The following is a 1,153,433-nucleotide window of genomic DNA, read 5'->3' on the forward strand; positions in this document are numbered from 1 at the left end:
ATGAAAGGACACAAACCAACAGCCAGCTGAAGAAACGCAAAGGGTAAAATTCTGAACAAAGGTGCTTCCGTCTTGGTGGAGTCTGGGACCCAGCACAGGGACACATGGAAGCATTCTGGTCCACCAACCTGGAGGCTCTCAGAAACCCACCCTTTTTGGGGTTCATTACAATAGGCATTTTTTTTATTAAATCATTGACCATGGGTGACTGATTCAACCTCCACCTCCTTACCCCTCCTCGGAGGTCAGGAGGTAGGACAGTTCTAACCCTCTAATGACAGGGTTGGTTCTCCTGGCAACCAGTCCCCATCCTTAGATTAGTTCCAAAAGTTACCCTATTAACATAACAAAAAACCACCTTTGTGCCTCTTATCACTTGGGAAATTCAAGTTTTAGGAGCTCTGTGCCAGGAAAACTGGGAGAAGACCAAATATATATATATTTTATTGTAAATCGCAATACACAATGGCCCCCACTTGGTTGCCAACAGGCAGTAATATAAAGGAGTAAAATGAAGGTGCAGTAAAGTACCAATATCTTCACACTGTCCAGTGCTCAAGCCAATATTTTAAATTCATGATCAGGTTTTTCATGCATCATATTTTCAGATCCTGTCAGCATATGCCAAATAAAGTTAAGTTGAGAATGGTACACAATAAAACCAAAAGAATAAATTTAGTGGAGGTAATGAATTCAGATGTCTACTTACCAGCTATAGACTAATAATTTGAGATTTCCATCCCCAAATGGTATTTTTGTCAAGTCTCTTGACCAATAAAAAAGAAAGAAAAACCCCCACAAACACTACATTTTAGAAGTTTGCCTCCTTTAGCATTTCATTTTAAATCATTTCCATGAAGGATAGGATACTTAACATTCAGTTGAAACTTAACATTTTTCATGAAATATGACATTATGGAAAACAGAGAAGCAATAAAACATTTTGGATGATGATTCATACCCTTAGGATTTATGTAAATACAGCATTTCTTATTATCCACCATAAGTGCTAGGTGTGACATAATTTGCTAGGAATACAGCCCCAGAGAGCTATTATTTCTTAGGCTAGTTACAAAGGTTGTGCCAGTTACTCATGAGCCTATACAGGTAAAATTGAGTTGTGCGTTGCTTTTCTAGTCCCAAATGACAAGCTTTGCAAGCTGCTGCTTTAGGCACAACGAATAGAGCAAAAACCAAATAAAAAATAATCTGACTTTCGCTGCTCTGGGGAGAAACCAGAACTTCTGCTGGTTTTTAAAATGGAATTTTTAATGTAAAGTAGAATAATAGAAGAGAATATAAATTAGAGTCTAGCTGAATGGGACCCCAGAGATAGGCCAGTTCAACCTCCTTATCTTACACATGAAGAAACAGAGGCTCTGAGAAATCTGACCTCTTCAAGGCCACACAACATAGTTAAGGTGAAAATGAAGAGGAAAGAAGTAGTTTTCGACTAGAAGTCAAATTCCAACAAAATAAATATTGATGAAACTAAAGCTGTAGCTCCTAAACAATATATAAATCCTAGAAAATGGTTTCTTTACTTCAAGTTATATTGATACAATTTAATTTTAATACAACATAAAATTATAGGTTCTCTTATAGGTAAACAGCATTTTAGCTGTGTAGGTTGGTGTGGTAGAACGAATAATACCCCCTAAAGATGTTTGGATCCTCAAACCAGAACTTGCAAAGATATTACATTACATGGGAAAGGGGAGTTTGTAAGTGTTAAGAATCTTGATATGGGGAGGTTATCCTGGGTAATTCTTATCTGCATGGGCCAGAAGGGTGAAGTCAAAAGAGAAGATATGGCAACGGTAGCAGAGGAGGGAGGGAGAGAATGAAAGAGAGAGAGAGAGAGAGAGAGAGAGAGAGAGAGAGAGAGACAGAGAGAGAGAGACAGAGAGAGACACAGAGAGAGAGAGAGACTACAGACTACACTTCTGGCTACAAGCCAAGGCACGTAGGGGGCCTCTGGGGGCTGGAGAAAGCAAGGAAACCAATTCTCCCCAAGGACCTCCAGAAAGAGTGCAGTCCTGCCCACCCCGTGTTAGGCTCTCTTGTCAAACTTGGGAAGAGGGGTCTTTATTGAAGCTCAGAGCATTGGGCCTGATGTGCACCTCCTTGGACACACTTATCTCCTCATCTGGAGCCCTGCTGCTCTCCAAAGCACCTCACGGAACTGGATCGAAGCGCTTTCCTTGTGAGAGCCATATAACCCCTCTCCCAGTCCCCTTTTCAGCCGCAGAGGAAGCTGTCAACTGTTCTCTTCCTCCGGTGGCCTTTTCTCTCCTTTTTCAGCCTTGGAGACCAAGTGTGCAAATCGTGAGAGGGCAACGTGAGCTTTTCCTCGCCCTCACCTGTGTATTTTGAAGAGGAGAACATGTGACATTAAGCAGCCCAGGAAGGATTTTATTTTGAACATTTTAAAAATTGGTATCAAATCAATCCATTCAACACTAATTTCTTATATCAACTGTGGTGGTCATTGAGCCAGGAACTGGGGGTTTAGACCTTCTCTCAGGGTCTACCATCCTTTACTTCTCAGCTGCCACTTCCCTGCTCCAGCGTTCAATAGTCTAGCCTCCTGGACTTTTGACATAACGTCCCTTAGGGCTTTCTCTACATAGGTCATCTCTGCAATCTATCCTACAATATGGCCAAGGTGGATCTTTCAGAAACTGCACTGCCCAGTACGATAGCCCCTAGCCACATGTGGTTATGCACATACATTTAATCACAATTACAACCTTTTTCTAAGTCTAACTAGTCTGGTTTTAAGCATTCAACAGCCACATTGAGTTGAGTGGCCACCATATTAAGCAGTGCAGATTTAGAACAATTTCATCATTACAGAAAGTTTTATTGGACAGAAAGTTCTTCACTGGAAATCTGGTCATGCCACTGCTTCTCAGTTTAATGTTCTTATTTGGCTAAAAGACAGTATATATACTTGTGTGCTGGCCCTTAAACCACTTTGTTTAGTGTCACCCTCCCTCAAACACACTGCTCAGTTTCTGGACACCGTCCTCTCTGTCCTTCCCCTGCCCTGTCACTTGTCATTCAAGTCTCAGCTCACTTTGCATGCTCTGTGAAGCCTTTCCTAAAGTTAACTTTAATGTCTACTCTTCCTCTTTTACTGGGAATTATACAGTAATTAACTTTAAATAACATTTTTAGTCTAATCTTTTGTGTGTACGTTTGTCTCTCAATAGCCTGTAAGGTCCTTGCTGACAGGAACATGTCTTATTTGTACGTGTCTTATGTGTATGTATATATAATATATATAGCATAAGATGATATATAATAACATATGTTATAGACATATATACAGAATGGGACAACAGTAGGTTTACAGTTGTTTGAATAGAAAATAAGACAATAATTAATAAATGATAACAAATGATAAACTTTGTGTTTCACATACACACAACTATAAACCTACTTTTGTCCCACCCTGTATTTGTTTACATGCGTACACACACACACACACACACACACACACACACACATAACTTTTTTAAATTGAATGAACAAATTGACTAGTCAAATACCTTAAGGTATTGAGAAATATTCTAAATCTCTTTCTTTAGAATTAAATGCTTTTTAAATGGATTGCTGTATCTTTGGAATTTTTAAATGTAATTCTTCCAAAAACCTGGAATATTGAGCTTGGATTCTAAAGAAAGTGTAGAATTATAGTTATATATAGGAAGGTTACATTGACATAGAGTCACTGGCTAGATCACTAGGTTTCCAACTACATAGAGACAAAAGTTTTATGCCATTAACATAATTTTATATAGCAGTCATGCATAAGAACCTGTCAGGAAAAGGTTCCAGATAAAAATAATAGGGTTCAATTTTCTGTTCTAATTTATTTAATAAAATTGCTCTGCTGTGTATGAAGAACCCCAGAGTTTAACTTACTAATAATGCAAATATCAGCTTTGCTCACCGAGAAATCTTGGGTAAAGCCCTGGTCTCCAAGGAATGATATTTTCATGATTAACTTTTAGGAGAAACAAGAAGCTGTGTACAATGGAGAAAAATGGAGAAGCTTAGCTAATTTTCTTTATAGCCAAGGAATCTAACTTGAACATATCCAGGATTTAGAACTAAGTGCCTGCATGATTGAACCATGTTGGATGTCACGTTTTATGCTAGATTAATTTGCTATTTGCCTTAATTTAAAATAAATGGAATTGTATAAAAATAATACCTGCCTTTTATTAGAGGCCTCCCATATGTTCAGCACTCTGCTAGTTGCCTCATTTATACTTACCACTTAATCTCCACAAACCATTTTCAACATAGGTCTTAGTATCTCCATGTTCACATGGTGGAACCAAGGCTCAGAAGAGAAAAGTAACACAGAGAAGAGCTTGGCGTGGATTGCAATGCAGTAGGAGCACTCACAGTTTCTAAGCAGGGCAGTGACATGGTTTTCATTTCCAGACTCTCACTGGGGCTGTTTTATGGTGACTTTCTTACTGGAGGCAAGAGTAGAAGCAGAGAGGTGTGAGGGTGGCTCCTGCATAGACCAGGCCAGAGGTAACAGCCTAGACCAGGGCAGTGGTAGAGGAGCATGGGAGGACCGAAGGGGATAAAATGCAAGTACCTCTGGCGCAGATGCAAATCTGGGGGGAGATGCTAGAATTGTTATGGAGCCAAATTGACAGGCTTCATCACAAGTTGACTAGGGAGTGTGAATGATAGAATGATTGAGGGTGACTTCCTCGCTTCTTGTTTGAACAACTTAATGGATAGGGTGCCACTGCTAAGATGGAGACAAATGTGTGAGCAGGGGCCTTTGGAGGAAAAAAACAACCCTGTGAATATACTATTATTTCCAAGAATAATATATTATTATTTTTCTACATTATGGATGAAAACTGGAATTTTACAGAGATTGTTCAAAGTCACACAGGTAGATAAAGAGCAGTTCAGTGAGATTAAGCCCAGAGAGGTGGGCTCCACAGCCGCCCTCCCAACCGCTGTTTCACTGGCTCATCACTGCCACCCCAGTCCTACTCATCTGGACAGAGACTTGGTCATAGCAGCAAGACCTAGTGACAATTCTTGGTGCTTATAAGAAGTACATACATGTTCCAGAAAAGGAGAGAGAACCTGGGAATTCTAACAAAGGAGATATGAATCCTTTCCCTGTGAATAATTTCCCAACAGTAGTCGGGCTATAACACTGCTGATATTAATGGCAGCTGCCTCCCAGCCATCTCTTTCTTTCTTTTTATTCTATGAGAAACAACATTGACCAAATAAGTTGAGTTTCCTGATTCTCTATCAAAGAATCCCAGGAAAACAACCGAAGGGGAATGAAAACCACAAACTGTCTGCTTTGTTATTAAATTCAAGTGCTGGTTTTCTGGCTGGACAGTCTTATTTCCATGCGGCCAATGCTTTTTTCCAACGTGATCCTTGCCCTGGACTTTCCCCTTTACAGGATATTAAACATGACAACCACACCTGTCCTTCTGCGATAACAGAAGCAGGTGAGAGGCTCAAATCAATCACGCTTTCCCAGAGCTTTGTGCAGGGGAGCTCTGAGGATTGAGGATTATCATGGGCTGCCCTGAAGATTACGGACATTCACGCAGGGCAGGAAGTGATTGCTTCTCTTGCTCATTGAGACCCCACGCCATGGCTTGCAGCTCTGAAGGGATTGCTCTGTGTGACCACATGGGCTGCCACTAGCAGCTCCTTTCACTGGCTGTGGGGGTGGCACTCAGCGTAGGAACACTTTGCAGAGCAAGAGAAAGTTAACAGCACAATTATCAAACCCCGTCGCCCTTTTAAAAGAGTCTATTTTTACATTTATACCTGAGTTGTGAAAAGTTCCTTGTTTGAGATGTTACTGTTTTCACTGGTAAAAGACTAAAATCGAATTGCCTGCTTCTGGGGACACATTTCTCGTATTCTCCTTGGCGATCTAGCCTGCCTTTCAGAGTCCAGTCTGTGCAGCAGAGCCTCGATGAGCAATGCTAACACGTTCCTGGTGTGGCGTAAACGCGGGATCAGAGGAGTTGGTAGTACTTGGCCCATTGAAGAGCCTCCCTTTTGGCAAATCCTGAGCGTGCTGGACTTCAGCTCTCTTTCCTGCTTCTAAAAGTCCACACGAAAAGTGGGGAGTTTGGCAGGGATCACCAGAAAGTGAGCTTTGCCCTGATCTGTACCCGCATAAATCCAGAATAGCTTTTTGCTACTTGGAGCTGTGAATGGCCATCTTTTTGCAAAGACATTAAGTCCCAAATACCCGGGGGAGTTTTCTGACTCTGGAAAGATTGCTTTGCCACCCTGTCCTGGAGTCACTGGGTTAAGTGTTTGTTGTAGATCTGGTCATTTTTAGCTAAAATAAGTCCTTTTCTTTATTTTCTCTGTAATCTTTAGAGAATCTGTGGTGAAAGATAATTACCTTTCTTATCTTTTAAAATTCAACCTTGACATGGATGCCTTCAAAGAGCCTGATGTCCCTAAAATGGGTCTTGCCAGTGGCGCTGTCTGGGGGACTCCGGTCCTGTCCGCCTTGCTCTGCAAGGAAGAGGCAGAGCCGAGGGAGAAGCCATGTGGAGCGAAGGGCGCAGCAGCTGCCCCAGCCGCAGCCAGGCCGGCAGCGCACAGGAGCGGCTGTGCTGCTGCGGTTTCTCTCACAGGCACAGCTTGGTGTCCAGCATCGGAAACACAAGTGGCTCCGCTGAGCTGTGTAGGCAGGGCGACGAGGAGAAATGCCCTGAAGACTCCACAGACGTCACTGCGGCAAGAATGGCGCCTCGGGAGTGGAAAGATAAATATCTCATGAATAGACGGTCTGTCCCGGAAACCCTTCCACCACGGTTGCGGGGGGTTCTATTTTGAACACAAGATATTTTCTCGTGGCCCTTTCCCTGGACGGTCTCGGCGTACATCCCCACAGATGCAGTGACACTTGTCACCAAAGGGGTTTACAGCCGCCCCAGTAGGAAGACACCACAGCAGGAGTGGCTTCTGACCTACAGGAGCAGCAACCGGGCCGCCTTCAGCACGAATGAGCTGGCCCTGAGTGCGGTCAGAGGGTGGGGAAGATGAGGACTGTGCTGGGGTTCAAAGGTGGCGTAAGCACGGAGCTTCCCAAGTCAGAAGGCAGAAGGTGAAATCAGTCATTTGAAAAATGGTTCTTTTTGGGTAATGGCTTTAGGAAGTCCATAGTCTGGAAGGTGATAGGTGGTCTCAACCCCTAGGCTGGAGATAGGGGGACATCTCCGTGTCCAGTAGGGGTGCCTTTTGTAAAAATCTCCAAGGCTGCCCTGACCGGTTTGGCTCAGTGGATAAAGCGTCGGGCTGCGGACTGAAGGTTGCGGGCACATCCCCAGTGGGAGGTGTGCAGGAGGCAGCTGATCCATGTTTCTCTCTCATCGATGTTTCTGACTCTCTGTCCCTCTCCCTTCCTCTCTGTAAAAAATCAATAAAATATATTTTTAAAAAAAATCTCCAAGGCTGTCTTTCCAGAGTCAGTTGCGTTGACGGGATGCTGAAAATGCCACCTGCCACCTAGCAATGGAACGTGAGCTTAGGCTGAATAAGGCCTGGCTTCCGAACTCCTTGTTTGTGACATTTTGCTGGTGCCAATTGTCAGATCTCTCCTGATCATTTCATTGACAGCAATCCACAGAAAGAAAAAGAGATACAATCTATATAGGCCTTGGTTCACCTTAACTACAGGGCACACAACATGGTCTCAAAGTAGACTTACCATAATTTTTCTTTTGCAAAACTTGGCAAAAATGGGACTGCCAGGAGCCGGTCCATGCTTGCTGTTTCAAGGGACCTGGCATATATGGCATACTGTTCTTAAAATGTTTGCTCACCTTCTTGGCACTATGTGTTTTAACCAAGGTCTCCTCTCTGAGAAAGGTTGTTTCCCCAGGTAGGGATTTTCCCCTGAAGTTAGGGAGGGAATAAAACCCCTCAACTAAGTGCCAGGCGGGTAATTAATCACTTTAACTATGAACAATCATGCTTAAGCTACATAATCTTTACTCCCTGGAATGGAGATAAGAAACGCCCTAACCTTTGTAATAGAGATTGATAGGATTGAATCAACTGGTATAAATACAGATGTAACTAGACAGCAAGACACAGAACTTAGGAGACAAGACTTAGAAGACAGGACCAAGAGAGACAGAACCTAGGCACAGAACCTACACAGAACGTTCTCTAGAGACAGAAGGACTTTGCTGGAGAGAACATGGCAAAAGATCCTGGACTGAACCTGACTACAGAAATTGCCAAGAGAACCTGACTAGAACCTGGTGACCGAACCTGGCTGGAGATCTCAGACAGAACTTGGCTGGAGAACCTGGCCACAGAACCTGGCTGGAGATCCGAAGTAGAACCTCTCTGGAGATCCAGACCAGAACTTGGCTGGAGATCCTGGCTGGAGATCCTGGCTAGGCTGCTGATCAACTGAACACTGTCTCCGTGTCCTTCCTTCTTCGCCGACTCCGTCCACACCTTTGGGAACCCCTGGACCTGCTGGGGTTGGACCCTGGCATGGGACGATAACAGTCACTTGATTAGTGGCCAGGAATGCCACTAAACATTCTACAATGCACAGGGCAGATCCCATAACAAAAACATCTATGGCCCCAAATGTCAACAGTGCTAAGGTTAAGAGACCCTGCAGTGGAAGAACACAGAAACTGCCAGAACAATGGCTGGGCAGTGAAAGAGAATAGATGACCGGTTTCCTTCTCCAACTATATTTTGATCTCCTGCCAGTACCTCTATTGGTTGGACCTGCTGGGAAGCCAGGTAGCTAGGGGTCCCAGATGATGTGGTCCATAGCAAGCAGTGTCTGGGGCATTGAAAGGGTAGAGAATGGTTCTAAAGAGACACATGGAAAATAACCACACAGCTTTTGGTTAGCTTCTAAGTATTAACCCCTAAAAATGAGAAGAGAGGCAAGGCTATAAAACAAACAGAAAACAACTATCATCAATATTCCCTGAGTGCTAAGAGAATATGTTTCATTCCAAGAATCTTACTAAAATGCTTATAAATAAAAGAGAAAATTTGAACAACAACAAAAAGATGCTTGGAAATTAAAAATGTAATAGCAGAAATGAAAATATTTTTATGAGTGGTTTTATTTTTGGCCTTGATTGGCTAAATGTTGACTTTCATTGTCAACATTTCAATGTCTAGGTAGAGCAAAATATACAGCACACAGAACACACCAGACTCAGATGCTGGAAGGCAGAGGGGCCACAAGAGCATTATCCCCATTAACAAAATATTGAGCGAGAACATTGGATTAATTCAAGTCATGCAAATGGAAGACTGAAGCAATTTTATCTTCTTCATCAAACCCTAGTGTCCTCACTTCATAAATGGCTAAAGTCTATTCTTGTTTTGTGCATGTCTTTTTTCCCTTTATTTACTTTGTCTCTAAAATCTTATGAAAGTATATAGTGAGTCTCCTAGAGCAGAGGGCTACACTACATATTCCTTTCAATTTCAACACCTTTAAGAATCCTCTTACAGCTGGTATATAAGGAGGGAAAAGATTTTCATCGCCTGAGTACCTCATGAACTTCCTGGGAGAGAAAATGACTAGACGGGTTGAGATATCTGACTCCATGGACTAATATCCTCAATAATGGGGTAGGGAAAGGGGGGAAGAGCCAGTAGCTTCCTTCCCATGGACAGTATATAAGGGGACAAAGTTGAATTAAACAGCTGAACTTACTCAGATTTTCTCTTTATTTGGCCCTACAGAACATATTTCAGTTTCTTAAGGAGATAGAGCTATAATAAATGCACTGACCAAGAGAAAGAGAAGATAAGCCACAGACTGGATAAAAATATTTGCTGAAGACATATCTGATAAAGAACTGTTACCCCAAATATACAAAGAGCTCTTAGAATTCAATAATAAGAAAAACAACAACTCAGTTAATAAATGGGCCACAGACTTTAACAGACATCTCACCAAAGAAAATATACACATGGCAAACAAGCATATGAAAAGATGCTCCACATCATACCTCATTAGGGAACTGCAAATTGAAATAACAATGAGATACCACTACATATCTATTAAAACTGCCAAAATCCAAAACACTGACAACACCAAATGCTGATGAGGATGTGGAGCAACAAACATTCTCATTCACTGATGGTGGGAATGCAAAATGGTACAGCCACTTTGGAAGATAATTTGGCAGTTTCTTAAAAAAATATATGCACTGATCCTACACCACCAAAGAGCTACATCCTTTGAAACTATACCTGATATCTAGGATGTAGGTTAGCTCTGCCGTGTATTCTTTAAAAAGCACACACTAGGAACTGTGGGGGATTTGTTCTTCGATACCTTTAGCATGGAAGCTATTGACATTGAGTAGGAGAGCAGCTCTGCCCGGCACAGTGGGACACAACAGGAATAGGTTTCACAGGGATGGTCACCATCACAGGTCACCCAGCATTGAGGCCTAAGAGAGAGGAGAAGGTTGAATGAAGGAGTGAGTTAGCAGGGCTGCCACCTACAGATGTGCTGGCAATTCACTGCACAAGGACATCCAGACAAGGGAATTAGGGCCGAGGTGAAATCCAGCCAGTCCCATTCTTTAAGCTGGGCTTCCTCCCCCGGAGGAAGGGTGCCTTTTCCTAATCGGCACAAAGATGCTGCATGGGATAGGGGCACTGACCTTTCATGAGCACCTTTCCATCCGAAGTATGGGATCTGGGGACTGGTGTTCCAGCGGATGGGGAGAAACTAAATCTCAAACCAGAGACTTGGGGTTTGATAACTGTTCCTGTTACTCTAGTATAAAGAAAGCCTGACGGAGGCGGCCTGGGGGAATGTAGTACACATATATTCCATTTAAATTTAGACATCTTTTTAAAAAATTGATATGAGAGAGAGAGAAACATCCATTTGTTGTTCCACTTATTTATGCAGTCATTGGTTGATTCTTGTATGTGCCCTGACTAAGGATTGAACCCACAACTTGGCAGATTAGGATGATGCTCTAACCAACTGAGCTACCTGGCCAGGGATAGAAGTCTTTATTTACGCTTTTACAAAAGGATTTCAATATGTACACAACCTAGCCTTTTTTTTAGGGTAAAGATTATTTAAGGTGACTTTCCAGATAAGAATGTACATTTTGTAATACTTTAAGCAATAAAACAATTAAAAAAGAGAAAAAATGTACATTTTTATTTCCCATCCTTAGCCCCCTCACCTTTTTTTTAAAAGAGTACCATGGTATTAACTGTATGTGGGAGATTATTTAATCTACCTCCAATGAGCATTTATAATTTTGTTTTGAAGAGTGGAACAATACACTTTATTTAAAATGTTCAGGACATTATGTAACTGTAGGAGAAGAAAAGAAATTTTTTTAAAAGCAAAGGTGCTAAATACAGCAATTTACTTTCAATGACATTACATGCCACCTATTCTGACTATTTTTGTAAAAACCACATACTTTAAATGTTATGGGTTAACCAGCCCCTGTTCAATATGAAAATGATTAGGGCATAAACATTTCACAAAAGGAAGTTATGATTGAAAACTGAGAATGATATCTCCTGACTTGCTCTGTGGAACAGATAATCAAGTTGTCTTTCAAAGACGGAAACTTCAGTGAATGTTTTACTTGGGAAATAAATGAAATTGATCATATATTCTAGGCAAAAATCCCCACCCCACCGTAATTACTTTCAATCTCCCCATATAATATTTTTCCACTAGTGGAGATTTCAAACGTGTTAGAAAAATACAAGAGGGTGAGAGCAAGAGCACGTTAATCATAAGAATTAGAAGTGGAAGAGACCTCTTGAGTCAGTCCACCCCATTTGTCATCAAGATGGTGCCTCATCTGCTCTGCCCCCATCCAGCTTAAAGGCACCTAAATGATGGGCTCCCCACTTTCCTCAAGACAGCCAGGCACTGTTTTCTCCACTGGGCTTCAGATGAGAATAGGGGCTTTAAGCAAGACTTGCAAATCATTCTCTAAAATTGCCCGTCTTCAAAACATTTCTTTGGCCTGAAAATCATGTTGATCCAGTTTTTTTTAACAATACTGACCCATCTCCATCACTGACCTTCTTCCATTGCCCTCTCCGTCACTAGACCAAAATGCAAGTATCTGCTTGTGTCAAGCACTGCCTACAGAAAACATGTCAAACTCTCAGCCCGCGGGCCACATGCCTCATTTATTTGGCCGTGTTAGCCTTTGAGTTTGACATGCTTCGCCTACAGGATGAGCCAAACCTGGCAGTCCTGCAGCCAGACTGAAGTGCTATGTACTCTAGTGCTGCTCTCTCTACTTCACCCCAAGAAACAATCCACACAACAAGCCAGTCAGGCCACCCATCTTCTTCTTTGCCTTCCAGCCCCTCACTGCTCTGCCAATCTACATCTCATTGCTAGCCTCTTTCAAAACCTGAATGCTTTGGAAGCAAATTCTCTGTCCCCTCAAAGTCATTTGTAACCCACCTCCATGAATTTTGCTATATCTTCATGCCATTTGTGTTAAAAGGGGACTCTGGCCCTAGCCTGTTTTGCTCAGTGGATAGAGCAGTGGTCGGCAAACCGCGGCTTGCGAGCCACACGCGGCTCTTTGGCCCCTTGAGTGTGGCTCTTCCACAAAATACCACATGTGGGCATGCATGTACAGTGCGATTGAAACTTCATGGCCCATGCGCAGAAGTCGGTTTTCGGAAAGGAGACAGACGAAACAAGTATACAAGACGAGTGTAGGTGGGAGAGTTGGAAGGGGTCGACCTCAGCGTACGTACCTCAATCAGATTGAGGACGTTTTTAGCAAAGGCCAGCTTAGGAGTACCCTAATTAGGTTAATAACAATGTACCTACCTATATAGTTTAAGTTTAAAAAATTTGGCTCTCAAAAGAAATTTCAATCATTGTACTGTTGATATTTGGCTCTGTTGACTAATGAGTTTGCTGACCACTGGGATAGAGCATCGGCCTGCGGACCAAAGGGTCCTGGGTTTGATTCCCATCAAGTGCACACACCATGATTGCAGATTCCTCCCCAGCCTGGGCCCTGGGTGGGGCACATGCAGGAAACAACCAATTAATGTGTTTTTCCTCACATTGATGTTTCTTTCTGTCTTTCCATCTCTCTTGCACTCTCTCTAAAAGAACAGTGGAAAAATATCCTCAGGTGAGGTTTAAAAAAAAAATAGGGAGGGACTGTCTGATGAGCTGAGACAGAAAGAGTCCCATTTTAATAAAGGGAATAAAGCAATAAGTGCCGAGAACTTATATCTCAAAGTGAGGTGCTGCCTAAGACATGATAGGATATTTTGAAACTACTTTATCCATACTTCATCTTCAGCCTCTTCAAGTATATAAATGGGTAGAACCAAATGGAATAAGAGATAATTTTTTCTCCCCTCCCTTAGCTTCCATGGGAAGGGCAGGTGGAAAGAGATGGAAGATGTACTATTAGAAGCACAAACTTCTTGTGGATTGGGAGAGAAGCCTGGATTTGTTTATCTGTTAGTCATGAGGGAAAGAACTGGTCAAGTTTTGTGCTGGAGTCCTCTGAGAGGTAGGTGTGTGTTAGCTCTTCCTACAACTGTAAATGTTTCTTCTATATGGGATCTGGATCCACAAAAGAAATGTTATAAAATCTTCTATATTAAAAAAAAAATCCTTTCTGACTCTACTTCCACTTCTTTTCTCCATACCACTTCACAGCAAAATGGCGGGAAAGAGTTGACCATTCCTATTTTTACTACCGAGAGTTCCCTCTACTAGCTCACCTTCTGCTGAGTCACCTGTCACCTCCATGTGACGAAATCTATGTTGTGATTTTGGGTCCCCTCTTACTCAATTTCCCAGTAGTGTCTGATGTAATTTCTACTCTTGTCTGTTTCACTTCTTTGCCTGATCTCTCCCCCTTTCTCTCCTTCGCTAGATCCTTCTCTCCCAGTGCTCCCAAATACCTCAATGTCAGACATGGAATCCCTTCTCCAAGTATATGAGCTCCCAGGTGATCTTATCTTTAAAATATCATTACCATACCTTACCATAAACACCATCTGATGGTAATTGCCCCATCCCACCAACACTCCACTCTTGGCCTAATGTGTCTGATGTGTTATGTACAATCTGACATACCTGACCTCTCTGCAAATTCTCATCCACACGTCTACAATCTGTACTCCTATATTTATAAGACTGTAATATCTTGTATTCCTTTCTCCTGTCTTCTCTTTAAAACTCAATACCAAAATATATTTTTCATTTATGTCTCTTAATTTCCTTCCTTCACAAGTAGAATGAATACTTTAATTTATCACATGCCTAAAAACATTTTCTATAATTATTCCCAGTGTTTCCGATTGCTTATTTTTTCTGAATTTCTTTGAGATAAACTGATATAAAAGATGATATAATTTTATATGGATGAAGATAACCTTGAAATATGAAGCAAATGGCAATGAAAGAATCTTTTCAGCAATTAAAAGTATAGATATATAAGTATATATAAAAATAGATATGTACATATATATATACATATATCTGAAAGCCAAAACATCAATGCAGGCTTCAATTAGAAATATTTTTATCCTGAAATTTGAGAGCCCAAGTTTGATCATTTAAAACTAAACTCAATTGTCTCTTTCAAAAGAGTCATCTTTTTACATGTAGCTGAGATTATACACATGTGTATGAGTGATGAACAACCATTAATGTCTATTTGAAATATTCACCAATGTAACAGCTATTTCAGATCACATTCACAGAATTTCCTAGACTTTACAGCTTGAGGCTCCAGATAACTTTTTAAATCTAATCCAGGTTTTGTAGTGTTGACCCACAAACTAGTCTACAGTAACACTAGTCAAATCTACATTGGATTCCATTACTGTCTTCAGAATTTCCTAGTATGTGAAACAGGTCAAGAAATATTTACCAAATACCCTATGGTCAGTGCATAACTCACAGAAAAATAACTCACAGTGCATAACCAACGGTCTCATTTGTTTTTCTTTCTTATCTTAGGTGCCAATTTCTGGTCTCTGAGAAATGAGGCAAGTCATAAAGCAAAGAGGGTACAGATGTATGGCCAGGTGGGTTCCAAGAACTGACAAGGAGAAGGCAGTAGAATACAGGAGAAACAACACAGGATTTTGTGAAAGAGGCAGCCAGGATTTCAATCTCGTCTCTGTCGCTTATTGGCTGGGTTAATTTTATAATTTTATTTAACTTTGAACTTCACCTGAAAAATAGAAAAAATATTTATTTCATAAGGTGTGTAAAAATGGAATGATAATTTCTGTAAAAATTCTTTGTAAAGGGCTATATCTATACCCACACCCATATCAAGCATCTATCCATTTACCTAGCCTTCTAGAATCACTCTGACAGTATAAACTCTTAAGCTTTGTGCACACTGAGTACATGTACTGTAAATATAAAGGTAAACTAACAGATAAGCAAAAACCTACTTAAGTAGCTATAGATACTTTAATCCTTTCTCAAGAATACTTTCCTACCATGTCATCTTTGATTCTTTTTTGGGCAAAGCCACATAAAAGCTAACAATTTTTCCTTATGCTGTAAATAATAAAACAAAGCCAATTTCACAGTGGAGTTTTTCTGGTTAGAATTTTTTACAAATCAAGTCTCCATATTTTTCTCTGAGTTTCTTAAATCCCACTAATTGTGCAAGTCAAGGGAAAAAATAAATAGAATAAGATATACTGAGAACTAGTTAGCAGAAGAAAATCTCCAAGTTTCAAAGGCTTATGAGGTCACATTTACACCCATATGCACACTTCAGTGTATTCGGGGCCCCACCTAACACACCGAGAGTTCAGACACTTGTGGGATTTGCCTTCCTCGGGTATTTTGGGATATTTACAGAGTGACGGTCTCTCTCATATACTTAGAAACAATTTCAGTCCTGCCTTCTTCTTCAGACTTCTGGTCAATGCACTTTGCTCCTGGTACCGCTGCTTGTGACCTGTGGAGCCGGGGGAAAGGAGACCGGAAGGAGAAATGCTCAGTCAAGCTCTGGCTCACCGGATCTTTTGTTCTTAGTCTGCATTACTCTGTTCTCTTTCTTCTCCCTCTGTCCAAACAGGAATCTCTGATGCATACAGATTCAGACCAAATAGTCTGTTACTCAAAGAAAAGATAAATATATGACCATGCTATTAGAATTGAAAAAATAGTCAAATCCCCAGAAAAGAGAGCGAGGGAGCGCCACTGAGGCAGGGAAGGAGGAAAAGCCAACGTTGGGTCCATTATTGAGCTGGACCACCGGGACTCCTTCCCCGGGGGGAACTGGAGTGAAGCATGTGGAAGCACCTAAGAATCATCCCTTCGAAGAACAGGAGGTTGGGGCCTCTATCCACTGACTCTTGTCCTCTCTGGTTGAGGGTTGCCCTCAGGAGTGTTAACTAACTCCCTGACGCTCTGACTGCTCTGCACTCAGTGAGCTTCGGTGGCTTTGGAGAAAGCCCTGAGGTGAACAGTGGAATTACAGAAGTGCAGGATGCTGACAGAGAGAGCTCGGGAACATAGGAGTAACCAGGTTACACTTGAAATCAGAGGTGGGCTGAGAAGATGTAACGCAGAGCACAAAATGAATTCGTTAAAACTGTTGGTGTTAGAGAAATTCATCCCAATGCTTATGCCTATAACTTCCAACCAGAATAAGGACAGATGACCAGAATGATAAATATCAGTAGACAGTGCCTACAGCACCAAATACTTCTTCTACTTCCAGTGCTGGAAGACAAGGAAGGGCAGTGTAGTACAATGTACAGATCATACATTTTGCACCAGACAGATTGGAGTTAATGGGCATACATTTATCTACCATTTATTGGCTGTATGCCCTTCAAACAAGTTGTTCAATTTGAGCTCATTTTTTTCATCTATAAAATAGGAATATTAATAGCTTCTTCATAAAATGCTAACAGAAGGCAAATTAAATAACAGTATAAGTATCTAGACCAGTGTCTAGCACAGTGCAGCTGGCCAATGAACATTAGTTCTTTCTCCCACTTTATAAAACAGAACTTTTTCTCACAAATACTCATTCAGATGAAACACTGTCTGTGTCTTCCAAGGTACTACAGGGTGAAAGTAATTTAAACCCTTTAAAAAATATTCTTAGGACTGTTTAGTTTATCTTGTTAATCACAACATTCCAGTATATCTTTAGTTCATAAAATATAAAACTGCCCTAAGTTGATCTAAATAAGTTTCTGTGCAAGATCTGACACACTCAAGTCTACTCAGCGATGCCCAGCAATCAGTCAGCTTTGGAGTCTCAAAGTTTCAAAGATGACCAGGATTTATAACAGAGCGAGGAGGAAACTGAATAATAAGAAAACTCATTCCAGGGCTCCAGTGCAAGATGGGGCTCAGGGTCTAGGATTTTTTTACAAAATTATTCTGAATCACAGCCACTTTGGGAGCTTCGGCTCCACAAGCTACTTAATAAGCCCCCAAACACTAAGATTTAAAAGAATCTTAAACACAAATGTTTGGGGCTGAACATTGCTTGGATTGCGCTACTTTATTCCCTTTGCTGCCCTTCTCCCCCTAACCCCTGACTCCCACCAGAATCCCAGGATTGCAAGAAAACAAGACAGGTTTTAGGTACCACCCAACCTTCATAGCATTTCCTATATACACTTTATCATTGGATTTTCTAACTAATCCTGTGGGGTTATGATGGGAAACTGTGGCTCAGAAGCATCAGCTACCTGATTAGTGTCCATACCAAGTGGCACAGCCAGGAACTTAAAAAAGAGATCCTCTGTCAGGGTTTTCTTACTATATTTCTGCTGAATCACATGGGTTTCACCCGTGTTTAGGTTTTAAAGGCTTTTTTCTCTTCCTCTCCTACATCCAGAAAGACCTTGTCAAACATTTCAGCACAAAATAGGAGGGGCAGAATGCTGACACTGAGACAAAATAACATGATTCTTATCTACTTATTCATTAAAAAATGTAAAGCAGACTCATATCAAATGGGTAAAAAAGTAATCATTCTGCCAGCACATGTGATTTAGGTGGAAAATATTTGCTTTGCTGAATGGCTCATTAATCACATCAAATAATTGCAGCATTAAAATAATAATTTATTTTAAAAGGGGTTGCAGACCTCAAACAGATATAATCTATTGCTTCTCATTAAGTTTCACATTAATACAATTCATTTTATTGAGTGAGCTGAAATTTATTACTTATGCTAATTTGTGTTTATCTGAGCTTGTAGTTAGTTCAGCATGTATTTTAAATCACTGTTTTAAATATTTCAAATCAATCTTCTATATTGCTGGCCTTCTAGTCTATGACTACCTAATGAGATTAGACTTCATTTTTATATCCAAAATATCATGACCTGAACCCTCAATGTCTTTCTGGCAGAAATTCAGTGGTCACATCCTTACTATTTTCCAGAAGTTTCCCAGGGCAATACTTTAAAAGTCCCCCATTCTCCTCTGTTCTGGTTTCACTAGCTGCCAGGACTCTTCTCGGGGGGCAGATGATTCTGGTGTTGTCAACTCACTTTAGGTCCATCTGTCTTCCCTGATAGCACTCCTGATCATTCCAATTCCCCTGAATTAACATACAACTGAGACTAAACGAGACTGTTCATAAGTTTACTGAAAACATGAAGACCAAAAAAACTCAGCTTAAGACTGCTGGGAAAGTCTTTATTCTCCAAGGCCATGAGCCTCCCTGCTGGTTTCTGGCAGCCTCTGTGTGGTGGGCCTGTCGGCTCTACTCCACCAAAAGGAAGCTTTAGGAATTTCACCTGAGAGTCTAGGCCCATCTGCTTCCTACGCAGATAGAAGCAGAAAGTCATTTGTTCTTAAGACTCGGTTTATTTCCTGTCCTAGGACGATTGACACTGGGAATATTCCTTCCCTTCAGGGAAAATATTCCAAACCCATGAATAAGGTGTTGTCCGGCCCCATGTCTAGGGCAAATTGTCATGGCCTAGGGTACATTTCCCAAATTGTGGCTCATTCAACCTTAAATTAGAAGAATAGACACCAACAGTCCAGAGTAAGTGGTTCCACCCTGGGTGAGACCCATGCCTTTGCCCAGTGCTCTCTGCAGCCCAAGCTGAAGAGAAGAGAAGAACCGCCGATCCTGTCTGCTAGAATAAAGTCTCTGCTCCTGGGAGAAAACACTTGTACAGAATGATTCACATCTCCCAAGAACACACGATGCATTTCAGGCTCAGGGCGATTTCTGATTCTGTATGGGCTCATTTTTACTATCAACTCAACTTCAGCACTAACAGAATACTGAATGCAGCATCTGCTTTTAGGTGAATCCCAGGAACATTGGATAGGTACTTTTTTATGTCGGCATGACTAGAAGGGCTTGGCAATGAAGGATTTCTCAGAGGATGAATTCAGTATTGAGTCTATAATAATTAAATAGACTGTACTCCCTTCAAGGTCAGTTTTCCATCATCAAATCTCTTAAGATATAACCTTTATGTAAGTAGATGTGTTATTTCAGTCATAGTTTCAATGCTGCTACTTTATATAATTTGTCTAATTTATTCAATAGTTATTTAAAATGAGATGGAAACCCTTTTATGCTATCAAGAAAAAATTAACATAAGGCCACATGAGTCAGTAGAGAGAAATACCAACTATCCTTTTTATAGGTTAAAATAAGAACAGAGAACAGATAACTTTATCAGATATAAATAAAACGTACTTCAGGTCTATATTGTGGTCAAAGAAGAGAGGGCAATGTGAAATAAAGTGAAAGTAAATACCGAGAGAAAAATGTAAAAGGTAGTGAAATTATTAAATAGAGATTGAAGCATAAGACAGGAGAACCTTCCCTCCCATACATGTTACACATGAGAATACACCACACATTCTAGGACTCCCACACAAGTAAAATAAAATGTGGAAAAGGACACATTAAGACCAAGAAATACACATCATGGATACAGGAGACCATGGATACCATGATGGGGTTCTTGTATATGTGCACTATAGATTTATGGAACTCCCATTTGATCCAGTGATCCCATTTCTAGGAATATACCCCAAGAAATCCGAAACACCCATCAGAAAGGACATATGCACCCCTATGTTATAGCAGCACAATTTATAATAGGTAAGATTTGGAAACAGCCTAAGTGCCCATCAACAGATGAGTAGATTAAAAAAACAGTGGTACATGCCCTGACTGGTTTGACCCAATGGATAGAGCGTCAGCCTGCGGACTGAAGGGATCTGGGTTCGATTCCAGTAAAGGGCACATGCCCAGGTTGTGGGGGCTTGTTTCCAGTGGGGGACATGCAGTAGGCAGCCAATCAATGATTCTCTCTCATCATTGATGTTTCTATCTCTCCCTCTCCTTTCCGCTCTGAAATCAATAAAGATATGTTTAAAACAAAACAAAAATCCAGTGGTACACCTACACAATGAAATACTATGCTGTTATAAAAAAGGAGCTCTTACTATTCACAACAGCATGGATGGACATGGAGAGCATTATGCTAAGCGAAATAAGCCAGTCAGAGAAAGATAAATATTACATGATCTCTTTCATTTGTGTAATATAATGAACAACATAAACTGATGAACAAAAATAGATCCCAAATCTAAAACCATTACTCATTCTATTTATAAACATTTCTTTAAAACCGAAATTGTATTCTAAATCCATACTGTAGACTGCTATCTGCCTCAATAAAAAAAGATAAGATTTCACAATATCCTGCAATGGAAACTACTCTTTTCTCCAGAGAGATAATCTACTTATTTTGGGAAACCAAATTAGGTATTCCACAGCCACTTTAACATTTTTAGCACAGAACCTTATAGCTGAACATTTTCTAAACTTCAATTTTCTCTAAGTAGTTCTTCACTTAAACCATTCCAACAAAACAGACTTTGGAATCTGACAAGGCCAGATTTGAAATCTGGCTCTGTCATTTACTATGAGTGGGAATTTACCTGTACTTAACTTAAGATTATTTTTTTGTCTCTTAACCTAAGAGACAGAGAAGCATCAAACAGACCATCAAACTTCAGAGGGAAGGTGTGTGTGTGTGTGTGGGGGAGGGTGTTAAGAGATCAATTAAAGGACTTATATGCATGCATATGAACATAATCAATGGACACAGACAGTACGGGGATGAGGGCATGTGCTGGGGGTGGGGATAGCTGGGGAGAGGTCAATGTGGGAAAAAGGAGACATATGTAATACTTTAAACAATAAAGAATTTTTTAAAAAAGAATCTGAGAGAAAAAAACACAAAGAAAACAGAAAACAACAAAAAACTATAGACACAAATAAAAACAGTAAGCTGTATTAATTTAAATCACCATTGTTATGTTTTCCAGACCCCAAACCATTACTCATTCTATTTATAAAAATTTCTTTAAAACCGAAATTGTATTCTAAATCCATACTGTAGACTGCTATCTGCCTCAATAAAAAAAGATAAGATTTCACAATATCCTGCAATGGAAACTACTCTTTTCTCCAGAGAGATAATCTACTTATTTTGGGAAACCAAATTAGGTATTCCACAGCCACTTTAACATTTTTAGCACAGAACCCTATAGCTGAACATTTTCTAAACTTCAATTTTCTTTAAGTAGTTCTTCACTTAAACCATTCCAACAAAACAGACTTTAGAATTTGACAAGGCCAGATTTGAAATCTGGCTCTGTCATTTACTATGAGTGGGAATTTACCTGTACTTAACCTAAGATTATTTTTTTTTGTTTTGGTTTTGCTCTTGTTTTGCAAATGGAGATAATGAGAAGATTAAATGAGATCATGTATATAAAATGCCTAGCACTAGAATGTGCTTTATGAGGTCCTCTGTCCTCTGCCTCTCACGTGATATGCCATTGAGTACCCCAGTTCCTTTGACAAGTGCATTCTCATTGAATATTAAGCAAAAGACTCCTCAATATATTACATTAACAATAACTGACACTTGCATTACTCTTCTGTGTGCCAAACTCTGTTCTAAGTGCTTTACATATGCAGCTCATTTAATTCTCACAGCATACGATGAGGCAGGCATTATTATGATCTGTGTATTATAACTGATGAAACCCAATAAGACAGGCTAAACATCTTGCCAAAACCCTATACGATAAGCAAATGGGTAGCTATAATTTCAACGCAGTTGTCTGGATTCAGAATCTGTGCTCTGATTTTATAAGCAAAATATGTAAAATCTAGTCCAAAGAGCTTACCATCTGCTGATTTTATACATTCTTGAAAAATAAGGCTAGAATTACTATAGAATTTATTTTACAAAAACCTGCTCAATTCAATACAAAAGATAGTATTGGCCTCTACTTATATTACATGGAAACATGTATGGAGAAACAGAGATATAATTATAGAAAGCCTGATTCTTCTCAGGGCTTATCTTTATCCTTCTTTTGCTTTGGAAAAGTGTGGCAGGTTCTGTTGTTGGAAAATATTATATAAACCAAACATCTTAAAGGCTCTGTGTCTATGCTTTTGAGCAGAAATATACATGAAAATAGCCCAGGAAGTTAAGCAAGACAGAAGCAAATGACGCTCAGAAAGAATTCTCATGTTTATTTCTTCATACCTCATTTATTCATTCAACAAATATGTATTGGTTGCATCTGCTAGTGCTGCAGTCATGAACCTGGGAGAGTTGTCTCCTCTGGTAGAACTTACATTCTAGTTGGAAGAGACAAACAATCAAGGATTTGTTGTTGGGTTATACGTTGACGTTTCTATCTTTTTAAAAACACTGCATATTTACTCCTGTCCCATCTCCTCTCTCATGGCACCACAAATCTGATTTTCTTTCTCCCAGCCACGAGAAAGCAGAAACCAAAGCAGAAGAAATCCCTGACCTACTAGCTAGATGAAGATCCTTAGATCCTCCTAGAAATCAGATAAGTCTGAACCTTTGGGATGGAGAATGAGAAGATCCACTGGCTACTTAAATGAGAGAGGGTAAAGAAGGCCTTCAATGGGAAGGGAAAGGGTAACCTTTGGACATGAGATCCACATGGAAGAAAGATCATAGAGGATATGTAAGTCCCTGCAAAGCCCTCTGAGGACATGTATGCACAGTCCTATATGCCTGGCACATAGTAGGTGTGCAATAATAATTAGCTAGTATAATTATTACCTTGTTATTTTAGTTATGACCAGTTCCTTTCACACCAGCAGTCTGTGCCAAAAACCCTTCTCCATGGCTGAATCCATACTGGCAACCGCATGCCCCTAGACCTCTTCCAATTGTCTCACTCTTCTGTCTTGCCTACCACCTTGCTAGTACTCACTCCGCCAAGTTTCTAGGACAGCTTGCCATGTCCTAGTCAGTTTATCTTGTCTTTTGGGTTCAGTAAGGCCCTCCCTGATCTTCTTTGTCCTACTGTCAACAGAGTTTTTTATCTCTTCTCATCATATGAATGATCTATGCTCATTTCTATACAATAGTAGGTAGTGCATCTTCAGTAGGAATAAGAAGCCTCCATTTTAATACTGTGTCTACACAAATTTTAAACCTACTTGTATCAAGTCAACCTATTATAGGCATGAAACCCACCACAAAGGTAAGGACTGCATGATTCACAGATCTGAACTCCGTGTTATAAATGCATTGAATGTATCCTTGGTGAAAGCACTTGGTGTTCTTTGCTGTACTGTGTAGGGGAGAAGCATGCAAATTCTTGAGAAAATGGTCTAATTCTCTGATTATTATCTAAGTGGGTGTTATGAGCTGAATTGTGTACCCCTCCAAACTCATATATTAACCCTGAACTCCTAGTATCTCAGAATTTACTGTACTTAGAGATAAGACCCATAAAGATGTAATTAAGTTGAAATAAGGCCATAAGAGTAGGCCGTAATCCCATCTGACTGGTGATCCTACAAGGAGAGAAAATTTGGGCACGGCACACCAGGGATGTGCTTGCACAGGGAAAAGACCATATGAGGATACAACAAGGAGGCCACCATGTGCAAATTAAGGAGTAAGGCCTCAGAAGAAATCAAACCTGCCATCACCTGTCAACTTTGTACTTCTAACCTTCAGAACTGTGAGAAAACAAGCTTTTGTTGTTTAAGCCGTCTAGTCTATGGCATTTTGTATGGCAGCTCTAGCAAACTAATCCAATGGGTTAGGTGGTGAGTCTGACAAGGGCTATAGAAGTTTCTATGGATGTATAGAAGTTTTTGGAAAAGCCATTCAGAAAGGAAGCATGATAAAGTAAAACTAAAGTAAATTTTGGCAGACCTGAGCTCAAGGGATGGATCTTCCAATTTTCAGCTATAGGGTGGAGGATAATTTATTTTAACTTTCATAAATTTCCCTTCCCGCCTTTTTAAATGGACATCAAACCTCACAGGGAATTTTATACCTGTGGGAATTAAGTCAGATATAAAAGTGCCATTCACATTGTTCTACATTTATTGGGCACTCAATGAGTGGTTCTCCTGCCTTTTCCTTAGGAGAAGAGGCTCAGATATACTTGGACAATGCCTAAGCCACGACTGACATTGTCCACATGGATTTTGTGGCTGTAAACTAACTTGAAATGAGTTCATTGTGTTCTCTTTCAACCCGTGATAGCTGTTGGAGTCAGAAGTTTTGTCTCCAAGACTTATAAAAGACAAAATATTCAAAGTTAGGAAAACATGTAATGTATCAAAGATGGCTCTGGTTTCCCTGAGTCACTGAAGGGACAGATGCAAATCTCTTTTTATTTGTGCTGGGAATTCTTCCAAATCGCATTAGCGCTCAATCTCAGCCACTTGGAAGCTAATGCACAGCCCGAAGGCATTTGTTTTTGAGTCAATCACACAGCTCTCCATTAGGAGCCAATCAATTGGCTCATCCTTATTTTTTAACTTCTGTCATGGTCTACAGTGGGCAATATCCTATATACCAACCAATTATTGTGGTTTCTACTTAAAATACAAATTCCTTCTTCTTCCAATTTATAGAAAAGGTGAGAAAAATATTTCAAGTGTGATGGCTCTTTGGATTTAAAGTTAATGTACTTTGGGTTTGGAGAGAGTACTTGTCAGGGAGTTCTTACTGTGCTGAAGTTGACTCACACATCTATTTCTGTCCTAATCTCCCATCAGAGAACAAAATAGTCTTATCCTTAGAATGCCAATCAGCCTACCCACCCCCCTCTCCCAAATCCATCAGTCGGGTATCATTTTTCACTTATATCTTTATATGGGATTTCCTGTCACCACTGTATGATGGAACCCTAAATTACTGTCTAGAACAGTGATGGCGAACCTCTGACACGCGTGTCAGAGGTGACATGTGAACTCATTTTTTTGGTTGATTTTTCTTTGTTAAATGGCATTTAAATATATAAAATAAATATCAAAAATATAAATCTTTGTTTTACTATGGTTGCAAATATCAAAAAATTTCTATATGTGACACGGCACCAGAGTTAAGTTAGGGTTTTTCAAAATGCTGACACGCCGAGCTCAAAAGGTTTGCCATCACTGGTCTAGAAATACGTGTCTATATATATTGCTTTACGTCACTTTGATCATTGACGAAAAATTGATCTTCAAGAAAAAAGAACCACAAACATCTGACTAAACGAAAACTATTTTAATTATATATTAAAGGATATGCATTTTAAAAAATAAGTTTGTGGCTCACATTCTCAGGCTATCCCAAGCCTGGAAAAAGCTTAAACAATAACTTTAATTAAACAAACTAATGGAGGCAATAAATATAAGACAAAAAAACCCCACATTTCTTGTTCTTCCAAGTTCTAAATCATCAAAATGATGATCATTTAAACATCTGAAATTTTGCATGTATAAATGTCTGTGGCCTTAAGAAATCTTCCCAGAGTCCTTAATTGAACTTGTGCTAGGGAAGTGAAAATTAAGTAGAAGGGGTAAATATAACACTCAAGCTGGAGCTTTGTGGAAAGTAGGATGCTGATAAGATATAAAAATGCAGTATGACAGAAAGACTCGTTTAAAAGATGGCCACCAAGCCCTGGCTGGTTTGGCTCAGCAGGTGGAGCATCAGCCTGTGGACCAAATGGTCCTGGGTTCGATTCCAGTCAAGGGCACATACCTTGGTTGCAGGCTCCTCCCCAGTCCTGGGCCTACTCAGCGCACATTCAGGAGACAACCAATCCATATGTTTCTCTCACATCGATATTTCTCTCTGTCTTTCCCTCTCTCTTCCACTCTTACAAAAAAAAATCAATGGAAAAATATCCTCAGGTGAGGATTAACAAAAAACAAAACAAAAGATGGCCACCAGGATGCCATTGACCTAGAAGATTGAAATAGGCAGTATCATGGAAGGACAAGATAGCGCTCTAATTAAGGAATACTTTGACTAGCTAATTAAAGTATTCTTTTAAACGTGCAAAGAACCAATTATTTACATGACATCAGAATTGGGTGAGACTCCCTTATGTGAACACTTTACAGAAGAAGTCTGCAAAGTAAAACAAAGTTTGGTCACGCTGGGGAAGAGGATCCAATCTTAGAGGATTGGGAAAACACCCTCAAGCCTGACTCCTGCTCATTGTGTGTTCGCTGTGCGCACTGGAGGTGTGTATTCATAAACGAGGAAGGTGTGCCTTAGTGCACAGGATCCAAGGATACATGCACAGCCAAACAGACACTCCTACTCATAGGCAGGGATATTATCTTTGTGAATATAAAGCCACTTATTTTCATTCTTCCTGTACATTTTTGTCCATTTGAAGTTTTATAACTCTAAAGTTTTATGTCCTCAGGCAAAAGGCATTGTGGGGAGAGACAGACAATGAATTTGCTAAATTTCTTTAAAACCCTCTTTGGCAGATTAAGGTCCAGGACTCAGCTTAAAATTTTTGCCCAGCTCAGATTGTGGAGAAAATTGACCTTTAAGCTATAAAACTGACTTCTCACTGATGAAAAGGACATATGACCTGGAGTGAGAGAACAAGAATAATTTTTTTCTATTCCTGGTAGTTTGAGGGAAGTTAGAAAAAGAGGATGAGAGAAGAGATACGACACAATCAGAGAAGACGAGGTGAGATAAAATGAGAAAATGACTTGACAATCCTCAGAAGTGAAGAAAACTGAGGGCAGTGGGGACCTCTTATCCAGGTTTGCCCTATGAAATTTTTAAATTTAATCTTATTTTGTCTATCACCATTTATCCCTTCTATCCCCTCTGAAATGTAAGGATGCGTCTGTCAATCAGGATCAAAGCAAATCAAAGTAAACCAGGTGGTACAGTATCATTTGACAGAAAATAAGATGCCCTGATATTTGGCTTTCCTGCCCCATTCATGGTTTGTGGGTGGCAGGGATGGGACCCGAAAGTCCTGCAGGACCAGGGTGGAAGCAGGAGGCAGTGGAGTTGAGAGCCAGGAGCCTGTCATGGAGTGCCCCACAGTGAAGATGTCACAGAACGAGGGGCAATCTATAACACCAGTGAGAGCTGAGGGAGGCTGGGCAGGCAAGGGAGAGCCACATATATCAACTGCAAATGTGAGCAGCACCAATTCTTGCCAGGTAGACAGAAGACATGGTCATACCGAGGCCCCAAGATGACAGAGGACACTACCCCTAAAAACCCAAACTCCTTATCTCCACTATTAGGTTACATTACCACACTCACTCACATTTACCAAATATTACCTGGAAAGAAGCCGCAGAAGTGAAAGTAAAAATCAGTATCATTTTTTGTTGTTCTTTTTTAGTGAAAATGAGCATATCCTAAATTAATAGTTTAAATGATTTAAACTTAGAGGACTAATTAGTCTGCTCGGGCTGCCTTAGCAAAATACCACAGATTGTGTGGCTTTAACAAGAGGAACTAATTTCTTACAGTTCCGGCGGCTGGGGAGTTCAAGATCAAGGTGCTGGCCTATTTGGTTTCTGGGGAGAGCTCTCCTCCTGGCTTGCAGATGCTTCCTTCCTACTGGGGACTCACATGACACAGAGAAAGAGCTCGATTTCTCTTTAGCTTCTTATCAGGTCATCAAACCAACTGGATTTGGGTCCCACCCTTACGACCTTATTTATCCTTTATCACCTCCTTACAGGCTCTATCTCCAAATGTAGCCTCATTGGGGGTTATGGCTTCAACATATGAATTTGGGAGGGCACAATACAGTCCACAGAAAGGACTACGTATTTGGTGTCTCTCTTCTACACAGTGGACTGAAGATGGTGAGGAAACAAAATTAATTATAGGCAAAATAAAGAAGTCATATCTTCTCTGTGCATCAGTGTAAAAACAGTTGAAGGTGTGACTGTTGTTTTTGTGAGATCCAAACACAGACATAACAATAGGCTGTTCCCTGAAAACAGGACAGGCCCTGGGTCCATAGTGGCTGGGGGTAGCCTGAGACCGACACACTGAAAACAGCACTGGGCTTACTGCGGTTCATTTTCTGCATCCCCCATGCTTTCAAAATGTCAGTCCTGCCCTTCCTGTGTTCATGTGTGTATTATAGATTTCTCAATAGATTTGATTGACTGGACAATTTTAGCAAATGAGTTGCTACTTTATAGAAGTGTGTTTGCATCTCAAGAAAATGATTCAGGCATTTTCCAAGTTCAAGGTTAAAGAAAAAAAACTGCATGATACAATGGAAGAGCAGGCAGAAAAAAAAATTCCTCTATTTCAGACTAAATATACATGTCCTACAACCCAATTCTTATTTTTCTGTTCCCTTTTAAAGAAATCCTAGCTGCCCCAAAACATTTTGTCAAAGCTAGTCTATAAATAAATCATTGCTCTCTGCAAGAGGATAAATAAAACCAAGGGCATTATCAGCATGGCTTTGTTTTTGCCTCAGGACATTGTGGGAAGGGGGAAGGGAATGCTTATGGATATCATAGAAAATGTGAGGCAGAAGTCAGACTTACTGTGATTCCTCAGATGGAAAATTTGAGGATTTTGTTAAAAATATATTCTCTCTAGATAGTTTGCTACATTGATGAGAAATGAATTAGAAAGTGCCACCTTTTCAAGTTCAGCAATATTAAGAGGTTTTTTCCCCTTCAAAATCATCCCAGGTATCATTATGTATTTATCAGCAGAGATCCTGAGTCCTTGAAGGAGGCTTCGTGTCATATGGGAAAATATACTGTAGTGGGAACAAAGAGACTTATGTTCAAAGCCATCTTTCCACTACTTTCCAGTCACTCTGTTAAGCCTCCTTAATTGTAAATAGGTTATTCTGAGGCTCTAAAGGCAAATGAGAACTCAGACACAAATCTAAGTATCTGTTTGGTATCTCTCAGGCTTTCAAAGGTACTTTTTTAAAAGGAAGAACACATATAGATCGAGCTGAATATGTTTAAACTTTTCTCCATCCCTACACTAACAGCTTTCAAAAAGATCATTCCCTTTTGTACTACCTGTATGTATACAGCAAAGCATAGAATAAAAAAATGTGAAAAATATGAGCAAATGGGAATATCTAGGAAGAGAGAGAAAAAGAAATTATCTATTCAGAAGCAATGACATTTTCAATTCTTTAAGAGTGATCTTGACCTTGCCACTGTCTCAAATATTCTGAGAATCTTGACTAGAGTTAACAGTCTTATTTAGTTGAGTTTTACTTGGCTCAAATTGCTTTGCTTGACTTCTTGCTCAGCAGCTGCTCATCTAATCCAGAAAAAAAGCCAAAACTCAGCCATTTCCTTGCTTCTTTTCATTCCTGTGATACTGACAATTGTATTACATTTTCAAAATATTTCATGCGCAGGAAAATTTAGAACGCTCAATAAAGCCAGCTGCAGAAGACAGAAAGTCAGCTCATTGCTGTATCAAGGCACAAAGATTTATTTTGCTTGCAGTGGTCACCTATGACAACAGCACTTTCTTGCTGACCTGTCCCTCATTGTTCCTTCTGTAAGTAAGTAAATGTGACGTTCTGAGCAAAGCCACGGAATTTCTCCTAGGATTGGGGCCACCAGAAATTACTACCACTCCAGTGATTTAGACAGGCTTCAAAGGACTGCCTATCCACAGGAGTGGTGGATATACTTGCCTAGATGAGAACAGAATCTTGTCTACTTAATTTTCAACTCAGTTCTGCCAAAGATGTAGTAGTGAGCAAACATGGCAGGGTTTCCTCATCTGGAGTCTCTAGAATAGGAAATACGTGTATGTACACATTGCACAACTCCAGGGGGCGTCAATCATATTCTTATCTTCATATATTCTTATATTCATATGCCATTCTTGTAGTGGACTTAGGATGGTGCATTTTTCGTATGAAGAGGGTCCACAGCTTTCACCAGACTTATAAAACAGCCCTAGACCCACCAAAGTAAAAGATATTCATCAGGTTTCAAAAATAGAATAGAAAGCATCTTGTCTTTATATCTGATTTCTATTTTTTTCTACATTATGCAAAAGAGCCAACCATGCAAAGTGGCTTCCTTGCATTTAAGTCAAAAGCTTTGATTTTTAGTTAACTGATGATGATTCATAGGCAAATTATCCACATCCTTTACTCGTCAGTCTTCTCTGCCTATTACATTTCTGACTATTTTCACTAATTGATGATAAGCTTGTCCACAGGAGGGCAATGAGGTGAATTTATTACTTATTCATTCTGCTAAAAAGCTGGATGAAGAAGATATATTAATGTAATCTATTGATTTTCAATGGGAAACTGTTCTATTCCTTGACACTTTTAATTCTCTGTGTGTTATTCACATCTCCTTTACCACTGATAACTGGACGTCAGCCTTACCCCATACAAGCCATGTGCTTTTTCTCTTGCTTACCAAACAATGTGGTCTTTCTAAAACTTTTTGGAAAAGAAACTAGCTATCAAATGTACAGAAATGGTTATAGAATGACATTCCATAAAATCAAGTTCTAAAACAAATAGGTTGCCTGTGTGTGTTTGGAATAGAGGTCAAAAGACATCAAACATTCAGCCTAGAGAGCAAGGGTTATTCTATAGTAACCATCTTCCTGATGAGCACCGAGTGGCCTCCTCTCCACATTCTGATACGAAGGAAATAGACTTGCTCAGTCACACCAGACAGATGCAGCCTGGCACTCACACACAGTGCTGGTTTCTGCTGCAGCAACTGAAAATAGAATCTTGCTGCTCAGGCAGAAGGAATCAAATCACCTAGTAGAGATAATGAAAGAGCTTCACACTTTTAATCAGATATTGATTGATTAAGTAATATTCTCCTGTAGCAATAGCTGTGGGCATGAGAAATAGGGGGAGAATGGGAGAGATTTTCAGGAGGATATCAAGTAAATAAGTGTTTGAGACTTGAAAACTCTGCAAAACAACACCAACTGATACTTTAAAAGCTTGGCTTCACTTTTGCAGCCTATAATAAAGTCCACTCTTATTGATCGTTGGGTAGCCGCAGAGAATGAGCATTTGTGGATAGTTCTCCAGTGTTAATTGTCCTTGTTTACTGGATTTCCTGCCATCCAACCCAACCAATTGGAATTATCAGTGTCTCAAACAGTAAAGTCCTAAAACTACAGATTCTGTTTTATTTTATTCTAGGCTGTCTGGATTGTCATATAATTGTGTTGCTGGATTTTTTATGAAACCTACATTTTTTTGTTTTATAGAACATGCAGCACAATGTTTATGAACTGGTAATGGTTGTTCTAGATGAAGAATAAAACCAGGAATGGTCTTCCACATCTCGGGATTCTGTCTTTGCTAGGTGGTTCTGTATGACTCACACTGGTGAACCAGCATGGCTGTGTTGATAATAAGAGGACAATTCCATATGCAAACATTCATAGAAATCCTACCCTCTGAACAGCACTGTGCCAGGTGCTAGAAGGGATGATAGATGCATTTACTGTTCTTGAAATAATCACTGTGAGCCAAGAAAGAAGAAAACATTCTTTAAAGGAGTAAAAATGGACACAGGAAATTCAGTACGAAGAGATTAATTCAACAAATAGGCACAAAAGCATAAACCTGTTAAGGAATTTTGAATTTGAGTAGAAACAGAGGGTAGCAGAATTAGTGCAAAGGAGAAGGCAATCAATGAACTAGGATATTTAGCCTTACAGGAGAAAATATACCAGCCATTGGGGTGTAATCAAGCATCCCCTTTTTATAACACACTGAAATTAAAACCATAAAGTACTGCTCCAACTGCTGTCCATAGTATTTTCTGATAGCCCAGTGTGCCCAAAGATATAGGTTAAGTGCATGGTGGAAATTTATTGTGTCATACCCAAACATCTAAGTGGAATAAAGAATCACATTATTGGGCTCACTGGAGTTGGCTTTTCCAAGAGTTCATGATCATTACAGCTCTGAAATAGTTAGGACTCCGCCATAAAATGCCAGTATTACTCTCTAACTTGAAGATCTCCATCTTTCACTGCTAAAAGATATTTTACTCTATCTTTGGAATGCCTTTAGCATGCTTCTGAGAAGATAAATATTGTAGTAGTTTTTAAAAAATTATAAGTTAGTCTGTGGGATCACTCAATTTAAGTTTCAGATGTACATATATAATTCCTCATTCCTCACCATAAATATTTTAGAATATGGATGTCACCTTGAGATGCTCAAGGGGCTGTCCTCATGGGCTATAAAGATAGAGTCAAGTTAGTGGTACAAGATATAGCCTTTATAGTGACTTAAGGGCTCTAGCCTTTCCCACATATCTCTCCGCTGGTCTCACATGTAGGTCGGCACCATTCCAGTCACTCATTCTTTTAGAGAAATCTCATAAAATAGCACACAAATATTTTGATATGAAGTAGGACTAGGTTGTGATGTCAGCCAGATAGCAGAATAGAAAGTACTGGAAGTCCTACCCAGAGCAATTAGGCAAGAAAAAGATATAAAAGTCACCCAAACTGGAAAAAAAGAAATAAGATCATCTCTGTTCAGAGATCACATAATCCTATGTAGAAACATCTAAGGATTCTGTTTAAAAAATCTTTCAGAACTAATAAATGAATTCAGTAAAGGTGCAGGATATAAAATCAAAATACAAAAAGCAGTTGAACTTTTATACACTCAAACAGTACTAGAAGGAAATCAAGAAAACAATACCATTAACAACAACATCAAAAAGAACAAAATACTTAGGAATAAACCTAGCCCAGAAGGCAGGACTTGTACACTAAGAACTACAAAATACTGTTGAAAGAAATTAAAGACAAGTAAATGGAAAGACATTCCATGTTCATGAATTGTAAGATTTAATATTACTAAAATGTCCATAAACCCAATCCCTATCAAAATCCCAATTGCATTATGAAAGAAGCAGATGAAAAAAATCCTAAAATTCATGTGAAATCACAAAGGACACCAAATAGCCAAAACAATCTTGGGAAAGAATAACGAAGCTGGAAGCATCACACTTACATTTACACTTTGTAAATGACATTACAAAGATATGGTGATAAAAAACAGTGTGGTACTGGCATAAAGACAGAGAGAATAAGTGGAACAGAAGAGAGAGCCCAGGAGTAAACCCACATTATACAGCCAACTGATCTTCAACAAGAAAGCCATGAATACACAAAAGGGAAAAGAGCGTCCCCAACAGATAGTGGTGGGAAAATTCGATATTCATATGCCAAAGAATGAAATAGGATTCCTACCTTACACTATACACAAAAACAAACTCAAAATGGATTAAAGACTTAAACAGAAGACCTGAAACTGTACAATTCCTAGAAGAAACCATAGGGGGAAAGCTTCATGATGTTGATCTTAACAATGATTTCTTGGCTATGGCATCACAAAGACAGGCAACAAAAGCAAGACAAATGGGACTGCATCAAACTAAAAAATTTCTGCACAGCAAAGAAAACAACAGAGTTAAAAGACAATCAACAGAAAAGGAGAAAATATTTGCAAACCATATATAACTGATACAACTCAATAGAAAATAAAATCCCCAAATAACTCAATTTTAAAATGGACAAAGGATTTTAATAGATTTCTTCAAAGAAGACATACAAATGGCCCACAGATATATGAAAAGATGCTCAACATCACAAGTCAAAATCACAATGAGATATGACCTCACATCTGTCAGGGTGGCCATTATCAATACAACAAACAACAACAAAACAAAACAGAAAATAACAAGCGTTGTCATGGACATATTAAAAGGCAGAGCAAAAAGCAAGTGTGGCAAAATTTTAACAATTGGTGAATCATTTAAAGAGTTGTTGTTATTTTTTGTACAATTTTAAAAATCTTTCCAGAGGTTTGAAGATTTATAAATTAAGAAATTGGAAGAATTTATTAAAAACGCATGACTTAGCTTTACTAGAAACTGCTATTGTTTTTCTTTTAAAACTTGTTTCCACTTCATTTCCCCACAGAAATTTTTCTTAAAGTATACTTCTATAATGGAAAATATCTAGTTGACCACTTGTCATATTTCTCTCCTAAACATGTTTATATACCGAAGTAGGATTTTTTTTCTGTGGTCAAAAAATTTCCTTAAATGGTAACATATTCTTCCAGATTCACTTATCACTGAAATTATCATTAGATAGTAAATCGAAACTAAACAACTTAAAAATTTTCCAGAAATGGTTTATTTAATGAGATTAGGCTATTCTTTTTTCCCCCCATTTAGCTCCTGCGTCCATGGATGAATATAATTTATTGTCAGAATGATACAGAGTTCAACACCAACTGTTTCTATTTCTGTTTTTATAAATAAGTTAAGAAATCTTGTTAGTAGATGAGAATGGAAAATGTCTTTTTCTTCTTAAAGTCTTGTTACAGCAATGTTATTCAAGTAAGTGAATTCCCTTTGAGTTCAATGATAAAAATCGCACAGTGATTCACCCTATTAGAAACAATTTAGTCCCATCCTCCCTCAGTTTTATTGAAAGCAAAGTATTAAGAGCCACCTGACTTTCAAAAGGATCCTGTTACTCAGTGATTTGAGTCATTCATTTTCTCAGTTTCTGGGAAGAGTACCAAAAAGACTCTTCTAAGACTTATGAAATGATCATCAATTATACGTTTTAAAAAAATTTAGAGGCAAGCCAGTCTTCATGGTCAAGGCAGTTAGCCAAATCGGACTTAATTCCTCTCAGAAAAAGTCTGACCTGAATATATGCTTCAAGGAATGTGATAAACTATACTAGGAAATAAATTATAAAAAGTTCAGTATTTGTTTGGTTGTCTCTTACTACATACCAAATCACCTTAAAGCTTAGTGGTTTGAAATAACAATAATATAATATTTTCTATGATTCTGTGAGTTAATTGGGTGGTTCTTTTGCTTCAGGCACTGGGAGAGCTGAAAGGTCTACAGTGGCCTCATCCATGTGCCTTGCAGTTGGCACTGCCCACAGGCGGGGGGCGGGGGGGGGCGCAGATGGGGCTGTGGGCCAGGTGCCTCATTTCTTGATGTGGGCCTCTCCATGTGTCTGGTTGGCCTTCTCACAGCAAAGCTGTTTCCAGAAGAATCTTCAGGACAATAAATCCCAGTGTGCAAGCATTGATCAAGCCTTGTATTATGCCAACTAATGTTTCACCGGCTAAAACTAGTCACTAAAACCTAAGCACCACTTCAAAACATCACTAAAACCAGTGGCCAAGCCCAGAGCCAATGAGGAAGGGAACCGTGAAACAGAATACTGGGGAGCATGACTTAACTAGCGGCCCCCAGAGGTACAGTGTACAACGCAACTTTTAAGATAGAAAAAGTAGTCAAGAAAGTTTAAAATGATGGAGAAGTAGTATTCTTTAACGCTTGAAATATTTCACTCCATTCTCTCTTTGCTTGCTTGGTTTCTGAAGAGAAGTCTGATGTCATTCTTAACCTTGTTCTGGGAAGGTGTTTTTCCCCCTTGTTTTTGTCTTTGATTTTTTGAAGTTTGAATATGATCTGAGTAGGCGTAGATTTCTTTTGGGGGGGGGCATTATTTACCTTGCTTGGTGTTCTCTGAGCTTGCTGATATCTGTGGTTTGTGTCTATCATAAATTTTAGAAAATTCTCAGCCTTTATTACTTCAAATATTTCTTCTCCTTTCTCTGTCTTCTCTTTCTGATACTCACATTGCACATATGTTGCACCTTGTATAGTTGCCTCACAGTTCTTGGATATTCTGGGGGTTTTTTAAATGTCTGTTTTCTCTTTGATTTTTGGTTTTGGAAATTTCTCTTGAGATATCCTCAAGCTCAAAAATTGTTTCATCAACTGTGTCTACTCACAAGCCCATCAAAGACATTCTTCATTTCTGTTATTAACAGCACAAGCAAACTAATATACTCATAACTTTTATGACTTTGGAAAATTCAAACCCTCATAGACAGATACTACAAAATAACCGCCCCCAAATGCTTTATCTGATTATGACAAACATGTTATAATTCAAATTGCATGTTCATCTCAATGAATAAGCTGTCATTTATTTCTCCTAAATAAACCAGTCTAAATTAGAGCATGCCATAAGGATACCAAAGTCATACACTGAAATTTCAAAGCACACTGAAATAGAAAAATAGCTCCTGCAATAAATGTTCTCAGGATTGGGCTCCTTCTATTTTTGTAGACTTACAAAATACTAACAACAGTTAGATTTCACATCTCTGATATCCCTTGAAGTCAGAATTTCCCTAGCAAATGTGTTATTAGTTAATCACATCTCAAGGAAAACACATTATTTATAAATAATTCAGATAGAGCACATGACTTCGTGGTGAAGAGCATGGACTCTGCCGCCTGCGGTCAAATCCTAGGCTTCGGTGGGACTTTGAACAAATTACTATTAAAGCCTATGGCCCAGTTTTCTCACTTTTAAAACGAGAATAACAACAGGGTTATGTGAGTATTTCGTAAGATAGAGACACATAAAATGATTAAAATGGGGCCCGACTCTTAGCAAATACCACTGACATGCCTCCTTTTATTATATCCTAAAATTGCACCTATACCGGAAAACACTTAGAATTCATGACAGTCAGTCATCTGTGCTATTAATCAAATGAAATCCTGCTTCCTTCTAGCACAGGGCACTCCCATCATTGAGGTTGGGGCGGGGGGTGGGGGGGACTGTTTCTATTTCTGGCCAATGAACTAGTCAAATGAATTAGAGTGTTTAAATGGCTATGAGATTCTCCAGAGCACTTTTCCCTCTGGTATGGCAACTCGGAATGCTTGACGAGGTGGAGCCTGGAGGATGGAGTGATGAAAGCAAGCAGAGCTGCTGCTGCCCTGAGATAGTTATCTTACATGAGCAAAACATAGACCTTTGTTGTCTTAAGCCACTGGCATTTTTTTTGGGGGGGGGGGTGTTTGTCATACAGCATAATAACCTTGTCTATCCTGAGTAATGCAGAAAGCAAGGCAAGTATCTGGATATTTCAATTAAATAATGTCCTTTAGCCTAGCCAGGGTGTTTCAGTAGTTGAGCGTTGGCCTATGAACCAGGAGGTCACGGTTAGATTCCTGGTCAGGGCAAATGCCCAGGTTGCAGGCTTGATCTCCAGTATGCGATGTGCAGGAGGCAGCCAATCCATGATTCTCTCTCATCATTGATATTTCTATCTCTCCCTCTCCCTTCCTCTCTGAAATCAATAAAAAATATATTTTAAAAAATATCCTTTATTCCAGTGAATGACATCTTCAGGAATACCCCAAATGGGACAATACCAGTAAAAAATAATTTTCAGAATGCTGGCCATGATGTTCCAAGTATCTGACTTGTATCAACCTTTCCTTTGGTGCCTGAAATTTCATCCTGGATATATTTTGGGAGTCCTTCACAAGTTATCCCTTTAAATAAGGCACAAAATCCTGGAATAAGTAATACATAAATCATCAAATCTTTACACATCCAAGTGAGTGTGTTTATCCAATTCATTTCAAGAAAGAATCTGGGCAGTGGGGGAGTTATATTCGAAGATAAACTTGGGAGGTCTTCCTGATATATAACTCAGAACAAAATTGTGTGTATGGGGGAAATTATGGAAATAATAATCTTAAGATCTGTGCTCACTTAACAGTAAACAGACGAAGCCAACTACAAGGTCTATTGTAAGTTCAGCCTCAGTGACCTATTCAGGCCACTTGACAAGTTATTGCAAAGGTCATGTGTGACTCCCATATCAGGACTTTAACCACTATATCTTGCTATTTTACCAGTTCCATTGAAGAGAAAGAAGCCACAAAGCAGACACAGAAAAAGGAGAAGAAAGGAGAACCAAAGAGGTAGAGAGTGAATCCCTTTCAGAGATCCAATTTCATTTATATCAGTGGGTTGCATCAGGGGAACTTTTCCTTTTTTAAAAATAAGTTTATTGTTTAAGTAGATGTAGGTTTATTTCTTTTACTTACCACTGGGAGTGTCCTACTTAATTTACATGTTTCATTCCTAGCTCCACCACTTACTAGCTCTGTCAATTTGGAATTTACTCAACACCTTTGTACCTTGCTTTTTCCGCTCTGCAAAATTATAATAGGGGTAACTGTTAGAATTAAATGACAATGGATGCTAAGTGCTTAGCCCATGGCGTACAGCATGCACACAATAACTGTAAACTGCTTTCAGTATTTTTATCATCTCATTTTTTTTTTTTACTCCAAATGGGTCTTTTTGCCAGAGTACCCTAAAAGCAGTGGTTGCATTGTCTCTGGAGGGTAAAAAAATGGGTCATGGAAGATTTTTCAAGTAAAGGAGGGCAAGTCTCCATGCTTCTCAGAATGCTATTGGAAATGCCAAGGTAGCATATCAGATTTTTAGATTTTCTAACTTCAGACTCCTCTGACAATTGAAGACTGCATTTAGCTGGGCCCAGCACAGACGAACACCTTAGCATGCTTCCAATGAGTCTAGAAAACTTGGGTTGTTTCACTCTTTACATTGAAAAGAAATGTTTTACCAACCTCTTCCTACTGCAAGAAAGTCCCCATATCCCTTCATTATTACAACAGTGCTTTTGGTTGTTGTTATTGGTAAGGAATGAATTTGGATTATGCTATATCCACAAGTGGACCAGAGAGCAGTGTCAAGTGGGTAGAAGGTGATTTTTGAACCAGGAGAAATTTGAAGCCAGACTTGATAATCATCAAAAGACAGAATGCACCCTCTCTTCCTCAGGAATCCTCAAATCCCTGAGAGCAGATCCAGTGCCCTGCAATTACTTGCAATTGGGACTCAAATCACTTTATTTGGACAAAGAAGGAGAGAGTGAGTTCATAAACTAGATTTTTAATGAACTAAATCTAGTTCATAAACAAGATTTTTATGAGGGTCTCATGTGCTGTCATTTCCCCTGGGGAAGCCATGCAAACAACAGAGTTTTACCCTAAAATGAATGAAACTGTAGCTCAGGCTCTTACATCTGTGCAGGTGAGTTCAAGACTCTGGGAGAGGTCCTTTCAATGGATTTGTATAGTCACATGTTTCTGTGAATTCAGCAACAGTGAGATATTGTAACTGCCTTTTGTTAAGACTGCTGTCCTTTTCCATTCTAAGTTTTTTGTTTTGTTTTTTAGAGCAGAGGAGAAGGGGCAAGACAGAGAAACATCTATGTGAGAGAGACACATCTATTGGTTGCCTCGCACATGCTCCCCAACAGGAACCAGTGGTTGAGCTTACAACTGAAATTGAACCCATAACCCTTCAGTCCGCAGGCCGACACTCTAACCACTGAGCACCCACCCAGGACCTGGCTCAGTTTTGAGTCCCACTTCCTTTAGTGTCATGTGGCATTGAAGTGGTGATGGGGCTCAGCAAATGCTACCCCAAAATATGGCACTGTGGCATGGTGAATATTTTAAGCTGAAGGAGTTTGAGCAAATGGCAGAAGCACAGAGGTTACTCTGACTTTCCTTTGCCCGTGTTCCCTAAAATTTGTCATAAAACCCTCATGTGGGAGATGCCTCCCTATATCTGGAAGGAAGGAGCATCCTTATCTCCAAAAACAAAGGGAAAACCAATAAGGATTCTAAGAAACAGACCTTGCTCATTTACCACCAATTCACTACAATCACCTCATATTCCAGCTCTCATACTCTTCCATGACTGCCCATTCTTCTTCAAACCTAGCATAAAATACTCAGGTTTAATGGTCTCCTTGGTCTTCATTTCCTTATGAAGACTCCCATGTCACATAAAGCTTATCTATAATAATAAAAGCATAATATGCTAATTAGATCAGATGTCCTTTGAGACAACCTTCCGGATGAAGCCGTGGTTGCGGGGGCTGAACCCCTTGCACAAATTTCGTGCATCGGGCCTCTAGTATTAAATAAATTTGTATGTTTTTCTCCTCTTAATCTGTCTTTGCCAGTTTAATTTTCAGATACAGCCTGGGACCCAAAGAGAGCTGAGGAAAATGTTTCCTTCCCTGCATGGGCAATGGGCACTTTGGGGGTCCAGCTGGGGATACATGTAGTTTGTCTGTGGTGGGACGTGTTTCACAATTGCTTCCACACAGAGAGGAGTCATTGCTTTCAGAAACACTTCTACCTGCCTCCTTACTCGGCATCAGGTAACAGAAATGAGGGGTTAGGTCATATGGGGACCATAACGCTACCACAGTATCCAGAGTACATAATAGGGAGAAGAAACAAGGTGTAACGCATTGGAGTTAGATGTTAATCTATGGAAAATTCATCCAATAATCACACATGGAAAATTGTAAACAGAGTGTCCTTGATAGAATAGAAATTATTTCCAATTAGGAATATACACAGTAATGTAGCACAAACATGCAAGATTTTTTAATAGAAATTTCAGAACATAGAATTGACCAGCATTCCTTTCTTTAGAATAAGGCACAACCTATAGCAGCCCTATGAAAAGTGAGTATATCTGAGTGGAGTCACATGTCTCTGCATCTCAACCTTCAATAATTAAAAAACAAACTTAGATCAACCCTATAAAGAAAAGATTGAATTATATTTATATTCTCTCTGAAAAAAATTACAGGGTTATTTTCATAAAACAAAGTGATCAAAAAAAATATTGGGGCAGTATAGAGAAATATCAAGAAGTTAATATTTGGGGGGTTTTAGTCTGTTGTTTTCATTGTTGTAGTATTTATCAGCTTTTTAAAAATTGTATTTTGTTGTGATTTCTTTTATCATTCTACATATTCATGTTTAAGTCTAATTTTGTATTAATTTCCTTAAAGAAGATACTTCAGATTGTATGAGCTTCAGGTCCTACAAAGCCTAAGTCAGCCCTTGAATAGGAGATAAAAACACAAGTTAAGAGACTTACCTTCTTTTCTCCAAGTACAATTTGAGACTGTTTCCTATTCTGTGCTTGGTATAAATGCCTAACTGATGGCTTTTTTCTTTCAAATGTGTTGCTGTTGAAGAAAATGAAATTAATAAAATTAAATCAAAAGGAAAGTCTAAGACTCCTGCTTGAATTGAAAATCAATTACTGATCTTGAAACAGAACCATAAGAAGTCTTGTGTGTATGTGGATTATTTAGTGCAAAGGGTAATTTTTAAGAACACAAATTACTCATAGATGTAGATAGAGAAATGTATATTTATGATTGCTCGTGGTTCTGTTTTGAAGCCAGTAATTAGTTTTAATTTCATATTCAAAATAATGAATGGCAGTGTGTTTGAAATGTACCTGGCCTGTTCCCACCATACACACTGGAATGATAGGCAGCGCATTCTGCTAGTTCTGATCAGCCATGTTTGTCATTTTTATCAGTTTATTCTTCAAGTATGTACCAATGAATGGGTGGCTTTTAAGAGACATAAAATAAAAGGAAACCTACATGTCGTAGTTAAAGAAATCAAATCATTAATCCTATTATTCATTCTAGGAAACATGTCATTATCATTTACTTGATAAAGATACCTGAGCTTCCGGAAATAATATTTTCACACTGCACTGACACAATTTCAAGCCAGAATGAAGACTTTTAATAGCTTATTCAGATGATCCCTAAGTAAGCACCATTTGTTCAAAATATTACAAAAATAGAAAAGGTTCTTTTGAAGCTCCAGGGATACAACAAGGTCCAAGGCATTCATTCACTCTTGAACAGTACCTCTCACCCCGTAGGTGCTCAATAAACACCATGTGGTTGTACAACAGCAATGAAGTACATTTTCATTTATGTGAATCATATCCCCTAAAACTATGTTGTATTCAACCTATGTGACCAAACTTGGTAGCCCTAAAAATTATTTGTTGAATGAATGAATGAAATATGGTGAGAGCCTTCCATTTGTCACCCTAGTACCAAGCAAAGGAATAAGACTGTTTCCCAATTCAAAGTACTCCCCAATTCATAAGAGGCTGATCTTGTGAATATTATCTATACTAATAAAAGGGTAATATTCTAATTAGACTGGGAGACCTTCCGGACATTCTTCTGGACAAAGCCATGGTGGTGGGGCCGAGGTAGAAGCGGTTAGAGGCCAAGAGGGGAGGGCAGTTGTGAGTGATCAGGCTGGTGGGGGGGGGCATTGGGGGTAAGCAGACCAGCAAGGGGGCCAGTTGGGGGCAAGCAGGCTGTCACTGTGGGTCAGTTGGAGGTGATCAGGACAGTGGGAGGGGTAGTTTGGAGTGGGAGGGGGGCAATTGGGGGCGAGCAGGCCAGCAGGCAGAGTGGTTAGAAGCAATCAGGCAGGCAGGCAGACAAGTGAGCGGTTAGCAGCCAGCAGTCCCGGATTGCGAAAGGGATGTCTGACTGCCGGTTTAAGCCCAATCCCTGTAAACCGGCAGTAGGACATCCTTTGAGGGGTCCCAGATTGGAGAGGGTGCAGGCCAGACTGAGGAACACCCCCTCTCCCTGTGCACGAATTTTGTGCACCGGGCCACTAGTAGACTATAATACTGTTACCCCTGCTAATACAGATATGAAAAATTTCATGGTAGTGATTTAGTCTGCCTAAGGAGGTTGAGGAATCTTCTCAGAGGCAGTGATATTTGAGTTGGGTAAAGGATTTTGCTAGGCAAAAAGAGGGATGCATTTTCAAAGAGAGAACAAGCCTGCAGCTCTAAACAGATGGACATATTGGGAATCAGTGTACAGTGAGTGTGATGTGGTTTAGGTGTATATATTATCAGAAGTGCCAGGAGATACAGCTAGAAAGGGTGGTTCTGAAATGTAAAGAGCCTGTAATCTTATTCATCTCTGAATTCCCCAAAGCACCAAATACAGTACCTAATACAGAATCAGTGCTCAGAGATGGATGTATGGATGCAAAACCTGAACTAGCTTGTTCAGTCTGGATCAACATCGCTACAATAAGTAAAAACCTTAAATCTCTCCACAGTGTTAAGGAATTGCTTTCTGTAAATGCCCAGACAATAATGTGCCCACCAATACTCTGAAATACAAACATCTTTGATTTGCATGTCAGGACCTGACTTGCTGGAAGAGTCTGCCACTCCTAAATGAATAATAAATGCTCACTGAAACTAGAGCAAAATTCATAATACCTCCCTTGTGAGAATTTCTATGTGATCTTTTCCTTGTTAATGTCTAAAAAGGAATGTTTTCTCCAGTTTAAAATCTTGTTAATCATAAAAAATAAATTCTTAGATTCCTTCTGATGTCTGTTATGCTAACTAGTTCATTAACATATTACACAGCTCATGTTAAAACTCAAATGCAGTGTGAGATTTTGGTAATAAAATGTGAAGGCTATGACAAAACAGAAGTTTGCCTAAGTTGAAACTGGAAGAAAAAAAAAAAGGAAAGAAAATAGAAGGGGCAACTGCAAGGGAAGTCAAACCACATTTTAAATTGCTAGTCCATTAACACCCTTTCCAGATGAGCTCTATCTCTGCTAATTTGTGTTGGATTCCCAGTCTGCTCTGAGACCACTCAACTACCAGGAAATACCAAGCCCCTTTTTTCCCCGAATTACCCTGTCTGCCAAAAGGATAATAGGGTAGTTGTGGGTACTGAAAACAAAAACATGAGTTCTGAAAAGAGAGGCAAAATCAAACTGTGGTCTTTATACTACATTAAGCGACCCCTTGAGGCATACAGGCCTTGTCAGTGTATCTGTCGGGTCACTTCCTTCTTGGATTCTCATTGTCAGAACAAAAACAGTCTTAGCTCAGATTGAAGTTGGATGACAGCCACCTGTGTTAAGTGGGATGGAAGAAAAATGCTATTTCATTACTGCCTGTTGTGTGTCTTAGTCCCACAGTTAGCATGCCTGGCTTCTGCTGTTGACTTCTTTTAAAAATACACTAAATTATTTCAGATAACCATCCAGCAGCTGCTCTGTGTCTGCAGGGAATGAGTGAGAGCAAGCTGGCCACTGGTTGGATTCTACTGCTGCTTCCGCTCAAATCCCTGTTATGGTGTAGGTGGATTGGGCACAGCTCCAGAAGGCCAGGGCAGAGAACTTAGAACATGAAACAAAACAAAAAAAGAGGCAGAGGAAAGGAAAAGGGGGAAAAGATAGATGACTTCAACCCTGCATGATTCACATCACCTCATGATATATTAATGATAAACCTACTCAGATAGCAACATACTTTCATGTTTCATTGGTATAATGCTCCCAAACATTTTACTGCCCATATGGTCTTTATTATTTTCCTCAAGAGTCTCAAGTGTTAAAAGATTATTTCCCAATTAAAGAAACTGCATTGATTGGATAACAATTCTTCCAGTCTCCATTTTGAATTAAACAACACCATATAATTGCAAGCTATTTCAGGTCAGCACCAGTGTTAATAAATAAAATTCCTATAGAAAGAAATGTGTTACTTTGTTCACCTCTGCTGTATTATCACAGGTAAATATAAAATGTCCATGGTTTTTTTTAAAAAAATAATGAAACTACTACGAGTACCACAGGTTAAAAAACACAGGGTTCTTCCAGAAATGTTATTTTGGCACAGGACACTCACAATAATAAATTCACAGTTTTCAAAGAGCCCAGCTCAGAGCCGTGGGTATAAGATGCTTAATATGAGCACTTCTGGAGTATTCAAAATAGTTTATTCATATTAGTTCAGATCCCAGACTCACTATTTATCTCTTGTGTCACCAAGGGACTTATCCTCTGTAATCTTAATTTCCTAATCTACAAAACCAGAACAGTTATATCTGTGTCTTATAATAGATGCTCAAAAATTACAGTTAAGCCTACTGTTAGAGATCAAGAATATAAATAACAAATGAGACCCCAAAATATATATATCTAGGTGGGATTAATACCTGGTTGTTCAGCTTCTCCACAAATTCTGGGGTTTACCCAGTGGCCGTCCAATCTATTTCTACCACCACTGCCCATTTTGTCTTCTTAGGATAGCCAGAGTATTTTCTTTCTTCCTTGAATAAACAAGTTTGGGAGAAAGAAGAAGGAATAAAACTTGCAGAATTCTGCCTTATGTGACTGAATCTAATTATCCTTTAAAAAAATAGAAAAACAGATAGCTTAGAATTCTTAGAAATGTTAGTGGATTTTGAAATTAGCTTACCTGGACAGCCAATTCATTGTTGTTGTTGGTTTTACCATTTATTATTATTATTGTTGTTATTATTATTATTATTATTCAATTGACCTAGTTGGTTTCTTCTAGAATTTATATAACTAAGTGTCTTCTCTCTGGAGCCTTAAAAGCCTGTTGTAATCCAATGTATTAAAATCATTGCTCCAATATGGTTAATGACACTGTTTATAAAGATGTAATAACCCAAAGCATAAATTCAAGTATATAATTATATTGGAAGCATTAAAAAAAACTGTCTATTTGCATTTTGTGATGCTTCAGCATATAAATGTCAATTCTCTTGAGTAAATTTATATAAGCAGTATCTCCATTTTATCTGTGAAGAAAACCCATTTGAAAGGCAATTACTTCATACTCTGTTAAGTCACAGTATGACTATAGCTAACAACCCTCCAGGTCATGACCTCCCAGGAAAAAAAAATTATAAGTAGAATCCAGCTTCCAATCATCTACAGTCAAAACTGCCTTCTGATCTGAAATCCTGGCACCGACACCACCCTAAGCTGTCCCAGGAATCTCTTGGGGATCCTGTAAATGTCAGTGGACACAAAAGCCGCCTGGTGTTATAAAATGTGAAAAGACTCTGACGCCACCCTAAGGTCTGGGGCAGAAACCAAAAATCTAAATGTTTACAAGCACACCATGGCATTCTGTTGCAAATATCAGTGTTTAAACCCTGATTCTGTGGGCACTCTTTTAAAAAATGGGTAAGAGGTGACAATATCACAAAAGCTGCCTATAGTGGTGTATGTGTGTGTGTGTGTGTGTGTGTGTGTGTGTGTGTGTGTGTGTGTGTGAGAGAGAGAGAGAGAGAGAGAGAGAGAGAGAGAGAGAGAGAGAGAGAATTCACATTAACCCCTAAAACAGATTTCATATATAATCTTTTAACCTTGGAAAGTCTCCTCATTGGCAAACATGAACAAAACATATGTTACCTCACTCAAGTGTTCTAAAATTTTGTGAGGTAATAGATGTGAAAATACTCTGAAATCAAGAAAGTATCTTACCTTTGTTTTATTATTTAAAAATTATAGATAAGAGTTTTGTGAGGAACAGATCTTGCTCCTGTCTGCTGACACTTGTGGCCAGGAGGCAGGGGTGAAGGGATGGGCTCATTTTCACCCTTGACCCTCTCCTCCTAACTCTCTTCTTTTGAGTACAACACCTCTAATTTCCTTTCTCTGGTGCCTGCCAAAGGAAAATTGAACTTTTCTATTATTTTACAGACTGATCTGATGCTCCTGCCTTCATTTCAGATAAGCATGACTCTACATAAATAGTCATTAAAGTGTTTTTCCAGAACACAAGAAGCTTTGTCTTGAGAGAGTATTTTGTTAGCTAATCCCAGATGAATACATTTGGTAGAGTTTCTTTCGCTACCAAGATTCTCTATAAGAAAGAGAGCTCACAAGGAATTTATTCTTCTCTATTCCCAGAACAAGGTTTGTTTTGTTTGGAAATGTATATCATGTTAAAGTTACAAGATTAGGGCCAGCATGGCGCCGTTCATGCTAACCCCTCATCAGCAAACCAAAACGTAAGTGTCTTTGCTTGGTTCTCCCTGAAAAGTAGGCCTGAGTCAAGCATTCAATGCTCAGCACAAGTCACCTAACCCGGCTGCAATACCTCTCTTTGCTACATGTAAGAAAAGTAACTTCGCTTTAACCAATCTGCAAATGCCCAGTATGGCTTCCTTGTTCCTGCTCACTTGGGTCTGTAAAAATCTCAGGCCATGTACAGCTCTTTGTAGCTACTTTCTATTTTCTAGACTAGATACTTCCTGATTCATGAATCATTAAGTAAAAGCCTATTAGATCATTAAATTATCTATGGACAATTTTTTTAACAGCCATGAGTTCAAATTTCATGATCATATTGTCCACAAGCCTTGGTATGCTATATTGATATTAATATAGATATATCATAAAGTGTATATATGTATCATATCTATAGCTCTATCATGCCAGAGTTTATGGACTATATGATGGTGAAACTTTACATATATATAAAATTTAGTGCATATTTTAAATGTATTTCTACTCTAAATTATATATATACAACTTCATAGTCATACCTTGTACATATCACAATTATATATAATCATATTTATATTCATATATGCATATTTCTGTAAATATTTCTATCTGATTATTTTTGGCTTAAGCTCTCTCCTATGTAATGTAGGAATGTGAATGTAGTTGCTTCTAGGTGAGCTCCATCACTGTCTGGGCAGCCAATTTGGGGCATAGGCTGGAAGGCTGGCTGCTCCCCACCCCAAGGGAATCCCAAGCCTATCTTGGGGCTGTATGACCATCCCCGTGCTCTCGGCTCTGCCCCTTCCACCACAGTTAGGTGGAGGCAGAGAGTCAGAGCGCAGACTGAAATCTGAACCCCCCTTCTCCTCCCCAGCCCTTGGAATTTTTGTCCAATCTGGAGACGGAGGTATGAGGTGGAGCAAAAGCTTCTAACTGCTGACATGATTTTGTCAAGCTCCCTGTGTTCAAGGATTACAAAGCATTTTTAGACTCTGTTTCTTTTGATGGTAATCCCTAAATAGAGAAATGTCACTGGATAAGCATAGAGTATGAGGAGGAACATATCAAATAATAATATTTGACATATTAAGCCACTATAAGTATATATATATATGTGTGTGTACTCCTAAATACGTCTGTGTGTATTATATTATTACATGATATAGAAACTGTAATTCTACTTTAATAAAAAATAATGTAGCCCCAGCTGATTTGGCTCAGTGGATAGAGCGTCGGCCTGCGGACTGAAGGGTCCCAGATTTGATTCCAGTCAAGGGCATATGACCAGGTTGCAGGCTCAATCCCCAGTGTGGGGTGTGCAGGAGGCGGCTAATCAATTTCTCTCTCTCTTCATTGATGTTTCTCTCTCTCTTCCTCTCTGAAATCAATAAAAATATATTTAAAAATAATGTAATAAATTAGGATGTAAGTCTAATTTAACAAATAGACATGCATAGAGAAATGTTTGTTACCAGGAAATGCACCTAAATGTTAGCCACTGTGTAATGATTTTTATTTTCTTCTTTATGCTTCTTTAAAGTTCCTAAATTCTCTTCTCAGAGTAGATATTCCTTTATAACCATAAAATAAGTAAATAATAATAGTTTTAAAAGTTCATTTGTTGGACATAGAAAAAGACCACTATATTTATATAAAATGATGTTTGTTTGCCTTTATAATAAAAATTGAAAGAATAACTAAGTAATAAAAATGTAGGGCTATATTAAGCAATTTCTTCTGAAAAAAACAAAAACAACCCACACACATTAGTTTCTTTCTGACATAGCAAACAGAAACTACTTGGGTTACAAGCACAGATTGTTTTTATATAACATTTTGAGGTATTCATGACACAGGCTTATATTGCAATTCTATTTGGGAATTCAGGCAAATTAGCTACTAGTACAGTATGATGGGTTTGTTCTGTGTTTTATTTTTACAGAGTACTTTCTGAATTCAGTAAATGTCCTGTTCCTGTAAATGAAAGCCTTCACATTAACTATGACTATATACGTTCTGACCCACTCTTCATTGTGAGCAGAAAGGGTGCCAAGGAGACCTTCTTATCAGGCAGGGACTGGTTACAAATGAAACAAGAGGAGCCAGGCACCCAGGATGTCATGGGGAGACAGGCGACAGGGTCAGGGTACCTTCCCCCTGGTCAGAATGCTTCTCCACCCACCTGCCCTTCGTGTCTTGGCTCATATTGTTTTTGGTAAAAAATTAAGAGAAAATAAAAGCTGTTACATTTAAATGAAAAATTTCCTGGTAGGCTGAAGTTGGAAAACAAAACAGCAATCTGGTCATTTGGCAAGAGCCTGGGGTAAGCATTGGATTGAGCCCAGGAAGCTTATCTTTGTGTACAAAAGACTGGTTAACTGCTGGGGACTAGTAGTCAACTGATCGATTTTAGTCCGGGGCCTCCACAGACCTTCTGACAGGGGAAGAATAAGGAGTTTACATCTTATTCCAAATGAGGTTTCTGACAGGGATCCTGGTTGTAAAAGGAAGTCTTCCTTTCCAGGCTTTTTTTTTTTTAAATAAATCTTTATTGTTGAAAGTGTTACATAGGTCCCTTTTATTCCCCCATTGCTCTCTCCAATCCCCCTCCACCCCAAGCCTTCACCACCCACTGTCTGTGTCTTTGGATTATGCATATATGCAGATGAGTTCATTGGCTGATCTCTCTCTCCCCCCTCCCCTCTTTACCCTCCCCTGCCTTCCCTCTGAGGTTTGACAGTCTGTTCCTTGTTTTTCTGTCTCTGGGTCTATTTTTGTTCATCAGTTTATGCTGGTCATTAGATTCCACATATGAGTGAGATCATGTGATATTTATCTTTCTCTGACTGGCTTATTTTGCTTATCATAATGCTCTCCAGGTCCATCCATGCTGTTGCAAATAGTAAAAGTTCTTTTTTTTTTTTACAACTGCATAGTATTCCATTGTGTAGATGTACCACAGTTTTTTAATCACTCATCTGCTGATGGGCACTTAGGCTGTTTCCAAATCTTAGCTATGGTGAATTGTGCTGCTATGAACATAGGGGTATGTATATTCTTTCTGATGGGTGTTTCTGGTTTCTTGGGATAGATTCCTAGAAGTGGGATCACTGGGTCAAATGGCAGTTCCATTTTTAAAATTTTTGAGGAAACTCCAAACTGTTTTCCACAGTGGCTGCACCAGTCCGCATTCCCACCAGCAGTGCACAAGGGTTCCTTTTTCTCCACATCTTCACCAACACTTGTCATTTGTTGATGATAGCCATTCTTACAAGTGTGGGGTGGTATCTCATTGTTGTTTTGATTGGCATCTCTCAGATGATCAGTGACTTTGAGCACTTTTTCATATGCCTTTTGGCCTTCTGTATGTCCATTTTGGAGAAGTTTCTATTGAGGTTCTTTGCCCATTTTTTAATTGGGTTATCTTCCTTTTGTTAAGTTGTATGAGTTCCATGTAGATTTTGGAGATTAACCCCTTATCGGGTGTTTCATCATTGGTAAATATGTTCTCCCATGGAATGGCAACTCTTTATATTTTATTGATGGTTTCTTTTGCTGTGCAGAAGCTCTTTATTTTGACATAGTCCCATTTGTTTATTTTTTCCTTAATTTCCATTATCCTAGGAGATGCATCTGTAAACATGTTGCTATGAGAGATGTCTGAGATTTTTCAGCCAATGGTTTTTCTAGAATTTTTATGGTTTCTCGTCTTATGTTTAAGTCCTTTATCCGTTTTGAGTTTATTTTTGTGTATGGTGTAAGTTCATAGTCTAATTTCATTTTTTTTGCATGTATCTGTCCAATTTTCCCAAAACTATTTATTGAAGAGACTGTTTTGACTCCATGGTATGCTCTTGCCTCCTTTGTCAAATATTAAATGAGCATAATGACGTGGGTGGATTTCTGGGTTCTCTGTTCTGTTCCATTGGTCTATCCTTGTTCTTGTGCCAGTACCAGGCTGTTTTGAGTACAGTGGCTTTATAGTACAACTTGAAATCTGGTATTGTGATGCCTCCAACTTGCTTTTTCTTTCTCAAGATTGCTGCAGCTATTCTGGGTCTTTTTTTTTTTTTATCCCATATACATTTTTGGAGAATTTGTTCTAGCTCTGTGAAATATGCTGTTGGTATTTTAATAGCGATTGCATTGAATATGTAGATTGGGTAGTATGGACATTTTAATGATGTTGATTCTACCAATCCATGAGCACAGTATATTCTTCCACATGTGTATATCTTCCTCTATCTCTTTTTTCAATGTTTTATAGTTTTTCAGATACAGGTCTTTTACCTCCTTGTTTAAGTTTATTCCTAAGTATCTAAATTTTTTGGTGCAATGGTAAATGGGGGTGTTTATTTGGTTTCCCTTTCTGAGAGTTCACTAATGGTGTATAAAAATGCCATAGATTTCTGGGTATTATTTTAGATCTTGCTACGTTGCCAAATTCATTTATTAAATCTAGTAGTTTTCTGATGGAGTCTTTAGGGCTTCCTATGTACAGTATCATGTCATCTGTGAATAGAGATAGTTCCTTTCCAGGTTTTATTGTTGATCTTGGTACACAAAATCCATGATATTTTGGGTGGCAGAACATCAGTATACTATCATGTCTTAGTCTGTTCAAGCTGCTATAACAACATAGCACAGAACAGGTGCCTTAAAAACAACAGGAATTTGTTTCTCACAGTTCTGGGCAGTCTAAGATCAGGTGCTGGCAGACTCAGTGGGTGTGGAGGCACTGCTTCCTCACCGATGGCTGGCTTCTCACTGTAACCTCACATGACAAGAGGGACAAGCAAGCTCCCTGGTGTTTTTTAAAATAAAGGCATTAATTCCATCCAGTGGGTTCAGCCCTTATGACTTACTCATCTCCCCAAGGCCCCACATTCTAATACCATTGGATTTCAACACATTAATTTTGAAGAGACACAAACATTCAGACCATAACACATGGCAAGTTAAGATGAGAAAGTGACCAGTGGTAGCAGGATCAGCTTAGCCCCTGTTGGGTAGAGAATAGGCTAACTGCATTGAGCATGAGTACAGCACAATCAGTATTCTGCAGGTGGTTCCAACAGAGGAGGGAAGATGTTGAGGTAAATGCCCGAACTATATATTTATCCATAAGCAACTCTAACTCCTGCCTGCTAAAATTTACCAGGTTGATATGTTGATACAGTGAGTGCATATAGCTTAACACCATTTCAGCATAGACAGCACAATATATTGGTGAACGAGTAAATTTTGTAATTGTGGACAGTCAGTTACCCTTTGAGGTGTCCTAAGCATAAACTCACACACCAGAGGTGGGTAACCGGCCTTTGAAATGCCCTCATCAGAAGTCCTAACCCAACTACGATTAGTGCTTCAAATAATGCTTCCTGGGTTCTCTTTGCCAACTTTGTAAAATAATATAAATTAGAGGATTAATATTTCATTGGTGAAATGGACTCTGTTTAAGGTATATAGGTTTGTTTAAAATACTGTACTGATACTTCCACTGTCGCATGAAAGTAGCATGCAATGGTGAAGTCCGCCGACCCTCTAAGTTAGGAGTAACCCTGTAGGTCCAGAATTCCATTTGGTCTTATAACAATTGTTATGAACTCTGTACCTAGTAGTTTGCTTGTCTCCATTTTTGTTTAGTTCTTTTTCTGGAGTTCTGTTCTGTTCTTTCATTTGGGATATGTTTCTTTATCTCCTCATTTTATCTCCTTGTGTTTGTTTCTATGAATTAGGTAGAGTTGCTATGTCTTCTGGGCTTGGTAGAGTGGCCTTATATCGTGGGTATTCTGTAGAGTCCAGTGGCACAGCCTTCCCAATCACCCAAACTGGGCACTCCAGGTTCACCCCTCCTGTGTAGGCTGTGCAACCCTCCTGTTGTAGTTGAGGCTTGATTGCTGTTGGCACATCAATGGGAGGAATTTATCCCCAGACCAATTGATCTGCTGCAAGGACTGCCTATGACCACCAACCACTGTGGAGGATCAGCTGTAGAGGGCCCATCCCACAGAGCAGGACTTACTTAGGCCGGTCTCTGGTGCCTGCCGAGTTTGGCCCTTGAATGTGTCACTTGCGGAGGTGGTTGGGTGGTGATTCAACATGGTCTGAAGCTGTCCACGAGTGCACTGGCTCTGGGGCCTGCTGGGAGGTGCAGGCCAAGGTCAGTCACTGCCTGTGTTCTGCCAAGGGCCATCCAGCATGAGCTGCAAAGCCATCTGCAGATGGCTGATATTTGTTCTGGTCTTGGAGGTGCCCCTGGGAGGCCAAGCTGCACACCAAGGCTGGCTGCTACTAGTGCTAGGACTGGGGCCACTTAGCAAGAGACAGTACATAGTATACTGAGACCAGATGATACTTGTTTGAAAGATTTTTAGAAAAGTCTGAAGCATGAACCAAGACAGGCCATCTGTATGGAAAAGGCATTGGAAACAGCTTGGGTGGGCCCAGAAGTTAGATGGAGTGGGGTCTCAGGGAATCACCAGAGTGGGGCGAACAATGTGAGCTAGGCTTATGATGACTCAGGTATGGTACCTGCCTGCCAGCTTCAATGTGTGTGTGTTGGGGGGGGGGGGGGAGGCTTGTCTCAGAAAAGGAACAATGGCCTCTGCCAGCACTTCTGTCTGGCAATAAGCTGCCTCCCCCCACACACAATAGAGCTGATGCCAGAAAATTCAGTTCCTCCAGGTATGCCCCAGCACTGGAGGTCCTAAGGAGGGAGTCTGCAGTAAGCCCATGTGCGGACGCTTTAAGAGAAACTGGCTGGGACTCCAGCAGCCCTCTGTCTCACTCAGCCACAATCCCCACTCGGTTTTACAGCCAGAAGTTATGGGACTTTTCTTCCTGGCGCTGAGATCCTAGGCTGGGGGGCCCGGTATGGGGGTGGGAACCCTCACTCCTCATAGGGGACCTCGCAGCTGAGATATCCTTCCCGATTTTTCTCCACCAAACATGAGTGTGGGACGAGCTCACTCCGTGTCTCCACCCTTCCTACCAGTCTCTATGTAGCTTCTGTTTTAAATCTCTAATTGTAGGACTTCCATTCAGCCAGATTTCAGGTAGTTCTGAATGATGGTTGCTGTATAGTTTAGGTGTAATTTTGATGTGATTGTGGGAGGATTTGAATACCACATTTGACACAGTACTTTCTATGATTTACATTCAAATCCATTAGAGAATCATTTCTTCCATAGTCTATTTCTCCCGGGGGAATTTTTTTTCAATTTATACTTTTTTGTGTGTGATATCCATTGATACTTTGTATTTCATTTGCTATTTTGTACTAAAAAGTGATTAAAGTACAGTGGGGCCTTGACTTATGAGTTTGATTCGTTCCGTGACGGAGCTCGTAACTCAAATTACTCGTATGTCAAATCAAAAAGTGAACAAGTGAGACATGTGATGCTGGGCTGATGTTGTGGCGTTCACTGTGACGTTCGCTGCACCAACTAGCGGTGGGGTATCTGAAGCTGGCTCGTAACCTGAATTTTAGCTCGCAACTCAAAGCAAAAAATCGGCCAAGGGACAGCTCATATCTCGAAAAACTCGTTAGTCGGGACACTCGTAAGTCAAGGCCCCACTGTATTCATTTATATTGTAACTTTGAAGAAAACACCTGGCCTATTTCCTAATTCCCCTTGCACAGGACATTTCTCTTTATTTTTATTTTTATTGTTTAAATATATTTTATTGATTTTTTTACAGAGAGGAAGGGAGAGGGATAGAGAGTTAGAAACATTGATGAGAGAGAAACATCGATCAGCTGCCTCTTGCACACCTCCTCCTGGGGATGTGACCACAACCAAGGTACATGCCCTTGACCGGAATCGAACCTGGGACCTTTCAGTTCACAGGCTGACACTCTATCCACTGAGCCAAACCAGTTAGGGCAGGACATTTCTCTTTTAAAAAGTCACAATGATCATCTCTCCCGCCAACTGCCCCACCCCACCCCAGCCTTTTTGGTCTTCCATATGATTTACACTTCACGTGTTCTCAGTCCATTGGATTCATTTTAGAATATGACATAGGACCATGTGATTCCAAATGCATAATAAATTCTGCCTTTGTTATTAATTTCTTTCATGTGTTTATACTTTCTCTTCTCAAGTAGATGGTAAACTCCTTGTCTGCTAATTCATGGTTCTGCAAATTCAAGTAGGGACTGTGTCCCTGTGCATTTTACTTATCAAAAACTCTGAAGTTGAATTGCCCCTGCTCAGTGATGTTTAATTGCCATTGATTTTGCAAGTAAACAGAGAAAAAGGAGTCATTATCTGAACTCACTACTTAAAAGCATAAAAATTTCAGCTTTTTGCCAGGTATGAAAAGTTGCTGCATGCATCCTATCACTTCCAAGAAGCGTGTTTATAAAACTACAGCTGACTTATTCTGTACCCACTTAAATAAAATCAAACCTCTCAACGATGTGCTGTTGTTTGAAGTACACTTTCACAAGTCCTGGGAAAACTCCACTTTAGAGTGATCTCTAAAACCCCTCACTGGAACATTTTGAGAAGTGCTCTTTCAAGATGATTGATTCCATTAGGAACTTGGTGACTTAGTTCTTTGTGTGGTTAATCACAAATAATGCAGCATCAATCAACTGCATAGATTTATGATGTTCTTTTTCCTTGGGATTTTTAAAAGGCATTTTATTGTTTCATTTGGGACTTCTATGTGAATGTTTCCCTTGGGAGGAAAGTTACATAATTGCATGTGTCTGGAAAGGATTTTCTGAAACCCAATGAGTTGATGACTCAAGCATTTTGTTTTATCTGCACTCTCCACCCCATGTAGATAAACTTCAATAAATTCTAGATAATAAGTAGAAAAAGCACCCTTTACTTAAAAAATATCTATAATAATAAAAGCATAATAATGCAAATTAGACTGGACAGCTGAACAACCTTCCCAATGTCATTCCAGACGTCCTTCCCAATGAAGCTGCAGAGGGAGGGCTGAGGCAGAGGCAGTTAGGGGCAATCAGGCAGGCAGGTGAGCAGTTAAGGGTGATCAGGCAGGCAGGCAGAGTGGTTAGGGGCGATCAGGCAGGCAGGCAAGCAGTTAGGAGCATCAGGCAGGCATGCAGAGTGGTTAGGGGCGATCAGGCAGGCAGGCAGGATGGTTAGGGGTGATCAGGCAGGCGGGCAGGCAGGTGAGCAGTTAGGAGACAGTGGTTGGGGATTGCAAGAGGGATCGGGCCTAAACCTGCAGGTGGACATCCCCTGAGGGGTCCCAGATTGTGAGAGGGTGTAGGCCAGGCTGAGGGGACCCCCCCCCTTCCCATGCATGAGTTTTGTGCACCAGGCCACTAGTTGTTATATAAAAAGGGAAGGAATAAATTGGTTAACAGTTAGTAGAATGTACCATTTCAGTGAATGCTGCATTTTTTGTAAAAACTATTAGGGTTTAAAATAAAAAAAATTAGGTGTTAATTGAGCTTCTCAGGGAAATATTTATGGAAATATTTATTTTCTGGAGAATAATACAAAAATGTGGTACCTGCTGAAGAGAACCAATAAAGAGAATTACATTCTCAAACTATGGGATTTTATATCTCTCCTGATCATCCAATGATTTCATAGTCACTTTAAGGAAACTGGATTAGATACTTTGAAACAGGCACAGACTTCCTTCTGCAGAGTTATCAATGACAGGGACAATGTTAGACAGAAATTGCAGAAGAGCTCTCATCAGCTACAATACGCTCAATTTAAAACTCTGCACTAACATACTGTAACCATGACAGCAAAGAGGCCCTTCCTCCAGTTGTACAATAGACAGATAGGATCGCTTCACATGATATCTATAGAAACAATTAAGTAATGAAACAGGACACGTTTCTGTCACTTCTATATCAGCCTGCTGTGCAAGTACATGGAGAAAGAAGCCATCCATTTGAGCAGCATTTTCCAATCTGGAAGCTTTTAGGAAAATTACAGGGTGCTGAACAATTATAGTTCACATTAGAACTCATTGGTGTCAGAGTCAAAAGGGGAAACGATTTCTTGTCCTTTTGCAATAGGGATTTGTCTTCTATGAGCAAAGATAATCACCTCCTGTGCTCACAAAGCTAATGTTATCGCTAATCAAAGAAATCATCCATAGAGGCGAAGGCCTCAGGGGCTCTTGAGTTAGAAATATTTGGTTTTCATGAATGGCAGGCATCTTTGTGTTGTCAACATCTGCACAAGTAATAATGCTGCTGGACCGAGGTTAGAACCTGGACAGATGTTGGACTCTTGTTAATATTGGTAGATGCTCTCATTCCAAGTAAAGTATAATTTTTCATTATCCAGAGAAGCATCATTAGGATGATCATATTAAACAGGATTGAATTCCCGTCTTTCCCAGTCAAGAAAGAAATGTTTGACAACAGCAGCCTCTTCACTTGGAACCACTAATCACAGTTCTTGGCATTTCTTCCTTCTGAATTTTAGCTCAGAGCTAACAGAACACTACAAACACAACTGTTATTCAGCAAAAGAAAGAGAAAAGAAAGCGATTGGGCAATTTACTATTTTAACAGTATCTGAATTGATTTTTTACTGAGTATAAGAGGCTTTAAACAGGGCAAATTCATTCAAGAAAGATTTGAGGAAATCTGACCAACCTAGAAAAGGTAGACTTATACCTAACAAACACATTTAAGAAAGTCCAGTGCCACCTGTTAGTTTGAAATAAATAAAAAAATGCTGGTGTAGCTGTCAAACTATGCAGCCAAAATTTTACGAAAGTGCTAAACGATAAGTACATAAACCAACAGGGCTTCTTGGATCACAGAACTGAGTTCCTTATTACATTGGTAAAGGAAGAGAAAGAAAAAAAGTCAAGGTGCAATTAAAACAGCCCAAAGAGCTGTACAAAATATATTTGAATGATTAACTTGAATTCCTTTTAATATTGGAGGTCTCTTTATTGTTCTAAAGATATCCTCAAAACGAGTAAAAATAAAATGTCTATAGGAAGTCTATGTAAATTACTTGATGGAAAATGGTCAAATGATAGCAACTGGAAAAGCTGTTTTCAGATGTTTCACCTAACTAATTCTGTCTTGGTTGCTGTAATATTAGTAAGGTTGTACGCAATTGCAAATACTGCAGAAAGACCAGGGTGGATCTGTCTTGGAAGGAAACAGCATTTCATTCCAATGAAGTAATTCAAGAGACTCACTTCCGATTTAAAGACACTGATGGTGAAGGAAAGAAAAAACATATCCTATGCAAATACAAGTGAAAAGAAAACTGGGGTAGCAATACTCATGCCACACAAAATAGACTTTAAACCAAAGACTGTAAAAGAAATAAAGAGGAGATTACATAAGGATGAAAGGGTGAATCCAAGAAGAGGATATAAAATTCATAAATATTTACATGCCCAACATAGGCACACCTATATATATTAAGCAAATATGAATGACATAAAGGGAGAAATTGACACTATCTATATATATAAAAAGCCAATGTCCATGAAGACCAGGACAACCAAATGACTGGTCACCATGAGGTGCCTCTAGTACAATAATAAAAGGAGATTTTAATACCCTACTTCCATATATGAATCCCAGATAGAAAATCAATACGGAAACATTGGCCTTAAATGAGCATTATACCAAATAGATTTAATAGATATTTACAGAACATTTTATTCAAAAACCACAGAATACTATTTCTTTTCAAGGGCACATGGAACATTCTCCAGGATAGAAAATAAGACAAATCTCAATAAATTCAAAATCATATATATTATATTTTTCAACCACAATAGTGTGAGACTAGGGATCAATTATAGAAAAAAAAAACTGGAGAGAACATAGACACATGGAGAAATCAGTATGCTACCACCCAACCAGTGGGAGCAATCAAAGAGAAAATAAAAAAATTCTTGAGACAATGAAAATGGAAACACAACTCGCCAAAATCTGTGGGCTTCAGCAAAAGCAATTCTAAGAGGGAAGTGTTGGTGAGGATGTAGAGAAATGGGAACTGTCATGAGCTGTTGGTGGGATTGTAAATTGGTGCCACCACTATAGAAAACCTATGGAACTTCCACATGATCTCACTCATTATAACCTGATGAACAAAAAGATAGATACAGAGGCAGAGAAGCATTGAACAGACTGTCAAATTACAGTGGGAAGGCCTGGGAGTGTTGGGGGGTGGGGAGAGGTAAGAGATCAACCGAAGGACTTGTATGCATGCATATAAGCATAACCAATGGACACAAGACACTGAGGGGTGGGGTGAGGGCATGTGCCAGGTGGTAGGGGAGGCCGGGGGAAGGTCAATGGGGGGGAAAAAAGGAGACATATGTACTACTATCTGTAATACTTTAAACAGTAAAATAAAATTTAAAAAATAAATAAATAAATAAAATTTAAAAACGACATCATGGTGATCATATAGTAAGGTATATTAATGTACAATCACTACGTTGTACACATGAAATTAATATAATATTTCATGTTAACTATCCTATATAATAAGAGAGGGATATGCTAATTAGCCTGGATATGCTAATTAGTCATGACTGGATATGCTAATTAGTCATGACCAGTAAGCAATTTGACCATCACTCCAACACACAAGATGGTTGCCCCCATGTGGCCACAAGGTGGTCACCACAAGATGGCTGGCAGGTGAGGGCAGTTGTGGGGAACCAGGCCTGCCAGGGCAGGCAGTGGGGGTGTGACCAGGCCAGCAGGGAAGGGCAGTTGTGGGCAACCAGGCCTGCAGTGGAGGGCCATTGTGGGGGACCAGGCCGGCAGGGAAGGGCCATTGGGGGTGACCAGGCCTGCAGGGGAAGGCAGTTGGGGGCAATTGGGCTGGCAGGGGAACACTTAGGCATTGATCAGGCTGGCCGGGGAGTGGTTAGGGGGTGATCAGGCTGGCAGGCAGAAGCAGTTAGGGGCAATCAGGTAGGCAGGCAGGCGAGTGGGTGGGAGCCAGCAGTCCTGGATTGTGAGAGGGATGTCTGACTGCCCATTTAGGCCCAATCCCACAGTGGTCCCAGATTGGAGAGGGTACAGGCTGGGCTGAGGGTCACCCTCCCCCCAGTGCATGAATTTTGTGCACCGGGCCACTAGTACTTTAATAAAAATTAAAAATTAAGTAAAATAAAATGATAAATGACAAACTGAGAAAAGTATTTGTAATATCTATCACAAAAATTGATATTCTTAAACTATAAAGCGCGCTTAAAAATTAAGAGACAAAATACAAATAATGGAAATATAGGTTAGAGAAATGAACAAATACTGCACACACAAAAAAAGACATAAATACCTTTTAACTATATAAGAAGAGACTCAAATTTGTTTATAATAAGAAAAATGCCAATTAAAACTGCACTGTGAATACACTGTGATTGCCTCAGTATTTTAATCATGGTAGTTTTCAAAGAAAAAGGAGATTCAGAAGAAGGAAGGAGAAATACAGCTTTTAAGGGTTGTCATAAAAACCAATTAAACCATATAAGCTGCTGCTATATAATTAGCAGATTTGAGAATTTCTCTGGTTTTCTCTTTCTTTGCTGTTCCTGATGGAAGGATGAAAAGAAGGAAAGAAGATTGGGTAGAGGGAAGAGGGTAAGGAAGGAAGGAGGGAAGGAAGGAAGGATTAAAATATGGAAGTTGGACTAGAGGTTCTCTGAGGACTCTCTCAGTTCTGACACATTATGTGTTGATGATGCAATAACCCTAAACTTTTAAATTCTCCTTTAGCACAACCCTTGGAATGACAGAGGAACAGACATCACTTTCTGATGAAGTAATTTGCTTGTCATGTGGAAGTGAGGCTGTGTGGTTTGCCATCTGGGCTGAGGCCTATGAGTTCAGTTGTTATATATAAATCTTCTCTGTGCAGAAGTGTCATTTATGTTCCTGATATGTGTGATTACTTTTTCTTGGCCTTTAAATCCCAGATCATTTGGTTTCTGTTGTGTTTTTTCCTGAACAAATGATTCAAACCAGTCATCTTTTCAAACTCACATACAGACAAGTAAAAGTGCTTAACATAAGCATTTAATGTTCTTGCTAAAAGAGAACTATACTAAAAAAGAACAAATAAATTAATTTCTCAGTTGTAGCATTCCATGACATCAACTATAACTTAGCTTTAGGATTCAAGGGTATAAGACATTAAAGAATTTTTGATGCTAGTTTCACTTAAAGTTTTTATAATTATATTAGACACCCAAATTTCACCTCCATTTAATATTGGTTCAAATTACATATACATATGCTATTGGGCCTTCCTAAGTGCTCAAAGGCAAAGACGTTTTTCCTTTAAAATACAAAATAGAGCTTTAAAGAAGCATAGGCCAAAGAGCTTCTGAAGCCATCAGCTGCATAGTATTCCATATAGCTCAATCTCTCTTTTAGATTGTGTTCAAATGTCTCTGTTGATTTTCAAATGACTAGGATGCCCTGCCCTCTATAGAGGCTGGCAGCAATCTAATCCCAATGGCAGATGGCCAAAACACATCCACGGTGGCCAGGTGCTGGGAGTGCCTCAGGGACCTGGGCATACTGGCTGACAGAGTCCTTGAAAGGTGCTCTCCTATGCTTGGGGGCGGGGGGGGGGGGGGGCGCGGGGGAGGGGGGGTGTTCCATTCACACCAATCACTTCAAACTCAATGCCTTCCCATGCCTCTATGATTCCATTCACCCTAGCATTCCACGCTCTAAGGAAGTCACTGGAAATACAGTTACCTCCTAACTTCTTCCTCATTCTCCTTTGAATACTTCCTTCAATTTCACAAAGCAAAACTAACCATGGTTCACATTGCCTCATCTTTAACACTTAAATGCCACTTAGAAGGCAGGGTTCATGGATTAAGCGAACTAAATATAATTACTTTGTAGGTTTCCTTTGATGAAGCAAATATTTTACTTATGTAATACACTAGACACCTTTCTATTTAGTTTAATGTGTTAGTCTATTAGTGCTTAAAATATGAAGATTTTGTGGGAAATTACTCTACTTTCACTGCCAACATTCTCTATATTCAATTGCATTATAGTCCAAATTGGCAGGGTTTCCTTCCTCCCATATATATAACATTTGTCTTGTGGTTACAAAAGTGACACCTGCTATTCCCAGACGGTTTGGCTTCATGGATAAAGCGTTAGGAGTGAGTGCAGGAGGCAACCAATTGTGAGAGAGACACATGGATGTTTCTCTCTGTGTGTCCCTCCTGCCACTCTCTCTAAAAACCAATGGAAAAATGTCCTCAGGGGAGGATTAACAACAACAACAAAAAGTGGCACCTGCTTATTGTAGGACATTTGGAAAATACAGAAAAGACAAGAAAAAAATTTTGAAAAGTGCTTATAATTCCTCTGCCAAGAGATAGTAAATTTTGACATTTTAGTGTATTTCTTACTTCAATAGCCTATCATTTTACAAAGTTCCATATACATTCTTTAGAGCAATCATGGTTTCCAAAACCTCCCTCATCAGTTCTCAAGTTTGTACCAGGAGACAATACATTTTCCTTGGCTGAAGTGGTCTAAGGAGTTGAGGCATAAAGAATGAGAGGAGAGAAAAAAACAGAGCTCAGAATCTCATTTTCAGTTATGAGCTTACTACAGTATGGAATTAAATGGCTCTCTTCAAAGTCATCCCCAGGTATCATGGCCTCATTACTGCCTGGATCTTCTCTTTAATCATAAGAGTTCAACTATTAATACCATTGTGGAAGTTTAGCACAGTGGTTCTTTTGTCTAGCATTTGAATTAAATGCCACCTTCTATTTTATTATGTGGTACCCTGAGTAACCTCTTATTACTTTCCCTGACTCTGAGCCCTCTGGGCATCCTCTCCTTGCCACTGGAATCTCCTATCACATTAGTGATTAATATTTCAGCCGTGGGCAGCCCAGGAGGCACGGGATAATATGGATTGATTCTTGCTAAAAGAATAATTGAATACAAAATATACTCCAGGTTGAGACTACTCTCAACTATAAAAATATAGTTTTAAAGAGTGTAACGCTAGCATAGTTATACATGTTTTATGGAATCCATATTTTCAAGAAGAATTAAAGGACAAGCTGTATAACAAATATCATAGTAGATTTCACTATATTAAGCAAACTAATTCTGATTGTCTTTACGTTTAACTTGATGGTGAGTTATTTGAGTAATAGACAAATTTTCACCTGCCAATGGGCATAACATCAGCGATTGTCAATTGGATCATGACAAATACTCAAAGAGTCTGCCAAAATATAGAAAAATGTGAACGATGCAGTAAGGTTTTATTTCAATAAAGGCTTGGTATAAAAATGTCTTTTATTTTAAGAACTCAATTTAATAGTAAATGATAGTAGTTATTTGATATTTTTATCTTCTAATATAAATAAATGAAGAGTTGCCTATTCTATGTCAGTCTCTCTCTTTTTTTTTCCTGAAAATTTACTGGCCCATGAAATCCCAAATCCTGACATTTCCTGGGGCCAGGAGAACAGAGAGGCCTGATGTTGCCCGGGCCAGCTCCGGCCAGAACTCGGCCAGAGCGAAGGCCTGGGCTCCGGGTGCCGGAGGCAAACTAATGCCAGCAGCCAGGGGAAAGGAAGGCCTATTGCACGAATCTCTTTGTGCAACAGGCCTCTAGTCTTAAATAAAAGTTAAACTTATAGAAACAGAGAATAGAATGGAGTTACTAGGGGAGGTGGGAGGTGGGGGAAATGGAGAGATGCTGGTCAAAGAGTATAAGCCTTCAGTTATAAGATGATTAAGTTCCAGAGACATAATGTAAAGCATGGTATCTATAGTTAATAATACTGTATTGTATACTTGAAATTTACTAAGTCAGTAAATCTTTAACATTCTCATCTCCTCACACATGAGGGTAACTATGAGAGGTGATATGTTAACTAACCTGATTGTGGTAATTAGTTCACAAAATATATGTATATCATCACATTACACACTTTACATATATACAATTTTGTCAATGATACTTCAATAAGGCTGAAAAAGAACGTTATTTGCTTCCACAGGTAGTCAAAATATTTACCCTGCAATCTGGTTTATCCTACTAATTTGTTTAAAAGACTAACTGGATTAAAATTGGCTTTATAACTAGATTGTTTAAGTTTTTTGAGCCACATCACTGAAAAGCAATACTTCTGTTTATATAGCAGACTGTGATATGTGTTTTATATATTATTTATTTAACCTTATGCTATAAGTTGGACATTAGTACCTTTTAGGAATCAGGGCCTTGGAGAGGTTAAATAATTTTTGAAGTTTATTGCAGCCTCCCCAGACGATTCCCATGGTTCTGTCATATGTAAGAGTCTATTAATTTTAATATTTGTAATGCATTCCATTTTGTTTAATTTTTGCATAATGGATTTAAACTATAATACTTGTACAGAGGAATTCTTTCAATGTGGAATAAAATACTCATTAAAGTGATCTTTTGTTTCTGTTTAGATATGGTTTTTCATTTGTATTCTTCCCATTCAAAACTGGGCTTTCCCTCATGGCTCATTTAACTACAAAATATTTATGATAAAATATATTGCAGAACAAGGAAGTTATAACACAATGTACCTTCTGCTTCATAAACATTATAAATCTAAAAAACTTACTCCTTCTTTAATAGCTTTCAAATACCAAAATATTACAAATAACTACAATTGAGGCATGCATTTATTTTATCCCATTAACTTTGGTGTATTTTTATAGTCTAACTAGAGGCCCGGTGCACAAAAATTTGTGCACTCGGGGTTGGGAGAGGAGGTCCCTCAGCCTGGCCTGTGCCCTCTCACAGTCTGGGACCCATCAGGAGATAAGGACCTGCTGGTTTAGGCCTGCTCCCGGGTGGCAGAGGGCAGGCCTAATCCTAGGTGTAACCCCTGGTCGGGCTCAGAGCAGGGCCCATTGGGGAGTTGGGGCCCCGCCTCCTGTCATGCACAGAGCAGGGCGGATTGGGAGGTTGCCATGCCACCCTCAGTCATGCTCAGGGTAGGGCCGATTGGGGGGTTGGGGCACCACCCCCTGTCACACTCAAGGCAGGGTCCATAGGGAGGTTGCAGCGCCACTCCTGTCATGCACAGAGCAGGGCCGATCAGAGGGTTGGGGCTCCACACCCTGTCACACTGATCCCGGTGCTGGGAAGCCTCGCTGCTCCGCTGATCCCAGGGCCAGGACGCCTCTTGGCTCCCCTGATCCCTGGCCCGGAGGCCTCTCGGCTCCGCTGATCACCGGGGCGGGAGGCCTCTCTGCTCCGCTGATCGCGGGGCCTCCGACTCCGCTGATCACCAGGGCCGGGAGGCCTCTGGACTCCGCTGATCACCGGGGCAGGGAGGCCTCTCGGCTCCGCTGATCCCAGGCCCTGAGGCCTTTCTGCCCTGCTGCTTCAGGGCTGTTTGGCTTCGCTCTGCTTGGAGCCTGAGTATGCAAATTAACCGCCATCTTTTAGCTTCTATAATTGAAACATTGTATCTTTTGGAGTTGTTGCTTCAGGAGCTCAGAGCCCCGAAGCTGCTGGGATCCTTGACTTTCTCCATCGCTGGGGCAACCAAGCCTCCTATTCTCAGCTGCCTGGCTGCCAGCCGCCATCTTGGCTGACAGTTAATTTGCATATCTCGCTGATTAGCCAATGAAAAAGGTATCGGTTGTACGCCAATTACCATTTTTCTCTTTTATTAGTATAGGATAATCTAAATTAAGTTCTCAAGTTGGTGAGAAACAGTTTTATTTTCTTTATGAACTGATGCATACTTCAAATTGCATAATCATCTCTTCCATGAAAACTCCCCAGGCTTCTGACCACCTGGATACTCTTTCTAACCTCTTCTGCTCTCCTCTCCTCTCCTTTCCCTCTGCAAGTCAGCCCGCTGGCTCCTCCACTCCACCAAGCTCATTCCTGACTCAGCACCTTTGCCCATGCTGTTCCTTCTTTGTGGAAAGCTCTTCCTTCAGATCTTTGTATTGGACCGGCTTTTTCTCATCATTCAGAGCTCAACTTCCTCAGATAGGCCTTTTTTGGAACATCCTCACATCACCACTCTCTATCAAACTATATTTTATTTTCTTACACAGCCTTTTCTTTATCACTGTCTGAAATTGCTCGTTTATTGATTTGCTAATTGGCTTATTAACAGTCTCTCCGGCTAAATGAATGGAAATTTCATTCACCATTTTATCTTTCTTCAGTGCCTGGAAGAGGCAGAGCCTAATATGACTTTCATGGGAAGTCCCTTTGGCCTTCCTTGGCCCTTTCCTCCATAAAAAATATTAAAAATTGTATTTTATGACTGTATTGATATAAAGACAAATATATTAATATCATATTTTAAAACTTTTCTTTGACCTAAAATTTATTTATTTTTCTTCTTGTTTAGAACAAATTAAAACTTGTTATGGGTCCTCGACACTGAACCTCCTAATGGAGAAGTCACCCTGAGAACAGCGTCCAACCAAGATAGGTGCTGGGTATTGAGTGGGTGGCCTGGGGGTTAGGACAGTTGGACCCTGCCTCTCGGTCACATAACTGGTTAATAATCGCTCTGGAGTGCTGTATTTGTGAAGCAAGAGGGTAAAATCTGATGGCCTTCCTTCTGTTTTCTCAACTTCTCTGAAGTTCACTGACAGTTACAGTCTGTGCCATGTCACTTCCTCTTTTATTACACACACTTACTATCTTCTATTGCTTTTGTGATTATTTGAAGTGTTAGTCTTATCTCTGTAACTAGATTATAGACTCATTCAGGACTGGAATTTTATTGTATTCTTCCTTTTAATGTTCCCAGATTCTGTAGCACATGATATAGGATTAATATTTGCTGCTTATTTGTCTTTTGCACTTTTAGACTATTATAAACATAAAACACATAGGAAAAGATAAACTTTAGCAAATATGCAGTTGGACACTGACTCATGAGAGAAATGCCTTGAAAGGAGACAGTGGGTATCCTAAAGCAGTGCTTTCTCATGTCACCTCATGGCACAATAGGAAAGGGTCCCCTGTGCACATCAGACACAGCTAAATGAATGAGGCTGCATGAAGCCGAGGTGACTGGTTGAGGGCTCTGGATGTCCAGGGCCCTGCCACACCATGAGTGAGATCAACATCTCTGCACAATGGCATCGCACTTGTGGTGTGGGGGAGGAAACACAGTTTTCCCTCTACCCTTCTAGGTTCCTGACAGATACCACCCCACCCCACCTCATGATAAAAGACACACAAACAGGAGAAAAACAACCAGAAGTTTAACATGTACACCTCCTAGACCCACAGAAAAGATACAGGAAAAATTAGTAACTCTCTGAAATGGTCCAAGACACTACCTTCAATGTCATTTCCAGCTAAAGACAAAATATGTTGGGGGTGGGGCAGGCCAGTTATGGGAGGTTACCAGGTAAAGCACAATAAACAAAAATAAGGGTGTTATACAGATTTAAGTCACTTGCTTTCTCTTTTGATAAGAGTTTCCAGAGATTTAGTCATCCCTCTCTTCCTGGTACAGTGAGGGGGAGACACCCTGACATGGAGATTTCCCTGATAAATGTAACTGTCTCTTACACAAGAGTAACTTCTACTCAGTTTTCAGAATGTTTCTTCTGTCTGCTGTTTATTAAAAATAATTAGCCTAAAATAATCCTTGTGCCAAAGAGACATGCTTTGGGGTGTCAGATCCTGCTCCCCTTCAGTGCCCTAACTGCTGGAAAGCCTTCTCTGAGGTCTGCTGTAACTGCTTCTGTGGAACTACTAACCACCCTCCAGGGATGTACTGGGTACGTCTTCCATCAGCTGGGGAGAGCCAATTGCTAAATTTTTCGGATTTTGCCAGATCATTGTCAAATACAGCCATTATTAAAAATTACATATTTGTAAATATTAAAATGAAGCTAATATACTCTCAACACAGCATATTTTGATATTGTACATTTCTTTTATTGTTAACTATACTTTGAGGTTCTTCCCACCTATTGCATTTGTCTGATGGAAACAGTATACTGGAGTGTGACTGCTACTCAGCACTTCCCAGCTCTGTGATCAGGGATGTCACTCTGGCAGCTTGAAATTAGCCAGGGTGGGAGTATTTACCCCACAGAAACCAGAAAATGCTATAAATCAGGACTTTTTTCCTCCTAAAGGGCTGGGTACTAAATATTTACCACCACATTACTCTTTGTTTTCCTTCCTTCTTACACACACACACACACACACAGAGCAGGTCCTAGTGTGTGGACATTCTGAGCGGCTGTGCACCTTGGGAATTAACAGGGAGTTTTGGTAAATGTACTGGGATCTATGAAACTGGAGGGATCCTCTGAGCAAATGAGCAGTGGTGAAGAAGGAATACTTTCTTACTTTCCTTGCTCTCTCTAATCCCCACAAACATGGGACCAGCCACAGAGTCAACCTGAGCTTTCTAGAAAGAGTCTGAAGATAGGGTTTTAGTCTGGAATCTTTCAGAGACCTCGGTTAGTCATGTTACCTCTCTAAAAGGTTTTTAATTTAAAGAGAGATGATTTAACCACATGACATTTAAAATCCCTTTCTAATCTGTATTTCTAGCCCATTTTCTTCCATTATTTTAGAAAAAGCCAATAATAGTGATGTGGTGGGATGTTCCGAAAAAAGCCTTTCTGAGGATGTTGAGCTCTGAATGGTGAGAGAAAGCTAGTCCAATATAAAGATCTGAAGGAAGAGCTTTCTGGGCAGAAGGAACCACATGGGCAAAGGTGCCAAGGATAGCTGATGAAGTTGGACAGTTACACATCAGACATTTTCTAAAATGTCTTTTTATTGATTTCAGAGAGGGAGAGGGAGAGATAGAAACATCAATGAAGAGAGAGAATCACTGATTGGCTGCCTCTTGCATACCCCACACTGGGGATCGAGCCCACAACCCTGGCATATGCCCTGACTGGGAATCGAACTGTTGACCTCCTGCTTCATTGGTTGGCATTCAACCACTGAGCCACACCAGCTGGGCACACATAAAACATTTTTTAACAGATACAGAGCCCAAATTATGTAAAGACATGTACAAGGATGATCATTGTGGCACTGATTTTTATACAGTACCTACATAGTGGAAGCATTCAATATATATATCTTAATAAGGATATGGTTAAACTATTATGATTTAGCCATGTGATGTAATGCTTTGTATCTTTTAAAAAGAATAAGGGAGAGCTGTATATGCTAATGGTAATATCTCCAAGGTATGTTATTCAATAAAAAAGCAAGCTGCCAGCATTAAAATGACATATAATTGACTTGTGTTTGTGGAATAGTGTGTTTATGTAAGAATACACATGATGGTATTCATATGGAAAATTACTGGAAGCATACACAAAAACGGGCAACAGGGGTGATTTTGTGGAATGGAGTAGGAATGAAGGATGTGCAGAGGGGATTTTTTTTTTTTTTACTTTAATTTCTTCACCCTTTTGTACTGCTTGAATTTTTTTTTAAAAGTATAAACATGTATTACTTTTGTAGTAAAAAATAAATAAAAATGGTCTTTAAAAGCCATTTAGCAGAGAGAGGGGGAGAAAGGAAAAAAACAGCCCAGCGGGAGCAAGAGTTAGTTAAGAAATTTAAATTCCCCGGGGCATTTACACTCACATTTGCTGCCAAGGGTTCTTAGGACATATTAACATTTGTACCGAATGCAGACAGAAAACAGGATAACAAAAATTATGTAAATGACCTGGAGGAGCCCACAGGTAAGATGTTTAGAGAAAATGTCTTGATGTCTGTTCATACCTACGTGTTGGCCAATAGATGAATGGATAAAGAAAATATGCTATAAACATGCAGTGGAATATTACCCAGCCATAAGAAAGACAGAAATCCTGCCATTTGCAACAACATGGATGGACCATGAAAGCATTATACTAAATGAAATAAGCCAGTCAGAGAAAGACTAATACTGAAGACCTTGCTTATGTGTGGAATCTAAAAAAGCCCAACTCAGAGAAGCAGAGAGGGAGTAGAATGATGGTTTCCAGGGGCTGGAGGTGGAGAAAATGGGAAGGTGTTGGCCAAAGAGTACAAACTCTTGGTTATAAAATGAATAAATTCTGGGGATCTAATGCACAGCAAGGTGGTTATAGTTAACAATGCTGTGTTATATACTTGAAAGTAGCCAAAAGAGTAAATCTTCAATGTTTTCACCACAAAAGAAGAAATGGTGATTATGTATTTGGACAACAATGGGTCCAGGCTGCCTGTCACTACTTGAGCCAGTTAAGCAGAGACAGGGTTGAATCATAGATGAGTGTTGATTCCCATATTGCCGGCAGTATTGGAGACCAGCATATTATCCATAAAAATCTGCTCTGCTCCCCACCATAAGCCAGCTGCTTATATTGGGTAGAAGGACATTTGTAATACTTTAAGCAACAAAACTAACTAACTAAATAAATAAAATAAAATAAATGTGCATTAAAATTTATTAGATCTAAAAAAAAAAGACTACATGGGTAACTAGGCAAGAGGGTATGCCAAATGGGCAATTTACAGGTAATGCAGGCTGGAGATTTGCAAAGGCCTACGGGTATACAAAGACTAGGGATCTTCAAAGGGCTGGCAGTATGCAAAGGGATGGGGGTTTTCAAAGGGCTGGTAGCTCTGGTTTCCACAACAAGGTTGTTAATCTTTCCATGATAACAGGCAGCTCTGGGATAGGGAGAAGGGGCCACATTCCAAGTAAGCTCCTAGGTCCCACATGCAACTCCCAGCCAGATTAATCAGAATAAAACAATCATGGTTAATAGAGCATGATTAAGATTTCTTAAAATTATAGCTGGCCCCCAGTATTCCATTTCTGCCCCTATCAATTATGTGACATGATGAAGGTGTTATCTGAGGCTACAGTGGTAATAATTTTGCAATCTAAAAGTGTATCAAGTCAACACATTGTACATCTTAAACTTACACAATGTTACATGTCCATTAGATTTCAATAAAGCTGGACAAATAAACAAATCTCCACCCCCCCAAAAAAAAAAAATTTAGGCCAAATGACAAGGATATATGTATTTGGTATTTTTTCATCTTTATGTCACTGTGTAATTTGTGGATGACACATGAAAAATTAATTTTAAAATAAAGAGTGGTATGTAAAATAATATGTATTCTGTTTTCATTAGAAGATAACTGAAACTACCTTCTCCATGATGACAATTACCTGACGAGCTTGCCTAGTACCCGAACCACTTCATCACAGTGTGGTCCATGGGCAGGGACATTATCATTATCTCCGGGAGCTTGTTGGAAATGTAGAATATGCAACTCCAGGCAAACCTACTAAACCAGAATCAACATCAAACAAGCTCTCTGGGTCAATTCATAGGCACATTGAAGATTGAGAAGCTCCTAGAAGTGGGATCACTGGGTCAAATGGGAGTTCCATTTTTAGTTTTTTGAGAAAACTCCACACTGTTCTCCACAGTGGCTGCACCAGTCTGAATTCCCACTAGAAGTGCATGAGAATTCCTTTTTCTCCTCATCCTCGCCAGCACTTGTCATTTGTTGATGATAGCCATTCTGACAGGTGTGAGATGGTACCGCATTGTCATTTTGATTTGCATCTCTCGGATGATTAGTGACTTTGAGCATGTTTTCATATGTCTCTTGGCCTTCCTTATGTCCTCTTTCAAAAAGTATCTATTTAGGACCGTTTCCCACTTTTGATTGGGTTATTTATCTTCCTTTTGTTAAGTTGTATGAGTTCCCTTTGACCCAGTGATCCCACTTCTAGGAAAATATCCCAATCAGAAAGGATATATGCATCCCTATGTTCATAGCAGCACAATTCACCATAGCTAAAATTTGGAAACAGCCTAAGTGCCTATCAGCAGATGAGTGGATTAAAAAACTGTGGTGCATCTATACAATGGAACACTACGCTGCAGTAAAAAAAGGAATATTTAACATTTGCAACAGCATGGATGGAACTGGAGAGCATTATGCTAAGTGAAATAAGCCAGTCAGAGAAAGATAAATATCACATGATCTCACTCATTTGTGGAATATAATGAATAACATCAACTGATGAACAAAAACAGATCCAGAGACAGAGAAGCATCAATTGGACCATCAAACCTCAGAGGGAAGGTAGGGGAGGGTGGGGGTAAGGGGGAGAGATCAACCAAAGGACTTGTATGCATACATATAAGCCTAACCCATGGACACAGACATCAGGGGGGTGAGGGCATGAGTGGGGGGGACAGTGGGGGGATAAAGACACATATGTAATACCTTAATCAATAAAGAAAAAAATAAAAATAAAAGGAGAAACATCAGAACTGATAAAAAATAATATTGAGAAGCTCTGTGTATTAAAAGGACTTAAAATCTTAGACCCTTTTGTCCAACTCCTGTTTAACTGACATTAACTACAGATTTGGTTCTTCTGAAATTGAATGACTTGCTTTACAGAGATTCATTAATGGTTTACATCCCAACCACTTTATAACAGCATTAATATATTTCAGGGTTTTTTTTTTAGCAGTTACAATATTCTGGGCACAATAGATAACTTATAAATACTATTTTCAGAAAAACTGTAAAGACATATGCATCATTGTTTTCCCTATGTATTGATGTCATTGGAGATTCAGAGAGATTAAAGTTTCATAGCTGATAAATGACACAAGTAAAATTTAAATCTAGATCTGATTAAAAACTTGGTTGTTCCAATATGTTCCACACTGCTCCACAATGCTTATCTGAATTGTGATACCATGGTAGAATATTTACTATACTTCGAATAACTCATTTAAAAAGAGATTGAAATAATCCTTAATTAATTTAAAGTTATAGTCATTGCAGAACTATGTACTAATGAAAATAAAAGGGGGGAAAAATTAGGTCATAATCTTGAGTCATCCAATCATGTATTATGTTTTGCTTTCAAACACACCACACACACACACACACACACACACACACACACACACACACACACACGGTTTTAGTTTGCATAGTAAATGTGATCAGTATATTAAAAAACCTTGCAGTGAAAATTTTCAGGCCCTGAAATGCAGCCAACAGGAACATTTGTTCAAATTGCAATTAAACATTAATAAAATAGGTTTATATAAAACAGAGAGTGTGCAAATGTACATAGACAAGGTTCTAAGTGGATCTTATCTTTCCTGAAAAAAAAAATGCCAATGTAGAAAATCAGTCTGAGATTAAAAAAAAATCGTTTCATCATCTATCATAAGAAGATGACTTTTAATCCATTTCTTACTTTGAACACTGATTAAACTTCAGATGAAATTTAGTTAATAAATGCATATGAGCAAAACACATTCCCAAGGCATATCTTTCCCAATTTCAAAGCTTTCCCCCACTGATCTGTGTGAGATTCTACCTTGAAGTTCAGACTTGCATCCTAACAATTTTTATTGGGAACAATTGTTCTTTTGGCCAATTTCTGCCTTTCCTTATTGCTCCTAAAAGAAGCAATAGAAGACTGCCCACTGACCACAGAAACTTTGTGTTTTCAGGATGGATATACATATGTCCAGTCATGCTGAAAATATTAAAATTGGGAACTATATGAATGTGAATATGAAGAATCTATACTAATTAAAGGGTAATATGCTAATTAGACCAGAGGTCTTCCAGACATTCTTCCAGACAAAGCCACAGTGGTGGGGGCCAAGGCAGAGGCAGTTAGGGGTGATCAGGCCAGCAGGGGAGGGCAGTTAGGGGGCAATCAGGCTGGCAGGCAGAGGCGGTTAGGGGCGATCAAGCAGGCAGGCAGGTGAGCTGTTAGGAGGGCCCCCCCACCCTGTGCAAGAATTTTGTGCATCAGGCCTCTAGTTTAATATAATATTGGGTCTCTACTGCCTATCTTAAACTCTGCTCCTGTGGTTCAAGGTACAGAGTTGATGGAATTTCACATTTGTGTTCAACCAGTGGCCACATCTTTTTAGTTCTGTGTGTGGTTGAGCATACAAATTAATTAAAAATTGAAGAATAAGAAAAAGTGTTAAAAAATAAGTAGATTTATCTGATAAGGGAGGTTTTAAAAGAAGGCCAAATGCATGACCATCCCATTGGCTACTAAAAACATTATTCATCCTAAGTGTATAAGCTGTCAGAATGTCATCTAATATTAACATTCCCCTGCAGATAAACACAGAAAACTTAAATTTCAGATAACTGAGAAAGACCTGATATTCTATTTAAAAATAAGGGTGAAATTAGCAAGTAACTGACATGGGTTCGCTGGGGAAATAGAATAAAAAACAAGACCTTCTCCCAACTCAGGAAACCTTCCCACAGAGGAAGTAGAGAAAGAAAACACTTCTATTCCTGAATAAGCATTAAACCAGAGTGGATGAGCTTCACTAAGAGATTGCGAGAACAGAAAGGAATCTCACCTTCATATGGAGCCAAGCAGATACAGCCCCTCCCATACATGTTTTCAAGATAAACAATAACTAGTCCTCAAATAAGATGACCTGATAGCATCAATGTCACAAACAGACCATCCTAACTTTACTGGTCATTGTGTTAGCTTATTGGCTTTATCCAGAGGAAGAACAAACTCAGATAGTTATGACAGGAGATTGTTTTGCAACTTGGAGCAAAGGGCCCATGAAGATAGGCTCCTAAGTCGTCCCCCCCCCCACCCCCAGAAACTGGGAGCTAGAGATGCTATCTCCCTGAATGTTCACATTTCAAAGATCACTCCCAGGTCCTTACCAAGACATTGCTGGGTAATAAAGCTGATAAAAGACCCATTTAGCCTTCGAAAGGATTTATATACATTTCAAAGACAGGAGAAAATACAGACAGCCATGTGTTTTCTAAAGCATTTTTAAAGTAAATGCTCAAAAAAAAAGGACAGGGAAATCTCTTCCTTCCTGCTCAACAATGAGAATTAAGCCTCTTACTTTTAAATGTAGGTGTCCTTATAGGTAGCATAGTATATCCAGAAAGTGTACATTTCCCATCTGCCCAAAGGAATAGTAAGAACATCTAATTAGGAGCTGAACAGCCTCTGTGAGGTCAGGATGAAGTGCTGGCTTTGTAACTTGGACCAAACCACTTAAACGTTTTGGGCCTCAATTTCCTCATCAATAAACTGAGGAAACTGATGCTTATCTCACAGGACTGTTACAGAGATTAAGTGAAATATTAGCCATTACATACATTGGAAGCAGTTTATAAGCCCTTTGTCCTTATAAATTCTGAAATTCGAGTTCATTAAGGAGAGGCACGATTATAACATCATGTATGAGAGGTAAACCTACCCTCTCAGTCCTTACAAGAAGGGGAGCAAGGTCCTGAAAAAAGGAGGACTTGGTGGAATACCACTATTTCCTCCGCTTTTGGTCTCTGCACCGTTCACAGGGCTTCTTCTGACAGCGCTCTATGTAGGGATAGCATTGGGAGGCTCACAAGCTCTGAGGTGCATAGGGGCACTCTGATTGGAGCCCTGGAAGACTTGGCCATTTTCGGTGGAAAACAAGTGGCGGTTACTAGCTATGATGACTTTGTACTTTGGATCTGGATTCACCACACCTTTCTTCATAGTAAGATAGCAACTGCTTAAGAAATAAGGATGATTTAGTTGATCCATGAAACAGATATGAAGAGGAGCATTTTAGGAGGTGCAGTCTTTTTGAAAAATGGATCAAACTGTTGAACTCAACATACTAGATGTGTTTGTAAATAAACTTATGGCATGAAAAAAAGGTGAACCTAGGCTTATCCAATGCTCAAGATAAGCAATGTTGCTGTTTTATGAGGCTCAAGAGAACATATATTGTTTTCACAGACGTGTGACTTAATGAGATTCTGTTTACCAGAAAGGCTAAAAAACTCTGTGCACCACAGTTGGGGTTTTCTTTGAAAGTGCTGGATATCCCCCATAAAAGTAAAGCCCCAGCCTGAAGCCTAACAGCTTATGATGGGAGGGAAATTTAGAGCGAGGCGGATCTGGCATAGAGCTCTGTTGCAAAACACACTAGGAGGTTTGCCAACATGTGGAAAACTTGCTGTCATAAGAAAACAGAGACAACTACTCAATGACGCTGTAATCCAATTTCTGTAGGTTTTATTCATAAGGGGCTGTCAGGATCAGGCCCTGCTAATATGACTCACTGGATTGTCCTGCCTAATTTGGAATGTACATGTGTACTAATTCCTAAGGTGGTGAAGAGAAAACTGTAAATCCATTTATATTTAATTAGGGGCCGGGTGCACAAAGATTCATGCACTGGGGGTGTGTCCCTCAGCCCGACCTGCACCCTCTCCAATCTGGGAGCCCTCAGGGGAGCCCTCTCCAATCTGGGAGTTTCTGTCTGTCTTTGCAATCATATGAGCGAATTGTCTGAGACCCCAACCCAGTTTGGTTTTGTGCTCACAGAATAGTAGAGGTCTTTCCTTTTCTTTGCTCCATTGGTGGAGATTTCCTAGAAGTTGCAGGATATCTTCCTTTTAATTTTTCCTCGACACTCTGACTTTACTTATGTCTCTCACCTTTGCTTTCCCTCCATCTCCCACCCACAACAGTAACTTGCTCCAGGCTCACTTTGCTCTAGTGCAGTGGTTCTGAACCTTAGCTGCACATTAGAATCACCTGGGAATCTTTTTAAAATCCTGATTTCTGGGCCTCATCCTCCGGAAATTCTGTTTTTTTGTTACTAATGTTGTGGCCCCACCCCATAACAAAGAAACAGAATTTCTGGAGCATGAGGCCCAGAAATCAGGATTTTAAAAAGAGTCCCAGGTGATTCTAATGTGCAGCCAAGGTTCAGAACCACTGCTCTAGTGTCACAGTGGTTCTCAACCTTCTGGCCCTTTAAATACAGTTCCTCATGTTGTGACCCAACCATAAAATTATTTTCACTGCTACTTTATAACTGTAATGTTGCTACTGTTATGAATTATAATGTAAACATCTGATATGCAGGATGGTCTTAGGCGACCCCTGTGAAAGGGTCATTCGACCGCCAAAGGGGTCGCGACCCACAGGTTGAGAACTGCTGGTCTAGGAGATCCCACAACACATCTGCCACCAGAACTACGATTCCCAGCATTCCTGGTGCTCCCGCACTCTTGGTTTTTGCTTCCAGTCCAGGGGCTGAAATGAAAAGGACTGGGAACTTCAGTTGCCCCCGGGCCAGGCTGACAGGACTGGACACTCCAGTGGCATCCCCAGGACCCAAGCTACTCGGTGCCTGTGCAGGTAGGCCCGGAGCAGCAAGGGGGGCAGGAATGCAACCCTGACCACTTGGTGCATGCACGCTGCCCACAGGCCCACCATGGCAACACAGAGGGTGTTTCTGCCCCGCCCCCAGCTGCTGGGAGCCTGAGAGCGTAGGCCCAGAGTGGCCGGGGGCATTCCGGGACTCCGGCTGCTCCAGGCCTACAGGCTCAGAGTGGCCTGGCTCTTGAGGACACCCAACCCCAGTACCCAGGCTGCTTGGCGCTGGTGCGCACGCACACACAAGCAGCCACCCTGCTCCCCAGACTCTCAGCGCCTGCGTATGCAAGTTAACCTGCCATCTTTGTCAGGTTAATTTGCATACTCACCCCTGTTTGGCTGGTGGGTGTCACGGAGGGATGGTCAATTGGCATCTTTCTTTTTTATTAGTGTAGATACTAATTGGGAACCTATAAAGAGAAAGAATTGCCTGTGTCTGGACTTAAAAATAACAAGTTGACAGCAATAGCTGACATTTATACATACATAAAGGATCAGGCATATTATTAATTCATTCATTCATTACAGCACTCTTGTAAGGTAGATACTATTATAACTTCCTTTAAAAGAGGAGGAAACTAACATGAGAGAAGTCAAGTATTTTCCTAAGATCACACAGCCAGGAGGGAAAGAGTTGGGATTCAAACTTAGGCAGTCTGGCTCCAGAGTCCAGGGTTCTTTTTTCTTTCTTTAAATATATTTTTACTGATTTCAGAGAGGAAGGAGAGGGGGAGAGAGATGGAAACATCAACGATGAGAGGGAATCATTGATCGGCTGCCTCCTGCATGCCCTATGCTAGGGATTGAGCCCATAACTCAAGCATGTGCCCTGACCAGGAATTGAACCAGGACCTCCTGGTTCATAGGTCAATGCTCAACCACTGAGCCATGCTGGCTGGGCAGTCCAGGATTATTACCACTCCAATGTATTTCTTTGTAGAGATCTTATAAGTAGACGGTTACAAATTTAGTACTTACATTTCAATTCAGTTTTCATTTTCTGCTTTGGGTGGTTCAGAGCATAGGCCTTTTCTGTTCCACAGTATGGGAAGATCTGTGTTCCCCAGCTCCCAGTGGGGTACTGGTGTCCATATAGAGCCTGTTCACACAGGTAAAAATACACATACAATCAGTAAGATATTTTATCAGCACAGAATACAAGACAAATTTCACTTTTTTTGTTATCTAACTAAAGTTATTAATTGACCCTATGATAGTTTTTGTAATTTTGTCTTAATGGGCTTTGGAAATGCCAAAATATCACCACGTTGATTTAAACAAATTTACTAGATTAATTAATTAGGTTCAGGACAATTCTTTCTCTCCTATCAAATTAGCTAGGTCCTAAATGAAGCTAAGATCAAGTAAGAGTTAAAATTGTACTGACTGCAGCATCAATAATGTTGCGCTTATTTTAAATGTTTTATATTAAATATCATTTAAAGTAAAACATGTACATTACAACCTCTTCCACCCTGCATCTCAATTCCCTAATCTATTCCTGAGCCAATACAATACTGTTTTAACAGTTTATAGAGAAAAGGAACATATTCACATATGAATGGAGATTTACAAGTCTCTATTTAGCCAAATTCAAAACTCATGATAAAATATATTAAGTCGGGAATATGAGGAGTTATCTTTAGCCAGATGAGAAGCATATCCTCTTCAAGTCAGAAGCTAAGCAGGGATGCCTACTACTGCGATCACTCTTCAATGTAATACTGGAGCTCAAAGCAATTGGGTAAGACAAGGAAAACTAATAAGTGAGATAATTCCTGGAGAGGAAAAGATAAAACTCACTACTTTCCAATGATATTAGTTTCTTCTTATATAATCTGAGACTATCAATTTTCCTATTTTTCATTACTTTGTTGGTGATGCTACTGTTTCTATTTTCTTGGAGATTTCCTCATTTATATCTGTTACCACAGTTTTAATTTCCAGGAGCTGTGCTTCTTCTCTGAATGTTCCCCTTTTCATCTTACCCCGTTCCTCTTTCCTAAATGCAATCTTCTTATCTCTTTGGCAATATTAGGTTTTCTCCTCCTAATGCTTTCTTAAGCTGCTTGCATTTTTCTATTTCCTATGAATTTCCCTCTCCCCAGTTCCTCCCACTTTGCTTTGGCCTGTGTTTTTCATGCCAGAGTCATTGATCATAGGCCCGGTGATTCTTGGTAAATCCATTTATATTTAAAAATCATGATTGGAAGCCCCTGGGTGGAGGCAGAGTTTGTTGAATGGTGGGCTTTACTGCAGGCCAACCAAGCAAGAAGCTGACCATTTCTCTGGGTCATCCACAAGGAAGACTCTCAACATCTTTCTCTTGGACTCATTTCTCACATCTTCTGTTTCAGAGGTGTCAATCTGACTCCTAGAGATGCTGATACTAAGCAGGAGAGAGGGACTAAGGCATTCCTCATTCTGTAGGCAGACCTTGACTTAACCATGGGTTTTCTGGATGTGCTCCCCACCCGCTTTGTTCTCAGGGTGCCAGATCACCTTGAGATCATATCCTGCGTGATTCAACTTCTGCAGCGTAGAAGAAGAGTTATCTGGCTGTTCAGGGTGGGAGAGGTTCTTATATACTTTTCATCTTCCAGAATTCTCTAGACATCTCTCATTTGCTCTTTTCTACTCCCATTTTAATCAGATCTGGCTTTAAGGAGGCAGTGGGATAAATGACTTTGTCAATCTGCCATGTTTAGCCAGAAGCCCAGGCTTAAATATTAGTCCAAGGGGCCAGTTTCCGGCTCTATCCTTGGAGCAGTTGCTCAGTATGAATGGATGATAAGTTTTCAAATACCAGAAGCTCAAATCCACAATGTTGTGAAGGGACTAAGAACAAAAGATTGCACCAGCAAGTGTTAAATTCTGAGAAGCCACTGCAGCTACTGCAAAAACTCTGGCATCTCTCAACTTAAGCAGTAACAAGCCTGCTCGACAACCCTGGGAAACAGGCCAAGAAAGGGAATTTCAAGGTCAGGTGTTCTTGAATTCTTACACCTAAACAGCAAGGGGCCACTTTAAGGAAATCTCCTTAATTTGTCCCTAGTTCGTTTAATTATGGATCCTTCCCCTGAAGATAAGAAACCGGGAAGAGTCATCTTACAGAAAAGGAAAAGTAACCCAATGCTTTTCTTTAAATCCATTATAATATCAGATCTGTTCGATGACATGAAAGGCTCTCTGCTTAGTCTATCTGCTTCAGACCAACTTGAAGGATTTTTAAATTGAGGTCCAGAGATAAACCTAATTCCAGATAGGCACAATTGAATGAGAGGGACTGCTTTAATTATCAGAGACCATGGAGGGCAAAGTAGCAAATGAGAGAAGTTACCAGGTGGTGCAAAACTTACAACTCGGACACAGAGAATCAGACATTCCCTGCGGTCATTTGATTGTACTATTGGAACTGATGCTGGGCCTTCAGCTCTTACAGTGGAAGAAATGGCTAGGACTCCAAGATGGTTCTACCTAAATCTCTAGAGGTAAAGAGGGGAGAATTCGGACAATATGTAGTTTGCACTAAATTGGTTATTTGTTTGCAGTACATCTAAAATCAAATTCCCTGGCTGACGAAATTCAGACTGCGCAAAAAAAAAAAAAAAAAGACTAATTGCTACCCACTCACACGAAAACAAACAAATCCTGGGAGCTGCTTGTTTAATTCAATAGATATTTTATAAATAAAACTCACGGCAGGGTTTCTTTAAATATCAAAATACTCTAGAGTAAATAGGAAAGAATTCAGATTATAGACCTGGAAGCAAACATGATTCACAGTAATCATCTATTTCACAAGAGTGAATGAGACACTCCTGGAGTGTGTTCTGCGGGGAGTTTGGAAAGAAAAAGAAAACAGTCCTCCAGGCAACACGACAGATGGAGCGGAATGAAGCAGAACAGCAACAAGCCACAACTGAAAGAAACATAGAGTTTAAGCGAATAAATACTAGCATACACGCCATATCAATTCTACATGTAAGAAGAGGTATTAAAAAGGATAATGGCTTCTAGGATGATGAAATGTGTGCATTGTAGCCCTCCTCCTTCATTATTAAGGCCTGAAATTGAGAGCATTCCTCTTCTGTATCCCCATCCCTTATTAAGGGATCCATCTAGACGTGATTCCTTAGAGTAATTCAATCTCAACCATGACATTTTGGCCTCTTGAATCACATTTCTCTTTTCCCCGTTGCTAACAAGAGCTGGAGCCTCCCTAATGTTCAGTCCGCTGCATGACTGCTCCGTAAGCCCCGGGAAGCAATGCAGGCAACTCCCGTTACTATGGTGGTTCCTGCCATGGCTGTGTGGGCAATTGCAGCCGCCGCACAGACCAATTTTAAATGGATTATTGGCAGGATATATAAAGATTATCCTGTCAAAAGTCAACAGACGTTACATTTGTGTTATTTGTTCAACGAGAAAGGTCATCTTTTTGTATCTCCTTGAGCTCATGTGCTTTCAACTCTAATGTAACCTGGGAAAAAAACCTAATGTGGTGCTTAATCAAGATGGGAAGTAGGATATATTCATCCCCTGAAATCTACTATTCTTTTAGGTACACTCAGTGGCATTGCTATCATTCTTTTGATTTATTTTCACAGAGTAGCAGACATAAGCAGAATTATAATTCTGACTTTTATAACAGCTTATCTTGCTAAAAAATCAAACATCACTTCTTTTACTTTCTCGCAAACAAAGGGGATGGTGGTGGGCTGTTTCTTCCAGTTTGTGTGGTAATGATAGCTTAAATCGGGTTCTCCCTTGAGCAGACCCTGAGCCGGGGATTTGGATACAAGTGATTTATTAAGGCTGTGTGATCCAAAGAGAGCAGCGAGGATTAGAAGGAGCAGGACTGGGAAGGGGGCCAAAGCAGGCAAAGGTGCATTTCAGAGAGGAAGTTCTAGGCCCAGCCTGAGCTTAAGGGAAGCTGGAGAGCGGAAATGACACCTCACAGTTTCCAAGCTGTAGTTCTCTCCCACATCGTTCAGTTGTTGGATGCAGGATGCCCAGAAAGAAGGAGGAAGGACTCATTCAGGCTCCTCCAGCTCTTACCTCTGGCCCCATGGACAATCCTCTGAGGGTCACAGGAATGAGTTATGAGTAGTGACCAACCTGGAAGCTGGGGGATGGAGCCAAAGGCTCCTGGGCACCACTGTATCTGCTGTAATGGTTATTCATGTTGTCATTTTAACCTGGACCAGAAAGGTTCCCTTCGTTCCACATCACTGCCTATGATCCATCTCCTACTTATAATCTCCTTTTGAGGACCACCCGCTTTTGAGATCTGCTACTTGACCATCTCTAAGCGCCAAGTCTTTCTTCCACAGTGAACCATCTCTGACCCTGCAGCACGTACAGCATAAAGCATTTTTTGTTATCAGCCTGTGTCAAAGGACACCCACCAAAGCATTCCCCAATCCAAGGGAGAAGGGCTAGTTGTGCAACCTGAAGATGAAAGCTCTTTAGTCATTTTACTGGAGGTAGGACTGAGAGGGAAGAAGACGATTGAGTTCTTGGGGCCTTCGACCAGATGTACCACACCTAGTACTGCTGCATTTGGAGAGCATCCAGACGGCTCTCACAGGGACTTCCCTGCATCAATCCCCGTGCCTCAACTTAGTGCCTGCATGGTTCAGGCTCAGAATAGAAGATGGGACAAAAGGTGGAGTGAGTCTTCTTTCCTCACTGTCAAGAACCACAGTTCCATCATGAATGGAGAAGTTCAAGGGATGCTGGCTTCTGGGTCACAGTTTGACATTTCATGTCCATATCACATTCTTTGTTTTGTTAAATAGTGAGTCAACTTATAAAAACCAAATTCTACACATTTTACTTATACCAAGCAGAAAGATCATCCCAACCTGCCCTATTTCTCATCTGAAAAGACTGAAAGGAAGGTAATGGTTATTGTGCCATGATGTGTTTTCAAAATCCAGGAAAAACTCAAAGATGAAGATAACACTTAGGAATAATGAATTATTTATTAGATTTTTGCTTGAACTCTGAAATCTGATGAAAGAGAAACTCCTGATACTTATTCTATTAATTATGAATGGCAAGCCTTCATGCTTTCTGCCGAGTGTTATAAAACCAGCCCAATTCCCTTGATCCTTCCCTCTGCATAGTAGTGGGCAGGGAAGCTCTCCTCCTCTGAGCTCGGCTCATGCAACTCACAAGACTACCTGCGAGCTTCCACCTGCCCCCAATTTTCCCACCCTTCAGGTTTCTCCCATTAAAATTAATCTTTCCTTCCCACAAGTCACCAGCATCTCCCTGATCTCACTTTTGTACTCTGATCTGCATAGTTGTTTTCCTAACTCTCAAAATAGATTTTAAATTCTTATTCATTTTACCATGTTGCATTGCAGCTAGAGAATGGCTTTACATAGAGATCTCAATAGATGGTGTTGACTTGAATTGCCCTATTTAGAACATGTTTTGAAGTCCCTGCAGTGTGCTTGCATTGTAATAGATACTGCGAGGATGTACACAAAATGATGAAAATAACAGTTCTTGAACTTCAAGTCAATGTTTAAAGAAAACCACACTTAAAAAATTACACCAGATTTACTAAATACCATACCAGAGATGAGCACACAGTACCAAGGGCATATATGCCACCACTGCCTGTGAGAAGGCCAAGAGGTATCATCTCCATTAAAAAGATGAGGAAGATGGGGTTGATGGATGCCATTTGGTAGCCAGGGTGAGTCAGGACATGAATGGTGCTAGTCAGGCCCCCAGGTCAGTGCTCCTTCTACTCTGTGTGGGAACCCCACCTTAGGCAAGGGTCAGAGGGCTTGCCCCTGGAAGAGAGGACACAACATACTATTTTCATGCAGTTTATCCATTAAGTGTTTAAGAAAATGAACCAAGTCTCTGGATGTAGCCAAGTTTAACTCAGAATGTGGGAAGAACATTCAGTCTTGAAAAATCCCATGAAACTAATTCAGGGGCCAAAATACATGAAATGCCACCAATATTGATTGCTGTGAATTCCTTTTAAGATGGTTACCTTTAAAAAAGCAAATGTTATTAATATTTTAACATATTACCCTTGCTCATATTTGACTGTTTTAAGATGCTTTTCTTCCTATGGAGGAACCATGGTCTTGGTGAAAGCACTGGGTGGAAGTTTTAGTGTTTCAAGACCTGTGTGAGCAATTAAAGGAGTGAAAAAATAATGGGTGACTGGTCCCATCGAGAACAATAAACACAGACCCTAAAGATATTAAGAAAAGCAAATGCTGGAGTTTTCTGGAAAACAGACAGACATGTGATAACTTTTGGGACTCCACATCAAAGAAAAGCAAAGAAAATTCTATTAGAAAATGAAAAATAACACAAAAACTAAGATCCACATCTCCCCCCCCCCACCCCCCCGCTTGCTCCTTACATTAGCTTGGTGAGAAGGGAGTAGTGGAAGAAAAACAAAAATAACTGGAAAGGACAGATTTGGTCACTATCACTGAGTAGTTTTCCATGAATTCACCTTCAGTAAATGAAGCCCTGTTCTTTCTCTTTGGAATTGCTACAGAGCTCACAGCACCAAAGCACCCGTGTTTTTCTCCCAGAATCCCTTCCATGACATTTCATTCCACAAACCCTAAGAGGGCTCTTCCTCATGTTTAAATGGCGGGTTGTGATTCCGTACCCCTCCAGGGGCAGCTTGAGAGAAAAGAGAAAGCCGTCCCACACCACAGCCTCATGCCAGCACTGACATATTTCAACCTCCTGGTGAGCCTGAAGAATTAGTCACCGTGGACTCTTCATTACAACACAGCTAATGAGTAAATAAAATCAAGAGGGAAAAAGATAACTCAGTTAAATATGCACTAGGGATGGAAAAACAGACAGGGACATTAATTCTACTTACAGCAGAGTTGGGCTTCCAATCAAGTCACAGCATGACTAGGTACGAGCAGCTGTTAAACATAACCAGCAAGGTTTCACAATAAAATTCTCCATTTGAGAAGGTGCTGAGAGAACCAATCCACAAGGGCGTTTATGTATCATCGGCACCAATTTTTTATAAAATTTTCATTAGAGGGAAGTCCTTTATAGGTTTCTCCTTAGGTCTCTATCTAAATGGAATTCAACAATTAGAGTCAGCAAAGATGGGTTGACCCACACTGCCCACTTCAAAGCCTTCAATGGGCCTTCTGCAGGCATGCCCTCCTCCCTGATCTAAGCTCAAAGGCCACTTTCTCAGGGCAAGTATGTTCAGTGAGAAAAGAGCTATATGGCCCACACAGAATGGACTTTTCAGCAGCATAAAATTCAGTGCGTTATGACCCTGAAGTGTCATTGAAGGCATTCTAGTCAGTGAAGGAACCGCATATTTGGAGTTTCTTTAAAAAATATGAGACCTATAAACATTTGAAAATACTAGACCAAATCAACATGTACCTTTCAAATCCATCTATAACTGGGTTGCTATAGACACAAGCTGTCTTGGTGCTGGGCTGGCCCCAGGAGGAGCAGGCAGCCACCTGGGAAAAGGCAAAATGGGAGTGCTGGCATGTGTCCACAAAAGGCACAGCGTCTCAGTCCTCTCTCCTCTCCTCAAACCTCTTATCTCACTTCCATCTTCCTTAATCTCAGCAGATGATCTTGCCTCTGACTTCATAAAGGAAACAAAAGACATTAAATAGCCCTAACTTCCTACCCAAAAAGAAGCCCTCTGAATCTACCTGCATCTGCATTAACTTCCCCCTCCTTTCCTCTTTCATATTGGCAAATGGCCTTCTCCCGTGTTCTCTGGATCCCCCATTCTCAGCAAAGCCTCCCCATTTCTGCTTACTTCTAAGGTGAGTCCATCTAATCCCATGACTTCCAGCAAATCTGTGTCTCCATACATGACTCTTCTGGAGTCCTTGATTACTTAGCTCCCCATGGACGTCCCCCCTCCCCCCCCCTCAACAGGAGCTAAAAGTGCGAGCTCACTACCTGAACACTACTTCCCCTTAGTAAAATGCACAGCCCTTCAGTCAGTTGCTCGAGCCAGGAACCCAGAGAATGTCACATTTCCCTGGCTCTTGCCTCCATGTCCAATAAATTACCAAGTTCCAAATTATGCCTCAGCTACACTCTCTTTGATTCCATTATCATCCCATAGAACCATTCACAATCATTGCTCATCTGGACTATTGCAATGGCTTCCTAACATGTCCTGCATTCATTTAGGCTAATCTTCCCCTACCAGTCCATTCTCCATATAGCAGCTTATCTGTTTATTGGTCCTTCTTGAAAGAAAACATTTTCCATTATTCCTCACCTTAAACCTGCTCAGTGGTGTTTCACTGGGCACGTGTTGGCATAATGCACGTTGTTCTGGAGCTGAAGCCATGTACCACTCCTGCACCAATTCCTTCAGTGGCCTTCACTCTGGTCTTTGAACAGGCCTGATTTTTTCTTCTCACATCAAGCACTCGAGGGAAGATTTCGTCCTCACTGTTGGCCTAATTTCCTATTCATCTTCAGGATCAAAGCTTAAACGTCTCTACATCAGGGAATCCTCAAAAAAATACTCCCCCGTGTTCATTTTTTCACTCTACACCCCACCTTCTACGTTAGAGCCTACTCTTGGAATATTTTCTATTTTTTATTCTATATAGCCATCAAAATTACATTGTCATGTTTGTTCATGGTGTTTTTCTAGCACATTGTTTGATTCAATAAATATTTGAATATGAATGAATGAATGGATGGATGGATAAAAAGCATTATGTTCCTAAGTACCATTTTTGTAGTCAAGTTGCAATACATCAAAAAAAAACCAACAAAGAAACAAATGAAAACACCACCAACCAAAAACTCAAATAGCAATTTGGATATTAGGGCTAAAGTTAAAAAATGTGTATCATTTTTCTTAAGAATCTTTCCTTTTATTAAGCATGAAGCCACGTTCCACAAGGAATTGGTGATGTGAACAGCAAAGTAAAATCTTTGTTTCTTACTAAGGCCAATAAGATTGGGGCATCCTACCAGGTGACAAACCATTGGAAGTTTCCCTTAGTCAGGAACTAAATGTCTCACGCCAGTCCTTGTGAGATACCAAACAATGCCTAGTATCACTCTTGGGAAGCTGCTTTTTTCCTCCGTTGATTAGTTTTTTGATCAATCGGAAATGGAGACAAGTCTCAATCATATAGTTTTCTGCCTTAAACACTAGAAAGAGCAATGGTGGATTTCTCTAACTCGTCATAGTAATTTATCTCAATATGTGGCCCCCAGAACACCTGCATCAAAATATCAAGGAAACTTAACACAGGCACACCTCAAAGATACTACAGGTTCAATTCCAGGCCACCACAATATCACAAGTACCCCAAAAAAGTGAGTGGAAATCTTTTTGCTGGTGGAGGACCATGACTTCAGCTTGTAAATACCCGCATCTGTGAAGTGCTATAAAGCAAAGCACAATAAAATGAGGTATGCCTGTATAAAAGAAAGACCTCACATCCCACCCACACCTTGAAGCCAGTTAACAAACTCTCAGATGATCCTTGTGTCTTCAAAAATCTGAGCGAAAGTGACCAAAGATTATCAGTCTCTGCAGAAGGAGAAATAAAAGTTGTTGTATCATTTGGGCAGCTTCTGAATTCAATTTCTTTTGTCCCGTCAAAAGAAAATCAATTCAGAGCTGCAGAGCTACAAAAAACAACTAAATTTAGGTTTTATTTTGGGTTTTATAGAAAGAGAAATATACCATTTTTCTCCTGTCATGAGCAGACCTAATCCTATTGATTATAGTGTTGAGATGAAAGATTGGGAGAAGCTGGGACATGGGGTTGGACACATACCTGGAGGAGGAAACTCAATTGTAGGGCAGGAAGGAAGTGGAGTTCAGCAGGCAGGATATAGAACCTATCAGGAAGGGTAGTAATAGTACATTAAGCAACAGGAAGTAATACAGAAGAGCTTCGGGTCTCAATAGATAGTAAAGCCCAGTGACAGGAAATGGCAAATAGGAACTATCTGGAGATGGAGATGCACAAATGTGCAGGGAATCACATGGAAGGTCATGGTATCACATATTTATTAGAGAATCTACCACAGCCCTTGATCTCTAGCAGTCCTCAGAAGGCCTGACGAAAGTAATGAAAAGCTCTCTCTAACAAGCTAACCTACATGATCTTTATAGAGTAGTGGCTAGTCAACTTACATAAAATAGGTGGGTTCACCAATGGAGTTTTGGATTCATTACTACAGGGTGGTGTATTTATGGCTTAAGTAAAAAAAAAATATTTATCTACAATACAGTCTATGGATTGTTCAAGGATACACAATTAATTATAACAAAAATGTCTACAAGACTAGTATTTATGGCAACCTTATAGTTAAAGGTTACATTCCTGTGGGATTAAACATCAATGAGTCAACATGAAAGAGAAGAAATAATTCACAATAACAGGAAACAGACCATGAATAGACTTAAACCTGAAGACCCTGCCCCACCCCTCTCCTAAGATGCTCTTTGCTGATGTGCTTTTGAGGCCACTGCTTTAGTGTCACACCTGCCCGGTCCTTACTTTACTAAGAGTGCACATGGCTTTCCTAAGGACAACATCACTACCACAGGGAAAGGGCAATCACCAGGAAAGCAGAAGTGGTGTCTGAACCATTCAGTCTAAACCAACTCTCTGCTCCATTGGGTTGAATGCCAGCTATTGTCCTAGGTCATTTCTGTAGTTGCCAAAACATGAACATGCTGTAGTCTCCTCTTCTTCATTTTAACAATCTCCCCTTCATTTTTTCCAGTGTGTCCCTTGAAGTCAGTGAACATAGCCTACATTTCCCCCTCCTGATATGATAGATGACCTTCTAGTCCAGCCGTGGGTAAACTACGGCCCGCGGGCCGGATTCGGCCCGTTTGAAATGAATAAAACTATTGAAAAAAAAGACTGTACCCTTTTATGTAATGATGTTTACTTTGAATTTATATTAGTTCACACAAACACTCCATCCATGCTTTTGTTCCGGCCCTCCGGTCCAGTTTAAGAACCCATTGTGGCCCTCAAGTCAAAAAGTTTGCCCACCCCTGTTCTAGTCTCTACCTCTCAACAGGTAGCATATGTAAAAGCCACAAGGTAAAACAGCGTTTGGCTTTCTAGGATCTGGAAAGGTCACCGTGTCCAGTGGACGATGAGACTAGAGAGAGTGGTGGGTGCACATACTGACCAGGCTTAGAGATCACATTAAGAATTCTGCATATTGCCCTGGCCAGGTGGCTCAATTGGTTGAAGAGTCATCCCATACACCAAACCGCTGCAGGTTTGATCCTTGGTCAGGATGTCTACAGGAGGCAATTGATAGATGTTTCTCTCAGATTAAGGTTTCTCTCTCTCTCTCCTACCCTCCCTCTCTCTCTAAAGTCAATAAGAAAACATGTCCTTGGGTAAGGATTAAAATCAACTGAAGGACTTATATGCATGCATATAAGCATAACCAATGGACACAAGACACTGGGGGGTAGGGGAGGCCAGAGGAATGTCAAGGTGGGGGAGGGAAGGAGACATATGTAATACTCTTTGTAATACTTTAAGCAATAAAAAAATATGTATGTATTTTTTTAATTTTAAAAAAGAATTCTGCATATTATCCTATGCCAATAGGAAGCCATTAAATAAAGGTTGTCAAACAGGGAATGAGACAAACAAACTTGCCTTTTTTAAAAAAATCACTGATACAGTTCTTCTGCTAAACGAAAAACCAACCAGGGTTTGTTTCCTGTGAGCTCCTCTGAGACATGATACATACTAGTAACTTACACACACCAAAGCGAGGAGTGCAGGTCCAGAAATGGGAAGATGTTCCTTACAGCTTTGAAAAGTCGAAAAGTGAAGAGTATACTTTATTTTTCAGGGAAAAAACAGTTCTGTTTGGTAGCTTTGTGGGGAACATCGCCACAAAAGACCCAAAGTTCCTCTGCAGTTTTACAACCAGTACAGGCACCGATCTTTCCATTCCTGGTCCTTGTCCCGTGACAAGTAACAGTAAGTAGAGGATAAGATCGAGTGGACAAATCAGAACTTGCCGCGCACATCTTGAAGCAAAGGTCAAGCATATGTCATTTTCCATGGGTAGGATAGTCCTAGACTTAAGGAAGTTCAATTTAATCCAAGCATTATTTTCTAAATGTCACTTTTCATTGTCTAGTCCATTTTATTGCTACAGGCACAAATCATTTTTAATAATGAGTAATATACAGGGTAAAGGACAATTAGAGTCCAGAGGTCTTACAAATCAAAGGAATTACACAGATAAAATCCCTGAAGCAAGTCCACGAATCCATAAGATATGAAATTCAATTTGCTTAAAATGTCACCAATTCATCATCTCCATTGTCTGAGCTAAGCCGGAGCAGCTCCGAGAGCGTGATTCTGACCCAGGCACCCGTCCACCCAGCATGTGATGCTGAGACCTTTCCCCTCCAAGTTACATTTCACTGACCTACCAAGTTCTAGGTCCCAGTTAAATGTGTTAGTAACAAGCCAACAATTCCCCCCAAACAAAGCCTTGTTTGAAGTGCAATAGACTTTGTTACTTCAAAGTCTTAAACCAATTTTATTTAATTTCTGGGCCATAACATAGAAGGTAGCAAATTCTGATTGAGGCACTTTTCCACTGACTAGCAGCCCTATTCAGGGAGTCTAATGTATCCAACCGCAGCCCTTTAGATTCATGTAGATCCATTACTGTACTTCAAAATGACAGAGACCATCCACGGAATCATCATTAAAATGCCTCCTTTTGAAGAAGATTACTGAAATCCATTACCATAATATGTTTTCTACTACTACTCTCCTGGTAGAGATTGCTGTCCCGTGGGTCAGAATTGAAGATTATTGCATTAAAAATTCTGACTTAATGAATTAATCTTCCTTTTTAAAGGAAAATTGTTAATGCCATGATTTTTTTTAAAAAAAACAAATGAATTTTATGCCTTACCAGTTATATACAGTAGGTTTTAGAAGTAAATGTTTTCCTATTTCCTAAAACAAGGACATCCACAAATCCATTGAGGACTAGAGTCAACTGTTGCTGATATTTTCCACTGGTCTGTAGCCTCACAGGATGCCAATGTGCCAGATGTGCTAACAAGAGGCACATCTGTTAAGGAAAAACACATCTCTATTTTGTGTGCTGGTAGTTATTTCCCTGTTTTGGAGACACGGACCTCATTATTACTTTACTTGATGTCAATCTACAGAATACAGGCATACATTGGAGATATTGTGTGTTTCGTTACAGACCACATGACTATAGCGAGCATCATAACAAAGTGAGCTGCAATCTTTCTACTGGTGGAGGGAGGGTCTTGCCTTCAGTTTGTAAAATACATAACATCTGTGAAGCACAATAAAGCAAGGTGTGCCAGTGCATCCTAGGATTTACCCAAAGTTGCAATAAGATACTATTTGAACAGTAGCATAAAACAATACCATCAACATTAGAAGGAAAAAATGTTATGCTCCATAGAAAACATAACTTTAAAAGCAACCAGGCACCATCTACCCCACACAGCAAGCATCTGTCTATTGCACACCAAGGGTAGTGGGCCTTGTATTTGTACTACTGCAAATACAGAGACAAATACAGTCTCTACGTCCAGGGAGTTTACAGTCTAACAGGGAAGGAAGACAGACATATAAGCCATTGATCTAATGCAAGATAACATAACATAACTGATAAACAGGAGTGGAAACAGCATGCTATGGAGTTGAATTAAAGAAGCAGCCTGAGGCCTCCCTTGGCAAACAGCCTCTACTATAACTAACTCACACTGGTCTAGGTCAGCCCCTCACCTGCACCAGCTCCAGAATTGGATTTTACCAATCCTCAGAGTTGATCAGATTCAGAGATGATGATTCACACTCACCAACTCTCAAAAGTCTAAAGAATATAAATCAAAATGCTAATTTATAAATTTACAATAAGAATTGTAACTGCTGGGAAGAGCAGATGTCCATGTTGCCCAACCAGCACACATCTCTCCCCATCGACAAGCTGTGTATTCTCAGGTGAGTCCCTAAAGTGAGAGAGGTGATTGGGACGGATACAAGAAGCCAGGAAAAGGGCAGTGAGTGATATGGTTAGAATGTTTTTAGAAAGTGTTCATTTTGCTAACTTGATGTGTCCAGCATGAACTTTTTGTGGTATCAGAATTTTATGACACCTATTCTGGCTTATAAGGATTTTTGCTTTGTTTTTAATTTTTTCCAGATAGTAAAAATGACTGCATAGCAGATCTTTAATAAACAAGATGTTGCCATTATTATTCAGCAAAATAATCTTTATCATTTTTTATTACCCTATTTTAAGATGCTAAGTCTGTTACTCATTGTAAACTGCCAGAAATACTCTGGTGATGTATGTTGGGTATATATATTAATGAGAGTTAGTCATTCACATTTCAGAGTGATATATCCTAATAAGCAAAGAGGAAGTTGTTAAACACGATTCCCAAGAAGTGATTTGTTCTAGTTAATTTACTTTAATTTATATAATACGCTCGGCATTTTCTTACTATAATAAACAGAGCAGACTGGGGAAAACAACTTTGATGCCCAAAGATGTTTTATTGGAAACATCTGCTTCATGACGCAGGTCAGTTGCCATAGATGAAAGAGGATTAGGAGGTGGGGCTGGAGGTGTATCAGCATCATATCTCCAGGAGGCCATAAAGAATGTTAAAATAAGTCCCTTCCAACAGATGGTTTATTAATAATCTTTTTCATAGGAGGAATTTGCCCATTCTGGTTTTTGTTTCTGTTATTTTAGTTTAGGCAAATCAAGGTTTTACTGTAACAGAAAACAAGCCAGTACACTCTCTAGGTCCCATGAAAGGCAGAGTGAATCCTGTTGCTAGACACAAACTAAAGTAAAACAAAGTCTGCTTTTGTGCACTAATTTGATAGAGAATAGGGGTTTATGGAGGAGGGGAAGTTATTCACACTACCAATAAATTCTCTATTATCTACACAGTAAGTTGACAGAATATGATTATATCAGTGTCCCCAGATTTTTTTCAGCCAGAGAATCAAAGTTAATAATGTTCTGCTGTAACTGTTAACATGGAAAATTGTATGCACAGATATTTTAATACTAGAGGCCCAGTGCACAAATTTGTGCACGGGTGGGGTCCGGTTGGCCCGCCCTGATGAGGGCCCATCGGGCCGGGCTGGTTGGGGGGGAGGGGCCACAGGCAGTTGGCCGGCCAGCCCCATCCCCAATTGGGGAGGGGGGGCAATCAGGCCAGGGGGAGGGGCCGCAGGCAGTTGGGCGGGGCAATGCCCCCCCCCCATCTGGCTGGTTGGCTGCCACAGTGTGCGTCATAGCGACCAGTCATTCTGGTCACTTGGCTTTTATATATATAGATTAATCACCTTTGATTTCCTTGATCATAATGTATTTTTAAATAATTGGCTAGTTTCTATGTGCTACAGTGGAATTAAGACTTTTGCAATTATGTTCATAAGTGGTATTGACCTGCAATATTATTTTCTTGTATCTTTTTTTGTTTCAACATATAAGATTCTAGTCTCATAAAATTAATTGGGGAATCACCCCACTTTTGTTATTCTTTGTAGCAGTTGCAGAAGATAGAAATTCTCTGTTCCTTAAATATTTATATAAATCACCTATAAAACTATTTAGGTTGTTTTTTACGTTGGTAATACATTTTTAACTCATAATTTAATTTCTTTAATGGTTATAGGTCTAATAGGATGTTTTCTTTCTTGGGTTAGTTCTTGTGAATTTTGCTCAGAAAAAGTCCATTTTGTCTAAATTTTCAAATTTATGTGCATAAAATTTTTCATAGCATTCTTTTATTATTTCTGTCTCTGTTGAGTAATTTTGCCAGTTCTAATTATTCTTTATTCTTTCAATTAACCAACAGTTGGCTATATTATCTCTTGACCTTTATGTTGTTCACAGTTTCCTTTTTGTTGTCATTATCTTAATTAAATCTTTATTTTCGCTCTTATTTCTTTCAGACATTAATATAACTACATCAACCTTTTCTGGTTATTGTGTGCCTCGTTTATCCTTTCTCATTTAAAAAATAAAATAAAACTTTTTGCCCTTATATTTTGGGGATTTTTCTAGTTTTTTATTTGATTTCTGTTTACATTATTTTCTTTTACATTTTTTTACCTTTCCAAAATTCTTCCAGCTTAATCATTTCTTTAATCTTACTCATCCCTCTCTACTGGCTAATACAAATCGTATTTTTATTTTTTTGGTGATTACTCTTAAACTTCTTATGTATAACTACAGAGTCTACATTTTATCAATATCTTTACTCTCATTAAAAATCATATTTTTAAAAAACATAAAGACCTAAGTCTTTAACTTAGATCATCTCTTTGTGTATTATGTTATTACTAGAGGCCCAGTGCACAAATTTGTGCACCAGTAGGGTCCCTCGGCCGGCCTGCGGGATCGGGCCAAAACTGGCTCTCTGACATCCCCTAAGGGGTCCTGGATTGCAAAAGGGCACAGGCCAGGCTGAGGGACCCCACTGGTGCAGGATTGGGGGTAGGGGACACAGGAGGTTGGCCAGCAGGGGAGGGACCACAGGAGCATATCCGGCTCATCTCACTCAGTCCCAATCGGCCAAACCCCAGCAGCAAGCTAACCTACTGGTTGGAGCGTCTGCCCCCTGGTGGTCAGTGCAGGTCATAGCAAGTGGCCTCAGCATATCCTATCTAATAAAAGAGAAAAATGGTAATTGGTGTACGACGATACCCTTTTCATTGGCTAATCAGGGCTATATGCAAATTAACTGCCAACTAAGATTGGCAGTTAACTGCCAACTAAGATCGGCAGTTAACTGCCAACAAGATGGCGGTTAATTTGCATATGTAGGCACAATGCAGGGAGGCGAAAGGGAAAGCAGGAAGAAGCCCCCTGCCACTGACAGTGATTGGAAACCCAGGGGGGAGCTAAGAGCTGGGGGGCAGGGCAAAGGCAGCCCTGGGGCCGCCTTTGCCCTGCCCCCCAGCCATGATCAGAGAATCAGGTGCCTTTGCCGCCCTGGCCAGTGATAGCAGGAAGTAGGGGTGGAGCCAGCGATGGGAGCTGGGCACGGTCGAAGCTGGCAGTCCCGGGAGCTAGGGGTCCCTTGCCTGGGCCTAAAGCGAAGCCCACGATCGCGGGGCCGCTGCAGCTGCGGGTCCCCGCTGCCCGGGCCGGATGCCTAGGCCAGAGGTGTTAGGCCTGGGCAGGGGCGGAGCCTGCAACCATGGGGAGCTGGGGGTCCCCTGCCCAGGCCTGACACCTCTGCCAGAGGCCTCAGGCCTGGTCAAGGGGCCGATCCGGTGATTGGTGATCGGAGGGTGATGAGGGTCAACTCCTCTGGCCGAGGCATCAGGCCTGGGTTGGGGGCGGAGCCGGGGACTGGGGGGATATGATGGTCCCCTTGCCCAGGCCTGAAGCCTGGGTCAGAGGTGTCAGGCTTGGGCAGGGGGTGGAGCAAGTGATCAGAGGGAGATGGGGGTCCCCTGCCCAGGCATGATTCCTGAGCCAGAGGCCTCAGGCCTGGGCGGGGGCCAGAGCCAGTGATCAGGGGGAAATGGGGGTCCCCTGTCCAAGCCTGACACCTCTGTCAGAGGCGTCAGGCCTGGGCAAGGGGCCGATCAGGCGATCGGAGGGTGATGGGGGTCTATGCCTCTGGCCGAGGCATCAGGCCTGGGCTGAGGGCAGAACCAGTGATGGGGGGAAATGAGGGTCCCCTGCCCAGGCCTGATGCCTCTGTCAGAGGCATCAGGCCTGGGCAAGGGGCCGATCCTGCGATTGGAGGGTGATGGGGGTCAACGCCTGAGGGCTCCCAGTATGTGAGAGGGGGCAGGCTGGGCTGAGGGACACTCCCCCCCCCCACTCACACCCAGTGCACGAATTTCGTGCACCAGGCCCCTAGTAACAAATATATTTCTAGACAAAAACAGGGTTTGGCAATTGCATACTTTACTAAAGGCAAAACTGGAGAAGAAGGATTAAAACAAGGATTGAATGCAAGAAGGAATGTTAAGAAAATAAATTGGTGTGTCTGAGTAAACAAGCTCTAGTTGAATGAAATAGCAATAGTAATAATGGATAATTATAGGAATATCAAACAGGGTAGAACTAAAACAGAGCAACCCTATATAATAAAAGCCTAATATGTTAAGTGCTTGGTTGACCAGTCGGCCGTTCAATCAATCAAAGCATAATATGCTAATGACTAGAGCTTGTTTACTCAGACACACCAATTTATTTTCTTAACATTCCTTCTTGCATTCAATCCTTGTTTTAATCCTTCTTCTCCAGTTTTGCCTTTAGTAAAGTATGCAATTGCCAAACCCTGTTTTTGTCTAGAAATATATTTGTTACTAGGGGCCTGGTGCACGAAATTCGTGCACTGGGTGTGAGTGGGGGGGGGAGTGTCCCTCAGCCCAGCCTGCCCCCTCTCACATACTGGGAGCCCTCAGGCGTTGACTCCCATCACCCTCCAATCGCAGGATCGGCCCCTTGCCCAGGCCTGATGCCTCTGACAGAGGTGTCAGGCTTGGACAGGGGACCCCCATCTCCCTCTGATCGCTTGCTCCACCCCCCGCCCAAGCCTAACGCTTCTGACCCAGGCTTCAGGCCTGGGCAAGGGGACCATCATATCCCCCCAGTCCCCGGCTCCGCCCCCAACCCAGGCCTGATGCCTCGGCCAGAGGAGTTGACCCTCATCACCCTCCGATCACCAATCACCGGATCGGCCCCTTGACCAGGCCTGAGGCCTCTGGCAGAGGTGTCAGGCCTGGGCAGGGGACCCCCAGCTCCCCATGGTTGCAGGCTCTGCCCCTGCCCAGGCCTAACACCTCTGGCCTAGGCATCCGGCCCGGGCAGCGGGGACCCGCAGCTGCAGCGGCCCCGCGATCGTGGGCTTCGCTTTAGGCCCAGGCAAGGGACCCCTAGCTCCCGGGACTGCCAGCTTCGACCGTGCCCAGCTCCCATCGCTGGCTCCACCCCTACTTCCTGCTATCACTGGCCAGGGCGGCAAAGGCACCTGATTCTCTGATCATGGCTGGGGGGCAGGGCAAAGGCGGCCCCAGGGCCGCCTTTGCCCTGCCCCCCAGCTCTTAGCTCCCCCCTGGGTTTCCAATCACTGTCAGTGGCAGGGGGCTTCTTCCTGCTTTCCCTTTCGCCTCCCTGCATTGTGCCTACATATGCAAATTAACCGCCATCTTGTTGGCAGTTAACTGCCGATCTTAGTTGGCAGTTAACTGCCAATCTTAGTTGGCAGTTAATTTGCATATAGCCCTGATTAGCCAATGAAAAGGGTATCGTCGTACACCAATTACCATTTTTCTCTTTTATTAGATAGGATGCCTATATCCTATAATAATATTTTAGCTGTGTATAGAATTTTAGCTTGACATTTTTTTTTCTGACTGCTATTTTTGTGAACAAGTTACATACATTGGTAAAACATAAGGAATACGGGGGTGGGGAAAAGTAGATTCATAGTTGTAATAAAAATAAATAATACAATAATTAATAAGTAATAATACATGAATAAACTGTGTTTCATGTACTCACAACTATAAATCAACTTTTGACCATATGTATATTTCCCTTAAAATCAGGCAGAGGAAGGATACTTGCTGCACAACTTTTATTCAACATTTTTCTGGTTTAGTAGCATCAGAAAAATAAATAAAAGATTTCAGAATTTGAGAAAAGAGCCCAAACTTTATTTCTTAGAAATAAGATAACTTCTGGGGGAAAATGTTTTTGTTTTTTTTTAAGTTAAAAGTTCTGAGTAAATCATGGACCTAAATATAAAAATTTAACTTTAATATTTTTAAAAGATAACACTGGGTGATAAATTAATGACCTCAGGACAGAGATCTTTTTCTAGAACAAAACATAATGAGCACAAACCACAAAGGAAAAGTATTTAGACTGCAGTACAATTTTATACTTTTAACAAGAAAAATATCATAAACAGTGAAAAGATAAGACACATACTGAAAAAATACTTTTGTGCTCTTATATTAGGTAAAAATAAGAATTTGCATTATATAAAGACTATCTACAGTCCTGGCCTGGTAGCTCAGTTGGTTGGAGTGATGGCCTGATATGCCAAAGTTGTGGGTTTGATCCTCAGTCAGGGCACATGCAAGAATGAACCAACAAATGCATAAATGTGTGGAGCAGTGAATAACTCTGTCTCTCTCTCTCTTCATTTCCCCTCTCTCTAAAATCAATAAATAAAAAGAAGCCCCAAACAGTTTGGCTCAGTGGATAGAGCGTCGGCCTGCGGACTGAAGGATCCCGGGTTTGATTCTGGTCAAGGGCATGTACCTTGGTTGCAGGCACATCCCCAGTAGGGGGTGTGCAGGAGGCAGCTGATCAATGTTTCTCTCTCATCGATGTTTCTAACTCTCTATCCCTCTCTCTTCCTCTCTGTAAAAAATCAATAAAATATATTTAAAAAAAATAATAATAATAAAAAGAAGAATATCTACAATGCAATAGGCAAAAGGCAAGCAATCCAAGATAAAATGAGCAAAAACTATGAAATAGCAATTCACAGAAAATGAAACCAAACCACCAATCAATGTGTTATGGTTGATTAAATAATTGGTGATAATTCTTCCCTCCTCTGTAGCAGTTCTATGCTTTCATGCCTGTAACATAGTCTCAGAGGGTGGAGTCTTTTCCTGCTTTATGGATGTCCAACTCAGCGAAGTGCCTTGGGACCTAAGCAGAAGGAGGGACCTGAAATGTCCTAGAGTACTGGGGCTTGGGCGCTGCCCCTGCGTTTGCTGCAAGAAGAGACTCACTAGCTGGCCCACTGACCCAAGGAAGGTAAGAGACACGAAGAACAGACATAGAGCCACAGGCCTGAATCTTGAAGCAGAATAATACCAGTCGGCCTGCAAAGCCATAAAAATAAATGATTGCCTTTAAGTGTTCGGTGGTTGGTTACCCAGTATTATTGTAGCAATAATTAATGTATACATATGGAAAGATAATCAACTTTATTATTAATAAAGAAATACTGATGAAGCCACAGTGATGAGCCACCCTTTATCCTTCAGATTGGCATTACGTAACTGCAGTACAACACCTTGGGGAGCAATTTGACAATAATGTATAATGTTACAACTTCTAAGTATGTAGCCAAGAAATTCTTGCACAAGGAGACACATATAAAGAATGTTTATTAAAGCATTGTTTGCAATAAAAAAAATTTTAAATCTAAATATTTATAGGAAATCTAAATGTTCATAGGAAATTTAATAAATACAGTGTAAAATGTTTTCAATATGGAAAGCAGTAAAAATGAATAAACCATAGCTATGTACTTCATCATTTAAAAAATCTCAAAAACTATGTTGAGCAATAAAAAGCAAATTTCCGAAGGATACATAAGATATGATTCTACTGATATACTATTCTAAACCATGTAAAACAATGCCATATATTGTACAGATAGAGACTATTTATGCATCTTCACATAACAGTAATAAATGTGGAAGGCAACATAAGAAGTATTATCAGGAGCTTTATACAAGGAGTTTTATTGAATCTGTTTTATTTCTTTAAAAAAATAAAGGACACATACATAAGAAAATGATAAGCTGGGTGGTGGATGCAACAGCTGTTCGTCATTTTATTCTCTGGACTTTTCACTATGACTTAACATTTCAATATTTAAAAAATAAAGAGACTTGAAATATGAAATAAAAGACCTTTTTCTGATACCAGCTCTGCCATTAACTGTCTACGTGACCCTTGGCTAAACCTAAGGGCTTTCTGGACCTTTGTTTTCTCATCTGCAAAATAAATGTGTTGAACTAAGGGACCTTTAAATTTCCTTGCACCATTAAAATTGCAGATTACATAAATTTTTTAAGCCTTGAATTAATTGCCTATTTTGATCCATTACTCTGGGTAGAATTCAGAATGCCCACTTGTACAAGTAAAACCTTTAGCAGAGCCCTGTGACCTCAGACAATCAGCTCGGCTCCAGGAATACAAAATATCCCGGGGTGGGTCTGTGCTTCATTCCAAGATCATAAACACTTGGAAAGTAAGAACGTCCTAAAAGATCTTCATGACTAGCAAACTGTTTATATTGTTCTAAAAGTTAAAGATCCACAAAATTATAAAAGGAAAAGAATCATCATCCTACAGAAAAGAATGAGAGCAATATCCTTATGAAAGTTTTATAGAAATCTGTCTAGATCCTTAACAGAACCCAACCAACAGCTCAGTTTTCCATGCTACCTTTACACGATGATGGACAGCTGTGATAATTCGAAAAACGTGACAAGCGGGGGCTGGCAAAGTAGAGAACTATATTGTTGTAATCTTTCTATGGTACACACAAAGAAAAGTCTCACTCGATAAAAAAGAAAACAAAGGGATCTTAAATCTAAAGATTAAATGAGTTTTCCTAACAGATTCATGAATTCAGTCGCAATAAAGTATTCCTTTTCCCTCGGGTGCATTTTGTGTTCTTAACTCTTTTGTTTCAAGTTATTGGGAGAAAACAGAGTTCTTTGTCTACAGAATGTATTAAGCCTAAATGTTCCCATAGACAGCATATAAATCACAAATCTATTTTTACTAATCTCTTGGCTTTTCAGACCTTCTGACATGCAGGACTCCTGTTCTCAAATGTGTTTTATGCTCCTAATTCCCTGCAAATTAGTCTCTCAAGCCAAGGTTTCTGGGTTCTTTGGAATTAACTTTTAGTGATTTCCTGGAAACAACTACCTACAGATATCTACATATGGGCACTTTATAAAATAGCATAGTTGTGTAGTAAAATTTTTTTCATGGTTAATAAATATGTTTTTAAGACATGAGAGACTTAAAACAATATTTAATGAGGGCATAACTTAGTCTCATCTCAGTCACAGGGTCTGAAAATTTTGAGAGTATTTAATGAGTGGCACTCTCCCTATACACTTAGTTTAAGGCCCTTCTGCTCTGAGAGTAGATATTATCCATGCATCTCAGCTTGGGACTGCACTTACGAGAGGAACTCCCTGTGGTGAGGACCACTATGCTCTGCCCTTCTGGCCAGGGCCATCCTATTCCATTAAACTTTTACTCAGTGGGAAATGCAAATATACAGTATCATACAGCATCTGATTAGAATGTTAGGGGAAAAGAAGAGTGAATAGCTGACGTGCCCAACTTCCTTCAGTTGGGAGGTCATTTGTAATTGTCTGCCCAACATTCTGTATGTTCAGAGTGAAGCAGATATAGCGCAACAGTTAAATTAAGCATGGATTGCATAGTTGGCTACCTGGGCTTACAGCCTGCCTTCACTACTTACTAACTCTGTAGTTCATCTTGGATAACTCACCTAAGGTTTTTAAGTCTCAGTTTTCTCAACTGTTACCTCAACAGTTCCCAACCTTAACTTCTCACTACACAATATTATTATCAACTGTTTCTATAGTTGATGATATACTTAAAATACATTCATATCTATTCTTTTCATTTCTAAAATTATACTCTAAAATTGATCATACCCATTGCTTCCATTAGTATGCCATAGTTAACCTCAAGATTCTGACTCCTGTCCCAGGCCAAACTCCTCACACTTCTATGGGAAGGGTCAGAGGAAAAGGTTTCCACCACCCAACACCTCACTGCTGTGGGTTTTAGGGAAGAGAAATGCCTAAGGTGAATTCAATTTTTCTCTGAACGTGTAATATAAACACTCTGCTTTGGTTCCTCTATGGAATCCTGGCAAATACCTTTTTAATTAATGAATTGTTCATCATGATAAAAAACACATAAATTAAATTTGCCAGAGTGACCATATTTAAGGGTGCAGTGCAGCAGTGTTAAGCATATCTATATTGTTGTGAAACAGAGCTCCAGAACTTTTTCATCTTGTAGAACTGAAAATCAATACCCATTAAACAGCAGCTCCCCCAACCCCTAGTAACCACCATTCAACTTTTCATTTCTGTGTACTTGACTACTTTAGATACCTCATAAAGTGGAATCATATAACATTTGTCATTTTGTGACTCAATTGTCTGCTTTTTTAAACTGTCAAGAGTGTTAATAGTTACCAGTTTCTTTTTTTATCCTCACTCAAGGATATGTTTTTATCAATTTTTAATTTTTAAAGAGAAAGGGGGGGCAGAGAAAGAGAGAACAAAGAAACATGGATCAATTACCTCCCATACACACCTTAACTAGGGATTGAAACTACAACCTAGGTATGTGCCCTGACTGGGAATCAACCCACAATCTTTTCAGTGTATGGGATGATGCTCCAACCAACTTAGCCATCCAGCCAGAGTACCAGTTTCTTTTTTTAAAAAAGTGGTATATGAGGTTATTCAGAATTAAAATAAAGCAACTTGAAATATCAATAGTATCATTAATGCATGATCATCATTAATGCAAGATCAATTAAAATACATAATTTGAAGTTTATCCATATCGAAAAACATATCCCTACAATTTAATCTTTTTGTTGGGTTGGATGGCACAGAAATAACCCATGGTACACATCTAATATTAAACTTTCTCTGTACCTTCATTTGTTTTCTCTTAGAAGCAGCAGTTCCACGCATAACTCCTCACCACTCAGTCACAGGCTGGTGTGGAAACGATGACCTCAGCAGAACCAGGTTGCCTCAACACTTCTTTCCACAACCTGCTTCTCACCACTCTCTTCCATCTCATACCTTCCTTCTCCTCCCCGACTGCATTCCACATAGTACCCCATATCCTTCCTCCACAGTGTCCCTGGGTGAACTCTCTTCATGTCTCTGGTATGTCTTTTGCATGTGGCATTTTCCATAATTGACTGGCATGTTAAGCTCCACTCTTAGATTATAAGGTACAAGAGGACTGACACAATAGATCTAATATCCCCAGAACATCCAGCATTGACTCTGCTGAACTGTATCACCCCTATGAATAAAGCCTCATGAAGGAAGAAGGTTTTTCCAAGCACCTCAGGTCAAACCACACAGGATGCCTCCCACTCTAGCTTTGCATAAACCCCCTGAGGATTCAGGTGTTTGTGGAACTGACAGCCAGACTCCCTGGCCTCTCTCTTTCCTCCACTAGCAGTGTTGACACCTGTGGTGCCGGGAGCCGGTCCATGCTTGCTGTTTCAAGGGACCTGGCATATATGGCATACTGTTCTTAATATGTTTGCTCACCTTCTTGGCACTATGTGTTTTAACCAAGGTCTCTGAGAAAGGTTGTTTTCCCCAGGTAGGGATTTTCCCCTGAAGTTAGGGAGGGAATAAAACCCCTCAACTAAGTGCCAGGCGGGTAATTAATCCTTTTAACTACGAACAATCATGCTTAAACTACATAATCTTTTCTCCCTGGAATGGAGATAAGAAACGCCCTAACCTTTGTAATAGAGATTGATAGGATTAAATCAACTGGTATAAATACAGTTGTAACAAGACAGAGACTCTCAGAACTTAGAACAGAATCAAGACAGAACTCAGAATCTAGAGACAGAGACAGAACTCAGAACACAGAACCAGACAGCAAGAGACAGAACTTCAGACACAGAACTGAGAACACAGGGCTTGGAAGACAGGACCAAGAGAGACAGAGCCTAGGCACAGAACCTACACAGAACGTTCTCTACGGACAGAAGAACTTCGCTGGCGAGAGCATGCTGGAGGATCCTGGACAGGGACTGGCCTCGGAGCCTGGAGGCAAAGCCTGGTGAGAGAGCATGGCAGGGGATCCTGGACTGAACCTGACTACAGAAATTGGCAAGAGAACCTGACTAGAACCTGGCTATTGAACCTGGCTAGAGGAACCTGGCTATGATGATCACCCGAAGGCTGCCTCCGTGTCATTCCTTCTTCGCCGACTCCGTCCACACCTTTGGGGACCCCTGGACCCGCTGGGGTTGGACCCCGGCACTGTGGGTGTGATGCTTCTCTTCTCCATCCAGTAGTCAGGCTAGTCAGTGTTGGGTGACATGAGGGAAAATGGTGAGGAGGGAAGATGTGCAGGAGATAGCAAGGTCATCTACAAGAGAAGATTTCAGGAAAACGCCATAGACTCAAGTGGAAAAACAAGGGCTATCAAAAGTACCAAATCATTCCTCATCATTCTTTTATTATTTAGCAAGACCATGTCCCAGAGGCTACTGAGTCATGGTTTTCCTAGTTGTGAAAAATAACATTGTCAGAAATTACTCCCACAGAGCTGGTCAGTCACGTAACTTGGGAAAATAAAATTCACAGGGTTCTAACAGCATGGCAAATCATATCATGTTAATAATATATGCAGAAGGAACTGCAGAAGTAAGATGGTATGCTGATTAAATTTCAGAAAATCCCATTATTAAGAGATATATTTCTTTCCGTTCAGACAACTATCTTCAGAGGACATATTTCCATTCTAAATTTAAAGCTACCAGATCCATTGGTAAGGTACAGGTAGTTAATTGAACAAAGAAGAAAGAAGAGAATGAGGGGAGTGGGGGCAAGGAGAAGAAAAGAGGAGAGAATGGAGGAAAGACACTAGAGAATCTTCAAGCATTTAAAATATTTCTAGGACCAAGAATTCTTATGTTTTAGGCACATCCGTCACAATAATTATTTTGAACTGACAAGTCTTCCTAGAAAATGCTATGAACTTTTAAAATATAATCTGCACCTGTATTGAAGACAATCCTCCTGCTTTGAAAATGCTGAAAAGGTGGTCAGCTTTCCTACTTGGCTCCTAAGTGCATCAAGGAAACACTGAAAAGATACTGCTCACCCCATAGAAAGCTAGCATTCCAGAAAACTTGCAAGTAGGACACGTAAAAAGAGATGTCAGCAGAGCTCTATGCTCCAAAGGCAATTAAGTAGAACTTGACATTCTAAATAAACAATCAATCTAGAGATTGGGGGAGAACCAACTATCAGGGAATTTACTCATTCATCTATTCATCCATGTCAACAACTATTTGTTGAAAGCCCTCTACAAGCCAGGTCCTAGAAATACTGTACTGCATAAAGCAAACACAGTCTCATAGTATATGTTTTTCATTCGATACTAGAGTTTTGCTTTTGCTCGAAGAAATATTATGCAGAAATACTATATTTTGGTCTTGTCATTAAATGACAAAGTATAGCAGACATTTGATAAACCCCTCAGGGACGCTAATTGGATTTGGTGTCACTAGGAATAAATAAATTGATGTTGTAATAGAGTGTACTGCCATAAATTATAACTGGCCTCCCTCATAAATATTTCAGAATACATTCTTTAGCTAAAAAGAAAAAACAAGAAATAGAATTTTGAAAACAAAATGTCTTAAACTGATATATAAAGGAGATTCATCTCCTAGACAGTCTCAAGCAGATCATTCACTCGAATGTCAATGAGAGCAAAGAATTACCAAACCTTGTTCTCTGTCTCTACGGATTTGACATTTTAAATGTTGAGTTTCAAAATAAGTGGAAACCTGAGAAACTTTAAAAAATCTTAAGTAAGCAAAAACAAGAATATGTTCTACAAACATTCGGGTTATCATGACCCCCTTACATAGTGCATTCTAGCTGCACTGCCTTTTAAACGTTTTTAATTTTATTTTTTTATTGTTTAAGACATATATATATATATATATATATATATATATATATATATATAAAGTTATATATATGTCTCCTTTTTTTCCCATTGACCTCCCCCCCTATTCTCCCCTACCCCCTGGTACTTGCCCTCCCCCCACCCAGTGTCTTGCATCCATTGGTTGTGCTTATATGCCTGCATACAAGTCCTTCGGTTGACCTCTTACCACCCTCCAACCCTCCCCTGACTTCCTGCTGTAATTTGACAGTCTGTTCGATACTTCTTTGACTCTATTTTTGTTCAACAGTTTATAATGCTTTTTATATCCCAAAAGTGAGTGAGATCATGTGGTATTTATCTTTCACTGACTGGCTTATTTCACTTAGCATAATGCTCTCTAGTTCCATCCATGCTGTTGCAAATGGTAAGAGTTCCTTCTTTTTTACAGCAGTGTAGTATTCCATTGTGTAGATGTACCACACTTTTCTAATCTACTCATCAACTGATGGGCATTTAGGCTGCTTCCAAATCCTACTTATTGTAAATTGTGCTGCTATGAACATAGGAGTGCATATATCCTTTCTGATTGGTGTTTCTGTTTTCTTGGGATATATTCCTAGAAGTGGTATTACTGGGTCAAATGGCAGTTCCATTTTTAATTTTTTGAGGAAATGCCATGCTGTTTTCCACAGTGGCTTCACCAGTCTGCATTCCTACCAGCAGTGAAGGAGAGTTCCTTTTTCTCTGCATCCTCTCCAGCACTTGTCATTTTAACTGATTTTAAACCTCATTTCACTTATAGTTTCATTGAGAATTTGTTATCATAAAATTCATTGTATTTAACCCTCAGATCATGTCTGTCTACTACGTAAAGCTTAAAATCTAAGGCCGAAAAGTGCTCATTGATGCATCTTTAATCAAAAATTCAAGCAGTGAAAACAAACATGATATCTCTGAAAACACCCTCCCTCCTAGCTTTAGTTGGTTTCCAGTCACCTATACTGCCACTCTTCTCATAGTCCTAACATGGTGTCTTGCCATCCTTGCATACGCTTTCCTTATTCCTACGTCTCCATCTTGTCCTGCAGTCCTCCCCGATTTGGAGTGATCTTTTCCTCCCTCTCCATACATCCAATTTCTTCCTTCAAGGTCTAACTCAACTAGTACTGCCCATAGACCCATGTTATGGGGCCTGACCAGGTTAACAATGATTCCTCTATTATCTTTGAATTCCTTCAACGTTTGTATTTGTACTCTACACTTGGGTACTTGGCCAACTATCAACAGCCTCTGTACTTGTTTGTTTTATTTTTTTTATAATCCTCACCATAGGATTTTTTCCCCCATTGATTTTTAGAGAGTAGAAAAGAGGGAGGAGGGGAGGGGAGGAGAGGAAAAAAAGAGAGCGAGAGAGAGAAACATCAATGTGAGAAAAACACATTGATTGGTTCCTCTGGCATGGACCCCCACCGGGCCAGGAATTGAACCTGCAACACAGGTACATGCCCTTGACTGGAAATCGAGTCCATGAGCTTTGGTGCAAGGGCCAACACTCTAACCACTGAGCACACCAGTCAGGGCACAGCCTCTGTTCTTTGAAGAGGAAGAACTGTTTCAATCCATTAATGAAATATTATAACAGAGAAATACTTGACCCAATACTTATGCTTAGGTTTTAAGAAGGAAAGTAAGAAGTCCTCATATTTACAATAAATGTCTGACTTCTCTCTACCATTCACCTTTTCAAAAATCTGACTCCAGAACACAACAGGAAATACTGAACCTAAAGGGGAAAATGTTCTCTGTTTTTTCTTGTTCCAAGTAATTTGTCCTTGTTCCAAGTATGATCTAACTTAGTCATTGGATTATTCAAACTAAACTTGCCCTAGGAAATTATGAAATAAGCGAAGTTTGCTCATAGTGCATCTCACCTTTTCTTTTTAGCCTAGTCTCCAAATCACTTTCTTCCCAGCAATCTCAAAGTGGAACAAATATCTGCCATCAAGATCAGGTGAACTAATCCACTCTACCAAATGCAGTTTTGAGCCAAGCACCAGGGAGAATCCCTTCTCTTTGCCAGACCCAAGTTAATTAGTAAACAATGAGTAAATATTTAGATCTCTACTAAAGTGACATAAGGCAGAAAGAGTTTTCAATAAAGTCACTATTGGCTATTGAAAATAGCATTAAGGAACAATAATAGCTAAAACTATTTGAAAACTTGCATATCTTAGCTCATTTAAGCCTCTCAACTGTTTAATGCAGGTCCTACTTTTAATGCTTATCCTATGAACTTTTAAAATATAATCTGCACCTGTATTAAAGGCAATCCCCCTGCTTTGAACATGCTGAAAAGGTGGTCACAACCCCAGTCTAGTCACAATGCACCAGTCAGTGACTTTTTAATACTCTAAGTTGGATTATGTCACTGCTCTGTCAAAAAACTCTCCGTGGTATCCAGTCTCTGAGTAAAAGCCAAAGATCCTCCAGGATCTTCATTCTCTCTCTGACTCGATTTTCCGTTACTCTTTCCTTCCCTGCTCCCCTCCAGCCATCCTGGTCTTCTTGCTGTGCTTCGATCAACAGCAGGTACCCCCGCTTCACCCCAGGTCCTTACACTAGCTATTTCATATGCTCCAATGACATCTTCTCGAAGAGATCATTTGAAAATTGCCAACACCCATCTTTGTCCCCACAGTATTCCCTGTTCCCTTTATTTTGCTCTATCTTCTCTAACAGTTGTCATCTTCTTAGATGCTATAGTACTTTTGTTTGTTTGGTTGTGGGCTTGTTTCTTTATTAGGTTTTATTTATTGTTTTTTCCCCACTCCAGACTGTAAGCTCCACCAGGACCTGGATTTTTGTGTTTTGTTCACTCGAATTTCTAGTATTAGAACAATGCCTGGAACATAGTAGGCATTCAGTAAATATTCACTGAATGATGATTGTATGGAAGAAACTGAGTTACAGAGAGTTTAAGAAATTTGTCCAAGAACACACAGCTGAGAAGAGGCTGCAGTGGGATTTAAGCCCTCCCTGTACAACCCAACCTCTAAGCCAGTGGTTCTCAGCCTTGGCTGCACATTAGAATCACCTGGGAATCTTTTTAAAATCCTGATTTCTGGGCCTCATCCTCCAGAAATTCTGTTTCTTTGTTATGGGGTGGGGCCACAACATTAGTAACAAAGAAACAGAATTTCTGGAGGATGAGGCCCAAAAATCCGGATTGTAAAAAGATTTCCAGGTGATTCTAATGTGCAGCCAAGGCTGAGAACCACTGCTCTAAGTAATAGCAGTGATTAAGGCTGAATTCCTCAGAAGCAGAGCCTGATGCCAGGATGCATGTACAGGTGGTTTATTAGGAAAATGCTCCCAGAAGGAACGTATAAAAGATTGGGGGAAATAGGCAGAGAAGGAGAGGGAGTCAACAATAGTGAGATCTGAGGTGAAGTCCTAGAGTGTAGCTTCTGCCTGATCCCACAGGTAGAGTGTCTTTGGAGTATAAATCACACCGCAACTCGGAGGAGTCCTAGTCTGACCTAAAGTAAGGGAGCTGGGCTTCAGTGACCCCTCACTTGGTAGTCACTGGCCAAGAGCTGGAGATGGACAAGGCAAGTCCTCCCAGTTCTCAGTGCTTATGGACAAAGTTGTTCCATTGGCCTGACAGCAGTTAAGGGTTAGAAGCTGGGTGTAGGAAGGCAAAGCAACCACAAGGAAGGGATAGAAACTGGGTTCGAGGGAGGGAGCCATGAGGGGGACACGACACTAACATGTCTGCTGCAGTCGTCCTTCCAAGTCTTTCATAAGGCCTAAAGTCATGTCATGGACAAGCCCCCACGTCATCCAGCCCCTCTCACCCATTCAAGCCATATGTTACGCCACTATTCTGTGGCATATTGACCACAGAATCTGTGCACCTTCTGTCCTCTCCTTCTAGAATATTTCTCATCTCACTTTACTAGTACATGACAGTCTGCTTTTGATTTTGCATAGGCCAGCCACATATCCTCAAAAAAAGAGGAACCTTTCTTAAGCAATGAGCCACCACACTTTTTATTTCCTAAGAAGTACTTATCTCAATCTATAATCATTTTTTTTTGTTTCATTAGTGTATCTATTGTGTTTTTTTTTTTTTGTCTGCTCTCTGTTTCTCCACTAAAACATTAATCCAATCAAGGTACGGGCAATGTCTGTCCACTTCCAATACCCCTAGTGCCTAGTACATTACAGGGGATCAAAATATCTCTTGAATGAAAAGAAATCACTAACCATGCAAAATCACAGCTGCATCTGTTTGCGTAGATCTCCGAAAGTTAAATTTATCCAATAGAGCATGAGGTTGGAAGGATGAAGGACATGCTAGCTTGGTTAGTTGCCACTTTTTACCTGGTAATTTCAGTATTAGATAAACCCAGCCTCTCTTCACCCTCAGAGAAAACAACACTCTTAGATACACTAAGCTAGACTACAGGCCAAGACTGACAGCTAACAACAGAAAGGCTTCACTAGCCTGTAATTTTGCTAGATTGGTCAAAATTGCCCAGGGACTTGAAGCAGAGGCAGCCCAGAGGAAGCATAGAAAACTCTGTACTCTCTAGCAACCATTAACTTTCCCATTTCTCTCTTTTGTGAATTGGAAGATAGTACTAGTACACCAAATGGAATGAGAAGTAGGATGCTTATCTTTGTTTCAACGGTAGAATAAAAGCAACTCTTCTCCCAAAACTAATAGTAATTTCTCTTCTCTTTAAAAAAACACACTGCTTCCACAAACATGGATTTTACAACAGACACAGACAAAAACATGGATTTCATCTTAAGAATTCTTTGAAGTCAAAAGAAACTTCCAGTTTGTTGTTTTGACTGTAGCAGCTTCAAAGATTTATTACTGTGTCATCTGATCCTCCACCAATGACAAAGGCTCCCAATGTATGTAGAAAATTTCCAATTTTCCAGTTTTAAATATTTCTGGTAAGGCACACCTCGTTTGATTGCAGTTCACTTTCTTGTGATTCACAGGTGCTGCATATTTTACAAACAAAAGGCAGGACCCTCCACCAGCAAACAGATTACTACTCATTTTATTGCCATAGGCACTTTATTTTGGTAAGCTGGAGCCGCTCACAATATTTCTGAGGTAGGCCTGTAATTTCTTGGGAAGAAATACGTATCATCTAATAACAACTAAGAATTCTTATTTGTACTTAAATCTAAAGTTCACTCTATCCCAATAATGGGATACATAAGCACACACCAATAGGACTTCTGTCCTTCTATTACATATATAAAATAAACTTAGGATAGGTTTAAATCCTACCCTTTCTTCAGGGCCAAGCTCAACCAGTATCTCTTCTAGACAAATCTGCCCAGCCCCACGGTTCTAAGTAATCCACAATACCTCCTTAAAGTTCCCCAAATACTTCTCCATCTGTTTTCTGGTAGTTACCTCTGTCCATGTTAAAGCGAGTCAGCCTCTGCTCCTCAGGGCAGTGGAGTGGTGTTTGGTGATGAGCAGTGCTTGAACCGCACTGCCTGGCCCCAGCTCCTGCCTCCGCCACTGACCAGCCTCACATAAATGTATAAATGCAATTGTCTTTAAGTCAACTTCCTCTCTATTTCGATTCCTCATTCCATGTGCTACAAAAGCAGATATTTAATTGATTCCAGGTTTTCTCAATCAACTCAAGGGTCTCTCCTACCCCCAATCAGAAAATAACTGCTTCCTGGTGTTGCATCTGAGCAAAAGGTGCCTGCAGGTGCCACCAGTGCACTGGCGCTGAGGAACAACTCCCCTCACCAGCATGCTGCTCCTGGCACCGTTGGCCTGGCCTCGCTGAGCTCTCAGCTGCTGCTATTCCTCATTACAACATCTCTAGGTATGCTGGCCCTCGCGGTTGTTGCTTGTCCCTCTGCCTATCTATAGTCAGAGTGGCATTTTCCTGGTTATTTTAGTATTATAATTTAAAAATCGACAAGCTTCTCTTCTTCTGCCTACTTAAACATACTCCATCTTTCTGAGCCCATATAAACATGTAAAAATCTGAATAACCCAATGCACCCTCACACACACACACACACACACACACACACACTGCCAGAAGGACTTAAAGGAATATAATGAGACAGTATTTTCTATAACAGTTCTTTTTCTTCTTTTTCTTTTTAAAATGTATTTTATTGATTTTTTTTTTACAGAGAGAAAGGGATAGAGATAGAGAGTTAGAAACATCGATGAGAGAGAAACATCGGTCAGCTGCCTCCTGCACACCTCCTACTAGGGATGTGCCCGCAACCAAGGTACATGCCCTTGACTGGAATTGAACCTGGGACCTTTCAGTCCGCAGGCCGACGCTCTATCCACTGAGCCAAACCAGTTAGGGCTATAACAGTTCTTTTTCTTTTTTAAAAAAATTCTTTATTAGTTAAGGTATTACAAATGTGTCCTCATCCCCCCCCCATTAAATCCCCATCTTCCCCCCCCCCACTCATGCTCTCATCCCCCCTGTTGTCCGTGTCCATTGGTCTGGCTTATATGCATGCATACAAGTCCTTTGGTTGATCTCTTCCCCTTGCCCCCTCCCTCCCCTACTTTCCCTCTGGGGATTAATAGTCTGATCTCTGTATAACAGTTCTTTTTCAATACTAACTTCTAATACTTGTTTATCAAGTCATAAATGTAGCCATGCTAGTTGCAGCTAGCTGTCCCCAGCCCCGGTTCTTCTGCCACCACAACTCAGCCCTTCGCCGTTTGTTCCTGGGCTCCTGGTGTCTCTATAAACCAGGGATTTATACTCCGCCATAAAAGAAACGAAAGCTCACCAGCATGGGTGGACCTGGAGATTATTATGCTAAGTGAAATAAGCCAGTCAGAGAAAGATGAGTATCACATGATCTCACTTATATGTGGAATCTAATGAACAAAATAAACTGACAAACAAAATAGAAACAGAGGCATGGATATGTGGAACAGACTGACAGCTCTCAGAGGGCAGGAGGGTTGAGAGACTGGATAAAAGAAGGTGAAGGGATTAAGAAAAAAAAACAGAGAGACAGACAACAGTGAGGTGATCGCCAGAGGGAAAATCAGGCAAGGGGAGCTGGAAGAGAGCAAAGCGGGGGAGGTAAATGAGGATGGGAAAGACTGTGCTTTGGGCGATGGGGGCACGATGCAGTGTGCAGATGAAGTTTTGTGGCGGTGTACACTTGAAACCTCTATGATTTTGTGAACCAAAGTCACCCCAAGAAATTCAATAAGAATAAATAAATTAAATTTAAAAAATTCGTATGGAGAATTTCTTTTCTTTCTTAGGAAATACTATTCACAGGCTAATTGGGTAATAAAAGTTACTTTTAAAGCTTTGGCAGTGTTGCACTTTTTTGGCTATTTTTTCTTTCAGCTGCATTGAGATACAATGGGTATATAGCACTGTATATGTCTAAGGTGTATAGGATAATGACTTCCATTTTATGAGTATTGCTTTTTAGAGTGTTTATTTTCAATCATCACCAAATCCCAGGGGCTTAGAATTCAATACCACTATTGTAATCTTTCCTCTGTTTCTTGGGTCTGTCCAAATAGGAACACATCAAGTAGATGGCTGGGACTTGGCCATGAGCAAGACCTGTTGACTGTGTTTGCATTAGTCATGCTCCATAATGAGAACAAGAGAACATACTCTTGACTTTGAAGCTGAAAAGTATCAGTTGGGCTAAAACCCCAACTAGGAATTTGAAGATGGAGAGATGTGAACTTGTTTAAAAAATGAGGTAATCGTATAACTATACATCCATGGTTTACCCTGTACAGAGTTACTACTCACTAGTAAAGACGGCAATAAACACAGCACATTGTTTATTTCTATTCTCTCAATTTTCCAACTGTCTGGCAAGTGCGTAAAAATCAAAGGAGACTCACAACCTGGATTATGCTTGCTCACCTGCCTTGCTCTGCTTTCTCTGCAACCTCATCTGATGAACCTGATCAGACAGGTTTTGATCTGGCTGAGATGGAGAAATTCGATGAACTGAAATTGAAAAGGCTGAAATGCAAGAGGAAAATTCACAGCCTCCCAAAGAAATGACTGAAATGGAGAAGCAAACAGGTGAATCCTAATGAGCTGTGGTGCCAATATGTGCTGTGTATATTCCACAAGCATTGCCTTCTTATTTCAACTTGTAGCTGTTTAATTTTGTTAAGATGCAAAGAGGTTGGATCAGATTTCAATGACTGTGCTGCTCTGTTTCACAGCAAAGAATCACAAGCTACTGACAGACAAGAAAGACACAGGCAGGGCTGAATAGCAGGGAAGGAAAGGTACCTGGATGTTGGGTGTTGGGAACAAAGTGAATTTCTAGTAGAAACCAAGCTGGTCCAAGGTGTCCTGCAGGCGGTAAAATGCAGTTTAATCAGAGTCCCATTTTTGTTGTTGTTCCAATGATTTTAATATTGGAATGCACACGTTTTAAAAGTATGCAAATAAAAAGTTTGAACATGTTGAAAAAAATGCCAAAGGACCCAGCTTCACACCCATGCATCACTTCTTCGTGATTCTACATTCTCAGAGACAAGAAATGATGTTGATGCAAAGATAAATCATGACTGACAATATAACAGTACAGTTTTGCTGTAGTCCCAGAGTCTGGGAAGGTGGTGTCTTGTAGAGCATCTAATGTCCCTAAACAGATCCTGTCTCCTTCATCTAGTCTCTTTGTGAGCTCAGATCAAATTAATTTCTCAATGCTTCAGTTGCCTTGGCAATAGACTTAGAGAATAATATTCATGCTATAGGGTACTGCAATAATTAAATAAGACAGCATAGACCTGGTGATTTGTAAGCACTCAATAAAAATAACTATTATTGTCACTATTCTTGATATTCTTATATGGCCCAGCTTCTTTGGGCAGTTGATACTGTTGCTTCCTACATCCCAGTTTGTTTAAAGTGAACTATACCTTAATTATGTTATCTAAACTTAGAAAGCCTGTATTCATAAAATATAGGCCAGTACTGCAAGCTTATATATGTAATAAGAAAATTAAAGGTACATTGAATATGCTTTACAGAAATTTAGTTTTGAGTAAGCGAATTTCATCCCTGGCAATATCCTCCTTACCAAGGTCTGTCTCTCAGTGAAGTATTACAATTCCCTCAAAACACTTGAATACTACATTTAGAGTGAATAACAATGTTATAATCATGATTGCAATTTACTGCCTATCATTTTCAAGGCTAATTACTATGTGTGTTATATGATTTCACATTAGCATCATAAAAACCTTACAATGTAGGTATATTAAGTACACACACACACACACACACACACACACACACAATCTGATGTTAAGTTATATTCCCAAGATCAAGCAGTTAGTATATGACTTTAAAAAGCCTATAAACCAGGTCCCTGTTACTGAAGCATCTGTGTTTCATTCCACTATCTATATTCTTACAACCTCTAATTGATGCTAAGTACATATGTATTAGTCACCTATGAATCTCAAAGTTTTAAAACGCCTATGCATTGTAGGCTAAAAATAGCAATAGCCCATTAAACCAGAATTGATAGAGTAATTGAAGTGATTTTTCTTCTGTATGCTTAGTACATACTTAAGAGATGTTTGTAGAACAAGTTGAATGGAACAAATTTTAAAGACCGGACATAACTGGACTTCCTGCTCCCAGAAGTCTTCTTCTAATTGATACCCTAGAAAGATGATAGAAGAATCCAAAATGAAGTAAATGGAAGAGACTGGCAATAAACTTTTAAATGTTTCTCTGAATTCCTAGTTACTGGTAATGCCATTTGCCTATTTCAGACAAATCAATGCCAGGTCTCTTGAATTCAGTTGGACCTTTACTTATATTACTTCCTTATGATTAAAAATCCATTTACCCATAATTCTATTGATTCTTCTTATGCCTAACACAAATGTAGAATAATAAGTTATTATTTTATATAAATTATCACTCCAACTAATTGCATCCAGGATAACCCTATGACTTGGGTAGCTTTATGACTGATTTTTATACATCTCTAACAGCAATTCATGAACTATATACATCAAGCAGAGTGGAAGGCTGCACAGTTTCTTACTTCCTGTTTATAGAATAAGCATCAAAACTGAAATACCAGACTTCTCCATGGCTTATGCATTAGTGGCTTCAGTTTTCCCTTAAACTTTGAAGATGATCACAAACATATAATACTAGATATTCTCCGAGATAAGAACTGATTTCTTTTAAATTCTGTTACAGGCTATGAAAACCATTATCAAGGTTTAGGGAAGTCTCCCAGGCTTTCTCCCAACTTATAAATCAGGTCTTGGGCAAAACTTCCCACTAACAACTTTTAATCATGCCTCCCTCTCTCTTCATTCCCATTTTTACTGAAATTTACACCAGTTATTTTACCAGAGTATCTTGGCATACTTTTCTTCATGTACTCCTTGCTATTGTTCCTTTCAGAGATTGATTGAGTCTTAAGATTTCACAACTCATAAATTAATTAATTCACCTTATTTAATGTGCTCCTAGCACATTAAAATTGTCAGTATAAAAACTGACATATGATTATAAAGCAATTAAACATTTCTGGAATCTTCCCATGAAATTGTTCTGATCAACTCTGCAATCCTTAATGGTAAAGTTTGTTTCCTCTTCTGTCTAAATGGGAAGATCAGGGTAGAAGCTCAAGAAGCATTGATAATGATATTTCATTACTAAAAATATATCGTATTAGGGAATTTATATGTATGCTAAACATTTATCTATATATGTATTTCTTATTGTTTTTAAAGTTTACTGTTTCCCTATTATTAATAAGAAAATTATCTCTAAGAAATACGGTTTGATTTTATTGTATGGCTTTGACTAAAGAATCTTCATAGTTTCCCTTTTTCTATCAGTTATTTTATAAAGGAAGCATTCCTCTGGACTTCCACTTTATTCTCCCCAGGTAAATGCACTGTCACAGCAACTCAAGACAAAAAAGGCGACACAAGGACTACTGTGTGAAATCCATTCATGAAACTAGATTAAATGGCAAAGAGGGTTCCACAAGGGCAGGTCACAGGAAGGGTATTCTCATCTCAGCACGATGAGGAAAGACAGGAGAAAATTCACTTCAGCTCATGTTTCTGGCCAGAGCATCTAGGTTAACCATAGGTAGTCAAGTTGGACTAAGTTACACTTTTCAAAGATGAAGATCAGAGGGAGGAAAGTCTAAAAAGTTAGGTTGAGTCCATATTAGGGAATTAATAGTATTAGTCTGGCTTATTGTTTTAAGACTGCAGAGTCATGTTGAATAAAGAGATTACCTTCAGTCTTTTGGCAAATACATACAATGTGAACTCCTTAGTGGCATGCAGAAGCAATGCAAGGAAATTACATTTAATAAGTAATGAGCTAAGGAGGTTATATTTGTTTTAGTGAAAAATAGGAAATTACTGAAGTTTTGAAGAGCAGAATATTGTAATCAGAGTTGTGCTCTAAACTGCATTGCATTGGGTAAGTTAGAGATATGTTAGAAGTCAGGGAAAATTTTTAATAAATTATTAAAATCACATAGAAACAGATAATAAAGACTTGGTCCAGGGTTGTTAGTATTAGAAATGGTAAGACATGTAAACTCAATAGGTCTTTCAGTTGGAGAGAGATATACATACATATAATTTGAGGCTGTTTATAATAAATAAATATAAATGATACAAAATAATTTTAAATATTTCAACATTAGAAAAGCCCAAGCCAGGTAGCTCAGTTGGTTGAAATGTTGTCCCATATACCAAAAGGTTGCAGGTTCAATTCCTGGTTAGGGCACATACCTAGGTTGAGAGTTCAATCCCCAGTCAGGGTGCACATATGGGAGGCAACCTATCAATGTTTCCCTTTCACATCAATATTCCCCTCCTCCCCCCGATCCCTTCTTCCCCTCTAAAATCAATTTAAAAAAACATATCCTCTGATGAGGATTTTTAAAAATTAAAAAGCATTAAAAAAGCCAAATTTTAAAGGAAAATGTTGAATAATTGGACTAGACTAGAAAGTTAGCACAACTGAATCTAAAAATTAGCTTAGTTCTTTGACAGTCAAGATAAGTAAAATGAAAATTAGGGAAAGAGGTGAAAATGATGGATTATATAGCTCCCAGCTGATATAAGGAGATTTATCAGTGTTGCAGGGGAGATACACTGAATTATAAAAGAAATAAATCTCATAGTATTATATTTTATTTTTTAATATATTTTTATTGCTTTTAGAAAGGAAGGGAGAGGGAGAGAGATATATAAACATCAATGATGAGAGAGAATCATTAATTGGCTACCTCCTGCATGCTCCACACTGGGGATCGAAACGGAAACCTGGGCATGTGCCCTGACCAGGAATCGAACCATGACCTCCTAGTTCATAGGTTGACCCTCAATCACTGAGCCAGGCCGGCCAGGCAAATCTCATAGTATTTTATGTAAGGAACACTAAGATCACAATAAACTACATACCATACTAGTTATTTGATAAAAATGTATATAGTACTCATAAGCAATGTCTTATATTAAAAACATATTTCATACCCAAACTCCCAATTAAAGTTGAAGTCATTATACCGTATACCTGTGATGAAATTTTTACAGAAAATAGGAGCAATAAAACACAAATAATGAATTTTATAATGACTTGATTTGATTCTGATAATAAGACTTAGAAAATAGGAATAGATGGTTAGTTCCCTTAGACACCTCCTACCCAAACACTCAGCACATTCATGATATCAACTCTACAGCCATACAGATAACATGATGGGTAAGAGCTAGTGGCATGGACCCTGGGTGCAGATAGTCTAAGCTCAAAACCCATTTATTACAGATATTAATGAAAGCATTGTCAGCAGAGGGGCTGTTGATGACAAATGGCAAAGTGTTCACAGGCCTGAGGTAATCAGGAAGGAAAGGGTCCAGTATAGACTACACTTTCAGCTGGCAAAGAGTTCAAAGTCAATTGCCTGATACATTAACTATTTAAACTACTGCCTAGAGGAAAAAATGAATAAGGTATGGCTCCACAACTGGCTTTCTCAGTTTGACTTTGAAATATATACTTCCCTATTTTAGGGTATCAGATGAATCTAAATGTGAACATTCTCATCATTAATCTAGTCTAAATGATTTATTACTTGATTTTTAACTGGTGTTCCTATGACGTGTTACAAACTTGGCATTTTGTTAAAACAATTGGACTGACTGTACCTAATTTTAATTGGATTTTTGACCTTTCAGGGTCCAGTTTAGCCGAACTGATATTTGATTAGGAGTATTTTCAGTAGACTTATTAGTCTGACTTATTGTTTTAGGACTGCAGAGTCATGTTGAATAAGGAGATTAATTTCAGTCTTTTGGCAAATATATACAATGTGAATACTTTAATTGCTACTCAGATGCAATGGAAGGAAAACATTTAATAAAATATTTTTAAAGGCTGTTATCTTGACTATACATAAGTAGTTCAAAACCCACCAAACTAATTCTTTGATTCAAGAACACCAGGGACTAAATGAAAAACAATAGCTGTGAGCTTTTCTTTTCTTTCAGATCAAGTTATTTTTGCTTGCTAATAGGATTTGCTGATGTTTAGTATATGTGCTGCCTAAGCAAGCACAGAATTTACTGATGTTTCGACTGAAAAAACAGTTGATATCAGTTGACTTAATTTTGTTTTACACCACCCAGTCCCTGTCCCTTCCAACATTTACCACCTTGGTTCCAGTTTCTTCAGTGGATAGCAGTGTATATCTGTACCTCTTTGCCTTTGCTTAAGCAGTTCCCTCTCCCTGGAATGCCTCCTATGCCACCACTTCTCATCTAGGGAAATCTCATTCCATGCTCCCATAATACAATGTTCACTCCTCTGTAATAGCATGTATTATATGTCATTCATCTCCGTATTCCCATACCTATATTTGCTTGGCAAATAGCAAGCATTAGATTAGAAACAGCAAGATACAGAATAGACAAAAATGAATTACTGACATGAAGAGAAAGAGTTAAAAGGGCAAAAAATTAAAGCAACTTGGAAGAATATTATGGACATAAGATATACATATTACAATATTTATGTATATATGGGAAAATATATTATTATTCAAAGAAAAAGACCATAATTTTCTTGAAGTGGAATTTCTACTCCAAAGAAATGTTTAAAGACATAATACAGAGGAGAAACCAAGATGGCAGCATAGGTAAACACCGGAGATTGCTGCCTCACACAACCACTTCAAAAATACAACTAAAAGATGGAACGGACTTCACCCAGAACTACAGGAAGGCTGGCTGAGTGGAAATTCTACAACAAGAAGGAAAGAGAAAAGCATACTGAGACTCAGAGGAGGCGCAGTGCGGAAGTAAAATACTAAGGTGCAGAGGTGAGTGCGGAGTGGGCTGGCGGCTGAGGGCGAGGTTGTCGTTCTCAGGCTCTGAGCTCCAGTTCTGGGCGAGTCTCTAGGGACCCAGACTCATACGGGAGAAGCAGGACTGTCTGGCAGCAGTTGGAGCTCGAGGGCAGCTTTCTCTCCGAGGGGCTTGCAGCGATTACCAGGACATTGAGCAGCAAAGCCTCTGAGGGCAGGACTGAGAGCAGCCATAACTGCTAGCCCAGCCCTGTTGATCCCATAGGACCCGCCCCGCCCAAGCCCTGTAGGGAGGCTTTTGCTGGATAGCCTCAGGCAAAGGCTAGATTAGCACCTCCCTAGAGATCCAGGAGCCAGGAAGCCCAGAGGTCAGAGTGGGACCACCCAGTTTGCAGCTCCATGGAACCATAAAGGACACACTCAGGGGGCAGACCCAGTGAGCACCAAAGCCCCATTGAAGCAAGTCTAGCCCCACAGGGGTGTCTCCAGCACAGAAGTTCTCCCACTGTAGACACAGCTGAATCTCACAGCCAATTGGCCTGGAGGCCAATTCCTCCCAGTGATACCTACAACAATCAAGGCTTAACTACAACAAGACTGTGCACAAAGACCACAGGGGGTGCACCAAGAGTGTCCTCCTCAGGTAATTGGGGAGGCTGAACCACTGGGCCCTAGAGGACACTTAGCACAGAAAACCACTGTATCAACACAGGGAAGCATAACAAATGCAGAGACAAAGAAAAAGGACACAAATGACAGAAATGGAGGAAAGCAAACTACTGGATATAGAGTTCAAAAACCACACTTTTAAGGTCTTTCAATAATTTTCTAGAAGCTGCCTATAAACTTAATGAGATCTACAAGAAATCTAATGAGACCCTTGATGTTGTGATAAAGAACCAACTAGAAATTAAGCATACAGTGACTGAAATTAAGAATATTATACAGACTCCCAACAGCAGACTAGAGGATTGCAAGAATCAAGTCAACAATTTGAAATACGAAGAAGCAAAAAACACCCAACCAGAAAAGCAAAATGAAAAAAGAATCCAAAAATACGAAGATAGTGTAAGGAGACTCTGGGACAGCTTCAAGCATACCAACATCAGAATTATAGGGGTGCCAGAAGAAGAGAGAGAGCAAGATATTGAAAACCTATTTGAAGAAATAATGACAGAAAACTTCCCCTACCTGGTGAAAGAAATAGACTTACAAGTCCAGGAAGCGCAGAGAACCCCACACAAAAGGAATCCAAAGAGGACCACACCAAGACACATCATAATTAAAATGCCAAGAGCAAAAGACAAAGAGAGAATCTTAAAAGCAGCAAGAGAAAGAAAGTCAGTTACCTACAAGGGAGTACCCATACGAATGTCAGGTGATTTCTCAACAGAAACTTTGCAGGCCAGAAGGGAGTGGCAAGAAATATTCAAAGTGATGAATGCCAAGAACCTACAACCAAGATTACTTTATCCAGCAAAGCTATCATTCAGAATTGAAGGCCAGATAAAGAGCTTCACAGATAAGGAAAAGCTAAAGGAGTTCATCACCACCAAACCAGTATTATATGAAATGCTGAAAGGTATCCTTTAAGAAGAGGAAGAAGAAGAAAAAGGTAGATACAAATTATGAACAACAAATATGCATCTATCAACAAGTGAATCTAAGAATCAAGTGAATAAATCATCTGATGAACAGAATGAACTGGTGATTATAATAGAATCAGGGGCATGGAAAGGGAGTGGACTGACTATTCTTGGTGGGGAAAAGGGTGTGGGGGATGCGGGAAGAGACTGGACAAAAATCGTGCACCTATGGATGAGGACAGTGGGTGGGGAGTGAGGGAGGAGGGTGGGGTGGGAACTGGGTGGAGGGGAGTTATGGGGGGGGGAAAGAGGAACAAATGTAATAATCTGAACAATAAAGATTTAATAAAAATAAAAAGCAAAAAAAAGACATAATACAATAAAACTTCCCTAAAATGAAGAAACAAAACAAAAACAGTTCATGACACTCCAAGAAAATTAGATAAAGAATGATCAGCAAGACATATCCTAATTAAACTACTGAATGTCAAGAATAAAGAAAGAATTCCTCAGATATACAAGTACAGGGAAAAATTGTCCCATCTCAGAATTCTCCATAACACTCAATTCCACAGACAATGGAGCAATGTCCATAATGTCCTGAGAAAAATGAAATTTAATTTTAAAATATAACTATCCTAGACGTCTCTTGAGCTTAGAAGTCTTTGACAGATGTTCACAAGCATGAAAGAACTCAGAGAACACAATACAATTTCCTCTAAAGGGAAAAAAATGTGCTTACAATGCCATCTAGACAAATAAAAGATAACTAAAAATAAACTCAAGAATGGAAAAGCTAAGTTAACGAACTTGTAGTGAGCAATACATCTGTTTAAATAGTAAACAACTAATGAAAGCATGGCAGCAAAACTAAATGTCAGCCCGAGCCAATATGGCTCAGTGGATAGAGCGTCAGCCTGTGGACTGAAGGGTCCTGGGTTCAATTCTGATCAAGGGCATATATGCTCGGCTTGATCCCCAGTGGAGGGCATGCAGGAGGCAGCTGATCAATGATTCTCTCTCATCATTGATGTTTCTATCTCTCCCTCTTCCTTCCTCTCTGAAATCAATAAAATATATATATATTTTAAAAACTAAATATGAGTATTATAACCCACATAATGTTAAAACAATCACATAACTACAAGGAGGTAGTGAGGGAAGGATAGCTGGAAGGAAGTTTGAGTGCTCATTTTCCTAAACTTTGAATGCATTATGTTTTGAGCATTTGAGCTTAGAACCATGTATTTTACATAATTATAAATTTAAATTAATGTTAAAAAGCAATCCCCAAAATTTGAGAGCAAAATAAGCAAATAAACCTGTGCATCTAAGACTTGGAAGCATAACCATGCAGAGAAGAACTTTTAAAGAGACTTTAAAACATAGTAAATTGACTAAACATACCAAGTGTGGCATATCTTAAAAACAAAAAACTTGCAAACAAAATAATAATAATAATAATTCTGTTTCTAATAATAATATTGTTGGTCAAATTGGCATTGTGATAAAACAAGTGAATAATCATGTTAATGTCACTGGGAACCAGAATTTTTTGGCACGTTAGAAAAAGATGCAAAACAGAAGAGGTCAAGGAAAACCCCTATAGTGTCCAGATTTGAGTAGAAACGGTCAGTATACATTCATCATTTTACACACACACACACACACACACACACACATTTTCAGCTCTATTCATTGGTCTTGAAACAAAGAACTCAGTAGCAATGTGCACCCACAAGGCCCAGATTATAATCTATAATTATCATTTCTAATTCAAAGGGAATGAGAGCTCCTTAAGTATAAACTGCAGGTTTGAGACAGAAAGTACACAGCTTAAACCTGGAATATCTTGTCCTGTCCTACCAAAAAACAAGAAAGCCTTTAAAGCCTATCTAAAGCATATCAAAGTCTCAGGAGCCAATTGAAATGCCACCCACTGGCCAAGAAATGGGGTAACTGGAGCATCGGTCAGAAGACCTGTTTCTATCTTCCTTTGAAGTATTGAAATACTTCAAATATGTTTAAATCCATGAGGTCATAATAATCCTAAAATTGGGGAGCAGGGGAGGAGAAGAAGGCAGGACCATATTTGAATGTGTTAATTTACTAACCTATTTTTAAAATCAGTAAAGGGAAGTAATCAAGCATATATTCCATCTTTCTTATATGTGTCATGTCTTGAAATAATTAAATAGTTGTTGGGGAAAAAAAAAGTTTCTCTTTATATGCAAGAAATAGTCCACCTAACAAATAAAATCAGGATAACATTATTTTGAAAGTACTAATGAATTCATTAATGGATCTAGAAAATGATCATCAATCTCAAAGGGAGAAACAACCAGGTATCATGTGCTTGCTAATGACACATGTAAACTAGCCTTGTCAGCAAAGTTGAACTCACATGGGGTGAAGCTTTCCATGTTCCATATACCAATTACCAGGAAATAGGACAGAGGAACAAGTTAAAAGAAACCATTAGGAGGCAATCAGCAAACTCCAGAATGTAGTACATTTTACTGAGTAGTTTTAGCCATAAACTGTAAGGGGCAATAGGGAGGGAGGGTGGGACAGAGAAAAAATATAGATTAGGGGAGATTTTAGAGATATATGAGCCAAGGGCAGGGTATGGACTTCATTACAATTCAGATTTCTTCTAGTAAACTGTGTGGGGTAGGGGTTTATGAAACAAGGAATATTTGAACATTGGATATTTAATGTAAGGAATTATATTATGTTGCTTTAGGTGGAATAATGACATGGTTCTGCGTGTGTGTGTTTAAAGAAATCCTTATCATTTATATAGACATGCTGAAATATTTATAGCATGAAATGATGTGTGGGATTTTCTTCAAAATAACCTGAGTGGAGGGGAAATATGAAGCGTTTGCAAGTGAAATTCACAAACTGTTTCAAGTGAATGATTCTCTCTACTTTTGTATGTTTATAATCCTATCTAATAAAAGAGAAAAATGGTAATTGGCGTACGACGATACCCTTTTCATTGGCTAATCAGGGCTACATGCAAATTAACTGCCAACTATGATTGGCAGTTAACTGCCAACTATGATTGGCAGTTAACTGCCAACTATGATTGGCAGTTAACTGCCAACTAAGATTGGCAGTTAACTGCCAACAAGATGGCGGTTAATTTGCATATGTAGGCACAATGCAGGGAGGCGAAAGGGAAAGCAGGAAGAAGCCCCCTGCCACTGACAGTGATCAGAAACCCAGGGGGGAGCTAAGAGCTGGGGGGCAGGGCAAAGGCGGCCCTGGGGCCGCCTTTGCCCTGCCCCCCAGCCATGATCAGAGAAAAAGGTGCCTTTTCCGCCCTGGCCAGTGATAGCAGGAAGTAGGGGTGGAGCCAGAGATGGGAGCTGGGCACAGTCGAAGCTGGCAGTCCCGGGAGCTAGGGGTCCCTTGCCTGGGCCTAAAGCGGAGCTCACGATCGTGGGGCCGCTGCAGCTGCGGGTCCCCGCTGCCCGGGCCGGACGCCTCAGCCAGAGGCATTAGGCCTGGGCAGGGGCGGAGCCTGCAACCATGGGGAGCTGGGGGTCCCCTGCCCAGGCCTGACACCTCTGCCAGAGGCCTCAGGCCTGGTCAAGGGGCCGATCCGGTGATTGGTGATCGGAGGGTGATGAGGGTCAACTCCTCTGGCCGAGGCATCTGGCCTGGGCGGGGGGCTGAGCCGGGGATTGGGGGGATATGATGGTCCCCTTGCCCAGGCCTGAAGCCTGGGTAAGAGGCATCAGGCTTGGGCGGGGGGTGGAGCAAGCAATCAGAGGGAGATGGGGGTCCCCTGCCCAGGCATGATTCCTGGGCCAGAGGCCTCAGGCCTGGGCGGGGGCCAGAGCCAGTGATCAGGGGGAAATGGGGGTCCCCTGTCCAAGCCTGACACCTCTGGCGGAGGCGTCAGGCCTGGGCAAGGGGCCGATCAGGCGATCGGAGGGTGATGGGGGGTCTACGCCTCTGGCCGAGGCATCAGGCCTGGGCAAGGGGCCGATCCTGCGATTGGAGGGTGATGGGGGTCAACGCCTGAGGGTTCCCAGTATGTGAGAGGGAGCAGGCTGGGCTGAGGGACACTCCCCTCCCCACACACACCCAGTGCACGAATTTTGTGCACTGGGCCCCTAGTCTATATATATAAAAAGCTAAGTGACTGACCGTACGTCCATCTGACCGTCCAACCAACCAATTGGCTGGAACATATGACACACACTGGTGATTTAAAAATAAATGTTGACTCACGCATGCGAGATACGTATAAAACTCTAGCTGGGCACCAATGACTTGCGTGTGTTTCAATCTGTCATTGTTGATCATGAATTTGGTTGGCACTTCTATTATAGAGAAAGGGCAAGTAGCAATATTACAATATTTCTTCTAATACATTTCCTTTCAATGTGCACGAATCCATGCCCTGGGGCACTAGTTTTCCATATAAAAAGTTACGAAAACAAAAATTAGAATGCCTCTGGTTGTGAAGCTAGGCCTCAAAAAAGAAATAGATACATGGGAATTTCCAAATGCAGGGTTATTTAAGAAAGAACAACCGTATTAGAGGGGAAAACTACTGGTTTATATAAGTTGCAAAATTTTTTTCTTTCATGCATTATACTAAAAACATCACAATTAATTAAAAAATATAATACTAAGTAAAGAGGAGAAAAGAACTCCACCCAAGAAACAAATGTCACTTAATTCATTTAGAGATGAAAGACAGGTGTCTGCAAGGAAAGCTGTGATTTCTGTATAGATGTTATTAGGCTAATAGTCTCATGTGGTTAATGACCACCTGATTAGCATCTTCATGTCCTGTGTTTTCATAGACAAAGAAGTCTATGAATGATCTATGGAGTCCTTAAGTGAGTGATCTGTAGAGCCCTTTAGTGGTACCCAGTAAAAACCTTGTACCATCTTGCTGGTTTCTTAGTCTTAGCAAGAAAGGGTAGGAGAGAAGCGCAAACATATCCTCTTCCAGCCGCTGATCCTGGATGTGTCAAGAAAGAGGTCTTGGCTACCTTGGAACAAAAGAGATCCTAAAATGGCACCAACATAAAAGTTCTACGTGCAATGGCACGCTTACATTCTCCATTCTCCAAAATGGAAAATAAATCTGCTTCCACCGTCTGAATACTATGGCACTAGAAATCCTTTTGTGATGCTGAAGAACTGCAGGTATGCTAGCTGAAGTGGGAGTAGGGAGAGAGATGCAGCTGAGAAACACTTAAGACACTCTGCATGCAGGTGGAAATAGAAAACAAGGACCTCCCCCTCCCTATCTGAAGTGCTCCTTTCTTAGCACGATTTCCAACGACAATATCTTAGTGCCGGAAGTTACTTGGCCATCCTTAAAAGTACATCTTATCCTGACATCTCAAGAGACGGAAAAGTTGCCGCGGAAGTCCGAGAAATGAGTCACGGTGCTCAATTTTGATGAGTAATTTCAGGTGTCATGAAACCCTGTGCGGAAGAAGGGGAGAGGAGGGGGCGTCAGATCTGCAGAGGGAGGAAGACTGGCAGCTGGGGATTGGATGGCGAGATCTCGATTTTCCTGAAATTGCGTCATTTCGAACCCAATTGGGTCCAGATATTATGGGCACCGACGGGTTACCGTCTCGGAAACTCTCCATCAGACGCAAGCGCAAGGAGAGGAGGCGGCTAATTAAATATTGAGCAGAAAGTCGCGTGGGGAGCGGGTCACGTGGGTCTCGAGGCGCGTCAAGCCGCGGATAAATACTGCGAGGCTCCAGGCGGGCGGAAAGCGCATCCGACCTCCTCCTCCTCCACCGTCGCGGCACCGAGAGTGCGGAGCGCCGGGTGTGCGCTCAGACCGGCCAGAGGGTCCCTGCGGGTCTGCGGGTCTGCCCGCCGCGGTAAGTGCCTGCGCCCCGCCAGGGGGCTCGCCGCGCCGCGCAAAGCGCCGAAGTGGGCCGGCTGGGGCGAGGGGCAGTGGGGGGACAGCGGAGGGACGCGGGCCCGATTGCCAATGTCCTTCATGTCTCCCACCTGCGGAGCCTCCTGGCTTGGAAGTGTGGATTGGGGGCTGGTGGGGTTGGGGTCCGGGGAGAAGGAGACTTGAGAAGCTTGGGGCTGATTCTCTTTCCTAAATGGTACAGGCTTTTTATCTTGGTTCCGTTGTGGGGCAGACAGTGTTGCTGCCCCTTCTTAGGTAGCCGCCCCCAATGTCTGTCATTTTCCCCTCCACGATCTCTTCTCCCTGCCCTTCCCAGAAATCCAGCATGAAAATCCTCCTGGCCTTGGCCGTCTTATTTCTCGTCTCCACGCAACTGTTGGCAGAAGAAATCGGAGCCGACGATGGTTTGAATTATTGGTCCGACTGGTCCGACAGCGACCACCTCAAGGTGAGTCCCGGACCCAGCTGGTCCTCGTGGTTCCTCCCGAGCTCGGGAGCTGTCAGTCCCTCGAGGGAGCGCCCCGGTTGGCCTGGCGGGCGCGGCGACCGCGACCAGTGAGACCAGTGGCTGCGGGAGGATGCATAGGACGCCACCCTTAGGTCCCGGGCGAGGTGTGCCCACCGCCAACTTTCCTCCCGAGGGCAGCACGCCGGTCTCAGGAACTCGCTGGAGCAATAATGCCCTCGGTGATGAGCCCGGGGTCCTCACCAGGCTGGGCACCCCACAAGGTTTCACCCCCGGGTAATGGGGATTTCGGGGACTCTCGTCCAGCTGAGAGGACCAGGCGTTTGGAAACGCTGGGCAGGGGCAGAGGAGGGCACGCTGGACCCTGGCAGAAGCCGGGGTAAGGGGCGAGCTGCTGGGGACAGAGGTGGATGGAAAGCTAACTTCCTGCCGTGACATGTACTTTGTGGACCTGAGAAGGTAGCCGCAGGTTTGCCCGTCCCTGGCTCGCAGGATGTTGGCGCAAGGTAGCGCGCCTCCCGGGAACAGTGCAAGTCGCGCCAGGCAGGTGGCTCGCAAAGCGCGGTCAGCCTGCCCCGCCCCGGCAACACCTGTGTGCCTTTCGGGTGACGAGGAGTCTCCTAATCCGCTGGAGAGGAGACTGAGTCAGGTGGCCAAGAGGCAGATGAGTGAGGGTCCCCAGGCTGCGAGCAAAGAGCGGAAAGCGCGGGGCTCGGAGACTTCACCTCCTGGTAACGCGCAGGGACTGGGGGAGGCGGCGGCGCTGGACAGGAGCGCCGCGGGGTGGGGTGGAGGTAGGGAGCGACCTGCCCGGGACCCCACAGCCCCAGCGCCGGGGAAGCCCGGCCTGCTCTCCTCTCCCTGCGGAGCTGGCTTCCCAGCCCTGGCTGGCGGGGTCCTGCCGCTGAGGTTCGCCCAAGGCTGGAGCGCGCCGCGGGAATGACTCGGGTTTTGGGGAGCCTCGCACTGACTGCTACACCCGGGTTTGTCCGTATGTCTGTCCCCCAGGAGGAGCTGCCTGAGCCCTTTGAGCATCTTCTACAGAGAATCGCCCGGAGACCCAAGCCTCAGCAGTTCTTCGGCTTGATGGGCAAACGGGATGCTGGTGAGATGGGCAGCCACCCTCTCTCTGTCTCTGCGGGCCCCCCACCCGGTCTGCTCACTCATTCTCAGAGCGCCCAGAGTTTCTTTTGCTCTTTGAGTAGAGATTTCCAGCCTAGGAGGGGTAAATCTCCCTCACCCACTCACACGCGCAAGGCCACGTGCCCGCAGAGGGAGGGAGGCATCCAGGTCTGGCACGCCTCAGGGTTAGACCCAAACCACCAAGGACAGGACCCAACCTTAGCTCCCTGGACTAAAGATCCGAACTGGCAAAGCAGGAGTGGGCACGGGGCCTCCAAGGGGTAGTACTGGGGATGCTCTAGTGCATATGGAAGCTGAGCATAAACTGCTCCTCGTCTCCTGATAGAAATATTCAGTTTCCTTGAATTCATCTATCATCAGTGGACCCTGTAAAAAATTAGTTGTTTCTAATTAGATCCCTCAATTGTAAGACCAGTGGCCCTGTTAATGGCTCTTTATGGTAAACGTTTCTAGACATCTTTATTTTACTATTGTGAATGCACATTTAGGAAAGTGAAAAAAGTCTTTTATGGGCTGAAACACAGATTCTTGATTATGCCTGTTTAATGAAGAGATGTATATGCATCTCTCTTCCTCTTCTGAGCATCAATGGGTGGCCCTCCTTGAATATTTGCTTTTTTAAAAAAGATTCTTTATTGTTGAAAGTATTACACATGTCTCCTTTTTTCTCCCATTGACCTCTCCCCCGCCATTCCCACCTCCCCAGCACATGCCCTCACCCCCCTACTGTCTGTGTCTATTGGTTATGCTTATATGCATGCATACAAGTCCTTTGGTTGATCTCTTACCCCCCTCCCTCCCCTGCCTTCCCTCTGAGGCGTGAAGGTATGTTCGATGCTTCTGTGTCTCTGGATCTATTTTTCTTCATCAGTTTATGTTGTTGAAAATGTGCTTCTTATAGGGAAACAGATGTGGCATTCCTAACAGTTACTACCAGGCCTCGGGAGTCCCAGTCCTGGATTTGGAATCTGTGACCCATAAAAAGCACTTAAAAATTGTTTTTTATTTATTAACATTTTGTTTATATTATCAATAATTTGTGCTTCTGCTATGTTCCTCAGGTAGTATATGAATAGGAAATGTTACATATTTTAAACGTCAATTTATATTTTCCCTTATAAGGTAAGGCATTTCCTATTGTTGTCTTTCTTACAGGACATGCCCATTTCTCCAATAAAAAAAGTAAGTTCAAAATTATTTTGACATTTATCAAATACAAATGTTGATTGAATTCCACTTTATATAATACCTTATCATTTTTCCTGTTGTAAGTTTGGGATTAATGTGTTTAATTAAGACAATATACGAATGGAAGAGACACATTATATTTCATCCAGAACATGACTGTTTAAAGTTCTATGGTTTAGACATATCATACTTTCCAAAATGATACATTAGGTTAAAAATCCTTTAACTCCCAGCTAAACTGCTGAATTTCTGACCCATAGACAGTGTGAGATAATAAATATTCGTTGTTGTTTTAAGCTGCCCCCCAAAACCCCTTTAACTCCTACAAATTGTTAGTTTAGCTAAGAATTTCAATCCTTGGGTAAAAATCCACCACACACTATCCCTCGACACCCCACAAGCACCACTTCCACTGCAAAACAAAACCAAAACCAAATACTTATAGATATCTTCTAACTCAGTTGAGTATGCTGGATGCCATAATGATGTCACTGATAATGGTAACTCAGCAGCCAAGGGGCTCCAGTGAATGTCTGAGTAGATAATCCTTACTAAAGGTAAAGATAGAAACGCTGGTTTTTTATCCCATAACTGCATGGGAAACTTCAATCTATCAAAGCGCAGTGGACATTTCTTAGGGCAGTGACGATGGTAAAAATGGTGACACTCGATGGCCATTAGGTCCCAGTTTCCCAGTTAATGGAACCAGAGTTGACAGGCAGTCCCAGGGGTCCATCTTAATTGTACTGTGCACTTAGTTGCTAGCTTGGATTTCGGTTCCCTGGGTGGCAGAGTAGGCCACATTAAGAGAGCAGCCCTATTCTCAACTAGCAAACCAAGGGACATTCTCTCACTCCAGTGAACGTCATCTTTTCCAGAGGCTCCATCTTGACACTAAATAAATCATTCATATTTACTTTCTAAGGAGTTGACTTTCAAGGGAATTATATACAGCAGAATTCTGTGTAATGAAAATAAATTCACTCTATTAATGTCAAAACTGACATACTTTTCCAAAGGAGTATTATTTAAAATCTAATAAAATAGAAAGAGTAACCTTTGAGAAGTTTGTGATTATCAGGTGTAGGGATCTGACTTAACTAAGGTTCAGTTCCTGAGAAATACAACATATTCAGTAACAAGAGGAAATAGGTTTGGATATTTCCCTGTCACACAAATGTGAAATCAACTTCCTAAAAATCAAAGCTAGCTTCAATAGCAACAGTATTTAAAAGTTTGTATATGTAAACAGATAGAATATAATATGAATAAACGGTACTTGCTAATATTTAGATATAGAATTGAGAAAAGTGCTTTCATTTAGTGTTTTAGTGTCATTTATAAGACTTACTAAGAATCCTATTTTTTTCTGTCTCACCAAAACTTGAAATAGACACATATTTATTATATGAGAATATATTTAGAAGCTTGCTTTTTTTGATACTAGTTATAATAGTTTATTTACTCAACGATATACATGTTAAAATACCCCTAAATGTATTTTTCCAGGACATAGAACAGATGCCTTTATTGGACTAATGGGCAAAAGAGCTTTAAATTCTGGTATGTATAAAATCATAACTGAAAATAGACAGTATTTTAAATCTACTTATTTTCTTTCTAAGGCATAGTTTTCAAATTATTAAAAAGGAATAATGAACTTAAAATAAGTATTTATGGTGAACAAAAATTCTAATTTTCATAAATAAGTCTGAGAATGGATTTATAGCTGACTAAGCTAATATCACCACAATATCAATCTCTCTCAAACCACCAGCCTTACCAGTGTCTGCCCCACTTAATTATTACCTATCCTGAATCTTTGGGCAAGTATAATACTCTTTCCCTTATAGCTGTCATATAAACCACATTTAACCTTACTGAACTAAGGGTGTGGGGAATGCAGGAAATAAGGCCAATTTTCACTTGTTACCAAGGTAATTTATAAGTCTTATAAGGCATCACAACAACAAAGAAACAAAATAAATTTATTTATACAAATTACTTGCTCTTCATGAAGTTATAGAAACTCAAACTCTAAAACATCCCAATGGATGTTTGAGAGTTTTATAGTCCATTCCCGTGCCTTCACAAAGGAACATAACCAAATCATCCTAGAGATACACACGATCAGTCCTGCCTACAAAGCCCTCAGAAAGAAGGAATGCCACAATCCTCCTCAAAACCCATTTTAATTCTGGACAACTCTTTCACTTGCTGTAAAGACTGTATGCTTCCTTTCTTTTGTTTTTATTTTCTATATAAATGCCACATGCTTATATCTGAAAACTCACTCATCACCGTATTTCCAAGGTCAAATAACCCCTATGGCATTTCCATAACACTGATTTGTTGTTAGGCACATGCAGGCCTTACAATCCCTAGTTTAGGTTCCTTGGGAAAACTATTCAAATTCTCTTCATTGTACATAGAATAAAAGTGGAATTAAAATACTAATCATATAATGAATTAGAAAGTAATCAGCAGCTGTCTTATCCATCTAGAATATTTCAAATTTCTAGAAAATCTGTAACTAAGGAGTGCTGGTTTAATTCTTATTTTTCTGGAGAGTCATGCAAAAATGGTGTCTGCTAGTATTTATATTGGTTCTCTACCTTCCAAATTTAGACGACTATGTTTGTATTTCTTCATCAGTAGTGTGGGGTTGGCTCAAGGTTAAATTTTAAAGATACTACCAATCCGCCTAATAAAAAAAGTTAAAACTGTTTTATTAATATACACTATCTCCTGGCTTTTAGAAATGGAATGTAAATTTAAGCCACTAGAATGTGTATCAGTAGTCCTTATATAGCTGTGGTTTTCATGATAATCATATTAGACTTCAACTCTCCATTTCCAGAATTGATACAAGTTTTAGAACATGCTTAACTGCACAAATAATATAGGTACTATACAATTTAGAACAGATTAAATGCACCAAAAGTAATAATGTACTATAAATAATAAATAGAATCACTGTAATGAATCAGAATTAATTTATGAATAAATCTTTGTTCCTCCACTTTAGTTAAGAAACATAAAAGGAAAAAAATGGGCAAAAAAGTCATCCACACTCAATCAGAGATCTTTTCATGTACTCAGTTGAAGTAAAGTTATTATAGGCTTCTACAGCCTTTTATGGTCACAAACCCCTTTGACAAGCTAGAAAAATCTAGAAACCCCCTTCCCAGAGAAACCCTCCTCATCTCAGACACACAAACATTTGCCTAGGGCTTCAGAGGGTGCAAGGACCTGGTAAGAAACTCTGCCTGAAGTTAGGAGATTGTTACGTTCCAGCTAACCCACTGACCTGTCTTTGGTTAGTTCATGTTAGCATTCACCTCACTTCTCTGAGGAACAGAGTCATGTCACCTGAAGCTGGCCAGGAAGTGAGCCTGTGTCAGTTATCCGCCTCCTCATATGAGCATGCCAGGGTGAGACATGAACTGTTTCCTTCCTGCAGAACTGCCCAGTTTGGGGCTCAGCCTATTCTACCCCAGAAATGCATACATGACTGACTTAAAACCATCCGTGTGTTGCTAACCTCACTTATAGGACAGTGGGCTGCAAAAGCTCTTTTGCCCCGTGTTGAAGGGGAAGTGATGACTAGAAACTGGACTTCCCTTCTCTCTCCACAGATCCTTCTCACTGGGAAAAGTGTTTGCAGTAACACCCAGGGCTTCTACATATCTTTCCCAGTGATTTCTGCTATTTCTATTTAAACGTAATATTTGAAACAGGGCATACTGAATTTTTAAAAGTATAGTAGTTCTCTATGATGTAAATCTAAGGGTATAGAGTGTTAGTTAAAATGATGAAAGGTATACTTAAGTATTTTGATCGTATCAGTCTGATCTTTACCCTTTTGTGGTTACAGACCCCTTTGAAATTGTACTAGTATACAATATATCATATTACATCATTTATATGTTATGTTATGTTATGTTATGTTATGTTATGTTATGTTATGTTATGTTATGTTATGTTATGATGTGTTATATTTAATTTTGGCCTTTTTAAGTCCAGATAGTCAGTGTACTTAAATTACTTGTTAGGTATAGGGTAAATCCTTTTAAAAGCAGTGATTAATCTTTCACAGGACATTAGGGTGCTAGGAGGTAAGTTAAACTGTGTTGTATTTAGATGGCACATAAGCCCTACCTATAGACGATGAGGCTGTTTTTAGTCTCAAGGACATTGGGAGGCACCCAAGACAGGAAGAGACCCTCACAACCTAAGTTATCCCTGTATCAAGAACCAGTAAACTTTTTCTGTAAAGAGCTACACAGTAAATATTTTAGACTTTGTGAGTCATGCAATCTCTGTAACAACTACTCAAATCTGCCATTGTGATGCTAAAGTGGCCATAGACAATATATAAATGAATGGCTGGCGCCATGTTCTAGTAAAATGTTATTTACAAGAAAAGGTGGTGGGCTGGATTTAGCCCAGGGCTTATAGTTTGTTGATTCTGTCCTAGAATAAGTTTCACATTTTGCTTTCATCCTATGACTATTCCTGGTTAATTTAGGCACTGTCCTTTCTATAAATCACCCGGGGTGTCTGCCACTGTTTGAGGACACTGCTGAGAATCAACACTGCAATGTATTGTGAAAGTTTGCTTTTGGGGAACCAAGTATTTGACAGACCACCAAAGTTACCATTAATTCTGTGGTTAGGTCACTTCCAGTCAGGATAGAAACTGAGGCAACATTGGCAGATGTGCAAATAAACCTCTTGGAAATATTTCAATGGAGGGAAGTAGTCATTATGAGTTTTGAAAAAGTCATTATGTGTGCCTTGAACTTTAATTCCCTCAGTGAATCCTCTTAACCCTTTCTCTTCTCTTTGTTCTCAGTGGCTTATGAAAGGGATGCGATGCAGAATTATGAAAGAAGACGTAAATAAACTACCTAATGTGTTTACTGAGCTTCATTTGTGTCAATAGTCAATAAAAGGTAAAAAAATGAGAAATGCACTATGCGGAATAATTATTTATTTAATAATAATAATAATTGTTTTGAGTTAAAAACTCAACAAAGTGTTTATTTTTCATATTGTGCCAAAATGTGTTGTAAAAGTGTGTTATAATTCTAATATGATGATTCCCTCAGAAATAGAAACAGTAGTAATTTCTCAACAAAGCACAGTGTTCAATGAAATTGTAAAGACCTGTCAACAATATAGTCTCTGAAGAAAGAAATCGTTTTTGTTTCTTGGAAGTAATCACATCAGCTCCTGCTGAAAGAAAGGACGTTCACAGATAGGCCTGTGCTTCTCTGTTGTTTTTATGGTGAAAATGTAAAAATTATATTTGTATTCCTGAAGCATGTTTTATGCTTTGTGACTATATAGAAATGTTTTAAAACATTTTAATGTGATTCTAAGGTCATCATTTCATTGTGTAATGTGTTGTGATAGTTGACATTTTAAATAAAAAAAATATCTTGAGAAATGGCTATTCTTTCATTAACATTTAGGTCAAATCAAATAACCATTCTTTTAGTAGATGAAATATGTGCAAAGCTTCCTGGCTGACAAATAATGAAACATCAGGTTACTAAAAAAAATTTTTTTTTGGTTAACCAGAGAATATTTTTTTCATTGATTTATAGAGAGAGAGAAAGGGAGAGGGAGAGACAGAAAGAGAGAAACATTGATGTGAGAGAGACACATCGACTGGTTGCCTCCAGCATATGCCCTGACCAGGGCTGGAGATCAGACCCATGACCATTCAGCCCAAAGGCCTACACTCTATCCACTGAGCCAAACCAGCTAGAGCTAAAATTTTTTCTTAAAGAAAATTACTAAAATGTAATCTCTCTCTCTCTCTCTCTCTCTCTCTCTCTCTCTCTCTCTCTCTCTCTCTCTCTCTCTCTCACACACACACACACACACACACACACACATGAGATGTTTCTTTTCTTTTATAAAAAAATATATTTTATTGATTTTTTTACAGAGAGGAAGGGAGAGGGATAGAGAGTTAGAAACATCGATGAGAGAGAGACATTGATCAGCTGCCCCCTGTACACACCCCACTGGGTATGTGCCCGCAACCAAGGTACATGCCCCTGACCAGAATCAAACCTGATACCCTTGCATCCACAGGCCGACGCTCTATCCACTGAGCCAAATGGGTTAGGGCTGTGTGTGTTTCTTTATGGCTCAGTCATTTGGCCTATCATTCATAGAGAAAACAATTCCATTTTGGAATCCAAAGAGTAAAGGTTAAGTCCTGTTTATACATGCCTATGATTCCCTTTTACAAAGAGGCTACTGATCTACTTAGAAGATGCATTTCCCTGGTTATTTCCTTGTTGGGTGACACAGCAGTGCACACTACCATTACAGCCCTGCTTGGGCCCCAGGTATGAGTTCCCCAGTGTGTGAATCTCACTAGAATGAAAACATCCAATGAAACTCTCACAAAGGTCATCAGAAGATGGTAGAACGATGCGGGGAGGGGCTGATAACATGATATCACTGCATAACAAAGGCAAAAACCCCTTCCCAGCATGTCTAAGGAGAGCCTGGGAATTGCTAACACCCACAGCACTCTCCAGCAAAAACACAGGCATTGGGAATATATACAGAGGGGGAGCTCTCATGTATTTATTTAAGGAGAAGTATTGATAAGTGTCTTTGGAACTATTTTCTAATTGCACAGAGAATGTAAAATATTGACATGTGGTAAAAATAGCTCAGTACAAGCATGGTTCAGTAAAAACAAACTCCAAGAGGTTAGCCTGGATCAATGTTAAAACCACCTGTGGGACTGGGAAGCTAAAACATATTTTAACCTTTCTGTCCTTAAATGAATAACTTGTTTTAAATTTAAAAAACTCCAACAAGTTCATTGTCCTTATTACACAACTAGAGGCCTGGTGCACGAATCTGTGCACCAGTGGGGCCCCTCGGCCTGGCCTGCAGGATCGGGCTGAAACCGGTTCTCTGACATCCCCCAAGGGGTCCCAGATTGTGAGAGGGTGCAGGCCAGGCCAAGGGACTCCACCGGTGCATGATTGGGGCCGGGGAGGGACGCGGGAGGTTGGCCAGCCAGGGAGGGACTACAGGAGGCTCCAGGGCATGTCCATCCCATCTCATTCAGTCCTGATCAGCCAGACCCCAGCAGCAAGCTAACCTACTGGTCGAAGCATCTGCCCCCTGGTGGTCAGTGCACATCATAGTGAGTGGTTGAGTGGCCTTAGCATATCATTAGCATATTACAATTTGATTGTTTGAACAGCCAACTGGTCGACCAGACACTTAGCATATTAGGATTTTAGTATATAGGGTATATTTAAATATTACAAAGTACAGTATAAGAAAAATGGAGAAAGTAAGTCATCTAGAGCCCCATTCCCCAACAGTATTGTTAAATGTTCTATTTAACAATAACAATAATTATAATATATAATCATCATCATCATAATAGCTTTTATTATGCATATAATGATGTGTTGGTCAACAGTGGACTGCATAAACCATGGTGGTCCCATAAAATCATGATGGAGCTAAAACATTCCTATCACCTAGTGACATCATAGCTGTCATAACATACTGCATTGCCTTACTCACCTGCTCAGGTGATTCTGGTGTAAACAAGCCTGCGCTGCCAGTAGTATAAAAGTATAGCACATACAATTATATACAGTACATGATCTTGGTAATGATTAGAAACAACTATGCTACTGGTTTATGTGCTTACTCTACTATGCCTTTTATCCTTACTTTAGAGCAGCGGTTCTCAACCTATGAGTCGCGACCCCTTTGGGGGTTGAACGACCCTTTCACAGGGGTCGCCTAAGACCATCGGGAAACACATATATAATTACATATTGTGTTTGTGATTAATCACTATACTTTAATTATGTTCAATTTGTAACAATGAAATTGGGGGTCACCACAACATGAGGAACTGTATTAAAGGGTCGCAGCATTAGGAAGGTTGAGAACCATTGCTTTAGAGTGTACTCTTTCTACTTATAAAAATGTTTGCTATAAAACCATATGCTGTGTTACACCAGCAGCAGCCTCATAATCTTGTGTATACCATGTCTGTTGATTACATCATTTTCTCTTGTGCTTGATTTAATCCCATGGTGCTTTGCACAGTAACATGCTGTCCAGGCATGTACTTTCAGAACAGCTCTACCATAGAGTCTATTGGGCTATACCATCTAGGCTTGTATAAGTGGCACTCTATGGCATTTGAACAACAATGAAATCTAATAATGCATTTCTCAGAACATAGCCCCATTATTAAGTGCCACATAATTGTACATATTTAATCACTCAATAAAAGAAGCATTACTATTAGCAACATCATAATTTTACAGGTGAGGATATGAAGTTCAAGGAAATATTTAGGCCAGACCTTATACTATGAGAGGAGTCAAGATTAGAAAAAAATATTAAGGGTATTATAGCAAGGCAAATTAATATCTAACAAGGAGATTGATTAAGCAAACTGGCATATTGATACAACTGAATATTATGCCATCATTTAAAATGACATGGTGTATTTAGTGAAATGAAACAACATATGTGGTCTGTTGTTAGGCACCAAGCAATATTTCTGCATTCTATATGCATATACTAGTATATTTCTGCATATATATTATAACAAGAAGGAACAATGTCATGGATAGGAGTGTGGGATTCAGAGTGAAACTGCTCAGATCTGAATGCCGGCTCATCACCTAATAACTTGATGATGGGCAAGTCTCTAATTTATCTTCCTCATCAGTAAAGTTGGACAATGATAGTATTGTATCAATGACTATCACACACTACCATACACAGTGAAGATTGCCCACTGGAGCCCAGCTGAGGGTGTGGGCGCCTGGAAAGCTCACAGCAAGTGTTCAGTGAAGGGAAAAGGGACCCTATCACCATTGTTAGCCACTCTCCAAAATGCCAGGGAGGAAATCAGCACTATATTTTTGCCACTAAAATGTTCTTGTTTATAGGCACACTGAAGCAGCAGCAGTGCAGGGGTGGTTTTTAAATCATTGCCACACAAAATAAATCTAGCGCTTTATTACAAATCGGGCAGCACTTCGTACCATTCATCGGTGCCCTGGACAGGCCCCACTCCCCTTTGGTCTCTGCGGCTCTATAAACCCTGCAGCAGGGCCCACAATGCTGGCTAAGGATCTGCATCAGCGAGACCTCACTCAGGCCTGCAGTCCCTCCACCCGAATCCCAGCAACAGCATGAGTACAGAGCAGGAGAGAAATGTCAGCCTTACGTTTGGACTCATGAAATGTTTACTGTTACTTTCCCTCTGGGGCATGTTTCCTTTAACTTGGGTAAGTTTTCTTCACCTATATTCTCTCTTCAATATTTTATTCTGTTATGAACCAGCAAAAATACCAATTTATATAATAAAGTGACCTGAACACTTTATTGTTTGGGGTTGTTGTGTTTTTTTTTTTTTTGTTTGGTTTGGTTTGGTCGGGGTCCAGGGCAAAAACAAATGACACTCCAAGTGAGCCATCTGAGGAGAATTTAATAAAGGGACCAGTTACATAGGAGTGGATAGGGCAGGGAAGGCGGCAATGGGAATGGTTCTCTGAGCTCGCACCCTCGGGAGCCACTGCTACCCCTGCCTGAAGGATCAAGATGAGCACGTGAGCCATAAGGTATAGAAATGTCTACTCACTATGTTGTACACCTGAAATTAATATAGTATTTTATGTCAACTGTAATTGAAAAATAATTTTAAAAAAAGATGAAATGGCCCTAGCCAGTTTGGCTCAATGGGTAGAGCATCAGCCCATGGACTGAAGGGTCCCAAGTTCGATTCTGGCCAAGGCCACATACCTCGATTGCATACCTGGTTAGGCCAGGTTCGGGAGGGAGGCAAACAATCGATGTGTCTCTCTCACATCAATGTTTCTCTCTGTGTCTCTCCCCCTCCCTTCCATACTCTCTAAAAATCAATGGAAAAAGATCCTCAGGTGAGGATCAACAACAGCAACAAAAACATGAAATGAGGGTGCAAATGGCCAGGTGGAGCTGTTGTCTTCAGTCAGGGGCAAGACAACACAGGGTGATCAGGTACGTGTGGAGGGGACAGGCTGGGAGGCCACAGAATAAATACCCCATCGCACTCTCCTCCTGCTGTCTGGTTTCCTGCCAGGGCCTCCCATTGGGAAAACCCAACCAGAAAACATGGGGCTCAGAGCTCCTAATGCTGTCCACACAGGCAAGCAGCACAGACAAGGCACCAGAGCAGGCGGAGAGAGCTGCTGGGCCGTCTGGAGGTGGAAAAGGAAGCTGTCCAGTACATCATGTACGCCACTGGTTTTTAATCAAAAGAAAACCAATGAGCAAAAATTCAAATAAAGAAATGCATAAAGTAAAAATAAGCGTCTTCCTCTGGACACCCAAAGCTATTATTCCCCAGGGATACAGTTTGATCTGAACGCATCCAACAAACACACAAAAAGAGCAATCTGAGCACATGCTGAAATCTTCCTTTTTAACACCAAATCATCATATATTATTGTTAAGTTATATTTTTTAAAAAATAATAAGCACAGTGGGATTTATTTATTTTTTAAAGGCAGAGTAAGGACTTTTGATGGACCAGAAATTATGTGGGTCCCTAAATAAGATAGCACCCCGGAAGCCACAGCGGTCAGGGTGGACCTGGCAGGAAACTGCTGGAGGCTGCAGAAGAAGGTGGGAACCTGGGAAGGGAAATGACCACTGCAGAACAGATAGACTTAGCAGCAACCCTGAGTGCCATGAGGTAAGGAAAACAAAACCTAAAAATTCTTAGGGAAAATAATATTTAGCCAAACTATCATTTAGCAATGAGGATGAATTTGTGAAAGAAAAACCAGCTAAAAGCTGTTAGCTTAAACCTTTACTAAGACCATCACAACATACAGCGCAAGATAGCTGTCCCACTACAGAGCAGACAGCCTACGGAATTCATATGTTAAACCGATGAAGGTCAAAGTTCCACCATATTCTGAAAATTTTTCACTGTTCCAGTTCTCGGAGTCGATGGGAAACTGAGGCTGTATTAGTCATGGGGCACGTTTTGGGGACTGGAGCCATGGTTTCAGCAGCTATTAGATAATCAATTTGGATTTAGTAGGATTGGTGAGGAGGCCCAAATCTTGCCATCAGTGGAATAAATTCAGCCATTCAGCTTCTTTCACAAATTAAGGGTGTTTTCAAACATGTAAGGCCTCCGAAAGTTTACCATCCATCTACTTTGAAAGAATTACTAGATTATGTATTTCAGCAAGAAGAAAAATAAATCTGGGAGGAAGTAATGAACAAGAAACATGGTACGAAAGTAATAAAAGAGATCACTAAATTCAAATCAGTTGGTGTGTGTCTATGTTAAATAAACAAACTGGAAATAAATTCCATAAGATGTCATCATGGGAGTTAGTTAGAGAAGGAAGACGAGTGTAAAAGGGAAGACATACATGCTAAATTTCTTGTCCTGTTGAGAGAAAGGGTAGACTATAAATGTATTTCACTCTTTCCTCAAAGCTAGTTTACATACACGTAAGAAAACTATTTTCTAAAGTAAACCAAAGTATAGAGATAATTTCTAATCTATGCTTCATTAAGTCATTATTTGGCATAAAGAAGTATTTAGGGAAGTTAAAAAACTTCCTCTACCACTATTACATAAGATGATATTCTTTCCTAATATCCATTAATGGTCTCTTCTTAATAGGTATTAAGTCTATTCAGTAAATACATCATCCTGCATTTGCAGTCATTTTTTCAATCCCGATTCAATTATGAGAGGTTATAAAAATATATTCTATTATTCCACATAAATACTTTTGAATGTTTTGTTTTTTAAATTCCATTGCAATGGCTTCCTCAGTGCCCAAGTATCTTATGTGACTCCAACCCATAATGATGGAGGTTGGGTTGCAATTTCAGAAAGGTAAAAAAATTGTTACATAACTCAGGCACAATAGGTCAGAAAAGATTGGTTCATTCACTCATTTATTCACTCACTGGTCCATTCATTTATTCATCATATATCATTGTCCTTTAGTTGTAAAACATTGTGATATGATACTGACATCAAACACTCACTGTCTTATAGGAGAATGTGATATGCCCAAATAACCAAATTGCCATAAGAGAAATATAGAGTCTGATTAGCCATCTAATGGCAGAGACCATATCCTCCTGGCTCTCTGGTAATTCCTTGTGCGTGGAGCAGTGCTGGCTCATAGCAAAGGCTCATAGTTACTGAATGGGAGGAAGAGGGGTAAAAGGAATGAATGAATGAGTAAATAAATAAAAGAAGAGGTGGCCTGTCATCTAGGCTTTGATGATGAAAGGATCTGGTTATGGGGAGATAAAGAAGCAGGTTTCAAGAAGCAAGGTCATGCTTCTGACTCTTATGTTGATCACTCTAATTCAGTTCTTTTTCCAGCAGAGCAAATAGATGCCTCAGCATGGTCCCAAACCTCCCTCTCTACTGTCTTGTCACAACCATTTGAGAAATCAGCCATGAACATAAAGGCAAATACAATCCCAGAAATCAGGGGAAATTTGTCCATCCATCAAGTGAGTACCGTCCTTTCCAAAGGAGTCACCTTGAGGTTTATACACTTAGTTCCATGATGTTGACATTATTCATTACATGCTTAGAACTCTGAAAACTGCCTCCAAAATCTGCATCAACTCTCTTTAAACATCCACAATGGTTACGTTTTTATCGCTTAAGAGCAGCTTTGCTATTTGGGAGTCCTGATATTTCCTCTATTTAAATGTGCAAATACTATCAATTTAGCAATGCTATTATTGACTATTTTAAAGAGGCACCACAATTATATCCTCAGAATATTTTCTCTATGGGATTTGGATGTAAAGTGAAAAGGAGACTGGTTTAGATGGTTACATCACCATTTCATTTCAATAAACTCTCAACTACCCACTGTATTATAATGGCATATTTTTTCAGCAATAAAACATTAGTTTTCCTTTAATAATTTAATTTTTAAAATTTTATTTTATTATCATAAGAACACTTAACAAGAAATCTACTCTGTTACCAAATTCTTAAGTGTACAATACATTATTGTTGATTATAGGTATGATGTACTGCAGATCTCTATAGTTTATTCATCTCACCTGAAACTTTATGTCCATTGTTAGTAGCTCCCCATTTCTCCCTCCCTCTAGCCCCTAGCAACTACCTTTCCACTATTTGTTCCCATGAATTTTTCTTTCTGTGGTTGGCTTATTTCACTTAGCTTATTTCACTTGTCCTCAAGGTTTATCCATGTTGTTGCATATTGCAGAATATCCTCCTTTTGTAAGGCTTAATAGTATTTCAATGTGTATCTATACTACATTTTCATATATATATATATATAAAATCACTTTGCATTTCTACCAACAGTGTACCAACATTCTGTAATGGCATATTTTCAAAAAGCTCAATGGAATTGAAGTACAAACTAACATGTATTGGAACATCAGAGTTGCTGACAATTCAGTAAGATCTTGAAGATCAAACTAATAACTTAAAAGTTTAGAGTATCATTTTAAAGAATTATTTCATAGCAAATATGTATATCAAGAGGACTAGAATTTTTTATTAGTGAAAAACTTGCCAGTACTTCTGAGCCACAGAAACAGCCTTACAAAAACTGCAAAAACTTCAAAGAGTGAGCATCTTTGATGTAATACCCAGCAGTATATGTTATCATGGAACAAAGAAACACCTTATTTTAAAAATGGTATGATTTCTCAGAAAAGGGTCTTATCTATGCTCCTAGATGGTGAATATACTTTTCCTTGTATCATCATTATGACATATTATAAATGCCATGTCTTAAATGCCTGACACTAGCGAAGATATGCCAATGTCTTTCCCATCATGTCCAGAATAGTCTATATTTTGTGTATACCATCTGTCTATGTTAATGGTAGATTTCTTCCATTATTCAGTAATAGTCAAAGACACCCTGTCCTCTTTACACTTGACCTAACAATGGAGAATCTTTCTCAGGTTCAATCTGTCTCATGCTTCAAATTTCCCAGGCTTTAAATCCCTCTCTAATGAAGAGCATCCTTCCTTTTAAGGGCTCACCTGACTGGGTCAGGTCACCCAGAATAACTTCCCCTTTATAAAGCCATGTAACATAAGCTAGTCAGGAGAGTGATAACCCACCCTATTTACCGGTCCCTCAAACACTCAAGGGTTGGAGGTCATCTTATAATTCTGCCTACCATAGAAGCCACCCAATTCAGCAGTCTCCCAAAACACTGGCCCTGCTGTGAGCTCCATCAAGCTGGACAGCAGGCGTATCAGGATTCTAGCGCATTTCTGAGGGCAATGCTACTGATTGTGGGCACAGAGACTAATGAGCCACAAAAGTTGTGCCCTCTCACCAAATGTCAAACAAAAATTTTAGAGGCTTACATCTTTAAGTAAAGAGAGGTACCCACCTAAATAACATAAGATTATTGAAGAAAACAAGAACACTTTAAATGTCTGGTTTGAGATTACCAATACCAACTATTCAAAATTATGTTCTTCCTGTAAAAGAGCTGTGTTCTGATTCTCCCCTTCATCATGAAAATGAAAGTGATGACGAGTGATGGCTTTACAAGACTATGCTCCACCTATGATGATCTTGAGCCTCTTTGTTGAGCTAACTCAGTAAAAGATGCACTCATTATGTACACTGAAGTATGTGGCAGGCTGACGCAGCTGTCCCATCTGTCTGTTTCCATGCCTACAGCTCTATTTCAGATCTTCCCTGTCTTTCTCCTAGACCCTGCATTAGCCCCTCACTAGTGCCTAGGGTTCATTAGCATGGCTTTTTTTTTTCTTAATAACCAGACATGATGCATTGGGTAAAAGGAACCGCTAGAAGTGGGCCCGAACTCCCTGTAATCACCTATCTGTCTCTTCAGTCTTGGAGGCAATGGTTTGCTCTGTCTCCTCCCTTCTCTTACAGATCAAGAAAAATTGTTTTATTCGTAAAGCTGTATGTACCCCTATGTTCATTGTAGCATTATTCATGGTGGCCAAGCCATGGAAACACTGAACATGTCCTTCCATAGATGATAGATAAAGATGTGGTTCATATATACTATGGAATACTACTCTGCCGTAAGAAAAGGTGAAATATGCCATTTGTGACAACATGGATGGGTCTTAAGAATATTATGCTAAGCAAAATAAGTCAGACAGAAAAAGTAAAGAACCATATGATTTCACTCATATACGAGATATAAAACTGAAAACAACAAATGAACAAACAAGACAAACAAAAAGTCATAGATCCAGACAACAGTATGGGGGTTTCCAAAGGGAAGGAGGCTCAGAGGAAGGCAGTAAGGGGTAGAGGGGATCAAATACAAGGTGATGGAAGGAGACTTGACTTTGGGTGGTAATTACACAGTGCAATTTACAGATGATGTATTATACATTGTGCACTTAAAACCTATATAATGTTATTAACTAATGTCATCCCAATAAATTATATATATATATATATATATATATATATATATATATACACACATAGGGGTGATATATATATATACATATATATATATAATAGTGTGTGTGTGTGTGTGTGTGTAATTGCTTGACTATTGCCTGTCTCTCATGTTAGACTCTAAGTTTCATAAAAATTAGGGGTTTTTTTTGCTCAAAATTGTATATGCAAGATCTTGGTAAGCACTGGGATATATATGTATATGTATATGCTCAACACATATCTGTTGAATACAATAATGAATGAGTGATATGACTGTATAGCATCTTTATCCAAAGTCCTGTGAATAAAATATATGGCTTGGGGAAAAGAAGTTTTTTAGGAAGATAAAATAACTGGTTAACAGTTTTTTAAAATACTCTATATTATATGTATATGCGATGTTCAGAATAGGCAAATCCACGGAGACAGAAAGTAGATCTTTGGTCTCCAGAGACTGAGCAGGTTGGGGAGTGAGGAATGACTGCTAAAGGCTAAAGGGGTGATGAAAATGTGCTAAAATTGACTGTGGTGATGGTTGCACAGTTCTGTGAATATTCTCAAAACCATTGGCTTGCACACTTTAAAAGGGTGGATTTTATGGTATGTATATTGTATCAAAAAAGGCCATTTCTTAAGGGGAAAAAGTTATTGACTTTTTCAGACTCTTTAGCTGATTTTTTTAAAATATATTTTTATTTATTTCAGAGAGGGAGAGAGATAGAAACAATGATGAGAAAGAATCATCGGTTGGCCTCCTGCATGCCCCATACTGGGGATCGAGCCCGCAGCCTGAGCATGTGCCCTGACCGAGAATCAAACCATGACCTTCTGGTTCGTAGGTCAATGCTCAACCACTGAACCACGCAATCGGGCCTCTTCAGCTTTTTAGTTGTTAGAACAGAGTAGCGACTTCCAAGAGAACCCCATAGTCAGGATGTTTTGAACCCATGTACTCATCCAAATCCTAATATCCAGGATGTCATTAATGTCCAACTTCAATTCTATTAAACAAAAAATGTAATACTGCTTCCTTTTATTCCTGTGACCAAACCACTGCTTACATAATATTCAGAAATTTCTCCCCAAACCTATAGTAAATAACCAAGAAAAAAGTCTGTTCACAACATGCATTTAAACAGCATTTGATCCAACAAATGGATTTTGTCTGAACCGTGTATTCTCGGACTGACTTTCCACAAGCTGGACAAAGCTTCAGTTGTTTTTCTGTGTACCACAGAGAGTGCAAGTTTTATTTTAAAATTTCTCAATATTTAAAAGTTGTTAAAGGAACATTCTTGTACCAACTCTGACCACTTACAACTGACACCAAACCATTTGCCATTTATTATATGTTAGTTACATCATATACTGATCATATGATAAATATACTAATTAAAGTGATGAGATTATATAATACCATTTCCTATATTTATACACAATTGTAATAAAACTGGTATTGTTCCCTAACAGAGCTCCCAAGAGAAAACCAGTAGTTGTCTGATGATTTCTACCTCTTCCCCATGGCGCGGACCAGCAGGAAGAAACCCGTGTCCTAACTGTCTCTCAAAAAGCACCTATTAAACATTTCCATGGTGTTCAGCATGATTCTTAGGACTGGAGTGTGATAAGGAATTCACTAGCAAACATGGAGTAAGGACATAGCCAATGTCAAAAACAAAATTGTCTTTCCAAAGTACTTTAGGCATGATACATTTCACATACACACTAAAACTTTTACTATGACATTGACATTTTAGAAGAGAAGTAGCTGCCACCTGAATTTTATTAAGAAATCACAATATACAGACACATTTTCAGTTTGGAGTCCTCATGCCTACTGTCATCCCTTCCATATTCTCCTCCCTTGTCCATCCACCAAAATTTGTTCTACTTAAGGATCTGGTATCAGTAATGGAGGCCTTAGTTTAAATTTAAATCATTTTGCTATATTCTCCCAGGGAAACTTGACTTTAAACCTCAACTCCAAAGGTAGAATGAGTGGATTGTCCACTGTCAAAGATATTCACAGTATCAACCAACAGATGGGGAAAGATTTAGTAAACCATGATAATGACAAAACGTATGCAACCTATGAGACTAGCCCATCATAAACTTGGCCTTCAGAACTTAGACTTGTTCTTAAAACACGGAAAAAAAACCCCTCATGTTTTTCTTTGGTTAAAATTTTCAGTGGCCAAGTTTCCAAACATGTTATTTTATTTATAGTTTTATTGTCATTTCCTCTTTGATTTAAAAATGGATGACTTTCCCAACATCTTCATCTTCCATCAAAAATCAGAAAAACAGGAATATAATGAACAACATAAACTGATGAACAAAAGTAGATCCAGAGACAGAGAAGCATCAAACAAACTGTCAAACTTCAGAGGGAAGGCAGGGGAGGGGGGTGGATGGGTAAGAGACCAACCGAAGGACTTGTATATACGTATACGTATATACATGCATATACACCTACCAATGGACACAGACACTAGGGGGAGGGGGGGGAGGGCATGTGCTGGGGAGATGGGGGGCAGCCGGAGAGAGGTCAATGGGGGGAAAAGGAGACATATGTAATACTATATGTAATGCTTTAAACAATAAAGAATTTTTTAAAAATCAGAAAAACATTGCATAACATCATTAAACTATACTATGCTCAAATGTTTTCTCCAAGACTGGTTCCTATTATCACCTGTTTACATATTTCTGTTCAAAGGAACAACTATTGAAACAGAAGAGAGATGGTACTGTTGTGTTTGTTCTATAGTACACAAACCCCAGCAACTCCTAGCAGCAATATAAAGGATATATATCTAAGATGACAGCCTGCATTTGAAATATGCTATAAAGCATTTCTCTTAAATTATACTATGTAGGTGGGATGCTATGAAAATGTTTTTCTTTTTGTACAATGTATGTTGTGCAATGTGCAATGTTACAGTATTTTTAATATTCAAAAAGGCCTTTTTGAGAAGGAAACAACCAAAATATTAAGTATTTGTCATTTTTCTCACATGTTATCATCAGTTTACAAGTTAGGATTTCAGAGTCTGAGGCTCTGAGAAATATAAGCCACCCCTCATAGAAAAATAAGACAGCAAGACAAATTCGGTTCACTGTGAGCATATATATATATATATATATATATAGAGAGAGAGAGAGAGAGAGAGAGAGAGAGAGAGAATTGGTTGCCTCCTGCACGAGCCCCAACCTGAATTGAGCTCAGGACCCTTGGGTCCGCAGGCCAAAGCTCTAGCCCCTGAGCCAAACTGGCTAGGGCTGAGCAGCTATATTTAAATAGTTGGTTCAATCCTGGTGCTGAAACCGTGTTAGCCAAATTAATCAATAATTATTTGGCCATATAAAATGAAAGATTGTCTGTGAATTTCCAGATATAAATGCCAGCTCTCTGTCCCTTCCAGAACGAATTTTGGATTGAATAGACATATTTTAAATATGCAAAACAATGCTATGTCATGTGCATAAATACCTGCGTGTCATAGAAAGAGGAGCACCTTAGTAGCGATGATAAACATGGAAATTCAGGAGAGTGCTTACCCCGGTGATGGGCCTCCACAGTCCGGGTACAGCTGATCCTTGAACAACAGGGGTTTGCACTGCAGGGTCCACTTATATGTGGATATTTTTTCAGTAAATACTGTGAGCTCTTCCTACCCACAGGTTTCACAACCGCGGGTGGAAAACACTATTTTTGCGTTCCCAACCGCAGATTCCCAACCACAATCGAAAACAGTATTTTCCTGTTGCAAACTGGTTTCCCAACTGCAGATTCTCAACCATGGACATGGCATCGGGGAGTCGGGGAGTCCAAGGGCTGACTGCAGAGTCAGAAGTTATACCAGGACGTGGGGGAGAGTTGTTGGGCTCAGGTTTTCTACTGCTCAAGGGTCTATCCCCAACCCCCGCCATGTTCAGCGTCACTGTTGTGTTATTAAGCTGAGCGATGCATACATAGGTGGTCATTAGCTTCTCAATCCCTTGTAGTGTGTCGGAAATATTTCACAAGTAATGTAATTAAAGGTGGAAGGTTTTTTTTGTTTGTTTTGTTTTGTTTTTAAGGAGCACCTAAAATAGAGTGCTGCGAGCAGGCTGGGCCTTCTGATGAAAAGACTTTTCTTAAAGACCCAGGTAAGGTCCCTACACTGTGCCCCTGCCTTCCAGTGAAGCCTTGACCTCCGGACCTAGAGCCCTGCTGCTCCATCCTCACATTTGCCCACAGAAACTGCCCCTCCCAGTGCTCCCTGCCCTCACTCAGCCACTCCCACCTCACGGCATCTTCTCGGGGCCCAGCCTCTGCCCTAAGAGGCCCACACAACCCGCTCGAGCTAGTGCCACTTTTCTCTGGCACCTCTCAATTGCACCGAATGCTTCAAGGAGCCATTTTTTAAAGTCATTTTTGAAACGACTGGTAACATGGCTTTAATAAGACAATCCTCCCAGCACAGGCATCTACTGACTGTTCTCATTACTAAACCTCAGATGGTCTGCAGAGTGGCTAGTTTTCCTGAAGAGCCCGTGTTCATATGTACACAGCTGGCTTCCTCGTTTGATATTCTGCTTAAATGTTTACAACTCTGCTTAATAGTTAAAGTGCAAAGTGCTCCGCGTTTTAGTGCCACCATTGGAACTATTTTCCCATGCTCCCTACTCATGATGCCCAAAGTTGAACTAGCATTTGGTGAAATGATGCCACAATATATCGTCTTTAAGAAGTTTTTTGCTGCAAACACTCCATTATTGTTAACGGACAGTTAGGCTTTTGAAAAAGTATGAATTTTCTAAAAATTGCCAAGGACGTTTTACAGGAAAATTTTTGGTCCCAGTGACTCAAATTGCGCGATGTTGTCACACCCAATGTGCACAGAGAAAGTCAGGGCACCCCAAAACTACAAAAAAATTATTATTTAAAATACTGTTTAAAAAGTTAGTGGAGAAAATTCAAAATGAAGCTCAACAACTGAAAAAAAATATTAGTCAAAGGGTTAGGACCCTGAAAGGTTTAAGGTAACTTGCAAGTCAGGTTTTAATATGTCACCAACCCTCTCACTCTGACCTCACCCTCACCTCCCTTTCTGTGCCTCTTCTCATAGCCAGTACCTCCCTGAGTCCCTGTGTCCTCATTCTGCCTTGTGCTAAAATGAATTACCACAGCTGTGCCCACCTGGCCTACCTCTTCCTGAGCAGTTCTTAATACCCAGAACCTGCCCTTCCCTTCCACACCACCATCAAAAACCACCTGTTCTGTGGCTCATCCACAAGGGCTCATTCCATTTTCACAATGAAATCCATGTTCTCTTAAAGTACTGTTGGAAGGTTATGGCTACCATTATACCTTTACAGACATTTACATGAGCTCTAATCCAAATAAATGCATCTCTGACATGCCCTAAAAGGTAGCTAGGAGGAGACATTTAGGAAAGGAGGGGTGTGGGGGGAGGTGGTTGTTGCTAATGGTGTTTTTTGTTTCCCTAAATTACAACCCCTGAGTAACTGATAACTCCATCTGCCCTGAAGCTATGTAGTGCTGTTGGCCCTGCAGGAGTAGGAGTTGGTCTTGCTTCTTTGTCTTTTGTGTGTGCGGTTGTTACCCCCAAGAAATCCCATGGCGCCTTGACTGTGCCATGTCCTACAGGACAAGATGGGACAAGCAGATGGAGTTGGTCCCAACACCCTGCTTTTAACTCAGTCAGGCCCAGAAAGACAGCTCCAAGCTCTCAGGGGTCCTGGGCTCTGAGTCCTCATCAGTGGCCACACTGCAACTCACTTCCAGGTCCGCCCTTGGGGTCTACCAGCTCTGCACTTGCTTGGCTTTCTGTTTGAGACTTAGTGCTTTGGGTCTGGTGTTCTGCTCTCAAATCCATCTCATATCTGGTCCAGCCTCACCCACTTACACTATATCTAGTTTGTCCCACCTGATTCAAGCCTGACCCTGAGACTACCCCAGTGACAGCCTGTCTGGCTAGTGCTTCCCTCTGGCATTTCAGCTTCCACTTCAGCTCTTCTGTCTCTTTTTACTGGTCAGGATGAGCAAAGCCAGCCTTAGATGTGGGTGCAGGAAATGGTTAGCTGCACAGTGATGATCTGTGTTGTATAATTTGAGGTTGGGAGCCTAAACCCTGGAGTTGGACCACATGAGTTCAAATCCCACATCCTTTACTCATTAGCTGTTGACGATTGGGAAACTTCCTTAACCTCTCCAAGCCTTGCTTTGTGGGAACAATCAAGAGACGTATGGCATAAGCTGATAGTTGAAAATAAATGAGACATACAAATGCTATGCCTAGCCTGGTAACTGGCATGGAATGAGTGGTCAATGCATTAGCTAGTGCTGGAATCATTACTGTGGCCGGGTGCGACAGGGACTCTTGGTTCCACTATTAGAGATTCAATCCTTTACCAGCCCTTCCTAAAACCCCTTGTACTAATGCAGTGGACTTTTGGTGACAGCCAGAGAACTTGGTTCTTGACAGGAGGGCAGTGAACTCCAGGAAACCTGAGGGCGGAAGTGGGTGGGAAAAGTTGTCCAAAGCTAGAGGTATAGACAGAGAAGCAGCACTAACGATGAGCTTCACCTAATTCACAGGTGGTGCGGGCTGACTCCCATGACAGGATGGGGCATGGATGTGTGAGTACGGGTGGAAAGGGAGAATGTATATTACTTAGATAACTATCATGGTATTTCTGTTTTAAACAACTCAAAGAGTACCATGCACAGGGGAGATGTGCTAGGGGTGCCATTAAATAAAACACAACGCAAAGAGTGCTCTCTGGAGTTGCGTGGCAGGGTGGCTCTGAAGTGCCACACTCCTCAGCATGCATTTCACCCCACTCCACCGCACCTCCCCCACTGTGCAAAATCTCTGCTCCCGGGTGAAAAAGGATTGATCTAAGCCAGTGCTTTTCAGCTGGGATCAGTTCTAACACCCAGGGGACGTTTAGTTATCACAACTGGTCAAAAGAGGGGGTTGCCACTCGCAATCTCTCAGGTAGAGGTCCATGATGTTGCTAAACATCCTACAAAGCATAGGGCACACGTATATCATAGACTGACTCCACTCTTTGATGCATGCTGACAACTTTTAAGCACCCTCCCCCCCCCCCCCCCCCCCGCCGTGTGTCCAACGTCTGGGCAAGCTGATAAGAAACCCTGGTGCTCCGTCCTTTGGCTGGACTGAAAAAGCTAAGTACGCAAGCTCCTGATTGCCTGGGGAAACACTCGCCCACCCCAGAAGCATCATAGAGACCCCACGCTGGTCTCCATTTTTTGCTTTTGCAAGCCCTGCTCTATCCAGAAAGCCTCACGATGAATTTAATAAACCTTTCATACCCTGTGTGTGGGGGGCATCATCCATTTTAACATCAAAACTAAATTGTATGTGGGTAGTTTCTTCTGCTTCTGCAGAGTAATAACACACAGTAGACGGGAATAGAAGAGACATTTGTGAAGGAGCAGGCAGGCCCCTCCTGCAGCAATAGGGCAAAGGGAAGTCGCGGAAATTCCTCCAAAGTGTACTGGTGAGACTAGAGAAGACATAATTTGCTCAAAGTGTATCTGTGCTCTCTGCCATGCACGGGTCTGTGACATTAACACGTTTGCTCTGATGCTGAGGACCAGCCCCTGAGTCTGGCCAGTTTGCTTAAAGGAAAATCTAAGAAGAGCAAAATGTACCTCCCTTCCTCATTGTTGCCACACAAGGCAGGAGAAAGCCAGCCGGAAGTGCACGTTTGAGAAACATGCTACAGGCAGGGATCATTTCCTCAAAGCAGAAAATGTTCACGTTGCCGGTAGTCTAAGGTTATTTTTGCCCCAAACTCACACGAAATTATTCATCTCTAAGGAAAGGTAGAATACTGCTTGCCTGCAATATTCCCATCCTATTGACTAGTTTGGCTAGATGAACACTGTAGGCCTTGACGTCAAGCTGAGATTAAAATCCAATTTGCCAACAGAGAGAGAATTTTTCATCAATTTGGTGAATATGCAAAATAGAAAAATCAGCTTGTTGCCCCAAAATATATGGGACACTACATTTGATAAATAAGAAACAAATGTTGTCAACATCCTTCTCTGAAAAAAACCAAAAACAAAAAAAAGCTTTAAAAAACCCATTTCCTTTCCACTCTGAAATGCTTTAGGAGCAATGCATTCTTCAGAGCAGTGAAGAAATGTTTCCCTTCCTTCTTTCCCAGGATTTAGTATCCTTACTCCCTCTGCATCCTAGAAACTGAATGGAAGAGCTCTGAAAGATGGGACTTCAGGGAATTATGTCTGTCTGTGCTTTGTAATTTCACAAGCCACTCGACATCAGTTATTCATTTCCTGCCAGTGACTAAATGGATGTCTTTAAGGACTCTTTCTAGATGAGAGCCCAGGAGACAGGTAAGCAAAGCTTCTGTCACTGATCACCCTCAGTCAGTGATGACTGAGCAGCATCTATAGTCGTGACGAGATAGACAACTAAACAGGTTGGATTAATTCAAAAAATGTTACCGTCTCTGCAAAGCTGGAACTTGCCTCCTGGGACAGATATGCATGTAAGAGCAGAGATAGGCATTTTTGAGTACTTTTTTAAAAACTTACATTAATTTCCACTAACTATTTTGTCTTATTCACCCCAGCACTAATATACCCTTACACATAGTAGGCACATAATAAATGTAACAGAAAATGAATGAGTGCATTAGAATGAATAGGGTTTTTACTGACCATCAAAGTTTATTTTTATTCGCATACATTGATGATTAAATATGGAGATAGCTAATTCGTTCTAATTTAAAAATTAGTATGATCTGCAATGTCTAAATTATGCTAACAAAACACTGCCTATTGTAAAGGACTGTAAGGAACGTTTGTGTACATTCTCAGCATTAGAGAAGCTTGGTTGGGGGTGGGGAGGTGTCTTATTTTAAACTTTACTAGATATTGCCAATCTGCTCTCCCAAATGGCTAAACCAATTCATACTTCTTCAAGCTGAGTAAAAAGGGTGTTTATCAATCCACATCTCTGCTAGCACTCAGGCTCATCACCTGTTATTAAGTTTTACAGTGTGATGTATGTAGTTATTGTAGTTTTCACTTGCATTTTTCTTGATTTGTAGTGAGATGGAGCATGTTTTTTGGTTACTTGGGTTTAGTCTTCGGCTGTCTGTAAATTGTCTCATAACTTTTCCCCATTTTTCAATGGAGCTTTTATCTTCTTTCTATTGATTTGTAAGAATTGTTATGCATCCTGAGTATCAACCTCCTGTTGGTTATATGCAGTGAAAATATATTCAATGCATTGTCTCTTCTGCTTCCTTAAAATGTTTTTGATGTAGTGCTTATTTTAATATAATTAAATCCATCGATCCTTTCTTTCATAACCACAGCAGCACTATTTGCAATAATGGGGGAGGGGCGGGGATGGAAACATCCAATAAAACATCAGCAGGAAAATGGAAAAATAAATAAATAAATCCAGGTATATCCAGACCATGAAATGCTATGCAACCGTGAAGGAATTGCAGCTTCATATATCAGCATAGGTAGATCTCACAGATAAAAACACTGAGCAAGAAACACAAGTTGATGAAGACGATAAGCAATACAAATACACACCAACTTTAAAAACCTTTAAAGTGATTTGACATCACGCATAAAGAAATATATGAAAAGACAAATTCCCAAGTCAGGTTTATAATCTAGCTCTTTGTGTTTTCATATTTTTATACTTTGAAATAAGTATATTGACTGCAGTAGCAGCTCTTGGGTCTAAGTCATTCTCGAATGAGCCACATCAATCCTCCCCAAAAGCCCCGTTAAAGAAACACGCAACGGGCACTGATTCTACATCATAAATTCCTAAGACAGTGTCTTCCAGGATGAGAATACGGGATCATCACCAGTGCTCAGAGAAAGACGATCATCCAAGCTCTGTCACTTTTATAGACCTAAAGTGATTGACCACAGATACTACAGACAATCAAGGTGCAACAAACTCACAACATGATTTTTTATGCCAAATATACAATTGCACATAGATTTGATCACTCAAGTCTCCAGAAAGATAAGCAAGCCCAATATCTAGGTGGAATACAAGAAGACTAAAAACTTCTACTTAAAGTTTGGTTAGAAGATGAACAAAATCATAGGGGCTTACTTTGGAAAGCTGTCATGTCACTACAGCAGAGTTTTAATGACTCCCAGTGCCAGGGCACAAACACTTCTAGAAACATTACTGATCTCAGGACTGTCAGTGAGCCAACTACCACTGCTTATGGCTTGGACAAGATAGTGCTGTCAAATGAAACATGTTGATCTTTGACAGAGGAAGCAGTGTTTTTGATGTATTAATCCTCCCTTTTGAAGATGGAATCCTTGAGGTCTAGTCTCCAACTAGGAACTAGGGACATCTGCTTGGGTGGAGAAAACTTCTTAACCGAAAGTCAACTATTTCAATGTCAAGGCCAAGAGGAATATATTAAGGAGATTAGTAAGAACAAGAGGCTATCTGATGCCTCTCTGATGTTTGTGAACATTTTAAACACATACTCTTTCAGCATCCTGGGAACAATTTAAATTGATTTCATCTATATCTACCTTACCCCTGTCTGTTTTGATAACTGAATGCTGGCATGTTTTGTAGCATGCTGGACCATGTGGTGAAAGTCCTTCATAGAGTCAGTGAAGACAAATAACGTGTCCATAGCTCTTTGGTCAGTGGTTCTGCTTATATCCCCAAGATTCAGAGGCTCCTGCAAAATTTCCTCAGTGATAAGAATTTAAATTGGACTATAAACACTGATAAGGCTGTTGCTTATGGTATAAATGTCCAGGCAACCATTTGGTTGCAGAAAAATCTGACTATATCTAGAATTTGCTGCTCATTGTGACTCCCCTGGTTCCTTGGAGCTATAGCTACTGATTGCCATGACTAAGTAGGAACAAACTGTCATTCCCTACTATAATGATCAGCCTGGTGCGTTCAATCAGGTCTATGAAGTTGAGTGTGTGGTAACCAACAATAACCATATACTAGCCAAGTGTGAGCTCACAGATGTTTCTCAGATTGAAGAAACATTTATATAGATGTCTCCAGCACCCTCAATACATTTTCTGTACATAAGAATACACAAAAAGAGGACAAGATCATGACAAATACCATTTGGGCAAGGAAGATATTAAGCTATAGTCCAGGGAGTAGGAAAATACAAAGATGAAGAAAGAAGCAAAGACTCTCACTGTGGCATTCTGAGGTTTCTCTATGGATCTCAACCTTCCTTAGTGCTTACTTTGCCCTCTCAACTCTCTACCGACAGATTGCCTTCGTTATCCTCCATTTCCACTTACCACATCTAACAAAGTTACCTTTGACTGATCAGTCTCACTCCTAGAAATCTATCTCAAAGTCATGCTGGCAAAATTACAGAATTCTATCTACAGAAGGCTATTCATTGCAGCATCATTATATGAACACAAAGCTGAAAACAACCCAATTCCCAACTTCCTTCAAAAAGGGACTGATTACATAGGCTATCATAATCCATTCAATGGACTCTGTAGCCATAAAGAGCAATGAGAACAAGTTCTGTATACTGCTATGGAATGCTCTCCAGGTTATATCATAAAGTGAAATAAGCAATGAATAGTATTCTAATTATGGTATGTTATACTTGGGTAAAATATATATATATTACCCAAAATATACATATTTATTTCTACTTTCACAAAGAAACAATGGAAGCATAAGCCCAAAATTAATAAAAGTGCTTCTCTATAGTGGGAGGGAGAAAAGAGGATAGAAGAACCGGAGACAGAAGCAAACCTCCCTAAATGTAACTTATTTTACAGTTTTGGCAGGTTTCCCAGGGTGTAGGCCTATAACTGGCAGAGTGACATTCTATTGGCCAAGCAGGGCACAGGAGTCAACCCAGATTCAAGGAAGGGGGAAGAGCTTCCACTTGTCCAGGGAAGGTATTTCTAAAAGTGATGCAATAAAACCACCCACCATCATCTGTTTCACAATATGATGCAATAAAGAGGATACAACCATAGCAGTAAAGTAATCTCGCCTAAAAAATTAAATTTGAACATCTAATCAGGCCTCTAACTCTCAGTTTCCACTTATGTAATGGATAGAAGAAAAAGTTAAACAGCGCCCTAAAGAAGCAATCAGCCAAATCTAGAATGTGGGGCATTCTCTAGGACAAATCACCAGAATGGGGCTGTTGTAGAATAACTAAATGTATTTGAAGGTTTTGTTTGGATTATGAATCACACAAACTAACTGTAAACTGACATCTTTGAGACAATTGGAGAAATTTGAAATTAGACTATCTACAGAAGGAAAAATAATATTCCCTCTACCCTTCTAGGTTCTTGGCTGAAACTCCCCTGTAATAAAGACAGATTAACATAGAGAGGGAAAATAAGCTTTAATTATATATGTATGTGCTTATAGAGGGAGTTCTACAAAAATATGAGACTCAAAGGGTGGCCAGACAGCTGAGGCTTATATACCATCCTGAGCTAAGGGAAGAGAGAGGGGTCTGGACTTCAGGTGGGGGAGAAGGCAATTCACAGGAAAGGAAGAAGAGGAAATGCTTGGTAAACAAAGACTGCCCTGCCATGCAGATAAGTAAGTCTCTCAGATGACAGAGTTATCTGTGATAATAGCTTCTTCCTGGTACAGGCTCCCTGTAGTTTCCCTTATAACTTCTAACATAAATTTCCCTTACAGAAGGGTAACTTCTACTCTGTTTTCAGAGCTTCTCCTGTGTCTGAGTTACAAACAAAATAAAAAAATAGCTCAATACCATGGCCAGTTGTGGCTCAGTTGGTTGAGCATCGTCCGTGTACCAAATGCCACTGGTTCAATTCCTGTCAGGCCACACGCCCAGGTGGTAGGGTTTGGTCCCCATCAGAGTGCTTTGTATAGGAAGCAACTGATCAGAGGCAACCAATAGATGTTTCTCTCTCTCTCTTTCCTCACCCTTCCTCTTTCTCTAAAATCAATAAAAACTATTTTTTAAATTAGCTCAAAATAATCCTTATGCCAAAAAGGCATACTTTTGGGTGATAAATTCCACTGCCCTCCAACTGAGTATTAGATGATATTGAAGGATAGCATATTATGGCACCCCAAAATATACCACTTTGGTACATGGATTATTTTGAACTGAGGCACTTGAAAAATAGCAAATGCAGAAATAGACTTTCTCTGAACTTCCCTTATCTACCTAAAGACAAATCTTCCAACAGGAACTCAAATGTCATAGACACCCTGTGGAGAGTTTTATCAACAAGAGAAGATTGACTCTTATCACAGGAGAGGAGTCTAGAAGTCTACACCATATGCAGACAAACTTTGTCATAAACACTCGCACACCTCCCATCTACTCTTCTAAGGGCTCATTCATCTTTTCTAAAAATCATTTGCTCTCCCCTAGGAAGCTTACATCCCTTCTGTGCTTTCCCAAGAAAGATGATATTTAAGACAGAATTCTAAGCCACCTCCAGAGATACCCGCTTTTTGCTGTATATCCCCCATATATACTTGAGTTATGCATGTAAGAACTTATAAGAACTTTACTATGTTAAACGCACCCAACACTTGAATTTTTGCAGCTTGAGCCTTGTAATTGTTTACAAGGCTTACCTTTGCCCTTTTGGGCTCTGAAACCACCTGCAAAGTAAGCAGTGCCCTGTGCTGATTGAACTGTTTCATAAGTTGTGGCTCCTGTGTGGTTGATAAGCAATACCCTGTAGTGGAACTGCTCAACCAGATGCCTTTGTTCTGTGAGTCTGAACTGCAACTAGGATGTTGATAAATGCTTAATCGTATATTACCCATTGTTCTTATCACTGAAAGTTCAGTTGTCCCCACACATCAGGAAATGAATGATGTAAGTTTATAACCTTGTTTCCTAGCAACCCTTCTCTCAAAAACCCTGTTCTCCAGCCACCACCCACCCCTCTTCAGAGAGTGTCTTTGATTCATATTGAGGGCTATATAGTTCTCTGATTTGCAAAACATAAGGAAAAAAAACTTTAATTTATTTTGGAATTTTTGTTAATACATGTTAATGAATTTATGTTTGATTTTCTGTCTTTTATTACAGGGAGTCTCAGCCAGGAACTTTGAAGATAAGGGACAATTATTTTTCCTTTATAACATTATTAATTCTGTTAAAATTTTTTAAAAATATATAACTGTTAAGAACACAATGAAGTATTCAGAGTTGGTTAAAAGACAAATCAAGGCATATTAAATTTTAAGACTTATTTTGATGACTAAAATGGAATGATATGCCAGACGGATATGGAATAAGAATGAGAACCTCAAAAAGGAGACATATGGAATACTCTTTGTAATACTTTAAGAAATAAAACAAAATTTTAAAAAAATGAATGAGAACCTCAATGGAAGGAAGGCAGCCACTTAGTCTCTGATCAGTAAGAGCTGAAAGTAAGCAGGGTAAGAAAGACATCTGCCAAACTCTACATATTTTATGCATTCTCCAATTCCTTTATAACCATTTACTGAATTGTGGAAAAGATGGAATTCGGACTATTGAGACCATTTTCACTCCTTTGAGAAGATAATTCTGAGCCCAGAAAATTAATATTGAAGTTAATTTATTAATACTTCAGAGAGTTATACACTGGATGGGCTGAGAGTTGAAGTTATCTATAAAGCAATTTAATCATTTTTGCACTTTCTTCACACCACTGAGTCTAAAAGTTTCACTAATATCTAAAAATCTTAGCCATGGGAAATTCAATATGATTTTTTTTACTTTAAATTATATTCATTGTGAAATGTTTTCATTACCCATGGATAAAATTCAACTGACAAGGAGAGTCATTCATTCCCAGGTTGACATGAGCAAGTTTGACAATCAAGTGATGACCATAGCTAATGCTATTGCTTTCAGAGAAAGCAATCTAATTTCATCTGGAAGCCAATGCACCATATTCCAGGATGAGTATATTAAAACAGTGATAACCAAGTGAATTGTAGGTTATTTCCCAAGAGAAATGGCTCTAAAGGGACACCTAGTTCTCCAATTTTGTAAACACATATATCTTGTTGCAATTTGACCATACTCTAAAATTTAACTCCTTAAAGTTAAGAATGGGTTGTTTTCTAACCCCATAGCTTTTAATCTTGGCTGCACATTGGACTCACATGAAAAACTTAAAAAAAACACACCCACATATTGATATCTAGGTCCCGCCCCTCCTCCATGCTAATTTAATTGTTATGGAGTGTGGGCGGAAGAACAAGAGTTTTAGATGGGCCCCAGGTGATCCTAATGTACAGACACAGTGGAGAATGTCTGCTGTTTTCTTAATGATTCTTTGAAAGCTCAGATTTCTTTTCACTTTTTTAACAATTTCCTGAATTCATAAAAACTTTATTAGAATATATCACTGATGTAAGGAAAAAAAAATACCAGAGGGACTAAAAACAAACAATGCAAGGACAAAAAACAAAAATAAAGTGGTTTTATCTAGGTAGTTGGAGAGCACTTTAGGGAGAAAATTGTTACTTAGAGCAGAACCAATAACTACTTTGTGTGAGAAACGTTGAGTCTAAAGGAGTTTGGAATTACTCAGAATACAGTAAAAAGATGTCTCCCTTTGGTAGATAAGCTATTTCCTATTGTTTTTGTTGTTTGGTTGGCCAATAGGTTTGGTTTTCTTAACTAAGTATTTTGCTGAATTTTCTGGAAGCTGAAAAAAATGTTTTGGTTGGTTGGTTGGTTGTTGGTTGGTTTGGGGAGGAGAGAGAAGATTGGAAGATGGCCTTATATGGCCTCTATGTATATACGAATAGGCCAGATCCTAAGATCTAGAGAGAAATGACCATGGAGTGACTTCTGTTGTAGGGTTTGGTTGCTGGAACTTTCAAATAGCAATATCAAGTATCTTCCTTTTCCATATGTAACCCCTCCCCCTTTGATTGTCCACCTAGGTCTTCTGTAATGCTTTTCTAATCATCAGTACCACCCATTTTCTATCTTGTGTCAGTGTGGTCTTAAAAAATGAAGGGAGCTGTGTTCATGTTTATAGTGAAATGGGACAACTGGCTATGGCAGAAAGGAAACAGAAGTTGGGAATAAAGCTATTAGATCATAAGTAAAAAGCAGAAATCCTATAGGAACTTCACTGCAATTTTCTGCAGTTATACTGGAAGAAATCCTGAGATGCTTTATTTAGAGATCAAATGAGTCAATAACTTCAGAAAATTTAAGAAAATGAGGAATATATGCCTTCATTAAAGGCAGCCTAATTCCAGATAATTCTAAATTTACTACAGTAGAGAATGCTGGTATCACTGAATATCCACGTTTTTCTCCTCTTCCTGAGACCACTTCTAAACAACATTTCCTGCCCCCCTTATTTTAGGGCCATATGATTAGCCTCCTGATATTAGAAAGTGAGCAAATACAATTTAAAGTATTTCCACGCTTGACTTCTAGAACGTCTCATATGGTCTTGCATGTTCTTTCTCTTTATTCATTGAGCATCTGAAGGCAGAGTTTCTAGTGTAGAAAATGAAGAATATGCTAAAGCAGCGGTTCTCAACCTGTGGGTCGCGACCCCTTTGGGGGCCGAATGACCCTTTCACAGGGGTCGCCTAAGACCATCGGAAAACACATATATAATTACATATTGTTTTGTGATTAATCACTGTGCTTTAATTATGGTCAATTTGTAACAATGAAATTGGGGGTCACCACAACATGAGGAACTGTATTAAAGGGTCGCGGCATTAGGAAGGTTGAGAACCACTGCTCTAAAGGATAAGGGAGCCACTAAATGAAGGAATCTAGGTACCTGAATCATCACAGGAAAAGCTACCCATCACACACTCTTTGGACTATGAAAAGGATAGAAACATTTATTATGTTAAACCCCTGAAATTTGGGGTTTGTTACAGCAAGTACTAGCAGCTACTTTTACTTGGCTTGTCAATACACTAAGTGACTATTCAAATCCAAAGAGTGTCATTCTATACAGTCATTCACCAAAAGACAGAAAGAAAAGAAAAACCCTCAAATTTAAAATTTAAAAGGACTCAAATCATACAAAGTATGCTTTCTGACCACAATGGAATTAAACTAGGAAATGGGCAACAGAAAAAATATGAAAATGTTGTAACGTACCCCGCGAATCACAGAAGGACGCCTCAAGAAGTCGAATTAAAGAGTCACATTTATTGCAATCCGTGACTATGAGGGGTCATTCCCAAATCTCATAGTGATAAGATGGTGGCAAAACCAGACTTATATAGGCAAAGATCACAAAGGTATTGATTACATCTCAAGGTTTGGAATGAGGAACCGGGTTTGCAAAAAAGCAGTTTACAGAAGCAGAATTAAGCATGTTAATTACAGTTTTGGGTCTGGGGTCACTGAATTGACAGAAACACCTTATCTAGAGCCCTCGGGTCTTGAGACCACTGGGTTGCCAGGAACTCATTATCCAGAGCCATCGAGGTAATTTAGAGTAATTGCGCTGTCCTGGTCTTGGGACCACTGAGTCAACTGAAACACATTATCTGTGGCCACTAAACAATTTAGGATGATGTAGACTCCCGAAGAGAACCAAGATGGCGGCATAGGTTAACGCCGGAGTTTGCTGCTTTGAACAACTACTTCAAAAGTGAAACCAAAAAACGGAAGGGACATCACCCAGAACCACAGGAACGCTGGCTGAGTGGAAGTCCTACAACTAGGAGGAAAGAGAAACGCACACGGACACTCAGAGGAGGCGCAGTGCTGAAGTCAAATTCTGAGGTGCGGAGTGCGCGGAGCGGGCTGGCGGCGGAGGGCGCGGTTGGCGTTTTCAATCGGGAGGGAGTCGCAGATTCTGAGCTCCAGATCCGGGCGAGTCTTTAGGGACCCAGACTCAAATGGGAGAAGCGGGACTGTCTGGCTTCGGTCAGAGCGAGTGCGGCTTTCTCTCCCAGCTTTGCAGCGGGTGCTGGGACTCAGAGAGGCAGAGCCCCTGGGGACAGGACTGAGAGCCGCCATAACTGCTCTCTCCGGCCCACCCTGTTGATCCTGTGCGACCCGCCCCGCCCAAGCCCTGCACAGAGGCATTTGCCGGATAGCCTCAGGCAAAGGCTAGATTAGCACCTCCCTAGAGGACAGAAGTTCTCTCACTGCTGACACAGCTGATTCTCATAGCCACTTGGCCTGGAGGTCAAACCCTCCCTGGAATTAGCTACAACAATCAAGATTTCACTATAAGACTGCGAACAAAGACCACTAGGGGGTGCACCAAGGAAGCATAACAAAATGCGGAGACAAAGAAACAGGACAAAATTGTCAATGGAAGATATAGAGTTCAGAACCACACTTTTAAGGTCTCTCAAGAACTGTTTAGAAGCTGCCGATAAACTTAATGAGATCTACACGAAAACTAATAAGACCCTCGATCTTATATTGGGGAACCAACTAGAAATTAAGCATACACGGACTGAAATAACGAATATTATACAGACGCCCGACAGCTGACCAGAGGAGCACAAGAATCAAGTCAATGATTTGAAATGCGAGGAAGCAAAAAACATCCAACCGGAAAAGCAAAATGAAAAAAGAATCCAAAAATGCGAGGATAGTGTAAGGAGCCTCTGGGACAGCTTCAAGCGTACCGACATCAGAATTATAGGGGTGCCAGAAGATGAGAGAGACCAAGATATTGAAAACCTATTTGAAGAAATAATGACAGAAAACTTCCCCCACCTGGTGAAAGAAATGGACTTACAGGTCCAAGAAGCGCGGAGAACCCCAAACAAAAGGAATCCAAAGAGGACCACACCAAGACACATCATAATTAAAATGCCAAGAGCAAAAGATAAAGAGAGAATCTTAAAAACAGCAAGAGAAAGAAACTCAGTTACCTACAAGGGAATACCCATACGACTGTCAGCTGATTTCTCAACAGAAACTTTGCAGGCCAGAAGGGAGTGGCAAGAAATATTCAAAGTGATGAATAGCAAGAACCTACAACCAAGATTACTTTATCCAGCAAAGCTATCATTCAGAATTGAAGGTCAGATAAAGAGCTTCACAGATAAGGAAAAGCTAAAGGAGTTCATCACCACCAAACCAGGATTATATGAAATGCTGAAAGGTATCCTTTAAGAAGAGGAAGAGGAAGAAAAAGGTAAAGATACAAATTATGAACAACAAATATGCATCTATCAACAAGTGAATCTAAGAATCAAGTGAATAAATAATCTGATGAACAGAATGAACTGTTGATTATAATAGAATCAGGGACATAGAAAGGGAATGGACTGACTATTCTTGGGGGGGAAAGGGGTGTGGGAGATGTGGGGAGAGACTGGACAAAAATCGTGCACCTATGGATGAGGACAGTGGGTGGGGAGTGAGGGCGGAGGGTGGGGCGGGAACTGGGAGGAGGGGAGTTATGGAGGGGAAAAAAAAGAGGAACAAATGTAATAATCTGAACAATAAAGATTTAATTAAAAAAAAAAACAATTTAGGATAATTGTGCTGTCCTGTTTCCCAGGTACAGAAGAATGTGCTTCGATAACCAGTAAGATCACAGTCAATGGGATAGTCACGTTACAATCAATAAGGCATTCAATGGAATGGGATGATTTATACAATTCAGAAAATCAAAGTAACTTTTCTATTGTTAAGCCAAACAACAGGGTTAGAGTTAAACTACAGTTTCAATCTGAAATGATTGCTACCATACTTCAAAAAATCTCCAAATGTTTAAAAACTAAACAACACACATCTATGAAACCCATGGGTCAAAGAAGAAAAATCAAAAGGTAAATTAGAAACTATTTTGAATAGAACAAAAATGAAAACACAATATTTTAGAGTTTGTGAGATGATAATAGTTGTACTTAGGAAAATGTATACCTCATTATATTATAATTATTTTTAGTAGATCTATATCCCATCTCTTCAGTTCTGTTCCTCTTTCATTATTTTATATCTGCCCATATGAGGATGGAAACTATGACTTTATTTTCTTTGGCTTACTACTAATTATCATAATTTACCCACTAAATAATCATGTACCAAGAGACTACTGTTGGCTTACAACACCAGCTCAGAGTAGGAGCTTGATAAATATCTTCTGAATCCATAATGAGAAAATGTTGGCTCAGAGAGAGGGAAACAAAGGAAATGAAGAGAGTTAGCAGCTCCATTGCCCAGATAGCTATGCTAAATCAAAACATTTCATGTTCAGGTTCAATCCACTCATATCTTGATCTTCATTTCCTCTCTTTTAAAAGAGCAAGTCATAGAATTACAAATCTAATCTGGTCCCATCTAATATGCAAATCACTGGCATTTCCATCAAGGTCTTGTCCTGCCTCCTCTCAGTGCATCCAGTGCGACTATCCAATATATCTGTGAATTTTCTAGATTCACGATAGAGCAATGCTTTAGATTTACCTTTGACTGAGTTGTAATTCAGTTAAAGGTAGTGTGAGCATTGGCACTGAGTGGTCTGCCTCCATAGCCAAGAGTTTATAGGGAGGCAAAGCTGTCTTCACTCAGTTACTTCAGTCTCAGAAGAGCACAGGGCATCCCCAAAACTTCCATTTTGTTCCCTTTGTAACTCATTTGGAAACAATGTATCTGGATACACGACTTTCTACATGCCCTTGGTCAGCAGACTCCACGAATGTGCACACCACAAGCAGTCCTTCTCAGCATATGCCCACATTAACCACTTTCAAAGGTAAAGCAATGCCCATTGACCATGAAAAAGTAATTCAGATCACATTCCCGCTCCTCCTTTATTGCCTTGATGAGCACCCGCCATTTGAGTCAACCTGCATACGATTCCTACTCATTTCCCTTAACCATTTTAGTGGACTCTGCTCAGACTTTTGCAGTTCCATTATACCTCCCTCCTGACTTTAGAATTGCACACATTATCCAAGGGCATATGGAAGAGGAAGATGGTGTTTTGTTTCCATTGCCTTCTGATTACTCCTTCCACGTGGACGGCATTTTTGTCTGCATTCCAGATTGAATCTTGCCAAGGTTTTTGAGGAACCATCAACTATTACTGTTACATCCTATTGTGGAAACTTAAAGGAAAATGTTGATTATGATTTAAGTATATTTTGGAATCTAATTTTCTAAGACATATTACTTGAGTTGGACCACAATCATCAAACCCTGCTCTCAAACTCTTTTGTCAGTATTCGATGTTTTGCACAATCAGGTGAAGTATGTTTATTTACTAAGACTTTTGTGTTCCATGTCTAGCTACCTAATATTTTAAATGACATAATGTGAAGCATATAAGTTCAGCCCTCTTCTTCAAAGGCAGCGTGTGAATCTTGCTAGTTTTCATTAGAATACAATAAACCCTGCCATTAATATAACACTTTAGAACTCTGGTGTAAAACCAACACCTTATATTTAGAATGACAAGTTAATAATCACTGCCATCTGCAGGCAACAACAAAAAATCTCTGGTTTATACCAACTTGTTTGATCAAAGGCAATTTCAAATGAACAAAATAATTGTATTTCCAGAAAACAATGCACTCACAGATAAAAACAGACTTGGTTATTTCCTGTTCTCCACATTTGCATTGGAACAAACAGCATCCAGAGCAAACAGAAGAATAATATTGAGCTAAAGCAGTTGTGTTGGCAACACTGAGGTCACAATCTCTACTGGAGAGTCCTATATACTAAAAGCATAGTATGCAAAATGTCCCCTCGACCAGGAGTGCATCTAAGAGTTTGACCAGGGGGTGGGGCCAGCTGGGTGAAGGGAGGGAGTACCTGCCCAGCAGCCGTCAGCTGCTAGGGACCCTACCAGTGCACGAATTTCATGCACTGGGCCTCTACTATAGAATAAAAGGCAAGATGCAGATGGGGAAATAGATGTGTCCCCCAATAGAATTAGAATTATTTTGGAGCATCGCTCCTCTGTTGACAAATACAATTTATTTATTTCAGCTTTTTCTGAACAAATGAGTAACAAAACTTATTGATAAGCCAAACTGATAACTATTCACATGCTGAATATCTGTCTGGTATCCATACTCAACTCAAGTATGTTAACTCTTATTAGAGCAAGAAATTGATGTGCTCCAGTTCATTAAGGTTGCATATGTAAAAACAGTATGGAGAAAATACTACCATGTGTCAACTGAAAAAAAAAACATGTTTGGTATAATGTTTTCAAGAAATAGTACTTTTTGCCCTAGCCAGTTTTGCTCAGTGGATAGAGCATCGGCCTGAGGACTGAAGGGTCAAGGGCACATTCTGAGTTGCAGGCTTGATCCCTAGTAAGGGGCATGCAGGAGGCAGCCAATCAATGATTCTCTCTCACCATTGATGTTCTCTCTCTCTCTTTCCCTTCCTCTCTGAAATCAATATATATATATTTAAAAAGAAATAGTACTTTTTAGATATCCTTGGAAGACAGTCTAAGTGTTTCTCAATGGCAGCTATTATTAGCATTCGGGAGGAATAATTCCTCACTATTTTGTACATTGTAGATATTTAGTGTTCCTGAACCCCACCCACTAGGTGTCAGGAGAATCCCCGAGTATTATGGCAATAAAAACTACTCCCATATATTTCAAAATGGTCTCTAAGGCAATAATTCTTCCTTCTCTTCCAATAAAGAACCTTTTTGAAAGATTTCCCACTAGGAGAAGGATTTAAAAAGTAATTTCCCTGTTGTATGGCCCATGACTCTTTGGACAAATTCTAAACCAAAGGTGCAAAGGAGAACTTAATCTAGAGAATAATTTGTACAGAACCATAAATATATTTTTCTCTTCTTCTACCTTTTACTCAATGATGCCTAAATTAGGGTCAAAAGTTAGAAACCTAAAAATGTTAAATTCTGTATGACCATAAATAAATAAATAATAAATTACAACCTAGAAACATTCATAGGGGTTAATAACTTTAATGTATAAAGAATCTCTATGGCCGAGACCGGTTTGGCTCAGTGGATGGAGCGTCGACCTGTGGACTGAGGGGTCCCGGGTTCGATTCCGGGCAAGGGCATGTGCCTGGGTTGCGGGCACATCCCCAGTGGGAGATGTGCAGGAGGCAGCTGATCGATGTTTCTCTCTCGTCGATGTTTCTGACTCTCTCCCTTCCTCTCTGTGGAAAATCAATAAAATATATTAAAAAAAAATTTTAAAAAAAAGAATCTCTATGTATCATTAAGAAAGAAACCAATACCCAATAGGAAACTGGACAGAGGAAATCAGCAAACAACTGCAAAATAAGAAAAATTATTAATAAACATAAGAAAACATATTCAACCTCATTAATAATCCAATGAGCATAAATCATATAAATTAAAACAATAAAGAAGTAATTTTTTGCCTATAGAATTAAAGCTATATTTACAGCCCTAACCGGTTTGGCTCAGTGGATAGAGCATCAGCCTGCGGACTGAAAGGTCCCAGGTTCGATTCCGGTCAAGGGCATGTACCTGGATTGCGGGCACATCCCCAGTGGTGGGTGTGCAGGAGGCAGCTAATCGATGTTTCTCTCTCATCGATGTTTCTAACTCTCTATACCTCTCTCTTCCTCTCTGTAAAAAATCAATAAAATATATTTTTTAAAAAACCCTGTATTTACAGAAAAACTCAGTTTTGGTGAGAATTCAAAGAAGTGGGTGAATAGAGACAAAAATAACCATGGTCCTTATAGAAAAAATGTAACCATGGATAGCTATCAAAGACTTAAAATTTTGGAATTCATCTAATCCAGGGGTGGGCAAACTTTCTGACTCAAGGGCCACAATGGGTTCTTAAACTGGACCGGAGGGCCGGAACAAAAGCATGGACGGAGTGTTTGTGTGAACTAATATAAATTCAAAGTAAACATCCTATCTAATAAAAGAGAAACATGGTAATTGGTGTACGACCGATACCCTTTTCATTGGCTAATCAGCGAGATATGCAAATTAACTGTCAGCCAAGATGGCAGCCGGCAGCCAGGCAGCTTGAAACTAACATGAGGCTTGGTTGCCTCAGTGACGGGGGAAACCAACGTTCCCCGCCTGCCGCTGCAGGCCTCTGAGCTGGCAGTTTAAGAAACATTGTAACAAATACGCCCAACTTCAGCCAGCAGATTCGCAACATTGTAAGCAAAGGCCAGAAACCTACTTTCAGCCGGAGGCCTAAGAGCTGGAGCCAAGCCTCAAGCTAAAGCTGGCCCAGAATTAAAAAAAGAAAAAAGGAAAAAAAGGAAAAAAGGAGCGTTTGGGAGTTCAGTCACCCCCAGCCTGAAAACAGCCCTCAGCCCCTCACCCAGGCTGGCCAGGCACCCCAGTGGGGACCCCCACCCTGATCCAGGACACCCTTTAGGGCAAACCAGCCGGCCCCACCCGTGCACCAGGCCTCTACCCTATATAGTAAAAGGGTAATATGCCTCCCAGCACCGGGATCAGCGGAGCCGTGAGGCCTCCCGGCACTGGAATCAGCGTGACAGGGGGCAGCACCCAAACCCCCTGATCGCCCTGCGGCTCTGTGTGTGACAGGGGGCGGGGCCACAACCTCCCTATCAGCCCTGCTCTGTGCCTGATAGGGGGGAGCTCCCCCCCCCCACGGGCCCTGCTCTGTGTGTGACGGGGTAGAGCCATAACCTCCCCATCAGCCCTGCCCTGAGTGTGAGAGTGGCGGCGCCCCAACCCCCTGATCCGCCCTGCTCTGTGGGTGATAGAGGGCAGCACCCCAACCCCCTGATGGGCCCTGCTCTGTGTGTGACAGGGTACAGAGCCCCAACCCCCCTGATGGGCCCTGCTCTGTGTGTGACAGGGGGTTGCTCCACAACCTCCCCATCGACCCTGCCTTGTGTGTGACAGGGGGCGGCACCCCAACTCCCCAATCAGCCCTGCTCTGAGCCCGACCAGGGGCTGCACCTAGGGATTGGGCCTGCCCTCTGCCACCCGGGAGCAGGCCTAAGCCAGCAGGTCGTTATCTCCCGAGGGGTCCCAGACTGCGAGAGGGCACAGGCCAGGCTGAGGGACCCCCCCTCCCCCCCCGAGTGCACAAATTTTTGTGCACCGGGCCTCTAGTCATTACATAAAAGGGTATGGTCTTTTTTTTCAATAGTTTTATTCATTTCAAACGGGCCGGATCCGGCCTGTGGGCCATAGTTTGCCCATGGCTGATCCATCAACCCTACCTTTGGGAATTCAGACCGGAAATATAATTGTGATTGTGAGCAAAAATTTGGTTACAACATTGTTAGTAAATCATTATGTTTAGCCCTGGCCGGTATCCTCAGTGGTTAGAGTGTCAGCCTGCCCACTGAAGGGTCTCCAGTTTCCCAAACGAGGGCACATACCTTGTTTGCCGGTCCAATCACGGTGCATACGGGAGGCAACAAATTAATGTATCTCTTTCACTTTAATGTTACTCTGTCTCTGTCTCTCTGTCTCTCCTTTTCTCCCTTCCCTTCTCTCTAAAAATCAATGGAAAAAGTATCCTTGGGAGAGGATTAATAAAACAAAGAAACCGCATAAAAGTCATGTTTAAGTCATTATTTTTATAGTAACAAAGTAGATACAACTTACATTTTTCAAGAGTATGAAAATTAGATTAATATCTAGAAAATAAACGATTATGAATTAAAAAAAATGCCTGTGTAGAATGGACTATCATTAAGGGAACAAAGCAGGATGCATATGTTTTTGAGAGAGACAGAGAGATGCAGAGAGAAAGAGAGACTGATTATCTCTTGCTGAGAGAGACTATCTTGGTTTTTCTTTCAAACTCAAAACCAGCATGGTGCCTAGAACATAAGAGTGTGTAGCAGGAATGTACCAAGTCAATCACATATAAAAATGAATTATTCATATTGCTTATTGGGACTAAGATTAATGTTTTTTGTTGTTTTTCTCTTTGTCTTTTTTTCTGGGTTTTATTCAATGAATATGTATTACTTTTGCGCTTAAAAAAAGTAGAAGTCATAGAGAAAGCTGTCTCTTAGACATGATTTGAACTAATGTAAGTGCCTACTCACCTGCTTTGGGGGGCGGAGGGGGGGGGCGGAGAGGGGAGAGGGGAAGGTTGTCTCCCTTTCCCCAACCCCCCATATTTCAGAAGTAAGACAGTAGCCTCTGAATCACACCGCCTTACATGGGAAGCAGGGACAGGTAACTGGGCTGAAGAGCCCTGGGGAATGAGGACAAAATTCTAGTACTCCAATTCTGAAGTGGCAAAAACAATGTAGACAAGTTGTCAGGCTCTTTGATTTTTATGTTTGCTTTGGTTCACATTTGAAGGTTAATTTTATAGCTATAATTTGAGGAACAGTTTAGTTGCTTTAAAAAAGTTGTAACATTTCCATCTTCATTACACGTATTTCCCTTGTCTAGAAAGGCAGTGACCTAGTACGACAAACAAGCAAGAGTGCCACCTTGTGGCAGCTAACTTACCATGCGCATGGTTCTAGGGTACTGGAAGGAACTTCATTGAGAAAGAGTAGAAGCATTTCCTCTCTGACCCACCATCCCTTACCAGCTTCAGGGCACAGAATTGCAGACTCCTTCCTACTTAGGAGTTTAGATTTCTGAAATGTGAGGGCTCAGGTCAGCCCAGGAAAGATATCATCCTGGATTGCTATTATCGCTACCATATACTACCAAATATAAGGCACATCTGGAAATTGTTCATCAACAGCATTCATTGCACTCTCTCTCTCTCTCTCTCTCTCTCTCTCTCTCTCTCTCTCTCTCGCAAAGTGCCCCCTCGGGAGTTTGACCGGCAGTCAGGAAAGGGAGGCCTTGGTCAGCAGCCAGCAGCCAGCAGGGACCTTACCCATGCACGAATTTCATGCACTAGGCCTCTAGTTATTTATAAAAGCCAAGATATGGAAACAACCTGAGTGTCCATTGATCTTTTCTGTTGTCTTTTTAGTCTCTGTTTCATGTATTTCTGCTCTGATCTTTGTTACTTCCTTCCTTCTACTACCTTGGACTTAGTTTGTTCTTTTTTAAGTTCCTGGAGGTATAAAGTTTGAGCTCTTTATATGGATTTATTGTTATGAACTCCTGTCTTAGAACTACTTTCATTGCATCCCATAATTTTAGTTTTAATTTCCTTTTGATTTCTTCTTTGACCCAATGGTTGTTTAGTACCATGCTGTTTAATCTCCAAATATTTGTGAATTTTCCATTTTTCTTCCCCAAATTGATTTCTAGTTTCATACAATTGTGATTGGAAAATGCTTGATATTATTTCAATCTTATTAAATTTATTGAGATGCCTTTCTGTGACCTAACATATGATATATACTGGAGAATAGTCCATGTGCTTGAGAAAAATATGTATTTGCTGCTTTTGGATGGAATCAACACTAATAAAAGAGAAAAATGGTAATTGGCGTACGAGCTACCCTTTTCATTGGCTAATCAGGGCTATATGCAAATTAACTGCCAACTAAGATTAGCAGTTAACTGCCAACAAGATGGCGGTTAATTTGCATATGTAGGCACAATGCAGGGAGGCTAAAGGGAAAGCAGGAAGAAGCCCCCTGCCACTGACAGTGATCGGAAACCCAGCAGGGAGCTAAGAGCTGGGGGGCAGGGCAAAGGCGGCCGCCTTTGCCCTGCCCCCCAGCCATGATCAGAGAATCAGGTGCCTTTGCCGCCCTGGCCAGTGATAGCAGGAAGTAGGGGTGGAGCCAGCTATGGGAGCTGGGCACGGTTGAAGCTGGCAGTCCCAGGAGCTAGGGGCCCCTTGCCTGGGTCTAAAGCGAAGCCCACGATTGTGGGGCCGCTGCAGCTGCGGGTCCCCGCTGCCCGGGCCGGACGCCTCAGCCAGAGGTGTCAGGCCTGGGCAAGGGGCCGATCCTGCGATTGGAGGGTGATGGGGGTCAACGCCTGAGGGCTCCAGTATGTGAGAGGGGGCAGGCTGGGCTGAGGGACACTCCCCCCCACACACACCCAGTGCACGAATTTCGTGCACCGGGCCCCTAGTGTTATATAAATGTCTCTTAAGGTCATTTGGTCTAATGTGTCCTTTAAGTCTACTTTTTTATTGATTTTCTATCTGGATGACTTATCGATTGTTAAAAATGGGGTATTCAAGTCTCCTACTAGTATTGTATTGCTGTCTTTTCTTCAGATCTGTTAATATTTGTTTTATATATTTAAGTGCTTTTATGTCAGGTGTATAAATATTTATAAATGTTATCTCCTCTTGTTGAATTGACACCTTTTTCATTATATAGGACCTTCTTTGTCTCTTATTAAAGTCTGACTCAAACTCTATTTTGTCTAAGTATATCTATCACTGTTTTTGTGGGGGAGTTCTGTTTACATAGAATATTTTTTTCTATCCCTTCACTTTCGGTCTGTGTATGCCCTTAAAGCTGAAGTGAGTCTCTTGTAGGCAGCATGTAGGTGGGCCATTTTAAAAAAAAAAAACAAAAACCATTCAGCCACTCTATGTCTTCATTGAAGAATTTAGTCCATTTACATTTTAAACAATTACTGATAGGTATGGACTTACTATTGTAATTTTGTTAATTGTTTTCTCCATCTTTTATATATCTACTGGTACATGAAATTCGTGCACTGGGGGGGGGGAGTGTCCCTCAGCCCAGCCTGAGCCCTCTCGCAGTACAGGAGCTCTCAGGGGATGTCTGACATCCTTGGCACTGCCGCAGAGCCAGGAGAGGCTCCCGCCACGGCCGCTACGCTCGCCAGACCTGAGCCCAGCTTCTGGCTGAGTGGCGCTCCCACCATGGGAGTGCACTAACCATCAGGGGGCAGCTCCTACATTGAGCATCTGCCCCCTGGTGGTCAGTGCGTGTCATAGTGACCGGTTGTTCCACCATTTGTTCGATTTGCATTTTAATCTTTTAACATATAGGATTATAGGTTTTTGCTTTGTGGTTACCCTGAGGTTTCCTTACATACAACAACTTATACTTGTAACAATCCATTGTAAGTCATAACAACTAAGTTTGAATGTATACGAAAGCTCTGTTTTTACACCCCTCCCTCACATTTTATATTTTTGATGTCTCATTTACACATTTTACCTTGTTTACCCATTAACAACTTATTGTAGTTATAATTATTTTTATTTACTTTTGTCTTTTAACCTTTATAATAGATTTATAAGTGATTTAGCCACTACAATGATAAGATTATTCTGAATTAACTATATATTTATCTTTACCAGTGAGACTTATGCTTTCATATGTTTTCCTGATACAATTAGCATCCTTTCATTTCAGCTTGAAGGAGTCCCTTTAACATATTTTGTAAGGCAGATCTAATGGTGATAATTTCCTTCAGATTGTGCTTGCCTGGAAAACTTGATCTTTTTAATACTGAAGGACAGTTTTGCTGGTAAGAGTATTCTTATTTGGCAGTTGTTTTTCCTTTCAGTTTACTTTGAACATATGCCAGTACCTTCTGGTCTACAAAATTTCTGATAGTTCAAAAATCTGCTGAGAGTTCTATGGAAGTTCCCTTGTACTTAGAGCTCTCTCTCTCTCTCTCTCTCTCTCTCTCTCTCTCTCTCTCTCTCTCCCATTGCTCTTAAGATTCTCTTCTTTTTTTGGAATTCTCTGGGCTTCCTGGATATGGATGTCTGTTTTTTCTCCAGGTTAAAGAAGTCTTCAGCCATAATTCATTTGAATAAGTTTTTTGCCCCTTTCTGTCTCTCTTCTCCTTCTGGAACTCCTGTAAATCCACTGGATTGTGTCCCTTAAGACCCTCACTATCTCCACTCTTTTTTAAAATTCTTTTTTCTTTTTACTCCTCTGATTGGATGAATTTCACTGCTCTGTCTTCCAAGTTTGCTTTTCTAGTCTTCACTTGACTTAGCCTGTTGCTGAATTCACATTAAAATGTTCAGTGCAGTTAATTGCATTTTTCACCTCTATGATTTCTGTTTGCTGCCTTGGCATATTTTTTATCTCTTTGTTGACATTCTCATTTTGTTCATGCACTGCTCTCGACCTTGGTGAGCGTCTGTATGACCATTACCTTTAGCTCTTTGACAAGAAAATGATTTATCCCCATTTCATTAAGTCTTTTTCTGGAGTTTTATATAGTTTTTCTGTTTGGAGTATAGTTCTCTATTTTTTTATTGTCTTGATTCTATGCATTGGTTGCTGTGCATTCAATACAAGTCACCTCTCCCTGTCTTGACAGAGTGGTCTCATATAAGAGATGAAGCTTAGTGATCAGCCTGGCTTGAACTCTTGGTTGTCTCTCAAACCTGCTTTGTGATTGTCCAAGCCGCCTTTTTGTTCTCTGTAGTCCCCAATAGGTGGGGGTATGCCAAGGCCTGTCAGTGTCCCCAAAGGAAGGATCTCAGTCTGCATCTGCACGCAGGCTGGTTGGAAGCTGGACCTCAAGCAGCAGCGTTTAAAGTATGCAGGTAGGCAGGTCTCTTTCAAGGAAAGATGGGGACATGGGCTTTTCTGAGGAGCAGCTGTGCCTTATACACAGGTCTGGCCTTTCTTTGCCATTGACCACAGCACCCACTCCTTGCCCATGCTGGCTTCACCATTAACACTGGCCTGGCCCCTCTCAGCTGTTGTCTGTGGTTTCAAACTATGTTCACAAAAAAAGTGCTAGACTACAAATGTGTGTGCATGCATACACACACACACACACACACACACACACACACACACACACACACACTTCAGGTGTTAAGACTGACAGAAAAATTTCCCCCCAAAACTTTGTGGAACATATTTGACTGAATATCATCTTGCTCCATCTTGTGGTCATTTTAGAACCACACAGACTATTCCCACACCAAACACAACAGAATGTGGCTTTGTCAGGGGATAATGTGAAACAAGCATGTCAAACTCAAAGGCTAACACAGGCCAAATAGGCTAACACGGCCAAATAAACAAGCTTTAAGTTGATGTGGGCCGCAAAAAAACACAAAAGCTTCAATTTTCATAGAAACATAGGTTTATTTCAATAGAGACATGCTGAATACAAAGGGATGAAATAAATGAGTAATCATTAACATAAAATAATAAAACATTTTAATAAAAATTAGTATTTTTTTGAACATTAACTTACCAGACACTGAATAACTATACAAATTAATAAGTGTAACGCAAATAAGCCTATTTTTCTTGTTCTCTGAAAGCGAAATATTTCCTGTTGCACACACCAAACAAGTCAGTCCAAGACTAATGACGTGACAATTGGCTGCTAAAATATTCGCTGCTGGTATTAGTGGAGAAAAATGGTGCACCTGCATGTAAGGTGCATAAGGAAAATGAATGCAACACGATTATAGTAATCAGTCATTAGCAAATGTTGTAATTCATTATTAATCATTATGTATAACAGGATATTGTAAAAATTAAGTTATGAAATTTTTATTAAAATGTTTCTTTCATACCATTATATTGGCTGGGCCGCAAAAATATTCATTGTGGGCCGCATGTGGCCTGTGGGCCGCAAGTCTGACATGCTTGATGTAAAAGGATTTATATAATGTGTTCAGTACATTTTAGGAAAGATTCTAAGAGAGTAGAGCATAAAATTTAATCTGATAAAAATGTGTGCAACCAGATATCAAGCTATATTACAAAGCTACTGTTCTCAAAACTGCTTGGTACTGGCACAAGGACAGACATATAGACCAATGGAAAAGAACAGAGAACCCAGAAATTGACCCAAACCATTATGCTCAATTAATATTTGACAAAGGAGGCAAGAGCATACAATGGAGTCAAGACAGTCTCTTCAATAAATGGTGCTGGGAAAATTGGACAGATACATACCAAAAAAAAAAATGAACTTAGACCACCAACTTACACCACACACAAAAATAAACTCAACATGGATAAAAGACTTAAACATAAGATGGGAAACCATAAAACTCTTAGAAGAATCCATAGGCAACAAAATAGCAGACATACGTTGTAGCAATATCTTTACCGATAGACCTCCTAGGACAATGGAAACTAAGGAGAAAATAAACAAATGGGACTACATCAAAATAAAAAGCTTCTGCACAGCAAAAGAAACTATCAACAAAACAAGAAAGTCCACTGCATTGAAGAACATATTTGCCAATGTTATCACCGATAAAGGTTTAATCTCCAAAGTTTATAGGGAACTCATACAACTTAACAAAAGGCAGGTAAACAGTCCAATAAAAAAATGGGCAAAGGACCAAATAGACACTTTTCAAAAGTGGACATACAGAAGGCCAAAAGACATATGAAAACATGCTCAAAGTCACTAATCATCCGAGAGATGCAAATCAAAACAACAATGAGGTACCATCTCACACCTGTCAGAATGGCTAGCATCAACAAATCAACAAATGACAAGTGCTGGTGAGGATGCAGAGAAAAAGGAACCGTCGTGCACTGCTGGTGGGAATGCAGACTGGTGCAGCCACTGTGGAGAACAGTTTCCTCAAAAAGTTAAAAATGGAACTCCCATTTAACCCAGTAATCCCACTTCTAGGACTATATCCCAAGAAATCAGAAGCACCAATCAGAAAGGATATGTGCATCTCTATGTTCATAGCAGCACAATTGACAATATCTAAGATTTGGAAACAGCCTAAGTGCCCACGAGCAGATGAGTGGATTAAAAAACTTTGGTACATATACATAATGGAATACTATGCTGCTGTAAAAAGGAAAGAACACTTACCATTTGCAACAGCATGGATGGACCTGAAGAGCATTATGCTAAGCGAAATAAGCCAGTCAGAGAAAGATAAGTATCACATGATCTCACTCATTTGTGGAATATAATGAAAATAAACTGATGAACAAAAATAGAACCAGAGACATAGGAACATCAAACAGCCCATCAAACCTCGGAGGGAAGGCAGGGGAGGGTGTGTGGTGGTGGGGGTAAGTGATCAACCAAAGGACTTGTATGCATGCATATAAGCCTAACCAATGGGCACAGACAGTAGGGGGGTGAGGGCATGTGCTGAGGGATGGGAATGGCCAGGGAGAGGTTAATGGGGGGAAAGGAGACATATGTAATACTTTAAACAATAAAGGATTAAAAAAAATTGTGCAGAGCCCCAGAAACCCCTGTCACTTTACCCAATAATGAACCATTTTTTTCAATCCTGTTTTCTTCTCATTCCTTGAAACAGAACAAACAGATACAGGGTTTTCCCTGCCCCTTCACCTTCCTGCTCCAGAACTTCTAGCATTGCCATAAAAATCTTCACTGGTGAGCTCAACCTGACAAAATATAAATTTGATGGATAGAAGTTACAACTTCGTTAGTAAGGACTAAAGAAGGCATTTCTTATACAAGGTAATGGTCATTGTAATTGGAGCTGAGCAAATTTCTATAGGTTATCTACCTGCAAATAAAAATCACCTTGCTAATATAGAACTCTTTTTTGTGGTACCCATTGTAATCAATAGACAATTCCACTGGCCACAAGTTGAGCTTCTCTTTCACTATTTAGGTTGCTTGTACATTCCATTTCTTCCATAAAATTGGGATGACAACAATAGTGGGTACCTTTCAGAATTGATATAGCAACCTATGGTCTTGGATCAGTGAGTCGTCACAATACATGTTAGCTGTTTTTATGCGTAAACAAAGTGCTCAGTACAAGAGTCTATCTTGTTGGTGGATTAGAAGAAGTTGAAATGAGTCAGGGCTAGCTAGAGTGGGTAATTATAAAAATGACAGCTTATGTATATATTTTATTGCATTTGAAAGGCAAATAAAAACGGATTTGGGGGTATCCCTATTCCTTCTTACCTTTCAGAATGTAAGAGATCTTAACTTTTAAGGACACACTTTGTACATGTATATTTATGATGGTGGATCAAAGAGGGACATACTAGTACAAAGCCCAGCCAGCATGGCTCAGTGGTTGAGTGTGGACCTATGAACTAGGAGGTCACAGTTCAATTCCCCATCAGGGCACATGCTGGGGTTGTGGGCTTGATCCCCAGTGTGGGGTGTGCAGAAGGCAGTCAATCAATGATTCTCTCTCATTATTGATGTTTCGATCTCTCTCTCCCTCTCCCTTCCTCTCTGAAATCAATACAAATATATTAAAAAGAAAAAGAAAAGAAAAAAGAGGGGAGATAAAAGGTTCAGGGGAAAAAAATACAAGCCATATATCTTAGCAAGTAAAAAATACTTACTAATCATCAGACTTATTTTATGAAATGAACAAAACATCTCTGCAATTTGGCATAAAATAGTTTGTTCACACCACTGTTTTGAGAAATGCATAAAATTGCCAAAAGACACAATCATGTGTCATGACTGCCACCTTGTGGTTTTATGTATATTAGCCTTCAGACATCAAATAAATATTTTACATTGCAACAACCAAGTTCTAAAATACACCAACAGTTTGTGTATGACTTTTCCCCCTAGCATTGTTAAAAATTCTCCAAGTTGCAAAAAGGACTATGAATTAATTTCTTTGCATCCACTTACTGGCTAGCAAGGGCCTGAAATACGGTAAAAATTCAAAAAAGATCTCAATCACATAAACTCTAAGTCACATCTGTCTAAATTGTACAAGTGATGTGTGCTTATGTGTTTGTTACAAATTTTAAAAACTGAAAAAAATTATGCTTAATTAAACATGCTAAATAACTTATGAATTACCTATAAAATGGAATATATGTTCTTATTAAAAATATAGAATTTGAAATTATTTTGATTATTTTTTAATGCACATAATTATATTCTAATCCTTTGAAGGGTAACAGGATAAGAATTAAGTACAAAGCCTCTAAATGCCTGTTACCTGGGATCAAATATCCTACTCTGATTACTTACTTCCTAGTTATAGGAACTTGCGCATGCAACATAATACCGTTATGCCACTTGCCTCGTTCATAAAATGTGGATGAGCTCAATAGTACAGATCTCACAGGGCTGTTGTGAAAGTCAGTTATAGTTTTCAGAGCAGTCTTCGGTACTTTGGAGAGGTGACCAATGAATGACAGCTCTTATTCTGGGTAACCAACATCGTGATGGCATGATTCCAGCTAGCTGTATTGTTAGAAATCAGACTTCCCCGTTCGAAGTGTTCCCGATTTCTCCCACAGGCCGTTCACTTCTGCCAACATACGGGTGTCTTGTCTGTCGGTGAACCTAGAAAGACAATTTTCTGCTGGACACCCACAGTGAGGGCCCTCAAAATGACTAGTGAGCAAGGTGTCAGAATTGCTACCAGCTAGTGTTTGCTAGATGTCTCTCCTTCTATCCTTTTCAAATAGGAGCACATATATGATTTTGTGGTTGTAATGATCCTATTCTTGCCCTGCTGTTATACATATTGAACAGGTGGGGGAGAAGAGAACTTTCCCTCTTAGTTCATGGAGAGGTGTCACCACCAGACTTCCACATCAGTACATCATCCAGAAATACTGAACTCTGGGCTTGTGGCCATGACACAATGGAATCATTGGGTTGCACTCTTGAAAAGGAGGTGAGTATAGTTTGTGTAGGAGAGTGAACTATTTGGTGAATGAAGGGTGGATTTGGGCAGTTATTAGAACAGTTCTCCAAATATTTTCTTTCTCTTTCTGGCACAGGCACCCTCAGAGTCAGGAGTGGTCATGTGACTAGCGTTGGCCCATAAAAAGTGAGAAAAGGTGATGTGTCACTTCAGGGTGGAAGCTCTAAGTTTTGGTACATGATTCATTTTCTCTGTGCCCTGCCTTGCTGATCATGAAGGTATGTGTCAAGATTGTGCCTCAGCCTGTCCTGGAGCGATTATAAACTCCTCAACAATGAGCAGAGCCCCTTGGAGACCCAGATGGACATAGAGTTTGAGCAAGAAATAACATTTGTTGTGGTTAAGCTCTGAAAATGTGAAATTGTTTTCTCATCACCACCCAACCTACCCTATTATAGAAAATGGCCACAGTCACTACAATCCCCTGGGAGGTAACTCTACTGTTCCTGTCCCTATCCCAAACTCAACCCCAGAGGCCCTTTCCCTTGGTCTCCAACTCTCAGCATAGACCCAGGCTGGAGTGTTATGCTGATGATGGGAAGATAGTCAGGAAAGAGCAGTAAGGCTCTGGAGCCAATCTCTCTGGCTAACTTGGGGGTCCCACCACTTAGTAATTAACTGAATGACTTGGGTTTGCCCAAGTGACTTGTGTAACATAGGGGTAATAGTGCTTACTTGTTCCAGTTACTATGTCAAACTGTAGCTATTACAGTTTGACCCCCAACCATAATAGTGTCAACCATTTGTTACGTTCATGGATTTATGAGTCAGGAATGTGGACAGAGCAGAGTAGGGATGGCTTATCTCTCCTTCCCATGACTGAGCTGGAAGACTCAGACTAGGAAGGAGCTCAAATAACCTGGAGGGTCACTCACTCACATACCTGGTGGTTGATAGCTGTTGACCAAAATGTTGGCTGGGGCCTCTTCGTGTGGGCTGGGCTTCCTGACAACATGCACCGAGAGAAAGCTGAAGCCCAGTCACCTTCTGTGCCTAGCCTTGGAAGTTGGTGTTCTTCTCCTGGGCTCTGCCAGTCAAGGCAATCATAAAACGCTGCCCAGGCTCGAGGACGGGGGAGAAGAGCTGGCCTCCTCAGGAGTGGCAAGGCTCTAGAAGTCTGTGGAGCCAGAAGTATTGCTGTAGCCACTTTTAGAAAATAAAATCTGCCACACTTCCTCAAATGAGGGTAAACTCACTGACTAGCAAGCAAATGAAGTTTGGGTAGGTAGATGCTGGGTGTGATTGGTCCACTGTACAGGTTTGGAGTCATGGAACTGCCTCCCTGGGGACCCGCCCACTCCAAGGATCTGTTACCTCAGGCTCCAAACCAAGCTAAGGTAACCCCGAGACAGGAGGGGCAAGCTCTGACTCTGCAGCCTCAACCAGGTATTTACGCGAGTCTGACTCCAGTAGCCTCGGGGTTAGTTCTTTCACATACTTCCCCAGTGAAGGGTTTCCGAAGCTTCGAGAACTTATCTAACCAAGATCATATACTTGCATATGTACAATTGCGCCTTTACAGTAAGGGATCTGCAAGAAAACGTTAACATTGCTTAAAGCAATGGTAGGATTTAGGTGGTTTTTTTAAGTTTAATTTTTTATTTATATTTTTTTAACAAACTCCTGAGTATTTTAAAATTCCCATTCCCCTCCCGCCCGCCGCCCCCCCCCCTACTCGACCCCATCCCCTTTGGCAACCATCAGCTTGTTCTCTGTATCTATGGGTCTGTTTCTATTTTTATTTTTATATTCCACATGTGAGTGAAAGCATATGGTATTCGTCTTTCTCTGACTTATTTAACATACCCTCTATGTCTACTCATGTTGTCACAGATGGCAAGGTTTCATTTTCTTTTATTGTTGAAATATATATATATATATATATATATATATATATATATATATATATATATATTTATCCATTCATCTAGGAATCGCCATCTAGGTTGCGTCCATATCTTATCTATTACTAGTAGTAATGCTGCAATGAACATAGCAGTGCTTATATCTTTTCAAATGAGTGGGGCTTTTTAATGGTGTGTTTTTCTTTTTTCTTTTTTTATAAATAACCAGAAGTGGAATTGCTGGATCATATGGCAGCTCTATTTTTACATTTGGGGGAATCTCCATACAGTTGGAAGTATATCATCCTGTCAAAAACTATCAAGTACCCTTTTTCATCAGTGTTAAGGCAAAGTGGACAAAAGCCTCTTAAGGGGCACATCATCCACTCGGCACAGTTTGGGTGAGGCTGAAAAGGCAGGGCGATGTCCGCTACTCACCCTTAGTTTGTGCTGAGAGGACTGGGTTATCTGCTGTTAGCAGGGAAACCACATACCTCTTTAGCACTGAGTCACCAAGGTCAGACTGGCCCTGGAAACAGGCTTGGCCAGGGAAGCTATTGCGTCATCCACACATGCTCCAGTGGCAGTTTCTTCAAACCTTCCATGTTCGTTGCAAAAGAAAAGGCTAACGTTATACCACATGCCAAAAACTTCGTGTGGCTCTCACGTGCAGCTTACGCGCAGTGAGTTGCTGCAGTTACGGTTGGCCTGTAGGACGGAGTTCACTGCTAGGAAATTGGCTGGAATGAGTATCTCCACTGTCAAACAGGTGGGTGGTATCTAAAGATGCCAGATTCCACAGTCACTAAAGTTTAAAACCTGGAGCCAAATTAGCATCCTCAAACACTGCCAGTTTGTGGTGTACGGCACACCTTCGTCTTGCAGAGCACAGCTGACCATTGAACATGCGTTTGAATTGCACAGGTCCACGTATATATGGATTTCTTTCTTTCTTTTCAAAAAATAGTTTAAGTGTATTTTTTCTTCTTTAGGATTTTAGTGTTTTCTTTTCCCTAGCTTACTTTATTGTAAGAATACAGTATATAATACATATAATATGCATATAAAATATTTTTCAGTCAGTTGTTTATGTTATCGGTAAGGCTTCCAGTCAACAGTAGCCTATTAGTAATTAAACTTGGGGAGAGGGGGAGTCAAAAGTTCAACGTAGATTTTCAACTGTGCAGGGGCTTGTCACCCCTAACCGCTAGCATTGTTCGAGGGTCATCTGTACACTGGACAACTGATGTTGGGTGACATCCGGAGAGGCCACGGGAGGCCTCATCCAATCCAGGTTCTTGTCACAGAATAAAAAAGGATTCAAGGGCATGACAGGATTTAGCAAAGCACAGTAAATTTACTAAAGCGATGGAATGCACTGGAGAAGTGAGAGCAGGCAACCTCAGAGAACTGGGTGCCCTGATGGGATCTGTGTGGAAGGTGTTTATTAAACGTGGGCAGTCACCCCCTTCCCAATGCCCACTGGTGGGGTGACTGCCGATGCCACTCATCCTTGTCTTCTCTCTGGATAGCAATTTATTTTTTTCGGTCCTTCTGATTATAGGAGAGTGAGGAGGGGGAACAGGTGGTCAGTGAAGATAGCGCCTGTGAAGTCCCAGCTAGGAGAGAGAAGGGGAGGGAGGGAGCTCTAGGCCTTTGTTCTCTAGCCTAACTTTCCTGCCTCCGAACCATGACCAGCCAAGTTTCCCAAGCATTGTTGGGGTCACTTAGCTTGGCTGGGTGGGGTTGTACCACGGATACACCTGGAACCAAATCATGCTAGCTTTAAGCCAGTCAAGCACCTGCAAATACAAGATTACCATTAAGAGCCAGCCAATATTAGTGACATTTCGTCAGCTTCCTAGAGGCATTTTGAAATTTTAAGTAAAGGTCTATAGCTAGCCTCAGACTCTGTCCTCCAACTTACCAGAGAAGTCCCTGGTCTCTTCGCTCTTCCCATCAAGCATGCTCATATTTACCTGTGTGCCACCAGTTTCCTCTTCAAATTTCAAATAACTAAGTTCATCTTTAATGTATTTCAAAATATTGTCCCTACACAACCGATGAGCATTCCAATGAAAATCTTCTACCTGTTCATTGGACGTGAAGGGGAGCAGAATTTGCTACCCCAAAATATGCCTCTTTGGGAATGTTGATTATTTTAGGTTAATTTTAATCAAGAGCAGACTTGGGAGAAAGCTCTGAAAACCAACTAGAAGCTCCTCTTTGTCAAAGGACATTTATATGTGTAAGGGCGTCTCCCTCACTGCACAGGCCTGCCCCTTCACCATCAAAGGAGACTTATTTATATACCAATCTTACCCGGGTTTGGGGTGCTTTTCCTGGTAACCTCCTGTACTCTCCACCCCCAACATCTTTTGTCTTCAGTGGAGGCTGGTATTTACGGTGATGGCTTCGGAAATGCCACATTACTCAATTGTCCTGGGCCTCTCCCTTGTATATAAGAGGTACGTTTTTAAACTTTGTTTTTTCTTCTCCTAACCTCTCATGTTCATTTGATTATTAAAAAGGTAGAGGATAATTTTTTCTCCCCAAAATGTTTCCTTCTTATACTTTCTTTCCCCACCTGGGTTCGGAACTCTTTTTCCTTTTGTGGGAAATGCTTGGCTTGGGTTATTCCTCTAGCACAGAGCTTGGCAAACTGTGGCCCATGAATACTACCCACCTATTGTTATAGTTTTAATGAACCCTTTTCTTTGCACACTGCCTATGGATGCTCCTGCACTACAATGGCTAAGTTAAACAGCTCCAACTGACTAAAAGATTGACTGTCTGATCCTTTGCAGAAAAAGCTTGCTGACCTTTGATCAAGAACAAGAGTCCTGACATAGTAGTCAGAAAGACATGAGTGGAGTGGGAATGATAAGCCAGGTATGGAAGGTCACCAGGATGGAAAACCCCTGGTACTTGGCAATGGGCAGAACAGAGAGGACAAGCATTGTAGGGTGGGACCTCGCTCCCAGGGTGACTTTTCCTTCCCTAGCGTGTTGCTGGTCACGTGGTTTAGACCCCCTGATCTTTCATATTGTTGGTCATGCAGTTCAGACCCTTCCCTAACCTTTCCTCCCCTTGCATGTCACCAGTCATGCACCAGAGCCCCTTAGAGGAGAAGCAAGGAGGCCGAAGAAAAGCCTCAGACACTTCCCATCCAAGCCCTTGCATAGCCACTCCCTTCAGCATTAAGCACTCAAGGCAATGAGGTTCGGACCCGTATCAAATAATCTCAGGAGCAAAGCTTCAGGTCTGTTGACCGCTCAGAGAGTTTTGGTCAAACTAGAGATAACATCTAAGCCTCAGTTCTGTTTCAGCTCCAGGCCCAGAAAAGCATGTAGGTCGGGGGAGGGGGGGGGAGCGCGACACCATGGCTGAATCAAGACCAGCTGCAATGACTAATGATCCCCTACACGAGCACCGACCCATCAGTAGAGACCACAACACTTGAAGGACACACCTGGAACTTCGATGAATATTCTATTGAGAGCCTCCCCTGAAATCTCCCCTAAAGTCCCCCAATTTGGAAAACAGATAAAATCCCTTAAGACAAACTATCCAGTGCGCTCCTTCCTTTGCTCCACCCCCCCTCTCAAGCCCACACCTAGCTTTCCCTTTCTTCCCTCAAGGCACATGCCTTTGCTTTCTTTATACTAAGCAATCAGTGCCCTTCTTCTGCCTCTGTAACTGGTTTCCTGAGCTTACGTAGCCCCAGCTGGCTCACTTCTACCTTTGTGACTTTCTAAATAAACATTTGCTTGTATTTGAGACTTGGCTCTGAATTCTTTCTTAGCCGAACTTAAGGACCAAGGTCTAACATCGGGTGCTGTTCAGCATCAACAGTTCCAGAAGACACATTGCATTGGCTCAACAACAACAATATTACTATCTTAACAAAACAGAGCTGTCCTGAACTCTTGCAAAGGACTAATTCCTCCGGAGTCGGCCTAGCCCCGTGGTCGGCAAACTGTGGCTCGCGAGCCACATGCGGCTCTTTGGCCCCTTGAGTGTGGCTCTTCCTAAGCCTTAGGAGTGCCCTAATTAAGTTAATAACAATGTATCTACCTATATAGTTTAAGTTTAAAAAAGTTGGCTCTCAAAAGAAATTTCAATCGTTGTACTGTTGATATTTGGCTCTGTTGACTAATGAGTTTGCCGACCACTGGCCTAGCCAGTTGTCAGGATGCACAAAGAACTGAGAGAGGGAAGTCAGAGAGACCACTCTGACCAGGCGAGGACTGGAAGGAGGCCCCGTGGGCAAGAGACAAAGCAACCCTGCCAGGAGGGTCCTTGTGCATTCTCGCAGCAAACACCAGGCTGTCCCCGCCCTTTCCTCATCCACTCTCTCCCTTACTGTGACATAATAAACGCTGCTCAGTTCCTAGTCACCGCTAACGAAAGAACAGTATGAATATAAATGACTGTGGCAATGTTTTAGATTTAAGACTTTTATTTTTTTCACCACCTGGGTAGATGAAGCTCAGTGCAACCCCTAGAGCCCCCAAGTCCTCTACCCTTCACAATAAGAACATGTACTCTATGTAAATGTTCTTAGAAAGTGCCTACGCTTTGGTGTCTGACTTGTAATGGGTCAGAGTGCGTGCAGAAGGGTCGGTGGCGTTAATCCACCTGGGCATCCAGTAGTGGGTTAGCCAGTCAGCCCGGCCTGGGTAGTGGCGTTCAAAGATTTGACGGTAGTAGTAGCCTTCTTTCGTTTTAGGAGTGTTGAAGGGAAACTTCTGGGCTGCCGCTGCCATCATTGCATCATCAACCTGTAAGAATGAGAGTATAAAACCAGAATGGTTTTTTTTTTTAAATGGCATAGAAATACATGTATTTAATCTAGCTTCATAAAACCAAATGAGAAAAGAAAGTTATGAAAAGGCTTGACTGTAAATATAGCCGGAGACCTCCTCCATCACCCATCACTTTAGAAAGTGTTAAAGACCACAAAATGCACAGCTGTGAAACTTTTAAAGAACATTGGTTAAGTCTCTTCTCTCTTAACATGAGATGCTACTTTATAATCCTGCGTGCTAGTTAATTCTTAAAAAAGAGGAAATCTCTCCTACAGATACAAAACATTGAAACTAAGCACAAAATAAACTCTATACCCAAATTGTTCTATTCCAGAAAATACTTTTAAAAGCATCATACCTGATGCTCAATATGTTCCTGTAAAATCCTAAACCAGGAATTCTTAATGGAGGTTATGCCATCACTGAAGGCTTCTTTCGGTCGCCAGAGAATCTCTTTCGGTAGCAGATTGGAGTCCTCAAATGTCTCTCTCAGGAGATGTTTTTCTATCCCGTTCTGAAGACAAAAGGAGCATCAGGAAAAGCTACAGATACAACCAACACCAATGGCCAGTTTTTATCCTGAACCGATGCACCTACCTTGGGGATTCTCATATCAGGCGGCAGAGACAAGTAATAGGAACAAAACCGATGGTCCAGGAATGGGACCCTCAATTCCAGGCTTAAAGGGGGAGAGAAGAGATCCAAATCAAGATGGGTATTTAGCGCCTGTCCATTTAGATCCTGGTTTAGAGTTTCCTAGCAATTCAACCAGCCTCTAAGTATTGTTAAGATTATAATGTCATTTTTTTCAATCCTCCGAACTGATAGCGCTGTAAGAACCCATGAATACATATGTACTACCTCAAATAGGGAGTGAAACAAGCAGTTTGAGAAGAATTACTTTTACTTTCCCTTCTGGGAACAAGTGAACACCTATCTCAAAAAGCAGAGAAAGAATCACGAGTGGCATGGATGATTAAGAACGTCCTTTGCCTTTGCCTTTCAGACTCAAAGATTTTTCTGGGTGGGACCATCTCTTGTCCTATTAAAAGCTGTAATGATAATTCAAAATTTTCTGCTCGACTGATTGAAAATTTACATATAAGATTCAGTATAAACCAATGTTCCGGTTTCCTCACAGGGGCATCATTTGCATCCTGAATCCTGATGACTAATTAGGACAAGGGATAGGACCATAACCACGGATTCCATTCACTGCCACCCCCATAATTTATTACTCTCTAATCTAAGTGTGGTTGGTGGAAGCAACAGAAACATTTAATGTTGGTTATTTATCATGTATAGCAAGTATCTACAACTCTCCAACATGACCAGCTAAAAAGTGAAACTTTATAACATATACTTATCTAATCCTCACTCCGGGACATGCTTTTTATTGATTTTAGAGAGAGAGGAAAGGGGAGAGACATCGATGTGAGAGAGAAACATCTATCAGTTACCTCCTGCATGCACCCCAACAGGAGATCGAAACCGCAACCTAGGTATGTGCCCTGACCGGGAATCGAACCTGAAACCTTTTGGTGTACAGAATGATGCTCCAACCAACTGAGCCAACCAACCAGGACAAAATGAAAACTTTAGCCAACAGAAATGATGCCATAGAAACCTGGTTTTATAATCTTATCAAACCTCTCGCATCTTCTTATCCCTACGCAGGATCACCACAGCATCAAGCAGGCAGGTGCTCAGCACCTGTGACAAGGAGGTGTAGAATTTTTACTTCCCTTCGAGACTTAGAAAGAGCTGCAACTGCCTTCCCTCGCAGTTGTTCAGATATGCGCGAAATGTTGTTATGCTGTGAAGGAGGAAACTTGGTCTAGAACTACCTGTGAAAGTCCTCTCACATTCCCACAGCAGCACTTTGAATTTAGCCTAATTTCTTTGGGGCTAAGTAACAAGCTTATTTTCTCTATAAAAGTCATACTCGACGCCGAGACCGGTTTGGCTCAGTGGATGGAGCGTCGGCCTGCGGACTGAGGGGTCCCGGGTTCGATTCCGGTCGGGGGCATGTGCCTGGGTTGCGGGCACGTCCCCGGTGGGGGATGTGCAGGAGGCGGCTGGTCGATGTTTCTCTCTCATCGATGTTTCTGACTCTCTATCTCTCTCCCTTCCTCTCTGTGAAAAATCAATAAAATATATTTTAAAAACAAAAACAAAAAAACAAAACAACAAAAAAAAGTCATACTTGACAACATATAACCAATTGGAAAGAAAAAAAAAGTCGGCCACTGCACTTTCGGTGCTTGAGGTTAATTTTTACCGTCGCCTCTCAAAACACTGAGTTACCCGTGGGCAGCAGTGGTTCGATCTGCGCGGAGGACATCGAACAGATAGAGCTCCTTCAGCAGCCTCTCGCTCTCCTCCTGGGCCTGTTCCGGAGAAGGAGCCTAGCGTACCAACAAACAGCCGACAGTCAGAAATACACAGAAAGATGTGCTGTGAGCAAACAGAAGTTTTTGCTTCTTACTCCTACACATACTCCAACTCTAAAGGTGGGTGAGGCAAAAAGCCACAGAGTTTAGGGAAGGGAGGGATGCTGTATAAAATATGTCTTCCCTCACACCAGAGAACAAATACAATGGACACACTGTGCAATAACCATAATATCACAGGGGATTAAGGAACATGATTCCCATGCTTAAAGAATAGAGATTATCGACATTATTAAGACTTCTTTCTCCCTCCAAGAAAACACAAAGCAGACAGTCTCAGATTTCCTCATATACCTCCCAAGGTACTCAGAAGTGTTACTGCTATACCGAAAATAGTGAAATAATTCATACTTCCCCCTTTTTTTCATTTTTCGTGCTTTTCTTAATCTAACACCAATATCCTTCCATTTCTGAATGCTTACCTTGTGAAAATATATGTAACCCTGCGTAAGTTCATCTGAGCCTTCTCCAGAGAAGATCACTACACTATCTGTGTTCTTCCGAATGTACTTAGAAATTAAGTACATACCTTAAAGAAGAGACAGAAATTACTATTAATGTCGACATAACTCTTCACCAAAAATGTCTTTTATTTTTAAATGTCTTTTATTTTAAGAACAACTACAAGTTTTGTTCTTAGATTAGACTCTTACCATTTTTTTGTATGGTGATACTGGTATGAAACGTATGAAATTTAAGATATTTGCATCATTGTCCAGTTTAGCAAAATTTTAAGGTGGACATTCTTGGTCTAAAAGCATTAACATTTTAAAACCTATATATGAAATTGTGGAATGGTTTTGGGCTATTGCACTGCAAAAGCACGAGTTTTAGATTAAGTATACAAAAAATAGTAAGAGAGTTAAGGTTTTGGTAGTTTGGTTTTAATTTTTTTTAATACTATCCATCCACCAATTTTCACATATAGTTAAAGATACTACATAAGTTATTAAAAGATGCCCATTGGTTCCTGCTCCACATCCCTGTAAACCAGTATTTGTTCTTAACGCTTCCCTAGGCAGACTTTTTAGACATTTTTACTAATTGCTTCCGCCCCAATGAAATATTAACACCAGATATACTATATATAAAGTATATATACTCAAAGTCTTATCAGATTCTGAGTCTCTTAAAAGAGGCATATCTAAGCCAGTACATATTAGAGGCTCAACAACATTGGATCAGTCTGATATTGGAATGTATCCACCAGATAAAACTAGTATTGCCTGTTACTGATTGATAAGTTGTATGATAATTTATCAGAATATATCTAAAATGAGTACTTCTTACAGAAAATTAGTTACCACCCAGACCTATTTCCCTATATAGCCCAAGAAACATTATACAGAGAAATTGGGGGAAGAGGTTGCAGAATATATATATCTACTTTTTAGAGAAATATCAACAGTGATACTATAAATGTGGAAGTTTAACTACATATTTGTTGTCCCTCTCACTCCAAGAAATTCAGGGAATTCTTAAATGATCTTGTCTTAGATAATTGGTGACTATTTACATTTATTCTGGAGTATGCTTTTTAAACTGTTGCTTGAAATAATATTCTTACAACTTATAGTTTTTCAGAATTAAAAGCCTTTTTGATATAAAATACCTTACCCACTGAAGCGCGAACTGTTGTAATGTCATAAGTTTCCAAGGAAAATATGACTTCATCCAGGGCCTGAATACCTTCCTCAGAGTTAAAGAGGACTTCATGGTGTTCACTCCCAATATGATTTGCCACCTGATTATATAAAGAAATACCCACGCACTTGTTATTTAAAGAAAAGAACTGCCCTTGGAAATGAAACTTGACTCTATTTCACAATGTCTTATGAACTAACAATAGTGGAAAACTAGGCAAAATAAGGGGAAATGGTTCAGTAGGCCCCTACAATATGGGGACATGATTCTCCAGGCCACCACATAGAAGTCCCACCTAGTCAAGTTCCCTTGTCTCCCCCCAGTCCCTCCCCTCCACTCAACCACCAAGAGGTAGAACTCCCATCAGCCTTTCACTGCAAGACTTCAACCTAACTGTAAGAGGCTTCCATTTAGCATACTACCCCACCCCCAAAACACACATCTACTTTACCTAACCTACCCCATCTCTCTCTAGTCCAGCATGGTCTTGCTCTAACCTTGGCCATCTTTCCACCCTCCTGCAATGCCTCATTTTATACCTGGGATGTTATGCCTAAATGCAATGGCCCCTCCCCTTATTCTATCTTCTGGGGCTATTTTGGATTCTTTCATCATTAATCAACTTGCTTTGGGACTGCTCTCTAGCTCTTTATCATCATTCTATGTCAGTTTTTCCAGATTAGGAATGAAGTCTCCTGCACACTGAATGTGTACTACATCACCTTTTCCCATAGTCCTAAACATACTGCTTCATAAAAACAAACAAAAAACTCAAGCCCTGGCTAGTGTGGCTTAATTGGTTGAGTGTCATATCATGCACCAAAAGATTGCTGGTTTGATTCCCAGTCACGGCACATGCCCAGATTGTAGGTTTAATCCCCAGTAGGGGGCTTGCAGGAGGCAGCCAATCAATATTCTGTTCTCACATCAATGTTTCCCTCTCTCTCTCTCTCTCTCTCTCTCTCTCTCTCTCTCTCTCTCTCTCTCCCTCCCTCCCTCCCTCTCTCTCCCCCCCCCTTTCCTCTAAGAATCAATTTTTTAAAATCTTAAAAAAATAAAATAACAGCTAACATTCACCAAGTACTTACTACATGCTAGGCTCTACCCTGTGCACTTTTTGTGAATTATATAATTTTCACCTCAAAACTATTCTGTAGTAGATACTATTACTTCCTCATAAGTGAGGAACCGCAAGGTGGAGCTAGGATTTGAAATGAGCCATCAGGCTCCTAAGCCCGAAGGCCTAACCACTTTCGAAATGAGAATGATTGTCATAGGGTTTTTGTGAGAACTGCATTGACCACAGTAGATAAAAGTACCCAGAATACAGTGTACAACAGAGTTGAAACCGGCATTTCATTACATTTTAACACAGTTCATGTTAAAACAATTACCAGAGTCAATATAGCAGAAGTACAGAATCATCATTACTGGCTTTATTTTCATTCTAGGAACAGGCAGAGATGGTGTCTTACCTTTCTGGCAGCTAGTAAATCAGGACTGTCTTCCATGCCAATGGCGAATGTCTGGAAAGGGTACTGGACTTGGGCTTCCTTTAGCTGCCTCATCAGGGTGGCAGCAACCAAACTGGAATCCAAGCCCCCTACGAGCAAGACGACAGGTGTACTGGTCATGTGCTGTGCACAGACTGGGACAGATGACCTGCGTTCGTATTAAGCACCAAGACTGGAGTTTTATCATTTTAAATCCCCAACTTTTATAAACTGAAAGTCAACTTTAATAAGAGAAAAATCTAACATAGCCAGTGATCATGGTAACGGCATTTGAATGGGTTCAACAATCACTACACACAACTCTAAAAAATGTTTACTCACTCATCCCAACAATAATTATAGTGTAACTTTAACTTGCTAAATTACCATAAATATGAAATGCAGCTTAGAGAAAACTGTTTCATCCTATAATGGAGAAAAGATTAAGTCATAAAGTAAATATTTTATGGGCAAAACCTCAGGGATAGCTACAAATCCTTTAACTTAAACAAATAGATGATAAATATAACTAGTTGTTTTTTTAACAGTCTTCACCTGATAGAAGACAGCCAATCCTTCTGTCTGTCATCAAACGTTTCCTAATGGCATTGTCAAAAAGGATGCGAAGGTTGCTCTTCACGGTTTCTATCTCAAAACCTGTGAACACATAAAGTAGGTGAAACAGCGCCAGACATGCTCAGGCTGAGTTACTTGCTGCGAAGAGGGATAGAATCATTAACATCTATCCTGACGGCATTTGCTCAACAGTGGAGTTTGTCAGATCCCACTGTGCCACCTCCAAATTTAATAGGAAACAGATCATCAATAGGAAATCATTCCAATGATGCGTGAGTCTAATCCTCCTTTGGGAGAGAGGTGGGGAATGGGTAGGTGGGCGTTTGCTTTATTACCTGGGGATAGCTTCTCGACGCTGTCATAGAGGGCGTGTAGAGGCTCATCTCTGCAGTGATGATATTTGACCATTTCCACTGATGCAACTTTGCCATTTGGCTTTAAATCCAAAACCTCATAATGTCCTGGGAGAAAAGGCTCCACTTTTAAAAAAGGAGCTGTGGAGTGCTTCAAGTTAACAAGACCTACAAATTCAAAAAGATAACTTTATTCGAATGAGCACACTTCACAGTAACTTTCATGATCAGTTAATATCCTTTAAATTCCTATTTATTTTCCCTTTTTAATACAAATGCATATCCACTGCAGGAGCAAAATAAAATGAGTTTTTGGTAAGTCATTCTAAAAGCAATGAGAAAGAAAAACTGTTGCAGTACCCTGGCTGAGATCATTCGGTCTGGAAAAGGGCAGTGTTATGAAGGATGCAAAATGTGAGTCAAGAAATTTCAAGGGGTAAATTGAATTTAAAGTTATAATTCTATATCATATCAAATTATCAGGCCCAAAGGAGACACAGGGGAGGTCTGCTTTTCCCTGTGTTCTCCCTACAGGGGTTTCCTAATAGTGCTTAACGGGTATACTTCTTCTGTGCCATTTGAAATGCCTGAAAATAGACCAATTCAGACATCTCTTAGTACCCACACTGTGACTCGTATTCTAAGGACCCTTTTATTGATCTCATTATTCTTGCTTCAGCCAATATTAAATCTAGAAAATAAGTGAGAAAAGACTTGAAATAAAGCAAAAAGAGACATGCAGATAGACCAGATTTTAGGATGCTACCACTGTCTAGGTAAGAGATAAAAGATGAATGTTGCCCTGGCTGGTGTGGCTCAAAGGTTAGAGCATTGGCCCTAAGACCCAAGGGTCTTGGGTTCGATTCCTGGTCAAAGGCACGTACTTCGGTTGCAGTTTCTCCAGCCCCGGTGGGGGTGCTTGCAGGAGGTAACCAATTGATGTGTCTCTCTCATGTTGATGTTTCTCTCTCTCTCTCCCCCTCCTCCTTCCCTTCCATTCTCTCCAGAAATCAATGGGAAAAAATAACCTCACTTTTGCATATTGATCATGTATTCTGTAACCTTGATGAACATAATGGAAGGAATATATAGGGTGGGGCAAAAGTAGGTTTACAGTTGTTCATATGGAAAATAATATAATAATTAATAAAGAAAAATACAAGAATAAACTGTTTCATGTACTCATAACTGTAAACCTACTTTAGCCCCACCCTGTATGGGAACTCTACTTTCTGTTCAATTTTCCTGAAATGTAAAAATGCTCTAAAAAGCAGTCTGTTAATTTTTTAAAATATTAAAAAATCAAATGATCCTCGGCAGGAAAAAGGATCAAAGAACTAAACAGACATTTCTCTAACGAAGATATACAAATGGCACACAGACAAGAAATGATGCTTGACATCCCTGTCCACAGGAGAATGCAAATTGAAAGGACAATGAAGTAGTACTTCCTAAGTAGCAGGATGGCTAGAATCAAAAAGTTAGGGAAAAAGTCTGTGAGGATGTGGAGAAACTGAAACCCTCATACACTGCTGATGGAGATATAAAATGGCACAGCCACTTTGGAAAACAGTCTGGCAATTCCTCCAACAATTAAACACAGAGTTACCACATGATCCAGCAAGCCCACCCTAGGGATATGCCCAAGAGAAATGAAAACGTATGTCCACACAAAAACTTGCACACAAATATTTATAGTAGCATTATTCAAAATAGCCAAAAGGGAGAAACAACCCACATGTCTACCCACTGGCAAATGGATAAACAAAATGTGGTATATCCAAGTAACAGAATATCTTTTGGCTGTAAAAAGTAAAAAAAAAAAAAAAAAGTAAGTACAATTCATGCTACAAGACAAACAAATCTTGAAAACATTATGCAAGTGAAAGAAGCCCATCACAAAAGACCACATGACTTGATCCCGTTCATATGAAATGTCTCCAGAGAGGTTCAACAATTGATGGATATAGAGGGATGGGGAGTGACAATTAAAGAGTACAGGGTTTCTTTTTTAGGTGATGAAAAATTTTCTAAAACTCACAGGAGTTTTAGTAGCAGATATCTGTGAATATACTAAAAACCGCTGAATTATATACATTAAATGGGTGAATTGTAAGGTATGTGAATTATCAATAAAGCTGTTTTCAGAATGCTAAATAAATATTTGCTATAGCTATGACCTGGTTCCACAGTACAACAACTGCAGGACCAAACCTAATATTATAATACCAGAGGCCCAGTGCACGCATTCATGCACCAGTGGGGCCCCTCGTCGTGGCCTGTGGGGATTGGGCCGAAACCAGCAGTCCAATGCTACCTGCTGCTCCTGCCTGCCATTCCCACTCATCTTGGCCCCACTGTACCTGCCGTGGGCTTGTGCCCAGTCAGTCCCGATCAGGAGAGGCTCATGCCTCCACAGCTGCGCTCACCAGCCATGAGCCCTGTGTCTGGCGCCCATCGGTCAGCTGAGCAGCGCTCCCGCTGTGGGAGCCCACTGACCACCAGGGAGCAGCTCCTACATTGAGTGTCTGCCTCCTGATGGTCAGTGTGCATCATAGCGACCAGTCATTCAGTCGTTTAGGCTTTTATATATGTAGATAGATGATAGAGGTAAACTTGCCAAGACATACGGGATCAAACTATATGCAAAGCATATCAGCACAACAAAAATTAAATGAATTTACTACATAGATTTATACTTCAAGGATTACAGAATTTAAGTGCTAACAGGAGAATCCAACTACTTGGTTTAAAAAACACAAAGCCAGAGGGTCCGTGACTTACTTAGTCAATTGTAAAATTCTGGATTGCCCCCTATGGGAGTTGTAAACATGACCTAGGGGGGGAAAAACATAAAATCCAGGATAATAATGAAAATCTGTAGAAAAAAACATATCATTACCTTTAGCTTCTGAACACACAGCCAAAAATCCATCTTCTGTCATGGCTCTAAACAATGGTCTGACTCCATAGGTATCCCTGCCCAGGAACACCTTCTTATTCGCTGTATCCAGTAAAATAAACGCAAATACCCCATCCAACAGACTAGCAGTTTGCTCAATTCCTCCTTTGTTATAAAGATGAAGGATTATCTCACCATCCACTTTGGTTTGATATTCAAATGCAAAATGGTGTTGCAGCTTAAGGAAGCAATAGCAAAATTAAAGTGTTAGAATCCTTGCATTCACTAATAATTTTATTTATTTATTTATTTACTAGAGGCCCAGCACATGAAATTCATGTGTGGGTATGGCCTGGCCTGGCCTGCAATCAGGGCCATCTTCCCTGGCTGTCCGCAGCCGGCTCCAGCCCCCGCTGCCACCCACCCCTGGTTCCCCATCCGCCATCGGGCGATCAGAACCTGCCAGCCGAGGAAAAGAATCAAGAGAGGGTCAGTGCACCTCATAGTGACTGTGACCAGTCGTTCTGGTCGTTTTGTCGTTAGGGTCAATTTGCATATTATCCTTTTATTATATAGGCTTTTTTCTTTAGTGATTAAGGTTTTACATATGTGTCCTTATCCCCCATTGCCTCTTCTCCCCTCTCTCATGCCCTCACCCCCCTGGTGTCTCTGTCCATTGGTTAGGCTTATATGCATGCATACAAGTCCTTTGGTTGATCTCACTAATAATTTTTTATTGCCAAGTTCTTTCAATATTTCTACGCTCAATAATCATTTCATGCACTTGAGTGGTTTAGAAGAATCATGGCATTCTGTGAAAATTTTAGTTGCATTCTCATAAACAGAATGTGAAGATAATGCACCAGAGCAGGAATGCGTGGAGGTATGGAGGGGGCGGGCAAAAGTAGGTTTATCGTTGTTTGTATGGAAAATAATACAATGAATAATACATAATACAAGAACAAACTCTGTTTCGCATACTCACAACTGCAAACCCACTTTTGCCCACCCCTGTATATATGTAAGTTAAGCAAATGGGTTGCCCAGTTGCCATGACCCTACAAGTGTATCTTCTAATATTGTGAAATTTTGATTTCAGAATATAGTACTGACTGAGTTTCTTCTAGGTCAGCCTAAAAGACCCACCTATGAAAATAGAAAGCAAAAGCACAAACATATTTGGCACTATTCTCCGGCAAATAAATGATTCCATCACAATAATAGAGACACGTGGTCCAAAACAAAGCTGCAGGTCCCTGGGGAGGACATACAGTCCTCCCCTCTGCAGTGGAAGTACAGGGACCTCTCACAGATGGATAGACTGACAGTGGAGCTGATCAGAGCACATGATCCAAAGGAGCAGCAAAGGGACTGTCACTATCACTGCAGAGTCAGGGAGTTTAAGTTATGCTCCCAAGCCCTGAGGATCTCCATCATCACTGGCAAACTGTACTTAATTCATGATTTCTGGCTGACAAGGGAGAGAAAAAGGTTCCTATAAAATCAGGTGGAAATTCTAGATAAGTTTAAACATTTAAAACACGTTTTTAATTTTCAAAAAGTAAGTCTACCCTGGCTGGTGTGGCTTGGTGGTTAAGCGTCGACCTGTGAACCAGGTGCATGGTCAGGGCACATGCTCAGGTTGCAGGCTCGATCCCCAGTGTGAAGTGTACAGGAGGTAGTTTTTCAATGATTCTCTCTCATCACTGATGTTTCTATCTCTCTCTCCCTTCCTCTCTGAAATCAATAAAAATATATATATATATTTTAAAATTTACATGTTTGTATACATACAGCCTATGAAACATGCTTCATATAAACTTGTGGACCTTCTGTCTCTAAGCCCTCACAGAACAAAGCCCAAAAATGGGGGTTGGCCGCCTCCAGTGTCTACAAAGCCACCTTCTGGTTGCCTCTCCCTGCTCTAAGAGACCATCAGAGATGATCTGTCACTGGCAGGTGAGGTGTGGGAACGGTCTTCTGCTGACCCGTCTGGACTTAAGTACCTGAGGGATAAGTGACCCTGAAGTATCCAATGATTTTAGCAAGCAGCAGCTTCCCAAACTTTCCCTCTACTACCATGTCATCACTGCTCTTGGGCGTAAACTTTGCAGGTAATTTATGGGTTAATAATTCACAGGTACCACCTCCTGCTCTGCTGAGAGAGAAGCTCCCATATCTTGCTACTATCTGGAAATCACAGTGCCCTTGGACTTGGCTGCAAGGCCCTGCTGCTCCCTGCAGGGAGAGAGCCTCCTCTATGCCCCAGCCTTTACTCAGATTCCTCCTCTCCTTGCCTTATTCTCCCTCCACTCCCCATACACCTCAGGCTGCATTTTAGTGGTAGTAGTAAATTTATTTTCATCAACAACAGGAGGGCTTTGGAGCTTCTGTTGCAGAATACTTTACAAGAGCCTAAAATGTCCATTCTTTAGACAGATTTCTACTCACACTGGATTACCACAGATGACAGACAGAAGCAATGGAACCTCTCTGCTTTTGACAATACAACATACTTTGCTGATTTACAATAGAAATATTTTTAAAATACTTAACTTTTTATAACTATTAACAAAACACACAAAAGAAGCAATGCTGTTCAAGTAAAGAAGGAATTTCCTGTCTTGTTTAAGGTGAAAGTCAGGCTAATAGAACCATTAATACAACCTAGCACTCTTGTGTATTTGGTACTAATCTGGCTTAGTAAGAACGGAGTTTTAATAGCTCCCCTCCTGGACTCCACTAGCATGAAACTCCATTCTTACCTTCCCTGTTCACCATTTTGTCTTCAAACACCTAGACAAATGATGCCTGATGTATATATTCTAGGCCCTTAATAAATGTGAAAAACATTTGATGAATAACTATAAAAACTTTTCAAATGAGAAGTCTGTAATGGAGTGTTCCTATAAGCAGACAACAAACAATGGCAAAAGCTACGGTTTAGAGATAAAAACTAAAAGTCCAAAGGGTGGTTAGAATATAAAACCCTACCCATGAATAGGTGTGTATCAAGAAGGCTCAAAAAATACCCAGAGATATGAACCTTGAATGAAATCTGGCTCAAAACCAATAAACAAACTAACAATAAAAAAACCCAGCCATAAATATATTCCTGGGAAACTTGGGGAAATACAAACTAGATATTAGAAGGTATTATGGATTCTTAGTTTTTTGTTTTTTAAAAAAATATATTTTATTGATTTTTTACAGAGAGGAAGGGAAAGGGATAGAGAGTTAGAAACATCGATGAAAGAGAAACATCGGTCAGCTGCCTCCTGCACACTCCCTACGGGGTATGTGCCTGCAACCCAGGTACATGCCCTTGACCGGAATCAAACCTGGGACCCTTCAGCCCGCAGGCCGACGCTCTATCCACTGAGCCAAACTGGTTAGGGCTGTATTCTTAGTTTTAATAACAGTATTGGTATTAGGTTGGAGAATGTCCTTATTCTTAAGAGATATATTCTTCCATTTTAGAAGTCATAGTATGTGTAATATACTCTAAATATAACAAAAAATAAATGTATATGTGTATAAATATAGAGAAACAGAGATAAAGCAAATATGGCAAAACATTAGCAGTTATTCAATTGGTTTTCATTGTTCTGTTCCTTTTAAAATTAAAAGTTGGAAAGAAGGATGACAAAAAACCCTGCAAATTTTAGATTTAAATTTTCTTATAAAACATTAGCCAAATAATTCCACATTGGAAGGTTCTTAGTAAGTTTACCGTAGCTTCCTCAGGTCAGAATTTCCATCCCCTCACCCATTCTCATCCTAAGAGTAAACTTTTACCAGATTATAAAGCTGTTCCAATTTTAATGCTGCTAAAAGTCCTACTTCTTGCACTTAATTGCATCTGGCCACCTTTCTGTCCTTTGTTCTGATTAAGTGGAAGAATGCAGTCACCATAAATATCTTAAGGACAACATTATAGAAAAACTACAAATATGATCACCTCCAAACTATTAAATCTCAAATCTCTGTGCTCTTAGAATGATATTCCAACTCCATACTATACCAAGTCCTACTTGATCTGGTCCTGCCTGCCTTCCCAACCCTAACTTGTTTTCTTAAGACAATCTGAGGACTGCTTCCCGCCTCAGGGCTTCTACACCTGCCAGTCCCTCTACAGGAAATGCTCTTCCCAGTGCTGGCTGATGCTTGTCCATTGCCTCTCAGTTCCAGTGTCAATTTCTCAAGCGACCCCCTCTGACTACCCTTCCCAAAACTGGATCTCCCATATCCACCAGCTCCATATTCATGTTGTCAGGATGATGTTATATGTACAATGACTTTTTTTGTCTGCCCCCTAAATAGAATAAGCTTCTTTACAGTGCAGACCTATCTCTCTTATTTACTACTGAATCCCCAGCACCTAACACCGAGCCTAGCATAGGCTCTAATTAACCTTTAAATTCATGATGGGGGGTGGGGGGAGGACACTAAGAGTTAAAGAACCTGAATTGTAATTCCCATTTTATTTTTTATCTTTTTTTGTGTGACCAAGTCATTTTACCCTTTTGCTCATCAGTGCCCTGTCTATATAACTGGAACAAATGAGATCATGAACATGGAAAGTGCTCTGAAAAGTAAAAACCATTTTATAAGATATGTAAAAATGATTATACCCAATGAGCTCTAAGGCTTAATCACATCAAGATATCCTCTGGTTTCATTTTGTTTACCTTCCGGTGGTTGTAGATTTCTCCATTGTAACATAGCCACAAATAAGGATATTTCTTTACTCGAATTGGCTGCATTCCAAACAGCTGGTCAACCACCGCCAACCGGTGAAATCCAAAGCAGCAGTTGGTATATCCGTTGACATTCTCAAAGCGAAATGCATCCGGACCCCTGTGTGCAATCTTCATCGCACTCAGGCACTGAACAGAAAGGCAGTCATCGCTGCCAAAGAGGGCCCAAATGCCACACATGGTGCGGTGAAGCGACGTGTTCTCTATGGAGGGAAAAGCAGACCCGTTAAAGACTCAGTATCCAATCCGAGTTTGTATTAAATCTTGATTCCAAAAACTTGCATAAACCATTTCAAAGACTGAAATATAAACTATCTTATCTACTGCATAGGATGGCAGGCCAACAGGAGTAGAAAATAACTTAATTTACTTACAAGTATTCAGGAAAGATGGGTGGCCTTTTTGTCCAGCCAGCTATAGCGGCTTAGCACCCGAAGCCTGCATCTCTCTCACCTTGGGGTTTGGTCGGCTAGAGCTGGCAGTGTTCAGGCCACATTCTATTCTGCATGCGAGGTTCACTCCCAAAATACAGATGACATGTAGGCTGGCTTCCGCCCAGAGACCCCACCCTACTCTCTCCAGCCCAGAATCTCAAAAGTCCATGAGACTCTCTAGATTACTACAGTATCCTCAGGGGTCTCCTAGACAATTAAATGTACTCTCTTTACCTGTACTAACCGCACATAGAAGATAGCAGGTAGAATGGAAGATGATACATGCTGCTAAAGTGTAATATGAAGATATACAGCTGTTATAAGCGTTTCACAACTCCTAGTTTACCACTAAGTGATTTATTCAAATGTGATAAAAGAAATTATAAAGAGAAAAGGAAAGCAATATTATCTGATACAGATATTCTGGCTTTATAACAACAACAAAAATTACATTGGCAGAAATACACAATGTTCACCATCAAATTGCCCTAAAGGATGTTCTCAAATATTTTTGTCTCAAAACTGCTCTGGTCAGTAAAAAAGCAGAGTAGATGGGCCATAGACAGTGATGACATCTCTGAAAAACAGCTGGGTTCATCCCGTAGGCCAATAAGTAAATAGATAATTCCTACGAATGTTAATTATCTGGCAATTTCAAATTTTCAACTGTGAAATAAAGGGCTGTTTTATTTGGATGCTGCCAGCTCAAAACAGTTATTTTATCAAAATAGTAATTTGGAAATGACTGATTTTGGTATTTTTTAAAAATGTAAATTTGCAGCAAATGCCTAGATAATTTGGGACAAAGATCATAAAGAAAAAATACATACTTAGGTTCTATCAATCATTTTGAGCAATCTTCTAAGGGTATTTCATTTGTATCTAAATGAACCACAGAGCTTCATTTGGCCTCTTAATGAGACTAGAACAAATTAATTGATTATGGTATTAACACAGGCAACTGGGAAATACAGTATATGTCTTATGCCAGTCCCTTCCACACACTGGGCCAAATACCCAACAATGTGATTTAGTGGGAAAATTCACTGAGATTTAAGTATGACTATTGATAATTCACCTACTTTTCACTCCATTTATATATATATATATATATATATATATATATATATATATATACACACACACACACACATATACATACAATGGAATGTTACTAAGCCATAAAAAAGTTCGTCATCTACAACAAATTATATGGACCTTGAGGTTATAATGCTAAGTGAAATAATTCAAAAGAAGATAAATACTATATGATTTAACTTATACGTGGAATCTAAAAAATAAAACAAAAACTCATAGATATAGAGAACAACAAGTCAGTGACTACCAAAGGAGAAGGGGGTTGGAGGATTGGCAAAAGGTGCGAAGGGGGTCAATTGTGTGGCAGTGGATAATAACTAGACTTTTGGTAGTGATCATTTTGTAGTGAACACAGCTATCAAATTACAATGCTGTTCAACTGAAACTTACATTTTACAAAAAGTGGGCTGGAAAAATGCTTTGAAAATCACGAGGTCATTAGCCAATCACTTATTTACCTAGGTCCTACTAATGTTGCTTAGAGAATCCCATTATTAAGCCTGCTAAAGATAAATACTAACCACTAACTTGGAAGGGAAAAAGGAGGTCCAAGTTTGTGAAGCACATTTACTTCTCCAGCAGAAAAAAAGCAGATTAAAACCATCACCTATTGTATTTATTGGAATCAGTCTCATTAGAGGGCAAAGGTCCTACTGCTGTTACTTGTTCCCGGTAATTATCCATATTTCCTCATAAACTTCTAGATCAGTGCTGTCCAACACAAATAGCCACATATGTAACTTTAAACATACTAGTAGCACCATTTAAAAAAAGAGAGAAAATGTGAAGTTAACAATAAATATATTTTATTTAGCACATTTTACCAAAAATAGAATCATTTAAACATTTAATCAGTATTAACAATTATCGAGGAGGCATTTCTCAATTGGAACTAGCACATCTCAACTAGGACTAGCCAGCATTTCAAGTTCTCAATACAGTCACATATGGCTAGTCCCTGCGGAATTGGATAGTGGTTTTGGTGTGTTACACTCTAATTACCAACTACTTAAACTTCATGTCACTTTATTTTTACATTAAGATCTGAGCAGCCAACTCCTGGTCAGGTTCAAGACCAGTTATTGCTTCTTCTTCTTCTTTTTTTAATTCTCACCCAAGGATATTTTTCCCATTGATCTTTAGAGCGTGAGTGTGGGAGGGAAGGAGAGAAGAAGGGAAGAGAGAGACATACACATGGACTGGTTGCCTCCCGCACACCCCCTGATCTGGGCCGGGATCGAACCAGCAACTGAGGTATGTGCCCTTGACCGGCAATCGGACCCTCGACCCTTCGGTCCACAGGCGATGCTCTAACCACTGAACAACCGATCAGGACAAGACTAAATTGCTTCTAATTAATCTGATTGCAATGCGATCAATCAATGAAAAAAAGAGTTCTCGGTGCTTTTAAATTATTATTAGTCAAGCTCCCAGAGCAACAGATCCTGGGTCTGTGGGCCACGGGAGGAGAAGAAAACTGGTCTTTTATTCAAAATAGTAACATTAATATGAAGTTAGTTCAATTGAGCAGATAATCCACTGAAAACGAGTAAGCCAGTTCTTCTGCCTTTTTCTGTACCACGCCGCCTGTCGCCCTCAACATTCTCTCTTTCCGTAGGTTGTGTTCAGCAAGTCACCTGGGTCGGGGGGAGGGGGTGTTTAGGTAAAAGAGGCGCAGCCAGAGGTGAGAGGGAAAGTGCGGATCCCCGAGGCCGAGACCCACAACCCCGACACCCCGACACCGCCCCCTTCTGGACCAGGACCAGGCAACCAAATCCCCCTGGGACTCAACAGCACCCGGCCACGTGCACCCTCCAGCCGGTGCCCGGGAAGGTCTCGGGACTGCGACAATTTCCACAGGCCTCCACGCAATAAAAAATAATAAAATTCACAGGGGGCAACTTAGGCTGCCGCTGCCTCCCCTCTACGCTCACGGACCCCGCCCTCCGCGGACCACAACCCCGGTCTTTCCCCTCCCGGGGCTCCCGGCTGCGCCTCAATAGGCCCCGCCCTCCTCACCCGGCAGGAGCCGCAGCATCCGCTGAGCCCGGAGCCGCATCTGCCCTCCCGTCTGCGGGGCCAGGCAGCATCCTCCTCCCGCCCCCGGGGCAGCCCCGAGGCTAGCGGGGAGAGGCGCTGCGCTGGGCGCGGGAGCCGGGCTTACCTGGGCGCGAGCGGGGCGGGTGAGCAGGTGGCACGGGGAGCACAGACCTGGGCAGCGGGCAGTGGGCAGCAGGCGGGCGGGGCGGCGCGGCCGGCCTCCTTTCACTTTATACCGCCGGCCTCCTGTAATGCGTGCGGGAAGTTTCATCATGCCCGCGGGAGCCAACCAGCGCGCAGGGGCGTGGCCGTGGGAGTGGGCGTGGCCGTGGGAGTGGGCGTGGCGGGCGGGAGGGCGGGACAGGGCGGGGAGCCAGGGGTGCGAGGAGCTGGGAGGAACTCCTTTTTCCAGCTCCTTAATGTGTTACTGCACTTGCTGAAGTATAGCTTCCGAGGTCAGTCCAGGGACCCACTGACACCTGGGGTTACCTTGCCTGCTGTTCTGACAATTAGGGGAACTTTTGCACTGGGTTCTTAGGGAAGGTTATTTTGCGTTGTAATGAGATGGATAGCATTGTGGAGATGAAAAAAAAATAATTTCCCTTCTTGAGTGCTGTGGCTCTACAGAGTTCTCATCACTTTAGTACAGTGATGGCGAACCTTTTGAGCTCGGCGTGTCAGCATTTTGAAAAACCCTAACTTAACTCTGGTGCCGTGTCACATATAGAAATTTTTTAATATTTGCAACCATAGTAAAACAAAGATTTATATTTTTGATATTTATTTTATATATTTAAATGCCATTTAACAAAGAAAAATCAGCCAAAAAAATGAGTTCGCGTGTCAGAGGTTCGCCATCACTGCTAGTACTTAGAATTTCAGGATGGCAGGAACCGCAGCCATCTCTCTTTTCCTTATTTTAAAAAATAGAAACATAAGGAGGTTATAAGACATATCTATGGTCATATAAGCAGTTAGTGGTAAAATTTTCCAAATTGCAGTAGCCCCTCAGCATCAGAGCTCCCTCATATCCTTAATTGCGAGGTAATCGGGAGGACTAGCTCCTCCTCACTCTTAAGAGAGTGTCTGATACACAGATGCGGACACACAAATAGTTGCTAAACTAATGAACAGTGGGGCAGATAGGAATAGCTGGTATGAAAAGAGGGCATCCTCTTTTCATTAAATACAAACTAGATTTCATTATGCTCTCCCTCAGCAGAGTTAAATTTCCCCTTCTTTGGATATGCAGCCCAGTGTATTTGGATTTTGTGATGGATCACCTTTAAACTTGTGAGGTGGTTGTACTGTATGTGTTCCACCAGATTGTCACCTTCTTGGTTGTGTTGAGGTCTTCACCTTTTGAGTCCCAGGGTCAGCTCAGTGGATACTACTAGGTAGATCCTCAAACATGTATTCAATTTGATTCCTCATTACATTTGGTTGCTGACAAATTTCATTTTCAGGAAGAGACTGAACTCCAGTCTGAATTTTACCACTAACTGCTTATATGTCCATAGCTATGTCTTAAAACCTCCTTATGTTTCTATCTTTAAAATCTTTAAAATCAAATCAGGGCGTTTCTTCTCCTGACTCCCTTACCACAAAATTCCTCTCCTGTAGTCCACAGTGCCTGCCACCTGGCCCTCTCCATATCACCTTCTCTTCAGATTCCAGGAACTGCTCTCTCCTCTCCCCTTCAGTCCCAGCCCTTGGGTGCTGAACTCTCTTGCTTTTCCTAAACTTGCCCAACACTTCTGTAATTAGTCCCCACTGGACTTCCTATCAGAACCCTACCAGATACACTGATCTAAGATATAACTGAGGGTGTGGTGGACTTAGCTACAGTGGGAGATGATTCATATACTCTCTTAATTTTTAGACACAAATGAAAACTAAATTACCTTGGCCTATTTTCCCACATCTTATCCTACCCCCACATTAAAACCTCCTTCTAAAAGTAGCCTTGGAACATTTAAAATTCTTTGACCTGAGTCACTGAGGAATCAGAATAAAATCCTCCTCTACCAAATGAAACCTTTAGGCTACCTTATAATAGACTGCACTTGTTCAGCCCTGAGAGCATTAATTAAAATGAAGTAAAATAAAATAATTTCAAAGTTCTTTTAAATAACAACTAAATTGGTTTTTCTTAATTATTTTTTGTAGGTGGATCCATCTTCTAGAATTTTTTTTGATGTAGTAATTATACTATACCACATGATGGTAGTAGCTATCCTTTGATATTCATTGACTAAAAATACGTACACAATAAAAAGCTTCATTCATGTTAATAACACTTAAACTAAAGTTGCATTTTATTCAACCCAATATATCTTTGTAAAATTAATATTTGTTAAAGAGTAAGACATATTTATTAAGTCTTTACAAAATGCTATAAAATCATTCGGATTTGCCAGCCTCTGTCAATAAGTCCAGAGCTACTAGGAGCCTATGTCCCACATGTTAAATAACACTGAATGAGAGTTTCAATTAGTTTATAAGCCCACCTCAGCCCCCCAAAATAGAACATGCTTCTAGAACAGGCCACATTGTTAGCACTTTCCTAAACACTAGATGGGTTTACAGCAATAGAGCCACCTTTGGATCGCAATTACCAGAGCGCTTGACCTAGGACCCACACTTGAGCTTTTTGCTAACTATGAATTTGCTCATTCAGAGCAGAATTCAGGATGCCACCTGTGTGGGTGAGCTCTCGTGATACAGGATGGAGTCACAGAGTGCGATAAAATGGAGCTGGAGCCTCCAAACTCTTGCCCTGCCCAGCAAATGTTAGCTGCAGACCTTCTCAGCAGCCTGTGCTGCTGTTTCTCTGCTGTTTGATCTAATTTTTAACGATGCTTTTTACCAGGTGTTAAAATGCAATTTGAAATAGGACTTCTGACCTTCAGTTCTGTGTCCCCTACTTCTCTTCTGATTTCATAGAAATTCCCTGTGATGCCTACATTTAAATCAGCAGGTCAACTAATAATATGAAAATTTCCAAAGTTCCAAGAAGAATTAGTCTATCATGACACTCTTTGACTTGTCACTCCAGGATCTGTTACTTAGCCTCAGTAAAACAAAAAGGGGAATATTAACACAGGTTGTGTTCATATGCATTTTGTAGTAGCACAGAGTTCATAAAACTGGGAACCATCTACTCTTCCAACAAAATGTTTATGTAGTCCCAAATATAAGACTAGTGGATAAAAAGGGAGTAAGAATGGGGTGGGGAAGAGATTAACTAAAGAATTTATATGCATATATGCATAATCCATGGACACAGACAATAGGGTGTTGAAGGCCTAGGGGAGAGTGGGAGGGAGGGGGTCAATGAGAAAAAGTGGGGGGGGAACATCTGTAATACTTTCAACGATAAAGATAAATTCTTTTAAAGGAATAAGAAAACCCTGGGGAAAGGCAAGTGGATGACAGGAAGGGACAAAAATAGGAGGAAAGTATTAAAGCTACATCTTTGAGCCATACAGTAAGAAATTACTTGGGGGGGGGGGGTGTTTGTTTGACTGGGCTCTTTATTTCTCAGGGTGGGGAAGGAACTTCATACCTAGCTATTTGGAGGTTTCCCAGTTTGCTGTTAGGTAAAAGAAGGTACTTCAATATTTATTTGCATCAATCACTATGTTTTAAAACAATTCACTATTAAAGCTTTTCTGAAAGAAAAGGTTTATTTAGCCAAATGCTAGCCAGAAAAGGAACAGGACCTGGGAATGAAGTCTGAACCACCAATACCAACTCTAGTTGGTGAAGACAGCACACCTGTCATCCTGAGTCAAAAGCTCTTTTATACATTATGTTTTGGGGAAGAAAGATTTTAGGTTGTTCTGAAAGAGTTTACATGGTTACAGGGAAGGGGGATCCAGAAAAGATGGAGTGGGGATGGTTTTATGATAGCTGCAGTCTGTAAGGAGAAATATTTCCTACTTTTGATTGGTTGCAGCCAACAATCCTGCAAGTTCTTGCATAAGCAGGATGGGGTGACATCTAGTGGGCTGGTTGGCTAATAGATGCCTGGAGGTTGGCTGAAATCTCCAACATAACATTCGGGCCCACAGCTATTAACTGGTGAACTACTTCTGTCCCTTTCTCTCTCTCTGGCCATTGTAATTCAATTTATGACATCTCATAATTTTTCTCTTGTCAACCACTTGCTATAACTATCCTCTTCTATATTTTCTTTCCCCCTCATCCTTTAATTGTAATTCTTAGCCTTTTCAGATCAACTCAAATTCTACCTGGAATACTTATTACTGCATAAATACTAGCTGAATTATCAAATGGCTAGTTGGAGTGGAATAATTAGAAGAGCAGGATGTTCTCTCTTCACTGTGGCTGGGACTGCTATACCATTAATCGAACAGTTTCCCATCGTCCTGGTGTAGTCAGCTACCTGTATTCCAACGATTAACCTATGTGTATTCCAGTCTTGGGTGACACAGTTCAAATGCAGCCATGTAAGCTGCATCTTATTCACAGCTCATCAACAGCCAGCTGGTTAGGGGCATCCACTGATAGTCTCACTACCCCTCCAGCCTCCATAGAGTCTTCCCAGAGCAAGTCACTGTTCCTCTCTCTGTTCAGACCACTCAGTACCAATCCCCCAGTTCCCCATTTCTCCTGGACACAGTGACCCTCTGGCAGCCACCCCAATTTAAGCCCTCTCAAAATAACCTCCTGGTACTCCAAAGAATGAAAATAAAGACCATGTTCAGTAAGGGCCCTGGCAATCAGAGTAGGAGACACTGCCTGTCTTCCCCCCCAATGTATACTTTGGAGCATAATAAGCCTTTATCCCAGCAAAGCTGAGGAAGCCACAGTTGTGCCCTGTCCAGGGCTGGGTATTCAAACTGAACAGGTAAAGGCCCAGCAACTATAACCTCCTGTCTCTGGCGCTGCTATTGGCTAGCTAGCCACTCCCTCCCTCCAAGCTCAGAACTAGGGTGTTAACTAACCCATGTTTCCCTGGCTTGGTTCTCAGCAAGCTCTCTTGGCAGAGAAGCCATATTGTATGGGTGAGAGGATGCAGGTTTAAATAAGTTACTTCATCTCTCATCTGTAAAATACCTATTTGAAGAGAATTAAAAATAATGTTTGTGACGTACTAAACACAATCCTCAGAATCCGGCAGGGGGGTGATAAATGGCAGTTATTATAGAATATGATTTGGTACCTGCCCTCTGAATGTGTACACACATCAGCTGCACATCAGAGTCCTTGCATCTAGATCTCAAAGATTAAGAGACCGCTAGCCTGCCTCCCCTCCCCACTTAAGATTAGAGACCACTTCGGACCAGACACTCCCCTGCTCTCCACATAGGTCATCCTCTGTTCTGCCTCACAGGACTGTATGTGAAAGGGGGATGTAAAATTAAAGGGATGGCCCTAACTGGTTGGCTCAGTGGATAAGCGTCAGCCTGCAGACTGAAGGGTCCTGGGTTCGATTCTGGTCCAAGGCACACGCCCAGGTTATGGGCTTGATCCCCAGTAGGGGGCATGCAGGAGGCAGCTGATCAATGATTCTCTCTCATCATTGATGTTTCTATCTCTCTCTCCCTCTCACTTCCTCTCTAGAATTAATAAAAATATATTTTTAAAAAATAAAAATAAATGGATGGATACTGAAAAGATTATAAAAACAAATTTTGAAAATGTTTCTAACAAATCTCACCAATATAGATGATCATTACTTGTAAGTTTTAGGTAATGGATTTACAAATTGAAAGTCAAAGAAAAAAGATCTATATTCTCTTGTGGTTCACAGTCCTGGCTGTGAACCAGTATCACAATGAAATCCCAGAACAGCAGATTCTGGGACGTTACCCCAGAGACAATGAATACATAATTCTGGAGAGGAGCCCAGACATGGTTATATTTCAAATTATCCCTGCTGATACATATGGGTATTGGAAGGGAAAATCACTGACCTAAGCTCACATTTAGGAATATGGGCTTGGAAAGCACCAGGAAAATGACAGCAATTGCTTAAGATGATGGAGTTCTGCACATTTTGGGGGGCAGGGAGGGCGTGGTTCCAAATGTTTTATTACAATACTCTTTGAATACTAAATTTAGAAAATATTAATTATAATTGTTTACAGAAAAAAGTGCGGTCTGAATAGAGAGCAGGTAGCAAGAGAAAGGGCGCCTGGACAGGGAAATGGAGAGGGAGTTGTGTGGATATGGACAAAGAAATATCATCCCCAGGAAGCCTTCTGTCCTGCCACCACCTCCTCCAACTCTTCCCAGGCCCAGCCCATAGCCAAGCATTCACCTTGATACCTGTGTGAGGCAGAGCCATGGGGGTGTGAATGCTGCAAGGTCAAGGGTGTCCCTGGTTGACACAAGTGCTGAGAAATCTAGATGAGAGGGAGCTATAGGGACGGCTGCGAAGTGCTTTCCCTTTCAAAACTCCCATCTCAGTTAAGCCACTCAACAACCTTGCAAAGTCAATTAAGACAAGGATGTGGAAAAATTGGAACCCTCATACATTGGTGGGAATGTAAAATGGTTCAGCCACTGCAGAAAACATTTTGGCAATTCATCAAAAAGTTAAATATAAAGCTACCATATGACTCAGCAATATACTCAAAAGAATTGAAAAAAATTACTCAAAGAAGTTCATATACAAGAATGTTTATGCAACATGTTTATGAATGTTTATGCAACAAGTAGTGTTAATGCAACACTAGTCACAATAGCCAAATTGACCAAATGGCCTTTGATGGATGAATGAATGAACAATCTGTGGTAAATGCATTCAGTAGAATATACATATGTAGGTACAAATGTAGGCACAACAAGGGATGAATGAGCCTCAGAAGCATTACCCTAACTGAAAGAAGCCAGACACAAGGGTCACATATTGTATCATCCCATTTATATGAAATACCCTGAATAGACAATTCCATACCGACAAATGCCAAGAATTTTATGAATTTAATATATTTTTAAGGAATCAATATTTATTTTATAAATAAAATCAGTAAATTTTCTATAGCGTTAAAATGGAATTTCAACTGTTATGCTGGTTTCTGGACAAAACTGTACTCATCTCTCACCTTAATCCTCTGTTTGACAAAATAAGAGGATATTAAACCCAGAAGATGGCTCAATAAAAATGGGAAACATCTGGGGGAAATATTTTTCTACCCATTTTACAAGAATAAAAAGCAATTTATGTTCGAGAGAAATCAAGTGATTTTCCAAGGACACATAACCAGAAAAAGTTCATTAAAGATTTCAATTTAGGTTTGTCCAAATCTGGAGCCCATTATCTTTCTACCACAAGAACTTCCTAGGATGTAGAAGGCTTGAGCTCTACTATAGCATTGCTCACCTACAGAATGGCTTTCACTAGGATAAACAAAAAACACAAAAAACAATAAGTACCCTCTCTTAAAATGAAACACAAAATGAAAGGAAATTATATATGCACATTCCTAAACTCCATTCACAATTTAGAGACCCACTGTAAAGGCTGGAAGAATTTATAATTCTTTTAACTGAGTCATTGGAGATTCAGAACAAAATCCTCCCCTTCTAACTAAAGACCAGGTGAGTCATCTCTCTGAATTACCATATGATACATGTGTGCCCTTGACCTAAACGAACACATCCTGGCTCAGCCCAGAGAGTGTCAGTTATACTAATAACTAAGATTTTTAAAAAATGTTGATATGGTTGCTATGTAAATCTACTAAATCAATGCTTCTCAGCCATTCCAGTTTATGGATGACTTTTCTAACATCACAAAATTATGTGGACCTTTTCCAGACATGCATCATAGAAGCTATCTCTTGGTAGTCACTGGTGAGAATATATATGAAAGAATGTCTTTAGAAACCCTTTAAAATAAATTCCTATCTTATCCATCACTAAGGTGCACCTAATTCTTTTTCAGAGATTATTATTCAGCCTACAAAAAAATATACAAAAACAATAACTGTGAGTCCATGAGCCACAGATGAGAAAACACTGAACTAAATGCCCAGCTTAGAGTCCCCAGCCATAGGGCAATGTCATGACTTCAAGGATCTGTAAGCACTTTGCCTTGTGGATTCTTCCCTCTATTAAAAAAAACAAACCCCAAAATTTATATTTTATAATTGTTAGAGTGCACGGGCAAATATTATTGATATGTTAAAATATTTTTTTAACTTAAAAGTTCATTTTTTCCTTCTGATTTTAAAAGAAATGAAAATATTTTCACTATGGGTCCTCAACACTGTGCCTAATGGAGATGCCAGCCCTGCCCAGGTGTAAGCACCTTCAGGGCAGTGTGTATAGCAAGAACTCACTAACTATTATTTGGGTTATTAGTCAATAATCATAGTCATATTTTTCTCATTGCTTCAATACAGGGCCTAAAAGGACTTCTTGATTGGAACAGACTGTTGAATCTCAGAGGTAAGGCAGGGGAGGGTGGGTGGGTGGGAAGAGATCAACCAAAGAACTTGTATGCACATATGCATAACCCCTGGACACAGACAATAGAATGGTGAAGGCCTGGGGCAGGGACAGGACAGGCTAGAAGGGGTCAATGGAGGGAAACGGGGGATGAATTTAATACTTTCAACAATAAAGATTTTAAAAACTATAAAACAAACAGCCCGGCTGGCATGGCTCAGTGGTTGAGCATCAACCTATGAACCAGGAGGTCACGGTTCAATTCCCAGTCAGGGCACATGCCCGGGTTGTGGGCTCATTCCCCAGTGTGGGGCATACAGGAGGCAGCCGATCAATGGTTCTCTCTCATCATTGATGTTTCTCTCTCTCTCTCCCTCTCCTTTCCTCTCTGACATCAATAAAAATGTATTTTTTAAAAAAATAAAACAAACTAAAGGACTTCTTTTTTGGTATTTAAAATGCAGGCTTGAGAAAGTAAACTTCTGATCTTTAATTCTCCACTCCATCGGTTATCTCTCACAATACCTTTAGTGTATGACTGCTTCTAAACCATAATTCACCAGATTAAAAAACAGGATAGAAAATTCAAGAAGAGAATTTCTCATTTACAGATATAGTTTTGTATTGCCATACTCATTTGCTGTCCTTTTAGACCAGCTGGTACTACACCTCTTGGTTTCACATGCAACCCGTGTTAAGTTCACAGAGGAATTATTAACATCGTCCATCAATACAAGCATTTTTGACTTTAAGAACAACGTCTCTGGAAGCAATGGTAAGGAGAGCTGGAATGTGAACTACTAAGAAGCCGGAGACCAGTAAGGACACAGAAGATGGTGATGCAGCTGTGGAGAAGCCCAGACATTTCCATGGCAAGCTCTGTAGGGCATGGTACCAACTGGACCAGAAAGACGAGGAGGGGGAGAAGTACCAGTTAGTCACTGATGGCCACTCAGCTCCAAATTCACCCAAAGCCTACTCTGTGAAGCAAACCAGGGCCTTTCAATGTTTTCCCTTTGCCAGTCGTTACAAGGTTAAAGTTTGTCAGTAGACAGCACAGGAGGAAGGGTTCTGGAGAAGTGCGTGTCTTTTTCCAGCACCTTCCCCATCACTCCCCACCCACCCCCTCCCGCCACTGAAGGTTTTGTAGTGGAATGCCTCCAGTGAGACACCTCCCTGTGAACAGCTTTCCTTGTCACCTTAGAGGGCTCATTTCTGGCAAGTTCCACCAGCATTGCACCACAGCGACTTCTCTGCAACCCAGTGAGCTGCTCTGCCCCCTCCAGCAAGGTCTGGCCTTAGCCTGGAAGGGGTGGGTGCACACAATCTCAGCCCTGGGGGAAGTGGCTGCTCCTTTTATCTCTTATTCCTAGATTCATCTTTTGACCTTTTACCAGCCATCTCTTGTTACATTACTTCTATTCCCTTTAATAGTTAATAGTTTTTTATATTAAACTTTCCCATTACTGTGTGGTTTCTGTCCCCTGGAGGGGCCAGAGTAATACATGGTCATAAGAATGGTAGTTGCCGAAACCGGTTTGGCTCAGTGGATAGAGCGTCGGCCTGCGGACTGAAGGGTCCCAGGTTCGATTCCGGTCAAGGGCATGTGCCTGGGTTGCGGGCACATCCCCAGTGGGAGATGTGCAGGAGGCGGCTGATCGATGTTTCTCTCCCATCGATGTTTCTGACTCTCTGTCTCTCTCCCTTCCTCTCTGTAAGAAATCAATAAAATATATTTTTTAAAAAAAGAATGGTAGTTTTATTAATAAATATGAAAAAGAGGGAGAGGAGGAGGTTCAGAAAGAAAAAAAATTGTTCTGTTTTGTACATGTTAAACTAAGGTACTTGACAGAAATTCAGGAGACAACCAAGAACAGGATTTTACATTACCTGGTACTTAACCAAAATACACAGTCCTAACTCTTCCAACTGAGATGTTTATTGAGATGTAGTATTAGATTAAAGCATAGACACCTGTGCTTTTAAAAAACATCTCCACAGATGGTTCTCATGTGCATTTGCAATATTTGGAAGTACAGTGTGCTGATTAAGAGAAGTTTTATAGTTGGATTATCTGGACTTAAATCTCGTTTTACCTTTTATTAGTGCTATTGGTGACTTTGGACAATGATGAGCCTCTTCTGAAAAACGTGGCTGGTAATATTTAGCTGTTTACATTGAAAGGATTAAATTAGATGAAGACATGTAAATAGATCTTGGCACATATTTTAGTAAATGATAGGAGGGATTATTTTTCTCATATGTTCTGAATCTGCTTTATTTTTCTACATTCCCCCAAATGATATATTATACATTTATGCCCTTGTTTTGAAATTCACCTCTCTAGAAAGTAAACTCCAAGAAAGTTTGCTCCATAGGGCTTGGGACCAACGTAGGCACTCAACAAGTATTAGTTGAGTGAATACATTATATAGATCTGAGCGGCAGCATAATATTTAGGGGACAGAATCAGTTGCTGAAAGAGCAAGAGATGGTTTAATTTTTATAAAATAAAGAAAAAAATGTTAGAATTTGCACATAATAAATGTAAATCAAACCACTGAAAAAATAAAATAAAACAGAGGCAATATTTTACAAGTAGGAAGAAGATAAGTAAAGACATGTAAGGGTGGAAAAAACATTTCCTCTATCTTCTTAGGTTCTTTAGATAGGATTTCTGATTAAACTGACAAAGGACAGATTAACAGGAGAAAAGGCATACACATTTTATTTGATGTTTATTTTGGCATGTACACAGAGGTCTTCATAGGAAATGAGTGAAGATCCAAAACAGCATTTAGACCCAAGGGCTTATATATCATTTTAACGAAGGGTGATAAATGGTGGAGACCAAACTAGATAAATGAGAGGAGTTTGGGCAGTAAACTGTGGGGAGATAAATATATGGGGAAATTAATGGCAGATATGGGTTACTTATTAAAGTTTTATTTATTTAGACTCATCTTGGTGCTATCTCCACCTGCAGTGATAAAGACTGTTCTTCCCTTCCTGGTATGAGAAAGGGAGACACCTTCACAAAGTGAAATGAATGTCCAGTTTTAGAGTGCTAGAAAGGTAGAGAGCTTTTCTTGCTTCTGCTGTTTCTCAATTGCCTGCTGCTAAGATAATTTAAGGCTTAGAGGCATATTCTGATCCCCTTCAACACTAAGGAGGACAAGTCAGAGAGGCAAGAAGAGAATCAGAAGAAGGTAGAGCAAGAAGCCAATGGAATAATGTGATAGAACAACCAGAGGGTAGTTAACATCTTTAAGGAGGATTGGGAGTGAATCTGTCCCCTGGATTTGGCGATGAGGAAATCCCTGGTGACCTGCTGTAGTGAGGGTAGAGATCGTATATCTCTGGGACTCCGAAAGCCTGATTGGTAAAATCAGTACATAATTCTAATAAGGACAGCATAGTGGAAACTAAGTAAGAAGAGAAGATTTCATTCTAGCTCATTGATGGTCCTAATGTATTTATAGGAAGATTAAATGGTTCACATGGGAACCACAAATCTGCCAAAGACACAAAATTTATTTGTACTGCGCAAGTCTGGGACTCTGAGGACTTTGAACTACAAACACAGGTATCCAAGACCTCCAAATATCAGTATTCTAAAAATAGTTACCTCCATGTGTGACCAGTTGAAACCATGAACCACTAAAATACCAACCTCTTAAGTCAGTCAAGCTCATTGCTTAAATAAAATGCTGACTCACAAATGACTTTATATAATTTGACTTCTTGTGTAATTTTACTACTAGGAATGAATTCTTGTCCCCAGGGTAGAAATATTTCTCACTTTTAAAAGTAGTATGTTGGATTCTGGTTTAATGTCAGGTCACTGTGAGTTTGATCACCATAATTCTATCCGTCTCAGATCTGACCACTTCTGGGACACTTCTTGGAAATGTTCGCTGTGGAGGCAAAATCTGAGGTTCAAAGCTCAGATTGTGATGATTTAGGAAATGACACATTCCCATGAGATCATTTGATGGCCAGCCTGTCTGCCAGTCTAGTCACCACCTCCTCCCCCCCCCCCCCCCCCCCCCCGCCCCATGTTGTATATTATAGCAGTGATACCAGCTGAAGAAGAACACAGCATTCAAAGACTTTTCTTTCTGAAAGTCCACTGGGCAAGGATAGGAAAGACACAGGATGGTAGCTTACTGTGAGGTTATGGTCAAAGGCAGGCTTAGAGGAAGGGCCATGTAAAAAGCAACAGTTTCTTGTTATGAGGCAGAGGGAACAATGCAAGAAGTACCTTTAGGAAGAATAGTGGGGGGAAAAAGAAGGAAGAAGGAAGAAGGGAGAAGGGAGAAGAAGAAAGAGGAGGAGGAGGAGGAGGAGGAGGAGGAGGAGGAGGAGGAGGAGGAGGAGGAGGAGGAGGAGGAGGAGGAAGAGGAGGAGACTATATAATTCAGTATCCAGAAGAAGGGACTGATCTCTGAGAGAAGGGTCCTCTGTTCTCTCCCAATAGGAGAGAAAGGGTAGGAATGAATTAATCAGTTATATGTAAGCCCAGAGAAAAGTACAAGAGAAGTTGGAAGAGCTTGTACTTCAAGGATTCCATTTTCTCCAAGAGTGCAGGGTTAGGGAAAGGGCATGCAGGTATTGGTGAAAGTATAGAATACCTGAGAAAGCAAACGGGAGAGGAGATGACTGGGGGGAAATGAGAGGGAAAATGGACATCACTGAGGTCACCCAGAGGCTGGAAATCACTCATTTCTCGTGGTACAACCACTTGGCAGCCAGTATCAGAACTGAAGAAAGCAGATGGCTGGTGAATACAGATTAATTTGCTCCAATTGGAGCAAACATAAAAGGATGAAAGGCCAAGGAAAGTAAGACTTTTGATGAAAGAGGCATTAATGTGATGGAATTTGGGTTTGGGGCTGCGAATGGAAGGATGTGAAACCATAAACAGATCTGCAGAGAAGGAGAATATAGAGACACTAAAGAAGTCGGCATATTAATAAATTGGACTTATTGGGAGTGATAACACAAGGAAGGGGTATAAAAATGGAAGATGATGCTAGAAGTGGGGATTATAACATTAGGGGGATTGACAGAACCCAGGTTTGGTTCTCTGTCAGAGAGTCTACTAAAAACTTCCCAAATGAGACTGCTAAGTGGTGTGAAATACCAAGCTCCCCAGGAAATTCTGGGCCAGGGTGTTCACAAATTCCTGATGCCTGGTCATGAACCCTGTGTTGAAAGACCCTTGTGATGCAGACATCCAGTGATGCCTAAGGCTTGTTAAATGATACCATCAAAGCCTGACTTCTCTGTCCTAACTACCCCGACAAGGATCTGCACACTGAGTTGGATTCCAGCCCTAAGAGCGGCTCCCGGGCAGCCCACGCCTCTATTCACGTTTGCCCAAATTCTGACCCTCCAAGACAGGGACAGAGGCATACACTTTAAACCCAATGGAGGCTGGCATATTTCAGCAGGATGTAGTATTTGGGATCTCCACCCCTTTACCTACAGGCCAAGGAAGCTGGGAACAAGAATTATTATTAGCTAAAGCTGCTGTTAAGCCCTAGAGGCAGTGCCTTCAGAAAACTACCCAGAGGTGATGGCTTTACCCAGTCAACTGTCAAATGCTGACTGCTCAACTATCAGCAAATCAACCTGTTGATAACACTAAGCTGAGTTTATTGTTTACTATGGTAAGAGAGATGAGACCACCAGCTTCCTTAGAGCTTTGGCAGTGTCTCAGGGAGGGGGGAAGGGAATGAATAGCAAGATTAGAATCTATTGGAAACTAGAAGTTTGACTTAAAGTGGTTCTTTCAAAGAAGAAGGGAGCGGTCAATTAGGTGTGGGTAGGGATCACGGTGCAAGTCCAGGATTAGTGAAAATAGCAAGACATTGATTTTGAGGCAAGGGATTAAAAGAACTTTGGTGCAAACTCTCTGTTGATGCTTTCCTTTGAGGAGTTGGTGGGTCTGCATTAGTTTCCTATTGCTACTACAGCAAATCACCACAAAATGTAAACAGCACACAGTTATTATAGTACAGCCCTGGAGGTCAGAAGTCCCAAAATCAAAGTGTTGACAGGGTTGCATTGTTTCTGAGGGCTCACGGGGATGAGCTATTTCCTTACACTTTACAGCTTGGCTCATGGCCTTGTCCTCACATCACCCTGACCTCTGCTTCCAGCCTCATCTCCTCTCGTTCTCTGAATCTGACTCTGACTCTCCTGGGAGAAAGGAAAGAGGGAGGTGGGCCTGTGGTGCTAGGTCTGTGAGCCAGGCTGTCAGGAAAGACATGCAACTCTGAATTGTGGAGGAGGCTTTGGTTGCTGGTTTCTCATTTCCACAGAGAAAGAATACGAAGGGGCTGCCTATTTCTAGCATTTGGTGATTGCCTGGTTTTAACGTTCTGTACATGCCAGTATCTTTTATATGTGTTTGTATCTTTTTTGAAGAAGTTCATTCATTCAAAAATATTTATTTATTCAGACCTTCCCATGTGTCAAGACCTATCCTAAACCCTGGTAACACAATGAACAAAACCGATAAAGACAACTCTACCCACTGGAACTGACATGCTGATGAAATTATCACCACTGTAGTAATTATTCTCCTTATCTCCCCTGCCCCATACCCACACACACTGTGTTATAAATTGTTTAGCACATTTATTTACCTTTAGTTCTCCTGCCCAAATGAAACACAATGTGGAAAAGACTTGTTTCTTAAACATTTGTAGAACTGCTGAATGGTGATTACAAAGAAAATGGCTAGAATAATAGATTGCCTTCATTATGCCTGTATCAGATTTAGAGGAGTGTTCCCTTTTGTCCACAGGCAAAATTAATACCTGCCTCCCTCTGTAGTCTTAAGCTTCTATTTCAGCCCAACGGCAGCAGGTTTGGTTGAGTTGACATCTTTTTCTCCACCATATTGGGAGTACCTTTGATACTGAAACTAACTGAAGTACAACTACATTCGCCGGCACTAAGAAGACTCAAATATTTATCCAGTTCACATCAATGTTGATTTTTCATTATATTTAATTACTAGGTAATCTCTCATATCAAAGAGTTAAAACTACAGCTAAGATATGACTTGGGGCTTAAGCCCCAGTCATATAATTGAGTTAGGATGTGACCATAAGCAACTTGCATTCCCTCCTGAGGTTTCTACGCCTGTTAAACAATGAGTGCTAGTGAATACACTCTCAGATTCCTTGTAGTTCTAGAATTCTAAGCATTAAATAGATGTGAATTAGTAAAATATGGCACACTTAAGTAGTGAAAATACTATTGATTGATCTTCAAAAATCAAACTTATCTCATATAAAACTCATAATATTTTAAAGTATTTTATTCCTTTGTAAAATTATTTATAGTGATGGACTGGAGTTTCAAAGACACAACCCTGTCAAGATCAAATGGTTGCTCAGTGTTTGTCCAGCATTTGAACCCAAATGTATTTGATTTGAAGTCCAATGCATTGCTCATGTAGTATGAGGCTGCCTCGGATGGGTGGCTTCGCCAGGATAGAAACCAGTCCCTTTGTACTTTGTTATTACAGGATATAAAAGAAAACAAATTGTCATGGATTAACAGTATAAAATCATCACTATAATATTATCACTAGGTAATTTTGCTGATTCCTGCTCCATTCACTTATTGGAATTTATAAGTGCTAGAGGTATTAAAACTTCTTTGAAATGCACTATTAAGAATGAACTCAGTTTCTACTAAGCAAAAGCACTTAAGCTATCATTACTTCCTTCCCCATCCAATGCCTCCATAGACTCCCACACAAACCCAAATTATTATACAAAAGATATGCCTTTGGCCTCAGGACCCACAGTCATGAGATACTGCTGGCTGAGTAGGTTCTCTAAGCTCTGAAACAAAAGAGGGTTTTTATAAAAAGTTTTGATTTGGTTGACATATAGATTTCAAATATGAAATCCTTTTTAAAGATCAAACAATTTCAAGCACCATAAATTATACTTTCAGTAAGCCTTTGATTGTGGAAATAGATAATAAAAGGCTACCAAGATTTAAGTAACTCTTTAGATAAACTTGAATTTCCTTCAGCATAATAGCATCTATGTGTATCTAAAAAATAACATATGCATGTGGGCAAAAGATCTTGCCTCAGAGTCAGCTAGATTGATATAATTTTTAAGTCCTCTTTCAACTTCCATTGCTTATTCATGTTAAGTAACTTTTCTTGAGGCAGGGTCATTCTAAGGACATAGACTTTGAGAACAATAGTGTATCTGGGCTGAAAAATAAGTTTGATTTTGTATTAGTGTATACATGTGTGTAAGTAGTGTGGGTAACAGTAGGTGGTACAAAGGAGATTAGCCCAGGGCTTATATAAATAGGGCAGGATGTTATATTTTATTTTCAGTAATTCAATTAAAATAACTCTGGCTCCCCTGGTAGGCTTCAATAAGGGGATTGGAATAAAAGCACCTCGATATAAAACAGTACAATTTACAGTAAAATTTAGGCTTTCAAAGTGTCCTATAATAAAAAGGGAAGATACAAACAGTGTCCCACCCTACTAAAGCCATTAACTTCAGCCATCACCAGGACACCGGCTTGTTTTGGACAGTCTCTCAATACAGAATCTGGATGTGGTAACTGAAGGAAGTGAACTCTGGATTCAAATGGATTTGGGTTCAAGTCCTGGGAACACTATTTCTTGGTAACTGTGATCTTGAACAAGTCACTTCTCTGAATCTCAGTTTCTTCATTTATAACATGAGTAACACACACATTGTACAATATTATGACTTTAAATGAAATTAAGTTGTTTTTGTGGGTATTAATGCATTTTTTTTTCTCTTTTCCTGTTACTATTACTAAAATTACCATGCTCCAAAATACCTCATATATGTTTAAGGCTTCAAGCTTTGTATCTGGAAGGATCCTAGAGCTTGTTTAGAACACCTTACTTAGTTTCCAGATTTGGAAACCAAAAGAGGTTGGGCAGGATACCTATCATTATGTCATGAAGTGGTAATATTTGGAATAACCACAAAGGCAAATGAGGCAGGGGGAATCTTCAAGGTTAGCAGAGGTTAAAAAAAACAAAACAAAACTTACAAATGTGCATTAGGGAGGGGGTTTTCTAAAAAAATACTTGACAGACCCAGAAATGAAGAAAGCAGACACGAAAGGCCCCCCTGCTGTTGGGAGAGAATTATCCAGAGGTCCCACATGTTTCGGCATGTCTGGCAAGCAGAGGCACTGACAGGTACCAAACTATCTTTTCAAGAATGTCCGTATAGTGAACAGTTTTAAAAAACAAAAAGTGCCTCCCTCTGGAGCAAAGGGAAATTCAGTTGACTGTCCATTATAAAAGATTGAGGTCCTCTAAGCTCAGGGCTCCTCTCTGTAATGCAACCCACTCACTGCAGCAGCGCAGCAGCAGCTGTCACACAGCCCTATTTACAATGCCCTGTGGGAATCTGGGTTCAGGAAAACATTGCAAAAAATTGCTGATACTCTGGCTACTGCTCATACTGTAATTAAACCCTTTGCCTCTGACTCAGGGCTCTCACCTCTTCTACCAGCATGCATGAAACTCTCAGGCTAACTTGTATTTTGAAATTGCAGTTTTCTTAGCCATTTATAATATTTAAGCTTAACACTTCAGTATGTGAAAGGAGCTGACTTTCCCTAAAGGCAGCTCACAGAAGTAACTTTTTGATGAAAACTCTATACAAAGTTGAATAGACTCCTGTGATTCTCAGACTTGATCTCTAACCAAAGAGTTCCAACTTCTGTGATGCAGAAATACATGCAGCCTTGGACCAGCTTGCTCTCTGCCTGCCGCCCCCATGTTCTGCTGGTCTAGATATGCTAGTGCAGACTGGACACTATCTCATTCCTGTGGGGTCACCACAGGCCTTCTAAGGAGTGGCGCCTCTGCTGACCGTAGGCAGATGCTACCTCAGGCCAGAACATGAGAGGGAAAGGAAACGGGTAGGAGGGAGTTGTGTATAGAATGGGAGAAAGAGCAGAGAAGCAGGAAGAAGGCAGGAAGTAAGCCTGTATCTATGCCTCTGGCTGTCAGAAAAGAAATAACAGAGGGGTTACCGCAGAGAACAAAGAGCCCCATCCCAGCTCTTCTAGCCTGGTTTGATTCACAGTAAAAAATGTTGCGTCTGCTTCTGTTCATATCTCTTTTAGAGAAAATTATTGCCTAGCACTGTTGTTATTTTCCTCTGTGTGTTATTTCTGTCCCCCCTCTATGACTGTACATTATTCAGTTATTACTCCTCCTATTCTCAGGTCTGGTCGCACAGTATAGTGGTTACCTGACACAGATTTGTCACCCCACCAATTTTTGTTGCCCCACACTGAATTAATGCGTGGTGAGCCCGGAGACTGGCCTCCCACACACAGTGCCGAGGACTTTAGGTGTCAATCTATTGTCCTCAGGTAGAACACAGCCTTCCTTCCTCTGGGTCTGCTGCGGTTAATCCAGACTAACCTGACCTACAGATCTTGGGTTAGGTCTGCGTCTCCACCAGGCGGTGAGCACCTGGGTTAAAAGGACAGTTTATCCACCAGCTCACGGCACAGCACTGGCATTGGAAAGGCTCTTGAATATTTGCGACACGCAAACCAATGTTCTTTCTCAGTATTACTAGACAGGTGTCTGATTTCTTCATCACTAAGAATAAAATCAATGGTAGGAAGGGAAAAACACAGGGTCCTGGTCAGCCAGCTCCTTTCTGATGTAACTGCAGACAACCTATAAGGCCTCTTCGAGTTTCTGTATCTGTAAAGCAAGTGGACCACATCAGCTGTAAGGACACTTCCAGTCAGAGATGGAAGCACTAAAGATACAGAAGGTATTTGGAAGGGTGACACTATGGAAAAGCAAATGCGCCTGTAGCTGGTATGTCTCCTTCAGATCAACCTTACTTCATGTGAACCTCACCATAACTTTGAAATGTGCATCGTATTCCCACTTGAAGAACAAAAAATAAAGTTTCAGAGCTCTGATTTGCTCAAAGTCAGATAGTATGCCTAGGACTTCAACCCAAACATGTTTGTTTGAACCCATTGCCCACTGTCTCTAACCTCACATGCTCTTCTCTACGGGAAGACTGACCACACAAGACGGTGTCCTGAGGGATGCTGCTGAGGAACCAGAGGCTTCTTTAAAGTGGAAATAGTTTTCATCCTCCCTTTAAAAAAAACACTATTTTTGTATTGATTTCAGAGAAGGGAGAGGAAGCGAGAGATTGAAATACCAATGATGAGAGAGAATCATCAATCGACGGTCTCCTGCGCGCCCCCTACTGGGGATCGAGCCTGCAACCCAGACATGTGCCCTGACTGGGAACAGAACCATAACCTACTGGTTCATAGGTCGAAGCTCATCCACTGAGCCACACCGGCTGGGCTCTTCCTTCTTTTGATCACAAGTCATAAGAGAAGACAGAGTTTCATAGCATGACCTTACAGCATTACTAAATGACATCTTTTTCCTTACTGTCTTTATTCCTTCATTGGAGTTTATTAGAAGAGCCAAAAGCATTTAAAATTTATTTTATTTGAATTATTGAGAAAGAACAAAAATGTCCCTGCTTTTTATGGACCTTAAGGTTAGTATCCTTTTACCAACCTACCATACAATCCTCCCATTCCTCCCCCAAATATAAATGTAAAACCAAATTTATCAATCTAGGTATACCTTTGAACTTTGAGTCCATACCCTTCTAACAGCTTTGGCTAACAAAGTTACTTGAAATAATTAAAATCTAAAATCTGGAAGAAATATTTAATGAAAATCTAGTTGGTTCCCAATATTTACAAGAATCCCTTTCCTACCAAACATAAAAATTCACCTCCACATGATGACAGTTGTGCTATTTTTAGTATCCATAATGATTGAGAAAATATGTGATAAAAGTCAAGTTTTGAAATGTTTGTAATTTCTGTATCTCTGAGGCACCTGTATCCTTGTATGTCTAAAAAATAACGGACTTCAAGATAGGCTAGACCAATTGTCAAGGGTTTTGGGTTGGCATACCAAGGAGATTAAAATTTATTCTATAGGCAAAATGAAGTCGAGAGGTTTTAAAGCAAACTGACAGAACCAGATTGATTTTTTTCCTCTGAAGATAATTTTGGCAGCTGTGTAGAGAGCCCATTGTACAATGAAGAGAACATTGGCAGGAGTTCAGCAAGGAAGCAGGAGACTATATCAGAAACCACAGTGATGCAGGGATACCCCTGGCCCCAACACTGGAGGCCTTGGCGAACAACCAAGTGCAGTGCAGGAGATGGAGTGCCCAAAGATGTTCTAAATTTGGAAACTTTTGAAGACTGTTACCTTGGAAAGAATGAGGAATAGCAGAGGAGGAGTGTATATTTTGGATGAGGTTGGCGGTTGCAGTGGTAGAATAATTGGTCAGATTAATAATGCTGATATGGATCTATATGTATGAAGTTTGAAATGATGTCTCTTTTCAACCTGCCATTGGATATTTGAGTGAGAATGAAATCTGAGCTGGATCTGTAGTCAGCAGTAAACTATAGCTGTTATGACAACGCTTACAAGTCCAACAGACCTTGGTTCAAATCCACTGACTACTGGCTCAAGGAAAATCCTGAACTTTACCAAGCATTAGTTTCCTCATTTGAAAAATGGGATAAATCATACCTCCATCAAGGGTTTCTTACTAAAGATTAGAGTGGGTTTTTTTTATTTAAATGCTATACATATTAGTAAAGTAGATGGCATATGGTAGTTGCTCAAAAAATAGCAGGTGCTATTATGTAGATTGCAAGCCACCACTCCCTGGTAGTGGTACCATCCCCTGAGATAGTGGAATTTATCATTCTTGGAAAACAAAAGAGAGAAAAATAAAAGGTCAGTTGGGGTGTCCTGCTGCAGTTCACTTATATCACTTATACTAGAAGCTCGGTGCACGAATTCGTGCACGGGTGGGGTCCCTCGGCCTGGCCAGTGATCGAGGCTTATGGGGGGGTGCTGGTTGGCAGTGGGGAGTGACCACGGGAGGTTGGCCAGCCAGGGGGAGGGACTGCGGGAGGTTGGCTGGGTGGGGGGTGGGGGGGCGGGCCGTGGGAGGTTGGCCAGCCAGCTGGGAGGAGAGGGGCCGTGGGAAGTTGGCTGTGGGAATGCACTGACCACCAGGGGACAGCTCCTGCGTTGAGCGTCATAGTGACTGGTCTACCAGTTGTTCCAGTCATTCGGTTGTCAAGGTCGCTTAGGCTTTTATATATATAGATTGTTGGCTCACCTTGTTGGAGTGGGGCATGAAGCTCCTCCAACTCCCTCCATATGCTGGGTCAGGTACTGGGGGTGGGGTGAGGAGGGAGGTAGGTCATGTGCATCATAAAATTGAAGGCATTGAGAAACAGACCTGGTTCCAATTTGTTCCCACTCTCTTCTGCTTGAAATTTAGCTTTTCTTCCCAACTCCTAGACCTGTTGACTACAGCAACCACAGACCTACCATCAGACACAGAGGCAATAGCTTTCTGTAGACTTTTTCATCACCACCCACAATTGTGTAAGGTTTAAATCCTACAATAAATCCAATATTTCATATCATTTTTAGTGGTTGTTTCCCTGAGTGAATCCTAACTGATACAGAAATTGATACTATAAGTGATTCAGGGGTAACAGAATCTTAGGAATGGTTCTCTAAATTAGTTTTGGGCTATCTGGAATTGATTTTCTGATAGAATTAAGAGAGGCAACAGCAAAGGAGATGCTGGTAGTTCATGTCATGCAAAAGAGGTACTTGAAATATCACCTGTAGACATCTGTAATCAAGTGCCAATAAAAGGCAAGAATTTGAGTGAACCAACTCAAATGCAGATGACCAAGGAAGATTTTAGTGAAAATAAGTAGGTTGGGAATGAATGGTTGCTTCCAAGTGCACTGAAGAATGTGAGGAAAGAAACTGATAAGCTCCAGGATTTATGACTGTCCTGAAAGATAAGGATATCCTGAACCACAGGGCCAAGATTTCTGAAAATCAAATGTGAAATTTAATCCTGTGGGTGGCTGAATTACAAGTTGAATCCTCAGCTTTGCAGGGTTTCTTATGTTAAGGTTAGGACATAGATGGAGAAAAAATTGGACTTAAATTTTGGAATGGGAATATGTGAGCAGATTCCAATGAAACTGGGGACCTTGAACCCCTAAATTCTACTGAGTCTCCTTTGCCAGTAGACAGCCCTTCCATGCCTGATTGAAGAAGTTAGTCTTCCCCAGCCTGAAGACATAATATGTCATCCCTCGAGGCAATTGCCTCCCAGGAACAGCTGATCTTCAGGAGCTACCCTCATGCCGCTCATTACTTCTAGACCTATAACCAGACTCTGATGCTCAGGAGTGTGTGAGTAATCCACATTTTAAGAGGACCACATGGCAGGAGCAAGGGAAAAGGTAAAGCTATTACAGTGGCTTTCTAAGAGAGACATAGTGGTGGCTTCAAGGCAGGAGGTGGGAGCAGCAGAAGAGAGAGATAAGAGTTGGAGTTGGGGTTGATTTCTGGAATGCAGTTGCCAATGAGTTGGATTTGGTAAGTGAAAGAGAACTGATTTACATTTAAACAAAATTTTCTTTTAGTTTCTTAAAATGGCTAATTATATTCTTTTTTTCATTTTTAATCCAGATAGCTTTCTCTCTTGCAGTTATATAATGTTTTGGATAATTAAACTTTCAGAGCTCTAGGAGTGCCTGAATGCTGTGCTCACATCCTCTTCAGTCTGTGCTGTGACTCTGGTTTATTAGACATGTGAAATCCAACCTCAATGTTTAGTCCTGGTCCTCCTGAATCACCAAAAATTCTGAGGATGTTGACTTGCTTTCTGCTTGTTGAAACTCAGTGGTCACAGGCCTCTTGGAAAAAGCAAGGTTTGTCAAACTAGCACACTTTAAAAAAAAAAAAATTCTCACCAGAGGATGTGTTGTTTTTTTATTGATTTTTAGAGAGAATGGAAGGGAGAGAGTGAGAGAGAAACATCAATTGGTTGCCCTCCGTGCACACTCAGACTGGGGATCAAATCTGCCACGTAAGCTATGTGCCCTGACGGGGAATCAAACCCCCAACCTTTTGATGTATGAAATGACCCTCCAACTGAGCCACAGGGCAACCTTAGCACTTGTGGCATTTTGGGCCAGGGTATATAATATGAAATTGGGATATTTTTCCTACCTTGAAGGGAAGCCCAGAGATATGAGGAAAGAAAACATTGATCTGCCGGGGTCCTGCCCCAGCGGGTCCAGGGGTTCCCCAAAGGTGTGGACGGAGTTGGCGAAGAAGGAAGGACACGGAGACAGCGTTCAGTTGATCAGCAGCCTAGCCAGGATCTCCAGCCAAGTTCTGGTCTTGATCTCCAGAGAGGCTCTGCTTCGGATCTCCAGCGAGGTTCTGTAGCCATGTTCCCTCGCTAGGTTCTCCAGCCAGGTTCTGTCCAGGCTCTCCAGTCAGGTTCAGTGTCCAGGTTCCAGTCAGGTTCTCCTGCCAATCTCTGTAGTCAGGTTCAGTCCAGGATCCCTTGCCATGTTCTCCCGCTAGGCTCTGTCTCTAGGCTCCGAGGCCAGTCCCGGTCCAGGATCCTCTGGCATGCTCTCGCCAGCGAAGTTCTTCTGTCTCTAGGCTCCGTGTAGGTTCTGTCTTCTGAATTCTGTCTCCTGAGTTCTGTCTCTTGCTGTCTTATGAGTTCTGTGTTCTGAGTTCTGTGTCTTTCTGTCTTGTTACAACTGTATTTATACCAGTTGATTCAATCCTATCAATCTCTATTACAAAGGTTAGGGCGTTTCTTATCTCCATTCCAGGGAGAAAAGATTATGTAGTTTAAGCATGATTGTTCGTAGTTAAAGGGATTAATTACCCGCCTGGCACTTAGTTGAGGGGTTTTATTCCCTCCCTAACTTCAGGGGGAAATCCCTACCTGGGGAAAACAACCTTTCTCAGAGACCTTGGTTAAAACACATAGTGCCAAGAAGGTGAGCAAAACATATTAAGAACAGTATGCCATATATGCCAGGTCCCTTGAAACAGCAAGCATGGACCGGCTCCCGGCATTGATCCAGTTTTGCTCTCCTGGATAGGAAGGTCTCCTTTTCCTTGCTTTCAGGGCTGTCATGAGAGTTGGGACAATTAGAAGTTTAGACACCCAGAAGAGAGCCTGGCTCCCACTTGAGGCCTCTCTAATGAGTGACTTGCCTACAAAGATAGTTGCCCTGGTGATGCTGGTGGCTTTCCTGGGAGGGAAAATAGTTTCCATCCTCCTTTTTTTTTTTTTTTTTTAAATTTCAGGATGTAACTGACAACCAAATTGTATCATATCACAGTACAGACTTATTACTATGGAATTATTATTTTTTTTCCTGATTTCAACCCCTTCCTATAATGGATCCTACCATCAGGGCCAAAGGCCTCTTCAGATTCTACTGCATAAGGGTACATCTTTTAAATATTTAGTATTTCAACAAATAAAAAATGTAGTATTCTATAAATAAGTAATTTTTAGCCATTTTCATCAATTAAGCTTTATTTCATGCAAAGGAGAAGGGTAATGGCTTATGATTTTCTTACTAAACCAGCATATAAAATGAAATGTTAAATTAAAATTCTATCAAAAGTACATTTGATATTGTCATGGGTCCAAGACCTGATGGGTCCTCAGAATTACCTGTAGAACATCTTAAAGATGCCTGTTTGAGGCCATAACAAATGTGCTTCTAAGAACATCTTATACTTGTCTTTGGGGGCACATATATATCCATCTCTGTGGAGTGTATATCTGAGACTAGAATTGCTAAGTCATAGGCTACGCATGTGCTCAACTATTGTAGATACTCCCAAAGAGTGTCTCCAAGTGACTGTACAAATTAATACCCACATCTCTGGTGTATGAGAATCCCCCTTGTTCCATATTCTTATTGCTCGGTATTCTCTGTCCTTTTATACTAATCATTCTGATGACCCTTTTAATTTGCTGAGATATCCTGAACCACTAACGAACCACCCTAGTCCAAGCTTCCCTCATCGGTGTCCCTGGCAACTGCAATGACTATAACTGGTCTCCCTGTTTCCTCTCTCGCTTCTCCAGATCTCCTCCCCACCCCTACCCTCTTCCCAGCAGCCCCAGAGATCTCTTACTTAGCATGTAAATCAATCACAGTAGTCTCCTGCTCCAAACCCTCCAGTGACTTCTCACAACTAGCAAATAATCCAAACCACCATCTTGGTGAGCAAAGCCCCGCTGTACGGTCCTTGCTTTCCCATACTGTCCAGCACCGTAGCCACTAGCCACAGGTGGCTATTGCGTATTTGAGATGCTAGTAATAGTAAAAATATATTTTTAAATATTTCCATTCATGGAGCCACATGTGACAAGTGTGATTGAAAAGCTGGATTTTAGACTTTATTTTCTTTATGTTAAGTTTAAACAGCTAGTGGTTATCACAGGGAATAGCACAGATGTAGACTATCTCCATCATCACAGAAAGTTCTACTGGACACACGGCTCTGGCTGACCTCCTGCTGTCCCCCTGCTTACTGGACGTGGGCGCCACTGGCTGACCTTCTGCTCCTCACCCACATCAAGCGCCTTCTCCCTAAGGGTTTCTGCACAGAATGTTCTCTCTTCCTGGACTTTGTTGCCTGTTGATCTTCACAGGATAGCCTTGTCTCAGCTTCAATGTTACTGCCTCAGAAAGACCTTCCCTTTCCACCCAAATGAAAGTCTCCCTATTGTATTATCTTCAAAGCACTTCTGGTAGGTAAAAGTACTTTCTAGGTGGAATTGTTTATTGTTTATTGCCAGTACCTGCATTTTGGCATGATATTGACTCTAGCGTGGGTGGAGGACTTGGGCTTGGAGAGGCAGAATTTCCACTTCTGTGAATAAGAGAGCAGGAAGTGAGCACAGGTGCTTTTCTTGGAAGGAGAAAAAATGCAGCAAAGCTTATACCTCATGATTTATATTTTCTTAAAAGGAAGGAAGGGAGGGAGGGAGGGAGGGAGGGAGGGAGGGAGGGAGGGAGGGAGGGAGGGAGAAAGGAAGGAAGGAAGGAAGGAAGGAAGGAAGGAAGGAAGGAAGGAAGGAAGGAAGGAAGGAAGGAAGGGAGGGAGGGAGGGAGGGAAGGAGGGAGGGAGGAAGGGAGAGGTTGTCTGCCAAATGTGAGCCTGCTGGGGATACGGTGATTTGAGAATAAAGAGAACCTAGTAGAGAACTGCTGAAAAGGCTGTGGCTGGCTACAACTAAGGGGGCGACTGAGGATCTAGAAGGGAGTGGAGGTCATAAATGGCTTGTGGCACAATCTGTAGTGTGATTTTTCTCCAGAAAGAGAAGCAGCCCAGATCTGCTTATCACATTTAATTCTTGTAACAGCCTCTGATATGTATGCTAAAGTGTCCCCACTATACAGGTAATTTAACTAAAAGGAAGAGATGTGAAATGACACACCTAAGACAAGGAAGCTAATAAGTGAAGGAGCTAGAATCTGAACCCTGGCACTTGGAAACCAGAGCCAGAGTTCTGCGCCACATCTCCATACAGCCCTCCCGCCTTATCAGCATCACGCATAGTCGGCATGTCATTAAAAATGTGACACATGTCCATTGCAGAACTTCCCATTCCTTCCAAAATGGCAAACAATGCGTAAGAAACAAGATGGATATGTAACTTAATAACATTGGCATAAAGTTACATTAATCAAAACCTTTGCACACAAATAATACATAGTATGCAAGGATGCATACAAAAAGACAGTAATTACTTTGGTTGTATATGGGGGATTTAGGGATAAACAGGGAATAGACAAAATATGAGAGGGGCCCTAGCCGGTTTGGCTCAATGGATAGAGCGTTGGCCTGCAGACTGAAGGGTCCCAGGTTCAGTTCCGCCAAGGGCACATGCCTGGGTTGTGGGCTCGATCCCCAGTAGGGGGTGTGCAGGAGGCAGCCGATCAATGATTCTCTCTCATCATTGATGTTTCTATCTCCCTCTCCCTTCCTCTCTAAAATCAATAAAATATATATTTTTTAAAAGTATCTTTTAAAAAAAATATGGGAGGGGCCTTGCACGATCATCTGGGGGTAATGGCCATGACTGAGAAATCTAAGTCAGTACTCTGCACCTGGGGTCAGGTAAACCAGGGCTGCCCAGCCCAACTCTCAAGATGTGAAGACCAGGGACAGAAGCTTCCCTCCTCCCCACAGAGGTCTCACACTGCTCCAACCTCACAGGGCTTAGGGTGGAATGGGGAAGATTTAATTCATTCACAACTGCTTATAAATATTTTTTAAAATGTTACTAGCATTTGTCATTCAAAAATATGAATAGTTATCAAGTTTAGGTGAGGCAAAAAAAAAATGGACCTTCAAAGCAAAAGCCTAATAAATAAAAAATGTTATATATTTAATGGTTCTCATCCTTGGAAGTGACTCTCAAATACACTTCCATATGTTAGAAATCCACAGCTCTGCAGCATGACCTAGGGATCTGAAGAGTGTGTGTGTGTGTGTGTGTGTGTGTGTGTGTGTGTGTGTGTGTATGCATGTGTTTTGAAAACAGCCCCCAGATCATTTTCATGCTTGAGAAGAAGTGCACTGACACTCAATGAGTACCAGTTTCCTAGTCAGACACAGAAGGGAGGGACATTTCAGGCAAGAATAATAACAATGCGGCATGGAAAGTCCTGATGGGCTCAGGTGTGCGGAGATCAGTGGTGGAAGCAGATGCAGTGGGTCAGACACCAACGTCCAGGGAGGCAAGGCTGTGAGCACCGCACCTCACTCTGGAGCTCGCAGGGGTTAGCCCAGGTTTTTAAGCAGGAGGTGGCATGATCACATGTGGCGGTTGGACACATAACTCGGGCGGACAGCCACACAGACTGGACTACAGGGCTGCAGGGATTGGTGTACAGGCTAAGTAAAAATGGAAGACGGAAGGCAGCCGCATCCACTTTCTACCTAATAGATGAGGGAGGTCCCGGATGATTCTGTTGTTTCCATTGTTAGAGACTCAGATGATTTTGATGTTTCCATTGTTAGAGGCTCGGTAGAAGGTGGCTCTAGGAACATCAAGCCTCCTACTTAATTTATAAATTGTGCAGAGACAAGATCAGGAGAAAGCAGGCAGCTGAGCCACCCTAGAAATAAATCAACCTCTTCCTTTTTTGAGTAATGTAAACCAGAATGGTTATGTTTAAACTGTTGTGTTCATTTCATCCGGCCCTCCCCCTAGGGTGGACGCCTGGTAGGAGTAACTATTGCAGTTTTTTGTTCCAGATACGAATGCTGTGCACGAGGAGCTCAGCTTCCGTGGTATCTTATGTTGGATCATCTGATTTAGCTTTCTCACTCCCTGGGGCTGTCTGGGCTGAGTGTAATTGCTCAGCAAATCTGCCAGCACCTTAAGCCTTAAATCAGCTTGTAAATATCACTGACCCACCAGAGTGCATTGTTTGTCATTCTGGTCTTGAGCATCTGTATCTCTTTATGCTTTATTTTTAGTACCTTCTCCCTCCTACCCAGACCATTCCCTTCTCACCCACATTGTTAGACTCTTTTTCTCCCTGCTTCAGTCTTGGTGGATGATTATAAAAGCAACAGTTTTAAGTCCTTGTATAAAGTACTGTTCTAATAAGCATGTTGCAGTTCAGCTCAGAATCCTCCACAGCGGCAGCTGAGAAGTCCCGCTGAGAAACGGTGCAATAAACCAACAAACAGATGTGGAGGCCATGGACAAGAGAACGTCGGGAGATGAGAAAAAGGGAAGAGCCCAATGAATTCACATGGAGACAGCAAATACATTTATTGAGGAGAGAGACGAAAGATATTTAAAAAGTGAGGGATCACTATTCAGGAGAGAAGTGACAAAACAAATGATTAAAAAATAATCGCCAGGAGCAGAGAGGTGGGTAAGGCAGATATTTTCACCCAAGTCTAGTACAACAGAAAGAGGCAACATCTCTGAAAACTTGACAAGATCGAAAAGAAATAACTTCTTACAGTAGCAATTCAGTCTATGTTAACTTCTGTAAGGAATTTCATCCAGTTCGGTGACACACACAGCAAACTAGATAAGTTGCTCCTTGCTCTTATGTTTAGAATCCCAAACTGTCAGACATCTACTTCCTTGATTCTTCATTGAATGCCTTATGATGTCCAAACGCTACCCACCTACCATTTATACCCTCAAACTTACTTATTTATGTATTTATGTATGTATGTATGTATGTATTTAATTTTTATTCTCATGGAGGATAATGCTTAGAGAGAAAAAGGAAGAGAGGGAAGGAGGGAGGGAGGGAAGGAGGAAGATGTAGAGGGAAACATGTATTGCTAGCATTCCGTATGTGCCCCAACTGGGGACTGAAACCAAAACCCAGGTATGTGCCCTGTTCAGGAATCGAACCGGCAACTTTTCCATGCACAGGACAATGCTCAACCAGCTAAGTTAAACTTATTTATAATTGAACTTAGATAAGTTTTTCAGAATACTATATCACACTAACTCACTTTTGAGAGTTTACCATGTGTTGAGCAAAGCACCAAAGATGTGACAGAACTTTTCTTGTGATTTATCACAACTTAGGGAGATAGACTGTTCTCTCTGCTTCATCAAGATGGGACCATTCCCATGATTAATACTTAGCAAAGGTATATGCCCACCATTGGAGAGGGATTTGAACAGTCATGGAGTCTGGATGCTTTATTTATAAGCCTTGATTTATAAGTCTTTCAAATATCAGATAGGATCTGAATTTTTCAGGAATGTAGTCACAAATTTTGCCATTAGAGGTTCACAGGAAAACATGAGTTTCCTGAAGGAAGTTAAGTGACTAAACAGTGACAGAAGAGATAAAAGAACAAGTCAACCAGAAAGTCGTGGACAGGACTTTTGGAAAATGCACCAATTGATCACAATGATGTGAGTTTCAGACCACTTCCTAGCTTTCCTAGAGCTAACTTTGAGGCAGGATAGTAAGACGCTAGCATTCCTTGGCAAGTGGCATAAGGAAAACTGAGACAAAAATCATTAAAGAAGGCCTGCCGGGGTCAAACCCCAGCAGGTCCAGGGGTCCCCAAAGGTGTGGACGGAGTCGGCGAAGAAGGAAGGGCACGGAGACAGCGTTCAGTTGATCAGCAGCCTAGCCAGGATCTCTAGCCCGGATCTCCAGCCAAGTTCTGGTCTGGATCTCCAGAGAGGTTCTGCTTAGGCTCTCCAGAGAGGTTCTGTCCAGGTACTCCAGTCAGGTTCAGTGTCCAGGTTCCAGTCAGGTTCTCCTGCCAATCTCTGTAGTCAGGTTCAGTCCAGGATCCCTTGCCATGTTCTCCCGCTAGGCTCTGTCTCTAGGCTCCGAGGCCAGTCCCTCTCCAGGATCCTCCGGCATGCTCTCTCCAGCAAAGTTCTTCTGTCTCTAGGCTCCGTGTAGATTCTGTCTTCTTGATTCTGTTCTAAGTTCTGAGTTCTGAATTCTGTCTCATGATTTCTGTGTTCTGAGTTCTGAGTGTTTCTGTCTTGTTACAACTGTATTTATACCAGTTGATTCAATCCTATCAATCTCTATTACAAAGGTTAGGGCGTTTCTTATCTCCATTCCAGGGAGAAAAGATTATGTAGTTTAAGCATGATTGTTCGTAGTTAAAGGGATTAATTACCCGCCTGGCACTTAGTTGAGGGGTTTTATTCCCTCCCTAACTTCAGGGGAAAATCCCTACCTGGGGATTCAACCTTTCTCGGAGAGGTGACCTTGGTTAAAACACAGCGCCAAGAAGGTGAGCAAACATATTAAGAAAAGTATGCCATATATGCCAGGTCCCTTGAAACAGCAAGGATGGACCGGCTCCCGGCAAAGGCCAAACAATTGGAGCAATTTACAGCCAGCTAATGAAAATCACAAGGTTTTGTCTTCCCTAACCATGAGCACTTAGGAGCAAGTGGTTTACACTTTTTAGAGTAAGCATGTCAAACTCATAGGCATAAGTCACGGGCCAAATAAACAGGTTTAAGTTTATGTGGGCCGCAAAAAAACAAAAGCTTCAATTTTCATAGAAACGTAGGTTTATTTTGATAGAGACATGCTGAATTCAAAGGGCTCAAATAAATGAGTAATCATTAATATAAAATAATAGAACCTTTTAATACAAATTTATATTTTTTTCTTGAACATTAAATTACCAGACACAGATTAATAAGTGTAACACAAATAAACCTATTTTTCTTGTTCTCCAAAAGCGAAATATTTCCTGTTGCGCACACCAAACAAGTCAGTCCAAGACCAATGACATAGCAGTTGGCTGCTAAAATATTTGCTGGTAATATTAGTGGAGAGAAATGATGCACCTGCGCATGAGGGAAATGAATGCAACACAATTATAGTAATCAGGCATTAGCGAATGTTGTAGTTCGTTATTAATAACTTAATTTTTACAATATCCTGTTATTCATAATTATTAATAACGAACTATATTCGTGTTGCATTCATTTCCCTTATGTGCCTTACGTGCAGGTGCACCGTTTCTCTCCACTAATACTAACAGCAAATATTTTAGCAGCTGATTACCACGTCATTAGTCTTGGACTGACTTGTTTGGCGTTCGCAACAAGAAATATTTCATTTTCAGAGAATAGAAAAATCGATTTGTGTTACGCGTATTGATTTGTGCAGTTATTCAGTGTCTGGTAATCTTCAAGAAAAAATATTAATTTTTATTAAAATGTTGTATTATTTTATGTTAATGATTACTCATTTCAGCCCTTTGTATTGACCATATATCTATGGTTCTATGAAAATTGAAGCTTTTGTTTTTTTTGCAGCCCACATAAACTTAAGCCTTGTTTATTTGGCCCGAGTTAGCCTTTGAGTTTGACATGCTTGCTCTACAGCATGCCCAGGGCTTTTTTTCTTAGGCATGTGTCTCTGCTCTCTTTCTCCTCATCTCCAAGGGTCCAACTGGCAGGTCATTTGCCCATGAGATGCTTATGTGGAAAGATACGGGTTTTAGCTTTTAACAGCTTTTAATCGAGGGGACAAATGCCAGCCTTTGGGTATGACTCATGCCTAAGATATGCAGAGGGGGCCCAGAGGCATGCAGGCCTCCTTCTCAGCTGTTTTTTAAACAATGATGAGGAGTCCCTCTTCAGAAGCAACAGCTGAGGAGTAGTGCTGACTCAGTTTCTGTTTCTGAGGCTCCAGATACAAGGGCATGGCCCAGCCCTGGATGCTGGCATTTTCAGCCTTACCTCCTTTTGTCCCTCTCCCTAAGGGCCAGCTCCCACTTGATGCTAAAAGCAAAGCTCCAATTTCTGGGAGAAAAAAAAAGGGGGCTTATTAAATTGAACCAGAATGGTTAAAACAATGCTGTAAAAACTAAATAAGCTTCACATAGTAAATTTGTCTTCTTTCATTAAGCCCGTTATTATAATTCTCTTTGGACACTTCTCAGAATCTTCGGACACTTCTCGGAATCCTCCACCTGAAAGTCCTGGTCCCAGGCCTGTCTCAGACAGAGCTGGGAGAAGGGTGGTCACTCACTGTTCACAACTCACACTGTCCTCGACATGAGATTCCAAATGGATTCTGCCACAGCCCAGTTCTTACTGCCCCTCGAGGGTGTGCCAACATCATTTAAGAAGACTCCTGGCTCTTCTCCAGGGACACATTTGGACAGATGGGATTGCCTGTCTACTGGCTGGTGAAAGAGAGAGGAGATAGGACATCCATCATTGAACTTGAACTATTCTATCCAACTTGAATAGAAGGAGAGACAAGCAAAAAGAAGCAGGCAGGCAGAGAAGCCTGACCTAGTCTTTATTGACAGGACTATGTCATAGAAGAACAAGAGAAAACTCACAGCAAGGCTTGCAGGCATTAAGGAGAGGGTTAGCATAGCAGCAGACTCCTCTTATCTTGAACAACAGGCCCCAGCCAGCCTTGTCTGTGGAGATAGTGATGGACTGGTCTCCTTAGCAACCAAAGTGTGCTTGCTCAGCAGGGCCACCAGGCAGGCATCTGCAGAGCCTGGAAAGAGGGCTATTGCTCCTGCCTCTTCCATTAATGCTCATGCCAAGCAGATATCCATCCTCCACTCCTCCTCTTCATTCCTGTCATCCACTAGTCATACCCTTCAGGCCACTCTCCATCACTGAGCAAAATCCCCTCCACTCCAAATCCTGAGAGATTTCAACCGTTATGGAGATAGCCTGTGAGCAATTTTACTTCAGGATTCCCGAGTCTCCTTTGCTGCATGCATTTCAGTCCCTTATCCTGGATCTTAATATCCTGGAAATGTCCCAACTCAGAAATTCTAAATTCCAATGGTCTATTCTCAGATCACCTTCTATCCTTTCTGCTTTCTCTACCATCATATCCACTGTGTGAGATGTGGTAGAAAGGTTTATTTGCATGAAATTATATCCCTCTGTAACCAAAGCTCCATTTCCCTTAATCCAGTCCTGGAAAATGTGTAGCTAGGGTTTTTGTAGAGCTGGAAGCAAAACCAATGTCCAGAGTTTCCGTTCTATGGTGTAGCTGGGTTCCATTGTGTCGAGTCCACATGGCTGTGGGCTATGTGGACAAGTGCAGAGCACCAGATCCCTGCAAGGCAGGAGTCAGGTGGGAGCAGCAAGAGAGAGAGAACTTCCTTTGTCTAGGAGCTAAGTGTCTCAGATTTCACACCCTTGCAGTGGCCATACCTATTCTGGCCAATGACCTGCAGGTGTGACTGACAAGTGCCTTCCCATGTCACCCAGACCTTATAGGGCATGTGTCTTAATTGTACCTTCCCTTTGCTCCTTTCCAGTAATTAATTAATAACCAGGTTATTTCAACAGTGTCAATGTTATTTCACAGTATGTGGGGTATTATTAACATAACATTTTAGTATTTTCTCAGAAAAAGTGTTACTTTCCCTTAATTGTGATTTTATTTTTAAAAAAATATATTTTTGTTGATTTCAGGGAGGAAGGGAGAGGAAAGAAATAAAAACATCAATGATGATAGAGAATCACTGATTGGCTGCCTCCTGCATGGCCCCCACCAGGTACTGAGCCTGAAACCTGGGCATGTGCTCCGACCGGAAATCAAACTGTGACCTCTGGGCTCATAGATCGACATTCAACCACTGAGCCATGCTGGTTGGGCTAATTGTGATTTTAGAAAGCATTTTTTTTCATGCCAAAGTAAAACTTTATTTCATCCAGCAATAAAAACTAGAAAAATGTAATAGAAGTCAATGAACAAAACGTTTGTGGAGTAAATACATCATTAAGTGAAACATAGTGAGAACACATCTCTTCTAGTAAGTGTAAGATTTACTGAGAGAATTTACTACCATTCAGAATAGAAAAATTAGTTTCTGGATCTTAAAATCTTGTTATGTGAAATTATAGTTAACAGTAAAACAACAAAAGTTTCTCTCAAGCAAACGTAGAGCACAACGACTTCAGCTTTCTGGAGGGACCTGGGATGCCCTATCATGTGTTTGATTTTGTGGCATACTTTTAGAAATTCTATGAGCCATGTCCCTGAAGAGAAGTTGTGGGAGGTGAGGCAGGATGGCAATTTTGAATTAACATCCATTTTATTTTCATCCATGGTTAAGTGCCTGGGGGTCTCTATAATTAAGACTTGCGAATAAATCATTGAGTTAAAGTTCTCTTTTTTAACCAATAGGTGTCAGTATTGCTTTGGGATGAACAATAACAATGACACCTTAGAGCAGTGGTTCTCAACCTTCCTAATGCCAGGACCCTTTAACCCCTCGAGTGCCGGGGAGCGCGATCTCCCTCCTCCTGTCTTTCGCCAAAAGTGCCGGAAGCGCTATCAAAGCTTCAAAATGGCGTCCAGTTCTAAGTCTGCTTTTATTAGTGATGGTGATATTGCTAAATATGTCAATGTAGTAAAGATTTCCTTAAGTTTTTGATTATGTAACTTCATTTACTTTGCGATTCATAATTTTTTTTCCTAAACTGCTGTAAAATCAGCAAAAATGCCTTGGCAATTTTAGCATGGTTCCTAGGATACTGGTTGGCACTCAAAGGGATAATACAGTTCCTCATGTTGTGGTGACCCCCAACCATAAAATTATTTTTGTTGCTACTTCAAAACTGTAATTTTGCTACTGTTATGAATCATAATGTAAATATCTGATATGCAGGGTGTATTTTCATTGTTACAAATTGAACATAATTAAAGCATAGTGATTAATCACAAAAACAATATATAATTATGTATGTGTTTTCTGATGGTCTTAGGCGACCCCTGTGAAAGGGTCGTTCGACCCCCAAAGGGTCGTGACCCACAGGTTGGTGACCCACAGGTTGAGAACCGCTGCCTTAGAGTTTGTCAAGTTTTAAATGTCTAGATCTGTTTTTAACTTTATTTCATTTTTAAACTGTAGGCCTCAAAGTGCCCAATACAAATAGCAATGGAATAAACAAGGCACGAAGATGGCACTGAAGAAAATTGAAGAGTGCTCATCAATATCACACCTTAATTCAGAGCCTTGCCTTAGGAAGAAATGAACATTGCTTTCTCTCCCTCCAGCAAGGATTCTTTCCCACCAAATAAACCCAGAGTGATGATTAAGGCATAAAAATACACCCTATGTTGCAAGGTGTATATTTGCTTCTCTGAGAAGCTCCAGATTGGGTTACATCCAATTCACTAATTGCAATGATTATGATTTAGATACAACGTGGGCAAACTATGGCCCGCGGGCCGGATCCGGCCTGTTTGAAATGAATAAAACTTAAAAAAAAAAAAAAAAAAGACCGTACCCTTTTATGTAATGATGTTTACTTTGAATTTATATTAGTTCACACAAACACTCCATCCATGCTTTTGTTCCGGCCCTCCGGTCCAGTTTAAGAACCCATTGTGGACCTCGAGTCAAAAAGTTTGCCCACCCGATTTAGAAGATATTTGGTCTTTATCTACAGTTTCTGGCTTACAGCTCCCAAAACCCTTGGAATTTCCTACGTGACCAGAGTGCTAAAGGTGTCTTTTGTTTTGTTAAGCGATTTTTTTTTTTTTTTACCCCACCCAAGGGTTGTCAAGAGAACCATACAAGTGATTACAGGTTTGAAATTTTCAGGTCCAGCCCACACCCCTACTGAAGATTGAGTTCCATTGCCAATGGCCACTTATTACATATTCACTATGATTTATGGAATATTGACTATGTAATGACTATGTCCTCTTCATAAAAACCTAGAGGACAGCTCACTGGCCCTTACTTCCATGTGAGGAAACCGAACGCTCCCAAGTGCCACCATGCTGGGCCCCAAGCTCCATGAGGACAGAGCTCTTCTGTTCGGGACTTCATCCTATGTATCTCTTCATTTGGCTGTTTAATATTCTTTGTAATAAATCAGTAAACTGGTAAGCAATACTTCTGTGAGCCATTTTAGCAAATGAAGCAAACCCAAGAAGCTATTTGTGGGAAGCTCTGAATATAGCCAGTTGGTCAGAAGTACAGATAACAACCTGAACTTGCGATTGGCATTCTGAGTTGGAGGAGGTTGTTGAAACCTCCAATCTATAGCTGGTTGGTCAGAAACACAGGTAAGTGCCTGGACTTGCTACTGGAGTCTGAAGTTTGGTGAGTGGATCGGGGGGAGGTGGGCACAGGAGGTAGTCTTATAGGACTGAACACTTAACCCACCCCATATGCAAGCACCACTATGGTTTTTAAAAAATATATTTTTATTGATTTCAGAGAGGAAGGGACAGGGAGAGATAGAAACATCAACGATGAGAGAGAATCATTAATCAGGTGCCTCCTGCACATCCCCTCCTGGGGATTGAGCCCAAACCCAGGCATGTGCCACGGCTGGGAATCGAACCGTGACCTCCTGGTTCATAGGTTGATGCTCAACTACTGAGCCACACTGGCCGGGCTCTCTGCCCCACCCACTATTTTATCTGCTGTGTCAAAGTCTAGATCTAGAACATGCCTGGGGCTCTGCCAGTCAGCTTCATGGTGTGTTCTTGCCATGGCTTCCTCTGCTCTGCTTCATTAATCAACACTCATTAATCTGTTTTGCATTTTGCAGAAATTTGTTGAAATCTCTTATGAACCAAAGACCCTTCCCAATACTTTCACTGTGTTAATTTAGTTTTCATCCTTTATGTATTTTTTCTTAAGCATGTCCTCAATCAGCCATCCTGAACCAGAATTCTTCAGACAATTTAACATTAATTTTAATCTGCAATTCATTACTCAAGTAAACAAACATCCTTTCCTACTTTTTTTTGTTGCATGCAGTGAGTCCTTCAGCTTTTCAACACTCCATATTCTCTAAAGCTTTCTCAGATCACTATAGATTACACTGAATTCTCAGGCCTCAGTATTTTTTGTCATACTATTTATTTGGTCACTTTGTCAAGCTATATTATTGAATTACTAGAGGCCTGTTGCACGAAAAGATTCATACAATAGGCCTTCCCTTCCCTTGGCTGCTGGCACCAGTTTGCCTCTGGCACCCAGGACTCAGGCCTTCGCTCTGGCCGGGCTCCGGCTGGAACTGGCCCCGGAGCTGTCTGGCTTCGCTCTGCCGGCTCTGGGGCCACCCAGCTTTGTTGCTCTGGCCCTGGGGCCTCTGGCTTCGCTGCTCCGGCCCCCGGGCCATCCGGCTTCACTCCACCACTTGGAGCCTATGTATGCAAATTAACCGTCATCTTTGTTAGGTTAATTTGCATACTCTCCTGATTGGCTGGTTAGTGTAGCAAAGTTACAATCAATTTACATGTTTGTCTATTATTAGGTAAGATTTCATGTGCATTATCCTCTATCGCTTCACTTTATAGATTTGGGCTTGCTAAGGCCAAACCCAATTTACTGCCTTTTTATGCTTTTTCTAAAGTAAGACTATGCCCAGAAGAACAAGGAAGCCCAACAAATCAGCTAGGTATCTGCCCCACATGGCAGCCAATCCTCTGGTTGATCACAGACCTTTAATTGGTGTGGCTTGACTAGAACAGTTGATCTGGACTAATCAGATTCCCTCCATTGTGAATTCAAACTATAAAACACAAAGATTGTGACCAGTCATTGGAATGGCAAAGTCCTGTGAGCTCAGTGGCTGAGGCAGCCATTTGCAAGATGGTAAGTAAGCAAATGGAACTGATCTTCAGAGAGATGAAAATGGTATATACATGGAAAAGAAGCTGAGATTAAGTGAGAAAGAGAGGGAGGATCTATCTTGGTTCTAAACAGCTTTCCAGTTTGTGTAAGGTCCAAATGCACAGAATTCTGTGAAATATATGTAACAATTAAAGGACTCTTCTTTTGTAATGACCAAGCTAGTTTGAGTGGGTATCTATATCTTGCAACAAACACAATAAAAATCCTTAGCTTTTGTATTTTCATTCCTGGTGTTTTGTTTTTTTAATAGAAAGAATTCTTTATTAGCAAGGCTGTGTATAAAAATTAACATCTATATCAATGAGTACACAAATTAAAATATTAGCGAATTGGGGGGTTGCTCTTTTTAAAAGTCCTCTGACAGAATGTAGAGTCCTCCTCATAATCCTGACTGTTTTTAGTCATTTTAATCTAATCCAACCACTAGAGTAAAAATGTATTCTGAGGAAATTAACTTTTGTTGTTTCAAGAGTCAAGAATTAGGCATGAATTTTCCATTGTAAGTTCTCCTACTGGAGTTCCTGCCAACAACTGGTTAAGAAAACCCAATGTCCCTCTGCTTCCTTCATTTGTCCTTTTTCTTTTTCTCCAGAAACAATAGGAGAAATACCCAATGCTTTCAATGTGTTTTCCTATTTGCTTGTGTGAAACTGTCTTAGTGTAGGTCTAATTTCTATATACATCTTGACCTGTGAAGCTAGTTTCTTCTTGTTTTTATATCAAATATATCATGGGTTTTGGAAAGAATGTATAGACTTACAAGATTATCCAAACAAAATAAAATTATTTAAACACACTTAAATCCTAATTTTGAAGGAGTTATAAAATATTTTTATAATAGTCCCCCAAAATGAGTTCCCAAATGCAGAAACTATGTCTTTTAATTCCTTTCTACATTCCCTTCAAAAAGAAAAGAAAAAAAAAATAGATTCAGAGCCATGTAACCTTCAACTGCCCAATAAATGCAGTTGAATTGAATTATTTTAATTACTAGAAGAAAATTTTGTTCAATGTTTGAGCCAAGTTTCAAAATACAAAAGTGTTGAAAGCAAAGTTAGAAAATGACATTAAAATGTTTGAGTTGCAAAAGTCAGCAATTAAGAGCAATTTTCTAAAACAAGCACTGCCCATCTCCTGTGAACAAGCAGTTTACTTTGGCAACTGCAGACGCTTGTCCTGGGTGGATTCCTCATGATCCCAGACCATTGCTGTTCTCTTCCAGACCAGTGAGAGATTTCTTTCCGATTCAACTAACTAACTGCAAAAGCTACAACAAATGTTTCAGATAATCTTCAAACAATGATTTTTCTACTTTAACATGATTTATGTTAATAAAAGAAAATTCTGAAAGAATGACAAAGTTGGAAAAATAAATGATCCAGAGTTCCATCTAAACATGTTCACTCTTAATATATTCTTCTAGCTACTTTCTTTTCAGATACCAAAAAATGTATTAGTTGCTTTTTGCATTGGATAGAAAGCTAATGTGCATAAAATGCTGAGTATGATCTAAACTTTAATGTACCATATATCCATGAATTCTCCCACACTTACTTCTGCCCGCTAGGTCAAAGTTGCCCTGCTGAAGGCAACACTTTGGCCCCACAGTGTTCATGTACATGTGTATGGAGGAAGGAGGGGAAAACATTTGAAAATGCTTCTCAAACTTGACTCTGCATTAGAATCTTGTTAAAATGTAGAGTAGGCATTTTAAACAAGCCCCCGGGTGATGCAGAAGTCATTACTTCCATGAACCCACTTAGTAGCAAGATCCTAACATAACCTGGAACATAAGAGAATTGATGGAAGACATTTTTGCCTTCACACATCTATCCACCAGTAAGCCATTGCCACATCCCCGACCCATTTCTGGGAACACAAGGGACTATTCTCCGAAAGATGCCTACAAGCTGAGGGTGGAGTAAGGACTTATTACAAAATACAAGTGAAAATATTGAGCAACATTAGTGCGCCTCTCCTCTGCTCAGGAAGCCTTGCCGAGTTCACAAAGTATCTTCATCTCTTCTCCTTTGGTAGTAATGTCTATGATATCTGGGCACAAGGTTTCCTAGAATAATGACATTTCCCAGCCTCCCCTGCAGCAGAATGTGGCCATGTTACCAACTTTCAGTCAATGGGGATCTAAGCAGAAGTACGTGTAAGCCATGCTTTGAGAATGGCAATTTAATTAAGATATTTTATTTATCCTAGTTAGGATAAGCTGCGATCCAGGTGTGGTCAGCTAAAATTTTATTTGAAAGGGCATACTCCAGAGGTTGTTGCTGAAGTTTCAGTAAAATACCTCCCCCCATCCTAAAAGTGACTACTGTAAATATTTCTGTCATCAATTCCTGATCAACACCAGACTCTGCTAATGTTCTCAGTAAATTTCAGAAATATTTGATTTTTTTAGGGTAAAATTAGCAGCTTACTAACTAGTACAACAAATGCTAGAATGGAGCTCGCATTGGTTAACTTAAAGATATTTAAGAGATAAGGTTGGCAAAAATCTTTTAGAGAGTCTCCCCACCCTTGCACAACTAAAGTAAAAGAATTCAGTGAGGCCTGCAGCCTAAACCTTTAGGAATGATGCCTGAGACTTGATCTCTAAATAGTCCTGGGTCAAGCCTTTGGGTTTAGGCTGACTCATATAATAGATAACAGATTCCTGCTCCTGGAATGTTGTCATACCTACCAAGACTGGAATTGAGATTTCAATGAATTGAACAAACAGAAAACAGAACTATTCTTATGCTTGCTTATAAATCAATGTTTTGTTAAAAAATGTTTGCTTTTAAAATAGAGACAGACTCATAGGTAGAGAGCAGGCTGACAGCTCTGGGGAGGGGGCTGGAGGTGAATGGATTGAGCCAAAAAAGAGAAAAAGAGAGACATAACTCATGGACACAGACCACAGTGTGACGATTATGGAGGTGGGTGGAGGTGGAAGAGGTAGAGGGAGGATAAATGGTGATGGGGAAAAAAAGAAAAAGAAATACTAAATAAATGTCTGCTTTTGTGGTAGAATTTGTTCTGAGACTTGCTTTTCACGTCACCTGGTAGGAAAGTTGGGGAGGCACCTCTAATCTACTGTTCTTTACCAAAAATCCCCGAGGAATTGTGTGAGACCCAATTGGTTTGTGCCGGTTCACAGCCCAGAGCGAGAGGGATAGGAAGAGCTGGATTCCCTGCAGTCCATGGAGCTGCCACAGAGCACCTGCCCTCTCTCCTCCAGACGTGATTTTATGTCAGACAGAACTACATTTCCAAGTTGTGTCAGGTGCTTTCCTCTCACTTCTGCTGGTCACAGCAGAACTTATCCTGATGGGCCTACTGTGTGGCCCAGTCACCATCCCAGGGAAACCGGTCCCATAGACAGCTTTCCTGATTGAACCCTCTCCTCGTGCTTGCTCTCTTCTGTATTTAAAACTCTCCCTCCACCCCCCAACCGCCCTCTACTTTCAGATCCTTGGTACTCTCCTCCAAGCCCTTCTGAGAGAAATCAGATATATTTACCTCTCAGAGAAGGAACCTCTACCTTGCTGCCTTGGTTAGGACTTTACTTTTTCAAGGAAAAGTGTTTTTAATCTTAACTATTTCCAATGACAGATATACCACAAGTCAGGCATTTTGCCCTTAAACTCCACATCCTAACATACATGATTTTAAAAATAAAAATGATCAATTGTGCAGATTCAAATATAACCCAAAGCTCATACAAATGGTATGAGACCGCTCTCCATTTTCAGTTATTTTCTTTCTCTTACCCTTTGCATTAATTTCACAGATTTTTTTAAAGCAGTTTTTCAAGAATACAAATGCTCAAGACTACATAATAATCAAGATTTTATAACATGGCTTTGCCATTAGCATGCCTTTTAGGTCTATTACTATCCTTTGCCATTTCTTCATGCTTCCCTTCCCACTTCAACAAAATAGGAAAAATAACTAAACAAATGGCTTCACATGTCTTAAGACCTCTCTAAATTTTTGCACAGCACAGTACCATAATTTGGATTCTCTGGATATTTCCTCTTCATGCAAAGTCCAGCCCACAATGAAATCAGTAGAGTAGGATAATTTGGTGTAGGTTCTAAAGTCAGTCTGAGTTCAAATTCTGGCACTAACTATGTACCCTTAGGCAAATAACTTCACCAATCTGTGCCGTTTTCTCATGAACAATGGGAATTATAATGCCTACCTCACAATGTTGTTGTAAGTATTAAGCAAGATAATAAATTTAAAGATTTTTATTTTATTTGAGAGAGAGAGAGAGGGAGAGATAGAGTGAAACATTGATGTGAGAGCATAACATCTATCGGCTGCCTCCTGCACGCCCCCTACCAGGTATTGAGCCTGCAACCCGGGCATGTGCCCTGTCACCCTGAGGCTCTGGCCAGGAATCAAACTGGCAACTTTTATGCCCAGGACTATGCCCAACCAATTGAGCCACACCAGTCAGAGTGATAATAAATTTAAAGAGCTAAGTATAGTGCTTGGCATGTAGCACAATTATTAATAGCATCCATTTACTCAACAAATAATTATTCAATGCTTGCTATACTAAGCAAAGTACTGTTTAACATTGTAGCAAATTGAAAACAGAGACAGACTGGTTCCTACCCTTAAAAGAAATTTGCAGTCCAGTGGGAGAGATAAAACATGCAAAGTAGATAGCTGTAATGGAAATGGATATATGTTAAGAAATTCAGATACATTATTTATTACAATATGTTCAAGAACAACAATTTCTTTGTTATTCCTACTATTGGGTCTAATTCCCTCCGCCTGGAATCTAGTTGGCTTTAGTAACTTGCTTAACTGACAATGTGACAGCAGTGATGTCCTAGGACTTCTCCTGGGTCTCTTAGAATGTCTGCTTGGAGGGAAGCCATCCAGCCTGTAAGAATCCAAGGGTGGCTCACCATGGCTAGACTGTACAAAAAGTATGGCTTTCGCTGAACATCTGTTTTCCGTCCGGGACTCTGGAATTTGGGTATGTGGTAGGCAGAGGGTGCCTGTTTGATCGGCCTTCTATAACATAAGACTACTGTGCTGGGAGGAAGCCCAAGATATCAGTCTTGTGAATGAATCTGCTCCCAGAAACCAGACATGAGTAAAGAGACATGAGTAAAGAAGCTGTCCTGGCAGTAGCTAGACAGCCCCAGGAAATGCCAAGTGCAGAAGAACTGAGAACCCAACTAACCTGTGGCCTCAGTTAAGTTATCCCAGCCAACTAACTACTTTATATCACTTGAGATAAGCCATTTAAACTGTCCTTGCTGGAGAACACTTATTTCAAATGGGTTATGATACTTGGATTTCTGATGTCTCTAAGCATGCTAAAATTAAAAAAAAAAAAAAAAAAGTGTGTGCAGGAAAGAGCTGGCTTGGTAGGCCTGACACTGCTGTCCCTAGAAAGGTCTACTTACTTGCAAGATTAGCCCTTGCCCTTGCCAGTGTAGCTCAGTTGGTTGGGCATCGTCTGGTACACCAGGAGGTTGACGGTTCTATTCCCGGTCAAGGGCACATGCCTAAGTTGCAGGCTTGATCCCTGGTAGGAGGCATGCCGGAGACAGTCAATCCATGTTACACTCTCATCTCTCTCTCTCTCTCTCTCTCTCTCTCTCAAAATCAATAATCTATCCTTAAAAAAAAAAGAAAGACTGGCTTTTGGCTGGCATCTGGGAACTTGGGTGCAAAATAGTTCCCTACACCAACATAAACCTATCCCTAAGTGCAACTGATAAGTGCAAGTGACAAGGGTGGCTCACTATGGCTAGACTGTTTGTACAAAAACTATGGCTTACACTGAACATGTGCTTTCCTTCTGGGACTCTGGAGTTTGGGTATGTGGTAGGCAGAGGGTGCCTGTTTGACCAGCCCTCTATAAAAACCTTGGGCACCAAGTCACTAATGAGCTGCCCCAGTAGACAACATTGTGCACGTAATGCCACAACTTCTTGCTGAAGGAATTATGCCACCACAAAGGGACTCCTAGAAGCTATCAGACCCTTTCCTCCCAACTCTGCTCCATGCACCTTTTTCTTCTGATTTTGTTTTGTATCTTTTCATGTAATAAATCTTAGTCATGAGTAAAAAGAGATGTTGAGTTCTGCACCTTCTGTCAAGTCACTGGACTTGGGCGTGGGGGGTCAACTTGGGGATCCCTGATAAATAGCATTTTAAGAATTGTGAGAGAAATATTGGAGAGCACTTCAACTTTGTTTTGATGAAAGGAGAAATCCCTCCTAACTTTCTCATGCTCTCTTCCCCTTCTCCCTTTCCCCCAGGACATGCATCTGGAACTTCCTTCCCACCTAAGTCCAAGGTGGCACATGCACATGAACACACTATTGGAGATGACACTTTTGGTTTTTCAGCCTTGGAGAAGCTGTGTGACTGCTACCTTGTATTTATATATACATACAACAGTGGTTTCCTGCATTTTATGGGGGGGGGGTGGTGTAAAAGCTTCCATCTCATTGGGATGAAGATAACATTGAAATTTCTTTTTAAAGTATTTACCCGGAGACTAAACTGGTGACACAAAGTACTTTCTTTGTGATTATATAGCAAGACTTCATAAATGTATGGCTAGTCACTAAAGAACTGTCACCACAGCATCAGTGGGAATTTATATCCTCCACATAAAACCTATGCAGCATGCCCTGCTCTGCAGCATATTCACCTCACTCTGTGTAATATGCAGGACTATTTTCAGATGTTTTTCCTGATAAACTTTGAGATTATTATATTTTGACAGGGCTGAATATCTTCTTTTTAATTTCAGAGACTGACAAGAGCTTACTCACTGTGACAAGCAAAGTCCTTGGATTTGGCTCTGGAAATCAACTGAGCAAAGTATATTTTAAGAATTCACACAATAAGCCAGAGAACGGCTGAATACTGTGTGCTAAGCACTTTAAATATTATGTGGTAAGCACTTTAAATCATGTTGTAGACACCAGTCTGAGAGTCAGGAGACCAAGTTCTAACCTAGTCTATGTTCTAAAGATACGACCTTGACAAATAATGTTTCCTCACTGCACCTCTATCACAACCAGCTGTAAGATGAATGGGTTCACGTGAGCCATTTTTTCTGTCTCAAACATTCTATGGTTCAGTGATAGTATGAAGCCTGGGATAAGTGCCAAGGGAGAGGATACAAATGTATTTTGTAGGAGGGAGAGGTTCCTGGAGGCTAACATGGAAACATTCAATTGGCAAGAAAAGAAAGAGCCACTTCTCTTGGGAGAGAAGCTGGAGTGAAAACAGAAAGCCTGGCCCACTCTCAGGGATGTTAGGGAAACTTCAAGATGAAATAACAATGGTAGTAACAGTAGCTAACCAATTCAGTGTTTATGTTCTAAGGTAATATGTTTCATCTCATTTAATTTCCATTAAAATCCTAGGTATTGTTATTTTTCTTGTTTACAGAAAAGAAAACTGAGGCGTAGAAAAATTAAGACATTTCATAAGGCCGCATAGCCAGGGGCAGAACCCAGATATGACCTAAGCAATCTGACATTCCCGAGAGTAGCTTCTGGTTGTTGTTATGGCATTCACATGTGAAAGTCAGCAGTAAAATTCTCCACAGAAGCACTGGAGTTCAGATGCCATTGACTGGAAAACCAGCATAAGCAGAAAATGATACGCTATCATCAAGAAGAAGAATGATAGTTCCCGTTCATGAAGTACCATTTGTATGCTTTTCATTTATTAGCTCAAAAGGTCATATATCTTTTTGTCTTTGTTTTAAATACCATTTTACAGCTGAGAAATCTGGACTCAGCAAGTTCAACTTGAAATAAGTAGAGAGCTGTTAGGTGGGAGGGATGGGATTCAGTCCTGAGTTTGTCTAATTTCAAAAATCCTTCTTATTCCACTATGCCATGCTGGCTTCTTGGCAAGAAAAAACTATTTGCAAATATTAAAAGCAGCTGTATCCTTCTGTATGCTTTCATTTGTATGAAATTCTAGAACAGGGAAAACTAATCTGGAGAGACAGAAAAGCAGATCAGAGTTGCTTGAGGGCAGGGGAAACAAGGGGACTGACTGCAAAGGGACACGAGGACATTTTTGGAATGACGGCAAGATTTTATATCTTGATTATGACATTGGTTATATTTGTCAAAACTCATTGAACTGTATAATTGAAATATAAATAAACTTGCATTTATTATGTGCAAGATATACCTCAAAAAAGTTGATATTTAAGAACTCAGGCTGAGTCCAGTATTCGGCCAGAAGCTGGGGCCACTGGCATCATGTGTCTCCTCATGTACATGGGATCATCACGGTGCACATAAAACTAGGTCTTGCCTGGCCAGCATGGCTCAGTGGTTGAGCGTCGACCTATGAACCAGGAGGTCAGGGTTTGATTCCAGGTTGGGGCACATGCCTGGGTTGTGGGCTCGATCACCACTGTGGAGTGTACTGAAAGCAGTGATCAATGATTCTTTTTTTTTTTTTTTAATATATTTTATTGATTTTTTACAGAGAGGAAGGGAGAGAGATAGTTAGAAACATCGATGAGAGAGAAACATCGATCAGCTGCCTCCTGCACATCTCCCACTGGGGATATGCCCGCAACCAAGGTACATGCCCTTGACCGGAATCGAACCTGGGACCTTTCAGTCCGCAGGCCGACGCTCTATCCACTGAGCCAAACCGGTTTTGGCAATGATTCTTTCTCATCTTTGATGTTTCTATCTCTCTCTCCCTCTCCCTTCCTCTCTGAAATCAATAAAAATATATTAAAAAACAAAAAAACACTAGGTCTTAGCATGCATTCCAACCACCTTCTATGTCACCTTCTTGCATTGCAAAAGCGAAAATTACATTTCTCTGACTCCTTTACAGCTAATGTTCAGATTGTGAGTGAAATGCACTGGGGAGACTTGAAAAGCAGGAGAGACACCAGGGCCTGCTCTGATGTTTGTTGCTCCTGGCAAGTAGGGTCAGGCAGGCATGGGTTTTCCTGCAACAGCATTTCAATGGCCAGTGTCCAGCTTCACGAGTGTTCGGAGTTAGTGACTCTAAGAATGACAGTGGCCTCATGATGCTCAGATCGGCAGTGTGTGCAAGAATTGAAATGTTTTCCCAACAGACTCTTGACTTCCCACATTTATGACTGTGGCAGGAGCAATCGCTTCCCTAGCAACTCTGTTTAATAGTTATCTCCTAGGAATTGCTTCTCAGTTTAGAGACTGCCCCTCTAGCTCTCCAATTATTTTGCAAGCATCTAATTACCTGTGTTAAACCCCTAGCTACTTATAATTGCTTGAATAATTTGTTTTCCCTGGAACTATACACTGACATCATGAATGATGGTGTGGGCTTCAGTCATAATGGCAACTAAAATAATTACCAGCATCACCAGATTAATAGCAACACTTATTGAGTACTGACTTGCTGCCAGGATAAACTCAATGGGGTACATGCAGAGGACATCTTTATTCTTTCCTACTCAAACTCTGTGAGTAGATTTGACCCCTACTCCCCGAGTGAAATGAGGTAGGTCTCCTCATTTCTTCAGTCACTCTCAGATCATTAAAAAGTCTCCAATTCATTTCAGCCCCCCAGTGCTCTCATTCCAGTCATTAAAATGCCCATCCCATTAGCATATCCCCCAACGTTCTCATCGGTGAAAAGCTACTTATACCTCCAGCTTTCCTTGGGCTGGAAAGCCTGTCATTCTGAGGAAGAGGACAGGCTTGGCTTCTGCTCCCTTTCTCTGGAAGATGTTTCCCCATGTCCCTTCTCTTTCCCCTTCTCCTTCACTAGGCTGCCCTGGGGTCCTCTGGTTGAAATGAGGTAGGGAAGGGGTAAAGCTGGGTTTGGTAGATCCCCAGCATTGATTTTTGCTCTGCTGTCCAGGGGGAGCATCAGGCCCCTGGAGCCACCAGACTGGCAACTTCAGCCACAGCCTTCCTCATGTAATCTCCAAGGCCGGGTCAAACATCAATCCCTACTTCCCTCGAGCTCTCTGAAGGGTCCCTGTTACCTGACTTGAGGTGAAAGGGAAGCACTCCTCTCCCCTCCCACATGAGGAGCAGGAGAAAAACTCTCTCCAAAACAATACCCTCTTCCCTTTTTGGCCTAATCAGCCTTGTCTGCTTTATCAGCAAAAGAGGGGTGACTCGTCCTCTGTGAGCATGTCTTACATATGTGGGGTAGCAGCTCACTTTAGAATGTGGAGGTAATTGGCAGTTACTTATTTTGTTTTTGGTCTTTGAATCCTGTAATTTTGGCCTCCATGGTTAAAATTGAGACAGGATGTTATTAATTATCACAACGCTATAAGGTGATGATGAGTCATGCTCCCGTTTTAGCGACAAACTGAGGTTCAAATGCCAGAAAAGGGAATTCCAAGATGAATAAGTAGGACTCTAAGGCCTTTTAACCATTATGATTATCCGGGAAGGGCGGAGGGCGGGCAGGGGCGCAAAAGTTGTTTTGCAGTTGCATTGTGATTTGCTTTTGCATTAATAAAGCTATGTAATCATCATAACCTGAATAACTGTAAACCTATTTTTACCCACCCCCAAATGTTTGACACTACAAACATTGATGACATGAATTGAATTATGTCCCTTGAAGTTCATATGTTGAAGTCCTAACCCCCAGTACCGCCCATTGTGACCTCACTTGGAAATGGGATGCTTGCAGATATAATCAGTTAAGATACAGTCATATTGGAGAAGGGAAGGTCTCTACTCCAACATGATTGGTGTCCTTATAACAAGGGGTAAATCTGAACACAGACATGTACACAGAGAGAAAGCCACGTAACTACTGGGGTTAAGCTGCCACAAACCAAGGAACCACCAGAAGTTAGGAGAGAGGCCTACAACAGGTCTTTCTCTAGTGTCTTCAAGGGGAGCATGGCCCTGCAGACGCCTTAATCTTGGGCTGTGAGCCTCCAGGCTATGAGACAATACATTTCTGGTTTTCAAGACATTCAGTTTGTGGTACATGGTTATGGCAGTCCTAGAAAATAAATAAACAATGACATGACAGCCATGGAAGTGTGACTGAAGTTCCAATGAAACAAGTACTGTGTGAGAGAACATTTGAGCTACTAAGAGAAGAAAAGGGATTGCGACAGCCAGAGTGGGCCTGGAATTTGTCCTTGCTGGAAGACAGAAAACTGAGCTGGTCATTAGGAACCTTTGGACTGGCTGTTAAGCAGAAAGCTTCTACATTAATTTTACTTCCCTAAGAAGAAAGGATTACTAACTGTACCTTGAAAATCTTTAAGAAAGAAAACATCCCACACCAGAACTTTGTATAGTTGTTTCTGGGAAAGTCTAAAGATATTTAGAGTGGGCCTAACAGGAAGTTGTATTTGTAACTTAATTCACAGAACTAGGAGTAAATGAAAGGGCAACACAGTATAAGCTTATATTTAATATTTAATGTTCTTAATGGCTTTGAGAATAGGAATGTTAAGATACAGGAAAATTTTAATAAAATTCACTATACATTCATAGGACCTCCAAACATAGATTTTAAAATTGTAATTCATGTAGAATGTGGAGACACATTTACATGTCCTAAACAAGACACACACACACACACACACACACACACACATTGTTTTAGAGATTCTAGGTTTTAATTTCCAAAACTATTGACTCAAGTAGCAAAGATATGCAATGAAATATTAATAAAAAATATCTCAAAATCTCAGTGGCTTCTCACAATAAACTTTTTTCACTCACATCTGTCCAGCATGGATCAGATGGCCCTCCTGCAGCCTGTAGCTATGCCATCTGGAAAGTTTGGCTTCCAGGGAGGGGAAGGGAGGGATGGAGAAGGCACACTGGCTCTTAATTGCCTCAGTCCAGGAGACACTCACACCACTTGTGATCATAGATCATTGGCCTGCGCAAGTTAAATGGCCCCACTGAACTGCAAGTGAGGCTGGGTAATGTAGGAAAACACCTGGAATATGCGGGGCGTACTAATGATCTCTGCCATGAAATTATACAGGGAGTAAGTGTATAAAATGCAGTGAGTCCAAAAGTAAGATGCTTGTTGGATGAAAAATCCAAGGAGAATCTGACCTCATTTAGCTTAAAAAGGGCACACTGATGCCTTCTCATCTATATGCAAATTATTACAGCATGACTAATCCCTAAAGTGATGCTCAAGAGCCCCCCCACCCCCTCCATTACTTCTGGTAGTTCCCAGAGGAGTGCCCCACATGTGATCCCTCCCATAAAACTATACAAAATAAAAAGGAAGTAGGAGTTTTCAGGGGCAGTGAGAGTTCCAGGACTTGGCAGAGAAGTAAAAAGCATGAGGAGAGGGTCTCAACAGTCAGACAGCAGCTGGCAGGGGCCCTGGAAACAAGAGTGGCTAGTGACACACCCCCCATGTCAGATATCTAATATTCAAGTTTAAGTCATGCTCAATTCTTTCCTGAGCTGTAGTCCTGTCTCTCAGTCTAAGTAATACTAAAAGTTTGCTATTCCAGAGAAAGGGCCTGGCCTTCAGAATTAAAGAAGGTTGGTCCCATATTTTACAAAAATTCACTTCTCAAACCATGTGTTCCAATTCTGCTCCCCCCCCCCCAAAAAAAATAAAAATAAAAAAGGATTGTCACTGTGCAAGCCATCCCTGTGAGAAAACAGAAAAGAAAGAATTTTTCTGGACAAGGGGGAAAGGCCCTGTGGAGAGCAGGTGACAGCACAGATGTGAGAGCAGGTACAGCAGCATATTTTTCATAGCTCCTGCCAGCAATGTCCAACTGAAAGAAAAAAAAACTTTCCATATTTTCATTGTATTGTATTTGCATAAATAAATCCAAGAGGGATACTAAAGAAACTAATAAAATAGCTATTTGGGATGGGGGGAAGGGGGTGAGGAAGGCAGACAAGGGTAGAAGTAGGAGTGAGAATTTTCACTATGCACCCTTTTATATTATTTGATTTTCAAACTATATGAATATATTATCAGTTTGGAATTATCTATTTAACAATAATTATCTAATTATCTATTTAACGATAATTATCTAATTATCTATTCCAAACTGTTTAAGCAATTAGGAAAAAAAAAAGTCTTCCAACTGCCACAGCTACTTTGGGAGAACAAAAGAATCGAAGCAGAATCAAGAGTAAAGCAGTGTAGAAAGTGGACAGGAACTACAGGAAAATCAATCTATCACCACAAGCAGGAAATGGGAGCAAGAGGTGGTGAAGGGAACTGGGAGCCCCTGACTCAACTCCTCACTCTTTAAAGCTCCAGATTTATTTGGAAGAGAACCCAAGGAAGAGTATAGTGATGTTGAGCTCTCCGCACAACATGGAGAAGTTGGAATCTTTGGAAATTTGGATATAAGAGGAAAGGGTGGTCCTAGAAGAATGAGAGGACTTGAGGACAACCAGGTGACAGGCACTTGGGTTAAACCACCATGACATTCAAGGCTCCTGACAATCTGACCTGATCCTTTTTTGGTCTCACTTCTCTCCTTTACTGGAGAATTTATCTTATTAAGCACCAGTCCAGGGGACACTAGATGAATAAAGAATTAAGAAGCTCACAGTCTGATTGATAAACTGGTTTACAAACAACAAGGTGTTACTAATGCTCTACTAAGAAAGTGTACAGTTTCAGTGGGGGCACAAGTGAGGGGTGGTCAACTGAGCCTCAGGGAGACCAGGTTCAGGCTTCATAGTCAAGGTAAAGCTTAAGCTAAGTCCTGGAACATGAATGTATGTACCAGAAGGTGGGGGAGGTAAGGAAAGCAATCTGTGCATAGGCTAGGAGGGCTGACAAAACAAATCTGTGTTGTGCAGGTGACTCCACATGGTAAAAAGATAAATAAAGGAGGTGCTGAGATGGAGAAGCAAGAAGGGAAGTTTTGCACACGATGTACTTTATCCAATAGACAGTGGGGTATTATAAGTGAGTCAAAAACCCTATAGACATTTGATTTGATAACATGAACTTTAGTAGTGAGAATTGATGGGATCTACTGAAGGGCTGTGAGACTGGAAGTTGGTGAGACGAGTTAGAAGACCATTGCCATAGAGCAGGGGTGGGCAAACTTTTTGACTCGAGGGCCACAATGGGTTCTTAAACTGGACCAGAGGGCCAGAACAAAAGCATGGATGGAGTGTTTGTGTGAACTAATATAAATTCAAAGTAAACATCATTACATAAAAGGGTACGGTCTTTTTTTTTTTTTAGTTTTATTCATTTCAAACGGGCCGGATCCGGCCCGTGGGCTGTAGTTTGCCCACGGCTGCCATAGAGGAAAGAAAGTTGGAGAGAGCCTGAAATGAGGCATTGACATCACACCTCACCATTTTGCTGAGGCCTTGAGCAAATTACTTAACCTCTCCAAAGTTCAGATTTTTCATTTGCCAGATTACCTGCTTTATAGGGCTAAACAAAACAACATACATAAAGTACCAGGCACAGAGAAAGTACTTGATTAATGATAAAACTATTACGCCCCAAACACATCATAAGCCGATACTCTCACTTTTTGTGGGCAGCCATGTACACTGTGGGTGTTTCAGTTACCTATTGCTGCATAGTAATAAATTACCCCAAAATACAATGGCTTAAAAACAACCATGATTCTATCGTTTGTCTGGGTGGTTCTTTTGCTCATTGCGTGGGGCACCCTCATACAGCTGCATTCAGCTGGTGGCTAGGCTGTGTTAGCAGGTCTAAGGCGGTGGCTTTACCCACATATCCGAGGCCTTGGCAGAGATGGTTGGAAGGCCGGGACTTACATGATCTCTCATTGTTCCATTGTCTAATCCAAGCTTTATGTGTGGTGGCTGACTTCCCAGACAGTGTAAAGGGAAGCTGCAAGGAACTCTAATCTTTCAGGATTTATTGCTATGAAACAAACCACCCCCCCCCCCCCCCATAACAGAACCATTTATTTGCTTATGATTCTGCAACTTAACAGGAATTGGCTAAGGCATTTCAACAAAAGCTATAGGATTTAGGGTGCTAGGCTTACTCACATGACTGACACCCCTGCTGGGGTGACTGAAATGGTGGAAGACTGGCTGGGTTTTTCTCTCTCCAGTCCCACTCTGATCATTCAGTAATCTGGCCTCAACTTCTTTACATGGAGGTCAGATCCTAAGAGGGCAACAAGGGAATCTGCAAGGCCTCTTAGGGTCTAGAACTGTGTCATGCTCCTCATTTTCACCACATTCTGTTGGGCAAAGCAAATCCCAAGGCTATTCCAAATTCAAGGTAAAGGAAATAAACACCACCTCTTGACGGGAGGACTGGAAAAGACATGATGCAAAAGGGCAAGTGGAATGGGAAGGGTTAGCTGGCTCTGGAAATGATCCACTTCATTGGAAAGCTCTAGTTTGGGAGGTCTGCATACTTGGCTACAGATTCTTATTCCAGCACTCATTATCCATTTGATCCAAAATTTAGTGAACTTAGATTGACCACCCCATATCTGGACTGAGTATGGGGTTTATCCCCTTGTGAGCATAATCTTTTATGATTCACCAATAGATTTGAACACCTTAAGGGAAAGATACTGTGGCAATCATCTTTCTATATTTGGAATTTAGCAGAATGCCTGGAAGTTAGTAACACAGTAAAGCATTCAGTAAGTACATGAGTTGAATTATCAAAAAGTAGGAAATAAATCTATATATATAAAAGCCTAAGCAACCGAACGACCAACCAACCAACCAACCAACCAGTCAACTGGTTGCTATGATGCACACCGACCACCAGGAGGCAGACGCTCAATGCAGGAGCTTCCCCCTGGTGGTCAGTGTGCTCCCACAGCCAACCTCTCGCAGTCCCTCCCCGCAGTGGGACCCCCATTGGCCCTGGTCAGGGGGGGCTGGCTGGCCAACCTCCTGCAGTCCCCCCCCACCCCCTCCACCGGCCAACCTCCCACGGTTCCTCCCGCCCCCTCGCCTGCCAACCTCCCATGGTCCCTCCCCCTGGCCAGCCAACCTCCTGCTGTCCCTCCTTCTGGCCAGCCGCCCCACCCTCCACCCCCCGATCGGCGGCCAGGCAGAGGGACTCCACCCATGCACAAATTCGTGCACTGGGTCTCTGGTAAATAAACAAATAAATAAATAAAAGTGCCATTTCCTAGGCACTTCCCATATACCAGGAACTGTTCTAAACACCGTAGACATATTAAGGATTCATTTAAGTATCACAACCCTATGAGGTATGCACTGATATTCCCCACATTCAGATTAGGAATCTGAGACACAAAAGTCTAAATAGTTTGCCCCAAATTACACAGTTAGTATGTGGTGGCCCTGGATTTGGCTACACTTGATCTGGCTCCAGAGCCTTACCTGGAACCACCAGGCTTTACTGCCTTCATGAAAGTGTAAATAAATATAGTAAAGACAGAATTGAAAATTGAAGAAATACTGGACTTGGAAAGGGATAATTATCCCAGGCATGGATCTTCTAGAAATATTATAGTATACTGGTAAGCATTTTGAGTTTGACATATTGATTTAAAGTTCAGCTCCTCCTAGTATTATGCTATTCCTTTGACTGGGATGCTCTCCAAGTCTCAGTGTTCTTATTTAAAAAATAAATATAAAAATAGTCCCTATCTCACAGGATTGTGGTGAGGCTCAAAAGAGATAGGGAAAGTACAATCCTTATCTCAGTGTGAATACATAATGAAGGCTCGGTGAATAGTTACCATTGATCACACAGATAAGAATTGGGAAAGGCAATGCTTAAAAGAAAAAAAATATCAGGGTCAGATGCAGGTATGTGTGCATTCTACATGATAAAATTTCCCCTAAAAGAGTTTTTTTGTTTTGTTTTTTGTACTTTTCTTATACAAATAAATCTAAGAAGTTGGAAAAAGAAAAACATTAAAACTCTTCATTAGAAAGCCAAGAGAAGTTTGAGCATTAACTATATCATTTAAATATTAAAAATGTCATTCTTTTCTCAAGAATGCTGCCTTGATCTTTTGGAAGAGGTAGATTATATCAACAAAGTTTTTTGAAGGACTACCACAAGCAGAAAAAAAGAGAGACTAGGTAAAATAGTAAAGCATTACAGATCTCAAGAGTCAAGAAGACTACCCAAAGGGCAAAACACAGAAGAATGATTGTCTCTATAAGAAAGGAACAAAAAAGAAAACTCCAGCATGTTAAAAAGCTAATGTCAGTTTTCAAATTAAGGTTCAAGAACACTATAAAGAAAATCAATTCGTAAACACCAAGTGATGAAAGGATTGAAACTTATTGACACAGGTTTTATTAAAAGGAGATCATGCTAGCTAAGTTGAATAAGCCCATGATTTATATTTGATGAAAGAAAAGTCACAGAGATGGCCACTCGGATTGTCTGAATAATTTTGGGGGCACATCAATGAAGTCTTTATTAGAATATTAACAAACAACTGCTATAGAAATAAGAAATGACGCATCTTTAAATTTCATTGGCAAAGATGACAGTTGAGAGAATTCTCCTGTAATCTTGCCCTCAGCCTACTGTGGCTTACCCTTCTCCTTTTCCTGCCCTTACTTCCTTCCCTTGGGTGAGGAAGGGCAGTGGGGAAGCGAAAAATCTGAGTGACAACAGCAGTGGTGGGGAGAAGGTGGGTGGAAACTTCTGAGGCTACTGCTTCCTGGTTTCTATCATATATATAATAGCTACCAAAAAAGGGTTTGTTTTTCATGGAGGGGAAATATATATATATATATAGCTTCAAATTATAAACACAAATTGAAGTAGAATATTATACAACTGCATAGATCTTTCCTACGAGGACTTTCATAAAAGAATTGGCTCTACAAGGCTCGAGAAGACTAGAGTCTACAAGATATACAGTGTTTCTTTTTTACCTCAGATGTTCATTATGCAGCTCTATAGACTATAAATGATGTAGAAGACTATAAATGATGCAGCATTATAAGCACTTTTTGGAAAACAGGCATAAGAGGCAAAATTTATTTTATGTATAAAAAATATAAGACTATTTTAGAAAGAGAAGATCAAGTAATATACAAGACTACTTGGCTTTCATTGTCTAAAACAATGGGATTCATTCATTCATTCAGCAAGTATTTGTGAAACACATAATAGCATGTGCCAGAAACTGGGGAGACAGCAATAAACAAGACAAAGTTCCCGCCTTGGATTCTAATGGGGCAAAACAGACACTCAACAAGGAGACAGATAATAAATGATTGAGTTCTATGAAGAAAGCTAAGTCAGGATAAAGAATGGAGGGAAGAAGCTATGAACCTCTTTAAGCTTTATCCTCCCTGTTTCAAAGATCTAATCCCAGACCAAGAACTTGGCATATATAAAGAACTCAATAAACCTTTGCTGAATGACTACCCTAGCTGTCAGCAGTTCTCGGTCAGCATTAGCCTCCAGGGTGTTTGCTGGTGAGCTTGCCAGAGTGTGACAGGTAACAGGGACCAATGGAATCAAAGAACCTACAAAGGAAACATAAAACTTCTGGGGTCCTCCTCATTCGGTTCCTGCCTGATGAAGATGTCCTTCTAGTGCAGCGGTTCTCAACCTGTGGGTCGCGACCCCTTTGGCCGTTGAACGACCTTTTCACAGGGGTCGCCTAAGACCATCCTGCATATCAGATATTTACATTATGATTCATAACAGTAGCAACATTACAGTTATGAAGTAGCAACGAAAATAATTTTATGGTTGGGTCACAACATGAGGAACTGTATTTAAAGGGCCAGAAGGTTGAGAACCACTGCTCAAATGCCATATGTAGCATAACTCCAGGAACACAGGGCTGGACCACCACATGGGACATAAAGCAATACTCATAGAAGTGATTTTTATTCTGCACAAATCCTGACACTTCTTGGGCCGTAACTAATTTCTAGGACTCCACATCCCCTTTCTTGTAGGCCCTTAGGCACAAAGGACCTCCTATTTCTCTGCAAATAGAATTTTCAGGTTTAAGAAAGAGCTCACAACTTAGAAAAGCCAGTTTATCCTCCCTGGGAGAAGAGGAATGGTAAAAGGGCTCAGAATTTAGAAACACTGAAGGACAAAGACCTTTTATCCTTTCTCAGTACTGTGTGTGTGTGTGTGTGTGTGTGTGTGTGTGTGTGTGTGTGCCTACCAATTCCTCTCCTAGAGTTACCTGTTACTCCCTTCTTCAATGGGCCAATACATTGCTAATCCTGTTACTTGAACATTGGAGGAAATTGACATGGTCCTAGAAGTCAAAATGATATAATTGAATTGGATTTTTTAATATAAACAATAATGAGAGAATGAGAAGTCTTGTGACAGATCCAACTTATAAAATCAGCGAATAGTGGTACTGAGATTTGAACCCAGGTCTACCTAATTCCCAAGCCCTTATTTATTTCATTCCATGACCCAGTCTCTTTTATGAACCCAATTAAATAGGCCCTGGTAAGTGAGATTCAGGCAAACATTATGGAAACCTGGGTGTGGAGTGGAACAGAATTGAACTTTGGGCTGCAGAGCCAAGAGCCAAGGATATCAAATAACAACAACAATGTTACATAATACAATGATAATAATACATTGAATGAGAGTAGAGCTACTGCTACTCTATTAGTTAGTGTATGTTTTAGGAAAGGATTGGAGAAATTAAAAAACTATGCATCATGATCTTGCCCTAAGTCAAGATAGGCTTATTTTTAAATCATGAACCTATCAAGCAGGGTAACACTACCTAATTCTGCATTACTCCATTGTCTTGACTGGCTTCTACAATTATGACTTCCAATACAGTTTCCATTCAACTTAGTTAAGTGTTTCTTAGCTTCCCTAAAGATACGCTTTTGTTGTTGTTAAGCCTCATCTGAGTATATTTTTTCCATTGATTTTTAGGGGGCGTGGAAGAGAGGAGGGGATGCGGGGAGAAAGAGAGAGAAAAACATCAATGCGAGAAAGACATCAGTTTGTTGCCTCTCACACACACCCGACTGGGACAGGGATTGAACCTGCAACCCAGGTATGTGCCGTTCACCAGGAATCGAAAGAGCGACTATTCGGTGTGCTGGCTAACGCTCCAACCCCTGAGGAACACTGGTCAGGCCAAAGATTTACTTTTGAAGTATAACCAGCCTTTCTACCTGAGAGTTGCTTGCATTTCTTCAGCAACTCTCTTCACATTATAGCTTCCTTCGTTAGCTAGCCTCAGAGTATGTGCATATAATTCTGAACAATTCCTTTAAAATCAGTCTTCATTTGAGAACCTCCTTAGGTTAAAATTGCTGCATTTTCTTCCTAGGCATGTTTCAAATTGTATATTTCAGAAGCCTCAGTCAAAATGCGTTCTTTAATGTTCAGAGGACTCACTAAATCAAAAATGGTTTCCTCAAGTTAATATTGCATTAACTTTGCAGTACACTCATTCCTAATGAAAACCGGCATATTCAAGCCTGCTACCCTCTCAGTATGCTAGACCTGACATAGTTCTCTGATGAGTAAAGTAAAATTATTGTATTTCTCTGCAATTCTGGAGCGTTTCCTCTCCTCTTCAGAACTGGCTAGAATGCCCCCTCTTTTCTCTAAAGAAATGAAATTAAATGGGGGTGGGTGGGTAGATGAGGGTGGGAGTGGTAGTTTCCAGTGATCTACTGCAGGACTCTGTACTTGACTCTGTTTGGTTTAATTCAATCGATATTCCAACCTTCTATGAGTGCCTCAGATGTGCTTAGTTTCGTGTTGAGTAGAAAAGATGAGAAATCAACCTCTGAAGGGGCATTAGAATTAGATGTTGGTGTGAATTCTAATCTATCATTTACTAGCAGGTGACTTGAGTTAGCTATTTGATTTCTCTGAGGCTCAATTTCCATATCTGAGTATAATTCCTACATGTTATAGTTATTATGAAAATTATATTTATAGTACTTAATATATTATCTATACATATTTGTTTGCCTACAAAAATATACAATACATACACAAATGTATACATATGTAAATATTTTTATATATGCATACATATAAATACACATATACAAATATAATTTTTACAACAGCTATATTATGTAGGAATTTCATATATAGGTATGTGTGTAGTAGGTGATGCTCCATAAATGTTTGTTCCTTTTGGATAATGTTACAATCTACTTATGATTTGATAACATTTCTTTCTCTTTTACCTCTCCAACCACACCAAATGGCTGTTAAATATCCTATTGATTTTCTTACCTAAATGAATTCAAATTGATCATGTCTCAAGATATTCCGCCTATCTCAAAAATTATGTGACATTTGTGAAATGTATTGAGACAACCAGCAGGATTGTTTATCTGAGATCATAAATTCCTTAGGGGTTCAGGGACTTTTTGAACCTTCTGAAATTGTACGGGAATCAGGTAGGTTTGTAACTTAGGCCTTTAGATTTTTAACGGCATGGAGAAACCAACAAAAAAGTCAGAATCATAAGGGTGTTATAAAATCACAGCTGGGTCTCACAATAGATTTTATACTTTAGAAGTCAGACACTGTCTATGTCATTTCCTTTTTATAATAGTTGTTAGCACAGAGCCAGAAAGAGTTAAGAACTTAAAAAAAGAAAAAGAAAGTAATAATGGCATTCTTTTTTCTACTGGCAGGGACAGGTATAGAAACAATAACTAAAAATAAAGAGATGGAAAGGAGGCAGGCGAAATACTGAGTGCAGTTAAAGACCAGGAAGCAAAGAAAAAGAAGAGAAAAGCAAACACCCTCCCCACATACACATACACCCTGCCCACAACACACACAAACACACCCCACACACAGAGGAAGAGGAGGGGGGTGACAAAAATCACTTGGGAGAGAAATAGAGTTCCAAAGCAAGAGGGAAAAGAAGGAGGGAGGGAGGGAGGGAGGGAGGGAGGGAGGGAGGGAGGGAGAGAGAGAGAGAGAGAGAGAGAGAGATATTAGTTTGTTGGACTATGGTAGTTTGTTCCCTTCCTCTTATCCCCTTTCCTAATAATCTTTTCAAGGCAAAGAAGGCTCTTTAGAGATCCAATAGAAAAAGGAGTTTTAGAGACTGAACAAAGGTATGTGAAATGACAACAATTTGAACTTAATTTCATCGTAATGCCCTCCTCAAGTCACTTTTTTATCACCTGAATTTTCTTTATCTGCAACATCTAAATGGTTAATGTTAGTAAGCTAAACAAAGTTACCTGTCTCCTTGTGAGCTGTATTCCAAAAATTCATTGAAGTGACAATGTTTTTTTCCAGCCCAGCCTGTGTGGCTCAGTGGTTGAGCATCAACCTATGAACCAGGAGGTCACGGTACCATTCCTGGTCAGAGTACATGCCCGGGTTGGGGCTCTATCCCCAGTGCGGGGTGTGCAGGAAGCAACTGATCAATGATTATCTCTCATCATTGATGTTTCTATCTCTCTCCTCCTCCCTTCCTCTCTGAAATCAATAAAACATATAGTATTTTCATACAGAAACAGTGTTTAAAACAGTATCAAAACAATCTATAAACACACATTTAACCTGTAATGGAAGAAAAGGAAACTGGCTTTGGGTCATTAGCTGGGAGCTTGATAAACCGGAACATAGCTTATCTTCTCATTTCCTTTCTCACACCCAAAGAGCTTTGTACTCACCAGTGTTGATAATTTGGGGATGTGTCTGTACTTCAAAGATAAAATACAGCAATAGCATAAATGGCTACTTGTATGTGAGATCCTTATTCCTTCCTTCAACTCTTTCCTGCCCCACATGTATGCCCTTCTTGCCCCTAGTTATCACTCCACTTTCTGTCTAGATCGTTCAGGCTTCAACTATAAAGCCTTACTTCCTTGCTCATCAGTCTCTGCTTTCTACCCTCCACCCCTAGCCTCTGCCATTCCCATTCATCATTTATATCCTTGATAAAAGTCTAATGTATAGGGGTATACATAATGTTGTCTTGACTGGCAATGCTCTATTTCAGCCCAATTTCATAAACTGAAATTTTCACAAAATGAAAAAAAAGTTTGTTGTACATATTTGTAGTAGAGAGAAGGGAATAGCATATTCATGAGGTGCACATAAGACACAAGCAGGGGAAATTAAAGTGAAAAAGTTTCAAGAAGGAAGTGAAATGCAGGAAGAAAGAGTACAGAAAGTCATTACTACTATACTTTTTCCTCAGTTCTTTCCTGGAGAAATTTCTTTCTTGAGGAAAAAAAAAAAAAGAATGTTTATAAGCATCTACTGTGTGCCAGGCACAGTATTAGGTGCTTTCATGTTATCTCACTTACTAATAACAATCCTGTGGAAGAAATATTATTGCCATTTTCCAATGAGAGAAATTCTGACTCAACGAGAATAATTCAGTTTTCTAAGACCACACAGTAAATTATGGAGCTGGGGAGAGAGTGTAGCATGGGTTTAGAGTCAGAAACCATTGGGTTCAATGCCCATCAGCAGGTGAATGGATACACAAATTGTAATGGAATACTGCTAGCAACAAAAAGGAATGAACCATTCATAAACTCAACAACATGGTTTAATTTCAATGTAATTATGCTGAGTGATAAAGCAGGATAAAAGGGAGAACACATGGTATGATTCCATTCATATAATGCCAAAATATGCAAACTAATCTATAGTGATAAAAAGCGGGTAAGTGGTTTCTTGGAGATGGGGTGGAGAGTGGCAGGAGAAAACTTTTGGGGGTGACAGATATGTTTATTATCTTGATTGTGGTAATGGTTTCATGGGTATACACATGTCCAAACATCAACCTTACATATGTATAGTTAGTTACTGCATGCTAATTATACCTCAGTGAAGCAATTTTTAAAAAACTGGGTTGAAATCCATATTATACTATTTACAAGTGCCTAATCTCTAAGACTAGTTTATTTATCAGTTAATAGGGTTGATAACACCTACTTCAGAGGGTTGGTGTGAAGTTTAAAATAAATCAGTGACGTAAGTGTATTGTGGAGTGCCTAAAACATAACATAGTGTCTAATACATAGTAAGGAATCAGCTGCAGAAATCATTTATGAAGTCCTAGACTCTGAGTTCTTCCTTCTTAGAGCTTTCTCCACTTGAATTAGTAATGCTGGTCATTGTTATTTTTATGTATAGCTATCATTTACACACATCAATCTTACTCTGAAGCCCAAGATCTTTACACTAAACTGTGATAAATTTTATGATTTAAGGGGCACCATCCCCCAGTGGGGGAACAAGGCTCAGCGTCTTCTGCATAAAACCTGTCTTAGAGCCAACAGTTTGTCGAAGTTGTGGCTATTGTACGCTTCAGCTCCAGAGTTCCACTTAGTTCCTTTTATTTCCTTCTCTTTATTGGTATCCTCTTTCGTTCATACATTATTTTCCTCATTTCCTTTAGTTTATTGCTCATGTTTTCCATTAGTTTTTTGAGCATAAGACAGTTATTTTAACATCTTTGTCTGGTAATGCCAATGTCTGGACTTCCTCAGAGATGGTTTCTACCAATTTATTTTGGGGTTTTTTTTTGAATGAGCCATATATGCTTGTAACTTCTTAAAATGAAAAATGGAAATTGGACTAGTATAAGATGGTAACTGGAAGTCAGATTCTTTGTATGCCTTGTAATTTTTTTTATAAAAATTGGACATTGAATTAATATAATGTGGTCAGTGGAAGTCAGATTCTCCCCTTTTCACAGGGTTTGCTGTTTGGGGGTTGTTAGGAGGCTGTAGTCATCAGTTTATTTATTTCCCCAACTATTATTGCAAAGACAGTATTCCTTGTCAATGGGGTCACTGATGTCTGTATTCCTTAGCTTGTGTGCAGCTAGTGTTTTGATAGAAATTTCCTTGAATGCAGGAACCTTCCCGTCTTTGTAAATTGTCTCTGAGCTAGGGCTTTCCTTCAATTTGTCAGGTTTGCACTGTACCAAGCAAGGGCTCAGCCCAGGTGAAAGCTTAGGGTCGTCTAAGATTTTTTTCTGAGCATGTATCTTGCCATGGGTATACATATGGCTTTATAAATTCCCCTGTCTCAATGGTTGCTTTTGAATGTCCTAATTTCTAAAGAAATTCGCATTTTTTGCCTTAGATGGTCTACTGTATGTTTCACTGTATTCTCTGACCCAGATGCCTGAGGGTTATTGATTCGGCTTGCCGTGTTTTCAAGCTCTTTCAGCCGAGCTCTGAGCTAGGTAAAACGTAGAACACCTTGCCACAGTCCTTCAGATTGCCCCCTGTATTAGTATGCTTGGGCTGCCATAACAAAATACCACAGTCTGGATGACTCAGACAACAGAAATTTATTTCTCATAAGTCTGGAGAATAGAAAGCCCAAAATCAAGCCTTCAGCCAATTCAGTTTCTGGCGAGGATTCTTTCCCTGGCTTACAGACAGCTGCCTTCTCACTGTGTCCACACTTGATGGACAGAGAGAGCTCTTGTATTTCTGCTTCGTATAAGGGCACTAGCCTTATCAGATGAGGATCTCACCCTTATGAACTCACTTAACTTTTAACACATCATTATAGGCCCTACAGTCACACAGTAGGTTAGGACTGCAACATATAAATTTTGGAGGACACAATTCAGTCCCTAGCGCTCCCCAGACACATCAGAACATCACAATAGTCTGTGAGCAAGGTCAACTTTGCTCCTTCCAGAATTGAGGGGCAGTCCCACACCAGGAACACAGGCTGCTGCCACTGTAAGACTGTGTTTTTTTTGTTATGATTGCAGCAACTTTATGACTACTGCTGCTTTAAGACTGTTGCCACTCTAAGACTACTGACATTATAAGACTGTTCCCATGCAGGGGAGGAGGGAGCGGAAAAGCAAGTAAAATCACCACAACATTTTCCTACTGCTTTGAAGTGCCTTTTTCTTGATTCAGTGCTCACTTGGTTGCTATAAACTTTTAAGTGTTTTCCAGAGTTCTCACAAAATTGGTTCTGACAGTGGCTTGCTCCTTGTTTTTCTGTTTCTGTGAAAGAACAGAACTTAGAGCTTCCTACTTTGCCCTTTTGATCTCTATACAAAAGATTATAAATTTTGCATGTTTTTTTATAAGCCTTAGGTTATTCCTCAGATCAAAGTTTTCAAAATGCTTTTTACTTCTTACAAATGAAAAGAACGATCTAGATCTCTCTTAAATGAAGTGATGAAATGTTTTTTAAAGAATGGGAAAATTACCCATTCAAACTAACTTGACAAAAAACGTGTAATTTAATATATGAATACAGTATAGGGATTCATGGAACTCAAGAGCAGGAAGGCCAACTGAGGGAAGGGGGCCATGGGAAATATGTGAAAGCTAGAAAGTGACTCTCTCCCTGCTCTTTCTCTCTCAGGGAGCACACAGCTCAGGGTCATTACACTTCTCAGATAGTCTGCTTCATTCCTGACTCTCCCTGCAGAATGGGTTCCCTTATCTTGGGTTTACATGTTTGGGTTATAATCCCATATTTGGAGTACAGTTTCAGGGTTCAAAAGAGAGTAACTAAGGCTTCTTTCTCCCAATTCCAAATTCCCAGAAGACAGAATCTGATTGAGTCATATTTCTTAAAGGATCAAAACCTATTGAATCAGCTGTGGCAGGAAAGGAGAAGGGTCCTCTCATATAAACATGGCTATGGGGACCCAAGCTGTAGGAGGAATATAGGGATGAGGAAGGGGAAGCTTCTCTATGAAGAATGGACAGAAAGCCAACAAAGTATCTGTCCCAATCCATTTTTACATTTAAATACATTTAGATACAACTTAAAAGAAAAAAAAATGTTCCACATAACTGCGCTAAATTTGTCAGTTCTTTACAATAACAGAGGTAGCATACATATTTATAAATCATTTACTGCTTAGGGATTTTAAACTAAAGGCAGCTTTACCTATTCCATTTATAACAAATGCTCCCTGCCGAAACCGGTTTGGCTCAGTGGATAGAGCGTCGGCCTGTGGACTGAAAGGTCCCAGGTTCGATTCCGGTCAAGGGCATGTACCTGGGTTGTGGGCACATCCCCAGTGGGAGATGTGCAGGAGGCAGCTGATCGATGTTTCTCTCTCATCGATGTTTCTAATTCTCTCTCTCTCTCTCCCTTCCTCTCTGTAAAAAATCAATAAAATATATTTAAAAAACAAAACAAAACAAAAAAACACAAATGCTCCCTGCTTTTGTGGAGCCACTAGGAAAACATCCTGAATCTTATTCCAGGAACTAGAGAAACCCCAAGTAACCCCAGGGAGCCCAATCTCATAAGTTGAGAATATTTCTCTAGACGACAACATTCCTCAGCACACACGTTGCCGTCTCGGCTTTTAAGCTTAGTATGTTGTGAGTCATGCTGAGTCCTCTTCCCTGGAGGTTAAAAGTATTTCCGAGACTTTCTTTTTTTCTTTATCTCCTCTTTGGCTACGTTCTCCACCTTAATCCACTTCACGTGTCAGTCAATTCAGAAAATAACACTAACCTTTGTAACTATCTCAAAATCTTGGTAGATTTTTGTGAAGATGTAGCAGCAAGGAATAAACACTGTTTGAAAAATGCTCTCTCAGGTTGCGTAGGGTGAAAATACTTTCTCCTGGCAGGTATTTCAATATGGAATGAGCTCAGTTGGAAAGCATATACTCGCCAGATAAGGAAGCTCTGTCGGTGTTTTTGTTTTTTTAGTAGGGTCTTACTACTCAAGTAAATAAAAATGGTAGGTAGCAGGGGTCATCTACAACCACAAATAAACTGTCTAATTAAACAAGTAATTTCAACCAATTTGGAGTCAGCAGAATAGCAGAAAGCAAGACAGAACAACAATACCTGAAACAAAATCAGGGAGTTTGGATAATTCACCCACTACATAATTGGGACTTGCATCTTACACTAAGGCCCCATCTTACTCATCCTCACATATTTACCTCTGGGGTTAGCCATACCACCAAATTGTGCATCGTCAATAACTATCTCTATCTCTGATGTTCCATTGTCCTCCTCTCTGAAAGAGAAAGACATGTATTCTACCATTTATTTTCTTGCTGCTGGGTGCAATTTTGCTCTAGGATAAACTCTTAGATTCAGACCAAATTATTGGTTAAATGTATGTTTATTACTAAGCATGTTTAACGACCACTGTTACCATAAAGAGGGGCACACACCCGACCACAATGACAAATTAGTTCATGAAGAGAAAAAGAAGCCAGTTATAATTAGGTATTCTTTTAAAAGTGCAATAAATTTTCACCAGGCTTATAAAATGACATCTGACATGTAATAACCCACCATCCTGCCATATTATTAAACCCTAACTGCTTACTATGAATGATGCTAATATTTTACAAAGGAACCAAGTACAACCAGTTATCACCTCTTGAAAGAAAAGTCTAAAACACACCATCTAATATATTTAATGTTTAACCGTAGTTTGACTTTGGATATAAGAGTGCAGCAAAAACTGATGAAAGGTGTGAGAATCAATTGGCTATATGGAAATTCAATAAAAAGTATTTGATATTTGATATTTTGTTATTCTTTATAAAATTGTGAGTTACACAACATTTATATCAGTGAGATTCATTATAAATTAACTAGAGGTCCAGTGTATGAAATTCGTGGATGGGTATGGTCCCTAGGCCTGGCCTGCAATCAGGGCCATCTTCCCCAGGTGCCTGCAGCGATTTGCCATCGGGTGATCAGTGCCTGATGGCCAGGGGGAAGGGACCAAGAGGTCGGCTGTTGCCGCCCCCACCGCGGGTGGCCATCAGACGATCAGAGCCTGCCAGCCGGGGAAAGGAACCAAGAGGTGGTCAGTGCACCTCATAGTGACTGGTGCAGTGGTTGTTCTGGTCATTCTGCTGTTAGGATCAATTTGCATATTACCCTTTTATTATATAGGATGTGCATTAATAGATATGTATACATACATGTATATATTTTTTAGAGAGTTAGTTGTTAAACATTTGCCAGCAGACCATGTATAAAGCTCTATTTCTAGCTTTTCCTATTCATGTACACATTCAAATTAAAATGAATCTATACTCTTAAAAAATAAAATATTTATTGCTTAAAAATACAGTAGGATAGTGCTGGCCAGATGTTGCTCAATGCTTAGAGTGCAGGCCCACACACCAAAGGGTCATGGATTTGATTCCTGGCCCTAGTCGGGGCTCGTGAGGGAGGCAAGCAATCAATGTGTCTCTCTCACATTGATGTTTCTCTCTCTCTCTCTCTCTCTCCTTCCCTTCCACTCTCTAAAAATCAATGGAAAAAAATATTCTCTGGCAAAGATTAACAAAAATAACCACACAGTAGGACAGGCCTCATGAGCCTAATGTAATTAACACGTTAAGCCCCATGTCAGTCACTGGTGACTGAAATGGAAAGGAAGACAAAACAGGCTTGGCGCTTAAGATGTTAAGAGAATGCTAATGCTTTATAATTACACTGTCACATATAATCTCATTGACCACCTTTTGAAGCATGTTAGGATTACTTCCCCCAATTTGTGGATAGGAGAATTGAGATTTGGAGGTCTTAAGTGACTTGCCGTAGGCCACTTGGCTATTCAGTGATAAAACTGGGAGCATTATTCAAGACTCTAGGATTCCAATACTCTATTCACCTTACGTTTCTTTCAGAAATGTCAATGTTTAGGTCTCAGCAAGATTCACAGTTGATTTCCCTGTGATCATATCAGAAAACCCTTGTATAATACAGGTGTCAGGAATCAAAGATAATACCAGCATTGTTTGTTACCGTTTAAAGCAGTGGTTCTCAACCTTGTTGCACATTAGAATCACCTGGGAATCTTTTTAAAATCCTGATTTCTGGGCCCCATCCTCCGGAAATTCTGTTTCTTTGTTATGGGGTGAGGCCCAGAAATCAGGATTTTAAAAAAATTCCCAGGTGATTCTAATGTGCAGCCAAGGTTGAGAACCACTGGCTTAAAGTGAAAAACAAGTACAGGCCCCACTGTATCTTACTTCATTCAATTGTGTATTCATTCAAACAACAAATAATTAAACACTGAAATACGTGCCAGGCATTGTGCTAGGCTCTATTATACCTAACTCTATCAGTTATCTTTATGGCGTAACAAATTATCCCCAATTAAATGGCTTAAGACAACAAAACATTTTTTAACTCACAGTTTCTCTGGGCCAGGAATTCAGGAGCACTTTAGCTGAGTGGTTCTGGGTCAGGTTCTCTCTTGAGGTTCAGTAAAGATGATCAGGAAGGCAGTCACCTGAAAGCTTGACCAGGGCTGGAGGATCTGCTTCCAAATTCACTCACATTGCTGTTGTCATGAGTCCTCAGTTCCTCACTAGCTTTTAGCTGGAAGCCTTAATTACTCATAATGTGGGCCTCTCTATATATTCAAATGTCCCCCCGCCTCCCTAAGAAATCACATTATGTCATTTCTACAATGAGAACAAGTCTATTCATGAGAACGAGTCATTAAATATAGTTCAAACTCAAGGTAAGGGGAATTCAGGTCCACCTTTTGAAGGAAGAAGTATCAAAGCTTGTGAACATATTTTTTTAAAAAATATATTTGTATTGATTTCAGAGAGGAAGGGAGAGGAGAGAGAAGAGAGAGAGAGAGAGAGAGAGAGAGAGAGAGAGAGAGAGAGAAACATCAATGATGAGAGAGAATCATTAATCAGCTGCCTCCTGCATGCCCCACACTGGGGATCAAGCCCACAACTCGGGCATGTGCCATGACCGGGAATCGAACTGTGACCCCCTGGTTCATAGGTCAACATTCAACCACTGAGCCACACCAGCTGGGCCATATTTTAAAACTATTATACCAGTGAATATAATTTACTTTACAGAACTTAATCAAGTCATCACAAAACGATTTGTTAATCTAACTGTAACATTTGGGTATTGAAAGGAAAACTAAGTTTATCAGAGAAGAGAGTGGTGTTTTGTTGTTATTTCTTGTTTCCATTTTGTGTTCCCCCTGTTTATTAAAAATTCTATATACAGTGCTAAATAAATGGTGACTTGTTCTATGTTAATATATCAATTAGGAATTGCATTCAGTGTTTATAACAGAAAATCCAAACAACAAAACCTTAAATAGGAGGGATTTATTTTCCCCTACTCAAGTTCAGAAATGGGCAGTCCAGAGCTGGCAAGCTGTGCCTCCAGAGCAGTCATGAACCAGGCATCTTTGACTTCTCACACTATTAATGGTGTGTGGGGCTTTTGTTATTGTGGTTGAAATATGGCTGCTCCACCTCCAGCATCATGCCATTGCTCAGATAAAGAATGGATACAGGTCCAATGGCTAAATGAACATTGCTTCCATAAAGCTTCGAGCCCGTCCTAGGAACATCTCCTTTAATTTTGTAGGCCACATGGCCAACCATGGCTTTGAAGAGTCTGGGGAAGTGAAAATTTTTAACTGGACACATTGTCACCCTGAAAAAAAATCAGAATTCTGCTAGTAAAGAAAAAAAGATTTTGGCTTAAACAACTAGCAGTGTCAACCACCCTGCTCCAAGGAGCCTCAACACACATTATTCTGCCCCAGGGAGCTCTGACAGATTATTGAAACACCAGATTGACAACAACTGTCTGAGGTTTAACTGTTTTAAATGGGAGAATTTGGTTGTATTGAGTCTCACATATAAAGTATATTTTTCAAAGTAGGCACACTTTATTTTTTCTAGTTGATAATGTTTCAGAATTGGCTGACAAAAATGTCACTTCCAGGAATTTGTCCCAAAAGATAACTAACTACACAGTTGTGCAAAGGGGCATACATAAGGAAGTTCATCAAAGAACTGTTTAAAATAGGAAACATTTGGGGGAAAATACAAAAATGTCAATAAATAGAAAACTGATTAAATGATGATAAATGTCCACTTAATGGACACTGTAACTTTTTAAAATGATGTTATTGGTGACATGCTGTTCAGTGGGAAAAGAACTGTGCACATAAGATCCAATTTATGAAGTACTGTATTTGTCTGTTTTTTTTATTCTTAGAGATGTATAGAAGACTATAACATGAATATTTTAAATGGTTATCTCTATGAGATTTGGGGGAAAAGAACACCTGTATTTGTTTGAGTAGTATATATTGTTTTCATCAAAATAGTAGCTATTTAAAAAATACCCAAGAGTGGGAGGGGCTAACTTCATCCAGTATTCTTCATATCAACATTACTTGTTGCCACTAATTTTCTTAGACATCCTGTGGCTGAACTTATCCTTGGATAAGTTTCTTATTTTTGCTCATTGGAAAAATGTCATTCTTTATTCATTATAAATTTCACTAAAACTAAAATGAGGTGAGAAATCATGAACTTTTTTGCTTTGTTTTCCTTTCTATTTGGAGCACTGTGACATCCTGTTTTACGGCAGCTGTGGAAAGAAAGGCTGAGGAAGAGCGAAGAAGATGTAGGCAAAGCTGTAAGAGGGAGAAGTCTGGAGGCATGGGTCTGGGAAAGAGCACTCACCTGAACATCAGACTGTTGTCAGTCTGGTATTGCACTTCTTGCTTGAGCCTACCAGTTTATCTTTCTGACCTGTTTTCTCATCTGAAAAATGGGAGGTTTGGATAAGAATCACTAGGTGTTTTAAAATTCTTTTGGGAGATTCTTTTGGATCTATTAATGGCATATCCTGGGAAACTACCATAGGGCTAAATCTAAACAAATTAAAGAAAAAAAATGACGACAACAATAACCTACACACGCTGTTTCATATTTCTCCCAGGCATGTTGTTAAGTAAGTTGCCAAGATTACACAATAGGTGGAGGGACCAAGATTCCAGCCCAGAGCCTACAATCCTTACAGCTACGCTGCAAGTCACTGAAGAACTATCTGAGGGCCTTTAAAGGAAACAAGAGAGCTCTCTCACCTTCAAGGTAGGCCCAATAAAGCCAAGACCTTACCCCCACCTCCTGACTGCGTTGAGGTTGCCTCCATGGCTCGCAGGCTCCCCCTTCTCAATTCAAAGATAGGTTTCTGATTCAATGTCCTTTTGCCAACTAAAGGAGGTAAGTTTTGCAAAGCCCCGAGGAAGTTCTTCCTGCCATTTGCCTGACAGCACTGAAGTCATGGCAGAACCGAAGTCCCCGAGTGCCTACAGAAGGCCTTATGGTATTACCATCAACTGAATTTTCAGCCCTTCCTACTTCACAGAACTGGTTACCCAGCACCCGTTTGCATATCTTATCTTGCCGTATTTCCTGTCATTAAGGCAGAGAGATACTGGGAAAAGAGTGTGTGTGTGTGTGTGGGGGGGGGGGGGGGGTTGCGGGTGAGGTGGGGGAATCGGAGAATAACAAGGTAAGAGCAGGCTCCAGGTCAAAAGACTCCTGCAGGGCCAGATCCTGCCCTCAGACCAAGGTCCACAAGGCGCCCCCAGTTTCAGTCCCTGCTGTCTCACTGCTTCAGTCCCGCTCCCGGCCCGGAAGCTAGTGCACGACCCCGCAGCATCGGAAGGAAGGCGAAAGCCAGCAGAGAGGGGCGGCCAGTGGGCTTCCACTCCTGCTCCCTGAAGACCCAACTTCCCAGACGACCTTCGCCCGAGGGCGGGGCGTGCGCTCGGCGGCCAATCCCCGCGTCCGCACGTCGCCGTAGCCCCGCCCACTTCGCCCCCACTAGCTCGGCTCTTCCCTGGGGCCGGGGCCGCCGCGGCGACGTCACCGCTAGGAGACCCCTGGGTGGCGCCTGCGCCGTTGGCGGGCCGCGGCCTGGACCGGCTGCGGGGAGGGGCGGTGCGAGAGGGCGGGAGCGGGCGCCGGGCCCCCCTCGGCCGCAGCCGCCGCCGCCGCCGCTGCTGCCGGGGAGAAATCTAGGCGGCAGCGGGCGGCCCCGGCTAGCGGCCACGAGCACTTCTGCGGCTGCCGAGTGGAGCGAAGGTCGCCGGTCTCGTGTCGTTCTCCTCTCCGCCCCCCAGGAGGGGCGAGAGGGAGTCGCCGCGGATGTCAGGTACGGCCGGCGGAGGCGCCCTCAGGCTGCGAGTCCGAGGTCTGGCTTCCCCGCGTCCTTCCCGGGCTCGGAGTGTTGGCGGGGGGAGCCTGGAGGGTGGCACCCGAGCGCGGGTGCCGCTAAACAGGTGTCTGGGAGTCGCCGCCGGCGCTGGGGGCGTGCGGGCTTCTGAGGGCGGCGCGGGCACTTCCTGCGCCCGGCGCCTCTGCGAACCGCGCCTGGGTCCGCCTGCCCTGCCGGCCGCTATTTTGTTCAGTTGTTGCTTCCTCTTCGCCGCGGGTCCTTCCCTGTCGCCCTCGCGCGCCTCTCTCCTCGCGCGCTGCCCTGCAGTCGAGCGGCGGCGGCGGCGGCGGGTTCCGGCGGGACCCTGTAGCGGTCCTGCCCCTCCGCCCGCGGGTCGAGCGGGACCAGCGGCTCAGGTGTGGGCACCTTCCCCGGGAGCCGCTGGACTGCCGCGCCAGCCGGGCGCCCAGCGAGCGGGCGGCTTCCTCCGGGCTGCGGCGGATCTTCAGGTTTGTCGGGGACACATGCCCCTTTTCAAGTCCCCCTGGCTTGGCGGGATGACCGAGCCCGGTGTGCTCTGGGCACTTGCCCGCGGGGACAAGGAGGAGGAAAAGGTTTCCTTCTTCTCTTCCCCTTCCCCAGGTGCGAGTTGCTTAGTAGATGCTGCCAAGGTGGCCAGACAGCTGGGGTTTGGGTAAATTATATTCTCTTAAAAGATGTCCGTAATTTAGGGGTGGGGACTTATTTTTCCCTAGCGCTTACCCTAACGCCTGCGTGTACCACACGCGCTGGAAATGGTGACTAGATTCATGATCTGGGTCTCTAAACTCTATTATAGATATTGTGGCATATCCTTTTTACGTTTTCGGGTTGGGAACTGTTATGCTAAACCATGGATTGATTCCATTATGAAATTTAAAAGTTAGTTGTAAAAGTTGGAACTTGAATGCGTTAGAGTGGGTGATTAGGCCGAGGTGTAAGGGGCGGAAATAGGTTCATGTGCGACCAGCTGGGCTTAGAACAGAGAGCCAGCTGTGCTGGGCACCGGGAGCAAGCGTCGTGCCTGACTTCAGGTGGTTTAATTCCGGTGTAAGTGTAGACGGTGGGAATCTTGAGTTTCTTGTGTCTTTTTTTTTTAAATTTCTTTATTGATTAAGTTATTACATATGTGTCCTTATCCCCATATTCCTTGAGTTTTTAAGAGGGGTTTAGACAGCTTTTTACACCTTTATCAGATGAATGTCAGGTGAGCCTTGTGCGTGATGCCGTGTGCTTCTGAGTATTGTGTATAGTAAACTAGATGCATTTTCGGCCTGCCTTATTGTGTATTGATGATGTGCAATTTAAGTGAATGTAAAGTTTCAAGTTACCAAACAGGTAACTCTTTTTTACCATATGTTCAGGAAAATAATGATTTAGTCAGGAAAGGGTGACTCATTAAAGTTCTTTACAGGAAAAGAGTATGGTTTTTTAGTACTAGTGGAGAACTATTAAATGTGTCTCTCAAATTTGGTTGGAAGGTTTCAATGGATCTTTTTACTTAGGACTCAGCATTTAAAAAATATTTTGTGGTTACTACCCATTTAAAGATAGGTATGGTTTGTTTTTTTAAAAAAAGATGCTTTTTGGTATAGATTATATATTGCTGAGTATATTTAGTATTCAGAAATTCTTGAAATTCTTAGAATTTTATCACAGACTTATTTAGGAGTACATATAATGAATTAATGTTCACTTAGTCATGGCAATACACAAGTTTGTCAATAGACATATGCCTTTTACTGTATATTTGTATACTGATTTGTGCTCACTAAGGTAAAAATTGCATCATATATAGCTTATGAACTTTACAAACCATGGCAATATAAAATAGTCTTTGTGTGGTAAAATCATTGATTGGAATTCTTGTGACAGTACAGGCATAAACAATCATTAGATGGAAATGGACAATCATGCTGAACTTCAGTTCAGATTCACTTACAACTTTAAGCTTACAAGTATAATAAGTGTGAGACTTTTAGAAGATTTGTTGAGATTTGAGTAAAAAGGTTAGTATACAAACTAACAAGATTGAAAGAAAGGCATGACAAAATTCTTTTACTGAAAATTCAGTGGGATTAAGGTCATTCTTTTAAAAGAAGCAAGAAGAAAAAATGGGGAGTTGTTCCATAAAAAGAGAAGTAGCATTTTATCCTAAAATCTAAATGTGTATCTAATGTGTACTTAAATTTTCACTTTGTGCTTAAATTTGTACATAAATGCCAAAATCTGTAATGTGTGAAAATAGGAAATGTGTCCCACCTTTTGAGAAAAAAACTCCTGTGTCACAACTAGGGGGAGTGCTACTGGCATCTTGTGAGTATAGGCTCCAGATGTTGCTAAACATCTGACAGTAAACAACAGCCCCCACAACAGAGAATTTATTCAGCTCAAGATGTCAATTGTGCCAAGTTAAGAAACTTTGGCTTACCGGGGCTTACGAAGTTGGGGCATAGATGGTGGAGGGAAGAGGGTGTTTGTTATGTAGACAGAGAAGACAATAGGAATAGCGGAGCTAATTGCACTGGGGTATTTAGCAAACTGGAGTTCAGGTTTGCTGAAGCATAAATTATAAGGCATGGAGTATTAACATATGAGGCTGGAAACCTGGACAGAGTCTAGGTCAAGGAGGGGCCTTATCATGTCCTTAGTTTTTGTCTTGTAGGCAGCGGGGTCCCATGGACTGATAGAGTTCAACTTTTCATTTTAGATAGGTCATTCTGATAACAGAATGGGAATAAATTGAGGAGAGATAGCCTTGAGTCGGGCAGATTGGTGAGCTATTGCAGGATCTTAGGGGAGAGAGGAGGGTCTAAAATAGGACAAGTAGTAAAAATGGAGAGGAGAGGATGGATTAGAAAAATATTTAGGAAATAAAATTGGCAAGATTTGGTAATTGGATATGGGGTAAAGTAAGGAGAGTGTTAACAATGTCTCCCTAATTTTTACTTTAAATAATCCAATGGCCCCTGGTGAAATAGGAACCCATTGGTCAGTAATTTAGGTAATTACCAGTAAATTAGGTAAGATGAGCAGGTTTAAGGGAGGAAGGCAGTGAGTCACTTTTGGACATGTTGAATTTAACATGCCTGTGGTCCAGGTGGAAATGCTTTGTGTGTATATAAATCTGAAAGTTGGAGGAACTCTGGAAAGGATCAAGAGATCTTTTCGTGTAACAAGTGTGGGAAATAAGTGCAATTTAGTTTTTCTTATATTATTTCATTCCCTATATAAACTATCTTCCTTTATTTAAGTTTTGTCACAAAAGTAATAGGTATGTACTTGATTTTAAAAAGTAAAACATTAAAAAGTTAAAATGCCAATAAATTTGTCCTTGCTGCCCATGCCACCCAGTCTTAATTCCCAGAGGTATCCCTTGTTAAATATTTTGTATTCAGTAGTTCCTCCTTATCCATGGGGGATATGGTCTAGGAACTCCAGAAGATGCCTGAAATTGTGGATAGTACCAAACCCTGTTATACATACATACTTCAGAGATATTATGAATTCAGTTCCAGATCATTGCAATAAAGCAAGTCATAATCTTTTAGTTGGTGGAGGGTTTTGCCTTTAATTTGTTTTATAAAAAACAAAAGGCAACATCTGTGAAGCACAATAAAGCAAAGTGCAATAAAATGAGGTATGCCTGTATATACTGTTTTTTCCCCCTCAGCATACATACACATATACATAATTTCTTATGGTTTCTCTTTGAAAGCAACACTACTCTTGTGCTTTGGGGCCATTATTAAGTTATAAGGATTACTTCAATATAATCACTTTCATACCAGTACTAGCTCATCTGATAACCTAACTACTAAATGCCTAACATGAGGGGGAAACATTTACAGCTTAGATGTGTACAAAGGGATGATTCATGTCCTGGGTGGGACAGAGCTGGATGGTGTGAGATTTCATCATGCTACTTAGAACAGTAGGCATTTTAAAACTTATGAATTGTTTATTCTGGAATTTTCATTTAACATTTTCGGACTACAGGTAACTGAAATAATGGAAAGTGAAACTGCAGATAAAGTGGGGGGGCTATTGTACATCATTCTAGAATTTTTTATATATACAGAAGCATTTAAAAAGCCAAATGCAATCATACTATACAAACTGTAGAGCTTTGTCTTAAAAAATAAATCTTTTATCTTACATGGGTGTTATGAGAGAAAATAAGTGAAAAGTGTAAAGTGGAGATTAATGGTTATAGAGCATGATCTCTTTGATATAAATTAAAGGATGTACATACATTTATGCTTATACAGGCATTACTTTTTTTCCATGGATACATAAGAAGCAGTAGTAGTTACCTTTGGGGAGAGCTAGGTGTAGAGATGAAAATAAAATGTTATTATTTTCTGTATAAACTAATTCCTTGTCAGTAAATAAACATTGCTGTGGCTACCAAGAACATCTTTCAGGTTATGTCCCTAAGAGAAATTTCTGGTTATGAAATGATAGGACAAGGCATATTAATTTCAAAAATTTAAAAGATATTGCCAGCCCTTGCCAGGTTGCTCAGTTGGTTGGAGCGTTGGTCCATACACCAAAAGTTTTTGGATTTGATTTCTGGTCAGGGCACATTACTAGTACATAGGTTGCTTGTTCGATCTTCAGTCGAACAAGGCAATCTTCAGGCAATGTGTCAATGTTTCTCTCACATCGATGTTTTCCTTTCTGTCCCACAACCTTTCTAAAATCAGTAAACGTATACCTCAGGTGAGTATAAAAAAAATATTGCCTAATTGCCCTTCCAAAAGACAGTAAATATTGTGAGAAAGAATGTATGAGTGCCAGTTTTCTCTCACATCTATGTCAATATTGGGTGTTACTAAATTTAAATTTTTTTTCCAGTATGACAGGTTAAAAATAGTATCTCCATTTACTTTACCTTCCTTTAATATGACTGAAATTTGAACATCCTTGACCATTGTATTTTCTTATTAGGTACATCCTTTTTTAAGTATCTGTTTTTATATTAGGTTGATCTTTTGTTTTTCTCTTTATGATACTTTTTGCTTATTTTGTTTGTTTTGCTGCACATTTTTTTTTAACATTTAATATAGAAACATACCTTTGAACCAGCAGTTTCACTGCCAGAAATTTATCCAATGAATAACCTCATACAATTTAGTCATAGCTTTTGAGTTTGGGGACGATCTCAGTTCTTTATATAAAAATATAAAAATGGGTTTTCTCCTAATTTTGTTTTTATTTTATTTTTTAAATAGTGAAATCTTAGAATCATTTGGAATTTGAAAGAGAAATTCCATCTGTGCTTTTTACTTTTTCCCATATGATTAATTCAATATATTTCTTGAATGAGCCATCTTTATTTGAAATGCTATGTGGCTTATGTATTAAATTTCCATATGTGCTTGTTTTTCTAATAGATTATTTTGATCTGATAAAAACCAACAGGGCTATCTTTGGGCTTACAAAGGTAGGTTAATTAACTTGCTATGAGAGACTAAACACCAGAGGAACTGCCAGCATTTCACTAAATAAAGAAGGGACAGGGCTAATATAGGGTTTTGAACAGTGGGTTTAGATACAATTTAAATGAATCAATATTTGATAGGTTTAAAGCACAGGGAGACTGTGTGTCAAGGAGTTAATTAACATCTGGCATAAGCTAAGAAGCCCAGTCAGAGTCCTGTTGCCTTGGAGACTACAAATTTAAGATAAATGTGGAATGTTGTGTCTGAGAAATCCTTATCTGACTGATTTGGAAATTGAGGCTGCTTCTGTTAAATTAATGATTCATCATCCATGCAAGAGTGGGATATTGTAATATCATTGATACACTTTGTGACAGTCTGGTTATAGAGAGAAAAAGTTTCTCAGTGCTATGTCTTTTAAATTAAAAATTTTTTTTTACAGATTCACGGATACATTGATATGCCTGTTTGACCTGAATATAAAATTATTTTTATTACTATACCACCATTTATTGTAGGTAATATATTTTAATATTTGGCAGGCCTAATCTACCCTCCAACCCCCAGTGTGTCCCTTTCAAGAATTTTCCAGTATACTCATGCTTATTTTTCCAAACAGCATTTAGAATAATTTCATCATTATTAGATTTTTAAAATCTTGTATTTAACTGGGTCTGGTAGGGTTAGTTCACCCCCATATCCCTTTCCAGAATTTCTCATGTTCACATGTTTATTTTTCCATACTATGTGAATACTTTATACCAAGTTGTTTAACTTTAAAAAATCTTATATTTTTGTTGGGGTGCATTACATATATAGGTTAATTTGGAGAAAATCAACATCTTTATTGTTGATTTGTTTTTCCATTATTTTTTATTATGGTAAAAGACACATAAAATTTACCATCTTAACCATTTTAAGTGTAAGTTTCAGTGGTATTAGGTACATTTATATTGTGGTGCAACTGAAATGACATACCCATCCTATCTAATAAAAGAGAAACATGGTAATTAGCCGTACGACCGCTACCCTTCCCGTTGGCTAATCAGGGCAATATGCAAATTAACTGCCAGCTAAGATGGCGGCCGGCAGCCAGGCTGCTGACACGAACAGGAGGCTTGCTTGCTTCAGTGACGGAGGACTCCAACGTTCCCTGCCTGCCGCTGCTGGGCTCTGAGCTGCTAAGAAACATTGTTACAAATATAGAAGCTAAACAAAACCCCAGAAACCTGTTTTCAGTCAGCCGGGATCGCAGACCTGGAATCGCAACAAAGTTTCAAATACAGAAAGTTAACAAAGCCAGAAACCTGCTTTCAGCTGCGACGTCTCACAGCTAAAGCCAGCTCTCAGCTCCAGTGACAGCCATAAATCCAAGAATAAAAAAAAAAAATAAGGAAAAAAGGAGCAGTTGGGAGCTTCAGTCACACACCAGCCTGAAAACGGCCCTCAGCGCCTCAGCCAGACTGGCCAGGCACCCCAGTGGGGACCCCCACCCTGAAGGGGGTGTGACCAAATGCAAACAGCCATCATTGCCTCATCCAAGCTAGCCAGGCACCCAAGCGGGACCCCCACCCTGATCCAGGACACCCTTCAGGGCAAACCAGCCAACCCCCACCCATGCACCAGGCCTCTATCCTATATAGTAAAAGGCTAATATGCTTCCCAGCACCGGGATCAGCGGAGCTGAGAGGCCTCCCGGCACCGGGATCAGCATGACGGGGGCAGCACCCAAACCCCCTGATCGCCCTGCGGCTCTGTGTGTCACAGGGGGCGAGGCCACAACCTCCCTATCCGCCCTGCTCTGTTCGTGACAGGGTGCGACGCCCCAACCCCCTGATCGACCCTGCTCTGTGTGTGATAGGGGGGAGCTCCCCAACCCCCTGATCGCCCTGCGGCTCTGTGTGTGACAGGGTGCGGCGCCCCAACCCCCTGATCGGCCCTGCTCTGTTCGTGACAGGGGAAGGTGCCCCAACCCTCTCATGGGCCCTGCTCTGTGTGTGACAGGGTAGAGCTGCAACCTCCCCATCGGCCCTGCCCTGAGTGTGACAGGGAGGAGTGCCCCAACCCCCTGATCCGCCCTGCTCTGTGCATGACGGGGGCGGTGCCCCAACTCCCCAATCGGCCCTGCTCTGAACCCGTCCAGGGGCTGCAGGACAGGCACCTAGGGATTGGGCCTGCCCTCTGCCACCCTGGAGCAGGCCTAAGCCAGCAGGTCGTTATCTCCCGAGGGGTCCCAGACTGCTAGAGGGCACAGCCCCCCCCCCCCCCCCCCGCCAGTGCACAAATTTTTGTGCACCGGGCCTCTAGTTATACAATAACTCCCTGTTGCTCTCCCCCTCCCCCCTAAGTCCCTAGCAACCTATTCTACTTTCTCTCTGCATGATTTAAAAAAATACACGTTTTTATTGATTTCAGAGAGGAAAGAAGTGGGAGAGAGAGGTAGAAACATCACTGATGAGAGGGAATCATTGATTGGAGCTCTTTCCATCAGCAGGCAGACGCCCTACCCACTGAGCCAAACCAGCTAGGCTTAAGAATTCTTTATATATTCTAAATACTAGTTCTTTGGTTAAATATGTAGTTTGCAAATATTTTCTTCCAGTTTATCTTTTTTTAAAAAAAATGTATTTTATTGATTTTTTACAGAGAGGAAGGGAGAGGTATAGAGAATTAGAAACATCGATGAGAGAGAAACATCGATCAGCTGCCTTCCTGCACACTCCCCACCTGGGATGTGCCCGCAACCAAGGTACATGCCCTTGACCGGAATCGAACCTGGGACCCTTGAGTCCGCAGGCCGACGCTTTAGCCACTGAGCCAAACCGGTTAGGGCTAGCTTGTCTTTTTAGTCTCTCAGTAGTGTCTTTTGTGGAGCACAAGTTTAATTTTAATGAAGTCCAACTTACTAATCTTTCCCTTTTTTGGATTGTGCTTTTGCTGTCAAGTCTAAGGATTCTTTGCCAAGTTCTAGATCAATATTTTCTTTTGTGGGTTTTTTCCCCCTAAAAGTTTTATAGTTGCATGTTTTATATTTAAGTCCAAGGTTCATTTGGAGTTAATTTTTGTATAAGATGTGAGATTTAGGTCAAGATTTTTTTTTTAATTTTTTAAAATTTATTTATTTACTTACTTACTTATTTTTGGCCTAGAGTTCCCAGCAACATTTATTGAAAAGTCTTATCTTTCCTCCACTCAGTTGCTTTTATACAAATATCAGTTGATATTTGACATTGTACAGTTATCAAATATCTATTTTTCAGTTGTCTATTCTGTTCTATTGGCCCATGAGCCTTGTACTCCAGTACTATATAGTCTTGATTTCAGTCACTATAAGATATCTTAAATTCACATAGACTGATTTCTCCTGCTTTATTCTTCTTTTTAAAAAAATTGTCAAGCTATTCTAGTTCATTCACCTTAACATATACGTTTTAGAATAATCTTGTCTATACAAGAAATCTTGAAAGAATTTTCATAGAAATTGAATTAAATCTGTGTATGCAGTTAGGGAGAATTGACATGTTTACTATGTTGAGTCTTCTATTTCATGAACATAGTCTGTCTCCCCAGTTTTTTTAGTTAAGTCTTGATTTCTTTAAAAAATCAGCATTATTTAATTTTTAGTCATACAGGGTATGTACATGCTTCCAATTGTTTTATGTTTTTCATAATGTTTATCTTCAAAGGGATCATTGAAAAGAGGGCAGTCATGTCAAAAATGTTTAGCTAACATTCAAAGTTTGTTTAGATTTATTTAATTTCTCTTTTTTCATAAATTCAAGTAAATCTAACTTAATATGTTAAGTATTTAAAATAGCAGGACTATTTTGTAAATATACAAATTTACAAGCCAAATTTTGTAAAACTATAGCAAAATGGTGAAGAGTTTGAACTTTTTTTTTTTTAATCTCACCCAAGGATATGTTTATTGATTTTAGAGAGAGGAAGGGAAAAAGAGAGAAACATTGATGTGAGAGAAACATTGATCAGTTGCCTCTCCTACCTGTCCCAAGTGGAATTTAAACCTATAACCTACAGATGTGCCTTGACCAGGAATTGAACTTGAAACCTTTTGGTGTACAGGATGATAGTCCAATCAATTGAGTCACCTGGCCGGGGCAAGAGTCTGAACTCCTGATTTAGATTGCTAATGTGATCCTGGAAAGGTTACTAACCTCTCTGTCTGAATTCATCTATGAAATGGGATCAGTGGTCTTTAGTTTATGGTTTAAGGCAGTGGTCGGCAAACTGCGGCTCGCGAGCCACATGTGGCTCTTTGGCTCCTTGAGTGTGGCTCTTCCACAAAATACCGACTTCTGCGCATGGGCCACAAAGTTTCAATCGCCCTGTACATGCACACCCGCACGTGGTATTTTGTGGAAGAGCCACACTGAAGGGGCCAAAGAGCCGCATGTGGCTCACGAGCCACAGTTTGCTGACCACTGGTTTAAGGTAATCCATGTAAAGCTCTTAGTACAAGAATCAAATGTTAGCTATAATTATCCCTCCTTCTATCTCTGTCTCTGTTATTCATAAAGACTAGAGGCCTGGTGCACGAAATTCGTTGCACGGGTGCGATCCCTAGGCCTGGCTGGCGATCAAAGTTTGAGCATCTGGTGTGGAAGGGCAGGTCCCAGCTGACCTCTGAGCCCTGGGCAGCACCTAGACCCCTGCACGGCCCCCTCCACCTGAGTCACGGCACCCCAGTCCCCATGTGGAAATGCAGTGAGCGCAGCCGGACACCACGGGTCGGGGCGCAGCGTGGGCCTCTGGGCCGCCGAGCGGTGCCACACCAAAGCCGGGCGGGCAGCATGCTCTCTCCCAGCTGGCCTCACAGACTGGCTCCTGCGCAAACCCACAGAGAGCCCTACCAGCCCCTGTGGTCCCAGCGGCTGCGGCCCAGCTCACCCGGAAGAGGCTGTGTGGGTGTGAGGCGAGCTCCTCATGGGCACCTGGCACCTGAGCACAGGGTCTTCCCTGGCACACGAGCCCTGGTTTTCTGGAAGAGGGTAGCAGGAGGAGTGAGAGCTCAGCACATTCTCACTGCACCTCCATCCCCATCACCCCCACCTTTAGGTAGCCAGCAAGAGGTTGCAGCCCCTGCCCGGGCACTGCAGGAGGTTGGTCCGCCACCTACTCCCAGTTCCCCGTCCCAGCCCCAATTGGGTAATCAGGGCCTGCCAGCCACTGGTTGCCATCTGCGGGCAGTGGGTTGGGGCCAGCCCCCTTCCCCCCCAACTCTCTCAGAACCTTAGAGCCCCGCACCCTGCCACTGTTACTGGTCGCCATCTGTGGGTCCTGCCTTGGCCTGGTGCTGCCAGCTCACCTGCTCCACCAGCCCACCACGGCCCCACTCTCGTCGGGGCCGATCAGGGCCAGCAGCGCCTCCAATGCTCTGTTGCCAATGCCCGCCATGTTCTGTGCCACCCCCTGGTGGTCAGTACATGTCATAGTGAGTGGTCGAACTCCTAGTCGAGGGAACAATTTGCATATTAGGCTTTTATTATATAGGACTAGAGGCCTGGTGCATGAAAATTCATGCACTGGAGGGGGGCGTCCCTCAGCCCAGCCTGCCCCCTCTCACAGTCCGGGAACTCTCAGGGGATGTTCACCTGCTGGCTTAGGCCTGCTCCCCGGGGGATTGGGCCTAAGATGGCAATCAGACATCCCTCTGGCAGCCCGGCAGCCCTCGGGGGATGTCCACTTGCCAGCAGGGAGCAGACCTAAGCTGCAGTCGGACATCCTTAGTGCTGCTGAGGAGGCAGGAGAGGCTCCCACCACCACCGCTGTGCTCGCAGCCATCAGCCTGGCTTGTGGCTGAGCAGAGCTCCCCCATGTGGGAGCGCACTTACCACCAGAGGGCAGCTCCTGCATTGAGCGTCTGCCACCTGGTGGTCAGTGTGTGTCATAGTGACCAGTTATTCCCAGTCTTTCTGCTGTTAGGGTCAGTTTGCATATTACCCTTTTACTATATAGGATAGAGGCCTGGTGTATGGGTGGGGGTCGGCTGGTTTGCCCTGAAGGGTGTCCCGGATCAGGGTTGGGGACCCTCTTGGGTGCCTGGCCAGCCTGGGTGAGGGGCTGATGGCTGTTTTCAGGCTGACCACACCCCCTTTAGGATGGGGGTCCCCACTGGGGTGCCTGGCCAGTCTGGGTGAGGGGCTGAGGGCCGTTTTCAGGCTGTCTGGCGACTGAAGCTCCCAGCCTCTCCTTTTTTTCTTTTTTTTTTATTCTGGGACTTATTTACCTTCTATAATTGAAACTTTGTTGCTGTCACTGGAGCTGAGAGCCAGCTTCTGCTCGCTCCAGCTCTGAGGCCACAGCCTGCTAAAAGCAGGTATATGGGGTTTGTTTAGCTTCTGTAATTGAAACTTTGTTGCTTTCGAAGCTCAGAGCCGGGCCACGGCAGACAGGGAACCTTGGCTTCCTCCATCACTGGAGCAAGCAAGTCTCCTGTTCACTTCGGCTGCGTGGCGGCCGGCCACCATCTTGGTTGGGTTAATTTGCATATCATGCTGATTAGCCAGTGGGAGGTGTAGTGAAGGTACAGTCAATTACCATGTTTGTCTATTATTAGATAGGATGTTATTCATCTCTAATGATATTCATCAAAAGTTATTTTTAGGATTTAGAGTGATTTCTTTCTTCATGCAGTGCTTTATTGCTTGCTTATTTTTGTTGTTGTTGTTTTTTTAAACAAAGAATAATACAAACCTTTTCCTTAAAAAATAAAGTAAAAATATAAATTTTAGTTGTCTCAGCACTTTGCATCTGAAATTTCAGTTGTTGAGCCAGGAAATCTGTATTTTTAAAATGTTCCTCAAATGATTTTGATTGAATCATATTTTCCCATACTCGTATTTACCCATGTCCCATCTCAACAATGATTATTCATTTTTTGACTTGTCCATAATGTGCTGTTTTAGCAGTAAATTCATCCTTTTATCTCCTGTGCATAGGTAAAAGTTAAATATTCTTAGATATGTTCTCTTATATGAAAGGAACTAACTTTCCAGTGTAACTAAAAGTTATCAGACTTTTTACTTTTGGTATGTATAATGCTCTATAGTTTATAATAACATCCTATTAATTTTTTTTCTTACAGACATACACTTTTGGGAAATGGCCTCTAAAACTTGGCTGAATTTTTTAATCTTCCTCTGTGGATCAGCAGTTGGATTTGTTTTATGTTCTCAGCTATTTAGTATTTTGTTGGGAGAACAGGGTGACACCCAACCTAAGATTCTTCATAATGATCCTCATGCTAGGCATTCAGATGATAATGGACAGAATCATCTAGAAGGACAGATGAACTTCAATGCAGATGCTAGCCAACATAAAGGTATGGATTACTTTATTAGGGAGTATTTTTCAGTATTAAACAGTATTTTTTAGTCTATGTAAGTATTGAAAGAATTGCAAAGAGTTATATGAATTTTGTTACATCACAGTATATCTTTTGATAAAAGTGATCTTAATTTTAGATGTTAAATGACAATTCTCGGTTTGCCTCAGAAGAAGGAAATTGCCAGACGAACTTAGGTAGTAAAATATTAATTTTGAATTTATTTTTTAGTAGAAATAGTTCAGAAACTGTAATTTGGCAAAAGGCAAAACTTTTAAGTCTAGATTTATTTCTGAAAATTTTTAGTTAGTCTGATTGTGTTATAATGGTTTATATCTGCATCTTTGTTTTTTGCTATCATCTTGTTTTGGTCTTTGTTTTTGCTTAGTTGTGTTTTCTTAGAGAAACACAAGAGGTATACATAAATTTTAATTTATAATTTTATAAATAGTTAATATCACTTATCTTTTTTTCCTTTTTAGAAGCATAAAGAACTAGGGAATTAAAAAACTAAGGGTGTTATAATGACTTCATTTTCTCCTTGCCTCATATCTCTAACTAGGCTTTCTCAATTGAGCCCTCTGTGTGCCCGTTAAATGTAGGCTTTCTCCAAGTCTCTTTGGCTCTTCTTTGCCTGTGTGATGTCATCAACCCCCATAGTTTTAATTCCCATCTCTCACTTATTGTCTTTATCTTTAAAAACAAAATTACATATATATATATTATTGATTTCAGAGAGGAAGGGAGAGGGAGAGAGACAGAAACATTCAGTGAGAGAGAATCATTGATTGGCTGCCTCCTGCTCGCCCCCCACTGGGGATCGAGCCCGCAACCTGGGCATGTGCCCTTGACCACAATCGAACTCAGGACCCTTCAGTCCGAAGGCCAACGCTTTATCTACTGAGCCAAACCGGCTAGGGCTATTATCTTTATCTTTAACCCAGTTCTAGACACTATAAAAAGGCATTAACATAATTCAAAGATCGCTGCAAAATTTGTGGTTTATTTGACAGAAAAAAATGCAACCAGCTTGAAAACAATTAGAATTCTAGTATGCAGAGGGTCCTCATTAACAGTTGTTTCTGTTATCTTTCTGGCAGTAAATTATTTCTTTCCTACCTCTCAAGTGGTGGTTGTAGGGCAAGGTATCAGATCTTGGTTGAGTTTTGTGAACTAGCAAGTACATTACAACTTATTTTATGTTGTGTGAATGTTTATATAACAGTGATTCAACTCTGAGCAGGTATGCTTATTGTAAAGCAGTTTAATCACTGTGCATTTGCTCTGTAGCATTGCTCTAAGTCTTGAAATGATCAATTGGATTGAGGCTCCTCTACTACTAGTAAGCTGTGCTAGGTTGACCTTACTGCAGGCACATATATTAGGTACCTAACTTGTCCTCCTCCAAGGCCCATAAAATGTAGGGTATGCTAAAAGTTCTGTTCCTCTCAAATTTAACATGCAAATGAACTCCTTTTCTTTACTACTTCTGAAACTTTAACTTCTGGATCCCATATTTTATATATCTTACTACCATCTGCCCAAGTCAGAAACGTCACAGTCATGGTAGATGCTTTTCTTTGCTTACCAGTCAATCACATTTGTCACTTAAATCTAGCAGTTCACTTTCTTTACCATTTTTCAGATTTCTTCTCAATCTATAGTGCTTTTCCCCTGATCAGGCCTTGAGTTATACCCATCTACCTGCACTCAACCAAACTTTACCATGCCTTTTTTCCTTTCTTTTGGTGAGCATCTACTCATTTAAAGATGTATTTTCTGCATTACCCCTGATTTTTGCTGATATTGCTTTATCCCAGCTTCTTTGTTCTAGCCAACTTCCCATTGCACTGCTCCATAGGATTTGCCAGCCACTGCTTTCTTTTCCCACAGCACATCAAACCCTTTGTACATACCTCAGAAATTATAGCATCTCTTAGTATGTGGCAAGTATTGGTTTGCAAATGTATCTTATTCATCCTGTTATCTCCTGTGCTAGTACATGCTTACTACAAAGTAATTAATGAGTGAGTAATTGAAAGAATGAGAAAAAATATCTACCAACAGTGGAGAGAAAGTTCTCTTGCTCTTAGTGAAACATATTGCAGATTCCTGCCTCCACCATCATCTTCCCTTTCCATTTAGGATTTGGTATGTCTATATAGCTAGGAAATTGGGCTCCCAAGTATAAGAACCATGAATTTTCTCTGATTGAAAATAGGGTGATTTTGCCCATTTTTAGATTGTGAATTCTTGCTATTTAGTGGGCATAAGTATATTTTCATGTCCTTTCCCAACCTTGCCTTCTATTCCCTCTCAATTAGTTACCTAGAAATTTATGTCTGTAGTTGTTACTTTTTCATAGGTGTTAGCCTTCTTAACTCACTGGTTGACCTTAACTTTAAGGATGTGCTTTCTGAGGATTATGCCTAGAGCATTGCTATACAAGTGTGGTTTTGCAAACTCATGCTGGTCCGCAACTAAATAAGTATTGAAATCACGATTAAAAGACATTTATGGTAATTTGACAATAATTTTGTCTAAATCTAACTATAACAACTTACTGGGTCTTGGATTTTATATATGATTTTTAATTTTTATTTTTCAGTATTTCATTTTTAGCATGTTTGTAAAAGTATAGATCTCAAATTATTGTATATAAAAATTGGTCCTTCACAAAGCACTGATTTAGAATCTTATAGTTGAAGTCTTCCTCTGCATATTGTTACTCAAAATGTGGTTTTGACATGACAGCCAGTGAATTGTTTGTTACTTACCTGCATCCAGATAAGGAGCTTGCACCAGGATATAAATCATTTCAGCTCACTGCTTAGGACTTTTTTAGAGGTGGAGGGAGAAGCAAAACTTCTTCAATGAAAAAATTAATATGCTGCTTTATATTCTGGCATATGCTCCTTACACATTTCTTTGCAAACCCATACTTTGAAAAACACTACTCTAGATGATCTTGGAAATACTACCTCTTCCTATTCATATGTTCTTTTTCTGACTGGTGGTTTTGCATTTTGAAATGAGATATAGTACTATTGGAAGTAATCTCAACTCTGTATTAATGCCTCTTCATGGAACTAGGGTAGTTAGGAAAACTTTTTTTTAAAAGCCACCTTAGGGTACTTATATAAATTCATAACAGTGGACTCTTGTGAGCTTCAAAATAAACTGCCACTTCAGCAGCATGTCTTTCCTGCCTTTCAGAGTTTATTCAGAGCAATGAAAAATTATTGAAAATTTGAAGTCATAGTGACAACTCTTGTTAGCTCCACTGATCTCCTGGATAAGATTGACATGAAACCAATAGATCAGAATGACAGTTCATATTAGGTTGAGTTTTGTTTTCTTTCAGGTAAATCACTAATGGTAGCTAGGTAAATAGAAACAGGGACGGGGGTAGGGTGGTTCTTTGATACTGTTTAAGAAAATGTCTTCTTCAACATAATTTATTTGGATTTCACATTATATGTAAATGAAACTTTGAAATTTTCTGTTTAATAGATGAGAACACTGACATCGCTGAAAACCTCTATCAGAAGGTTAAAATTCTTTGCTGGGTTATGACAGGACCTCAAAATCTAGAGAAAAAGGCTAAACATGTCAAAGCTACATGGGCCCAGCGCTGTAATAAAGTGTTGTTTATGAGTTCAGAAGAAAACAAAGACTTCCCTGCTGTGGGATTAGAAACCAGAGAAGGCAGAGACCAGCTATACTGGAAAACAATTAAAGCTTTTCAGTATGTTCATGATCACTATCTAGAAGATGCTGATTGGTTTATGAAAGCTGATGACGATACATATGTTATACTAGACAATTTGAGATGGCTTCTCTCAAAACACAGCCCTGAAGAACCCATTTACTTTGGGAGAAGATTTAAGCCCTATGTTAAGCAGGGCTACATGAGTGGAGGAGCAGGATATGTACTGAGCAAAGAAGCCTTGAAGAGATTTGTTGATGCGTTTAAAACAGAGAAATGTACACATAGTTCCTCCATTGAAGATTTAGCACTGGGAAGATGCATGGAAATTATAAATGTAGAAGCGGGAGATTCCAGAGACACCATTGGAAAAGAAACTTTTCATCCCTTTGTACCAGAGCACCACTTAATCAAGGGTTATCTACCTAAAACATTTTGGTACTGGAATTATAACTATTATCCTCCTGTAGAGGTAAGTTTAGAGATTTTATTACAATATAAATACTTAGGCTGACTTTTGCTTACTTTAAAAAAACCCAACTAATATGTGTATGTTTCTTTAGTAACACTGAGAACTCCTTTAGTCTTTTTATCTAGAGTGACAGTATAACACAGTAAATAACAATGTGAGTGTCAGCAATACTCAGTCATTCAACGAATATTAGTACTACTATATGCCAGGCACTGGGACTATAGCAATAAATATGGCCAAGTTCCAGTTCTCATTAACTTTATATTCTAGATGAGGAGACATACAATAAACACACAGACTAATTAAGATATAATGTGATTCTAGGTTGTGGTTAGTGTCCTGAAGAAAAAGCCATGCAAGGGGATGCAGAGTGACTCAGAGTAGAGTTGGGTTACTCTAGTTTGGGTGGTTAAGAAACAATACATCAAAAGACTCTGAGGTTCAGAAAGACCTACTTATTAGTTGAATGCTCTCCCACTTAATAGTTGAATGACCTGGTATGGACAGAATTTGTCTAACTTCCTAGCATCATTTTTCTCATTTGTAAAATGGATATAATCTACCTTTCTCATCTAGTTGTAATTACAGTGCAGTGTCTATCACACAGTAAGTACCTAATAAGTCTTAGCTCTCATTTGACACCTTAATTTATAAATTCTTGAGAATTTTAAATTACATTATTTTATTAAATTTTTCAGATGTACAAATATATGAGAAAAGTATAATGTCTTGTACCAACAAACCAGGTTTACCAAATATTAATCTTTTGCTATATTTGCTTCAGATTTTTTTAAAAGAAAAAGGTTATAGATATAGTTGAGGCCTGTGTATCCTCCCAAATCCATTTCTCCTACTTCCTTCTTCAAATAATATCATGAATTTAATATTTATCATTGCCAGACTTGTTTTCATATTTTTCCTACATGTTTATGTGTCCATAAATAATATATAGTATTATTTTACAGATTTTTAAATAAATGGAATTATATCATATAGTAAAACTTATCAACATTAATCTATGTATCTGCTTCACTAATTTAGACTTCTGTGTAATAATCTAATATATGAATGTACTGTAATTTATCCATTCTCCTGCATGTGAACATTTAATAGACTGTTGCTGGGTTTTCACTATTATGACCAATTACAGCAGTGAGTGACTGAAAGAGTCCAGGCATCACAAAACCCAGCTTTTATACTCAGTTCTGTTATCTATCCTATATAATAAAAGCCTAATATGCTAAGTGCCTGGTCACTGGTCGGCCGTTCAATCAGAGCATAATATGCTAATCATATGCTAAGGCCGCTCAACTGCTCGCTATGACGTGCACTGACCACCAGGTAACAGACAGTTGACGGAATCAACCAGTCACTATGACATGCATGGACCACCAGGGGCAGATGCTCCGACTGGTAGGTTAGCTTGCTGCGGGGGTCCGGTCAATCGGGACTGAACAAGATGGGCCAGACACACCCTGGAGCCCTCCTGCGGTCCCTCTCCGGCCCTGATCATGCACCGGTGGCCTGCGCCCTCTCGCAGTCTGGGACCTCTTGGGGGATGTCTGAGAGCCGGTTTTGGCCCAATCCCGCAGGTCAGACCGAGGGACTCCACTGGTGCACGAATTTGTGCATCAGGCCTCTGGTCTATGTATATAAAAGCCTAAGCAACTGGATGACCGGACAACCAGCCCATAGCTATGATGTGCACTGACCACCAGGGGTACAGATACTCAACGCAGGAGCTGCCTCCTGGTGGTCAGTGCACCCCACAGTGGGAGCACTGCTTAGCTGACCAATGGGCACCAGACGCCAGGCTCACAGATGGTGAACATAGCTGCAGCAGCGCGAACCTCTCCTGCCTCTGCAGCAGTGCCACCGAGTGGCAGCAGGCTCAGCAGGGCCAGGATGAGTGGGAGCAGCACCCCAGCCGCCTGCTGCTTCGCACACTTTTACATCCCTCAGGGCCGAAACCAGTAGTCCGACATCCCCCAAGGGGTCCCAGATTGTGAGAGGACGCAGGCCAGGCCTCTAGTTAATTGATAATGCCTCTAGGCAAGTTACTAGAATCCTGTGCCTTCTTTTCTCTGGCCCTATGATAAAAATAAGATACGTCATGCCATCATTCTCTTCACAGACTAGAACTTTTCTTTTAATCCTCGCCTGAGGATATTTTTTTCATTGATTTTTAGAGAGAGGGAAAAACAGAACTATCAGTGTGAGAGACACATTGATTGGTTGCCTATTGCATGAACCTTGACCAGGGCCTGGGCCCAGAAGGAGCCTGCAACTGAGGTATATGACCTTGACTGGAATCAAACCCAGGACCCTTCAGTCCACAAGAAAGGCCAGCACTTTCAAATCATCACCAAAATAGTAGTTCTTGACAGGGGGCTTTTTTGTTTGTTTTCCATCCAGAGCAACCTGAAGTTTAGGTATCCTAACCAGTAATCAAACCTGCAACCTTTTGGTGTACAGAGCGATGCTCCAGCCGAGCCACCTGGCCAGGGCTTATAGTGCACCTTTTATTTAAATTGTAGTCATTTTTAAAATGGATGGCAAAAACTAGTTTTTTATGTAAAAATTTATTCAGTTATATTGAAAACTATAAAATAGATTTGGGAGTGCCAGTACTGACCCAGACTTCCAATGTTGCCTCTTCTCTCTTAGATTCTATATAAACCCAATGTGAAATCAAACTTCTAGTACTCATCCATTATTTATTACTTTTCCTCCCTGATTTACTATTTTAAAGCCATCCTAAATATCATACATACATTCTCTTTAGTAATCACTAAAAATACAGTGTAGAAAAATTTTATATAGCAAGTGAGAGTGTAAAATATTCTAGTTGATCGGAGTTTATGGTCTTAAGTTGGTTGTTCAGAACTTTACTTTTCATACAGTTCCCTTCTCATTCCACCTTCTTAATTCCCTACAAGTGAGTCTGTTCTCTAGAAATAGACTTGTCACCAGAGAATTTTCAGTCATAATACAGTGGATTTAAAATAGATGTGTGTGTATATTTATATTTATATGTAAATACACACACACACACAAAAGGGGTAGGCAAAAATAGGTTTACAGTTTAGAGTATCTGAAACAGTTTATCCTTGTATTATTTTATTTTTCCACTAGAGGCCTGGTGCACAAAAATTTGTGCACTCGGGGGAGGGGGGAGTCCCTCAGCCCGGCCTGTGCCCTCTCGAAGTCTGGGGCCCCTTGGGGGATGTTCACCTGCTGGCTTAGGCCCACGCCCCGGGGGGATCGGGCCTAAGCTGGCAGTCAGACATCCCTCTGGCAGCCCGGCAGCCCTTGGGGGATGTCCACTTGCCAGGGGGCAGCAGGCCTAAGCTGCAGTCGGACATCCTTAGTGCTGCTGAGGAGGCAGGAGAGGCTCCCGCCACCACCGCTGTGCTGGCAGCCGCCAGCCTGGCTTGTGGCTGAGCAGAGCTGCCCCTGTGGGAGCGCGCACTGACCACCAGAAGGCAGCTCCTGCATTGAGCGTCTGCCCCCTGGTGGTCAGTATGTGTCATAGTGACCAGTCATTCCCAGTCTTTCTGCTGTTAGGGTCAATTTGCACATTACCCTTTTATTATGTAGGATAGAGGCCTGGTGCATGGGTGGGGGTCAGCTGGTTTGCCCTGAAGGGTGTCCCAGATCAGGGTGGGGGTCCCGCTGGGGTGCCTGGCCAGCCTGGGTGAGGGGCTGATGGCTGTTTGCAGGCTGGCCAAGCCCCCCAGCGGGGACCCTCACCCCATGGGGGTGTGGCCAGCCTGGGTGAGGGGCTGAGGGTCATTTTCAGGCTGCCCACAGCCCCTTCAGGGTGGAGAAGTCCTGCTGGGGTGCCTGGCCAGCCTGGGTGAGGGGCTGATGGTCGTTTTCAGGCTGGCCAAGCCCCCCAGCGACCCAAGCTCCCAGCCTCTCCTTTTTTCTTTCTTTTTTCCCCCTGGGATTTATTTATCTTCTATAATTGAAACTTTGTAGCCTTGAGCAGAGCCAAGGGCTGGCCAGAGCAGGTGGGAAGCTTGGCTTCCTCCATCGCTGGGGGCAACCCAAGCCTCCTGCTGGCTCCAGCTCTGTGGCCACTGCCATCTTAGTTGGGTTAATTTGCATACTTGCTCTTGATTGGCTTGTGGGTGTGGCTTGAGCATAGCAGAGGGATGGTTAATTTGCATGTTTCTCTTTTATTATATAGGCTATGAACAACTGTAAACCTACTTTTGCATATATATATATATTTCCTACATAGGAAATTGCCTCTTTCATAGGTCAGAAATGATTAAATATGACTTATTCTATTATTTTGTCAGTTTTATTTACATTAATTAATTCATCTGAAACTTACTAGCATATGATGAGGTAGAGAGCTCCTGATTTTTTAAAAAATTGTTAACTAATTATTTCAATACCATTTTTTCATTACTGATTTAAAATACCTCCTTTATCATACACTATGGTATAGTGTAAGATCAGTGTCTGAATTTCAAGTTCTGTTCCATTGTTCTATTTGGTTTGGCTCAGCACCATATGTTTATAACCTTGTAGCTTTACAAAATATTTAAGTTATTAATCTAAGACTGTTCTGGCAACTCTTAATGTTTTTTTCCTTGAGTATAAATTTATTAATTTAAGGACAGTGGACATAATTGCCCAGGATTTTTTAGTTTGCCTTTTAGGTCCCCTAGTGAAGTTTTATAGTTTTCTTCAGAATTTTATTCCTTCTTAAGTATTTCCCTAGGTATCTAATATTTTTGTTACTATTCTACTTAGACGCTTCCTTAAAACTTCTTAGCCTATATATATGAAAGCTTTTGGTTTTTTAAAGCATCTTTAAAATCTGGCTCTGTTCTTAGATTCCTTATTTTGGATGATTTTTCACTTGACTCTTGAGTTTTTTAAATAACCATAATAATATGCAAAGAACTTTTTTATTTTTAATAATTATGGATGTTTTATTATATTTTGTTGCTTATAGTGCTTTATAATAACAGTATCCTGACCATCCATTAAAAAGCAATAATACAATAGAGTGTAACATAATTAATGCAGTAAATCTTGTAAAAATATTATTACAATATTTCAGAGTCAAATAAAATTGCTTCCATAGAGGATCAGCAATTTAAAACTAACTACTATTGTTCTGGTTTTTTAGTTCAGTATGTACTGGCCAGCATATAGCCACTAACATTAAACCATTGAGCGCTTGAAATGTGACAAGTCCACATTGAGATGTGCTTTAATTATAAAATTAATAACTGATTTCAAGGTATTAGCACAACTGAAAAGAATGATTTCATTAGCAATTTAAAAAATATTACAAAATATTTTTAAAAATAATATGGATTTATTCAGTAAGATTAAATTACATTAAATTAATTTCACCTACTTTTACTTTTTAAATGTGGCTATTAGAAAATATTAAACTACAGTATGTGGTTCATATATACTTATTGTACAGAGGTAATCACAAGTTGACTTACAGTTTACTTTTCATATTTGTTTCTATTATGTTCCCTCAAGCTTTAAAAAGTAGGCACCAGATAATATTTCAGTGCCTTCATAGTTGTCCAAGATTTCACAGTATTTCAAAGGAAAAGTTGAGAATCAGGCCAGAGAAAATACAATGAATAATTTCTTGATAATTTTTAAGCATTGTAAGCTGCATACTTCCAAACATAAATTATTAAATGTTCAATTTAGTAGGTCAATATGAATCTTCTGTGCTAACTTACCAGACTGTCTTTCTCCTTGGGTCCTTGCAAAGACATTAGATAGGATCCCAATTTTGTTGGAGTCACCAGAAACATTCTCCAGATACAAGTTCTGATCCCCAAGTGACCTGTGATTGTTTAATTCTATGACCAGGTGTTTTTTTTTTTCCAGTTTTCTATATTTTTATGTGTTTTCATTCTTGTTTGTTGTATTTTTATTTTGTTTTGTTTTAAACTTGTTCTCATACCAACTGTATTAGGAATGTATGAGAATTACGTAAGTGTGAATGAAGGTTTAAACTCTGACTTACTGAGGGCCACCTGAATGTGATTGTTCTATCAATAATAGCTGACATTTATTGAGCATATATTATAGGCAAAGCATAGTCCTAAGCATTTCATGCACATTATCTCCTTTAACCATCTTTTGCAGATGGGGAAATTGATGCTTATAAAGATTTAATAACTTGCCAATGTCATACACCAGTAGGCAAAATTTGGATTCAAACCTAGGTTTGACTCAAAACTTCCTCTCCTACTATTTGGGTTAATGTGTAGATGAAGTATTAGATTGCAGACACATAATAGGCAAGGCTTTCTAGTTACTGAATGTTCTGAAGGCACCTTTCTGGAGCTCAGCCAAACGAAAATTGATAGTGAGAAAATTATGAAGAGAAAGCAAAACTTGAAGAAATAGAGCTTTATCCTTTGTATTGAAAAAAGTCTCAGGATTTTTTTTCTGCTGAAACACTATAGAGTAAGAGAATATTATTTCAATTTGAAATGCTTTAGCAATTTCATATTTGGTTTTAAATCATTAGGAACTTTAAAAAATCCTTTCTTCCAGGTCTAATAAATTAGATGCCTCTTTAAACCTTGCCAGCTTTAATTACTGGATTCTGTTAAAATTAGTGTTTCCTTTATCACTTTGTGCGTACTGTATTTTAACAATGTGCTACTTATTTAATAATGTCTGTTTCCTTTACTTTTTTAGGGTCCTGGTTGCTGTTCTGATCTTGCAGTTTCTTTTCACTATGTTGATCCTACAACCATGTATGAGTTAGAATACCTCGTTTATCATCTTCGTCCATATGGGTATTTATACAGATATCAACCTGCCTTACCTGAAAATATACGGAAGGAAATAAGTCAAGCATACAAAAATGAAGATCCAAAGTAAAATTTGGGAAACCTTGAAAGAAAAGCATAAATGAACAGAGGTAAAATGTCTAACATTGCACTGAAGAAGAACTTCTGCATTTCTGATGTAGAACACTGGAAGCCCAGTGAAGAATTCTAAACGAACATTCCGTATTAGAAATCTTTCATATGAATGCCTATAAACTGAAGCTTTAATAAGCTGTGAAGTCTGTTAAAATGTGTTTTGATACAGTAATATATATATATGAAAAACTTGTGTTTTTATAATGTTGGTAAGGCGGAGGGGCTAAAAAGATTTTGTTGCCTGTTTCTGACCACATGTATTATTTTCACTGGGAAGTTAAAACAGTTGCTAAAACTACACTGTACCATATTAATAACACACACATGATGCTAAACAGATCTGCCTTAAAATTTTAGAAGGAAGTATTGTTGTTCAGTGTTGTTTATAAACTCAAGACATGAATTTATATTCACAGTATGGTATAAATGAACCCCTCCTATCCCAATACATACCTGTGTATAGTTTGGGCTAATCTAAATTTTGCTGTGACTATTTAAAATTGGCAATATTTCAGAAGAAGAAGGTAGAATAAGAATGGCACTCATCCTAATGCGCATTAATAAAACCACATTTTGAAATGATCATGGACCTTGATTATAATATATATATATACTTGGTTCTAATTAATAGTTAACCGTATAGGCATACCTCGTTTTATTGCTTTATGTGCTTCACAGATGTTGCGCCTTTTACAAGGCAAGAAAAAATTTTCTCTCAAGAAAAAAAAAAGATAACGACTCGCTTTATTGCGACACTTTATCGTGGTGGTCTGGAACTGAAACCGCAATATATCTAAGGTACTATGCTGAGTCGCCATTGTCTCTTCTAAATATGTTTAACCATTCTTGGATACCATTTTCAACTATTAATATTTACTCAAAGCTTTAAAGCATTTGATTAAATATTTTGTTCCCATATTTACCCATTGTTAATTATGGGTAACTAATAAATAGTAACTTTAATGCTGCTTGGGGAATGTTTTTTGATATCACTGCCACTCAGGAATTACTAAGCTACACTTTTAATTGATCATTTAAAACTCTTTCCAACTACATAATTATAGTTTTTTTCATTCTTATCCTGTTGAGAGATAAGAACTTGTTTTGTGCCTTTCATAACTTCTTTAAAGCCGTTTTAAAATTCATTTTTAGGATCTAAGGTGGTTATTAATTACACTGGCAAAATAATTTGAATGCAAGATTTTGACCAGAATTAATTAAAAACATTAGAAAATGCACAATGCTTAAACAAGCTGAAATATGTCAGGTATTAAAAGACAAAATACTTATTTTATGAATCAATATCTAAATTTGATGCTGATTTATGTACAGGGTGGGGCAAAAGTAGGTATACAGGTGTTCATATAGAAAATAATACAATAATTAATAAATAATACAAGAATAAATGCTATTTTGTCCCATCCTCTATTTGGGGATGATTGTATTGCCGATAGATAATTCCAGTTGAGCAGAATACCCATTTAAGACTGTCATCAAAAACACATTCATGAATATTTTGTTCTTATTTTAGTGACCCTCTATTTAAAGAGTTTCTGGAAGGGAAAAAAAAATTGGTTTTTGTTATCTTTAGCATATTACCTGAGTGTATCATAACAATATTTTACAGACTTTCTGTAAGATTATCGTAAATGGTACAACTGATTTATATTTCTCTTATGTTTATCATGCTAATTTCACATGGCTGTCACACCATTGACTCTGCTGTTTAGCTAAATAGTTTATATTTATTGTGCCAAAACATGTCAAAACTATGACCTCTTTAGATGGTATATTTGAGAGAATGTTCATCTTAGTGGCCAATTATGGATACTATGTCTATGTAGTGAAAACTCACACCAATTTTTACCTATTAAATTGTTTTTTATTGTTTTCATGATGGTCATCTGCCAAAATTTTAAGGCATTCACTCTGTTCTTGAACAGCTCTTCACTTTGGTGTGGATATGAATTTATCTGAGTCCATATTTGCTACTTTTCTGTACTAGAAGTATAGTTTATTATAAACATCCAAAAACCTTAAAATTTACTCAAAGGAAATGAACATTGTGATAAATCCTGGGGTCCTGAGTTAGACTACCTGGGTTTAAATTCTTGCTTCATCACTTACTAGTTTTGTAACCTTGAGCAATTTCCTTAATCTCTCTGTGCCTCAATTTCCTCATCTGTAAATTAGGGACAATAACACTACCTACCTCACAGGAATTTTATGAGGATTAAATGAGTGAATATATGTATGGCTTTTAGAATACTGTCTGGCCCAGAGTATGAAGCAATAAATATAAGGTTTTAGTCTGTTAACTTGGAGTGTAAATATTTGTTTCAAATGAATGAAAAATTGCTTTAATCAAATCAGATATTGAAGGAAATATTTTATTCATTTCTTTTAATAGCTAGTTTTTATCTGATGCATATTATATCAATTACTGTGCTTAGATACTCTTTGTACATTAGTGTTAATCCTCACAAATTGGATGCTATTCCCATATTATGGATGTGAAAACTGAGGCTCAGAGTTAAAGTACATTTTCCACTGTCACAAAGCTAATAAGTAATAGCTGGGATTTCTACTCAAAGCCTATGTGTTCTTTGTACCATATCAGCCCAGAGGCTAGTCATTTAGCATTTTTTCCATTTTTACTTACTGACATGTGATACATTGGCCAATAATAGTAAAATTAACCAACTTGTCTTGATGCTTCTCAGATTGTGGTTTTTATATTCTTACCTGGGAGCTTGTTAAAACACCCGTTTCAAGACCCCAAGCCCAGAAATTCTGAATCTAGCATGGGGCCCAGGACTATTTTTCATTCTTACTAGATACCCTTAGACTGTGGTTCTTAAAGTGTGGTCTAAATCTACAATGTATCAGTATCATTTGGGAAATTGTTGGAAATGCCATCTCCTGGACCTTGCTCATACCTACTGGAGGCTAGAGTTATGTTTAACCAAGCCCTCCGGGTGAGGCTTATTCATCCCAGTTTGAGAACCTAATAAGCTCTATGTGATTCTGATGCAGGTGATCCTTGGGACATACTAAGGATTGACTGCAGTGCAAGTAAAGTATCTTTCAAAGATTTAGATAAGGCATTTTTAAAGTAAGTGTAGTCCAATATTACACTATATTAAATGTAAAAGACTTTAAAGCTGATTTAAAGGGTCAGTGGATCATTTATTTTGGCAAAATTCTTTAGTTTCTTCAGAGTGACTAACATCAGGACCTACACAGTAAAATCTATAATTCTTTGAGTTTAGGAATTTCACATTAGTGCAGGAAGGATTCATTAAGTAGTACTAATTCATTAAAAACATCCTAAATGAGTGTCATCCCAAATGCCCACTGTTGTTAATAAAAATGTTTAAATAGAGATAGCAAAATACTTTACAATATTCATAATGGGTTGGGGTTTTTTTTGCTAATTTTGACACTATCAAAATTTCATTACTTTTAAGAATCAGTTGACTGTCCTACATGACCTTAAAAATGATAAAAGTACATAAAAACAGATTTCATGATAATACTGACTTATATTTTAAATTAAGATCTCTGTCATTTGGATAAATGATTTTAATGTGGCCTCTCCATAACAGTATGCTTATATTTTCAATTGGGAAGTTCATAGATGATGCGAAGCAGATTGTTGTCCCAGAGTTAAATTAATTGTTTTTAGATACCTTAAATTTCAGAGGAGCATTTGTTACTATAAGAAGATTAGAAAATAAGTCACTGACCAGTTTTGAATATTTTTTGAAATATGGTTATTGGATTTGGGCATTTAATTTGCTAACTGATTATTTTCATAATTGTTTTTGAGTGTTAATTTTTCACTTCCTTGAGCCTCTCAAACTGCAGTGTCCCCAAAAAATGTATACACACTTTTTTGGAATTAGTAATTATTACATTTTTGGGGGGACATCCTATATATTACCAGCTTGAAGATTGAAAATCCCTCACTTGATTGATTCGATAAAATCTGTCCTTTTATTCTCCATTTAAATTTTCAGTTTAGAGTATTATGTCTTTGACAGTTTCTGCTTCTTTGTATTGATTGCCCTTTCTTTATTTTCTAAAACTATTCTCCATTTTCTAACTACTCTTCCTCCCACCCCGCCAACTACTCTTAATATTGCCTTCACAAGGTTAATTAGCTGTTATTAGTGATTAGAATTTGCATTGCTTATTGATAATTTATACCTATTAACTTTAAGTTTCCCTATGAGTTTAGAAGTAAAAATCTGTCTAAGAATAATGTCTGCTGGCTCTCAGAATATTGCCCTACTTAAAAGTCTACAATTTTAAACTAATTCTAGATATATAATTATTAAATGAAGTAAAGTTATTTATATTCCACCTCACCCCTTTCTCAAAACAAACCAAAAAACTCATTTGCCTGATTTCTCTACTTTATAGTAGGCCTGACAGAAACATACTTAATAAATCTGGGGGATAACCTGTGGTTTAATTTATGCTAAATGTAACTTTTCTTTAAAATTACTTATGTTTATATAATTACTTATGTTGAAATAGAAATTTTAATACAGATTAGACTAAGAAATTTTACCGATTCTCTATAGAGAAACCAACCTAAAACTAGTGTTCTATTTCAACTTCTTTACCTCTCTAGTTTTCAGTTTATATCAGTTCAGTTTAAATAACTTTGCAGGGTCCTGCAAATTAATAATTCATATAAGGTATGTTATTAGAGGGAAACTAATCTTACTGCTAAGCAGTGTGCTATATTACACAGTGAATGTTTGTGTTTTGGAATTTAAAAACAATGTAAGGTAATAGTGTCATGAATGGTTTAACAATGTCTGGTGACTTGCTTATTTTAAGTGATCACCGATAAGTCAGAGAAATGTATTTTTAAATATGTTTTTTAAAGTGCCTTCTGAACATTTTTAAATAATGGATTTAAACAATTGAGTAAAATAAATTACCATGTTTAAAGCTGTTTCATCTGATTATTTTTAACTTATGTAAAAGTTGCAGGAGAAACTCGTCCTCTGGGTAATTTGGGAGTTATTTTATAGAAAATATTAATTTAAATTGTGATAGGGATCCTGGGATGCGAAGGCCAACTCTCTGATCACTGGGCCAGGGCTGAATGAGACATTTTACATATGGCAAAAGGCATATGAAGTTCTTTGCTCCTACTATGTAAAAACATCTTTCCACCTTTGCTTATTCTATGTATGTGAAGGCTCCCTGAAATGTAATCTATAGTCCAAAAACTTGTGTTTTGAGGAACATTTCATCCAGAGCTCAGGTCTATTGATTTAAGTCAGTCTGGGACTTTTAAAATAGGAATAAAAATTGACGTGCCTCTTCCTAAGCAAATGATTACAAATGTTCATAAGGCCCTTGAGTCTAGCCTATCTGCTTCCATTTTCAGTAACCTGCTACCCTATATGTTCGTTATTAGTGCATATGTGCATATGTGTACATTTGGATTAAACAGCTTTAGAAAAGCTAAGTAGTTTCCCAGTTAGTTATATTTAGTTGTGTCACTAATTGATAAGTCATTAGAGAAGGGGTTTATTTATCTAAACATGCAGATTTACCACCTATTTCAAGTTTTCCTAAGGTATAGTCCAGCGATACGAGATTATTACTGAGTTTATCTTCTTGCTAAACATATTTTCTATCTCAAACATATTTTACATCAGATTTTATAACACGGACAATATAGATTATCCAAATAGAAATTGCTTTAGTGTTTAAGACTGAATGAACATTTAACAACTACCGTTAAGTTCAGCGACATTGACACTCTCCAAATAAATCTGTCACTATTAATAACACATGGAAGTAAACTTCGTTTTGCTGTGAGTTTGACTTGTTACTAATAAATGAATTTAGTATTGCTGCCTAGAATTTTACTATTATTTATGAAAAGCTGACATAAGTGGAACCATTTTAAAATAGAGCTAGGGTAGCCATTCCAGAGGAACTGCTCTGTATGTCTTACTACTCAACATTTGGAATGTTTGAGCTGGGAAAAACAACCTTTGGACTGGGCCAAACCAGCATTGTATTTCAAACAACTGTTTGCAAAGTTAACAGGAAAGCAGACATCCTGATTATCCACTAAAAATTAAAGACATATTTTAGAATTAGCACCACCATGTATATCTATTGAATAACTTTTGCACCTATAGAAATTCCTTCCTTCTACTCATGTAGTTATTTCCCTTTCCTTTCTCAAGAAAAAACAAAAAACAAAACAAAAAACACGCTTGCCTTCACTCCTCATCAGTATACCACTTGTTTGGGCTTCTGCCAGTATCAGTGCTTCTGCCTGTATCAGTGCTTCTTCCCAGACAGGTATTCTTTTTTATCTCAAATTAACACTTGTTGCCTCTCTCTTTGACCTTTTATTTTTAATGAACAGATTCTTAAAATTATCTTTGTGTTGAATCATTTCTTCTGCCAAAAGAACCACCAATTGTTTGTGCTGGTGTTACTCGTATTCTGTTATTGATGCTTGTTTTTACAGGACTGAAAATTTGTCCAGGTTCTTTATACTCTCTGATATATTGCCTCTGGATAGTGCAGTTGAATACAGCTGCTTACTTTGCAATAATGAAATACTCATTGTCTCTTTTTAGGCAGTTCCTTAGGATATAAGCTATTTGGGCTCTTTATTGAATGTCTAATGGAAGATTAACAGTACTTCCAAGTTCTGACTTTTGTTAGCTTCAAATCTTTCTTCATAGAACTTACTCTAAACTGCATTGTCTTTCCTCCTTCTATACCTGTAACACTACAAACATACTCCTGGTAGCATTTAAGTTAAATTCACTTTCCATTAATTTTGCTGTTGTTAGATTGTAGAGGAATGGTGATAATATCCAGAAAGTAGTTTAAAGAGAAGCAATGATTCAACTTTTTGTTTAGTTCTATACAAGGCTGTCTTTCTGTATTTGTACTATTCAGTGGTGTATGTGTGTCAGAAATAGATAGGAGTAGAAAGCTATGGTTATTTTAATCATTAGATTTATCTTTAATTAAAACGATTGCTTTTTTATACTAATTAGGTTTATATAATAAGTAATTGTATTTGATGAGGTGACAGTAACTATGTGTTTAGAATAATTTGGCATAGATTGTTTATAAAAAAGTAATTTTTACAAACCTACTTGCCTGGTTGAATTTCCCCTCACTTTTTGCCTTTGAGTTTCTAGCTCTTTCTGAATTCCCTATTCTTGTATTCTTTCATCCCATGTTTTTCCTTTCTTCTCATTGGCAGTAATTCTTATTTAAGATTTTTTATTGCCCCACTTTCTATCAGATGTTTCGAAGACTTTAAAGAATTACTTATCTTTTAAGAATTTTAATTCCCTCTCATCAGCTGAACAAACTTTCTTGGAATTAACTGAAAGGAGAAGGAAGAGACAGGACTTCAAGAATGCACGCCAGTATAATCCTAGAATCTCCTCTTCCTTTGGAAATGTTTCTTTCTAGAACTTACCCAACGAAAATATGGGTACATTTTTAAATACTTGAAAACCAGTAGGAATCTGCCTTACTATTATTAACCCTAAATTGATGTCATCTTGTTTGGCAAAAGTGGTGAGTGAAGTTTTGAATGGCACTCCTTGTGGCTGAGGATAGCTCTTAGGAACAGAATCACAAATATTTTTCTACTTTGTGAAAAGTAAGGCAGAGGATTCTCCTGTGCTTTGCTGTTGCCTCCTGGTACATAATTGTGCACTGGGTACTGCCATCTTCTGCTGTGACGTGTATATGGCTTTGGAGGAGGGGCTTCTCTTCTCTAATTACCACAGCACAACAGAGACCAGACTTCAGGAGTGTTCCAGAATAACAGAAGGAAAGTTCCATAGAATAATTAATGAGAGCTGCCCAGACACAGTGGGATTCTCTTGCCTCTCACCAAGCTGTTTTTTCTTTAGCATCTGTTTCCAAGGCACCAGAAGTAGCTGACCTACCCCCGACTAGAAGCATTCTGGGTACCACCACATGTTTAGAGTCTGAGCTAAATTGACATATTCCCTAAGAAAAATGAAGATCTCCCTTCACCCAGTCTGAAGCTGTTACTCCTCACTTCCTTCTGGAAAACTGACCCTTCCCCTGGGAAACTGACAGTGGAAATATGTACTCTCTTCAGAGAAGTGTGGTCTGGATTTGTGGCCCCAATAAGAAAATCGCCCAAAAAGTCTGACATCAGTATATTTCAGGAAGTCTGAATTGTTTGTGCTTAAGTAGATCACACACGGAGCAGCACCAGCCCAAAGCAGGTGAGGCTGCACCAGACTCACTGCTGTGCCTGTTCCATCTTACTGCATTAGGGTTTCAGACATAGCAGAGGCTCCAGCTTCAGCCATGGTCACCTCGCTACAACACTAGTCAGCTTTGAAACTTAACAGAAGGATACTTTATAATATCATTTTTTATTATGTTCTTTTTTTAAAATTAGCTACTTTTAAATCAGTCACCACCCTCTTTAACATTTTGAAAGTGCGAGCAGAAAAAGAGTTTGGAAATAAGTGAATGACCTCTATTTTCTTAGTTATCCTAAATTAGAATTGTGACCACCTATTTCTTAGATCCTTAAGTAATCATGATAGTTGGTATTATTTTTCCATCTGAAAGTCTCCTAATCTTTACCAGGTTAGACCTTCATTTCATGTTTTATTGTCCTTAGACCCTCTTAGACTACTAAATCCTCACATTTACCAAATGGAAAACTATTCAGAGGTCGAGTGACTCAGTGAGGATAAGTGAAGCGGAACTGAGTGGTGAAATTTAACCTGAATCTGAAGTTTCAAAACATGTCCATATCCAGTGTTCTTTATCATACACTGTTGACTTAGAGGGTGGATAGGGATGAAAAACAGCTGTGTGCTCAAATTTTAATTTAAGATCACAAATGACCTCATTTGGGTCAATTGACCTCATAATGTAAATTAGTGCCTTAATATAAAATTTTTGCTACATATTAAGCAATAGAAATTTATTTGGCCTCTTACTAATTCAGTAGGCTTTACCAATCCTAAACTTAACAATATTTTCTAAATGTGCTCTTTGATAACTCTAGATCACTGCATAGAATTATTTGAAACTTGCTTGTCAGGATGTCTTAAAGAATTTTCCTTTTTTCTCTTTACATCTAATTATACATAATTAGATGAGTAATTACTCAAACTTTCTGTTGTTACTGAAACTGAAATAAGTAGAGCAAGAGAGATGGATGCTGTAAAGATGTGAAGCAGTGACTTTACCCAAAAGAACAGTTAATAATATCAGTGGGATTAATTATTCTTTTAAATTACATTAAAGAACAGCTCTGTGCTGTTCTTGTAGATTGGTTTCCTTTGAACTGGTACCATTATTCTCCAGAATCCACCTTATGTGACAGGATGGTAGTGGTATCCTCTCTAAAGTACTGTACTTCTCACACCTAAGATTTCAAAATTAGCCTCACCCTATGGCATATCATGTTAAAATTTGGAGTTGTCATGGTTATTTCCTCTTTCACCTCTCCTACAGTTATTCCTCCCAAGATTCAACCCAGGCTATTCTGTATACGCAAGGTCAGCAAATATTTAATTTATTTTGTTAGCTTTTATATAAATCAACATCACACCCAGGAGGCTGGGGTGTGGTAACATAAGACATCAAATCTCCTAATACCCTGATTCTAAACCAGTCAGTCTACACCCTCTTTCATATGAAAAAGAATTGCAGAAAGTCTGACAAGTAACAATCTGGCTTCTAGAGCCAAGGACAATGTAGTTTAATTAAATCTTAACTGTTCCTGACATTTCAGAACTGTCTTTTAGGAACAGTAGCCCTCTCCCATGAACAAAGCTGGGAACAAAACTCATTCCACAGGGGCCTCGCTCTTTATTTAGTTCAGCGGTTTGGATGGAGAAGGGAGATATAGAGACGACACAAATACAGTTCACCACTTTTTTTCTTGGTTCACCACTTTTCTCCTGCTTTAGTATTCTAGTCTTGAGTCAAGGTGACTAAAGAGTAACTTCAGTATCATATTGTGATCCTCACAGTTTCCATCCCATTGGATGATATTTATCTGTACCTTTGAGCTCTCTGCTAAACATGTGAGATGAGAGAAATATTACTATTAGAGAAGTGGAAACAGGTGAGACCTCTGTTCCATCTCCAGCAGTCAGGATTTATGTGCAGTCTTCTATTTTTTAAGACTCTCAGAGAGAATAAACATGATATCTTTTAGTAACAAGAAGAGGATCACACTTCTATCAATCAGATGGAGGGTGGGGATGAGCAGCTAGGAAAAACACAGCAGAAGAAACTGCCTTGAGATGAGAAGCAACTTCCAAGTGTCCTGTAGGTCAGGCCTACGGTTTGTTTCTTCAGTCTTTCTCATTAACCCTTCCCTCACTTGCCTTCTACACTTTTAAAAACAATCTTTATTGTTGAAAGTATTACAGATGTCCCCTTTTTTTTCCCTCCCTCTACTCTTAAAGTCCCATTCTTGTATTCATGTGAATGACTGTTTTTGTCCCCAGGTGCTTTGCTGGTCCTGGCGTTGCAGAGAGGAACTCGGTGTCTAGAGAAGGCTACCACAACTTAACTGGAACAGAGCCAATGGTAGTCTTCAAATATGTCAAAATAAAATGAGCAGTGAAGGCAAGAAGTGAGTCAAACACTCCAGATGCCTATTTACCTGAGATAAAGCCTCTCCAGGACAAATGAGGTTGCCTTTGAAGGCTCAGCTTTTTATGAGATTAGAGTTTGAAGGAGGTCAACCAGAAACTTGTTATGAAAAGTTTTGTTGGTAGTTTGTGTCCACTAGCAAGCCATTGAGTTCTTGGTTTCATTTATCAAATATTTCAATTCTAGAATTTCCATTTTGTATTATTTTTAAATTCCCAGGACTCTTCCAGTGTTCTCAATCTATTTTTTTTAATGTCTTTAAACATATTAAGCACAGGCATAAGATCCATGTCTGCTGCCTGGTCAGCATGGCTCAGTGGTTGAGCATCGACCTATGAACCAGGTCACAGTTCAGTTCCCAGTCAGGGCACATGCCCAGGTTGTGGGCTCAATCCCCAGTGTGGGGCATGCAGGAGGCAGCCGATCAGTGATTCTCTCTCATCATTTATGTTTCTATCTCCCTCCCTCTCCCTTTCCCTCTGAAATCAATCAAAACATATTTTTAAAAAATAAATAAAATCCATGTCTGCTAGTCCCATTATTTGGACCCTGCCCCATGGATCTATTTCTATTGCCTATTATTTTTTTGGTATTCAGTTACATTTTCTTGTCTTGTTATTTTTGAGTATCACATTTCTCAGTATTCTTTAGAATAGGAAAAATGGATTTGTCTCTCCTAATGAAAACCATAAAATTTATGCTACCCAAAATCTTCAGTGGCAGTGAAGATCTCAACCCAAGAACCCCACTCACCTGCTGACTGACCTACTGAAGTGAAGATGTTACACAGGGAGCTCAGCAAAGGATTGACCTCAGAGAACCAAATGAGAGAGGAGCACACTCTGATTCCTATGATGTGTATAATACTTACATTGTACTGATTAGTGTTCAATCTACTAAAGTCCCGTTCATTTTAGACAATCAAGGATGAGCAGATCCACGTGGTCTTCAGAGGGAGGATAAGCTAGAATTTAATGCCTTTGCAGTCACTTCGATGGGGGGCTCCACAAACTCAAATTTAAAGAACAAGGATTGAGGCAGTATCTTGCATTCCTTCAGCGTTTTTGAGTCTTAGAAGCCAGCTACGCACTGTATATTAGCTTGACCTAAATTCATTAAAAGCTACATTTGAGAGAAATTTCCTGGTCTTCATCTAGATAGTAAAGGCTAAGGGTTGGACCTTGTGCACTTCTGAATAAGTACTACTTTAGTCTCTAAAGGAATTTCTAAAGTTGAATATATTCTGCAAGTTTTCAAGTTTGAAAGTCAAGTCTTAAAATACAGCATAGACTCCAGGTCTGGGCTTTTTTGCTGTAGTTAGAACCTTAATGTTGTACAACCAAGAACTCCTTGAAACAGTGAATGGACTGGGTCATGCTCACACCAACAAATTAATAGTAGTGTTGCAAATTGCATTCAGAGACTAAGCACAGACATCGTGAATATTATTAATTTGATTTTGTCTTTTAAAGCCACATGCCTGTCTCTTAAAGTTTTATAGCAGAATAGATTGGAATTACTGCTATTCACCAGCTCACCCATCCACCACATTGGTATTGATCTTAGAATGGGGAAATAAATGGAGAGGATAAAATAAAATTATTTTGGAATTTTATGAGCATTATATTAAATGTCTTCTAAGAGACAATCTTACATGAAAAGATGTAAGAATAAAAACAGAATTGAGGAAAGTTTGAATTACATATTTAGTTGAAAATTAGAAAGATGACTTTTTAGAGTTACAAAGAACAAGAATTATGTCTCATTCATCTTTATGTCTCCCGGAGAGTTGGTTGTCCATAAATATTTGTTCAAGTAAAAGGATCTCAGACCCTGACTTCATTACTTAAACCTTGTATTGTAACATACCTGTGTGCTTTGGTCACAATCTACGGGGTTTAGGCTAGATTTATCTTTGAAGACTCCTCTGGCCCTAAAGCTAGTCATCATATTATGCCAGTTTTTCTTACATTTTTGTGTGCCCAGGAATCACCTGGTATGCTAGTTATTGTGCAGAATCCTAGACTAAGTATGTCTGGAGTGGTGCCGGAATCTGAAATTTTTTAAAAATATATTTTATTGATTTTTTACAGAGAGGAAGGGAGAAGGATAGAGAGTTAGAAACATTGATGAGAGAAACATCGATCAGCTGCCTCCTGCACACCCCCTACTGGGGACATGCCCGCAACCAAGGTACATGCCCTTGACTGGAATCGAACCTGGGACCCTTCAGTCCGCAGGCCAATGCTCTATCCACTGAGCCAAACAGGTTAGGGCCGGAATCTGAATTTTTTAAATCATTTCAGGTGATTCTAACGCAGGTAATATGGAACCTCACTTCAGAAGCATTGCATTATGCTGTATACTCTTGCTTCAAGTGTTTGCTTAAAATGTAGCAATGTATATAGTACTTATCACTCTAAAGAAGGTAACTTTTTTTAACCCAAAATGATTTCCTGTAAAAATATGTATTTTACATTTTTAAAAACCTTTTGAAGCCAAACTTTTACCCAAGATCAATATCACAGGAAGCCAGGCTCTGTCACACACCTCTCGCCTACATCGGGCCTTGACTTCCCACCACATTTCAGAGTACCTTGAGCCCTAACTGTTTATGATTGGCTGAAGAAATATTCTTTTCAAACTATCCCAATTTCCTCAAAAACAACGACATCAAAAGACCTAGAAAATGTCTACAGAACCGTCTACTTTGAGGCATGAAATAGGTATTTACATATATGAATTCATGTTTTAATATCCAAACTGATTCCACCTTACCATATTCTTAGACACTATCTGTTGGTCTCTGTGGAAGTTTGCAGATACTAGCTTAGCTTCGGCATGTCAGTTCCAGCCAAATTAGCACTTTAACAGGTCTGGTCTGGCGGTCAGTGAGTCCGGTCTCTTGCTCTATAGTAGGACCAGCCACATCCTAAGAAGCAACACTTCCATCAGGCTACCTTTGCAGGCCCTGTGCTCACTGGCCCCTGCTGACCACTCTACAAAAGAACTAAGATAATGGGGGGTGAAGGGGGTGGGGAGGGTTGGGAGAGGGAAAATTTCCTTGAGTTATTTTTCTGTCTTCCATTTTTTCCAAAGATGGTGGAGCATTTTTTTTTTTTTAATGCTCACCTGAGGATATTTTTTCCATTGATCTTTAAAGAGAGAGTGGAAGGGAGGAAGGAAGAGAGACAGAGAGAGAAACATTGATATGAGAGAGACACATTGACTGGTTGCCTCCCAAACTTGCCTCTGACCGGAGCCAGATACATGCCCTTGACCGGGAATTGAACCCTTGACCTTTGGTTCTGGGTCCAATAATCTAACCACTAAGCCAAAAAGCATCCTTAAATGTTAACTTGAACTTTGAAATGGCTTTATTCTTTTGTAAACACCATATCTTAGATAGCTAACTGTGGTTGACAATCTCTACCCTCTTGTCTCAACTGTGTCCAAATCATGATAAGTCTAGTGCATCATTGAAAGAAATGAATTTGATTGCTTAATGCCTCTCTGAATATTTCACCTTTCCATTGTTGCCTTTTGTAACTCGTTTTGGCAGAGGAAATTGAGACTTTTAAAAAGAAAAATTCGGGGAGTGTTCAGGGGCAGGAGGGAGGGGGGTAAAAGATCAACCGAAGAACTTGTATGCATGCATATAAGCATAACCAATGGACATAAGACACTGGGGGATAGGGGAGGCCAGGGGATTGTCAAGGGCGGGGGGGGAAAAAGGACACATATGTAATACCCTTTGTAATACTTTAAGCAATAAAAAAAAGTAGTCAAAAAAAATAAAAATAAAAAAAGAAAAGAAAAATTGAAGGTCACAATGGAAATTTTAAAAACCAATAAATTTATTTGCCAGTCCTATTTTAGACTGCTAGGTGATTTCCCCATTCTTATTTTCACAAATTACACACAAGAACACACATGTATGCCTGTACATATGTGCACGCACACACCACTTTGGAGGCCTCTGGTGAACAATCTGTCCTCAGGGCTGATGGGATTTGTTAGAATCTGTTGCCAGCTAGAGATGAACATGCAAGAAGGTGTTTGGGATTCACACCTATAGGGAAGCAGGAGAAACAGGTTTGTGCAGGTTTGTTAAAGCTGTTTTAACAAAGACCTAAGCCAGTCCCTCACGGGAAACTCTGGAACTGGAATGACCTTTCAGTCTACTTAGGGCAAGGCTGCCTGGCCTTTATTCAGCCGTATGTACCCATCCCTGGGCGAGGACTGCCCAGGGAGTGGGCATGATCTTGGGCAACGCAGCTCTCTTTAGCTGAGGGTAATCCTCTGAGACAAACTCAGCCAAGAGCCAAGAGCTGCCAACTCTCCCAGCAGCTGGAGAATGGGTGCCTCAAACTTAAAGGGGGGACTGGACCACAGTGTCCAGTATAGAATCACTGTAGATGAGTGCCCATGACAATCCATGACTTCTGTCTTTAGACCTTTATTGTTTTGTTATGATTTTTCAAGATTAGCCAGACTTTTCCACTCTCTGTACTTTGATATTCAATATTTAAAAATTTTCCCAATATAAAGACTGAAAATCAGGCTAAAACCATACTTGTCTGAAAACTTCTAAAAAATACACTGGACAGATATGCTTTGCTCCAAAATTTTCGGTACCATTTTGGTGTGTGTGTGTGTAGGGGGGGAGTGATATTTTCTTTAACCATTTATTTGCCAATGGACACTTAGGTTGTTTCTATGTCTTGGCTATTGTGAATAATACTGCAATGAACACAGGTGAGCAGATATCTCTTCCAGATAGTGATTTCAATTCCTTCCAATAGATACCCAGGTGTGAGATTGCTAGATCATATGGTAGTTCAGTTTTTAATTTTTTGAGGAACTACCATGCTGTTTTCCATAATGGCTCTACTATTTACATTCCCACCAACAGTGTATAATGGTTTCCTTTTCTCCACATCCTCGCCAACATTTGTTAGCTCTTTTTGAGAATAGCCTTCCTAACAAGTGTGAGGTGGATCTTTGATTTGCATTCACCTGATGATTAGTGATGTTGTACCTTTTCATGTACCTGTTGCCTATTTGTATGTCTTCTTTAGAAATATATCTATTCAGTTCCTTTGCTCATTTTTAATTGGATTATTTTCTATTGAGTTGTAAATCCAATTTTATAGAGAAAATAGAATCTGGATCTGGGGGAGGGGGAAGTGGGGTATTGTAGAACAAAGGGTGTTTTGTACCTTCATCACTATCCCTTAGAGTTGGCTCTAATATTTCCCACTTGGAAATGATTCCATGCATAGAAAACTGTATGTGAATTCCCTTTTGTTCACTGTCCTATCCATTACCTGAGGCGCAATGCTTTGAACATAGTAGAACGTGTTCATCCAATGTCAACTGCAAGGTCCCAAAAGACCCAGAAGACAGACAGCTTCTTGGGAACTGCTATTTGTGAGGCACGTGGAAAATATCATTAGCTCATTCTTCCAGAGGGGGCCCAAAACACAGAAAAGCAGAGTCCTGTTCTAAAGGTCACGGAGCTAAGCCGTTGCAGAGCCCGCTCTCTGTGTTTATGAGCTCTTTCTCCCAGGTTCATGCCTCACAAAGCCCAACTCCACCTTCTTTAAAGCCAACACCAAACATACCTTCCCTATAAAGGTCACATGGAACAGGAAGGTAACTATTTACCCTCAGCAAATAACATGCTGCCATTTCAAAGAAAAAAAATGTACATTGTAAGTTTCTCGAGTATAATTGGCGCTTAATGTCCCTGAGACAGAGATGCATACCTCTGGTATTGTACATGATAAGCAGCAGAATGTCTAGGGTATGGAAATTTAGTCTGCATTCACCATGTTCATGCATCAAAGCACAAGTTTTTAGGTCCTTTCCTTTCACCTCACCCTCTTCGTATCCCTATTCAGTGATTGCAGCAAGAACCAGTTTCTCACTAAATGTACAAAGAAATGTCTGGCCATTTCCTGTCCAGTTCTGGGCGTATCAGGAATTCTGGTCCACAATAGGTAAATATCAAGAGAAAGACTTGCAGAAATTTCCTTTAAATGAGAAAACATTCAGGGAAAGCAAAAGTTAATAATATACTCTGTGTGTGCTTCAATGCCTAGTTCTAGATGCCTGAAACGTCCCAGCTATTTATTTATTTAGTAATTATTCTACAAGTAGCTTTAATTATCCCTATCTACTAATGAGGCCAAGCTCAAGTAATTTTCTTGGGTGTGAATACCAGCTCTGCCTCTTAGCAGCTAGGGAATCTTAAGTTTATGGAATTTTGAACTTCACTTTTCTCATGTATAAAATAGAGAAAATCAATGTCATGAGCATGTATGTAAGTTCTTTAGCATAGTCTCTTGGACATGTAAGTACATAGTAATTCTTTTACTAGTATAAAGTAATATACTTGAACCAGTTCATCAGATCAGATCTGTGCTGGAAAACAGCAAATTAGGACCTCTGTTCTAGTTTCTTATATTCTTCTCAAGATTTAACTCAAAGCTAGGGCATCTCTATCTTCACTCTATATAACCTGAGTTTTATTTCCCAGGAGGGAAGATGGGGCCTAAGAATCTCATTTGCCAATATAAGTGATTATAAGTCATTAACATTTTGCTCGGTCTCCATGAATCATGACAAGTTACAAAGACATCTACTTATATTACCAAAAAAAATAAAAATAAAGGAAGGAAGAGAGGGAGGGAGGAGGGTGAGAGACAGGAAGAGAAAGAAAGAAGAAAGAAAGAAAGAAAGAAAGAAAGAAAGAAAGAAAGAAAGAAAGAAAGAAAGGAAGGAAGGAAGGAAGGAAGGAAGGAAGGAAGGAAGGAAGGAAGGAAGGAAGGAAGGAAGGAAGGAAGGGAGGAAGGGAGGGAGGAAGGGAAAGGAGAAGAGGAAAGGAAAGGGAAAGGGAAAAGAAAAGAAGACGAAGGCCCTCCATTTCCATTTCGTATGTGTGGTTCCCTGATTCTATGACTGTATGAGCCTCACATTCCTCCATGTTCTCCATAGTCTCATGGAATATCAGTTAAATGAGTTTCTAGTCTTCTGTGGTTCACTACATTTTTTTTTCTCTCTCAATAAACCCTTTTAAACCCATAGGTAGAGGAGAAAACTTTTCTAGCTAGGGTCTAGATTTTTTTCAAAGCCAGATTAAGGAGAAGGTCTACTGGGCATCTATCTGACAGAGTCACCTATAAGGGGCACCAAAACATTTCTGAAGACATAATAAGATGAAGAACCAGAACTCAGCTCAAGGAGAGTACTCTATGTACAAGGAACACTTTGCTAGACTGCAGAAGATGAGAGCCAAGGCCTCCAGGAGCATTCTGAAGTAACATCAAATGTTTGCTGAAATACCGAGTATTGGTTCAGTCAACTGAATGCTTGCTGTTTTGCTCTTGGGACATGAAGGATTGAGACTTGAGCTGGGTACTGCTACCAGCATCCCACTCTTTCTCAAACAGTCACACCCTCAGAACCCAAACTGTCCAAGTGAGGTACGTGAGCTTACTCTTGGGAGCAAAGTTGTTTGGACTTCTTCCAGATTGCCCCAGCTGCTGTAGGTGACAGAGGGGTTCTTATATGCTGGCTTTATGCTTCTATTTCTGTATGTATCTGAGTGAGTTTGGCTGCCCACTTCAGCATCTCAGCCACCCACCTCTTCCTCCCTCCAGCACATGCTCACAGCAGATTCATTACTTGATGTATACTAGTATACTCTCTTTTCATAGTTTCATCAGTAAATCAGCAAAGTATTGCAATGTGTTTACAAATGCTGCAAAGGCAGCCTTGGCTGGATAGTTCAGTTGGTTAGAGAGTCATTCAGATATACCAAAGTTGCCGGTTTGATCCCTATAAGGCACATATGAGAATCAACCAATGGATGCATAGATGAGTGGAACAATAAATATCTCTACCTCCCTCCCTCCCTCCCCCTCTCTAAAAATCAATAATTTTTTAAGTTAAAAAATAAGGCTACAAAGGCAAATATTTTCCAATCTCCACACAGCCTTGCTCCTGCCAGAGTCTGAGACTCTCCACTTAGACCTTCATGATTTTGACTAAGACTCTGCCTCTTTGACACAATAATGTATCTTTGTGTCATCTGAGCTCATACCCTTCAATCAATAACCAAAGACATACCTGAGTGCTGCCTCCCTTGTCAGAAAACTCACACTAATATTATAGATGTATAATTTTATAGATTAAAAGATATCTGAGTCATGTCTGATATTTAATGAGAGACTTAGAAGAGGATAAATATTAAATTATTTATGGGTATGTTTTAGCTAACAAAAGGATTTTAAATCAGGAGTAGCTTTTGTTAGGGGTACTCAAAAAAAAGGGGTGGAAGGAACAAAGTAATTGTCATAGACAAAAGAAGGCAGAGAGAGTTGGCAGGAAAAGAATATAAATTTTTGAAGCAGAATACTGGAATGCTAAGAGAAGAATATTGAAAGTTATGTAGGGCCTAAGAACCGAAGCCTGAGGGAGTGTATGACTAGAGAAACGGAAGAGCTGAGAAAATGGGAAGTAGGCGATGGAAGTCAACCATCCCATAGTTACACATGCAGAATGATATTTGTAGCAAATATAAGTAGCTATCTACTGGATTCCATTATCTTTTTCTGAACTAACAAAATGCTCATTTGTTTAAGGGAGAAATATCATCAGTTAAAAATTGTTGCCTTCTTACATTCCTTTCAGCTAAGGGTGTGATGGGACATCAGTGAGATGTATGTGAATATCCTACAGGCTTTCCTTCCTCAATAAATGGCCTCCAGGAGAAATGCATGTTGCTCTTATCTTACAACCATGAGGAAGAAAATCTCACGAGTAAGGCTAGAAGGAGCTAAGAGGTGGAAGGTCCAAGGTTCCTAATGAAGGCCTTGAGCAACTGCCTCTTTTGTTTTGTTTCATTTGTGAGTTTTTTTGGAAACATTTCTAACAGGTAGAGTGAGGTATCCTATATAATAGAGGTAATATGCAAATTGACCATCACACTCTTGCACAAAGATGGCTGCCCCCATGTGGGTACCAGATGGCCACCACAAGATGGCCAGCAATGGAGAGCAGTTGTGGGAGACCAGGCCTGCAGGGGAGGGCAGTTAGGGGTGACCAGGCTGGCAGGGGAGGGCAGTTAGGGGTGACCAGGCTGGCAGGGGAGGGCAGTTGGGGCGACTGGGCTAGCAGGGGAGGGCAGTTAGGGGTGACCAGGCTGGCAGGGGAGGGCAGTTGGGGCAACCGGGAGGCAGGGGAGGGCAGTTGGGGCCACCGGGCTGGCAGGGGAGGGCAGTTGGGGCAACTGGGCCGGCAGGGGAAGGCAGTTGGGGGCAACCAGGCCTGCAGGGGAGGGAAGGCAGTTGGGGGCGACCAGGCCTGCAGGGGAGGGAGGGCCGTTGGGGGTGTCGGTCCTGCAGGGATGGGAGGGCAGTTGGGGGGGACCAGGCCTGCAGGAGAGGGCAGTTGGGGGCTATTGGGCTGGCAGGGGAGCAGTTAGGCATCAATCAGGCTAGCAGGGGAGTGGTTAGGGAGTGATCAGGCTGGTAGGCAGAAGCAGTTAGGGGCAATCAGGCAAGCAGTTGGGAGCCAGCAGTCCCAGATTGTCAGAGGAATGTCCGACTGCCGGCAGTCGGACATACCCCTAGGGGTCCCAGATTGGAGAGGGCACAGGCTGGGCTGAGGGACACCCTGCCCCACTGCCCCCAGTGCACAAATTTTGTGCACCGGGTCTCTAGTATTTAATAAGAATCCCACCCACATGAAAAAAAAGACACTCCTTTTGAAGATATGTATAACAAAATAAAACTAATTAGATGCCTCTAATGCTGAAATGGTGAGAGAGGAATAGCCAGTTAAAATTCCAGTGAACAAAGAATGATAAATGGAAATTGATTTGTACATTACTCATATTATTTATGTAAAACAAGGAAAATAATTTGAACATTATTTCTATTTCAGGTTCTGCCTTTGTTGGTATATTTTAGTAACCCTAAGAATACAGGTGCTTTCCTAAGTGTTTGTGCAACCTGAGTCTGCCAAGGTTTCCTGTTTATTCTGTATTAGGTTTTAAGTTCTTCCACCACAAATAGTGCTTCCTTGCGTGGTTTTAAGGAACCTAAATCTGCATGGGAAAGAATTGCTGTTTTAATCCTTTAGGACTTTGAACCCAGGGATATAAGCACCCCAGCAATCATAGTCTTACAGGCGCTGGTTCCATTTTTGCAGCTGTTGGAGTTTGGGTGTGCCCTCTCAGAAATGAAGTTATTAGCTGGATAAGAACCAAACACCTCCCATGTTGCTATTCACCCTGCAGGTTCCTTAAATTCTTTGTTGTCCAGACAAATCCTACTGATATATGTGCACCCAAGATGAGTTATGGAGAATTAATTACAGACTCCTGAGAATCTAAGAATGGGATGGCAGCCCAGTAGTTCTGACCCCTGAATCATACTATTTCATAGAGTCAGCCTACCTTAGGTAAACTTAATATTCATTTTTGATAATGCAACAAGTATGAACATAAGACACATTTCCAGGTGACTTCCTTTAGGAAGTTTGAATATATATCTGTTAACATTAATATGTAGTAAAAAGAATATGCCTCTAAAATTTGGACAACAAATTGAAAAAGTGATGTTTCTGTTCTTTGAAAAAGAAAAGCAGCCCAGCCAGTGGCTCAGTGTTTAAGCATTGACCTATGAACCAGGGGGTCACAGTTAGATTCCAGGTCAGAGCACATGCCCTGGTTGTGGGCTCAATTCCCAGTGTGTGGCCTGCAGGAGACAGCCAATCAATGACTCTCTCTCACTGATGTTAATCTCTCTCTCTCTCTCTCTCTCTCTCTCTCTCTCTCTCTCTCTCTCTCTCCCTTTCCCTTCCTCTCTGAAATAAATAAAAATATTTTTAAAATATTTAGAAAAGAAACAATATCAATATTAAGATAAAAAAGAAAAGCAAGTGTACTTAAAGTATATACATAATGTATAATTGAGTAAAATAAATTCAGCAGTTCTGTTTAAATTGTTTTTTTTAGGATTGTCTTACTCTCTTATTCAGAAATGTATTAGATCAACTTAAGTACTATTTATTACGTGAGAAGTACTTTGTTATCCAGTTTGAAAGAACATGGATCAGGTGTCAGTTACTCCTTAAATAAATAAGTAATTTCCTTCCATTTTAAGAGTTAAAGAGTTAAGAAAGAAAATGGGCCATATGGGGATATGACGTGTTCCAAATGGCAGGGTAGTTCCAAGGAGACCTTTAGGGTTTTTTATTCCAATACTTCATTATGCAGAAAGTGTGTTTGATCAGGCAAGACCTTCAAATGTGAGCTCCTCTGAGGTCAGGGGAATGCTAATGCCCGTCTGACAGCTTGTCACAGACATTGGATTTTTCCCCAGCATCCCTGCCCAGTCTTCCTTTTATTTGGCGGCTGAGGTGGTGCTGACTGCCAGCAGGCACCATACCCACTCTATCGGGAGGATGTGTTTCCAGCAAGCCTTTTTTTACTGTCATCTCTATCAGTGCATCTCTATTCCAGGCCCTTCTAGAATTTATAGCCCTATGATTTGCATTTGCATTTGTTGGTTGTATTGCTTTACAGGACTTCTTTTTCTGCTTTATGCATCTGTATCTCATCTCCCCAAGACCTCAAAGTGCCTGGAGGATCGGATTTCTCTTGACACCGAGAAGCTCACCAGAGGCCATGCCTTTGATTTAGTTTCTAGCTCTATTTAGGACAGTGTTTCTGTCATCAACTCTCCTGCAGACTAGCAAATGACCTACATTATTGAGAGGGGAAGAGAAGGAAGGGAGTGGGAAGAAGTGAGACCCAAGATAAGCCACGCTACCTGTCCCCTGAAGAAGGGGAGGGCACTAGACAGAAAACCTTGGCTTCTTAGGTGTTGCCATCCGTTAGGGAGGGCTACACAGAGGTGGTCATCAACCAACACCAACCACTTACTTTCCCTCAGGGTAAAATTATCTTGTATGTAGACAGTAATGATGCCTAAACAACATCCTCAGATAATAACAAATCAGAAGTGTTACCGGGAAGTGCTTCACATATGTCCCAGCTCAGACTTGTTCCAGTAGGTTCATGCCCAAGCGCAGAGGCTGGGGCTTCCACTGCCACCCTCACCCTTCTTGGGGAGTCTAGGCCCAGGACCCAGAGAGCTGGTTATTCTGGTTTTTTAAAAGTGCAGTTGTCCATAAGAATGGGTCCAGCAGGGCTGAGGGATGTCTTGGGCAAGGTGGACAGACATTGCCCCTGCTGAGGCCTGCAGGTATAGTACAGCCACCCGGCCAAGGGAAGGAGGACAGATACTGTTGTTTCTCAGCACAGGCAGGTGTGTTAGGCACTAGGGTGGTGAGTGTGTTGGGAGTCATCTATTGGTCAGTCGTGACAGCTGGTGCAGAGAAGAGTATATACGTAAGTGAACGCTGGGAGTGGCACATACAAAAGCTGAGAGATTGTAACAAACCAAGGACTAAGCAGGTGGTGTAGTAGTGCCAGGAAGTCCATCAAAATGGAAAGTGGGGAGTGGAACCTCAGGCCTTGGGTCCTGGTTAAATCCTACAAACTGCTCATTGTGCTTCTGTTGTAGACAAGGCATATGAGTGGATGTGGCAGAAAGTAAAACATGAGAGTGAATAGGATGAGGGAGAAAAGCGTGGAGTCAAGAATGAGTGCCTTGTTGTCATGCCAACGGTCCTATGTAGGCAGAGCCTGTGGATGGGAGGCCAAGGACATGCAAACATGTAAAATGGTGAGTCCTTGGGTCAAGGGCACTGGGTGACCAGTGCTACAGGGATGCTACTTGTTTACTCTTTGGATGTTTATCCCCCACCCACCCACCCAGAATATGAGCTCCTTGAGTTCTTCATTTCTGTTTTTCCAGCCCCTGGAACCACCTGGCACATAGCAGGTGTGCAAGAAATATTTATTGAATGCAGATTTAAACTGGCTGGTATCCCTCAATCATTATTAGACAAATGAAGAGCCAACCAGCATACAAAACCCATTCTTGATTTAAAAGCAAGAAATCATGCGTTCCAGTGAGAGCAGAGAACCACTGTTATGTTTCTTCCCTTCTCAACCTTTCCCAACACTACTTCTCTGCCCCAAACCTGCAGAAGGTCTGTTCTGTTGATTTTGATTCCCAGCACCAGCCCTCAACATGATTTCCCCTCCCACCCCATCACGACTCTGTTATACCAGCATGCAGGGGCGTCACTCTGCTCCTCCAGGCAGGGAACTCAGCATCACTAAGTTTGCTGGTAACTGAGAGTAATTCTTCCCAATACAGATGAGGCCTAGATGAAAAGCAGAGACATGGGCTAGGGGTGGATGGAGCCTTCCTGGAGGGCACGTATATCTTACTGAATTTCATCCATTATGAAACCATAAACCAGCCTTCAGAATGACACAGAATGACTTCGTGCATCAATACTCAGCTTTTTCCCCTGGGCAGATGTAGTCTTGGCACACCATCTGGTTATGTAGGATTCATTATTGTAATTGCTCAGGTCTCCCTTATTCAATTCATACCTGGGACCCTTAGCTGCTAGCTCTCACCCTCTTTGAAATTAGGCAGTGCTAAATAAGATAACTCCCTATAGGTAGCTTTATCCAAAAAATAGAATTAGCAAATATGGAGAATTCATAGTACGCATGCTTATGGTTTCCTGAGGTCCCTTAGGTAATATGAAATTCTTTAAAAATGTGGAAAGATTTTGATAACATTGCAATCAAGATTCTGTTAATTCACTGGTATCCACCAGACTGTAAATTTTTCAAGCTAGTCTCTCTCCCTCAAGCCCCAGGCTGGCATAGTGACTTGGTTACAGTCCTCACCAGAGATACTGGCTAGAGGAATGAAAGCATTCACTAATCACTGTGACAGGAAGAAGTTGTGTAAATGATTCCTATTTCCTTAGTTTAATAAGAGGGAAACAGCTTGATAAGTACATGTGTAGGTTTGATCGAATTCGTGAAGTCTCCTGAATAGTTGCAAATCTGTGATTTTATTTCTCAGATACATGGAGTTTATTATGGTTTAGCATTGAACTTTTTGCAGTTAGGTACTTCTGTGCATTTTCTTTATTAACCCGTTGGAGTTCTTTCTGTGCTGTCACTATAGTATTCATGAATCCTGTTACTATTTTAAAAAGTGAAGGAAATAAGTCACTCCCATGGGAAGGCTGGGATGGTGCTAGAACTGGAGGGGAGGAGAGATTCCTAGATCTGACTACTTATGCTGTGATTTGCAAGAGAGCTCTCTTGAATGTGACTATCTCTCCTCCACTCCGCTTTTGTTGGCAGAAGGTATTCAGAGCAATATGCTAATGGAAAATTCAGAGTTGAATGTACCAGAAGAAGAAAAGAGACACTTGGATGTTGGTTTTACACTTTTTCAGTGAAGATCTGATCCCTTTGCTTTACATGGTCTCACTCTACTAGTTCTGGATTTGGCTGAGGACTTGCCCCTAATTATAAGATTCTGTATGTGGAAGCTACTGTTTGTGCCTAAACAACTACTCAGAAATCACTGTAATTATATGTCTTCCTTTCTGAGTTCTTCTAAAATAGGAGCATGACTTGGATGTTTGGAAAAGGTTTAAAAAGTGCTTAGTGCTAAAAGAAAAAATAAAAAGAGCTAAAACCTTGCCAGTATTTCATCATAGTTCTTTATTGCAGTAATAAAATCTTGAATTTATAAAATTCTATAATGGTTTAAGTCTGGTATTGCATTCTTTCCCCCCTGGAAATATGATATACCCTCTATGATTCTCATTATACCTCATGAGAAGGTAGGAAAATAGAAGACAAGTAACTTGTCTTGCTCTGTCTGCTCTTTGTGTCCAGTCTCTGCGGGCCTCTCTGTCACTGTGGATTCAATTTCCTCTTACGTGTGTGTGGAAGATTACCCTCCCTTCCAAGCTCTCGCCCCACATTTCCTCCTGGAGGTTGTCCGCAGATGTCCCACAAGTACCTTGAAATGAGTATTTGAAAACTGGGCTCATCTTCAAACTCTGATCTTGTCCTTCACTTGTCCTGGCAAATGGCTCTCGTCCCCAACATGTCACCCCTTCACCTCCACATTTTCTCTTCCACTTTTCATATCTTCTTTATCCTACTCTTTCTGCCGCTGCTTAGTTCAGCTCTTTGTAATCTCTTCCATGGACTTCCAACATCATGTTCTGATTGTTCTTCCTGCTGCCAACCTAGATTACTCCAGCACGTAGCTGCCAGAGTGAGCTCTTTGAATCACATTGTTAATTTCTAATTAATGATTAGAAACTAATCCGTAAACAGCTTTCCATGGCCTATGGAACAATATCTAATTTATTGCATTCAGCATATATGAGGCCCTTGTCCACTCTTTTGCTTCATAGCCTTCAAGCCTCTAATATATGCTCCACCCATATTTCTAGCTCACTGAGAGACCATCTATGTCAGTGGTTCTCAACCTTCTGGCCCTTTAAATACAGTTCCTCATGTTGTGACCCAACCATAAAATTATTTTCGTTGCTACTTCATAACTGTAATGTTGCTACTGTTATGAATCATAATGTAAATATCTGATACGCAGGATGGTCTTAGGCGACCCCTGTGAAAGGGTCGTTCAACAGCCAAAGGGGTTGCGACTCACAGGTTGAGAACCGCTGAATCCTATGTACTAGTATGCTTTGACTGTCATCTACTATAGTCTGAAGCAACAAGAAACCCATATGATCCCATTTATATAATGTTCCTGAGATGACAACATTAGAAAATGGAGAATAGGTTCATGGTTGCCAGGGGTTAAGGTGAGATGCAGGCAGGAGGGAAGTGGGTGTGGCTGTAAAATGGCAACATGAAGGATTGTTCTGGTGATGGAAATGTTTTGCTGCATCAACATGAATATCCTGGTGGTGATTCTGTGCTGTACAGTTTTGCAAGTTGTTATCACTGGGGGGAAATGGGTAAAGGGTACATGGGATCTCTCTCTTGCTCTCTGTATTATTTCTTACTAGGGGCCCGGTGCACGAAATTCGTGCACTGGGTGTGTGTGTGTGTGGAGGGGGGAGTGTCCCTCAGACCAGCCTGCCCCCTCTCACATACTGGGAGCCCTCAGGCGTTGACCCCCATCACCCTCCAATCGCAGGATCGGCCCCTTGCCCAGGCCTGACGCCTCCGCCAGAGGTGTCAGGCTTGGACAGGGGACCCCCATCTCCCCCTGATCACTGGCTCTGGCCCCCGCCCAGGCCTGAGGCCTCTGGCCCAGGAATCATGCCTGGGCAGGGGACCCCCATCTCCCTCTGATCGCTGGCTCCACCCCCCTCCCAAGCCTGACGCCTCTGACCCAGGCTTCAGGCCTGGGCAAGGGGACCATCATATCCCCCCAATCCCCGGTTCCGCCCCCCACCCAGGCCTGATGCCTCGGCCAGAGGAGTTGACCCTCATCACCCTCTGATCACCAATCACCGGATCGGCCCCTTGACCAGGCCTGACGCCTCCGGCAGAGGTTGCAGGCTCCCCGTGGTTGCAGGCTCCGCCCCTTCCCAGGCCTAACGCCTCTGGCTGAGGCATCTGGCTTGGGCAGCGGGGACCCGCAGCTGCAGCGGCCCCGCGATCGTGGGCTCCGCTTTGGGCCCAGGCAAGGGACCCCTAGCTCCCGGGACTGCCAGCTTCGACCGTGTCCAGCTCCCATCGCTGGCTCCACCCCTACTTCCTGCTATCACTGGCCAGGGCGGCAAAGGCGCCTGATTCTCCGATCATGGCTGGGGGGCAGGGCAAAGGCGGCCCCAGGGCCGCCTTTGCCCTGCCCCCCAGCTCTTAGCTCCCCCCTGGGTTTCTGATCACTGTCAGTGGCAGGGGGCTTCTTCCTGCTTTCCCTTTCACCTCCCTGCATTGTGCCTACATATGCAAATTAACCGCCATCTTGTTGGCAGTTAACTGCCAATGTTAGTTGGCAGTTAATTTGCATATAGCCCTGATTAGCCAATGAAAAGGGTATTGTCGTATGCCAATTACCATTTTTCTCTTTTATTAGATAGGATAACTGCATATAAATCTACAATTGCCTCAAAGTGAAAATTTTAATGAAAAATAACTGACACAAATATTACAATAAACATGTATTGGTTTGAGTAAATATTTCCAGGATTATTGAAGACTAAGTCTCAGTACCACTCTTTATTTGCCATATCACCAGTGTTTATCAGGTACTTAGGAATTAGCACTGAATTCCAGGCTGCAACTTCCCTCCTATGTATTAGGTGGGACTATTATTTTATAGAAAAACTTCCAATTGATGTTCTGGGACTCCCTAGTATGCATACCAAATGTAGGGGAGGAAAATTATTTTTCCTTTACTCTTCTAGGATATTGGCTGAAACCCCTGTGTAAAAGACAGATTCATGGAAGAAGGAATCATTTTAATTGTATTTAATTAATCACGTTAATTAATTTAAATTTAAAATGTGAATTAACTTAATTGATTATGGGAGCCCACAAAGATGTGAGATTTAAAAGGCAGCCAGACGATTGAGGCTTGTACACCATCCTGAGCTAAGGTCTGGACTTAAAAGGGGGAAGGCAATTCCTAGGAAGGTAAGAAGAGGAAATATTTGGTGATCTGAGCTTGCCCTGTAGGTAGGTCTCTCAGGTGAAAAATTCTCTCTGATAATTGCTCTTCCTGTTATAGACACACATCTAATGTAAATTTCCCTTATAAAAGGGTAACTTCTACCTATTTTCAGAGCTTCTCCGGTGTCTGCAGTTTCTCAAAATATTCAGCTCAAAAGAATCCTTATGCTAAAGAAGCATGTTTTGGGGTGCTGCCCCCCCTTCACAAATATGTTCTAAGGATGTCAAGATATTGGCCAGAGCCCTGCACTGCTCACCTTTAGCTTTTGGCAGCCTCACCTGTTTGCCCCAGTCTAATCATTTTGGGTCATGAAAAAGATCATAGGTGAAAAGCCAGCCTAGGATCTAGACTACAGAAGGCATGAAAAGCATGTTACTTACTGTTTTGTAAGTTATGTCTCCATATGTGTTTGGCATTTACCATGCATCAGGCACTTTATGTAATATACCTTATCTCATCTAAACCTCACAGTGATTTTATGAGCTAAATAGTATCATCCTCAAAGAAACAAAGCTCAGAGAAGTTTATTAACTTGCTCAATATTTAATAGTCTGTGATTGGTTAAACCAGGGGTTTTCATGCCAAAGCTCAAGTTCTTAACATGGCATAATCTCATTTTACCTGAGGGTCCCCACAGTCAGCAAAATCTAGTATTACAGGTGAATGAGAAGCCAGTCTCAATACAAATAGGAGAGTTTGAAGGGTGTGTCTCAGGATAGGTCAGAGACCCACAAGTGCTTCGTTTCTATTGGGAAATAAATACAGTACAAATACCTGTGAGAAGTAACACTTTAGATATTATTAGCAAATAGTCTTTGGTCTGAAGGAATATTCTGTATTCTTTGGGGAAGGAACTCAAGTAACCTGAGCCCCAAGACCTCCATAAGGAAGGCAGGTCGGTGCTTTCTGCAGCCTCACAGCAGACAGAAACAGCAGAGGGCAAAGACAGGACTCAGAAAGAGGAAACCTCATCTAGTTGGCATCACTGCTTCCCAGCACAGGCAGAATTCTCATTTTGTATCAAATGGGACCAGGGAGATGTGAGTGAGCATTTATAAATATTTAGTCAAAGCAGTTACCTTTTCTTTCCAGTCCCTCTCAATAGTCCTCAATGCCTGATGCAGACTAACTGGCAGTTTTCTACGAGGTGGTGACAAAGAAGATTCTAGCTGAGTTAATAGACAATATGCCAAAAGGGGGTGGGGAGCCCTGCGTGTGCAGCCTTAAAGTGATAACAGCTAAATTAAATATAGTCATCAACTTCACGATGAAGACTTTTTAAAATTGCCATGCAAAGTGAGCAGTTTCCACATAATTAATGGTTGCTTTGGATGTGGAGTGACTAAGTCAGCAGGGCTTTGGTTTCCCTATAGGCAGAGAACATATTGCCATGCAGATGTCTCACTGGCTATCAGTGGCTTGATTCTAAATCCTTTCATTTGCAGTGAATTCAGTGCAGTCCACTTCAAAACAACAGATCCTTTTTGGGTACCCAGTATATGCAAAGCAATCTAGAAGGCCTGGGAAGAGAGACAAAAAAAGTCTCAATACTTTCTCTCAAGAAGACAATAAAGATAAACTGATATGCATGCATACATTGCAGTCATCTATGATAGACTGAGTGAACACATCTGGTCCAGGTGGAAAAGCTTTGTCTTGCATTTGAGATGATAAGGCAAGACTTAGAAGAATGAGATAGAAGGAGAAATTTCTAAGAATAGGGAACAGTGCCTATCAAGATAGGAGGCAAATAACCTTGGAGTATTTTCAGGGAAGAGCAAGTATTGTGGTTGATAGAAATTTAAGGGGTCAAGGTCTGATAGAACTAGTCTATGCTTTCCAATACATTAGCCACTAGCCACACGTGGTTACTGAGCATTTGAAATGTGTCTAGTCCAAATAGAAATTTGCTGTAAATGTCAAATTGCTGCAAATGTCAAAGTACACACCAGATTTGAACACTCAATTTAAAAACACAATATCTTATTAACATTTGTATTGTGTTTATGTGTTAAAATCATATTTGGATTGTAGGAAAGAAGAAAAAATTCTTTTTTCTCTGCCTACCTTAGGTTCATTGGCTGAGGCCCTGAAAATTAGACTGACCAACGGCAGATTCACAAGAGAAAAACAAACAGATTTTTAGTAATGCATTCATTGCTCATAAACACAGGAGTACTCAGTGATGGGTAACTCAAAGGGGTGGTTAGAACGTGGGCTTATAGAGAATCTTAACAAAGAACAATAAATATGTAGAGAAGTAATGAGACAAAGGAAAGGGTCTTTGAGCTTCTAGGGGCAACAAATTGTGGGAAGACAAATACATGGATGGAGAAACTAGTGGAAGGGAAGGGCTGCTTTAGCAAGCTTTGTTTGTGTATATTGCTCCAATGCCATCTCTGAGCTGAAAGAGTCTAGAGTTGCCTCTGGTGGTTAAGAACCGTGTTGCCCATCCTAGGAGAATGGGAGAAGGCAGCGCGTTTTTCTGGTGTCTGCTTCTTTTCAATTGCCTTCAGCCAAAATAATACTTCTACCAGCCTGGCATATTTTGGCATGGCAGACTCTGAACCCCTCTGGCATATATTGGATTAAATAAAACATCTTACTAAAATTAACTCTCTTTCCTTTTACTATGTTCAGGATACTACTAGAAATTTTAAGTTACCCACGTGGCTGATATTATTTTTCTACAGGATGGTGCTGGGTCAAATTATGGCACACCTTGACTATCAGACAAAGACATTCTTTCTCAGAATTTGATTTTAACAACTCAAGGTAAACGTGATACCGCCAATGAGGTAGGGCTCATGCTGCTATTGCCAAATCGTAATTGGGACCCAGGACCAAGGGTTGGAGTAGGTAATTAGGATTTTACTGATAGAAATAAATGACAAAGGCATGAATGATAGTGCTGCTGTGGTAAGCAAAAGGAGAGGCAGTAACTAGCAAGAAAAACCAGAGGTAATCCAGTTCTGGGTTTGCTCTCTTTGGATTTTATAGCAATACTAGAGGCCTGTTGCATGAAGAGATTCGTGCAATAGGCCTTCCCTTCCTCTGGCTGCCGGCACCGGTTTTCCTCCAGCACCCGGGACCCAGGTCTTCAGTCTTTGCTCCGCCACTTCATGCCTACATATGCAAATTTACTGCCATCTTTGTTGGGTTAATTTGCATACTCTCCTGATTGGCTGGTGAGCCTAGCAGAGGGTCGGTCCGTTTACATGTTTGTCTATTATTAAGTAAGATATTATGAAAGGAAATACTTTATCCTTGGAATTTCTGTAGGAAAACTATCTGTTACTACCAGTCTGAACCTCTCTTGCTTAGAACTTCTTTTTCCTTTGAAATGATAGTTTTTAATGGAATTTTTAAAAGCTTAAGGTGGCTTGGACGGCATGGTTAAGTGATTGAGCGTAGACCTATGAACCAGGAGGTCACGATTCCATTCCCGGTCAGGGCACACGCCAGGGTCATGGGCTCAATCCATAGTGTGGGGTGTGCAGGAGGCAGGTGATCAATGATTCTCTCTCATCATTGATGTTTCTATCTCTCTCTCTATCTCTCTCTCCCCTCCTTCTTCTGTGAAATAAATAAAAATAAAAACTGAAAGCTGCTTAGGGACATAGTTACTGAACTTTGTGTACCGTCTGAAATTTACTTGTAAGTACTTCAGCATAGATGGTGTGATATGCAGGTATCTGTTTAAAAGAGTTTCAGTCTATCCCCAAGGAGATGTTTGCTAACACCTGGAGATTTTGTACATGCTTGAAAGCTAGGTAACACATGTAAGATGCCTTAACCTGGATGACATTTCTGCAGGAGCTTCAAAAGTTGCTATTCTATCTGCACTTCAGGGGATTTTAAAGGGATAGTATGAGACCTTTTCAGTGGTGACATAACTGTACCATCTGAGGAGCCTGGCAGCCAAAGACCTTGGGAAAGACACCCAGATTTATTTTCTGCCCCGACTTTCTTCTCTTACTTACGAGGATTCTCTCGTCTGATTCAATTAGAAACTTAGCTGCTCTGCAGTCAGAACATTTTCTCATTTTGTCTGAAAAATAGCTTCTCAGGCAAAGTGCTGGTTGTAGTCCCCACATGAGCAGGGAGAAAAAATGTCACTGAACTTATAGGGCAAGGAGAATGAGTGTTTGAGAGCCAGTTTGTAATAGATATTTGCAAACGTGTCTGGCTCTGAGATTTATCTTCACGAGAGGTTGTGGGAAGACCGATAGCTCAGTGACCATACATCCTGCTTTGCTCAGGAAAGACCCAGTTTACACTTACTGCCCAGACTTGATTGTGAACAACACCATCTTTTACTCTTAAAGTGTCTGAGCTTGAACGATAAATCATATGGTTACTTTTTTTGTCGTGGTTTTCAAATATGTCCACAAGTTCTTTGCTATTCCTCCCTTCAAGAGGTTAAAACCTAGTTTCCTGCCCCTTGGCTATGGACTGGATTAGTGACTGGCTCCTAGGGAGTAGAGTAAGGCAGAAGTGATGGTATGTGACCTTAGTGTAGGTCACTGAAGGCACTTGCTCTCCTTTGGATCACTCACTGCAGGGGAAGCTAGATGCCACACGGTGAGCATTTTGTGATCAAGGATCTGAGATCTGGGTAAAGCAGCTTAGAATTCCCACAGCCCGGTGGTGGTGATGCCAGCTCTCAACCTGTGTCAGTCTGACTCCAAACCCACACTCTTAAAGGGACAAAAGTAGGCTCTACTGCCTTGAAGAAAAGAATCCAGAAAAATGATACAACAGAAATTTTGATAAAAGGCCATGAGCAAATGCAGAAAAACTTTGTCTGAAAGAGAGAGTAAATGTAAGATTTTATATGCTGTTTTGAAGCCATATTTCTTCAGATTATATAATACATTCACATGGTTCAAAAGACATGAAATATATAGGGTGCCCCCCAAATGTATACACGCACTTTGAATAATTATAAAGGCAGTGTTTAATAAAATACATTTCATTTCCAGAATTGAGCTATCAGCTGTTAAAGTGTGCATAAATTTTTTGGGGACACCTGTGTTTCAGTGAAATATCTCTCATTTCTGCCGCTAGCCATTTAGTGTCCCTTCCTGAAGATAATCATTATTACTAGTTTCTTGCATAACTTTCCAGAAATATTTGTGCTGTACATGACCATGCATATGGTCTCACCACAAGTGTTTTTTATATAAATAATAGCATAGAATAGACTGTTTGATTGACAGTGCCAATATTTTACCTAACAATCAGTTGTGGATATCATTATGTATCACTACATTAAAAAGTATTATTTTGTAGCCCTGGCCAGATGACTCAGTTGGTTGGAGCATCTTCCAGTACACCAAAAAGTTGCAGGTTTGATTTCCGGTTAGGGCACATACCTAGATTGTTGGTTCCATCCACAGTTGGAATGTGAAAGGGAGGCAACCGATCAATGTTTCTCTCTCACATCTATGTCTCTCTCTCTCTCTCTCTCTCTCTCTCTCTCTCTCTCTCTCTCTCTCTCTCTCTCCAAATCAGTAAAAACATATCCTCAGGTGAGGATTTTTAAAAGGGAGGATGATGAGAGTTTTTAAAAAGTATTTTTTATAGTTGCATTATATTCCAGTGAATTGTGTGACATAATTTATGTAATGACTACCCTTGTGGTAATCACTTTAGTTATTTTCAATCATTTTTTTGAAAAATGCTGTGATGAATAACCTTGTCCACATGTCATTTCTGAATGCAGGTTTTTAGCACCATAGCTCACCCCACTGCCCTGACCTACTGAGGGTCAGCTCCAGGGCATCATGGACTAAACTAGTGACTGGCTCTGAGTTAAAACTCTGAAGGCTACTGAAATTATTGGTTTCCCTTTCTATTATTCTGTGAGTGGGATGAGGCAAAATAGCAGATTTTTAAAAAAATCTCTTAAATAAATTCATAGGTATTTATTTTGTGATCCATTTTGTCAGAAAATAGCTGATGAAATTATTTCAGCTTGGCAGGTATTCAACACATTCTCATTTCTCTGTGCACCGAGGAAACAGTGGATGCTTTTTTATGTAAGTACTCTTTAGTCTTTTCCTTCAACTTTGCTCTCCCTCTGCATTCACCTTCTACCTGCTTCTTTCCTCCTCCTCCTTTAGATATCCAGTTGTGCTGGCCTGAAACCTGGATTTATCCCTGCTTCTTCCTTCTTTCTCACCTGGATAATGACACAGGGGTCAGAAGAGTTGGAAGTGACCTCACACGTGTATTCTTGGCGCCAGGACAGTGAGCCCACCTGGATGGGGGCTCCTTCTTAGTAGAGGAGGCTATGCTCACTCCCACTGCTCAAGAGGGGGTAGTCCCCTCCTCCCACTCCTTCCTCCCAACCCGTATAACTTTCCAGGTCCCATGGTTTTCATGTGCTGGACAACTGGCATTCCCAGGCAAGTTCTGTAAACATCAGCCTCCCACAGTGTGTCTCCCCTCACTGCAACAGGTTGCTTCCTCACATCTACCCTGTAGGAAGGATATGGATGGGATTCAGGACATGCTACCCCAAAATATGGCACCTTGGCACATTGAGGTGTTTGTGTTTTTTAAGTTGAAGGAGTTTGAGAAAACAGCAGAAGCAGGACGGTCCCTCGGACCTCCCCATCCCCTTCCTTCTCCCCTCATTAAGAAGTGCCCTCCTTATACCCACAGGGAATGAGCATTCTTATCTCCCAAGACCAAGTGACATTAAGAAGAATCCTAACAAGCAGGTCTTGCTTAGTTTCCCCCACTTTACTACACTTACCCCATACTCCTTATTCTATCCTATTTCTGCATGACTGCCCACTTGCCTCAAACCTAGAATAAAAATACACCGGACTGTTTCTTTGGATCTTCATTTCCTTATGAAAGCTTCCATGTCACATTAAATGCATGTTGAATAAATTTGTATTTTGTTCATTTGTCTTTGTTAGTTTAATTTTCAGACCCAACCAGGGACCCTGAGAGGGTGGAGAAGAGCTTTCTCCTCCCCTGCAACATCAAGGGGGCAGTTCCTTTCTTCAGAAGGTAGACCCTCAATGCATATCCAGCAGAGGCCCTGCCCAGGACTCCTCTCTGTGGGTGATTGAAGAAGGCAGCCCCCTGCTCTCTCTTCCTTTGATGACCCAGCCCAGTAAGTCTCTCTCTGAACCCATGCTGTGTGGTGCTGTGGAATTTGTCCTGAACCTTGACATGAGATAAATGGTGACGACAAAGACACCATCTTGTTTGACAGCTGACCACTCAGTTCTCAAATCCTCCTGATCCTCTAGTAGCTGGTTTATTGAAAGAGCTAGGGTTTGTAGATGCAAGCAAAGTGCAGTGTTTTTGCTTCTCACTTCTCCCTCTCCAACCTTCCCTTTGGATCCATTCCAGACCAGCTCTGAAAGAAATCTCAGGCAAGTCTGTCACCTCTCTGGCCACTCTCACATAATAAAACATCCATTCCAGTTGAAAAAAGACATAGAGGAAGACATAAACAGATGGAAGAACATACCGTGTTCATGGATTGGTAGAATCAACATCATTAAAATGTCCATACTACCCAAAGCAATCTATAAATTCAACGCACTTCCCATTAAAATACCAACGGCATACTTCAGAGATCTAGAACGAACTTTCCAAAAATTCATCTGGAATAAAAGAAGACCCCGAATAGCTGCAGCAATCCTGAAAAAGAACAAAGTAGGTGGGATCTCAATACCAGATATCAAGTTGTATTACAAAGCCACTGTTCTCAAAACTTCCTGGTACTGGCACAAGAATAGGCATATAGATCAATGGAATAGAATAGAGAGCCCAGAAATCGGCCCGAACCAATATGCTCAATTAATATTTGACAAAGGAGGCAAGAACATACAATGGAGCCAAGATAGTCTCTTCAATAAATGGTGTTGGGAAAATTGGACAGATATATGCAAGAAAATGAAACTAGACCACCATCTTACACCATACACAAAAATAAACTCAAAATGGATAAAGGACTTAAATGTATGACAGGAAACCATAAAAATTCTAGAAGAATCCAAAGCCAACAAAATCTCAGACATATGCCGAAGCAATTTCTTCACTGATACAGCTCCTAGAGCACTTGAAACTAAAGAAAAAATGAACAAATGGGACTACATCAAAATAAAAAGCTTCTGCACAGCAAAAGAAACCATCAACAAAACAACGAGAAAACCCACTGTGTGGGAAAACATATTTGCCAATGACATATCTGATAAGGGCCTAATCTCCAAAATTTATAGGGAACTCATACAACTTAACAAAAGGAAGATAAACAATCCAATCAAAAAATGGGCAAAGGACCTAAATAGACACCTTTCAAAAGAGGACATTCAGAAAGCCAAGAGACATATGAAAACATGCTCAAAGTCACTAATCATCCGAGAGATGCAAATCAAAACAGCAATGAGGTACCATCCCACACCGGTCAGACTGGCTATCATCAACAAATCAATAAACGACAAGTGCTGGAGAGGATGTGGAGAAAAAGGAACACTTGTGCACTGCTGGTGGGAATGCAGACTGGTGCAGCCACTATGGAAGACAGTATGGAGTTTCCTTAAAAAACTGAAAATGGAACTCCCATTTGACCCTGTGATCCCACTTCTAGGAATATATCCCAAGAAACCAGAAACACCAATCAGAAAGGATATATGCACCCCTATGTTCATAGCAGCACAATTCACCATAGCTAAGATCTGGAAACAGCCTAAGTGCCCATCAGTAGATGAATGGATTAGAAAACTGTGGTACATCTACACGATGGAATACTATGCTGCTCTAAAAAGGAAGGAACTCTTACCATTTGCAATGGCATGGATGGAACTGGAGAGCATTATACTAAGTGAAATAAGCCAGTCAATAAAGGAAAAATACCACATGATCTCACTCATTCATGGACAATAGAGACCATTATAAACTTTTGAACAATAATAGATACAGAGGCAGAGCTGCCTCAAACAGATTGTCAAACTGCAGCGGGAAGGCCGGGGAGGGTTGGGGGGCAGGAGGTAGGGGGCTAAGAGATCAACTAAAGGACTTGTATGCATGCATATAAGCATAACCAATGGACATAAGGCACTGGGGGATAGGGGAGGCTAGGGGACTGTCTAGGGCGGGGGGATAAAATGGATACATATGTAATACCCTTTGTAATACTTTAAGCAATAAAAAAATAAAAATAAAATAAAATAAAATAAAACATCCATTCCAGCTGACCCAGCCGTGGAGCTGGAGGGGCACAGTGGAAGTCACCACTGCCTGAGCCACAGCAGCCACCATCTACCAACCTTCCATCAGCCCACTCTCCCTCTCCCTGTGGTGGGAAAAGACTCAAACAGCTTCACATCTTCAATAAGAGTAGAAGGTGACTGACTGATCCAAGAAAAGCATCCTACCAAAAGCCCAGGGTTAATAGAAAGACATAAGGATGAGAAGCAGCTCCCTGGATAAAATTAAGCTCCTGGGACCAGACAATGTCATCATGAGTAATTAATTAAAAGAATTCAAAAGGCGTACAGCTGAATGCTAATCAAATCTTCTTCCTGTTGGTGAAGGCACACTGAATGGTGAGCGTTTCCATGGTGATTTCTCATGTAGGAAAGTGAGAATGATGAAGCTGGATTCCTGCATATGGTATAGCCTCACAGGAGACATTCAGAATGAAAATGCCCACATAAGACAAACTCCATATAGTCCAGAATTTTTTAAATCCTCACCAAGGATAACAGGGATGCTACCAACTGGGACTGATCAATTGCCTGATCTCAGGTCACTGAAGCAGTAGTTACATTCAAGCAAAAAAAACTGAGCTTCAAATGAGCACATTCAGCTTTGGGAAAATTACATTATTTAACCTAGGCTCTCCTTTTCAAATGTTATAAATTTAACAATAAAATACTTTGTGTCTTAAGTTGCCAATAAAATAGACCTTGGAGTTCCTTTAATACTCCCTCCCCCACCCCCAATAGGAACTTACAATTCAAGCAGTAACTTAAAGGAGCTCAAAGAGACATTGTCTTTGGGTTCAAGAAGCTGCTGGCTTTTTAGAGTAGCGTGTCTATTCAACTTGCGAAATCATCCTAAGAGGCTCTTTAAACATAAGTTGCCAGGCATAACCCTCCAGAACTCATTTGCTATAGTACTTGGTACAAAGCACAAATCATAGGGGTGTGTTTTTATTGAAAATCCTGACTTTGGCTGTTCAAGGTTGCTGATTCCTTATAACAATTATACCAACGTTAACTTTCTTACAGTGTTAGCAGGTTCTTATTTGATTTATTCTTTGACACATATACACAAGCACTACTTCATAGGAGCCATGAAAAATGTATAATTTGGGGCTAGCTTCTAAAAAGTCCTCAGAGGAAAAAAGGAGCAGCATTTCTTCTGTTGTGGGGTTTTCTCTAAGAACTCAGGCTAGTGCTTGATTTTGTAAATAAGCAAGCAGCTGTATCCGTTTCATTCAATTTACGGTTGAAACCATCCTATCTAATAAAACAGAAACATGGTAATTGGCGTACGACCGCTACCCTTTTCATTGGCTAATCAGCGAGATATGCAAATTAGTCAACAGCCAAGATGGCGGCTAATTTGCATATGTCAGCCCCAAGCCTCAGACTGAGGCTTTAGGCTGGGGCCTGGGCGGAGCCATCCAGTAATCATTGATGGTGGCAGCGGCTGGGAACCAGGCGGAGCCAGCCAGCTATGATGGCGGCAGCGGCAGGAAGCTGGGGGTGCTCCGGCCCAAGCCTAAAGCCTCCGCCAGAGGCTTTAGGCTTGGGCCGGTCCAGCCAGCCAGGGATCCTTGATGGCAGTTGCAGCAGGGAACTGGGCTGGAGCCAGCCAGCCATCCGTGGCGGCGGGGAGCTGGGGGTGCCCCAGTCCAGGCCTAAAGCCTTGGCCAGAGGCTTTAGGCTTGGGCCGGGGAGGAGCCAGCCAGCGATTGTTGATGGCGGGGAGCATGGGGAGGGTCCGGCCCAGGCCTAACACCTCAGCCAGAGGCTTTGGCGGGGAACCGGGGCGGAGCCAGCCAGCGATTGGCGGCGGGGAGCTGGTGGTGCCCAGGTCCAGGCCTAAAGCCTCGGCTTGAGGCTTTAGGCCAGGGCCGGGGCGGAGCCAGCCAGCGATCATTGATGGCAGAGGTGGCGGTGGGGAGCTGGGGGTGCCCCGGCCCAGGCCTAAAACCTCAGCCTGAAGCTTTAGGTTTGGGCCGGGGAGGAGCCAGCCAGCGATCATTGAGCCAGCGATCATTGATGACGGCCCAGGCCTAACACCTCAGCCTGAGGCTTTAAGCTTGGGCCAAGGAGGAGCCAGCCAGCAATCGTTGATGGTGGCAGCGGTGGGGAGCTGGGGGTGACCTGGCCCAGGGCTAATAACTCGCCAGAGGCTTTAGGCCCCAGCCCGGGCCATACCGGCAATTGGTGTGAACTACAGAGGAAACACCTTTTCTGACTGCTGATTGGCTAAGCTCCCTGTGTGTCACTGGTAATATTCTTAGTAACTTGGATAATGAGAGTCCAAATAGGTGATCTAGGGTTTTTTTTACTACACTCCTGGAGAAAAAAAGGAAGGTCTGCTGCTGGAGGGTTAAGAAATGTCATATCCTGCCCTAGCTGGTTTGACTCAGTGGATAATGCCTCGGCCTGCCCAACGCAGATTCTGGGTTCAATTCTGACTAAGGGCATGTACCTAGGTTGCAGGCTCCTCCCTGGCCCGGGCCCAGGTCAGGTTTGATGCAGGAGGCAACCAATCAAAGTGTTCCTCTCACTTTGATGTTTCTCTCTGTCTTTCCCTTTCCCTTCCACATTCTCTAAAAATCAATGGAAACATATCCTCAGGTGAGGGGAAGGAAGGAGGAAGGAAGGAAGGAAGGAAGGAAGGAAGGAAGGAAGGAAGGAAGGAAGGAAGGAAGGAAGGAAGGAAGAAAGGAAGGAAGGAAGGAAGGAAGATGGAAGGATGGAAGGATGGATTTTTTCATGGTAAAGGGACTGGAGTCCATGTTGATGAAAACATCTTGGTGGCTGCCATGACTGGCAGTGGCTGCAACAGTGCGGTGATGGGGCTGTGGCCTTCCCCTGATCAACCTGGTTGACTCCCACAAAGGGAGGCCAGACTGTGGCTTAGGCCCACTCCCCAAGGGGAGCAGGGAGCAGGTAGTAGGACATCCCCTAGGGCTCCCAGTATGTGATAGGGGGCAAGCTGGGCTGAGGGACCCCCCGCCCCCCGCCAGTGCACAAATTTTTGTGCACCGGGCCTCTAGTAAATTATAAAAGCTAAACTCATTACAATCCCAGTGTACTCCCTTCTCTCTTTTGGTTTAAAGTTACATTTTAAGTGAATAACTAAAATATGTTATTAAAATGTTCTTACATGTTAGAGTACTTCAGTTATCACTATTACATGAAACAACCATCAAAATTCCCCCATTTGAAGTGCATGTCAATTGTGCAGTAAATGTAGTCAAGGAGACTTATGCTCTTTACAAGTATTAACTCCAAGAATGAACAACTTGATGCCTCCTGCTACCTGCATGGGATTTATTCTCAGTTGTTTTCATTGGAGTCTCACAGAAAATTCCCAGTAACGTCATGTATACATAGTAGGCCAAACTCATCCTTGTGTATTTAGGTGTGTGTAGAATACCTGTGTCTGTTAGTAGTGACACTTAGTTACTGGAATGGAGGGAAAAAGGCAGTTTCACTGTGCATAAGCACTCAACCGATCATAAAGGAACCCCCAACTTCCTGTCACATACTCTTCTTACTCCATGCATCTGTCCACATGCTAATGTTTAGCATGTATGTTTTTTACATTATATACAATTTTAATCAGCCTGTCTTCTTTAGATTGCATATATCATTAAATCTGACATTCTTATAACTACTATGTGATCAATAAGATTCCTATAAGAAATCTTATAGGAAAGATTAGAAAAATACCACACGGAGAAGGGTAACCTATATCCTACCTAAGTTGGTAGTCACTTTATTTATAGGATCTTTAAAATAAGTACATTTTCTTTGAGCTTTTATTTTTCTGCTTAATCCCTTCACCTTTTTTTAACCCCCATCCCCTCCCCTCTGACAGCTATGAGTCTGTTTCTATTTTGTTTAAAACATGTACAGTTTTTATGAACTAAGGTGAATAACGACTAAAAATTTGTCCAAAAAAAACCAATGTCCAGTCCAGAGTAATAGTGAAACTTAAAAGCCCCTTCTGTGGAGGTGGGTGGGTGGGAAGAGATCAACCAAAGAACTGGTGGATATGTGTATATGCATAACCCATGGACACAGATAATAGTGTTGAAGGCTTGGGGCAGGGGACAGGGGCAGGCTAGAAGGGGTCAATGGCGGGTGGGGGAAGGAACATATGTAATATCTTCAACAATGTTTAATTAAAAATAAAAATAAAAGCCCCTTCTAATTTAAAACTTCCCTTTTCCTGGGTCAGGCATACTTCAGGCTGAGAAATATGCAGACAGGGGCATACTTTAGTTTTAGGTTATTTCTTCAGTGTTTGTTCTACCTCTCCCCACCATTTGGATATTGTTTGGGGCTCTCTGTGGACAGAGCACTGGAGAAGGAAGGCACAGAATAGTTAACTTGAAGGGCGCGGCTGTAATCATTATCCGTGCCCCTGGGGCAGGATGAAAGCCAGGGCCAGTCTGCTCTCCTGGGGGTTCTGTGGAGATCCCCCATCACTGACGAGTCTCTCACCTGACAGTTTTTGGTAACAAGTGATACCTTTTTCAGCGGTCTGCTTGTGAGTTCCCATTTAGCTCTGGGTTCCCAGAAAGAGGCTCATTTAATTGTTAGAATCATTCCCCAGCCCCCAGCCCCCAGCCTTCCACCAGGTTGCCTTTTTGGATGGGGGTTCCTCTCAGAATGAGCAAACCCAGCTGCTGTTCCGTGGTCCCCAGCCCACAGTCCTTCCTGTCCTGCCAGACTGAAAGGCTGTTCCTAGGCAACCATCTCCCTGGCTGCTGCAGCTCTTCCAGGCAGGGCCAGCTCCCACCACCCCCCGCTGGCTTTGGCTTCCCAGGCAGGAGGCAGAGGATGGTTCCATTGACTCTCAAACATCCAGACAAGTTCAAATCTCCAAATGTGGTTTTCCCTAAGCTCCTCTCATTAGCTTAAAGTAAGGAGGAAGCACCCATTTTGAGGAACACACCCATCCCTCCCTGCAAAGAAACCCTCACAGGAGGCTCTTCAACCTCCCCATGGTTCTCACCTTCTCTTAGTCTGGAGGTGGGTGATTGGCCGATGCTGGCCAAACCATTTCACATTCTCTTGACCCGCTCTGCGTAGGCAACACACAAACCAGAGGGACCACTTGGCTCTTCCTCTTTGGTCCTCACAACTGGGGGCCTCTGCTAAAGTTTCAAGACACCTTGTTGCACTGACTAATGCCCAATCAACTGAGCCACACTGAACCAGCCTGCATCTGGCTTTTTTGATGTAATGTTTAACAGATATTTTTCTACATTATTATTGTCTTGGTAAATATTTTGTATCTTAAAGCTACACTACCTCCTCCTCCTTCTTCATTTCACTTCCTTGTCCCTTCTAAAGGAAAAAGGCCGATCAAAATAAAACATTCAGAGTGATATTGACCTCCCAGTATTTCCTGCTCAACCAGAAATTCAAGTACTGGAAATCTCGATGTCTCTGATTCTCTTGTTCCTCATTCATTAAACTTTTTTTTTTTAATTGATAGAGGCCCTTAACAGACACCTCTCCCAAGAAGACAGAACATTAAAAAGAAAATGAAAAAGAACTTTAAAAAAAGTGACTTTTTACATAATTTTGAGGAAGCATATACCATCACCTAACATGAAATGTTTTGTAGTGGGGTTGATTTTCATATGGATGGGGGAGTTAGGGATTTTACTGTCACCTGGCAGAGGTCTGGAATCAAAAGCTCCAGTTCATTTTTTTGTCCTGTGTTTCTCTAAGATCAAACAATTATGCAGTCTTCTTTCAGCCTCTGTTTCCTTTTTAATTTAGCAGAACAAGTAGCAGTAATAGTAACTGAAGCAATCAACATTTATTGAGTTCTGACCATATGCAGACATGCTCATTAGCGATTTGCAGGTATTATCTTATTTAGTTTTACTGAGAATCCTATGACGCAGATACTAGTATTTATTTTACAGTGAAAGGGTACTGGGAGGTTAAGTCACTTGCTCTCAGGGAAGTGGTCGAGTTGGACCACGATAAGGCTACCTGACCCCAGAGTGCACCCTTCTGCCCTCTGTGCCCTACTCCCGCAGTCATCTGAGCTCACATATTCTTTTTTTCTTTAATTTATCTTTATTGTTGAAAATATTACAGATGTCCCCCTTTTTTTGTCAAACCTACTTTTTAATGTGATTCTGAGGATTAAATGAGATAATCTGCAGTACATTGCTACACATTCCTACAGATGGCTGCCACTCAAACTGAGTAAATTTCCTCCCTTTCTCTATAACCTCTACATTCAAGGGGACAGCCAGGTCAGTCCCAGGGCAGTCATGGGTCAGTGAATGAATGAGGGTCCCCCTATGTCCACATTCTCACTTGTCAAAGCCTTGCTCAGAGCTCCATGGTTTAGCAGAGTAACAAAACAGGAAGCCACTTCTTTTTCAAACTGTTTCTCCTCTTAACTGATATTTAAATTTAAAATAAACAAAACTTATCAGTCATTCAGACATTCACAGTTGAGAACTTTATGAAGAAGTGCTTAATGAGTATGTATTGTATTATTCCTGGAATGACAAATTAGTTTATGCTTACACAAAACTTTGTATTGGGTATTGCAGAAAGCAGGGAACAAGTGAAATAGAATGTAATATAATCCCAGACTAAATCCTTTCTCCTCTCCTCCCTGCCTCTCCCCTTCCCTCCGATTCCCTCCCCTTTTCTTCCCTTCCCTTCTTTCCCCTCCCCCCCCCCTTTCCCATCTCCCTCCTCCTTTCAGAGGCTGTGATATTTGGATTTCTACTACTGTTAGGAAATTATGGAGTGGTCTGTTCTGTGTCAGCTAGGGGAAAGACTTGGTCAGGAGGATCCAGGTTGAAAGTGAAAAGGGCCACTCTTTGCCAAGTCATTCTGGCTTATTCCAGGCCCTGTGCCAACTTTCGTTTGAACGTTTGTGAGGTTGATGGAGAGGGTAAACAGCAACCGCATACCCTAGCCTATCTGAGTGTGTACCCAGGAACTGGCCTGGAATCTGAAGTCCAGGATAGAAACTGAAAGGCAGCTATTGTGCCTTTCAGAGTCACCTTAAAAGACAAATGACATGTTCCTGGTGGCCTGGATAATTGTGCTTCTTCCAGAGAGGTGCCCTGGGAATCCAGAGCACAAAGGGGAACTGGCCTCGGAAGAAGGCCATGCATGCTGGGGGCAGAACCCAGTCGGAGCCACCACATCTCTCAGAGCCTCTGTTCCCTCACCTCTACAAAGACTCTTCTTGGACTTTTCCCTCTCTTAGCTCAAGCAGTTTCAAGGAACAAATTGTTAAAGTAGTTGTCTTTAAAAGATGGGGGTTAATGCACAACTGGGGGGACTGGAGGTGGAAGTCCAGAGAGTGCAGGCAACTTTAGAAACCATCCTGAGCATTCTGGGAGCTCCATCCCCTCTGTGGCTGCTCCAGTCTCCTCGCTCTCCTCCAGTTCCCTCAGCCTCCAACTTGCCTCTGTTCTGCTCCGAATAACTCCTGTTTGTACATAGCTTTTGGCTGCCATGACCCTGATTCATGCTCATCATGGTGTTTTACTTTGAACTTCACTATCAACTGGTTAGTCCTGCTAGTTCACAGTCCCAAGATAAAAACTGTGATTTGCCCAGTGTTTGGGGGTTGAATTGTGTCCCAAAAGGATATATTCAAGTCTTGACTCCCAGTACCTGTGGATGTGACCTTACCCTATATAATAAAGAACTAATATGCTAATTAGAACAGCAGAATGACCATCTGGATGACCTTCCAGACGACCGTCCAGATGACATTCTGGATGAAGCTGGGGCTGCGAGGGCCGAGCCTCTTGCATGAATTTTGTGCATCAGGCCTCTAGTTTGTAAATAGAATATTTGCAGATGTAATCAAGTTAAGATGAGGTCATACTCTATTAGAGTGGCCCGAAATCCAATATGACTGATGTCCTTAAAAGAAGAGGTCAAATTTGGACACAGACAAAAAGATGCACAGGGAGAAAGCCATGTGACAACAGAGGCAGAGATTGGAGTTTTGCAACTAGAAAGCAAGGAGCAACACAGATTGTTGGCAACCACCAGACACAGCAAAAGGAAGGGATCTTCTCTAGAGCCTTTGGAGTCTGATTTCAGACCCCTGACCTCAGAATAAATTTCTGTTTTATTTAAGCCACTCTTTTTGGTAATTTGCTATGACAGCCTTTGAAAATGAATACACTCAACTTATCATTTGGGGCCTGGCCAACCTTGGAATGAGGCTCAGGTGGGACATTCACTCTTTGCCAGTCAGCCATGACCAAGAGAGTAGGGCAAAGTCATCCAATCATGGCCACTTAAGAAGCAAGGCTGTGGGCAAAGCAACTTCTTATTGAAGGAGACAATAATGTGTATAGGTATTTGCTGGTGTGACTTTTCCATTACCAACTAGGTGGTTTTTAAATTCATTTCCTTTCCAAAGATGAACACTGCCCAGGATTGCATGCCATCTCTGGTTGTATTCTAGCCCAAGGAATATTTTTGTTGTTTGCCAAAGCAATATTTTTGGTATGAATTGTTTGCCCATCTGCAATTCCCAAGGGACAGTTTCTTCAAACAAAAGATATGTTGGTTACTGCCCAGATGTCTCTTGTTCACAAGGAGCCCAGTGGCAGTGCCACCCACATTGCCCAGCACCGAGGAAGAATACATGTTTACCTGGCACAGCCAGAGGCAATTACCATCTTAAGAACTAATGATCTTACCCAGAAAGTTGAATACAGCCACAGTCACATCAAGAGAAATAGAGAGGGAAAAAGGAAGCAATTTCTATGGCCTAAGGTATTGAAAGCTTGATGGACCAAGGTGACAGGAATGAGAAAGAAAGCAGTTTAAAACCAAGACCATGAATGATGAGTGTGGGCAGGATTTTTTCTTTCCTGTCCAAACTGTGTGCCTCCAGGGTGACAGAGGAGACAGCCTAAGACTCTCTATTCCTAAAAAAAATGTTGGGGGTTTTATTTGGTGGAATTTACTTTTGGCTTAATAAAATGTTAATACTCTATATTTATGATGGTAGCCTTGAGTATTTGCTCAAAAAACTGATTCTTAACTTAGGAACAAAATTAGAGACTGTAAGTTACTGACAGGTTAGGTTAGGGTTTAGCTTTGGCACTTATCTGAATATTAGAAGCCTGATGCACAAAATTCATGCCAGAGTAGGCCTTCCTTCCCCCAGCTACTGGCACTGGCTTCCCTCTGGCACCCGGGACCTGGGCCTCCCTCCGGCCACTGGCAGGCACCCAGGACCCGGGCTTCCCTCGCAGCCCCGGCTTTGTCCAGTAGGTCGCCCAGAAGGATGTCTGGTCTAATTAGCATATTATGCTTTTATTATTATAGGAGATACTCTGCTTTCTTCTGAGTTTTAAATAACTTATTTTCATGAATGTAAACATACCTATTCACTGTAGAGATTTAGGATAAAAACTTATTTTAAAAATGTTTAGGGTCTGATGCCAATAGTGGTTTTGAAATGGTTCTTTGAATCAGATCTCTGCTTGCGATCTGTCCCTGTTATAGCATTTCTTTTTTTCCTCTCTGAAACTCTAGCTTTGTATTTACTCATCCTGTGTCCTCCATTAAGGCAACTCTTTGCAAAATCTGTCAGTTTGTAGGAATATCTTACATTGCCCATGCACACACCATTATGAAAACCCTTCAGAAAGATCCCTCTATGGAGTCAGAGACTCCTTGACCCAACTTTTAGCAATCTTCTTTTTCTCTGGGAAATAGATGGCATTAGCTGATTATTGTCTACTAGAGGCCCAGTGCATAGATTCATGCACATTGAAAGGAAATTGATTAGAATGTGGCCTGCAGGGCAAGACTGGGCAAGACAGTCTGGACATGTCCTAGAGCCAACCTCCTACAGTCCCTTCCCAGCTGGACACACCTGGGGCGGCACCAGGGCACGAAGGGCCTCTGTGGAGTGAGCGGGGTCCCTCTATCAGTTGGGGTCCCTCAGCCTGGCCTGCAAGGATCAGGCCAAAACCAGCTCTCCGACACCTCCCGAGGGGTCCCGGATTGCAAGAGGGCAGTTCTTGGGTGACACACCCTGGAGTCAGGCTCCCTCCTCTCTGGTTCCAGGTGCATCACCCGAGAACTGCATCTGCCAAGTCACCGCAGCTCCGCAGCTCCGCAGCTCCTGCGTGAGCGTCTGCCCCCTTGTGGTCTTTGCATGTCATAGCTACTGGTCGGTCAAATGGTCAGACGGTCATTTAGGTTTTTATATATATAGATTGTTCATAAGCAAGGTACAAGCCTCTTAGAGGCAACCACATTTCTACTAAAGACAGGAGATGTCATGTCTGCAAATTTCCTATCAGAAATCCCTCTTTGTTTAAAAATAGTCCTTGGTTCGCTTTAATGTTTTCATTTTAAAAATGTTTTCATTTAAAAAAAAAAAAGCTGTCTATATAATGCCTCATATGAGGTGAGAGATGTGTATTATCATGGCTGTGGGAAAGATAATAAAAAGGGTTGCAGTATTTCTACTTCAACCTTTACCTTCTGTGTAAAGGGTCTCTTAGTAACACTCACAGAGGCATAGCTACATGTGGCACTTGGAGTTTTGAAAATTTATTGCTGACCCTTGGCCTTCAGTCACTAGTGTGAGCCCACATGTTGGCTCCAGCCCACCAGTCTTCTAACTATAATTCTTCTTCCAGTCTACAGCACAGGAAGGTGGGAGTTGGTGGCAACTGTTCTTTTCTTGTGTGCTTGCCACCATGGCACTAGAACCGTGGTAGGCAAACTGCAGCTCACGAGCCACATGCGGCTCTTTGGCCCCTTGAGTGTGGCTCTTCCTAAGCCTTAGGAGTACCCTAATTAATAACAATGTACCTACCTATATAGTTTAAGTTTTAAAAATTTGGCTCTCAAAAGAAATTTCAATCATTGTACTGTTGATATTTGACTCTGTTGACTAATGAGTTTGCCAACCACTGATCTAGATGAGTCTCAACTGGGCTGACTGGGCACTTCAAGTCTCTGCCATGTATCTGTTCCGTGCCAGTATGCTACCTCAGGAATGTCCTCATGGAGATGACAGAAACACAAGAAAGAGCAAGGCCTCTCGAGATGTAGACTTAGAAGCACCATACTTGCACTTCTGCTTCATTCTATTACCCAAAGCTGGGCACACGGTCAAGTCCAGAGACAGAGGCAGAGGACACTTCAAAGTTAAATGCCCAAGGGGGTGGATGCAGAGAGGGTAAACGATCATTCAACCCATCAGCAAGACCTATCAATTCTACCTTAGAAATACTTTCCACACCTGTCCAATACTCCTTCTATCTTATTGCTACCACCACTTCAGTTCCCCATGATCTCTCTTACCTATCACCACCTGACTGCTCTGTCCAAATCTTTCTTGTCCATTCCTTCTCAGACCATTCTCAATGCCTCAACGAGAATAAACTTAAAAAGAAAACCTGCTCTGACCACTCATTTAATTAAGTCTGCCAAATGGTTTACTATTTGGCAGGATACAGGTGAAAATCCTGACTAAGGCCTGACTTGTTTTCGATTTTCAATTCAGGGGTTATTTTAAAGCAAATAGGTGAACCTGGTGAAAGGGAGAAAGAGAGTGAAGAGGGAGCATGGGAAAGAGAGGCTTTGTAATGACTTCCATGTGAGGACAGCCTGGGACCCCTTTCTCCAACTTAAAGTCCTTCCATCATTTCTTTCACGTTATGATTGGAACACATCATAATTCCCCAACTTGTACACTATTTCAAGCCTCTGGGTTTTACTTGGACTGCTCTGTGTCCAAGTAGAGAAGTGGAGTTCTTTATCCCTCCTTTTGGTACGGCTGGAAAACCCTCTGCCTTATGCCCTAAAAAAAGAGAGAGAGGGAGGGAGGAGAAGAGCGTAGATTGGTTTGGCTCCTTTTGGGCCAGGAGGAGGGGGAGAGGAGGATGAGGGCGAGATGAAGATGAGGGCAAGAGGATGATGAGGGTGAGAGGAAGTAGAGCGGATGTTTTTAGCAAAGGCCATCTTAGGAATACCCTAATCTGCACTAATAAAAGACAAAGATGCTAATTGACCGTACCTTTGCCATGCCCTAAGACATGCCCACCAGCCAATCAGAGCAACTATATGCAAATTAACCGAACCAAGATGGTGGCTGGCAGCCATGGAGCTGGAGCAAGCAGGAGGCTTGGTTGCTGGGACGATGGAGGAAGCCAAGCTTCCCGCCTGCTCTGAGCCGGCTGTGGCCTCCAATCATGGCAACAAAGTTTCAATTATAGAAGCTAAATAAATCCCAGATACCTGCTCCCAGCCAGCCTCCACTGGGAGCTTGGGTGGCTGGGGGTTGTGGCCACCCTGCAAACAACCATCACCCCCTCACCCAGGCTGACCACACCCTCATGGTGTGAGGGTCTCCACTGGGGGGCTTAGCCAGCCTGAAAACGGCCCTCAGCCCCTCACACAGACTGGCCAGGCACCCCGGCAGGACCCCCCACCCTGAAGGGGCTGTGGCCAGCCTGCAAACAGCCATCAGCCCCTCACCAAGGAAGATGAGGGGGCGAGGAAGATGAGAGGGAGAGGAAAATGAGGGGGAGAGAGATCACATTCTAGAAATGCAGTGATTATAGCCTAAAGAGTTCAAGAGAAGACATGGTTGGAAGACAGGTTCTACATTTATGCTATAAAATACCAAATGATAAATTTAACATGGCCAGAAAAAATGACCATGTTGGGTTGTCATCATCATCAAAAAAACATGCTCACAAACTTTGAGCGAGCCATTGGAAGACAACATTCATGGACAGCATAATGGATGGTGCCATATCATGAGTAATTATGCAACAAGCATCAATAAGTCAATGGTATTAAGGAACCATTCTTCACCAATAGAATTGGTTAATAGTACTGATCTTGCAAGGCCAGAATCTATATTGTTTCAATACTAACAGGTTCTGAAGAGCTATAGCATTATAGGAAATTGGCCAGGAATGGTACATTTGACAACAGAGAGCCCAAAGAGATGGTTCCTGGATCTGAACAGGGAGAGATATTACAAAGGATCTTCATGGTGCTGATTGGATAACAAACAAACAAAGAGAAACTTCTTCTCTGACATTATTGTAAATAAATATTCATTGATAGATTAATAATGATACCTCACATGAGCCCATGGATTTTGTAAGACATTTTAAAATCAATTTGTTTATATAGAAAGGGACCTTGCAGAAAATGTTTGCCCAAGGCCTCACATACCCTATCTTGACCCTATCTTCACTCATCTTTCTTGGGAGAAAGAGGTGAAACATCCACTTTGTAAGAATAATTATTAAGTCTATGACCTTGATTTCATCTTAATACTTTATAGTCATTCTTCATCTTTTTTGTATGCTTGGTCTCTCCCTCTTCATTGCTTCTTTCACTCTACTAATTACACAATCAAGTTCTCCTCTTCCTAGTGCAATCCTTCCTCTCTATGACATTTCTTTCCCAGTGAACCACCTTACCAATGCACTTGCTTTTCATCATCACACTTTTTCAAAGGATAACTCACAACTTCTTCACCCACATGCATTAATTTCTTGTAATCTAGCTTCTACTCCTGTTATTGTTCCCGTTCCCTCTTTATGCTCTATGTGTGTGTGTTTTTTTAATTTATTCATAATTAAGTCAGCATTGATTCCTCTTATGAGCTTCAGATATGCATTTCTACCTGCCTGTTAATCATCTCTTCCCTATTCAAGCTAGACAAATTTAAAACAAAACCTATGGTTAAACCCCATACCTTACTACTTCCACTTTCCACGATCAGCAAAAATGCTTTCCTATTTTGATGGTGGTTCTGGTTATTTTTTCCTCCTCCCTATTCCTGAGTTTATAAATCCCTCATCTCTGAAAGGTTGCTAATATTTTAGTACTCATTTCCTTTGCAATTGTTTTTTAGCCAGTATTTTCACTTCTAGTCTTTCTGCTTTTGCTCTATTCTTCACCAATAATATTGGTCATACATATAAGCATTCCTCCAGAGGTTATTTTGAGGAGGTAAACTCATAGGGGAAAATTGAATTTCTCAAATTTAAGGGATAAATATTCTGTGTCTTTGAATTATGGGTACTTAAAAAAAAAGTGCCCTTATTTAATAGCCCCAGGCATGTGAAGACTGGGAAATATTAGCTACACACTGTGTTCTCAGTAATCATTGTCTACATTACCCAGGGCATCAGTGGAGTCAGAGTATTAGCTGCTCCTTTCAAATTAAAAGCAATCAGATAAAATGACATCACACAAGTGTTCTCTTTCCCAAGGTTAATATTTGCATTTTTAAAAGGACACATTAGCTATCCCAGATGGGTCACTAATAGAATTTCAGATAGCAATGACAGGTCAATAGAGAAAAAAAAATTGTTCTTTGGGGTGAAAGTTTTGAACTCCTGAGGTCACACAAACAGATGATGCTATAAACAGCCTATTCATAAATAAGTCCCATCCTGAACCAGTGGCATCTAGCCAGGCAAGCTGAAAAGAAAGCGTAAAAGAAACACTGAAGCCCCATTACCTGTGCACTTAATCAATGCATGCCTAATTATTTTATTATTGGATGCCTGTGCATCCAACCAAAGAGAAAGCTTCAAACTAGATAGATTAGTAGATTAATTCACAGACCTCAGGAGTAAAGAGGGGTTATTTAAAAGAAGGTTTCCTTCTTACCATCCTGCTTGGAACTTTATTAACACTGAGATTGACATCTAAGACCACCTTGTGTGAGAGCACATGCCAGCATTTCGTACTTCCTAGGAAATGTGCCTTGATGTCACATTATAAGGGAGCACCCTACTGGTTAAGCACTGAGAAAACAGAGCAGAACAAGACTTGGTTGGAAATATTTTGGTGAGTTAATTCTATAATTTTTATTCTCGCCATAATTTTCTTTTTTTCTTATCTTCTCCACCGCATCCCTGCTCATAACAGGTTCTGTGCTCCATTGTCTCTAAGGGGACATGTAGAAGGGTGGAAAGCTGAGGTTTGTGGAAGCTTAGAGACTTCTTAGATTTCTTTTCCTGGGAGCTTTCATCATTAAGATTAGGGCTTGAGAAGGGGGGGTAAGGCAATGGCAGGAAGAGAGACTGAGAAGTGATGTCCTTTGACTAAATTAGAGCGGGGGGGCAGCGGGGAGAGAGAGAAACATCGATGTGAGAGAGACACATGGATTGGTTGTCTCCTGCATGTGCCCTGACCAGGGCAGGTATCAAACCTGCAACCTTCGGTGTGCAGGCCAACACTCTAATCACTGAGCACACCAGCCAGGGCAACAGGAATCTTTTGTAACTTTTCTCCTAGCACTTTCCACTTACACTTAAGCATTTTTTTTCACTGTCATTTTTTTTCACTGACATGCTATGGATTACTGACCTTTCTGAAACGATGCACATCAGGCTAATTGCTCTTTTTTGTCACTTGGCCACATGCATATACTGATTCCCACTCTATATGTGTACCCTTCTTACAATCACCTGGTATCTCCATTCAAGAAGCAACTTGGTCAGAAAGCCCATGGTATCCTTATCCCTCCTGCTTGAGGGGGTCTGATGTTAGGAAGCCAGTCAGTTCCTAATATTTGAGATCAACAGCAGCCTCTGTGGATTAGAACAGGATCCTTTCTCATGTTTCTTGGGCTCATACTTGTGTTAATTTTCTCTGCCATTTGGAAGATAGAGCAACACCTTTACATTCCTTTTTTCAGAATTTCCATTTCCCACTGGATAGGGATTATATTGTTGGAAGTCAGCAGTGGTTATTATAAGAAGGAAGGAATTTGTATTAACATAAATAGGCCACATTATGTCTTTCATCAGAGGATTCTTATTAGGTTATTGCCAACTTGATCCACCTGTCACTTGGAATTTCTATGTAGGCTAAAGAATAATGTTCTAAAGCCCATATAAGCCTCCCTAACAAAGACTCAAAAGCCATATTATGGCTGTGTCTCCTAAAGGGTTGGGTTATTTCCCCCTAATATGAATTAATTCATTCACTCAACGAATCTTTACTGAGTATCTAATCTTAGCCAGTTCACGCTGCTAGAACAAATTACCATAGACGGAGTGGTTTGAACAATAAACATTTATTTTTCACAGTTCTGAGGCTAGGAGTCTAAGGTCAGGGTGCCAACCTGCTTCCTGGTTCACACTATCTTCTTGTATCCTCACCTGGCTGAAAGAGGTTAAGAGATGCCAATCCCATTCAGGAAAGCTTTACCCTCATGACCTAATTATACCCAAAGGCCCCCCATTCTAATACTATTACTGAGTGTTACCATATGATATTGGCGTGGGGGTGGGCACAGATATTCCATTCATTGCAATCTACTACAGAAGCAAGCATTGAGGATAAAGTAGTGTTGTACAAAACTAAATCCTCATGGAGAAGACAGACAAATAATATATAAATCAATATATACTGTAATACTAGGCAGTAATAGGTGCTATGAAAATAAAATAAGGACTGTTAAGAGGGTGAATGATAAGGACCAGTCTAGCAGGGATGACCTCACTGAAGAAACCACATTGGAGCAGAGATCTGAATCAATTGGACAAATGACCATATGGAGGTCTGAGGGCAAAGCATTTCAAGAATAGGGAACAGCTAGTGCAAAGGCTTTGCAGCAGCATGTGCTCAGTGTGTGTAATAAACAGCAAGCTGGCCGATGTGACTGGAGAAAAATGAGTGAGGGAAAGAATAGAGATGTGGTGAGAGACTATAAGCCATTGGCTAGTTTTGAGCAAAAGGATATAGCCTGATTTATATTTTAAAGGCTCACTCTGGCTGCAGTGTGAAGAACTGACTATGGAAAAGAAGGAATGAATATATGCACCCTTATGTTCCTAACAGTGTTATTTACAATAGCTAAGATCTGGAAACAGCCCAAGTGCACATCAGTAGATGAGTGGATTAAACACCATGGTACATTTACACAATGGCATACTATGCAGCTATAAAAAAGAAGGATCTATATTACCCTTTGAGACAACATGGAGGGACCTAGAGAGTTTTATACTAAGTGAAGTAAGTAAATCAGCGAAATACATGATCTCACTTATATGTGGAATCTAATGAACAAAATAAACTGACAAACAAAAATAGAGCCAGAGACATGGAATTATGCAATAGACTGAGGATTTTCAGAGGGAAAGGCTCGGGGGGGGGGGGGGGCAGAGAGAAGAGATTAACCAAAGAATTTATATGCAGAACTTATATTGAGACAGACAATAGTGCAGTGAAGGCCTGGGGAGGGGCCAGGAGTGAGGAAGAGGGGGTCAGTGAGGGGAAAAGGGGGCAATAACTGTAAAACTTTCATCAATAAAGATTTTTTTTTAAAAAAAGGAAGGAATGAAAGCAAGGTGTATTAATCTGGGTTCTTCAGAGAAACAGAACCAATAGAATTTATGATTTATTTATTTATGAATTATAAGGAACTGGCTTGCATGGTTATGGAAGCTGAGAAGTGACAGATTCATAGTTGCAAGCTGGAGAGTCCAAAGTCAGGAGAAGACCGATGCCCCAGCTCAAAGACCATGAGGCCCAGAGAGTGAATTCTCCCTCATTCAGCCTTCTGTATTCTATTCAGGGTCCAGTGAACTGGATGAAATCCACCCACATTGGGAAGGGAAATCTGCTGTATTCAGCCTATCAATCAAACGTCACTCTCATCTAGAAACACCCTCATGGACACACCCAGGAAATGTTTAACCGAATGTCTGGGCATCCCCATCACCTAGTCAAGTGGACACATAAGATTACCCATCACACAAGGAGTTCAGTTAAGAGGCAATTGCATGGACCTGGCAGGAGCTGATCTAATAGTGGTTCGGACTGGGAATGCAGCCTGGCCTTGGGGAGAGGTGGTTAGATTCCAGAAGCAATGCGAAGGTTTGGCATTGGGTTGAGAGGAGGTGAGGATGACACTGAGTCTTTGGGCATGGTGTTATTAGGGAGATGGAGAACACTGGGGGAGAAACCAGTTTTGGGGGCTGAATACAAAAGTTTGCTTTGGACCTGTTAGTCTTGAGAGGCCTCTTAAACATCTCCATGGAGATTTCAGGCAGACAGATGAGACTAGAAGGTTGAGGACAGGGCTAGAGATAAAAACTGGGGAGTCCTTAGCATAGAAAGAATATATAATGTCAGAGGCTGGCTGAGACCTCCAGGGAGAAGACTAGATTGCAAAGTCATCTGTGGCCTGAGCCCCAGGTCTCTCCTATAATTAGAGGCCAAGGCCAGTTTCAGAGGAGGAAAACAGCATATGAATTCCTGGAAGCCAAAGAAAAGCTAGGGCCTTACCAAGGAAAGAGTGCCTAGAGATCAAGTAAAATGAGGCCTGAAGGATTTCCCCTGCATGTGGCTGCTTCGTCCTTGTATCTTCCCATGTGACAGAATAGGAAGGATCCCGGGGGGCACCTGGCACCACCTCTCCCCATTTAGGAAGGCTGCTGGTTTGCCCATTGAAGATGTTTTCCTCTCTCTTACTCACAGAACCTCATTATTATCCAGGGTGGTAATGTGTCTACCTCCTCTGAAGCCAGAAATAATCATATGGCCCAAGTCCAGTCAATTAAGGACAAACAGAAGGCATGGAATAAGGATTTGGGGAAAGTTTTTAAAGTGGACTAACTCTATGGCATGTATTAATATATTTCAGATAGTTTTTCTTAACATATTAATGTTGATTGCATGTAACATTATTATATTTTAAATAATTTTTCTTAAAATAAAAAATGTTCCCATTTGAAAAATAAATAAATAAAAAATAAATAAAGTGGACTAACTCAGCTGGCTTCAGTGTCTGTTCCCATGGCTCTCCCTGCCAAAGCAGTCCTAGTATCCTACCCAGTGGAAATAATGTGGCGCTGGAGGCACAGGCCATGGTTCTAGGTCAGTGATGGCGAACCTTTTGAGCTCGGCATGTCAGCATTTTGAAAAACCCTAACTTAACTCTGGTGCCGTTTCACATATAGAAATTTTTTTATATTTGCAACTATAGTAAAACAAAGACTTATATTTTTGATATTTATTTTATATATTTAAATGCCATTTAACAAAGAAAAATCAACAAAAAAAATTGAGTTCATAGGTTCGCCATCATTGTTCTAGGTCCATCTTGCTAGCCCTGTGCCTTTGGCCAAATCAACTGAGCAGTCTTCAGACTTCCCTTTCCTTATCTGTAAAATGGGTGTGTTAGAAAGGTCAACCTCCACCCCTTTTTTCTATCTCTATATTTTTTCTTCAGAATTAATTTCTTCTTAGGTATCAGAGAGCTGTACTGATCCTGCTACTTGAAGCAAATGTGAATGCAGTGCCTCTCTGGGACCAGGACTAGATCAAGGCTGTGGGAAAGAATGCAGGGGAAACAATAAAAATAAACTCTGACAGACCTTTATGAAAATAGAAAGCATCATGTCTTTTAGTGGCTTGAAATCCAAGCCCTGTAAAGCAAGAAAAACAAGAGGAAAATGTTCAGGTATAAATGAAAACTAAACCTGATGCCTTTCAAGACCTAGATTTGCATTCAAAGTCAAAATACCTGTGTCAAAAGGCTGGGTGATTTGCACAGGTGTGGTTTAGTAAGACTGCTAGGGGTGCCGGCAGAAGCCACCACGCTCCCAGACAGTGGGCAGTTTTGTGTTGGTGGACTTGGATTGGAACTGGCTTCCTGCTCAAGACCCATGCTGCTGCCTCAGGTCAGTGGGGCCGACTTTGTAACCCATGGGGAGAGAGAGAGAGAAAGAGGTGGGTGGGGCAAGGGAGAGATGAGAAGCCTGAGAACAGGAGGGGAAAAGTGTTACCTCTCAAAACAATCATTTTCCAAGTGTCCTCTATAAACACGGACACCTGAAATGCCAGCATACCAAGTGCTGTTCCAAGAGTGCTGTGCATCCTGGGGGTTTTCTTTTTTAAAATTAATTTATTTTTATTGAATTTATTGGGGTGATATTGGTTAATAACATTATATAGGTTTCAGGTGTACAATTCTCTAATGCATTATCCGTACATTGTATTGTGTGTTCACTACCCCAAGTCAAGCCTCCTTCCGTCACCATTTAGCCCCCTTAACCCTCGCCTACCTCCTCCCGCTCCCCTTTCCCTCAGGTAATCACCATACTGTTATCTATGAGGTTTTTTGGTTTTTTTCTTAATCCCTTCCCTTTTTCACCCAGTCCCTCTCCCCACCCCTCGCCCCCCCGACATCTGTCAGTCTGTTCTCTGTATCTATGAGTCTGTTTCTATTTTGTTTATTAGTTTATTTTGTTTATTAGATTCCACATATGAGTGAAATCATATGGTACTTGTCTTTCTCTGACTAGCTTATTTCACTTAGCATAATACTCTCCAGGTCCATCCATGCTGTTGCAAAGGGTAAGATATTCTATTTTTTCCAGCTGAGTAGTAGCCCATTGTGTAAATGTGCCAGTTTTTTAACCACTCATCTGATGGACACTCAGGCTGCTTCTAAATCTTGGCTATTATAAATAAATAATGTTGCAATGAACATAGGGGGTGCATATATTCTTTAGAATTAGTGTTTTGGGTGTCTTTGGATATATTTCCAGAAGTGGAATCGCTGGGTCATAAAGCAGTTTCGTTTTTAATCTTTGAGGAAACTCCATAATGCTTTCCACAGTGGCTACACCAGACTGCATTCCCATCAATGATGCACAAGGGTTCCATTTTCTCCACATCCTCACCAACACTTGTCAATTGATGATTTATTGATGATAGCTGTTCTGAGAAGTGTGAGGTGATATCTCACTGTGGTTTTAGTTTGCATTTCTCTGATAATTAGTGATGTTGAGTGTCTTTTCATATGTCGTTTGGCCATCTGTATGTCCTCTTTGAAGGAGTGTCTATTCAGGTCCCTTGCCCATTTTTAATTGGATTATTTGTTTGTTTGTTTGTTTGTTTGTTTGTTTATATGGTGTTGATTTTTATAAGTCCTTTACAAATTTTGGATATTAACTCCTTATCAGATGTATCATTGGCAAATACATTCTCCCATTCAGTGGGTTGTCTTTTCATTTTGTTGATGCTAAAACTTTTCAAAGTAATTTGAGAGGCAGAGGAAGGAACAGTCCCTGAGCAGAACTGCTGAGGTCAATGTCAAGGCATATAATTGCATAACTCAGGAAAGATTACATCCTTTATCTCTGTCCATCTTGGTTATTCCCCTGTGAGGCAGGTTGGGCAGGTTCAGGGCTAATATCCGATCTAATCCTGTAGTTCCCACACCTGTGGAGGAGGAAGCTCCTCTCCACAGGCGAAGGCAGATGAGGCTAACCCGTAAAGTTGGCTGGCAGCTTGGACGCGAGTTTGGGGCCCAGTCAGCCTAATCTGGAGTTGAGCTGGGCTGGGCATCATTTGCATTCTATTCACCACTTGCTTCAGCTGTTTTGTTTGTGAGGGATGATTTTGTACCTCATCAGTCTCATTCTTGTTTTAGGGTAGGAGTGGTGCCTCTTGGAACTGTCCATTTCAGGCAAAGTGGAGTCACCTGGCTCTGCTTCGGTCCCAGGCAGGATCACGCGGCCCCTGGGAGCCAGCAGCTGACAGTGCTCTGTGCAGTTAATGGCAGGGAGCTGGTGGCAATTTTTGTGTCCCCCTGCCCAGAGCTGTTTACATGTTTTCCTGTTTGGAAAAAGGAGGCAGTGAGTTAACTGAAAGGCATGACCGCACATGGAAGGATTTCAGACAATGTGATGTCAATTGTTTCTCAATTTTTTTTTAAAAAAAAAGACACTGTGGCAAGTAGATGGAATAGGTATTTTAGAGTCGGGGAGCAGTTTCCAGTTCCTTCATATCGCAGCACCTTGAGACCTGCTCCATCTGTGCTGGAAGCTGGCACCTGCAGCTGCTGCTGCCTCTTCTGGTACCTCAAGTGGCTCCAATAATAGAAAAAGGGCCTAGAGCAGTGATGGCGAACCTATGACACGCATGTCAGAGGTGACACGCGAACTCATTTTTTTGGTTGATTTTTCCTTGTTAAATGGCATTTAAATATATAAAATAAATATCAAAAATATAAGTCTTTGTTTTACTATGGTTGCAAATATCAAAAAAATTCTATATGTGACACGGCACCAGAGTTAAGTTAGTGTTTTTCAAAATGCTGACACGCCGAGCTCCAAAGGTTCGCCATCCCTGACCTAGAGCCAAGGAGCAAAGTTGGGTATAGCAAAAGGGATGAAGAATGAGGTGGTGATGACTCAGAATCCCTTCACAAAGCATAGACCTGCTCTTTCTTCCACCCCCCACCTCCTAATTAAGAATTCTTTCATGAATCCATTCGACTTATACAAATATATTGTGGTGCCAATACATTTGCACAAGACACTATGCTGGATTCTGGTACTTTCCCTCAGAAGAGATCCTAGGAAGCAAACAAATAAACATTGTGAGTGTCAGAAAGTCCCTGGGGGAAGGGTGACTGACAGGGAGGTCAGGGAAGAGCACTGGTGCTGAAATCGGGGCCCTGAGGACTGAACCAGCCATGCAAAGAGCTAGAGGAAGGACCTTAGGTTGAGGGAACAGCAAGAACAGATGCTCCGAGATGGGAAAGAGCCTTGCTGTGGAGAGACAGAAAGGGCAGTGAGGCTGGAGTGCATGGGAACTGACCAGGAAGAGGTGGGAAAGGCTGAGCTTGGCAGGCAGGAGCCAGAGCCCTCCTGTTGTGTAGGTTGTGAGAAACCACAGGTTTTCATGGTAGGAGAGCAGCTTGATGTAATTTATATACATGATCAAAGCCCACAGTGGCAGCTGTAGGACAATGTATTGTGTTGGATCTGGACGGGAGAGAATGGAGAGTGATTGCAGGAGACTGAGGAATCCCTCCCTCAGCCTCTTCTGTGGTGTGGCAAAAACCACATTTTCGGGGGGGGGGGGGAAATCAGGGCTGTGGGGAGCATGCATTGATTTCATCCCCACCCAGAAGGTACTTGATTTCTCTCAGTGGCCATTGTGTCTTTCGTGCTGAGGGTATGTTATTGTCATTGTTAATGACCACCCAGCAGCACCTGGTGTCATCTCTCTACTCCTAATTCCCCTTCTCACGTTTGCCGCTTGTTGTCTTGCTGCTGCAAAGACTATCTGGGAACAAGGAGTGCTGGGGAATTTCCCTCATGATTAGAGAAATTTTACTTGGCAAGAATGTCCTAGAATCCAGGCCAGAGAGCATTTGAAGGTCATTACCAGAAGCCACATAGAGCATAGCTTTCTGTGTTGTGCTCTGATTTCTTTGAGTGGCACCTTCTACTTTCCCCTCTAACAGCTGATACCCTGGAGTTACAGCAGCAATTATCCTCACTTATTCCCTTCCTGTTTTCAATTTGATTTACTGTGATTCTAACCCTAGACTCTGTGGACTTGACTGTTATCCTTGATAATGACCATTTGTGGATGTTGTTTCTGTCTTTTGACCCTCAGCTTTTCCTAATGACCTCTGACCTCTCCTTCCCCATCTCTGCTGTTTAACTGGCCCCTGGATCCCTGTGAGAAAGACTTGGAGACTGCCTGGGATGCATTCTCTGCCCAGTTGAGTCACCCCACCCACAGGAATCCAACCACCAGACCTAAAGTTGCTTCTGCCTTTTCTCCCAGGAGTCTGAGTATGTCCTCATGCAAACTGGACTCGCAGCTGGCCTTGATATTCTAGAATTCCCAAGGCAGGCATGAAAAGTAGTTCTAAGCTGTGACCTTCATTTCACACATGTAAAAAGAATGTGTGAGGACCCATGGCCTGTGAAAGCAGCCTCATTTCTTCACAGTCACTCTTCAAATACCACTAAATGTTTTATGATTTCAACTTGAACAAAAGCATACTCAAACAGCCATTGAAATAGGTGAGGAGATAGCATAACCTCTGAATCACCAGCACAACATCTGTATCTCGAATGGCAAGGTCTCTGTTCTCCCTCCTGCTTTCTGGACATCCTGGCCTCAGAAGTGCTGAGATTGGAACAGACCGTTGTCTGAATCACACCTGAGAGCTTCTTCTATGCTATCTGATAGAGCCTAACTAATAATAGAATTAAAGAGAAACATCTTCAGCAGAAGCAAGCATGGCTGTCTTGCTCTTTACAAGGCTAGGAGCCAAGCCAGCGGGTGGTTGATAGACCACTTCCCTGTGTATAGGGAGAGAAGGGAGATTATGACTCAGAGATAGGTCTTTTCTGTAGGATGCAAGAGGAAGCAGGGATTCCAAGCTGGTAGTGTTTGGGTTTTGTGTTTTGTTTTTTTCTGAGAAGAATTGGAGAAGACTTAAGTATATGCCCTTATAATAGGAGGGAATAGGCGGGAACTGGGAATAGGAAGCCACATGGATAAAATTTTTAAAAATCCAAACTCCACCACAGAAGCACAAATGTCCTTTTGTGATGAGAGAATGGGTGTAATAAGCATTTCAGTGTATTGACTATATATGATATTGTGAAACAAATGTTTTGATGGCTCTGGTTCCTGCTTGCCAAGCTCAGGAGTCGTTTTATTCTCTTCTCATTTGGGTCACTGAAGTAACTGTGAATGGCAGCGTGGTGCATAGAGGCAGTGTGGAAAGGGCACTGGGCTGAGAGCTAAAGAGCTGGATTCTGGGTCATGTGAGGACAAAAGGCCCTCATAGACCTCTGTACAGGGGGCCTCCCTGGTGGAAGACAAAGACCCAGGGCCCGAGCAGTGCTCTGAGCAGTGAGTAGATCAATACAATCAGTGCTGGACTCACTTGAAGACCAGCCCCACACCGAACAGAGACAAACACTGGTAATGAGTTTGTGAATTACAGGGGATTAGACCTGCTCTGTTCTATGGTAACCCCCTGTCTCTGATAGGACGTGCCTTCTCAGGGAACACTCAACATACCCCATACAAAAAGGCTGAAAAATTTGGCCCCCTACTCTGTAGCCTGGTGGAAGGTGCAAAATGCTTAGTGGGCGTGAAAAGTTGACATAAGTAGAGCCATTTTAAATAGGAACTTCCTTGCACATCTTATCCTCACACCTTTGGAATGTTTGAACTGAGCAAAATAACCTTTGGTGGGGGCCAGAACAGCATTGCATTGTTTGAAATACAATTAAAGAGAAACAGAGACACGTTGCTGCTTTGGCCCAGTCCGAAGGAAAGCAGACATCCTGATTATCCAACTGAAAATTAAAGACATTCTTTAGAAGTGGCACTGCCATGAATAGCTAAAGAATAGCTGAGCTTATCTGCACCTGTAGAAAGTACTTTCTTGACATATTAACCCCAATAGGAATTCTTTCGTTTTATTCACGTAATTATTCCCTTTCCCTTTCTCATAAAAATTCCTGCCTTCACCCCCTAATCGGAACACTATTTGGGTTTCTGCCTGAATCAGTGCTTTCTGAATAGCTGTCTTTTTAAAATCTCAAATAAATGCCTTTTGCCTCCTACTTTGGCTTTTTATTTTTAGGTTAACATGGGCCACCCTTGCCCACCCTCGCCAACTATGCTAATACATACTAAGGCCTTTGGATTCCCGAAGTATCAGTATCAGTTTCCCTCCCTGGCACTGGAGTGCAGACCTCTAGGCTAATTCTAAGGTTCCTGGGGTTACTGCTGAATTAGTAAAAGGCGAAAGATTTATGCGATCTGAAGAGAAACCAGAGTATTGAATTAGAAGAAATTGTGCTATAAAAATTGCAGGTGAGATTTGGTATTAATGCAAAGAGGAGTTGGCATTTTACAAGTAATAGTGGTAATTGTAAATTAGTGCTTATAGCATTATGCATGGACATGGGTATAAATTCTACTGAAACTTGTTTTGGATTCTTCTTAAATTACAGTCTGCCGCTAGAGCACAGAGGACTGGCGAGGGCCTATCTGGAGATTATGGAGAAGGAAGGTAGAAGTTTGGTCAATTCTAGGTTTAAAATTCGAAGACACTTGGGTTGAGAACTCCTTGAATAGCTCTTCAGTTTCAACTCAACTTTAAGAGACACTCTATTAATAGTCCATAAACAGTTCTGCAAGTAGCTACTGCTGACTGACTCACTATTGCTAATGTATTTCTTATATGCCCTGTGCGGAAAAGAGGCTGAGTTTCTGTGATAGTAACTGGGCTGTCCAGAGTCAACCAAATGCACAGATCTGACCCATAGCTGGCCCACCCTTCTGAATACCTGTGACCTAGGAATGACCCCAAGCCAGAAAGGCTGACAAGTTACTGTTACTTCACAGTTAGATTCAGAGGCCTTAACATACCACAGAATGAACAGATAGCACCACGAATTGGACCAGACCTGGATCAGCCTTTTGAAGTGGGCTGTGTGCCAAGGACTCCTCACAGGCCAGCTACCCCATTTCTAGACACCCTGAGCAACAACTTGGGGATGGTTAGAGCAATAGCAACACATTCCTTGAAGTTAAAATAACTGGTTTTGAGTAGTAACTTTACTATATAACTAGCCATGGGACTAGCCAGAGTAACTAGCTAAAGTAGCTATCCTAAGTAACTGGGAGCAAATCATTCCACATCCAGGAACTGAGTTCTGGCATTTGTAAAATGAAGGCCTTGGACTCAGTTATGACTAGTAAATGATAAACTTCTATTAAGATTTATGAAAAGAAACATGAACTTTTAGGATGTAAGTCTTAAGACTAGAAGTCTAGGTCTGGTTCATCTGCCACTCCCTAAGGTATTTCCCAAATGGTTCAAATAAGTCAACCTTATAAAAAGATGCATAAAAGTTATAAATAAAGATGCATAAAACTAGGATTTTAATAAGAAATTTTTTTGGATTTTCTTAATAAGAAACCTTTATAAAAACTCCAATTTTTAAGGTTAGAATAAAATTTTAGTATTGGATGAAAAAGTTTACATTATAAGAAAAGTTCTTTTAGGTAACATCTGACATTCCCGCACAATGATAGTTTTAGGTAATATTATTGTAATTGATTTGCTGCCCATATGTGAACTTAAACTTACTCCTTTAGTAAATAGGTTCAGTGGGGAAACAATCTTTCTTTTACTTATTTTTTAGCCCTAACCACACCAAATTCAATACTCTACATATAGTCAGCATTCAATAAAAATTTAATTATTGACTGAATAATGATGTGTGTCAGGGAAGGACATTGCTACTTGTTTGGATATGCCCCTCTGATTAAATTCTACTTTTGCTTTTCTAGCTAATCAGTAAATTAAGTGTAGTGCATTTGCTCTTCCCCCTAAAAGAAGGTCAGTGGATGAAAATGAGATCCAGTGTGATCGTATTGTGATCAGTGGGGAACCTTCTGTGGCCCCACATGTTGCTGGTAGAAGTGGGATTCTTGGGGTGCTGCAGGAACAAGAATTTCCTGAGGCCCCCACAGGAAGATGAGTTATCATGGAAAGCTTCCTTGATGAGGTCACATTAAGAGAGTTCCCCTTAAGGTCCCATCTCCCTCCGTTCCACCATGGAAAATAATCCCATTTTATCTTCTGCAGAGCTATAGGTAAAGCCACTGCCCAGAGTCTTCGATCCATATCAAAGCACAGTCCAGTCCAGCATCTGGCTAGCTTAGCTTGCATTCCCAGCTATAGTCCATTGCATGTGGCTTCTAGGGCCACATGGCCATGGAGGTACGTGCGGGTCATGGAGCAAGCGAGTGCCAGGAAGCAGGAACAAAGCAAGAACAAGAGAGCAAAAAGTCTGTCTTGGCATTAAAACTAGGAGCTTTACCAATTAAGCCTTCACAGTTTTGTGCACTTGTAATGACTCTGTCCCCCTAGCCAATTATCTTTGTTCCCCAGGCTAGACTTATTCCCCAGCACCTTCCCTACATCACTCTGACTTTACTGCACATGTGCCCATCTTCCCCTTTGTTGGACTTCTTTCCCCCAGTGGTTTTCAGAGAATGGACGGGTGGTTCCCTGGGGAATTGCAGGGAAATTGCAGCTTCCTGGTGAAGCTGCCCATATGACCATGCTTATTATTTAACTAGTGGCCCGTTGCATGAAGATTCGTGCAATAGGCCTTTCCTTCCCCTGGCTGCCAGCACTGGTTTTCCTCTGGCACCCAGGAACTAGGCCTTTGGTTTGGCTGCAGCAGCAAGGCTTGGCTTCTCTGCTCTGGCTGCTCCCAGCCCCTCCTTGTTTTCTTGTTTTCCAGCTCCTAGAGTGGAGGCCAGGGCTGGCTGGAAGCCTGGGTTGCCCCTGGCGGCCCAGGCCCCCAGCCACTCCTTGAGCGGAGCCCAGGCCCCCAGCCCCTCCTTGAGCAGAGCCCAGGGTGGGCTGGAAGCCTGGATTGCCCCTGGCGACCCAGGCCCCCAACCACTCCTTGAGCAGAGTCCAGGGCCAGCGGAAGCTTGGCTTCCTCCATCACTGGGAGCAACCCAAGCCTCCTGCTTGCTCCAGCTCCATGGCAGCTGCCATCTTCAGTCATCTTCAGTCTTTGTGCTGTGCCTGTATATGCAAATTAACCGCCATCTTTGTTGGGTTAATTTGCATAGTTGCTCTGATTGGCTGGTGGGCATAGCGGAGTAACACCAATTTGCATGTTTCTCTTTTATTAGTGTAGATGTCTGTCCTCCCCTCTGCTCTCTTCCTATTGTTAATATTAACTAGCTAATTACAATGGTAACAATATTAGAAGGATTTTTGGACATGTGTACTCCCATCAGGGAGATTAAAGTCTAGGTGCCTTCCACATTTCCCCTTAGAAATTATTCTTACAGTCTCAACATTTTTAGAGCAGCATCAATATATTCATTGTCAATTTCCAATTATGTTCTCAAAAGGTAACTACTACATATTGTATTAGTCAGGGTCCTCCAGAGAAATGGAACTTATAGGATGGGTATGCAAGAAAGAGAGATTTATTTTTAAGGAATTGGCTTGCTGATTATGGGGGCTGGAAAATCCAAAATCTGAGGGGCAGACAGGTCGGCCAACCCAGGAAAGAGTTGATGTTGTAGCTGAATAATGAAGGCAGTGTGGAGGCCAATTCCTTCTTCCTCATAACAAATAGTTTTTATGTTCATTGTTTTTCTAATTTTAGAAAGAAAACATATTTTCTGGCTTTACAGTGTCTTCTCTCCCTGAATTCTACTTCAAATTATGTTTATTCCCTTTATAACTGCTATACATTAGTTCTTAGGATACATAGAAGGAAAAACATGGTTTCTGACCCTCAAGGAGCTACAGTCTGAGAAGAGAAGGATGAGCAGATGACTGTTGCCAGGCTGTGTATTTGCTTTTATGAGTTGCTTGTCCTTGCACAAGGACAATAGAGGAAGCAAAACTTCAGTAGGTGAGTTAGCATGTTGCTGCTGTTAGCACATGCTACTCCTGCTTGTTTTCTCTATGTGGTACACATGTCCTCCTTGCATACAGTTAGAAATTTTATTCCCCATGGAGCTGAGGCTGAGGTCACATGACATAAGAGGGTATATTAATTCATCACCCAGCTCCATCTCCACAGCACACACTCAGCTAAATAAATTTAGTCTCCCAATAAAACTACTTGCTTACAGAAATGAAATTTGCCTCAATGGCTGTTTCTCTTTACTCTTGCTTGCAATTCTTTTCTTTTATGGGGGGCGGGGGGAAGGGGCTAATTCATTTTTTAAATTTTATTTTTTAATTACAGTTGGAATTTAACATTTTATTAGTTTTAGGTATATAGCATAGTAGTTAGACATTTATATAACTTATAAAGTGATCTACTAATAAGTGTAGTACTCACTTGACCCCATACATATCGTTGACTATATTCCCTAAGCTGTACTTTACATTCCCATGACTATTTTGTAACTGCCAATTTTACTTAATTCCTTCACCTTTTTCCCCAAGTCCCAACCACCCTTCCACCTGGCAACTACAGTTTGTTCTCTGTGTCTATGAATTTGCTTCAGTTTTATTTGTTCGTTTATTTTGCTTTTTGATTCCACATGTAAGTGAAATAATATGGTATTTGTCTTTCTCTGTCCAACTCATTGTACTCAGCATAATATCCTCTAGGTCCATTTATGTTATTGCAAATGGTAAAATTTCATTCCTTTTTATGGCCAGCTAATATTTCATTGCCTATATGTACTATATCTTCTTTATCCAATCATCTATTGATGGACACTAGGTTCTTGTTTTTTAATTTTTATTTTTTCAATTGCAGTTGACATTCAGTGTTATTTCATATTAGTTTCAGGTGTACAACATAGTGGTTAGACATTTATGTAATTTATGAAGTGATTCCCGCCAATAAGTCTAGTACTCACCTGGCACAATACATTGTTATTATAATACTAGAGGCCCAGTGCATGGATTCGTGCACCAGTGGGGTCCCTCGGCCTGGCCTGCAGTGATAGGACCGAAAGCAGCTCTCTGACATCCCCCAAGGGGTCCCGGATTGTGAAAGGGTGGTTCTCGGGTGACGCACCCCAGAATTGGGCTCCCTCCTATCTGGATCAGGCCTGTGGGAATCTGGCTCCCTCCTGTCTAAATCGGGCCTGTGGGGATCAGGCCAAAACTGGCTCTCCAACATCCCGCAAGGGGTCCCGGATTCTGAGAAGGCACAGGCCAGGCCGAGGGAGCCCACCAGTACACAAATCCGTGTACCGGGCCTCTAGTATGCATATAAGATTTTTGGTTAATCTCTTCCAACTCTCCCTCCTCCCCACTTCTCTCTGAGACTCATCAATCTGTTCCATGTTTCCATGCCTGTACATTGAGCATCTTCCCCCTGGTGGTCAGTGCATGTCATAGCTACTGGTCAAACAGTCACTTAGGCTTTTTACATATATAGATTATTAATTATATTTCCTATGCTGTACTGTACATCTCCATGACTATTTTGTAACTGCCAATTTGTACTTAACTCCCTTTACCTTTTTCTTTAGATCCCACATATAAATGAAATCATATGGTATTTGTCTTTGTCTGACTTATTTCACTTAACATTGCTTGTAATTTTACATTTCACTTACTACTAAGTTCCATATTTTTTCTTTTTTTATTATCATACTAGAGGCCCGGTGCACAAAAATTTGTGCACTCAGTGGGGAAGGGGGAGGCCCCTCAGCCCAGCCTGTGCCCTCTCACAGTCTGGGACCCCTCGGGAGATAACGACCTGCTGGCTTAGGCCTGCTCCCGGGTGGCAGAGGGCAGGCCCAATCCCTAGGTGCAGCCCCTGGTCAGGCTCAGAGTAGGGCCGATTGGGGAGTTGGGGCGCTGCCCCCTGTCCTGCACAGAGCAGGGCGGATCGGGAGGTTGCGATGCCACCCTCAGTCACGCTCAGGGTAGGGCCGATTGGGGGGTTGGGGCACCGCCCCCTGTCATACTCAAGGCAGGGTCGATGGGGAGGTTGCGGCGCCACCCCCTGTCACACACAGCAGGGCCGATCAGGGGGTTGGGGCTCCATACCCTGTCAAGGACGGAGCAGGGTCGATCAGGGAGTTTGGGAGCTCTCCCCTGTCACACACAGAGCAGGGTCCGTGGGGCGGGGGGGGGGGGGGGTTGGGGCACCGCACCCTGTCACACACAGAGCTGCAGGGCAATCAGGGGTTTGGGGAGCTCCCCCCTATCAGGCACAGAGCAGGGTTTATAAGGGGGTTGGGGCGCCTTCTCCTGTCACGAACAGAGCAGGGTGGATAGGGAGGTTGTGGCCCCACCCCCTGTCACACACAGAGCCACAGGGTGATCAGGGGGTTTGGGCACTGCCCCCTGTCATGCTGATCCCAGTGCCGGGAGGCCTCGCGGCTCCGCTGATCCCGGTGCTGGGAGGCATATTACCCATTTACTATATAGGATAGAGGTCTGGTGCACGGGTGGGGGCCGGCTGGTTTGCCCTGAAGGGTGTCCTGGATCAGGGTGGGGGTCCCCACTGGGGTGCCTGGCCAGCCTGGGTGAGGGGATGATGGCTATTTGCAGCTGGTCACACACCCTTCAGGGTGGGGGTCCCCACTGGGGTGCCTGGCCAGTCTGGGTGAGGGCTGAGGGCCGTTTTCAGGCTGGTGGGTGACTGAAGCTCCCAACAGCTCCTTTTTTTCTTTTTTTCTTTTTTTATTCTGGGCCAGCTTTAGCTCTGAGGCTTGGCTCCAGCTCTTAGGCCTCTGCTGCTGAAAGCAGGTATCTGGTTTGTTTGGGTTCTATAATCGAAACACTGTTTCAACTCCAGCTCTGAGATCCCAGCTGGCTGAAAGCAGGTTTCTGGGGTGTTTTTTAGCTTTTATATTTGTAACAATGTTTCAAACTGCAAGCTCAGAGGCCGGCAGCAGCAGGCGGGGAACATTGGAGTCCTCCGTCACTGAAGCAAGCAAGTCTCATGTTCGCTTCCAGCTGCCTGGCTGCCAGCCGCCATCTTGGCTGGCAGTTAATTTGCATATCGCCCTGATTAGCCAATGGGAAGAGTAGCGGACGTATGGCTAATTACCATGTTTCTCTTTTATTAGATAGGATATATACATATACATGTATGCCTAATATGCAAAGTGTCCTCTTGGTAGTTCGACCAGGAGACTGGGAGTTCAATCACTTCCTATGACATCTGCTGACCACCAGGGGACAGCACAGAACAAAGGAAGGCCCTGGCCGGCAGAAAGAAGGCCCCAGATGGCAGCTGGCAACCGGGGAAGGGAGGCCCCAGCCAGCGGCCATTAGGGACCCTACCCGCACAAATTTTGTGCACTGGACCTCTAATGTTAAAATACACATAACATAATTTAGCCATCTTAACCATTTTTAACTATATGGTTCAGTGGTATTAAATACATTTACATTGTTGTGCAGCCATTGCCACTCCCCATCCCCATATCGCTTTTCATCTTGTAAATCTGAAACTATACCTATTAAATGATAAATTTTCCAGCCTCCAGCCCCTGAGAACCACCATTATGCTTTATGTCTTTAAGATTTTGACCACTATAAGTACATCGTATAAGTGGAGTCATACAGTATTCATCTTTTTGTTTCTGGAGGTAAGCTCCAGGTTAAGTAGACTTTTTTTTTTTAATATGTTTTATTGATTTTTTTACAGAGAGGAGGGAGAAATATAGAGAGTTAGAAACATCGATGAGAGCGAAACATCGATCAGCTGCCTCCTGCACACCCCCTACTGGGGATGTGCCTGCAACCAAGGTACATGCCCTTGACCAGAATCGAACCTGGGACCCTTCAGTCCGCAGGCCGACGCTCTAGCCACTGAGCAAAACCAGTTAGGGTGGTTAAGTAGACTTTTATCTGTAGTTTATTGAGCTTTGTCTGATGATGGAGTGGAAAATGTGCAGGTCTTTGTCACTGAGGCCAAGAGAAAAACCTCCTTTCTCACCGTGGCACTGGGGTTTGATTATGCAGCTCCAGTACCAGTTCCTCAGAGCCACGAGGTGTTAAGCCCAGACTTTTAATTCAGTCTTTATCCTAGGCACTGCTGAGAAGCCACTGTCAGCAAGAAGTGCATTCTAGGAGTGGGCATGCTAGCAAACATACCTCCTGAAATTATGAGCATTTGACAGTGGGCTGACAGGCCTTCCTTCCTGGTGTTGGCATCAGTAATAGGGAAGGGATATCGGGAGTGGGGGGGGGGGGCAGGGCTGGGGGGAGAAAGATGGGCTCATGGACAGAGACCTTGGAATGGAACTTTCAAAAATGTCCAGTTTTAGCCTGGCCGATGTGGCTTGGTGGTTGAGCATTGGCACATGCCTGGGCTGTGGGCTCAATCCTCAGTAGGAGGCATGCCGAAGGCAGCTGATCAATGATTCTCTCTCATCATTGATGTTCCTATCTCTTACTCTCCCTTCCTCTCTGAAATCAATAAAAACATATATATTTTTAAATGTCCAGTTCTAGAGACAGATAGCACCTTTTGTTTTCTAGTCCTGTTTAGACCTAGTCAAGGGAGTAAAGAAAGCTATCATCAGTTTTACCCCTTCCAGATCTGAGAGAGCCCTTCCCTGGTCCAACTCAGAAGCCTCCCACCACTTCTATTTTCATATTTTTCTTTGCTCCAAGGCATATGCCTCATTCATTATCTCTGGCCAAGACACAAAGGTTGAGAAATTCTGCATTCTGCTCAGTGTGGAGAGCTCTGGGTTTTAGATGGCGCCAGACATGTCTGTAATTGCTTTCTGAAGTATTGGGGGAGGCAAACAGAACGTAAGTTTCTCCATTATCCTCATCGCTTAAAATTCCAGTGTACCATTAGATCCTAGAATGGTTCAGAGTGAAAATTCCAAGGGAAATGGGATTATTAAAAAACAGAGCCTGAGGCATATACCATTTAATAAAACTACAAAACAGCCCCAGATTCTGCATGTCGGGGGGCGGGGGAGGTTGGTATAAGACATGTTCTGGCTTTTTAAAATGGCCTTCACACATTCTTTATATATTCTGAAATTCAATGTTTTATTGCATGCAGATGACTTCTGCACATTAACCATCAGTTTGAAATATGACTCCAGGGCAAATCCTCTGTGCTGCTCTTCCTACCTTTTGTTGTCCCAGTTCCTCAGAGGAATTACATTAGCTCAAGTCTTTAAGAAATCACTGAAATAAAGAAATTGCCGTCCCTTCTGTTTTATACTAGGCAAATAAGAAATGCATAATCAGTTCCATCTCTCCCCGTAGGCACATCTCCTGGGAATCATAATTAGAAGGATGCTTCAGGAGCCTTGCATCAGAGCTAGGGACTTGGTGGGATGATGCCAGTGTCTGCCAGCATTGGTCTGCGACAGCCGGATGCATCTGTCCAAGGCAGGGTGAATCTGGGCACTTTATGTGGCTATGAGCTGCTATACCCCCACCTCCTCTGCAGGAGCAGGGTGGGTGTCACCCTATGCAGTTTTAAGATAAACTTAAAATAATTTTGTTGTGCAAAACAATTTTGTTTTAGCGGTTTTGTATTCATACACCCATATACCCTCTTAAGCTACCATCTAATCTTTTTTCTCTTAATTCCCACCTAGCTACTTGCCAGACCATTCTACATTTGCTCTCTTCACTTCCTTTCTTCTCATTCTCTCCTCTACCGCAGTCCTGCTCCAGTCCTAAATTCACAGTCTTCTGCGGGTGTTTTTATAAGAATCTCCATGACCACCATCTTGTTGTTAAATCCAATGGGCTCTTTTGATATGAATCTTACCAAACTTCTTAGTAGCATTTGTCACCATTGACGCTTCTGCTTTGGTTTTTGGGCTTAGACACCACACTTTTGACTATCAGGCCTCTCACTCTGAGGACCCTTTACAGGTTTCTCTTGGATTTCCAACCCTTTAGCATTGCTGTTTAGCTGGGAAACATGTCCTGGGACACTACTCTCCCCGCTTTATAGTATTTCCTGGGAGATCTCATAGACTCATTTTCTTTCATAAAACTGCTGTTTCTTTTATGATTTGATTGCTATTATTTTTAAAGGTGCATTATTTAATGACCACATGTAAGTCACCATGCTATTTTTTCACCAAATCTGACCACTTTCTGGGTAGTTAGGAAGTAGCACATATTAAATAAAAAAATGAATTTTTTCTTAGCTTGTTAAAATCAAATACGTTTGTAATCTTGTAGATTATTTCTATTGCATCTATATGGACAGGTATTATCTTTCAACTCTTTGAAATGTTGTGACAATGCCAGTTAATCATATTGTTGTTCCCCTGTATGGAACATGACATTTTTCTTTTGTTGCTTCCAAGATTTTCCTTTCATTTTTGGTTTTCAGCAGTTTGCCTGTGCTGTGGCTGGGTGTGTTTTTCTTTGTATTTATCCTGCTTGGGGTTCATCAGCTTCCTAGATCTTTAAGTTAATTTTGTTCATCTAATTTGAGATTACCACTATATCTTTAAATATGAAATATTTATATTACCCTTACAGCTCCTTTATGTCCCTTTGTAGTCATTATCTCCCTCCTATTGAACTCCCATCTCATGTGTCTACAGCTTTAAATTTTGTCCTTTGCATCCTCAGAAGCTACCAAAGCTGAAGTTTAAGACATTCTGAAACAAGTGTTTGATGGCAAAATCAGCTCCCATTCTACTAACATCTCTAATTTCCCATTTCCCCAGAGATTTTAGCCTTGTTATCCCCCAATAACTCATTAGCAGTGTGATGCTTTTAAGAAATTTCTTTTTTTTCAACAATTTCATGGATTTTAGCAGGAAGATTTGCCCAAACTAAGCAGCCCTGCCTACTGCCAGGAAAAAAAGTCTCTACTTTTAAAGAGGTTACTTTAAAAAAATCTTTTTTAAATAAGCACAAATATTTAGTAAAGAATTTTTCTTTTGTTTTTTTTTTGTTGTTTGTTTGTTTTTAAAATATATTTTATTGATTTTTTACAGAGAGGAAGAGAGAGGGACAGAGAGCTAGAAACATGGATGAGAGAGAAATATCCATCAGCTGCCTCCTGCACACTCCTCACTGGGGATGCGCCCGCAACCGAAGTACATGCCCCTGACCGGAATCAAACCTGGGACCCTTCAGTCCGCAGGCCGATGCTCTATCCACTGAGCCAAACCAGTCAGGGCAAGAATTTTTCTTTTGAATATGATGAGAATCTGAAAAATAAAAAAAGCCCTCCCTATGAAAGACCATACAATGTTGTTTGAATTAGAAGGAAAACAAAGATTTTTTTTTTCTATTGAAGAAATGAAAACTAAAGAAAGTGTACATATAATACCAGCAACCAACTCAAGGCTTTTAATGTTCATGACTATTTGTATTTGATTGTTCAGAAAATCAAATAATACCATCCAATATCCTATATTTTCTCTACTATGTGTTCTGCTAGCATAATGGACCTTTTCCATAGTACCTAGCACATCATCATATTTCATAGATTAATTTCAGTATAATATTTATGTGACTCCTTTGTGTTTCTTCCACTATAAAATAAGCTTCATAAATGCAGAGATGGTACCTGGCACATAGTAGGCAGGAACTGCTGTATGAATGAATTAATGAATGAATGTCTTTCTCTGCTTACTTCCCCAACTCATGAAAGGAATGTGCTAGATAGCACTTGGTAAGGAACTGTTTAGGATGAACTAACCTGCAACTAAAAGATGCTCCATGATCTAGCCATGCTTTCCATAGCACTCAGCCCTGGCACTGACTCAAGTATAGAGAATTCTGTGGAGCTTTGCTTTCCTTTGCTGTTGTTTTCTGTGCATATTCCTACGGACACAGGGGGTGGAGTTTGGAACAATACTCGGGCATTCCTGATTTTTGACATAATTCCAAAGGAACACCTTCCATAACCGCACCCAGATTTTGCATTTGGTATCCTGAGCAGCAGCTGAGAAGCAGAACACCATGTGGAAGATCCAAGTTCCTGCTGGATGAGAGCTCTGGCAGTGTTCAGAACTTGACTTTGCATCCCCATGAGCCACAAGGCTGAGTTAGGCTCCCACGGAGTTCTAGTACTTCTGTGTCAACTATTTAGAGTTCATACTGGATTGGCTGCCCAGATTATCCTGTTTTGAACTGTATCCAAGAGTGACCTCTAGGGATTCATGCACATCCTTAGGTACCGTAATGTCTGGGATCCACACAGCACATTGTTGGTGATGGTAATTTATGGAAACTCATTTAGCATATCCTTGGGTCCCCCAAATCACTGTGACCGCTTATTTTCAAGTTGGTTTTGGCTTTGTCTGTTTGAAAGGTCAACTTAGAGGGGGCTTCAGTGATATTGGTAATAATCTATTTCTTTAGCTGGGTGGTAGATACACAGGCTTTTAAATGATTATTTTACTTGAAAACCTAGTGATATATAACATAATTTTTGTATATGTAAGATATTTTATAATATAAATGAATAAAAAAATGAAAGAAAAACAAAGATTAAAACTTAGGTGAGATTTCATTTTCAACCATTAGATGAGCAAATATTAATTAATTGACAACACTCAGTGATGGTGAGGAAGTAAAAAAGCAGGCAGGCTCCTAAGTTGGGGGAATGTAAATTGGTATAAACCTAAGGAGGGGACTTTGAAATACTTATCAAAAGTATGTTTCCTTTGTCCTTACAGTTTTCCTTTATGAATATCTTCTGTAGGTATACCTACACAGAGACTAATGTATACAAGGATGTTCAATGAAGCTTTGGTCATAATAACAAAACATTGGAAACATTTAAAGGCATGACAAAAAAATGAATTGATTAAATAGAACAGTGATGAAGGTCTTAAAAAAGACTTAGGTAGCTCTTTATCTACTGATAAGGAATGACGTCTACCATGCTAAGTGAAGAAGTGAGGAAGAGAGAGGAGGAGGAGGGAAGGGGAAATCCCCAAAAGAAATGAATGGTGCTCTCCAAGTAGCAAATGGCTGGGTGTAGCTGAATTGAAAAACAAGTGTAAGGGTCAGAACGGGGATAAATAGATATGTAAGTCTACTTACATTACTGAAAAGTTTACTCTGCATCTTAAAGAAGATGGAGAGTGCCTAAAGCATTTCAAAGAGGAGGATGATTGGGTCACGTTTACCATAACTCCACATGGAGGCCAATTTGGAAGAAATGACAGACTCAGGTCCGAAAGGAACAGGAAGAAGAAAGGCCAGAGGCACTGAGCAATTGCATATGGGGAGTGAGGGAGAGGAAAGTGTTTGGGATGTCTCCCAGAGGCCAAAGTCACTGAGTGATTGCACCCTTTACAGAGAAGTGGAATACGGGTCGTTTGTCATGAGGCTGTAGAGTGGTACAAAGTAAATTTGATAGATTTGGCCTCTCACTTTTAGTATGGGAAAAGCTCGGGGGATGCTCTAAAATTTGAAGAGGCACAATTTTAGTCCATTTTACTGTATTTGTCAATATTTTTCTAGTAACAAAGTAATATACCACAGGGAAAGTCTACAAATTCCAATATTTATTTCTTGGAAGACTAGAGATGAGACAATTACATAAAGGCAAGGGATGTTGGGGTTTTTGTGGCTTTTTTCCCCCCATGAGAGACATGGTCTGTTTTGTTTTGCTTTAAACAGCTAAAAGCAGTCTAAGCAATGATTTATACATAATAGAATCAATTTGAGAAAAGATCCCAATTCGTGGCACTCTTCATTAAGATGCAAGAGAGGGAAAACAGCCAAATAATAAACTTAAGACACCAACTAATATGCTAAGAAGGAAATAACTGGAGAATTCTGTTAGTACTTAAAAATAATGTTAAGAAACTGTGAGTGCAGAGTTTAAGGGCAAATTTAAAGAAAGACAAAAATCCAATTGAAGGCTCTAGTTAAATTCAGAGAGAAACAGAGAGAGAAGTCTTTGCTGTCTTTGCCATCCCACCAGCCCTGGTTTACCATTTAGAATGCCTACTATGTAATCCCTCTGTTTCTTTTTGCTCCCAAGATAGAGGGAAATTTGTCCATGTCTTCTATTAAAGTGGCAGTCATCGTCAGTTTTTAGTATTCAATAGGAATATTTAGAACAAGAGACATATTGGTTGCTCCTCTCCCTACTCTAGTCACTATAAACGTCCTCACATACTGGATGGAGGGGATGCTCAGAATCAGAGGCTGGGATGGAAAAAGAGCCATGGAAACAGGAGAGGCTGCAGAAGCAGCCTGAAGGAGAACATGTCTCAGGCCTTAAAATAATAGCACAACCGTTAGAAAAGGCTCCGTAAGTCAGAGTGGGAATTTGTTAGGGTGGAAGCTACAAGATACACCCAGCTCAAGCTGCAGCAGTGACAGATGGTGTTGTCTAAAGAATGGGCTACTAGGGGATAATTGTACTACCAGAAATGTTCACCCCAAGAACGCCCAGTCACTTAGGGTATATGTATAAAGGACATAAGCAGGAGGCATAGGACTAGAAAATTCTTGGCGATTCTAAGAGCCCTTATTTTTTAACCTGATTAAATCAGGGTTTAGAAATTCCTAACTTTCAGAGTCTGATGTGACTTTATTTTAAATTTTTAATATATTTTTATTGATTTCAGAGAAAGGAGAGGGAGAGAGAAATAGAAACATCAATGATGAGAGTGAATCATTGATCAGCTGTCTCCTGCATGCTCCCCACAGGGTATTGAGCCTGCAACCTGGGCATCTGCCCTGACCGGGAATCGAACTGTTACCTCCTGGCTCATAGGTCGATGCTTGACCACTGAGCCATGCAGGCTGGGCTGTCTGATGTGGCTTTAAATGAACTGTTTAAATGAAGAATTTTTCATATTTTTGTAAAATGGTAAAAAATAATGCCTTTAAAATTCAAATCAGTTCAATATTTTTTTAAAAAAAACCCCAAAGTATCATAAATATATGGGTGAAATATGATTTGGAGCTATTGTTTTGATGATCATACACACACACACACACACACACACACACACATTCTACAACATGTCTTAGTTTAGTGACATAAGAAGAGATATTGTAAGAAGGGGGGGAATCTTGGACACTTCAATAGCATTAATCTATCTTTGCATTGCTACTCACAAAAGCCATCAAATTATAGACTTATAGAGAAAGGGGGCATAAATAACCGAACACCTAAAATTCCAAGTCAAATAGTCACGTAGTGGAGTCTCTGCTAAGGTTGGCATAATGCAGAGGTCTCCTTGCTGGTTTTCAGCCAGGGTTACTCAGCAGACTTCCCCGTGGGTGTTCCAGCCTCATCCCAGACCTACTTAGCATGCGTGCATTTCTCTGCAGTTAATGAAGCTGAACATCTCTTCATAGGGTTATCTCCTTTGAATTGACAATCTCTCTCATTTTTCCTTTTTCTTTTTGCTTTATGGGGTCTCTTGCTTTATTAGAATCATGAAACAATTCTGTTAGATGTTGCTTGCAAATATTTTTCTCCCATCTCTCATTTACTTTTTCTTGTGTTAGGATAAACATTAGATTTAAAATCACCAAGCCTAATTGGCATTTTATACAGTTAGCATGCTCTTCAGACCCCTGATTAGAGCATTTCTTACAGTTGGCAAAGCTGTTTCAACTGAATGAAAATGACAGAATTGATCACTTAAGATATTTTAACATTTCAATAGAGTGGGTTCATTGTTAAAGCATATATATATATATTTGATTTCAGAGAGGAAGGGAGAGATAGAAACATCAATGATGAGAGAGAATTATGGATCGGCTGCCTCCTGCACGCCCCCTAACTGGGGATCGAGCCCATAACCGGGTATGTGCCCTTGACCAGAATGGAACCTGGGACCTTTCAGTCTGCAGGCCAATGCTCTACCCACTGAACAAAACTGGCTAAGGCCATTGTTAAAATTCTTGAACATCATTAGTACTTGATAAAATATTTAAAATTTCTCAATGTAAATTAAAAATGGAGACTTCTTTAGATACATATTCTTATTTCCAGCACATTTTGTACATAGTCTGTCTTTTTTTCTTTTGAGAATAGAGGAACAAAATATCAAATATCTCCTCCAGCTCTATTGGCTTTTTAACTAGCTGAGAAGGAAAACAAATTATCATTCTCTTTTCCAGAATTAATTTTCAGATTGTTCAAGTCCCCCTCTTTGATCTGTTATCTAGCTAGCCAACACTCCCTCTTAGTTTTCTCTTTGTTTTGCTAATCATGGTGGGGAAGAAGGGGTGGGGGTATTTTGAATCTCAAAGTGGATGAGAGAAAATAATAGTTTTACTCACTAACATACCATTTTTCTCTTATTCTCCTTTTAAATGGTATGATTTTTTTTCTGATCTTTTTCTATTCCCTTCTTCCAAGTAGTTACCTATTTATGTAATAAAAAAAGTGAGTTCTGATATATATTTTTAATGTATTGAGTTCTTCCTATGTACCAGGAGCTAGGTACACAGATATAAATAAGACATGTCTTTTGCTCCTAAAATCAGGGTGCTGGCAAAGAATACAGATGCTGTGATTGAGGGCATAATTGTTGCAACTATACCCATTCCCTAGTCCCCAGAACCTTTAAACAGTTACCCTACACCACAAAGGGAAATATGTAGATGCGATTAAGATTAAGGATTTTGAGGTGGGAGGCTACCTGGATTATCCAGGTGGGCCTGATCTAATCACATGAGTCCTTGAAAGCAGAGAACTCCCCAGCTGTAGTCTGAAAATCAGAGCAATGGAAACATTCAACCTGCCGTTGCTGGCTTTGAAGACAGAGGAAGGGGCCATGAGCCAAGGAAAGTGGGCTGGCTTTAGAACAGTGGTTCTCAACCTTGGCTGCACATTAGACTCACCTGGGAATCTTTTTAAAATCCTGATTTCTGGGCCTCATCCTCCAGAAATTCTGTTTCTTTGTTATGGGGTGGGGTCATAACATTAGTAACAAAGAAACAGAATTTCCGGAGGATGAGGCCCAGAAATCAGGATTTTAAAAAGATTCCCAGGTGATTCTAATGTGCAGCCAAGGTTGAGAACCACTGCTTTAGAAGCTGGAAAAGGTAAGGAAACCAGAAAAAACACAACCCCACAGACACATGGATTTTAGCCCTGGGAGACCTGAATGAGACTTCGGACCTACAGAACTATAAAGTAATACATTTGTGTTGCTTAGCTGCCAAATTTGTAGTAGTTTGTTAGAGCAGCAAAAGAAAACGAGTGAAGATGCTATCCACTAAATGCAAGTCATTTCAGACTAAGGGTAGAAAGGAGGCATAAGCCAAGTGCTTTGGGTCCTCAGCGTTGGGCATGGCCCAGCTGATGAAAAAGTACCACAAAGGAGAAGGGAGGCCTGCAAGTTGTCCTTGAAGTATTAGGATTTGGTCATCACAGAAGGAGGAAAAGGATGTTTCAGGCAAAGGGACAAAGACCCATCCCATTTATATGTGGAATCTAAAGAACAAAATAAACTGATAAACAAAATAGATCTATAGACATGGATTCATGGAACAGACTGACGAATCTCAGAGGGAAGGGGGTGGGGAGAGAAGAGGTTAACCAGAGAACTTATATGCATACAGGCATAGCCCATGGACACAGATAATAGTGGGGTAAAGGTCTATAGTGGGGTGGTGAAAAAATGGGGGACATCTGTAATACTGTCAATAACAACAACAACCAAGATACCATTTTCTACCCAGTATTAACAAAAGAAGTCTGACAATACTCAGTGTTGATACGAATATCAAGCAATGGAAACTCTTATGCACACTGGTGAGAGTTTATAGTGAATTGGTTCAAACACCTTGGGGAAAAATTGGTTTGCTATGATAAATTGTTTTCGAATGTTTACATATTCTGCAACCCAGCAATTTCATTTTTTAGGTATAGGTCCTAGAAAAATACTGTTGCATGTGCACCCAAAGCCATGTATAAGGAGCATTCATTGCAATGTTGCTGAAATGGTAAAAAGTAAATAAATAAATAGAAACTATTTCATTGACTATAGACAGGACAGTGGTTAAATATGTTGTGATATGTTCACACAAATGTTATACAACTATAAAAGTAAATGAATGTGTATGAGTTATAATGTAATGGTACACCAAGTTGCAAAGAATTATATATTATAAAACAAATTTTGTAAAGCTTAAAAAACCTAAGTAATAAATTCTTAGAAACACCTTTAGATATTTTTAGGAACACAATATAGTAAGACATATGGATTAATTATAATATTGAATGAAAATAGCAAGTTGTGCCGAAACCGGTTTGGCTCAGTGGATAGAGCGTCGGCCTGTGGACTGAAAGGTCCCAGGTTCAATTCCGGTCAAGGGTATGTACCCAGGTTGCGGGCACATCCCCAGTGGGAGATGTGCAGGAGGCAGCTGATTGATGTTTCTCTCTCATCGATGTTTCTAATTCTCTATCTCTCTCCCTTCCTCTCTGTAAAAAAATCAATAAAATATATTTTAAAAAAAGAAAATAGCAAGTTGCAGAAACTAGAGTATGACACCATTTTAATAAAGTCCTAAGATAAGCAAGACTGTGTATTGTTTAGAGATCATAGAGATATATGTGGTTTTCCACGTAAAATTACATATAAAAGCCAATAGCAAAGTGACATGGTAAACACAAAATTCAAGATGAAATATCCCTGGCAGAAAATAGGGAGTAGGATGGTAGAGATTTACACAGGAAGCTTCAACAGAATGGGTCATGTTTGGTCGTTCTCTGTGTGAAATATTCATCTTATCACATTTTTACTTACAAGTATATCACATATATTCTTTTGTAGTATTAAATATTACATCGAAAATTTTATCAAACTACCCAAAATTAGTTTTGCTAAGATAGCTGTTCTTCAGCACCTCCTTCCTTGCATGCTTTTTTTTTTTTTTTTTTTTACCACTGACCTTGAATGAGGGTCACAGGCCTGGAAGAAGAAAGGGTGCTGTGAGATGATATATATACAAGTGCTGTCTGAGCTGAGCTCAGAACTGATCTTCCTAAACTGGATGTCGAAAAATTATTATAAAATGACAGAGCCAAGTCTCTATTACTCTGTTGGGTCATATTTCAATTTGGCGGCTCATTTTTCAGCCTAAGACCTATCTTTACAATACCCTGCTCAAAAGAGGATGTGAATGCATATTAGCATGACCAATGGACACAGACACTGGGGGTAGGAGTGGCAGGGGGTGGGTAATCGGAGAAAAAGGAGACATGTAATACTTTAAACAATTAAAAAAAGAGAGAGAGAGTGAGGATGTGAGCTTTAAGTAGTTCTTGGCTGTCAAGTGCCTTCTTTTCCCATCCCCCTAAAGTTGAAAGTCACATTTACATATTTTAAAGGAAGAGTGAGAAAAGTTCCTTCGTTTAAATTACACTTTTTGTTTTCAATATATAGTTTAAACACACAATAACGGTTTGTCACCAAATATGTTGGAGGAGTGCGGAGTGACAGTTGTTAATCCATTTGTGTTAAGTCATTTTATTTCAGATTGATTTCTTACTCAGTTTCAGAGCAAGTGAGGCAAAAATCTAACCACCACTCCAGCTCCTATCCCAATACCTCTCATCTCAGAACCATTTCATCTTCTAGGTTTCCTTCAAGCAGGATATCTTTGTGATCTCATCCCTTCCTACCTACTCCCATCACTCCTGATTCCCAAACTCTAGTCCAGGGGTCCTCAAACTTTTTAAACAGGGGTGCAGTTCACTGTCCCTCAAACCATTGGAGGGCTGGACTATAGTTTTAAAAAAAAACTATGAACAAATTCCTATGCACACTGCACATATCTTACTTTGAAGTAAAAAAACAAAATGGGAACAAATACAATATTTGTATTTGCATGTGGCCCGTGGGCCGTAGTTTGAGGACCCCTGCTCTAGTCCTTCCCTACCAACTACCTATCTTTTTGCTACTGTCAGGGCTGTGAGAGGTTTGGGGGACTGAAGTGGGTAGAAGGTACCAGGGGGCCAGGGAGGAATAGGGGGCTAGGCTGGGGAAGGAATTTAACCCAACATAATACATCGAATAGGAAGGAACAGGAATCAGAACCACATTGCAGGTTGTGAAGTAGATACTAAGGCCTATGTATTGCGTTTGCACAGCTCTAAGCCAAACCCTCAGCCTGCCATTTGTTAGTTGGGTGACTATTGACAAGTTACTAAAGTCAGAGCCTCAGCTTCTTTATCTGTAAAAATGGTTAACACCTACATCCCAGTGTGGATGCAGGGATTCAATTATGTTTATAAATTTCAAATACTCAGTATACAATCAAACATGGTGCTTTATTCGTATTGGGTGAACATGCTGAAATTATAGTGGTTCTTTCTAGACTTGTTGATTGAGATGTAGATTTGACTCATTACAGGTTGACCTACTTGCTCATCTTTGAATGCAGATATCTTGACATTCCTTTTCACTGTTGAATCTATTTCCTGAGCCATTACAGCCACTGAACCAAAAGCGGGCACAAGAGTTGACCTGTTGGTCATAATACCATCGAACCACATATTCAGCACAGTCTCCAGGCTTTAGGTCTTCTAAACACCTAGGGTCTAGGTTGAAAAAAAGGGCAATGTGTTATTATAGGCTTTTCTTTCACTGAAAAGATGAAAAAGAAAAGCTTCATAAACTTGATTCTCCATGCACATTAACACCAACTCAGAAAATATTGTTCTAAGTTAAAGAAGGGTTCCCTGATACCCAAAACATTTCCTCCACCACCCAAAACTCCACCATTAGATATTCATTCATTTGAAAACGTACATTTTTTAAATCTGCATGAAACCCCATTAAAAATTCATATTTCCCTGAAAGCACAATATTCTTGTGAGGATTAGTTGACACGAGAAAAATAGGACTTCCTAATTTACTTTGGAATTGATTTAAAATCAAATTAATATTTGGAATGAAGATGATTTTGGCTTCCTATACTCATTCCCTTCCAGTTTGTTCATAGAAAGTACCACTGAAATCTGTGTCATTGTGCTACTAAAAAAAAAAAAGATCCCTTTAAGTTACAAAAAAAAAAGTAAAGCAGAGGGCTCTCTTTATGCCACAATTTTCTTTTATAACGAGAAGCACTTGTAGCATAACAAAAACGTCACCTTTTATGTCAGTTTATAAATAAATTTCAGAAATATGTCCACTGTCAAAAAGCAAAGCTACAACCATAAATCCTTTGTTAAATCCCTTTTTATGTCATGGTATGCCTTAGTGCCATGATTCTTATTTCCTAACCAAGGATGTGATTCCAAGGCCAAAAAGACCAAAGCAGTATTTGCTGTCTGTTTTCGTGTTCTGTGAAATGGTTTATATGTCATAAACTTCATTTATCAATATCAAAGCCAGCCCTCTCCCCATCTCCCATAATCATTTCCCTAGAGTTGGAGTATGTCTCAAGTCATTTACTTTCTAAAACAAAATGAACGCTCTGAACGCACTGAAAGGAACAGTGAATTTTTACCACTTTTACTCTTAAAAACAATAAATAATATTGTGTCACTTCTTTTCAAGGCAATTTTTGCTTCTTTTAAGCAGGGATATTGTTTCTCTGACATGTTCTTCACAAACTGTGTATCTAATGATTAATTCTATAGATATTAATTCCGTACAAAATACGTTGATGAATTTAGATTCTAGCTTTTTTTCTTTCTTCTACAAACTAAGGTTCAAAACTCAAATGTCTATATGTGTGGGCTACATGTAAGATAATAGGGAATGGTAGGGATTGTGGCAAATACAAGAGTACAACCCTCCGTAAAAGTATTCAAATTAAAAATAATAATAGCCCTGGTCTGTGTGCTCAATGGTTAGAGCACTGGCTTGTACAACAAAGGGTCGCACGCAGGTTTGATTCCTGGTCAAGGACACATACCTGGGTTGCAGGTTCGATCCCCAGCCCTGATCAGAGTGTATGCAGGAGGCAACCAAGCCATGTGTCGCTCACATTGATGTTTCTTTCTCCCTTCCCCGTCCCTCCCCCACCCCCGCCTCCCACCACGACCCCTTCCTCCCTTCCACTCTCTAAAAATCAATGGGAAAAATATCCTTGGGTGAGCATTAACAAAAACAAAATAAAATATATAAGAAACAGTAATAACAAACACTAAAGAGCTTTAAATATTCTTTTACAAATTTGTTCTACAGCCAGCCAGTTTTCTAATTCTATATATATAAAATGAAATTATCTTCTGTTCCCCCTGTTTGCAATCAAAATACACTCTCTCTAAATGAGATTTTAGAGACCATCTTCTCTGTGCCTTCTTCACATTGTAGACGCAGCAGCTGATTGGCAGGTATCTCTTACCTTTGTGCACCAGCTTTCCCCACTGTAAGTTCAAACTGGGGCTTGGAGTTGTAGTTTCCAGACCCAGGGTCCTATCCTCAGAGGGGTTAGGCAATGGCCCCTGGATGGTGGCAGCCTCAGGTGAAGGTGTGGTGGCCAGGCTGTCAGCCCAGGTAGGCTCTGGAGGCTCATTCTCTTTGTCCTGGGCTCCAAGGATACTGACCTACACAAAGAGTTCACATTTTTGTTTCTAGTGATATCAAGTCAAAAAGTGAGTTTGCTTTTGGGAATATTTAAGGGAAAATTCAGCATGCTGCTTCTCCCCAACTCTCCAATATTAATTCTTTCAATAAAGCTCAGGAGATGAGCCCCTCTTCTATGTTATGCATCCCTGCATACTTACATTATGGATTTTTCCTACCACCTTGTGTGGGTTTATGTGTATATACTAGCACACACACACACACACACACACACACACACACACACACAATGGGGGAAACACTAATAAATCCTGTTATTGGTATATACATATATTTAAAATGATTCAAGTACTACCAGGTAAATCAAAGCAGATATTTCCATTGGGATTCATCTAGTCATCGGTCCTATGAAATAGGCACTCAAGTCAAACACAGTTGTGGATTTTCACTAGCCCCAAACTTTTGTACAACTCTTGGTACAAATGGAGGTAAAACTGGTTCACTAGGTATTCATGTTTCTTTCAGATTGATCTTGTGTGTACATATGACAATTTGAATGAGAACTTTTGTTATAATCATAGAGCTAGAGAATTTTAAGGCTAGAGGAACATTTTCTCAGTACTTCATTGTCTAGAGGGGAATCTAAAGCTCCAAATGAATAAGGAACTTCCCCAAAATTATTGGTAAGCTAGTGGCAAAATCTGAGACATACCTGTTTCAGGGAAGAAATACTGTTAGGTTTTTGTTTGTTTGCACATATTTCATTTTTAGCGCGCGCGCGCGCGCACACACACACACACACACACACACGGAAAAAAGAGAAAATTGCCTGAGGAGCAGTTTATCAAACATAAAAATGTCACTGGACATGAGGCTACACTTCAGATACACTATCTGTCAGGTGAGAATATTCCTTTGAAGAAGTGCATGTGGCAGCATGGTTTTCTTAAAGGAATTAACTGAGCCTTTAAATCATTACCGTATTCAAGCCTTAAGGCCCCCTAAGTTATTCTTCCCCCTTACACTTTCAGGAGTGTGTGTTTTCTTTTTCAATCACATCACCATTTGGGACTTATGACCACCAGAACATTACATCTCATGTTCTTAGAACCAGTGAAATGACTTTATTTTTCATAAATGAGGATAATTAGATTTTTTTGGCTCTGTGAGATTCAGATTATTTCAACAAAAACATACTTGTTATGGTTTGCCATTTTATAATAGTCTTCCTTATTACAAAAGCAAACATGTTCATGAAAGGGATTTTAGAAAATCTGAACAAACAACAAGAAGGAAAGAGAAATCACAAGTGAGTGATTCCGCCTCCCAGAAATAATCGCTGCTGATATACAGGTGTATTTTCCCCCGGTCTTTTTCCTATGTGCATATATATTTTTTTAAACAAAAAAATACTGTGTGTTTGGTTTTCTATGTTTTTTAGATTTTAATATATCCTGATTCCATATGTTTTACTACGACTATATACCATTTTAAATACAAAATATATGTAATTACAATGGCCTTTTAAAAACATTTAATTTGTTCTTTTTCTATTCAAAAGCACATGGCTGATTGCTGGTTTAAGAACACTCATATTTGAGCTTCTGAGACAAAGTCCTCTTCAAAAAAGTTTTACCAATTTGCCTTCTCACTACTGATTGTCTTTTGTTAAGCTATCACCATTTATTAGATGTTATGGTTGAAAAAAGAGACAATTACCAACTTATAGGTAAAAATTTGTTCAGCACTGCCACAATCTGTCTCCTCCACACTTTGATGATTCATAAGCTTGTCTTCCACTATTCCCAGCACATCTTGCTGTGACCTTTCTTTCATCCCTTCCTCTTCTTCATTCTGCATCAGCATCAAAGTGAACCCTCCCACCGTGGACCCCACCTGCAGAACCTTTCCCAACAACCCCATCAGTACTAACAATCCTCTTCCAGATGGTGCACAGTACCTCCTAATGTTCCATACTTGGCCCTCATCATACGGATGTTAACCTTTAATCCTATACTGTCGCATCATTTCCTGTTTCACACGTGTAAATATCACTTTCCTGCTAAGAGAAATTAAGCCATGCCATGTTTATCTTTCCTTTTTCCTCCCTTCCTTTTCTTCTTTTATTTTCTTAAAAGTTTTCATAGCATAGATGAGCAAATGGTGACTGCTGGATAAATTCAGAATGGGAGAGGGAGAGGGAAAGAAAAGGGGGGGGGGGTATTTGGATTAATTATTTAATTCTTCTAGGCTTTAATATCATCATTTGAAAATCAGAAAAGCTTAGACCCTAACAGAACTTCCAGTTCTAAAAGTGGAATTTAAACAGCCCCAAACTTTACTGTTAAAATACACACCAAATTCGTGGTAGTGGTTCCCCTGGAGGAGAAAGAGACTCAAAGAAAACAAGCGAGGACTTTAACTTTATTTGCAGCAAGAATGAGTGATTAAATGGAAGCAATGGTTACATATTGGTGGTGGGAACTCAGATGTTTGTTATATATGTTCTCTGTTCTTTTTATAAACCTAAAAACAAAAGCCTGCCTACCAGCTCCACACATTTCTACTCCCACCACACTGGCTTGCCTTGGAGGAGACAAATGGTGTCAGCAAAGTAAGAAGACAGGAGGAGCGTAGCGGGGCATGAAGGGCCAACACCTGGAGTCCAGGGCTGCTCCGTGCAGCTGCACAAGCAGATGTGTTATGGTCAGTCCCTTTCAGGGTTAGGGCAGATCTTTAAGGGGAGGAAAACAGATTTGGAGCAGCATCCTAGGAATATGAATGTATGCCCTAAAGCAGGATTACTGACAATTCCAAAAGGCCATCTGGTCTCTGATTTCCAAACATTTCTCTCATAATTCATTACCCAGAATTTTTCATTTATCACAGACAAGCTCTTCGACTCTGAGCTCATGTCTTCTCTGGATGAATGCAGATGATCATCTGCATTAGCCCGTGTGTTCAGGCTTAGCTTTTCCCAGCAGTGCAGGTCCCACGTTCCTCCTGGGTGGCTGTGGGGATTCTGTCTGCACTTGCCAGCTGCTCAGCTGCCAGAGCCTTCAAGGTGCCTGGCTTCTCTGGCTTCTGACCTTGATTGACTCTTCCCAGGTGATAACTTTTTTTTGGCCAGGACTCTCAGCTCTCAAGTAGTAATTAAATTGAATGCTTTTTATTTGCATTTAAGGTCGTGGAGGACTGTCAAGAATACCTTTAGTTTGGGCTGCATCTCCCCCATCATCGGCAGCTTCCCTAGAGGGTAAACCGAAGGATTTCATTCTGTTTAAAGCCTCACATGCATTAATATAATGCCCGGTAAGTGTTTCTGGCATTGGCCAATATATGATTTTTACTATTCTAATAATATAATTTTACTAAAGGAAGAATATTCTGGAAACAGTTGATTATTTTATAAATGAGGAAACAGAACCCTTAAGAAATAGGTGATTCACCCAGTGTCAGGCGGATACCAGATTTTATTTTTAATTTGTTGGTCACTGTGCGATACACTATCAATTTTAAGTAATTAAAAAGAAGACCACAACACACTAACTAGATGCACCCCAATCTCTGAAATATTAAAATAGAAAAAATATAAATTTTTGAGCCAAGAAAATAAGTATTTAGCTTCAGCACTGAGAATACCACATTTCCCAATTTTCAGGTGTGAGATATTTCTCCTAGGTTAGTTTGTAATATTTTTTTCCTCTCCTCCACGGGATAGGAGCATCTTATAAATTCTAAGGGTAATAAGCCTATTATTAGCAATATAGGATGCTTACACAACTTCATGTAGTAATGCTAAAAATTAGTCATTAAGCAGGATTTTATCCAAAAAGAATTGAAGGTTTTTTTTACCACCACAATGAGTGTTAATTGAATTTTATAAAAATAAAATTATAATATATCTGTATATATGCCTAGTCAAGGCCACTTATAAATAAGTAAGTCTAATTTCAGGAAATCAATTTTCCTGTCAATGGAGACAGGAAAACTCCAGTCCCAAGTTTTGAAAGTTTAGAAAGTCTATTTTTTTTAATGGGCTACTTCATTTAGTAGTAAGTATAATATGATTGAGCAACCTACAAAATTAGGAGAAAAATATAGATGCACTGAACTATTATGTTATTTTTCCTAATCTACTGTTAAAACGTATGCCATGTTATTAGACATTTTAAAGAAAATTCAACACAAATAGAATTATATAGGAGAAAAATAATTCAATTATGTTATTTTTATAAGACTAAAAAATAAATAAAATTATACTGTCAACAAGTAATGGATACACTGAAGAAGATGTAGAACAGCAAGATGGGATCAGTGTTTTGAGGCCATATTATTAATAGAGACAAGAAGTGGTGAGACAGTTTTGTGTCAGGTGCCTGCCTGGTTGGTGGGACCATAGCCCTGGGAAGGAAATGAGGAGCAGCACGGTGAACATGGTCTAAGGTGTGCAGAGACTAAAAATGTCCACCTGGGGCCCAGGAGAAGAGTCTGCACTGAGAGTTGTTGGTTTTGGAACTGAGAAAGAGAATGTGGAACACGAAGAGAGGCAGGCTGAGGAGAGACCTCAGAAGACTTGAGGGTTAAGTATTTAAGAGGTAAAGAAAGAGGGAAACCCCAAAAGCAATTAAGAGAGAGTGCTCAGAAGGGTGAGAGGAGAACAAGGAGAGAGAGATCCCTCTCTCTCTCAAAGAAATGAGTGGCTTGGTGTTATATGTGAAAGAAGAAAGAAGTTAGAAGATGGCAATAGGATTTGACAATTAGGAGATTGGTGGTGGCTTTTCAGCAGTTTCAGTGCCGTATGGGAGGAAGTAGCATTAGCCAGTATATGCTTCTTACTGTTCTAATAATATACGTTTACAAAAGAAGTTGAAAGTGAGAGCCAGAGTGAGAGGGAAGGAGAATGTGTGTGTGTGTGTGTGTGTGTGTGTGTGTGTGTGTGTGTGTGTGTGTGTGTGTGTGAGAGAGAGAGAGAGAGAGAGAGAGAGAGAGAGAGAGAGAGAGAGAGAGAGAGAGAGAGAAGAGAAGAGAAGAGGAGAGAAGAGAAGAGACAGGCCTATAGAATAATTTTATTATAAAAAGAGATAGGATAGTAGAAAGAGGGACATGTGAACTATGAGAGGGTTAGGGAATTTACTTTAGGGAAGAAGTGAGAATATTGGCAGGAATGAGCACCACAGCGAAGCAAAGCCCTGTCTTGGAAGAGAAGGGAATGGGCTTCAGAGCACAGATAGGGACTAAAAGCTGTGCCATCAGAGTTGAGGACAGAGCCTGGGGTCAAGTTTTAGGATTAAAGACCACATCTAATTCCAATATCAAGTCAGAATCTTCCCAGGGCTCCAGGTTTTTTCTTTTTTTTTTTTTAAATTGATGTCAGAGAGGAAGGGAGAGAGATAGAAATATCAATGATGAGAGAGAATCATTGACAGCTGCTTCCTGCATGCCCCCCACCAGGAATCGAGCCCAAAACCCAGGCATGTGCCCTTGACTGGAATTGAACCTAGGACCCTTCAGTCCACAGGCTGACACACTATCCACTGAGACAAACCAGCTAGGACTCCAGCTCTTGAGAAAACTTCCAGTAGAGCCTAACTATCAGAGTGACCTTTAGACAGATCTCAAAGTGGAGTACAGATGAGGGAGAGTAGTGGGGAAAGGCAAGTAAGAGATAGGAGAAACATCAGGAGTGAAAACTGTGATGGAGGTCTCTGAGCAGCTTGTGTGATCATGACAGGAGGGGAGGAAAAGGGGTGTAGATCAGGGATAGGGTCTCACTAAAAGCAAGGAAGGACAAAGAGAGGGTGGGACAGCCAGCAAAGTCAGCCTGCTGTGTTAGTTTTCTATAATTTACATTGATGCAGAATATACATTTCCTCCATGAAGATTCAGAGCCTGTACCCTAGACTTAAGGCTAGCACTGAAATATATATATCTCAGGACAATATCAGAGGGAAAGTGGAGAATCACAGTTCGCCCACTCCACCTGGTGCAGGAGTTCCCCAGAGAGTCTCTTCCTATACTAGCTGGTCATTTCATCACTGATTTGCTGTGGAATCACTCTGCATAGGAATCCCACAGTCTTGCCTTGGTGTTTCTGCAAAGAGCCTGGGTGAAAGTGGGCTATCTAAGAAACCCAAGTTCATTGTGAGATCCCATTATCTCAGTCACAGGCACCCTAGAGAGACCTAGATGATGCTGAGTTTTCTTCTGTGCAGCTCTAGGTGTTTTAAATCCAAACTATTTTGGATGTACTCTTCGTATGCCCTTCCCTTCCCAGCTACTAGAATGATTCTACTGTCACAATCCATTAATATTACTTGTCTCTCAGGCCATCAGACTTCCTGAGTCATGATATGAGGCATAGGGTCTTGCTGTGCTTCATTCTGTGTTATAACTGCCTTGGATTTCCCTCAGGCACCTCTACCTTACCTGGTGCAAACTAAGCTCATTATTTGCCTTCAAAAAACCCCATCCTAGCTCCTATATTCTCCATCTCCGGGGATGGTATTTCATTTCACCCCATCTCCGAGCTAGAAATCCAACTGTCATCCCCAAATCACTCTCTCTGCCTAACCTCCAATCCACACAATCACTAAATCCTGTTCATTCTACCCCAGAAATGGCTATTCAATCCATGCCTCCTTTCATTCCCACTGCTCCCATTATCTCTCACCTAGACTCATATCTCAGCCTCCGTCTCTCCTGCCTCTTCCTATTTATCTTTCACACTGCAATCAGGGTTATTCCTCCTGTGAACCAAATATGATCTTATGACACTTGCTTTCAAAACTTCTCTGCTTTCTCCTGGCCTATGGATTCGGTTTAAACTCCTTAGCTTAACAGATAAAGCCATTTATAATTGGTCCTCAATTTTTTTTATCCAGATTTAACTCTCACCATTCTGCCACACACACTTTAGGCTTCAGTTAGACTTGTACTAATTTATTGAAGTACCCTGGCCTTTGGTATCCCCCTTTGCCTACATGTTCCCTCTGCTGGAGGTAGCCTTCTACTATGAAAAACTCCTGCTTATTCTTAAAACTCAGCTCACTGCCACCTCCTCTATAAGGCCCTCCATTACTTTGCCCTGAATTTAATTGTACCATCTCTTGTGGTTCATCCATAGGTATTAAGCTAAAGTTCTTAATACCTCCTATATGTAATCCATTCACTGATAGAGCCCGGACTTCTCTTAGGCAAGAACTATGTTTTTGTTTATTTACTTAATTTGAGAGAGAGAGAGAGAGAGAGAGAGAGAGAGAGAGAGAGAGAGAGAGAGAGAGAGAGAGAGAGAGAGAGATTATTTGCTTCCCGCATGCATCCTGACCTGGGATCAAACCCACAACCTGGATATGTGCCCTGATCAGGAATCGAACCCACCACCTTTTGGTGTATGGTACGACACTCTAACCAACTGAGTCACACCTGACAGCCAGGAACTGTGTCTTAAGAATCACCACCAGCTACAGCAGTAGGTGATCAATACATGCTACTAGAATTCATTAATCACAAGGCAAGCTCAGTTTAAGCACCACTTGCTGGATAAAACCTGAACAGGCTCTTTTTAGGAAGGTTTTAGAAAGGGATATGGATTGACTAGGGGAGGGACAAAGTCATAGACTGTGTACATTAATGTCTGTAATTTACTTTACAATGCTCAGTAAAGACCAGGGTCAGCAACCCCTGGGGCCAAATCAGCATCTTCATCTGCTTTGGAAATAAGCTTTATCCAAACACAGCCATATTTATTCATTAAGTACTAGCTATGGTGCTTTTGCACTTCAAAGACAGAGTTGAGTAATTGCAACAGAGATCAAATGGCCTGAAAAGCCGAAAAGATTTACTATATTGCCTTTTACAGAAAGAGTTTGCTGACCACTGATATAAACCAGGTGGTAAGAATGTACGTGTTCATTTCAGTCAACAATCCCAGGGCAGTCTGTTGCCCTAACTGAAATTACCCATCTCAGACATGGTTAGTATTTAATCAAATAGAAACATACTAGAACCTTTCTGCCCCCTTTTTTGAACAGAGTATAAAAATCTAGGGAGTCCTAGATTCTGTCCCCATAGGAATGGTTTCCTAGGTCTGATTCCTAAATGGACCCAGGCCTTTCTCAAGGCCTTTATCCGACTAGACAGCTGAATCCTGATGCTGGAATATTGTTGCACTTGCTCATAATGAATCTCCCATGTCCACGAAGCCTTCATAAAAGGGCTGGATAGGGACTCCATGGAGCTTACGGAACAGGGTCAGGGCAGCCACATGCCTGCTTGCTAGAGGATGTCCATTTGTGTAGTAAAAATGAGTCAGGGTCTGCTTTGTTGTGACTTTGTGGGGAAGAGACTACAATACCCACTGGCCGGTAATTATGGGAGGCTCTCCAGTTTTGACCTAAAAGAACCTAATAATTGCTTATAACCTGATTGGCTGAGGTTAGTGCCCAGAAGATAGTTATGACAGTCACATTTGTCTCAATACATCTGGGAGGTAGTTCTTTCTGTTGCTATGAAACAGAACATCTACCTTTCACCATATGCCTGCATAGCCTCCCTCCCTGTCCCTGCTCTGATCATAAGAAATGAGCTAAGAATGTGACCTGGATTGGGGCATAGTGGCAGGTTGACTATTATACACTTTGAAGAAACCTGAGAGGGTGCAAAATGGGCAGTGGATACACAGACAGACAAGAAAGAGTTTTGACCTGGTATGAAAGGATCTGCAAAGCATGGCAAGTGGGTGATTCAAATCGTATAGTAGTCATCTGTTCTAGTGCCTATTATGGCTTTGGTGGTGGCAGGGGTCTAATATAAAAATATTATTTGCAACATTTAATAAATAATTATAAAATACTAGAGGCCCGGTGCACAAAATTTGTGCACTGGAAGGGGGTCCCTCAGCCCAACCTGCACCCTCTCACAATCCAGGAGCCCTTGCGGGATGTCCGACTGATGGCTTAGGGGAGCAGGCCTAAGCTGTCAGTTGGACCTCCTTAGCGCTGCTGTGGAGGCGGGAGAGGCTCCTGCCACTGCCACTGCCACTGCCACTGCCACTGAGCTTGCCAGCTGTGAGCCCGGCTTCTGGCTAAGCAGCACTCACCCTGTGGGAGAGCACTGACCACCAGGGAGCAGCTCCTGCATTGAGCATCTGCTCCCTGGTGGTCAGTGCATATCATAGCGACCGGTCGTTCTGCTGTTAGGTAATTTGCATATTAGCCTTTTATTATATAGGATAGAGATATTTAGAAATCTCATATTCATGCTCACAAGCCCCAGAGGTATTTCAGAATTAGAAATCTGGAGACAAAGAGCTAATATTTAGGGCCAAGAACTGGAAAATACACACCCCTCAGCTGATTCACGGCAGTGAAAAGCAAGATGTTCTTTGATGTCAAACAGACAGAAAACACAATGTTAAGCTTGCAAATTAATCAGGACAGTTACTTACTGATTCAGACATTTCTTTCTGGGGCTCTGGAGTGGAAACACCGAGTTCTTGAAGTTGCGATGAACCCAAAACTTTAATGAGGTAGGAGTCAAAATCCAAACAATTTTTTTTGAACAGTCTTTGCTTCAGGGTGTCTTTTAAAAGAGAAGTAGAAAAGAGACATCTTAGGAGCAATGGAACATTACTCAAACCCTGTTTAAAGATATCTACATTCTCCTTAAAATAAACAGACTTTCCCATCACATGAAGTCAGCTGCTAGGTGAACTAAGTTTTAAAACATTTTTACATCATCTATGAGAGGCCATCTAAAATAATTTAATTAAATGTAATAAAATATGAAGGAGGGCCAAATAAGCAAAAGGATGACTTAAATGCTTGCTTATCAAAAGCATCACTTAACTATGAACTACTCCATGGAAGGGGCAAATCTCACCCTAAGTTTAATGGGTGGTTAAGAGTAGCATAAGGCAAGCCAGCCCTCAAATATATCCCTCTCTGGCTGGAACACATTGATAACCCTTGGGTTTAGATGATAAAGCTCCTCAATTATTAAAATAGAACTTGTCTCTGAAATGTGTAATACTGCTGGTCATTCTAAGATATGAACAGCCCAATGAGATTAAATATATCAGACAAACCCATTAGTCATCCAACTGGGTGTCAAGGAATTGGGACCCCAGGTTAGAAAGCTCTGAAGAAAGGGAAACTAGACTATGGGGAGGTGTAAGTAGGGCCAGCCGTGCTGGTCCCCCAAGTGGGTTGAGAGCAGGGTTTATGCTAGACAAGAAGGGTCTGTGCTAGCCCACGTTAGGCCCCACTTCCAGGGTGTGGAGAAGGAAGGATGGTGCCAAACTGAAGCCTGCAAACACATTAAGCATAAAATTTCCTTCCTTCACAATCTTGCCAGGAAGGGGTTCTGCCGGAATGAATGATCAGTTTCCAAAGAGTTGGAACATGTTTCATTGTAAAGCAATACTGATCATCCTTCAACCATAGGTGAGGCGGGGTCTTAAATTGCCTCATTCAGAGACCTCAGTTCATGTGAAAGGGTAAAGGAGCATAGGGAAACCTAGCTCATTAGCACTGATTGAATATTCAAAATGGTGCTCTGTAAGATAGTCCTGACATCAACTTGTTTACTTATTATCCATTTTCGTAAGAGCAGAGATTAAACTAGAATAACCCCCTGTGTCTCTCTTCTCTTTAGATTACCATGCACTTCTTAATTAATCTTGATTCTAAGGTTATTGTCTGCCTTGCTGCTGGCTTGCTCCAGCTCTTATTCAGGTTGGGTAACTTTTTGAACATTAATCTTAGCAATACCCCCAAGTTCTGTTCTTTCTTTTCATCCATGTCCTTCAACCATAGATACCCAAGTTAATTCCAAGACCAACTAACTCAGCACTTGTCACTAATGAATAAAGACAAGGGATTATACTCTCGAAATGGGATGGTACTAAGTGTTTTAACCTTCTGGAGTGTGTGTGTTACAACTTAACGTTTGCATGAGTCTCATTAGCCTCCCAATTTCCATGTTTGCTCAGGATAATCCAGTGACATGGTACTTGGAAGAACAGCATAAGTGCCTTTCCCCTGGAGCTGAGTCTTACCTTGTAGGGTAATGAAATCATCAAACTGATAAACATGATTACTATCATTAGCAATTAGAATCATTCCTTTGTAGAACATTTTGAAGTTGGGGTCATTTTTCTTCACCACCCCTATCACAAATATTTCCACATCATTGTCCCTGGCATTCTTCACCACCTGTGTCAGATTCTTTTTATCTCGGGTATCTGTCTGCCCATCAGTGATGACCAAGGCCACTTTCTTTACACCTGGCCTTGCAGCTTCAAACATTTGGTTGGCTTCATCGAGAGCTGTGGCCGTATAGGTGCCTTCCCCAAGGTACTGCATGTTGTCCACAGCCAGTTTGAAGTCATTCTTGCTGGAGAACTCCATCAAAGGAGCCACCTTCTCCACCTTATGGCTGTAGTTGATGATGCCTATGTGGACTGTGGCAAGGTCCAGAGCCACCTGGTCAGTCAGAGTCTTCACAAAATTTTTGATGATCTGGAAGTTGTTGGGCCCCACACTTTCTGAGCTGTCAATCACAAACAACAGCTCTAGCGGAGTCTCTTTACATTTGGGCCCACAACCTAAAAGATGAATGTCGAGACAGAGACATTGTAGGAATGAAACTCTAAACATCACTGATTCATAGCAGGTTGGTGAGGGTGGGGAGAAATGGGTACAGGTGAGCCTGAGACCTGGATTATTACTTTCCTTTCCTGTGACTGTGACTGTGGACACAGCTGACAACTGGTTTCCCATCTGGTTCCTATACCTGACTCTTTTAAAAGAATAATTCATTAAAAAAACACACACACACACATAAAACACTGTAGATGATAAAATAATAAGTACTATGTTCCAGTTTCTCAGATTAAAAACTAAAATGTTTTTAAGAGTCAGCATCCTCTATGTCTGCCTTCCTGATTACACCCCCCCCCTCCTTAAGAGATTACACTCTCCTAAATTTGTCATTCCACCATTTGTATTTAATCTGAATCTGAAAGCTAATATTTCAGTCTTCAACCTCATCCTTACATGAAAACAGAGATTAGCTCATTGGCATAGCCAATGGGTAAAGTAATGTGATGAAAAATTTTAATCATGGGGGAAGGATTAGGGCTTTTAATTGTATACAAGAATTGTCCACTTTGGGTGGAGAACACACAGTGCAATATACAGCTCTTATAACATAGAAGCCTACATGTTAAACCTATATGTTTATGTTGACCAGTGTCACCCCAATCAATTTAATAAATATCCTATATAATAAAAGGCTAATATGCAAACCGACCGATGGGCAGAATGACCAGTCGCTATGATGTGCACTGACCACCAGGGGGCAGATGCCCAATGCAGGAGCTACCCACTGGTGGTCAGTGCACTCCCTCAGGAGGAGTGCCGCTCAGCCAGAAGCTGGGTTCATGGCTGGCAAGCGCAGCAGCGGTGGCGGGAGGAGGGGGCCTAAGCCATGAGTCGGACATCCCCTGCGGGCTCCCGGACTGCGAGAGAGTGCAGACAGGGCTGAGGGACCCTCCCTCCCTCCAGTGCACAAATCTCATGCACCAGGCCTCTAGTTAAAAAAATAAACACATTGATGTGGTTAATAAAAGAAAAAGAAGAGCTACTCTAGTTTATATTCCTAGTTGCCCACCATGTCCACTAAAGTGGCTCCCATCTTATTGATGAGGCCAGCCAGCCATTCATACCATACTATGAAACCTTTTGAGGGTAATGAGAATGCTAGTCAATAAACAACTTCTATTTAGGGTTTATCATTCAAGGCAGTTGCCAGAGTCCCCAGGCATTAAGAATTATCAGGGATCCATTGGTTTATTCATCCTCCTATTGCCCAACAATCTACCACAAAAAATCATGAGGAAAGTTGCTATTTTTACAGAGCTTCTAGAACTCAGAAATCATGTCTAAAATTTGGCCTGTCCCCACAACATGTAGAGTCCCAGGTTGGTTCTTAAAGTCCAGAAGATTTGGGGGTGACAAGCCAGTTCTGGGGATCTCTGAATGGAAGAACAGTGATATTCCTGCACCTGTCCTGTTTAAACACAGAAGGTTCGCTTGTCTGTATTATTCCATTAATCTATTGCCTTTGGGCTAACCGCTTTACTTCCTCTCTCTGGTAACTCTATTTTAAGTCTAATGTATTTGACCAAACATGTAGAGGTATTTAAAAATAGTTGTGAAGCAAGAAGACCTCCTGACTGTCTTCCTGCCTTTTGGGTGGAATGCACTCTAGAAATAGTGCTCAAATCTCAATTCAGAAAGACTTACTTCAGGAAAAACACAGACACGATCATCACCAGCCAGGCTGGACTCAGATACCAGTTAGGCCCCTGTGGTCATATTTCCTTTGTTACTGTCTTCTTCCCAAGCTCAGATAAATGTCTCTGAAGATAAATGACACTGGGCTTACAGAATGCCTGGCTGCCCACTGACTCCAGGCAGGTCTCACACTTCTTAATCACCAGGAAGATTACTTTCATTTCTTAAATTAGGATTCCCACTGCCCCTCTCAATGCTTCCTTTCAGTTTCCTACTGACTTTTCAAATGAGCTTCAAACATTCTCATGAGCTACACAATGTACATCTTCTGGTGAACACATTATCTCTAGACCAACACAGAACACAGTGGGATTGGTACTTTAAAGGTTTGTGTGTTTTTTTATAGTCAAATCTTACCACATATTTCAACAATAAGTTTGATAACTTCTTCTCTCTGGAGGAAAAAAAAGAATATGTATCAATAGTATGACCATAATATTTTTCCTATAGTCATAAAAGATAAGTCTTATTACAATCAGCATTGGGTCATTTGATTTAATGCTTCCACTCCAGAAAATAAGTAGCACAGAGGTTAAAAGTTGGTTGTAATGTATCATAACTAAGTGTGTTTGAGTTGTGTAATGTAATACCTCAGACTTTCGGAATTCAAATTGTGGCTCCAGCATTTATTAGCTGTATGACCTTGGGCATTAGGTAATTTAACAGTGTCTGTGTCTTAGGGCTGTGGATGATTTAACAGGATCACACACACAGAGCTCTTCCCACAGCATCTGGTCCCGAAAAGGACTCCCCACCCCCACCCATGGTTTTACCTTCCATGGTTTCAGTTACCTGCAGTCAACTGCAGTTTGAAAATATTAAATAGAAAATTCCAGAAATAAACAAGTCATAAGTTTTAAATTGTGCGCTGTTCTGAGTAGCAAGATGAAATCTCGTGCTGTCCCACTCCATCCCGCCCAAGGTGTGATTCATCCCTGTTCCCTGAGTATCCGCTTTGTATACGGTTCCCCCACATCCCTCCTCCCTGCCCCCATCCCAAACATTAGTCACTCAGTAGCCATCTTGGTTGTCAAATCGACTGTCAACCCTTATTTTACTTACTAATGGCCCCAAAGCACAAGAGTAGTGATACTGCAAATTTGGACATGCCAAAGAGAAACCAGAAACTGCGTCCTTTAAGTGAAAAAGGTAAAAATTCTCCACTTAATCAGGGGAAAAACTCCTAAGTTGAGGTTGCTAAGACCTACAATAAGAGTGAATCTTCTATCTGTAAAATAAGATATTTTGATAGAAAGAGATCACATTCACATAAATTTTATTACAGTAGATTGTTATAATCGTTATATTTTATTATTAGTTTTACTGTTAATCTCTTACTATGTCTAATTTATGAATTAAGCTATATCATAGGTATGCATAGGAAAAAAACATAGTATATATAGGGTACTAGCTGTAGTTTCAGGCATCCACTGGGGTCGGGGGAGGGGGGGGCGGGTTGGAACATATTCCCTGTGGATAAGGGGCACCACTGGTACTGCCTACAGTGGTGTGAGCCATGCATGCAAACAGTTCCATGATTTAACCCACAAGTACTGAGCAACCAAGACAAACACCAGGGCCAAAAAACAGTATATTCTATGCTGTATCCCCTCCTCTTTTTCTGTACCACTCCCCAATTGTGCAAGTCCCCTCTCCTGTTTCCTAATACTCTCTTTGACGCTTTCACAAAATGTCCCAGTGCTCTGAAAGCTGCTTCCCGGTCCTGCTGCCCATCAGCTCCCTCAGAAGGGCCCAGCGGGAGCCGGGTGCCAGAAGTAAATCTGCTGAGGCCCCGCCCTGAGTAGCATGCTTCCAGATAACTGGGATGAGACTAGAGAAGGCAGGATTGTACATTTGCCAAAGACAGGAGCTGACTGTGATGATTAACTCATAGATGAAAGAAACAGGAGCCCAGAAAATCTCAGCAGGAAGGAGCGATGGACCTAATCTAAGAAGATAAAATTTAACAGTTGCAAAGTAAAGTTTTAAAGAAAAAATCTCTAATGACAGAATTGGGGTGAAGGTGTCATTGCTGGTGACATGACTTAACAGAAACATGTATGGGGAATATTCAGGGCATTTAAATTTAATATTTTTACACTATAATTTAAGTAGAAGCCAATGATTCCAAGTGGCTATTTTAAAAGAACTCCCCATACAATATTAATAAAATTATATAAAAATGAGAAAGTCAACAGTTATTTTTTTCAGGCCTTGTCTTGCTTTTTTACGTTTACTGAGGCATTTAAGAAATCTGAAATTAGGATGGGTCTAGAAAGGGGAAATGTATATATTTATGTTTCATTTTTTATAAATGAATACTATATACCAAGTTTTATAATTACAGTTTTTCATTTAATGTGATATCATAGTTAATTTCCATATTACTTGATTATTGACATCAAATGCATGGCCATTTTAAGGCTCTTGATGCATTCTGCCAAATTGCCCTGCAGAAAAGTTGTAGTGATGACAACTCTAACAGAGTATAGAAGAAAACCTGTTTATTTTAGACACACAATACTGGTTATTATTATTGCATAATCTTTGGCATTTAATAGAGCAAACTGTCTCATTGTTTTATTTAGTTTTTAATATATTTTTTATTGTTAGTATTACAGATATCTCCCATTTTCCCCCTTTTATCCACCTCCTATCCCCCTCCTCCCAGCCCCTTCATACCCCCTGCCCCGTAGGTCTTCACTACCCTATTGCACTTGTCTATGGGCTATGTAGATAAGTATATATGTCCTTTGGTTTATCTCTTCTTCATTGTTTTAAATTATACTTATTCAATTGTTAGTGAGGCTAAATTTTATTTATACAAATATTTCCAAGTTGTGTTCTCTGTGCACAGTCTTTACATATTCTTTGTCCATTTTTTTGTTAGAATATTTTTCTTTTATTTACTTGTAAGAATTATTTTTATATCAAAATTGCACTTTAATTCTTTTCAGTGGGCTTTTATTAGATAACCAGATCTGAAATGCTTTAAGTAATCATATGTGTATATCCATTTTTTTCTCATTTCTTTGCTTTTATGTGACTGGAATAGTTTCATCCCTTCCACTGAAATTGCTAATAACTACTTTCCTTGTTGCCAATGATGAAGGCATCAAATTTATACCCCTCAAAAGATTCATAGTCAAGTAAGAAGCAGACAAACAAATACTTTTGTAAGTACTATGCTGTTAGATTGACCAAGGAACCATGTTGGTCTGCAGGGAATTCCAGGGTGGGAGAGTGGGGGTGAAACTGTGGTCCAGGGAGGAAGACTCTGACCAGATTAGGATGGGATGTGAGATTGGGGGAAGAGGAGTGTTCCAGGCAGGGGACAAAGCACACAAAGCACAGTGCATTACAGTCCTTGAGTAAACTTATGACCCAGGGTATGTGGCAGAAAGAATAATAGGAGATATGGAAGACAGATGAACTCTAAAAGATCTTTGTGTCATGTTGCAGAGTGGACTATATCCTGGCCAATGAGAAGATATATGGCCTTAAGCAGAGAAGTGATCTGATCACACTTTTATTTTAAAAGGAGATCATTTTTTAAATATATATATTTTTATTGATTTCAGAGAGGAAGGGAGAGGGAGAGATAGAAACATCAATGATGAGAGAGAATCATTGTCTGTCTCCTGCACACCCCCACTGGGGATGGAGCCCACAACCTGGGCATGTGCCCTTGACTGGAATCAAACCCGGGCCCTTCAGTCTGCAAGCCAACGCTCTCCACTGAGCCAAACCAGCTCGGGCAAGGAACAAGCAGAGAAACAGTCTTGTTGAAGCAATTTGGCATAAAGATGAAAACATTGAACTCCATCAATGGTATCAGCCCCTTAAAAGAGGAGTTTTTAGTCTCTAATGACTAGGCAACTGATAACTGTTTGGGAATATATTTGATCAGGAGAGAATAGGGGCGGGGAGAGGAAAGGGCCTGCCAAGAACAGCTATCATGGGGGAGCAGCCTGCATTTGGCATCAGACAAGCCTATCTGCCTATAAGGGCTCTGCTGCTTGCTAGCAAGATGACTTCGGACATACTGCTCAAGCTTTCTGTCTGACTTAGCATGTCTTCATGTAAAGGGAGATAATACTACTACCTTCCTCATGGAGCTGACATGTGGAAATGTGAAGTCTTGGGCAAGAGAGGGTTGTGGCCCATAGTATGACCCCTTCTTATTGCACCCCATCTTCACTAGTCCTATGCTGCAAGGGGCATGGCTAGCATTCATGGGGTGAACACAGTCCTCACTTCCAAGCTCTGTTCAGATCCTCTCTTGGGTGGGCCCATGCATACAAGCCAGTGCCGTCAGCTCTCCAACGGGGCCATTTGGGCAAGCAATTCTGGGATCCTGTGTATCCAGAGTGTAGTACAGAGGAGGCAGGTGCTCAGGGTGGTTGTGCCCATTGGCCATGAGGTCTCCTCCCCTGGGGGAAAGATTGTGGTGAGAGAAGGGCTGGAGGTCAGAGGTGGGCCTCTAAAGCTTGGGCCCCAGGCACCCTACAGTCCTGGGTAAGGATACTACTGATATGAAGGAGCCTAACATGGTCCAGGTCACATTCCAGATTTTTATTGAATACAAATCCTCTCTTTCTTCACTCATCCCTTCCTGCTAGTCCCTTTTTCTAGAATCCAGAAAGTCAAAATCAGAAGAATCATATCTCCATTTCTAAGATCTCTGCCTCTTATTTAAAAACCTTCTGTTTAAGAGATAGAAACCCATCTTGCATGCAAACATCATCAGAGATCATTTTGTCTGCTCCAGACCCACATACCTACTTCTATCACAGCATTTACCAAACTTTAGGTGAACATTCTTTGTCTGTCTTTCTCTCTACCGGGCTGTGAGCTCCTTGAGTCCAGAGATATAGTCTCTTATTCTCTGGTTTTCTCCCTGTGTCTCTCTCAGAGCCTGACCTGGAGTACACACCCAAGACATGTTGGTGAAGTGAATGAACAAATGAATGGATGAAGGAAACCAGTTCCCCTCCTCATGTGGGGACAGGAGGGAGGTATAAACCTATGGGGACCATTCCTCTGGGCATTTTCCATACACTCTCCCCTGCTACTTTTGGGGAGGAATTGCTGAATATGCAGCTGTTTCACCCACCATAGACATCTTGGGCACAAGACGGGGCTGACTTGTGGTGGGGAAGAACAACAAGATAAAGGCAGATGGGCCATAAAAAAAAACAAGTGCAGTTCTGTTTGTCACATAACCAGCTCTCATCTCTCACCTTTACTACCAGAGCTCTCACCCCCGTCACACCTGGTTTTTCCCAGCACAGTACCTAGGATCAGCATCCCCAGACCATGATCCACCAAAAAAAAAAAAAAAAAAAAAAAAAAAAAAAAAAAAAATCAAAAAGGGAAAAAAGAGAAAGTCCTTATTTCTTTTCTACTCCAGAAGATATGGGGCTTTCAATTCAGAAAGGAAGAATTAGACTTTGCTGTAAAAAATTCTGGAATGTTTCCACCCTGTGGGACTTTAAAGAGTTGCTTTTTTGTTTCAGTGGTGTAGGGAGACGAGTAGGGAACAGTTTGTAGATACTTCACAAATATTTGAATTCGTGAATCAGTACATAAAAATACTGTGATTGCCCTTCTTCTCAGAGCACTTCCTAAAGAAATTGGCAGAGGAAAAAAGAGCCCCCGTTCTGAAATGTGAAGGATCGTGTATAATGAAAAGTCATTTGGTTATTTGGCTTCTTGTAAACAGCTATCTTCCTTGTTAACATTCATCTACCAGGGATCAGGGGGGAGCAGTCACAGGTCTCCATCACGAGGCCAGGTGAGGGTTGCTGGGTGATATTTCTCCTTCACATTCAGATTCAGTTACCTCGTGCATCTATGTCAACACTGGAGTTGTTAAACAGCAATGGGAACTCTGCATCAAAAGAACTCATAGTTCTAAAGCTAAAACCTGAATGTAATAATTTTGCAAGTACAAACCCTCAATTAGCCTCTAGGATTGGTACTCACTGTAAGGCCTTGCTCTCCTTTTGGTCCTTGTAACCCCTGCTTAGTAGAAAAAGAAAAAGAGTCAACATAGGAACTACGTAGTTAACCTATATAATTACAGTAAGACTTTAAAAATCACTTCTTGCCTGTGTTCCTGGTGATCCGGGCTCTCCAATTTCCCCTTTATTGCCTTTTTTCCCCACATCGCCCCGTTCTCCGTGCTCTCCCTTTAAAATATAGTGAAAAGAGAAGTTTAAAATGTGAATATTAATAAAAACTCCGAAATTCTGTTTATTTATAACTACAGATGCCTGATAGGAGAAAAATGGGGGCATTTTATTTACACCCACCCACACCCACCCCCCGGGACCATAATCTAATTCATCATGAACCAGAGCTCTCAAAGTGAGGAGACCTTGAGATACCATTGGCTCAGCTCACTGGCCTCTGGAGACCAGCTATTATATGATTTTACACCTGAGTTATCTAGTATCTTCTACATGCTATGCTGTAAGGGTTTATTCTTTTATCAGCTGGCTTTGAAGAATGAAGGAAATGAGATTTTATAAAGTAAACATGTTTGTAAGTTAGGAAAGGAAATACATAAGGATTTACTTTCAAATGGATTTTTCCCTCTGAGAATTTGTTAGGAGAAGAATAACAAATATATGAGAGCTCTTCAAGTTCAAGTTAAGCAGTTGAGATTTTTTAAGGTCTGAAATGCTTACCTTCTGGCCAGGGAAGCCACGGCCTGCCATGCCCTTTGGTCCTGGAAAGCCTTGAGGTCCTTGCTCCCCCTACACACAATATGAGAAAGGGATGTTCCTGTTCATTTTCCCTGATAATTTGTAACAACATGAATCTATTTATCTAAATTTAGTGCCCCTTAATTTGAAAAATTATAATGTCTTCATTTCAGGAGTTGTTCTTAAATTTCCCCAGCATATCTTAACATTTTCTCCTGCTCCCCTACCTGCCCCTCCACTTAAGTCACCCAGGTTTAAAGCGTTTTCATGATGTTGATCATGACACAGTAATAATCACTAATGAGAAGAGTCATCATACTGATGCTGCTTGGATCCTATATGCAACCTGTACTTCTCTCTAGACCAGCGGTTCTCAACCTGTGGGTCGCGATCCCTTTGGCGGTCGAACGACCCTTTCACAGGGGTCACCTAAGATCATCCTGCATATCAGATATTTACATTATGATTCATAACAGTAGCAACATTACAGTTATGAAGTAGCAATGAAAATAATTGTATGGTTGTGTCACAACATGAGGAGCTGAATTTAAAGGGCCAGAAGGTTGAGAACCACTGCTCTAGACCATTATTAGCCATGAGTCTGTAGCAAAGGTCTGAAGGACCATGGGCTCCTGGGATCTGATTTGCTTGCTTACCTTCAGCATCTTTCTCAAAGGTATTACACTAGGATCACTGGCATGCTTAATAAAAAGATCAACTAAATGAGAATCAAGGGGGTGGGGAGGGTAGGGGTCAAATATGCATTTTGTTATAGGCTTGCAGAGGCTTGAGAGCCACTACTCCAGGAGGCAGGATGGGCTCTAAAAGCCACTCCTGAAAAGGGCCACAGAGGCTTGCTTAGAGACTGCTGTAACCCTTTTCAAATTGAATTTATTGGGGTGACATTGGTTAATAAAATTATATAGGTTTCAGGGGCACAATTCTATAATACATCATCTGCATATTGTATTGTGTGTTCACCATCCTAAGTCAAGTCTCCTTCCATCACCATTTATTCCTGCTTTACTCTATTTTACCTCCCCCAACCCCCTTTCACTCTGGTAATGACCATACTGTTGGAGACCAGTGTGACTTTAAGTATCAGTATTCCTGAGCCTCCTTTTCTAGTTCATGCAGGAGCTTTCAAGCTTTTAAAGTCAATAAAATCCTTTTTTAAAAGTGTTATAATGAAATATTGCAGACACACACAATTCACAGGGAAAAAGATAAACATTCATCTACACACCATTATATTAAAAAATGAAATAGTACAGATACTCTTGAAACCCCCATGAATCCAGTCCCATTTCCCAAAGGAGAGAGGAAACCTGTCTGTGAAACTGATATGCATCACTCTACATACAGACAAGTTGGCCAGTCCACAGAGTGGTATGAAGACAGTGGAAGGATACCCTCCCGAGTCTCCCATTCTCTCTTCCAATTAAAGAAAACAATTTTTAGTATAAGAAAGCTATCCCCTTAACAAAGATGTATCAGGAAATGGTACTTTGGCATAAATTAGTTTTCTCAGGTTTTGTGTGTGTGTGTATGTGTGTAGGTGACTGAGGACTTCTTCATTTAACCATGTACCTGGTTACAAAGTAGTTTGGGGTTGTCAAGTAGATGCATGAGGCCACTGGTCAAGGGGTCAGGAGAGTTCCGAGCCAAGTGTAGGGGAGACTAGAGGTTCATGGGAGAACACTAAAAGGACACCTATGCTTGGCTTTGTCCCCACCCCAAAAGCCAGAATAGTGTGACAAGTCACAGGAGCTGGGATTGTTGCGTGACAGTGAATTTTCACTAGGAATTATATATTTAGCCAAAGTAGGTCCAGAAAGGAATCAATACTCTCTGGCAATTATTCAGCATAATTATTTCTTTTACAGTCTTTCAGATTTCTACAGTAGCTGATATGGAAAATGTTCAATAAATGTTTATGACTGACTAGCTGCTTTTAAGAAACGACACAACTTCCTAACAAAGTTAAAAGTTGCTGTGGCTTCATTGAGGTGCCTCGAGGGGAAAACCTCCCAGTAGCCAATTATCATGTTAGGATCAGCATCATGTTCAGGAATTTATTTTGCATTACTTCATAGTATAGACATTTTATATATAACTAGAGGCCCAGTGCATGAAAATCCATGCACTCGGAGGGTGTCCCTCAGGCCAGCCCGTGCCCTCTCGCAGTCCAGGACCCCTCAGGGAATGTCCACCTGCCAGCTTAGGCCCATTCCCCAGGGCATCAGGCCTAAGCTGGCAGTCAGACATCCCTCTGGCAGCCCAGGAACCCTTGAGGGATATCCAACAAGCTGCAGTAGGACAGACGTTAGCCAGGCTCGTGGCTGAGCGGATCTCCCCCTGTGGGAGCACACTGACCACCAGGGGGCAGCTCCTGCATTGAGCGTCTGCCCCCTGGTGGTCAGTGCACATCATAGCGACCAGTCATTCCTGGTCATTCCACAGTTAGGGTCAATTTGCATATTGCCCTTTTATTATATAGGATTGTGAACACTGCAACTATTCCAGGCAGCTGGGTTTCCCTATAATAGAGGCTTTTTCTCTGTTGTTTAATCACCAGTTCACCTTCAAAATACTTTCAGGCTTTATATAACTTTCAGAGCAGACTCTCTAGCTAAAAGCCTTTAGCAAGTAAGTCCATGCCTCAGCTCTGCAGAGGTGAATGCTATCCAATCAGATTTTTTTTCCTTACAAGGGTCAGGAAAATGACATACAATGATTTCTGCATGAGTCAGAAGCAACTACAGGAAAGAACCTGTCTATCTGAAGATATAATTACTTCTAAATGTCAGCCAGCTGCTTACTCTTGGATCTTTCCTGTTTAAAGACACGATCTTTTTAATTTTTCATATGATTGCCTGTTCTCTGGGAGAGAACTTTCCAAGGAGAATGCCCAACTACCTGGCTATTTTAATAGATTTTTTTCATTACTGATATGTCAGGAAATAATAGTTTTTCTTTCCAAGTGTTTTCTCAGTAAGGTAAAATTCACAGATGATCAAAAAATATAAAATAGATGTCGGTCTTCTAGTTAGGAGGTATAAAACCAGAAATAGGCCACTTTCATTCTTAAAATAACAGAAAATGCTAACGAATCTATGAAAACACAACTTTCCATGAATCTGTCATAGAGCTGTGTTTGCAAGGCAACCAACTAACTCTAAGTCTAAGGACACAGGCTCCTCCAGGGAGAGGTAGGACACTGTCACTCATTTCCTGCCGGAAATACCAGCTGTCACACACCCTGCTAAGACGAATACAACTAACATTTTTAACAAATTGCTAAAGGCTGAATGTAGCTAGTGTAAGAGGGGAGAACCCCTAGGAGCTTCAGGCACAAGGGAAATTCATATCCCCTCGCAGGCTTTTCTCTGGGGACCTCGCCAATGCTCAAGAGAAGACTGAGGCAGGGCAGGTCCTGAAGCTCCCAGTGGTGCGGACGGAGCAGAGGGCAGCAGCTGTCCTCCAGGGAAAAGCACAAAACTCTCTATGGGACAAAAATCTTAAGCTGCTGGGGTAAGCACAGCAAACACTGTCATTTTCAGGGCACAGATGACAACCTGTGGCAGCTGGAAGAAGGAAATAGAATAAAACCTGCAGATATGCATCCTGGGCCCAGTCCTTTAGAGATGCCTTATTCCTTGCGGAGGGTCGGGAAACCATCCTCAGCCCAGACCATTAGAGGTCCCCTAAGCATTTGCTGGAACTCATGGAACTGTATGTACTTAAAAGGGCGCATTTTCTGTATTTAATCCTTTGCTAAAAAATGGAATTTTTTTTCAATTAAAAAGAATTAACAGAACACTTGGCAAACTAAATAAGGTCTATAGATTAACTAGCAATAGATCAACACAGTCCATGCACAACTAAGCAATGTTTCAGTCAATGACAGACCGCACATTCGGTGGTGGTCCCATAAGATTCTAATGGAGCTGAATTTCCTATAAGAAACTGCCGGGGTCCAACCCCAGCAGGTCCAGGGGTTCCCAAAGGCGTAGATGGAGTCGGCGAAGAAGGAATGACACGGAGACAGTGTTCAGTTGATCAGCAGCCTAGCCAGGATCTCTAGCCCGGATCTCCAGCCAAGTTCTTGTCTGGATCTCCAGAGAGGTTCTGCTTAGGATCTCCAGCGAGGTTCTGTAGCCATGTTCCCTCGCTAGGATCTTCAGCCAGGTTCAGGTTCTCTAGCCATGTTCAGTCACCAAGTTCTAGTCAGGTTCTCTTGCCAATTTCTGTAGTCAGGTTCAGTCCAGGATCTTTAGCCATGTTCTCTCCAGCGAAGTTCTTCTGTCTGTAGGTTCTGTGTAGGTTCTGTCTTCTTGGCTCTCTTCTAAGTTCTGTGTGTTTCTGTCTTGTTAAAACTGTATTTATACCAGTTGATTCAATCCTATCAATCTCTATTACAAAGGTTAGGGTGTTTCTTATCTCCATTCCAGGGAGAAAAGATTATGTAGCTTAAGCATGATTGTTTGTAGTTAAAATGATTAATTACCCGCCTGGCACTTAGTTAAGAGGTTTTATTCCCTCCCTAACTTCAGGGGAAAATCCCTACCTGGGGATTCAACCTTTCTTGGAGAGGTGACCTTGGTTAAAACACAGCGCCAAGAAGGTGAGCAAACATATTAAGAACCGTATGCCATATATGCCAGGTCCCTTGAAACAGCAAGGATTGACCGGCTCCCAGCAAGAAACGGAAGGATGTGTTGTGCAGGAAGACTTTTTTCTCTCTTGGGAGCAATATCTGTCGGGTTTGGAAATAGATTCCCTCTCACTCACTGCACCTTAGTTTTGGGTGCACAGATTACATCCCAAGCAGTCAGCTACTGACCCATTTCAGTGTGAGAAGCCTGTCCTCCCAGCGCCATATATTCAGAGGGTGCTACAGCCCTCCAGGTCTAGTGTGATGAGATCATGTAAAATCTTGTTGTTCCTGTACAAGAACACAGATCCACAAGAGCTACCTTAACGAGAATTAAGTGCCACTGACACTGTGGTAAAAGCTTTCTGTGGTCATGTAGAGCCCATCCCTGTATTTTGGAAATAGTTTTGGGTTGTAAGGTTGTAAAGCATTCATAATTGTTATTTCTTCCATCTATTCCATGCCAGAGAGAGCTCTTTGTCCCAGATGGGGTCAATGGAACCAAAAACAAATTTCCTATCTCAAATATTGAGTCCTCAGTTCTACCTCCTCTCCATGTTAAGTACCCTCTTTATTATGATTACCACAAATTTCCTTAATCTGATCACTGCTCCAACATCAATAACCAAACCACATGGCCATGACAAGCCCCTATGATCCTTCATGTCTCCATCTTGATTTCTTATTCCTACTGATCCTCAGGCCACTTTTCACTCCCTGCTGACAGTAACTGTTAGGGTGATCTACACATAATACACCCAGTTTCTCCTCACTATTTCCAATCATCCCAGTCCATTCCCCTGTTCATGGAGAAGCACTGACAGCTTTGCTGTTTTATTTCTGACCCTCTTGGAAGGAAGCAGGAAGAGGGCTTGTGGGGCAGAGCTTATAAAGTCTACAGTTGTGGACAGTAATGTCCCTTCACATTCACTTACCACTCACTCACTGACTCACCCAGAGCAGCTTCCAGTCCAGCAAGCTACACTCATGTTAAATGCCCTATACAGTGCCTTTATACCATATTTATACGGGACTTTTTTTTTATATGTAGATGTTTTGTTACATAAAAACTTACCATTGTGTTATAATTACCCACAGTACACAGTAGAGTAATGTGCCATACAGGTTTGTAGCCCAGGAGCTATAGGCTATGCCATGTAGCCTAGGTGTACAGCAGGCTATACCATCTAGGTTTCTGTAAGTGCACTCTGTGGTACTCCCACAATGATATAATCACCCAATGATATATTTCTTAGAACACATAGCCATCATTAAGCAACACATGACTGTAAAAATTTTCTGATGGTTTTAATTTTACTGTGTTACATAAAAGAACATGCTTATTGCATGAAAAGTATAAAGTATTTAGGGTTAAAGGGAAGTCATAGCTGCAACTTACTCTCAGGTGTTTCAGATAAATAATAATTGTGTGTTTACATTTGCATACACAGAGTTTGATAAAACAAATGTGGTATGTTAACATTTAGGAAATCTGGATAAAGGGTGTATGGGAATTAAGTTTTTGTACTATCTTTGCAACTTTTTTTAAGTCTGAAATTATCCTATATAATAAAAGGCTAACATGTAAATTGACTGAACGGTGGACTAACCGGTTGCTATGATGCACACTGACCACCAGGAGGCAGATGCTCAATGCAGGAGCTGTCCCCTGATGGTCATTGTGCTCCCACAGGGGGAGCGCCCCTCATCCAGAAGCCGGGTTCATGGCTGGTGAGTGCAGCAGGACCAGGCCTAAGCTTTCAGTCAGACATCCCCCAAAGGCTCCCTGACTGCGAGAGAGTACAGGCCAGGCTGAAGGACCCCCCACCCCCAGTGCACGATTTTCATGCTCTGGGCCTCTAGTTTTAAAATAAAAGTTGAAAATTAAAATAGCCCTGACTGAGTGGGTTAAGCTGGTTGGAGTTGTCCCATAAACAAACAAAAAAATAAAATAAAGATTGAGGGTTCAATTGCTAGTCAAGGCATTTATCTAGACCAGGGGTGGGCAAACTTTTTGACTCGAGGGCCACAATGGGTTCTTAAACTGGACCGGAGGGCCGGAACAAAAGCATGGATGGAGTGTTTGTGTGAACTAATATAAATTCAAAGTAAACATCATTACATAAAAGGGTACGGTCTTTTTTTTTTTTAGTTTTATTCATTTCAAATGGGTCGGATCCGGCCCGCGGGCCGTAGTTTGCCCACGGCTGATCTAGACTGTGGGTTTGATCCCTGGTCAGGGTATGTGTAAGAAGCAACTGATTAATGTTTCTCTCTCTTTCCCTTCCTTTCTCTCTGAAATCAATATCCTCAGGTGAGGATTAAAATGATATATAAAATGAATGAATGAATGCACCGAATGATTGCAAAAATATATCATCTATCAGTGCTAGAGGAGCTGAAGCATATGAGTATACGGGTATTTTACCAACCCAAAGTTTGGGAACCCATAGGCTGAAAGAATTCCAAGAGACCTAAAGCAAAGACACAGTTGTGGGGTTCTCCCTACCCGGAGACAACTTCTGCTCTTTAAATTCAAGAGACCCACAAGTTTGCCAGAAACCTGTTGCTCCAGGACTTATACTCATACCAAGATCAGTTCAACCTTTTAAACCATCAGTAGCATTGCCTCACTTGGACACAGGCAGTTTATAAGCTTGATATTGGTTAACTTCCAACATCCTGTGACTTTATCTGTGGGGATGATATAAAAGCTAATCGAGAGAGTGGGACACCTGGACTGCACAGCCCGAAAGGGAGCCCTCAGCTACCACTTTCCCTTCCTGTTCAAGTTAATGCCTCTGAAGTCCCCTCTGTCATCTCATAGGTAATAATAGAGAGAATTATTTAGGACAGAGAGACAACTCATTGCACATTTATAGGAGAGTTCTAGGAATCTACTATTGGGGAAAAATTTTATGATGTCTTCTAGGATTTCAGCACTTGCTTATTGGCTGAAATGTGGATGGTAAGAAATAAAACCCAATTATGATACCTAAATGAGATTTTGGCCCAAACTCGGGCTCACTTCAGTAAAAATACATTACCATTCTATTTTTTAATATATCTTTACACCCTTTTCCTTTTACTGTTGCTCTGCTTTCTACCTTATCACTTTTCTTTTCTTGCTAAAAGAAAAAGGGCTAAAGTCAAAATTAGAAAAGGTATCTCCAGTATTTCAGCTCAGCCAGAAGCCTGGCTTTCTTCTCTATCAAGATTTATGGTCTTGTCTGAGAAAATGCAGAGGCCTGGTTACTTACTGAAAACAAAGGAAACTTCTGGCTAACCTTCAGTCAAAGGTCAGCTGGAACATTCTAGGTGGTGAGCTCTTGCAGTAGAAGCTATGAGACGAGGAAGCATTTTACTTTTTCACTGAATTTTCTTTGCAGGATGCAATTGTGCAAACATATTAAACGTCTAAACCCATCCTATCATTTAGTAGTGTCTCCAAAGACATCCTAGAATAAATCAATTTACCATTCTTTCTTCAGCTTCTCCTCTTGTTTGCCTTTCTTTGTTTCTGATGGTGATTAGTGTATTGCTAATTAGAAGCCAGGGGAATTACAAAGCTTGAAAGTAGGAAGTCAATGGTTATCCAGTCAGCCTGCTGCCAGCTTGAAGAAAGAAGCCAGTGTTGTACTAAGATGTTGATTCAGTGGGTAAATGGTAGTCAGCAAATCTCAGTGACCTGCCTTGAACAGTCACAGTATTTGGCCTGGAATCCAGGAACCATTCTGTATTGAAAGGGATTATTTTCTTATGCTTCGTGGGCACAGCTTGTTCACTTTGAAAGGAAAATGGTATTTTCCAAGCGGCCTATGGAGTACACATCATTGTACACATAGATGACGGTGACCCAGAGACCTTTAGAACAACTGGATGGTCTGACATTTTGGACTTTATCTCCTCCCTGAAGTTAGGATCATAATAATCTCCTCTTGTAACTAGCAACTGCCACGTATTGTGTGCCGACGTGTGAAGGGCTGAGCCAGGTAATAACAGAGCTAGACATATCCTTATTCAATTTCTACAAGACCCTGGAAAAGAGTATATCAATGATAAAGCTGAGGCTTTAGCAATTCTTTCCAGTCACCTTGAATTGTAGCTGATTTCATAGCCATGCATTGAACAGTAATTCTCTCTTCCAATGTGAAGTTGACAGTTCCTCCAAAGGCTCTGCTGATTTTATTTCTCACTTCTACCTTGCCCTAGAGTGGAAACCAGGCAGTTTCCTCATCTCTGACCTGAAAATCAATCAAGAGCTTCCAGTTTCCTAAAATCCTTTCCTTTGTGGAATTGAATTCTTCTAACCTAATATCTCATTTTGATAGGTTAACATTCCGCTAATGGGGACTAGGACAGTCTAATGCTTGTCCAGTCAATCAGCCTAATCGAGTGATTTGGACATGGCCATCTCCGGGGACATTATCTAGCCCAGTGGTTCTCAACCTTCTGGCCCTTTAAATACAGTTCCTCATGTTGTGACCCAACCATAAAATTATTTTCGTTGCTACTTCATAACTGTAATGTTGCTACTGTTATGAATCATAATGTAAATATCTGATATGCAGGATGATCTTAGGCAACCCCTGTGAAAGAGTCGTTCGACCGCCAAAGGGGTCGCAACCCACAGGTTGAGAACTGCTGATCTAGCCCCTGATGGTGTTTTCTTTTTAATCTATTCATGAAAAGAGTAAGAAAATTGTTATATTTTCTGTAATTTACCTTAATATGTTTCAGTTTAGACAGTATCATTAATATGTGTGTGTGTGCAAGTTAATTTGATTTACACTCTAAGAGTGCTGACCTAACATTTGAAGTACCATAATCAATGGTCCACACTTCAAAGACATGTGCTTCAACTATTACTATCTCAATTTGCTCCAGAGGGACGATAAAAACAGCTTATCCTTGGGGAAATATGAGGGATTCAAGACACGTGGTGGCTAGAAATGTATAGAACCTCACCTCTTGTGTTAATGGGGTGGGCCCACCAGACAGATAGTTTTGGTAGAGCAGCCTAATTTGACAACTCATTTAGAACAGGTGTCTCATGTTCTCACCCCATCATGAAGAATCCCTTCGCCTGACCCGACAGGTTAACTGGTCCCAGTCTGAGAATATTGTTATATTTGCCTCAGAGTGATCATTTTATGCAAAGTACTTGTCAGAGTGCTTAAAAAGATGAAGATTTGGAACTTGGACCAAACTTTCACTACATGTTTTTTGGTATGCATGTTAATAAGTAGCTGAATATAGGGTAGAATTCTGCCTGACACTTGCTTTAAATAAAACATGCCACCTAATAGCCAGGTTTTCTAGGAGGTAACGCCTACTAACTTTTAATCTTCAGAGGCTACTGATGGCATGAAAAAAGAATCTGGAAAATTATAAATGTCCAAGTTGACCAAGCTTAGCTCATAACAGTCATAGCCAAAAGTGCTCGATTTGGGCATATTTTCCCCTATCATTTTTCTTAAACGTTTAGTCCCTGCTTTCATTTTTCTGTTTATATCTACTTCACATAATAAACCAATTGAGAAAGTAGCACACAAATATTTGCAAATAATCTTAGCAGCAGAGCCACCTCGTGGACTATTTGATTGCTTTGTGGAAACATGCTCACTGTTATGATTTGCTGTCCAACTCACAGAATTTAGTCCTGTTGTCTGATAATAAAATGATCCTTAGTAGTATACATGTTAGAATTAGATCCATTGATAGATCACAGTGCAAAGACTAGCATGGCTCCTAGGGACTTTACCAGTTGGATTTAGTTGTATAAATCTTGTCCTTCCCTTCGGCCTAAATAGCCTTCTGTAAAACCCGCCAGATTTCATGAATATCTTGCATGACATTTGAATATGCTTGCATAACAAATGATAAATAGAAAGTGACAAGGTTGGCTTTATGGCAGCTGCCTCTGCTAGAAACAGGAGAATGTTCCCTTTGCTGGCTGTCTGTACATCGTAGTCTTATCCCAGTCCCTAAGCTCCAGGCCTAACTTATGCCTGCTTTCTAGACCTTTCCACTTATTAGCCATTTCAGAACCAAATCTATCAGATACAGAAATTCTATGCAGCCACATCTACTTCTCTTCCTGGCTTTCCCTCTTTCACTCATATCTCAGTCCTCCAGGCTTGGAATTTTGCCAAGTCCCAGCCACCAAATCCATCCAAGGGGCCTTCCCTGAATTGCTTTGCCCCACCAAGAGTAATGCCCCTGTATCAACCCCACCTCTCCTGTAGGTGTGGATGCTCATGTTCTTCCTGTCCTATTTATTCTTAAACTCCCCAAGTAGAGGCACTTTGTCTTATTTCTCCTTCTACCTCCTGAGGTTCCTGTTTCAGGGCCCTGTATATCATACGGAGCTAGAGGGAGTAGATGTGGAGGCTGGCTATTATTTTAGTAGAAGTTCACTAGAGACAATGTACCCTAAACACTGTCTTATTTAGCCTCACAAACCTCCACAGGTACAGAGGTGTTTCTCTGGTTCACACAAATTTCATGATAAGCTTTTGGCAATCAATGTTGAAAAGAGGTAGCAGGATAGAGGCACATGGGAAAGTGCCAGCTGAGATTTCATGATGTGGGTCTACTGAAAGAGGCATTTATAATCAGGTCCTCTGTCCTAGAGTCTGGAGCTGAACCCAGGTCCACTTTATTAACAGCTCCCGTGGCACTGGCCTCAGAGACCGCTGCACAAAGCAGGTAGAGGCTTTCCCACCCGTTAGGAAAGGGCTGTGACTCATTTAAGAAGTGTTCTGCTGGCTGCATTGCCACAAGGGTGCGAGGACAATGGGAGGTGCCGACCTGCCTGGCCAAAGCTGCTACCACAGTGTCAGGAGAAGGGCCTCCTGCTTCAGGGACTCCTAGCGCAATATTCAATCCCTGTGTACAAATTCAACGAATGAAAGGATTCCATGAAATGTTGTATGCTTTTCAATTGCTCTTTCCCTTCCCATACATCAGTTCATCAACACACAAGAATGGGCTCCAAAGGCAGTGAAAGGCAAAGCCTCCTCTGCCTGACTTAATTGGCTGAATAATGGCTCCAACGATACACAGGCCTCCATATCTGGAATCTGTAAATGTTATTTTATATGGAAAAAAACACCCTACAAATTCTAAATATGCCAAAATATATGTCATGTGTCCTTGGACTTGTAGCCAAATGGAAGATTCCAATTACAATTACCCAGGCATGGGTGTTCACAGACTTGAGAAACACCTTGAAGGAATGTATGGTGGGGGTCTTTTCTGTTACGATGGACAGGAGAGTAGAACAGACAGCCATATCCACAAGCAGAAGGCAGCAGCTCCTGCTGTCACAATGCATGTGTCTCAACTGTCACACATTGAGGTGTGAAGGCTGGGGAAAGGCAAACTGGGTTAGGCTACATGCTACATGTTCAATTATATCAAAAAGAATATTCCATTGTGACATTCAGCCCAGTCTTCCCTTAGGCCTAAGTTACTTCCCGTTAGTATATTTGGTGAGGCCTGTTAACTTGTGAAGTGCAACCAAAGAACAGACCACGGTGTGGATTGCCCTCACCTTTCATCCTAGGATCTGGTGACCTCCCACCCACTGTAAGCAGAGCGCCTGTTGTGCCCACACTCTCCCAGATCAGGCCCCCAGCCATCTGGATACTTGGACTGCTGCCCCTCCCATGTAGAAATTCAGGGGACATGGTTGACACATCTAAAAGCCATAATGAAAATATATTGCTTTTTCAATTCTTATATTTGAGATGTGAATTACAAGATATATACCTCTGTGTTGTTCTTGTAAGTTTTATCACCTGTCAAAAAGGATTATCGCTACAAAGGGACTGTAGCATTCTATAAACTGGTTATACTCTATCAGGAATTAAAAGCACAAAAAGGACTCACAAGTAATTGCCCTCTCAGAGAATGCCTTTCTCCAGAATTCACAGCATTAGCTCTTCTCTGGGTCTCTTTCTGGATATGCTATGAGTATTAAAGAAGTAATATTTATAAAGTTCTAGGACTTCCTTAAATACAAGTATGTCAGGCTTATTTCCCTTAGCACAATGTCTTCTAGGTTGATCCATGTTCTCCCATATAGCAGAATATCCTTCTTTTGGGGAGCTGGATAATATTCTATTGTGTGTGTTTACTGCATTTTCTTAATCCACTCATCCCTCAATGGGCAACTAGGTTGTTTCCACATCTTGGCTGTTGTGAATAGTGCTGAGTGAACATAGTAGTGCCAAGTGAGATCAGCCAGTCACAGGACAACAAATACTACATGACTGCACTCAGGTGAGATAACTAAAGTAGTCAAACTCATAGAAGCAGAGTAGAATGAGGTTGGAGGGGGAAATGAGAAGTTGTTCAGCGGGTATAATGTATTAGTTATGCAAGACAAGTAAGTTCTAGAGATCTTCTGAACAACCTAATGCCTTCTGTGGACAATACTATGCTATACACTTAAAAGTTTAAGTGGGTAGATCTCATGTTAAGTGTTTTTACCACAATAAAAAATAAAAACAATAGTTGAAAATAATACATTTGTTTAAAAAAGGAAATGATATGTATATTCAAGTATATTTTTAATAAAATAAAGAAATGTAATTAATTTTAAAAAGCTGGGGAAAATAAAGTGTAGTAAAGTCTTATCATTAATAGTTTCTATAGGCAGTCCTCAACCTCAGGCACTTATATGCCCTGTTTTCCTTTTTCATGGCTTCCAACTTAACACTATAGGAACTGTTCCTGACAACTCAAATGCTCATTCAGAGGGGCAGAGCACTCATAACGGAAACTTTCCTCTTGATTTTTCCTGCAACACTCTTTTAGACTGTCTTCATAAACTGCTTAACGACATTAGGGGTTGGCCTTGAAATACTATATAACACAGATATAGTTGGCATTTCTGAGGCAAAAAAAAAAACAACACCAAAAAACCAGATTGAAAAAATGTAAAAAGATCCACAAAGTTACAGTCTCCTATAAAAACATATCTTTCAAGAAAATTCAGTTATTAAAAGTTAACTCAGGTTTTAATTGCATCATACTTGCTTCAAGCAAGAAAACATGAGTTAAAATTTAATAGTTAAAGAGACAAATATATCTATAATGAAATAGTATTTACAAATTTTTATAAGCCTAGACTCATGCTCAAAGTAAAGTAGAAAACCACATCAAAGGATTAGTAGCAGCAGAAAAATTCACAGGTAGGCAGATTTCAGTTCTATATAAAGAAAGAAAGTCTACCAATTATAGCTATAGAGTAAGCCTTTCAAAACACCATGAAATGGAAACACTACTACAAGTGTAGGAAATACAAGAATGTTCTCTGCAGCATTATTTAAGGAAGGGAAGTATATAAATTATCGTACATCCACATTATGGATTACTACATGGCTGTTAAAAACAGAGTACATTTTTTATGTATTGACTTGGAGGGCTACTCATGCTCTATTAACTGCAGGTGGAGTGGGGTGGGAAGTTGGGGAAATTCTGCATGGAATGATTTTAAAGGCTGTCGTGCTATATATGTGCATGTTTACACATCTATTGAAAATATGAAAGCTACACACCACACTTCAAATAGGGACAACCTCTAAAGGGTAGGACTAAAGGAGAGAGGAGACTTTCACAACTTTGCATGATTATGAGGTATTTAGATGTAATACAAGTGTGCATTATTTTCATTTTAAAAAGTAACAGAGCTTCTTGAATTTGTTACATGTTTATTAAAAAACATACATGAAAGAAAAAAAGCTTCCACTCCCTGGAGTGTCCACGGAGAGTCTGGATGGCCAGGTACCCATGAGAATGTTGTAGAACAGACTCTTGTGTTGGATGGGAGAGGTGTTAGTAGAAGCCCCTTCTCATTCAAAAGATCAAGGGCATGCCTCTAGCAACTCCTTTTTCGTTGGCATCTGAATATTTTTTTTGTTTACTAAATCTTTCCCATCTGCCTACATGATGCCGTAATGTCTCCATCTTAAATATAAATTCCCTTAATCTCACCTATCATTCCATTTTTCCATTTCCATGTTCTCCTTTTCAAAAGTGCTGCCTGCATGTTCTGTCTTCACTTCCTTTCTCACTATTAACTCTTTTTAAAAACCTTTATTGAAAAAAGTTTTTAAACTCACAGAATAGCAATAATATAAATACTTCCCATAGTTCTTTCACCCAGACTCATCAATTGTTAAGACTTTTTCATAGGTTTTATTCTGTCGGTGTGAATGTGTGTGTGTATGCACGAATGTATATTTATGTGTGTGTGTGAGTGTACATAGCTCTTGTCAAGGTCACCAATGACTTTCATGATGTCAAGTCTAATGATCACTTTTCAGCTCTCCTCTAATCAGCAGCATTGAAAGTAATAGACCATGACCTCCTCCTTCGAACACTTTCTCCCTTGCTTCTAGGAACCACTTCCTCTTGGTTTTCCACCCCACTGGCTACTATTTCCCAGGCTCCTTTGCTATCGCCTCTTCATCATAAAATCCTCCAAATGAAGAGGGCCCAGGGCCCATTCTTTGGATCCCTTTTCTTCTCTGTCTACATTCACTCCCCACATGTTCTCATCCACAATAAAACTTTAAATACTATCTATATATTGTTAAATTTGTATCTCCTGTTCTCTAGGTTTCTGTTCCCAAATTCCTACTTGATAGCTTCACTGAAGGTTTAGCTTTACACTGTCCAAATCTAAATTTCAGATTATGTACTGATTTCTTGCACACCTAACCCATCCCCCATTTTCCTTTAGACTCTCCTATCTCAGAAAATGGCAATTCCATCCTTCTAGTTGGTTACCCCCAAAATCCTAGTATCTTAACTCCATCAAACACCTGACATCCAATCCAGAATCCAACCACCCCTTACCATTTCCACCATTATCATCCTGGTCTAAACCATCACCATCTCTCCCCTGCACTTTGGCAATATCTTTCTATGTCAACTTTTTTTAAAACATATTTTTATTCATTTCAGAGAGGAAGGGAGAAGAAGAGAGATAGAAACATCAATGATGAGAATCATTGATTGGCTGCCTCCTACACGCACCCCACTGGGGATCAAGCCCACAACCCAGGTATATGCCTTTGGCTAGAATCGAACCTGAAACCCTTCAGTCTGCAGGCTGATGCTCTATCCACTGAGCCAAACCGACCAGGGCAATGTCAACTTTTTATTTGCCTTTGTACCCCACAGTCTACTTGCTACATACTGTCAGAACCATCCTTTTAAAACATGATTTATGTCAGGTTACTCCTTTGTACAAAGCCCTTTCACCTGATGACTCACTGCATTCTTCAAGTATGCCAAATCCCTAATTAAGTACCACCAAATTTTCTGCTACCCACTGCCTGAGCTTCTATCCCACTTTTTAACATGTAGCATGGAATGTAGAATAGTGCAATGAAGGCCTTGTGGGGTGGCGGGGGGTGGAAGGGAGGAGCTGTGGTAGGGTGAAGGGGGTCAGTGGGGAAAAAAGGGGACATCTGTAATATTTTTAACAATAAAGATAATTTTTTTAAAGGACAAAGAATATAGCCAATAAGGGAGTATTTTTGACAAAGAAAGTGAAAGCAGGTGGTAAAAGGATTCTCCCAGTGGGAGAAGCGTTGCCCAGAGTCTCTTGTTCCTTTAATTCATACTTTAGAATCTACCATCAACACAGTTGGTTACTCTGGGAAACGTTTTTACATTGGCTGATTTTATTTAGTTCCAGTTCATGATTTCATCAGCAAAGTAACCAGGGTTAAACTTGAGGACAGTTTGTTTTCTCTTGCCAGGACTGGTTGCAATGACATTCTTATACAATGAGAAGTGGTAAATTATAAATATACTAGAGGCCTGGTGCACGAAATTCGAGCACAGGTAGGGTCTCTAGGCCTGGCCAGCAATCAGGGCCGATCAGGTTCCCAGCCTCCATGCCTCCTCCTTCCCTCGCCACCAGTGCACCACCGCTGGTCGCCTGCCATGTTCTGTGTTGCCCCCAGGTGGTCAGCTCACATAGCAAGCAATTGAACTGCCAGTCTCCTGGTGGAACTCTCAAGGGGACAATTTGAACATTAGCCTTTTTATTATATAGGATATTCTATGGCTCAGAAGCAATGGGATTATATTGATTTGTGATACATAGATTCAATCTTACTGGTTCCAAGTTCCATGACATATACCACTTTATCCAATACTTTCAACACAAAGACATTACACTACTCAGGTCACATGTGAGAGAATGTATGTAGCAGATGTCTCAGATGGAAAGCAAATTGCTTTATAAAGATGTTTAGATAATCAGACTATGTAGACTTTTAGCTTTCACTCAGAGTAAAAAAAAAAAATGTCTGGTCGAAATATTACACGAAGCCATCTTATCCTTTACAAGGTAAAGAACCAATAGACTCAACCCACAGATCCCTATTTTCTTCTCCACTGTATGTTTGATTTTATTTTTTTACTAACTGGATCTAAAGGAATGTAAATGGAAACTCCACAGAATCTAATCTCCATGTATAGGTGCTTTAGCCATTATAGTCACTTCTATCCCCAGCACTTAGCACTGTGCCCAGCACATGGTAGTTGCTGACTAATATTTGTTGAATGAATGCTCTGAAAGATAGTAAATACTAAGTGAATGAGTCCTATAGACAGGACTCATTCATTTTTATTGGATACCAGACACATGCAAGGTATGTGTTAGGTTTACAGGAAACAAAAAATAAACACAAGACATCTGCTAATCTCATATATCTCACAGAGTTTGGTGTTTAGATAAGAAAGCAAACACTTACCATATCATGTGCAAAGGTCTATGAAAGGAGTTATTATTCAGTGTGTAATGAAAGCACAAAGGAAACACAGGTTTAAGGAGACCAGGGAAGGCTTCTGGAGGAAACCCACGTAATATGAGCCCTGACATATGAGTAAGAGGGAACCGGTGGAAGTGGGGGGTGAGAAGGACTTATCCGAGAAGAGGGAACAGCATAGGCTAAGGCACCAGCGTCAGGAAACTCGGCTTTCACAGAAAACTGAAAGACTTCCAGAATGACTGGATTGTTGAGAGCTGAGGGGTTGAGAAGGTGTCCAGATCAAATGGGGTCTTGCTAATTTTTGAAGCTGATCTCTTTGGGTGCATTTAAAGACACTTTAGATGTATTTTCTTGATATAAAAATATATAAAGTTTTTTCAAATTATCAAGTAGATTTTCTGAAATATATTTACATCCACATCTTTACTACCGATGAAGGTTTAGCTTATTGAGAAATAGATACCAGAAAGTTTTCTAATGTCCAATAGCAGGCAGACACTTCTTTTACTGGACTTTGACAGGCAAGTCAGGTAATAACAAGTGGTACTTCTGTCATATGTGTATGTCGTAAACCACATAATTTCACCTATAATGTCTCAACATATAATTATCATAGATTGAGGAGAAAGGAAAAGGAGAACGGCAAAAAGAGAGAGGAAAATTCCACCTTTGTTTTCTCTAAATGCATAATGAAAACTGAATCTAGGGTTAGGGTTTTTTATTTGTGTGCTACAGTCCAGATATAGAATATAGTTCAGTGTGGTTCAATAGCTTGAAATTCATTGGGTAGGCCTGCAATCAGATTTATATATCTGGCACCAATTTTGTCAGAGTGTTTTCTGTTATATGTTTCTGTTTTTAGACACAGGTCACTAGATATAAACCCTTTCCTAGGGAGTTAAATTTATGTGAACTAGATTATAAAACTTGGATTTTCAAATGCCACTTGTAATTGCCTGGATTCCTGAATAGCCTCTTCGTTCAATCCTGGTCCTCAGCCCAGCAGTCACAGTTATTCTTTTAAAAAGTAAATCAGACCATATCACACTGTGGGATACAGCCCAGAAAATAGCTCCCCCCTTTAATCTGAGTAAAAGCCAAAGACCTTACAAGTGCCTACACAGCTATGCCTGAACTGGCCCTCCTCCAGCCTCACTGCCGTTACTTCCCTGACCTCATCTGCAGCACACAAGGCTCTTTGCTCTTAGGTGAACGTGCCAGGCATCCTCCTGCTATCAAATTGCCTTTGTGTGAGCTTCTCTCTCTGCCTGGACTGTTCTTCCCTCAGAAATCCACAAGGATCTTTCCCTCCGCTCCTCCAAGTCACTGCTCATATGTTATTATCTCATGGGGCCTTCCCTCTTAAAATTTCATCACACCCTTACCCTGCTCTCCTGTTTCAGCCATAGCAGTTTTCATCTTCAAACATATAATATAATGTACCTATTATATTTATTGTCAATTGAATGCAACTTCCATAAAGACAGAAATCTTTGTTTCTTTTGCTCATGATACATCCCAAGCACCTAGAACAGAGCCTGGCATATTTACATAAGCTCATTAAATACATAATGAATGAATTGCCAAAATAAAATTTTATATAACTAGCTAAGAATGAATATTGTGGTCAGTATCCTTAATTTTGAGCAGAAAGAAGTTCTGATTTTAAAACTTCAATATAAACTTATTTTCTGTACAGGCAGAACAAAAGCAGATTCTATATTGAAAGACATATTAGCATTATTCATCACAATCTTGGCAGAGTCTGTGTGCACTATCTTTTATGTATACACACAGCAAGAAAACACAGCAAATGTGTTAACTATAAGAAATCACCACAGTAAGGTAATTAAAAAAGGAAGGACAGATTGAGGTCCATGGAAGATTTCTTTCTTTCTAAAACTGGTATAATAATCACAATGGGAGCTATTGACTCATCAGATTTCATTTAAAAACCATCAGAAGCCGGTTGGAGGACTTTCAGAAGACTAATATTCTAATGGATTAGAAATCTGTTTTCCACTTTGAAATTTAAGAGCTACTGTTTAAAGTTATAATTGCATACGCCAGAAGAAGAAAAAAGGCTTATAAAAGCTCATTCTCTTTACCCCAATGAATAGGAATTGATAATGTGTTGGTACTACTCTTTAAATGTTGTCCCTACAAATATGAACTCACAAGAAAATCTGTCCATTTCCAAGGCTTAAACTTCCTGGTTAAAACCACAAAGTTGTAAAAATCTAACAGCTGGGTAGCACTGGATCTCTCATTTATTTCTAATTTAATTATTAATTTACGAGGACCATGGAACATGTAATGATATTACATAATGAGGGGCTGATCTGGTGACAGGCAATGATGGGTTATGTTTCCTTCCCCTTAGCTCTTTTTTAATTTTAATTTTCTTATTTTTCAATTACAGTTAACATTCAATATTATATTAGTTTCAGTTGTACAGACTTCTGGTTAGATATTTATAAAGCTTATGAAATGATCCCGCTGATAAGTCTACTCTAGTACCTACCTAGCAACAAACATAATTATTACAATATATTTTTCAATATTCCCTATGCTGTCCTTTATATCTCAGAGACTATTTTAATATATTAATATGAGTCTTTAAAAGTAAAACCTAGATCAGATCAATCAATAATTTTTGTATATATACTCTGATTGTCACTGGGCAGAATCCACTGAGCATATAAAAGAAACATCAGATATCATATCCTCTGGTTTATTTATATCATATAAGTATGTTTACTTTTATAGCATTCATTGTGATCCTGCTGTAATATAGTAATAGTTAATCACAAAGATATACTTTCAAGAAAACCAGATCTAACACTTCTAAGACCTCTTAGGTCAGCCAAGTATACCAACCTGTAAGAATAAGGTACATTGCTACTAAACACTAGAATTTAGGGAAAAAGTTATTTCACAAATTTAGAGTTCTCTTAATGATGAAATTTAATACTTGTTTATTGATTTAAATGAATCGTTTTGTGGGTCAACAATATGGTTACAGGTGGAACTTAACCATCATTCACCAACCTCCATGCATTCATTCAATTAGTCCTTACATTGTTTATTTATTAAACAAATATTTGTTAAGTGCCCACTATATGTCAGACACTCTGCTAGATGCTAGGAAATTAGAGATGGATAAAAGTCACAAAACCATTGCTCTCAAAGAACTATTTTTTCCACCGGGAGAAGGCAGATAATAAACAAGTAAACAAAGAAACAAATCTCTATATATAAAAGCCTAAGTTGACCGGTCGCTATGATGCTCGCTGACCACCACAGGACAGATGCTCAATGCAGGAGCTGCCCGCTGGTGGTCAGTGCACTCCCACAGCCAACCTCCCGCAACCGGCCGACCTCCCGCGGTCCCTCCCCCTGGCTGGCCAGCCCCGATCAGGACTGGGCAAGATGGCCCTGATTGGCCCTGATTGCCAGCCAAGCCAAGGTATCCCAACCGTGCACAAATTCATGCACCAGGCCTCTAGTATTTTCATATGGTGATAGTGCTATGAAAGTAATAAAACAGTATAATGGAATGATTGAGAATAGGGTAGGGTTGGAATGGTGTGGTTAGGGATGGTCTCTCTCTAAAGACATAACATCTGAGCTAAGAGTTATGAAGAGAAAGAGCCAGCTATGTGAAATGATCAAATAGGAGAAACAATAGTGCAAAGGCCCTACAGCAGGAATGACAGAAAGAAAACCATGGTGCCATGATTGTATTGCGTGATATAGCTGATATCACCCCAATAAATTTAATTTTAAAACCACTGGGGGAAAAAAAAAGAGAGATGCAAGAAAAAGTCAAAGAGGTGGGCAACGTCCAGATGAGATACAGCCTTTAGAGCTTTTCTCTCTTTTTTCTTTCTTTGTTTTAATTTTTTAATATTGCAGGAAAACTTTAGAAGCTTTTTAAACCAGGAAGGGAAATTATCTGAATTTATTTTTCTGAAAGAAAACTCTATATAGAATGACTGTGGATTCTAAAAGATAAAAAAGAACATCTATAAATGAAAAATATAATTGAAGCTAGAAATTAAATGGACTGACTAAACAATAAATTTGACACATCTGAAAAAAGATTTAGCAAACTGAAAAGTGTACTGGAAAAATCTTAGATGTACTGTGACTCAGAAAGACGACAGTGAAAATATGAAAGGACAGATATGCAACAATAAAAAGGTTTAACTAATTGCAGTTCCAGAAAGACAGAGAGGGTGTGACATGGGGAAAACTAGGGAAGATTGCTTCCAGTTACTTATTGTAAAGATAAGGCAGAGAATTTCCCAAAAACAATTAACAAAAATACATTTATTTATCTTAAAAAGATAAATAAAATGAAATCTACATCTAAATGCATCCTGGATGGACCTGGAGACGATTATGCAAAGCAAAATAAGCCAGTTAGAGAAAGACAAGTATCACATGATCTCACTTAGAAGTGGAATCTGAAGAACAAAATAAACTGATGAACAAAATAGGTCCGGAGGTATGGATTCATGGAACAGAATAACAGATCTCAGTGAGGGAGTGGGGGGTTGGTGGGGGGCGAGGCGGGGGGCAGGAAGAGATTAACCAAAGTACATTTATGCATATATGTATAACCCATGGACACAGACAGGGAGAAAATGGGAGACATCTGTGATACTGTCAACAATAAAATAAAATTTTAAAAAAGGGAAAGCATTAAAAACCAGAGAAAAGGGCAAATTATCACCAAAGGAATAGCGACTTCTCAAGAAAAGTAATGGAGACTAAATGACAGGAAAATCTTCCATGTACTGAAAGGGAAAACTGTGTACCTAGAATTCTATACTTAGAAAAATAATCTTTTAAGAAATAAAAGGATGGAAGTAGAACACCGGTAAAATTTAACCAAAGACAATAAGTACACTAATTTCAGGTAATAGAAGAGTGTACGAACAAAAGCATTACTAACTACAGTGTCTTTAAAAAATCATCATGCCTGGCTGGTGTTGCTCAGTGGTTGAGCATCGACCCATGAACCAAGAGTTCACCAGTTTGATTCCCAGTCAGGGCACATGCCTGGGTTGTGAGCTAGATCCCAGTAGGGGGCTTTCAGGAGGCAGCAAATCAAATGTTTCTATCTCTCTCTCTCTCTAAAATAAATGAAAACATTTTTTAAAAAGTCATCGTAATCCATTTCCTATTCTTTCTTTTTCCTCCTAATTCCCTCTCTCTGTCTCAGAGGCAGGTAATTTTTCTGCCTGTTTCTCTCCATTTCAGTACTTGGGCTCTTCTCACTGCTTGGCTTTCCCCTATAGGGCAGAATGCACACATGTTGGGCCTATGGTTGGGTTCTGATAATGTGAGAAGCATTTCTGAAGAATTTATGATAGAAGAATTTTTCATAAAATAAAAGAAAAAGTATACTGGGGCTATCTTTATCATAGCCTGACCACTTGAGCCACAACATACCCAGAAAACTGCATAACTTTTGCTTCGTTAGGGATTTTCTGAGTGACCTTGAACAGGTAATTTACCTCATTTCCCACCTGGAGCTAGATAAGCAAAGGCACTACTAATAAAAAGCCAATAATTGTAAAGTTCTTATGGTATTTGGAAAAGCAATAAAAACAGATGTGCTGGCTGGCTACTCGCTGACTTGTCACAGAGGTTTGCAGTACAAAGGAGCCAAACCAGAAAGGACCTGATAAGCCACTGAATGGGTGATTACAGCCTCACCCGGGCCAGCTCCACATGCCAGCCCAGATCCGGCTGTAACTCCTGGTCTTGTGCCTCCCAAGTGATTTCAAAAGGTCGATAAGTCCAACCCTGCCTTCTGACAGAACTGCACTCAGGGGAAAAGAAGTGCTCTTCCATACTTCTTTCTCTTAAACAATCTAGATTATCAGGAAAAGAGACCTCACCGCATATGTCTCTTATCTTGAAGGGCCAACTTTTAATTCCAACGTGCAAATAAAAATTTTGAGTGGCATTTCCTTTTGAAAGTCTCAAGCTGATCATCTCCTTCTCTCTGACATTTACTAGCCAACATGTGATTTCTTCAGGGAGGCTGCTTGGAGAGGTAGCTGTGAGTGACCCTGGATACTTACTTAACAGCTCTGTGCCCTGTTCCCTAGAGCCTACCCCACAGGCTGGTGAGGCTTGAAGAAGATAACGCATGAAACTTCGAGAATGTATTATGGCCCTACTTCTTTCCCCGAGCTCAAAGGCTCTGAGTAGGAAAGGTATCTCTTCCCTTGCTGAAAGGAGAAGGAAGAAAATGTATACTAGAAATGTCTAACTAAGCATTGATGTGTGGGAAAAGATAAAATACCTTTCATAAATTTTCAACAGTGAAATTCATGGGAAATACCATCAAGATGGTAGCAGAATCTAAGAGGAATTTATCTAAGTCCTTCACTCAACTTGGTTTTATATGGACAATGTCTGTTACAAGAGTGAAAAGGAATAAACATATAACATTTATGTTATATGTTTATTAGATATGAGTAGGTGGGAAGTAGGTATGAGGGAGAGAGGGAGACATGAAGAAAGGAAGGGGAGAGAAAGTCAGAACAATTTAAAATGTCAGCATGCTGAACACCTGAAATTAATACAAAATAATATTGAATGTAAACTGTAATTGAAAAATAAAACTTTAAGTTCTTTAAAAGCCCACCACCACACCCCTGCTGGTCTCAAACACTGACATCCCAAGGAATCCCCTTGGATTCCCACCCTCTCTTATTCCCCACAGGAGCCTCCTTGCTGGGTCCTCTTTATCTTGAGTCGATGCAGGGCTCCTCACGCCAGCTCTGCCTCCTTCTGCTGCTGCCATGCCCACCTCCCCCAGCCTTGGAACCACAGCTCTCTACCAGGCTTCAGGGTCCCTCATCCTCTGACCCTGACTTGATAGTCAAAAAGGAAAATGTCCTGGTCTCACTCAATCACAAGCCTTGTCCAGCTACTTACCTGGTACTCAGCCCAGCTACTCAAAACAATTTCTAAATCACCCACTGGCGCTCCTGATGCTGGTTGAAATGAATAAGAAGATGCCAAAGCTCTAAGGTTTTCTTTCCAAGATAGGATTAAAGACCTGATAGAGCTGACCCCAGTTCTTAAAGTCCAAGTCACTGTGCCCCATACTATCAGGAGAGTGACAAGGCACCTCGGAAGTTGTCATGGAGACCCCTCTTGTTTCCTGTTCTCTTCTGGAACCACCAACATACTTCAGAACAACAAATAACTTTTTCATATTACCTCTAAACAGGTTAAATTATTTGTGGCTGTAAACGCCAGCTCTTCACCAAACCTCTGGTTCCCTTCTTTCTGGGCACAGAGTGATACTCCCTTTCCATGAGACTAGTTCCCATCAATATAATGTGGTCAGAGGTGATGTCTGTCACCTCTTAGCCAAGATGTTTAAGAAGCAAGTGTGCCTCTTGCACGCTCTCTCTTTCTGCTTGCTGGGAGTAAGTGGTAAGTAGGCCCAGCAGATGGAGAAACCATAAAATAGAAGATGAGGTTCTCTGAAATTTTATGTGGAAGAAAATTGACCACTAACCAGGAACACCTACATGGCCTATTATGTGAACAGAAAACTCTATTGTGTTTGAGACATTGTACATGTTGGGTCTTTTTGGATACTGAAGCCATCCCTGCACTAATTCATGCAACTGATATTTTATGTTTTAGAGCATTAAATCACGTGAATGTCAGAGTTCTGGACTTTCATCCTGGGAAATACAAGTACTAGCGGAAAGGGAAGAGAAGCAGGAAAGAGTAACAATGTGAGTAACTACAACATTTACTGCATATGCAACCATGTGCCAAGCCTGTGTTAAGTGCATTTTACGTACTATCTCATTTATGCTTCATATCAACTCTAGGAAATACCATAGTACTGTCATCATCCCCATTACTCAGATGTGGAAACTGGGGCAGAAAGAACACTGGAACTAACTGAAAGATGGGGGAGAGGGAAACTGGAATGATTCCTGAGTAGAAATGAAGATTTCTGTCTGTCCCCATACTTGGCTTTTTAACCAGAATGGCCCACCCTCTCAGCAGATTCCTCCTGGCCCCTCAAGGACTAATGGGCGTATTAAGGACTTCTCTCAAGACCCAGCCCCATCCCTTGTCCCTTATGACTTAACCTGGGGAAGTACTGGCATATCTAGAGTCCATATCTAGGGAAAAGGTCAGTTCTGCAGGCTCACATGGGACCAAGATCGTGGCATCATATAACCCCCTGACCTCTGCTGTGAATCTAAAACACCAAGGCCCTTTGGAGACCAAACAGCCACACCCCTCCTTCAATCCATACAATCAATAGACATTTGCGGTTGTGAAGAAACTCTGAGGCCTTTGGGAGCTGGAGCGCCCCTACAGCGCAGGGCCAGCAGGCCACAGCGGGACTGCACAGGAATGACCAGAGGCTGCTGCGGTGCGGAAGGGAGTGGACCCGTCATGTGTTCAGGGTTTCCCAGGACCAGGGATGCCACAGCAGCAGCACAGCCAGTCACTGCAGCAGTTAAATTTTTCACCAAGCACTTTATGTTACGGTTAGCACTCATGGAACAATGCACTTACGCCATTTTTACATGGCTGGATGGTGTCTTTAACTACTATATGCAATTTCAATGTCTAAGCTTATATTAACTTCACTTCATAACAGTCATATTTTATATTGTCCACAGTGTCTTTTCTCCATCACTTTAGTAGACTGAGATGGGACTCCAGTGCAATCAGGTTCACTTACTTTAATTCCTTGTAATCCATAGCCAGGGGGGCCGGGAGGGCCAGGCAAACCTTTCTGCCCAATGTCACCCTGTTGGGGAGAAATCAGACAAGTGTAAGAAGATTCAGGGAGAAACAATGTATTATTACTCTTGGCTCTGTTCTTACTTCAGTCTGATCAGGACCTTCATCCATGCTGCCCATAAGCTATATCATGTTTTATATAGCAGTGATTTTCTAACCCTTGTAAACCACAGAATCCTTTACAAAGATCGTACATATAATCCAAATATAAATGAAGACTTAAGACAGAGCCGCAGAAGTGCTGGTCCTGTAGCTTCGTCAGCTTGGGCTCCTTTAGCTGCCCTACGCCCAACCCCTAGACACCAGACGTGAGAGGACCACTCACACACACTGTTCTGTGTAGCCTTGCCATCTACTGTTCCATTTCAATATGGAATGCTCATTCACCAGGGTTGTAGGTAAAGAATCAGTGGATATTAATGTGGATCAGTGTTGAATTTTTGAGATAATATGTAAACGAAGCAAAAAAATGCATGATTTCCCAGTGTGTATTCCTTATAATATAAGTGGACCCCCTATTTCTTAAGGAAAAATTTCTGTGGCCAACTGAGATTGGAAAATGTTCTACACCACGGTATGTGCCTCTCCTTGGAGATCTCTACCACATATTAAAATATTAAAGCCACTAAGAAGTCCCACAATAGAGAGATTAGTTTAACTACCCCAGAAGTTCCCAAATTATTATTTGATGGAATAAGCTTTGTAGAAATACTAGGTTAATGTAAGTTACTGTATAAGTCAGACTTTTTCTTTCCAGTATGAAAAAAAAAGCTATATTTTTTCTGATTTTAAGAGGAATACCAGCTCATTGAAAAAAAAAGAAAGAAAGAAAGAAAGAAAATTTAAACAGAAAGATGACACTGAAGAAAAAAAATAGACCCAATAACAATAGCTGACATCTTGGCTGCAATTTTCACCCACATAACGTGAACTATGAAGTTAAAAATAGCCCACTGCCCATATGTAATTGATGGACAAGAAAAAAAAAAGGATAAAGAATCTTAGTAATTCTGAGATCCTTAGTAACTTTGATTCATAAAGCCTCTCCATTCTTCTCTCTGATAAGAGAATTCTAATTCACTTCCTTGCATTTTGGGCATAGATACATCTATTTGAAATCTGAATTTCTGCTGGGTGGCTTACTGATACCTGTTTTCCCTATAAACATGCCTGCTCGTTCTCTACCTCACTTTTTGAATAAATAAATAAATAACATTTGTTGAGCAAATGAACGAGCACTATTGACATTTTGAGCTGGATAATTCTTTATTAGGGGAGGCTGTCTTGTGCACTGCAGCACATTTAGCAGCATCTCTGTCCTCTATCCACTAGATGCCAATAACAATCCTCCTCCAGTGGTGACCCCCCTGCCCCTCGAAATGATCCCAAATGTCCCCCTGTGGTGCAGAGGGGAGGACAAAATCTCTCTCCTTGAGAAACACTGGATTAAAAGAATAAACAGATGAATAATCACCAAATTGAAGGTGGCAAAAGGAAGCGAAATAGAAATGAGAGCAAAGGGAGCCAAAGGAAGTTTCTCTTACTTTCCATGGAGACAGTAAACCTAGACCCTTGCACTGAGGTTCTGACAGTGTCCTACACACATATACACAGTAGATACATTGGCTGGCGTCCTGTTAAAAGGCAAACCTGAAGCACCTCTGGCCAAAGTAAAGATGTGCTTCTGAATGATGGCACAGCTTCCAACGAGCCTAGAAATATTTGAGCACTTTGCACCCACTTTCTTAAGAGAGCCTGGCTTACTAATTTCTTTGGCGATAGAGAATAGCTTTATAAACTTAAATGTTCTATTTACTGAGAGTTCACATGATATGCGAAAAGAAGACTTTTCATCAGTAATCAAGAAAAAATGAGCAAACACCAAGATGAGCACTTACTCTGAAGTTAATGTTCACTCTGTTGCCATTAACGGTACCTGACCCTCACACTGAGAGCGCAGACCTGACGACTCACCTTGGGCCCCTGGGTTCCTAAGCCCCGAGGCCCAGAGGGGCCCGGAGGTCCTCTGACGCCTGGCTCTCCCTGAAAAGACAAGAATGACAAGTTACTGGTATTTAAAAACACTTTATACTGTATAGTTAAAATATTAAATATATGTCACATAAATTTTCATATTCAAAAAATACATATTTTAAAATTCCACACCCTTGAATTTGTCTAAATTGTTGAGTCCTTTTAACCCACATCACTTTCCTAAACTTGACAAAGGGAGTGTTATCTCCTTTTGATTTCATTTCTTATTGGTCTTTATTCAATCTTCAAGCCAACAGGGTCCATTTCAAAGCAATCAAGTCAATTAACTGCTTGGCAACCTTAATATATACTTTTTTCCCCAGAACTCCCTTCTCTGAAATTTGGAAAAAAATGACTTTCATTGTGAAAAGAGACACAAATAAAAGCAATCAGGAAAGGACATAACCCATCCTAAACTAGTTGCTCTCACTTTGTGCAGCAAAGATTATGCTATTTGGGTTGGGATTGGCTCTGTGATGCTTCTGCCTCTAGGGAGGCTGTGACTGCCGGATAAATTCTATAAAGGCTTTTCAGATTCTCCAAAGGGTAACAGTTTCATAACAGGCGACTATCATCTGAAAGGTGGTGAGATCTGGTTAGGGTAAGTCAGGCCCTGTGGTTAGACTTATCAGAGACGTGAATAATGATGGGAAGAAGCAGAGAAATAAAAACCTCTTCAGTAGCCACCTTCTATCTGCCTAACACTTTACTAGGCCTCTTCATATATGTTATTTGATATAATTTAGTATTTCAACCATCATGTATCACAGTGATGACTAACTTACCTACCTCCTCTGGGCCTCAGTAAATTCATCAGATACACAGAAAATCATCTCTGCATTTCATGGGGAGGAAAATGAGGTGAGACTAAGAATGTGAGTGCTCCTATCACAGAGTCTAGCATAGAGTAGGCACTTAGCAAATGTTAACATTCTATGCCACTCATTTTGCTAAAGAGGAAACCAAAGTTTGCTCAAGGCTGCACAACTATTAAGAGGCAGAATTAGGAGGATTTGGAAAAATAGGAACTCTCATATTTTGCTGGTACAGCCACTCTAGAAAACAGTTTGGCAGTCAATTTCTTTAAAAGTTTAACATAAATGTACCTTATGATCTAGTAATTTCGCTCCTAGGTAAACACCCAAGGAAAATGAAAACATATGTCCAGACCAGGACCTACATACAAATGCTCTTAGCAGAATTATTCATAACAGTTCCAAACTGGAAACAACCTAAATGTCAATCAACTGGTAAATGGATAGACAAAGTGTGGGATATTCAGCAATAAAGAAGAATGAGCTACAGATGCATGCTTTGGCATGGATGAACCCTAAAACATTATTTGCAGTCAAAGAACCCAGACATATTGTTTGATTTCATTTATGTAAAATGTCCAGAAAAGACAAATCTATAGAGACATTAAATCAGTGGTTGCCTAGGGCCAGGGATAGGATTAACTATAAATGGGCATGAGGGATCTCACTCAGGGGAAGAAAATGTTCAAAAACTGATTTATGGTAATGGCTGTACAACTTGCTAAATTTGCTAAACAGTCATTGAATTGTACGCTAGAAATAAGAAATTCTATGATATATTAAATGTGTCAATAAAGTTATTTTTGTTTTTTTAAAAAAAGGACCAGAGCCAGGCTTTGAACCTAGATCTCCCAAGCACTTTGCTCTGGGTCTTGTTTTGTCCATGTCCTGTTAGGAGCTAAATACTTTATAGCTTTCAACAGTGCAAAATTCATAGATTTTAAGAAATGATGAAATTGTTTATTTAGAAAAATAACTTATTCTTTACTTTTTACTTACAAGCCTTAAAATACTTCTAGAGGAAATAAGCCTTAAAAGAGTGAGGAAAACTTTAAATGATACTTTATTACTGACTTGATTCTTTTCATCTCTATTTTTATATTACATATTTTCCTTTTGCTTCCATGCCACTTTCATGATTCTGGTCTCCAGTCTCTATCTCTTTCTGTTACTACTTAACTGCTTTTGAGACCATTGGTACTAATTATCTCTTTAACTAGAGGCCTGGTGCACAAATTTATACACGGGTGGGTCCCTCAGCCTGGCCAGCAACCAGAGCTGCAGGAAGTTGGTTGGGGGGAGGGGCCAAGGGAGGTTGACCACCAGGGGGCAGCTCCAGTGTTGAGCATCTGCCCCTGGTAGTCAGTGAGTGTCATAGCAACTGGTCGGACAGTCAGACACTTAGCATATTAGCCTTTTATATATAGATAGATACCTCTCTCCTGACTCCCACATTTGAGTGGCCCCAAGTTTCTCCTCACTTAAATGATCACTCTGATCATCAAGAGTTCCAAGAATACAATACATACATTTTATGTCTTGTCTTGTCTTGTCTTACTTACATTTCTAGCATCTCTCTTTTCTGGAGTACCTCTGAAGTACCTTTAAAGGGGGCGTCTATAAATTCACCCAGTGAAGGTCTCCAACTACACCTGACTGATTCACACACTTGCTACATTAGAGTCCCTCTAGCAAAACAGAGCACAATTAAGTAGTTAAGTAGTAAACATAGTTAAGTAGATTTTATCCTGAATCATTAAATGTTTTGTCAAAAAATAATGGTCTTCTTTGCCTGGTCACTCTCAACTCCACCCAGATACAAATGAATTCCTCTATCATGTTTCTCTTTATCTCTATGCTTCCATGATGAGATTAGACACCTGATGTGATACAATGGGACTATATGGCCCCACCTATGAAGTATTCTAGCTAAGGAAAACTGAATCTGATTCTGGCAGGTGTCTAAATCTAACTACCAAAAACAAACAAACAAACAAAAGCAAGAGAGGATGGAGAAACATGTCAGACAACACCATAAGGATACTATCAGCAAAATCCTCAAGGACAAAGACACCATCCACTAAGAAAGTGAAAAGAAAAAATGAAAGATATGTAACCTTTGATTTTAAAAAGATATGCAAATTCAAATGCAATGTATGGACATTTTTGGATTCCAATTCAAACAAAAAAAACAATCATCCTATCTAATAATAGACAAACATGGTAATTAACCATACCTCCGACACGCTTCCCATTGGCTAATCAGGGCGATATGCAAATTAACTGCCAAACAAGATGGCGGCCGGCAGCCAGGCAGTTGAAGCGAACAGGAGGCTTGCTTGCTCCAGTGATGGAGGAAGCCAAGGTTCCCCGCCTGCCGCTGCCGGCCTCTGAGCTGCACTCTAAGAAACAATGTTGCAATTATAGAAGCTAAACAAACCCCAGAAACCTGCTTTCTGCCAGCTGGGCCTCAGAGCTGGAGCTGCAACAGTGTTTCAATTATAGAAGCCAAACAAACCTAGATACCTGCTTTCAGCAGCCGACGTCTCAGAGTTAGAGCCGAGCCTCAGAGCTAAAGCCGGCTCTCAGTTCCAACAACAGCCATAGAAGGTAAATAAATCCCAGAATAAAAAAAAAAGAAAGAAAAAAGGAGAGGTTGGGAGCTTCAGTCGCCTGCCAGCCTGAAAACGCCCCTCAGCCCCTCACCCAGACTGGCCAGGCACCTCAGTGAGGACCCCCACCCTGAAGGGGGTATGACCAGCTGCAAACAGCCATCATCCCCTCATCCAGGCTGGCCAGGCACCCAAGCAGGACACCCTTCAGGGCAAACCAGCTGGTCCCCACCCATGCACCAGGCCTCTATCCTATATAGTAACAGGGTAATATGCAAACTGACCCTTACAGCAGAAGGACTGGGAATGACTGGTCACTATGACACACACTGACCACCAGGGGGCAGACGCTTAATGCAGGAGCTGACCTCTGGTAGTCAGGGTGCTCTCACATGGGAGGAGCTCTGCTCAGCCACAAGTCAGGCTGATGGCTGCCAGTACAGTGGTGGTGGTGGGAGCCTCTCCTGCCTCCTCAGCAGTGCTAAGGATGTCTGACTGCAGTTTAGGCCTGCTCCCTGCTGGCAAGTGGACATCCCCCAAGGGCTGCCGGGCTGCCAGAGGGATGTCTGATTGCCATCTTAGGCCCAATCCCCTGGGGAGCGGGCCTAAGCCAGCAGGTGGTCATCCCCTGAGGGGACTGCGAGAGGGCACAGGCCGGGCTGAGGGACCCCACCCTCCCCCCCGAGTGCACAAATATTTGTGCACCAGGCCTCTAGTAAATTTATAAGACAAACTGGGAAAGTTTAATGTTAGAAATTGGATGATACTATGTAATTGCTATTAATATTTTTTAGTTTTGCTAATGGTATAGCAGTAATGTGTTGTTGGTTTGTTTTTAAATAGCTCTTATATTAGAGAGACAAATGCTAAAGCTCTATATGGGTGATGGTCTGGGATTTGCTGGGAGAATGCAGTGCAAAGAGGAGAAGTGAGGAATGGGGGATACAGATAAAGGCTGACCACAGGTATGTAATTGTTAAAGAAGTGTGATAGGTAAATGAGAATTTACTAGTGTTTCTGCTTTTGTATGTGCTTAATAATTTTCATAATGTTTTTTATAATATCTTTATAAAATCCATGAATAATACCTCATAAATATCTCACCAGTGAGGGTAAGAAAAGGTTACTGTGATGTTCATCCCTAATCAGGAGAAGAAAATAAGATTTTAAAGATAGAAAGGTGGGCAAAGAGGAAGAGGAAGAAGGCAGATGGAGATTGTTAATAAAGTAGTATTTCTTTTAGGAAAGAATTTGACACTCTATTTAATTCATGATACTTTTCTTGAGATGGATTTTAGTAAACACTGCTGTCTCAAATTGTATTTATCATACTAACACACACATAAACATACACACACACACACATCCCAGATGGGAAACCAAGTGGGAAAAATAGTTGAAGTTGTGAGTTTACCTTAGGCCACTCTCATCAAGTTTATTATTGTTATTCTTTTGTTCTCTTATTTAGTTCCCCATAACCCTCACCATTTAAAAATGTCTGGGGCTGGCCCTAACAGGTTTGGCTCAGTGGATAGAGCGTCGGCCTGTGGACTGAAAGTTCCCAGGTTCAATACCGGTTAAGGGCATGTACCTTGGTTGAGGTCACATCCCCAGTAGGAGATGTGCAGGAGGCAGCTGGTCGATGTTTCTCTCTCATTAATGTTTCTAACTCTCCCTTCCTCTCTGTAAAAAAATCAATAAAATATATTTTAAAATGTCTGGGGCTGAATGCAATAGCATAGCTGACCCTGTGGGCACATTATTGCCCTTTTTATTCTTGAATTTTGGCAAATGAGCTTTATAAGGGTGTGGTCCCATGTTATATGTGGTACTGAAATGCTTACCTCGAACAAGTCCATTCCTATCCATATAATTGTTGACATATCGCTATGTTTTATCTATCAAAGTATTCTTTTGTATATTTATGTGAACATAATCTAAAATAGGCTTTTATGAAACTGACAGACCTTAAATCAAATTGAAACACAAACTGCAGATGTTAGAGTTGGTCAGCAACATAGGACCAGGGTCATTCCTTGGTATATATGTACCATACTTTTCAGTTGATGGGAATATCAGGCATTTAATGGGCTGTGTGAGTCCACAGAGGTGTGTCTTTCTACTACGTGGGGTCTTTAAAATGCATCCTGTCATTTGTTCTGTGTGCCACGTGCCCATGCTAGGCTACAACACACAGCTAGGTGGATGTGTATAAGAGGAGTGTTGTTAGGACTCACTTCACACTTAATAGCAGCAGTTACACCACAGTGCAGCACCCGTGGAACCGAAGCAGTGTGTTTACCGTGACATTTCAGTTTGTTGTCAGTGGGTACAGCCCACACTCACAAGTAAAAAGAATTGCAACAGGCACTTGCATAGCTGGACTTAGCTTCCCATGCAGAATCCAAGGGTTGTGGGAGCCTGCAGAGGGAGCCCTTGCATTAGGAGACAAGGAGTAAACCAGAAAGCAAATTGTGGAATTGGCATTTGTAGCTATACCCATCAATTTCATAAGACCGTAGCTTAAGTCCTACCCCTCCTTGCCACTTCCACTCTCTCAAAAAAGAACAACTATTAGGTTGCCTACAGCTTCTGTTTGGCCCACAAAAGGGATTCTAGATGAGACACTCCTTTCATTTTGACAGGAAATGGTCAAGTTTAGGAACATCTGCAGTACTTGTATATGTGAACTTAACAAATGATTTGGTGAAGGTTTTACTTAGAGCATAACCTTGCAGAGTGATTAATTTCAACCCCTTTAAAATCATACATAATATTATAATAATCACTTTATTGAATCTTTTACTTTTTAAAAGAAAGAAAAAAGCGAAAGCACTATCATGATTATTCATTTTCTCATTGGTAAATCTTTGCTTTGGTTCTTCTTAAAATTATTACGATTAATAATAAAATAAATGATAATTAAAATGTGTTAAGTTCATTACATGGCAGGTACTTTTCATTCATTATCTTATGTGATCCTATGAACATCAACTTACTCCAATTTACAAATAAGGAAAATGATATAAATACATGATTTGCCCAAAACCATGCAGCCAGAGGCAATTCAAGCCAAGGTTTGACTCCAGAGTTCATCTCTCATCTTCGGCTGGGGCTGGATGAAATGTGCTAACTTCTCCATAGACTTTCCTCCAGCTGCCACTTAATGCAAACACATGGCTATGTGGCTGTGAAAGTTCTTTCCCTACATTGAGTCCATCACACTCTCTCAAGGAGCAGAAGGAAAATATCCTGATTATAAGATTCCTAAGAGGCCCACACAATCTGCACAAGTACCCAGCTGTCTGAGGCTTCCCTTTCCATTTTCCCTCCATTGCCATTTCTCAATTTTGTGGTTTACCCCAATGTTTTAATTGGTCTCATTCCAGATTTCCTGCCTACACAAATTCTTATTCTTTTTATCCAATTGCAATATACTTGATTTGGCAGGAAAATGCATACTATGACTGCTATTACTACTCCTTTTACTTCTACTACTTTAGTAGGTAAGAATTTATAAAAATGTTTTATAGACACAATTCTATTAATTTCTCAGAATAACCCTGTGAGGTAGACAGCCTTATCCCAAATCAAAGATGAGGAGGCTAAGTCTCACTGAGATGAAATGACTTGCTATGGTCACACAGCTAACAAGTGGCAGAGGTCTCAAGCAGAGTAGTGATAAGGAGACAGTCTGTTATATTTTATAAGACTGAAATATAACATTTGAGAAGATAGTGCTCGTAGAGACAAAATTGTCCATTAGACTATCTCTCCCTCCCTCTTCCCCACATAGCTTAATAAGGTTTTCATCATTATTTCTCCATCTGTGTCAATTAAATCCCTGTCACTCTTTGAGAAGACTGTAGAAGCAAGTTGCAGTTGTTCTAAAGGAGATTTTGTGCTTTTATTTTTTACTTTGGGGACAATAAAAAAACAAATTAAATTTACTGTGAAAAGAATTAGCTTCTTGAGAATTTTTCAAGGAACGGTACACTGAAGATTCTACTAAATGATGAAAATAAGGAATGCTTGAGTTTTAAAATAAGGTAGAAGTCAAAGCGATGATTAGCAGCTGCTTCATGTTTCTTTCTTTCTGGCTTTTAAATAACATTAAGATCTAACTACCAAGCTCCAACTACCACAAACATAAGTACCATTCTGGACTGAATGATGTAATGAGCATATGCAATGGTTTAGTAACTCTTGAATATCTCACTTGTATTGCCACAATGTCAATGAAAATTTTAGAGTCCTTCTTCTAAGCTTATGGACAAACAACCCAGACTTTGACCGTGTGTTTTGATTATTGACTGGCCATTGTCATGTCCCTCAGTCACTTCTCACTGACACACACTGAAAAGGGAGACAGTAACAATTACCAGCACAGATATCAAGGGGATGAGAAAATGATTAAGAAGATGCTAGGGAAAAAAACCACTCAAATCAACATAACATTTCCTTTAGTGTCTTTTCCCAGATTTGAATTTCAAAATATTTAAAATAATTTCAATTCTTCAAATCAACTTATCTTCTAGAAATTTAATACTCCAAAGCAGCAGTAAATCAATGCCCATGATAATTTTAAAAACTTGCTTTAGGATTTAGAAGATTTGTTGTTGATTGTCTCTTCCTTTTCTCAAAATCACCTCATTAAAGATGAGCAAATGATTCTCCTGTGCCAAGAATCTCATTGGAGAGGGAAAGTCTTATTTAGCTGAGTTTAAAACCTTGAAAATAGAAACATTGACACTATCCCCTAATGACATGGAGGAGAAAAGGCTCTCTTGTACTGATATTCAATATAATTTTCCACTGGGGAAAATTTCCTCCAGTCTGCATGATGAAAAATAAAAATATATTGATGGTGGCATGGGTGGAGAATGTTAAGAAGACTTAGCATGTGTCTCCAGGGCTGAAGGGAACGTAAGTGTGTACTCTTGGGGAGAGAAATGCAGAGCTAGGAAAACAGCAGAGAAAAAAGCAATACTGAAAATCATAACATCGCCTGGAGTGCAGTTCTGATTTTAGTGATCATGCATAGAACTGAATGGGGAAGCAACCTTGAAAAGTCACCTAGTCAAGTTTTCCTGGCTTGAATGTGACCTTTGCTGAAATCTAAAGGTCAAATCGTCTGGCATTTAAATTTGATATGTCTCTGGCTTTAATTAGTCCTGTGGTTTTTTTCGAGCTGATTGTTCTGCCTGTAGCAATTTTGCAGTCAAGTTCTGGGAGGTGGGTTTCTTCACCTCCAATTTGGAGTCATGGACCCCTAACTTCATTATCATGAAGTCTGTGTCCTAGGCCAGCCCTCCTTGTCAGACACTGTTCAAAATGGAGTTCCTTGTCCACTCCATGTCTGCCGATGGAATCTACAAATTCCGAATGCAGCCCTGTGTGAATCGCTCCTCTGTTCCGCCACTGCCTGTTGGTGGTATGCACATATGTGAGCCATTGCAGAGAACAGAGGAGCGATTCAGATGCTGGGAACATTTTTAGAATAATGGTACTCAGTGGAATTTCACATAGACTTGCATTTTAATTTATGACTATGGGCCACTTTTGTCAAATAAAGCATGCATTTACAATAGTTAAACATTTAAAGCTTTTGAAAAATGTTTAACTCTTTGGGGTTTAGGTTTATGCTTCCCTTTAATGTTTACATCATTTAAGTCATGACGATGGAAAAGCTAGACTGGAAAGAGAAACAATCCAACTGAACACTACATGGTGCTGTGATAGTCAGAAGATGGACAGCTCTGGGGACTGAGCACCTATAGATCAGGCCAAGCCATTCTTTCTGCTCTGATTTCTTCATCCATTTAGTTTTTCATCCATTCATCTATATTCATAGTGGCCCCCTCATACACAAACACAATATAGTATCAAAACTGTTTATATTACAAAGGGGCAAATTGTTCAGTCTTTATGGTTCTTGATTTCCTCATCTATAAAATAAGTGGGTTGTTTAAAAATGTCACAATATTCTGGAAATATTTAGATAGTATTAATATATAATATTTAGGTAATATACAATAATAATAACAACAACCCAACAAGTCTTTCTGCCTACAGACCTTATTCCAACCACTCGATGGGTAAGAGGTCCCATGAGGGCCCCCAATGCCAGGTTTGATCTGCTCTGTGTAAGAATTGGCCTGAACTCAGCACCCCCAGAGCTTTGGACCATGCTTTCTCTGTGAGGAACTAGCACACTGAAGGGGCTGAAAGAGCTCAGAGCGGGACATGGGGGGATGCACCTGCCTTTAGGGAGCTCCAGAGAGCCACTCCTTGCATTCATTTCCTCTTCTAAGAGGCCAAGAACAAACTCTTACCCTCAGAGATGTCAGTGATCACCCTGGGACAATATGCATCTCAATAGTCTTTGGGGTTGAAAATATGGGGAGGGGGAGTTATCTGAGTTTCTCAAAGGGAAATGAGATTTACATAATGATTGTCCCCAAATCACAAAGGGTCCTTCTAGTCTCTAGGGTCCAGTACAGAAATGCAGGCAGTGTTACATAGGATCTTTGAACTTGACTTCCCCATACAGGAGCAGGGAATGTGGGTCCAGGAGTCAGGGCACTGGATGAGTGCATCCCACTTAACAAGAAACCAAATTGTCTGTTCCTCTTCAGGGCATGTTTCCAACAAGGATTTTAAAACTATATCTGCTTTTACCTTGAACATTGTAATTTTTACAAGAATTTTAGAAATCTCTCAGAAGCCCTTGTCAAAATTTGGATTAAATTCAAGGTAATGTATATAGAAGTGCTATAGCCACTGATGTCATAAAGAATTTGCCTGGAGTACCACAACGGTGTAAGAAGTCAGGGACTGGTTTTTATATGTTTTGAAACATAGAAGCTTTGATTCAAATGTCTGTGTCATATGCTAAACATGTGTGACCTTAACCAAATATCACAAAAGCCCACCATAAATTAATAATCAGCCTTAATGGTTTCCTCATTTCCAAACACATTTGTTTTATAAGTTAATGCCCTAAGGCCAGTACTTTAAGGTGACTACACAGAGTTTTAATGAAAAACATATCAGCTAAATATGTCTATACAACTACACACACATAATATGATTTCTCTGCCGTTTTAAAAGTCAGAATGAAAGGAGAGAAATTTTGCACACACTTAAGTCCTGTACTTCTGCTACCACTAACAACTGTAAGTAGTTTGAGAGTTTCACCTTCACTCTGCCAACCCAGAAGGACAAAGTTAAATGGGAATTAGATTTCTCTGAATATTTTCCTTTCTTTTCTTTTTTTTCTCTTGCTTTTCTTTACATTTTTATTTCTTTATATTTGTTTTTATTTTCTATTTTTTTATTGATTAAGTTATTACATATGTGTCCTTATCCCCACACGTTACCCCCATCCCCCCCACTGATGCCCTCACCCCAACTTCTGTTCGTGTGTGCATGCACGCTCATCCAAGTTTTCTTTAGAAAAAAAGAGAAAAGGCCACATGGAGATGTGAAGGCTTCTTTAAAAGAGGAGAGATGGTTTTGAAAGTTATGAAAAGCTGATGTTTGCCTTTAAAATTTCCTGTATTTTCAAATGATAGATCCAAGTCCTTGGATTCGAAGACTAGCTCAGACTCCTGACATGGCCCTCCAGGGCTAGTTTGCCAGGATAACTTAATTTCCCCCACATCGACAGAAACAGGCAGCAGAGGGAAGGAAAAGGCAGCAGAGAGGGAGGTGGGCGGAGAGAGGCAGGTCCCGGCTGATGCTCTCTTCTCCCTTCAGCTGGAAGTGAGCTATAGGCTGCTGCTTCCACTCAGCCCCCCTTGTGGGCTCACAGAGATACTCTTTCACTTAAGATGCAGCTTCTGGCAACATGTTGACTGTTACAAAAAATAGGCAGGATAAAATTTAGAAAGAACAGTGTTTTCCTTGATTTTCCACCCTTGAAATGTATATGGAAATAAATACAAGGGACTTAGAGAAAAGCCGTATATGAACTCATTTAGTAAATGTTTTAGTCTACATGTTAAATACTCTGACAGTGAACATTCACAGGAATCAAATTTTTAAGTGTTCTCTATCTGTGCCTCATTATTATTGCTCACGGTAAGATAGTAGCGTAATAGCATAGTTAACATATACTTACATAAAATCTTCACAATAATCTACTTTGGAAATGTAAATGATCATACAATTCCATTGGAATACAAGTACATTCCAGTATATATTTAACAGATTTTATATCATGCCTCACTATAAATAGGAATAAGCTTCTATTTCTCTAACTAAAGGAATATGTGGTATAAAAACAAAAAAAATTTCTTTTCTCTTTCTATGTTTACATTTTAACATTTGAAAGATACTTTGCCTTAAAGAAAAAAAAATACTACAATACCTAAACTCAGTAAGGTCACTGGCACTGCCGAGGTGTGTAGAGGATCGGAGTCAGTCCTTAGTCTGACCAAGCCAGATCCTGATCAAAGCACCTGGGGGTGTCTGCTCCGCACAGTCTACCCGGCACTTTCAGACAAGCCTCTCCTGGACTCTCATGATCACCCTGACACACAGATCTCCTTGGGACAGGATATTTAGTGCCATGGGTGTTCAATCTTTCATTCTACCAGGAGAGGACAGGAGAACGCCTGCCTCATTCCTCACACAGAAGCAGTCTCAAGGTGTGCTCACTCCTAAGTGATGGGGCAGAGACCAAAAAAAAAAAAAGGCAAAATGTTGACATTGAGCACTTACAACATCTCTCCCTAATCACCTGGACGCATTAAAAAAACTGAGTTGTTTTCAAGAAAAACTATTTTAAGTATAATAATAAACATTAATATTTCAAGAAAAATGATTGTAAATATAATGTTACATGCAATAAACGTTAATATTTCAAGAAGAATGATTTTAAGGAGATTAAAAATGGCGGCAGAGTAAGTGGATGCTGCCCGGACATCCTCCCAGGAATAAACTGGTATCACAACTAAAAAAAAAATAAAATAAAAAAATACTGAGTTGGTGTATTCTAAGGAAAAATGCTCTCTTTGGGGTAATATTGATCATTCATTCATTTTCCATTCATTCAACATGTTATAAAGCTCCTATTGGGTGGCACACCTAGTTCTGGAGTGGGGAATTTAGCAGGGAACAAAACAAAGAGCTTGCATTCAAGAAAACTTACTCTTATGAAGTATACAAGGCAGGCAATGAGCAAGATGATTTCAGAAAGTGATACCTGCTATGTAGGAAATACACAAAGGGATATGATAGTGATGAGGAGGGAGGGAGGAAGGGAGGGGAGAGAAAGATGATTGCTTTTGAATGGGTGGTGAGGGAGGTGAGCCATCCTGACAGAACCAAGGCCTGGAAGCAGGGTTGACCTGAAGCAGTGTGTAGTGTGGCTTGGGGTGGGGGAGGGGGGGTGGTGGCATTGGCAGAAAGAGAGGAAGGGGCAGGAGCTGCGGTCAGGTCGTGAAGGGCCTCATAGGCCATGAAAAGTGGCTGGAGCTTGTTCTCACCACAAAGAGAAGCCACCAGAGTGTTTTTTGAGAAGGAAAGAGATAGGATCTGATTTACAGTTGTAAAAGAGCCCTCTGCCCACTAGGTAATAGAAGGCCAGAGGTAAAGAGGGAAGACCAGTGAAGAGGCTATTTTAATAGCCCAGGCAGTCTTCCCGGGTGGAAGCAGCAGGAGAAAATCAGCCAGAGTCGAGATATGTTTTGAAGGTAGGACTGACAGGATTTACCATGGGGCTCGACGTGGAGGAAGGAGGGGGAAAGGAAGGGACCAAGAACGACTCAGGTGTCATCACATCAGCGTGGGGTGCATGGGAGTGCCATTTACAACCTTATGAGGTGAAAAACAAAGGTTCTATTTGGATGTCAGGTTGGAGAGACTGTGAGAAATCTGAGAGGCGCTGTGTGGAAGAAACCAGAGGTGTGAGACCAGAGTTTAGAGCAGGGAAAATAGAAATCGGGATGTCATTAGCACATGGCTGTGGTTAAAGCCATGGAACTGGATGAGGGCGCCTAGGAAAGCGAAGAGGGCTCTGGACCAACTGATCTCGGTGCAGGAAGACAAAGCAAAGGAACATGAGGATTGCACAAGGAAAGCAAGAGAAAAACCACAACGTTAAGCTACCTGTTCAAATTAGTGCAAGGTCCCCAGGAAGTCCATGGATGAGGATTAATAACGTTATCAATTCTTTAGATACCCCTACTCTTCTATCATGCCTGATTAAAAAAAAAACACACACCAAAATCATGTCCCTCTAGAAGCTATCATGTTACCTACTTTAAAATCTCACCTTTGCTCCAGTGTCCCCCACTCCACGTAAACCCATTGGTCCCGGGGGTCCTGGTAATCCTCGAGGTCCCTAGATGGCATGATAAGGGAGAGAGTGAGCAACTTTGTTTGCAGTATTTCAAAGAAAGAAAGAAGAAAGAGAAGAAAGAAAGAAAGAAAGAAAGAAAGAAAGAAAGAAAGAAAGAAAGAAAGAAAGAAAGAAAGAAAGAAAGAAGAAAGAAGAAAGAAGAAAGAAGAAAGAAGAAAGAAAGAAAGAAAGAAAGAAAGAAAGAAAGAAAGAAAGAAAGAAAGAAAGAAAGAAAGAAAGAAAGAAAGAAAGAAAGGAAGGAAGGAAGGAAGGAAGGAAGGAAGGAAGGAAGGAAGGAAGGAAGGAAGGAAGGAAGAAAGAAAGAAAGAAAGAAAGAAAGAAAGAAAGAAAGAAAGAAAGAAAGAAAGAAAGAAAGAAAGAAAGAAAGAAAGAAAGAAAGAAAGAAGAAAAAGGAGAGGAGAGGAGAGGAGAGGAGAGGAGAGGAGAGGAGAGGAGAGGAGAGGAGAGGAGAGGAGAGGAGAGGAGAGGAGAGGAGAGGAGAGGAGAGGAGAGGAGAGGAGAGGAGAGGAGAGGGGGGAGAGGAGAGGGGGGGGAGAGGAGAGGAGAGGAGAGGAGAGGAGAGGAGAGGAGAGGGAGGGAGGGAGGAGGAGAAGGAAGAAAGCAGGAAGGGAAGGGGAGGGCAGATGGAGGCAAAAAGCGGGAGAGAGAGAAAGGAATGATGAAGCGAGGGCAAGAAGAAGGAAACAAGGAGAAAGGGAGGGAAGGCAGGGAAGAAGGAAAGAGATAAAAACAATGCCCAAACTTACAGCCACACCAGGATAGCCATCGCCTTTGAGTCCTGGAGCACCTACTGGTCCTCGAGGGCCTTGGGCACCCTGGATAAATTCCAACACCAGGTGATATCATAAGACTAAACTGTGGGATACCGGGTAAAACGTGAGCACACTACCAACTCAATATGCCAAAAGTAGATTTGATACGTGCAAAAGGAATGATTTGGAAATGTTTAGAAGGAAATCCTACCACATATGGTAACTCATTATCTCCTCATAAGTCTTACTCCTTGTATGTGGTGGGAATCATGAAATGCATGTAGGAAATAATATATGTGAACCATTACTGAGTGCTCTATAGAAAACACATTTCATAGGAATTAGAAGATAGCTGGTTGCTGATATTTTAATTTTTTAAATTATGGATTTTTACTGCAGCATACATCAGGAACAGGTATAAAAATGAGAAAATTTAGTAAGCATCCTGTAAGAAAAAGGGTAAAAAAGAATACATAGCAAAATTTGAAGTGTAAAGTAAGATAACTGAATGTTATTTATTCAATAGGGTCCAAGAACATGGGGAATTAATAAGCCCAAATAAAAAATTAAAACAGGCTGTGTTAAAAAAAAAAAGTTATAAAAGGCCAGGACACAGAGTTAGTGGTTCATATTTTGAGACCTAGGAAAACGTTGTAAGCATTGCTTTATCGTGATAAACTTAGACAACAAAAACTTTCAGTAGTAACTACTGGTCTCTGGTATAAAGGATAGAGAAATGTGCTTATTGCCTCTTGAACAAGTGTTTTGAGATGTGTGTTCTCTACAAATGGAAATTAAAGACATTTTTGGTGAAAGTAAAATGGAGAGGGAGAAAGAAAAAGAAAAATGAGGAAGACACACCTAGAAGTTTTATTCAATATAAGTCTTTGGCACTTATTTAAAACTTGTAATATTCCTTTTATACCACATTCCATTGCTACTATGATAACTCTTGCAATGGCCCTTTTGTCAGTACATATCAATTATTTTTGACTTTTACATTAGGAAGAAACTCCATTAATACACAGACCTTTGTTTTCCAAGATTGGAAAAAGTAGCAGAACTCTCGATACTTTGCTTATATGATAGCAAACCCTGAAATCAAACTGCCATTTTTCTAATTCAAAATGTTGGCCAAAATCCCAACTCTCCAAAATGTTCCTAATTCTACTCCTATGCAAGAATGATTGATTGGACAGGGAGGAAATCTGCATACCCTTTAAGCAGTAAGAAAGTTAAAAGTGTTTTGAAAACCATGAAGGCAACAACTGTTTGTATGGGGTTTTTTTTTATTGATTAAGGTATTACCTATGTGTCCTTACCCCCCCCCATTGTCCGCCACCCCCCACTCATGCAATAACTGTTTTTTCCTATTAAATCTAAGAGACTGGTTTTACATGATTAACCTTCTTAAGAATGATCATGTTCAGAACACATGTGGTCACTTACTAAAACTGAATTTACTATTTATCATCCACAGAAATCCGAGAAGACTGCATACAGCTGTTATGACAGAGAACAAGAGCAAGGTCTTCTGGAGAGGTGAGCTTTGGTGTATCTCCAAGTACAGGAAACTGGTCACTTCTCAGAAGCAATCTATTATGCTATTCCAACCGTGTTTAAATTAAGGTTAAAGCTTTAAGCATCCACATGGGATATGTCCCAAAATAAGATGTCCGTTTCTCTCCATGCTTACACAAGGAGCAGGCCCACAACAAAAAGCAATAACTGCTCCCTGGTTAAGTTGAAAGATTGGAATGAAAATTCGCTTTCAGTTTTTCTGTAGACATGCCAAGCCTATAACAGATTGTCAGCAGCTGTTATCATTTAGCCTCTGGCACCCACACTGGGGGGTGGGGAGACATTAAAACATTAATAGTTTATAAACTTTTTTTTTTCCTAGAGAACTTTATCTTCGCTTCTGCAAACATTTTAGTTAGCTTGTTACTTCTAATGTTCACAGGAATATCAGGAGATGGGGAGAAGACAAGTGCTCCTTCTCAGGTTTTTATTTTGGACTCCTCACAACATACTTTTCGATGGAATATTGCCACTTGGCCTCTTTGCACTGGATTCAAGAAAATGTCGTGCAAAGTGATTCAATTTGAAGTGTCTCTCATTCAACATAAATCAGGGCAGAAATCTTAATCTGATGTTTTAAAATGGGCTTTCGCAGGAGGGGGGGGGGGATCTGGGATTTCTCTGAAGTAATACACAAAAACTGAATTAATGTGACAAAATTTCCATCAGGCATTTAACCCCCCAAATGCTTAAAGACCCATGTATTAGGGAAGAAGGACAGAAAGGGCACCTTTAGAGGACCAGGGATTTGAAAATGCTTGGAGGGAGGAGGCCATAACTCTACTAGCACCAATAATGTCCAATGACCATCAGTAGAAAATAAGGTGGGGCTTATAAACCCTAGCTGCATATTTAATTGGACTTTATTTCTATGGAAAGGAGTAAGTAGAAAGAAGCAACTATAAATCATAAACTTAGGAATACACAGGTCCAGGAAGTTATCAAACACAACAAAAATGATCACCCAAATGTTCTTGATCAAGGTCATATCTATAGTTTTAATTATGAAATTTGGATTTTCTCCTGTAGTTGTACATAACTTGGGTTCCCATGTGCCTCAGAGTCTGGGAAGTAAGGTTACCATCTTGTTCTGGTTTGTCTGGGACTCTCTGTTTCAGCTTGAACCTCCCACACCCCTGGAACCTCCTCTGTCCCCAATAAACCAGAAGATTGTCACGCTAGCAAGGCTGACTGTTAATGTGATTAAGAAAAATGGTGCCAGGATCCTCCTTGACCTTCAGAAAGAACCCCTACAATTTATATCAGTATATAATAGGTTTTGCATTATATTTCAAAGATGGTTCTAAGTTTTGTTTTCTTGGCCCAGCCGGTGTGGTTCAGTAGTTGAATATCAACCTATGATCCAAGAGGTTATGGTTCGATTCCCAGTCAGGAGGCAGCCGATCAATTATTCTTATCATTGATGTTTCTATCTCTCTCTCCCACTCCCTTCCTCTCTGAAATTACACACACACACACACACACACACACACACACACACACACTTTTTTTTTTGAAGTTTGAAAATCACTGATGTTAGTACTTGAACCCTTTTGTCTAGAAGAGACAATTTGATAGAACTGAAGCCAGCTTCAAAGCTACATAACATGCTACTCATTTACTGAGTGCTGATTGTGGAGCCCTGAGCCTGTATGAACACAGGGATGTACTTGTTGCCATTTGGAATGTTAAATATTGCTGCAGTGCTGGGCTTTGCTGCCATGGAAAAATAGAAATGACTACTTAAAGCTGTCTTCTATAATTATTTGCATTCTCATCTAAAATAACTCAGAAAGATGGATGACACTTAGGAAAAATAAATGATCCTCTGATTTATGAAAAATAAATGATCTGTTGAGTTGTTTTTTTACTAAAGGGAATAGTGTATTCTTATATTTGAGTTCAACAACATCCTGGAAGTAGAACCATCTCCTTCATCAACTTATGATGCGTTAAATCTACTTTCATTCTCTCACATACAGAAAAAATAAAAATAAAAGAACATAAATAAAGCCTACCTTTGGTCCTCGAATAGCAATGCCAGGTTCTCCTTTAAATCCAGGCACTCCAGGTCCTCCTCTATCCCCCTGGACATTTCAAATAATGTTCAGAGTTTCAGACTTTAGGTTGCATGAGAAACCACAATGGCAGGGGGCAAAAAAAGTGGTTTGTAAAGGGCCTAATTTACCACTATCAGATCTTGAAAGAGAACATTCTTCTAATATACTGGAGGGGAATTTCATATCCTAAGTAAATAAAAGCTGTCAGTAAAAACTACTAAGCTGGTTTAGAGAAAGGCCACTGAAATAAGAGGTGGCTAACTTGACACAAATGTTTAGGCTGTGAATGTCTGGGGATGCTCTCAAATCTGAGTGGATTTCTTTTCTGTCACACTTCCTGATTATAAATCCTAGAAGATTCTTCTGAATAAATGCAGGAAATTCTTACCTGCTCTAAGGTCTTGAATTTGGGGGAGGTAATTCAAAGTGAAGTGACAAGTTCAAGACCAGGAACAGAAATCTGGTTTCTAATCTTATATTTGCTGCTGGCCTTCAGTTTGCTTAATTGTGATAAATCAGGGTTGAACTACATAACAGCTTGGGTTCTTCCAAAACTAAAATTCTAGCTGACTGGTATCATGAATCCCGCCCCCTCCTTCCCAATTGTCTAAGAAAAAAGAAAAAAATATATTCCCAAGAATGCATACCTTTGGTCCAGGTGGTCCAGGAATTGATGCTCCAGGAATCCCAATAGGGCCCATAACCCCTGGCTCACCCTAAAAGCAGAGAAAAATGCTTATTACATTTCAAGCAAAAGAAAACTATATACAGGAATTATATTAGGAAAAACATAGAAATGTGTTGAAAGCATTTTAAAAAAGCATGACCTGTCTATTTTACAGACCAATGTGAAATATTTTTACATCTTTGTTAAACCACGACTAAAGTTATTTATGATTAAGATTTCACTGCCTTTCTTAAATGTACTCAACTAATTCCTGAGTATTAGGAAAATTTTATCTCTTGTGCATCCTTTTATTAGCTAATAAAAATTATACACTTCATGGTGCTTCCCTTTTGTCATAGGCCAGGGAAGTCAGAGAAAAATATTTGTTCAATTATAACAATTATCTTCAGCATAAGTTTTGGGGTATACTTGGTCAATGAATAATGTTTCTTATAGTTTATAACTTTTTCCTTTGTTATTTTGTTATGTTGCCCATAGTATGTCAGTCTTCCATTGTAAGTTGTCACATATCCCATCTTAGAAGTAGACAGCTTATGATAAAAAATTATTTTCAAATAGAAAAATTAAAACATTTCTCAATAATATTTGGTATCTCAATATTGAGTCTCAATAAAGACTCAGTTTGAAATAGCAAGCAGTATCTTTGTCCCACCAAATGCCCCATCACCAGAGGAATTTGGCAAAATATAGAATCCAGGGTTTCAGTCCCAGAGATATTTTTAAAAAAATTTTCCCAACTCTAGTTGACATTCAATATTATATTAGTTTGAGATGTACAGCATAGTGGTTAGACATTTATAAATTTATAAACTGATTGCCCCAATAACTTTAGTACCCAACTGGCACCATACATAGTTATTACAATATTGTTGGCTGTATTCCCTATGCTGCTCTTTACATCCCCGTGGCTGTTTTGTAACTGCCAATTTGTACTTCTTTATCTCTTCACCATTTTCATCCAGCCCTCCAACCCATCTCCCATCTACCCACCATCAGTCAGTTCTCTATGAGTCCGTTTCTATTTTGCTTATTTATTTTGTTTTTATTTTTTTTATTGCTTAAAGTATTACAAAGGGTAGTTTTTAAATTTCACATATAAGTGAAATCATATGGTATTTGTCTTTACCTGTCTGACTTATTTCACTTAGCATGATACCCTCTACATTCATCCATGCTGTCACAAATGGTGAGATTTCATTCTTTGTAATGGCTGAGTAATATTCCATTGTATGTATATTCCACATCTTCTTTATCTGGTTGTCTACTGATGATCAGTCCCAGATATTTTAATTCAATAGATCTAGGGGCTGAATTTGAATTCAGTAGATCCAGAAATATGAATTTTTATGAGTCACCTCTGGTGATTCTGATGTAGGTATCATTACCTCCCCAAAACACACTATGCAAGACAATTATCATTAAAAGAGAGTGCACAATTCCTACAAGGTGTTTAAAATGACCCATTTGGCATTATTAGAAGATAATATTAGGATTACACTATATATTTTTATCTCATCTTTTAAATTTTCAATTATTTAGATAAACCTATGACATTAATATGATAGTTTATGAATTAAAATTATAATTAAAAATAAACAAAACTATATTGGAGTATGGGCAATATTTTTTTTACTATAGAGATGCATAATCAAACAGTTTAGAAACTGCTGATATAGAACAGGTGCAGCAAACTGCAACCTGTGGGCCAAATCCCACCTGCCATCTGGCTTTGTACAGCCAGGGGCTAAAAATGGCTTTCACATTTTTAAATGATTGTTTAAAAATAGTGTATATAATATATTCAATTTTTCTCCTTGGCCTGCAAAGCCTATAATATTTACTACCTATACATCTCCCAAAAAATTTGCCTCCTCCTGCCCTGGCCAGTGTAGTTGGAGCATTGTCCCATACAGTAACTGTGAGTTCAATTCCTGGTCAGAGGACATACCTAGGTCGTGAGTTCGATCCCCAGTGGGGCACATATAGGAGGCAATCAATGAATGTTTTCTCTCACATCTATGATTCTCCCTCTCTCCCCCTATCTTCCCTATTCTCCCTCTCCCTCTCCCCACCCCGCATTCTCCCTCCCTTCCCCTACCTTTCTCTCTAAAATCAGTAAGCATATCCTCCATGAGGATTTAATAAAAGAAAAAAAAGTTTGCTTCCTCCTGCCTTAAAAAATGAACTATTCTCAGATCATGAACTGACCATTTGATCTCCTGCCTCCTTTGGGAGAGTCACTGGTAATGACTCCTGCCCTGAGCCACAGCTGAGGCCTTCTGCTCAGTCCCTAAAATGTTGGACAGCTGAGCACACTGGCCTACTGGGGCCCAGATTATGCCAATGCATGTATGTGCCCACCCTTAATTCCAAAGCTACAAGGCAATGGCACATGACACACCAGGATTCTGGCAAAAGATAACCACCCAGTTCAGTCCTATGGCAAAGAAATAAAACATTAACCTGTTAAATTTTTCACTAAGACCAGGACAAAATTATGCTTCCAGATTTAATCTACTCAACTTTTTTTAAAAGAGGCCAATTACTATACTTTTAAATACATAATTATATACCTAGAAGGTATACATTTTTAAAGACCCTATATTAAGATTTGATTGTGCTTTCAAATATAGCAGTTCTTCATCAAAAAGGAGCTTTATTTAAAAATACAGAAAAATATTCACTTTGAATAAGAGTAACAGACATAAAGAGTAGTCACTGTTATTAATAGTAATATAACACATTTCTTATAAAGTGGGATTTCTCATCATGTGCTGCCTGAACTACCTGCAGTAGAAGGCACTTATTTAAGAAAATCATATTGCTGGTGCCCCTTCACCTACTTAGATCTCTGGGCATGGTGCCAAGAAATATGGATTTGTAACAAGCTCTTTGGGGGATACTGAGAGACACTAGTCTATTGCTGTGCAAAGCTTTTTAGGTTGATGTAGTCCCATTTGTCTTTTTTTTCTTTTGTTTCTCTTGCCCTGGGAGATGTATCGGTGAATATTCTGCTACGTAAGATGTCTGTGATTTTACTGCCTATATTTTCTTCTAGGATTTTTACGTTTTCATGACGTACATTTAAGTATTTTATGCATATTGAGCTTATTCTTGTGTATGGTGTAAATTGGTGGTCTAGTTTCATTTTTTAGCACGTACCTGTCCAGTTTTCCCAACACCATTTATTAAAGAAACTATCTTTACTCCATTGTATGCTCTTGCCTTCTTTGTCAAATAGTAATTGACCATAATGGCATTGGTTGACTTGGGGGGTCTCTGTTCTGTTCCATTGATCTATATGCTTGTTCTTGTGCCAATACAAGGCTGTTTTGATTACAGTGGCTTTGTAGTATAGTTTGATATAAAGAAACCATCCTCAAAATATAAAGGGATCCCATTTTATGGGAGAACATATTTGCCAATAATAAGGGGTTAATTTCCAAAATATACAAAGAACTCATACAACTCAGCAGGAGGAAGACAACCCAATTAAAAAATGGTCAAAGCACCTGAATAACCATTTCTCCAAAAAGGACATACAGATGGCAAACAAACATATGAAAAAATGTTCAACATCACTAATCATCAGAGAGATACAAATTAAAACGACAATGAAGTGTCACCTCACACTTGTCAGAATGGCTACCATCAACAAATTAACAAATGACAAGTGCTGGTGAGGATGTGGAGGAAAGGGAACCCTAGTACACTGCTGGTGGGAATGCAGACTGGTGCAGCCACTATGGAAAATAGTATGGAGGTTCCTTAAAAAATTAAAAATGGAATTGCCATTTGACCCAGTGACCCCACTTCTAGGAATATATCCTTTAAAAAATGGAAAAACCAATCAGAAAGAATATGCGCACCCCTATGTTCATACATTGTAGCATTACTTACAATAGCCAAGATCTGGAAACAGCCAAGTCCCCATCAGTATATGAGTGGATAAAAAAGCTGTGATACATTTGCCCAATGGAACAATAGGCAGCTGTGAAAATGAAGGCTCTCTTACCCTTTGAGACAGCATGGATGGACCTGGACAATATCATGCTAAGTGAAATAAGCCAGTCAGAGAAAGACAAAAATCACATGATCTCACTAATATGTGGATTCTAAGGAATAAAATAAATTGACAAACGAGAGGACCACAGACATGGAAGCATAAAACCGACTGATGATCTCACAGGGAAGGCAGGAAGGAGGGCAGGAAGAGATTAACCAAAGAATTTATAAGCGTATATGCATAGCTCATTGACACAAACAATAGACAGGTGAAGGCCTGTGTGGGGATGGGAAATGGGTGGAAGGGGGCAAAGGGAAGAATGTGGGAGGCATCTGTAATATTCTCAATAATAACATTTTTTAAAAAAAGAATCACTGGTCTACGAGGGATGCTTTGTTTTATATCTGCTCTCACCGTGCGAGTACCATTTTTTTTTTTAGTTGTTCTTTAATAGTCTGGTCCTTATCTCTTTTTACAATTAGCATCTTCCTAGAGGCCTGAACTCTTTTAGGTTTGCCATTTCTGTTTCCCAACACATCCAAATGATCTCAATATTCTCTCTTGCTAAGTCAGAACACATACCTAATTGCTTGCCTCACAATTTCCTTTACTTCTCTCTCAGCTTCCTGTCCTGGATAGTTTATCAGAAATAAATATCTCTCCTTATTTCACATTTCACAGTATTGATTTTGCTCTCTCTAAATAACTGCATTATTGAACTCTCACTATGTGCCAGGAACTGTGCTGAGCATTTTATTAACAGTTTTAATCTTCCCAACAACCCTGTGAAATAGATACTATTATTACTTTTTTTCTGTGGTTGAAACAATTGGCCTGGAAGGTTCTGGGGAGGGGCAGGATAAGAATCCTACTCTCCTGCCTTCTGTAGCCCCGCTCGTCATCCCCTCTGCACTGCCTCTCAGTCTAGGACCTTGTAAGTTGTTCAGCAAAGCAAGATGCCAGAGAATTGGTATCTCCTAACTTTATCACAACTTCTGAATATTTGATTGTTAATAGAGAGGACTGCAGGTTCTCTCGCATAAATATTCCAATGAAGAGTACATATTTTATGCAATCTCTTTATTCCATTCTATTGCGGTCTGGAATAGTATATTTCCTAAAGCCTTTTTCATTTAGGAGTTCTTGGTTTGTATTTGTTGAGGAGGAAGTTGGAAACCAAATTTGCAGTAGAAATCTAATATTCTATTAAAACCAGACACAATTACAAGCTCCCCAAAGCAAAAGTCAGAGTATAAAAACCTTACCTTTGGCCCTTCGGGTCCCGGAAATCCTCTCTGTCCGTGATTTCCTTTGCTCCCTTTCTTTCCTTCATCACCCTGACAGAGTAATTAGAAGAATATAGTTGTATTAACAAACCCTCCTCAATCATATAGCAACCATATCAGGGCCACATTCTTTTTAAAAATATATATATTTTATTGATTTTTTTTTTTTTTTTTTTTTTTTTTTTTTTTTTTTTTTTTTTTTTTTTTTTACAGAGAGGAAGGGAGAGGGATAGAGAGTTAGAAACATTGATGAGAGAGAAACATCGATCAGCTGCCTCCTGTATACCCCCTACTGGGGATGTGCCTGCAACCAAGGTACATGCCCTGGACCGGAATCGAACCTGGGACCCTTCAGTCCCCAGGCCAACGATGGTCTATCCAGTGAGCCAAACCGGCCAGAGCCACACTCTTAACTAATGCCAATTTTAAAGTGATGTGCCCCAAGCCCAGCTCAGTCACACAGGTTTTGTTGATGTTCTTGAGCATATTAGGTACTTCAGAATTGTTCAGTCTTCACCATTTATCCAATATGATATAATAAGAAAAATCTAAGTTCAGTGTCCTTCTTTGGGGACCTTTGTTTGAATTCACAGTTCTTTTGCACCCTTGGCCTATTAACAGGTGGTTCTTCAGCTTCCATGCTATTTCAGCTTTAAAACATAAAATGAGATATTTTTCAAATTCAGCCCCATTTATTCCTCCACTAGAGGCCCGGTGCACAAAAATTTGTGCACTCGGGGGGGAGGAGGGGGTTCCTCAGCCCCTAGAGCCCCGCCTGTGCCCTCTCGCAGTCTGAGACCCCTCAGGGAATGACCACCTGCTGGTTTAGGCCTGCTCCCTGGGGGATTGGGCCTAAGATAGCAATCAGACATCCCTCTGGCAGCCCGGCAACCCTCAGGGGATGTATACTTGCCAGCAGGGAGCAGGCCTAAACTGCAGTCGGACATCCTTAGCGCTGCTGAGGAGGCAGGAGAGGCTCCCACCACCACTGCTGTACTGGCAGCCATCAGCCTGGCTTGTGGCTGAACAGAGCTCCTCCCATGTGAGAGCGCCCTGATCACCAGAGGTCAGCTCCTGCATTGAGCGTCTGCCCCCTGGTGGTCAGTGTGTGTCATAGTGACCAGCCATTCCCAGTCCTTCTGCTGTTAGGGTCAGTTTGCATATTACCCTGTTACTATATAGGATAGAGGCCTGGTGCACGGGTGGGGGCCGGCTGGTTTGCCCTGAAGGGTGTCAGCGGATCTGGGTGAGGGTCCCGCTTGGGTGCCTGGCCAGCCTGGATGAGGGAATGATGGCTGTTTGCAGCTGGTCACACCCCCTTCAGGGTGGGGGTCCCCACTGGGGTGCCTGGCCAGTCTGAGTGAGGGGCTGAGGGCCGTTTTCAGGCTGGCGGGTGACTGAAGCTCCCAACCTCTCCTTTTTTTCTTTTTTTCTTTTTTTTATTCTGGGATTTATTTACCTTCTATTGCTGTCACTGGAACTGAGAGCTGGCTTTGGCTCTAAGGCTCGGCTCCAGCTCTGAGTCCTCAGCTGCTGAAAGAAGGTATCTGGGTTTGTTTGGCTTCTATAATTGAAACAGTGTTACAGCTTCAGCTCCGAGGCCGGCTGGCTGAAAGCAGGTTTCTGGAGTTTGTTTAGCTTCTCTATTTGCAACATTGTTTCTTAGAGTGCAGCTCAGAGGCCGGCAGCGGCAGGTGGGGAACCTTGGCATCCTCCATCCCTGGAGCAAGCAAGCCTCCTGTTCGCTTCAGATGCCTGGCTGCTGGCCGCCATCTTGGTTGGCAGTTAATTTGCATATCACCCTGATTAGCCCATGGGAAGGGTAGCGAAGTCACGGTTAATTACCATGTTTGTCTATTATTAGAAAGGATAGGGAGTATAGTTCTTTCTCCCAAAGGAGACTGATAACTCTGTTGGTAGAAAGATATGTGGGCATGAACCTGGGGCAGAGCTAAAAACTTGCTACTACTGTTCTCCAGCCTGGTTGCCCACTGTCACTCCCCCAGAAAAACTGTTTCATCTTCATTCAGAAACCTCCCAGCATTTCTTCTCCTATAGCCTTCCATAAGCCACAGATCACCTCAATGCCACAAATCCAGTGGCCTCTCTTTCCAATGCACATTGTCCTTGCTTGGGGGGTGGCATGTGCCACCCTTTGAAACCCTTTCTCCTTGGTTTCCCTAACATGGTAACTCTTCTGCTTATCTTTGTCCTGCTCTGAATATTCTTTCTCCAGCTACTGTATACCATGAAATTCAAACCTCAGCTCTGTTTCTCACAGATATCATTCATTCTTACAGCTTCAGTTATTAATTCATAGGTCTATGTTCCAAAAGTGCATTCTAGGATACATTAGTTCTCTTGAACGTTAGTAAGAATTTCTATAAGTATTTTTGAATGATGTTAATTAAAAAGATATTCTCTGTCCGCATCCCCTTCCCCCTCTCCCCCAAAGATCTTATAATCTGGAAAGTCAATAAATAAAATTGTTTGAAATCTACAAATATATTTAAATTTCAAATTCTCACATTTAAGGGTAAGGACTCAATTTTAGCCAGTATTTTTCAAGACATAAACTTCTTAAGCAATCAATTACTATTTTAATACAATTATAGAGTACTAATAAGTGTACAGATTTTACTTTTACTTCCCTCATATTGAATTCTTCAAAAGCTTTATATGGGCATTGGTGACTCTACATAAAAACTGCAGGGACATCTGGCACCTTAGAGCTGTGTGTTATGCCACTAATGGTCCTACTGATGAATTTAGATATTCTTGTCATGACATATAAAGATGGCATTCACTAGCATTTCTACAATGTGTAAAATAAATTTATTCCGTGTTGTGAAAGTAAAATTGCCACTTAATAAGGTGATATTTCTTATTACTGTGTGAAACTCCATAAATAAAGAAAATTTATGGGCTTTCAGGTCTCAAGGGTGTATCTCAAGCCTACTTTTCCCTTCCTATGTGTTTTTAAATTCAGTCTGGCTATTTATTAAGAAAAACCTGTGTTGAACTCTTTATATAAGCTGGGTCTTATAATAGATGTTAGGAAATAAAAATGAATAATACATACTTGCTTTCTTCCAGAGCCCACAGGCTAGTATCCATAACTTTAAGCCAGAAGTAAACACATTTGACAGAGCAAGAATAACAATCAGGTTTTTCCTAAGTTGGCTCCTTAGTATCAGGACCAGAACACAGGCAGTCTGCTTCCCCAGCACTGTCAACTCCATACCTTGGAGCCAGGTTGTCCTTTTCCAGGTGCTCCCTCTGGGCCTCTTGTTCCTGGAAGCCCCGCTTCTCCCTGGAGGAAATGACACTGATGTCTTAGCTGACCCTTTGTAGACAGTATATATCAGCCCACCTTGTCTCTTCTCATGGCCAGTGGGTTCTCTGCTGAGACCCTCCAAAGCAGGCCCGACCTTAACTCTACTCTCAAAATTAATTTGGAAATTTACCAACTTGAATAAATGAATATCAAACTCTAGTTTAGCTCAAAGCAGTTGGAAATATCATGAAAAAGGCCAATTTATTTGCTGATTTCTTTTGCCTCATCATTCACATTTGGTGGTTTGTGTTTTTTTTTAAGAAAACAAGAAAGATCTTAAGCCTTCCATCTGCTGATTTTCACTACTTATATTGAAAAATGAGTATTTCACATGTCTACTCAAAGTGCTTTAGGAAATCTTTACAATGGCCTTACTTCCTGAATACATTTGCAGATGCTTCTTTTAGAAGGGGAAAAAAAGGTGTTTTTCTCTAAGTTTAAATGAAAGTGCTTTCTAGGAATCCCAGAAAGACTAGGTCATTGGAGAATGCCATGTCCAAAACACTGAGAGAAGGCAGAAGGTGTGAAACACTACTTTCCTTTTGGCTTCGTGCTCTCTTTCTCTCTGGAGTCAGTGAACAAGGAAATTTAGACTTGTGGCTTGTTGTTTTTTAAGACTAAGTTTGTCCTGGATGGTTTAATTTGAGGTCCTGCAGGACCAAGGTATAGTGTGGTTCAGTAGTTTTTACCCTGGGGAATATGGAAACGTAGTTACCTTCTTCCCAGCAGCTCCATCTTCCCCTGGCACTCCTGGCAGTCCTGGGAGCCCTACTGAGCCTGGCTCCCCCTGGTGGATAAGCAAAGATTTTATTTCCCAGGAGTTCATGTTTATCATGCACCCCCATTTTGCAGTACCTGCAATTAGATATATCTTATAGTGTCTGAGAAAAGCCTCTAAGCTGAGAAATCTAAATAGTAATTACTAATAATCAAACTATTTGACCTTGGGCAAATTACTTAACCTCTCTAGGTCTCAGTTTTGGATTATGTTGTTTGTTATTGGTTGAATTGACCCCAAAAAAGATACATTGAAGTCATAACCCGTGGTACTTGTGAATGTGACCTTTTTCAGAAATAGGGTCTTTCCAGATGCAATCAAGTTAAGATGAGGTCATTAGCGTGGGCCCTAATCCAGTATGACTGGTGTACTTCTAAAAAGAGGAAAACACCATGTGGAGATAAGACACATAGGGAGAATACCATGTGGCAACGGCGGCAAAGATTAGAGTGATGTAGCTACAAGCCAAGGGATGCCAAGGGTTGGCCACCGCAAGCTAAGAAGCAAAGAAGGATTCTTCCCTACAGGTTTTGGAGGAGGGATGGCCCTGCACACACTTTGATTTTTTTTTTCTAGTCCCCAGAACTATGAGACAATAAATCCTATTGTTTTAAGCCACACAGTTTGTGGTACTATGTTACAGCAATCCTGAGAAACGAAAATAAAAGTAACATAAAAAAATTGGGGACTTAACATCACTTCCAGCTCTAATGCTCAACAATTCTACTTGCTTTCAAGTTAATTTATGATTAAGAATAAGTTTTTTAATATATTCAGAGAAAACACATGCCATTTCAAACAGTATAAAAGTGTCCTTACTACATTTATTACAAGCAAAATATATTAAAAATAATTGAGGGGCATTTCAACTAAACCAAACTAAAAAAGCTACTGAAAAAAAAGTACAGTGAAATTATTCTATGATTGGGAATCCATGTATGTAGACAGCCAACTGTATGCATTCTTCTATATTATTTTATGTAAGGCACTTAAATCTCCAAAAATTTGATGTCTATGGAGGTCTTGGAACCAATACCCCCAACAGATACCAAGGGACAACTTGCTTTAGGGGAGGTCAAAGTTGTTTGAGGGAGTCCACATCCTTATGTTTCACATTGTTCAAGGGTCACCTTAAATTCAAAAAACATGCAAGTTGAGATAAGAGTTACGTAAAAGCAAGGGAAACAAGTAGCATGTTGACATATAAAATTACTGGGTAACAGAAGTGGGCTGAACATACTTTAGATTTAGGGAATGGATTGCTTAGGAAATCATAAAACAAAGTAGCCTTTACTGAAATCCTAACTACTAGGTGCTTTGTTTTATAATATGGCAGGAGATAATGTTCTAAAGAATCACTCTGTGCCAAAATAGAGCCTGTGTTGCTAATAAATGAATAAGTTAATAAATAAAACAAGCAGCAGTCATTACAATAAACCTATTTTGGTTTTTCTTTAACAATAAAAGTTATACTGAGCATCAGACCCTTTTCTGAATAAACACTACACTGGTAAAGAAAGGAACAGTTACATGACACATGCATGATCTATATTTCATTTGGATATAAATGAAACTTTACATAATAACACATAAGTCATCTAAATGCTTCTGAGCAGCATGGTCAACTCACCTTTGGACCTTGTACTCCAATCCCCATTGGTCCTCTAGGGCCTGGAGGTCCTACCAGGCCTATTTCTCCCTAATAAGGAAAGAATATTTGAAGAGTGTTTGACTAAGGCAGCAAAATAAAAACAACATACTCCTTCTTTGGTCTCCTAAGAGTTGTCTTATATCAACAAAATAAGAGAACACTGAGCTTCATGTGCTTAATTCATATATATACTTTACCCCATCACATTTGGACTGTGGAAAGATCTGGCTTAAAGTATAGGCTATGTAACATACTCAAAATTGATTGTAAGGACCCCCCCCCCCCATAAAGAGTCCCTGGAAATGATAGTTATATTCTAGAACAACTAAAATTGACACCTGAAAAGTCAAGATGACTGATGATCAAAAGCAGTATCATAACCAGAGAGAACAACCTGAGCTTCCGATGATGTGCCGCGAATCAGGCATCTCAAGGACAGTAACAGCAGTCTATTGAGCTGCTTCTCACATGGGCATCGCTAAGGAGTGGGCTTGAAGGTGAGACCTCTCAGAGAAGTATTTTATTTATTTAACAATGATTAATGATTTTTTTGAAGCAACATTAAGGACAGCTAATTAGAAATAGGTATCATACCTTTCCCCAAGGGATAAATAATAATTCTAATTTAGGAGATAATTTGATTCCTGTTTATAGAAAATGTTTATTTGTTGGGTCATTTCTGACTCCATATCTTTAACTAACTGTTTTAGCAGTTGGCCCTACTGTGGAAGTGCTGGTGAGAATAAAAATGAGTCAGTCCAAAGAGGCATGTAACCACAGGTAGTTCCTACTGATATTACTGCTTGAGATGCTAGAAGAGGGTCTCATAAGTAAAAGTAACAAAGAAAACAATAAATGAAGATTGTTTAAATAAAGCTTCTAAGAGCATAAGGAATAGATATTACATTTTCTACACCATTAGGATTAGCAGGAAGATTTTACATTCAGCAGAGACCTCTGATTTTTAAGTGCATTTCATCTGCTGCCTTCCAAATGCCTGCCACTACCCAAGAAACAGCCAGCATATTTATAGACATATGAAACTCCTTTTTCATCGAGAGAGTTACCTTGGAACCAGGTGAGCCCTGTCCTGGGGGTCCTTGAGGACCAGGGGGACCAATAGGGCCTTGGATTCCCTTTAAAATAAAAATAAAAAATGTAATAGTATTAGTGAAATTAAGAAGAAATGTGGGTAAGAGTTTCCAATCCTCTAAAGTGAGTTTAGTTCATGTCCCATAATGCATTACTAATAGTCAATATTAGTTGAATGGGATAGCAGAGGCTGCTAGGTGAATCATGAAATGCATTCTCCCTTCTCCCATGGTAAGAGAAATTTCAGCTGGCCCACATGGCTGCCTGGAATAAAGACCGTATTTCCCAGTTCCTGTGGTAGCCAGGTGTTGCCATATGACTGGGTTCTGGCCAATGGAACGGGAATGGAAGGGATATGTGTAATTTCCGGTCCATGCTAAAGGTAGATGCATGCCTCCTCCTCTCCTACACCCGTTTTCCAGTGGATGAAGTGAAGACATGGTGTTTTCCCATGGCGGAAGAAAGCGCACCCTCAGGATGGCGGGCGGACAATAATGAAGAAGCCTGAAGCCCTGATGAGCAGAGCCACCACGCCAACTTGGAGTTCTAAAGAAGAGCAATAACTCTTCATCTTGTTAACCCATTTCACACCTCAGTCACATGCTAGCAAATGAGCTGTACCAATTGGTATATATCAAGATGTTAAAATGAAGTTTTGACCTAGGTTGTAATAAGCGATAGGCAGCAGACACTTAACTGATACATGTTCAAACATCTGACTCTCACTCATGTTGTAGGTATAAAAGGGGGAAGGGGACAGCTTTTATAAAGTTCCTTGGAGAAAGGAATCATGAAATTTTTTCTTTGGAGAAGATGAAAGGGGTTTAAGTTGCTTTGTTCAGTACCCCATTCGAGAAAGGGGGTAACCACTTGAAGATCTTGATATTTTTTTAAACAAAAAAAAGTGACTGAATTTTATTTTTAAGAGCCCTCTTTTGATTGAATATATTGGTTAATAAAGTTCTATAAGTTACAGTTCTATAATACATCATCTGTATATTCTATTATGTGTTCACCACCCAAAGTCAAGTCTCCTTACATCACCATTTATCCCCCCTTTACTCTCTTCTACCTTCCCCCTCCCCCTTTTTTCAGCCCCCCTTTCTCTCTGGTAATCACCATACTACTGTCTGTATCTATGAGTTTGTTGTTTTGTTTTGCTTAGTCCCTTCACCTATTTTACACACAAGGGCCAGCATCTGACTCATGTCTAAGAAAGCTAAAGTGGGCTTCGATAGTCCAGAAAGAGCTGGTGTGGGATCAGCCTGAGCATCAGGCCTTGTGCAAAGGCCATGTGAGTTTTTTCTGTGGACCAGAGTAGACCTGGAGCTGTTTTGAGTACTGACCAAAAGGGTCTGAAAGAGTAATGGAACGCCAACTGAAAGAGTCGGTATAGAGTAAACCTCCAGAAAAGCAGAGGCTGATGGGAGAAATCGCTGGAGGAAGAGTCCTTTACCCATGTCCTAGGAGGAGCAAAAGCAGGGGCCAGTGCCAGATCCCCACAGCAAAAGGTGTCAAAATCAAAATCTGCCAAGACCAGAGGACCCAAAGCTATCTGACAATGGAGCAGTCAAGAAAGAATTTCTGTACTGAACCTCTCCTCCAGGCTTGACTCAGCCGGGAGGGAGAAGCAGAGATCTTCCCATGGACCACAGGGTCTCCATGCAGCTCAGACCAGATGAGGAAAGATTGAAAGGAAGATTTATATATCGACTAGATAATTTTTATTGTACAATTAAAACTGATTTGTAACTTAGAGTGACCCTAAAACTTTCTATTAACTTAAAAGTGATAAGAAAAGTCTATAGCCTGGTGATAATTTATTTCTGTGGTACAACAAAGAAAAATCTTCCCCTAATGAAAAAAAGTTTAAAGGGATGATGAGAGAAAAAACTAAGATTTTGTTTTGCTTGCACCCCACAAACCATGACAGTGCATATAATGGTTACAGAAATATGATTATTTTATTGAAAATGTTATGTCCTTCCTCTAACTATATTATACAACTGCTTGCTCATTTTAAAAAGTACAATTAGCCCTGACCGGTTTGGCTCAGTGGATAGAGCGTTGGCCTGGGGACTGAAGGGTCCCAGGTTTGATTCCAGTCAGGGGCATGTACCTTGGTTGCGGGCACATCCCCAGTAGGGGGTGTGCAGGAGGCAGCTGTTCAATGTTTGTCTCTCATCGATGTTTCTAACTCTCTATCTCTCACCCTTCCTCTCTGTAAAAAAATCAATAAAAAATATATTAAGAAAAAAAGTAAAATTAGTATTCCCTTTCTCTGGTTGATGAAGATGAAGCAATCTAAACAATTTAAGAAGCCAAGTTTTAAGATATTGAGCCTTTATAAGAAGGAATTCTTCTTAACTTTTTCAGTAGTCCACAAGTAGCATGCAATGGGATAAAGAACCAAAAAATTTCCAAGGGATGTGCCTATATGTGCATACACATGTATATATGGTTATTTAGATTCTACTCTGTTTTATAAAAAAATTTGATATTGTCAAGTCTGCAAATATTGAATGAAAATCTGCAGGCCACTTGAGGGATATTATATGCTAGTTGCTGGTAATGGAAACAGAAGTTCCCTCATAAACAGATGAATGGGAAAATTCATTTCTATATGAAAAATAGAAAGATCTCATAATTACAGGAATTCAATGGGTAAACATGTTAAATTAAGGATAAGAAAAATGAATAATGGCATGAATTAAGGTTAAAGTTAAGTAGAGCTTAGATCAAAGGATAAACAAATTTGTTTCTTGCTCAGAGTAATTTACAAAGAGCACATTCTATTCCATCTCCTACCCAGTAGGGCTTAGCTCCATGTGGACCTTTCTACCTTAAAAATTGTTTTCTATTGGAAAAGAACAGAAGGGGATGAGAAAACCAAAGAGGTCGAGGAGGTCTGAGGGCTTTTTTAAGATAAAGGAAAACAACCTCCAGGAAGAACCAATATTAAAGGCAACAGGAAGTTGCAGGTGGGAGGTCCAGAACTCCCAGGCCATCTGGAAAGACTTGGCTTTCTTTGAACCTCATTTTTCAGCCTGATGGTGGTGACTCAGCACCAGGAGCACCACGAGACCCAGGATGTGGCAGCACTGTCCAGCCACTTCTGAGATTAGAAGGTAAACAAATAAACTGCAAAGCCTGAGAATGCCTGGTCACACAGTCAACTCCTATGTAGTCAAAATGTACAGCTCTTAAGTATTTTCTAAGCACTTATTTATAGATTTATCTTGGCTTCTCTTGCACCTTAACCCTCCTAATGTACTACACTAGGACCTCTACCAAGAAAAAGGAAATGGAAAAAGGAGTAAGTCCAACTTTGCTGTTGCTTGGATTAGCAACAATAACATATACTCAATAATTAGAAGACAGTCAAAAATAACTCATAATTAATGTCAACAAGAAGCTTTGGAATCATCTCATTTTAAAAATCCTTTTCTTCTCCCACTATCTATACTAATAAAAGAGAAAAATGGTAATTGGCGTACGACGATACCCTTTTCATTGGCTAATCAGGGCTATATGCAAATTAACTGCCAACTAAGATTGGCAGTTAACTGCCAACAAGATGGCGGTTAATTTGCATATGTAGGCACAATGCAGGGAGGCGAAAGGGAAAGCAGGAAGAAGCCCCCTGCCACTGACAGTGATCGGAAACCCAGGGGGGAGCTAAGAGCTGGGGGGCAGGGCAAAGGTGGCCCCGGGGCCGCCTTTGCCCTGCCCCCCAGCCATGATCGGAGAATCAGGTGCCTTTTCCGCCCTGGCCAGTGATAGCAGGAAGTAGGGGTGGAGCCAGCGATGGGAGCTGGGCACGGTCGAAGCTGGCAGTCCCAGGAGCTAGGCGTCCCTTGCCTGGGCCTACAGTGAAGGCCACGATCGCGGGGCCACTGCAGCTGTGGGTCCCCGCTGCCCGGGCTGGACGCCTAGGCCAGAGGCGTCAGGCCTGGGCAAGGGGCCGATCCTGCGATTGGAGGCTGATGGGGGTCAACGCCTGAGGGCTTCCCAGTATGTGAGAGGGGGCAGGCTGGGCTGAGGGACACTCCCCCTCCCCCACACCCAGTGCACGAATTTCGTGCACCGGGCCCCTAGTCTTAGATAAAAGAAGCACTATTCATTCTCTAGGTAGTAGAATAATTCAAACCTTAACTCTAAATTTTAACCAAACTGATTTGCCATTTTTTAAGCAGAAGGGTGTTCAGCATAAATTTGGATATATTGGTTACTTAATTCAATGAGATAATGTAGGTAAAAGCATATGGTCAACAACAACTCTAGATAGGACTGTTATATTATCTTCATATTATTCAGATCTAACAAGATTATCCAGCTTTCCCAGTAGTTCTGGTCAGAAGGTTTTGGAAGCAATTTCAGTCATGAATGTAAAGACAAACAAAGAGATCTTTTCTTTATTCTGACCAACAGGGGCCAAGTGTCATTTATAAACTCTGTTTGTGGCTTGTGTCTATTCAGGAATGGTGCCCCTTAAAGTCAAGTAGTTACCTCTGATTCTGGACCTTGTTTTAAATTTGACATTTTTCAGATTGGTTCATGGCTAGGGGGTGGAAGTACTACATACTGGCATTAAGAGAGAGTGCGATTTAATCACTCACAAAGCTGCGGGGGGGGGGGGGGTGGAATAAACACACAAAGCAACAGGTAAATAAACTATTGCTCCCGAGGGATACTAAAAATACAAACTATTATCCAAAAACTCTTATCCTATTAATTAGGTTTTAAGGTTAAAAGTTACAGCATCAAGAAATTCACTATTTTTTAAGTTTTGGAAGTTCTAATAAATAAGATCTCACAAACCATCTTATCCTTTCCTATATTCACTTTGGGTGTGAATGTCATTGCAATTTAACTATCAAGTACACTCATTGGTGTTTGCAGGACTGGCCTTCGATGAACTCCAGCATTGGGCCAGGAAAGGGCAAGAGCATTGATTACCTGTTCCCCTTGACTCCCAACTCCGGGGATGCCCATTGGTCCTTGGGGTCCCACAGGTCCCAAGTCCCCCTGTATAGAAAATAAATCAGAAATATGACAATAAAATGAAACTTCATTCTCTCATACTTTGCTAATCTGGAATTACGTTGGATTCAAATCTATTTTTATATCCTTAAAAAAGTTCAACATGGAAAGTTAGCAAACTCCTTTTAAACAATTTAGTTCAAACTTGCCAAAATAGTTAATTATGTTTTACTATTTAGCCCGAATTGGTGAGAATTTGCACCAGTTTATATTTATCAGTCATTTTTTCTCATAAAAATCAAAAGTTCCTGAATGGTTATTATAATGACACACTTTCTATTAGGCTCATAACAGAAATATTTAAAAGTATAAAATTCATATAGTCCAAGGACAACAGGATTTGAGAAATAAATTGAAGCAAAATATTGTAAAATTCTCTAAATACCTTTTCCCTCCTAATCCTTTTAAAATGCATTTTGAAAATTAAGAAATTCTCTAAGTTAAACACAACAAAATTAAAGAACATTACCTCTCCCCTCCATGAAATAAATTTGGGAAACAAAATAAATGTTATCATTAAGAAGAATATCATTTATCTATCCTTTGTGTCTTTCAACAAATATTTTATGTGTGAAGGCATAATAAGGTCTCTTTCGTGACTAATGAATGCTGCTTGGTTAGTGTGAAAGCAGCCATAGACGACACATAAATGAACAGGTGTACCTGTGTTCTAATAATACTTTATTTACAAAAACAAGCAGCCAGCCCCACATTTATTTGGCCAATTCTGGGCTAAATAAATATATTTTTATGAACAAAAATACATCATTAGATTATACTGTTTATACTATTACAAAGTCCATTGAACCTGTCGCTAAAACATGCCCTGGGATATGCTTCTCAGTGTTTCACTCTGTATCAATCCCAGTCTAAATAAGTATCAAGGAAGGAAAATGTAATGGAGTTCAGTTCTAATTCACAACTGGATTATTCTGATTCATAACTTGATTGCCTGTCATGTGGCAGGCATTGCGCTAAATGCTTTTCATTCTGTATCTCATTTAATCCTCACAACAACCCTCTGAAGGTAGACATCCCCATTTTCCTGATGAGGTTAAGTACACCCCATTCAGTCGCAAGATTCAAGTCTACTCTCTCTGACTACAAAATCCAACTCATAACCACTATTCTGCAAATATTCAGTATACCCAAAAGAGAGATCCTCTTCTGTGCATTGCTATAGACACTTAAAATCTATATCAAAACTACTTCCTTGTTTTGTATCAATTTATATATGTGAGAGCCCTTAACATAGAGGTGTTTATCTTATCACTTGAAACAGAGGCACCAAGTCTCTGAATCTAATATATATAAAAGGATAGAAAAGGAAGAAAGGGAAGAGAAAAGGAAGACGGTTTGATTTGGTAAGAGAATAGCAGATGATGGCTTCGCAATTACTCTGTGATAATGTCCTGATATTTCCATGTGTTTTCGTTGCATGAACTCCAGGTGTAAAAATAAAAATGCAATGTCAATGAAACCTAAAAAAAGTTAATTTATTGAACTCCTAAAACATGATTCTAGTGTACTCAATTTTCACTGCTCCAAAGGAAGAAACACATCTTACATATTTTTAGAGTATTTTGGAGCTGAAGTTACAACCAAGAGTTGTACTGCATCTAAAATTTGTATAACTCACTATTTCCCACTATCTCTGCTATTTAAACACAGATTCCCGGAAGAGATGGCTACCAGTAAATAAAAGAAATAAGTACTTCAAGATTGAAACACACTTAAGGTAATCTTGAATATCAATCATTATTCTAATATAATATATAATATAATGATATGCTTAGAGGTTGACATATAAATGACTCCAAATTGACATGAGGTCTCTGTTTTTTTTGTGTATTTTTATATCTCCCATTCTCTGGCATCATTCTCTTCCCACTGTATTTAGGACCTTATCAGCCTCCAGTAGCTTCTATCACTGGCTTCATTCCTACTTCTAATCTGGATATAATTTGTAGCTATTTTAAAGAAAACAAGTAACTAGTAAGAAGAAGGCAATGGCAGGTAGGCCGCAGGGTTGAACATGATTTTCCAGAACACCAGTGTCAGACATAGCCATTCTCTGTGTGAAGCAAAACCTCTCCATAGTCATGTCTAAGCATATACAGAAACAAAACAAAAAAAACAATGTCCAAATTTCTCAAAAGGGATCAAACATCCTCCTAGCCAGTGATGGCGAACCTATGACACACGTGTCAGAGGTGACACGCGTACTCATTTTTTTGGTTGATTTTTCTTTGTTAAATGGCATTTAAATATATAAAATAAGTGTCAAAAATATAAGTCTTTGTTTTATTATGGTTGCAAATATCAAAAAATTTCTATATGTGACACGACACCAGAGTTAAGTTAGGGTTTTTCAAAATGCTGACACGCCGAGCTCAGAAGGTTCGCCATCACTGTCCTAGACCTATACCGACTGAAATGAATAACTGCTACTTCTTTACCAATTGCAACTAGCCTGGCTCCATCTTTCTCTCCTCCTAGGTAAGATTCATTAAAATGCCCAAACTTGCCCTAACCAGTCTGGCTCAGTGGATAGAGCATTGTCCTGTGGACTGAAAGGTCCTAGGTTCGATTCCAGTCAAGGGCATGTACCTTGGTTGCAGGCACCTCCCCAGTGGGGGGTGTGCAGGAGGCAGCTGATCAATGTTTCTCTTTCATTGATGTTTCTAACTCTCTATCCCTCTCCCTTCCTCTCTGTAAAAAATCAATAAAATATATATATTTTTTAAATGCCCAAACTTAAAATTACCCCCACTTCCTGAGAGCATCCAGTTCAGAGCCAATTCATACTTTCTTAGACACTCGCCCAAGCCACCTAATATATAAACCCAAATTCTATGAAAACAAATCTCATCTTATTGAGTTGTGATAGGTTCCCACGGTATGTGGCCTCTTTCACAGCAGAATCAATACACCTGAATTTGTTCAATTATAGGTGGATTCCTGTTGGTCCTTGCTGGAGGACATCGATGCTAGTCTTCTTAAATGAGTTATCTTCTTTCAGCCTCCTTTTAAAGTAATATTTTTTAGTGGGAGCCTAAGGTTGGATGTCGCTTCTGTAATGAGGTCAAGTCATGTTTCAACAGCTATTTTCTTAACTAAGTAGGGGTCTATTCTGCTAATGTTTGGCTTCAAAGCTGCTTAGCTGGCGATGGGGATACTGGAAGCCAGAACCCAAATAAATGAGACATTACTATAAATATATAACATGGGATTTCCAGGTAATAATTCATCTCTACAATAATATACCTTGCATATACTTGATTTACAACTAAGTTGACACCTGTGTGGTGTGGTTGTCAGGTTGTATATAGTTCATAAATGTACATACATAACAAACATTTTTAAAAACAATTTTACTGGCATCTCTTCCATCCTATATCCTATATGTATTACCTTGTCCCCTTTTATTGACAGGCCTTGAAGTCCTTGTGGGCCAATTGGACCTTCAGAACCTTTTTCACCCTGAAAATATATGAGACATCAGTACACTAATAAAAATTAGAATTTTAAAACAGTTAAAGCATTCAAAGCAACCAAATTTACAGCTGACTGCACGGAGGTAATTCTAACTGACACCAAGATTTGTAACTTGCAAAAAGAACTAGTCTTAACTCTTAAGTAGGTGGTACTCTGTCCAAGCAGAACACATATGAAGTACCGCTAAGGTTGGAAAAGAGCTCTATTCCCCAAATAGTCAGAAATATCTGGGGATGAGTACAACTCGCTGAGTCAGTCCTCTGTCTCCTCAACAGTGCTTCAACTATACCCGTCACACAATGGAAATGTGTCCCTCACATTAGTATATGAGCTAATCCTTGCTATGGTTAAATTATTAAATGTTTTACATCAGAATTTATACACATTCATTGAAAATTTAGTTTTAAAATAATTAATGTAAAATCTTCTTGGATTGAATCACATGACCTATGTAATGTAATATCAATGAAGTCATCACACTGCATTGGTATGAAAAAGAAACCATACAAGCAATCAAAAATAGTATTCATCTCATGAATTTATTTGAACCGTGAGTAAAATCAAAGGACATTTGCAAGAAACATAGAAAACAGGAAAATATCCTTTGTGTCTCTATGTATTCACGGTATAATCACTTAAGTCCTACATCATGGTAAGCAGCCCCAAGGAGCACATATAGAAAACTCCCTTTGGTCCTGCTGATTGGGGAATAAAGTAGTCTTAAAAGTGGGTTCTTCTGGTCATTTCCACAGAACATAATTACATACAGCCGACCCTAAAACAACCCTGAATATAGTGGGTTATTTGTTTGAAGAGATAGAGGGTAATGCACTGTGTGGGTTACTATGAGCAAGAGTGTATCTTTATATCATGCAGTTGAACTTGTCACTAAGACATGCCCTCCTGTATGCTTCTTAGTGTTTCACATATTTATTTCTCATTTATTTCTTTACTAGATGCCCTGGGGTCCCTCGGCCTGGCCTGTGAGGATCGGGCCAAAACTGGCTCTCTGACATCCCCTGAGGGGTCCCCGATTGCGAGAGGGCAGTTCTGAGGTGACGCACCCCAGAACCAGGCTCCCTCCTCTCTGGTTCTGGGTATGTCACCCGAGAATTGCAGCTGCCAAGTCATCACAGCTCGGCAGCTCCTGCGTTGAGCATCTTCCCCCTGGTGGTCAGTGCACATCATAGCTACTGGCCAGGCACTTAGGCTTTTATATATATACTAGGGGCCCGGTGCACGAAATTCGTGCACTGGGTGTGTGGGGGGAGGGGAGTGTCCCTCAGCCCAGCCTGCCCCCTCTCACATACTGGGAGCCCTCAGGCGTTGACCCCCATCACCCTCCAATCGCAGGATCGGCCCCTTGCCCAGGCCTGACGCCTCCACCAGAGGTGTCAGGCTTGGACAGGGGACCCCCATCTCCCTCTGATCGCTTGCTCCACCCCCCGCCCAAGCCTGACGCCTCTGACCCAGGCTTCAGGCCTGGGCAAGGGGACCATCATATCCCCCCAATCCCCAGCTCCGCCCCCCACCCAGGCCTGATGCCTCGGCCAGAGGAGTTGACCCTCATCACCCTCCGGTCACCAATCACCGGATCGGCCCCTTGACCAGGCCTGAGGCCTCTGGCAGAGGTGTCAGGCCTGGGCAGGGGACCCCCAGCTCCCCGCGGTTGCAGGCTCCGCCCCTGCCCAGGCCTAACGCCTCTGGCCTAGGTGTCCGGCTCGGGCAGCGGGGACCCGCAGCTGCAGCGGCCCCGCGATCGTGGGCTCCGCTTTAGGCCCAGGCAAGGGACCCCTAGCTCCGGGGACTGCCAGCTTCAACCGTGCCCAGCTCCCATCGCTGGCTCCACCCCTACTTCCTGCTATCACTGGCCAGGGCGGCAAAGGCGCCTGCCCCCCAGCTCTTAGCTCCCCCCTGGGTTTCTGATCACTGTCAGTGGCAGGGGGCTTCTTCCTGCTTTCCCTTTCGCCTCCCTGCATTGTGCCTACATATGCAAATTAACCGCCATCTTGTTGGCAGTTAACTACCAATCTTAATTGGCAGTTAACTGCCAATCATAGTTGGCAGTTAACTGCCAATCATAGTTGGCAGTTAATTTGCATATAGCCCTGATTAGCCAATGAAAAGGGTATCGTCGTACACCAATTCCCATTTTTCTCTTTTATTAGATAGGATAGATAGTAAAAAAAATAGATTATAAAGAGAAGTAATTCTGGCTATTTAAGTTTTCCAGGTTGTTTGGGCTACACATACATAAAAATTTACTATATAACAAAAAATAATTCAAGAAACTATGTATTATAAATCATCCTGAAATGTAGTGCTAAATTGCTAGCCTCTGTATCTGATAGTGACATATTGGTTAGTCAAGGGCATTACTAAAGTCCCCTTTACCTAACATATCATTTTCATTTATTATGACAAGTTAAGATGTGTTAAAAGGGGCCTTTCTGAAAATTCAACCCAGCAGTCTCTCAAAACTTAGTATGAATTATTTGTTGTAGCTAATTAATTTCCCTCTAGCTGAAATATGGTTTCCTCATAGGTCATTGAATATTGATCAAAACAGGAGATGCTAAGAATGAGATGTAGTTTTAGAGCGTGCAGCAATACTGCGAAGGTCAGAACTTAAGGACCTGACTGAATACCGTGGAAGGTCTTAGTCGCTTAGAAAAGAATGTGTGCTTCTCTGGGCAGTGTGTGTGCATGCACATGTGTTTGGGGGGAAAGCTTTAGAAAAGAAGGAAAAAGACTCCAAAATTTATCCTTACTTACTCTCAAATTTTGTTGATGCCACTCAAAGTATATTGGAAAATCATTTCCCATGTGGCCTTTGGCAAAGGTGCCACAGATTTTGAGTAAACAGCCTAGACAAGGGATCAGCAAACTAAAGCCCAATGGCCAACTCCAGCTCTCTGCCTGTGTTTTGTAAAATAATAGCTTTACTGGAACACAGCCACACTCATTCATTTAAACTACATTGTTTATGGCTGCTTGCATGCTACAACAGCAGAGTTAAGTAGTTGCAACACATACCATATGGCTCACAAAGCCTAAAACATTTACTGCCTGGCCTTGAAAGAAAAAGTTTGCCAACCCCTGGTCTAGAGGAACTTGAGCCCCAAGAATTATATATGGGAAGCAGTGGAGATTTTTAAATTCTTAATTGCCAGGTAAAAGATTGGTCTTTCATACCATTTTGCTCCTTATAGTAATAAGCTAAGTCATTTTTTATTATACTAAAGGCAACGCTGTTACAAATTGGTTTCTTGTCTACGTTTCACAAAACAAAGCTGAGAGTAAAGCTTCGTCATAGCTACACACTGTAACTCAACTACTGGGCGTAAAGAGGCTATCACTGTGCTTTAATGGCTCCAGTCCAAGAGATTTTTCTAAGTTCACACGCAATAATTATATAAAGTAGAAGTCTGTCAACGACTCATTTATGATTGCAAAATTCACTGTCGTTTCATGGTAAGGGGAAATTTACATATTCCTTCATTTAATAGGGCGAAGTTGGTCAGGAAAATACTTGACTTCTGATAATTGGACACAGTTTTTAAAATTTGTAATTCATAACCATGCAAGACAAAGCACTTTTCCTAGTACAGAGGTCTTGTTACCTTTGGTCCTGGGAAGCCTTCTCCCGGTAAGCCCCTCTCTCCTGGCACTCCCTCAGGACCACGGGGACCCTGGATGGGATAAAAGGGAATGAAGAATAAAGAAGAGAGAAGGAGCATGGGAGGAGGGGAAAGGGGAGGGAGGAGAGGAAGGGGAAAGAAAATGGTTATATTTCAGTTCACATGGGCATGACATAGTCCTATTGAAGTCATTAGTAAGAATTCTTTTAGTAAGCTTCATAGTAATCAGGAGAATTATAGTTGTGAAGAATAATATTCCCATCGTATTAAGTACTTGTTCCACTTGGTTGGCATCTGATTATCTATTCTGGTGTCCTCAAATTAATGGGAAATGGAAATTAAGTGATGTGTTAGAATAAGGTACAGAAAATAAACCTGATGAGGAAAGGCTAACTTCGAGGACTGCATGGCTGGAGACGGATGCAGAGTAATTTCAGAGTTGAATTATGGGGCATGGGGGGACTGTGAAGAAATCACTGCACAGCTGGTTAAAATACTGAATTCTGTTTAATTTCTATCCTCATAAATTTGGACTCAAACTTGAAATCTTTCAAGAACTAGTTGAATCCACTGGAGATTTATGTGTGCATAGCAATCTGGATCAAGGGAAGCATGATTTTCAATCTCAATGATTAAAATTAAGAAGTCCATGTAACCGTTGTTCAGAAAGGCACTAGGAAAGGTGCGAACTTCTCACATAAGAAAAACAACAGTTTCAGGCATTGAAATGGACTGACTGGAAAGGTACTGAATAATAAAAAACAACAGTAATGCACTCACTTAAACACCAGGAATTTAAAAAGGCTACACATTTTCCCACTCGGTCTTCTTGGCCAGCAGGCCAAAAAGTAGAACAGAGACTAACAACAGGAATCTTAGAAGCCCAGACTGGAGCTTTCCCTTGAATGGCTCTAAAAGATAATTAGGGCTCACTTGCCAGGGAAGTAAACCTGAGACAGAATACGAGCTCCTCTGAACGACCTTGGCGCTGGATACACAGTCATCCAGGGTCATTTAAGAGATGCTTGCTGGTCAAGCCTGGAAGCAGAACCAGGATGGAGCTTTATGCTAATCAGTGACTGAGCACCGTTATGGATTTGTAAGAAAAAAAGCTTACAGCAAAGCTTATAAGAATTGTATATCAGTATTTGTTTTTTCTGTTTTTTAAATATATTTTTATTAATTTCAGAGTGAGAGGCAGGAGAGAGAAAGACAGAGAGAATCATTGATCGGCTGCCTCCTGCACGCCCCACATTGGGGATCGAGCCTGCAACTGGGGCATATGTCCTGAATGGGAATTGAACCATGACCTTCTGGATCATAGGCCAACATGAGCCACACCATATATGATACTAGAGGCCCGGTGCACAAAAATTTGTGCACTCGGGGGGGGGGGGGGGTCCCTCAGCCCGGCCTGTGCCCTATCGCAGTCTGGGACCCCTCAGGAGATAACGACCTGCTGGCTTAGGCCTGCTCCCGGGTGGCAGAGGGCAGGCCCAATCCCTAGGTGCAGCCCCTGGTCGGGCTCAGAGCAGGGCCGATTGGGGAGTTGGGGTGCCGCCCCGTCATGCACAGAGCAGGGCAGATTGGGAGGTTGTGATGCCACCCTCAGTCACGCTCAGGGTAGGGCCAATTGGGGGGTTGGGGCACCGTCCCCTGTCACACTCAAGGCAGGGTCGATGGGGAGGTTGCAGAGCCACCCCCTGCCATGCACAAAGCAGGGCCAATCAGGGGGTTGGGGCGCTGCCCCTGTCACACACAGAGCAGAGCCCATCAGCGGGTTGGGGTGCCGCCACTCTCACACTCAGGGCAGGGCCGATGGGGAGGTTATGGCTCTACCCCATCACACACAGAGCAGGGCCCGTGGGGTGGGGGGGTTGGGGAGCTCCCCCCATCAGGCACAGAGCAGGGCTGCTCAGGGGGTTGGGGCCCCGCACCCTGTCACACACAGAGCCGCAGGGTGATCAGGGGGTTTGGGCGCTGCCTCCTGTCACGCTGATCCCGGTGCCGGGAGGCATATTACCCTTTTACTATATAGGATAGAGGCCTGGTGCATGGGTGGGGCCTGCTGGTTTGCCCTGAAGGGTGTCCTGGATCAGGGTGGGGGTCCCCACTGGGGTGCCTGGCCAGTCTGGGTGAGGGGCTGAGGGCTGTTTTCAGGCTGGGAGTGACTGAAGTTCCCAACCGCTCCTTTTCTTCTTTCTTTTTTTTTTATTCTGGGCCAGCTTTACCTTGAGGCTTGGCTCCAGCTCTTAGGCCTCCCCGCTGAAAGTAGGTTTCTGGCCTTTGCTTACAATGTTGCGAATCTGCTGGCTGAAGTCAGGCGGTATTTGTTACAATGTTTCTTAAGCTGCCCGCTCAGAGGCCTGCAGCCGCAGGCGGGGAACGTTGGTTTCCTCCAACGATCCTCCGTCACTGAGGCAAGCAAGCCTCACGTTAGTTTCAAGCTGCCTGGCTGCCGGCCGCCATCTTGGCTGACAGTTAATTTGCATATCTCGCTGATTAGCCAATGAAAAGAATAGCGGTCGTACGCCAATTACCATGTTTCTCTTTTATTAGTGTAGACATTCCCCCCCAATATGATATATTTTTAAAGACAGTCTTCTTTAATATTTATGCATAGCCAATTTAGTAAAGACTTTAATTAAAATAAAAAGCTAACATTTAATTCCATTTAAGTTGTTATGTTTATGGGAAAACCTTTTTAGCAATCCAAGTTCTTAAAGCATTAATATTCATGACAGCTTATTCTAATGTTAGAGCAATTAACTAAGGGGAAAATAAATATGACATGAAAACTGGATTGTAAACTAAACAATGTCTAACATCACACACTATGACAAGAAAACATATTGACTGATTATCATTTTCCCCAATGATATGACATATAAAATAGCACAATGTACATTAAATGCTAAATAACTCTATTTTCCAGTTTATTCCATTTTTTTTCTTTCATTCGACAAATATTTACCAAATGCCTAACAGGTGCAAGGCTCCAAGCTAGGTTCTAAGAGTATCAGATCAACCTGCTTTCTGTCTCATGGAGTTTAGAGTCTTGCATGATCATTAAAAGCAGATCCTGGTGTCCTTTGGACTGAGGTTCAAGTGCCAGCTCTGCTAGGTAGTATTGGCAGTGTGACCTTACCCAAATAAGTTCCTCTCTCTAGAGCTCAGCAAACTCATCACAATGGCGGTAGCAACAGTACCTACCTCAACCTCAGTATTACTGTAAGGACTAAGTCAGAGAGATTTAAAGCTTCTACAAATGAAGCACTCAATAAATATCTGCTAGCACTATCAAAATTATTTTCCTTGAGTGCTGCAGTTGCTAAGACTGTCTTTTTATGGACATTTTGACAAAGAAGGTATTCTCCGCATGAATGGGTGACATTAAGTAAGGAGAGAGGCATGCTGTACAGAACAAATGCGGATCCTTTCCTCCCGCATTTCTAGAATACCTCAACTAAGGTGAAAGTGAAAATAATGGCGGCTTTTAGGAGCCATGTGTTCCAAACTGCTGAGAAAAGAGAGCGAATGCTAGTGAGCAATCACTTAGGAGCATTTAAAAATACAGAGAGCCAAGGTTCAGTTACTGCAAACCGTCAGGGTAGTATTCCACACCACCACTACATTCTCAAGTTTTCTAGTTGAGTGGTCAGGATAGGAGATGATTGTTAACCTCAGAAGAGGAAGAGCAGGTACTGGGTTAGATTAACTATATTTTTAATTGATTAAGACAGCACCAATGGAAAATTTTTAAAGGACAGAAATGCTTCTATAAAAAACTCAGTATACTTGTCAAAGGCCATGAAAATCAATTACAACTATGGCGTGCTTATTTGGTGTCTAATGAACACCTCTAATGAAAAAATATAATGGAGAAACTAATTATCGGTTAACACAGTCTGGTCGGTGAAATGCTTTATTTGAAACATTAGCAAGATAAAGTATAATTATCCATTATTTTCTTACTTTCCTTAATAATCTAAATAGTGTGGACAATAAACAAAGTGGTTATAATATATATTGCAAGCATTAGAGGTAAATATCTTAAATAATAATAATAATTGTCTATAATATTCACACGTGCCATGTCCTTTATTTTTAACTTCAAAGTAATTACAGTTCTACTTCAGGGAGTATTTTCCTTTTACTGATAGCGCTTGAAATAACCTTGCACATAAAACAAACAGATCACCTGAGATTCTGAATCAATTTATTTTTCATGAATTAGTCACCTCTGAGACCAGCACAAAACAAGTGGTAATCAAAAATTAAAGCTGGTAGTTTCTGTATTTGTTACTAGACTATAGAAATAAAATTGATTTTGCATGTCCAGCTTGTATACCATGACCTCAATTATTAGTTCAATTATTAGTTCTAGGAGGTTTGGTATAGATTTCTGGGGATTTTCTATGAAGACCATTACGTCATCTGCAAATAGGGACAGCTTTAGTTCTTTTTGAAATCTATGCTTTTTATTTCCTCTTCTTGCCTATTGTTCTGGCTTGGACTTGTAATACTACATTGAATAAGATTGATGAAAGCAGAAATCTTTCTCTTGTTTTTGGTTTTACCACTTCACCATTGAATATATGTTAGCTGTAGTTTTTTTGTATCGCAGAAGTTCCCTTTTATTCCTAGTTTCTGAGAGTTTTTATCAGGGCTTATGAGGGTTTTGAATTTTGAATTTTGTTGAATGCTTTCCTGTTTCTTTTTTATGTGATCATGTAATTTTTAGCCTATAGTACAATGTACTATTATGGTTACTTTTCAATTATTAAATCAGTCTTGCATCCAGGAATGAACCTCATATGATGTTGCTGTATAATTCTTTTTATATATTGCTGAATTCTACTCGCCAATATTTTGTTAGGGTGTTTGTGTCTATATTCCTGAGTGATGTTGTTCTATAGCTTTCTTTTTATGTGTTGTCATTGTCTTGTGTTGGTATTGAGAGAAAACTGGCCTTGTAAAATAAGTTAGGAAGTGTTCTTTCCTCTTCCAGTTTCTGGAAAAGATTATGTAAACTTGACTGTACCCATAATGTTTTATGTCTTTGCAAGAAAAATCTAAAGCAAGTGTAGCAAAATGTTAAGATTTGTCTATCTGGTGGAAGTTTACTAAATCCTTCTCTGTTATTTTTAGCAGCTCATTTTTAAAATTGTATCTATGTAGCTAATTTTTATTCCCACTTATTCAGAGAATTATGAAAAAATTCTTGTTTATTCCAGTTTTTTTAAAGCCCAGATTCTCTGCTGTACTCCCAGAACACATGGCGATCTACATGAGCCTGTGTCTTTCTTTCTAGCTGATGGCCCTCCAGTTTTCTACACTTGCAGCCTCTCCAGTGAAGAACCAGCAGTGTCTGCAAGAAAGCTGATTTCTTCTCTCTCGGGGGTTTACCTTTAAGGGCACTGCCTAGTTAGCAGAAACTGAGGCTTGATCACTGGTCTCTAGATAATCAGTGCAGTATGTCTTTCCTCATTGAGATGTGTTCTTTTCTGAATGTGTGCACAGACATTAGTGAAAAGCCTAACCCTCAAACAATATGCTCCCACTCCACTCACAGCCTACAACCCGGAAGCACGTTTCTATTACTACTTACACGTGAGGTGCTATGCGATGCAAAGCCAAATTGGGACACCAACCATGTTTTCATTTGTACCCCAGTGAGTCAGCCACTTTCTTTCCTAGGGGAATAATTACTTGAAAAGTTAAGGAGCTTTTTATGCTAGAATGGTCATGTTTTATTCATTTCCTCTTTAGATCTCTTTTGACAGAAGTGTTATTTTTCTTTTCCAACAATAGGAAACTTCAAAGCTACATGAGGTGGAGACTACAGATAACACAGGTCTGGCCTATCTACCATCCTTCATACCAGCTTTAGAACACACTCACGGATCAGGTAATGAGAAGTCCTCATTGTTGGTGAGTTTCTCATGGTTACAGGAAAGTAAATTACAGGCATTAGGCCTGAATGCAGATCTCGTATCTCCTAGGAAATTTTGACACATAACTCTTGAATAAGCTGACAAATCTTGTAAGAGATTACAGTAAGAGAGAGAAGTTGTACATATCATACATACAGAGTGGGGCAAAAGTAGGTTTACAGTTGTGAGTATGCAAAACAGAGTTTATTCTTGTATTATTACTTATTAATCATTATATTATTTTCCATATGAACCACTGTAAACCTACTGTGTCTGTATGTGTGCGCACGTGCTTCCCTATTTTAATTATGAAAAATGACCTTGTATCTGGTTCTTGAATATTTACTATCATTTGTTTATCCAAAAGATACAAGATGGATTAGCTGAACCATTTTTCTAGACAGAGGGAGGACGTAAGAACTATATTTGTCCTTCCTATTCCATCTACAATTTCTGGCTACTTACTGGCTGGCCTGGCTCACCAATGCCAATCGGTCCCGGAGCCCCTGTTCTTCCTTCCTGGCCTCTCTCCCCCTAAGAGAAAGAAATGATCAAATGAAAGCTTGAGCTTTTACATAAAGAAGAAACAGCACAAAATACTCCTAAGAGTTCAACAAAGGTAAATAGCAAAACAGTCAAACTTTTCTCATTCAAAAAGATAAAACATAATCTGGACGAGGAGGAATGGCTTGAATGTAAGTGAACAAATTACCCTAAAATGTGCAGCATCCCTTCTTGTCTAAATGCAATAGGGCACGTTCCGCTTTCAGAAACTACTGTGTAGTAATTGGCAGGATGGACTGTGTGTGACGCCTTTTGGTGACTGAGATGACAATGTTCATGCCACTCCTGCCCCTTCCCCACCATCCTGGCGTGCTGCCCTCCCCTGCCCTGTCCTCACTCTCCCCCATGCCACCTCACCTCTCAGTTCCGTCTCACACTTGATCTCCTTCAGAATCCTTCTGCAATAAATGCACCGACATAAACTCTACCTCCCCTGAAGTCTCAAGTGCTATTGTGTACGTGCCACCCATGGTGACACTGTTTACATTCAAAGTGCACTGTTTTGTACTGCTCTCTGTTTTAGTCCTGCGTCAATGTCTTTTTGTCCCAATGACAGAGAAAATCCATTTAAAATAAACTCTATTAATCCTGCAGGATGCAGAGGACACAGTGCTGGTGTTCTGGTTCCTTCTAGTCCCTGACTAACCTTCCTGACAACATATACTTTTCAGTGTCATGGTTCTTCTGGTTTCTGCCCCTGTCGGCTTATTTTCTGTGAGTAGGTGGTAGTTTATCTATTAAGGTATTTCACATCCCAGTAACATTTTGCATGTTAACATTTAAAGTCCATAAAGTATCAAGAGAACCAGATGTACACTGGCCAGAGAGTGGGTATTTGGAGACTAGCAAATTTTCCCTCCAACCAAATAACAAAATACACTGGTAACAAAATACCGTGGTAACTGACCCTGAGCATGGCACTCAGTGTCCAAGCATCCAGACTGTAACTTTTGCAAGCAGCCTCCTTACACCCATGAGGGCAAGGCTGAGCAGAGTTTAAATCACAGCTCCCCCAGCCCCTACAATAAATTCAAAAATCATCAATGGTCAAAGAGACATGGATCTTTACCTTGATACCTTGCTGTCCAATACCAGGGGCTCCCGGAGAACCATAAGGACCAGGAGGACCTGGCTCACCCTAGAGGAAGAAATGGTATATGTTAGCTCAACTCGTTAATATTTGTTGAGCAGCTTTTAGACTCATAGTCATGTGATAGGGGCTTTGAGGGCAATAATGACACCTAGTACACAGTCACTTCCCTCTAGTGTTTCTAAGTCAGTTGAAAACACAACATAAACCCAGGGTGGAATTATCCACTAGGCATAGTAGATACATGATTTAGGGCCAACAAAAGTGTTCCAATTTCTATTTGTAAAATCAGAATTAAACATAAGAATGAATACATAACAGTTCAGTCTGGTTTTTATGTGTCTTTATCTTAACTCAGTTCTAAAACACTATTTTTACTTTTTTTGAGGGATAAACCCATAAAAGCAAAGTTTTTAGGATCTATGAAAGTCATAATGCAGCCTCACTTTTACATTCAATAAATCTTTAGTGTTTCTGGCAGACACGTTTTATTTTCTATACAATATCCATCCTCGCTCCTCTTTCCTTCCCTGCTGTTAGAACTCTGAGCTGTTCAGGTCTTGGGAACCTATTCTTTGCCTTCAGGGGTGTAGGATGAATGATAATTGGTCCAATGCAAGTCTAGAATCTCCTTTCCCTTTGCCACTGGTTAGTCTAGGTTGGCGTTTGGCTGAGTTCTGACAGGTGTCGGGATCTTACTGAATGCAAAGAGAAACCATCTGCCTCTGACTCTTCTTCCCTACTGGGGGCTGTACTAGCTGTCTTGTAGCCAGGAGGCAATGATCTCTCAGATGGTGAAGAGGATGCAGCATAAACTTCAAAGAGCCTGCCTGGCTGCTGGAGAACCTCACTAAGCTACTGATTCCACCCTGGACTACCTACCTTCAAACATTCTGTGTACTCAACAAAAAGAATGCTTATGATTCAAGTCACTGTTAGTCAAGATGCCTGTTACTAGAAGCCAGAGCATCTTCAGTGAATGCTGTCTACCACGTAGCAGGCCAGGCATCGAAGTCAGTCCTTATAGAACGAATGAAAGCATCAAGCTCATACCACGCACCAGCGAGGAACCGGAGTCCCAGAGAGCTGACCTCAGAATCGGGTGATTGTTAGAGTTTCTGAGGCTTTGCATTTGAGTGGGTTGAATTTAAAAGTACCTTCTGCTCATCCTTTTGAGTACAAGTCAGTCTGGCAGATAAATCAACTTCAATTTCCCACTTTCAAATTCAAGGTTTCACTTATTTGTCTATATCGATCAAATTTTCTGGAGCAGCTATGTAATTGCCATTGTTATTTTGACATGTTCTTGGCCATGAAATTTCTCTCTATCTAATATCAGACTAAAACTTATCCCTCAACTTGAAGTTATTCTCTTAATCTTAAAGTTTGATTTAGCTGCTAGAGAAGATTCTGTTTCCTAAGGAATCCAAATTTTCACTTCAAAGAACCTTTTCCTTACAATTTCATGTGCTGTCCACTCAAGTTGGAATCTCCTTGCAATTATACTGCATATGGTGACTCTCCATTACTCAGTAAATGAACACCAACTACTTCTATATGGAGGGTAACAAAATAAATACAGAAATGTTTAAGACATAGTCCCTCAACTCAAAGGACTAGTTTGAAAGGTAAACATACTAATAAAATGATAATGATAGTAGTAATAATAAGCCCTAAGTTCCCTTATTCTATTTCTATACTACTTAGTACCTGCCTATATGTTTGATCTAAAACAAATGTTTCCTCTGGCTATGCACAAGGCATCAGTTCAGTTGTTACCTTGAAATGTGTAAATCAGGAGAATCAAGAGAAGTAACTGTCTTACTATTGAGCCCAAGATCCCCTTTTAGTCTTAGTCAACTACCAATAGCAACAGAAATTTCTTAATATTGCTTTTTGGGGAAAATTATGAGGATCTGAAGCTTACAAAGGGATTGTTTTCCCTTACCTGAACACAGACAACCCCATAGCAACATATATTCACATTTCCTCTCACCAGTCACATGGTAGCTGTTTATTACGTGTAGACTCGATTGATATTCATCAGGAGCTAGCATTTCAACATAGGACCTGCAGACCAGTATTTCCCTACAATGAAAACCAGTATTTACCTTTTCATACTTCCCTTTTCCCTTTCCTACAAAGATTCCTGAGGTGCTTAAAAAAAAAAAAGTGGTCCTGATTGTAAAGTACCATAGCTGGGTGAGGCAGAGCAAGAAGAGGAGAGTTGGCATTCTACTCGGAATGATTTTCTGGGAATCTGCCCTCGTAAGACACCGGGCTTGATTCCTTTTCTGCTATTATTCTTATCCCAAACCTCACCAAAGACATGCATGCGCGCGAGCACACGCGCGCGCACACACACACACACACAGATTGAATGCCCCAAGAATGACTTATACTTTCTCTACTTCACTTTCTTTTACCATCGGAGGCATGTAGAAGAGGACTGGGTAAAAGTTGTGGCCCCAGAGGGGCCGTTTCTCGTGACCTCCATATGAGCGTGAATGTGTGTGAGCATGTGTAGGGGCATCACAGAAGTTAGGTAGACCACTTCGGTCCTCCTCAGAAATTAAGGACCTCTATATTGTGGACCTCAAGATTGAAGGAAGCCAATGATTAATTAAATCAGCTATTTCCAAGCACTGTCCTGATACTTTATATACACTATTTCATTTAATCTTCTAACAACCCTAGGAAATAGGTATTTTTCCACATTATGGTATAGGAATATAATTTCCACTTTTTAATCTATTTTTTCAGCATGTAAGAAATCACAGGGAAAACTGTAGCTTTGGAGTCATTCACTGCAGTTGAATCCTAGGTCTATAATTTACTAACAGTTCGAGTTTTCATAAGATCCTCATTTGCAAAATGAGGATAACTATATCTTCCTTACAGGGTTATTGAGAGGATGCAAGATATTGTCTGTAAGACATCTAAGTCATGACCGTCACATGGTAGCTGTTTAATATGTGTAGACTCAATTGTTATTCATCAGGCTTTCCTTGCGCACCAAACTGATGCCAAGTACCGGTTACAGAATTACAGACATGCATCAGATCGCACCTGCACTTTTCAGACACTTACAATCTGGCTGGACAGAAAAATGAACATAAAAAAAGATACATGCATGTAAATTAGATATAATAAAGATACTAACAGAGCATGTGCGACTCCAAGGCAGAAATGTTTAATTCTGCCTTAAGGAAGTAAGACAATTTCATTTGGTAGAGGTGATATGTGCTCTGAACAAAGAAGTAGGAATCATATCTTATCTGGTAGGAAAGAGGGAGCAAAAGTTCAGGAAAAGGAAAGCATATGAGACATAAAATGATTTGAAATGTTCTGGGGGCAGTAAACAGTTCTGTGGACTCAAGAGGAGAGGAATGAGGTAATATAAGGGTCACTGTCTGGAGCCATGCTGCCCACTAAAAACACACAGTGGGCCACACATGTGATTTTGAATTTTCTAGAAGCCACATTAAGAAAGTAATACTATATTTTACTAAACCCAACCTTTCAATAGATATAGATATAGATATAGATATAGATATAGATATAGATATAGATATAGATATAGATATAGGTATAGGTATAGGTATAGGTATAGATATAGATATAGATATAGATATAGATATAGATATAGATATAGATATAAATATAAATATAGATATAGATTAGATATAGATATATAGATATGTGGCTAAGCGACTGTTATGGTCAAATGAACAGAACGACTGGTCACTATGATGTGCACTGACCATCAGGGGGCAGACACTCAATGCAAGAGCTGCCCCTGGTGGTCAGTGCCTTTCCACAGGGAGAGCGCCACTCAGCCAGAAGTCGGGCTCACGGCTGGCAAGTGCAGTGGCGGTGGTGGGAGCCTCTCCCACCTCAGTGGCAGTGCTAAGGAGCAGCGAGCAGGCAGACAGTAAGGAGCAAGGGGTCCTGGACTGTGAGAGGGATGTCTGCCTGCCAGCTTAGGCCCGATCCCTGCAGGGAACGGGCCTAAGCTGGCAGGCAGCCATCCCCTGAGGGGTCCCAGACTGCAAGAGGGATGCAGGCCAGGCTGAGGGACACCCCCCCTCTAGTGCATGAATTTCATGCACAGGGCCTCTAGTAATCAATATTTTAAAAATATTAATTTAAAAATTCTTTTATTTTATTGTTTAAAGTATTAAAAATAGTAGTACATATGTCTCCATTTTTTTCCCCATTGACCTTCCCCCAGCATACCCTACCCCCCGGAACATGCCCTCTCCCCCCCCCCCAATGTCTTGCGTCCATTGGTTATACTTATATGCATGCATACAGGTCCTTCAGTTTATCTCTTAACTCCCCCCCCCCATCCTCCCAGCATTCCTGCTGTAGTTTGACAGTCTGTTTGATGCTTCTCTGCCTCTGTATCTATTTTTGTTCATCAGTTTATAATGTTCTTTATTATCCATAAATGAGTGAGATCGTAAGGTATTTTTCTTTCACTAACTGGCTTATTTCACTTTTATTTTTCATTATTATTAATGCTATGTCTTTGAAATCCGATATGTATTTAACACTTATGGCACATCCTAATTTGCTTGAGCCACATTTCAAGTGCCCAGTAGCCATGTATCACCATTGTATTGGACAACACAAGGTTAGAGTGATCAAAGAGGCTGGAGGTTCAGGTCAGAACCATGGAGAGTACCAACATTTAGGTGATGTGGGAGTGGAAGCACAGTGTAAAGGAAGTCAGGGAAAAGAGAATTTTAAAATGAACTCATATTTCCAAAAACTAATTCATAATCTTCCACTTGCAGATCTTATAATCTCCCAGCATTCTTTGTCTCAGGAAAGGGTACCCCAATCCCTGCAGGGGTCAAGCTAGAACCTAAGAGCACCTCGCTCTCCCTTATCCACTGTATGCAATGCATCACCAGTGCCTATCAATATGCCTCCTAAGTCTCTCTCAAATCCATCCACCTCTTTCATTCTCTATCATAGTTCTACAGTCTACCCCAAATTAATAACATCTTTTGCTCAGATTACAACTAATCCCTTAGTACTCTCCATGTGTCCATTTCAGCACACTCCAATTTCTTCCTCCTCCCCCACATTGCTGCCAGAGCAATCTTTTCATGTTCATTTTCATTTTCATTTTCATCTGAGTAAAACCCTTCAAAGCCTTTCTCTTCCCTCTTGGGGTAAAGACAGCGCTCCTTACAAGGCTTGTGAACCCCTGTACAGTATGTACCTGTGGCCTTTCCAGTCCCATCTGTTATTAGTGGATTCATCACATGCCACCCCAGCAGCACGGACCTTGGTAGTTCCTTGTACTTGCAGCGTTCCTTTCTGCCACGGCATCTTTGCACGCACTATTTTGTCTACCTGCGATGTTCTTACCTCTGCATTTTCCTAGTCAATCCTTATTCGTCCTTCAGCTCTTATCTTAAGCAGTATAGTTTCAGAGAAGGCTTCTCTGATTGGGTGAAATCCCTATGATAGCAATGGTACTGATAGCACCATTTCCCTCTTTTTACTGAGCACTCTTTATAATGGCAACTTTGCATTTAGTTAATATGTCTCCCCCTACACTGTGGGGAGGACATCATGTGATCTTGCTCAGTTTCATATTTTCAGTGCTCAGCCAGTTGATATCATTCCCTCAACCATCCATGCAGCATTTACTGAGCAGCAGCTAGGGATCGGGTGCTGTACTAGCTGCGGGAGGTGAACAAAACAGGGAAGCTGGTCTAGGCTGGGGAGCTGGGAGACTGGAAATGCTCCTCTGGAGTTGCCCTTAGTTTACTCAGGTTTCAACCATAGCGATATCAAGTACCTTTTAAGCAGTTTCTCTTTCATACTTATCAGAGACAATTCATATTTTTTTCAGCTAATGAAATTCTAATAGGTGGCCTAAGCTGGATGGATAGTCCAGCTAGAGAAACCCAACACTCCTATTTCCTGGCACTGACTCTAACCAACATTCTTTCTTTTCCTAAGATAATAAATAATGAATGGTTGCCCAAAACTCTTGGACATTTTTGAAAATAGAACTTCACCATTTTTTGAATAATACAATTATGAACAATTTAATCAGATCTTGACCTTTTCTTAACATTACAAGGATGTTTTAGCAACTGCTTTCCATTATTTCCAAGCTTTGTGTAGCACCAACTTTAATATTTTAAGTATTGGGACAAATATTCTCATAGTTTCCAACTGGAACAAAATGATGGATGAGCATTTTGCAAGTGCAAAATGGTTCAAGTATGGCCAAGATACACCCTTAGCTAAAACTCATGGACATGATGGATCTATACAAAGACTTGGGGAAAAGTCAAGAAAGGTCCTTTTTTTGGAAAGAAGGAAAAGCGGGGTAGGAAACTAATATTTATCAAATACTTTCTAAATCAAGCTCTATTTTTAGTCACTAATTTCTCTTGTTTGAGAGAAAGCATTATGTAGAATACATATCAAGCTAGACTTATTCTGCATTAATAATAAAAGTGGTCTTCAAAGTTCTTAACTGCTGAGTAATTACTGACAACATATATGGTGCTTACTATGTAACAAGTGCTACCCTAAGTGCTTCACATATTTTAACTCATATAAGCCACAAAACAACTTTCAGAGCTAGGTACTATTATTAACCCATTACATGGATGAGAAAACTGAGGCATGGGGCAGAACAGTAACTGGCCCAAGTCACAGAGCTAATACAACAGCAGGCTGAATTTGAACCCCAGCAGTCTGGTTTTAGAGCCAGTTCTCTAACCACCATGCAAACTGCCCCTTGGGACTTTTCAATTCTTAAAGTATTTAAAAATTCATCTTATCAAAGACTAAATTCATGTCTTTGTTATAGGAAGAAAAACACAAAAGTCAGATAGTTTCAATCCATCCACAGTTGAAGATCCATCCTATGAAGACAAAGGATCTTGAAATACAGTATAAGCCAAGAGGAAATACACTTTTATACAAGCTGACTCACATGTAATTTCAGGAACACTCTATGTTTACCTGGATCAGTGTTGTCACTGAATTAGTGGTAAAGGTAATGTAAATTATAACTGGCAATACTGTGATCACACAATATAATTCCTACATATATAAACTGATTATTAACCACCTATACTGAGTTTGGAACCACCATTATTCAAATCTCTAATTGCAGTCTTTTTTAAATACCTTCTACTAAGAGAAAAGACCACAGTTCATACACTCCACCTACTTATCGCCTCCAAAGAAGAAAAAACTTCATAATAACAAAGAATTGGTGAATAATATAATTGCAACTATACTATTGCACCAGATTTTAGTAACGCATAACTCATTTTCTTTAATACCATTAGGTTAAACCATGTGAAAATGACAACATTCAACCACATTTAGTCTACAAAAATGGCAATTCATATGGTTCGATTTCATTGGAAAGTCTACTTTATCACACAAAAAGTCTAAGGCATTGTGTATAATTTTCCCTAAAAGGAAGAAGCAAGCAGTCAACAACCCATCGAGAGAACTTCTAAGAATCACAGGTCTGGTGGCCACTATTTGGACTTCTCCAGAACAAAATAAGTAGCTGGAAAATATTCGAGTGTGCCCTCTCCATAAATCAGAGAACAAAAAATCAATTTATGAGGAGATGGGTTCGTATGACAGTGTAATATGCTTCTTAAAAACTTGCCTTGGAGACTGGGGACAAGGGGAGACAAGGAGAATTATTGTTTAAAGGATACAAAGTTTATGTTGGGATGATGGAAAAGTTTTGGGTTTACACAGTGGTGATGTATTTAATACCACTGAATGTACACTTACAAATTGTTAAAATGATAAATATTATGTATATTGTACCTTATCCTTGGAATAACCTTAATTTTCCCTGTTGCAGTGTTACTATTGCAACTTACTTGAATTCATGAAGGACACTGATTTTATTCATTTTTAAAATTCCGACATCTCTCTGGATGTTGCAGTAGCTGATTCTATTTCACATTAGTGCCAGCTTGACTGGGCACATGGGATAGATCAGCACCTTTGTGGGAACTATTGACAGCATTTTGGTTTCTCTATCTGTCAGAGTTTTCACCTTAGCGGTCTCTGCATACACTCCTGCACACACATTCCCACACAATATAGGCCGTCTGCTGAGAACCACATGCATCAGAGATTTGGGAATGAAAATCAGCTACCTTGAAGCCATTGGCTGGCATCCCACATGTTCTGGCAGCCACCTCACGTTGTCACTGTCAGTTGTCTCATGTCAAGTGAGTTAACAAGCTAATTGAGAGTCCTGATGTGCAGATGTGCATGTAGGACAAAGCCCTTTCCACAAGAATCACTGGATTACTTATCCTTTCCTTTTAATTATAGGGCCCAGGGCAGAAATAGCATTTAGACTTGGCCATCTCTGAAGGAAAAACATTCACAGAGTTTGGCAGCTTGGTTCTGATTCTTCATTAAACAGATATCTATCATTGAAATGGTAAAAGGGATTCTTCCTGTGGCAATGCTCTACACTGAGCCGTCACAGCCTTGTTCAAAGTTGTTAGCCTGAACCAGAGGGCCCATTATTGTTTTTGGATAACTGGAAAGCTGACATGTTCCAGTTCCTTGCACTTAAAACATTTTACATGAAGCCAAGAATACAGTCACTCAGTTAGGAGAGCTATGGACTTAAAAAGAAAGTTTTCTGTTTGATTTATTATTCTGTACAGCACTAGGAATTGTTGACATCCACATATGTTTCAACTGATTTACTTCCCATGGAGTTATAAGGGATTATAACTTGTTGCAAATCATGATTTTTTAGTGGTTGAAAGCAACATCATAATGTTAGGAAATTGTTAGGTTTTTGAGTTGTATGAGAACTGAAATAAGGAGAAGGTTTAAAATTCTTCACAGTTGTTCATATTTGCGGCATTGAACTACTTCCAAACCACAATTGAAATATTAGTTATGTTTAGTAGGTTGACCTATAAATCTACTAAGCTAACTTTGAGTCAAATCATATATTTAAATAATTACCAAAACAACAATATACTTTTAAAACTATTAGATCTTCATTAATTATTTTTCTGTTCTTAAATATTGACATTGTGCTCTAATGAAAATATTGTTTTATAAAAAAACAATCTAGGTTGTATATATGAACTATAAAATAAAATTAAGTTCCAAGTCCTCATGCTACTCTGAATGGAAAGTGGAAGTATAAATAACAGATTATTTAATGCTCAAGATACTTTTGATGGTTTATGTCAACCACTGTTCCATTTGTCTTTATTCTCCAAATATTTCAGAAGAATGGCCAAAATTCCTTGCTACTGCACCCTTCTCTCTGATTCCTTCCACAATCCATCATCATCTTCAATCTCTCTATTGAAACTGCTCTCTTGAAGGTTTCTAATAACCTCAAAATTGACAAACTAATTGACTCCTTCGGCTCTTGCCTGTTTGACCTGCCTTCAGTATGCTACTGTTGACAACTCATTCCACTGAAAGCCTTTCACTCATTCAGTCAATGAATACTTATTTTTTGCTTATCTTAAATGTGTGTAAGTATGCATATATTTTTTTTACCTCTGTGCTCCTGACCTAACACTGGATCTTCTGCTTTAGCTTTTTCTTTACAAGAGATCTGGGCCCACACATATCTGTCTGATTCTCCTGTCAATGGTTTATATCTGACAGAAGGCTGGCAATGTTTAAAGGTATAACACATGGAAGCTCAAAGAAAACTTGATTAGCATACTGCCGGCTATCAAAATTATCTGCATGCATTCCTAAAGGTTGATGAGTAGCCCTCTTTTTATTTATTTTTCACTTTTTAGATGCAAACTTTTCAAATATATTTTTTAATTTATTTTTCCCCATCACCATTTATTCTCTCTATGCCCCTCTTCCACTTCCCCCCTTCCCCAATCACCACACTATTGTCCATGAGTTCTCTCTCTCTTTCTTCTTTTTGATCAATCCCTCCAGTATCGCCAACAACACCCCCCCAACACACACACACACACACACACACACACACACACACACACACACCAGAGCTGTCTGCCTGCTCTCTGAGTAAGCCAGTCAGAGAAAGACAAGTACCATATGATTCACTCATATTTGGCATTTAATGAACAAACTGAACTACCAAGCAAAATAGCCTTCTTTTTTACAATGACCTCTTTTCATAGAGTATTTTGAAGGAAATAGGGTGTTGTATAGGGATGTTTACTAGGCTTACGGTTTTAATTTTAGAATCTGTATATTTAGCTATTACTTAACTTCATAAAAATACCAGCTACTTGAAACATATCTCCAGTGCTTGGGAACCACCAAATATGGGATGAAAACAATGGCAACTGGGCAGAGTGGATAAGGAGGAGGGGGGTGTCTAAGAATCATGGTGTGGTGCAGAACTTTGGTGTGTTCTGGGTGCCTACTTTGCCCTCATCACTCCTCTTGAAGCATAGGTTCTGTTTTTTCATTAATACTAGGCCCTTTGTTCATTTTTGATGGATGATGGATGTCTGATTCACTGGAGATTATTTACCCTGACCATATCCACTTCATTCAATTGGACCAGATGGGTGACATTTCTTTATGGGTTTTCTTAACATCTCAGAAGTGAAGCTGAACGTAAGGTAAGACCAAGCTTCATACATGAAAGGACTTTGAGTTGCTTATGAGTATAGCACAAGAGGAAAACACTTAGGGGAAAGAAAACCCTGCAGGAAATATAGGGACATCCAAGAGTAAAACAATGGAAGAGGTTAGAAGAAGGGACGCAATTCATCTATTGAGATAAATTAATATATACTAGATCACGATATGTTTAATTGTTTGGGCATTAACACTCAGTACTTTGTCTTGGGAAAATACATCGGGGATATTTCCTAGTGTCCTTTGTCCTTAGCACTGAAGCACTGGCACTAGGAGACTCCAACACGTCACAACCTGTGTCCTGGTCAAGCCGCAGTGAGCTGTCCCTCCTTCAGGGGCACAAAGAGGGTCTTGGAAAGAGCAAATTTGCATGAGACTTGAGGAAAAAAAATACTCTTTTCAGAATTACCTCAGAAAAACACCAAGAAATGGCAAAAATTACTTAATGTGGGCTTGCACACCCACCATGCTCTTTTTACTTGTTCGAAACTAATGTTGGTGATTTGTTCTCTGATTGGAAAGGCCTGCCAGTCTTTCCAGTTATTAGAGGGCCCATTCCATGGCCGGATGTGATTGCAACCCGAACCACCACTGCAGCCCTTGGAAGCAGGCACTCAGCTTTTACTGAGAAAGCACAGCTACACTCTCAGTCGCGTCCTAGGATAAGTTTCTTGGCATTTATAAGGAGAACATCCCATCCGTCTCTAGATGGATGGCATGTTCTCCTTGTGAATGCCACTGCGTGACCCTCATGCATGGGAGCCAGGCTGAGGTGCCCTTAGAGCCAAGGTTTCATTGTGAGGAATAGCAATGTTTTGTTGCTAAGGAAACAAGGGTATTCAGGGCAACATAGGAGCTACATTACATGTGGAAAATATTAATGACAGAAATGATTTGTGAAACAAGGCCAGAATCACTTTTTTAAAATTATTATTTATCACACGCTATTTTTTTCCCCTTTTGTTCTTTGGCCACCTTGACTGCAAACTCTCTGATGAAGAAAATCCAACCACGAGAGCAATAGAACAAGATTGTAGTTCCTGAGAGAGACCATTCATAAATTTAAAGGCACAGGCAGGCCCCATCTAGAAACTTTCAGGGAATATTCATAAATGTTGCAGATATAAAGGTATTTATTTTAATGTCTTGTAAGAAACCAAGTATTTGAAAGAGCACATTGCTGGGGGGGTTTTCCCCCACACAATTCTCTTCCTTTTTTTCCTGATAAATATTTTAACCAAGTAGGAAGGCACCCCTTAACAGACTGTTGTTTCCAGCCAGGGTACATTAGAACTGGACACACATGCATATTCCATACTGTCCAAAAGAAATGCATTGGCCTCAGGTTGACTATTCTGGAAATTGAGCAATTTTCCTAAGGGGATAAATGTAATATGGTGGTTAAGAGCAGACTGGCTGGGTTTGAATCCTAACTCTGTCCCTTACTCACTGTGTAGACTTGGACCCGTTGCTTAAACTCTCTGTGCCTAATCTGTACCTAAACTCTCTTGCCTCAAAAGGTGGTATTATGTTAAATAAGAATTTAGAACTTATTTAACTGCCACCATAGAAAATAATCAGTAAATAAGTGCTATCTATTATTATAGGAGTTCTCAAATAAATAATCCTCTCTCTGCCCATTAGAAAATACAGAATTAATGGATTTTATGGGGCTTTTTTTTTTTTGCAAAAATTGCAATAGCAATTTCTTAACATTTTGTAATAAAGCGGTAATGGATGAAATGTTACTGTAAAACATAACATTATTTTTAGATTGAGGATAAAATAGTTTAAGTCTGTAAGATTTAGAAGTACATTCTGGGATGGGAAATGAAACTATTCCCTGAAACCTGACTTTTAATACGATACACTCATACATGTATAAAATTTTAAAAATAACAAAATCAATGTGACATGCATCTCTGGTTGACAGGTCCAAAGAGAAGTGGAAATTAGTAATAACATCAAGAGACCACTACACTTGTGACCAGAAATATAGCTAGAAGGAAAGATATAACTCATCCTCACCTTATTTCCTGCTAACTTTGAACATGCTCTAGAAATTGCCATCTTTTCAAGTGACAATGAACTGTGTTCACCTGGCAGTGAAATTTGTGATTAACATCAAAGTGGTAATTTTATGTTATATATCTTTTACCATAATTTAAAAAAAAATTTTAAGAGACACCCTTGGAAAATTGATAGTCTTCAAATACTTTGAAACAACACTCCTTCTATGACATTGTTGTGAAAGTCAAGCATGAAATGTTTTTATGTCAGAACTTTACAAGTTCTCCCAAATACTTGACTCTTTATTTATTTATTCTTTCAAAGAATTAATGCATGGTTGGGATGAAAAGCTAAATTTTGTTGAAATGAATTTATTTGAAAAGGAAAACCTAAGTAGTAATTGTAGGAGACACAACAAGATGTGATCAAATGGTCACCTTTTTATGGATTGCCACCAACCATCTCCCAAAGCCACATGCCTGCTCCCAACCCACCACTTCCTCCCGGTGCCCCCCACAGCTGATGACCTGGCTCTGCCTCTGCCTCAGGCCAGCCATATGATCTCCAGACTTTGCTTCCCATTTTCAAAAATGAAAACATTGGGCCAGTATGATCTCTAATATTCCTTGTGGCTCAAAAATTCTGTAATTCTATTACTGTTGCAAATTCTAGCCCTGACCCCTGATTTAAAACTTCTCACAAACATGTGAAAATTATCATCTTAGGTAAAAAAGAATCCTAGAAATAAGCATAAACTGTCAAAATATATGTTTTTCTTGCTGCCGGATTTTACCTACAGCCAAAGCAATTTTATAAAAACCTTCTACTCAATATTCCAAAGAACCATTTCTTTCCCCCAGAGAGAATTAATCATAGGCAAGGACTGGAGAAGACACTTCCCCTTGATGAAGTTTGATCACGCTCCTGCTGAGAAGCCCATTCTATTTTAATTTGCCAATTAAAAGTGGCCTGGGGAATCACACACTGCCATTATCTCATTAAATCACTATACTTGTCACTCCCTTTCCTCTGAAAAAAAGAACACTCAAGTAGCTCAACTACTCCCCACAACTTAAATTTAATAGTACTTTTAAAATATTGGTTTTATCTAGGGTCTGTTGGGGACTGCACCTTCTCTGTTATTACCGCCATAAATTCCACGGATCTCCAGTCGCTAACTCAATTCCATTTATTGGGTACTTACTATATCCGTGAAATTTACTAAGCATTGAGAAGAATTAAAAAGGAACTAAAAGGCTTGCTTTCAGCAAATCAATGGCCTCGCTCATTAGAAAACAGAACCTTATAAAGAGTCTCTTAAAGATCCTTCTTATAGCATCTTTTGGTTGTTCTGCTTGGCTCTTATTCAACCCTTCCCTATCTATCGTGCCTGATTTTCTATGGAATGACATTACAAGCATGGTATGGCCCTGTTTAAAAAAAGCACCAAAAAAAAAGAAAAAAAGAAAAGCTTTATTTCTTTTGGTATAACAGCTGTAAAATCTCTTCCTTTATAAGCTGTATATTGAGTTGGAATTATATGTGCGAAGTAGCCATTTGAGTTGAATTACTTGTTACTGCTTATCAGTTTCTAATGAGCCATATAATAACTAAGTGGCAGAAGTAAAAAAGGAAACACTGCAAAGATTCTAATGGCTTATTTTTAATAATGCTCCTTTGAATAATATAATAATAAATTATAAAACTATGTCAATGACTTCCTACGTGTACTTGAACATGATTCGGTGCATACACCTGCAGTTAGTTTGTATTTCCAAAGATACTTCCTCAAAGAGTGCATTGACTTCTGCCCAATAGAAACATGTATTACCACGGCCCGCTAGGAGAAAGACACTCTGCCTGTCTTTAACCCAGGAATAGCATTACCTTATTGCCTTGAAATCCTTTTGGGCCTGGGTCCCCTGGAGGTCCACTAATGCCCTGCTCCAAGATGAAAACCAAGAATTAGTTCTGTGCACAAAAGGCCCATCAGGAATGAGTCATTGGTTCAGGTCCCTAGAGATCCCAGAGTTAGAATTCAGACTATAACTCAGTGAAGTTGTAATTACATGGAATTGAGAAATGGAACGAGGTGAAATTCTTCATGTCAAATAAGTATCTTCTAAAATAGTACTTCAGCTGAGAGCAAACATTTATTAATGAGAGGTTGGTTTTCTAAACCTGTGTTTCCAACCTTATTCCTGACCTGGATCTCTTTTTTGAAAGATTTCAAATAAACAACTTTTTAAAAATATATCTAAGGCGTATATAACTGAGAGTTGCAACTTCCAATGACCCTGTGATAGCTAGAGTGACTATCCTACCCTGACACAATTCCAGGTTCAAACAAAGGAGCTGATGGTTAGCTAGTTATTGGCTAGAAAATCTTGGGTAAAAGTATAATTTTCAATAGACTTTTTGAATACTGAAATTAACTCCTCACACACATACCCTCCCCCCATTATAACTGTAGATGAGGCAAGTTCACAGACTAGAAAAAAAATCAGCCATATTATTTTTTGAAATCTATATATGTCTAACCTAAATAAATGCCTTAAAGAATCATTGCATATTATTGAGCATCAACTACTTATAGTGGCAAAACAATACAAATACTTAATTTAGAGAAAATGCATAGCTCCTCCAATATATTATAGTAGCGCTGCAAAACAACAGTTACACTTTGTTTTTAACTACTTTGATTTTATCAGTCTTCCTAGATGCTAATTTTTAAACTTTTATCCCTTCAACTAGTCATTAAATAGATTCCCCTGCTGGTACCTATCTTTAGGGAGTCTGAATTGGTTAATAAAACATTAAGGTAGTGGTTTCCAAAACTTGGTGGCACATTGAAATCGCTTGGGGATCTTTAAAAATATTGAAGCCCAACTCCAATTCCATCTATTCTGATTGGATTGGTAGAGGGTGCAAGTGAGCAAAGGGATTTTAAAAAGCACCCTAGGTGACTCTAGTGTAGACTTAGATTTGGTATTAGCCTCCTTACCTGAGGTCCTCTGGGTCCTTTTGATCCATATGGCCCGGGGGATCCCTGTGGAATAAAATTGATGGTAAGTCACTCTAAATATTCATCTTCAAAGTGCAATGACTTTAGGTGGAAGAGAGGGAATATGTTCTCTGTAAGGGCCAGTCTTCCCTGGTTATCCAAACATTAAAACCAACATGTTCATTGTTAACGAAATAATCCTAATTAACAAGTCAAATGGAGGTCCCATTGTCCTTTAGCAAACAAACTCCATGAAAACATAATTTTAGATGTAAGTTCTTGGCCTATATATTGATATTTTTATTAAAGTAAATCATTTCTTAAGGTTCTTTAGAAAGCAGGAAGCTTGGTAGAATATTGGGGTTTTTTCCAACAAGTTATTGGCAGTTAAATTAATTTAGTGAGTTTCTCCAATGTCTAGATCACTCTTTTGCCCATCTTCAAGACATGAAACTTGGCAAAACACTATTTGTACTCAACACTCTTCTAACAGAAAATATTTCAGTATGTTCCATAACTGGAAAACCCCTTAAAGGTTTATTTTTATTAAAGTAAAATATAGTCTAATCTCTTTCTTTTTCAGATTTCAACTTTTTTCTGCTTTTGTTGTGTATGTGTCCCTTCACACTGATATTAACATATTTTCATCCAATTTTATTCCCAATATATTTTTCTTCAAATAATTTGATGAGTATATATACAATTTTGTGTCTTATTTATTTGACCTTCTGTTTTATCAAAAACATTTTTTCATGTTATTAAGAACTCTTCATAACGTGAATAATATTCAAGAATATAAGTCAGTCCTAGCCAGTTTGGCTCAGTGGATAAAGCATCAGCCTGCAGACTGAATAACCCTGTGTTCGATTTTGGTCAAGGGCACATCCCAGGTTGCTGGCTCTATCCCCAGGAGGGGGTGTACAGGAGGCAGTTGATCAGTGATTCTCTCTCATCATTGATGTTTCTATCTCTCTCTCCCTCTCCCTTCCCCTCTGAAATAGATAAAAATATATTTTTTAAAAAAGAATATAAATCAATCATGATTTACTTAGTCATTTCCCTAATGTGGACATTTAAATTCATTTTGATGATTACTATTTAAATAGTGCTATCATGAACATGTTTGTATATACTAGTACATATTGTCCAACTTCTGACTCATTCCTAAGGATAATTTCCTAGAAAGGATCCCTGATGCAGAGACAGACAATAAGCACATTTACAATTCTCTCTCACTCTCTCTTGCCTTTCACTTTTTATGGGGAGAAAACATGAAACTTTTCTCCATAAAGTTTGTTCAGGTTTCCATTTTCACTACCTGAGTAGAGAAAGCATATCTTCATCTTATAAAATCCCCATCAACTCTGAGTATATATTACTTTAGTGTTTGCTAATTTGGTAGGTAAAATAATATTTTAAGTTTACTTATCTGATTGCAATGCATTGGATAATTTTTCACTTATTAGCCATTTTTATTTTTTCTGTTTGATTTTCTGATTCTTTATACATTTTACTTATGAATTATGTGAATTCTTCATATCAGGGACACTGTGTTCCATTGACATTGAGACATGCATTTTTCAAATTTTCACATCTCTGACATTGGGATACATCTTACAATCAATTGCATCTTTATAATTGAAAGTATTTTTTTCTTTCTTTTTGGCACAAAATATAATGGGCATTTAACAATCCTTGGCATCTTAGTAAATGTAATATGATATTAACTCTTTATCAATCATGTTTATTTCACATAGTTTTCCCAGTTATTATTTAACTTTCATTTTTGTTTTCTTCTATATGTGTCCTTTATTCTGTATTTCTGAGTCCAGGTCCATCCCCCATTTTTAGTTATCCTCCAGGAAGAATCCACTCATTATTATACTTTCCATTTTGCCCAGAGATAATTACCAAGCCTACATTTTTCAGATCCACCTGACCTTTCACTCTCCAGCATTTTCAAAGCTTTCAGGAAGTCTCAAGCTATTTAAAGTGTTTAGTTACATATGCCACCGCCATTATCCTATCCTTTCCTTTTCACCTTCTGCCTCATTCTCTCTCCTTGACTTTCTGCCATAATTAAAATATATATATATATTGAGTTTGGTATCTTAATGGCATGTTCTTAATAGTTCTTAACTGCAATGAAAACTACTTTTTCTGTGTGCTTTTTGACCTTTTATTATTATACTAGAGGCCCGGTGCATGAAAGTCGTGCACTGGGATGGGGGGAGGGAGTAATCCCTCAGCCCGCCTGCACCCTCTCACAGTCCAGGAGCCCTCAGGGGATGTCTGACTGATGGCTTAGGCCCGCTCCCCACGGGAAACCAGCCTAAGCTGGCAGTTGGACATCCTAAGCACTGCCGCAGAAGCAGGAGAGGCTCCCACCACCACTGCGCTCGCCAGTCGTGAGCCTGGCTTCTGGCTGAGTGATGCTCCCCTTATGGGAGTGCACTGCCCACAAGGGGACAGCTCCTACATTGAGCATCTTCCCCGTGGTGGTCAGTATGCATCATAGAGACTGGTTGTTCCGCCATTCGGTCGATTTGCATATTAGCCTTTTATTATATAGGATTTCAAATGCACTCTCTATGCATTTCTGGCCCATTAAGGAACTCTTTAACATATTTAATATTGTTTCCAACTTATATACTTTATTCATATTTATCTTTTAATGAAAGGTAAGTACCTATTCAGTTGTCCGTGGTTTGCTGCATTTTCCAAATTTCAAACCCCTATCTGTCTGCTTCTGCCTCATTATTTATAACTATTTTATTAACTTATTTCATAGAGCTCTTTGCTCTGCTTTGGAAAGTGCTTGTTCTCAGTGTTTACATATGGAAAACAGTTCTACTTGTTCCCAATTGGAGCTTGAATTGACTATTTGCTGGTTAAATTATTCTTTCTACTATAACATTCAGTAGGCTTGGCCTCAAAGGTTAGGGTACCACAAAGCAAAGACTTAATGGTCCATAAGAAAGGCATTTGGGGGCACTATTAATTAAACTTAGGTATGGCTTTATTTTTTGCTTCATGTTTGACTGATCTGAAAATTGAGCCAATGATCTCCAACTCCAGTAGTGAGATTGACATAATGCATCCCAGAAATTTACTTTTGTAATTTTTTAATCATTCAATTGTTGTTTTTTAATAAGTATAGTTGGTATAGATTGGTTATATTAGTTTCAGGTGTACAATGTAGTGAGTCAACATTTTTATACCTTACAATATGATCACTCCATTAATTCTAGTAATCATCTGTCACCATGTAAACTCATCACAATACTGTTGACTATCTTCCCCTTTCCCTTTATACCCATCCCCCACTCTCTCCCTTCTGGTAACCATCCCTTTGGTCTCTGTTCAAACAAAACAAAACAAACAAATAAACAAAAACAGACTCATAGAAACAGGAATTCCCTCCAAGGAAACTCAGCCCAAAGGATCGCAGCTGTTAGCATTTTATAAACATGTTCCTTACTTTGTCACCTTTTATTCCTGGTTTACCACATTCTCCACGTACACCCTAAAAAAGAAATAAAATAAGACATTTGTAGTTATTCAGTGTTACGATTTTCCTCTTAAGGATTTTCCCAGAAGAATCTTATGACATAAGCACTCTGATGGATTATACCCAGTTTTATCCTCAATCCTGTAGGTTGTTTGGGCATTGAACTCTGAAAAATTTTATCCATGAGTCATCTTTAACTTGACAAAATCAAATCACTGGTACCACTTAATGAGGCTTAACATTGTTGAGAGATGGATGAAATTAAAAGAAAAGCTAAGGTTTACTGAGCATCTACCATATATTATATGCCCTTTGCATGTGTGACTTAACTGAATCCACAGTATAGGCCAATGAGATCAGTTTTAGAATTCTCATTTTATAGATGAGGAAACTTATCTCAGTGAGATAACTTCTCTCCATCATAGAGCCAGGAAGAAGAATCAAGATCAGAATCCAGGTCTACCCAGACTCAGGGCTGTATTTCCATAGCACCATGCTCAGTACCAACTTTGATCGAGTAGTAGCTTTTGCCCAGAGAGTGTGAGGGAAGAGTCCTGAGACCATGTCATGACTTGGTAGGGAAAGGAGCCATGATGGATGAGCAAGGTCTGCTCTGAGAGCGAGAGAGCGGGGCAAGGTGGCCAGCACGCTATGCATTTTCCATCATCATTCTCCACTGTCCTGCCTTTCCTAGAATATCAATGAAAAAACTAACATATAAATTATGTTTCACAGTTTATTATTAATGGTATTTTAGAAATTAGCTTTAATTCATCTGACACCAACTGTCTGAGGTAGATATTTTTAGCCCAATTTTACAGTATGAAATTTTGTGATTCAAAAAGGTTAAGTAACTTGCTCAGGACTTCTAAGACTTCTAATAGTTGAACCAAAATGCAAGAGTCTATTGGGATAACAACTAAAGTTAGCATTTCAAAGAGCTTTCATATATGTATATATTCTGAGCCGCAGACCAATTCATATTTTTAAGATAAGGCAACTCAATTGGAGATGTACTTGAATACACATGCTAGCCCATGACTCCTAGTCCAGTGCTCTCCCTACTAGTTTCTGCTTCTGCTGCTGCTTTGTTTCCTATGTGCTGCTCTAAGTGTGCTATTCAAAGTGCCACTGCACAATGACATAAGGGACGTGCACTAACATGGACTTCAGTGCCCTGCTTCCTTCATCAGGGAAGTCTTGCTATGAAAAATAAATGTCAGCTGAACTAAACAGTGTACTTAGTGGTCTGTTGGATTTATATTTTGGTGGAAACTTCATCTTTCCACAAAATAGCCACAAAAAGTTCACAAATTGACAGCCAGCCTGCCCACCACACTTTGAACAGTGGCTGCTCCAAGAAGGGTAACCAGCAACTATGGATGCACAGTATGTGCCAAAGCCTTTATATTGTTGTTAATCCCCACACCAGCCTTGCCAGGGAGATATGTCTCCATTCACAGATAAGGAAAATGAGGCTCAGAGAGATTAAGGAACTTCTCCATGACCACAAGCTGAGTCCGTCAGACCCTCAGGTCCATGTTCTCCATTAGCCACCGAAAGCTGAACAAAGCTCACTGCCACGGTCTGTAGGTTCCTTCCCACTTACTCCACCCTTCTGCCTAGGGTGCTGCCTGGGGTAGTGCTGGCACTGGAGTAGGAAAGAGGAAGGCACGATTCTTAGGTCCAGCTATGCCTCTGTTCAAAAGCAATCTATTCTCTCTCTACATCGTGTGAGTCAAACTGACCCAGGAAAAACTGAGCCCTCTCTTAGGACAAGTCGGACATTTACTTCTGAATGCAAATGGAAAATCACTCTTGAAGAATCTATTAGAAGGCAATTAATTTAATAATGTTGGATGGGAATAAAATGAGTCAACCAGCAAAATACCAAACAGAAAAGTACCATAAATACACTCCAAAGTATTTTGGCCAGAATTCACATTCCATTAGTCCAGACAGATTTGTTCGCTATAGGGTCCTGGGGAACAGCATTTGTTGGGGGAGGGGTGCAGATTTCCATCAATTAAAATATTGTACTCATGTTATTTGCCTTTGCAAAGGCATTTTCGTTTTTGGTGGGATCATTAGTCCCCGTGGAATGGCCACATGACACAGTTCCAGAGAGAAAGTGCTTCAGAAAGCTGCAAACAGATTAGCTCTGTTCCCAGCCTCTGGCTTCTGATGCCACTGCTCCTGCTGAAATTCTGGTTTGAATGTCCGTGGGTCAGGGTCGCTGTGCTCTGACAGCTTATATTTTCCAAATGCGAACTCCTCCAGTGACTCTATAATTCCCCAGAAGTTTAAATGAATATTGTCTTATATAATATACATAATCTTCCTGGTGTTGATAGTTAGCTTGTTGTGTAAATCATAATTTTTCACAACTACATATGGGACAATTTTGTAATCATGGAACTTTTTAAACTTTCCCACATTATCATTTATTTCCTGTCTCTTCCTGATAGCACCTTACACTTACAGACCAGCAAAAAGCAAACAATTTATTATCACATCCATTGTTTCGTTTGAGTGTCTGAAAATTAGGGAGACCTGGATTAGTCCAGTTCCATTTAGATGATGAAATAGACACTCCAAGAGGTTGAGTTTCCAGGTTCTTATGGCTAAGGGCAGAATCACGGCATTTCTTACACTCTTCCTCTTTTAGGCCTCACGTTTCCAGTCCCTGGGGATATATTTCTTTTCCTGTATGAAGGTTTACCCCTAATATTTGCAGAGCTCAGGGATGAGGACAAGCAGAGGCCCACATACGATGTATCTAAATAGTTGGAAGTTATAAATCAAGCTAATAAACTAGTCATGTTCTAGCTTCCTTTCTTGACAAATAGGCCTTCAAAAGACATTTTAAATCATAGAATTTGGGGGTTCCTCAAGAGGTCCATGCAGGAGTACAGCCCCAGCCTAAGCCTAGCCCCACTTCTCTTCCCACGTCCAGTTCCTTCCGCAGCAAAAGATGCTGAAAGTGTGTGTACACGAAGGTGCCCACATAGCACAAAGCTGCCTCCCAGGCTCCCTCCTATTCTAGCAAACAGCTCTGACCACTTTGCAAGGACTTTTGGGGTCTTGGTTACCAAAGCATGACCTAGGGCCTAGGCCATGGGGGCAAAGGCCTCTCGCCCTGCAAATCCTGGCTCTGAGGGTTAGGAGTCGGGGCACAGTTACATTACTTCTGCGAGTTAGTTTTCTTTAAGCAGGGCCTCTGAAGTGCAGGCCGCTTGCCCAGATCTGAGGGTTGTACCACCTGTAGGATGGAATGGATGGTAAGGATGTGTTCAGATTCTGTACAGGTATAATAATAGACCAGTAGCAGACTTATTAATGAACCAATAAACACTCTCAAAGGTTCCTGAGCCCCAGTCCAACTTGTTTATTTCTTTTGAATCAGCCTGTTAACTTATTTTGAACTAGTTTGATCAGTTCCCTAACCTGTAATTTGCAAATAATCTACCAACCCATTCCTTTCCTGTGTTTGTTTGTCAAATTCACTCCCTGCTACAGTCTCTACCCAGACGCCTAACCAAAGTCCGTGTTTCTTCACTGCTTAACAAACATAAATCATCTTTCTCCTATAGGAGAGCTAGGTGCCTAGGCTTTATAGGAAGTTAAGCAGCAAAGGAAACTAATTGCAGTATTTCTGCATCCGTTTGTACACGGACACTTTTCATCTGGATACCTGTGCTGCATGGCTGTTAAATTGGGGTTCTCTGTTCATGTCTGCAGAGCTCAGAGAGACTACATACAATCTCAGGCACCTCCCACCCCTTACAATACACACCCAGATCTTAAGTTGTATTATTACTAGAGGCCCGGTACACGAAATTCATGCACTGGGAAGCTGGGGGGGAGGTCCCTCAGCCCGGCCGGTGCCCTCTCACAGTCTGGGAACCCTTGGGGGATGTCTGGGGGGGGGGGGGAGTGACAAACACATGAAAGGAATGGGTTGGTAGATTATTTGCAAATTACAGGTTAGGGAACTGATCAAACTAGTTCAAAAGAAGTTAACAGACTGATTCAAAAGAAATAAACAAGCTGGCAGTCAGACATCCTTAGTGCTGCCCTGGAGGTGGGAAAGGCTCCCACCACCACTGCTACACTCAGCAGCCGTGAGCCCAACTTCTGCCTGAGCCACCAGGGGGCAGCTCCTGCGTTGAGCGTCTGCCCCCTGGTGGTCAGTACGCATCATAGCAACCCGTCATTCCACTGTTAGGTCGATTTGCACATTAGCCTTTTATTATATAGGTTTTTGTGTCAACATAGTTAAGACTGTATTTGCGAGTTAGGAAATCCCGACTTACAAAAATAAAGGAAAGGAAGTTTTATTCAGTACATCAATGCAGTGATGTTTCTGGAATCTCGTCTATTTGCTGTTACAAACTTACCTTCTCACCCTTGTACCCAGGAATTCCCTAATTTAAAAAAAAAAAGAAAAGAAAAAGTGAAATATGATATTAGAAGGCATAGTTAGAGGAAGTACTTTATGTTTTTCATTTATAACATACAATAAAACACCTCTGTAAAGTCTTGGAAAATAAAACCGTATAGACCTAGGCTATTTCTCTTTGCACTTAGGGACTGTGCATTTACTAAGGAGAAGAGAAACTAATTTTCCATGTATTACATTTACTCTCAGTTCCAGGTATTTTTTCAAACCCAAATTCTTGCCCTTTGGCCTGAAACTGAAGATGAGACTAGACACTGAAACTCATTGTACAAATGAAGACCTGCAAGGGTCCTTTCAAATTGTTACATTGACTTTTAAACGAACTATGAGCAATCACAACTGAGAATTTTCCACAGGGACTGGTAGAGAAATTGGCTTTGAGAACGAGCTGGAATAATGAATGTCCTTCAAAATGTGCATAAATGTTTATATTCTTTATGGTCCCTGTTTCACATTCAGTCTAGAATATAAACATCAAGGAAATGAATGGTTCCTTTTTCTACCCTAATGAGACAGTGCGCTTTGATTTACTAAGTTTTATCTCATGCTAAATAAGGGGCTCCTGTGCTCCTCTTGGGAACCCTGCACAGCCCTCTCCATATGTCACTGCCCATAAGCTCCTGAAGTAATACAGTGGCGAATAAAAAAGGGACTGGGAGTTACCAACTTTACACAACAGCAAGTCTTTTCCATAAAGGATTTCCTGTCTTCTTCATACAACTGTAGTTTTCAAGTATGAGAATGGACTTGTAAGGCCGATTTTAAGTGGGCTGTAGAAACCAGGGGCATAGAAAACTATTCTTGCAGTTACATGTAAGTCAGCCTACAACATTCTGTTCTGTGTGTGACTTCGTTACAAAAGGAAAAAGGAAAACTTCAAGGAGGAAAGAATGCTTCTCGGTCAAATGAGTGGTCACTGAGAGATAGAAGATAAAAGTGGGACTAATCCAAGATATCATTGCTGCAATTTAATTCATTTTGGGGAATATTAATTCACATAAGTGGCTTAATTTTTAGGATGGTGCTTAAAATGAAGGCTCATGTATAAACAGTTAAATTAGGGTCTTTATTAAAACAATTCGTACTAGCAGCACTAAAAAAGCTAGACTTCTGATCTTAGGGAACTTGGGGTGCTTTCCACCGCTTACATCATACAACCATAGTTCAAATTCTGTCATTACTTTATGTTAAAAGAATTAAGACTGCATTTTAGAAGGAACCAATACAGTTTCGGTTTTTTTTCTTTCTGAAATCTCTGGTTCATTTTATTATTTGGTTGCTATCAGTTTTCTTCCTTACTTACTTCCTTTCATGGCATTTTTTTTTTAAATTTCAGAGATGAAGGGAGAGGGAAAGATGGATAGAAATAACAATGACGAGAGAGAATCATTGATCAGCTGCCTCCTGCACGCCCCCAACTGGGGATCAAGCCCACAACCTGGGCAAGTGCCTTGACCAGGAATCAAACCCTAACCTCCTGGTTCATAGGTAGATGCTCAACCACTGATCCACGCTGTCCAGGCTTTTCATGGCATCTTAATTATTAGTTTTAAAATATCCAAAACTGCACTTGTGGGTCTCTGCCAAACTTGTTTTTGACTTTCCTATTTCTATTCATGGTATCATCATATTTCAAATCACACAGTATCAAAATTTTATAATCATCTATTCTTTCTACTCCCCCCTTACATTCCTTCAATCCAACCAGTTAAAATTATCCAACAGCTTCCACTGCACTATTTTATATCCACTCTCCTGACCCAGGCCAACAAGGCGCTATGTGATCTAGCCTCTGCCTGCCTCTGTAGCTTCGCCTCCCACCTGCTTCATCAAGTCTGGCTTCTTTCCATTTCCTGAGTCGGCCCAGATTGTTCCCACCTCAGAGCCTTTGTCTCTGCTGCTCTTTCTGCCCAGAACATCCCTTGTTTCATATTCCCATAGCACTTCTCACTGACTGAAATTCTTTTCATTCGTTTGCCTATTTATTGCCTCCCCCTGCTAGGACACTTTGTGCAGCAGGGACTGTCTGTCTTGCTCACTCCTGTATCTCCAGCACCTAAAAGAGGGCCCAGCACATAGAAGGTGCTCAATAAATATTTGCTGAATATATGAGTTAGAGTCACTCCCCACATTCTAGCATTTCTTTCCTTTCATGGTTCTCACAATGTCCTCTTCCTTTCTACTTTGTCATCATTGTAGCCCAGTTCTGTGCAATAGAATGGGAGCTCCAAATGGGAGCCCCATATGTCATTTTTAATTTAGTGATAGCCACAAAAAAAAACAACAATGAACGGGTGAAATTAATTTTTAATAATATATTTTATTTATCCCAATAGGTCCAAAACTCTGTCATTTCCGCATATAATCGTATAAAGAATATCAATGAGGTCATTTACATCTATTTTGGGGATACTAAGTCATCCAAACTTGGTGTGTACTTTATTTCTAAAGCATGCCACAATTCAGGCTGGCCATGTTTCAGCTGCTCAGTAAACACAGGCGGCTGGTGGCTTTCATATCCTCCAGAGCAGCTCTAGCCAGTTCCCTGTTATTTCTCATATAGGCTGTAGCAACAAACCTTCTAAGTGCTTCTTCCTTCTGCTTATTCCCACTTAAATTTCTCTTTTAGAGCCATGCCAGACTAATCTTCCAAATACACAGTCTTGGGTCATATGCCTCATCTAAAATCTCAGGGGAAGTGCCCATCACCTAGCAAAGCCGAGACCTTACAACCGGCATAGAGCACCCACTCTTCAGGCACCCTATCTCACCATTTCCCAATACACTGCCTTCCCTCTGGCTGCTGCTCATGGAATGCCTGTCCCTTCCACCTTCCTATTCTGTCTTTTCCTGTCACAATACTATACCCTTTGGGGGTCATCCCATAAAATCTGCCCTGCCAACTCCAATTTCTGAATTCCCATAATACTTTGTGCATGCAATTTTCACAATATTTTGACACTCTGCTTCATGTAGTAGCTATTTTAAATCTTATCTCTCCTCTGATATAATAAATATTTCAAAAATATAAGTGCTTTGTCTTAATTTTATTTTCACTTAGTAAGCATGCTTTATATAAGGAAGATAATTGAGAAATGTTTCCTGAATAACTAACAGAAATTTCTGAATGGATTTCCATTGAAATTTCTAAACTGTCCATCAATCAGATTCTTTCATAAAGTTAATTTAAAAAAATGAAGAAAGCAGTTTTTAAAACCTCTGGGCTTTCACCCAAGGAGACACGGAGAGGAGAGAATTATCATGGCCTCCTTTTGTTCACTGTATACTTCTCTGCTATTTACTACACTATTGCAATTCTAACCCAAATGCTAATGAAACATTTTTCTGTAATTATCTTTCATGATAGTTCCAGAATTTTAATTTTCTCTTTATTGAAAAAACAATACAAGAAGTAAAGCAAAATATTTTTCTTATTTGAGCCTTTCACAGGTGTCCAATTTAGTATCAGGGAATGAAATGTGGTTGACCACTCCTCTCATCATCTGTCTGATTGCTTGTGTGAGACATCACTAGTACCCGTACATATAAATCATTTTTGCACTTGCATTCCAGGGGTCAAAATGGTCAGTTACAGAATCTTAGCACTCTGGGATTACTTCCTTAGGAAGGAATCCAGTTGTGTACATACCCCTGGGCCTCTTTCTCCAGGTTCCCCTTTTTTAGCATCACCCTGTGACAAACAAAAAACTCAGTCAGAATTCCACAGCCATGCAGAGGGACTGATTGCTCGATAAAATGCGTTATTCAGAATTCCCAGATTAGCAAGACAAGCCAGTGGGGGGAAAGTTCTTTGGCCTTTCCCATTGACATTTTCACCATGCAATCTAGGGAAGAAAAGAGCAGCTCAGATAACTTTAGCCCTTTAAAGTGAAGCCAGATGTAGAGGGTGCAGAGTCCAGGTACATTTTCACAGCTAAGGCCAAGTCTTGCATCCCAGTTTAACAACACAGCCATTGTTCTCAAATATAGCATTGTACCCACTAGGAGCCAGCCACTCTGGCTTTTCTCCAAGGGGCTTTGGAATGTTTTCCAAAATGTCCTAAAGAGTGATTGCTTGATTTCAGCAAGACTTAGGAAAATATATATTGTGGCACAAAATTACAAGCCAAATAAATGAAATGTGAATATAGACTTATAACAGGTATTTAACAAAACAAAACACAAAGAAGACATAATGGCAATTTGAACCCATATGCTAGTAAGGTGAGTGTAGGGGTGTGTGTGTGTGTGTGTGTGTGTGTGTGTGTGTGTGTGATTACAAAGATGCTTTACATTCCCTTTCTTTGACAAACATGCAATTGACAAAAATACTTTCATGCATTTAACTTATTATATTTTTCATTATCTCCCTAAGTATATTCTCAGAAATAAGTCATCGGGTTAAATATTTTAATATTCAATGCCTCTTATGTAGTGCCTAATTGCTTTCCACAATGTGCCACATTACCTTTGCAATGAAGAGCAAACTAGTTTCACCACTATATTGCTATCACTAGTTATTATGATTTTAATACTGCTGTGTTAACTGTTATAAAAAAAGAAATTTTTTTAAAAATTTGAAACGCAGACTAAACCAAATTATGTGAACTAGAAAATTGATCTCTTCCCTGCCTCAAAATATAACCCAACAACCCTGAATGCCAAAGTGTCTACAGTGTGAATTATTTGTATTAAATGGTATCTCAGTATCTCTATTTTAAATTTCATTCACTTATATAGTAAAATCAAATGTTTTTCTATTTCTTTATTTACTGGTTTTATTTCCTCTCTTGGAAATTATTTGTGTCCTTTGACCAATTAATTATTAGAAGCTTGATATTTTCTTATTCATGTCATTGTCTTTATGTACTACAGAAATTAACCCAATGTCCATTGTATTTGGTAAAAATATTTCCATATATGTTTTCCTTTTTATTTTAATCATTATGTTCATTATGCATAATTTATCCTTAAATTTTCACATAGTTATATCTACTAATCTCTGTTTTGTGATACCTTCAGTCACTCTAAAAGTCAGAACACCATCATCCCAACAATGATCAGAACAGATCATTAAAAATAATTAATCTATAATTTTTTGATGGGTACACAAAGAAAAGATTTGAGAAAATGCTTGAAGTGTGAAAGAAAATCTGGTGTTTTTTCTATTATTATTATAGATCAGTTATCTACAAAGTGAATCTATAAAAACATAAGTGTCTATGTCAGTCTGACTTGGAACATGTCTTAATAATTCATGGACATTGTACTCATTAATATGGGACATCACTATTTAATTACAAGCTTCTATTTGTTGGGTTCCAAGGTTTCCTAGATGTTTTGACTAAAACGGCCATTTGTTACTCAGAATTTGTAAATGCAAGCTAACAAAAACCAGATAGCTAATGTAGGAAATGAACATTTTGTATTTTTCACAGAAATCATCAGATTTTTGGCATTGACATATACTGCAATGCTCTTAATTTTTCTTAATTTTTGTTCTAGAAATAAAGTTAGAAGAAGACACACTGATTTAAAGGAAAGCTGTTCATTCATTTACCGGGTTTCCTTTTGGTCCTCGCTCACCTTTGATACCCGGGTTTCCATGGGTACCCTAAAGGCAAACAGGAAAAAAGATTATATTGAACAGCCATCCTGTTAGTTTCTTAAACCTTACAATAATTTCTGATCAGCTTTGTCCCATAAAATGAGGGAAGATTGTAAAAAACAAATACTTGACCTACCAAGAAGAGAGTCAACTCTATTCTCTCCTTTCCTATATACCAGGAAAGCTGCACTGTCTTGAATAGGCTGGTTCGCTAGATTATCCAAAAAAGGATAATGTCTCTCTCTCCTTGATATCCTATCCAAAAGACAATCTCCAAAGACGGAAGAAGAGAATTCTCCAAATCTTATTCCAGAAAGGTGCTTCATCTTCTTATTCTCAAACCATCAAAAAGCTCACTTTTCTGAGAACTGGTTCTGGGGGCACCCAATGAATGTTACATGACACAGTTCTTTATCCTTACTACAACATGGGACTATCTCTTCTAACAATATTCATTGACTGAAATTGTCAGGTTAGCTCAGTTATGGCAAGTGTTGCTACTGTTCATTCTAAAACATAATTGAATATCACAAGTAAACCTTCCACTGGTAATCCCTTGGTGTAATAAGTATAAACCAAGACTTTATAGGAAGGGAAATTTAAGCCTTTGCTTTGGCTAAAATCAGCTTCTACTGGCCGTCACATTATCATGTAATGTATCAAACTTTGTATTTTGAAGTAAAAAAGACAAACATCCCCACTTTCTAATGCCTTGATTGGGAAGAATCCTATTATATAGGATTACATGCAAATTTTCAACGTATAAGCTTAGGTCTCAAGGTAACATGTGTCATAGGCTAAGAAGTTCACAGCACGCATTTCCCTTCCCATCCCCAAATACAAGTGTCAGTTCAAACATTTTACCCATGCACTTTTGTGAAATATCTCCACTGTGCTTCTGAACATTAAGGTTTGGAATCAAATAAAGGAAATACTGAAAAGGAAGCATAGATGCTATCGGATGATCAGCTATTAGAGAAATGTTCAGCATCTCCAGTCATCATAATGCTATTCCATGTCACAGAATTCACGCTAATCCCCAAGGCTCCCTGACCTCGGCTTCCTCCATACAAGGCCATGCGGCATTGCTCTTAGATGAGTGTAAAGACAAAGAGGTCTGTGTCGCTTGTTTCCAGGTGGAACAAACAAAGCTCTGCCTAAAGCACTGAGTGATCTTTTTATATTTTCACTTCAGTATTGAGAAATTCTGGCCCCAATTGCCACATAAGAAGTGATGCTGAAATAACCTTTGGGGGAACAATTTAATCACTTTAAACCTTAGTTCAGGTCAGTAAAACCCCAGGCTTATTCCTAAGGACAGAAGGTATCCTTTTAGGAACAAAAGAGAGAGAAAAAACATTTCCTTTTTTGCTGCTTTTTGCACGCAACTGCTTTTCAACAGCACAGAATAATCCTGGTATTTTCAAGTGTGAGTAGAGTGATCATTGCTAGGACTTCCTGACTTGACCCTAAGCTCAAAGGAGAAATATACTCACCGGAAGGCCTGGTTCGCCTGGATCGCCCTTCTCACATTTACAAATCTTGGTTTCACACTGAATCATTAATGAAATACAATATTAACACATAGTGAAACAGAGCATTTCAAATCTCATTCAGTACATTACTAAATGAAACTCTCCCTTGAAGGAATTTTATCTTGCAAGTTTGTGGAGATTTTGCTCTTCCTAATAAATTCTTCAAGGAAAATTCAGACCTCATAAGAACATAATTGAATAAGCTAAAGTATTATTAAACATTGCCTTGGTTAAATTGAAGAGACCACCTATCTCTTCATATATATATATATATATGACATCTAGTTGCTAGTTTAAAAAGGGGAAGGATAAACATTTTCAGTGGACTCTTGGAATTTCTGCTGTTTCTCTATTATATAACACATCAGAGCTCAATAATATATAAATATCAGAGTCCTTTACTCCGCAAAGGAAAACATTTGACTTAAACCATATTTAATCAATTCTAAGATGCACATTTTTCCTCATGATAGCATCTCTGAAGTCAGAGAGATCTCAGTCATGATGAAATTGCTATTTTCTGCATTAGCACTTCAACTTACAGAACGAAATGGAAGAAAACTCCAGAAGCACTACTGCAGCACACAAGAAATGCTGGATCACCAGTGCTTTTGACGGAACAGACACCAGTATTTTATAGAAAAACTAGTACATCAATGACTCCCAGACAAAAAGTGATTCAGCAGATTTAGACTCTGAATGTAAAGAAATTTTAGAAATAACCAATTTATCTTGCTTATATATTTTCATATATGTATGTACAAAAGCAATACAGGATCTAAAAATCTATATCTAAATAAATCTAAAAGGACTCTTTGCATAAGTATAAAATGAAAAATCATAATTAAGAAGGCACTATATCATAGTTTAATTACCAGAGTGTTTTCTTATCTTAATGGCACATAAAAATGGTTTATCTGAACACGTATAATTCAGTGAAATATGGTCTACAAGGTTTGGTTGGCTCCTGTTATTTTATGCAATACTAGAGGCTGGATGCACAAAATTTGAGCAAGGGGTTCAGCCAGCCCTCACAGCCCTGCCTGCCTCAGCCGGCCCTTGGCTGTGTCCAGAAGATTGTCCGGATAGTTGTTCTGCTGTTCGGTCTAATTAGCATATTAGCTCTTTATTATATAGGATTACATGCAAATTTTCTGATGTTAAATAAGCAGTTTATTGAACAAAGTTCAGACGTTCCAAACTTTTTAATGTTAAGAAACACATGTTCAGCACAGGAGTCCTCAGAAAGCTGATGGTCATCTCTGTGCTAAGTAATTTACTATCCAACCAATATGGGCCAGCTTCCTCTGCCACTGTCAGGAAAAATGAGCTTAAAGTCAATCAGCAGGCAGCAGGGGGCAACTCTGCACTCTGTCTCTTAGCCAGGAACCAGGAACGCTCTCCCTGACCCTGCCCATTACAGGCACACCTCCCAAAATGAAGGACTCCCCCACCCCATACCCCGAGTAGTTGGTGTCAGCGACATGCTTAGAATAAAAAAATTCATATCAAACTAAGCAAAAACTATGTCATTTGGTTATCATGAATTTCTAAAATCAATCTCTAAAATCACATTAATTTTTTTTCTCTTATTTTCCAACCTGCAGTGGATACGGTGGCCTGAAAGAAATTAGATGGTGGCCTAGAAATAGAGTGGCTCTTTTTAAATATAGCTAAGCATTTTATAGCCACACCTATCTCCAAATGTGAATTATAATGCTGATTTGATAATGTGAGCTTTTGGAGTAATTCAAAGAAAGTGGTTCTTACCTTCTTTTCAAACAAGATGTCCTAGGAGGGAAAAAGAATGAAACATTAACTCAATTCATGGTTCTGCTTCCAACTTCTCATTAGTCTTAATTATTCCCTATGGGATATGCAATTTCTACAAAGAATAGCAATTCAGCCTTTGTAACCTTGTGAAAGCAATAAACCCTACCAACCACCCAAGGAGTACTCTGAGCCACATAACAATAAGAGACATGAAGAGAACTAACATTAAAGCTATTTTGTTATCTAAGACCATCCCATTGCACCCTATGCTTATCTTTGATTTCCTTTATCATCTCTATGATCTGGCTGAAAGCTTAATTTGGCTACAAGTTTAATCAGTCATAATGAGAAATTTCTTACTTTTAGTTACAAAGACTTAGGCAGAATATATAATTGTGTATTTTCTCTTATTTTTCCATCCTTATACATATATGCATTTGTTTGGAAGTATTAAAACAGTAGTTATAGGGTTATGACTTCATGAAATATTAATGAGTGAGCCTTAGAAGTCAATCATGTTGAACCTCTCATTTTGTAATGAGGAAACTTGGTCTGCAGCGTTGTGACTTGTCCAGGGTCGCACATTTGGGCTGAGCCACCTAAGTTCAGTGTTACGTCACACTTACCCACACAGACACTAGTTAGCCAGAATATTTTTCAAAATTACTTTAAATTCCTAATTTTAGAAAAATTAGGGTATTATCTAACAAGTGCACTGAAGGCCATGTCTGAAGTCAAACCCTGGGGGAAAATTAACCTATGTTTACAGATAGAATTGTTGCTTTCTTAAGGTAGGTATTATGTATCAAATTAATGCCTTCTGACTGAATCAGAAGGGATAACATACATATGATAAAATAGAAAACGAAAGCAAAAGCACTAGAATATTTGTTGCAAAATATTAAAAATGAAGGATGTAATGAGGAAGTTAAAGATATGTCAGAGTTGTACTTTTATGGAGGACTCCACATCCCTATACTTTTGTTTTTACTTTATTTTTATTTCCATACAAACTAATAGTATAAAGGGAAGACACAGCAAAATGCTTTAAGTGGCTCAACTTAATGGAAAGAAAAATTAGGTAGGGCATTAAGTGGCATCAGGGTTTTCATTCTGTTCCCACCATTAGCTATTCATGTGGCCTTGGGCAAGTCATATAAGTCTTCCAGGTCATTTCCAACATATATAAAATGAGAAAGTTTGACCATTTTATGGTCTTGGAAGCCGTAAATTTCTTTCCACAGATCCATACAAAATTCAGGATTTCACCTGTGGACTTCTTTCTCCCCTTTCTCAATCCCTTCTCAACCCAATGATTTTAAAATACTAGCCTGTGTCAATCCAGGCTGAAAGCAGACAATGTCTTAAAGATGTACCTGTAAGACCCAGCAGGTCATGTGGAGAAATGGGAACTTAGAAACAATTACAGTCTCAGTGTAAAATGGCATTCCCCCTTTCAGGAACTTTCGACTGTGTCTAGAAAGCTAAAGATGTGCCTGGTTTACCTCTAGGCTGCCCAGGACAAGTCCTTGTTTCCACCTGTTGTCCTGACAACTTTTCTAGACATACCCTAGAGAAATTCTTACACATTTAAACATACACTGGTTTTAATAGTGAAAAATTGGAAATAATTAAAATATGCATCATTCGGGGAATGGATTAATAAATGAAATACTATTCAGCAGCTAAAATGAATGTCCTGGATCTCCATATTTCAACATAGAAGTTTTTTTCAAAAACATTGAATGAAAATGCAATGTGATCCAAATTATGAAAATATCTAAAACATGTCATAAGCTTGATTTCCTCTGGGAGAGAGAGAAGGAAAAGAAATACAAGTCAAATTGTAATATTTGAGAACTAGTGAAATAAATAAAAATTTAAAGTTTTGTCACTTTATAATAAGCAATGTTCTTCTCAATTTTAAACTCATGAATTTAGGTGCTACTGTGCCTGATGTGTAATTTTACACTTTTCTAGCTCTTCCTTTGAAAATTTAATTTCCGCTGTGCCATATTACTATCTAAAAATGTGTGCTATGAGGATGAAAACCATAACAATACAACTAAGTATTTTGGGAACTCATTTGATTTTGTGTTTGTTGGGATTTATATTTCTATGGAAACAAAAGTGGACCCAAAACTGCACAATAGATAGGACTGTTTCAAACAATTCCAAACAATGGACAAAGCTCCATCCCTAAGGGCACTTATAGTCTTAAGCCCCAGTGACAGAGAACAGATAGCTCAGGGCAAGCAGCGTGGGAAGGAGATCCTGGATTGGGGGGGTCATGGGGGGGGGCACGGTAACAAGATAGATTCTTGGAATCGGTGGATTTTCTGGATAATTTTGAAGGGAGGAATGCAAAGGACCAACTCTTTGATGAAATGCTGTTCTATATGTCAAAGTTTATGAGGAAAAAGTCATAAAGACTAGTGTGGGCAATAAGACAAAAGAAGCAGTGAGGAAGGACATTTTAAAAAGAGTGGACAGAGAAGCCCACAGGGCAGAGCTGGAGGCCTTGGGGCGTAGTGGGAGCTTTCACTGAGGCGGAGTGGTGGGCTGTGTGGAGAACATGGTTAAAGCCAGAGGGAAGGTCAATTAAGGTCTATCAGTGGTTGGCAAACTGCAGCTCTCGAGCCACATGCGGCTCTTTGGCTCTTTGGCTCTTCCACAAAATACCGACTTCTGCTCATAGGCCATGAAGTTTCAATAGCACTGTACATGCGCGCCCGCACGTGGTATTTTGTGGAAGAGCCACACTCAAGGGGCTAAAGAGCCGCATGTGGCTCGAGAGCCGCAGTTTGCCGACCACTGGTCTATGTGGGTACTGTAATTTAAATGAAAAGGGGAAATAGATAAAGGCCCTCACTAGAGCAAAAGTATTAATGAAGTCAGAGTTTTGTGATGGCATGTATGTGTTAAGGAGAAGGCTAGAATGGAATTGCCAGTTTTGTGAATGACTATGGCATCATTGCTATGAGAAGGGGAGAGAGGAAATGTGAGGAAGCTGCAGAAGTTATAACACAACACCAAATAGGACGAAAATAAAGAACTTAGTCGCAAGGATTACAAACTCTATGACAAGAACTATTTGTGGCTTTAGCAAATGCAAAACTTTAAACAGAGAACAGAAATAAGGCTCTAAAGAGAGGAAGCCTTCAAAAACTGGGAAATGGACTATAATTAATAAATTAATAAAGCATAGAATTCTAAAAATGACAGAACAATTATCAAGTTGATCTCTTTCTGGTGTGTAAAGAAGGGATACACTAAACTGGGGGTTTTCTTAATCTTCAGAGAAAGAGACCAATGTGTCACAAGCTTTATTCCCATAAAGACTTTTTGAAAATTTAACATCAAAGATGATAGAGTAAATAATTTTTTTTAATCTCCACATCTTTCTTTCTCTTCTAAAGGACCAAGTAATATATCCAGGAGATCGGGTTGAGTCCCTTAGGTTTCGATACTGTTATGTAAATCATAATAAAACAGCAATAAAAATAATTTCAATTTAAAAAATCATTGACCTTTCTTGGGTGATTCAGAACTGAAATGTTTTCATGGGGTTCTTACATGACATTTTCTACTAGATCTGTTAAGAATGTACAATGATTTCCTGAATTTTCTTGGCTCCTGCAAAATCTACTCATAGTGGACACTCATGTCCATAAATTCAACTAAAGTCTACTCTGCAATAAAAAGGAATAACGTGCTTATACAAAAACCAACCCAGATGAATTTTTAAATCATTATGCTGGGAATAAGAAGCCTGCTACCAAAAGGGTACACACTGAATGAGTTTATTTATGTAAACTTCTAGAATGTGTACACTAACCTAGAGTGAGAAGTCAGTGTCAGTAGTAGCTCAAGGATGAGGGAAGAATATATTGCAAAGATGCATGAGGAAACTTTGGGGGTGCTGGAAATGTCCGATATCCTACTTGTGTTGGTGGTTTCCCGGTTATGTACATCTATCGAAACTCATGGCATTGTGTACTTCAAGTAAATGCAGTTTTGTACAGAAATTATACCTAGTTAATTTATTTGTAAAAGTCAACTACATAATTATTTCCAAATAAAAAGTTTAAAAATTCAACTAATGATGTAATAGAAATAGATTAGATGAGGAATGTTGCCAATGGTCTGATGAAAAGACAAGTTCTGCTTCCTAGAAGTGGCAATTGGAAACATTGGAACTTGGTATATCTTTCTTTGAAGAGCCTGATAAGCCCTTCGGATTCTGGAAGTGTTTGGAAAGAGGCCTCTCCTTCTAAGAAGTGGCTTGTTCACAGAGCTTCCATCTGAACAAACAGGCTGAAATCCCAGGATGCTCAGGAAGAGCAGAGTCATTAGAAAGCTTGGTCAAATTTTAGTTTCCCCAGAAACGAGCAAACAGTATCACATGGAGTCTGCTGCCAAGAGCCGTGTGCCTGGTTGGGCAGGAGCTCTTGGTGAGGATGTGTCTGTTGGAATATGAGCCTCCCCAGCCTTCACATCTGGCCAAACAAGGAGCCTGTCCTGCATCTTCTACAGTCAGCCACAGGCAAGTCATTATCACAACCTCAGGGCTCTCTCCTGCACGTGCGGGAGCCTTCTGTTTTCCGTTCCCTGGTGAGGACCCCTTAAACTACAGCACAGGAAGGACTAGGCAGTTAGCCAGGCACCTGCACAGTCCGCTTCCACACAAAAGAGCAGCTCAGAGTAAGCATTCACCCCAAGCTACTATTTCCCCTCTCACAAGATTTTACAGGGTTAAGCATGCAGACTCTGGGGTCTTTGCCCGGCCTTACATTTTCAATGATAAAATGATAATAATAGTTTCTACATCACAAGATTGTTGTAAACATTGAATAAGATAAAATATGTGAAGTGCTCAGAACAATGCCCAACACAGAGTACTCAAGATATGATAACTATCATTTAGATAAGAAAAACTCAGGGTTTCATGCGGAAAACAGCTGCGTGAAAAAATGAAGAGTAGTGTTGGGGGAGAAAGAGTGGAGGAAGGGACAAAGGGGAAAAACAATCTCTGAAATGGATCCTCGGGTTTTTTTCCAACCTACACAAAACAGCCATATGAAATGCTCAGTCCCTGAAGGATATATTTGTCTTACAACAAACGAAAGAAAACTAATCTTTTTAAGAAAATCAAATTTTTAACACAACAAATCAACCATGTTTTCTCCAGGAGTGTTTTCATTGAGAAATATGGTGAAGAGCGATTTTGTTTTGATTGCTTTGCCTTACGTTCCACCAAGCAGCAAAGAAAGGTTCTTACACACACTGAGCAACCGACAAAAAAGAAAGCATCAACACAGCCAATCAGATCAATAAAGAGGGACTCATTGATCTGATGGGAGAAACTGTTGGCTGACTGCAAGTGGTAGGTGATTTTACATTGGGTGACATTGTTACCACCTAAGAAACAAGGAATTGTTGTTTTTATCATTGGGAGTCTATGAACTCTGAGCATAATATGTCAATAGTTGAGACAAAGTATTTCTGCATATGTGGAAAGGGAAAAGATCAACTGAATACAAATATAGCAGACCATAAGTTGACGTCAAATTGAATATAAGTCAGCAGTGTTCAATGAGCCCAGGATGTATAAACAGGAGCCTGAAGTGTATGATTGGAAACTAATCCTCAAATCCCCAGCATTGGCTAGCAATAAAGTGAGGAATGCAGCTCCAGAAAATGAGCCTGGTACTTCCCAGTGTATCTGGTGTGAACTATCGGAGAAGTAGAGAGAGACTTTGGAAAGATTCTTCTTTGCATTTCCAAAGTGGGTTTTTTTTTCTTTCATTTTTTTTTTTTGATCCAGTATCTGTTCTTACAGAATTTATAATTAGAATATTATTATTAGAATGAGATGTATGTATGTATGTAAAACCAACCCATGAGATACCTACCAGGCGATCCCGAATTTTATCTACAAGGGCTGGATCACTCAACAGGAGAATGGGTTGACTAGGTGAATCCCCAGATATCAAACGCAGTTTGGCTTCATTGACTACAGTAGAAAGTCCAATGGTGATAAATAATATTCCTTCAGCTCTGGCTTCGTCAGAAATACTTTGAACATCTGGACTCTTTGGATGGTCAATGCCATCAGTCATCAGCAAAGCTACTTTCACACCATCTTTACGTCCTTCTCTCTTAAGTAGCCTAGTGCCATTGGAGATGGCATAATAAGAGAAAGTACCTTGCCCGATGAAATTCATAGACTTGACCCTCTGCTTAAAAGTCTGTAGATCCTTCCAAGAAGAAAAAGGTGGGTCGATTTGGACAGAGCTGCTAAACTGAAGAGCTGCCAGTTTGATGTCATATTTCAAGGAGCGCCCCGGGGTCAATTGGAAAAGCTCGTCACTCAAGCTAGCCACAAAATCTTTCTGTTTGTCAAAGAGAACAATTTTAGAACTTTCAGAGCTGTCCACAATGAAGACAACATCTATGAAGCAAGTGGAGTCTGAAATAGAATAAATAGGTTAGGCAAAATGCTTGCACCTACTCATGAAACAATTTTACATAAGAAAAGCCCTGAGCTGATATGTTGTGTGTTGTTTATTTTTGAGTGGAGAGAGAAGTGTAAAAGAGAGGCACCTTATAGATAGGGCTTCAGGTGTAAAGAACCAAATCTCTTTGCAAGTCTATATATTCCTTTTCTCTTGTAAACTCATGCAAATCAAAAGCCATCATTTTAAAAATACCATATATTCTGAGCATCTACCCAAAGTGAAACCTGCTTAAAATGGGAGGGGGAAAAGTGCATCATAGTTTACAAATTCAACAAACATTGGGCAAAGTTGTCTATAAGTAAATAATACTCTGCCTTTTTCTCCGGTGTGTTTCATATTAATGAGGCCCCTTCTTGTTTTTGAGTTTCGGAGTGTTGTTGTTTTTTTAACTTTTTGAGATTAAGAGAGAAAGTAACTATACACCTCACACTGTAGCTACAGGAAGAAACTTAAAAGCAGGGAATTTAAGACTGAATCTTAGTCGCTCTGACTAGTTAATTTGCCTATGGCCTTGGGTGTGTCACTTAGCCTCTCTGGGCCTCAGTTCTTTATCCATAAGATGAAAGTGGCATTCTCTCTCATGCCTATTTTATAAGATTACTGTGGAACTTAAACGAGGTAATAAATGTACAAGTGCTTTAAAAACTCTGATGTTTATAAGTATGCCCTGTAAGTATGTAAGGTATCTCACTATCATAATATAATCATATCAAAGTAGAAAGTCACATATATGCACATATATATAGTTTGTTATTTGCATCAAATACTACTGGTGAAAATGCATGTTAGTGTTTGAACAGGCTAAAACTAATCATTAAAAACAAAAATAAAACTTTTTTACCCTGGAGATCATTTCTCCTTGCAAGTAAATTGGGCTTTGATCCTTTCTTTCTTTGTCCATAGATGGTTTGACTCATAAAAGCTGGCAAAATCAGGAGATAAAAGACAAAATGTCTGTTCCACATGTTGGTAGATGGTGAAAAATCATCTGCCTGTAGCACCTTTAATGGAAAAATCAGTTGTAAATACTATAATAAAATATAATGCTTACTATTTTTAATTCTACTGTAGCAGAATTGAAAACTGGCATGTGAATGGAGAAAAGAGTTTTCATTCATATTTATAGAAGAATATGTACATTGAGATTTTAAAATTCTCTAATCCAAATAAATCATGGCACTATAACCAAACATTTATTAGTAAATATCACTATCAATCAAAGAGTTACATCTAAGTAGTTTGAATTTCCTGTTTTATTATGGGAAGCAGGAAGTTGGGAGAGCCATTTAACACATTTCTGTCCCATTCTGGTTTAATCACAGGGTCTGCCTTGACATTTCCACATTCAGACTGTCACATGGTTGGTTCATTCATTTTCATTATAACTCATTCCTGATCAGCCCGATATTTTTCCGGGCTGTAGAGAACCACCACATTTCAGTCTTACTATGTGTACTCACAACTTCAGTGAGTTCAGAGGTCAAGTCAAAAATTAGGTTGACTTTTCTCTTTTCTACTCTTCTTTTGGAAACTGTATCTCAACTAGAGTTCCAAGCTGGACCACAACTGCATATCCAATAAATCAAAAGAATATGAGAGCAAAAATAGATTTGTGCAGCTGTTCTTCCAGCTAATGGACCGAAATGGGACTCGAAATCACGAAGCACCCCTTCTGAACAGCCACGTGAAACTACTTTTCTGGGTAGATTAACAATAAAAAGTCCAAGCCTGTATTAAAATCTTCAGTCATTTCCATCACTCAGTATGCCCAGCTATACATGAAATAACTTTAAATTCACACACTTGCCTGGTAAGAAAAGATTCACGTGTGGCTAGCTCAGTAGACCCAAGAATGGATAAGAAAGCTTATTCTGAACGAAAGTTTCAGAATGTTTGCCTGCTTCAATTATATTGACTTCAGAAGTTCTGGGAATGGAATCACATTTTCCTTCTTTGGCACCTTGCCTTGAGGGAATGGGAACTGGGAAATCATGAGCATGATTTTTCCAGGCTCTGAGTAGGGGGTAGAAATAGATGGAAAAGCAGTGAAGAATGAGATGAGTGACTGAAAATCTTGCACACCTGCCAGATGAAGAAACGCCAAGGGAAGCAAAACTATTGGGTTGGGAATGAACCAATGAATGGCTCATGCCATAGTCTGTTTCTCAAATAGGATCATCTAGCAGGAAGTTTGTCAAGCTGACTTTGTATCAATATGGCCAAACATCCTGCTAGCAAGTACATCAAGTGCAATTGACCAAAGGTCAACTACTCTTTAGACCAGGGATGCTAAGATGTGAAGATGGGTGGGTGTTAAAGGAAAGAACAAGAATTGTACTAAGGCAGTGGTTCTCAACCTTCCTAATGCCGCAACCCTTTAATACAGTTCCTCATGTTGTAGTGACCCCCAACCATAAAATTATTTTCGTTGCTACTTCATAACTGTAATTTTGCTGCTGTTATGAATCGTAATGTAAATATCTGATATGCAGGATGTATTTTCATTGTTACAAATTGAACATAATTAAAGCATAGTGATTAATCACAAAAACAATATGTAATTATGTATGTGTTTTCCAATGGTCTTAGGCGACCCCTGTGAAAGGGTTGTTCGACCCCCAAAGGGGTCGCGACCCACAGGTTGAGAACCGCTGTACTAAGGAACTAGAATATACAGAGGACATCCCCTTGCTAACCAATGAGAAGAATACAAAAGGATGTTCAAATTTAATTCTGAAGATTAATGTAAGGATACAGCTATGTAGCAAAACACAGCTGCTATTGCATTACATATGACTTTTCTTTTTGTTGAGCCTATACCAGAAGGAACTTCTCATAAACTGAGAACTTAATCTCACTGAGAACAAGAGAGAGAGATTTTAAAACTACATGATCAATGATCAAGATGACTCTTCAAAAAACCTAAAGGTTATAACCATGTGGCATCAGGAGAAGAAAACCACTTTTTTTTCTAATTTGTAGGCCTCATTTGGGGCTTTGAAAATGCTGGCTTTAAATTAAGACTTATCTTTCTCCAAAACTAAGCACCTGTTCATGGTTTTCTTGAAATACAATCATGAATTCCTACCTGAACCTCCGACAGACTATGTCCACTAATGTAACTTAATCATTAGTAATAATCACAATGTCTTATATTTTATTACTATTTGCTCTAACATTTTTTATTTAGCTCTCCCAAACCATAGTCTGGTATTCCTTTCTGTTTTCTGATATTGGCCATAGGGCACGCTTATATCTTTCCACTTTTCTTTTTTTAGTTTTTTTGTTTTTTATTTTCCTGACTTTCTGAAACCTTTATTAGTTTGGCATCTTAAAAGCCCATTTATTTCTAATATTTACCATGTTTTATTTTGCTTCCATTTTTAATAATTCCCATCTTTCTCTCATTTAAATATCACATACAAGTAAAACAGGTTTCGGGGTGGGGAGGATGCCATTATTAAGTGAAAGAAATATAAACCTCTATGTTTACTATTGGCTAAATTTTATAAATGCAGAAGAAAGATTAAACTTAACCAAATGTCATATTTTTGCCTAAAATTTTGGTAGTAACTATTAGGATCAATAACTCCAAGAGACTTTATATTTTATACTTTTCATAAATGAAATTATCTTTCAGCAGAGTTTAACAATTTTATTCACAGTGCATCTCATTTGTTTCTACCTAAAAATAAAATGATGTATAAATACTTTGTTCAAATTGCCATACTTGCCAAGTTTTAAAGTATTCTGCAGTTAATACTTAATTATAAAAACATGTTCCAAATTAAGGGAAAGATACCCCAAAGATATTAACATTATTATTTTGCTATGCAGTAGAATGTACATTAAAAATTAATTTTTAAATAACTTTAAATAAATGTTAAATTTCTACATTTTAAAATTTTATAATTAGTCATATTTTTCTAATAATTGATTTAAGTAATAGCAGAGGATAAAATTTTTTGATAAGCTTTCTTCACATTGTAAGTATGTAAACAATTTAATCTTCCACAGTCCCACAGTGGTCCTCTCTGATTACAAGTGATTAAAAGAAAGCAGTTATGTCTTACCTTATAAAGTTTGTCAAACAGGAACTAAAGACTGGTTACGGAAAGGCCAAAGCAAGGACCATCGCTGGGGATAGAGTTGGCTAGTGAATATATCTCTGTTCTGTGGGAAATAAAAATGGTCCTTGCTTTGGATCTTTTGCAATCTTTTATTCATGTTTATTAGACTAAGTTAAAGCAAGAGTGGTCAGGCATTTGGCCAGGGTGCAAGATTTGGGTGGGATCAGTAAGTAATTTAAAGGAACAGTGTCCATTCGGAACAAATCTATGTTTTCCAGACTGTTTTAAAAACAGCTTGAGCATATTTTTTACATTTTAGGCACTTACTGAGTCTGCCTTCGTTTCTTATGCTATGTTCTTCACTTCCTATTTTTACATTTCTTTGCCTGGGGTGTGTGCTCTGTTAGATAGTAGCTCTAAACAGCTTTGTGAAGACTATAAATGACTCCAGATTCAGATGCAAAACTGCAGTGTTTTCCAAGAGAGGCAATGGGTTGATAATGATTGAAACTGGATGATGAACATGTACAAGCTCATTATTCCAGTCTTTCTATATTTCTGATTTTTGAAAGTTTTCATAATAAAAGGTTTGCACAATATATAGTGGAAGAGTGACCTAAATTTAGTCCTGGGTTCTCTCTGTAACATTGGGACCTCAGTTTCCCACTTAAATAAAAGGAGGCAGTGCATTTAATTATTGATCAAGATCCTTTCAAACTGTAACATAAGAAGTAGGTTTACAAGGGTCAGTATTCTGAGGTTTCTATCCAGGAAAGGTGGTCCCTGTAGTGGTTCCATTCTCCCTTTTTCCTATTTTCTACCTTGTGGTTATAGCCCATATTAAGTCGACGTTTATCAACAATTAACATTTAACAATATTTGTTGTACAAAACATGAGCCAAGAAGCCACTTGACCCCTACACAACTAACAGGGAGGGTTCTCTAGGACAGCCTCAGAGCTAGAGATTAGCAAGATGACTAGAGAAAGCAATATAGTCATTCGTGCTATAATTTTTTAAAATCAGCTTTCTTAGGAATACATGTTAGCATGTATGCATCTGCTTATTGTGACAATGGTTTCCATTGCATGAACACTTTACCAAGCGAGGTACCATGCTAAGTGCTTGACACACATTATGGCATCTAGCCCTCCAAAAGCACAACCACCTACCTATAGTAAGTACTCTAAGAATTCACTTTTGCAGATGAGGATGTTGAAGTAGAAAGGAGTTCGGCCACTTGCCCACTGTTATGCTAATACTAGAGAATGCCAGAATGGGATCTTAACTCTGGACTACCTGACCCCTGAGACGCACTTATAACCACTCTTGCATCATTAAATTAAGTGTCCAGGTGAATGCTTGGGCTTTCATCGTCTCCTCACCACAAAGCAGTTCTTAAGGAAGGGAGGGAGTTTTGTGGGGCTTTGGTAATAGAAAGAAGGAACAGTACGTACATTGCAGAAGTAAAGTGGGATTTCCCAGGAAGCAAACATATATATTTATATATTTACACATATAGATTTTATTTTATTTTTTATATACTTTCATATATATGTATATGTGTATATATGTATATGTATATATATACATATATATATATATATTATTGATTTCAGAAAGGAAGGGAGAGGGAGAGAGAGATAGACACATCAATAATGAGAGAGAAGCATTGATCAGTTGCCTCCTGCACACCCACTACTGGGGATCAAGCCCGCAACCAGGGCATATGCCCTTGACTTGACCAGAATCAAACCCAAGACCCTTCAGTCCCCAGGCTGATGCTCTACCCACTGAACCAAACCAGCTAGGGTCACATATAGATTTTAAATGGCCTGTGGACAATAGCCACATTTTGCACTTTTGTGAGATAAGAATCATGCTATAAAGAAGTGACATTTTTCAGAAGGTAGTTTAACTTTTCATGAGGTAGTTTAACAACTTGAAGAAGAATAGTGCCTCTAAGAAGCAAACAGGTGACTCCTGTGGGGGCGGAATGGAAGAAAGACCTTCTGCTTTTTATCTGATGGATGGAGGGTTGGAGTCCTGCCTGCTCATTCATCAAATAGGATCACCTAAAACCAAGGTTTTCCACCCCTCATTGCCAGGTGTAGCAATGAGCACTAAACTGATTGGGTAGATAACACAAAAGAAAATCTTGTGTTCTGTCGATTTATATCTGGCAATTAGCTTTGCACCTAGAGAAATGGTGCATTAGCCTAAAGACTAAAATCTTAATCTTAATGGATGATATTGAATTAGTGTGCAATTCGACATGCACAGACCAAATAAGAGAGCATGGGTAGCGTTGATGACTAAAGAAAGGCAACTTGGGTGGAGTCCATGTTCTTTGAACAATTGGTCTGAGGCATGGCTTTATAGAAGGCAGATAGTACACTATTTTTACTGTTACTCCTGGAGATGGATTAGAGTAAGCACCCCAAGAATACATGTTGAATGAATGATTATTGGAAGTAATTTTTTTTATTAAATCTTTACTGTTCAGATTATTACATTTGTTCCTCTTTTTCCCCCCCATAACTCCCCTCCTCCCAGTTCCCACCCCACCCTCCGCCCTCACTCCCCACCCACTGTCCTCATCCATAGGTGCACGATTTTTGTCCAGTCTCTTCCCGCTTCTCCCACACACCTTCCCCCGCCCCATGAATAGTCAGTCCATTCCCTTTCTATGTCCCTGATTCTATTATGATCACCAGATTATTTATTCACTTGATTTTTAGAGTCACTTGTTGATAGATGCATGTTTGTTGTTCATAATTTGTATCTTTACCTTTTTCTTCTTATTCCTCTTCTTAAAGGATACCTTTCAGCATTTCATATAATACTGGTTTGGTGGTGATGAACTCCATTAGCTTTTCCTTATCTGTACAGCTCTTTATCTGACCTTCAGTTCTGAATGATAGCTTTGCTGGATAAAGTAATCTTGGTTGTAGGTTCTTGGTATTCATCACTTTGAATATTTCTTGCCATTCCCTTCTGGCCTGCAAAGTTTCTGTTGAGAAATAAGCTGACAATCGTATGGGTATTCCCTTGTAGGTAACTGAGTTTCTTTCTCTTGCTGCTTTTAAGAGTCTCTCTTTGTCTTTTGCTCTTGGCATTTTAATTATGATGTGTCTTGGTGTGGTCCTCTTTGGGTTCCTTTTGTTTGGGGTTCTCTGCGCTTCCTGGACCTGTAAGTCTATTTCTTTCACCAGGTGGGGGAAGTTTTCTGTCATTATTTCTTCAAATAGGTTTTCAATATCTTGCTCTCTCTCATCTTCTGGCACCCCTATAATTCTGATGTTGGTACGCTTGAAGCTATCCGAGAGGCTCCTTACACTATCTTCGTATTTTCGGATTCTTTTTTCATTTTGCTTTTCCAGTTGGGTGTTTTTTGCTTCTTCGCATTTCTAATCTTTGACTTGATTCTTGCGCTCCTCTGGTCTGCTGTTGGGCGTCTGTATAGTATTCTTTATTTCAGTCAGTGTATGCTTAATTTCTAGTGGTTCTTTATCACAACATCGAGGGTCTCATTAGATTTCTTGAGGATCTCACTACATTTATCGGCGGTCTCACCAGTCTTTTCGAGGGCCTTACTAAGTTTATCGGCAGCTTCTAGACAGTTCTTGAGAGACCTTAAAAGTGTGGTTTTGAGCTCTATATCTTCCATTTCTGACATTTGCGTCCTGTTTCTTTGTCTCCGCATTTTCTTTATCTTTTCTTGGTGCACCCCCTAGTGGTGTTTGTGCGCAGTCTTGTTGTAGTTAAGCCTTGATTGTTGTTGGCAATACCGGGGGTGATTTGACCTCCAGGCTAACTGGCTATGAGAGCCAGCTGTGTCTGCAGTGGGAGGGCTTCTGTGCTGGATCTCTAGGGTGGTGCTAATCTAGCGTTTGCCTGAGGCTATCCGGCAAATGGCTCTACGCAGGGCTTGGGCGGGGCAGGTCCCCGGGGATCTACAGGGCGGGCCAGAGCAAGCAGTTATGGCTGCTCTCAGTTCCGTCCCTAGGTGCTCTGCCTCACAGAGTCCCAGCAACCTCTGCAAACCTCGGAGAGAAAGCTGCCTTTGAGTTCCGACCGAAGCCAGACAATCCCGCTTCTTCCGTTTGAGTCTGGGTCCCTAGAGACTCGCCCGGATCTGGAGCTCAGAGTCTGAAACTCCCTCCCGATTGAAAACAACAACCGCGCCCTCCACTGCCAGCCCGCTCCGCACGCACTCCGCACCTGAGTATTTCACTTCAGCACTGCGCCTCCTCTGAGTATGGGTATGATATTCTCTTTCCTCCTAGTTGTAGAATTTCCACTCAGCCAGCCTTCCTGTGGTTCTGGATGATGTCCGTTCCGTCTTTTAGGTGTATTTTTGATTGGTTGTTCGAGGCAGCAATCTCCGGCATTAACCTATGCCGCCATCTTGGTTTCTCCTGGAAGTAATTTTTTAGTGTTCATTGGTCACTTGAGAACCACGATACACCAGATTGCTCTCCTCCAGAGCACTGCTAAACAGCAAATCCTTTTCAATTAAAAAAAAAATGTTAATACTCTACCTAAGTAGACTCTACATTGGCTTTATTTTTTAAGTTGAATTTTGTTTATTTATTTATTTTTTTAATCCTCACACAAGAATATTATTTCCATTGAATTTTAGAGAGAGTGGAAGGGAGGAAGGGGGAAGAGAGAGAGAGAGAGAGAGAGAGAGAGAGAGAGAGAGAGAGAGACATCAAAACATTGATGTGAGAGAGACACATTTTGATTGCTTCGGGTGATCAAACCTGCAACCAGGTAACCTGCCCTTGACTGGGAATCAAACCTGAGACTCTTCAGTGCAAGGACAAATGTTCTAAATACAGGCCAGGACTATATTGGCTTCATTTGTTTGGGGACCAGTGCCAAGATCTCCATTTCAGTAGTGATGGTATTTGGGGGTCCTAGGATCATTTAAAAGGAATCAAAGTTTAGGGTGACTTGTATATATCAGAAGGTTGTATCTGCATGATGTTGCAGAAACAAATAAAAAGGCTAGTAACATGTCAGTTTCAACTTGTATCACATAGGTCTAGACTGAGATCAAGGTACAGTGAAATGTTTCACAATCTTTCTTCCAATTCACCCACTTCCCATAATGCCTTTAGAGAATAGAAAAGAACATTATCAAGAAGTGAGAAGACAATGAGCCTCTTACCTAGTTTGGTTTGTTGTCAGAAGTCCTCTTCTGTTTTGTTCTTGTTTTTTTCCAGTATAAAATCTTGGTGTAGTAGAATTTATAACATTTGCCCCAAATCTCTGAAGTTTCTGGGATTTATTATCCTTCTTGTCTTTAAGAGTATAACTTGGACATTCTCTCATGTCATTCTTAAGGAAATTAAAGAAACACCAAAATGCTATTGGTCTTATTTATGAACTTAGGAAAGGATGAAAAGCATTCAAAGACAATAGGGAAGTGGAAATTGTCACTGGGAATCAAATGTAGAAAATGTGGCATTGCTTAAGTCTGGAGCAGCGTGACTCCAGTGCTCCACCCCTCACCAATTCTGATGGAGTTGGCTCTTCCGCATTCCCTCTACTCAATTAGTTTTGTATTGTTTACTCCCTGATATGTCTTGCTTCATTGTTTGGCACTTGGTCCTGGGCTTGAATAATTGTGCCACATATGCAACACCCTACATCACAGTGACAGGGTAATTTCCACTGTACCAATCTTATGACTAGTAAAATCTTTCTCTAAGATTTTCCTTCATAATTGGTATTTTATTCTGCGTTATTTATTCTTTACTAAGAGCAAATAATTTTATGACAAAAAGACAGAGTGCCCTCTGAAAAAAAATTACAGTTTTCCTTACTAAGAAATATCTGAAAGTGGATAGGTTTTGTTCTGTCATAGGTTTGAATGTTCGATTTTTAAAAAAATTATTATTTTCAGTCAGTGGATAGAGCAGTCAAGTTTTTCATGCAGAGTCATACAAAAGAGAAAGATTAGATCTATTTAAGCTTGGACCAAATTCTACTTTTATTGGGGAAACTATTTTCTTTTTTTATTTAGTTGGCTTTACTTTCAGGTAAAAGAAAGTTTTGTGCTCTATCTTAGTGCTTTATTTGATTTCCCACTAGATGATATTTAACCTATTCTTGTATTGGGAACAAATGATAGCATTGAATCTCAGAACTGGAGGGAAACTTAGATACGACTTTTGTTTGATTTGTCCATTTCACAGATAGCAAAATAGATGGCAGATGTTGTGACCCATCCGAAGGTCATACCAGGGGTCAGTGAGGGAATAAAGTTTAGATGTTTGTGAGTCAGTTGGCCATCTTTCATTATTCCTATATACCCCAGGAAGAAGCTAAGCCTTTGTACCATCCAGGTTTGTGCCAGAGCAGGAGAACAACAATTGTTGGTCTGTGGCCAACAATTTATGTCTGAAAAATATGGCTTTTATTTCAGTAGCAACTGGCTCAGAACAAATTACCTTGGGCTAAATTCCAGCCTGCACTGAGTCTCACGTGTCATTGTGTAAATCGTAGTGCCTGGGCCATCCAAGCAGTGAACAATACTTCCTAGAACCCTGAGTTGAAGAACTTCCTCCTCTGGGTTCATCTGAGTAGTTGGTATTGTTACACTGATTTCAGTGACCTGTGGAGAATGTAATTGATACCTGATCAAAACACAGACAGCAATATAGGTACATATCATTATCCTGAACAAGTTTCAGAAACTCAACACCCATTTAAATTTCCTGGCCAGTCCATTTGAAATTTAATAAGAATATCCAACAAAGAAAGTTTTAAAAGTAACTCTATTGAATTCCTGGAACAAAAATGTTTTAAGAACATTAAATTACTTATTACCCCACGTTATGTCAACCCATTACAACTCTGGTTTACAAAAAATTGTCACTAATTAAGGTAATAAAGGCATCGGTTTTTTGAGTTACATCTAAATTGTATCATTTCACCTGGACAATAGTTTGTTTCTTCTTTTATTCTTTTAAATTATGTGCTAAAGGTAAACTACCCATCGACAAAGTTTTCAGTAAAAAAGAACTTGAGGTGAATTAATATTTTTACTATTCAGGGTTATAAAATAACTTTAAAAAATACTTTTTATTGCTTTCAGAGAGGAAGGGAGAGGGAGAGAAAGATAGAAGCTTCAATGATGAGAGAGAATCATTGATTAGCTGCCTCCTGAATGCCCCCTACAACCTGGGCATGTGCCCTAACTGGGAATGGAACCGTGACCTCCTGGTTAATAGGTTCGACACTCAAGCATTGAGCCACACTGGCCAGGCTAAAAATCTTTTAATGACATAAACCCTAATATAAGGTACTATTAGAATCATGGTTCATTGCTTATATCCAGAACTATAGATTTTGAAATTACACATGTATAATTTTACTTAATATACATAACATTTATTTAAGTATATATTTTCTATTATACTGAGTGATCAAATTCAGAAATGCCAGATATAACAAATCAGTGAGAACTGACATTGAGTAGTCTGGAACTATTGTTTGAAAAAAGATATTTGGGCACCACCTTGTGGGACTTTATAGAAAGACATGGTGTCTTGTCTATGATCACTGACAGATTAAAATTCCTAATTGCCTCTGAACAGGTAGAGTGTAAGTTGCTTTCTGCAAATTCTCAGGGTAGGGAAATAATGAGATAAATCAAAGGAGTGACAAAACTACTTTTATATATGAATCAAGAAGTGAAGTAGCATCTGATGTAATCTGAAAATCATTCATTTAATAAACATTAATTTCGTTTCTACTATGGAGAGGCATTGGATAGAAAACAAATAAAATAAGATCCAGTCTCTTCAACCCAGTGGAGGAGATAGGCAAGTAAAAGGTAATGGCAAATTTTACCCAAAAATTTTTCTTTAGGTAATCAAGTATCAAAATCTAGTTGATGGTACCATGCTGAAGTGTTTGGGAGCCAATTGTACTGGTGTCTGCAACTTACTTTGCAATGCATCATAAAAGGAGATGGGTAGCGAGATGGGTAGATGAATAAATATATGATAGGGAAGATATGTCAATTATATGTCCAATGTTAATTGCAGAATCAAGGTGTTGGAATTTGCTGTCAACTTTTCTGTATGTTTGAAAATTTTAACAATAAAGTGTTAGACAAAAAAGGCAATGGCAGTGCAGTGTGATACTACCTATAAATAAGACCTGCAGAGAGGGCACCAGCCCATACTGTGCCACGGAGGTTGGAAGTGCAGGCACTAGAGAGTAACTAAGTTTATGCCATGCTAAAAGGCTTGGAACTTATCTTGAAGGCAATGAGGAAGCATGAAACAATTTTAAGCAGAGGCATGACATGATTACATTTTCATATTAGAAAACTCACTCTGGTGACTTTGTGAAGAATTAATTCCAGGAAAGCAAGCCTAGAGACTGAGAGACCTACCAGGAACCTTACTAAAATGCCAATGCGATCCAATAATGCTCTCAAGACCAGCAGTGGGATTGGAAAGAAGTGAATAATTTTGAGAAATACTTAGGAAGCAGTTAATTGGCCTAGAAAAGGGAAGGAAATGAAGAAGGACAGTACCCAGTGGTTTTCTGAAAAGTATTTAACAATTGGCTCTCTGAAAAAAAAAAAGTGTGTGTGTATATGTGTCCATAAGTTTATTATAAATGCTACTGATAGAAAGGGGTATGTAGTATACAAATAATAACAAAATATACATTATCCTCTATTGATTCTCACAGAACACTTTCATAGATATTTGCCAAATTCTCGTATCCTCAGTAAACCTATGATTGCAACTGATGAATGACTGTAGTTCCAACAGGAATGTTGATTGACATTTCCATTTTCTTTAACAAATATGATGCCCTGCTAGTGTATATGACACTTCCGCTAGTGTATAATTTTTGGTACTTAATCCTCCCCTTATTCGCTTATCCCCACAGGAGGAGGAGTTTGATTTCTCCTGAATGATGGGGGTGATAGTCTAACACCCATTGGTCCATTTTTACTGAACAGGTATGCACAGCAGTTAAAGACATGGAGACAAAAATACCAGCACTTTTTAACAGTAAAGCTGAGTGTGACTTGGACCTGCAACCCCAACCATGCTTACTGGTGCTTTCATCCATATATATATAAGACTTTGGGCTTTCTCACCAGTCTTCCAGTTGCAAAGGGTGACCCTCGCTACCTCCAATCCTTGCATTCTGAATAGTAGGTATCGTGACGATGAGGTCACACGTGCATAGAACTTTTTAAAAAATATATTTTTATTGATTTCAGAGGGGGAGGGAGAGGGAGAGGGAGAGAGATAGAATCATCAATGATGAGAGAGAATCATCAATCGGCTGCCTCCTGCACGCCCCGTCCCTCCCTCCCTCCCCCACCCCCCACTCCCAGGGACCAAGCGCGCAACCCAGGCATGTGCCACTGACCGGAACCGAACCTGGGATCCTTCAGTCCTCAGGCCAACACTCCATCCACTGAGCCAAACTGGTTAGTGGCATAGAACTTTTAACACATTAACTCTACCAGTTCAGTAAAAATGGACCAACATTTGTCAGCCTTCTTTAGGGATTGCCTTGCCTGAGAAAGTGGACTCAAAGTCCCACTTCCTTCCAGGACAGCTCACATCAATGGCACATCCACATCAGTGGGTAGTGTAAAGGCCTGGAATCCTTGTCCCAACTCAAGACATCTCTGAAGGGCCAGTCCAGTTCTAAAGTTTCCCATGAATTGGCTGAGGCCTTTGTTGACATTGAATCACAGCTCAGCTTCTCCATCCAATCCTGCATCTTTCTCCCACCTTCTGCAGGGGTTTATCCCAAGAACATTCCTTAATAAGTATCCTAATCCTAATCTCCATCTTAGAATATGGTTCTCAGGGCACCCAACCTTGGAGTGTTAAGTGATCCTATATTGTAAAGTATCTGGCACATAGTATATGCTCTATAGTTGTTTGTTATCAAACAAACAGATAATCCAGTGGGAGTAAGGAGGGTGGAAATAAAAGTTCAAGAAGAAAAAAAAAGAATAATATAGGATTCCCTGTAACTAAAGAATAGCTTACTCACAAAATTTAAAAATGAAAATAGTGAGAAACCATCATTAAAGTATTTAAGTTTTGTTGGATGCAACAGAGGAAGGTGGAGAGGAGGGGGAGAGATAGGTCAAAGAATATGAATGCAGCCCTAGCCAGTGTTGCTCAGTAGATAGAGCACCAGCCCAGGCACCGAAGGGTGGCGGGTTCGATTCCCAGGATTCCCAGTCAAGGGCATGTACCTCGGTTGCAGGTTTGATCCCTGGTGAGGGCACATGTGGGAGGCAACCGATAGATGTGTCTCTCTCACATTAATGTTTCTCTCTCGCCTCACTCCCTTTCACTCTCTCTAAAAATCAATGGAGAAAAAAATATCCTCGAGTGAGGATACCAAAAAACCCAGAATATATGTGCATATATGCATAGCCATTGACACAGACAATAATGAGGTGAAGGCCTGGGCAGGGCACAGGCAGAGAGAAGGAAGAAAAAGTGGGAGATATAGGAGACATCACTAATTGTGTCAACAATAAAAAATGTATTAAAAATCATAACCTTGGCAGCTATGTAAGTTTCTTATGACAATATTAGATGTAATCCCCCAAATACATGAATAAGTGCATTGACTTATATAATTTGGGAGTATGCTAGAATACTTTTGAAAAACACTATTTTAAAACATCTCAGATCTTGCCCCTGGTCAGGTAGTTCAGTTGGTTAGAGCATCATCCTGATATATCAAGGTTGCGGATTCCATCTCTGGTCAGGGCAAATACAAGAAACAACCAATAAATGCATAAATTAGTGTTTCTCTCTCTCGTTCTCTAAAAAAAAAAATCAATCAATAAAAAGTTATATATATTAAAAAATATATGTCTATTAAATATCTCAGATCTCATCTTCAACCTTTGTAAAAAGATTACCTAAGCCATGTCAAATGTTTACAGGACCACAATTTCCTCTTGATGCCTAAGAGCAAAACTTGCTCTCAGGTAAAGACTGATTTTTACATGTGGAAGTAAAGGGATCTAGCCAGTCACGTACTCCACAGAATGTTCTGCCTTGAAGGTCATCAGAACTAAGCTCTTTTACATCAATCACCAGTGGCCTGACACCATCCATTTTTAAGCATGAATAGACAAGCAAAGATTGCCAGAAAGCTGAAGAAAGCCTGTGTCAGATTTGTCACACTGGTGCAGCACCATTTGCTGTAATGGGGGAGCCAGAAATCTAGAAACCTCTTTCTCCCTCACTCAGTCAATCATCCCACTTTGTAAACATTCCTCAGGTCACACAATTCTCTCTATCCCCACTCTCCACACGACCTGTAGGTTGGGTTACCATCATCTCTCATTGGGATACTAACCCTGTCCCTCTCCCTTTTCTCCCCCAAACTGATCACACCACTGGCCTGGTTAGAAACCTTCAATGAAATGACTTCACCAACGCGTTTAGGAACAAGTCCATCCAAATTCACTGACCTGGTTTCCAAATGCCTTTCTGATACAGCATCTTGATCTCTCCCCACTCCTCTACTCACACATCCATACTGCACTGCTGCCCCATGGCTTTGCCCTCCCCCTGACCGTGCACTTGCTCTTCCTCCACCCAAGAAGACTCTTCTCTTCCAAACCCAATCCTGTTCCCTTTCCTGGCTATTCCCATACTCATCCTTCATTTCTCAACCGAGTGGGCCTCAAAGAAACGTTCCTAACTCCCCAAAATTAAGGGGGCGCCCCTCCCGTGGAACACTGTTTTAGCCCCACAGAGGCACCACTCTGCCTGCTTCCTGTGAGACCATGTCTTTAGGTTCATTCTGGTGTCCCCAGCATTGGTGCCAGCTACACCATAGGCAGCCAAGATTTGGTTGTGGAATGAGAAAATGAGTGAATAAATCGTGAACAAAATACTTGGGCCTTTCTCATACATCGATCGACTTAAATTTTTAATGAAAATTTTAACATACCAAATGAACTAAAGCGTATGAAGTGCTTAAAACAATAACCGTGATTCTGAGAAGCTGCCCAGGTCCCTGGCCAGGATCCCGCCCCAGAGCTTGGGGCGGGGCCAGCAGGAGCGAATCCGGGCGCTGAAGGCGGGGCCTGCAGGAGCGGACCAATGTGCTGGGGGCGGGGCCTGCAGGAGCAGACCAATGTGCTGGGGGCGGGGCCAACAGGAGCGGACCAGTGCGCTGGGGGCGGGGCCTCCAAGAGCGGACCAATGTGCTGGGGGCGGGGCCAGCAGGAGCGGACTAGTGCGCTGGGGGCGGGGCCTGCAGGAGCAGACTAGTAAGCTGGGGGCGGGGTCTCCCGAGAACTTCCTCTCTCCCCCGCTCCGGGGCGGGCAACTCCCGGGCTCGTGAAGGGGCGGAGCTCGTGGGCCGGGAACTCCCCTTCCGAGCCCGAGGCGTGGCCTCCGTCGTCGCGGAGGCGCGGCTGTGGGGTCGTGGGTCCCGGCCGGGTGGGCCCACGTTACTGGCCGCGCCGCCATCTTGCCCGCGTCGGGGGTGACTCCCGCGGCGGGAGCGCGGCCACCAGGCTGGAGGCGCTGTGCGGCGCCCGCGCGGCCTCCTAAGTCTGTGAGTGCGGCCCGGCTGGGTCTCGTTCTCCCGAAAGGAAGGCCAGAGTCGAGGGATCAGGGGCGCCGTGGAAAGGTCTGGCGGGGGCGGACCGGGGGCCTCCTCGGGGCCCGGGCGCTGGGAGTGGGGTTCGCGCTGCGGGAACCGCGCGGGGCTTCGGAGGGCGCCTCGGGGTGCCGGCCCGCCCGAGCTCTCGCGGGGACTTCCCGGCGCTGGGGCCGCGCTGCAGCCTCGGTGGCGGCGGGTTTGTGCGGAACTGTGTCTTCGCCAAGGACCCGAGGATCCGCCAGGTGCCGGAGCGTGGGAGCCGCCCTCCGACTCCCTGTCTCCCGGAATCGCGACAAGCCCTGCGCTGGTTGTCGTCTGTCACCGGTCAGCTCTGTTCTCCGCGTGTAGGAGTCGTGAAAATTCCACAAGAGGGCAAATTACACCGAATTGGCCTAGCAAATGGTGGCCTTTTGCCTAACTTGAAGGGTAATTTGCATATAGATACAGTGCCTATAGGCCCAGGATGGTGGTGGTTGGAATTTATTGAAACTGCTACTGTTGTTTTTTTGGTCATAGCCAGAAAAGTAGAAAACGACAAAAAATGCATGTGAAAGCGTGATTGGCTGCCTTGTACGCTTAGTATTACAGACCACAGTCCAGTAGCCACGTGCGGTGGAAATAAGGCTCTTAGTGTAAAATACACATTGGCTTTCCAAGCTGGTACCCAAACAAAAAAAGTCTCAATAATGTGTACGTTGATTACACATTGAAAAGGATAATACTTAAACATTATTAAATTTCATTTCATCTATTTTTATTTTTCAGTGTGGCTCCTAGAATACTGATTCACACTATGTTTCTGTTGGACAATCCTGCTATCGGTCTTCCGCTGAGGGACACAGCGACATGGCTTTCCTTTGCTCAGACACCGCGGTGGGAAGTGAGCACTTGACTTGTTAAACTGGAAGGTGAGGATCTATCAGCTGTAATTATTGCAGATTCCACCACCCCTTGTGCCCCCAATTTTTCAATGTCTCCAACACTTCAAAAACATTAAATTCTAGGGATGTGTAAGGGACTCATAGTGATACATCGTCTGTGTGATGTGAAGAAGTCAGTTTGATTGTCACAACTTTGTGAGATGGAGACAGGCTAGGTTCTGTCTCCGTTTGATAGTCTTGGGGTATTAAAGGACCTGTTAGGGTCTAGCTCAGTGATGGCGAACCTTTTGAGCTCGACGTGTCAGCATTTTGAGAAACCCTAACTTAACTCTGGTGCCGTGTCGCGTATAGAAATTTTTTTATATTTGCAACCATAGTAAAACAAAGACTTACATTTTTGATATTTATTTTATATATTAAAATGCCATTTAACAAAGAAAAATCAACCAAAAAAATGAGTTCACGTGTCATCACTGGTCTAGCTAGTGAGTGGGCTGGAGGTCTTCTGACCTCAGGTTCAGTTTTCTTTGTTCTTCACCATATTTCTATGAATATGAGCCATATTTATGCTCATGAGCCAGATTCCATATATATTGTGTATTGGATTATAAAGAAAGACATTTTTTAAGAGGGTGCTTATAGATGTACTACTCTGCTCAGGGCCAGTTTTATGGTTTGCAACCAGTGAGTCACATAAAGCCCATCATTTAGAAGGGCTGTCACCTTAATTTTTTAACAAGGGGGGGGGCGGGAGTGGCAGCTGTATTTTCAATTTGGGTCGGGCTCTGCAAATGATGTAGCTGATTTTTTTCTCTATGCAGTAATCTAGAATGGGAGTTGGGAGGTGTTGGGCAAGAACCAAAACATCTGGTTTTCACTTCCATCTGAAATGAGAAGGGTTTGCTAGTCTCTCCCAAGTTCTTTGATTCTGTATGAGTTACTATAATCAGATTTTGTGGATGATACTGTATTTTAAAATATAGTAATACTTTCTATTTGTTGTTTAGGATGGATTTTTCCGTGTGGCATTAAGTTTTCTTACCATTTATCATTCATGTAAAGCAGCGGTGGGGAACCTTTTTTTTGCCAAGGATATGTGGATATTTATAACATCATTCTCAGGTTGCACAATTAATCTATTTAAAAATTAGCCTGTTGTATTTGGTCAAACATTTAATTAGCTCACCTTTAATGCCTTGGCAGGGCCAGCCCAAATGATTCCTTGGGCCTTATACTGCCCACAGGCTGGACAGTCCCCACACCTGATATAAAGGGTATGGTTGTGAGACAGAGGTGTGGATAAAAATATGCTTATTTAAGCAATTGTTTTTTAGTGAGATAGGAAGATGGGTCAGATCTCAGGCTACCTTCAATTTAGAGGTTTCCTCTGTTAAGGCATGAGTATGAGCCATTTCTTGACAGTATCTGTTCCTTCTTTTTGTTGTCTTAGTTACTATTTATTACATGAGGTGCTTCTCTTTCTTCTTATTCCTAAATTTTTAAATTCTCTTTAAGATTAGACATAACTTCAGCACTAGAATGCAGTATGCTTGGGCTGCCATAACAAAATACCGTAGACTGAATGGCTTAAACAACAGAAATAACTTTTTTCACAGTTTTGGAGACTGGAAATCTGAGATCAGGGTGCCAGTGTGATCCAGTTCAGGTTAGAACTCTCTTCTTGACTTGCAGAAAGCTGCCTTCTTGCTGTGTCCTCACATGGTGGGGAGAGAGTTTTGGTATCTCTTTCTCGTATAAGAGCACCAATTAGACCAGGGCTCTACCTTTATGACCTAATTTAATCTTAATCACCTCTTTCAAGGCTCTGTCTCCCGTACAGTCACATGGGGGGGTTAGGGCTTCAGCATGTGAATATTGGGGAGACACAATCCAGTCTATAGCAGCCAGACACCTTATCTGTCCTTGTTCAGTAATGTGTTCATAGCATTTAGAACAGTGTGTAGAACATAGAAATTGCCTAATAAATATTTACAGCATAAATGAAAGACAGTATATTAGAGTGATCCTCTCTTTAGGTGGCTATTTGTGGGCTCCTGCCCATCATTGGAACAGTTATAAAAGTGGACACTTTGCTCTTGGCTGGAGCCAGCTTCTCAGAAGGATAATCGGTGGAAAGATGAGGAGATTGGTAAAACTTGGAGATGGCAGTGATAAGTATCAGAGGGAGTATTTAACAAGTACATTCATTTAACAAGTAATTAAGTATCTAGTAAGGGCCTAGTTCTGTATTGGGTACTAGAGGTACAAATGGAGAGCAGAAGATATTTTACCTGCTCTTATCCTATATAATAAAAGACCAGCAACTGAGTGGTGGAACTATCAGGACAACTGGTCAACCAGTCACTATGATGTGCACTGACAACCAGGGGCAGACGCTCAACACAGGAGCTGCCCCCTGGTGGTCAGTGTGCTCCTACGGGGGTCCGATCCCCACAGGCCATGCCCCCCATCAATGCATGAATCCCCTGCACCGGGCCTCTAGTGGAGTTTATAATCTAGTAGAAGAGGCAAAGGGGGTGATATAAAGGGATGGAATACTGTTCAATGAAAGTATCTAAGAAACCTGACGTAGACTGTGGAGGGACAGCGGATGGTTGATGTCAAGCTTGAGCAAGTGTTAATTTGGCCAAGAAGGGAAGGAAGAATGGAGGGGCTTACCTGGCCGGCGTGGCTCAGTGGTTGAGGTCACTGTTCAATTCCCGATCAGGGCACATGCCCGGGTTGCAGGCTTGATCCCCAGTAGGCGGTGTGTAGGAGGCAGCGGATCCGTGATTCTCTCTCATCATTGATGTTTCTCTCTCCCTCTCCCTCTCTGAAATCAATAAAATATATATATATATATATATATATATATATATATATATATATATATATATATGTATGTATATATGGATGGAGGGGCTGTTTACATTCTAGAAAGACCATTTAGCTAGAACATTCAAAGAGCATGGTGTACATTGAGGCCGGAGCAATAGATAGAGGTCAAAGCATGTGGGGTTTTTAAAATTATATTGAATATTTGGAGTTCTAGTAAAAGCATTTAGAAACCATTATAGGGTTTTAAGCAGGGGTTGGATAACCTGCTTAGGTTTGTATTTTTAAAAGATCACTGTGATACTGTATGAAGATGAATTTCATGAAAGCCAGAGAAGAAAGGTGAATAAAACAAGTGCTGAACCAACACCACAAGTTAGACATTGTTGTATACCTTAATTTCTTGGGGTCAGTCTGCAGAACTTTGGCACTCAGCAGCTGAGTGGAGGAAAGAGGACAGTAATAATTGGGTTGGTCTAGGGTTGAAGGCAAACTCACACTGGCACAGAAGTGAAGAAATAGAGGATGCCGACAGGAATGTAATTGAAATGATTGATCTTGGGCTTCAAATCTGTTAAGGAAGGAAATAAGCCAACATACAAATTCTCAAAAATTTTTTTCCCAGTCATCTAAATTTTGAGTCTGTTGAAATTCTAGACTGACAATTTCTGACAAACTTTTTACAAGATCAAAAAGTAAAGCAAGTATGTTTGAGTTGAATTTATTTATTATATCTTTATTAGGAGTCTGTGCCAGGCTCTATATCTAGAGATATGAATGAACCGTAGCTTCACCCTTTAAGAACTGACATGAATGTAAAGATACCAATTGTCATGAAGATTGTAAGTATCTTTCTTCATTTTTAATCCAAACTATAATTTGCTCTAGCCAGATTTGGTTAGAAACAGACATTTATATTTTAAGTAGCTTTTATTACTAAGCTATTATTTTAACATAGCTATTTTTAGTTTGTGCTTAAGATACTAGAATATCTTTTTAAAAATCTCATTTTGATAAAGTTTATAGAAATGAAAACTGAAAATACCTCTAGTGATTACTTAATTCAGTTTCCCAAAGTGCAATTTGTGTACTACTGGTCATAAACAGGATGATTTTAGGTAAAACATAGTCAAGTATTTTTTAATTTTTTAAGAATAGTTTAGCCCTAGCCAGTTTGCTCGGTGGACAGAGCGTCAGCCTGCGGACTGAAGGGCTCCGGGTTCGATTCCGGTCAAGGGCACATGCCTGGGTTGTGGGCTCGGTCCCCAGGAGGGGGCCTGCAGGAGGCAGCTGATCAATGATTCTCTGTCATCATTGATGTTTCTATCTCTACCTCTTCCTTTCTCTCTGAAATCAATAAAAATATATTAAAAGATAAAAAGAGAATAGTTTATTGAATTTTAGAGGAGGAGGGAGGGAGGAAGAGAGAGAGAGAGAGAGAGAAAAAGAAAGAGAGAGAGAGAAGAGAGAAAGAAAGAAAGAAAGAAACATTGGTGTGAGAGCACAACATTGATTGGCTGCCTCCTGCATGCCCTCTGTCAAGAATTGAGCCACAACCCGGACATGTGCCCGTGACCAAGAATTGAACCTGCAGTTGCTGGTGCACAGACGATGCCCAAACCACTGAGCAACACTTGCTAGGGCCAGTCAAGTATTTTGAATAGTTATGTGTTTGTTTTTAATGTATGTTAGGAAAAATATACTTAGCAATATCATACCTATAATTCATGAACCTTATGATGAGGTTAAAATAAATTTTTAGATTTTAAAATGTGCCAATTTAAAGAAAACTATTAAATAACCACATAGGTGGTACATGAATGACTGAAGTTTGAGAAACCCTAATCTAAACCAACTCTTATATTGTATCAACACTAATAAAAGAGAAAAATGGTAATTGGCGTACGAGCTACCCTTTTCATTGGCTAATCAGGGCTATATGCAAATTAACTGCCAACTAAGATTGGCAGTTAACTGCCAACAAGATGGCGGTTAATTTGCATATGTAGGCACAATGCCGGGAGGCAAAAGGGAAAGCAGGAAGAAGCCCCCTGCCACTGACAGTGATCAGAAACCCAGGGGGGAGCTAAGAGCTGGGGGGCAGGGCAAAGGCGGCCCTGGGGCCACCTTTGCCCTGCCCCCCATCCATGATCGGAGAATCAGGTGCCTTTTCCGCCCTGGCCAGTGATAGCAGGAAGTAGGGGTGGAGCCAGCGATGGGAGCTGGGCACGGTCGAAGCTGGCAGTCCCAGGAGCTAGGGGTCCCTTGCCTGGGCCAAAAGCAAAGCCCACGATCGTGGGGCCGCTGCAGCTGCGGGTCCCCGCTGCCCGGGCCGGACGCCTCAGCCAGAGGCGTCAGGCCTGGGCAAGGGGCCGATCCTGCGATTGGAGGGTGATGGGGGTCAATGCCTGAGGGCTCCCAGTATGTGAGAGGGGGCAGGCTGGGCTGAGGGACACCTCCCCCCCCCCCCCACACACACCCAGTGTACGAATTTCGTACACCGGGCCCCTAGTAGCTAATATACATATGTTAGAGCTAGGAATAGAACTCAGTTCTATTCAATACATTCCAGTGTTCATTCTGCAGTAGGGCTGCTTCTTGTTGAAAGTTGAGGAAGAGACCTGTGTGTTACTAGTGGCATTGCACTTTAAATCTGCATTATGGTGGCCATTTATATTAAAACCAGAGGCCTGGTGCACAGATTTGTGCACCAGTGGGGTCCCTCGGTCTGGCTTGTGCCCTCTCACAATCTGGGATCCCTTGGGGAACATTAGAGAGCCAGTTTTGGCCCGATCCTCGCAGGCCAGGCCTAGGGACCACACTGGTGCATGAATTGGCGCACTCAGCCTTTAATATACATAATTTATAAGATCTTTGTTTAATCTCTCCCTGCCCTCCCCCCTCCCCCTTCCTTTCTGAGATTCATCAGTCTGTTCCATGTTTCCATGCCTATGGTTTCTGCTCCTGCGTTGAGCGTCTGCCCCATAGTGGTCAGTGCACGTCATAGTTACTGGCCGGTCGACCGGTTGCTTAGGCTTTTATATATATAGATTAATTAAAATTAAATAAAATTTAAAGTATTTACTAGTCATATTTCTTAGGCTCAGTGGCTCACATGTAGCTAGTAGCTACCATATTGAACAGTGCAGACTTAGAACATTTCTATCATTGCAGAAAGTACAAATGGATAGTACTGATCTAAACATGATTTATAACTCCTTAAAATGTGACCCCCTTCAACTAGATGATATGTATTAATTTTCTCACCACACTGAAGTTATTTTAACCCTGAGGTTAAATTGAAGGTACTAGTAACAGTGAAATTAAGATAATTGATCTTGGGGGAAATAAAGCCAGAATGGAGTGCTCAGATTTTTACCAGTCATCTTATTGGAGGAAGTTCCCCCCACTTTTTATCATTAAATATTATCTTGGATTCATAGCCGATAGCAGAAATATATATCCATTGAAAAACAGAGTACCTGTATTTCCTGACTTTCTGAATAGTTTTTTCAACTTAGAATTATATTTTGTTAACATTTTAAACTTTTCATTTTTAAACAGATATTCAGTGAATGGACTTGACTGGACACTTTGAGCACATCAATAAACATGAGCGGTACCAAACCTGATATATTGTGGGCACCACACCAGGTTGATAGATTTGTTGTGTGTGACTCAGAACTGAGCCTTTATCATGTGGAATCTACTGTGAATTCGGAACTCAAAGCTGGATCTTTACGTTTATCTGAAGACTCTGCGGCTACTTTGCTATCAATAAATTCAGACACACCCTATATGAAATGTGTTGCTTGGTATCTCAATTATGATCCTGAATGTCTCCTAGCAGTTGGACAAGCAAATGGTCGAGTTGTACTTACAAGTCTTGGTCAAGATCACAACTCAAAGTTCAGAGATTTGATAGGAAAAGAATTTGTTCCAAAACATGCACGACAATGCAATACTCTTGCATGGAATCCATTGGATAGTAACTGGCTTGCTGCTGGTCTAGATAAACATAGAGCTGATTTTTCAGTGCTGATTTGGGATATCTGCAGCAAATATACTCCTGATATAGTCCCCATGGAGAAAGTGAGACTTTCAGCAGGTGAAACTGAAACAACATTATTAGTAACAAAACCACTTTATGAATTAGGACAGAATGATGCTTGTCTCTCTCTTTGTTGGCTTCCACGGGACCAGAAACTTCTCCTTGCTGGTATGCATCGTAACCTAGCCATATTTGACCTTCGGAATACAAGCCAAAAGATGTTTGTAAATACAAAAGCTGTTCAGGGGGTGACAGTAGACCCATACTTCCATGATCGTGTTGCTTCCTTCTATGAAGGTCAGGTTGCAATATGGGATCTTAGGAAATTTGAGAAGCCAGTTTTGACTCTGACTGAGCAGCCAAAACCCTTAACAAAAGTTGCATGGTGTCCAACTAGGACTGGTCTGCTTGCCACTTTAACAAGGGATAGTAATATTATTAGATTATATGATATGCAACACACACCCACTCCCATTGGGGATGAAACTGAACCCACAATAATTGAAAGAAGTGTGCAACCTTGTGACAATTACATTGCTTCCTTTGCTTGGCATCCGACAAGTCAAAATCGAATGATAGTTGTAACTCCCAACCGAACAATGTCTGACTTCACTGTTTTTGAAAGGATATCTCTTGCCTGGAGCCCAATTACATCTTTAATGTGGGCTTGTGGTCGTCATTTGTATGAATGTACAGAAGAAGAAAATGCTAATTCTTTAGAAAAAGATATAGCAACGAAGATGCGCCTTCGGGCTTTATCAAGGTACGGACTTGATACAGAACAAGTGTGGAGAAACCATATTTTAGCTGGAAATGAAGATCCACAGCTCAAGTCTCTCTGGTATACTCTGCACTATATCCTTTGTGTTATGAATTTTGAGGTGAATCAGGTAGAAATGTTGAAGTTTATTGAAAGGTCTATAAATATACTGAATGTTTTATATGCAAATACAAGTTATATAGTGCTAAAATTACAAGCTAAAATCGTTTAAACTGTAGAACTTGAAATACTGCTTTGCAGATTGTGTAGGAGGAAGAAAGTATAAATCCATAATAGAGTAGAACCACCTTGCTTGCACTGACGCCTATTATGAATTGGCTTCAAATCAAAATAAATTTAGCTTTGAGATATTTTATTATGTATTATTACTAGTATTTCCTATGCATTTAAATACTCATGAAGCAGTATACAGAAGATATGGACCAGAAATCTCCAGGCAACAAAGGATCATTGGTTTATGCAGGAATTAAATCAATTGTAAAATCATCTTTAGGTAAGAAAATTCTATTTTCTGCAATATGTTCATAATTTTTGTGCTTTTATATTTCCCCATTTATGTATTTCAGGATAGTATACATAAATACTTTTTTTTTCTCTTTTGGGTTTTGAATAGATATTTTTGTAAATTGTTGACTTAAATACATAATTGTTTTTTATGAAGACCCATTTTTAGAGGTATTACATTAGATGATTTATGGGATCCTGGTTGTTAGTTAGAATTTTATTATACTACTTTGCGTTTATAAAAACTAAATTTCTCATTGAAGAAGCCCCCTTTTTATTTTGTTGCTTACTTTCACTTAGCTATCTAATGGCAAGGTCTATATGTAATTGACACCAAGTATGGCCTCACTTAAAGGACCCTTACCTGAAATAGTCCTTGCTGATTGAATGTGTGAATTACTATAGGATTGAAATTGATAGACTATTGAAGAATGAAGTAAAGAAGACAAAAGAGCCAAACTTACTATTTTTTTCTACTGACTTCTTTAATGTTTTTATTGAAATTAAATTGTAGGTTATACTACAATCATCTCCCCAAATGAGGATTCCATATCTAGCTTTTGTTAGCAATCACATTTGGGCCTAATTCAAGCTGCTAGAAAAGTTCGCATAATTTAGTCAGAGTGTTAGCAGAAGTAATAAATCCAACTTGGATTTTAATATGACTTTCAATAGTATAAAAATAATACTAAGTAAATTGCTATTTTTAAGAGTAGGTTAAGTATTTTGATTAAACTGTTATAATTTTTAAAAGGACTGTCAACTTTAGTTCAGTCCAGCTGGAGTGGCTCAGGTGATTGAGCATTGTCACGTGTGCTGAGAGGTTGCCAGGAAGGTTAGATTGCTGGACAGGCCACAAGCCTGGGTTGTGGGTTTGATCCCTGGTTGAGGAGTGTACGGAAGGCAACCGATTGCCGTTTCCTCTCACATTGATGCCCCTTTCTCTTCCTCCCTCCTTCCCACCCTCCTTCCCTCCTTCCCTCCCTCCCTCCCTCCCTCCCAGCATGTCCTTGGATGAGGATTAAAAAGCTCAAAAAAATTGCTTTAGTTCACATTGATAAAGATGCAGTGGACTACTTTTTTGACCTATTTCATTTAGGTGTTCTCATTAGCTCTCCACCAAAAAAGTAATTTTTATTATAAATAATAAAATGAGTGACTTCAATTTAAAACTTCTACTTTTTATTAATATAAGTAAAAGGACAGATATACTGTATTACTCCTGTCAATGAACCTGAATACCGAGGTTCATGATTTTAGAACTACTGCAAAGAATTAAACATGGAGTTTACAAAATTTTTAGTATTTTATCTAAAAAGTAGATCAGGCCACATTGCATCCTCAGTTATTCTGAAGTTTATTATTGTTTTTGTTATATTTTGATATGTTTAGGGAAAACCCACCCAACTACCTCTGAGGAAAAGCAAGAGGGAAGGTGGAATATCTGTGGTTTTGGTACAGTAGAGACAAGCTGAGTATCTTGATTTAAGTCAAGTAGTCTTTACCCAAACTAAAAAAACAAAACTACCTTTGGAAAGATTTCCTCATTGCTAGACTAGACCTTCAGCTTTTTGTTTGGTTTGGCTTATATGTTTTTGTTTGTACAACCCAAAAGTAATAGAGAAATGACTGTCAAAGATAGCATTCCTAGGTTTCAATCTTTTATCTGGCCATACTCCATTCTCTAATGGTATCTCTAATACCATTGTATTAATAATAAAATACCATTATGTGTTAATAACTTAACACATAATCTATACATTGAGCCATCTTGCCCACCATAATTTAATCAAATTTATTATAACACAGCTATATTTAAACTTTGGTGGCAAATATATTTAGTGCTTACTATGAATTAGACATCATGCCAATTGCTTTCTCCATGTTACTTTAATTCTTACTACAATATGAGGTAAATTTATTCACTCATTCAGCAAATATTTATTAGTTGTTCACTATGTGCTAAGAATTGTTCTAGGAACTGGAGACATAATTATGAACAAGATATTAGTTATGGATACTGAACAAGATAGCTACAACAGGCGGTTATAACATGAAGAAGAACAGACAATTATATATAGAACTAGGGGCCCGGTGCACAAAATTCGTGCACTGGGTGTGTGTGTGGGGGGAGTGTCCCTCAGCCCAGCCTGCCCCCTCTCACATACTGGGAGCCCTCAGGCGTTGACCCCCATCACCCTCCAATCGCAGGATCGGCCCCTTGCCCAGGCCTGACGCCTCTGGCTGAGGCGTCCGGCCCGGGCAGCGGGGACCCGCAGCTGCAGCGGCCCCGCGATCGTGGGCTTCGCTTTAGGCCCAAGCAAGGGACCCCTAGCTCCTGGGACTGCCAGCTTCGACTGTGCCCAGCTCCCATCGCTGGCTCCACCCCTACTTCCTGCTATCACTGGCCAGGGCAGAAAAGGCACCTGATTCTCCGATCATGGCTGGGGGGCAGGGCAAAGGCGGCCCCAGGGCCGCCTTTGCCCTGCCCCCCAGCTCTTAGCTCCCCCCTGGGTTTCTGATCACTGTCAGTGGCAGGGGGCTTCTTCCTGCTTTCCCTTTCGCCTCCCTGCATTGTGCCTACATATGCAAATTAACCGCCATCTTGTTGGCAGTTAACTGCCAATCTTAGTTGGCAGTTAATTTGCATATAGCCCTGATTAGCCAATGAAAAGGGTAGCTCGTACGCCAATTACCATTTTTCTCTTTTATTAGTGTTGATTCCTGATCTGTTTGTAGGTGTTGAGAAGGTTTCCTGGAGGAGGTAAAGGCAAAGACAAAGTCCAGGCAGGGAGCACCATATCCCTGAGCCCCAAGGCGAAGGAGCATAGCATATGCAGGTATTGCTGGAACAGAGCGTGTGAGAGAAAGTGAAGAAAGAATGGATATTAGAAAAGTAAGCAATGGGTAACTCATGGTAATAATTTAGGGAGATTTATCCTGTAACAAGGGGAAACCAAGGAAATATTTTAAAGAATAGTGACAATTAGATTGTGTTTTATAGCTGTCACTGTGAGGAATGAATTGAAGAGGATCAAGATTGATGGTAGGGACCTCAGAGAAGCCACAGTAATCAGGAAAGATATAATGGTGTTCTTACCAAGGTTAGTGGCAGAGGAGCTAGAGAAATGTGGATAAATTAGAGCTTGGGACACAATTTAATGATTAATTGGATAAAGGGGATGGAGGAGAAGGAAAAGTGAAAAGATCACATAGTTAGCTTAGGAAACTAGTTTAATACTGGTATTCATTAATTATATAGGAATCACATAGGAAGAGTGTATTTGAGAAGAGTAAGAATTTTATTTAGGAATAAATTGAATCGAGATAGTTAGATGGAGATATCCAGGGGGCAAGAAATTTAGAGTAGGTTGAAGAAGTAAAGTCATCCATTTTACATAATTCAAGAAATTTGACTAAATGAAGGAGGATAAAAATATATACAGTAGTAGTAGTAGCAGCAGGTGAATTTGGGGTCAAAGAGGACTTCTGTATTGCTTTGTTTTTGTTTTGAACATGGGATTAATTTAAGTATGTTTAAATGCTGATGGGAAAAAACCAAAGAAAGAGGTTGAAGATGAGGAGATAAGGAAGTAAAGAGCAAAATTCCTAGGAATGGGTGAGAAAGAGATCCAAAGCTTTAGATATGAGTATGTACACCTCCATATTAGCCAGAGGGAAAGGGGTAAGGTACACAGTTTGTTTAAGGTTCAGTGACAAGAGCTGAGGGCTTTGCTACCTGATGACTCCTGTTTTCTCAATATAGTAGGTTTGCTTGTTGAGAAAGAGCAAGAAGGTTGTCTAGAGAAGATGGGGAGAAGAGCAGAGAGAGTTGTCTTGAGAAACATGGGAAGATTGTGGAGAAATGTTTTACCAGAGGAAAGAATAAAGGGCAGTGTGGCAAGAGAATTAAGAGAACGACTCAATTGTTGACCCTTGGAATCTAGCTTGGATAGAGAGGAAAATGGGAGGAAAAGACTGTAAAACTATGAGTGGTCAAGAGAGTATGAGGTTGAAGCATAGGAAATTAGATTTTCAGAAGACTTTGAGGTTGTGGTTAGACAATGGCTCTTTTGGCCCTGGCCAGATGGCTCAGTTGTTGGAGCATTGTCCCATGCACCGGAAGGTCACAGATTTGATTCCTTCCTGATCAGGGCACATACCTAAGTTGCGCTTTTATACCCAGTCCGGGTGCATACAAGAGGCACCCAGTCGATGTTGCTCTCTCCCCTTTCCTCTCTTCTAAAAATCAAATCAATTAAAATATATCCTTGGGTGATAACAAAAAAAAAAAATTGGCACTTTTGGAGGACAATTTGGAGAGTGTCCATGAAAGTGGGTAAAGTCTTGGAGGTTTTGACCACTGGAGATAAGGAAGCAAAGGATCAAAGAGGCTGGTTTATTGGACGGACTAAGTATTGAAATCAACAAGTATGACTAATGCATTTTCCGAGGGAATGTCTTGTACAGTCTTGTAGAGCAGTTTTTACAGTGTTCTCAATAGGTATAATTTCTTCCTTTTAAGATAGAAAATTGTGTAATAAATTTTGGTCAGCTTTTCATCCAACATGATGAAAACTGATCTAGAGAACTTACCTATTCATAATTACTTGAAAGGGTAAAACAGCTAGGATTTAGTGTTTTTAACAACAAAATGTGCTTAAAAATACTGCATAATTTTACTTCTTTATTTTTATATAGATGTAAAAGTGCAACATATTAATACCTACAAATAGCAAAGTGTCTTATTGCTGGTGTAGTATTTGAAACAAATTTTCTTTTTTTAAATATATTTCTTTATTGATTTCAGAGAGGAAGGAAGAAGGAGAGAGAGATAGAAACATCAATGATGAGAGAGAATCATTGATTGGCTGCCTCCTGCATGCCCCGACGGGGGATCGAGCCTGCAACCCAGGCATGCAGCCTTGGCCGGAATCGAACCTGGGACCCCTCCGTCTGCAGGCCGATGCTCTATCCACTGAGCCAAACTGTCTAGGGCAGCCGTGGGTAAACTACGGCCCGCGGGCCGGATCCGGCTGTTTGAAATGAATAAAACTAAAAAAAAAAAAAAAAAAAAAAAAAAGACTGTACCCTTTTATGTAATGATGTTTACTTTGAATTTATATTAGTTCACACAAACACTCCATCCATGCTTTTGTTCCGGCCCTCCGGTCCAGTTTAAGAACCCATTGTGGCCCTCGAGTCAAAAAGTTTGTCCACCCCTGGTCTAGGGCTTGAAAAATTTTTAAAAATGTTTTTTAATGTTTAAGTGAACTTGTTTCTCTTGCAACCATCAATAAAATGTTGATTCTATTATTCATATATATGGCAATCTCAAATTTGGGTGATAGAATTTCATCACTTAGAATTGCATAACATGCATAACTAGATTTTAATTTTTTCAGTAAGATGTTAAAATCATATATTTGAAATTCATTTTTTAGAAGTTCACATACAAATTTATTTCTTTCAGTAATAAGTTCATATTTGTTTACTGGATATTAAATCCACACATGTTAAAAATCATAATATGACTATATTCTTAAAAGTCCACAATAATATCACATTGCTTGTTTGATATTCCTAATTACTTATAGCATAGTTATCGAGCAGTAAGAACATCTTTGAGCAGCCAAAATACATGACATACTTTTCCACCTTCTAGAAGTGAACTTTTTGGATTCACATATATTGATCTCTATTTCATAACAAAAGTTATGTAAAATAAGAACTCTAAGAAATTGAGAAATCATTTGAAAAATAAACGGCCGCTTTTTGTTCACCTGTTTAAAATTGTTATTTTACTATTTATTAAATAATATCAGCATTTAATCCAAAATTTATAGGGGCAATATGAAAATAAATACCTTAGTACATCTGCAGTTTGTTTTACCTGAAATTTAATGACTACATTCTATCTAAACAATATAAATTTGGAAAAGTAACCTATTTTATTTTATTTAATTATTCAAAGTTTTCTCATAGTTTTTAAAATTTCACTTTTTAAAGCTAAAAGTGATTTTTTGTCTCAAATGACTTCCATCATGGTTGCTAATAGAGCAGAATGCTTTCCTTATTTCAATGGGCAGGAGTTCTCTTTTCAGAAGTCTTCTTTCCTCTAACTCCTTGACCTATACTGACAATAGTTCCCAATAGTAAGGTTAAAAATAAGTAATTTCAAGTGTATTAGTTAACTATTTTTTAAATTTTAAAAATTTTACAAATAACTCATCTTGGGACTTCTTCATGAAGTTTGGTGGTAAAACTTCCTAGAACATTGAAGAATTTGAGATTTTCTATTCATTTATTTAATCTTTGTTTGGTACCAAGTACCATAGGATCAACAACCTTGATTGCAATGTAAATAATGCTACAAGAGTTTATTTAGATTTCTCATGAAAAGAGAATGAGAATATAAAGTCTTCTGATTTAAAGGGAAGGAGGGCCCTGACCGGTTTGGCTCAGTGGATAAAGCATCTGCCTGCGGACTGAAGGGTCCCAGGTTCGATTCCTTGGTTGCGGGCACATCCCCAGTGCGGGGTGTGCAGGAGGGGGCTGATCGATGTTTCTGGCTCTCTATCCCTCTCCCTTCCTCTCTATAAAAAAAAAATAAAAAATATTTAATAAATAAATAAAGGGAAGGAGGACTTCAAATCATTCTTATCGTATTTTACCTTTAGTACTTACCTTACACTTTCAAAATATTTTGATGTTTATGATCTCATTTTTCCATATGTATATGTATATGTATATGTATATGTATATGTATATGTATATACATAGAAAGAGAGACAGACAGAAACCATGGGAGGAGGGATAGATAGTGAGCATCTGTTGGAACTCAAGCACCAGGGATACCTTTTAAATAAAACAGACAAAATGCCTGCTCTTTTGGAGCTCTTGTTCTAATAAGAAAAGAGACTAAAAAATGAATTTTTTTTAAAAAGGGGAGAGCTTATGTTAGTGCTAAAGGAAATAGAGAAAACAGTGGTAAGTAAGATAATAGCAGATGGCACCCTATTTTACATTAGTTGACCAGGGAGGCTTCCCTGAAGCAGTGACTCAGCTTAGACTATCAAGCAATGACTTATTCCAAAAGCTCTTTTTGATAATTCAAGATGCTGTTGTACTTAGCAATATTTAAAGTATGTTTTCTTTGTGGCATATTTTATATTTATGCTATCAAATTATGGCTGAGAAATTAAATATTCAAAATCTGATGTTGAAATATTTATCTGTAAAACTGACAATATATTTCAAGGAAGAATAAAAACACAAAAACCGCCCTAACCAGTTTGGCTCAGTGGATAGAGTGTCGGCCTGCGGACTGAAGGGTCCCAGGTTTGATTCCGGTCAAGGGCATGTACCTTGGTTGCGGGCACATACCCAGTAGGGAGTGTGCAGGAGGCAGCTGGTTGATGTTTTTCTGTCATCGATGTTTCTAACTCTCTATCCTTCTCCCTTCCTCTCTGTAAAAAATCAATAAAATACGTTAAAGAAACAACACAAAAAACCTCATAAATAGACAACAATATGGTTATGAACAGAGGGAAATGGGAGCGGGGGAGGCAAAAGAGGGTGTAAAGGGGGTATAAATGGTGTTGGAAGGAGACATGACATGGCATGTTGAACACACAGTGCAATGTGCAGATAATGTATTATAGAATTGAACACCTTAAACCTATGTAATTTTATTAATCAATGTAACTTCATTAAATTCACTAAAAATAATAAATAATAAAGCAATTAATATAAAAATGTTTCTCGTTTTAGGAGTGGTGGAAAACACCAGACATAATTGGAGTGGATTGGATAAGCAAACTGATATACAGAATTTGAATGAAGAAAGAATCTTAGCTTTACAGCTTTGTGGGTGGATTAAGAAAGGAACAGATGTAGATGTAGGGCCATTTTTGAACTCCCTGGTACAAGAAGGGGAATGGGAGAGAGCTGCTGCTGTGGCATTGTTCAACTTGGATATTCGACGAGCAATCCAAATCCTGAATGAAGGGGCATCTTCAGAAAAAGGTATTGGGTTATATTCTACGGTACTTGCAGTTCATAGATTCCTTTTTAAAAAAAAAAAGATACAACTTTCAAAACATTAATCAATTAATATTTTCATGTAAATTTTTTTGAAAGAAATTAGCACAGTACTGTATCTATAAATATTAGCTCTTCCCTTTTATTTATGTCTTGGTTTAAGTCTGTAAAGAAAATGTGTCTTAATTGTCCCTTAAGAAATGCTCAAATGTGTCCATTTTCAAAGTTTTTTCTTTTAAAAATAGCTCACGTACATTTTAAAAATGTATTTTCTTGGAGATTAGGACTACTTTAGTTTGCAAGCATTTTTATGGCAAACATTTGAGTGTATTTTATTTTATACTAGAGGCCCAGTGCATGTATTCGTGCACTGGTGGGGTCCCTCAGACTGGCCTGTGCTCTCATGCAATCTGGGACCCCTCGGGGGATGTAGTACTGTGCGAAACGGCAGGCAGCCAGGGAGGAGCCCTAGCCCGAGCCTGGGCCTGGTGTTGTACCGCTCCCATTCATCCCAGCCCCGCTGCGCCTGCTGCCGCTTGGTAGCGCTGCAGCAGAGGTGGGAGAGGCTAGTGCAGCCATGGGCAAACTACGGCCCGCTGGCCGGATCCAGCCCTTTTGAAATGAATAAAACTAAAAAAAAAAAAAAAAAAAAAAGACCATACCCTTTTATGTAATGATGTTTACTTTGAATTTATATTAGTTCACACAAACACTCCATCCATGCTTTTGTTCCGGCCCTCCGGTCCAGTTTAAGAACCCATTGTGGCCCTCAAGTCAAAAAGTTTGCCCACCCCTGGGCTAGTGCCACTGCAGCTGCGCTCACCAGCCGTGAGCCTGGCGTCTGGTGCCTGTCAGTCAGCTGAGCAGCACTCCCACTGTGTGGGCACACTGACCACCAGGGGGCAGTTCCTGCATTGAGCATCTGCCCCCTGGTGTTCAGTGTGTGTCATAGCAACCAGCTGGTCATCTGGTTGTTTGGTCGACTGGTTGCTTAGGGTTTCATATATATAGACTTTATTTTTTGAGTAGTTATTGGTTGATTTTTAGGAAACTCTACACATTTTTACTTATACTGTAGATTCTTATAAAAATGACATTTTTGATTTGCAGAAGTTTTTCTACTTGAGTCTGGTGATTTAAACATAATTCCCACTTAATATTTTTTAGAAAGGAATAAACAGTGAAATGTGATAAAATTTTAGTTTAATATTTTGCAAAGGAATACTTAGAGAAAGAAATCTTAATCCAGAAATTCAGTTTTTCTCTTTAAACTATTTTTATTGATTAATTTTATTTTAATTTTCGCATGTCATCCTTGCACAGGGGCCATGCTAATCTTCTCTGTATCGTTCTAATTTTAGTATATGTGTTGCCGAAGTGAGCACATAATTTTATTTTAATATTTTTAGAGGGGAAGAGAGAGAGAGAGACTGACAGATACTGATTTATTGTTCAACTTATTTATACATTCATTGGTTGATTCCTGTGTGTGCCCAGAACAGGGATTGATCCCACAACCTTAGTATATTAGGACAACACTAACTAACTGAGCTACCCAACTAAGGCCCAAAAATTCAGTTTTTTTCTTATCAGTTTTCATATCACTTGAAAATGCCTAGAATGTATATAGCTACTGATTTTTAATATACTTGGCAAATTATTTCTGAGTAGTCAGAAAACTTAATTTCTATTTGCTGGTCCACTTAGAAACCTTTACAGTTTTGTTGTACCAGAGAGAAAAACATGAAATTAAGTGTAATATATTTACTTGCACACTGAAAGTTGAAAAAGCTAATGTTTTGTTCAGATTGGCATCTGTTTCTTCATTTTTGTTATAAGTCTTCCCCATTTGAGTTTGCAATAAGAGACATGTGATGCCCTGGCCAGGTAACTCGGTTGGTTAGAGCATCATCCTTATGCACCAAGGTTGCAGGTTTAATCCCTGTTCAGGGAACATGCAAAAGGCAACCAATGAGAGCATGAGTAAATGGAACAATAAACCCTTGTTTCTTTCTCTCTATCTCTCTCCTCTTTAAATCAATCAATCAATAAAAGAAGACTTGGTGATGGGGGAAACAATTGATATTTAAGGCCATTTCTAATTAGAATTTTGCTGTGACCTGAGAGCATGATACTTTCCTATCATGTGGAATATTGGTAGATTTGAACACCCCTACTAACAGTAGGGGAAAATTTCATTCTAGTGATTTTAATATTTTAGTTAAGAACTAAAGGAAAGATTGCTCTGAGTCTAATATTCCTTTCTATTTGGAAATAATTTGTTCTAAGCAGGATTCAAAGAAGATATTCCCTTTTTTTTGGTGTTAATAATTAAAGTCTTTAAATAGTAGGCAGAGAGCAAGCACAAAGTACTTGGGGAAAGTGTTTATAGAAATTAAGAACAAGGCTATTAAGGACATAAGGTGGGAAATCCTGTTTTATTTGAAAAAGGAAATAATTAGGATCAGAAAACAAAACTGCGATGATAAATGTAAAAATACTTGAGTAAAAGTTAAAGGTCAATTTAGTTTTCTCTTTTGATGCTAAACTTGTTAGAAGTCTAAACAGCCATAGTGTTGACTTCTAGGTTAGCAGCTTATCAGCAGCCACATAAATTCCAAGAATAAATGTGTAAAAGACTGTTTGTAACAAATGCTTTTTTTAAAATGTGGTAATACTGATAGTTTTGCCCTAGAAAATTTAAAAGTATAATACTATAATAAGAATGCTGAAATATTGGTTTTTATTACCTTGTAGTTAAAACATAAATATATGCATTATGTATTTAGGACTAGGACAGTGATGGCGAACCTATGACACGCATATCAGAGGTGACACGCAAACTCATTTTTTTGGTTGATTTTTCTTTGTTAAATGGCATTTAAATATATAAAATAAATATCAAAAATATAAATCTTTGTTTTACTATGGTTGCAAAGATCAAAAAATATCTATATGTGACACGGCACCAGAGTTAAGTTAGGGTTTTTCAAAATGCTGACACGCCGAGCTCAAAAGGTTCACTGTCACTGGAATAGGAGAACAAAACTATTTTGAAAATTACAGTCCCAAGATATAGTAATATTTACTATCAATGCTTTGAAATGATAGGGTGGCTTCACTTTTTTTTCAGTTAGTTCCTGAGTAGTAACATACATTGTAGGAACCTGCCTGGTATGAAATTGAAAATTAAGAGGTACTTGTTGTTCATAGGATTTGCAATATGGACAAAAGTTTCATAAGAATGGAAATTTTTGCTTGTAGTCCTTTTCAAATTTTCCAGCCTGAATCAAAACCCTTATTCTAGTGAGCTTATTTTTTTGCATATAAAATTCAATCTCTGATCTTTATTTGTTTATGGTTTAAGAACTGAAAGAAGGCAGTATTAAGCTTTTGATCACTTTGATTAGCTGGTTGTTTTTAATATGCAGGTGATCTGAATCTCAATGTGGTAGCAATGGCTTTATCGGGTTATACTGATGAGAAGAACTCCCTTTGGAGAGAAATGTGCAGCACTCTACGATTACAATTAAACAACCCATATCTCTGTGTCATGTTTGCATTTCTGACAAGTGAAGCGGGATCTTATGATGGAGTATTGGTAAGCTAATTTCTGTTTCATAAGGCTCTTTTTAAGATAGGAGTTTTTATCTAGCTTGTTAAAATTTTCAAATGTCTGTTGCATAAAAATACTGTTACAGTTTGATGCATTTTCTATTATTTAAAATAAAATATCGTAAACATCTTTGGAGCAGCTATTCTTTTTTTTATTTTTTTTAATATTTTATTGATTTTTTTTACACAGAGGAAGGTAGAGGGAAAGAGAGTTAGAAACATCGATGGGAGAGAAACATTGATCAGCTGCCTCCTGCACACCCCCTACTGGGGAATGTGCCTGCAACCAAGGTACATGTCCTTGACCTAAATCGAACCTGGGACCCTTCAGTCCGCAGGCCGACGCTCTATCCACTGAGCCAAACTGGTCAGGGCTGGAGCAGCTATTCTTGAATGTGACTGCCAACCTAGAGTTAGCTGATAGCAAACTGAACTTGATTTTTAAAATAATTTTAGTAATATAATTTACAGACATAGAAGGAATAGAATTTTATCCTTTAGCTTAAGAACTGAGCTCCAGAACTCTACAACTATATAAACATAAATTATATATTGAAATATAATTAAAAGTTTGTGTATGTTTCTCATTTTTGTGAACCAACACATGATCAACACATGATCAGGATGACCACATCTTATCTGACTTAGTATTTGTCATTCTCAGACATGTTCTAGTTTAAAAGATAAATTATATGATCACACTACTTACAGTGGCTATTTCATTTTTTCATTATTTGTTCTTTTCATTGCTATTTTTTTTCTCCTCTGCTTTAACCACCTATGACCACAATAACCACATAGGTTCTTTATCACAATGTTAGGGAAGAAAGAATAAAGTGAGATTTGCTTATCAGTTTTAGCTTTTGAGTTTTAAACTTCACATCAATACCACAAATTTCTTTGTTCTGTTGGGCTTCTTTCTAGCACCAAGAAGAGCTTTCTGACATGAAAGTTATTTCTTTTTGACATTATAGCATTTTTTATAAAATACACATTGCTTAAATAATTGATTTAAATGTTATTCCCTAAAAATTTATAAAATCATGTATTTTATTGAGGTCTCAATGAAAATTTTAATAAATGTTATTATCCATTTTGGCAATTCCTTAGTTTATAGATTTTGTCCATTATTTTAAATAATTTGCAATTAGACTTTTCTGACAACTCAGGTTAATATCCGAGAGCATATTGGGGTTCTTTTTGTTTTTACTATTAGTACTCTTTTTTGTTAAATAGAAGACTTTAAATGTTGCATCTGGAAGGAATGAAATGATACTTTCAAGAAGTACTGGAGAATGATAAGGACTGGAAAAAGAAATGGATTGTTCAAATTTTGAATTGATAGAGAAGTATATTGTTTAAATATTAAATTCTGTATTTTAAATTAAGTGACCTATTATGAAGACCCTTCTTTTCATATAGCTAAATTTGGTTTATTAGGTAGGGGTATCTTACCTTGAGTATCATCTTTCCAAACTATTTCAAGAGTGTACCTAATTATATTTAATGTGTAAATAATTATAATTAATGTTTTTCTTTTTAAAAATTGTTAAGTTGCAGTAATCTAGTAAAAGGTACTGACTTGGGAAATCAAAAGATGAAGGTCTGAATTTTTGCTCTGCTACACTTACCTTAACTTTAGGGATTTTAGTTTTGTCTCAGCTGTAAAGTGGGACAGATAATATTTATAACTTTTCAGATAAAAAAATTTTAACACATGAAACTGAAACTAAAAGTTACATTCAGCTTGTATCAAACATGTTCCCCTCTTTAGGGCACAACCCTAGAAAATATATTTGCGAAAACGTACTAAGATATGTATCAACTGAAGTGGTGTTTTGTTTAAAGGAGGAAAACTGTAATTCATAGAATGACTGACTTTAAAGGAAATAGGGTTTTTTCCACCTTTAAACAATTTTTTACTTAACACAAAATTAATTGTACCTTCAGTCATAGTAAGCATTTTTCAAAATATTGTTTTACAGTGTTGACAAGTTCACACAAATTTAAGTATTTATCCTATGCCTCTGAAAATTTTGACACAAACCACCTAATAGTATTTTACTATAGGCACAAAGTTGTGTGTGTTTATTTATAAAGGTATGTTTTAAAACTTATTATTTTGTATTTAGAAATATGTGTTGATTTTTTTTTTCTTCTAAATCTGTCCTAGTATATTCATACTAGTATATTCACTGGTAATTCACAGATTTCCTAGACTTGTTGGTTTCCCCCAAACTAGTTTCTGTGATGGAAGGAATACATGGCATCTTAAACTTGACAAACTGTACATCATTGTTTATATTCTGCTGGAGATTTGTAAGACTGAACTAGAATTTTTTTAACTGAATTGATCAATATTTAAGAAATTTTTACTTCATAAGGACAGTAACTTTCGCAGAGCATTTCTTGAGAGTTATATTAAGTAAGTCATCTTAGATGAAATAAGTCAGATAACTGCCATATGATTTTGCTTTCATATGGAATCTAAAAAACAAAATAAACACTCTTACATATAGAGAACAAACTGATGGTCGCCATATGGGAGGTGCTTGGGGAACTGGATGAAAAAACTGAAGAGATTAATGAAGTAACAATTGATAATTACAAAATCGTCAAGGGGATGTAAAGTACAGCATAGGGAATACACTCAGTAATATTGGAATAACCATGTACGGTGTCAGGTGGGTAATTAGACTTATGGGGGATCACTTCATAAAGTATATAAATGTTTAACCACTATGCCATACACCTAACACTAATACAATATTGAGTGTCAACCGTAATTGAAAAAATTATTTTTATTTTTAAAAAGGCATTTTAGGGGATCAGTGGTTCAGTCAATATATACACAATAACTTATTAATATCTTTGAAAATATAATTATATTTTATGTATATAAAATACTTAGTCTTCAAATACTTAAAACTCATAGCACCTACAAGTAACTCCTTGCTTTTTCTCTTCTTTTCAGTATGAAAACAAAGTTGCTGTCCGTGACAGAGTGGCATTTGCTTGTAAATTCCTTAGTGATAGTCAGGTAAGAACTAGATTTAATTCCATGTTTGAAGTGATTAATATTTATTGTTACTGGATTGAGAAATTGACCTTTATAAATATATATGTGAGTTAGATAATGTGTGTGTGTGTGTGTGTGTAAATTATTCTGCAAAGTAAATAATCTCTTTATTAGATTAAAATATTATAAATGTATATTATAACTAAATTTACTTTTTAAAATAATGCTGACTTAAAAATTTAGTTTATTCCTGTTTTTGGATGAGATTGGTCAGTAGATAAAGATGTTAAACTCACCTCCTAGGGATGCTATAAAGGGATCCCTCTGTTTCCTAATGCAGTAAGTAGGTACTGAATACATATGCTATATAGAGTGAGAAATACATGTATGGCTAGTATTACAATGTGCTAAGTGCTTTAATAATGAAAAAAGTGCTGGGGGAATATAGAGAAATCTTGACTAGAGTTTGGGGAGGAATGAAGTCTGGGAAGACCTTACAAGAGATGGTTATTTTTTATAATCTTGAAGTTCCCTTTCCACCAAGATTTTATGATTCTATTGCATCTTACTATAATAGGCAGCAAGAACTTTGCAGAATAATAAGGACAGTTCTCTTTAAATTTATAACAGTTAACCTATACTCTGTAGAATAACTAGAGGCCCAGTGCACGAAATTTGTGCACTCCCGGGCGGGCGCGGGGGGCATCCCTCAGCCCGGCCTGCGCTGTCTCACAGTCCAGGAGTCTTTGGGGGATGTCCAACCGATGGCTTAGGCCCCCTCCCCACTGAGCCGGCAATTGGACAGCCTTAGCGCTGCCACGGAGGCAGGAGAGGCTCCTGCCACCACTGCTGCACTTGCCAGCCGTGAGTTGGGCTCAGGGCTTCTGGCTGAGTGGCACTCCACCTGTGGGAGTGCACTGACCACCAGGGGGCAGGTCCTGCATTGAGCGTCTGCCCCCAATGGTCAGTGTGTGTCATAGCGACCGTAGTTTCCCCGTTCAGTTGATTTGCATATTAGCCTTTTATTATATAGGATTATCATACACAGAAATGCCTTGCCTTTTTTTAAAAAAAAAAATGATTATGAATGCTGAATTGTAATTTATATTGGATGCGAAAACTTAGAGATCATACATCTAGATCTTTGTAGGGGTTTTGTTTTACAATATTTTCTATTAAGAATAAAATTGTTCCACAATGTAGAAGTTTTGAAGGACAAGAGATATAGTAAAATGGATTGCTTCAGAAAATTCACTTTGAATTTTCCAGTTAAATAGATACATTGAAAAGTTGACCAATGAAATGAAAGAGGCTGGAAATTTGGAAGGAATTCTGCTTACAGGCCTTACTAAAGATGGAGTGGACTTAATGGAGAGTTACGTCGATAGGACTGGAGATGTCCAAACAGCAAGTTACTGCATGTTACAGGTTAGTGCAGTGTGGCAGCATCTGTCTTAAGGAAAAGATGGTAGCAAGTCTACCATCCTGCTGTTTATTTTCCATTTGTTTGGTTTTCTTCTTCCTTTTGTTTTCTATTCCTTTCCTGCCTTCTCTTAGGCTAATTGAATATTTCAGTGTTTCATTTTATTTCATCTAGTGGCTTTTTAGCAAAGTCCCTTTTCATTCGTATTCTCTCTCTCTCTCTCTCTCTCTCTCTCTCTCTCTCTCTCTCTCTCTCTCTCTCTCTCTCTCTCTTTTAGACCTAGTTGCTCTAGGTCTAACAATGTACATCCTTAACTCATTGGTGAACATTTTACCTCCTCATACTTCACATGTCATAATATTCAGACTTCCTACTTCACCCTTTCCTTTTCATACCTCACATCTAACACTTTATGCTTTGCCTCATATTTCACATATCACAATGGTTACAGCAGTGTAATTCTGCTTATACACCCCTTCTTTGTCCTTTGTTATATATTTTACTTTTACATATGTTATAAGCTCCAACTTTGAGTGTTATAATTTTTGCTTTGAACAGTTAGTTGTCATTTGTGTAAATTATGTGAAGAACAAAAACATGGGCTTTTATATTTATTTATTACTTATTTACCATTCCTGGTACTGTTTAGATCAGAGCTAGGGAACATCTGGCCCGTGGGCATATAAGGCTTGTGAGATCAGTTGGTCTGGTCCTTCCAAGGCATTAGGAGTGACAAATTAAATGTTTGGCCACATATAGCAGGCTAATTTTTAAGTTGATAATTTTGTATGGCCCTTGTATGATGTTATAAATATCCAAATGGCCCTTGACATAAAAAAGGTTCCCCACCTGTGGTTTAGACCAATAGATCCAAATTTTATCTGGTGTTCTTTTCCTTTGGTCTTCTCTTTAGCATTTCTTATAGTATAGAAATACTGGAGACAGATTCTCTCAGTTTAAATGACCTTTTTGTTCTTGTTTTCCTTTCAACACTTTAAAGACATGGCTTCATAGTCTTCTGGCCTTCCATTATTTCTGATGACGAGTCAGCTATTATCTATTGTCCCCTATGTAATTTTTTGTCTTTTCCTTGAGTAGTTTTCAAGGTTTTATTTTTTATTTTTAGTAGTTTAACCTTAATGCCTAATGTGGTTCTTTTTTTCATGCTTGTGGCTTGCTGAGCTTCTTGAATCTGCAATTCAGTGTTTTTCATCAAATTTGGGAAGTTTTCAGGCATATTTTGCAGCTTCAATCTCGTTCTTTTCTCTTGGACTCTATTATACATATCTTAAGTCATTTAATATTACCCTATATGTATCTGAGGTTCCTTTTCTTCCAGATTTTTTTCTCGGCTATTCAAATTGGATAAATTATATTCATGTACTCATTGTCTGTCACTTTCTGATGTTAAGTTTTCCAGGGAATACTTAATTTCAGTTATTGTACTTTTTCATTCTAGAATCTTGTTGTATAGTTTACATTTTTCAGCCGAGATCCTTATCTATTCACTAATTAAAACATTTTTCTTTAAGTCTTTGGATGTGTCTAATAGCTGTATGTCAGCTAACTCTAAAATATGGAATTTTTTAGGTTTAGTTTCTATTGACTGCCTTTTTCTTTGACGTTGAATCACATTTACTTGTGTCTTTATATGTCAGGTGATTTTTAATTTAATATTGCATGATATGTACAGCATATTATAAAGTTCTGGGTTCTTTTACCTTTTCCTGAAGAATTTTTGTTAGTACTTTTGAAAGTTCAAGTTACTTGCTGCTTCTTTGGTCTTACATTTTGCTGCTGTGGATCTGTGGAAAGCCCAGTGTATTCTGCCCGCTCTTCTGATTTGGTCAGACTTAATCACTGAACTGTTCCCTTGCAGATTTTGCCAGAGTTTGATTTTAGGTTTTATAGGGGCAATCTAGAGAACACTTACTGAGTATGAATTGACCAAATTTTCTTAGTTTATCCTTACTGCCATGAAAGAGACAAGAGGCGGGTATGAAGATTTCTTTAAAAAACAACAACACACAAAACAGGGCTTTTATTCTACTTTAGTACTTAGTTCTAGCTTTGGTCATAATTAAGACTAGAGTAGATGTTTACTTTTTTAAGAAATGAAATTGTCAACTAACAGTTTTCCTTTGGCTAAATGAACTCTGGTAATGGAAATTACTACCTAATTAATAGGAGAAAGATATGCTCTATTTTAATGGAATGTGTAAAGATAGATTGTCTTTATTAGGTGTTACAGGTATCTTTCCATTTTCCATAAGTAAGATGCATGCTAAGATCTAACAGTTTAGTTGTCTATCTGGCTCCCAAATAGAATCGGGCAAACTGGGCTTCACATTGATGCCCGAGCATCACTGGGGGCAGAGACATAGTCTCCTTTCTTTGTAAGTTAAGGAGATGCATGTTGGACAGGCCTGTAAGCATTCATGAAAACAGAGCAATGATAGGTGAAATGTGGAATGTGACAGCTGCCAGGGAAAACAAAGCTTTAGGAAGAGACTTACTGGCAAGAAATTGAAATTACTAATGAGAAAAAAAATCTAAAGTAAATTTAAGGGAAAGAAATTGTTGCTTTGTACTATGTCTTAGGGGCATAAGAACTAAGAACATTTTTGGCCTTTTTTTTCTTTTTAATTTTTAAGTTAATAAATGTATGTTTTAATTGAGGGTAAGAGAGAGAATAGGCAGGTTAAACTTTCAGATAAATAGGCATACAAAATAGAATCTCAGTTCACAGTACATTGCCAGATATGAAGCACTAGGCTCAGTATTATTTTATATCTGATTAAGTAGCTTTGGTGTGTATTTGGATCAGACAGTAAACAAATTTTGTGAACCAAGAAGTTAATAATTGTTGGGACAGAGAGTATTCACATCACTTTTTACTACATTTAACCAGGAAGGTGAATTGTTTGCTTTTGGGCTTTTGAACTTTTTACCCTTCCCTGGCCAGTCTAATGATATCTACATTATATATTTCTGTCATTAGTCGAGACCAACTTAAAGTAAATTAATGGAGGTTCCAATAATTATTTTATCTCTGTCCTCATTAAGAGTCAGCTTTTGGCAGAAGGAGGCCTATTACTTCTGTGTGACTTGTACTCACATGTTACCAAGAATCTTCTGGTTTAGCCAGGAAATTTTTAAACAACTAAAATAATTCATTCTTTCTTTTTAGGGTTCTCCTTTAGATGTTCTTAAAGATGAAAGAGTTCAGTACTGGATTGAGAATTACAGAAATTTATTAGATGCCTGGAGGTTTTGGCACAAACGAGCTGAATTTGATATTCACCGGAGTAAGTTGGATCCCAGTTCCAAGCCTTTAGCACAGGTAAGTACATTGCTTTGGAGAGAATCAAATAACATCTACCTCATAGTCTAGCCAAAACTAGAAGTGTTTATAGCATATTATACAGGCTACATTTAGAATTCGATTTAATAAATTATTATTAGCTCATTCTTTTGCCTATATTGAGTTCACGCTGAACTACAGTTTGTCCTTGATCTCCCTTGTCTTGGTCCTTCCACTTTCTAAAAATCACCTCAGTGGCTTGAGTTTTAGTGTGAGATAGAGAAAACCACAGCAGGCCTAGAGGATCTTAAGCAAAACTAAATTAATCCTAGAGCTGTCTGAGGTTTTCCAGTATATTCTAGTAAACTCTTTCAGAATCTAAACTAATCTATGGTCTTATAAATTCCATTTATGTATGATTTTTTGGCACTATTTATATGTAATAAGGCAGGTTTTTTTTAACAGTATATATATATATATATATATAGCTGTAGGTCTGATTGATTGCACATGGAAATTTTAAATTTTTTCTTTTAGCATTAGCTTAAAAAACATGAATTATCTCATAAAGCACATGACATAAGATACACTAAGTTCAGACATTAAATATCAGGTATATCCTCAATGTGAGCACTGGATGGTGCTGTTCTCTTATTTTAGAAAGCTGAGAAATTAGTGCTGCTATTAAAACAACCTGAGTATTAGTAAAATGGCATTACGTAATAATACTTGTTACTGATCTGTATGATAAGTGTTAAGAACCTAGGAGTTCAATTTAAAGCAGAATGGATGGTTACTATTGCTATTATTTCATTACAGTATACTTAATTCCTTCCTACCTTAGGAAATGAGTGTTTTCTTCATAAGAAAATTTTGTACAAGAGATTATATCATGGAACTTTGGATCAGAAGTCATTTTTAATGTCTCTCAGTCCCTATTATTTCTAAAATATTGGAATTTAATGTGAACTCTAAAGTCATTATTATTTCTAAAATATTGGGATCTAATGTTGCCAAGTTTTTCTGTATACAGTGTAACAGTGGCATTAGGAGAATATAACTAAACAAAGGTAATAGAAAGTATTCAATGTAGTTGCTAAGTGGAAATCTTAAATAAGAGTTAGTCAAACTTAGCAGATAAAGTATTTTATAATTCAAAATAATGTTTAAAAATTATTTTAATTTGTTAGGATCAAACTTTGAATTTTTTATTTATAAAGTTTGCATTATACTTTAACTTCTTTTGTTTGTTTTCCAGGTGTTTGTGAGTTGCAATTTCTGTGGCAAGTCTATCTCCTACAGTTGTTCAACTGTGCCTCATCAGGGCAGAGGTTTTAGTCAGTATGGGGTCAGTGGCTCACCAACGAAATCTAAAGTCACAAGTTGCCCTGGCTGTCGAAAACCCCTCCCTCGATGTGCGCTTTGTCTCATTAATATGGGAACACCTGTTTCCAGCTGTCCTGGTATGACAATTCTCCAATATTCTCTTCTGAGCTGAAATTGTTCTTCCATAATTGATCTAATGTAAATAAAAGACATACTAGCTTGATTTTCTAAGAGCAAGCCACTTGCTGGCTTTTGTTCCCTATGGTTTATGAAATCTATGCATTAAAAGTAAAATCTATGCCCAGGATATCTCAGGTAATCTCACAAATTCTAGCCAATTTGAAGTGAAAAGAGCTTAAATATTAAGTAATGTTATTTCATTTTCTTGTCAGTCTTTCTAAGAGGGGTCTTCTCAACTAGTATATTTAAAAGTCAGTGTGCCCTCATCTACTAATAACTACCTTTTATGCATAAAGAGTTTTTGATAGTCTCAAAGCACTTGCACATTTCCTCTTATTTCATCTTCAGAATCTACCTGTGAAATACATAGAGAAAGTATTAATCTAAAAGTAAAATCTCTTTACTTGTAGGATTTAGTGCTGTTTCTGCAATATTTATCAGTTACCTAGCAAGTATTATATGTATGGTTAGAGATATTAGGATTGTTTTTTACTGCTATGGTAACATACAGAAAAAAAATTGAGAAGAGTAGATAATTGAATATAATGTACCCAGTGGCTAGAGATATTCCAGCTATTCATATAACTTGGTTATGATACTATGGCAAAAATTTCAATTAAAAACATTTTAATATTTGGCACACTGATATAATGAATAATGAGTAAAGAACTGGATATGCACCCTAACCGGTTTGGCTCAGTGGATAGAGCACCAGCCTACGGACCCAAGGGTCCCAGGTTCGATTCCGATCAAGGGCATGTACCTTGGTTGCAAGCACATCCTCAGTAGGGAGTGTGCAGGAGGCAGCTGATCGATGTTTCTCTCTCATCGATGTTTCTAACTCTCTATCCTTCTCCCTTCCTCTCTGTAAAACATCAATAAAATATATTTAAAAAAAAAAAAGAACTGGATATGTCAGAATGCCTGTTTTAGTTACAGCTCTGACATTCAGTGTGTAAAATCGAGAGTTATGTTAGCTCTTTTTTATATAAAGTGTTGGATGGGGAGATCCTTTATAGTTATGAAATTTTGTAATACTAGTCTGCAGCTGATTCATTTTAAGTAGTCTGCTTTATTGTTACATTAACATCTGTGAAAGAGATTTGCTGGTATCATTGGCTGAGTAATTATTTTTCAATTTATGCCTTTTTTAAACAAATAAAGGCACTATGTAACGTTTTCAAATGCACTTGTTTCGATTTAAATTTTAATCAAGGATTTTCATTTTATAATTGCATGTTCTTCACTTTTTTTATGGCCCCAATACTATATAAATAGAAAATAAAATGTACTGTGCACTGCAACACAGATAGAAATGTATATATCATGTACTGTGATAAATCAAACATCAATGCGTCTTCTACCCTACTTAAGATGACATTTCTACACTAGAGCCTTTGATTATTTCTCCCTGCCCAGTCTCACCTCTTTCCTCCTCCCTAGAGGTAACCACTATCCTAAATTGTGTTAATTCAATCTCTAGCATGTCTGTGTGGTTTTATCACATGTTTAGTTTTGTCTGTGTTTTAAATTCCGTACAAATGAATTATGGATTATATCCTTTGACTTGGCTTTTTTGCTCAACATTGGGGTTTGTTTGCTTATTGGTTTTTTAGTGTCTATTATGCTGATGAATGTAGCTATAGTTGGGTTTTTTTTCATTCCTGTTTCATATTCCGTTAATGACTATAGCACCATTTTTCCACTCAGCTTCTTATAGACACGTTGTTTGTTTCCAGATTTTTACTATTATGAACAATGCTGCTATGAACATTCCTGCATATGTCTTTGTTTAGCATGTACAAAGTTCCTCTGGTGTACTTACCTATAAGTAGAAGTGATAAATAATACTGTTTGCTAATGTTTTACTTAGGATTTTTATGTTCTGTTCAGGAGAGAGATTGGTCTTTAATCTTCCTTTCTTATATTATTTTTGCCTGATTCTGTTAGCAAAGTTACTAGTTTGCCAACTTCATAGAGTGCTTTGGGAGATTTCCTCTCTTTTCCTATTCTTTGACAGAGTTTGTATAGGTAAAAATTATGTGTTCCTTCAATGTTTAGTAAAACTCTCTTTTACAGGTATACCGGTTAATAATGCATTTTTTCATTTGATGGAGTTACACATATGTTGCTATATATGCGATTTGATATGTATGCTGTTTTGTTGTATTGACAGCAAGCTTCAAAACTTCCTATGTCAAATTTGCTGAAGGTGTTAACATTTTAGATATTTTTACACTTAAAAATGTCGAATTTCGTGCCCAAAAAAGAGCATTTATGGGAAATTTTAATTCATTATTTTGAAGAAAAGTGCTGCTGAAATTTATTGTATACTTCGGGAAGCTTATGGTGAACATGCTCCATCTCAAGATACTTGTGAACAATGGTTTAAATGCTTTAAAAGTGATGATTTCAATGTGAAAGATAATGTCCAGATCAACCGAAAAGTTTGAAGACCAAACTTTTGGATGAAGATGCGTGTCAAACTCAAAAACAACTTGCAGAAAGATTAAATGTTGCTCAGCAAACAATTTCCGAGCGTTTACAAGCAATGAGAAAGATTTTAACAGAAGGAAAATGGGTGCCACATCAACTGAAAAAAAGACAAATGGAAAACCGAAAAGTCATCAATAAAATGTTGCTTCAACAGCACGAAAGAAAGTCTTTTTTGCATAGAATTGTGACTGGCAATGAAAAGTGGATTTATTTTGAGAATCCTAAATGCACAAAATCATGGGTTAATCCAGGTCAACCATCAACATTGACTGCAAGGCTAACTCGCTTCAGAAAGAACACAATGCTCTGCGTTCGGTGGGATCAGGAAGGTGTGGTGTATTATGAGCCTCTAAAACCAGGTGAAACCGTTAATACTGATCGCTACCGACAACAAATAATCAATTTGAACCATGCTTTGATCGTGAAACGACCAGAATGTGCCAGAAGACACGGCAAAGTAATTTTGCTTTATGATGATGCACCATTACACACTTCAAAACCAGTTAAAGACACATTGAGAGATCTTGCCTGGGAAGTATTAACCCACCCACTGTATTCACCAGACCTTGCTCCTTCAGATTACCACTTGTTCCGATCGATGGCACACACACTTTCTGAGTAGCACTTCAAAACGTACGAAGAATTGGAAAATTGGGTCACTGAATGGTTTGTCTCAAAACAAGAAAAGTTCTCTTGGCACGGTATCCACAAATTATCTGAAAGATCAGGGAAATGTGTAGCTAGCAATGGACATTACTTGGAGTAAGCACTTTTTATGTTTCTCTTGAAATTATTGTGTTTTCTTTGATTGCAAAATCCGCATTATTAACCGGTACACCAGGTAAATTGGGCTTGGTGTTTTTCTTTGTGGGAAGATTTTAAGCTACCAGTTATTTCTCTAGAATTGTTAATTCAGATTGCTTCTTAGTGGGTTTGATACCTTATGTTTTTCAAATGTTTTATTAGCTATGAAAGATGTAAGGAAACTTCTGTTACTTAGTATCTTTTCAATATAACTAGATCCTAGCATTAAAATTATTATTTCAATATGATACATGATTTGTATTTTGACATAGCTTCTGAAATACCTTTTAAAAAAATTTGAATTAATATTGTGATATAGTTATTGAAGATCATTTTCTTTAACCCATAGGAGGATCCAAATCAGATGAAAAAGTAGACTTGAGCAAGGACAAGAAATTAGCTCAATTTAACAACTGGTTTACATGGTGTCACAATTGCAGGCATGGTGGGCATGCTGGACATATGCTTAGTTGGTTCAGGTAATAATCACATTACTTCTTTTTTTTTTTTTTAAATATATTTTATTGATTTTTCACAGAGAGGAAGGGAGAGAGATAGAGAGTTAGAAACATCGATGAGAGGGAAACATGGATCAGCTGCCTCCTGCACATCTCCTACTGGGGATGTGCACGCAACCCAGGTACATGCCCTTGACCGGAATAGAACCCGGGACCTCTCAGTCCACAGGCCGACGCTCTATCCACTGAGCCAAACCGGTTTCGGCACGTTACTTCTTTAATAGGCTTGGAGTTAGAGGAGATAAAGCCGATGGCCTTTTAAATACTCAGGTTTATACAGCTAAAGGATGAATTTGTTCTTTCCTGTCACCTGAGTTAACAAAGGGGGCATCAACATTTCTATTATTAGATATCCTTTGTAACCTTATACTATAAAATTAAACATATAATAAATAGTTTAAATATGATGTATGGGTTAAGTGTTTGAATAGCATTATTTTACTTTATTTGGGGAGAGGATATGTTTACAGTTTTTCACAGTTAACTGAAGATCCTACTATATATAATATGTAATTGAATTATAAATTAAATGAAAGATATCACTTATCTTCTAAATAAGCTTGTTATGTAGTAAGTACCTCATGCAATGGAGATTTTCAAGACCATATTTAATTTTTACACTGAGCAGTGCTAGTGGCCTTCCACTCTTCTATATTGCTATAGCTTTTACACTCACTTTGTCACACTGGCTTTAATTTAAACGAGCACATCCCTTCACCTTCATAACTGCAAATGGATCTTTTGTTGTATATTTAGAAAACAAAGCCATTCAAGTTTTTAGTAACTTTCTCCCCATGATCAGCATGGCATAAATTTCTAATTTAATGCTTTTAATGTGTTTTTGTCTTTGGATTTGAATTGCTATATTTTCCCAAGTGCCATTTTGAAAAATTGCATTATGGACATAGGTAGGTATATAGATAAAGAAATGTACATATGTACCTATGTATGTGTATATTTGTGAATATTAATAATTTACATTTTTAACTGTTATTTGATCTATTCTTTTAGGGACCATGCAGAGTGTCCTGTGTCTGCATGCACGTGTAAATGTATGCAGTTGGATACGACAGGGAATCTGGTGCCTGCAGAGACTGTCCAGCCATAAATGTTACAACCTACAGAAGAACCTTCAAGTGTGGAGCTTTCTAATAGATGACCTTCATAGCGCAAAAACATACCTCAGAACAAATCACTCATGACTTTCCTGTAATGGAAAAATAAATCATTCTATCAAATCAGCAATTTGATGTCTGGGTGATTTTGATGTGCTTCACAGAGACAGATGCTGCTGAAATGGATATCAGAGTGTTCATGAATTCTGTTGAGTAGGTTGAAAAAGTTCATTTTAGAACAACTTTCTAGGGTTTTGTTGAAATTATAAAAATGCAGAGTTTCTGGAATAACCAAGAACAGACCTTGAATCTATATCTTCCAAGCTAAAAGTAGATATCTTCCAGTAAAATTAGTACACTTTGAAAAGAGAATAACATGATCAATTCACTGACTTAGATGATAGTTTAAGCTCATCCATGCCTAGTTTCCTTTCAGATAAAATTACACGTTGGATTTTTACATTTAGAATTGTAGAATTGGAGAGCTTCTACCCTACACTGGAGAATAAATTTTATCATCTTAAATATGTAATTACCCCCTACCCCCAAGGAGTTTTTTTTCCTTGCACTTTCATTTTAAAGTAAGAAATCTTTTGGCACAGACCATTATTTTCTTCCTAGAAAAGCCAAAATTAAGACTGTTATCTTACAAATTTTCTCTTCTGAAGAGAAAAAATTGCATCATTTCAGGGGAGCATGTTATAAAATTTTCAGTTTTTGCTTATCAGTGTCCTGATTTGCCTTTAAAGATTTCTCTCCCTATTAATTCATCTTATGCTCATCATTTGGGAGCATTTAACTGAACACAAAGTCTGCAAGATTATATGTGATCAACCACTCAGCAATCTGTCAGTATGTCCTGCTCTCATATTCCCTCCTGTTTTAGAAGACTGTTTTTTCTAAGGTAAACTGGGAGATGTTGGGAGAAACAAGGTCACTTTGGAGACAATTTTACTTTACATGTACATTTCTAAAAGTAAGTATGTTTGGGCCAATTCAGGGCCTTTATTTTAAATTTATTTTTTCCTCTAATCACAGCTAGATGGAAGAGAAATATAAAGGAATTGTAGCTGCTTCTCTGTCATCTGAATATTCAAAGGACTGATCTGACTTTTATAATTGAAAGTGTATTCAAAAATAAAAAGAAAGTAACCCTAAAACTTAATTATTGTATGGGTTTCGGAGAAATACCTTGAATTTTAAGAGCTTTCATGTTAGCAGTTTTACCTGGTGAAACTAAGATCTATTAGATTAGTTTGAAGTGTGACCTAAATAATAAAAGTCGATTAAAATATCTTTTTACTTTTAGATATGATACAAAAGGCTCCTTTGTAGGGAAACATTGCATATCTGTCTCACCTAGATGATGATAATCTTTTAAAATGAGAGAACTGGGAATAATTCTAAATATATATACACATATGTATATGTATTTATATATATGTGTGTGTGTGTGTGTGTGTGTATATATATATATATATATATATATATATATATATATATATATTATTTTTTTTTTTTAAACTAAGATTCCTATTAAGGGGCCTTTTTCAGTCTTGAGTAAATCTTCCATATTTCATTTTACTAACACAATCTTTTTAAAAATTGCTTCAATTGCATTGTCCCTTTCAAATTTATTGTGTCCTAACTATGAAAAGTCAGCTTTAAATAATTCAGACTATCTTACATATTTCAACTTTTCGTAGCTCAAGTAAGATAAAATTATTGAATGTATATTTAGAATAGGGTTATATCTAATTTATAATTTTTGTAAATATAACAAAGTCTACTATATAAGTAATCTTGTTATATAGGGTGACATAAGATCATTTATGACTGTGTGTCAATTTCCTGATATTTTCTGCAAAGCCCAAATGTTCATACAAGATGCATCTTACGTTTGTTTTGGTATCAGTGTATGTGGACCATGAAAATAGATTTAAATTATTTTTCTGTTTTTATTACTAGGTCACTGATATTTGTATTTATAAATTCAACAAGATATTTTACCTAGATATGTTCAATAGACTTGTTTAATAAAAGTGTTTTTTAATTCAATAAATCTGGGTTATAGTCAATATGTCTAATCTAGAAATTATGATTCCTAAGAATAATTCAGGAAAATAATATCAACTTAATTTGATGACAGTTTTAATCTTGGAAGTAACTTTGTTTTTAGGCCCTGTTTTTCAGTTTAATATGCTTTTCAGGGTGATTATTCTTTAAAATCATCTATTCAAAACGTAATTTTCTGTTGTCAGTGCTACACATGGTAAGTATTATCAAGTTACAAAGAATATAGTTTTGCATTTAATTGCATGACTAAATTTAATTTCAGTCACTCATTTGACTATAAATATTAAAAGTATGGGCTTTGAAATTTAAATGATAATATTAGCCTTAATATTTTGGCCAAGTGACTTGACCGCTTTGAACTTCAATTTCCTCATATGTTAAAAGTAAGGTACAGAAATACCTAATTCATAGGGTGATGGGACTGTTAGGTGATGAAATAAACATGAAGTGCTTTATCCCTGTCACATAGTAAGTGCTCCATAAAATGTAATGATTAATAGTCGTAACTTTAATCTTTATTGGTTACTTGTATGTCAGTACTTTTTTTAATATATATTTTTATTTTCAGAGAGGAAGGAAGAGGGAGAGAGAGATAGAAACATTCATGATGAGAGAGAATCATGGATTGGCTGCCTCCTGCAAGTCCCCCACTGGGAATCGAGCCCACAACCCGGGCACGTGACCTTGACCGGAATCAAACCTGGGACCTTTCAGTTAGCAGGCTGACGCTCTATCCACTGAGCCAAACCAGCTAGGGCTATGTCAGTACTTTTTAACTGAATTCTCTCTATATAAAAGCCTAAGGGACTGTTTGGTAGCTATGACGTGCACTGACCTCCAGGGGGTAGATGCTCAATGCACAGGCATGGACGTGGAATGGATCAATGAATCTCAAAAGGAAGAGGGGAGGGGAGAGGGCAGGAAGAGATTAACCAAAGATCTTATATGCATACTAGAGGCCCGGTGCACAAAATTCGTGCATGGGTGGAGTCCCTAGGCCTGGCTGGCAATGGAAGCACGAGTGTCTGGCATGGAAGAGTAGGTCTCAGCTGACCTCTGGGCCCTGGGTAGCACCTGGGCCCCCGTTCACCCTCCTCCGCCTGAGTCATCAGGCCCCCGCCTGGCTCCCTCAGCACCTGGGAGCTGGTGGTCCCACCCCCTGCTGCCGCCACTGGTCGCCACCTGTGGGGCAATTGGGCCCTGCTCGCACTTGCCTTGGCCTGGCACTGCCTGCTCACCTGCTCCACCATCCCACTGCAATCCTGCTCCCGTCAGGGCCGCAGTGCCTCCACTGCTGCCCACTGCCAGCACTACGTCACCAACGCCCGCCATGTTCTGCGCCACTCCCTGGTGGTCAGCGCATGTCATAGCGAGCAGTCGAACTCCCAGTCGAGGGGACAATTTGCATATTAGGTTTTTATTATATGCTAGTAGAACTAAAGGCCCAGTGCACCGGTGAGGTCCCTCGGCCTGGCCTGTGGGGATCGGGTGGGGATTGGGCCAAAACCAGCAGTCTGACATACCCCAAGGGTCCCAGATTGCAAGAGGGCACAGGCCAGGCCAAGGGACCCCACCGATGCACAAATCCGTGCACCGGGCCTCTAGTATAATTTAAATAAAGGACCTACATTTGTCTCAGAAGTGGGAATTTCCCAAGAGTTTGTTTTTCCAAATCTGGATAAATTATGTTGTTTTTTTTTGGGGGGGGGGGGGTTGGAGATAGGACTAGCTACTTTTGTTTATCTTATATTTAGAATATTACTTTTTGCTTTTTGAAATCCTCTGAACAAGTACCTAGGAGTTTAATATGATATGAGTGAACCCAGGAATGAAAATTAAAATTTTGGCAAATCTGAACAGTTGACCAGTAACTTTTTAAAACTGGAGGTTTTCATATCCCTATTCAACTCTTAAATCCTGGTCTTAATGGTAGAAGTATCCACTATTATCTCTGTAATCTTTCCTTTCAGTCATTCTATTACACTTGATGTTCACTTAAGTTAACATGTTGGGGAGATAATGGTAATAAAAAAGGAAGTACACTGAGATTTGTTCTCCCTTGGGATAGCCGTAGTTAAAGCAAGTGGGCACTAATTAGTTGTACATGCCTAACAGTCGCTGAGATAAAAGCATCGGAGAGGTGGGTGAGACGTGGACATGTTAGCTCAGCATTCTCATATTCATATTGAGTACTTGTGACCCACACGACCATGGCAGAGATGGGGTTTAGAATTTAGTTAAATATTGTCCAGTTTGATTCAAAGTACATTTTACTCAACTTATCCTATATAATAAAAGGGTAATATGCAAATTGACCAAACAGCACAACGACTGGTCGCTATGACGCACACTGACCACCAGAGGGCAGGCGCTCAATGGAGGAGCTGCCCCCTGGTGGTCAGTGTACTCCCACAGGGGGAGCACTGCTCAGCCAGAAGCTGGGCTCACTGCTGGCAAGCACAGCAGCGGTAGCAGGAGCCTTTCCTGTCTCTGCAGCAGTGCTAAGGATGTCTGACTGACAGCTTAGGTTCGAGTGGGCCTAAGCCGTCAGCCGGACATCCCCCGAGGGCTCCTGGACTGCGAGAGGGTACAGGCCGGGCTGAGGGACACCCTCCCCTCCCCCAGCCCCAAGTGCACAAATCTTGTACACCGGGTCTCTAGTTTCTAATAATTTAATAAGTTACTTATGTTTAAGCAGTGAATTCTGAACATGCATGAATGTCCAAGCATTTAGCAAACCTCTATTTGCATCCTAGGGGGCCTGACAGTTAAAAATTACAATTTCAAGGACTGATGAAATCATAGTTGCCCTGGAGGAGACGTATGTCTAATGGAAGAGGTTCATAAGCATAGTTTTCATCTGACTCAAATCTGTCCATAATAATATAATTAACTGAAATAGTATCATTTTAGCATCTTGTCTCTGCAGGCCAAAATTTTTTAATTTTAGACTTTAAAAAATTATTTTCTAATTAGAAATAATTTGAGGAAGTAGATGCTGTCCATATATTTTTCAAAAATGTAATTTTCTTGTTGATCTATTAAGAGTGCAGTGTTTCGAAATGCTCTGTTAAAATGGTAACTTTAGGATTAAAGGATAATTTATGTAATGTCAGATATAGCAGCAATAATAGTAATTCAGTGATATAGTCTTTCATCATTCAATTTATGAAAAACATGTTGCCTTAACATAATTTCATAACTTGAAATCCAGATATAGAAATCTAATTAGTTGGGCTCTTAAACTATAAAGTCAAAGACAGGGTAGTCTGGAAGAGCATTTAAAGGGATTAATGTCTCATGAAACAGGCATTTTTATAAGAATTCATGCAAATTTGGGTCTTACATATTTTTATTTAGAGAGTATTAGCTCCACTTATACATGGATACTTATGTGGGGAATGGGTATATGCAAGAAAGCCTGGAGCTTGAAGTAGCAAATGTGAAAATCCATGTTTATTCAGATTTCTATCACCTTGCAGCCCCATATTCTGCTGATAACCATTTAAAGCAGTTGCCACTCTCAAACATGGTAAAACAAAATACCCTTTTTAGAAGCAAGTAATTTGATAACTGATTATTTCATAATAAAAATTTGGTACAAAGTTCCTGTGCTACATAATTATGTAAAAAATTTTTCTCTTGTCAATTTGGAAATTTGTATACATTAAGCAGGTATCCTTAATATTTATACAATAAGGGTGTGTATCTTTACATAAATGTTTCCCTAATAGATGAAGATGTATAAGTTATGGAGCAAAATATTCAGCAACTTGATAAATATGGGAGCAGTATAGGGTGTCCCAAAAAATGTATGCACATTTTGAATAGTTATTAATTCCAATGGGTTAAACCTGAAAAGAAAGAAACATCAATTGAGATAGCAACTGTTAAAGTGTGTGTACATTGCTTTGGGACACCCTGTATCACTTGCAAAAATAATGCACTTTCTCTTCTGACCTTTTCCCTCTAGTTCTCAAAAATGGAATATAGAGTTAGTTGTGATTCTTAGGACAAATTACCATTTCCTTTAAAGACAGGTTTCTGAAATACATTGAATTCTTGTTGAAAAGGTAATTCAGTGAATAAGATGCCGCTGGCTTCCACAGAGAATATTCCTCTAGGCAGGACACATTATTTTCCCCTGGAAGGATCAGACACAAATGGGAGATAACTAATCTGGGACAGATTCTCGAAGTCATTTGGACTACTTACTCTTTTGGTGACATTGTTGGCTTAATTCGGTAAACGAATAATTTTTAGGTCTATTTAATTGTGTTATCTCTGTCTTCAGAAAATGTTACAGGAAATTAGAGACTATGCCTGTTTCTTCTGGGGACCTGAGAAATTAAGAACATGTATTATCCTTGCTAGTAAAACATACCCTGTGGGGGAAAATTAGCCTGAAAGTTGTCCAGTAACTTGCCAAGTTTGCTTCTTTTACTTCTCTATTCTTTTAAAGTTCACTCCCAATATGTGGAATTCTACAGATTTCTAAGTAACTTTTGAAATATGCTAGCCTTTGAATGGTGTATATTTGCTCAAGCAGAGACATCTGAGCAGGGTGAAAATGAGTTCTCATAGAACTAAATTGCCAAGCATATGTGATGGAACTGTAGGAAAAAAGAGCATAACTTTAATCTTCAAAGACGCTTAAAAATAGCTCCACCATTATGCACGAGGCCTGACAATTGACATTTCTCATTTTGGCAGCATTCACCTACGGCCCCCTATCAGCAACTGAACACATTCATCTTTGGGATAAATGATTAATGAACTGCCCATCATTTCCACTCCTTTCATAGCAAATGGTGGAGGCTTCAGTTGATCATATTGCAGCCATCAGCATCATTACTGAAATTGATTCTGCCACTAGAAGGTTGTGCGAGGGCAGTCTATTAGCATTTAAATAAAAGAATTAAGTTATGGCATTAAAAATAACACAAAATAATCTCCTCTGAGTCACTCCTGGTAAGGTTATGTTTTTTCTTGTTGGCCAGCATCAGAAAGCCTTAAGTTGAGGAAGGAAGTATGGAAGGCATGGGAGTGAAGTTATTGTTTTTCTACAACCTACTAAGATGTTCAAACTTCCCAGTCTCTTTATTAATCACTGTCATGTTAGCATGAAATGTAAATTTATGAACTTGTGCAACTTGCAAGCAATGGTGAAAATGAAGTCGCCAAATTATTGCCTTTAGAGAAACAGTAAAAGGGTAGAGTTAGACATTTTTTGAAAGGCCAGAATTAATCCTACTGGAGAGCAGTTAGATTCTCAGTGTTAGAAGATCTTGATTGACAAATGATACTCAGATACATTGAAATAAAAGTTCTCATTCAGCAAGATGTGAGAGTGAGGTAATAACATCATCATTTAGATGTCTTGGCGATATGGGCTGCATTTCTCAAGCAGATGGCAAAGAATGAGAGCTACACAGGCCTACAAAAAAAAGTGGCAGATTATAATTTTGTGAAGTGATACACCCCAGGAAAATGATGGCATTTAGAACGTCTGTTTCAGCATCTCTCCCTGCTCCTGGGATTCCATTCTGGGGGTTCTCAACATGACTGCACTTAAACTCCCTCCTCATCCACTTTTGCTTCCAGCATGGCATGTTTTGTCCGCCCCCCTTACATTTTCTGTTACTGTTTCTGTCTCAGCTCCCTCAGAATTTCCTGGGACCAGCTGTTTTATCTACCTCTGAAGAGACAGCCACCTGAACTACATCCTGCTGGTCACGCGATTGTTTTCTTTAGAGCTGACTGGTAATGCGATGAAATGGAGCATCCTAGGTTTTTCTCTATACAGCTGCTTCTGCCTTGTATTTGGTTAAGATTCTTTCCAGATTCTGGTAGTGAAGTTGTTAATGATGATATTGCCAATTTTCATCTCTTCCTGGTTTGCATATACTTTAAGCTAGAAAAGGCTGCTTTGAGGACGGCTACAGAGAACATTTTTACCCAACTATGATTGGTGTAGGTAAGTGAGACCTGTATTTTGAAACGTGGGCAGAATATGGTTATGGTAAAAGGAAACACTGCAAGGATATGAAAAACAAAAAAACAACAAAACACCACACATGGAAGCAAGAGCTCTACAAGTAGATCAATAACAAACTTCCTTTATGTGTTAAAATTATTTTCAGTTATGAAAGGAGCAGGTTAGGTCAAGGTGTGCTTGATCTGGTGGGAGCACCTTCCTTACCCGGACACAGGCGCTTATCAATTACCCACTTCCCCTCAGAACCCTTGGCAGCGGAGTATTCCAGCCAGCAAAGACCAACTGGTCGACATTCAGCTCTTTGCTGACCACTGACTTGGAAAGTGACTTATGAAATATTTAACATCACGAATTGTTAGAACTGGAAGAAAACTTCAGGTTCGTTTAGGGCGGTGGCTATGGAATAAACTTGAATTAGATGTCAGGTTTCTTGACTGAAGTTTAGTGCTCTTCTGTTTCCTTGACAGATAAGCAGGACCAGATTAACGTTCCCTTGTTAGTACAATGTATAAAATATGAATTTTCAATGATTTTTAAAGCTAGTGTTTTTTTGTTTTTGTTTTTGTTTTTAAAAATACATTTTATTGATTTTTTACAGAGACGAAGGGAGAGGGATAGAGAGTTAGAAACATCGACCAGCTGCCTCCTGCACACCCCCTACTGGGGATGAGCCTGCAATGAAGGCACATGCCCCTGACCGGAATCGAACCTGGGACCTTTCAGTCCTCAGGCCGACGCTCTATCCACTGAGCCAAACCGGTTAGGGCTAAAGCTAGTGTTTTATTATAAAAATAATGCAGGGTTATGCTAAAAAAAATCAAAAGTTAACAAAGTGTATAAAATGCAAGTAAATGCCTCAGACCTTTGCTTCATTAAATCCCCTCCACCCAACTCTATGTTCTACTTCCCAAAATTCCAATCTTCACTTCCCACGGGAAACTGTCTTAAAGTCCATATGCATCTGTCTGTCTGTCAATATTTGCCTTTCTGTTTTTGCATGGTTAAGGTCATATTATATAAATTCTCCTTGATTTTTTCCCTCACCTAAAATATGTATCTTGTAGAGTTTTCCTCCTTAGCCCATATACACCTACTTTAAAAAACAAAACAAAAAACACTGAATGGTATGTTATAATATGTGTATATCCTCCCATTGATAGAGATTTAGGGTGCTTTTACCAACAATGCTGCAGTGAGCATCTTTGCATGTACATCCTTGGGTACTTGTGAGTAAGCATATCAGTCAGATAAATTATAAAGGGGGAACTGTGGAGTTAAAAGTTGCAGTGGTTCCCTCCTTATCTGCAGTTTTACTTTCTATGGTTTCAGTTACCCACTGTCAACCCTGATGGCTTGATGATCCAGGATCACTAGAAGCACATGGTCCTCCTCCTGACGTATCATCAGCCAATAGTAGCCTAGCGCTACGTCTCAGTGGCTGAGTCTCTTGCCTTACTTCATCTCATCATGTAGAATTTTATCATCTCTTATCCATCACAAGAGGAAGGATGAGTACAGTGCATTAAGATACTTAGAGAGCGAGAGAGACTACATTCACATAGCTTTTATCACAATATATTGTGATAATTGTTTTATTTAATATTAGTTATTGTTAATCTCTTACTGCACATAATTTATATATTAAACTTTATCATAGGTATGTATTGTAGGAATCTCTGTTGTAATAATCATGCATGTGTGTGGCAACCTTCTAGGGGTTACTTATATGAAAATGTATCCTGAAGTAGTTTGAATTTGGTATGCTCTGGCCACTTCTCACTGAAATGTGTGGGTTGCCTTGCCCCAGTAGCTCATTTAGTTGGAGCATCACCCTGATACACCAAGGTTGTGGGTTCGATCCCCGGTCTGGGCACATACAAGAAACAACTAATGAATGTATAAATAAGTGGAACAACAAATCAATGTTTTGCAATCTCTCTCTCTCTCTCTCTCTCTCTCTCTCTCTCTCTCTCATCAATCAGTCAATCAATCAATAAATAAAATGTGTGGGTTAAAATGAACAGTAATACTTTCATCTGTGTGCTGAATCCAGCTAATAGAATTACCAGTTTTCAGGTTGTAATATATCACATATAATTGTAGCATATTGTTACAATTATATATGTAGTATATTCACATTTAATATATAATACATAATATTGTATAAATTTGTACCTTTTGTTATACACTATTATTGTGCAGTGTATATTGTAATATATCCAAGGCCTATCTGCATAAAACTTATTTTCTTGGGTGCATTCTTAAATATTATGGAAATTAATAAATTCATATCTTAGTAACAGTTTTCATAGCCCATAAACACTTAAATATTTGCACCTAAAATTTCCCTTCAGTGCTTTAGAAGTTTCTCCTCAATAAGTTTTTCCTGTCTATGAAATAGTTTTTTCACTTTAGCATACATCGCTTTTTCATTTTGAAGTCTGTAATCTTCATTACATAACCTGCAAGCTATGTATGTGTGAGCTAATCCACTCTCCCCTCTGCTGGAAGAGGGGGTGTTTTTCCCGTGCCACCATGGAATTTGCTTTGCAACAATTATTGCTATTTGTAACCAGATCTTGTGATCACAAGCCACGTGAAGCTGTGTTTAGAATCTGTTGAGAACATAGAAGGCAGTATAACTGTTTCTAAATGACATTGACTTAATGACTTTAAGTCATAAAAATTTTTAAAGTTCAAGTGCATCAATTCAAATCATTCATATCTGACATGTATTTTAGATAATTCCCTGTGTTCTGTTGCTGCAAATGGCTGCCTTTATGCATCACATTACCCAACCCCTGCAGTTTCCTAACCTCATTTCCAATGAGATAATTTATCAGATGATTTATCTCTCGATCTTATTTTTTAAATTATTGGAAGCCAAATGTCATGTACTCCAGATTGTTTAGGGAATCAGACCTGGAAGCATATGGTGCCTTATAATCCTTTCAAGCTTTGATTAAAGAATCATCAAACACATTACATAGATGTATATGTAACAAGTATCTTTTACCAATTATTGTAGATGAATTTACAAATATTTCTTTGGCCTATTTTCCCTTTAAACAAGTGCTGAAAGAATCAACTTGAGTCATAGATTAAACAGGGAAGCATTATTTTTTGTGTACATTATCTGTGGTATAGTTTTTGAGTCCAATATACTGATAATGCATTTTCCCTGAATTATTTCCCTAAAATATATTCTTAAATTTTCACCTCATATAGGTTTAGCTTGTAAAATAGAAGGGAAAGGAAGAAAAGCAACACAGAACATATTTTATTCATCTTGAAATGTTATTTGAAAGTTTTTCTTAAGAAGGGATAAAGCAGGTAAAGACTAGTGCCAATTTTAGCAGATTAAGGTTCCTGTGACAAGGTCAGTAATCAACTGACTGTCCCATTCTACCTCCACTGGTAACTCAAGTCTACATTTGGAAAAGTCACATTTTATGAATTTCTGATGAGAAAACGGAAAGGATAAAAGCCTTTGCAGCTGTCTTGAATTCTTCTTATTTTTTTGGAAATAAGTAGGGTGGAAATAAATATATCTCATCTTCAGTTATTTACGTGCCTTAATCATAACTACTGAGAGCGAGGGAAGTCGTTGAGCGGGTCAATTCTAGGTCAGCAGGTTCCAAGGAAGCAGCAGCCTACAAACACCCTGGTTTGGAAGCAATGATTTCTACTTCCTTGCTCTTCCTTGGTCTACAGGATGTTCACCTGGAAAACATTTAGTCATGTTTGGGGAGATTCCAAAATGACGTAGCCCCTGGTCCAGTCTGCCTCTCATAAAAGGTCAAATACATGACCAACTAACGGCATAACATTTCTGAGCCATATGGAAGAAATAATTGACTCAATAGGGTCCTCATCACTTAAAAGAATAGATGCATCTCTTAAAGAGAAATGTTTTCTCTCACGAAGCCCAATGTTTAGCTTCTCAAAAGCTAAAGAAAAATGTAACGTTTAAATGACATGTGACAGTTTCTGATTTTCTGTAGGGTAATGCTACATTTATTTGATGCAGTATGGCTTTAAATAATTGAATAGGAAGTGGAGTTGAATCAATGAAAATTAGTGTTAACATCTAAATAAGATTTATTTAAAAATACATCTCTATAGTAAAATAATATTAAATTATCTAGCTTTTTAATTAGTGATTATTCAGTTGAAGAATATCTTCTTGCTCATTATCTTTAAACATTCAGGTGATATGATACTACGGTTTTTCAATGAAACCATTCATTTAAAACTACTATCTATAATAATAAAAGCAGAATGTGCTAATTAGACCAGACAGCCAAACGACCTTCCGGATGTCCTTCCAGATATCCTTCCGGATAACCTTCTGGACGAAGCCAGGGCTGTGAGGGCTGAGGCAAGCGGCTGGGGCTGCTAGGGCCAAGCCCCTTGCAAAAATTTTGTGCATTGGGCCTCTAGTTATTAAATAAACCTTAACACAACATTTTATGGTGATTCTTTTTTTTTTTTTTTTTTTTTGGTGAGAGATTCTTAATGGCCAAAATAATTGGCTTAACTTTCCTTGGTTATAGTTCAAATGCCTGTGAAAAACAGTCTTTTAAAAAGAGGGGCTAATTAAGTCTCAGTGTCATCTATGGCATTACCCAGAACTATTAAGAAACTCATATATTTTTCTTTCTCCCAACTTATACTAGTTTTTTGAGAACTGTTACAAAGTTTCATCATGAATATCACATTCTATGGAATCCACAGAGATTGTTGTTCTTTACCTGCTCACCTACAAAAATAATCATGTTGAAAGCTTTTTTTTCATATGTGAAAGCCACTATTTTCAGTCAAAATATCTAAGAACATGAGGAAATGCTACAGAATATCATGTCCTGCTGTTGACGTTCTGTAACATGTAAAGAAGAAACAATGGCGTGCTAACAAGTTTCATCCTCACTGTCAAGATGAAGATATTACACTATAAACTGTTCATAGTCTACACCTCTGGTCTTAATTAGCCAGCTCAAAACCCTAAGCTGTAGGTCAAATGGGGTCATGAAGAACATAGTGGCTTACCTCAAACCAACATCACAATTAGAAAGTAACTTAAAACATATGCTTTATGAGTATTCTAGATTTAACATTACCTTTATAGGAAGAATAACTTGTGGTACCAGGATTATTATTTTCCTTTCAGCAACAGATCAGAATAAAATTCCATGTGAATTAAATAAAGAAGAGAACCAAATTGAAGTTTCACTAAATAGAGCCTCCAGAATTTGGTTGTTCTTAAGGTGGATTTCTTCAAAACTTTAGAGTAATTAAATGTTAAATCTGAGTTGAGACATCTGTAGACACTATGCTAAACTTCCATAGATTGCGATTTTCAGAAGCAGAGACTTTGTTTATATGTATCTCTAATAATTAGCCCAGGACCTGACACAAAATGTTTGAGTGTCTTCATATATGTTAAATTAACACCTTAAAAGACATCTTGAAATTTGATAAATTTAGTAATAATACTAGTTTATCAAAGAACATACCCAATGAAGAGATGCTCTCAGTTATTTTAATGTTGTCTTTGTCAGATGAAAATAAAAATTATCATTTGAAGAACATCTCTAAAATTACTACTGAAGACAACCATTTGTAGTTCATCATCTGTCACATTAGATTCTGTGTGATATTGCTTTTAGAATATAATATTAGGGAAAGGCTTGATTGTTCTAATGAATTTAAGGCTATTAAAATTCTATGGCCTATTCTTGTTCTTTCTTTCTCCTAGCTTCCCAAGAACACGTGGAGCTAAATTTAATGTCTTATTATATTTCCTATTGAGTGTTTTTGTCAGTTGTCATCTCCTTTTTCATTTACCTTTTCATTTTCATAGCCTAATCCTTTTCATAAATGTGATATATGTTACGAATGACAGTGTTTTACCCTCATCCTTATTTCCAATGGTTATTTCAGCTTTCTGCATTATTGGCTACTCTTTGAAACTCTCCTTCCTTGCCTGTCATGATATTCTTTCAGTCAACAAATACCTATTGAGTGCTTACTAGGTATCAGGCGCCATTGAGTTTCTCCTGGCTCAGTCACTCTCCCACTGCTGTTTGTAAGTGTGCAGACCCCCCTTTCATCCCCCAGTTCTATGATTTTCTCTCCTTCTGCTGTCCCTTGATTTGGAAATACAATACCTCCCTTGAAATGCTTGGGGCCAGACTTGCTTCTGAATTCAGAATTTTTGGATTTTAGAAAGGTCATAGATCTACCCTATGTTATGTAATAGCCTCCCCTGAAGAGCCCTACCCTCTAATCAAATACGTTATTTCTTCAGTGAAGCATCAGAATTTACAGTAAGTGATATAAAGACTATAAGTAGCCCCATTACATTCTTACATTCTTAGTCAGGTTTTGTTGCCAAATGAAGTTTTGTCCCAAATTTGGGAAAAAGCTTTTTGGTTTCAGCTTTTGAAAGTGTAGAGAAGGAATTGGTAGATCTTAAAATATTTTAGGCATGGTGTTTCTCAAATCTCTATCTGGTCCTATATTTCCAATGCCTTTTGCACATCTTCACTAAAGGGCCTATCAACTACATAATTTGTATTGAAGTGAATTTATTGCCTCCTCACAAATTGACCTCATCCTTTGTTCTTATTCTAAGCTCCTTCTATCAATCACTGTGTCCCATGAATCCAATATAATTTACCCTGAACTCCTTGCCTCTTATTCTTTGCCACTTTACATGTTATGGTCAAACTTTCATTCCCTCTCCTCTCTGCCTTGACTGGATAGATTTTTAACTACAAGTTCTTTATAAGGACCTCTCCTTAGTGGAGAAGACTAATGAAAGAACGGGCTAGCTTAATTAGGAAACATTTGGCACAAAATTAGGGAACATTTTGCAACTATTAAAAAGGATGAGATGGCTCCATATGTCAATTGCCAAAACATATTAAAGGAGAAATACATGTTGCTGAACAATATATTGAGATGCTATAGAACAATTTATCTATGTAGAAAAAGTTCTGGAAAGCACATCTATAGCAGTGTCCCTGGGAAGACACTAGGAACTTTACTTTCTGACTTTTCTAGTGTTTAAACAAAAGAAAGCTGAAAAAAGGTTATCAGTAAGTTAAGCGTGATAAGGTGTAAAGAAAGGAATGTAACATTAAGTACCTAATTCTGCTTGCCTAAATTAGGGAAAGCTTAGATAATGTTTTCCTTTGGGCATAGAAATAGACATTCCAGTCTGAGCAAATAGCAAGTTCAGTAGCACCCAGATCCTAAAGGGTCTATAGTGGGTTCCAGGAATGGCAACTGGTATGGGAGGGTGGTTTCAAGGGAGTAGAATTTGAGACTGAGGTGGGCATAGTCAGATTGCAGTGCCTCAAGTATTAATTAGAAATATAGACCTGACTTAGTCAGTGGAGACTCTTTGGAGGTTATTAGCTTTTTTAAAATACACTTTTCATTTTGGAGCAATTTTAGATTTACAGAGAAGTTGCCAAGAAAGTAGAGAGATCTTGTATAACCCCTCACCATTTGTCTACCTTCATGTTATCTCACATTACCATGGTGCATTTGTCAAAACTATGAAACCAACACTGGTATATTATCATTAACAAACTCCAGATTATTCAGTTCTTTTTCTGTTCAAGGAGCCTATCCAGGATCCCCCATCATACTTTGTTGTCATGTTTCCTTAGTCTTTTCTATGTGAGTTTGTTTTCATGACCTCAACAGTTTTGGGAGGTAGTGATTAGTTTGTAGAATGTCCCTCAATTTGTCTGTCTATGTTTTCTCATGATTTGACTGGTGTTGAGGGTTTTTTGGGGAAAAAAAAAAAAGTAAGAGGTGAAGTGCCTTTCTTATCACATCATATTAGAGGGCACATGATGTCCATGTCTTCATTTATGTTCACCTTGATCACTGTTAAGGTAGTATTGGCCAGGTTCCTCCATTGTAAGCTTCCCAGAAAGTTTTCCTCTTCTCACACTTGTCTGGTCTTTATTTATTTTAATGATTTTTAGAGGGAGAGACACCTATACATTGATGAGAAACATTGATCAGCTGCTTCCTGCATGTCCCCTACTAGGATCGAGCCTACATCCTGGGCATGTGCAAAAGACGTATGATTCTATTTATATGAAATGTCCAGAATAGGCAAATCTATAGTGATGTGTTAGGTGTGTGTATGGGGGATGGAGGAACTGGGCTATAATAGTAAATGGTATAGGTTTTCTTTTGGGGATCATGAAAATGCTCTAAAATTGATGGTGATGATTGTACAACTCTGCGAATATACTAAAAGCCACTGAACTGTACACTTGAAATACGTGAATTGTATGTGAATTATATCTTAATAAAATTCTTATCAGAAAGCCAAGGAACACATGGCAGAGCAACTATACTCATTCAAATTACACTCTTTCAAGCTAAAGTGACGGACCGTACAGCTATTAAATTCCAAGTTTGTGCCTGAATACCTGCCTAAAAAATAATAACACGACCAATAGTAAGTACCATTTAAATTTTTATTAATAAAACAGAAAACAAACGTCAGACAACTGCTGTGTTACTCTTTGATCTGACCATATGCCAGATAAGTGATTCTTTATGAGGAGGTAGGCAAGAACTGTCAATATACCAGTTCCATTAAAAATGGCATACTGGAATATCTAATAAAGTTAGGAAATGAAATTACAAAGAGAACAAATTAAATATTAAAAGTAACAAGAATCTATCCCTCAAATATCAGGGATCTCCTTTAACAGTCTTCAATGCAGCTCATTTGCAATTGAGATCAATCATATTGCATAACCCCCAAAGGAAAAAACTGAGGGAACTCATGGATAATTTTCACAGCTTCATTGTATAGTCCAAGATCTGAAAAAAACATTTTAGCAAACATTTAATCTACAGTGGAAAGTTGTGATATCAACTACTATCTAAACATTTCTACCTCTTTCTCTTTTACCTCCCTTTTAACTGTCAACTTATTTTCCCAATCCATCTTCTAAAACAGATTTGGATCATCATATTTATTTAACTGTGGCTCCAAAAAATGAAAGACATGGGGGATAGGAGATCATCCATTGAATTGTTGTGTTTTAGGTCTTATACATTATTTGATGGCTTTAATTCATATATTTAAAACAAAACAAAAGAGATTAACATTATTTTTGTTTGGCTTAAAAAAATTATTTCCACAAATATTAAAATTTACTGAGTTTCTTACAAATACACACACTACTTAGAAGCAGGGGTAAATGTCCTCCCATTTTCGAGATCAGAAAATTCTACAGAAATTGAAAATGTAGCAGGACTGAGACTAAAGAATAAAATTTGTTTTTCTCCTAAATACATGAGACTAAATGCTTTATTTACCAAAAGGATGGTTATCTTCTTTAAACTGGACATAAGATGAGCACATAATGGTTGCCTTGGCTGTTACTCTTCCAACTACTTCCACGATTCCAGAGATTTCTTCATCAAGCTAACAACACAAAGAACAAAATACCAACTTCATGTTATCACATTTTCAGATGAGAATTAACTCGGAAAATTATCTTTCATTTCATGTATCAAAATAATTAAAAATTTACCAATGCCAAAAGCGAAGTGCAACCTGTTAAAAAATGTTTTGAGTACTTGCTGTCAGCATGTCACAACTCCTGTTAACCTTTAGCTATAGCTCTAGGCCCAAAGATACAGCTGAACATTTAAGTTGAAGACAAAATCACTTAAAGATACTGAAAGTGTCCAGCAGTTTTGTAAGGAGTAATTTGTTCAAAAAGACCAACGAAAGGAACCTTCTATTACCTATTATCTTGCACAGTATATTCTGTATACATGAACCATACAGCATATGCATTTGTCTTAATATAAGACAAAGAAAATGTAAATATAAAATATAAAGACAAATTAAGTGACAATTGAAAATATATGTAAACAAAAATAGAAAACAGGATTTAAAAAAATATCATATTCATGTTTCCTTAAGGAAGAAAAGTGATTTAAACAAAAGATTTACCTTACATGATTTTATGGTCTTTCAAAAGACATGAGAATTCTCACCTAGCATTTAAGGGATGTATTAAAAAAATCATGGAGTCCAAATAATCATTGGTTAGACATGTAAAGGGAAATAGAATGTAATACAAGGACAAAAATGGACGTTTACAGCCAGGGAAGTTTTACAAGCTGATCCTTTATACATCCACTCCAAGAACCAAAAATATCAGCAACAACCCAAAACAAGATGTAGAATTAACTCTAATATGCACAGAATTAATACTTGAACGTACAGGCTCCATCAACTCAATGGTTGCACTTTTCCCTTCTCCATCTGAAAGAATAAACATTTTTCCAGTGGGATGAATCTAAAAAAGAAATACACAATGAAAAAAATAAATCCGACATAAACAAAACCTTTAACATCTCATTAAAATAAAAATATTAATTTGACAAAAGATGGGTAGGTTGACCCAAACTTTTGTAATAGTACATGTGTGCAAAGCAATTGTTTTCTGACGTTTATTTGGTTCAAATTATAATCTTGTGTCACTGTATCCATTCAAACGACCCGTTCTATTTCAATTTCCAGATGAACACCTTTTTTAGTACAAATATGTCCTGTATTTTTATTTGCTATATCACACAAACCTATGCTAAGAACTAAATGGAGTTCATACTATCTAAAAATGAACTCTGCTGGGACCCATGATTTAAATAGTACATATTCCATTGAGGGTGTGTTTTAAAAATCAGGCATGATTTAGTAAAGAGAATCAGTTGTCAAAAGATCTGGGTTCTAGTCTTGTGAGACAGCTGCAAAGTGTGCAGTCAGGTCTGTTTTGAGTGCTAGCTTTACTACTTGATGTGGTCTTGAGCATTTTTTGTTTGAATCTTTTTAATCATTTTCTTTTAATCTTTATTAAAGTATTACATGGGTTCTCTTTTTCCCCCATTAGCCTTTTCCGTCCCCCCCCACCCCCTCTTTCAGGCCCTCACCATCCCATTGTCTGTGTCCACGGGTTATGCATACATGCATACAAGTTCACTGGTTGATCTACACTACTCCTACCAAATTTCCCTACCTGTGAAGTCAGAATAACACCTATTTCAAAAAGAGGTTGTGTGGCTGATATTACTAAGCCTTTATATAATATTCGCTTTCGTTCAGCTTTCTAACCTGGTTCACCGATTCTGAGGGGCCTGTTTCGCACCAGGAGGAGGAAGGGGCTGCACTCTAACAGACAGCTATGGGATCTGCAAGGGGCAATCTAGGAATGTTTTGAGAAGTGATTTCAAGGAAAAACGAGGTTTGAGAAGGAGAATTGCAGAAGAGGAGAAAACAAGAAAATCAGACTAGCCGTCAAGTCTGGCTAAACTAAAATATCAAGAAAGTAGATGTGGGAGTCAAGTCTACCATTTCTTTTACGTAAACACAAACAGAACCAGGGTGGGGGCGCTAGAACTTAGAAGGGAGCGCATTCGCAAACGCTGCTATTCCGCGCCATAAAAGAGGCGCCAAAATGGGGCTGCAATAGCTAAAAAGCGCGCAAAAATAAAGCAACCGGGAGCGCAGTGATGTCAAGGATTTCTATCTGTCCTCCTTCACCCTCCATTACCCGTCCTAAGGCCGCCTCCAGGCAGTTAAGGGGTCCCTTCCCCTCCCGCCACCCCACCCCCCACGCTCCACCCACCCCCCACGGACTATGACCAGGGAGCCCGGCCGGCGAGCGCGCACCTTTTCCAGCCTCCCTACGAAGCAGACGGGCCGGTCGATGGACTGGGCTAGCATGCTGGCGTTGATACGCGACTTGGGCAACTCCATCACCTCCACCATCATTGCGGACGGAGATCGGCGGCCGGCGGGAAACCAGCGGCGCAGTCTAACAGCCGCTCGCGGGCGTCTATGGGGCAGAGTTCCCCGGCACCAATCGGCGGAGACCAGCCCTCTCGCTCCACCAATCAAACGCGCAGAAATCTCGGCCGGCCTCACGGTCTCCACCAAAGGGAAAGCGAAAGGAGGGACGCGAACGGAAGTGGGGGGATCTGCTGCTTAGTGACGCGCGGCGTCCCGGAAGTGGCCCCGGTCCACGTGGGCGAGGGCATGGAGGCGGGGCTTGGGTGGGGCGGGGCCTGAGGCTCGCTCCGCTGAACTCCGGTCGCCCGAGGCAACTTGACCCCGGAAGCAGGGTGCCGGGCTGCGGTGCGGCGGGACCCTGCGGTGCGAGCCTCAGGTACCTCTTCTCGCGGGAGGCCCCTCACTCTTCACCTCCTCTCCACTGACGGTGAGGAGAGAGAGGCGGAGTCGGTGCTGTCCCGGCTGTTGGCATTCCCCTATTCCCGCTCTGCCAGGTTCTGCGCGGGAAGGGCGTGATTCTTGCCTGTGGAAACCTGGGGATGGGGTTGTTTCTGATGCCCGCCCTCCTAGAGGTGGGAAGTGGGGTTGTCAGTGATCGCCGCCGCCTTCGCCAGGCAGCCTGTCGCGCGAGGCGGAGAATGGATGTTTACTTCCCGGGCTGCGTCACTTTCCCTCGTCAGGGCCCCCAACCTGTAGGAAGAGGGGTCCCTCCGATTACCGCCGAGACCCGTTCTGGTGCTGGCGACCTGACCCCTGCGGAGGTGCAGGTCTTCTCACCTCCGTGTTAGCGACGTGTTGGAGCATCTGGGAGTGGTCGGTAGGGGGAAGGACCCCTGGACCAGGATAGGGGACGGATTTAAATTGCTGCTGGGTCTGACCAGCTGCGCTTCCTGATCCGTAATTTCCCCATCCGCAAAATGAGGGGGTAGATCATGTACTGTTTTGCAACTGACCAACTATTGCCCATATGGTTCACGGACCTTTTTAACTCCTCTGCAGTCTTTCCCCCTTGCCCTCCGCTCCCCAGGACTCTGGAGGGGAGATCTGGAGGTGTGGGAGATAACCTGTCTCAAGGAGATCTCACTGGCTCGTGTGGCTGTTGATTTTCGTGTTGTTGTTGTTTTGTTTGTTTCTGTGGTGTGTGTGTGTGTGTGTGTGTGTGTGTGTGCCGATTGGCACCTGACTTGCCAGGGATATTCCAGAATGTGTGCTCATAAAAATACCTGCCAGCAGTATTGGAAAACACTTTTTATTGGATGTTACTATTTTGGGGGAACTTAGTCCATGAGTTTGCCCAAGGCACTTAGTTGACATCTTTCAAATTCAGGGACCTAGCTGGAGCCTTAAGCAAATAAGATCCTTTTGAGACTTCACTACAGCAATTTAAAATGGAAATCTAATGTACCGTAATTAAAGGATAGTCTATCTCAGTGTTTACTTAGCAATACTTATATATTTGTCTTTTAATGTTGCTATCACTAAAACAACTTTAAAGAATTTCATTAATCGATACAGGGTGTATGTCAATTGGTCTATAAAAAAGTTGTGGTTCTATTGGTGCAAATCAATAAAATCTATTTTATATTTTTTCCAAAGACTTAATGTCTTTTGCACCTTAGTGTTGCTTTAGAAAACAAGTCAATGTGCATTGTATAGGGTAGGGTAGGCATGAATATAGTCTTTAATAGCAACCCTTAAAGTACCAGATGCTAATATCATTGTTCTGTCACAGTTAAAAGACCACTCTTACCTTCCAACAGCAAACAAAACATGGAGACAAGCAGGAAGATAATTTAAAACAGCCTTTTGGATATATTTTGAGTCACTTAAAATTTATTATGTAATACTACAACATACAGAGAAATGTAAATGTGGCCAGTATGTATTCAGTACTTTCCAGAGAGATTAAATGAACTCATTCAGCTTAAGAAATGGACCTTTACCACTTAGTAGTTTGTACTTCCTCAATTAAGCCCTACCAGCCAGAAAGCAACCCTGTCTGGAAAACACTAAGCTTTTCTCTACATTCTTATTTACACATGCAGACATTCCTAAATGGAATGTTGTTTAGTTTTTGTCAATTTTGACCTTTATAAAATTGGAATCATACCATATATATCTTCTGAGTTTCTTTTTGCTTGTTTTTGAGATTAATCCATGTTGACACATGTAGGTGGAGCTCATTTTTTTAATTCTTTTTTGCTGTCTTGACTGACATTTTGATTATTTGAAGTTCATTTCTATTGTGTACAGGGCTCCTGTGAATATTTTGGTACGTATTTGTTGGTGCACTTGTGCAGAAGTATGTCAGTAGGATTGTTGGAACATAGGGTGTGCATCTTCAGCTTTACTATAAAACCAAAACTTTCCCCAAGTAGTGGTACTAGTTTATTCTCTTATCAGGAGAGGAGGAGAGTTCCATTTGAGCCACATTTTTTTGGCAATGAAGTCTCCCTGCCCCCCCCTAAACTTACGGATATGAGATGGTTTCATGTTGTGGTTGTAATTGGCTTTCTCTGATTACTAATAAGGCTGTACAGCTTTTCAAATATTTATTGGCTATGTGTGTTTACCTTTTTTTTGTTTGAGGATTTTTCTTATTGATTTTTGAAAGCTTTTGTATTAGTGTGGATAATAATGTTGCATTTCTCAGTTTAGGCCTTTCAGTTTTTTTCATTCTTTCTGACTTTCTTTCCATTTTTTCCCTTTCATTGGAAAGAGCTCCTACTTTTAATATAGTTAAAATGTTTTTCTCTGAAGTTTAAAATAGTTGAAAAGTCAATTTAAAAAAATCTAATTTAAGAATCATTTCTTAAAACAAGCTCTATATTTTTTAAAGATTTGAAATAGTTTTATCTTTCATATTCAAAACTACTCCATCATTTAGAATTGAGTTTTCATGTATGTTGTCAGATAGCCAATTTCTTTGTTTTGTTTTCATTTCAGTTGTCCCAGCATCATTTTTGACTGTGACCTTTTGCCATTGACCTCTCACTCTCTTCACCACTGTGGCCTTGTAACTTTGATGTCTTGATGGAAAGTTCTTTTACCTTGCTCTGTTCCTCAGTAATGTGTAGTTATTCTTGGCTCTTTGCTACTTCATATACAATCAAGCATGTCAGGTTCCATGGGAAACTGTGTTGGGATTGGATCACAATTGCATTTGAATCCTTGGATTGATTTCAGAAGTAACATCATAATGACAACTCTTACTATTCTTGAGTTATTTTGGTCCTCTTAAAATCTTTCCAAAAAGTTTCTTAATTTTTTTCATAAAGGTTTTGATTTTTAGATTAGATTTATTCCTAGGTAACTTGTTGTTATTATAAATGCTTTTTAAAAATGTTTTCTTGAAATATATTTTTATTGATTTCAGAGAGGAAGGGAGAGGGAGAGATAGAAACATCAATGAGAGAGAATCATTGATTGGCTGCCTCCTGCCTGCCCCCTGCTGGGGATTGAACCCGCAACCCGGGTATGTGCCCTTGACCGGAATCGAACCCAGGACCCTTCAGTCCACACGCTAATGCTCTATCCACTGAGCCAAACCGGCTGGGGCTATAAATGGTATTTTTAAATTAAAGATTTTAAACTATTTTTGCTGGTATATAGAAATGCATTTGACTTTTTTCTGGTCATCCTGCTAAAGTCATTTCTTGTAATTTTCTATAAGATCAATTTTCTATTCATATGTGAATAATTTGTTTTTTTTAACAGTTCTTACACATTTTATTTTTCTTGCTTTTCCCCAGGTTAGAACTTCCAGTACCATTTTGAATAAAAATGGTGTTTCAGTTAAGATGGGATTTGACTGCATAAGTAAAAGTGTCTTAAATATACAAAGGCTGCCCTGGCCATGTAGCTCAGTTGATTAGAGCATTGTCCCAATATGTCAAGGTTGTGGGTTCTATTCCTGATCAAGGCACATATAAGAAGCAACCAATGAATTCATAAATAAGTGGAAAAGTAATCTCTCTCTCTCTCTCTCTCTCTCTCTCTCTCTCTCTCTCTCTGTATCTGGTATCTGGTTCCATCCTTAAGGTTGTCTCAAAGGCTAGGGGCTAGGATAGATGCAGGGGCATCAACCATCTACTTCCCATTCCGGACAGCAGAGAAGTAGTCAGGCAAAAGGGTGTGCCTTCATGGGGCTCAGCTCCCTTTAAGGAGCCTTCCTGGAAGTTCTTTACAACTTGGAGTTCTGATTATTAGGTTAAGGACTTTCCCATCTATTCCCTGTTTGATAAGCGTTTTAATTGAGTGATTATGATATTTGATCAATTTTTTTGCCTTAATTGAGATTATTAAAATGAATACATTTTCCAATATTGAACCATGCTCACATTTCTGGAAGAAACACAACTTGGTTTTGATAGATTCTTTTAGTATATATTGGGTTTGATATTGTTTTGTTTAGGATTTTTGCATCATAAAAATTCATGAGGGAGATTAGCCTATAATTTTTTCCCCCTGTATAGTCCTTGTCAGATTCTGGTTGTTAGGGTTGTGCTAGTCTCATGACATGAGTTGTGGAGTCTTTCCTCTGTTCTCTTGGATTCTGTGTAAAATTGAATTGGTCTGCTTGTCAACCGTTTGGTGGAACTCACCTGTAAAACATTCTGCATCTGTTATATGTTTTATTGTGTTTTGCTTTATTGCCCTTCACAGATGTTGCATTTTTATAAACTGAAGGCAAGATCCTCCACCAGCAAAAAGATTATGACTCACTGTATTGTGATACTTGCTTTATTGCGGTGGTCTGGAACCGAAACGCAGTATCTCGAAGTATGCCTGTGGTTCCCTGAACCTACTGCTTCAGGCATGTCCCACAAGTTGTCATAAGTAGATGTTCATCATCATTAGGTTGTAAATATTTTCTAGTTTCCAACCTATTTCTCCCTTGACTCATGGTTTTTGTTTCCAAATGAATTGGTTTTATTTATTGAAGTTATTTGTTTTGTTATTAATTTCTAAGGTAATTGCATTATCGTTCAAAGTCTATGTGACTTGCTTTAAGGCTTATCAAGTACATGGGCAATTTTTGTAAATATTTCATGTGTGCTTGGAAAAATTGCATTTTTCAATTGTTGGAATCAAGCTTGTAAATTGCATTGTTCAACTATTTCTATGTTATTACCTTTTGTCTGATTAATATCTCAATTGAGATAATTGTGCTAAGTATCCAACAGATACTTAGCAATTGGCAGTTTTTCCTTGAATTTCTGATGACTTGTACTATGTATTTTTGAAGATTTGTTATTCGGTTCATACAAGATTAGGATTGTGAAGTAAATGGTTAAATGAAGTAGTGAGCATCTCAGATCATGCTTTTTGCCTTAAAGTTAATTTTCTCAGCTACTACCATAGACACACCAGCTTTCTTTTGGTTAGAATTTGTTCATTGTATTTTTTTCCATCTTGTACTTCACCTAAGGGCTTGGATTGCTCATTTCCTCATCTCTTTGGTGTTTATCAGGGCTGACTTGGCAGGTCTTAACTCAAGGGAAGAACAGACACCTTTTTAACTGCGAGGCTTCCATTATAACAGAATTGCCCAGATGTGTGGAGGCTGGATTCCTCTCTGTGGGAGCACTAGAGTTTGGTGGATGATGAGTGCTTTGTACTTCTCTGCTTGTTAGGTTTCCTCAATAAACCTTATTTGATATTTATACTCTGTGGTATTTGTGTCTGTATTGGCCTTATGACTTCCAGCTTTTCTGTGCCCTTAAGTTTTTGGTGTGTCTCTTGTAAATATTGCCTACAGCTAAAGGTTTAACATTTCTGTATTTTGTCCATTTACATTGATTGTTGTTACTGATATTTTTTGAATCATTTCTACAGTCACTTTGTGCTTTCTGTGTCTGCTTTTTAAATTTTTCTCCTTTCTTGGGATAATCTAATTTGCCAGCTCTAGTCACTTGTCTATACGCCATCCAAACAGCTATGGCGTGGAAGGAGGTTTGGGGAGGATTGGGTACAAACATGGCTACTGAGAGTTTACGATGTTGAAAAGATACCCAAGGGGGTTGCAGTCACCCATAATGGGGATAATGGTCAGCTGAACCCAAGTGCTAGTGGCAGTAGGAAGAGAGGGAAGCCAAAAGTTTCATGAGATATCATGAGCTGCAGGACTTAGTGTTTGGTGGACAGGGAGAGGGTGAAATTAAGGTGACACGGTTTTGTTTCCAGCAGCTGTTTGGACCATCATGCTTTGAGGTGGAGAGTAGAATAGTTCTGGGAAGATGACTCAGGCGTGGACATTGAGTGAGTGTAGCACAGAGTGAAGAACATAGACTTAGGGCAAACAGCCTAGTTTAAATCCTGATACTTTCACTTAAGTTATTTCTGGACAAATTATTCATCCTTTTATAGTTGCAATATTTGTATTAACATGGGAGGTAAAGCTTCATATGATTGTAAGCGTGAGAGAAAATTGTGTTTGTAAAGCATTGGGCACAGTGCCATGGTACACTGAGTACTTCGGTAATAAATTACAAGCTATAACTGTTACCAGCACGGCCAGGTTGTCCTTAAGTATGTTGGACATCTTAGTGATGATGAACAATACGATAGTGAAGGGAGAAGGAAACCGTGTTTCCCCAGAAGGAAGGAAGGGTGCGGGCTTGTCTGAGAGTGGAGACCCTGAATCCATCTGGGTTTTATGCCGTTCTGCTCAGCAGCTTGGATGTAAGAGACTGTGGCTTTTCACAACCATTTGAATATTACCAAGGTGTCTTCTCTACTTACCAACAGTTTCTTGTGGGAAAAAATCATCAGAGAAATAGCCTCCTAAATCTCTGGGTCCATATTTTCCCTCCTTTATGTTGATCGTGTTCTGGTAATCTCTTACTGAAGGAGAGACTGGGTGGGTGAGATTACCTTAGTCTCCCTCTCTGAACTTTATTGCCTGCAGCTTCTAGTTCCGCGTCTAAAGACGGATGCACACACACACTGTTCGGTTCCCACTGGCTGACTGGACTCATCATATGTGGGTGCTGGGCTGAGGGTCTGAACATAGAGGAGATCTCCTTCCTGGCTCTGCTCATGGAGCTTTTTCTGTCTGGGACCCTGTTTTACAGTCCTCCTCGGGCAGGTACAAACCATTGACCTTCAAATGGAGGTGGATGACCTCCTGAGGGAGGGGTCAGGGTTGGGGAGGGGACCTAGTTCTGCCTGACTTTAGATAGAGTTTTCAGGCAGTGGTGTGTCTGGCAGCCTATTTTTACCCTGTAGGTACAACTTCTGTATTTTAGAATTAAGTTAAGGCAATGGAAATGGATGAAATACTTTCCCATCTTTGTGGTTCACTCTCCAGTTTTAGTTTGCTTGTTTATTCACGTATTCATGCATTCCTTGGAGAGAAGTAGCAGCATGTGGCAGAGAGTACAGCGATGAACTCTTGGTCAGTTGTACTTCTTGGCCTATCCCTATTGATTGTGCTTTTCATGGAAACTTACTCAGACTTTGGCACATGGTTGAGGGAGCTATTGCCAGCTGTTGTCTTGTGTTATCTTTATGTGCACTTTGATGAGAAATTGGGAGGAGGTAAAACAGCCAGCTTTCTTGTTTACTCAGGAGTCTGAAGTAAGCTTCCAGACAAATAGCAATGCTTGACTGGACTTGTTAGCAACTTGTTAGCCTCTTGCATGGCTGGTGCTAGTTTTACACAGGACTCAGCACCATACTTTGTGGGACTGGCTTTGTGAGGGGTGACAGAGAAGCAGGCCAAACAGGCAGCGAGAAGATTGGATATTTCCTTAAATTTGGACAAAGTGTCCTGTTTGGGTTTGTTTCTGGAGGCCCTACCACTGTGCCTGGCCAGTATTTGCCTTTTAAAACATGTTGGTTGGATTAATTAAAAATGAACAAACAACTGATTTCTTTTTTTTCTTTTTTTTTTTTTTGCGGCGGGGGTAGGGGGGTGGGCGGGTAGGAATTAAAGTCTTGATACTGCAGTTAGATTGTATTGAAAGGCAAATGATGAGACCTTTTGGAAGCTGAATACAAGGGTTCCTGTTGTGTGTTAAATGAATTTAAGTGAGCAAATAGAGCAATTTAAAGACCGACACTGAATAATGTTTTATTTTTATTTTTATTCATTCTAGGTTTTCCCTGTGCTATAGAGAGCGTAAAGAGGTGTGGCCTTACATCGGATGACTTCCTTCTCCCTTAAGACACTATTTAAATGTGTTTACTCATCTAAGACATTTGTTTTATGTGAAGAGGTGTGTTTTGTTAGAGTTGTCTGAAGTCTTTTTTAGTATGTTGTGTGTGTTTTTTTCATTTCAGAGTTGCAACATTGAATGCAGTGGGTAGAAATTAGTATTGTATAGGTAGGTTCAGTGTTATTTAAGCCCAAACCAAAATGTGTTTTGTTTTTTGTGTGTTGGAATTATGTCTGTAACTTCATTAAAACATAAAAATATATTATATCATTGTATCATTAATTTAGAAGAGTTGGGACAACACTAAAGTCTTTAAATTATATTCTTGAGACCCAAGTGATATAAATTACAAGTACAGTTTATTTATAAGCTCCAGAAAGCAACAACTTTATCTTCTAAATGTCTACATCTCCCACACTATTTAGAAAAAATAATCTATGGTGCCACATGTACGGCATTAAAGAGAGGGAAATTGTTGTTGTTTTCTTTTTTAAATAAAACCTCTGGAAATTAAGATGTCTTGGCTAAAGTGTATCATATACTAGGTGATCACACAGAGAAGTAAGTTACAACAAAGAATTGTCTGGACCAAAACACTAAGAATAAAGAGATGGAGAAACATGGGTCTAATGTACTGGGAGACTCCCCCCGTCCCTCCACCCTGTACCCCCCCCTGCCAAATTAGTAAATCAGAGGAGACTTTATTATACTGTTCTATTTTTCTTTTTTTGAATAAGGGACAGTAGAAGGAAAGGTAGTCAGTTTTTACCACTGCCAGGCTACCATTTTTGATTCTGAAAATAATAGGGTAATTAAAAGGAAAACAAACAAAAATCCCCAAATCCAACAACAAAAGTACACAAAACTTCCCTGTTGATTCTAATAGAAACTTTGGGGGTCATATTTATTTACAAAGTAATGAAGATGGGTCAATTTCTATGAGGTTGGTTTTACCTTAGTGAGATGACCTGAGAAGAATGAAGGTTTTGTTCTAAAATTTTCTTGGGCCAACTTGTGACTGTTCAAGATGCCTTTATCATATGCTTGGAAAGCCATTCTGCTAGAGAAAATTCCAGAAAGTGAATAATTCCAGATAATGTAATGCTTCTAGGATAGCAGGATTTTGTTATTCTAGTGAGAGCTAATGATTGCAAAGCGTCTCTGGTGGTGGCTATCTTACAGGAGTGATCAGTAGCTGGCCGTTGCGATGATCAAATGAAGCCTGTGCTGCTCTCCATGGCAACAAGGCCGACTGTTAAAATCATCCCTTGTGATAAACTGGCAGCCTCTCCACCCCCAGGATTCTAACCTAGATTTCTGGTACTTTGTTTCAGGATATCATGTTTGAATCCTACCTGTCCCATTTCTGAAAAGCTTTTCGGCCTTTAATAGAATACGAAATAAAATAGGGAAGGATTTAAACTATAAGGATCAAGAAAAAAGCTATAAAATCAAGAAAAAATATCCCAGCTTAGCCCCTGTTGAAAGCTACACCGTGAAGGCCCAGGGACCTCCGTTGCCTTCTTCCGGAATCCTCCCTTGCCCAATGCTTTATAATCATGCACTTGTAGCTCCAGACCGCCGACTTTCTGAGTAGTTTAGATGTTCTGTTTTGGCTAAAAATAATACGCGTTTAATTTCTGAATTTGCTAAAAGCAACTAGACAGTCATATTAGGGAAGTGAGTTTTATTAGATCACGTCAGTTCACATTTTTAATGACTGTTATACATGCGCATGATGTTACTTTCCCAGTTAGGTGAGCAGTGAACTGTTAGGAGTGTTAAATTAGTGGACAGGCTTTCTTAAAAATGAGACTGCCACCGCCACCTTGTATTCATCTGGATATGTTAGAAAAGCTGCATGGGTTCTGGGGCATCTCTGAGCTACTCCGGGCCAGTGGAAATGGAAGTAAGAGTTCAAGGAGAAAAAGAACAATGTAAAATTTCCTGCTGTCACAAAAGAACTTGTTCATCTATTTTTTAAATGGTTGATGGTGTGTATAAAAACGTTATAGTGTTTATAATTCATTGGATAAATGTAAAAGAATGATATCTTGGCTTTATTACAACATATAAATATTTATAATATGCTAGAAATTACATCTTTTATAATTTTGAATGGAAAGTTTTAGATGACAACTTAAAAAGTACAAGGCGGGGGGGCGGGTGGGGACACATAAAGTTTTCAAAACATTTTTAGGGGATATGTGAGTACCAAAGTATGATTAGCGGCTTTGAAATTTTTTTTGCTGGCAACCCAAATTAAGAAATACATTTCAATGACCTTGTCCATGTATCCAAAAGCAAATGTTCATAGCACATTATCATATATGATTCTCTCTCATAATATTTATGCTTCCGCTTCCTTTTCTCCTTGTCTTTTTCCTGTTTCATTCTGTTAATAAATCTGGCCATCACTCAGTAGGTTGAGTTTACATCCTCTAAAGAGTTTGGACCTGGAGTTTGAAAAACATCTATGGATCCAAGATTCAGTTCTTTGTTGATGTTATTCCTTGAGCGGGTTGTTGTTGTTTTTTGCCTTTTTTGTGTGTCTGGGCATAAATCAGAGAGGGAGAAATAAACTTATGTTAATACCTTAATTTCATTAATTGACTTTCAGAAGTTCTGTGGAGCTCATATGTGACATCAGTTTGTATGTCTTTCCCCGATCCCCTATTCCTTATCCTCCCAGATATTACACCAATGTCACAAAACTTCAAAAAGAAAAATACCGAGGTGGGATGGAAAGACAGGGGTACAATCTTTGGGATCCTAATTGGTAGTCTGAAGTTAATGGATACATTTTTAAACAGGATCAAATCACATCTTTCGTACAAATATTAAAACCTGTCAAAGACGTCACTCATGCCCTAGCTGGTTTGGCTCAGAGCAAGAACATCAGCCTGTGGACTGAAGGGCCCCGGGTTCGATTCCATTCAAGGGCATGTGCCTGAGCAGGCTCAATCCCCAGTAGGGGGCATGCAGGAGGCAGCCGATCCATGATTCTCATCATTGATGTTGAGAATGATGAGAATCTATCTCTCCCTCTTGCTTCCTCTCTGAAATCAATAAAAATATATTAAAAAAAGACGTTACTCATTAATTAAGGAATTAGTAAGATATTATAATGGGTTCAAAAGAACTCAAAAGTATCACTCAAAGTACTTATAGAAGAATGAGGGGATGTCCAATTTATAAATGGGTGCAAAACAGGTCACTATCCTCAGGACAGAAGTTAATGCAGTCTTCCAGGCACACTTCTGTAGGCAGGGCTTATTTACATGACTGTCAGTGTCATACACATCACCTCCGATAGAGTTATTGCATAACCTAGTCAAAGAAAACCGGGGGTGAAGATAACCAGATAGATGAGCTAGCCAGAATATCCACTACATGCCTAAGTCTTTCACAATTGTTTCTTATTGTGATTAGATTTACACTTTTAAACACCTTTTTATTGGTCTGAAATTTTGCCATCTAAAGGCCAAATCCAGTTTGAAAGGATTTAGGCATTCTGCAGAATATTCTTAAACATTTTGAATTTGTTGCTATCCTTTGGAAACCAGATTTTTCAGAATTGTAGGTATCCAGTTTGTCTTGAAAAATGAAACTTGGTAACACTGCGTACACATTCCTTTATGGAACTGGTTGGTGCTGCCAATGGTACCTTCTATTATTTTTTTAATATTTAATATAATGGGTTCAAAAGAGAACTCAAAAGTATCACTCAAAGTATTACTGTAAAATAACATGATATTTAGCTTAGAAAAAGGCAAATACTACAAAAAGAACCATAGAGTGAGTAAATATAAACTGGTTGTGCATCCTAATAACAACTGTTAGGTTTGGTGTGTCTGCTATATTTTCTTTCTAAGAATATACAAACTTGTTCTCCTTTCACATACACAAAATAGAAATTACTTTTATGATTAGATACCCTGCTTGTTTCATTTGAAAAAGCAAATAAATTAGAAAACCTACCAGACAGGATCCAATAGTATAAAACAAATACTTCAGCTAAAAGGTTATCTCTGAGAGGACTGGTGACAGCGGCAGTTCAAGTCCCGGCCGAGTCCCACACTCAGGCATTACAGGGGAGGACCTTCTGGCACAGGCAACTTGAGACCTTCAAGCTACATTTCCCAGTGGTTCTTCGATGCCTTGGGATCCTCTTCAGAGGGAGAGATGCCTTTAAGCCATAGCTTCAGTCTGGTCCTGTTTTTCTTTTGTTGTCGTTTATGGTGACCATAGCAAGGGCACATCTGATTACAGACTTTCCCAGCTCAGCACCTTCAAAAGACTTTTCACTCTTTCCTCAATCAAGATCTCGCCAGCCTTTTAGGGAAGGGCTCTTCCACTGGGCTCCCTGGGCATCTCCCTCCCTACGGGTGTCTTCTTTAGACTATGCCAGTGGTTCTCAACCTTCCTAATGCCGCGACCCTTTAATACAGTTCCTCATGTTGTGGTGACCCCCAATTTCATTGTTACACATTGAACATAATTAAAGCATAGTGATTAATCACAAAAACAATATCTAATTATATATGTGTTTTCCAATGGTCTTAGGCGACCCCTGTGAAAGGGTCGTTTGACCCCCAAAGGGGTCGCGACCCACAGGTTGAGAACCGCTGGACCAGGCCGTCGCTCTCCTCCACTCCTTGTCTCATAGAAGGCTGGTTTGCAAAACCATGATACTTGGCTGTCACACCAGGACTAAAATATTAACTATATTTCACATTTCAAAGCAGTAGAAACAACTGAGCTCTTCAGTAGAATCCAGAGGTGGTAAATTCAAAAGTCAGACTACGCAATAATAGTAAACAAATCCTATATACCACACCGGATATTCTAATATTTCCTTGACTTTTTAGTTCTTTCAATAATTTCTCTGTGCCTTTTTTTTGTAGTCTTATTTTCTATTGCTTATCTACGTGTCTCTGTTGAGGTCACTCCCAAAGAACACATCGTGTTATTGTTCATAGTGGTCCTTTTTATAGGAAAGGCCTCTTCTTTATAACTATGCCCAAACCATCGGATGAAGTTAAACTCAAGGCTACCTATTTGTGAGGTCCACCAGGGCTCTTCTAATTCTCATTGATTCTTCTGGAATGTTTTATACTGTGTAGTGTCTCTCAGGATTAACACTACCAAAAGCATGGGTCACCTCCTTTTTTGATATCTCTCAGAATAAATTAGTAAACTTGTTATCTAAATTTGTATTATTCTTACATAAGCATGCAATTCATAACCCACCATACAGAAGATGTGGAGGAAGATTAAAACATTGTTCAAGATTTTAATTTCGTCGCCCTAACTGGTTTGGCTCAGTGGATAGAACATTGGCCTGTGGACTGAAAGGTCCCAGGTTCGATTCCGGTCAAGGGCATGTACCTTGGTTGTGGGCACATCCCCCGTAGGAGGTGTGCAGGAGGCAGCTGATCGATGTTTCTTTCTCATTGATGTTTCTAACTCCCTCTCTCTTCCTCTCTGTAAAAAATCAATAAAATATATTTAAAAAATATTTTAATTTTTGTAGCAGCATGAAATATAAATATTTATTGGATTTGGGCACAAATGTGAAGAAAAATATGTGTGTGTACATATATTCTCGTCTATTGATCTATCTATTGATCACATAAAATTTCAGTTTATGTGATATATTTACATTATTTAGTAGTCTGTTGAAATTGAAAGAAGATAAGCAAGTTGAAAAAATGAGGTTTCCTTAATCCTTTAATCCGTTTGTCATGGGAAATATTTCTTAAAAGGTAAGCCTTAGAATAATAGGAAAAAATAAATCTATAACTTGCCTTACTCTCCTCCCCTTGAGGGCAATAGGATCTGCCTGCCTAGCAGTCAGCTAGTCCTGTATGTGCAGCCTGTGTCTACAATGAAAACTGTGAAGCCACTGCTCTTTTATTTTCAAGTTTTGTGTGAATGCTTAGAGAAAAGCATTTTTTTTAAAAAAAAAAAATACAAAGACTGTATCTGTAACATATACAAAGTAGATTAATAGGTTTGAGACAGTTTTTGGAATAATTGTGACCTACACAATATTGTAGTTCACCCTCACAAGTTTCCTCGCGCCCCTTTGTGATCCCTGCCTGCGCCTCCCATTCCCCAGGCAACCACTGATCTGCTTTCTGTCCTTATACATTAGTTTGCATTTTGTAGAAGTTCATACAAATGGAATCGCGCAGTATAAACTCTCTTTAGCCTGGCTTCTTTCACTCAGCTTAGTTTTGTTGATATTCATGCATGTTGTAGCCTATCTTAGGACTTCATGCTTTCTTCTTGCTGAATAGTATTATGGATATGCCACAGTTTGTTTATCCATTTTTCTGTTGCACATTTGGCTTGTTTCCAGTTTTTGGCTATGACAAAGGAAAGCTGTATAACATTTGTGTACAACTGTGGACATATGCCTTCATTTTTCTTAGGTAAATACCTAGAAGGAGAAGGTCTGGGTCATATGGTAGGTGTATGTTTATGTTTTTAAGAAACTACTGAACTGTTGCTCAGAGTAATGGTGCTATATCACACACCTACCACAGTGCACAAGAGTTCCAGTTGCTCCACATTTTTGCCAACACTGGGCATGGCAAGCCATTTCAATTTTAAATATTTTATGGGTGTGTAATGGTATCTCATTGCCTTTTCCTTCTGCCTGATGATGTTGAGCATTCTTTCATGTTTTTTTTTTTTTTTGCCACTCACATGTCTTCTTTGGTGAAATGTCTGTTCATGCCTTCTGCCCAGTCTTTATTAATTTGTTTTCTCATTAGTGAGTTTTAGCAGTTCTTTATGTTTTCATATACACACATCTTTACGTATTTATACACACACATTCTATATCAGATTTGTGACTTGCAAGTGTTTTTCCCCAGCCTGTCTGTGGCTTGGGCATGTGTATTCTTTATCTCCCATGTCAGGCAGCTTCAGGATTCTCATGTTTGAGAATTAGGAGGTATTATTCTAAATCGGCTCCTAGCTCAGCCAGGCAAGAGTGCTGTTGCTAGATGATAATGTATTTTTCAGAATAAATTTTGGTAATTTTTTCTATTTCTAAATGTAGAATTTTCTCACTGTAGACAATTTAAAAAATACTGATAATTATAAGCAAGGAAACAAGATGAGAATACACTTGAGAACTCCAAGCAAAAGAAGCCCAAATGTCAAGGTCACGTGCATCAGAGCAATGCGGGCTGGGGCTTACCATACACTAGGCCTGGGGCAGCAGGACTGTTACAGGCCTCCTCCACTTGGGGATGAGGCTCCAGAGTGCCTCTGCCTTTGCCGAGGGGTGCCACAGATGTGGGAGGCGGGGGTTGCAGTTTGTCTACCCTAAATATAAGTCGAGTGCTGCATTTGCAGTGCTCCGTCAGTATCTGGCCTAAACACTTAATAGATGTTTCTAAAATAAAAAGTAGGTGAAGGTCTTGAACACAGGTGTTGAGGAAGTCATAAAGGTCTTCAGAGCATAGAGCTGAGCAAGGCTGGGAGGGTAGGGATTAATAGAGACAAAACATGAAGTTAATCCAGTGTTTTTGACTAATATTGGGAAATGTATTAAAATGTAACACAAATGTCCTAAGGGTGAGAGGCTCCTTCTCTCTGGTGCTTTATTGATGAAAAGCATCCAGTTTGGGTGCCAGAGGGACTTGGTGTAAAATTCTAGCACTGCTATTTCCTAACCACTTGAACTTGGACCAGTATGCCACCTACTTCAATTCTTACGCTTGGTGAAGAATTATAGAGATCTTACATAAGACAGAGTGTGCAGAGCATTTTGACAGATAGTGGGGTTTGCAGTTACTCCCCTTTTCCGTCCCACTCTCTAGCCTTTGGCAGGGTAACAAAATCTGGCTGCTGGAGTGGGGACCTACCCATGCGCTTTCCTCCTGTGAGAATGAGCTCCCAGGCGGGAGATCTTAGCATGGTCATTGCCAACCCTCCCAGGATAAATGTTTCTTACACTGTATGTGTTTTTCAGTGACATGAAAAAAATGTCAAGGCATAAAGATAATTTGATTATAGATTTTAGGATCTCAGACATAGTCTTTTTATGCATGGAGCAGTTTCTGTAGACTGCGTTGAGGTTCCTATCATTAATGTCAGCAGCAGAATTGATCATATATAAGGGAATCTTGAGACTTGTAGTGGAAAATTGACCATGTTTCCAGGGAAAACCTTGTAGAAGAAGGAGTTAAGATGATGGTCAGGTTGGCAGGATACTAGATGTGAGGGTGACTGGTATTTTTGTAACCGTTTTAGAGCTATTTCCAATGGCTATTTGTAGGAAACCAGTTCTTGCTGCATTCTGAGTTCTTGTTACTGTCTCTGCTACCTTTCTTATTCCTGACCTGTTTTCTCCAGGCCTGGAAATTTCTTGACTCCTGGAGCCTAAATTATCCCTCCTCTAACTTTGTCTGGAATTTTATGATGCTCTAAAGGGATGGAATATAACATTATGCATTGCCAGTAAGTCATACTTTCAACAAACTGCTGCAGCCTGTAGGTGGTTTCAGCTTTATGTTTTAGGTCATGAAAAACTTCAATGCTTCACTTAGTTACGTAAGTTATAAATTCCCTACAAAATACTTGCATTAAAAGGAGATTCTGGCACTACAGCTGAGTTTGGTCTGGCTTTCCTAACAACATATCTAAAATTGGAGGGCGGGGGTGGGGTGGGGGGGGGCTTGAGAATGACATACCAGAACTATGTAGTGTTTTCCGTGTTGGTTCCAGGCCTGTTTTGTGGCCAGGCATTAAAAGGTATTGGGAATTTGAGTCCTTTCTGTTCAAAGACTTTTCTTTATACATTAGAACAGGAACCAGTTTTTAAAGGGCCTCTCTTCCTCTGGCCACACAGCTCCTTGTTCTAACAATCTAATGGCACGTGACAGGTGAACCAAGCAAGTGACATGGCCACATCTGCTTCAGGAGGGCAGACGACTGCCGTCCTGATCTGTCTCAATAAGGCAGAGAGCCAGTGAACAGCCCTCATGATTCTGGGGTTCTCCTTTGTGGCCGCCATGTACTCAGCTCTCTCTCCCTGCCATAGGCAAAGTGACACCCCTTCCCAAGGTCCGTAACCCAAATTGCCCCATTAAGTCATAGCATCGTGCTCAAAGTGCAGTATTTCTTCACCAGGTCCAGACGTGGCACCTCTTGGTCTGGAGACTTCGTGAACTAAAAAGACTGGTGTTCTGTCCCTTGTGTCCCCTCCAACCTTGTGGAGCTGGGAAAGATAATGCCCATTCAGAAAGGGGAGGGATGGGAAATAATAATAATAATAAAAAAAACACCTCCCCAAATTGTATGCACACACTTTGAATATTATAAAGGCAATGTTTGTTAAAATACATTTCATTTTCAAAACTGAGCTATCAGTTGTTAAAGTGTGTCTATATTTTGCAGGGACACCCTGTATATAGCAGTCCCAGAGCAGTAGCAATTCTGAAATCCCACTGAGCAGGCATTTGGGGGATCTCACCTTGGGTTGGAGAATGTTTATTTATTACGCCCAGATTCTGCTTCCTGGAGGAGCCCCCACCCCTCAGTCCGTTGTTCTCCATGGCTATTGGCTCCTCCTTTTTTTTTCTTCCCTTTCTGGTAACTTCTTGGCTACCCTGAGGTTGGCCGGGAGAACAGGCCTTCGTTGGGGGCAGCTTCCTCTGTCTGTCAGTTCACGGTCCTCTTTTCCTCCAGACGGCTGGTTATTTTGGCATCACAGCTCTCAAACATGGCACTCACTTCTTCTCTGATCCGAGTCAGCTTCATGTATCAATAGCCAGACCTATAATTTTGGCTAGATAGAACTTAGCTTTTCTATCTTTCTCATTTACCCCTCCACGTACTCCTCCTTCTTTACTTATTTGAGGGTATCTTTTTCTCCACCGGCTTTCAGTTGGAGGCCCACCCCTTGTCTCTTTTTCCTGAACCATGCATGTATCCTAAGTGAAAGAATGTACTGAGGGCCGCAGTAATCCGCACAGGGGTGTTCATGTCCGGTGGCTGCACCCTTGATTTCATTCTTAGCCGAGGTTGAGTTTTAATCAGCTTTTGTTCCTTCAAAGGCCTTCTTCGTATTATTTTTAACCGTTTGGGGTTGAGGAGTTACTTGCCTCTTCCGGTCTTTTAAGTCTGAACTTGAACTCAATTTTCTTGCATTCCTGATGTAAACCAACCAATTATTTTTTGATATCATTCTCTGATCTCAGTCATTTTTTTATCCCATTCCTTGTCTTTTCCTTTTGCTTTTTCATCTAATCTTGTTTTCTACCAGTTTCATAGAGGCCATGTCCCCTGTGCTCTGTTGAGGGTGCTAAACTATTTCCAGGCTTTTCTTTTGGATCCATCACTTTGTCCAGGCAGAAATCTTTGAGGATTTCAGAGGCTGCTCCTTCCCTCGACTGGAACATTTTCTTTTTCCCATGGCTGGTGTTTTTCTCTTCTCCGTTTTTTTCACCCCTTTAAAAAGTGAAATCTGCCAGATGTGTTTTCTAACAGCAAATAGGCTCCCTTACCATCTGGATCTGCAGCCCAGGGCGTGTTGTCCTGCACAAATCCCAGTTCAAGTCACAGTTTCTAGAAGGCTTTCGCTGAGATCAAATCTTTACTAACCCTCCCTGCTTGATCTTCTGGTTTGGGTGGAAAATATGGAAACAAAAATGTGGAGCATTTGCTGCCACCAGGATTATTCCTTTCTTTGTCTGTTACACGGCTCTGTTTATAGGGACTGTCCTTAGAGTGTAATGTGTCCTTGCAAGACCCTTAAACTTCCTTCCCATTTGTTTTCTAGGAATTGTTGGCCTTTCTGAATGTGCAGGGATGGGAGGTTGAAGAGGAGGGGTGTGTGTGTGTGTGTGTGTGTGTGTGTGTGTGGTTTGGGGGTAGCACACAATAATCTCACCAACACAAAGATCTGCCCTGATGGGGATTTGAAGTTGGCTTCAGCCTTCCAGTGGCTACAGCTCTTGAGTGTCTGAATCCGATCACCAACTGGAGAGGGTGCCTGACATGCCTTCTTTTTCTCAGGCGGTCTCAGTTCTATGAGCCTCAAGCTAGTTGTGACATCATGACAGGTTCTTTTGGTTTTGTTCTGTTTTTCCTTTCCTCAGTCAGTGTATGATTGATGTTTATGTTCAGCGAGATCCTTCCAGGTTGTGGTGCTATCTGCTGATTTTCCTTTTTCCTGGAGTGATTTCTTGGATTGTTTCTTGCATGTTCAAAAGTTGAGAGAAGTTGACAGGATTCACTTGACCGTGGAAGTCCATGCACCTTAATTTCTGGCTCTTTCTGACACCCAGAGAGGAGGGCTCGTGCTTTTAAGCCTGGTAATAGGATTCCTAAAAAGTAGTTACTGTGATATCTGTATGTTTGGCTTGCTGCTAGGAAGGGTAGGAGTTTTACAGTTTCGTTTGAGTTTGACATTATACAGTGTTTCTGTTTCAGACCCTGGCCGCAGCGATGTTTCACTTCTTCAGGAAGCCCGTGGAGCCGCAAAAGCCCTCGGCGTCAGACACGGAAGCAGATGGGTTTGTCCTTTTAGGTGAGTTTCTGTTAAGAAATGAAATCGCAATTACATGGATTGTTTTTCCTTTTAAATAAATTACTTGAAAATTATAGGCTTTATTTTTAAAAATTATTTCCCAGTAATTCCAGAATTAATTTATATTAAATCTATAAAGTTCATGAATCACTTAGACTATTGTCATCAAGTCATACTCTTCTTATAAATTGCTTTGGCCATGACCTGAAAATCAAATTTATAAAATTATCCCGTTTTTCTCTCTCTGATATGCCAGTCAACCTCTTTAGTTGTGAAAAACCAAAATTCACGAAGAATCCTTGATAATTTCAAGTTGTTTTATAAATAGCAAGCCTTGCTTTTTAAATTCGCATCTTAAGTTACATTAGGCATCTGAAATAGAAATATTTGCTGAATGCAATACACCTTTCAATCTAATGTTAGTGTCTCCTAAATGTTTAAGCCTAGTTTATCTCCTATTGTAAAATGATTACTACTATTTATTGGGATTTAAGAAAATATTTCTTTCAACCAGTAGCTATGCTTTTCCCCTGGGGAATTCTGTAAAAGACACACAAACCTTCCTTCATGTTATGGTGTCTTTCCCTGAGGAGGAGATGTGGACTCTGGTGAGGACAGAACCCAGTTTCCCCCAGTGGCTCCCATCCTCTCCCACCTGGACCTCCTCCCACCAGATCCGGCTCCTCTCTGAGATGATTTGCATGCACTCATAGGGGGTTTACTCTCTGGGATGTTCCTCAGATGTCTTCCCTTCCAGAGTCTGGTTTCCAACCTCTTCCTTCGTCCTGGCCCAGTCCGACTAGGGTCCCCCCGGGCATCGGCAGGAGTTAAGGGCGATCCTGAATTTTCAGCTTAGACCCTCTGGCAGCCAGGCTCCCGCCACACCTTGACCCCACACATTCACAGGTATGGTGGGTGGCTCTCTGCCTCTTCAGCCTTTGTCTGTAGGATCCGGTCCCATGCAGACCGGACACGGAGGTTTTCTCTCTCCGGCCCTCTTCCAGTTCTTGGCCTGACTCTCCGGAAGATCAGAATAGATTTTCTCCAGCTAAATGTTACCTTAGATATTGCGTCTTCCACAGTCAGGCTCTGGCAGGCCTGTGTGGTTTCCTGAATCTGCTTCTGTGACCTGGGACAGGGGCTGTGGTTGGGGCGCTCAGAGTTGTTTTTCTCTCCGACCAGATCCCCTACACCGGAGGCAAAATAGTGGGGCGCAGTCTGACCAGGGCCAGTGAATTTTCTGAGGAGCCTTTTGGCTAGGGTACTGTGGGGTGCTGTGGACACGACTGCTTATCAGGCCTTTCTCAGCATGTCAGGAATTAGTGCCTTGGCTTCACAGTCAGAACTGGCTCTGTCAACTCCAAGTTCCTTTTTGAAAAAAAAATTAAAATCTTTATTGTTGAAAGTGTTACATATGTCCCCTTTCCCCCCATTGATCCCTTATAGCCCTCCCCCCACTCCAGGCCTTCACCACCATATTGTCTGTGTCCATGGGTTATGCATAAATGCATATAAGTTCTTTGGTTGATATCTTCCCACTTAGCCACCCACCCCCACCTTCCCTCTGAGATTCAGCAGGCTGTTCCATGCTTCTATGTCTCTGGATCTATTTTGTTTCTGTTCCTTGAAAGCTGCCAATGTTGCTTCCCTTTCACATCATAATGTATTAGCCTCACTAACAGAAAAACTGCAGTGATGTCTCTGGTCTTCTGTGAAGTTTCTGCCTTCTCAGGAGTTTCACAATAAATTCCTCTCTCAGAAATATGCTTCCACAAAGCCTGATTTTTCCAAACTCTGTTCTGTATTCTTGATTTTAGAACACCTCTGTCATCTTAACATAGGCAGCAGACCTTGCTTTTTCCTGTGTTTCATGGTTAGAAATCAGTATTATTCCTTTTGTTATCTAATAGCTATTTAAAGGATGTATGTTTAGAGAACTAGACATAAGACAGGTTAGTAGGAGAAAAGCACACAGATGTTTACATGTCCATGGCAGCCCTCATAGAAGAGTGAAGACCAAAAGAAGTGGTAAAAACCCAAGTGCTTATATGCCAGGTTGAGTAAAGAGGCAATTGTGGGAAAGTGACTAAAATATGTGGGGAGACTAGTGGAAGATCAGAGTTAACAAGCTCCGTCTGTATAGTCCTCTTGGCCTCGACTCCCCATCTCCGGTGATAAGAATGTCTCTTTCTTCCTGGCATCTTTCACATGGGGGTTTTATCTCTTGCTTTCAGTTCAAAATTATCCTTATGCCAAAGTGGCCCATTTTTTGGGTGGTGTATCTGCCACCCTTCCCCATTTGGGCAAGTTATGTAACCTCCTGGGTGTCATTTAGCTCCTCTGGAGAATGAACACGATAACAGGACCCACCCATGGGGTCGTTGAGGGGACTCGGCGAGTTAATGTGTGTAAATTGCTTAGGGAGTGAAGTGGTGGGATCCTCTCTCCGTGTACAGGCGAGGACTTAGGTTTTCCAAGTTCCCCCAGCTAACACATGGCAGATCGGGAATTAGCCCGGGACTTCAGCGCCTACCTCCTGCCCTCCTGAACACTAAGCTATCCATTTTTTAAAATGTCACAGTTTTAAATGTCATTAAAAAATGTCATTCTTAATTTTAAGACATTATTGACATTTTAAGATTAAAAAAAGAAATTGTGTTTTTTATTGTTTAAAAGAGAAAGTACTGATTTTTGTTGTTATTTTAATAAAAGAGGATGGCATATTATTGTTCATAAAGTTTGGGTTTATATTTTGATACCCCCCAGTTTTTACTATTTAATACTTTAAGTATATGAAAATATTGCAGAAATCCGTAATCTCTTTAATGAGGTTGAGATTGGAAGATGGTATACATTGTTTAGTTAGTACAAAAGGAATCCTTTGACAGTGAAGGACTTAACTGAATTAACTGATAAAAGTCAGGACGGATTATTAGGAATATAGTTCATTACCTTTAAAAATAGAATGATAATGTCTTCTTTTAAAAAAACTGATTTGTTCTGCTGAGTTGCTCTTTTTATCACATGGTTCTATACTGACATACACTATCTCTGCTGTAGTCTCAGCATACTATGGAAAATATTTTGGAAAATGTCAAGTAGGACAAATACTAGGTATGAAATGCTATTATTAACATGGCCCCATACTTACACACGTATATTTTGGTTATCATGTATTCACATAACTTTCTTTGTCCTTGTGGCAATAGATAACATTGCAGGCAAATAAATGTATATGATTGCCTTTGTGTGTTTATCTATTAATTTCTAAATGAGGCAACAAACTAAAGACTTAGAAACATGATTATATTATGGTAACAACTTCTTATCAATATGTAATCTACAGAATTTTTTAGATTATCATCTTACGTGGCCTTTATAACCTGTTTCTAATAAGGTCAGAGTAAATTATGTTGTTAAAAGAATAAATTATCTATTTTTTTTCCACTTGAGAATACCTTTCCCCTAGGCAAGCTTTCCTGCTTAACACAAATAGGTCTTAGGCCACAGTTATTATATGGTGTTGCTGAGTTGCTAAATTCAGGGTCAAGCAGAGCTTAGGCACTTTTGTTGATAATAGGAATATCTGGGCTGTTCATATACAATTAGCTCACTTTGGGATGGAACACTTTTTCTCTGTTGAGGTTTACAAAGACTTTGTAAAATGTCAAGTGTGCTAAATAAGAATAAGGGGAAAAAACAGCCTAGTAGAAGAACATCCTTTCCCACGTAGCCAGCTCCTATTCACATAGGAAGGTAAAGGCTAGTCATTCTTTCAGTAATGAAGTTGAAGTAATCCTCCAGGGCACTCATTTTACACAAAAACAAATTGCAGTTACCATTGGCAGCACTGGGTGGCGAGTTTTCTTAGTCTTACCACTGTTTAAAACCCCAGCAAGCATGGTCCTATTTGTAGTCCCCAGAGTTTTCTTCCCTTATGACATGTTTAATTGTACTTTTAAGGCATCATCTTTAAGCTGATTACAAATTTGCTATTGTAGTGTGCAACCTCATAGTTACTTTAAATTAAGATAAAGGGGTATCTGTTGCTTAGATGTTGGCATATAATTTTTCCCAAAACTAAGACAAAAGCACGAATTAGCTTAATATGCTATAGCGAAGTGAAGGAAAAATAGCAGTAGTGAAAACCCCCCCACAGAATATAAAATTAAAAGGAATAATTTAGGTTACTGTTGTGTTCAGTGACACTGTTGACCAGATGTTGAATATAACTTTGAAGAATGAATTGGGCAAGCACAATTTCAGAGATTAAAGGAATCGGGTTTCAGTTCAACTGAAATTCATCATGTTTTTCAGAATATGCAGGTGCTTCTTAAAGTAGGGCCTAAGAACTTCTAGTTTCCATTAAGCTAATTATTTTGTAAACCTCATTGAATTTAGGATCAGAGTTTAGTAATTCACAACAGTTGGATGTCATCTTTTGAGTACTGATATTGAAATATGTGATTTAGTCTCACCTTCTGTTTTCCAGGTTAAATGATAAATCAAATTTTGAAAAGTAGTGGGTTATTTTTAAGATCATTACCTACTGTATTCCTTGTCCTGGGAATCATTCAAACCATGTACACACACTAAATTCAACTATCATGTTTTTATATGGAGCTTTTTAGGAAGGCTTTTCATCTCTGTATTCTTTCCTTTATTTAGAAGTGGAAATTGAATGGTGTACAATAAAAATTTACATTCCACAGAATGAGGGACAGTAAGTCACTTTGATCATTTGTAAGACTGAAGGCTTTAATTAAAACAATGACAAAAACGAAACAGATTTTCAGCATGTGCTTCCTATTTTTACTCCCTGTTCATAAGTATACCAAATCTTAAAAAAATAGTGTTTATGGATTAAAAAAGCAACTTACCCTCTTAACATCCCTTTACTCATATATTTGATATCCACAAAAACTCACATGACAATTAATTTACTTTGCAATCTTTGTGTTTTTACTCTTGATCTTGCAATTCTAAAGCAAAGTGTGCCAGAATTTTTCTTTTTCTTTTTAAATTAAATTTATTGGACTGACACTGGTCAACATGAACATACAGGTTTCAGGTGTGGGTTTCTGTGTTTCAACTAACTTCATTATGCAGTTGCTTATTTCCCATTAAGAAATGTAGAATTAACAGGATTTTCACATTGTTGGTTCTTAATTCTGGTTCACCTGTTAACAACAGGCACTTCAGAGATGAAAGTGTTCAGGCAAGGCTATCCCATTGCAGGGGGGAGAGCGGGTACCGCCCCAGCCTTATCTCCTTGGATGTACAGAGTGAGGGCAGGGAGAGGTGCCAATTGTACTGTGAGGGAGAACTGAGCCCCCGGTTTCCTGCAACTTGTGAGAAAGTCATTCATTCTTACTGGGGCTCAGTGGCTCAGCTAACTCAAATGCAGATCAGGGCTCTGTCTCCCTAACTCGGGTTCTAACCCTCCTGTACAGCAGGGGGCACTTTGAATATATACTGGTGCTGAGACCACATCCCTACACTCTGATTAGATGGGCCTGGGATTTGGTCTGGACATTTTGTTTTTAAATTCCAGAGTCCCCAGGGTAGTCCTTGTGTGCATGCCGGGCTGAGAGCCACTGCAGTTCACTCTCTATAATTTAGTAATTGTACACCGTCCAATAATGTGTTTAAGACACTTCGCAAAAGACCTCATAAAAACACAAAGTTGCAGTTTCTCTTCCACTGTACCTGAGCCATAAACAAACAAAAAGCAAATAAAACCCCAGAATTCCTAGGTTAAACACACTTCCTCTCAAACATTAAACAGGCAAAGAGCAGAAAGCTTCACATTCTAAGAAATGGAATCCGTTTCTAAGAGTAAGAGTGATTAATATACTTGGAACCTTAAATGTGTGTGTGTGTGTGTGTGTGTGTGTGTGTGTGTGTGTGTGTTTTAAGTCAGTAGAGCAGGGGGAAGTATTTTATTAAATTAATTATACAAACGTGAATGCCAGGTGACCTGTGATCTCTTTCTGTCTTAGCCATAGTACCGCTAGATGGACTTGAGGTAAAATTATTTGACAGATTAACACCCATAAACTTTTCAGGGCAACTCTGAGCTCCTTTTTCTTTGAACGGAAACCTTCAGGCAGTCATATTTTTAGGATAGCTATTTGAGGGTAATTGGCTGGCTTACTACGGTGCTGTTTCCTTCAGTAGGGAAGACAAAGTTAAGTATGCACACCATACTACATAAATGGAGTCTCCTCTACCGTTTCCCTGGAGCTTTCTAATGCTCTATCCACATCTGAGACTGTTTATCTGAAAAAGTGTGATGACTGCCTTTTATATTTTAACTTAAAGTTTATTCTTAGTCCTTTTCTGTTGAGGAAATAAATAATGAGGATGAAATTTAAATAAAATGTACACAGTGTGAGCATGGTACTTTGTACTAGTCATTCATGTAGGGTTGGAAGACCTAAATATTTTCTTTCTGGTAATCTTAATACCATTCCAGTAGTCCTTTATATGTAAGTGGTTATGTTGTTCAGCTTCTATTTTTCCCCCCTTTGAATGCAACCAAAGCACATTTTGAAGGGAAGAATTCCTGCTGGGTTTACATATTAATCTTTCTAAGCACGAATTTATGAAAAATTTAAGCATCTTATTGGTTTATTGTATCATGATAGAATTATGCTGTTACCCAAGAATATCTAATAAACCAAACAAGAAGAAAAACAGCTCAAATTAGTGTGATGTAATCCTTTCCTATTGCAGAGTCATCGAGTGAACATTCTGGATGTTCACCTGCTCTGTCCCAAGCTCTCTGCTCCTTGTTAAAGGAGATTCCTGGGCCTGACCATACCTAGGGAAACAGTCTTTGGAGCTGTAGCAATGCAGGCGACTTTTATGTGTGTTGATATTTATATTTGGGGATTGTTGGAATACTTATTTTATTCATTAAAATTTTTAAATTGATTTGAGAGAGAGAAAGAGAGGGGGAGAGAGAGAGACAGACAGACATGGATTTGTTGTTCCACTTATTTATGCATTCATTGGGTGATTCTTGTATGTGCCCTGACCAGGGAACAAACCTGCGTCCTTGGTGTATTGGGATAATGCTGTAACCAGCGAAGCTATCCAGGGCTGGAGTACTTATTTTATAATGGATGGTAGAAGAAAACCTCCCAGCTGGTGAGACAGACTGTGTAAAGTATGTAGATCCAGAAGAATCTGGTGTAGTTACAGGGCCAGTACAAAGTTCTTGGCTACCTAGAGAGGGTTTATCAGGGCCACAGATGAGAAACGAGTCTAGGAAGGTGGTTTATTGTTGGGCCTTGTGTGTAATTCTGAGACATTAGAATTTTATCTCACTGACAGGCACTATCAGATTCCTGTCCATTTTAAGGCAGTGAAGCAGTGTTTTGTTACTTTTTTTATCAGAAATTTATTAGCAGTTTTTTAAAATATATTTTTATTGATGTCAGAGAGGAAGGGAGAGGGAGAGAGAGATAGAAACATCAATGATGAGAGGGAATCATTGATCGGCTGCCTCCTGCATGCCTCTTTCTGGGGATGGAGCCCACAACCTGGGCATGTGCTCTTGACTGGAATCGAACCATGACTTCCTGGTTCATAGTTTGACGCTCAACTACTGAGCCATGCTGGCCAGGCTATTAATGGTTTTAAAAGCAGATAATTGTTAGTTTCACCAAGATTGAGAATGATTATTTTCAATAACTGATTCCAGCATCGTCTCCTGAGTGCATGAGTGGAAAAGTGTGCAAGTATACTTGTACCAGGTTGACAGGCTGAGACAGCAAAACAGCAACAAACCAAATGCCTTGCATTATGGTATTAATGACTCAAGGAGTCATTGCTCTGAAACCTTCCAGTAATCTAAGTTAAATGGCTCAGCTCTATACTTATGGAACAACTTATTTTTATTTCTTGCCTTTATTATTTTCAGATGCACAAGCTGAAAATATGGTTGGCAGCACCAAAGGAAAACTGTAACCCTCAAAATAGTTTGTTGATGGATTGCTTGAAGGAGTTGAAAACTGATAACCAGCCATTTTCCTCGTTGCTATCACTATGTTCAGGGTTCTTAGCCACGTTGTATTTGGGGGGCTGAGTGCAGTGTCTATAAGACTCCCGATATTATAGGCAAAAATTTGTATTTTTTTCTGGGGAAAAGAGTCCCTGCATTTAATCAGATCCTCAAAGGTCTGTGACCCTCAAAAGGGTAAAGAACCATTTTTCTAGATGTTGCTACATATACCAATGATCACTAGCCACTTGGGCTGTGGTATCATAGCATATTTTATTTTAATGTCAGTGGTAGCATAGTCATTGTCAGAAGTGGGTTACATATCATTGGCCATTTTTGCTAGTTCGGATTCAGGAAATAGAATGACTTTAGAGCAGCTAAATAAAAATTAGGAATAATTACTATAAGGTAAGATACACAGCAGACAAGATGTCTATAATGAGGATGCAATCTAAATGGCAAGACATACTAGTACAAAAATAAAAATTTAAATAACATTACAAAACAATGATATCAAACACTTAAGGTGTCTGATAGGATGACTTGCAGCATGACGGTCCTATACAGTTATTCGTTGGTTGTTTCTCTGTCCGATCCTGTCACCCTGGTATGAGTGTTTTATTTAGGGCATGAAACTGCAATTCGTTTATTCATTTAAAATAAGGCAAATGAGTATGGAGATGTACAGATCCCAACCAGTGACTGGAGAACTTTACTCTTGTAGTAAACATGTAGCCAGGACTTCGTAATGACAGTTTGCTCTTGGTTTGCCTGGCAGGGACCTCTCACTATGCGGCCCAGGGTGTTTTTCTGCGCCCAGGCCTGCAGCCAGGGGTTCCATGTGCAGAGAGCCTGGCCTGTTTCACTTTATCTACATCCTGTTCACTCTTCAAAGCTCAGATGAAATTTTGTCACTAGGTCCCTACAGTCTCTAGATAGCTCTCTGTTTGATCTCATAATGTCCAGTTTCTGCTATCATTTATTTGCTTCTTACTCACATAGTGTCTTGTAACAGCTCCTATATTATTGTTTGGTAATGCATCTTGTCTGCTGTGTGTTTTACATAATGGTCAGCACTGTGACTTCCGTGAATAGATCCTCAGGCCACATACTGAGGCTCTACTCCAGGTTTAGGAGTGACTTCTAAATCATTTATATTTGGTTAGGAAACCTGGTGATGTCTTCTGTTAAGGTATTTTTTTCCAGTGAAAATACTTCGTTGTTTAACTTATGACACCTATCACTTGGACTTAAATTGTTATATTATAATTTTATTTATTATATTAATAAATAAACCTGCTAAGCATTCTTAGCAGGTTTGCCTACCCAAATTCATTACCCCTTCTTCCACACTTCAAAGTGTTCACCTCCCTCTGCATGGCCATGTGTTTCTGGGGAGACTGGCTTTACTCCCAGCCCTGGGGCCAGTTCTCATTTGTCTAAGCCAATAAGGGTGGCCCAGTCCCCTTGTCAGAGATTAGTTTCAGAATGGTTCCCTGTGACAGTTCAACTAATTGGATGAGAAGGAAGGTTGGCTCAGGGGCTCATGGGGAGATAAAGAGACAGCTTCCTCTTCCCCTGATGGTTCCTTTAACTGGATGAAATGCCTGATGAGGTTGTTTCCATTTTTGCCGTCTTTGCTGAGGACAGGAAACCCAAGACGGAGGTGAATGTTAAAGACGGAGGAATAAAATGAGAAAGCAACCTGGTCCATGATGACATTGTTGAACTGATATGTTTACTGGTCTGAGAACTGGTGAGATAATGCGTTCCCTGGTTAAAGTTAAGCCACTTTTAGATAGGTTTCTCTTATGTGCAGCTGAAGATGTCTAGACTGTGTGACAGGCATGCTTGTAAGGTTACATCTTTCTTGTTAATTTTTTTTTTTGGTAAAGCCCCTTTTAGTTTTTAATGTCCAAACTTCATGGAATATCCCCTCCCCTGCCCTCCCCTTCCTTCCCCCCTCCCTCTTCTCCCCTCCTCTCCTCTCATTCTTCAGTTGACATCCATATAGAGAAAGTTTATATTTATGTCCTCCAAAACTCAAGCTTTAACCAAACAATGCATGGAAATAGCCTGGAGTCACAGTTCAGATGAAGAGAGTGGACTGTCCCATGGAAACATCTTGAAAGATATGCCTGGCAGCATTGAAAAGGATGTGCATCGTGGACATTGTTGGTACCCAGGGAGGCCAACAATATGGTGGTGAATAAGCATATTAACTGGTGGGTGACCAAGAAACTAGTTTAAGATACTGACAAAATAGTTTGCTACACTCCTGCATTTTAGTAATGTTGTACAAAATTGGTTGCTATGTTTGGATTGATGTGCAACACATTGTAATTTCCCCCTTTAAAGCAATGAGAAATAGGCATTTTCTTACACATCCAATTTTCAGGAACAGATTGATGTTATAGCAAGAGATACCTGTACTAATCTGGACCAGCTATTTCATTGTCAGCAATCCTGCTGGTGCTATTAGTCTTCAACTTAATGTAATCTTAAGATAATATAGTCTTAAAGCAATATGACTCACATATCTTTGTGTTACATATTTAGAAATGTACCATTTCCAAAAATGCTAAAGGCAATAAATGAAATCATAATCTTTTTTTTAAACATGAAAATTTTGGAGAAAACTTGAAATGTATGTTTAGTTTTATCACCCCAAATTTATAATTCTAAAGTCGCTTTTTAAAGTTTAAAACAAATTATGTTTTAAACTGAATTGCATGTTAATCATGGTCAGTTTTCAAATTTTATCTTTATTATTTCTTAAATTCTTTTTTGTTGAATGTATTACATATGTCTCCCTTTTTCCCCCATTGACCTTTCCTTGGCCGCTCCTAACCCCCAGCACATGCCCTTACCGCCTACTGTCTGTGTCCATTGGTTATGCTCATATGCATGTATTTAAGTCCTTCAGTTGATCTTTTACCCCCCTATTCCCCCTCCCCTGTCTTTCCTCTGAGGTTTGATGGTCTGTTCAATGTTTCGATGTCACTGGATCAATTTTTGTTGATGAGTTTACATTGTTCATTATAAGTGAGTGAGACCATGTGATACTTGCCCTTCTCTGACTGGCTTATTTCGCTTAGCATAATGCTCTCCAGGTCCATCCATGCTGTTGTGAATGGTAAGAGTTCCTTTCTTTTTACCGTAGCGTAGTATTTCATTGTATAGATGTGTCACAGTTTTTAATCCACTCATCTGCTAATGGGCACTTAGGCTGTTTCCAAATCTTAGCTATTGTAAATTGTGCTGCTATGAACATAGGGATGCACATATCCTTTCTGATTTGTGTTTCTGGTTTCTTGGGATGTAGCCCTAGAAGTAGGTCAAATGGGAGTTCCTTTTTTAACTTTTTGAGGAAACTCCATACTGTCTTCCATAGTGGCTGCACCAATCTGCATTCCCACCAGCAGTGCATGAGGGTTCCTTTTTCTCTGCATCCTCGCCAGCCCTTGTCATTTGTTGATTTGTTGATGATAGCCAGTCTGACCGGTGTGAGATGGTACCTCATTGTCGTTTTGATTTGCATCTCTTGCATGATTAGTGACTTTGAGCGTTTTTTTCATTTGTCTCTTGGCCTTTTGTTCTAAAGTCACTTTTTAAAGTTTAAAACAAATTATATGTTTTTAACTGAATTTCTTGTTAATCATGCTCAATTTTCAAATTTTAAATAAGAGCTTTTAAAGGCAATGATAAAAAATTTATTAATTCTATTGTCCCATGTTTAAATTTTTATTATCAATTGAGCTATGATTGATAACATTCTACCATTAGAGGGTGGGAATGATACAGTATATCATTTTTAGGCCTGGAAGGACATCTTATGGATAATTCTAAACAACCTCATATGTGAATATTTCTGATTGAGAGTTGCATACTCAGAATACTTTAAAGTATGTAAATTTCTTTGTTTGCTTAGGAAGGTCAATATAGTGTAGGAATATAGTGTAGAAGCTACCTTATATAAAATACCAAATTTTGGTATGAACCAATGATAGTAAAAGCATTGCCTTTAGAGTGAGATATAAATGCCTTTCTAGCCTGTGGGCATCTTTTCATTGCTAGCATTGGGTTAAATGTACCACCACAAAAATTCAATTACGATTCCTACCTATTATGGAAATATGCGAATGCACCCAAATATATTTTGATATTCTCAGTGCAGATGTACGTAACCATTTTCCATTCCCCAAAGCAGTGCCACTTCTTTCTGCTGGTTTTAGGTCTCCAGGGTGATGTGACCTGGAAGCGTGTGGAGCTCCAGGTGGCACAGACCTGTTTCTCAGGTGGTGTCCTGGGACTGGATAGTTTGTAGGAAAAAATAAGCTGATGGAATTTCAGGTTTTCCATTAGAAATTTTCCTTATGTTCTAGAGAGAGAGCCAACATTAAGGCTGCAAGCAGGTATTAGGCAGATAACATGCATGACTGAGGAGCAAATGGTCATTAAAGGGGCAATTTGCAGAGAGGCCATCACACTTACTTGTATGGCTGTTTTGTTCTTTGAACTTTTGTAGTGGGAGATGTTTTTATATTCTCTTTTATAAGCTATAAAATAAAGTAAACTGGACATTAACAGCAATTTAAACGTAAGGAAACTGAACATATAGTTTGTATATAATTTAAAATATCAATACTTCATCATGTTCTGCCAAGAGCATTTTGTCTTCCAGGCACTTCTTGACTTTCACTGTGAAAAGAGGACATTTTATAGGAGATGGGAACTCTGCTGCTCCCCCCCCGCCATGTTGTAGAGATCTGGTTACTTTGCTGGGTCACGGGGTCCTCATCTGGTGAATGAGAGACTAAATTAGATTTTTATTTCTAAAGTTTTGGCTTGTTTTTAATAGCTAAACATTTCAGTGATCTTTTGTTTGTTCTGTATATTTAAAGAGACTGACAGAGCCCGCCATCATTCTGACCTCTGTTGGAATAGCCGATGGCCCGGAAGTGTCTTCTGTTGCAGTGAGCTCTTTTTCAGAAGGGGCAGGTATTCGGTCCACCAGCTGCCAAACAAAAGTCAGTTTGAAGATTTTCTTTTAGTTAAAATGTTATCTAGCCAGTAGCCCTAATTTAGCCCTGACTAATCTCTTGTTAAAATACTCATGAAAACAGAGAAAGTCTTATAACCATACCAAAACTTAAGGGTGACAGACAGGTTAGACTGAGCAAAAACTAGCTCATCTTCTATTCATGGTACAGTGTGTTGAGAGTTAGTTACATTTTAAAAACATAGAACTTGGCCGTTCCTCTCAAGCCCTGGGGTTTGTTCTGTGAAGGAAACAGTACTTTGTTCCCTATTCCTGCACTTCCCTCACACACAACCAACTTTCTTTTTTTTTTCTTTTTTAAAAATATTTTTATTGATTTCAGAGAGGAAAGGAGGGGGAGAGAGAGAGATAGAAACATCATGATGAGAGAGAATCATTGATCGGCTGCCTCCTGCATGCTCCCGACTGGGGATCGAGCCTGCAACCTGGGCACATGCCCTTGACCGGAATGGAACCGGGACCCTTTAGTCTGCAGACCGACGCTCTATCCACTGAGCCAGACCGGCTAGGGCACAACCATCTTTCTTCATTCTGGTAAACAGCTGGTCAACAAGTAGAGGAGGGATGGGTGGTGCTGGATGGCACATTGGGAGGGAGGTATAGTGCCCACCTGTAAAACAATGCAGGCAGGAGTAAAGATGAAATTGGTGCCCGTATCAGTGATGTTGAAATTTTTAGTTTTGTAAATGTACTCCTGAGGGCCAGGTGGTAGCAATAAGAGGAAAAAGACATCCCAAGAGAGGAGCTCCACTGGGTGAACGCCTGGGACAAACATGCAAATGGACTGAGTGCTGTGCGTACCAGCCTGCCTCCAGCTGGTGGCTCTTTCTTTTTATTGAAGGGTAATTGGCATACGATATCCTGTTAGTTTCAGGTGTGTATCTCAGGGAGTCAATATTTATATACATCACGAAATGGTCACCACAATAAGTCTAGTTACCATCTGTCAGCATACAAAGTTACAATAGTGTTATTGACTGTATTGCCTATGCTGTACATTACGTTCCCATGACTTATTTATTTTATAATTGGAAGTTTGTACCTCAGCTGGTGGAAATTTATATTTGCACAATCTTTCTGCAAGACAAATTGGCAATACCTATCAGAAGCTTTAAAGAAATAGATCCCCTTTTCTTAGAAATGCCACTTTTAGTAATTAATCATCAACACATAAACAAATGCAGTTGATAAGGTGGTAGGTTCAGCATGAACCTTTATGTTGTAGATAGTTTATCTGTCTAAAAGTCTCCGGGAAGAAAACCACTTATTTACCTATGGACTTCGGATTGCAGGTGATTTAATTTTTTCTCCCTTTGGTTATTGTATTTACCAAATTTGATGAGTGATATTTACTGTAATGAACATATGGTAGTTGTATAACCCCAAAGTCAGAAGGAGCCCCAAACGGCTCTGTCCCTGAATCTTTGATTCTCTCATGGAAACTGTAGTTCTTCCAAAAGCAGAAGTGCATTTTGCTCTTTCTACAGGATTTGCATTGTGCTTCTTCCTGTTTTCAGCTCACCAAACATTTATTGAGTAAACTATTTATACTGTTAGTTTCTCTTAAAATATTTATATTAATACTTATAAATATTATTTTAATAGATTCAAGGCCAGAGTATAATAAAGGAAAATCTAATTTTAAAGTTGTCATTTATTTTGCAATAACTTAGCAATTTATTGCATTTCTCAGAGGAAAAATGTCTTGGAGAAAGAAGTTAACCAATTCTTTTTTAAGTTTCTCTTTTGTGTTTTCCTGAGTGTTCACAATCCTTTATTCCCTAAATACCTTCATGAAACCAGTATTTCTAGCATATCAGGAGGCATTCTTGAGATCAATTTTAAAGTGAAATTTCGTTGTATTTAAAAAGTTGTTTATATCAAACTATCATTTTAATGGACTGCATAAATGTGTACATTCTTTTATTATAGTCTAATTTCAAACAATTTTAGTAATATGAAAGTGAAGACTTATGTTCCTTTTCATAAATTATTTTGCACGATGTTTCTGTGGAATTTCAAGTTTATATTTTTACTCTAACCGTACTGTGACATATATGATAATTTTTTCTCTACAGTGGGTTTTGTATTGATTATTTAGTTAATAAAGTTAAAATCATGCTATTTTTACACAAAAAAGGTCTTTCTCTCTGGGGAATGAGATCTCGTTTTTTGTTGCCATTATTGTCAGTTGATCTGGAATGCCTGATAATAATTTGTTGGTGTAAGGCAACTGAGTTTTATTTCAATTGTCATCAGTCACTTGTAGCAAATATAGCAAAAAGTTTAATTAAAAAACAAAAACATTTTGGTTTTTTTCTATATCTACAGGGGAGCACTGTTAAGCAGTCGGAAGTTTATCTCTGAGTCATATTTGAACATTTGGAAGAAGGAATTAAGTTATTTTCCAAGAAGAGTAAAGCACCATTGTTTCCCACCAAGTTGGCATACAGTAGTTTACTTGCCATCAACATTTTCCCTACCACAGTTTATTGCAGACAGAATTTTCAAGCCCAGCCAACTTTAGGATTTGACTTAAATAATGGTTATGTTCTATTAGATAAAGAAAGGATGTGGAGAGAGAAAATTCTGCTATGTCTCTACATCTTTTTCTTGACCTAATAAGTTGATTTGTACTCTGATTCTTTAATTTTTGTAACATGCTTCTCAGCCATGCTCTGTCCATGTTACTTTGAGTTATAGAACTTAATAAATGTTTAGTCTCAGAGCAAGAACACTCAGGCTTTTCATGCTCTTTGGCATCAGCAGCTGTAACACATTGAATTTCTGGCAGTAGAATTTCTATGGACAGAATCTGACCCCTTGCCCCGTGGCCCTGAATAAAGGAACCTTGCTTGTGAGCATGGGTACCTCAGCCAAGACTTCGGCTCTTGTTCTAGGTAGACCCAGCATCTTTTTTTTTAGGAGAGGGAGAGAGAGATATAGAAACACCAACGATGAGAGAGAATCATTGATTGGCTGCCTTCTGTACGCCCCACACTGGGAATCGAGCCCACAACACGGGCTTGTGCCCTGTGGACGCTCAATAACTGAGTGACACTTGCCAGGCGACACAGCATCTTTTAAGTCTATGTATGTTGAGAGTTAATCAAGTATCACTGTTATTTTTCCACATCTGTCTTCTCACATGATCACAAATGTTTATTATAAATTAAGTAGCATTATTCCCATTATATTTCATACACTCATAGTTGGATTTTGTAAGGTAAGAATGTGAAAGAATGAGATGGATTGTCAACCTTTATCTACATGAGGCTCTTTTAAACTCCACTGTATATGGGTGTCAGATAAAACTGTTACAGTATGATTGCTTTTCTGCTTCAGCTCATATGAGATTCACCGGTTTAGAGCTGAAATTTATAGGAGTAATTAGTTAGTTTTAAAAGATGGTCTGCTTGGTGAAGTATCGTGATAAAGATAATTTGGAAAAACTACATGGAATTTATTAGATGTGTATTAGCATAAAATTTTAATTTTGTAAAAAAAATGTTTTAGAAGATCTGAGGTTAGCCACTGGAATTAGCCATGAGGCCTACTTGGAAATAGAATAACTTGTGGTATGCATTTGGTAAGTGAAATTGTGGAAATTCAGATCCCATTTGACCATGGGAGAGTGTGTTTCTCCCTCTCTATTAACTGATGTCATCTGCTTGAAATTTATCGATCTCAAGGCTCTTCCTCATTTGTTGCCAGTAACCCTCCCTCATACAGAACAAATGACTCACAAGCTCAAGCTGAATAAAACACTCTGTAAAGATTTTCTGCCTCTTGAACTGCTCAAAGTGGGTATTGAGTAGTGGGCACTGCTCCTTGCCAACTGGTTTACCCTTAATAATTCCATGGGTTAGGGCCCTGTCAGATCAGACTCAAATGTAGACACTCCCATTTTTTTTTTTAAGCTTTCCTCTTCAGACATTCCATCTGCAATCTGTTAAGAACAACATAATAAGACTGGTCACAGATTTATTGATTTTTCCTGGGCATTTGACTATGTGAAGTGGAACTGGCTATGACTAAGCTTAGTGAGCTCAGTAAAAAACCTCTCCTTGCTCCGGATTCTATAGAACGCCTATAGAATTTTCAATGAGGGTAAATCAGACTGTTTTGTTCTTCTATGTATTCTTAAAAAGTCTTATTTTTCCACCCATTAAAATCTTGATGAGCATATACCTCTTCTCCATAAATGCATACCTGAGTCTTTGCTGGACTGAAGGGAGAGATTAATCTTTTACAACAATGCTGATTGTGTAGGGTTTTTTGGGACAGGTCTCTTATTGTCTAGTACTTCAGTCTAATTTTGCTTTAATATTAGAATCATCAAGTTTGCCAGACAGTTGGAATATTCAATTCACTTATCTCTTAAATAGATAGCATTCATTTCATCTTTTAAAAAATATATTTGTATTGATTTTGAAGAGGAAGGGAGAGGGAGAGAGAGATAGAAACATCAATGATGAGAGAGAATCATTGAATGGCTGCCTTCTGCACATCCTGTACTGGAGATTGAGCTCCCAACCCAGGCAGGTGCCCTGACAGCAGTCAAACCCGGGACCCTTCAGTCCACAGGCTAATGCTCTATCTACTGAGCCAAACCAGCTAGGGCTCATTTCATCTTTTTAAATTAAATCCATTGGGGGTAACATTGGTTAATAACATTTTATTAATTCCAGGTGTACAACTTTATAATATATCTGTATACTCCATTGTGCATTCGCCACCCAAAGTCTTGACCCTCTTTAAATGTTCCTTAAAGTTATCTGTTTAAGACAGATATCTTATAGGTACCTTTTAGAGAATTTAAGAAATGGCTAACATAAAAGTACAATTTTAAGAAATTATTATGGCCTCTTTCTGTGGCAGTTCCGCTCAGATTTTTCTTCCAACTTATCCTAATATTGAAGGAGCATAAATGGACACCCCCTAAAAGCCTTTGGGTTGGGCACTTAGCTTTAAGGAAGTTTTTCCCCCTTGGAGCTGATGTTATCTTAAACTCGAGTGCAGATCGAGCAAAAAAGAAGAAAACTCGAGTATTCCTCACTCAGTGCATAATAGAGCTGTGATTATTTTAACATAAAATGCTTTAAATTATTTAACATCAAACAGTAAATTAGATGCCGAGAGATTTGCTGTGTTTTTCCTTTGTTGTCATGTATCTTCTCAGATGCCTCACATGCCCCTCGGGGCACTCTTCTTCCAGTCTGAGAATTATAAATCAAGCTCCTCAGCTGCTTAAATGATTCTGTTTAATGAGACCAGAAGTGTTTTGGAGGACAATTTTGGTATTCCTTCAGCCCACTTAAGGGCTGCTCACTTGCCTTTTTTGGAGGGAAATTGCTTGGAGTGGATTCCTTATCAGGCTGAGTCTCTATCAATTTGACTGTCAGCATGTACAATTCAGCACTTGATTAGAAATGGAGAATTTCTGCACTTCAGGTTCTTGCCAGAAAATATGATGGATCTTTTTGTTGTCAGGTTCTTCTCAAAATCTCAGTAACAAGCTATATATATATATATATATATATATATATATATATATATATATATATATATATAAATTTTGGTGGAGATGCTGGGGAGTAACAAGCAATATTAGTGGTGGACTGCCTGAAAGATCATTCATTCATTACTCAAAATATGTCGTCCTTTTATGGATATGGACTGTATGAGAATCTGATGAAAAACACCCATGTATCCATGGGCCCAGTATTTCACCTACAAGTTCAAGAGACTCAGAATCCTTGTAAACCATTCATGGATTTCCAATAAGTTAATGATTTTTAATAAGTATTTATTAAATGCCTACACAAATACTTACTGAGTGCCATGGTATAGACACCATGCTGGTAAGCACTGAGAATAAACGTATCTCTGATTCTGAAGAGATTTTATTTATAACTAGAGGTCGATGCACGAAAATTCATGCAAGGGTAGGCTTTCCTTCCCCTGGCTGCTGGCACCAGCTTTCCTCTGGCACCCGGGACCCAGGGTTCCCTCCTCCAGCTACCGGCAGGCACCTGACACCTGGACTGGCTTCCCTTCGGCCCCGGCTTCATCAGGAAGGAGGTCCGGAATGACATCCAGTCTAATTAGCATATTACCCTTTTATTATTATAGACTAGAGGCCCGGTGCACAAAAATTTGTGCACTCGGCGCGGGGCGGGGGGTGGGGGGGGGTGTCCCTCAGCCCGGCCTGTGCCCTCTTGCAGTCTGGGACCCCTCAGGGGATGTCCACTTGCCAGCGGGGAGCAGGCCTACGCTGCAGTCAGACATCCTTAGCGCTGCTGAGGAGGCAGGAGAGGCTCCTGCCACCACCTGTGCTGGCAGCCTTCAGCCTGGCTTGCGGCTGAGCAGAGCTCCCCCTGTGGGAGTGCACCGACCACCAGAGGGCAGCTCCTACATTGAGCGTCTGCCCCCTGGTGGTCAGTGTGTGTCATAGTGACCAGTCATTCCCAGTCATTCTGCTGTTAGGGTCAATTTGCATATTACCCTTTTATTATATAGGATGAATTGTTATAAGCTTCATCAAGTCATTTTTGTGTGTGAAATTAATGAAGTAAGATATAGATAGGTCAATTTTTTGTGAGAAGTTTGCAAAATAACAACAATTCTAGTTTTTTAAGTAACTATGGAGCATTTTCTTTAGTGGTTTTTTTTTTTTGGGGGGGGTGAGTATTCTGTAAGTGCAGTTCCCTCTTCATTTCTGTCATTAATTTCAACCAAATTGGTAGGTTTTGATTGAGAAATATCTGTAAGGTGACTTTCAGTGTCTCTTTCCTTAGAAATTACTTCTTCAATCAGACCACCTGACTTAACAAAAAGTGTTTGAGATGGAATCATTGCAGACTTGATTCTGTCTGAATATTTTTCCTATTTTGTGGTATATCATATAACTGGAGATCCTGTTTGGCCAGTTCAGTCCAAGCTTTTGACTATCAAGTAACCGAGTTGTACTGTGGGTGGTGCAGCTTTAACTTCTCAAGTTCTGTTTGTCATGACCTCTTTAACCTTTACTCCTCCAATCCCCTTTCTTATTACCTGCTCCTCTTCCGTAGTGATGATTTAATGGTAAGGTGAATGAGAATCATGTCTTAAAATGAATTCATCTTAAAGTGAGTTGGAGCCAAAGAGTAGACTCTGACTTTCCCTGCAGCATATAAATGAGTTCTGTGGATACCAGTTCCTCAACTCTGAGGGGCACTGACTTCACTGATTATGGGAACATCAACTCTTTCTTAAAACGGTTGTGTTTTTCCTTCTTAGGTAATTTTTTTTAAGATAATGGAATGATTTTCTTTAAGGTAATGGAATGAGTTTTTAGGTCTCTTAGCTTCTTTTTCCAATTCATGATTTAAAAGTTAAATATGTTATTGCAATATTACTGACTATATTCTATGCTGTACTTTGCATCTCTGTGACTATTCTGTATGGTGTTAGATGGGTACGGGATTTATCCGGATAACCACTTAGTAATTTATATAATCTCCAATCACTGGGTTATACACCTAAAACTAATGTAAGATTGTATGTCAGCTCTATTTGAAAAATGAAAATTATTTAAAGTAAAAAAAATGTTAAATATGTTTATGCTTTCACCATTCATAAATTCAGGCCTCTAGTTAAAATTTTAATTTCCTTAGTTTCTTAGAACTTTATAAGAATTTATGAATTAGAAGCACAGATTTATTTTTACTTACATTAAAATAGAAAAATCATTAAATTGTTTAAAAATAGTGGCACCAGACTGAACTAAACAGGAGCCCTGGAAAGTTTCACTTTAGAAATGCTGATGGAAAAGCAAATCCCCAGGGTGGTCCATGATGTGAGGTTCCAATCTGCAAGGTCATCTTGGAAATAGATTTAGTTCTAAGTTTAGGACCAGAAAGACGACTTCCTTCCTCCAGGCTTTTCACGTTTAGCACCACAGCTATCTTGAGTGAGGGCAGGTATGTATTTTTAATTCCGCTACTGCTGGGGAGCCACAGCTCGGGAGGCTCCGGAATCTTCGTGCTCATTGAATGCCTTACAGATAGTAGGTGGTCAGTCAGTATTTGTTGAGTGAGAGCAAGTGGATGAATTTGCATGGTAAGACCTCTATACTGAGCTCTGAGCTATAAATAATACTATTTACATAAGCAGAAATAAGTCTTTTGTTTATTTGCAGTCAGATTACACTCAGAAAATGATATTTAAAAATAGGGTTAAGTTCTGAAGTGAAAATAAAAAGTAATGAAGTATTTTCTTCTCATGAAGTGTGGTGGTATTTTTACCCACGGAAAGGCCATTCAAATATAAGCTCACTGAAGTAATTCCTTTTTTTTTTTTTTGGTAGGCGGAACCCCAAACTCAAAAATTTATGGTCATAAAAAATAATTTATGTGTAATTCACCTTTGAATCTCTACAGAGATTTGGTTAATATTTCAGTTATGTATCCGGCATTTAAAAGCATGTTCTGTATCCTTGGGAGAAAAATGTATGACGTAGACTAGAACCTACCATTTACCAATGGAATTGTACCATTTTAATATAAATATATAATCTTAAAGGAATGAGCCGTGCAGTTTCCCTGCTAACTGTGGGACTTAGGACCCGGAAAACTCTTGTGAAGATGAAATTGGGGCCAATAACCTTAAACCTTAAGGGGAAACTGAGGTTGGGGATCTTAAGCTGGAGGTGTATCTGTGAAAGTTTTTGCATTTGCTCAAGGAAAACAGTAAAGCATACTATAGACACTTTACACGACATTGTGCACATTAAATAAGTGATTTAATGTGCACACCATTAAATTTGTGTGCCAGAGACTTTTCCAGATCTCTCTCCCACGCTTGTAAATGTGTGTTGCTCTGTTGCAGATAAAGTATTTATAAAGAAGCATGTTTGTGAGCGTCCCCCTTCATTTAAATGTGCTGCGTCTCTGTGCTTTTCTGTGCCTTCCTGGTCCTGCTGGGCTGTGGCCTCAGAGGAGTGTGATTGGGAGACTGGCTATTAGGGTGAATGATGGAGCATGTGTAGGTGTTCACCTGTGGTTGCTTCCCTGTTTATCAGCTGCCCTTCCTTATACCTGTGTTTTTGTAGTTGTGGGTCTCTTCTCATGTGTATTTCACAACAAACCCCTTTACCCACATCTCTGATCCTTTCCTCTCCCAGGGTCCTAAGTATGTTACTTCCTGTCAGATCCCTTTATCTTTTCTACGATTTCACTGTGACCATTTCTGCTACTTCTTTGCCATCACCTATACTTCCCTTTTCTGTTTCTGACCTCTCGTATCTTTCATGAATTTTCCCAAAAAGAGGGGGGTCATGATTTGTAAAAAGAATTGAAATTCAGTGCCCTAACCGGTTTGGCTCAGTGGATAGAGCGTCGGCCTGCGGACTGAAGGGTCCCAGGTTCGATTCCGGTCAAGGGCATGTACCTTGGTTGCGGGCATATTCCCAGTAGGAGGTGTGCAGGAGGCAGCTGATCGATGTTTCTCTCTCATCGATGTTTCTAACTCTCTATCCCTCTCCCTTCCTCTCTGTATAAAATCAATAAAATATATTTAAAAAAAAAGAATTGAAATTCAGGCAGAAAAGCTATATGGAAATAAAGTCACATATAGTTGAATTTTATAGAAGGAATCTCAAGGTAGAGAAGTGATTACAAAATAGTTGTGTAATCATCTCCCTTTCCCATTATTTTTGTGATTGAAAGCTAGATTTTATAGGATAAATTATTCATAACTTGGCTTTAAAAATATGGCATTTGACAATATCAGTATGGTAACAGCGGGTTTATTAGATCTTATTTTTTAAATGTGGTATTTTATTTATAAAGTAAGATAGAATTCTGGTCTGGGAGGCAGGATACCTGAGTTTTAGTCACACTCAAATGGCTTTTATATAAAACTTGGATGTTCTTTTTCTCTAATACTTCAAACAGATATTCTCATTTAAATTAATATTTCCTGTATTTTTTCTGATGCTTGAAAATTTTTTTTCATTTCCCAGTAGCTCTCAAGTATGAAAGTAAAAGGCAAATGTTTCTTAACTTATTAAAACAAATACTTTAAATTATTTTAAGTGATTTTCTTTAAATTGAATCTCATTTTTCCTCTGATCTCCATTATAATCTCTGAAATGTGTTCCGATGAGCAAAATTTTTTGTTTTTGTTAATCATCACCTGAGGATATTCTTTCCATTGCTTTTTCAGAGAGAGTGGAAGGGAGGGAGGGAGGGAGGGGAAGAGAGAGAGAAAGAGAGAGAGAGAGAGAGAGAGAGAGAGAGAGAGAGAGAGAGAGAGAAACATCAATGTGAGAGAGACACATTGCCTGGTTGCCTCCCACATGTGCCCCATCCAGGGAGCGGGGAGTGAACCTGCAACCCAGGTACTTGCCCTTCACTGGGAATAGAACCTGTGACCCTTCATTGTGCTGGCCAACACTCTATCTACTGAACAATACTGGCCAGCGCTCCAATGAGTTAAATTTGATCATAAGACAAGCTGCTAGACTATCCACTTTATCTGACCATGTGTACCCTGTTTTCTTTTTTGTAGAAATTGCTGAGAGGTAATACGACTAGTTTGTGTGTTGATGAACAGTTGCTATGCCACTTATACAACTTCATTGTCCTAGCTGCAGGGGAAAAGCACCAATTTTTACTTATATCATTCTTCAGTCCGCTTATAATATAAATTTATTATGTGTTCTTTGAAGTCATGAGACCAGCCACAACAGAATTTCACAGAGAATGCCATCAGCTGGTCTTCCAGTAGCACTAAGTTCACTGAATTTACTGCCTCCTTTTAAAATTCTTGCTTGCCAAACTTTCACTGAATGGCTCTTCATATAATTGAGTACAGCTGTAGGTTTTTTTTTTATTTGCCTAAAATAATTACCGTTGCACACTAAAATGGAGATTAAAACCCTCTTGATATTTGCAGTTCTTTGTGCTAAGATTTTGAAAATGTGCTTAAATGTGGCTTCTACAATAAGAATCATGTCAGCTCCTTGAGTTATTGAATTTGTGTTTTCTTGTTTAAGATTGCTGTCTAAACTGATCTTTCGTTTATTCTTTCACTAAAGAATAAATTATCATTCCAACTTATTTTTCCTCTGGAATTTTAAACTATTTAACATGAAGAACCATTTTCTTTTAATATATTTTATTGATTTTTCACAGAGAGGAAGGGAGAGAGATAGTTAGAAACATTGATGAGAGAGAAACATTGATCAGCTGCCTCCTGCACATCTCCCACTGGGGATGTGCCTGCAACCCAGGCACATGCCCTCGACCGGAATCGAACCTGGGGCCCTTCAGTCCGCAGGCCGACGCTCTATCCACTGAGCCAAACCGGTTTCAGCATGAAGAACCATTTTGATAGGACTCTAATTTTTCATGTATTAAACAAAAAGACAAATAAACTTTGTCCATACAGTGCACATGGCAAGAATATCTTATTCATTTTAAAAACATCTTTTCTAGCCTCTACTGAAGTCTAGATTCCTGGTTCAGGTTTTAAAACACCACTGAATGCAAGCACCCACCATGCAGGCAGTGCCAACATTTGTCCTAATTAGCTCAGAGGCTGAGGTTGAGTCCCTGAGAAGTTTTTTCGCTTCTTTCTTCTTCGGCCAGTAAGAGGTTTTAATTATGAAACACAGACATACCTTGGAGTCTCAGAAGGTATCAAAGAGATACTCTCATGGGGTCCATGAAGTCTTCCCTTTTCCAACTACATACCTCTGTCACCCTGGGTCTTTCATATCCTTCAGCCACACCACACATCACAGCAGCCAGAGTGTGGAAGCATGAAGGAGAACCCAGCAGTCTACTCATAAGCCAAAACTTAAAGGAGATTTGCAAAAATAATGCAAACAATTCAAAAGAGATAATGCCTTCCTGTTCACTACATTATTGTGTTTTAATGTAGCCATTTTTCATAAAAAACATGCTATTTGTGTTAGCATGTAAAACAATTTTAAAGGACTTAATACATATTTAAAATTTCAGTTTTGACTTCTAATATGGTAAAAATATCAGTAGATGTAACTGACATAAGTTAAAGCCCCTTATAGGGTGGTGAAGGTTTGGGGCAGGGGGCAGCCTTGAAAGGGTGAATGAGGGATAAAAAAGGAAATATATGTAATACTTTCAACAATAAAGGTTTTAAAAATAAATACAATAAAATAAAATGCTTTATGCTAAGTGGAAAAAAAAAGGCCCCTTGAGGTCCTCAGTAGTATTTGAGAGTGGAAAGAGGACTTGTGATCACAAAGTGTAAGAACTGCTACCTTAGAAAATTGCTTCTGTACCGAAGAGTCAATTTAACTTATAGTTTTTAATCACAAAACGGTCAGCAACTGAATAGCATGAAGATGCGATTGATTTGGGTAGAAGTAAAACAGGCAGGGAAGATGGGGCAGATCCTCAGTGGTGTCCGTTACCTGAACGGAAAGGGGGTCGCTGGGCACGCAGGCACATGTGCAGGAGAGGAGTGGCAGGACTGCGAGCGAGGCTCCCTGGCAGGCATGCCACAGGGCTGCCGGCGCTCCTTCTGACATGGCCGTCCTTCTAACTTGCAGGGGGCTCCTGTGCTTACATGTTGCAAACCAGTCTTTGTTTTTTAAAACGTTTCATGCAATGGTGAGAAGGGAACTCAACTTCGATCAGCTCTTACTGAACTGCATAGCATGAGCAATGAGCATATGAACTTGATGATGATTGTAATGAAGTTTGTATAACCGATGCACTACAATTTAGTTTTTCTCATGATTAAAATTGTGCCTTGGAAAAATAACTGGCTTAAAAAAATAGAATATTTGCAGTTTATAATTATAATACCACTTACATTATTACAGTGCTTTGAAGTTCTTAGGTACTCCACTGAATGAAATGAATGAAAAGTAACTTTACATGTTCTACGAAGGTACTCAAGTCATGATGTAAGCATAATAAAATAACTGTGTAGGATGAAATAAGTATGATGGGATTGGGTTACATGCTCTGTGCAGCTCACATCCCGTGTTCATATTCATTGTATTCTCACAAAATACTTAATGCATATTTTATATTATCACCTGACTCTACTATACTCATTCTATTATTCTGATAATCATCTGAGTATTTCCATTATAAGGCAATTTATTATAATTTAGGCTGAAACTGTTGAACATATTTAAAACCAGAAAAGTATACGTGATCTCTATTTTATTATTAGGAATCTGTTGCTATTTTTGCATGGAGAAAAACATACATAAAATCACTATTCCCTAAAATAAGCTATGAGAGTCACCAATGTTATCATGGGTGTTGTAAAGAAAGTAGATGATGCTTAGTAGTGAGTTATGTACTGAGTTGATATGGGGAAGAGAAAGAGTAGAGATTCATGAAAATTGGTGAAATCCGTATTGAATCAGAACAAAATGGATAACCATCTTTTGAGAAGAAGAAAAATCATCGAAGAAGTCTAAAAAAATTATTGGTTTAGGGTTGAGAAAAATCTAGAAGAGGTGGTAACAGTGAGGCTAACCATGTATCACACTGGCCTAGGTTTGCTGATTAGAGGACTGATGATTGGAGGACACAGGGACAACTTCAGGAAATAGCAGAACACAGGAACTGCATTCGGTTCAGGGATTCCAATAAGGAAAAGCAATACTAATAACAGAACAATGCTGACAAGAAATGTAATATTTTTGTTATTTTTCAGCATTTTCAAAGCCTCATTTAAATTATGGCTAAAAACATTAGGCGCTGTTACTTTTTAGAGTTGAGGAAAATGAGGTACACAAGCTTAGGTAACCCATCCAAAGACATAGTAGTAGGTAATAAAAATAACAATGATGATCTCTAATTTTAACTCACTTAATCCTCATAGCAGTTTTCAGACCTTAGTACCATTACCCCCAACTACAGATGGGGAAACCGATTGTGGGGGAGGTTGAATCACTTGCCCATGATTGCATAGTTACTAAGTGCCACAACTGGGATTTTAAACTAGATTGAGTCAGTGCTCTTAACCAGTGTGTTCTATATCCTGTTGTTTTTTTCTGTTATTTTTAGATAGACCATCTTAACTTAGATTTTAAAAAATAATTCAGTACAGTACAAATAATGGCAACGGTGCCTGTGGAAAAGATGGCAAGTCTTTCTTAATGCCAGGTTTATATTCTTGTTCCCTCCTTATCTTTGAAGTCAAAATACTTTCAATCACTAGAGACAGTAACTGACTGTGTCTGGGTAGTCATTAATTAGTATTGACAAGTGGGATGGTAGGATTATTATTTCTGCACGTATTTGAAGAGTCGGGATAAATAGGCAAAATCAGTTCTCTACCTTTGTGAATACTGGTCTATGTAGCAAAAATTGTATCTGCTACAGTAGTAAGCTCACTGACCTGCCTACAGTATTAATATGGAATGAATTTAATTATCAAGTTACTGTAACTTAGAAGACTTGAGAAAATATCCTTATGGGTTTCAAATTAAAACTGTACAAACTTTTTTCTTGACTCGAATGGCTTTCTTGGAAGCCAAAAGCCTTGTGTTCCATTTCTAGCACCACCATCAATGTTGCCTTCGGTAAATCATTTCAACATGGTAAATGTATGTTTCATTTGGCAGTAGGAATGCCATATGCCTTAGTGCGATTTTGCATAACTGAAATGGATTTTAAGATATGTGTAAAATGATTCCATCACTTATTAAGTCATATGCATTGTATGCTTCATAAATTTAACAAATAATAACAGAATAGCTGATATTTTAGAACTTGAAAAAAAAAAGACCTCTTTAGTTTTGTGTGACCCAGAATTCAGCTTAATTTTGCCTAAAAACCATTCTTAGTGTTAAACATCCAGTGCTTTTGAAAAATCAGCCAAGCTATCCTTGGATATTTAAGTTCCTTTTTGTTCGGAAATGTCATTAACTTGAAATATAAAGATGCTTTCTAAGGAAAGTGGTTTGCCCAGCCAGATCTCTCGGTGTAGTTATTTTGTGATGCGAGCTGTAAAACCCAAACATTGAGGCTGCTTGCCACAATGCCTTGTTGCCCAGACAGTGATGTCATGTTTTAAGCATGTTTAGTTTGCAAAGGTCCTGCTTTTGATCCTTCAGTTGTCACTTTTTTTATGCAGCTCCTCCTAAATTACAAAGGTACTGAAGTAATTTGCCTCATTAAGGTCTGATGCTGACACTGTTGTATTTCATTCGTCATTCTTCTCTTAGCCTCCTTCATTAAGACCTCATTCAAATTTGGATCATGGTTCTGCTGCGACATCCATGCCATTATCATCTAAATAGCAATTGCATATTCAAAAAACAACAGCTTCTCCTTAACTGTCTGTAACTTAACATTTACATAGATGCAAGTGGGAATTAAGGAGAAAATGAATCTTTTCTTTGTGATTTACAACCTCCCCTTTTACCCTTGATTTACTAGTAAAAGTTGAATAAGCTACTTGTAGTCCAAAGAAGACAAAATTATTGATTGCTCAACTTTAGTTTTGTAGCGGTATATATATATTATATATAGTTTCTGTATTAAACAGTTACCCGAGTGACAGTGACCATGATTTAATCACCCATTTATTTGTTAGGCAGCATTTACCATTTTGGATATAATAGGACCTGGTTTAATGCTCTATTAAGAAATCAATAGTATCTTTTACTAACGCAGCAGTGCTTGATAACTTGAAAACATTTAAAGGAAACCTTTTAAAATGATTCAACATATTTGTTCTTTGTAGGATAAACTTAAAAAATAGAAGCAAATTCTACTATACAAATAATCTACTTTTCAAACTGTTTTGTTTCGGCCATTTTAAAATTTTATTTTATAATCAGTAAATATTAAGTGGATTTGACTGAAATGAGCAACTGTGGTTACTGGAGAAAAAGGGTTTCAACAGATAGAGTGGGCATAACTATTAGGGCTTTATTTTGCCACTAATACGTGATATAGAGGAAAGTCGGTAGAAGATACCAGATACACATATGTATGTACAAATAGAGTGGTTATATTGCAAGGACCTTTTTAAAGAATTTCTTTTTTTAAAAAATTTCTTTATTGGTTAAGGTATTACAAATGTGTCCTCATTACCCATTAACCCCCAACCTCCCCATCCCCCCCTCCCCCCAACTCATGCTCTCATCCCCCTGTTGTCCGTGTCCATTGGTTTCCCTTATATGCATACATACAGGTCCTTACTCCCTCCCTCCCCTACTTTCCCTCTGGGGATTGATAGTCTGATCGCTGTTTCTGTGTGTGTGTGTGTGTGTGTGTGTTTGTATGTGTGTGCGCGCGAGAGAGGGAGGACGGGAGAGGGAAGAGGAGTGCAAGAGAGAGAGGGGAAAGAGGGACCTAACCATTAAAAAGGCTATCTATTCAATACCCAATCTTTTTCTGCCTTGCATAATAAATTCTTACATATTTTGTAAATTTCCTGTCATGGTTAAAGAATTTTATTTCCTCTTTGAAGTGAATTTTCATTTTTTGTTTTTATATCCATATTCTCAAATTTATCAGAATTATACATGTGCAAATAATTATATAACTCAGGAAGTTACTTTCAATGTAGATTGAAGTGAGATTCTAGGCTAATTCTTGTGGGTGGGCACAATAGGACTTTGTTCAGTTGTGGATCCTTATCGCCCAGAGTCGGGAGGACTCATCCTTTGTCATCTCTGCATCTTTTATGAAGATGAGTCCTGGGGATAAATTGAAGTGGTCACATGTTGATGTTCATTTCAAGCAGCGCCAACCGAGGAGAGTAAGATGTTCTAAACCAGTGGTTCTCACCCGTCTGGCCCTTTAAATACAGTTCCTCATGTTGTGACCCAACCATAAAATTATTTTCGTGGCTACTTCATAACTGTAATGTTGCTACTGTTATGAATCGTAATGTAAATATCTGATATGCAGGATGGTCTTAGGCGACCCCTGTTAAAGGGTCGTTCGACCGCCAAAGGGGTCGCGACCCACAGGTTGAGAACCGCTGCTCTAAAACAAAGCAGAAGAAACTCTGGAGAGGAAGTAAACCATTGGGAAACTTACAGTTGAAAGAGAAGTCAGGAACAGAGCCTGCAAGGACAGAGCGAGGCTTGGGGAATGGGTAGGGTTTCAGAAGTTATCTGTCCCAAACAACAGTCTATTTGCCATGTCCCCATATTACATTTTGTAATATTATTTTCTGACCAGGTGGGGATGAAGTTGTTAAAGTGACAGATCTTACTAGATATTATTTTTAACTCTTGCTTATGCTGTCTTAGTCTGTTTGGGCTGCTATAACAAAAAGCACGATCAACTGAGTAGAGTATAAATGACAGAAGTTTATTTCTCACAGTTTGGGAGGTGGGGAATTCCATGATCAAGGTGCTGACAGAGTCAGTGTCTGGTGAGGGCCTGCTTCACCAGGGTCATAGATCGCTCTAGGTTGGTCTTCACTGTGTCCTCACATGGTGAAAAGGTGAGGGAGACCTCTGGGACCTTTTATGTAAAGGCACTAATCTCATTCATGGGGACTTTACCCCCTTATGACCTCATCACCCTTCAAAAGCCCCCCTCAGATTTCATCATACTGGGGGGGGGATGACAGTCAGTCAGTCTATTGCATATGCAAATATCAATTTTTAAAATAACCTCATAATTTTTTAAAATTATAACGTATCTAGAATGACAATGTAGCAAATACTCTTGTGCCTAATGTAAGAAACAGAATTTATCATTTACCTTTAAGTTCTCAATCTCATTCTTTCTTAACTCCCATCTCAGGGTAAATTTCCCTCTTTGAATTCTGTTTCTAACGTTTTCATTCTCTTTTTTAGAATATGCTACCATATCTGTTTATATCTCTAATTTAGTTTTATGTGTCCTAGAAGTATATATAAATGGAATCACAATCACTATGTAGATACAATATTCCTGAACGACTTACCTTTGTCATTCAATATCATATATCTGGGATTCATCCATATTGCTGCATGTACCTTTAGTTCTTTAATTTTTATTTGGCATTCCATTGTATGGATATACCGCAGTTTATATATGTGTTCTGAGGATGATCATTTGGGGCGTTTTTATGTTTTGTTATACAATTACAAGCTGTGCTGTTTTGGACATCCATAGGCAAAAAAAAAAAAAAAGTGAACCTTCATCTAAGTTTAAGCCTTATGCAAAAATTACTAAAATTGACCATGCGCTTAAATGTAAAACATAGAACTATAATAGTTGAAAGGTTTGGGGATCTAGAGAAATTTAGAACTTAGGCACAGTTCCTAAACTTGACACCTGAAACACCAAGAATTGGACTTTATCAAATTTAAAACCTTTTGTTCTGTGAAAGACACTAAGAGGGTGAAAGACAAATGGTAGAATGGGAGACAGTATTTGTAAACCACATGTTTGTGAAAGGACTGGTACCTAGAATATATAAAGAACTCTCAAAACTCAACAGTAAGCAAACAATCCAGTTGGGAAATTGGCAAAAGACATGAAAAGACTTTTCACTGAAGAGGACATACAGATGGAAATAAACACATGAAAACTTGTTCATTGTCATTAGCCATTAGGCAAATGTACATTAAAACCACAGTGAGGTATTTCCACACACATATCAGGATAGCTAAAATGAAAAATAGTAAAGCCACCAAATCCTGGCAAGGTCGCTGAGAAATGAGGCCACTCAGCTCTGGTGGGAATGTAAAATGATACAACCACTCTGGAAAATAGTTTGATAGTTTCTTTAAAAACTAAACACAAAATTACCATATGACACAGTAAGTGTCCCTTTGGGCATTTATCCCAGAGAAACTGTAGATGTATGTTTACATGAAAACTTGTACAGAAGTGTGTATAACAGGTTTATTCATAATAACCCCAAACTGGGCACAACTCAAATGTCCAACAGCTGAATGGTTAAACCAACCTGGAACATCCATACCATGGAATAATACTCAGCAATAAAAAGGAACAAATTATGGATACATACAACATCTTGGATGAATCTCCAGAAAACTATGCTTAGTGAAAAAGCCAGTCCCTAAAGGTAACACACAGTATGGTTCCATTTATATAATGCTCTTGAAATACTAAATATCATAGAAATGAAGAAAACATTAGTGGTTGTCAGTAGTTAAGGTGAGAGGGAAGTGAGTGTGGCCCTAAGAAAGCACATGTGAGAGATCCTGGTATTGATGGACATGCTCTGTGTCTTGACTATGAGTGTCTGCATCCTGGCTGTGATATTGTACTATCGTTTTGCAAGGTGTTGCCTTTGTGGGAAACTGGGTAGAGGGTACATGGGTTCTCTCTGTATTATTTCTTATACCTGCATGCAAGTCGACAGTTATCTCAAAATAAAAGTTCAATTAAAAGACAAAACAGTGCTGTTACGAAAATTGTTATGCATTTCTCCTTGTCCACATATGTGATCTTTCCTCTAGATTTTATTTCTAGGAGGAATTGCAGGCTGTGAACATGTTGACTTTAGTAAACTTTAGTAAAGCTTGGCAAATGTTTTTCCCAAGTGCTTTAACTAATCTACTCTTCTACCCAAAAGTATATGAAAATTCTGATTGTAGTACTTAATATTGTTAACACTCTATTGTTAACACTAGTATTGTGAAACTTAAATTTTTATCATTATGGTTTTAAATAATATTTCCCTAATTATAATGAACTTGGGCATTTTTATTTATGTTTAGTGGAAGCAACAAATAGTGAAAAAGGAAATACAAATGCAATAGAGAGGAACGATAACTTCTAAAGTTCATCTATGAAAAGACTAAGGAAGAAAATAGCAAAGGAGTATGCCAACAACATGAGAGGGAAATCAGGACATAACACAAATATCCCAGAGATTATTTTGTGTTATTTTTATCAGTTTGTAGTGTTACTTCTTTTTTTAAAAAAACTTTTTTTTGAGGATAAATTCTATTTTGGTGGGTAGTTATATCCATTTAACTTCTTAGTACTTTAGGGTATGGACAACTTAGTAGACAAACCTGCTGCTGCTATTTCAACAACTCAAGCTTTATAAGCTCTGGCCATAGCCAGTTTGTGGATTTCTATGGTTCCGTATTAAGAATAAGTATTATTGTTTAAAACAAGGACAGGGTAACTCTGTATTGTTTTGTCTCAATTTCATAACTTTCTGTTGACATATATGTGACATCTCAAATATTTATCCTTTTTGTAAGAAAATTGTTGTTTCAATGTTATGAATTCTATTAATTTTGACTTTTGACTTGTACACTTGATTATTATCATTCTGTATTTATTTAATTTCTGGATGATTTCATAGCTCTCTGTTCACCATGTAGCTTATAAAGTTTTACCTAGAATTAGTGGTAAAAGCATGTTGTATAGTATATAAAGGACAAAAGGTAGTAGGTCAAAAAATGTAAAGTTGATCTAAAATCTTTCATATGAGGGCAGAATAACACAGGACTTTGTAGTATTTCAGTTAAATTGCAAGCATTATCATTTACTAGTTTTTCTGGATGTTAATAATTAGTAAACAAAAAAAAGGAGAATCATGTTTAAATTAAGTTTGAGAAATGCTTGGCTTAAAATGGTTGAAGATATTTCCTAAGAACTTTTTAGTCTTCAGTTTCTATGTCTTGAAAATATCTAATTTTGGTTTATAATATTCAGCAAGCCCCAATCTGCCTTAAAACTCCCTTTTCTTTTTTTTTCTTTTAATATTTTTTATTGATTAAGATATTACATATGTGTACCCTCTACCCCCCCCCCCCCCCGCTCATCCCCTTACCCCCCCGTTGTCCGTGTCCATTGGTTAGGCCTATATGCTTGCATATAAGTCCTTTGGTTGATCTTTCCCCCTTGCCCCCACCCTCCCCTACCTTCCCTCCAAGTCCCGACAGTCCAATCAATGCCTCTCCGTCTCTGGATCAGTCCTTGTTCATCAGTTTATGTTGTTCATTATATTCCACAAATGAGTGAGATCCTGTGGTATTTATCCGCTCTCCAGTTCCATCCATGCTGTGGCAAATGGTAAGAGTTCCTTTTTCTTCTTCCTCTTCTTAAAGAATATCTTTCAGCATTTCATATAATGCTGGTTTGGTGGTGATGAACTCCTTTAGCTTTTTCTTATCCGTGAAGCTCTTTATCTGACCTTCCATTCTGAATGATAGCTTTGCTGGATAAAGTAATCTTGGTTGCAGGTTCTTGCTATTCATCTCTTTGAATATTTCTTGCCACTCTCTTCTGGCCTGCATGGTTTCTGTTGAGAAATCAGCTGACAGTCGAATGGGTACTCCCTTGTAGGTAACTGACTGTCTTTCTCTTGCTGCTTTTAAGATTCTCTCTTTATCTTTTGCTCTTGGCATTTTAATTATGATGTGTCTTGGTGTGGTCCTCTTTGGATTCCTTTTGTTTGGGGTTCTCTGCGCTTCCTGGACTTGTAAGTCCATTTCTTTCACCAGGTAGGGGAAGTTTTCTGTCATTATTTCTTCAAAAAGGTTTTCAATATCTTGCCCTCTCTCTCCTTCTGGTACCCCTATAATTCTGATGTTGGTACGCTTGAAGTTGTCCCAGAGGTTCCTTACACTATCTTCATATTTTTTGAATCTCTTTTCTTTTTTCTTTTTCGGTTGGGTATTTTTTGTTTCTTTGTATTTCAAATCTTTGACTTGATTCTTGGGATCCTCTTGTCTGCTGTTGGATCTCTGTAAATTATTCTTTATTTCAGTCAGTGTATGCTTAATTTCTAGTTGGTCCTTTTTCATGTCCTCCATGGTCTCACTATACTCCTTGAGGGATTCATTAAATTTATCAGCGGTTTCCATAAAATTCTTGAAAAACCTTATAAACGTGGCCTTGAATTCTATATCCAGTCGTTTGCTTTCCTCCGTTTCTGCCATTTGTGACCTTTTTCTTTGTCTCCGCATTTTGGCTGCTTCCCTGTGTTGATAGAGTGGCCCTGCGCGCCAGGTGTCCTGTAGGGCCCAGTGGCTCAGCCTCCCCAGTTACCTGAGGTGGACACTCTTGGTGCACTCTTGGTGCCTTGGTTGTTGTAGGATCACTGGGAGGAATTGACCTCCAGGCCAATTGGCTGTGGGAATCAGCTGTGTCTGAAGTGGGAGAATGGTCCCCCTCTGACCACTGGGTAGAGTGGCTCCTGGATCTAAGGAGGTGCTAATTCAGCCCCTGCCTGAGGCCACACAGCAGGAGCCACTAAGAGGCTCAGCTGTGAAGCAATGCAAGCCGCTGCGGGGCCTTGGGAAGTTCCGGGTCTGCCTGGCTGGGCTGTAGTTAGGTACATTCACATGCAAAAGCCTCTGCCGCAGCCTGGGTGGGGCGGGGTCTCAGGGAGTCAAAGGGCGGTGAAAGCAGCTATGGTGATTCTCCGCGCCTGGAGTCGCGCGTCTCAGTGTCCCGGTAACGGCTGCAAGCACCTCTGAGGGAAAGCCGCCCTCAAGTTCGCCCGCTGCCGCCTGACAGACCAGCCTCTCCCCGTATGAGCCCTGGGTCCCCAGAGACCCGCTGGAACCGGAGTTCAGAGCAGTCGGGAGCTTGTGATTCAAAAAGACAGCCGCGTCCTCAGGCGCCACCCCCCTTTTCTTTTTCATCGAGGAGCTTATAAAACTGAATATTCTATTGAACCCACATTTATTAAAATGCTACTGAGAATAACTTTCAGAAACTTAACATTAATTGTTCAAAATTTTAAAAATTCTGGAATTACACATTTGAGATCTTTAATTAAAAAGTTTTATATCATTAAAATTGATTAACTTGTATTAATTAATGATGATGCCTAATATTTGCCCAGAGCGTTCAGAACACAATGACATATCTGATTTCATTTTTCTTGGAAGCAGCCCTGTGTTGTTGTGGGTTGGCTGCTCGTGTCCTTCTGGAATCATTCAAGCCTCAAGTTAAACATGTCTGTTCTGTAAATGCTGCTGGAAATTTCATTTAGGAATTCTTAAATTTGTTGCTGAAATTCTTTCCATCTTATTGATTCACTGAAGTAATACGTTAGATGAAGCATTTTTTTCTTCAGTTAAATAAAGAACAATAATCCAATTAATTAAAAATTTGCCTGTTTATGTTAGCATTTTCAGGTTCTCCTGTGCTGCTTATAGCTTTGTGGAAGGTCGACATTAGCTGTTTTAGTTTGACTAGTAGAGTTCTGATGTTCAGACTTCATTATTAATGAAAATACAATATTATCTGTGTCAAGGTAGAAAAATGTATTCACTGTATATTTTATTTGAAAAATGAGTTTTAAATTTATAATTAAAAATTATGATTGACATTTATTGTTTAAATATACACTAATCAGGTTTCTTTGGAAACCTTTATTAAAAATACAAAATAAGAATTGGAAGTATAGATTTGGTCTTTAACAAAAATTCGGAGAGTAAATATGTATTTTTTCTTAATATTCTTCAAATACCTTTGCTTCCTTTTAGTGCCTTCATTATTGTATCCATTATTTTGGAAAAGAGGGATCCCATTTATTCTCAAAGAAAAGTGTGCCAGGGAAGTGTGAGCTGACCTCCACTTAGTGGTTTTGCAGATTGACTGACACTCTCCAACTTTCAATGAAGCCCTGAGAGTTGGCTGCAGGTGGCTGTGTCTGGTACTCAGGTGTGCTTCTGCCCTTCCCGGAGTGAGTGCCGTGCTCTCCAAGTTTCACGCTCTCTGCTCCCGAAAGTGTATACTTGTTACTATAATTGCACAACGCAACGTTCAAGTATATGAGTATAAAAAAGGAGTAACCATTTCCACCAAAAAGAAAGAATCTGGGAATCTGCATCAGACTGATTTGCAAATGTCTTTTAAGTTCTCATCTGCTTAAAAACATTTGGAGATTATGTACAATTAGTTCTATTTTGAGCTTATGTAAGAAAGGCTCAGGAACCTAATCTGATGGCTCTATTGTACATAAAGGCCTCAGCCCAAAACGTTGTTTTGTGATGAGCTGGGGACAAGGTAGTTAAAGTGACAGATCTTACCAGATATTATTTTTAGCTCTTTCTTATGCTGTCTTTTTATTGATAATGACAGCTTTATTGCAGCCAGTTGTATCAGATAGTTGAAACAGATATCCAAAATGATGACATTGGAGAGCAGAGCATGAGGCAATATAAAAAAAGGGAAAAAAATAAAAGATTTAACAGAAAAGATGGAATTACAGTTGCCTTAGGCAGTAGTGCAACTAGAACTAAAATATTACAACTTTTTGTTATAGGCAAATCCTAGAACTTTAGAAAAATACACATTATACATTTTTTAGTTTTTTAACAGATGGACTCTCAATTATTTACAGCCTTTCCTTCCATAAGTATGTACCTTCAGGATAGGAACACTTGAAAATAAGCTTACCTGAAATGATTGCTCCTTGTTCTGAGGACCTTAGAGAAAGTGACCTGAAGGCCATAGTTTTGTATTGAATGAATCGGAACATTTTTCAGTGGTTAGAGGAGATATAAAAAATACACAAGAGTTTTGAGTTTTAATTTGGGAAAACAGTATAAGAACTGGCAGTCATATAAAATAGATAACATAAAACATATAAAAAATTATAATGATAGCACAGGGCACAATTTCCACTTAAGCATTTAGTTAACTTTGGTGAAAGCTATGACTTACAAGGAGATACTGATGTTGTTGTTGTTGTGTAGGTGTTTTAATGATCTCAAAGCGAAGACTTTTTTTTTTTAATATATTTTATTGATTTTTTACAGAGAGGAAGGGAGAGAGATAGAGAGTTAGAAACATCGATGAGAGCGAAACATCGATCAGCTGCCTCCTGCACATCTCCCACTGGGGATGTGCCCGCAACCCAGGTACATGCCCTTGACTGGAATTGAACCTGGGACCTTTCAGTCCACAGACCGACGCTCTATCCACTGAGCCAAACCGGTTTCGGCATCAAAGCGAAGACTTTTGTCAACTAGTAAGAGTAATGTATGGTAAACTAGGAGTCACAGTTTTGATTTATTTAATGAAATTATGGATGATACAGAAACCATACAGGTTGTAACAGGAAAGGATGGATCTAAATATGAAGAGAAGGAGCAGATAACAGCAATCCAGAGCCCAAAATTACTCATGTCATAGTTACAGATGCCCTAGAAATAGTTTTATGTTGTATTGAGTAATAGCTTGAATCTGTATTCAGTAATATAATACAGGAAGGAACAATACTGGAGAAAATAGTATTTCTTCTGAATAAGTTCAATTTATTCACTTTATTAAGTGGATATAATTTATTAGTTTTGAATGAATATATAATGTTTAGGGAATTCATTTTTTAAATGATTTCCTGTTAAACTGGATTTTTATTAATTGAAGACATGGTTCTAATCACATTGGATAAGATAGACTCTATTATATTTAATTCTTCCATTTTTTTTCACTTAGGGCATCAAAAATATGGATTGTTTGTAAAAAAATTTGTATTTTGAACACATAAAATTAATGTTAAATAAAAAGAAACTAAATTGTGATTCTGTGGTTTGGGAACTGTGGTTTGGATGAGAGTGTGAGATTGAAATTTTGACCTAAAGATTTTGTTTAAATATCACCACTGCTATGTATGCTTAAGGTTATAGCTATCCATAAATAATAGTTAAATTAACATTTCTGTCATATAAAAGCCTTTTTGAGAGTTGCCTATTAATTGAACTTGATGTTTAACAGTTATTTTAGAATATTAAGCAGAATAACTGAATGTACTATAGATTCTATTAATCATAGTGATGTAGCTTTTAGATGTTAGGAAAATCCAGTTTTTTAGATTCATTATTTGAGAAGAGTTAATAAAGTAAAACTGGCATCATTCATTTGAGAAGGAAAAATATTGCAGAATTGAGTGATTTTTCTAAATAATGTGTTGACTATAATTTGAATGTGTTATTTTTGTCCCCGAAGGCATTTTGAAATGTATTGATGTGAATTTCTTATAATATGCTATATTTTAATTATAGAACTATTGTAATATTTTTAATGTTTTATGTCATACATGATGCTATATGTTGGTGAGTACATGGGTTTGGTTGTCTGTTGTGGTTTATCAGTATATTCCTAGCACTTGTGTGAAATGAATGACTGATTAAGAAACAGGAGAGTAGAAATGTATAATCAAAATTTTAAAATTTATACCTTCAAAATCATACTTTAAAGTTATTTTGAAGAAAAAAAAGCTTGAAATAGAGGGTTAAAAAAATCAAGGCTATTTGAAAATCCGTGCTTTACTATTTATTATTGTCTACATCCAAAAATATTTTCTTGGAACTTTTTTTCTGATTAGCTTCTGAGGCTCTGATGATGCTAGGATTTTATTTATTTCATTTTAAAAGTGCCTCTGATTTACCTCACCTATTTGTATGGATATCATTTATGACAAGGCATTTATCAAATATGGACAATAACAAGCAGTAAAAAGACTGCCTGAGATAGGCAGAAACCTGTTTTTCTTTCCTTCTGACTCTCAGAAGCAATCAGCATTAAGTTTTATTTTAATTTATAGATTAATTTTAAAAAACCCTCTAAATTATGACCCATTATGGTAAGGTGAAGCTGGGGATTTTTTTTTTTAAGTTTCAAGTGAAGTTTAGAAACCAGTGATTATGATCAATTTCCTTAGAATTTCCTAGTATGTTTAATGCAAAGCAGAGAGAAAATGGAAGTTTTTTTAAATATTAAAAAAATCTTTGAAGATTTTTATTTCATTTATAAAAGTGTTTTTAAGAACTTCTTTTCCTGGCTTTTTGTTAAGATTCAGTGATGACTTAGCTAAAAAGACCTTTAGGGTGGACTCAGAAGATCTGAAAGATACAGTGATGAAATGTGATTAACAAGCTGTAGTGGAGGGTCACAAATGTGTGATTTTGAAACCAATTTTCAGAGCCTTGAATTCTAGCTAGTACATAGCACGCTACAAATGGAAAGCCTACACTGGAGCAGTGTAATTAGGGTAAGCCATTGCATCTGCACTTGTATCGCAGCAACTGAATTTGAAACCAGCTGCAAAATGGTGACTAATCTTCCTGGCAAGCCCGCATGAGAGTGTAGCACAATAAGCCAGCTTCAGCCTCGTGCGCACATGCTCCTCCAGCTCCCTCTGAGCAGGTGATGGTGATGATGCAATCTGATTATACTTTTGAATGTATTCTAACCACAGTCAATAGTTGAGTCTCTTAAGGGATTTCACAAAAGACTTCAAACCGACTATATGTTTTTTTTTTTAGATTCTTTCAACTCTAGAAGGGCCATGGCAACTAATATTGTTTTTTTCCACCTTATTATAGTACTTTGTAGTACCTTATTATCTTAAATTTGGGAGGTTTTTAATAAGTTTTTATATGTGAAGTGAAGACGGGAAAAATAATGTGGAAAGGAGGAAGTACTTGAACTTGGAGCTCTAGTTCAGAATTGTTCATGGCTGCTTATACTGATGCATTAACATGATTGAACTGCCCAGCCAGTTTAATTCTGCACAAACAGGACATGGTGAATCAGTAGGCTAGGAAGTGGTACCTAACCTTTCTGTATGTAGAGATAGACCTCCATAGCTATATAACCTGTCCCGATGAGGTGGTATTTAGCAGTCTTGAACATTAGAAGTGTTTAATAAATAGTTAGTTTGACTTGGACTTGAACCTTTATTTTTCATCTTTAAAGGGAATAATAGTTCCTTCTTCTAGTATAGCACGGAGGGATATGGTGAGGATGAATAAAGCCATCTGTTTAAGAATGCATGTCATATTTGGGGAAAAAATGTGGCAGGACATAAAATATAGTCACAAGTATAATGTCAAATGAGTAGTTCATAAATAGAATGTTTATAAATTATTTGTTAATCTTAAATTTAAATATTAAAAAATATATAGCTTGCAAAAAAGGACATGAAGACCACAAGACCAATGAATAGAATTTGCAAATTATATACCCCTGAGAATAAAGGTGGGGGGAGGAAGGGTGGAAAAACTCTCACTTGCCGATACTCAAGCTTAGTGTACGTTTGACTCGTTTTGGATGCTTGTCAGGAGAGCATACGCCTGGGCTTCATCCCCTTCACTTCTGGGTTTGTAGGCGTGGAGCGGTCCCGGGCACCTGTGATTTTCATCACCCGCTCCGGAGCCCTCTCCCTTAATGATTTTGATACACACCAAAACTTGAGAAACTCCAACCCGGACATCTATAGTATTATAACATGGGCAACTAGGTATAAGTATACTACTGTAGTATGGATGGTGTCCCCAAAAATGTATACACACATTTTGAGTAATTATAAAGGCAGTGTTTATTAAAATGCATTTCGTTTTCAAAATTGAGCTATCAGCTATTACAGTGTGTTTACATTTTTTGGGACACCTTTATAGGCTACTAAGCTTCCTAATTTACACACAAAAGAAACATTTTCAATGCCATTAGGAGAAATAAATTTTTCACATAGTAATTATAAAAGGCTTTTTTAAAAACAACAACCAATAGTTGCTGTGTTCAGTTGTGATTTTGTAGAAGCCAATATATTTTTTCATATATTTTTAAATCTTTTAATATACATAAAGGGCATTTTGCTGAAAAACTAAAAGCCTTCAGTGAAGTGAATTAAGTGAATTGAGTGCAGATATGCTGCCTTCCAGTAGTCTGAATTTGTAGAAAAGTAGTATTTAGACTACCTAGAACAGTGGTTCTCAACCTTGGCTGCACATTAGAATCACTTGGGAAAAAATCCTGATTTCTGGGGCCCCACCCCATAACAAAGAAACAGAATTTCCGGAGGATGAGGCCCAGAAATCAGGATTTTAAAAAGGTTCCCAGGTGATTCTAATGTGCAGCCAAGGTTGAGAACTAGTACTGACCGAGACGAATGCGTGGTTAGCATGTATTGGGGATTGACTTGTGTCTTCCAAAAAGATATGTTTAAAACCTAACCTCCAATACCTATGAATGTAACCTTCTTTGAAAATAGTCTTTGCAGATGTAAACAAGTTAAGATGAAGTTGTGGAGCCTAGCCGGTTTGGCAAAGTGGATAGAGCATCGGCCTGCAGACTTAAGGGTCCCAGGTTCGATTCTGGTCAAGGGCACATGCCCAGATTGTGGGCTTGATGCCCATAAGGGGGCGTGCAGGAGGCAGCCAATCAATGATTCTTTCTCATCATTGATGTTTCTATCTCTCTCTCCCTCTTCCTTCCTCTCTGAAATAAGTAAAAATATATTTTAAAAAAAAGATGAGGCTGCGGAGTTAGACAGCCCCAGATCATGTTAGACTTTGTGGGTCCTGATAATGTCGTTGTCTTAAGAGAAGTGGAAGCCGTTGATGAACATTGAGCTGTGGGTGAAAGTGGCAAGAACAAATACAGGTTTGAAAATATGCTCTTCCATTTTCTTCCTTTAATTGACAAGATTATGCCTCTCAGAAGGATGCTGCTCATTCTGTGATCGGGGTTGTCATTCTCCTGCTGCCACCCTGCCACTTCAGTCCCTTTCCTTTCCACCTCATTAATAAGGACACCATCTCCTGAGCTTCATACCACCTGCCATCCTCTACTCATTTGAGATTGAGTCCCAGAATTCAAAGGGCCCTTTGACTTGGCCTTTTTCCTTTCCCAGCTCCTATAGTCAGACTGGGCAACTCTAATATCCATGATGATGCCCTAACCCCAATCCCTTATTCTCCAAAGCTTTCCTTGCCAATGACTTTTTACCTTTTCTACCATAGCAATTTTCTGCTGTGGCCTTGCTTATAACCACTCTGAATCATGCTTCCTCTGAAATCTTAAATCTTCAAGCCAGAAATCCTATTCTCAGATCAGGTGGTCTCTCTTTCATGCCACTATTCCTGCTTGTTCATCTGACTCATTGACAGCTTTCATGTGCTCAGTCTCTCACCACATCCTGACTTCTTTTCTTATCCGGTCTGGAGCCTGTGGCCAATCACTGCAGTACTGTGAGATCAGGTCTCAATTATTTTGGTCCCTGCCAGTTTTCAACTCTGGATAAATCCAACCTTTCCCTTTTGTGCCCTTGCCCCCATGCTATCTATACTAAGCGTTCCTGGAGAAAATTATAAATATGTTTATGGGCACTATAATGTATTGTTGCTTTCTTGTTATCTGAGCTGTCAACTCTCTTCTTTTTTCCTTTTTCGTCAGCTTTGTCTTAACAGAGTGGATGTTAACTTTGCACACTGGAATCACCTGGGGGTGTTCTAAAAAATACCAATGCCTTGGTTCTACCGCTAGGGATCCTGATGTGAATGACCTTTAGAATCTCCCCAGGTGATCCTAATGTACAGCCAAGGTTGAGAACCACTGTGCTAATGTGCCCACAGAGGCTGATGGACATGTTGCCTCCTCTTGAGCTTTCTGCCAGTCCTCACTTTAAGCAGGTGACTTTCCTCATCAAACTGTCTTCCTTTTCCTACCTGTACTTACTTTTAATTGTATCCCTACTTGCCTAGTTCATTCTTTTTTTTAGAGTAAAAATAAATTGCTTACATCCTAATATCTGACCTCTTCAAAGGTACACTGGATGTTATTCTTTTTCTCCTCCACTCCTGATCTAGCCAGGTGATCTGAGTGGTAAGATTTAAAAAGTAGGTATGTACTGTACTCATAAACATGCATTTTTCTCGTAAAAACAAAATGCGGGGAAATAAAACAATCAAACCCAAGTTTAGCAATAGTAAGTAGAATATTGAAAGATGGTGTTTTCAAAGCAAATAATATTTGATGAACTATACTGAGCAGTGATATCGGAAAGATGGTTGGGACTGGAGAGGGGCAGCAATATGAGGGGGGCATATTATACTAACTTTTTTGAACTTTGATTTTCAAATACTTTGAAAGTGTTGTGTTTTTTTTAAAATATATTTTATTGATTTTTTACAGAGAGGAAGGGAGAGAGATAGTTAGAAACATCGATGAGAGAGAAACATTGATCAGCTGCCTCCTGCACATCTCCTACTGGGGATGTGCCCGCAACCCAGGTACATGCCCTTGACCCGAATCGAACCTGGGACCTTTCAGTCCGCAGGCCGACGCTCTATCCACGGAGCCAAACCGGTTTCGGCAGAAAGTGTTTTTCTTTTGAGTGGAAGAAAATGATCGCATATATGTTTTAAAGATAGAACTGTGGTAACAGTATATACAGAGCATGGTCTGAAGAGGAAACAGGGTTGAGACACGCAGACATTTGGGAGCCATCTGCAATGGTCGAGGCAAGAAATGATGACGTCCTGGACTGGATGTGTAGCAGTGAAGACAAAAGGGGAAAATAGCTTCTAGAGGTAATTTTAGGGGTAGAATCAAGAGGATTGGGTCATTTTACATTTCAGAGCATTAATTATGCCAAGGCTCATAGGTATATATTGTGCTCATAGTAATTAACCCAAAAGATTCTTTGCTAAGTTGCCTACTTATTTATAAGCTACCTGTCTTAGTCCGTTTGAGTGCAGTAACAAAATTACCGTAAACCAGGTGGCATATAAGCAACAGAAATCTATTTCTCACAGTTCTGGAAGCTGGGAAGTCCATGATCAAGGTGCTGTGGGACCGGTGTCTGGAGAGGGCCCACTTCCTGGTTCCCACAGGCCATCTTCCAGCCGTGTCCTCACATGGAGGAGGGGTGAGGGATCTCTTACAAAGACACTAATTCCCAACCTGAAAGCTCTGTCATTATGACCCAATCAACTCCCAAAGGTTCCATCCCAGTATCATCACCTTGGGGGTTAGGGTTTGAACCTATGAATTTTGGGGAGACACAAACATCTAGGTTATAGCACTGCTTCAATAAAAGAGACTTTTTACTGGAAAAAAAAAACTTTTAAGAATATAAATTTCTTCTCTGGAATGTAATGTTTGACCAAATTTGAAATACACTAATTTGATTACTGTTGAAGAATTTTTTATGGTCTATTATAGTAAAATGTATGAAAGAAACCTTTAGTCTAAAAATATCATAATCAGGAGAAGTGTAGTGGAAGGGTTTGAACTGTGGATATAAACTGGATTTGAAACTTGGCTTGTACCTTAACTGGCCTGGTGACCTGGGCATGTTGCTAAGCTGCCTTTTCCTTAGCTGTAAAGTGGGGAAAGTAAGAGGATCCACCTCATAGGGTTGAGAGGAATATCTGAGATAAATATTAACTATTATTTTTTGGGGTTACATAGCCAATTTTAGATAAATATTCTTACAACTTCTGCTTGGCTTACTTCTGTAGCCATTGAGAATCACTAAAATACCATTTGGTAAGAAAAAGCAATGAGTAATTCATGTCCCTTTAAAAAAATATTTATTGGCTGAGCATTTGTGAACTGATATGTCTGACTCTTGGTAAACATATAAAAGTTGATTCTCCCATGAAGTTCCAGCTGAGCATTACCCCCCCCCCCTGAAATTTGGGTATTGATCTTAACTGCTTTAGTCAATAAATTCTGCAGAGAGAAGAAAAGTAAGCAGAAAAGTGAAGTGAAGAGGGAAACAATTACTATTTTTTTTTCAGATCTATTTTCCAGACTTTCTATTTCTAGTACTTCCAGATATACAACTGAGCCGTGGCTTCATTTTGTTGAGAACCGATGTCCTAGTTATCTTTTGCTGTGAAACGAACCACACAAACTTAGGGGCATAAACCAATAATGATGCTATTATCTCTCATATTCCTGTGGGTTAACTGGGCTTGGCTGGGCAGTTCTTGGTTGAGCTGTTTCGTGTGGTTGTAATCAGGTGTTAGCTGGAGTTGCTGTCATTACAAAGCTCGGCTGAGCTGGATGTCCAGAGTAGTTGACTCACATGGCTGCTGGTTGATGCTGGCTCAGGCTAAGCTGTGAGAAAGAATACCTCTTCCTAGCGCCGCTCATAAAGTGGTGGGTGGGTGCTGGGAGTTGGCAATCAGAGACGCAGGAAGTAGAAGCTGCCGGGTTATTTAAGAGCTACACCCAGAACCCGTACAAGCCTCATTCTCACCATGTTCCATTGATCCACGTAGTATCAGGGTGTTCCCAGATTCAAGGGTGGAGAGAAGAAAACAACAGCTCCGGAGGGGGAAATGTGATGGGAGACCTTGTGACCAGCGTTAGGAAATAAAATGTGTCACAATCAGTGAGAAGAGAAAAGGTAGAGAAGAAAGTACAGAGGCTATCAATATTCTTTGGAATATTGGAATAATTTCAGATTTATAGAAAAATTGTAAAAATAGCACAGTGTTTTTTTTTTTATCTTTTAATCACATCTTACCATGGTAGATTTGTTAGCGCTAAGAAATTGTCAGTTTTTCCACTAATATCCTTTTTTTTTTGGTCCCAGGATTGAATCCAGGATACAACATTGTCTCTAGTCACCTTCTATTTTAACACGTTAACTGATCTCTCTCATACTGAGTTTTCTCCTTTCAAAACCTGTTAGGAAATGCTTTACTTATGAATGTGCATCTTTATAAATAATATATATTTTTTAAAAAAATGGACTGTCCATTGGAGAATTAGTGACTTCTAAAATATAGAAGCCTTTACAGGATGCTATAAGATGTTTTCTTTTATTATTTATTTATTTTACTTTATTTATTGTCTAAAGTTTTACATATGTCTCCTTTTCCCCCCTGCTTGATCCTACCCCCCCACCCCCAGCCATTCCCATCCCAGGCAAGCTCCCACCGCCCTGTAAGATGTTTTCAAATGAGTTGCTAATAGTCTCCTAACATGGGAAAAATAATAAAATTTGTAATAGAAGTATATAACAGCATAGCCATTTTGGGTGCTTTTAAAATTTCCATGTTAGCTCTAAACCTTAATCTTTGTTGTATTTGTGACTGAAAAAAATTAAAACAACTTAAATCAGTGTGAATAAGACTTTGACACTGCCGTTTAAATTTATAGACTTCAACATAATCACCATTTTTTGGTGATCCAACTTTCAGTCTGATTTTCCACCTCATTGAAAACATTCTCCAGCTGCTGCCGAGTGATTTCATAAGTTGCATTCATGATCCTGGCTCGCAGTTCCTTTAAAGAATGTCGTCTGGATGAATACACAGCAGTTTTAACAGAGTCCCATAAAATATAGTTCAGTGGGATAGGTCAAGTTTAAAGTTGCACAAGGATTTCATAAACACCCTGGGTAGATGGGCACTAAAACGTTGAATGTGTTATATGGAAAAACCTCATAAAGGATGGCAGTGTTCCAAGCGTGGATTAAGTTGGTCATCTATGAAACAATTGCTACTACTGATGGTTCTTAATAGTACCACCTGCTAGTTCTTTCATATTAAATTGTGTGAAATAACACATTCTGTAAACTGATGAACTATTTGTTTATTTAATAAATCCATCAATGAAAGAAACTTCTGTCATAAGAAATGGAGTTGTTTATTAGACCCGAAAGGTCTTAAGCCAGAAATGTCAGGCATTTCTGTGGACAAAGAGTGTTATAATCTGGCATTGTTGTTTTGTTTTTTTAAACAGCAGCAAGTTACACACCATACCCAGTTGGCCTATTTGTCTTTTATCTGGCAGGAAGCTCAGAATCTCTGGGTATCAGCCAATGCCATGCTAACCCTCAGAATGACATCAGTGGTTGGTGTATAGTTTTGAGGGTACCACTGGGCTGTAAGTGTGCACTCAAGACCGACACTTTGGTGTTTCATGGATGCATTCCTTTGCCAATTTTATTTATTGGTTTAGTGGGAATATCTTTCATCCAGCCATGACAGTTGCTATCGTAGAAAACAAAGCAAACTAATAGGAGCTTCATATTCCTAAATTGAAATCGTCATCCCCTTGTTAGAATAGACCTTGCTTATGTTTTGAAATTAATGCAGTCACATGAAATGGATGGTAGGCAGAAGACATTAGCAGTACGTGGTAATTATACCTACACAGGCTGGTCTTTTGCCAGACATTGTGCAGAATTAATCCCAGGCAGTTTTTACTACTAGCCATTCATGTCAATTGAAGTTACATATTCCGCTAAAATGCCTCAATAGTTTTCAACTAGGTCACTGAACCTTTCTTTCAATATATTATTAACATGTGAGTTTATATTTATGTATTTTGTATGCTAAACATGCTCTATTTGTATTTAGTGGCTTGGTACTACCTTGACTCTAGATACCACACACTAAGACAAATTTCCCATCTATATTATAAAAGGCCTGTGGCCCTAATGCTGTAACCACCAAAGACTGACGCAGGTGGGCGGGGCTGTGAGCACGCAGGGCTGCGGGCAGGTGGGCAGGGCCACGATTTTGCGCACTGGGCTTCTAGTTTATTGATCAAATTATAGATTTTCTTTCACACATAATATGAGTATCTCTCTTTAGAGAAGAATATATGAGTAATATGAGTATATTTTCTGGTTCTTTTAAGTAATCCTGGACTTCTAATTTCCTTGCTTTTTTTTTTTAAGGGTTCTAATTGTCATTTTCATTTTTTTTGTTATAATTAAGAATTAGCAGTGTATGTTTTAATTCACAAGTATAGGATTATCCTTAAAAAAATTTTTTTGTATCCACATTATTATTATCACAGTTATTCTAAAGTTACTATAGGGCTGTAAGCTTAAATTAGAACATTCCTTTTGAGATCCCATCCCTAGTTCTGCGATTGTCCTAGTTCTGTAAGCTCTTAGCTCACGGAGTCTCAGAGCTGAGTCCACTGGAGTGTGATTTCAGGAATGCTGGGTCAAATTAAAATAGTAGGTTTACTCTAGTAGAGATGGGAATCTTTTCTCAGTTCCCAGAAATTCTCTGGTTCCTGTGCCTGGGGGTTGTAGCTGACCTTTATTTATTATTGTGAAAGCTTTTAATTTGAACCAAATAACCCTTAAGAAGTTCATGACTATAGAAAGCTTATGCTTTTGAAAGTATCTTCTCTACTTAACTAAGTTATATTTTGGTGCTTTTACTTACCAGAGTTAAATATCTCTCCTTATTCAGCTTTCACCTAAGTAAATTAGAATTATTACTATACATTTGAGGTTTTATCATAAATACTCAAGATTGTGAGGAATGTGGTTAAAATGAAGCCCTTTATCCCACCATGCTAAAACCAAATGTGTAGCCTAAAAGTCTTCCATGATCTTGCCCATTTTCCATTCTCCCTCTTATAATGAATTAGTTATCTATTATTTCCATTAATTTGTGTTACCACCTTATGGTCTTTGAAGCCAAATGAAATGCCAACTAATTTTTTTTTTCATTCATTTCAAAAGCAATGTTTTGAATCCCAAATGCATTAACTAAAAATGCTTTGCAATCTCCCATTGTTCAGGAAATATGTAAGGCCTAAGGCTGGTATTGAAAAGCATTTTCATTCAATTTGAATTGTTTTGTGTAGTAGAGATAATATTATAAAGTGTTTTACTTATACTCCTAAAATTGTGCTTAATAAATATATGTGAAAAGGGTGGTGTTATTGTAGTATTTTCTATCATGGAATACTTGGGTTTCATAAAACCAATGGTGTAAAGAAGCTTCCAGGAACATATCAAATAAATTACTATTTAATAGACAATGATTTGTCCATGAAGTGAGATTACACCTTAAATGAATATTGTTGCAAGGTCAGTTAAAGAGAAAAGTTGACATTGGGTGACTGATAATATAGCATTCTTCAAGGCACAGATATTGTAGCTGGAAATAACTCATCAAGGTACCAGATTTGAAGGAAAGAGTATAATCTAAAGGTAATTTTTAAATATGCAAATATATTGTACCTTAAAACTATATATAAATGTATACACGTGTATATGTCTGCATACATATCCATATATATATATATATGATAAAAGCATAATATGCCAATTAGACCAGACAGCCAAACGACCTTAAGGATGAAGCCGGGACTGCGAGGGCAGCCATAGCGGCTTCCCTTGGCCCTCACAGCCCCAGCTTCGTCTGGAAGGTCTTCCAGAAGGACGTCCGGAAGGTTATTCAGCTGTCCGGTCTAAGTAGCATATTATGCTTTTATTATTGTAGAAAAAAAAATATATATATATATACTGTAGACTTCTGCAACCTTGTACTCCAAGTTCACTTTTAGTTTATTATACACATTTCTTGGAGAACCACTGGAGATCCCACACCCTTGTCTCATCTCCAGATATTAATTCCTATATCGATAGTCTTGATTATGTTGATTGAAAAGTTTTATCCTTAGTTTCCCCAAAGGCTGCCTTACTCATTTTAGGGGGACTTTGGAACACCCACGAATTATCTCCCAGAGGATTTTTGCTATCATAGTTGTAGTCCCGAAAGACTGTGCCATCATTAGGAATGGATCTTTCATTATCTGTCCACGATTAGAGAATTGCTTTCTCTGATAAAATCGTTATATCTCCTGGTAAAAGGGAAGCTTCGGTACCTATTACAAAGAACTGTGGCATTTGGTGAGAGGGAGTGTTACCTTTTGAACATGACAGTAAAATGCATCGAATGGATTTTTGTGTTCTTCCCAGTGACGTGGACACATTGTCTTGGGACAAAGGCTTTCCTGATTGCAGTTGGGATTTTCAGTGCGCTGAGTACTCTGTCCAGGCTGCTCCTAAGTCCCAGATACAAATCAGTCATTTCTCTCCTTAGTTCTCATTACGGATGTTGCATGTTATGACTTGAAACACTTGGTCTTTGGAGATGTCTGCTGGTCAGATCCTTCCTCTTCCTGAGACTGAACCCTTTGGACTTTCGCATCTCAGTTTTGAGGTCGCTACATTTCTTCCTCTTAAGTTCCACCTCTTGTGCTAAATCATGGATCTTTAGGTCCCAGCTCCATTTTCCCACTTCCTGTGTGATGAAGGTCGAGTCAACGCCTCTTCACCTGTTGAGTTTCTACCTCTGCCCTTTCAGTGGTTCTCAACCTTCCTAATGCCGCAGCCCTTTAATACAGTTCCTCATGTTGTGGTGACCCCCAACCATAAAATTATTTTTGTTGCTACTTCATAACTGTAATTTTGCTACTGTTTTGTACTGTAAATATCATATGCAGGATGTATTTTCATTGTTCGCGACCCACAGGTTGAGAACCGCTGCTAGATGAAGGCGTTCTAAGTATATAGATGGCATCTGTTCATGCAGTCCTTTCAAAGACTCAGTTTTTATTCACTTTATTACATTGTGCTTTTCAAGTCATTTTATTGATGCAGTGCCGGGAGCCGGTCCATCCTTGCTGTTTCAAGGGACCTGGCATATATGGCATACTGTTCTTAATATGTTTTCTCCCCTTAGCACTGTGTGTTTTAACCAAGGTCACCTCTCCTAGAAAGGTTGTTTCCCCAGGTAGGAATTTTTCCCTGAAGTCAGGGAGGGGATGAAACTCCTTAACTAAGTGCCAGGTGGGTAGTTAATCACTACAAACAATCATGCTTAAGCTACATAATCTTTACTCCCTGGAATGGAGATGGGAAGCGCCCTAGCCTTTGTAATGGAAATTGACAGGATTGGGATCGACTGGTATAAGTACAGATGTAACCAGACAGAGAGAGACAGAACTCAGAACAAGACAGCAAGAGACAGAACTCAGACAGGGCTTGGAAGACAGGACCAAGAGAGACAGAGCCTAGGCACAGAACCTACACAGAACGTTCTCTAGAGACAGAAGAACTTCGCTGGAGAGAGCATGCCGGAGGATCCTGGACAGGGACTGGCCTCGGAGCTTTGAGGCAAAGCCTGGCGAGAGAGCATGGCAGGGGATCCTGGACTGAACCTGACTGCAGAGATTGGCAAGAGAACCTGACTAGAATCTGGCGACCAAACCTGGCTGGAGAACCTACAGAACCTGGCAATAGAACCCAACCATGCTGATCAACTGAACGCTGCCTCCGAGTCTTTCCTTCTTCGCCGACTCCGTCCACACCTTTGGGGACCCCTGGACCCGCTGGGGTTGGACCCCGGCAATGCAGGCCTTTTGATGTGCATGATAGCCCTGATTGTCTTTATTTCACAGAACATCCATTTTTTTTAATCTGTTGGAGTCCCTATAAATGTTTCTTCCAAATACCTTATTCTTTCTTTGTTAAAAAAATATTATTGACTGTTCATTGGCATGACATTGATTAATAAAGTTAAATGGGTTCCCAGTGGACTGTTCACATCATCTTTAAGAGCTCTGTCCCTTTGAATCCTAAAATCCTTTGTTAATGTCTTCACGTTGAGTGACAGTGCCAAATATGAAGCAACACACTCATTTCTCAGTGCGTTGAGATGGGAGTCACTGTGTCTACAGAGCTTTTCCACAAGTCAGAAGGCAGATGTCATTCTCTACCAGTGCTTCCAGGAGGGCTGGAGCCAGTGCCAGTGGCTGCCCACAGAGCTGGTCACTTTCCATTCCCCCATGGTAGGCAACAAACCGAGGTGGTCAGAGGCAACCAGGCCTGTCGCTTCCCCAGGGACCCCACTGCTTCTCCAGCCACAGGAGCTGCCTCCCTCCCCGAGGGCCTTCCTTTACTTGGGTTGGGCCATACCCCTGCCCACCCGGTTCTTTGAAGTTACATTTTGAGATTCCTGTAGTCTTTTGGAGAGAAAAGAGCTAAGCTTATAATTACATATTTATTTATTGCATGCTTACGTTTTTTTAAATCCTTACCGGAGGATATTTTTCCATTGATTTTAGAGAGAGTGGAAGAGAGAGGGAAAGACAGAGAAAAATATCGATGTAAGAGAAACACATCGATTGGTTGCCTCCTGCGTGCACCCTGACCAGGGCTCAGGCCTGGGAGGAGCATGCAACCAAGGTAGGTGCCCTTGACTGAATCAAACCTAGGACCATCAGTTTGCAGGCCAAAGCTCTATCCACAGAGCAAAACTGGCGAGGACCTTATTGCATGTTAATACAGGGGAAAACCCCACTGTCTCAGTAAGTTAGAATCTGATCTGAATCTCAGCGCTGCCACTTGTCAGCTGGGACTTTGGTGCCTTAATGAACTTCTCTGGGCTTCAGTTTCCTCTGCTGTGTAAGGAGGTGGATGTGGTCTTAGTAGGGCTGCTGATCTGATAACAATATGCAGCCCAGTGCTGGGCATGGGATGGGCGCTCTCTCATTGGCAATTTCTCTTTCTTCCTAGCAGAAAGCTGGGGTCTCTTTCCACCTACTCCCCTCCGTTCCCACTACACACCAGCTCTTAAATTGGGGTTTGTTTTGTTTTTTTCATTATTTAATCTCCAGAGCAAATAATGTTTAGTCATGTTGTGGGATCCAAAGCCTGGAGAAAACAACTACCACCACAATGTAGGCAAAACACAGATTCAGTAGGAAATATCAGTATTATTTGATTCATTTCACTTGTGGCAGTTTTATTTATTTATTTTTGTGACACACCAGTCTCTATACTGTTCTTTTAATACACTGATATTTATACAGTTTTAGTTGCACCATATTGTCATCTATCGGAAAACGACTGTTTTCGCTTTGGTTAGCTATAAGTTTTTGCTACTTTTGTCTCCTTGAAGCGTGGTATATTGTCTTTGTATTTATAGTAACTTAAGAGAGTATGGAATGTGGGCAGGTAGCATACTTTTTTATTAGCCAAGTTGTAAGATAAAATGTAGAAACAACATAATACAAGGTTGCTACATTTGCTTCTTTTTAAAGAATCCTGAATATTTTATTTTTCTTGAAATGAAGTCTGTTTCCTCATCTTTGCCTCTCTTTTGCCTGCTCCAAATATATATCCAGGGATTTGACTTACAGAACTCATCTGGGGGCTTACTCTAGGCTTTCCTCCCTGAATGGTGCGTCCCTGGTCATTTTGATACACAGAGGATTATACTTATTTTGAATTGATAAAAGGGTCTGTAGAATATTAAACAGTAGTTAGCCATTGAAGAAATGAATCCCGTTTCTTAAAGATGTTTAACATAGCATTGGAAAAATTTACTATGCTTTATGAAAATTTTCCAGTATGGGATCTGACTCGCTGAACTTGAAAATGAAACAAACAAAACAGAAGCTTGTTCTCCCTGTGCTCTCAGTGCCAAAAAGTAAATCATTGCTGTATTCATCAAGTCATAAAATTTAAATCATCTCTATTTGCATTGGATGCCTCGGGTGGTATTTGACCGCTAACCACTGGTTAAGCAGGACCTGGTGATATTTAGTGCATGCTGTTCAATGTCAGTTGACACTAGGTTGTTGCATCAATATTAAAGTGCTGCACAATAGTATGGATGTGTAAAAGCTTCCATTAAGCAACGACCATAAGTGAAATTTATTTGTCATTGTGACGCAATATGCTATGGCTTATGGTTAAGTAACTAAATGGTATGCATTAGAAACATTTCTTGCATTAGCTTTACTAATAATTTGCCCTTTTTTCTGAAGGAGGGACTGTGCCTACCTGACAGTAACACAAGTAAGCATTTCTTTATGTGTGTTTCATATTCTCTGCCTTTCTCCTGTCTGGGATGGTGCTGATGTTCAAAACTGGCACTGTCTTTACCTTGGACAGAAAAGTACCGGTCTTTCTTTTACATCTGCCACGTGCACCCAAGGCCCAACCCAAGGTGGACTCCACTCATTTGACATGCTGCCTCTGGAATTAGATTTTAGCCAGGGAAGGTTGAGCCATTGGTTTCATGGTTCCCAGGTGAGAAGATAATGGGAAGTAAAACAGAGAGGGTATAGGGAATGAAATGGTTTGGCCTCCTGAAAAAACTGGCAGAAATTTTAGGAAAAGGGGTAAAAAAAGTATTTTTTACTTTTCAGCACTATTACTCAGGCACGATATCTGAACAAGTTACAACCTTTAAAATAAATAAAATATTTCAGATGTTGCTTAATTGTTACATAAGTATACCTTAAGTAGCCTAAGTTAATGTATTTTTAAAGGAGGCAATTAGCATAGTTTGTTAAAATATCAAATTTTAATTTGACAGATCAGGCTAAATCTTTCATTTGAAAACTGGTCAGTAGCAAATTTTAATATGAAACAAAAACAATTTTATTATTTCGTCCAAACTTGTACTTTGTTTTGCATCTACCTCAATGGACTGTGGCATTATAATAACAATCTTAAAAGGATAGTTATTTCTATTCCCTAGTTACATTTGCAAGATTACTTTTAAGTCCATAACATCCACACAAATCACCTAAATTCTCCTTCAAACGATTACAAATTTAGCTTTAAACGACTTCTCATAAGATTAATGTTTTCTATCCACAGCTTAAAATATTTGTCCTAAACTGCTTCAAATTTTAAGTTGGTATTTTCCTTGTTGTAGAAATCTGAAATTTTAGATTTTTGAACTTTGGCAAACAAATTCAAGGACATACCTTGCATAATAGTTCATAACAGTATATGCTCTTAAAACCTGCCTTTTTAAAAAATGTATACTTACTGTTGAAAGTATTACAGATGTCCCTTTTTTTCCTTCACTGGCCCTTCTACCCCATTCCAACCCCTCTCCCCTAAACCCCCACCCCACTATGGCCTGCCCATGGGTTATGCATATAAGTTCCTTGGTTATTCTCTTCCCATGCCCATCCTCCTTCCCTGTGAAATTTGTCAGTCTGTTCCAAGATTCAATGTCTCTGGATCTAGTATATCAGTTTATTTTGTTCATTAGATTCCACATATAAGTGAGATAATCTGATACTTGTCTTTCTCCGATGGGCTTATTTCACTTAGCATCATCCTCTCCAGGTCCCTCCATGCCGTCTCAAAGGGTAAAGAGATCCTTCTTTTTCACAGCTGCATAATTTTCCATGGTATAAATGTACCACAGATTTTTTTATCCCCTATCTACTGATGGGCACTTGGACTGTTTCCAGATCATAGCTATTGTAAATTGTGCTGCCATGAACATACCATAGGGGTGAATATATTCTTTCTAATTGGTACTTAAGGATTCTTAGAATATATTCCTAGAAGTGGGATCACTGGGTCAAATGGCAGTTCCATATTTAAATTTTTTAGGAAACTCCATACTGTTTCCATAATGGCTGCACCAGTCTGCATTCCCACCAGCAGTGTACTAGGGTTCCCTTCTCTCCACATCCTCGCCAGCACTTGTCATTTGTTGATGTGGTGATGGTAGTAGCTATTCGCAGGTGTGACGTGATACCTCATTGTCGTGTTAATGTATTTAAAAAATATATTTCTATTGATTTCAGAGAGGAAGGGAGCGGGAAAGAGAGAAACATCAATGATGAGAGAGAATCATTGATCAGCTGCCTCCTGCACACCCCCCACTGGGGATCGAGCCTGCAACCCAGGCATGTGCCCCGAGGAGAATCAAACAGTGTCCTCATGGTTCACAGGTCTAGGCCTAACCACCTAGCAACACTGGCTGGGCTAATTTGCATCTCTGATAATTAGCAACTTTGAGCATTTTTTGATACACCTCTTAGCCATCTGTACGTCCTCATTGGAAAAGTGTCTCTTCAGGTCTTTGACCCATTTTTAAATTGGATTGTTTGTCTTCCTTTTGTTAAGTTCTATGAGTTTCTTATATATTTTGGAAATTAACACCTTATCAGATATATCTTTGGCAAATATGCTTCCATACAGTGGGCACCCTTTTCATTTTGTTGATGGTATCTTTTGCTGTGCAGGAGCTCTTAAGTTTCATGTAGTCCATTTGTTAATTTTTGCCTTTGTTTCCTTGCATTACCCTTTCCATCCTTGAGTCATAACCCTTTTTGTAGTTTACCTCCTACAGCAATCAATAGATCTAGAATCATATTTTCTTTGGACTTTATCCAGCATCCATTTTTATGTCTTGACATGTAACTACCAGAATTAAAGATAGTTTGAGAGCAGAAATATGCTTAAAGTCTTCTTTAACCTAATATTGAAATCAGCAATTTAGTTTCTGTAAATCCTCATTAAACCCTAACTTTTAAGACTAATTTCTTTTTTGCACTCCACTCATTTGATGGAAACATTAATTAAGCTAATAGCATGGCAGCGTCTCCCAGTGCCACTTGAAGTCCCTGAGCAATAGTACACATTACATTAACTTCAGGTTTTAAAGCCCCTAGTTTGCACGATGAAGCAGTAATTTCAGGGAATAATAGCATTTAATGAAATTTCCCCAGGTGTTGAACTTACTCTGAATTACTTTTAAGTGCAAGAAAAAATAGTTTTTTGTTGAAAATTAAAAAAACAACATTTTTAATGCTATGAGTTAAAACAGAGTTAGAATGATAGTGGAGGTCTTCTATGCTTATTGAACCAGTATTAACTTAAATAGTTATGAAACCTTTGGCTCGCTGAAAAACAGTTGTGGACTCTTCAGTTAACTATAATTAGTATGATAAGGACTGAACAAAATCTGTATTGCTCTTTCCTCTGAAAAGGGGCTATTAAGACTAAGGCTTTAAATCAACTTATTAAAAATTTGACACCTTTGTGAAAGGACGAGCGAAAGTTATTTTTCTACTCCTAAAGAAAATGTTTTAATTTTTGATGTGATAAAATTAACCGTTTTATAATTATAGTTTTATTGAAGAAAACTTCCTTACCTACTGCCTCTGAAAACTAACTTATCACAGTGATAAGATGTTACTGTTAAGCCATGACTGACGTGAGCCAGCTCCATCATGTAGCAGAGCCACTGGTACATAACAGATGCTCAGCAAATAGTCATTGATATGTTGAAGGTTTACATGGTAATGGCCCCTTTCTGTGTAACATTTACATTTTGTAGTCAAATTGTCAACAATTTTTACTGTATTTTAATTATCTGTGCTGTACTTCTATGTAATCATCTTTCTAAAACCATTTTTATTAGATTTAATTCAAATGTTCAAACTTGTGCTAGGAAGACATACTAAAATATGTTCATGTGCGAACTCTTTCCCTTTTAAACATATGCTTTCATATCTGGAAATGTAAAAAAAGAAACAGTTAAACTGTTTTCTTTTTCAGGGCTTGGGAGTGAGGTGTTGCTGGAGAAGGGGACTTTTTTCTAAATAATTAATTCAGCAAATAATATATAAAGTACCCATGCTATGCAAAGTGTTGACCAGGGACATGGTCCTGGTCTTCATGAATTTTACAATGTAGTGTAGGAGCCAGACATTTAACACATACATACATACATACATACATACATACATATTTATTTACTTACAAATTGTCATGAGTGATGTGAAAGAAAGGGATGCTATGAGAGAGCATTTATAAGAGGGAACCAGTTTAATTGGGGGAGGGCAGTTGAGGGAGGCCTCTTCAAGTAAATGGTATTTGAACCAAAACTTGAAGGATGAATCCGAGTTAGCTAGGCACAAATGGAGGAAGATGCCACAGGTAGAGAACCAGCATGTGCAAACGCAGTAAGGATGTTGGCTTACAGGAAGAAGTGAAAGAAGAGCAGTGCTACTGTACAGGTACGGGGGCTAAGGTGGGGGGCCCCAAAGAATGTGGGATGAAGACGGAGAAGAACATGCAGGTCAGAACATATAAGACTTGCTAGTTTGAATTTTGTCCTAAAGTACAAGGGGGAAATTATTGACATATTTTTAAGCAGAGGAGTCATAGATATAGTATCTATTCTTTGTTTATTTTCATTTAGAGACCTCACTGGTTGGAGAGGAGAATGGATAGGAAGTGGCCTGAAACAATAATAAATAGTCCAAGTGAGAGATGGTGCTGACTTGGACTAGGGTAGTGACAGTAGAAATTGAGGGAAGTGGACACCTTTAGGATATATTTGGGGATTGGATGATAGATGAAATGCTATTGGGAGAATAGTATAACGGAAAGAGCATGGGTTTGGATTCTATCCCAGGTCTAACACTTCAGCACATTTGCACAGACTACAGAATCTCTCCACCCTCAAATCTTCTCACGTATGAAATGCCTACTCATAACTTCACAAATTATTGTGTGAACAGTAAATGAAATTAAGAATATAAAATGCTTGAGAAAATATCTTTTATAAACTGTGCACTTATAAATATATAGCTTTTTAAAATTTTATAAAAAATATAGTTTCTAGTGTCTCCTTGTCCTTGCATCTAGTGTTCACTTTTTTAAAAAAGATTACATTTCTTTGTTATCATAGAAACTGAGATTTCATCATACATGATGTTGTTTATATTTCATTAAGGCATATTTTATGTCATTATCTGTTGCTCAGTTTCCCAAGATGTCTTTTCCAAGTCACACCTTCTTAGAATGATTAGCTCTATTAATTAATGAGCCTAACACTTAGAACCAAAATTTTCAGGTAAAGTGATTCCCTAAGATTGACAGTTGAAAAGAAAATAAGTATGAATAATCACAGATTTGAAATTCTGTATTCATTTATCTAAAAGACACTTGATTGATGAGAAAGTTACTATTGTTTGACATGTAAATTTTTCTGGCTTCTGATGATAATGCTTTATTTTATATAAAACTAGAGGCCCGGGTGGGGTCCCTGGGCCTACCCTGCAGGGATTGGGCTAAAACCAGCCCGGTGCACGGATTAGTCCAGGGCGTGTCCGGCCCTTCTCGCCCAGTCCCAATTGGCCAGACCCCAGCAGCAAGCTAACATACAGGTCGGAGCATCTGCCCCCCTGGTGGTCAGTGCACGTCATAGCGACTGGTTGAACAGTTGAATGAATGGTCGGACACTTAGCATATTAGGCTTTTATTATATAGGATAGCACTGTGGTGGAATATTTACTCCTCTTTCTGCGATAATAGACTTGCTTTCAACCCATCAAGGTGCTATACATTGAAATTTAATCATGTTAAAGTAATAATTCTCGAGAAGACTTGTAAAAAAATATTTATTATAGAGCACATAGGTTTTACATTACCTGTACTAGGATGTTTTAGCTTGGTCTGTATAAATGTATTTACGTTCATACATATACATATATATGTATTTACATTCATGTTAGAACCTGAAAGAGATACTATATATTTAAATATCTTATTTTTAGTTTCTTCACATCAACGTGCATTTCAGGTTTAAGTATTTGTCCAGAATTGGTTTAGAAGTAACACAATCAGATTTGGTCCAGTGACTCAAAATGAAATGTACACAAATTCGCATTCTTACAAATAAGTTGCTCTAAAATCAAAGTAGGAGAATAAATGTAGTGTGAAATGTTAGGCAAAATCCAGGCCCAGCATAATTAGCAAAGGAGAGTAGAAATGCTATTTGTTAAAACCTGAATTGTAACAGTCAATTAATTTCCTCACAACAGGAAATAGCAAAGCAGTTAACAAACATCTTCTGTCAAAAGTAGTGTTAAGGTAGGTTAAAGAACCACAGCATGAAGTTTATAATTTATAAAATTGAAAACAGAATGTTCAATAGCATTTGATTTTGATATCCTTTACAGGTTTTTTATGTTATTCTGGTTAATTTATTTCAAGAAACTTTCCAAAATCATGTTAATGCTTTCCTCCTATATATGTATAGGCTTTTAAAATCTTTTAGATGTGGGATTTTCCTATTTTGGACAAAGTTAATGTATTGGAGAAAGAATTTACTAATAATTAAAACTGGGGAATGTAAGTTTATATTTTTTCCATTTTGCATTGGTTTTTAAATTTTTTATTAAAATACATATAACATAAAAATTTCCATTTTAAGCATTTTAAATTGTATGATTTATTGGTACTAATTATATTGACAATGATGTGAAATCATGACCACTCTTTATTTCCAAAACTTTTTCATCACCCCAAACAGAAACTATGTTTTTAAAATAAAAATTTTATTGTGATATAATTCATATACCATACCAGTACAGCCATTACCTCAGTCAATTCTAGAACATTTTCATCACCTCAGAAAGAAACTGTACCTTTAGCAATCACTTTCCATTTTTCCCAGCTTTCTGTCTCCTTGGATTTGCCTGTTCTGGATATTTCATATGAATGAAATCATACAATATGTGATCTTTGTGACTGGCTTCTTTTACTTTTATGTTTTTAAGCTCTATCCATGTTGGAACATGTATCATTACTCCTATTCATTTTAACTGCTGAATAATATTCTATTGCTTTATTTTATTTTATTTTTTTAAAATATATTTTATTGATTTTTCACAGAGAGGAAGGGAGAGAGATAGAGAGAGTTAGAAACATCGATGAGATCGATCAGCTGCCTCCTGCACATCCCCCACCGGGGATGTGCCCGCAACCCAGGTACATGCCCTTGACCGGAATCGAACCCGGGACCTCTCAGTCCGCAGGCTGACGCTCTATCCACTGAGCCAAACCGGTTTCGGCTTCTATTGCTTTATTTATCTGTTCTTCAGTTGATGGACATTTGAGTTGTTTCCACATTGTGGCTATTATGAATAATGATGCTATGATCATTTGCATTCACACTTTTGTGTAGACATGTTTTCATTTCTGTCAGTTATATATCTAGGGATGGAATGGCTGGTAACTTCATGTTTAACCATTAGAAGAATTGTCAGACTGTTTTGCAAAGGGACTGGCCCGTTTTACAATCCTACTAGTAGTGTATGGAGGTTCCAGTGTATCCACATCCTGGCCAATACTAACTGTTACTGTCTTTTACATTGTAGTCATCCTAGTGGGTATGAAGTGGTATCTATGGTGGTTTTGATTTGCATTTACTTGGTGGCTAATGATGTTGAGCATCTTTTCATGTGTTTATGGCCACTTGTATATTTTCAGTGGATAAATGTCTATTCAGAATCTTTGCTCATTCTTAAATTGGGTATTTGTCATTTTATTATTGAGTTGGAAGAACTCTTTTGTGTATTCTGGATACAGGTCTCTTACCAAATAGGATTCACAAATATGTTCTCGCATTCTGTAGATTGTCTTTCATAAAACTTTCTTTTTGAGTTTCTTTTATTTCTTCTCCACTCTAATTATGTATGACTTCATTTGGGGTAACTCTGAACTCTTTATGGGATATGCATCTGAGTGACACACTGAGGAAGGTTATATTTCCATTTCTCTGTGCCTACAAAGTCCATTTCCTAAGACTGCCCACTGTGCTGTAGCATTCAGGAAGCAATTATTTTGGTGCCTACTAATGTGCTAGATACTGAGCCAAGTTCTGGGGGTATAACATGGAACTCATTCTCAGTAAGCTTAAAATCGAGTGGACGCTCAGAACAACCTGTATTGTTAGGAAAAGCAATGTTTCCTTACAAACCGAGGAGATTTAGTTTTGTTAGGTTTATGATTTAAACTTGCAAGTAGTTGGAGACTAGAATATCACTATGCTTTACTCCATGGTGTATAAAATCTAGTGTAGTGTAGTGACTTCCAACAAATGATCTCATTCCCTACATTTTCCACTGTCCCTCATCCGAGCTCTCTGCTCAGTCTCCCTGGTCCTCAGAAGCCTCTCATGTCGGGTCATTATATTTTTTCATTTCCCTGGCTGTTTCTCCCCATTTACCCAAGTCTTACATGGAATTTATGGCCTACCTTAAGGTACTTCATGACTGGTGCCTTTCTGGTAACTGATGGTCTTTTCTTACTGGAATTACTTAAGACACCTTAATTGTGTCTTAACTCATAATCCCATAATTGAATGCTTGCATGTACCATATAGAGTTCAGACCATTTACTTTGGTGTACTACTCATGGAACTAAATGGAAGGAAAACGAAAAAATAAGGGTTTCTGTCCCAACTTCACAAAATCCTTTGGAAAAGTGATGGAGGGAAACATACTCTGGGAAAATCAGATAGCAGTGGGTTAGCAGAGGCAGTTGACGACATAGGTCATTAAACAAGCTTTTATGTTGAATTGATGGCAAAGAAAATATACAAATTCAGTTGTATTTTAGGCTACTTAGCATGTTCCTTCCTTCTAGCTCCATATTTTTCATGGGATATGCAGTTTTAGTAGGCTGACTTGGAACTCTCGTATGTTTAAAGTTTTCCATTTCACACATGTTGTCTAAATATGCGCACACAGTTTTTGCTTTAGCTACTGACCTAATGAAAGCCTCTTGTGAATGCTTATCACCTTGTAAAGTAGTTACCAGAGCTGCAGTAAAATTTGCCTGCAAGTGAAAAGGCTTTGACTCCCCTAGAGGGAGAATAAAAAACATATGAGACAAACAGCAGCAACCGAAATTATCTGGTGTAGAGAGTGGCAGGGTGCCAGCCAAATGCTGGGTCCCTAAAATGTTTTAAACCTTTATCTGAGCTCACTAAAAAGGCCACCTTGTTTAAAGAACTTCAAACACAAACTTGGAAATGTCTCATTATTTTGCTGCAATTTACACAAAGAACCCCTCCTTTTTTATTGCTATCTTCTGGTATTAAGGTCCTGTAGATTTAAAAGAATTTTTAAAAATATTTATATTACGCCCTAGATGGTTTTGCTCAGTGGATAGAGCGCCGGCCTGTGGACTAAGGGGTCGCAGATTGATTCCGGTCAAGGGCAAATGCTCAGGTTGTGGGCTTGATCCCCAGTAGGGACGTGCAGGAGGCAGCTGATCCATGATTCTCTCTCATCATGGATGTTTCCATCTCTTTCTCCCTCTCCCTTCCTCTCTGAAATCAATAAAAATACATTAAAAAATATATATTTATATTCCTTTTAAAAAGTAGAGAGTGTGTGTGTCTGGGCACGCATGCATGGGCCCATGTGTGTTAATTGTTACTGAATGGTACTGCCTTGTTTATTTTAGATACTTCGTATATCTAATTAGAAATGATGTTGATTGTTAAACAAAGTAGGCTTCAAGGGCAAGGCGAGAAATAGTAATGAGATACCTTTATTAGACTCTCTTCATAACAGAGTGGGAGGGAGGGATTGATAAATCCTAGTGTTGTTTTGGAGTTGCCAGGATGAGAAAATACCCTATGATGTCATGGTTTGTCGTCTGTCCTAGGGTAGGGGACAAGTCTAGCTTTGTTTTGCTCAGAAGTAGTGGTATTTTTTTGGAGTTAAGTTACTTTCTGGAAAGGTCACTCACCCTTTTTCTTTTATAATTCTTAAAACTAGGGAGTCCTAGAAGGCCCAATTATAGTTAAATGCCTATTATTTCATTAATTAGCACTATTACTTGTTGCTGCTAACATTAATACCGCCCCTGTCGAACACTTTCTGCCTCATAGACATTTCATGCTTGCTGTATTATTTGATCCTTTCAGAAGTCCCTAGAACAAGGCCGGTCAAATGCTTTTATCCTGGTTTGTGGGTAAGGAAAATGAGGCTGCAAGGTACCCAGTGACTTGGTGAAGGTCACAGGCTAGTAAAGTGGAGGAAGGTTTTCTTTCCACTGCTCTACAGTGACACTCAGAAAGCTTCAGGTTATTGTGATTCTTAGCAATTATAGAATATGTTTTTGCCAAGAAATAATAAGCCCTTTAACCAATTGAAACTGCCAGAAAGGCTGCCAGGGTAGTGACTCAACACAGCAGAGATGGAGGTTTTCGGTCCTTTCATCTCTAGCATTGAGCCCACGAGGTCAGGGTTTCGGGAAATGGGAAATTGTCATTGCTGCTTGCTGAGTTGCCCTGTTTTTCTATATAATGGAAAACTTGGCCTTTATTATTTTCAGTTTAATGTATACTTTTCCTTAAAGGAACAGGAAAGTTGCTTGTGTTTTGGGAGGAAAGTATAGAAATTAAATCTCAACCTTAAATTATTAATGTATATGCTGTTTCTGGGCCCCAAAATAGGAAAACAAGATATAATCATCTAATAAAGCATTACATGTTTTATTGTATGCATCATGTTTTAGTTTACATACTAAATTAAAATTTTAATTTATTATGCATTTATGTAGGTAATAGAGTTAAATGATACAAAAATTCCTTAAACCAAATTCTATTCCATGGCTTAGAACATATTATAAATCCAGTACTTATCTATATTTATAAAACCCTAATATGCAAATAGACCGAATGGTAGAACAACCGAACAACTGAACAACTGGTTGCTATGACGTTCACTGACCACCGGGGGTGCGCTCAGAACATGGCGGGAGTTGGCCATGGCAGGATGGTGGAGCAGGTAAGTGGGGGCGCCAGACCAAGGCGGGATGCCAGTCACTGTCATGAGGGTGAGCCTCTAGTGGTTACTGAAAATTCTTTGCTCCCACGTACGGTGGTCCTGCCTGGCGTTCACACCTGCTGCCGGCGCCTGGCACTGGCCCTGATCACTCTGTGCCATCAGCAGGTGCAAGTGGCGGCTGCTGGCCCCGATCGCCCCTTAGGGCTTTTCCACCTCCCCCTGCTCCTGAGGGGCGATCGGGGCAGCAGCTGCCCCTTGCACCTGCTGACAACAGCGCTGGCCCCACTCACACCTGCTGCTGGCGCCGGCCCCAAAGCGATGACAGCAGGAGTGGGGCTGCCTGCAGACAGGGGACCAGGGGCACAGCATGAGGGGGCTGAGTGGGAACAGAGGATGGGCTGAGACCTGCCCCTGTGCCCACTGCAGCCTCGTGGCCCACAGTTCCTTTCAAGGTGCACAAATTCATGCACTGGGCCCCTAGTTTATAGAATAAAGATTAATGGAAATATTATGAAACTAACATTGACATTTTGAAATAGTTGCTCCTACAGAATCAGATGACCAGTCCCAGAATTGGAATATAAATTAAATCATTTGGAGTATTAGAGCTGCTGTATCTTTTTGAAGGAAGCAGGGTGATATAGGAGTTATTTTTGCTTTGGATTTGCATGTAGAGCAAAGTAATCAACATTGTGCTGTGGTGACATATTAATACTAGTATATACTCATAATGCTGATTTACCCATTTACCAAATCTTGTGAAATATCTATTACCTTTCCATCCCTGTTTAAATACTATATATCATGTTGCTCTTTTGACTAGTAGTACATTTTAATGTGTGATTATTTCTTTTGTTATTTTTAGAAGCAAAAACTTTGGGAAAAGAATATATTTGTCACAGTAATACTTTGGGATTTTGCTCTACCAGCCTGGAAGCAGGTATGAGCATCAGAAAGTCCAGGACCACCAAACTCCCCAGTCTCCTAAGACCGCTTTTTAAAAAATTGTATTTGTTTCAGAGAGGAAGGAAGAGGGAGAGATAGAAACATCACTAATGAGAGAGAATCATTGATTGGCTGCCTCCTGCAAACCCCCATGGAGTATCAAGCCTGCAATCTGGGCCTGTGCCCTGCCTGGAACCAAACTGTGACCTCCTGGTTTATAGGTTGATGTTCAACTGCTGAGCCACACTGGCCTGGCACTAAACCCCCTTTTTATATTCAATTTTATCACGGTTCTAGAGACATCCCATCACACAGGATTTCCCTTTACCATGGCTCCTCCTCACCTAGGTCCATATGATTGCATTGGTTTCTATATATGCTATTTGTTGTTTTCTCTTTTTTTCAAAAGTTTCCCTTGCTAGTGTTTCTAAAAGTTCTAGCCTGTAGCCTTTTCATACTGGGAATCGATATTTTACAGTCGATTTGAAGAAAAATTGTGTAGGATACCAAGCAAATTCAAGTTATCAGTTACTCTTTTTTTTTTGCAGTTAAAATGAATGCCTAACAGTTCCACCATAAACTCAGTGAGATTTAATGCGCTAATTAATTTAAAGAGTTTTGACATTCTTTCCTCGAAGGACTCTTTCTGTGCTTTTATAATCTCACATAAGGGAGGATACGAGATGGTTTAATTACTCTCCAATAGGGCAGTTCTCTTGGACAGCCAACATTCCAGCTTAAAGCTATGTCTTCTAGGGGCTTGAACTCTTTCTACCTAATCCAAGGAAAAATATTTGAGGGACACCAGTTAATGCATTTTCCAGGAATGGGAGTGGGTAAGCATATTTTTCCTTGCTTATAGAATATTTAGCAATTGGAGCCTCTAATATTTAATTTTATAGCATTTGCAGTACTGGTGGCAAGGGCTTCCTCCAGAAATAGTGAGAAATTATGTGAATTCCCTTCTTGGTATGTTTAGGAGGTCAAGTCATAAATCCTTAGCCTCATATTTTTCTAAAATGAAACTGGGCATTGATATTTGCTGTGATCTAATATGCAGATATGTTGAAATGATCCGTAAAGTAGTATATCTTAGGATTCCTGGATGTTCTCATAAAAGCTTATATACTCTGAAACTATTATGCAGAAAGCATCTAAGATATAATTATTCTTTTCTATGATAGTTTATCAAAATTCTGTAAACATTTTCATAACGCGAAGTACTACTGAAAGGACCTTGTGTGTCACATTTGCATTCATAAATACACACGAAGGATCTCTTTCACCAGTGTTATTCAGTCTTAGTCCAGGACAAGGTCAGACATTGATTATGTTTGACAGTCTTAACAACAGTGAATAGGGAAGATAGATTTTCTTAATTACACTGCTAGAATGGTGAGGGGCAATGACCCTTAATATACGTGTAGTGTAATAGCTAGAGAGGAATATTAACAGAATGAAAGGACAGTGGTCAATGACAAGTATAATACTAATGATTATTTAATGAGCATCTTTTAGATGATAGGCCACATAATAGTGCTTTATGTATGCTTTATAGAATATAATTTTAACATATATCTTAAGAAGTTCAGGTAGTATTATACCCATTGGCCCCAAGATGGAAAGTGAGGTTCCAAGAAATTGAGTATGTGCCTAAAGCTACATATGGATACATATTTTTCTTATATTTAATGAACATGAATATAGCCCTAGTGTGTGTCAGGTGCTGCTCTCAGTATTTATGAATATGAATGCTTTTAATTTGCACAGCATTCCCTGTGAGGTAGGTATTATTTTATTTCCATTTTACAGATAAGATAACTGAGGCACAGAGAGGTTAAATGACTTGCCCAAAGTCACAGTGGCTGAGCTGGGATTTGAACCCAGTCAGTTTGGCTCTAGAATTTGTACTCTTACCTGTCTATATTTTTCAGATTTAACAGAATTTGAGGAAGACAATAATTGTTTGAAACCTACTGCTGGACTGATAAGTGTGAGAGGGTAAATGGAGATAATAAATAGTGTCAATAAAATACAGAGGTGGGCAAAAGTAAGTTGTTCATAATAAATAACACAATAATCAATCTATCGATAAAAATACAAGAATAAACTGTGTTCCTGTACTCACAAGTGTAAATCTACTCTTGCCTACCCCCCAAGTTTGGTAGGAAGTAATGCCTCGAGTAAGACCTTGGAATTTTCAATGTTAAAAGTAAAAGATGAATTGTGAAGAGGACCTGAAAACAGCTTTAATTTTGTTAAAAGCCAGTTGGGACTCCTACTTTATAGACCTGTGTGAGGTTGTGCAGGCTTCCCTTTGTGTACATAGCTGAGCAGTGTGCATGTAATGTCAGCATCACTGTTTCCTGCTTGCACCTCCAGTACAGTACGTCCATTAATGAGGTAGTGGGCCGTGACGACAGTCTCCCGCCCCAGTTAACATGTACCATGGCTTCATGAGAGATATTTTCTATGCATTTGTGGGGCAAATGAGGCTTTTAGAGTTATGTTAAAATAGGGCTGATGTTTCCAGAGTGTTAGAAAGGGAGAGCGGCTGGACTCATCACTCAAACAATGGATTGGTGAAACTGAAACTGAAGAAGTTTCTGAAAAAGACTTAGAAATTTGGGGTTAAGATTTAAATTTGCAATTCTACTTATGCAGTGTGGGGAATTAGGTTAGAGTCTGCAATAAGACTTCCGAGAATTCTCCTGCAGCCTGAAACTGAATACTCTGTGTGGGGGTGGAAGGACAGGTGGGGGAAACACCCAACTCCTTGGGGGCGGGGCTGAGGACCTTTGGCTTAAGCTGGGTCTTATAACCACTCTGTTTACCTGTAATCAGAGGCCAGTTTACCGGGAGCTAATTTACTGGGATTTAGGTTTCAGGACCCCTTCTTTACATAGGCCCCCTCCATGGCCCTGGAAAGATCTCTAGCTATGTGTTCAGATGGCCATGCGGCTTTGCAAAATTGAAGAATTTTAAAATATTTCAACCACAATTGGTTGAGACCACCATCTCTTTTCTATCCCGATCCTCCTTGCATCACATGTCCTCACTGGTAGGGTTGCTTCTGAGTGACCACAGGCGTCAGATCTGGGAATACACAACTTTAACTGCAGTTTGAAAGTTGTTTGGGGAACTTTTCGATAAGACAACTGAGAAATTAATTTAGACATACATAAAGGGGTACTTTATTTATTAAAGAACTAAGATATTTGAGATAATATAACATAAAGCTAAAGCAATAAAGGTGAATGATGAAATAAATAGACATTATTCTGATTACCAAAAGCATATTATAAAAAAACTCCAGTTATCCCCAAAGCAGTAATTCATTTGAAAAGAAGAAATAAATTTCTAATTGAAGCAATAAATAGGCTCAATGGATTGTTTGCAAATCTAGTTAAGGAAGAGGAGTGAATCATATGAATACATTGAGAAAAGAGTTATGTTTTTAAAAATACTAATATGGAGAAAGGGAACATAAAACTTCATAAATATGTGACTATAAGAGCTTTACAGTTAATGAGTGTCTTTAATTCAAATAACATTTGGGATCCCCTGGCCTGGTGGTTCACTTGGTTAGAGCATCATCTCGATACACCAAGGTTGTAGGTTTGATCCCTGGTTAGGGCACATATAAGAATCAACCAACGAATGAATCAATAAGTGGAACAACAAATCATTGTTTCTCTCCCCCCCCCCCTCTTTCCCTTCTTCCGTCCCTCCCTCCCTCCCTCCCTCTCCCTTCCTCTTTCTGTATAAAATCAATAATTGAAAAAAAAAAAGAATATTTGGGATTAGTCACTACATAAGAAACTGAAATTTTGCAGCTCAAATATGAAAGAAACTCTATGGAAATTTTCCCAAATTTGACATTAACCCTAAAAATTGACCTGATGTGAGTTGTGACGTTAAAAGAAGCTTTCCTAAACATAGATTTCTATATGTTTCTGTATCATGTGTTTCTATTTTATATGTTCCTGTATCATAATTAGAAGAAACATCAAATGATTCTTCAATTTTATGTATGGGAAATTATGTTATAAAATTGTCATTGTTAAAACGTGCCGTCAAAAGTTTTATGAAAAAAAGTACCATAGAGGTTTGCTAGATGATGAAATAATAAGCATAGGGTGGTGTTTTCCTGGATTTTGAGATGCTTGTGTATTTTGAAGTGTTAAACATTTGTATATTTTTATACCTTTTATTCTAAATACATTTTCACTTTGTTATAATTTTGTATTCATAATTTTATATTCTTCTTTGAAAGAGCTGTAAAAGTTGTATAGGTTTCAGACCACACAACCTGTCTGTAGTTAATAGTTTTTAAAGTGAAAAAATGTGTTTATTATATGGAAAACATATTCCAGAAGGCATCCTGTGAGGCGTAGAAGACCCCCCGCCTCATTCCTCAGCCCCGAAGAAGACAGGTTTCAACTTTCCTGTTTACTTTCTGCAGTTGTTTAGATCTAGTTTGCCCAATAAAGTAGACACCAGCCACATATGGCCGTGGAGAATTTGAAATGTGACTATGTTTCTGAATTTTTAACTTCATTTAAATTTCATTGCAATTTAATTTTAATGAAGTTAAATTTAAAATTAATGCTCAATTTATTAATTGGAAGGCTTTTTAAAGTATGTTTAAAACAACTTGAGTATGTGAATTTACTTCTTTAGCTGTACATTTTGTGAAATCTAAAATATGGCACTGGTGTGTGCCTGCGTGTGTGTGTGTGTCTACACACTTTTTTTCCACAATGAGGTTCATATTCTGCATATATTGTTTTGCATCTTAGCCTTTTAACTTATTTTGTATATCTTCCCACAGGAATTTAGAGATTCATCTCTTTCATTTATTAGCTGCATAATACTCTATTCTATCTGTATAGTCTTCCCCCCCACAGATGCTGGAGTGATTTTTTAAAGTATATGTCACTCACTCCTGGGTTCAGAATCCTCCTGTGACTTCAGACCTGTCTTGGAGTAAAATCCTGTCTTTAGCTGGCCTCTGAGGCCTGCCAGGGTCTGTCCCCTCACTGCTCTGCTCAGCTCAGTGTAGGGTGTGCATCTGTACTGTGAGGATTAAACACGGGTCCTTCATTCTTTTTAAGAACCCCGTCAGAAATATTACCAGTAAAGCTAAGTCCCTGGATTTACAAAGTGTAAAGTCTTCTTTAGTTTCTCGCTTATCTGACCACCACCAGCCTTTTTCAAAGCTCAGAAATCCTATTTTTCCATATCAGTAGTGCTCACTGAAGTAAAATAAACCTTGTTCACTAAAGCAAAAGCAAACAAAAAAAAGTTTCTAATCAAGAGTGCTTTTAAAGGGGGAAATGGTGCTATGGCAGATAGCTGACGTGCACTGTGTCTTTAGGACTTGGTGCTTATTTCTTGCTAGATTAAATTTCAAAATTTAGAGTCTAAATTTTCTTTTTCACATCTGGTGGTTTGTGTTTTTTTTAATCATTTGTGCAAAAAAAAAAAAAAAAAAAAAGGGAGCGGGGGCGGGGAGGGAGGGAATCTGTCTTCCTCCTCTCCATGCCTCTCACTACTGTCCAGCCTATGCCAGGCTTAAGGGAAAGCCTTTTGTGTTGGCAAGGAAACTCCAAAATGGTTTCCAGGCATATTAAAAGCAAAGGATGGGTTTTGCAGAAAAATTCAGGAATTCTTTTTTTTTAATTGTAAGAAACAATTTTAAAAACTAAGCAATGGAAAGTAAAAATGTGTTGCTCAGTGCTACCATAAAGGTGGGATCTATTAACACTCAAAACTCAAGAATGTAGAATTTTGGAGGATTTAGATTATTGACAGCTAAAGGGATTGTGATGCCAAGGATGGTGATAGTTATCAATATGAGGTCAGGCACACACTTGCCATTGCATGAATGCATTGGGTGAACAGAGGAGTAAACAGGGAACCAGGCTGCTTTCAGGAGGAAGTAGTTTCTTAGAGCTCCGTGGAGCAGGGACTAAACACATCAGGGAGGCATTAAGCACAAAGGAAGGAATATGAAGTGAGGACAGAGGAGCAGTAAGCCCTAAAAAATGAAGATAGTACGGAGTAGGGCTCCACAGGGTGAACGGTTACTGAGAAATGAAGAGATGTTGAGACCAGGCAAGTGACAGCCCCAGCCTGGAGTTACTAGGACTTGAGGACAAAGAAGGGCTAATGAAATCAGGAATGAGGACGTGTGGTGTGGTGGATTGACGTCTGGTGATTGGCCAGAACTGAGCTTGTCAGTCTGTTTGGAGAATTAAAGTGTAAGTGGGTCTGAACTGAGACTATTTATGAAGAAAGTGACAGAAAATCCAATTTCTCGTATCCTGGTTTAAGTGAAAAGGGACATTTATTGGCTCATTTAACCAGGCTATGCTTTGGGCTGATTTGAGGGATGCTCTGATGGAAGGCTCTAAAGATGACCTGGGATCTTATCTGTACTTTTCCCTCCGGAGGCCTGATCTTCAGAGCTGCTCCCTCACCTTTTCACTCCCCCCCCCCGCCCACCCCCAGGGCAGGATGGCTACAGCAGCCCGAGCCTGTTACACTGTTCTTTGATGTATATGTTGGTTACCATTACCTCCCCCACGGTGGGTTGCCTTCCCATACTAGGGTGTCTTTGATAAACAAGTGTGCTTTGTTTGTTTGTATGTTCTTGCCTTCTTTGTCAAATGTTAATTGACCACAAAGGCGTGGGTTTATTTCTGGGCTCTCTATTCTGTTCCAGTGATCTACTAGTATATGTCTGTTTTTATGCAATACCATGCTGTTTTGGTTACCGTGGCCTTATAGCATAGTTTGATGTCAGGGGTCATGATTCCTCCAGCTTTGTTGTTCTTTCACAAGTGACTATTCAGACATTTCTTGTAGCATTTTTTTTTTTTTTTTTTTAGCAATATCTCCTCAGGCAAGGGAAACAAAATAAAAAGTAAACAAATGGAACTACATCAAACGAAAAGGTGTTTGCACATTAAAGGAAATTGTCAACAAAATGAAAAGACAACCCGCTGCATGGGAGAACATATTCGCCAATGGTACATTGGATACGGGGTTAATGTCCAAAATTTATAAAGAATTTATAAAACTCAGCACCAGTAAACCAAACCATCCAATTGAAAACTGGGCAAAGGACCCGAATAGACACTTCTCCAATAGACGTATGAAAAGATGCTCAGTGTCATTGTCACTCATCATGAGCGGAATGCAAGTTAAAACCACAAGAAGATATCACCTCACACCTGACTCAGCACAGTGATCCTAGCGGCTGTCCTTTCAGTTCTGTTCCCAGAGCCACAGACCCCAGTCCCTCCTGGCGTGACTCTAGTCCGCTCTGCCCTCCCTCCGCTGGGGACCAGGGTGAGTGGCTGTGAACGAGATTTTTGTGAGTTGATCCTTTACAAGGGCAACGGTGTCTCCAGCAGACGCCTGTCTCTCCCTGGTGGACAGAATCCCAGCTAATTCTCACGGACAGATGTTATGTGGGCACCTCTTCCTGGCCCTGGTGCTCTGGGCTGGGAAGCTTGGCATGGGGTTGGCACCCCACGTTTCTCAGGGGGAACGTTGGCAGCTGGGATAGCCCGCGGGGATCGCAGCCACTGCCCTGGGAACGGGGCCATTCTTTTTCATGTCTCCACCCTCCCTCCCGGTCTGCATGTGGCTCCTTCTTTAGAACATTCTCTTCAGCTAGTCTTCAGTGGGTTATTCAGGTTTATTGCTGTATATGTTAGTTTCACTTACAGATTGGTCCTGTGGGGAGATAGATGCAGCTTCAGTCTACTCTGCCGCCGTCTTGGGTCTCAGTCGAGTTACTAGTTTTGTTAAGATGAATGATGTGAGCGTGTCCGTGGTAGCACAGGGAGAAAAATCCAGAGAGGGTATGTATTCCTAAGCAATGACCCATTATGTTATATGTTCAGGGTGTCATCTTGGAGCCGGAAATCTTGAGATTCTTCAACGTCAGGACTCCTTGATCCTTTATTTTTTGCCATGGTGGCACACAGTGAGGTATCCGAGATGTGAGAAAAGGAAATTATTCCAGATGGTGCTCCTTTTTCATTTTCTTTCAGTGATTTCATCTAATCCTCTCCTACGAGAGAAAAAATTCCCTTGGAGTTGCTTCTGTTATTATTTGTATTCGTTTTTAAACCTTGACAACCATGTGGACGTAGTACAGGTGGTTTTGTAAGAGAGCGATCTGTAAAGCTTTTTGTGCTGGGCTGCAGGGCTGCTCTACAGTAATTAAACATGTTTTGGAGCCAGGTACAAATGAGGTAACTCTTTTTAAAGATAAGTTGATTTACAGATATTTGGTAATTATACTTTTGGATAGACGGCAAGGCAGAGCGCTGGTTTCGGGCCAGCCTCTGGCTGGAATCCTGATTCCACCACTTGTTAGCTGTGTGGCCGTGGCAGGTCCCTTAGCCGCTCTGAAATGAACATGATAGTAATTCCCATCTCGTTGGGGAGTTGTGTGGCTTACACAGAGAATGAAGAGAATGCAGATAAAGCTTGAATCTACCAATGCCTGGTACGTAGTATGTGCTCACATAATCTCAGTGATGCTGTTGGGTTGGCTGCTGCCACTGTTCCAAAGGCTGTAGCAGGGTTTCTTTTGTGGTTGATTCTATCTCCTTATGGTCCACCCAGAGTTGGGGCGCTGGGGTAGGGGTGGGGGAGCCTCTTAAAATCAACATGTGAACGTTAAGAGAGATCTGGAGTGTGACTGATGTAAAAGTTTTAAAAATGTGTTTGCTTGGTTGGTTTTTTTGGTTATCTTAATTTGAGAAGCAGAGACTTTTTGCTTGCTTGCTTTCACATAGTCTATCCCAGGGGTCTTGAGCCCCTCAACATGTAGATTGCCTAACCTTTATTTCTCTCTGTGCTGAATTTTTATAGAAAATAACTCAAAGATAAAAAAGCATAAGAGCTGTTTTTACATATATTTGTTTATCTTGAAATTTTATTATTTGATAAACTTTACAAAAGTTATAAAGTATAATATGACCACCACCCACTTGCCTAACACTATCTTTAGAAATAAAACATTAAGGATGGATACCATAGAAGCTACCTGTGTACTCCTTCTTTCCCCATAGAAGTTGCCACTCATTCCTGTGCCATTTTTTATACTTTTACCACATATGGGGTGCCATTCCCAACTATACATAGTATTGTTTTAAAATTTCTATAAGTGCTGTCATTTTCTTTGTTTTCTGCTAGTCTTTCTTTTTTTCAATGTGTGTTTGTCAGATGCATCCATGTTGATATTTGTAACTCTAGTTCATTCATTTGAACTGCTGTATAGTATTTCTAGGCATGAAGACAACATAATTTATTTATCCCCTGTCCTGGTACCAGGCATTTATAGTCTCTTTCTCATAGGTACTGCTGCCACCAACATTTCTACACACAGTTTGCTTCACAGATCTTTGCAGCATTGTTTTGTGTCTGTTTATACAAGAAATCAATCCTTTTTAGTCCACTTACATTAAGTGGGCCTCAGTTATTTTCAACATCATAATAAGGTTGAACTACATCTTTTATAACTATTGTAGCTCAATTGCATTTTTATATAGATTATTATTATTACTTAATCCTCACCCAAGGGTATGTTTTTATTGATTTTTTTGTTAGAAGGAAAGGGAGAGAGAATGGGAGAGAAAGAGAAAGAGTGAAACATCGATATGAGGGAGAAACATTGATCTGTTGCCTCCCTTATGCTCCCTGACCAGGAATGGAATTCACAATCTTTTGGTGTATGGGATGACACTCCAACTTCAGCGCCCAGTCAGAGCTATCTAGATTATTTAAACTGGACAGTTTGAATTATTGGATTTTGTTATTGGTATCATTTCACATTCCCATTCGTGTATCTCTTCAGTACATTCTGTAGGCTATGGATTTTGCTTTTTCAAGGGAAAGTTCCACTTTGAACATTTTTGAGGACAAAAATATATGTAATATTAGAAATTATCATTAAGCATGATGACACAGGACATGAAAACTTCCCCCCTCCACAACTTTGTTTATATTTCCTGTAATCTATAGCAATTACAATTGCCAATAATTCAGAATGAAGATAATTCTATGCATATGTAAGTAAAACATGTTGTCTGCATGTGTCGGATCAGCCTCATCCGGCATCGGCCCAGACGTAGAACTCAGTCCTTCTTATTGATTCCACAAAAGTCCCAGTCCGGTTGAGCACTTGTGTCCTCTCTAAACTTGAATTAAAATGTATAGGGTCACAGCATTCTACTGCTCCCTTTGCCTCTCTCTCCCTTTTACTTCTTACATAAATGAAAACCTAATATAAGATTATGAGTAGGAAGAGTACTTTAATGAAGAAAAATGTACTAGAAATCTGCAGTGATGAGAGATTGAACCAGACAGAAGGACCTGGAAAGGATTCTTGGAAGAAGGGGAATATAAACTGGGCCGTAAAGAGCGATGACCTTAAAGGTCTGTGGCGGTGGGAGGAAGGGGAACACTCCAGACTTGCCCATCCAACACCATCACTACAGAGAACAGAAGAAGCACTCAGCACTGTCCAAATTTCTGGCCCACAAATTTGTGAGGCCTAATTAAAACAGTCATTGTTTTAAGTCATAAATCTGGAGCTCTTTGTTATGTACCGATAGATAACAGGAAAGCCAGCCAACGCCAAGGAGGAAGATACTTTTCAAAAAACTTTTGGATGCTTGCTGAAGACAGTATTTAGTCATCCAAAACCTCTCACCAAAATATACTCCTAAATGTAATTTGGATCTTCTAGCAGGAAGACTGAGTTTGGAGAGAATTCCGGGCAGAGGAAATGAGAGGAACAAAGATAGCAAGGTAGGGAATGACAGGATATGTGAGGCAGACAGTAATTAGATGTGACTGGGAGGAGGGCTCTTCTTGGGGAGTAAGTAGTGAAAGACTAGACGAGAAAGCACGGTTAGGGACATGGTATAAAGAGCCTTGAATGTGAGGGTGAAGAAGCTCTATGGCAGAGACACCAAAGACTTATTGGAAAGAGAAGTTAAACAAACTAGTGAAACTCTTGTTTAAGGAAATTTCCTTCCCCCAGGCCTCCCCCCCGCCCCCCATACGGATTTGTGGGATGAGCTCAAGTGTGGAGAAATTAGGGGAAGCGACTGTGAGATGTGAGACGAGTCTGCCTTGTGGTGGCCACAGCCAGAATGAAAACTAGAAAACAGACGGGAAACGTTTTGGGCAGGACCACCATCCAGTGCATTCTGGGAATTAAAAACGTGCCCCTTCTTCAAGACATTTGACCTGTTAAATTGTGGTAATATATTTAATTAGAATAAGACACTTGACTGCCATCTACTGGAAAATTGTTAAAATAAACAAACACATCCCTGATGTGAATGCTCCTCCCCGTATATGGGCACTCGTGGGCAGTGCACAGCCTGAACTACCGCGCCTGGGACTGTAATCATGTGGGTGTGAGCGGCAGGACTTGGTAACTGCCTGCGTTAAATGTGATCAGAGGGGAAAGGAAGACATTTCGAGTCTGGATGGTAGGAACATTGGTAAAAATATTTAAAGAACTGGAACCTATCCTTCGGGAATAGGTTCACAAAGCGGAATTATTCTAAATATGGAAAATCCAAGAAGTTCGTCATCTTGTTCACTGTTCCCAGTACTTTGCACTCACTCAGTAAGAATTTGTTATTTAATTTTCTTCTAGAGTCTCAGGTTCCCACCCTTTGTGACATCTGAGAATGTGGACCAACCCTCTTCTCTGTTGGGCTCCCTATCCGTCTCTCTCCTGTACCTTTCCCTCCGTCCCTGGTCACTGCTTCTTCTCAAGTGCCATGGTAGCCCTTTTACTCAGGTTTGCATTCTTGTGCCTTTGCATACCGTGGGTGCACAATAAATATTTGTTGAACTGAATTTGCCTTTGAAAGATAAGTTTCAGGCTTATGGGAGACTGACTCATTGGCGTTAGGGACAAAGGGTGTGCCAGAATTCAGAAAGTAGAAACCTATCCTAAATGCAGCTCCTTGTTTTAGGATCTATTTCCTCCACAATGATCACTCTTTATTGGGGAATTCATGTACTGTTGATCTGTTCATCATTGTTCAGCAGTGGTAACACCAAGAGAGCACGTTATTTACATTGGCTGGGTCATCCGGGTGTGTCTGATCCAGAAAATACTTTCAAACAAAGCAATCAAGCTTCCCCAGCTTCTAACTTGGGAAGACTGTAAAGTTTCTATTTTTATTTTTAAAATCTCAACTCTTGTTCAAGAACGTCAGTGAGAAGTTAAGTAAGATCACATTTAAATATTTTCATTGGAGGTTACTCCCTAACATTCTTACCACCCCCACCCCCATTCGGCTAGCTCACCTAGCTATGTTTGCTTTCACTGTTCATGGGGCGCGTGCATCAAGACAAACCTAAGAACTTTGCTCTTCTGATACAACTTCTCAAACATGTATAGCGTGGCTGCTCTGTGCCATGTGCTCTGGGAGGCCTCTTGGAAGATACAAAGGTTTCAGATTGCTTCTGCCTTTCAGGAGAGACTGGCTTAATGGGAGAAGTAGACACATGTAACTGCTCCAGGGCAGGCGATGACAAGGGCCATAATATAGTGCAGGCAGAGCCAGGGTTCCCTGTGTAAACATCAGTTCTAAGACTGAGCCACATACGTGGACTTGCTATATTTCTTTTCTAAATTGCACATGTTTAACTCTTAATTTACTTGAGCTGGATTTAGAATGTTTTCTTCAAAGATTCTTGAGTCAAAAATATACTGACATTAATTTTAGCAAACTTAATTTTTAAAATGCTTTTGAGTTGGCACTATCAAAAGAAACTAGAGAGGTATTAAATAAACAAGGGTATAAAACAAGAGTTTGTTTATGTGATCCCAGTATTTAGGAAATAAGAATCCTGAAATTCCCTAGCCAAGTTATATTTTAAAATATGTTTTGAGCACAGGAAAAAGTGTTATAAACAGTACAGTAGGAAAAATAAATATAACTCTCATAAAGACAATGAGGTATTATTTAAAATTTAAAGTATTGAATGAATCGTGGCTGTTTAAGGTGTCTTTTATTTAATTAAAACCAATGACATTTTTACAGTTATGGGAGAATCAAAGACATTTGGATTTTTAAGTTTAAATACAAAGTAGGTTTATAGCTGTCCGTATGAAAAATAACACAGTAATTAATAAATAATAATACAGGAATAAACTTGTATACCACAACTGTAAACCTGCTTTTGCCTCCTCCCCCCGTATATTTAGCATTTAAAATTAAAGAAAAAATTTTACTTTGCCTTCTTTTTAAGTCACTAACTTTACAATAACTCAATCTAAAAAAAAAAGAATGAGTGAAATTGAACCAAGTATACACACTATACAAAAATAAATGCTATTAAAATTATTTTAACTTTTGCTTAAAGCAAATAAAACAATTCAGAGCATATGGGTTGTAGAATAAGTCAACTATTCAGGTTTACTGACTTAATAACATGATGATCTGCAGCTCTTACTAAAGAAATGTATTCTTCTTACTAAGATGAAATGTTTTTTCATGAAGGCATATTGCGTAGTTTTCCTTTGCATTTTCCTTAAAATTCTAAAATCAGAAATGAACAGTGTGTCAACCAGCTTTCCAGATGATAGTAAATTGGGAAGCATCTCAAATATCGAAATAAGAGAAGCATCCCCAAGATACCTAAAAAGGTTTTGAGGTATCACAGGAAATACTAAGTGAGATTCAGCCTAAGAAAATGCAAGCTAATACTTCTAAGAGCAAATAATCTGGCATAGATATTCAGCGGGAGAAAATGCTTAGTAATGCTGAAAGGGAGCCAAGGTGATATCAGACAGCAAAGCCAGGATGGGGCTGCAATGGGATATGGCCGGCACAAAGAGCCATTGCCATTTGGGGAGTCATCTTGCAAACCCATTACAATAAAGAAAGGAAGCAGAAACCGCTTGCAAATGGACAGCATTAAGAACACGTTTGTCTTATACCAACCCAAGAACTTCCAGACCAGTAGCCATTGATATTTTGGAAAATAAATATTACAGTGTGTAGAATAGGGAAGAATTAACCTAAATAAAAAAAAGATTTAAAAATGAAATGTCTTCTCTTTGGTTTAAGTAATAAAATAAGTTATATGATGGATATACTAGTAAGCAACTTGTGGGAAGGCAGATGTGTTTCGCTTGAACTGAGACCATGGAAGCTTGGGGTGACATGAACACTTGCATAGGCAGTTATCAGCCTCTAGGCCTGTTGTGCAGATTGTAAAAGAGCATCTGCAAAAAAAAAAAAAAAAAAAAAAAAAAAAAAAAGATGGGAGCTGGATAACCTGAGGTGAGTTTGGAGTTCAGGAAGAACCCTGTAGGTGACAGTGCCAGATTTGAATGGAAACAGCTTGCTTTAACAATGAGGTCATATTTCTAATGTTGTCTATACTGGTCAGATTACACTGCCTCATTGTTTACAATCGATGGCTCTGAGTTTATACCCCAGGACCATTCAGATGTCTTTGCCAGGGTACCTGCCCTTTCTTTTTGCACCCTTTTTGATCTTGGCTTCTAGAATTTCTTTGACTGGTTTACATCTTATCTCTGCAACTGACCTTCTGTTTCCTTTGGAAACGCTTCCTTCCCCGATATACCTGCTATCCCATCTTAGCAGTGATCCTATTTGTACTGGAGCTGTTACTGCCTGCTACTGAGGACAGGTCCTTGCTCTAATTTTTACCATCGTTAATTTTTTTTAAAGGATACGTCAAGTCAGATGTTGTTTTGGCTTCTCACACTTAAATTATTGAAGTGCTATTTCTGGTCATCCCTTTCCAAATCCAACAAATTCACAGCTTTCCACTGATGCCAGTGAGGACAGCATCTCACTGATCAAAAGGCCTGAACTCCTTCCACCCTCACTCTATCTCGTCTCTAACCTTTTCATCTACTGGTCCCTTTTCTTGCAGTGGCCAAATTCTTGCTCTGGTCTTGAGCCTTTCTCTCAAAATATTACTTTTGTTTCTTGTATAATACTCCAGAGCTGAAGGATATTAATAGTATTTATTAAATCATACCATTGTCTCAGAAACTACCAGTGACTCAAAAAAACTTCTAATTTAGATTAAATTTTTATTTTTGATACTTTCTTATTTAAAAATCATACAATAAAGAAATTAGTTATATTAAGAAAAATTTAATATTTATAGCTTAATAAGCCCTAAAAGTTGCCTTTTAAAATTGAGAATCAGTTCAGTTGTTGAATTATCTTTTATTGAATAGCAATCATTTCTTGAGTTTCATCTCTGTGTCAGGGATTGAGCTAAGCCTGCACTGAGGATTATGACTGAGGCATGGTCATTGGCCTTAAAAAGTTCACATTCTTTTTTTAAAAAAAATTTTAAAAAAATATTTTTTATTGTGTGTGTGTTTTTTTTTTTTTTTTTTTTTTTTTTTTTTTTTTTTTTACAGAGAGGAAGGGAGAGGGATAGAGAGTTAGAAACATCGATGAGAGAGAAACATCAACCAGCTGCCTCCTGCACACTCCCTACTGGGTATGTGCTATTTCTGGTCATCCCTTTCCAAATCCAACAAATTCACAGCTTTCCACTGCAACCAAGGTACATGCCCTTGACCGGAATCAAACCTGGGACCCTTGAGTTCGCAGGCCGACACTCTATCCATTGAGCCAAACTGGTTAGGGCAAATGTTGACATTCTTGTTAAGGATGATAATTTTGGTGGAGTGACAGAGAAATCATTCATGTTTTAATAAATATTTATTTAGCTTTGGCCTTGTGGTAAGGTCTTGGGATACAGTGCTAAGCAAGACACGTATGACCACTACCCACATGGTTTTCAGTCAGCTGGGGAGACAGACCATTAAACATTCAATAGCATCAGAAATCAAGAGGTGCTATGTACTCAGGGGCACTTATCCTAAGAGATGAGTGAGCAGGACCTGTTGGGAGAGGGAAGTTGAGTTGATGTTGGGGGAGAGCACCACAGAGCACAGGGTACTTGTTGGACCGAAAGGAGGTTGATGTGAACCAACTGTAGATTCAGTTGGAGAAGCATGAGTGTGACTGTTAAGTGGGAAACGTGCTGAAAGGTAGAGGGAAACCTATTTAGCAAACACAACCTATCTGAAGATTTAGAAATAAAATGCCCTACTCAAAATCCTATATAATAAAAGCCTAATATGCTAAGTGTCCGACCATTCGTTTGGCCAGTCACTACAACATGCACTGACCACCAGGGGGGCAGACGCTCCAACTGGTAGGCTAGCTTGCTGCTGGGGTCCAGCCCATCGGACTGGGCGAGACGAGCCCTCCCACGGTCTCTCCCTGGCCCTAATTGTGCACTGGTGGAGTCCCTTTTCCTGGCCTGTGCCCTCTGGCAATCCAGGACCCCTCGGGGATGTCAGAGAGCCGGTTTCGACCTGATTGCCACAAGCCAGGCAGAGGGACTCCACTGGTGCATGAATCCATGCACCAGGCCTCTAGTTTTAGAAATAATTATCATCCCCTCATTTAGTATCTTTGGGATATTTTCCAGAATACTTCTTAAATTCTTAACTAAGAAAGTAGTATGTGTGTATAATACATGTGTTTTTTATATATATATTACACAGATATTACGTATAAAATGAGTAGAACAGTTCGTTACAAATTATTTTAATAGTAGTAATAATTTTAAACAGAATTAACCTTCTGGTCATTTGTTTGGGAGAGATTCATGTTAGAATCCAACTATGGCAGTTAGAACCCCAAAATAACACTTTTCTCATTTTAAAACAATTATGATTGTGCCAGGACATCAAATTATACTAGAGTCACCTTGCAATGAGTAGCAAAATTTACTTGTTCTTGTTTTTTTCTTTTTCTTCCAGGGTACATATGTAGTTCAATTCCATCAATTTTTAAAATATTCTTGACTACAAGTCATTGCTTATTGCAGACAAACCCAATGACATACTATTTTTACTTCTATCTGCAGGCCAACAATTTATATTAGGAAGTAAAACTTTTAATGTTTAACATTGAAGTTCACCTGATGAATAAGTTGATATTGCCTCAGGTGTCAAACTTCGTGGGGAATAAAACAGGTCCTCATGCAGTTTAGAAAGAGTGCACCAGCTGCGAGTCCAGAAAACACTTGCTGTTACTCACATAATAAAAGAACCTCCAACGCATTATAATTTACACATTCATAACCACTTCTTGTTGAATTTATTCTTCTAAATGGTGCAGGTGCTGCTTGGGTTTAAAACATACGACCCTCTTTAGGCAACCTGCAAGAACTCGGAGGTGCTTAACTTTCCCCTGTATCGTGAGCTGGTTAGTGTTGAGGACAAGCTCGGCACTTCAGTTGAAGCTCAAAGGTGTGATTGTTTGAAAACCTACCTAATATTCCTTTTTTTTTCTTTCATCATTTAAATGTAGATGTAATTTCCTACAGGTGTGTAATTGATCATTTACTTAAGGTTTGGACAGTTCATGTATTGTTCCATCATATTATACATTTACTCAAACACACTATATGCTCTTGCCATGTTCTGTCACGTGTCTAGATGTTGGTGATACATACACTGGTGAACACAACAAAAGTCCCTGTCCCCATGGAAACTCAGGGTCCCTTGGAATTTATATTCTGGTGGATTCTATACGGTTTCTTGCCTACTCTGCTTTCACGGAACCTCTGGTCTGGTGAGATCTAGGCAAATGTTTCAAGTTCTGTCTTTTAAAATTCTTTGGCCTTAAAAAGATGGCATGAGTTTATCGCCTCAGAGATGGCTGTTACTATTACTGTGAACATTCCAGGAAATTAAGCTCTTAATCAGAAGTGTAGGATTGAACAGTTTGCATTGCTAAACGAAGCACCCTTATTTTAGGTTTCAGCTCTGAAGTATTAGTGTCTGAAATTATTTCATTAATAAAGCAGCATTTTCATATCTATAATAATAAAAGGGTAATATGCTCATTAGACTGGACGTTTTCCGGACGTCCTTCCTGACGAAGCTGGGGCCGGAGGGAAGCCAGCCCGGGTCCCAGGTGCCTGCTGGCGGCCGGAGGAGGGAAGCAGCCCAGGTCCCGGGTGCTGGAGGGAAGCCGGTGCTGGCAGCGGGGGGTGGGGAGGGGGTGCAAAAAAGGCCCTACCCTTGCACAAATTTTCGTGCACCGGGCCTCTAGTATAATGTAATAGGAGGGTAAACAATTTCCCAGGAATCAGCAGCAGCTAATATAGATTCTGCAATAAAGTGCTCAGATCATAAAAACAATAAACCCCACACACAACAGTAACAGTTTATCCTTAGGTGCCAAGTCCTGTTTTAAGAGTTTTACATGTATTCACTAGTCCAATCCTCAAAATAGTTCTTTGAGGTAGATACTATTATTATACCTCTGTTTTACATAGGAAGAAGATCAGACTAAGTAAGTTGCCTAAGGTTACAAAAAAAATAGAGTCTGGCTCTCAGCTTCTACGTTCTACTCCCTCTCTACTTAAATATACGCTTTCTTATTTCCCTTCTTGCTTTTTTGTGTTGTAGTCATTTGCGTTCTCTCAGATATGTAAATATTAATTTGTTTAACACACATACTGTATTCTGAATATGCAAGTGAATATACTGGCTTTTGTTTTACAGTATTTCTCCTCTTCATATCTATCCTATCTTAGTAAAACACTTTTTTTTTTTCATTTTAAGTCTAACATATAGCAACCTGGAAACTAATTTGTTTTGGATCTTAGTTGTGTTTTGCTTGCTTATTTGTTGATTAGTATTTTTGTTTGTTTCTTTATACCTAGTTCCCTGCAGATTTATCAAATATAAAAATGAAAATTCAGTAAAACTCATTGCAGACAAAATTTTGTTTTTCTGACCCTCCGGGAAACAATGGAAACAGAAAAGCAGCTTTCCCTTCCCCATCATTTAAATGTAGATGTCGCACCCGTTTGCCAACCTCACATTTGCAGCGGGATTTCCTCATTTTTCACTGCAGTATTTCGCTTGCTTTTCCTCTTTTGGGCTTCTTGCTGGAGCAAGTCTTTCTGCCATTCTGACTCCACACCAGGTTCTCTCACAGGTGTGTGCTGTTTGCTTCCTGGTCCACCCTCCTGTCCTGCCCTGACCTTTCTGCTCACCCTCCAAGGTCAGCTGATGGCTCTTCTCTGACAACCTGTGCTCCCCGCTCGGTGTTTTTATCAAACTCATTGAGGACAACTTAGTATGTCTGTTTTTCCTTGTTTCTTTCAAGACTAAGTCCATAGCACCTAAAACAGTACCGGGTGCATATTGGGTGTTTCATACTTGTTGAATGAATGCATATAGCATTCTAGCACTTAAGTATATTGTATTTAATAATTTTATACATGTTTTTCTCCTTCCCCAGATGGTAAGCTTCTCATTTTATTCACTTTATATTTTCCCCAGTGTCTATAGCATATTAGGTGGTTGGTAAATGTTCACTGAATTAATGGATGAGTGACTCCTTAGTTCAGTGGTTCTCAACCTTGGCTGCACATTAGAATCACCTGGGAATCTTTTTACAATCCTGATTTCTGGGCCTCATCCTCTGGAAATTCTGTTTCTTTGTTACTAATGTTGTGGTCTCACCCCATAACAAAGAAACAGAATTTCCGGAGGATGAGGCCCAGAAATCAGGATTTTAAAAAGATTCCCAGGTGATTCTAATGTGCAGCCAAGGTTGAGAACCACTGCCTTAGTACCTTCACATCTCTGTGGTACTGGCTGGAGCTCATTAAAAGGAGGCAAGAATGGGTAGTGACTAAAAGGACCAGTGCCTTGTGAATTTCTGAACTCTGAACCAAGAAAGGAGGAGCAGAAACACCAAGACCAGATGTCCCCTTTCATTCATCTGCCCAGAAGTTTAGTTTTGGAACATCTGTAATTTACATATCTGCATTCCAGTCAGAATGAGTCCCAGATAATGTACTCATTTTTTTTCTGGGTTGCATTGTAAGGGAAATAGTTCTAGAGGTAGAAACCCTCGGTGAAAACTCCGTGAATTTCCTTCTGTCAATTAGGAAGATTTAAGTGGCATTAACTTCGACAGAAAGCTCAAAAAGGAAACCCGTAAGTGCTCTCCAATGTCCTTTTTTTTTTTTTTTTTTGAAGATGTAGAGAACTTTCTTGAATTTCAAGTTTTAGAGTGAATTAGTTATGGAACCAAGGACTACAGGAATGATATATAAGTTCATTATACATGGTGGGGGTGAAGATATCCACGCTCCCTTCTCTTAACACGTTAAGCACCATCTCAGTCACCGGTGACTGACACCATACTTTCCGTTTGGACCTTGTCAGTCTCCGGCCGCCAGCATATGGGTGAAGTCGGATATCGTGGGCTAAACGGAAAGGAAGACAAAACAGGCTTGGCGCTTAATGTGTTAACATGCCTTAGAGAGCCTGCCAAACCCACAGGATGGGTTTTTCCTACAGATCCTATGATCCCAGACAAGTTTGAGAGGCATCAAGGAGTAGAATTGACCAGATTTTGACATGAATGGACATGCACTTTGAGAGGGAGAAATCCTTGATGACTTCCATGAATTGAGAGACAGACAGGAAGAGGAGCAAGTGTAATGGAGAAGTTAAAAAGATCCCTTTCGGAGGCTGTGTGGTGAACTGCTCTCGGGGCATCAGTTGGAGGAGTGGGGCGAGCAGTGGAAGTGTGGGAAGTGTGGTCTATAGCTCGAGAAAATGTCCTTTAGCAATAATCTTGTATTCAAAGACATGTTGGTCTGTCTTGAGTTATCGTTTTGGATAAGATGCCCTAGAGGTGGAGTGGGAAGTGAATACAGGCATAGATATGGGATATATGGAGGGATTGCTTCCAGACCCCCATAACTAAGTGAGCGTAGAGATAAAGCAAGTCATCTTGTTCAAGGTGGAGGGTGTGTTGCCTTTGATTTGTAAAGAAAAGAAAAGGCAACACCTGTGAAACACAATAAAGTGAAGGCAATAAAAGGAGGTATGCCTTGTCACCTAGGTGAGTGAGTGAGGAGCTAGAATAAGAGAAACCTGTGAAGGAGATTGAGCACAAATGGCCAGAGAGAAAGGTACGTTTGTGTGTGATTTTTGTCAAATTATTATTTTTTTAGTTCCTTGAAAAGAAAAATAATTGTATGACCAGCTTCTAGCAGAACCTGACAAAACTGTGTAGACCCAGTAACTATCTAAGGCATGCTGTTATTGGCGGGGCTCAGTGAAAACTGTGTCCTCACTTGGTGAGAACTTCCTTTGCCTGAAATTAAATATTGTTAAGGTTTCTGGACAGAATGGGTTTTATGGGTTTGTAGACCAGATAGCTTGGAGAGGTAAAGTACCCGTAGGAGACATTTGAAAAGGCTGGTGACCGCCATGGTTGGGGGTGCAGTCATTGGGGCGGCCACGGCTATGTTCAATAGAGACCTGTGTGTCGCTCTAGGGCAGGGGTCCTCAAACTTTTTAAACAGGGGGCTAGTTCACTGTCCCTCAGACTGTTGGAGGGCCGGACTATTGTTTAAAAAAAAAACTATGAACAAATTCCTATGCACATTGCACGTATCTTATTTTGAAGTAAAAAAACAAAACGGGAACAAATACAATATTTGTATTTGCATGTGGCCCGCGGGCCGTAGTTTGAGGACCCCTGCTCGAGGGGGTATTGATTGCCATCTTATATTTGAGAGGAATCACCGGGGGCTTCATGCCAACAGTTTTGCCACCAAAGTGGAGGTTCACGTATCTGAACATGTTTTGTTTTTATCTCCAAGTTGTTTGATCCCATTTAAGTTCCACCGAAACCTTCTGGGCATGAGTCAGAATTGAAAGCTGTTCTAAACTAGAGTATATCCTTACGTTTCCACAAAAAAATCTTCTTGGAGGCAGGGGTAGAAATTTACAGCAGTCAATTCATCCAAAGCCACTAACGACTTACCGTGGCCTCGCATTCACCGTGGCCCACGGAGGGTGTCCCACGGAGGGTGTCCGTGAGCGTGGGGAGGAGGTGGTCAGAGTGTTAGCAGCTGTGCAGGAAGGCCCATCGGAGGTGTGCAAAGAAAGGCAAAAAACTCCCATTTGGAGATTATTTGTATCCCATCTTGAACAAACAGCCGTCTATTTTTGCCACGTTTCCAATGTGCATGCGATGTTAGTTCAGAGCTCTGTGTCTGTAACACGTAAATTCTACATTTATATAAACAGAGGGGAGGGATGGGAAACATTTTGTAACTGATAAGTGTTTGTTTGATTGAGAACACACTTGGGAGACCTCAACTTTAAACCATAGACAACCGTTTGAGGGAGTGAGTCCATGGGGAACGTTTAGAAGTTTCTTAACACAATTCTATCAGCAATTTTAGCTTTTACCGGAGTCCAAGTGTTTGAGTTGCAAATGCAGATGTGGGACTAGCCCTTAATTCCACAGTATGGATCCTAACTGAGCTTTAAAGCTCCAGCTCAAGCCATTTGTTGCCGTTTTTGCGAACGCCGCAGCTTTCTCATGAACCCACCTCATGCCTGCCTCTCCACACACGGTCTGCTCTTTACAGCATCCTTTAGTCACAGGCCGTTTGAGCTGTTAAATAGTATCTCGCTCTGAAAGGTAGGCTGATGGCGTTTCTATCTCCTGGTACATCTGGTAAGTTAATGCATACAGTCTGTGCGAGTATCCTGCAGGGACCTGTTTTTACATGCATACGGGGACGTCTATGTAGAAATCAAAGGCCATGAATCAGAAGAACACAACTCTTGTTTCTAGTGCACTGGAGGCTTAAAAAAAATTGGCTTTCAAAAATTGAAAGTAGTGTGGTTTGTTTTTATTGTGGAACCGATCAGGAGGGACAATTTACAGTCCGCGCCATTCTTCACAGCTGAATGGCGTGGAGGTGCCTGCCTCGTGAAACGGAGCAGCTGCGCCCGTTTTCTCTGCGCTCACAAAAACGCCCGCTTTTTCATCAAGAACTTTGGATGGTGGGGTACAGTCTGTTTTCATGATGGAAGTGGTCAGTTGTGCCTTACCAGACAGCTGTAGTGTAATTAAGAAAAACTGTGTGAAAGTGGATTAAATATAACAGAAGCCCTTAAAAGGGGAGGGGGTACCTTAAATTTAGCTTCTTTTCTTTAAATGTTGAAAAGCAGACATATCACTGTAATTCTGGTCTACAAGATTGTGCTATTGCAGAATATAATTTAGCTCCAGGAAATGGAAATGCTGTACTACAGAATAGCTGTTTGCTTTCATAACAAATGCAAACTAAAAAGTATGGGTTTTAGAATGATTTAGCTTGTGAGAGATCTGCTTTCAAAATAAGGAATTGCACCGTTATATTTATGTTAATGTCAGTGCATTTAAAAAATTGGTGATCTACTTTGGTAGAAAAAAAATTTTTGAGCCTGCTTTTTTAGACCCACTTTGTATATAATTTGCAGCATTAGAAGAATTATCTGCTTTTTAAGACCAGAAACTATAAGAGGTGATAATTAGTTTTTTTTTCTGATAAAGTTTTAAATGAATTAGTGAAATAATAATGAGATAATCTGGCGAAGTGTTGATTTGTTATAGTTAAATGTGGAACATTAGGCTGTCAATTGGCTTTGAAAAGCATACACTTATTTTATGCAGCTGACTTTGCAATAAGAATAGAAGTCCCTTCATTTGCATTACAGTCTACAGTAGCAAAATAACTGTTACAAGGTCAAAGGGAGCTGAATTTTTTTTTTTTAAAAAAAAACACACGATTGTGTTCCCAAGTAACCAAGGTCTGTACCAGACACTCACCCGTTAGAAACTTTTATACTGATTTCCCAAAACACTAAAAACCAAAATTTTCACCCTGGGCAAAATAAAGGTGCCAGGTTCTGTTTGCTTGAAGTTTATTATATATTGGTGATTTTCTAGGGGAGACTCTTAGGCGTGATTTCAGTTGGGGGACTTTGGAAATCTGGCTGAGGGAGGGGTTGGGCAGGGATACAGCTCTAGCTGTCTCCAGTCTTGCAGTCCTTACCCAGGGAATCCCAGGAGGAGGACTCTCCGTTGGGTGTTTTCCAGAACCCCAGCTCTCATTTCCCTCACCCTCTGGTGGCTGTTCTCTGATTCCTTATGTCTTTTCCTCACCAGAAACCCTAAGAAAACACCAAACTTCAGGCCTGAGTTTGTTCATGCCTGCAGCTTGAGCCTTAGTGATCTACCTCCTTAGAGCAAAATTCGGTTTAGGAAGGAGGCAAGTGTGTGGTGGGTTGGAAAGGTAGCGTAGTCATTAAGGAACTATTGGGGGCAAGGTTTTAAGCTAAGAATGGAGACGAAGAACACTGAAGATAGAGAACAGCATGATGTAGTGAGGAAATTACTGGAAAAAATCCTAAGTACGAAATTAGAATCGAAAGATCTGGATTCACGTCCCAGCTAGCTGAGTATTTTGGGAAAGCAGTGTTCTCAGCTTCTGTTTCTTCATGTATAAAGTGCAATACCTGTTCTACATACCAAACAGGTTGCGAGGAGGGAGGAAAGGAGAAGAAAGAAGAGAGAGGGAGAGAGAAAAAGAAAGGGAGAGGGAGAGGGGGAAAGAGGGAAAGGAGAGAGAGTTGTCATGCGGTGTCATTATGGAACTAACTACTCAACCCACTTGTGCCTTGCTTTTTGGAACCCTTGGCAGCCAAGGAAAGGGAATGAAGCAAATATTAAATTTTATAAACATAAGTTCTTTCTCTATGAGTCCTCTCAGAGCTCCTTGATAATCATTATTTAATCTTTATTTGATCCCCTACCCACCACTTCCTCTGCCACACCAATGCCAAACCCTTTCACCTGCACAAGCCCCACCAGCCCCAGGCCCTCCTTCCTAAATCTCAGTAGATCAATTCCTCCTCAGCTCTGCCAGGAAGGTTGAGCAAGGTCCTGAGCTTCCCTGGCCATCAGCTCTAGATTGCTCTGTTTTTATCCAATTTCCTCATCACTTTCTGTCTCCTCCATGCAAAACGTAAACTGTGGTCTGGACACAATCTTATCCTATCTCATCTCAAACCCTGCTTCATAATGTTTGCTTCCATTGGTCTCCATGAAGCATTCCATGCGGACTTGAACAGCTTTAACTTGCCTTTATTTGCAACCATCTCCCTTTTTGGTTCCTGTATGTCAGTACATTCCTTGTTCTCTCCCAACTCTGACATGATTGCTTTTCTCTTTGCTTCAGTCCCTAAGAACAGATGTTCCCCAGGATTCTTTACAAGGCTCACACAGTATACAAACATTAATTCAAGTTGAGTAATAGACATAACTATAGAGACTAAATCTATAAAACTGGTAAATGAAAACATAGGGGAAATCTTTGTAACCTTAGACAAAGATTTCTCAGATGTAACATAAAAAGCATAATCCATAAAAAGAAAAAAAGTTGACAAACTGGGCTCCGTCAAAATTAAATTTTCTCCTTTTAGAAAGGCACTGTTAAGAAGATGAAAAAAGCCTCAGATTGGGAGAAAATATTCATAAAACACATATCCATCCGTTAAAGGACTTTCATCCAGAATATAAAGAACGCTCAAAACGCCCCTTATTAACTGACCTAGTAATATAGCTCCGAGGCCCTTTATCTTTCCCAAGGGGGCATTGCAAAAAAATCTATCTTTTTTATCTGCTATCAGTATTCCCCTCCATTGGTCCTCACAATTATTGCAGCTTTACTATTACTACATATAATGTCTTATGCAATACGTTAGGTTATCTAAACAAGATTGACTTTTTGTATACATGGCAAATGGATGGAGTATGCTCTTCTACGCAGAGCCAACTAATTGGAGTCTACATCTGAAGATATCTCAGAAACTCTACCCGAGATTTTTTTTTAAAGTGCTGATAGCAGTTTATAATTATTGAGAGTTTCCTCTGAGGTTAAATTACTTGCCACAAGTCACACAGCCAATGTGTGGTAGGAATGCTACTTGCCACCAGACCTGCTGTACTTGACCTGGGCTTTATTTTGGCCTCAAGTTTTTCAAAATGAGAGGTTAAATAGATACACACAGAGAAGAAAATGGACAAGTTCCTTAACACATTAATTTGCAAAAAAAACTCTATGAAAAACAACTGCTTTGTGTACATATTGTATGCAAAACCGCCCTGCCCGTTTTTCGAGTTGCTTATTTTTATATACACTTACCAGCCTGCTAAACAGCATTATTGCTCTTTTTCTGTGTATTTCCTGTATTTTTCTACCTCTACTGACTCTTTTCCATCTGAACTTAAACAGGTTCTAGCTTTTCTTGTAAAACCATCCCCCATTCCTCCACACACCCTCTAGCCACCACCATTTCTTCTTCAAACCAAGCTTTCCTCAAAAAATTACTGTCTTAGGATACTGTTCTTCTCCTGTTTCCCACTAGCTCATGTTAATTCTCCCAATACCCCCAACTTACACCCCAAACCCTCCTAGCAATTTTATAAGCTATTATTTTATCCACAAAACTGAGACTGTATTTTATTCACAGTCCGTAGCCTGACTTTTTTCTACTTTAATATTATGGACTTTTCTTCATATCATTACTTTTGAAGATCTTTTTACTGATGAATAGCATACATACAGTAATAAGTTCAATGACTTTTCATAAAACGCCATTAACATCCAGATCAAGAAATAGAACTTACATTAGAATCTCCTTGCAACCCACTCCCTTCAGTCACTTCACCCAACTCCCCAAACCTATCCTGACTTCTAACAGCATAGACTGTTTTATGTGTGTGACATGTATGTAAATGGATCACATAGTGTGTACATTTTGGGTCTTGCTCTTTGACTAAAAATATTGTTTATGAGATTCATTGATATTGTGTGCGGTTATAGTTCATTATTCTCCTTGTTATATAATATTCTGTTGTGTGAATATACATTATTAGGTTTTAAACAGAATGTTATTGGCTGTATATTATTCCATTATATGGATATACTCTGATTAATTTGTTATTTCTATTATTTTTGTCAGGTTTACACTATTAGAAACAACCCTACATCTTTGTATAATTACTTAAAATAATTTCTGACTACTCCTTAGAATAAATTCTAAAAGTGCATTTGCTGGCCAAAAAGATATAAACTCTAGCTCTGGCTGGTTTGTTCAGTGGTTAGAGTGTTGGCCTGTGGACCAAAGGGTCGCAGGTTCAATTCCTGATCAAAGGCAGGTTCCTCAGCCCTGGTAGGGGCCCTTGAGGGAGGCAAACAATGGATGTGTCTCTCTCATGTCCATGTTCCTCTCTCTCCCCCAACCCCACTCCCTTCCGCTTCCTCTAGAAATCAATGAAAAAATATCCTTGGGTGAGGATTAAAAAAATAAAAGAAAAATATAAACTCAAACTCTTTAGAACCTCTTAATACATATTGCCAAATTGCTTTCTAGAAACATTTTACCAGTTTTTTTCTAACACAATACCTGACACACAGGTATTTAATAATTTTTTTTTTACTTATACTGAATGTATTAAGTCATATCCTAGGATCCATTTCTGAGTTTTTTTGGTCATATTTCTTTTTTCTAGTTGATTATTATTTTATTAATTTAAATTTTTGAAAATTTAATAGTGTATAGGGCACAAATTTCCCTCCTTACTCTTTTTTTAAAAGTTAATGATTGTTCTTGCTTATTAAATTTATACCAGTAGAACTTTAAATATGTTGCTGAATTCAGAAAAAAAAGAACGTTATTGGAATTACCTTACTGGTATTTTTATACATTATGTGGGAAGAATTGACATATTTATATGTACATAAACCTATCCAGGAATAATTTTTCATTTATTCAAGTATTTTTATTAAATGCCCCTCAATAAAGCTTTATATGTTTATTCACATAGGACCTGGTTTTTTTAAAAAATATTTCCAAATATTTTATACTTTGTGGCTATTGGGAATTAGATAATTTTCTTCCGTTATATTTTATAATGAGTTAGTTGAAAGTTATTGACTTTTATTATTAATCTTATATTCATACTCCTTACTGAACTTTTATGAATGCTAACAGTTTTTACTTTGGGTTAGGGACTATTAACGCTTTGGGGCTTGGGATCATTTAGTTCCTAGATTCATAAAGGGAGAAATTGGTATCTGAAATAAAGACAGAAAAACAGTAACCTGCAAAACTATTTAAAAAATGTAGAATTCTGATCATTTGCAAAACTCCATTTTTCCCATGCTTCTCTGTTTCTTTTTAGGAATATGGTACTTTGGGAAGAATTTTTTTTTTTTAATGCTAAAAGAAAATAAACCTCAAAATAAATAAGGGAAAAAACGAAAATCTTTCACTTTTGTTTTCAGATCCCCCCCCGCCCCTTATATTCTCATTTCTTCTGGATATTTTTCATGGTTCTCTACTTATGCCATTTATTTATCTGAAACCTTTATATGTGTGTGAGATACACATGTTTGTGTCATATGTTGTCTTATGTGTCACCAGAGGTAAGAAAATATGTCTAGGTCATGGATATACATGCTATTGCAAATATAATAAAAACAAACTTTTTCTTAATTACTTTTAATTTTTTTAAACTTTTAAATTTGTTTTAACTTTTATTCATTAAAAATTGTACATTTTATGCTTAATCTTAAGAATAGTTTCAAGTACCTAGAAACTTGAGCCACAAATGTAATCAGAATAATACTTTAATCCTACTTAATACATATTATTGACCTTCTGTGCCTACATCAGCAACAAACAATAGCAGAATGTCTGGTGCATAATCTCTTGTGTAGATACACATACTCATTGGACAAGCCTGATCTAGAAATGAACTATCCTGTTTTGAGGTGGTAGTTAGGCCAAAGAGACTATCTAGGGTTTTGTTTAATCCTTGTAAGAGACAGGCTGATTGCACTGTCTTGTCTAATTTGTAAAATGAAACTAGGTCAGATCAATTACAGATAGTTGTAATTTGCTTTAAGTGGTCTGTAAGTCAAGGCTGGTGTTAATAAAATACATATTTCCTCTGTCAAAATAAAAACAAATCGCTATCTCTATAATGACAGTAGAGTTGGAATATAAGAAGTTAAGAATCCTATCTTTTGTAGACTAGAAATACTTTTAATAAGGTGGTTGCTGTAGGTGTGTGTCTGTGGGTGTTTGTTAAGCTTTGGGGCTGGGAGGTGAGAGTGAGAATGAACAATGAGGACACTGTGTTCCAGATCTCACTTATAAAATGGGTTTGTAAGCTGGGATGGAGGACAACAGGCAAGATAAGCTCAAAATTTGCTTTACTGTTTGAACTACCAAGAGTTTCAGTTTTAAAAAAAATCAACTGTTGGAAATTGTAGAGGTAAAGTGACATGCTTTCATTCAAAAGATGTAAAACTGGTTCCAGTTCCTTAAGAGAACATAGAAATGAAACATCAGAGGCAGCAATAATTACACCAATGGCATACCTAAAAACCAAAAACAGAACTGCTTCAACAGGCACCCTGCTACACGTGGTATTCAGTTTGTTTTGCCCGATGTCATAAAACGTTTAGTGTATTTCTGGTTAAGTGAAAACAACCAGAAATAGACATTATCTACTCAAATTCAGTACATTCACAAAAAGGGAGCACATTAAGAAGAAATTTAAGACGATAAATGGATCTAGTTTGCCTATGACAATATGCCATTCTGAAGCTGCATATTGTTCATAGAGAGAATGTAGAGTGAGCTGTTTCCTTTTATAATTATTTTAGAAAGAACATGGATCTTGAACCCAAAGACTTTAGTTTGAATACTGGCCCTACCACTCAGACATTTTGTGATGCTGGGAACTTTAAAATCTCTTTTTCATTATTTTCTTTACCTGTTAAATAAACAAAATTATTTCTCCTTCATGAAGTTGTTGTAAAGAGATTTCTTTTCATGAATTGTCACAATTTCATTGAAAAGTAGGAAAAATTTGCTTAAAATCTTTTGAGGAAAAGTGCTATATAAGAAAATAAACAGGACCAGCCTGATCACACATTACTGTCTTCCTCCAAATGTGTCTTTAAATTAGTCTCTGCCCCTCCTTCCCTCATGATCCGAACTGTGTTGGAGTTTCTGTTGCACGTGAAACGTCCCTGGGTAGCTGTGTACTGCTTTCTGGTATAGGCATTTATATGTGAACATGGCCAGAGGTCAAAGGGGAAGGGCTAGTTTTGTTTGGTGGGTGAGTTAAAGGATCCATCGAGATCTCTACCCCTACCTCTGTCTCTATCTTTATATCATACCTATATATTCCAATCATCCTATTTCTCTCCTACTTTCTGTTTATTTTTAAATAATTTGAAACTTACAGAAAAGTTGCAAAAATAATACAAAGAGCTTTTTGTTTTACCATTTGAGAATAAATTAGCAATACGATGTGTCACTACTTTTGAATACTTTAGTGTGTATTTCCTAAATAGGGGTATCTCCTGTGTCAGTCATCAAAATCAGGAAATTAACCATCCCAGCCAGAGACCCCCATTTATGTTTTTTCCAAATGATGCACTTTATAGCAAAGAGATCCAGGTGAGAATCACATGTTGCATTTAGTTGTTATGTCTCTTTAATCTCCTTCAATCTGGACTAGTTCCTCAGTCTTCCCTTAACTTTCAGTATCTAGATACTTTTGAATATTACAGGCCAGTTATTTTGCAAAATATCCCTCATTTCCTCGAAATTAGATTTAGGTTATATATTTTTGTTAGGAATATCATAGGAGTGATGTGTTTGCATTGCATCTAATTATTGGCTAGTGCACAATCCCTATTTGTTATGTTACTGGAGATGTTAACCACAATCACCTACTTAAGGTCCTATCAGATTTTGCTATTGTAAAATTATTCATTCTCTCTTTTTAATCAGTATTGGGGAGGTTGCTTTGAAACTATGTAATATTCTGTTCCTTATCAACCTCCTCCCATTCACTAGTTTCAGCACATCTATGCTTCTTGGCTGAATTAACTATGATAGGTGCCAAATGGTAATTTTTCTAATTCCTTCTCCATTCATCAGTTGGCATTCCACTGCAAGGAAAAGCTCCCTCCTCTTATTTATTTATTATTTTATTTATATCAGTATGGGTACATGGATTTTAAAAATTATTTTATTATTTATGGATATTTTTAATGGATTATAATCTGTTACTAGAATTATTTTGATGCTTTACATGTCCCATTTTGGCCAGTGGGAGTCCCTTCAAATTGTCCTCCTCATTCTTGGAGCACTTCCTGGCACAATGAGATGTTCCAGGCCCACCTTTACCCTGCTTGTATTTCAGTAGCCTGAATAGACCATGTGGCCTCTGCCTCCCCAAACCCTCCTCTCCTCGCTTGGGCTCCAAAATCCTATTACTGCTTACTTCCTAGGACTCAAGAAAGAGAGGCAAGGAGGAAGAAAGACCAGATAGATAAGCAGGCAGATTGACTTAAAAAAAAAAAAAAGTTCTGCCCATGAAAATGGGGAAATAAACAGACTAGCTAGCTCTCCAGTGTTATAGGGAAACAGGTAATCGGATCATTAGAAATGATGGATAAGCCCCAAATAATTTATTTTAATTTTGGAATGTGTCTTAGTCCAATTCGGGCAGCTTATAAACAACAGAAGTTTTTCATAGTTCTGGAGGCTGGGAAGTCTCAGCTCAAGATCCCAGCACAGTCACTTCTGGTGAGAGTCCTCTTCCTGGTTCATGCCTTCTTGCCAAGTCCTCACATCTAGGGAGCTCTCTGGGGTCTCTTTATAAGGGCACTAATCCCATTCATGAGGGCTCCACCCTCAAGACCTGATTACCTCCCAAATGCCCCACCTCCTGATACTGTCATTTTAGGGAATCAGGGTTTCAACATCGAAATTTTGAGGGGATACAGACCATAGTGGGATGTTTTTGTTTTCTACTGATATTTCAATATGGGTGCGTTTCCTGCTTTTGAGAGCCAGGGCCTAAACCAACCTAAGCCCTTCTGCTTTTTATCTCTTATGCCAATACACTATTTCACAGACAGAAACTTCTTATTAAGCACACTATTTGCTATAATCTTAGAATCAGGCTTAACAAGGAACCGTACCTATTCCTTATGCTTCTCTTCCTGACTTGTCTGTCTGCAGATCGGTTGGCACTGTGCAGAGAAGGAAGCGTTCAGTATTCTCCTCCTCAGGAAGCCTTGTGGGAAGACCTACTTTCTGCTCGTTCCTTAGATGGAGAGCCTCTCCCAGCTGCCACGAGGCTGTGGTTTCCAGGGGCTCTGCTCTCACGGGGGCTGGTGTGCTTTCTCCTAGGGGTTGGGGGTGGGGAGAGAGGGTTTGAGAGCCACGGGAGGGAGGTTTGCTTTATTAAGTCTAGAGGTGGTTACAGCGGACAACTGGGAGGCGAGAAGGAATTGGATTGAGACAAGTTCATTTGAATGAAGCAGCTTCTCTTAAGGCAACTTTACATAACAGCTGGCCGGTTAGTATGTTTGTCTTTACCATCTTAGCCCTTTAAGCTTAAAAAAAAAGTTATTTGAGATTGGAACTTTTTTATGTGTCGCCATTAGGCACATGTCCAGGTGAATTCTAATTTTGCTGAACCCGTCCCTATATGAGTTGGACTGTTTTAGGAACTTTATGTAATAGAATCATATAGTATTTGTCTTCTTGTGACTTATTTTACTTGGTATAATGCCTTCAAGGTTCATCCATATTGTAGCATATATCACAATTTCCTTTTATAGCTGAATAATATTCCATTGTATATACGTACCACAGTTTGTTTATCCATTCATCTGTTGATGGACACTTAGATTGCTTCCACCTTTTGGCTCTTGTGAATAATGCTGCTATGAACATGGGTGTACAGATATTTCTTCAAGACTCTGCTTTCAATTCTTGGGAACTTACCTTATTGAGCCTCAACCTTAGCACAGAAATATGTCCTCTGTAAATAGGTATTTATACAAGTGTGAGGGAGGGAGGGAGGGAGGGAGGGAGGGAGGGAGGGAGGGAGGGAGAGACTGGGGGAGGGCACAATCATTTCAAAAATTAGGTGATGATCTGCCAGTTTTGTAAGGGTATCTCAGTGAGTCAGCTTCAGTGTTTTCCAAAGTATTGCCCGTGAACTCCTGCCTGGGGGCCTCCTAGAATGCTTGCAAATGTTTTAGGTTCTTAGGCCCTTCACCAACCTTCACAAGTTTGCATCTCCTGTGAGACTCAGGAACTTGCACCCCAGGTGATTCTGACACAGGAGGAAACGTGAGGTTCGCTGTCCCACTGGCCAGGGGATCTCAGAATGTTCCTGTCTGTGCACGTGAAGGCCCTGCTCTCTGCTGCTTCCAGCCCTGCTCCCCTGTGGGGCACATTCATCCCAGCCCACGACTCACTTTCGTTTCCACCTGCCTGTATATTGTAGCCCAACTAAAAATCCTATACATTTAGCAAAGGATGGCCCGGCTGAGTTTGCAACGCTAAACTGACCCAGGCCCTTTTAGAGTCCTTCCTCGGGATGCTAATTGGTGATTCTCTGGTGCTGCCTGCCTGCTTCTCTAGCCAGTGGGCCCGTGAAGAGGTTAGGACTTCCTCCCTCGGCGTACCTGAGTTATTAAAGGGACCAAGGCTCTTCTCTTATATGAACATTTTAAATATGACTTAGTATGTTGTAACCCTCAGGAAAGTATTTCGCACATTTGTACTGGATAACTGAATGACAGGTGTGACATCTTCAATAAAACCAACCAGATTCTTTTGTGTTTTGAAATCAAACTGTCTTCATCTAGTTATCACATCATACCACCTCATATCTACCACATGTAGCTTTGCTTCTAATTGTGATCTGTGATTGGCAAGTGATTCACTTTTTTAATATCAACTTTTCTTCAAATAATGATGCATTTTCAGAAATATTCTCTTCATACCTTTGTGTAAGTTAACATTTTGCTTTACAAGAGTGTTTTATTTTATTTTTTTTTAATTTATTGTTTTTTTTGTTTTGTTTTTATTGCTTAAAGTATTACAAAGGGTATTACATATGTATCCATTTTATCCCCCCGCCCTAGACAGTCCCCTAGCCTCCCCTATCCCCCAGTGTCTTATGTCCATTGGTTATGCTTATATGCATACATACAACTCCTTTAGTTGATCTCTTACGCCCCTACCTCCTGCCCCCCAACCCTCCCCGGCCTTCCCGCTACAGTTTGACAATCTGTTTGAGGCAGCTCTGCCTCTGTATCTATTATTGTTCAAAAGTTTATAATGGTCTCTATTGTCCATGAATGAGTGAGATCATGTGGTACTTTTCCTTTATTGACTGGCTTATTTCACTTAGCATAATGCTCTCCAGTTCCATCCATGACGTTGCAAATGGTAAGAGTTCCTTCCTTTTTAGAGCAGCATAGTATTCCATTGTGTAGATGTACCACAGTTTTCTAATCCATTCATCTACTGATGGGCACTTAGGCTGTTTCCAGATCTTAGCTATGGTGAATTGTGCTGCTATGAACATAGGGGTGCATATATCCTTTCTGATTGGTGTTTCTGGTTTCTTGGGATATATTCCTAGAAGTGGGATCACAGGGTCAAATGGGAGTTCCATTTTCAGTTTTTTAAGGAAACTCCATACTGTCTTCCATAGTGACTGCACCAGTCTGCATTCCCACCAGCAGTGCACAAGTGTTCCTTTTTCTCCACATCCTCTCCAGCACTTGTCGTTTGTTGATTTGTTGATGATAGCCAGTCTGACAGGTGTGAGGTGGTACCTCATTGCTGTTTTGATTTGCATCTCTCGGATGATTAGTGACTTTGAGCATGTTTTCATATGTCTCTTGGCTTTCTGAATGTCCTCTTTTGAAAGGTGTCTATTTAGGTCCTTTGCCCATTTTTTGATTGGATTGTTTATCTTCTTTTTGTTAAGTTGTATGAGTTCCCTATAAATTTTGGAGATTAGGCCCTTATCAGATATGTCATTGGCAAATATGTTTTCCCACACAGTGGGTTTTCTCGTTGTTTTGTTGATGGTTTCTTTTGCTGTGCAGAAGCTTTTTATTTTGATGTAGTCCCATTTGTTCATTTTTTCTTTAGTTTCAAGTGCCCTAGGAGCTGTATCAGTGAAGAAATTGCTTCGGCATATGTCTGAGATTTTGTTGCCTTTGGATTCTTCTAGAATTTTTATGGTATCCTGTCGTACATTTAAGTCCTTTATCCATTTTGAGTTTATTTTTGTGTATGGTGTAAATTGGTGGTCTAGTTTCATTTTCTTGCATATATCTGTCCAATTTTCCCAACACCATTTATTGAAGAGACTATCTTGGCTCCATTGTATGTTCTTGCCTCCTTTGTCAAATATTAATTGAGCATATTGATTCGGGCCGATTTCTGGGCTCTCTATTCTATTCCATTGATCTATATGCCTATTCTTGTGCCAGTACCAGGCAGTTTTGAGAACAGTGGCTTTGTAATACAACTTGATATCTGGTATTGAGATCCCACCTACTTTGTTCTTTTTCAGGATTGCTGTAGCTATTCGGGGTCTTTTTTTATTCCAGATGAATTTTTGGAAAGTTCGTTCTAGATCTCTGAAGTATGCCGTTGGTATTTTAATGGGAAGTGCGTTGAATTTATAGATTGCTTTGGGTAGTATGGACATTTTAATGATGTTGATTCTACCAATCCATGAACACGGTATGTTCTTCCATCTGTTTATGTCTTCCTCTATATCTTTTTTCAACATCTTGTAGTTTTCTGAGTAGAGGTCTTTTACCTCTTTAGTTAAGTTTATTCCTAGGTAGCTTAATTTTTTTGGTGCAATGGTAAACGGGATTGTTTTTATAATCTCTCTTTCTGAAAGTTCACTATTGGTGTATAGAAATGCCTCAGATTTCTTGGGGTTAATTTTGTATCCTGCTACATTGCCAAATTCATGTATTAAGTCTAGTAGTTTTTTGATGGAGTCTCTAGGGTTTTGTATGTATAATATCATGTCGTTGGCAAATAAGGACAGTTTTACTTCCTCTTTTCCAATTTGGATGCCTTTTATTTCTTCTTCTTGCCGAATTGCAATGGCTAACACTTCCAATACTATGTTGAACAGGAGTGGTGAGAGGGGGCATCCCTGTCTTGTTCCTGTTCTTAGGGGAAATGGTGTTAGTTTTTGTCCATTGAGTATGATGTTGGCTGTGGGCCTGTCATATATGGCTTTTATTATGTTGAGGTATGATCCTTCTACTCCCACCTTGCTGAGAGTTTTTATCAAAAATGGGTGTTGAATTTTGTCAAATGCTTTTTCTGCATCAATTGATATGACCACGTGGTTTTTTTCTTTCAATTTGTTTATGTGATGTATCACGTTTATTGATTTGCGGATATTGTACCATCCTTGCATCCCTGGGATAAATCCTACTTGGTCATGGTGTATGATCTTTCTGATGTACTGCTGGATCCGATTTGCTAAGATTTTGTTGAGGATTTTGGCATCTATGTTCATGAGGGATATTGGCCTGTAATTCTCTTTCATTGTGTTGTCTTTACCTGGTTTTGGTATTAGGGTGATGCTGGCTTCATAGAATGAGCTTGGAAGTGTTCCTTCCTCTTGAATTTTTTGTAGTAGTCTGAGGAGGATAGGTTTTAGTTCTTCCTTGAATGTTTGGTAAAACTCCCCTGTGAAGCCGTCTGGTCCTGGGCTTTTGTTTGATGGAAGCTTTTTGATGACTGCTTCAATTTCTTCCATAGTTATTGGCCTGTTGAGATTTTTAGATTCTTCCTGATTGAGTTTTGGAATGTTGTATTTTTCTAGGAATTTGTCCATTTCCTCCAGGTTGTCTAGTTTGTTGGAGTAGAGCTGTCCATAGTATTTTTTAAAAATCATTTGTATTTCTGTGGGGTCTGTTGTTATTTCGCCTCTATCGTTTCTGATTTTATTTATTTGGGTCCTCTCTCTCTGCTTCTTGGTGAGTCTGGCTAGAGGTTTGTCAATCTTGTTTATCCTTTCAAAGAACCAGCTCTTGGTTTCATTGATTTTCTGTATTGTTTTTTTGGTCTCTATGTCATTTATTTCTGCTCTAATCTTTATTATCTCCTTTCTTCTGCTCACTCTGGGGTTTTCTTGTTGCTCTCTTTCTAATTCTTTGAGTTGTAGAGTTAGATGATTTACTACCATTTTTTCTTGTTTTTTGAGATAGGCCTGTAGGGCTATAAACTTCCCTCTCAGGACTGCTTTCATTGTGTCCCATAGGTTTTGGATTGTTGTGTTTTCATTGTCATTAGTTTCCAGGATGTTTTTAATTTCTTCTTTGATCTCATTGGTAACCCAATCAATATTTAATAGCATGCTATTCAGCTTCCAGGTTTTTGAGTATTTTGGGTTGTTTTGATTGTAGTTTATTTCTAATATTATGCCATCGTGGTCTGCGAAGACGCTTTTTATGATTTCAATCTTCTTGAATTTGGGGATACTTTGCTTGTGACCCAATATATCGTCTATTTTTGAATATGTCTTATGAGCATTTGAGTAGAATGTATATTCCCTGGCTTTGGGGTGAAGTGTTCTGAAGATGTCTATTAAGTCCATCTGATCTAGTGAGTCATTTAGGATTGCTGTATCTTTGCTGATTGTTTGTTTAGAGGGCTTATCCAGTGCTGTCAGTGGTGTGTTAAAGTCCCCTACTATGATTGTATTGTTGTCGATCTCTCCTTTGATATCTTCCAGGAGTTTTTTTATGAATTTGGGTGCTCCTGCATTGGGTGCATATATGTTTACCAGGGTTATATCTTCTTGTTGTATTGACCCCTTTAGCATTATGAAGTGGCCTTCCTTATCTCTTGTTATGGCCTTCACTTTGAGGTCTATTTTGTCCGATATAAGTATTGCTACCCCAGCTTTCTTTTCCTTTCCATTTGCCTGAAAGATATTTTTCCATCCTTTCACTTTCAGTCTGTGTGAGTCCCTTCTAATGAGGTGGGTTTCTTGTAGACAGCAGATGTATGGGTCATGTGTTTTTATCCATTCAGCCACTCGATGTCTTTTGGTTGGAGCATTTAGTCCATTTACGTTTAAAGTTATTATTGACAGGTACTTGTTTGTAGCCATTTCTTTTTTTGTGTGGCTGTTTTCTTTCTGAGCTTTTTATTTCTTATTTTTATACCAGTCCCTTTAGCATTCCTTGCATTGCTGGCTTGGTGGTGACAAACTCCCTTAGCCTTTTTTTGTCTGTGAAGCTTCTTATTTCCCCTTCAAGTTTGAATGATAGCCTTGCTGGATAGAGTATTCTTGGATTCAGTCCTTTGCTTTGCATCACTTTGTAAATTTCAGTCCATTATTTTCTGGCCTGATGTGTTTCTGTTGAGAAATCATTTGACAATCTAATGGGAGATCCCTTGTATGTAACTTTCCGTCTCTCTCTTGCAGCCTGTAAGATTCTCTCTTTGTCCTGAACATTTGCCATGGTGATTATGATGTGTCTTGGTGTGGGTCTTTTCGGGTTCACCTTGTTTGGGACTCTCTGGGCTTGTGTGACTTTTTTCTTCCCCACCTCAGGAAAGTTTTCTGATATTATTTCTTCGAGTAGGTTTTCTAATCCTTGTTCATCCTTCTGTTCTTCTGGAACTCCTATTATTCGTATGTTGTTTCGTTTCATGTTGTCCCAAAGCTCCCTTAGGCTCTCCTCCTGTCCTTTAATTTTTTTCTCCAATTGCAGTACATTTTGGGTGTGTTTTGCTTCCTTGTGTTCTAATTCACTAATTCGGTCCTCCGCTTCTCCTAGTCTACTGTTGATACTTTCAATGGAGTTTTTCATTGCAGCTATATCACTCTTCATTTCTTCTTGGGCCTTACTTAAGTTGTTGATTTTTTCATCTGTTTCTTCTAGCTTCTTCCATATGTTATCAATTTTTTCATCTGTTTCTTCTTGCTTCTTGCAGAGGTTGTCGATTTTTTCCTCCATCCGGTTTATGCACTCTAGGACCCTTATTCTGAATTCTTTATCTGTCATGTTGCATGCCTCTGTATTACTTAGCTGCTTTTCTGGAGAGTCCTCCTTCTCTTTCCTTTGGGGGTTTCTTTGTCTACCCATGTTTGATCTCACTGACATATCTAGACGTTGAGTCGTTCAGTGGTTGCTCCCTTGGTGGCAGTGACTCCTTGGTCTGTGGTTGCTCTTCGGGCGGTTGCGGTAGCAGCTGCTCTTCAGTTGTCAGCAGCTCCTCTGGTGGGTGCTGTTCACAGCTGTGGTGGCTCTTCTGGCTGGTGGGGCGAGGTTTCACGTACAGCTGCTGTTCCTCAGCAGAGGATGTGGTGCTCAGGAGGTTGCTATTGCTTGGATCTGCTTTCCAGGGGAGTTCTGCTCTTCCCGGCCGCAAACCCTCTCACCAGCTGAGCAATTTCGCCAATTCGGTGTGGGTGATACTAGTTTCAGCTGCTCATTCCATTTGATCCGGGACACGACCTGGGACGCGTCTGCCTATATCACCGCCATCTTCCGTCCTCCAACATTTTGACTTCTGTTAAAAGTAGTGATACTGGCTAGTGATATACTTTTTTTTTTTTTTTTTTAATGAAAGGAGTTGGGACAAAAAACAACAACAAAAACCTTTTAATAAGGAAACTTATTTTTGTTATGGTTGGTCACCTTTTTCACAGCATGCTCAATACAACTTTCTGTGCCTTATCTGATTTTGTACTCCTATAATTTTTAAAAAATATATATTTATATTGATTTCAGAGAGGAAGGGAGAGGGAGAAAGATCAGTGATGAGAGAGAATCATTGATCGGCCGCCTCCCACACACCCCCTACTGGGGATCGAGCCCACAACCTGGGTATGTGTCCTTGACTGTACTCAAACCTGGGATCCTTCTGTCCACAGGTCAGTGCTCTATATCCACTGAGCCAAACCAGCTAGGGCTGTACCCCCATACTTTTTTCTTTTTGGGTTCATTTTTATATCCAATTCTTGTGTTTCCATTTGCTTGTTTGGAATCTTTCTAGAATGTCAGTGCTGAGAGGGCAGAGATGATATCACTCTAGTTCACATGGTGCCCAGCATGATGTATGGCACATAATGTATGTGTCTAATTTTTATTGAACGAATGAAATTTAACTTGAAGCTTGGTAATATATTTAACTTGGTAATAGAGTTCATATACTGCTTTTATTGGTTCTACTAGAAATTTTCTCTGCAGTTTTCTGTATCAACCTGTAAACTACATTTCAAGAGATTGAGAAGCTTACCTACCTAATATCTCTGGTTGGACCTATTGATGCTACAGGTTGAGATACACATTTGATTTCATGGGGCCACTTATTTCTCTCTGTTGAAAACTGACCGAGCAGAACTCCCGGCATCAAACAGTAATTTCACAAGTTTATTCTATTGGTTGGAAAGGAAACTGAACACTCCTGAGTGTGACTGACTTGATCCCGTGTATCTCCAGCCTAGGTCTGCATTATTGGTGATGAATCAATGCCATCTTTGCCCACAGCTGGCAGCACATTTGAGTCTTTGCTGCAGAATACCAGATAACCCGGTAGCGTGAGCCTATTTCCCCCCTCTTTACAAATTCAGGCTTCAAGCTGTGTGCACTGAAAATCCTCTCTGTGTCAGTCCTGTTTGTTTTCAGCAGAGCCCCTGAACCTGTTGTCGGTGGACTGCTCAGAGTGGCCTTGGCAGAGATTTCTTTCAGCAGCATTTTGGGATCCGGGGTCAGGAATGGTCAGCCCAGCTTCCTCTCACAGTATATAAATTTACTCTGATTTCGGAAACATTAACACAAAAGCTTTGAAGCCAGATTTGTACAGCATGATCCAATATTGTGCAAATGTGCATGTGCGAAATGAATTTGGCCTTTGTGTTTCTAGTCTTCCAGCCTAAAAGTAAGGATGTCTAAGCTTAACTGTCTAACATAGTGTTAAATGCTAAAATGGTGTTTTTGCATTGCTTTAAAATCTTCCAGGAAAATTATTACCTATAACTACAAAGCATCAAGACTCAGACCAAAAGAAATCTGTGGAATCCCAGGACAAGTTAATTAAGAACAGGCCAATAGGACTATAAGTGGGTCTGACCTCAGTTGGATTTGCTGGAATTCCTACTTTCCTGAGTAAAATGCCTTTAAGAATTCCCTGTGACCGTAAGATTTTAAGGTTTAGCTCTATGATTAGCAAGCAAGGGTTAGCTCTATGATTTCAATAGCATTCATAAAGTTAAAATCTTAACATGATGCCTAAAAGTTGAATATAAGTAATGTATTAAATTTAAAATTCACACTAATATCTCATAGATTTCCTATTCTATTGAAACCTTAATTTAAAATTTTCTTCATAATTTAACCATTTATAATTATTTTATAAGCTCTTAGTGAGTGTATATGTAGAATTATCTTTCTTATTGCCCACCCTCCTCCCACGCAGTCAAATCAACAGATGTTTATGGAGTATTCACTTTATTATCAGAATGATGCCAATGTATTAGTTGTATTCCATCCTTAGTAATTTTGGGTGTAACAGTTTTGGTGTGCCAATTGAATATGTTCTTGGTGCCATGATAATTTTCTTCTTGCTAATTCCCAGTCACCCTTTTCTTATGTTTGTTTGCTAAATAGGGTATTCCTTCCTCTGTGGCTTGGCTATTCCCTCCTGGCTCATTTTCTTGAGAGGGTTATAACAATTGTCATCAGAATCCTGACCTCACAGCAGCAGGCTCCTGAGAAGGGCATGTCTTCAGCAGTTAGTACTTTTGTCTTTTCTTTATTACTCCTTTTTTAAAAAAATATATTGATTTTTTTAACAGAGAGGAAGGGAGAGGGATAGAGAGTTAGAAACATTGATGAGAGAGAAACATCGACCAGCTGCCTCCTGTACACCTCCTACTGGGGATGTGCCTGCAACGAAGGTACATGCCCTTGATCGGAATCGAACCTGGGACCTTTTAGTCCGCAGGCTGACGCTCTATCCACTGAACCAAACCGGTTTTGGCAGTTCCTCCTTTTTTTTTTTTTTATTACAGTGGAAATTTGGGAGTAAGTGGACAATATTAGGAAAAGTAGAAGGAAAAACTGAACTGGGGGAGACTTAAATATAAAGTATGTTGGATAACTCAAGTTTTTTTAAAATCTATTTTTATTGATTTCAGAGAGGAAGGAAGAGGGAGAGAGATAGAAACATCAGTGATGAGAGAGAATCATTGATTGGCTGCCTCCTGCACGCCTCCTACTGGGGATGGAGCCCACAACCCAGGCATGTGCTCTGGCCAGGAATCGAACCCTGACTTCCTGGTTCAGAGGTGGACGCTCAACCACTGAGCCATGCTGGCCAGGCTCAAGTTTTAATAAGTAATGGGAGGCCGCATATTATCTAATTATTTGGTATTGTCAGCAGACTTGGATTCTAATACCTAAGTTTGCCATTCTTAAATAGATATAGTAAAGCCAGCTCACACCACTGCCCTGAAGACTAAGTGAGATGACCGTGAAGGCCTCTCCAGCACCTCTCCTCTGCTGAAGCTAATGGCCACAGCCACACGACAAAGGCTGAACAGCAGTTGACACCAAGACAAAGCTTTATCTTGCCCCAACTCCTCTCCCTTCTCTGCAATTAGGGTTTAACATGTTTTCTCATTTAATCTTTGTAACCTCAGTATGTACCATGAGTCCCATTTTTCAGATGAGGAAAGTGAAGCTCTGAGAAGTTAAGTAACTTGCACAAGGTCATGGATTTGGGTCGAGATCTGTCAGATTCCAAGCCATTCTTTTGCCACAGTGCCAGGCTGCCTGGTGTAATGAGTGTGTGACTGAAAAATGAAAAGGAGTTAATGGAGTTGCCATGCCACTGTTCTTTCCACTACTTCACTGGGTGAATGACTAATAGGCAAAGCCTCCCAGAGGGTATTTGCATTTTAAAAGAGGAGCTCATTAACCCTATTGAACCTCTAATTGGTGGAATTTGTGGAGGAGATATTTCTGAGCACTGGGGTTTTCTCTTATCTTCAAGGTGTTTGGTTATCCTTTTCCTTGCTGTAGATGATAAACTATTCTGGCATCAGAAGTATGTAGTAGAATGCAGTCACATAATGTTAGTCTGCCCCAAATGCAACTGAATGGATGAACAGGGCGTTGTGAAAAGAATCATCTAAAGGAAAGTGAGTGTGGGTTAATATTTTGTAAAATGAATGTTCAAAAGCTAAGTAACAAATTTGGCCATGTGGAGGGTTTTCTGAAGGGTCAGGTAAAAATATCTACACTAATAAAAGAGAAACATGCAAATTGGTGTCACTCCATTACACCTACCAGCCAATCAGGGCAAGTATGCAAATTACCCCAACAAAGATGGCAGTGGCCACAGAGCTGGAGGCTTGGGTTGTCCCTGGCGATGGAGGAAGCCAAGCTTCCAGCCTGCCCTGGCCACCGCTCAAGGGAGAGAACAACATCCAGGCGCGGCCAGGAGCTTGAGGGGTAACACAGAGGGGCGCCTGCTCCAAGCCTCCACAGTGTGGCTGGGGGAAGGCCCCCAGTGAACACACACACACACACACACACACACACACACACACACACGGGGTGCCTGCTCCGAGCCTCCAACGTGGCTGGGGGCAGGCCCCCAGCGGGGATGGACACACACACACACACACACACACACACACACACACACTGGGTGCCTGCTCCGAGCCTCCAACACAGCTGTGGGCAGGCCCCCAGCAGACATGAACAAACACACACACACACACACACATACACACACACGGCACCTGCTCCGAGCCTCTGCTGCCAGACTGTGGCTAAGCCATCAGTAGGACATCCACTGAGGACTCCTGGACTGTGAGAGGGGGCAGGCTGGGCTGAGGGACCCCCCCCCCAACCCCAGTGCACGAATTTCGTGCACCGGGCCTCTAGTATATATATAAAAGCCTAAGCGACCATTAAGCCCTGATGACTGGACAGTAGCTATGATGTGTACTGACCACCAGGGGACAGACGCACAATGCAGGAGCTGCCCCCTGGTGGTTAGTGTGCTCCACAGCCAACCTCCCTTGGTCCTTCCACCCCCCCCTCCCCCGCCACCCCTCTGGTCAGCCACCTGGATTGGTCCTGATCAGCCCGATCGCAGGCCAGGCCGAGGAACCCCACCCATGCATGAATTCATGCACCAGGCCTCTAGTATGTCATAATCAATTTTAACTTTGGAAATATTATATAACCATCATCCATGTTGTGTTCATAGACCTCTGCAATATGTTTAATAGGTATTCAGTGAATATAATGGCTCCACAGTCATTGTGAAAAAAATTAAACTTCTTTACTAAACAATTTCTCAGAGCCTTTAATATGTTAAAGTAAATTGGAAAACAACTAAAAAGGAACACATTCTATAGGTTTTCCTCATACTTTTGACCATAGAAATAATTTTTCCAGGTGAACCCCTTGAAACTTGTGTTTTGTAGGCTATATTCTAAGGTATCGAGTTCTAGGTAATTTTTCTCTAATCAAGAAAAGAAAGAAAAAGTTTTCTGTATTCACATCTTTTCATCGTGGGCAGGCCCCACCCTGTCCACACCAGTCCATTCCTAGTCCTGTTGGGCTCTAGGATGTTCCCGTATTAGCATGCCTCTTTCCCAGATAAGATATGGCCACTTTCAGAAGAATAGGAAAAAAAAACCCACACATACAAAAAAACCACATTCTCATTTTTATTGCCAATAAAGCTGGTGTTGAAGAACATGGCTTCTAAAAGGAGCAAATAGGTTTCCTAATCTGAAACCAAGAATTAGATTGAGCTCCATCCAGTTGCAGGATATGCTGGGCCGAGGCAGGCTTCCCATGTGAGAGGAAGTTTCCCCTGTGGAAGGTCAGAGCAGAGGGAGCCATGTGTTCTCTGTGGTCCTCTCATTCTCAAGACGAGGGGAAAAGGAAGGGGCAGAACCACACAGCCAAGTCCTCTCAAATCACCAATCCCAGGACTGGAGTAGAGGGAGGCCTAGCCCCCGCCCAAACAGGTTTGTTCTAGGTGACCCAAATAGGCTTGTGGGTTCCCTTCTCATCACTGGGGATTTCTCTCTTTTCCATCTTCCCTTATCCCTAAGTGCTCACTCTTCACCACCATCTCTCTTCTCAACTCAATTCACCCAGGAGAAGGGATCATGATGATAGTCTAATGACTATCCCTTCCTCATCTCCTTATGGAATTCAAACACAATTCAGCCTTTTATCAGAAAAGGTGGAGTACATATATTCTCTAACACGGGGATCAGGAAATTACAGCCTGGCAGTGGTCTTTGTAAATACAATTTTATTAGGACACAGCTTCCCTCATTGGTTTATATATTATCTGTGGCTGCTCTCAGCTACAATGATAGAGTCAAAAAGTTGCAGCCAAGAAAGTGTGGCCCATAAACCTAAAATGTTTTCTCTCCAGCTGTTTACAGAAAACAGTAGCCAACCCCTAATCTAAAATATAAATGAATTTCACTTCAGTTCTGTAAGAGCTTCATTAGTATGTATAAGTAGCCTCTATCATTTACTCACTCTAAATAAAAACTGTATTTTAAACCAAGAAAATGGCACCCTGTAGTATATGAGGGATTTTGCCTCTTAGGAAATTTTCTCGCCTTACAAACTTCTAGAAAAGTATCCAGGGGACTGTGTTTGCTCTGAAGGACTGGAAGAAGGACAGCGGCTTGCCCTGGTCAGAAGTATTTACCATCATCATTGGAAAGGGATGAGACAGGTAATCTGTGGGGCCTGTGGCAGAACAAAGGAATAGAGAGAAGGATCTAGGGGCCCAGGGCATTGGACCAGCCCAGGATCCTGTCTTCAGAGAGCAGGAGCCCTAGCTCTTCTCCTCACACCCCGCTCCCTAACTCAGAGGCGCTTTCCCACCTCAGCCCATCCCTCAGAACCTTCCACAGAATCCCCAGAGATGGCGACACCGGGTTCTGGTCCTACTGAGACTGCCTTCTACCTGGGAGATCTGGGCATTTCATGGAGTGCTCTGGCCCTGAGGGTTCGCTCACCAGTAATCTGGGGGCTTGGGGTGGGGAGAATGTTTTACTGAACCAGAGCAAGAATTCAGTGTGGTGGGTTACAGAGGCTTTATGAAATGTGAAGTACTGTGAGATGTTGGTGGTTTTTGTTCTTTCTAAGCAGCTGATTTGCCAATGAAAATTTCGAATCTATCCAGCATATAAATTAGAGCTAACTGATGTTTGAAAACTAAAGTACCTTATTTCACATTTGTCACATGCATCTTTCTTTTATAAAAGTGCCTAACTTTCATGTGGGTTATAAAAAATGGACAAAATAACTGAATTTTTACCATGAAAGAATAATTCGTCAATGGGAGGAATAAGACTTTAAAATTTTATTTCTTTGTGACTTTTTTTTTCTGCTGTTTGTGTAGTTTTCCTTTTGTGCCTTTGTTTATAGAGACTCTTGCAAAAGGCATTTTTCCTTGTAATCAGTTACTGTTCAATCTGAGTCATCGCCAGACATGGCATTTCAGACAATAGTGATTCTAGAGTCGCTTCCAGGCAGATGTGCTGTGTGATGCTGGGAACACTGGTGATAGCCGTTCTGGCTATTCAGGCTGTAGGAGAACCAGGGAAAGTCTTGTATAGATACACACCTTGAAATCAGAAAGTGGCAAGGGACACATTGAATGCTTTTAGCCAAATGAGTTTAGCCCAATAAAGTGTTTGTGTGGCTGTGGGATGGAGTAGTAATCATTTTGAAAGGTAAAAAAATAAAAATAAAAATCGTTCTTGAGGTTTTTTTAACCTAAAAGGCAACAAAGCTTTCATTTCCGGTGATTTGTATTTTCCTAGCATCATGCATGGGAGTTTTGAAACACACCCTGACCTCATTGTACATTACCTTGGCTCTTCATGCTGCCATGCTCTCCACCCATAGCCAAGCAAACTGAACTCCTTGTTCATTGGTATTGCTGCCTGGGATCTGCGTATCCCTAACTTCCAGAGAGAAGCGGGTTTCTGAGAATAAGACTCTTCTTTATAAGCAAATACATGGTTTAAACACTTAAAAATCAAAATAGTTTAGTGATATCCCAGGTCCCAAAAGTAGGTTGATTTAATTTTCAATTAAAATTAACTATTATCATTTTCATATAAATATTCATTAAATTGATTGGGGTGACACTGGTCAACATGAACATGTAGGTTTCAGGTGTGGGTTTCTATGTTCCAAGATCTGTATATTGTACCGTGTGCCCATAACCCAAAGTCAGATCTTCTCCTGTCACCTCATGTTAGAACCCCCTTCTCCCCCACCCACTTCCCTCTGGCAGTTACCACACTGCTGTCTGTGTTCTCGAGTTTCAGTTTTGTATCCAACATATGAGTGAAATCATATAGTTCTTAGCTTTTTCTGATTGATTTCACTTAGCATAATGTTCTCAAGGTCCATCATATTGCTGCAAATGGTTAACTGTATTATCTTATAGATGTAACCCAAAAGTTCCTAATGCTTTTGTTTTAATATGGTTTTTTAAAAAAAATCATTAACTGTTTTTAAAATCTAATAAGTTATGCCACAATTATGGATCACTGGTAATAATACATTATAATGGTATTTCATAAATTTGCCTTTTAGGTTTCACAAATATGTTTTAGAAGAAAGAGACTAACTGGATGCTGAAATACAGTTTTTATTACATACCATTTAGTATTACTTTGTCACAGTTTTATAGACTAGAAACCATAAAGAGAAGTTCACTAATTCAGCTAGTGTTTATTAAACACCTATTATGTGCTCTGTCCTGGCCAGCTATTTATGTTACATATAGCTGAGAACAAAGCTTTTAGGCTGGAGTATGTACTAATGTGCTTGGATTTTAAATACTTTAGGGAGTTCCTTTATCCTAAGTAAAATAACTGTCTTAAGTAAATAAACTACCAATTTAATTATTGCTTCATGATTTTAGAATTTAACAGAATTTTATTTAATCCTTTAAAATTTACACAATGTTCTTTCTTCCTTGGTAAACTAAACTTTTGTATTTCATAGGGAAAAGTTAACCTCAGCCTTTCTTACTTTCATACTTTATCTCCAATCAAGACCTGGGTCCTTCCTTCTATTAACAAATTCCTAACCTTTAGTATCAGCCAAGTCATCTTCTATGAATTTTGTAATTAACCTGTTGTGGACATTCCTGAGCTGGCTTAATTTTATGGGACAAGAAATTTACAAATGACTAAGCTAACCCCTCATTATGCTTGAAAGAAATAGGCTAATTGTTTCTTTACTTGCCCTGTGTTAATCACAGAGCATTAGTGATAATAAATAAAAATAGGCCATTAACAAATTAGATTATGCTCATACTTACCTATGTTTGTGTTTGTCCTGTGTCCTTGAAGCCAGCCTAGTCACCAACTTCATTTAGTAGCATAACTCACCCAGGCACAGCCTTAGGAGTCAAAGTATAACTGAAGGCCAGTTTATGAATTTGTTCGTTATTCTTTTCTGCTGTAAAGATTGTTCAACATTTGGTTAATTATTACATGCAAATATATGTATCTACTTAGAGGCAAAGCCACAGATATACAAAACCTTATAAAGCATAAACCTTATAAAAAACTAATTTGGAGGACAGTTATTCATATTATAAAGACTTTTAATTTGAAAATAATTTGTCTTATCTTTAAATTATAAATTTTCCTAGTTTATTTGAAATATGACTTGATTTACAAAATGTGAATTCACTTCATTTGTCCAGTGTAAACCTCTATATAACAGGATATATTTCTGGTTTACATTGTGTATTTAAGTATATGTGTGTGTGTGTATTTGATATCTGAGACCTCAATAAAATTACTATTCTTAAAAATTCACTTATTTACTTTTAACATAGGAAATAGTAGTTGATTCCTTATAATATCAAAAGATATTTCAAAGAAATAGAAGACAATTTGGCCTCAATGAGATGATAAAGTTTTCTATTTTGTTTTTCTTTTGCTTCTTAGGAGAGACAGAAAATGAGCAGAGAATGGCAGCAAGAGGTAAAACTTCAGAAGTAGAAGGCAACCAACTGGTAAGTGAAACCCCCTATGAGTCCTTTCGGGGTGAAACAAGTCACGGTGACTATATATTTCTCTGAGGATGAACAATCACTTCTACACTTGCTATGCAGACTGGTGTCTGGGTACCAAGAAACAAGTCCTCTGCTCTAATTCAGAGATGACAATAAAACGTGACTTCCCAAGCGCTAAGCTTTCCTTGTGTTGGAAATAGAAACTTCTTGCTGAAAAGCGAAATAGAGCACTCAGGTTAAAACATTGGAACTATTTTTAACTGAGTGGTTATTTTCTAATACATTTGAATAAATAGATAATGTGTGAACCTATAGGGGAAGGTTTGAAAATAACCTATTGGGAACTATATTACATTACCATTTCCAGCATCAAAATGCAGTCCTTGACGTTGTTCTGTAGAAAGACTAGGGTATTTGTTCTTTTCCACATGAAAAAGCTATTTGCTCCTTGCGAGTTCTTGAAAATGTCATCAGGACACTTTGGTGTACTATGTAGAAATGTACTAATTTTATTTAATGTCCGAAATAATGTTTAAGACTTAGGGGGAATGTTAGTTTTTAGGGCGGAAGGGATATCCATGAGTTTTGAAACTTTCTATATGGTGACATACCTCTACTTACATTCTACTGTAGCGATAAGGGTATTGCTGTATACAATGGAGTGGGGTCAGGGGCCTGGCCTGTTTGCTTCATCTCCATATCCCCAAAGCCTAGCACAGAGTAGACAGTCAAGATTTGTTGAACAAACACATGAATGAATACAATCATGAATTGTAAGTATCCAGTAATATGTGTTTTAAGAAGAGATATTTTTATTTTTTTATATTCAGATTTTCCATAATGACTGAATGTTTTATAATCAAGAAGAACTTATTTAAAGAGAGATGTAGGGAGGAAATTTATGCCGAGGAAGAAAAGTATCGTCTTTCCCATAAGTCTGCATTAGTTTTTCATTCATGTGTACAACAAATATTTATTAAGCACTGACTATCTTCAAGGCACCATATAGGGCAGTGATGACGAACCTTTTGAGCTCGCGTGTCAGCATTTTGAAAAACCCTAACTTAACACTGGTGCCGTGTCACATATAGAAATTTTTTGATATTTGCAACCATAGTAAAACAAAGATTTATATTTTTGATATTTATTTTATATATTTAAATGCCATTTAACAAAGAAAAATCAACCAAAAATGAGTTCACGTGTCACCTCTGACACGCATGTCATAGGTTCGCCATCACTGGTATAAGGAGTATACAGTGGTGAAAAAACACAGATACAAGGACAAAGAAATAGGTTCCATCTATACATTGAAGTAGCTTGATCTCTTTCATATATTCAAACATTTTGTGACTGCTGACCATAAGTAGCATTTTTGATGGGAAATAAAGGCTGGTGTATTTGAACTTCGGGAAAGAACCACCAGAATGGTTTAGAAATCATTCATAATTATTGAGTTTAATTGCTTAGTTATGGGATTCACTGGGAATGTCTGAAGTACTTAGTTATCTTTCAAAGTTGATTCATTGATGGAAAGAATTCCAAGGTTAATAACTCTTAAGGGAAGAAACTTTTGAGATTATGATCCTCCCATGCTCATTATTGTGCTGTTTTCTAGTCTATTATACAACCAGTTCTTAAAGAGTGGGTTTGTATACTCATGCTGTAAGAGATATTTCAGAAATGCCTTCTATTTGAGTGGCAGCTGGACATTCAGAGGGTAGTGTTTGCTATCAGAGAGCTTACTTATGTAGCAAAAAAGTAATGGGGAGACTGCAAATGAGACCACAAGGGTAAATCCAGTACAAGAGGCTAATAATAAAGTCCTTTAGAGTCTGTGTGTGATTTGCCACAGAAACGCCAAATAATCATTTACCTCAACCTTCAGTGTCTAAAATGGAATTCATTCCTCTCTTTTAAAGACCCCAAAACAAAAACATTGCTGCATGTTTCCCACCGTTGCCCCATCCCACAGCCTCCCTTGATCAGTCAAGGTAAATCTTATCCAGTCTCATGGTGTAATATCTATGTAGCCCTGGCCTGTTTTTCTCAGTGGTTAGAGCACCAGCCATGGACTGAAGGTTTGCAGATTCCATTCTGGTCAAGGGCACATACCTTGGTTGCAGGCTAGATCCCCAGCCCCTGTCGAGGCACATGCTGGAGACAACCAATGGACGTGTCTTTCTCCCATCGATGTTTTTTTTCTCTCTATCTCTCCCCCTCCCTTCCACTCTCTCTATAAATCAATGGGAAAATATCCTTGGATGAGGATTAACAATGAAAAATAAATTAAATAAAAATATTTTTAGTTAGAGGCTGATGACTGCCAAAGTCTATCTGCACCTAGACCTATCTCCTGAACTCTACACTATGTCCAACTGCCTACTTGCCGTTTCCCTTATAAGTTTCTAGATCATTCAGCCTTTACTTGACCAGAGAAGAACGGTTGATTCTTGGCCCTGCCACCCTGAGCTTCTGTCTGCTTAACTTCCCACTAACTCTGTTGAATATCACCATCCTCCCCACAGTGGGTTAGAATCCAAACCCTGTCGTTCCCTCACACCCCACAGCCAGTCCATCAGGAAGCCTGCCACCTCGTCCTCTATGCCCAGAATCTGACATCTGACCCCTTCCCAACATGGTACTGTTAGAACCAAGTCTAAGCCTGCACTTTCTCCAGGACTCTCTGCCTCCATTCTTCCCCCTTAAGTCCATTCTCCACACAGCGGACAGAAACATAAATCAGATCACATCCTTCCTGCTGGCTGAGCTGCTGACTGTGGCTGCACGGAGTTCCGTGTGCGCTGCAGTCTCATTTTCCTCTGCACCCTGCAAGCCCCACCCCATCCCCAGCTGCCTTTCTGTCCCTTGACCACCTAAGCTCTTTCCCACCCCAGCCTCTGCATTTGCTCTCCCTTCTTTATCACAGCTTCGCTAGGCTGCCTCCTTATCCAGGTCTTCGTTCAGGTGTCACTTTTCATGACTGTCTGAGCTAACGTGCCCTTCGCCCGTCACTCTCACATAACCCTCTTTTCTCCAGCCTGTTGATCACCGTCTCAGATTATTCATTTGTTTACTGTCCGCCTCCCCTGAATACAATGAAAACAGACCTCGTGTGCCTCAAACAGTGTCTATACATAGAAGGTGCACAATAAATACACCCTGACTGGCAATCTATATTTTATTTAATGTCATCATCTGTCTGCCAAGTTCAAGGCCTAAAATGACCATTTTGACTCTTCAAATCTATCATCAAGTCCTGTTGATGCTGTCTCTCAACTATCTTCCAAATCTGGCTCCTCATACTCCGACTAGGTCCTCATCTGTTCGCCAAACTGTTGTTAGACAAGCAGTTTCGTACCCAAACCTAGCAAGTTGTGTTACTTCGGACCCCCCAAATATATTGAAATCTGCAGAATAAAGCTTAACCCTAAAACCCTGTTCAAATGGCACCTCCTTTGTGCGCTCTTTTCCCTGCTCCCTCGGCCACAGATGACTACAAGGTCCTGCTACTGCTCGGGCTGTCTGGAAGGTGGAGAGTACACCTTCTTTAGCTCATGACCTCAGCCACGAAGGAACTGTTCTGCCTGTGGTGTGACACAGTCCCTGCCAATGATTTCTGGGTGGATAAATGAACAAATTAAGTGGCTCCCTGCAAGTGCTGTCTTATGAGCAGATCTCTTCCTTAAATTCTGTTTCCACCTTCTATTTTAAACACACAATTGTTTTTTCCTCTCTGTAAACAATAATTATATTTCTTAGGCGTTACCCATTTAAAAAATCTGTTGATTTACACTATTTTGGGCACTCTTACAACACCAGCAAGGAAAAGTATAATGATTTCAGTTAGTTTTTTTTTTTTAAGATATACATCTGATTAAGAAGTGATTCTTGTATCTAGCAGGAAAGATTCTCATTGTTTTAATTTTTAATGGCTATACAAGAAATGTTGAAATATTATTTAACATGAGAACATATGTGGTAAATTAGTATGGATTCTGTAAGGCTTAAAACTAACACTCTTAGTTGTCAAAATAGAACTCATTTTTTTTCTGAAGGTGGCTTTTAGTTTAACAAAATAAGGTTTTTGGAGAATTCAGACACACATGTAGATTGCTTACTATTTTCAGGGAATTGTTAGATATGCGGTGGAGAGGACATAGAGATATATAAGGCTCTGTGACTCCCACTTATGGAAGCAGACATTTTCTATCTATTCATGGATAATTAAAAAACTCTACAAGTCACTATAATATAAAGTGGAATAAAATAACTGATATTTCAAAGGAGGAAGAAATATCATTACTGAGAGAGAAGAAAGGCTTCGTGCATGATGTATTTTGAATCATGACAATTTTTATTATTTATACAATCAATTTTTATATTACTAAGATAGATTTTTGTGAAATAAAATTCTTCATTAAGAACATTTGAAAAACACAGAAGCCAATCATGGTATGTTAACTTCCTTTTCAATGACAGATAATAAAGGGTTAAAGAAATATAATGTGTCTGCACTACACTGTAGTTTTTTTAATGGAAGTTAAAATATTTTGTTAAGTAGTCTGTGATATTTTCCCTTACACTTTGCAGCCCAGGTATACTTCAAAACTGTGTTCCCTCTCCAAGTACAGCTCTCTCACTGACATCATGGAAATTGTAACATCTAGGTGGAATATAATTTGAAAAAAGGAGATCTAGTTTAGGTATCAAATATGTTAATTTTTAGAGTTGAATTATGAGCTATTTTAATACCTTTACACAAAAGACTATGAAAAGCAGCATATTTATTTGCATTGGGTACTGAGTGGGACTTTTTACTTTGTGAAACTAAAAATAATGCAGCTTTCATTCCAGAAAATTATTTCTCAGTTTGTCTCTTCTTCACTCCCCCTTGCAGTTTTTCTCAATGATGACTTAAATTAGTTACTACTGTTTTTGCTTTAGTGTTCCCTATATATGATCCCAAAGTATTACCATCTAAAATAGGATAACGTAGGGAAACACTGAACTAATTTAGTCATCACATATAGTTTCTCTCAAATTGTGCTTTAGTCTGCATTTTAAGAGCCATTGGTAATTTTGAACAGAATTCACCATATTTTGGGTGTGTAGCCAGTGTAAGCTCCTGCAATCCCGTGTTTAGGCTTTCTAAAATTAGTCATTAGACTCTAGTACTAGTACTTGGAGGAAAAAAGTTATAATTTGGGACTAATTATGCAATTGGAGGACGAGCCACCTCATTCTGTTTTTGTTTGTTTTTTCTTATTGCCTTTCTGGGTGAATGTTGGGAGTGAGCTGTGATGGCACTGTAGCTACTTAGTGCCTCTGCTAGTCTGGGCGCCTGTGACGTGGGGCTCCAGGGGGACAAACCCACACATTCACGGGAGGTCCGCTTTCAGTCTGTGCCATTGTGACTCATCTCCTCAGGGAATAAACATTACAAGTAAGCAAGTCATTAGTCATTCTTTTCTCATCTAAAGTGTGTTTTATATTGTGAATACGAGAACCATATTAGCTACTAATTTACTAGTGGACCTGTTCATGTTTGGTTTTGTAGGTCTATTTAGAGAGCTACGAATATGTAAATTTCAGGTTTTTAATATAATTATATCCAATATTGATGACTACTATTTTAACATATACTTTTACTTATTTTTTATTTTTTCCCTTTTAATTGACTTTATTGGTGTGACACTGGTTAACAAAATTATATAGGTTTGAGGTGCACAGTTCTACAAAACATCTTAACACATACTTTTAGATTGTATTTGTTGAACTTAAATTTCTTTTACTTGCACTACTAAAATTATTTCTTAATTTGCACTTATTTTTAGTCTCCAAGACTGAGAAATATGTTTGTTTATTTAGTTCTCTGGCCTAAAATAGCAAAATACAAAAACAAGCCAATAAAAATCTCCCCACAAAACCACAATTCCATTTGTATATTTGTCTTGAGTGACAACTAATTCACATATGCATATGGAGCCATGTATAAAATAATAACTAACAGATGGTAGAGCTGCAAAGTAGGATTTATAAAGATTATTATCAGCTGGTGGTATTGAGATCCTCTTGTGGTTATACTGACAGAAGACACAAAAATTACTTATAAGAATAAACTGTGACACTAATATCCCCCCAACTTCTGTTAACCAAAGTAGCTTATTGCATATTTAATATAATTTCTTAATGAAGACCTAAAACAATCTTACAGCCAATATGTACTAGGAAATTTAATAGACAGCAGTTAGAAAAATGGTAATTAAGGTAGTAGCAACAGCAAAATATTTGCTAAAATTAAGTGCATAATATTAGAATCCCTGGAAAATTAAATAAGGGTTTTGGGGACTTGTTTATTGTCATTTCAACCACACTTCTCAATCTAGTACATAGTATTTGATATGTTTTATTTGTGTATTTGTGAACAGTTCAGTTACATGTGGAATTCATAGTTCAGTAATTTAGGGAAAAGTTGATTTAGAAAAAAAGGTATGGAATGTACATATTAGTGAAACATTCATTTTTCCTCTAATGTGTTTTCATACTTCTTTTATGTCTTTTAACAGGGCCTTCAGATCCTAGAAGGACTAATTTCCTTGTTGCTTTTATTTCAGATAGTCATTCAAATGCATGAAAATATCCATGAGCTTTGTGAGTGCCAGATGATGTAGACTTTGGTTGCCACTCCTTTAAAGGGGGAGTAAGATTCTCTCAGTTAAAACTGAGTTCTGTGTGGAAAAGAATTGGGGTTGCATATAGGTAAAGAGATTGAGGGGAGTGATTTTCAAGAATAGTATTAATAGCAAACATTCATCTACTGGATGCTAGGGTTTTGATTTTAAGAATTTTTTAGTATAACATGGTATATAAGTTTATGAAATTAAAGTTTAGGAGCTATAAAGATGATTATGAAACTGATTATTCTCATAATATATCATAGTCCAAATACAAGTATAATGGGTATTGATATTGAAGGCAATTTAAAATGGTACAACCCTTTTTGGAAAGCATTTTGGCAGTAAGTATCAAGAACCATAAAGATGTTAATATACTTTGACAGTAATTCCATTTTTAGGATTCTGTTCTCAGAAAATAATCTTTTAAATCCACAAGAAGTTATATGTGCAAAAAGATCGCAATCCACTCAGTGGAATATTTTTCACTTTCATAAGTGAGTTATTTTTTTTTCATTAAAATGTAGACTCTTGGTTTCATAATTTTAATTAAAAATATAAGGTACACAATTACATATACAGTGTAATTGCTGCTATGTGAAAACTGCAGAAAAAGATGGTGTAATACATGAAAACACTAAGCATAGTTGCCTTTGGGATGATAAATAGGTAAGTTAAATCATTCTTTCCAATGTTCTGACTTTCCAATTAGTCTATAATGAGTGTATCCTATATTTTAAATGACAGTGAAGTTGGTGTGAGGAAGCAATATATTCACTCAAGGGAAGTTTTGCTTAATAGAAGAACTATTTTATAAGGCACTGCTACAACGGAGTAATCTATTGAAGATGCTCTTTAGGAGACATGTTGGTACTTTCCTGCCTTGGTTCATTTAGGCTTAAAATTCCTTAATTAGTTGATCATAGAGCATCATATCTGATCACAATTTGTCAAAATATCTGCGCTCTCACCCAGGGGACTTTTCAGCAAGAAGAAGGGTAAGGTGATTGGAGGTTATTTTTCACCTCCCATTCGAAGGCACATGGCCCAAACTTTTCTCTTGGTCAACCTGACTGTCAATGTCATTATATCAGTCAGTCACATTCCCCTCTACCCCCGCCCCCAGAAAAGGTGTGGGCTCCTGGTTTGAACATGTATTTGTCTAAAAATCTTGCTTTTTCCTTTATATCTATGATGCTGAGACTCTGTTTGAAGATTTTAATTTCTCCCATTATAATAGTTTATGAGAATATAATTTTGTCAGCCGAGTGTGAGGTTCTTTGTTTTTCTTAATATAATACCCTTTCAAATTGCTGATTTACTGGAAGGTGAAGTTGGATTATTATCCTTCTTATGTTAATTAAATGGTAAGTTTAATTTTTTTGATGTGTTTATCACCCGATGCATGATACCTTTTGGGAAGATTTTGTAAAGTGCCTTTCTCCCAACTTTATTTTCATTTGAATTACTAGGCCAGATGATGTAGAGAGAGTATATTTTTGCTGGATTCCTCTGCTCACTAAGTGTCTGATCTAGACCAAGTTGCTATGCTTCTCTTCAACTTCAATTCTTAGTCAGTGAAGTAGGTTGGTTACATGCAGTGTCAGACCTTTCCCCGCCAGGAGTCCTGGCTCCTTAACTCTTCGAACAGTGATTTGGGATTTTGCCACCAAATGCCAACCTTCCTACTACTGCTTTGATGGGCTATAACGGAAAAAGTGGGGAGGGGGACCTGCTACATAATGAAGATTTGGGGCATTGATTAATGGAGCTTTCATGCTTGTTAGGGAGGACTTGTCTAGTGGTCCTTATAGGTGAAGTGTCAGCCTGCCAAAACCACTCCCAAGATCTTGCTCTTGCTCTTGCTTACAAAGTCTGTCTTTGGAAATGATAAATTTGGCCACTTTAAATCTATAAATTCTTGACTTTTACATTTGACAATCAGATTAGCATAGGTTGTTGTTGACTGCTCAAAACATTGGCAAGATGAATTAACTTGAGGCAAGCTTATTGGAGTTTGTTAATATCTTTCCTGTAACTTCAAATTTGTATGATTTTGTTACCACTACATCATTGTCCTAATTTCAGTTTTGCTGGAAAAAAATATATAATTGAAAGGTCATAATTCTGGTATTTTTCTGGCTTCCATTGGGGTTAACTAGCACAGTGAAACATAATGTTCATTCATTCCAGCCTGTGAGGCCAAAATATGTGAGGTGTATGAGCGCGGCCCCCGTTCCCATCCAAAATGCACAGATGGTGTGGGTAAGCCAGTAATGTGGGTTTTACGCAATGTTTCTTGCTCGTGTACACAGTCTGTTGCTCAGCACCAATTATTTCTTGCCAGAAACCTGCTAACCTGCTGCTCTGCAGCTCTGCTTGATGAAGCTAGGTAGCGTAAAGTCACCACGGTGATATTTATTTAACTTTAGCAATCTGAGTTTGTTGAAGTTATATCACTTTCACCACCTACCTCATCTGTTGATTCATTGCAATTGATTGCAATTAGAATCAGAACTGGAACCTTGTTACTCGTACTTCATGGAGCTACATCAGACCTAATGTGTGTGTTTATTCTATATGTTTAGGAGGAACCGTAATGTGGAAATACTAGCTTCTTGCTTCACAAATTTAGTGTTCTAGCTCCAATTTAGAAACCATTATTTAAAAAACCATATGGAATATTCTGTTTATGTTTTGGTAGTCATTTCCTTGTCATATTTCCAGCTTTCACTTTTGTCATTTTAAAAACCACAAACCCAGCAGGGTGAGAGGTCCATGTTGGGAGAACAACTGTTCCCTATTTCCCACAGCCATCTTTTTCTAATCCCCTGTTTTTTAATTAGTAGCAAATGGTCCTTATTTTTTCCTCCTTTGGATCATGTTACCAGCCCTAACTTCTTGCGACTATAGAGAGAGTTTAAAATTAAAGCACAATCACGTTTATGTTGTCTTCACACAACTAGATATTCTTTTCGAAGGATAAATTTCATCCGACTCTATGCAGTGCAAAAGCAGCGTGCAGTTTTGTGCTTGGACTGAGAGGCATTTGCTGAATATTCCACTTTGTACCTTACTGAGGACCCTTTTTGTGAATATGCTCAATGGAGTACACCAATGTGAATACACAGAAAAAAATATATACTTCAGTTAAGCTCAGTTGAATTGACATAGATTTTACATTTCTTTCCAGAGCTAGCAGGCCCCATTCCTCCTGCTAGCTCTGTTTTTTGTTTGCTTTTTTTATGGACTTCTGTGTTCTTCTTACCCTGTTCAATAATTGGCATTAATTTCCACCCATTCAAGGACTGTTTAATATCCACTTTGGGGATGTCATATTCTTAGAAACATGCCTTTTACACGTTGCCTTTTAAATTAGTTAAGAACTCATTATGGGTGTGAATTCATAAATTTTGTCTAACAGCAGTTATATAATAGAATATGTATGTACTAGAACTTCCTAATGTAAAAGCTAAAAGCCATGGTCTTTATTAAGTAATAGCAACCCACGTTTCCCTGCCTTTTTATGCCACTCGGAGAAAGAGAAAAGACGGGCATATACTATACCTAAGAGCACAGTGTAGTGGACTGAAGTACCATTTGCATAATAACAAAAAGCCCCTGCAGACGTCTCAGAATCTCTGAACTGCAAAGAGTCAGTAAACTGTTGCATAAGCCTACGTAAGCTGGTTTCAGTTGGAGAATAGTTGAAGGACATTCTGTGTGTGTTCCTCTCAGTATTCTGGGATTTATTACTGGATGAAGCCAGCCCAGCAGAGAGCTGTATCTCTTGATCTCATTGTCTTCCTCCTGCACAGATTGCCTTCCCTGAACTGTGTTCAGCTTGATTGAGTAACGCTGTGAGCAACTATTGTGTGGAATACACTGCGACATTTATTATGAATTTTTACCAAGACATCGTCTACTCCATTACATAGTTTCTCCTGTGTGAAGTCCTAGTTAGGTCTTCTGATTTCCTATTGCCTTTATACTCACAGAAAATATTTTGTCTCTACTGAAGTGATAATATTGTTTTTCTTATGGCCATTGTGAATGTCTATCAAGTCATTTTTCCAATTTTCCTCTGGCAGGAGGATGCTCAGACCTACATTTTACTAAATAATTACTAAATTAGCTCTATTTAGTAATTATTTGGACCCTATAAACTATGTATCTGCATACTTTATTTTCCTCTTATCATGTACCATTCGCATTTTATTGCAAAAAGACATGCATTTTCCCCCCATATTTTTCCTGACATGGTTTTTAAATTTATTGTGAATTGTCTTGTTAGCTGCTTCATATTCACTGTGTAGAGGAAAGAGTTAAAATGTTTACATAAATACTTACGTAGTACTTATATAAAATAATTCTATACTTAAAATGTGCTTTTTAATTTAAGGGATAAGTAAGTTTCCCCCCCTCTTTCTTTAAGAAAGTTACCTTGGATAGAATTATACGTAAGTTTTTAGCTGTGGAATATGTGGCCTTGGGCACCTTACCCCACCTCTTTCTCCCGTGCCTCGGGCTCACACTCTGACCTCCCATCTAGTGTGCCTTGTTGACTGGAGGGCAGGGTGGAGGGGCCTCCTTTCCAAACCCTTGCCCAGGCCCAGCTGCTGTCAGGCAGCGAGCAGCACCTCAGGTGTCTGTACCTCACACCACCAGCCACATCCATCACTTCAAGGGCTCCTCCTACACCACTTGCCATTTTCACGCTCTCGATATACTTTTTAGAGGGTTTACCTATTGGATCTTAGATATCAGTGTGGAGGGCCTAAGTTAGAGAGACATGGTCCTGGGAGTAATGAGTCCTCATACGAGTGGATTCACAGAACCCTGCAGTAGCATGGATGGCAGCCAGAACGTGAACTTGGTCAGCAGACAGACTCAGGGCTCGGATCTTGGCTTTGCCAGGTACCTTTGGTGCCTTTGATAAAGTTCTCAGCTTCTTCAGGTCTTTTTGCAATAAAATGGGAATGGTACTAACCTGTAAGAGTTAAATGAGCCAATATGTAATATTTATGTCAATATACCTAATAGTGCCTGACATATACTGGACAGTCAATAAGTGTTAGTGTGTGTTTTTTTTAAATTGGAAGGAAATTATGATTGATGGCTTGGAAGTCATGCCAAAGTACAGTTGAAGGGATTAAATTAGTTAGGAATTATGCTCAGATGAGAGTTACTGAGACCTGTCAGGCAGAGGGTTCAATTTAGGGCTTTCTTTTTCCCAGGTGCTGAGAGAGAAGGAAAGAAAAAATTTTTTCTTTTAAATGATGTATATTCAGATTTGAGGATTAAATACTGGCACCTCTCTGTCACTTATTTTCTACTAATGATCATTCCTGCTCAGCTCTGTAAAATGGTTTGTTGGGTTTCACTTTAGCATGCAAGCCCTTAAGCTGTCTTTTGTCGTGTCATTAAGGGCCAAAGAGCTTATTAGCTGGAATTTAGTGTGTTTTTGGTACTAATTTGTTTTTAGTTATTCTCTTCTTGATTTTTTGGAACTCTTTTCATGAGGAAACTTATGATTCTTACCAATTACTCATAAACCAGTTTGGATTTAAGAATTAGATAATTTACTACTTTGGAACACTATTACTCAAATAGCAAGTGGTAAAGATGTGAATATTGCGCCGAATCTTGTGTCAAGTGGCTGATAACTAAATCTTCAGCGAAAAATTAAGACTCCTGAAATTGAGATAGGGTCAGCAATGTGCCCAGGGAAGACAAGTAGTTTACTATGTAAATACTTGTTATTAATAAAAGTTAAGCATGACCTTCTTAGGATCCAAGCCCTGTTTGCAGTGGTATAGTTCTTCTTGTGTTTTTACTGTGTCCATTAACACAAGGAACAAGGAACCTCCATAGTGGCTTGGGATTTGTCTCGCAGGAAAATGTTAGGTAGTGATTAAGAACAAGGGGTTTTTAGTTTGTGAAATTCTAATTGTACTGTCTAACATGTACCTCTTGAACACTTGATATGTCACCCGTCTGAATTCAGATGTGCTGTAAATATACATACTGGGTTTCAAAGACTTGGTATTTACAAATATTATGAAACCTCTCAATACTTTTTGTTGGTTACATGTCACCATGAAAATATTCTGGGTAGACTACATTAATAAAAAGAATATAAAATTAATTTCACCTATTTTGTTTCACTTTCTTAGGATAGCTGCCAGAAAATTTAAAATTACATGTGTGGTTCGCCTTATATTTTTATTGGACAATGCCGATCTAATAGGTTAAAAAACATGCACCTCAGTATGCAAACTTTAGTTTTTGACAGCATATCTGGACAGCCAGTCCTTTTGGAGGTCTGGGAAGCCCAGTTCCGCGGCTCCCGTCAAGGGCCACAGGCCGAGCGGCTGTTCTTTGGATTCGCCAACCCTGATTCAGTGGCTGATAATCCTGGGAGGGAAAACGCTGCTTTGTGCTTGTGCCGCCCAGTGATGGAGCCGCACCTACTGCTTCTCTCATTTCCACCTCTTCCCAGGTGGCTCTTACATGGTTAACAATCAGTTGATACTTATAGTAGCATAAATCTAAATAATTCAGGTTTTCAAAGACTCAATTCATGTTTCCATCTCCCATAAATTACGGTGTGTTATAAATTATCATGGCCTTTCTTATTGACAACCCTTGAATAATATTTTGTCACTATATTACAGATAATATTCATAACCAAAAATGAGTTTTTGATTTTGTTCTTTTTTACAAAACCTGCCGAATCAGAATCTACATGTTGGAGCTAGGAAGCAAGTGTTTATTCATAATCAGCCTCTCTTTCCCAGGGAGGTTTAAGTATTTTTTGTGTGAAAATAAATCATATACAATATATGTGTACTTTATTTTAAATTCTTTAATGTTTGAACTGTTCGACACCAACCTACAAGGTCTGAAAGCACTGAAATAAGTAGAAGGAAGTCACATTAAGTTAGGCAGAGAGTGGCAGTTGAATAGACTTAGATAATAATAAAACCTTAAAGGTCATTTTGTGAAGATAAATGTAATACTTGAATTAGTCATTTACTTTGTCTGAAAAAGTGATAAGTTAATCTTGTTCCCCAAAAACCCCCCAAAAATAAAAAACCCTCCCAGACTGGTAGTTTTCTTTTTAAAGCCTTTCATCTTAGGCAATCTTTTGTATATCATGCAAAGGACCATACAATTAGCATGAAATGAGAGTGCTTTTAAATTTGATGAATAAGGGCTCTCTTTTCTCCAGCTGATATGCATGCAAGGTGGAGGTCTGGATCTCGCCAGCAGACAGGGCATTTGCTATCTACCCTAGAAATAGCTCCCTGTTTATATCTGCGCCTTGATGAGGAGAGAGGTCTGGAAGTAATAAAAGTGAGCTGAAAGTGCATACAAAATAGGTGCAATGCTGTAGTGTGTGTAAATGCTGCAGGTTTGGCCAGTGGTCTTTTCACCTTTGCCCTGGATTCCAAACATGGCCCTCTGTTTCCGGCAGTTCATTGAGGACATTTTAGTAAGAGCTCCATGAGCATGAAAAAAATTTTGGGGGCGGGAGAGCTTGTCTTCTCTGTCATTTATCATGAAACTATGCTTTAACATTTTATTTTTCTAAACGCTATCTCTTTAGAAAAGGTCGTGTTGTTTTATTTATGTTTTTGTTGGTTGGTTTGTTTTGCCTCTACAGTGGGGCCTTGACTTACGAGTTTAATTCGTTCCGTGACGGAGCTCGTAACTCACATTACTCGTATGTCAAATCAAAAAGTGAACGAGTGAGACACTGATGTTGTGGCGTTCACTGTGACGTTCGCTGCGCCAACTAACGGTGGGGTATCTGAAGCTGGCTCGTAACCCGAATTTTAGCTTGCAACTCAAAGCAAAAAATCGGCCGAGAGACAGCTGGTATCTTGAAAAACTCGTTAGTCGGGACACTCGTAAGTCAAGGCCCCACTGTACATTCTTGTGGGCTATGTGTTTTTTAGCAATACTTGTCTTTGAGTTTATAGTACTTAATTGTCAATGAACATTTTTACTCTTTCTGATAGTAGTAATAATATCCTGTCTTATTAATTAGGAGTGCTACCTCACCCCTGTTTTAAACAGGGCACAGTTTAGCCCTCGCCTGTCTGGCTCAGTGGATATAGCATCAGCCCTGGGACTGTAGGGTCTTGGGTTTGATTCTGGTCAAGGCATGTATCTCAGTTGCAGGCTCTTTCCCTGGCTCCAGTGTGGGAGGCATCCAGTCGATGTGTCTTTCTCTTTCTCTCCTACTCCTTCCACTCTCTCTAAAAATAAAACAAAATAAAATACAAATCAATGGAAAAATATCCATGGGTGATGATTAACACAAAAATAATCAGGGGATAGTTTTTAAAAGATGAGATTCCTAATGTTGGGAATGTTTTTATAATTTACTAGTCACATATGCTCACATCTTCATACTGTTACGCTTCATAATTCCTTCATTTGTCGCTAAAACATTTCCTATTACATACAAGAAATCAGAATTCCATAAATAAGATAAATAGGTGATTAATTAAACCAACTTTTTCCCCTTAGGGGTACCACTATAACTAGGTCTGCCAGATTTAGCAAAAAAAAAAAAACAAAAACAAAAACAAAAAAAAAAACTGGATGCCCAGTTAAAATTGAACTTCAAATAAACAGCAGATAATTTTTTAGTGTAAGTTTGTCCCATGTAATATCTGGGTCATATTTAGACTTAAAAATAATCTATATTGGATCTGGCAAACATGACCATAACTCGGCTCTCTTATGAGCTTAAAAAACTCCGGAGTCAGGTAAATTCTATGCTTGGCCCTCCTGCACTTGCTGTTTGCTGGTTATCCTACCCAAGCCCAGCATCAGAGCTATTGTAACACAGGTGCAATTACTTGAAGCTCAAGTGCTTCAAGTATGTGTCCTCATTTACCCCCACATTTCGGGGGAGACGGGAAAAGGCACACTATTCTCATCTCACAAAAAAACAAAATGCTCTCTCATAAAGCAGCAATACTGATTCTGGAAGCTACGAGGACACCTGTGGCAGAGTTGGGATTCTGTTTCTCACCCACCTCTACTTTTGGTTCATTTAGTATGAAATCTCTAGCAGCATAATTACAGATTAAAGATCTTTAAAAAAGGGAAGTCAGAGAGACGGTGCACTACCTGTATGCTTTGTAATTGTTGGGGGCAGGTAGCTGAAAGTGACTTCCCTAATGAACACTGCTCTCCAGGTGAAAGATTGCCATTTCCCTTCCCTCTCTCGGCCAGATCACTGCCTGTTGTGATATTGGCTGGCCCAGCAGTTGCCTGTGATGCTATCTTTGGGCCCTGTAGCTGCATGTCAGGAGATAGAGGCTCTTAAGGGAATATGTATTGTTGTTTTTTAGTGAATTTATTGGGGTTACATCCTATATAATAAAAGCCTAATATGCTAAGTGTCTAGTCATCCAGTCTTCTGTTCATCCAATCAAAGTGTAATATGCTAATGGTATGCTAAGGCTGCTCAACCGCTCACTATGACGTGCACTGACCACCAGGGGGCAGACACTGTGACTGATAGGTTAGCTTGCTACTGGGGTCCAGCCGATGGGGACTGAGTGAGATGGGCTGGACCTGCCCTGGAGCCCTCCTGTGGTCACTCACGGCTGGCCAATCTCCCACGTCCCTCCCAGCCCCAACATGCACCAGTGGGATCCCTCAGCCTGGCCTGTGCCCTCTCCCAACCTGGGACCCCTCAGGGGATGTTGGAAAGCCGGTTTTGCCTGATCCCACAGGCCAGGCCAAGGGACCCCACTGGTGCACGAATTGTCCATACTGGTAATCACCATACTGTTGTCTGTCATTTTGTGTTGTTTTGTTTAATCCCTTCACCTTTTTCACCCAGCTCTCCTTACCCCTCCCTTCTGACAACTATGAGTCTGTTTCTGTTTTGTTTGTTAGTTTATTCCATTCATTAGACTTTACACATAAGCAAAATCACATGGCACCTCTTCCCCCGACTGGTCCACCCCATCCAGCACAATCATCTCCAGGTCCATCCATGCTGCCATCAAAGGCAAGGTCTCCCTCCTGTCCACAGCCCAGCCACATTCCATTGTGTGGGTTATAACATGGCTGCTGTATCTCCAACCTTAGGAGAAGACTTTAAATAACTTTTCTAGATGCTCTATCCAGCTTTCACTTACATCCCATCGGCTACCTCTAGCAACAAGGATGGCTGGGAAATGCTCTCAGGGAGGCTCATGGCCACACACACAGCTATAACTAAGGGACAAGGGAAAAGCCCAGTGATGTGCAATGTGTAATCTTACAACAATTCAAGTTAGGGCAAATAATCTGTTCTCTTTTTGCACTTGCAATTCAAATAAAAAAATATTTAGAACTAAACGTTAATTTACATTTGTTAACATTACAATAGGATTTCATTTAAGATGCAATTATTGCCGAAACCGGTTTGGCTCAGTGGATAGAGAGTCGCCCTGCGGACTGAGTGGTCCCAGGTTCGATTCCGGTCAAGGGCATGTACCTGGGTTGCGGGCACATCCCCAGTAGGAGATGTGCAGGAGGCAGCTGATCGATGTTTCTCTCTCATCGATGTTTCTAACTCTCTATCTCTCTCCCTTCCTCTTTGTAAAAAATCAATAAAATATATTTAAAAAAAGATGCAATTATTTTAATGAGATATAAGGTCTTATAAGACTATTCAGAAAATATTCATAGCATTCCCACTGTTTCCATAATGATGTACTCAGTGCCAAGGAGATGAATGAATTATTTTTACCCTCAAGTGTTTCATCAGTCTAGTAGTTCAGGACAAAAAGACACATGAAAACTCAGGTCGATGCTTTGCTCTCACATGGATGTTTCTCTCGCTTCCTCTTCCTTCTCTCTCTCGAATCAATTAAAACATTTGTTAAGTGATAGAACAAGAGTTCCTTTGGTATTTACCACTGCCATCTTTTTTGGGGGGGAAACCTATAAAAACCTGATATCAAGTTCATAATATTTTCACTTGAATTCTTCCTTTGAATTTACAGCCCAGTGTTTTAGGAACCAAAGGGTTTTTTGATAGTTGCTGGTTGGTTAATTAAGGATGAATGAGGTTAGAAGCCTGGTTCCCAGATCTCTGGTGTTCTGGATCTGACATGAAGTAGTAACAAACATTATTTATTTCTCTTCTCCTATGCTTAGGTACTGTGCAGAGTGCAGTGTATGCACATATATCATTCAGCTTTTCCCACTCAGAAACATGAAATGACTTCTCCAGGTCACTTAGCTAACATGTGGCTCAAACCTGACTTCAGATGTACTGGACTCAACCAGACACTTAACTGCCAAGTCACTGAGTCAGAATCGGGGCCACAGCTCTGCCTAGGGCTTCCCCGAGCCCCTGGTTCTGAGCTCACAGCAGTTAGGTCTACCCCCAGGGACCCCTCCCGCTGACCTCTGTGTGTACACACACATACTCACACGTGCAAGGCTGAGGGCTTGCCACTAAGGCTTTGATCTAGGAAGGAAAGGATATAGCCCCTGACCTGTCTTGCCCTCCACCCTGCCTTCCTAGCCCATGAAGCCTCCCTGAACCCTCGCCTCCCAGGGCTCCTCCTCCTCCTGCTCCGCCCTTGCACAATCAGTGGTACCGACCCTTACTCTGCAGGCATCACGACCAGCCTAGAGAGAATTGTGACTAGGAGTCAATTGGTCCGGATCATCTGGGAGCTGAATATCAAATCTTAAAGCTTGATCTCTATTTTGCATGTGTTAGGAGGTCACTGACAATATTTTTTTAATTAGGATAGATAAAAATCAGTGGTTTTCCTTCAAAACACAGAGGTGGACCACTATTGTAAAGGGTAACATTCTAATTGTATTATATTGACCGTACAGTCATGCCACTTTCCACGGAGACCCAGGAGCATGGCAGTGTCTCCCAGACATTTTCCTGTTCTATCTATAGCAATTTTTAGCACCAGCACTAATGAGGACTTGGCTTTGGTGGAGCAGCGAGCAGTTTTTCATAGCAACACATTGGGTGATAAGAGTAAACTATTTGGGATATACAGTTTTCCTGATGACATTTTAAAATTGTCATTTAATGAACAGCAGAAGTTCCCTACACACCTGCGTTTAACAGTCAGATACTAACAGCAATCACTGTCCACAGCTTTGGGGAACAGGTGATGTCTATTTGACTTTAATTTTTAAATGTGTTCATTCAGCAAGTAGTTTTTAAGCATTTACTTTTGATCATAGTTTTGCATTATCCCCGGCCATGTGGGAGGAGGATGCGAAGACACTTAGAGAGGGCAAATCATATCCATCTCCGGAAACAAAATTAAAGCTCCTTTCTTTTTTATAAATGTAAATAAGGAGAAAAGGAAAATGCTGAAACCTGAGCTAGAAACATAACCAGTCTCATACCATGGTTGACAGCACATTCTATTTTTATTTTAAAGATTTTTAAGAACAATATTGCCTACTTTTCACTGGTGGAAAATAGTACGACACACAGGTATATGTTAATTTTATTGACACTGGCCCTAATAAAACGGTAGAAAAACATGCCGTATCCACCCTCTGGGTATCCACGGTCAGGTAGATTTAGAGGCTCCAGTCATGCACGACTCATCTTTTCCCTGACATTTAATTATTCACCGAGTCCTGTCAGAATCTCTTGTTTGTCCTTTCCTTTACCTCTGCTATGCCAGGGCCAGCGATGAGCCCTTATCATCCCTCATCTGATTTATGACAGAGCTTCCGGAGATCTTTCTTCCTCCTGACTTTTGCCTTCCTGGTTCATTCTTTACATGGTGTCAAGGGCTTATACTTAGAAGGGAAAAAAAAGGAAGAAAAAGTTGTATTCCCACCTTCCCCTCCCCCCTCAAACATCTAGTGTTACCTGTACTTTAGCATGGCATTTGCCAGTGGGGCTGGAGTTCTTGCCAGGCCCGTCTAGGACTGCATTCCAGCTTGTACTCGGGGCTCAAATCTACCTCCACTTCCCAAACCTGCCTCCTGTATTGAGTGTGGAATGCCCTTTCTGCAGCAGCTACGATGGGGCTCAGCCCTGACCTTCAAGCCCAGCCCGGAAGTGACTTTTCCCCCACCTCCCCGCACTGGGGCGGAAGTAAGTTCTCCGTTTTAGGCCCTCCAACACTATATTGATTTTTACCTCTAGTAGGCATTCTGAAAAACTTTGTTCTATATTCCAGTATCACGTTCTCTCTCTTTCCCCACTTTCTTTTGTAAGATGTATGTCTGTCTTTTATTGCTCTGGGTGATCAGTAACTTTGAGCCAACTTTGAAGTGTAGAAACAGTCATACTGATTCTTAGTTCCAGCATATTTGGTTTCTGTTTTCCTTGTCCCTGACTTTCTCTATTCTTCTATTGGATATTGCTTCAAAACCCTGGTAGGAAGAGCTTTGGTAGGGTTTGGGTGATGATGAGGAAATGCATAGACCTGCGTCTGTGAAAGCAGGCACTGTCTTGCTCACCTTGGTGTTCCAGCATGTGTCTTCATGGAAAAGGGAATTGAATCGAGGGAGCATTTTCATCTCTCCACATCTTTATAAATATCTGCATAGAGAATTTATCATCAGTTCTGATGAATAAGAAAATCATCCAAACATTTCTGGTGTGGATACGAGAACATTTGCTTTAATTATTAAAAATAAATAAATCAGTCTTTGAAACGTGTATTTTTTTGTTAGAAATGAACCCTCATATTTCATTCTTAAAGAAGGTATTAAGGTTACACAAGTACTAATGACATAGTACGTGTGTATTTATAAGGAATTAATTTGTGTTAAATTAGCTATTCTGGGCTGGTATAAATTGTATGCTCCTGACTGGCGATTTGAATTGAGGTAACACTACTTTTACTACGTTTCAGTCCCTTACCTCGTGCCCTATGTCCTCTTCTCAGAGCTGCTGTAGCCAGAACATCCCAAGCACCCATCTCTTACAGAGACTACTTCTTCTTACATATTTTTGAAAGAACCAATCACTGGGGATGCATTTTGTGTAAGTCAAGGCCTGAGCTGTTGAAATGGAGGCAGGTTCTGGGAAGAGTGGTTGGTTTTGCTAGAGTTGTAGTGACCTGTACTTTTTAAAAATGATCTGAAATATTTGATCATAAAATTAAACCAAGGAGCAAAAAAGTTCTACTTGTTAACGCCATCCTTGATGCACTGTATGTTTCTTTGAATGAAAGAAGTCACGGTAGTCTCTGAATCCCAGGCCAGTTTTGACTCTGGAAATTTTGATGACTGAGTTTTGCTTTGGTTATAGGCTCATTTTCGCTGATTCTGTGAACCAGACTCCCCACTGAACCTCCCTGGTGACCGGGGCCAGTGTACAGAGCTGGGGGCTGGGAGCTTCAGTTCCCTCAGTGGCTTTCCACAGTTACCTAACTTGCCTGTATTTCCTCATTGACACCGTTGGGATAATCGCTTTTCATACCGCGTAGGAGTATTGTGAGATTAATTAATGTTTGTGAAGTGTTTTTAGGATCACGATGAAAGGTATTTATTAATTTGTAAGCATGTGGTATTATTATAATTATTAGTAGTAATAGGGATGGTTGTTTAATGCAAATTTTCATCTAAGTGGAGTGTCATATTTTCAAAGGACAGTCTCTTTCTTTGTGGCCAGATGTGGATACAATTAACCCTTTACCCTTTATTTTGAAGATACAATTAGCCAATTGTATGTGCAATTAGACGTGTGTGCAGTTTTGCCAGAACAACTAATTACAGCCTTGGTGAAAGTCCCTTTGAAAACGCTGGCCCTTTGAATCTGGACTGGCCCTATCTCTGTAATAAGCAATTTGTGCTGAACATGTTCGGGGGCCATGGAGTCTCCTGAATATTGAAGAACTGCTTTTGCAGTGACTGGAAGATTTTACTGTTTTGAAGCCATAGCTTTGTATTTTTGCCATCAAGCCTAAAAAAGCCTTTCACATAGTTCTGGTTTCAAAGGTTTTATTGATTTTTCTTAATCTTGACATTCAGCTGAAAGATTTTCCACAGACTGCATTTTGTGAAACAGGTTTTTCTTTTGTAATTTTTTTCTTCTCCCTTGAAAACTCCATTTCCTTTCTGTCTCTGATCCAAACATATCATCTCATGTTCCCCGTAGTCAATAGCGAGTAAGGAACAGATTGGCGCTGACCCTCCCTTCCCAGATATGGCCCCGTGACACCGTTTTACAAGGGACTTTTAATCACCATAACGTAATCTCCATTTATACAGAAGAGTAGGAAGCACACTGAAGAGGCCGGGAAGATACGGTTATATCCGTTTGTCTCCACTGATAGCCTGTTATGAAGTGAAAGGGAAATGTTCATGGCTTTTAATGGTCAAGTTTAAAAACAGCCTGGTTTAAGACATCTCCACTCTTTAACACTCCGGGGCACTGATAATCCCTGAACTTGACTTTGTGTGAGGCACCATCCCTCCACCATGGGCGACTGCGAGATGAGCAAAGCACACTTGTCACCTTCTAGGAGCTTGGAATACGTGTTGAAGATAGGAAAGGGGCTCAGGTCTGCAGGCTGCATTAAGTACTGTGCACACTGGGTGAGGATCGCAGGATCAGGGGCAACAGCTGGAGCTTATGAGCCCCACTGGAGACAGGACCAGGAGGATGGGTCAACTTCTGATAGACACGAGGGAACGTTTCTGTGTGAGTCAAGGCCTGAGCTTCTGAAACGGAGGCAGGTTCTGGGAAGAGTGGTTTTGCTAGAGTTGGAGTGACCTTGAAAAGGAAGTGCCAGGAGATAAGACTGGAAAGGCAGCTTGGAGCCACACTGTGGAGGGCCCTGACACGCAGGTGGAAGAGTGCAACATGAAGCCAATACAGGGTTTTGAAAGCATAATATGACCGGAGCCAGGCTTTAAAATGAAGCCGGCCCCAGCATGCCAATCAAGTGCAGTGAGGACAGACCAGAGCTGTTCCTGGCCTGTTAGCACTGGGAGTGAGAAAGAGTTCTTATACACATGAGGCATCCTGCGGAGTTAGTATTTTTGATATTGGCACTGTCCTGAGATAGAGGTGAAGGACAGGAAGGAGCTGGCTGGGTCAAGGTGACTGGGAAGAAAGAGAGATGTACTTTTTACTGAAATAGGGATGTCCAGGGAGGGGGCAGGTGTAAGAGAACTAACTGTTGGGAATTACCATCTCACGGCATGTTCATGTGTCTAGACCAGTGGTTCTCAACCTTCTGGCCCTTTAAATACAGTTCCTCATGTTGTGACCCAACCATAAAATTATTTTTCGTTGCTACTTCATAACTGTAATGTTGCTACTGTTATGAATCGTAATGTAAATATCTGATATGCAGGATGGTCTTAGTCGACCCCTGTGAAAGGGTCGTTTGACCGCCGCGACCCACAGGTTGAGAACCGCTGGTCTAGACAAAGAACACCAGATAGAAGATTGATTCTGTAAGCCCAATGTAATGTTTCCAATAAGAAGAGTGGGAAAGAATTACATCTTCTCTCAACAACATCAACTTACATTGCAGGGACATATGAAACAACATAAAGAGAAAGCTTGAAGGAATTAAATACCTTTCCTGGAGCCTGTTAATCTTTACAGTATGGAAAACTAATTGGAAAGGTATAATATATGCTGACTGTCCAAAACACAGCTCTTAGAAGTACCTTTGTAATTACTTTTTCAAGTTTCTATTTGAAACAGTTGAAATGAAGAAGCCAGAGCAAAACGGTGTTTGCCTCTCTCATCACAGGAAAGTCTGTTCTCCATCTCCTTCTGTCAAACATTGGTTTCCAAGGAGATTCTATGGATAATTTATCATGCCATCAGCCTCAAGAATGTGGAGCTCTACCCAAGTGTCCCTAGATAACCTGATATGATTCTGTCATCTGTAAATTTCCTATCCTCTTTCCAGCCTGTACCATATGTGTCAATAATTTATTGTTGAACAATAAATCCCATGAGTCAGGGTGATATTACCAATTATTAAACCTTCATTTGTAAAATGAAAAGTCTGTAATTTGTGTGGTAATGCTTTATGCACATAATTTCAATTGCGTTTTTCCTCAAGTAATGAAACATTGTGGGAAGACCAGACACTTTGGAATAATACCTAGTTACCTTTCCTGTAAAATGCAAATATTGAAAATATATCCAGTTGCTCATGCTGAATCTTTGGAGTTATGCTGGCTCCTCTTGTCTCTCATACCTACATCCAATTGATCAGCAAATTCTATACCATCCAGAATCCATCACTTCTTCCCTCTTTCACTGTCATCCAGGTCTAAGCAACCATTTCTCGTCCCTGGATTCCTGTAGTAGCTGCCTAACTCTCTCCTCCATGGTTGCTGCTCAGCAGTGTCAATGTAACAGTGTCCAAACCTGTAGAGAAATTTTATAAAAATGTATTAGAGCCAAACAAAGGGTACGCCTGGAAGCAAGATCTCAACAGACTGAGAAAAATGCTTCCTAGAATAGCAGTCTGCAGCATCCTTAATGCATTTGGAATTGAGGAGGGAGTCGTAAGGAAGGCGGAAGAACAAAGGCAGGGTTTGTATTACAGGATAGTTAACAACAGTACGTGCTCTCCAGAGGGTGGTTTTTCTTGAGGGGTCTGAAAAGAAGCATTCCAACGGTGTATTAAACTAGGTGCATAGAAACAATGGACAGGGCTTGCTTAAGGCAAAGATAAACCTTTTACTACAAAAAGTATATGTCTGGGGCATGGCTACCCACCGTGTGAGGATAGCTTCCATAGAGCCCCCTTTTCATTCACAGTAGTCTATTCTCAACTATGCAAAGGACACAGAATTTTTTTTCAAACACAAGGCAGATCACTTTCAAGTTCAAGTCAAACCTCCAAGGGCCTACTTAGTCTGGTCTCCCCGTAGCCTTGTCTGTCATACTCCCATTTCTGTTCACTGTTCCACCCTCACTGCTTCCTGCCTCAGAGCCTTTGTATTGGTTGTCCTGGCCGGGAACACCCTCCCCTTATCTCCTACAGGTGACCATCTTCTCAGGAAAGCCTCTCCTGACTAACTTTATTTAAAAGTGTAATCTCCATCTCTCCTTTCTGCTTATTTTCTTCATAGTGCCTATCACCATCTACTGCTATACAATATATTTCACCCAATTTTGTTGTAGGTCCTTCCAAGTGCTTACAGCAATGCCTGGCAATAGTGGAAGTGCTCAGGAAGTATCTGTTAAATGAATGAACGTAGCCATACTTTTAGGCACTGATTATTAAATGCAGTTACATATCCGAACAATACCTATTTGCTCAGTAAACATTACCTTCGTTCTTTCTCTTTTGTTTCTCAAGGCATAGCATATAGGCAATGCACACGGCATTCTGAATTCACATTTAGCAGTTGTGTGCAGGGAAGTTACCATTATTTAACATGTGGCTGTAGAACTGTAATGTGCTGGTGCCTTCAGAAAGCATTCTTCCGTTTTTCTGGCCACTCATTCAGGCATAGGAGATCTTCCTATAATTTGCCTGTTTGAGGTTGTATTACTTAGGAGGTATTAGATAACTCTGATATTCACAAAAAAATGTTAGACCAGACTTAGTAATGTTTTCCAGATACTTAAACTTAACATTTTTTTACATCTAAATTTATATCTATTCCAATTTTTTATTTCAGTTCCTCAAATTAGCTTTCTAGTAGCTTTTAAGCAAAAAAGCTTGTCAAAGGCTTTTTCCCAATGGAATCTAATAAGTACTTTTTAGTAATGATTATTTTCTGACTAAACAATATGTGCCTACATAGAAAATACTTCGTTGGGTACAAAGTTATTTTTATGCATATAAAATACATATACATTCAAGAGAGTAAATTATTAGAAGTATATTAGTCACTCATCTTCACTGTAATTCTGTATTTTTTATAAAATATATATTTTATTGATTTTTTTACAGAGAGGAAGGGAGAGAGATAGTTAGAAACATCGATGAGAGAAACATCGATCAGCTGCCTCCTGCACACTCCCTACTAGAGATGTGCCCGCAACCAAGGTACATGCCCTTTACCGGAATCGAACTTGGGCCCTTTCATTCCGCAGGCCAACACTCTATCCACTGAGCCAAACCAGTTACGGCTGCCTGTATTTCTATGTTTTTGTTTTGTATATGTTGATCTTGGTATTTGATGTAGTAAGTTTTGTGACTTTTAAATTTCATTATGGATTTTGTCTTAACAACAAAAATATCTTCTCTATATTTTAAAAGTATTTTGCTGTTATTTTTAAATAATATTTTTATTGTAATCTCTGCTTTCTTCTTGCTTTGATATTTAATCTGTCTTTGAGATTTGTAGTATTCATTTATTTATTCATATTTCACTGATTGATATGACACATATTTATTGAGCTCCGACATTACAGGTATGAATAAGACAATAAACAAATGCAGTAATTCTCCTAGTGATAAGTACCATGAAGAAAATAAATTAGAATTGTGCACTAGCATAACAGGTAGCATGATAAGATAAAATTCTTATCTTTTAGCTAATAAAGGAGATTATTTGTCCTTCAACAAGGATTACAACACATTTATTGAAATCTCTGATCTGTGTGATCTTATATAATTATCTTATGTTTTCAGAGGATTTGCTACCTTTTAGTAATTTGTATTCTTTCATTCCTATGGATAATATCTTGTGTTTTTTTTTTATTTTTATCCAGTGATATGGAAGATGCTGTTTTAATTCCATAAGTGGTTATTTTTAACATTTTTTATTGTCTAAAGTTTTACATATGTCTCCCTTTTTCTCGATTGACCTCCCCCCACACCGCTCCAGTGTCTGTGTCCATTGGTTATGCTAATATGCATGCGTACAAGTCCTTTGGTTGATCTCTAATCCCCCCTCCCCCCAGACTTCCCCTGCCATTTGTCTCTGGATCTGTTTTTGTTCATCAGGTTATGTTGATCATTATATCCCACATATGAGTGAGATCATGTGATATTTATCTTTCTCTGACTGGCTTATTTCGCTTAGCATAATGCTCTCTAGTTCCATCCATGCTGTTGCAAATGGTAAAAAGTTCCTTCTTTTTTACAGCAGCATAGTATTCCATTGTGTAGATGTACCACAGTTTTTTAATCCACTCATCTGCTGATGGTTGTTTCCAAATCTTAGCTATTTTAAATTGTGCTGCTATGAACATAGGGATGCATATCTCCTTTCTGATTGGTGTTTCTGGTTTCTTGGGATATATTCCTAGAAGTGGGATTACTGGGTCAAATGGGAGTTCCATTTTTAACTTTCTGAGGAAACTCCATACTGTTCTCCACAGTGGCTGCACCAGTCTGCATTCCCACCAGCAGTGCACGAGTGTTCCTTTTTCTCCACCTCCTCGCCAGCACTTGTCGTTTGTTGATTTGTTGATAGCCATTCTGACAGGTGTGAGATGGTATCTCATTGTTGTTTTGATTTTCATCTCTCGGATGATTAGTGACTTTGAGCATGTTTTCATATGTCTTTCGGCCTTCTGTATGTCCTCTTTTGAAAAGTGTCTATTTAGGTCCTTTGCCCATTTTTTGATTGAATTGTTTATCTTCCTTTTGTTAAGTTGTATGAGTTCCCTGTAAATGTTGGAGATTAAACCCTTATAAGAGATAACATTGGCAAATATGTTCTCCCATGCAGTGGGCTTTCTTGTTGTTTTGTTTATGGTTTCTTTTGATGTTCAGAAGCTTTTTATTTTGATGTAGTCCCGTTTCTTTATTTTCTCCTTAGTCTCCATTGCCCTAGGAGCTGTGTTGGTAAAGATATTCCTATGACATATTTCTGCAATTTTCCTGCCTATGGAGTCTTGTAGGTATTTTTAACATTCTTAAACTATATTTTGCTTAACTGTCAAATCCAAGACTTATATCTTTTGTTTTTCTCTTTGTAATAATGTAATCCTCCACACTCCTTCTTACTTACTCTCGTTGTTAATATAATCTTAAGGATTAGATTTAATTAATTATATTAAGTAACTATTCTTAATCTGGTTTTATATCCACAATTAAACTCATTTACCTTGATATTTAACTGTCTTTAAGGCTTACCATCAATCTTCACACAATAATTTTATCTTCCTAAATTTCTTAATTTTCATGTTAAACATATTTGCATAAATATTTTTAAAATGGCTTGGATATATTTTTAAGTTCTTACATATTAAAACTGGTTTTCTGTTATCTTTTACATATGAAATTATACATATATATATATGTGTATGTATGTGTGTATGTATATATATATGAATATTGCTCAGCCATAAAAAAGGAGGAAATCCTGCCATTTTCAACAACAGGGATGAACCCTGAGTAAGTGAAGTTAATTCAAAGAGAAGGTATAACCTCACTCATATGTGAAATCTAAGAAAAAAAAAAGATAAAAACTGAACTCATGGACACAAGAATAGATTGAGGGTTGTTAGGGGGTGGGGAAAATGGGGAGATGCCAGCCAAAGGTACAAACTTCCAGTTACAAGGAGAACAAGTTCTGGGATCTAACGTACAGTATGGCGATTAAAGCTAACGCTACTGTATCACATGCTTGAAGGTTGCCAGGAGAGAAGACCTTAAATTTTCTCAACACACTCACACAAAGCTAACTATGTGAGGTGACTGAGATGTAAGTAACCTTATTATGATTGTTTCACAGTACATGTGCATACCAAATCATCATGTTGTACACCTTAAACGTACACAATTATAATTCAATAAAGCTAGGGAGCAAGGGAAAGGATTGGAAGATTACAGAGTAAACGTCACAGTTACCAGAAATGTTCTAACCTTAAACTGAGTGGCGAAATACAGGTGCTTGTTGTATTTTATTCTTTTTGCTATATTAAAACTGGTTTTCTGTTATCTTTTACATGTGAAGTTATACATACATATATATACATATATTACACACATATATATGTATATTATATATGTATATACATATATATGTATATTAATATCTCCTCATTGTTTAAGCAATGAAATAAAATACACAGTGGGGATGGGGTAAGAAGACATCAGGATGGACACTTTTTTGAGGAATTTTACTATACAAAGAACAAAGCAATACAGTAATAGGAGGAGGCAGATATGGATTAAAAGGTTTTAAAAATAACAGATGTTATACCCTGTTGGATGCTAATAGGAGTTATCTAGTAGAGGAGATAGAAGGGGTAATTCCAAGAACAAATTGCTTGAGAAGTGATACAATGTACAAAAGAATGGCTTGGCCTTTGAGAGAGAGTTCATCTAATTTAATGGGAGTGGGACAAAGTATATGGTTCAATTGCAAGGAGATTGGTCGATTTGTTGGTGGGAAGTTGAAGGTGATTACTAGATAGTTTTGTGTGCACCTTTTACTCTCACCCTCCAAAGAAAGTGTTATTAATTGGGGTAAATAGTACTATTTAAAGCTAATATGTTCTTGTAGGTACTTCAGTGAATCCTCAAGTTGTGGTGTCCCTAAAGAATTCAATGAATCCCACTAGGTGTAAACTATCAGCATAACATAAAGAATCTTACTTTTGTGTTATTGCATACAAAGCCATGTTTTCATATAGATTCACTGGATCTCTGGGAAGGCAGGCAGTCAAACATCTTAGAAAAGATAATGTCAATGAAAGAATTGGGAAGTGTTCCAGTCTGGATCATTCTGTATTCTATTGTGATTTGAAGAAGAATGAGATACGTCTCTCTACAAATCCAAGCGGATTTTAGTCTCCTATAAAGAGACATAACCCCTTCTGTTTTGTTCCCAATCCTCCCTGTTCTCCATGATAGTTCTTGCCAGCTTGTATTTTAAATGAATAAAAGCTAATTTAAAAACCCATTATCCAATACAGGAAGGCATACATTTTTTCTCCATGGCTCTATAGGAAACAAAAATGATGATGACAGGGTTTGAGAATGATGCTTGTTAGTAACTAACGTAATTTCTGTGTAGTGTCTCGGTTGGGTACGTTAGGTAAGCAAAGGCAGTCAACTAAAGTTTACGTTTTATAAACCAGCATCTTCTAAATGCCTTTAACTGTGTTTCTGTCCTCATTTCACATTGAGATGCCCAACTATTCACTTACTAGGGGCATGATGCATGAGCTGTATGGGCTCCAGGTCTCCTCTGTACAATGAGGGTCTCTCCTTCTCCCTTCGTCTCTCTCTCATTCATGGGGCGTTATTAAAAGCAAGTGAGGTTCTGGATGTGGAAATACTTTGTAAATTAGAAATTGCTGCATGTAATGGTTTTTGGTATTGTGATTGCTTCATTTCTAATCTAAAGGTGAAAGATCTTAACTTATTTTAATAAACATAATCAGCCCTAGACAGGTGTAAAACTGATCTAGCATTACCAATATGAGCATAAGAACTTAGGACATGTATAACTTTTAATTGTGGCCCATCAATAACTTAGAATGATTTATTAATGTCTAAAAATGTACTATTATATTTTCTGATAACCTGTGGGCATTTTCCTGGTGGTGATGAATGAAATATAACGAGGCAAATGTTTCACAGAAAAGAAAGTTCACTACCTGAAGAAAGCTGTTCTTACCCTAGGGAAAAGTGGAGTACATCTCTTACTCAATACATCTTCTTCAGAAATCTTGGTCTCTGGAGGTCCATTGTTGTGCCTGGTAGCCTTTCCTGAGAAAATACTTTTACCCCATTGAACAAATATTTCCTAAGCACCTGTTCTATACCAGGCCTGGTGGCCAAATGTAATGATGAACAGGACAGACACGGGCCATGCCTCCCAGAGCTCTGTCTGTCCTGTGACAGTGAAGGTGGATGCCAAGGGCCATCACTGACAAGTGGAGACTCTTGCCATTTCTTAGATATGATTCTGTTTGTGATGTCCTGCAGAAATTTAAGCATTGATAAAGTGAATCTATTTTGCAGAAACTAAGTAAAGCCTTGTCACTTTTAGGAGGAAAAACACAGCCATTGTGAGCCCCCTGCTTTTAAAGTCAAGCACTGGGCCCTAGCCGGTTTGGCTCAGGGGATAGAATGTCGGCCTGTGGACTGAAGGGTCCCAGGTTCGATTCTGGTCAAGGGCACGTACCTCAGTTGCAGGCTTCTCCCGGCCCTGGCCCTGGCCAGGGCATGTGCAGGAGGCAACCAATGATGTGTTTCTCTCACACTGATGTTTCTCTCTGTCTTTCCCTCTCTCTTCCACTCTCTCTAAAAAAAAATAAAGTTGAACACTGGATTGCAAAATCTGTAAAAGGTCCATTGCTTTTGGCATGCAGGTCCCTGTCAGGGCCCATGCTTGTCTCCGCTTGAGATTCACTGCCCAGGTGAACCTTTTTCTTGGCCCAATCAATTGCTCATTCGGTGCTTCTAGAACTAAAATGATTGCTAAAGACAGATTCTTCTGAGAGGAATGGTAAACCTTTATTTTAAAATGAAGATGCTCAGAACTTCTGATTGTGCCTAGAGCAGCCGTGGGCAAACTACGGCCCGCGGGCCAGATCCGGCCTGTTAGAAATGAATAAAACTATTGAAATAAAAGACTGTACCCTTTTATGTAATGATGTTTACTTTGAATTTATATTAGTTCACACAAACACTCCATCCATGCTTTTGTTCTGGCCCTCCGGTCCAGTTTAAGAACCCATTGTGGCCCTCGAGTCAAAAAGTTTGCCCACCCCTGGTCTAGAGCTTTCCATACATCTGTTTCTTTTAACCAGTCTCTGCATGGATTGGCAATGAGGAATGCTGTTCTTGTTTTCACACACACAGGAAACAAATGAAAGGACATCAAGTAAACTGCCTATAGTTGTGGGATGTAATATTAATATGTTTTGTGCTGTAAATTTGAACTGAGTTCAGACCTATTCATGAATATGAAACTCGTAGGCTGGAGACCCGTAGAGCCTTCATGAGAAAAGACCTAATAAGAGGGTCGCTGTATTTTCTGCAATGGGCGATTCCTTACCACCTGGAGATTCTGAGATAAAATTCTCTCCACCTAGGGAGAAAGTCCTAGCTTTGGAGCCAGACTGACCTACATTACAATCCCACTTCCAGTTTCCTCAAGTGACTTTACTTGAACATAGAATAGGCCACAAGCTCAATAATGCCAATTCAATAATTTCCCCCCATACCCTTCCATGCCAGTCTTACTCTTTATCCTCTCAAGGTGCAGCTGGAGATTTGAATTTCTTGTATCACTTAGGGCCTGATTATTTTAAAGTGGCTTGCCTAACTATGCTTCTGTCAATAACTTCTAATGTGTTTTGTTAACACCTCTTCTAAGAGGAGCCCAGGTGGAGTATCCAGGAGTGGCTGCTGGTGTTAATTCCTCCCCGGCATCACCCTGTCACTGAGCTGTCATTAATTGACGTTCAGGTCACAATGACAGCCTTTCTGTTGGTGTGACTTCACCCAGTATGTGATTATCTGGATTTTTAAAAATCTCTTTTCCATTTTAGTTCAGGCTATAAGATTGCAAGGCTGAATAGTAAGTAGGTAAATCTTTTTTTAGGAATCTACCCTCCACAGGTTTCTGATCCCTGCTCCCCAAGGTCATGTAAAATGCAAGTGGCCCAACCAATAGGATGAACTCAAACTCACATCAAGTATAAGGACCCTTTAATTTACTATTTATAGCCCATATAAATATGCTTCTAAAAAGATTTTCAGTTTGCACTAAGAGCTTAATTGGTCAAATTTTTATCTTTCTAAGATATATATATATATATATATATATATATATATATATATATATATATATATATATAATCTTTTTGTTTGTTTTGAAGGGATGGAGGGAGAGAAAGAGACATTGATTTTTGTTGTTCCACTTATTTATGCATTCATTGATTGCTGCTTGCATGTGCCCTGACTGGGAATCAAACCCGCAACTTTGGCATATTGGGACTACACTCTAACCAACTGAGCTGCCCAGCCAGGGTGATTTATATTTTCAGTTATTGAAAAACACGGTTGATTTCTGCTTTCTACAAAGGAATGCCATCAAAGATGGATTTTCAGGCTTCTGTAGCTGGGGACCTTCACAGTGCTACACTCAAACCACACTGTGTGGACAGCGCCTTTCATTATGTCTAGTCTCTGCTGGTGTGCCTTATCTTTAATAACGAATATTCCTGAAACAGTTTACATAATTATTGGAGATAGACTTCTAAAGGTTCAATGTCCAACATGGTAGCCAGGCTATTGAGCACTTAAACTATGGGTAGCCTGAATTAAAATGAGCAATAAGTGTAAAATATGCAATAGGGACCTAAATGCTTCATTAATATTTATATTATTTGTTAAAATCACATTTCAAATATATTGTTAAAATTAATTCCAGCTGTTTTCTTTTCGTTTCTACTGGGGCTAGTGAAAAAATTTTAATTACATTTGTAGCTCTTTTATTTCTATTTAACAGGACTGATCCTCTAATCCGATCCCTTCATTTTAGAGAAAAGAAAATCAAATAGAAATCAGAGATATTAAGTGACTTGCTTTAAGTCCCATAGCATCTTAGTAGTAAGACTTGAGTGATGCTAGTCTCTGGTGTACTAGATGTGACCTTGGACCAGTTACTTGATGCCTCTGTGTCTCACTTTCCTTGTCTGTAAATTAGGGATAATACTGCTACTTATCTGTAGGGTGGGTGTGCAGATTTGAATGACATATGTTAGGCATATATGTATGGCATAATATTCCATAATGTCTCATAGTATCAATTTTATCTTGGCAAAAGAAAGAAAAATATTTTTAGCCTCTTTTCTGTCCCAGAAATCTTCCATCATTGAAGTAAGAGTTCGTGGTCAAAGCTGGTTGTTAGGACATCTTTATTTATTTTTTTCCATGGGATAGCCTTTAGACCCAGCAATCCCATCTCTGGGAATATATCCTAAGAATCCAGAAACCCTAATTCAAAAGAATATATGCATTCCTATGTTCATAGCAGTGCTATTTACAATAGCTCAAGTGCTTCATCAGTAGATAAGTGGATAAAAAAGCTGGGATACATTTACACAATGGATTACTACATGACCATACAAAAGAAGGAAATCTTAACCTTAAAAAAAAAAACAAAAACTCACCCAAAGAGTAGTTCTCTTTTTTAATTGGCTTTTCAAAATCATGGTGAAATTTTGATAATTAATCTTTGGTTATGCTTTAGTAACTATACCAGATACTGTTATAACTATGAAAACTTGGTGTGTTTTCAGAGTTAGATTATTGAAACAATTTTCAATAATTATTCCCAGATTTCAAATATTTTAACATTTAAATATTATAATTGTAATATACATTTACTTTAAAGGTTTTTCACTTAAAAATATATTTGATCATATGTGCGTCAAAATTCTTTATCTTTTTCCCCTTCATGCTCACCACCCATCTCATTTTTCCCCTCACTGCCTGCTGTTCCTTCCTTGTAACACTTCCCACAGGAGATGGTGTTTTGCCCAATCTCTGCTCCGTACCATAATCCTCACCAAAGCAGCACGATGACTGGTCATTCCCCACCATGCCAGACACACTCTAGGCAAAGACTTTTTGAATAGATGAATGTAGTTGACCTTGTGATTCTTCATTCATTATTTTCCCCTTTGTATTATACTCCCTTAGCCAGTTTTATAATTAGAATGCAGAAATGAAGGTCATTACTTATACTCATTTGGCCAAATGTCTTAAAGCCACTTGGTTTCTTTACATGTAGTTACAAAATTCTTTAAATGTTTTCAGTTGAGAATCATCTTTTTATTTATTTGAGCCAATATGAATCAAGCCAACGAGGAATTTTTAAACTAGTTACGAAATGAAGAAAGTTTCAAATAGCAATGGAAACTTTTTTGAGCCAATGGTATCTGGAAAATCACACTTTAAATGATAATTTTTAACATTTATTAATATCATTGACTAAATATTTAAAGCCTCTTTCAACTTGACTAGTCTCTGAGCCATTTATTTTCCCACCGAAACTTTAAGTGAATTTAACAGAATCTGTTATGTTACTAGATGTGTATCAAAATACACCTCTGGGTCAATGTTTGTTTCAGTTTGCCATCTCAAAATAAAATTATATACAATTAATGTTCTCAAAAGGAGATCGTAGTTTAGTCATTTTCAATGCATTCCAGTGAATTAGGTAATTGAGCTGAACTTACACATATGCGTGGTTTCACTGCAGGAAGTCTCCTATTCCTACATCAACAGTTGGTTTGGTGTCTAAAATGTTCACAGTTTGGTTAAAATTATGCTCAGTAACAAATGTAGTACTTCCACCAAGGAACATAGAATCAAATGACACTTCTGGTCTCAAAATATGTTGACTAAAGCTCACTGTTACTGAAGTGCTGATCGAAAGAAGTTATTTCTCTGAGCATTGCTGAAGGGAGAGGGAGAAATGTGTGGAATCCTGACTGGAATGCTGCCTTTATCCATACCACTTGGGTTTGGAACCAGGAAATCATTATAAAAATTGTAATTGGCTCTTTTATTATTTACTCATCCAACTTAATGGAAAAGACAACTAGAGAGTCAAGTCTACTTTTGGGATTATTAGGTCAATTATCAGTATTTCTGGGAGGAAAGGTTTTTAAAAAGCTATATACTAGTAGACTCTGGCAATTCTGCCATATTTTACTGCCAGCTTTATTTAAACTACTTTTTCCATTTTTAAGGAAATAAAATAACTTCTCTTGTTCTTTGAAAAAAACTGCATGCTGAATTCTTACAATGATATTAGTCTGCCTGTTATTTGAGTTATTAGATTTTATATTACTTGGATTTCTTAGAATAAAGTATGTTCCTCATGCAGAAATTGACATTTTCAAATTCCATTGTAGTCAGCAAGGAAACAATTGCTAACATTTACTGAGTACTCACTGCGTTCCGGAAACTGTAGTAAGGAGCTTGACCAGTGTTCTCATCCATTTATCACAGCATCTTACTAAGTAGGTCCACTTATTCCCATATTACAGATGAGGAAATGGAGCATATGAGGATTAAGTAACCTAGGTGTAGAAACATAAGGTAACTTGTCCAAGATCACATAGTTGGGGGTTCTGATATGTATGGCATTGATTTTATAGATAACAGTACTGCCATCTTAATACTGTTGTCTTCTGATTTGTGAACATGGGAGTTATTTCCATTTACTTAGATTTTCTTTATTTTCAATAATGTTTTGTAGTTTTCAAAGCATAAGTTTTATACTTTTTGTGTTAAATTTATTCCTCAGTATTTTATTTTTGATGCTATTATAAATGGAATTGTTTTTTCTTTCTTTAATTTTTGGGTTGTTTATTGCAAGTGTATAGAAATACAAGTGGCTTTTGTATATTGATCTTGTATCCTGCAACCTTGCTGAACTTATTAATTCTAATAGTACTTTAGTGGATTTCTTAGAATTTTCTGTATACAAAATCATGTCATCTGTGCATAGAGATAGTTTCACTTTCCTTTCCAATCTGGATGCTATCTATTTATCTGTTTATCTTTTTATTTATATTGATAGATTGATTGCCTAATTGCTCTGGCTAGAGCCTGAATAGAAGTGGCAAGAGTGGGCACCCTTATCTTGTTCCTAATTTTAGATGGAAGGCATCTCGTCTTCCACTATTAAGCATGATGTTAGGTTGGGTTTTCTGTAGATGTCCTTTATCAGGCTGAGGAAGTTCACTTCAATTCCTAATTTGTTGAGTATTTTTTTTTTATCATGAAAGGGTATTGGGTTTTTTTCCCAGAGCTTATTGAAATGATCATGTGGTTCATTTTTTATTTTATTGATGTGATAGTTTTTAGTTTTATGTGCTCACAAAAGTTGATTTTTTTTCTAAACTTATGGAAACCATACTAAGGAACAATACAAACCTCATGCTATGAAAAAGCATATACTTTACACAGATTGTCTTTTCAAAAACAAATGAACTTTTTGGGTTGTAAAAAACAAAAGTGAAGGAATAGCATCAATTGGGTAAAATTTTGTGCAAGTGAAAATATTTTTGTGTTTTCCTCTCAGTGGTTATGTACTCAGAATTTTAAAGTTGTTTTTAAACTTGTAATTTTCTTTACTTTTTCTAGTTGGTGATCCCGATATTTTTATCTTTTCAAGCATTTATGAAAATTCTATTTTTAACTACATCACTTTAATCAATTTTTGTTTAGTTATTAGTTCAAAGCAATTAAATAAATAGGAAGTAAAATACAGGCCTGGGCCTTTTTCAAACAACTGTACACTTTGAGCATGAAAGCACAACTTTGATTTGTGCTACTTTGGGTATAAATAGTGATGATGTACTTCCCTTTTTTTTTTTTCATATTTAAGGGTCCACCCAGAAGTTTGCAACTATATTGAGTCCCGGAAATGTTCTCATTCATTTTTCTTGCCTGTGATATAATCTCTTAGCATAGTTGGTTCAAAAATAATCATGTTAAATGGGCCCAGATCATGTGTTTGAGCCTGTTAAAGCTACCTTTTCTGTTTCCGGAGAACAGAATGCAGACCAGGTCCCAGCCAAGTGGCACTTTCTCGCCATTGCTTACCAAGTGCCGTGGACTAGAGGATGTGGACAGTTTCATGCAGTCAGGCCCTGTCCCTGGACAATTGGCCACAGAGGGCCTGTCTCAAACAGTCACCTTCATTGAACAAAGGACAGTATGTGCTTACTTTAAGTTCTAAAATTTAACTAAAATATATTTGGTTAAGGTAAAAAAAAAAAAAGGTTATTTTAAAAATATTCAGGATCACGGCGGTGCTGTTAGGGATTAAAATAGTCTGAACAGACTGTAATTTCGGGGTTTCTGAGATCCACGTAGAATTAGCATAGCCAGCTGAATATAAAAATGGCAATACAACACTCAAATGTTATTTCTACTCCCCCCCCCCCAAATTGGTATTTTCCACATTCTATGTGTTTTTATGTGCTTCGTTTTGAGAGAGAAAGCATGATCATTAGGAAAGTATTCTACAACCTTTTCTGAAGGAGAAGATACATTTTGGTTTTTGGAAACAACTGCATTGCATTTAAAAGGTATGAAGGGAAGTTCCTTGGCCTGTGCTGGATTTGGGAGGCAGCACAGAATAGGGACTAGGAGTCCAGTTCCAGAGTTAGACACAGCTCTCTGGGTTTCAGTATTTCCCATCTGTTAAATGGAGAGGAAAATAGTGCCTACATCAGAAAGGAAAACTTAAATGAGATAACATAGGTAGGTAAAGAGCTTAGAACAGTGGCTGGCAAGTAAGTGATCATTACATGTGAACTGCAGGTGTGGTAGTAGAAATAGGTGCACTATTACAGCTGTAAGACTGATGCAAAATGAAGTTCATGAAATTAGAATCAGTAATAACTCATACAGTTTACTTAGTGTATAGCAGGGCTCTACATTAAGAACACTTTTAGAAATTACAGGTGCTCATTTTGAGGTCACATTGGCAGTGGAAGCCATAGCAGTTATTTCCAGAAGACTAAAGGAAAATCTGTACTGGACTAGGTTCTGAAAATCCACTACCTAGAAACTGTGTTGAAATACCAGACCTTTGAAAACTAGCATTCAGGTTACCAAGAACCACCATGCAGATAGATGGCTGGGTCCTACAGACTTTGACGGGCTACTTTTCCTCCCACCTTTTGTGGGCCTCTCTGTTCCCTGGTATGGCCATCATGAAAACACAGGTGACTCATGGCGAAGTTGCCTGGGGGCCAAAAAAGGAACTACCTGGGGCTCTTTCCTGGCACATCCCTACCCTGTCAGTTAGGAGATGGGTTATGCTCACACTTTCTCTGATCGCCAGTCATGCCCACCTCCAGTATATCTTTCATACACATAAACACCTCAGGAAAATTCCACTTTTCCACCTTACTGTTTGTGATACTAAACAAAAAATCTTGAAGAACACAACTCTCCCAATTTCCTAGAGATTTCTAATGAAAATCCTAGTGAGCCACTACAGACCTCGGCCAGCAATCTTCAAAGTATGCAGGACCTTTGGTATTCTCTACCCAAGTTCAGCTCCTACAACTAAATTTGCTTTTTCAAGTACTGACATTCCAGATAATTTTTATTGTTTAATCTAATTTATTATTATTTTGATTATAACACTAATTAAAATAATTTTCCTACAACTATATATGCAGATATATAGGACTTCATCTCTATTGTGGACTCTTTGGACTGAGAAAATACATTCTGGGATCTTAATTATAACGGTGATTTTTAGGCCATAACTTGTTAGAAAATTGGCACCTGCCTGCATGTTTCTTATCATAATCAAGAGCAGTGTGAAGTTAGGTATTCCTCAATGATCACAATCCTTTTCATAACCTCGGGACTATCCTTCAGAGTTTCTTCTCAAGATATATACCCATCAGTTGATACTTTCTTTTAGAGTTATCATTTATATTGATTTCAGTGCTATTTCTATAAGAATGTTTACTAGTGCAGGCGATTTGGGGGTCTCAGTCTACTTGGAATCATGGCACTTCAGAGCTGAATCATCTGGCCCACTGATATCATATTTCAGAGGAGATAATGAAACGCAGAAGGTTAAATGACTACTTAAGGCCACAAGGCTGAGATAGAGGCAGGAGACATTAGGATTTGGATCTGGTGCTCTTTCTAGCAAGCCTTACAGATTAATTTTCAATTGTCGTGCTATAGTATATTTCTGATTATTACCTTTCTCCTAAAAAAGGATGACTTAAAAATTGATTATACATTAGTCAACTTTTCTATTGTTGATCTAAGAGCATTTTTTTTTCAATCATACTGTCTTTTTTTTGAGAAATTTCAAAGTCCTTACATAAGGTTTGTCACTCTCTTGAGGCATTTCAATTTTTAAATTAAATTTTTAAAATTTATTAAGTTAAATGTTCCTCCTGATTTTTTGGACATGATTGTGGCCTTTCATTTTTAAACATTTCTTAGCATTATTCATTCTTTATTTTGTTGAGTAGGCTTTGCACAAAAGCAGGTAATGACATCTTGTACCATTATATTAGTGGTTCTCAACCTTGGCTGCACATTAGAATCATCTGGGAATCTTTTTAAAATCCTGATTTCTGGGCCTCATCCTCCGGAAATTCTGTTTCTTTGTTACTAATGCTGTGGCCCCACCCCATAACAAAGAAACAGAATTTCTGGGGGAGAGGCCCAGAAATCAGGATTTTAAAAAGATTCCCAGGTGATTCTAATGTGCAGCCAAGGTTGAGAACCACTGCCTTATATGAATATGAAAGAATTACACACACAGTTCCAGTGTGGGTAGACGCTCTTAGAGATTATGGGACTGTTTTAAGCAGGATTGAAATACCATCGATTATACTTGGATTTTAACTCATAAAATATTAAGTTAGCAAGGCCTACTTTAATTATTTTTAAAGCCAAAATGTATAAACAAATTTATAATTCAAATAACCATAGTTATTTCCCTCACTTTAGGCTATTGCTAACTTTCCTCCATATACTTAAATATTCTATATTCCTATATTCATTGAATCCTAACAATCCTTTTAGAGTTATTTTCAGGTTTTTCACTTAGCTCATTTTACTCTAGTTTAAAAATATTATCCTATAATAGTCAAAAGGTGGAAACAACCCAAATGTCTATCAGTAAATGAGTGGATAAACAAAATATGTTATATACCTATAACAATATTATTCAGCCTTAAAATGGAATGAAATTCTGATATGTGATATAACATATATGATCCCTGAAAACATTATACTAAGTGAAATAAGCCAGACACTAACGGACAAACATTGTATAATTCCATTTATATGAGGTACTTAAAACAGGCAAATTGATTTTAAAAAATGTAATGAACAGAGATAAAAAGATAGTGTGATAGATGGTGAGTTGTTCAAATGGTACAGAGTTTCTATTTGGGATGATGAAAAAGTTCTAGAGATAGATAGTGGTGATAATTAACACAACACTGTACATGTACTCAGTGCCACTGAATTATACACTAAAAATGATTAAGCTGCTACATTTTGTGTTGTGTATATTTTACCACAATAAAACAAATTTTCTGAGTTAGCCATAAATGAAATACTAGGACTCTGCTCTGTGTGTGCACCAAGGGACTCAGCCTCCTGCGTTCCGAGTAGCCCCTTCATTCTCACGGGGTGGAGAAAACACAGCTGTATTTACTTTTCCAACCCCATCTTCTATTTTGAAATACTACCTTTTTGCAAATGAGAGCCAAGGTCAAGTGACAGAGCTTTCTGCTCACCTCTTCAGTTTTCCAAACACTGTTTTTCTAGTGGAGCTCTGGGTTAGGTGCTGCAAGTGTGGGTAATACTATTACTCACGTGCCCTCTGAGTGGAATTTAATTAGCCTGCCTTCATAATTAGGGATGATGCATTTCCTTTCACTTCCATTTGTATATGAAAATGTACAGTTGTGCATTCATCAACTGTAGTATTTCCAAGTGTTTGGACTATTCCACACACTAAATTCAAATTACAAAGAAAATAAGGCCTTTCTTAAAGAATTCCTTGTTTCCTCAGATTAGAAGGATATTTATATGCAGGGTGAATGTGAGATCCTACTGATAATGGTCTTTTATTTCTGGCTATGAACACGACAATTCTAAGTACATACTAAAAATTGTATATTTATGTTTTTTGAATAATGGTGGAAACTTTGACAAATTATAAACTCTTCAGTATAAATTAAGAGTAGCAAAACAGATTAGCTTTCTGTCTTAAAACAACAACCGTAACATGAAATAATTGTTTTTGTTTTTTGTAATATCAAAATGTTTGTTAATATATGTTATATTTAGGTTATGAATTTTTTAAATGTTCATTTTATCAAAGCACATACCAAAAAAACAAACAAAAAACAAACAGCATGTAGGTATCACTTAATATTTTTTATTTACTTTTAGTATTTCCTACAAGTAGCCTATGATATTTATTTCCGTTCATTCAGTATCATAAAAGTGGTATCTATTTATCAAATTATATAAAAACATGAGTATAATATATTTATATTTTCTTACTGGCTTTAAAAATAGAAAGCATTTCATTTCCTTTCTTATTGTATATGCAGTTGGTTGATGTACTTTATTGTTTTACAAATGAAAATTAATCATTTGAGTGAAATTAATATTCAGCATGCTGAGGAGATGTGCAAGATCATTTTTCATTGCTTTCTTTGAAATTATCTGGGAAATGTATGATCTTGTTGCACTGAATTCTGAAGAAGTTTAATAGATATTTTAAATAAATAAAGCTATATAAATGGGAAGTAGACTCAGAACTGTGTTGTACATAATAAGCTTGAAGAATTCATGCACAAAAGCCTAAGCCATTGTGTAACCTTGGCTGTGTTCAGATGCTACAGTCTTCTAAGCTATTGTATATTGTATCTAGCCTGGTAGATTTAACCTAGTAATGAGATGCTTACTTGAACTGTTATTTTAAACTCAGTTTCTGTGGCAGCACAGTCTGTAAATTTTTGGACCTTCATCTTCCAGCCCAGATAACACTTGTCCATAGAGAAATTGTTAAACTTAAGCCCTTAAAAAACAACAACCAAACACATAAGCTTTAAAACTATTTACCTTGATGATGGCCTGTACACCAGAGGGACAGCACTGGATTATATCTGAGGAGACCCAGAGTACAAGTCTCTGCCAATTAGTAGTGGTGTGACCTTACACAGTCACTAAACTTTGAGCCTCAGAAGATGAGAATAGAAACAAAAGCCTCCCTATCAAATTTAGTGGGTTGTGAGGCTCAAATGAAATAAAGTGTGAAATTACTTCAAAAACAAATGTTGGTTGTTATTTTTCCAAGATTCTGGTTAGAACTTTGCTGATCCCACAGATTTAACTGAATTATAAAATAGATAAAATCATACCAATGGTTGTTTAATAGAGTATTATTTGACATGTAAGCTTTTAAAGCCAATAGTTTGATGTATTTTTATATTTCCAGATTATTTAACATCTGCCTGACTTGTTTTATTTTAATTTTGGTGTGGTTAATGTCTCTGTTTTGATATGAATGGAGTTACTTTGGGAACTAGAAACTGGTGGGGTTTTGGTGTCCTAATAAAGGGCATCCCTTTTTCTCACCTGCATCCTTATCCAATCTATCTACACTAATAAAAGAGAAAGATGCAAATTGACTGTACCTTTGCAACGCCCACCAGCCAATCGGGGGCATGCAAATTAATCCAAAGATAGTGGGTTAATTTGCATACACAGGCACCAAGTGGCCAAGGGCGGGGCAGGACAGAAGCCAGGGGAAGGAAGGCCCATTCTTGCATGAATCTTCGGGCCTCTAGTATATATATAAAAGGCTAAGTGACTGACCTACCGGCTGGTACATATGACATGCACTGGCAATTTAAAAATAAACATTGACTGGTGTATGCATGATACATAGAAAGCTCTTGCGCCAATTGCACGTGTGTTTTAATTTTATACTATATTATATATACTATTTTGACATAATTTTTTGCAGTAACATAATTACTACACAAATCTTTCTTCTACTTAATTTTCTTTCAATGTGCACGAATCCATGCACCGGGCCACTAGACCAAGAACTAAAATGGCTCCCTTCTGACTGATAAGTGCAGGTTGGAGGAGGCAGGTTAGTATAGTAGCTGAAATGGACCTCCACAGCCTCCTTAACCCATGTCTAGACCTGTGAGGAAGGTTTACCTCAACACAGTACACACTGTGTTTACTTCTCTCCCCTGATCCAGGTAGAAAGAGACTTTCTCCAGGCCTTGGGCCCGTGGGTGGTTTAGCTCCCCCTTCTAGAAAGGGGGACCCAGCACTGTCATCCACCAACCATGTAACTCAGTCTGCCTCCTTGGGGAGGACCAGGGGTGAGGCCAGAAGGCCAGCAAGCTTAGAGAAAAACCCCTCCATGGAAATCAGAGAAGAGGCCGAACAGAAATTAAACCATCCCCTCTCCTACCCTCTTTATAGCTCTCATCTCTGAGGCTTTTCTCCCCTAGTCCTGCCACCCTGTTGCTGGCCCTTTCCCCATACTCCTGCCCCCAAACATAGGCTACACTGCAGCTCCTTCAGACTGGACTGCACAGTTGTGGAGAAATACTGGATCCTGGGAGAGAAGAGTGTGTAAGGCGGGCTGATGTTATAGACTGAATGAGGCCCCACACCCACATTCTTAGGTTGAAATTAATCCCCAGTGTGAGGGTACTTGGAGGTGGGGGCCTTTTGGAGGTGATTAGGTCATGAGGGTGTAGTCCTCCTAGATGGGATTTGTGTCTTTATAAAAGGCCCCAGAGAGCTCCCTGGCCCCTTCTGCCCTGTGACGTTAAAGCAAAAAGAGAGTCATCTATGCAGCAGGAGCAGGCCCTTGCCAGACACTGAGTCTGCTGCAACCACTTCTTGAGCTTCTCAGGCTCCAGAACTGAGAAAAGAAGTTTTGTTGTATATAAGCCATCCAGTCTATGGTTGTGTTATTTATTTTTTTAAGTAGCAGCCTGAACAGACTAAGACAGTTGATTAAGGGGAATGTGGAGTACATAAGGTGGACCTTTGGTAAATATATTTCCCCAACAGTTTCGTCAACATTGCTGCAGGACCTATTAAATTTCCTTTGGGAGACATATTTGTGATGTTGTTCATTTGGCAAGTCAAGAACAACCCATCTCATTCTTTAGGGAATAGATGTAGCTGGGGTCTCAAACTAGTTTTTAGTTCTGTCTATATTTAATACCATCCACAGATCATCCTGTTGGTAAAATCTTGTTAGGAAAAGAACCAAACAGATGCAGAAATCCAGGGTCAACATAATGACGCCTAGCTTATTTTGAATAAATTCGAACATAAAGTTTAGGAAGAAATTTAATTTAGTAATTGGATGACCCTGTATTGACCACCTGCTATGAACCAGGCATTGCTCTGATTGGGAGGGAAATGGAGAAGAAAGCTCGTCTCAGGCTTTGCGCTGCCCATAGTTTCAGGAGGGTGCAAAGAACTCTATACCTGCTGTGAGAGCTGTGCATAGGCTGTTATGGGAACACATGGACAGGCAGGCAGCCCTGGTTTGAGGAGTTACTTCAGGAAATCTTTCTAAAAGAGTCTTGATGTACATCCTAAAGCACACGTTTAAGGGGGCGAGAAGAAGAGAGAAAGAAGAGAGATGTCCTAGTTTAGGCAAAAGTAATTGAGTGAGCCTGGCATATTTGGATAGTAGCAAATAGCTTGGTGTGGACAGAGTAAAGAGTTTAGGGAATGGTGATAAAAGGAATTGGAGGGGTAGCAAGGCTAGATCATACCTTTTGTACTATGATAAGGAGTTTGTTCTCTTCTCCAAAGGCACCTAGGAGTTTTAAGGAAAAGCCTGTGTTTTAGATACCACGAGTGACAGGGAGGGAGAAAGTAGTGTAGGGGGAACAAGGCCATATGCAGACAACTCATGCAACATTCAAGGCAGGAGACTACAGTGGCCTGAAATGAGAGATTAACAGTGGACCTGCAGAGAGACATAAGAACATCAAAATCAGTAGGACTCAGTCATTTATTGGATGGAGGAAGAGACATGCCAGGGAGAGAAGTCAACAATAATTCAGGTTTGTGTGTTGGTTCCTTCCACCAACACAGGAACTAATAGAAGACCATTCAGTAAGTAGGGGTAGTGTTAGGAAGGAGATGAGAACCAGGTTTAGAACACGTTGAGTTTAAGATTCCTATGTAATATCCAAAAAGAAAATGTATAATAGGAGTTGAATATATGGGCTAGGAGTTCGAGATAGAAATCTGAGTTTGAGATTGGGGGGTGTGCGTGCACACACACATTTATCTACATACTCATTTACCTTTGGGGAGAGCAGGATAGGGCAGTCAGGACCATGGATATGGATAAGCTCATCCTGGTAGGTGTGTTGAGACTAAAGAATAAAGGAACAGAAACAAGGATAATACCATCACCTCAGAAAGAGGCAAAACTAAGAAGTGGCACAAAAAAAACCCCACAAGAAATAAAAACATAGTCACAATTTTTAAGCAGGACAAATAGATCATAAAAGATTGGCACTTCAAAATCTCTGAGTTTAGCAAAAAAAAAAAAAAAAAAAAAGGAAAGAAAGAAAGTGTTAGTAACGGTGGAGAAAGCAGTGTCGGTCGAGGGGCAGAGACGGAGGCAGATGGCAGCGGGTGAGGCGTGAAGGATAGTGCCCACCATGGTCTCAGCCTGGCGTCAGCAGCAGCACAGAGGTGGGGTGGGAGTCAGTGGGTGCGATGGCAGTGGTGATGCAGACGTGGAGGGTTTTCTGTAACTGGGGCACTGATTATATGAAAGATTAGCAGTTAGGAGATGCCTTCTCACTGATGCACCCTGTGCTTGAAGAGTGGGGACAGGGTGGATGTGGAGCACCAGCGAGGGGTTAGAGGAGGGGAGGAGGGCACCTTGCCTGTGTGGTGAGGGAAGCACAGATGGGTGCAAATGCAGATATGTTTTTTGGGTGGGGCAGGTTGAGCAGATCCTCACCTGATGGTCAAGTAGGAGGCAAGCGCACCTGCTGACAGCAAGGAGAAAGTGGTCATGTAGGGATAGAGAAGAGAAGGTGTGAAATATTCTCTGTGAAGAAGGGGGGATGCCTGCTGGGAAAATAGGAGATTTCTGGTCAGCTTAAGGGGAGGGATCAAAAACTTCTATAAACTAATTTAAAAAAATTTCTTTTAAAGAAAATCACTGCAATAGCCTTTTGTTTTTTCAAAACTAGCGTAAACAGGATCCCACATTGAACACTGTTTCTTGCTGGTTCCTTTCCTAAAATGCTCTCTTCCCTCTTTCCACCGCTCCACCACTCCAGTCGGCTGGTACAGATTTTCCGGCTTCAGTCCAGCCACGTTTCCAAGAAGGATGAACAGATTACAGAAGCAAGTGCCAGCCCTTCCTTCCCCTTCTTCACTTGCATCCATTCAGCTGGAGTTCTGAAAAGAGGAAGTCAGAACTATTTTTTTTTTCTTTTTTAAGAAAGACTGGAGAAGCAGGCAGCACAGGGAGATGGAAATACTGAGGGGAAAAGAAGAGGAAAGGGAACCAACATTGGAAAAAAACAAAAAAAAACCAAAAAACAACAGCCATGAGCCAAAATTTAAAGTGAAATGATGTCCCAGATCAGAAAGTTAAAGGAATAAGGAAACCCTCTACTTGCTAACCTAGCCTCTTAGTTTGCTAATTAAATGTATAGCATCCTGGTATTTGGAGCCCAGGTTACATGGAACACGTAGATTTTCCATGAATTCAGCTTCCTCCCACTGATTTATCTCTACTGGTGGTAAAGTGTTCTGGGCTTTTCTTCATTTCTTTGGCCTAACCCCTCAATTTAAAAATCAAGTCTGGGGTGCCTAGAGTATCTGAGAAACGAGGGGAACAGATTCATTGCCATAACTATCAAGTGAGCACTTGTTACGTATACAAACTACAGTTCTGGGTAGTGAGGATTTGCAGAAAAATCAGAAAGTCTCTACCATTGCAACATAATTTCTCACAAGCGAAAGGAGACTATTGCTCGGGACTTACGTAGGTGTAAGTCCTCTGGCTTTTCTCAGCTAGCCAGACATTTATTAGGGACCAGCTCCTTAGGAAAAATAAGCCTGAGGACTGCTTTAATTGTGCCATTGCTTATATCACCTTTTCCTCTGGTCCCCTGATGCTTCTGACTCAGATTTGTACCCCAGCCCTCCCCCATCAAGAAGCTGATGTAATGCAAGCAGATACCAGCTGAAGCCAGAATAGAATGGATAGTTATCTGGGGAGATAAAGTGACAGTGTTGCCTGTTCAGGCTGCTGTCCAGAGGAACATGTCTTTTATCTATAGACATTAGAATTTAAAGGCATAGCTCTTCTTACTACGATGCATTTCCTAAAAATATGCTTGATATAGCTACCATCTTTGCATGTCCATTGAATATGGTCGATGGGTGTTTTATACCTGCTTTTGTGTTCTGTTATTAGGTACTATTACTGTTTTGGTTAGGCTGGTTTCTACATTTTAATGCTTTAAAAATTTGCTTTTATAGGATACTATGTCATCTCTACTTATCTGAGGCATGGGATGCAGGAGAAAAAAGCAGGATGTTATAAAAGATGCCAACTATAGGTGATGTTTGCCAACTATAGGTGATGTTCCTATTAATAAAATATTCATATGTTAGTCAGATATGGCCAAGTAGATGAGGTTTCCAAATTGTTAGTGGGTTTGCAAATTTGGCGGCCCTTCACAGATTTCATGGTGGTTATTGGGGCTTTTGTGCCAGGAAAAAGGAAATTGTCTGTTCTTAAAACTGCATTTCCTTGCTTTATACACCCAAGAGTGAGGCTCACAGGGATGCCACTGACCTGCTGCTGCCTCAGGGATGTGACTTCAATGAACTGTTTTATGTGCCCTTTATTCTTAGAATGTGCCTTTTCTAAACTCAGAGATTTCACAGATTCAACCTCAGATTTTACAGCCCCTCTGAAATTATGGGAGGAATAGTGTCTGTAAAGCTCTTCGAATTATTTGAGACATGGATAACAGAATGCGAGTAACCAGATAAACTTGGCCAGTCCATTTTGTAACAGGTTAACTGATGAACAAAATTTGATTTTTATACAAACATGAAAACAGTTAATTATAAATTTTTCTCGTTGCAATAATATTGATAAGGAAATTTATTTTCCTTACGATTAAAAAAAGCCATTCTGACATGGCATACACATATTTAAACCATGTAAGGGCAAACACTCATTTGAAACAGAAATATTAGAGCTAGATTATATGAAGGAAATTATACTCAGGAACATTATCATAGCAGCATTTCTGTGAGCAGGATTACTCATAAAAATAATTAACATGTTTTATGAATATATTTGAAGTAATTTTTAAAAATCTGGCTATTAACCATAAGGTTAATTGATTCTTTTCTTCTTGCTCTTTTGTGGTTAACATACTCTTTCTTCCTTTTAAAGACCCATTTTGTTATGCAAATAAAAAAATTGGAAGACTTTGTGTCTAAGAGAGAGGGCTGCTTTCTGCAAGGGAGCCAGGCACCTGTCTCAGCACTCAGCCCCCACCTCTGCTCCCACTGGCTGCCAAGCTAGAGACTTGGTGATCAGGGTTACTGGGTGTGGGGTCCTTGAATGTTGACTCACATTCTCTTTGTGACTTGCTCTTGCTTTGCCTGATAATTTCTCCCTTTCCAGCTCTCAGCATGCCAGCAGCAGCTGCATCATGGCACTCACCCTGCTGCCAAGAGGGCAGGCAGGCTCCGTGGAGACTGTAACAGTGCACTCCAGCCAATTGTCGGGAGGTGGGTGCTGGGGCAGTGCATGCCCCACAGCTGAGCCAGGCCCTTCTAGGAGGCGCTGGGGGCGGCACTTTGTCCACGGACTTGTTAAAGTCAGTTTAATTTTTGGAAACTTTTGATTATGGAAGGTTTTCAAACATATTCAAAGGCAGAAAAGAACACTGCAGTGTCTGCCCATATACCTTCCTTTTCTCCCTTTAAACAATGACCAGTCATAGACTGTCTTGTTTCACTGTCCATGGTGTTACCCTCCCTGAAAACTGGTAGATTCATTTCCAGGGATAAATCTCTATTAAATTACAGTTGCTTTTCTATCCTCCTTCAGTCTAAGATATGTCTCCTTAATGAGTTTCTGTCCTTTCTTCTGTTTTTCTTCTCATTTAAGCCAAGGTATGCTATGTAGGAATGGTCATATTCTCTAATGCTGTTTCCTGAATTCTCAAGGCTTTGTTCATCCAGTCCGCCAACCTCTCCAGAGCATAGAAGTGTGCAGGTAACATGTCTTAGAGCTTCATAGGTCACTGGGTTTGATTCTCAGTCTTACCACAGACGAGCTGTGTAACCTGGAACAGCTTCCTTAACCTTTCTGTGCCCCAGTGTCCTCTTGTTTTTAACATGGGACTAATAGTGCACACCCCACGAAGCTATGAAACTTAAATGACGGAATACACTTAAACAGCCTAGATGGACCCTCGCACAAAGTAAGTGTTCAACATATGCTAGTGGCTGCCATCAACATTTTTTGCCCCTCACCACTCACATTACAGAGTAGAGGACTAAGGCCCAGGTGGATGAAGTGACCCCCTCTGGTCATATGGCTGTTTTATCAAGGAGAACTGGAACAGGAAACCACATCTCAATTCCCCTATTATTCTAGATCAGTGATGGCGAACCTTTTGAGCTCGGCGTGTCAGCATTTTGAAAAACTCTAACTTAACTCTGGTGCCGTGTCACATAGAAATTTTTTGATATTTGCAACCATAGTAAAACAAAGATTTATATTTTTGATATTTATTTTATATATTTAAATGCCATTTAACAAAGAAAAATCAACCAAAACATGAGTTTGCGTGTCACCTCTGACATGCATGTCATAGGTTCGCCATCACTATTCTAGATACTAGAGGCCTGGTGCACGGATTCATTCACCTCCCTCGGCCTGGCCTGCGCCCTCGAAATCCAGGATCCCTTGGGGGATGTTGATAAGCTGTTTTCAGCCCCATCCCCACAGGCCAGGCCAAGGGACCCCACAGATTCATGCACCAGGCCTCTAGTATGCATATAAGATCTTTAGTTAATCTGCTCCCACCCTGCCCTCCCCACTTCCCTCTGAGATTCATCAGTATGTTCCATGTTTCCATGCCTATAGTTTCCGCTCCTGCGTTGAGTGTCTGCCCCCTGGTGGTCAGTGCATGTTATAGCTACCGGCCAGTCGGCAGGTCGGCTGGTCACTTAGGCTTAGAGCAGGGGTCCTCAAACTACGGCCCGCGGGCCACATGCAAATACAAATATTGTATTTGTTCCCGTTTTGTTTTTTTACTTCAAAATAAGATATGTGCAGTGTACATAGGAATTTGTTCATAGTTTTTTTTTTAAACTATAGTCCCGCCCTCCAACGGTCTGAGGGACAGTGAACTGGCCCCCTGTTTAAAAAATTTGAGGACCCCTGGCTTAGATAGATAGATAGACAGACAGACAGACATAGCCTTGTCCTCAATTATGTTCTGGAAGAATGATTTGTAAGAGAAAAGGAAGAAGATTAATAAATGCATGAACAAATAAGTAAATATTGCTGCTGCGAGTTAAACCTTAGAAGTTGTGTGTTTAGACAGCAGAGTGCTTTAGTGGAGAAGGTGAGGTTTCAGGGATACTTTTGTTTAAGAAGGGAGGTGATTTGGCTAATGAAACTGGAGAATGTTCTGTATACAGGAAGAAGAAGAAAGTTCAAGTATAGGATGAGATTAACAGACCCAGGGAACATTTGCACCTGAGATTAGAGAGAAGGCAGGATATAAAGAAGGTGGTAAGATTATTCAAACCACCAATGAATGCCAAAAACAAAAGAGATGAGTGGATCCAAGACTTCAAGTGGGAGCTAACATTTGAAAGCTGTAACATGTGGTAAGCACTGTTCTACTCACGAACATTATTTAATCCTCATAACAGTCCTATGAAATAGGCATTATTATTGATCTCATTATACAGTTAAGGAAACTGAGGCACAAATAAGTTAAATACCTTGCCCAAGGCCATTTGCAGGAGACCTTGGGTTTACACCCACGCTGTCTGACTGTGGGCCCTGTGCTCTTAAACGCTCAGCCATGCTGCTCCAAGGTAACCAAAGCCCTGTGCATACTCAATCTTGACACTGTGTATGGGGAAGCCCTTTAGAGAGGCTGGAACTGTGGCATCATTACTCAGTGATATTTAAGTCCCAGTTAGGTTTCAGTAGGCAGGTTCTGTCCACTGCACAATGGCCCTTTCTAATAATTGTCATCACAGAGTGCACTTAATTTTGTTCTGTTTGCAATCCTAAGAAAGCACTCTGTTTTTCACACAAGGTATAAGACCATGGGATAGGGAAGTGTTTGGTAACTTCAGATAAATCTTGCGGACCTCTGCTCTGTGTTGCGGGTGCCTATGAGATAGCAATTCCTCCTCTGCAGAATCTCCATTACCTTTTCCTTTCTTATGACCTTCTCATTAGCCTATGGACTAATTATTCTCCCAATTTAGAAACCAGAAAATAAGATCAAGAGAAACCTCACCGACCCCACATTCCTTCCCAGCTCATGTCCCACATCTCTTTTCCCATTTTTGGCACAATGTTTTGAAAAAACTGTCTGTTCTCATATTTGTCTTCACTTTTCTTTCCAACCATACCCTTTTTTTTTTAAAAAAAATGTATTTTTATTGATTTCACAGAGAAAGGGAGAGGGAAAGAGAGAAACATTAATGATGAGAGACAACCATTGATCAGCTGCCTCCTGTATATCCGCAACCCGGGTATGTGATCTGACCTGGAATTGAACCATGACCTCCTGGTTCGTAGGTCAACGTGCAACCACTGAACCACTTGGGCTGGGCCTGACCATACCCTTTTAAACATGCACCAAGAAGACTTTCTCTACCAGATCTTCCCCCCCAGTTCCAACTTGCATTATACCTCCTGCCTATTAGCAGCTCCACTTGGATGCCTGGTAGGCACCTGGAATGACCAAAACAGGACTCTTGGTCTTCCTGCTTAGGCCAAAAACTCTGACTTCATCCCGACTCCACTCTGCTCTCATACCCCACATCCTTTTCATCCGTAAATCCTGTTGGCCTTATCCTCAAAGTCTATCCAAAATCCAACGGTTCATCTTGCCTTGATTATCACAACCCTAATCCACAATGCAGTCATCTCTCTTTCCCTGCTACTTCCTTTCCTGGCCGCCAGACCCCACTACCTACTGTCAGTACGGCAACCAAAGTGATCCTGTTAAGTCATCAGGCTGAATGTACCTCCTTTGTGACGATATGCTCTTTTTATCCCATGCAACAATATGGACGAATCTCCTATATAGAAGCCAGAAACAAGAGTTCATACTATAGGATTACCTTCATTTAAATACAAAAATAGGTAAACCAATCTATGCTGTTAGCAGTCAGGATGGTGACAGAAAGCGGGGGGGGGGGGGCGGGGCGGGGGCTGTCATTTCTGTCCCTTGCTCTGGGTGCTCACAGGTGTCTGAGTTGGTTAAAATTAGCAAACTGTAAACTTTTAATGTACCCTTTCTGTATGTACTTTACACTTCCATAAAAAGTTTTTCAAAATTATTTCTTAAACAGAAAATCATTCTTCTCTAGACTTAGAGATAAGGAATTTATCAGCATTTTAACCTGATAATGTAAACCCCACGCAGGCAAAATCTTGTCTGCTCCCATCCAACCAATAAATATTTACTGAGCGCTAGGCACTGGTCTGGGCATTTTGGGATACAGCAGGGAGCCCCTTACATTTCTGATGGATTATAATGAGGATAAAATATATGACATAGAACAAGGTGCTAAGGGCCATGTAGGGTAAAAGAGCAGGGGAGGGAGATAGGGAGTGTTGGAGGGGAGAGGAGGGGGCAGGACACAGTTTAAATAAGACGGTCAGGAAAGCCTTGTTGAGAAGGTGGCATTTGCACCAGCACTTGGAAGGAGGTGGGAGAAGGGGCCCGATGGATATTTGGCAGCAGAACCTCCTGGGTAGCGGGACTAGAAAGCACAGGCCTGGGGCAGAAGCAGGCTGGGTGCACAGGAGCAGCAGCAAGGAGGCAGTGAGGCGCTGGGGCCAGCCCGCCAGGGCCTTGTAGGCCTCTGTAGAGACTTCAGAGTTTTATTCTGTGTGAGACCAGGTGGTGGTGGGAGAGTAAATTTTTGCCTAAACTGGTTTTATTTCGGTTTCAGCCACTTTTAGTGGCAGGTGGTTCATTCTTATTGCTGTAAATATACTTCAATTTATCCATTGTACTATTGATGGAGACTTAGTTTCCACTTTGGGGGCTTGCATAGAATGCTGCTATGAACACCCTACTGCAGGTTTTTTAGTAAACTACTGTATACATCGTTTACTAACTCTTTATATCTTAATAACTTAAGTAACATGTTAGTTCCTATGAAAGTCAGTCAGTCAGTCAATAAGCATGACACACGTTAGAAGTAAACTCTCAGGTAGGTATTAGAATAAGACAATCGAGTATGCAAGGCAGAGAGTACAAAGACATGTCAACTAGATTGCTGCTCTCAAGGACCCTCAACTCTAGTTGGGGATAAGACATATGCATGTGAAACAGCAACTGGAAAGGACACATATATAGGAAATGCGAAATATTATCCTAGGCAGTTCGCTCCATAATCATTCGGAAGTGGGCAGGGTCACTTTGGACTGTGTTGATATATGGTTTCACAGGAAATCTGGCAATTCTGTAGGCCCTGAAAGCATACACCACGTTTGGCAGAGCAGACAGACTTTGTAGACATTACTGGGCTAGAGAAATAGCAAGAGGGGGTCATGGGTGGAAAGAGTAGGGTTTAGGATCCATTTTAAAGCTAGTAGAGCTCTATGTACAAGTAAAGCAAATAGCTACATTCTGATCTGGGAATACTTACATGTTCCCCCATTTCTCCATTTTGCTACATTCATGCCACATTTACCATTACTGAACCCCCGAGGCCATAGGTCTGAATGATTTGAATGTATGTGTATTTTTAGACTGGCACAGAAAACTCATCCACTGTGACTGTGGCAGGCCCCGGGGCGGAAACCAAGGCAGGCCAGCCTCTGGAAAGCAGCTCGTTCATGGCCGAGCTTCTGAGCGACGTGCCCTTCACGTTGGCCCCGCACGTGCTGGCCGTGCAGGGCACCATCAGTGACCTTCCAGACCACCTGCTCACCTGTGACATCGGCGAAAACTTATCACGGTTTTGGTATGATTTTACTCTTGAAAATTCAGTGCTCTGTGATTCATAGCTTTTATATTTGTACCTTAACAGCTTTAAAACAAAAGTTTTGCCATTGTATTTAACGTGTTTGATGTTCTTTGCCATTTCACTGTCTAAATGCCCTCAGAAAAGCAAGGATCATAAAGTATGTTCATTGCTCTGTTTTTCAGAATAAAGTACATTTGTATAAAAATTGAGCTTAAGTTCTACTTCCTTTCTGCCAAATAATAAATATAAAAATTAGGTAATCATAGTTTTATGAAAGGAGTAGATTCCTTCAACCAGGCTCTCAAAATATAACACCTCAAGTTGATCTTAGCAGAACTGTGAAAAAGAGCGATGGCATTTTCCTTGGTTACCACAAGTCTGAAGTCTGCCCTGAGAGGGAGTGTGAATGCTCTTCTCTGGTTTAGAGGAAGCTTGAGTTCATATTATTCTCTTTCTTCTTCCTGTGTCTATGAATGAGTTCAGGGGACAAAAAAATTGTGCCAGTTAGCTTAATTTCTTCATTCTGGATATAGACACCGATGTGGAAATGGAAAACTTTTCCTAAAAAGCAGGGGGATTTTGCTAGTATCAGAATGCTCTGGCTGCTATTTCTCTGAGTGATGCATTCCGTTTCCTTACACCCATGGCAGTCCTTTGCACCTTGAGTGTGTTCCTGCCTTTGTTTTTGCCTGGATGCTTCTACCGAGTGTGCTCCCTCACCAGCTTCCCCAAGAACTCTCCCTGCTTCTGCCTCAGAGGGCGTCGATGCGCCTGACCACACAGGGCCCCAGTTCAGGAAGAGATCCGCATTTCCTTTCAACCTCTGCCTCCCAAAGAAAAACATCTCATAATGATACATTATCGCTAACACCCTTAGTTAGAAACTTATTGGCCATAATACAAATGGAAATGCTTTACTGCTAGAAAAACTGAAGTCAACTCATTTCTAATTAGAGTCTAGGCCAGTGATGGCGAACCTATGACATGCGTGTCATAGGTGACCCGCGAACTCATTTTTTTGGTTGATTTTTCTCTGTTAAATGGCATTTAAATATGTGAAATAAATATCAAAAATATAAATCTTTGTTTTACTATGGTTGCAAATATCAAAAAATTTCTATATGTGACACAGCACCAGTGTTAAGTTAGGGTTTTTCAAAATCCTGACACGCCAAGCTCAAAAGGTTCGCCATCACTGGTATAGGCAAAACACCTAGATATGACTTTTAGCTATTGGATATCCATTATTTATTCCAACTAAAACAGAAAAGAACGGCCATTGGTCAATAAACTGCAAAGGAAGAGGTAAACTGTGATAGAGCGTTTTCTGTGCCATGTAAAATTTTAATCACATTAGTTCTGAATAGTACAATTTATTCTGTGCCAAACATTTAGAATATTTTTCACAAAGATAGAGTGCTATAGCAAAACTGAACACTGTGCATAAAGGTACATAAATTATTCAAATTTTAATGTGTTGTGCATGTTTGTTTAATAAATGTGGCATGTTCTTGATAAAAAATGCTATGTTATTTAAAAGATAAAGGAGCATTTCCATTGAAAAAAAATGTGTCATTTACAAATAATGTTACCATATGAGGTAAATGGTTAAATTAGATCTTGACATAGTTTTCTTAAAACATCAGTCTAAGAAATATGACTTATTACTAACACAAATGTGAACATTTTATAGCAGATTTTGTGAAAGCCCATCCTTTTTAATATCCATGTTAATATGTCTTAAAGCTAAATGTAAGCATGCCATCAATTTACTAATATACGTATTAAACTTTGTCTCAAATACTTACACATTTTATTTATATTTATGTCTATCGTATTATAAATATGCTTATATATATTTTCATTTGTTAAAAAATTTGTTATATTTGAATAAGTATGAATAAAAATAAACTGATATTTTGATTAATTTCAGATCCAAAAACTGATTTTCTTCGCATTATTCATGTCTGAAAGTCATTGATTCTTTAGGAAACAAATATTTAAGTAAATAGTTTGTATACTGCAGAGAAAAGTATGAAGTTTCCTCTGACATGTCAGTCTTAAGGAATAACATTGAAAATGGTAAGATCACTCACTAATTCTGGCAGGACTGAAGGATTTGAGATAAATCACATGAACATCTCTAGAAAGATCCCATCACAAGATTTAATAAGCTCAGTGCTAATAACCCATTATTAATAAAAACATGTGGAAATGGCCATTTTAATGTTCTCATCTTTATACAAATCATGTTCCTTTTTTAAAACTGGAGGAAAACAGAAGTCAACTCCATCTAACCCAAGAGAAACTTGAAGCCTAGAAAGGTTAAATGACTTAAGTCAACTCATTATTGAGACACATTTATTTGAATAGTGTTAATAAAGGTATATAACTTGTAAGAAAGCTGTATGCTGTGGTGGGATAGGGTTCAGGCACTTGAGGCAGGCAGTTTATAGTGGCTCCCTCGTTTACAAGCTGTGGGCCCTTGAGTCAGTCTCCTAACTTCTGGTGTCCTTGGTTCCCTTGCCTGTTAAACAGTAATTGTATGCACCTTGCAGGGTTGTGCTTTTAGATGGTGCATGTCAAAGGCCTGGCAGTACAAAGCTGGACACATTATCAGTGTTCCAGGAAAGGGAACAGTTATAATTCTCAGTACTAACCACACATATACTAAGGTCTAATGAAATGCAAAATATGAATTAACTGAACTTTTTAAAGGGTAATGTAAAAAATAGCTGCTCCGTTCATTGCATCTCCCTCGCACCCATTATTACTCTCCATATTAAGCACTACCTCACAGTGAAAACTATTCCTCAAGTATGTTAGTTGACTCTTCTGCAGCTCCTTCGCTAAGAGTTCCTTAGGGAACACTTTTTTTCTCCTATTATCAAGCAGCATGGTTTTTACTTCCTCTCCCCCTTAACAAGTGATCATTATAAAGTACTGTAAGTATGGAATGTACAAGTGATCTTACTGAATCCTATTTTTATCCCTAAAATATATGCAGGAAGTTGCATGTATTTTTCCCCCCAGCTTTTTAGAAATGGCATTTGCATCCTTTCCTAAAAACAGAATTGGAGAGGCAATCCTGACAATTTATTATTCTAGTTAATTAACTTTTAAAATTATATCATTAAATGTTAATAAAAGTACGTTTCTTGTTAACAAGAAACCCCACATTTTTTTAAACATTCACTGACACCAACACTTCCTTCCTCTTTCTCAAAGTAAAATGATAAATTGAAAACAGTATAAAAAATATCTAAAATTCTGAAAAACCTAATTTTTCATAATTATAAAGGAAAAATAGGGAGTAGAAAAGAAATAATCTCATCCTTATTCTAAAACAGTGGCCCATCAGACATTATCCCATTACCTCTCCTGACAACAATTGATCAGTAAATGAATATTGCCCTTTGTAATCTAGCAAAGAATGTGCTACCTTTGAAATTAATGCATCGTCCTATTAATTGTGTCATTAATAACATTCACAGGAAATTTTAGTGTATTGGATAGATGGCGGAAGGATGTAGCATCTTTTAAAGCTATTGAGAAATACAGGCTTGTGGACATTATCTTTGGAGTACTGTGTCATATTACTAAGGCCATGACCTAAATATTATTGGGAAATCTAAAACTCTCAAATTGGTCTGACTCCATTCATACTATAGGGTCCTGAAAGGTAAAGTATTCCTATGTGTCAGGGAAATGACTCTTGATGCCATATGGTTTGGTGCAGTGGTCGGCAAACTGCGGCTCGTGAGCCACATGCGGCTCTGTGGCCCCTTGTGGCTCTTCCACAAAATACCGACTTCTGCGCATGGGCCATGAAGTTTCAATCGCACTGTACATGTGCGCCCGCACGTGGTATTTTGTGGAAGAGCCACACTCAAGGGGCCAAAGAGCCCCATGTGGCTCATGAGCCGCAGTTTGCCGACCACTGGTTTGGTGGATAGGTGTGGGTGAAAAAGAAGGATGTATTGATTAAAGCATAGGACTCTGTTAAACTTGATATCTCAATGTTAATCATCATTTTTTAATTTAAATAAAATTGTAATATTAGAATAATTTTATATTACAGAAAAATTACAAAAATAGTGCAGCATTCTTGAATACCTCTCATCTAGTTTCTCCTATTTGCTACAACTAAGGAACCAACATTGGGACATTACTATTAACTAAAATCCACCCTCGTTCCAATTTCACACTTTTCTTCTAATGTCCTTTTTTTCTTCCAGCATCCATCTGGTATAATACATTATACTTAGTCATTCTTAGGCTCCTTTTGTCTGTGACAATCTCAGACTTTTATTTATGTATTATTATTATTATTATTTTTAGTGACTGTAACAGTTCCTGGAGTCTTGTCAGATATTTTGTGGAATGTCCCTCAACTGTGATTTATCTAATGTTTTCACATGGTTAGACTATGGTTATGGGTTTTGGGGCAAATATTACAAAGGTGAACTGCCCTTCAATGAGATCGTATCATATCCAAGGTACATGCTGTCAACATGACCTCATTGCTGATGTTAACCTGTATCCAGTGGCCAAGGTAGTGTTTGCCAGGTCTCTCCACTGTCCAGTAACTCCGCCCTTCCCCTTTTTATACACTACTCGTTGTTATTCAATCGAAAAGCATAGCCCACAGTTAAGTGGTAGGGAATTATACTCCACATTCTTGAGGGGTTAGTAGACATATAAATTATTTGAAATTCTTCTGTATGAGATGTGTCTCTTTTCTCCCATTTAATTATTAGTTTATTTATATTGGGATTCCAAATCTAAAGCATATCTCTTGGTGGCCAAGAGATTTGTTTACATGGTTAGAAAGTTAAAGGAAATTTGGAACGATTTACCTGGTGCATATGAATACCATTTGAAATTGGATGTGATAATATCTCTAAATATAAAAGCCTAAGCAACCGAATGACCGTTAGACCTGTTGTTATGATGCACAGTGGCCACCAGGGGGCAGACACTCAATGCAGGACCTGACCCCTGTTGGTCAGTGCATTCCCACAGCAGGAGTATCGCTCAGCTGACTGAGGCGCGCCAAACAGCGGGCTCGCGGCTGGTGTGCGCAGCGGCAGCAGCACGAGCCTCCCCTGCCTCTGTGGCAGCATGCTACCGAGAGTGGTGTTGGCAGGAGCAGCGGGGCCAGGATGGACGGGAGCGGCGCTGCACCTGGCCTGGGCTCCTCTCTGGCTGCCTGCCTCTTCGGACTGCAAGAGGGCACAGGCCAGGCTGAGGGACCCCACGGGTGCACGAATTCGTGCACTCGGCCTCTAGTATTCTATGATTTCCTCAGAGTTAATCTTCCTATAAATATCAGGTACATTTCTTTATAACTTGTCATGACTATAACTGTATTCAAAACAGACCTTCCCTTTGGGGCCACAAGTGTTGCACTGTAGGTAAAGTCCTCTCAGATGCTTGGCCTTTTCCTACCTCATTCCCACAACAATTGCATCTTACCCATAATGTTATTCTTCAAGTGGTGAAGAGGCAGGGTTCTAACATAATAATTTTCCTCTTTAAAGAACCAAGATAACTGATGATACACAGAGCTTTTCTCAACAGGAGATGACTTTCTTTAGTAATAGCAAAAACAAAGTTGTAGCTCCTTAAGATTCTAAGAGGAGAAATGTTTCATTTTCTCCTTTAAGAAGTAGCTTTAAGAAGCAGCATAAGGAAACTCAGCCTTCTTTCGGAGGGGAGAAGTGCCCCCAAGAAACTCTTTGTACTTCTGATTAACCAAAACTCAACTGTATGCTAAATCAAACTTGATGTCATCCAATTTCATTTGGGGTGGGGAAACAATCAAAGTAAATAGTGTATTTTATCCTTGGGAGAAACCTGAATATAGTTCTTTGTCAAGAATTTCCCCAGTACAACTTTCACCCCTACAAAGGCAAAAATTCCTTACAATCAAAGGTAAGGCAAAGGATAATTGCATCCAGAACAACCCATCAGTAGGCTAACTCCAAACCAGCCTACAGACAGCTTGTTAGTTACAACCCAGGCCAGGGAGGGAAGCAGACAATAGACCATTTTAGAGGTCAGTTAAGGAGACGTCGTCCCACTTGGGACTGCTGCCAGGGACGTAGAATCCAGTGTCTGACATCTGGGGTTTGCAGCTGTGAAGTCTGCCCCTTGTGTGGCCACAGGTGTTGACTATAACTCAGAAATATAGAAGAAGGAACAGGGTAACGTCAGTTTCAGTGTGCATATGTGTATTTATGTGTATGGTTTTTCTTCTGTTTTTCAAAAATGTACATAATTTATTTTGTTTCAAAATTAATGTATTTCTTCATAATGGCAAGGAACATTTGGGAGGCTAACAAAAAAGGAGCTTTTGTTCATGAACAAGGGCAAAACAAAGCCAAGGTTTTACACCTACAGGGTACACTGCACACTAACATGCTGGGTGGCGTTGTTAGCTCAGCCATCTGAATAGGCCTTCTCAGGACCAAACAGAAATAAATGGATGCTGAACAACAAACAGGCAGTTGGTCTCAGATAAAGCCTAAATACTCATTCTCTGTACGTTCTCTCCAGCCTCCTCCTTGCTTTGGATCTACACGAGAATTTGTGTTTATCAGAATGTATTTCTGAGCATGGGACAGACTATCTAGTTTTCTATCTCACGCTATACCAGCCATAACCATCAGCTAACGCAGCGGAGAGCAGTAACACTCAGCTTTCCTCTTCCTCTTGCAAGCGACTTAGCTTCTGTTTATAAGGCAGATCTGGAAGTTCCTACCTCACGTAGGTACTAGAGGTTCCTGACCCCAAGGATATGGGCAGCAGTAGAAATGAATATGATTAAGAGGACAGGATGATACGGGTAAGATCTATAAAGAGCCAAAAGTAAATTGAATTTTAAAAATATGCCTGTACTTCTGTAATTAAATTTAGAATTCCTCCTTGTTGTGCCTACTTCACAGCCTGAATTTAGAAATTTAATTTAATGCGGGAGAAAGGAATTTTTATATTTCTTCTTAACGAATCTCTAAGGAAAAATGCTTGAATCCCTAGGCCAATGGTCGGCAAACTGCGGCCCCTTGAGTGTGGCTCTTCCACAAAATACCACGTGCGGGCGCGCACGTACAGTGCGATCGAAACTTCGTGGCCACACTCAAGGGGCCAAAGAGCCGCATGTGGCTCATGAGCCACAGTTTGCCGACCACAGCTCTAGGCCAATGTTCCTCCACCTTGTAAAGCCCATGTGCCCTGCCATGTTTTTTCACTGTATGCTCTCTCTATTCCTCCAGCCAAGAAGACTGTGGACAGGTTTTCCTTTGTATATTCTGTTACAAAGACAAAGGTACATTGAATATGTGTTTTGAGAGTATAGCCACCACTCCATTTCACCGAAGGATCTATGCTCTTATTAATGTTCTATCCCGCTTGTTCTTGGCACATAACAAATCCTCCACCAGGACTTGTTGACTGAATGAGTGAACAGATGAAATAAATCATTAAGTTATCTATAAAGGAGACTTCCCCAAAGCAAAGGAATAGAATTTCAAGACTGGTAGTTTTTCGGGCCCCAGTAAGATCCCCCAGTTGTCATGTGGTGTTTACTCAGCTGAAAATACTGCTTAGTTTACCAAGCCTCTACAAATTGTGTCTTTGGTCTGTTTTGGGTATTCTCCATGTTTTTCAGGTTGTGTTTTCCTCTGTCCATAATGACTATGTATGTCCTCAGGATGAGTAAGAACGGATTCTAGACAATACAGTGTATTTTGGTCCTGTGGACGAACTCATTTAAAGCTCCATCTAGCTGCCAAGTGTCCCTTGTGTGTTCTTAGTTATATTTGCACATATTCCTGTGCCAGAATTTATTAATCCTATCTGACCTGTCCTTGAAAAGCTGTTTTCCTTTTTCATATGCTTTCCTTCAAGCACATGTGGGTATTTGAAATGACCTTGCTTTAGAAAAAAACACTTTTTCCCCCTAGGAGCAGCAGTGCATGTTTCTTTTAGTACCCTTCTGCATCCTTACATTTCCTACTCCGCAGTTCTCTTCCCTGTCATATACACATGTAGCTATTTCCCCGCCAACTCCAGCTATAAACTTCCCCTTCTCTTTAGAGTTAATCTCCTCCTCATCATCCTCCTTTTGTTTTTTGTTTTGTTTTGTTTGTTTTGTTAATCCTCACCTGAGGGTATTTTCCCCATTAATTATTTTTAGATTGGGTGGAAGGAAAGGAGGGCAAAGAAGAAAGAGGGAGAGGAGGAGAAAGGGAGGAGAGGGGGGAGGGGGGGGAGAGAGAGAGAGAAAGCAGAGAGAGTGAGAGATGAAAGAGACACATTGACTGGGGATCAAACCTGCAACCCAGGTACATGCTCTTGTGCTCTTGACTGGGAATCGAACCCGTGGCCCTCAGTGCATGTAGTGACACTCTAACCACTCGGCCACACTGGCCAGGGCTAGAATCAAGCTTCTGGAGAGAGTGGTCTATATTTGTGTCTCCACTTCCTTACTTTCCATTCACTCCTCCACCTACTGTAATCTGACTTCCCGTCCCTGGTTAGAACCTCCACTGAACAGGTCCATGCAGGAGCCACCGCCAACTAATTCCACTGCTGAGATTGTTTCACCCTTGACTGCTGTGACTGCCTTTCTCAGCTTCATCCCATCTCAGGCTGTTGGGGACTTCTTTTCCCATTCTTAAAATGTTGGTGTGTCCCAAATTCCATCTCTGGCTCTCCTCCCCTTTCTGTCTTCTCCCTGTACAGTCCTATTCATTCCTATCTGCCACTTTTGACATCCAGAACTCACTCAAGTTCCATGTCCATGTTCATCATTAGCTCTGAGACATCTCACTTGACTCTTCTCTGAGTTTCTATCACAAACTGGGGTAGCTGCTGTTTTTATTTGCTCCACACTTTTCTTATTCCCCCATCCCCCTTGTTGCTCCGCTTCTCTTGTGGGAGTTCCGCTGGCCCTGATGGGAAATAGTGTATTATTGTTACTATTCCTGAATGGCAAGGGACAGACACATAACCTGACCTGGTTCAATCAGCATCTGTCAACCTGAGCCCAGAGGTAAGGGGAAGGCAGCACCTCCTTTGCTGGCGTACTGCTGACAGCCATCCTTCCCTCATGTTTCAAGTCCTGGCCCTGTCATTTGAAGCCCTGGATTACCCAAGCAGCAAACCCAGGAGTCTAGCCATTCTTCCTTCATACTCACCTCCATGCTCAACGGATGATAAACTTTGATTAACTGTGTATCTTTCAAGGCTTGTCTCTTAAATGTGTGCTTCCGTCTCCATACCTACTGCCCTTACTTCAGTCCAGGTCTTTCTCATTTCTCCTAAGGGACGTCCCTGCATCCAGTTTTGCCCCCCATCCCATCCATTCTCTATGCTAAAGCCAGAAGGAACTTGTTTAAAAACAGTTTAAAATCTTCAAAAACTTTCTAGTATCTTCTGGAGAATTGAAGGGCCTTAAGGCCAAGGGGGGCGCCCATGTGCCGCCCTGGCCTCACCTGGTGATATTCCTGCTCCCGTCCTCCGTGTTCTTGCCCTGCTGGGCAGGGCCCTACTGAACATGCCGTACCTTCTCACCATTCTTACAGTCTGTTCTTTTTGCCTGGAATGCCCTGACCTTCCCTTCTTTTCCTTTTTATCGTTGTTTATGTGATTTCTCTAGTCACAGAGCACTTACTAAGATCTATTTTAGGAAATATCGTGAATATAAAACTTAGGATCACAATATGAAGCGTTTCAATCCTCTCCAGTGTCAAACCAGCCCTGCAGACGGGAAACCACGGCGGAGACTAAAAGCAGTCAGAAGCTTTGCACGAGCATTTACATCTAGAGCATCTGAATGCCTCTGTAAGTGCAAAACCACACCACAGTACACCTAGGCAGCAACAATGCGTTCAGACTGTTCTTATTCATCATTAGTAGTCAAGTTGCATAAAACATCAAAAAAAGGGCAGAATGGAGCTCACAAAATCGGCTAAACAATAAACCTATCCTTGCAAAACACACTGTGATGGAAGAGACTTTTTTTTTTTTTAAGTATTATGTACACTACAGAAGCTGGGTTCATTCCAGCTACCTCAAGTGACCCAATCCGTGGCTGAATTCTTTTACAAGGTTTCATTCAGGTGCCACCTCCTCTGGGAAGCCTTTCCGTATTCCTCCTAAGCTGGACTGGTTGTCCTTCCATGTTCCTCCAGCATCTTGTGTGCCCCTCTTTCAAGGCTCTGGACCCACAGTACTGTAACTATTTACTTGTCTACTTCAGAACTCTGTGACTGGATCCCTAAATTTCCATGCTTAACATGATACCACATAGTGTGGGCTCAGTACAAGTGTGTTGAAAGGACAAATAATTGACTCACCATTGATTCAAGGAAATGTATAAGGCTCTTGTCCCATCTACATTAGAATTTGCCCTTGAGTCTGTGTTGGAAGCCGTTAGACAACCTTAAATTACTTAAATGACCCCAAACTTAGCTTGTATCCTAAATAAGTTAGCTTCTTAAATTTTTTAAAAGTAGAAATGTACCTTTTGTTTGGTTACACTGTATCAGTACTAATACAATAGAAATATTTTGTACTTATTATAACCTTTTAGACAGTGGTGATTATGTCTTTAGATTAAATTTGGGGGATATAAGTGACTATGAATCTATCCATTGTGACTTGAGCTTTATTATTATTTTTTTTTTTGGTTTTCCTTAATGTACAATAGAGGGGACTTTCTTCTGCCTTCTAATAAATCAACATTGACTAATGCTAATTCAATTACATGGCTCTTTTTAAATCATGGATTTGTATAGATTTAAATATATACCATACAAATTGAATGCCTGATGTTTTAATGGGGTTATGACATGTTGTTTTTGTGTAACCTAACCTTACTGAAGGATTTAGAAATATTAACCCTTTTAATAGTGGTCTACATTTTTGAAGGATCATTTTACTTTTGAGGGAAAACAAATAATTAACTGACCATCATGCTGATTTTTTTTTCATGCAATCAAAGCAGGTTCTAAACTATTCTTTAACTGATCCATTCATTTAGTAACCAGTTTACTGAATGAATTCAACTGTTTAATTTTTCTAATAGATTATGATTTTATACAAAATTAGCCAATCAAATTTATAACCACTGTGGTCACATTAATTATTGCAACCTCTAAAGTTCCTCATTTTTATGGGTACTCCCTTCCCCCTAGGTGCAAAGATATACAATATTTTCAGTAAAAGGGGAAACAATAGTAGCCAATCTCTTAAAATATTCATTTAGTCTATAAAAAAAAGTAAAAGAAAAAAATCCCTGTTTTATTGGTTAACACAATTCTGTATTTCTTTTGTCTGAATAACAACTTGGAAACACTATAAAACATCAAGAAGTAATAAAATCTTTCATGAGACAAGCTTTTTAGCAAAAATAGTCTCCAGAACTAAACATGAAAGGAAGTTCTTAAGCTTTTTTATCGTCCTAATCTTGATTAAAACATTGTGTTAAATGAGTACTGAGGATCGATAGTTCCTTTCTCTTTCCCCCCTAACTGAAAGACTATCTGCTGAAACTATCTCTACTTATCTTAGGTGCACCACCCCAGTATTTTTAAGTGACTGTAAGGTTCTACACTTGGCTTTGTACACCTATCAGAGAGTGACTGTAGGAATCAAACCCTCGTTAAGCAAAGCAATGTCTCCTGGGTGCAGGTTATTTCCATTCAGGCTTTTCCAGTGTTCCTGGAGATAGACTGGAGGCACCATATCTCTTTGCATGTAGATTGTGCTAAAAGCCTCATTTCCCAGTGCAATCTATCACACCCTCCAGGTGGGAGACCCCTGGGCCTGCTGCTCTGGTTGTGCTGGAGGACAGCAGAGGCTGTATCCTTCAACCTGGGCCTGCTTCCTTAGAAATGTACCCAGTTGTCAGTCGTAAATGACTGACCAGCCACACTCATCTAAAAGATCTTCGAAGACAGTGTAAGATTTGCTGTCACCACTGTCAGCAGAGGGTTAGTACCCTTCCTCCTCCTTATTTCAGTGTGTTCTCAGTATACGCACCCTCCAGACACCAGATCCTCTCCCAATTATGTATCTCCCACCAGGTAAAGAAGTTGGTGCTCCTCTGCTATGCACAGACCTTTTACCTCTCTGGACTATGCCTGCTTTTGGGAGGTGGAAGTTTTGTGTGTTTTTTCTCCCTGAGAGAACAGCACTTTCCCTGGTACTAGCCATAGCAGCCACTACATGGGGCTTTTGTTTTGTACCTTTGTGAATGAAACATTAGGTGCAAAGAGTGAACATCAACAATATTACAACTCTGCAATTCCATGTTCAAGGTGGGAAGAAGAAATGGAAGGGATGACATCAGTCTAATCATTTTCTTGTATCAGGAAAAAACAAAAGCTGTCCTCACGCCCCTACTAAATTGCCACTAAGAACATTCTGTTTAATTAAAATTCACATAATAAAATAAACCTACACTCTATATTCTAAACACTAAAGAAAGTCACATGTAGAGCTAGGGCTAAAGAAATACATATAGCAACGTACAGTTAAATGCCTCACTAACATTTAATTATTCTCAGTCAGTGTAACCCAAACTCACTATTTCCCTGAGCTTAAGTAGATCTCAACTTAAATATAGAGCCTTCCAGGCTTGTCTATCTGAAGTAGCTGAGGATGTTTCCAGTGACAATGCTCTTTGCCTGCTGGTTCTCAATTTAAAAGGGGGGAAGGACCTTATTTGCAGAGAATGAAAATCTATTTACTTGCCTAAGTTGCACTTTCTCATCTAACCTAAAACATACACAGAGAAGTAAAAAAAAAATGTGATCTCACTGTACCTAAACAAGGATTTCACCGCCACTTCTTAGATCCCCACAACTTCCCTCAATGTACTCTGGCTTCAGTTGGCCTTTTTTTGTTGTTTTGAAAGTCCTCACCTGAGGATATGTTTTTATTAATGAGAGAGAGAGAGAGAGAGAGAGAGAGAGAGAGAGAGAGAGAGAGAGAGAGAGAGAGAGAGAGAAACAAACATCAATTGGTTGCCTCCTATATGCACTCCCACTGGGGATCGAACCTGTAACCTAGGTATGTGCCTTGAAGGGCAATCAAACCCACAACGTTTCTGATGTACAGGACGATGCTCCAACCAACGGAGCCACCTGGCCAAAGCCAGGCTGCCTTATTTTTAAGATGAATCTCTTTCCTCAGAATGCTTTTTAAGGAACAACTCATTCATACACAACATTCATAGTACTAAAGTTGAAATATGAGTTTTTTTCACCCTTTACTATCATGTTTATAGTGCATTTTATCTACCAAAGTTATTTCATAACTTATGGAACTTACTGTAAATACAGCTCTTAGTAAGGACATGAAAAACCCATCCAGTAAGCCCTCCTAAGGAAGTGACAGAAGAATTCCCCCCAAATGCTTCCTGCTTGGATAGTCAGCTAAAAGCTCAGGGTGAGGAAGTGACACCGAATGTTTGGCAGCTTGGGACATGCTCCTGTCCAGGGGCTGCCCATGTGCAGAGCTGGCGGAGGGACCTGGACAGGCCTCAGAAGCTCCTCCAGCCCCTCGGAATGCCAGGCCTGGGTGGGGTCGGGGAGCGGGAAGAGGGGGAAGCGGAAACTGGGGCTGATTTCATGCTCCTCTGGCTTGCCTCCTGGACGCTAGGCATAGCCCAGAGATGCCCTGGCAGCAGTGGGAGCAGCTGGATAGGTTAAGAAAGGCCCTTTGTCCCTGCCATTCACTAACAGGCCAGTTTTGGGTGACAGATGTAACATAGATGAGCAGGACTTCAGGCAAGTCCAGAATGATCTTATCCTTGATTAGCAAGCTTTGGGTTTTGTTTGGCATTTTTTAGACAGAAATAGAATTTTTTAGACAGAATTTTTTATTCCATGGATGTTCTGAGGATAGCTTCGGCCCCTTCTCCCAATAAAACACTTAACTTTCATTTTAATACATATCACTAAACACTGTTATGTATTTAGTTTACCTTTAAAGAAAGATCATTATTAAGAATGTCTACAAGGAAATCACGGAGAATAAACTCTCTCAAAATCTCCTTTTATGTGCTGTTAGAAATAACCATGTACTTTTTTTCCATCTCAGTCATTCTGGGAAAAATAATTGTGGCCAAGGATGATGTGGAAAACTTCAGCATTAAAAATAATGCCATAAGTAATCCAAAAGGGAAATTAATTTTCACTTGGAAGGTGTTCACTCTCACAAACACTGAAATAATGAGTAAGCTGGCTCTCCTGAGACCATGCCAGCTGTCCCCTGCTGCTCCTCGCTGGGCTGCGGGTGTCACGAGCCTCTTTCACTGCCCTAACTTCTGACTCGGAATCAGGAGACTTAATTAGGACATCTCTTCACACAATTAGAAACAATCTATTGTACTCTTAGACACCAACTTCTCCCACTAAGTCACTCAGAATTGGCTGATTTCCTTATCAAGTGAAACTATTATTACCACTGAAAAATAAAAATAATACTATAAGACAACTTAGAGTGCAAAGAATGTTTAAGCTGATAGTATCTCATTTTACAGCCCTCTAGGGGCAGGTAATGTGATGGGGACCCATTCACACCCAGACACAGAGACCAGCCCCAGAGGGGATGGCTTTGTGGGAAATTTCAGGGCAATGAAAGATACCAGTGATTTCATTCTTAAACTTTATAGCAGATTTGAAAGTATGTGTAATATAAATAATTGAAATTCAGGTACTATAACATTCCATGTTATTATAGAAAAGATAGAAGTTGAAAAGAAACGAAGGTCCTGAGCAATCCAATGAACGAATAATCATGAACTGAAAGTTACAAATTGACTCTGAGAATGCTAGTTACAGACTGGGCCTGTTGAAACCACCTTCCTCCTTCCATGTTCCCTGCCCTCTAAATGGACTGAGTGTCTCATACTATTTTAGAGGTGATACAGGCTCTGCCACTCCAAGCTCTACACCTTAATCCTCACCCATAAAATTCATAAATATCTTCATCTGTTGGTGTTTTTCAAGAGTAGTCGCAGATGTGGACCATGCTGTGAACAATTGTAGCAGAACAGATTTTTAAAGAGTTTGCAATCCCATCAAATAAACTATCTGACAAATAGAACTATATGCCACAGGTTTTGGGGGGTTGGAGGTTGGGGAATGGAGGTAGAGATCAAAACCTGAATGGGAGAGAAAGCCAAGGAGAAAAACAACTTGTAAGTACATCATCTTCCCTTGGAGTGCTAACATGGAAATAAAAATTAAAGACACTAAAATGCCCCTAAGGAAAACAAATCTATGAAAACTTTTAGAAAGGGGTATATAATGGTTTATATGGCCATGACATCTAAAAAGAACGTTAAGAAACATCTCTCTCCATCCTGACATTCAAAATATCTAAAAATGAAGTTTAGGACATTAACCCAATTATTTTAACTTTAAAAATACTTCTCCTGAACAAAACTAATGCAATAGAATATCAGACTGAATGTACGAAATGCTAAAGTTGCTTCTATCAGCTATTCATAACTTCTTTGGAATGCTGGTGTGTCAGCAGGTTCTCCCAGGTTCTCTGAGAGCAGGCTCCCCTAACACAAAATGACTCCTCTACGGACTGTGTATAGTTCCCCCCCTTGCTCTCCCTGAATGATGGTATTAATTCTGCACTAGCTAGTGACTGTTTATGTTGACAGATTTCCTGAAGACTATTGAAGAGCACTGCCCACAAGGAATCCCACATTTTCTCTTCATTGGAGTATTCTCATAATTTATCATTTTAACCTATGAGTTTACTCAATGAAGAGATTTAAAAGCTAATCCAGGTCATTATAAATTTTTTTACCAGAAATTACCTGCTTTTGTGCATAAGTAAAAACAAATGTCCTATGTGTACAATTATTTTGATTTTAAAAGCCATACTTTTAGATAAAGACAAACTTAGGATTCTGTAGTCCCCTTTAGTGATCACAAGCTATCTTCTTCATAGTCATGCCAGTCTATATGTTCAATTGTATTTATAATAGTTTTAAATAGGCTTGGATTTATTTCTGTATATATGTAATTATATATGGAATACACACACACACACACACACTGGTATCAATAGACATAAAATAAAACTACAGACCTTGTTATAATACAAACAATTACAGGTTCAATTTAATATAATATGTCTTAAAATCAGACCTAAAAATAGATTTATTGAAAAGACTACTGAACTGGATATAAAACATGGTTTCTAGTCATCTCCTAGTCTCTCTCGCAATCCGGGACGCCTTGGGGGTTGTCGAAGAGCCGGTTTTAGCCCAATCCCACTCAACACAGGAGCTGCCCCCTGGTGGTCAGTGTGCTCCCACAGGGGGAGTGCTGTTCAGCCAGAAGCCGGGTTCATGGCTGACAAGTGCAGCAGCGGTGGCGGGAGCCTCTCCCGCCTCCGCAGCAGCACTAAGGATGTCCGACTGACAGCTTAGGCCCCCTCGCTGTGGGTTCCCAGACTGCAAGAGGGCACAGCCCAAGCTGAGGGACCTCCCCCACCTCCCCCCGCCGAGTACATGAATTTCGTGCACTGGGCCTCTGGTGTTATACTAAGAGACAATGCCAGTAAAAAACTGAAGCTAGGGTTAACAGCAAGGAAGGGGAATTGAACCTGAGATGCTGTATTAAGCCAGATTGGTAGTCTCCCCAGCTCCTCTCAGAACAAATCAAATCTCTATAAGAAAGCATCCTACGATATATCCCATCAGAGTCCCACCATTTATCCTTAGGCAAGTATTAGTTCAAAATTAAAGACATCAAGCACATGAGGAGGTAAGCCATCTATATTAGAACTGTCAGAAATACAATAGCTGCTTATGAAGTACTTAAAGAAACAAAGTATGGAATCAAAAGAATGAGCAAGCAACAGAAAACTACCAGGGATAACCAGGCAGTTCTGAAAAATAACTAAATGGAATATCTACACTGAGTGGCCAGATTATTATAACCCCTGAAATTTGTAGCAAATTAGCCACACACTGCATCGTATGGGATATGGAAGCCGAAGGCCTGTTCGAACACCTTTGCTGTCTGCAGTTACCAAGATATAACTTCTCCAATTCACACAGGAACACAAGGATTGGACAGTTGAGCATTGGAAAAAAGTCATGTGGTTCGATGAATCACGTTTCCAGTTGCATCATGCAGATGGCAGAGTGAGAATTTGACAGAAACAGCATGAAAGCATGCACCCCACATGCATGAGTACAACCCTTCAAGCTGGTGGGGCAGTGTTATGGTTTGGGGCATGTTTTCCTGGCATGATTTGGGCCCTTTAATTCGTGTGGAACAACGTCTGAATAGCGCAACATACTTAAGTATCATTGCTGAACAAGTTCATCCTCTCATGTTGACGGCGTATCCCAATGGAGATGGCTTCTTCCAACTAGACAATGCGCCATGCCATGGTGCTCGTATTGTGCAGGAGTGGTTTCAAGAACATGAGGGAGACTTTACCTTGCTTAGGTGGCCTCCACAATCATCAGATCTTAATCCAATTGAGCATTTGTGGGACAAGGTTAAAAGAGCCATCAGGCAGCTGGTTCCACAACCATCAAATCTCACAGAACTGGACAGTACTATTCATCAGGAATGGTGTCAGATTCCTCGCATCACCTTTCAACATCTTGTGGAGTCAATGCCAAGAAGAAACACTGCAGTATTGAAGGCAAAAGGTGGCTGAATGAAGTACTGATGGGGTGGTCATAATAATCTGGCCACTCAGTGTATACGTAAAATATGTATACATGTTCAAAGGCTGTTAAATCGTGTTGTTTACCCATATCTTCAGAAAAAAAATCACTTCTGCTGTCATGGTAAACAACTTGCTTCCCTATTTATAATGGTCTGGCCCTCTAGCAACTTCCACGCGAAATTATAGCTAATTTGCCTACAAATGTCAGGTGGTCATAATAATCTGACCACTCAGTGTATACATAAAATATGTAAATGTTGAAAGAAAAGGACAAAACATATTAAGAAGCACATTTGCCACATGTGAAAATAGATGTAATGAAGATAGAAATGGATAAATTAACTAAAATATAATCCAGAAAAAACATCTGGAAAATATAAGAATAATGCAAAACATTGAGGATAAAATGAGAAGGTCTAATAATGTCAAATGAGAGCCATAGAAGGAGAGAATCAAGCTAATCAAGGAGTGATAACAGCTGAGAAATTTCCAGAAATGCTGAAAGCTATTAAACCACAATTTCAGAAAGCGTGCATACACACAAAAATCAATGCCTAGATATCATCTACGTAGTAGTGATCTGCAGAGCACCAAAGACAAAAGTTTTTAAGGCAGCTAGCGAAAAGACATCCCAAAGTAATGATCATTTTATGGATAGCAGACTGCTCAAGAATCACTGATACCACTGCATCTACCTATAACTTCTTCCCCTGTCCCATTTCCTTCTCTTCCTTGAGGGAGGAGCTCTCCTGTATGTTTACCCTTCCTTTTCAATATTCCAAATACTTTTATAATGTATGAATATATCCATAAGTAATATATTATTTCTATTTGCTTTTTTAATTATGTAAAAGAGATATCATACTATATCCAGCAGTCCCTCTTCATCCAGGGTTTCTCTTTCCAAGGTTTGTTACCCAAAGCTAACTGAAATCTGAAATATTACCAGTAAATGGAAAGTTCCAGAATTCAACACACATAAAATTTTAAATTGTGAGCTGTTCTGACTAGTGTGATCAAATCTTGCCCTATCCTGCTCTGTCCTGTCAGGACATGAATCACCCCTTTGTTCAGCATATTCACTCTGTATGACCATCTCCATTACTAGATCGGTTAGCAGAAACTTATGGGTGCTTAATTCATTTCCAGACTTTTTTTGAGTGTGTGTGTGTGCGTGCGTGTTTGTGTGTGTGTGTGTGTGTGTGTTAGAGAGAGGGAGAGAGCACATTCACTAACTTTATTACTGTTTTTGTTATAATTGTCCTATTTTATTATGTGTTGTTATTCTCCTACTGTGCCTAATTTATAAATTAAACTTTATTATAGGAAAAAACATAGTATACAGGGTGAGGCAAAAGTAGGTTTACAGTTGTGAGTATGTGAAAATTTATTCTTGTATTATTATTTATTACTAGGGGCCCGGTGCACGAAATTCGTGCACTGGGTGTGTGTGTGGGGAGTGTCCCTCAGCCCATCCTGCCCCCTCTCACATACTGGGAGCCCTCAGGCGTTGACCCCCATCACCCTCCAATCGCAGGATCGACCCCTTGCCCAGGCCTGACGCCTCTGGCCTAGGCGTCCGGCTCGGGCAGCGGGGACCCGCATCTGCAGCGGCCCCACGATCGTGGGCTTCGCTTTAGGCCCAGGCAAGGGACCCCTAGCTCCTGGGACTGCCAGCTTCGACCGTGTCCAGCTCCCATCCCTGGCTCCACCCCTACTTCCTGCTATCACTGGCCAGGGCGGAAAAGGCACCTGATTCTCCGATCATGGCTGGGGGGCAGGGCATAGGCGGCCCCAGGGCCGCCTTTGCCCTGCCCCCCAGCTCTTAGCTCCCCCCTGGGTTTCCGATCGCTGTCAGTGGCAGGGGGCTTCTTCCTGCTTTCCCTTTCGCCTCCCTGCATTGTGTCTACATATGCAAATTAACCGCCATCTTGTTGGCAGTTAACCGCCATCTTGTTGGCAGTTAACTGCCAATCTTAGTTGGCAGTTAACTGCCAATCTTAGTTGGCAGTTAATTTGCATATAGCCCTGATTAGCTAATGAAAAGGGTAGCGCGTATGCCAATTACCATTTTTCTCTTTTATTAGTGTTGATCATATTATTTTTCATATGAACAACCAAAATTTTACTGTTGCCCCACCCTATACATAGGGGTCAGTATTTTTCATGGTTTCAGATTCTACTGGATCTTGGAATATATCCCCCTAAGAATAAGGGGGTGGAACTTTTTTTTTTCATTCAACTTATGATTTTTAAGTATTCAACCCCATTGTTTTGTGTTATTACAGAGCACTCATTTTAATGTCATTATTTAAATATAATTTACATATAATAAAGCATATATATAGTTCAACAGCTTTCAGTATATTTATAGAGTTGTGTTATCATTGCCATCTTCTAATTTTATTCTCCCTCAAAAAGAAACCCTATAGCCATTAGCAATCATTCCCAACCCCCTCCTCCCCTCATCCTTCAATGTCCTTTGTCTCACCATCTCCGATCTGCAACTGCACCACTATTCTATGTCAGTTTTCCATATATGTTTGGGTGTATTCTCTATTATTTTTATTTATAATTTACATATTTTATACTTAATATTTTGAATGTATCAAACATTATATCAAAAAGATAAAAAAGACCTTTAAAATTGTAATGATATAAATATACCAGCAAAAAGTCACTTACAAAGGAGGAAATCAGATAGACCCCAGAGTTCCCCACACCACCCTCCAAACCAAACAGTGAAGCAATGTCTAAAATGTTCTGAGAGGAAAAATGCATGACTTGAAAATTTTAAGCCCAATCAAATTATCTCCTAGGATAAATGCAAGATAAGGTAGTAAGCATGAAATATTACGAAATAACACTCCATGAGCTTTTCTTGGAATGAAAAATAAATTAACTAAAAACTACTGTATGACAAGTTTCTAAACCAGCTGGATGAGAAAAATCAACAATTTATGCAAGAATCAAGTGGAAATAAAGAATGATATAGCTACAATAAATAAAACACAATGGAAGGTTTCAACAGTAGACTAGAAGAAGCGGAGGTGAATTAGAAGACAGGGCAGAAAAACACACCCAATGAAAGGAGAGCCTAAAGGAGCTTTAGGACAACATGAAACAAAGTAACATACATATAATAGGGGTGCCAGAATGACAAGAAGAGGAGCAAGAAATAGAAAACCTACTAGAAAAAATGACAAAACTTCCCTGATTTGGGGAAGAAAAAAGTCATAAGCACAGAGTCCCAAACAAGATGAACACAAAAAGACCTAGACCAAGACACATTGTAATTACAATGGCAAACATTAATGACAGAGAGAGAATCTTAGAGGCTGCAAGAGAGAGACAGAGTTACCTAAAAGGGATCTCCCATTAGATTATCAAATGATTTCTCAACAGAAACACACCAGGCCAGAAGGGAATGAAATGAAGTATACAAAGTGATGCAAAGCAAGGGACTGAATCCAAGAATACTCTAACCAGCAAGGCTATCATTCAAAATTGAAGTGGAAATCAGGAGCTTCACAGACAAAAAATGCTAAGGGAGTCTGTCACTATCAAGCCAGCAATGCAAGAAATGCTAAAGGAACTGTTGTAAAAAGAAATAAAAAGGGAAGAAGGAACACAGGCACAAAGAATAAAAATGGCTACAAACAAGTACCTATTAATAACCTTAAATGTAAATGAATTAAATGCTCCAATCAAAAGACATCCAGTGGCTGAATGGATAAGAAAACATGATGCATATACCAGTATATGCTGTCTACAAGAGACCCACCTCAGAACAAGGGACTCACACAGACTGAAAGTGAAGGTATAGAAAAATATTTTTCAGGCAAATGAAAATGAAAAAAAAGCTGGGGTAGCAATTCTTATATCTGACAAAATAGACCTCAAAGTGAAGGCCATAAAAGAGAGAAGGAAGGCCACTTCATAATACCAAAGGGATCACTATAACAAGAGGATATAACTTTGGTAAACATATATGCATACAATGCAGGAGCACCCAAATACATAAAAAAAAAAAAAACTTCTGGAAGGTATCAAGGGAGAGATCAATAGCAATACAATCATAGTAGGGGACTTTAATACCCATTAACATCACTGGATAAATCCTCTAGACAAAAAATCAACAAAGAGACAGCAATCCTAAATGACTCACTAAATCAGACGGATTTAATTGACCATTTTCAAAACATTTCACCCCAAAGCTAGGGAATATACATTCTTCTCAAATGCACATGGGACATTTCTAAGATAGACCACATATTGGGACACAGGCAAAGTCTCTCCAAATTCAAGAAGATTGAAATCATATCAAGCATCTTCTCAGAACACAGTGGCATAATATTAGAAATCAACTACAATAAAAACAATTTAAAAAATTCAAACACTTAGAGGCTAAACAGAATTCTATGAAACAATGATTGGGTTACCAAAGAAATCAAAGAAGAAATTAAAAACATCCTGGAAACAAATGACAATGAAAACACAACAATCCAAAATCGATGGGACACAGTGAAAGCAGTCATGAGAGGGAAGGCCACAGCACTGAAGAGTCTGGTGGTCAGCACCAAATCATTTAAAACGGAATCAAGGTAAACAACTGCTTGAATTATGGTTTCAGAAAGGAATGTACATGCTATAAACCCAAGCACTGTTAAGAATAACATAACTAACAAAAAATGGGGTTAGAAGGAAAGAAGTGGGGAAAGTGAAATGGTATGGTTTCTCAAATTTCATAAGGAAATCAATAGATACTGTGCAAAATTGAAACATAATTTTAAAAATATATTGACTCTACCCCTATGTGTCACTGAGGAAATGAGTGAAATTTGGGTGGGCATGCCTTTGATATTTGGGCTGACCTGTGTATTATATTTGGCATCTCTAGGGCCCAGGCACTAAATGCCAGGATCACCTAGGTTATTGTGACCACCCAGCATTTCTATTGCTTCCTAAAGACCTGGCACTGTCTTGGGTTGAGAAATGCTGCTGTAACTCTTTAAGTTTTTCATAGTACTGTTTCTCTTAGGTTTAGAGCAATGTTGGAGAATTAAAATTTCTTGACTTAAAATCACACAAAAGGGATCATTTACCTGAAATTCATTCAATTTCATGTGTGGATCCCTTCTATTAAGTTAAAATAAATTGTATACAGAAAAGCCTGCTTATCTAATGTAACCATTTGCAAGTTAACAAAAAGCATTTGCTTAAACAAGAAATCTGAAAAAATATACATATTTAATTTTTATTTTTATTGTGTACAGACAACATAAATTTTCCCATTTTAACCATTTTTGGTGTACAGTTCTGTGACATTAATATATGCACATTGTTGTGCAACTATCACCACTTTCCATCTCCAGAACTTTTTCATCTTCCCCAGCTGTGTATTTTAACATAAACCATATAAAGAATATTTGCCAATCTTTTGATTTGGGGCCAAGAATTTTTCTTTGAGAGAGGTCCTCTGATTGGAATTCCTCCTGGCCATCTTTTTTGCATGAATTACACCAATAATGAGCTCTCTAGGATTTCCGGTTTCAATTTCTTTAAAATGAAACAAGAACTGAAAAACATTTGGGAAAGAATCTCAAATGCAAAATCCTCCTAGATCCCCTGCCCCCACCACCCAGTATTTTACCCCTAATTTGAAAACACATTTTGAATTATCTTACATTTACCAGTTTCCTAGCACACTCAATTTATTCTTTACAGAAGCAATTCAGTTTTTTTGCATTTGCAATTTATCAATTTGCATAAAATTTAATTAAGTTATATGATTTAAAGGTTTGGGTTTAAGCACGGTTGATTTATGGAAAGTATCCAGCTGAACTGATGCGAACAAAAGTGTAGACCTGTGTAGAGAGCTGTTAAGTGAAATAATGTTACTTATGAAATAATCTGGCAAGCTGAATATTATATTAAATTTTAAGAAGTATGTATGCCTGTGATGGTGAATTTGTGTGTCAACTTGACTAGTCTTAGGGGTACCCAGACTTTTGGTCAAAGACTATTCTGGGAGTGTCTGTGTGTTTCTGGGTGAAATTTACATTTAAAAAAAATGAGTGGATAGATTGAATAAAGCACATTGTCTGCTCTAATGTGGGTGGGCCTCATCCAATCAATTGAAGACGTGAATAAAACAAAAAGGCTAAATAAGGAGGAACTCCTCTAGCCCAACTGCTTTGAGCTTGACCAGCGGTTCTCAACCTGTGGGTCGTGACCCCTTTGGGGGTGGAACGACCCTTTCACAGGGGTCGCCTAAGACCATCCTGCATATCAGATATTTACATTACGATTCATAACAGTAGCAACATTACAGTTATGAAGTAGCAACAAAAATAATTTTATGGTTGGGTCACAACATGAGGAGCTGTATTTAAAGGGCCAGAAGGTTAAGAACTACTGAGCTAGACATTCTTTTTCCTCCCAAGTCTTTGGACTTGAACTGAAACATCAGTTATTCTTGGGTCTCCAGAGTGGAACTATCCATCAGCTCCCCTGAGTTTCTAACTTGCTGACTGCAGACCTTGGTACTTCTTAGCATACAAAATCATGTGAGCCATGTCCTTATAATAAACCTCTTTCTTATGTGTACATCCTATTGGTTCTAATCCTCTGGAGAGTCCTAATACTACAAATAAAAGTGTTTAGTGCTCACTCTCTATATCCTCTTATTTCTCCTTTTTTATCTTCTCCTCATCCTGTCTCTACTATCTCTCCTGCTGACTAACTTCTCCCTTCGACTTTGACTGTTCCGTGTATTCATAAATTCTCCAGGGAGCCATTTCTTTCCTTTTCCACGCTAACACTATGAACTCTTCGCAGACAGGGAGAGGCTCTTCTTCACTTCCCTGTCCCCATCACCTAGCACAGTCCCACCCATCAGTCATGGAGAGAGTTGCTGGATGAATGACTTTGAGACTGGAGGTGGTGGTGATGTCTATGGGCTTAGTCACTGCTGTAAATGGAATCTGCAGTTTTCTAGTTCCTCCTGCTCACCAAACTTCTATGTCTCTCTTTCCCCATCATTTTTCTCTCTCAGCCCAATTTCTTCTTGTAAAATATAGCTAGAGGATTATTGCCTTTATCCTGCAAACTCTAGGGGTCATTCTGTTCTTTGAGTGACGTCAGGTCTTCCCTTTAACTGTGTTTCTAGAAAGTAATACTCTACACTAAGCCCTCACTTAACATCACCAATAGGTTCTGCGACTTTAAACAAAATGGCATATAAGGAAACCAATTTTACCATAAACTAACGGATATAAGAGTTAAGTTCCCATGGCATCTCATCAATGTTATATTGAAACAAGGTTGAATGAAATGATGTTATTCGAGGACCTGCTTTGTATACTGTGGTTCTTAAACTTGATTGGACATCAGAATGACCTAAAGGGTTTATTAAAACATGAACTGCCGGACCCCATTCCCAGGGCTTCTATTCAGCTGGTCTGTAAAGGGCTGGAGGATCTGCATCTCTAATAAGTTTGCAGGTGATGCTGCACGGATGCTACTGGTCCAGCGACTTCACTTAGAGAATCACTAATCTGTACACCACAGAAGTACCAGCCCATTAGTTATCTAATTCCCTCCACTAAGGTAAAAAAAGAATAGATGTGTTCATTGTCTGGAACTTAACCATGAAATAAAAATAACAGGAAGAAAATGCATGTTTTGTTTTAAACCAAAAGTACAAAGGATTTTTTCTTATAATCATTCTTTAATTCAAATCATTCCATAGTCCATGAGTAAAGTTAAAACTGCTAAAAGAGAAAAGACTATTGATATTTCTATCAGAGTATATAAAAAGGTTAATTATGGTGTGCACATCTTAAAGATCTCTTCGCCGTGTGAGCCATCCCCAGAAATACTTGCCATAGAACTGAAATAGAAATGATTGCATGAGTAAATTAGCACCCACACTCCTTGCATGCATCATTTCATAGCGCAAGCCTTTTCTCTTTTCAGGGAATAATGGTTTTACATTTTACTGTGTGATGGCACTCTAATTGCTAAGTATAATAAGGACATTATGCTACAAAGTTAAAAGATTCCAAATGAAAAGGTAAGTCAAATATAGTCATTTCATCCAGCTAAGGATTCTTTAAAGTGTGCTCCTCTTTTTCCCCAGCTATCTCCCAATTCCGAATTCTTGATGGAATGATCAAGACGGAAAATAATGGCAGAAAAACACCTTAAAAGGATCCTAGGATTCATCTAGTCCAGGCATTTGCAACTATGACCCACTAGCCAACTCTGGCCCCCCACCTGTTTCTGTAAATATCATTTTAGTGGAAAACAAACATGCCTGATGAAAATATTTATAGGGCTGCTTTCACCCCACAATAACAAGTAAGTGGCTGCAATACAGACAATGAGGTCCAAGGCCAAAATATTTACTATCTCATCCTTTTCCAAAAAGGTTTGCTGAGCCCTGCCCTAGTTCAACCTGATCACTCGGGAGGTGAGAAAACGTATCCCATAGAGAGAACGAAGTAGCTCCGGGTTACACACTCAGGCAAAGGACTGCAGAACGCCAGGCACTGTCCTCAGCAGCTCCCGTAAGGACTTTGGTTCCCTAAGAGTCAAAGCCATCCTCATGTATTAGTAGAGAAGCGGACGCTTTAGCAAGTTTGCAACTAATTACAATTTTCAAAGAGTCCTCCATATGAAAAACCCAAAAGAACAGTGTGACAGAAGTGTGCTTTGATGTTAGTCCAAAATGAATAAATAGCATCATTTTTTTCACACTTGTACAAAACACATGAGCAGCCTAACATTTAGGGCCGGTTTCTAATCATTAAAAAGTAAGGATCATCGTGTCTTTCAAAAAATATACTAATAATCTGTCATATAATATTCTCCCCATTGTCCAGAGATTGTGCCTGATGGTGTGAATTCTTATTTTCTCAAAGTTACTGGATTCACCAAATTAACAAAAGCATATAGATGAGTGTGTGTGTTTGCATAGTATTTTATGTACTTTATACATGTGTCTAAAATAAAATGATATGATGATGCTAGGTGTCATTAGACTCCCAGTCTCTCTTAATTGTATGTTAAGGAAAATATGAATATTTTAAAATTGAACAAATACGTCTGTTCTGTAAATAAACCCAAATTCCTGGTTTCAGGTAAGTGTGCAGAGGAGTACAATGAACTGAAAAGGATTTGAAGGTTGAATTAAAATGCAACCAAGCAGTCTGCATCCAGAGCCCATGCACGTCCATGATTAACATTGCTTCAGTGAATCGGTGAGCGTCACAAGGGCAGGGCAGAGCTGGTACCCTCAGAGCCTACCATGACCAAGATGGAACTCTGGGAGAAGAGGAATCCAGAGGAAACTGAACAGAAGTAATCAAAGAAATCAGTTAAAAACTAGGAGATGTTGATATCACAGAAACCGAGGAGAAAGGAAGAGGAAGGAGGATATGGTCAAAATAATTAAATCCAAGTTTTTTAATTCTCACCCAAGGATATTTTTTTCCCATTGATATTTTAGAGAGAGTGAGACGAAGCGGTGGGCGGGGAGGGGAGAGAGAGACAGACAGAGACATCAATTGGTTGCTTCCCGCTCAAGCCCTGACCAGGATCCGGATGGAACCTGCAAGGAGGTACATGCCCTTGACTGGGAATCGAAGCTGTGATCCTTTCGTGCTCGGGCCAGCACTCTAACCATTGAGGAACACTTGCCAGGGCTCCTGTTTCATTTTTAATAAGAACTTAGAATGATCCACTGGATTTGACAATTATGATATCTCTCAACAGGGTCATCTAAAACTCTTCAAGGCCCGATTTTTGGAGACCCCATTCCATATTATAGCAAACATTAAAATGTACCAAATTCCACATAAAATTTGTCTTGAGAAATGGTGCCTTTGAAAATAGTACTAATTAAATGTCCTACTTTTTTTTGTATTTAAGCCAATTACTTTCTCTGTAACTCTCATTTTATAGGTTCTTGTAAACCCAGAGGACTTAGGGTCTAACCAATGATGACTACATTCAGAGAGGGCTACAGTGGATTACGGAATAAGTAAGTGATGAGCAAAGAGAGTAAATATGGACTTTCCCTTCACAAGTGTGACTAGGAAAGCAAGGAAAGAAAAAGAGAGGCAAAATAGAGCATAAAGTCCAGGGATGGTATGATTTATTTAAAATTAGAGCTTTTCACACAGTTTGGAAGAAAAAAAGGGTTAATGACACAGAAGAGACTAGGAATATTTGATTAAACTGCTACGGGAGGAGATGGCAGATAGCAAGGGATCTAGAACATAAGTAGCTTCACCTTCTTCTGCTTTTTTTATTAATCCTCACTTGATGATATTTTTTCCATTGATTTTGAGAGAGTGGAAGAGAGAGAGAAATATCGATGTGAGAGAAACACATCGATTGGTTGCCTCCTACAGGAGCCCCTGCCAGGGCCTGGGTGAGGGAGGAACCTGCAACGGAGGTACGCGCCCTTGTCCGGAATTGAACCTGGGACCCGTTGGTCCACAGGCTGATGTTCTATCCACTGAGCCAAACTGGCTAGGGCAGGATTCACCTTCTTGAAAGTCACTATTTCTCTGAGTCCAGATGGTAGGAGAGAAGGACAAGTGGGGGGATAGGTATTCTATTCATAGCTGCTATTAATAATGTTAAAATCAAGACAATGACATAATTCCAGTACCACCATTCAACACTGTTCTAAAGATCAGAGAACAACAAGAGCAGCAGTGGGAGGTCACAGCAATTAACAACTCTGTGTTTCATACATAACCCCAAAGTCCTCTGTGATGTAGGGTGCTGTGAGATGCCTGTTGGGGCTTGGCTCTGGTTCTTTTATGAGTGAAGAAGAGGCAAGTACTGTCTAGGAGTAAAATGCCCACCTGTGTCAAGCAAATTGACTTGTCAAAGGCTCCATCTGATAGATGAGTGGATTTACACAGAGAAAGCAGGAGGTATATGGAAAGTGCATTAACTCTTTGGGGTCACTGGGGCAACATTAGTAAATCATTGCTGCAGTTCTAAATGGTTCCCCTAATGGCCCCAAAGACTAAGTTCATCCCCTAAAGCAGGGGTGGGCAAACTTTTTGACTCGAGGGCCACAATGGGTTCTTAAACAGGACCGGAGGGCCAGAACAAAAGCATGGATGGAGTGTTTGTGTGAACTAATATAAATTCAAAGTAAACATCATTACATAAAAGGGTACGGTCTTTTTTTTTTTTTAGTTTTATTCATTTCAAACGGGCTGGATCCGGCCTGTGGGCCGTACTTTGCCCACGGCTGCGCTAAAGTCTCAGATAGTCCTAGGTGATCATTTGCCCTCAGAGTGACTACAAGTGCTTTTCAAGAGTTGGGTCAGTGGCCCAATTTCCACTTTCCAAATAAAGAAACTGAAGTTAATTCTAGGCTACTTGGCCAGTTAATAACAGAGCTTAGATTAGTTATTAGCCAGCTAACGTGGTTAGCTAATAATTAGGACTGCTTTTCCGTGATCATCATAGTAAAGGTTTGTTATTCAAAATGTAATTATTCACTGTGAAATAGTACTCCATTCCCCCCCCCCCTCCCCATGAAGTAGACAAATGGTTCCAATAAGATGGAAGTGAATGGCATTCTGCTGCCAAAAAAATGTTATTTTAGTTGTGGCTTTTTGTTGTTGTTAGATAGTTGTAACTTGTAGAAATAGAAATGAAAACTCAAGTTAATAAAGGAGGTAGAAAGTTGTTTCATAAAAGATTTTGGGAGTAGGTCCCAAGTTTGGTGAGTTTATCGGGCTCATGCATTGGATAAATTAGCTCATCTTTGAAGGTGTTGCTTGAAGAGCCCAGTCAGGCCTTTTCACTTAAGCATACAAAATGAGAAAGCTCTGTGCCCTGAAGAGAAGAGAGAAAAGGGGAAATGGACTCCCAGGACTTTTCAAGGCCACTTCCAAAGAGGTGAAGAAAGATAGCCTTGCGCATGGTTGTTATTACAGCTCAGGTTTATTGTGATAAAAAGGTTACCAATTCTTTGCAAAACTTGTATTCAGATACTAGGCCTTCTCTCCATTCAAAGAGAATGACCAAATATGTAGGGGAGAAAAAGCAAGAAAAACGAATCACTAAGTGATAAGCATATAAAATTTGAGTCAAGGAAGTTCTATGATAGGACTTATTCACATCTACATTTCAAAGCTTACTTGCATGGGCAAGGGCTTCTAGGAATTTCATGACCAGATGCCCAATTGTAAATTTTCTAGAAAGAGAAAAATAAAAACTGCAACAATAAATTGTGTTCTGGAGCACAATTAAATCTTCATTATTTTTATGATGCTTCCTAGTATATTATGAATGTGTTATTCTAAAGCTTACAGAGAAGAGCAGTAATCTGTGTAATTTTTACCTAAAATGGAGACCTTTTGCTCAGTGGACCAAGGATGAGGGCAGCTCAGGGTTCTGGGGTTACATGGAATGGGACACGGGTTTTGTTTCTTTTGTTTGTCTTGTCTTTTGTGATTAGATTTAGGACTTAACTGCCAAAATAACAAGGACTTCCCTGTTGATGTCTTGGCTGAGTTCAATGAGTTTTGCAAACACAGGAAAAGCAGACTTGAGTATAGGCAGAAGGATGACTCAAAAAGGAAATGTCACTTCTTGCCCAAATAAGAGATGCATGTGGTTATTAAAATAAATTTAAGGCTCAGCTAATTACAACTGTATTCATCACTTTGGGGATTTGGGACCCCTCTAATACCTATAAATTAAGAACTGTTATTAACAAATTAATTCATTATTATTATTAATAATAATAATCCCTTGCATTTTGTGTGTCATTTTACACATTACAAAGTGCTTTAACCTGTTATGACTTTGATGTTGACATGGACAGGGCAAGTTTAACTGTGTCCACTTAACAGATGAGTAAACTGAAGCTGCAAATTCCAGGCCTCTTTCCACAGACAACACTAAGGTCCTGTTAGCAGTCCCTCTGTGATGAATAACAACTTCTCTGCTCAAGTAAGAGCTGAGCCTTCAAGTGTGATTGTCATTAATATAAATGTTGACTGGAGATGTGCCCATCCTGCCCTGAAAACATAAGAAGTATACCAGTGGCATATCTTTAGGAAATTCAAGTAGGCTACCTTTTTCTAACAATGAGGATTGCAATAAATTAAGGAGAGTACAGATTAAATATATGTTTTCAGTTGATGGTAGGAATTTAAAAAGAATCCTAATTAGTGAATTTGTTAGTGGCTTGTCCCACTTTGCTGGATGCCCAGTTATCAATGCCCATGAGTTTCAGCCTTGGGCCATAACATTTCCCTGTTTCTCCAACAGCCATTTTCATTCATACTTGAGCTAAGATTACCCAAGTTGCACAGTGTACTTTGGCCAGCGTGGTGGAGGTTCTGAGTGTCTGCAGACCAGTGCTCCCTAAGAATTTGTAAAATCCTCTCTGCATGCCAGCTGGTGTGTCCCTTTAAGCCCCTATTTGCATATGGTACATTACTCAACAAGAGAGGTTTTTCTTTCTGTTTCACCACACATGCAGGTGCATAATCATTCCATGAGAGCTCTTGTAAATTACCCCCCAAGGTCCAAGGTCTGAAAAAAATAGGTTTTTCATAAAGACAATGAAAAACCACAATATTTGTACTTTTTTTCAGTCCTCCAAAAAAGTCTTCTTATAGCAACCTTACAAATGGTACCAGTCATTGCAGGGGAGGGGAGGAGTTAGCTGGCTTTGATTTGCAGAAATTTTTCCCCAAAAAACCATAAATAGTAATGAAATGAAATGTATTGGCTCACTTTGCTTTCTGAAAAATCCCACCAAATATTCCTGTTTTAAAATATTACTTTAAAATTCTTCCTGGATACTTAAGGAGTCTTTTCAAGCATCATTCTTTTCTTCTGTAGCCATTTTCTCTAAAATGTATTTGTCTCTCACCAAGACCACCAAACTGAAATATTCAGGTGGAAAAAACTTTTCTTTCTTCCTCAGTTACATGTATGTGCACAGATGCTAACTGGAGTAGAATAAAGAAACTCAGAACCTTTAGACATTATAGAGGAATTGGGCTTATTAAAATATAAAGTGCCTTTAGACTTAATTCAGTATTACTGTAACCTGAAGCCTTGAGGATATATAAAAGACCAAATATTTATCCTATGTGCAAATCAGACCCCAGTAATAAAAGTTTATCCTATAGCTCTTTTAAAATGTCAAAAATTATATCACATCTCATATAAAGAAAAATGTGTGATTTTCATGCAAACTAACAACTTCATTAATAATTTAGATTTCACTCACCATCAAATATAAGATGATTTTGAACTTACTATTTCTCCATATAAAATAATTAAACTTTCATTAATGTGAATTATTGCTTCACTCCAAATTTTCAAAATCATTAAATAAAAATATAAAGAAGGAACAAACATTTTCTCCAAATGACTCCTTTCATTCTTTTTTTTTTTTATTTTTTTTTTATTTTATTTATTTATTTATTTTTTGTTTTTTTTTGTTTTTTTTTTTTATTGCTTAAAGTATTACAAAGGGTATTACATATGTATCCATTTTATCCCCCCGCCCTAGACAGTCCCCTAGCCTCCCCTATCACCCAGACTCCTTTCATTCTTAAGCTTTGTTCAAAGCTCAGGCAAATACTATGAAAGACAAAAAAAAGTCTTCTCTCCTTTTTCTTTTAACTTAAGTTTCCAAGTCAAATTTTATAATCACATTTAGGGTCACTGAACTTAATGCACACACTTTATATAAAGAAAAAAAAGAGTATTATAATTGGTATCCTTTATATTCCAAATAAGGCATAGTAAATTACTTGCAATAATAGATCAGAAGGAAATATGTCCTTTTATATTATACTAGTGGCCCGAAATTCATGCATGGGGAGGGAGTGTCCCTCAGCCCAGCCTGCACCCTCTCCAATCTGGGATGTCCAACTGCTGGTTTAGGCCTGATCCAGGACCACTGGCTCTTAACCACTCACCTGCCTGCCTGCCTGATTGCCCCTAACCACTCTGCCTGCCAGTCTGCTCACCCCCAATTGCCGCCACCCCCCCCCCCTGCTGCTGGCCTGTTCACCCCCAACTGGCCCCCCAGCTGGCCTGCTCGCTCCCAACTCCCCCGCCCCCGCCCTGGCCTGATCACCCCCAACTGCCCTTCCCTCCTGGCCTGATCATCCCTAACTGCCTCTGTCTCACCCCTGCCATGGCTTTGTCTGGAAGGTCTCCCGGTCTAATTAGCATATTACCCTTTTATTAGTATAGATAGTATTCTCTTGGCTAAACTCCAACTGTCAACCTCACATCACTCCACTTCAGCTAACTGGGTGGATCATGTCTCTTGATGTTACATCAGTAGCCTGTGTTGGCAGAGGGGGTTACCCAGAGACGAGTGAACTCAAGCACTAACTTCTGAGTCAGACAGACTCTAGTCCCAATGGGTTCTGCAGAAAAAAAGAAATTTTGTGCCCTAAACACAAGCAGTTTGTCCAATTCTTTTATCTTAAATATAGCTTCTGGTCAACTCTCTTTTACTTTCAACTGATCAGGCCATTGGGAAAAATAAAAAGGATATTTGCAAAGTTTTGTCCTTCAAGGACACTCTATTCTAGATATGAGAATGTAATACCCCCATCCATCACCTTTCCTAAGAACCACCAGTGGTCTTCCCTCACTCATCCTTGCCTGGAGCTCAAGTCCCATTTTCCTTTTATTCACAGGACTGGTTTATTAGATTATCACCTTTACTACTACAAATCACACCATTTACAATTTGCAGTAGTAATGGTGATAATAATAAATCTTAAAACACCAAACTAATTCCAGTGAACTCTGTGATGTCAAAGCCGTGGAACACATGGTTGATTAACAATGATAATAGCCGAAAACAAGGTGAGAAATTACTATGCAGATTGCTGAAGGCCTAAAATTGTCTCAAAAGGAGGACATTTCATAACAGACCAATCCTATTTAAACAAATATGTGTGTGGCATTGCAGACATATAGGACTGCATCTGTACAATTTTGACAATAATCTGCTCCATAACAGTGACACCAAACAACTTAGACAAACACTCCTGAGGTCAAGGGTCATGGGAGGTGAGAATTAAGGTTGTTTTTGCTCTTTCTTGAATGCTGCATTGTTCCTGGATTTGTAAGCATAACTTTAGAGTCTCCACCAATATAAACACAAAACTACCTAGTTATGAGCCTGTGTTTACACAGTCCGGATCAAAAGCACAGACACTCAACTTAGGCTCATTTGCATTTGCTGCCAAAAAGTCCTGATTCTTCTTTTGAAAAATAGCAGTAATTCATATTTTGATGCCACTTAATCTCAAGTAAATTTGTAAATTTTATAAAAGGCCTCATAATCTTTACCATGTTGCCAGTACTTTCTTTTCATTTGCATTGTTCTTTTCTAAGGCACTGATTGTGTGGCAGATCACGGATCATTGTAGGGAGCACAGATGAAAAGCCTATTATTCCAAAGGATTAAATTACAATTCTTAGTGAACCATGGCCAAGCTATTTTTTTTTTTCAAAACCTGGGGAGGATTGGAAATAGGAAATGTTATGCCGTGAAAAGGGGTGGGAACAGTTTAGTGGATGAGGAAGAATAACCATCCTCGTGTTATTACATTCTCTTCAAGTAAAATCATGAAACAAATGAAAGATAAAGTCTGTAAAATATCCAAGTGATCAGGAATAATAAGCAATTGAGTTTATTAGAAGTAATGATCTCAGGGGATGGGTTTTTATTGAATTATAAAAATGAGTAAGGAAAAGACTAATAGATGTAAGCAAATACATATGAATACACAGAAACTACTGAAATGCCAACTTCACTTCAGCATCTTCAGGATTCAAGGAATATGGGGGCAGAGGATCGGAGATTTGCAGGTCACTGCTAGAGCACATATGAGCTCTCTTGAGAAGGATGATAAAACGCAGTGGGAAAATAAAGTGAAAGGGAGTCTCTGCCAAGGGTACTTGGAGCGGGACAAGCAAACACTTTCCTAAAAGTCTGACCTTCTAAAACCAAAGGAGAAATCACTTTTTTTGAGATTCCAAACACCAAGGACGTGTCATAAACACGGCTGGGGAGGGGGTGAGGAAAAATATTTGGGGAAGAAAACACTATTGAAAAAAGATGTTTTGAAACTCAAGTCCAACAGCATGGGCAGTCTGAAGGAGAAGAGAAACTGACAATTTTGCTGGGTGCTGTCATTACAACAGGGAGTCTACAGGATGCCACTGTGGTTTCTGCTAGTGTGTCACTGCAAGAATCAGGAACAAGCTCCACATGAAATGCTGTAATAAAAAGTGTGAAAATATGCACTGGGGATTTCCCATGTTTCAGGCACATATCAAGTACGATGGTAGATGCTTGGGATAAAAAGGTGGGTGAGATACAATCCATGCTTATTAAGAGTCCACAGTATTTTGGAGAAAAGAGAGACACTCAAGCAGATGATCCCCAATTTAAAAAAAATGGACCAACTGCAACAAGAATATGTAATACAAAGGAAACTGAAGAGCTACAACTTGCTTGCCTGGAGAAATCATGAAATGTTTTCTTGATTTGAATTGTGTCTTGAATTGGATCTTGAAGGATGAGTAAGAGTTCTCCAGGCACAAAGAAAATAGATGCAAAGAACAAGGTGCATGCAGTGGGATAAGTTCTGGGTGTGTGAACTGAGGGAGCCAGAAGATGAGGTTACAGGAACCTGATGGGGTCAGAGTGGGAAGGGCCTTCTGTACTGTGCTGAGGGATTTGGCCTTAACCAAATGAGTGAAAGAGAACATCACCAACTTCAAACAGGGGGATGGCCTGATGTAATGTGTGTCTCAGAACCAAAGCTCTGGCTTTAAGTGGTAGGGTTAAACTCAAATCAGCAGGTAGCAGTCCGGAGACCAGCTCAAATAGGCACAGAAGGGGGAGGAGAAGATGGATTCCTTGGATGCTTTGGAGATGGTATAAATAAACTTCATGAGCTAGTAGATGTTAGGGGTGAGGAAGAGGGTAAGTTGAAAGGGACCCCAGCCTGAAAATGATGATGACATTAACTAAGATAGAGAATACTGCAAAAGGAATACACCATTTATGCCTACAGCAGGGCAACATGGGGGAGGGGCGGTGCAGCGGAGGTTGGCAAATCTGTTGTTAAAATCCTTGTATGTGGAGGAGACTGCAACTCAGAGAATCAGCCAGAAATGTGTCCTCACTCTGCTCCACCTTACAGTGTCCTTAAGGAGACTCAAGTGGTCAGAAAACATTGTATTGGCATTTTAGTTATTTTTTAACTATTATAAGACTACTAGAGGCCTAGTGCATGAAATTCATGCACTGGAGGAGGGGGGGCCTCAGCCCAGCCTCTCAGACATCCCTCTCACAGTCAGGGGCTCTCGCAGTCCAGGACCCCTTGCTCCTTACTGCCTGCCAGCCGTGAGCCCGGCTTCTGGCTGAGCAGGGGCGGGGTGGGGGGAGAGTATGGCTCAACCAGAAGCCAGGCTTACTGCTTCTTAGCACTGACCCTGCCCCCTGCCCACTGGTGGGGGTGGGGTGGGGCGTGATCTGGTGCCAGGCTGGCTGGGGGAAGGGCTAGGGGAAGTTGAGGCACTGTGGTTGCACCCCATCCAGCCTCTGTGGAGGCTCCAGGACCGCGTAGCCCCTTCTCCTGTTGTCTCTGTGGAAGGACGGGCCACAGCGCTGGGAATGGGACCCCGGGACCCCGCCGTGGCCTCTCCCATTGCCTCCGTGGGAGGCGACTGGGCCTATCAGGGGAAGGTGCCGCCCCCATCACCCCACTGCTGCTGCCACTGCTGGCCACTGTAGCTCTGCCTGCCCTTGCTCAGCCCTTGCAGCCGCTGTGGCTTTGTCTGGAAGGAGTTCCAGATGTTTGGAAGACATCTGGTCTATCCGATCTAATTAGCATATTACCCTTTTATTAGTATAGATATTTTAAAAAACAGGCATTTCCAGTGTATCACATACCAAATGTCATTGCACTAGAGACCCACAACATGTCTCCTTGTCTCACCAGATCCAACGTCGAGGTGCAGCCCTCAGAGCACACGTCATTCTCTCTCATTACTTATAAATGAAATCATATCCTGAGATTGCAAGGCAACTTTTTAAAAAACTATTTTTTTTTTTTTACCATTTTCAACAGCTTGTCTTTGTAATCAAGAAAATCCTGATACTATGCAAACAATAAAAAATCACAAGAATAAACTGGCTGCTGAGCCTCTTATAAGATGGTAATTGTCATCTAAGCCCCAAATATTAATTTTTGGTGTTCATCAAAATAACCTTGTTTTTTTCATTGAATTTGAATAAATCTGAACTAATAAAATGTTTACTAAAAATGCTCTTCCTATCTATTTTATATATTCTGTTTTATATGTTGTGATTCTTTATAAAATTCCTTCTGAAAGGGCATTCTACTTCTAAAAACATTTCTTTAAAGACTGAATGTAAGTGTATTATACTACATCTACTTCTCTTGACTTATTTTGAGATTGTCAAGCAAGTCTTCAATTTACTGGATACATTTAAAATTATAAGAACTCTCTTCATACACATCTCTATTTTTCTCCATCTGAGCTTGATATTTGTGTCAGGCAATAACAGGAACATCTGATTTGGCAGGATAGTAATCAACCAAAATGTGTCTCTTCTGTTTTTCATTTTGCTTGATTACAACATTAAAATTCAAGAATGGTTGAACTATTTTGAAGTCTGGGCTTTAAAAACACCTGTTTACTCATGTGGACATGTGTGAACTTTTCTATTTAACAATAATTGCAGCTTACTGTGTCATTTTCACACTCTCATTGCTAAAATAGTGGCCTGGACACAGCCTGGCAAAATACATTCAGAGGTTGTGGCTGCTGCTAAAATTTTCATGGAAAAATAAAAGTGTACATTAATAAAATTTACTCTTATCAGTTTATACACTATTATATAAGCAACGATCAACTCCTCTGCCATACATAACTTTTTAATGTGCTATTTGAACTTCATCAACAGCCTCTTGATTGGGTCTCAAGCACTAATCAGGCCCCTCACAAGGACCATCAGAGGCTTAAACATCTTGCATCCATCATGAAGAGCAAGTGAGATCATAATGACTAATCACATTAGCATAATTTAAAAATGCAGAGCGTGAATAGCTTCTTCCCCAACATGTGTAGTAAAAACATATGCACAACAAGACTGCAGTGATTCATTATTCCACTTGCTTGTTTATATTATAACATATTTATATGCCCAGCAGAATGAAACTATAAAACTGCCATTAACGAGTAGAGGAAAGAGGTTCTTTTTTAAAGTGAATTACAAGCATTCAGGATGAGTATATATTTACAAGATTTTTTAAGGAAGGGAAACTGCTATCTTCTTATGTCCTCCTAGGACACTACAAAACCCAGTCTCACTGTAGATCTTTAGTAACCTACATTTTGTACTTCTGCCCAAACAGTGAGTCGCAGGTGAAGTCACTGCATATCACAAAATTAAGGGGGAAAACCAAACAAAACAAAAGGGGAAAAAATCACCTTTTTGTATTTTGCCACCTAAATTGATATAAATCACTGGCTCCCTCTCAGGGCTTTGGAGTGTCTGCTGTAGACCTGAATTGGTGTCTAAATATTAGCTACCAAGGGCCAGGCACTGAGCAAAGTACTTCCAATGCAAATATGAAAAATGGCACACAGTCCTGCCTTCCTAGTGCTTACCATCCAGTGAGATGAGCAGGAAAGGAAACAGACATTTAAATCCCAGGATCAAGCTTTCTGTCATGGAGGAATTAACAAGCAAGGTGTCCTAGAGGGCGTATTGACAGCATTGATACCTGGAAGGTAAGCAGGAGTTGGCCAGGTGAAATGACAGGGGAATGCAGATAAAAGTACTCCAGAAAAGGATAGTAGTTTATGTGGAATGTTTAAGGAACTGAGAATAGTTTATTATCAGATAATTACCAAATACATTTTGACTTCATACAGCTGTAGACTACAGGGGAAAGTGGTAAAAAAGAGGCTAGAAAGGATGCAGGGAGCCAGATGTTTTCACTTATCAAAAATTCAGAGGAAAGGGATTTCTCAGTATACAAGGGAGACATGGCATTTGCCCTCAGAGAGCTTAGCAGGGGAAGCGTACTCATCTCAAATTGTGATCAGTACAATGAAAGAAACAAGGTACTAAGAGAGAATAACAGGAGGAACCTACTTTAGACAGAATCAGGGGACACATCTCTGAGGTGGTGAGATTTGAAGAATGAGGAGCTGTCAGATCATGAAGGCCCTGGTGAAGTTAGAACTTAGGGAGTTGGATGTTATCTTCATATTATCTTGATGTTCAAGGTGTTAAGCCGGGAAGAGATGTGATCAGCTTGCATTATAGATAAATTATTCTGACTGCTATGCGGAGTCCAGGTGAAAGAGGCAGGAGGTAAGTAGATGAGCTGGATTGCTTTTCCAGTAATCTGGAAAAGAGAAAATTTCCTAGTGCTGGAATATCTTAGAAACAGTAGCATGAGGCAGGGGTGGAATTAAAATGCTTAAAAATGTGTGTGGCATGAGCACTGATCCATCAGGATAGATGTAGCCTCAGCACTGAGTAGGGTCTGCAGCCCTTTGCTTGGCCAGGCCAGAAGGGACAGGTGGTTCCCAGAGGTAAGGCCAGCAGGACAAGGGTGTAGGCCAGCAGCCTCTTTACCATCTGTATCAAAGTATTTCAATATTTTGGCAACAGGTACAGCTGCACCAGCCTGGGAATTAATTATACAGAGCCAGGAAAATATTCAGGAGACGATAAGAAAAGAGAAGACTTACATTTGGATAATGCTTGAAGTGAGCAAAAGGGAGGAGGAGTTAGTGATTAGGCCCTGCTTGGGAGAGATAAACTCATTTATTTATTCAATCACTAGAGGCCCGGTGCATGAAAATTCATGCACTGAAGTTGGGGGGACCCTCAGCCCAGCCTGCCTCCTCTCACAGTCCAGGAGCCCTCAGAGCAGGAGGCGACCCAGCGATCAGGGGAAGGCCATGCCCCCATCACACTTCTGCTTCTGCCACTGCCGGCAGCACAAGCCTCGGCTGACCCTAGTTACCTGAGCCTCGGACAGCTGTGGGCAGGTCAGCAGCCACCATCTAAGGTTTGCCTGCGCCTCGGGTTGGCCCTGGGAGGCTGGGGGGCTGAGGGGACTGGGGGACTCCAGAGGCAGGCGTGCAGTGCGGCCAGACCCGCCTGGGGGCAGGCCCAGCCGTGCTGCACACCTGCCACCCTGGCAGGGCTGAGGGGACTGAACGCCGCCATCTTGTGGCTGTGGGTGCCCAAATCTTTGAGGGCGTGACAGTCAATTAGCATATCCCCTCTTTATTGGCTGTGGGCGCTGCCACCTTTTGTGAGGGCATGATGGTCAATTAGCATATTCCTTATTCATTGGCTGTGGGCACTGCCATTTGTGAGGGCGTGATGGTCAATTAGCATATTCCCTCTTTATTAGATAGAATATTTATTCAGCACTTAACATTTAAGACACCTGAGAAACCTGAAATGTCAGGTGAGCAATTGGCTATGTAAGGAGAAAGATTTGGGCTGAAGAAATAAATTGTGGAGTTTTCAGCATAAAGATGTCATTTAAAGCTACAGAATGGCATCACTCCCCTGTGGCCAGAGTGAGAAGCAGGAGGACCCAGGATGAAGCCCTGGGAAACTCCAGCATTTACAATTGAAGAGGAGATGAGGCTTTAAGCACTGAGTGTGGCTCCTGCTGCAGGAGGAAAACCAACTGTGTCAGGTGTCAGGAGCTAAGAGTGTTTCCAGGAGGAGGAGGAGGAAGTGGTTTGCTGTGTTGAAAACTGGAGAGATTGAGTAAGAAAAAGACTTGAAGGGATTTAGCAACTTGGACATTGTTGGTGACCTTGATAAGGGCAATTTCAGTGGGTGGCAAGCACAGAGGTGGGGTTGTCTAGCATTGAAGATAAATGAGAAGTGGAGAAGTAGAAATGGGGAGTACAAGACAACTTTTTGCAGTGAAATAGGACTTCTTCGATATTTTTAGGAAAGAGACCTGAGCAAGTTTGGCTGCTAGTGGGGGAGCCAGTAAGGTATTTTGATAGACTCCAGGGATCAGCAAACTAGGGCTCTTGCCTGTTTTTGTAAGTACAATGTATTGGAACACAGCCACTCCCATTCAGCTATGCATTAGCTCTGACTGTTCTGTGCTGCAGCAGCTTACTTAGTTTAGTAGTTATAACTGAGACCCTGTGGCCCACAAAATCAAAATTTTCTGCTCTCCCACCCCTTATAGAACACGTTTGTCAGTCCCTGAATTAAACTAAAATATTACATGCCTTGGCTCCGTGGTTGGCAAACTGTGGCTCACGAGCCACATGCGGCTCTTTGGCCTCTTGAGTGTGGCTCTTCCTAAGCCTTATGAGTACCCTAATTAAGTTAATAACAATGTACCTACCTATATAGTTTAAGTTTAAAAAATTTGGCTCTCTCGCCGAAACCGGTTTGGCTCAGTGGATAGAGCGTCGGCCTGCGGACTGAAGGGTCCCAGGTTCGATTCCGGTCAAGGGCATGTACCTGGGTTGCGGGCGCATCCCCAGTGGGGGATGTGCAGGAGGCGACTGATCGATGTTTCTCTCTCATCGATGTTTCTGACTATCTCTCTCCCTTCCTCTCTGTAAAAAATCAATAAAATATATTTTAAAAAAAATTTGGCTCTCAAAAGAAATTTCAATCGTTATACTGTTGATATTTGGCTCTGTTGACTAATGAGTTTGCCGACCACTGCCCTAGCTCATTTAATTTCCACAGGAACACAAACATACATACATATATAAATGCATAACTAGCAAACGACTTCCCAAGTTGAGGGTGCTATGAAAATTCTCCCTGGTCAGTTTACCAACTTATCAACAAAGGCTTAGCTATTGCTCTTCTGTTGATAATACAATAAGTCCTCACTTAACATTGTGGGGTTACTGTACATTAACTGTACATTACTGTACTGTAATGTACATTACATATAATGAAACCAATTTTACCATAGGTTATTTGATATAAACCAGAGTTAAGTTCCTAGGCATTTCATCAACAATGAATAAAGTGATAATATTCTAGGCCCTGCTGTATATATCCGTTATTTACAACATAAACAAACACATTTACTCTCTCCCACATACTTGGTACCTGACACATGGTAGGTACCCAATAAATATTGGCTGAAGCAAGGAAGAAAAGGAACCAGAATCATAGGAGCAAGAAGCAGAGGACTCCCCGGGTCAATGAACTTATATGCAACCATCCCAGTGCAGTTTGTAGAGAATGGAGTAAATCACATTGCTCTAGAATTAATCTGGGAAGTGAGGGGGAATGGGTTGGGGAGATCTGGCTAAAGCTGAAGAATATCCTGGATGTGAAAACAAAGTGACACAGTGGCAGTTTGTCATTTGGCAGCAGGAAAGGGCAGGCTCGACAGTTCTTTATTTGTTGTGATGAAACAGAAAGTTGACATGAACTGAATTTATGTGCGGCCCAAGCCAAACCATCCCTCAGGAGCTGGGAGTTGGTCTGCTAAAAAGTAGGTTAAAGCAACAAAATTTAAAAAGAAAATGATATTTGCCACAAACATTTTGCTTAACTGAAAACAAATCAGTATATATCAATCTTTTGACAGAGGGTCAAGGCCTTTACTTTGAGCATAGGGCATTACTCTTGAATAAAGCACACCAATAACATATTAACTGATATTTAAAGTATGGCTAACTTTAAAGGAGAGTGAAAACTTATAGATAAATGGGAAGTGATCTGAGAGCAGAATCCTTCAAGATTTCCCCCTCCCCCAACATTTTTTTTGTAATTAAATATTTTTTTTTTATTGATTTCAGAAAGGAAGGAAGAGGGAGAGAGAGAGAGAAACATTAATGATGAAAATCACTGATGAGCTGCCTCCGGCACACCCCCTACTGGGGATCAACCCTATAACCGGGCATGTTCAGGATAGGTGATTAAACTGTGACCTCCTGGTTCACAGGTTGACATTCAACCACTGAGCCACACCAGCTGGGCTTCCCTGCAATCTTTTGTACCTATATCACTCACAGTTTATGAAGCTTTCAAGTTGTTTTCATAGAAACAGCTCTTTTATTTGTCTCGATATTTCATCTATTTATGTAATATTTTGTAAAATCACATCATTCTGAAAACAAAATACAACTGTCAGAAACAGATTAAGAAACAACTGATTCTCAGGGAGCATACAATTCACATGAGAGAGAAACCTACTAACTTGGTTCTTGTGTGTGGGAGTGTCATGACAGTTGGTGACTGTGGTGAGTCCAGGAAAGGGAGAAAAGTGAAGAGTGTTTCTCTGTGACGGGGGGTGGGCGGGGGGGACAAGCATGTCACGGGGCTTCAGCTGGTGCTTCCTCAGTCACTGACAAGCTGCCAGCAAGGCTGGGTTCCCTGAATATTGACTTGAGGCAGCTGTCCCAAGTCATCACACTCTAGGGACCATGGAGTATTGTGTATTGGGAAACACCCCTGCTTTAGCTTCTTCTGTAATGTAGTATGTGAATAATAGGTGACTACTGTCCACAATGCAACCTTCAGAGAATTACAACTGATGAGAAACCAGACATATAGCCCATAGCGACTTAGCATATTCAACATTTCCAAGCTACTGAATCTAGATAGAGAGAGTAAAATCTTGGTGAGCATATTCTGGCAGCATGTCGCTTGGCAACTAACAAAGAACACCCCAAATAGTAGGCAGAGATCATGGAACAACATAAAGGATGGGACTCAAAGCAGTGGTTAATGTATGACTGTAACTTGAGACTGGGGAGCCTTCTGTTCTGCAGCAAATGCCTAGCCAGCTTTCTGATTTATTTTATGCTAAAATTGGGTTGATAAAAAATGATCCTATTCTCTACTGTCAATACTTTGGAAACTTATTTCCAACAGTTTGGATGATGGAAAAATAAGATTGCTCTTTGAGAGTTAACTATAAAATCAAGATGATCATTGATCAAATATAGATATGCAGTATCTCTAGGAAGACAGAATATTTACATTATGAAATCTTTTCTAATACTAAATTTTCTATATCAAGACATTAATGTGGAAATATTCTGTGCCTAAAAGGTCCAAATATTATGACTCAGAAAGTTTACATGATTTGGTCAAGGACCCAAAGCCAGTTAGGAGCTAATCTAGCCTACAATCCAGAAGGCTGAGTGTGCCTGCCCCATTTCTTTCCCTGTGCTTACTGCAAACTGAACGGGAATAAAGCATTTTAACTCAACATGACTGAAGCTTTTATTCCATTTAATCCAGGTCTCCCAGGTCCTAGTCTAATGTTCTTCTCATTGTAATACCGTCTTTCTATATGAAATTATCTGATTAGTTGGTGTCACTCCATCTTTAGTGATCTGGTTACTATAGCTGGCTAAGAAATTACCCTAAAAGTCAATGATGTAAAACATCCATTTATGATGCTCGTTGAGTCTGTTGGCTATAGATTCAGCCAGGGCACTGTGGGGATGGCATAGAGCTGGGATTATCTGAAGTCTCACTCACATGTCTGCTGTTTGCTCATAGCTACTGCTGGGACCTCAACTGAGACTGTGGGCCACAACACCAACAAGTAGCCTCTCTAAATAGCCTGAACTTCCTTTCAACATGGTGACTGGCTTCCAAGGGTAGGCATGACAAGAGAGAGAGCGAGCCAGACAGAAGCCATATTGCCATTTATGACCCTGCTCGGAAGTCATGCAACATGCCTTCCACCCCATTCTATTTTTGTTGGGGCATTCATAAAATTCTATTCTAGTTCAAGGGGAAGGGAATAGACTTCACTTCTTGATGGGAAGTAAGGTCCTGGAACAGCATGGGGGGCCAGAAATAGTGCTGTGGCCACTTTTGGGAAATTACAATCTGCTATAATTAGGATAAAAGACATTCTTTTAAAATATTTTTTAAAATATATTTTTATTGATTTCAGAGAGGAAGGGAGAGGGAGAGTGACGTGGAAACATCAGTGATGAGAGAGAATCACTGATTGGCCACCTACTGCAGGCCCCACATTGGGGATCGAGTTCGCAACCCAGGCATGTGCCCTTAACCGGAATCGAACCTGGGACTCTTCAGTCTGCAGATCGACGCTCTATCCACTGAGCCAAACCAGCTTGGGCATGAAAGACATTCTTTACAAGAAAAGGAGAGGGAGAAAAGAGGCAACAGAACAACTAACAAATCACACCTGAAGCCTGAGTGTGCCTGCTCCCATTTCTTTCCCTGTGTTTACTGCAAACTGAACGGGAATAAAGCATTTTAAATCAACATGACTGAAGCTTTTATTTCATTTAACTGTCTAGTTAGTGTGTTGGAAAGTGTGTTTATGGGATGGGTTCCTAGCATAAAAGCCTTCACAATGAGAAAAAGAGAAAAGTTATTTTAATTGAAGAAATTATTTTTTAAAATAGATCATGTACTAGACTATAAAGAAAACATCAATAAATCTCCTAAAGCACAAATTGCACAGACATATTCTCTGACCACAGAACAATAAAACTACAAATTAGGAACAAACATTCAAACAAAAATGTCCCACCCACTTGGAAATAAGAGTAAAAATACTCTTCTACATATCTCTAGGGCATAAAAAAGGAAATAAGAGCAAATACGGAATATTTAGAAAATAAGAAGAATGAAAACACTACAAATCAAAATGTATGAGATATGGCTAAAGTTATATCTAAGAGGCGTATACATTAGTAAGGGATGAGTAATGACAATACCATCAGCAGCAGCAAAGGCTAACACTCAGGTGGTGGGCACTATTCTGGAGCTTTACATGTATCAATTCATTTAATCCTTGTAACAACTATAGGTAGATTCTATTTCCATTCTCATTTTTCAGAGGAGCAAATTGAAAAAAGAAGGGATGGGTGATTTGAGGAAGATCATACAATTCGCCCTCATCCTATGCAAAGCAATGCTCCAGGCAGGCATTGGAGCTATGACAGTGACCTAGATAGGCAAAGTCTATGCTCTCTTACAGCTCATTACTGCTGGGCAGGAGTGGAGTCAGGCTCCCTACACAGCCTCCGCTGACACCTTCCTGTCTGGGAGGGGCAGAGGCCTCCTTGCTGCTCCAAACATGGCCTCATTACAGCTGAGTGGTGGAGAAAGCCCTGAGGCTCTACCAGCCTTCTCTGACAGCACCCCATCTGGGAGGGGAAGGGGGCCCTGTCACAGCTGGGTGGGGGTGGAAGTACAAACTCCTCAAGGGGTCCCCACCGGTCCTGTGAAGGGGGATGAGGGGAGTGTGTGTGTCATTACCGCCTGATGGGGATAAAAATCCCAGTTTATCTACTTATCTTTCTCTGAGCCACCTCGGCAGGTGTGCTGGGTGCCCTGGTACTGCCTAGCAGAGGGGTGAAGTCTATGACTCTGCTGGCGTAGGTAGGAGGGGGCCACAGTTTTTTTCTGTGGTTTTGGCTAGAGTAGAGCAGTTCAGATAATTCTAAAAGTTTTCTATTTTGCTAGGCCAACCCTTTCCTGGTTCTTTGGCTAAACAACAGGCTTTTGTTGGGTCTCTTTTAGTCTGCACCTGTTGGTATGTGCGGGCTGCAAGCTTCTTCAGCGCTGAGTCTAGGATATATGGAGTGAACAAAGAAACAAATAACAGGAAATGAGCCACTGTGTTTTTCCTCAGGTCCCAAAGACCTTTGCTGGTCTGCCTTTCTCTCTTCACCTTTCAATCTTGTTTTCTTTTATGTGCAATGCCTAAGGGTTTTAGTTTTACTTAGCTGGAGGAATATGGAAAAGTATTTGGACTTCATCTTCCCAGAAGAAGTCTCCTATGAAAAAAAGAACTCTGACAGCATGCACCATTCTTAGAGCAGGCGGAGAAACAAAATGGCAGAGAATCAATGGGAGTGATCGGGAGAGGGGAGAAGGGGCAGGATCCCGTGCACAAGTGGACAGAGTAGCTAAATATCAATGTGGATAGTTGGCCCACAGTCATGAGAGAGAACACAGAACATACTACAAATGCAAGAAGTTAGATGGGTTGGAGGTGGGCGGATGAGGAAGCTTTCTAGTGTTAGATTCCATCGTCTCACTGAAATACAAAGGGAAGCCATCAACTGAGAAAGGTGGGCGAGGTCAGGATGAGCTGAGGGTTTGCAGAGATGGTGGTAGAGTGAATTGACTAGAGAAATATACAGTAGTAGGATTGTTGACCATACTGAAGCCACATGAATTTAGAAGGAAACCAGTTGGCATCGTTGCTCATTTTCCTCCAGAACCGGGTACAGAGCAGGCAGACAGATGTGCATTTAATCGATAACAGTTGCCAGCTCAAGCCAGATGTTAAAAGGGTAAAGAAACAAGGACAAGAAGTGTGTAAGAGACTGATTATGGTGATGGAACACAATACCAGTACCATAGCAAGGCACAAATGGAAGGCACTTTTCATAGTGTATTTTGTAAGACAGGACACTGCATAGACTCTAATCTGGATGAGGATGAACCTGAGAAAATGGATAGTGCACATTTGGGGGTGACTGGGTTTGGAATCCTGATAGGGTTGAAGAATTGTGAAAGCAGTAGTGAAAAACATAAGAGGCACTCAAAGACATGAGATGGTGGCCATAGAAAAGGTATCTGAAATTGAGCTTTAGGAGGTGAAACAGATATTGGAAATGAAAATGAGAGGGCATAGCTGAATTGGAGGGGCCGGGGGTGGGAGACCTGGGCAAACCAGATACCCTTAGCAACCTTCCCATTGACAATACATAAAATTGATGAATAGAAATATGTTTTTAAATGCATCAATACACTGGTAATAAAGTAAAAAAAATAAATTCAAAGCAAGGCCCCAGTGAGAAGTCTTAGATGCTGATGCTGACTTGGTGCTGAGGACTTTTGACAAATCAGGGGATTTTGAATTCCAGTGTTCACAGCCTGGTGAGATATGGATGATAGATGACAGAGCCCAGGTCCAGCCCAAAGACAACATCTTGCATACAGCTCAAAAGAGTATACTAGAAATAAAATTGCCCCACAGCAGACAACAGGACATCTGCTCATCTTAAAATATGGCACTGGCTGGAGGGGAAGAAAAATCTTTCCTTAAAGTCTCTATGTAAAAGCAGACCTGATGCCCATTTTGCTACCTGAGTTTCACTACTTGGATCCTCTGGAAAAATATCAAGCTGATAGTTTAGTTTAAAACTAGTGGCCCAGTGCACAAATTCATGCACCTTGAAAGGAACTGTGGGCCGCGAGGCTGTGAGGCTGCGGTGGGTACAGGGGCGGGTCTCTGCCTATCCTCCGTGCACCTTCCTGCCCCCTTCCCACCATGGCCTCTGGTCCCATCTGCCAGCAGCCCCATTCTTGCTGCTGCCGCTCCCACGCACTGACGGCGCTGGGCCCGCTCGAACCCGCTGACAGCACAGAGTGATTGGGGCCAGCGCCAGCAGCGGATGTGAGTGGGGCCATTGCTGGCAGCGGGTGTGAGAGGCAGCTGCTGGCTCTGATTGCCCCTCAGGAGCAGGGGGCAGTGGAGAAGACCTCAGGGGCTATCAGGGCCAGCAGCTGCCGCTTGCACCCGCCCTCACCTGCTCCACCTTGCAGCATCCTGCTGCGGCCAATGCCCACCATGTTCCACGCTCTGCCCCCTGCTGCCAACGCCTGCCACATTTTGCGTGCACTCCCTGGTGGTCAGTGCACATAATAGAGACCGGTTGTTCAGTTGTTCTGCCATTCGGTCTATTTGCATATTAGGGTTATATATATATATATACTAGAGGCCCAGTGCACAAAAATTTGTGCACTCGGGGGGGGGAGAGGGGGTCCCTCAGCCCGGCCTGTGCCCTCTCACAGTCTGGGACCCCTTGGGAGATAATGACCTGCTGGCTTAGGCCTGCTCCCGGGTGGCAGAGGGCAGGCCCAATCCCTAGGTGCAGCCCCTGGTCGGGCTCAGAGCAGGGCCGATTGGGGAGTTGGGGCGCCGCCCCCTGTCATGCACAGAGCAGGGCGGATCTGGAGGTTGTGATGCCACCCTCAGTCACGCTCAGGGTAGGGCTGATTTGGGGGTTGGGGCACCGCCCCCTGTCACACTCAAGGCAGGGTCGATAGGGAAGTTGCGGCGCCACCCCCTGTCACGCACAGAACAGGCGGATCAGGGGGTTGGGGCGCTGCCCCCTATCACGCACAGAACAGGGCCCATCAGGGGGTTTGGGGCGCCATACCCTGTCACACACAGAGCAGGGTTGATCAGGGGGTTGGAGAGCTCCCCCTGTCACGCACAGAGTAGGGCCAATAGGGGAGTTGGGGCACCGCCCCCTGTCACACACAGAGCAGGGTGGATCAGGGGGTTGGGGCGCTGCCACTGTCACACTCAGGGCAGGGCCGATGGGGAGGTTATGGCTCTACCCCGTCACACACAGAGCAGGGCCCGTGGGGGGGGGGGGGGAGGGGAGGGGTTGGGGCGCCGCCCTCTATCACCCACAGAGCAGGGCCGATCAGGGGGTTGGGGCGCTGCACCCTGTCACACACAGAGCAGGGCCGATCAGGGGGTTAGGGCGCTGCACCCTGTCACACACAGAGCCGCAGGGCGATCAGGGGGTTTGGGCACTGTCCCCTGTCACGCTAATTCCGGTGCCGGGAGGCATATTACCCTTTTACTATATAGAATAGAGGCCTGGTGCATGGGTGGGGCTGGCTGGTTTGCCCTGAAGGGTGTCCTGGATCAGGGTGGGGGTCCCCACTGGGGTGCCTGGCCAGTCTGGCTGAGGGGCTGAGGGCCGTTTTCAGGCTGACGGGTGACTGAAGCTCCCAACCGCTCCTTTTTTTCTTTTTTTTTTTTCTTTTTTTTATTCTGGGCCAGCTTTAGCTCTGAGGCCTCGGCTGCTGAAAACAGGTTTCTGGCCTTTGTTTACCGTCTGTATTTGATACAATGTTGCGGTCCAGCTGGCTGAAGCCCGGCTGAGTAAAGCAGGTTTCTGGGGTTTTTTTTAGCTTCTATATTTGCAACATAGTTGCTTAGAGTTGCAGCTGAGAGGCCGGCAAGTCAGGCGGGGAACGTTGGAGTCCTCCGTCACTGAAGCAAGCAAGCCTCCCTGTTCGCATCAGCTGCCTGGCTGCCGGCCGCCATCTTGGCTGGGAGTTAATTTGCATATCTCCCTGATTAGCCAATGGGAAGGGTAGCGGTCGTACACCAATTACCATCTTTCTCTTTTATTAGATAGGATAGCCCTCCTTCAGCCCTAGCTGGTTTTGCTCAATGGATAGAGCTCCAGCCCATGGATTAAAGGGTCCCAGGTTTGATTTCCAGTCAAGGGCATGTACCTCAGTTGTAGGCTAGATTCCCAGCCCTGGTCAAGGTGCATGCAGGAAGCAACCAATTGATGTGTCTCTCTCACGTCGAGGCTTCTCTCTCTCTGTCTCTCCCCTTCCCTTCCACTCTCTCTAAATAAATCAATGGAAAAATATCCTCGGGTGAAGATTGAAAAAAAAATAGCCCTCCTTTAGTAGTTCCCAAGGGCACCTAGCAGAAACAAAAGCAAATCCTTTTTAAATGAACCCCCTTCAATCTAGGCTTCAAGGAATTCCCACAGAAATATGAATAAATAGTTTTTAAAAAAGCACCATGACTGAGAGCCAACGAAAGTAACAAGCAACTATCACCCACAAAAACGTGAGTCAGGTATTGGAAATATCAGATGTCACAAAATTTATGTACAATTTATAATTATTAGAGAAGCAGAAACAAAATAATCATTCATTTTCAGGAGATAATTTTTACATAGAAAATACAAAATATTTTCTATATAAATTAGAACTAAGAATTTTTAGTACATTTTTTAAAATGCATTTCTACATACCAGCAATAGTTAGAACATATAATAAAAAGCAGATTTCATTTATGGAACTATCAGAAATATCAAATACCTAAGGATAAATTTAACAAAAATATGAGTAAGACCAGTATTCAGAAAATCGTTAAGTTATTGAGAGAAATGAAAGGATACTTAAGCAAATGGAGTGGGTAAGAAGATTCAATATTATAAAGTTGCCACTCCTTTTTCAAATTGATTTCACAGATTTATTTTATTATATTTAAAACTCAAGAAGGTGTTTATTTTGGCATGTGGACATTGAAGAATGGATATTGGAACTTGGAAAGCTGATTCTCAAATGTATCAGAGCCGAGTTTGAAAATAAGCTGAGAACGTATGGGCTTTAAATAAATGATGCTGAAAATAACTGCATATTCACATAGAAAAAAGTTAATCTGAACCCTTAGCTCACACCTCATGTCAAAAATCAAGTCTAAGTGGATGAAAAACTCAATATTAGGTAGAGTTTTAAAACTGAGAAGTTGATATAGGACAGTGGTCGGCAAACTCATTAGTCAACAGAGCCAAATATCAACAGTACAACGATTGAAATTTCTTTTGAGAGCCAAATTTTTTAAACTTAAACTATATAGGTAGGTACACTGTTATTAACTTAATTAGGGTACTCCTAAGGCTGTGGAAGAGCCACACTCAAGGGGCCAAACAGCCACATGTGGTTCGCAAGCCGCAGTTTGCCGACTACGGATATAGGAGAATGCCCTCTTTAATTAAAGGAAGGGAAGGATTTCTGAAGTTATAAAAGCACAGACATCAAAGGAAAATATATCAAGTTTCTGGCTAAATGACTAAATATTAATAAACATTTAAATTTACAGGATTAAAACAATCCCAAACAAAATCCTAATGAAGTTTTTAAAAATTGAAAAATGTTTCTAAAGTTCATCTGGATGAATAAATGATCTTATTGATTCTGAAAATTAGGAATTAAGAGGTTAGGCTTGCTGTAATGCATACTAAAATATAAAGCAACAACCACTGAACCACTATGATACAGTCAAAGAGGGAGCTCTTAAACAAACAACCAATAGGAAGTGCTCAAACATCTCTTAGTGCTTTTAATGGACACATATGTAATACCCTTTGTAATACTTTAAGCAATAAAAAATTAAAAATAAAATAAAAAATAAAAAAAAAATAAAACAGTGTACGATTAAGGAAATGAATGGTAATAGAAAAAGTGATGAACTGTTTAATAAATTTTTTAAATAATGGCTAAGGAAGAGTAATTAATTTTCACCTTAAACTGTATCCTAAAATAAGTTTAATTGTACGTATCTAAAATAAATTCTAGATAAATTAATGTAAAAAATTAAAAACATGAAAATAAATGAATGCAAAAATATGTAACAAATACACGATAGTGTAAGTCACTAAATCCAATGACTTTGCAGGACCAATTGATAAGAATCTTGACTACCAACCCCTTTTCTTCCCTTTGCTTCCTCTGGCTTCCTATGACAGGCATGGCCATGATTTTTCTACTACCACTTGGGCCACCACTTCTCCAATTCCTTTGCAGAATTACCTTCCTCTGGGGCTGTTACATGTTTGAGTTCCTCAGGGCCCATTCCTTCCCCACACTGTCTCCCCAGGTATTTACATTCATACCCATGGCTCCAATTACTACCTTTACTCAGGCAACTAAATTTAACTCTAGCTCAGTTATTTCTTACTTATCAGTATATTACTCAAGGTCCCTGAAAGAGACAGGTGGCACACTCAAAATAGGTAAATAAGGAGATTTTAGTTAAGAGATCATTTACAAAGGGTTTGGAGAAAACAACAGAGGATACTGATCTCAGGGAGCTATTACTCTGCCTTAGGCCTAAAGAAGTTAGGAGATAGAAATGATTACTGGATGAGAGAGAAAAGAGGAAGAAGTGGGAGCAAGAAGGACAGGAAGAGGAGGAGGCAGACAAGAAGGATTTGAAGGTGTGGTAGAAAGAGGAGGAAGTAGGGCAGGGAGGCAGGAGTGGAAAGGGAAGAGAGAATGTGGGATGTAGATAATATGGAGTAAATACGCAGCCTTCATTCCCTTCAATCTACTGTCTGTGCCTCCTATGGGCAGAACCCAACTAGATGCCAGAGGACATGGGAGCCAGGTGTTGGGGAGGCATGGGATCTTGCTGCGTTCAGTCTCTCTGGACATGGAGCAGAACAGAGAAGGGTGGAGAATGGTTTTAAATGGGTAAACAGAAGATATCTACCTAATACTCACCTCTACTTGGCTTCTTCTCTTAGGACATCCCTAGAATATTTCAAACTCAATTGGTCCAAAATTAAACTTAAATGCCTATTCCACATCCTCTCTCAAAAAACAAACAAAAAAACCAAACTGTTCCACTGCTAGTGTTTTCAATGTCATCAAATGGCATCAGTGTCAAGTCTGCATTCTCATAACCATGCAGGAATGGATGAGAGTGGGGCAGGGGTTATTGCAAATAGGTCACTGAGGAGGCTATTCCATTAGTCCAGGCAGAAGTGATGCCGGAATGGGCCAAGGAAGCACTGGTAAAGATGGACACAAGTGGATGGGTTGAAGAGGAGATATTTAGAAAGCATTATCTATAGGACTTAGTACTGGATTGGATGTGGGAGGTAAAGGTAATGTGGTTGTCAAAGATGACACCTTTAATGGTTTCCCATAGATCACAGGAAGGAGACGCAACTCCTTAACATGTGCTTATTGGCTCTGCATGGTCAGCATGCCCCCTTTCCACCTTCATCTTAGACCAGGCCCTCCTTAGGATAAGTGGGGCCACGTTTACATTCTTTCAGTCCTTCATATATCCGGTGCTCGCCCCTGAGCAGGACCCTATTTCTACTGCCTGGAATGCTCTTACCTAGCTACCCACCTTCTCTTTACTATTCCAAGGTCAATCCCCACTTTCCCAGGAAAGCTTCCTCTGACTTCCCTAACTAGACATAACTCTCCTTTTAAAGCTCTCATAGACTATGTCCTTCCCTTTGTAGGATCATTCCATTAGCAACTCACACTCATTTGTGAGGCTTTTCAGGTCATTTCTAACCCATTCTCAACCCCTCACTAGGATATAAACTCCACAAGGACAGGAGCTGTGTCTTTATTGGCTCATTCTAAAGTTTTATTGTCTCTCATAGTTCCCCCCACCTAGTTCACACACACACACACACACACACACACACACACACACACACTTCGCTCTCTCTCTCATGGATGAATGAATAAAAGTAAAAGCAATGGAATATATCTATATCATAAAGAAAAAGACTGATAGATTTAATAGACTTAAATTCTAATCTTTATATTAAATAAGAGTAAAGAGCAAATGATAAGTGATAAACCTGGACACGTATTCATAATATAATGACAATTAAGATTATATCCTTAGTAGAGTTCTTGCCACATCAAAAACAGCAAAATACTAGTCATACTCAACAAGAATTGACAAAAATAAAACATCCCACAGAACAGAAAGAATTATGACAACTTTTCTCTGTAAAAATTGAAAGTCCAAGTCAAACTAAACTAAACAATAAGGACATGCAACCAGAAGGACAGAATGATTTCTCAGGAATAAGATAATGCCTAGCAGCTACCGGGGGCAACAACTTTCCTGTTCATGTCCATCAGGAGAGAAATGGTGTCTCTTTCCTAGCAATGAAATACCAGTCCTCTTCAGCTGGATCAAATCTGCGAGGAATGCCATGTTCTGATTTTGAATCCTTCACTAGCAGGAGAGATTGGACTGCCATGCTTGGTTTATGCTAAGCAGGACCCATTCCTAGTGCTGGTGTCAGTTCCAGAAACAACATTGTTGCTGAGGAGTAATTACAACATCCACTAATATCGGCCACACCACAGGGGAGAAATAGTCGACCTTAGGAATGAGGCGGGGGGGGGGGGGGGGGGGGAGGGGACAGCAGGGAGGCATCATTGTTCAACTCTCATATTTTAATTTGTTTGCTTTTCAAAAAATTACATTATTCATTGAAAGTGGATTATAAATTGATATAACTTTATGAAGGGCAATTTGGCAGCATATGAAAAACTTTTAGAACCTTTATGATAAATTTTAGAAAGTATATGTATCTGTGTGTGTGTGTAGAAACAAGAAACACACAGAAATGTTCATGGGGTTGTCACTGGCTGGTAAGTTTATGGGCAATTTTTATTTTCCTTTAAATATTTTCTAAATATTACTTAACAAGCCTAACTTAATTTGTTTAAACACAAAAAACATGAAGTAACCTGTTATTTTAGAGCATGGACAACTTTCAGTCCAGAATATCCTCTGGAAGCTTAAGTTGCGGAAAAAAGTAGTTTCAGGGGTTCATTTGCTCTCTTAAAGCAATAAAAAGAAAACAAAAATCTATCTGAATCAAAGATTCTGAGTTATGGAATTCCCTGTTTCTGGAGTTCTAATCAGCCCAATTGGTCTGGAATGGGGCAGGTGGAGGAAGGGAAAGGTGAGACAAGGCATAAAATCCTGCAGAAAGATATGTAGTTACAATAGACCATTTCAAATAAACCTAGTTTTTCTAATTCAACCTGTAATTCAGCTCCATAGATCCCACTGAGTAAACAGTCGAGCCACGTGACCAGAATTAGCTTGATTTAATGTCATTTTAATTGAGAAGAATAGGTTAGACATTTTTACAAACATGAGCATAAAACACATCTGAGCTCACTTTTCAGTTAAGAGCCTGAACACCTTGAATAAAAGGAATGTGTGTTACTGAACTGGGATTTCCAACAGGTTCAGTCCAATGTGAGCATCTTAATTAAATTACTTATAATCAGTGATATTTTCTCCAGATTTAATTTGAAAAATTCCTCCATTTAGTCTCAGACTACTCCCTTAATTCTCTTTCTGCCTCTAACACCATCTCTGAATATCCTTGGACAAAGTCATTTTACCTCTGCTGTATGCTTTCTGAAACGAGCCTTTGTCACAGACTTCCCTCTTTTTAGACATCTCTGAAGTCTCATGTAAGTAAAAGTCAGTAAAATCCATGAATTCAGGATAGCTCTTTAGCTAATGAGGGAGTACTGTGTTTTACACAGTCATCCCTTTGAACACTCAAAAAACAGATCTTTCACCTAGATAAGGAGGGAACTTGCCAGCAACAGATTCTATCCCTGCTGTCTCCCAGCAGTGACAGCAGCCAGCAGCTCAGCCTGAGCCTAAATTGGCCCTGAATAGACAAGTGAGGAGAGCAGAGAGGCAGGAAATGGGGTTAGGTTGATTTCCATCTATTAGCAGCAGCTTAAACTGGTGTGCTGGGCAGCTCTGCCTCCCATTGGTTACAGCTGCCGAGAGCAGCAGGATGAGGGTTGACCTATATCTGTCGGGTATAAGTCAAACCCTGAATGTGTAGCAAATGTCAGTGTTCCAGAACGCCAAGCTTAACTTACACCCGACCACATACAGTGTTGTTGTTTTTTTTTAATCAGGAACTGTGATAGCCTCCACCTGCAGAGAACTTAACATCTGTGGGCCTGCCCTCCTCCTACACTAGATTAGTTTGCCTTCTTCCTCACTGCCTCTCTCTCTTGTCATCTGACCATTTTGGTCCCCTGGCTTCTGCCATCCTCTGGCTGAGAGGGGTGGTTATTGCCTCAGCTGTGTGCCTTCTAGCAGTGCCGGTAACACTGGCCCTCCTCTGCCTGCCCCAATTTCCATCTGACCAGGCTGTGCCCATCACTGGCAGTTGCTGCCCCAGGATGGCACTGCCTCATGCTCACATGTGCCCTTCTGGGCCACCGAGAGTTTCAGGATGTGTCAGTTGCTAAAACGATTGCAGCTGTGGACAGAAATACAGTGTAAACACATTCAAAGACATGGGTCCTCAAGTAAGTTCCTACATAGTAAATGTCCCTTAGTTTTTGAAGGCCAAATAATTTTCTTCTTAATTTTTTTTAAAAGATAGAGTTTAAATGTTTGGATAATTGATTTTCCTAGATTAGAAAATAAACCACTCGAACTTTCATGTGTGCAGCCCCATCCAGTTGTGGCAGACAGAGCTCCTACCCCTTTGTCTTGGGTCTCAGTCAATAGGCGTGTGTTGTTTGGGACTGGAAATCAGCATGTGCATGTGTTTATTCACATTGACATCTCAATGCAAAACATAAGCGAGTCAATTTCGCCTTTGCACCACAGCATCCGTACACTGTAGACTTCCATTTCTAACGCAGAACCTGCTCTCCATTACCTATTACCATTTCTTCACCAAGGCCCGCTAGTAACAGAAAGAAGCCCACATGATGGAAAATTATTCTAGCAACTCAGGTCCCCATGCGCACAAGCCACATTGCAGTAATTTGAGATGGAAAAGACCTATGAAGTCATCCCTCTGAATCTCCAAGGGCATGTGGTGGTTTTTTCCCTCTCCAATATGCTGATCTACTTTTTAGTGCCTCTTCCAATTGTAGATGGCAGAAGTGATGGGGCTTCCACCCCTCCCGGGGGACGGGGCAGCGCAGTCTATAATAGAGCTCTCCATTAGGGCATGAGACTTGCTCCGCTGCCTAAATCATCTTTGTTCTGACTTTCATTTCCATCACTCCTCCTGCTGTCCCCTTGGACCACACTAAATAATTCCTTTCTGTCCCTGCTATTTACACCCTTCAAGTACTTGTGGCCGATGAGCCAATCCCCGTTAGTTAGAGCCGGTGGTCACGCTGGGAGACTTGTCTCTTTCATCTTCCCTCTGAAGGCAGTCCCTGCAGGATTATATATCATATTTGCTGCTCTTCGATGAACACCTACCAGTTTTTCAATAATTTGCCTCATTTTGTTGTCATTCACACTGCTCAGGGAAATCCCCTTTGTTTATCTCTATTGCCACAAAATAAGATGCTGATGGTAGTAGGTAAAATTTCTGCTTGCAAAAAACAGACCAGATCTCTTCAACCAACAGGCATCTTTCTATGCCCTGGACACAGGATTCATCTAGTCTGTTATCTTTAACTCTCACCTGGGGTGTGATACTACTGTGTTCACAGGACTTGGATGTATATGTAGAGACAGAAAGACTTGATCTGTATTTCATATAGTCAGCTTTCCTCGTGGTGTATTTAGTTAACACCCAATAGCTGTTTAGATCGTAGTTCCTGCCCATCTCCCTTCCCAGGTGGAAAAGCTTCCCTGAAGTCCCTCAGGAGAATGCTAACCCCCTCCTTTGCATTAATATTCCCGCCTTTACTGATGTTAAAGTGGACAACGTCGGCCACATCAGGCCCCTTCGCCAGAGGAGGAGTGCCTTTGCTCCGAGAGGCAGAGTGGACCCTCTGCCTTGATGGAGCATGAATGGCACTGCCAACAGGAAGTCCTGGGGGTGGGCTCTGTAGTGCCCGGGTCAACAGCGTTCAGCCCATCCTCTTCTCTGCCTCTGGTTAAGCGGCTACCCTCAGTGCTAAAGCACCAAATTTTACAAGGTCTTTCCGAATGTGCTCAGTGCTTCATATTTATGCAATAATAACCGAAATGGTGCCTTACAATTGTTTTCATATTACTACACCATCCTTCTTAATAGTCACAATCACCCCGTGAGGAAGAAATTATCTTCTTTGTTTTACCAGGGAGGAAACTGAGGCTTGGAGAGGTTCCATTACCCAATTTCATAGTCAGTCAGTTCTCCTTTCCATTCCCTTTTGTTCTCCCTCAGAAATCAATGGCAAGTATGTTCTCCGAGCAACATGTGAAGAGGTTCCATACATACATACAGGATCCAAAAGTAACTGTCTATCACATGTTTTCCTCTGCTCTTAGTAACCAGACATCATTCACAATTTGATATGAGTACTAAGGTTTATCAGTAGGACAATTCACTTGTTACTTGATGACTGAAAGAATACATTAAAATGTATAAGACATAGCCTGCTATCTTTCTCTAAACAATAATGTAATGTTATTAGGTGTGAGCTAAAAGTGTTCTTATCTGCTGAAATACCAGTTCAGACCCTAAGGGTATCTGTTTTTCCTGCAAAGCTGATAAAATTGTATACACCTAAGGTAAAAGGGGAAAGAGCTATATGTTAATAAATGTTATTAACACAGCTCAAGGGAACAAAGAACCTGAATAATATTGACCTTTTGTTGAGTAACATAAAAATCAGAAATAGAATTTTCTACCCACTACATGGTAGAGGCATGGCATCTAAAAACTGTGCTAATAGCTCAGCAAAAGAGGACGCTTGGTTTAGTACTTCATCACTACTGTTCAAATGGCGCTTATCAATATTTTTAATTTGGTTACAGTAGGAGAAAGACCAGTACTGAAGGGGTTGTATGCTTCAAGGGACTCAAGTGATAGTCAAATAAAAGACTCTTCAGCTGTAGCATTTTGAACAAAATCCAGATCAAGAGATTTATGCTTTTAAGTAAATTGCTGCCTTCTGTGGCCGGGCCAGAGAAAGCAGATTGCAAATGCGCATTGTGCTGTCAATACACTGAAACACGCAGAAGTCTCCATGTCTGTCAGGGAGGGCAGGACTGCTCCTTCTACATCAGCTGGCTGGCTCTGTCTCACATATGACAGACTTTAAATTCAACTTTGTGGCAGGACTGGATGGTCACTTTCTGGGAAGAAATTAGTAAACAAATGCATCCTTGAAGATGCACCTTTGAAGATTCTAGCTGCACTTTTAATACCCATTGTTTAATTGTAAAATTGTAAAACCCTATTGCCTTTTTTTTTTTTTTTTTAAACCAGCCACCAAGAATCTTGGCTTTTATTTGAAGCCAGGAGGCCAGCCATTGAAAGGTTTTCATTAGAAGGATGATACCACCTACACTTTATTTTTGTTAATCCTCACCTGAGGATATTTTTTCATTGATTTTTAGAGAGTAAAAGGGAGGGGGAGAGACAGAGAGAAAGATTGATGTGGGACACATTGATTGGTTGCCTCCTGCATGGGCCCTGACCAGGGCTGGGGATGGAGCCTGCAACTGAGGTACGTGCCCTTGTCCAGAATTGAACCCGGAACCCTTCAATCTTTGGGCCAATGCTCTATCCACTGAACCAAACAGGCTAGGGTCCTATGGCTTTTTTATTACTGCAAATGTTTGCTGTGGCAAACTTTAAAAATACAGATAAGGAAAAAAAAGAGCTCTTACAGTTTTTGTTCAGAAGTAACCACTTTTGATACACTCTTCCACAGCCTTATCTACATATCTATATGTGATATACATAATATATTCATCTTTTTAAAAAATAAGTTGTTGGTTTTAATAATACTGACTGCTTCAATAATACTGACTGCTTTGCTACTTTCTTCAAGTTAAGACCTCTGAAGCCCTTATGGAAGAACTGATGTTGTGTTTTTTTGTTTTGTTTTAGTTTATTTTTTAATGAACAAAATAAAACTGATGCTATTGAGCCGATCGAAATGGAGTGACAAAAATGCTTCAATTAAATATTTTAATAAGTATGTTTACTTTATATGAATCTTACGAAGATCTAAACCTTTTGAAAGTGCAAAACACCTTAACCTTGGAGAAATGCAACACATAGGAAATGCACTATGCATACTCTTCTGCTGTTTTAGGGTATATGGATCTTTTCCATGGGTTCCAGCTTTCATGGCGATCACGTGTCAGTGATTTCCAAGGCAAAGTGAAGGGATTGGCACTGACTAGATCCAGCTTCAGGAGCTTAGGGAACGAGGCAAGAGAGACCTAGCTGAGTTTGATGCCAATCACTGATATCGCTCATTTTCTTTGCCCACCCACCTTCTTCTAACCATACATTTTTACTTCCAAAAATGGACCTTCTCACAGGCATTTGTTTAGCATTTTCCAGCTTACTCTTAAGATAACATACATATACAAAAATATCCATGAGGTCCTTAGGACTGTAGACAGAATTTTGGTGTTTAAACTGTACTTCATCAAAGCTAAGACACCACCTGTATAAGCTGTGACATTAAGTAGTGCTACGAAAAGAGAGGCTGCCAATTAAACCATGACAAGACAGTAAGTTCAGATAGGAGGATGTGAAAAATATCTTATAATAAATGAACTATGGCATGTATTTAACACCTACACATTGTATACAGGGAATATTCAGTCACGGACCATGGACAGATTTTTAGCACCCAGTATATACTAGGTTTTGTACAGAGAATATCTTTGACATTTAATTCATTTATTTGCTTTTGGATTGCAATCCAAGTAAAATGTTAAAATCTTTTAACATTTATATTTCTATAGAGAACATTCCTTTTCTAGTCCTTCCTTTATAGCCTCAGAGTGGAGGCAGTGGCCTTTCAGTTGATTTTGAGTCTCTATCTCTTTGTAATTTTTTCTTAGAGACAACAGAATTTTTCGTTAGAACACTCTTTACTGCAGAAGGCATGACTGGCTTCTTTCCTTTCATTTTCAAGATTACAGTCAGTCACTTAATTCCATTTTTAAAATGCATCAGGCTTAGAAAATGCAGATTTATTCCAATCTATGTTTATTATATCATTGCTTGGCCAGGTTAATCACCAGATTTTAAAGTTGAAGACAGTGAAATTCAGGCCACTTAACTGAGTTGCCCCTCAGCGTTCATGTGGGTTCTTTCCTGTCTAGGAAGTCTGTCCAACACAAAATACGGTTTTCTTCAAGCCCTTTTTATTTTACAGATCTAAATATGTTCTCGCTGTTGCTTGAGACATCTATTCTCTTCTAAACCTACTAATATTAAAATAAGTATTTTCTGTCCCTTATTGGCAGCTCCTGCCTAGTATCCAAATCTAGAGCCATGTAGTTTTTCTCTTGAGGAGAGAAAAAGACATTCCTTATTTATCCACAAGAATAATTTGCTATCTGGGATACAAATGTAGAACCACCCATTCAGTCAAATGTGAATTTGCTTTAAGTGGGAGAGGGTAAAGGAACTTTTCATAGGCTCCCATCCTTTCCCCCTTTGAATTTTACCTGTATTCTATTTTTCTTGCTTTGAAATTGTCTTCAAAACACATGATAGAAACACAAACATTAAAAGTTTAAAATGTGAAATTTTGATAATGTTTTTAAAAATCCCACTGAGCATACACAAGGAAATACAGAAACCTGTGTTCTTTGGCAGAATTAGTTTACCCAGCTATTTACTGGATGGTGATGGTATTTTGAGCCCCTTCTCTCCCATTAGCCTGCCTTCTAGAGCCAAAAATAAATCTCTTATCTGAAAAATAAGTTATGAGGCCGGGCAAGGGTTGACAAATATCCCCTCGGACAAACTTTTCCCTGAAAAAGCCTCAAGAGCTAGGAGGAAGGTGGACCCCCAGAGGCATTAATCAGCAACTATCCTGGAGGGAATCAGACAAGGGCTTCTAAGATGGTCAGAGAATGAGGACTGAGACAGAAAGGGGCAGGGTTGATATGTGAGATAGAATCCTTAATTGCATTTGTTAAAAGACATCCTATTCTCCAGAGAACAAATACATTTGCCAACAAGTCATTTGGATTTGTTTGCTCCCCTAAATAAATACCTCTATTCTCCATCGAAGTGGGAGACAAGTCTAAGTTTGATTGTTTAAAATCCCACTCATATTTCCAAACCACTTTCTTACCAGTTATCGTAGTAATTGTTGCATCTTTCATTTAGTAGGTAACTAAAGGCTTTTATTATTCTTTTTAAAAAATATATATTTTAATGATTTTTTTTTATAGAGAGGAAGGGAGAGGGATAGAGTACCAGAAACATCGATGAGAGAGAAACATCGATCAGCTGCCTCCTGCACACTCCCCACTGGGGATGTGCCCGCAACCAAGGCACATGCCGCTGACCGGAATCGAACCTGGGACCCTTCAGTCCACAGGCCGATGTTCTATCCACTGAGCCAAACCAGTCAGGGCAAGGCTTTTATTCTTGATCTTGAAATGTGAAAGACCCAAGCCATACTCTTTGAAATCATTGGATTAATGTGTCTTCATCTAGAAATGTGACCCCTACTAAAATTATTTTCCTTAACAATGTGAACATTTAACCATTTCAATTTTACCTAACATAGATGATTAACATACATTTACACAAATGTGTGCAAATCTCTGCTACAGATTAAATGTTTATGACCCAAAAAACTCATATGTTGAAATCCTACCCGCCTAGGACCTTTTGGGAGGCGATGAGGTCATGAGGGTGGATCTCTCTCCCCTTCCCCTACCATGTGAAGACACATTGAGAAGACTGCTATCTATGAACCAGGAGTCAGACTTTCACCAGACACCAAACCTGTCGGCACCTTGCCCTTGGCTTCCTGACCTCCAGGACTGGGAGAGGTAAATGTTTGTTGTGTAAGCCATCCATGGCGATTTGTTCAGTCGCCTGAATTGACTGAGACAAGCTCCAAATGGATGATGGTATTTTCAAAGAAGAATGTTAGGTGTGCTTTCTGTTTGTATTACAGAGTAAAGGACATCGCTAAATTCCAAGCTGTTTTTAATCACAAATGAAAATTTTTAGATGCAGACAAACAATATAATTGCAACATGTTAATTCTTTTTATACTTCAATCATTTTTGGTAATAAAAACATAAGCAAAATGATTAAAGAAAAATTGAATGATATTATGGCTTCTTGTTTTCTTTACTCATTAAACCTTGGTAAGTGTAGTGAATGTAATGTACTACATAATTATAGTATGCCAGAGATTCCTTTGGACACCACATACATTAATTGCAAGGCTATTTAAAATGAAATATTTGTGCCAGGTGGCTAATATGAACTTCTTAGATCAATAACCATCTTCCCCTATAGAATTACTCTGTTCTGTAGCTTATCAGTAAGAACAAAACTACCAACACAGTAAACACTCAATAAATGCTATGTGCCAGGCACTGTGCTAGGAGTTTTAGAAGTATAATTTTATTTAAATCTTTTGAGAACCCCATGAGCTGGCTGTGATCATTACATCTATTTTACACACCCAGTGCCAATGTTTAGTTGTTTTCTGTGTGCCTTCTGAGTAGAGGGACAGGGGATAAAAGAACACTGGTAGTAATCCTATATAATAAAAGCGTAGTACGTAAATTGTCCACTTAACCGGGAGTTGTCCAGGAGTTCAACCAGGGGGCAGGGCCGGCTGGGGGAAGGGAGGGAGTACCCGGCCGGCATTCAGTAGCCGCTAGGGACCCTACCAGTACCCCAATTTCATGCACTGGGCCTCTAGTCTATAATAATTTTAGCATAAGAAATTATATGAAGGGCCAATTTTATTTCCATTGATAGGTACACTGACAGTTTGCTGCCACCAATGGGCTTGATGCTATTTTATAAATGTTCCTTATCCTATACACACTCCCATTCATGATATATATTTATTCTATTTCTAAATTTTAAAACTTTTGCAGAAAATTATGTAGAGTGTTATGCAAAGCATTTTTTTTCTAGTAATATATATGAGACCTGTTTGTTTTAGAGAAGCCCAGAGATGAAAATAAAGTCCAGTTTCCACCCTTAATACTTTGGTATATATTCTCCCAGTTGTTTTTAGTCATGCATATGTAAATATATATTTAAATTCAATTGGAAAAATAGCTTATAGTGTTTTTTTCTTACTGATTTAAAAAATTAATTTGCTAATATATAAAAACATTTTCTTATATCATTAAAATTTCTTCCACTAAGTCTTTGACATTGCTCTTAATTTTGGATAGGTTTCCTTGCACATATTCTAGCCAAATTTTGAATTCCACTGGACCCATTCCTTATTGTTGGACATTTAAGTAGGTGGAGAAAACTTTATATACACACACCTAAAGTCTACTCATGCCATAGGACTCAGATATTTAATGATTTTTTAAAAAGAATAATAATGTGCCCAGTAAAAGCCTTGGACTAAATCTCTACTGATCTGAATTTTAATCTAAAATAACTGCTGCTAAATGTGACCTCAGAGGAATTGAATTCATTTTCCTATTTATAGATAGGAACACTATATCACTATCCCAGCTATGTCTCTAGAAACTATTCATGAATTGAAAGAGAGGAGAACTGCATAACCCTACCCAATGTAGTGTTATAGATATGGTGTCAGGGGCACAGGACTTGGAGGGAAACAGCCCTAGAAGTGAATACCAGATAAAGGACTCTGACCTTTATATTATTACTCTCTCATCTCAGTTTCTATGAGAATCCACTGCAGTGTTTCCGTGAAGATTCCATGAGATAATGTACATAGAGTGTCCAGCATACTGAACATACGCTAGTTCTATTTACCCTTTCTCAAAACTATGACATTCTTTCTACAATGAAAAAATACCCACCCCCCAATATTTATGGCATTAAATATATATGAAGACCATTACTGAGCCCCCTGGACTGCTTCTCCCAGTCAAATAAAATGGCATAATTCATCATTCTATTTTCATAATTCTTTAAGCATTCAGACCCCCCTAAACTGTGGGACCCCATATAGACAGGACATATTACCAATGGTCTGGCTAGTGATACATACGGTGGAAAATTCCACCATACATTATATAGTTCTTGCTGCCACTATTGCAAGACCTTGCTGGATTCTTAAGAAATTATGATGTTATTAATTCAGGTTCCATTTATAGGCCATATGACAAGGACAACAACTTTTCTGTGTTGTACTTATTTCTTGATACTGATTCTTCATCTTGCTTAGAAGCAGTTCCTTCATTGTTTCAGGTTGGTTTCATTAACTTGGATTCATTTTCCAATGTCAGATTACTGCATTTGATTTTGATCATATGGTCTTGTCATCTACACACATACTGCAGTCTATTTTTAAGCCACTAATTAAATTTAGAAGAAAATGAGTTAATATGCACCCCCACAGAACAATAAGACACAACTGCATGTTTATATAGTAGAGTATGGCCATGACATAGAAATAAAGGCTACTTCTTTTGTAAGTAGTTTTGTGTGTCATTTTTTTTTTTCCAAATGTGAATCCAGTAGCACTGAAATTTCCTTCAGCCTTACATGTTGAGTAGATTTTAGTGTGTCATCTGTGTGGCTTATGGGTTTGTAGGTTTTGGCTCTGAAAGCTGTAATTACCAATGTTTGAAAGACATCTGTGAGAGTAAGGATATGAAGAAGATAAGCCAAAAGCAAGATATATAATTACCACACCCTGTCTTTCTATCAGGAACTCTGGATGTTTAAAGCAAATGAGGACCTTTAGACAGGTCCTTTTCCTATCAGGGTGCATCATCAGGTTGCCCTGAATGTAGGTAATCAATCTCTCTGGCATAAGTGTCCTCTCTGGAACACACTATTAGCTCACAGGTCTTTCAAAGACTATGGATGGAAAAGCTCCATGCTCTCTATTACTGAGTGATCACATCCCGGACCCTCTTGCAATAAAGGCGATTTTTCCAATTGAGGGGAAAAATCTGGGCCTGGACTCAAGAGACCTGATTTTCAGTTCTGAATCTCTCATGTGATAACTGTGATGCCAGCCAATGCTGCAGGCCTCAGTTTCCCCAACTGCAAAATGGAAATAGTATATGTGTTCTAATTACTTTATGGAATTGTTGCATATAGGAAGGTCATAGGTACGAAACTGATTTAAACATATTATGAAATGTCTATAAAACTCAGGATACAGAAGAGAAAAATCTCTTCTGGTAGAGTCACACCATTTTGTTGGAATTTTGAACATTTGTCCTGTTTCATCTATGGCTATATGTTATAGCTAATTAACACGTTTTCAATATTTACAAAAGTGTTAAGTGTATAGCTACACCTTGAGTATTTATAGGCCATATGACAAGGACAACCACTACTTGGAAGTGCTGAGAGAAATGACAAGATTCCTCGTCATTGATAATTAACAAAGGAACCAATCCTTTCAAAGGTAAAAGGCACTTAGACCTGACTTACAGTACTTGTGCTCTGCCTGATTTTCTGTAGAGAAAACTCCTTAAGAGTTTTCTAAGAACAAATGAAGTGAGATTGGCCCTTGAGTAAGGAAAGTAGGCAGCTAAAGCTTCTTTCCTCAATAACAAGTTTAAATACCTTGTTTATTCTCGTGTTATTAAGTGGCGCTTGTATAAATACCCTGTTGAGTAATGGTGCTGAGGCAAAACTGAAGTTTATTTAGGACAGTGCTCCACCCAAGGTGAGCAACCAAAGCACATATGTAAACTACGTCCCCTCTGGTGCATCCACTCAACCCATAAGTAAGTAGTACTAGAAATGAAAAAGGGTGTGGGGCATATAGCATGGTTGGAGGTGAAAAGAAATAGGAAGGGCAGGAGAAGTTCCCCTAAAGTGTGAAGGGTGGTAGGGAAACTGTAATAACTGAAAATGGAGTCTGACTATTGATATCAGTACATCAAGCTAATGCAAATTAAGGTGGCATGAGATTTGCTTAAAACCCTTTTCCCCATAGTAACACCCACCTTATTTAAAATGTAGCCAGGAAGGGCTGTGTTTGCTCATGTGATCAGGTTTCCACACTTCCCACACCTGGGGAAGTATCAGCTAATACTGATTTAGCACTAATTTATACCTGATGGCCAGGGCTAACTAGAATAGAGGAAAACTGGTACAAATTAGTGGGGCCCTGAAGTCCCGGCAAGTGGTCTGGGGGCTGACTGTTGTATATCAATACAAATCACCCTTTCTAGGAGGGAATGGAAAAAAATATTGAAACTGGATCTACTCTCTGTGGTTCTACTGCATGTGCACTGAAGATCTCCTTTAAGAACTTGAGGAATGGATATGATCAAGTTACATTCTTAGATTTCATAATGTTTAGTTTATTAATCTGGGAGCTAAGCAAACTAGAAGCAGAACAGGCTTTAAAATATCTGACTCGTTATCTTATAAATAATAACTGTTAGCCAGACAGTTCCATTTACCTTTTCCTCAATAAAATGTTCTGTAATAAAGTATCTATAAGCTAGTCTTATATTTTAAATATCACTGTAAATTATTTAGAATCATAGAATTAGACACCAATTCTTTGAAAACTATTCTCTCTGGGTAATTTCTATGAATTGATTTCAGTTAATGACATTTATTTGTATTTGGCTAAAAAGTGAGAAAATATTTGGCCCTGTAATTAAATTTGATGAACATTTATTCATTTTGAATCCATTATTTCTCAAATTTGCCCAATCATAAAGATCACCTGGGGAACTTGTTAAAAATTATGCAATCCTACCCCTCCCACTCGCACACTTCCTGAATTAGACTCTTCGGGGAAGAGGGCTGAACTATGTACTTTTATCAGGAGCCCCAATAATGTCTGGTGATCTACATGTTTGAAAAACACAGTTCTGTGTCCCTGTCAGATTCCTTCTGATGTCAGAGCTCTTCAAACCCCCACATTCCCTTCTGACCACACTTCTCAGTGATTGCAGGCTTTTTCCTGTTCCATCCCACCTAAGAAATAAGGGGCATTCCCATCAGCCACTGTGGCCTTCAGCAGCAGTGAGGCTATGGCCGAGGACAGCACCTGTGGTCTTGGGCAGGGAGATGATGGAGGCAAGGGGTGTAGATGTGGTTCGGAAAAGTCAGGGGCTGCTGACTCTCCTTGACAACCAGTTGTAGATGACAGTGCTACTTCCTGAAGTGGCCACACTCAACCCTTTCCTCAATATAAAAACATTTTTTTTTTTTTTTTACTTCACTTTCTTCCTTTCTTCCTGTAATGGAGGGGGAAACACTGTCCCTTTTTATCAAACTTGTGCTCCTGATCAAATCCTCTACTGCCTCATAGAAGTTAAATCTACTAATCCTTCTCCTCATTCTCCCCATTTGCTTCTTCATATTTTTTCTCCTTTGGCTTGTAGACAAATCAATAGATGTTCTTTCCCTATTCTTTAATACTAAACCAACATATACTTTCTTGGACTCTGTTCAACCCCAAGATCCCATTTTACTTCATGCCTTATTTTTACTGTTACATTTCTCAAAAAAAAAAAAAAAGAGAAAGTTCTACACTGGTTGCATCTACCTTCACACCCTTCTCATCGCCCAACCATAATCTGGCTTCCATGGGGCCACATTTTACAGACACAACTGGGCTTGAAGATTACCAGTGATAAGATCTCATGACTTTTGCTTAGCCCTTTACCTCTTGCCCATTCAACAATATTTGACATTGATAAAGTTTTTAAAAGGATGAGGTGCTCAGCAACCAACCATTTAATTATAAGAACAGAAACCTGTACATTAAACTGAAACAACAAGGAGGATTTTAAGATAGACTACAGGAAACTCCCCCACAGAAATTGTAATAGGGCTGCACAAGGATTGGAATCAGGACCTAGGAAGTTCTCAGTAACTACTAAAGTTTTCACAAACACTTGAAGAGCACCTGCTCTATTCTAGGCACTGGCAAGGTGTTACTTGATCAAGTAGTGAACAGAAGAAACAAGGTCCCTGCTTTTGGAGACTTTACAATCTAGTGGGGAAGGCTTATCATAGGCACATAAACAAATGTATATTTACAACTTGTAATAAGCACCACAGATGAAACAAACTGGCTTAATGATAGATTGTAGGTTATTAGTGATGAGTGAGGACTCAGAGGATACTCTAAAGGCATGACATTTAAACTGAAATCTGAAGAATGTGGGGAAGCCACTCACAGAAACTGAGGCGTTTATGCTGAGGATACACCTGTGTGAAGGCCCTGCAGTGGTGTCTCAGGGGAAGTGAAAGGAGGTCACTGTGGCTGGAACACAAAGGGTGGGGGGTGGGGGGAGCATGGAGCAAGATTAGGTAAAGAAGGAGGCAGAAGCCAGAGCGGGCATGGCCTTTTAAGATATTTTAAGGAATTTGGATTTTTATTGCAAAATAATTAGAATACACTGAATTGATGTAAGCAGGAAATGACATGCTTCAACACACTTCCAGGTTTTTCCTGACTAATAAGCAGAAAAGATGAAGGAAGGCAAGAGTAGAAGCTGGAAGATCAATTGGCAGCTGTAGCAATAGCTCAGCTAAGAGATGATAGTGGTGTGGATTAATGTTAGCAGAGGAGATGGAGATGGAGAGAAGTTGATGAATTAGACATCTATTTAGAGGCACAAATGATAGGACTAGATGATGGGTTGGAGTTGAGGAGGAAGGAGAGTGAGGAACCAAGACTGCTCAGGTTGTCTTGTGTAGAATAACAGTGTGGATGATGATACCATTCACTGAAGTGGAAAAAATATAGAATTTCTTTTTGATGGACAGAAACACAGGAGTATAGAAATTAAAGAGTTAGCTTTGTTTCAAACATTAATTTCAGACATTCACGGAGACTTGCCATGTCAAATAGGCAACTGGATATCTGAATACAGAAGTGGAGAAAATGTCTGGACTGAAGAGATTAATTTGGGAGCTGCCAGCATTTTATGCATTGAAAGCCATGAGAAGAGCTGAGATTACCAACAAGATGAGTTTGTAATGAAAAAAGCAGAGAATAGAGCCCAATTTTTAGAGGGGACTAAATAAGAAAAAACTACTAAAGCACACTGAATAGCAGTGGTTAAAGTCGGAGACAGACCAGGTAATTGCAGCATCCAAGACTCCAACAGATATATTTTTTTCAAGAAGTTGACCCTGACCAACTATCTTGAAAACTACTAAAAGTTTGGGTAGGATGAAGTCCAAGGAATAGCCATTGAGTCTGGCAATATGTAGGCTGCTGACAATATTGATTAGCAGTTTTCAGTGGCACGGCAGTGTGGAAGCCAGGTTGGAGTAGATTGAATAGAAGTCAGACAGTCAGACTTAACTTGTAGACAACTCTATCATAGATACAGAACAAACTGATGGTTGCCAGGTGGGAGGAGGGCTGGGGGGATGGGTAAGAAAGGTGAATGGACTAAGAAGTACATATTGGCAGTTATAAAATAGTCAGAGGGATGTAAAATACAGTCTAGAAAAATAGAGTCAATAATACTGTAATGACTATGTATGGTGTCAGGTGGGTACTAGACTTATTTAGGGGATCACTTTGTAAGTTATATAAATGTCAAACCACTATGCTGTGCACCTGAAACTAATGTAATATTGAAGTCAAATGCAATTGAAAAAGTTTTTAAAAAGAAATGCTGCTGTGAAGGGATCAGAGATTTAGAACTGCAGATGGAAAGGGACAGCACAATAATCTTTGTTTTGCTATTTTTAAATATTAGGATGAAATATGTTCATACATATTGGGAATTATAAAAAATGTGATCAACTAGAGGGAGGGAATAACTTAAGAAATAAAGTTCTTGAGAAGGTAAGAGAGGAGTATTTGTAAATTTGTTGGTAGGAATAAATATACTAAGATTGTATCAGGGGAAGGCAGGCAGGTGTGGGGATGGTTTTAAGCACTGAAGAAAAAGGATAAGACATAAAATAATCATCATGAAAAAAATGATGACTTCTCCCTGCTTCTCATCACTGGCCTCATTCCTATTTCCTGCAAGGCACTTCATTCTTTTCTCTCAGAAGGCAGGTCTCCTGTGCTTCTCTGTGCCTGAGACAGCGGATGGCCACCCCTTGTACAAGTTTCTGTGTTCACCCAGGTCATGCCCTTAATAGAAATATATTGTATTTCTTTTTTTTTTTTTAAATATATTTTATTGATTTTTTTACAGAGAGGAAGGGAGAGAGATAGAGAGTTAGAAACATCGATGAGAGAGAAACATCGATCAGCTGCCCCCTGCACACCTCCCACCGGGGACATGCCCGCAACCCAGGTATGTGCCCTTGACCGGAATCGAACCCGGGACCCTTCAGTCCGCAGGCCGACGCTCTATCCACTGAGCCAAACCGGTTTCGGCTATATTGTATTTCTTAATTCCAAATTCCCAGGGGATAAATGTGATTGGTCCAGCTTTAGTCAGTTGTCAAACTCAGGTCAAACCAACCATGGCCAGAGGAACAAGGTCATTTTGCACAAACATAGCCATCAGGCCCAAGCCCTCTGTGTGTTGGAGGAGGATTAGTTCTTAGAGAAGGGGGACATGAGCTGCCAGGGACCCCACAAGGCATCTACCAAACGTTTCTTCTGAGATGCCAGAATCTACTTTATTAAAGAGTGCTTCCCTTTGGCCTTCTTTTCTAGGTGGTTTTTTTTTTAACTCTTCCCTCCCCCACAAATGTATACTTTCTCATTTTTTTCCTTGAGCCTCTTTTCCTTTATTTATATGCTTTTCTCCCTTGCCAACTTCATTTGTGTCCATGGCTTCAATGACCATATGTACAAGGGTAACTCCAAAATCTATATCTCTGTTCTTCTCAACTTCACTATCGTTTTAAAACTGCCTCTAAAACATTTCTCTTTTTTCTTTCTTATATCTTTATGAGATTAGGGATGTTACTAAACTTACTGTGGTAATAATCATTTCACATTAAATGCCAGTCAAGTCTTTATGCTGTACACCCTAAACATATACTGTGCTATCTGCCAATTACATCTCTATAAAACGAAGAAAAAAACCCTGCCCCACTTAAATATCCTCTGGTGGTTCTATTTATTTTATTTACTATCTTCTCCCCAAACTGACTCCTTCTCTAAGCTGCCCGGTTCCTGTTAAATCCACCACAATCCTCTCAGGCACCCAAGCCTAGAGCTTCAGAGTTGCCTGACCTCACGCTATCAAGTCCACCAGCTGAGGGGCATCACTCACATCCTTTCCTCCTCTTCATGTCCTCTGCCATCCCCCTAACTCTTGTTACCTAAATTCATGTGGACTACTCTCAAAGCTGATAAATGGTCCTCCCATGTGCAGTCTCCAATCCAGGCTGGAAACCATTCTTGCGTTAATATTCATAAAGCACAGCTCCACTCATGCTCTCCCCACCCACTCAAGAATCTTCAACAGCTTCTCACTTCATACTCAATAAAGTACAAAGCTTGTCTGGCAATCTCCACAACCTGTCCTCAACAGACCAAGCCCTATCTTCCATTAACCACCAGTCATGGCAGGCTCTTGGATCATCTCCTGACATATCCTGTGTATTCCTAATGACAAACTTCTTCATTCTCTTCTTCCTGAAGCCTTTCCTCAAAAGTTACCTTTCCCTCCCATCACTTCCATATTAGTTTATGTGGATCTTTCCTATGAACAACATATGTTTAGACATGTTTATCTTTTTTTTGTAGACATATCTTGTTGCTTCCGATGGACTACAAAAGTGTGAGAACAGGCATGCCCAACCAAGTCCTCAACAGTGTACGTTATGGAGACATTTAATAAGTAACTTGATGCGGAGTTAACTAAGGCCTGATGCTAGTAGTGTTGTTGCTATTAAACTACCATTCAGGCCGATTAGATGTATTACTATGGACTTTTTCAATAAGATACTGAGTAGAATACTGAAAATTGTGTGCTACAAAAAAGTTTAAAATAAACAGAAACTTCTCTAGTCAAGCACTGGTGAGGAATTGATTGCATTTTAACAGCAGTCCCTCAACACACTCATGTGGCAAAAAGTAAAATTCAGCACCAGGAGGAAATTAATCCATGACACATTTAGTCACTCTAAACTTTCATCTACAAAGTATCACCATGAAAATCAAGCATACTCTCTTCATAGGACTACTACTGCTCTCACGTATTGTTGACATCATGGTTGGAACTAACAAGTGGAATATCACAGCATGGAAAGAGTTAGAACATTTGCAGTACTTTAGTCCCCACATCTCTAGCCTCTGAATGTGTTAGCTTTGTATCATATAGTCTTTCAATTAAATGATAAAAGTCTATTTATATATCAGCTTAGAGGATATGCACCTGGCATCACAGCGGGCAACAGGAATAGCCATAGAGATAGAAGCCGAAAAACTGGTGGTCCTCCACACTGTCTTCTATCCTTGTAGAAATAATGGTATATTTACTCTTCTAACATTTATGTTAAAAATAAAGCCTCCCATATTTCTATTGCTTCTTCTGAACTTTCTTTAGAAACAAATCATGGGAAAAGCTTCTTGACACTGGTCTTAGCAAAATTCTGTGGATATGACACCCAAAACACAAGCAACAAAAAGCAACAATAAACCAGTAGAACTACATCGAACTAAAAATAAATTATCAACAAAATGAAAAGTCAATCCACAGGAGAAATACTTGCAAAGCACATATCTGATAAGGGGTTAATATCCAAATATATAAGAAACTCTTACAACTCAATAGCAATAAAACCAAACCAATTTAAAAATTGGTAATGTACCTGAATAGACATTTTTCCCCAAAAATGATATTCAAATTATCAACAGGTACATGAAAAGGTGCTCAGCATCACTAATCATCAGGGAAATGCAAATCAAAACCACAATGAAATAACACCTCACAGCTGTTAGAATGGCTGTATCAAAAATACAAGATATAATATGCTGGTGAGAATATGGAGAAAAAGCCACCCTTACACACTGTTGGTGGGAATGTCAATTGGTGCAGCCACTATGGAAAACAATATGGTCTTCAAAAAATTAAAAATAGAACTACCAGCAATTCCACTTCAGGTATATATTAGAAGGAAATGAAGTCAGTATCTTGAAGAAATATCAGCACCCCCATGTCCACTACAGCATTATTTGCAATAGCCAAGCATATTAACAACCTAAATGTCCATCAATGTATAAATGGATAAAGAAAATGTGGTAAATATATACAATAGAATGTTATTCAGTCATAAAAAGGAAATCCTGCCATTTGTGTCAACATGGATGAGTCTTGAGAACATCATGCTAAGTTAAATAATCAGATGGAGAGATGAATACTATATAATCTCACTTATACATGGAATTTGAAAAAACCAACACTCATAGAAACAGAAGAAATTGGTGGTTGCCTGCGGCAGGCTGGTAAGAAGTGGGTAAATGCATGAAGTTGGTCAAAAGATACAAACTTCCAATTATAAGATGAATAAGTTCTGGGGACATAATGTATATTATGGTGACTGTAAGCTAACAATACTATGTTGAAAGATACAAAAAGAATGTTTTAAAAGTTCTCGCCATAAAAAAATTGTTTTAAAGATGTGAGGTGATAGATATGTTAACTAACTTTATTGTGTTAATCTTTTTTCACTACAACCTATATTAAACCATTACATTATATACCTTAAACTTTCACAATCTTATCTCAACTATATCTCAATAAATCTTGGGGGAAGAAAGCAAATTTTGTATTATTTACATGAAATGTTCCCTTTCTACTTAATTTTTTCAGTTCCTTTATACAGGCCTCTTGAGAATAGGTGTTCCTACCAGTGAGATGGAGCTAACTACACATCAGCAGGTGTCACTCCCTAACTGATCCTTCTCAACTGTCCTTCTCTGTCCATTTCAGGTGGTTATTTTTTTTCTGAAAAATTTAACTGCCTTTTCTTTATTACCAATTTCATTTTCCATTTTTCAACCTCTGATGAACCTCCAAAGACTAATATTTTTCACTTTGTGGGTATAAGGACCGTACTACAAGATATGCTTTCTTTTTGAATGCCAGCCCCAATGCAGATATCTGTATGGTTTACAGAGCCACATGGAACATTTTTAGGCTATATGGCTATGCCTTTGCAATAGAAACATACCTATTATCACTTCTTTTTTCTGACAAAAGGCACAGTTTTAGTTCATGAGACAAGCATTGGATAGAATTTGGTACTCTTTCAACAACATTGAGCAAATATTGATTGTCTACCACGTACTGAGCACTGTTGTGGAGATTCAGAAGTTGTAAAACAGGTAAAAAGTATTACCTTCATGGCCCTTATATTCTAGACAGATGGAACAAAAAAATAATTATAATATATAATATGTTGCATGGTGATAGGTGCTTTGGAAAAATAGAGAGTAGAGAATGACTAGAGGTGCTTGCAGTTTTAAAAAGGTATTCAGCCCAACCAGCGTGGCTCAGTGGTTGAAGGTCCACCTATGAACCAGGTGGTCATGATTTGATTCCTGGTCAGGGCATATGCCGGGTTGTGGGCTCGATCCCTGGTAGGGGGTGTGCAGGAGGCAGCCAATCAATGATTCTCTCTCATCATTGATGTTTCTATCTCTCTCTCCCTTTACCTTCATATCTGAAATCAATTAGATTGATTTCAGATATTTATATATAATAAAATGTATTATTTATATATAAAATCAATTTTAAATAATGTTTTCAGAAAAGCTATCAGTGTGAAGGTGGTGACATCTGAGTCAAGAGCTGATGGAAATGAGAAAGTCGTGTGGATATCTGGGGCAAGAACTTTTCAGGCAAAGGGAACACCTAGTGCAAAGGCGCACGTAGGCTGTCACAGCTGTCAGAAGTTTTACTGTAAGCATCTGCCAGGGACAAAAATTCAGGCAAGGCTTTTCTTGTTGCTATAAAGAATCCACCTACCCTGAGAGCTTAATCAGCTTAAGATGAACATCAGTGTGGATCTGTTTAGTGTTTTCTATCAGCCATGACCTCATTGCTAATACTGACAGCCTGACAGCCTCTTAGATTCAGATGGGCCTTGGATGAACAGCCTGGCAAACCTGGATGAAACTAGAAAAGAGATGTTTTAGTAGCTCTGTAGCTCCAATGATTTTTTTATCTCATCCACTCTTCACATGGGGCTGCATATTAATCAAATGTAGCCAATGATTCCAAGTTTTCATTTAAACCTAAACTATAGTCCATTACCATTTATGAACTAGGAAGTATGTATAATATAATTCTACCTCAGATTAGCTAATGGAGATTCTTGTCCCACAGACAAGACATGGGCTACTGAGAACAAAGGTATTTCCTATGCCACCAAATTGTGTTTTCAATGTTGTCTTCTAGTCAGACAACACAGTAAAGAGATCTTACTAACATTAAGTCTTATGTAGACTTTTTAGAGATTGTTACAACAGAGATAATCTGCGCTGAGCCTATCCATCTCACAGCTAGCATAGTAGTGTTACAATGCTCTTCTAGCCCAGCAATCCACACCTCTTTCAACGGGGTTTCCAATTTACTGAGAACATTTTCCTAAAGTTTCCATTATCCCCCTGGAGATCCTTAATAAGAATAAAATATTAAGAATTCAACAAATGGTCATTTGAAAGCAGACAATAGATTTATTTTAGTTTACTTTTGATTTGTTTGGAGACTGAATTGCTTACACATGAAAATCAGTACCTATTTCATGAGAATATAGATTAAGAGACAACCAAGGTAGCAAAGAGAAGGTGATTGAACACCCAAATAGGTCATGATGACTTATCATAGTGAAAATAGTATTAACTGAAAATACTATTTTGTGATCATACTACAGGGGCTGGCAAAAGTAGGCTTATAGTTATAGAATACACAAAACACAGATCTTATTCTTTTATTATGATTTATTAATTATTGTATTATTTTCCATATGAACTATTGTAAACCTACTTTTGCCTACCCCTGTAGTTCTCTGTGTAGGTCGTTCAGATTCACTTTAAATGTCTGACTTAAATTAGCTATAGTAGACTTGAACAAACACAGAAAGCCTTTGAAATGTGGTCAGGTTGTTGTTTTAAATCCAAATCAAGTACTGATCATTATTGACTCTGGCTTGGTATAAATTCAGAATTACTGTAATCTAATGTGTTGAGGTTGTTCCATACTTATTTAGGAGTGGACAGAGATGACATTTCTATAATGAAACCATGCTGTATTCAAACCAACAACTTAGAGATTTACCAGCATATTTTTTAAACCTTTACATCTGTCAAATCTTTTGTTCTCGATATGCTGAAAAAGTCCCTGGAAACAAGCAAGCCACTTATCACTCTTTTTCCTCAAGAAAGAATGCACTTTCCTAATTAATGAGTAACTTCAATTTTAGATGGAAACAGTGACACAACAGGTCAATTATACTGAATTTGAAAGAGTAAAGTCTTGTCTCTGTTTAAAATTAAGACAAGCTATTCTGGAAAGCAAATAATATATATATATATATAGTGGGCTGTCTTCACTTGTGAAATTTCTTTTGAACTAATGGGAACTTATCTTACAGATGAGATTTGCGGACTAGTGAAAATACAAACATGTACTCCACAGCTGTAAGCAGTGATGTGCTAGAGCAGAGGGCTTACTCACAAACTCAGGTTCGTCCACCTGGGTTAGATGCTTAGCCCTCCACTTACTAGCCTAGTAATCCCAGGCAACACATTTAGCCTTTTTTCGGCTCAGCTGAGAACACAATGGGCCCAATAATAGTGTCTACTTGTGGACTATAGGAGGACCGAATGAGTTAACACATGACACCTTCTTACAACAGTGACTGGCACATAGTGAATGTTCAATAGATGCTAATTATTCTAGTGTGCGATAAAGTGAGGAGCTATCACTAGTCTCTTAATAGGATGAAGTATTGGGTGCAATTCTAGTATTTATATTAGGGTTGTTTCATGCACTTTTTATAGAACCAAGTATGCTTTCTGGTCTGACCGCTTAAGGAAGCAGAGAAGGATGGCTTCTCTAAGTGAAACTGACCCCTGCATACAGTGCCTGAAATCAGAGGAAGCTTGTCAGTGTGGGCAGACACAAGAGTAGACCAATGTGACTTTCCACTTCTCTCTTTTTTTTTTATCTCAAGGAAATTAATAGAGGGTACTACAGTACCCTTAAATTAATTGTTCCCGATTAATTAAGGTTTAAAACCTTGGTTTATGGTAGAGTTTCTGATAGTCATCTAAAATCACTGCGGTCATCCAAAAATCTTTGTATCTCTTCAGTTTCACTGTAGAATAAAAACTAAATTTATCACAGTGGGTTGTTACAGTAAGTCTGGTATTTATTTCTCCCAAGAGGCCATTTGCTTCTGGGGAAAGGCAACAGGGTGCCGTCCATTAATATATCTAACTGAGGGTGTAATGGCGTCGTACAATTCCACGTTGACCCCTGCAATTCAGAGTTATTGTCTCGGAACATAAAATTTCATTACCTCATTTCACTGCATAACTACCAATGTGAGGATAGGTTGTGGAAGTAGCAGCCCATTGTTCACCCAGTATTCAGACACTGCTGCTTCGTTTCCTCAGTCTACTCGCCACGAGAACTAAGATATTCCTGAAATCAAATAAGCATGGATTCTGCTGGTGCCAGCTCCAGAACATCTTACCAGAAACAGGTGTACCTCAAAGTCAAGTTTGCCTCAGTCTCAAGTTGTACAATCGGCCGCTGGAGGGTGGAGTCCTCGCAACCCGCCTACGGAGGCGTGCCCCCGTCTGTGTCTGTGGGTGTCGGGGCGCGCGCAGACACTCGGGGACCCACTTTCCCAGAGCAGCCCAATCAAAGTCCCTCTCTCACCTCTAAGGCTGTCAACTCTCACGCCCCGCCCCGCGCGTTCAGCCCCCTCCTCTCTCTCCCACCGCCCCGCCTCCAGAGCAGAACTCACCACTATCATTGGTAGGTTCTTCTGTCACTCCTATTCTTGAACCAATCACTCGAATTCTGGTGGGAGGCGGAAGAGCCAATGGGAAGGCCCGTTGCGGCCGCTGCCGGGTCCCGAGCACCGGGAGGCGGGCCCGGGGGCGGGGCCCGGGTGGGGGAATTAGTTGCCATTTGGAGTGAGCAGCGGGCTGAGGCGGCGGCGGTGGCGTTTGCGGTGGCGCGGGCTCCGCGGAGACTCGGCTACCCCCCGGGCCCTTAGCCCCCACCCGGTCCCCAGAAGCAGAAACCCCGGCCCTCCCTGCAGCCGCGGGCCTTTCCTGAGCGTGCAGCCCGCCTGGCTGCCGGCGGCCCCCGGGCTGCGGGATCCGGACGGTTGCCTCTCTCCCCTGTCAGCGCGATGCCCCGGGCGGCGGCTGCAGGCTCCTCGCGGCCGTGACCGCCGCACCGAGCCTGCCCGGGCGGTTGGGGCCGTTGGACGTTTGTTTTCGCAGCCTTCCCCTCCCCCTCACCAAGGCGGCGGGGTGCGCGTTGGGAAGGGGGAGCCGAGAGACTCCTCCTCCTCCCGGTACCCCCGCCCCTCCCCCTTACACACTCGCACGCACCGCCGCGCCGGCTCCCACACGCTCGCGCGCCTCCCGCCCCGCGCCTCCGTGTCCGCTGGCGGCGTCCGGGGCCCGCGGAGCCACCATGTCCACTGCCTCCTCCTCCAGTTCCTCCCAGACCCCTCATCCCCCGCCGCAGAGGATGCGGCGCAGCGCCGCCGGCTCCCCGCCCGCCGCCCCCGCCGCGGGGAGTGGGAACGGTGCGGGCGGCGGCGTGGGCTGCGCCGCGGCTGCGGGCGCCGGGCGGCTGCTGCAGCCCATCCGCGCCACCGTCCCCTACCAGCTCCTGCGGGGCAGCCAGCACAGTCCCACGCGCCCGCCCGCCGCCGTCGCCGCCGCCTCGCTGGGCAGCCTCCCGGGGCCCGGCGCGGCCCGCGGCCCCAGCCCGTCCAGCCCGACGCCGCCGACGCCGGCCGGGGCCCCCACCGAGCAGGCGCCGCGAGCCAAGGGCCGCCCGCGACGGTCCCCCGAGAGCCACCGGAGGAGCAGCTCACCTGAGAGAAGGAGCCCGGGCTCGCCCGTGTGCAGAGGTAGCGAGCCAAACCTTCCGTCCTCCCGGGCGGGCGGCGTCCCCTCGACGGTGCCCGGCGCGGAAACGGCAGGCTCCCCGGGCTCGCTATGCTAGTGCCTTCGCCCAGGTGTGAACGCGGCTTGGGGAGCCTCACCCTCTGCGGTCGCTGCGGGGATCGGCGGAGCGGACGGCGAAGCAACTTTTCTTTAACGCCCCCTCCCCCGCCGCCCCTCGGGTTTGATCTTGCATCCCTCACCTGCGTGCAGGGGTTTTTTCAATATAAGGAGCTGATTAGCTCACTCGTGTGTTTGCTGTTTGCAGCGGGGGACGGAGAGGAGTTGGGCGAAACACTTAGGAAACACGCATACAAACTCTGCAGCAGCCTCTTTGTGCTTTCCTGCAAAGTTCCTAATGTCTCTGGCTCCCGGGATGGTTCTTTTTCTTTCCTTTCTTTTTCTTTTTGGAGGGGGGGGGGGGGGGGGGCGCTGGCGTTAGTTGTGATGTAAGGATTTTTTTTTTTTGGTAAGGGGACAGTTTTGGGATGTGCAATTGAAGCGTATAGTGTTTTGTTTTGCTAATTCCCCCCCCCCCCCCCCCCCCCCCCGCGCCTCTACTCTATATAGTCCTATGCATCAGGGCAGTGCTTCACTGGAAACAGTTTATGCCCAGCTCAGCATTTTCCTGGTAAATTTTAAAGACCTGTTTGTGAAGTGTGTGCTCAGTTTTTCCTCCCATTTTTAAGCGCACTTCGCAGTTCAGTTGAGCTGTTAAAGGATCTCAAGTTTCTTTTTTTGTTGGGTGTCAAAGGTACTGGTGAGTTGGATGCTGTTGGCTTCCCTTAAGGTTTTCTGTTGTAGTTTGGTTTTGTTTTATGTCTAGGGACACGGTGCATGATGTAGTGGAGTCACCGGGGAGAAAAGGAAGATTAGCCAAAACAGGGAATTAAAGCTCATAAGGGAGAGGAGAGCAGCTAATATTATTAGATCCCAGGCTAGAGCTACAGATGCCGCCGCTGCAGCATTGTGGGGAGAACAGATCAGACTAAGTGGAAAATCTGCTGGGAAGAGAAACACTGCGGAGCTCTCTGTGCAATGTTTATTTGGTATGTGGGATATTTTTATGGAGTTTCCTCGACGAGGGTCTTAGACTTGGAGAAAGTGGCTGTGTTGTGATAGATTACAGTTTTGGTGTTTTTTTTTTGTTTTAATATTTCTGACCTGTAATTAACATGTTGCTAAGGCACTTGTTTTCAGACCACTTGATGGTGAGGCAAGGTAGGATGCAGTAGCACTGGTATGTGTACATGAGCACCAAGAAATGCATCCTGTAATCTGTATGCACCAGGAGGAATTTGCTCCCCCACTCCTCCCCCAGGTCAAGCCAGCTGCTGCAGAAACTGACATCCTCCAGCAAATCCTGAATGAATGAATGAAAACAACGTGATCGCCCTAATAATGACCACCACTGAACACACATCTTTGGCTGTATTTTATAGAAAAGGCCACCATTTTCTAACAGATTAATGCCATATGCAACTCTCTTGCACATTTTCTAGAGCTATATAAAATGAGAGGTCACAGAATGAAAAGAAGGCAGCAGTTACATACATTTTTGAATGATTGAGCTTCAACAGGGTACAGATTGAGTTTTGGGCTTTTCTTTTAAGCACTAATATGAGAGCCATAAAATAAGCATTCCAGACAGATTGTGTACAGAGGGTTTTGTGGGCAGAGTACGAGTAGTTTCGGCAATTGCTACAACAATATAATGGCCATCCAGTACCTCCTCCTCTTTTGTTGATAAACACTAACATCTTACAACAGATCATAGTACAACTTGTTTTTCTGCATCCTTCAAAAGCCTTAATTGCTTAGGAATTACATGGTCCATCATCAGGCAGTTTTAATGAAATTTGTGATCAGGCTTAAACTATCCTCTTTGTTGTAGTATGGCACATCCGAGTTTAATGCAATTTTAATGCAATCATGATGAAAACACTTCTGAGTTTGGGTGTCAGATGGACAGATTTGCATCATCAGAGAGCTTGTACTGGGAATGGAAGAGGCTTTTCTGCTGGTTTTAACACCAGGTGATTTTGTCAGTTTCTAACATTGAAGTGATTTTGAATGCAGACTCTTCTGTCCCCAGTCTCCTAATCATATTACCTATATGTTACTTCTCCACATCTAGCTGGGCTAGAGAGCTACCCAAATTAAAACTATACAACTATTCTGTTCTGTTTACTCAGCCATTTAAAATCCTTCCTATAAATAGTTGGACAATTTCTCAAACGATTACTCAGTTTCTTTTGAATTCTGCAAGGTTCTGACTTCAGTGGAATTTAGTCTCCACAGGTCAAGGTTCCTGCTGCTGCCTCTGCTGCTGCAGACACTGACATCACTATACTGCATGAATGAAAAACAACAACGTGCTCCATCTCTTGCTCTGCACTCCCTTCCTTTTCTGCACCCTGCTTTGGTGTGTGTGTGTGTTTAGATGGTGTTATGCTGAGTATGAAACTACATTTAAAAATGTTAAGTAAATGGTGGCCCAATATGTATTGACTATAGAGACATATTGTTTACAAAAAGCTCTAAGTGCTCTGAGCATTTGGACTCGAGGTGACATAACTGAGCATTCAGTATTTTTTATCTGGACTGGTTGTTATGGAAGAAAATATAGCTTTCAATAATTTTCTTTGGAATTGTCTTACCAGGAAGAAATTATGAAACAATGTAATTTCTAAACATGTTAGCTCATTGTTATATCCTCTTAAACATTTTTAATATGCATAGTTATAGGGTTAAGGCTAGAGTTATAAAAATGGTATTTAGATTGTTTTCACTAGGCTAAAGAAAAGCTGAATTTTTAAAATAGGTGCATTTGAATTTAATATGATATTATTTTATAAAATACAGCAAGAAGATGGCAATTTCCTTTATTTTTATAGCAGTTTTAGGCTATTTAAATGGGTATTATAACAGATACATAAATTTCCAAACACACTTTGCTTCTACAGAAAGGACATGGAGTTTTACAAATTGCAGAGGAATCATATTTTTGTATTTTTAAAAATTCTCTTGTATTTTTAAGCCTTCAAGGTTTTTATTTATATTCATCTCTTTACTTCTGCCATTAGCAAAATGTCACCCTCCCCTTGTTTGGTTCTGAAGAGTCTTGAAGTGGTGAATGACAAGCTACTGAATGCATCCTCAGGCTCCCTGTGATGTGTTTGTAATAGATGTAAAATCATAAAGTATTATGCAAATAGTTATTTTTTGTAATGGTAATACATAAAGTCTACCTTTGAGATAAATAGAACAACAAATGAGACTATAACAGGATGTAGTGTTAAAATTAATGATCTTTAAACTAAAATGATCAGTGACAACCAAAAGAAAATATAATAAAGTTGTTTCTTTCTGAAACCTCATACAGTAAAACCTATGGATTTAAAAACAGAACAAATACAGTTTTTACTGTGCTAGATAGTAGGCAGCACTTGAAAATCCTCTGGTGATTTTCGTAAAGATTGAGCATTAGAATGAATTATAAATTCTAAAAGATATGAAAACATTTGTATTGGAGTACTCTGGATGGAGAGTACTGCTTATGTTTAAGTGTACCAAATCTAGTTAACAAAAACATGGAAGAGCGTGTCGTTTATATAGCTCCTGCTTTGGAAAATAGCATGTGTTGATTTCTGGTTTAACATAACAGATTTATTTAGGCCTGGTTCTCTTAGCAGATTACTAATTCTAGAGTGAAATTTGATTAGAATTTTTCATGAGTATCTTGAGGGCCTTACTGTCTTATACATTAAGAAGTTATGATTATATTTTAAAAAGAAAATGCAAAGCCAACCAGCATGTAATGTTGAAAGACTGCATGCAATGTGTGTGTCTGTGTGTTTTAATCAATTAATTTGCTTTCAGTTTTTTTATATCTTCATTAAATTTCCTTTTATGAGTCATTTTATGCTGTGCTTAGTTTGTGGAATGCCAATATTTTAAATTACTTTTTTCTCTAGCTTTTAAAAGATACTCAGACATTCTCTTCCAAAAAGTTACTTCTCAGGTGGATGTTCTTGGAAATTAAGGTTCTCCTCCAGTCCCCCACCCCCTTTAAAATTAAAATTCTTCGATTACTTAGTCTTAGATGAACCTGTTTCAAAGCGTTCCTATACTAAAGTGAAAATAAAGTTTTGGCTTCTTTTTTTTTTCTTCCTGAAGTGACAGGTTTCAAATACTCATTTTTGGAAGAGATTTTTCAACCTTTGAGAACTACACTAAGTATCATCAACATTCATTGTTTATATATCTAATTTTCCTCTTCAATTATAGTGTATAAAATTTCTAGCTTAGTGAGTGAATAGCAAAATAGATAATGAATTTATAGAAGGTATTTATTCTTAAACTACTATCTTATGTTCAAAGATTATATTCCTTTCAAATAACTATTACCCTAAACTGAATACCATATACCTAAGGTATATCAAAGCACCTAGTTAATTTTAGCTCTATGTAAAGTTTTGTGTGTATATATTGAACTAAAAGTTATTTCATCATTTAAAGTACTTTTTACGGAAGGACATTTCTTTTACTACAGTGTACATTTCTTCAAGGATTTAATGCAAATTAGGATTTATATATTGGGGAAATGTTGAAGTTACCGGTAATGGCCTTCTCGTGATTTTTATTCTGTGATAAGGGGGACTAAATGTGAATTAGAAAACAAAGGAATAATTTGTCTCCATGGCAATGAGTAACAATGGAAATAGTGGCAATGTTCACCAATGGCTAATAGGAAAGGGTTTTACTTAAATATTAAATTTAAAAAAAATTTTAAACCCATTTTATCAAAACTTTCACATGTAACTAAAACTTTCACATTTGTTACGGAGTGTATACTGACGACTTTGTTATTCCTAATTTTAGTTCAGTCTTTTCTCTAGAGCTTAAAATTCCCAGACACCACCAAGATGGGCTTTTCCACAGCACCTGTCCTAGGTCTGTGCCTGGCGCTGTTGTCTTTTGTCTTCAATATAAAATTTTGACCCTGGCCAGTATACTGTTTATTTTAACAAGAGGTTGAGGTTATCTATCTGCTGATGGTCTCAAACTGGGCTTTCCAAAAGTAAGTGGAGGAAAGAGAGAACATTACTCATCTATTGATATAGAAAGCCTAAGGAACTAATGGAGGAGCCAGAAGCCACATCTCTTTCCCACTACCCCTCATCTGGACCCCTTGTACTCCACCCATCATTCAGCTGATTCAAAAGAATAAGATTTGTGTTTATTTTGCAAAGTAAACTATAATGAGTTAGTAGTAATGATGAAGAAAATAAATATTTTACCTATACCATAAACAAATTGTGGAAAAATACTTTTCTAGTATTTCATTTTAATAGGAACAAACACAGCAAATACATTTATGCAGTGTTATTTACTTCAAGTGAATGCTACTGAGGCAAATACTGAGGGGCAAGTTCATGAATATCTCAGTAACTTCCCCTATATTATGTTGTGTCTCAAGTTGTAGATGGAAAGAAAACGTTTGAGTGCTTACTATACACAAGGCAATGTATACTTTTATTCAGCAGAAATGAAACTCAAATTTCTTATTTCAGGTCTACTGTTTATTCCACAAGACTATCCAGTTGCTACTCTAATGTTGATGAACAGTCATGATTTCTGAGCTAAAAATTGCCAAAGAATAGCTTTTCTATTGTTTCCACAGCACTATTACACTGAGCTGGGATATGCTTTGACATTTTCAGAATGTCTAAAAATGTAAGACCTAGAAGGTTGAATGTAACTGAAATAGAAAAAGGATGGATTGGTCATATCTCTCCATTTGTTTCTTACGTAAAAGTGTGAGTGCGCGCACGTGTGTTTGGCCTTCCTTACACCTACAATCTTTGCTATCCTTGCATCATGTTATGGTGAGCAGAAGTACTTTTCTCCATGAATATTAAAAGATAGTTATACATGGTGGTAAACTGATGAATGATTCAGGAGTCATTCACCAAGCAGAAACTCTGCTCTCAAGTGAGTATCCCAGCAACTGGTGCTAGATTAACTTAGCCCTCCCAAGAACTACTAGGTGTTGTTGAATGTGTGGGTTTGAACTTTGCTTGTTTGCAAGTTAATGAAGTGCCACCATGGTACATCTTAAAGATGGTTCACCAAAAATAAGGATTAAAGAGACTATTGAAACCCATTATTGCATGGCAAGGTTAGTGTCCAAAATTGTCTTCCAGTTACTAGAATTAAATCCACTAAACATCTGAATGTGTTTCATAACAAGAAGGTAATTGCTACAACTTGCTGCCTAATGTTTCTAAAGATCAAATAAATGCCTACCAATTACTGACAGTAATAGCCCTAATTTAGCCAGTATGACCACAGGGAGAACTTTTCTAAATAGTCCTATAGCTAATTTTAACTTACATTACTAAAAAATTAACTATTTGATGAAACATTTTCTAAAATTATACAATTATTTTGTATTATTTTACAATCAGTAATTCTTTTTTTTTTTTACATTTCTCCCCCAACTTTACTGCAGTATAATTGACAAGTAAAAATTGTGTATATTTAAGGTGTACAGTGTGATGATTTGATATGCATATAAGTTGTGAAATGATTACCACAGTCAGGCTAATTAACACACCAGTCACTTCACACAGGTACTTTTTTTTTATGGTATATGATGAGAACACTTACCATCTACTCCTAGTAAATTTCAAGTATATGATACAGATACAGTATTATTAACTGTAGTCACTATTGCTATACATTAGATCCCCAGAACTTACTCATCTTATAACTGAAAATTTGTACTCTTTGATAAATACTTCCCCATTCCCCTCACCTGCCAGCCCCTGGCAACTACCATTCTACTCTCTCCTTTTGTGAATTTGATTTTTTTAGATTCTGTATATAAGTAATATCATATAGTGTTTGTTTTTCTGTGTCTGGCTTATTTCACTTAGCACAGTGTCTTCCAAGTTCTTCTGTGTTGTTGCCTATGGCAGGATTTCCTTATTTTCAAATTTTTATTTTATTGATTTTTAGAGAGAGAGAGAGAGAGAGGGGGGAAGGGAGAGAAACATCGATTTGTCATTACACTTATTTATGCATTCATTGGTTGATTCTTATATATACCCAGACAGGGGATTGAACCCACAACTTTGGCATATCTGGACAACACTCTTACCAACTAAGCTACCCGGTCAGGATTTTTCTTTTTAAAGGCTGTATAATATTTCACTGTGTATGTATACCATATTTTATACATTCTGCCATCAATGGACATTTAGGTTATTTCCTTATCTTAGTTATTGTGGATAATGTTGTAGTGAACTTGGGGTGTGTATATTTCTTCAAGATACTAATTTCACTTCTTTGGATATATACTCAGAAGTGGGATTGCTGGAATGTATGGTAGTTCTGTTTTTAAGTTTTTGAGGAACCTTCTCCATACTGTTTTCAATTCCCACCAATTTACCTTTCCAGTAGCAGTGTACAGGGTTTCCTTTTCTCCACATCCATGCCAACACTTTTGTTGTGTGTTTTTATAATAGCCAATTTAACAGGTATGAGATGGTATCTGTATATGGTTTTGCATTTCCCTGATAATTACAGATTCTGTGAACCTTTTCATGTACTATTGACCATTTATGTCTTTTTTAAAATGTTTTTATTGATTTTTAGAGAGGAAGGGAGAGTGGGGGAGAGGTAGAAACATCAATGATGAGAATCATTGCTCGGCTGCCTCCTATGTGCCCCCTACTATGGATCGAGCCTGCAACCCGGGCATGTGCCCTGACTGAGAATCCAACTGTGACCACCTAGTTCATGAGTCGACGCTCAACCACTGAGCAAAACTGGCCAGGCTATATGTCGTCTTTGAGAAAATGTTTATTCGGATATTTTGCCCACTTTTAATTGGGTTGTTTTATTGCTATTGAGTTGTATGTGTTTCTTACATTACTTTATATTAATCCATTACCAGATGTACGGTTTGCAGATATTTCCTCCCATCTCATAGCTTGCCTTTTTGTTTTGTTGATTATTTCCTTTGCTGTGCAGCCCTTTTAGTTTGATGTAATCCACTTTGTTTCTTTTTGCTTTTGTTGCTTGTGCTTTTGGTACCATATCCAAAGTGTAACTGCCAACACCATTACCAAGAGCTTTTCCCCTATATTTTGTTATACCAGTTTTATTTTTTCATGTTGCATATTTAATTATTTAATCCATTTCAAGTTAATTTTTTGTATGGTTATAAGATAAGGGTCCAGTTTCATTTTTTTGCAACTATAATCCAGTTTTTCCAACACTATGTGACTATCCCTTTCTCATTGTGTATTCTTGACATCTTTGTCAAAAAGTACTTGAATGTATTAGTGTGGATTTATTTCTGGGTTCTCTATTCTGTTCCATTGGTCTTTGTGTCTATTTTTATGCCAGTACCATATTGTTTTCATTATGATAGCATTGTATAGGCTAGATGATTTGTAATAAAATGATTATCATTTATTGAGCTTTTATATCAGCCCTTGTCTCTTCACTGGAACCCAATGTAGAGTACTTTTATAATCCCTCGTCACAGATGAGGAAATGACATCTTGAGAAGTTACGTAATTTGTCCAGTGTCAGGCAGTATGCACAGAGGGCCCATGTAATTCTCTAAGTCCTGACTTCAAGTGAGCTGAAAGTTACTTTTAGAGCCCAGTTAATTATGAGGCAGGAAACCTCCATAATGGGTTATCCCATTGCTTATCCAGTTAAGTCATGGAAAGGTCAAAACATGGGGCGAGGGGGGGGGGGGGGCGGGGGGGGGGAGCCGGGGCGGAGTATAAAAAGAAAGCTAAATGGGACTAGAGTCCAGGGTCCACAGAACTTAAAATAGTTGCAAGTATTCCCAGTGATTCAGGCCTCAGGTATGCATTTAAGACTATACTTCAAAACCTTATTATGCCATTAGCAGGCCTTTCCCTTGGTCTTTAAAGGACCTACCACTTTGCTAAGAGAGAATGTAAATTTAATTTGGGTATATTAAGGTTTTTTGTATTTCCACATTTGAAAAGTTTTACACTTATAATAGAGAATCATAAAGCTTCATTCAAACCTACATTGATTCTTTATATTTAGCATCCTTAGATATTTTATTTTATTTTAATTTTATTTATATATCACTCTTAATTTCAAAGCAAGAAGGTTCAATATCTTCTCAATTTATACCTGCTTGGGCTCTTTCATTTTTTTCTAGGTTTGCCAACGTGACACAGAAAAGATACTTTGGTCTCCATTTTAATAATTTCTCCCAGGGTGCTTTGACCCTTTTTCAGTGTCACTTTTGCTTACCCTAAGCTCTCTTTAATAGTCAGTGTGGGGCATGAGCCCTTCCATAAGTAATATGAGCAATGGTATTTTTATTAAGTGAAGATATCGAAAGTGTTCTATAGAGTCGTGATAGGAGTTTACTTTTCTAGTTGAATACATTAGTTTATAAGTTGAATTAGTGAAGTAATAGTTGGATCTTAGAAGATAATAAAAACTAGTAGGGCTTTAGTTACTCAGTATTACATCAGATCTTACCCATAAAAAATTTTATTCTTCTGTAAACCAGTGAAGATATTTTTTTCATGAAGGTACAAAAAGATCATAGTAAAATATAGATTTGTTTATATATTAACTGGTAGTCTTTAAACAAAATGCATTCATAATATCTTTGAGAGTTCTGCAACAGTGTCATTTTCTTTCTGCTAAAGTATGTTTGAGATAATCTGATGAATCACCCTGAAAAGAAATCAACTGTCCTTTTCCTGCTTAAAGTCAGGTTATTTAAGTGCTCAGTACTTACTAAACAAGGGTTAACAAACTTTGCTAAATGTGGTTTCTTTGGTATTGTAAAATCAGGGAGTTGGATTGTGCTCAGAAATAAGGTTTTTAAAAAAGCTACAATATTCTATTGTATTTTGGTCAGATATCTTTACAAAACTTACATTAAATCCCATTCTTTACATGCCAAAGTGACCCATTATTAAAAAAAACATTTGGTTCAATCCATTGCATTGTCCACTCTTTGTCTTTTTGGTTTATATATGGCCAAAGATTAGCGTAGCTTTAATGTAATTCTAGTGATAACTGTTCACTCATTAAAGCAATGTTTGTTTCTGGTACTATACTAGTTGTTGGCAGTATGTTAGTGAGTAAAATAGGTAGAATGTTCCCCTCTTTCACAAAACATTTACTGAACCCCTATTATGTCTGAGGAATTCTGTTTGACCCGTACAGAATACTTATTCTAGAATGTGGTATGTTCACATTCATATTTCTGAGCAAGGTCAGTTCATTTAAAGTCTGCCAAGAATTTGACCCACTATTTCTTCTGAGCTTTGGACTTTATATCAATTATTGTTTTCCTTTGTTTACCTTCCTAAGTTAGATGGAGCTTTTTGGTATTCTTTTTGAATACTAATACTCTGTTTGTATGTTTTTCTTTCATTAGATAAAGCTTAGGAGAGCTTTATCCTATGGTTTCTATATTATATCAAGGTTTAAACTATATTGCTGCCTGAACACCCTATGTAATGCAAGGCTAATATGCAAATTGATTAAATGGCAGAACGATCGGTTCCTATGACATGCACTGACCACCCAGGGGCAGATGTTCAACACAGGGGCTGCCCCAGGTAGTCAGTGCGCTCCCACAGGGGGATCACTGCTCAGCCAGAAGTGGGGAGCGGGCTTAAGCTGTCAGTCGGACATCCCCGGAGGGCTTCCACACTGTGAGAGGGCACAGGATGGGCTGAGGAACCTCCCCCACTCCCCTGCTCGGTGCACTAATTTTGTGCACTGGGCCTCTAGTATTATAATATTCTGCTATAGTTTGGCTTAGAACGATGTCACTGACCCTCTCTGTGCATGCACGCGCGCGCACACACACATACACCCTTTCAGAATTTGAAATTTTATTGTTGGATGTGGTTTCTTGTGTAGAAATGTAGTATAATGTAGTAATAATGTGTAGTAATACCTGGACAGTGGTGCCCTGTGTGGCTGCTGAAATGAGTAGAACTTGGCTTTGACTAAATATCTACTATAACTTGATATCTTGGTTTAATGCACAATGATTTGTCTTTATTATACCCAGAATTTGCTTGTTTTCAATTTTTATCTATTTTTAGTTTTCACCTTAAATAATTATTAGCATTATAGCCTTTAGTATTACTATTCAGTTGTGTTAGTTAAGCTTTAGGATGGTTGTCCTGTTATACTTTATACTAAGCCATGTGGTCAAAAAATAATGTCTTTATACAAATATTCCTATGTAATGGAATAAGTCTTACATTTAATCTCATGGTAAAACAGATCTTAGGTGAATCATACTTTCTGGCTTGATTTCTTTTTAGCTTGTATATGGAACCCTGAAAAAAGCCCCTTGAATATAACATATAATAAACCGTCTAAAATTGCATATAGGAAAAAAATAAAATAAAAAAAAATAAAATTGCATATAGGAATTTTAGGAAATAGGAAGGCATAGGAAAAGTAATGAAATAAATTATTGCTAATATTTATTTTGATCACGTAAAAATACTTCATTCTTCAATTGTCTCATAATGTAAAAGAAAGTAAATATATAATACAGTAGCTGAATCTTTGATTTGATTCACTGTATTATTCCCATCATTAATGCAGCATTTCTAGAGACTTTAACAGTTCAATTATGATTTTTTTTTATCTCAATTCATCTTAATGTTTCTATGACTCTGTATTCAAGATCATTTTGGTGGATGTGTGTACTCCACCAAGTAGCACTTTGTCATTTTTAGCGTTCCAGCATCCAGCATGGTGTCTGGTGCTTAAAAGGCCCTGTGGTAAATCCTTACATAGAATTTACTAAATCCTTACATAGAATTTACGTAGAGATTTCTGTTTTAGCTATGTATGTAGCTAGGTTCAAATCACTGAACAGTGGTTATTATGGTATGCAGTCCTATAAAGATATGACAAAATGCAAATTAATAGCTTTTACTTGTGTGGCTCATTTTCTACAATGCCTAATGGTTTAGGTAACTGATGACTGTTATTCTCATTTAGGGCCTGGTATTCACTGGTGATGTGTAAGCTTGGAAAAGCACTGATTTAGACCTTCACATGAAAAAGGAACTGGGTGCTTTTTCTGCTAGAAATAGGTAGAACAAGAGATGGCTGGTGTCAGGATAGTCAACATTTTGAAGATGCAATTCTATAAAGTGTGTTTCTAAGTTACATTTAGAGTTCTGTTAAGTGAATTTGGTCTAGTGAGGCTCCATGGAATTAACTTCTGAAGCTGTTATATTTAGAGAAACTTAAACCATCATGCTTAAAGCTTAGTGGTGGATTTTCCAATTAAAAATCTAAATGTTTTTATAGTCTGGCATAAAGATCATGATTATACCAAGCTCCAAGAAAGGAGAAAGTAAATTACATATTAACTGATGCTTCATTATAGTATAAAAATTTTAAATTGTACAGCAGATTTTGCAATGATTATTTGCTTTAGAATGTCTAACTTATGTGCAAGTAAAATTATTCAATTTACCAAAGTGTTGTTTACACAAACTTTTTAGGAAGTCAGTTACACAAGGTTGAGGTTTATCTGAGGTTGTAAAAACACATTACTGAATAGTGTAATTTCTTACTGCTGTATAAAATGTTTTAGTGACATTTAGTAGAATTACTAATATCATAAGTTATTATAAATGAGCATGAATCAATCTTTTCCATACCCTTTCTAGTCTGAGTTTAATGATTCTAAGAAATTTGGTATTGAAAGAACCCCTAAAAGGGAAATACCTCTTATGTACTAATGATTTTATTTCTCACATTTCTCTGTAGAAAGATATGCTTTTAAATTAGGTAAATATTCCAAAGTTTTTTTTCTAGAATATTTTGCCCTTACAAAAAGAAGTTATTACTTCAGTTATAATTTCCTAGCAAAGCGATTCTAACCAGCTTCATGAGGATGTATTTCTTCCATCATCAAAAACTTTAACAAATCTACTGTTTTTGACATCAGGAGGATAAAGCAATAACTAGAGCACAATTAGACTAGAAGTATGATTAGTGATATGATTTATGATTTTATTTATAATTGTATCTTCCTACCATGAAGATTTAACTTAGTTTCTGTATAAACTTAAGGACCAAGAAATTAATTGGCCAACTAATCTGTATATTCCCAAGGACTACATAATATGGTTGCGTATATGTGTGTGTGTATAAGAGGAAGAAGGCCCTAAAGTTTACATTCCTTTCTCAGTGATCACTGGCTCATAATACTTTAAATCAGCGGTTCTCAACCTGTGGGTCACGACCCCTTTGGGGGTCGAAGGACCCTTTCCAGGGGTCGTCTAAGACCATCGGAAAACACATGTATAATTACATATTGTTTTTGTGATTAATCACTATGCTTTAATTATGTTCAATTTGTAACAATGAAATTGGGGGTCACCACAACATGAGGAACTGTGTTAAAGGCTCGCGGCATTAGGAAGGTTGAGAACCACTGCTTTAAATAGTTTTAATATGGGAAGTGCTGGTGACTTAGGGATTTTGCTTATCTCATTAAGGTAAAACCAATAGACAGCTAACTAGATACAATTCTGAACATCTTCCTTGTGACTATGGGAAAATTTACTATTAATATTACAATTATATTTCCTTCCTGGAGGCATGTTTTTAGTTGAATTCTTTGATCAAGCAGTTTACTTCAGAGTTATTTAGTAAAAAGTAAGTTTGTTCGGTGGGTTTGGACAAACAAATTAAAATCAGTTTAAATATAAATTTCCTTTTCTGAATCATCTACCAGTAACACAGCTTAGAACAGTGATGGCGAACCTTTTGAGCTTGGCGTGTCAGCATTTTGAAAAACCCTAACTTAACTCTGGTGCTGTGTCACATATAGAAATTTTTTGATATTTGCAACCATAGTAAAACAAAGAGTTACATTTTTGATATTTATTTTATATATTTAAATGCCATTTAACAAAGAAAAATCAACCAAAAAAATGAGTTCGCGTGTCACCTCTCACACGCATGTCATAGGTTCACCATCACTGGCTTAGAATGCCAGTCCAGTTGTCTGCTGTTTAACTTCTTAACAAATGTATGATAATTTTCTCTATTGGAGTTCGCTTTGTGCTTTTTGAGCAGGGGTTTATGTTGTTATTTAAATTCAGAGTTGAAACAAGCATTGAAAAGTGTTGTTAATTGCATTTCTACTGATGGAATGGGTATTTTTATAGGTGGTACCTGTGTATGCAAATTAAAACAGACATGATCTTTACATTCTGCAAGTTTAAATATCTATATTTTAAAATATTTTTAGAACTGTCTTTGGATGTTTTTCTTATGCTCTTTACCTGCTTGCTGGTTTTGTTACCATCTGTATAAAAAGTTTTAATATAAAGTGTATTCAGCCTATATTTCACAGAGTAGAATATTTCATACTCCCTAAGTTAACATACTTTGAAAAATTGGCCTAGTATATTTTTCATTTCTTTGGATAAAAATAATAATTTATTAATAAGTTTTAGCCTATATAATTCAAAATTTGGGTCATGTGTTTTAATTATTCATATGTAAGAAGATATGATTAGAAGTACAGTTATCAAGATGAGTATCGGATTATTTAAATTTAAACTCAGAGACTTGCTAGAAATGGAGCTGAATGGTTCTTTTATTTGCTTATTGGCACTATGAAGCACAGCCTTAAGACTTTCGGACCCAGAGCATCATTGGGTTGGGTTCTTATTTCCTGCCAGCATAATCATTGACTTTTCCTCCTCCCTCATTTCTCCCATCCTACTGATCACTGTATCTTGTCCCTTCTCCTCAGAATTATCTTCCGAATCTAGTGGCTTTTTTTTCATTCCCTTCATGTCTTAATTACTACTTGTTGCTTGGACTGTTGGAACTACCACCTCTGAAGTGGTTTCCCCTACTGTCAGTCCCCCATCTTTAATTTAGCTACTGCACTGCTATAAGCATCTTTCTATACAAAAAGAAAATAATAATTTTGAAATTCAAAATCTGTAGCTTGACATAAAGGACTTATCTCAGCATCCTCCTTTGTGTACCTTTTGTTTTTTGCAAACAAAACTCACTTTTTAGTTGAAAATGCTATTATTTTATAAATCCATGTATCTTTTGAGTACATATATGTTCCTTGTCAGGGTAAAGTAATATCTATTGCTTTAAATTTGATTAAGTTAGATTATCCTATCTGTGGTGACAGTTTATGATAATTCAGTGAGACTTACTCTAAAATTTGACTCAAACTACTCCAAGGGTAATTCAGACAAATGATAAATGAAGTTAAGCCCTTCTCTAGTAGAGACTTCTAAGTATTCACCAAACCCTGTTTTCTCTCCCTCTTGATCCCATATCTATTCCATATATACTTCCTTTGCAGTTAGGTAAGACTAATGATATATAGCACTTTCATCCTTGTTCAGTAAAGCAGCACTAGTTGATCCTCCTTATTTTCTCTTTCCTCATCTGCCAGCTGTATGCGGAGATTCTAGCAGAGGACTCCAATGAAGGTGGAGTCATAAGGTGAAGGAAGTTTGAACTCTGAATGATCATGTAGAAGGCCATCTGTCAGCCATGAAGATACACATTGGCCTTTTATTATGATAATGCACTAATTTTTAAAAATTGTACCTGCTAGCATTAGCAACTTTATTGCACCTCAGAATTTTAAAAAAGTGGTTACCAGCTGCTCCTACTGGAGCTACTTTGAAGTTTACCTTGGGAGTCCTAGTCTTTGTTCAGCTGATCCATCACGTTGGCAAGTGGGGTTCATTGTTGTCAGTGCTTCTGTTAGTACACAAGAGACACTTTATCAAGTTGATTGTATGAACTTGGTGGAATATATTTATTTTTATACAATTTGCAATTTAGTCTAAATATGCTATTTAGCTACTCTTTTATTAAAAATTAGAGGTCCAATGCACGAATTTGTGCATGAGTGGGGTCCCTCGGCCTGGCCAGCGATCAAGGCCTATCAGGGGGCCAGCTGGCTGGGGGGAGGGACCGCGGAGGTTGGCTGTGGGAGCGCACTGACCACCAGGGGGCAGCTCCTGCACTGAGCATTTGCCCCCTGGTGGTCAGTGTGCGCCATAGCGACTGGTCTACCGGTCGTTCGGGCATAAAGGTCACTTAGGCTTTTATATATGTGTATAGATAGATAGATTTAAAGGACCATTTTCAAAAGTTCAGAGCTGTTTTAAGCAATAGTAAGTAGCCTTGTGGAAATACATCCAGAATGCCTGGCAGGACAAGAAGTTTATATATTTGTTAAATGGTTTTGTTATTTTATATAAAACATGTTTCTTGAATATGCACTATATGAAGAGTGCTGAGGCTCTTCCAAAAAAGTGTCCTTTGGTAAAGAGGTCCAAAATACCTGCCAGGTAATATCTAGTTTATGAATAATTGTTTCATAAAGACTAAGGAAAGGATAGACAAATGATATCCACAACTTTAACAAATGTTTCTTGAACCTCATGGATATGGACAACAGTGTGGTGATTTCTGGGATGAGGGGTGGGGAAGTGTAAGAAAGCATAGAGGGAATGAGAAATGAGAAAAAAAATGTTTCATGGGTAGTTGTGCTAAGTGTTAGAGAAACAACCAAACAGAAAGACAAAAGCCTTGATTTTAGGAATGAGCCCGCCCTCTGGTAGATAAGTCTTAGATTAATCATTTATTCATAGATAAAACAGATTAGTGAATGGTGGTAGGTTTTTCTTTACTATTTAATTCTCAAGAAAAAAATTGCTGAGGTTGCTAAGATCTACAGTAAGAATGAATCTTCTGTCTATGAAATTGTGAAGAAGGAAAAAGAAATTTGTACTAGTTTTGCTGTCGTACCTCAAACTGCAAAAGTTATGGCCACAGTAGTTGATAAGTTCTTAGTTAAGATTGAAAAGGCTTTAAATTTGTGGGTAGGAAATATGAACGGAAAGTGTGTTCTGATTGACGGCAGTGTGTTGTGCCAGAAAGTATTGAACCTGTACAAAGGGTCGCCTGAAATGAGTGACACCAAGCAAGGATGGTTCCACAGATTTAGGAATAGGTTTGGCATGTTATTTCACATCATCACAGTTTATTTTTATAATTGTTCTTTTTTATAAGTTGCTGTCATTAATATATCTTACTGTGCCTAATTGGTAAATTAAAGTTTATCACAGGTATGTATGTATAGGAAAAAACAGAATATATAGGGTTCAGTACTATCTGTGGTTTCAGGAATCCGCTGGAGGTCTTGAAAAGTATCCCCTATGGAGAGAGAGGCAGATAAGTAAGTTATTTGACATCTTAATGAAAAATAAGCAAACTTGGATTTATAATGTTTGAAGATATATTGTTTAGTATTTTCTGTCTCAACCCTATGTAGAAGGGGTTTAAAAATTCTAATAAGAGGTGAAGAGGCAGAGGGGAGAGAGGAAAATCCAGTTTACCTATCTTTTTGTATGCTTAGTATGGTTTTGTTTTCCTCCTGCATTGAGTATTTCTAGTATATCTGGACATGTTCAGTTTTTTATTACAAGTGCCCCAGCTATTCTAGGTATTGTTAAAAGTCAAGCTGTATCCAAAACTATAGTCTGGTATTTGTTCACTTTTATCATATAAGGAAAAAACATTAACTTAGATGCCAATAACAGTAAACTCTGGAATTTTGTGACTTTAGTCCATTTGTAGCTACTTGGACAGTGACATTTTGACTGCAGGACAGTTCAGTCAATACTATCAATAAACTATTTTTGACTAAGATTATAATGGCCAGTTCTGTGGCTGTTGTAGAGGAATAAGGTGTGATGCTATTCTAAAATATTTTATGACACATTTCCCCTACATTTAGTCGTGCCACTAGTCATTTTATTTTTTGTTAAGTTGCTTTTTTAGCCCTTGGCAGTGTTTCCTGGCAACCTTTTATGTACAATATTTGTAGAATTGTTGAGGTGGAAGGTGTTCTGTGTATGCAAACACAGAACTGGTTTTCACCATGTTCTGTTTTACTCCATGGCCTCCACAAAGGTGTCATTTGTGTAGACATTTTCCTTCAGGATGTTTCCTGCAACTTTTGGCTATTTCCGACTTTAATGGAGCATTCAATTTTGGATACACGTCTACTTCACAGCTACATATTTGATTCTTTGGTGTCAATATTTATAAAAGTAAATGCTAGAATAAACATCTGTGCTTACTTATTTCTGAAGCCTTCATTCTGTTGAGCCTTTTGATTTTGGGTTTATTCTAGATCAATGTAGTTCGTTGTGTATTTCCCAGTTAATAGCATGTTTACCATCGCTGGATTTAAGAACACAATTTGAGGGAAAATACAGCTTGTAGGCTGGACTTAATTTGCTTAGGTTCTTAATTAGATTCTTTTACATTAAGCAAATCACTGGTACCTAGACAGATTTCAGTACAGATTTCTGTTTATAATTTGCCTGGCAGTCATATCTTACTGAGGTTAAGCAGTTTTACTCTTTTCCTAGGCCTTTCCCCTTAATCTCCTTTACATTTATGAAATTAACTACTTAACTCTATTATTATGATATTATGAGCTAATCTGTAGTTATTATTACCTAATCAGGATGTTTATAGCTTTGACTTAAGTTTAAATCTTACCATTGTTTATAAATTGTGTGTTGTTAAAATATATTTGGATTTTATATATTTTAAATATATACTTCCAGTATAGATATCGTTAGAACAGATGAGTACTTGTCAGGGAGACTGTTGTGTTTTCTGTGTCATATTAAGTCATTATTCTTTATTCAAATAGAGATAAGAAAGCTTATGATTTTTTAAAGATTCTTATTCAGAATCAAGAACTTTAGTTGTCAATACAGAGTTCTAAAGCTCTCGTTTTACAGAGTATAAATTGATTGTCCTTTTAGAGTAGTGATAAGAGCTTTATTCCATAATATTAATAGTCATAATCAATTCTATGTTGGCCTTGAAAATGATTTTAGGACTCTGTTCTTTAGTGAAGTGTCTAGTAGATGATTGGGATGATGTGGAAAGAGTCTGGTTATTTTTGTCCCTTCAAAAAGAAGGCCCTTTTAAATTTGGCCCCTTACAAGGTGAAGGTCCTCGTCAAGGCTTCTTCCCATCTAGTCTTATCAACATAACTCTCCAGGTCCCCCGCCCCCCACCCCAGTCCATTGCCCCACCATTTCCCATGGTAACTCCACCTTTCCTCATTAAAGGAATTTTTCCTTGATCCCTTCCTGCTTCTTGTTGTAGGCTTCCACAGATGCACTTGGAAACTGCTCCATGATTGCCAGCTCTAGTGGGAGGGGATGGACAAAAATTCTATTGATGGAATGATCATGAAGCATCCACTTCAGTTAGTTTCTCCTGTAGATTAGGCAGGAACTGATTCCTTTACTTGGTTATCTGGGAAGAAAGTAGTATACCTCTCTAAAGCTAACATTAATTTTTTTCTAAGTTAATATAATAAAAAAATATCGAAAGGATAAACATTTAAAAATAAATATATATATATATATATCTGGTTCTAGAAGGAATTTAATAACCCACATTTGGTTATCAGATATTTTGGAAATTCATAGTCTTAAATTCACATGTACTGATCATTTCTTTCAAGTATCTTTCAAGTAGAGATACTGAGCTGCTGTCTTCTTTCACAGTTATTATCTGTATGGCTTACACCTCCCAGCAGTCCTTATGTTAATTATTTTCCAAACTGTTTGTTCTATGATGCTTATTCTCTAGTAGATTCTTCAGGAAGGACTCATAGGAACAATATTCCATGAGTTCTGCATACTTTATGAAGCAAAATCTCAGATAGTCTTTATCAGTAGCTCTTATACTTGAAGATCACTTTAGCTTTATTCAAATGTGTTTGATATAGGCTGTTCTAGATAATTTTCCCTAGATATATGTATGTTCTTTGGATATGCAGTTTTGAGTTATCTTTTTATGATAGTTTTTTGTAATTTACTTTTTATTACTTTGGTCTTCAGGGATTCCTATTAAGCATTCATTGTACTGTCTTATTTATGCTACATACTAATCATTTTAGTTTGAAATATTTTTCCATCACCATTTATCTCCCTTATACTCTCTTCCACTTTCACCAACCTCCCTGAAATCTTTGTTTCACTTTTTTAAATTATACAATTTGTATTATGTTCCATTTTTTATTTTTGATAAGGCATTACCCATTGTGTTTCTTGTAATTTAGTCTTCATTCCTAAAATAAGTTTATCTTTTATTTCTGTATGTTTCCTGAGCTTTGTCATCTCTCTTTTAATCTTTCTTGCCCTCAAACACATCATTTCTGAGTTTTTCTAGTACTGAGGTTTTTCATCACTTCTATCATCTAAAAAAGATTCCTAGCTTGGTTTGAACTGTGAGATTACAATTTTCATATTATATAGACATATCTTCCTGGTATGCTTTTGTTATCCACAGAGACATCATGTATTTCTTTTGCTCTTTTATAATATAACTAGAGGCCCAGTGCACAAAATTCATGCATGGGAGGCAGGTGTCCCTAAGCCCGTGTGCACCCTCTCCAATCTGGGACCCCAGGACTGCTGGCTCCTAACTGCTTGCCTGCCTGCCTGATTGCCCCTAACCACTTCTACCTGCCAGCCCGATCGCCCCCAACTTCCCTCCCCTGCTGGCCTGTTTGCCCACAACTGCCCTCCCCTGCTGGCCATCTTATGGCGGCCATCTTGTGACTGTGTCACACGTGACGCTACCTAAGCTTTCATTATATAGGATAATGTGGGATTAACTTGCTGTTCTTTCCTGTTACTCACTTTTTAAGTGAAATGAATTTTTCTATACTTTTAGGAGGGAAGGAGCATTCAGGATACCTTTTCTAACTTCAGAGCTCCAGTCCTCCCACTTATGTTGTTTTTGTAAAATGATGTGTTTTTTTTTAAAAAAAATCTCTTGCTTCTGTGATCAACCTCCTTGATTCCCTTCCCCAACTTTATCTCAACTATCTCTTTTCTTTGCTTTTATTACCCTTGTTCTGTTTAGTTTGGATTCAACTCCCAGTAATTTCTCCTCAGCATTGGACTCTGTGTTGCTAGCAGCTTTTGTTTGTGAGATTTGAGACTAGCCATATTGTTACTTCTGACTTTATTCAGGTGGGGTCCTCTTGTACTCACTTGAAAATTGGATCCTGTTGAACCCCCTACCAATTTTGACTACTATTCTCAGAATCCCCCTTTACATTTACTCATTACTGATCATGTTCTTTTTGTTCTTGGGACTATCAGAGCCTCTCACTAATTTTTGATGCTTTGTCCCTACTCACTTATATTTGACGTTTTGCGGGGCTACTTTATGACATTGATATGTTGTAGATACTGATCTTGAGTCTTTGGTTTGGCTGTCCTCATTGCTCTGTCTGTCTTTATGGGGAAATTTAAAATCTTTTCTGTTACCATCTTTCTCACTTTCAGAATATTTTGACAAAACTTTTATATAAGGAACTATCTCAAATATTGACTTACTGTTCTACTTAATGGACAAACAATGCTTTGTATATTAGAAACTTGCCATGATGTAAAAATAAAAACTAAGAGACAGGTTAGTATTATGAAGTGAAACTGCTACTAGAGACAAATACAGAGAGGTATGTGTGTGTGTGTGTTCATGAATTTCTGTATGTGGACATATATCCCAAATAAAAGCAGCTGAAATTTTTAGTAGTATCCTCTACTAGAAGATGTTTTTCTAAATATAACTTTCTTCCTTAATTCTCATTAAAAGATAAACTTTGAGGGGAAAATGCCTATTATAATCACAATGCTGGGAAAATTATTTCCTACTTTCCTACTTTTGCCCTGGCTGGGTGATTCAGTTGGTTGGGTGTCCTCCCATGCACCGAAGGGTTGTGGGTTTGATTCCTTGTCAGAGTACATACCCAGGTTGCAGGTTCAATTCCTGGTTGGGTGTGTATGGAAGGTAACTGATTAATATTTCTCTCTCACATCAATGTCTGTCTGTGTCTGTTTCTTCCTCTCTCTCTCTCTCTCTCTCTCTCTCTCTCTCTCTCTCTCTCTCTCTCATCAATGAAAACATTGCCTCCGGTGAAGATTAAAAAGAAATCAAGAACTATCATCGGTAATATTGTCATGCTGTGGTGTAGATCCTGCTTATTCTGTAGCCTTTTTTGTTTGTTTTTCTTTTTAAATTGGGATATAATAGTGAATCAATATCATTTTTTTTAAATATATTTTATTGATTTTTTACAGACAGAAAGGGAGAGAGATAGAGAGTCAGAAACATCGATGAGAGAGAAACATCGATCAGCTGCCTCCTGCACATCTCCTACTGGGGATGTGCCCGCAACTCAGGTACATGCCCTTGACCGGAATCGAACCTGGGACCTTTCAGTCCGCAGGCCGACGCTCTATCCACTGAGCCAAACCGGTTTCGGCGTGAATCAATATCATTTTGGTAAAAATATCTCCCAGCCGTGAAAGAAAATTTTGTGAAATATTTTATCTTCTGATTAAGGAATATTTGTTTTCCTTTCACTTATAATATTGCCTCAATCTTTGATCCTCCTGTTTTGATCGTTTTTAGTTTCTAATACTCTGTGATTGTTTCTTCAGCATTGAGCCCTTTATTCCTAATGGATTTTAGATGTTTGGAATCTCTATTAATGAATTAATTGGAAGTTCATAAAGTTTATGGAAACTTCTAATTATAGCTTTGCCAGGGTTCCTTTTAAAGTACTACCATTTTGCAACCAGAAAAAAAATGAACTTAAAAATCTTAAGCTTCTCATCTGCCATATGTGTAATTTCTTTGTAGATGGATTTCAAATGTCAGAGCACCATTTTAATTTGTTGTGCTTGTCACCAGGCTTCATAGCCATTTTAGTGAAGTTAGCTTTACAACCTTTATCCAAAAATATACTCTTGGGTTTTCTTTGAAAATAGGCTAAAGGTCTTCCTCCAAATGTCTTATTTCAACTTATGTGTCATTTGACACAGATTTAATTGAGTGAGCTGTACCTAAAGAATCTTTCTTAAATGCCTGCTTGACTGCATTTTTTTAATTGTTTTTCTTAACAGACCTCAAGTTACAGGCTGTGTCAGGCCTCATTTGGTCAAAAGCATGTTTGTTTCTCTTGTCAGCTTCTTGATTGGTTTCTTTCCAGATTTCTGTAGGGCAGCCATATGGTCATTTCTGCATGTTTTCTAGATTGCTGCTGTGGCAGGATTCCAGGTCTGGTTGATTAGTGTTTCACAATCTACTCACACTGAGATGGCTTTAGTTTTTGCCCTTTATTTAGTTTTATTTTAGATAGCATATTCCTATCTGGTGTCCTTCCTGTCTCTTATCTGAAGTTCATTTGATTTTGATGATTTTATTTTACGTGACCCATGTATTTTGACTAGCTTTTCATCTTCCTATTGTATAGATAATAATTATTGACATAATTAATCCTATATGTCAAGGAAGAAAGACCCATAAAGGCTATTGGTGAAGTCCTATACTATGCTAATTTTGGAAAGCTGAATCTAGTAATAATTCTACTAGATGATCAATATTAATGTATTTCAGACTGGCTAAGAGGTATATGTCTCCTTTCTACAATTTTTCTTAGTTGTACAGTCCTTAAAATTTTTTTTTGAAATTTATTTTAATAGTGATGTTAAAAACAAAAATTATTCATAACATTTTTAAAGAATAGTAAGGCAGACTTTATTCAGGGGAACTATCATGATAGGGACCATTACAATGAGGTTTTGCAGTCGGGGAGAGAAATTCAGCTCAAACTGTGAATACAACATGGAAGTTGGGAAATAATATCTAAGGAGCAGAGAGTGTATCTGGGGGGGGGGGGGTCAGTGGATGGAAAATTACTAAGAGGAAAGAAACATTGGGATAAAGGAGGATTCTGTCTAGAGAGACTTAACAGGATTGTTTCTGAAGGCAAGCCAGGGGATGATGAAGGAAGAAGAACCTAATCAGAGATGAAGGGTAATCATATATTGAGGGTGGGGATTTTGGTCAAGCTGAGTAAGATTCTTGCCAAAATTGGACAATGCAGAGATAAACAGGGACATTCAAAAGTGGGAGCTTACTGTAGTTGAGAAGAGCTCAGAGGTACCTACCCAAAGTTTGGTCAAGGAGAGACTCTGTCAATGATACTATAGCTTTCAAGGAAGTAGCTCTCATTCCAGAAATACTGAGGCAAATTCTTGATCCCTGCTAGATTAGGAACTGTATCATTTCAGGGTATTTTGAAGTTGAAAAGCAACTTAATGTCTTATGTTCAGTCTCTGCTCAATGAATTTTTATTTTGATGATGAAGGTTGAAATTATGTGAATGAGTTAACTTATATGTCATGACTAACCCATTGCTTTTCTGTTAAAGATAAGGTTGTTAATAAATTATCTATAACATAATATTTTCAGATGGGCTAAAATTTTTAAACCAAATTAATTATTAAAATAAAAAATTTACTTTGCTCATATATTCAACTTAATTTTGCTCTGGCACTTTCATTTTATAAAGGAACCTACTTAATATATTTTTTCAGACATTTTTCAGGAAGTAAATTAATTGCAGTTATCTTTTATTTGGATGCAAAATGCCCTGTTTGGGTGGGAGGGTCTCTTTCTAAAAGTGGCTATATTGAATTTTGTCTTTGTTACCTCATTTTTCTAGTGTTCCTAACCCATCTGCCTAGAGTGCTCTCTATTTAGGTTTGAAGGTCCGTAGTGTCGTGGCTGGCACTGATTTTAGAATGGGACCTTTTGAAGACGATAATAATTAGATGTTTGAATTTATTAGATCCTAGAAGTTTAGCCACTAGTTGCAGTAGCATTTTCTTGGGAGTATAGTCAAACTTGCAGTGCCTCTAAATGGAGTAGGTTATTCTCAGAAAGGGATTTATTTTTGAGCACCTACAATTTTAGAGGATCTAATTCCAATCCTCAGACATCAGTTCTAAAGCTTTTAGTAGTAGCATTAGAGTCACCTGAAATGCTTATTAACAACTAGTGGTCTGGTGCATGAAACTTGTGCATGGAGGGGGAGGTTCCCTCAGCCAAGCCTGCAACCTCTCCAACTGGGGACCCCTTGGGAGATGTCTGACTGGGGGTTTAGTCGGACATCCTTCTCGCAATCTGGGACCGCTGGCTCCTAACCGCTTACCTGCCTGCCTGCCTGCCTGCCTGATCACTCCTAACTTCTCTCCCCTGCCAGCCTAATCTTGCTCCCAACTGCCCTCCCCTGCAGACCCAATCTCTCCCCTAACTGCCTTTCTCTGCCAGCCAATTTGGTTCTGATTGGTTGGTTTCTATGCCAGTCAGCGTCAAAAGCTCCACCTCCTAGGCAGCCATTGGCTTCTCACAGTTGACCCAGACTTGGTTCTGATTGGTCAGTTTCTATGCCAGTCAGCATCTCTGGGCCTATCAGCGGGGCCTGATCAGAAAGGCAGGGCTGATCAGCAGCCCTGGTGGAGGCCTGGAGAGAAATGGAGGTGTGGCTGTTAAAGAGGCCAGGAGTTAAAGAGAGAGGCAAGTGCTGAGCAACAGCTGCCACAGAGGCTACAGGTCAGACCCTGCTTCTCTCTTTAAACCTCTCTCTGGGCCTGATTCGCAGCCCCCTCAGCAGTCAGTGCTGGGTCACGGTGCTTGCAGCAGTAGCAGTCAGTGCTGGGTCACCACGGCAACCCAGCACTGACTGCATGACTGACTTTCGATTGGTTGAGCCTCCTGGTGTTGTGGATGTGATGGACCCAGGGTTTTTGTATATTAGGATGTGTTTTTTTGGTCCCACCACCAAAGAGTTAACAAACATTTCACACTTTGAAAAACATTGCTTTTAGACTTCATTGATTCCCAAATCTGGTGATGCACCTGAATTAATCTAGTTTGGTCTAAAAAATATGTTGCTACCTGGTTCCACACTATAACTACTTAATTAGAATCTCTGGGAATGTAGCTCATTAACTTGCATTTTTAACAAGGTACCTGGTGACCACATCTCAGGATCTCATCCTTGAGATCTATTGCTTAGACCATCTGTGAGTTGCGTGAGGGCCTTGTGCCTTTATGTTCGAGGATCTCCCAAGATCTAATTTCTCAGTGAATTATTAAAAATCTGTTTCTATTACTTCTCAGACATGCCCAGTTGTTAACATTATAAATGGCTAAAAAGTATTGCCATTTTTTTCAAAATTCTTCTAAATCAATACTAAGTAATTTAAGACATTCACACACGTATGCATTTATGTTTGCATTATGGATTTTAATGACTGTTTTCATTTTGGAGATTAACAAAGTTAGGTTAAACATGATTTTGCTATGTTAACTGTTAAAGAATAAAAAGATGATACACACTTTAGGAGCTTAAATTCAAAACAAAATATTACATATGTGTGTTTTGATACTATTGGCTAACATTGTTAATGTGATGTTTTTATAGTCAAACTAGTTTTTTAATATGAGTTCTGTGTAGTAAAGTACTGGAAAATTTGGTATTAGTGCTTAGTTATCTTAAGCATTTTACTGAATCGTATGGCTTTACAGTCATAATCAGTGATGGATTTTGAATAAAGTAAGAACCAGTTCATTCTTGGTGGTGGTGTTGTAATGGCTAAGTTTCATGCAGTGTAGTCCTTAAATAATAGTTGCTTAAGGCCCTCCCCTGCCAGCCTGATCTTGCCCCCAACTGCCCTTCCCTGCCAGCCTGATCACGCCTAACTGTCTCTGCCTGCCTGCCTGATCGCCCCTAACTGCCCTCCCCTGCTGGTCTGATCTCACCCCCAACTGCCCTCCCCTGCTGGCCTGGTTGCCGCTTAAACAATAGTTGTAGGAGCAATAGCTCTTTTTTCAAAAGGTTTAGATAAATTATTATTTAAATGCTTTCTTTAAGTTTAAATGTGCCTTGCTTATATAAGCAATGTTAATGGAAAGCTTTGGCTAATAATCATTAATTGAGAGCTAACCCAGACAACTGACCTTTTTTATTTGCTTTTGCAAACTAAATTAGCTATTTCATCCTTATGAACATAGGATGAACAGATTGGAGTGCATAAAAGTCCAAGAAAAGAATGTGAGCACTTATTATGTGTGTTGGTTTACACTCTGTGTGGATACATTATGGTACTCACAAATATTGTATCCTCTTTACCAGTTTTTAAGTTTTGTTTGGAAGGTGTGGTAGCTTGTTTCATATTACTTTGTAGCTAACGTTCTTAAAATTTCCAACTTTCAATAACACTCTTTTAATTGCATAAATTTTATTGAATTTTGTTAATTTTCCATTACAGATTAGCTTCTTACAGAGATCAGATTTCCAACCTTACTAACTTAGTCATCTTCAGACATTGCCATTAAAGTAAAATGGCTGTTGGGAACAAATTAATTTAACAACGTATTACATTGTTCTGGCAGTTAGATATTAAGCACTTATTGTCTGTTTACAACAAGGCTTGGTTTGATACTCATACTCAGACTTAACTAACACAGCTTCTTGTTTTTAAATCTCTTTTACTATTATTACTTTGAAGTTGAATTTCCAATTGGCTGTTAGAGAGCAAGAATTATTTTGGATAATTCTCAGTTTGTCCCCCAGAGGAGCCCCAGGCCTATCAACTGCTGCTGCCATGTGGCTTTTTTTCAGGGAATGGAATAGGGAGGGAAAGCACAACCTGTAGATGAGTGTAACAAGGAAGCCTTTTTACACACTGCAGCTATGAACAGTCATTTTCTGCTCCTAACAATGATGATCATACTGGAAATAAATGCAACTTTTCAAACTGTCATTTCCTATTGCTGAATTTAGTTATTCTGTATTTTACCCTCATTTAAGAGATGTTAACAACAGGACTGCTAAGTGGCATAACAAGACTACTATTCTTACTATCTGTTGCCTAATTTTGCCTTGTTTGCCTTCCCATCCTTCATTGATGTACATGTGCCATACATACTGCTGTATATTACAGTTTAATTATATATATGTATATCCCCCAACCATAATGTAAACTCCTTGAGAGGAGTCTAAAATTTATTTTGTAATTCCCCTTGGTACATGAAACAGTGCTTTGCATATAGTAGACATTCAGCGAGTTTTATATAGTAGTAATGTTTGAGTTTCGCCACTTATGAAGGTATTATTTTCCTGTTGCCTGGTTAGCTTAAGTAATGACAATAACTTATTTATTTTATTGATTTTATTTCATACTTTACATATATAATTAAATATTTATTTTAACAATTTTGTTTATTTAAGCCCTTATAAATTAATTCAAAGATTGTTTGACTATACTAATATATGTTTCTAGTTGATAAGGTGTTCTCTTGTTTGATCTGCTTGAATTGAGGTGATTATGTAATAACTAGAAGCCCAGTGCATGAATTCGTGCATGGGTGGGGTCCCTTGGCCTGGCCGGCAATCCGGATGACACGCATGTCAAAGGTGACCCGTGAACTCATTTTTTTGGTTGATTTTTCTTTGTTAAATGGCACTTAAATATATAAAACAAATATAAAAAATGTAAGTCTTTGTTTTACTATGGTTGCAAATATCAAAAAATTTCTATATGTGACATGGCGCCAGAGTTAAGTTAGGGTTTTTCAAAATGCTGGCACGTGGAGCTCAAAAGGTTCGCCATCACTGCATAGGGGCTGGCTGGCCAGGGGGAGGGATCGCGGGAGGTTGGCTGTAGGAGCGCACTAACCACTAGGGGGCAGCTGCTGTGTTGAGGGTCTGCGCCTTGGTTGTCAGTGCGCATCATAGCTACCAGCCAGTTGTCCAGTCATCCAGTTGTAATGGTCACTTAGACTTTTATATATAGATACAGATAGATATAGATATAGATATAGATATAGATATAGATATAGATATAGATATAGATATAGATATATAGATATATAGATATATAGATATATAGATATATAGATATATAGATATATAGATACATAGATATATAGATATATAGATATATAGATATAGATAGTAGAGAAATACTATGATCACTCAATTCAAAACTAAATACATATTTTGATTATGAAATAAAAAATTTGTATTGAGTATATAAATAATGCAAAATCAGTTGATTTTCCTTATTGCACTAAAATATAACACCTGAATTGGTAGGTGATATATTGGTAGGTGCTACAAATTAAATAAATAAAAATTTGGAAGCATCAAGGCTTAGATGTTGAGGCAGTTAAAAACTAACTCATTGCCATGATAGTTTGGGTAATAGGAACAAATTATCTTGTTGATATAGAATTGAAAATGAGAGACTAGGTATACCAGGCAAGTTATAATAAAAAAGAAAGCCAAAGGCGGTCATAATGTTTAATCTGACAGAGTTTAAAAGTAAAAACTAAATGTAACATTAAAATGGTGAAGTATAAGCCATTAATAATGATGTCATAAGTTAATATGAAGCAAATTATACAGAATTAAAATATAAATGATAAAAATTGCAAAGAATAAAGGAAATTGTTAGATCTCAATAGTAGTTTAGAAACTTAGAGTACTTTTCTAGATCTGTGACAGATCAAGCTGATAATTATATTATTCCCGTATTCTGTATTTTTATTTTAGTTCATGTACAAGACAAAGAACTACATGTTCTGAAAAAAGAAAGTATATCTTCTCCATGACTCATGAAATGTTTATGAAAGTTTATCATGTTTTTGGTCACAAAGAAAATTTGCAGGTAATTCCAAAGAGTAGAAATATGTCATCCCAGATTCTCCACCTATGGTGATATAAAATTTGAGCTAAGTAATAAAGATAGGGAGGAAATTTGGTAATTTTCAGATCTTTTCTGCCATTCTTGGGTCAAAGAAGAAGTCAAAACTGCAATTGTAGGATATATAAAAGTACGATAACATCAGAGTATACTGCATTTTCTTTAGAATTATGGTTTTAGGAAGATAAAGGACAGCATTAGGTAACAATGCTTCTTGACCCTCTGTAATGTGCAAGACATTTTGTTTGATGTGAGATATAACTCAGAATAAGACTGTGAGCCTTGGAGTTTGCGATCCACTGGATTTTATTATAGAATGCACATTAGAATAAATTATTTGGGATGTATATATGAAAAATCTTCTATAGTTTAGTTGAGTATAATCATTTTAATTTCCAAGAGAGCTACCTATGGTACCCATATGGAGAGGAGAAGAAGTAGATTATTATAGTGTTTGGATTGAACTGTGTACTAGTATAATGTCTGGAGAGCTTGATTCCTTTTTACCTCTGTCACCTGGTAGCAGTTCTGTTTCATTGGATAATTCAGTTTTATCCCTCTGGGCTTCAACTTATTTATCCATAAATGAGGAAGTTGAATTATAGTTTCATTATACATGCTATTTTTATGGAGCTGTAATAAATTCATTAAGTATTGAGCATCAACATTTTTTCAGTTTGTAAGGATTAAACTTATGCTCTGGTGGAGGAGAGAGTTACACTTCGGGTTCCATGCAAGCAGAGGAGGGTGCAAATACTAGTATCTTTAGTAAGAGTTGGTCAAGTGAACAGGGTGAGGAAATAATAGACTGTATAGAGCAGAGGTTCTCAACCTATGGGCCGCGACCCCTTCGGCGGCCAAACGACCCTTTCACAGGGGTCGCCTAAGACCATCCTGCATATCATTGACATTATGATTCATAACAGTAGCAAAATTACAGTTATGAAGTAGCAACGAAAATAATTTTATGGTTAGGGTCACAACATGAGGAACTGTATTTAAAGGGCCAGAAGGTTGAGAACCACTGGTATAGAGACAGCGAGGAAGTGTTTTACATTTGGGAAGCTGCAGTTAGTTTGTGTGGCACTTAGTAGTTAGCATGGGTGTATGGAGGAGTAGCAAGACATTAAACATTGAGGTACATGGGAGCCATATTGTGAAAAATACATGCTTTAAGTTAAAGAATGAATAACCATGGAAATGTTTTTATAGCATTGGAAGGAGGTGGCACTATAACAGTTAGTTGAAATGGATGCAGTCAGCAGTTAGGAAAGTGGCAGTCCAGATGAGCCAGTATGGAAACATAAAGTAAGGGCAGAGAGATGACGTGTAGATTGTAGAATAGGTCCTTTAAAATGCATGGCTTCATAAGGTCTGTGACAGCCCTTCAAGTGTACGTAACATATAGTATGTGAATGCATTTTTCTTTGGAGAGGGTCTATAAATTTCATCAGATCATATAATTGGGCTATTAGGATAAACATATATTGTCGAGAAAATTGATAGGATGACATTCCACAGACTGTGATATTTAAATAATTTTACTTTAATATTAGTGACTAATCTAATTTCTTTTTCACTTTTTATAGTGGACAGGCCAAAATCTCAGCAAGTTCGAACCTCTAGTACAATAAGGCGAACCTCTTCTTTGGATACAATAACAGGACCTTATCTCACAGGACAGTGGCCACGGGATCCTCATATTCATTACCCTTCATGTATGAAAGATAAAGCTACTCAGGTAAAATAAGCAAATCAAAACCAGTTTTACTACTCTGCAGTTATTCTGTTTTGATCACAGTAAAGAAAATGTAATTTAATGAAATATTCCCAAATTTGAAATAATAGTACATTCAACCAAAGGAGAAAGCCATTTCTTTTAATAAACTTTAGACTAATTGTTTCTTGTCATCTGGGTTTTTAAAATTTTAAAATTCTGTAATATTTTAAATATATTAAATATATGACAATTTTTAGACTTACAGTTTTAAGAATTGCTTTCCAAGAGAAATTAATATAATGATTAGTAACTATATTATAAAATGTAATTTTTGAAATTATTTCAATATTGGAAAAATTTATAGAGTATTAACACATGGCTAAGAAAATTTATGTTAAAGGTATTTTGGGTGTTTTTTCTGATTAAAGAATGACGCATTTAAATGTGAGAGAATTCAAAGGAATGAGAACATTTTCGGCTTTGTAGCTTAGGAAAATAGAAGGATTAGAATTTCATGTCTGAAGAATGAGGGAAGAGAAAAAAGGGGGGTGGGGAATTTTGGACATGATCTATGAGGATCTTCTCAATTTTTCTAATTTTCCCAGACAAGCTTGAAACCATGAAATTAGCTTCTTTATCATCCATCCTATCAATTCTGCCTTTGTAATATTTCATGCCACCCCCAGTCTTTTGCTTTTCATTCTTAGTTTTGTGAGCAAAAGGATCAGTTTGATATGGTAGGCAGTAGGATTCTCAAGTGGAAATAACTAGCAAAATTTAGAGATGTGAGCCTGGACACTTAGAGGTAGACACAGATAATTCAAAACCATCTTTCTGGAGGAGTTGGGTTCACAAGTGTCATGATGTGTAAATGTAGAGTGTAAAGAAATTGGGTCAAAGGACCGAGGACTTTGTTTTTGGAAATGCACACAAGGGAAAGGGAGAAAACTAATGTATTCACCTGGAAGCAATAAGAGAAGGGAGTTAACATTTACCGACTAAGTACCATGTGTTATGTGTTTTATGTCCTGTGTTTCATTAAATTCTCACAATAACATTGTAAGACTACACAGATGGAGAAGCAGAAACTCAGAAGTTAAGTGACTTACTATCATAAAGCTAGAAAGTGTTGGAACCAGGTTTTTAAGACACGTTAATTTGTCAACCAAACTGAGCTCCAATTTTATCTGCTAGTAGGATAAATGGAATAATGTGCATGCGTGTGCTTATCACCTAGTAGAATAACTGGCACTGTATTTAGAAATAGTGGGTGTTGCCCTAGCTGGTTTGGCTCAGTTGATAGAGAGTCGGCCTTTGGACTGAGGGGTCCCGAGTTCAACATGCCCAGGTTGCAGGCTCAGGCTTGATCTGCAGTGAGGGGTGTGGAGAAGGTAGCCAATCGGTGATTCTCTGTCATCATTGATGTTTGTATCTCTTTCCTCTCCCTTCCTTTCTGAAATCAATAAAAAATATACATATATATTTAAAAATAGTGGGTATTCTTTTTAGATTTAAAAAACCCTACCATTTATTGAATATGATGTTTGTATCTCTTTCCTCTCCCCTCCTTTCTGAAATCAATAAAATATATATATATATATATATATATATATATATATATATATATATATATATATATATATATATTTAAAAATAGTGGGTATTCTTTTTAGATTTAAAAAACCCTACCATTTATTGAATATGCTTTATGCTGATACTATCCAGAAACATTTTCACAAAATGAATAACATAATTTATTCATATTTCTTCTCTGAGAAAGAAGAGGAATCAGAGAAAGAGCAAAAGCTAAGAGAACAGAAATAGTCTAGCCTTAGAAGCCAACGGGAATGCTGTTCTAAAAAAGGAAAATTTTTAACAGTATCAGGTGCTAAAGAGAGGTCTTATAGAATAAGGACTAGATTTAGGGATTAAGGGCATATTGTTTTGGAGTGTATAATATTGATAAGAGGGTAGAAGAGGAAGCGCAGATATTTGGGAGTTAAGAAGAGAGTGATGTGGAGATAGTGTGAAAGGGTGCTGGGTAGGTTTAAACCTCTCTGTTTTTGTGTGGTGGAGTTAATGTAACCAAACTCATGATAATGTTATATGACTAAATATGATGTTTAAAAGTGAATATGGCAATACACATGTGAGGTTATTAGTGGCAGATATAGACAGGCCCAGTTGTAACATTTGCAGGGTATGGAGCAAATATAAATGAAGACCCATATACCAAAGATGTTTAACTTAAACTAACAAACTATTACATAAAATATATTTATCCTTCTAAGTTGACAAATAAAATTTCCTATGGATCTTGACATTCAGGTTTGAGCTAAGATTTCCTAGGTTCCTCAGAGTTACATGCCAGAATGTATCTACAAGGGCCAAGCCCACTTCACCTTCTGAGCTTAAAACCCAAATCCCTGTTTATCCTGCACACCATTCTGTACCCTGAGGGTTGGTTTTACATATGTGTCCTCACATTCATTTTTATCTACACTCTCTCAGGAAGTGAGGCCAGGGAATAGATCCTTGCAGACCTTGGAAGCCAGGCTTGCTGCTGTTTGGGCAAGGAATTCCTAGGTCTGGATTACCCAGAGCATAGTCTGTGGCAGAGGTATGGGTTCATGGTGAACAGATCTCCTTGGTCCCAAGGTCTCTTCACCCTGTGGGTAGGGGCGTAGCTTGGAGAGAGCCAGTGCTGTTCCCCTAAAGTTGGGGTCCAGGTTAGGGGCTTTTCTTACCTGGTTCTGCATGTAGGTCATTTGAGAAATTGAAAGGAAGGCAAAATATAGGCCTCATTTTACAGGTGAGATACCGAAGCTTAGCGAAGTTAAGTAATTTGTACATGTTTATATATCTAATAAATAGGAAGAGATTTGAACCCAGATTTGGTTGCTTTACAAATCTTTTTTTCTTCAGTTCACCACTGCCTCTTGAAGTAACCACTGAAGTATACAGCATTTAGCCTCATGCTTGCCTAACAAGCATACAAAATAGTTTTGGCCCCAAGTGTATATTAATTTAATGGAAGAGATAAGAGATAAACATGAGATGGTTTTTATTGTTATATTCATCCCTCCTGGATTCACTCTTGAATTCTTGGGACGGGAAGTAGAAGTTTTTGTTTATTTAGCAGGAATTAGTGGAGGGCAGGTGGTACAGTCAACTTGCTTCAGATATTATTAAACATCTGGGCTCGCTGATATTTTCTTCCTGTAATATTTCAGTATTTCAACTACCTTAATTATTGAGGGTTAGAAATAAAATTCTTTATGTTTAATATATTTATACTTAGGGCCTTTAAAAAAGAAGTAGCATAGTGTCTTTAAAAAGACTGTGGACTGGGGGAAGGTCAGTTGGGGGAAAAAAACGAGACATATGTACTACTATCTGTAATACTTTAAACAATAAAATTAAATTTAAAAAAAAAAAAGACTGTGGACTTTGGAGACAGATCCTGTGTTCAAACCAAGGCCCAATGTAAGGGAACTTTCTGGGATGATGGAAATGGATATCTTGATAGTCGTTGGTTACATGGGTGAATGCATTTATTAAAATTTAGATCTAAGTGTATACGTGTTCATTTTATTATATATTAACTAAAAATATAGAACAAATATTGAACTCTCATAAGATGTTTAGGGATGAAGTATATTGCTGTCTGCAATTAACTTAGAAATGAATAAAAAGTAAGTTCAGTTGATGGATAGATAAGTGATAAAGGAAATATAGCAAGGATTTGACTATAGAATATAAGATGTTGGCTTTATGAGTACTCACTAAGCAGTTTTTTCAGCTGTTGTGTGTGTTTGACTTTTTACAAATAAAATGGTGGGGGGAAAAGTCATGGTCCACTGAGTCATTCACACAATGGAATATTGTTCATTCATAAAAAGAATAAAATCCTGTTATTTGTGATAACATGTGTGGACCTTGAAGGCATGATGCTAACTGAAATAATTCAGACAAAGAAAGATAAATACCATGTAATCTCACTTATACATTTAATCTAAAAACAAAACAAAACAAAAAAACCACCAAGCTCATACACACAGAGAACATATTGGTGGTTGCCAGAGATCGGGGGTAAGAGGTGGGTGAAATGGGTGAAAGATGTCAAGAAATGCAAACTTTTAGTGATAACATATGTAAGTCTCAGGGATGTATAATGTATGGCAAAGATAAATAATAATACTATACTGCATATTTGAAAGTTACTAAGGATAGTTATTAAGTTTTCATCTCAAGAAAAAATTTTGTTGCTATGTATGGTAACGGATATTAACTAGAATTATTGTGGTGATCAGTTCATAATATATCAAATCATTATATTGTGCACCTATAATTGATATAATGTATTTCAGTCATACCTAAAAAAAAAGCTAGTGCACACACTCTGACAAACACACATGCTTATTTTAGTAACCATTTTGCTTGATTTTCAAAATGAGGAGTGGTTTTTTTATAGGTCAAATGTCATTTCACATTGAAATGAAGACCTTGTTTTGATTCATAACCTATAACATGTTGAATTTCTTTGATTATTTAACAATTGGTTATGATTACATTTATGGAATAAATGCTTTTGGTTTATGGAGTTCTTTTTTAAAATATGATATTTAAAAATCAGTAAAATAAAGTGTTAACATTTATTATATTTGTTTGAATATTCAGAAATAAGGTCTGCAGGTTTTTCTTTTTTCTAATGTAATCCTTAGATTGGTGATATACTTGCTTCATAAAATGATTTTGCAAGATTTCCTTCCTCTGTGCACTGGCATGGTGTAAATATTATCTCAGTTATCTGTTACTTGTGTCTGAAAGAATTTTACTTGTGAAGTTGACTAGACTTGTAAATTTGGGTAGTGTAGCTCTCTAGTAAATCTCAATTTTTTCCATGGCTCTTGGTCTCTTTTAGTTTCTATTTATTTAGTTCAATTTTTAAATTTATTTTGCTATAATATAATCTATATCATCCAGATTTTCAAATATGTTTGTATAGAGTTTCATAAAGTACTCTCGCATAATTTTTTAAATTTCTTGCATATCTGTAGTTTTTTCTCATTTTTAATATTGCACATTTGTGTTTTGAGTGGTTTAATTTATTAGGTTATATAGTTTTTCATTTTTTAAGGTGTTGAACTGATTTTTCCTGTTGTTTTTGTTTTCTAGTTCATTGTCCTCTGACTTTGTTCTGTCATTGCCTTTCTTCTGCCTTCCTGGAATCTATATTGTTCTTTCTCTAGATTCTGGAGATGAATGCTCAATTTTGGTATTTGTGATATTTCTTGTTTAGTAGTATATGTGTTTTATGCCAAGACTTATCCACTGAGCTCAGCTTTGGCCAGTGTATGTTTCTGTTATCTATATATTTTTAATATTATGCAATTTTCATTTTTAATCTTGTTTAACATATATATGAGAGATTTTTGTTTTTAAATTTCTAAGTGGTTAAAGTTTCTTTCCTAGTAATTTAATTTCTACTTTTATGGTATTATAATTAGAACATAGAATTATAGATCTTTGGAAACTTCATTGAAATTTTTTGTGTAGCCTAATATATGATTCATTATTTTCTTAATGCTCAGTATTTGAAAATGTGATATAGTCTTTTCTTTTAGATATACAATTCATTGCATATTAATTCAGTCTTATTAACTATATTATTTAGTTTCTAAATAGCACCCTTTTTATTTTCTTTTTTTAGTTTTAAAAATATATTTTTATTGATTTCAGAGAGGAAGGGAGAGGGGAAGAGAGAGATAGAAACATCAATGATGGGAGAGAATCATTGATCAGCAGCCTCTGGCAAAACCCCCACTGGGGATGGAGCCCGCAACCCAGGGATGTGTCCTTGACCAGAATCAAACCTGGGACCCTTCAGTCCACAGGCTGATGCTCAATCCACTGAGCCAAACCAGCTAGGGATATAGCGCCCTTTTCAATTGTTTGTTCTGTCTTGTGCTGGCTGTTGTTGAGTTAAAATTTCTGTTGTCTGTTTTCAGTGGTCATTGCCTTATATGTCTTGATAATATTATAGATGTTTAAAAATGTATGTGCATTATATCTCTCTATGATTGGCATTGTTTATTGTTATAGAATACTCCTTGTCTTGATTGTTTTTCCCTGAATATAACCTTTTCATGATATAAAAAATTTAGTTGCTTATATTCCTAATGTCCAGACAGCCATTTTTAACATTTTGATGTATATACTTTTATATTTTAATTACTTACTTTTAAAGAAATTAAAAAACATCTTAAAAACAATTCAGATGATACTGTAGGTAGTTTTGTATAACCTTCTTAACTTAATAAATTATTTTCCCATCCATTAAATATTCCTAAACATATTAAGTCCCCTTTTTCCTGATTATTTTTGCTCATTCAACTGAAAAAAAAAATGGATTTACTTTAAAATTATTTAGAATTCCCACCACTATTTATATTTCAAAATATCTCTTTCTAAAGCCTTTTTCTTTTTGTATGTATTTGCTTACTAAAGTGGGATTGTAGCCCTGGCCCATTTGGCTCAGTGGATACAGCCTTGGCCTGCAACTAAAGGGTACCTGGTTTGATTCCGGTTAAGGGCACATGCCCAGGTTGCGGGCTGGATCCCCAGGAGGGGGCGTGCAGGAGGCAGCCAATCAATGATTCTCTTTCATCAGTTATGTTTCTTTCTCTCTCTCTCTCTCTCTCTCTCTCTCTCTCTCTCTCTCTCTCTCCCTGCCTCCCTCCCTCCCTCCCTCCCTCCCTCCCTCCCTCTCTCCCTCTCCCTCTCTCTTTCTCTCTGAAATCAATAAAAATATATATATATTTTTAAAAAGTGGGATTGTACTCCACGTGCTGTGTGTTTTTTTGTACTGTTATAAGAATGTGCCCCAATTTTAATTTCCCTATTGATAGATATTTAATTTATTTCAAGTGCTTCTTTTGGTGTACATCTCAGGTTAATTCTTGAAAATAGAAATACTGTGAATATGTTTAAGGTTGTTGTCACATTTATGATTGCTTTTTCTCAAATTAACATTTCTTATAGAGTGAGGCAAATTATTTCATTTTATCATGTCTAACACAAATGAAGTATTTGATTTCTGTGTTATTTCCTGTTTTCAAAAAATTGCAGTCCAGAAATTTACCACCAACACTCTCCCTCCCCCTTGAGATCTGGAAATAGAAATACAGCTACTGTATACGTTCCCTGCTTAATAATCTAGAAAATCACATATAGTTACTTCACAGACCTTCATTCAATTGTGTGGAACACATTGAGGGGTAAATAGACATGGCTGTTATACTTTTTACTTATAAATACTCAGACAATTAGTCCTTCCTAGGGACTGCTGTTTAATGTTCCTCACTAAAGAAAAATCTCTCCCTCTGGGAGGTGGAGGAGGGTGGATGGGTGGGAGGTGATCAACCAAAGACCTTGTATGCAGAGATGCATAACCCATGGACACAGACAATAGGTTGCTGAAGGCCTGGGGTGGGGGGCAGGGGTGGGCTGAAGGAGGTCAATGGGGGGGAAAAGATTTATTAAGAAAAAAAAAAAGAAGTTGTCAACATACTATTTAAGGACTCATGTATGACTAAAATTCATGGACAGGCAAAATGAGGAAATCTTAATAAACATGTTCTTAATTGAAAAATGTGAAATATACTGCATGTTAATAGAAAATTTAAAAAAAGAAAAATCTCTCCCTCTCAGTATAACTTTCTGCGTGTCTCCAAACAATATTTATGTTAACTTATGTTAATTTCTAAAGATGTAATTAGGTACAAATTAATGTTTTACTTGTTACTGATATTAGCCTACAAGAAAAATGAGTGGTTATATATATGGTCAGCATGTCACTTTGAGTGCAGGGTCTGTTTCTTATTCATTTTTATTTCCTTAGTCTAACAGTGCTTTTCAGACCTTGGCTTGCCTCCGAATCATCTGGAGAGCTTGTTAAAATGCATAATGCTGGACTTGATCTAAGAATTCTCGATTTAATAATTCTGGGATTGAACCTGAGAATTTGCATTTCTACCATGCTCCTAGATGAGGCCAATTATGCTCAGCCAGGGACCACTGGATGAAACTAGTCTAAAATAATGAGCACATAACTTGGTATAGAAGTGGAGCATGCTAAAAAATTTTTAAGTGCTGCTAGCACTGAATTCCTCATGCTGTTTTCAGCTGAACTGTTCTTTCTGCACTCTGTTTTCAAGTGAAGAGGCTATTTATATTTATATTTGGTTATAAGACTATATTTACATACATTAACTAGAAAAACAAAAGATAGTAATATTAGAATCATAATGTTTTTGTGCTCCTTTTTAAAGCATCATCAGGATAAACTTCAAAATTAGCTTTTAAATTAAAAGTTTTTAAAATTTTTATTAGTCAAACACTGTATTTATAAATAATGAACAGTTTGTCATTATTTATTTTAAAACTTCTTTATAAATGAAAATTAGTCTATAATCATAATTAATTACTAGATGAAATATCATTGATTCTCAAGTAATTCCACTTCATTTCTTGCCAGGTTTATCAGTACTTTGCTACTAAGGGTCATATATTTAAGTACAGTAAAATAATCAAGTCAATAATTATATTTCCACAATAGATTTTAAACTGCAGTAAATTTCAAGGGTAAGGATGAACTATACAAAAAATAAATTTAAAAGTTTTATATAAGATTTGTTTAAAGAATTAAATAATACTCAGAGAATTTTGTGAAGTAATTACTAACTCATTTGTTTTTGTAAGTTTTTTTGGAAGTGGCTTTAGGCTCTTACATATTGATAGTCAATATTGAAAAACAGTATTTTCTTGCTATGAGTTAGTTGACCTGTTTTGAAATTGATAACCCAGGGAAGCAAAGCTGCCTTTGCTAGTTTATGAATAAAGATAAAATAACAAAAATACCCAGGATTCATATCTGATATTTGAATACCAGATTCAGGTCTGGTATTCAAAATATACAAAGAATTCATTTTTATGGCCAAGTAGTATTCCATTGTGGAAATGTACCACAGCTTTTGTATCCACTTATTTACTGATGGGCACTTGGGCTACTTTCAAATCTTGGGTATTGTAAGTAATGCTGCAATGAACGAACTAGTGTTTCAGGTTTCTGTGCATGTATTCCCAGATTGCAACAGCATGGATGGACCTGGAGAGTATTACACTAAGTGAAATAAGCCAGTCAGAGAAAGACAAGTACCATATGATTTCACTCATAAGTGGAATTTAATTAACCAAATAAACTAACAAAGTGGAGACAGACTCATGGGATAGAGAACAGCTGTTAGAGGTGAAGGTGTTGGGGGCTGGGTGAGAAGGGTGAAGAGACTGAGCAAAGAAAAAAAAGATTCTCATGGACACAGACAATAGTAAGGGGGTGGGGAGAGGTAGAAGAGGGTAAAGAGGAGATCAACGGTGTTGGAAGGAGACTTGACTTGGGTGGTAAATGCACAATATAATACATGGATGATGTATTGTAGACCAGAAACGTATATAATTTTATTAACCAATGTCACCTTTATAAATTCAATAAAAAATAAAACATACCAAGAATTCTTAAAACTCAACATAAGAAAATAACCTTTTAAAAAAAAAAATTGGCCAAAAACCTTAATAGATATGTCATCAAGGAAGATGGCAAATAAGCATCTGAAAAGATGCTCTACATCGTACATTGTCAGGGAAATGCAAACTAAAATAGTAATGAGATACCACTTCATACCTGAGTTAGTTTGATCTGTTTTGAAATTCAAACACTTACACCACCAAATGCTGACCAGGATGCAGAGCAACAGCAACTCTCATTCATTGCTAGTGGAAATGCAAAATGGTGTGCAGCCACTTTGGAAGATAGTTTGGCTGTTTCTTACAAAACTAAACATGCTTTTACCACACAGTCCATCATTCATGCTCCTTGGTATTCACCCAATGGATTTGGAAAACCTGAACATGGATGTTTATAGTAGCTTTATTCTTAATTGTTAAATCTTGGAGGCAACCAAGATGTCCTTCAATAGGTGATTGGATGAATAAAGTGTGGTACATCCAGACAACACTGATGGCTTTTTCATAAGAAGTTATATATTATGTAAAGTCATGGGTGTAGCCTCAACATAAGTGATGTTTTTTTTAATGTGTAATAAAAATAGTTTTTAGAGCCATATATATTTACTGTGATAATCTTTACTGTTTGTCTTTAAATAGTGGTTTTTACTTTCCCTAATTTACATTACACCAAGAGTCCTCTCATGTATTAAGAATGATACTTTAATATTGTTAGTTTTTTTTTTAGATATAGCTACTAAATGGTCTTACCATTTGGTACTTAATGTTTTGTATTACATTTGGATGTTTCATTAATGTTGATTTGAAAAACAATGTTTTGAGTAACTTAGAAGCATCTTTAATTGATCATGTCTAACTCAGAATATGATAGAATGTTTTAAACATTACACAGGGTCATGAAAATCTTAGCTTTTAAGGGATTTTAGTAGTATAGCTTCTTAATTGGTTTTTCATGAAGATTTTGAAATATGTTTGAGTTGCTGTGAGAATAAGGAGTAAAGACAAAATTTCTTACTTTGTTTTGTTCAAGACACCTAGCTGTTGGGTGGAAGAGGGAGCAGAAGAGAGGTCACATCAGCGTTCTGCGTCATGGGGGAGTGCTGATCAACTGAAAGAGGTAAGGTATTTCTGATTGTAGTCTATAACCTGTTTTTATCCTAGCAAATTATCTTACCATTTCCTGAATATAATGGTACTTTCTTTCAGAGTTTAGGAGTTGCCCTCCACGTTTTGGTGAAAAAAATCCAAGTTTACCTTATTTGTGCTCTTCATGTTCTTTATAAATGTTTGCTCTGCAAACTCTCAGCTTTTGCCTTTTTCAGAATGAATTCTTATTTATTTATAATTGCTATATCTTCTTCCTTTTGGTTATCTTTTGTTCCCACTTCAACTTTCTTGTTTTTGAGTTATAGCAATGAGAACTGTAGATCATAGTTTTGTACAATGGTAGGAAAGGGTTTTCTGCTTCTAATAACTTTTTCATGATAGCCAGCATATTGTTGTCCTTTGAGACCCAGTAGTACAGTGGAATTCATATCTTTTATAGTTTTTATTCTCTTATTCATTATGAATAACCCAAGTTGTGATCATCTTTATGTATATTTTGGGTTATTTTCCTGATAGTGTTATCTTTTATCTATCTAAAATTCTTTTATTTTCATAGAAACTGAATTGAAAGGTCATCTAGTCCAGCGGTCACCAACCTTTCGGACCTCATGGACCACCAGTGGTCCTCGGACCACTGGTTGGCGACCCCTGATCTAATCTATCTTCTGTGTAAACACTCCTTTAAAAAAAATGGTTATCTAGTGTATTTTGATCATTCTTGGTGAGAGAAGCTCCTCACTTTGCTAGAGAACCAAACTAGTTCAGTTGTTTCAGCTTAAGTTGTTAAATAGTTCATGTTGTACATTGAACTCAGAATTATACCCCTTAGTTTTGACTCTGCTTTCAGTATCATTGTGTAAGACAACTTTAAATATTTAAAGACTAGCAATACGTTACTTTTCTCCAGGATAAACATTGACATTTCTCTCAAATAATTTTCATATATACCATAGTTTCCATATCTTTTAGTATCATTTTAATATACTATGGGCTATCAGTATCTTGCATATACTATGGTATCTCTATAATATTAGTATTATAGTTTCTCTGTAATGTTAATGTAGAGAAATCCTCAACTTCTGTCTACCCTACACACAAATGCATGTACACAAAATCAGTTTTTCCCAGTAGCAAGGAAGAAAGAAACGAAGGGAGGGAGGGAGGAGGAAGGAAGGAAGGAAGGAAGGAAGGAAGGAAGGAAGGAAGGAAGGAAGGAAGGAAGGAAGGAAGGAAGGAAGGAAGGAAGGAAGGAAACTGGTTTAATATATCTAAAGTAGCTACATATCTATGCATAAAATACAAATACCAAAAAAGTGAACTTTCAGTTTTATCTCAGAAGTCAATACAATCTCAAAGTAATAGCCAAGATTTGGTATGATTGAACTTTGGATTACAACAACCTAGGATATGCATGATTGAAAAAGGAGTGGTTAGCATTAATTACTGAGTGGGAGATTTGATTGCTCTCCCCACAAAGCAACCATAACACTGGCTAAAACAAATAATTCAGTGTTCTGGAAGTCAACAAACAAATTGAGAAGTTTTGTTCATGAAAAGTACTGAACTCATGGCAAGAATAACACAAGTTTGTGGTGTTCTTATCTGGTGCTACTCCTTTCCCCCTTCTTACTCATCCCCTGCTTTGTTGGTGTGACATTTCAACCAGGATGGAGCCGGCCTTGAAAACCAGAAGCTTTGCTGCCCCTACTGCTGACAGAGTACTTGAAACAGAGTATTGAAGATTAAATTAGTAATCTTAGTTGCAAATGAACAGGGAGAAACAATGGCTCCGCTAGTCTGAGGTTGTAGTCCTGTTTCTGGCAAGTAGAGAGATTTTATCGAGTTGTAAGAGGCAAGACAGCCACAGGGGCTTGATAAGTTCACCACATATCCCAGCTTGACTGGATATGCACAGCAGAAAGTGAAGTGGGCCCAAACCACCCATGCATCACTGGTCAGAGGAGACTATAAATGCATAGAGAGGAGATTCAAGCAGGCCTAGTGATAAGAAAATTTGGGGCCAACTTGTAAAGGGCTCAGACTTTGCGCTACTCATTCTATACTCAAATTACATCTGAGAGTAGGAGCCTTACTGGTTTGTAACACTCAGTATCATTATTAAGATGGTAATTCTCCCAAAATCGATTCATGGTGATCACCATTAAAATTCCATACTTTTTGTTTTGGGCAGGAATTAACAAGGTAATAACCCTAAGATTTACATGGAAATGCAAAAGACCTAGAATGGCCAAAATAATTTTGAAAGCAAGGAAAATTTTGGGAGGATGTACATTACACAATTTCAATACTTCTTATAAAAGTACATTATAAGAATGCAGTTGGCAAAGTATTAGCATAAAAGAAGACATATAGATAAATGGATCAAAATTGTGAATCCAGGAGTAAACCTTATATTTATAATCAGTTGATTTTATTCAACAAAGTTAATAACACAATTCACTTGAAAAGGACAGTGTTTCCAACAGTGGTACTGGGATCATTTTATATCCATATATAAAGAAAAAACTTAAGCCCTTAAATGAACTCAAATGGATCATAGTTCAAAATATAAGTTCGAAAATTATAAAACTTCTAGAAGATCTTGGATTAGGTGGGGCATTCTTAGGTGCAACACCAAGAGCAAGGCCATAAGAGAAAAAAAATATGAATTGAACTTTATTAAAATGAACATTTACACATGACTAAGAGCATGCACAGACAAGCCCCAGACTGGAAAAATATTAGCAAATTATATATTTGATATAGGCCTTATCCACAGATATATAAGGAACTCATGCAAATTAATAATAAGACAACCCAATGGGTAATACACTTGAATGGAAGTATTTTCACCAAATATTTATGGGTGCCAAAAGGTATTCTGCATCATTAGTCATTAGACAAATGTAAAATTAAATCATTAAATACAACTACACACAAACTACAACGACTTTAATTTAAAAGACAATGTTGAGTATTGAAAAGGATGTAAAGAATCTGGACCCCTCAAACATTGTTGGGAATATAAAGTGGTACAACGACTTCGGAAAATAGTTAGCCAGTTTCCTTAAAAGTTAAAACATCAACTTAGCATATAACCCAGCAATTCTATTCCTAGGAATCTGTATAATAAAGATGAAAACACCTGTGTACTTTAAGATATACACTGTTATTTATAGCAGAGTTATTCAGAACAACTAAAAACTGGAAATTATCGATCAGTTAGTAACTGGATAAATAAAATGTAGTATATTCATGCAGTAGCATACTATCTACACTAATAAAATAGAAACATGCAAATTGGTGTCACTCCGCTATGCCCACCAGCCAATCAGAGTGACTATGCAAATTAATCCAACAAAGATGGTGGTTAATTTGCAAACGCAGGTGGGAGCGAAGACTGAAGACAGAAGAGGCTTGGCTTCTCTGATGTGGCCGCACCAAAGGCCTGGGTCTCGGGTGCCAGAGGAAAACTGGTGCCAGCGGAAAACCGGTGCCGGCAGCCAGGGGAAGGAAGGCCTATTGTGCGAATCTTCGTGCAACGGGCTTCTAGTTCAGCAATAAAAGGAAACAATGTACTGAATACTAATGCATGCTACAGTGTAAATGAAATTCAAAAAGATTTTACTAAGTTAATGGTCAGCAATTTTTTTCTGTAAAAGGCCAGATAGTAAATATTTCAGGGTTTGTGGGCCATATTATCTTTGTTGCAATTACTCAGCTCTGCTATTGTAATGTGAAAGCAGCCACAGACAGTATGGAGTGGGTGTGGTTATGCTCCAATAAATTTTATTTACAAAAACATGTGGCAGGCTAGATTTGACCTGCAGATTGTAGTTTTTCTAATCCCAGTTAAATGAAAGAAGCCAGATGAATAAGACTACCTATGATATGGCTCCATTTATATTGAAATGCCAGAAAAGGCAAATTTATACAGGAAAAAAAGAAGCCCATTAGTGGTTGCATGTGGCCAGGAGTGGGGCTGGGAGAGTGGTTATGGGCTACAAATAGACTCAAAGCAAATTTGGGGTTGATGAAATAACTCTAACTGCATTATGATTGTTATAGAACTCTGAAAAGTGATTAAAAATTACTGAATTTTACCCTTCAAATGGATGAAGTTAAGGGAATGTAAATTATATCTCAGTAAAGATGAAAGAAAAAAGGAAAAAATATAAGACACTGGTGGCTTTTTTGTGACATGTCATGAAGGTATTAAATTCTATATGATACATATAACTATGGCTAGAAAAAGTATAGGAGTATATGGGTGAAGTCTAAAAGTAAAAATAAGAATTGGCATTTGAGAAAATTATGAAAAATAAGAGCTGTTATTAAAATAGTAATATTATTAAAAGTTATATACTATAATGTTTTTAAAAGATGACTTGAGCCCTGGCCTGGTGGCTCAGCTGGTTAGAGCATCATGGCATACGCCAAAAAGATTTCAGGTTTGATTCTTGGTTTGGGTGAATATGGGAGGCAACAGATAAGGTCGATGTTTCTCTCTCTCTCCTCCTTCATCTCTCAAATTAGTCAAATGGATGGATGGGAAGGAAGGAAGGAGGGAGGGAGGGAGGGGAAAGAAAGAGAGAGAGAGAGAGAGAGAGAGAGAGAGAGAGAGAGAGAGAGAGAGAGAGAGAGAGAGAGAGAGAAGAGAGAGAGAGAGAGAGAGAGAAAGAAAGAAAGAAAAGAAGAAAGAAAGAAAGAAAGAAAGAAAGAAAGAAAGAAAGAAAGAAAGAAAGAAGAAAGAAAAAGAAAGAAAGAAAGAAAGAAAAGAAAAGAAAGAAGAAAGGGGGGGAGGGAGGAAAGGGAAACGAAAGGGGAAGGGAAACGAAAGGGAAGGGAAAGGGAAAGGGAGGAAGGGAAGGAAAGAAGGAAAGGAAAGAAAAAAGAAGAAAGAAGAGAACAAGCCTGGGTCATGTTTACTGTGGATTAGGGAGGATTTTTAAGCTAATTTTAAGAGAGTGTAGATTCCTACACATTTTAAGAGCGCCAAATGTATCTTTCAAATAAATAGTGGGATATTGGAATGGAGCTGTTTGCATAAATAGAGATCTAAGACTATGTAGGTAGTAAAACTGTACCGGAAATAACCCCATGTAACATTGTTGGTGTTTTCCAGTGGGCCAGAGAGACAGCTATGTAAAAATGGAAATAGTAACCATATGTTGTATGTGTACATGGCATCTGGACTAGAGCTCTACCCATGTGGGACCAAGGCCCCAGTCATACTAATTTAAAACCTGCTCTGGAGCTATGCAACTCCAGAGGCCAGTCTGAGCAACCATGAAGTAACATGGCAGGAAAGAGCTCACTAAGGACAACACTCCCACCTAAGGTGACCTTGCAGACAAGTATTTTAGGGAATGTAAGGAAATCTATTGCCATAACACATAGCAGATATATTAAATAGAACCCTGTACATATGAAGAAGTAGGATAAGAACGCAGTCCCAAAAATAACGTTAAAATAAGAATTTATAATTTCAAATGAAATAGTAACTTTCAATGAGAATAGGAATAAATAAGAACAGGCAGAATGATAAAGGTCCATTTGAAAATCTTTTAAGTAACGAAAGTTGGTGAAATAAAAAACTGTTTACTGGATCCAAAGGACATAGCAGAAGAGAGAATTAGTGAATCAAAAGACTCAACTGAGAATTGAAAGTCAGGATGAGCAAATCATCTAAAATATAGAAGAAAATGATAAAGAAGTTTTAAACATGAAAGAGAAGTTAAGAAACATGGAAAATAGATTTAGGAGTTCCAGAAAGTAAGAATAATAAGCATCAGGGAAGAGAAATTTTTTAAGGATGAAAATTTGCTAGATTTGAAGAGCCATGTATATCTTTATATTGAAAAAGCCCACCAGTTCCAAGGAGGAAAAACAGAACAGTGAAAAAATTCCAACCTTTAGGTCTAGTGTATTGGAATTATAGATCAAGGACACACACACACACACACACACACACACACACACACACATTTGGAAAAAGGGCAGAGAACCTACAAAGAAATGTCAGATTATCAATATATTTATCACAAACTATTATTGATGTCAGTATACAGTGAGTTTGTGGTTTGTGTCTATGTTAAGAAAATGAGTTCAAGAGAAGCATCATTTTCCTTTAAGAGAAGATTACTTTTCTTCCTTTAGATTATGTTTACTGAAGGGTTGTTGGTCCAACCTTTATTTACATTTTGCAAACCAAAAAAGTACAAGTGTACTTTTCCATTGGTTAGATATGTGGTTCCCTGTTTATATAAAACAATTTAAAATTAATGTACACAGCATAACTAGAGTTTAAAAAGTCTGCTAAGTAAATGATAAAGATTTAATTAATACTTGTCACTTTTATGGTACTTGATTTCTACACATTTAATAGAGATAAAAGAGAATAAAGGTAAAATTTTAAGATATTTTTAGCAAACATTATCAGTCTTTAGTGGCACTGCATTTATTCATGGAATAATGTCAGATGACTAAGACTCTATGCTCAGTATTGTGTAGAGCATCTAGAATTTCAAAAGAAACAGTAGATAACAACAATCTACTTCTTAAATAGCTTAATTACATATTAGGAAAAGCAGCTAAGACTTTAAGGAATAATCACAAAAAGACTTTATATTAACTCCTATTGTCCTTGTTCAATGAGAGAAGAAGGGATATAGTTTGTGATAAATACATTTGTTTCCTGCCCATAGTACAAAACTATAATCTGATCACTTACACTCCTGCAGTCCCTTCAGGTGAGCATGCTTTCCAATCTCTTGCCATAGTCAACGCTTCTAACTTCTCTCATGGTTATATTGCTCGTATTCTCCCAACTAGGACCTTCTACAGCTGGGTGCCCTCATGGGGGAAGGGATCCTGGAGGCTCCTTTTCTGTGTCTTGTTCATCTCCTTCCTAATTCCATAGCTCCTGTTTCCAACCCCTCTGGAGTTGGAGCGTGGGGGAGAGAGGGAAAGGTAAGGGGAATAGATATGTTCCTATTTGACTGGTACTATTGTAAGACGCCTTGACATTCCCTGGGCTTGACAGATTCTTAAAACTTCTTTTTGTGACTTCATGGGTTCTTTGGAATTCCTTGTTGCTATACATCTCTTACCTTTAGTTCTGTCTTAATGGGTTAGTGAGTCTCTTACCTCTCCTTGGCCTCTGGAATTCTAGACCTAGATTTCACATTCTCAGCTGCTGACCTCCTTCACCCTTCTAGATGGCTTTCTTACATGGACCTAAGACAACCCTCCACAATGACTCTCACGCTCATTTCCCAAATGGTTCCTGGGAAACTCACATATTTTTTGTCTGGTTAATGTCTGGAGCTTATGCTGATTCAAATGCGGCAGTAAAACTCTGTTATCCTAGCTCCACATTTTGAGTATCTGGAGTGGGTATCAGATACGAATTCATCATGACCCCTTATCTGTGGGGAACATACATCAGTCATTCAAGTTGTCCCATTAAAACTCCTCTCCATTTGAGGCAAAGGAGAAAGTATATCTTCTTGGGTCTTGGATTTTATTTTTTTCCTACTTACAGCCTAAAAAGCTGTTTTTACTGTTTCATGGATGCTGGCAGAATCATGAAACTCCTGGTTTAGAGACAGTGGACTTCAGCACAGCAAGTATCAAGACTATCAAGTTGGCATTTGTTCTCCTGACCCTGCAGTCACATGGGGGAGATGGGGAGGGCCCAAATGGATGCCTGCCCATGCAGTAGATCCCATTTCAGAAGAGAGAGACAGAGCTGGGGGAATCCACTATTTTTATAGTAAGCAGTAAGCAAACCTTTTTGTCCCAGAAGGTGTCATTCCCAGAGAAAACAAAAACGGTACATGTTGTATTATTGTTTTAAATTTCTTTTTACTATTCATGATTTTGATAAAGATAAATTGAAAAAGGTGGGTTTACTATTCATAAGTCCTTCAGTGGAAATAAGGAAAAATCATAGGTTGCTTCTTTATCTTAGTCCTGCTCTCATTAGTAAGATAGTTTTTCTTAGAGGGAACCATCTATAGAAGGAAGGAAAAATGACTAGGTATGCTTCTCACTTCAAATAAAATAACAATTATTAGATATGATTTCATTTTATTTATTTAAATTTTTACTTATTTACTTTTAGACAGGGAGAGAAACATCAATTTGTTATTCCACTTATTTATGCATTCATTGGTTGATTCTTGTATGTGCCCTGATCAGGGATCGAACCCGCAACTCTGGCGCATCAGGACGACACTCTAACCACCTGAGCTACTTGACCAAGGCCAATTATTAAGTATTATTGATATGGACTTCTCTTTTTAAATAAGAAAAATAAAAGTTTCTTATAGTTTTACTAAGAGTATACCTTTCGCCCTAACATTCTTTTAGTATTGGTATTTAAATTGTTTTTTATCATACTATAGTAGGCGAAAATATTGCAATAATATTTTCTCTGGACCTAAAAGACAACAGAATGGAGAATTTTGATTATCCATTTGAAAGCAAGTGAATTGTGTGATGAACCTTTTAAAACTATATATTTTTAATAAGGTCTCTTTCAATCCATATTGAGTTATAAAGATGTTTTACAATTTTTCATTATTTAAAATTGTATCCAATAGGCACAGTTTTTAAGGTCCTAAATACTGCTTATCAGAAAAATAGAAACTTATCAGTAGGTTAGTATGTAGTCAGTTAATTGCTTCATCACATTTTTGTTCATCTTTATTCTATTTTCACATCTTGCAATATCTCCAACATTAAGAAAGGAAGTTACTTTGCGAAGTGGTTGAGATTATGAGCCAATACACAGTGACTGGTAGTTATTGCAGTTGAACATTAACCTGGTATTACTTTCAGCACTGTTGGTAGGAAATAGAAAGAAGTTACGAATTAAAGACTGAAGGACCAGGCCTGCCATTTATTAGCTGTGTTACATTGGAAAAGGTATTTTACTTTTTAGTGTTTTCTGGTCTGTAAAAGAGATACAATAAATCTGTGGGATCAAGCGGGTTTGTGAACTAAGTGTATTTTTAAATGTTAGTCTGGTATTGTTAACATGCCTCTGTTGAAACTTGTGCTTTGTAGGTAGTTGTAAATATACTTCTATATTAAAACTTATTTTATATGTATAAAGAAGATACTGGCTGTATCTTTGGGGATGAATTTGTGTGTGGGAGTATCTTTTTCTGTCTATTCCTAGGCAAGCATATCTGTGGGTATGAAAGGGTTGATGTTTGTGCAGGTAACCTCTCCCTATGCATGTGTGTGTGCTCCTTGTACATGCACGATTGTGCATGCATGTGCCTGCATTTGCTCATTTGATTATCATGGGTTGAATGAATAGCAGATAGTTCATTTGGGTTTTCCTGTTGGCACTTTAAAGAAAAACAGGAAGACAACACTGACTATGCATATTTATGGAAAGACAAAAAAAGTTTTAAATTTTTAGTTTTAGTGTTAGATTAGGTGGTGGTGCATTTTAAATTCCTCTGAACACTGTCAAGGAATATAATATTAAAAATTTGTTTTTGACTACAGGACCTTTCTTTTGAGACACTTTATCTTTACAAGCACTAAAGTTGGTCACATATTCCCTTTTTTTTCATGTAAAAAAGTGAATAACAGCTTGAGATTCATGACCTCTTGCTACATTTTTAAGAAAATTTCTTAGGTAAATAGCTTTAATAATTGGTTTGGTTTTTTGTTTTGTTTTAGTTCAGGTGTCAAATTATCATTTCCATTTGTATGTTTGTCTTCACTTTTTATAAGATTTCTTTATCTCCTGGTGAGTTATTAACTTGATTCTTTAAACAATAGTGAATAGTAGTTAAGATAGCAAACTCTGGACTCAGACTTCCTAAATTTAAATATTTGTTTCACTACTTCACTGTGTGACTTTAAGCAAGCTCTTTAATCTTTCTACTTCTCATTTTCCTCATCTATAAGATGGGGATAAGAGTAGTACCTGTCTCATCTGCTTTTATTGAAAAATGAATGAGGTGATTCCCATAAAAGCACATGTGCCTTTTTTTCCTGGTTGTAAACCAGCTCTCTTTTCTTTTTTTCTAAAAGCCTTAAAATCCTTTTTCTCCTACTACCTTTTAAGAATTCTCATTTCCCTGGCCTGTGGAATAGAATTCATTCTGACAAACAGTGCCTCAAGCAGTTATTTAAGGCTGAATTTAGTTTAGTTTTATTTTGTTTTTAAATGCTAACAATAGTATGTTGGGGTGCGGGGGCGGGGTACTAACAAAACAAAAATAGCAAATAAGGATGATGTTATCAGGTTTTCAAAAATTTACAATAAAGTGTATTCCTAATTCTCAGATTTTAAGTGGGGCCAATCCTTGATTTTCGTTTATCTGATTCCACAAATGTTTTAGTCATTTCTTTGTATGTATGGTATTTCTTCTGCCTACAATGATTATTTCTTCTTTTGACCCAGGATCACTTATTCATTAACTTTTTAAAACTTTGCAGCTTATGTGCTTGCGACCTCTTTCATGTTGGGATGTCAGACTACCAGTTTCAGCCCGATTCCCCACAGGCCAGGCCAAGGGACCCTACCAGTGCACAAATCCGTGCACCGGAGCTCTAGTTGACATATAACATTGTATAATTTTAAGGTATATAATGTAATCATTTGATATATGTATAAGTTCCAAAATCATCACCTCACACAGTTACAGTTTTTTATGTATTGTGAGAACTTTTAAGATCTCTCTTAGCAACTTTGAAATCTACAATATAGCATTGTTAACTGTGGTCACTTGCTATACATTACATTCCCAGAAATGACTCGTCTTACAACTGGAAATTTGTACCCTTTGACCAGCTTCACCCATTTCCTGCCCCCCACCACTCCATCTCTGGCAACCACCAATCTTCTCTCTGTTACTCTAAGCTTTTTTTTTTTAGATTCTACATATAAGTGAGATCATACAGTATTTTTCTTTGCCTGCCTTATTTTACTTAGCATAATACCCTCAAGGTCCAGTCTTAGGTTTTCTTCTTAAGGTCACAGAATCGCTAATGAATATTTAGAAACACAAAGGAAGATTAATCTATAGTTTAGTTTTAAAAATTCAGTCAGTATAACTCAGTAAAAAGTTGTGTGGTCATTTCATCATAGTAACTGGGGTAGGGAGGCTCACCAAAGTGAGGACCAGGAGCTTCTGTGTGATGCGATGGAATGTGGGCTTTAAGGAGGCAGTCTCAGGCAGAGGATCAGAGCTGTGCATGAGGTGGGAGGGGTGTGTGTATGTGTGTGTGTGTGTGTGTGTGTGTGTGTGTGTGTGTGTGTTGGGGGGAGCGTGGAGTTACGGTTTCCTTCTACATCTCCCTCCCAGAGGAAACCTTTGTGTCTACTCTCCACTGGTGCTAAGGTCAGGGAGAAGAGGTGGCTTTGGCTGTAATGAGGTCTTGAGCATCAAAGGGAAAAGAGAAGACAAACTCTAAGTAAAAACCCTGGAAGGTGAGAACATTGCAGTTTTACTATGTAGGTCTGCGCCTCTTCTGAATATGGTGTAAATAACACAGGGACCTCCTGTACTCTGAAGCAAAGGGGGATTTTTGGTGTCTTGCTTTCATTTCATAGTTCTTGACAAAAAATTTGTAAATGTTCTGAGTACATATCTATATATATAAAAGCCAAGCCACCAGAACGACTGGAACAACAGGTTGCTATGACACGCATTGCAGCCAGCCAACTGGCCTGATTGGGGGCAGGGCTGGCCAGCCAATCTCCTGCAGCCTCTCCTTCCCCAGCCGGCCCCCATTGGCCCAATCGGGGTGGACTGGAGTCCACCCATGCATGAATTCGTGCACCAGGCCTCTAGTATATATATATTTAGGAAGATGAGCTTCACTTTTACTCTAATCTCTGCTGAATTCTAAATAAGAGCATCGCTATGTTATATTCCAAAAAGGAACAGTATTGTGTGAAAATTATAAGGTTGCATAATTTAAATTGGTATCTCTGCAAACTAAGGTGTGTACCGTGATGTATACATTTTGTTTTCAGGGGTTTGTTAATACATTAAGCGCCCTGTCAGTCACTGGTGACTGACACTATGCTTTCTGTCCGGAAGACAAAACAGGCTGGGCACTTAAGGTGTTAAAGCTGTTTAGGACACAAAGTTTTCTGGCTTATTTTGATGTTTCAAAGGCCTTTATTTATTTTTGTTTATTTTTAAAGGTATTTTTAAATGGAAAAGCACTAATTGCTTTGATTAATCTCTAAGCATTATGGGCTCTTTTATATGAACTCTGGCTGGTTTCAAAATACCAATAAACATCATTGATACTCAGAAAACACTTAATTTTATATCTCTATCCTAATTAAATGACTTGTACGATTTGAAATTCTATATTTTTATCATAGTGAATAAACTGTCTTGATTTATAGTAATTACCTACTAATTTTTATTCCTTTTCCAATGAAAATTAACATTCTTTAGAAGAAAGTTACCTCATTACAATAGCACAAGAAATACATAGACAATCATATTTGTATATCTTTGCAAAGATGTTGCATGAAAAGCCCATAAGCTACAAAGAGATTTAAGAAAAGTAAAGGGATAAGTGGATCTTACTATAAAAGAAAGGATATAAATTATTCCTTTGGTTAAGTGCTTTATTTCTTTCCATGCTGTTTCTCTTCTATTTGCCAAAAGTAAAAATGAATTTTCCCTGTAACCTATATACTTTTTCCCTTGAGCTTTAATAACAACTGTCTATTTTGCTTTTTATTGTCATGGTTATTAAAGGTAAATATTCAGCTAATACTAAAATATCTTGTCTTTTTGCTTTACTGTATCTCTTTGAGGAAATATATTTTACAGACTTTACTTTATATTTACACTTCAGCTAGTAGGTAACATAAAAGTGGTTTTTCAGGTATAACTGTTAATTGACGTAATATTTTCATAAATAATGCCAATATTAAATAACTTCCCTCAAATTGCTAATGATACTCTTTAAAATGCTCAGGAATATTTTATTCCTGGTCTAGCACATTTTAAGGACATTGTACTTTACCTAAAATACATTTGTAATTTAATGATTTCCAAGCCATATTGTAGTCAGTGACTTTTCTTTAGCCTGTGAGTGTTACCATTACATTTAGGGGAATAACCCAAAGTTATATTTGTTTTTTAAAAGTTGTGTGATTAGAGCCAGGTGTCTGTCAGTGAACGAATGGATAAGGAAGATGTGGTATATACACAATGGAATATTATGCAGCCACGAGAAGGAAAGAAATTCTGCCATTTGCAGCAACACGGATCAATCTTGAGGGCATTATGCTAAGTGAAATAAGTCCTATAGAGAAAGGCAAATACTGTATGATATCAGTTGTATGTGGGACCTTAAAGAGCTCAATTCATAGAAATAGAGAGGAGAGTTGTGATTATCAGAAGCTGGAGGATGGACAAAGTAGGGTTGGTCAAAGGGTCAACACTTCCAGTTATAAGATGAATGAATTCTGGGGATCTAATGTACAGCATTTTTATTATCTATATTAATAAAAGCCTATGTGGTCGTCACGCCCTCATGCTGTGACGCCCTCATGCCGCAACGAGCTATCACCAGGAGGCTGCGTGTCCAGCGGGCGTGTGCAGGTGGGCGGGGCTGTGTGCGCTCGCAGGTGGGTGGAGGCTTGATGCTGCGTGTGCCGCACGGAGGCGGGGCCTGTGGCTTCGCATGGCAAGGCCTGGTCATCCGCGGCTCCGTCCCGTGAGGCCTTGGAGTCCCACAGCTCCACATGGCATGGAGGCGGGACCCCTGGCTCCAGCCTACCTCTTTGGGGCAATCTATTGAGGAGCCCCAGATGGGTGGGCAGGGCCTACATCTTTGGGACGATCAACTGGGGGCTCCCGCACTGTGAGAGGGCACAGGCCAGGCTGGGGACCCCCCCCCCCACAAGTGTATGAATTTCTTGCACCAGGCCTCTAGTAGTTAATAATACCGAATTACATACTTGAAAGTTGCTAAGGGAGCAAATCTCAAATGTTCTTACTACAAAAAAGAAACTGTAATTAAGTGATGGGATGGAGGTGTTAGCTAATGCTCTGGTGGCATCATTTTGCAATATATAAATGTAGCAAATGAACACATTGTACACCTTAAACTTACAGAATATTTGTCAGTTATATCTCAGTAAAGCTGGAAAATTAAATGCCAGGTGTGTGACTAAAGAGTAATAAATAGTAAAATATTAAGTACTAATAAAATACTAATAAATTACCTAAATGCTTTGATTTTTGTTACCACTATGGAATTTAAAATTTTCAAGTATTTAGTGATTGATAAACCAGGTTGATTTTGTTTACATAAGACTTAACTAATATTGCCCCTATATTAAGAGATTGGGTTTGACTTTAATCCCTAGGAATGTGAAATACTAATTTCTCACCTTATAAAAAGCGTTTTAAAGAGGAAGATGTTTCTGGTGTTACAAAGGTAAAATCTGAAATAATCTGGGGAAATTTACTGTACGTGTTTACCAACAACATTATTTAAATTGTGCAATTGAACATTGTAGCATATATTTATTATTTATTATTTTTTTAAGTCTTAATCATTAAAACATGGAAGAATGAATCAGTCTATTATCCAAAAATTAAAGAAATAAGTACTTAAAAATTGGTAATCACTTTTGTTCTCTTTTTGCTTCTCCTGCTCTTTCTCCAAAGCAGATTGCCAAACTGCGGCAGCAACTACAACGTAGTAAACAGAGTAGTCGGCACAGTAAGGAGAAAGATCGTCAGTCACCTCTCCATGGCAACCATATAGCCATCAGTCACACTCAGGTAGGCTAACTTTTTGTTAAAGCGTTCATTATAAAGGGAGAATCTTTATCATTTTAGGTTTAATAATTAATGTAAATCCCTAAATCAGTGGTTCTCAACCTTCCTAATACCCCGACCCCTTAATACAGTTCCTCATGTTGTGGTGACCCCCAATTTCATTGTTACAAATTGAACATAATTAAAGCATAGTGATTAATCACAAAAACAATATGTAATTATATATGTGTTTTCTGATGGTCTTAGATGACCCCTGTGAAAGGGTCCTTCGACCCCCAAAGGGGTCGTGACCCACAGGTTGAGAACCGCTGCCCTAGATCTACTAAATTACTACTATTTGCTAAATTGTATAAGAAGGGATTTTTAGCCATATATCTAATCTTTTTAATAGCAGATATAGCTGTGTGTAGTTATCTCAAGGATAATTGATACTGGCTGGGCTGAAATCCTAGCTCATTCACTCATTAAGCAACTATGGGCATTATCTCATTTAATCTGCCTAATAGTACTGTAACCCATCTATCTCTGTATCTCTTATATATTTTACCTCTATTTTACATATGAAGAAATTGAGGACTATAGTTTTGTTGGGGTTTTCTCCTCCTAGGAACATGTACTAGCATAGCCCAATAGAACAAAATTTGGGGAAGGCTAGTCTAGACCAAATTAACTTACAAATATTTATGTAAATTTTAGTAAAGAAAATATAGTAGTTATGGCAGAAGAAACCCAAGTAGTATATAAAAACAAGTCCAGTCCTGGCTGGTTTGGCTAAGTGGCTAAAGCATTGGCCTGTGGACCAAAGGGTCTTGGGTTCAATTCCTGGTCAAGGGCACATACCTTGGTTGCAGGTTCCCCAGCCTTGGTAGGGGTGCTTACAGGAGGAACCAATTGATGTGTCTCACGTAGATGTTTCTCTCTCTCTCTCTCTCTCTCTCTCTCTCTCTCTCTCTCTCTCTTTCTCTCTCCCTCCCTCCCTCCCCCTCTTCCTCTCCTCCCTCTCCCTCTCTCCCCCTCTCTCTCCTCCCTCCCCCCCTCCTCTCTTTCTTCCACTCTCTCTAGAAATCAGTTGGGGTGTGTGTGTGTGTGTGGAAATCCTCTGGTGAGGATAAAAAACAAACAAACAAAAAACCCAGGTCCAATTAGGGATTGTTTCACAAATGTGAGGATGATTCAACATTACGGAATGTATTAGTTACATTCATTGCATCAGGAGGTCAAAATAGATGCTAAAAAAACTCTTCATAAAAACTCAGTATTCATGTATGATAAAATTTTCTTAAAAATAGGGTATATCTTAATATGACTAACTGCACGTATTGTGAGATTTTACTAATAAAATATTGGAAGTGTTTTTGTTATAATAAAAATCAAGTCATAGATGTCTGTAATTATTGATATTATTTGCTAATATATAGATGCTCTAGACCAGTGGTTCCCAACATGGGGCACATGCCCTACAGGGGGGCAATTGGATTTTTAAGGGGGGCAGTTTGAGAATGAGTTATTATGAACAGTGAATTTTTTGCATGTCTTATGGTTCTGGAGGTCTCATATACAGTATATATCTATATCTATAGATATAGATACAGATATTGACATATTTATGCATTTCAGTTTTCTATTATATGTTTTGAAACTTTATTTGCTAGTTTTTTCAAATCACTTCATATTATTATTTTTTTTTAACAATTTCATAGTGATTTCTTCCTCAGTACTTCAACTGTCTGTTCCTTTATTTTTCTCTTTCATGGATGCCATGTTCTTTGGAAGCTTGTTTAGACCAAGTTAATGGCCTTTTAGGCTTCCCCCATGTGAATAGGAATTCACTTTTTGAATAATATATCACGGAGGGGTGGGCATCAGGATTTCAGAGATGCTTAGGTGGGGCATGGCCAAGAAAAGGTTGGGAACCATTGCTCTAGACAGAGCAGTGAAAAAAAAGAAATAATTGATATCATTATTTGCATACAATATTATATATTTAGAAAATCAAAGTGAATGAACTGAACTATTAAAACTAATGATAGGACAGCTAAAATGGAAGATACTGACAATATCAAATATTGATGAAGATGTGGAACAACTAGAAGAGCTATACTTTGCGGCAGGGCCGAGGGGACACAAAATGGTACAGCCACTTTGGAAAACAATGTGGCATTCTCTTCAAAAGTTCAGTATACACTGACCATACAGCCCAGCGGTTCCACTCTTTAGTATCTGTCCATGAGAAGTAAACACATGTCCACACAAAGATTTATACAGCAATGTTCATGGAGGCATTATTCATAAGAGTGAAAAAATGGAAACAAACCAATATCCATCAGCTAGTGAATGGATAAACATTTCATATATCTATACAGTGTAATGCTACTTAGCAGTAAAAGGAAGGGCCTACCGATACTTAGATGGTTGAATCTCAAAAACATGCTAAGTGAAAAAAGTGAGGAGCAAAAGACTGCATACTATATGATTCATTATATTAAATTCTCAAAAAGGCAAAATTATAGAGACAGAAAGTATTAGGGTTAGGAATTGACTACAGAGAGGCCCTAGGGAATTTTTCAGAATGATGGAAGGTTCTAAATGTGATTATACTCGTAATTGGATGGCTGTGTATATTTACAAAGCTTAATGAACTGCATACTTAAAATGGGAGGATTTTATTGTCCACCATTTATACTTCATCAGAGCTGTAAAAAAAACTTGCAATTGCCAAGCAAGCCTCAGACATTTGAAGTGAAATTTCACATATGACTTCCTTTTTCTCCTTAATCTGATAGAATTAAAATATTATTCTTACTTTGTTTATTTCAAGCATCTTTTCTGTAAGACCCCAATGCATTTATAGTAGATCTGTTGACTTGTTGACTTAACATAAAAGAATTATGTGCTTGTTCCCAATTTACACAGAGCTTTTTGGCATTTGGTTATGTGTAAAAATAATCATCTTTTGTTATACACACTGAACTTTTTGTAGGTGAGAGGTGAATGTTCTTTAAAATACTCTAAGAACAACAAAAAAAAAGGATTTTAGATAAAACAAAATTGGCACTTGTTTTAATTTTTGAAGCTTGATGATGTGCACCTGAGGATTCATTATGCTATTCTGTTTAATTATGTTGATGATTATATTTTTTCATAATAAAAACTGAGAACTTAATGAGATGATTACATAAAATATAAACATAAAATCAGTACTTTTCTCTTAAATGTGAACTTCCGTACCCTCTACTTATAATGTTCTACCAAATGTGTGGGGTTGTTTTCCACACCAGCCCATTCACCAACTCTTCAAATACAAACTAAGAGTTTCACAATTCCATTCTGACACTAACTGCCTAGAGTTGGCATAGGGGCCCCGCTGGTGAAGGGCTCGGCCTCACCAGACTGCCCCCACCTGCAGATGCCGTTGCAAGTCCCAAATTGTCTTCTGTACTTCTACCAACTGGCTATAAAGAAGGGATTCCCACAACCCCTTCATCAGTTCAATAATTGGCTGTAATGGCTCACAGAACTCAAAGAAACACATTTATTGGTGTGTTTTAATTGTATAATAAAGGATACAGATGAAGAGGAACATAGGGCAAGATCTGGGAGATCCTCAGTGCAGGCACGTATGTCCCCGTGAAGTTGGGGTATGTCACCCTTTGGTGGATATGGCTATGTGTTCACCAACCTGGAAGGTATCTGAACCCATAGTTCAGGGGTTTTTTATGGAGGTTTCATCACATATGCATGATCCACTATTAACTCAGTCTTCATCCCTTCTCCCTTCCTGAGAGGATGAGGCAGGGTGGGACTCGCCAAAAGTTTCAAGCTTCTAATCAAAGCTTGGTCTTTCTAGTGACAGGCCCCCATTCTGAAGGTATTTAGGAGCCTACTAAGAGCTGTCTCATTAGAACAAAAAAGACTCTTGGCTCCTACCACCCAGGAAATTCCAAGGAATTTAGGAGCTCTGTGTCAGGATCTGGGGTCAAAAAATAAATATTGGAACAAAAGATGCTAATTGGCACTCCTATCACTCAGGAAATTACAAGAATTTTAGGAACTTTGTGTTAGGGACCAGGGCAGAAACCAAATATATACTTCTGGCAATAATGTTATATAAATAATGAAAAATATAACATGCCTAAAATTAAACCTAAATGGCTGAGGTTTTCTTAAATGACTGACAAAATGGAAATAGAAAATACTTGCAAGTAATTGTCTCAGTGCAGGAGACAGACAGACACAAACACACACACACACACACACACACACACACACACACACACACACACAAAACAGTAGAGTCACATGGTATACTTAACTTACATGATTTCAACTATGCTTTTTCAGTAAAAATGGAACAGGGTAAAAATTAAACAGTGCCAAAGATTATGTCTGCTATTCTACTTTAAAAGTGTATACATCTGTGTTCATGGATTGGTAGAATCAACATCATCAAAATGTCCATACTACCCAAAGCAATCTATAGATTCAATGCAATCCCCATTAAATTACCAACGGCATATTTCACAGATCTAGAACAGACGTTCCAAAAATTCATCTGGAATAAAAAAAGACCTCGAATAACTGCAGCAATCCTGAGAAAGAAGAACAAAGTAGGTGGGATCTCAATACCAGATATCAAACTGTATGACAAAGCCACTGTTCGTAAAACAGCTTGGTACTGGCACAAGAACAGACATATAGATCAATGGAATAGAATAGAGAACCCAGAAATTGACCCAAAGCACTATGCCCAATTAATATGTGACAAAGGAGGCAAGAGCATACAATGGAGTCAAGACAGTCTCTCCAATAAATGGTGTTGGGAATTGGACAGATACATGCAAAAAGATGAAACTAGACCACCAACTCACACCATACACAAAAATAAACTCAAAATGGATAAAAGACTTAAACGTAAGACGGGCAACCATAAAAATACTAGAGGAATCCATAGGCAGCGAAATAGCAAACATATGTCGAAGGAATTTCTTCTCTGTTAATGCTCCTAGGGCAATGGAAACTAAAGAGAAAATAAACAAATGGGACTACATCAAAATAAAAAACTTTTGCACAGGAAAGGAAACCATCAACAAAACAACAAGAAGACCCACTACATGGGAGAACATATTTGCCAATGATATCACTGATAAGGGTTTAATCTCCAACATTTACAAGGAACTCATGAAAATAATAGGAAGATAAACAATCCAATCAACAAATGGGCAATGGACCTAGATAGACACTTTTTGAAAGAGGACATGAAAACATGCTCTAAGTCACTAATTATATGAGAGATGCAAATCAAAATGACTATGCAGTATCACCTCACACCTGTCAGAATGGCTATCATCAACAAATCAACAAACAACAAGTGTTGAGAGGATGTGGAGAAAAAGGAACCCTTCTGCACTGCTGGTGGAAATGCAGACTGGTGCAGCCATTGTGGAGAACAGTATGGAGCTTCCTCAAAAAACTAAAAATGGAACTCCCATTTGACCCAGTGATCCCACTTCTAGGAATATATCCCAAGAAGCCAGAAACACCAATCAGAAAGGATATATGCACCCCTATGTTCATAGCAACACAATTCACCATAGCTAAGATTTGGAAACAGTCTAAGTGCCCATCAGCAGATGAGTGGATTAGAAAACTGTGGTACATCTACACAATGAAATACTACGCTGCAGTAAAAAAGAAAGAACTCTTGCCTTTTGCAACAGCATGGATGGAAATGGAGAGCATTATGCTAAGTGAAATACGCCAGTCAGAGAAAGATAAATATCACATGATCTCGCTCATTTGTGGACTATAGAGAACAACATAGACCAGGGGTTCTCAAACTTTTTAAACAGGGGGCCAGTTCACTGTCCATCAGACTGTTGGAGGGCTGGACTATAGTTTAAAAAAAACTATGAACAACTTCCTATGCACAGTGCACATATCTTATTTTGAAGTAAAAAAACAAAACGGGAACAAATACAATATTTGTATTTGCACGAACAAGGACAGATCCAAAGACGGAGAAACAGCGATCAGACTATTAATCCCCAGAGGGAAAGTAGGGGAGGGTGGGGGTAAGGAGAAGAGATCAACCAAAGGACTTATATGCATGCATATAAGCCAAACCAATGGACATGGACAACAGGAGGGTGAGAGCATGAGTCGGGGGGCGGGGGAAGGATGGGGGTTAATGGAGGGGATGAGGACACATTTGTAATACCTTAACTAATAAAGAATTTAAAGTAAAAAAACAAAAACAAAGTATATACATTATACATGCAGTCATACCTATATACTTGCATAACGGATTATTTTGATTGTGATTTTTACATTCCTTATAGTAGAACCTAAATTTCTGTATGTGTATCTGAACTTACATTGTTTTGAAAGGTCATTGTGTTTCTAATTTCAAATTTTCCATACTCTTTAGTTTTGATTTCTTTGACCACAAATAATTTGGTACTACCTTATCTTCTGATTTGTAGGCTACTGGATCAAGATCAGTCCCTATGCCTCTGTCAAATATATCAGTGCCAAAATCAGCTGTTTCACGTGTGCCCTACAATGTAGAAGGAATAAGTCCTGAGTTAGAGAAGGTATTCATTAAGGAAAATAATGGGAAGGAGGAAGTGTCCAAGGTAAGTTTACATGGAATGTTTGAATTCTTTTTAAAAAAATATTGTTAACTGTCTCAAAAGTTCTTTTTTGGTAACAGTTTTAAATGTAATTCACATACCATAAAGTTTACATGTTTAAAGTGTACAATTCAGTGGTTTTTAGCATATTCACAGAGTTGTGCAACCATCTGTACAATTGATTTTGCAGCGTTTCATCACCAAAAAGAAACTCCATACCCTTGAGCAGTCATCCCTCATTTCCCTCCAATGGTCCCAGCCCTAGGCAACCACAGATCTACCTTCTCTGTTTAAGGACTTGCCTGTTCCGGACATTTCATATAAATGCAAGCATGTACTCTGTAGCCTTTTGTAACTGCTTTTTTTATCCACTTGTCAGAAGTTTCTCTTCTGTTTTAACATGTATAAGTGCTTCATCCCTTTTTATTGCCAAATAATAGTCGGTTGTGTCTGGATCTTATTTATCCTGTCATCAGTTGATGAACATTGGTATTATTTCTACTTTTTGGCTATTATGAGTAATGCTGCTATGAAATTGATATACCAGTTTTCATGTGAGCATAATGTTTTCATCTCTCTCGGGTTTATACCTAGGGTAGTATTGTTGGTATGGTATCATGGTAACTTTTTGTTTAACCTTTTGAGGAACTGCCAGACTGTTTTCCAGAGTGGCTGCAGTGCACCATTTTACATTCCCACCAGCAGTGTATGAAGGTTCTAATTTCTGCATCTTCACCAACATTTGAAATTATCGGTTTTATTTTAGCCATCCTAGTGGATGTGAAATGGTATCTCGTCATTGGGACTGAGAGGCATTTCCTGATGGCTAATGATGTTAAACTTCTTTTCATGTATTATTGACCATTTGTGCATCTTCTTTGGAAAATTGTCTATACTTTGCCCCATTTTAAAATTAGGTTATTTTTCAATTATTGAATTGTAAAAGTTCTTTGTAAATTCTTTATTTTCTAAATAAAAGGCCCTTATTAGAAGTATTATTTGGAAATATCTCACATTCATTATTAGAAAATTTGGGTAATTTGCAAAGGAAATAGAAAACATTGTTTGTTCCTGGCCTTCAAAATTAAAATAAGAAAGAACAAACAGAAAAATGTATACTTGTGAATATTAGACTTTAGTTCTTATTGGCAAGTAAAAGTGATTTCGTGAGCAGTTCAATGAATTCATTCAGTATAAATTTACTGAATGTTCGCTGTGTGCCAGACCCAGTAAAAACTCATTAGTCGGGACACTCGTAAGTCAAGGCCCCACTGTACTTGGCATTCGGGATTCAGTGTTAAAAGAAGTCTCTATCCTTGGGGGATATTGTGGAAATGCTGACCTACAATACATATTGAGTGCTGCGTCATTTTAAAGACAATTTACCCATAGTACTTTGAACCCTAAAAACTTTGGGGAATGAAAGGAATTTTTTGTTCAATAAAGGTAACATGCAGAATTTAAGACACAAGATTGTTGCCTTTATTCTCATAAGAATCACTGATGCTGATAGTGGAATATGACATCAGAGGAAACACCATGTGTTTTCTGTGTGAAGCGAGAGTATGCACTGTCATTCACATGTGTAATGGTTATTCCTCCTGCAGCCTTTGGATATTCCAGACGGCCGAAGAGCTCCGCTCCCTGCTCACTACCGGAGCAGCAGCACACGCAGCATCGACACTCAGACCCCCTCTGTCCAGGAGCGCAGCAGCAGCTGCAGCAGCCACTCGCCCTGTGTCTCCCCCTTCTGTCCCCCAGAATCCCAGGACGGTAGCCCTTGCTCAACCGAAGATTTACTCTACGATCGTGATAAAGGTAAGAATGACACCACCCACCTCAATAGAGGGTTTGTTACAGGGCCTTGCTCACACTTCCTTTGCCTTAGACCATTGCATCATTTTTTTTTCTTTTGTTGAGTGGTGGGATTGTAAAGGATTGATTAACCTAGGGTTGTTTGTTCATTGGTTTTACATATTCCCTTCTTTGTGACTCTTACAAACATCTTCCATAAATGTGTCAGAGAAGCACAGCACATGATTCTGAGAGCCAATGAAAGCTGTAAAATGGGCTGTGTACAGCTTCATGTCAAATGACACAGGTTTTTCTTTGGTATTGCCCAGAGTTAATGATGGTTATGGTAGAGTCTTTATTTCTTGTGCCTCTAGTTAGACTGCATAATCAGATTACTTTGGGAAGAAATAATTTCTAAAAATACTGTTGGAAGAATGAGTATATTTTTTAACCAAGTAGATAAAGTTTAATACATTATCTACAGGACATCAGGGATTATATTATGTTGTATACATGAATTATTGATAGCACTAATAAGAGCACAGAACTTCTGGGATTTTTTTTTTTGTTGCTTGTTAGGCCCAAACCATTTCCCATGTTCTTGTGCTCAGTCTCTTGTTTCAGTTTCTGGCCCTCTCAGACCTAGACGGAGAAGGCAACAAAGACTGCCCAGCTTCCACCTTCCTAGCTACTTTCAAAGAAACACTGAAATTATTCTAAACACATTCATTGCTTCTCACCGTAGAAAAATAGGTCCTAAGCAATAAAAATTAAAAAACATAGAAAAATTAAAGTATAGAGCGTCTTAGAGGATTTTTATGGTCCTTGTCCTGACTTGACACCCCCCCACCTCCCTTTAATAGTTTAATTGGTTTCATTTTGAGATATTTTTACATGTGAAGTGCCCAGATCTTAAGTGCTCAGTGCAATGAATTTTTGTAAGTGGATGCAGATCAAGATTTAGAATGTTTAGCACCCCAGAGCCTCTCAGCCCCCTTCCCAGCGGTATCCTTCCCCTCTACCTGGAAGTCACCACCATTCTGACTTTCATCACCATAATCGAGTTTGTCTGTGTTACTATATTTCCTAGAAGTGAAATGGCATTTTGTGTCTGGCTTCTTTCATTCATCATTATGCCTGACTGTCTGCTGAGATTTAAATGGAACCTACTTTGGACTTTGTCCTCTGCTCTTATTTCCGTGGGTAGATCTCAGCGGTTCTCTCCTTTCTTTTTGCCCTTTCCTTTCTGAAAGCCTTATGAGCTCCCTTACCCCATTAAGGTTGTATTGATCAGGATAGCACCTAAGGCATCTTTGCTTCAAGTGGGAAGTCTTCAATTGGTAGGATGTTAGACCAGGAAACTGTCATCTCACTGAGGCATCCTACCAGAGCAAATGTCTTTAATCACTCCCTTGTAGCATTTTCAGTAGAACAATCAAGAAAACACTTTGCTTCTAGTAGGAGCATTTGTTTTGAAGGTAAATGGAAGTGTGAAATAACTTTAAACATGTTTTAAGCTACACAGGTGGTAAATGGCAAAACAGGTCTGTCTGATTGATGCCAAAGCCCATATTCTTTGTTAACACCCATAGAAAAGATAAGTATGTTTCAGATTGACCACTTTTGCTGCTTATTAGGACTTATAGTTGGTTTAAAATGAAAAGTAAACATAATAGTGACAGTATAACTAGACAATTAATTTTGGAGTTTTGTTTTCTTCTTTTTAAGTTTAATACTCGGGGTAACTAAGAGACGCTGACCCACAAAGGACATATTTTAACAAGTTGACAGATGAGTTCCATCTTGGTTCACTGGTTGTGAGGTTGCCTTCAGGACTCTATAAGTGTCTGTATTCCATGAGACAGATAAATCTGGGGCTCTGCAGTTCGATTCGAAGTTTAAAACCGTATATGTTCTTTAATGCCTTTTTTTCCTGAAGACTTACAATCTGTGTTCTTATGAGAAGGTATATTCATGCCACTTTCCTGCACTGCAAGGTCTTCTGCAGGGAGCACTCTTAACACCTGAGTGCGTTGACACACAGGAATGGACTTGAGTCCTTAAAGTTTGGGGCATAAACCTTGCATTAATTCTCAAGGATTCCATAAATGGTAGCTGCTGCTATAAAAATAATAATCATTATTATTATCTCCCCAGTGCAAACTTTTTCTCTACAACAGCAATTTTCAACCAGTTTGCTACAAGAATTTTTAAAACATTTAGTCAGGGACACTGACCTCTTTTCCCTCTTAGATTGTCAAATTAAAAAAATGACAACAGCCAATACAACAATAAACATCTGGTGTGAATGAATCAAAATGATACCTTATGGGGGTGGGGAGGTCAGATCTCTATGTACAGTCTAAATTCTGGTGATTTTTTTAAAGGTACTTATTTTATCTTATACTTGTCATTTTTTGCAATAAAACGTAAATTGCTCTTTTGTTTCCGTATATTTCCAGTAAAGAAAAAAGTGAAATTTAATAGGTTTCTAACAGGTTTACATCATTAACTATGAAAACAGAATTGATTCTATAATGTTGTAGTCAACTAGGATTGATTTGGAGCACCCCCATGTTGTTCAGTTCTGTGGTAGACTAGCCAGTTCAGACATCCTGGGGCCTTGGTAGCATTCACAGGAGGGGAGGGACACCACTGGAATATGCGTTCTAATGAGAGGTGAGCTGGTGCTTCTTCCGGCACTCCTCTATTCAACACTTACTTCTGCCTCTGTCTAGCAGCTCTTCTCCATGAGTCCTGTGTCATCTGAGACCTCTAAAGTAGTATTAGTTGGTTAGCCTGCTGGTTTTTTCTTGGGTGATTGCAGTTGTAGCACCAGGACAGAAACACTCTGACTATGGAGAAAGGCCCAGCTTGGAGAGACTGCTTTCATGTTTTGGCGTGTGTGTGTGTGTGTCTGTGTGTGTGTCTGTGTGTGTGTTGTGTGTGTCTGTGTGTGTGTCTCTGTGTGTGTCTGTGTGTGTCTGTGTGTGTGTCTATGTGTGGTATGTGTGTGTCTGTGTGTGTGGGGGGGGGAGGGCATTCAGGGATCCAGAATAAGAGCTCTCGAATATGGCGGCGATATAGGCAGACGTGTCCCAGGTCGTGTCCCGGAGCAAATGGAGCGAGCAGCTGAAGCTAGTAACACTCACACCGAATTGGCGAAATTGCTCAGCTGGTGAGAGGGTTTGCAGCCGGGAAGAGCAGAACTCCCCTGGAAAGGTAAAAAAAAAACCAGGGATTTGGGCAGGAAAGTTTGCCAGACCTCTGAGCCCAGAGAGTCGGAGGCAGACCGCGTGGCAGACAGCCGTGTCCCCTGGGACAGGCACAGCCCCTGACGGGGGGGAAAGGAGAACCGCGGGATTCCTGGCGCTGCCAGGGAAATTGAGAGCTGGGTTCTGTGATCACAGAGGACTGAGCCTAAAGGGGGCAGCCTGAAGAGCTGACCTGACCATGCAGTCCCGGTAAGAGAAGAAGCTTACAGAAACCAAGCCTTCCCCGTTTCCGAGGCCGGCATTTGTTTGTTTGTTTACACTGAATCCTGTTCATGGGACATTTCGGATACAGACACTCACCTGTGCTGAAGAGAGGGAGAGTGTGCTGAGGAGTGGAATCTGGGGAGAGACTGGGGAAAGAGGGGGAGCCGGGAGAGGTGGTAGTGAATTGAGTGCTGAGACACCCCTGAGCCCAGGACTGGGGCACCCACCCTCTCCGGAGAATGAGACTCCTCCCCCCAGCCCCCAGGCAAGGAGCACAGCCACACCCAGATTCCACCCTGTACGAGATCAAGGATTAAGATAACCTGATCAGTCCCTGGGAGTTAACAGGGTCTGGCCTATAGGGGGATTTTCAATCCCAGCAACAACATAGCGCTGGTAACTAACTATTACGCAGTCAGCTCTGGGCAGTGAACTTCCACTGGACAGAGGGGCCCTATAGCCTCAGAGGCCAACCCCAGAACACTGCCACCCAGAGGCTGACCCACAAACTGACTCTTTGCTAAACACAAAATAAGGCAGTCTGGGAAATAAATGCGGCATGCTTTAAAATAAGGACTGTGGTTTACAACACAGAGGAACAGTATATCGCAGGGAAACTCAACACTCTCCTGAATACCTGGAAGGTCTAAGGCGAGCCACACTGAAGAATAGAAGAAACGAAGGACATTCACTACTGCAATTATTTTTCTTTTTTCACTTTTTAACTAAGAAACCAATTTTTTTTCATTCTTTTTTTTCTGTTCTTTTTTTTTTCTTTTCTTCTTTTTCCATCACCTGATTTTACCCTTTTAATTACTACCTTATTATTTTTAACCAGTATTATTACTGCTACCATTTTACCATTTTTTAAAGTGCCATTTTATTTTTTCTTTATTTTATTTTGGGATTAGTGTTCACCATTCTATTTTCATCGTTATATTATTGGTTGTTTCTAGTTTGCATTCATATCCAGGGAGCTGTTGCTGGAATTTGTTGGGATTAATGGCTGTTCTATAGGAGTATTCTCCTCATATAAAAAGTCTCTTCCCCTCTTCCACTTCATTCTCTCTTTTCGCTCTTTTTTTTTTCTTTTCTTTTCTTGCTTTTATTTTCCCCCTTCCTTTTTCCCAATTTCATTTTTGCACTCCCTTTTTTTGGTCCCTACTTTTCTTTTCCTTTCTCTCTTTTATCTTTTTCTCTTCCTTCTTCCTTATCCCCTAATTCTCTTAATTCAGGTGGTCACCTTTAATTGGGGTTATTAATATCGTGAATATATTTGTGTATAGTGCCTGGTACGTGGTGCCTTGTTGTGTTGTATTTTGTGCCTTTAAATCAACGCAGCAGATCCAAGCAACAGCAACCTCCTGAGCACCACATCCTCTGCTGAGGAACAGCAGCTGTACGTGAAACCTCGCCCCACCAGCCGGAAGAGCCACCACAGCTGTGAACAGCACCCACCAGAGGAGCTGCTGCCAACTGAAGAGCAGCTGCTACCGCAACCGCCCGAAGAGCAACCACAGACCAAGGAGTCACTGCCACCAAGGGAGCAACCACTGAACGACTCAACGTCTAGATATGTCAGTGAGCTCAAACATGGGTAGACAAAGAAACCCCCAAAGGAAAGAGAAGGAGAACTCTCCAGAAAAGCAGCTAAGTAATACAGAGGCATGCAACATGACAGATAAAGAATTCAGAATAAGGATCCTAGAGTGCATAAACCGGATGGAGGAAAAAATCGACAACCTCTGCAAGAAGCAAGAAGAAACAGATGAAAAAATCGATAACATATGGAAGAAGCTAGAAGAAACAGATGAAAAAATCGATAACATATGGAAGAAGCTAGAAGACACAGATGAAAAAATCAACAACCTAAGTAAGACCCAAGAAGAAATGAAGAGTGATATAGCTGCAATGAAAAACTCCATTGAAAGTATCAACAGTAGACTAGGAGAAGCGGAGGACCGAATTAGTGAATTAGAAGACAAGGAAGCAAAACACACCCAAAATGTACTGCAATTGGAGAAAAAAAAGACAGGAGGAGAGCCTAAGGGAGCTTTGGGACAACATGAAACGAAACAACATACGAATAATAGGAGTACCAGAACAACAGAAGGATGAACAAGGATTAGAAAACCTACTCGAAGAAATAATATCAGAAAACTTTCCTGAGGTGGGGAAGAAAAAAGTCACACAAGCCCAGAGAGTCCCAAACAAGGTGAACCCGAAAAGACCCACACCAAGACACATCATAATCACCATGGCAAATGTTCAGGACAAAGAGAGAATCTTACAGGCTGCAAGAGAGAGACGGAAAGTTACATACAAGGGATCTCCCATTAGATTGTCAAATGACTTCTCAACAGAAACACATCAGGCAAGAAAAGAATGGACTGAAATTTACAAAGTGATGCAAAGCAAAGGGCTGAATCCAAGAATACTCTATCCAGCAAGGCTATCATTCAAACTTGAAGGGGAAATAAGAAGCTTCACAGACAAAAAAAGGCTAAGGGAGTTTGTCACCACCAAGCCAGCAATGCAAGGAATGCTAAAGGGACTGGTATAAAAATAAGAAATAAAAAGCTCAGAAAGAAAACAGCCACACAAAAAAAGAAATGGCTACAAACAAGTACCTTTCAATAATAACTTTAAACGTAAACGGACTAAATGCTCCAACCAAAAGACATCGAGTGGCTGAATGGATAAAAAAAACATGACCCATACATCTGCTGTCTACAAGAAACCCACCTCATTAGAAGGGACTCACACAGACTGAAAGTGAAAGGATGGAAAAATATCTTTCAGGCAAATGGAAAGGAAAAGAAAGCTGGGGTAGCAATACTTATATCGGACAAAATAGACCTCAAAGTGAAGGCCTTAACAAGAGATAAGGAAGGCCACTTCATAATACTAAAGGGATCAATACAACAAGAAGATATAACCCTGGTAAACATATATGCACCCAATGTAGGAGCACCCAAATTCATAAAAAAACTCCTGGAAAATATCAAAGGAGAGATCGACAACAATACAATCATAGTAGGGGACTTTAATACACCATTGACAGCACTGGATAAGTCCTATAGACAAACAACCAGCAAAGATACAGCAATCCTAAATGACTCACTAGATCAGATGGACTTAATAGACATCTTCAGAACACTTCACCCCAAAGCCAGAGAATATACGTTCTTCTCAGGTGCTCATGGGACATCTTCAAAAATAGAACACATATTGGGTCACAAGCAAAGTATCCCCAAATTCAAGAAGATTGAAATCATAAAAAGCGTCTTCGCAGACCACGATGGCATAATATTAGAAATAAACTACAATAAAAACACCCCAAAATACTCAAACACCTGGAAGCTGAATAGCATGCTATTAAATATTGATTGGGTTACCAATGAGATCAAAGAAGAAATTAAAAACATCCTGGAAACTAATGACAATGAAAACACAACAATCCAAAACCTATGGGACACATTGAAAGCAGTCCTGAGAGGGAAGTTTATAGCTCTACAGGCCTATCTTAAAAAACAGAATAAGAGCTCTCATCTTGACAGCCTCAGAATATATCCTGAGAGTCTGCTAAATTCTTCCACATTATCATGCCCCAAATGCAAGGGAGGAGAATAGTCATTTATATAATACGGATGACAGCGTAAAAATATTAGTTCCCTTAGCAGCTCTGTCAGTGTTCCTTGATGGTAGCCAAACCGGTGCTGGGCAAGCCACAAAATCTAGACTTCAGTCTGCCACTTATAGTTGGTCTTTGGCACAGTTCACGTAAGCAGTTGTTATAACATTCTGCAGTTTTGCAAGATATAGTGGAAACATTGATTATTGTAATCTAAGTCGACTCAAAAGTTCTACTCAATCCAACTATGGAGAGCTGTATTCCAAGAGCCCATAAATTGGTTATTTGGAATATAAACTATATTTTCCCGCAGGAACAACATATGTTATGTGGATGGAGTTTCCTAAGACCAATGCATAAAAGCCTATTTAACTCATACTGTGATTTGACTCATAAATATTAATATTGTTAAACTTTTTGGGTGTTAGAACTGAGCAGCCCTTATTCACAGGAGAGAAAAAAAAAGTATTCTCTTGTCTTTTCAGGGTCTTGGGTTTGACCCTAGGCAAACTTTGAATTTTTAATATCTTCTAATTCCTTTCTACATACATTTTAACTCTATTTGATTGATCTCTAGGACTCTACTTCTTAATCTTTTTTGACCTTTACCCTTACCATACTTTAACCCTCTATCTTCCAGATAGCCTAATCAGCCAAGATTTTTGGAGCACTTTTTGTGGTTTATTTTGTGAAAATAGATATGTTGATATACTTCTTTTAGCCACTACATCTTGCCCATCACTGCTTTTGAGCGTGAATTGGTTTCTCTATGAAAGGATTCTTCCCATATGGTTCCAGGATGCTTATTCTCCTAGAAGAACCTCTTGGTGGTGAAATTACAAGGAGTGTAGAGATTCAGTTCCAACAAAGGAGTTATCTCACAGGGTAAAGCAGATCTCTTCTAAAGTAACAGAACAAACAAAGCAAACAAACTCTTAGACACCGGCAATAGTACGGTGGTTACCAGGGTGGAAGGGAAGTGGAGGGGGATAAAGAGGGTAAAGGGGCATCAGTGGTGACGGAAGGAGACTACACTTTGGAGGGTGAGACACAGTGCAATGTGCTGATAATGTATTATAGAATTACACACTTAATAATATGTATTAAACAATGTCACCCAATAAATTTAATTTAAATAAATAATAAATATTAGCTGCTGTTTTAAAAAACTGATTTGTTTTAGAATTATGTCTCTGACGTCATCTTTCCTATTTCTATTTTTCAAGATAACATCTAAAATTATGTATATTCCTATTCTGACAGCTTATAGGAACATCCAGTAAATAAATGCCTTTTCCCTACTTTCGGAAAATGTTCACAATTTGTAGCAATGGCAGATGCTACATTTAGCAGAATGTGAGCTCTAGCAGGAGCAGGTAACTTTATTTTGCTTGTTGCTTTATCCTTAGCAAGTGGAGTAGTGTCTAGCAGAGTGGTGCTTAGTGGAGACTTTCTGAGTAATCCTTTAAGAGCTTTCTTCGTGGCATGTCCATTTTTAAGGATATATTTTTATAGCTGTGTTGAAATTACTAGTGTCTTTTTTGTTAAGTTGTTAAATTGTATGTGTTTGGCTTTTGAATGTTCAGGAAGAGTGTGATCCTCTCTCTCCTCACCTCCCCACAAACAAAAAAACTAAGATTATGTGAACCTATTGATAGGCCTTTGGTGGGGAAGAAGACATGAAGCTTTGTTTCCTGTTGAAATTAGGGGAAAGGAAGTACCTTTGCTAAAACCCGTCACATCTTCAACTCTGTTTCTGACTGGAGAGAAAATAGGGTATCAGCCAGACTAGAGGAAAAGGGGACCTGTTGAATTTTTGTCCCATTATCTTCTGTTTTACTCTCAGAATAAATATCAACACACAGAGGCCGTTCCTTCCACTCTATCTCTTTGTGAGGCTAACAGAAGGCAGACCTAATAAAGCCGTTACCTGAGCTATAAGATTTTAATTAGAAACAGAATGCTAGACTTGGGTGGACCTTGATATTCTGGTCACCTCATGTCTCTAATGAGGACAGTGGAATTGAGATAGATCAGAACTTTGGCAGAGAGCCTAACGGTAATGAACTCTGACTTAGATTCACCTGTTGAATCCCTGCTCTGTCACTTACTAACCATGTGTCCTTGGGCAAGTTACTCAACCTCTCTGTATCTCAGTTTTCTCGCCTGTAAATTAGGGATAATGATGGTCCTGCCTCATAGCATTGTTAAGGTGATTAAATGTGCTCAGATGGTTTACCTGTGTTATCTCCTTTAATATTGCCATAATCCTATGAGTAGGGATGTTGTCTTTATATTAAGAATGGGGAGTCTAAGGCTTAGAGAAATGAAGTGACTTAAGTTCTATCCAGTCCACATGCCAACAAAAATCTTCTACTGCTTGACACTACTTCTTGCTGCCTTTGCAGGAGGAGTACAGGCATTCAGCGTGAAAGGGCCTGGTGCGTGGAGGACAGTAAGAAATTGCGTGGCTGGAGCACAGGGGTGAATGGTGGGGAGTAGGTAGAAAGCAGTGCACGTGGAGAGGTGGAGAAGCAGCTACTTTTTAAAGGGCCTTGGGTGCCTGGGGAAGAGAAATGAAGAGCCAAGCAAAGATCTTTTGTAAGCTAAAGGACATGACTGGCTCTATCTTTCGGACCATAACTTGGGTGGAATTATAGAACTGGAGAGAGAAGCAGGAGTACTAGCCAAGATGCTGTTGTACGAGCCTAGTCCTGTGGTCTCCAAACTTGATTTATTACACACACTTTTCAACAATTTTTCATCTGTGCCCATAATACAAATTCATATATTTCCAAGTTATCTATGTGTAATCCAATCCCCAAACTAAATATGTGCTGGCAAAACTTCCTTTCATATTTTCAAAGATATAAAGTGAATATATAAATGTTCTAATATTTTCTTCTTGCCTGTCAGCAAGTTGTGTTGTGCACCTCAGTTGGGAAACCCCAGGTGTAGGGAGAAGTGGAGGAGGGAGGGTGGGGGCAGGGGACTTGGAAGAAGGGACGGAAGAAGGGTCAGCAGCAGCATTTGGTGGCTGCTTAGTTGTGTGAGATGAGGATAAAGGCAGAGCTCTAGCTTGGGAGTTGTGGAAAATGATTACCACCACTAATAAGGCAGTGAGTATCAGAGAAGGAACAGGCTTTTAGGACTATAATGATGTGCTTAAGTTCCATGTGGCTTTCTGCCTGAAGATGTTATAGTACCATTTTCATGTAGCAATTTTTAGAAATTGGAAATTAGAAAAGTTTCAAGAAGAAAAACCATTTAATTCATTATAGATAGTTAACAGGAAGATAATCAATTTTGTAGATCATTCAACTCACATGGAACTTTCAATTCTGGGAAAGTCCCTTGAAATCATCGATAAAGCATGAGAGAAGTATTGTAGGTAGGCCTAGTGATGTAATAAGAAATAGAACACAGATTGTAACAGTGGCCAACATGATTTTTCTTACATGACAATAGGGTGAATCCTTGCTTGCTACTGACAAGGTCACACCCCTGCTGATGGCAGAAAGGCTTTTAACGGCATGGGGCCCATGGTCTTGGGCCACTTCTGCACACCCGGAGGGCTCTGTTATTACCAACAGTTATCTGCATGGAGGCATCCCATGCTCTATCTGCTTTCTTCTCTATTTCCTTTGCAGGGCTTGCTGTTTGGATAGCAAAGCAAGGTCAAGCTATATTTTTGGTATTACTGGCCTCATTCTCACCCGTTTTTTACTGCGGACCAGTCTTTTTGGTCTAGCCTAGCTCAAATAGAGAGCAGCAAACTCAGACTCTAATCAGGTTAATGATACTTGGCATCTTCCTGAGAGAAATTCATACCCCCCCCCCAGGAGATTTATTTAAGCAATATAGTATAAGTGTTGAATCTAAGACAATCCGCAAATCTGTGTGGTATGTGAAGACACCCAACTTAATTCTAAGACTTGATTATTTCCAAGAAACTCCGCGTAATCTGTAGGGACACACGTAACAGTAGTGATGGAGAAACTATGTGCTTCTCTAGGTTTCCCAGTAGTGTGGCCTTATTTTCCAAAGCAGTGATTTCCCAGCCAGAGATACAGCCACATTCAAATGCAAGCACACATCTTGTTCCCAGGACTAACATAGAAGCTCTTTGAATCTCCCACCAAATACACTATAAGTGTGCCTGAAGGGTCTACTTTCTAAGCATGTACTATACTTCATTAATAATGATAAAACATCCCTATTACTCAGATTCTGAATGTTAGACTGTGTTCTGTATCCTAAACTAAAGCAACTTATCAAAATTGTGACTAATGTAATTATGGTGCAAATGCCATCTTTCAGAGTATGCATGAAAATAATACATTTCACTAGATCATGTGCTTAGTATTTTAGCAGGGGGGATTGGGTTTCCATTAAGTCAGAATTTGTTTAAATGGGACTATTGTATTTATACAAGCATGTTACTGACTTTACAGCTTGGCATCTCACAGAGATAATGACACATTTTGGTGGATTTGAATTTCCAAAATCCTTTGCCAGATAGGAAAGGAAGAAATTACATATAGATTTTACAGCTTTTCATGAATAAGACCATTTTCTTTTTGGTCAAAATATGAAGAAAACATGTTAGGTAGAGACGTTTTTAGATTTCTCATGCTTCCAGTAGCAAAAATACAAATTGTGCTAAGAAAGTCCTTTTATACAGGCATTTTCAAGGCAAAATCCTGAGCAAATTACTTTTTCATGGTGGGCTGAAGGGAAAAGACATTGTGTTACAAACTTGTGTTTTTCCCCTGCATACATATTACTCATGATGCTTAGTAAAAGTAACGTTTCTGCCAAGAGCTAGCGAAGATTATTCCACATACTAAAATTTCCAATTGCATTGGTTGGACAGTTAGAAAACATAGAGAACCCTGTATTACAATCTCTTGTAATTCTTCTGTATGACTTACACATATTATGCCATTCATTTACATTTTGCAATACATAATAATGCATTTGTTTTCAGGACTACAGCTCTACTTTATTCAGAACGCATTTTTCTAGACCCAAATATCATCCTTCTATGTTTCGTGGAGTGGCAGATTACTGTTGCGTTGAAGCTTTTCTGTATAAGAAATGTACTACAGAAGGGTGTTAGAAATAGCTGTGCCATGAAGGAAGCTCTGTGGCAGAAGCAAAGGGGCCATAGTGGATAAATTGTGCAAACGGCTGCTTGTTTGGAAATCAAATTTAATTGAAAAGAGCTTTCAATCAATAGTTAATATAACTGCTTTAAATTTACAGACAGTGGGAGTAGCTCACCGTTACCCAAGTATGCTTCATCTCCCAAACCAAACAACAGCTACATGTTCAAACGGGAGCCCCCCGAGGGATGTGAGCGAGTGAAGGTCTTTGAGGAAATGGCGTAAGTAATGTCTTTTCTATCAGCTGGGATCTGCAAAGCTGTAAAGCTTTTTACTGAGACCAGTTGATTACAGATGAATCAACTACTCCATCCAGCTGATAATGTATTTCAGAATTATGAAAGGAGAATCGAATAGGCAAAAGAGAGCTTATTAAAGGAGAAGCGGAGGCTGTATGCTGGGAATATGTAAGCTGATACAAAAGAAACTTGGGAACTCATCCTTACTAGCTAAAAGCTCGATGTTCAGTCGTTCAGAATGCTCCCTTCCGAGGCTGTGGGGATGTAGGTGGCTAACACAAAGACCATGAGCAGCAGAGTTAGTATCAGCACCATGCGTGGTGCATCTGATGGCAGTGACCACCAGCCAGAGGAAGCCAGTCTTCTTCCCTGTGGACACATGTACCATGTATAGTCACCAGACTTTCTGTTTACAGATTTTTTCTTCCTGAAATTTCAATATGTGCACATTAGAAATTAAAGGAAAAGTTCATACTGTAACTACTTGGCAGAATAGCTAAAACAAAAAACCAACAACCTGTGTGGCTCTTGGGCAAAAAAGTACAATCATCCCTGTGCCCAGTGCAGGTGTGCGGCGGAGGCCGCTGTGCCCTTGCATGTAGCGGGGACAGCCCGGCCTGTAGGGGAGGATGGCTTAGGTTCTGGGCATGGGAGGAGAGGAAGGGCTTGCAGACCCTGCTTTGTTGGGCTGACTGGCTCTTTGAGGAGCTACTGAAACTTTATTTTTCTGATCTGTGTTAGTTGAAAGTATGTATAGAGATGCAGAAAAAGGAGGAAACGGTGTGGTAATCCTCTCCCAGTATACTTTTTCTTAAAAGAAAGAGCTTTCCAACTGAGCATGGTCTTCAGCTGTAATGTGAGAGGTGTTTCCACGTCCCTAAATGCTTGAAAGCAAACGAATGACCTCTGGGAAGATTTGTCTGCCCACATACCACTTCGGTGCTGTGTACATCAGGATCTGCCAGCTGACTTTGCTATGGAAGATGTTTACCCCTCTGTACACTTAACTCATCCCCTGCCATTCACATTTTAGCTGTTTTAGAGACTCCAATTAGTTCAGAAAGTGCTCAACTTTTTCGTGATTGTAAGTAAACCTCATTTTGTTTTATGGTTTTAGGTCTCGTCAGCCTCTCTCAGCCCCTCTCTTTTCATGTCCTGACAAAAACAAGGTTAATTTCATCCCAACGGGATCAGCTTTCTGTCCTGTGAAGCTCCTGGGCCCTCTCTTACCCGCCTCTGAGCTGATGCTCAAGAACTCTCCCAGCTCTGCCCAGAACCCAGGCCTGGCCACCCTGACCGTGGAGCAGCTCTCCTCCCGGGTCTCCTTCACGTCGCTCTCTGATGACACCAGCGCGGGCTCCACGGAGGCCTCCTCCATCCCGCAGCCATCCCAGCAGCCCCCGCAGCTCCTGCAGGACCTGCAGGGCGAGGAGCACGTCTCTGGGCAGAACTACGTGGTCATCTAATGCCGCCGCGGGGGCTGGCCCTACGGGACCGTCCACGGATTAGGAACCAGGTCTCAGATGTCTACCTGCATGGAGTGACAAACTTTCTGAATGCCACCACCGACAACAAGCTACTTAGCAGCATCGTAAAGTATCTCTTAACACTGATCTTGGCAGGGATGGAACTCCTCTTCAGCAGTTTTTGTGGAAAGCAGCAATGCTTGCAAAATGTGTGTCACTGAGCATTTTAAGTGGAGACTATGCATTTCATAGTATGTTTGACAGATTAGTACTGTGTCCTGTGTTTTGTTCCAAATTCTTCAGTATAAATAAGCTCTATATCAAAAAGTTGCCTGTCTAAATAGAAAATGTCTTGCTGTGTTTTGTCCTATGGAAAATACTGTACTTCAGGATTATGTTTACAATCGATCCAGGTGTTTGTTTCTAACTTCAGTAATACATACAATGCAAAAAATAAAATAAAATAATGGCCACAACAGTTGCACAGTGCCCACCCTATGGCCTAGCTTCAGGTACTTCAGTTGAAGTCTAAACTCAGGTAACTTGGAATGTATATCATATTGGGATATTAACTATTTCACAGCTAAAAAGCTAAAGAGGGAACATCACTCTTTGCCTTTCCTTGTTTTACGCATTTCCCTTTCCTCATTACATTCCACTTCCTTAGAATAAGAAGTGCATTCAGCCCTAGGAGAACGGTCATCCTGGACCTGGGGGAAATGAGGACCAGCACACCCAGGGTGTCTGACATCACTCCTGTCATGTGGTTACCAGGAAAACAGCTGTTGCATTCATGGTCTCAATGTGTGTAAACGTGGCTTTTTTTTTTTTTTTAAAGTTCAGGTGTTGCTCAGTTAATGACTGTTCGGTGTCGCATATACAGTGTCCAGTACCAGGCTGTACACAAACATTCCACATTGTGTGTGATGGAATTTAAAGGCAAGAATGTCTAGGTTTAAATTCAGAACGAGTGAAGTTTCACAGGGAGTGGTTGAGATTTGTTTGTTTATGTTGGCCATCAGGTAATGAAACGCTACTGTTTTATCTAAGGCATGTAAATGTCTAGTTTCCCTTTTGGAGAGTCTTTAATTCGCAGGTTTAAAAAGGACACGCTTGGGGTTATTATCTTCCTCAAGCAGTTCAGGTGCATGAGTGACATTCATGTAGAGAGGGAATGTGTAGGTCTCAGAATTAATGCCACAGGAGTTAGAGGTTAGTTGATGACTGACAAAAGCAGTAGTTTGACGCTGGATCATTTAAGCCTCTCTCGTAGTATCATGAATAGTTCTGTTGGTATTTTGGTCATGCAAAAACCCAAGTAAATAGCCTTGACCTTGCAGACTTGACTTCTCGGCGCAGTGTGAACAGGGCCCCAGATGCTCCCAACTGCTCAGGGGAAGAGCCCGACTTTCAGACATTGTTTTCTGTCACACAAAGAGAGGATCCAAAAGCAAAGGGAAGTTTTGTATCTTCATTCCATTGCTTTCAGTTTAATAAAACGTAGAGTTGTTTCCATCTGCACCTTAAGTATAGGGCACGGTTTTCTGAAGAGTTAGGGGAACAAGATGCCTACAGCTACTGGAACGTTGCAGTTCCCTTCAGTCATTCCCAGGTTGTTATTTTCTAAGGAGGTTGGAGAAGGAAGAGACGGTAGAGATGAAAGCAACACCATTGATTTTTCTTTTAAAGAAATGGCATCTATGTGTATGTGTTTGTGTGTGTATGTATTCTGTGTATTATTTTGTCATGATTCCAATTTTCTTCTTTCCACCAAAGTTTGCAGTAATATTCTCTACTGAAGGCGCATTCTGGCTCCTTTAAATTAGTCAGTGTTACGTTGTAGGAGACTGTCATGGGAAAAGACTCAGTTTACTTTTGCCATTTTCACAGGGGAACCTTTTTAAACAATCTCTTCAGCAAGCAGACACCTTTAACCCTAATAATCTCAGGCCTTGATGAAAATACTATATTTTGTAGATTATGGTTAAAGGGAGAAAATTCTTAGTTCTGTAAGATAAATATGAGCTCCATTAACTTCTGATACCTGGTTTAGCATTACCCACGTGTTGATCTTATGCTCTGCTTTTGTCCAAATAAGATGCAATAGTATCAATATCAATTTCCAAAAGATGGACTGAATATGCTTTCCTGGTGATGAAATCTGATGTACGATATTTATAGTGATATGTGCTTTTATTTTCTCATGATAAACTGAATATTAATTGTGTTGTACATTTATTCTTAGCCTATATGAACGTTTTGAACCAAATGTGTTAAAGCTTATGCTTTGCCATATAAATTTCCAGGAAGTTGTTGAGCTCAAATGTATCCTACATCCAGCTGTAGAAATTTGTCAGAAATTGTTTAAATTTTGTATATAGTTGTACTGTTTAATCCTAGCCACTGCGGTAAACAGTATTGGAGTTACCATCAATATGGCTTTACACAAGGAAATGTGTGGCTTTTGTTTTGTATTTTTTCAGTATAGAAGTTCCTGTGTCTTATTTAAATAAAGTTATTAGTAAAAGAGGAACAGTTCACATCCATCTTTGGAAACACTGGGAGGCTGGCTTCTCACCCGTCAGAGGAACTGGGTGCAGGGTGGTGGCCATCTGCGGTGCTCACCGGTTCCCGACCTGCATCTCTGGGGCTGAGGGACTCCAACTGGGTCAGGTTTCCGCAGCCTGCTTTCCTCCTGACATTTAATTTACACACTTTCCATCACAAGGTAAGAAGCTAGATGTCTAAAGTTCCAAGTCTCTGTAATGCTCCCAGCTCCGAGCACCTGAAATAGAGACAACATTGTTCCCACGTTATTATTTTATACCTAAGAACTGTTGGTGGGAACAGGTTATTGTTTTAAGTTTGATGAAATCACCTCAGAAAAAGTTACCTATTTCTTGCAACGAAAGCTATAGTTTAAAAAACATTTTTATTTTCTACTCCTTTTATTTATGTTTAGATTCAGGGTAAGAGGGAGAAAAGCTTTACAGAACAATGGAGTGTTGACATTATGTCCCGCTACCCAAATGGGCTCATGATAGATCGTGTGTCCTGAAAGCAAAAACAAACCACGTTGAGAAGTAGTTTACCAGCGGAGGGTTCATTGCCCAAAGCACATCTTACCCAAGAGATAAGATTTCACCTTTGAAACAAACGTTAAAATGACTATTCAGTGTCTGTGCTTTTGCCTGAAAAAGAGGTAAAATACAAGATTTTAAGCTTGTCAACTATCTTGAGGATGATTCATAATTCAGACGGGGAATTATGTACCTTATGCAACTTAAAAATTCCATTGCAAGTGAATTCCCAGGAAAAGTAGAATTCTCAGTCCTATCTCTACTTGACTCAATCAAATAATAAGCTTAATATATAAACAGCCCTGAGAAACAAGCAGTAGGTCAGTATTTGCAAAATCAAGTCTTGAAAAACAAAGGGGGGAAATTAGGCCTAAGTTCTTACATATGTTTAACCTTATACTAGCTAGAAATAGCCACTGGAAGTTTATGAATATTGCAAAATAAGTGCTTATCCCATGCCCCACCCCACAGGGTGAGGCCCCTTCTCAGTGTGAAGTTTCCTGCCCACACATGTTCCCTACTGCTCTTCTGCAGCTTCTGCCTTCTCTTCTCCCCCATCTTCGTACTCAGGGCTCTGGAGCTGCAGGACTTTGTGAAGTGGGATCCCTTCATTCACAGCAGGAGTCAACATCTGAATTCTGTAGTCTAGCCTCACAGTTCCAGTTGTCTGAAGAGCATCTCCTCTCAGACTTGCCTCATCTCAACTTCAGGAATTAAGTGGGATGAAGACACTATCTTGTCCCCCGTTGCACCAAATCAGCTCACCTTTTTACACCCCTCTCCCTATATCCCAGAAGACAGACGGGAATTGCAAGTCCTGGCGTTTTCTCCACCTACATCTCTCTGATGAGCCTTTTCCTTCCTACTGTCTCCCCTCTGAATTTCAAGCTGCAGAGGCACGATGGCATCAGATCAGACAGCCAAGCAGGTGGATGAATTTCTTGTGAGAGAGGATTCTGATGGCAAGGAAACAAAACTAAGCATGCTAGACTTCAGTACCTCTCTAAGCCATAGGCCAGGGAGGGGTCACCCAATTAGTGCACATGGGCCGAATCCATCCCATGCTTACTGTCGTAACATTTTACTGGACCAAAGCCACTCACACTCGTTTGCTTATGTAGTAAGTAGTAAAGTCTTGAGGGGGTCAAAAGTTAGATGCGGGTTTCTGACTGTCCGCTCCCCTAACCCCCACATGGTTCACGGATCAGGGGTATTGCCTGTGGCTACCTTGCTGCACAATGGCAGAGTTTCAGAGTTGTAGCAGAGATAATCTGGCCCCCCTGCCTAAAATATTTACAGTCTGGTCCTTTACGGAAGAAAAGCTGCTGACTTCCGCTGGACCAAAGAGCAAACTAGAGGTAGGTGACTTGTGCTATATGTGTGGTTGTCTGTGAAATATGTTCACAGACTCTTTGACCCACCTCCCTTCAAGAGGTAGAGCTTTGTTTTCCTCCCCTTAAGTGTGGGCTGGACTTGCTCATGAATTAGAATCCCACAGAGTGATAGGCTGGCACTTCTGCAATAGGGTTATAAAAAGACAGGCTTCTGTCTTGGGGTGTGCACTTTCTTGGATCACTTGCTATGGGGGGAGCTGTTGTAAGCATTCTCAGGAAGTCTATGGAGAGACCCATGGCAAGTGATGGAGTCCTCTGGCCATCAGCTAGCATGGAACTGAGGCCCCTTGCCAGCAACCATGGGATTGAGTTTGGAAGCAGGTCCTCAGCCCCAGCTAAATCACTCCTGGGTTCCTGACTCTGAAAAACTGTGAGACAAACAATGTTTTTGTGTTCAGATGCTAAGTTTTGGGGTACTTCGCTGCACAAGGTTAAAGAACTAATACAATACAGCAACTCCTCTCCATGCCACCCCCCCTACCACCGCACACATACTTATACTCATTACTGACACCTAAAGTCTTTAACTATTATTCTGTCCTCTGGTTCCGTAAAATAAAGCTTGCCTTTTTTAGAATGGACACTTCTTTTTTTTTAAAATATATTTTTATTAATTTTTCACAGAGAGAAAGGGAGAGAGATAGAAAGTTAGAAACATCAACGAGAGAGAAACATCCATCAGCTGCCTCCTGCACATCTCCCACTGGGGATGTGCCCGCAACCCGGGCACATGCCCTTGACCGGAATCGAACCTGGGACCTTTCAGTCCGCAGGCTGACGCTCTATCCACTGAGCCAAACCGGTTTCGGCAAGAATGGACACTTCTTGAAAGAAGCCCTTTGGACTCAGTCCGTAACAAAGCTTTCTCATGCAACACTTTGTTATTGGAGCAAATCACATGGTATTAAGTCCACTGTATGTGCTTAAAGGTTGTCTACCTGAGACAAACCAACAGTGAGGGGTGTGGGGGATTAAACCCTCGCAGAAAAGGATTCCCTATGGAAAATGAGGCAAGAAGGGATGGGGCAGGTGATCAGGTTTTCAAGCTGGGAAAGAAGAAAAAGCAAAATCAAAAAAAAAAAAAAAGAAAAAGAGGGAAATATTTCCACCTCAAAGGTCTTTGTTTTTTCCCCTTAAGAGGAGGCTGGTAGCCCACTGGTTCTAATCCAGCCTGTTCCATTCCATGGGCATTTGCATCTCTCAAAGAGGAGATAAAAAATAAATATTTCAATGGTTCCAGATCAGTTTGGTGATGGCCCCTCTCATTCAAAACAGCCATTTTCTTAACCCTAAGAATTTGAACAATTAGATCATTTTTCCTCCCAAAGATTTTCTGATAACAAGAAATGGGTTTCCTTTCACATGACAAATTCTACTCAAGTCTTGGCATCAGTCTGAAGCGTGACTTCGATGACATTCCTTTAGCCAAAATTGGGTATGGCCCCGCAGGCCATGGATGTTATTTCAAACCACTGTCTGGAAGCAAGCTGGATAAAAGGTGGCTGTGGGGCTCCACCCAGACCTGCCAAATGGGGAGAAGGGTTCGTGCTGGAAAGGCAAACCTTTCTCAGGTTTTCTGTTGCACTTTGTGAAGGACGAGGGTTATACCCAGGGGACGGGAGTTAACAAAGGACACTGCTCCCGGGCTGCAATAAACAGCCTGCCATTTTTCATACGGGCTGAAATCAAGGCAAACTGGGTCATCTTAACTCACTCTTCATTCATCTATGTCTGACAAACACCTGGCATGGTCTCCCTGCTTCCCTTCCCAGTGACCACCCTGGGGGTTTTGTATGAGGTACCTGTTGCTTTTTGAATCTCTGACCCCTTCTAATGATGGTTCCCCTAAACCCAAGACCGTGGCAGCAGGACCTGGGAGGAGATGAGAAAGACCTGTTGGGACGAGGCTCCAGACGGTTACACCTGGGGAATGGGGCTGTGGGTGGAGGACAATGTGCTGTCCTCCAATAATTTCACAATAATCCTTTCACAATAATTTGAAATATTTTATTTTTTCTTTACAATGGGCATGTATTATTTTTGTAATGTTTTGTAAAAGAAGACAGGGCAGCAACATGAGCTGCATTCTGCAATTATTGACAGTCCCCTTCCCCTGCCGGCACCGGCTTCTTACCATCCGTCCATCCATCCATCCACCATCCAGTTTGCAGCAGAAAGTGGGTATGACTGAACTGACTGCTTATATGTTTCTAATATTAAGACAAGGTGGGATTCAAGGGAAGTGATCAACAGGAAAATAAATGCTTAACTTCACTAGTCACCAAAACAATGCAAATTGAAATAATGTGTTGCCTTTAAACTGGCAAAGATTAAAAATAAGGAAAATATTCAGTGCCAAGGGGGTGGCCAGGGAGGAGTTACTCCTGTGCCTGCTATTAGAAGGTACAGCCTGAGCGAGAACGTGGCAGCTCTTCCACCAAGTGACAAAAAGCAGGTCACAAACCAGTGTGATCCCCTGGTTTTGCAAAAATCCTATATAATAAAAGGCTAATATGCAAATTGACAGAAAGGTGGAATGACCAGTCGCTATGACATGCACTGACCACAAGGGGGCAGATGTTCAACACAGGAGTTGCCCCCTGGTGGTGGTCAGTGTGCTCCCACAGGGGGAGCACTGCTCAGCCAGAAGCCAGGCTCACAGCTGGCGAGTGCAGCGGCGGTGGCAGGAGCCTCTCCTGCGTCTGCGCAGCGCTAAGGATGTCTGACGACTTTGGTCGGCTTCCCATGGACATCCCCTTAGGGCAGTGGTCGGCAAACTGCGGCTCGCAAGCCACATGCGGCTCTTTGGCCCCTTGAGTGTGGCTCTTCCACAAAATACTGACTTCTGCGCATGGGCCATGAAGTTTCAATCGCACGTGAGCCACATTCAAGGGGCCAAAGAGCTCCATGTGGCTCGCGAGCTGCAGTTTGCCAACCACTGCCTTAGGGCTCCCGGACTGTGAGAGGGCACAGGCTGGGCTGAAGGACCCCCCCTCCCTTGAGTGCATGAATTTCATGACTGGACCTCTAATGCATATATAAGTAAGTGAAAAAAATAAGACATGAAGAATGTACAAAAACGAATCATGATTATATCTCGTTACATCAGCTTAAAATCTCTGCCTCTAAGGTCCTCAAGGTCAGCGTGGCCCTAACATCCTCCTCCTGCTGTCCACTGTCATTTGCACCTTTCCTGGCCTGTGGGTGGGTCAGTCAGGGGCCACCACCTGGATACTCATGCTAGAGGCCCAGGTCTTCCCCAGACCTCCATGCCCTCCCTTCCCCCCAACCCCCCTTGCCCTGCCCGCACCTACAAAGCGAGGCCAGAAGACCAGGACGTGTCAGGCCTCAGCCTGGACCCATTCTCGGTCTTCTCTGGGTAATTTGCCTTTAGCCGTGGACATGGTTTACGGGTCAGAAAAACCAGCCTGCCTGGCCCTGGGCTTCTCTCCCTGGGCTCACCAGCGAAGCTCCAGATACAGAAGCCAGGGCTCCCCGGGGCTGGTGCCGAGGGCCGGTAACAGATGGGTGGCAGACTGCAGGGAGCAGGAGCTCAGGCTGGTGGGTGGTCAGGCTTTGTTCTCTCCCTGCTGGCTTCTTCCCCTCCGGCTGGAGCCAAGGATGGCAGCTCCCATTGGCAGGATAAAAATACCTCTCAGTTTGACGGCTGCGGCCCACGCACGGCCCACTGAGCCACTGAGGGCAAGGGCAGAGGAAACGGTGCAGAATGGCCGTGACCTCCCTGCAGGGAAAGGTGGCCGGAGGAAGCTCCCGCTCGCTTCCACGTGGACGGTTCGGGGTTCTGGTGCTCACAGGAAGTTCCAGTGACATCGGTGCCGCGGCATCAGGCATCAGTGTGAAACCACGATCAGCATGCATGTTTCTGACTTTTATTGCTCCTCTATCCCTTGGAGGATTTATAGAAGCTCTAGTCATTTCCTCGGGAAAAATTCAGAGGTACATTTTCACACACACACACACACACACACACACACACACACACACAATCTCAAAAGATGTACAGAACTCTGGGGCTAAGAAGTCCATAAATCCCTGGACGGGAATAGGGTTTCTAACCCAGCTGCCAAAAATGACCATGAACTTCTAGAAGAGAGCTAAAGAGAGGGTGTGGATGTGCCGAGCGCTGGTCCAGTCCCGAGGATGCCTTCTGTGTGTGCTGGAGACAGGGGCCGGTGGAGGATGCTCTACAATGTGGAACCAACAGAAATACCAGCAAGGAGGCACCTCAGACCAAAAATCAATGAAAGAGCTCCCGGGAAGTGGCTGGGAGCCGGAGCTGATGCACAGTCAGGCCTCCACTGATGAGGCCTTATTTCTAAACTCAATCGCATCTCCCCTGGCTTGCAGAGGGGCCCTGGGTGCAGGCCTCGTCGGGTTTCAGACGTTTCCTGAGCACTTCCATCCCGTTCTCTGCTTGGGTAAGTTATGAAGGAGTGGCCCATCCTAATGCCAAAGCCAGCGCTTACCCAACATGAGGTGGGGCTCAGGGGCCGTATCCCACCAGTAGAGTGTCAGGCAATAGGAGCTGGGGACTGGGTCAGGGAAGGAATTGTGGCGGGGGGTGGGGGGGGGGGGACACACACGCAGGAAGAGATTTAATAGAGAGCCTATGGGCCCAGAAGTCAACTGAGGTTCATTGTGTTCCTAGGAAAACACTGGTTCAAGGAATGTGGCCACGTGCTTGAGAACTCTAGAGCGAGCATTTGGGCATGCTGAGAACAGTAGGGCTCTCAACAGTTTCCTATCAATTACTTATCAGAAGGTAGGACACAGGTGTATGTTTTGTATTAAGGCTAAGGACCCTATTTTCAGAGGAAAGTACAAAGAGGTCAATGGATGAAAGTTTAGATGAGCCACAAGAGAGCAATGATACTCATGCTGACCTAGCAACTCGCCGCCCCCAGGGTCCGGCCATGACCAGCCACCTCCCCTCCCCCACCGTGGGTCTTGTCTAGACCTCTCTGCCTCGGCTTGCTCAGACTCCGCCATTGCTCAAGGCTCCCATGGTTTTATAGTAACTTGTGCATTGCTTTTTTTCATTTGGATTTCTGCTCTTTGGTCATGGACACATTGTTTCATATCATCACCAGTTCACAATGAAAGGAGGGAGAGAAGCTGGTAACTTCTTGACTCTTGTCTGGGTGGAAAGTTAGTTCTGCCAGGACTGCCCAGAGTGTGAGTTACTAAGACCCTGTCTCTCCTAGCAGAATGGGAGCCAGCAGTGCTTAGAAGGGACATGGGTGTGACCGGTAGTTAGTATGTTCATGTGGAACTTTCTAATCTCCTGGCCAATATTTTAAGACCATTTTCTACTAAAAATAAAAACAACCCACGCAACTTCCTTCTTTAATCCACATCTATTTTCTTCTTTCCTTTGTACAAACTAGATTTTACTTATTGATTCAATTGCAGTTTACATTCGATACTATTTTGTATTAGTTTCAGCTGTGCAGAATAGTGGCTAGACAATCCTATACTTTACACAGTGTTCCCCTGGTATTTCCAGCACTCACCTGGCACCATATGTAATTATTACAATACTAGAGGCCCGGAGCACGAAATCGTGCGCGTGTAGGATCCCTAGGCCTGGCCTGCTATCAGGGCCATCTTCCGCCCGTTCACCAGTCCCCAGTCCTGCCCCGCCACTGACATCCATGCCGGTTCCCCATTCCCCATCTGGCCATCTATGGGAGTCTGTGGGCTGGGGGGAGGGAGCAAGAGGTCCACTGTTCTGCCCGCTCACCAGTCCCCAGTCTTGCCCCACCGCCAACACTCACCCGGTTCCCCATGGTTCCCCGTTTGCCGTCCAGCAATCGGAGCCTGCGGGCTGGAGGGAGGGACCCAGAGGTGGTCAGTGTACCTCATAGCAACTGGTCGATCGGTTGTTCTGGTCGTTACACCGTTATGGTCACTGGCCTTTTATTATATGGGATTATTGACTTATATTTGCTACACTGTACTTTACAACACCATGACTTTTGTAACCACCCATCTGTACTTCTCATCCCTTCACTTTTTTCACTCAGCCCCTCAAACCCTCCTCCCCTCTGGCAACCATCAGTCTGTTCTCTGTATCTATGAGTCTAAGGCAGTGGTTCTCAACCTTCTGGCCCGTTCAATACAGTTCCTCATGTTGTGACCCAACCATAAAATTATTTTCGTTGCTACTTCATAACTGTAATGTTGCTACTGTTATGAATCGTCATGTAAATATCTGATACGCAGGATGGTTTTAGACGACCCCTGTGAAAAGGTCGTTCGACCGCCAAAGGGGTCGTGACCCACAGGTTGAGAACCGCTGGTCTAAGGATTTTTCAAAGCCAACTTTAAAGACCTAGAGCCTTTTTTAGGCAGATGTCACAGTACTCCTGAAATATTGTCTGCCCTGTCCCACTTCCCGGCCCCTTACTGTTAGGCATGCCACCATTTCTGGCCTGGGCTGGGCACCATTCCCTGGGTAACGCACAGCACAGTCCATGGGCCACACTCCGGCTCTACCTTGCCTTGCCGCAGTGGCGGAGGCGCTCACACGTTTCATGAGATCAGCGATGAGCTGACGACGCTCCCTCAGCATCAGTCCCTGAGGGTTTGTGGGGTCCAGCCTCACTGACCCATGCTGGAAATAGAGCATTAGTGAGAAAGGAAGGAAACGTCCTTGTTGTAAGCCACTGAGATGTGGTGGTGGTTGCTGCTGAAGCGGAACCTGGCCTATCCTGACTTTCCCACAGATGGAGGCTGGGAGGCAGCCGTGAGGACACACGGGGAACAGGCATCTTCTTTTGAGTGTCACACCTACAGACTCCCGAGTCTGCAACCCAGGCTCTCTGCTTCTGCTGATGCCTCAGGGGCTCTCCTCCTGGAGGGCTGCATCCTCTGTGGAGGAGCCAGAATCCAATTCTTTTCCCTTTCCGTTAAAGCCATGCTTATTGAGGCCTGTAGTGACATCCATCCTTTTTAGTGCGTGGCTCTATGCATTTTGACAAATGCAACAGTTGTGTAACCACCAGCACAATCAATTCCCAGAAGCATTCCGACATCCCCAAAACTTTCTGGGGCCCCTTTTGGAGCCAACCCCTCCCCCAGCCTCAGGCCCTGGAAACCACTGATCTGACCCCTGGCATAGATTTGCCTTTTTCAAAATGGCATACCAGTGGAATCACACAGCATGTAGCCTTAAACACGAACAACCTTTTTACTTTGGAATGCTTTTAGGTGGACAGAAAAGTTGCAAAGATAGGATTATTGACTTATAATAAGGGTACAAAACTGGGTCCAAAACTCCTTACCCAGTTTCCCCAATGTTAACCCCTTCCATAGCTATAGGACAGTGTCGAAAGGAAGACGTTGGCATCGGTGTGATACTATAGTTAAACTATAGACTTTATTAGGGTTTCATTCATTTTTCCACTGATGTCTTTTCTTTTCTTTTCAAGATCCAGTCCCAGATCCCACATGACACTTAGTTGTCCTGTCTCCTTAATTTCCCCATCGGCGGTGGTTTCTCAATCTTTTATTTATTTTTGTGTGTGACCTTGGTACTTTTGAAGGGTACTGGTCAAGTATATTATAAATGTCTCTCAATTTTAGTTGGCTTTACATTTTTCTTAGGACTAGACGGAGTTGTGAAATTTGGGAAAGAATACTACAGAGGTGAAGTTTCCTTCTTCCTGCATCACAGCAGGGAGTACAGGACCGCAGGTGAAGGATCAGGGAGTTTGGGGAATTCATCGTGTGTTCCGTGCGCTGCTACATAAGATGCCGTGGCATGCGTGTGCCACAGTTCCTGCATCCATTCGCTCCGTGAAGGATATGTAGGTTGTTTCCAGTTTGGGGAGATTATGAATAAAGCTGCTACAAACATCCACATCCACGCTTTTGTGGGAACGTAAATATTTTCTCCCTGGAGGGTGAATTCCTAGGCGTGGGATTGCGGGCTTGTACGGTAACTGTGTGTTTAACTTTCTGTGAAACTGCCAAATTGTTTCCGAAATGGCTGTTCCGCTCGGCCTTCCCATCAGCAGCGTGTGAGAGTGCCAGTTGCTCTGCCTCCCCCGTCCTTTTGATCAGTGTTCTGGTTAAGGGTTCACGTTCAGAATGCCTTTCCGACCTGCACGCCTGGAGCAGGTCCCCTTCCCGTGGCAGACCCCACTGCACCCCCCACAGCACGAAAATTTGCCCAACTTTGGGGGAAAGTCAGGAGCCACTTATCCCTCGAGCCTCGTTCCTGTTCCCGTGGGGTTTAGGAAAGAGCTGATCAATGATGGAGAGGGAGGGTGGAGCTTGAGGGTCTCAGGGAAGGTCGTGGGGAAGGATACCCGCCCTCTCTCACTTCAGTAGCATTTACCAAGCGAGTGACCTCATGTGCCGCTGGTGGCGCGCTGGTGTGCTGCGGGCGTGAGCACGGTATTAGCGCGCTTAGTCCTTGTAGCAAGTCCATGAGCAGGGAATGCTACCCTCCCTATTAGATGATGAGAAAACGGAAGCTCAGGGAGCGCTTATGACTTAGAATTGGGGGAGCCTCCGTTTGACCACAGATTTGTCCAGCTTCAGAGCCCGAACTCTAACTACTGCCCTCTACTACTGTCCCGAATCCCATCCCCAGAGGCTGCATGTAATGAGTGGCAGAGAGGGAGGGAGGGAGGGAGGGAGGGAGGGAGGGAGGGAGAGAGAGAGAGAGAGAGAGAGAGAGAGAGAGAGAGAGAGAGAGAGAGAGAGAGAGGAGTTGGGAGGAGAAAAAGATTGGTTCTTAAAGGAGTCTTGGGTGACTCTGAATTGTTTTCTTCGGCTTTCAGTACCTAGCAAACACACTGGAGTAAAAGAAGCTTTGGCCTGGAGTCAGAGAACGTGGATTCCAGTCCTAGCTTTTCACTAACTTGTAGTTTTGTTGGGGTTTACGGGGTAGGGGGGGTGGGGGTGGGGGTGGGGGGGGGGAGGCGGGGGGTGTATATTTTTTTTGTTTTGTTTTTTAATTTTTATGTCCCTTGGGTCCCTCGGTTTCCTCATCTGGACATGAGCAGAGTGGATGCCAAGAGCTCCATGATCCTTTTCAAATTCCATGAGCTGCCATGTAAGTCTCCTCAGTGGGCCCCTGAGAGCCGGCCTTCCAGCCCTAGTGTCTGGAGGTGGCCTCAAAAGGGGCCCCTTGTAGTGGGGTTTCTGGAGAACATTCTAGTTCTTTAAACCACCTCACTCCATACCCCTCTGGCAAGACTACACAGGTGTCTCCCCAAAGTCATCCCAGTGAAAACTAGAGTGGATCACTATTGCATGTTCCTGCCCAGGACCCATTTCCTCCTCCTCTAGTAACAGCACCCCAGCTCTCCATTCTCAGTCCTTGAGGGTCAGGGACAGGCACATGAAAAGCTTGATTCCCCCACCCACCTTCATCCCAGTGGTTGACTGAAGATTGGACACAGGACCCAAGGCAGGCTCAATTCCAAAACTTTGCTGGAGGTGCTGGTCCTTTTGCTTCCTTATGAGAAGTCTCTTGGATTGAAGAGGGATTTAGAGCTAGGAGCTGAAGAAGGGACAATTAATGAGTATATCGCCTGAGCCTCTAGATACAGCTATGCCTGAAGCATACACTCTTCAGTTAATTGGCAAATATACCATCACTTTTTGGGGGGGACAGGGGGTGTTTAAATGAATTTGAGTTGAATTAGGTTTCAGTAATGATGTGTTCTTTGAACTTTCTGCTTTTCTCATACATACTTGCCCCTCTTTCAGGGTTCCAGAATCCTAGTTATTTTGATGATGACGACGATGATGATGATGATGATGATGATAATGAAGATGATGAATAAGAAGAGGTGGAAGAGGAGGAGGAGGAGGAGGAGGAGGAGGAGGAGGAGGAGGAGGAGGAGGAGGAGGAGAAGAAGAAGAAGAAGAAGAAGAAGAAGAAGAAGAAGAAGAAGAAGAAGAAGAGGAGGAGGAGGAGGAGGAGGAGGAGGAGACTCTATAAGCCCCATGAAGGACAGGTCTAATGCAGTGTTATGAAACATATAACATTATTGCCACCACCCCCTGGCCCAGACCCATCACCAACACCATTCATTTTTCAGAAGCCTTCTCAATGCAGAATTCTCGGCAGCCATTGCCCATCAGCCCAGCCTGGCTCCAAGCTGAACTCTGTTTTCCAACACAGCTGAAGAGACCTACACCACTGCGCGGTGAGCGGTGCCAGTCGGTGGACTGGGGAGATGGTTTAAATCAAAGCAGAGGATTAATTGCCATGGCCCGTCTGGAGGACACTAGTTGATCACAAAGACAGATGCAACTTTGATCTCCTGGCAAAGTCAGCAGTGCTAATAGTTAGCCGGACCCACTGCCAGGGTCGGCCCCTGGGGAGAGGTCTCTGAGAAAGGGGAGCAAGGAGTTCAATCAGTCGGCTCTTGGAGGTGAAGCCTGAGCAGAAGGCAGGAGAGATCTGGCAGGTGCCATTGACCCAGATGGCCAGGCAGCCTCTCAGACACCTCAGGGGTCTCAGGCCTGGCCCCACACCCAATGAAAGACCCGCCCCAGCAGGATGGGTGAGCCCCACCGACATGCCCACTGGCAACTCAGGGTTCCCAGGGCTGCCACCTCTGAGCAGATCACATTTTCTTGGGCACAAACCTCTGTCAAAAAGTGCTGGTTCTTTCTACGTTGGTGCATTTCTAATTCTGAATCTGATGGGGCTGTCTCACTCTCCCAGAACTCCAAATCAACCTGACATTTCTAAAGTTACATTTTGAAGGCAATGAATCTATAATGTGCACCAAGGCCCCTGCCAGCTGGGGAAAAACAGTAAGAAAGGGGGAAGTAGAAAGAGTTCTGGCTCCCCCTCTTCCATTGCAATATTCTCTATGTATCGCAGGGCAGGGGGAGAGGCGCTGGGCCGGGGGGAGGGGTATGCAGACCACCTGAAGTGGCAGCCAAGTTCTCAGGGAGCAGGTGCTGTCCGCGTCTCCCTGAGGCGCCAGTGCAACGGCGGTCAGGCGGGCCTCAGGACGTGGAGTGAAAATGAAGAAGTGAGACTGGGCATGAGGAGGGTGGGGCTCCTTTTCTCCATGCCAGAGTTGGGGTGTTCTCTGAGGCTGGCCCCCGAGGAAGGCCCCTGGCCTGGCCGGCACACAGCCTGCTTAAAAGAGAATCCGGCAGCAGCTGCTTCTCCTTAAACTGAGAGGTGGCCGAGGGGCTTTCTGTGCGCCTGGATCAAAACACGCCCATCAAGAGGGATCAAGAGCCTGGCCAAGTGGATTGCAGATGGGAAAGGGGGTTGAATCTTTTTTTTTCTTTTAACAAAAAATGTAAAGAAAATTCAGGGAGAAAATACCCCATGTGCAATTCTTTCCTTTCACTGGTTGCAAAGCCTGTCCAACGACCACCATTCTCCTCTCCCCGTCACTCACGGATCAATGTTAGCATGCAGCCTGTTAGTGTTTAAAGTGATCCATTCGACATGGGAGAACCCCACAGCCCCTTGCCCGCCCCCCCCCCCTCCCACCGAGCTCCCTGGGCCTGCAGCCTGGAGTCAGCCCCTGCTGACCCAGCTCCTCTCTGTGGCTGCAAACAATTGTGACCCAGGATGTAACTTAATGCACATTCCATAGGGGGCAGCGCCCTGCGCAATCATTAATCCGGGGCTACAAGGTGACTCCAGGGTGCTGGGGCCTGGGAGACAGAGGACGGGCAGACAGGGGCCCTGTTCTGGGGGGAGGGGGGGGTTGCAGCACCGAGAGGGGGTGGGGGAGGCAGATGCGGTGCCATGCCTGTGCTGAGTCAGGAGCCAGAAGGGCAGAGGGGACTGTCAGGGAGAGAGAGGGTGGTTCCTCATAAGGAAACCACGCTACGCTTGCAGAAGTCCCTGCGCAGGAGGTGCGGTCCTGGGGTGGGCAAGGCTGTGAGGGCGGCTGAGGGTAAGGAGAGGGGCATCGTGGGTGGAGGGGGCTGCAAATGCGCAGGCCCAGAGACCAGGGTGGTTTGAGGGTACAGCAAGGCCTCCCACATGTGTGAGGGAGGGTGGCCAGGTGGGGCCCTGGGCTATATCTCGATCTCCTTAAAGACTGGGAGTGCCATGCTAGGAGCTGCTAAGTGAGGTTCTAATGAATGAGATCCCCAGGACAGGCTGTGCTGGCAGAAGTGAGCAGATGCACAAGCCACATAACGCAGTCCCATCCCCCCACCCCACTGGCTTCTTTCCGTGCAAAAAGGAAACTGCCTTCCGCTGTCCCTTCTCCCTTCCCCCAGACTGTCTTAGAGGACAGTGGCTGGGCCCTTCCATGAGGGCACACACAGGCAGCGGGGAGCCCAGTGTTCCCATGGGTTTGGGGGAGACCCTTGCAGAGCTGGAGATTAAGGCCACAATGAGAGCAGAGGAGGCCCCCCCCCCGGCCCAGCTGAGCACTTAGAACCGTTTCCCAGCTAATCATCCATTCTACCCCCACTCAGGGCCACTGCCCCATTGAAAGGGCTGTATACGGGCCTCAATGGACGGGTGGCCTCTTCCTTAGCATGCCACCGGGGACAAGGGAGGGGCAGGGCACTGGCTGGGGGGGTCTCCATCACTGTGGGGTGTCTACTCCGCTTATGTTCCCATCTGCAAACTGTCACTCCCACCCCTGCCTGAGCCAACAGCAGTGCAGGTCCTCCTCCCGGCCTCTGGGCCCAGGGAACGCAGGGCCAGGTCAGCAGCTTCCCACAGGTGTGACCCCTCCTCTTCCTCCCTCTCTCCTGTCCCTCCCCCCACGCAGCTCCCCACTGTGTCCCCACCACAGATTCATTTATTAATTTGACTTTGCGTGTCAAATATCGTTTCCATTTAATTAAAAAACAACAGTTCATGTCACAGGGACAGCAGAGATAACATGCTTTTGAATTGCGGCCGCAGAAGGACAGAAGGAGACACTGGCATGGCAGACACGGCTGGTTTCCATGGACAGGTCATGCAGCCCATCCTCTGCCCGGGGACCCACGCGGCCATCGGGAGGGGCCAGGATGGTGTCTGGGTGGCGGGAGCTGCGTCCCAAGCTGTTGGGGGGTGGGGGGAGTGAGTGGGTGGCTGGGCAGGTGGAGGCGTCTCCCTGCAGCCCCCTCCACGGGAGACAGGCAGGGGTGCAGCAGGTGGCATTTAGGCTTCACTGGCCTCCCGCTGCCTCGAGTCTGTAGACACATTGCTTGAACCTGACACAGAGGAGGTTTACGATTTGAACTTGGGCTTCACCGTAGCCCAGTGACACGTCAGCAGCCACCAGGCAGATTTTGGCAGGAGAGCAGCCAGCCCAGGAGCCGCTCCTAGACAATCCTGTATGGCTAGGTCCACACTGAGAATACACTACATCCCTTTAGACCAAATAAGAGTAAATAATCATACCAATAGAAACTGGGCCTTTGACCCTTTCGCTTTATTAAAATGGCACGGAAATAGTAAAACCGCGTACTGATCACGGGATCCGCCTGCGAGCCCCTAGGGGTGCTGCCAGTGAGCGTGCGGGCTCCCTGCCGAGGCTGCAGACTCATGCGTTGAGCAATTCATGTTCTTTATCGGTCTTCCCCACGGCGTCAGGATTTGACAAGGGGTCGAGGTCAGCAAAGAGGCTGAACCAGGCAGTCAGGTCCGAGGCAGCCTTGGCGGGCTCTGGGGAGAGGAGAGGAGAGGTCAGCACAACACCTTCCAAACGCCCACCTCCCCCACGCTGCCTGCGGCGGCCGGGCTCACTGTGAGAAGGGTGGCTGCTCACCCAGACAAAGCCCACTGCGCTTCACCTCTAAAACCCGTGAGGGAATTCCAGGTCCCTCTGCTCGTTGGCTGAGTCAATTCCTCAACCCTGGCCTGACGCTCAGAAAAGAATGAGCTCTTGGCTAAGCCCCACCCCAGTGGCTGTCCACAGCCCACAGAGTCGCCTAAGACCTCAGACCGGCTGCTTCACCATTAGCAGGAGATATCAGCTGTTTCTGAAATCCGACTGCATGGCTGAGGAAGTGAGGAGTCTTCAGGAGTAGTTCCCAATCCACTGGGTCAAGAGAAATACAGGGGCCGCTCTTCAGACTTCAAAGCCCCAGGCCCAGAAGGGGGTTGGAGTCCAGGCCTGGACGCTCAGGGTCACTGCCTTCTTCCATCCCCTCCCATCAGGCGGGAAGGAGGCCTTGCATATGCCTCCCCGTCTCCCTCTGGGCTCTGAATCGTCCCCAGCCCCTTCGGCCTCACCACAGTAGTCTCTGCAGCGGCTCTCTTCCCAAACCACCTGCTCCCACTTCCCGAAGACCACAATTACAGAGCCAAATTATTTCCCAGATGAGGAGAACTCTTTCAAAAGAGGGACTGATGCAAGTGATTTCTAGAGAAGTCGGGGCTCTGCTTTATCTAAACCATCCCACATGAGAATGGAAGTTCACTGGCTTGGATGACCTGTCCTTTTTTCCTTCTCCAACAGGTGGGAGTATCAAAAGCACAAAGAAAATGTCTCTCTGACAGGTGATCCTTCGAGCTAAGAGCCGCTAGGAATGTGCTTGCCATCTGGCTAAAAGGAGTCTCAAAAACCGTGGGTAGGGCACGTTGCTAAAAGCGGTTATATTAGAGCGATGGGGGAGAACGGGTGGGATTAGACCACCATAAGCAGGAGATAATCAATGTATCTACTAGAGAGCTAAAACTACTGTCAGCAAGGCCAGCTGGTAACAGGCAAGTATTACTGTGTGACATTAACTGAATTCCATGTGCAGTTAGCCCCCAAGACACTTGGTTTATTCTGATATGATGCACTGAGGCTTGAGACATCTTGTCTGGTTGCGGGTGGGGAACAACTGAAAAAAAAAGGGGAGTAACTTTCTTTTGTCGTGTAGGAGGTCACACAAGGAAACTGTATGAAGCAAGACTGATTTAGGCGATTAGTCGATGCTTGATAGAGAATATCAAGATATCTTAAAGAGAGCCCCAGTAAACACACTTCAGACTCACTTCCCCTTCCTCCTAACCTCTGCAAAGGCCTCCGAAGGCCCCGAGAGAGTGGGCGTGGCCCTGCAGGAGGCACCAGGTGCCTGTACCTTGGGGCAGGCCTCACAGTCCCCAGGCCTCCACTGTCGGAGGGAAAACCAGGTGCAACGATTTGCACGTCACCTCCAAGAGCATCCTGGGAATGCTTTGTGATGATAACAGACATTCCCCGCAATTCCCTGTGGTCAACCCAGGGAAAGTGGGTGCTGACCAGAGGGAGAGGGAGCTGCAAGTGCTGACGCGATCCCCAGAGGAGCAGATGTTCTCGGGGCCTGTCTCAAAAGAGAACAGAGCTCAAGAGCTTGCAAGGCCCTCTTCTGACAACGAAGAAACCTGGCTCTTCCTGAGCAGCCTCAGTAAATGCCCTGCTTGGTGGTGGCAATGGCATTTTCAGATAAAGACAGCCACCCTCAGTGGCCTTTCCTATCTTGCTGTTTCCACCCAATCTTAAGGGAGCAGCCAGTTACATGGAGACACATGTTTGATTCCTCCTCTGTAGATGTGACAAAGGGAATTATGAATGAGGCATTAAGCCAGAAAAAAAAAACGGAGAATGTAATATCTGGGATCATGCATGATCCCAGATATTACATCAAAAGCAACCAGATTTTGAGGGAATTTTCTGGACTCTGGTGACGGCTGCATAATATAAATTTACCAGAATACCACGAACCATCCCCGTACTGTGGGTGAATTTTATAGTATCTAAATTACAGTTCAATAAAGCGGGTTTTAAAAAATGAACACTATTTGGCGTCATCCAGGAGTAACATAACCTCGCTGATTCCTAGAAACTTGGCCCTCAAGCATTTTGCTTCTAAACCCAAATCACATCAAACAGTGGGAATGTGGAACGTTAAAACCGCGGTTCCACTGAGTGCCAGACAAAGCCGAACGAGGTGGAAGCTAACCGGGTAAAGGTTAGCCCTTCCCTCCGCTTCTCTCCTGGACACCAAGGCCCATCTGTGCTCAGCAGAGCCTGGACCCTCCCCAGCACCCCTGGGCCTGGCCCGGACGCCGGGAGCAGGTTCTCACCCGCGGCGCCCACACCAGCAGCCTGCAGCACCTGGGACCGGGTGAGAAATGCACCCACCTGACCTCCTGCATGGGAATCCCTGGGGGGAGGGAGCCCAGGAATCGGTTCTAACGAGCCCCCCGTGACCGTGAAGCACGTGTACGTTTGGGAAGCGCTGCCACAGATGGTCTCCAAGGAGGCTGTCAGGGTCCCCATCTCCGTGAGAATCAGAGCCGGACCAGGATACAGGCCCTCCTGGGAAACAGAGGGGGCCGCTTCGGGGCCCCACCTTCCCCCCAGGTTTTAAGCTCCTCGATCCTGCCAAGCAATCTGAGTTCAGGAGGCTGATGCTTCTGGAGAGAACCGACTGATGGGGAGGAAAGCCGGGGAGAGGCGTGGCCGGCAGCCTCGCTGGAGTCCGCACGCTGTGCTGTGCACTACAGTGGGAATGCAGCGAGATCGCTCTTCCCGTTTCAAAGTCACACCCAGCACTCATGTTGTAAATGACTGCAGAGATCACTGGCAGGAAGGGTCAGGTCCCAGCATCGTAGTTTCCAGAGCATTCAATGGACCACATTCCTGAAGGAGGCAGGTCAGGACGGAGCTGCCGTTTCTTTATAGAACGGGCCTGTTCCCTAAGAGTCCAGCTGCCGGACATAATAAAGTGTCTGTGTATCAAGTCAGATTTTAAAGGTACCACAGAGACAACTCCGAGTTTCAAGCCTCTCATCTAACGGACTGTGATGGCGGCTTCCTTCCACAAGACCACAAATGCCTCCTCCCTGGATTCCTTCATAAAACACTGGATTTGTGAATGTGGTCCACCTCATGACCCCCACAGGCCACAGCTAGGACCGATGGAGTTGGGGGCCTCTCTGCATCAGAGGACATGAAGCAGGAAGAGCCTAAAGACACCCGCTCTGTGGGGACTAAGAGCATGGAGTCAGCCTATCTCAGAATTGTCACAAGGACACAAGGCGTCAGAATTTCCCTTGTCCCATGGTGTGAAGCAGGACATCAGCCAGTCTGCCATCGCATCCTCTGCTCAGAACTGCTATGAAGCATCCGGCCAACAATCCCACTCTGCACGGAGGGGGACAGTGGTGTGGCTGTGGCAGCCACTATATATTGTTTTAAAATTTTACAGACAAATGCAAAGCTCATTTGCAATTTCCCCCTCACACGCATCTCAGGGAATTGTTTAGGGGACGGTGCAGTGACAGTCATGATGGACAGAATTCCAAGCCAGGTCTGGACCCTCTCAGCCTTTGCCAGGAAGATTTCTATTAGAAGATAACTCCGTGCTGCTAATATTCCTCTAATTGCCATCAACTGTTCTCTACGTGGTGTTAGTTGGCTGAGGCGTTTTTTGTTTTTTTTTAACACGAAGGTGTGGCTAGAAAGACTCCCATCTCAGAGGAACTGTGTCAGGAGAGGGTGGTGAGGGTGGGGGCGGCAGCACCAAGAGCTCTGTGAACAAATGACTATCCTAGAGTTCTCCATCCCTTTGATATGTCAACTGTGCTACCCATTTGCAGGAAACACATAAAATTTTATTGGAGCAATCCTGCCTCCTCTACTTACATAAGGGAAAATATAAATCAGCCAGGAATATTGCCGGCCAAAGTAACACCCTGCAGAGTAGCTCTCTACCGTGAATGTAACTGCACCAGTGTGGGGGGTGCATGCAAATGCCCGGGTGGGGCTGATGGCCACAGCCCAGGGAGCTCTGGTGAGGGGTGGGCTCATCCTTGCCTTCGGCATCGGCACGGGGAGTCCCTCTGTCCAGATCTCCACATGGTTCATTCTCTCACCTTCTGCAAGTCTTGGCTCTGGTCTCATCTTCTCAATAAGAATCCTTTCATTCTGTAGCCTGCCCTGCAGCCCCGCAACACTCCCTATCCCCTGCCTACTTTCTCTCTCTCTCTCTCTCTCTCTCTCTCTCTCTCTCTCTCTCGACGACCAAAACCATACTTTTTCTTTTCTCCATAACATTGATCAGTTTTGAACTTACAATGTTATTTGCTTCTTTATTCTGTTCATCGTCTTCTCTCCACTAGAAGGTGAATTCCAGGGAGGCAGACAGCTTGTCTTTTGAGTTCTCAGACGAATCCCCAGTGCCTGGCACTCAGAAGGACCCCGTACATATTTGCTGAATGAATGAGAAACTTGCCAAAGTGCCAGTAGGACGGTGGCCCCAAGGGAGACTTTGGCTGAGAAATAAATGGCCGCCCTGTAAGACCTCTTTCCCTTTCCATGGGAGAGCTCGCCTTTCTCTCTGTCCTTAGACCCTGGTGTGGTTTTGTGTCTTTCCCTTGGACTTGGGGCAGGGCTGACGTGCAAAGGCCTGGGCCTCTGTTCTTGTCATTGCTCCAGGGCCCAGTGCCGGGGCCCCTTCATGGGCGCTGGGCCGAGGCCTCACTCTGCCTGCTCAGGAAGAGGGCGTGGAGTCTGATGCGTAGGTGTCAGAGTGGGGCACAGCCACCCTGGCCAAGTGGGGGCACTGCCAACAAGGGGCCCAGATGGCAGCAGGGACGCTGGTGCCTCCAAAGCAGGGGGTTTGAGTGGGGTTCATCCTGCAGCGTGGCTGGATGAGAGATCGGAGTTGTGGATGCCGGCTCGGCCTTCCGACTCCCCCACAGCTTGTCAGACCTCCACCGCAGGTGGGTGGGGTGAGGCTCAGTCGTGGCTGGCCTTGCTTATCTGTAGCTCTGTGCAAGAGGTGGTGAAACCAGAGGTGAGACCCAGGGCAGGAACGTATTTTTGGATTTCATGTCTCCTTCCTATCTCTAACTCCATTTCTGAAAAGAAATGAGATGGCTACCCAACAGGACTCACAAAGGAAGATAAAAGGGAGGATGGGTTTCATAGAGAAGGAGGAGGACTTTTTTTGTCTTGCCCACCAACTCTTGTGTCCGTGATCTCATCTCCAACGACCTGAGGTTTCTTTAATAGCCCGTAATTACTTAATCATCCCAGCTCTGCCGTTTGTTCTCAGCTTTAAGTGCCAGGTAAACAAGTTGTTTATTAAGGAGCTAGCCCAAATTCATGGAAAATCCAAAACAATGTGAGAATTTCTTAATACTGTCTTATAATTAAAGCAGTACGAAAGGAGAATCACGTACTGAAATACTAGAAAACGGTTCCCTTCCCAAACTCTATCTGATTAGAAACTCAAACATAAAAATTGAAATTTCAACCTGTGTCTTAGTTTTTGCCTCATCAAATCAATGTGGCTTCCAGGCCAGCTGTTCTCAACCAGTGTGCAGGCTGCTGGCACGCCCTGGTGTGCCCTGACCCCTTACCAATGCTTCTGACCACTCTGATGAGTGTGGAAACGGTTCCTGCTGTCACTGAGGCTACATGGGACTGTTGGGCCATTGCTTCAGGCAGGAGTGAAACTGCTGAGCTGAGAGCACACTCAGGGTAGGGGTGGGCCATGATCGGGAGAGAGCAAGAGCGAGATAAAACTTAGTGTGAAGAGTTAAGAAGCCCAGTGTCGTGTCAGTTGGCACTCAGCTGGGGATGTGGAGAACTTTGTCTCGTGAGAGTACACAAGGGCACTCAGGAGGGTGATGGCCAGGGAGGGATGGCCAAGCCAAAGGGGTCATGGCTGTGAAGGCAATCTGATCTCTCAAGTACACCAGGAACGCGTCTAAAACCAAAAAGGCAATGAGATTGAGAACCACTCTGCTCACCCTGTATGAATAACAAATATTAACAAAGGAAGAAAATTGTGAGAAGGAATAGATTTTAAACCCTGCAACATATCTTACGGCTAGAATGTGATTCTAAGATTTCAGCTGAAAAGTCCCTGGAGATAAAATGATAAAAGTTAAGAAACAAACCAAAAAGACACTAGATAGGAAACAAAAATAGGAAAACTCAGAAAAAAAAAAAAAGAGATATGAAGCAAGAAATAGGCCTTTGGATGAAAAAACAAAACAAAGAATGAACAAACAGCCCTAGCTGGTTTGGTTCAGTGGATAATCATAGCCCCTTGGCTGAAGGGTCTCGGGTTTGATTCCAGTCAAGGGCATGTACCTCGGTTGCAGGCTTGATCCCTGGCCTTGGTTGGGATGCATGCAGGAGGCAACCAATTGATGTCTCTCTCTCACTAGATGTTTCTCTCTCTGTCTTTCCCCCTCCCTTCCAATCTCTTTAAAAATCAATGGAAAAATAGCCTCAGGTGAGAATTAACAAAAAAAACAACAAAGAATAAACAAACAAAAACCCCACATTTCAGCCCCTGTAGTACATACCTTGCAGCGAGGCCTTTAAGTCTTTCATATTTTGGTCTAAAAGCTGTGAAGGAAGGAATCCTGAGCCTGTCTGGGGCTTGAGGTCTGGCTCTCCTGGGGTCATGGTGGGCGCTGGCTCCTTCAGCTGACCGTCTCCGAACACAGCAGCCCACTCCTTGCTGAATTCGCCCTCGTCCAGGGAGGACGCGTTAAAGATCTCACTCAACAGCAGCATGTCATCTTTGTCAGCACCTTCAGGTTCCAGATTCCCAGCCATCGGGCCCAGGCAAGCTGAGCAAAGAAACAGCACAAAACTCATCACCACGGAGGGCCAAGCCCTTGGGGGCAGTAAATGCAGTAGGGGCTGGGATGGGACAGATTGGGCAATGGCTAGAGTTAGAAAACATTAATCAAAATATAAATCAACCCCATTATAGCTTCTCTGAAGGCATTTCAGAATTAACTTTCTCCCTCATCCCCTTACCTTCAAAGCAAGTCTAATTGTTGAGCATCATTAGAATTGATTGAAATTGTTTCCACAAAAATTCTAAGGTTTTGGTTTTACCTTCATATACAAAGCAAATCTACCACCAAGACATTTGTCTGATATGAAACAAAGCCAGGATTGGAGGCATGCTGTACATATACTCCTTGTTTATACAGCTTCCTGAATCTTCCCCCACAAGCCTAACACAGCCTGCATAACATGTGGCAGCCTGCCCTCCATCAGGATGGGAGGGGACCCTCCCCACACCCTGCCTGGCCTGGGAAGCCATGGAAAGGCCAAGAATGACCAGGAAAGGCATCCTCGCTTCCTCTCTCCTTTGCTGCAACCCAACTGCATAAAGCAAAGAAAAGGTGGCTCTGGTTTGCCTGAGGGCGTCGATGAAAGGTTGACAGGAAAACAGGACAAACCATGGAACCACCTAGAGCAGGGGTGGGGGACATCCAGCCCATGGGCCATACAAGGCCCACAAAATCATTTGGTCTGGTCCTGCCCCAGCAACTGCAGGCAGGACTCAAAATTCAATAAATCTAGGAGCCTTTCCATACCAACATCAATTTACAAGTGAATCATATTAAGGGCACGATGTTATAAATATCCAAATGGCCCTTGGCAGAAACAAGGTTCCCCATCCCTGACCTAGAGGATGAGCTCTTAGGCCAGAGACACAGCCCTGGAGGGTTGGAATGAGCACGGGACCCGAGGAGAGCCTGGACCACCTTTTGCCTGCTGTGTGACTGCCGCAAGACCCTTATAAAACCCATGGGCCTCTATTTTTTTTCATCTGTACAATTACAATATTAATAATGCCTGCCTCGGAGTACGATCATGAGGACCAAAAAGAAATATACCTTAAACTTCACTGCCCGGGCCGAAGGAGGACTTAAGAGAGCCATTCTTACAATCCTAGTGAACACTGACAAAACACCACACAGCGCACACAAGTAGAATGGGGCATTCCTATCAGAAATCCTGCAACAAGATCTTTCACTGAGTGTTCTACATATTTTTGAAAACCAAGGGCTGAGGGTTTCATCAACTGCAGCTTTGTTGTGGTCGTTAATTGCCACCTGGGAACTGAAGAGAGTCAGGAAGTGAAGGAACAATCACAATTTATACTTTCTCTGAGCTACACTGCAATTCTGATATGTCATAGTAAGTGAGTTTAGTAGGTTTGCCACAAATACATGAGATAATTACTAAGTGAAGGCTATTTTTTTTTAATAAAGCTTATCTCTGTTAGCTTTACTGGATTATTTTCAACCACAGTTTCTATAAAGATCTACAGATTGAGGGGATTTTTGGTGTGCTGAGCAGACTGGCTGTAAGTCAAGGAGGGGAGGAGTCCAGTCACTCTCTTATCACTGTGGTTTATAAATAGCAGCAAAACATCACTTTAGTTGGGCATCTGACTAATTTAAACCTTCTTATTGTTTGCATAATCATAGAAATCGGCACCGATATATAGCCTGTAGGTGTGGTGGTGAGAAGATGGGGAAATGTAACCGGATGATGCAGGAAACCGAGCCTGTGTGTGGTGGGAAAGGCAGGGCAGGTGAGGTGAGACAGCCCATCTCTATGAGGAAAGGAAAGGAAGGAACGTGGGGTGACAAGGCTTGTCTGTCAACAGCATCTATGCATCTGCCTTCCCCCGCTCTCTCAGCCTCTCTCTTTTTACATGTAACTTCACAAATATCTCTACTTCCTACTTTCAGTTGGGGTGAAATGTCCAAACCTTTTCGCATGGTTTACTTTCTGGCCCAACTGAAACCAGATGATTGCTAAACCAAACCCGTGCCAATGAAACCCATTCAAATCCTTGTGTGCCTAGAGGGACAGATGACTTTACATGAATATTGGGAATGACGGGTGTTCCTCCTAAAGTCACTTTACAGCCTCCACTAAGTCACACCCTGGGGAAGGCGTCCCTCCTTGCATCTAGATATCAATCCAGGGCAGATCACAATGAATATCAGCGACAACAAATAATAAACTTTGAGCCTTCCAGAAATAACCACAGACTGAAAAAGCTCTATCTTTGTGTTTACTGTTTAGGGTTTGTGTGATGGATGGTATATAGAGTGGACTTCTTGAGTTTGGCTAACTCAGCATCCCTTTCCTCCTTTTCTTGTTTTCCCTTTGGGGAAACACCTTCTCCAACGTGATCCTAGTGAGACATCATGTAAGATGTGTCATCTTGCCTCATCCAAGTGGGCGTGTGACATAGGCTGACCAGAGTCCCGCATTTTGCAGGCCTTGGTGACCGGCTCAGCAGTGGGTACATGAGAGAGGCTTTCCTGGGTCGGTATATGGAAGGAGGAGGGAAGAGGTTCTCTCTGTCTTTAGGATTCCAAGTTCTAAAGATGCAGTGTTGAGGCCCCAGCTGTGATGGAGCCAAGCTTAGAAATAGCATCGGAAGCTGGAGAGAGAATGCTGACAACACTGTCTAAGCCCCTGGATCCAGCCTTGCTTGAAGCCAACCCACCACTGCGTGTCCCCAGTACCCTATACAGTCATTCCTTTTCTTTCCTTTTTAATTTTAAAGCTAAACTATTTAGAAAAGGGTACTATTACTTCCAACCAAAAGACTCCTGACTAATATTGTATCCAATCAAACTCACCCTCAGTGGCAGAAGTGAGAAAAGGACCCGTGGTGAGGATGATATTGTCTAGATCTATTTCAAAATAGAGTTTGAGGTCTACCATGGAATTTGGCCTATGACTTGGTGTCCTGGTTCTTTAACAACTGAAGCAGAACGTTTGCTCTTTTAAGAGAACTTATTACTTAACTCGGAGCAATGAAACTGGCACTGACTTGAACCAGAAAACAAGAAAACCTCCCAATTATTGCCCTGATAATTAAGATGCTTGAGATTACTATGCATACTTGTAAGAAAAACTTAATTACAAGCAGAAAAGGACAGGTCTGGGTCTGTAACCAGACAAGTCGAGACTTGAAAAATAACACTAGTCAGCTGGCTCTTAAGAATCACGATCTCCTTTTCATCGGAAGTAATTCAACTCAACTGTGAGAACACACAGGGAAACACACAGAGATATGACAAGGTCTTTGAAAGAAGCCTTGGTAAGGGCTATACAGCCCAAGTCACAGCTGCTACCAGCAGACGAGAAAGACTGCTCCTGAGCTATGCCATCCTATCCTGCTCTTGTCTTTAAGGATGAACAGAGGTGGTCGAGCTCTCAGGTGTCAAGCCCACAGATGCTACTCCAAGCCATCATCTTCCTTCCCTAGTTCTCTACAGAAGATCTCACTTATTATCATGGTTCCAATCTCATCTGGGAAGATTCTCAAATCTCCATGTGCAATTCCAAGGGTTTCTGGAACTCTGATGGCACACTCCTGACTTGGGGACCCTTCAGGGTTTGCCCCTTGGCCAGCTTGCTGGCACTCTCCAGAAAGGGCACGCTCCCCTTATACCTTTTTTTAATTCAGTTGTGAGATTATTATTCCTTACTCAAAACCTTCAATGGTGCCTGGCCAGCGTGGCTCAGTGGTTGAGCGGTGACCTATGAACCAGGACAGGAGGTCACGTCCTGGTTTGATTCCCGTCAGGGCATATGCCCGGGTTTCGGGCTTGATCCTGGTGTGGGGTGTGCAGGGGGCAGCCAATCAATGATTCTCTCTCATCATTGATGTTTCTATCTCTCTCTCCCTCTCCCTTCCACTCTGAAATCAATAAAAATATATTTTTAAAAATACCACCCACCTTCAATGGCTCCCTCTGCCTACTGAGTAAAGGAACACTCCTTATAGTGATTTTAGAACCTCTATGGTCAAGCTCTAACTCAGCCCTTTAAGCAACACTGCCTTCTGGGAAGCCTATGATTTGACAAAACGCTGCCATTTCTCAACTGTGCCTTCCTGCCTTTCTGCCTGGAAACCTGCTGTTTTCTCCCAATGAGATGCCCAAGAGAAGAATCACACTCAACTGAAAGGGATCTTAGAGGTCGTCTCCTCTAACTCACTGTACAAGGCCATGTAATCTATTACGTACACATTATCTGGCTGGAGACTCACGTTTTCTCAGCACAGCTTTCACTCCGGAGCCTGTGGAGGATCTCATATATAAACCAGTACCTAAGCTTCGGTCGCTTTAAGGGTTTCTAAGGTCAGATGGCTCCACTGGCCGCCCCACAGAGCTCTTGGTTGCAGGTGCCGTGGCAAAATGGCCAGGATGGCAGAATCGGTCAGCATGTCCACCCCGCGCTGCCCAAGCGTTCAAAAGTAAAAGCCCTGCGCCCCTGGGAAAACATTCCTTCGGAAAACTGATCCCGAACCAGTGAGCTCTGACTGATTCTGGCCCAAGGAGTTTTTCAAAGAGTGAAAACTGACATACAGAGGAAGCTCTCTCAAGTTCAGACAGAGTGTGGGCGACAGAGAGCTAATGTGGGAAAGTGGAGGCAGCCCCCTCAGGGAATATTTTTGAAATCATACTGAGTTTCATGACCTCAGCATAAACTAGAAACACAGAAGATGGAAACAACTACACAGACTGAAAACGAGAGCACAGGAAAACAGAAAAATGTCACCCAAGGTACCTTCATCTGTGTGTGAAACAGGAAGACTGCTCTCTGGTTTTCTCCCTGGTCCCCACTCTCAGCGCTATGACTAACAGCAAAGGCTGCACGCTTGCAACACACACGTGAACCCCCAAACACCAACACCATCCTCATATCACCCAAGTGAGAGTACAGGGGGAAAGATGGGTAGGAAATCACCTCCCAAAAATGTCAAACAAGAAAAATATTCTTCATCGTAAAAAGCTCTGGTCCCAAATTGTACTTGTATGGAATTCAAGAATACTTCTAAAAACTCCTTCTGGTGAAAAAGTCATCGATGATAAGAACATTTGGGGGGAAACCCACTATCTTGGAAACACAGACATACAACAAACAAACAAAAAGCACTCCCCCCAAAACAAACAAACAAAACAAAACAACAACAAAACACAACCCAATAGGGCTAGACCTGAGCAGGCACTCAGAAAGGACTTTTGGAGGATCCCAGCCTGCTCCTCCAGTTAGCATTAGATCTTAACAAGCAAGAAATCTGACTGACAAACTCAACACCAGGAAGGGTAAATACCCACAGCATCCTACAGACTACACACAATCAAGTAAGAGCAGTATTGGTTTTAACAGCGCACCATGATTTTATAGCAGTTCATCCGAGGGAGGCAAGGAGAAGGGATTTATGAGGAAAGATAACAACTCAGTATCAGCCACATTTCGTGTGAGGAAGCAATCAGATTCCTGGTCAGTTATTTATGGAGAACTGCGGGAGAAGGTTTGAATGACTCAGGAGGACCTGGGCCCAGAGCCAGAAACATGTGTTCTTGCTGTGGACGAAAGGTCTCACCCAGGCCTATGGGAGCTACTGAATGAACTTCTCAGTTGTTCTGACCTTTGGCTAGAATTTAGAGTCGTTACGTCTGGAAGTTGTAACCAAGGAAGTCGCAGAAGACAAACATTTAAATTGTAGCATGGACAATTAACCTTGTTGAACATTGGTTCAGTGAGTCCTGTCTGGGAAGGGATCTTTTGGGTGAGGCTGAGTGATGAGATTTAGGTGAGCTGAATTCATCTCTCTTGGTTCAGCCACTCCTTTCTGTTCAGTTACCTGATGGTTCTTTTTCTTGGCCCAGCTTAGAGGAACACAAAGACTTCTCTACACGTTGCAACCTGTGCACTGAGGTTGGGATTGTTACATGTGGTCACAAGGCGAAGTCACAGCCGCTTTCAAGTATCTCAGAATGTCGTTCAGTTTCTGTTTTCAGCTTAAACCCTTTTTATAAACTGGCCAAAGATTCATGTTCCACAACACTACCTACTGATAGAAGAAAACACTTTTCTCTCTGATGCCGAATCAGCGCGATTTCCCCGGCAATGGCTCCGGGAGAATTGTCTCCTTGCTGCTGTCAGGAGCAGTCTGCTTTCTGATGACATTATTCCACAGCTTGGCCATGACTGGTTTCACAGAATTACCGTGAGAGGGAACAGGCCCCCAGGCAGCAGGGCGCCAGAGCTTACAGCCCCTAAGTCCTCTAAAGTCAGCCATCCTTGGATTAAGCGCTTTTAATTTCTTGATGGTTTAATGTCCTGCATATTATTATCAGTGTTTTAATTCAGGATCCGGGCCTTCTGGCAATTTTCCGAAGGGCACACATTTGCATGTCAAGTGATTAACAGAGTGTTCCTTCCTTCAGCCATCCCAAGTTCTCTGTGCACTGAGAGAATATTTGTATACTCGTGGCCATGTTCATGCTTAAGCTGATGCTACCCTGGGGATTGCCAAGGCAGAAGAGGTAGATAGTGGGAAAGCATGGCTTATGACTAAAGAAGGGCTTTGTGGGTTGGCAGAGATAAAGGGGAAAGAGAAATCATGTGACAACGTATTTCACAGAGAAAATTTGTAAATCAATTTTTCTTTTCTGACTGAAAAAAAAATACACATTTGGGAGATAGAGCACTTTCATCTCTCTATCTTTAGAGTTAAACTGAGTGCCAAAAAAAAAAGGATATGAGCTGCTATTCTGTGAAACAAAGATTGTAACTATAAACCAATGAGGTCACAGTTGTTTTAGAAAAGTAGAAAGATATCCTTATTTCAATGTATCCTGGCACACGCTTTGGAGAAAGCTTATGAAAGTCAGCATGTGTCACAGACAGCAGCATTTCTGGTTTAATTCTGTGAAGAAATGCATGGTGACTGGGTAAGGGTCCTACCATTACTAAGTAAAAATGTCCAATCCCAAACCAAAATCCCCTTTTTTTGGTAAGAAGGGAGAGACATGAGAATATAGACTCATATTTGCTCGTGTCTATGTAAAACATGCTGGAAGGTACACTGGGGGATGGGAATATTGGAAGAGAGGGGAGAATGGGGAACAGGAATGGGAGTGAGAGTTTTTTACTTGTACATTTTATTATCAATTTTTGTACCAGTGTGAATACATCACTTGTTCAAAAATAGTTTTTTAAAATAATGAAATTAAATAGGAGATAATAAAATCAAAGAGCAAATTATGTACACAAGAGGTTGGGGATAGGAGAAATAACAATCTTCCTATCAAAATAGGTTAAAGCATATGTATGATTATAAATATATTTATTAAATATTAAGATTTGTGAAAACTTGGTGATGGGCACCTAGTGCTTGCTATAGCCTTTATCTCACCTTTGTAAGACTGAAATATTTCCCTCTCCAAAAAATAATTTATTACAAAACCTTTACTCCATCATCAAATATTCTATCCTTAGCCAAGAAGGAAACTGTTTCATGGAAATGGGGCACGTATGGCCATCTGCATTAATTACTTGCTTATTACTTTCATAACTGGTATGATCTCAGTCAGTAGTCATTCTGATAAGATAAACATGGACATTCATAATATACTGCACAGTATGTTGCCTGGAAAAAGAGAAAAGCAGGTTTTTCCCCTCAAGTTTATATTCCTAAACCCTAGAAACTTAATGTCAGAGTTCTACCACTTTTCCATTTCTGAAAACAAAACAAAACAAACAAAAACATTAACCAATGCCCTCTGTTTTCTAGATTTTCTTCCTCTCACAGTCTGTGAATTAAATCCAAAGCACACTTGGAATGAGTCAAGAAAGTTATTGGCTCCAGTGAACTGGAGTCTGTAGGATGACCTTTCTAGTCCTGTAAGAAAACGGAAAGACCAGGGTAGGCCACGTGCCCGCAGCAAGGACAGGGCTGCTCTAGAGCATGGTTCAGAATCTCAGGGGTCCTCTGGACTCCTGATCAATCATTAGAACTAAACCCTTGGGAGGATGGGGAGCAATTGTTAGGACCGGGTTGTGCACACTCAACTTCTTAGAATTGCTTAAGGCTATGCACGTCTCATACAAATCCATGGTTCTGAACTCTCTTTAGGATCGTTATTCAGTAAATGATTTTAGGCTTGGTAACTTGGGTGTGGGACCTAGCTAGCAAACTCTCTGAATGTGACAAAGGTTCACTGGAGTTGCAACACCGTACACCTTCAGAACAACATTTCCAGTCCTACTGTGGCAACTGCTTACCATTCGAAGCCGGTCCCTATGTCCGAGCTCATGAAAGACCCTTTAATACAGTGGTTCTCAACCTTCCTAATGCCGCGAGCCTTTAATACAGTTTCTCATGTTGTGGTGACCCCCAATTTCATTGTTACCAATTGAATATAATTAAAGTATAGTGACTAACCACAAAAACAATATGTAATTATCTATGTGTTTGCCGATGGTCTTAGGCGACCCCTGTGAAAGGGTCGTTCCACCCCCAAAGGGGTCGCGACCCACAGGTTGAGAACCGCTGCTTTAATACATGATCTCCAGTCTTGATAATAACCCAGCAGGACTCTTCCTATTGGCTCCATTTTACAAATGAGAACAACTGAGGCTGGGAGAGTTTAAGCAGGAAGCCAATGATTGAAGGCCATACAGATCATTTATGGTGTACCAGTGTTCAAATCCAGGCCTCTCTGATTCTGAAAGTCACGTTTCCTCCATGACACATAACCTTTGACTTCCTGACTTTTAGCTTAGTACTTTGGCATCTTGAAATTAATTATATTAAGGATGACAGAGTCCACTTACTAACATGTGCTTGAGCATATTGAAATTCATTTATGAAGACAAATGACAGTCACCTATTCAAAAGATAAACATTACATTTCCCTGCATGTGAAACCGCTATTAAAAACATGAAACAAATTATAAGGCAAAAGAAATGCATAAATCTTACCACCTTCCTCGGGTGTCATGTTCACTAGTTCATCTATCCATCCATCAGAGGAGGGGAAAGAAAACGAAATCATGAGTTAATTTTGTAAGGAGTTTGAATCAAATGATTACAGTTGAGTCATTTTCTTGCATCCACATTACCTGAGCATGCATTATGTGGAGAGCTCTTGTCTAAGGTAGAGAAATCACTCTTTCCTTCTTCAGCTGTGAATACAACATGCAGCTGGTTAACAGCGATTCAGAGTGGTATGTGTGCTCACATGCTATCAATCGTAGTGTAAGGTCAACACACAGCTTTGGGAAGAAATGGCATCCACAACTCACTCACCAGAAGCAGGGGTCCTTGGATTATGTTTTACTCGAGCTGTTGGCTCTCAATGAATGCTGGGTCAACAGCCCTGAATCTTTGCTTTGTTTAGCGAAAAACGGATCTAACGATTCTCCTTCCATGGACACATGTGCAACTGAAGTGGCTGACTATTCCTTGATGGTGCTAATGAACTTCAGCCATATGGGCCTGACTACAGTATAAGGGCAGATCACTGAGTGAAAGAAGCCAGTCTGTAAAGGCTACATATTGTATGACTCCAACTATGCAACATTCTGGAAAAGGAAAAACTATGAACACAGTAAAAAGACCAATGGTTGCCAGGAGTTTGAGGGGAGGGAGAGATGAATAGGTGAAGTCACAGGGGATTTTTAGGACAGCAAAACTATTCTGTATGATACTGTAATGGTGAATACATGCCATTATACATTTGTCAAACCCATAAACTATAAGACACCAAGAGTGGACTGTAATGTAAACTATGGACTATGGGTGATAAGATGTGTCAATGTTGGTTCATCATTTATAACAAATGCACCACTCTGGTGGGGGATATTGATAATGGAGGAGGCTATGCACATGTGGACACAGGGGGTATGTGGGAAATCTTAGTAACTTCTGCCCAATTTTGCTGGGAACCAAAAACTACTCTAAATAATAGTGTGTGTGTGTGTGTGTGTGTGTATGTGTGTGTGTGTGTGTGTGTAAATATACATACATACAAACACAATAGAACAGTCTTAAAACTTGATTTGCGCATATGAACATTAGACTTTCTACAAGTCCCAGACTAAAAGATGACATTTCATTTGAATGGATTCCATTATGTGTATATATAAAAGAAGGTGATCAACATTTATAGTCTGAAAATATTACGCAAATACCATGAGCAAGTAAACATACTGCATGGAGGAAAAGAAAATTTGATTCTCCTGTATTGCCACAAATTGCATGAACATATGATTTATGTAGATATGCAACCTGAATATAAATAGAATCAACCAGAGTTTACATTTTCCCACAGAACTAAATTTTTTGATTCAATTACCTAGATTCCCTCAACAAGATTCATGCTGTTGGTACCCAAGAAATCCTGAGGCTGGAGGGTGTGGATCGATAACAGTGCTTACATGGCCAACAGGACCAGGCCGCCTGCCTCTCTGCCTCCTTCTGCCACTTGCTCCCTCCTTCACGCTCTAGAACATTGTGCCCCTGACCTTCTCCTGGTCCTCCCTTGTTCATAATCTTTGCCCAGACTGTTCCTTTTGCTTCAGCAGGTGTAACAACAGCAGTTGACTTAGTTAGTTCCCTGATCCTTCAGACAGGTGGTATCTCCCTATCAGATCTGCCCAGAGCCCTTGTAGTTGCCCAATTACATGTATCACTGTTAGATCACCACCTGCTTCCCTCTGATTGTAAGCCCCATATTCTGGAATGTTCTGACTATGTCTGGTGAACCACTACATGCCCAGAGCCCAGGGCTGTGCCTGCCACAGACTCATAGACTTCTGCTGAACAAATGATCAAGTATGGGAGTAAGTGAAGGTATCCAACCCAGAGGCATAAAAGTGAGAGTTGTTTCTTTCTGTTGAATGGCACCTGGGAGAAAAGCAAATGAAGCAGTACAGTGGGAAAAGAATAAAGTGAGTGGTTGGAAAGTAGGAAGGAAGGCAGAAGTAGGATGGAAGGTGGAGAACAGGAAAGAGCAGAGGGAACTTTCAGAGTCTACTGTGCCTCCTCCTAGCTGCCGGAAAGGCCACCTGCTGCAGCAAAGGGAAGATGCAGGTTCATCGCTGGGAGGGCCATGCTGACCAGAGGGTTGGGCAATGTGAGTTCTCTTCCTATCATCTGTAAAACGTTCCCTGCATCTCTGAGGATTCCAAGTCCCAGCGAAAGGCTCAGCATTACATCTTAGTTCTACCCCAGTGTACCATTCCCTCTACTCCTTAAGGAGAAAATGAACCAATGAATGAACGGCAGTAATGGCAGGAGACAGGAAGAGCTGACAAGCCACCTACGGCACATGGTATCTGTCATCCACTAATGCTCTGGTCCGTTTTCCGACCAAAGGAGAGTTGCTACATTGAGGAATCTGGTGCCACTCACTCCAGAACAGCCCAGGAATCAGCTGGAAGGCAGTGTTGAGCTCTCCCCATGTTCCCAACAAGGGCCACCACCCACCCCACAACACACTGAAAGCCATACTCTCCCGATGTGATCTTATTAAGACCATCTCCACAGCCCAAATGGCAGTTAGTAATAGTAAGAGTAATAGCAGAAATGATGTCATCTGTTGTAAAAGAAATAGCTCTCTGCCACATCTCAACTGTGGATGCTCCTCTGATGGGCTGCTGCCGAAGTGACTAATGATGCCATTTTTGGTTCCAAATATACAGCCTCTCGCAATAACACTACCGGGTCGACCTCACTGAGCTATGAAAAGTTAAGACTGAAAGCAGAGTCATACACAATTTTCTCAACTGGAAAAGAAGAGGGCCCAGGAGGAGTTGGCCACAGAAGATAATGAGCTGGCTGCTGAGCAGTAGTATTTCAGAATCAATTCTAAGTAAAATTCAAAACTTACTCTTAAAATCAGAGGATTCCTTGTGCTGATTTTCTTCTTCTAGTGAAATTAACCTTGAAAGAAATTAAAAAAGGTTTAGTATCTAGTTCTGAAAATGTTATATTTATACTGCAACCAGATATTCTATATAATACATATTATTGTACTTAACACACACACACACACACACACACACACACACACACACACACACACACTAGGCTGCACATTTTTTGAAGGAGAAATACATTTGCTGGCTTTCTCCTGGCCCAAGGCTGGTTAGTAGCATCTTAACATCTGAATCTGGTTTCATCACAAGGCACATATTCTGTAACTACATAGGTGGTTAGTTAGGTACAAGTAAGATAACACTTTTACAAACACAGCTAAAAAAACCAATGGGCAAGCAAGTGTTTATCCTGATTCCTGGTGTCACAGGAAGGACACCTGAGTAAATTAAATTATAGGAGGCTGAGAGCAGGATTATGCTCAAATGCAGATCGATGACTGTCGCCAACTCAGCTCTCACCATACATGGGTAAGAACATGGCAGACACACATCCCCACCCTGAGACCCGGCGGGTGCCTCCGAACCTCCCTCCTACTGCAGTGGTTCACCTTTTCCTGCTCTTTCTGAAAAAAAAAAAGTCTTATTAAATTTCATTGTCCTTTTAAATAGTTTCTGGGTTATACATTTGAGCTTTTAAAGATGAAGTACTAAAATAGAGAACTCTGAAGTTAACTAAAACTAATCAAGATGATGTTGGGTAGCTCCCTTCTGAGTGAAGGTAATGCTTTATTTGGACTGTAGCAACATATATGGTGAAAGAAGGTGCCAGGCCCCACTCCAGCCTCTGCCTCTTACTGCACCAGGGTGGGCAGTCGCTTAACCTCTCGGCCGCACTGCCATCATTCGCACGCTGGGGAAATGGCTACACTGATTACATGGAGGGTTACCGCGAGGATGAGTTGAGATGACATAAATAAAGCTCCTGGCATTGGGCTAAGCACAGAGTAGGTGCTCACTAACTTGCAGCTAGCAGTATTTTATTACTAGGAATAGGTTAAACTGCTTCCCCCAATGTCGTCAACTGTACTACCTTGAAATCACATTTTGTAGCCTCCCTACATTGAAAACCTGCTTTCCTTCTGCACTAACGAAGTTTTCTAGTATATGCTTAAAAAAAAGAAAAAAGGAGGGGGGAGCTAAAACTGGCAGCAAATATTTGAGTGCGACTAATATATCTATGGACATAGATATATTTGAAACTTTATTTAGAAACACAGTAAAAATATAAGGCTGCTTTGCCATAAGACTGTCATCTAAATTTCTTTTGTATGGAAAAGGAACAGCAAGTGGGAGGAAGATCTATTTTGGTTTCCTGGGTCAGTCCCGTTCAAGGTTAATGCTGCTCCTGCAGGCTATGACATGTCAGTAGAAAAAGACATAGGTTCACATGTAAACCTTCTCCATGCTGTAGGAGAAGGTTTGCACCAATTAGGTTGTCTGTTTCTCTCCTTATTTAAAATGACTGGAGGCACCTTTTCTGCAAAGAGGCGAGAACTGAAGATGGAGCAGTCACTTCCTGTAGGCAGAGCTGCTCCCCGCCTTGCAGAAGAAAACAGCAGGGCTGAAGGGTGGCAAACAAAAATGTCAACACCCAGCACTTTCAGATGATAACACCTAAGTACCAGATGAGTTACCAGGCAATTTCATAGGTTATTTCCTTCCTTGAGACCAAAGCCAGGGGATTTCCTATCTAGGACAGGATCTTGTAAGTGATGGTGACAAAAGGACCAGCAGAAAGCTGGGGTCGAGACCACAAGACAGAGAGCCAGGCTGCAGAGGGGACACTACCCTTTCCTGCCCCACTAAACACCTCTCAACTGTGTCCCTTCTATGGCTCTCTTATTGGGGTGAGTCCTGGTCTAGTAGAAACATGTGCTGAGGATTGGTCTCAATATTAACACATCTACCCTGAGAAGGGAGGGAGTAAAGCCATTACTCTGGGTCTGAGGCCCCGAGAGACTTGGTCAGCCAGACTGCGCTGCTTTCAGCTGTGGGAACAAAGATTTTTGTCCGGACAACAGCCCCCGCCCCTCGACTTACTGGCTGGGCTCCTCCGCTGTGGCCTTGGCGCGCTCCTGCCGGGCAATCTTCTTCCTTTCTTCCTTCTCAGCCAGTTTTTTCACAGGGTCTTGTAAACTCTTGATCAGAAACCGTAGGTAATAAAGAGGAAAAAAGAACAAAAGCAAGATCATCCATAAGAAAAGTCAACTGCCACTGGTCCCAGCAACCAAACCTTGACATAGAGACTTGGGGAGGTTACCTGGGATCAAGTAGTGGGCAGAACTGACATTTCATATGTTCTCCGACCCATCCAAGAAACACTAGCTTATAAAGGAAAGTAGTTTTGCCACTAGATTTAGTTTTCCCCCTGTGATAAATTATTCAAAAGGAGGCCTTTGGCTATTGCTAACTTTATTTCCCATCTTTAACATGCAGCTAAGATAAACATTCCGCTCTGCAGCAGCCCACACACTGACGGCATAGAAGTCTTTTCTCCCCCAAGGATGAGATGACTTCATTTCATTTTTAATTTTGTTTGCTATTCTGCAATCTAAAAACAGCTTTTAAAAAAACAACAAGAGAAAACAAAACCTTTAAAAAAAACACACAACAACACTGAACAGAAATAGTGGCTGAACATAATCTGACAAGTTAACCCCCACGAGTGGACAGAGCAGGTGCATTTAAATCTTTGTAGATTAAAAACGGGGGAGAGTCGTTTTAGGACGCATCATTTCTTGGAGCAACTGTCCTCAAGGTTTATTAAATATTTAAGGAAAGACTTTTAAAAAAAGCAACGGCCTAAAAACGGTCCGCCAGTGACAAAGCCTAAGAAAGCAGAACATTTCTCTAATAACTGAATAATGGAGCTACACCAAAAAGATCTCTACTTCTGGCCCTAATTAAAATACAAACCTAGAAACACAAAAGAAACTTCTCAAGATACTTATCCCGCGTATATCCGCAGGACTATGCATCCCGTGGGCATTCCCGTTGCCTGCCCTGCCTTCGGTCTCCCCAGCTTTCACCTCTCCAGTGTGACAACACGCAGGGAAGGAGACAACTAAGTGTCACATGCCAGCCCTGACTGCTGAGTGACCACTGTCAGGGTGGGATGAGGGTGGCCTGGAGGCTGAGTCAGGGCAGAGCAGAGCTGTGACTGACTTTGGTGTCTACCATGAATACCAGGTGGACACTGGTGTCACCCCTCCTAACTGCCATCTCTGGTTCACTCCCTGCACAGAATCATCTTCCCAAAACTCCCAGGCCATCATGTTGCCCTCTTTTCTCAAGAACATAGTCCTTATTCTTTTCCGTTGCTGGTCTAAACCTCTCTGCCTACTTTAAAGATCTTCTTAAATGGACCCTATCTCACTCGCCCAAGTCACTTCCCACTAGCCCCCAAAGGTGAGCTTTCCATTCAATTAGGGTGACTCCTATGTCCTAGGAGTCTGCTTCTGAACCAAAAACTCTCTTTACTTATCTGTCCACCCTGAAAGTATATCAACCTTTGCAAAGCCCAGATGAGTGACATTTTCCATAAAGCTTCATTCAATAAGCACCAAATTCAAGAAAGCCCTTGCACATCCAAACTGCATTTACAGTTTTATTAATGTTTGCTCACATCTATTCTGTATAATATAAAAAGGAAAAAAATTACTCATAATTTCATTTCCCCCAAATAATGAGTTATTTTCCTGTATTTCTTTATTTTTATTTTTTATTTTTTTATTTTTTTTATTTTTATTTTTTTGCTTAAAGTATTACAAAGGGTATTACATATGTATCCATTTTATCCCCCCGCCCTAGACAGTCCCCTAGCCTCCCCTATCACCCAGTGTCTTATGTCCATTGGTTATGCTTATATGCGTGCATACAAGTCCTTTAGTTGATCTCTTACCCCCCTACCTCCTGCCCCCCAACCCTCCCCGGCCTTCCCGCTGATTTTCCTGTATTTCTTTTTTTTCATGTTCAAACTACTTATATACTTGGGGTCTCTCTCTATATAATACATAGATTATAGACAGAGATGTCTTTTTAACCAATATAATTTGTGTCAGTATTTCATATTAACAAACATTCTTTATTATAGCAGAGAATATACAAAAGATTTTATATATCTTAAACATTTAATATTGAATTAAAATAAATAGAAGTACATTTATTCATCATTGTTCTAATGGAGAGCCAAGGTTTTCTCATTGAATATATGTCCCTGATTAAAGATCTAAAGCATTTTCGTGCAAAAACCACATGGATTGCCATCATTTTCAATGACTCCCTATTTCTAGGCATTTAGATTAGTACACTCAGTTAACAAATAGTCTTAGAGTACCTAGGTGCTGTTTTGGATGTCTTATAGGTAAATGCAAGAGACAAAATTATCAGCTAGTGATGGGCCTAGGCAGATAATTAAAAAAAAAGGGATAGAAAGTGATTGGATCATTACTTCAGTTCACAGGAATGTCCTCTCTTGGAAGTGACATTTCAACTGAGAGCTAAATGACACATAGAAGCTGGCCAAGTGTAGCTCAGGGAGAAGAGGGGGCCCCCAGTGCAGAGGCTGAAAGGTAGGAATAGCTTGGCTTGTCCGAGGAACAAAGAGAATGCCACTGGGCTGGGGTATAGTGTGTGAGAGTACAAGACTTATGAGACAGGGATAAAGAGGTCAGCAGGGGTCGCACAGGGAGAACATGCCTTTACCCCATTCATCAATATTTAACATTTTGCCTCATTAGTTTCATCATATTCTTGTGCTCTTTCTGTCTCTCTAATGCATGCCAACTAAATGGGACGGACCCATGGTCCTTGGCTGGAGGGGGAAATGCTATAAAGAACAGCCCTGGCACAATATGGCAAGTGGAACATGGACTGTTGTCTAGATGCTTTGTTTTCATTAACATCTGGTAAAAGTGAGGCACGTGTGTGCGTGTGTGTGTGTGTGTGTGTGTGTATTTTGGAAATGTGCAACCTTAAGGAGGAGTGCAACAGATGTCAAGGACTTCAATAGATCTGCCAATCACAGCATTTTATTCACACACACACACACACACACACACACACACACACACCCCTTAATGCAGTTTTACTCCCATAGAGAGTGATCCAACCCTGGTCAAAATGAAGCCAGGATTTTTCCAGCCAAGGTTCCAATGGCTCCAAGACTCCCTTTTCATTCCTGTGACACTTGCCCAGGCCTCCTGGTTCCCTCAATTATCTTCTCATTGCATTTCCTTTTTATCAGTTAGAACTAGGCAGGGCCAGGACACGGCTGCTCCCCACCAGGCTGCATCCAGCTGCCACGGCGCTCCCCCTAAGCCCCTGAGATGCCCTTGACAGCTCCATGGTCATCACCCTCTCTGTCTCAGGCCTGACCTCCCCTCAGAACCACACTTGAACAGCTCTCAGACAATCCCTTTGTAATGTAAACCACTCCTTCCTTCTTTTCAACCCCTTCCCCTGTTGGGCCATTAGCAGGGACTCAATTGTCGGCTCCCTGTCACCACAATCACAGTTAAATCACTATTGTGCTTCACCAACAGAATGGCCTCCATTCCAATTGCTACTTTAATTTATTATTAATAATTCCTGTGACAAATGCTCCTCTCGTCCTACTATTACCATTGTCCTTTTAATAATCTGGCTGTTGCCACTTAAAAGAGATGCTAAATATATACTTGTTGATTGATAAATTAATATACAAAAGGTTAAACTGCAAAACTTAGAGCTCTTTAGACAGAAAATGCAAAGGCTCAGGAGGGTAATATAAAAAGGTTTATGAAGCAAAAAATAATACTGAGCTTGTTTATTAAATATTAGAATTTCGAACCAAGGGGATTGCATGTGTATGCACACACACACATCAGCTTTACTGAGATATCATTCACATACCTTAGAATTCACCCATTTAAAGCATCTAGTTAAATGATTTTTAGTATAGTCACAGAGTTGTGCAACCATCACCAAAATCCACTTTAGAACATTTTCAAGGGGCATCTCTTAAAGCAAGAAAGAGTTTTTAGATCAAACTAGGCTAAATACTCCCCTACACAGCAGGGAACCCCCCCACAACAACACATATGGAACTTGTTTCTGACAAAGATGGTATACATTGAAGAGATAAAGAGGCTTAGAGAAACTCTGAAACATCACTGAGGACAAATCATGTCCCCCTTCCTCTCTCAAAATCAGCCCCTGGATGTGACTGTCAGGCACAGGATATGCTACACGATGGGCCTCTCCCCACGGTCTAATTAAAAGCCCTAACGGGGGGGGCTGGGGTGGGGGTGAATTCTCTAGATTAAAGTCCACAACTCAGCTGAAAACACTTAACCCTGTAGCATCCGTGAAAGTCAGAGGTGACAGCATTTTCTCCGTGACGTGCACACCTGCTCGGGCAAAATGAACCTCAGAGGCCTGGCTGACGGTACAGATGAGGCAGCCATCAGATGGAACTATTTTGTATCACCGGCTGATGGAAGCCACATTCGAATCCACGCCCAGAGATGAAATGTCAAAGCGTTCTGAAGCTAACCCCCAAACCCACGAGGTCCTCCATCATAATTGCTCGTGAAAATCACTACTATTAGCAGCCACACAGCATCATCTGAAAAGTTCTCTGAGGGGGAAAGAATGTTTTTGGACTAAGCAACCTCTCTCTCTCTGTGAAGCCTGCACTGACACGCTAATAGTTTCCATCAATGCTTAAATGGTTGCAGGAAGCACACACATGATATATAAGATCAGTGTGACAGAGGAGACGCACAGACTGGGCTTGCAGAAGTGTCTTAGAAAGGAAACAGCTTAATATAATAACGGGAGTTACTACTTCCGAGATTAGGAAAATATAAAGCTAGAGCAACAGTCATCTGAACGAAAGCAAAACGACCCAGAAAACAAATTTCACAGACAACAGGCCAGCAGCCAGCCCTAATATCTGACCCAAGTGTAATGTTCGACGTTAACAATCGGATAACATTTTCCCTAATCTTTAAGGGCGACGTTTAATTTTCTTAGGCTCCTTCCCTTAATTACAATGGTATGCACATGAAGGTGCCAAATATTGTCCATAAAAGGAAATGAAAGTGCTCAAAATAGTGAGGCATGGCGAAAAGATGTTGGACACAGTTGTGTGTGTGTGTTTGTGTTCATATAATTGGTAGCACATGAGGAATAAAAGGCAGAGGACATGATGTGCACGAGCCCAGCCGCACAATTCGTCGACATGAAGCCCGTGTCCTCCCCACCCGTGCAGTTATAAAGTTATACATCTATGAAGACACTATATACGGAGCACTATCAATCTAGGACCAGAAGGTACTCTCGAGTTGTACCATAGAACAAAGTATTAAAGAGTAAAATGAGAGAAAAAGAAACACGATTGTAAATTACATAATCTTATTCTTTAACATAAGAAGGAAAACTGGTACTGGGAAGGCATCACAGTGTCCTGGAAAGAGATGGACTTTGGAAGTGGATTATGTAGTGCTGTGACATGTAAAATCGTCTCCCCTGTTGGGGCCTCTGTTTACCCATCAGAACAACAGGACTAATATCAAGTCCACTCTTCCTGGGACATCGTGAGGATGAACTGAGATAAAGCTTCCACACAGTACCAAACTCATGGGGAGCACTCAAAATGTGCTTTCTTTTCAATGACTTAAAAATCTAAAAGAAATTAGATGTCATAAGGATTCATCCTGTGTCAGGTACTGCACTGCATGATTTACACATCTCACAAAACCCAGATATAAACAGTGTTTTCCTGGGTTCCCAATATGACAATGAAGACTCAGAGAGGTGAAGTAACGTGCTTAAGGCCATTCAACCACTCATAGGTAGAAGCAATATCTGAATCCAAGTCTTTCAAATTCTACGACGGGTTAAGAAATAGTATTAAATAGCCAAGCCAAGAACATTTACTGAACTCCCTTTTCATATAAAGTGCCAAGGAGATCTAGAGCCACTCTGGTGTCTTTACAAATACAGCCACTCTAGTCTCTTTCTAAACTCTAAAGGAAAGACCATAGGTTCCCATGTATCTGAGGGACTGACAAGTAAAAGAGGCTTTCACCTACAAGCAAACACTTCAAAGTGTTATTTTTAATTAGAAGGTTGCAGCTGTATCTTTAAAAATATTTTTATTTATTGATTAGAGAGGGGGGGGAGGGAGAGAAACATCAATTTGTTATTCTGCTTATTTATGCATTCATTGGTTGTTTCTGACAGGAATTGATCACATAACCTTGATGGATCTGGAGGATGCTCTAACCAACTGAGCTACCTGGCCAGGGCCTTCCATCTGTACCTTTTAAAGGTGGCACTTCTGCTTTCTTCTGCTCTCCTGCCTCATGGCCAGAAGTGCCACCTGGAAGAAATGCCGCATAGCAGAGCGCATGCCTGTCCCAGACCTCCCACATCCTGGACGTGTGGCCTTGGACAAATTACTAGACCTTTCTGAACTTTGATTTCCACCTGGAAACATGCAAACACCATGAGGATGCCCATCTTCCCAAGGCTATTTTGAGGGTTAACTATAACATATGCACTTCACTTTCTACATGCCAATGCCGAACCTACCATTATAATTAACTAGAATCCCAACCTTGGTACATTAGAGTCACACACAGCATGACAAACACACCTCACCCGTAGCAGAGTGCTTGGAATAAAGGAACCACCCACCCACACAATGATAAGTTTTTCCTTTCCCCTTGACGAAGACTTAGGGACTGAGAAGAGGAGGGGATGGAGAAGGACTCCAGCTGTGAGGAGAACCTGAGGGACCAGCTGCCCAGAAGGACAAACATCAGTCACCATACGGGCTGGATGAACAATGACTAGCTGCATGAATGATGACTCTGGCTTGCCCACCTCAGATGTCAGCGGTGGACGTGGTCAACTCCTCTAACCATTTCTCTCCCAGTGACCTGGATGCATCCCAGTTTGCTGTTTGCAATGAGCTGGCCCGGAGCAGCTTGGGTAAGAAAAAAAATTGCTCTGCTAAATGCTGTGTAAAGTAATGACACTGAGCAAAAACTTGAAAGTCTGAAAGGATCTCCTGGATGCCGGCCATGAGTAATTGCCATGTTGGGACTGGCAACGAAAACAGCATTGCAGAGATATTTACCCAATTTTCATAAAAACTATTATGGCTTTATTTTCAAAGCAAGTAACTACAGAGCCATGTGGCTTGTCGGTAAATGCTCAAGTGATTAACTGAGAAATGTGGAGGTGGGTGGAAGAAGGCTGTTAGGCATACGAATCTGAGAAAAACAAAATTTAGAAGAAGATGATTTCTGAATTGTGAAAGCTAAAAGCATTCTGGTCTCCGGAATGATGTTCCACATGACAGCGCTATGTCTTAGACCCCAGGAGAGACAGGAGGGAACAGTGGCACATCTGTTTCAGTGGTTATTTTTGAACATGCTCAGAGTTAGGTTTTCACATTCAGGTTTCCTCAGAGTTCGAAATCTGGCACCAAGAGCCAGTTGCAAAGCCCAACTGCATTTTTAGAATGAGTCCTGCTGTCGGGGTGGGAGCTCTCCTTCCTTTCTTGTTTGCAGGCCTGCCCTTTCCCCTCCTCTCGCCTATCCCTGTGGGCATTAGATGAGCCCAGACTGGCCTGCAGGCTGAAGGAGGGGGTTGGGAAGGACCTGCTGGAGCATCTTGGGAGTCGGGGGAGGGAATGGGTTGGGTTACCTGGGCGAGGTCTGAGACGCCTCCTATCCCACTGCCATTCACAGCCTTGCCTGTGAAACTCACTGCGATGCCAATCACCCAGGGTGAAGATGATGAGTAAGAAAGTAACTTAAGCTGGGCTATGGAACCTGGAAACCTCAACAAGTAGTTCTGCATCAATATGATACTGCCAGTGGCTGCCTTCTAGACCCATTACAGCAAGCATGTCAAACTCAAAGGCTAACATGGGTCAAATAAACGAGGCACGTGGCCAGCGGGCGGCAAGTTTGACATGCTTGTGATTACAGCATTCCTGATAACCCATCCCTATTACCCCCACTGGGGCTGCTGGTGCCACCACCATGGCTGACACCGTTACTGCAAACAGCACCACCACACGACTGGAAAGTGACACACTGGATTTAAAGCCAGGTCTGCTGGCTCCCTATGACCAGAACAAAAAACTTGGTTTTCCTTCCAAAACACTGGAATAGGCACATCACAGGCGGACACTCTGCTACCAGGCATTTTCATTAAATATGGCCACTCTGGTCTCCTTGCAAATACAAGTGCAGAGGACATGCCTTCTCTTCTGTCAGCTCTGAACGAGTGCCGCTTCTTCAAAGGGTCCCGTGCTCACTCCTCCTGCAGACATTGAACTCAACCGCATGCCAGCATGCCACATAAGGACCACAGGCCACGGACACAAACAGGATTTTAGAATTTCCGGAGAAAAGCCACTTGACTTCTGATGTCCCAGCGGCCCCCACACGATGTCTGTTCTGGATTCACGGGGACATTTGCAAGCAAACGACATCCTGGAAGGATGAGGCAAACATGACCACATCTGAGGGTTGGTAACTGAAGATGGTACTGCTTTCCTACAGACAGCATTTCATTTAGTTTTTGCAATAATGCTTTAAACTCTAAGTCTAAATCACTTTCCCTACGAAAGGGACAGTGCTTTCAAGAGAGGCTAGGAACATTCCGCCCCTGTCCCTATGACTTGGTAATTTCTACCATGTGAGAGACATTTCCAGATGACTCAGAATCGGTATAAAATTAGCACATAAATGATAACGCATGCAAAATGCATATGCTTTGTAGCATTTTAATGAGTCAATAAATATTTAGTGTTTAAAAATATGAGATTACAGCATTGCTTCTTTTATTGGAAATCACTTAGAAATAGTCTCTCTACTTTAAATTTGAGCTGTTAAAATGATTAGATCAGAACATTTTATAATATTGAATTTCAATGCTAAATTTGCCATGAAGTTAAAATTCTACAAAAAATCATAAATTAAAATGAAAAAACTATGTCACAAAAAGTAGAGCCAATAGAATCACACCAGGCCCGAGTAAAAGCAGTTCTCTCTCTCTCTCTCTCTCTCTCTCTCTCTCTCTCTCTCTCACACACACACACACACACACACACACACACTCACACACACACATATACCATTACCACAAAATATTTATAAAATGTCAAAACAGTAACATTTTTCAATTCACTTGTATAATAAAATGATTTTGAAAAAGAACTATACCTATTTTCTAGAGAAAGGCTCATTAGCAATAAAACGAACTTCTGGGGCATGAGTTACATCCCTGCAATTCTGCAGCAAAAGACTCTTCCCTCCAAACAGGATGCACCGAGTGTTTAACACATTAATTATCATCCTTCATCAAGCATAAAACTAACAGTCAGGAAATACAGCTGCGGTGGCACAATTATCAACACACTCAGAATACACCCCGCAGCAAAGAAAACAAATGGGTCGCTTTTCATTAACCGAGCCTGGCAAACCTCTCCAAAGACAATGTTTTCTTTCTAGCCAGAGACCCAAAAGGCATGTAAGGGACTATTCACTTAGGTAAATCCAGAGAACAAATAAATCATGAAAATATCTATTTAAATGTCAAAGTATCCATTATGGAAATACAGTGCCCTTCAGAAGAAAATTACATACATTAAAAGATGACTTGATCAAGTCAAAATCTAACTATAAGGCCTGTGTTTAAAAAATATGTTAGTGCAAGGGAGTTGGTAAGTCAGGTAATATCCTCAGGCTTGGTGGCAATACAGAAGGTACTGATGGTTTTCATTTTCACGTTTCATGGCACACAATAGGAAATGCACGGACCTCTGTTATGCAACGATGGGCTGTGGAATAACAGGATTCTATTATACAGGTTTAGATCCATATAAAAATAATTAGCCATTAGCTTGAGAGTCTAGATGAATAGCATTCAAGAGAGGTAATAAAAGCATAGTTTATTTGGTTGGTTTCTGGACACTTAACATTCTTGATATTACCATAATCATATTACACCTTAACAGATGTATTACTGCTACTGAGTTTGTATTACAAGTAAACCATAAACTGGTACTTAACCCATTACTTAAGGAAGGCTCTGGGGATGTGAAAGGCAATGGAGAGTCATCTGCCCAAAATATTTGCAATTATGTCCTGAACCATTGCCATCAAACTTTCACTAAATTCCCTGCCCAGAAGTCCTCTAACATAATCAGCTTGATCCTCTCAGCAGAATTAAATATCGTGGCAAAAATTCAGGAGCCATATTTCCCTCTGCACAGGAGGCCAGGGAAACACAGAAGGATTCTTCCATTCTTGTGGCACAAATTCAATCTCATATCGTACTTCATATGCAATTAACTCACACCTGAGCTTCTTTTAAGTCGTATTTGGGGTAGGCATCACTTTATCGTCTACCTGGCTGATTTGTGTTATGTACAATTGTCTTTCAAAAGACAACCTCTGAAGTTGTATGTAGCATAAAATAAAATCTGATGCACATTCATGCCCTCTCTGCTTTATCAGAATAATCCATAGGATTCTGCTCAGGCCTGTGTAAGAAATATAAATAGGATGAGTTGTACTAATTTTAATCAGTCTAAAGCTATCATTTAAATCCATCTTATCTAGTGTGTCATTTAAGGCTGCTGGCTCCTTACTGATTTTCTGTCTAAGATCTAGCCATTGACGTCAATGTGGTGTTAAAATCCCCTACTATGACTGCATACTGTTGACCTCTCCCTTTACGTCCATCAGGATTTGCTTTATATATTTTGTGCTCCTATGTTGGGTGCATAAATGTTTACAAGGATTATAACTTCTTATTGGATTGCTCCCTTTATCATTATGTAGTATCCTTCTTTGTCTCTTATTATGGTCTTTGTTTCAAAGTCTGTTTTGGTTGGATAAAGGAATTGCTACCCAACTTTTTATATTCATTTCCATTTGCAGAAAAGATCTTCTTCTGCCCTTTTACTTTTAGTCTGTGTGAGTCTTTTGTGCTGAGGTGGGTCTCTTATAGACATCATATGTAAGGGTCTTCGTTTCCTATCCATTCAGCCACCCCATGTCTTTTGATTGGACCATTTAAGCCATTTCCATGTAAAGTGTTATTGATAGGTACGTATTTATTGTCACTTTATTCTTTATAACTATGCTCCTCTCTTTTCTTTTTCTAATTTTAATCAATAGGCCTTGGTCGGGATAACTGCTTCAGTCCTTACGCACAGGGGCAACACTGCGATGTGCTGAGGAAGGCTGTGTGAAAAGTGAAAGGTCCCTCTCCTCAAGTGCTCATCGTCCAGCTGACGAAGAAAAGGCACATTCTGAATCCATTCATGCAGCTGTTAGCGAGCAAGCGACCTGCTGACAAAGGGATTGTGAGGAGCCAACCCCACGGCCAGGGGTCCTGTCTGGTGTCAGGTCAGGTACATCACAAGGTGAGTAGACTGTCTTGGGTTCCTCTTGGGACTTTCCTTTAAAGGGCCAGGGACTTAAAGGGTTTCTGTCTTAGTATTTTTGTAGATGCAATGACATTTACAAACATCTTAAATCAAAGATGTGTTTAATGGGGAAAAATAGCTTTTTAATGTTTGTTAATAAGAAAGATGATGAGACACAAATTGCCTGAAAGATCAGAAAGAAGGTAATGTCAAGGTGAACTTGAACTAGTTCTTTCCTGGTACTTTCTTTCTAAGGATAAGACCTGGCAGCCCAGCGTTCGCTCACCATTCTTCAAATCCGCGTGGAACCCAAATCATTTTCTGATCTTGCCATGCACTCACCCTCAGCAACCATTACGAGAGCAAAACGATGCCACATTCAGCTGCGAAACTGGGAACCAGACATGTGCATGTATCCCTCTTGAGTTGAGAAATCATTGTGTTTGATGTTGCTTTTTCAATTAGAGAATATTACTACAGTCTTAGGATAAAATCCACTTCTACACTGGATGGTACTCACAGAATAAAATGTTATTTGCCAGAAGTAAGGGAGAAAAAATACTTTCTCGAGCGAGCATTTCTGAATTTAATAATTAAAAAGTAACAGTGTACTAGACTTGTACACGCTTTCCTTTAGCGATGTCAAACTAGCATTTGAAAGGAGCAGGAACCAGCCTCAGGCTGGAGTTCACCACAATTCATCTCCTAGTAACATGTACCCCCCAAGGTTCAACCTGTGTATTTGGATTGTTCTGGCTTTGAATACTGATGCAGTAAAAAGACTCCACTGGGGGCCCTGGCTGGGTGTCTCAGTCGGTTGAAGCATAAGCCCATATACCAAAAGGTTGTAGGTTCAATTCTTGGTTAAGGTACATACCTAGGTTGAGGTTTGATCCCTGGTTGGGGCACATATGGGCGGTAACTGATTCATGTTTCTCTCACACATTGATGTTTCTATGTTTCTCTCTCTCTCTCTCTCTCTCTCTCTCTCTCTCTCTCTCTCTCTCTTTCGCTCTCTCTCTTCTCTCTCCCCCGTCCTCTCTCTAAAATCAACAAACATATCCTTGGATGAGGATTTTTTTTTAAAAAAAGTCTCTGCTGGGGGCATAATTCTCACTTTGCTTTTGGGGTCTGTTAAAATAAAGAGGCTTGCTGCAATGGATGCTGTGATACAAACCATACTTTTCATAGGATTTTCTAATAGCCTCCCTAGCTTTCATACCTTCAATGTAGTGAATTCATATGGCTGATAACCTCTGAAGCTCTCATGGATGGCTGCCATAGTGTGAGAAGTTTTCTCCCAAAAATGAAGCAGAGTGGTCTGTAAAGAAAGACAGGAAAACTATTAAAGTTTTGAATGCCCAGTTCTAGTCATGAGCCCCAGAGAAATGTGCCACCTGTGGCTGTCAAGGTCCTCCAAAATATATTCCAACCCATCTCTGCAGACTCCTTCCCCATTATGGCCCCACTGAAACTCTGTATTTCAGCCAAACTCAGTGCCGCCTGTTCCCCTAAACACACTGACGCTGGTGGCTTATGTGCTCTGCCACCCGGGACAGTCTCCTCTCCATTCTCTCTGTACTTATTCCAGATCCACCCTCCAAAACACAGCACTAGCCGTTAACTATACTTTTCTGATCCCTCAACTCATTCAATTTCTCCCTCTTCAAACACCGGTCAGATTTTATAGAACTTATTTTACTGAGCATACCCTGTGCTGTCCTCGAGGTATAGAAAATTTAGTCAGATTTTACTCTCTCCCTTCCTTCCTAAATCTTTGGGGACTGAGAATCTGGTCTTATTATTTTTTATATTCCCAATAACACTAGAGTGTGGCCTCCCACACTCGGTTGGTGCTCATGGTACTGTTGATGGGCGCACAGCACTAACCCGAGGTTAGTGGGAGGCAACCAAGGGCATGAAATGATGACAGCCTGAGGGGTAAGCGACCGTCCATGAGAAGTACAGGCTCGGTGCTGGGTTCACGGGAGGCTTTCTGAAGGATATGACTCAGTCCCGTACATCAAACAGAGTGGGACTTGAAGGGCACCAATGGAGGGGGACAGGGCACTCAGGTGGGAATCACCACCTATGCCAAGGCAGGGAACTGGGGAATTATGGTGCTTGTACAGGGAACAGCCAATATTGGGTTGGATTAAACTGCAGTCTACTAGAAGGGAGAGATGTAGGAAGTAAATTATGAGAAAGGCATTCAGAACTTCATAATGCCAAAACCATACTTGTAGCTCAAATATCCTCTTTCTGTTTTCTAAACCTCATAACATTCTTGGTTCACTGTAACAGATATAACTTTGTTACCTGGTATGTTGCTAGCATATGAGACAAGAGATTGCATCTGCTCGCTCCGAGAAGATCCACTTTTTGACACACGTCCATCTTCAATTTGTCAAAGCTTTTTTTGGCAAGACGTACTTGTGCTTGTACCTGTGAGAGTAAAAGGAACCACTTTGAACTAATCAAACTCTTAAGTAGCTAAAATTTCCCCATTAGAGAAGACCAATAGTGGGCTTATCTCTTTCATATAAGAAAACACCTTTGAAAATTCCAGCAGGCAAGAAGATCCTATAACACCCATTGTTTGCCTCCAAAGGACCAGAACGACAGTACTGGATATTATGATTGCATAGCAAAATCACCATCCTAATTATATTTTTCATTCAATTATTAAAAATCCTCTCCTCTCAAGCCATTCGCAAACTGAGCACAGTGGGGAAAAGTCCAGAAACACCCAGGGTAGCCTGGGGGGAACCTTTGCCCCATTGGATTCCTAAAGATCTTTGAAGCTGGCTTCCCTGAATGTTAGCATCTTATATAACATGCTACATTTGTTTTTTAAAAAAGAAGTTAATATTGATACAATCCTATTAACAACAGATATTATTTTTTTAACCAACTTATGTCCTTTTTTGTTCCAAAATCCAATTTAGGGTGCTGCAAAGGGGAATTGTGATACAGACTGAAAAACAATCTCCACTAATAAACTTTTCAAAATTTTTTTTAATATCACCCAAAGGTATGTTTTATTTAATTTAGATAGAGAGGAAGGGGGAGAGAAAAAGAGGGAAGGAGAAAGAGAGAAACATCGATGTGAGAAAGACACATCGACCGGCAGCCTCCAGTATGCACCCTGACCTGGGATGGAACCCGCAACATGTTGGTGTACTCCATGATACTTCAACCAACTGAACCACTTGCACAGGGTGCAGATCTTTTTAATTGAGGAATCCTCCACTAATGTACACAAGGAATCCTCCATCCATCCCTGAGCCATCTAGTAATCCAGGGACAGAGTAAAGGTCAGGAAAAGATTCAGAAATATCTATTCTACATGTTAGCTATAATAATAAAAGCATAACATGCAAATCGACTGAACGGCGGAACAGCAGAATGACCTTCCGGACGAAGCCAGGGCTGCGAGGGCCAAGCCCCTTGCAAGAATTTCATGCATTGGGCCTCTAGTTCCATATGTTATTTGATGACAAAATTGACGGTTTTAAAATGTAATGCAGCTACATTAAGAATGATGACATCATGCCCTAACCGGTTTGGCTCAGTGGATAGAGCATCGGCCTGCGGACTCAAGGGTTCTGGGTTCGATTCCGGTCAAGGGCATGTACCTTGGTTGCAGGCACATTCCCAGTGGAAAGTGTGCAGGAGGCAGCTGATTGATGTTTCTCTCTCATCGATGTTTCTAACTCTCTATCCCTCTCCCGTCCTCTCTGTAAAAAAATCAATAAAATATATTTTTTTTTTTAAAAAAAAGAATGATGACATCAAAATACCCCTTTCCTCCAATCTGAGGCATCACCGCATCATATTTTAACCAGGGAAAGACAGCCAGATATTAATTTATCTCAGCTAATTCATCCAGAGGCAGTTACCAGGTAGGAAACTGCAAGTTGGGCGTAATAATAGATCTTTCTCACAGGACAGATCCTGGGGGCACGGACAATGTCTACCTCCATCACCATTATATGAGCAGCATCTGGCCACCTGGTACAAAGTAGGTGCTGAATACATATTTGGTGACTGAATGAAGCCATTTTCCAGGCCATTTAAAAAGGTAAATTAATATTTTTGTGGGATGTGAATTATGTTTTTTCCTTTACATTCACAGAATTGGTTACTCAGAGATTCCAGGTTTTATCCTAGGAGAAAACCTTTCACTTGCTTCTGACACAAAGCTCGGAAATTACGATGCTTTGAAATGTGCCCTAATTGAGTGGTGTTTGAATTTCTGTAAAGTAATGTTAGAAACCTAGAAGAAGACTTCAACACTTGACCCAGTGAATTCTGATAGGCCATATGCTTTGTGTGTCAACAATGATTATTAAAATACTTAATGCACTGCTGAGTTCCCAAATGGTGAGCCCTTTCCCTGCCAAACAAAGAGGATGTTGCACTGTGGGGCATTCTGATTATGGTCAAGTTCATTTACAATTTTGTGCTCCATGCCTGCTCTTCGAAACACGTTTCCCGTCTGCAGCCCGAGGACAGAGCACCAAGGACACAGGCAGGCCCAGGCCACCTTCGCGACTCTAATTTCATACGCCTCCACATGCACTTAAGTGAAAACTGTTCTGCTTATTATTCCTTTCAATCCCAGATAAATTACATTCGATTACATAAACATCTTGTGGAGCTCCTCTGTTTTTCAAGGTCCTTTAAAATGTCTTCAGTCAAATAAATGTCCCCTTTGTTTATTTCTTAATTTTATTTCTGTTGCTCCACCTTCCTCCTCTGATTCTCCAAGTTCCAGGAAATGATCGCGCATATTAGACCCTCTTTAGGACCCTGCTTTCCCCGGGCTGCAGAAATGCAATTCACCAGATAAAGGAGCAATGTCTCAAAACGACAGGGCCCTCCTCTGTGCTTATGCCTCCTAACCTGAAATTCTACCTCGTAGCCGCAACTTGAACTATGGTGAAGCCAAAGCTATTCATCCTCTTGGTTTAATCTGGCTTCCCTGGCCAGTGAGAAAGGTCTTCTTCATATTACTCGACAACCAAATAATTTGAGAGCAGTTTTGGATTTTTCGTGTTTTCTTTCCTTTATAAATGAAATAAAGAAAAACTGCAATCTTACGTTTATTACATTTTCTTCTAGGAAAAGGCTCTGTCTTCCTCCCTCAAACCATTCATTCAAATACTGATTTTCTACATGCGGGTAGCAGTGAGTAAAATGGAGGTGGTCTCTGTCCTCACAGAACTGAAAGTTCAGTGGGTATTTTCACACCAGTGAGGGCATAACAACAAACTGAGTGAGGTGCTCAGAAGGAAAGCCACACAGTCCCACGCGAGAATGATTTACCAAGGAATCTGACTGAGAAGACATTCTCCAAAGAAGCAGCACATAAGCTCTCTTCTGAAGGACTGAGCATGATTAACTGAGCAAGGAGAGAGAGAGTACTTTAGCAGAGAGAGAGAAGCATGTGCAAAGGCCCTGGGTTGGAGGGCAAGACGGCAGGTCACAGAAGGTCAGTGTAGTTGGGTTGCTGAGAGAAAGCAGAAGGGTGGTATGAGATGAGACAAGAGAGGAGGGTTGGGGCACATCCTGGAACAGGGGTCTTGTAGACATGCTCAGGATTTTAGGTTTTATTTTAGAAGCAGTGGAAAAACATTGGAAGCCTTTAAGCCCGGAAGGCATAGGATCTTATTTTCAGTTAGAAATGATCACTCACTGTGGTGTGGGGATATAATCTCAACCCATTTATACAAACATGCCATGCAACCTTTATTCAGATGCTCATTTTTAGATAATGAAAACAATCCAGGTTTCCTCCCTACTCTGCTCTTCAGAACTCAGGTCTGTAACATGTTTTCCGGCCATGAGTGCAGAAGTCACCTAGGACAGTGGAGCACACCAATGCCTCAGGGTAATTTTCTAGGAATGTAGTGGATGGATACCTTAGTCAAATAATTCTCTCAGAAATGAGTCAGGAGAAGTGGGGCCCACACCGCGGACCACTCTCTTTTGAGTTTCCAGAGAAGAGAGTTTTCACTCTGCTTTATTTCACTTAGTCACGTGTTCCAAGTCGGGTGAGGAGAGGAAAAAGAGTAAACATTTAAAGCGAGCAATGTTTCACCACTGTTTCATTTTTATAGAGGAGAAAACTCAGGTACAAAATGATTTGCCTAAAACCAGATAGCAGTTAAGTAGAAAGGTCAAGATCTGGCCCAGGTTGGTTGTTGTCTCCTCTTGTCTAAAATATACACTCCCCACCAAAACCCTGCCTGCCTGTGGCCCATCCGCCTCCTCCCCCACATCCCTCCGCAGGCACCATACGCTCTGGGCACAATGAGCTGCTATCCTCCAGCCAAACCATAGCAAACCCACCTCTGCATTGTTGCACATTTCCTCTGCCTGGAAAGACCTCCCTTTATTGTCTACATGGTAACTCTTACTCACCTTTAAAGTTTCCACTCAAAGGTTTTCTCTTCCGAGAACCTTTTTCTGTAATGCTCCTCAGCTGAGTTAGCATCTCTTCCTCTCTGCAGTCCATGCACGTGGCCATCACCCTTCTGACACAAACTATCCTAAGTGCTACCAGCTCTCATGTCTGCCCAGCTGCCCTCGACTATAAGCTGCATGAGGGTGAACGCTCACTGTTCAGTTTCACCAAGGCCAAGGCTACATGCCTCCAGGTAGCGGGTATGCAAAACACTGAATGAAGAAGGAGAGGGTACCAGAAGAGGGAGCACCGAGGCCGTAACTCTGCTCTTGGACAGAGCACAGCGTGCTGTGTTCCCAGACACTGTCGCTCTTCCTCACCAACACCACCACCACTGACCGAGTAGGTGTGCCACGTACATGCACAGACCCTCATTTGATGCTCACAACACTCCCACACCACACTTTTGTTTCTGTTTCACAGAGAAGGAAACCGGGCTTCAGAACCATTGGGTAACTTGCCCAAGCTAATTTGACTGGCAGGGGAGGGGCAGGATGTGAAAGTCCACCCACATTTCACTGACTCGTTTTGCTTTTCCAGTTGTAGCAAATGTCAAACTGGTAAGATTGACTGTGTACTACCCCAAATGGGGGCGTGTCAGGGGTTTGCCTACTACTCTTCTTCATGACGTAAAAATATTTCCAATATGTTAAATTTGTGATTCTGGCTTCTTGTTTTAAAATACAAGACACGACTCACTATGCAATAATGCATCCATTCATGTAAAATCCGAGTTCAAGGTCTTCTGTTTTCAAGCCCTTGGCAAGTTGAAATAAGTACTGTTAAAATTATTCATAACCATGTACTTTATAATACGCAGATACACTTCAGATTAAGTTAGCTAGCTACCGCACTTCCCCAGCATTCTTAATGTTTGCTCAGCTGGTAAATTATTTTTTTCTGTTAACGTAAGGCAATTCTGTCAGAAAATTTAACCGACTGGGTTCACTTCCTCTTTAGGTCATTAGTGGAAATATTAACTAGGGTCACAAGACCGAGACCAGGACACCCAGCTTTATCAATTTCTCTCTAATCTGAGAAGCACACATTTCAGGAGAGTGTCCAAGATGACAATACTATCATTTTATCCCATTGGTATTTCTTCTATTTTATTGTGGTTTTAAAAAGGTGTCATCCCTTTTGTTATTACTCTTTTTTTAAAAAAATATATTTTATTGATTTTTTACAGAGAGGAAGGGAGAGGGATAGAGAGTTAGAAACATCGATGAGAGAGAAACATCGATCAGCTGCCTCCTGCACATCCCCCAATGGGGAAGTGCCCGCAACCCAGGTACATGCCCCCGACCGGAATCGAACCTGGGACCTTTCAGTCCGCAGGCCGACGCTCTATCCACTGAGCCAAACCGGTTTCGGCCCTTTTGTTATTACTCTTTTTGATCATTTATTCATGTCTATGGGACACGTGCAAGGCTGGTGAATTTGCTTATGTCTCTTGGCTGCCTAATCTATGCCTGCTTAGGCTTTATATTACAGTATATTTTTATTATGCTTATCAATGGCCATTCAGTGTAAGTAATCTAACTCACATGCACAAACCAACTCCTAAGTTAACAGGTGAACTTATTTGCTGAAAATGATCCTGTTTGAGGAGTTGTGTTGATTTATTCTGCAGTGGGCCCTGAATAGAGTGAGTGAGGGAAAAGATCAGGCCTTTCCCTGTACGGATCCATGTTGCTGACCTGGAGTTGTACAGCGTGGCGGAGCTGGGAGTTAGGACGTATCTGAAAAGACTGATGTCAGAACAACACCTTCACCGGTTGCCCAGAACATCCAGAGTAAATCCAGACTCTGTAATCTGTGCACACACCCTTCGGGATCTGGCCCTGGCCCACTTCTCTACTTTCATCGTTGGCTTCTTCTCTCTCTCATTCTTCTCTCCAGCAAATCTTCCAACTCACTCTTTTCTCTCAGTGCAATCTCCCAATTCATCAAGGAGTTTTATCCTTTTCCTTTTCACATGTTGTTCCCATTGATGTCCTTATTCTCCTTTGTTGGCCCTTCAAAATTCACCTTGTGCCTGCTCTTCTAGGAAGCACATTGCAGTCCTGCTGGGTAGCTCAGTTGGTTAGAGCATCCTCCTGATATGCCAAGGTTGTGGGTTCGATCCCCAGTAAGGGCACATATAAGAAACAACCAATGAATGCATAAATAAGTGGGACAGTAAAATTGATGATTCATTTTCTCTTCTCTTCTCTTCTCTTCTCTTCTCTTCTCTTCTCTTCTCTTCTCTTCTCTTCTCTTCTCTTCTCTTCTCTTCTCTTCTCTTCTCTTCTCTTCTCTTCTCTCTCTCTCTCTCTCTCTCTCTCTCTCTCTCTCTCTCTCTCCTCTCCCCCCTCCGCCCCCCCAATAAATAAATAAAGCACATTTCAATCCTCAAATCTGACTTTCAGATGTTCCTCCTTTGGGCGCCTATAGCACTTTATCATATGCTCTTATTATCTCATATGACACTTATCACATTGCATGTTCACTTACTTTAATTGACTTCTGCATTCTCCAGGCAGATTTAGGTAACAAATCTCCTCTTGTCTAAAACATAAACCCACACCCAAACTGATAGTGGGAGCTAAAAATGCTAGCCAAATAAAAAGCTTTTAACCTGGCACACAGTAACATACAGCATCACAAGTGTCGGGTCTGTAGCCCCCACTTTTAGTCTGGTGACTGACATTCTGTTCCTTGGTGTGGTCTCTTCTTCTTTTTACAAGACACTGCCACAGTAATTGTATGCCAAGAAGGAAGCCAGCCCAGCTCCTTCAATTTCCCATTAGTTTGAGTCTTTAAAACATGGCCTGTGTTGAGATTCCATATATTTCTATAGCATCTCTTTGCTCTTTCCTGCTGAAAATCACTTCATTCCAATTTGCTCTAATAGGCTGTTCTGGAAAATGTGCATATGTGTTCTCTGCACACACCCCATCTATCCAAGTTTGGTGCCAGTGATGATTCCCTTTGTCATTAGAGGCCTCAGAACATTTCAGATTTTTGGGATGATGAGCAAGTGTTCTTGTGGCTGAGGCTGCTCGCTGTCCATTAACACTCATTGGCCTTTCTGTATTTTTCAGACTCCCCTGAAAATAGGTGTGGCTACCGGACAAAGTTCTCTCCAGTGGAATGTGAGCACAAGTAACATGCAGCATTTGCAGGCTTGGCCCATAAAGCCTTTCACACTGGCTTCGGCAAGCCCTGTTTCCTTTGGGGACGACTGGGATGTCCACAGCTAGGAACACTGGGAGGCAGAGTTAAGGATTGCAAAGATGCTGTCAGCCCAGGTCTCTGAATGACATCTTAGAGGAGAGCCATTCCACCAACCTGAACATCTGCCCAGGACTATTTCATGAGCAGAAACAAAATAAAGCAAAACTTCTATTAGTTTAAGCCATGGAATGATGGAATTTTGAGTGTTTCTCTGTACCACAGCCTAACTTAGACCATTCTTCCTAATATAGGGATGGCTTAAAGAAGAGGCTAGTTAAATGACAAGATACTCGATATAATGTTGGAAGAAGGTTCAAGTCTAACAGTGCCGTAGACAATTGTCAGCTATCCAAAGATCTACTTCCATTACTACTTTGATCATCAACAAGAATGGCATCTGCCGGAACCGGTTTGGCTCAGTGGATAGAGCGTCAGCCTGCGGACTGAAAGGTCCCAGGTTCGATTCTGGTCAAGGGCATGTACCTGGGTTGCGGGCACATCCCCAGTAGGAGATGTGCAGGAGGCAGCTGATCAATGTTTCTCTCTCATCGATCTTTCTAACTCTCTATCTCTCTCCCTTCCTCTCTGTAAAAAATCAATAAAATATATTTTAAAAAAATGGCATCAATAATATCCGATGATTACTAACATGTTCAGAAATTCATTTTAATGCTACTGAATTTTTAAAGAAATGTTGTACAGAAGCAAGGCGTGTTGGGGTGAAAACAGTGAAACTGCTGGAAAATTCTTTGGCATTTGATCCTTAGAATTTAGAAGTCCTAGCTGACTCTGGGGAACTTCTAATGCTCTCAGCCCAAGTTCCCCAAACTAGCTTCCAAATGTGAATAATACTTTCCTTGAAAAAGGAGAAAGTTATTTTTTATATTTTTACATAGAAGAAATTTCTTGATATTTAGGGCTGAAAATACATGCTTGAAATGGTGAAGAAAGTAGAAAGTTGGATATATACATAAACAGAAAAAGCACCTCTTATTACAATGGTCCTTTTCTTTTTAAAGTGCTTCTAAATAATTGTGTCACTAAGAATCATTTTAGTCTGTGCTTTCTTTCATATACGCTCTGTGCCTCTATTCCTCTCTTGATCTCCTTAAATTACTTAGTTTCAGTTATTTTAAAAAACTGTTTAACAAGGTAATAACATAATAAAGTACATTAAAATTAGCTCCATGACATTAAAATATGTATATGTAAAATATGTACAATAATCACCCAAATCAATATGTAGGACATTTTCAGTACTCCAACAGACTATTTTGTGTTCCACTCCCAGTCATACTAGTATCTCCTCAAAAACAGAACCAATACTCAGTATTCTGACCTCAATCACCATAGATTACAGTTGGCTGATTATGAATGTCATGTAAAGGAAATCATATGCTATATACTCTGTGGTGACTGATTTCTTTCAACACCATGCTCTTGAGATTCAGCCATATTATTGCAATGCAGTAATAGATAATTCTTTTTCATTGCTGTATAGCATCCTATTGAATGAACAATAACACAATTAATTTATCGATACAACTGTTGATGGGTATTTGGTTTGGTTTCACTTTGTGGCTCTTCTGAATAACACTGCTATAAACATTCTTTTACATGAGTTTTACATGAACACTCATTATCCTTGGGTATAGGCCTAGAAGTACATTATTTTTAGTAGATAATGCCAGTTTTCTAAAGTAGTTCCATCAGTTTATGCTCCTACCAGCAATGTAATTTCAGTTGCTCCATATTCTCACTAACATTTGTGATTGTCAGTCCATTTAATTTTAGCCATTTGGTTAAATTTAATTTTTAGTCCTTAGTTAAGAAATGTAACCCAAATAAATTCAATAAAAAACATTAAAAAAATAAATGCAAGGCGTTACTAGCATTCACATTACCTTAGAGGTAAAAAGAACACAACCCAAATGCAAACCAAATATAAATATACTTAAAACTACCTAGAAGATGAGCTGAATGTTAAATTACCTAATGCTCTCATTGGGACTTACATAAAGGTCCTGTATTTAGCCCAATGCAGGTCAATTATGCCTTGGTAGGGTTGGGGATGAGGGTCACATGAGATAGAAACATTTAACAATGATGAATAAGGCATGGTTCCCACTCTCAGAGAAATTTCAAATTGCCGGGAAGATGAGATACGGGCAAAAATAATAGAAAATAACATAGTACTTGAAAAATACCCTAAGAATGAACCGAAACAGGATAGGATTTACAGACATTTATTTTTCTGTGTATTATCACTAACACAGAAAGTTACTTCTTAGATTCCATTAAGATGTTTATCTTACTCATGAAATAAAAACAGCGAGTTAATTTGCCAGCATCTTCTACATCAATGGGCTTTCAACGCCCACAGCAAGATCCGGACCACTGTGCCTTCTGAACTGGTAAACGTGTGGCCAGCCGTGCTGGACACAAGTGCTTAGAAACGTCCTGCTGTGCTTGCTTTCCTATGGGTAACACTCAGCTCACCCTGTTTCAATAGAATAACATGAGGCTCTAAACTGTGGCCATGCATCAAGGCCATCTCCAGGCTCCGAGAGGAGAGCAGGAAGGGCGGGCGCGCTGCCCTTGGCCACAGCTGTACTTGTTCTCTATTAGGTGAAACGTGCTCAACAGCGAAGGGGTTCCGCTCTTTACTCTGCAATAATAGCTGAATTCATATCATGGCTTGTTTTGTTAAGAGGGGAAATAGAGCAGAAAAAAAGGAAATTTGCTCTAATCATGCTCCTTAGGGAATGTATCACAATATGAAAATCACAAGACAGCTTTCTCTCTTCTTGGGTTGCTCACAAATAATCCCGTGAGAATACATTTAGGTTTGGAGAGAAATTCATACCTTGAAATAAAACCTAACAGCCTCCTGAGGATTAAATACCTACTGTGTGTTAATATATACCCAGGAGTATCCCCTCGGAGAGGGGAGAAAGCTATAAACTACCTTTAACATTATTTTGAACTAAACATTTTTAAGATATGAAAGAAAGTGAAAAGGAAAAAGATAAAATATTTTTTCCTTTGGTTAAAAAAATAGGAAAAGTCAGCTCAAATCCAAACTTAAGCAATACTATGAGACAGTGACAACTGATATTTAGGATAAAACTCAATTTTTACCCTGATCTTTTAAGAATGATAACTGAATATATGAATGTGCCTAATGTATAACATGCAGAGCAGACTTATGGAATTCTAAATCCAATGATCCGTCATCCATCCATTTATTCACTGATCAGTAATGATGCTTATGCAGTGGTTCTCAAAATGTGCTTCCCGGACCAGCAATGTCAGCATCACCTGAGAGCTTCTTAGAAATGTAATTCCCGGGCCCCACCCCAGATCTGAATCAGAAAGTAGGATAGGGCTCAACCATATGTTTTAACAAGCCCTCCAAGTGATTATATCACATGCTAAGTTTGAGATCAGCCTCCTGGAGTGGAAAGGTTAAGGACATGCTCTTTGAGTCAGAGTAATGTGGGTTCAAATATTTGCACTTAGATTTATTGTCTCCGTGACCTGGAATGAGTGCTTTAATCTAAGTCTTAATTTCCAAGTTAGTAAACAGAGACACTGTACCTTGCAGGACTATTGTTAGGATTAAAGGAGGAAATATATACAGATGAGGTCTATAGTGTATAGATACGTCATGCACCCAATGCTGGGTGCACAGTAAGCACTCGGTAATGGACAGCTGTGATTCCCAGGCATGGGAGACCCTGTGTTAGGTGATGCTGTAGGAAACACTGTGTTAATCAGACATGGCTTCTTTCTTCAGGGACCTTAGTCTGGAAGATGAGCTACATTAGCAGGTGAATAATCATGATACAGAGTAGAAAGTGTTAGGTGGCAAAGAGCAGTGTATAAAGTGTCCTGGGAGGCTGAAAGCGTGAAGGAAGCAACATATGAATTGGTTTTGAAAGAAACAGGAAGCTTCTGGAGCACCACAGACCAAAGAAGGCACATTCCAGATGAAAGGAACATAGGGAGGAGGGCGGGAATCATGGGATAACAGAGGGGTGAGCATATACTTTATTGTCTAAACAGGGGCACTTTGCAAGTGAAAAGGGCAGTATTAATAGTTAAGTCAGAGCCCGGGCCTGCATGGCTCAGTAGTTGAGCATAGACCTATGGACCAGGTGGTCACGATTCGATTCTGGTCAGGGCACATGCCCAGGTTGTGGGTTTGACCCTAGTGGGGGGCGTGCAGGAGGCAGCCGATCAATGATTCTCATTATTGATGTTTCTCTCTCTCTCTCTCCCTTCCTCTCTGAATTTTTTTTTAAAATACTAGTAGTTAAGTCAGTACAACAGATTTAGAGGAGACCACACATGGTCCCCCTGGAGAACAGGCTGTGGGGAATGAGTACTGGGAAGAGGGATGGAGAGTGGGCTGGATTTGTGCCCTGAAGGGTCTCCAAGGACAGGTGGAGGGCTCTGTGTTCTAAGTCACGAGGAGCTGCTAAAGATCCTGAACAGGGATGTGACCACGGTGTGTAGGTACTTGGGAAGATGACTATGGCAGCACTGTGTAGGCTGCTACAAGGATGGAGAGGAGGGTATGGGTGAGAGATATTTCCCGAAACCAATGAAATATGTCAGACAAAAACAGGGAGAAGTTGAACCCGAAGCTAATATTTCAAGCCTACATCAACAAACAAAAGGAGGTCAAGAGAAGAAGTGGCTCAGGGTGTAAGTATCATGAATGCGCTTCCAGACCTAGGTGTTCAGTTGGATGGGCTCTGTTATATACAACATGTGCCTGGGTCCCAATGTGCCACTGGTATGGGGAAACATGACAACTAGTTAGAACTGAATTCTTATTTCAGTAAGGATCTCTCCAGATAGAGAAGACAAGCCATTCAGTATCTTGATATAACGTATAGGCTATTTTATTGTATCTCTTTTATTTAATGAGCACCTACAACTGGGCAACAATGAATGTTTGTGTTGTGCTTTATATGGACCAGACTCTGTTTTAAGCACTTTACTGATATTACAGATTGAATCCTCATAAGAATCTTATGAAGCTAATGCAATTAATATTATGACACCCATTTTTCTGATGAAGACACTGAGGCTCAGAGAAGTTAAGAGACCTGCCCAAGATTGTCCTGCTATAAAGCACGGAGCCCCAAGCAGGTCCTGGGGGAGTCTCGCTGCAGAGACTGAATTCACCATGTTGTCAGGGGGGTTCTTATACTCAAGACATCTAACAGAACTTGATGGAGTTTTATTAACCTAAAACGGTCCTGGGTGTTTTGTTATTTACATGAAACACATACACACACACACACACACACACACACACACACACACAAGCACACACACACAGATTTTGAGGCATTATTTCCAGTTATCTTAGTCAAAACTGTTTTCAGAGATGCAAAATAAACAGAATACTTAATTCTTATACTACTTTTGAGGAATAGGTATTCACATCCAAGAATATAGAAAACAGTCACAGCTCCCTAACATATAATGACACATCTATTTGGTTTCTAAGTCTCATAATTTTCCTCTGGAAATCTCTCCCCTGCTCCCTCCTTTCCCTGCCCGAGCAGCCTGCACAGAGCTGCCAATGTGATCTTCCCCCAAAACCACTCAACCGTGGTCACTTCCTTGCCCAGGAACCTTCACAAAGGCATACTTATGAATGTCAGACACCAAGCCACAGACTTAAGACTCAAACCTGAGCCACTGCATCATCTTCCAAATGGGAGAGGACCTTTTGGAATCATCTTTATTGCTATTCTTTTCAGTAGTGAGTATGGGGTAAGGATGGGAGTCTGGCAGGGATTTTTGGTAGATGTTTAGGGATTATAAATACAGGAGAGTGGGGGTGGCTGGGCCTTTAGAACCATCTGGGGGGTGAGAAGATGTTTTTAATGTGGGAATTACCACAGCTGCTGGCAATCTAAGAGGTGCCAGGGCAGGGAAGGCTGAGAGAAAGAGAGAGAGAGAGAGAGAGAGAGAGAGAGAGAGAGAGAGAGAGAGAGAGAGAGAGATCTAGGCTGTGGCTTCCCAGGGCATGGAAGAAGGCAGCATTCAGGGCAGCACTCAAGGGAATAAGACTATGGTTTTGGCAGGAACATCCCCTGCATTCCATCTCTCAGTGATGCAAGGAAGAGGGCAAGACTCCCCCAGAGAGGCCACGGGACTGGGCGGAACTCTTAGACGGCAGATGCAGAGGCCACGCTTCCCAGGGAACCAGCCTTGAGAACCAGGGAGAGGAGAGAATTCAAATAGAAACGAAAGACGGGAAGTCTTCATCTGCCTTAGATGCCACCCTCCTGAGCTTTGCCACACCCAGTGCTCATCGCAATCACTGTACTTGTGTTACAAGCATTTGCTCAGATATCTATCTCCCCACTACACACTGAGCCGCCCCCTCTCCCCCACTCCCCAGAGCTGGGATCAGCAGTATTTGACTATATCCCCAACCCTTAGCCTAGGCCTGGCACAAAGCAGGTGCCCTGATGAAAATGCCTGTGAATGAACGAATGAATAAATGAATGAAAAGAGGGTAGAGCTTTGATCAACTGGACTCATTATACTAGAAGAAGGCTTATAATTCACTTAGTTCATTCCTATTGTTTTACAGATACTGTGAGACCCAGGGAGGTTACCGGGCTTGCTAAGGCCCATGGTAGGGGTGGGGTGGAGGTGGGGGGGGGGGGTGGTTAGCGCTAGAGTAGAACTGGGAACCCAGAACCCAGGGGCCATCCTTTTTCCTCTTCGCCCTGCTAGGAGCATGGAGTCAGCCCCGCAGTCACTCTAACGTTTGTTGGCTGGTGTTGGGAATGCAGAATACATTTTCCCATGGAGACAGGTTTTTTCTTCTTTTTTTTTTAAATGGTGGTTCGGTTCCCAGGCCAGGCCACAAAAGCCTATTTACCCCATAGCTGAGCTCAACTATAAACCCAGCGGTAGCTCTGAGGCCTCATGAACCCCTAGCTCTGAGCCTGCAGTCTGGGGGGCAGGTGGGCAGCTGGCTCTGCAGGAGGGAGGGCAGAACTCCCAGGAGCAGACCAGGAGTGCGGGGTGGGGGCTGGGCAGGGGGGCTGGGCAAGGGGCCCGGGAGGCAGCTGCAGGAGGCTAGGCAGCCTCTGAATGCCTTGGTGGTTCTTAAGTGGATTGTTTGTAAGTCGGGAACTGTCTGTACTTAGAAAGGCGGATTTCAAGAGGTAGTCCGGATCCTATTTCACTTGAAGGCCCACGGTAATGAGGGTTCTTTATTCATAATGAAGTAGCCACTAATTGGAGGGCCAGGCTCAGGAGGCCTGCTGGAATTTTGTGCTCCTGGACCAGAATTGAGTCATATTATGCAGTAACTTGGCAACACCTGACTTCTGCATAAAATTCATATAAAAATCCACCACGAAGGGCCTGTCTGACATTCACTGTGTTTATTAGTAATAATGATAATAACAGGGTGGCTTAGACACAGCATTAAGCTCAGAAAGTAAATGAATTCTGTTTCCTCAAGTTCCACCCCCCCCCCACCCCCCCCCCCCCCCCCCCCACACACACACAGTCCAGCCAGATTAGGAGTGTTTGGGAAACCCTTACTCTCAGAGTGGGCTGAAAGCTTTCATAGTCACCCTGGGGGAGACAGGGCTCCAGCTTCTAAGGGCTCATCGCAGAGATGATCTCTTCGCTTCCTCTGCCTCCTCACAGGCAGAGACATGCCAGCAACTCACAAATGTTGTCAGAGCAAATGCATGGAAAAAAGAAGGTGAACGGAACTAAAGTTTCAGTTGGCGAGTCAATTACAGTAAGGTAATTCAGTTAGGCTTTCTGGACTTAATGACATGTGGCCCACTGCGTTGGAATGTTCTGGTGCCCCCTGGAGGATTCTGAACCCTAACAGAACTGGGATTTAGTCCTTTCCTACAGATGTCTGAGAAAACCCTACAGGGGCCATGCGTTTCTTCTCCCAGGCTCAGAGCAACTCACCCTGACTCAATCGCACGCAGGGGGACAGAGCAGGAACTAATGCTGACTTTGAAAAGGTTTCACCCCCCTTAAGGTTATCATTAGAATGTAGGTTTTTGGATCCAGGACAGAATCTATTTTGGGCTTGTGAGGTTTATGCATCCAATGGTGCAAAGTTCACAGTGACACGGGCAACCCCTCAATCCTTCTGGGCTCAGTGTTGAGGGAACGAGGGAGTTGGCTTCTGTGAACCTTGCTTTGTCTTGCACAGACGCTCTGGAAAGTTAAACATTGAGCTTCTAAAATTTTACTGCGCCGGCGTTCCTCAGGGACGTGGCTCCAGTGTGATGATGACTAAACAGACATCAGAGTTGTTTATTCCAGAGACACAGAGCAGTCAGCAGATGCGAGGGGCCGTGGTCTGACTCCAGTAAGCTCCCACAATAAGTTCCAATAATCTAATAGGATCAGAGCTGTCCGTCTGCCCTACCCCACCCCCCAATTTATACCAGACTGACTGAAATCACTAACTTGGTGCCTAATGTAACCCATACCATCCAGCCTTAGGTCACTGCATCTGAAAGACACAGACCAGGTTTCACTCAACTTGCCAAGACTCATGCCCTGGTGTAACTTTTGTCGCAACAGTTACAATAGAAATACAGTACGTGTCAAATAATATAAACTTCTACTGCTGTCACCTGGTTTCAGTACTATTCTGTCATATACTGAATGCTTAATTTCTTAATTTGAAGATTCTAAAGGAAGGTTCTAAAATTCAAACCGTGAAGTCACCAAACATAATTTCAGGCTTTCAGAAAATCTGCAAGAGTCCTTCATATTCCTGGACACCCAGATCCCCAAACTTTCAACATTCCCTATGTTTGTCTTTTTCTAAATGCACATGAACACACATTATTTTTTATGGACTACTAGAGGCCCGATGCACAAAATCCGTGCATGGCCCCTGCCACCGCGGCTTCATCCAGAAGGCCATCTAGAAGGACATCCAGTTATGCTTCTTTATTATAGAAGATCGCAAAGTAAGTTGTGGCTATTATGTTTGCTCCTAAATATTTCAATGTGTATTTCCTAAAAATGAGGAATCCTCTTGCATAAACACTGTAATGATCGAAGCCAGAAGTTAACACTGAAATACCTAGAAAATCTTATTGAGATTTTACCAATTTCCCAATAATATCTTTTATAGAAAAGGGAAGTCTAAAACCATGCATTGCATTTAATTGTCCTAATTTTCACTCTCCTCTAATCTGGGTCAGTCCCTGGGTCTGTCTTGACAGTATGCCCTACATTTTTGGATTGTCCTATGTGCCCTCGTGATTAGATAAAGGTTAAGCACCTCGGGCAGCACACCTCAAAAGTGGTTTTGGCTTTTTCTCTGCATAACATATGAAGAAACACATGCTGCTGCTGAATCCCATTAATGGCAATGTTAACTCATTTTTTTGTTAAGATGGTGCTTGTCAGGTTTCCTCACTTAGAGTAACTATTTTACCTTTTGTAAATAAAAAGTAGCTTGCAATGTAAATTTCCTAGTCTCAAGCTTGATTATTTTTAGCATTCATGGATGACCCTTGCCTGTATCAATTATGTCTATGGTGGCGTGCAAAGCTGGTTTTCTAATTCCATTGTTCCTTCTATATTTAGTGAGCTTTCTATTAAGCTTTCCCTTTTCCTTATTTATTGGTTTACTTGTTTGTTAATATCAATGTAGCTCATGGATACTTACTTCATTCAGTAGTGTTAAATTTACTATCATTTTTTAAAAATCAGTAATTTATTTTAATGATTACATTACCCCAGATTTGGCCAATGGGAGGCCCTTCAAGCTGGTTCCTGTATCATTCAACATGTCCCTAATCATTCTTTAAGCACTTTCTTACTTTTTGGCATAATAAGGTGTTGCAATTCTTTTCTGCCTTGATCTTGAATTCAGCCATTTTTTTCCCATGGTTTCCTCTTTCCTTTTAGTGGAGAATGGGTGTATAGAAACCAAGATTGTGGCTGTAGGTATACTCATTGCTACCAAGGTGAAATTGCTACAAGGCTGTCTCAGAAGACAGACCTGGGAAATGTTTATACACACACATAAACAAATGTGTGTCCATATGCACAAATGCACTCAATAACACAATACATATATTCATATTATATCCATGCATATCTATATCACCGTATATATACTAGTATATATGTATGTGTATGTATTAGAGCCCATGACTTCATTCCTATATTTCCAATTTTAATCCAATATAGCAGGGTTCTTTCTTTTTTATTTTTATTTTATTTTACCATAATTGTTGCTTCCTTCTCCCAAAGTGCTAAAACTGACAATCATTATTCACAATTTACTTGCTCAATCCTAGAAAGTACAAAAAGTGGTTTCAGAATTGCTAATCTATGCTTCTGCAAAAAGGGAGGTTTATTAAGTTCAAATTTTTTTTTTTTTACAGTTTTTTGTGTGTTTTTTTTGCCTGAGAACATACAGTCATATTACTGGGCTCAAAAGCTACTTGGGCTCACTTCCCCCCTTTCTTCTTCAGTGTGGTTACATTATTGATTTGAAATATAATTTGTTTGTATTCAATTTGAGAGCCCCTAAACATCCCGTGAGTCTTATTAATTTACATTTCTATTTATTTAATTCCTTTTTTGCTATGTAAAATATTAATATAGTTCAAGGCAGGTCTGTACAAACTGGTATACTGAAAAAAGTGTTATCCCTTCCTTGTCTCACCTCCTTTACACCACACTGCCACCCATATCCTGTAGGCAACTGATCCTAGCATGGCCTAGTCTTAAAGTCACTAAGGTTAGAGCAAAGCAAAATTATCTACTGTTGTGCTACCATTCAATGTTGTACTAGAGAAGTTAGCCAATGCAAGTAGACAAGAGAAACCAATTAGAGACATATGAATTGGAAAAAGAAAAAAAACACATTTCTATTTGTAGATGATATAATCATGAACCTAGAAATACCTAACGAGTTGATGGCAAAACCAAATCAAAATAAAAGTTTCAGTAAAGTAGCAGGCTATAAAAGAATATACAAAGGTAGAGAAGACTCCATTTATAATAGTAATAAAAAGATCAAATACTTAAGAATAAATTTAGCATGAAATATATAAAATCCTTATAAGGAGAACTGTAAAATATCCCTGAAAAATAAAAGTAGACTTGACCATATTTTCTGTTTGGTTTTGGAAATTCATGCTCACATAATAAAAATGTTAGCTATCCCCCAAGTTAATTTATAATTTAAAACAACCCAATAGAAATGTCAAGGTGATAGTAAATTTCATGTGGGAAAAATAAACACGTAAAAATAGCCAGGAAAACACTAAAAAAGAAATATTGCAAGGGGGAAACTAGCCTAGTAGACATGTTTACTAGAGTTTCTTTTAAAACAGTGTGGTACTGGCACATAAATGAGCTCAGATCAGTGGTATAAAATAGAAAATAGGAAAACAGAAAAATAAACCCAAGTACTTATGGGTCCTTAGCATTATGATAAATACAGTATCTCAAACCACTAGTCAAAAAGTCAACTTAGCAAATAATACTGGGAATTTGGCAAAGATAAAATTAGATTCATATCTCACATTATGCACAAAAATAAATTCTAAGTATGTACTAGTAAACTGGGGAATCTAATTGTAAAAAATAAAACTATACAAGTACTAAAAGAAATTATGGGTGAATTTCTCTTTAATTTGAGTATACATAAATAATTTCTAATTATGTCTCAAAACTCAGATGCAATAAAAGAAGTGATTGATAAATCTGATTAAATAAAAAACTTGTGTAATAAAATAGCATAAATAAAATCCAATAACTGACAAACTGAGAGAAAATATTTGCAACATATATTGCAGATAAAGGAAAAATATCCTTAATATATGAAAAACATTTTTTAAATTGAGAGAGTAAGATAAAATAAATCTCATGGAAAAAGACATGCAGAGATAATTTACAAAAAAAAGTATGAGAGGCCTTTAACATTTTAAAAATTATTGAACCTCAGTCATAACAAAAGAAATGCAAGTTTTACATTACTGTGAATCTCTTTTGAGCTTTGATCTATGTGTGTGAACAGGCAGATACAGTGCAATCCAAGGGTAACAATAATAAATGCAAATTAAACAAACATAAGAAGCATCACATCAAGAGCCTGAAGATACATTAGCTGAGATAAACTGCCATCATTTTTGTGGCATGAGTACACCTTGAAGAATATACAGTTAGAAAGGGAAGGGATTTCTGCAAACATTCATGAATTCCAATTAATTAATTAATTATATTAATTCAATGCTAATGAATTCCAATATCATAACAATACACTTCAAATCTGTGCAATGTTTGTGGACCAAATTTTTTACCTTCTCAGAGTAGCAAATTGCCTGTAGTCTATTTAAGGGGCTGCTGGGGAACACACTGTTCTCTGGGAATGAAACGCAAGACCAGCCTGTGTGTGGTTCATCAGAAAAGGCTCACACTGTGAGCACAAGAGCTAGGCAGGATTCAGAACAATGACCAAAAAGAAACGACAGAATTTAAGGACAGAAGCAGAGGATTTACATGAAACTCGGAAAGCTTGAGTTTCAGGGCCCCTTCTAAGGCCTTGTACCTAATGTTGTACTTTTTTTTTTTCCTGTAGAGTTCCAAATAATGCACAAGCTAGGCTTATAAAACCTGGATCTGCCCTCAAAAGAAGGTCTAAATCTAATGAACCAAATAAACTGATGATCAAAATAGACCTGGAGACATAGAAGCATCAACAGACTGTTGAACCTCAGAGGAAAGGCGGGGGGGGGGGGGGGGAGGATGGGGAGAGATCAACCAATGAGCTTGTATGAATATATGCATAACCCGTGGACACAGGCAATGGCGTGGTGAGGGACTGGGAGGGGAGGCAGGAGAGGGCTGGAAGAGGTTAATGGGGGACAAAGGAGGACTTATGAAATATTTTCAACAATAAAGATTTTTAAAAAATCACTAAGATGAACTATTTGATTTTATAGAAGAAACTGAGGCCCAGAAAGAACAGCTCGATGAGGTTAAAATGTGGATGTCAATCATTAATTAAAAGTCAGCTTTCCCTTGTGTTCCCTGCAGAAAGGGCTGTATTGTGCTACTTGGTTACACTGCAGTAATTGCCCCGGCCAGGCCCGACCCACAGCCTCTGCTGAAGGAGCAACCTTAGCCTATTCCCTGGGGAGGAGTGGCTTTGTGGTTTACCCTGTGACCCTGTCCCTCACTCCCACCTCCATTCCCTCAACACAGCTGATTAGACCTGGGGTTGCCACCTGACCCAAGGGAGTCATTCCATCTGGGTCAGTGACCTGTGAGGTCATCCGGTATAAAAAGCTCTGCTCAAACACAAAAGACACTGATGAACTAGCCCAATCAAATTCTCTCTCCTGGAAATTTAAACTGGGGAATATGGAGAGAAACAGATAATTAGCCATGGGGAACTGAATAAGACCCAGACCCAGAGAGCAGCCATGCACTCAACCAGGAACCCGGGAGCTCTCTCGGCCAGCTTAAGACAGTTTGCAAACCTGAGGGACACTCATTCATTCATTCATTCATTCATTCATTATGTTACTCCTCACCCAAGGATATTTTCTCCACTGATTTTTAGAGATAATGGAAGGGAGGGAGGGAGGTGGGGAGAGAGACAGAGAAAAACATTGATGTGAGAGACATCAATTGGTTGCCTCCTGAACACTCCCCGACTTGGGCCAGGGGTTGAACTTGCAACCCAGGTACATGCCCTTGACTGGGAATTGAACCCATGACCTTTTGTTGTGCAGGCTGGTGCTTTAACCACTGAGCAACACTGGCCAGGGCCTGAGGAATACTTTAGTTCTAGTTTGTGAGGTCTAGTTGTGTTGTTCTCCTGAAAGGCCTGGCATGGTGGCTCCAATAGCTGTTTTATCTCCAAGGTCCTCCTTCTAATCCTCTCCCCTTGCTGACTACCTCTCCTTGGAGCACAAATGTGGTCAAAAGGAGTGAGGTCTGAATTCATCTTTGAGGAGGACTTGCTCCTCTGTTTTGGGGAAGAGCACTTTCATAGGTCTTTGATTAGTCAGAGGCAAAGCCAAGAATATATTCTGGAAAGGGGGCAGGAGGAGCTGCAGAGCTTTGTAAATGCTAATCTTCCTCGTGGGTAGATTGCTTTTCTCACACTGTTTCCCTTTAGACAAGTAAGACTTCAGTATCTCTGAAAGCCTCAGTGGGAGGCAAGTCAGGGCCAATGGCACTCCCAGGTGGGAAGGCGAAGCTGTCTCCGGGGACATGGGGCCGTGCTGGGGACAGAGCAGAGAGGCATTCTCCAGAAGTGGACTCCGAAAGCGCTTGGCTGATGAATTCATTGAGGAGTCACACATCTGCATTATAATTCTCTCCGGCTACAGGATGACAGGGGATGACATGTGGAAAGTGGCCTGGTGGGATGGAGGCTGACAGCTGACTGGGACACATGTGACAGCCACGGTCGCATTGAGGAGCACAGCACTCCTGTGGGATGCACAAGAATGCTGGGCAGGAATTCCTGGGAAAGTCCTGAACCTCCAGGAAAAATAGGGGAGGGGGCTTGGAGCATCATTATTTGACTGTTAAAGTGAAGGGTGGCCAATATATTCTAGTGAATGAGACATGTGGGGTTTGCTTGCTTTCAAAGAGCCTCACTCGTGGTAAGTAATTATAATCACCGTCTAGTACCCCCTAGAAAACAAAGGAAGAATTTTTCAGTGTGAATAAATGCATGTATATATAAAGAATACGTATATGCATCAATTATTATTTTTTAAAAAATATATCTTTATTGATTTTAGAGAGGAAAGGAGAGGGAGAGAGAGATAGAAACATCAATGATGAGAGAGACTCATTGATTGGCTGCCTCGTGCATGACTGGGGATCGAGCTTGCAACCTGGACATGTGCCCTGACGGGGAATCAAACCATGACCTCCTGGTTCATAGGTTGATGCTCAACCACTGAGCCACCACAGCCAGACAATTATTATTTTTTAAACAAGCATCAGAGAATTGACTCAAACAGAGCTAAATAATTAGGAAACGAATTCAAACTTTAGAAGTACAATAGTCTCCAAAGTTGGCTAATTCAATCAATGGCTCTGTGAATTCCTGAAGGACTAAAATCCTTTCCAATTTCCTGTGTTACTTCATGGTCCCAAGAAGGCTGCTCCAGGGGTCACACCCAGGCATGATAACATCCAGGTCAGCACAGGAGTGATCTTTTCCTGAAAATCCTTCTTAAAAGCAAGAACACGTTTCCCAGATGCTTGCTACTGAACTGACTTCCTCTCATCTCTCACAAGCTAGAATTGAGTTACCTTATACATTCTAAAACCAGTTAGTGGCAAGGAAAATGAGATTATCCAGACTGCCTTAGACCCGTGGTTCTCAAACTTGTACATAAATCAGAATCAGCTGAAGGATCTTATTAAAACACAGTTTGCTGGGCCCCACTTTCCGAATTTCTGATTCAGTAGGTCTGGGCTCAAGAATTTGCCTTTCTAGCAAGTCCCTGGGTAATGCTGACACAGCTGTTTGGGGACCACACTTGGAGAACAACTGTCTTAGACTAACTATCCGGGGTAGAACGGATGTTAGGAGTTCAAAAAAAAATGTTTCCTGTAAGTGAAAACTTTATAAGAAGAGTATTATATATATATTCCAAAATGACATATTTCTATGAATCTTCTTTTGAAAATTAGAGTTTCCGTAAGTTGTGCATGTGACAAACAATACTGATGGTGGTAGAAACCAAAATATTGAAGTAGAATGCAAGTTAATGGCTTATGGCAGAAACTGTGGTTTGAGTAAGTGTCACCCATTATCAAACATCCACCCATCCTGCCCTGCACGCTGTGCTAACTCACCCACAGCCCTCCCCTTGCATACTCCTATTTTCCTTTTCAAGGCTGAGGCAGTACCAACTGCCTACCTGCTGAAGTGGTATTGACCTCAACCTGTCTCTGGGCAGAGGAGACAAATGAGCAAAGGAATGAGGGTCAGAAACAGCTCACTGTTTGGTGGAAACTAAGCAGCTTGAAGTTTTTGCAGCATAAACTATGAGGCTGGAAGTGGTGTGAGGTAAGGCCCTAGATTTGGACAAGAGCAAAACCACAGAGGGCTTTGTGGGATGTTGAGGAGCTTGAACTTGATCCTGTGGCCTCAGCAGCCACCGAGCAGAGATGCGATGTGGTTGGACTTGGGTTTCATTTTGATCACACCAGGTTGTGTGCAGGCAGACCTGAAGCAGGGAGGTGTGGTAGGGCTGGTAGTCCAGGAAGGCAGGAGAGCTGAGATGGCAGGCACAGATCTGGGAAATTTTTAGAATGCAAAAAAATCTACAAATCTGGTGATCTGTTAGATATAGGTGGTACAACAAAGTAAGGCATCAGATATTTCTTAGGTTTTTAGCCTCAGTGAGAATAAAATGAGCTGGTGATGGGGTAGCGACACAGGAATACAGGGCGATGAAATCAGTTTTAGATGCCCTGTATTCACAGTTCTGGCCCACCTCTACATGAAAGTAGAGACATTCAAGGGGCAGTTGGGCATATTAGGATGGGTTTGAGGGAGAACACTGCACTAGAGATTTTGGAGTCAACTAGTGAAATCAACAGCATAAATAGATCACCCAGGAAAAGCATGAAGGTCAAGAATGGGGCCCTGAGAAACACCAACATTTATATAGTAGAGAAATGATCGGGCGGCAATGCAAGACTAGGATATATGATTTACCTTAAGGTAAATAGAGTTTACCCTAAGGTATGGTCATAGAGTTTGAAGCAGGAGGGCGTAGTCACATTGTAAAATACTGTAGAGAGGAGATTCCTTAAAATAAGGCCTGAAAAAAAAAAGTACTAGAACTTGGACTTTGGGGAGTCACAGACATTTCAGAAGAGCAGCAGGACTGAATAATAAGGAGATGAGTAAATGGAGACAAGTTTTTTGAGAGTTTCCATGGGAAGAGCATGGAAAGAGAGCAGGAAATACTTAGAAGGGTGCTATCCGATGCTTGCAAATTTCTCACTGGAGTAGGAGGCACAGCCATGAGCTGAGAGTGCAGAGGGAGGATTAAGTTGAGGAAGGTTATGAAGGTTTGGGTAGCCAGGAAAGCTAACTGCTCTTCAGGTTTTCTGAGAGGGTTGACACTGTTGGTTCCCGGGGCGCCTTCATTTTCCAGAGTATTTGCAAGCACGAATCCAGGAAATGACATCTATTTTAAATGGGTGTGCCACCAGAGCTCGGAAGATAGCTTTGATTAATGCCTAATGAAACTGACAGGTCATGCGGCAGAGTGCGTTTTGCAAAAGTGACCACAGCAATATTTCCAGGTCCACAAGGCCGAGACTTCCTAACTGCCTGCCCTAATGAATGGCATGCAGAGATGACGCCGTGTGACTTCCAAGGCAAGAGGACAATACAGCTCCCAACCTGCTCTTCATCTGGGGATGCTGCCAAGCTGTGCGGAAGCCCAACCTGCCCACGTATCTAATGGCTGATGCTGGTTGCTCGCTGGGTTCTCAGGGCAAGCTTCCCAAGAAAAAGCGCCCCTCCAAAGCCTACTATTGTCCTTTGGCTTGGAAGTCACAAGGGTCATCTCTACGCCCTGTCTGAATGCCCAACCCACAGAATCTGTGAGCATGATAAATGGCTGCTTTATTCTACTAAGTTTAGGAGTGATTTACTCAGCCATAGTAACTGAAACAGCATCCAAACATCCACTCACGTGAACATGGGTGTTAGGGCGATGCGTCCTCCTTCCACACACGCACCTTCCTCAGCAAACCCATAAAACACGCTTGGCTGATGCTAAATCCAGGGGCATGTTTTATTCCTCATGGTATGTGACATAACAGGGGGGCATTCAGAGTTTGCATCCTTCCTTTGAGATATGTTCATTTTTTGGTTGCGTTAACAAACCAAACCATCTTGCTTTTTCTTTATATCTTTGGCTTCTCCTCTACTGGACCCTTGAATGCTGAAATTCCAGTCTCTTTTCCCTTTGTATTCCAAATCCTCTTCTAAGGGATCTCACCTTTTCTCATGTACCTCAATCACAGCGACCAACAATTCCTAAATGTAAATATCTCACCTGTTCTTTTTCTTAGTGCTCTAAGCCAAAATATACAGTATCTCCTACTTCCGTCGGTGGACTTGATTATACTTTTCACATGGTGGTGGTAGGAGCTGGAGTCTAATGGCCAGAGAGAGGAAGGAAGAAAGATTGCCCGTCTCCTCCTGGGCTAGGGCAGTCAGTCGGGGAAGTGGGCAATGACACATGGGCCCACCTTTGTCCCAGAGAGAGAAGCACTAAGAAAGAAACTACAGGCAGTGTGTGTTGGGCCCCACTACCTGCTTGGGAGTCTGCAGGGTGGGAGGGGGGCAGTGTGCCTCTCAGGCCTGCGTCAGCTCCAAACAGGATCAGCTGCATCAAAGTAAAGCAGTGCGGTTGACAAAGGAGGGCCCAATGGTAACTCCCCAGTGTCTCCCTGGGCTTTGGGGTGTGGAGAAGCAGCAATCCAGAGGAGCTCACAGGGCCTGTGGAAGGATAGGAAGGCGGCTAAGGGTGTTTGCTAGTGAGCTTGCCAGGGGTGGCCCTGGGCTGGGGCCACATTGGAGTCCAAGGTAGTATGAGTTACCAATTGGGTGACTGAAAGGAAGGTGACTGAGGCTCCCCAGCCACAGGCTTCAGGGGCATACCATGCAAGCCCAGACGGCCATGCTGCAGCAAAGACAAGCAAGGAGCCAGGGACCGAGCGGGGCTTCAAGGATGCTAAACCCCCTGGGACAATGCTGTCCTGGGGAGGAAGAGCAGGGTGGAATTCTGAAAGAGAATCCCCAAAGAGACTGCTTGAACCAGGACTAACAGGAAGCAGAATTTTGAATAGACTCAACATTTACACTGAACTGAGGGAGGCTGTTTAACCTCATTTAACTGACAGGTCTACACATCCCCACCACCCACACTCATAAAGAAACCACTTCAGGTCTAGAAAATAAGGTGTGTGTGTGTGTGTGTGTGTGTGTGTGTGTGTGTGTGTGTGTGTAGAGGTGACCGGAATCGATTTACAACCCCTCCCACCTGGCCCTGCAGCACTCTGTGTGACACTGGGGAAAGTTACCCTCTCCAAGCTTCCAAGTCCTCAGCTGTGAAGAGGGGATCACAGCGTCTACCCTTTGGAGAATTTGAATGAGCCTATTCCTGACAAATGCTTAGGACAGTAGCTGACAGATGATAAACTTCTAATAAAATATTTGTTAATTTTTTATTTTTCCTCAGACAGTCAACTTCCAAGTTGCTTTTGTCCTATTCAAGAATGGCTGGGGATCCTTCAAGAAATGACAACATGCTATATCCCTGACATTCTTTATTTATAATTTCACAGCCTCTCGTGTATCCTCCATGCACAGAAATGCCATGTTAGAACAAATGACATTTGTGAATTACTATTTTCATAGCATCCTTGACTTTTTCCTCAACATTTTGGTACATGCTACAGAAAGAAACTCAAAGGCAGGGTTTGAGGTTCATTGCTTATGAATCACATTAGCTGTAACAAACCCCAGAGTAATGTGATGGCCGTGTCGTAGGACCCAGTGGTGAAGGCTTCTCTCTGTCTTAGGCTGTCCTGGCCCTGAGAGGATGGACCAGCTTTGGGCAGTAGACAAACCACATGACCGGGGCAGGATGCAGCTGTAGGCATTTTTTTTTAAACATGCATATCGGGACACTCACAGTGCCAGACTGCTCTTGGAAAATTCCCTGTGTTGAACACGTATAAATTAATTCTCAAAATTATTTGCTGCATGCCCACAAAGCAGCATGATCCCAAGTAATCAATTCAAGATATTAACTAACCGGAGGCTCCTTCGAGCTCTTTCAGTTTTCTGAGTCAACTGGGAGAACACCGAGGAGGGGGGTAGTGGAAATAGGAGAAAAGATTTAATTAGCAAGGTTAATATTGATTGTAGATGGGCAAAGTAAGTATATCTGAGTGTCTGTGGTATACAAATCTCTAGGCTCTAGGGCTTAAGCACACGTGTGGAAAGTATCAAGAAGCAGAATAATGATTCATTTAGTAGGATTCCTGGGAATCAAGTGATTTTATTTAAGGAACTTTTCTATCTAATTCAAATTTACTCTATTAAAAACACTTTAAAAATAAGAAATCTTTACTCAATAGACACTTGTATTCTTGAATGACTGTCTTGTTAAAATAACAAAACCACCTTTTCTGATGGATCAGTTGTCATTGTGAGCATTGGCTATATTATGGTGATGTGTGGAGACAATATGTCTCCAGGCGTGATCCACAGACCCAGCAAGGGAGTCAGGTGGGAGTTCACTAAAAATCAGACTGCTGGTCCCCGCCACAGGCCTCATAAATCAGCATCCTCAGGTGGGACCCAGGATTCTCCATGTCCAACTGGCTTCTCAGAAGATTCCATACTCAGGCCAGAAAGTCCCTCTCTCGGGGTGAGTTGGATATGTGGGAAGATGTCCTTTATGACAAGAAATGTTGCAGGTGGCCTGCTCACTTCCTGTGCCTATTTGCTGTAGGGCTTCTGTGACTTTCCTGTTACAGGTAAAAACCTTCCCATCATCTACTGCAGCGATTCTCAACCTGTGGGTCGCGACCCCTCTGCGGTCACATGACCCTTTCACAGGGGTCGCCTAAGACCATCCTGCATATCAGATATTTACATTACGATTCATAACAGTAGCAACATTACAGCTATGAAGTAGCAATGAAAATAATTTTATGGTTGGGTCACAACATGAGGAACTATATTTAAAGGGCCAGAAGGTTGAGAACCACTGATCTACTGACTTTCAACCTACCAGCCAACATGCAAGCAATAATGAGAATTAATTTATATAGCATCCTGGGCTGGGGTGCTGGTCTCCGTGATGTCTACCTTCCACCCATGAGCCTTTTATCATCCATTCCAACTTGAGGCCCTGAGCTTGAACTGTACTGCTGCAGGGTTTGGGCCCCAACCCCCAGGAACCCATGCTGAGACCAGCCATCTCACCTCCTAAGGGTCCTCAGAACAAGGTGGACCCCGAGAACTGCTCAATGCTGAATATAGAAACATGACTAGATGTTCAGAGGACAGACACACTGATGGGCTGTCTTGGTGAGAAGGAAATAAGACATCCAAATACTTTTTATGGGTGACCTTGGGGTCAGAGAAAATGAGTCCAGAGGATACAGAACGTGCTGGAAGATGTGGCTGCTACTTTAATGCGTAGCTGGGTCCCCACCACAGACACACCTTCTCCCACAGCCGCTTAGCAGGACACACAGATCCATTCATTAGATTAGGAGGCACTTGGGGCGGAAGCGGTGGGAAGAGTATAGACTTTGGCACCAGGGGACATCGGTTCATATACGTAGTTGGGGTAAGTCAGTCGACTCATGGCACCTCAGTGGTCACAGCTGTGAAACGGGACAAGCATTCGTGCCCTCACTGAACTACTGTGTGGTCTTGGTACAGTAATGACTATGAAACAGCATTGTAGACTGAAGAGCATTTTACAAATATTGAATCAGAAAGTGTCTGCATTATGTACATATTTAAGTAGCTGCTACAGCTATCTGTAACGCAGAATGCTAAGAAAATCCCTAGGCTGGGAAAAAATTCAAATATGTTAAATAGCCTGCATAAATGAACCTACCATATAGTTCACTGTGGAGCTTAAGTCGCTGCTGTTTTTGTATTACGAAAAAGTTTATACTGAAAAAACAGCAGTATTTTGACTTTTGTACAGCTCATGTTTAGCATTCTCTCAAAATATGTTGTTCGTATTTTCTCGATTGAAGCATAAGTGAAAAAAAGTAATCAAATCTTCATTTTATTTTCAAAATCCTCTTTCCTAACATCAACTTCTTAATGTCTACTTTACTTACACAATTAGTTGAAACTGAAGAATGGTGGGGAAAGTGGGGACATGCGAGGCAGAGAAGAACAAGTAGGTCAATCCAGAATATAAGAGGCTTTGCCCAAACCTGAAATACATTAAGGATAAGGAAGAGGGGATCTAACTCAGGAAACCTAACTACTGTCTGCCTCCACATCACTGCTTTTAGCTGTTACTTTTTATTTTAAAGTGGAAGACATGCAAAAAAAAATTTTTTTTTAAGGTAAAGCTAGTTCTTTCAGCAGAAAATTAAAATTAAAAGCAGACGGAGGCCCGGATAATAAGTACCAATAAAAGCTTTAGCTGACATAGCTTTCATTTACAAATCACTGGCTTTTCCTGGCAGGGCTCGGGGAGGGAGGGGGAGGAAGCTTCGCCTACACAGCCTGGATGAGGAAGATATGGAAAGCTTTAAAATTAAAGATGCTTGTGACCTTTTACTCTAAAACACTTGATTTGTGGCGACCGTGATAAAATCCCAGGGAAACCTGAGTATGCTCTGCAGTCTCTGGAAACCCTATGTCCTTAGGCCTCCCAGTCGTATCTGATTTTGACAGGAATGCTTCGTTAGTAGGAGCCCCAGCCCCATCCATAATGTGTGCACAAAAATGATATGCGGCCTAGAATCTGCGTGCACGTCCATTTCTTTTTAAACTTGAGGCTTAGGAGGCCCTTGTGAGTGTATTAAAAATAAACTCATAATAAATAAATACTAGGAAGCCAAAGGGATATAGTTTGATTTATGGCAATTGATACTACTTCTCAGGAAATTTTAATGACAAAATTAGGGCTCACAGGAGCATAAATACTTCTGATTTCGTCTGTAAAACCTGGAAGGCTACCAATAGAAAGGGACTGATGAAAGGGCTGGATTTCAGAAATTTAGCAGAAAACAGATTTAGAGAAAAGAGTTGAGAGGGACACTGCAGGGAAAGATTTTGACTGAGCATGTTGAATAGCATGAATGAGAATTAGAAGTGAATGATGAACACAGAACAAGTCATTAAAGCCAGCAGAAACCCTCCAAGTTAAGAGATCAAATGTCAGCCTATAGGATGCTGCGAACCTGCTCAAAGGCCCTAGTGTGGGGCAGAAAATGTGGAGGCTGTCCCCTCGGCAGTAGCTGCCCTCTCCCTCTTTGATTCTTTTTTGGGAAAGGGTTTTCTCTACATTCTCACTGATGCAAAACATAGAACATGTTTCTTCTAGGATGCAAGTGAGGGTGATGGGAATAGTTATCTACTTACTTTCTCACCTTTTCCCCCTTCAGGATAAGTATAACTATGAATATTCCAGTTTTCTCAGAACAGTGAAGGCTTTTAAAAGCAACATTCTCATCCTCTTTCCTGATTTTGGTGGGTTTCCCTCAGGCGTTATTTTTGATCCTTTTATTCCTCAGCGACTTAACCACCTCACATGGCTCTCCCTGCTGATAGCTTTCAAAAATGACTTCATCCACCAACCTCCTCCATCCGGCTGCCCTATGACATCACCTTTGGAACTTAGCTCCCATCTTTGCCTCTAAAGCCTGCCTCCTCTTTTTTCCTTTTTATTAAAAGCAAAACAACAACAAAAACCCTCTTCGTTTTTGTCCACTTAAGAGTTTTCTATCATTATTCCTTTCCTTCTACCAATCTTATAGTTCTCATGCCAATCTCATTAATCCTCATTATTTTTATACATATTATTTTAAGGATAATATATGCATATGGCAGAAAATTTAAAAGGCAAAAGAAGTCCCAGCTGGGTGGCTCAGTTGGTTAGAATGTCGTCCCATACACCAAAAGGTCTCGGGTTCGATTCCCTGCCAGGGCACATACCTAGGTTGTGGGTTCGATCGCCAGTCAGGGAGCATAAAGGTGGCAACTGATCAATGTTTCTCTCTCACACTGATGTCTCTCTCTCTTCTCTCTCTCCCTCCCTCTCTCTTTTCCTTCCTCTCTAAAACCAATGAAAACACATCTTCAGATGAGGATTAAAAAAAAAAGAAAGGCACAAGAAGGCATGCAGTAAAACTTCAACCTCATTCTCATCTCTTATCTCCTCTCATGGCATTCCCCAATCTTGTCTCCTGCCTCAGAAATAAGTATTATTGCCAGATACCCATGCTACTCCCCCCGCCCCTAATTTAACAAGAAACCATTTGAGAGAGAAAAAGATCCTAAATGTAATATATTTTACTCTACTAGTTTCTTTTCAGCTTCCCTGTCTATTTGAGCAATTTCTTTCCCATGCATTAATCTGTGGGTTTTTCATATGGTTCTTCCTCCCTGTATGTGGGTATTTTCCAAGTCTCTTTGCCTGGACCTCCCTCAGAACATGATCTAATACCCATGAATGGTTTTTGCTTATGAGAATGCAGAGTTCCACCTTTAAAAGCCCAGGAAAAAAAAACTGTTTAAAGGAACAAAACAGAAAAAAACCCTCTATCCCTTAATTTGTTTATATAGTTAATCTATCTTGAGAAGTATCCCTTATTCCAATGTCAGCAGTCACCAGAAGCACCACAGTAAAGAATCAGCATCTCAATGACAATGGTTGTCTCAGAATCACAGCTGGGGAGTGAATTTAAATAGATGGATGGACAGATAGATGGGTAGTTGGATAGAGAGAGCCAATCAACTGTGAAGTGTTACCAAGCCCTAAAATCATATTTCATTTGATGGGAACAACAGAAGCCTGATTAATGCATGTGGGAATTTCATTTCAAAGGTATACCAATGGCCGTCTGAGGCCCTGCTTTTCGTTAGGGCTCCCGAGTTCATGTCAAATTGGTCGGTTTAAGATCTTAGGGCTCCTCTATATGGGTTGCATTTATCTTGTGTGGGATAATGATTTAGTTTGGGATAATTGCTATATTAGGAAACTTTTTTTTTTTTCACTAGGGATCATTTTATGATACCTGGAATTGTCCTGAAAGTTTTATGCTAGAAGGGTAGCACACATACTTAGCTGTTTTCTGTTTAAGGTGTTACCAAAAACTCATTCAAGGAGGCAGAGTGAAGCCACTCTTTGGGAGAAGTGAGTGAAAGTGGTGGGGAACTGTGTGCACTTTTGTGAACATAACTTGGGCAACATGAGGACTGATCCCTGGAAAATTTCCCTCTTAGATAAGGATTGGACCAGTTCACTGGAGACCAAGGAATCAGCAAATACATTTTTTTAAAGTTTATTTTTCGGAACTATAAATGGAAAGTACCGGTGTTCTATTGACTCATTCTTTTGATATTTCAAACACGAAAGAGTGGATAGATTTAGGAGTTGGGATACGATGGGATTCTGAGCTCCACTGAGAGACAATGAACCCTGTGAATCCAATGACAGTCTATGACTCCACTAAGGGGCCAGCTCTGCTTGGACAAATCTTCTTAGGAATGCTTAGCTGGGGCGTGGGGGTCACAACAATAATTCAATCATTTTTTAAAATGCTATTTAAAACTTTTCAACGTTTCTTAATGACAAATGAACATAGAATGCAGGTTTTTCCTAAAGCAATTGTGATTTAGAGCTTCCTTTCCGAAATATTAACACTCCACAGCCAATTTATAAATCCAGTCTGATGTAAAAGTGACAATTTAAACAACCATCAAATCATTCATTTTTTTTTCTGTCACTGAAGAGTCTGGTTGCAAAGAAGAATGTATTTGAAGAAAATTCTTTCCAACTCTAATAAAAGTAACTTAGCATATTATAAACCGTCTGCCATTCAGGAAATGGTAGATATATTACTCCTGTTTGAAATTAAATAAAATTCACATTCTAAGTAAACCATTTTTTAAAATGGTCTTGCCATCTAAAATGGTAAAAACCATTTTAAAAAATAAGAATAATAGCATAGTGAGATGGCTTCCTTAAAGCATAAACATTTTAAAATGAGAATGCTGGGCTAACCCACCAGGGTGCAACAACTGTCTTTTCTACTACATTCTAGAAGGTGGTAAAAACTGCAAGTGATTTGTCATGAGAGAAGAAGAGGGCTAGCTAGGAAAGACGATATTTGAGCTCTTAACCAAAAGGAAGAGGATAATATAGATATGACAGACTTGGAGACAAACTAGAAAGATAGGAACTAGTAAATCACACTCCTTGGACACAGTGGTTTTCCATATAACCGTAATCTAAGCTGACACCTACTTCAACAGCTACCAAAAACAGACGGAGGCAGATGGAATAGTCTGTGGTTGCTGGGGTGGGGTGGGGATGGGGGGGGGGGTGGGCCTGGGCACCAGCCATCCTTCTGACCCTGCAGCCAAAAGCACAACATGATGAAACATGGAAATAATGAATCCATCCAACAGACTCTAGCTGCTGAGGCACCAGAAGCCTGTGCTTTGAGATGGAACTCATGGTATGGCAGCATTTTGATCTGGAAGTTGATGGTTCTACTCAGTCAAACCTGTATGTTTTGTTCATTATCACCCAGGAAATTCTAGCAACCAGGCCTGCGTGTGACATCTAATACACATAAGTCTTCGGGAGAAAAGCCAGACAACCTGGCAAAAGGAAAACTATCTTGGGCTGCATCAGTTCACCTTTCGGTAACTCACTTTCGCCCAGAGTCCACTCTGACACTGGAGAGCTGCGCAAGCTTTCCCCTCAAATGATCAGAGAAATCCACATGCGGACATTCACTATTTCTCTCAAGAGAGAAGCAGTCCTCTCTAACCCTCACCTGAAAAAAATCTATTTCAAGCCAACACATTAGCTTTTACAGTATTACATGTGCTTATTTAAAAAAAAACCCCTACCAGTGTTTACTATTTTTATAAAAATTAGATAATATAAACTGAATTCGTATATGTAGACAATATCTTCTCAGATGATGATAAAAATCAAATGACTCCTTGCTTACAAAGCCTGAGTCTCATTTTTAGTCAATGGCAGGATTAAATTTCATTTGATAATAAAAACATTTGTGAGATGCATATCATGCTTATTATCTATTTGGGGTTCAAAGGAGGGTCTGGAAGAGGTATTTGCACACCATCTTCACAGCAGCACCATAATAGCCAAGAGGTAGGGAAGCCACCCACATGTGTCCACTGCTAAATAAATGAATAAATAACATGTGGTATATACATACTATTACATACAGTGGAATACTGCTTAGCCTTAAAAAGGAAGGAAAGCCTGCTGCACGCTATAACATGGATGAACCTTGAAGATGGTATGCAAAAATGAAAAAATCAAGTCACAAAAAGACCAATATTGCATGATTCCACTTATATGAAGTATCTAAAATAGTCAAATTAATAAGAACCACAAGTAGAATGGTGGTTACCAGGGGCTGGGGGAGGGGAAACGGGGATTGGTTGTTTATGGGTATTAGTTTCAGTTTTGCAAGATGTGAACATTCTGGAGATTGGTGGTACAATCATGTGGACAGACTTACTACTGAGCTTGGTGCTTAAAAATGGTTACGATGTTAAGTTTTATTTTGTGTATCTACCATAATTAAAAAATGTTTTATCCCCAAAACTTCTTCACCTCAACATGTACTACAGGTTCCTATAAATCAGGGGCCAGCAAACTCTTTTCTGTCATGGGGCAGAAAGCAAGTTTTGCCCTGTGGGCCACAGCCGTCTCTGACACAACTCCTCGGCTGTGCCAGGGTGTTATGAAAGCAGCCGCAGACACAAGTGAATGAATGAGTATGGTTGTGTTCCAATAAAAAACTTGATTTGCAAAACCAGGCGGCTGGCCTGTGGGTCATGGGTTTCTGACCCTTGCGAAAGTATTACTATCTAAATAAGAGAGATCCACGATCCGTTTGTAAACACTACCCAAGAATGATGAGTGAAACACTCTTCTTTTCCAGGGTCTAATATTAGCGCAACAGCAATAAGACCAGGCTGACCCAGCAAGACCAGAACTTGCTTGAAGTGGGAGGAAACCACTACACTGACAGAAGGCGTGTTAGCCCTGCTCCTGCCTCCACGTCTCTACAGAGGAGCTTAGCGATTTTAGAGTTTAATGATTTAGAGAAAGAATAAGAAAAATGGGACAGCTGGAGGAGAGCGTGGTGAGCGTACCTGTATCTCCTTTAGTGGATGAGGACATTGCAGCAGACTTACAGACCTAGCCGAGCTGTCACAGCTGCTGCAGGCAGGGCTGGGAACACAGTACAGAGCCATCCCAACTCAGAGCTCATGCGCCTTCCTCCTCCCTTGTATTTCCAACCAGGAGCCGCAGCCAGCCAGCCAGCCAGCCATGGGCTCTGCGAGTTATCTGTTTCATGCCTGCTACTCCAAATGGTCTTGGCTTAACCCTGAAACTAATTTTTGCTATTCACCAAGTTCAGCAGGGGAAATCAATAAAGACACACAAGGCCCCAAAGGCCTCATCTCATGAAATTCAGACAGGAAAGCAAGGGTGTAATTATTCGTTCCCTTCCCAATTGTGCCATGTGAAAATGGCATGTTTTTCCTACGGCCTTTGGGTAGCATAAAGAGACAGCAACCCAAGGGTGGGGTTCAGCAGCTCGACTCAATCTTCTTGGGCACCACAAAAAAGCAGGCACCCTAGTTAAACAACCAAAATAAAACAAACAGCAAGCACACGCCAAAACCCAACAATTGAAAACGGAAGGTTATGAAACAGCCTAAAGAGGGTCAGCTTGACAAAAGGAGCTTTTACCTCCTCAGAGGACCCAATCCGTGCACAGAATTTCAGAACTAGAAGAGACGGGAGCGAGAACGGGGCAAGCCCACCACCCCTTTTATGTATGAATGAAGCAAAGCCCCGAGAGTCAGGATGCTGCCTAGACAGATAGTGTTGGTCCATTGCATGGACCCAAAGCTGAAATGCTCCACCCTCACTCGACCCAATTTGCTGGGGCGGGGGTGGGGGTCTCAGTCCCGCTCTTGGCACTGAACCAAAGCAGAACATTGGTTTAAGCAAGAAAGCCAGAAGGCCCAGGCGAAACGCGAGGCCTTTCTCACCGACCGGGGAGATGGCTGAGTGGGGACACTCCTGCGTTATTACTTGGCGTCTCCAGCTCTCACGGGACCTGCCCTCAATTGCTACAAGAGCCCGACCTCTGACAAAGACCAATGATTTCAGCCGTAATTAATGACACTGTCAAATTAATTAACCCGTCTTCGTCCACAGGGGAAAAAAGCCCAACTCTCTCATGTCCATACTGCTGTTTACTAGTCCTTGACCAAGCTCTGTAGACCCGACACGGGGACACCACTGACCGATGCCCCTAATAAGGCCCCACCCACTAAGCCACCGCCATTAGTTACTAAGCCTTCTCCCAGTGACATATCCTCTGATAACATGGCTTTGGTGAATGAACAGCGCTCACAAATCGAACACTATTTTAAATAGAAGCCTGAGAATACGGGGCGGCATTCCCACTTTTTCCCTCTTAGGTCCCCTCCTGAGTTATGGTGATGAAACACTAGACAAATGCTGCAGGGTTTCATTTAGCCATTTAATAAATGGCCCTCATTAAAACGCCAGTCCTCTTGCCCTTGTCTGTCAGGGCTCCGACTCAGACCAATGCCCACGTATACATTTCCATGTTATCTCTTCAGAGGGTTCGGAACTATTTTCTTACACCTACCACAGCTTTTATTCCATTTAGAAGAAGTACCCTCCATCCCGTTTCTGACTTTCAAGAAAAACAAGGCACTTAATTGACCACAGGAGGACTCTCTCAAGGGCATCGGGCTGCAAAAGCTCTCCTGTGAGCTCACAACGTAAGCTGATGTAATCGGCTACAAGAAGCCGGCTTCTATTTTTAAATGATACCCTTTCACTCTGCCTTCAAAGGGCGCATATATCACACGTTGTAACTGCCCATAAAATGCCTCCTGGTGTAGCCTCCTGTCCCATTTCCCTCCTGGGGTGAGTCACGCTGCCAGGAGGGGCTTCCCACCGCACACAGGCCCAGCCCCGCCCTCTCTGATCCATCTACCACTTCCTATTACTTGGTCTTTAGGAGAAGAGCTGCATATGGCCACTCTCCAGGTGTCTTGTTTATCAGGGTACTTTTGAGAAGGAACAGATGACTGCCAGGGCCCTTCTTGAGGGTTGGGATCAAGCTTTCCCACCTCTTTGTATTTCCATCCCCAAGTACAGGCCCTTAATAAATGCTTACTAATGCTGCTGCCCAGAGCTCTGTCATCTGGCCCATGAGCTTCACAGGGTGCCACGAGGGAAACAGATGATTTACTTCATTTGCTTTTAAGTTTTTCATTCATCATTCCGGCCACGCTTGCTGTGTGTTCTTGAAAACGTTTCTTAGCATTTGGTTGGAGGTGAAAGTACACTGGATCTTGCTATTTGTTTATTTACACTTATGTTGCTCATATCTAAAAAGAATAAAGAGCTTTGTAATTAAAGTGATGCTGTGGCAGAGTCTGGGAAAGGTCAGAGCAGTGTATTCCTTGGGCTACTGCCCCCTTCACTCCACAGGCACCCCATGGTTCATACAAAAGCCTCCTAGCAGCACTCCCAGGCTCAAGGCTTGGTCCTTCCAATCCTCCACATTAAACTCTGAGTGAGCTGGCCCTGGCCAGTGGGGCTCAGTAGGTTGGAGTGTTGTCCCCATACCCCAAAGGGTGGCGGGTTCCATTCCAAGTCAGGGCACATACCCAGGTTGTGGGTTTGATCCCTGGTCAGGCCCATATGGAAGACAGCCAATTGATGTTTCTCTCTTACATCAAGGTTTCTCTTTCTCTCTCCCTCCCCCTCCCTCCCTTCCTCTTTCTAAGATCAATTTTTTAAAAAAATCTGAGCTATGGCGAATACTGATTTAATCATGCCCCTCCCTTTCTCAACCCTTCCAATCCCTCTGAGCCCTCTGGGAGATGTCCCTCCTGGTTCAGCTCTGCTGACCTCAGTGGCCCCTGGTCTGGGCACCACCATTCCCACACCCACCTTCTGTGCTCTGATCTCTAGAAGTGCTTTCACCTAAAAGTATTTATCTAAGTTGCTTCCTCAGCCTGGAACTCTGCTCTGCTGTCCCTTCTCCCTCCACCTCGCTCCTTCGCACTCATCCCTCGCATCTTGGTCAGATGCCCCTTGCTGCAGGTACCCCTTGTGGGTGGAGAATGTGCTAGCTCTTGCTCTACCCCAAGTGACTACACTGACAGCAAGGCAGTGAGCATGTCTGTGCATTCACTACTAATATCCCACACATGGCTCAGCATGCAGCAGGGCTTCAGTATCATTGGTTGGATGAATGAATGAAATGAGTGAATGTATACTAAAGACTACAGTCGGGGGATCCCATTTGTGAGGTATGGATTAGAATTCTATCTCCTTGGAAAGTGTGAACTCAAAGAACAGAATTTATAGTAAAATACTACTTTGGTTGGAGAGTCCTCAGTTGAAACGTGATGGTGGCAGGAGGAGCCGCCGGGAGACTGACATTCCCCCATGCCCCCTCCCCCCCCCCCCCCCCCACAGCGGACCTAAGGAGCCACCTGCAGCCTGGCCTCTCACCCTGAGGACTGAGAACTAACACTTTCCAATAGATCAGTGGAGAGCTGTTTAGAATGAAATCCTAACTGGGACAGAACACAAAAGCTTTCTCAAAATGAAATTTCATGTTATGAACTCCAAGAGAAGAGCCAATTCCACAATTTAAATTCATTCCAAAGAGGGCAACAACCCACACATGAATAATGCCGCTTCTTACCTGCAAAACCACACACGTCCAAAACATCTAAGGTCAGTTGCCTGTGTTGGGAATTCTGGGGAGGTTTGAGAAAACATGCTCTGGCACTTCAAACGCAATGGCTAGAATCTGGCATCGCTACAGGTGCTAACTTAGGGACTGGTGCTGGACTGGCCCCGGGTGATGGTAGTAAAGAGAAGCACTCCAGTCCCTGTCCCCATGGAAAGCCTCGCCTCGTCAAATATATATTCACATCTGTCTTCTTAAAATTCCCCCCCCCTCCCCGCTAAATTCTAAGTACATCATGTTCTGTTATTAAATTAAATCCAGGACACATGGGACTGGGGTAAGGCATCACTTCAGCTCCTTCTTTATGGCAAAGAATTTTTTTCAACCATATTTTCCAAAATCAACAGACTGATCACACTAAACAGTGGGTAATATTTCAACATTCAAACCAAATGACGAAGGGCTTGGTTTTTATTTCATCCCTACACAGCTAGTAACCACCCTCCAAAACAAAACCAAATAAACACAAGTCCACATGAACTTCTCCGGCCTTCCAGAATAATCATGCGTTTACTTTTATTATCTGGCACATAGAAGGTGCTCAATAAATGTTCGTTGAGTGAATAAATCACAGGAGCGGAATAACTAGGAAAACGCCCTTTTGGATCTTATGTATGTTCTTCAACTTCCTTTTTTTTTTTCTCTTAGGGAAAAAATTATGCATGATTTTCTAGGATTCTGACTTTCATTTCCCTGTCTGACCCTGGGCTAGTCACTTAAAATAGGTACTATTTTCTTCACCCATAAAATGAAATCTGTGTTTTGATTATTATGAGATTTAAAGGATTGTAGATATAAAGCGACTGGCACCACACCATGTAGATAATGTTGATGCCCCCCCCCCTTTTCTTTTTTTAACCTCTCTGTTCCATCTCCCATCCTCCTTCAACCCCAAAATAAAGTGTCAAAGACAAACCAAATTACGTGCCCGATAAGAAAGCCAGGAAATCTCAAAAGTGGTCTGGGCTTGCCAACATCGAGTAGCTATCAACTCTTGACAAGTTTTATTTACTATTTTGGGGCCTTGGGTATTCTCCGTTATAGAATGAGTGAGTTTCACTAACTCATTTTTAAAGGACTTTTCAGTTCTGATTGTCCATGAGCTCAGAGTCTGCCTTACCAAGAACTTAGATGCTGCTAACACATTGAGGTCATCTGTGATCAGACATAAAACGAACTCTGATTTCCTTCACAGAGAGGGATTCTACAGTACAAACCAGAACTAGATTTAACTTTTAAAAGAATCTAACACCTAGGTCAAGAATTGGTGACCTTATTCTTAAGCCACAGAAGGTCCCTCCTCCCCTGCACCCCCACCTGCATCCCCCATCCAACACAACCCACATCTAACCTCCTTCCTACCGGTGGGGCTCCCCATTCACAGCTCTGCAATGATGTGCTTAAAGAGAAACCTAGGGATTGTTAAGCAATATTACTGACTCATTTGAAATGCGTAATAGGACAGTCAATACAATATTATGTCAAACCTAACATTTGCTTTATTTTTTTTCTTTCACACCCAGAAATATATCTAAATCCACCAAACAAAGAACCCAAGACTATGTACACAACAAAAACCCCCCAAGGCTGCGTTTTCATAAATACTCAGTGCATGCCTGCCACCTGGTGGCGGATGTATCCTTGTTTGAACGAATCTCCAAAGCAGCTATACTGACAAGATCATTTAAAAAAAACACAAGGGAACACTGTTCTCTGCTGCTCATGGTTATTTCAGGGAAATTTAGGAGCAAACCCATCTCCTCTGCTATATATTTCCCTCAGACAAATTTCTGAAGAGATCACAGATGTAGTCAATGCCATATTTTTTAATCCTACAACTAAACCCTACTGCTTCTGAACCAATTCACAAAACAAAGGAGCATTATCATTCTATTAGTTTTAATATGCATTATTAATTAAAAAGGGTTTCCACAATAGTCTGTTCTCACCTTCCAGTTTCATTTGATCTAGTCATGATTTTTTTAGTTATGCATGAAAAGGCATTTAGAAATGACAGCCTTACCAAAAGTGCACATTATATGAAAATCTGACTTCAATTAGAACCAGTAACTAAGTCCCCGCAGTTTCCAGCTGTCTCTTCACTTGTATCCTTAGAGAATTACATATCACATTAATTGGTATTCTGTCACATAAAAAGACACCAGCGATGATTAATTGCATCCTTGGTGCTTTTGAGTTCTGTCTTCTTCACTAGAGGGATTCAAATCACACCTCATTACCTTCCAGCAGGTACCCCTTTTGGTAACCCTCATAAAATCTCCTACCTTCCTGAACTTCTCCATTTGCTTGTAGAGGTCTGGATCAAGCTCCTGTGACACGTCCTTCATCCATAATAATGCCCCCCTGTATTCAGTCCGGCACTGCTCCATGCGGTTCACCGTCAGCCACGTGTCCGAGATGGCCCGATGCCGAAAAGTCTCCACTTCTTGGTGAAATCGACACAAAGGATTTCGCAAGGCCAACCTAGACCGAGGATAAAGCCACAATCTTGAAACTAAGCAAGCTAGAGATCTGAATCCTTGGCAACTTACCAATCGTAAACACATGAGCCTAGCACAGTGCCTGGAACATAGACGATGCTGTAGAAATGGTTGAATTATAACAAAGGTAGGTGAACTGTTGAGCCCACCAGAGATGATTAGCCATGTACTGGTCTCTTAGATGACTGTTACTTAACTGTTCTATTTAAGAAACTAAGTATTTCCATCCGTCTTGTTGGGGGTGGCCGCGTGCCTGGGCAAAGAACAATTGGAAGCTGGAAGCAATCCTGTGTTGATGGAGAAAGGTCACGGAATAACCATTTCCCATGTCTACTCTTGGTCCCTCCCTGCCTGCTGCTCCTCTGAAGCTTGGCCCTTTGAAGAGGGATGGACCTGTGTGTGCTTAGGGTCTCCACGGCCAGGCCATTCTGGGTTACTCTCCGAAGGCCTGGCCTCTGCTGCTTGTTCCAATAGCCAAGGAGGAAGCACAGACAAGCATTTTCAATTGGTCTAGGAAGGGGAAGAAGCGCATGTACTGAGGGTTTACTGTGTCAGGCCCTTTCGGTGGGTTCTGTGATTTGATTCTTATGAAAAAACAAAACAAAACTTAAGGATACTACACTAGAAATGAATGTATACATCACTTATTTAGCAAAAAAAAAAATGCTTGATGCATATTAAACTTTGGATAAAATATTTATTTGCAGGGGAAAAATACTGCCCCAACCAGTAATGTCAGATGAACCACACTCTTTAAAAAAGTCATCTGCATGAAGTTGCAGGGTGAAGGTTCAAAAAATAAAAACAAGATGAATATTTAAATTTAAATGTAAACTTGTCTAGGTGGAGAGAACAATGGTGTCAGTGAGCTGAAGTCAGCGTTTGGCTGTTCCATCGATGTCTACAGTGCCCTACATGTGTATAGCACTATACAATTATGGATATAGCAATAAACTGTTTAAGAAAAAAATCCCTTTCACTATTTCCTTTAGTTCTCCTTTTGCCTATGAAGCACTGCTTTTAAATATTCAGCACTTTTTAAAAAAACAGCTTGCTCACATCATCCTACCTAGGTGTTGCGAGTTGTTTTCAAAGACATATTGTTGTGCCATAAAGTAAGCCTGTGCTTTATCAGCACTGGGTTAAATTTAATACTCACCATTCATCAAATTGAATGAGCAGTTGTAGCAATGACTACCAAGTAAGTCAGTAAAACAAATGCTGATGTGAATGTTTATAAAATGGAAACCCTCTACTGAAAGCGAGAAAGCGTTGCCCTAGCTGGTTTGGCTCAGTGGAGATAGCATCAGCCTGTGGACTGAAGGGTCCTGGGTTCAATTCCAGTCAAGAGCACATGCCCGGGTTGTGGGCTCCATCCCCAGTTGGAGGTGTCAGGAGGCAGCCGATCAATGATTCTCTTTCATCATTGATGTTTCTCTCTCTCTCTCTCTCTCTCTCTCTCGCTCTCGCTCTCGCTCTCGCTCTCGCTCTCGCTCTCGCTCTCACTCTCCCTCTCCCTTCCTCTCTGAAATCAATAAAAATACATTTTTTAAAAAGGGAGAAAGAGTCCTCAGCTGCCCCCCTAAGGATCCCATTTATTCCTAGGCTCTTTTTTATCTCTTTCCTTGGATTTTGCCACTTTTCCTAAACTGGCTGAAAAAGAGTCTTGTGAATAAAATATTCTCGATTTCTTGGGCTGTTGGCAAGTTGGACCCAAACTTTTGAAGATGTAATGATATGATGATAGAGATTAAGATCTTGAAGAAGAGGAAAAGGCATATAAAAACATCTCATTTCCCCCTGTAGCTTACTTCCTATAGAATCAGAAAGGTGAAAACCTCACTTGTGGTACCAGGGACTGCGTCCAGACCCAGGGAAAACTCAATAACTGGGACCATCAAGCTTCAGTGAAAGGCTGGCCCACGTTTTCATTCATAGCAGGAACAATTAACAAAATGTCCAAAGATCAACTCCAAACGCATTTATCCTTGAGTAGGTAAAGGTGGAAATGACCCTGCCCAAATACTGCACAGAAGGGCTCAGGTGAAATGGATATGGCACGCCTAGACCTCGGAAAACTATGCTATGGATGTTTTTTTAAATGTATATATGGACATAAAAAAGGTGGTTAGTGTTATTTGATCAGAAAAATCAATTTGCTACACAATCAGTATGCAATACTATACAGAAATTGTATGGTATGATGCTGTTCATATTGAAAACAAATCCGGGCACATCCCAAATTATGCCCATTCAAGGCCTGAGACTTCAACTTCATGAGAGTCTCATGTAATCCTCCGACTTCTCCATGTTCAGGAGGACTGGTTTGGATGCCCTGTGCCTGGTGAGCAGCTGAGTGCCATGAAGCCAGGACACCCCCCCACCCCCGCCACCCCCGTAAACCGCCTTCCAAAATGCAAGTTGTCAAACTGCATTCAATTATGGATACAGGCAGATTGCTAGTTTATAGTAGTGATGCTTTCGCGTGTCATTTGTATTGTTTTTGTTGATTTCTTTTACTGTTTTTATCTGTATCCAAAGGTTTGATTACATAAACTTAAGGTACAAAATGTGTGCTGTGTGAGATAATGCGGTATACATGTATGAGAGGGTATCACTGGATAGCCATATAAAATAACTATGTAGCTATGGTAGCTTTTGTAGTAATATGTCCAGGGATTCTGTTTTGTTTCTCATCAATGGATATTCACTTTGGTATACAGGTCTATATAAGAATCTTCCCACTGGAATTAGTAATAATTATATGATTAACATATAAGAATTTATGAAAGATTTTTCAAGAATCAAGCATCCTTGTCATGCTGGGGTAAGTATATGATAGAAAGTATCAAGAGGTTCAAAGTGGGTCGTCTCTTTTAAAATTTGACTTGTTTTTTAATTCTGTCCTTTTGGTTTTTCTGTTTTAAAATTTTCCTATAATGAATAAGTATTATTTTTATAAGGAAAAACAGTTATAATAAGATTAAAAGGTGCAATTTAAGATGATAAGGAAACACTTTTCTTGGAAAACCGGGGTAGAGGATTATAAGAAATGGTTATCATTAGGAAAATTGGCACTGCCCACAAGGTCGGGGTCCAAATGTCATTAGGAAGAACCAAAATGCCCAGGAGCGGGACCACTGACAAACTGACCTGGTTGTCTCTTTCCTGCCCCACCTTCCTTGGTTTCCATAGGAACACTTGTGTTAACAGGCCTGCTCCTGGCCCACAGGGAGAGAAAGCAGTAAGAAGAAATTAACAGGAGAAGAAAATGTTGGACAGTCTGAGTAAGTGACATTTTTGTAGCCTGAATATTTTTGGAAACTACCGCTAAGCCTTATTGAGGCATAATCATGCCTAATAGGAGTGAGTGACATTTTTGGAGGCTTGTCAGTTACTAGGGAAGGAGGAGGAGAGGAATGCCAATTTCTCAGACACAACGTGCAACTGTATGCAGGGGTTCCTGTTTGTTCCACAAGGAGCCCAAAAAGGAGTCGTGGATGTGCCAAAAAAAGAAGTCACTGACCTAGCACCATTTCCTCTGCACCAGAGCTTCTCAAACCAGAAGGTGCCTGGAAGTCAACCGGGGATCTCATTGAAATGCAGATCTGGACTCAGCAGTTCTGCGATGGGGCCTAGATTCTGCATTTCCAACACCCGCCCAGGTGGAACTGCTGATAGTGCTGGCCAGGGTCTGAGCAGAATGGTTCAGGGCGCCTTGAACAATACTGATCTGAGTTAATTGGTCCACGGAGAGCAGAGAAGGAACCCTTCCACCTGGTCTCATTAGGCTCCTGCTTTGATCAGCTGCTGGAAGGGGACCAGACTGAGTGCTAGGAGCCTTGCTCAAGGTCAAATACGAGCCTAGGACAGCACTCAGTGATTGACGTATAAAATGCCCCCTAAAGACCAGAAGAGATATGAAAAAGAATTTTAAAAAATGATTAATAGGGAGTAGAAAAATCATGTCTGTTATCTTCATCAGAGAATAAATAGAGACTAACCACTGAGAACAGAATAGCCTGTCAGCCTCAGGCAGGAGCCTTCTAAAGAACATTGGGAGATTCCCCTTTGTAAGTAGGTCCCACATTCTCAGCAGATCCCCCAATAGAGCCCCAAGGAAGGCCACACACCTTTGCTGGGAAGAAAAGCAGAGGGCCTTTCCTGTCGCTTGCATCATTTTTCCTGCTCTGGTTTTATCTTGGAAGCCCTGGGATCGGAGAAATTTTCCCAGTTCGTTTTCTTCTTGAGACAAGACTGGTGAAGAAAAGACCAAAAGGCGCCATGAACAATGAGCATTTTTATTACAGAGCGAAGGACAGAGACAAACCCCAAGGTCCTCTCTCCGCTAGTGTCCAAGATGAGATGAAATGAAATCCAAGTGACAGGTTACAAGGTAAGCTCCCCACCCCCTCCATTTAACTTTTGTGCTGTTCTTCCATTTACAAAAACGAGGGATCAAATTCACTTGAGTACATCTGTCAGTGCATTTGGTGCCCTGTAATCGGAACCAGAAAATGACCTCTGTACTGAAAAGCGAGCCGATAATGTGCTGTTTGGAGCTGAAATGAAAAAGTTAAGTTTGTGGGGTATGACTGTGGGAATCTTCCTTGGCTGCCTACAATGGAGGGTCAGTTTCCTTCTGCTTTTCTCTTCTGCTGACTCTTTGATCTCTGCTTTCTGAGTTAGCAATTCAAATACTATATCTGTGACCCAGGTTTTTGGTTGGTGGTGGGGATGAGGAGCGAGGGTGGGTAGGTTGATGACTTGGTGAATTTTTAAATGCAGAGCTAAAATCAAAATCTGACCCAGTTATGCCTAATCTTGGTCTTATTTTTTTTCAGTTGATGTATAATTGACATACATTAGATTCGTTTCAGATATACAACATAATGATTCAATATTTATATTGGTCCTTATATTTAAAGGTAACCGCAGATGACACTATTGGGTGAGCTAGTGACTGGCACAAGCTTTTCTATAGATTGATTTGGCAGTAAATATAAATGTCTCTTTTGACATTGCACTTCTGTTAGGAGCACATCCTAAGGAAGTGGTAAAATGAGCACCAAGATGTATATACAAAGATAATCACAGCATCATGATTTATAATAGCAGAACACTCTTTTTCCCTATCGTGGGGATGGCTGAATCAAACACAGTGCACCCAACCAGTGACCAGTGAGCCCTTACGCAGCCACTGGTCCCGAATACACACTCACCACCAGCTGAGCAAGGAGTGACACTGAGCTCCCTGGAGAGCACTGTGCCTAAACACAGCATTTGCTACGGACATCCTCTGAACACGACCACTCCTATTTCACATTTCTGGATTGATGCTTTTACACATCATGTGTCTCTAAAACTACTTTTTAAATACTGCCCGGATTCCGGTCCGTTTTCATGAACCATCCCGATTTCTTTGAGAATGCCCCGTGTCTGACACCTCTCCAAGAATGGCTACAGAATGTTAGCCCAGAACCACAAATCCAAAGGTGAAGGTCAAATGCTCTATTCTCCCTTATTAATTTGTGACTGTGGTTTGCTGGAGACATTCCAGAGGAGGAAGAGGCTTTTAGAATCCATTCTTCCTGAGAGATGAATGACTACCTCCTTCCTCTTCTGCCTCTCAAAATCAAGTTCATGGTCAAAGTCCAGCTCAACGGCTACATCCTCCGTGAAGTGGTTGAATCCTATTTCTCTATGTCAGCAATGTCCCCTCAGCATCTGGTATCAGAGTGTTTGTAGGTGTCTATTTCCCATGAGAATCTAAGATTTCTCAGGACAGGACCTCATCAAAACTATGGCTTTCCCAGGAAAATGCTTTAACTGGGGAAATTGGATTAACTATAATTTCCCCCTTGTTATCCCTGTACTTTGTTTCACTTTAAATGCTTATCTGATATTTATGCCATGGTTCTATGTAGCTTTAAAAAATTCCTATAATTATAAGAAGGGTTGTTTTTTTAAAATGTGTTTTCCTTTATTGATTTTTAGAGAAAGAGGAAGGGAGAGGGATAGAGAGATAGAAACATCGATGAGAGAGAAACATCATCAACAGGCTGCCTCCTCTATGCCTTCCACTGGGGATCAAGCCCACAACCCTGGCATGTGCCCTAACCAGGACTTGAACCTCGACCTCTTGGTTCCTGGAACTATGCTCAACTACTGAGCCACACTGGCTGGGCGAAGTTTTGTTATTTTTTTTAAAATGCCTTTTATTCCTTCTTCTCTTCACTTACTAATGTGAGACTCACTCAGTTCCACAATGAATCTTTCCCTGTGGGGAGGAATTTCACATTCGTGTTCATAATTGCATGAGGCTACCGTCACCTTTACCTTGAAGCCTCAAGTCACATACAAATGAACACACTTAGCTTAAGGCTAGGAAGAAACCAATTCACGGAACCTGGATGATTACATGGTTGGTGAAATGTACTCTTTCCTAAATAAGCCTAAGTAGGTAAAAGCATTTGAAAAATCACTTTTTGTTACTTGGTGCACTTGAGGTTTGACCTTGGGGCGGCAGACAGTTTCCAGTTTGAGAGCTAGACTCTAATTGGCAGTGTTGCTCAGAGGGCGGTGGGAAGAGTTTGAGCTGCATCAGGCTCCAGGTTGATTACTTAGTGATGGCCATCATTTTCTGAGAAGAGATATTCATTCCTTAACGCTAATTTAAAAAATACTGCAGTTAACTTATAGACATTTACACTTCTTCTAAGGTAAGACATAACTCAAAAGTTTGTAAGTTCTCATTTTCCTAGGGTTTAAAAATTCAGAGACAAATAAAAACCTATTTACATTTAATTGCTAATTAGATTTTCAGACGTGCCCTAAAAAGGCAACTAAAGAACTATAAAAGCAATTAGCTTGGCAGCATGGATTCACGCAGCACAGAGTGAAGTAATTTATGGATGGTCTTAGAGAAATGAACAAGGCACACAAGGTACCTGCTCAGAGGAAGCTTACGTTCAAGCAGCAGGAGATAGAAAGCAAAAAAAATACGGAATCGCAAACTCAGTGCCAGAGAGAGTGAGAGAGATTTGTGGCTGTGTTGTGGTGGTAAGAAGGTATCTCTGGGCAGGTGACCATGAAGTTGTCCTCTGAATGATAAGAAGGGGCCACTCTTGAGAGAATTAGGGCAGGGGCCCTTCCCATAGAGGAAACAGTAACTGCAAAAGGCCTCAGGTCACCTGGTGGGTAAGGACAAAGGTGGCTGGAGGGATGAGTGGGGCCCATCACGAAGGAATTTATAAGCCAGGATATGGCAGTTTGGATCTTATTGTAAGCACTACTGGAGGCTTTTCTGCAGAGAAGCAATGTGTTCCAGTGTACATTTTTGTAAAATTTTTAATTATAATTTTAGGCTTATAGCAAAACTGTCAGTGGAATACAGAGTTCTTCGTCAGCATCCCCTAATGTTAGCATCTTACATGACACCATGCTCAATGATCACAAGTAGAAAATGGACACTGGTGCAATACTAGTGACCAAACCACAACCTTATTGGAATTTTACTAGTTTTCCCATTAATGTCACGTTTCTGTTCCGGGACCTGATCCAGGATCTCACACAACATTGAGCTGTCGTCTCCCCAGCCTCCTTCCATCTGGGATAGTTCCCAGTCTTTCTCTTCTTTCAGGACCTTGATGCCCTTGAAGAGACCTTGTCAGGTATTCTATAGGATTTACCTCAATGTGGGTTTGTCTGATTTCTCAGGATGAGAATGGGGTTATGGATTTGGGGGAAAGAAACCACACAGGTGGAGTGCATGGTATGATATCACCACACATCTCACTGGTTATGTTCACCTGGATCCCTTTTGTGGATGCTGTTGACTGGGTTTCTCTACTGTAAAATTATTTTTTCCCTTTTGTAATTACTAAAAATCATGGGGGGTAGGGGGAAGGGAAATACACGAGACTATGCAAATCTCCAGTTTCTCCTCAAACTTCCATTCATGAATTATAACATCTTTCAGTGCAGCCTAACCGCCCTGATTCTTACTGTGGTGTTTGCCTACTGAGGATTTTGTGGCTCCCTCGTTCTTTCCATATTTATTAATTGGAGTTATTTCATATGGAGGAGCTGTCACTCCTCCTTGTTTGTTTATTTCCATATAGATTTTATGGGTCTTTATTTCACTTTACAGGTTATAATCCAACACAGTCCATTTATTTTGTTGCTCAGATTGTCCCAGCTTTGACCACTGAGGGCTCCGGGAGCCGACCTATTGCTCTGTGATTGCAGTGGAGACAGTGGGCTGGAGGAGGCACGAATGGAGGCAGGGAAACCAGGTAGGAAGCTGATGCAGCAAATCGAGAGAGTGATGGTGTGGGCTGACCTGAGACAGAGGCAATGAAGATGGCGAGAAGGAGAACCTGAAGCAGCGGTTCTCAACCTGTGGGTCGCGACCCCTTTGGGGGTCGAACGACCCTTTCACAGGGGTCACCTAAGACCATTGGAAAACACATATATAATTACATATTGTTTTGTGATTAATCACTATGCTTTAATTAGATTCAATTTGTAACAATGAAATTGGGGGTCACCACAACATGAGGAACTGTATTAAAGGGTTGTGGCATTAGGAAGGTTGAGAACCACTGAGTCCTGAAGGGTGTTCAGGTGGCCAATGGACCTGTCACTGAGACGGACGGAATGTGGACGTGGTGGAGGTGTGTGTCCTGTGCCTTGTTTTCCTGCTCAAGACGACGGCGTCACAGCCCCGGAGAAACCTTCGCTCCAACTCAGTAAGCAGTAGCATAGACAATTTACAGAATTCTCCTCTGAGTCCTAGGACTTTGTACTTATCCCCAAACTGTCTTAATAGAAGGTTACTAATAAAGGAAAACGACCAATTGTTAATTAGTGACTACTGGAAAGGTGTTTGACAGCAGTTAAAAACAGGAAAACTTCCCAGTTAGTCTCCTATAGAAATTGTACGATTAAATCACCCACAAATGGAAATATAAAAACATACTAATCTACAACTTGATATTCAGCATTTCAGAGATAACATTGTTGGTAATGATTTTAGGACGGGATGGCCACAGGAAAGTCGTGTTCCCTAGTAACCCAACAACCAATAAAACAATGTTGACCAGGAAGCACTGTCAATAAAACACTGTCAATGCATTACCTGTATGTGCCTTCTCCCTCCATTTGGTCATTTCAAAACCAACAAGATTAGAAATAAGAGAGCCAAGGCAATTTAAAAAACCCAAATTTTAAAAATGGCAAGATATAAGCACTGACAAAACTCGTTTATAATTAGAAAAAGAAATGGCATATATTTAATTATGGGAGACCCAATATAAAATCCTCCTATTACGGTACTTGCATTGAAAGGTAAACAGCCTATGTAACGGATTTCTGATAAAATTATTAAAGGCCTCCTCCCCACCACTTAGAGAGCAAAGACAAACACTCCTAACCAGCAGTTTCTTTGTCTTACTTCCTAAGCACATGCAGTGATACGGTAAGGCAAAATATCCTATTTTTTATTAATAGATCAATATTCTTACTTATGGTATACTTACAACATATCCTCTTTTGATAGAGTACAATTGCTTTAGACAAGTCCAAACAGGTTCTCTGAATTGAGTGAAACAGCTGTAATAAAAATACAAACAAAATACGAAATAAAACAAAGAGCAGTGAAATAAAAAATAATCACACTCAAGACAACCTAGTGTTTGATTTGCCCACTAAAAACAAGATCATGTGACCAAGTGTGCTGGTGGCATATGGCGGACTGTGATCAAAGCCTTCCAGTATGCTCCTATTGTCTGTATGTATTTATTCATCATCTCCGCAATCTAAATTAAGATCTGCAGGACGATTTCCTCCAGACAATTGAAATGATAGCTGAAAAACAGAAATCCTAAGTGAAGGGCCCAATTAGATGACTTGGTAAACCAGAGACCCAATTTTCATTCATAATCCAATTTATTTCTTTTACCACTTGCGGTCTTTTTTAAAAATGGAGAATCTGTCAAATAAACATTGTATTTAAAACATGAAAGTAACTTAGTCGGTGACCCTAATGTCCTCTGTGGCATGCTCAAACAACTCCATAAAAGGCCAAGAGAAATCAATCAGCTGAGTGTTGTGTCTGTTGAGAAGACCTCTGGTGACATGGAGTTTACCTAGCAGCCCCATCACTCCTGATTGCCCCAATGATTTCATAAAACACACGGAGAAGAGACAGAGTGCTATGCCATAGCCATCACAGAGGAAGTGAAGGGAAAAGCAGGTGGACTGTGCTTTTAACTCATGGTGGACCTGGTCTTTGCTTCAGAAACAGAGACAGCTCAGGAGAAGATAGAAGAGATACTTCCCACTTTCTCCACCAACCCAGAGGCCAGGGCTGGTCTCAATGAGAACGCCTGGCAGACAACAGGCAGGCTTTCCCGCTCTCCCTCTGAGCTTACTGCCCTGGTGATGCAGCAATTATGTCCTGGTATTAGAAAAGCCCTCCCCTGTTTTAGTCAAAACTGATGATCTGCTTCATAATATATATAACCACATTAATAAAAATGAAGGCATACGTATGAGCTTATGCCTTACTATGAGAAAACTTGGACACAAAGTATAAATTTACTAAATCTCATTTCATTATAAGGCATCCTCTACCTGTGTAGAAAAGAAAAACAACAACCCTTTACGCTCAAACAAAATAGGAAATCAGCAGTCTGAATTCTGTGCCTTAACAAATGCTTGATATCAGTATTCTGGGTCACCAACCAGCAACACATACCAACTCTCAAATACGGGAGCGAGGAAATTCCAAAAGTACGTTCAGGATCTGATCTGTTGTCACTGTTCACGTTTTAAAAACTGCATATAAATTAAATGCGGTAAAATGCACGCCTCTGCAGTGTTAGTTCTGTGCGCCTGACAACTGTACACACTCTAGTAACCCCACCCAGCGAAAGAGGAGAAACATTTCTGCCGTCTGGTCGGTCTCTTCTGCGGTGTCCCCCCGAAAGACTTCCGTCAGGTTCGTGTTGCTTGTTCTTGTACTTAGAGCTATTTTTGAGAAGATGGTTTTATTAACAAGCAATTTTGACAAATATTGGAACTTAGTGCAACACTTCTACATTAACTTCCCGACAGGCTGGAATGCAATCTGACCATGATTTTGGCTTGGCACACAGCTTTCTGTTTGTTAGGCTTGCCCTATATGGGTAACAGTGTAGGAACACATCAACATGGTTTGCACACTGTTTTCATATGGTTTATTGGTGGTTGATGGAATCCAGTCTCTCTATAAACATCAACGCCAGTATTAACATTTCTGCAACAGAAACCTCTCTCATGTGTCAAATTATTAGTCACAGCTAAGTGCTTTGGACACTCTACCCATCGGACAGCAGCTATTTTTATAAGTATAGTTGGTTGTGTAAAAATGCCCCTGCAAGAGTCTAAATATGAAATTGTTGTGCTGTGTTTAATGTACGAAGGATTAACACAGTAAAATCCTTTCTGAATGAGGCTTGTATTTACTAGGGTGTTAAGTAGAGGAACATAAAGCTATACAATCTGAAAAGCATTAACAACTTATAGTCATTTCAACTGTATTCAAAATACTAAAATCAGAATAGTACCTGGTGGTACTTTTCTCCATTGGCGCAATCTCCATTAGAACATCCCTGTCAAACCCAGCTTCTATTTTGAACAATTCCAATGACAGAGGGAGGGTCGGGAACTAATATTAATTGCATTAACATGTACACTTATCCCGCCAATGGTTCCTGAATGTGTGCTGTGTGACTGGCTGAGGGTGCAGTGGTGACTAAGGCAGACATGGAATTTGACCTCCTACTGGAGGAAGAATAGGCAAACCAACCAACATTTGAGATAATTTCATGAGAGATGAGTACTATGCATAGTGGCCTGGGTCTGGTTCTACCCTTAGATGCTTAGAATGAATTATCCCTCTTCCACATGACAGACTTTCCTATATAGTTGACAACTAACCTATCTCCCCTTAAGCCTCTCTCTGTTCTAATACAACCACGACTTCCACCATCTTGGCCACCCTTCTCACAAAACTTTCTGAAATCTTGAGCTTTCTGTGTTAGTCCCATTAAATGTTGAGCTCATTAACTTAGTTTACATATTAAATGTGGAGATCACTTTGAAGTCTTTCAGGTCACGCAACATATTTTTCCTCTCAGTGGCCTATCATTCACGGAAGTAAACTTTTTAAATTTTAATCTAAACTACTGGCAGAATGTCTAAGAAGACAGGGAGTTAGTGGGTCTTCTACCAGTTATATTGGTATTCCAGGATCAACCTGATATGAAGTCAGTGTACTGTATTATTAACTAGTCTAACTAAATATCTGCTTTGTGAATTCACTCTAGAATTTTCCAGGGTAGGACACCAAGCCTACTAGACTCTACTTTACAGAATCAGTTATTCATCCTTTTTTTTTTTTAAATTATTTTAGAGAAAGGGGGAGAGAGAGAGAGAGAGAGAGAGAGAGAGAGAGAGAGAGAGAGAAAGGAGAGGGACCGGGAGAACATTGATTGGTTGCCTCCCATATGCACCAACCAGGGATCGAACCCTCAACATTTCAGTGCACAGGACGATGCTCCAACCAACTAAGCCACACTGGCCAGGACCCTTTTTCCTTTTTCAAAATGTAAATATTAGCCCTGACCGGTTTGGCTCAGTGGATAGAGCATCGGCCTGTGGACTGAAGGGTCCCAGGTTTGACTATGGATGTTTCTAACTCTCTATCCCTCTCCCTTCCTCTCTATAAAAAAATCAATAAAATACATTTTAAAATGTAAATATTTGCCAGACCCCTGGGGTTGATATCACTGGCAGTGGTTCTTTAATTGCATTAATGTTTTTCAACATTTACTGAGAATTTACCACATTCCATGCATTCCAACGAAGTGTAAAAAAACCCTATAAATCAACAGAGGCATATGGATAGTTACACGAGAATCTGTAGGTGTTTGTTTGTTTAAATAGGCTGGGATTGGATTGATCCCAGATTTTCCTCATGAACGAGTTGTTTGCAATAGACTTTCAAATATAAGCACACCTATGCTTGCCCAGGTGAGTCACTCTAGAGCCCTGACGGAAGCAGGACGGCTATGCTGGGGCAGAGAGCAACAGTGCTCACCTCCAGCTTGGCATCCAGGTCTGCGTCAGAGGCCACAACATGTTCATCCTCCTTCTTTCCCGTGGCTTTAATAAAGGCCTGTTTCGTCTCCCAGTACTTCTGCTGCATCTTATTTACCACGGACTTGTCCTGAGCATACCGATCCTGCAAGTCCCAGGGGTAACTGCTAAAAACATTCAAAGAGCTATTTTACTCATGACGTTCATAACGACTGAGATAGTTTAGTGTGAATGAACTCACTTAAACATTAAACTATACACTTATAACATTCATAGACATATAAATGCTTTCCTTTATGATTATTACACCAAAATGTCAATCAACTCTGACTCCAAAAGCTTAAAAGTTAGTGAAGAAATGAAATAACTTTTGCAGGAAATTTTAGAAACTGAACCTCCACCACTGAGTGTAGATATCGGCAGGCAGGACACACCCCTGGTAGAAAGTGAGGCCACGCCAGGCAGGGTGACTGGCTCAAGTCGATCGTGAGTCAGAGATAAAGCCGGACACCAATGTTCTCTCCACTCCAGCAGAACGGCCAACACTGAAGTGATGGCAGGAAAGCAGAGATAAGGCGCTGAAAAATAGCGTGCTTACCACCTGTCACAGAGGTGCCTAAAATAGTCAAACTCAACTCAGAGAGTAGAATAGTGGCTACCAGGGGCTGGATGGGGTGAGAGGGGAATGGGAAATTGCTAGTCAATGGTCATAAAGTTTCAATTATGTCAGATGAATAAATTCTAGAGATGCAACTTTGCACCCAGAGTTAACAACACTGCATTATACACTTAAAATATTATTAAGAGGGTATATCTCTTACCAAAGTCAAATAAAATTTAAGAATATTAAAAAATTTACAGATTTCTGATATTAAAACTGTAGTTTATTAAATATAAATGCTTAAAATACATTACATTCTTCTGGGAAAATATAGTGCAGATCAAATAAAAAAGAAATTAGAAAAAAAATAAGAAAAAAATGGAATTCTGTAAAAGTGACCAGAGTACCTCAAATATTAACAGGAAGTTTGCCGTTGGTGCTGCATCCCTCCCCATGTTGTCTACCCCCGCCCCCTGTCTAGAGTTCCTGCTCCAGAGGCTCACATAGGACCTCGATGTCGCTCCTATCCAGACATGCATCATATTCTAACCCATGCTATTGCCACTCAAAATATGCCAGGCCTGTGTCCTAAAACATGAGCTGCAATATCAAAATACCTGTATCTCAAAACCTGATGACTTATAATCTCCTTCCAGATAATATTTACAATTTTCAATTCACAGGTTTATTCTTAAAACATCATAAGAGATTTCAGATGACGTTCTCAGCAAAGGTTATCTTTAGAGAGAGAAGTAGGATTGGAGGGACTTTCATGGTTTCTGCACTATTTAGAAGTTTTCTTATGAGCTTACATAATAGGAAATAGGATGAAAATATCTATAACATTTATGTAAAAGATAATCTCTCTATAGAGTGTGTATGTTAATAGATTGGAAGAATATAGCCCCACCCCCCAAACTATGGTTATTTCAGGGGAATGGAATTTTCAAGAATGGGGAATTGGGTATACTTCTTTGTATTGTGTCCTCCCACCTCACCCCAAAAGGTCATGGATTAATAGTAAAAAGAAGTCCATTTTGAAAAAAAAAACAAAGGGACTTTAGAGATCTAGTGAAAATGCCTCACTCCACCCTCAGTCATTTAACAAGTGAGAAAACTTCAGTTTTCAAAGGTTAAGAATCTTGTCTGTAGTCTCACAGGATTAAAATCCAGGCCCCTGAATCCCAGTCCAGTGATCATTCCAACAGTCTCTGCAAGCCCTTGTAATTCAGTGGCAAGCAGAGAACTGGCTGAGTGAGTGGGAGAAAGCCTTGGGGAAGGCCCACTTCTTGGGGCTCTGCTGTCTCTTATACAAGTAACTACCTACTTCCCTGAGCCCAGAGCCCGCTGCCTCGGTGTGACAGCCATCAGGAGGGTCACAGGACGGAACCATCAACCCTTGTCTTAATGAGGTAGATGGAGTAATTAAAAAAAACCTGACAGCTCTTACTTAGAAAGCTGTCAAATAAGGATACTCAGGGAAACTAAACCCCTTCGCCATTTATTAATTACCCTTTAAAACCCATTACATTTTAAGAGATGCAAAAATTTGACATTTTATATTAAAGAGAACCTAGAGCTGATTGCTTCTCTACTGAGAAAGGAGGGATTAGAAAGCACATTCTCTGTTGTAATTAATTGTTCATTTGATCAATAAAAAATATGCACCACATTTTTCATGGTACAAATTTAAGGTGGTAAAACAAGACAAAGATCTGCTTGCCTGGTGGGCCAAGGGTTCAGAAACACTGCTTGAAACAGACCTGGAATTTATAAGATGTTACCCATGCTGTTTAGATGTGCGATAGGCACATAAGTGTTGGTGCTAACATTGCCGTATGATTACCATGCCTATTTTATTCATCATCATTAATTCCAACAGTGATTGCCTCTTGAATGTTCATGAAGGTTAAAGTCATGAGTATAAATTAATGAGTCTGAGTTCATATTCATTCAATTTTATAGTTTGCCTACATAAAATTCCCTTATAACCCTAATATTAGAAGTTGCAAATAAGATAATGATAAAATAAATATACTAAATTTTTACATTTGAAGAAACGGTGATAAGAAAAGCCAACATTAGATTCTCAAGAGAAAATTTATATATAAATTTCTTAGAGAATACTCATTAGGTAAGAACTTATAATATTTTTGGTTACTTAGTTTCCATATCACATTTAATAGGGTGTTGAACTTGACTATACCCAACATTGGAATAGGGACTAAGAGGTTACTGTGGCTAATGTGACTATTGATTTTTCTATTCGATAGACATTTATTGAGCATCTACTATGTGTTTTCCTCTTTCATTAGCCTCTCCCAATTCAAAAAAGGCAACAAATTACTTACCATTTGTGTCCTGACATGTTTCCTTCTTCTTTTCCTACTGCTGATGATATGGGGAGAAGGGGCAGGGGAAAAGCATGAGAGGATAAGTTATATTAGAACCTGAAATAAAACAAATATGTTTAACAGTTACACACTATATTATAATTATATGTTAAACTGACACATAAGATTCCAATCTAAACCCCTTCTAGCTGTATTTTAGGGGCCCAACACTACTATGCAATAACACTGTACACTGTTGTCAAGAATAGTTTAGCTAAGTAACATGGAAGAAATATCCCAAATGAAGTTTAACAAGTGAACAAGCAGGTTGAATGACAAGGGAAGGTTGTAGAAGACTACATAAAATGAGATCATATCATGCAAAGCAATATACTGTAACCAACTGAAGCATAGAAATATTATATAGCAAAGGTATAAAGAACTGCTTAGAAATAATGAACACTAAATTCCAGATAACAGTTACCACTGCAGTGTGGGGGGGGTGGGGGGGGGTGGAGGCTATTATTCAAGAGGTACATGCAGGGACTTCAACTGTACCCGCAGTGTTCTCTGTTAAGCTGGGTGGCAAGTACTGCATCCGTATGCCTCTTTAGAGATTTGAAATAACTCAGAATCAGTATTTAAAAAACCTGAACCAGCCCATTGCAAAAACAAAAAACAAACAGAAAAAGGGTAAAAAGGAGAAAAATGTATTTATTGCTGTTTTTGCCAGCCTAATACTGTATTTTCATCTCACTCATAAATATGGAAGTCACTTGATGCCTTTGCCCCTCACTCCATTTGGCCCACTCAGGGAAGCTGCCAGCCAAAAGGGAGGGCGGAGCCAGCCAACCCAGCCACACTTACCTACCAGTTACTGGAAAGAGTGGTGAGCTCACTGCCTAAGGCATGGCCTCTGGCCAGACACGGATTGCTGGCTGTGAGTGGATGCTCAGTGTGCTAGTCTGGGTGCTTCTGGCTACGCCAACAAAACCAATGCAATCCTTCTCCCTTTGCCTTAGGAAGGGTCCTGACAACTAGGACCCCTGAGATGATTAAAGTTCCCCAGGCTTTTAAAAAAAATGTGTTAATGGAACTAAATTGAATGTTGAAATTCCAGGCTTCAGGTGAGAGGAAGAAGGACATTTTCTTTGAGTGTCCAGATGCTGCTGGAATGACAGCATCCTGTCATCAGCATCTCTCTCCCTCCTGGAGGGCACCCAGGTTTTGGACGAGTTGCTTTGGAAATGACAGTGGTGATGAGTAAGCCTTGCCCTCTGCTCAGTAAATCGTAGAGAGGCCATGAACCTCCCACACAGCCTCACAGCAAGGACACATTTATTTTACTTAGCTCAAAGCTTTCAACGAAACTTCTCATAAAAAGATACTGTTCAAGGAAATGAAATTATTATAGTCTTTCCTTAAGTTGGATTTCACCAGGAACTATTAGGATAATTAGTACTTTCTGATTAATATTTTTATTGCAGTAAAAAAATAAGACAAATTTATTCTCTTTAAAAAATCCCCCCCCCCATTGATTTTTAGAGAGAGTGGAGGGTGGGGGAGAGACAGAGAGACAGAAAAACATCGATGTGAGAGAGATACATCAATTGGTTGCCTCTGTACATACCCTACTGGGGCTGGGGATCAAGCTTGCAACTTAGGTATGTACCCTTGACCAGAATCAAACCCATAACCCTTCAGTCCTCAGGCCAACACTCTAACCACTAAGCAAAACCCGCAAGAACTCTCTTAACCATTTTTAAGTGTATGGTACAGTATTGTTAACTATAACATTGTTGTACAACAGATCTCCAGAACTTTTTCATCTTGCATGACTGACACTATATACCCATTGAACAACTCCCTGCTTTCTCCTCCTCTAGCCCCTAGCAACCACCATTCTACTTTCTGAGTTTGACTATCTTAGGTATTTCATGTAAGTGGAATCATGCAGCCTTTGTCCTGTGATTGGCTTATTTCACTTAGAACTGTTAGGTCGGAGAGAGCCCAGGATCAGATACATGTGATGAGACAATGGACTTCCCCTGGGATTTCTCACAGATCAACGTGCCAGACACAGATACCAGCTTCTTCTCCCTGAATCCACATACCCCCACACAGATACGGACTTCTTCTGAATACCCCCGCCCATCCCCTGCGGCAGAGAATTCCTCAGCTCATGTCCCCGCCCCTCACCCAACTGCAGTATAAAAAAAGCGCCCCCCTCCCTGTTGGCGTGAATCCACGTGCCCTGTCCTGGGGGTACGTGGGTCTCCCGGGGACGCAGAATAAACCTTTTCCTTTCCTTTCTTTTCTGATTCACTGGACTCTATTTCTTGCACTGCCTCCTGAGCCACCTAACCTAACAAGAACAATGTCCTCAAGGTTCATGCATATTCTAACATATGACAGGCTTTCCTTCCTTTTTTAGGCTGAATAATATTCCATTGTATGTATGTAGCTCCTTTTCTTTATCCATTCACTCACTGATGGACATTTAGCGGGTTTCTACATCTTAGCTATTGTGTACAATGCTGTAATAAACATGGGTTTGAAAATACCTCTTTAAGATCCTGTTTTTATTTTTTTAAGATATGGACCAGAAGTGGGATTGCTAGATCGAATGGCAGTTCTATTTTTTTATTTTCTGAAGAACCTTCATACTTTTCCCCACAGTGACTGAACCATTTTACAGCCCCTTCAACAGTGCTTCAATTTCTCCACATCTTCACCAACACCTGTTATTTTCTGGACTTTTTGATAGCAGTCATCCTAATGGGTGTGAGGTGATATGTCATTGTGGTTTTGGTTTGTATTTCCCTGATCATTAGTGTCGGTAACCATCTTTTCATATACTTATTGGCCATCTGTGTGTCTTCTTTGGAGAAATGTCTATTCAAATCCTTTGCCTATTTTCTAATTGGGTAACTTTGTTGTTGTTACTGCATTATAGGAGTACTGGATAGTCTGGCTATTAACCCATTATCAGATATATGGTAAGTTGCCTTTTCACTGCTGATGATTTCATTTGCTGCAACTTTTTGATAAATTCTTTATCATTACAAAATTTAACAATTTAAGTTCTTTGTGGTGAGACAGATAATAAAATCACTGAGCACACTGCCCCTTTTACCTGGGCTTCCAGATTATGACGCCATGTGGCAGTGTTCGCCAAGGTATTGTTTACAGGCCATTTGCACTGGAATCTTCTGGAGTATCAACACATCGATTTCTGGGCCCTATCCCTTACCTGCTGAACCAGAACCTCTGGGAACAGGTCTGAGAACCTGCATTTGTAACAGGCTTTGCAAGTGATTCTTTTTCTGTTATTTTTTTGTCTTTTTGTTGTTGTTGTTAATCTTTATCCAAGGATATTTTTCAATTGATTTTTAGAGAGAGTGGAAGGGAGGGGGAGAGACGGAGAGAGAGAAACATCGATGTGAGTGAGACACATCAAGATCTGACCAGGGCCAGGGATTGAACCTGCAACCGAGGTACCTGCTCTTGACCAGAATCAAACCCAGAACCCTTTAGTCTGCAGGCTGACGCTCTACCCTCTAAACCAAATCGGCTAGGGCTGCAAGTGATTTGTAAGCACATTAAAGTCTGAGTACCACAGCTAAGTGGTGCACAGGAAAATTTCTTTCTGGAAATGGATTTTTCTTGAATAAACCACTGAGTTATACGCAACTTGAGCAAAGGGGTCATGGGTGGCAAAATCAAGTCAACTCCACAGGACACAGCTGAATGTCTCAGGGCAGGGCAGCTGCAGCCAGGACTTGCATCTCCTTTAATGTACGTCTAGCCCCATCCACCAGGAACAATTAATAAACAACTTTCATATTTCCTGACAAAACCATCTCATTTTGCTCTAGCACTTCCTAAACCCACAGTGTTAAAATCAATACTTTAAAAAATCATTACAATTCTCATCCATTCATTCATTCCAGTTCAGCAGTTTGGTTTATCAAACATACATTAAGCATCTAATTAACACGTACCAGGAAACTTAACAGTCGAGATTGGCTCTGCACAATAGAAATATAATATGAGCTACATATGTAATTTTAAATGATCTAAGAGCCATGTTAAAAATAATATACCTTACTTAATATATCTAAAATATTACTTCAACATGTAATCAATAAAAAATTACTACTGATATACTTTGCACTCAAGTTTTTATAATAAGTCTGAAATCAGGTGTGCATTTTACACTTACAATACAAAGCCACTGAGCCAAGCCACTTTACGTGCTCAATAACCACATGTACTTAGTGGCTACTGCTTTGGACAGTGTAGGTTGAACAGGAAAGACAGGCATATAAACATAATTTCCAGCCTCATCAGACTCTTGACATTTGCAAGGGGCCTATAAAAAGATCATGAATCTCCAAATTTGTAAATTCTGCTGTAAAAATATCATTTCCTCTGTCAAGTACAATAAAGTCTATGATTAGCTAATACTTCAGTTCAGGATTCTGCAAAGGCTCCACTTGCTCCACTTCTGCCATGAGGCCCTTACGGAAGAAGCCCAGAATGAATGGGATCATGCCTCCACCTTTTTAATGGCACTTCCCCAGCGTTCTGCTTGTGGCCACCTTTCCTTGGGCGATAAGCAGAGAGGAGCAAGTTTCAAGTTGCTTATGGACTGTGAGTGCCATGTAAGAAAAAACAAAGGCACCAATACTGTTAAATCCAGCATGACTTATACCCACGAGTGGCGGAAGAGTCAGTTATAATTAAGACCCACTCCAAGAAGTAGGCGTCCAAGAGTTAACAGATCAATGGAAACCAAGTTCCTAATTTTGATGTAACAACTTTGAGGGTGGGTGGGGCGGGTGAGTTAGTGAGGAGCAGGCTGAGACAAGAAATAAAAGGGAAAGATGTCTCCCTGCTCAGAGGTGGGACGTTGTTGAGGTCAGCACCTCCTGCTTGGGTGACACTATGACCACCGACATAATTCTCTTACACTTTTCCAGGCTGCACCTTGATGGGGATGCAATCCTTTGACCTCCTGCTCCAAGGCCAGGCATTAAAACCACAGCTGTTCTGGGCCACATCCATGTGGCTGAGAGACCAGCTTGCCCTGTGGGTAGAACTGGGAGAACAGGGAGGAGGAATAGTCTGTTCAGATTTTGTACTGGGGTTCTGTGCAGTAATTATGATCATTTTTCCTCTTTGCTTTTCTTGCATGCTTGTGGTGTTGTCTTTTTTTTCTTACAGCGTATAAGTAAAACATTTATAAACGTACAAAGTGATGCCCCCGATAAGTCCAGTACCTCCCGATACAATAAGTACTTAATACAGTATTATTGATTATACTCTCGATACTGCACTTTACATTCCTGTGACTATTTTTGTAATCACCCACTTGCACATCTTAATCCCTTCATCTTTTTCTCCCAGCCCGCCAACCCCCCCGCCCCCACCTCACAACCACGTCTCTTCTCTATATCTATGAGCTTATTTCTGTTTTATTTTGTTTTTTAGATTGCACATATAAAGTGAGATCAGATGGTATTTGTCATTCTCTGTCTGACTTATTTCACTTAGCATAATACCCTCTAGGTCCATTCATGCTGTCCAGATGGTAAGATTTCATTATTTTTATGACCAAGCAATATTCCATTGTAGACATGTACCACCTGTTCTTTATCCAATTGTCCATCAGTAGACACCTAAGTTGAGTCCATATTTTGGACAGTATAAATAATGCTGCAATGAACATGCATCTTTTCAAATTAGTGTTTTGGGGTTTGGGGGGATAAGTAACCACAGTGAGATTGCTGGGTCACATGCTAGTTCTGTTTCTAATTTTTGAGGTACGTCCATACTGTTTCCCATAGGGGCTGCACTAATTTGCAATCCTACCAACAGTGCATGAGGGTTCCCTTTTCTCCACATCCTTGCCAACACTTATTGCTTATTGATTTATTGGTGATCATTTTATCTACCTATGTGGACAGGCTATAACTGTTCCACTTGTTTTTATTTCCTATAACCACTGTGAAACCATTTTGAACACACTAGAGGTCAATACATAAGCAAACGTTTTTTCTAAATACCCCCCAAAATATTTTTCCAAGTCTGCTAGGTTCACAGAATGCTAAAGCAAGCCTGCTTTTTAAAAGTTTGATGCATTGCCACAAAGAAGAGAAGTTAGTCTGTCCTTGGCTGCCTTAAACACTGATACTGAAGTTTCTTCCTTGGAGACAGAACATGGGAAAGTATTTTCATTCCGTATAGGCTGCCTTCAGCAGCACCGAACATTTGATCTGGCTCACTTATGGAGTTAGCTAATGGCGCCTCTGATTATTTTTGGGTTATGCAAAGAATCTAAAATTCTTCAGCCAACCCTTACAGTAAAGGTAAGATCAGTAGCTACATTTCACCATATCACTACTCTCAACCCACAGAAATATTTCAATATTTCTGAAACCACACTTCCTGTGTCCTGTTTCTTGTGTAGTTTCATGTTTAAATGAACTGCCTTTCCAACATTAGCAGTAGAGTTTCTCTTCCATCAGTGAGCAGCTTTTCTGTTAGCTGGAGTACTAGCTGAACTGAGTCCAGAATCCCTTCTTCTTGTATCTGTACTGAACAGAAGGTGGAGTCTCTTGAACTGCAGATCGGAGCCTCTGCCAAATTTGTCATTTTCCTCTCCGATTTATTCACAATTGCTATTTTCTAACTAAAAATTGTCACCGTCTTAGAGCCCTTCAGTTCTGTTGTGTACACTAGCCTCTAGCTTTCTTTGGGAAGTGGCTATCCCCCCCTCCCCCACAGAAAACATACTTTTTAAGAGAACAGAACAGAGTCTTACAGTATTATTGGTATGAAGTTGTACATTTGAATAATCTCATAGTAAAATTACTCATTCCCAAACACCAGCTTCACAGCACCACACGTCACTGAATAAGATGCCAATCTGTTCACATTTCAACATCCCTGAAACTGGGATGTGTCCTACAATTGATATCTAGTCAACTGTTTGGCCATCATTTTTTTTTCTTTGTGGAACATAAAATGGTAAAAGATCCCATGAACAATGTTATATATATATTTGATGAAATACAGAAAAATTGTTTAAAATTAATCCTCAGTAAAATTACACATCACCACATGCCACTAACTTTTGGGGCCATTTGCGTATAATCGAAAGAAAGAATCTGAAGTCAGGGAATGCCAAGCGTTACCTGATATGCAATGGGTGCCATGATGAGGAAGGCGCTCAGGGTTAGAGGAACAGAGAGAGAAAAGCACAGAGCTGACTTCCTACATGGCTTTGGGGCTGAGTTTCTAAGAATCAGCAGTGGCTGGCCATGTGAAGGTTAAGAGTATGTGTGTGCACACCAGTGTTGGTGGGTGGTATTACTCCAGGCAGAGAGAAAGTAATGAACAAATTCTTCCACAGTAAAACTTCATGGTGTATGCATACAACCAACCACAACCAGATGTGCATTCCCGTAACTTTAAGAAAGAGATGTGACTGGGGAGACCTAGGGGCCAATCTGTGTTGTCACTTGCAGCATTTAGATATATTCTGTAGCCCCTGGAGGGGTAGACACTCAATGCTGTTTATTTCACATATAGTGAACACCTTCTATGCCCTGTCTAGAGAGTTCATCTTCGACTATCCATCACAAATGTTGGAAACCTGTGGCATGTCTCTTAGACTTAGCTTCCAATTGCACGATACTAACTTATATAATTTTCTGCTAGTTCCATATTCTTGTTATCTCACAGGTTAACTTCATTTAGAAATGTTGCCAGTTTTCAGTATTTTGTTTTGTCATTGGGCTTATTTCTCTGGTGCAACCTCGGAATTTTGCAAGTCACATAATTTAGAGCCTAGAGGAAATTGAGACACAATCAAATGAAGCCCCTTCCTTGTCAGAATGGGGGCCTGTGATCCGGAGAGATCACAAGGGGTCTGAGAGAACAAAACCAGCCAGCTTCAGAGCAGAGCTTCCACACAGGCTGCTGATGGCTTGCCCAATGAACAGAGAAAATATCTGTCAGTGCTTCTAGCTACCGAGTTTTAAAATAATGTTTGAATGTTTCTGTTCATCTTTTTTTTTCCCCCAGAAATTTATATCTAGTCACTTTCCCTTATGTCAACAATGAGTTTTTTTAAATTTCCCATAAGTGTGTTCAAGTATAAATGTTAAAACAGTTTCAGTAGAAACAACCCTCCAGGTATAATTAGCTATACTTATTTTTTTAAAAAATATTGATTCATCAGATTGTGTTCACACAGTTGAAAAAAAGAGATCCCTATGGAAGATGGGAAGTTAAATTATCTTCCATCCTTTCAAAAGCTAAGCATTAAAGTTATGTAATTTTAACTAGCTTTTATGTTTTTCCCATCTCTCAGCTATCACATAGCCTTTCCCTTCAGATTTTGTTAAGGCTATGATTACTTGAATATTCCATATAACTTTAAAGGGATTCTGTTTCTCATTAAGTTTTGTCTTCTACAGCTAATTTTTGACATTTCATAAATTCACAAGCAAAAGTGAAGTGTGATCATGCTTTAATTTTGTGAGTCATACTTTAATTCTATGAGTCAGAAAATCTTACAAGAAGAAAACAGAATTCTAACCTTATTCAAGACAGCTAAAAGATGGATGAGTTTTTATTTAGACCCTACACATGTAAGTCACTGCTAAAATCTGAATTTTAAAGGATTATCTCATTTCCATTTTGAAACAGCTCAGGTATTACATTGGCATTAATTTAGCTTAATGATGCCTTAAATCTATTAAAATCACATCCCCAAAGTAAATATTTATAATACCAATATAACTCGTCTCCCTATATGCTGCTCAATGTAAAATGAAAGCCAGTAAACCCATGGCCATGCCACAAACTTCTGCCTCCTCCAAGGCACTCCACCCATCTGGCCTTTGCTTATCTATAACATAATAGAGTGGGCTGGCTGACATCTAGAATGCCCTCAGTCACAAAAGCCACAACGCTATTTTTTAATTACTTTTAGAGACATGCATATATAAGAGAAAGTTTAGAGATGATGAACACATCTTTTTCTAAAGATGAGGAGATTGGGATTCCAAAAATGGAGCAAAGGCAGCCAAGACCAGGTTAAAGATCAAGTTTTCAGGAGTCTCTGCCTCTATTCTAAGGGACATTTCTCAAAGGAAAATATCAAACATAACATCTCATCTTCTAAGAAACTAAAACACAATAGCCAAGATAGCCTCTAAAAGGTTTTCCTCCTTACATTAAAATTAGTTAAAAAAATTATGTCCCCACAAACAAATTAAAAACAAAATAATCCACACACAACTCAGATGGCTCACAAGGGGCATAGTCTACATTTTGCTTGCCCTTCTTTCTCATATTTAAAGCCCTGATTGCAAAGGGTGTTCAAGTGTTAATTTGTGGTACAACAAAAATCTTGGCAACAATATCAAGGAAGCCGGCGTGTGAAAACAAGATATCTCCAAGACATTTACAAGAACAAATAACATTAAATGGATTAGAAGACTGGAAATACAAAAAGAACAAATAGGCTATTTTTTGCTAAATAAAAGATTATTTTAAAAAACCTTAAAACCTTGCTGTGTAAATTATATTAGCTTTTAATTTTATTTAGGTTGGCTTACATAACTTTCAAAAGTCCATCAGAATTTAGCATATGGATTTTAATCTCTAGTACTTATGGTGGCTTTTTCTCTAAAAGCTTAACCTCAAAAGTTGACAAATCAAGGAATATCTTACTCAGATAAAGGTCTCAAACAACTTAAAGAACATACAATAGAGTAAAGATAGTCTATTCAATAAATGATGCTGGGAAAATTAGATACGTGCAAAAAAAAAAGAAACTAGACCACTCTCTTACACTTTATTTTAAGAATAAAATAAAAATGGATTAAAAACTTAAATATTACACTCAAAATCCTATAAGAAAACATAGGCAGTTAAATCTCAGACATATCTCATAGAAATATTTTTTCTGATATTATCTCCTCAGGCAAGAGAAACAAAGGAAAAAAATAAACAAATGGGACTACATCAAACTAAAATTTTTTTGCACAGCAAAGGAAACCATCAACAAAATGAAAAGGGAATCCACTGAATGAGAGAACATATTTGTAAATGATACATCTGATAAGAGGTTAATATCCAAAATTTATAGAGAATTTATAAAACTCAACATCAAAAAAGCAAACAATCCAAATAAAAAATGGGCAAAGGACCTGAATAGACACTTCTCTAAAGAGGACATACAGACAGTCAATAGACATAAAAAAGATGCACAATATCACTAATCATCAGAGAAATCCAAATTAAAACCACAATGAGATATCACATCACACCAGTCAGAGTGGCTATCATCAATAAAATCAATAAACAACAAGCTCTGAGGATGTGGAGAAAAGGGAACCCTCATACACTGCTGGTAGGAATGCAGATTAGTGTAGCTACTGTGGAAAGCAGTATGGAGGTACCTCAAAAATTTAAAAATAGAACTGCTTTATGACCCAGTGATTCTACTTCTGGGAATATATCTAAAGAAACCCTAAACACTAATTCAAAAGAATGTACGCATACCATGTTCATTGCATTTTTTACAATAACCAAATTTGGAAGCAGCCCAAGTGCCCAGCAGTGGAAAAGTGGATAAAAAGTTGTGGTACATTTACACAAAGGAAATCTAACCTTTTGGAACAGCATGGATGGACATGGAGAGTAACTATGCTAAGTGAAATAAGTCAGTCAGAGAAAGACAAGTACCATATGATTTCACTTTATGTGGAATCTAATTAACAAAATAAATTAATAAACAAAATAGAAACAGACTCATAGATATAGAGAACAGATTAACAGCTGTTAGAGGGGCAGGGCTTTGGGGGTTTGGTGAAAAGATGAAGAGATTAAGCACACAAACTAAAACAAAAAACTCAAAAACAGACAACAGTATGGGAAAGAGGTGTGGAGGAGGTAGTTGAGGGGTAAATGGTGATAGAAGGAGTCTTGACTTACGGTAGTGAACATACAATCCAATATACAGAAATGATGTAATATAGAATTGAAACCAATATAATTTTATTCACCAATGTCACCCCAATAAATTAAATAAAAATATATGCATATACCTGCAAATACAAAAACATACATAAATTATATTACATGTATTTTATATGCAAATATGTAGAAATAAATGGTTAACGATATTACAGACATGGTGGGGGGGAAATTGTGAATACAGTGACCACAAATCCATGAAATTACACATTAGCATAATGTCAGCAATCAGAGTAATTACAGAGACACTTGTTTACAAGGTTCTTTTTTCCTTTTCTTGATTTTTTACAAGGTTCTTTTTCTTTAAAGTTAAATTCATAAGAAAGCATCTTAAAGAAATGATCAAATAATTTTTATGCCTCCGCAGGATCACTCAAAGCTTGGAGAGAATTTATAGATCATTTAGTCTAATCTCCTGTTTTCATAGAGGAGGGAATTGAGACCCAGGACTGAAGAAAATTTCCCCAGGCACATAGGACGCCTTTTTCATCAGTATTAAACTACAGAAGAGCACAGACACCAATATGTGCTTTATCAAATGTCTGTGCTGTACACAGCTCCTGCAAACCAACCGCCAGGGCTCCTTGCTCTGCAAATGGTACGGATTCAAGGACTTGCCTTGGTAAAGTTGTGGTCACTAAATCATGTTTGAGCTTTGGCTGATTCAAGAGCAAGGGATGAGGGCAGCCCAGACAGGGGAGGGAGAGCAAAAAGAGGACCTTAAAATAACAGTCAATAGCAAAGGGAAGCAGCCGGCGAGAGAAAGCACTGTGTTTTCGTGCACCCCAACTGAGAGAGCCACCTTGCCTATCTATACTGGGTCATCAGTTGGTGTTATGTGAGAACTCATAAAAGATCCCTTTTCCAGATTCTCTCTGCTTTCTTAGGCAAGAACCTTATAGGATTAAATAGCAGCAATGCCTGGAGTGAGTAAGGAGATGGTTATTTTATGGGGATCAGGAAAGACAGGGCCATCCATCGGGCATACACCTGGCGAGGCAGGGAGAGTAAGTAGGGAGGATCTAAAAGGCGCAGAGCTCCAGGTCAGGAGTGCAGAGAGAAGCAGGAAGCAGGAAGGGGGAGTGGTTTGGCACCAATGCAAAGTTTACTCATTTCACAATGATGCCCATGCTGCCTATGGCAACAATGAGGAATGAGCATTAGCTGCAAGGACACTCAACCCCTGGCCTTCAGGGAGCAGCAGGTTGAAGATAACTCCCCAGGGAGATGATGACCAGGCTCCCTTCTCATGCACTGCAGGGAATTCTGGCCCTGGGCATTGCACTGGCACCTTCTCCCACAGCTTCCACTCCTCGTGTACCACTACTCACTTCTTTGGAACTTTCTAGCACCATGACTATAACCGCTGCTGTTCACTTCTTTCCCTCCTGAAGGGATGGATCTCACCCCCTTGCCCCTTCCCACCTTAGTCCATCTATTATCCCTTCTCTTTCAAGTTAATCAACCTCTTTCTGCCCTCAACCCATATTCTTCAACCTCTCACTTCCTCCAGTTACCATCTTCTTCCTTTACTCTGCAGTTATAAGCCCACCACACCAGAGAGAGTTTCTCCCCAACTCAGGTGCTCATTTCACTTGACCTTTGACTAAGCCCCCCTCCTTGATTTCTCAGGAAATACAATCTCTACTTTTGCTATATTTTCTATTTTCTTTGTTAGTTCCTCTTCCTCTATACTCACATCTCAAATATCAGAAATTGATAAGGTCCCAATCTTGGTTGTCTTCCATTACACTTTTCTTGCTCTCTCTAGATGATTTGTTCTGTGGCTTCAACCAACAGCTGTCTGCCAATGATTTCCGGGATTAGACACTCTCCAGAGATTACAACAGGGACATGGAAAGGTGGGTCTCATGCTCTGAAAAGTGTTTTCCATCTTCTTATGGCAATCTTCACCTGGATATCCCACATGTACTTCAAATTCAGCACATCTAAAACTAAACCTATCTCCCTCTCATTCTACCCCCAAAGTGATCATCTTCCTGTGGTCCCTATGTTAATTACCAGCAGAAATCCACTGAGTGGCTCAACTTGAAAACTTGACTTCTCTGTCATCTTTTGTAGCCAGTCTCCAAGATCTCTCCTTCCTACCTCTTAAAAAGCTGTCAGTTACATCTTTTCCTTTCTATATTCACATCCAGGACTTAAGTCTAGGCCTTCAGAGGCCACACTATCCCTGTATCTGCCCATTCCCATCTTTTATACCACAGTCTGAACTATTATAATTTGCAAGTCGAATTATACCACCCTCCTACTAGAGAAAATTCTAAATTTCTTAGCAAAAACCCAAGCCCCTTCACATTCTGGCCCACTTTCCAAAAAATTTCACTATTTCCCATACACAGAACTATTCCTCTGGTCATTTCAGAATGCTGGAGCTTTCCTGAATACACTATGCCACTTGCAAAGTTTCCTTCCACCTGAAATGCCCTCACCTCATTTATCCAGTCGGCCATTTATACCTTATGGCTAGACTCTCATCAGATGTCACCTCCTCCATGAAGACTTCCCCAACCCAATATCCGCCCTGCCACCCTGTCTTCACCACTGAGAATTAACTACTCCATGCTGGTGGTGCCCTGCACTCCCATTACTCTCTTGCAATGAGCTAATGACATCTGCATCCCCTGCACTAGACTGTAAAGTCCATGAAGGCAGGGACCCTAACTGGTCCACCAACCAAAGTACCTGAAACAACAAGCCTTAGTAAATATGTGATGGACAAAGGCAATAATTATGCACTACCATTTACAGAGCACTTCATATGTGTGAAGCACTTAACCCCCATTATCTCATCCCCACACCACCACCATGAAGGGGATACCACCCCCTTTTGCAGTTGAGGGGGGAAAAGAGGGTAAAAATGTGAAGGGGTTAAAACTACAAATTGGTGGTCACAAACAGTTATGGGGATGGAAAGCACACCATAGTAAATAGTCAATAATCTTGTAATAACTATATACAGTCCCAGGTAGGTGCTTGAAATATCAGGGGAACACTTTTCAAAGTATATGATCGCCTAACTACTGTGTGCTATACCTGAAATACAAAATAATATTGAATGTAGACTGAATTGAAAAATAAACTTCTTTTTAAAAAGGAAAAGAAAAGCTTAGAAAGGTGAAGTAGTTCGCCCACAGTCAACAACTAGCAAATTCAGATCTGCTTTTGGCACCTGCGCTCCTTTTTTTAACTACTCCTTCCTACTCCTGGAGGAAAGAGATGGATAATGGACTCTGTTTCTATACAAACAACCTCTCCTAATCACAGGCTCAGGCCCTGCGTTAGTCCCAAATCCATTACCACCAGGGTGCTGTGAACAGTAAACCCTTGCTGATGGACTCCTGGTGGCTATTAGGGTTCCAACCAATAAGGAGAGGGGGGACCATTTACCACAATGAGCTCCTTGGTCTCTGGCTAAGGATGCACTCCCCAGAAACACACAGAGAAGGCTGGATTTCCCCTAAGTACCTTCAGGTTTCCTCCACTGGTGTCCATGCCCTATTCTGGGAACAGAGAAGTGGGTGTGAGGGATGGTAGTAAGAAATGGAAGAGCTTTTTAATGCTCGCTCCGGGAAAGTAGCCGCAATACTGCACAGTCACTCCTTGTACAAATGCTCTCTCCACCTAGCGTGAGAGAACGTTTCCACATTCAGTCTACACTCTTGGGATTAGCAATATACCATTAGCTATATAATCAGTGGGCCATCACTGAACACATATACCTCGTGTCTCCCAACCCACAGTATTGTGCTGCATTCAGTTGTCTTTTTCAATCATTTTCTCTTAATTTTACGTATTTTCTGTCGGATGCATTCTAAAATTGGCCTCTTCAATTTCTGTAATTCTAACAACAATATCAGTCCCCTATTTCCCATTAAGAACTCTACCACCACCAGGACTATTCAGCACGTAAGTGAAATCAAGCCTTTGCTGACCCTGATTAATACATTCAATCCTCTCGAATCATAGATGATTTGAACTTGCCCAAGATCACTCAGCTAATAAGATTTACACACGCACACTGGCCTCCAGACATGAGGACTCTTTGCCAGTATTCTCCCACCTGTATTCTCTCCCTTTGTACCCTGCATACTGTGTTGGGAAGTCTTTCTCTCCATTCCCAACCCTTTTCACCTGCCGAATTCCTATTGGTCCCCTCTTCCATGAACCTTCTCAGGTTTTCTCTGCTCTCTCCCCAACCGGGGAGGAGTGCTTCTGGCATGGGCCTTCCCCTCTCTGTTTTTGTTGAAATGTAACTCTCAGCTGCATTCTCTATTTCTCCATTACTAGGCTCTAGGATCCTCTGGGGCAGGGTAGGGTCTGGGTCTGGTCTTGAGGTTCCCAGTACCAATCCAGTGCATGGCATAGACACAAGAAATGCTTGCTGAAAACTGACTGGTGACCCTACTCCTCTGATTTGGCCAAAGATCTGTGAACAAAGTCATCTGACTTAGCAGGAGAGATTTCTCATCCGGAGCAATGTCATTTTCTCAGCTTTCCATGAACTCATTCTCTCACTAGGTTTACACTGGGACACGTAGTTACCATTAGTTGAGGAGCTAACACTTCAGACATTGCGATGTCTGCTTCATGCACATTATGCTTATCCTTACAACAGTGCTGAGTATACATAATCCTCATTTTCTGAGTGAATCTCAAAATCAGTTATCCTAAGTAACTTGTCTATAGTTGCCTAGAAGGAAGGTTTTGTGTTAAAGGCGTGTATTAAATGCCCTATTCTGTATAGTCATTTCTGTCCTAGAGAGAGTCATTAATATTTAAAATTACTTATACACACACATAGAGTGCATATACTTTGATGCTGGAGTAGTGAAAGCATGGTCAACTAGGATTCACAGAGGTTCAAGGTGCTTCTACCATATGTATTATCCAGGGCATTTTATGGGATTATAATACCTACTTACATAAAAGGGGGCTGACTATGCAGCTTTCTCAAAAAAAAGAGGGCCTTGGCCCACTTTAGAGCACTATGTTAGATAAAGAGTTTGGTGTACTGTTTCTCAAAGAGTGTGGAAGGACCCTGGACATCAAAGCCACCTGAGGTGCTAACAGGAGGAGATGGGAGAAGCCACCTGGGAATCCACATTTAACAAGCTCCAAATGATTCTATGGGACAGAAAAGTTTTCTAAGTGCCAGGTTACAACAAAGCTTCCAAACTTTAATGTACATGTGACTCACTTGGGGTCTTGTTAAAATGCAGATTCAAATTCAGTGAGCCTGGTGGGCAACTTGAGATTCTGCACGTCCAACAAGCTCCAAGGGGAAGCCCGTGTTGCTGGTCTATGAATCACATCTGAGAAGCAGGGGTTTGGAAGATCTATCCACCCTGGAACAAATTAGCTTTGCTTGGTTTCTGGACCACAGATTGTACTCCCCAATATCAGAAGTATTCCAGAAAGCCCAAACTCTCAGTATCGGTAAAAAAATCACCTGAACTACTGACAACCAAACTGAACAGCTTCCCTCTTGCCAGGGGAAAAGCAGTAGCATCCTTTTCAGATTCAGAGAGCACATACGTTTTGTATGTGAAAAAATAATTCACTGCTACTACTTGAGTGCTATTTACTGGGCAGAACATTTTCTATATATGTGAAAATCAATACACAAAAACCTCATTTAGAGAACCCACACAGATGTCATTCAACAACACTACTGGCCCCAACAGGAGACATAGTTTGCATCTCTGACACGAAGTGATACTATTTTACTACCTCAGCAGGAGAAACAAGGGTCTTCCTCACCCAGTAACAGCTCAGCCAATGGGAGACTGCCATAACTCAGCCAATTAAAAGTCACTATCCTTCAAACTTTCAATTTCTTCCAATGGACCCTTCATTTACAACAGTTCCTCCCAACTCTATAAAAGAGCATTCCTCTCCTTTGTTTCTCTGGACTTCGGGGTGGTTTGCCATTAGACCTCATGCCCTGAATTGCAATTCTTTGTTGTTCCTGAATAAACCCATTTTCTAGAGAAATACCCGGCTATTTGTTAAAGGTCAACATATATTATCTCTACTCCCCATCACACCGCCACAAGGTGGATATTCTTGCTCTCTAGGTAGGGAAATGATGTAGAGAGCTTAAGTAACTTGCTCAGGGTCACATGGCTAGTTATTTTTATGGTTGGGGTACCAATCCTGCTCCATTAGGATCCAAAGCCTGTGTGCCCTCTGCACATCCTCCATGATGCTAGATATGATTGTGGTATAAAATGGGACAGCTGAGGTTGGGAGGAATTGGGGGAGGGGGGGGGAAGTTTACCCTGTAGCAGTCAGCATTTAAAGCTCTGTTGAGGCAGATTCTAGACAGGAATGGGGATGGGAATAAGTCTAATTAATTGGTAACCTCTGATATCTAATGAACAAAAACATGCAGACAGCAAACCTGTCCATGGTTCCCATAAATCTGACAATGCAGATGGAGTAAAAAGTGCACTAGTGACTAGTGCACTGATCTAAAGGCTTCTAGCTGAGAAGCTCAACTAGTAAAGAGCAAAAATTCCCTCTGATCCACCTGGGCTACTAATGTCCCCACTTCTCCTGTATGAGGTTTCTGTACCCGTAAAGTTCATATCAACACAGGTTGTCGCTGCCCTGTCATTGCACAGTGGCCACACCTCCCTGCTTCTGATAAAACTGCCTATACCTGAAAAAAAAGTACTGTTTAGTCAAAAAGTTTTCTTTTGGGTAATAAAAGTTTCTGTGTTTTTCACACAGTTGACGTGGAGAGAGAAACGCTCAGAGAAAGATAAAGATGCTCAGAGAAAGCAGTCAGCTAGACACTCAAGTGTACCAAATGGGGGAAAGACAGCAATGAAGTAAATTGCCCGGGCATTTGCCATGCAGTGTCTTCACCATTTAATGCGGGTGAAGTACCCGCAGTCAGTTTTTTTAACCTCAGGTTTCTTCACTGTTATAATTTGTAGTCAATAGCTTAACTGTCATTTTCTAAAGATCTTTTAACTTTACTATAAATAATACAAATATTTAACTATATAATGCAAAAAAAAAAGGATCCATTTAGAAAGCCACATCTCTTGCAATTAAATATATATGTATATGATGGTCTAAAAATCAGTGGCATTTGAACTATTAAGGATTATAAACTGAGTTTGCCTCTATGGTATATACTATACACGATGTTTCAAAAATAAAAACTGAACCCTAAAGAGAAACTGGTTTAAAAGTATGTTTAGAATGTGTGTGTATTTTCAATCGAAGGTAAGAAACTGAGTCTGGAGCATTAATTTCAAACCAATAAGCGTTTCCTATTTCACCTCCCAACCCCCCGGGAACAGTCCAGATCTCAGAAAATCTAAACTGAAAGTCAATGGAAACCAATTTGAGATTTTTCTGACAGGCTTCACTGAAATGTTTGGACACGAACATGTTTGCAATGAGTCATAATATATAGGGCCTGAATGGCTAATGCCTCCTGTGCCTTCCTTCCTACACCAATGCCGGTCTCAGATCAGCTGCGGCTGGTTTTCCAGGCCCTGATCATTTCTATGAAGTTACCAGATCTCAGTGACTAAGGCTGCCACCCCGCGCCTTTCTCATACTGATTTGTTATGCCATCCAAACAGCCTGATTCTCTTTCTAAACGAGGACTCTCCCCAGCCGGGCTGTGAATACATTCCACCTGCGAAAGGGCGCAGTACTTTTAAGACCCCAAAGAAACGCCGAAGGGCCTAGGGAGCACTCCAAGTAAAAGGTGCGAAAGGTTCACGGGGAGTCGTCCTGGGCTAGGGCCGGCTTAACAACAGGATATGTTCGCTGCTAGAGGAAGCGGGAGCTGCCATAGCCCGGGGTCAGGAAAGGAGGAGTCAGCAGCACCCGAAGGAAACGGGCGCGCCGGGGCTGGCAGGGACCTGGCTTGCTTAGGGTGTCTGGTTCCAGGCGGGTCCGAGGCTGGTGACCACCTCGTTGGCAGGGCACCAGGCTCAGACCTCCCGTCACCAGCGGTGATACAGCGGTGCCCATCTGCTCCCTGCCACCTCCGCCAAAGATGGGTCCTGGGGTGAAGGGAAAAGGCGCCACGGCAGGTGAACTCGTCCACAAGTCCGCCCCGGATGCAAGGACCTTGAGATCCTGGGGCCGCCGCCGCTGGGAGGCGAGGCGCTGAGTGGGTGGGGTGGGGTGGGGTGGGGTGGGCGGCGTGGGTGGGGGTGCCGCCTGCGCTGGGGCGAGAGATGGGGCGGGAGCCCTCAACGCGTCCCTCCGCTCCCCGGGCGCGCATCCGCCGGGTCTCCAGGGGCCCCAGGGAGCCGGCGGGGGCGGGGAGGGGGCTTTAGCGGTTCCCGCACGGGGATCCGCGGCAGGAGCAGGCGACTCGCCCGTCACCCGCCGCCCACGCAGGGCAGGACTGGCCGTCCCCGGCGGGCGCCCCCGACCGCCCCGCTGCCGGGCGACTCCCGCTGCAGCCCGCAGCCCGCCCGGCGCGCCCCAACCCCGGCCCCGGAGGGCAGGTACCTCGGAGCCCGGGCCCCCAGGAGCCTCCCGGCCGAGCACGGAGCGTCCCTCCAGCTCCCTCATCCGACGTCAGCGTCAGCGGCAGGCGAGGGAAGGGGGCGGGGGAGCGCAGGAACCGGCCCTTCCTGCGGTGGCGGCCGCCAGCCGGAATGGCAGCCCGCGGAGCCCGAGCGCCGCAGCGCAGCTCAGTGCAGCTCAGCGCAGCGCAGCGGCCGGGGGGAGCGGGCGCCGGGATGGGGCACCGCCACCGCCCCCTCTCCCAATCTCTCCCCTTCTGGGAGTCCCGGTGGGCAACCCCCCCCGCCCCACCCCCCCACCCCATCAGGACCCCGGGATCTGGATGAGGGAGGGGCCCCTGGCCTCACCTAGTTTGGGGCGGGTCCGGGATCTGGGGAGTGAGTGTCCCCCTCTCTGCTCCCTGGGGTCTGACCTCGACCACCATCTCCTGGGGTGTCCCCCGCGGGTTTCTGCGGCCCAGGGTGACCCCGCCCTTGCTCTCCCGCAGGTGTTCCACGTGTCCATAGCATTTGCGTCACAATGACCTGGGCGACAGGTGGGAGCCTGGGCGAAGGGTTCCCATTGTGTCCCATTGCTACTTGCTTCCACTATAGATGTCTGTGGCTTTAGGGAGCAGGAGACTTCAGGATTTCAATGCCAAGAAAAGTTGCAGAGGCCTGTAGCTGTGAACCAAGTTTGGGCTGAAAGGAAAAAGGCTGTGTGAAAAAAACTGTGTGTATGCATATGTATGTAATGTTTTCATTCCCATTTAGCCACATATCTCTTAAACTTGTTATTGATGCTGATGGTAATTTCATCCTCTCTTATCCTTTGTCATCAGGAAAGAACCAAACCCGGTGTTTGAGTACCCTGCAGGGATCACCTGAAGAAAAAGTGCTGGAATAGGTACTTCCCAAAATTATCAATGCTGAAAAGCAATCTCAGTGTGCTATGACTCAATGCCTGGTTATGTTACATATGTGTTAAAAAGTTTATTGAATAGTCATTGAATTAAGCAATTCAACAGGATGGAGTGAAAGATGGTTACTGAATAAAGATGCAAACAAATCTGAGATCCATCTAACACGAATAGGCTGTTCATGCCAGGCACATGCTGTGTACTTTACATTTAACCCTTAGAGCAACCCACTACTGTAGGTAAAGTTATTATTCCTGTTTTACAAATGAAAACTCTGACTGCCCAGAGTGCCATAAAGGCCCTCAGCGAATAGGATATTTGAATAGGAGTTTGACTCCAGGGTTGTCTGAACCAAGAGAATTAGCTTCATCTCAAGAGAGAAAGGTGGCTGGCCAAAATGGATAGTGAAAATGTATAGGAGAAGATGCTGTCATTTTAGTAGAAAGGCAAGATAGTACAGTTCCTGAAATGTATGTAACCTTTAAAGTTGACTTTATTCTTTGGATATATTCCTATATAGATAGGTTTGAGCCTGTCACAGTATGGCACAAAATATTTAGCTGAGCAAACATCAAGTCTTTAATAAATGTTTATGAATAAACAATATGGTCTACAAAATAGCACATTGTTGAAAATCTGAGATTCAGGAGAACTTTTGGGAGAGAAAAACATTGCTCCTATATTTGGTTTTTATAAGAAGCATTCAAACTGACCTGTTAACAATACAAGCTAAATGATTTTCCTTTTTTAAAAAAAATATATTTTATTGATTTTTTACAGAGAGGAAGGGAGAGAGATAGAGAGTTAGAAACATTGATGAGAAAGAAACTTCGATCAGCCGCCTCCTGCACATCTCTTACTGGGGATGTGCCCGCAACCCAGGTACATGCCCTTGACTGGAATTGAACCTGGGACCCTACAGTCCACAGGCCGACGCTCTATCCACTGAGCCAAACCGGTTTCGGCGATTTTCCTTTTCGTAAGAAGGAAAAGAGGGGGTGGGGTGGGGGGAATAAAAAGCAAAACCCTTAAAATGAGAAAAAAGGCTTCCTTGCAAAAGAGAAATTATTAAGATATTTTGTTTTAAAATATTTTATTCCAAGAGCCATTAACTTATGTGTAACACCTATTAGAAGTTTGAAAAATAGAGATTAGGCCCCACCAGTGTGGCTCAGTTGGTTGGGCATGGTCCCTCACACCAAAAAGATTGCCCATTTGATTCAGGTCAGAGCATAAGCCTGGGTTTTGGGTTCCATCCCTTTTTTTTTTTTTTAAATATATTTCTTTATTGATTTCAGAGAGGAAGGGAGAAGGAGAGAGAGATAGAAACATCAATGATGAGAGAGAATCATTGATTGGCTGCCTCCTGCACACCCCCTACTGGGGAACGAGCCTGCAACCCAGGCTTGTGCCCTTGGCCAGAATTGAACCTGGGACCCTTCAGTCCGCAGGCTGACACTCTATCCACTGAGCCAAGCTGGCTAGAGCAGGGTTCCATCCCTTATAGGGAGCATGCAGTAGGCAACTGATCGATGTTTCTCTCACATTGATATTTCGCTCTCTCTCCCTTTCATTTCCTCTCTCTCTCTCTCTCTCTCAAAATCAATTTTAAAATCTTTAAAAAGAAAAAAGAGATTATAGTTTTTTAACAGAATGGATTTTTTAAACATAGTAGGTGCTCAACAAATGTTGGCTGAATATATTAATCAGTTAATTAAGATATTGAGAGAGAAATAGATAATAAAATTTCCTGACTCTATAATGTTCTCCTCTCTACCAGTGCTGATTTACTAGTTACAGGGAAAAGTATTAGAAACTCTATCAAAGACTGGCTTTGTGGTATTTACATTTGTTACAAGAGTCCAGCAGAATGGCAGGTTGTGCGTGTGTTCACAGTATCCCCACAAAATACAGCTACTTGGAACACATGCACTAGGGGAAGTGGGCTAAAAGCTGATTTATATAACTGACGACTCAGGTTTCCTTTTACTTTTCCAAAGATCAAGGCGAAAACCTGAGCTATGAGTCTAACCTGCCAGCGAGGCTCAAATTGGCTTCCAAAACCATGTCTAAAGGTGAACAGATATGGGATACAGCACTACCTGGTCAACATCGCACTGAAATTCCTTAGGCTCCCAGAGAGTTTAAGATAAAGCTTTACATGACTTTTCATTGTTATTAATGCTGTCCTAAAATTTAGGACAATATTTGAGGAAGAAAATAGTAGTAAGTTCATGCTTGTTCTACATAAGCCACAATGAGTGCTTTTCTTCCCATTTAAAACATTGCTCCACTTATAACACTTCCATTTGTTTCTGGGTATCAAGTTGTCTCATTGGCATAGAGCACCCACAAGATGCCAAGCAGAGCTGAAACAATGTCTAAGAAGAGAATGGCTATTGAATGATAGGATATGAAGTTAAGAAGGAAATAATGTACATTTTCCAGAGTGGAACAGGATAACAAAGAAACTTCTCCACAGAAAAAATCCTTACATTTCAATTCAGTGGTGGCTGTTTTTTGTTGTTTGTTTTTGATGGCTTCCCAGGTTCAAGTTATGCTAAGAAGACCACATGAATGAGGAATTCTGTCAGGTTGCCATTAACAGAGACCCAGAATAGTAGTGGATTAAATGAGTTAAAGGTTTATTTTATTGCACATTAAAAATGATTTAAAATGATAATAAATTTAAAAAATTAAAAATGGATTGGAGAGCGTAATTGGGAAGTAGGCAGTCCAGAACTTGTATGATCTCCACTAAGTTATCAGGGTGTAACCCTATTCTTCCTTTTCACCATTCTTAGCAAAGTAATATTGCTTAATGGTAAATCCAGTTGAGGATGTGAAGTAGGAACCTTCATGCATTGCTGATGGGAATGGAAAAGAAGGAAAATGGTCTGGAAGTTCCTCAAACTCGATCCCCTGTAGGGGGCATGCAGGTGGCAGCCTGTTGATGTTTCTCTCTTATCAATGTTTCTCTCTCCCTCTCCTTAACTCTCTTTGAAATCGATAAAAACATATTTTTAAAAAATAAAAGTAATTTAATAGAGAAATGATAGGTTTTCCAACAAATGGTGCTGAAACAACTGGACCTTCACATGCCCCAAAATACATCTAGACATAGACCTTATAACTTTCATAAAAATTAACTCAAAAATGATTATAGACCTAAGTATAAAACACAAAACTATAAAACTTGGAAGATAACATAGGAGAAAATTTAGGTAATCTTGGGTTTGGTGACGATTCTTTTGATACTGCACCAAAGGCACAACCTACGAAAATAAAGGATAATGGAACATTATTAAAAATAAATTTTTCTGTTCTGCAAAAGACACTGTCAAGATCAGCCACAGACTAGGAGAAGATGTTTTCAAAAAACATCTGATAAAATATACAAAACATTTAAAATATACAAATAAATCTTAAAACTCAACAATCAGAAAATGAACAACCCAATTAATACATAGGCAAAAACTGACAGACTTAAATAATAAAGATATTATTCTCATAATATCTTTAATCTCTTCATAACCTCATAATATCTTCATAAACCAAGTTTAGACAAAGACAAAGATAGTTCTAGGGATAGTTTATTAGCTCAACTACATGATATTGCCTTCATCAGCTCTTTTCAATTCTTTGGGTCTTTTCCTTGATGACAAGATGGCTGTAGCAGCTCTGTCCAGACAGTTTTTAAGGCCTCTGTGAGCATCCCAGTCAAGGAAGAAGGGAGCAACTGCTTTCTCCTTGGGAGGGCCTGATTTTAGCTCCAAGGGACGCTTCAGCTGACTTCTCCTTAGATCTGATTGGCCAAATCTCTGATGGCTTATTAAAGTAAAATTACCTTGATTCATTTCCTAGCTGTCCTTAAATCAATGGATCTGTGCCAATTTTCTGAGGTTCTGTTAGCAGAGAAAGGAGAGCCTACTGTAACACAGGCAAGGATCTGTGTCTACCACATACATATTTCCATGATTCTCCTGCTACAACCATCACCACCACCACCCCAATTCTAAGAGCCAGCATTAGTGAACTGCCTTCAGTAGCCAGACACGCTATGCTCTCTCTGATTTATGGGTCATTGCACATCACTTTTGCCCTGCCCAGAGCGCACACTCTTTCCTTCATGTACTAGCATCTTGGTCTGTGTGGCTTCAGCTTTTTTCTCCCTTTAGTCTTCAGCTTAGATATCACTTCCTTTGGAAAGTTGTCCCTGGTCCCTAATATGACAGCACCCTCTTGTTAGTCCTGTCTTAGAACATATCAAGCTATATTGTAATTTTCTATCTACTTATTTATATCCCCTATTAGACTGTAAACTCTAATGGCTTATTGATTGGGCCTTATTTCTCTAGGTCCTCACATAGAGCCTACGCAGTAGATAATCAATAAATAGTTGTAGAAGTGAAGCACTTTTTGGGTGCACTCAGAATCAATTTGTTAAAATCACTTTAAAAAGTCTTATATTAAGGCAGTATTTATTCTGCTTGTCTCAACAAGAGCTAAAGATTCTAAGAGCATTTGAACTGTCTTTAAATAGTTTTTCAAATGGGAAGATTTCTACATATAGACTCATAATATAGAAAGTAAATGTAGCTAAGTGATGAACTTATTTGAATATTATAAGATTCTATCTTACTCTGCAACTTCATGCTACCATTTTATTAGGAAAAATCAATAATGACACATGGCAAGGCACTTTCAATCCCTTTTGTAAGTAGATGAGGTTTAAATAAGGAATGGAGGAAGGAATGAAATGAAGTGGGAGAAAAATAATCACCAAATTTGATGAATATAATAGAGCAGCGCTTTGAAATCTTAGTACTTTGATGTGAAAAAAAATTATTGATTTTATAATTTACATTAAGTAATGAAACATTCATCCATGAAGTTTTAAAAGGGAATTTACCGGGCACAGAGAGTTGGGGTCTCTTTGGATTTTAGACATTGTGTTGCCTCTTTTGGGTTGTCCTACGCTGACCTTTTTCTGGGCGACCACCCAAAAGCTGCCAGTTTGGAGTGGAGCCCAAAGTGAGAGGGGGCTCTGCAGCTGGCCTGGTGCAAGGTGAGCCCTGGCCCTTGTGAGTTGTGGATCCAGTGCTGCTGGAATCATCTGTGACCCATCTGAGGACTATATGGAGCCTGTGACAACCCCCCGCAAGACCATCACGGAGGAAACCCTTTGTGTTGGGGAGAATGCAAAGGCCCCTTTAGCAAGATGACCCTTCATTTTGAGAAATGACTCCTGCTTTGTGGCTAGGCTCACACAGAAACGGAATCATCAACCATCTGGCATAAGATGGCCATATTACTTTGACGCCTAACATGAAATGGTATTGTCTTAACTTCAGCCATGAAGCCAGGCATTCGCAACTGTGATCCGTATCCAGTGGATTGAGAAGAAAGAGGAAGCGATGGAGGCTGAGCCTATGAGAAGCCTGAAGACACAGGTGAGTTGAATGAGCAGGCACTTGCACTCCTATATTACTTTCTTAAGCCTCACAGGGAGTTTCCCATGATGCATGGGTCAGGGATAGAGTAACTTCAAGCTGCTGTACAGATGGCTTCGCATGCTGTACTGGCACCAGGCAGATGAGAGGAAGTCCTGCTGCTTTTCAGGGTGGTCTTGAACGGACAACTGAGAAGGAAAATGCTCACAGTGTTAAATTTTGAGCAGAAATTTTATTGTCCACTTTGTCTGGAAGGAAACATTTTATGGTCTACTTTGCTTGAGGTCAGGATCTATGGCAACTCTTGAGCTAATTATTTAGCACAGAGGTGCTATTCAAATCTGTAATTGAGTTAAGGCAATTGGAATCTAGCACTGAAATTGGGGCTGAAGACCCCCTGTTGTGCCAGACTTTAACCCTTTCATCACTGGATTGTGGGGAGGTCAGAGAGATCTCTGAGGGAAGGGCCAGAGTGACTTGGGCAATGGTGTATATACTGAGGCACGGAGCTTGGTTGGGACAGTGGCAATATTTTAGAGATGCTTAAGGCTGAGTAAGTCCATACTAGATAATTTTTAATCCTGGCCTGACTAGATGGTGAGGGACCTGAAAGGATCAAGTCTGGAGAATTGATGACAAGATGGTTTTAGGGAAGGGTGGATGGACATTTCAGAATGGGCCCGGACTGTGAGAATGTCAGTGTTTATGTGAATGCACACTAAGAGGCCATCATTGCAGAAGAGGTTTCAGTAACTAGGGAACAGATGATTTCTTCTTGGGGAGTCAGTCATTTTCCTTCTCCAGCTAGTCTGTTGGTTCATGGACATAACAACTATGAGGATCAGAATGGCGGCGATGCTTGGACTCAACAGCATACATTTTCTTTCCTCAAGACCGATAAGCAACAGTGACCAGCAATGTCCTTCTAGGGGACCTGGCCTACTACTCTGTAGCAGATCAGTTATTTTGAGTTGGGAATGCCCCTTCCTCCTGGAGGAGCAGCAGCTAATCATCCTTGGAATAATTTTGTGGATTTGGATTTGCTTTCTCTGCTTACATGCCTCTAAAGCATCGCAGGATTCCATACGCGGCTTCTGATCGATGAACTCACTGCATTGCAACCCAGTAGGCTACTAACTGCCTGGTCGTACTTTATAAAATATCCAATCATCTTGATAAGCTAGGCTCCATTGGAATGACCAATTGGAAACTTAACCACACCACTATCTTAAGATGTAGCTAGCACCTTGTGATATCAGAGTGCTATGTTGTAGAACATGAGCGGAAACAGTGACCCACACATTTAATGCTGTTTCACAGCCAGAATGGAATGCAACCTAGGACCTAGGGGTGAAGGCATCTCTTATAATTACATCACTCTTTCACTTTAAGAAGTTTTGCTTTAACTCTTTAAATTTATTTAAGTCTTTTAGCCTAAAGAATTTAGTTCTCAGTGGAGAGCGCCTGGGAGTGAAAAAAAATGGAGTCTTTATTAAATTGATAGTTGAGACTATCACCTGGACTTGTTGAATTCTTTGTGCAATCAGGGCAAAGATCCTTGGCAAGCTGTGGTGTTGGCTGAAAGCCAGGAGAACTTGGAACAAACAGAGAAGGAATCTATCATATATGTCAGCAGCAGTCTTGTGAATGCCTGCAGAACAGAGGGCTGTAGCTTGCACCAATATTTCCTTGCTGAGCATACTATTTATTCTCATTTCCTTTTTAAAGGAGAGGCATAATAATTAAGTTTTTTTCTTTTCTCTTTCTTCCAAGGAAATATACTATTACCTAAGGAATGGTTGAATTCATCATGTAGTCCAAAGGCTGTAGAATATTGAGATGGGATTGTGACAGAACTGAAGAGGTCATAATAAACCAGAGGTCCTGGACTTGAAGACCAGTATCTCACTTCTGTGTGCGGTGGCTGGAAATGACCGGTTGTCTCCCATTGAAGTTATGTGAGGATTGGTTGGATCATGTGCTATGAGTATTTCCTTTGGATATCAGGGAGAAAGGGTATGAGTGTGTGTGTGTGTGAGTGTGAGTGTGTGTGTGTGTGTGTGTGTGTGTGTGTGTGTGTGTGAAAAGTCTTCATTATATATGAGAAATTTTAAGCCTCAAGAAAATATAGATGGAAGTCCACTTACTTTTCATGTGGGGGACTGCTGGCCTACTGTGCCCCAGAAAATTCATATAACCTTTGGTTGGCTTGTTTAGCCCAGTGATTTTTGAGATAATAAAAATTATGTTGTTCTTCCTTCCTTTCTTCCATCCATCCTTCTGCCCCTCCCTCCCCTCAGCCACTTGTTTATTAAATACTCATTGATAACCCAGAAGACTGTGAAAGTCAGAGGCTGGGAAAACACAACCACAGACCCTCATTCCTCTTACTATCCAATGAATGCAGAGACAGCCTAGCTCTGCAACTGGTGTGATTTGGTACAGTTCTGGTCAGATGTTTAGCCCAAGATTATAAAAAATAAAACAGAACCAAAAGAAAGCATGCATTTTACTTTAATACCAGTTCTGCAGTTAATCAGAAGCACTTTAACCTTGAATGTTTAAAGGACTAGTTACTTCAAAGCATGTGTAAGTGATGTTAGAATGCAAATAGGAAATGAGTCTCTACTGTCTGGCACAATTGTCATCGTGTTTAGCGTCACACTTGTGGGTGAAGATAAGGTGTCACTTTGTTCCCCTCCACGCAATTTTGAGTTTCCTTTGTAAAGAACAGATTAAGTATGTCAGGAAAGTAGGCACCTGCCAGGGAAGAGGAAAGTATTAACTATTTCAGGCCACTAATAAAATATGACATTTGCTGCAGAGGTAAATTAGCAAATTATGCTCATGGTGCCATGGACAAATTAATGTCCCTTTAAAAAGTTTGAATTATTTGCCTCATAAAAATGACCACCCCGCTCCCCAATTTTCAAAGTTAAGAGTTCCGCTTTCAAAGGAAGAGCTTTATGATGTTTAGTTTTCTCTCCATTATCAAAAAGAAAAGGGATTTAGTAAGGAAGATAATATCATTCTTTGATCTTTGTTGATGCTGTGTCATCTTATAGATTGTTTGAAAAGACTTGGAACAACATGAAGCACTTTGATGGAGAGATACGTAATTTTTTAAATGTTATTTTTTTCTTTGACCTTTCATCTTCCATATACTAATTACTGTAAACACAATTTAAAAATCATAAGTTGAAATTCTTTATTTAGATTTAGCTCTCCATAAGGAATTCAACAAAAAGCAAATGCCAACTCTAGATAAACCTTTCTTATGCATAGGCCATACGATGGGGTGTGTGTTTTCTATAAAATAAATGTCACTTGCAGCTGTTAACCCACATTACTCCAGGAAATTTCCTAATGGTTGTTTTAGACATTTTCTCTTTCTGTAAATCTATTACTGTGAAACTAATTCCTTCCTGACTTCCTGTTGTGTTTCTCTACTATTGCATTATTGGTATTTATTGTGTTGGTATGCTCTGTCTTTATAAATTAATTTTGTCTTTTTATTTTTAATTTTTTTCAATGCTCTTCATTTTTTTCAACTTATACTAGCATTTTTATGATTAATTCACACTTAAATGAGATTTATTGTTTGCAAAATTTAATTAAAATTTCCTCCTTCCTCAATACATTAAAACTAATTATTCTTGGATTTTAATAGTTCCTATTAGTTCAAATCAATAATGGAGAATAAAACATTCATACATTGATCTAAGTGATTTTCCTCTACCTTTGCAGCAACGACTTGAACATTATTTATTTTATCATCTTTTGAATCCCTTGAATGTAAAAGCATGTTCTATCTCTTCTTTGTAAAGTTAGTTATTCTATAGTTCTTCATATATATGTATATATATATATATATATATCCCACATTGTGTTATTTGTTTTCTCTGTGACCATTCATTTAAGCCAGACATTTATTGAGTACCTTTCATGGATCAGACACTATATTAGGTTATGTTTATTATTGTTTCTTTCTAATTGCAATTTTTAAAAAGAGCTGCTCACAAAAAGTATGTTTAAAGCAAACACTTTGGTTCTGATTTGAAACTTCTTTTCTCTTCTTTTTTTGAACCTTATTTTCTTGCATAGTTAATTGAACTGTAGTATGTGTTTACATTTGAGAGACATGACTACTAACACTACGGATTCTGATAACTCTAAAGCTATCCAGTGAAACCTTCTATGTACTCAGATGGTCTTTGTGCATGTATAGAATTTCACTGAGATCAGTAAAAAATGATAGAAAACTTGATGACCTTTATTGGCAATAATTTTATTTAAAATGGCAAATTAAACATGAATATAAGTTATAGCAATATCATTTATTATGCACCACCTTGGTCAAATCAATCATTTCCTCTGGCATAAAAAAGTTAGGCACATGAAAAATTATTGGCAGTCATGTTAAAATTATTCCATTTACTGAATATTGACCTTTTTCAAATAAAGTTTTGTTTTTATTTTTTAAAATATATTTTTATTGATTTCACAGGGGAAGGGAGAGGGAGAGAGAGAGAGAAACATCCATGATGAGAGAGAATCATTGATTGGCTGTTTCCTGCACTCCCCACACTGGTGATGGAGCCCACAGCTGGGGCATGTTACCTGACCGGAATAGAACAATTACCTCCTCCTGATTCATAGGTCCATGCTCACCCACTGAGTCAGGCTGGCAGGGATAAAGTTTTGTTTTTAGATCTTTATAGATTACTCAGTGAGAAGAGAATCAGGAGAAATAGAAAATAAATTGAAAATGGACACTTTGCTCAGATGAATTAATTAATTGGAAGCTTTGCTATCTGCCTGTTCTGCTCAGTCAGATTTGGCAGAACAGAAAGTATGGTATAGACTAGAGCAACTACCAGTAAATGCAGTGGGCATTCTGGAACAGCTCATTTTGGCCTCTGCTGCCCTCAATGCTCACATTTTGCCTGATTTGGCTCAGGTTTGGTCAGTATTTTATGACTTGTGATATTGTGATTTATGAGAAATATATATTTGGTTTTGTCCCTTTTTTGAACAGAGGTATTAAAATTCTTAGAATTTCCTAATGGAGAGAGCTGTAAAGGTGTCCTTTGTTACGTTAATGAGGTGATTCTCAGTCCCAATCCACAACCTCCCGGAAGGGGAGAGGGGCTGGAGGTTAGATACATCAATCCTGCAGATGTGATAAGGAAGCCTCTTTAATAAATGAAATGACAAGTTTCAAAGAGCTTCTGGTCTAGTGGCCCATGTGGAGATTTAGGGAGAGTGGACCACTTGGAATGGACCCTATGCTTCTCTCCCATGTGGCTATTTCTGAGCTGTATCCTTTTGTAATAAACCAGTCATCTAATAAGTAACATGTTTCTCTGAGTTCTATGAGCTGCTCTAGCAAATTAACCAAACCCAAGGAGAGGTTTATGGGAACCGCAGAAGCACCTGAACTTGCAACTTGTGTCTGAATTGAAGGGGTGGGTGTCTTGTAGGACTGAGCTCCTTCAACTGTGGAATTTGATGCTGTCTTTGGGGAAATAATGTCAGCATTGAGTCAAGTTGTGGGACACCTGCTGATGTCCTGAGCATCACTTGGTGATATAGGAGCACCCCCCCCCCCCCCGCCTCATACACATATGTTAGAATTGGGCTGTTGATGTAAGAAACATCTAAACCTGTAGAGAATGTTTTTGAGTTTATTCGAGCCAAACTAACCACAATTGCCAGCAAACAAAATCTCAGTGGATTGAGAAAATGCTCTGGGACATAGCAGTTTTACCACTTACTTTATACGTCAGACTCAAAGGAGGAGATGTATGGAAGGTTACATGAAATTCATGGATGGTAGATTAGGGAGGATGGAGAAAGCAAAGCAGGGAGATCTCTGAGATTGGATAAAGAGCAAAATGATGAGACAAATACTTCTTTTACATTAGTGGGTACAGAATACTTAACAATTAACATGATAACTAACAATAACAGTGAGGGATTCTGTGGTCTTGTGCTCTGGTGCAGTGACTGTGTCTTGAGGGGTCTGGAAAAGGGAAATTATCCTGACATTCCAAAGGTATGTTATCATAGATGCAAAAAGACCATAGACTCAGTTAAGGTAAAGATTGACCTTTGTCCTTTGTGGACAAAGACGGCGGCCTAGGACATGACTACCCAACATGACTAGTTCTTAGTTAGAAAGTATGTGGTTACTTGAAGTCTCTGAGTTTCTAAGACTTGCCTTGCAGGCCTCCCCTCAGCTTGTCAGGTTTAGTATGTGACCCCTTTTTCGTCCACAGGGCTCAGAAGCATTTTTGACTCCTGTTTTAAAGCCTCATTATAGGTACTCCTAAGAAGTTAGTATATGCAGGAGGGAGATATCCCCCCTAGTGGCCTAAAGAGGAACTGATCTGATGCGATGTGAACTAAATCAGAAAAAGGTGGTCAGTTAATGGTGGAGGCTGGAGCTGAAAGGTCAAATGGACTCAAGATCTGAAGTTTCCATTTAGATAATTGCAAGTTGGTGTTACACTAACTGCTACCCAGAAGAGGAAGCCAAATGAGGTGAGGTGGGGGTTAGGCGGTTGGGGCCTGGGTAAAAGAAGGATGGAGCTGATAAGCAGGAGACTAAGAGGAGAGAGAGAGAGAGAGAGAGAGAGAGAGAGAGAGAGAGAGAGAACTGTAGCTCATCACAACTAACTTGATGTTGGCCCTTCCTGAGGGCTTGTTTTATAACTTTTCTCCTTTTTTTCTCCGCTTTAATTTTAGTGACTCTATTCCATGAATTCAGGAGACCCTAAGTAGAACTTCTAAACAGAACCTTGATCATTACTTCTGAAGGAAATTTGATGTCTATGCTTCTCACATGGCAGCCTCAACCAATAGGAGAGGGGATTCCAGTCTTGTTTTCCATGAGGGGAGATACTGAGGAGAGAGCTTTTGCTTTTTTCCTCTAACTATATGTAAGGAACAATGGTCTGATCTGGTTGGTTAGACTCATGTTAATTGAGCCACAGTTTTAATACTGGGCAGGGTCTCTATGATAGGCCATAGTTCAAATTTGGTGTTCCGTTTTTGCTCTCTCTTCTAATTTCTTAATCCATGCTCTGGTATGGTAAGAGAGCCAGAGCCCCTTTTCCCTGTGTGGGCAGTAGCCCAACCATGTTCTCTCTGCATTCGCTTTACTCAGATAGTGATCTAACTTAAGCTGCTGGCACACAAACCAACAAGAGTATTGGCAGCCCTGTCCAGGTATCTCAGTGGTTAGAGCATTGTCAAGATACACCAAGGTTGTGGGATCCCTGTCAAGGTACATACAAGAATCAACCAGTGCCCGGCCGGTGTGGCTCAGTGATTAAGCATTGACCTATGAACCAGGAGGTCACAGTTCGATTCCTGGTCAGGGCACATGCCCAGGTTGTGGGCTCAAGCCCCAGTGTGGGGTGTGCGGGAGGCAGCCAATCAATGATTCTCTCTCATCATTGATGTTTCTATTTCTCTTTCCCTCTCCCTCTCCCTTCCTATCTGAAATCAATAAAAAAAAATATAAAATATATATAGACTGCAAAGACAACAAACAAGATGCTGAAATGGAAAATAGTAGGGGAACCTACCTAACTAGGGATGTCAGGGGAGGCCTTTCTGAGAACAGAAAGGCAGAGATGCTTTTATTTCATTATTTTAAATATAATTTAAATTTAAATGGTATTTAAAAATTATTTTGGTCATTTATATGTTGGATCTTCTGTTTTAGTAATGTGAAAAAAATTATCATTAACTTTTATTGCACCTTTTTAGTAGCTTATGTTATTAGTTTAATTTTTATTACAGAAACACAAACATACTAAAAGGTCACATGTGATTCCAAAATCCTGAAATACAGGAATATCTGAACAAAATTCTAGTTCAGTTCAGCCTCCTCCACTGAACAAATATTTACAAAACACCTGCTCTGAGCCTGGTAGAATGCTGGGGACACCAGATGATTCACCTGAATCATGAGCCAGGACATAGCCTTATTTATGCTAGATTTAAGGTTTGCAGTGCTCTGAGAAACACTTCGAAACTGTTGCCAGCTCAATGGGATGGAATACAATTCTAAGCATTATTTAAACATTTGATAGTCTGTGTTTTCTAATGCTTATTTCCTAAAACCCAGAGATGTTGCATAATCCAAAAGAAGCCCCAGGCTCTGCTCCTACAGCCCACCTAAGGGTCTCATCACCGTTCTGCTTGGTTGGATCTCTTGCCAATTACTCTTCTAAAAGGAAATTCCATCTTCTCCTTGCAGTTTACAACTCTTGTCTAAACTAGGTCTATATATCTTTGTGGTCGCTGATGTTCCCAGGACTTAATATTTTATCTTTGAAAGTGTGCCTTCTTTCTGAGATTTATTTTTCACTTGCATTTCCTACCTTTATTGTTGAAAGCATCTATAAAATTTATAGGTTCAATCTTTTTTCCCCCTTAGGTTAGTTTTTTGCCTCCTCAGAAGATACAGGTTATAAAGTCATGGGCAACGGAGGCTAAATCATTTTTGTTTCTAATCCAGTACCTAAAATGGTGCTCCAGCTCGCTACAGACTGTTGGTATTAGTTTTTCTTAGTTTGGTCCACATGGGTTTGGTTTGGTAGAATTTGCAAGACTTGTGAACTTAAAAGCACTTACTACAAGCAACTCATCGTTGAGCAGGATTAGATAAAAGAAATGACTTGTGTGTGGTTACCAGTGTGAGGCTTAATGGACTTGCTCAGGAAGAATCGTGGCATTTATAACTCAACATCTTGAAGAATTCAGTCTATAATTTGGAGCCACTTCTCACCAAATGGAGTTTAAAAACTATGACAGGTGTACTATTCTGAAAAGATACTCTAATATTCGAGCTTTTGTCCCTAGGAAATAAAAAATGAAAAAATATTGCACATAAATATTATATATATATATATATATATCTGTCATTTCCTACTCAAATATGTTTTATTTTTTTATGAAGAGATCTGTATATGAATTTTTATATGTCTTATCCTGGGATAGTTGATATTGATCTATTTCCCTTGGCATTATAAATGAGCTATGTAGGTAGACTCGAGGCAGAACAGAACAAGCAGCAAGCATTTTGACTCGCACCAGTTATAGAATTTTTTCTTAATGAGGCCGATTTCTAGTGGATATATTTGGATTAAGTCAGAGGTTTGCTAAGTGCTCAATAAGTGATTATTAGAATGAATGAATAAACAAATGAACTTGGAAATAGAAAAATAAAGCTAATTCTGTGCTCTTTAAGAATACTTTACAGAAATAAATTTTAAATTACCCTCAGAGGTTGAATCTAGTAAGGACAGGAATAAAGTTTAAGCAAAACCAGAACAATGCATCTAGGGTGTGGGTGAGGAAATGAACATATACAGGGATTTATTGAGGACGGACAATTTACCCACACTATGCTACAGCCTTCCACGGATACTACCTTCTTTAAATTCCACAACAACCCAATAGACAAGGCATTACTAGTCTTATTCTGCAAGAAAATATAGATGGGCTCCAAATGTTAGGTAACTACCCGAGATTACATAGCCTACAAGTGGCAGAACTCAGATTTAAACTTCCAGTGCTATACTAGTGATCTTATGATGATGGTCTTCTCTGGATTTCAATATTCTGCTGAAACACAGTGGAATCCCAAGTTATAAGGTGAGTTTAAATAAAAGGAGAAATGAAAAAATTGCATTAAGATTTCATTCATAGGCTTTAGGAATACAAACTAGCCTAAAACATACAAATTCCAGAGCAATATATATCATTTATTTGTTTATGATGTATGTCTTCATTCAATAAATATTGATCTGGTATATTCATAAGCCCATGGTGCTCACACCTGGCAAGAGTTTTGGGTGTCTCTCTGGTACCATGTTGCATCCTATTTGGCTCTCCAAAGTTTGAAGAGATCCATGTTTGCAGATTCTATCCTCAAGTTCACCCACTGAAGCTCACATGGTGATTTGCCTCTTGATTTGCAGTAGGGGCTTCCCAGCTCTTGAGAGAGGCTGATGTAATGGAGAGTGAAAATCTAAAGGATCCATTTCCCCGGATAAGGCCACCCACACAAATTTTCCTGAGGCTACAATAACCTGGAAGGCTGTCTCTCATTTATTACCCGCAGAATCTAGATGGTCTGGCCATATTGCAAAGATAAGCTAATGAGCATATATTACCCAGTAACAGATGCTGAACTATTTAATCTTTCTTTGATATTGGAAGGCGGCCCAGGAACACCAGGTGTTAGAGACAGGTTTCCTTGTCACTTGTCTAACCAGTTGCCTGTGCACTAAGTGCATGAGATAACAGGTAAAACACCTAAACTAGATTAAAAGTTAACCCGTTAACTGTGAGATAAAGTGAGTTTTGAAAATTCCAAATTGCTGTAACATACCTGTTGCTGTTATGAGTCCTCTATGATGAACTTCAATGGTTAAGTCACAATTAGTAGGTGTTAAATTCTCACTGAGACTTTCTTATGGATGGCTGAGTGGTATAAGGCAATACTTCTCTAACTCTAACATGCATATGGATCCCCTGGGGATCTTGGGTAACGCAGGTTCTGATTCAGCAAGTCTGGGGTGAGGCTTGAGATTCTGCATTTCTAAAAAACTCCCAGAGCCCAGCCAGTGTGTCTCAGTGGTTGAGCATCAACCTATGAACCAGGAGGTAACAGTTCCATTCCCAGTCAGGGCATATGCCCAGGTTGTGGGCTCAATCCCCAGGAAGGGGCATGCAGGAGGCAGCTGATCAATGATTCTCTCTCATCATCGATGTTTCTATCTATCTCTCTCCCTTTCTCTCAGAAATCAATAAAAATAATAAAAAGCTCCCAGATACTATTGATGCTGCCAATTGAAGGACCATACTTTGAGTAGCATGGATATAAAATTAAGGGTATTATCATCCCTCAATTCATAGGAATTTATAAAACATTCTACCAAATGAACAAGCAGAAACCTAATTTAAAATGGAATAGGGAGGCTGGAAGTGAGAACTCTCACACATATGTCCCTCAACACATACTACTGATCTGAACAAGAAGACCTACCTTGCATCTCTGACAGGAAATGATCTTACTCTAACATCTTAGCAGGAGAAGAAAAAGACTCCTTCTTGCCCAGAAACAGCTCAGCCAATGGGAGACTGTTATAACTCAGCCGATGAAGTCATGGGATGGATTTTCACGGTACCTTAAAATTTCAGTTTCCTCAATGGACTTTTCATTTACAACAGCTCTTCCCAAGTACATAAAAGCATTCCTCTTCTTTTTTTCTCCGAATTTGTTCATGGTTCACCATTAGATTACATGTCCTGAATTGCAATCTTTGTTTATCCCAAATAAACCAATTTTCTGGAGCAATATCTGGCTGGCTATTTGTTAAACATCAATAATATATATAATGTACTTGGTTCAGGACTCATGGTATGATAGCAAATCATCTATAGTTTCATCTTTCCTGCCCCTTTAACATTTATTCAGTAATCATTCATACCCTTGGATAAAAATTTCCCAGGCCCCATGATTTTCCTACTTACTAGTAAGTAATAGATCATTAGACTGTTTTTTAAGATCCAGGAACCAGGCTCAATTCAGTAATTAAATTTAGGGACCCAAGATACTAACCAGGTAACAGCTCTTTTCTTCACAAATATTTCTTCTCCTCTCTCAATCCTTTCATATTCTCAAAGTGGGTCAGATGGTTTAGAAATCATGGGAAAGGTTTTCAGAAATTTCCTTTGAAAATTTTTTTTACAAGGAATGACATTTTTATTGTTATAGTTAACATACAATATTGTATTAGAACATAATTCAATATAGAACATAATTATTCAACATTTATATACCCAACAAAGTGATCACCACAAAAATCACCATACATAGTTTTTATGATATGATTGATATTATTGACCATATCCCCTATGCTGTATATTACATCTTGTGACTTATTTATTTTCAGACACAATATATTAAAACTGTCAAAAGTTAATGATAAAGAATTCTCAAGGCAGCCAGGGAAAAAAGAGTAATCTACAAAGTAAACCCCATCAAATTATCATTAGGTTTCTCAATAAAAACCTTACAGAGCAGGAGAGAGTGGAACAATATTTTAAAAATACTGAAAAAGAGAAAACACTAGCCAAGTATAATATATCCAGCAAAGTTATCCTTTAGGTAGAAGGAGAAATAAAGTCTTTCTCACAAACAAAAACTGAGGGACTCTACTACCACAAAAGCTGCATTACAAAAAATGTTGAAAGGACTTGCTCTGACAAACAGTCTTTATGTAAAAGTTTGGCACCTCACTTTCAAATATCACTCTTGTTACTGTCATTGTAACAGAAAACCAGCAACCTAAGCTTAGCAAAACAACATGCCATGAGGTAGGTATGGTAAATTTCCCCATTTTACAAGAGAAGAAACTGAAGCACAGAGAGATTAAGTAAAAAGTGCTGGATGTGAACCTAAAAATGTTTGCTCCTGAGTTTGTAATCTTAACCACTGTGCTAGGTCCCTGGTAGAAAACTTCCAAGTATCTTAAGGCAACATAATGATGTATCCAAACGAGAATATTAAAAAGCAAGTGGTATGTTAGACCTGCAGAGTAAAATCTTTGAAAAACATTTGTTGTTGTTGTTGTTGATTTAGGTTTTATGGTGGTCCTAAAAGATATATCCTTAAATTGCATTTCCTAAAGTGTGTCCCATGAACCATTCCGTCCACGGTTCCTTCAATCATTCAGCACATTTACTGCATGACACCCAGGGAATTCTGTCCCACTTGGAGATCTGCAATCTATTACCATGTTATGGATTCCGGGAAATCCTTTAAAAAAAAAAAGTCTACTTAATCCCAAATTATTTGATATTGGATTTTTTGTTTGTTTGACATTTTTTGTTGTTGTTGTTAACACTAATAAAATCCTGTGAAAGTTCCAAAGAATTGGCTTTTGGGAATTTTGTAATGGATCCACGGATTAACTAACATAGAGATGAGTGAAGATGCATCTACTGATTACACTTTTCTTCCTTTGGCTAAAAAGAATATTTAGTTTGTAATCACCTTTTGCAGTAACTTAGATTCCCCCAAGAATGCTTTAAACTTAACTCAGAACTAAACCCCTTTATAAACAACGCGGAAAATAACAAAGCAGTGATGTGAGGTTTGGTGCATGGCTCCTCAACCTTGTCTGCACATTAGCAGCAACTGGGAAGCTTTAAAATATCATATGCTCAGGCTGCAGCCTAGATCAACTGAAACAGGATCTTTTGGGGGTAGGATCCAAGTATCTAGATCTAGGCTCTGATTTGACCCCTCCAGAGTTCATTTGATAAATACCTAGATACTTGGGTGAATTCAAACTATCTCTGAAAAGGCTATCAAGTGATCTAACAGTAGCAGATTTAATCTAGCTAAAATAAAATGGTTAAAACATGTAAGATTTTTTTTCTTAAAAAATGCATCTATTTAACGTTTCTACTTTATGGCCATTATCTAGGATATTCCTTATTGAGGTTTTATAATTTATGACCTTTTGTGTAAGCCCCCGTTTCTCATTTGGCTCACATTTGTCAATTTTATATTTCCAAACTGCACCCTACTGAAAATAATGAAATTAGATCAATATAGTTATGTTAATGGATGTAATGTGCAGCTCATTTGAAAGAGAATGGCAATACATATTTTCATAAGTTCTACATTACTCAACTCACTGACCAGAAATGTGTTAATGAGATAATGCTGGTATTTTGAACGTCTGAGAGTTCTGTTGATGGCACCTTAGAGATAAAAAGCTACTTAACTTGCATGAAAACTAGAATGAATGACTGCACTGAATATATTTAAATGATCTTTAATGTCGTGTTGTTAGCAGCAAATTTTATTCAAACTCATCAACTATTATTCTTAGGACTTAAATAAATCAACTATGCATTTTTGCTCATCTTAGCTCACATGATTCTTTGTCATTTTGTTTGAATAATGAGCATAATTAATTCTATTCGCCAAATAGAAAAGCAAAATTATGGAGCTATAAAAAAACACAATGGGAAAATTATGTGAGTTAATAACAAGCCAGGAGTAAATTTCTACTTGGAATTTTCTTTCTTCAAATCTCAGTTTTACACACTTCTTTACTTTTCCTTTTGGTCCTTGCTCTTGTATTGTTGCTCCATTCGAGATTTCCATTTGTAGTGGGAAAAAGAATACTGATGGTTTCTATAAAGTGGGGAACTCCAAAGTTATCTTTGCAATATCTTTAGAAAATAGAAATCTATTAGATGTTTTCTCCCTGAGAAGGCAGAAGTTGTGAGAATGGAAAGGAGAAGATAGGAATGTAAAAGAATTGCTTGTTGGAATATTTAAATGAGGGTGAGGATAAATAAGAAGTCTTGTTGGAGAGAAAATGAATTTATGTAAATGAAAGACTACTGTTGTAATGTACCCCGTGAATCACAGAAGGACGCCTCAAGAAGTCGAATTAAAGAGTCACATTTATTGCAATCCAGGACTATGAGGGGCCATTCCCCAAATCTCATAGTGATATGATGGTGGCAAAACCAGACTTATATAGGCAAAGATCACAAAGGTATTGATTACATCTCAAGGTTTGGAATGAGGAACCTGGTTTGCAAAAAAGCAGTTTACAGAAGCAGAATTAAGCATGTTAATTATAGTTTTGGGTCTCGGGGTCACTGAATTGACAGAAACATCTTATCTAGAGCCCTCGGGTCTTGAGACTACTGAATTGCCAGGAACTCATTATCTAGAGCCATCGAGGTAATTTAGAGTAATTGTGCTGTCCTGGTCTTGGGACCACTGAGTCAACTGGAACGCATTATCTGTGGCCACTAAAACAATTTAGGATAATTGTGCTGTCCTGTTTCCCAGGTACAGAAGAATGTGCTTTGATAACCAGTAAGATCACAATCAGTGGGATATTCACATTGAAAGGGCTAGGGCTACGCCCTCCATCTTGCCCCATATCCTCCATTTTGGGGCAGCAGCCATTAGCCATGTGCTCAGCAAGGAGCTTCTTCCCAGCAGCCCAAGCCTCTGCTAGCCACATCTAGGATTTCTTTAAACTAACCAATGACAATCAAGGGAAGTGCGTGCCATAGACACAACCACATCCTATGTAACAAGACCCCGACTTGCACCTGGCCAATCGGCAGGGCCCACAGTCCTCTCTCCTCCCCTTACTCCAACACCCCTATAAAACCCCTCTTCCCACAGAGCTCTCTCTCTGGCCCCTGCCGCTGCATCAGCGAGTGTGGTGGACGGAGAGCTCGAGCTAGCTCGAATAAAGACTCTTTTCGCTTTTGCATCGGACTCGGCTGGCTCCTTGGTGGTCTTTTGGGGATCCTGAAATCTGGGCATAACAACATCACAGTCAATAAGGCATTCAATTGAATGGGATGATTTATACAATTCAGAAAATCAAAATAACCTTTCTATTGTTAAACAAAGCAAATAGGTACCATACTTCACTACTTGCTAATCTATAGAGAGAAGCCTAATGATTAACAACAAAAGATATTAACATTTAATCTTCTTTACACTTACCAAAAAAATAGACAAAGGAATAAAGTAATCCTGGGAAAAACCATACAGTGAAAAGTCATTTGTAAATTTCTGATAGGAACTGCTTTGTAGGGGCTACTGTTTAACTATTAGCTATATTAAAAGAATACATTTAATTAAAGTTTGATTGTCAAGTTCTTCACTACCCCCTTTCCCTTTGTGAAGTTCTGTTTTAACTGGCAATACCCAAGAGAGGCATTTTAAGAAAGGAGAAGATGAGCAAATACTATTGCCTGGATCCAAACCCTGTGATACAACTGTTTTGATATAATTCTTCCTAGTTGTAGTTTACTAACCCAAAGGGCTTCATTGACCTTCCTTCCCTTTCCTCCTCATCCCCTTTCCCTTCTTCTTCCGCTCTCCATTCCCTTCCCTTTCCCCTTCCTCCCTCTCTCCCGCCCTTCCTTCTTCTTTCCTTCCTTCCCTCCTTCCTTTTTAAATAAAAATATATGAAACAGAGAAAGCATTAGAAAGGGAGTTTGAAGACTAGACTGAGTCCTAATTTCTCTGTAAATAGGTAGGAACTAACTGGAGGACCCTGGAGGAGAAATGTGAGACTAAAATTGTATAGGAGCCAAGAGCATATTTGCTTAAACCAATGGTGACATCTGGTGGCTGGATATGCTAATGACGGCGTTAGATTCCTTCAAGCTCTCCCAGGGCTTGGCAAAGCTTGCTTTTTAAAAATGGCCTCCTTTTCCATTTGAAAATGTTACAGGGCCCGTTAGAAGTTTTATTGTTCATATTTTGTCCCTGTAATTTATTGTTTATGAGTTCTTTTTTAATTGTGATTAAGTAGGTGAATGAACAGCATGTTTTTTAGTGAGTAATAATTTGATTATCTTTTCTTTTAAATGCAACACTATAAACAAAGCTCTAACGTCCTCTATCTCCAGAGCTACCTCCAGGCACATTAAATTGAGGCACATTAAAAACTTTTAAGAGTTTATTTGAGAAAAAAAATCAATAGATTGTAGGTTTCAGCCAGAACAACAGTAAATATTCCTGGCAGCATTAAACAACACCTTGGATGCAAAAGGCATCCTTAAAGGAGGTGCAAAAAATACTACCTTCCCTAGATCCAAAGTCACTCCCAAAGATAACCAAAAGAAATAAAGACAAGCCCTAGCTGGTTTGGTTCAGTGGATAGAGCGTTGGCCTGCGGACCAAAAGTTCTTGGGCGTTTGATTCTGATCAAGAGCACGTACCTCGGTTGCAGGCTTCTCCCCAGCCTGGGCCCTGGTCTGGCTTGTGCAGGAGGCAACCAATCAATGTGTTTCTCTCACATGGTTGTCTCTCTCTGTCTTTCCATCTCTCTTTCATTCTCCCTGAAAATCAATGGAAAAATATCCTCCGGTGAGGACTAACAACAACAACAACAAAAACAAACAAACAAATAAAGACAAACAATCCCCCTGAGAGTTGGCAACAGTCAGTAGGGCCCTGGCTACCAATGGGGTGCAAACCACATTTCTGTTGGGCCATATTTTGGGGTGCCCAACTCGATGGTTGCCAAGACACGTTCTCAGGACACAAAAGGAGATAAACAAGAAGGCAATAGCGGTCCCTGGGGGAGAAAGGATCAACAGCCATTGGGGACCCAAAAGCAAATCCAGGTGCACAATTCAAAGATCTAATTCTTACAATTTTTATTTTATTTTATTTTATATATATATTTTTGCCTGCCAATCAGAATTTGGGAAGGAAGGGACAACGTGAAATTTTATTTTCCTCTCTCGACCAGGAACTGAAGAGAACAGCTCTGGGAAAGCTGGTGTTAGTGAGAATTCTCACTCTTGGCCAGCGTCTGCCTGTTTTCCCAGGATTCCGTCGGCAGGCCCTGGGTGAGTGGGGTGTCTCAGGGGGTCACCTTTTCACCAGGGCCAGTAGAGGAGGGAAATAATTTTCCCTCTACCCTAAAGTGAGTGCTTGGCGGAGACCCGCTTTTCTCTAGGGCATCTCTAAACGAACAAACGTATCTAGGTTAATTGTTCTCCACTGTGGCTACTGTAATTCAAGATTATCTTTGGTGAGGTTAACCTGCTTGTTTAGCCTTAAACCAACTTTATTCACCTGAGGCCTCAGTCCAGCTTAAGGTGGACCCTGGCTTGCGAGACTCCACGGCCAGCGTGGCTTTCGCGGGTTCAAAGACTTGGAGGGAGGGCTGACGCTCAAATGATACACACAAGATGGAATATTAATTTTTATAATTACCAGGGGAACCAGAGAATAACTCAACTAAAGAAGTCGAGTTCTCCCTGTTGCTCCTTTCCCAGCTGCTTTTCTTAGCTAGAACACACAATTGCCTTTAGGAATGCAAACAGACATATCAGTGGTAATGTTTAGCAAACAGGTAGGCCATTGAGCCAGCAGCAGGTAATAAAATGTAGATATTCACCCTGTGAATATCAAAAGGAGTCCTGGTCAGCCTTCTGCCAGACTCCTCACATTTATATCCATTACTGTTGATCTTGGTCCTCAGCACTGGCTGACCTCCAACCCGGTCTGGTTTCTCCATCAGAATAAGTCCAGCCTGGACCCTGCTCCGATTCCGGGTGGGAATCAATCCCGTCCCCAGACCCAGGCCAGTTGCCAATTTCCGGTGGGAGTCCGGCCAGGTTTAAGACCAAGTCCAGAAAAAGAAATGCTCCAATAAAATCTGAAAGATCAGGATGAAAAGCCGTGGACCTGGGATGCAAGAGGGAGGCACCCACCGCCTCCTGAGGCAGAGAAAGTGGGAGCTCAGGGCGCTCAGCAGGTACCTGGGTCTGGTCGCTCCTTGCTCCTGGGGGCTGTTGGGGCCGCCTTTGGTGTATTCTTCTGACCCCAGAACTGTTAAAAGAGAAACTGAGGCATATTAAAATTTCTAACAGTTTATTTGTGCAAATATGGATTTGAATTGGGCAGCATCCAAACTAGTAGATAGAAAGAAGCTCTGAGGAGCTGTACAAAAGGAGAGATTTATGAGCACAAGGAGTTTTTTTATACCAGGAAAGAGTGGGCTGGTTGTGGCAAGGCCGCTTTCCCTTAGGGCAGTGGTTCTCAACCTTCCTAATGCCTCGACCCTTTAATACAGTTCCTCATGTTGTGGTGACCCCCAACCATAAAATTATTTTCGTTGCTATTTCATAACTGTAATTTTGCTACTATTATGAATCGTAATGTAAATATCTGATATGCAGGATGTATTTAGGCGACCCCTGTGAAAGGGTCATTTGACTCCCAAAGGGGTCGTGACCCACAGGTTGAGAACCGCTTGCCTTAGGGGGTCGCAGGGGCCTACCAGGCAGATAACCCAATTGGTGCTGACCAGGCATTTCCTGATTGACTGGTGTGAGTCCATTTCTGGGAAACAAGCTATAATAAGTCTTGGTTTGGTGACCTGGGCCTTAGCATAACAAACTCCATTTGGGGCCTGTTGTCTTTTTTTAAAAAAATAAGGCTTAAAATTAAAAATAACCTGTTTATTCGCTCACTTATTTAACTCCTATTCTTGTGTCATGCTTGTTCTGGGCCAGAAACGAAAGCACAGCCCTCAATGAGGGAAGCCTCTGGTTTAGAGCCTGTGGAGCTGACAACACCCCGGCCTGGGTGTGGGCTCCTTGGGCTCCTTTTTGTAAATCTGGACGGTGAAGGGTAGGTTTCAGTTCTCATTTTGTCATTGTTTCCTGGTTTGCCTTTCATGGTTGTGATGTCCTCACCCCTGCCTTCTGAATCCCAGCTCTCCTCCTCTCAGACGACTCCTTGTTTCTATACACAGATGAGCAATCACACTTTTATGGAATGCTTCTTATTTCTCCCATATTTAATATTTACACCTTGTGACATGTAGCATCTTGATAGTCCCCGTGGTACAGCGTGACCAGCACTTCTCGCTCTGTCAATCTCCAAGCTATCTGGCTGACTCGGAATTCCACCTTTCTCAGTCTCTGCCACTGTGCTCTATTTTACCCCCGCCCTTTTTTATAGCATTTGCCATTATTTGCCATGATCATCGTTATTAATTGGTCTATTGTTGTTACTCCCCGCCCCCCCTCCACCTTACAATGTAAGATGAGAAACTTGAGTCCCAGGGCATTTAAAACCATTTTCCTGAGACTAAAGTAAGGGGCAAAGTGAGGACCCTAACTGAGGCCTTCAGATGTCCTAGTATGGAGTCTTTACAATGCAATCAAACTGCCTTAACTCCTGGAAGGATGAGACCCTCCTATTCAATTCCTCCCCTTCAGCTTTTCCTTCTTTAATTTCTGTCTATAGTTTCTGGGATATCTGTGGACAAGAAAATGGGTCCTCTGTATCCTTGTTCACGATGGCTTATGAAACAGGTATAATAAGCAGGTATATAGGCAGTTTCACTTTCCCTGGAACACTGACAGGTGGTTCAAAGAGAAATCTGAATTATTTATACATGACTGTAGGCAAATATCTAGAAACTCTTACTATTTTATGCTGAAATCAGTTATTGTCTCTATTATTTGGAGTTGCAGTTGACCTTATCATTTATTCACTTGTACATTGAGTTAATGAGCCTTAATTCAGCAGCTACTATGGCAATGAACCAGACTGGGTTGTTTTCTTAAGTATTTAGGAGTCAAAGGAAATTTGGTAAATTCGCAGCTGTATGAAAAAAAAAAAGACATTGATTGCTCCTTCATTCATGTTTTCCTATATAGTCTAAGGGGAGGAGAAATTCTGGAGCACACAACAGTGACATAGAGGATAGCCTGTTACCTGTCCCCAATTTCTAAACTGGGCATTTGTCAGCACCTGATGGTGCTTGTCACAGGGTATTGATAGGTTTGGGCCTCCCTGACCCAGCTGCACTTGTTTGAAAGATTTTACCCTGAGCAAGGACAGGCCATTTATATGCAAAAGCTGCTGCTCACAGCTTGGGTGGGGTTGTAAATTGGATGAGGCAGGGTCTTAGGGAATCATCAGGGTGGAGCAAACAGAAATGGCTGCCAGTCAGCCCTGAGACTGGGGAGGTCCTAGCACAGGAACAACGATCCCAGTGAGCACCTCCGTCTGGGAGAAAGCCGCCCTGAGTTCCTGCCCTGATGCCAGACAATCCAGTTCCTCCTCAGATGTGTCCTCACCCTGCTGCTGAAGCTTAGAGGAAGAAGGACCTTGTAAGTTCAGTTTGTGGTGCCGTCCTTTTAAGAGTATCAGCTGGGTCTCCAGCAGCCTCTGTGTCACTGAGTCCCAATCTGCACTGTTTTTTACAGCCCGTGGTTCTTATTGCCCACAAGTACTTCTTTTCCCAGCCCTGGGACCCTGGGTGGCTCTGGTGTGGGGCTGGGACCCCTTGCTTCTCTGGGCAGCCTCCACAGAGACGATCTCCCTCCTGATTAAAAAAGCGGCACCCGTGGGTGCTGGACCAGCCGGTTCCATGCCTTCACACCTCCTACCAGACTCAGTGTGCCTTCTTCTTTACTTCTCTAGTTGTAGTACTTTCATTCAGCAGCTTTCCAGAGGTTCTGGGTGATGGTGGTTTTGTATTTTAGTTGTAATGTTGATGTGGTTGTGGGAGGCGGTGAGGACAGATGTTTACCGAAGCCACCATCTTCCTGTGTCTCTCACATTTTTCAGGATTTTAAAATGTGTTTCCAGAGCCCTGAGTTATTTAAATAGGTCTGCAGTGTAATTTTTTTTCAGTCAATACCATTTTTATTAAAGTATTATGTAAAAATGCTATCTCTAGTTTCCCCTGACAGATGCAATTTAAAGTCTTTGAAATAGTTGAAGAAGATAAAGAATGAAATAAGGCTGGGGTGTTAACTTAAGACTTAGAGCCCAATGCTTTCAGGAATGTATGTTTTAATTCATGGCCTATTTTATCTATCAGTTTGGTGTGAATAGAGTATAGGAATGACCTACTACAGTGTTATACATAAAATTGTAAGGAATATGGAGGAGGGAGGCACTGGACAGGGCTTGGGACAGAATGGTGGGATTATTTAGAATAAATGAGATAACTATAATTTCTCCACGCAAAATCTATAGGGCAATGCTGGGACATTAGCATTATGTGCATAGTCTAAGGCTGACTATAGTGAACCCTATACTGGTGTTTCTGCAGGGAAATTTAGTGCCTGTAAATACTCATAATCTTCTAGAGTTTTGCTTTGGTTCTAAGACCTTGGTTCTATGGATATACTCTGTTGGCCCATATGTCCAGGCATCTGTCCAAAATGGTCCTAACATATTGTGATATGGTATGGAGCAGGTGTGGGAAAGGTATCTGTGCAAAATAAGGTCAAAGACAGATTACTTGGGGAGATAAAAGTTTCTCTCATAGAACTGAGAACTTTGGGAAAGAAGCGATCCTGTTGGGCATTAATCGTGCTGCTTTTGCAGGCAGAAGGAAGAACTTCCCACCATTCCCGAGCACTTCACACTCCCCCTGGGAGTGATGGGGAGAAGGGGAAGGAAGGGAGGTTACTCCGCCCTTTTCTTGAGCAACACTAAGTGCAGAGGAGGAAAGCAACTTTCATTCTGTTTTCCAGGCTGGGAATTGCTAAAAGGGATGGATGGGGCCCAGTTATTTCAGTAGGGGGATGGTTAAAACGCTGAGACTTGTGAGAGGAGGACAAATTTGGAGCGGGGACAGAATACTAAAGGGGAGATAGAAGCAAGAAGTAAAGCAGAAGAGGATGGGTGGTGAAAGAAATGCTGTCCTTGCGAAGCTTGGAGTAAAATCAGGTCTTACTTCTTCCTAATCCACATGGCCACCCCTTTCCCACACCCCACACCCAAAGGAAAGAATGGCCCCTGGTGAATAGTAAAAGGAGGGAGTAAGGTAATCTAGGTCAGTACCCAAAATGCCTGAGTCCCTGATTCCCTTTCCTTCCTACCTCCCAACACACCTCTCTCCAATAGACAGGCACCCAAGTGATGCTTGGTAATTTTCACCCTTTCAGTAAAGACTTGCTTAAGGATTGCCTGTGGCTGTGACTCATTGTGGCCAGCTGTGCCTTGGAGGCCAGCTGCCCACAAACTAGGCCTGGTTGGAGAAACAGTAAGTGCCCTTCTCCTCAGCCGGGTAGTTAAGTGCCAGCTCTTTAAGTCTTTAATAAAGGAGCTTTTACACCGTTCCAGGTATAATCGAGAGCCGTAATAAAGCCATTAGAAATCCGAGGATTTCCAATGTATCTGAAACTGAGAATAAGGAATATGCTCTGCCCTGATGCCTTCCTTCTCCTTCCTCATCTGATGGTGGTGGTGATGTGTGTGTGATAGAAACCTAATCAAAGGAGACTGGCCTAACAAGAAGAAAGCATTGCAGAAATGCAAAGGAGTCCAGTGTGGCTTCTCACATGCAAAATAGAACCAAGTGCCCTTATTAAACAACTAAAAAAAATTAAATAAAAGCAAATGATTATTCAGTGTGTGGATCACTCAAGATAGAGGTCAACATCTAGAGAATGACAGACATTCCATTTAGAATCATTGATGTCTGGTTCTAAGATGCAAATGTGGCAAACTTGAATCTTAATGGCGGCACTGAACCTCGGCCCCTCCCTCAGTTTATTCTTGGCTCCACCTCATCACAATCTCAGGCCCTTGAATCTCCGAGATGGGATGAGGCTCACCACTGGGTAGGAAAGGAAAGGTGGACACCTGATGGTTTGTTTTCAGGTAGTGTTACAATGTTCCTGCTTCCAGGTGTGGCCTCAGGTTGGTCTCATCATACTATCTTGGCATCAGAATGGCTGCATCAGAGCAGCTCCATCAAGAGATTATACTCTTGAAATAGAAAACAGGCACATTACCTCAGCACAAGAGTAGTTGTTACACCATCTGCCCTTGCGAATATGTCTCACCGACATCCACAGTAATTAAATCAAGTCGATTAGAACTCAGCAATGACCTAATTCCATGTGTAGCACACAACGGCTGTTTGTTTATACCACTTATCAGAACAGGGCTACCAAGCTGTAGCAGTAATTTCGGTGACACTTTATAAACAAAGTAGATCAATTTAAAGGAGATTTACTGTGGTTAGTGACTCATGGTGGAATAAATGAGATCAAACTTATAAAAAATGTCTACAAAAAGAAGAGGATGTGACCAGAGTAAAATATCTTAACTGAGTTACTGAAATTCTTCATCTGAATGAATTCGGTTAGCAACTATTTACTGAGTGCCTACTATGTACCAGGCATTGGGGGCACAGCAGTGAACAAAATGGACAAAAAAGCTCCTTACCTTCATGGAGCTCTCATTTGTAAGGGAGGGACATTAAAAACATTGAAAATTAAATATCCAGTAGGTCAGTAAATGATAAGTGCTACGAAGAAAAATAATGCAAAAGGGAACATTTCACTTATAATCTGTCAACAAATTCTTATAGTTTTAGTTTTCAAATATATTCAGAACCTAGACACTTTTGCCACTTCCACTACTTGGACCAAGTCATCAATATGTGTAAGGCAGAGAGTAATGCAGTAGACTCCAGACTGGATACCCTGTTTTAACTTGAACCCTTCCAGTTTATTCTTTTTGTTGTTGGTGGTGGTTTTTTGTTAATCCTCACCCAAGGATATTTTTCCATTGATTTTTAGAGAAAGTGTGAAGGAGAGGGAGAGACATAGAGAAAGAAACATCTATGTGAGAGAGACACATCCATTGGTTGCCTCTGCATTCACTCCCTGACCAGGGCTAGGGACTGAGCCTGCAACCGAGGTACGTACCCTTGACTGGAATTGAACCTGGGACCCTTCAGTCTGCAGGATGACTCTCTATCCACTGAACAAAACCAGCTAGGTCGGCAAACTCATTGGTCAACAGAGCCAAATGTCAACAGTACTTCTTCAAAATAGACTCGCCCAGGCCGAAAACCGACTTCTGCACATGGGCCACGAAGTTTCAATCGCACTGTACGCGTGCCCACACGTGGTATTTTGTGGAAGAGCCACACTCAAGGGGCCAAAGAGCTGCATGTGGCTCGTGAGCTGCAGTTTGCCGACCACGGAGCTAGGGCTTCAGTGTATTCTTTTTTTTGAAATATATTTTTATTTATTTCAGAGAAGAAGGTAAAGGGAGAAAGAGAGAAAAACATCAATGATGAGAGAGAATCATTGATTGGCTGCCTCCTGCATGCCCCCTACTAGGGATCGAGCCCAAAACCTGGGCATGTGCCCTTGACTGGAATCAAACCTGGGACCCTTTCAGTCTGCAGGCCAACACTCTATCCATTGAGCCAGACCAGCTAGGGCTCAGTTTAATCTTAATACATTATTCTTAGACCATTTCAGTTATCTCCTCTAAACCCTCCAGTGGTCACCAGAATAAAAGCTCAAGTCTTTATAGGAGCCGTCAAAACCCTGAGTTATCTGGCCTTTGTTTTCTCTCTGTGTTCATTTCTTCTCACTGCTCTGACCCCACTGGCCTGCCTGCTATTCTTTGAACACCTGGCATCTCCTGTCTCAGGGCCATTGTACATTGTCCCTCTGCCCGGGGATCATCTAGTTTATTCTTTTTGCTGTGGATGTCACCAGCTCTCAAGTCACTGCTGTTGTGTGCATGAGGCTGTACTGCCAACTCTTTACAAAGCAGAACAAGCAGGGATTTGATCCCAATTACCAACTTTGACTGGTTTTGCCTGCCACACTCTCAAGAACCATGTCCCACATTAAAAGGGTGACACTTTCTCCTGTTCTTCCATTCAGTTATCTGATTACTCATTTCGCCTTCACCTTAGTCATTGGACCTAGGCTCTTATCTTCCTGAATTATGCTCTTGGCTTCTTTGCACTAGGACCCTGCCTGTCCATCTTGGTGATGTACCCTGGGACTGCCTTGCCAATGTACCTTCCTTCTGATTCAGATCCAGGGAACCTTTCTACCATCCCCTACCTCAGCCACGCCTCATACATGGGAGGCAGGATTTGAACATCACTAGCTTGATAAGACAACTTCCATTTTAATATTAGTAATAAATAGGAAAATGGGGTCCAACACATACAATTTACCTTGGAGTTGGCAATGGCTCTTAAGGTAGAGTAAAAGTCCTTTGCTCTTTATTCTAGAAAAAGCTTCTTTTTTTTCATCTCCTCCTCACTTTGGAAGAGGACGAAATGTAATTTTGATGGGACATTTAGATCATTAATCAAGCCACTAAATAAGAGGTTTGTTACTAGGTTTGCTTTCTGCAGAGACCTGCACTTTTCTTGTCTACCTCTTGCCCCACCTCGCAGCAGTGAGTGACAGATTGTTATCTCTTGGTCCTTTCATGTTGCTGGGTTGGGGTAATTTGATTATTTCTAGTTTCCCATAATTCATACCAGTATCTTAATTCATCTTTTTATTTCTAACAGTCAATGTTTCGATTGTATATTGCTGTAAAATAAGTCACCTAAAACCTTAGTGGCATACAACTAAAACCACTTCTTTACATGCATAAATTCTGCAGTTAGGAGTTTGCATGGTGCACAACAGGGATGGCTTATCTCTGCCCCCTGATGTCTGAGAGCCCAGCTGGGAAGAAATGAATGGTTGGGCTGACTGAGTGACTGGGGAATGGAATCACCTGGAGGCTTCTCCCCTCACATTGTTTGGTGCGTGGATTGGGATGACTTGAACGCTGGACTCAGCTGGGACACTGTGAACTGAAGTTCCTACCTGTGTCTTCTCCATGTGACTTGGGCTCCCAACAATATGGTTTCATTGCACATGAAAATGTGTTCCAGTATATCTAAAACAGAGCTGCCAAGTGACCAAAATAGCTTTCACAAATTCTCTGTTCCAAAATCTCATAGGCCCTTGTTCAAGAAATTGTGAGTCTTACTTTCCCAAAAAGGGTGCATCTCGTGTTACTTGGCATATAGCAGATTATAAGCAGCCAATTAAATATTCAAGGCTGACTGCGACAGGCAGGTGAACCGTTGGGCAGAAACTGTCAGGTTTGTATCAGGGCTGCAGATTTATTTTTAATCATTTAGAGGAAGAATATATAAATCATCATTGCAACTCAGAAAGAACAGCAGTGTGAACTATTGAGTGTAAGAATCACTAGATCAACACCACTCATTAGCCCTTTAAGACAATGCACCGCAGGCAGTAGGGGACTGATTTTATGTACTAGTTAACGATACAGGTTTTGTAGGGAGGCAATTGGGTTCACATTCCTAGTACTCTCACTTCACAGCTGTACTTCCTTGGCACCATAACATTGACTTATTGGACTTATTGGACTCATCTCTAGGCTTTTTTTTTTTTTTTTTGATGGGAGGGGAGACTACATGAGGTAATGTCTGCACAGCGATGGTAAAAGCTGATGAACAATCGGACCATCTCTGAGAGGCCTGCTGATGACCCTGATTACAAAGAGAAAGGCACATGATAACATTTGATCTTGCTTACTTGAAACTAGGAAATGTGCCAGAAATGTTATAAAGACTAAAATGATAAAGGTTGTAAAGTAAAAACATCTATCAGACAAGGTCCTGACAGGGAAAAGTCCATTCACATGGGGTAATTTGAAGAGAGCTTTGCAGATGTGTGGCAGGGTGTAGGGAAACCATGGGTAGGAGGTATCTCACCCCTGGATCTGAGGGTGAGGGCACAGAGTTACCAGGACTCAGACACAGGGAGGCTATGTGAAGAGGGCTGCTGAGACCTTTGGTGGAAGGATGCAGTCAGCCTGTGGGGACCCCTCAAGGAGGGAGATGGAGGACTAAGTACCCTGACCTTTCCCTCTAATCTGCTGGTACTCCCCACTAGAACCTTCTGGAAGCCGTGGGCAAGGTGGCCAGCTGAGGAGGCCCATGGAAGTTAGCTTTCTGGGGCTAACATAGAGGAAAACAATATTATATTCAACTCCCAGACAAGGAAAGATGAAAAGACCAACAGTATGCAGTTTGTGAACTTAAAGCCGAACTGCAAAGAAGACTTAAGGGGCTTCTTGGTGTGAGTTTGTGTTTGCTACCCTGGCTTCCTCCACCTGCTTTGGTTTTCTGTGGGAGTCACATGTTGATTTAAGATGTGTTTAGCATTCAGGACTGTTTGCAAACAAGACGTTCTTCTTGTGCCTACACTGTCATCCTCACTCAACAGGCCTATTAGGTGCTGAGAACTATGCTAGAAGCTGTGGGAAAGACAGGCTAAGGGGGAAACTTGATCCTCATCTTGCAAGAATTTATACTGTAGTTAGGGAGGTAGGACAAACTCATGAGAGGGAGCAATTCAAGTTGTTGTACATGTGGCAGGAGTTCCGAAGAAGGTCCTCATTGAAAACCTGGTGCAGAGGGAAGGTTCTTGGAGGGGACAGTGCAGGGGAGTGAGGAAGAAAGGAGAACATTTTAGGTTACAAACCACATAAGCAAAAGGGTGATATTTGGGCTCCTGTGGCCACTGGCCAGAACAAATATTTCCCAGTAAGCAAGGTGGAACCAGACTGAGAGAGGATCTCAAATCTGGCTTAGGAAAAAGTATAAACCGCCAGGGAATGAGACAGGCTTACTCTTTCATTTGTTGCCAAGATAAATATGGAAGAGATAAGTACAATTACTAATGTTGACTGTCTTGATTAGCATAGTCTCTTTAAATGTAACTGGGTAAATCCAGTAATTTTTGTCAGTTTTTGTAACTACTGAATTGCAAGAAGAAGCGACTTAGGATCTTGAAATAACGAGATTGTTGGATTTATATAAATTAATAAGGTTCAGGAATTTAACTGATTCAAACATCTTCCCGAGACTGAATAGTTTATTAACTGACAACTAAAATGAAATTAGAAATTTGCATTACCACCATACTTGGGGATATTAAAAGAATTGTGATGTATTTTAAGGGTGTGACTTTCAAATGAGTCTATACAAACAATTGTATGTATCAGTATCTTATATTATTTCTGTAAAATACAATTCCTACTTTTTTGTGTTTTTAGGGTTTCTGTAGTGAATTTTTAGTGCCCTTACTTAGCACTTCCTTAATTGCATCTTGGCTGAATTCAAGATGCTTCTTCGTTCATCTGTATCATTTATCAAGTCTAGCAACCTGTGCTGTGAGGAAGTATTGAAGGTTACAAACTGGGGCTTGACCACAGCACAATCTTCAATAAATGCAGAAGGTGGAAAGAAAATCACATTTGTTTAGAACCTTCTATCCACCAAGTCCTTTTATATGTATGATCATACTAGTATCCATAGCAACCTAGATGGAGGGTTAATATCATCCCCATTTTATAATCTTAGGAAACTGAGGCTCAGAGAGAGTAATTTAGCTAAAGAAAGACAGCTTATAAAGAGATAGAGCTAGGGTTTGAACCAGGTATCATACGGCTCTTTATCCCAAACCTCACTATCTTTATTTTAACACTAGTGTCCTGGTGCATGGATTCGTGCACATTGAAAGGAAATTAATTAGAAGAAATATTTTAATATCGCTATTCCCCCTTTCTCTATAATAGAAATGTCAACCAAATTCATGATTGACAATGACAGATCGCAACACACGCGTGCAATTGGCACTAGCAAGAGCTTTATATATGTATGGCGCATACACGTGTCAACTTAGCCATATATATATATAAAATAAACTTGCTTAATTAGACCTGTTTTCTGATTTAGCTAAACTTTTTCCAGCCCAGTGAAGCACCCCAATTTCTCTTTCAAGTAATTGTCAGCAACACAGCAATAAATATCAACATGAAGCAGATTATTATTGTAGCTCACCGAGGGAGAACAAAAGGGTAAAATATTTAACTGCAGCAGTGTTTGACTATATTCTGCACAGTGAGAAAACCTGAAATCATTTTCAAGTTCTACCATTTCTTATTTCTTTTTAGTCTGGTCAAGTTTCCAAACTTTCTAAATCTCCAGTTTTTAGCTAATGAAAAGATCCTACTGAGTCTCCTATCTACCTACTCCAGGAGTTCTGTGAGGATCAAATGAGATGAGGCACATGAAAACACTTCACAAACATTTGCTATAAAGCAAGTCATGTTCCTGGACTGAAGAAACTCCAAGGAGGCTAGTCTCTAGCGAGAGGAAGCCGGGTGTTGCTATGTGAAGTTTTTACCCAGTGCCCACAGTGACCATTTCCTACCTGGGCTGGGCTGTGGGCCACATTTTGCGCCATGGGGTCTTGGCAGTGTTGGCTGTGATTTGGTGTTGCTCTGGGGTGTTGGCAGGGCCTGTGTCCTACTTGGGGGAAGCTGAGTGTTGGTTTGTCGGCACCAGGTCTGTGCTGCTGTTTATTTTTAAATAGCCAGTGCGTGTCATGGCAGTTTCTGCATTGAGCGTCTGCCCCCTGGTGGTCAGTGTGCGTCATAGCTACCAGTTGGATGGACACTTAGCCTTATATATACATAGATAATCTAACCTTTCAATTAATTCTTAGAAGCTCACAACACTTTTTATTAGAATGTCACAAATATTTCATGAACAATGATGTCTCTTACCTTGAGGAATGCCAAAGCTACACAAAAATATAGCACTGTACTTATTGTCTACTCTTTCAGAACCTTAAAGGACTTAGGGCTGATGCCTATGATTTCTTTTCTTTTTTTTTTTAAACCAAAGTATCTGGCTGTTTTTTTTTAAATATTTTTATTGATTTCAGAGAGGAAGGGAGAGGGAGAGAGAGAAAGAAGCATCAATGATGAGAGAGAATCATTGACTGGCTGCCTCCAGCACGTTCCCGAGCCCGCAACCCAGGCATATACCCTTGACCGGAATCAAACCCTTCAGTCTACAGGCTGACGTTCTATCCACTGAGCCAAACCAGCCAGGGCCTATGATTTCTTGAATGATCTAGAAAGTGAAAGGAAATGATGAATACAATAAAGGGAAATCCTTCTTCCACTTTCTCTTATTTCTTTTTCCTTTGATAGCCTGAGTTTGTTTTTTTGGTTGCAATTAATAAATTTACTATTTTTTGTGGTGTGTGTGATACATTTTTTAGATGAGAGGGGGAAGGCAGGCAAAGGAGAGTTTCAATTTTAACTGGGGAGAGATTCATTCTGGTTGGCCTGTAAAACAAGTCTCTCCAAGTGTTTTTGTATTTGAGTTCTGAGTGCCTACTTTGTATTGACTACAGTGCAGACATGCTGGAAGATACCAAGGAGGATACCAGACACGCTGGAAGATACCAAGTCTGCCCTCAAGTTGTTTTATTCCAGGTAGGGCTTAAGGCAAGTATATGAACATTCTCACTTTTTTTTTGGTAGACATTGTATTACAAAAAACAAATAGCAAGAGACTATTATGGGTGACAATTGTTTCAAAAACTTCATTTTTCAGTTGTTTGATGCTGGCATAGAGAACTACAGCTGACTTTGGTCTCATATCCAGTGACCTTGCTAAATTTGCTTATTAATTCTAATAACTTATTTATAGACTCTTTAGATTTCTACATTCTGAATTATATTGTTTGTGAATAATGGCAGCTAATTTTTTGGGATTCCACTTATTCCATCGGTGGAAACTTTTGAGGTCCCAGCCTAAAGCAAAGGGTGGTTTAACAAGCTCCCCAACCTTGATGGGCCTTGGACTTCCGATTGCTGTCTCCCTTGCCTCTCTAATTGAGGGGTTGGCTGCTAATTGTGCAGCTCAGTATCTCAGCTACCCCTTGCAGTTAGTCAAAGGTTCATAGGCAAAAGCAGCCCACCACTTCTGGGTTATCTCCCCTTTAGTCTGGTTCACTCTCTTGTTAGCTCCTTGATGCTTTTAAGAAGTTGTTTTTAAAACTCTTTTGTCCAACATTTCCTAGTTTGTTTTCAGTAGAAAGACTGGTATTAACTGCCCAGTTTGCTATTATTGAAAGCAGAGGTTCATTTGATGTTTTTCCTTAGAAGAAAACAGGTGCAGAGCCTGGGGACCAAATTCTGGTGTCAGAAGCAGAGAGATGAGTCATGGTTGAAGGGGTTGGACAGTGCTGGGTCAGAATGATCTGTGAGGTTTGGCTGTGCTCTGGGATTGCAATGATCATAGACAAAACCAAAGCTGCAGAACTCTGTGTACTTAGGACAGGTGTAAGGCATATTCCTGGGTGCAAATCTTTCCTATCTATGCTAAACACAGTGATTGGAGTCGACCCAAAGCTGCTTCTCCCTCAAGCATCCATTTTTATTTGAAATTCCTGGGACTATAATAGCACATGGGGATCAGTTCAAGGAAGTAAAATTGAGTTCTAAATTACATAGTTCAGACAGGTATGGATGGTCATGATAGAGAAGATCTTTTATATGTTTAGAGAATATTTGCTAAGTCAGATCTACAAATAGTTGGCCTATAGAAATAGCTCTGTTCCATAGAGAGACCTTACTTGAAATGGTATTTATTTTAGTGGATTTTAACTATAGTAATTATGGGCTGGATTTTCCCTATATAATATGCATTTTTAATGAGACTCCAGCTGAAAACTTATATAAAACCTTGAGCTCAGTAGCCTGCCCTAGAAGAGGGCTGAACCTGGACGTGCACCATTTTGGATCCTTCTTGAAATGTTGTTCCTCCCCTTGCCTTCCACTTTTAACCTCTTTGAAAAATGCTCTATTTCTTTAGGACGCATTATGTCTTTACAAAATTTTTTTAAAAAAAGATAAAATCCATCCTTCGCTGCTCATAGAGCTGAAGGATCAGCAATCAATTTAAATGTTCACATGAAAATGGCTGAAGGCCTCTGGGAGTCTCTGATTCCAGCATCCATTCGGCTTTAGTTGAGTCAGGGACACCTGAGTGCTGGGGAGGCAGCTTTTCTCTTCCTTTGCTCTCTAGGAGTCCAGGACTTCGCATTCCTAATTTGCTGTTATGGAAACCTAGTTTTCAACTACATAAGCATTTCCCATGAGTGGTGTTTTTGCAGTGTTATTTGAGGCAGCATTTTATGGAAATTGAATATTTTCAATAAAACTTACCTGTTGTAAAGTGAGAACCTGTCTGGCTTAGGTTATTACTAATCCACATGACAGAAATATCTAGATGAGCTGGCATAGCTAATATTTTCCAAGTCAGACCCAAGCTAGAGACTGTCTATCCTGTTAGGACTCTTTTTGACTAGAACCTACACTTTGTACCAATGGAAATGAACCTTTAATCAGTAATTATCAATGTAATATAAAGTGGTACATCTTAAATGCAGAAAAATGCTTTCAGGTCAGAGGGACAATTTTAATAAAATCCAAGTATCAGGTATACAAAGGAATAAATAACACCAGTAACAGCAGCAACCACAAAAGCCTCAGATAAACCTCACCCATGTACATACTTGTGAAATGACCTCTTTTCCTTACCCCACAACATTAATTTAATTAAATGGACAAAACCTTGAATGAAATTGATCTCACATATTATTGCCTAAGAGAACCCCCTCTGTTTTACATGGTGGTGAATACACATAAATAATAGAGTAGGCCAGAGCAGAACAGAATGCATTTATATTTCTAGTTGGTTTAAAAGGGTTTATACATTTTGTGGGCTTGAAAAACAGCAAATATTCTCATCACGTTTTATGCTGCTGGCCTGATATTTCATTATCACTTGAAAAATTCTAGATGTACTTTTTGTTTGCTCTTTATTCCCAAATAAAGGTTTTCAGCAGGGAAGACAGAACTAATGTCATCAGAAGGAAGAGAGACATGACTCTCAGATTAAATAGCCTTAAATGGAAATGAAAATAATAAAAAGCATTGCTGTAGCACCTTGAGACTCAAACATCAGAGAAATATGGATAAGGCACAATGCAGTGGTAAAAAAACACACCCCAAATTATAATTTCTTTGCAACAATACTATGTGCAATGTCAAAATATGACAGGTATTACTGTTTTGCTATATTGAGATACCTTGAGGAAATATGTTGGGATGGCATTCTTTTTAATTGAAGCCAGATTTTTGAGATTTACAGACCCTGTAATGTATAGAGACATTTTCTTCTTCTCCTCCTCCTCTTCCTCCTCCTCTTCCCCCTCCTCCTCCTCCTCCTCCTCCTCCTCCTCCTCCTCCTCCTCCTCCTCCTCCTCCTCCTCCTCCTTCTTCTTCTTCTTCTTCTTCTTCTTCTTCTTCTTCTTCTTCTTCTTCTTCTTCTTCTTCTTCTTCTTCTTCTTCTTCTTCTTGGCAGGGAAAGGGGGGACCTCTGTAATAGTGTCAATAATAAAAAAAGGAGACATACTTCTTTAACAGATGATTGAATCAGCTCCATTTGGAGGGAGAAGAAGGGGAAGAAGACAAGAATTGGACACTGAAAACATGGAGGCATGGAACAGACTGACATACCTTGATGTGGGTTTGGGGGGAAAGAAGAGATAAACCAAAGAATTTATATGCTTATATGCATAGCCCATGGACACGGACAATAGGGTAGTGAAGACCTGGGGGCTGGGTAGGGGCTGGTAGGAGAATGGGAAATATCTGTAATACTATCTCTACTAATAAAAGGGTAATATGCTAATTAGACCAGACATCTTCCGAACGTCTTTCTGGACAAAGCCACTGTGGCAGGGGCTGGGGCAGAGTTGGTTAGGGGCGATCAGGCTGGCAGGGGAGGGCAGTTAGGGGTGGTCAGACTGGCAGGGGAGCAGTTAGGGGGTGATCAGGCTGGCAGGGGAGAGCAGTGAGGGGCATCAGGTCGGCAGGCAGAAGCAGTTAGGGGCAATCAGGCAGGCAGGCAGGTGAGTGGTTAGGAGACAGCAGTCCCCGATTGTGAGAGGGTTGTCTGACTGCCAGTTTAGGCCCGATCCCTGCAGGATAGAGCCTAAACCGGAAGTCGGACATCCCCCAAGGGATCAGGCCTAAACCGGCTGTTGGACATGTCCCAAGGGGTCCCAGATTGGAGAGGGTGCCTGCCAGGCTGAGGGACACCCCTCCTCCCCATGCATGAATTTCATGCACTGGGCCTCTAGTCAACAATGAAAATATATTAAAAAAACAAAAATCAACCAAAACATCTTAAAACAAAGAATTGGACACTTAGGCAATGAGTAAGTAAAACAGTAAAACAAACAACAACTTTAAGACCCATATAAATACCAATGCTTTTTATTTTTCATTATTATTATTTTTTTTTTTACCAATGCTTTTTAGAATTATAAACCATTACTTCAGACATCAGACAACTAACTAGTATTTTCATTACTTCACACTGTCTTTCAACTGTTTCTTGGCTAGTGCAGACAAAGTAAAATTTGGACACACACTAACAGGCTTTCTCCCATCATGACAAAATGCCCACAATCTTGCTTGAGCATTAATATGTATTAATATATATAACTAGAAGAGGGGAAAAGAGGCTGGAGGGACTACTTTATAACAGTCACTGAGGATACAGAGATGACCAAGGCATGGTTCTTATCTTTAAAGGTTCCATGACTACTTGGGAAGCCAAATATGTGGACAAATAATTGTAAACACATTATACTGGACACAAAAGAGATTTTTACAAAATAGAGACATGGGATAGGGAGGGAGTAGGGTAGGTGGGAATAAGGAAGGCTTAGGGAGAACCCCGAAAGAGGTGCCTAAGGAGAGGAGGCGTTCTGAAAGGCAAGCTTGTGTGTAGACCTGGAGCTGTTTAACAGATCAGAGCTACACACAGAGCACAAAGTAATATACTGAGAATGACTGGTGGGAGGGCAGGAGAAAATGCTGACTGAGGGTGACAGGTTCAGGATTCGGATGTCCTAAAGGTCAGGGGGACACATGTAAGGGTTCTGAATAGGAGCATAAAGTAATTTCATTTGCTCTTCAGAAAGACCATTCTCTCTGTCCTGTTGAAAGCTGATTGGAGGAAGGAAGACTAGAGGAAAGGAGGTTGATTGGGAGGTCATTGCCAGAAACAAGGATTTGAACCAGGACTGAGTTGTGGTACAGAAGGATAACTACCATATTTCAGACCGGAGTTTTTTTGGTTTAGTTCACTAGAATAAGAAATATAGGTTTAGGAAGGCAGGTAATTGGCTGAGTTTTGGGCTTGCTGGGTTTGTGATTTTGGGTGTTACCTCAGTTGATAAATGATAGTGTAGCCCTGGCCAGCTGGCTCAATTGGTTGGAGCATCGTTGCATGCACCAAAAGGTTTTGGGTTAGATTCCCGTTCAGGGCACATACCTGGGTTTTGGGAAGTGGCTGATTTATGTTCCTCTCTCACATCAATGTTTCTCTCTTTTCCTCTCCTCTTTTTCTTTCTTTTTTTTTAAAAAATATATTTTATTGTTTTTTTACAGAGAGGAAGGGAGAGAGATAGAGAGTTAGAAACATCGATGAGAGAGAAACATCGATCAGCCGCCTCCTGCACATCTCCCACTGGGGATATGCCCTCAACCAAGGTACATGCCCTTGACCGGAATCGAACCTGGGACCCTTCAGTCCGCAGGCCGACGCTCTATACACTGAGCAAAACCGGTTTCGGCTCCTATTTTTTCTAAAAATCAATTTAAAAACATCATACTTTCAGGTGAGTATAAAAAAAAGATAATGTAGTGGACAAGTAGAAGGAGGGAGTCATGGCTTGGCATTGATCTTAAAGGCAGAGGATATTCATCCAGGTCAGCTGGCTAAGTACCTTTGTGGAAGGTTTTCATCTCCTGTGTCTAAAGTTTAGGAGAATGAGCATCTTTCCCCATTTCCATTCTGTGGCCAGTGCCAACTGCCTCCACTAGTATTCAATGGATGTGGATTTTAAAAGAAAATGACACCTTCCAAGTTTAATGGGCTTTCAGTCACTCTCAATCTAATGTTGAATAGAGCAATTAATAACTAGCTGATCTGATCTTAGACTTGAAGAGAATTGGAGAAACTAGTTTGGGGATAAGGGGAAAACTGCACTTACTGGATGGTGGCAGCTGGGGTGTATGACACTCCCCAAATTAGGAGCTGAGAGTGAAAAAATGCCCACTTCCAGGAGAAACAAGTCCAGATAGGAAGGTGGGAGAGCCCAATGATAACAGGTTGGAATGTTTTCCCTAGAGGGTCCTGTTTTCTCTACTGCTAACAGTCTCCAACTATTGGAATACATGGGAAGGAGCCTAACATTTTTGTCCGAAGTGCTTTTAATTTAAAGTAAGTACGATCGTATTTGGAAGAAGTCCATTTTACAGATGAAAACTTCGAGGCTTGTAGAGCTGAATAACTTGTTAAGTGGTTGAGCCAGATCTCTCTGCCTACAAACTCCATAATATTCTTTCTACTCTATCATATTGGATCCTGAGAGGAGAGGAAAGAAAATTAATAGGATGAGCATGAATGTTAAAGGGAAAGAATGTGTAACATCCTTTAAATGTGTTTAATGAATATAGTTTCTCCGAAAAGATGTTCCTATGTCTTCTTGTTGCAGTGCCTGTATTCAAGCCTCTTCTCAAATCTTCCAATCTCTAATCACTGCCCTGAGGATTGCATTTAAAACAAGCCAACTTCAGAAATAATTATTTTACTTTCTTAAGATATCAATTAACCACTGGTTGTAAGCCTTCCATCCAGTGGCTTTGCTTCCCAAATTACCTAACATGGTGGGAATGTATTGACAGCACTATGTTTTGAGAATATGGAGACTAGAGGGTTAGATGTGCTTACATTTCATAATCTGATTTAATCCTCACATCAGTCCTACAGAGTGACAGTGTTTTTCCAGTTTCAGAGTTGAGGAAATGGAAGATCAGAGAGGTGGAGTGAATTACTCAGACCTGCACAGCTAGTAAGAGCAGGTGTCAGTACTAGAAAATGCAAATCTTTTGACTTGAGCGATATCCTTTCTACAATACCACACAGACATAGATGTGGATATGTGTGTAGATTTAGAGAGAGAGAGAGAGAGGAGAGGGAGGGAAAGGACATATAGAAAAGAGGAGTGTAAAGCAAAATTCTATAAAAATTCAGGGAACAAGGAGTTAGACAACTTTTTTTTTTATACTTTCAAATATACCATTTGTCTTTTGGGCATTCATTCTTTTGTTTTGTCCATCTTTTTTCACAGATCCTTAGGCTTTCAAAATTTTAGTGCAGTGCCACTAGATGTATCCACACAGGTTGTCACTAAAGGGTCTTGGAGGCTGGGGAGGAAATGGGGCCCACAATTCTGCACAATGGTCAAGCACAGCAGAAGAGTTACAATTTCCTTGTTGGTAATGAGCTGAATTTGCTTAATGGTCTAAAACTGACCCATGATACAATATTGCTTGATGCAAATGACAGCAACCAGGAATGGCATAAATGTGGGGCTGACTCTAGGCTAGGGATCCGCTGTGGCACAAGCATCCTTGATTAAAGAATTTGACTTTTCCCCATGAGAGCCACAGTTGAGAGGTTACAGGAATTGGGCAGAACTCTTGGCAACTCTTGGATTACAGTTCCTTCCACCATCAGGTTGAGTGGGTGCCAGATGAAGTGCTTGAATTTTCAAAATGCAAGGCTGTCAGACACTTTCAGTCAGGGCTCTCCTACAGCGCTTCTGCAATTTTCAGAAAATATTTATTCCTGCTGATTGACCATTGTTGACCAAGGATTAAGTGGTTGTTGTCCTGTCTTTGGAGAGCAGCAGACGGCAGCCAGGCATACCTGCTAAGCTCAATGACACCTTTCCCCTGGAGTCTTGCCTACCATGACTGCCAAAGGTAGGCTGGCTAGTTAGTTCCTTCCAGAAATCTCCATCTGAATCTGTACTAGCCAAATCAAAATATCTTCATAGTACAGCTTTCAAGGTGCAGAGAGAACACTGATCCTAATGTTTCTTTGCCCTTGGATGTCATGATTTATTTTTTAAAAAAATCTGTTTCAGTCAAGTATAGAAAATAAATTTTTGAAAAAGTCTGTCAAAGTATTAAATACATAAATAATAGCAAAAGAGTTAAAACTCTGCACTTGCAGCAGACTCAGGGTCATTACTTTTGATGAATGTTTTCCTTTTAAAGAGGCATAGCTAATATAAATAGGCCAAAGAGGATATTTAAAATATATCCCTATATTGCCTTTTGTTAAGATCTTTAACCCTGGAAAATCATGTCCATAATCGTAGCTCATTATCTTAATTAGATCTGTCCTACATTATCTCACAATTTATTCTCATTACTTCATAGGTGATCAGCCTTTCGAAAAGAATGTGAGCAGAATTTTCTGATTTGTATTGTGATAGTGTCTGTCTTCTCTTTCAAACCCTGTTTAGATCTTTGGGGTGTTATAATGGTGGTGCTATATTTAATTAAAAATTACATTAGAAAGATATTAATATTCATTCTGATGAATGAGCACAGGATTAACTCAAGAATTAAAAATCTCTATAATGGCTAATGAGGTGAACTATGCTGGGATGCCCATAAAAACATAGATGAATCATAAAAATGACTAAGAATCTGCGGCTTTTCTTCCTATTTTCATGCTCTGTGTACAGGCATCAGGCCTTGTTAGTAACAAGTCACTTCACCATAGGCTTTCCCCCAAGAGTGTGGTGGTGCCTGATGACCTTGACCCACCAACCTACCCTCAAGCCCCAACCCCTTAAAAGCGATCAAGATTATGTTGCCAGAAAGCTATATACAGTGTCAAACACCTCCAGCCTTCACTTTCAACATTCCTCCCCAAAATTAGTGGGCTAAGAAGCACAAGGTCACCTCCCAAATGACCATAGGAAATAATTTTACCAATCGCTTTCCCACTGCCTACAATGGGTTGCCATTTTCTGGGCCTCCAAATTGCCTTCCTCATGGCCTCTGTCTAGTAATTGCTAAGCCATTGCTATACATTTTGATTTCTTTGTTATTGCCTCTTATCAGCGGTACAATTTTTGAATCTGTTAGGATAGGTTAGGATATGATGTGGAAACAAGTATTCCCATCCAAACCTAGTTGTTGAGCACAATGAAATATTATTTCTTTTTCATGCAAAATCTCCAGGGTCCTTTCTTATTCCATAATAGGCCACGGTTATAAGCTACCATCAGATCAGAGGGATATCAACTGTGAGGAAAGTGGAAAAGGAAGTTCAGGGTGACATTTTGCTTAACAAACTGGGATTACATGTCACTATTATTGTTTGGCCGTATTTATTTATATGTTGATTCAATGCGATTAAGAAAGTTTAGTGCTTGCCGTCATTGGTTTCCCTCCATTGAGAAGAGCAATTGGTAAGAATAGGGAGAGGAAGGTGTTTTATGAGATTTGCCAGAATGAAAATTAGCAGAAAGTTTGTGCTAGTGGACATATAAAATAAAATCTCCCCTAAGTTAAATTTAATTTTTTTGCATGGGAAACTAAATGACTGTTACACTTTCTTTTGGTGGTTTATTGCTGGAAAGCAAACACAGATGTTTTTATTTGTTTTATGGTTTATAGCAGTGCTTTCAACAACCTTGAGAGGTAGGCATAGCTAGTATCATTATTCTCCTCATTTAATGATATGGAAACAGAGGCACCTGCCACAGTTCCTGGCACATAGGGGATTTTAAATAAATGTCATTGAATGAAAGCATGAGTGAATAAAATAGTGAATGAGTAGACCTGGCCAGGTGACTCAGTTGGTTGGAGCATCCTTCCACACACCAAAAGGTTACAGGTTCGATTCCTGGTCAGGGCACCTACCTAGGTTGCAGGTTCAATCCCTGGTTGGGGCCTGTATGGTAGACAACTGATCAATGTTTCTCTCTCTCTCTCTCTCTCTCTCTCTCTCTCTCTCTCTCTCTCTCTCTCTCTCTCTCTCTCCTTCCCTTCCTCCTCTCTAAAGTCAATAAACTTAAGAAGATTTAAAAAAGCTTGAATGATTAAAGGAGGCAGATTAAATGATTAGTTCTACATTGGTTAGTAAGTGACAAAATTGAACCAAGTTTTCTAACATTCCGTTAACCCTGCCTCAAAGCAACTACAGAATGCAGGCTTATACTTCTGCTATAAATATTTTCTTTAGAGTTTTTCAGATGAATTGAAGTTTCATAACAAAAAGCAAGCAGATGGCTTCTGGGAGGGGCGTACTCTTGCTCTTTGAACTGTGTTTCTGTCTGGCTTGTTTATGCAGAGTGTGCATGAAGGTTGCCAGAGCCTTAATTTCAAATCGCATCATTTAATAAAATACAATAAGGAGAATTGAGGGAAAGGCTGCAGGGGAACATCCTGCTTATTATTTCTGTAATGAGAGGACTATTTTTTCTCTCATCAGTGCCAATGATGGGGTTTTTTGTTTCCTTTCGTCTGGGCACAATTGTGATATTCAATGAGAGGAGTGTGAAGTGCCACTTGAAAGCCAAACATTCAGTTCTTCCTAATTCACAAGGGAGAGAAGGATCAAGTTGTGCAGCTGGGAGGTGATGCTTCTTCCTAGCAGCTGTCATTGAAGAGACACGTGCAAACCATAGAAGTCATTTGTCACAAGAACCCATCCAGAATTTGCTATGTGCGCCTCTCTTGCTAACGTGACATGAAATAGTGAAGCTTTCAAAATCAAGTACAGAGACTTTGTTGCATTGACATGGGCAAAATGAAATGGAGAGCTGAGGCAATTAGGTGGATAAGTCAGGCTGAAAATATCCAACCACTGAGAGAAAAAATTTCTTTATCTCGAATTATTCAGAGTGACTGTCCATGTTCGTCAATTTATCAGGATAATGAATTTTATCCTATACTTTACTTTGTCACTACAGATATATCTTTCATCTATGAATTTGAATGACTTTTTGATATTTTATTTCATAGGAAATTATAATAGGAGTTGAATGGGCAAGCACTATGTTAAAAGATTGCTACTGCAGCAATGAAAATAGTTCAAGAGAATTTAAACTTCATTACTCAATAGTTAGCAGATACGGCTATTAGAATGGGGGTAGAGAGGGAGGTGTGAAATCTATTGAGAATCAAATGCTTGTAACTAATCTGTCTCTCCCATTTAGCATCCTATCATCCTAAAATACCTTCGTCTGTAGCTACAGGCTGCTTTCCTGGCCATTTGGCAACTGGTTAAATGAGACTGAAAATTTCATCAGGATCAGGTTTCATATAAATAATAATATATTATTATATTATACACACAAGTGTATTCATTTGTGTATTTTTAATATCTCTTATGTATATACAAAGAGATAAATATTTCAAATACATTAAGAACAAGCAAGGTCAGTTCTTATGTCTGCCCATGCATTGGCATTGAGCTTCCTACTTGGGACCCTCAGCATGCTCCACTTTGGCTATCCTCCTTGTTTCTTTATGCTTCCAGAGCCACCAAAATCCTGGTCAGGATGCCCAGAGTCTCCTAGGGGACAGAGGGAGAACTTACAAGCACCTGGCTACTACCTTGAGTGGTCTTGTCCTGCTGGAGTCTCCTATATAACAAGGCCAACTTGCCACTCAGAAGTTACAAATCATGAACATGTTCACTGAAGCAATAGGACACTATATAAGAAATAAGTGCTTAATATTGACAAATATTTTATCTTTATCATAAAATGATAACACAAGGAAGGGCCCAGAAGAATGATTCTACTGCTTCCCACCACAATAATAATGTAAAATTTTGTGTGTGCTTTCTGACTGAAAAAGAAGTACATTGTTTAAAATTACCAGGAAAATACAAAGGAGAAAATAAAAATCAATTGGAATTCAATTATCCAAAGATAACCTCTTTTGATGGACTAAATGTTCAGATCCACCCCACCCCCCACAAAAAAAATTTATAGGGTAAAGCCCTAACCCCAATGTGATGTTGAAGATGGGGCCTTTGGGAATCTATAATAATAAAAGCATAATATGCTAATTAGACCGGATAGCCAAACCACCTTCCGGACATCCTTCCGGATGAAGCCGGGGCTGCAAGGGCCGAGGCAAGCCGCTGTAGCTGTGATGCACGAATTTTGTGCATCGGGCCTCTAGTAAAGGTAATAAAGCCCTAATCAAATGGGGCTTGTGCCCTTATAAACAAAGGAAGAGACTCTGTCTTCTGTCTTTCTGCCATGTGAGGACACAGCAAGGAGGCCATTCACCAGCCGGGAAGAAAGCTCACTAGAAACTATGTTGGCATCTTCATCTTGGACGTCTAGCCTCCAGGAATGTGAGGAGATAAATTTCTATTATTTAAACCATATATTCTATGGTATTGCTATGGCAGCTCAAACATACTGATATAGACTAATACTTTTGTACTAGACTAAAAAATACATGCACATACATACATATATATGGCACTAAAGCCAATGGTTTAGTTGAATGCTGTCCAACAGAAATATATTGCAAATCATATACATAATTTAAAAGTTTTTATTAGCCATGTTGAAAATTTTTTAAAAGGTGAAAATTAATAATATTTGTAGTTAATTCAATATATATAGAGAATATTGTCATTTTGCCATGTAGTCAATTTAAAAATTACTCTTGAGATACCTAACATACTCTTTACATTCTAAGTCTAAAATCTGGGAAATATCGTACACATCTGGCTCAGTTAACTTTCTACTGGCAGCATTGCAAGTGCTGTGGCCCATATTGGACAGAGCAGGTTTTGAGTTGGGACTGGGTTTGAATTGGGGCTCTGTGCCTTATTTGCCAAATGGCTTTAGACAATTTAATTAACCTTTCAAGTCCTGGGTTCCTTGTGTTTAAAATGGAACTTATCAAAGTATCTATATTAAAAGGTTTTCATGATGCCTAATTGATACAGTATATAGAACATATACACTGCATGATAAATAATACTCAGCAAATTTGACACAAATTATTTTTGTAGCCATAGAATATGAATTTTTATTTTATAAATAAGTGCTAATTTGTGTCTTTGAAACCATTTTTTCAACTAGTAATACCTTTCTACAAAGTTAATTGTACAGACATGTGCCAGAAAGTGAAATGTGTTACTGTCAAAGATCATGTCATCTCATTGCAGTGTGTGTGTGTGTGTGTGTGTGTGTGTGTTTCTGCCCACAGTTTGGGAAAAGTACAAAGGTGAGAACACACTATCACAAAAACCCCACCGGGGTGAGATGTACCTCTACTGAACCGAATTCCAAGGTATAATGGGTTGTCTTATTTTGAGAGCTCAGGCAATATTTGTAATGGTGGTGAATGATGAAGCACCTTTTAATTTCTTAGTTGACTGGCATCATATTACCCCAACCATTGCCGAATTAAATGGCCATTTTTACTTATTGACAATCTCAGCAAAAAGGCTAGGAAGATCAATTCTGAACACGAGTTATGGCATTTCTTTGAATATCAACCATTTCTGTGTTTCTAAAATCTGCACCATGGTATCCTTTCTCTCTGAGTGGTAGTTATTAATGAATTCTGGTTGCACCTTTTTCTGTGCTTGTTATAATTTTTGTCAGAAAGATAATAGCAGTTCCTGGCAGAATAACCTTTCCAACACTCTGTAAGTTGATTTGCTGACAATTCCTATCCTCAGTTCTTGTAACTAGAGAAGAAGAGGTGAAGTGGAAGGGTCAATCAAGGGACAGAGATTATCAAGAAAGTTTAAATAACTAAATCATTAAAATGCTGATATCTTTCCACATGACAAAGATATTAACAAGAAGAGGAAATTGTATAATATGAAAGCATTTTTCATGAAATGAATATAATGGGATTGGAGAGAGGAAATTATACCAACCTACTTGCATTCATTATAGCCTGAATATTGGCCTTTCTTGCTCATCTTCATGTGTCTAGTTCCTGCTCTCATTCTCTGTCAAGAGTAACAAGTCAATATGGCCTTTTTGTGAGAGCCTGAACTGGCCTCAAAACTATGTTCTTTTAAAAATAAAACTGTTACACTCATCATTTTTGAATGTATCTAGTGGAAGCTGATACCAAAGTGATTTGATGCCCATGACCATCCGTTTAAAATTACTAGAACAGACTCCTCTTTAAAAATAAAAATAAAGTTAAAAGAGGAAGCATAAAAAAAAGAGTCAGTCATTTTACATTGCTCTATTTTCTTACTTCCCCCACAGAATTTTATCCCAATGAAATAGATATATTTTTCATATTTTTAATGGATCATCCTATCATATTTTCTGCTACCACAATATGTTTATAAATTGGAATTATTTTTTCTAATTTTATAAGGCTCTGTGAATTAAAATATTTTCCTACATGGAGTTATAACATTTTTATTAATTACTAATTTATAAAGCCAAAGCAAACATTAAATTTTAGGTATATTATTGCAAACCATTAAAAATTATTAAAAGCTCACTTCTTAATAGAAGAATTGTTTCTCTCTGTGTGTCTGATGGGAAGGGGAACTTAGGTGTCTCAATGAGAGAATGCTTCTTGGAGAGCAATTATCTCAAATTATTTCCTGATACAATACACCATAAGGAGGTAAGGTCTGGGGGAAGGTGTACTTTTCTTTTGTAAAATGTAAAAAGAATAACTGAAAGGGGAGTGGGGTGGGGAAAGGAAAACCCAATAGATATAACTGCAGGTGTATTCTGCAGATCAATTTTAGGAAAGAATATATTGTATGTGAAAGCCGAGAATTAGATGAGGAAATGGAGTTTCTTAAAATTTTTTTCTTTGGAATAATCTTGAATCCACAAGGGTCACCAATCCCTTTTGGAAGTCCTGGATTATGACTTCCCTACAATTCTTAGTAGAACATTGGTGAATGGAAAGGGTTCGAAAAAAACAAAACACTACTCTCAAGCTCTCCATCATATTGTAAATGCAGTGGCAGTGTTTGCCAAAGAGCCAGCTCAGTCAGAGTGGTGTAGTACAAAAGACCCTGGGGGCTGACTGACATTGTGGTTTTGTTGCTCATTAACAATCAAACTGCCAGTTTTGTTATTAGTGAAGTGGGATCATCTATAAATAGATGTTTTAGAGTTGCTGTAAAGATTCAATGAGCCCTAGCTGGTTTGGCTCAGTGGATAGAGTGTTGGCCTGCAGACTGAAGGGTCTTGGGTTTGATTCCAGTCAAGGGCACATACCTCAGTTGCAGGCTCCTCCCTGCCCGGAACTCTGGTCAGGGTACGGGCAGGAGACAACCAAGCAATGTGTTTCTGAAACACATCGATACTTCTCTCTGTCTTTTCCTCTCTCTCCCACTCTCTCTGAAAATCAATGGAAAAATATCCTTGGGTGAAGATTAAAAAAAAAAGATTCTATGAATAACATAGTTAAAGCACCTAGATCATAAAACATTGCTCAATAAACAATAGTTTTACCCAGGTATTTACACGTAGACTCAAGAATATAGTCTCACTTATCCTTTTTTTCCAGAAAAGAGGAAGAAACAACCACCCACCACTCTCCTAAACTGTGCTTGGGAAATTGTTGGGATTTTCTCAGCCATCGGCAAGCACAAGATGACATATGCAAAAGCCTCTAAGAGAGAAGGCCTCTTATTCTAGACACTTATCAGCTGAATACAATGCCCAACACACAGCTAGGAGGTTTCATTTCACCAGAGAAGAGCTCTTGCTTTGAAATGTTTTCAAAGTTTCCATGACAAAATATTCTTTCACAGCCTCTGCATCGGTGAGCTGCTTTGTGTTTTCTAGTGCAGCTAAGCAATTAAAAGAAGATGAATAGATGCATTCCGGCATGTGTGATAACAAATGGCATACTTAAGGTGACAAGGTTTTTTGTGTTAACTGGCTTTGCAGTCACTTGCAAGTTTTTGAAAAATATTCCCTTTTATTGGAAGTTTTCCCTGCTCAATCTCAACTTAAAGGCTATTTTTTCTCAAAACACATTGGAGTCGAACTTTTCAGGTCATCTTTGATGGGACAAAATATATGTATATATTCTCTCTGTGCAAAGGAGGTGCTGCTTTTTTTTCATGACAGCTCAAAATTGACTAAAGTTTTATGCATCAAGCTGTTCAACATTACAAAAGATGCTCATCTCGGCTAAGAATGATGAAACTTCTGCAGGAAATGGAGGTGGTCCATTTAAATTGGCTTCTCCATGGCTCATGCTTTTTGGTAAGGTCACTGCAAACTAGGGAAGGCTCTTCACGGATCTTGGACTCAAGATATTTTTAGAGCTAGACCATTCCCAGGAGCAAGGAATAATAGGAATTTAAATGTCATTTTGGTTGCAAATTGATGGAGAGGGAAGCAGATGGCATTGAAGCCCTTTTAATTTAATCTTCAGTCTCAACTCTGTTTTATTTTCTATTGTTCTTTTGAGAAATTTTCTTACCCTAGACTTCAGTTAGGATGTCTAGTTATTTGAGTTTATCTTTATTGAATGGGATAATTAGAATCACAGGGAATACTAACTTCCTGCTGAGTTATGTGCTCTTTCGAAGCTTCAGAAAATAGGCAGTGCGGTGTAAGGTAGCGTGCACCGACTTGGAGGAAAAAGAACCTGGGTTCGGGTCCTGACTGTGATACCTTTGGTTCTGTGACATGAGAAAGTTACTTGACCTTGTTTAGGTGTCAGTTGCAAATGTAAAATGAGGCCCTGGGATTGATCATATTTCCTAAGGATGGTAATGTTGCCTCGTGGTTAAGAACCGTCTTTGCGATCAGATAGACCAGTATTCGACAGACCTCGTCTACCTCATCAATGTGAAAACTTGAGAATTTTATTGAATCATCATAGACTTTCTCATTTCCTTATTAAAATAATTTAAATGTTGAAATAATAATTACCTTGTGTTGTTGTGAGGATTAAAAGTGCTAATATGTGTGCTTGATAAAGAGTAGTTCATATTAGTTGAGAACTCTAATTCTGAAAAATTTCTGTATCCTCCACCCCCCCCCCCCACACACAAAATAATTCTGCATCATTGCAAGGTCGTTAATAAAGCTGAAATCACAGAACATTGGAATGGGACCCAGTTGAGGTCATGTAAATTCATGATTTTATAGATGGAAAAGGAAACAAAAACCCAAGTGGTGGTGAAGTGACATGCTCCAAATCCCACACCAATATCCCAAACCTGACTCCATTTCTTTACCACTAAGCGCATGCGGCACATTCATCAAACATATATGCTGTTCACTTCAAGAAATTCTAAATGTTTTACCCCCAATCAGTGAGCTCACCAAGAGAGATCCTATGATCCCTGTATTCTCTTTTCTACCTAAACCAGCACATTTTCAAGGAAATGGACAGATAAGATAGAGGGTTCAACCTTCAGCAGAAGAGTTAAGACATTTATCAAGACAGAGTCCTTTGTCCAGTGAGAATCTATCTGTGCCTTTCAGTAAGTGACAAAATACCTGCAGACCACTCCTAAAAATTATCATGAAATTTTACAGTGAATGTTTAACCCCTGTATTCCAGTTCTTATCCTTTCCATAGAAGATGTTTCCAACCCTTTCAATCCATAATTCCTTCAAGGATTATTTTTATTGCACTTTCACAGAAACATTTGTCCTTTAGTTCCATTTTAGACACTTCATTCAGCTGAAACTAACTAGGGTTCCCAGTGGAGGAATGAGGGGGAAATGTGAAAATGTAATGATAAAACAAATATGTGTTTTATGACCTGCATTTTGTGAAGTTACCTTGCTGGCTGTGTGTTCTGGCTAAATGGTGCCTTTAGATGTAATGAATCTTGCTGTCTGATAGGCTGCTTGAAGGGGCTAGAGCACTTCCCAGCTATTTAAAACTCTAAAGTAGGAACATTAAATGACAGAATGCCTTCCGGTGTTGCTACCGCTTGCATAGTAAACACATCTTGCCATTTCACAGTTCCATGCACGGTGTCTTTTAAAGATACCCCTTTCGCTGCCAGCCTCACTCCCCACTCGTTTCTCCTGCACTGGAAAAGAGCCTTGTGCCAAGGCATAGAGAACAAATACTGTGCAGGATTGATCTACAAACCTTGTTGAGGCTGGAGCTGTAATGTTTACCCGTATTCTCCATTCTCCATCTGAATAAATAAAGTGGTATCATGGGATAGGCTGCTCTCCAGATAACGAGTTTTAAACTCATTCATCCCGAGAAATTTCAACTGATATAGTTTGCCTACCAAATGGATTTAAAATTGTATTGTCAGTGCCCTGCTTTCCATGGTGATTGCTTCTGCTCCGTGGCTCCATGCCTCAATAGACAGTTTGATTGTATATATCTGTTGCTTTGTTCATATGATTGTGTTTGTAATAGTCTGTAATGTACAACCCTGCTATCTAGCAATAAAGCTGGACATAACCCCGTCCATGATTTTAACTAAGGGGTTGATTTGTTTCTAGTGCTCTTTTCTGATGACTCTTTTTCCTTCTTTCTTTTTCTCCTGCTCTTTCCCCCACCCCCGCCTCCTTTCTCTTTCTCTCCTTTTTCCTTCCCCCACTCCCTCCTACCTCTTTTCCTTCATTTCTTCCTTTGATGTATTTTTCTTTCACAGCTTAGGTTTGATGATTATTTCTGCTGAACTTTTGTGAAGAGAAGATAAGTTACCAATGCATTTCTCCTAGGTAATGGCTTCAGAAGCCTATCATTTATTATCTGGGCACCCTGTGCCTTGCATAGGCAGTGGAGTAAAAAAGGCCGGCTTTCCCTTGGTGATCTGCCCCCAACTGTCCTGGAGTAGTTTTGGATCTTTGAAATCAAGGACTGTCATTTGCCTCATACTTTGCTGGTTCTAGGAAGGAAGCCAGGATATTTTCCCCTGGAAAGAGAATCAGCTATATTTCCTTCAAATGCCTAGATTTCCCTCCCAGGCTCAATTATCTATGAAAAGAGCTTTTATAGCAAAGAGACTTTACCACATGATAAGTCAAATGGAATATAAAGAAAACCATATTCTAAACTCTCTCTGATAAGTGACTTGATATTAACTGAAATCTACAGTTGCAGAATATACAAAAAAAAGAAATAAAAAATAACAGCTGCTTTCTCAAGGGAAGGGCTACAAAGTTGTTTTGCTGAAGTTGGCTGTGTCCTTTCCACAAAATCACCCTTTTAACCACTCTCTCTCACTGAAAGCCTTAAAACATCAATATAGGTATTATAGTTTTATTAAATTTGCTGCTGACTCAAAATGACTAGATGTAGGACATGACTGAATTTCAAACTGACCTTAACATGTGAAAGAAAATGGGCAGCTATACTATAAACAGGCTGAACTGGTCTAGTCTAAAGACAAGGTGAGGAGGAAAGACTATGTGTTTAGAAACCCGAGGGGCAGAACCACAGGTGCACAGAGCAGGAGGCAGGTCAGGAGACATATGAGCCATGTCATTTCAGATTCCTAAATATTATCTCGTCAGAGAAGACTTCTTTGACCAACCAATTAAATATAGAACCCAATTAAGTGTAGATCTTTATCCATCTTTTACTTTATTTTCCATTATATGTGTTATTATATTTTAAATGTATATTATAAATGAATATATTTAAAATGTGATTTTATATGACTTTTGACTCATATAAGCTCAATGGAGGCAATAACTTTGGTTTACTGCTTTAGACTCAGAACCTAGAATAGTACCTGGCACTATATAAATATTTGTTAAAATAAAAAATGGAAAATATAAATTGGCTACATCACATTGTAGCTGGAAGGTTTAATTAGGAGCATTGATTGCTAGTAATTCAGTCATTCAACATGTTTTAGGCTTTAAACACAATGGTATAATATTAGAAACTTGTCACAGATCTTGAAAAGATGGATGAAAAATATGTATAATTCAGCCTTGGCAAGAATTTCTGATAGGATCTGTTACATTTGGAGAAGCCAAAGTGGATTATCTCAGGGAGGAAAATATTATTGAGCCTATATAGAGATATCTAATATTTAGTGAACAATAGTAGCTAACATTTCTAGAGTGCCAGACAATGTTTTAAGCACTTTATATTTATGAGCTCTTTTAATCTTTAAAAACAACCCTTTGAGGTAGGTTTTGTCATTAGGCCCAGTTGTATAATGAAGACCTTGCTGGCCTTTCTTCCTGGTACTTGGGAAGGAGCCTCTAAATCCTTGGACTGTCCTCAGCTATAGGAATGTCTTTGTCCCTTATGGTGGGACTTGATTGTTCATGTTAATGAGGCAGGGCCCTAGATAGTTTTAGAATAGGGGCTGACTATGCCAGAAACTGATTAGAGGGTTGGGTGTTTGAGCTGATATGCAATAGCAGCTCAACTTCCTGGGAGGGGAGTAGGGCTGGAGATTGAGTTCAATCAGAAGGCCAATGAAACCCTACTGAAAACTCTGGACACTGAAGCTTGGGTGAGTTGGTGATGTGTCCTGACTCCACAGGTTGAAGACATGAAGGTTTGCATTTGGGACCCTCCTGGACAATGCCCTGTATGTCTCTTTTCACTGGTTCTGAATTGGGTTTTTTTTCTTGCTATAATACACTGTAACAAAATAGCACTTCCTTGAGCTCTGTTACCTGTGTTAGAAATTTGTGAAACTTGGTAATGGGAGCCCCAAATATGTAGCCAGTTGGTTAGAAGTGCAGTGGCCTGGGAATCCCTGAGCTTCTTGTAGCTTGTGGAGGCCTGAGCCCTAAACCTGTGACATTTCACTAACTCTAAGTCGTTAATGTCAGAATTATATTGTAGGCCCACTTTACAGATAGAGAAATGGAGGCACGCAGTGGTCAAATAATTTGTCCCAGATCCGACAGCTAATAACTGGCAGCATCAGGACTTAAATCCAGGTTATTTACCTGCAAAAAATAATGTCTGCTCTTAATCATGATGCTATTGTCTCTCTTAATCGAAGAGCTCTTTTCAGTTTTCAATAGATACGGGATTGGAATGGATCGATTAGAATTTATTACCCCCTCCACACTTTTGATTTTGAACTTCTGTCATCTGGAATGGTGAGAGAATAAATTTCATAAGCCATCCAATTTGTGATAATTTGTTACAACAGGAGTGGGAAACGAATATAGTACCTCAAACTTAATATGACCAATATAGTTTTTCTCCATCTGAAACCTGCATCCCCTTAGTTTTTCTTTCTTAGTTTTGCTTTGATTTTAGCAACTTCCATTCAGTTGTTCAAATCAAATTTGAGAAGTCATACTTGGTACTTCTTTTCCTTGCTTCGCACCTCTAACCCTTTAGCCAACCTACCTGTTGCTTTTATCTTCAAACATATGAACCTTTTCCACCTCCATTGTTACTACCCTGGACAGAACCACCATCGTCTCTCACCTGGACTACTGTAATACCTTCTTCACTGGTTTCTCTCCTTATGTTCTTGCCTTATCACATGTAGAATAAAAACTGTGCTTCTTACCCTGACTCACAAAACCATGCCTACCCATGTGAATTCATCTTACCTTACTTTCACTCACTGTGTTTCCACCATATAGAAATTCTTTATGTTTTCTTCAAATAGACCAACTCATTCCTCTTGCAGGCCTTTGCACTAGCTGTTTCCTCTGCCTGGAATGTACTTCCCCTTGCTCTTTGCTCTTGATGCAACAAGTTTCCGCTTATAAATTAAATCTCTACTTCAGTATCACCTCCTCTAAGAGGTCTTTTTTTCTGATCACCTGGTTTAACTAGCTTCTGGTATTTACTATCTGTCACATTGGCCTATGAAAATTATTTGCATTGTGCTCATCGTTATTTAACTTTTTTTTTCTTTGTCTATCTTCCCTCACTAGACTATAAGTTCTATGAGAATAGGGAACTTGCTTGACTGGTTGACCATTTCTTTGCTAATGCCAGAGCAGTCTGGCATATTAAAGAAATTCAGTAAATATTTGATAAGTGAATAACTCCCATTTTTCCTGCCCCTTGCAATTAATATTGACAGAGGTTTTTCAAACTGAGAGCCTTAAAAGCTTGAGCAAAGTAGTAAGAGAGTAAATGATCATCCAACATACTCTTTTTTTTTTTGTTATGAGTTCTTTATGCACTTTTGTTTCCTTTCTGACTTTGTAGAGTTCTTATTGCTGTTAAAATATACTGAACACCTAATTGGGATGATTACATGTCAGGGGAAAATACATGTTTAATTATCCAAAAAAAAAAGTATGGAAACTCTAAGTTAGTATTGGGGAGGGGGGGGATCATTGTATAAAATGAATGAATGAATGAGAAAATATGATGTTACATGGTATCTGTAAACCATTAAAACTATAATTTAATCACTTATAATCACGTACACACAGTGAAATTAATTTTACAATTTACTTGCACTCTTAGAAGTTTTTATTGTCATTAAAAACAGTGAAAAACAAATCAGCAAATTTCTGAATAAGGATTGACTTTTAAAGAATCACTTATAATTGTCTTCATTCTTTCATTTTAAAATATTAATTTCAATTCAATATCTATTTTAAGTCATGCTTTCAGAAGTTAAAATTTAGATTGATGTAAAAATGCTTGACAAACTCATTTAATATCTTGTACAAGTAATATCCTAACGAGTAACATCCTGACACAAAACTGCATGTTTTTATATGATCTTAGCTCACAGAGACATTTTTAAGTGCTTGAAACAAAAACAAGAAAGAATATTTTGAGACACATGAAATTCAAGTTTTAGTGTCCATAAAACACAGCCATGCTCATTCATTTTTGTACTATGTATGGCTGCTTTATCATTACAATGACAGTGTTATGGCCTGCACAGCCTAGCTTTTTATTATCTGACCTTTCACAGAAAAAGTTTGCTGAACTCTATCCTATAAAAATATTTTAAATATTTGAACAATATTTCTATCACTTGGTTAATCTTAACCATCTAATGAGATAACAATGCAGTATGCTCTAAAATCAAATTAGAATTTTCTTGTATTTAGAAACTATTGCCATTCAGTATAAGACATGAGCTGCAATAGCATATATTTCTAGAACCTAATAGTAAAGATGTTTTTCCCTAGACTATATGGGAGCAGGGGACTGTCTTTGTTAAAGCATCTGTTTATATTCAGGTATACCATTCAGTCAGACATGTGGTTAAAGTCCTTGGTGCTGTGACACTAAGATGAATGAGGAAGTCCCTCCTTTATTTGTAAAACTGTTCCAAAACTAGGAGTTCCCAATCAAGCAGGGCGCTCCCATTTTCACTCCCTACTCGACTCAATGAGATATTATTTCTATTAGAGCTGAGGCAACAGAAATGCAGACAGTAGGCAATTTGTCTAAGACACCCTAAAACATTGGAAATTGCTGTGTTTTCTCTGGAGTCAGGCTCACATAGTAGTGAAAGATATAGATAACACTTTTACAAACAGCGTAGTGCTGAACGAGCGCATAGGACAAAGGCAGAACATAAAGATGGTCAGATGCAGCAAGGGAACTCCGTCAGGGAAGTCCATGCCAGAGTGAATGCCCTGCCCATGTTGTTTCTTTCAACATCTAAGAAATTCCTGTATATGTTCCAGGTTTAACATGATTAAGGGCCAAGCACTGGGGGCATTGGGAGTGGGAAGGCATTAGGTCGGAGTGTCTCCTTTGGCAAATATATTTCAGTGGACCACAGACACCGTACCAGCTTCCCAATTTGAGAAACAAATCTCAAAATAGACTTGGTGGAGCCCTGTAAAGTGTAGTAATATAAGGAAGAGCAGCTTGGGTGCTGAGAGAAGCTCTGAAGTCTGACCTTTCTCAGGTACGATGTGATGACTCACTTCTATTTCAGGTAGAGAATAAATTCAGATAAAGATACACGCTGCTGGTGTAAGAAGCCCATCTGTGGCCTTGCAGATGAGCGTGCGGCCAGAGAGGAGCCAGGTTTATATATGTACTGATAGTCACTTCTCTGGCTCCAACGGGAAAGGCAACTCAATAGAAGGAAGATCTCAAACAGTGGTTCCCAACATGGGGCACACGCCCTACAGAGGGGCAATTTGATTTTTAAGGGGGGCAATTTGAGAATGAGTTATTAACAGTCAATTTTTTTGAATTTTTTATGATTCTAGGGACCTCATATACACTATATAAATATATATTGTGACATTTATGCATTTCAGTTCTGTATTAGATGTTTTGAAACTTTATTTGCTATTTTTTCATGTCACTTCAAATTATTATTATTATTATTTTTAACAATTTCGTAGTGATTTCTCCCTCAGTACTTCAACTGTCCTTTCATTCTTTTATTTTTCTCTTTCACGGATGTTATGTTCTTTGGAAGCTTGTTTACTGATAGACCAAGTTAATGGCCTTTTAGGCTTCCTCCACATGATTAGGAGTTCACTTTTTGAATAATAAGAATTATATGGCATGGGAGGTGCATCAGGACTTTAGAGATGCTTAGGTGGGGCATGGCCAAAAAAAAAAAAATGGTTGGGAACCACTGGTCTAGACTGTAGACTTAGCCAGTGTTAGAAGGAAATGCCTCCTTCCTCTGGTCTCAGCTATATATATGAAATGACATATATGTTTTTACAAACAACTTTTTTTTCTTTCCCTGAACAATATGACAGTTGCAGGCTTGCAAGATTCATGACATTTGCCTGTGTCTTCTAGAAATTGACATTGTTTGACATAATCAAACATTATTATCATACTCAAGACATCTAACATTAATATAACATTACTAGAGGCCTGGTGCTCATAATTCATGCATGGGTGAGGTCCTGAGGGAGATAGGGGAGGCCGGGACATGATTGGCCCTCTGGGCAGGTGGTGGGATGCCCTTGCTGGACTGGGATCTGGATGCATTCTGCTGACATTTGCACCAGTTGTCAGGAGCCACCTGGCAGCCACTATTATATCCTTTCTTCCGTACAGAGCGTCTAGGGAGGGAAGAGGCCGCATTGCTTGAGGCTGACTTCCAGGAGGCCGGCAGCACTGTCGGGATTGTGATGGTGGCACTGGTGTGCCGGTGGCTCTGGTCCTTCGGTGCCTGGCCCGTTCTCCAGGGGTTGGACAAGCAGGACTACTGAGGGAGTGCCTGCCTCCTGGCGGTGAGGGGGCAGCTCCTGTATTGAGTGTCTTCCCCCTAGTGATCAGTGCACATCACAGCAACTGGTCATTTCAGTCGTTCCAGTCATTTGGTCACATATATATATATTGTGCATATTCAAAATTTAACAATTGTAATAATAATGTCTTTTATAGGATTAATAAGTGATTTTTCCCCTCAAAATTTAAAAATCCAGAATCTAGGCAGAGATCAAGCATTGCATTTACTTGCCAGGCTTCTCTAGAATCTTCTTAGGACAGTTTCCCAATCCTTTTGAAACTTGTTCTTTAACTGGGAGTCATTTGTTTTCTTATGATTCAGGTTAAACCTTTTTTTTTTTGTAGGAATACAATGAAGTGATATGCCCTTCTCAATACATCTAATTAAAAGACATGTTAGATCATTATGTCTATAATTGGTGAGGTTAGTTTGGTCATTTAATTAAGGTGAAGTTCATTAGATTTCCTCACTCTCAAAAATACCTTTTCCTTTTTGAAATTAATAAGTAATCAGTAGAGTGATACCTTCAGACTGTGTGAAGATTCTCTTCCACAATCTTTCACCCATGTTTTAGCATCTACTAGTATTGTTGATTCTTACCTGAGTCAGTTATTACTACAGTGGTTTGCTAATGGTGGTTTTCTCATTCTATCGACTCTCCTACATCTATTAATTAGAATTCTTCTGTAAAGAAGAGCTTTTTTTCTCTACCCCACTTAAAATATTATTTACTTATAATTATAATGTACATTCATATGCATAAGCAAATACATGTAAGAAATATTTTATATCCGTATGGACTGATGGTAAAATTTCATTGAGTTATAATTTGTTTCTGCCATTCTTCATCATGATACTCAAATTAGAATCAGTTTAATTTAGATCCACACTTAGTCCTGCTGCTAAGATCTGTGTAATTGTGCATCTAACCTGGACCAGGGCTCTCCTGGGAAATGTAAGACCATGGCTCTTTGGAGTTGGAAGAGATCTCAAGCATTACCTTCTCATGGACAGTAGGAACTGCCTGTATAATGTATTGTATCCATCTGTGGAAAGTGTCCATACTATGCATTTGCTTTCTCTAGAATGCCTATCTTCCCAATCATGATGCCTTTATGCAAAGGATTCATCACACATCTTCTGCCACCTGGTGGTAGGTGACTGAGTCAACAAGAAGAGACCAGGCAAAAAACACAGCCCTTAGATATTTGGAGACTAAAGCAGGACCTGTGCTAAATTAAACCTCAAGGTGCTCTGGGAGGTAGACACTATTATCCTAATTTTACAGATTAGAAAAAAGAGAGTTAAATATTCTGTCGAGGTCATGCAGTTTGTAATGGTGGAGACAAATCCAAGTCACATTAACTAACTTTGAAGCCTGTGTTAGTGTGTTTCTCTCTCTCTCTCTCTCTCTCTCTCTCTCTCTCTCTCTCTCTCTCTCTCAGAGAGAGAAACAGGGAGAAAAATAGAGTAATATTTACAATGTAATGAAATTAGTATTTAAATTACATTTAATGGGGAGATGATGAAACTGAAGTTAAATTAACATTGAAATAACTTGCATATGGTATCATTACAATTTAAGTTAAATATTTTTATGATATTCTTTTCTTCCCTATATTGGAAGAAAACCGTATCTCATTTTTAAAAGACCTTGATTTGGGAAAAACATGCATTTATAACTTATCATAGTTTACTTAAAATCAATCCTATATAATAAAAGGGTAATATGCAAATCAACCCTACAGTAGAACAACCGGTTACTATGATGTGCACTGACCACCAGAGGGCAGATGCTCAATGTATGAGCTGTCCCCTGGTGGTTAGTCTGCTCCCACAGGGGGAGCACTGCTCAGCCAGAAGCTGGGCTGACAAGTGACAAGTGCAGTGGCACTGGTGGGAGCCTCTCCTGCCTCCGCAGAAGCACTAAGGATGTCCAACTGACAGCTTAGATGGGGAGCAGGCCTAAGCCAGCAGTCAGACATCTCCCAAGGGCTCCCAGACTGCAAAAGGGCTCAGGGCAGGCTGAGAGACCCCACCTCCCCACTCTGAGTGCACAAATGCTGTTCACTGGGCCTCTAGTATTATATAACTTTCCATATAATGGAATAATTAGCCTTTGGACTATATTTGTCATATATTTTATTTATACACATGTTATCAACCCCATGGTATATTGTCAGTAGTTTTGTTTAAATAGTAAATTTTATTTTCAAATGATCTAAAAAATAAGAATAAAATCGTATATCTTTATCCATGTAGCTACCTTTTCTAGGACTCTACATTCCTTTGTAAAGATCCATATTTCCATTTCATCATTTCGTTCTGCCTGAAGGGTTTCTTTGAACATATCTTTGTAGTGCACATCGTCTGGTGGTAAATTCTTTCAGCTTTTGCATGTCTCATGTGTTTCCAAAAACCCCACATTATTTTTGCCTTAGCTGGGTGGCTCAGTTGTTTGGAGAGTCATCCCATCTAACGCTTCTCTCTCACAGTGATATTTCTCTCTCTTCCTTCCTCTCATTCTAAAAATCAATGAAAACACCCTTGGGTAAGAATAAAAACACACACATTATTTTGTCTTCGGTTTTTGCAAAATATTTTTTCTAAATACAGAATTCTAGGTCAACAGATTGGATGTTGTTTTCCTTTTAGGATTTTAAAGATGTTGCTTCTTTGTTTTGGTTTTTAAATTTTCTCTTATCTTTACTTATTTATCTTAATGTAATTGTTCTCCCCAATTGCACCCACCTTCCCCTGACTGCTCTTAAGATTTTCTCTTCATCACTGGTTTTGACCAATTTGCTCAGACACTCTTGGCACCAGTGGCACCTTTCCACCTCCATGGCTCCACCTTACATCTCTGGCTTTGTCTCCAGTTTCTCCCTCACACATGTGCTCGGGTCCAACCAGCCTGGTGCCCTTTGCGTTCCTGTGTTCCGTGCTCTTACAAATGAAGATCCCTGTGCCTGGATACCTTTTCCTTCTCATCTCTACTCTACAAAGTCCTACCCAGGTTTTAGGGCCCAAGTAAAAATGTATCTCTTCTGTGAGGTCGGCACACATGTGTCTGGTTAAATAAATCCCTGTCTTGCTTGTGTTTGTGCAACGCTTTGTGTAGTCACAGTCTGCTTTGTGTCCCACCTCCCCTACTGGGTCCCAAGCTCCTGGGCAGCCGGTGTCTTGTGAGCCTTCCTATCCATCTCCCACAGTGCCCAGCATCACACCCTGTTCCATGAAGACGCTTAGAGATGCTGATTGGGCAAAGTGAAAAGCAGGATGTGATGTCAACCAAAAATAATGTTCCCCTTTCTAGCCCACATATGCGTGAAATCATATGGTCTTTGACTTTTTCTCTCTGACTCATTTTGCTGAGTGTGGTATTCTCAAGATCCGTTCATGTTGTTGCAAATGTCAGTATTTTGTCTTTTCTTATGTCTGAGTAGTATTCCATTTTATGTATGCACAATATCTCCTTTATCCAATCATCTACCGAAGAACACTAAACTGAAAGCAACAAATTAAAAACAAACAAACAAAAAACTCATAGACACAGATAGCAGTATGCAGTATGGCGATTACCAAAGGGAAGAGAGGGTGGAGGGATTGTAGAGGGTAAAGGAGGTCACATACATGGTTATGGGAGGAGATCTGACTTTGGGTGGTGGGTACACAATGCAGTATACAGATGATGTATCATAGAATTATACACTTGAAACCTGCATAATTTTATTAACCAGTGTCAGCCCAATAAATTTAATTTTTAAAAAAAGGCTATAGTGAATAGACAATGATAAAAAAAAGAACTTTACCCTGAATGAATTTGGAATAATAGACTATTCTCAAAATGATTGATAATATGCCTGAAATAATCTATAACCTTGATGTGCATTCAAGTGGCCTTTAAAAAAAATAAGATATAGCCATAACCGGTTTGGCTCGGTGGATAGAGCGTCGGCCTGCATACTGAAAGGTCCCAGGTTCGATTCCAGTCAAGGGCATGTACCTTGGTTGTGGGCACATTCCCAGTGGGGGCTGTGCAGGAAGCAGCTGATCGATGTTTCTCTCTCATCGATGTTTCTATCTCTCTCCCTTCCTCTCTGTAAAAAATCAATAAAATATATTTAAAAAATAAAAAATAAGATACAATTCCTTCAAACAGTTAATATTTAAATACATCTATATAATCTTTTGACAGTCTGCATTTTCTTAAAGATAATATTACATGCACCAATTAGGTAGGAAGGAGGTTGGAATTATCCTTATAAAATGTATTCTGGTTTCCAATTTCCAAAAAGGCATCTTAAGTGACAGGTTTTGCGTGTGCCCGGAATGTGTCACTGCAGGTGGCTTCTTTCACCATGTCCTAGACCGGCTTTGCCCCAAGAAGCACAACCTTTGTTGGAAAGCACAAGGGCTGGTGCGGCTGGGCAGTGTGAGAGGGCTGCTGCTCCGAGAGAGCCTTCGGAGAGAATGTGCATCTTCATCAAAATTCTAAATGCGTCCCAACTGTCATTCAAAGAGTTAACATCTGTGAAGAATAAAAAATGCAATGGAGAGGTTTCAGGCAAAGCATGGGGAGACTGATAAAATTATCAGTGAATTAAATTCAGACAGATGGCTTTGGAAAGGAATGAAGTACACAAACCTTACGTAGAGTATAATGACTCTCAACTCACTCTGACAGGGGCTTTGTCAACAGGGTAAGCCTTTTTTTTTAAAAAAAAAAATCAGGGTTTTAAAGCAGTTGGAAATCAAATTCTTCTTTTCTGAAGGCATTGTTTAGTACTTAAAGCAACAAACACGACCATAGCATCTAAAGCCACCTGGACAGCCTACGACTCTAAAGTGCCCAGGGTAGGTGCCCAGGTTGGTAGAAGGCACAGGGCAGGCATGGAGCATGCTGCTCCTCCTCACTGTCCCCGGTTCACTGCCCACATCAATCGCTCCTGGGCAGCGGAAATATTTCTACAGAACACAGGCCAGTCATTAGCTCTGTTCATAACAGCAGGATGACAAGGGAAGCTTTCAGCCATTGAACAGACACACACACGGGCACACACAGACACAGAATAAAGGCACAGACAGACTGATTCCTGCTTTTTAAATTTCCATGTTTATCAGTGTTGGTTGCATTAAAAAATACAGCGCCTCCTATTTTTTTCTTCTAAAAATAGAAAGTGTCCTCGTTAATAGTATCTTTTCACAATTAGACAAAAAATGACGAGAAAGTGAGGTGCTGTTTCTCTTTTGGGGTCTCTTTTTTTCATACGGTTCCCATGTTATCTTCACTTATCTGGCTCCAGGGACCCCTCTTTCAGGTGACAGGCCCCTGCGTGTTCACGCTTGGACGCGGATGGCCAGGCTGCTGCTTAGCGATGGACTTTGCCTTTGTTCCAGACCAGATGTTCTGTTTCTCCCTGGAAACAGTTTGCATTGTGGTACCTTATTATACGCGCTCTCTGGAACTGGTGCCAGAGTAGCCTCCGAATCAGCCAGGAGCGGCGCTGAATCAATGAGACAGCTGGCGGCCTCCCTGGGGAGGGAACGTTTTCTACCTTTTTGATTCATGCAGTCTCCGCGAGTTCAGATCCAGGATGCCATGAATGATTTTTCTTAGCGACAGGTGAGAACAAAAAAAAGCTTTGTAAACCTAATTCAATAGGAGCCGGAGACGCAGTGTGCTATTGATTAAGAGGAGAAGACGCCGAGGGGAAGTGTACACACAGTCCAGTTGCATTTTCCCCGTAATCGACTTCTGTGCTTCTGCCTGTGTTGGAGTTGTCAGGTTTGCCAGGAGGGAAAGCTTGGAAATCAAGAGTATTGTGTTATTGACCTAGGATTAGGACTTTCATCGTGTCTCTGAGATGGCATGTTATCTACAAAACCAAGAAGGTTACTCCTTTTTTATTTTTATGTTTTAGTTATACAATTCACTGATCTACGGCTAACCTTGCCAAAAATTCAAGGTCATTTTAATGGGTTTATTCATATCATCCACGCTTTAATGTTTGGTATGTGCTTATTTATTAGGGCTGTGGATTTGGTTAAAAATCACCCATGTTTACACTCAAGCAAAGGACTGCAACTCAGTTTGGGTCCTTGCCCTAGGTCATACACGTGTCAGCACACTCTGGTTCAGCAAGGATGCTGGACTAGAGCTTCCTGTCTCCTACTGCTCTGTGAACACCAGCTGATTCTTGAGCCACTGTAGCTAGAGGACTGTTATGAGGTGAGATGGCAGTGCCTGGGAGCTCCAGTTCTGGAGTGGCTGAGAGGCAAAATGTGACAGTAACAGAGGTCAGGGACCCTGCAGTGCATCATCCCCATCAGTCATGGCAGACGTATTGGCAACATGATGGATGATACCCAACCACCAACCTTGGTGGGTAAGCCTTTGTCACATAAGCAACAGAATACGTCAAAGCAGTGGGTCTACCTATGATCATATGGGAGTGATAAGCTGTGACAGCAGCGGAGGGAAAATGAACACTAGTGTCAAATATTACTTATATTTCTGAGCCAGGAAAGCAGGTATCTTACTGTTCAACCTTTGGATGAGATGGGGTTTTTCAGGAAGGGGGAAAATAAATGTCATCATTGCATGACTGTAGCAGTATGAGTGTTTCTCTCTTAAGTAGGGTATAACTTAGGGAGTAGTGAGTCTGAGGAGTAACACTTTCATAGGGTTAAAACGTAGAAGATAGACTTCTTTAAACCTGCAAAAAAATTAGTCTAACCACTGAGCAAATCCCATACAAACTAAGATTTTAACTCCATTTGCAAGGCATGGGCTCACATACACATAGTTCAACATTTAGTTGGTGACAGATGGCTTGGTTTGGGAACAGAAATAATGTAGTCTGGGATTCCTGGTGATTTTCCCATTTTGGTCTTAGAACTTGTCTCTCAAGCTATCTCCCAAAGCTTCACAGACACAAATGATTTATCCCAAGTCCCTTTTCTGAGTTTAAATATTACTCGATTGGTCATAACAAGTAAGGAGAAATTCTCAGTAAAATATCTCGATAACGTTCAGTGGGACGGATTGAGGGCTGGATGACTACAGAGGATCAGGGAAACAGAGGAAAGGTAACGACCAACTTGCTTTTCTTAAGAAAATGAAGTTAGAACAGAATGAAGCAAGATCTGCCCATTTGTTGTCCAGATGGCTTTATGCTAAGTGGTAAGGAATATGGTCACCTTTATCAATGAAGAGGGTAGTAGTCCTAACCATACCCTTAACCAGTGGGATCACTGAAAATGCTGCCTCATCTCTTTTGGAATCTATATTTAAGAAGCCAGAGACCCCTTCCAGGCCAAAATATTCACAGTGGAATCCTAAGTCATCCGGTCAAGGTGAGCCAATCAGGTGGTGGATTTACACTGAGGGCTCAACCCTGCATTTTTCCAATCCAGCCAATTCGAGTTGCTAGGTATTTTCCCCCCAACTATCTTCTGTGTGCTTACCACTGTGCCAGCCATATACTAGTATGAAAAGCTTGTTTTAAAGCAAATGAAGGAGACATTATTTATCATGGTAGTCTTCATAAACTTTAAGAATTTCAGAGGTGAATTTAAACTGAAAATGCTTACAGGGTCAGGAAGGATGTGGGGGGAAAAGAGCGATATTCCATACATCCTAGCTTTCTCACAGAAAGGAGATCTAGAGGCGCTTCAGAGGCAACCTTCCTTCTTGATGTCAGGGAGGGTGAACATATCTTCCCAGGATGACATAAGCCACGTTCCTGATCCAGCAAGACCTTTCTTACGTTCTCTGGTCTCGTGATGGGAATGGACACCGTGAGGCCAACACATCTGGGTGTGCTGTGTTCGGCTGTGGGGACTGGTGTCTAGAGAGAGAAGAGAAGGTGTAAGCTCAGCTGGTATTCTGGATACATTTCTTTTCCTTTCTGGATGGATGCCTAAGATGCTCGACTGAAAACTGAATTAGTTCTCTTGGTAATCGCTCCCATTCTTCTCGACTCCGGGACGTATAAGACATCCCTCTTTGGGTCTAGGTATCATTTTGAGATCTCATCACGATAACTCTATGTGTGTGTGCCAGGAGGGCAAAGTTGCGAAGCAATTACTCAGCAGGGCTGGGGAAAGGAGCAATTACCAGAACACGCTTTAGCCCCGCTTGTCAGAGTGAGTTTCCCTGGGGCCAAGGGAAGCATTAACTTGGGCACTGTCCCTTTTTGGAGGTTTAATCTAGCTTCCCTCCCCCCTTCCCTTTAATTGTGCGAGTCCAGTATTTTAGCTACAATAAAGGTTCTTTAAACAGCTCTTTATTATGAAGCAGGGCATTATGAATAAACAGAAAGCTGCATAATTTATAGGAAAACTGAATGATGCACTTTTTCTTCATAAAGAACATTAGGGTTGCATTGGCACAAGCCAAATACCTTTTAAATGAATAGTCACTAATCAGCAGCAGCTACAGTAAGTGCTCACGTGTTTTTTTTTTTCTTTTCTGTGCCATGAGTGCATAAATTAAGCATCTGATTCTGATTGCTGTCATGAATGCATATGCCTATTGCTACCCACCCCCCACTGCTCTGAGCTCCTGCATCAGCTCAGGCTCAGTTTAGAGCATTATGAGAAATGGAAGGAAAGTCTCTATAATATATTCACCTACTGTACATGCATGGAAAAAATACTGACAATATATTTCACTTTTGTTTTTGCAAACCTAGAGCAAAGTTTAGGTTTGAAGACAGCAGTTTTATATTCTAGAATGTAAGAAAAAGAGTTTATACCAAGTCATTAAAATAAACTGTATTGCCAAGGCATTTTTTTTTTTTAGCAGAGCTTTATGAAAATTGTAGGCTTTCAACTTGCTCATTCCCCTAAGATTTTGCACATACTATTTTAATCACTTGGAATATATTCCTTTTTTTTCTAGTCTCTGCTTCTTAATATTTTAAATTCTAACAAAAACCCAAACAAAATACTTCAGGAAATGATTCTTTTCTAATCCCATCCACAGCCAGATCCTGCCCATTCCCCTACTCAGTGGTTTCTTTGCCTCTGTGAAGTTATTGTGAAGAGATAGTTATTAATTTATTTATAACAAAGATGCTTTCTAAAAGTTTATGAGTGTTTTTAAAAATCTAGACGTATTTGCTAATTGGAACAATGTTATATATGGTAGTTATGACTCCAGACCAAGCCACAAATTCATTTAACTCAAAAAGTATGGGTTAAGTAAAAATATTTAAATTTTAAAAGTAGCATCAGAAAATAATATTGCAATATTGACAATAGTATAATATATTAGGGCTTTATGTATGCCAGCACTGATTTAAATCCTTGACAACTATTAGTTAATTGACTTTGGACAGCATTTCTGTAAAGTATGTACTATGGTTCTACTGATTTTATATAGGAGGAACTAAGGCACAGGTGGTTCAGGTAATTTTTCAAGTTTGCTTAGCTAATATGTGGTAGAGCTGAAATTAGAGTCCAAGGAGTTAAAAAACAACAACACCAATCCTGTGATTTCAACTGCAATGCTATTTTTGTTGAGGTGTGTGTGTGCGTGTGTGTGTGTGTGTGTGTGTGTGTGTGTGTGTGTGTTTTACTTTGGTAATTGAGGTGTAGAAGAAAGGACGCTTAGAAGACAATTTTAGGAAATCTATGCAGAAGATAACTTTGGTACATTGTTAGGTGCTTTAAACATTGGCAAAATGATTCCATTGGTCTAGCCAGTTTCTGTGTTATTATCAAGTTTTTTGACTTAGAAAAGCAACTGAGAGAAAAGGCTATAAAGAACACAGGAGAAAACAAGTGAAAATTTTCTATATGAATTTTGTAAGAACTCAAAAAGGAGAATAGGAAGGGAATTAACGAGAATTGATAAGAAACAGATTTTTAAAAAAATGTTTTTATTGATTCCAGAGAGAGGAAGGGAGATGGGGAGAGAGCTAGAAACATTAGTGATGAGAGAGAAAATCCTGTAAGCCCCCTCCTGGGGATTGAGCCTGCAACCAGGGCATATGACCTGACTGAGAATTGAAGGTTGACCTCCTGATTCATGGGTCGGCACCCAAACACGTCGGCTGGGTGAGAAAAAGATTTTTAAAACCTAAACAATGAGCATCAAAAGAGGAAAACATAGAATTGTAACATATGTCCAAGTTCCCTTATAATTGATCCAAGAAAGGGGGGGGGGGGAGAGGAGAGGACTTCATAAATGTGGGATCTGATTGTTTCCTCAAATGCCCATAAGGTGGTAGTGTTGCCTGAGACAGCTTTGTAACTGCAGCTGCTTAGCCAGCGCCTAGGGCAGGGGTGGGCAACCCTTGGCACGCATGCCAAACATGGCACGCCAGTAACTTTTGCTGGCACGCAAAACCCTCTCTTATAATTTACAATTTGTGTGAACATTTGAATGACTTAAATGTTAAATTACAAGGAACTGGCAAGACACTTGATGTTATGTTTGGTTACATAAAGACTTTTGAAAAGAAACTGGAAGTCTTTAAGAGGGATGTGGATGGTGAGAGATTTAGATATTTCCCAAACCTCAAGAGGCACATCAAAGACCTCCCAAAAGATGACAGAACAGACTGTCAAAGCCTTCAAAAGCTGTTTTTAAACATCATCAAGTCAACTATTGAGCAGTTCTTCTCAAGATTTGCGAAATTCAGAGAACTGGAAGAGACAGCAAAATTCATGAGGTTTCCAGACAGCATGAAACTGGAGGAACTAAACTTACAAATGTTTTCATAGATAGACATGGCTGACTTTGAAATGCAGTTGATTGAATTTCAGAGTAGCTCAATTTGGAAGCAGAAATATATTGACCTAAGAGTTGACTTGGAAAACATTGAAATAAAGCGATTAGAGACAGGAGTACCAGAGAGAAGTATCAAAAATGAACTATTGAGGACTTGGAATGCCATTCCAGAAAATTTTTTCTGTTTAAAACACTTTGCAACAGTGTTACTCTCCATGTTTTCATCCACTTACACTTGTGAATCTTTGTTCTCAGTGATGAATTTCGTTAAGTCTCGTAATAGGAGTAGCCTGACGGATGAAAGTAGTAGCTCGTGCATATCTCTGAAGGTCACGAAATATAAACCTGATGTAAAATCTCTGTCATCAGTGATACAGCAGCAAAAGCCCCACTGATAATATCAAACGGAGTCATAAAGTTTTCTGTCGGACTATCAGTGTACATGTATACATTAAAAAATAAATGTATTTTTCATCATCATATACTGTGTTTTTGTCGCTTGAATGAATTTTATTATTTCTTCAAGGTTCTTCACATACATACACCTTAAGAGATATCAAGTAGGCATAACATGTTCTCAAAAAATTAGGGTTGGCACGCAGAAGAATTTTGAGTCAGAGATTTTGCTGGTTTTGGCACACACGAAAAGGTTGCCCACCCCTGGCCTAGGGTTTGTAGGAGAAGTGAAGGGATAAAATGTATGGGATGTTTACTCATCAACTGTTACAACTTGGAGAAGGCCTTATAGTGAGGGTTACTTGTTATGTTTAAACTTTATTAGTTCCTTTATGTTTTCCTTTAACTCAGTAATTTATAGTATTTTAGGGACTGAGAATATTATATCTTTCCACAGCTCCTGCAGCTGCATTTCTCATATTTGGAGAAACAGATGAGGTCATTCCCACAGAGTGCAAAAGCTAAACCTGACCATGGGAGAATCACCTTCCTGATCAAGGAATTTCTTCACCCAGGTAAGTTTCTTATCTGGTTGTGATCTGAACATCATGTTCACCCAGTTAATACTGTGGCGTAAATGCCACCAGTATTCAGAATCTCGAGTTTTCATATAAGACATTTTGTAGTTTAAGTCTGGAAGGACCCATTGTATTATCCCATCTGCTGAAAACAGTGACTTTGGCTGCTTTCCTTTGTACTTCACTGTCATTTCCCCGAGGAGGGAGCAACATGGAATGGAGGAAACCCAAGCGGTGTAGAATGTAAACACTGGGGAGAAATGAGATGTTTAGCTTTGCATTAGGTAAGCAGAATTTCAGCGAGTCGGGATCAGCAGATCGGTGTGATGTTCTGGTAAGCCACTTCCCTTCTGCAGCCCACTCATTAATTTTCGGAAGCCTGACAGAATGGCTAAAAGGATGATCAATTTCAAGTGTCACTCCTGGCGCGTTTTTAGCCTTATGTAAAAGGAGTTCCTGACAAGGACTCTTCGTGCCCTCAAAATGTCTCCTAGCGTTGAATATTGGGAAGAAGCTGAAATAATGAAATGGCCCTTTTCCTGTCACCAGAGTGATCGGATTAGGAGATGTCGTGATTAGGGTCTATTACTGACGTTGGGGGGTGGGGGTGTGTGTGGCAAAAGCACTCAAGCCAGCAAAACCTTCAGAGAAATAAACACATTCCTGGGGAACTACTTTTCCTTAGTGGAACTGTGTGGAACAAATGGGATACCATTACTCATTTCTAAGTGATTCCATGACATTGCTGCCTAGTAGGTAAAGTCCTAACTCTCTCCTCCTACTCCCTGTTCATTTTTATTCTAACGTGTTGCTGGAATCCTGGGTAGATGACTGGTGTCGCTGAGCTGCCGCTGAGAGGGCTGTGGGTGGCACTGGGGGTGGCTCTCTATCAGAAGGACAGAGTGTCTTTCCCTCCTCATGTCTCCTCTTTCTCCTTCTCACTCACTCATTTCCCTGTCTTCCCTGGATGCCACCTCCCCCCCCCCCCTTTTACTTTCATAACACCTTCTACCCTTAAATCTTGATGCCAAATCATAGGCAATACTTAGCCATCTTGATGTCTGTTGGCACCAGAGCATTTGCTGATGTTGGTCTTAATTTACTTTATATCCAAATATTTGTTGAACTTGGTCTCAGTTCCCTTTACATCAGCGGTTCTCAACCTGTGGAAAGCGACCCCTTTGGGAGTCGAACGACCCTTTCACAGGGGTCACCTAAGACCATTGGAAAACACATATATATTTACATATTGTTTTTGTGATTAATCACTATGCTTTAATTATGTTCAATTTGTAACAATGAAAATACATCCTGCATATCAGATATTTACATTACGATTCATAACAGTAGCAAAATTACAGTTATGAAGTAGCAACGGAAACAATTTTATGGTTGGGGGTCACCACAACATGAGGAGCTGTATTAAAGGGTCGCGGCATTAGGAAGGTTGAGAACCACTGCTTTATATCCTAATATTTGGCGAAATGGTCATATTCCCAGTGCACTTGGTGAGAAAAGAGGGCAAGGTCATTGCAGAGCCCAGTTACAGAATATCCACCACACGATGTGGAAAAGATAGAGCCTGAAGGTCAGAGGAACGCAGTATGGCATGGTAGAGGATGCAGAGTGGCAGATGTGTGTGCCTGCGTACAGGGGCCAGGCAGGTAAAGGAAGTAAATGGCTCAGGTCTCGTACAGATGGAGAAGAATGGGAGACCTGCTAGTCTATCCAAAGGGGCAGTCCTTCTGCCCTTCCGAATGTGAGATCCATGTGAATTTACTTGGTGTGATACTAACTAGTCAACAAAGTATACATTGTTCTGGCAAAGGAAGAAAAAAAAGGACGGAAGGAAGGAAGGAAGGAAGGAAGGAAGGAAGGAAGGAAGGAAGGAAGGAAGGAAGGGAGGGAAGGAGGAAAGGAGGGAGATAAAGGAAGGAAGACAGAAAATGAAGTGAAAGGAAAAAAAAAAAGAAAAGTAAAGGAGAGAAAAGAAGAGAAGAGAAAAACAAAACCCAACTCTCTGCAGGCCTGGTATACTCCAGGCTGCTTGTCTGTGAGTCTTACCAGAAACACTGTAAATTCTGGAGTCAGAGAATTGTAATTTTGTTACACCTGGAAATCTGAATGTTACCCCAGTGTTCTGAGGGAAGTTGGAGCACACACACTTTTTTGGATGAATGTTCATCTACTCCTTTAAAACTCTAACTCCTCAGAATGTGAAATTCTGAACTAAGATGGGAAGCAATAAACTAATTAAACATCACCTACTGCTAAAACACAATGAGCTATTAAGTGATAAGCTAATTGGAATGGATCCAACTCAACTCGAACCAGAGTCACATTCTAATTGCTCTTTTACTTTAGAAAATATCAGAGATCACGCGATGATATTTTTTGGTGACACTTCTTAACAAGCCATGCAGGTCTTCAGTAGAAGCCTTCATTAGAGCAGTGGCATTTGAAAGAATTAAGGCCAGTTTCATGTAATTGACTCAGGGTAGTAGAGGAAGAGAGTTTGTAAAGGACTTTGAAAAACACAGCCTTCATTTCACACACACTAGTCCTAATAATCTCATAATATGTTTAAAAATTTTTTTTCCTGGAATGTCATTTGAAAATGTATATTTTGCTGGCTGAGTTGTTTTTAAGTCTTTGCAGCATGTAGGAATTGTTTCCTTTGTCGTCATCGAACTGTCAGGCTGTGGATAATCACGTTGGCTTTGATGTCTATCAAGAGTAGGCACACAAAGGGAAGGGTGGGAGGCGCGTGTGACATGACACTCCCCCATGTATGCAAAGTGAGAGACTTAACCACATGGGAGAGCGTGCACAGCACTGGAACGTGGTGTGGAGGATGCACAGTCTTCTGTTCTGATGCGTGAGCGCTGCGCTGGGCGCACGTCCATTCTGCCTGAATATGCTTCTCAGATACTCGCCTTCAAGGAGGGCCTCAGATCTCGGGTGCCATCCCTTTCATAATCTAAGTTAAACTAGCCTCCAACAGGCCAGTGAGTCATTTCTGTTTTCCTCATTAGTGAGTGTCCTCTAGCTTCTACCCTGGGCCTTGAAAGTGCGGGGCCCGCTGTGCTTTTCTGGGAGTGGGGAGCACACCCGTGCCCCTCAGTTCCTCATAGTCCTGTCAGGACACTAGTCCCCACGCAGTGGGCCTCAGCAAGGTTCAGTCAGGGACTCTGGGGCCCCGTATCAGGCTGATGTCTCGGAGGGCCGGCCCCTGGGGGCTGATTGGGGGTCTGAGCCCTGCTCTGCTGGAGCTCTTTGGGGGATGGGGGCTGTGCAGGCCACCTCCACTTTCCCAGCTCTTCCTGGCTGCTGGCCAGGATCAATAGACACCTGCAGGGGGGGGGGGGGGGCGGGCTTTTCCCTTCTGGGGCCCTGTCAGTCATGCATTCAGCTCAGGGACCTTTCCTTCGTGTGTCCTTGCTGGGTGCTCATTTGCAGGTGTAAACAATGTCGGTTCCCTTACTCTGTCTTTTGCCGGCCTGGTGTCAAGCACAGCTCTCCTGCTCATTGTCGCCCACACTCATCTCCACTCTGTCTTGCATTGGGCGGAGGCTCAGTGCCCGGCTCAGGGTGCCACTGTGATGCACAAGGGAAGACAGGGCGAGGAGAAGCTCTGGACTCAGGCCCCTGTCAAAGATGACGTCTCTATGAGGCAGTTTCTCGCTTCGCTACTTGTTGTTTTCCCCTGCACCCCTCCCACCCTACTTCATCACTTATCCACATGCCCCCAAGTGAGATAACTATGAAGGCAGATTTTAAACAACCTTAGGACTTGAAAGATGAAGGTCAGAGACAATACCAATGCAATGAATGGGAACGAAAAGAGATTGCAATTAAACTGTCACCAGTCCACCTCTGGTAAAGAAACAATGGGCTCAGAGTGAACAGCCATAGATTCCTTTAAGGTTCTGCACCAGAAACAATCTGTTTTGTTTCCGATATAGGCGTATTGCCTCTGCAGCCAAATGGTCCTGTCATAGGACTAGACTGCTCTTCACATATTTCATCTCTCTCTTTCTTACTAGATGTAGAAACATACTTCCTACCTTAATGGCACTAAATTCACTCGAGCTGAATTTCTTCAACAGTAAAACACCACACAACCACAATATGTGTGACATACATATTTCACCCCTGGACTTGTCTGTCTGTGAGCAGTGAGTCTGAACACACATCCACATTACTCCGTAGTAATCTCTGTCACGCCTTTGCCTGGGCAGGTAATGTTTTACAGACATAAAGTCTGTAATTAATTTTATGACCTTGGCAGCCTTCCGCAGTTCTTTTTCTATTGTGTACAGAGCTAGCAAAATATTAACAATTTCTAACAATTGTTCCTT

At 40.1% G+C, this 1,153,433-nt stretch overlaps 9 protein-coding genes, 2 long non-coding RNA genes and 1 other non-coding gene across 46 annotated transcripts; 6 read left to right on the forward strand and 6 right to left on the reverse strand.

Annotated features, from left to right (window-relative positions):
• The first annotated feature begins 127,465 nt into the window (after positions 1–127,465).
• Positions 127,466–135,951, forward strand: TAC1 (tachykinin precursor 1). 4 transcript variants are annotated; one of them, XM_059656153.1, is made up of 6 exons: positions 127,467–127,658; positions 128,016–128,147; positions 129,174–129,270; positions 130,431–130,490; positions 132,006–132,059; positions 135,355–135,951. In XM_059656153.1, the coding sequence occupies exons 2-6, from the start codon at positions 128,025–128,027 to the stop codon at positions 135,402–135,404; spliced, it is 384 nt and encodes a 127-aa protein (XP_059512136.1). In that variant the 5' UTR covers positions 127,467–127,658; positions 128,016–128,024; the 3' UTR covers positions 135,405–135,951. The 4 variants fall into 4 exon arrangements, with proteins under 4 accessions (XP_059512138.1, XP_059512136.1, XP_059512137.1 ...); XM_059656154.1 differs by having other exon boundaries at positions 127,473–127,658; positions 130,464–130,490; XM_059656155.1 differs by lacking the exon at positions 132,006–132,059 and having other exon boundaries at positions 127,466–127,658.
• Positions 135,952–187,776: 51,825 nt separating this feature from the next.
• Positions 187,777–274,835, reverse strand: ASNS (asparagine synthetase (glutamine-hydrolyzing)). Of its 2 annotated transcripts, none has more exons than XM_059712389.1 (12): positions 274,518–274,835; positions 202,256–202,527; positions 197,565–197,802; positions 194,645–194,830; positions 194,289–194,390; positions 193,716–193,843; positions 192,214–192,340; positions 191,019–191,125; positions 190,451–190,551; positions 188,741–188,822; positions 188,502–188,657; positions 187,777–188,116 (listed from the first exon to the last, which is right to left on the reverse strand). In XM_059712389.1, exons 2-12 carry the CDS (start codon positions 202,502–202,504, stop codon positions 187,907–187,909), a joined length of 1,686 nt encoding a protein of 561 aa, XP_059568372.1. In that variant the 5' UTR covers positions 202,505–202,527; positions 274,518–274,835; the 3' UTR covers positions 187,777–187,906. The 2 variants fall into 2 exon arrangements, with proteins under 2 accessions (XP_059568372.1, XP_059568371.1); XM_059712388.1 differs by lacking the exon at positions 274,518–274,835 and adding an exon at positions 206,021–206,142.
• A 3,167-nt stretch (positions 274,836–278,002) lies between these two features.
• C1GALT1 (core 1 synthase, glycoprotein-N-acetylgalactosamine 3-beta-galactosyltransferase 1) lies at positions 278,003–307,247 on the forward strand. Of its 3 annotated transcripts, none has more exons than XM_059712390.1 (4): positions 278,003–278,325; positions 290,920–291,156; positions 294,673–295,340; positions 302,046–307,247. In XM_059712390.1, exons 1-4 carry the CDS (start codon positions 278,319–278,321, stop codon positions 302,229–302,231), a joined length of 1,098 nt encoding a protein of 365 aa, XP_059568373.1. In that variant the 5' UTR covers positions 278,003–278,318; the 3' UTR covers positions 302,232–307,247. The 3 variants fall into 3 exon arrangements, with proteins under 3 accessions (XP_059568373.1, XP_059568374.1, XP_059568375.1); XM_059712391.1 differs by lacking the exon at positions 278,003–278,325 and adding an exon at positions 278,472–278,837; XM_059712392.1 differs by lacking the exon at positions 278,003–278,325 and adding an exon at positions 279,180–279,417.
• A 76,312-nt stretch (positions 307,248–383,559) lies between these two features.
• Positions 383,560–535,294, reverse strand: COL28A1 (collagen type XXVIII alpha 1 chain). 2 transcript variants are annotated; one of them, XM_059712395.1, is made up of 36 exons: positions 535,073–535,294; positions 526,666–526,825; positions 525,219–525,775; positions 519,301–519,321; positions 517,492–517,548; positions 515,948–516,001; positions 514,037–514,078; positions 510,326–510,352; positions 505,896–505,940; positions 502,415–502,459; positions 501,298–501,351; positions 486,739–486,807; positions 485,571–485,639; positions 479,152–479,220; positions 475,445–475,513; positions 471,947–472,015; positions 466,963–467,031; positions 465,875–465,943; positions 464,182–464,253; positions 463,374–463,442; positions 460,109–460,180; positions 454,797–454,865; positions 454,108–454,176; positions 450,503–450,571; positions 449,670–449,738; positions 435,901–435,969; positions 433,865–433,933; positions 407,635–407,703; positions 407,053–407,133; positions 406,928–406,963; positions 401,297–401,333; positions 398,638–399,186; positions 397,027–397,160; positions 387,397–387,598; positions 385,466–385,642; positions 383,560–384,011 (listed from the first exon to the last, which is right to left on the reverse strand). In XM_059712395.1, exons 2-35 carry the CDS (start codon positions 526,787–526,789, stop codon positions 385,470–385,472), a joined length of 3,417 nt encoding a protein of 1,138 aa, XP_059568378.1. In that variant the 5' UTR covers positions 526,790–526,825; positions 535,073–535,294; the 3' UTR covers positions 383,560–384,011; positions 385,466–385,469. The 2 variants fall into 2 exon arrangements, with proteins under 2 accessions (XP_059568378.1, XP_059568376.1); XM_059712393.1 differs by lacking the exons at positions 383,560–384,011; positions 535,073–535,294 and adding an exon at positions 529,898–530,000 and having other exon boundaries at positions 385,364–385,642.
• Positions 535,295–542,357: 7,063 nt separating this feature from the next.
• On the forward strand, positions 542,358–577,569 carry MIOS (meiosis regulator for oocyte development). 4 transcript variants are annotated; one of them, XM_059712397.1, is made up of 12 exons: positions 543,310–543,452; positions 545,042–545,091; positions 549,825–551,166; positions 551,487–551,585; positions 559,370–559,624; positions 563,071–563,240; positions 566,229–566,294; positions 567,543–567,701; positions 570,887–571,039; positions 572,259–572,463; positions 576,156–576,285; positions 577,336–577,569. In XM_059712397.1, exons 3-12 carry the CDS (start codon positions 549,873–549,875, stop codon positions 577,430–577,432), a joined length of 2,628 nt encoding a protein of 875 aa, XP_059568380.1. In that variant the 5' UTR covers positions 543,310–543,452; positions 545,042–545,091; positions 549,825–549,872; the 3' UTR covers positions 577,433–577,569. The 4 variants fall into 4 exon arrangements, with proteins under 4 accessions (XP_059568381.1, XP_059568380.1, XP_059568379.1 ...); XM_059712398.1 differs by lacking the exons at positions 543,310–543,452; positions 545,042–545,091 and adding an exon at positions 542,358–542,496; XM_059712396.1 differs by lacking the exon at positions 545,042–545,091.
• Positions 560,918–561,024, reverse strand: LOC132211559 (U6 spliceosomal RNA). Its single transcript, XR_009447475.1, has one exon. It is a non-coding gene; the product is annotated as a U6 spliceosomal RNA (small nuclear RNA).
• Positions 577,570–594,009: 16,440 nt separating the features above from the next.
• Positions 594,010–597,606, reverse strand: RPA3 (replication protein A3). The gene is made up of 4 exons (XM_059712409.1): positions 597,242–597,606; positions 595,797–595,871; positions 594,877–594,985; positions 594,010–594,375 (listed from the first exon to the last, which is right to left on the reverse strand). The coding sequence occupies exons 1-4, from the start codon at positions 597,341–597,343 to the stop codon at positions 594,293–594,295; spliced, it is 369 nt and encodes a 122-aa protein (XP_059568392.1). The 5' UTR covers positions 597,344–597,606; the 3' UTR covers positions 594,010–594,292.
• Positions 597,607–597,614: 8 nt separating this feature from the next.
• Positions 597,615–788,268, forward strand: UMAD1 (UBAP1-MVB12-associated (UMA) domain containing 1). Of its 6 annotated transcripts, XM_059712407.1 has the most exons (6): positions 597,667–597,737; positions 602,027–602,143; positions 605,464–605,583; positions 616,981–617,077; positions 731,870–731,937; positions 786,105–788,268. In XM_059712407.1, the coding sequence occupies exons 3-6, from the start codon at positions 605,512–605,514 to the stop codon at positions 786,360–786,362; spliced, it is 495 nt and encodes a 164-aa protein (XP_059568390.1). In that variant the 5' UTR covers positions 597,667–597,737; positions 602,027–602,143; positions 605,464–605,511; the 3' UTR covers positions 786,363–788,268. The 6 variants fall into 6 exon arrangements, with proteins under 6 accessions (XP_059568389.1, XP_059568390.1, XP_059568385.1 ...); XM_059712406.1 differs by lacking the exon at positions 602,027–602,143 and having other exon boundaries at positions 597,615–597,737; XM_059712402.1 differs by lacking the exon at positions 605,464–605,583.
• LOC132242980 (uncharacterized) lies at positions 751,038–866,579 on the reverse strand. Of its 4 annotated transcripts, none has more exons than XR_009454750.1 (5): positions 866,384–866,579; positions 767,453–767,580; positions 755,810–755,982; positions 752,097–752,178; positions 751,038–751,427 (listed from the first exon to the last, which is right to left on the reverse strand). It is a non-coding gene; the product is annotated as an uncharacterized LOC132242980 (long non-coding RNA). The 4 variants fall into 4 exon arrangements; XR_009454749.1 differs by lacking the exons at positions 751,038–751,427; positions 752,097–752,178 and adding exons at positions 776,845–776,888; positions 777,385–777,456 and having other exon boundaries at positions 753,568–755,982; XR_009454748.1 differs by lacking the exons at positions 751,038–751,427; positions 752,097–752,178 and having other exon boundaries at positions 753,568–755,982.
• On the forward strand, positions 865,610–948,352 carry GLCCI1 (glucocorticoid induced 1). Of its 2 annotated transcripts, none has more exons than XM_059712401.1 (8): positions 865,610–866,419; positions 897,787–897,938; positions 908,533–908,619; positions 923,294–923,410; positions 929,890–930,042; positions 931,647–931,857; positions 944,215–944,335; positions 945,471–948,352. In XM_059712401.1, the coding sequence occupies exons 1-8, from the start codon at positions 865,975–865,977 to the stop codon at positions 945,817–945,819; spliced, it is 1,635 nt and encodes a 544-aa protein (XP_059568384.1). In that variant the 5' UTR covers positions 865,610–865,974; the 3' UTR covers positions 945,820–948,352. The 2 variants fall into 2 exon arrangements, with proteins under 2 accessions (XP_059568384.1, XP_059568383.1); XM_059712400.1 differs by having other exon boundaries at positions 865,836–866,419; positions 923,297–923,410.
• A 15,316-nt stretch (positions 948,353–963,668) lies between these two features.
• On the reverse strand, positions 963,669–1,076,192 carry ICA1 (islet cell autoantigen 1). 14 transcript variants are annotated; one of them, XM_059712420.1, is made up of 15 exons: positions 1,075,709–1,075,898; positions 1,061,099–1,061,240; positions 1,056,155–1,056,191; positions 1,053,204–1,053,366; positions 1,049,599–1,049,671; positions 1,044,190–1,044,313; positions 1,039,841–1,040,039; positions 998,537–998,662; positions 997,440–997,538; positions 984,814–984,911; positions 982,725–982,777; positions 979,954–980,016; positions 979,814–979,846; positions 970,563–970,832; positions 963,669–963,929 (listed from the first exon to the last, which is right to left on the reverse strand). In XM_059712420.1, the coding sequence occupies exons 3-15, from the start codon at positions 1,056,169–1,056,171 to the stop codon at positions 963,808–963,810; spliced, it is 1,440 nt and encodes a 479-aa protein (XP_059568403.1). In that variant the 5' UTR covers positions 1,056,172–1,056,191; positions 1,061,099–1,061,240; positions 1,075,709–1,075,898; the 3' UTR covers positions 963,669–963,807. The 14 variants fall into 14 exon arrangements, with proteins under 14 accessions (XP_059568403.1, XP_059568398.1, XP_059568401.1 ...); XM_059712415.1 differs by having other exon boundaries at positions 1,053,204–1,053,369; positions 1,075,709–1,075,896; XM_059712418.1 differs by lacking the exons at positions 1,061,099–1,061,240; positions 1,075,709–1,075,898 and adding an exon at positions 1,076,074–1,076,192.
• On the forward strand, positions 1,074,958–1,084,334 carry LOC132242983 (uncharacterized). 3 transcript variants are annotated; one of them, XR_009454754.1, is made up of 4 exons: positions 1,074,958–1,075,297; positions 1,076,552–1,076,611; positions 1,081,979–1,082,077; positions 1,083,851–1,084,334. It is a non-coding gene; the product is annotated as an uncharacterized LOC132242983 (long non-coding RNA). The 3 variants fall into 3 exon arrangements; XR_009454752.1 differs by lacking the exon at positions 1,074,958–1,075,297 and adding an exon at positions 1,075,464–1,075,704 and having other exon boundaries at positions 1,076,547–1,076,611; XR_009454753.1 differs by lacking the exon at positions 1,074,958–1,075,297 and adding an exon at positions 1,076,059–1,076,451 and having other exon boundaries at positions 1,076,547–1,076,611.
• The last annotated feature ends 69,099 nt before the right edge of the window (positions 1,084,335–1,153,433 follow it).

This window comes from Myotis daubentonii, chromosome 10 (genome assembly GCF_963259705.1).
Source record: "Myotis daubentonii chromosome 10, mMyoDau2.1, whole genome shotgun sequence".
Lineage (NCBI taxonomy): Eukaryota > Metazoa > Chordata > Mammalia > Chiroptera > Vespertilionidae > Myotis > Myotis daubentonii.

What these genes read in the sequence shown, in the direction of transcription:
- TAC1 (XM_059656153.1), top strand. Translation starts at nt 128,025, where the DNA reads ATGAAAATCCTCCTGGCCTTGGCCGTCTTATTTCTCGTCTCCACGCAA. An exon ending in CCGACAGCGACCACCTCAAG is followed by an intron (nt 128,148 to 129,173) that starts GTGAGTCCCGGA and finishes TCTGTCCCCCAG; the next exon opens with GAGGAGCTGCCTGAGCCCTT. An exon ending in CCATTTCTCCAATAAAAAAA is followed by an intron (nt 130,491 to 132,005) that starts GTAAGTTCAAAA and finishes GTATTTTTCCAG; the next exon opens with GACATAGAACAGATGCCTTT.
- ASNS (XM_059712389.1), bottom strand. Translation starts at nt 202,504, where the DNA reads ATGTGTGGCATTTGGGCCCTCTTTGGCAGCGATGACTGCCTTTCTGTT. An exon ending in CGTCGAGAAGCTATCCCCAG is followed by an intron (nt 194,391 to 194,644) that starts GTAATAAAGCAA and finishes ATGTGTTCACAG; the next exon opens with GTTTTGAGATAGAAACCGTG. An exon ending in GATTGGCTGTCTTCTATCAG is followed by an intron (nt 193,844 to 194,288) that starts GTGAAGACTGTT and finishes TCTTGCTCGTAG; the next exon opens with GGGGCTTGGATTCCAGTTTG.
- C1GALT1 (XM_059712390.1), top strand. An exon ending in AGATGCTAGCCAACATAAAG is followed by an intron (nt 291,157 to 294,672) that starts GTATGGATTACT and finishes TCTGTTTAATAG; the next exon opens with ATGAGAACACTGACATCGCT. An exon ending in ACTATTATCCTCCTGTAGAG is followed by an intron (nt 295,341 to 302,045) that starts GTAAGTTTAGAG and finishes TTACTTTTTTAG; the next exon opens with GGTCCTGGTTGCTGTTCTGA.
- COL28A1 (XM_059712395.1), bottom strand. Translation starts at nt 526,789, where the DNA reads ATGTGGAACAGACATTTTGTCTTTTATCTCCTGATTTTGCCAGCTTTT. An exon ending in AAGGATTTCAAGGCAATAAG is followed by an intron (nt 486,808 to 501,297) that starts GTAATGCTATTC and finishes TTCTTCCTCTAG; the next exon opens with GGTGAGCCAGGTCCTCCTGG. An exon ending in AAGGAGAGCAAGGCCTTACA is followed by an intron (nt 401,334 to 406,927) that starts GTGAGTACCAAT and finishes TTTTTCCTCCAG; the next exon opens with AGAGAAGAAGTTATCAAACT.
- MIOS (XM_059712398.1), top strand. Translation starts at nt 549,873, where the DNA reads ATGAGCGGTACCAAACCTGATATATTGTGGGCACCACACCAGGTTGAT. An exon ending in GATCTTATGATGGAGTATTG is followed by an intron (nt 563,241 to 566,228) that starts GTAAGCTAATTT and finishes TCTTCTTTTCAG; the next exon opens with TATGAAAACAAAGTTGCTGT. An exon ending in GTTCCAAGCCTTTAGCACAG is followed by an intron (nt 571,040 to 572,258) that starts GTAAGTACATTG and finishes TTTGTTTTCCAG; the next exon opens with GTGTTTGTGAGTTGCAATTT.
- RPA3 (XM_059712409.1), bottom strand. Translation starts at nt 597,343, where the DNA reads ATGATGGTGGAGGTGATGGAGTTGCCCAAGTCGCGTATCAACGCCAGC. An exon ending in TCGTAGGGAGGCTGGAAAAG is followed by an intron (nt 595,872 to 597,241) that starts GTGCGCGCTCGC and finishes TTTCTTTTTTAG; the next exon opens with ATTCATCCCACTGGAAAAAT. An exon ending in AGAAGATAACCATCCTTTTG is followed by an intron (nt 594,376 to 594,876) that starts GTAAATAAAGCA and finishes TGTTTTTTTCAG; the next exon opens with ATCTTGGACTATACAATGAA.
- UMAD1 (XM_059712402.1), top strand. Translation starts at nt 602,027, where the DNA reads ATGTTGCATTTTTATAAACTGAAGGCAAGATCCTCCACCAGCAAAAAG. An exon ending in AGATGGGTTTGTCCTTTTAG is followed by an intron (nt 617,078 to 731,869) that starts GTGAGTTTCTGT and finishes TTTGCTTCTTAG; the next exon opens with GAGAGACAGAAAATGAGCAG. An exon ending in AAGTAGAAGGCAACCAACTG is followed by an intron (nt 731,938 to 786,104) that starts GTAAGTGAAACC and finishes GTGTATTTTTAG; the next exon opens with ACTGGCACAGAAAACTCATC.
- GLCCI1 (XM_059712401.1), top strand. Translation starts at nt 865,975, where the DNA reads ATGTCCACTGCCTCCTCCTCCAGTTCCTCCCAGACCCCTCATCCCCCG. An exon ending in GGGCTCGCCCGTGTGCAGAG is followed by an intron (nt 866,420 to 897,786) that starts GTAGCGAGCCAA and finishes CACTTTTTATAG; the next exon opens with TGGACAGGCCAAAATCTCAG. An exon ending in GGAAGGAGGAAGTGTCCAAG is followed by an intron (nt 930,043 to 931,646) that starts GTAAGTTTACAT and finishes TTCCTCCTGCAG; the next exon opens with CCTTTGGATATTCCAGACGG.
- ICA1 (XM_059712414.1), bottom strand. An exon ending in ATATGCTAGCAACATACCAG is followed by an intron (nt 997,539 to 998,536) that starts GTAACAAAGTTA and finishes CTTTCTTTACAG; the next exon opens with ACCACTCTGCTTCATTTTTG. An exon ending in CATGACACCCGAGGAAGGTG is followed by an intron (nt 970,833 to 979,813) that starts GTAAGATTTATG and finishes TTCTTTGCTCAG; the next exon opens with CTTGCCTGGGCCCGATGGCT.